We start from the raw sequence: 1,084,982 nt of genomic DNA, 5'->3' as shown, positions 1-1,084,982 counted from the left end.
CCAGGGACCTTGAACTTGAACAAGGAGAACTTGAACACCCAGGGAGTTCCCACCATAGGAATGGTTTTCCCACAATAGAACGTACACGCTTACAAATCAGAGCTTTTTTACTTTTTCCTCGAGCCGATTGCTAAATAGCAGGTTGGTGAATAAGATTTAAGGATGGTCCACATGGGTTGGTGTACTACATCTAAATGAAACGCATCTTCCTCGGTCTCCAGGCTAATATGTAGCCAGTCAAGATCTGCTCGTATATTTCTTCCTTGTCCCACTTTATCAGCCATTGCTTTGTTTAAATTAAAAAAATTATGCTATTCCTCTGCTTTAGTCAGTGTATTTAAACCACTTAGCAAAACAGCATCTGACATTTGATAGGATTCAATAAATGGTGATTCTGTGTTTTTCTCTTAGGGTTCATTTTATTCTGCTTGATATGAAATATCTTATTCATTATATTTCCGAGCCCTTGATATCATATGTTGTTTGTATATGTTTTAGGTATTTAAATGACTTAGATGGATCCTATTTTTAAACTCTTAACTTAGCATTTTTATTTTTTATTTTTTTAAGAGTTTTTATTTTATTCTATTTATTTATCTTTAGAGGAGAAGGGAAGGAGAGAGGAAGAAAACATCAATGTATGGTTGCTTCTTGTGCATCCCCTGCAGAGAACTGGCCTCTGCCGGAAACTGGCCTGCAACCCAGGCATGTGCCCTGACTGGGAATCGAACCGCGATCGTCTGGTTCACAGGTCCGTGCTCTATCCACTGAGCTACACCAGCCAGGGCTTTATTTTTAAACTGTTATCTTATTTTCATCTTTCTTGAGTAACTTTTAGCTATTAAACATAACATGGGTTCATTGTAATAAATGTAGATAAACAAAAGATTGAAAATTAAAATCATTGGACACGTCTGGGTGGGACATAAGTACAGTGGCGGGACAGGTGCTGGCAACTCGGGTGGCCTCACGGTGCCTCTAATCGAGATGAGAATGTTCCAGAGTGCTGTCTGCCTCCTGGTCCCCTGGTTCATCCCCAAGGTGTCCCAACCAGGGAGGTATCATCACCATCTCAGTGACCTGTTCAGTTTGCTGCTATAACTTCTGGCTGATTGCAGTTCTGGCCCAACTCAATCCTCTCTTGGGACCGCAGTTGAAAAATCAAACTACCTGTTATCTCAGGCATCCCTAGCCATGAGGAAGACCTGCGGTCCAGTGCTCAGCCACCAAGGTCATGGAGAGAATTTCTCTAGATACAAAGCCACCTCCACATCCAAACCACCCTCCTTGACTTGCCTGCTTGGGCCATTCGCTGCCTTAAACATTCACACCACAGCTGAATACCTTATTCTACAATGCAGGATTTTTTTTCCCTGTGCCTTTATTACACTTTGATGAATTATGCACCTCTTAATCTAAAAGGTGCTGGCGACATGAAATATGTATGCAGTCTTCTGAGATAGAAGGTTCTATTCTTCTGAGAAACGTGCCCTCTCTCCTTGGAACCTGTCGATTTGAAGACAGCTCCCGCCTGCTCAGGAAGTGGGAATCAGGGACGTGTTTAAAACCTGTCAGGAGAAAATTCAGCTCCAGGGCTGCAGCCAATAGGAGACCGCGTTCAGGGGGCGATTGTCTCCCAATAGGATTATGCCAAAATGTACTTTCAGGATGAATTTCTTACTTTTGCTATCTTTTAGAATAAATTATTTTCCTGGTTTTTATGGAAAGAAGAGAAAATTAACATCACTTATAAAGACCCACTACCCATACATAACTACTACTAACATTAAGAATATATACACATTTTTTTCTTTAAAATTAGTGGTATCATATAGCATATACTATTCTTTAACCAGCTAGGAATTTTGCTAAATAAATTGTGATTCTCTTTTCCATGTCATTTTCCTTTATAATATATTTCCACTGATCGTATAGTATCCCTTCGTATGTAATAAATCTTAATTTATCATTTATCAAATTTCCTACTCTTGGGCATTTAGGAATTATTTTCCCTAATTTTTAAAAACACTGTTAACAATGCTTTGAAGATTCTTGTAGGTCATTTGTTTTATATATTTGTGATTATCTTCCTAAGATAAAGTCCTACCAATTAAATTACTGGGCAAAAAGGCATGTATCTGAAAAGCCAAATACTGTATGATTCCATTAATATGAGGTACATAGAGTAGTCAAATCCACGGAGACAAAAAGTAGAATATTGGTTATAGGGACTGGGAACAGGGCGGATGGGGGGGCTCGTGTAGAATGCAGGGTGTCCAACCTGCGGCCCGTGGGCCACACACAGCCCAGGACAGCCGTGAATGTGGCCCAACACATAACTGTAAAGTTACCTAAAAACATTATGAGATTCTTTTACTCATAACATAATATTCATAATGTAATGTGTCACAGTGTATTTATTGTGTGGCCCAAGACAACACTTCTTCTTCCAGTGTGGCCCAGAGATGCCAAAAGGTGGGATACCCCTGGTGAGTGTTGTTAGTTCTGCAAAATGCAACAGTTCTGGGGGTAAATGGAGGTGATGATTGCAGTGAGGTGAATGGAGGTGNGGTGTCCAACCTGCGCCCCGTGGGCCACACACAGCCCAGGACAGCCGTGAATGTGGCCCAACACATAACTGTAAAGTTACCTAAAACATTATGAGATTCTTTTACTCATAACATAATATTCATAATGTAATGTGTCACAGTGTATTTATTGTGTGGCCCAAGACAACACTTCTTCTTCCAGTGTGGCCCAGAGATGCCAAAAGTTGGGACACCCCTGGTGGGTGTTGTTAGTTCTGCAAAATGCAACAGTTCTGGGGGTAAATGGAGGTGATGACTGCAGTGAGATGAAGGCACCTAACTAGGACCAAGGAATGGTACACTCAAAAATGGTTGTGATGATAAAGTTTGTGATATGCATTTTTCCACAATTAAAAAAATTAAGAAAAAATTATTTTTATTTTCAAATGCCTTCTCAACCCCTGTATGTTGAAAAATGTACAGTTCTACCTGTAGAATGTGCAGTGGTTGTTTCCTGTGTCCTTGACTTTACTGAATACCATTATTTCTCAAACCATAAACAACTTGATAAGTAGAAAACAGATAGCTTATAGTTTTAATCTTTATTTATTTTTCTATTTGTAAGGTTGGATGTTTTTGTACATACATGTTATTATTTGGATTTTTCATATGTAAATTCATTTTCTTTGTCCATTTTTCTATTGGTATGCTCATCAGTTCTAAAATATTATCTTAATGTTCTGACTGATGTGGCTCACTTGGTTGGGCAGCACCTTGCAAAGCAAAATGTTGCTGGTTCAATTCCCTGTCAAGGCACATACCTGGGTTGTGGGTTTGGTCACCAGCAGGAGCTATATAAGAGCCAAACAATCAGTGTTTCTCTCTCTCTCTCCCTCCTTTCTCCTCTCTCTAATAAGTAAATAAATATTTAAAAGATAAATACAACAAAATATTATCTCATCTGTAGTTTTTAACATAACACTATTTATTTCTAGGTGGCTTTTAATTATAAATATTTAAGAAGTATAAGCAATTATAATTTATAAAGCCTTTAAACAGTGTAATTATAATTTTAGTTTACTATTTATAGGTTTCACTTCTTTATTTTTAGAGAGAGGGAAAGGAAAGGAGAAAGAAAGAGAAACATCAGTGTGTGGTTGCCTCTCAAGTGCCCCCTACTGGGGACCTGGCCTGCAACCCAGGCATGTGCCCTGACTGGGAATCAAACTGCGATCCTTTGGTCACAGGCCGGCCCTCAATCCATTGAGCCACACCAGCCAGGGCTATAATTTTATTTTAACATTAATTGTAATTTTGTTTTATACTATTAAGATTTTTAACTTTAAATCATTTTATATTTATTTTTAATTGTTAATCTTGAAAGTACGTTCTCAAATTTTTTATAATTGCTGTTATCTAATTTGAATCTTTAATCTCATACTTCCAATCATTTTATCTTATACAGCCCTTCTTTTTATCCCTTCTCCTAATTTCTCTTGAAAATAATCTTTTCTGTTTTCAATGATCTTTTTAATGAGTTTAAGACTAATCAGAGGAGAAGCAGATTGGCAACCGCTCTGGGTGGAAGAGACCACGCTGTTCAAGGAAGTTTTGAAGTCTTCTTCCCCTGTTTGCCCCAAGGTTAGTCTTTTGAAGAAGAAATAGGTGTGTTTTTTTTTCCAGGGTTGGTCCCTCACCCCTGGAGACCCACAGAGCAATGCTCCTGCCCACAGTGTCAGCCTGTGTGTGCCTTCGTAGGAGCGCTGTAACCTCCAGCCACTGCGTCTGCCCTTTCAAAGAGACCTATGGGTTAATATGCGGGATTCCTGACGCATGCAGTCGCCAGATTTGGGACAAGCTGTGCCCCACATCCCATGAGGCAGGCGGGGAAGGCAGTCAGGAGACCACACCTAAGGAAGACCCCTCACACTCTGCCTTTCTCCTGGTGGTGGTGAGAAGCCGTAGGGCGTTGTACCCACTCTTTCCCCTTGGACTCTGAGGGTGGGGATTGTGTCTTATTCAGCCCACCTGGAGTCCTGAGTCTTTGATGTACGTTTGTTAGGTGATTCATTAATGTGAACTAAGCACATTCTCATTCATAAAGAGCTGGCATAATGCCATGGAGACAGAAATCTTAGGTTCTAGCTTCACCTTTCTGATTAGTTAAGTGAGACCTAAGGTGGAACCTTCAATAGAATGTTTCATCTCTCTAACTCTTGGTTTCCTCATCTCTAGAAAGTAATAATACCTACCTACCTGACCATATAAGGTCCATATAAGGATAATATTAAAGAGCCTTCCAGATTGTTATGGAGATTTCAGGAGAACGTTTAATTACTTACACTCAAAAGTAGCTCGGAAAACCTTAATAAACTAAACAGTGACTGAGACATGGGTATTCTTGTCCTCTTTTTCTTGGTCTTGCACAGTAGGATATAGACTTGGCTTTTCTACTCAGCAGCCCCCCTTTTCCTCTTCCTCCTCCTCCATCCCTGGGCGGATAGGGTCACCCAGGGGAGGCAGGGGACTAAGGATGGCTAGATCTGTGCTGGAAGGATCTGGTTGACTCCACGGGAGACCAGCAGAAGAGAGACAGGGGGCAATGGGAGACAGAAGGGCAGCCTCGTGGACAGCAGGAGGGAGTTCTGTCTACACACACACACACACACACACACACACATCCCTACTGCAGATATGAATGAGGTGTTACCGGTGTTTAGCTGCAGAGCCTGAGAGTACGAGGGACTAGAGAACAGAACGACAAGGGAGGCAGGGTATTCAACAAATGCCTCTGTGGACTACGAAGTGGCTCCATTTTATTTATTGTCTTTCTGTAGATGCCACTTGTATCAGTCAGGATCCTCTGGAAAAACAAAAGCAGTAGGAGACAGACATATTTCCAGGGACTGGCTGACGTGGGACTGGCAAGTTGAAAATCTGCAGGGCAGGTTGTCAAGCTCGAAACTCTAGGATAGAAGCTGAATGCTGCTGTAATTTTTTTGTTGTTTTGGTTTTTTTATTTTTATATATATTTTATTGATTATACCATTACAGTTGTTCTATTCCCCCCTTCATTCCCCTCGACCCTGTACACCCCTCCCCCACCATTCCCCACCTTCAGTTTATAACCACGTGTCTCAAGTTCTTTAGATTCTATATTTCCCCCACTATTCTCGCCCTCCCCCCTGTCTATTTTCTACCTACCGTCTATGCTACTTATTCTCTGTACCTTCTCCCCCCTTCTCCTCCTCCCACTCCCCTGTTGCTAACCCTCCATGTGATCTTCATTTCTAGGCTTCAGCTCCTGATCTAGCTGTCCTCTTAGTTTGCTTTTGTTTTAGGTGTGGTTGTTAATAACTGTGAGCTTGTTGTCCTTTCACTGTTAATATTTTTATCTTCTTTTTCTTAGATAAGTCCCTTTAACATTTCATATAATAAGGGCTTGGTGATGATGAACTCCTTGAATTTGACCTTATCTGAGAAGCACTTTATCTGCCCTTCCATTCTAAATGAAAACTTTGCTGGATAGAGCAATCTTAGCTGTAGGTCTTTGGATTTCATGACTTGGAATACTTCTTTCCAGCCCATTCTTGCCTGTAAGGTCTCTTTTGAGAAATCCGCTTACAGTCTGATGGGAACTCCTTTGCAGGTAGCTGGAGTAGCAGCGCAGACCCAGTGAGGGTATAGGGCAGACTGACCGTGGTCACACGTTTGCGCGCAGATAAACCAGCAGAGTGAGCAGTGAGACGACCACGCAGGCCCCAGTGGGTGAACCCAGAGGCGGAGGGCTGACCTTGGTCACACATTCTCGTGCAGTGGGACTGAACGCGAGGGCCCCTGCACTGGTGGCAGCTGCGGTTGCAGCAAAGGTGGCGGAGGGAGGTGGCAGAGGGACCGCTATTGCTCCTCTTTGACCCCGCCCCCACATACAGCGTCACAACCCAGTGACTGAGTTGCCCCACCCTGGTGAACACCCAGGGCTCCGCTCTTCATGTGGAACAGGCACGAACAGTCCAAAATATGGCTCAAGAAGAACTCAGAGCCCCAGAGCCGATAACTCTAAGTGAAAAAGAAATGGCAAACCTCTCAGATGCACAGTTGTTGTTTTGTTTTTAAAGAAAAAAAAATGATTGATTCTAGAGAGAGAGGAAGGGAGGGAGAAAGAAAGGGAGAGAAATATTGATGTGAGAGAGAAACATTGATTGATTGCCTCTTTCATGCACCCCAACTGGGCACCAGACCTGCAACCCAGGCATGTGCCCCGACTGGGGAATGAAGCCATGACCCCCTGGTTTGCAGGATGACCCCCAACGAACTAAGCCACACAGGGCAGGGCTGATGCTATAATCTTGAGGCCGAAATTTTTCTTCTTCAGGAAAACCCTCAAATTTACAGTGACAGCCTTTCAACTAACTGGGCGAGGCCCACTGACGTTATTGAGGATAATTTCCTTTGCTTAGATTCAACTGAGTGTAGATGTGAGCCACATCTGCAAAAGATCTCCACAGGGACTCCTTGGTCAGTGGTGCTTGAATAACTGGACACTACAGCCAAGACAACTTGGCACTGTAAACTGACCATCACACTGATACACACATGATCTGCTTTACGCTTTTGCCCCTGGACTGTTTCTTTGAGACCCTGACTAGAGACCGAACCACACAATGCAATAAGATCTAGTCCTGAAACAAGTACAAACTCTCAGACGCACAAACATGAAGACCAGTGCCACACCCAGGATTAAGTGGGTGCTGTGCAAAGCATTTTTTTATTATCGCTGGAGTGGAGTGAGGGTAGAAAGAAAGTAATTGGACAGGTGGGTGCTCCTGGGTGGGCCTCCTCCCTGAGGGTGGGCGAGCTGGAGGGGTCCACTCAGGACCACGTGCTAGCCAGGGAAGGGCGTGTCGTGAGAGGGAGCACCTTGTCACTGATGGGCATACGTTCATCCACACAACTTAGTGTCTGCCCCTGTGAAGCCCACAGCTGCTATTCATTTGTGAATAGAAATGTCTTCTAAGAAGAAAGAAAGGGCCAGAAGGGACCCCGGGGAAGCAAGCAATGGGACGAAAGGGAAAAACGCTAAAGGTTTCTGTGCAGCCTGGTCATCTGAGTCAGCTCTCGCTCATCAGATAGATCTGTTCTCTGGGGCCCCGAATGTAGGTCGCTCAAAGCCCTGTGCTCCCAAGGCCCCCTTCCCAGGGCCCCTGTGTCCTCACACTGAGTCCCCGAGAGCCATTTCCTCCGGCACAAGCCCTGCATCGTCAATCTCAGAACGACTGTGGAAGCCCTCCTCGACGCCCCAGAGCAGAAGATTCCCTGGATGGAGAAGCTGCCTTCCAGGTACCCCTCCCCGGGAGACACGCTGTAAACAGAATCCTGAGCATCCAAGACACAAGCCTTGCCAGGTCACACATCACGTTTAACGATCCCTGAAAGGAACCATCAGTAAACCTCGGGCAGCGATCTGGAAGTCGTCAGGCACAGCGACACAAGCACAAGGTGAGGCAGATGACAGAGAAAGGCTCATTTCACTCGGGCAGCATCTCTGTTTCTGCCTTTCATGGACCATTGTGTCTGCCTCCTTGTCTGCGGCGTGGTAGAGATGGGTCTTACCTAAACACATTAGGAATTTATGGTTAATCTTGAGCTTCGATGAGCCTTATCAATCGCGTATTGGTGCTGTCTTCATGAGTCTGCAGCCTGTGAGTTCTGAGAGAGGGATTTGGTTACAAACAAAAACCTTCTGCTATCATCAGCATTGTCACGTGGTTCGTGTGGCTGTGAACATCAGAAGGAAGAGTCCTTGTCAATTGCCCTTGTCTTTCATTTCCTTTCTGCTGGGCCTTCTCCAGCCTTCAGAGCTAGGGTGGGGTGCTGATACCTCACCTCTGCACCCCCATTAACCACCCCTCCCGGCATGTAGCAGGCTCCAGTCACCGGCACCCGTGGGACCAGGAGACCAAGTGCATTAACAGCCACAATCCTGACTTTACATTATGACAATGGCAGACTGAACTTTCCAGAAACAGCCACAGTGATGTTTCTGATATTTCGTCCCATGAGCTTTTCCCCAGAGCTTTGTCACTCTCTATGGAGAAGTGGGACCTATTTCCCCTTGAGCCTGGTTGGGACTTTGCAATGTCCTCAATGAACAGCATGCAGCCAAACAGACACTTTACGACTCCTGGGGCTAGCTCACTGAAAGCAACATAGCTTCTGCTTGGCTCTCTCTTTCTCGAGATGCCAAACCGTGGAACCCAGCCACCATGTTGTGATGAAGCCCAGGCCACATGGAGAGACCTCGTGTTCCCGCTGATAGTTCTGGCTCAGGTCCCCACCTCCAGCTAGCATCACCACCAGACCTGTGAGTGAGGGGGACTTTCAATGATCCCCACTTACGCTGAGTGAAGCAGGGTTGGGCTACGACTGCTGAGCCCTGCCCAGAGCCCAGATGTGTGAGCAAAAGGAGTGCTGTCTTGTTTCAATAATATAGGGTGATTTGTTGTGACCGCCACAGTAATTGGAACCATGTTGGCTCCAGACCTGGAATCCAGGAGCCAGAAAGACGACTAGACTCCCCCCCCCGCCCCGAGTCAGTCTCCACCAGGCCAGTCCCAAGTCTTGGTTCCCTACGGATGCCTCCCACATTGGCTTAGCCCTACTGTGGCTCGTCTGGCTCCATTGGCTTTAGCATCATCCCATAGACCTGAAGGTTGTGGGTTCAATTCTAGTCAGGGCACACACCTAGGTTGCTGATTCAATCCCCGGTCGGTGAGCATACGGGAGGCAGCCAATGAATGTTTTCTCTCACACTGATGTTTCGTCTCTCTAAAAACAATAAACATATTTTTAAAAATTAAGACAAAATAAGATTTATTATTAAAACATGAAAATAAAATAAATAAAAGACTGGAACCCTATGTGCTTTCATCCTCCTCACTTCTAACCACTCACTCTGCCCATGAGCTCAGTCTCCCTCAGGACTGGCTTTTGGCCCTGGACTCCGCCTGGTGCCCAGGAGCTGAGCTTCCCTGCTTTGTTCTGCCTGTTCCTGCTTTAAACTGTAACTCTGATGCAGGTTCACCCTCTCGCCCCCGTACACCCACCTCTTCACATTACAGATGACAGCAGTCTGGGAGCTTGATTACTGAGTGGCTCTGGCCAGTCTGGCTTGATCAGAGCTCTGGGGACAACCGGTACCTGAGCCAGGACCAGGCGTACCACACCCAAGAGTGTTTCTCGCCAGGTGGCCATATCTCAGGAATGGGCTTGCCTGGTGGGCCAGCCTCCCAGGTCACGGGGGCATTGTCTTCCCAGGTCCCCAGGGACCCATTCCTCCTACCCCAGCCTGAAAGCAGCTCACAAAGAGCACCCATCAGTAACCACTGGGATGTAACTAGGGGTGATTGGGGATAAATGCTGGTAAACAAGTCCTGTTACAATAGGACTCCTAAGCAAAACTGAAGTTCTCATTGGGGCAGAAGTTTGAGATGATTCTCTAATCTTCCCATTCCGAAGTAGGATTTGGAGGTCTCTCTATATTTAACAAAATGAGTACAAATATATTCTCTGAGCTGTTGGTAGCAAGTTTATTTCCAGGAGAAAAACCCACTTCTGTTGGAAAAATTCCATCACTCCATGGAGGCAATTTCCACACGCAGGAATGTTGGCGGGTGCCAAGGTTTCAGAGAAGGAAGAAAGCATACTTTTTCTTTTAAAAAAATATTTATTTATTTTTAGAGAGAGGGAAGGGAGAATGAAAGAGAGGGAGAGAAATATCAGTGTGTGAGAGATACGCTCATTGGTTGCTGCTCACACACCCCCACCAGGGTCCTGGCCTGCGACCCAGGCATGTGCCCTGACCGGGAATTGAACCAGTGAACTTTTGGTTCGCAGGCTGAAGCTTAATCCACTGAGCCACACCCACAAAGGCGAAAACACACTTTTTCTAAGACCAGGACAGAGAGTTTGCTCCTGATGGAGAGGGGAGAAGAAAGGGGAGAGAGATGGGCTGGGACCTGGTTGGAGGAGGGTAGTCAAAGAGGGGGGAAGGCCATGTGTCCTGTCACGTGATCCCTCCCCGTGAACTTCACGGCTGCAAGAAGGTCCCAAACCAACCACGCACCTGGTGTGAGTAAAGGTGCTGTGGAAAATGGCGAGGAAGCCGGGTTTGTGCCTGGGCTGTGTGGGGAGACGAAGCCTAAAGACGGGTGGGGACACCAGAGCTGGAGGAAGGGGTGAGTGGAGCCTGAGGGAAACAGAAGCAGGAGCCCAAGAGCCACCTGAGGGGGTGGGGGTGGGAACTCAGGGCCACCCTGCTTAAGCTGTGCAGGCTCCGGCTGAACTCTGGGCTCATAAGGACGGCAGGCGCCTGAGGGCACTGATGAAAAAAATGTTCTCTTGTCACCCCTTTTTCCAACTGTTGTATGGTGTTAACAACAATATACTTTCATTTCGTGTGTTTGTTCCTCTTTACCAGAAATAGTCAAAACAGTGTCATGGTTTATGAAGAATTCTGAAAAGATTCACCTAATTTTTTAAAAAATCCTCCTGTGAGGACATGCTTGTTCATTTTAGAGAGTGGGGGAGGAGGGAGAAGGAGAGGGAGAGAAACGTTGACAAGAGAAAGAAGGAGCCAGCAACCCAGGCGCGTGGTCTGACCGGGAATGGAGTCTGAGACCCTCCAGTGTGCGGGACCACACCCTGCCAATGAGGCCACACTGGCCAGGGCTCACCTGGTTTCTTCAAAAAGATTATTTTTAGATAATGAAATAAATGCTACCAGGTGTCACATTGATCAAGCTTTTGGTCACTGACAACCCAGCAACCTCCTTGGAAGGTTCTCTAGGGTTTAGAGTTGGAGCTATTGGTTTTTGTAAACAAGTGTTCAAATATTGTTCACCTCTGTCATCATAAGTATCAAAAGAATCGGAAAATACCAGTGCTTTCCCCAATGCAAGAAGCTTTGTAAAAAGCACTGATACAAATAAAACACTTAATATGTGTGTTATAAGTGTATAAAAAAGACAGAAATCTGTGTCTAGAACAGCAAACTTATTAACTTGGTTGTTTTTGAGGAGGAAAATGGGGTAAGGGGATGAACTTACTTTAGTTTTTTTTCCTGTACACACTTTACTATTATTTGGAAAGAACATTTTATAATTTCTAAAAGCTTAAAACCAACCAATGCATTAGCATAAAAGGGTTGTCGGGGTGAGAATTGAAGTTATGTTTGACAACTGGGACATTTTTTTCCACAAGCAATTTTGGGGGAGAACTGACTTGTTTGAAATGAGAGGTTTCAGAACCGAGGGTGAACGTTTTGACCTTGAGGTGGAGAGATGAGAGGACACGCCCTGCCGTGCCCCTGTCTGCGCCTGGGTGTTGGGAAAGGGAAGGTGACAAGGGGATGTTCCCTTGGGCTCCTCCCCTTTCTCAGGCCGGGGCAGGTGGGGGACACTGCCAGCCCAGGTGATCACTGGTGAATAGCAAGTCCAAGTAGCCCAGGCACCCTCCCAAGATTTCTAAGTGTGATAACCAAGTGATATTTCTTTCATTTGAACATGAGGATAAAGGTTTTTTTAGAACAAGATTGTAAACCATTCCATCAGCAGCAGGTATGTACCCTCAGTCGTTTCTCCGAAAATTGGGATGATTTCCTGCACTTACTGGTGAGCACTCACTAGACTTCTCTGACAGCCGCAGGCTTGATCCGGGAGACGGCTGGCCAGCGTCAGGAGTTACACTGGGGTAGAGTGGAGTTTGAACTCGTGGTCCAGACCCAGTCACCATAGAAGCTGGTCGTTTTAGAGTGGGTGCCATTAACCTCGTGGGCAAATTGTGGCACCAGAATCCGACTCACCATAATCATAAACTTCATTTGCTAAATAAAGGCAAGTCACTCTATTTCTTGTTCGTTTATTGCCATCAACATGCACTGGTCGCCCTCTTACACCGGAACGTTTTCTCCGTAGTAACGTGAACTGAGCCTGTTTGTTCCTTCTGTAACTGGAGTCGTTGCTGCTGAGAGTGACAGTTTACTGTGTGCCAAAACCGAATTTCCAAAGAAGTGACAGGATCAGCAATTAATAAAGTTGACTGGAAACTCTCTTTCAGTGCTAGCTGGAGTTCACCCAAAGAGAATCCAGACTGTTGGAAAGGCATGCTGAGGCTGAGTTAGAGGGTATGGCCCCCCACGAAATGCAAGAAAAATACTCTCCCCTCTAGAACAGCCGGCAGTAGCTCAGGCTGGAGGGGAGGGAGATCGCTGCCCTTCCAGGCCACTCAGTGGCCTGTAGCCTGACAGCTGGGAGCTCAGGCCCGCAGGGACCCAGTGGGGTGACCCTGGTGAACAGGCAGCCTTTTCGTTCTGAACGCCTCTCTGATTTGTCACTGCCCTGAGATGGGGCCGCTCCCTAACAGCTTTAACCCAGGCATGCACACAACCTTATGAGGCGCGCAGAAAGTTCGAACACTTTCAAAGAAATGCTTTGCAGGTCTCCCCCCAGCCCTTTCATTTCTTTTCTCCTTTGAAACTCAAGGTGGGGTTTCCTGATCAAATAGTGCATTCTCGTTACAAACACTAATCTCATGCTAAGCATTTCTTGCCCTCTTTCTACAGAGCGGTCCCAGTTTGAAGACTAACGTGGCAATCGCATTGCTAATTTCTTCTGTTCTCAACAAAGGTCTCGCTCTCCAAAGCGGCCTTGAAATTCAAGTGCCTCCCAAGCGTCACTTTCTGCTAGGTGCCAACGACAGATGCTACTACCTCTGTTGGCTTGCTGTCGGGGCAGCCGTCCTAAGCATTAATGTGCACCAGACACACCTGGATACTTTGTAAATGTGTGATTTCCTGGCCCCATCCCCAGAAACAGTGATTCACAATAGGTGTGGGGTAGGGGTCCCAGGCTTCTCCAGTTTTTATAAAGCATCCCAGGTGATTGTGATGCAGGTGGTCTGAGGCCCACATGGCTGTTCCAGTGATTACAATCCCCTTGGTGGCCTCCTACCTCCCTAGGCTAGAAACTGTCACCAGATAGCATTTGACGTTTCCACCTCATTTGGCTTTTTCAATATTGACCCTTTCCCCAGTGCACATTATGACTCTATTAAGACTCAATTTTTACTTTTTCCTGGTCCCACGAGGTTCAGATTTGAGCTTGCGATAGGTTTCGAGGTGCAAGATTTTAGACCTGTGGATGTTTAAATCAGAGTCTAATTTTGATGCAAGGTAGAACGTTCCTTTGCTCAAAGCAGCTTGGGGAGTCTAAGCTGAGGAATATTCACATGAATGGGGAAAAAAATCAACTCCATTGTGGAAGAAGTGAACCATGTGGGGTTTTTTTTTCCTGAAATGTCACCCTCTATTTGAAAACCAAAGCGTAGTTTTCATGTTGAAGGCCAAAAAAGGTCTGAGGCCTGTTTGGCTGAACTCTAATTGCAGAAAGCCTCACGTTAGGACATACCTGCCTGGTCCCCAGGCTCCCAGTTCAGCTCCTGCGAATAGCCAGGTGGGCAGAGCGCACACCTTGCCGAGTTGTGAGGTCACCACATCCTGATTCCAGGCCTCATAGCTAAAGAATTTACTGTCTTACCGCTGGGCAAAATTTATTTTACTTCTACTGATATGTTGACCTTCCACAAACCCTCTGCTCTCCCTAAACTTCCTTGGTATAAAAAGAGAATTGAGATGCACTGAGCAGAGTCGCAAATTATTACTTCACTTTGGGCCCTGGGCTTCTTTGGGGTGGAAGCTGAGGTTAGGACAGTGGTATGTTACTCCTGAACTAGAGAGACTCAGTGAATAAAAGGATGAAATCCCCTTCCCTCTGATAATTAGTGGTCTGGCCACAAGGTGAAGGAGAAGAATTAGGGAACTGGATGGCTGTGGACAGCTGTTGAGTTGTTTGCTTCCCTTTCTCCTTTTGGTGGTAGAATTGCCCTTTTCTATGGGAAACACTTTATACGGGTCTGGGATTGAGTTGCCCTTGCCCCTCAGAACAGTCAGAGTACCTGCCCCTTCCTCTTTCCCCACCCCAGGCCCTGGGGTGCTTGGAGTGTGGGGAGAGGGGTAAGACCAAGGAGCCAATGAGCAACCTTCCTATTACTTTTCTGCTGGAGCTATGAGAAACCTTCTCTTTCCACTGTAATTGCTAAGCCAGCAGGAAGGGATTCTCAGGCTGTTGGATGTTGCATTATGGTCATAATGAAAGAGACTTTCTGGGAGAGAGAGAGGGCTGCATGGAGCCCTGGTGCGTTATATGGGACCTGCGTGCAGCCAGGTCTGACTTGTACGTGAGTCAATAACCTTCTGCGTCGACACAGAAGATCAAGCGCCTCAGCCCAGCCACGGCACGCATCACTTTCACCCACAACGAAATGCCCCTTCACTGCTCCTTGAGCTTGTCCTCCTTTTCCTTGATCCCATGTTTGCCTTTCTCAGGGTTACTACCTTGTTCTTACGAGGCACATCCTCCATCATCTTCCTGAAGAAGAAGGTCTTCCTGGGAAGACCTTCCTGAAGAAGGTCTTTCCCAGCCTTGTTTTCTCTTAGGTTAGTTGGGCGTGGCTTTCTGTCACTTGCAAGCCAAAGAGCCCTGACTGCTACAGATTTACCCTTGAGATTTACGGCATCGCGCCCCACCCAGAGTCCCTTTCTAGCTATGCACCCATGTCCCAGTCGCCATAAGCACTGTGCTGATGACTTACACCTGCGCCCTGGGTTGTTGACAAACTACCTCGAGAGACTTAAGAAATCGCATCCTACCCGGGGGCCAACCACTGGCTGAGTGATGCAGTCCTGCCCCAGGGAGGGACAGCTCTGCAGAGCGATCCATGACCCAGACTTTCCATGGGTCGGTCAAGGCTAGACTTGAACTGAGTCTGCTGCTTCGCTCGCTCAGCTGGCTTTCTTCCTTAACCTGCTCTTCTCGCCTCCTTACAGACTTCTCCTGAAGAGCCCAGGAAGTCCCAGGCCCCTGAATCCCTGTCTCAGCCCTTGCTTTTAAGGAACATACCCTAGGACACACCACAGTTCCTTTAAAAATTAGTTTATATTTTAATCAAAGAGATATATTACTTGGTTAAAAGTAAAACAGTACGAAAAAGCTTTTGCCAGTAACAGCAGTCTCTTGCCCAGTCTCAGAGAGGCAATCATTCTCAATTCTTCTAATGCCCTTAATAATTATTTCAATGTTTTAAATAATATGCATATCATGTTATTTCCATTTTAAACGTTATTTATTGACTTTCTGCAACGAGAGAGAAGTGAGCTCATTTATACCACCTCTGCTTTCATTCTCCCATGACACGCTATCAGAGTATATCAAACTTCTGGTTAAATCAATAGTCATTTTTTATATTACCATGACTATTATGACCTATACCCATATTTCATCGAACTCAAGATGTCATCAACTGTAAAACATACTATTATTTTATATACTGCTACGAAGGAAAAATGCTGCCAATTAAGCATGACATACCATCAGTTATATGGTGCACTGGGGTCTTGGAAATAACATGATGGTGAGAAAAAATGCTCGCTCCGTTCCCTTTCCCCCAACACGGCAGGATCCGGTCCGTAAAAGCAAGCTCGTGGCCTGTTTCACCCACTGCTGCAGGCGCGGTGGCTGGCACGTCGGAGGTGCCCAGTGAAGAAGTGTTGGGTGAACGTGCCAGTCGTGTCCGTGGTGACCATAACACGCCTGGCAGGTGACCATAACACGGGTGGATTTTTGAGGAGGCCATCTGCCGGCTCATCATGTTCGCACGGGCTCCAACACACCACTTCCTTTTCCTCTCTGGAGATTACCTCCAGAAGCTGTCTTCCTGTCCCAATCTCTCCATATTTCCCCCCAGAAATTACTGCTCCCTGGTGCTTGTCCTCCTTTTCCCTCGATTCCACATTTTCCCTTCTCGGGGTGACTGTTCTGACGGGGCACATCCTCCATTATGTTCCTGAAAGGGTCTTTTGTTCCTTTTTCCAAATACAGTCACATTCTGAGGTATCGAGGGTCAGATCTTTGGCACATGGATCTGGGGTCAGGGGACCTGCTGAAGCCCTTCACAGGGGCACCATCAGGGACCTGTGCCCCTTCCTAGTTTCTGTGGCCAAGCGAGGAGAACACTGCAGGGCCTGCAGAGAAGGTGAGTGCTCCAGCCCAGCCACGGCACACACCACTTTCATTCACAACCTGTCGGTCAGAACAAATCACACGGCCCAGCCCAACGGCAATGCGGCCATGATGGGCAGGCTTCCGCAGGCCTGGCACACACTGGGGATGCCTGCCACAACTACCTCCCAAACAGGCGCCTCGCAACGGCCTCACACTCGGCAAGCCTGAAACTGAAAGAGACTTTTCCTGCTGGAGCCTGAACCAAGCACATCTTATCCTGGAGATGGAAGCTGCCGTCCATCCAGCTCCCAGCCTGGAAACCCAGCGGCCATCATCTCCATTTCTCCTTCAGTAAAACTGGCCATGAAGTCCTTTTGATTCTGTCGCCTCCAAACATTTGGGTTTGGCTTTCCTTCTTCATCCCCAACACCGCCTTCATTTCAGCCTGCCTTGCCCCTACCCCCAGAGTATTAAAAGAGGCTTCTTTTAAACTGAGAGTAACGGTTCCTGGAGAGGTGCTGGTCAAAGGGCAAAACTTCGAATGAACCCAGGGGACCAAGGTGCAGCACGGTGACTATAGCTAATAACACTGCATCACATACTTGAATGGTGCTCAGAGACTAAAGCTTAAATGGTCTCACCACAGAAAAAGTTATCCTGTGACGTGATGGAGGTGTAAACCAAACCACAGTGGTAATCATTTTGCAATATGTACGTATATAAAATCAACACATTGCGCTCCTTAGACTTCCCCCAACGTTATGTGTCAATTAGAAGTCTACAAAGCTCTGGAGGAAAAGAGGCTTCCTGTTATCCCTCCAGTCTTCATGCTTCAGCCTGCTCTCTGCACAGCTGCCGGAAGTTAACCTCTGACATTCCAATAGTGATATTTCACTCCGGTGCTCTCGATGGCCCTTTGCCTCTGGGCTGCCATTCAAGCTAGGTAGTAGGGACGTTAGGTAGTGCCGTCATTTTTTTCCCATGACTTAGAGAACATCGTCCTCTACTCTGAACCCCCTGGAAGCTCTCATTTTGAGAGTCGATAGCTACCCATCCTTCCAGGATCCCACAGGAACCAACACAGTCTGTCCCGCACACGCCCCCCTCTTGGCCCTCCCCTATGCATCCAGCCCTTGCTCACCGGGTCCAGTGTGCTGACCTCCTGACCAGTCCTCAACCCGGCCTGCCTCACTGTCACAGGGCCTTGCATTGGTGGGACTGTCTACCTAGAACACTCTCTCCCCAGCTAGTTAATGACTAATGCCTTCATTTCCTTCAAATCTTGGCCGAAAAAAAATCACCTTCCCAGCTCTCCTTACCCCATTCTCTCTTCACTCCTACTCCCATCTAGCCAACTTTTATCTTTTCTTCCTTGTACCACTTTCTGACACACAACTTATCTTTTTCTGTACACTTGTTATTATTTATTTTCTCTCTCCATATGGTAGAGAACATCTGTCCATTTTGTTCACTGATGTATCCCAACATATAAGAAGGCATGGCACCTAGTAGGTGCTAAGTGAATGCATGAAATGTTGAAAGAACAAATTTTTGTTCTTTTACTCTGCATAGGACCTTCTAATTATCAATGGACATATCTGTTGCTTCCACTACAATGCAGATTTATTTCTCTAACCTTAGTATGATACCTAGTACGTGCCCGTTCAACATAGAATTGGTGAACATTAAAAAAAAAACAACCCAGAATGGACCTATCAGTCTGCCCATAAGGACACTGAGGCACATGGTAGGGTCCAAGCTAGAACCCAGGTCTTCTGTGTCTCTGGGTGGAATTTCTCCATTATACAGCCCCATTCTACTAAAAATATTTAAAAGTGCATCTTGTCTTCCAACTCTGTTGTAAATTTCTTGAGACAGGAGCAAGGTACCAAGCTCTTTGAATCTCCACTGGTGTCTGATACAGTGCTAGATAGACATACTTATCCAATAAATATTTGTGGTTGGGGCGTTCAATAAAAATATTATTGTCGGTGTTGTTTCCACTTTTAATGACAGAAACGATAATAACCTCCCAGCAGTTTGCTTTAAGTAGGCTCAAGACCCTGAAATACAATTTTAACAGTGTCTTCCATCAGCTCGATCCCCGGAGAGATGAAATGAGTTCATAATGAGATTCCTGCAATGAGTCAAAAACCAGAGGGAATGAGGGCAGGGTTTTGCCGCAGGAGACCCAGAGGTGTCACTGGTGTTTGGGAGCCCATTTTTATTCTGCTACTCAGAGCCAGCCCTGCGCCACGGGGAGACGGCCGGGAGGATGTGTCCCCAGTGCTGAGCACATACTCGTTCAGATCTAGTTTCGCTGTGAGGGAGGACTGATTGTCCACGCAGGGTAAACGGAGCATGCCGCCAGTCTACGGCGCCCCCGAATCCCACACGAAATAACAAATGGATTCGTTGCCACCAACTACAACAGGTTATTTTCTCAGTTAGAGGCTGGTGCAAAGACTCATTTCAAGCTTCTGGTGCTGATATGTCTGACTCACTTGATTTTAAAGTACAGGTTAATACCATCTGGTGTTTTCAAGCTTTGGTGACGAAAGTGTTAGTTCAGTACAATCTGGGCCAGAAGTGGCCAAAGACATAATTGAATGGGTAGGGGTAGGTTTCATCAATTCCCTTTATGCAGCTAGCATATCTGTAGGAAAAGGCATGGAGAAAATAGGAAGAATTAGCCTGGATTGGAAGGATGATTGATGCACCTTGTTTGTTCTTGCTACCTTCCTCTGTCACTCTCCATCTAGGGTCAAGCCGGAAGGACGTCCCAATGATGGACTTGCAGAATGCAGTCCTGTGTATGCCTGTTCCTGAGCTGGACTATCTAAGGGTCTTCTTCACCCTAAAGGACGCTGTGAGATAAAATGAATGCCCTATTCTCCCCTTTGGAGCAAGAGTCACCTGGGGGCCTGAGGCAGCTGTGATGCACGTATTTCTACCCTCCCAGAAAGTCCCTTCCAGTAGGTGTGGAGTGGGGCTCAGAAGCCTGCGTGTTTAACCCAGTGGTGCAATAAACGGGAATTCTACGACAAACTTACTTTTAAATAGTGTGTGAGTTACCAAATGGATTTTGGTACCAATTCCAACGTGAAGATGGGATTTCCCCCGCCCCACCAAGAAATGCTCGGGACGCTGCCACTCAGAGTTCTCCTTTTCTGACTGTGCCTAATGTCTCAAGCTCCCGGGCTGCCTGGATGACAAGGCTGACTTCCGGGGTGTGGGCAGCAAGCCCCGCCCTCACTCTCAGTGCCGCCCCCTGGAGGTCAACCTCCGCACTTCACTGCATTCTCCCCATCTCCCCGGAGAGCGCGACAAACCAACCAGCCTACAATAACTCCAACTCCAGAAGCACTGGCAAGTTGCATACGTTTTGACAGATTTTGTGATAAAACACAGCAGAGGGACACAGTTTATAAGGATGCTCTCCAATTTCCTCTCAGCCCACAGCGGCCAGCCCTTCCCGCCTCTGCTGTCTCTCCAGCTCTTTGGAGCCCAGCACCGCCCTCTCCCCAGTCTCATTTTTCCTCCCAACAGCCCCCGGGCTGTCCAGCCTGCTGTCCAACTTGCCGCCCACGGGCCACCTGCAGCCCAGGATGGCCATGAATGTGGCCCAACAGAAAACTGTGAATTTACTTAGAACATTATGAGATGTGTGTGTGTGTATGTAATCATGTGTCACAATGATTTAGCGTGTGGCCCAAGACAACTCTTTTTTTTTTTCCAGTGTGGCCCCGAGATGCCGAATGGTTGGACACCCCTGGCAGCGTCTCGGGCTCCTTCCATTTCCAACCTCACAAAGAGCTTCATTGGCGACCATCTTTCTGAGAAGAGCAGGGGATTGAACTGACATTCCTCCCCCTCACCCCCTGTCACATAAAGGGAATGAGGTTTACATGCTGAGAAATGGGGTTCTTAGGCACTGAATGCAATGTGGTTCCACCTTGGTTAGGGCCTTGTTCTAGTCAGGGCTTCTGGATCCAGGGATGTGATACCGGCTGGGAGTTAGGATGTAGGGAGGAAGTCTCTTCATCCCCCTTTCATGGATAAAGTGGGGTTCATAACGCTTTCCCCACCTCCTCTTGCCAGTTGGGATTGTAGATGAGCAAGCACTAGCAAGAGTAATGAACAGACCCCGTGCAATTGCATCTCCTGGCTGAGATCCTATGAGATTACCTTCCAGGTCTTACAACCCTGAGTGGCTTCTGTCTGCATCAGGACGCAACCTCCGAACAGCCGCGCCTCCTCGGGATTTGCAGCATCTGCGTGTCAGTCCAGCACAGCGGTTGCTTTTTCACCCCCTCGTCCCCGCTTTTCTTATTGCTAAGAAAAACACTGTATTGAAACTCAAAACCATGCCTTTTCTATACCTGGTATTATTTCTCTGGACCAAGAGGGCAATTCTAATGGTTTTAAAGGAAAGCAGGGGATCATAGTCACAATGGTAAATTGAATTACGTTCTAGTGGAATGAGAATGGCTGTCTGATAAAAAAAAAAGTATAATAATGCATGCTATATCTTTTATTATTTTTAGTAAAAGAGTTTCTCACGGGAGATTCCACTAAAGGGCTTTTATATCAACATAGCACCCAATTTAGCCATGCAGACATAAGTAAATAGGCAGAAGCACAGGGCGGAATTGAAAGTCCAGTTGGATTTGGAAGATCTCGTGTTTCCACTTTTTCTCTCTGTGTTTTGCTCTGATTCATTGTGGTGATGATGGTGGGAAGCAGAGATGATCCTCCATCTGGGCATCCGGCGCCACTAAGAGATCAAAAGACACGGTGGGTGGAATTTTCCTTGATGCCAAATTCTTCCACAGAGCCTTTCAAAGGAAATTGGTCTACTTCACTGCATTTTTTTTTTTTTCAGAAAACTCATCTCAAAAAATTTTAGCTTTCAGTGCTGCTTTAACCATACCCCTCAATCTCCTGGGACCGGGTCTGAGTTCTGACTCTCAGAAAAAGACACTTTCTCACTGTCACTTTCTCAATGACACTTTCTCGCTGTCACTTTCGTACTTGAGGGACCTGTTGATCCCACACATGCCAGCACAGGAATCCATCTGCCATGATGGCATGGTGCCCTTGCTGCAGGCCAACACACCAGTATCCCTCAGCCCAGTGCCAGCCAAAGTGGCATTTGCAACAATGCCCGGCGTGACACAGTAAACTGTGTACCATCGGCAAGAAGGTCTTCCCAGGGAAGGCACGCGCTGCCAGAGGAGAAACATATTTCTCATTACGGCCAGTCATGCACGGTCCATTTCACTCTGCTGTCCCATGGGTGATATTGGCTCTGTCTGCACAGAGCTTCTGTGATGGAGAGCAACTTCTCCGTACTGGCGGAACACACCCTGGCAAGAATTAGCAGTCATCAGAACACCCATAGGTTGATCAACTGTCCCGATGTGCCAGGAACTGAGGGGTTTCCTGAGATGCTGGACTTTCAGCATCTTAAGCATACTGGGAGGAGTTGGTCACCCTACCTGTGTACCCCTCTCCAGCCCCACCAGGTTAATTCCTCCTGGTCCTATGTCTCCATCTGACTTTGTTTCCATTTCTACTTTTGTGGCAGGCATCCTCCAGATGGCCCCGACGATCCCCACCTCCTGGTTTTCACACCAGGAGATGACATTTGTTAGTCATCTCCAACTGAGTGTGGACTGGACATAGTCACTCACTTCTAACGAGAATCGAGCAGAAGTAAAGGATTTCAGTGCTGAGGTTTATGAAAAGGGAGTGTGCCTTCCATCTTGAGTACTCCCTCTCCATCTTCCTGCCTCCTCCTCCCTCTCCTCCTCCTCCTCCTCCCTCTCCCCCTCCCTGTTCCCCACCCCGCCTTCTCCCTGTGAGGACACTCAGCTGCCATGCTTCAAACAGACTTACAGATGTTGTCTCATAGAATTGATGTCTCCACCAGCAAGCAGCAAGGACCTGAGACCTGCCAACAGTCATCTGAGTGAGCCTCTGTCCAGCCCCTGCTGACACCTTGACCGTAGCCTTGTGACAGACCCTGAGCCAGGGATCCAGCTAAGGTGCACTGGGGCTCCTGACACACAGACACCGAGACAACAAATGTCTGTGTTTTTAGCCACTAAGTTTTGGGATATCTTGGTACGTGGAACTAGGTAACAAATACAACTTCAAACTATGAAGGAGGTAGGCCCAGTTCAGAAACACACTGGATATAGAACATCACAATATTTAGAATCAACGGGAACTCGGGAGCTCAAATATTCTGACCAGGAACGAATATATATATTCATTTGGAAGACGGGAGCCTGAGCCCAGAGGAGGCCAAGGGCGTTGTTGCAGAGTGAGTCAGAGACAGCTGGCCAGGACGTTCTGACTCGCGCCCCCGGGGTCTGGTTCTGTGCAGTGCTGCCCGCCCCCGCCTCCCTGCCTCCCTGCCTCCCCGCCTCCCCCCACCCCGCTTGGCCACGCCCAGCACTCAGAATCCTGCCGCCTCCTGCTCTGGTTCACGAGAAAGAGACCGCCTGGAAACGACCATCACCTTCATCCTCTCTTCCCTGATGGAAGTCTCCAACTCCTGTTAGCTCGCTGGATGCCGCTTTCCAGGGCATCCGGGTGAAGTGGATGTGAACCCCGTCCCCCTTCCATTTCCTTTGAAAGTGATACTGTTGCTCTGAGATCTTAAGGGGAGAGAATGTATCTCCAGCTTTGTCATGCAGTTGATAAACGTGACAAAATCTTTTATACATGACCTAGAAACACTGCAGATTTTTCCTGGCCCTGACAGTGAAGAAACCTCTTACTTATCCTCTTTAAATCAGCGTTCTACAGTGTGAATCAACAGTCATCTCAACCTGATTCAACAAGTATTCCTAGATCACCAATGCCAGAATTTGGTCCAGGAGGGCTGGCATGGAAGGAGGCAGGAGTAGAGAAAGTACATGGCATGATTATTATCCTCAAGAAGCATTTCTGCATGGAAATAATAATCCTAACTAGAGTCATAACAACAGTTGGCCCTAGGGGCCTCTCCATGCTTATCTAATATGTATTATTTCTTTTATTTAAAAATATCTGAAAAATGGAATGCTAACTGTTATTAATTCTTAGCAGTGGGCACATGGTTGTTATATTAGTTTCTTTTAAAATATACACTATGGTTTTAATAATATATATATTATAGTATATGTTAAAACACATTATGTTTTATAAGATCTACATTATATGTTCAGCATGTATTTTTTTTTTTCAAATTAAAAGTGTGTGTGTGTTCTGCGACACTGAGTGGGCTCGGGCTCCCAGAGACCCTATGAATTTAGGAGGTCCACACTGTCCTGCCCTCACCAGCCCTGCTCCGTTCCTGCAGACTCGTGCCTGAGTCTTCTCTGTGCGATCAATTCATCTCATATTGGGTCTTTTTCTCTTCCTGCTGCCTCCTATCTTTCCCACATTATGACTTTTCCAAAGCACCCTGCCTTCTCACGATGTGCCCCCAAATAGGGCAGCTTCAGTTTTATCATTGTTGCCTCCAGCGCTGTTTCGGCTTCATTGGCTCTGGGCCGCGCTCGAGCGTCCTGCTGGTGGTCCTGGGTTTTTGCACAGCTCTCCTCCAACCCCAATTTCAGATGAATCCTTTTTTTTAAATCAGGCTTCTTTACTGTCCAACTTTCACATCTATATATAGTCATTGGGAATACGAGGGCATGGATGATCTTGGCCTTGGTCTTTAACGTTTATTGAGTGCTCACTATGCCCAAAGCCCTCTGACAAGTCCTGTGTGTTCCTTTTCTCGTTGAATTCTTCCAGAAATCCTCCAAGGAAAGTACTCATTTTTCCTTGTTCCAGTTTAGGAAGGATGAGCAACTTAATCAAAGTCATTCAGCTAATACATGGAATTAAAACCTGATTCTGTATTCTTCCAAAACCAGCCATCTCAATCACCAAGCTTAAATGCTTACCAATTCTTACTTACCAGTAACAAGAAGTATGTCTTCTTGGGAAAATACAAACATGTATAAAATGAGTCCAGACAACTTCAGGAAGCTGCTTCATTAGATGCAAAGCAAACCGAGGGTCCTGGAGCGAGCAGCCAGGAAAGTGAGAAACCAACACTCGCTAACCTGAGAAGAGAAGGTTTCACGAAATCGATTCTTCAATGACAGTTTCTTGAGCGTCTGCTAAGTTGCCGTGCACCAGGGCTGGGGGGATGAAATGGTAAATAAGACGAACAAGTCACTCTTCCCATGGAGCTCACAGCCTACGGGGAGGGATAGGCAATCAAGCAATAAAGACACGAATAAGGTATTTTCACATTACAACAAATGCTAGGAAGAAAATTAAAGTGAAAAGAAAGTGCAATGGAGGCGGGGGCTCTTGGATTGATCAGTTTGTAAAATCCAGTTGATTACAATTTGCGATTGCTTTTCCCTTTCTGCCTCATTTCTCTGAGGGTGCGTGGCTGGGGCACCCCAAATGGTAATCAGTAAGATGAGGAAGGGACAGCACATGCAAATTGACCGTGTCGGGTGAAGTGTTAGATTCTTCTACACATGTAGTAGTATTTGGGTATGTTAACAGTGGGCAGGGAAGGAATAAATAGTAGGATCATGTGCGTGAGAGCAAAAGAAAGCATCACGAGAGTGGGCAATGGATCCAAGAAGGAAGGGCACAGAATATACACCAGGAATTAGGGACAGGGTATTCCAGACAGATAAGAAAGGCTGGACTTTCGAAAGCCAGGGAGGGGTTTTGGATAAAAAATTATAGCCAGAGAAGATCCTGAACATGAGAATGAAATGGATGAAAAAAAAATGTATGTTAAGTGGTTTGTCCTGACCACAGACAACACAGCACAGATGGTGGTGGTGTGAGATGGTAGTGGAAGCCAAAACAATCTTCTAGAGACTAGAGTTCAGGTAAGCCTTCAGGAACCCTTATCTAGGGAGGCAGGGATCGGGAATGGAGGGAGGAATGAAGGCAGGAATCTGAGAGACGTTGCAAAGAAAAACTCAACCACCCAGTCCCAAGAGGCAGGACTGGGAGGCTTGGGATGTGACTTGTGTGAGCTCCCAGATGTGGCAGCTTTGTTTTTGTGCAACGGTTCCGGAGGGTTGAGTCGTTCTGGTCTGTGGGTGTTTGAGCAGATTGCAAAAATGATCTCTCCAACTTCAAAAATGAAGTTCATTTCAACTCCAAAATGATCTCTTCACTTCTGGGCTCAAGAGAGAAAATTTCTCTCAACCCCTTACTTGGGTACGTGGGAGGATTATGGGTAAGAGTTGACCTTCCGGGGGCAAAAGAGCAGCTACCCAGATGGCTGTATTACAGACTACAGTCAACTCCTGAATTTAGAATATTAATTTCTCACTAAAATTTGTTCCATCCTTTGAGAAATAACAAAAGAACGTGTGCCGTATGCTTCATATATCCTATTGCTCCAATACTTTTCAATGATATTTAATTTAAACTGGTATTCTCTCTCAGTCTCGTAATTAATACCCTATTCACCAACATATGTATGTAATATATAATATTCATTATCTATAATATATTTAATATAGTGTATATGTATATATAAACATATATTTATAATATATAATATAACACATTATAATATATAATATACCACATATGCATGTATAATATATACATATACATTATATGTATATAATATATATGTATATATTATATACAAAATTATATATAAATATAATGTACGTGTATATATATAACATATATGTGTGTGTTTTAATTGGATTCTGGGTTTCAAAGAGTAGAGACTTGTCCAAGTTACCCCAAGAGAAAATGGGAAGAGGCAAAGAATGATAAGGATTTGTAATAGGATATGAAGAGGGGACTCTTCCTGTCTCAGAATTTGGGCTTAGGCTCCCCAATTCACAATTATGAATGTGCAAAATACCTGTACCTTCTAACCTGCAGCACTACACCGTTGCTACGGGACATGCGAGAAGGGGCGATGGGGAACATTTTGGCCGGCCTTGGCCCATCAGCCACCCCAGGCAATATAAGAGATAGCACATTTATTAAGGGAAATAGAGGCCAAGAATTGGAATGTTCGGAAAGGGCCATCCGTATGTTGCTCATCAACACACTGCCCACCTCACCCCTCTTCCACAACGTGCCACGTGTGGTTGGTGCTGTGCCCCCTGCCCCTGCCCTCACCACTTCAGTGGGCACTGATCCGACCTCCCACTACCCTCCCTGCCTTTCTTTGCCTGAGTGCTTTCTCCAGCTCTCAGAACCCAGACTGGAAGTGCTGGCGTTAATGCCTCCCCACTGGTGGACCCGCATGGCAGCCTTCACCGGAGAACTGATGGGAGTTGGTACGTAAGTCCCGCAGGCCCTGGCTTGGCCTTTGGGAGGACTGTTCTTCTGGGAATCCAACTTCCAACCCTGCTCTATACCGTTTCAACACTCTTAAATGTGTGGGGATTTCTTTATTGTCCCAGCACATGATCTGCTTTTATCGATGGGTCCTTAAAAAGAATCATGTGAAGAGTGTTAGGCACTGTGCTATTGGGTGCTATGAGGCAAAGTTGGTTAGTTAAATTGTTCATTGTTCTAGTCTTCACTACTCTTATGGATTTTCGTCTCCTTTTTTCTATGGATTTTTTGAGAGAGGTGATTAAAATATCTTGCTAAGATTGTGGATTTATTAATTTGTATTTTATTTTGTCCATTTTGCTTTATGTATTTGGAGGCTATATTATCAAGTATATATGAATTTAAATTTACTATGGGTTTTTTGGGAACTGTAATTATATCATTAAAATATGACCGAGAAGTGACCACTAACAATTTTTTAAACTAAAAGAGTATTTCACCTAAGAGTGATATAATGAAGCCAGATTGCTTTCAGTTAGTATTTGCCTGGTATAAATTTGTGCATCAAAATAATACACATTCTCTCACCCAAAGTTTCCTTGAAGCTTTTTTTCTCCCACTCCCCAAACTTTCCCTGCATTTCCCCCCATCAGTGGCCAGTCAACCACTGATTATTTTTTTCTGTTACCATATATTAGTTCACTTTTTACAGAATTTTATATAAATGGAATAATGCATCATGTACTCTTTTATACAAATTCTTTCACCCAGCATAATTATTTTAAAATTCACCCATGTTGTATATATCTTTCCATCTCATTTCTACAAATATTTTTCCTACTAATACTCTTCTCTAGAGGCTCCATTCACGCATGTAATTGTGTGGCCACTTGAAGCTGTGTCATGGTTCACTAAAACTCTTTTTTTAATTATTTTTTCTCTGTGCTTTATTTTGAATAGTTTTCCTTGCTATTTGTCTTCCAGTTCACTAGTCTTTCCTCCCACGATGTCTAATCTGCTATGCACCCTTCCAGCATGTTTTGCATCTTATATGTTGTGATTTTCACATCCAGAAGTTCAATTTGTTTTTCTGTATCTTCCACATTTCTGCTTACATTTTTTAATGTATGAAACACAGTGATGGTACCTGTTTTAATGTCCTTGTCTGCTAATTCTAATACTTCATCAGTTGCGGTCAATTTCAATGAATAGATTTTGCTCCTCTTTCTGGGTCCTGTTTTCCTGCTTCTTTTCACTCTGGGTAATTTTTAGTTGGATTCTAGTCCCTGGGAATGTTACCTTGCTGAATGCTGGCTGGTTTTGTCTTCCTGTAAATATCTCTGAGTTTTGTTCAGAGTTTTGTTAGGTAGGACCAGGGCACTATTTAGTCTGGGACTAATTATTCCTCTCTACTGAGGCAAGACCCTTCCAAGCATTCTATTCAATTAGGCACGAGTTAGCTCTCTAGTTGACTGGTGGGAACAGGTATTGCTCCCAGCCCTTTGTGAGAGCCTTCCAAATGGTTCTTTCCCCAGCCTCAGATAGTTTTCTCACATGCACACACTGATCAGCCTCTGCTGAATACTAAAGGACCCACCGCAGGTTCCCAGAATTCTCTATCTCACCAGCTCTTTCCTCCTCAGTACTGAGTCCTGCACACTCCAGCTACCTGTGTCTTCTCGGGCTCTTAGTTCTGTGGTTTCAACTCAAGGAGGCCACCAACCTCTGCTTGGGTTTTCTCTCCCTGCCCAGGAATCTGGAAACTGTTTAAAAAATTGAATATATTGGGATAACATTGGGTAATAAAATTATATAGGTTTCAGGTGTGTAATTCTATAATATATCATCTGTACATTGTATTGTGTGTTTCACCACCCCAGGTCAAATCTGCTTCCATTTATGCCCACTACACTCTCTTGGAAAATTGTAAGACATTCAGGGATGGCAGGGATCATCTCGGTTCTTCTCTATTTTTCAGAGATTACTGTTCTTCGTTGCCTAAACCCAGTGTCTTGAAAACTATTGCTTCAGCTATTTTGTCTCTTTCTAGTGCTTGTTGGCAGGGGGAGAGTACGTTTGATCCCTGTTATTCCATCTTGGCTGGAAGTGGAAGTTTCATTTTACTTTGAATTCTTCTGTAGCCTCATATTTTAGATGTGTTTTTTATAAATAACTTGTAATTGGATCTTTTAAGTCTAGTCTAAAAAATTGTTGTGTTTCAGCTAAAGCTGTAGTCCATCTAATTAAGCAATCATTGATTTATTTAGGTTTATATCCACCATCTCGTCTTCATGTTGTTTCTATCTATAAGTTTTTCTTATTTCCCTTTTTTCTTCCTTTTAAATTGTTTACTTTTTGCTTTCTCACGTTTTTTCTGTCTGGACTAGTTTAAAAGTTACTTGGCTTTTACACTTCATGAAAACAAGTTTTGTGAACCTGAGATTATAGTCAGCAAGATTCAGAAGGGGATAGCTCAGAATCCAGGTGCCCAAATGAAGTCACAACAGGCCTCTGAAAAGAGAACTTAAAGAATGAGAAGGATCCAGCATGGCTACTGAGGAAAATATTAATTAATAATAGGATGGGAAATAGTGGCAGAAAATAGCATTTTCAGTGAAGATTTTAGTGAAGGAGGTAAAATCGGCAATTACTACTGTAGTTTTAATTATGCCTGCCTGCCTTATGGGGCCAGGCAGGCAAATGAGTTCTTTCAGGAGAAGATCCCAGAGACAAAGGGAGGTGGTGGTAGAATAATGTAAGCCCTCCACACCTTGCCCTTTTCCTAAATAAAAGGTCTATTCCTCGGGGAAATAAGAATAGGAACGGTAATTACCGCAATGACAGAATCGTTTTTGTGTGTAACGTGCAATGCAGTATCACATCGTTTGCTCGTTTGATCCTCCGTAGGACACTCCCTGAACCTCAAGTCTTCGGAGCCTCGCTGCTTTGTCAGTCTAGCCAGTGCTACAGACACCCGTCCCGTACAGCGTCCAGTCGGCTGGATGCAACCTGGTCATATATGCCCTTCGTCCCGGGGTGCCTGCCACAGCACTTCTGTGCTCACGCTCGGTGTGGGTTGCTGTGAAAATGGCCCTGAGCATGTCACGGGGATGGCTACACTCAGACGTTGGGAGAATCCTCTCAGTAGTTCTCTGTCCCCTACGATAAAAGCCACTGTGATAGGAAGGACAGTGTGGAGGTTCTTGTCACTGCCTCTCTCCCCGCTCTTTCTGGCCAAGATAGCAATTAAGCATCTCAAAAGGAAGTGTAGAGATTAATGTTACTACCTGAGGCTTGAAAGATGCAGGGTTGAAAAATGAACAGTGACTTGAAGCAAAAAAAAAAAATAAAAGAAACAGGCGTAGTGAGTCATAATATTTCCATTCAGTTTGTCCATCTGACTCCTGAAACACAAAAGCAAAAAGTATCCAAGACAGATCCTGGTGGATGACATAAACCTTACTCAGGTGGCAGTTTCCGTGAGGAGCTGCCATTGCCAGTTGTCCTATCCTGTCCTGAAGCAGATCAACATGTCATCTCAGTCTTGGCTTGTGGCTGTTGATCAGGAAAATGCCTTCTTCCTCGACCAGGGTGGGAGGTGGTGGCCCAGAATCCGTTTCATTTTACATCAGAGGAACAAAAGTGCGTTCACTGTGTTGCCCCAGGGCTATGTTATCTTTCCCGGTCGCCTTCCCGGGGGAGTCTGCAGGGACTTGATAGACGTGACCCTCCACTAGAACATCAGTGACGACACATAGAGGGGACTGGTGAGAATGGCATGGCAGTCCTAGATGCCCTTGCGAGTGAGCCAGCGTGGGGAGAGGAACTCCCCAAGTATTACTAGTGTAGTTAGGGACTACTGATTTTTTAAAATTAAATTAAAATAATGTTAGACATTTACCACAGAAAATGTCAAATGTATACAAAATTAGGAAGAGGAAAATCTGAAATCACCAGGTATTCTTCACCTTGCAGCAATTATCAGCAATCTTGTTTCATCTATAACTTCTTTCATTTCCTCCCTCCCACATTATTTTGAAACAAATCCCAGACATCATATCCTGTCACTCATAAATATTCTGCATATACCTCTTTAAAAAGGCATCCTTTCAACATAATTACAATACCCTTTTTATGCAAAAATTCTTAAGGATGCCTTAATATCATCTAATGTTCTGTTGTTTTTCTTTCCTCTTTTTAAAATATTTTGTTTATTTATTTTTAGAGAGACGGGAAGGGTGGAAGAAAGAGAGAAAGAGAAACATCAATGTGCGGTTGCCTCTCACACACTCCCTACTGGGGACCTGGCCCACAACCCAGGCATGTGCCCTGACAGGGAATCGAACTGGCAACCCATTCACTCGCAGGCTGGTGCTCAATCCACTGAGCCACACCAGCCAGGGTGTCAGTTGTTTTCAAATTTCCAGTTGTTTCATAAATATCACAAATTTTTAAAAATTCATTGTTTGAATAAAGAGACACACAAAACCTACACATGGAGATTGGTTGGGGTGTTTTTAAGCTTCTTCTAATTTGTCAATTTTTCTTTCATCTCATTGGTTGTGCTCCTTGTAATTTATCTATTTAAAAAAACCTTTTTTTCCTTGCAGGTTGCACTTTGATAATGGCACCCCTGTGGTATCTTTTGGCGCGTTCCTCTCTGTTTACTGTAAATATGGAGCTGGTGAAGACATTTTTAGAAGTCCCTAGGGTCCGTGATCTACTCTCTAAGGCAGAGGACAAATTTTTGTACCTTGCACCGACTGTGACTCAGGAGAAGGCACGGTGTCTGCCGAGCCTTTTTGGATTTGGGAAGCAGTGCTAGAAAACACTGTTCTGACCGGTTTATCAGGGGACCAGAAAGGCTTCCGTGTCCAAGTGGGATCCAGGACACAGAAAGATCTCAGCAACCGATGCAGGCTGTGGGGGCAAACCGCCTCGACACCCTGGCCGCAGGACCCAGCAGATCAAATAATCCTACAGAGATCCCTGGTGGGTAAGAATGCCGTGTGAAGGCAACCCGACTTGAGAAGTATACGTAGCAAGTTTCTGGAGCAAGACCATACCCTCTGAATCAGAGAATTACTCTCCTTTTCAGAAATAGACTCAGGTGTGTTCTTGGGCCCCAGTAGAGATCTAACACCTAAATATGCAAATGGCCATGAAGCTCAGACCCTCCTGAGCTCACTGTTACCAAGAACTTCAAGTCATAAAGTCTGTTGGGCACAGCAGCAGTGCGCCATGCAGAACAAACAGTGCATGGGGGACCCCGTCAAAGCAGGTCCAGAATGCACGAGCAAACTCTGTGATTAGTCGGCCCAGTGCCCAAGTCCCCTGTTGGACCAGCATCTGCCCCTCAACTCACACCTGTGGCTTTATGGAGCAGGAGGAGGACGTCCCTGCATCTGACTAATAGAGGAAGAAAGAATTTGTTTCTGGTTCATGGAGGGGTTGGCATTTATGCTGGTAGTGGCCAAAAACAGATTTCATAATTCCAGTGGTAAAGGGACATTTTTTTTAATTGGTCCATTTCTGTGGATGGAGAAGCAGCCTGAGGTACGGTTTTCTGGGCAGTGCTAAATGCTTTGAGTGGTGAGTCATGGGCTTGGAAGGAATAAGACTGAAAGACGTAAGGCAGAGACGTTTAGAAAAAAGCATGTGGATGGAGCTCTGGGAACAAGTAGAGAGTGTGCAGATCGTTGCGTCTCACTGATGCTCTGAGGAGCACATCCATGCGGAGAAGGCTGTAAACAGCCAGGTAGACGGGATGACTCATCCCGTGCTGCCAGCCGCCAGCCTGCATCCTCCGCCATGGCAGTGGTGAGCAATGGATCTAAAACCAGAGAGACAACAGTGGCAGGAACGGACACTGTGCAAAAGCCCGACAGCATGGATCCCCCTCACACTGAATGTTCAGTCTGCACAGTGACCTGGAGCCCTTGAGATGGCACCATGCCTCAAGGACACCATCCAAACACTTGGCAGCGGGTTGATTTTTCTCAGACCTTTCTACCTCAGAGGGAGCAGAATTTGCTCTTAACAGAACCGATACTTACTCCAGACGTGCATTTGCCTCTCCAGCCCACAATGTCTCCACCAGAGCCTCTATGACTGATCTACGGCCTGTGCATGGTGCACAGCAGAAGCACAACATTGCCTTCGGAGAAAGGGTCCAGTTTTACCACAGGCAGGTGTGGCCGTGAACACATGACCACAGGATCCTCTGGTCTGACCACGTACCCCATTATTCAGAAGCAACTGGTCTAACAGACTACTTTATTAAGGGGTGTCATCCCCAGTAAGGCTCCATCTCAGAAATAACACCCTGCCAGGTAGTGATATTTTCTCCAGGGCACAGTCTATGCGTTGAACCGACAGAAGATATATGGTTCTGTCCTCTCATCACTAGAAGGCACAGAGGGGAGGGATTTTGCCAGGGACTTAGTCACTGAAGTTGAAGCTGTCACTACCAACCGACCACTTTGGGATCCTCGTGCCGAAGCACAGGACTAAGAAAGGATCCAACAGACCGGCAAGAGTAACTGACCCGATCACCACCAGGAGCTCCTGTTACATCTCAGGGTGGGCGGCGTACGTCCGGGGCTTCAGTGGAGGCGTGTCTCAGGGAGAGGTAAAGGGGAACTGCAGGGATCCCTGCCTGGCAGGACAGGGCAAGCAAAGCTTACTGCTCGGAGAGGAGTGTCTGAGTCACCCCCACGAAAGGAGCAAGGCAGGTGAAAACCAACGGGTAAATGCTTCCCAACACTCTCCACTTCTCCAACTAGTGAATCTGAGTTGCACTTCGTGCAGCTTTTCGGGTTAGTCTCCCGGAATGAAAGAGCTCCTTGCTTACAGCTGAAGCCCCCTCGGATGCACATCCACAGTGGGCTCCCCCTGCTGCCCTACTCTGCGCGGCCCATCCTTCACTCCTGTTCCCTGCAGAGACGCTCCTCAGCAAAGTATGTATGCGTAGACCTCCGTTTCAGACTCTAATTTCTGGGAACCTAGGCTAGCACAGGTACTGCTGTTATTTCTGCTTTACAGATGGCCAATTAATTAACGCAGCCATGGAACAGTGCAAGGCTGATTCAGCCCCAGTCTGCCCGACACCAGAGTCTCCACTGTCCACCAGAACTTCCTGTGAGGAAGGAAACGGTCTCTCTCTGCACTGTCCAACACGGTAGCCTCTAGTCACATGTGGCTACTGAGACTTGAAATGTGGTTAGCGCAACTCAGGAACTGAATTTTTATTTAATTTTAATTAATTTTAAATTGAATGGCCGCGAGCAGCTAATACTATCATCTTGGATGGTCTCTGATTATCCAAACCAAACAGCTCAAAACCATTTGGTTCAATTGCTTTCTAGGAAAGATTTAGGGTAAGCTACAAGGCTCCACTGATTACATATTCATTAAACAATCTGCAAGCACATAGTAGCTAAAACCAATAAAGGTGCACTTGATTATTCTCGCTGAGACCTAATTGCAAAAAAAGCCTCATGTCAGAGACTAGAAATTTATTCAACAATTAAGCAGAAATTAGGAGCCAGGCGCCATGCTAAGCAGGGGAGAGACAATGGTAAATGACATAGATGTGATCCTTGCCCTTCCCTTGGATAAAATCAAACCTGGATATTACTGGAATATTGTCTCCCTTTGTCTTCTTTTATCATCAAAGAATTCATCTATATAGGATGTCATTTCTCTCACCTACTTCCTTGACCTTTGACAGTGTCATTATTGGGTTATCTCCCTGACATGAGAAACTTTGAAGCACAGGTAGGGAAAGGTACATGGGCCCTGGAGTCAGATATGTCTGATTTTGATCCAGTTCTACTTCTATTTTTTTTAAAGATTTTATTTATTTATTTTTAGACAGAGGGGGAGGGAGGGAAAAAGAGAGAGAGAAACATCAATGTGTGGTTGCCTCTTGCACGCCCCCTACTGGTTTACCTGGCCCACAACCCAGGCATGTGCCCCGACTGAGAATCCAACTGACGACTCTGTGGTTCACTCAACCACTGAGCCACACCAGCCAACGGCAGCTCTACTTTTAAAGTTCTGCTTTGTCTTACGGTAGGTAGTTACCTATCTCTCCAAGTCTTTGCTTTTCTCATCTGTAAAATGGGGTTGTGAGGACTAGATGTAGTCATATGTAGCCTGGCATCAGAAAGCCCCACTAAAGTGTTACCTCTCCTCTCCTCACTCTGACCTCTGGGTATTTCCTGCCCCAGTTCTCCACAAACATTGATAAGGACTTTCTACAAAACGATCAACACCACGGCAAGGGGCCGTTTGCTCTGGCAGCCTCGAGATCATATGGGAAAGACCTCACAAAGGGCGATAAAGTGACAGGCATGGAAATCACGCGGCTTTTTCAAAAGGAAGAGGGAGTTACAGGCCCCTAATCACACAGCCCTGTCTCATTCACCATAGAAACAGGTTTGGATTATTAACCAGAGGCCTGTAAATACCAGGTAATAAAAAATAGATGATACTCGAGCTGTGCTCCTTTTATTACTTTAGAAAATGTGAAATTGCTGGTTTCCCATGCGTGGCACTATTAACAAATGCTTCTTGGACGCCCACGGAGTGTTCCTCACAGTGCTGGGCTGTGGGGGTAGTTTCGAGGTGGCCTGGCCTGTGCGCTCCAGACGGAGCCGGTAGAGTGTTATGCACAGTCCATGTCACACATAACAAGTGTCACACTATTGGAGAGCTGTCTTGTCCCGGATCTCTTCATGGGCCTGGACAATGAGCCAGAAGCAATGATATTGATGGGGGGGGCTCGAATGTTGGGAAAATGTTAGTTTCAGGTAATAGATAATAAGCTTAGTGATTCATGTATGTAAAAAGCTCTTGTTCCAGGAACTGAAGGTATGACCCACCCTGACTCCAGGAGACCCCAAGCAGGTCCACCTTTGTGCCCCAGGAGGACTGCAGGCCATCGAGATGGGATCTGAGCCATTGTGCTCTAGGGGGAGACGCCCACTGCCCTGGACACAGCTACAGACCACCACCAAGAATGCTGCAGTTTTTCAATCCAATTAACTTTTCCCTGAATTCCAGACCCCTTACCTATACTTTGTTCTTCTTATAAAAAGGTCCATTTTAATATGGAGTTTAAGATGGTTTGTTAGGATACAAATCCACAATTTTCCCCAGTCACTGGCCATCTGAATAAAGTGCCCATATACATTGAATCCCCGTCTCTGCTTACTGGGGCTGGTAGGTGACAGGCACCACTAATGCCTGCTTTTCTGGTTTCAGTGTGAGGGTGTGCCTGCCAGCCTTAGAGAGCATGAACTGCTGATCAGGTGACAGAGTTCGGCTGGGGGCCTGCATGATACTAAAAATAAAGGCTCCAGACTCTTGTTTAAAGCCAGTTTTTGATGGCTTCCCAGGATGGAGCCAGAGGTCGGGGCAAATGCGCATGCCTGGCTCTGACTGCCGCATCTAGAGGCCAGATGCCTCAGCCTCTAGGTAGGGGATTCTGACTGCAGTATCTTGAGCCATCAGCAGTATCCTCAGGCCAAAACATCAGCTGATCTTCTTTCAGCTGGAAGAGTTGGTTGCCCCTGAACACCCATTTTGGTTTCCCTGAGTCCCCTGGCTCAGGAACCCTTGCTGTTTTCGGCAGGTGGCTCAGCATCACCAAGAGGACCAGGTTTTTCTTGCAGGGTTAAAGCCCCCTTCTCAGACCACTCTTAATCTTTAGATTTTCCTAGTGAGCATCCTTCTCTGGGGCGTGGTCCTCTCCTGGATCAGAGACACCACTGGTTGCATCTTTGAGTGTCCACTGAAGGGAGAGAGCCCTGCACATTGTGGGGATCGGGAAGGGCCTCCTGATGTGGGGCGTGAGGATCTGCACAGGCGTTCACGCGGTGATCTGTGCGAATGGAACCCTGAGAGCTGCGTGGTGCACCGCCGCGCAGCCGCACATGGCACACTTGTGGCTAGGCAAAGCAAAGACAGGATTAAGCATTCCAGCAAGTAAAGACACGGCAAAAGATCCGGAAAGCTGCATATAATTCACACTCATTCACTACCACTTTCCTTCAAGGAATACTCTATAACTCATACGCATTTTCAGCTCGTTATTATTTCAACTCCCTCTATTTCTCTGGAAGAAGGCTTTGTGGTATTACCTTCAGAGCTGCCTCAGCAGAATACGTTGAAAGTAACAGCCTGGATGCTGACAGTGAATTATGGCCGGAGATGGAAGACAGCTTCCCATCCCTGGGTTCTAGCTCCTCTCTGGTCCCTCCTTAAATTCTCCCACTCACATTTTGAAAAATCAAGCTGAGGTTTCGAGGGCGATGGGAGAAAAGGGAGCTGGCCCTGAGAGTACTCCACTCAATGAGGGCCAAAGCTGGAATTAAATTTTAAAAATCATTTATCTTTGCGCAGTGACAAACTGAAGTTGCTATAAATGCCATGAGAAAACAATACCGAGAAAATGGATGAGGTTACGGGAACATATTCATAAATTTATGCAGTAAAAGTGCCGTGTGTTCTCCAATTGGCAAATGTCTGATATAAGACAACATTAAGGTGCTGGAAAAATCTAAGTTAGTACAACATTTCTCCACTCTACTATTTAGATTTACTGCCTGAATTTTTATGGGTTTTAAATGGCTTTTTCTTGACATTAAATATTTAACAGTTAACTGTTAATTCGTCACTTTAATCTTCAATTGTTTTCTACGGAATGATATGACAGGGGTTTCGGGGAGGAAGTGCAATGTGGCTGGGTCTTGGATTTGTGGGCAAGTTGGGGTTGGAAAGTTCCAGAGTTTTCCGAAATCGCCGGTGCTTATCATGATGAGATGCTGCATCTCAAAGCTTTCATGGAAGGTTTTGTACAAGTGGAGCCAATGCCAAGGTCCTCGCTGTCATCACCACGAACTCCCGTGACAGAGGAGGGGAAGAGACCGTAGCCGTTGCTCGCTGTGTGGGGGAGATGGCCAGGCACCAGCGGCGAGTTGAACGTGGCTGGCGCATCGCCGTTTTGCTGGACAAGTACGCAAGAGGTCGGCTAGCGTACGCACTCCATCTTTCTGTAAGTTTGAAATGTCCATTATAAAAAGGGAAGAGAGAGATTCAAGAAAGATACATGAAATAGCACATTTCATTCCAAATGGCAGGATCAGGAACCTCAGCCTGACTTCCTCTCTCTCTCTCTCTCAGGTAATCTTCCCTTTCCATGTGTTAATTTGCCTTTTTGTATCTGCAGTTTCTCACACAAGGGGCTAGTCCTGAGAAAGTCCACCAAAATGTCTGTTGAAAGAATGAATGAGAAGGTTCTGCACAGGGATATGATATAGGAACTTACCTTGAAGTCAAAATAACCCAAGCAGATGAGGCCTATTGCTGGCTCAGTTCCAACCATGTACTACACTCTCTAGTTATTCACGACTTGATTTAATTTGGACCTTCTTCGACCATAATCAGCCTATTTGTGCACTGTGGGACCAGAACGCCACCCCAGTCCCCTGGTCTGTTCCTGCACACCAAGCCGCTGATGCTGGCGCGCAGAACAGGAAAAGGATATCCACAACCTGGGGGTGGGAAGACTTTGTCTGTGGATCTGATTGTCGTTTTCAGGGTCACCCCACCTCATAAGCATCTATTACATTGTTCCTGGAATCTAGGCTTCAGACACTGAGTAGAACGTTCTCAGAGCAGCTAGCGTAGAAGCGTCTCATTGCCCAGACCCTGATGGGGTCGCTAGGGGAGCTGCCCCAGCATGGCTCAACCCCCATAACGGAAATCTTGCTGATTTGCCCTCTGTTGCCTACTGCACTCAGGGTCACTTTGAGTTAAACCGATCTGAATGCTGTGAGCACAGTTTCCTTAGAGACAATGAGGACAACGTCTTGCTCTGAATCAGGTCCTTCATTTGTAGGATCAATAGTCAATTCAGTGCCTGGGCTCCCTGTGGCTAGCGGACATCTCCCCTATTTCAGGGTGAGGGGCTGTGCAGCTACCAGCAACAAGATTTGAGCTTTCACCTCTTAGCTCAGATCCTGCATCTTCCAGAGCCTGTTCAATGAGTGTTAACAAGCCTCCTGCCAAAGCACTGTCCAGAGGACTTGCAGGTACGGGGGATGTTGGGATTTCTGGGTCCTCCTTCATCATCTAATCTCTATTCTTCTGTGGGAATTATCAGTGTTGGCCTACCCAGACTCCCCAGTGACGTTTTCCTAGTTGACGATTCCTCTTTGCCCTGTGTATATTATCTAGGAAGCCTCACTAGAAGAAGCTCCAGAGTTCTAGCTCCAAATGCCAATTCTCCTATTGACTTGCATACGTCCACCAGAAAAGGTATTTGTCATTTTTATCTCTTAGGATCTTTATCGATTAAGGAGAAATAAAAATATCCAGCTGACTTTTGTGATGGGGACATATTGGTTAGCTGATCAAATTCTCAGGAACGAGGAGCACAAAAGAAATGCAAAGCAATGGACACGATACATGCTGCTGCCTGCAGAGTCCAAGTACCACAGGGGTGGGCAAATCTCTTAACTGACAGATCTGTCACTGTGGGTTTATCTCGTGCCTTTGATCTGTGCTTTTCTTTAACAATAGTGAGCATTTCTGCCCTTCAGTGTTTAAAATAAGAAGGAATCTTGAGGGATGGATTCCAGAAAGTGAGTTTCAATTTGAAAAAAAATTTTCCTTCCTCCAAATGACAGACTCTCAGAACTATTACTCATAATTACCCTGAAGAAGGAAATGTCATTAGAGGCTGAGGAATGAAGTGGCGAAGGCAGGGCAGAAAGGGACCCCAGGGAACCAGGCTGCTGCAAGCCCGAGCTGGCCTGGGGAACGGATGCTTCTGGGTCCCCTCGCCAGCCCCACTGTCTCAGGAAACTAGGTACTCATTTCCCGTATCTGTGAAATGCTTTTCCCCGGTGCCTCTCACAGCCATTGTGAAAATGAATGGGTTGAAACAGAATAGATCTTTTCATAACATTTTCACCTAGACTGAACCAAGACGTGATGAGCGGTGAATTCCAGATGTTGACGAGCTCCTATTGCTATCATTTCTCTCCGCGCCTGCCTCTCCTTTGACAGCCCAGGGCACGGATGGCATCCTGAAATGGCTCGCTGCTCGCTCTGTCTCTCCCTCACCCCTTCTCCCTCTCCCTTTCCCTGTTTATGCTTCCCTTTGAGGAGGACTGTCTTTATCAGGATGAGGTATGGTACTTTGCAAATATTTCAAAGCAACAGGATTTTTTTCCTCCCCAGATATCACACAAGGAGCAAACATAATCAATGACCAACTGCTTGGAAATATGAAAAGCACCTTTTCAATGGTCCCAGGGAGGCAAGATACCTCTAATGGGAACGGGTTTACCATCTGCCACCCATAGCCCTTTTTTTTTTTTTCAGGAAACAGAGTGGGCTGAGGTTCAGGAACACCCCACTGTTTCCTTATTATTATTCTTTTTTAAATTCAAAGAAAAACCCTGGTCAAAGGTTTACCTGTTTGCATCCGGTAGGAACCCTTCTGTTGTTTTTCATGAATGTTTGCGGTTTCTTAGTGTTTGCAAGTTGGACTCATCAACAACAAGGTAGGGAAATGCCAATATATTGAATGGGTAACAAGCCACGTTCTGGGGTCAAGCAACCCATGTTCTGCACAGAGACAAACTCCTACAGCTGACAAGTACTGATGGACACCAACCGCCCTGGTGGCAGGCTGCTGACGGCAGCCTAACACCCCCGGGAAGCCTTCTGTGCTATAGAAGAAATGGGAGGGGGCCTTGGACAGAAATAATGATAATAATAATAATAATAATGTCATATGTGTATGGCACTTTGTTCTTTTGTGAGGCTCAACACACATCCTCATCATAAGTGTATGAGTTAGAAAGGACAATTCTTCTAGCCTTAAAAAGATACATAGCTTGCCAAGGTCAGTGAGGGCCTGTGATGGTTAATTTTATGTCAACTTGACTAGATTGTAGTTCTGCCCAGATACTTAGCTGAACATTATCGCTGGGGGTGTCTGCGAGGGGAAGTCCGGGTGAGGTGAGCGTGTGAACTGATGGACACAGTAAAGCAGTTTGCCCTCCCAAATGTGGGTGGGCATCATCCAATCCACTGGAATAGAAGGGCTGGAATAGAAGAAAAAGGCAGGAGGAGGAAGAATTCGGCCCTCCCTGCCTGATTGGTGAGCTGGGACATCAATCTTCTCCGGCCCTCAACACTCTGACTCAAACCTCTGGACTCAGACTGAATTAGCTTCCCTGGGTCTCCAGCTTGCTGATGGCAGATCCTGGGGCTTCTTAGTCTCCACGATTGGAGGAACCCATTCCTTGTAATAAATCCCGTGTCTCTGCTTGGTTCTGTTTCTCTGGAGAAGCCTAATACAGGGAATGAAGGCCTTTGACTCCCAGAATGCATTCTTTCTAGCACATGAGGTCTGTGCCCCCCTGGGGGCTGCAAGACCAACCAGGGGACCTGAGGAGCCAGCCACAGGACCTGCCAGTCTAACAGCATGTACCCTAGTGTGGACCAAAGCTGGACCGTGCTCCTACGGAGCCATGTGAACTTCCCTGCAGCAGGTGTTCATGGAACGTGGCGTCTCGTCTCTTTGATCCCCTTGACGTCAGCGTAGCGGTGGCGGCCAATTCCGTCAGCCGGCAACATTCCACTTCCAGCACGGGGCTCAGGCCTTGCGTGCTGGCCCAGGACTTTCTCCCAAGCTTTGGAAGGTGCTCAGGAGCCACCCACACGTGCAACTTTGAAGTGTAGAGGAGATGATGCAAGCTTAACCAACCAAGTGTCAGAGAGTAGAGACCCAGCTTTCCTGTCCTATGGTGGGTGGGGCAATTTTGGGGGTGTTCTACCCTGTTCCTCCCGGGGGTTCCCAGGAGGACGGAGCCCCAGCTGCCCACATCAGTCACCCACCCTCAACATCCACTCGGTCTGCTTTCCTGCCTTCCCGCTTCACTCTCTCCATTCTCTCAGACCTGTTTCCTGAGATCACCTCCCAGATAAACTCTATACTCAAGTTCTTGTCTTAGGTTCTACTTTCAGTGAAACCCACACCCCAGTCAGTCCTCTTCCCTAACCCACTCCCCCTGCATCTCTCACGAGACAGATGCCTTCTCACCTGTACTATTAACCACCACCTGCCAGCCCAGCCTCCTCTTTCACTTACATGCTCCTTCATTGCAAAGTCAGCTCTTTGTAGCAGCAAGAACACTCGCTCCCGGCTGACGCAGTATCTTTGCTGCCCTGGAGTCCCAAAGGCAGGGAGCTGCTGCTGAATTTCGCATGTTGTGAGGTAGCTTCCTCTTACTTGCCTGCGTGCCCTAGACTTCGGTTGGCAGGCCTTTTCTTTAAAAGGCCAGACAGTGAGGATGTAAGGCCGTGCAGACCAGAAGGTCTCTATGACAGTGACTAAACTCTGCCGCTGTGGCGAGAAAGCAGCCGCAGATGTTATATAGATGCATGAGCGGGGCTGTGTGCCAATGACACTTCACTTGTGGACACTGACATTTGTATTTCATGTCACTTTCATAGATCAGGAAGTATTCCATTAAAAAAAGCGGAAAGGCCGTTCTGAACCCTCGGGCTGTACGAAAACCAGCAGGGCAGATCGAGCTGCCCCTGCCCTACATCCTGAGCTCCTGGGAAGAGGAAAAGATGTGCCCGGTGGCTTCTGCTCTGTGTTTTGCATAGTTCCTGCCACACAGAATGTCCCCAGCACTCACTGGGTGACTAAATAAACAAGAAAAATGCCAACCCCTATGTTGCTTCCTAAAAAAAAAATCCACTTGTTTAACTTCGTGTCCCATTCACCCAGGAAGTCCCCCAAAAGGCAGTTGCTGCCCCCAGCGTGATTCCCGTCAGGCTGATCAGTGCTTTGCTCGGCACCAGCGGGTCTCTGAGACACACTGGTGCTGCGCGTGGGGGTTGCTGTTAGCTGCCATCTGCGTCAAACCTCCTTTTCCAGTCTCCTTTCCAAAAATTTCCAGGCAACACTGGGGCACAGTGAGTGGGTGATGTTCTATGTTGAAAACAGGAGCATAGGTAACAGGCGTTTCTGCTACCCTGGCCAGAAGAAGAAAATCCCAACCATGTTGAAAGCTTGGTTACTGAAATGACAAGCACACCAGGAGAAATAGTGACTGCAGTCCATTCAAGCAGTACACGGGCCCGTACTCTGTAAGGCCCAAGTACATTCCTTCCGGGACTTCACATTGAACTTGCCCTCAGTTAGGATAACCATCTGCGGACTCAGCCTAAAGGATTTATCGTCCCCTAGTTCTGTGGCTGGAACAAGTGCCCACCGTTGATAAAATCAGGAGGCTGGTTTAACAAATTGAGCTTTAATATGATTTCCTAAGAAAATGTATCATCCCCGGTTCCCCTCTGGCTTGTTGAAACAGTCCCCACAGGAGATAAAGAGATAGGAACTTCCGAAACCGCACGACCTGTGGGCTCAGCTCTGCTCTGATTCCCGGAGTTTGTGTGGGCACACGCCAGCCACATCCAGGAGCTGATGTAGGAATGCGGTGAGGTTGGGAAGAGGCCGTTTACCTTAAAGATGCCGAAGCTGCTTCCGCAGGTTTCAGGCACAGACTCTGGGCTGACCTCAGGCAAAGATGTGACGTGGCACAACTGCCCAGATCGCTGGTCACCCCATCCGGGTCTTCCTGTCACTGACATGTGTCTATATAACCTTACCTCCCCCACCAGATCCTGGGTTTCAGCCACCCTCTCATCTATCAAAAGCTGCTTTCAGAAAAACTCCCTGGTGAACTTCATACTGAAGTGCTGGGTTCTCTGGAATAATGATGTGTAACTAATATTTTGTTGTCTGTCTCCTTCTACCGGAATACAAACTCCAGAAGATCAGTGCAAGCTGTTCTCTTGACTTGACAGGCGCTCAGGAAATCTTTCGTAAGAGAATGAATGAACGAGCAGTGTACAGCTGGGCAGTACACTGCCCAGCATTTACAGTGTAAATGCTGCCTTAGTGACCCCCAGGAAAGAAACAGAGTGAGACAGAACGGGCATCCCTGCTGCTTTAGGAAAGGCCTGGGGCTCCTAGGCCTACATACAGCCCACTGAGTATGCCTGCACATTTGTACGTGTGTAACAATTTCAATATTTGTACAGTGCTTAAAACAGGCCCGACTCATAAAGCAGGATAGGGGTTTCTTCGACAAGCAAACAAGCGTAATAAAATAAATAAAAAGCTGGCACACCTTCCCCTGTTGCCTAGACAAATAAGAAAAGATAATGTCTCCTGGTACCCACCTCTCTCACCCTCCTTCTTTTCTTCCGCTCCCGTTTCCTTCCTCCCTCCCATTCACACCAAATTTTGCCACATCAATTGACGGCCTTTGCTGCTCTGATTCTTACCAGGTTTCACGGGTCTGGACTATAGAGGTGGGAATACTCTTAGGACCTGGTGGGTCACTTCACGAGCAACTTCCTCTGCTTAGGTGATGATTGTTGATGATGATGAAGAGACAAAGATTTTGATCATGAACGAGATGAAGTTGAAGACAATGGCAGCGATACAATGCACTTGCCGTGGACTATTCGCTATCCTAAGATCTTTTTTCATTGACTACCCTGTTCAGCCCTAGGAAATAGATATCATTTTTCTCTCCCTGTTTTTATAGACTTGGAGAGATTAGCTAACTTTCCCAAAGTCAAGCAGCTTACAACTCGTAAGGGAGAGACCCAAACCCAGGTCTGTCTCTATTTGTATAGACTCAGCCTCAGGCGCATGCTCAGACCAGGCACTATGCTAAAGGCCATGCTTAGATGATTTCTAATTCTTGTTGCAATACTGCTAGGGAGGTATTAGTGTCCTTTTTTTATAGCTGTGACAAATGAGGCTCAGAGGAGCTGGGTGACTTGTGCAAGGTTACTGCTGAAAGTGACAGAGCCAGTATTTCCACTCTTACTTTTTAAAAAAGATTTTATTTATTTTTAGAGAGAGAGGAAGGGAAGGAGAAAGGGAGGGAGAGAAACATTAATGTGTGGTTGCCTCTTGCACTCCCCCTACTGGGGACCTGGCCTGCAGCCAAGGCATGTGCCCTGACTGGGAATCGAACTGGCGACCCTTTGGTTCACAGGCCAGCACTCAATCCACCGAGCCACACCAGCCAGGTCTTCTCGTGTTCTCTCAACATAGTGTTTTGTTTACCCCAGCACTGTGGGTGACTTTTATGTTCTCCTTTAAATTTTTAAAGTCTTTTTCAAATTTTTAATAATAAACATATATTTCTTTTTATATTTTAGAGTCTTTTAATTATAATAGTAATACATAGAGACATGCTTATTGTAAAAAAAAATTAACATTGGTAGAAGCTATATTACTTTTATAATGAGGAGGAAAAATCATAAAAATGATGTTGCTGCATATTTCCTTGGAGTCACTAACGACTTGATTTTTGTTACCACTAGCAATTCTTACAGAGAGAAAGGAGGTGGACCTGTGGCACTGCCCCCACTTTCTAAACGACGACACAGGTGAATAGTGACAGTACGCCTCACCAAGAGTTTCTGCTGAGAGATTTAGTACATCTCTCACCTTCCACTCCTACCTGGTCTGCAGACAATGGGCAGACAGGGCTAGTTGCAAGAGCACCAGTGGGAGACAAACTTACCTTGTTTTCCTAGAGAAGCACTGTGGGTTACAGGCTGTGGGGTACAGGGTGCAGATCAGGCAGGTATAGGGGGTATTAGTAGTATTCAGGGCCCTAAAGGTCTGGGAGCATCAGTGGGACACAAATGGTCAGGACACAAATGGCCCATTCAAGTGGGAAATTTGGAACCGGGTTCATGAAGGGTGTGGGCAGGGTCAACAGAAACCAGTGAGTTATGGTAAAACGTCTGAACAACAACAGCAACAATGACCCGCCGAGGCCTGAAGGAGCAAGCGGAGTAGTTAGGCCAACTTGCAGACAGAGCTGTGGAGAGGCCCGCCCAGACAGAGCTCTGGCTTTAGATGGAATAACACAGTCACCCCCAGCCCACAGCTCCGCAGCAGGGCCATCGGAGGAATACATCCCCGAACTGGTTCATCTTCAACTTTCTGATCTCCTGCCGGTGCCTTCTATTTGCAGAACCTAACAAGACAGCAGGCAAGGGGACCCAGTTGGCATAATTCACGGTGGTCAGCTGCTAGAGGCACAGAGTTAGAGTGGTGAGTGACTACAGAGGGGTCAACAGATTGCCAGCATTGCCCCACCATCCTTGCCAAAGATCAAGGAGGGCAAAGCAGAGGGGCTGTAACGTTCCCAGAATGCAGACGCAGGAGACAAAGGAACCAAGATGGCAGCCCTGATGACCAGAGACCTGCCCCCTGTTGAAAACAGCCTATATGTTACGCCCTGCCAGGTGGCTCATTTAGTTGAAGCATCATCCCATACACCAAAGCATCGTGGGTGCAGACGGAAGGCAAACTGATCGATGTCCCTCACTCTTTGTCTCCCCATCCCCCACCTGCTCCCCCTCTCTAAAATCAATAAAAACATATCCTTGGGTGAGGATTAAAAATAAAATAGGCTCATTTTAGAGCAGTGTTGGTCTTGCAGAAAAATTGAAAAAGTGGTAGAGAGGGCCCCGCATACCTGCACTCAGTTTCCCCCATTATTAACATCTTAAATTAGTATGGTGCCTCTGTTACGGTTAAGGAACCAATATTGATACATTACTAGTATATTACTATTAACTAAAGTCCATAGCTTTTTGAGATTTTTTGAAATTTGTCTCTAATATCCATTTTTTTCTCTTCCAGATTCCCATCTAGCGTACCACAGCTCACTTTGGCTGTGGCAATTTCGCAGACTTTCTTTATTTTGGATGTTTTTGGCGGTTTTGAAGAGTTCTGGTCAGGTGTTTTGTAGGATGCCTCTCTACTGAAATTTTCTATATTTCTCTTATAAGACTGGTGTTAGGCATTATGGGGAAGAAAACCACAGAGGTAACGAAATACCATTTTTATCACAGCATATCAACAGTGCGTACTATCAACATGACTCATGGTTGTTGGTGTTGACCTTGGTCATGTGGCTGAGGCAGTATTTGTTAGCTTTCTACACGGTAAAGTTATTTTTCCTCCTTTCCACTCTGTACTCCTTGGAAGGAAACCACTCTGTGTGACCCTGAAGGAGTAAAGAAGTGAGCTCACCTTCCCTGAAAGTAAAGTATCTGTATCAATTATTTACAATTCTTCTGCATGGGGGATTTCTCTCTTCTCCCCATTTACTATTTTATTCATTCATTTATTACATCAGTATGAACTCATGGATATTTAGCTCGTACTTTAGGTCACAACCTAATACGGCTTTATCATCTTGTTGCTCAAACTGTCCCAGTGTCGGCCACTGGGAGCTATTGCAGCTGGCTCCTGTGGCCCTCTGACACATCCCCATCAATGTGCTTTGTTTCTGGCTTTTTTAATGTGCATTTTCTTTTTCTAAATCATTTTTATTTTGCAATTAAAGTTGACATGCAATATTATGTTCATTTCAGGTGTACACCCTGGTGATTAGACATCAGATAACTTACTAAATGATCATCCCAATATACCTCGTATGGATCTGACACCATACACAGTTATTAGAATGTATTCCTCAGGCTGTACATTCCATCCCATGCCTATTCTGTAACTACCAAGCTGTACTTCTTAATCCCCTCACTTTCTTCTACTGTCTCCCCCAATCGCCCTCCCACCTGGCATCCATCAATATGTGCTCTGTATCTATGAATCTGTTTCTGTTCTGCCTATTCATTTACTTTGTTTTTTAGATTCAATTGTTTTTGTTTCTTCTAAATGTATTTTATTAATTATGCTATTACAGTTGTCCCATGTTCTCCCATTTATCTCCCTCCACCCTGCATGCCCCCTCCTCCCGCATTCCCCCCACTTAGTCCATGTCCGTGGGTTGTACATATAAGGTCTTTGGCTTTTACATTTCCTACACTATTTTAACCTCCCCCTGTGTATTTTCTACCTACCATTTATATTACTTATTCCCTGTACCCTTTTCCTCTGTCCCCCATCCCCTTCCTTGATGACCACCCCCCCCATTTCTGTGATTCTGTTCCTGTTCTAGTTGTTTCCTTAATTTGTTTATTTTTTATGTTTGATTATTAATAGTTGTGAGCTTGTTGTCATTTTACTGTTTATATTTTTGATCTTTGATCTTCTTTTTCTTAGATAAGTCCCTTTAACATTTCATGTAATAAAGGCTTGATGATGATGCACTCCTTTAACTTGACCTTATCTGAGAAGCACTTTATCTGTCCTTCCATTCTAAATGATAGCTTTGCTGGATAGAGTAATCTTGGATGTAGGTCCTTGCCTTTTATGACTTTGAATACATCTTTCTTGCCTGTAAGGTTTCTTTTGAGAAATCAGCTAAAAGTCTTATGGGCACTCCTTTGTAGGTAACTGTCTCCTTTTCTCTTGCTACTTTTAAGATTCTTTTCTTATCTTTAATCTTGGGTAATGTAACTATGACATGCTTTGGTATGTGCTTTCTTGGGTCCAGCTTCTTTGGGACTCTCTGAGCTCCATGGACTCCCTGGAAGTCTATTTCTTTTGCCAGACTGGGGAAGTTCTTCTTCATTATGTTTTCAAATAAGTTTTCAATTTCTTGTTCTTCCTCTTCTTCTTCTGGCACCCCTATGATTCAGGTGTTGGAATGTTTAAAGTCATCCTGGAGGTTCCTAAGCCTCTCTCCTCATTTTTCTGAACTCTTGTTTCTTCATTCTGTTCTGGTTGAATGTTTCTTTCTTCCTTTTGCTCCAAACCGTTGATTTGAGTATGTTTCCTTCCCATCACTGTTGGTTCCCTGTGCTTTTTCCTTTATTTCACTTTTCATAGCCTTCACTTTTTCTCCTCTTTTGGATCCATACTCATCCAATTCTGTGAGCATCCTGATTACCAGTGTTTTGAACTGTGCATCTGGTAGGTTAGCTATCTCTTTGTCACTTAGTTGTATATTTTCTGGAGCTTTAATCTGTTCTTTCATTGGGGCCTCTTTTTTTTGTCTCAGCACACCTGTTACAGAGTAAGGGGTGGAGCCTTAGGTATTCACCAGGGTGGGGCAACCCACGTGGGTCTGTTGTGATGCTGTATGTAGGGGAGGGTTCCGAGAGGGAACAATGTTGCTTGTTCAGCTCTCTGCCAGCTTTCAGTCACTTTCACCACTACCCACAAACAAATTTGGCCCTTCTGGTGATGATTCCTGGGTGGCTGGGTTTGTGTACATTCTCGGACCCTGCGGGTCTCTTCAACAAACTCTGCTGTGAGGCTTAGAGTTTCCTGCTGCCTCAACCCCCACAGGTTTTTTCAGTCAGAGGTTTTGAGGCTTTATTTCGCTGCACTGGAACCCTGGGTTGCTTGATCTGTTTTGCTCTCTAGTTGTTTCTCCTGGTTTATCCACATGCAAATGTGGGACTGCCTGGTCTGCCAGCTACCACACACCTTGGTCCTCCAGCCACCACCTTGCGGTGAGTCCTCTCTGCCCAGCTGCCCATCTCTGCCCCTCCTGCCAGTCTGGATGAAGGTTTCTTCTTTAACTCCTTGGTGGTTGGACTTCCATACAGTTCGATTTTCTGTCAGTCCTGGTTGGTTTTTGTTTTTAAATTTGTTGATGTCCTTCTTTTGGTTGTGTGAGGAGACACAGTGTATCTACTTATGCCTTTATCTTGACCAGAGGTCTCTCAATTGTTGATAGATATGTATTTATTGCCATTTTATTGTTCTTGTAAAACCTTTTTTCTTTTTCATAAGACACTTTAACATTTCGTGTTATCCTGGTTTTTGGTGATGAACTCCTTTAACTTTTCCTTTTCTGGGAAGTTACTCATACATCCTTTGATTCTAAATGATAGCTTTGCTGGGTAGAGCAATCTTGGCTGTAGGTCCCCACTTTTCATGACTTTGAATATTTCTTGCCAGTCCCTTCTGGCTTGCAAAGTTTCTGTTGAGAAATCAGCTGACAGTCTTATGGGAACTCCCCTATAGGTAAGTAACTGCTTTTCTTTTGCTGTTTTAAGATTCTTTATTTGTCTTTAAGCTTTTGTGTTTTAATGATGATGTGTCTTTGTATGGACCTATTTGAGTTTATCTTGTTTGGAACTCTCTGTGCTTCTTGGATTTGTATGTCTATTTCCTTCACTAGGTTAGGAAAGTTTTCCATCTTTTTTTTTCAAATAGATTTTCAATTTCTTGCTCTCTCTCTTTTCCTTCTGGCACTCCTGTGATTGCAAATGTTGGTACACTTGAAGTTGCCTAAAAAGTTCCTTACATTTAATTTTTTTTTCTTTTTACTGCTCTGATTGGGTGTTTTTTGCTTCCTTACATTCCAAACTGCTGGTTTGTCTATCAGTTTGATCAAATCTACTATTGATTCCCTGTAAATTATTCTTCATTTCAGTTTTTGTATTATTCATTTCTAACTGTTTTTTATGGTTTCCATATCATTTTTATGCTGTTGAAGTTCTCACTAAATTTGTTGAGCCTTCTTATAACCAATGTTTTAAACTCTGCATCTAATAAGTAGACTGCTTGTGTCCATTTTGTTTAGACATTTTTCTGGAGCTTATTCTTCCATTTGGGACATCTTTTTTGTCTCCTCATCTTGGCAACCTCCCTGTGTTGGTTTCAATGTATTTGGTAGAGTTGCTACATCTTGTGAGCTTGGTAGAGTGGCCTAATGTAGTAGGTGTCCTGTAGAGCCCAGTGTTACAATCTCCCCCAGTCACCCAAGTTGGGCACTCCAGGTACATCCTCCCCACCCCAATGTGGGCTGTGTACACCCTCCTGTTGTAGTTGAGTCTTGATTGGTTTTGGAAGGTAAATGGGAGATATTTATCTTTAGGCTGATGAACTGCAAGGATTGGCTACAACCACCACAGAGGATCAGCTGTGCAGGGGCCCACTCTACAGAGCAGGACATTTCAGTGGGGCTCTGATGCCCACTGAGTCTGCCCCTTGAGTGTGGAGGTGGTTGAGTAATGTTTCAGCATGGTCTGAAGCTGTCTGCCAGGTGTGATGGGGCTTCCTGGGATGTGAAAATTAAGGCCAGCATCCACCTGTGTTCTGCCTGGGGCCTTCCAGCTTGAGATACAGAGCAATCAGTAGGTAGCTACTATTTGTGCTGGGTTTAGAGGTGCCCAGAAGAGGCAAGCTGTGAACCAAGGCCATCTGCCACTACTGTCCTGGGCCAACTTAATGAGAGATACAGGGAACACCAAGGCCATATGCTGCTTTTTGGGGAAATTTTAGGAAAGTATAAAGCATGAAGCAAGGGAGGTTATTTATGTGGAAAAGCCACTGGAAATGGCTTTGGTAGTAGCACCAGCTGGGTAGGGCAGAGTCTCAGGTAATCACCAGCTGGGGCGAACATTGATAGTCAGGTGGATGGAGGCTCAGGTATGATACCCCATCTGGCTGTGGAGAAAGCACTTAGCAAAGGAACAATAGCCCCTGCTAGCACTTCTGTTTGGGAGAAAGCCACCCGACAATCATCACCCTGATGCCAGACAATTTAGTTCCTTGCTCTATGTCCCTGGTGCCTTTCAAGCTACCCCCCCCCCCCCAGTACAGTGGAAGTGAGTCCAAGTAAGTCCATGAGTGGGCTCTTTANGTGCCTTTCAAGCTACCCCCCCCCCCCCCAGTACAGTGGAAGTGAGTCCAAGTAAGTCCATGAGTGGGCTCTTTAAGAGGAATAGCTGGGACTCTGGGAGCCCTCCATCTCCCTCAGCCTGAATTGCCACCCTTTTTTACAGCCAGAAGTTGTGAGCTTCTTTTTCTGGCACTGAAACCCTGGGCTGGGGGCACTTTTGTGGGGCTGGTACCCTTCATTCCTCAGGTGGAAACTTCTGCAGCTGAGATCTCCTTCCTGATTTTTATCCACCACACGTGGGTGTTCCACTTCTCTGCCCCTCCTACCAGTCTTGATGTGGCTTCTACGTATCCTTAGTTGTAGGACTTCCATTCAGCTAGATTTCAGGCAGTTCTGAATGGTGGTGGTTCTGTAGTCTAGTGGCGATTTTGATGTGGTTGTGGGAGGATGTGAGTACCCCGTTTACCTACACCACCATCTGACTGAAAGCCTTAATGTGCATTTTCTTACTGCCTTGCCCTGCAAGATGCTCCAGGCTTATCCTGTGTATTTCATACTAAAAGAATAAGTATTTCCTCTACCCACAGAACATTTCTGATGACAAATGTTGGATTTTTCTCTCACAAGAAGCAACTTTGATACTATCTACCTGGCGTTAGTGGAGACCCTGCAGGTTAAGAACTCAGTCTTATAGGACTGCCCCCGCCCCCACTTGAGATGCCAACCACCAGCAGTGGGTCCCCAGGTCATCCACATTCTGTCTGACTTGGCTACAAATTGAAGTTTCCCATGACTTCCTCCTCTGGTTTGATTATATACTACAACACTCACAGAACTTAGGGAACCACTTTACTTGCTATGACTGGTTTGTCACAAAAATACATTTCAGGAATGCGCAATGGAACAGATGCCTAGGGAAAGGAAGGAGCCAGGTGTATGGAGCACCCGTGCCCCCTCCAGGTGTGCCACCCTCCCAGCACCTTGACCTCTTTGTCAATCAGGAAGCTCTCCAAATTCTGTGGTTCAGGGTTTTTATGAAGATTAATTACATAGGCAGGATTGATTACATCATTGGCCATTGATGACTAACTCAGTCGTCTGCCCCTTCCCTCTCCGGAGGTGGCAGGTAGAGCTGGAGATTCTAACTCTCTGATCATATGGTTCATTCCCTTAGTAATTAAGCCTCCTCATTGCTCCAAGAGTTACCCAGTTATCATAAACTTAGGTGAGGTTGAAAGGGGCTTATTATACATAACAGAAGAAGCCCCTCTCACCCTATCACTAAGGAAAGTCCAAGGGGTTTAGGTTTTATGCCATGAACTGGGAACAGAGACCGAATACACATCTCTCATAATGTCATACTTGCCCTAACCCCTAGAATCTGCTGCCATTTTTTCAAGGAGCCCTGGTTCCGTTTACTGAAGAGTGATATTAGAAACCAAGATCTGGGTACTAAGTGTGCTTATTGCTCCTGAGGTTTTGCTCATTTAGCGAACAGAGAAGTAAAATTTTATGTGTGTGTGTGTGCATAAAATTTATGACTGTGTGCAGGCATGCTTGACATGAGCTGGCATGGATGTCTCCAACTCTAATTCATTCCCATGTGGATCACTGCATGTCCTTCCCTCTGTTGATCTGAAAATTTCTGCTCCAACAGTAAGAAACCTGGCTCTACCATTTGCCACTCGCTTATTTAATTGTTCACTTCCAATATACATGTATAGCAGTATCAGAACTGTTCATCTATACCCCTGTAGTTAACAACTTTATTACAATAGAGTGCTTACACGCAGTGTCTTTTGTCTGGAGTCTTCCTGACTCCATTAATTTCCAAAGTTTCTTAGCCCCTTTTCCCCTGCCTCCTTTAGTGAGATTGTTCCACACGTTTAGATTATCTTATCATACTCTACATTCTTTTCCTGGGATCCCTTTGTCCCCTAAATGATTTTTTAAATTACGTACATGAAGGTTCACTCTTTGCATAGTAAAGTGCTATGGGTTTTGGCAAATGCATAAGGTCATGTAGTACCTATGGAAGTATCATAGAGAATAATTTTGCTACCTTAACAATCCCCTGTGCTTCACCTGTTCCTCCCTCCCCCACTTCTCCCAGAAGCCCTGGAAATCACTGATCATTTTCCTGGCTGTATAAGTTTGCCTTTTCCAGAATGTCATATCATTGCAATCATAGAATATGTAGCCTTGTAGACTGGCTTCTTTCACTTAGGAGCTTAAAGATTGCTTCATCTATTTTGGTGGCTTGGCATTTTCCTTTTATTACTAAATCACATCCTGTAGTATGGATGTGGCACAGGTTGTTTGTCCATTCACCTATTGAGGGACGTCTTGATTCCTTCCAGTTCTTGACAATTATGAATAAAGCTGCCATAAACATTTATGTGCAGGCTTTTGTGTGAACATATCTTTTCAAATCAATTGGGTAAATACCCAGGAGCACAATTCCTGGATCACATAAAAAGACTATGTATTTTTAGCTTTGCGAGAAACTGCCAAACTGTCTTCCAAAGTGACTGTGCCATTTTGCATTCCTACCAACAGTGAGCGAGAGTTCCTGTTGCCCTATGCCTTCCCTTTTAATTTAAATCACGCCACTCACAAAATGAAGAAAACTGCCTAGCCAGTCTCCACTGCTCCAGAAGGCAGGGTGTCCACAGGGAGAGGTGGTAACCGAGGCGTACGTCCTTCGAACTCACCATTCTCACGTCTCCAGAGGCCGCCCTTCCCCAAAGGGCACCCCAAGAAGCAATATTTTTGTAATAGAAGGGGAGGTGATGATTCTCTGGATGAATGAAGGGCAAGCCGGTAGAGGACAGCCAGGAGACGAGGGAATGTCATGACACAGCTGAATGAAACAGTCATTCTGTCATATCAATGAGGAGCTCCACTCACCAGACATTCAAGATGCACACATGTTACGAGGTCGCATGAGCTCCTCATGTCCAGAGTGGTCAGGACAAGCCTACCAGCAGGAGCCTTCAGAGTGACAAGATGTGACATAGCAGAGAGATTAAGAACTTGCCAGCCTTTTCATTTGCCAACATTTGACCACAAAGATGCACTGAGCCTGTACTATGGACCGCTCACGGTGCTAGGTTCTAGCATTTGAGAACTCCCAGGGCACCAGCACGTCTGCAAATGATCACGATTCAACGCAGTGTACACAGTCACAAAGGGACGCATGTTGATTTTGGAGCCAATGATACACACCCAGGAAGTAAATGAGAACAAGTTAAGTGGCAATTGGACAACAGCTTCTGTATCCAAGGAACCAAGCCAGTCAACCTGAGGGGCCACAATGACTTTTCCAAGCTTATGCTAAATTACTGCAGCCAGCTTTTTGTAGATGTTTTGGAAAGAGAGGCTGAATTCCCTTGTGTCTTTTGAGGCTATTGTAGAGGAAAAGATGGCAGCAGGAGGCGAAGGAAGAAAGCCCAGTGATGGAGCGGCTCTGGGCAGAGTCGGGCAGAGAGAGGTGTTTGTCACGGGAACAGCTGCATGCACCCCACGCTCACCAGTTCCCAAAGCTTCCCTGTCGTTTGGAGAGAAGACAGTGCACATTTTAAGGACACAGTGGAGTGTAAGCAATTGGTGGGTCAACACGGCTGGCTGGGCTGGTGATTTTGTAATTACAAAGCAGATTTTTTAGACAGAATGGTTACCCCAACTGTGTAATTAAGAGGATCGTCAAGGAGTGTGGCTGGGCTATGCATCACCCAGGGGCTAGAGCTACCACATGGTTACAATAGAAAAATGCAGTCAGCCTTCATCATAAGGTCATTGCTAATTAATTGAAACAAATATTTGCAGTAACAGTTCCTGTGTATGATATATTTCCAACAGTTGGCCGAGAGAATGTTAATAGAGGGGTCTGATCAGGGGCGAAAATAACAGAAAAACAGGTGTTAGGCCCCAGGTTAGAGAAAAACCAAACAGCCAGTTGAAATTAGATGGCCATGGTGGAGTTTTGGTTGAATCCAACTCTGTAGCACTGGTTAGGGCCTTATTTCAGCCAGCATATGACAGAGAAGGCATGGATGAGTTGGAGAAGTTCCAGAAACAAAGAATGATTCGAGTCAGAAAATAGCACCTGTGGGGAAGGTGAGAGTAAAGAGATGATTTAGTCTAAGCTGTAAATCTGCATAACACATTGATAGAAATTTTCAACACCGTAATAAGTTATTTTTTTTCAAGGATGGAAACTTGCCATTTCCATCTCTCCTGGGCACAGAGGAAAAACAAACCTCACCTGCAGAATGAAAAATCTGAACTAAGCACAAATTTGAACATTAGCTTCTAAAAGAAGAGGCTCTACGGATATTTGATCTCATTCCCTGGAAACCTTAAGAACTGCGGCGGGAGGGGGGTGGGTCACAAATCCCGACAGAAGGCCCCTCCCTCCATGCTCTGCACAAATTTCCATTTGTAGTCACACTATTCTGGACACCTTCTTTGTGAGAACTCATTCATCAGCCTTTGCTAAAGAAAAGCCCTACTCTGGAAAAAGCATAAAGCGAATCAGTAGCAGAGGACCGGATCTCATGCATTGGAACCGGGGTCAGTCTGCAGGTGACAGCAGAAGGCACTTAAGGCTTACATACGAATTCTACACCCTTTGCAGGTTGCTTCTAATCTTAAGAGTCTCGAAATTAATAATCATTCACCCTATATTTCCATCGCCCACTTCTAAAGGGTCAGATGCAATATAATTACTCAAGGCTCTTTTTGTCAGGAAACTTACATGTTTAATAACCTCTCCGAGTGATTGTGAATATCCCCTGGCACAGGACAGACAGCCAGACCTCAGCACTGCGCTGCAGCCGTCTCTCTGAGAACAGCCTCCTGGGGCAGACTAGATCACCCTCAGCGTCTAATCAGGAATCGTTTTGTTGGGATGGCCCCCTCTTTCTGGCAGGGAGGGAAGGGTCACCACTGGCGACAGGCAGAGGACAGCAAGACCCCCAGCGCCCCAGAAGCTGTGTTCCTCCAGCCCCCCTATGAAAAGCAGCAGGATAAAACCAGGGCCTTTGTGGCGTGTCAATTTTTTTCCATCTTCAATATTTAAAATCGTATTTTTACATGAAAGCAAATGCATTTGCATTATATCACAGAATGAAATTTTTACGTGAGCCTTTAAAAGAAAAGGAGAGACTTCAAAGAAATGCCTCCTCGGACAGAGTTCTGGCAGAAACTCTGAACCCCAGGGATAGGCAGGTGCACCCACCATTTGAATACAGCTTAGAGCTGCTCATTTCATAGAACCTTCTGGGATCATGGAAATGCTGTACATAGAGACACGTGTGCTATTGAGCACTTGAAAGGTGAGACGTGAGTCCAAAGAACTGAATTTTTCATTGTATTGCATTTAAATAATTTACATTTTAATAGCCATATGTGGCTCGTGGCTACTGCATTGGACCAGTTTCATGGAAAAGTGTGTTTTACTCCCGACTTCTCCTTTGGGAATTAAAGAAGATTTAGCAAGTGGAACAGAGCTCAAGGCTCTGTAACTCTGACACTCTGACACTCACCCCTCTCGCTGGGCCCGACCTGAGCATACAGGAAAAGACTTGCTTCCAGAGGAAGCCAGGCGTGGTGAGAAGTAAGTGTGAGGAAGTCTAGGGACCCCCCCCTGGGTGTCCGCGATCCTCTCGTGGTCGCGGGTTCTGGAGGCGCTCATTCTTAAGTGCGTCTTATAAAAGTGGAAACTGCGAGCTGGGGCTGGAAATGTTCACTGTGCCAGTGACTCGGTGAACGAAGTGTTAGCAGCTCACAGCCTCTGGCCACCGCGGGGCAGCTCCTGTAATGAACCTGGGTACTTCTCAGGGGAGGGGGAGGGATGGTTTCTCACTGGCCTGCGAGGCTGTTATGGTTTCAAAACCACACGACGTCCTTATGTGACCACATGTGTCGTATGAGTTACAAACACCTCTCTGATCTAGGAATTCCTGTGCTAGTAGCTGATAGGGAAATGTTAATCATGTTATAGTGAGTGGGAGGAAGGCACAAAGTCATATATATGTATACATATCATAATATGCAAGTAATGCTATATACTATACGACTATAATGTGTGATATTATAATAATCATTATATGGAAACATAATAATATATATCAAGAGATCGTTTTAATACACGTGTATGTCTATAACAAAAATTAGAAGAAAATATACCAAAAAATTAATAGAGATTATTTCTAAGTGGTAGGATTATGAGTAATTTTAATTTTCTACTTGATCCTTTTATCCCTTTCCACTTTGTGCTTTTCCATTTTTCTTTCACAGACACTACTTTTTAACTTGGGAAAACCAGCTATTTATAACCACCAGCATCCCGCTGTTAGTCACAACACAGGGTCTGCTTGCAGTGAAAGCCCGCACTCCCTTCACTGCTGCGGATGCTTATGGGTGGGCTTTGGTCTTGCCCTTAGGAAGCGGGACAGCTTGCAGTGTTAAAGATCCCACGTACGTTGCCTCTGAAGTGGGCCCTCCATGGAGGGAGATGTGCTCGAGAGGCAATGCCAGTGGGCAAGACACAAGGGTGGCCTGATTGAGGACGTCTCCTGGGAAGGGACGGGCTAGAGATCCTTTCCAGCGACCAAGGATTGTTCCAGATGACAAACAGTTATTGTCAGAATGTGCAGTCCTGTCACGCACCTCTGGGGGAAAGTCGTGTCTTTTTCTAATTTACAAAAAGGCAACCGTTAGGCCAACAGTGGCCTTGTGGGGACGCTCGGCATCGGCATCTATTCGAAGTGAAGCACAAGGTCCGGCAAACACACATGGGAAGTTGCGCTCATGTGAGCCTTCAGAAGCCACGGCCAGTGCCAGGACCACGATCACCTCATTTCTAACCGCTGACAGGCAATTCCAGGCTCATCTCTTCCCTGGGGTGACTCCAGGCTGAAGCTAATGGGCTTCAACCTTGTTTCTCTGAAAGCAATTGCCGATAGAATTAGGTAAATGCAACTGAGACCCGAGCCGTGGTTTCTCAGACCTTGAGAGAGCCCATTACCTGAGCTGGCCGGCTCCCTCCCGGCCCACTGGCAGACGAGGGGTTAGCTGAGTGCAGGGCTTTCTCTCGTCACGTGCTGTTCCCACTGAGTACACACTGCTCTGCAGGCAGGGCATGTAACTCTGCATTATCTGTCACCCAGCTTGCCACATCTCCTTATGTTGCCTCCAATCAGCCCAAACCATGATGGAGGCGAACACAACCTTGGGTGACATGTAGCACTTTGTAATGCATTGTAGCATTTAAATCTACAACAGCCAAGTGGCACACATTGGCTTCCACGCTAGATGCTCGCTCTTCCGAGGATGTGATCTGATGTCCTCGGGAGAAAGGATCTGAAGTAATGAAAATATTCCAGACTTTGGCACGAGGATGGTGCCTCTAAACTACTGTTGGATGGGTCGTGCCCTGTGTGGAGATCTTCTCCCAGAACCGATGCCGATGAGTCAAAGGATGCAATGGACGCTGATGGATCAACAGCAAGTAACTTATGAGGCCAATAACTGAATGACCACTGTCTCCTCCCATCAGGATAAGGCTAAATGATTTTCTCGGAGTTTAAACTGAAGATCTTATTGTCATCAGCTTTCTAAAAAATGGATGACATACATGAGATTTTTCAGGAGAACAGTGATGATGAATGAAGAATGAATAAATGACCTGAGTCTCTAAAGCCAACTCTTCCCTGTAAGGAAAGATTTGACAGCAGAATTGCTATCATCTCCTCCTCCTCCAGCTGCTGCCTGCAGGACCGGGACTGGGACTGGTACCTATGGGGCACCTGATGCTCTCCAAACCCAACTCAAGGAACAGGAAGGGAACCTGGGGACACAGAGCCCTTGGCAGCTGAGAGGCAGTGGAGTTACAGCTCAGGCTGTCAGTTTCACAGCAGATGGGGAATCCTCACAGATTCCTCTTAAAAAGAGACGATTCATTGCAGTATCAGAAGGGGCTTCAGGAGCTCCCAGCCTGCCTATAGGTTACAGATGCTTCCTATTATATCTTTAAAGCAAATTCCATGCCCTGGTGATCTCTTGGCCCCGTGGAGAGGAAGGAAAGCAGCTGGGAGTAGGCGTCAAGGCTGTGTTTCTCAGGAGACTTTTTTTAAGTAGACTTGGTACCGCCAAGGGCATAAGCGACATCGTAAGCAGCAGGCACACTACTATGACAGTAGCAGGCTGTCATACATCCATTAGTCTTTCCCAATGTGACTAAATTCTTTTTTTTAATTTTTGTTTTATTTTTTATCTTAGGGAGAGGGAGGGAGAAAGAGGGGGTGAGAAACATCAATGTGAGAGAAAAACATCGATCACTGCCTCTCGTACAGTCCCTAACCAGGGGCCAAACCCACAACCCAGGCCTGTGCCCTGACCGGGAATCGAACCAGTGATCTTTTGCTTTGCAGAATGACACCCAACCAACGGAACCACACTGGTCAAGGCTGATGTGCCTAAATCTCTACCTTCCTGTCTCTGTAAGACTATGTGGTCAACGGTAACAGAAACCCACTCAAGCTAACTGAGTTGAAACAGTGCAGCTAGGCCTTGCCACACCGGAACTGGAAAGTCACTTGAGTCTAAGCAGCCCCTCTTCCTCCTCACTTGGTCCCTTTGTCCCTCTGGAGCCATGTGACCTCTTACCTTCATGTTCCCTGCACGTCTCTTTGTCTCTCTCCTCTGTCATTATCTCTTGAGCTCCACGTCTATCTTTTTCGGTCTAACTGCCTCTCCATCAGTTTTCTCTGCCTTTCCACATGCACATGGTCAAACATAGCTGCCTTGGCCTATTCAAATTCTCCTCAGTTCAAGAGACTGAAAAATAGTGCTAGTATCTTGTAGCTCCAATAAAAATTCCCAGAAGACTTAGGATTGAGTCGGGTCCACCACAGTTCAGCCAGTGGCATCCACCGATTGTCCACCTAAGCCACTGAGCGTGGACTGGCTGGCAAACGATGGGGCCAAGCTGTACACATAACTGTCATCACTCATTCCTGTGACTGTAGAATGTTCTCAGCAATGGGGACAATGTGCTGGACATGCCCTTCAAAAGGCACCCCTTTCTCTCGTATGTTCTCTCTGCTTCAGTTGTATCCTCCGACCACAAATCCTGGTCTAGTGAAAGAGAATAGGTTTGGGAGTCAGACAGACTGGGCTGCAAATGCTAACTCACTAATCACCAGCCACATGACCTTGGTTAAGAAGCACGAACCTCAGTTTCCCTGTAAGAACAGAGGAAATAGCATCTATCCAAAGAAGTGCTTTCGAGGAATAATGATTTGTTTTTTGAAAGAGTCACCTCAACTCAGAATCTTCACTTCTTGAGGATATGTTTTATTGATTTGGGGGAAGAGAAAGAGAAACATTGGTGTGAGAGAGAAACACTGGTGTGAGAGAGAAACATTGATTGGTGTGTGCTGTGTGTGCCCCACCTGGGGATCAAACACAAAACCTAGGTAAGCGCCCTGACCAGGAGTTGAACCTGCAAACTTAGCCACCCGTCCAGGGCCAGAATCTTCACTTCTTCACTTTCTATGCACTCCTTACTCTCTGATTTCTGGCTTCTGCTTTTGCCATTCTCTTGAAATTATTTTTGTTAAGGTGAAATATGATTTTCCTGTTGCAGGTTTTTGTCTAATCTTGTTCATTATTTTTTAAAAAGAATTTACCATCCTCTGTCTTGAAAATACTCTTTCCATGGCTTCCATGACAGTATATTCTGTTTTTACAAATTTATGTTGGTTTCTTTAAAATTGTTCTTTTTTCGTTTTATTTATTTTATTTTTAGAGAGAGGGGAAAGGAAAGAGGAAGAGAGGGAGAGAAAACAGCAATGTGTGGTTGCCTCTCATGCACCCGCCATGAGGCATCCAGCCCACCACCCAGGCACGTGCCCTGACTGGGAATCGAACTGGCAACCCCTTGGTTTGCAGGCTAGTACTCAATCCACTGAGCCACACCAGCCAGGGCTAAAATTGTTTTTAACATATAAATGAACAAGAAGAAATCATCCATCTTTTGTATCATCAAGAAGTTAACAACTGCTAACAAGTTTGATTCTCTTTTTTATTATTTTCTTTATGAAAATTTCTCCACCATTCTGTAAAAAATATACTTGCTCATGATATAAATTTACTTAATATGAAAATGAAAATGATAAAAAAAATTAGAAATAGCTCAGCTCTCTCCATCCTGAAAGTCTATTCTTTGGATAACGCAACCAAAAACTCTTTCTTATCCACGGCATCTGTTTAAAATGCAAATACAGAACTAGAAAAATAGACAGAAATACATTTTTAAAGAATGAGCTCATACTATAGATGCTTTTTTGAATTTTTAAAATTGAACTTAATTGAACTTTATTTTAATGGATGTGAAATGGAAGAATTGTTGAACTTGAAATAAATATTTCTCTCACTACAAAAGAAACAATTTTGTAAAAGAGTCCTCCAAAGCCAAGTACATTAGGAGGTTAGAGTCCTCCGTGCGTCTATTTCAGACCTCAGCGTTCTCAGCGTCTCTAACTCCCTTCGCCCACCTCCCCCCGACTGGTATTAGCTGCGTTGCTGTTTTGTTGCCCACATTTGTAGCTTTCACGTTGATTTATGTCCAAAATCCCCATGGTTGCTAGGAATCTGGTTTTGGTTCTGCATTTGGCTCTCTATTCAAATGTATTTAGTGCTCATTGCCAGGCCTTTTATCCTGGAATGTCCATTCCTGAGCTTTTTATTTTGACTTATTGCAATGTGGAATTTTGTTAGCCACAGTTTTTTCACAAGTGCTCATGGGTCTGTGTTCTCTGAGTGATTGCCTTGAAGTCTCCTTAGACGAAGTAGCTTTCACAGGTCACATGTTCTTTCCCTGAGAACTCAAGATGTCGCTCCTTTACTTTCTTCTAGCATCGAACATTTCTGGGGAAAAGTCTGGTGCCACCCTATTTATTGTTCCTTACCAGATACCTAAGAAAAATGTCTTTTTACCTGTGTTCATATAATGTGTGGGGTGACTTTCCTCACAAGTCCCCCTGTGTGCCACAAATGAGAGTAAACATGACTGAGACATGATCTGCTTGGGGAGGAGAGGTGGCCAGTTTCCCAGAGGAAAAAGGCCTTGAGCAGTGGCCAGTTTCTCAGGACAAAAAGGCGTTGAGCCCCTTCCTCCAAGGGCTTTTACTGGGTTGTAATACACAAGAATACAGGGCGGCAAGGATCAAACAGTAGATAACCTTTCAAAGAAATCTAAGGGCTTAGTCTTAGTCAGAATCTGTCAGGAACAGAGTTTTAGGGTTTCCTGCTTGAACCCTTAACATATGAATGAAAGCACTCTTTTTTTTTTCCAATTATTTTTCAATGAAAGCACTCTTAACAGAGAAGATTTCACAGGTTTATCAGGAAGTCTTTGTGATGCCAGATTTTCCCCCAGGACACGCTCTAGCAAGGCAAGGAGCTGCACCTCTCCCATCAGGTATTCAGGCTTAAGGGGATTAGAGCCAGGAAGCGTTTCTCCCAGAAAACATGGAGACTCAGGCTATATCAAAGCCAAGGGGTGAGAGTCCATCGCTCTTTGTTGCAGCCCCCTGAGTCCTTCCATGATGGCCTCCCACCTGGTCGAGTCTGGCCTAGGTTGCCCCTCCTCTGAGGGGTCTTACCCATCTGACCATGCTTTGGGAGCAGGGAGGAAACTGAGGCAGCATTTGCTACCAGAGACAAGCTTTGAGAGGTCCTTAGCCACAGGGGATAGAGTTACACTTCCTAGAACCAGGCAGAGCAGTCCACAACAATAATGTAACTAGGTTCAGTTAGCTTAACCAGACTCTATCTTGATGTGCAGTGGTCTGAGCGATGGAGATAATGTAGACAAAGTGACCAGCATGGAACCTAGTACAAGAGCAGCCCAAGTATGGTCCATGGGTGAAATCAGCCCACAGCCTGTTTGTAAACAGTTTTGCTGGAACCCAGCCGTGACCATTCATTTCTGGGCCATCGGCAGCTGCTTGGCTGCCACAGTGGAAGAGCCAAATGGCGGTGACAGGGACCATATGGTCCACACACCTAAAACATTCACTGTCTGTCTCTTTACAGGAAATGTTTGCCAACCCCTCACCTAGATAAAATCTTTCCCCCATGCACACATGTACTCTTTTTCTCATAAAATCAGAAAACGTGGCCATTGACAGAAACCTTCGCACTTCGCTTTTGAGTCTAACACATTTTCTGAAAGAAAAGTCGCCATGAAGTCGAGACCTGGGCCCCACTGGCCTTTTCTTAGCCACCTCCAAAGAAGCGCACTTGTATTCCATCATTCGCGTATTTGGCCCTGGCTGGTGTAGTTCAGTGGATTGAGTGCGAGCTGGGAACCAAAGGGTTGCCAGTTCGATTCCCAGTCAGGGCACATGCCTGGGTTGCAGGCCAGGTCCCCAGTGGGGCCACGTGACAGGCCACCACCTATTGATGTTTCTCTAACTCTCCCCTTCCCTTTCCTTCTTTCTAAAAATAAATAAATAAAATAAAAAATAAAATAAAAAAAAGATGAGCTCACCTCTGTGTCTGGGGACCTGTCTACAACTGAGGCAGAATGATGCTCCACTTTGAATCTATCCGCATTCAGAAACTTGCTCTCTTCCCTTCCTACGGTCAGATGGTTCATGCCCAGCCATAAATGACTGGTTTATACCAACCACAGCAGGAGATTTAATGGGGGGAAGGGAGGGGAACTGCTTCTGAATCGAATAAAGCTCAAGAATATTAAGTAAGTCTATTAAAGTTAATTTTGAAATAGTCTGGATATTAAAAGAATTGTGCTGTAATGACTTTGAACTGCACTTGAACAGGATTCATCTGGTCCTGTCTCCTGGGGACGGGGCAATGCTCCCCACGAGGAATACCCGTGGAGATCATCTCCGGCCCCACGAACTGTCATCTGCATTCACCGTCCCCCACCCCCATCCCGATTTGTGGAAAGTGGTGAGGGTGGTGAGATGGAAAGGATTCATAGTCTGCTTTTTGGTGACTGGGAAGGTTGAAAATAGATATTTAGGAGAGGGTGAGATAAGGAACCTCCACACTTTATGGTGTTTGTACATAGAAGATATTATCAATATATCAGCCTTTTAGATATCCACTTGCCTTAGGTCAGTAAAAATTAGAGGCAGAAATTTTATTTAACTCTTGTTATCTGCTCTTTGCAACTGAAGTAGAGGTTGACAGGTTAAACACAAAATATATCTGGCATGAGTACACATTTATAATTTATGTAAAAGCTGAAATATAGCTTGTTCTATTTCCTCTCCCATGGACAACAGAGTAAGCATCTATAAACCTGAGAAATATTATGAGCATATACTTGAGAGTCAACAGACTCAGCAGGTATTGCCTTCAGCAAGTTTCTCACCCTCCTCCTAGTTTCTTGATCTTTAAGGTGGAGACAAAATAAGAATTTACTTTAGTCAAGCACTATTTCCTAGATCTGATGCTAAATACTTTCCACGGATTATCTCACTCAATTATCACAACTTTTAATAAAAGGCGAAAGATTTATACGATCTGAAGAGAAACCAGAGTATCAATTATCACACCTTTTAAAGTACATGCAGTATTATTACCTCCACTTGCACAAGGAAAGTGAGGAATAGAGGCTCAAGCCACTAGTGAGTGGTGATGCTGGGATTTGAACTTGGCCGACGGGCTCCAAAGAGTCTTTTGCCACCTATCAACGGTGACATTGTTAAAAATATAAAAAGAGAAAAATTTCAGTCAATTTCTTGTCATGTGCTTTGCATATGGCAAGCCCACAACAAATGGTAGTGGTCTAAAATACGGATGGTAATGGTGATGAAAAGGACAGTAAAGAAATCAAAGTGATTTAGAACAGGTGTGATCAGAATCCCTGAAAGGGCTGCGGGCCCCCGAGCAAACAGTTCTCCTCCAGGGAGAGAGCGCTTTCTTCACCTGTGCCCGATCCCTCCTGGGAGGAAGACTGTCCCTTCCCGCAACAGTGCTAACGAGGTTCAAAGCTGCTGAAGCCATCATTGCGGTCCTGGATTTTGGTCTTTGACCAGGGGGTACATGCTCACCTCCTGCCAGAGTCTCAGAGTCAGGGGTGATCTTTGCCTATTCACGTGGGCTGCTGGGTACAAGTCAGGGATTGTTACCTGTGGCTGTGAAGGGCTTGGGAATGGGATCCACCCAGGATAATGGGCATTAGTGAGAAGAGATTGGGAGTGTCCCTCTTCTGGGAGTCTAGCCTGGGCTTCTGCCTCTTCCATAGCAAGCTAATTAAGGGTGGGAAGAAAGCCTGGGAGATAAATCAGAATCTGTGAGCTAAAGAAGGGAGGTTCAGGGCGGGCAGGTAATAAGAGGTGAAATCTAGGTAGTAACAAAGAAAGGCATTGGCAGGAACTGCAAATCACACAAGTCACAGGGAAATAAAATTTGGGAGGGGATAGTTAAGGAGATGAGCAGTCCTTCGAAAGAGCTGGTGAAGACCAAAGTAATGGAGAGCAGAGACTTGAATAGATATTTGTACACCAAGTTCATGGTCTCATTATTCCCAATAGCCAACTTAAAAGAGAATGTTAAAACTCTAAAATGTTTTCTGTCAACCTCATGGTAGCCACAAAGTAAAAACCTCGAGTAGATACCCCCAAGATAAAGAGAGAGGAACTGAGGCATACCACTGCAAAAAAAACCACAGTAGCCCAAAGCTGGAAACAGTCCAAATGTCCATGGATGGGTGAATGGATAAAGAAAACGTGGTCTACCCACACCGTGAAACAGCATTCAGCCTTAAAAGAAAGCGAAATTCTGCCATATGCTACAATGTGGACGAAACTTAAAGATTCTGTCCTAAATAAAATAAGGCGGACACAAAAGATACTGTATTCAATACAACTGCACTTACACAGCACCTGGAGGAGTCAAATTCGGAAGGTAGGTTGGCCATTCTCAGGAGCAGGGAGCAGAGGAGAATTCCTGTTAAATGGGGACAGAGTTTCAGCCGCTGCAGACGGCAAAGCACTGAAGGTGGACGGTGGTGACGGGCGCAGAACGATGTGAGGGCACCTAACATCCCTGGCCTGTGCATTTAAAAGTGGTTAAAATGGTCCACATTGTGTTATATATATTTGACCGTAATAAACATAATGAATAAGAAATAAAGGAAATCTCCTTAAAAAGAACAGGCAAGGATGAACGATCAGACTTATAGCCGTTGCCTCCTGATGAAGAGGAAACTGGCTAGATATGTATAAATTCCATTTCTGCCCATCTGAACCCACTGATGGAAATAAGGCCTGTAATTTATTCCTGGGAGCTGCCACAAAATGCGGGCAGTCCCGCCCCCCTGCCAATCACTCAGCAGAGAGGTCCATGGTGCCCAGGGGAGATCTGACGGCGGGTGTTATCACCAGGGTTCCTGATGACTAGAGCTGGCAGGATTAGATCAGCAGAAAAGTAGGTCAATGGAGAAGTCATTTGCTGGCTTTCGAGGACTTCCGCTGGGGTGGGAGAGAGCAGGCTGTGCTGGGACTGCGATCCAGGGCAGAAGCGCCTTCACGCAAACCGGGGTCAAGGTCGCTAATATAATTATTTACACAGAGACCCTCTGGAAGCCAAACAGCATGACTCTCATTGACTCTGGCAAGCTCTCCAGTGCTGGCAAATCTAGGCATCATGGGACTCTCGTCTCCCTACAATTAAACAGATAATTAAGAAATAAGAACATATTTTTTTCAATGTAAATTGATAGATGCTGGTTGGTAATGTTAGCATCAGGAATAAATTGAGCGGTAATCTGAAAAGGATGTTATTGCTATTATACAAATAAAGATCTGTCTCCCAAACCAATCAATTTAGCAGATATATACCAACAATCAAATTGTTAAAAATGGCTTCTATGAATTACTCAGTGTTCCATCTAATGGTGCCAGAAGCAGCTGGGAGACAATTTAGAGCCGATATGACCATGCGTCAGGAGTGCTTTTTCATCCTGATGGTTTTTCTTCCCTTCTGAGCAGTGGAGTGGGGCCCTCCGCTTTGTTTCATGCGCCCATGTGAAAACAAAGTGTATTTCACTCTGTGGGTTGGCAGAGTCATTCCGACAAAAACACTCAGGAATATATGCATTCGATATGGGGAGAATAATTCAATTTCCTTTTTATGATTTCAGCTACAAGGTTGCAGTCTCCTTAATTCTTCATTAAGCCCTCTGGCTCACGAGGAAGTTGCCGTTCTTTATGAGCTGCCGTGCCTTTTTCAAATGAATGTGGGAAAGACCCACAAAGGGCTAGTTACCATCAAGTATTTCTGTCTTGTTGAACAGCCAGTTCAAGGAAAGCAGGACGATTGAGTACCTTTTCTCGACTGGTACCAGCAACACTTGAAATCCAGGTCTGTCCAGGCTTTGATTGTCTGTTGATGCCTAATCACCAAAGCCACAGGATCCGCTGGTGGCCTTTATTTCCCTTTGCATATTCATGTCAGCTGACAAAACAGTTAAATAGTGGCTGAACTGAAAGCAATTTTCCCAGCTGGGAGCCCGGACCCAACAGGAATCCACCTTCGCTAAAACACTTCCAAACTTAGCTCTTACTTTGAAGTTTGCCTAGGAACTTAGACGAGGTTTATTCCAGACACAATTAACAGTGAGAGCAAAACATCAACTGTAGCCAGAGGCCTCCTGCTGAGTGTTAAGTTCTTTCCTCTGCAAATGGGATGCTAGGAGACCTGCCAACAAAAATAAACATGGTCCCTGCCTTCAAATAACTTACACAGTGAGGAAATAGCTAGAAAATGGAATGGTTTGGGAGTAACTAAGGGGATACAAACTAGGGAAACTCCCATGACATAGATGTGCTTTGGGAGAGAAAGTTCCTACTTCTCCCCCAAATGGAGGTAGGCAAGCTCTACACAGAGCATCGTGGAGGATAAAAAAAGAGCCAGTTTCTTTTTTTTTTTTAAGATTTTATTTATCTTTAGAGGGGAAGGGAAGGAGAGAGGGAGAGAAATATCAATGTATGGTTGCTTCTTGTGTGTCCCCCGCTGGGAACTGGCCTGCAACCCAGGCATGTGCCCTGACTGGGAATCGAACCGCGATCCTTCGGTTCGCAGGCCCGTGCTCAATCCACTGAGCCACACCAACCAGGGCCACTTTCGTGTCTTAATTTGAACGATCGAACCATCTAGTTGAGGGAGAAACTTAAAGTGTTGGCTCATATAATACACCGCGAGAGAGAGAAGTTCGGGGAGGGGGGACTAGTATGAGAGGGCTGGGGTCAGCGACAGGTTTGAAGAGGCATCAGTGTGACAATAACTGTGACATAGAAATGACATGCCCAGTAATCAACTGAAGCCAGAATCTGAACCTGGGGAGAAAAGTCAAGAATAAAGATGTCGGTGTGGAAGTTTTTGTGGAAAACTAGTCAGGTACATTGTAGAATGTTTCACAAGTGCCATTTTTCACCCTCAAAAATATTTCATTTCTTCCTCGACAAGCATGCATCCGGAAACTCTCAATGAAAAATCCTCATGTTTTAGCATAATTTTGAATATAAAAATTTGGGTAGCTCTTTATTGTTCCTTTGCAGCTCCAGATCCTCCCTCTAGCCTTTCCCTTTCCCTTGGTGCATTCTGCTTGCCCCCTGGCTTGGCCGACGGGAGGCCCAGGTGAAAGATAACAGGCAGGAGGAGAGTGAGGTCGAGGCATCTATTTCCCGTGGGTCCCTCTTTGCCTAATCACAAGGAGTTGGCTGCCTCTCTCTGCACAGCTACTTGCTTTACTTTCCAGTGGCCACCCTACCTCTTACCAGCGTGGCCTAGGGGGCAGTCAGCTCTCTGACGTTAGCCAGAAGGGTGTTACTTTTCCACATAATGCATTTATTAAGCTTTATTAACCTTATCAAACTTTATTACTCTATTAAAGTCTTCTCAGTCACCTAATTTTCACTGTCCTTTTGCTGACAGGGCTCATCACAATAGAGTCCTCTGCAAATATTGATTGACTGGCCAGTTAATTGATATTACTCAGTCTTAGTTCTAATATATCTTCCTTTAAAAATTCTATCTCACAGTGATAGCTTTTGGGGTGATTTCTTTTCCTAAAATAAAATACTTAAGATAGTTTTCCCCAACTTCAATATTTACCAGTAAGAAAACGATTAAGTAAATTATTGCCCGTATCTATTTATGATGTAGAAATGAACAAGGATGAGACATTCTTACAGGTGTGGACATGGAAGTATCTCCAAGACACATGAAGTGAAAAAAAAAATCAAGCAATAGAAAGAAACAGGCTCAGTGTATCCCCATTTATGAAAACAACATTAAGCAAAATATAAATAACATTTCAAATGAACTCTTGCTCCATCAAACTGTAGTTCTAAATTTTTCCTTTGCATCATCTCCTATATTCCTGCCTAAACCTTACACTTCAGCTCCATTATACAGTAGCTAAGTGGGAGTAGACATTCAGTGTTTGTTGGATGAACTAATTAATTATAATTTTCAAACACGTCCTGCAATTGCTCCCCCACCCATCTTTACTGAGGTATAGTTGACAAATAAAAATTTGATATGCTTAAGGTAGATGACTTGATGTTTTCATATATATATGAATATATAGTATATATGTATATATATTCACATATATGTATATATGTATATATATTCACATATGTGTATATGTATTCATATATATGTAGATATTCATATATATATGAAAACATCAAGTTTACATATATCATATATATATTCATATGTGAAGTTTATATAGTTTATATATATAGTTTATATATAGATGATACATATATAGATGATACATATATATCATCAAGTGTATATATATATGAAAAAATATATATATATATGAGGTCTGTCAGAAAGTATCCAGTCATGTAATATGAGAAATAGAGACATTTGTTGAAGAAGGTACAAGAAACATTGTACAGAGAACAATGATGCCTTAGTCCCTTTCAAAGTTGGCACCTTTGGACTTCACGTAGCTCTCCCAATTGCCATCAGCTGCCGTGTCAGATTTTCCTGAATTTCATCAATGGTCTGAAATCTCCTTCCTTTCAAAGGTGATTTTAGTTTTGGGAAAAGCCACAAGTCACAGGGTGCCAGATCTGGGCTGTAGGGGGCGCTGAGTCACCTGGGTGATTTGATGTTTTGCCAAACAACTCTGCATGAGACCGGATGCAAAAGCTAGGATTTGTCATGATGAAGCTGCCCATCACCAGTTGCCCATAGCTGTGACCTTCTGAATCATCTGAAAGTTTCTGTGGAGGAATGTTTGGGCTTTACACAAAAGTTGATGCAGATTTGTTGCATTACTCACTCAGTCATTTTGAATGCCTTGGCCACACAGTACGCATGCCCACTTAGTGGTGTCTACCATCTCCACTGACAAGTACAGTGAAGTCATCATTGTTCACGCATGCACATTCCAGTCCACTCTCCTTGGATGTCAGGTTACATTGATGTTGGGGAAACCGTTCTTTTTATATTCACAATGGTTGGACTTTTTCTGGACAGACCTTGTACATTGTGAAATAATGGCTACAGTCAAACTAATGAACGTATCCATCACCTCACATGTTAATCTCTTTCCTTTCCTTGTTTTTGTATGCACAGTGAAAACATGTAAGATCTGCCCTCTTAGCAAATTTCAAGTGTACAAATGTTATGGTTAACTATACTTACCCTGCACTTTCAAGATTCCATCGCTGTGTCAGTTCATTCTGTTTCATCTCTTTGGAATGCCGTTAACCCACCCTGCACCTGTTGCATGTAGATCACTCCTCTGGCATCCACTCCAAATCCCCCCTCATCTGTGCTGTCTTCCCAAACACCTCAAGCGAGAATCCCCCTGCCTCTCCTCCACCATTCTATAGCAATTCAGCAATTTGCAGCTTCATCTAAGCACTTAGGACAGCTCGCTTTGCATTCAGATCCGACTCCAGACTCTAAGGTCTTTGAGAGAACGTTAGCAATTTGGTATTCCTAACGTAACAGCGTAGCACCTCCCACACAGTCGGCACGCCATCACTAACCGGTTTCTTGTCTTGAATTAAGTCTAATTACTTACTAGGGTCTGGTGGACCAGGTCTTGCTGCCTCTGACAGATCATTCATGGAATGTCTCCTACATCGATTGATTATAAAAGTGGGTGCCATCATATTTTAAATCATTTACCCTAAAACTTCAGGTGATTTAAACCTAAGGTAAAAAGCAGATGAGGAGAGTAAAAGCAGAAGTAGGAAAAATGTCCCTTTGTTGAATATTAAAGTCAACACAGAGAAGGTCAGGGCCTCAGACGAAGATCCGGCCTGGCCAACGGGGGAATGAGCAAGAGAGGAGAAGCTGGCCCATAGTTGGGAAGGCTCCCCGCCCTCCTGTCTAGGGGAGACAGGCGTAGTTTCCTGTCTACTGTAGCCGAGATTACCCCCTGCGGATTTCCCATTGAGTCAGAAGCGGCTTCCACGCAGACCCATAATCCACAGCTTGTAAGTAATTCTCAAATCTAATTTATTAAAAACTCATTTATTTTCGACAACACCTGATTTCTGATTAATTCCCAGCACCATGGGTTATTTAATGCAGTGGGTTTCATTGTCATTTCTGATTTCCCAAAGTGTTTGATTGATGGGAGCTACTGTGGGCTTAGTCTGTAAGCATATTGTTCCCTTGTCAAATGACAACGACGAAAAAAAAACCTTATTGATGAAATTGCTAGGTGTCTCTTGAATAAGATAGAAATACAGTATGGCACTGGAGACCCACAGGTGTTCAGCATTCAACAGAGAAACTGAAAATCATACTTTGAAATGTCACTGAAATGTATGGCAGATATTTCTGTCACTACTCCACCTAAAAAAAAGTCTGGCAGAGTATGTGCTTGTGTTTTTTCCATCTAATGTCAAAAAAGAAAAGTTTATTTCCATGTTGCCTTTTTTATGAGGGTGACGAAAGGCAGGGATGTAGATTCAGAACCATAAATCATCTTCAAATGAAACCGGCCTTATCTTAAAAAAATCCTCAGAACATTAAAGACTGATTTAAATCTTTGAGGAGAGTAACCCTAAGAAGACAAGATATTGCCACTAAAGTGCAAAGAAAAAAAATGTTTGTGTAGCTGATCTGCCACACTGAGGGGAAACCCTTTTTATCCATTGCCTTATCCTGTGGGCTGGGCTGACACCCCTTCCCCAGCAGAGCCACAGACCCCAGCTAGGGACTGGGTGTCGGGCATCAAAGCAATGCCCACAAAGGGGAAAGAAGCAGGTCTTCCGCATACTAACAAAGCACTTTCACAAGTGGGTGTACTCAGCTGCTGAAGTGTGGCACCTTTCCCTACAGGTCTTCCATCAATGTCATCGGTCCCTTTTCTCTATTTTTCTGGATAGACAAGGACCCTTATAGGAGGAGAAGTGGCCACTGAATGGAAAACCCAGTCCCTTCTCATTTCTCAAACGTGAGGGTAACCAGGTCTTTCTCTCCTAAACAGCTCCTTCCACAGCTCTCAGTGTCGGCAGCCCAGAGATTCAGATTAGCTTCCATGCCAAACAATCTCTTTAGCATGGTGTCTAATGCTGGACTCTTCTGCTGTTTGCGCAATGTTCACTGTCAAAGAAACTATGTACCACCTTGAACGGCTTAGAGGACACATACTGTGTAAAACTAAGAGCCGAGAAGTCAAGAGTCTGAGAAGAAAGCATAATGTGGGTATGTCTCCCAGCTCCTATCCATCACCTGTGCTTGCCTCCCTGGAGGAAACTCTAAGAGGGCAAACCAGGGGATAATGGCACAGGGTCCCGAGTTCTTGAGGTTCTGCTCCCCTGGGTCCTGGAATATAGCCAAGCAGCCCCACTCAGGTGCAGCTTCTCAGACATAAACACAAGTCTCTGACACCGGCAATGTCAGTGTTTACTGATGTTCTGCTGCCAGAAAACTGAGCGCTTGGGGGCACTCTCCAAGGAGGGGTTCATCGTCATTTGTCTACAAATATCTGCGTGTAAGGACATGTATTTGCTAAATGACTACATACAGAATGGAGATGGTTTTAGTACACTTTACACAAGATGTTAAAATTGTGGCCTTTACAAAAAATAGAGTTTTTTTAAAAAATCTCCATTGTTCACTAAGATTGACTGAGATTTAAAAAGCTAATATATTAAGAAGGTGAGGAGAATGTGGCAAATAAACACTTTTATATTGCTGTATATGAATTGGTAAAAACTCCATGGAAGGCAGTTGGAGAATATCTAACAAAATGAGACTGAGCTATCAGAGATTTCCAGTTTTAAGGTGTCAGGGAAAAGCTTTTTCTGACTCCTTTTATTCTCAGAAATCACCCAAAACCAAGGAGAAATAAGGAGAAACAAAACATAATTCCATAACCCATGAATTTAGGAAATATCAATAACCTCAAACTATAATATATGAACTTTAATGAGTTCATGATTTTGCAGAGTGGAGGAACCCTTGTAATTGGTTCAACAATAGGATTCTTAAGACACGTAATAGCACAGAAGGCCTGAATGAGAGGAGGGGCTAAAACTGGGGAGATGGAGTAAAAATCAATATACGGAACAGAGAGAACCTCTCTGAGTCTCACCCCATCCTGAGCAGCCAGGGCGCTATCTCCCACTTACTCTCTACCAAGAAGAAGTCAAGTCAGAGTATCTTCAAACACAGGGACACCAGCCCAGTAGAAAGCAGGGGATAGGCACTAGCCTAAAACACAAAGATTATGCGTCGAATGAACAGAGAGACAACCACTTCCTACCCCATGGGAAGCTGCCAGAACATGAGGAACCAGCCTCATTGCCACAGCCCCCACTTTTCCCCACCATGCTCTACCCAAGGAAAGTAAATTCTGGCATTCCTCTCTGTAGTAACTGAATGTCCCAGAGAAAATACCCAAAGATACTAGTACTTATGAATTCCACCAATGAAAGTCAAGCAGTTTGCTATATTTCACTAACTTACAATAAAGCCAGCAAGCTTGGCTCTGTAATAGTTCCTTTTAAAATATGAACCGAAAACCAGGGATCTCTTGACACCTGATGAAATCTTCCAATATGAAAGACACACACACACCCACACACAAAGGGGAGAAAGGGAACTGGGGAGAAAGGGAACTAGGGAGAAATGGAGACAAGTTAGGTAGCAAAAACATTGTCTTCAAAAAACAAATATAATTGATATTAGAGATAATAAAAATAATGCATCTATGGGAAAAGAATGGGAATTATGAAAAGAATAATTGGTGAAAAGAAGCTTTTAAAAAATTATAACAAAAAAATTTTGTGCGTGTGTGTGTGTGTGTGGTTTTTTAAGTAAGAGAGTGGAAGAAAGAGTGTTAAGAAATCTCTCAAGAGAGTGTAACAAAAAGACATAGAGATAAATCATAAGAGGAACAATTACGGAATTAGAGGTTGAAACCAAGAGCTTCAACATCTGAGTAATGGATATACCAGAAAGAGAGACAAATAAAGTCATGGGGAGGGAATTAGCTAAGAAATAATACAAGACTGTAGGACACGAGTCTCCAGATTGAAAGAGCCCCAAAATGTCAATACCAAGAAGAAAAAGACCTACGTTAAAGGAGACCATTGTAAAACTTCAATGCATCGGGAATAAAGAGCCTAAGCCTTTTAGAGGTTTTTTAATAATCATTTACAAAAGATCAGAAATAAGAATGGTATTGGATTTCTCAACAGTGTTATTGGAAATTAGAAGACCGTGGGAAATGTCTTTGTGATACTGGAAAGCTAGTGTCTTAGATTTGAGATGGGTCATCCGAAAATAACAGTAAGTTAAGATTTCTTAAAGTTTCATAAATAGTGTATTACACTTTGAAACATCAACTTCCCTGGCAGGAATTTATTCTGTAGGTATATTCACACTGAAGAGTATTAATATCATTAACCAAGTGAGCCCTGATTGCTCTAAATAAAGTTTTGTTAGAACACAGCCTCACCCATTCCTTTATACATTCTCTCTGGCTGCTTTCAACTCACTTGCAGAGCTGAATACTCTTGAAAGAGACTGTGTGGCCTCCAGAGCCTAAACTATTTATTATCTGGTCCTTAACAGGACAAAGTGGCCGACCCCTGGTGTCAACACCTTGACATATAGGAATTTTATTTGTAAAATTAAGCCTTAAGCAGTAGGTTGCGCACTGTGTAGGCACCTACCTATTCTGTGTCCTTTCCGAGCTGATGGTCGCTCTGTCTACCACGCACTGAGCATTCTGCTGAGTGCTGGGGAGGAAGGAGGTGGTCAGGAGCTAGGAAACTGTGGAGGTGCCTCAGGAGTAAAACAAAGGACATCAATAGAGGACACAGAGCCTGTTCTAAAACCAGTTGTAGCCACCTTCTGGGAAAGCACTGAATCATGGTGAATCATGACTACACCTGCGCAGAAGATGTGACATAACCCTTGCTTTGTTATATTAGCATTATAATAAGTTAGCATGGCAGGCCCCCTCTCCCCTGGTGGGCAACCAAGGACAATCATGGGAGACCACACGCACCATAATGTATGTACATTAAAAGTAATGTAACCACTTGTACATGCACAATAAAACCTCGCCCAAACTAGCCAGGAAATAGCTGCCCTGTAAGAATAGAATCCCTCTGGTCACTGAGAGTCAATCTCTGCTCAGAGTTGGCCTGCTCCCATGTTCTGTGGAGTGCACTATCGCTTAGTCAATCTTCTCTCTCTCTTTCTGCTGTAAGCTCTCTGTGTGTTCAGTTCAGTTCATTGTTCACAATCACCGAGAACCTGGCTACCTGTGCCCACCTGCGACACTAGGACTGAACCCACAGCTCTCAATTTGTCTTATCATAAGCCATTTAATTTTTCCTTCCAGGTATTTGGAGGGAGAGCCATAGAAACTGGAAAAGCATTATAAGGCTTGGGTTCAAGTTTCTATTCTCCTGTGTCCTTGGGAAAGGCAGTTTATCTCTCTGAAGCCCTGTAGATAACAGAATGCTATTATCTACTTTATGTGGCTATTGTAAGAATTAAATGGGAAATTCTATAAAAACTAATCTATCGATACTAACATTTTATAAGGTAAAGTTATATTGTTATGCATTAGTGTTGGTAACCTATTGTACTGTAGCATTGCTTGTATTGATAATCCTAGCAGTTCTAAGCAGATGTGGCCACGGGCAGAGAGACAGGCTCTGCCCAGGAAGAAGTCATACAACATTAATTAAATCCATCTCTGATTAAAAAGAAGGCCTTTCACCCAGTAAGTAGCTTCAGACATTATTCTGCATTCAAAGGTAAATATTTGCCTTCATTCTTGGCAGAAAATAAGAGCGTGCAGGACAGGGGAGTGGCATCGATAGATCCAACTACCCAGACGGGAAGCTCGAAGCAAACCCTGCCTGGTCCCTGCCCAGAGCATCTGTCTTTGGACTCCATTCTCACTTGAAGTCAGCCCCCTGTGCCATGCCAGCCTCCGAGCACCCCCAGGTGCTCCAGCACCTTCTGCTGAATTGCTCCAGGAGGCCCCAACGCACTGTGAACATCTGCCCACGCAGGAAAGCTCAAGGAACAACTGACAGCCCACTCCAAGCTACAAAAAAACCATTAGCTGGTAATGACCCTTGGCACAGCCACCAGTTGGATTGCGAGTTGATGCAGTGCATGGCAACATCACAAAGCTCATTAATGTCCCCCTCCTGCCCCAGCTCCCCAGAGGCGCCTGAGCTGATGTTGGCTGGCTGGCTGATCTTGCGAGCGTCTTTTCTCAAACCTCACTGCTGTACCTCTTGGGGAGGTTAACCAGAGGTGGAGGCCTGCCTGTCTGCTTCATGTTTGCTCTTATGTCAAGGTCACCGTAACTCACTGGCAGCCAAGCCCCAGGTTGCCCAGCAGATTGGCGTACACTGCTGGAGTCCTGACTCAAAGCCCAGTGCTCACGTGGGCTCTCTCTTGCCGCACTGCCCAAGGCACAGACTCACTGATTCCAGGGTTTGTGGCCTTCCAGCAATTCCCACGCCCAACTCACATGAAACCCAGATGACTCCCCTTGAGAGCGAGCTCCTGGCTGAGCAAGAAACTTCAGTCCTGGCAGGGTGTGGTGAGAAGACTCAAGCCAACCAGGGCTACTTGCTGCAGTGGGGAAACAGGCACTGTCCCCTCCACGTGGAGGTGGGGCCTCCTGGTGCAGCCTCATCAGGAAGTGTCATGCCTCTGCAAGTGAGAATACGGGTGGCATTTGGCTTATTTGCTGTCACCCTTTGGAGGGACTAACACGATTGTTTATGTGTTTGGAAACCGAAAGGCTGGAACATGCAGTCGGCTTCTGGTTTAACTGTGTGCGTTCCTCCTCTTAAAGTAAGGGAGCGAAAGAGCTAAGCCTGGTGCCTGCTCTTCCCACCCATTTACTTTGGGATATTACATAAGTCACATAACCTCTCGGGGGCCTAGGCTGTCTCCTCTAAAACAAATTAGAGAAAAGAAAAAGTCGCATAATGATTTCTAAGGCTCCTCCAAGTGCCAAGCTTTTATGATTCTCTTGAACTAACTCCAGGGATGGCATCCTAGCCCCCTCTCCGGGCGCCCCACCCCATACACTCCCAGAGAATGCAAATAATTTTTTAATATGGATGCAAGCAAAATGTAATAAAGAAGGTAAATTTGCTGCCACAAATTTGCATAATGTCTTCTCAAGCCAAGCAGAAATGGCATTTGGCTTATTTGCTGTTTTTGAATTATCTGCACCACCTCACCCCTGAATTTATGCAGGTAATTGGGAGGTGAATATACAGAGGGAAGATACACAGTTGTCACATATGGATCACATCACAGTCGCGTTTCCGAGTTCAGGTTAATGTGATTAACTCAGCGGAGGACAAAGAAAAGCATGAGTCAGATCTGTGCAGCTTTCTATCGAGAAAAAACCTCCTTTGGGGTGTTCTTCATTGCACTGCTAATCATAAAAGGAAAAAGCAGGGTAAGAAATTCATGTGTTCACTAAATTCTGAATCAGTAGACTTGCATTCATCAATTTTGGTTTGCCATCAGAGGAACTCTGAAGGCGTGAATCTGGATCACCTGTACTGGGTGACAAGCGACAGGAACAAGATGTAGAGATGGTGACAGCACCTAGCCAATCACCGAGCAGCCACTCCGCATCTCAGCTTTGTCCTTAGAGGCAGCAACTCACACGAATGCTGTAGAGAAGTGATTTTCCTCTGACACTTCAGTAAAGCTAAAAAGGCCTCTAAGCCTGTCTGTGAAGATATACAAAGAAAGCGCATGATTTGGAATACAGCTGAGAAGAAAGCCCGGCACCTGTTCAGAGGTTCCCATTCACTCGGATTCAAACACGTGAGCAGGTCCTCGTGGTGAAGGCCTTTGGGGTTCTACTGGGGTTCTACTGGAAGCTGCCTCGAGAGCTTCAAGGGGGTGGTTTTAAGACAAATCCAACAAATTACTACTCGACAAAGCAGATAGTAAAGAAATGAAACATTTTGCCCCTGAGGGCAATGTAGGATGAAAACAGAAATAGGCTCAAAAATTGCTTTGGATTAAAGTCAAACTTATAAATCTGTAAGGGAGGGTTTCCTTTGTAATAAGCAAGCTCAGTATACCTGACCCTTAATGGAGAGTGGCTGTGCGTGCCCGAAAACCCCTTCCTCCCACTCTGAGGCTGCTGCTGCTGATTCTGTTATTGCTACTATCCTTCATTATTGAACGCTAGGCAATTACTAAAAACTTTGTATGCACCATCTTATTGAATTCTCACATGTATGCTATATTAGGTGCTACAGCCCCCGTTTCAGAAGAGAAGCAACGGAATATTGTACAATGCTCCTGGTTGACTGTTCACAGCTCACACAACCCTGTTGCACAGTATAACCACATCTCTGTATCACATGACCCCTCCCCCCTTTGCCCCATTGCTAATGGGTACAGGGCCAATCTGTCTGGGCCAATCGAGTTCTCTCTCCCAGAAATGTGGGTTGCAAAGTGAGGGGAGGGACACAGGTGTGGAGTATGCCCATTAATGGCAGAAATTCAGCAGAAGAACATATCCTTGAAGGAAGGAGAATCTCTTACTTTGCTGGTGGGACTGTAAAATGACATGGCAGATGTGGGAAATAGTTTGGTGGCTCTTTAAAAAAAGCTAAATGTAGAATTGCCATGTAACCCAGCAATTCTACCCCTGGGAATAGATATGTGACCACTGAAAATAGGGACTCAGATACTTACCCGCTATTGTTCATTGCAGCCTTATTTATAGTAGTGGAGAGGTGGAAATGATCCAATATCCAATATCCAATTTCCAATATCCAATATCTAATAAAAAAGTGTGGCATACCTATACAATGGATGTTATTCAACCATAAAAAGTAATGAAGTCCTAATGCAGGCTACAGCGTGGATGACCCTTGAAAACAGTATGCTAAGTGAAGTATCCCAGACACAAAAGGAAGGACAGATATTGTATGATTCCACTTAAGTGAAATATCTGTAAGAGGCAAATTCAAGAGACAAAATGACTCAAGATTACCAGGGACTCAGTGAGGATTTTTGAAAGGGTGTTCAGTGTTTAAATCAAGAATAAACCTGCTTTTGAGCACAGGCCTGCGAACCAGAGGATCGCGGTTCGGTTCCCAGTCAGGGCACATGCCTGGGTTGCAGGCCGGTTCCCTGCAGGCCAACTCCCAGCAGGGGACACACCAAAGGCAACCATACATCGACGTTTCTCTCCCCCTCTTCTTTCCCCTCTAAAGATAAATAAATAAAAAATCTAAAAAAAAAAAAAGAATAAACCTGCTTTTACTTACACACAAAATTATCCTTTGTAGTCTGAAATCCGACTGGTACAGATATTTTTAGAAGAGCAAGCCTGCATTTCACTATTTATTTAATCGAAAGAAGGTCTAATAATTCATGAGGAAAGGGTCCCACCTGTCTGGGCTACCTTCACGCCCAATCTCCTCTGCAACTTATCATGTTTGCTAAGCCTGACTTATCAGATTGGACATGACCAGCATGTCATTCACAAAAATATTTCTTAAATGTAGTACAATAAGTTCTATCCATGAACCCGTATAGGGACATACTGTTAAGGATCTAGGAGGAAGTAATAACCACTATACCTGACTTGCACATGTATGTGCTTATGTGGCAGACACTGTTGATTGACTACAAAAAATCCTTTTCCTAAATGTCTTCTTCCTTGGCACTTCCCACTTTGAGGGGGGAGGGGTTGCTCCTTTACAGCTCAGAGTGAGTGCATGACCCACTTTTGGGTCTAAGAGAAGTAGAAGACTGTTGGGCTAGGGTGAGGTGGGGCTTCTGGAAAAGAATTGTTTATTTTGTAATAAACAATTACAAAGGGAGATGGCCTGAAAGGTGAAAGAGACACAGAGTGCTGTGGTCATTGTCACATGGGGCAACAGGCTTCAGGATGAAGGCCAACAAGCTGAAGAGGCAGAGCAAAAGGTATGAAGGCCTGGGCTCCGGACTCAATACAGAAATCACTCCCCTCTAGACTTCTCCCTCTTTTTAACACACACTTTTATGGAAGAATAATATGCAGACAGAAAAGATACCAACCACAAGTGCACCTCTCAGCAGAATGTCACAAACTGTACATACCTGAGCAAGCAGAACCCGGATGGGGAGACAGTGTGGCCAGTGGCCCAGTGTCCTCCCATGCCATGTCCTCTTTCGGCCTTTACTTCCATAGGGATAACCCCCTTCCAGCTTCCAACACCACTGATCGATTTGGCCTGATTTTGTACTGTAGGTAAATGAGATTGTACTGTGTGTGGTATTTGGTGTCTGGCCTTATTCATCCAATATTATGTTTGTGAGATTCTTCCCTATTGGGGCATGTAGTTGTGGTTCATTTTTTTCTCGTTACTGTTTGCTGGGCAGGGGTGTCCAGCCCGCCACCTGCGGACCACATGCAGTCCAGGATGGCTATGAATGAGGCCCAACGCAAAAGCGTAAATGTACATCTCTCCATATATTTAATGTGTGGCCCAAGACAACTCTTCTTCTTCCAGGGTGGCGCAGAGACGCCAAAAGGTTGGACACCTCTGCATGGTTCCCCTATGCGTGTCCACCATATATCACAGTTCATTGACTGTCCTGTTGATGAGCATTTGTGAACTGTCCAGTGTTGGGTTACTGTCAATGAACATTCTTCAACTGTCTGATAATAAGCACACGTGTACATTTCTGTTGGGTATATTCCTAAGAGTGGAATTGCTGGGTGTTAGGAGACACACAGCTCAACAGTTCATGTGCAAAAACAGTAAGGAAGCCATGTTTGGTTAAGCCGCTGTAATCTGGGTCTTCAGTAACTTACAAGTGAATGTGTGCCTGACCAGTGGAGCCTTCTTGGTATTTTAAAACATTCTTGAAATTAAAGGGAAAATTAATTAAATTGTTTCAATGCAAACAAATGTAGTCAGGAAACTTAACTCAACAACTACATTTCTAGCTTATTTGGGAATATTTGGAGGTCTTACAAGATAGAACACATTTCCTGATGTAACTGATACACTGGATCTGGAAATTCTGGCTGTCCACACGTACACAGTGTTTATTATGTGCCAGAAACGGTTCTCAGTGCTTTCCTCATATTAATGAACTCATTTAGTAACCGCCAACCACCCTCCAAGGCAGATACTGGTGATATTCCCATTTTACAGATAGGAAACTGAGGCAGAGGGGTCAGATATTTAGCCCATGATCACAGAGGTAAGCAATGGTGGGGTCAGGATTTGAACTCAGCCTGTCTGGTTCCAGAATCTGTGCTCTGATCCACTACACGCCACCATTAGAAGGGCCACGTGTGTTCCTGTTCACTACTCTTCCACGTCAGTCTCGACTGTCTAAGATCCAGTTCTGTCCTCACATGTGTCAACCTGCCAGGGCTCCGGAGACCTCCGAGTCTGCAGCCTTAGCCTTCTACATTTTGTCAGGGAAAGGAAACCCAGCCTAGAAGTCCAGAATTTCCCCCCTAACCTCCCAGGATACTTATCACACCATCAAATTACTAACTTCTGGAATTGACAATAATTCCATATATTTTCCCATGTGCAGTAATTTTGCAATTCTTACCATCATTCATTATAGTACATTGCCCACCATCCCCCAAATTCGCATGCATTAAAAAAAAAAAAACTATTTCTTTTGGCCAATCGTTTGATAAATAATTGTGTTATTCTACATGAACATCAGCACTGGGTGGCAGACGCTTTAGGTCTGGAAGTTCAATGACGCTGATGGAATGAGGCAAAGGGAAGTATTAAGAGGCGTGAACTCAGGTAGCAAAATGGAGCAGAAGGATGTGGTATGATTTGGAGGAAAGCCGAAAAGTAATCAGAAAAGAGAAAATTACCTGTGCTGGGGCGAGTTATCTAGGAGAGCCTTGAAAGCAGGCAGCAGTGCTGAGGGGGACATTTTCACTTAGTCTGAAAGCTCTGAAAGAAGAGAAGGGAAGCCAGGGCACACAAAATGCTGTTTTGGTGGATAAGTCACTGAAAAATTTATTTTCCAATTGGAGCTGGAGGTAAGAGGAGTAGTTCCTAAAAAGCAACGGAAAGTTTCAAGGACTATGGAGAAAAAGAGAAAGGATAGAAAGGATACATAGTGATTATTGGTTCCTTTTGTTTTTCTGGTGACAATACCGCTCCCGGCCTGTGTAGTTCTGAAGAACTGATCCCACCCACAGGTCCAGAAATTGGCATGCAGCCCAAGTGGGGCCAGTGAGCATATGCTATTTTGCTGCCTATACTAATTAGTTCAATGATGGGTATGGAATCCAAGCCAGGCAATGCAACTCAACCCTGTGACTTTCACTGGAATTATAGGGAAAGGTAAGCTCTCACAGATATTTCTAGCTCTCAATAGAAGGAAGATAGATGCTTGAAGTGACTGGGAGCTCCTACATAGGGAACCTCTTCTTGAAAGTGATGTTATTACAGATGAGAGAAAAGAAGAAAAATTGAGTTCTAAGGACTTGATATTGTTCAAATCCCTGGATCCAGCCATACCTGAAGCTCTGGACTTTTCCATCACGAGAACCTATATATTCCTTGTTTGTATTAAAGTCACTTTGAGATAGATTTCTGTCATTTGCAACAACAACAAAAATCTTCTTTCTACTTGAATTATAATCCATAGCAAATAGATGCCAACAAGGTAGATATAAACCCTTAAAAATTAAGAAAGAGAAGGAAACTGGTTAATACAGACTAAAAGGAGACTGCGTCTTAAGTATAGATGTGCCAGAACTGGCAAGAGTAAGATGGAGTTGGTAGGGAACACTGGTACCTGCTGGCTCCTTACTGGTGTGCGGACACAGGTGGGGTTGGATGAGTCCGGTGTCCCCTTTCCGCCCAGTTTGAGTGTTAGGTCCCTCTGCTCTGGAGGGTGGAGTGTGTATTGTGTGGAAGATGTGATTGAGAAAGAGCATCGGAGGGAATGAAGGCAATGTCTCCAGACATAAGACTTTGTGTTTTAGATGCAATGGTTTTGCCTTTTGGGGGATGGCAATGTATATTTCTGTTGGCTTCGGGCCAGCTGTCTCCTGGGTTGGGTGCTCTGGCTCATTTAATCCATGACTTTTCGGGAGATTTCTCTTACTCTTGATTGCCTCCCAAGGCCTTTCTTGTTATTTCCTTCTTCTCATCTTCCCCTTCCTCTGACTCTATTTTCACTTTTATAGATTTTTCAGTGGTCTCTTCCTCAAGTGAGTTCAAAGGAGGAACTAGAGATTGTCATCATTAATCACTTGGTATTTAATTGGGTTTTGAGTAATATCTACAGATTAAGGTCACATCCCTCACTTAGAATTTCTGGCAGGGCAATGAAGGCGTATATAATCCTAAACCTGAGCCCCAAACTAAAATACTATGGACTAGGACAAATCACCTGTTGACATTATGCTAATGTTCAGCTCCCAAATTGTAAAGACAGGTTTCTCGAATGTTATACACAGCTTTAATTTCATCACCCAAAAAGTGATTTCCACAACATTTCATTAAAAACTATATGTGTATGCGTGTGTGTTATATGCAATATCTTAAGAAGTTGAGAATATGGTGTACCATTGTTTTTCCTCATTTTAATCCGAAAGTTTCAAGAGAACACCTTTCCCAGTAGGTTTTATCTTTACCTGACTCAGATAAGCCTCACTCATTCCACTTCCAGGAGACGCGTGGCACTGTGACTGCAGTGTTGGGAGACTGCTCACACTGTAATAAAAGTTCGTAGATGGTCCTTGATTGTTAGTTACATGTCAGTGTAAGTATTGACATGCCCAAAGGTTCTGGGAAGCCATTCGAGGCTTTTCCAACATACTCATTTAGAGACACTTCAGTCTCTCTTTTCCTTTCCTGGAACATCAGAGCTCGGCTGGAGTCAGCCGCCTGTCTTTTCCGCACCCCCTTTCTCCCACCCCCTCTCCACCCACCCCGCATTCTCTCAGTCTCTCTCCCCGACTCACATCTCTCTTCCAACATTTACTGGAGGCTTATTGTGCGTCAGCACTGTCAACTCTAAAAGAACGTTAAAAATTCCCTTCCAGTTAAGTTTCAGCCTCTATTGCTCTCTATTATTTCACTTAATCCACTAAGGGAATAGTTTTTAATTTCATCGCTGGAAATTTCCTTAGCTTCTGATTTCCCCAGGGGATTGTGTTAAGTAAGGAGAAAAAAAAAAACTAGTCTTTTTTTCTTCTTCTGAAGATCTCAGTGAGTTTCAGGGCTGATATACATCACTGAAGTTTGCTATTAACATTAAGTTAGTTAATTATGGCAAACACATAGTCGACGTGCTGTGATGATGGAAGAGAAAGAGAAAAACCCATCAGTCAGAGCAGCTTCTGAATGTTTTTGCCATAATCTAGGGATATTGAAATTGATGTGTCTCAGCCCATCAACTCACCGACTATAGCATCCAGCTCTTACTGAGGCAGGATTTAGGGTTTTAAAGACCCCAAATCCAAAGGATCTGGGGTGGGTCGCACCACATCTCACTTGAACAAAGAATTACTTCCATATCCCACACTCATTGCTAACACCATATTCTGAACCCAACCTACTCCTGGTGCCGCATGTCCTTTCTGATAATTCCATTGCCAGCAGACACCTCTGGCATGGTCCCTGAAACCTGTGACTCGACCACCTGAGTTATGAGTGGCCCTGATTAGGTACGCTTGATTGTCCCAGTCTCTGCTTCCACCACCAGGCTGCAGGATGAGTCCAGCCATTTTTCTGTAGATCGTGGGACGCCAGAGAACTTCGGAGTACTGGGAAGCCCGCCGACACTCGGGGTTGCCCTGTCCCTGCTGTGAACGAAGTTATTCTCCTCTGGCTGGAAAGCACCCTCCTAGGTGGGTGGCTGGTATCGGACAGCAGAGCGATCCAGGGCTGCTTTGAATTGTTAGCCTGGAGTTATCAGAAAACAGTTGGAAGACATTTCAGGAGAAGTAGATGGGAAACCCACGGTCCTGCAGGCTTCTCCACCACCAGTTCCTTTCACTTCATTTCATGCAGATGAGTGTATTGGGAGCTTCCCTAATTGCACAGGAGTCCCAGGCTGAACTCAGTGCTGCTGCAAAGAGAAGCTTACAACCCGCCACACCCTGGAAGCCCACAATGGCCATTTTCCTAGCAGAAAAGATTTTCAAGTCTCCACCAGACTGCAGTAAGCAGTCCCTCCATCTTGAAGCGTGTCATCAGCATACAGTCTGTCTCCCTCAGGAGAGCGCTGGCAACCAGGAGCAGTTAGTTTTTCCAGGCTGACCTCTCCCAGGGACGGCGCCCTCACGAAACTGCCGTGTATCATTTTCTCTGAATGAAACTGAAAATGAGAGAGGCTGGAGCCGGACCAGGACGATAGTGTTTCATCCTCAGAGACAGAGGTGTTGAAATGTCCTCGGCCGTGCACCGAGGAAATTCCTCCCGCTCACACCACCGTGAAGCCCAGAGCTGGGTCTAACGGGCTTTCAGCACCCCGCTTAACACATATTTACCCTCTCACGGCTCCCACGTGGGAATCTAATCTTGTTTCAAAACAAAGTCAGCCACACTGTACCTTTCCTCGTCCGTCTGCACCCATGAAATCTTACTGATTTCCCAGCTGCTAGAGATCCAGGTACTGGTTGTGTGTGTAGGAATTTAGCAAATGTCAGACAAACCCCGGGATGCTTGTCTGGAGGCCTGTTTGCAAAAGATGGCAGCAAAGGGTTGTGTGAATGTGCCCCCGGCTTCTTCTAAGAGGCTTTGCACAAGGTCATGGAATGTCTGCGCTGGAGGGAAATGGTGACTCCACCTGCCTTCCTGAACCCCGAATGCTTCGGGGAAGTAGAGCACAATTTATGTCCATTGTATAACTCTTGGCTCCACCCACTCCGGGTGCAAACATGGCCACTGTCCTTTCACTTTCCTCATTGTTATTAGCCATGCAGCAAAACTTCCCCATGCACCTATTGGCAAAAACAGGGTTTTCCTCTTGAGGTCCATCCGAATGGACACAAGAAGGCTTAATCCCGGGAAGAGAGTACGTGGAGTGGTGGCGACAAACCTTCCGGAGAGCCAGCTAATCTGAGCACATGCTACAGTCCTTGAGGTCCTCCCCATACCCTCCCCCTGTGCTGCCCTTTAGGGCTGTCTCGCTCCTCTGTCAACGTCTCTGACTTTTCGAACCCTTATGCTAAGAAGCATTGTCTGTGAATAGCCTTGCCAATCTTCCCCACCACAGGGGGACCCGCTCTTAAATTTATAGGTGGCCTGCTCAAGCGAATCTCCCTTGATAAGACAAGAACCAGCTCACCAGGGAAGTTCCGTCTTTTTAAGCCCCCCTGCTGGTGGACATCGTCTAATCTCTACCTTTTAGGCACACCCATGCCCTTACATGTGGTCATTTCTTAGTTCTTCAAATGTGGGATTGAAGATCTCCCTAAACTAACCCAAATGTTCCAAACCCAGAAGCTTCTGATGCTCACATTCTCTTTAAGTCCCCAGGATTGCCACGTCACTGAGTCCCACTTGCCAGAAGAGCCCCACCGTTTCTCTGGCGAGGTCCCTCAGGGCTTGCTAGCTGTCAATAGCCAGGAGAGGAAGGAGACATTTGACCTTGAGGCTGGCCTGCTGGTCAACAGCAATGGGACTGGATGAGTTTCCCAACAGACCTGCAGTCTCCCTCTCCACCCCCTGCCACCCAGCCAAACAGAATGCTGGGAGAGGCAGCCAGCCAGCCCGTGTCTCAGAGGTAAAGCTCTTTGAGTTACACCCATTTCCACCACGACAGTCCGAGCGTGCTGGGAAGGCTGGGTGAGAAGTTTCAGTCGGGGAACTCTGCTCCAAACCAGTGCTTCTCTCTGGCAGCCAAACAGTTTCTGCTAAATCCAGCCCACCAGCCCCAGATTCCCCTTTTTTTGTGGTAGCTCCTCTCTCAGGAACATAAATGTCCTGATGTGCAGTCGGGCCCTGGGCTGGAGGACTAGTCTACCACACACACCTTTATGTCCTTCACTCACAGAAGGAAGGGAGTAGGGTCTATACCTACCCCCCCCCCCAGCCACCCTCCCCGTGGCTCTACTGCCTCTTATTTTCTGAGTCACCACAGATGGAGAATAGGAGCGGGGAATTATCCCTCCACCTAGCAACAGCCAAGTCCCACACCTAATCCAACACCCTCCGCCCCCCACACACAGTTAAGCTCCAATTCTTCCCGCATCTAAAGTGGTCTTTTATTTCTACACTTGGTGACAATAATGCATTGCATTTAAGTTGCCCATTGTATTTGTCTTACATTGCTTTTGTAACAAATTGCCACTGACTTGGTGGCTTAGGATGCCGCCAACTTATTATCTTACAGTTGTGGAGGTCGGAAGTCCAGAATTAGTCTCCCCAAGCTAAAGGCAGAGTGTAGGCAGAGACGAGTATGACAGGAAGCTTTCGGGGGAGGAGGGTCTCCCTGCCTTTATTCAGGCATCTGAGGCTCTGACATCTCACATCTTACTGCTCACTCCGATCTCCTCCTTCCTGAGCTCTTACAAGGGACATTGTGACTACATCGGCCCTGCCCAAATAATAAGAAATAACCCCCCCCCCGCCCCCGCTCAAGATCCTTAACTAAATCACATCTTCAGAAGTTCCTTTGCCATTTAAGGTAACATAGTCACAGGTTCCAGAGATTAAGACATGGGCATCTTTGGGGGTGTCCATTATTCTGCCTGCCACACTTCTCATGTTTTTAAAAGACCACTTTTAGATAAATCATCTCATGTAATGCTTGTGATAACCTTGAGAGGCAGGCTCGTAACATTTCTATTTTACAAAAGGCTGAGGCTGCACTGTCCAATACAGCAGCCACGAGTCACGGGTCGCTGCTGAGCCCTTGAAATGTGTGGCCGGTCCAAATTGGAATAAGCTCTGCAGGTAAAATCCACACTGGATTTTGATGATATAGTAAAAAAAAAAGAATGTAAAATACCTCAATAATTTTTCAAATATTGCATACAGACTGAGCTGATGTGGCTCAGTGGATTGAGCGCTGGCCTGCAAACCAAAGAGCTGCTGGTTCAATCTTGTTCAGTCAGGGCACATGCCTGGGTTGCAGCCCGGGTGTCCCAAAAGGGGGCGCTCGAGAGGCAACCACACATTGATGTTTCTCTCCCTCTCTCCCTCCTTTCCCCTCTCTCTAAAAATAAGCAAATAGAATCTTTAAAAAAATAAAATATTGCATACATGTTGAAATAATATTTTGAATATATTAGAGTAGATAAAATATAATTACTTAAATTCACTCGACCTGTTTTTAATTTTTTAAGTGTGATGACTAGAGAACTTTAAATTACTTATGTAGTGAGCACTACATTTCTATTGGACAGCACTGGGCGGAGGTCACAGATCCGGTAGGTGATCAAGCTGTCTCCAAGCCCCTCTCCCAGTGTTCTCTAGCCTATGTTCCACGGCATAGTAGGAAACATGGGTTTTAGAGTCTAAGAACCCTGGATTCCTATTGCAACTCTCTCCCTTATGAGGAGTCCTTACTAATGTCACCAAGGCTCAGTTTTCAAATGTGAAAAAGAGGGCAATAAGACCCCCATTCTATGATTGTTGCAAATGATACATGGGCAATCTATGCGAAGGATCTAGCCCAGAAGCTGGAATATAGTTAATGACAAATGATAGTTCCCATTCCTAATATTTTTCTCTATGACGTGGCCGCTTTAAGTAAATAGGCAAATGATAATTTTAAAGATGATCAGTTATGGGAAAATGTCACACAGATAAAACTTTATTATCCGTATTAAGCCAAAAAGAAGTCCACAATTTTACAGCGAATGCTTGCAATTCTGCCTCCCGGCAGCTTTGGGGTGGGAGCTGCCTGCGATGTCTGGGTACCCAGGGGCAGGTCAGCTGCCTCCGTGGACACAGAGCCTGCGTGTGCCAGGAAAGAAGCCAGACTCTCCTGGGACCCACTGCGCTAATGAGAAAAACCCAAAGCCTAGGCACTCACCTTTGTCGGAAGTTTGCCTTGGGTGAAGTATGGCGGACTCGTGAGGATAAAGTCTTCTTCCCAGTGGACTCTGCACTCGTAACATGAGCATAGAACTATTATACCATACTCCGCCGAGAACACGGCCAGCGCCTCTTAAAGTTCCAGCGATACAGGAAAAGGCAATTCATTGATTGCTGCATTTAACAAAGGGTGTGCAGTAGGAGATGAATGTGTCACATGGAAAAGAATGCCCTGGGGAACTAAGTTGGAGAACTCTGGGTTGAACAAAAATAAGCTGCTCTGCCTAGGCTGCTGTGTACTTGACCCCCCAGGAAATAGGGTATAATGAGCAGATTTCCAGATTTATCCAACTACGCAAAACTCTTTTTTCTTTTGGTTGCACATACTACAGAATATGAAACTCATATTCTGAGAAACACACTTTAGGGAATATGGATCTATTAAGTGAATACACACACAATCAGTTCTTAAGTCAACCTAGATTTTTTCCAGCTTTATTGAGACATTATGGACATATAAACATTTGTAAGTTTAGGGTATACAATGTTATGACTTGATACACATATAAAGGTATATATTGTGAAGTGATTGGTACAATACATTTAGTGAACGCCTCCACCCTCTAACAGAATTACCATTTTTAGTGATAATGTTTAAGATCTATTTTTGACAACTTTCAAGTGTATGATATAGTATTGTTTTTGTTTTTTTAATCTTTTTTTATTTTTATTTTTTTAATATAGTTTATTGATTATACCATTACAGTTGTTCTATTCCCCCCTTCATTCCCCTCCACCCACACACTCCCTCCCCCACCCTTCTCCCCCCTTAGTTTATAACCACCAGTCTCAACTTCTTTAGATTCTATATTTCCCCCACTATTCTCACCCTCCCCCCTATCTATTTTCTACCTACCATCTATGCTATTTTCTGTGCCTTCTCCCCCCTTCTCCTCCTCCCATCCCCACTGTTGCTAACCCTCCATGTGTTCTTCATTTCTATGGTTCCACTCCTGATCTAGCTGTCCTCTTGGTTTGCTTTTGTTTTAGGTGTGGTTGTTAATAACTGTGTGTTTGCTGTCCTTTCACTGTTGATATTTTTCATCATCTCTTTCTTATATAAGTCCCTTTAGCATTTCATATAATAAGGGCTTGGTGATGATGAACTCCTTGAACTTGACCTTATCTGAGAAGCACTTTATCTGTCCTTCCATTCTAAATGAAAGTTTTGCTGGATAAAGCAATCTTGGCTGTAGGTCTTTGGATTTCATGACTTGGAATACTTCTTTCCAGCCCCTTCTTGCCTGTAAGGTCTCTTTTGAGAAATCCGCTGACAGTCTGATGGGTACTCCTTTGTAGGTGACTGTCCCCTTATCCCTTGCTGCTTCTAGGATTCTCTCCTTCATTTTGGTCTTGGCTAATGTAATTATGATGTGCCTTGGTGTGTTCCTTCTTGGGTCCAACTTCTTTGGCACTCTCTGAGCTTCCTGGATTTCCTGGAAGTCTATTTCCTTTGCCAGACTGGGGAAGTTCTCCTTTATTATTTGTTCAAATACGTTTTCCACTCGTGGCTGTTTCTTTCCCCCTTCTGGTACCCCTATAATCCGGATGTTGGAACGTTTAAAGATGTCCTGGAGGTTCCTAAGCCTCTCCTCATTTTTTTGAATTCTCATTTCTTCATTCCTTTCTGGTGGGATGTTTTGTTCTTCCTTCTGGTCCATTCCATTGATTTGAGTCCCAGTTTCCTTTCCATCACTATTGGTTTCCTGTGCATCTCCCTTCATTTCAATTAGTTTAGCCTTCATATGTTCCTCTAATTTGTGACTGTACTCTAGCAATTCTGTGAGCATCCCGATAAATAGTGTCTTAAATTGTGCTTCTGAGAGGCTGTCAATGTCTTGGTCGCTTAGAGTTATTGGCTCTGGGACTTTGAGTTCTTGCACCATCTTTTGGGCTGTTCGTGCCTGTTAAGTAGCAGGAACGGAGTCCTAGGTTTTCACCAGAGCACGGCAACTCAGTCGCTGGGTTGTGACGTTGTATGTGGGGGCATGGGGGCAGGGTCAAAGAGGGACAATGGCTTCCCTCCGGCGCCCACCTCCGCGACCCCCACCAGCACCGCAGCCACCACCGTCACCAGGGCCACGCGCCCCACTCCACTGCACGCGAGTGTGCCACCGCTGTCAGCCCTCCACCACTGGGTTCGCCCCCTGGGGCCTGCGTGGTCCATCTCACTGCGAGCGAATGTGCGACCTTGGTAAGTCTGCCCCGCACCCTGACTAGGTCCGGGCTGCCTGCGCTCCTAGGTCTGTCCGTCCCGACCCTGCTCCGCTGCTGGCTCTGCCTCTGCCTCTCTTACCATCCCCGTTGAACGGTTCGTAGCTGTCGGACTTCCGTATAATTCGGTTTTCTGGTCTCTAGGTGTGTCTTAGTTCTCCAAAACTTTTGTTGTATCCAAACTTGGTTGTGGGAGAAGGCACAGTGTTTCCACCTATGCCTCCATCTTGGCGGAAGTCCTAGTATTGTTAATTATAGTCACCACACTGTAGATTAGATCCCCAGAATCCATTCTTCTGCTATCTGGAAGTTTGTACCCTTTGACAAACATCTCCCCAATTCCTCTACCTCCACTCCCCCAGTCCCTGGTACCTTTCCACTCTCTATTTCTTCAAGTTCATTTTTTTTGGATTCCACACGTAAGTGAGAAATACAATATTTGTCTTTCTCTTTCTGACTTACTTCAGTTAGCACAATACCCTCAACTTGCACCCATGCTGTAGCCAAAAGCAGGATTTCTTTCTAGTTCTGTGGCTGAGTAACATCTGTATATCATATCATGTTTTCTTTATCAGTTCATCCATCAACGGACACTTAGGTGTTCTGCATTGCTTTCGTAACAAATTGCCACCGACTCGGTGGCTTAGGATACCGCCAACTTATTATCTTACAGTTCTGGAGGTCGGAAGTCCAAAATTAGTCTCCCCAAGCTAAAGGCAGAGTATAGGCAGGGATGAGTACGCCACAAGGCGGATATTTTCCTTGTCTTGACTTCAGTGACTAACATTGCAGTGAACGTGGGGGCAGATAATTCTTCAAGAGCGTGATTCCGTTTCCTGCTGACATACCCAGAAGTGGGATTGCTGGATCATAGGGGAGCTTTATTTTTACTTTTTTTGAGGAAACTTCATCCGATTTTCCACAGTGGTTGCATCAGTTGACAATAGTATAAATAGTTTCTCCACAGACTTACCAAGAGATTTGAAATGACACTTGTCAGTTGTCTTTTTCGTAATAAGCATTTTAACAGGTGTGAGGAGATGCCTCAATTAGGTTTCGGTTCCCATTTTCCTAATGGTTAGTGATGTTTGGTGTAATTCCATGTACCTTTTCACCATTTGTGTCCTCTTTGGGAAATATCTGTACAAGTCCTTTGCCTATTGTTTAATTGAATTGTTTGGTTTTTTGCTATTGAGTTATATAAAGTCCTTACATAATGTGGATGTTAACTCCTTATCAGATAAATGATTGAAAATATTTTCTCCCATCCCAGAGTTGCCTTCTTATTTTGCTGATAGTTCCTTTCGCTGTGCAGAAGCTTATGTAGTTCCACGTATTTATTGTTGCTTTTGTTGCTTGTGCCATTGGTATCATCTCCAGGAAATCTTTGCCAAGACCAATATCAAGGAGCATTTTCCCCTTGTTTTTGTACAGTTTCAGGGATTCTCTGTAAGTCTTTAATTCATTTCTAGCTACTTTTGTGAGTGGTGTAGGAGAGGGGTCTAATTTCATTCTTCTGCGTGTGGGTGCCCAGTGTTCACAGCGGTTTCCTGAAAAGGCCGTCTTCTCCCCACTGAGTCTCCTTGGCTCCCCAGCCAAACATTAGCTGATTGGAATGCATGGGTTTTTTTCCCCTGGGCTCTTTGGTTCTGTTCCATTGGTCTCTATATCTGCTTTTATGTTAATATCTTAGTAGTTTGATTACTACAGCTTTGTAGTAAAGTTTAGAATCGGGAATTGTGATGCCCCTAGCCTTGTTTTTCTTTCTCATGATTGCTTTGGCTATTGTGGGTCTTGTGTGGTTCCTTGTAAATTTTAAGATTGTTTTTTCCACCTCTGTGAAAAATACATTGGAATTTTGACAGGGATGGCATGAAATCTATAGCTGACTTTGAGTAGGTTGGATATTTTAATAATATTAATTCTTCTGATCCATGAACATGGGATATCTTTCCATTTACATATGTCTTCTTCAGTGTCTTCTGTTAACGCCTTGTAGTTTTCATCATGCAGGTCTTTCACCTCCCTGGTTAAATTTATTCCTAAGAATTTTACTATTGTTGATACCCTGGTAAATGGAATTTTTTTCTTTATCTGTTTTTCAGATAGCTCATTGTTAGTATATAGAAATGCAACTGATTTTTGTATGACAGTTTTGTATCCTGAAACTTTACTAAATTCATTTATTGATTTTGATAGTTCCTTGGTGGAGTCTTAGGTTTTCCTTTATACAAGATCATATCATCTGCAGAGACGATTTTACTTTTTCCTTTCTAATTTGGATACCTCTATTTCTTTATCTCCACTAGTCTCTCTCGCTGGGACTTCTAGGTTTATGTTGAATAGAATTGGTTAGACCTTGTCTTGCTCCTAATCTTAGAAGGAAAGCCTGCAACCTTTTGCTGTTGAGTATGATATTAGCTGTGTGTTTGTCATAGATGATCTTTATCATGGTCAGTGATGCTCCTTTTATACCCAATTTCTTGAGAGTTCTTTTTTTTAATCATGAAAGGATGTTGAGATTTGTCAAATGGTTTTTTTCTGCATCTCTTGAGATGATTAAATGATTTTTATTTTTTTCTAGTATTGAATCACATTTATTGATTTGTAGATGCTAAGCCTCTTTTTTTTTTGTCTTGGTAAGTTGGGGTAACATTTTGTCAATTTTGTTTATATTTTTTAAAAAGCAGCTCTTACTTTTATCAGTCTTTCCTTTGGGCTTAGTTTTTGTTGTTGTTGTTGTTGTTGCTAGTTCCTTAAGGTGTAACATTAGGTTGTTTATTTAAGATCTTTCTTTTTTAAATGTAGATGTTTATTGCTACAAACTTCCCTCTTGGAATGACTTTTGCTACATCCCATGAATTTTGATATGTTGTGTTTCATTTTTATTTGTTTGGAGATCTTTCTTGATTTCCATTTTGGTTTCTGCTATGACCTATTGGTTGTTTGGGGTGTGTTGTTTCGTTTCCGCATATTTATGGATTTTTCAGTTTTCCTCCTGGGATTGATTTCTAGTTTCATACCACTGTGGTCAGAAAAGCTACTTGATAGGCTTATTTTGTGACTTACTATACAATCCATTGTAGAAAATGTTCAGTGTGAACTTGAAGAGGACACGCATTCTGCTGCTTTGGGGTGGAATGTCCATTTGGTCTAAGGGGTCGTTCAAGTCCAATGTTTCCAATTTGAATTTCTGCCTGGATGATCTATTTGTTGTTGAAAGTGGGGTACTAAAGTCCCTATTATTATTTTCTGAATTTTATTTTATTTTATTTTATTTTATTTTTTATTTTGAAGAGAAGGGAAAGAGGGGAGAAAGAAGGAGAGAAACATCGATGTGAGAGAGAAACATTGGTTGGCTGCCTTCCGAATGTGCCCCAACCTGGGACCCAACCTGCAACCCAAGCATGTGCCCTGATGGGCCATGAAACCAGTGACCTTTAGGTTTGTGGGACGAAGACCAACCAACTGAGCCACACCAGCCAGGGCTCCAAGGCCCTATTAATATACAAAGTTGGGAGCTTCGTGTTGTTGTCTGTCTGTCCTTTCAGATATGGTGGTGATTGCATAATAGGTCTAGGTGCATATATATATTTACAATTCTATCCTCTTAATGCATCGACCATTTTATCATTATATAATGATTTTTTTGTTACTTAGAGCCAATTAAAAAAAACATTTAAATTACAGTTGACATTTAATATTATATTAGCTTCAGCACAGTGGCTGACATTTCTATAACTTACAAAGTGATCAACCCAATAAGTCTAGTGCCCTACTGACGCCATTCATAGTTATTGCAATATTATTAAAGTCTATTCTAAAACCTAGAGTTTTTTTGTTGTTTTTAGTGGGTTTTTTTTTTGGTCCTCAGGTCCAGATGATTCTATTGATCATATTCCTCTGTTCGTGGCACACTGTCAACATTGGTTGGATTTGCTTCTTCAAATCCTAATACTCAAAGAAATGTCTTTTATTACCATCTTCTTCCTAGAGCCTCCATTCTACCAATTTATCGATTTACAAGATAACCAAGTTCCCAGAGAGGGAGTAACTGGACACTGAGCAAAGGAATTCTTTGCTCTTGAAGACTAAATCATAGGACCAGGTACTTGGGTAGGCTTTGAATCCAAAGGGGAAAAAGTTTGGTATAACATGAAAAGCTGTAAGGCAGATTTCCTCTGGTTGTAACAACCATGCTGACACTCTGAATCTTTTGCTTCTCATAGCTTATACCACGCCCCCTTTTGTCCTTACTGACATGAGTAATGTAAATCTGGTCCTACCCTGTCTAACTTCAATGGTACCCTTCAGTGAGTCCCAAGGAGCAGAAATAGGAGATCCTGTGCCTTATTAGTAACAACCATATAACCAAATATACGGACATGACTTTCACAGGAGCTGGGTGCACGCTCTCTCCCCACAGCAAACAGGAAGATCATTCTTTTTTTTCATGATGGCGTATATTTTACTCTCTTCAGCGATTGTCCTCAAGCAAATAATGCCATCAAAAAGAAAAGCCCATAATTAATTGTGCCAGAGTCAAAATAGTTGCCGTGGGCAAATGTGCTTCAGTTTATAGATTAATCAACTTTGTTATTCAATTCAGCCATCAGAGTTATTTTACTTATCTGAAGCTGTTTCTTGAGAAAAATGTTGGCACTGTTTGACTATGCACCTGAAACCTACCCAGGGTAAATATGAAATGACTTTCTACATTAAGCTCCTTTGGTTTTATTCTTTAAAAAAGTCTTGGCTTTGTTGTCAGCGCGCCAGGTACCTAAAGCACACAAATCTTCTAATATCAACAGTGTGGAAGATCTATGCTGTAGATTACCTGCCATTTTACCTGCCAAATTACCTACCGTTCATTGTTAATTACCCAGCCGAGACAATCGATAATTGAGAAGAATTTCCTAATGAGCATAGCTAACAATTTACTCATCTAGACTAAATTGTCCTCAAGCCTAAGTTCTACCCACATTCCACGTGAAAAACTAGTCAGCAATGCTCATATGCCAGACTCCTTTACTCTACCTATGAGAAAACCTTAACAAATCGATGACTTAAATGCTCCCCCTTGGCATTTATCAAGGATATATTTGCAAACTTTCCATATAGAAATGTTTCCATATGTCAAATAAATTTGAAGTTACTTAAATATATTAATTGAATACCTCTATGACAAATAAATTCATTTTAGAATTTAATAATAAGGACAAATTATGTTAGTATACTTTAATAATTTAATAGGTAATGAAGACCACCACAGTGGTTATTTTTTCCTTGTCTTCCAAGGAACTCAGAGCTGTATTTTGGATCAATTGTAGCAGTTTTACTTAGCCTAATTTTTTAATAGATTTTATTTATTTATCTTTAGAGGGGAAGGGAAGGAAAGAGGGAGAGAAACATCAATGTATGGTTACCTCTTGTGAGTCCCCTGCTGGGAACTGGCCTGCAACCCAGGCACATGTTCTGACTGGGAATCGAACCGCGATCCTCTGGTTCGCAGGCCCGGGCTCAATCCACTGAGCTACACCAGCCAGGTGCTTAGCCTAATTTTTTATGACACAACTATAATCCACACAGTGCTTGGCTCTTCTTTAGCTATTTCTTAGTGGTTCTCTAGCATTTTAGTCTTTGTTGTAAATAATTTCAAATCCTTTGGGTAATCGATAAAATCAAAATAGTAAGTAAGTAAATTGTCCAAAATTTTTGTATCACCATTCTAGGAATTTGATACAGTCTAGCTGAAGGAGAAAAGAGAATTAACTCTCATTAATTAGGAGGAGGCACAGAAATAAACAGGACAGAGGTAACTTTTGTGCCCAAGGGGAAGGGTGGACAGAACGGGTGGACAATCTGATCCCCAGAAGCCCACTTATTTCCTTAAAGTGGGTTAGAATTGCTCTTACTCTGGATGCTGAGTACTTAATTTCCTGCTGCTTCAGACTGTTAGTGAGTTTTTAAATCGTGTACGTTTGTTGTCTGTTTGCTTGTTTGGGGTGAATTTTTTCTTTCTTTTTTCCTTATTTCACCCTGTGGTCTCTTCCCAGGCTTGTCATTTCTAAGCACTCTCGAGACCACAGGCTGAAATGTGCTCAGTGGAGACTCTGTCATCAGCCCGTCGGCTCCCTCGCTGCCTCTGGTGCCAGACTCCTCTCTCTGACTTGTAACTCCCAGGTCCCCGTGAACTGGCTGATGGTGGGTGTCTCCAGTGTCCCTTCCACCACTGCAGCTGTGAGGCTGGGCGGCTGCCAGGCAGCAAACAGGATGTCGGGCTCAGCTGTTTCTGTCCAAGCGATTGATCCTTTCAAAACAAAATCTGTTGGGGTGAATAACGTGAGATTCTCAGGTGCTATGACAGGGAAGGGACGCACTCAGAGAGAAATATCAGGCCACAGTCAGAGAGAAATTTCCGTGTTCCTCTAGACATCACCAGTTACGAAAGGGATCTGAGAGACAAGTTCCAAAGGAAAGGTGGCAATAAGACTTAAAAATTTTTTGTCTCATAAGCCAACTGATTTTAAAGTGTGATTGTAGTCATAATATTGTATTGAAAAGATGCCCACAATAGTAAAATTCAGCTTATCTTGTGACGACCTGTGAACTACCTTCAAATTAAATACAGAAATCTGTGGACACATGGAAACATTCATTTTCCTGCAAAAAGAAGTCACTGTTTCACCAAATTTACAAAGAGGTCAACAATAAAAAAAAAAAAAAAAAAGCCCAGAATGTTTCACTAATCTGATCCAATGCCCTCATTTCCCGGAACCCATCCGATCGTGGCTACTTAGGTTACCGTGCTAACTCGGAGTTGCCAGATGAGGGGTTAGGAAAGATTAATCCCAGGAAAGAAAGTTTTCTTATATAATTTATTTTAAAAGTCCCACACTTTTCACCCTTACTGATGGGGCTCTGTGAGTTCATTGTTGTCCCACAAACCCAAAAATCAGTGGTTTGAATCCCAGTTAGGGTACACGCCTGGGTTGAAGGCCAGATCCCCGGTTGGGGCCCGTGCAAGAGGCAACCAATTGATTGTTTCTTCTCTCCATCTCTTCTCGTCTGTCTAAAAATAAATAAAATCTTAAAAAAAAAGTCCAATGCCTTCAAGGTAAAAATAACATACAAGGGCAAAAAAAAAAAAAGGAAAGAAAAGAAAAGAGTTGAACCATATAGAAGAGTAAACACCCAATTTTTCGGATCAAAATATTTCAGGCATAATGATGTTTTTCATAACCGTTTTAAGTGTTCGGGAGAGTCATTTCTCCAGAGGAACTACATCGTTTACAGCAGAAAACTGTAGGTAGGAGATGCTGATGTCAGTTAGCGGCAGGCCTGGATTCTCTTGAATGTTCCTCTCACCGAGAACACGTGGGTGACTCAGCACCATAGTCCATGAGCTCTTGATGTGCACGATGCTGTTAAACATCACCCCCACCTTCCCTCAGCCACCTACTTCCAAGGCCGCATCCCTAGATCTTGTCATCCTCTAGAATGTTTATGCGTCTGACAGCCTTCGCCGGAAGTTCTCCTCCCAACAACTGCTTCCATCCTCATTATTCTCTCTGGGCCTGTTGGTTTGCACGTGGACACCTCTGCTCCCTGACCTTCCCTTTCCCCACAGCGCACATCTCTTCTGTCTTCATTGCATTGCCTCTCCTCCACCCTCGTCTCGTCCAATTCAGCCAGCTGGCCAGATGGCATTTTTCGACCAATCCAACCGTTCACATTCTCTGCTCTGTTAATAGTCTGTAGTAAATGGTATCAGTCTGTATTAGAAACAGAACTAATGATATATTGATATATATATATGTATAATTCTATGTAGAATTATATCTCTCTATATAGAATTATATATAACTCCATATATAATATATATATCTGTATTCTATATATAGAATTTAATATAAATATATAGAATTAACAAATATACATGTGTAAATATATAGAGACTTCTATATATAATATATAGAATTCATATTGTATGTATTACATATTTATGTAAATTCTATGTAACTATAAAGAATTATATATATTCCATATCTAATTATCTATATACCTACCTCCCTACAGAGAGTGAGAGAGAGAGATTTATTTTACTTAAAGGATCAGCTCATGCAGTTACGGAGGCTGAGAATTTGCAAGATGTAGTTTCAAGGTGGAGACCAGGGAAGCCAGTAGTGAGACCAGTCAGAGTCCAAGTCTGAAGGCAGGAGATTGGTGTCCCAGCTCACAGACAAGATGACGGAGCAAAACAATTCTTTCTTAATCAGCCTTTTATTCTACTCCAGCCTTCAAAGAGCTGGGTGGTCATTTTATTTGTAAAAGCATTTTACCAGTATTATTGAGGTATAGTTGGTATACGAGAAAGTATGTACATATTTAAAGTATACCATTTGAATAACCTTTACCTATGGATACACCCATGAAACCATCATCACAATCCAGATAATAAACACATTGTTACCCCCAAAGTTTCCTTGTATTCCTTTGTAATTCTTTCCTCCAGCCCCGGCTTGCCCCCTCTCCCCAGGGGTCCTCAAGAAACTACCCATCTGCTTTCTGTCACTAGAGACTCATGTGGAGTTTCTAGAATTTTTTCTATTTTTTTATTTAATTCTTGTTCAAGTACAGTTTTCTGTCTTATATTCCCAGCCCTGCTTCCCACCCTGTGCTCCCCACCTCCCTCCCATTTCCACCTTCCACCTTAGTTATTCTCCATGTGTCCTTTACACTTGTTCATGTGAGTCCATCCCCTTTTCCCCTGTGATTCTCTCCCCTCTCCCCTCTGGTCCCTGTCAGCCTGTTCTGTATTTCAGTGTCTTTGGTCATATTTTGCTTGCTTGTTTGTTTTGTTGTTTAGACTCTTGTTAACAGTGATAGTTTCTAGAATTTTTAATAAATAGTATCATATAGCATTTACTCTTTTTAATGATTTTTTTAAATCCTCATCTGAGAATATTTTTTAGAAAAATATTTTAAAATTATTGATTTTATAGAGAAAGGAGGGGGAAGAGAGGAAAAGAGAGAGAAAACCATTGGTGCCAGAGAGCAACATTGATTGGCTGCTTCCTGTGTGCACCCCAACTGGGGATAGAATCTGCAAACTATGTATGTGCCCTGACCAGAGATTTAACCTGCAGCCTTTTGGTGCATGGGATGACATGACACTCCAACCAGCTGAGTCACCCAGCTGGAATATTTAATGACTTTTTCCAGTTATAATTTGGAGATTCATCTATGTTATTGCATGGATCAATTTACTTAATTCTTGTTGCTGAGTATAGATATAATTACAATTTGTTTAATCATTCCCTGTTGATGAACATTTAGGTTGTTTCTAGTTTGGGACTATTACAAATAAATGTGATATATATATACACACACACACATACACACTTGTGTACAAGTCTTTATATAGACACATGTTTACATTTTTCCTATAAACACCTATAAGTCAAAGGCTGGGTCATATGGTAGGTGTATGTTTAACCTTTTAAGGAACTGCTAAACTGTTTTTCAAAGTGGTTGTAGCATTTTCCATTCCCACCAACAGTATATGTAGTGTAGAGACAGCCAGTTGCTCCACATCTTCTCCAACACTTAATATGCTCAGACTTATAAATTTAGCCATTCAATGGGTGTGCTGTGGCATCTCCTTGAAATTTTAATTTGCACTTCCCTAATGAATTATGTTGAGCTTTTTTTTCATGTGGATATTTATCATCTATGTATCTTCTTTGGCAAATTAACTTCTCAAATGTTTTGCATATTCTTAATATCATTGTTCTTTTCTTATTATTGAGTTTTGGCATTTCTTTATATATTCTTGATCTAAGTACGGGATATTTTTTAACCAGATATGTGATTTTAAAATATTTTCTCCCATTCTGCAGCTTGTGTTTTTATTCTTTTAATCAAGTTCTTCATTTTAATGAAGTTTTCTCTTCAAAGTTTTCAATTTTGATGAAACCCAACATATCTACTTTTTCTTTAATGGTTTGCATTTTTAGTATTATATCTCAGACACCTTTTCTTAAGTTTATAGACATTTTCTTTGAGAAGTTTTATAGTTTATAGTTAGATCTAAAATCAGTTCTGATTTAATTTTTATATGGTATAAGCTGTGGATCAAAGGGGTTTTTTTGCATGTAGCCATCCAATTATTACCGAACTGTTTGTTGAAAAGACTATCTTTACTTCATTGCATTGCTTTCGTGCCTTTGTTGAAAATCTTTTTTTTTTTAGATTTTATTTATTTATCTTTAGAGGGGAAGGAAAGGAGAGAAGGAGAGAAATATCAATGTATGGTTGCCTCTCATGGTTCCCCTGCTGAAAACTGGCCTGCAACCCACGCATGTGCCCTGACTGGGAATTGAACCACGATCCTTTGGTTCACAGGCCCGTGCTCAGTCCACCGAGCTATACCAGTCAGGGCTTTGTTGGAAATCTTGACCATATATGCATGCATCTATTTCTGGATGCTATAAATTTGTTCCATTGATCTATTTTTTCTGTCTATATGCCAATACCACACTGTCTTGATTACTTATATTTGTAATAAGCCTCAAAATCAGGTAGTATAGCTCCAAAATTGAACAGTTCCTCTTTCAACCTAGTCTTATTCCTGTCTTTATTTCGATGAATGGTGGTGCCACTTATTCGGTCAGAAACCAGAGCATCATCTTGTACTACTTCCTCCACTCCCACATGCCATCAGTCACCAGTACAGTACTTCTCTCCAACCTTACTGTGGCTATTCCAGGTGTCTTGCAGCCTCTCAAGGCCGAGCAGGTTCACTCACGATTCGGGCAGATGGGAGAAAATTTGAGGAGCCGAGGAAATGCCTGAGATGCTTTTATTCAAGGGTGGGGCAATCCACTCGTGCTGTGAGCCAAGCATCTCGATTTGGGAAGTCCCAACTCCCTTATATACTAACTGCACACCAAGCCAGCAGGATGCCAAGATATTATAGAACAAGGTGTGATTCTATGCATGCAAGCTCATTCTCAAGGTTATGGGAACACTGCTTATCTGCCAGCAAGGAAGCCTGACTGACTCCATTTCCCTTACACTGAGCCATTATCATCTTGTTATATTCAATCTCTCCTTCCCTTTCGCTCTCTGTCTCTCCTGTCTCTCTCTCTCTCCAAATCCTCCTCCTCCTCCTTCTCCCTCTCCTTCCTTCCCTGCCTCTCCAGGTGCCCCCTCCCAAGCTTTAAAGTTTGTGAGGACAGAAATCATGTCTACCTTGTCACCAGTGTAACTCAGGACCCTAACATGGGGCTCAAAAGTTACTTGAATTAACATATTAATTCTTTAACTTATCACCTGGAATTCTGCAACATATACAAACCGGTTTTTTAACTGTCTTCCCCCAGTCTTGGCCCATCTAAATCCATTCTGCTCAACATAGCTGGAGAAATTTTTACAAGCAAATCTGGCAAATTGCATTTTCATTTAAACCCCTTCAGTGGCACCTGCCTGCCCTCGTGGTAAGTTCCTTCATTGATTTCTGTCACCCTCATTGACTTGGCCATACTTAGTTCTCTGGCCCCAGCTCTCATCACACCCATCCTCCCCATTACATTGCATGTTTTCTCTCACATTTTGATCTTAGTGCGTGCTGTTGGCCTACTTGACTGACACTTTATGCCCCTCTTTCCCCTTCCCTTCCATCAGGCTAGTTCCTATTCATCACGTTGAGATGTCTGCCTTGAATCTGCCACACCTAGATTAAACGATTTTTTTTACACTTGCTCCTAAAGGTGCCTCCACTTATCACAATGTGTTATTTTTATCTATATCCATAAGAGCCTGTGTGGGAGCAGGCAACAGGACTATATTGTTCACCATCTCCAGTATCTGATGTAGTTCCTGGCACGTAGTAGGTGCTGAATGCATATTTGTTGAGTAAATGGTATATACTCTGACCTACATGGTTTAAACCGAATGTGACATTGAAAACAAGGTTGACATTGTTTCTGATGCATTGTTCTATACTACAGATTTAAAACTCTTTGAACGGTTCAACTTAAGATGGTTTTTATTTTGATACATACGTATAACTTTGAAAGAAATCAAAAACAGTTCTCAGACTTCAATGTGGGTAGAATCACTTGAAGAACTTGTTAGGAATTTCAGGTTCCTGGATCCTATTCCAAGAGTTTCTGATTCAGTGTATCTTGGAGTGGACAAGGAATGTGTCATTGGAATACATACTGGGTGATCAAGGTAGCCCATCTGTCATCACAAATAGCCTTCAAACCTCAGACAGTTAACACATAAAAGGCTCATTTCTGGCTCCGAGATACCAACCCAAATGGGTTGGCGACTTCCGCAGACATTCAGGGACCGAGATTCCTTACGTTTCATGTTTCTGTCATCTTCTAAGGACTTGGAGTCATCTGCAAAAATCCCTGCCTCTAGACACCAAAATTAATTAATTAATTGATTGATTAGTTAAGGAAGATGGAGAGTGGGATATATATATCTATCATATGAGAGTTTGTACAGGCCACTGTCGTAGTCGCTGCAATAAGTCCAGGGCTGCATTCAGTCACGAGGTCACACCTAAGGGTAAAGTGGAAAGGGGACTACGGTTGTAACAGGGTGCAGCCAAGAGGGGCACCCCAAGTAAGGATTTGTGATGAGGTCCAGAAGAGCTTGGAGATGGTTGGCTCCACACCGCAGGGCCACATCTGCCCGGAATGCTGGCAGCTGTGGCTAATTGTGGGAGGAGCCAGAAATGGGGCTGCAGAGGAGGCCTGAGATCTCTACATCCCTGCTGGCCCTGGGATTTAAACCCAGGTGTGGCCGCCATTGGGGGTTTCTCTTTTGGGGACCGTGTGTCTGTTTAGGACCACGTGGCTTTGGTGTCTTTGTTGGGGCCACACCGTTTGGTTGAGAGGACCATGAGTCTTTGGAAGTGCTCCCTTTTGCCAGGTGGAGGGTACCAGGAGTACCATGTGCATTTGTGGAGAGCTTTAGTTTGTATTATTTCAAATAAATAATAAATCCCTTTACTTCTCACTGATCTCTGGTATTGAGAGATGTCTTACCTCAGGTGGCAGGCAAAGTGAACCCAATAGGTGGGGAGGAACCCCAGGAGAAAAAGGGGGTCTTTTATATTATTCAGCCCCCCATCTCTTCTATAACATGGCCTTGTGGTATATTCCAATAGCACAAAAAATGCTTGAATATTGGTGAACAATGGCATTCCATCTCTACTGCCCTTCGCCTCAGATACACTAATCTATGGGCCATAGCCGGGGGAAGAAAAAAGAAAACTGTATGGCCAAACTCACTTCCTTTCTTACAAATCCTAAACGTGATCATTCATAGCATCATTTATTTTTTCCAATATCTGATTTTTAAAACATCTTTGTAATCTCTCTTTAATCTTCATTTTAAAGTCACACATTATGTAAGATTGTTCATGCCTGTGGCTTTTCTGCCGTAGGGTGAACGGTTGTTTCCAAGGCTTCCATCGCCTGTTGGCTGTTGCGGGAGCTTGAAGAGTCACCTCTATAACTGCCCCCCGCCCCCCACAGCTTCTGCGAAGTAGTTCCTTACCAGTTTCAGGTGTTTTTATTGATCTTTCCATAGAGCGGGAAAAGGAGGAGATTATGACCCGGTAAGGCATTCCAGCCCTTCATTAAAAAAAATAAAGACACCTCTCGGTAATTAATTCTATTTCTAGATCTCTTTTCACTCAAGCGCCGTTACACTTTTGCATTTTATTGGCTTTTATGTGAGAGCTCTCTTCAAGCTATAACCATTTGATCAATATTTTATTTTGCACATAAATGATTTTCCTTACTAACTTCTTAACAGCTTACAACTTTGATAAACTGCCTACCTAAGTAAAATGCTTTCCGAAGAAGATTATGTAAGAAAGTAGTTTGTAGAGATTATACATTGTAAAAGTTCTAGTAAAAATTGTGTGCAAATATTTTTGCCCTCAGAATTCACATATGGAATAGCATTTTAACACCAAAAATGTAAACATTTTAAAGAGAATTTTAAGTTCTTTTTACAGGACTCAAGGGCTATAGAAATTATTTGGATAATTTGAGGTGGGGAGGCAAGGGAGAAAAAAAGTATTGTTTCTGTTTTAAACGGGTGGAGTTTACCTTCATCTTCATTTCTAACTTGTAGAAAGAGAGTTGTAAATGAAGCCTAGGAGATAATTATTCTTAGATGCTGAGTAATTATGAAGGGGAAGAGAGAGGAAAATTGGAAACCCCCTGGTTGAGTTTCTCATCAACTCATTATGCATCACAGAATTTCAAACTGTACTTTTTCTAATCATGAGTGACTTTCACCTCACCACTCTCCCGATCCCTGCCTCAGTTTCCCCATATGACAGGCCAGAAAGTCCTGTGCTTATCTATGAACTCGGAGACCCATAGGTCAGAGGAATTGTGCCAAACCTGAAAATCACTTTGCATTCTGGTTTTAAAAAATGGTAAAAGGGAAGATGGATGAAAACATTGGCAAGGTAAGGCTCTGTCTCCATTTATTAAAGGAATCATTCTTACCCTCAGACCTTTCTCAAATGGCCAGGAAGACGCAGGGAGAAGAGGCTCAGCCTCCTTCCAAACAAGCAAATGTTAGCTCTTCTAATGCAATCTAAAGTTCAAAGGATAAGCAAGTGGAACACACCTGGGACACGGTGGCAAAGGCTCTGTACACATTTCCAGGAATGAAGTTCCCTTAAGCCCACGAGAGGGTAAAGCGGCTGCTGAGCTGTGGCCTTTCTCTCTCTCTCTGCTGAGCTTACGCTCTCCCTGCCGTCCTAATCACTGCAGACCAAAGTTTTATTCGTGTTGCCGGTTGATGTTTTCCACACTCTGGCTCTTCGGGCTGCCCTAGGACTGGGTCCCAGGGGATTTGTGTGTTGATGCTGGCTGTGTGGAGTGGGTTCTGGAGAGAACTCAGGACGGTGGAACATCCCCGTCAAGCAGGTTCTGCCCCTGCACCTACCACTGAGTTCCTGAAAGTCTAGGAGCTTACCCTCCTTCCGCTTCCATTTTCTCAGCTGACAAACTCGGGCGGTGGTGTCTGCACTACATTTGTGCAAAAAGATGGCAAGAGGACAAGAGGCTTTGAGTGTCTTATCAGAAGAATTTCCCTATGGCTTATGTGTCAGGCCACATATATCACAATGCCTAGATTGCTTTTATATCAAATATAGAAAAGGGCTAAAACTAATGCTGTGTCTCATATGAACTTCAGGGCTGAATAAAAGTTTATTAGAATTAGCATTAGTAGAGCCGCTCTTCAAATCTGCTCAAATGGATTTGTTAAAGCTACCCATATATGTTGAAAATACAAATCTATTTAATCTTTTGGTTCTGGAGGCCTGAATTTCAAAATAGGGCTGGCTGAAATCCAGGTATTGGTGAGGGTGCTTTTCTTTCCAGATGCTTGAGAGGAACTCTGTCCCCTTGCCTTTTCCAGTTTCTGCTGACTGCTGCCTTCCTCAGTTCGGGGCTCCATTCTCCATCTTCCAAGTAAGAAAGGACTGGCCAAGTCCTTCCAACACTGCATCTCTCTTGTATTTCTGCACCACCCTTCCAATTTTAAAGACCCTTGGGGTTACATTGAGGCCACCCAGAAATCCACTTATCTGTTTTTATTGCATTAAATATTTTAAAAATTGTGGCAAAACATACATAACATAAAATTGGCCATCTTAACTATTTTTAAGTGCACAGTCTGTCATGTTAAGCATATTAGCATTGCCCTGCATTTTCTTGGGTTAAAAAAGAAATTCAAGTCCCTCTAAAATACAACATTTAAAACACACTTCTAAAATGTTTGGCTTAAAAAGTAAATGGATGCAGAAGATACAAATTATTGAGAAATAAATGGCCACAATACCCACCCCACCCCACCCCCCCACCACACACACACATCATAACCTGTGGGGTCTGGACAAGGAAAATTTTTAGCCTTAAATATATTTATTAGAAAATTTAAAATTTAAAGTAAAAAATAAGTTAGTCATTCATCATGAGAAATCTTTGAAAAGAACACAAAAGTAAAGTATTATAAAAGTAAAAGCAGAAGTTGGTGAAACAGAATGTAAATACAGTAGATTTTATCAACATTAACAAAAGTGAATTATTTTTAAAGAACAGTAAAATAAATTCTTGGTAATTTTTACAAGGACAAAAAAACTTCAAAAAAAGGAAGTGAATAAACTAAAGGTCTAATAGTACCTTTTTTTTTAAGAGAAGAAAGGGAGGGAGAAAGAAAGGGAAACACCAATGTGTGGTTGCCTCTCACACGCAGGGGACCTGGCCTGCAACCCAGACATGTGCCTTGACTGGGAATTGAACTGGCGACCCTTTGCTTCACAGGCTGGCCCTGGATCCACTGAGCCACACCAGCCAGGGCTAACAGTAGCTTTTTTAAATTACAAAAGGTTATGTAAGTTTTATACCATTATGTTTGAAAATAAAAAAGAAATGAATGACTTTTCAGAGAAATGTAAATTTCCATATTGACTTAAGGAGAAATAAGAGGTAGAAAACTGAATACTTCAGTAACTATAAAAGTAATTGAATAGGTAATCAAAGATCTATCCTTTAAAAGACTCCTTCCAGACAATTTATAGGCAAGTTCTACCAAACTTTTAAAAACAGATAATTCTTATATAAATTATCCCAGGAATAGAGAAAGATGAAAAGCATCCCTATTTGCTATATAGTCATAACTAGAAAAAAACCTTTATATGGCTATAAATACATATAAAATTCTAAACAATATTATTACAAAAATCACAAGAGATATATGTATTCTCATAAACGCTCACCATAGCCAACCATCATGTAATCCCATGATTATAAAGATATTTCTTCTTGGGAACAAGAAAAATAGCCTCAGCCCCAAGGAGCCTGCGTCCCTAGCAAACATCCTGTAAGTTGATTACAATCTGTTTAGTTTCAAAATTTTCCTTTCAGTTGAGACAGACTCCACCCTGTTCCCACGTGCGGACTCTGTAAGCCAATAGCTAACCGCCACATCTGCTTCTGTGCAACGCTTGCTTGCTTGCCTCTATATAAGGACTTAGCTGTTTGCAGCCCTTGCGGGCACTGTGTCTCTGGACACTTTGAGAGTTCGCCCCTGTGCAGGTTAAACTTGGCCAATAAAGTAACATCTTTGGAACCCTGAAAGTCTCCCACATTTGTTCTCGAGGTTGGTGGATGCAACATTTCTGCATTAGAAAATCTTTTCATGTAATTTTCTACATTAACAAGTAGAGACAGTAACATTGATAAATGCTTTAAAAATCTGTTCCAATTCAATTCCTATTTTCGATGAACTCATGCTAAAATAGGAAAGGAAAAAAACACCCTTCACTTGATAAATGATGTCTGCCATAAACTCAGCCGTGAATTTGGAGCAGGCAGTGGGACTCCGAGCGGAACTTTCAGAAGCGTTCCCACTGAAACCAGGGGGCGGAAACCAGGGCGGCTCCGCTGTGCAACAGACCTTGTGCTGGAGCTTTGAGCCGGAAGAGGAAGAAGTAAGTCACAAATATTGGGGGAAAGTGACAAAAACATCCTTCTATATCCCTTTACTGTTTAACTAGAAAGTTCAAGATAATTATTTGAAACTGTTAGTGTAGATGAAGAAAATTTAGAAAATTTGAACAGATCTGAAGTTAATATTAAAAAATCAAATTTCCTCTTAACATCTAATAATAATAATGATAGTAATAAGTAATAGAAATAAAAGGGATACCTTTCCTGATTAGCAATTACAACGTTAAATCACTTAAAAGACAATCTAGTAAATGTACAGTATCTATAAGAAGAAAGATAAGAGTAATAAAATAAGTCAAGAGACTTGCTATGTTTCTAAATGGGAACATTTAATATTATAAAAATAACTGTTATCTGATTATAAACTAAATACTATTCTACCTACGAGCCACAACATGCAAATTTAAATACCAATAAGAGAGAGCAATGAGAATGAATTTTCCACAACCATTATGTCAATTCACAAAAGCCAGACACAAAATAGTGTTTATTATATGATTTCATGCATCTAAAGACACGAAAACAGGCTGAGTTTATGCTCTTAACAGTGCAGCCTTAAAGGGGTGTAGGGATAGAACAGAGCGTGAAGAGGAAGGAGATCCAGGACACCGGATGTGGGTGCTGAGTCACAGGCTTGCAATTAGTTTTCTAAAACTCAGTGAATGGTACACTTCATGCAGTTTTCCATATGAATACTATACTCAACTTTTAAAGTTTAAAAAATGAGATAGCATCATTTCCCACATCAAACTAGTAAAAATTTTAAAGACTGATGACCTCTAATATTGTGGAGGGCAATCAATGTTTCCACCCACTGAGGTTAGAAAGGTAAATTTTAGAAACAAAATTTGGAGATATCTTTCTAAATGTTTAATTTCATTTCTTTTGACACCGAAATTCCACTTCTTTTTTTAAAAGGTTTTATTTATTTATTTTTAGAGACAGGGAAGAGAAGGAGGGAGAGAAACATTCAATGTGTGGTTGTCTCTTGCACACTCCCCACTGGGGATTGGGCCACAACCCAGGCATGTGCCCGGACTGGGAATTGAACTCTTGACCCCTTGGTTCCCAGGCCGGTACTCAGTCCACTGAGCCACACCAGCCAGGGCAGAAATTTCACTTCTAGGTAAACTGATCCTATAGAAATAGTTACACATGTGCACTATGCTTGAGGGCCATTTCATGCATTGAAGTCACCAACACAAAGTACATACACAATGCAAACACGTGGCACCACATGGGCTGCATAACGGTTACTTGGTTACAACATGAGAACTGATGACACAGGCAGCCCTGGTAGACGGCAGCTGGGAACCTGTGCACTAGGTGACCCAAAGTCTCTGCTGCTCTGGGCATACCCATGCATGACCGTGAGAGAGCCTGTGAGTACTGATCTGAGGAGGATTGACCATGTGCACACGGACTTTAAAAAGTCCAACAGTGCCAGAGGCTTTTACAACAAAAACACATAGCACTGTCTTGATATGAATCCGCCTGCCTCCCACACCATCCCTGGCTCAGGGGACCATGTTACTGACATCTTGTATTTCCTTCTGAAGATGTTCCAGACATGCACGAATGCAAACACGCTTTTATGTGAATTTTCCATAGTACTCAGAGTCTTGCTAATTTCACTTAATAATACACCTTGCAGGTTTTTTTCGGGGTCAGTACACATAGGGTTGCCTCATTCTTTCTGATGGGTGAATGGTAATCTATTGTTTGGAGTTAAACTATCGGTTTAACTCCATAGTTATTGGGGCTAACTATCCTTTAGGTCAGCGATTTTCAACCTCCCTTATCTCATGGCACACATAAACCAATCACTCGCTCAAATTCTGTGGCATGCCCCCCAAATCTATATTTTCTGCCTATCTGACAAAACAATGGGTATAATTTTGATTCATTCACACGAGACAGCTGTTGTTGTGTTGGCTGTTGTCATTTTTTTATCTGACAGGTAAAGGTACAAGAGGTCAGTGTCCCTGTTTATTCTAATGTTAATTTTTTTAATTGATTTTTAAGAGAGAGAGAGAGGTCAGTTTGTTCCACTCATTTATGCATGCATTGGTTGCTTCTTGGAAGTGCCCTGACTGGAGATCAAACCCACCCCCTGGGCCTATGGGGACAACACTCTATCCAGCTGAGCTATCTGGCCAAGGCAGGTACTGCAGGCTTTAAAAATCCTTGCGGAGCACAGGTTGAAAATCGCTGCTGTAGGTTGTTTTCAACCTTTTGCTGTTTCAAACAGCATTATCATAATTATTCTTGAATGTGTGCAAATATACAGAATAAATTATTTTAAGTGGGATTTCTGGGCCATAAGGTATGTACATTTTAAGCTAATAGATATTTCATTTCTTCCCAACAAAGTACCATGTCAAATCTGTTTCCCGTAAAACAAATGTATAAATACTGCTCACCGCTGAACCAACCAGTGTGCTATAATTACATTTATTTTCTTGTGAAATTTTTTGTTTTACCTGGAGTTCAAAAATACTCATTTTCCCATTTGCTTAATATTCTTTGAAAGAATAGTTAAGATTTTTGATGCAGTCATAGGGAAGTGTATAACGTCACTGCAAAGAACGTCTCTATAGTCAGACTTGTCAGGAAATTGATCCTTTCTACTTATTTCCTGAAGATACTCCTCTTGGAATCTCCACCTTCCTGCACCAGTGGGGATCCTCCTTGGTTTAATTTCCCCAGAAACTAAAAATCTTCTTTCCCGCAGGAGTGGGTGAGAATAGCTGACCTGGATTTGAAGCAAAGGTGGGGATATACATATTGCCAACAACCTTTTACCGAACCTTCCTGTTTTTTATCCATCTCATCTCTGTTTTCCAAAGAACCAGATGTTTCCAATTCTTGACTTTCCTAACCTTTGCCAAATCATTTACTATTCCTCACCTACTTTTCCATCTTCCTGTGGTATGACTTAGGGTTATACGTGACAATGTGGAGTTTAGGCTTCTGTTCATTGTTCTGGTTATTTGCAGGGGGCGGGGGGGGGGATGACTTTTAAGAAGAGAAAGTGGGTGTATTGTTATCCTTGGTTCCAAAAGGAAACACACGGCCCACTAAATTCAGGGTAATTTGAGAAGGTTCTATAACTGGCCTATTTACAAAGGACCGAGCTTGGATGTAAGGAACCACAGGGGGGCACTGCAGAGCCAGGAGCTGTTGTTACTTCCCTCAGCGCCCCCTCCCCCTTCCCCCCATCCTGAGCCAGAGGGAGCGGTAACTGGGATCCAGAGGAGAGTGTTAAGTGCAAGAAGCAGAGGGAGTAGCAGCGACCTTTGGTTGACATGACCCCATAACATAGCAACCAAAGGACCTCATCATTTTTCCTCTCTCTCAGCTCCTGGGGGTGGAGGAGGGTACCTTACAGGTGGAACACAATCAGGAGCCCGAGGACAAGGGAGCCCATTGATGGCTCCTACAAACAAGTCAATCCGATTGAGGCAGAGAGCGGGATAGAAAGAGGAGGAGCGTGGGCCAGGAGGGACAATGGAAGAAGGTACCTGGCACAGGCATGGAAATGTCTTCTGCAACTGTTTTAAAACTGCAAGTTTCACCTCATGGCTTTAAATGTTATTTCTATATTTGACGCCTAAATTGATGCTATAAAGGACGAAATGCGTATCTCAAGCAAGACTTCTTTAAAAATCCAGACTGTTTACCCAGCTGCCTCCTTAACAGCTTTACTTGTATGTCTCACCAGCATCCCAAGCCCAGCATGTTCAAAACAGAATTTCTGATTTCTGCCCCCAAACGTGTGCCGACCCGGCCTTTGCAGGATCAGCAATGGCACTGCCGGTAGCCCGGCTTTTCCAGGCAAAAGCCTGAGTCTCCACGGATCTGACTCTCTCCCTCCTAACTTACATACTGTTGATGACCTTGAATCACACCTTTTCTCTCAGCCTCTGTTGTCGCCACTGTAGCCTGGGTCCTCATCCTGTTTTGCCCCAGTTAATAATTTCAAACGGCTTCTAACTGGATCCACTGTTTCGTCTATTGCTTTCCTGCAATTTATTCTTCATACAGCAGCCCGAGTCATCTTAGCTAGAAAACATATGCCAGGTAACATTCCCGGGCAGAAAATACTTTTATTTCATGCTGAAAATGCTCTCCAGCCATTCAAGGGTAAATTCTTGATAAAAGTCTTAATTTCAAGATAAAATGCTAACTGCTCGTTATGTTTTCAAGTCCCTGGAGCCTTTTGCTCTGACTCTCTAACTTCTTGCATGAATTTAAATGCAGTTTTCCATAGTATCTATTTTTTTGTTCACCCCTGGAACGACCCTCAAACAATGACTGCTGGGAGTTGGAATAGAACTACGGGAGAATAGCAGAACGCGCCACCCCAAATATGCCACTTTGCTGTATTGATTGCTTTGAGCTGTAGGCACTTGATAAACAGTAAATGCAGAGAGAGGCTTGCTCTGCACTCCCCTCATCTGCCTGAAGACAGAGCCTCCAAAAGGAACCCAGTTGTAATACATCCAGTCCCTGGGACTTTCATCAAAGAGAACAGACTGATGCTCATTACAGGAGAGGAGGCTAGAAGTCACCACCACGCCTGGACACACTGTCATAAACCATCACGGCTCCCAAATAGTGGGCTGGCCAACAAGTCTGTTTGGTGTTTTCTGTAAAATAAAAGACGTGTTTTTCATTTTCACCCATAACTTTATTGATTTGGATATTTTGAGCATGTCGGTCATCGTATAACTGCATGGTATAACACTGATTGTTCTCAATTAATGTTTTGATTTGATTGGTATCAACTTCAGCTGGTCTACCTGACCACGGAGCAGCGTCCAGTGACAAATCTCCAGCGTGAAACTTTGCAAACCACTCCTGACGTGTCCCATCACTCACAGCACCTTCTCCGTACACCGCACAAATCTTTTGGGGGGTTTCAGTTACAGTTTTACCTTTCTTGAAATAATAAAGCATAATATGCCAAAAGTGTTGCTTCTTTTCTCCCATCTTCAATATTAAAATGGCTACACAAAAATTCACCAATTTTGATGTTTTTTTAAATGCACGCTGATATGACAGCTGTCACAATACAATCTAACCAAATTATTTCCAATGAAGTTAAAGACAACTGAGTACTACTAGAGCCATCTTATGAAAAAAAAGAAACAAATGAACTTTTTGGCCAGCCCAATACTTAATGCCACTTGATTATACACTTAAAAATGGTTACAGTGATAAACTTTTATGTATGTATTGTATTTTGCCACAGTAAACACTCATACAGAACTTCTAGGTTCTACTATACTTGTTATTACAAAAAGTTGGAGATTTCTTAAAACGTAAACTAGACCCAAAAGCGTGTAGTGTCATCTAGAGTGGAGACTGTTTAATATAGTTCTCTCCAAGCTGGCACCAGCCTCCACTCCCAGGAGCTCAGCCCAGTCTGTGGTACATAGCGGGTCTTAAGTAGCGCTTATTAAATTGAATTTTGAGCAGTTATACTGATGATAAAACAAGCCTATATTCATTATCTAGTAGTGAATAGAAATTGAAACAGATGTGATCTCATAGCACAGACTCGATTCTGGTCATTTTTGTCATTATCCTGCTCACTCTTCTGTGCAAGAGCCTTTTATTATCTAGAAGACTGTACCTGGCATCTCCTGGCGTTCTACCACGCTTCCTTCTCCCCTGGTTTCTTTAACGATCGCTCCAAATTCTCGCTTTCCCGGTCTTGAATCACTCCTGTTTTCCGTCTCAGATCACAGCACCGATGTGAGCTCAGGGTCACAGTTTCGGATACAGTCTGCCAACCCCCTATGGAGTGGGAGCCTTGGGTCCACACCGTGTCGTACCTGCAAAGTTTCTGTCCAGTCTTTCTGTATCTTAGACATTCATACTGAGCATGGAGCGATCCCCAGGCTACTTCACACCCCTTCAGAATCACTGAGGGGCTGGCCCCTCACTTAATCCCATCTCCCATCGCCTCAATCTTGGTTTGCTGCTTCTGCCTTGACTCTTTAACTCCTACCCAGTCCTGGCTAAATTCCAGCTAATTCTTCCTACCACATGTTTCTACTTTGGGGAACCTACCCCCTCCCCATGAACTCAGGATGGACAGCACAGTGTGGTGGTACTCTAATCCGGGACATGGTGGTAAATGTTTAACAAAGGACTCTCCGGGCAAAATAAACAAAATAATGCAAAACAACAACAACAACAACAACAAAACCCCACTTGGTTTTATAGCATTTGCTGATTTCTCTGGTATAAGCGCCTCTACCACCGCCAGTTTCAAGCCATTGCTGTGATGTCTCGAAGTGTGGAGCTGGAAACAGGCACACAGTCGCATGTCATTACAGAGAGAGCATGTCCACTTGGGTTAGCCAGCCTCTGAGACCGTCACACCCCCAGGCATTCACAGCCAATGCTGATGCCCTTCCCACACTGTCCCTTGGTTTGTGTAACCAAGAAGACGCAGCAGACATGATGCTGTGGTTCCCCCAAGGGTAGGCTGTAGAAAACACCGTAACTTCTCTCTCTCTCATCTCTTACTTTAGGGCTAGCTGCCGCGCTGTGTGCAGCCTGATGAAGAAGCTCACACAGTGAGGAACTAGGGCTTCCACCCAACAGCCCTGTAGTTACCACCTTGGAAGAGACCCCTTCGGCCCCGTCAAACCTTGAGATTGGCTACCATCCCACCTGACGCTCTTACTGAAGCCTCAGGAGAAACATAGGGCCAGAACTACTCAGCTATGCTGCTTTCAGATTCCTGATTCCGTACCTTGTTGAGCTAGTAAATGTTTGCTATTTTAAGCTGCTCAATTCTGCAGTACCTTGTTATGCAGCCATAGATACTTAACCTACTACTAAACACACAAAATAGATGCAAATAAATAACCTCAAGAGCATAGATAACAGTAATAGTGGTAGTGAAGTAATCAGAAAATGACAAGGTTGAAATATTTTCTAATTTTGTTTTTAACATAATTTATAGAATTATACATTTGTATAATTAACTTTTAATAACAGTTTGAACATGTAACTTTAAAAACTCCTGAAAATTTAAGAGTCAGCTCTCATGAGCTTACCGAGCCAGTTCCAGAACACCACTGACTTTTATCTAATAGTTGCCAAATACTTCTGGTTGCATAGACCTCAAGGATTCACTGGGCTTATAATTGCAAAGTATTGTCGGTTATTCAAAGTATTGTGTTTTAAGTTTTTGCAATACTTAAAACTTGCAAAGTATTGTTAGTTTTATATCATGTACACATACTACTGTACTAATATGGTTATAACACTATTTAAAGGAAAATGAACAATATATTAAAACAGATTTTATTTATTTGTGATACAAAACATTTATTGTCTTTTTTTAATCCTCAACTGAGGATGTATATTTTTATTTTTTTAAATTGATATTAGTGAGAGGCAGGAAAGGAAGTGGGAGAGAAACACTGACTGGTTTCTTCTTGTACATGCCCCAACTGGGGATTGAACCCATAAGCTAGGTTTGTGCCCTGACCAAGGATGGAACACGTAACCTTTTGGTGTACAGAATGACACTCAACCAACTGAGCCGCACGGGTCAGGGCTTAAAGTTCAAGTTAAATCATGATATCTCTATAAGAATATTTTTAAGCCACTTCACGTCATAGATTACAGCGAAACATAATCTGCAAAAACACACATGTATTTCACAATTCTATGAAAAAAAGTAAATCAGAATGGAGATCATCGTCAATGTCAACTCATTTTGGAGTCCTCACTCTTCCCAGGACACTTGGCATATCCCAGGGGACAAGTAACTGAATGGAGCAACTGAGGGCATCATCATAGCTAGTAAATAGTATGTGAATGGTGTATATAAATATACATAAACATATACAAACAGTATATCTAGTAAAGGCTAAAGTTTAACAACTTTCACTTTTTAGGTGAATTAAGTGTCTTATTATTTTTCCTCAGACACCAATAGCTCATTTCACCCAGTCCCTAGAACATCACGTGTGTGGTGTCTCCCCGTTCTAACCTTTAGAGACCAATGGTCTAACGCTCTGCTGGCAACGAACACTAACAAATGGTGTTAAATGGCCACACAGGACCTTGGACAGAGCTCCTCAGAGGTACATCCCTTTTGTGAGAGGTCGGGAATTACTGTAACATGGATGGACAAAACTGGATTGAATGCAAGGGGTTTAAGAACACAAGCAGCTAGAAAACCTTGGCTATCTGTGTGGAGCTCAAAAGGAGACCTAAAGAAGGATGTTTGAAAAACAACAAAGCAAACAAACAAAAAAATCACAGCAGAGACCCAACACGAGTGATGGGCGTGAGCAACCACCAGAGTCGTAGTGCTTTGTTCAGAGCAAAAGTAAAAAAAGAAAAAAAAAGCCACTAAGAGAAAGAGAGAAGCTATGTGTGTGATTTGTAAGCACCTTTTGAGTCCCTGAAGTTTCCTTTTCTGGGAAGATTTAACAGAAAAATAAAGCAGTCACCCACCCTCCTGCAGAACATCTAGAAATGTGTTATTTTCCAAAAAAAAAAAAGTAAATCTTTAAAGATGATCATTCAAATGCATATTTTTTCTGCCTATTATGAAGTAATTTGTCACTTCCTTTGTGTTCTGATAGATGTCTCCTGGTGTTTAGCTGCAGAACAATTCCTCTCACGCATCTGAAGAATTGTCATTTTCAAGAGACTCCAAGGTGGCTTTTAAGAGAGGCTGTTTCTCCGTCAACCATCACCTGCTCTGTAATGGAGGGCTTAGGCCAGGGACCTTGGAAGGTGCTGGTGGAGGTGGGTGGCACCTGGCCCGCCTTCGTGAAGCTCCTTTGTCACTGTGTAACACCCCCTTGACTAGTTGTTGGGATTAGGGTGAAGGTGAATAGAATGTATTGATAGTATTTCTTTTACTGAGATTGAAGCAGGCACTAAATGTGCCATCCCAAGAGGAACAAACTTATAATAAAATTACTCCATAATCACAGCCCTTCACATCTTCTAAAGCACCTTCACATCCTTTCCCAAGGTGGAGATGTTTTTTTAATAGTTGACCAACCTGAGGTCAACTGGTTTACCTGATGGACACAAAGCCTGTTTCTAAGGTAAATGTACACAGACACAGCAGGTCCTGCATGTGGTAACACGTGGCAAAGAGAAAAGGTAAAAGATGATTTTTTTCCTTCTCTTTGTCTTCATGTTTTCACTACCTTCCCACCGCTGCCTGGTCCAGGTCGGGGCAGGCCAACAGTCCCCATTTACTTTCTGCTCCATGTGAGAGGACTCCTAAACAAAATTAAACTTCAAGGGCAGGATAAGAGAACAGGGAGAAAGAAGCAGGTTCGTTGGAGGCACACCACAAGTCTGATTGCCAACACAGGGACAAAAGAGGTTGATCACAAATCTGTTTGGCCACGAAGCAGAAAAGACAGAGGCAGTATAGGAGGCTCAGGAAAGAGACGAGAATCCAGAAAACTCCAAATTTTTCAGAAGGCTGTTTGCCTTTTTATAGCACCTGAGGGTAAAATGAACAGAGACCCTGTGTCACAACGTAAGCGTGTCACCTGGATGAGCTATGTGTCTTCTTTGAAGCTCAGTCTCTTTCTCTCCTGAACATACATTCACCCACAGTTGCCAGGTAAAATACAAAATACCCAGTTAAATTTGGGCTGCAGACCAAGCAACCTAATTTTATTAATCTAAATATATTCCAAGCAATCTATGAAACACATTCATACTTTAAAACATTTTTTTAATCTGTAATTCAAATTTAATTGAATTCCCTGTGTTTTTATTTGCTAAATCTGGCCATTCTAATCTAATTAAATTTCAGATCTACTTGCTACTCGTGAAAGTAGTCTGACAGGTGCTGAGGATGTCGTCACTGTCACCTGCTGGCCCGTGTTGGAACAGTCACTGTCTTGCATTAGGACATGTGTACTAGTCACAATTATTCTTAGTTTCTGTCTGTAGTTCCTCAGTGTTCACGCCGCAAGTACAGCTCCCCATCTCCAGATCCTATGAAAAGGTTTCAAGATATAAGGTTTCCATATATCTTGGAATTCGTTTTCTTTCTCCTTGAATTGCAGGTGAGCGGCAATTATACCGCAATTATACCTGCAAATATACCTCAATCCCTCCCACTGTGAAAGTAGCAAACATCACCTGCTGGTCACAGAGGGAATTTAATGCCCACCTTCAATGGGCTACATAGAATACTCATATACATAATCTCCAAGGTCAGGATCTCCCCTGTAAACCCTATTCTTTGGGTATAACATCTATCACTAAAAACTTAAGAGTCTCCTTCCCGGAAATTAGTTGATTTGAGACACGCCATTGGGCCCAATTGGATTGAACTTGGACTCCCACATGGCAGGGGCAAAGACAGAACAATTCTTCAGGGTACTTTTTTTTAATGCTGTATCCAAATCTGCATTTTGCTAGGGAGGGCCTGTGGGATTGGATGTGCAGACACAGTGAACCACTGCGTGCAGAGTGTGGAGGGATTCTCCTATCCCGGCACCAGCCATAAACCGGACCCCGTCAAGGCTCCCATATTCAAAGCCAAAAGAAAGCATGATGGCTTTGTGGGCCCTTGAGGGTTGTTTTGGTGCCCAGAAAAGGCCGTTGAGAGGTTTTTAAATTTTTACTGAGTGCATTAAATTTTGATGTATTAACATCTATGTCTAGCCCTGGCTGATATGGCTCGATGGGTTGATGCTGGCTTTCAACTCAAAAAGTTGCTGGTTTGATTCCCAGTCGGGGCATCCACCTGGGTTGTGGGCCAGGTCCCCAGTCAGGGGCACATGAATGACGACTGATCGATGGTAACTCTTGCACATTGATGTTTCTCTCCCTTTCTCCCTCCCTTACCCCCCTCTCAAATTAAATAAATAAAATCTTTTAAAAGATGAAAATAAAATAAAATCTAAATCTAGACCCTGGCCAGGTAGCTCGGTTGGTTAGAGTACCATCCCGATATGCCAAGGTTTTGGGTTCTATCTCCCGTCAGGGCATGTGCAAAAACCAATCAATGAACACATCAATAAGTAGACCAACAGATTCATGTTTCTCTCCCTCTCCTTCTCTAAAATCAATCAATACAAAAATCTATATTTAATCTTGTTTAAGTTTTTTATTGAGATGAAAGTCACATAAAATTAGCCATATTACAGTGAGTAATTCAGTGGCATTTAGGACATTCGCAGCCCTGGGTACCCGCTACCTCTAACCAGTTGTAAACATCTCCATCACTTCAAAGTAAAACCCCTTACCCATCAAGCAAGCAGCTGCCCACTCCCCCACCCCCCAATCCCCCACAACCACCCATCTGCACTTGTTTCTGTGGATTTATCTATTCTGGGTATTTCGCACAAATGCAATCGTACAATCCCTGACCTTTTTTGTCTGGCTTCTTTTACTCAGCACAGTATTTGGAAGGTTCATCCACATTGTTCTCCATTCCTTTCTGTGGCTGAATAACGTTTTCCTCCAGTTTTAAAATTCAGCTTATACATTTTATTATTCTATTTCGCAGACTTAGCACATTTTGAACAATAACTTTTAAACTGACTGATTAATACTTTGAGTCCATTTACACAGTTAATTAAAATTTCTTTAAAATTTCGAACAGTATATTCTTAACATATTCTGTTTTCTTTAACACTTTAATGAGCTTTTTAATTGAAATACAACTCACATATGGAAAAGTACACTTGGAGAAGTTTACAGCCCATGAATTTTCATAAAGTGAACACCCTTAGGTAGCTATCACCCAGATCAAGAAACAGAACACGCCTCACCCGCAGAAGGTCCCTCCAGCTCCTTTCCATTTTCCTGTGCAAGAGTTTTCTTTAAGCCTGGAATCTGGAAGCCTATGATTTTCTGTGGAATATATGCTTATCTGCCAATTGTTCTACCAATTATTTGCTAGGCACTTGTGACCTTAACAACCGCAGCTGCACGGTGCAAAGGGCGAGATCCAGAAAGAAGCTCGATGTTTGTCCCCTGGTTTTCAGGGTCCCTGGCCCCCCGTGCAGAAGCACCCCTCCCCCTCCCCCAACAGATTCTTCTTCTTGTGCTGAGCACGCATTCAGTTCAAAGGGCCTGAAAGTGCAAGTGAATGACATTGTACACCAATTGTATGCTGGGTTTATGCTGAAGATCAACTGCTAGTTACTGTATATAAATTTCCTCTGGTGTGTGGGGAATTAATCTCGTTGATAGGAAGAGCCTTTACGCATTGCCGGGGATAGACGCGGGAACTCAATGGGCTTTAAGGCATTTGCTGTCGGAGTTCCCCGGGCCCAGGCCGGGTAAGGAGACCCCCGTAGAGCAGATGCCTTGAGAAGAACTATGTCTAGCTAGAATAGACGTCAGTGGCAGCCGCTGGATGAGCAAAGGCCCACGGCTGTGACAAACACGGATCGTAATTCAGAGTTCAAGTGGGAAAAGCAGTGTGTGGCCGCACAGGAGCCGGCTGGGAAGGCTAGGGGCAGAATTCCCTGTGGGGCGTCGGGAACCCTCGGAGGGTCCCGCAGGGCGAGCTGCTCAGATGCTGATCGTCCTCGGCCCCCTCATCTGTATTTTTATGTTCAGAGGTGATTTCCAAGGCGACGACGTGAGGACTGATGAGTGATTTTTCACACCTTCGCTTGTTGGGGGCAACCCTTCTGTTCAGCAAGGTCTTCTATGAACCCCCTCCCCAACCCCTGCACGTGCTGGCTGCCCAGCCAGCCTGCTGAAGGGCGTCAGGGCGTGACACCCCAAACCGACCCCTTGGGCCCAACGACTCCTTTCAGCTGGACGCTGGAGAAACAGCAGATGCAGCGAGACTTCTCTGCCTTCCCCCTTTCTGCCTAAAAACGGGCCATACAATTTCCCACAAGAAAGGCGCCTTCTATTTACCAGAAAGAGAAGAACATCCTTATCACCAGAGACCGGGAATTGCTTCTCTGCCCAGAAAATGGAGCTTCCTTGACACATGTTGCCACGGATTACTGCCTGGAAGGGTTGTTAGAGGGTTGTTAGGTCTGCGATCTAAAGCAAAATAACAAAGCTCTATTATCTGAGTACGCAGCACGCATTGCCCTTCCAGGACCGTTGCCTGACGACTGCGCCATGCAAAGCAAAGCCCTCTGGGAATGAGCGCTTGCCATGACGAAAAGGTTTATTATCATAACGGAAGATTCAATTACTTGCCGTGATAAGAGGTGGAGGAGTTTCTAAATTCATTGTATTAATTTTGAGTTTTGGGGGGGAAACAATTAAAAATGTAGGCCACCTATGGGTGCTGCCTAGTATGGGTGATGTAGTGTGATTGTAATGGGAATATGATACATTTTATTTACACGGTCTCTGGCTGCAAAGAGTGTATTAGGTAGTTTGCAGTGGTGCTCAGAAGCCTAAAACAAACAAGATTAAAATCAGCAATAAACCGGATTAGGAGAAGCCAGTGAAATTCAGCAATAAATTTGATGCAAAACCAACGTGATGTGCCAAGGCCTCTTACAATTTGCTGCAGGCTGAGGCTTATGTTTTCTCATTTTAGTGATATGGAAGGATATGGGAGGTGGGGCTGATGGCTGTGAAGGAGAGGTCAGCCAGGGAGCACTCCACCTTGTAGGAGGAACAATGCCGAATCCGTGGGGAGAGCAGAATTTTCATGCCCTGCAGCTCTTTGTGAAAACGATGTGTGTTTACTTCCCATAGTCACTTACTCTTGTGTGACTTACAATCTGTGTGAGTCAGCAAATTCCTTCCTTCCCACATTCTCTCTCTGGGTTTTCTATTAAGGTTTTCTTCTTTCTTGCTCTCTCTCTCAGTTCTGTTTCTCCTAGTCTCATTCCCAGCTTCCAATCTTGTAAAACCTCTGCTCTTGATTTCCCTCATGTTGCAGTAACATTGTATACTAGACAGAAATCAAAGCCTGCAAAGGGCGTTGCTTAGCTTGTTTACCTGCCCAGAATAGGGGAATATGAACTTACCTACATGGAGTTCATTGGCTTCAGGTATCTGAATATGACAATACTTAGAAAAATCCCTTTCTAAGCGTTCTCTCCTAGTGCCCTGGTAAACAGCCTTAACCAGTAGGTTGAAGAGAATGACTCTGGTCTAGTCTGTGCCCTCTTTTATGTTTCCATGTTCTCACTGCAAATGCACATACATTTGCCTGTCAAAGCCCCACCTCTAAAGACTGAATCTTTAGTACGTATTTTCTACAGAAGGTTTGTCCCTCTGTCATTAATTCCACCCACTGCTTGCTTAGTTGCCCACTCAACTCTTTACCATATTGGGTGTCTGTCGCTGCAGTATCCCTCATTCTGTGCAGAGTGCATGGCGTCCTCAATCTCTTTGGTCTCTCTTTCTGCTTTGGGGCAAACCGTGTCCCTGAGATGGTGGGGACCACAGCTGTCTCATCCCCCCTCTGGTGGGAGCATTTTTTTCTGCTTGGCTGCTGTGATACAAGGTCCCGCTTTGAGCTGCACCATGGCACTTTCTGGGTAGTACCATTCAGCATCCTTTTCCTCCCTGTGCTATTGACCAATCAGAGCGTACTCACGCACCGTGCTGTGTTATCCCCCAACTTGCCAGTGTGAGGCTCGACAGTGGGCAGCATTCTCGCACTTGCTTTGCTTTTCCTTCTGTCTAGCTCATGGCCGTGATATAGTAAATAGCCAATAAATATGCCTTTTCACATATATCTTTTATATTTCCCCTCAACCTATTATTTTTCAAGTGTCCAAACATACAAAGAAGTTGAAAGAATAGAATGATGACAATCTATACACACAGACGTACCAGTGGCTAATATCTGGCCACGTCTGCTCATCTGTTTAAACATATTTTATTTTTGTCTAAGCCAGTTGAAAATATGCTGCAGAGATTATGATTTTTTTACCCATAAATATTTCAACAGTTTCCTAAAAATATGGACATTTTTGTATATAACCACGATACTCTCATGACAAAGAAAAAAGTATTGATATAATATACTGTCCATATTTAAATTCCAGAATTGCCTTAAAATGTCTTTTATAGCTATTGTTATTGCTTTTTAAAATCTAGGATCCCGTTAAGGTCCATAGAGTGCATTTTGATTTTACATCCAAAAAGTCACTTTGAGTGAACATGGAGGTTTAAAGTGATTCAGTTACTAGTTCTGCCCCACAGTTCTTCTTAGAATCTAGAAACAGCATAGAGGGACTGGAGATAATATGTTTAGAAATCACAGAACATGATCTAGTATATATATCAAGCACTTGTTATTTGGAAGATTAGGATTGTCATTAGGATTAGAACAGGGCTCACATTCTGCTGATATGCACCAGTACAGGGTTAATATTGAAATGCTATTAATAGTAACCCCACTTTATTCAGGGGGGATGTGCTCCCAGAGCCCCAGAGGATGCCTGAAACCTCAGATAGTACTCAACTCTACAGATACTATGTATTTTTCTATACATAGTGTACATGCCTACGATAAAGTTTAACTTAAAAGAGATTAGCAATGATAACTAATAATAAAATAGAAAAACTATAATAATATTCTGTAATCCAAGTTTTATGAGCCCTGACCAGTGTGGCTCACTTGGCTGAGCATTGTCCCACAACGCAGAATGTTGCCAGTTCGATTACCAGCCATGGCAAATACCTGGGTTGTGGGCCTGGTCCCAGGCTGGGATGTGTGTGAGGGGCAACTGATCGATGCTTCTCTCCCTCTCTTTCTCCCCTCCTTCTCCTATCTCTAAAAATAAATAAACGAAATCTTTTAAAAAAGTTATGTGAATGTGGTCACTCTCTTCTCGCTCAAAATTTCTTATTGAACTGTATGTGTCAGGTAGCGGCCAGGAACGAGGGGGCAGAGGAGAAATAAAGAAAGGCAGAGCCCTCGCCGTTACAGTCTAACAAAGAACTTAACACAGGAGGCTAGAAGCAAAGGAAGACCAGTCCCGAGCCTGGTCTGATAAGATTGCCAGGCATTCCGAACAACACAAGCAAAACTATGGCAGTACAGGAGGAGGGGCAAGTCCTTGAGACTTGGCTTCTGTAACAATCTTACTAAGATTGCTGGATGTCCCGAATATCCCAAGGCCTAGAAGGCAGGAGGGGAGTCCTTGAAATTCTATGTACTGTTTCCACTATCAGGGAAAGAACCCCCATACATGTCTACATTTGGCTAGTCACATCTCCCCGGGGGAAGCTGGCACCACCTTTACACACCAATCAATATGTAACTCCCTCACCCCCATCCCGCCAACAGTGTAAGTCCTCAGAACAAAGGACCTGAAGCCTCTGGCCCCCCTTGCTCTTGCCACCTTGACCTTGCCATGCCCTGAACCTATGCCTTTTTTTTTCACCCCGACCTCAGCAAGGTCCGTTCTCTTCCATGAGCAGGTATCACTAATAAACCCCGCTCATACCCTAATGGACTCACTGACCTGTAACTCTTCGCCGTGTCAGCAAGAAGAACCCAGTTTCTCCCGTAACACACTCACCATTCTTCTTCTTGTGATGATGTGAAGTGATGAAATGCCAAACCTATTTCTGAATCTGTGTAACCATCTCTCGCTGGCAGTGAATGACCTGGTGTCACACTTTTCAGGGGACCCCCTTGCTGAGGTCTTTGTACAGGCTCAATGCTTTCTGGCACAACAGGTTGCCATCATTCAAAACACATTTTCTGTTCACATCTGCCTCCCACAAATTCAATGCCTTTTCCATCTTAACTAAGCACGTATCATTCATGGGGCTGTAACTTTTGCAGTTTGAGGTGCAACAGCAAAAGTGGAATGGAATTTTTTCTTCTTCACAATTTCATGGATAGATTTGTTCTTACCATAGATCTTAGCAACCTAGGCTTACGATTTTTTTTCTAAGTCAAAAACGTTCCCTTTTCACTTAAAAGAAACACTTTACAGATTCTGTGTATGTGAATCGCCAGCACTTGGACTTCGGGGTCATTATGAAGTAAAATGAGGGTGACCTGCACAGAAACACCATGATACGATGACTGAATCTGATGACCGAGATGGCTACTAAGTGACTAACGGGCAGGGGACACCTACAGGGTGGAGATGCCGGACAGAGGGATGAGTCACATTCCGAGTGAAATGGCGCGAGATTTCATGGCGCTTCCCAGAGTGGCCTGCAATTTAAAACTTGTGAGTTGTTTATTTCTGGAATTTTCCATTTCTACTTTTCCAGTCAAGGTGGATGATGGTGGGTAACTGAAACTGTGGCAAGCGATTCTGCAGACACAGGAGGGGCCCCTGCGCTGTTGGTAAAGAGCTGCTGCATAGAGCCCCCCCACCACGTGCCCCACCCTCCGCACCTCCCACAGCCCGCGCCGCACCTGAAGGCATAATTCCAGGTGCTGCGGATGACCTCCAGAACCGCGGCTATTCTTAATTTTTTAAATATCACTTCTGGACTAAAATAATGAAAATCCTGAATAGGCACATTCCAGATGACTCTGTTTCTTGTTGTTTTTTTTTTTAATTGTTCAATTGCAGTTTTCTCAATTTTTCCCCCATTGCTCTCCCTGCGATGCCCCTCCTCTGTTTCTATTTTATTTCTCCCATCTGTCTACTGAGATGATTGTTTAAAAATTATTTTGAATTTCTGATATTTTGCCAAGTCACTCCATAGGTTTATTATTAAACGGTTTTTACGCTTTAAGGTATTAAGTTGTCCTGTTACACATTCCCGTAATTTTCTGCATTTTGCTTTTATACACATATACTAATCTATCATATATAAAACTCTTATTATTTATGTTTTCCCAAAGAAGAGAACATTTTGTACATGGTTACTCGAGCCAAAGAACCCAGCAGTCAGTGCTCATGTGCAAAGCATACTTACTAATTTAAAAATGTTGGCATTAGACAAGTAACAGGTGGGTGTGACTGTTTTTTAACGATTGTGTGCATATGTGAGCATTCGTTTACTTGATGTCTTTGAAATTGAGTGTGGAAATTTCACAAACCTATAAAGTCAAATATTTTGCATTTACTTAGTGCCTACGAGTGTTTATGAGAGTGGTGCTTCTGAGAGATTATTTACATAATCAAGACATTGGATGGGATTTTGAGCAATCATTTAATTAAGTTACTTTTAAGCTTTTGAGTGTGTAAAGGTAAATGAACTGTGCCTAGGAACTCTGAAAAACCGTGCCAGAGTTGCCAATGAAATATCCGAGAAGATTTTTGGAGACCGAAATGGAACATGCGTAGAGAATGCTTAAGAAAGGGTGACTGGGAGCGGAAGAGTGGAATGCCGTAGGGTTTCTCACACAGATGCGGATAGGCCACGGGCTGCGCGTGCAGAACTGAGTGTGAGCACTGTGCCGTGCAAGGCACTCGTGACAAAAGTAAACACGGTCAGAAAAAGCCAGAACACTGAAACTAGGAAAGTCTGACAGCAGTGTGGGTTATGCTGGGTAAAGCTCATTGTAATAATATATTTACATTATTATTTTTGAATACATAATGCTGAGTATGATTCAAAAATTTAAAAACACAACCCTCCACTTCAACCACCATTTCGCTCATGAGAGGTAACCAGGATTATCATGTTATCAGCTTTCTATGTTCTTCCAAGGATATATAGTGTGTATGTAAGCAGAATATGTTCAGAATATATACAAATTCAGTATATATGTTCACATTTGGAGAAGGGAATAATACATTTGACAATGCATTGTTGTTATCTTCAAACATACTAGTAAAATCGAATAGAAAAATATATAAGTTGTAGATAAAGTTAATGTGTATGTAACCAACAACTAATCAAGAAGGAGAACATTACCAGCACCCCTCCCCACCAACTGCTACCGGTCTCACTTACCTAGAAGGTAACCACTATCTTGATGGATGGCATAGTTTATTTTGCCTGCTTTTAAACTTTATACAGATAAAATTATGCAGAATTCTTTTGTGTCTGTGCTCATTCCACACACACTATATATATACATTTTTTAATCCTCACCTGAGGATATGTTTTTGATTTTAGAGGGAGAGGAAGGGTGGAAAAGAGAGACAGAAAGAGACAAAGAGAGAGAGGGAGACATTGGTGAGAGGAGACATTGATTGGTTGCCTTCCATACCCACCCTGATGGAGGATCAAACTGGCAACCTAGGTATATGCCCTGACCGGGAATCGAACCCTCAGTCTTTTTAAAAATATTTTATTTATTTATTTTTAGAGAGAGGACACAGGAAGGAGAAAGAGTGGGAGAGAAACATCAATGTGTGGTTGCCTCTCATGGGTCCCCCACTGGGGACCTGGCCTGCAACCCAGGCATGTGCCCTGACTGGGAATTGAACTGGCAACCCTCTGCTTCACCGGCCTGCCCTCAATCCATTGAGCTACACCAGCCAAGGCGGAACCCTCAATCTTTTGGTGTGAGGATGACACTCCAAACAATTGAGCCACATCAGCCAGGGCTCCTTGGAGGTTTTGAAAGCAAAGGTGAAAGGTTAGATTTCTTCCTTTTTTTGGTCAGAGGAGAGATTTAGTTGAAGGAATATTACAACGTATAAAAACCATGTGAAGTCTTAATTTCCACTCATACCACTGTATGATTGGAATAATGCAATAATGAAATTATCCCAGTAGATTTGGTATAATGCATAACAGAAAGACCTTCTACAATCCTAAATGCACACAGCACTGCCCCAGTTTGATCACTAAGTCATCAGCTGATACGCAAACTTCACAGAACAGCTGCGTGTCAGCAAAAGCCACAGCACGGTGCATACCACGTTTGAACTGATGGATTTCAACGAGTGTGGTGGGGAGACTGGAATGAGGGCAGAGTAAGAGCAAAGGTAACATGGGAAGCTATTGAAAGGGTTGAGAGGAGGGATGATGCTTAGGCTATGAGAGTGGGGTTGCCGAGAAGGCGGCAGGTCAAATTTATCGTTGGGTGTCCAGCTCAATGGTATCTTCAAGGACTTCACTTGGAATCTATCTATCATCTCTCCTTCTACCTAAAATGTCCCACGTATGCCAGATATTCTTTTATTTCCATATGCAAATGTCATGTGTATAGACTTTTAAGGAGACGTTTATAGCATGCACTTATTTAGTGTAAAGCATACAATTCAGTGACATTTAATACATTTGCTGCACTAGGCAGCACTGCCCAGGCCCAGGACATTTTCATCATCTCCGAAGGAAACTCTGTACCTGTAAAGCAGTCATTGCTCATACTTGCCTCCCCCTGGCACCTGGGAACCACCGCTTTCTCTCTCTTTGGAATTACCTCATCTGAATATTTCATATAAAAGGAATCCCACAACAGGTGACCTTGGGTGTCTGGCTCCTTTCACTCAGAATAATATTTCTGAGATTCGTCCACATTGTAGAATGGACTTAATTCCTCCTGATGTGTGAGTAGCACTCCATTTAATGAATGGAATATCTTTAACAGAGAGGACCACCCATGGGCATTAAGGTTGTTTTTACCTTTTGAATATTGTGATAGCACTTTTTTGCACAAGTGCCTACAAGGATAATTGCTGGGCCATATGGTAATTTTATGTTTACCTTTTTGAGGACCCAGCAAACTGTTTTCCACGGCAGCTGGGCTGTTTTATAGTCTCACGGGTAATATGCAATGGTTTCATTTCTCCACATACTTGGCAACACATGCTATTTTCCTTTTTAAAAAAATTATAGCCCTTGCCAGGTATAGCTCATTTGGTTGTCTAGCTCATCCCGTACACCAGGAGGTTGTGGGTTCGATGCTGGCCAGGGCACATACCTAGGTTGCAGGTTCAATCCCCAGTTGGGGTGTGTGTGGGATGTACCACATTGATATTTTTCTCTCACATTGATTTTTTTTCTCTCTCTCTCCCTTCTTCTCTCTCTAAAATCAATAAACATATCCTCGGGTGAAGATTTTTAAAAAGTTACAGCCATCCTAGTGGATGTGAAGTGATATCTTGTTGGGATTTTTGTATGCTTTTCCCTAATGACTAATGATGTTGGGCATCTTTTCAATGTGCAAGCTGGCCATTTTTATATCTCCTTTGGAAAAATATCTATTCAGATCCTTTGTTATTTCATAAAATTGGATTATTTCTCCATGGCCAGTGTGGCTCGTTTGGTTGGAGCATTATCCCATAGACCGAAAGGTTGTGGGTTTGATTCCTGGTCAAGCCGCATTAGGAAAAGGCAACCAATTGATGTTTCTCCCTCACATCGATGTTCTCTCTCTCTTCCCCTCCCTGGTCCCTACCTTCCTATCTCTCTAAAGGCAATGAAAAAATAACACAAGTTGAATTATTTGCCTTTTTGTTGCTGAGTTCTAAGAGTATATTTTCCGGATACTAGACGCATCAGATCTTGCAAATATTTCCTCCCATTCTGTAGGTTATATTTTCACTCAATAGATTTTTGAGCCATTTATTGAAACAGCAAACTTAGTGGGGAAGCCAATGGGATGCGAAGGGGAGAGGAAAAATGGCTGCAGGTGCAGGTGCGGGCATTGGTTGGAAATCTGGGTGGGATGTCCAGAAGGTATTTGGCTATAATGTAGTGCCTGGGACGTTATGTGCACTCAGTGTCTTTTGAATGATGGAATCTGGAAGAGAATTTTGGAGGGAGCTACTGGCTGAGCTACCAGCAGTCAGAGACTTGTGTCCAACAGAAACAAAGGACAGTTCCTTTCAACAAAGTTACCTTTTATTATTGAATAATACTATTAAGTACTATTCTTGGCCAACCTCCTAAAACACTCAGGAGCTCAAAAGCAACATGAACATTAAACCACAATTTCTCAGTCAGGCCACATAGGCTGAACCAGGTACCAAGAACATGGAAAACAAAAGCAACCAGCGAGAGAGGTACAGCCTATTGTGAGTTACTTATAAATTTCTCTCCAAATAAAATACAATGTGTGCACACCTTAAAATAAGCTCATATTTATGTAAGATTTATTTAAAGTGAAGTAATTTAAGTAGCTGAAATAAAATTTATGATCCTGATTAAATAAAACAGTTGCTTTTTCCCATGATGAAAGCATCATTAACTTTTTCCTTCAGTTCATAATCTATATTCTATGCCTTGATTTACTCAGCCATGCCTAAGCACATTTTTTTTTATATCTTAGATGAGCTGACTCTTGCAACCAGGAAATGTTAATGGAGGCTTGAAATACCTCCTTTTCCAGAGTTCTTCCCACTTTGTTGCTATTATGAGACAGTCTTTTTCAAATCCCCTGGGACTGCGTCGGATTCCTGTAGACACCCGGCCTAGCATGGTTTTATGAATCTCAGAGAAGCAATCCTGCTGCTGAGCTGGCCTGACTCTCACATGTCGTTTATCCACAATAATAAGAATATCAATACCTTGGATACAGACAGAACCTCTCATCCAAAAAGATCAAAGCATTTTCATTTAATTGGATGTTCCCATGCCTTTAAGGGCCTCTGGGTATATTTACAAAGGTAATAATAAGAAAGTCTGCCCTGGTTTACAACATGATACACAGTATAAAACAAGACCTGAGCATGCACTGCTCCTCACCCTCGCTGCACAGACATATGGAAGCCTGGCCGTGGGGTTCAAGGTTAGCAATAGGGTTCAAGGTTCTTTCTGAGCAGATGTCCATGCATCTCCTATGACACCACGTCTCCATGAATCCTTTATTCTAGTGAAATTATCCCCTTAACTTAGAATGCATGTTTTCACTTTGCACCTTAACCTGTCTGTAGGACCCTTCACATCCTCTTCAGGTGTTTAAGTCTCTACTCTTTTTTCTTTTTTAATCCAACTCAGTTATAACCAACACATTCTTGAGGACTGCTATACTTACCCTAGGCTTCCTTGCTTATTTCCCATCGAAATATCTGAGGCACTTCCACTCTTATTCTGTGGGCATTGAGTAGATGCTGTGGTTTATGCTCATTTCCTTAATTTCCCTGTATCCCATGTCAACTCCTCCACACAGAGAAGTCTATGATTAATCTCTCACATCAGCATGAACTTTAGCTGTTTTTGTAGCCTGGGGAGTTTGGGCATCTGTGGTTGAGGGTTAAAGGTTACAAATGAGCAGACCCACTAAGGCAGGCATGTCAAACTCATTTTCACTGGGGGCCACATCAGCTTCATGGTTGCCTTCAAAGGGTTGAGTGTAATTTCAACTCCATAACAGTTAAGGAATAGTTACATTTATACAGTCCTAAAATTATTTCAGCCCTTTGAAGGCAACGGAGAGGCTGATGTGGCTCCCAGTGAAAATGAGTTGACACCTCCGCCCTAAGGCAGTCTCTATTTTTTTTTTCGTCATTCACAGTTTGATGAAGATTTGGAGTTAGTTTGGAAGGTCACCTAGAATAGAAGCAATGTGAAAGGGTATGTCTGTCACCTGAAGATGAAAAGTGCAGTGTGTAAGGTTTCCTGAGGCGGGATGTGAAAAAAGTGGAACAGAGAAACAAAACGAGTTTATCCAATTAAGGTTTAATTGGGGTGTGTGGATCTAATTATCACGTCATTGCATTTCCAGTTTGTGATAAAAGTAGCCCATTGTTTTGATTCCTGTCCAATCTTTGCTTTTATGAAATGTTTTATTTCTGTTTATAAAAGTAATATCTATTTATGGAAAGTTTGAAAAAATAAAAGAGTGTAAACAATAAAAAAAATCACCCATATTCTTGCTCCTCAAGCGAACTTCATACATTCCACAGCGGTGTATTTTAAACAAAATTGGCATCACACTTGAGTGATAATAGCTGAAAAAGCATGTCTCACACAGTCTCACAATAACCTTCCAAGGGAGGTACCGCTGTCACCCACTTTACAGATGAAACGGAAGCACGTGAAGGTTGAAAAACTCACCTAAGGTAACCTAGCCATTAAGTGGAGAGCTGGGGTTAAATCTAGTCAATCTTTCCATTCAGTCTGCATTGTTTATTTTTTTGTATTGTGGTAAAATACACATCACATAAAATTTACCATTTTAATATATCATTCAGTGGCCTTTAATTCACAGACCTGTGCAACCATGACCATTATCATGTTCCATAACATTTTCATCATCTCAAATAGAAACCCTGTGTCTCTAAAGCAGTCATTATTCCCACCTTCTCTCAACTCCTGGGAATTGCTGATCTGCTTTCTGTCTGTATGAATTCACTTATTCCAGAGATTTTCTATAGATGGAATCATACACTGTGTAGCCTTTTGTGTCTGGCGTCTTTCACTTGATGTAATGTTTTCAAGGTTCGTCAAGACTGTGGCATGCATCAGTATTTTATCCCCTTTTATGGCTGAACAATATTCCATTGTGCGAATACGTCACATTTTGTTTATACCTTTATCATATACCGCGTATTATACCAATTCATCCACTGATGGACATTTGAGTTGTTTCTATCTTTTGTTGTAAACAGTGTTGTTTGTAAACATTTGTGCATATATATTTTTTGAGCACTTATTTTAAATTCTTTTGGATATATCCCTATGAGTGGAATTGCTGGATTATTTGGTCATTTTATGTTCAACTTTTTGAGAAATCACTGAACTGTTTTCCACAGAGGCTGTACCGTTTTACATTCCCACCAGCAATGCACGAGGTTCCCAATTTCTTCACATTCTTGCTAATATTATTTTCCATTAAAATTATATTCATACTAATGCATACAAAGTGGTATCTCATTGTGATTTCCCTAATGACTAAAGTTGTTGAGCAGCTTTTCATGTATGTGTTGAGCATGTGTATATCTCCTGTGGAGGAATGTCTGTTCAACTCCAGGGGCCAGTTTTAAATTGGAGTTTTTGTTTCTTGCTGTTGAGTTGTAAGAATTCTTTCCATATGTTGGACAACAACTCTTATCAGATATATGATTTGCATATATTTTTTTCACATTCTTTGGGCGGCCTTATTATTTTTTCCTCATTTTTTATTGCTGTTCAAGTACAGTTGTTTCCATTTTCCCCTCACCACTCCCCCCACCCCAGCCATCCCCATTTCCCACCATTGATTCTCCCCCACCTTGGTTTTGTCCATGTGTCCTTTGTACATGTTCCTGAAAACCTTTCTCTTTTCCCCCCATTATCACCCCCCACCTCCTTCTGGTTACTGTTCTCTCTTTCTTTCTTTCTTTGATTGTATTTATTTATTTTTAGAAATAGGGGAAGGGAGAGAAAGATCGATGTGTGGTTGCCTCTCATGCGCCCCCTACTGGGGACCTACCCAGGCATATGCCCTGACTGGGAATCAAACTAGTGACCCTTTGGTTCATAGGCTGGCGCTCAATCCCCTGAGCCACTCCAGCCAGGGCTGTCAGTTCATTCTTAATTTCAATGCCTCTGGTTATATTTTGCTTGCTTGTTTGTTTTGTTAATTAGGTTCCACTTATAGGTAAGAACATATGGTATTTGTCCCTCACTGCCTGGCTTATTTCACTTAGCATAATGCTCTCTAGTTCCATCCATACTGTTGCAAAGGGCAGGAGTTCCTTCTTCCACAATGTGTATTATTCCATTGTGTAAATGTACCATGGTTTTTTGATCCATTCATTTACTGATGGGCACTTAGGTTGCTTCCAACAGTTGGCTATTGTAAATTGTGCTGCTATGAACATCGGGGTGCATAGGTTCTTTTTAATTGGTGTTTCAGGGTTCTCGGGGTATAATCCTAGCAGTGGAATTGCTGGGTCAAAAAGCAGTTCCATTTTTAGTTTTCTGAGGAAATTTCATACTGTTTTCCACAGTGGCTGCACTAGTCTGCATTCCCACCAACAGTGTACTAGGGTTCCCTGTTCTCCACATCCTCTCCAACACTTGTTTGTCAATTTGTGTATGATGGCCATTCCGACCGGTGTGAAGTGGTATCTCATTGTGGTTTTAATTTCCTTCTCTCTGATGGCTGGTGACACTGAGCATTTTTTCATATGTCTTTGGGCCCTCTGTATGTCCTCCTTGGAGAAGTGTTTGTTCAAGTCCTTTGCCCATTTTTTAATTGGGTTGTTTGTCTTCTTGGAGTGGAGTCTTGTGAGTTCTTCATAGATTTTGGAGATTAAATCCTTGTCTGAGGTATCACTGGCAAATATGTTTTCCCATACAGTTGGTTCCCTTTTCATTTTAATGCTGTTTTCTTTAGCTATGCAGAAGCTTTTTATTTTGATGAGATCCCGTTTGTTTATTCTCTCCTTTATGTCCCTTGCTCTAGGGGACATACTGGTGAAAATATTGCTGTGTGGGTCTTATTACTTTCTTGATAGTGTCCTTTGATGCACAAATGTTTTAAATTTTGATGAAGTCCAACTTATCTATTTTCCTTTTTGTGGCTCACGTTTTTGGTGTCACGGATAAGAATCAGTTGTCAGATCTAAGGTTGTAAGAATTTACCCCTATGTTTTCTTTTAAGAGTTTCATATCTTATATTTAGGCCTTTGATTTAAGTTAAATTTTGCATTTGGTGTGAGGTCTGAATGTGTCCACCCCAAATTTCATATGTTGAATCCAAACCTGCAAAGGTAATGGTCTTAGGAGTTGGGACATTTGGGAGATGAACAGGATTAGTGTTCTTCTGAAGGAGACCTGACTGAGTTAGCCCCTTCCATCATGTAAAGATATAGTAAAAATCACTGACAACCAGAAAGAGGGACTTCACCAGAACACAGCTGCGCTGGCACCTTGATCTTAGACTTCCCAAGCTCTGGGACTGTGAGAAATATATTTCTGTTGTTTATAAATTATCTAGTACATGATATTTTGTTATAGCAAACTGAATGGATTAAAAGAGGGTCCAACTTCATTGTATTGCATGCGGATATCCAGTTTTCTCAGCATCACTTGTTGAAATGACTATTTTTTACCCATTGAATGATATTGGCACCCTTATAGAAAATCAACTGATCATAGATCTAAGTGTTTATTTCCGAACTATCAATTATATTCTATTTATGTATGTTTTTTAATCTTTATTGCAAGTACCACACTTTTGACTACTGGAGTTCTTCAGTAAGTTTTGAAATCAAGAAGTCTAAGCCCTTTAAATTTATTGTTTTTCAAGATTGTTTCGGCTATTTGAGGCTCCTTGAAATTCCTATGAATTTGAATTTTAGAGTCAGTTTTTTTAAAAATCTGTGAAAAAGGCCACTGGAATTTTCATAGGATTGCATTGAATTTGTAGAATAGTTTTAGGAAGTATTGACATCTTAATGATATTAAGTGTTCCAATTTATGAACACAAGATGCCTTTCATTTGGTTAGGTCTTCCTCAATTTATTTCAGCATGTTTTGTAGTTTTTAGTGTGTAAATCTTTCACCTCCATGGTTAAAGTTATTCCTAAGTATTTTAATCTTTTTGATGCTATTGTAAATAGAATTTTGTTAATTTCCTTTTTGGATTGTTCATTGCTAGTATATAAAAAAACACTATTGATTTTTTCCCTTGATACTGTAACCTGTAACCTTGATGAATTCATTTAACTCTACAGTGTTGAAAAAATTCTTTAGGATTTTCTTATGTGAAACCACATTGTCTACAAAAGAGATAGTTTTACTTCTTCCTTTCCAATTTGAATGTCTTTTATTATTTCCCTGCATAAGTGCTGTAGCCAGCATTTCCAGTAATTTTTTGAAGGAAAGTGGCAAAAGTGGGCATTCTTGTTTTGTGTCTCATCATAGCTGGGAATTTTCAGTTTTTCACTAGAGTATGATATTAGCTGCTTTAAAAATAAATATCCTTCAGGATGTTGAAGAACTTTTCTCTTATTTTTAGTTTCCTGAGTGTTTCATCATGAAAAGTGTGTTGGATTTTCTCAAAAGCTTTTCTTCATTAACTGAGATGATCATGGTATTTTTTTTCCCCCACTACCGCTGGTATTCTTGGCCACTAGGTCCAATTATCTATCTTTATATATATATATGTGTTATTTATTTTTTTGTGCTTATACCATGAAAATCTTCTTTTCATTAATGATCATTAAAATGATGATTTCCAGTGGCTATTTGTTATATCCTTATATGAATGTTCTATATTTAATATTTCTATGTTGTTTCAAATTTTTAGTATTTTTCTGTATTTCTGTTTCTTCAGGAACAAAGACCTTAGAACTGGAATTATTGGGCTAAAGGCTACGAACACTTTTAAATAAAAATAAATAATTCCAACTGATGTAAAAAATCAGTATGAGCTTCGACCAGCACAATATCTGTTTAATGAAGTTTGTTGGTGTGCTGCATGCTTCCTGCTTCAACACTCCAGGACCCGTGAGTTTGGTCTCTATTCATCTCCCAAGTTCTTAATCTTTGCTGCTATTAAGCAGATCACCTCTTTCCCTCCTTCTCCATATTTATTTTTCTTTTTGTTTCTTGATTTGTCCACTTTCCATACACATTCTCATCTTCGGTATTTGTTCACTTCATCTTCTGAATGACTAATCCAATAAAGTCAAATGCAGGAAATATGAAAACTTACCAGTAAAAATATTAATAAAGCACACATGCACATTATTACTATCCATATTTTATTTAGCTGGGAAGAAAAGGAATTTGCAATCTGGTTAGTTTTGATTTCGTTTTTTCGGTCTTTTCTTTATCAATACCCATTTATGTGTTCCTGAGTGCAAGTTTTTTAGGATTGTCTGGGAATATAGGGACACTGGAAAATGATTGAACCCACATGAAACAAATGTAAAACACTGAGTTTTACAGAATATGGAAGAAAGGCAATCTATCTGCGTACATTTTCGTATTTTACTAGGTTAAAAAAATACTGTGTTCGAAGTAAAATTTTGTCCACAGATACCAAGCATAGACCCCACCCCACTTAAATACACCCCTACAACACACAGACATCAGCATCATGAGGTAAAATTGACTTAAAATTGATATAATTCTAAATACAAGGAAACAAAAGAGCCCAAGATCAGAATAAATAAATATAAGCAAGACACTCATTAGGAGACTTCACCATGCAGCCCCTGGTTTGGCTTCCCCCGCGCCCACGAGCCGCGGAAGGAAAACTACAATTCCCAGAGTGCTTAGAGGGAGGCGCGTCGGCCCTCGAAACGCGCTGCTTGGGTCCCGCCCCCTCACTCTGGCGACTGGAGTTCTGTGAGAAGTTCACAGAACTTCTCTTCTCCCATTGGTGGGCTCTCAGAGAGGTCAGTCACCGAGTTCCCGTTGCCTTTGGTTCATTCCAAGCCGCGGGCTCTCCGCCCGATACCAAGATGGCGGCAGAAGCAGCTGGTGGGAAGTACAGAAGCACTGTCAGCAAAAGCAAAGACCCTTCGGGGCTGCTCATCTCTGTCATCAGGTGAGGGAGGCAGGGTCAGGGGACAGGGGGCAGCGGGCAGCGGCTCGACCTCCGCTTTGGCAGGGAGGAGGGTGAGCTGGGTTCCACCCTGCTGACCCTTCCTTTCCCCCCTTGCCTCCTCTGAGCCCACCCAGGGTCTCCCACAGACCCCCCCCCTTCTCTCTGGGATTGAGCGAGAGGGAGGAGCCCCGCCTCTGTCTTTTCTGTAGGGTGCCCGGCCCTAAGAGCACTCTCACCCTTCGGGGCTTGGCAGAGAACGCCAGGTGTGGTCATTTGTTCCTACCAGGTTGATTTGTCGGTGGCCTTCTGCTGGGCTCCCCGGGGAAGGTGGCCACCTGTGAATGGCCACAGCGTCACGTGCAAGAGCCCGTAGTGAGCTGGGGTCTGAAGGCACACGTCCGTTTTCGATTGTTACTCTGCCTTCCTAGCCCGGTCTGTTCCAAAAAACAAAAATAAGAAAGAAAGAAAAGAAACAAATTTCAAGTTATTCTCTATGCATATTATTTTACCAGAATATAAATGGTGGGAGTGGTCGGCCTTTTATGTTTTCTTTTAAGTGAAATAAATTGAGATGGAAGAACCCTTTCAAGTAACATTAAGATGATAGTGAGAGTAACTAAAAACACTTGAATGAAATATGACACGTTTTTACGTTGTTGACATTTCAATTTCAACTCAGGCATTTTCCCTAAAATAAAACGGGAATGCCCCTCTTTTCCCCCCGCCTCCGCCCCCCTCCCCCAACCTGTGCCAAACTTTTGGTTGAGTTCTTGGAGGGCTCTTGGAATGTCCTGATCTTTTTAAAACCCAGGCCTAGTAGTGTCTGGTAGTTAATAAGCTCTCGAGTGAATGAACATCCCCATACTGATAAAGACCCATCTTGTGCGTGTTATTTAGGGATTTCTAGTTTAACATTATGGCATATTAATCACTATTACAAAATAATTTTAAAGGATTAAAATGATAATTCTCAGTATGGAAATTCTTAAGATTCTTGGTAGGCCATGCACAGGAAACGCTGTTCTGTTGTGGACACCTTTCTTTCAGGGACAATACACAGGTAGCGTAGGTGTTTCATGATATTAGAATATTTGTAGCTTCCCGACCTAATCCCCTGTGGAAATATAATACATGATTTCTTTGGGCTCTTCTTTGAACTGGTTTATGTTTTTCTGCCTTGCAGTGAACATTCATTTGGACAGTACATATTTATTGCCCGTTTGTAGTAGTATGCTCCTGGCACTTATATGTACTTCGGAAATACTTACTTAAAAGATTTTATTTATTTATTTTTAGAGAGAGGGGAAGGGAGGGAGAAAGAGAGGGAGAGAAGCATCCATTGATTGCCTTTCACACATGTCCTGACCAGGGGGTGGAACCTGCAACCCAGGCATGTGCCCTGCCTGGGAATGAAACCTGTGAACTTTCGCTTTGCTAACTCACTGAGCCACACCAGTCAGGGCCTTTGGAGATATCTATTGAATGAGTAAGTGGATGCCCTGAGTTTTGCAAAGACTAGTCTGACATGATGTTACAGTGGACTGTATACTTACGATATTATAGTACACTATATTTACAATATGTTATATAGTAGGCTATATTTGAGGGATAAAATATATAAGTAAAAACTGTGACGTAAGGCTAGAAGGGACAGATGGAATGTGATGGGATTCCAGGAGGAAGAGTAATTATTTCCAGTGGAGTGCAGAATTAGGGGTATTAGCAGCTATATAAATTGTAACATTTCACAGGTGTTCTTATCCTTCCATAGGCTTTATCTATTTCTTTCATACTATACCAATTTTATTGAATGCAGTTCAATTACCCTAAATGTCCTGTATTTGAAAAAAGCATTAAAAAAACTAAAGCATTTTTTTCCCTGATACTGATTCAGAAACATACATTGCTTATGGTTGCTTTTGTGTTCTCCCAGGGAAACTGCATGGTGTGGAGTGTGATCTGTGGTTATCCGTCCATTTCTTATGCTGGTGTATATTACTTTCACAGTATCACCATGATTTAGACCTAGGCATTTTCTACTTCGACCTCTGCATGTTACTGTTTTCTTTTTTCTTCCTTGTCTTTGACCACCTCAGGCTATTTGAACAACACTTACTTTGTCATATTTGTGAGCAGCATGATATAAATGGAGTGTCCACACCTAGCACAGTGGACACATTTGGTAAGGATTGGGGTTCGTGTTTATCTGTGACCTTTTTAAGAGGGATGTTGTTGATGTCAGAGTGTTGATGTTTGTATTTCATTTCTTTGGGTCAAAGGAAAACTTTGGGGTTGGAGTGAGGGTGTTATTATTCTGTCTCCTTGTTGTGTTCCTCCCTGGTGTGCTTTTGAACATGCCCAGTGGTTTAAATTTCATAAACAGTAGCTTTGAATGAGAGGATTGTAGTGTTACTTTGGTGTTTGGGTGGGAGGAGAGTCGGAGTGAGTTCTTTAGGGAACAGAATGGGGAATGTAGTTGCTAAGGGAGTAGGTCTTAAATTTTTTCATTACAAGAAAAAAATTATAACGTTAAGTGATAACGTTAAGTGGTAACTTACTATGGTAATCATATTGCAACATACACATCAATCATGTTTTATACCTTAAGTAAACATAATGTTATATGTTATTTATATTGGGTTGGCCAAAAAAATCCCTGGCTTTTTTTCCGGTCGATGGCTGTAGTAGCGCTTAGTTGTGTTTAACTTGATTCGAAACAGTTTTCTTGGTTTCTGTTGTGACAGCTGTCAGATCAGCGTGCATTAAAAAAATGTGTATGTGCAGTGTATGGAGAAGGTGCTGTGACTGATCAAATGTGTCAAATGTGGTTTGCAGAGTTTCTTGGTACTCTTGACATTTTGGCCAAATAATTCTTTGCCGTGGGGCTGGCTGTCTCATACACTGGAAGATGTTTAGCAGCACCTGGGCCTCTACCCACTGGAAGCCAATAGTGGGAGATAGTTGACATACTCAAAATAGCCAAATCAATGAAATTATTGGCAAAAATGAAAAAGTGTGTTTTTATTTTATGGGAAAAATGTAACAGACATTTTGGCCAACACAACAGCTCAATAAAATTGGAAGAAAAAGAATGAGGTATGTGTGTGTATTTCTCATTAGTGAATTGTTCTGTCATCCTCTAGTTGCTGCTTTGTCTCTCTGTTTAGTTTGTGTTCTCTGTATTACCCTTATTGCAGCATGGTACTTGTGATTCTTAATTCGTGGTCTAGAGCTTTGGTCCTCTTATGCTTAACCTCTTTTCATATCCTCTCTCAAATACTGTAGCTTTTAGGGAACAAACCTCTATAAGGAAAGCCTGTTTTATTCATTCATTCATTCAAATCCTCCCCTGAGGATATGTTTGTTCATTGATTTGAGAGAGAGAGAAAGAAACAGAGAGAGATAAACATTTATGTGAGAGAGAAACATTGATTGGTCGCCTCCCCAATGTGCCCCAACTGGGGATTGAACTCCCAACTTATGTGCCCTGACCAGGAGTCAAAGCCACCACCTTTTGGTGTATGAGACAATGCTCCAATCAACGGAGCCACCTGGCCAGGGTGGGAAAACACAGTTTTGACTCATATTTATTATTAAGTCTGCGCTACATCTTCAGGAGTCATGGAACTGTCCATGCCAGTTTCCTTTCATGTTTCCTTGCACTTTCCATTTTGTCACAGTAAGTTACTTGTTAGTGAGAGTCCACTGTCCTTTGAAAAGTTTGTGTAATTCAGCTTTGTCTTTTTATCACTGAGCAGTTGTTTTTCTTCTTTGAATAGTGCACATTAACATTTCTCCCTTAATTCTCTTGTTTGGTTAGGTAAAAAAATGTCATTTCTAGACTACATTATGTATTAACATAAGTTTTTTTACCAGATATATCTATATCTATATATCTGTATCTATATATTTGTTTTAAAATATTTTATTCAATTACAGTTGTCCGTAACATAAGTTTTTATGTACTTTAAAATGCTATTTCTATTAGTTAGAGGTACATTTAACGGTCTTTTAACACTGGATAAAAAAGTGCAGGTGAGTAAGAGTTTGTTTGACCTGAGGACAGCGTGGGTGTCGACATGGAATATCTGACTCTCATCACTATTCCTAATCACAGTATCAAATGGTTAAATAATGGCTCTATTCTGTAGTGTGGCAGTCCATCAATGTGATTTAAAGATGAAGTATAGTGTCATTGTAATGAAAGGATTACATTTGGCAGATGAGTATTTTTTAAAGTACCTTGAGACTCATAAATGTAATTCTTAAGCGTTTAAAAAGTATTTGAAAAAATATTTCAGGACCGTGAGATGTTTCAGAGGGTGTGCTCTGGTAGCTTTGCAGGGAGATCCTCCGGTGGTGGGGTGGTGGGGTGGGGCTTTGAAGGGACAGAGTGCTTGGGGTTGGGGCTGCTGGGGTGCAGTTTTGGGTTTGGAGTCTTGCCATTGGCCCTTTAAGGTGGAACTGAGTGGGTGGACCGAGTCCCGGTTACCTGCTGATGCAGGATTGGGGCAGTTTCATCCTCATGCGCCCACAGTGTTTTCCTGCTGTGGTGTTGACCCCCACCCTCGTGTTCCGTGTGGAGTGGCGTGGGAGTGGGAAGCCTTTCTAAACAGGAGATAAGAGAGAGGGCGTTTGGGAGGTGCTGTTTCATTTTTGTGAGTTCTCGTCAGATTTTTAATTGGGAAATGTGTCTTCCACTTACTGTTAGGTGATTTGCTTTCCAATTAAGCGTTGACTCTTCTCTTTATCAGTTGGTCTTTAGTGGCCAGCTCAGTTGGGAAGACAAACTTGGCCGTGACTGAGGGGACCTTACTGAAATGCCCGACTGGAAGGGCTCTGGGTACCGTGTCAGGGAGGATCGAAGGCTCATGTTTTCATCAACTTTCAGGTCTTCGCAGAAGATGGGGTTTCAGAAACTTAGGGAATCCTTTCCTGTGGACACCTGTTAAGGTCCTCAGAGAATGTTTCGGTCAAGCCCATATTTAGTTCAAAGGAGACTTCGTTGGAGGGGTCCAGGCTTTTTTGAGAGCTTCGCACAAACAGCTGTGAGGGTCCTGACACAGTCTGTGGCAGGAAAGGGACCCGGACCTGGAACTGCGTTCGGTAGGCAGTGTGGTCCCACCCCCGCCTTCTTTCTTTATCTGAGCCTGTCTTGTGATACTTTTTAGGGTTGCCAGCTCCCTTTGGGCCCTGGGGAGTCTTGCCACTAGTTTGAAAATTTCTACAAGAATAGCTGGAGACTAAACACTTTGTAAACTTTCTAGAAGGCCTAGGGCATCTAAAAGTATATGCGGATGCAAGGGGGAAAGGTTCTATTTTTTTTCCTGGCCAAACATGCAGAATTAGTATCTTGGGAACCCATTTGTAGTTTCTAACCTCATGTATAAATTTTTAAAAAGACTTTATTTATTTATCTTTAGAGGGTAAGGGAAGGAGAGAGGGAGAGAAATATCAATGTATGGTTGCCTCTCGTAAGTCCCCTGCTGGGAACTGGCCTGCAACCCAGGCATGTGCCCTGACTAGGAATCGAACCGTGATCCTCTGGTTTGCAGGCCCGCGCTCAATCCACTGAGCTACACCAGCCAGGGCTCATGTATAATTTTTAACATGGGAATTCTTGAAGGCTCTGAGGCATATGGTTTTAATGTTGGGTGACTGGTCAGTTTTTTTCGAGCCATTACTAATATAGGTAGGTGTGGTCACAGCCTTTGGTGGGCAGTGCAGTATTGTGAAGTAACCTTGGACCAGTTACTTAAAACCACCATATTTTACTTTCTTGTAAAATGGGGTAATACGGTGATCTGCTACGTTTTTTTTTGAAAATTAAGTAAGAGTAAATAAAAGTCCCATAGTTTGGGTTAGAGAAGGCACTCAAATGTTCATTTCCTAATTTTGAGCATCTGCAGCTTCTCTGGTTACAAGAGACTTGATGTTAATGTTTGCCAGACAGCAACCAGGTAATGTTAATTTTCCTCCAGAACCGTCCTTGCCAGGTTGGCTGGAAAGTTTGATTCCAGTTGTCAGAATGTGCTCTTTGTATCCAGGGAGCCTTGTGTAGTTGAATTTAGACGGTTATTATTTGATAATTTGAGAGTCAGCTGAAGCAGCCAGGTTTAATGTTTGCTTATGTGTGTATGTAAAACAAAATGTAAACTGATGTAAAATGTAAAATAGATTTATTAGATTATAGACACAAAGATTATATAAACAATTTGAAGGGTCCATGATTCCTTTGCCTAGATAACCCTTGCTGCCATCAAAAAAATTATACCTATGATTGCTAAATTGTATGCATAATTTTCTAAAATTAGTCACATATTTAAAAAGTTCAAATACTTGGAGAGGAACAATAAGAAAAAGGAAGTGAAGGCCTTGCTCCCTGTTCATTTCCTTCCTGAACTATAATAAAATCCTGTTCAGTGTCCTGTGGTGGGTCCTTTGAGGAAAGAAGAAGACTGTATTTAAGTACGTGTGAATGTATAATCTTAATGAAAGAATATATATTTAAGGTATCAGTGTAATGTTGTTTATGAATTTGTACATAAGGAATATTCATAAAAATTATATATTCTTTAAACAAATGGGGTTGTACTATGTGCTGTTTAACCTTTGCTCATTTGTTTTTCTTTGTATTACTTTATCTCGGAGGTCTTTTCTAGTGGTACACACTGGTCCCTGTCGTCCTTTTTGGTGGCTGTGTAGCATTCTCTCGTGGATGCACCATAGTCTATTTAATTGGTGGCCACCTTTTGTTTAGTTTTTGAACACTTCAGTTGTTTCTTTAATTCTTTTTATCTTCTGCTAGAAATACATTGCAGCAAGGGCTCATGTACATGGGGGTGTGTCCGTGATTTAAATTTAGGGCGGTGGCAGTGGAATTGCTGCATCAGAGTGCGTGTGTGTGCCCTCGGTGTTTTGGCAGAGCCAAAATGTTCTTCAGAGAGATGGTGATTGACACTCCCACAGGAGGTGTAGTAGAGCGCCTGTTTGCTTGTGGTCTTTCCAGAAACTAGATTTTTATAAAAAATTGTTCATTAAAGTATAGTTGACATACAATATTGTGTTAGGTTCGAGTATACAACATTGTGGTTTGGCATTTACATACCTTAGGATGTGATGACCGTGATGTCAGTAACCAATCTGTCACCTTACGAGGTTATTACAGTATCGTTGACTGTATTTTCTGTGTTCTGCATTACATCTCCATGACTCTTTTATAATGGGAAGTTTGTACCTTTTACTCCTTTTCACCTTTTTCACCCTTTTCACCCATCTCCTCCTCCCCCAGCCCCCATCTATCATCAGTTTTTCTCTGTGTCTGAGTCTGTTTTGCTTGTTCATTTGCTTTGTCTTTTTTAGATTCCACGTATGAGTGAAATCATACAGTATTTGTCTTTCTCTGACTTATTTCACTTTGCATAATATCCTCTAGGTCCATCTATGTTGTCGCAGATGGCAAGATTTCATTCCTTTTTATGGCTGAATCATATTCCATTGTGTGTGTGTGTGTGTGTGTGTATATCACATCTTCAGAAACTGGATGTTTTTAATAATTGTCTTTATTAACTATGTTGTGCTAAAAAATTAAGAGGGGAGTGTTTCTTCCACTGTCATTTAGTGAATATATGTACCCATGTATCTGGGTACATGTGTTTTGCAAATTTTTTTCCCAGTCTGTGGTTTGTGTTCTCATTCTCTTGACAATGTCTTCCCCAGAGCAGAAGTTTTTTATTTTAGTGAAGCCCAGCTTATCAATTATTTCTTTCATTGATTGTGTGTTTGGTGTTATATCTAAAACTCATTGCCATACCTGAGATCATCTAAATTTTCTCCTATGTAACTTTCTAGGAATGTTATATTTTGTGTTCTATGGTTGGGTCCATTATTGATTTTGAGTTAATTTTTCATGAAGGGTGTAAGATCTGTGACTAGATTTCTTTCTTTCTTTCTTTCTTTCTTTAGTTATTTAGTTAGTTAGTTATTTTTTGCTTGTGGCTGTCTAGTTGTTCCAGCACCGTCTGTTGAAAAGATCCTCGCCCCATTCCTGACTAGACGGGGGTCCTCAGCAACCCTCTGTGCTTGTTGTTCTCTTTTGGGCTCACTTGTCATTGCAACATTTCCCATTTTCCTTTAGAAAAGTTAGATCGCACAGATTTGTAAAATATGTAGTCGTAAAAGAGAAACATTGTCCAATAATCTCATTTCCCAGAATACTTTCTGTTTTCCTTTTGTGCAGTTTTCATGTGGACCTTGTCCACCTACGTACAAAGATAATAATTGGGAATTATAACAAAGTTAACATTTTTTAGTATGACAGATTTTTTTCCTGTTAGTCTTTGTAGTTATATAAATACTTTGTAAATGGGAGAATTAAAATATAGAAAATTACAGAGAAGAAAATATAAATTACTCATTCTTTCCACCCAGAATTAACTCCTGTTAATAACACTATTTCCATTTAAATAAAATCATTGTATTGTTATAAAAATAGTATGCACTCATTAAAGGTATTCAAACAATAGAAATGCAGAAAAATGTCAAGATAAAAATAAAAAATTGTTTTAAACTTTATCTTTTATAAGTTTCCCTCATTGAAATCAGATGGACCTAATCCCAGACATCTCTCCTGTGCACATGTGTGCTCTCTCTCGCTTTCTCTCTCTCTCTCTTTCTGTGTCTGAAATGTTGGATGGATAGAAATAATTTTTTGTAAATATGGAATCTTTCTCTGTATACTAGCTTATAGGCTTACTTTGTTTCCCCTTCCCAGGCATACAGATACATAGAAAAGTGTACGTGTGTTAAGTACATGGTTTGATGAATTTTTATCTGTATAACCTCTACTCACATCAAGTTGGAGAACACTTCCAGCATCTGTCAGTTTTTCCCCGGTGTGTGTGTGTGTGTGTGTGTGTGTTGTGAGGATATCTTCCTGTTCCAACGCCACTCATTGAAAAGACTGTCCTTTACTGAATAGTGTGCACCTTTGCAAAAATCCATTGACATATTTGGGTCTGTCTTGACTTTCAGCCTGATCCATTCACCTGATCTTAATGATAGTACCACGGTCTCGATTGCTGCTTTTAGAAGTCAGGAAGGTGTATAGTGTAAGCTCTCCAACTGTATTCTACTTTGTAAAAGTTATTTTGGCTGTTCTAGGTCCTTTGCATTTCTGTATCAATTTTAGAACCAGCTACTCAATTTCTACAATAAAACTTGATAGAATTTTGGTTGGGATTGCATGAATGTACAGATTAATATAGGAGAATGGACATTTTAACATTGTCGAGTCTTCTGATCCATGACCAGGGTATATATATCTCTTTACTTAATTTTTCTTCGCAATTTTTAATGTGTAAGTCTTACATGTTGTTTGTCAGTTTTACCTCTAAGTGTTTTAGGCCACTGAATGCTGAGGTTCAGATTTTTTTCCATTTTTTTAAATAATTTTTTTAAGTTTATTTATTTATCTTTTAGAGGGGAAGGGAAGGAGAGAGGGAGAGAAATATCAATGTATGGTTGCTTCTTGTGAGTCCTCTGCTGGGAACTGGCCTGCAACCCAGGCATGTGCCCTGACTGGGAATCGAACCACGATCGTGTGGTTTGCAGGCCCGCACTCAATCCACTGAGCTACACCAGCCAGGGCTCCGTTTTTTTTTCTTGGTGTTTTATATAGTCTGTATTGTTATGTGTTCAAGTTCACTAATTTTTTTCTATAATCTCTAATTTATTAATTCTGTAATGCAATTTTTATAGTTTGTAGTATTGATCTGTAGAACTTTGAGTTGGGTGTTTTTTTAAAAATATATTTCATTAATTATGCTATTACTGTTGTCCCAGTTTTCTCCCCCTTCCCCCGCTCTGCTTGCTACCCCCCTTCCCTCCAGTAATCCCCCCTCTTAGTTCATGTCCATTGGTTGTGCGTATAGGTCATTTGGCTTCTCCATTTCCTATATTCTTTTCTTTTTATTTTAATTGTTGTTCAAGTGAAGTTTTCTGTCTTTTACTCCCATCCCAGCCCACCCACCCACCCACCCAGCCCTCCCTTCTCCCTCCCATTTCCACCCCCCCTAGTTTTTGTCCATGTATCTTTTATACTTGTTCCTGTAAACCCTTTCCCCCATACTATTCTTAACATTGCCCTGGTTTTTACCTACCAGTTATGCTTCTTAATCCCTGCACCTTTCCACCTATTCTCTGCTTTCCACCTCCCAGTTGATAACCCTCCAAATGATCTCCATATGTACGATTCTGTTCCTTTTCTGGTTGTTTGCTTAGTTTGTTTTTTGAGATTCAGTTGTTGATAGTTGTGAATTTGTTGAGAGTTTAATGTTCATAGTTTTGATCTTTTTCTTAAGTACCGTATTTTTTGGACCATAAGACACACCTAGGTTTTAGAGGAGGAAAATAGGAAAAAAATTTGAAGCAGAAAATGTGGTAAAATATTTAATAACATAAATAACATAATATTTCACCAATGTAAAATGTAAGTAGAGCTCAACAGCAGCATTAACAATCATCAGTCCTCTCAAATTTGGTGTGTCTTACAGTCTGAAAAATACAGTAAGTCCCTTTAACATTTCAGGTAATAATGGCTTGTTGATGATGAACTCCTTTAGTTTTACTTTGTCTGGGAAGTACTTTATCTGCCCTTCAATTCTAAATGATAGCTTAGCTGGGTAGAGTAATCCAGGTTGTAGGTCCTTGCTCTTTATCACTTTGAATACTTCTTTACCAGTCCCTTCTAGCCTGCAAGGTTTCTTTTGAGAGTCTTGTGGGAACTCCCTTATAGGTAACTCTCTGCTTTTTCTTTTGCTGCTTTTAAGATTCTTTCTGTATCTTTAACCTTTGGTATTTTAATTATGATGTGTCTTGGTGTGGTCTACTTTGGGTCCAACTTTTTTGGGACTCTTTATGCTTCCTGGATTTGTATGTCTGTTTCCTTTACCAAAATAGGGAAATTTTCTTTCATTATTTTTTCAGTGAGTTTTCTATTTCTTGCTCTTCCTCTTCTCCTTCTGGCATCCCTATGATTTGGATGTTGGTAAGTTTGGAGATGTCCCCAAGGCTTCTTACTCTATCCTCTTTTCTATGAATTCTTGTTTCTTCTAACTGTTCTGGTTGAATGTTTATTTCTTTTGTTCCCAGTTGTTGATTTGAGTCCCAGCTTTACTGTTGGTTCCCTGTGGATTTTTCTTTATTTCATTTAGTGTAACCTTCATTTGTTTCTCATTTTTTTGGTTTTTTTTTTTTTTTTTTTTTTTTTTGCTGTACTCAGTGAGTTCTTTGAGTATCCTAATCACCAGTGTTTTGAACTCTGCATCTGATAGTTGGTTATCTCTGTTTTGTTTAGCTCTTTTTTGGGGGCTTCTGTTCTTTCATTTCAGCCCTGTTTCTTTCTCTCCTCAATTTGGCAGCCTCGCTGTGTTTGTTTCTGTGTACTAGGTAGAGCTGCTTTGACTCCCTGTCTTAGTAGTGTGCCCTCTTATAGAAAAGGCACCTGTAAATTGTGTGGGGCAGAGCCTTAGGTAATCTCCAGGATGGGGCAACCCGCTTTACTGCTTTGTGGTTCTATATGCGGGGAGGCCTCAGAGAGGGGACGGTGCTGCTGCGTGGCTTCTGGAGGTTTGCCCAGCAGTCATCCCATTTCCAGTCACTTCACCCACTCCCCGCATGTGACTGGCTCCCTTCCAGCTGCTGCCTTGAATCCTGAATCCCAGAGTGAGTGGGTTTGCATAGGCTCTAAGACCATGGGGGCCCTTTAAGCAGAGTCTCCAGAAAATCTGGCAGCTTTTTCTGCCACCCAACCCCCCAGTGGTTTTTACAGCCAGAAGTAATGGGGATTTGTCTTCCTGGTGCTAGAACCCTGGTCTCTGCAGCCTGGCCTTGGGCTGGGGTTGCTCACTCCCAAGGTTCCCCTCTAGGTTTTTATCCCCCACAGTGAGTGGTGGGACGCCTGTTCTGCTGCCACCGCTGCCTCTCCGTGCCTCGTCGGGTCTCCTCAGCCCCCCACCTGTCTTTGCCTCTCCTACCCGTCTGGACGAATGTGGCCTCTTTAAATCCTTGGTCCTCGGACTTTCATAGTTAGACTTGCTGACAGTTCTGGGTGTTATTTGTTCTGAGGTTTAGTTGTAATTCTTTCTGTGGTTGCAAGAGGAGGTATAGCGTGTCAATGTATGCCTCCATCTTGACTGGAAGTCTAATTTAGGTGTTAAAAAATATCTTTAATGTCTGCTTACATGTTCATTCTTTCCTATAGCTTCTTGAACATGTAGAATAAAGGTATCATAAGTATTTTTTGTGTTTATTAATTTTATCATCTGTTTTATTTTTGGGTTACTTTCAGTAGATTAATATTCCCCACCCCCCACCCTTCCTTTACATGCCTTCTACTCTTTGGTTGCTAGATACTGTAAATTTTACCTTGTTGGGTACTGACATTGGATGTCTTTATTTTCCTATAAATATTCCTGAGCTTTGTTCTAGGATGTGGCTAAGTTATTGGGTTGGCAGAAAAGTCCATTATGCTTTTCCCATAAAATAAAAGACATTTTTTATTTTCAGTAAATTTATTTTCATTAAGTTTTGAGTTTGTTGGCTGTTTCCTGCTATTGGCTTCTATTAGGTCGAGGCCAGAGCTGCTGCTAAACATCTTCCAAAAGCATCAGACAGCCCCACAGCAAAAAATGATTTGGCCAAAATGTCAATAGTGCCAAGAAACTTCACAAACAACTTCTGACAAGTTTAGTCAGTCCCAGCACCTCCATACACTGTACAAATCTTTTTATGTGTTTCAGTTGCATTTTTACCTTTCTTGAAATAATAAAGCATAATATGCCCAAAATGTTACATATCTTCTTCCATCTTCAATATTAAAATGGCTACATAAAATTCACCAGCTTTGATACATTTTTATGTTTGAAATGCATGCTGATGCGACAGTTGTTACAAAACAATCTAACAAAATTGTTTCTAGTGAAGTTAAAGACAACTAAACACTAGTAGAGCCATCTCACACCAAATTGTAACCGACTTTTTGGCCAACCCAGTAGTTGGAAACAGTGCAGTCTTCTCAGGTCCAGAGCTATAGTCCAGGGCCAATTTTGTCTCACCAAGATGGCAAAATCCTGTCGAGTACTCCTTCCAATGCTCTGTGAATAAAGAGAGTTTGGGTATGATTTCAGATAATTGTTGCCATCAATCCCTTAAGGTGGTTCTTTTCCTGGCCTTGAGTGGTTCCCTCCCATGCATGCGCCGATGATACCTAGTTGAAGACCTAAGGAAGATCCTCGACAGATCTCCAGCCCTCTTTTAGGAGCTCTCTCTCCTCCCCACTCCTCTGCCCTGAAAGCTCGAACTTCGTCATGTTGAAGTTTGAGTCCTGTTTGTTTTTTCGTAAGTTGTTTCAGATGGTTGCATATGCTCAGAGAGGAAGAATAAAGTAATCAGATGTGTGTAAACACTTATGACATGAAAGTGAACTAGATATCTTGGCCCGGTGAGTCGTCCTGATTTTCAAGTATTTTGCAGTGTATTAAACAATTGAATACCTTTAATTTATGTAGTACTTTTCCTTCAGAACTCTGAGAGATGGTTTGGAACTTCTGTGCTCCTGTTTATGTATTTCTTTCTTTTTAGGAATATAGTTCTTTTCTGTTTTTGCTTATTTAGCGACTGTGTTAGTATTGGTAGTTGTTAGCCCAAGGTCTCATGGAGTGATAAATGAGTTTTCTCAGGGTGGCGTAATATTTTGTCTGTTCGTTGGTGGTGGTTTTGTTTTGTTTACATTTGGGTGGTTGCGTCCTGTGCTTGCATTTTCCAGTTTGCAGTGATGAGCTCTGCTACCAGTGGTCTTCTGCGTTGCTTCTTACACTTTGAACTGCCTTCCAGCCATATGAGTTATGACCTTGGTCTTCTTTGTAGCCAGGTCTTTATTTGTGGGAAATTTCATCTGAAAAACCTGGAAATTTGCCATCTAAGAGAAAGTTCAAAGGGAAAATTGTGTACCATTTGACTGGGTAAGACAATTTTAAGATCCTTAGGAGAACCTTTTCTGACTTTCATGTATTCTTTTGTTCTTGTTTATTCTATTACAGTTGTCTCAATTTTCTCCTCTTTACCCTCCTCTGCCCATTTACCTAGTCTTTAAAAATTTTTAAATAAAGCTGTTGCAAAAAATAAGGTGGCATGTAATTCAACAGGCCATTTTCTGTTTAGAATGCTGTGCCTGTCATTGTGTTATGGAGGGTATTGTTTTATACTCAGAATAAAACTTGAGAGTTTGTTAGAAATCCGGTTCTCAGTCACCACCTGACCCACCTGACCAGAATTTGTGTTGATTTTCAGGTGATTTGAATGCACTTTCAACAATCAGTTTGCATTTTAACTGTTAGAAAAAATTGAGATACTGGTATTGTAGCTTTGTTTTTTTAAACAAAGCAATATATACTGAAATATATGCCTATGAAGGTGATATGTCTAAGATTTGTTTCAAAATGGGAAGAGGGATCGAGTCGGTGCAAGGTGAAATACGATTGGAATGTGTTTAGTTGCTGAAGCTGGGTTTGTTCAAGTGTCCTAGTTTTTGTATGTATTTGGAAACTTTGATAAAATGTGTGTGTGTGCATGCTTACGCATGTGTATATGCTGGGGAGAGAGAAGGGGAGGAAGGACTGGGTTCTGTAGATGACTAAATTACAGAAATGCTAAATAATTAATTTTTCATGTCCTGCCCGCCCAGCCCCGCCTACTCTGCCCCCTCCCTCCCTCCCTCCCAGAAGTATCTTGCACGTGAACGTATTACAGTCTCCTGGATGTCTGCGGTTAAGAAACCTTCAATTTGTGTAATCCAGAATTTCCAAAATAACCCATTACCACATAACACCTATTGATATCCTACTAGACATCACTTCTGAGGAACTCATCAGAAACTCCAATTAGGAAATAGCATACACCTTAAAGTGACAAGATGCTATTAGAACATTCCCTGGAGGTGCAAAATGGGGTCCCTGTGGACAAAGCTTTAAGGAGGGGGTGGGCCCTAAAATGGAAGAGGGAGGAGGTAGCTTGGCTCAGTAAGGGTTGGGGTAGATTTTAACTTGACTTTGTCAACCCTGGGCTCAATTTTATACGTTCATGGGGGGTGATTGTACTTAATTTTAGATAATGGTCTTCTCTATTGGCTACACGATTTATAGCTTCTGATCCCCAGAAGTGTTTTGTGTAACCAGATTAATTGAAATAGTGAAAACCCGAATGCGTCGGGTGTAGTAATTGGCCCTTAAGTGCTGTCTGAAGCAAGACACCAATGAGTTTTCAATTGACTTTAAAGTAGAAACTGCTTCCTGTCACTTGGTATTAAATGAACCTTTTTGTACTGAATTAAGGGATGTTGTTTGTATGCATCAGAAAACTTTTTCAGAGGGACTTGTTTGTCATTGCGAATTCTTATCAGTTGGGATGGGATTATCCTGTGTTCTGTGGGCTCTAATAAGACATAATTAAGAAACAAACAATTGCAGTGTATAATTGAACATCATAAAATTGATCTAAAAGTGTAATGTAGATTTGGTTATATTTTGAGTGAAGCTGTATCTTGTGTAATTATATAGTGATGCACGTCTCAAACACTAATGTGATTTTTTTAACGCAAACTCAGAATTATGATGAGGGTTTGTTATTTTTATAATTCATCGGAAGCATTAATAGACTACTCATGGAGAGAGCTCTGCTTAGTATAAACGGCCTTTGAAGACCTTCTTCTCCACTAGTTTGGTTAGTGTTTATGTTCTTAGCAGTCCTTTTCTCCTCTTCATTTCTGCCTTCACTTGGTTCACCCTTCATGACCACCTTCAGTTCCCCTGCTGACAGAGTAGCCATATGTTGCTCGTAGGGCATTGAAGTTTATTGGTTTGCATTTTAAAGGAAAGTCAAATCTGATGCTTACACTTTGAAATAAGGGCTAAACAGATCTAATAGTATAACCTAATACATTCTGGTTAAAAGCAGTTTGGGACAGAAAACAGGGTAATGTTTTGAAGAATCACATCCGCTCTGGGCTCTTTTTTTTTGCATTGGAATCAATAACAAAAAGGGATGTTATGTTCTAGAAAGATCAGTAGGCTAATAGTTAATTTTTGTCTTACTCGGAATGAGGTTCTGATTAACCTTTGAGTGATTGTTGAGAGTTTTCAAATACTCAGTTTTTGCCTTTATGATAATGTTAGATAGAATATTTAGGAAATAAAGATGTCTCCTTATCTACTGCTCTTTCCATTATGCAATTAAAAATTAGTTAGAATTGCCTGAATGAGAAAGAAGGTCGCACTGATTGAGGGGTGGGGTGCAGGTGTTTGATGACATCCGGTTTGTGCTCAGAGGACCACCCCCCTGTTTGTCTTTTTTTTTCCTTTCCACAGTGGGGGTCGCTGAGGAGATTTGATCCTTGTTGTAGGTGGTGCTCCGCAGAGCTCTGACTTCCTGCCAAGTGATTCTGGGATATGTGGAGCCTTACTTGTAATTAGTTTTTCTGAGTTGCTTGAAAGGATTTCCATTAATTGTTTTGTTAATCTTTATTTTTCCTGGAGGAGAGGTCACCCGGTGCCAACAAGGAATGCCCCCAGTCGACAGTTAAACCTATTAACTGTTTTCAGAAAGCATGACTTAATGCTCATTATTCTGCAGGTGTCTCCAAAATTCAGGTGTATTATGTTAAGTATGTCTTATAACAGGTTAATTAGTTCAGTTATCTGAGGCTGTATTTATTAGGCAGCTAACTCTTGTGGATTTGCCAAGAGTCTGCGTTGCTATGGCTAAGGGCGGGGGTGACTTCTAACATCTGTCTGGAGAATTTACCCGACCACAATAATGTGGCCTGTGTTTCATAGGGTGGTGTCTTGGTCTGCCCAGGCCATAACCAAATACCAGAGATGGAGTGGCTAAACACCAGAAATTTATTTTCTCACAGTCCTGGAGGCTAGAAGTCCAAGGTCAAGGTACTTTCAGGGTTGGTTTTGGTGAGGGCTCTCTTCCTGGCTTGTACACGGCCACCTTCTCCCGGTGGCCTCACATGGACTTTCCTCTGAGTATGTGGAGAGAGAGCTCTCTTACATTTTTTCGTCTTCTTAAAAGGACGTCCAGTTCCATTAAACTTACTTAATCTTTCTCAGCGCCTTTATAGATCCGATCTCCAAATGTAGTCGCGTTGGGAGTTTGGGCTTCAACATAGTAATGGGGAGGGGTGTCCCAGTGCAGTCCTTAACAGATGCTACTCTGGGGACTCAGTACTGTGTGGGCGCACCCTAAATTGCTCCCATAGTGATGGCCTGTCATTACCTATAGGTAACCTTGAGGCACAGGCAAGCAAGAGTTCTGGCCGGGGTGTTAATTTTTCATAATTGGTTGTCAACCTTACTGTATGCTTTTCTGGCTCATGATGTTTAACTAACCCTCTAATCCCAAATATGTGTACTGTATATTTTTTTCTTTTCTTTTCTTTTTTTTAGATTTTCTTTATTTATCTTTAGAGGGGAAGGGAAGGAGAGAAGGAGAGAAATATCAGTGTATGGTTGCCTCTCATGAGTCCCCTGCCAGGAAGTGGCCTTCAACCCAGGCATGTGCCCTGACTGGGAATCAAACCGCGATCATGTGGTTTGCAGGCCCGTGTTCAATCCACTGAGCTACACCAGCCAGGGCAGATTTATTTCGAAAACAACTACTGTCTGGTCAGCTTGAACTATTAAAAGGTTTGCTGAGAGGAGGGAATTCATAAAGCCTGGTGTGACCCATTTAGTCCTATAAATTCCCTAATTTCTATCCATATATTAAAATGGATCATTGAAAAAGTTCTTGCTTGGACTATATTCAGAGTCTTTCAAAACCTGTAGGTCTGGGTTGCGATTTATTTCTTAAAGATAATTTTTTAAGAAAGATGATTTATTTTTACAGAGAGGGGAAGGGAAGGAGGAAGAGAGGGAGACAGAAATCAGTGTGTGATTGCCCCTCATGTGCCCCCTACTGGGGACCTAGCCTGCAACCCAAGCATGTGCCCTTACACTGAGAATCGAAATGGTTACCCTTTGGTTCGCAGGCCAGCACTCAATCCACTGAGCCACATCAGCCAGGGCTGAGTTGCATTTTAATGTTGTGTTCCTGAATGACTTACGAGGAATGGTTATATAAAATTTATTACTTTTTCCCCAGAAGGTTGTCAAGGGCATTGTTCACTCTATTGTATAATGTTTTCTTTGTTGTTTTAAGTGAAAGATTTCTTTTAAATTTAAGACTTGTTTAACATTTGCTTCCTCAGAGGAACTGCAATCCATCTTTTTGATAATGGCAACTATACAACTGGCTATGTTCTCCTTTTTGCATTGGCTGCTAGGAACCTCAGAGTTAGCTTGAGGGCTCATTTCATAGAAACTGTGTTTGCTCGAATGACCAGCATACTTGTGTTTAACATCGATGTGGCATTGTTTGTCCTGCATCTTTTTAACTAGTTCCACTTTCTCATTTGTATTATCTATGTTTTTGTATGATCCATCTCAGATCATTTTTGGGAAGAGGTAGGGTAGAGTTAAAATGATACTTGAAAGTCAGTATTGTTACTCATTACTAGTATTCCTTATTAAACCCTGGTTGAAGGCTGTCATTCTTCGCATGGGTGCTAGCCCCCAAGTGGGTTCAGAGAACACTTTCAGCCCCCAAAGCTGTAACTGATCTGGCTCCCAGCTTCCTCCCTGACCTCATCTCGTCCCTGGCACCTTTCCTTACTTCTCTAAATCCACATTGATCAACTCGTCACTCCTTCTTCTTTGAATAGGCCAAACCTGTGCTGCTTCAGAGCCTGTCTGTCTTCTGTTCTTTCTGGAATCGGCTTTTCTAGACAGTGTCACCTCCCTCCTCTCACTGTGTGGAAAGCTCCATTCAAGTGCTGTCTTGACCCGAGAGGCCCTTCCTGATCTCCATTTGTAAACTAGCCTGCACCCTCCTACCCTGCCTTCCATTTCCCACCGCGGCCGCCTCGGCCTCCACCTGGCATGGTTCTCTCTTTGTTTTATTGCTTCCCCAGGAGAATGGATGCTTCCTGAGGCAGGGATTGGTTTTGTTCGCAGCTGTGTGTTCAGCTGCTTAGAACTGGGCCTGCTAAGGAGGAGGTGCGTCATGACTATCTGTTGAATAAATAAATGAACTAAATAGGGTCACTCCTTATGACCCTATTGTTTGTCCTTTCCTAGACACTTTTGAACAGGCGTTCCGCTATGGGAGGTTATTTATTTATTTATTATTTAGCTTAAAGATTTTATTTATTTATTTTTAGAGAAGGGGAAGGGAGAAAGAGAGGGAAACATCAATGTGCCCCCCCCCCACACTGGGGACCCAGCCTGCAACCCAGGCATGTGCCCTGACTGGGAATCGAACCAGCGACCCCTTGGTTTGCAGGCCAGTACTCAGTCCACTGAGCCACACCAGCCAGGGCTTCCTGTGGGAGATAATTTAGTTGCAGTTGTTTCTTGAGACAGGGGACTGCCTTCTGTGCCTTCTTTAGATCCTGCATCTGGCTGTTGCTTGTTATTTAGTTTTTCCTAAGCACTTACTGTACCCGGCCCCATAAGAATACAGAAACAAGGGCTGATGTCAGTTCATAAACGAGTATCCTCAGGGACTTTTGAATGAAGGAAGCTTTAGGGAACTTGGGCTAACAGCGTTGTGATTCATGGATGATGTGTTTCGTTGCTAGTGGTGTGTATGTCCACACTTCGATTGCACTTTATATTTTACAAAGCCCATTACACACTTCTCCAGTCCTCACCAAGTAGTGACTTGGTGAGGCAGGTAGTCTTACTCTGTTGTCTGTTTGACAAGAGAAATAGACCCAAAGAACTTAAGTGACTTGTCACAGGTCAAACCTCGTGTGTGACATATCTGATGAGAGTGGTAAGAAGCTTTTCTGGTGCTTGTAGTGGTAGTATTCCAGATTCGTCTCATTTCTTGTTGCATCCTCTTCTTGTGTCTTTGACTGAAGGTTACTGTTCCTTTTGAAGGATGGGTTCCCTTTGGGTGACTAACCTTATTTTCATAGGTTTGCCTTTTCTTTTACTTGGTTGTTCTTTTTTCTTTTTAAAGAGTAATAATGACTTTTGTGTACGCTCTCCTGTCTGCAATCTGTACTCTATTAAGTCCAAAGTGAAAGAAAAATTACTCCATAGAGGAGCAGGGATAGTGACTAGTTATTTTCCTTTCAAAACACTTGACTGGCTGCCCTGAAATACAGAAGCTGATATAAAACAAGGAAACTGACCAGTTTGGTTTGAGACTTGCAGTTGTTTGTGCCGAGTTTTGCTTGTTTCTGGGGCTTGCTTGGAGCGGATGACTGTGAATTCACTAGAACCCTCCAACATCCTAGGTTCTGTTAACAGTGGCTGCACGTATGTATCGTGGTCCTTTTAGCCCATCAGGTGCATTTACTTCATCATGCAAAATGCCAGAGCTGTCATAGTGAAAAAAGGTTCCTAGTGGTCCAGAAACATCTTCGTGTAGAACTTAACCGAAATCTAGTTTACACTTTTATGTTCTTTCATGAACTTGGCAGAGTTGTAAATCATAATGGGAAAAAAATAGCTAAAGAATGATTCTGTAACTTGAATGCATCTTGGGGTGGCCACTTTAAACCATTTGTCATCTGCTCATGACTTTTAGCTCATGCTTTTTAAATCATCTTGTCCAGATTCGACATTTCTACTGAAAATGCAGCTTAGTGCTCTTTTTACATCTGTAGCTCTGAGCTCTCCTCTCTGCAGGTGAGCTGTAGCCTGACTGGGGTGTAGTCCTGCAGCTCAGGAGCAGGAGGCAGGAAAAGTAGGATTTTGTGGCCTGTATAGCGGAAAGGCATGGGCTATGGGGTTAAATACACTTGGTTTCAATGCCAGTTCTGATAGTATGAACTGTGTGCATGTGTAAAAGTTACTTTACCCCTCTGTCCCTCTGATTCCTTATCTGTAAAAAGGGTGGTGCTACTCTCTCACCAGACTGTTTTGAGGATTGCCTTAGATTCGATGCGCACAATGACCGCTGCGTTGCCTGGCGTGCAATAGGCATTCAGTTTATACTCCTTGCCTCACTTTCACCTTCCCTTCCCTGCATGTGGGATGCAGGAATGCATGTCAGTTTCTGCAGTTAGTTTTAAAATTTTTCAAGTAGAGGATTAGTGAGAGCTGGTGCTTGTTAGGACTTAATGTCAGAGGGATCTTGGTTAATTTTGGACTCAATAAAAAAAATGCGATGTCGCTTCGGGCTAATGCCTATTTTATGGGCTGTGAAATCTCTTCCTGTTTGGACTGGTCATACCATATCAAGACTATGCTGTGTTCAGCCCTGAGTACCTCTCCCTGAGAGGCAGGGTAGCGCGGCTTTAAGAACCCGGCCGCCCGGGTTTGAAGCCCGACTGCCACTTAAAAGCTCTGGGCCTGGAAAACCCAGGTCAGTCTCTGCATTGATAAGAGAGCAGCAGTAATGGCACCTACCTCATAATTGTTAGGAATAAACAGATTGTTTTGTGCCAATCACTTAGATTAATGCTGGGCACAGAGTAAGTTCTAAGTGTTAGCTGCTTTTGTGGGGACTCTGGAGGAAAGCACCAGGAGGTTGGGCTTCATGTTGTGGAAGAAACAGTCGAGGAAGTTGGAGGTGTTTAACCTGAGGAAGAGAGAAGTGTGGACAGTCCTTTACCATTTAAAGAGAAACTTTAGGGAAGAGGGAACAGTTATTTTGTGTTACTGGGAAAGGTGGGACTGGGATGAGTGGGTAGACACAAAGAGGCTTATTTTATTTTATTGTAATGAATGACTTTGTAGTAAGGGGAGCTGTTCACAATTGCAGTAAACTGCTTTGTGAGCTAGTGAGTTCGCCATTGCATGGAGGCTTAGCAGGCTGAGGAGAGGATCCTGACCTGGCTGGTGGGGTGACCTACGTGACAGGTGTTCTCTTCTACCCTGTTGTCAGTTCTAGTGATTGGCTCAGAGTAAGGTAATTTCCCACTGAAATTTGCTGGGTGTTGGTAGAATGCTTGGGAGTTTTCTCCCTGGAATCAGTCTGTTCTTTTGGTCTATCGCTCATTCTTTCTGCAAGTAGCCATCCTATGAGACATTGTATTTCTGGCCTTATTTTGCCTAAATGAAAACTGGTTGGAAATGAGTTTGTATTTACTTGACATCATGCTTTCCTTGGGGAAGCCCAATGAATTTGGTTTCGTTTTGGGAGACAGTTTCATTGTAGGAGTGTTGCGTTTTGGGAGTTCTTTTGAGCAAGAGCGCTGAGTGCCTTTTGTTCGACCCTCTCCTCAGAATGTCTACTAGCAAGTGTCTTTGGGAGGTAGAATCTCTCCCTCTAGAGTGGAGGCAGCCATGTTTACTGCCCAGTATAAGAGATTCGGGTTTCTAAGCTCCGGGTTCCCTCCAGTGGGCAGGCATCCATTTGGGCCCATCTGCTTCACCCCCAAGGGACCTGGGGGAAAGGGCGCAGAACAGACATGCTGGTGCTCACGCCACCTGCTGTGCTGTGGGTGATAAAGTCCTCAGTCTCTGCCCCAGGAGTTTGTGTCTTCCAACTGCACCCATAAAACTGGGACAGGCTAACTCTGTAGCTTGTAAATAGGATACAGACCTCAGACTCATCACGGTTCTTGACATTGAGGGGGAGTAAAGTGAGAGAGCAGCTCACACCCAGTGCCATATGATCCAGTGTTTGCGGGTTGTGAAATTCGAACCCCTGTCTCCAGAGTACATCCTTTTCATTGCATCGTAGAGAAATTTACCGCCTTCACTGCTGCTCCTGCTGCTGCCAGTGCTGCCGCTACTCCAGCTGTGGCCGCTGCAGCAACCTCAGGCGGTTGTTGAGAGTTAATGATGTGCCAGGCCTTGTTCGATCTCCTTTAATTCTAACCAACAACCCTGTAAGGAAGGCGTGCTTACTGTCTCCATTGTAGAGGTGAGCAAATGAGGTACCATGACCGAGGCCATAGGGGCAGCAGACCGTGGCTCTATTGCAGGCAGCTGTTCACTCCGGAGCCTGACTCTGAAGCAGTTAGCATAATCCGAAAACAGACCTGCCTGGGTTTTTAATCCCTGTACTGTTCCTTCCCCTACTGTGTGAGGTGGGGCAGATTCACCTCTTCAGATCTCGTCAGACCTTTGCATCTGTAGAAAGACGAGGGGCGTAGAAGTGGGCCCTGCTCCACGGGGGTGTTACGGGAGTTTAACGCACCTGCATTCCATCACGTCTGCAGTGCAGCTGGTCCCTGGCAGCTGGTGAGCCTCTCTGAACGTGAGCACCCATTATTATTGTCTATCCTTGCTGCCTTCCTTTCCTTAAATTTAAAAACAACAAAACTTTAATGGTTGTACTCTCAGAGTTCTCTAATGTAAGTATTTTTTACTAAAGGAAAATTGTAATTCAGCCCAGTTTACATCAAGAGGATGAATTTCAAATGTGGGGCAGTCCTGGTGCAGGCTGTTTTCCATATATAAATATTTCCTCTAAAAATGAAAATAGATAAACCCTCCTATAGACTCAATTTCTTTTTCAGTCTTCATTTTAGTAACCCTTTCTCTTTCCTAAATAACTCCTAATGCTGTAGTGAAGTGTTACCGTGACAGCCGATGCCCAGGAAGATGTCCTCTCAGGGCCTGGCACTTTCCTCACTGGTAATGCTGCTACTTACTGTAAACAGTGTGAAATGTCCACCGCGTTTCTGCCCACAAACGGTGGTGAGGAAATCGTGCAATGCGTTTTAAAGATGGCAGACTGATCCGGTGCAGCTTTGCATATTCTGTGGCTGTTTGCTGGTAGAAGGGGAAATAATAGAGTTAATTATCTAGGAACTCTTCTCTTTGAGACGGTTGATAAATTGAAGGCATTTTCTGATTGTGCTTTACTTTAGATTAACAGCTTGGAAGGTTTCAGATTTAAAGAGCAAAGTTATATGTCATAGAAACAACAGGAAGATATACATAGCTACCCTGTACCCAAATATTGCAAATAATATTGGTAGGTTTATCTTTGAAACCAAATTCTCCCTAAATTTTCCACTCTAATTTACTTTGCTAGTCACACACTTGCATGGTGTTCTCTACCTGAAAGTACCTTGGAGGAAGTCTGGTGTAGGACTTCTCCAGTGGGCAGAGGAGGACGCGGTATCTGGCATGGGGACGGCCTCCCTTCACGTCTCAGGGTCCCCAGTGTGTTGATTTCCTGGGTGTGCCCCGCATTCCTTACAGGCGTTTCCTTCTTCCTTTATTACAGGCTCTCCGCCTCCCCGACCCCCTTCCCAGGGCCATGCTACATCAGATCTCTTGGCATCCGTAACACATTTACAAAATTCTTTTTGGAGGTTAGATGGACGTCAAAGACTGGCCTACTGGATCTCCCTGTAAATGGCAAAAGAAGTTTTGTACATTATGTGGCTCATGAATTAAGATCTTTGGTCTAAATGACAGTTTTGAGAAGTCTGTTGTGCAGGATTTTGCTTGCAAATATCTGGGAGTGGACAGGTGATTGATTTGCTGACAGACCGTCTCTGAAAGCAGTTCTAATGATGGACTTATAATTGATTGCATCCATCATTGGGAGCCTAAAATACTCCCTCCCTAAATGAAAAAAGATAAATGAAATAAATTATGCTGCATGTATAAACTGACAAATCTGAGGGAATTTAATGAAACTCTAAATTACCACAGCCAAGAGATAAGAGAAAAAGGTTTCTTTGTTCCTGATTATAACACTAAATTAAAAAAAATTACCCAAGAAAAATAATGTAGGAAACAGATCTGTGGCCAATGTATCAAACTAAGTTATTGAAAGACTTTTAATAAGCGTATCTACCTCATTCCCTGGTTATAGTTGATTCATATCAATCGTGTTAGTGCTGATGTTGGAAAAGTAGTAAACGCGGGGACTGCCTTGTAGTACAGCCCATATTATTGACATCGTGGCTGTTGTAACAGGTTGGAGAATCTACATGGCCTTGTTGCCAGGCCGCTGGGGGCTCTGTACCGAACCGAGGTCATTTCAGTAGCTGTGTGGAAGGGGGCTCCTCGGTGTGCGAGTGACTTGTCATCAGCCAGCACACACTTTCAGCTGTACGTAGAAGATGACCAGCTGAGAGTGACCTGAACAAAGGATGTTGACCATCTCCCCCGGGCAAGAAGTCCTGAGGTGAGGCCGCCGCAGGGTCGGCTGCTTTGGTGGCCAAATGCCGTCACAGCAGTCGCTTGGCGATTGTCTTAGCTTCCCCTCCCATGGCTGTGAGATGGCTGAGTTGTTAGTGTCTCAGCTTTGTGTAACCGTAGTCAGTGTTGGGAAACGGGGCCGCTCCCTGTTACTCTTGCCTGTAAGTAAACTATGCCTGAAGTCCTTAGTCTTGCTGGCCAGGCTGGTGAGGGGAATGGAGTTTCCAGGATTCATTCAAACAGATCAAGACCTGCCCAGACTGGAGCAGCATGCGTGCCACCTGTTACGCGCACGCCAAGGATACTGTGAAGGGGGCTCCTTGAGTAGGCAACCACAGATGCATTTAGGTGGGGCGTTGGGGTTTCCTGCGAAGGTGCCTTTGTCTTTCCTGTTAGTACATTGTGTTCCGAGTTAGTGGGATGAAGGGGCCAGCATACTCTACCTGGCCTTCTCCTTTCCTATTTTTTTCAATGGCAGTTTACATTGAGCATTACTTTGTATTAGATTCGGGTGTACATCGCAGTGGTGAGACAACCATACACTTCGCAAAGTGTTCCCCCCGATGTTTCTGGTATCTACTGGCACCATACATAGTCATTACAACATTATTCACTATATTCCCTATGCTGTGCTTTTTTCTCTTTGGCTTTAAGTTTGACTCAGTTTGGTCTGTTCTCTGTCTTTATCAGGACTCTGTCTACCAGTGATGATGTTGAAGACAGAGAAAATGAGAAGGGTCGCCTGGAAGAGGCCTATGAGAAATGCGACCGTGACCTGGATGAATTGATTGTGCAGCACTACACAGAGTTGACGACAGCTATTCGCACGTACCAGAGCATCACAGAGCGCATCACCAACTCCCGAAATAAGATAAAGCAGGTAAAGCCTGCTTCCCGCAGTCGCTCGCAGCACCCTCCTGTTCGCCTGGGCGGTACTGCCCCTCGGGGGAGGCGCTGAGCAGCGGCCCAGGACCTTACCGAGCGATGCCTGTGGATGCTTTCGGGAGCCAGGAAATGCAGACGCTGGAAAGCCTGAGTGTCACAGGGGGCATCGGGGTTTGCTGCTGCTTCCTCCCATGTCTTGTCCTTGGCTCCTGTCGTCACTTCCCATTGTGACGTGACAGGCGATGGCCACAACTTGGGGAAGACGGAAGGGAATCCTGCCTGAAGGGGAGAGCTGTTCTAAGAGTCTAGGTCCTCTTGCTATTTGAGGTTCCCGCCACGGAGTGTCAGATGTGTTTAGTGTGCTCAGATCGTGCCTTACCTCTGTGTGTGTGTGTGTGTGTGTGTGTGTGCCTGTAGCAGTTGAGAAATATTTCTGTTTTCTGAAATTTGGCCTTTGACTTTGCCACCTCACCTGAAGTTGGTTGTGATTTCACTGCAGGCATTGCATATTTTTTGTAACTTCTGTGAAGAAAATCTAACTTGTCAGTTGCTTATTCTGCCCTCTTCTGCCCTCTCTCTTCCTTCCTTGCCTCTCCTTCCCACCTCCTTCCTTTGGTGGTAGCGGCAGGAGAAGATCCTGGGGGTGCCTAGGTACCATGTCTTTAGCGTCTAAAGGATAAGGGGTAGACTGAGAAACAGACCCTGCGTGTTGTCACATTGTAGTTGTGTGGTTCTTGGGTATGGATTTTGAGGGTCGCTCTTTTCATACCTCTTGGTACTACTTACTGATAAATAATAATTCCTGCCACCTATGAGCACAATTCCATGCCGGGCATGGTTATGTCTATTCCTAATTCAGCAAATCTAGAATTTTAACTCTAGTCTCCCTGACTCGAAAGCCCTTGCTGCTGGCTTTCAGACATTTTTAAAGCAGTAACCTTCCCCATCCTCTTTTTATTGAAATTAGATATTTGGCAGAACCCCACCATACCGAAGAGTAAGGGAGGCGGTGCTCTCTGCTCGCTTTACGTGAGCGGTGAGTGGTCTGGAGTTCATGCTCGGTCCCGTCCACGGCGGTCGGCCCTGCCTCTGAAGCATCTCTGTGGGCGGAGGGCTGCGTGGACCACTTGAAATGTGCTGCCCCGTGCCATCTGACTGGTGGGGGGCTCCCTGGACTGTACCTGCTCAATAATACCTGCCCGCAGCAGTCTCACATGTTTTCTTCCCTGTTTTCTAGTCCTTGTATCGTCATGGTTTTGTAAGCAGCTACACAAGTCATTCTTCTAAGACAGCTGTTGATCTGCTTTGGCCTCTAAAATTACAGTCGCTGCATCAGTAAGCTCTGGACCTTTTTCGAAGCAGTATGCTGACCCCTTTATATTTTAAACTTAACTGGGCGCGTTTTCAACAGGAATGCTATAATTCTTGACCTTTACAAGTGGTGAGTTCATCCTATGGACTTATTTGTGAAACTGGGTAAAATTATAGATCATTTGCTGTAAATATAAAGTAAGCTATAGTCCATTTTGACCCAATGGACTAAGCCCAAGAGGGGTCAGAAAATGAATGTGTAGAGCTGCTGACCTTCTGGCTTCGCCGCGGGCGATCACAGCAAGGGTGGAGGGCCTTTTGGTGTTTGTGTTTTCAGATTGGTTTTCCTGACTGAAGAGACTTTGTCCTGACCTCAGAGGGAGGTTTCTGCCTGACTTCTTACTGCTCTGAGTTGAGAGCATCTTTGCCCAAAGACTTTTTGCTAGAACTGAAAAGGAGGGTCTCGTCTTGGTTACTTCACATTTGGTTTAGTGGCCACAGTTCTTTGGCATCCTCATTGTTAAGTATGGTGCAGTTTTGAGCAAAAGGAAACTGAAGCAGAGAACTTTGTGTTTATGTATATCATTTTTCAAAAAAGTTACATAATTCTGTGTTATGAATTAGCTTCAGTGCTGGGAAGAGAAAGAAAGGGCTAAAGCCCCTTTCCAAAAAGCCTTTAATAATTAATACATGGGAGACGAAAAATTAAAGTAAATTTATTTTCATTGTGTAATTTGACAGTTTTGTACTTTGAAAGGACATTTCTTATCACTCAAAAACACTGATGTGTCCTTGCCAGTCTTCCCGTCATTTTTGTTTTTTAACTGCACTTTGGGTTACATATAGCATATAGGTATGTATATTTTCAAAGTAGAAGTGGGAATGATTCAGTGATCACTGGAGTACCATTTTTTCAGAACCAAGTAAGCTGTTGAGAATATGTACAGATGGGTAAAAATTTATTTTCCTGTTTTCTGCAAAAAGAATGCAATGAGGGTTCAGTAAATACCTGCTGAGTGCCAGCTACGTGCCCAGGTCTGTTTCAGATGTGGGGCTGTAGCTGGGGAACACACCAGCTCTGTCCTCATAGAACTCCCTGTGCTGATGGGAGGGGGCAGACCAAGAAACAGACATGGTATTTAACAACATTGACTTAGTCTCTGTGTTAAACGTCTGTTTTGTGCTGAGCATTACTCCAGGCTCTGGGTTATAGAAGTGAATGAAACAAAAAGTCCCATCTCTCTTGGTGTTTGCAACTATACATTAATAAGTAAAGTGTGCTATTACAGATGTTAAGAAGTGATGTGCCAAAAAAAGAAAAAAAAGGCAAGGGAGAAGAGGGAGTTGCTGTTTTAAACAGGTTGGTGGGAGAAGGCTTCCCTGGGGTTGCACGTGAGCCAGCACGTGGAGGAGGTGAGAGAGTCAGGAAAGCATCTCAGCAGGAAGTAAGAGGAGACGCAAAAGTTTCCCAAAGCAGGAACGTGCCTGGAATTTGGGGAAAGCAGCAAGGAGGCCAGTGGGGCTGCAGAGAGAGGACAGCTGGTGGGAGTTCTGGCGGGGTGGGCCAGGTTATGTGGGGTCTTGATCACCCCCAGGATGTTGATTTTAACGCTGAGTGTGTTGTTCAGCATAGAGATGACGTGACGTGACTAGTATTTTAAAAAGGCCCCTGTGGCTGTTACACTGAGAATGAATGTTAGTGGGAACCCAGGCAGATGAAAATGTTCACATTCACGCCTCATTACCATTAAAAGCTGGAGAACACGGAACTGTCTACGTTTCCCATTTTGACAGTAGTTTTGTGTATGGGTTTATGTTCCATTGGTAGACTCTGTGTCCTGGAGGATAACCTGAGCTAACAGATTTGACTGACTTCCCAGATGGTCCAAATTTATTTTTACTGAAGGTCCTTTTAGATTTTTTTCTAGATTAAAAAAAAATTGCAAATAAAACACCATGTGTAGTTGATCAGGTCAAGTAATGTAGTTACTAAGCAAAAGACTTGGACACTCCTATTACCGTTGAATATATTGTAAAAGTGGTCAAAATGAGATGCTATTATATTAGAAAACTTCAGCATCCGTAGGTTCTGCGTTTCTCATATGGTGACCATTGTAGCAGCCCCAGCAACATGGATAATATGGTAGGCTCAGACTGAGGACTTGGACTGTGGGTGATGCTTGTTGGTATTTGGGTGTTTTCTCCACATTGTACGGGGTGGGTGAGATGATGTCAGATTCCTTTACAGGTGGTCCTCAGCGGGTCGTCTGATGCCTGCTGTAAGGGCTGCGACGGGAACACAGTGGCATGTGCATGGTGCTTCACGTTTCACCCCAAGTTTGGGTGCCTCTTTCACTGGTGCTAGATCAAGCTCGTAACTCATTTCTCTCGCCTGTAATTGGAAATGAGTATACAAGGTTATTCAAGTGAGTGGTTAGGGCTTAATCATTGAGTGATGCAACAGTCATTCACTGACATTTACCTGAAATGATTTAGTGACTTTTATATGAAAGTACACCTTGAAAGGTAGAATCAGCCTGAGAAATAACTTTAATTAATGCTTAAGAAGTCACAGTAGAACAACATGGTTTTGGTAGGAGGTTGTTTACCACCCTAACTATTAGGTGGAAAATCCTAGCTGCTTGTATGAGAAAGGGAAAAAAGTCTGGAAATGGACAAGTGGGCAGTAACGAGATCTCACGGGTTGAGATCTAGGCAGTCGCCTGCGGTGTGTTAGTGCTGTCACAAGCTCTGGGACGTCATATTTCCGCTGAGCTGAGCAGAGTCTGTGTGTCAGATCCTGGCTCTGCAACTCCAAAGCCAGGTGTTGCCCTTGGAAAGCGGGGAGTGGAGCCTGGCAGAGAGAGTGAGACTCTAGGATGGTAGCTAGAAGAATCTAAGGGAACAAAGCATTGGAATAAGTTTGGGAGTAATTTGAAAATTATCCATGGTTATAAAGGGCTTTTAAGGAGAATAGTGAGTAGTGTTTCTGAAGTTCATTCTCTCTACGTACTTTCTGTAAGATTCTGGAAAAAAAATGAGTTGACATATCAGGGAAATACGCATGGAATACAAATTGTTTTTACTATGAAAAAAAGAAAATACCATATTTTGTGCTTTTAGAATAATTTGTGATACTAATTTTCATTCACCATACGGGATTCCCAGTTCACATTTTCAGGGAGGTGCTTGCGTGTCTGTTGTATTCGCTGTAGGTACTGTGCACACACAGAGGCGTCTCCCCTGATTTTCCTGGTCTCCATTCACTGCTTTTCTGATTCTAGGTCTTGAAAGTTACGGCTTTTCACTGCCTCCCCGGCGCCTGCACCCATCAGCGCCTCTCACAGATGTCTCCGTTGCTCCCGTCCCAGTTATCCCGGGGCCCAGTGAGCTCCCCTCCCTCTGTAGCTTTTCCAAGGCAGGGTTGCTGGAGTCTCAGTTGCTCTGCCTTCTGTTATCATCTCCCGTATCTACTCAGTTGCCGCCTGGGCCCCGGTTTCCTCCTTTTCTGTTTCTCTCCTAGTCTCTGATTAGAATGACTTGCGGTTCTTGTCTGTGAGGACGGAAATTCTTGCTCTTGCCAAACAGGTGACCGGGAGCAGTTGCGGAGTCACTTGAATCCTCAGGAAGCAGAGGACCCCGTGTTTGCGGAGTGGTTTCTGTACTTGGGTTTTGATGTCATGATTCCAACAGCGTGGCTCTGCATGGATTTATCTAAGGAGGAAGCAAAGTAGCATACTTTTTAAATTTTAATTGTCCTGATAAATAGATTGAAATTAAAATGCTGACACCGCGTTCATAAACGTGGAACAGGCATTCGAGATAGATGTATAATTTGTTACCTTTCTCACATTTAGATGTTATTTATTGACGGACATAGCCCTGTTCTTCCCCTCTCTGTTTAAAAAAGTCATATTTATTGAGCTAAATTTCATATTCTATATATATATTGAAGATTTTACTTATTCTTATAGAGAAAGGGAGGGAGGGAGAGGAAGATCAGTATGTGAGTGAGAAACATTGATGGACTGCCTGTTGCATGTGCCCAGGCCTGTGTCTTACTGGGCATCCAGCTGGTGACCTTGTGCTTTGTACGACATCTCCCAGCCAACTGAGCCACACCGGTCAGAGCTACAATGCAGTATTTTTAGAGGACAGTTCAGTGAGTTTCAGCAAGTGCACGCACCCGTCGCTGTGTCCTGTCACTCCCGTCCCCTCGTGCCTCTTCGCAGTCAGTGCCAGCCCCATCCTGTTCGAACACCTGCCAGTTTGAAAAGATCGCTGTAAATTCTTTTTGCCTTTCCAGAAGTCCATATAGTATGTATCCTTTTGCACCTAGCTTCTTTTGCTTAGCATGAATTTTTTGAGATTCTTCATATTTCTTCCCTTTTATTGCTGACTGGTATCGCCTCTATTCCCCGACTTTGAAAATAACACTTCTTCATAACTGACTTTGTAATAAAAACCCTGAAACCTAAGGGTGGTTTACCATCAAAGTTCTTATAGTTTCTTATGTTTGCGGCTTTGGTTAACGAACTCAGTTTGCGGAGTAATTTTGGTGATGTTCATTTTCCACGCAGCCTGATGCCATCTGTGCCCCTCCCCCAATGCTGCTTTTCTTTTCATTTTTCCTCCCTGTAGTACTCAAAAGAAGCAAGCTGATTACATTGTGTATATCCTAGTGTGAAATGCTATAATGGTCTTTTTCCAATCAGAAAAGAGTTTGCCAAGATTTATTGACACCCTGTAAGTTTCTCTTGATCAAGAGCCTAGTAGTTGGGGGTTGTGTGACATAAAACTTTACTTTTAACTGTTTCCATAGTAACAGTTACACACAGAGGAAAAAGCTGAGATTTATAGAATGAAGGTGATATGAGTAGAATATGAGATATCAAATTCTAACAAATTTTAACTAAGATTTCAAATACAATGGCCTTTAATAGCTAGAGTTCTTAACTCAGAGACCAAGGACTCCAAGAAGATCTGGGAATGGCCTTAAAAGTCAAATAATATCACAGATGGATAAAACCCATTACTGCTACCTCATCCTACTCTAGTCCCGATTCCAGCACTAAAAGTCCATACAGGTGTATGGACTTTTAGTTGTCCCCCGCCCCCCAGATCTTTCTGTGTTTCTAAGTACTGGTAATATGTTCCTACTATTTTTCTTGATTTTTCTATTTTATAGACATTGCGTACCAACTTCCAGCTATGGAAGATGAGGATATAGTCCCCCTCCCGCTGTTTCCCCCACCCCTCCACATCTTCTGCCTCATCCTCTCTGTATAGTTGTGTTCTTGTTTTTGGTTCAATAGTGTCTACTCTGTTGTAACTACATAAATTCTTATATCTAGGCCATCCAGCATGCTATTTTTATTTGTGTAATTTTGTTATTGTTTTTCTTGGAGTAAGTGGTTGAATAATCCTGTTGCTGCCTTTTGTCTGCATTAGTTCACCCCCATCTCCCTTCCCTGGATCCCAGGTTTCTTCTGTTTTTCTCTTGTGTCGATGGAGCACATTCTCCAGCAGCCTGGGGAGAGGCGGTGTATATAATGAGGTCCATCATTTTGAGAGCGTGCGTGTCTGATAGGCATTCTGATTCACAGTTGTTTGTGGGGGTCCTCTTTCCCCGCCCCCCTGCCCGCCCTTTGGAAGCTCTTACAGGATTGTCCCTTTACCTCTGTGCTCTTACATGTGAGCAGAACGCGCCCTGGCTTGGGTCTTGTTTTTACCGCATGGTCTTGAACACTCGGTGTGCCTTTCCAATCTGAAAACCCATCCTTTTGGTCTTTTATTATTTTATTTGTATTTTTCTCCATCTCATTTTTTTTGTCATTTTCCCATCCCTGGAACTCCTATTTGGCAACTATTGGACTTTTTAGATCAATCTTCTCATTTTCTTAATCTTCTTTTCACCTCCATCTTGGTTTTTTATTTTTTACTCTTTTGATATTCAAGGATCTCCTTTAATCTTTGTATTGGGTCTTTTTCTATCATATTTTTAATTTTGAGTAGTTGTTTTTCATTCTCTATTGTTTGGTTAATGTCTCCCTATTTTCCTAAGGATTTTAATTATTATAATTTTTCTATACACTGTTTTCTGCATAATTTGTTTCCCTCGTTCTCCTAGTACTTTTTTTATTTTTGTTTGTTTTGATTCCTATCTTTCCATATTATAGGCTTTCCTTGGCTAACTGTTTTTTTTCTGGAATGGCTACTACCATATTTTTCAGATTATAAGGCGGCTCCCCTCCCCGCCCCAATTTGGGAGGAGTAATGGTTATTAATGCTGCTGTTGAGCTCTGTTTACATTTACATTGGTGAAATATTATGTTATTTATGTTACTAAATATTTTACCACATTTTTTGCTTCAAAAGTTTTTTTCCTATTTCCTGCCTTTAAAACTTAGGTGTGTTATGGTCTGAAAAATTGGTAATTTTTATTTAATTTTGCATGCCTAAGATAAAAAGCATAGGCGATAAGTTTCATTCATCAATAAGAAGCAGAGTTTGAAAGCATTTGACTGAAAGCAAACTATTTAGAGAAAATAGACATTTATGTAAAATTATAAAATGCCTGTAATAAAAATAAGTACATTTCAAGGACAGTGCAACCTAATTTTAATTTCTAGAGCCAGTTAAAGCCTTAAGAAATTGAAGTGGAAATTGAAAAATGCAAAAATATACAAACATTGCACGGAAGACGGCCATTCTTTTCCTGAGTATACTGAAGCTATGGTGGGAAGGTGGAGGGGAGGGAACACTTTTCAAGGGCATTTCCTTTTTCTGAACTGCTTCCCTCCTCCTTCGGGGTCTGAGGGACAGGTGCCCAGAGAAGCCGGATGGAGCCGACAATGCATGAACCAGACCTCTGTTCCACTGTTGCGTTATTTGCAGTCCGTTTCAACTACATACTCTGGGGAGCTTCCTGAGAGAGTTCTTTATTCAGCCTGTTGGCAAAGCTCTGTACTAGTGTGTTTCCTCTTGTCTGTGTCGCTGCCGTAGAGACCTGATATCAGTATTGCGCACTCCATCACTCGTAGTGAAAAGTGACCAACTCCCAGCATTGTGTTTCCTGATATCTCTTGCCATTGGAAGGGTCAAATAATTCTTCAGGAACCTTCAGCTGTTCTGCTCCAGAATCCCAGGTGTAGCCATTGGGGAATTCATAATGAACAGTTGGCATCTGTGCGGCTGCTTGCTTGTCGATCTGATACTTGAAGTACTGAAGCTTGAAATCCTGGAGAACACAGGTACACATATAATTGTTCCAGGACCTTGTGATCGGTAGCAACTTCTCTTTTCCAGTTTGCTGGAGATCCTTTACACAGAGGTTCTTTTTATGCCGTCATACATGGATCAGTTCTATATTCGTTTCCAGGAAGAGTTCTCTGCTTTGCATAGTAATGAAGCCTCCATGCCTTGCTGAAGGACACAGCTGCCATCCATTGTCTTTCCAGCTTGCCAAGTTTTGTTGGCCTCTCTCATCTGCTGTTCCCTCTTCTCTGTTTTCCCTTCCTGGTGGGACTGTAGGAAGGTATACAGGGTCATCTTCAACAGATTTTCAAAGGGATCTTTGATCTCCAAAACGTTTTCTAAGAGATTACAAATGTCTTTATTCAGGACATTTAAAACATTTACATTGGAGAGTTTCATAAAAGTATGATTTAGGTATTGTCCTAAAGTTGTGGGAATAAAGGAGGCGCTTTCTCAAGAAACCTAATGTTAGTGTTCTATGCTGATATTTTTCCATGTTTCTTGGAAAAGTTTTGAAATTTTGCTTCATAATTACCGGAAGCATAGTGTCATTATGTGCAACACCCCACCAAATCTTGTAGAAGACAGATTTTTCAATTGTCAAAAGCATTGTAGACTTTCTAGCCTGATGGCAATGACCTGTACATTGGAGGTTTGGATTATACAGGTGTGTGCATTTGCTGAAACTCATCGGATGGTACACTGGAGATGTCTTCATAAATTTCGCCTCAAACCAAAACCAAAACCATAACCATGAACAAAGTGTGTGTTTTATATCCTAAGGAATTTTTTCCTAGGTGCACTCAGGTAGGTTAGGAGTAGTTTTCTCATGTTGCAGGAGAGAAAATAGAGAGGTGGAGATGTACCCAAATGAGTCAGTGTCAGAATCTGGATTTTGCAAGTGGACTGACCGGGGGGATAGGTGGATGTGTGAATGAGGAACTGTTACTTACAGTCGTACCAATGAAGAACCCTAACCAGGTATGGGTTTCAGCTGGCAAGACTTTGGACTGACTTGAGACTGCATCTGTTTAATTGTAGGTCAAAGAAAACCTGCTTTCATGCAAGATGCTGTTGCACTGCAAACGGGATGAGCTTCGGAAATTGTGGATTGAAGGGATTGAGCACAAGCACGTCCTGAACCTGCTGGATGAAATTGAGAATATCAAGCAAGTGCCTCAAAAGCTGGAACAGTGCATGGCCAGCAAGCACTATCTCAGTGCCACCGACATGCTGGTAAGGAAAGAGCCTGTGCTAATGGCCGTTACTGCTAAGACAGTGTAGGACTCTCTTTTGTTCTCTCTGGATTGTGTAATTCGTGTAGCACATTACAAATTGCCCTCTTGGGATCCACGAGGCTTTGCAGGTGAAGCCTGGCTGGTTCTCTGCCTAATCCCAGTGTTCAAAATGGTAAGCAATTATTATTTATGTATTGTCTGCCTTTGGAACAATGATAAGAAATGTAATGGTAAGAAATCAGCACTTTAGTCATGTTGGGATAGTAATAGCTTTAGCAGAAGATGTTTAATGGATCCTATTTTAAAGAATGAAATCTTCATGAAAGAGAACTTGAGATTTATAAACTTGATGTTCCACAAATTCTATGAAGGAACTTTTACGTTAGGGCTTTATTTTGTCCTTTACATTGATAAGAAAGAACATAATTTTGGAAGTAACTTTGTCAAGCAAGAATACTTCACAGCCTGCCTTTAGCTTCTCTCTGTCTTAGCCCATTCTGCCACTTTTGAGCTAGAAATGAAAATTCAGAGAAGCTGGCAACTGGTGGGTGCATGTGGCTGAGCATCAAGGAAATGAATAAAAAATGAAAATACACAGCTTGCAGTCTAACAGCTCTCAGTTTCCCGGGGCCTGTGGTCCTTCGGGAGGGCTGCTCTGTCTGTCTCCCCACGCTACACAGACGCCCCACTTCCGCCTCATTCAGGCTTGTCTGGGGGCGACAGCCGCTCTCAGTAGTGGATGGCCTGCGTTTGGATTTTCTTTTCCACGATGGGTGAAAGTCCCTTACTTTTGTTTCACCAAATTGGTGGTTTTTCCTATAACACTGGAAAAGTCAGCGAGAGAAATTGGTGGGAGGAACAGGTTAAATGCTCTAAGTGGTTCTCATTCATTCAGATTTTTAAGAAGAATTTTGCTGTCAGTCTTTCATAAGAATCTTTTAAGGAAATTAGGTGACCTAGAGGTGAATGTGCCCTGATATTCTGTTCTAAACCTGGCTATGTGATCGGCTTGAGTAGTCAGTTCCCACAGTGGAGGAGATCAGTAGCTGGGTCTGCTCCTGGGAGTGGTAAAGGAATTGGCTGTTTTCAGTCTTGCTCGTAGTGACATGGTACTTAATTATGACCTTAGGGTGTCCAACAATAGCAAATATAGTCGTCACCTTTCAGCTTTACTCTTGGTTTATGCATTAGGGTGCATATATGTGCTAAATTATCAAGATTCAGCTATCAAAAGAGATAAGCTTATATAATATATTTAGCATACGTGTGTCCATCTGAATCACTTTCAGGTAGTGGGCCTGCTTTTAAGTAAGTATTGTATATTAAAAATAGGTTGTAAGAATTTATTTCTGTGTTAGTTATGTTCTTATAGGATCTCAGATTTTGGTTTTATGGTTTTATTAAGGGCTAATGTATTTGCTTAAGAACTAATCAATAGTGAATAGTCTCTCTCTTTTTTCACTTATTCTCTTAAGAATCCCATTATACATGTCTTTGAATTCTTGGTTGCAAGTTACAGAAATTCAGCCCTAGCTAACTTAGGTGAAAGAATTGCTTTACTGATGTAACCTGTCTGTGCGAAGGACAGGCATACACGTGGGGTGCCACCTCTCTGTTCTTTTGCGTGTCTCCATTGTTCTGCTGTAGATGTTCTTCTACTCTGGGTGGGGTTTGGGTGTTTGGAGAGAAGAAGGAATGTTGGCTGCAGCCCGCAGCTCTTCAGCTTTGCAGAGGAAAGGAACCTGCTTTCCTAATTCAGAAGCAGAGGCGTAGGGTCTGGATTGGGCCAGTTTGAGCACTGGAGCTCGGCTCCAATCAAAGCTGTGTGGTTCGGAGGTGGGAAGGAAGAACAGACACCCTCAGAAAGGGGTGAATGTATGAGAGACACTTCTTAGAAGCTCCTTTTTGCTATTTGTAGTTCTTTATATATTCTGGATACTAATCCTTTGTCCGTTGGATGGGTTGTAACTAAATCCTTCTCTCAGTTGCTGGTATATCTATTTTACTCTGTTTATGGTGCCTTTTGTTACAAAGAAGTTTTAAAATTTAATGCAATAACATTTTTTGTTGTTGTTGTGACTTTTATTTTAAGGATTTTTTTCTATCCCAGTGTCACAATGAGAATCTCCTACAACCTCTTTAATCTGTTTGGAATCTATTTCCATATGTGGAATGACCGGGGATCTAATGTTACGTTCCGTGTAAATAGCCGCTTGGCTCAGACTGTTGACCGAATCCGTTTCCTGCTGCGTTAGCGCCACCGTGGTCACGTACCAGCATTTACATGTCTGTGGGTGTTTCTGAGCTTTCTGTTTTGTTGGGTGGTCTTCTCTGTAGCTGCACCCAAACCACGCTGTTTTAATTACTATAACTTTAATAATTTATCTTGATAGCAGGTGAAGACATTCCCTCACCTTGCTATTCACAATTGTCTGCGCTGCTCTTGGCCCTTTGCTCTTCCACACGAATTCTGGTATCAGCTTGTCCAGTTCCACAGAAAGTGTGGTGGGATTAAACTGAAGAGAATTTCGTCTTTGTGATATGAGTCTTTCAAGGGACAGGATATGTCTCTCACTTATTGACGTCTTCATATATACTCTGTTATAACACTTGGTAGTAATGCATTCCTTAGAGATGCTCTAGCACATATATTTTGTTTTATTTCTAAGCATCGTATTTTTATTTGTTAAAACAGTGGCTTTGCATTAATTACAATTTCTAGTTATTTGTTGCAGCTGTATAGGCATGCTATAGATTTTTCTTTTTTAAACTGATCGTATATTTCTCTAAAACTAATCCAAATCCTATCTGTCTGGAAAATGATGATTTATTCGTGAAGACTTGGCTCAAAGTTCATCATCTCTGAATGTCCCAGGCAGTTAGATACTTCTCATTTCATAAAGTTATGTATTTATTTTATTGTGGTAAGAATACTTAACGTGAGCAGATGCTTTTCTTTGTTTTCATAAGCTGTATGTATTTCTTTGTAATATAACTGCTTTTGTGTGCATGGTAGGTCATCGAGGGCAGGGGCTATGTCTTATTTATTTTTTTCCACCCTGTACTTAGCGTAGTCATATAGTCAGAGTTCACAGATCATTAGTCAGATGGGTAACTGTGTGAAAGAGTTTCATATCACTAACCAGAAAAAGGCATTTTATTCTCTCTCTGGGAGCTCTGGTCTGATGTTTCTTCTCCTTTTTTTATTTGTTTTTTAATAGTTCTGTAGTTTCTGATTATTATTACAACAAAAATAATAATAGCTAATATATATTGAGTACTTGCTACATGCTGGTACCATTTTAAGAGTGTTACATTTGTTAACCATTTTTTTCAACAGTACTATGAGAAATAGGTTTCTGATACCATTTCCAATTTCCAGATGAGATAGTTGCTTTGCACAAGCTGGGGCGTTGGCATAGCCTTTTGTTTGTAAGAGTGAATAGTACAGTCTGTAAGTGCTCTTTCACTGGACTTCATATGAAAAAATAATCACATTTCCGTTTCCCGTGGTTATGTGATATTAGAAGTAAAACCCACTTAAGGCATCTGAAGGGTCCAAATGGAAATCTTTGCTAAAAGACATCAGAGGAAAGTAAAGACAATAGCCTCGTCTTTCAAAACCCTCTGATTTCCTTGGATTCGCTTAACAAAAGATTTTGCATTTTTATTCCAAGGCAGGTGCAGATGCCAGTAATTTCATCCCTACTCAGGTTAATAAATCCAGAGTAAATAAATCAGCAGTGACCCTGGCTCTTGTCAGCTCCTGCTTCACCGTTAGACTGCTCTGATAGCTGTAGGCTTGGCTTCTAGATGGGATATTTCTTTCTCCTTTTGATATGATAACCTGAGGATTGCGTAAAATAATTAAATTGTCACGACTGGCAATGCCTGCAAATAGGCACGGCCTTTTGTTTCCTTCTTCAAGGTAAACAGCTGCTGTTACCTTACAAAAAGCTCCAAGTGATCCAACAAGGGGCCTGTGCACGTCACATTGAAATCAGAGACTTGATTTATATGGTCGCCTGTAGCTTTGCGATATGTGGGGTTTAAATTAGACCTTTGCAGGCATTGTGCTGGGTTGATGCAGGCACATTAATGACATAATTTCTGGTTGCTGCATCACACTTCTGCGGTCTGTCCTTTGTATTCCACTCACATTAATTGAAGTAATTTTGGCAGTGAAGCGTGTTTCAAACCTCTGCATTTAAATTGAAATTTTAATTCCCTTATTGTCTTGAAAAGACGGCTGAAGATGCCTTGTTACAGGTTTCATTATCACTCAAAACACTCCAGCTGCCGGTTCTAATGTACAATGACTGATTAATTCTGCGCAGAATTAGTAATATAAGAATAGCAGTGTGTTCCCGGCGGCAGGAGCTAACCAGGAAGGTATCCACGAGAGTTAATATTTTTATGAACTTTTTGTAAGGGAAATTTGTGTAGAAGTCTGTATCAAACTGAAATTGCATAGATGAGCTTTGAAAAATCACTCACACAAGTTCTGATTGATCAGTGCCTAGAAGTCAATTCATAATTGCGTTCAATCAGTGGGAACCAGGCCAGCGCGAGGCACTTTAGCTGACAGTCACAGACTTGTGACTAAAATAATTTTTTTTGTTTCTAAGTCTTTCTGAGAGTGGAGAGATTTTGAATGTCTCTTAATCATTTCGTCTTCTTCTTATTTATATGCCATCTCAAAAAGAATCCATAGCTGTATAGTCAGATAAGAATTATGATGATTATAATAATAATGTATATTTATGTAACGGCCTTCCTCCCAGAGGACCCCAGAGTGCTTTGCCGAAAGAATGGTGCAGTGGAATTGTTTCCCTTACACTGTGAAAATGTGGCCACAGCTTGGGGGTATAGGAAGCGAGGCAGCTACTTAATCTCATAGTTTTCTGAGTCTCTTTAATGAAGACAAGTATATTCATAATATATTTAGCTTACAAGAGTCTCCACAGTGGTCGGTCGCCATTCCAGGCTGTGCCTGTCAGCACTGGCATGGGTCCGAGGGACCTGTGTTGAAATCCAGCTGTGACTTTTACTGCCTCGATGGTTTAGGGCTAATTGTTTAATCTGACTTTGCTGACAGTTAGAGTTGGGGATAATATATACCCCAAGGGTGGTGGAAGGGATTAAGAGATACTAAACTATACATGTAAAGCAGGCACAGTGTAAGGGCCTAGAAACGTTATTTGTAATTAACTGATTGCTCTTACTGGTGCTGCAGGAAAGGACGTGGCAGTGACTCCCAAGTATAATCCCCACGCCCGTTCTGAGGCGGACTTGTTTTGAGCTGGTAGAAGTGTTGAAATAGAGCTGGCAATTGGAGCATTTTTGATTCCTCTTTTGCCTAACATGGACCTCTATCTGAATGAAGGATTGTTCCTCGTTGTGTATTATCAAAGGAATTACAGTGGACAGATAGATGGGATTTGTCTCACAAAGCTAGTGTAGTGAGCTCTAGCACGCGTGCTAGTGGGCGAGCGAGACCCTGAAGCACTACGCCTTAGTTTTGGGACTTGACTTGGATGAATTCAGGTTCTGTGTCATCGGTTGTTACCTGTTGAACCTACATCAAGTGTATGTCCGTAGGGTACCCGTTGACTGTCTAATTATAAGCAGTGTCATTTGTTGGTAAACTGTCCAAAATCAGCTGCGAAATCTCGGAGTATTAAATGTGTGACTCTGCTGAGTGTCGTACTTGGGTAGAAGCCAGTTCACTGCCGGAAGGTGCCACCAAAAATGCCGATTTTCGTGTGAGAGCAGCTGGTATTCAACTGCTCTTTCCGTCACGGCTTCGGCGAGGTTGCGCCTGCCGGTGCCAGTTTAACTCTGTCATTAGCAGATAGCCTAATTCTTTTCTCGTGCGAAGGTGAGGGAAGGGGTGTCATGCACCTACTCTCAAATGATTAATGTACAAGTAAGAAAAAGGGGGCCCAAAAGCCCATCCCTTTCATCCTACTTGAAAGTTTTTAGGTCTCACAGGACGGTTTTTCTCATCGGGACTCTGGGAGATGAAAGCTCTGTAAACAGCAGGAGCTGGAACATTCTAATGAGCTTATTGAACTCAGTGACTCTGCAAAACTGTTTTAATATTCTGTATAGATTTCTTTACAACATGATAAATATATCCGTGATCAATAATGAAATAGCCCCCATTAAAGCCCATCTGTTCCTGGTGTAGAATATTGACTTGGGAGACTGGTGCCAGTATTCCATACTAATAACTTACCAGGAAAGAATATGACACAGACTTTGATAGACGGACAGATGAATGCGATGATGCCATTGCCGCTCACTTGTGTTGTTGGTGCGTATGTATCTGTGAAGGTGGGCGTAACCTTGAGGGGGCTTACATGCTAGTAGGAAAAGACAGATGGTGAGCAAATAACTAGTGTGTCTCCTATCAGCATAAAACGAGAAGGGGGGACCAGGAGTACTGGGGGTGGAAGTATGATAGGGTGGTCAGCTGTAGCTGGTTCTTGCTGCCTTTGGAACCCCTTTATTCCCTTAAATGCCTACATCTGATCTTTTCAAAAAGATTCAGGAAAAGTTTCCCTGGCTGGTGTGGCTCAGTTGACTGAGTGCCAGCCCGAGAACCCAAAGGTTGGGGTTTGATTCCCAGGCAGGGTACGTGCCTGGGTTGTGGGCCAGATCCCTACTTGCAGGTGCTTGATGTTTCTCCCCCATACTGATGTTTCTCTCCCTCTCTTTCTCCTTCCCTTCCTCTCTAACAATAAATAAATAAAATCTTTAAAAAAAGATTTAGGGAGAGCTAAAAATGAAATTATTAACTAGGTAACCTTGGTTTTGTGTCTAAAATTGAGTACCTTAGTGTGGCAACTTTATTTTTCTCCTAGAATGTCAAAGTACAGGGCTTCGTAGCAACGGTTTTTCTTGGGGCTCAATCCCCTTTTTATTTAGGTTTGTTATTGAAGGCTCGAGTTTCTAAAAGCCACCCTGTTTGATAGGCAGCGGGTTCTTGAATTAGCTTTCCTTCCCTTCTATTGTGCTCTCTTACCTGCCTATTTTATTTTAAAGCAGTGAAAAGTTCTGTTTTATTGTGCTAAACCTCATATGTTTAGAAATTTTAAATTGGCTTACTTGTCTGTAGGGCAGAGTTTCCCAAACTCTGCACATAGGGAATCCTTAAAGTCATGGGGAGGTAAGGTATAGTATAGAGAATATAGTCAGTAAGATTGTAACAGCTCTGTGTGGTGTCAGGTGGGCACTAGACTCACTGGGGTGATCACTTCCTAAGTTTTGTAAATGTCTAATCACTACTGAAACTAATGTCATATTGCATGATTGAAAAATAAAAAAAATTAAAATAAAAAAAAAAAGGATTTGTAAGTCCAGGGCGCAGTCTACACTGATTATATTGAAATCTCTGTGGGGTGGGGCGCCACTAGCTTTTTTTGACATAGTCCGGTTATTCCAAAGTATAGGCAAATTTGGAACCATTGCTGTAAGGTATAGCCAATGCTATGTAATAAAGCAAAACTAATTGCCCTTGATTTTATTTAATACCAGCTCTAATTAGTTAGAAACCAAATAGTTGCATAAGATAGCACATTGAGATATTCACATTTATATACAAATATCCAAGGGGGGGCCCCAAAATACCATTATCCTCTGGAGCTCAGGCCTCATGTAGCACAGGCTTCCCTTGCTAGGTGAGTGTTCTAGGAACCCATTTGTATCAGTGTACCTGCTGGTGTTGTGGTGAGAGGCTGCGTTTGGCTTCAGAGAATTTTCTTGGAAGCCTCTTTCAATGTGTTTGCCCATTTCATGATGGATGGTTATGAGTGCACCTGCCCACACTGCACTGAGTGTTCACCAATTTGTGTTGAAAAATGACATGACCCTGGGCCCCACCTTCTCAACTCACCCCATCTCGCCCCAGGGACTTTTTTCGTTTTCCCGGGTGAAAAAAAGTCCTCAAAGGGAAACATTTTGCTGGCGTGGAAGAAGTGAAACGAAAAATGGCAGGAGCACTAAAAGGCATCAAAATTGAAGTGTTCAGAAACCGTTTTGAGCAGTGGAAGAAACGTCTCAATAGGTGCATTGCATCAAATGGAGAGCACTTTGAAGGTGACTGTAGTTTAAACATGTAAGAATGAATGCACAATTTTTTATAAATAAATTCCACTTTTTTAGGTCCCTCTTTGTATGTAAGTAGTTCCATTGATGTTGTTTTGTGTCTGTCATTTAGTGAAGTTTTTGGATAGAACTGGTGAGTATTTGACTCTTATTCTGATCGTATAGTGTGATTATGTGGTTAATAGGAGAGTTATTCATTGGTTAAAATAGATGCTCTCCAGGTTTGGGCTGACTTGGAACTCTTCAGAGCCGTCATCTTGGTGCTCTGATTCCTGCATCTTTATTGTGGGTTCTTGTCTGATTTATAGCCAGGATTTAATGGATTGAAATTGGGGCACGAATTTATTTATTGACAGGTGGTAGCTAGGTACAATGTGGTATAGTGCAAACAAAAATGAATTTAAAAGCCAGGCCTTCTTAATTCCAGTCCTGACCCAACAGTTCACCACTTTTATGAGCTGAGACAAATCAGTCACCTTCTCCCTGTTTTTTAGTATCCTGTTCTATGGAGCGGATATACAGATACCCTGTCAGCTTTGTAGAACGGCAGGGAGAATAAGACCGAAACTTTGCACAGGTGAAGTGCTTTGTGAAAATGCAAGGCCATCTGAAGTTCAGAACGGTGCGGCTGGCAGTGGCATCGTCCCTGTCGCACAGTGTCAGGGAACAGGAGGCAGCAACAGTCTGGGCCTGCTTACGTTGCTTGGCATTTCCTCCCTCCCGCTGCCTTCACCACTGCGTACCTGTTCTAATCAGCGTGGCTCTGTGTGTGTGAGTTTGTGCATTACACACTTGAGTCTGTAGGAGCAGTAATCTAAGTCAAGAATAGTGTACAAGTCCTTTGCTGAATTCTCCGTCATGTCCTGGTTTCAGCCTCATGTGTGGAGTTGCTTCAACAGGTGTTTGACTGGCCAGCCTGTGGCCAGATGAGGACCTTAGGCACGTGTGAATTACAGCAAACGGCAATGCATGTTGTTGATGGGAGCCCTCTGTCCCGACTTGATGATGGTCTGAGGATGCTGATCAGTCGCTTTTGTTTGGCTCGACAAGATGGGAGGAGCTTGTTAAAGAAATCTGTTATCTCTGAGATCCATCCCAGTACTCAGTACTTGTGGTCACTTAGCTCTCAAGCTGAAAAAAGCCCGATTCCCCTCACATTCTTTTGTGGGACTTCATGCTAGTGAGGAGCTGTGTCAGTGGTGAGCAGTGCTGATGGGCGTGGGGCGCTGGCAGGGTGTGGGTGAATTGCCCTGTGGGAGTCTGAAGTGATTCTCAGAGACCTTCTTTGCCAGCTCTTAAGAGGACAGTTCTGTAACTTTTTCTTGTTCCAGAGTAACAAGTTGACAAACGTAAGTGACTTTGGGACCCTTGGTAAATGAGAGTATCTTTCCTAGTGGTCTTTTCTCTTGTGCGTTGGGTGGAAGCCTAGGTTTTAGTGCACTCTTTATGGGGTCTGATGGGGACTGAGAATGGGAGGGATCATAAAGTTAGGAACAGAGAAGGATTTTTTTCATGAGTTCTTCCATAAGCTATTACAATTTTTATCTTTCTAATAAGCTGTTAAATATAATTTCCTCAGTAAAGTTATTGTGAAGAGATTTAAGTTCATTTAGAACAAAAAAGGGTCTTAATGTAATGTTGTGCATCAGAAACCCTAAATATGTGCATAACTTTAGCTTTGAAATTCTACTTCTATATTGTTGTATTAAGACAAAATTAAGAATTGTAAATACGTGTTCAGAGATATGTATACAAGAGCCCTGACTGGTGTGGCTCAGTGGATTGAGCTCTAGACTGCAAAGCAAAGGGTTGCCAGTTCGATTACTAGTCAGGGCACATGCCTGGATTACAGGCCAGGTCCCCAGTGGGGGTGGGAGGGCACATGAGGGGCAGCCACACATTGATTAAATAAAATATGTATACAAGGATAATTATCATGAAAAGATTTACGAAAGTAAAAAAAATGGCAATGACAAGTATAGGGTATTGATTTAGTTATTTGTGGACTATTTATATAACAGGTTAGTATGAAAACAGTAAAAATTACATATGTAGTGATGGGCAGATGTTCCCAGTATATTGCCAAAGGGGGGAAAGGCATATTTAAAAATAACAGTATTTTTGTAAAAACTTTGTATGGAAATGATTGGAAGGAGTCTGTAAAATATATTATTTTCACCCTGACTGGGGTGGCTCAGTGGGTTGGGTCCTGCAAACTAAAAGGTCGCTGGGTCAATTCCCGGTCAGGGCACATGCCTGAGTTGTGGGCCAGTCCCCCGTTGCAGTGTGTACGAGAGGCAACTGATATATTCTCTCTCACATTGATGTATCTCTTCTTTTCTTTCTCCCTTTCTTCCCCTTGGAAAAAAAAGACAAAACTTAAAATATATTATTTTAACCAATTTTTGAGAGTTACGAACCATCTTTTTCCTTTGTGATTTTCTTTGTTTTTCGTTTTCTTGAATGAGCAGTAGTTTGTAATTTAAAAGAAAAGTAAAGGTTAACAAAAAAAGTACAGAACTTCCAGTCAACATGGCAGCATAGGTAAATGCAGCTCGCCTCCCAATCTGACAACTGTGGAATTAAAGAAACCACATCCATCCAGACTGGTAGGAGGCCCAGAGACACTGAATGGGCTGGTCCCACACCCACATGTGCTGGATAAAAATTTGGAAGGGATATTTTGAGAATGAGGAGTCCCAGCCCCACACCAGGCCCTCTAGCCAAAAGGTTCCATTGACAGAAAGATAAGTCCCCATAACTTCTGGCTGCAAAAACTCCAGAAAAAGAGCTAAGTGAAATAGAGGTAAGCAATGTATCAGATGCAGAGTTTGAAACACTGGTTATAAAGATGCTCAAGGAACTTAGTGAGGACCTCAGTAGCGTAAGAACGATCCAGTCAGAAACAAAGGATACAGTAATTGACATAAAGAACAATTTACAGAGAAAGAACAGTAGAGTGTATGAAGCTGAGAATCATATCAATGATTTGTAACATAAGAAAGCAAAAAACAACCACTCAGGGCAACAAGAAAAAAAAAATCTAAAAAAATGAAGATAGTATAAGCAGCCTCTGGGACAGCTTCAAGAGGTCCAACATTTGCATCATAGGGGTATCAGAAGGAGAAGAGAAAGAACAAGAAGTTGGAAGTCCGTTTGAAAAAAATGACGAAAGAAAACATCCCTTGCATGAAGGAAATAGACATGCAAGTCCAGGAAGCACAGAGAATCCCAAATAACATGGATACAAAAAAGCATACTCTGAGACACATCATAATTAAAATGCCAAAGGTTAAAGATAGAGAATCTTAAAAGCAGCAAGAGAAAAGCAGTTACCTACAGGGGAATACCCTTAAGACTGTCAGCTGATTTCTCAAAAGATACTTTACAGGCTAGAAGGGATTGGCAAGAAATAACCAGTCATGAAAAGCAGGGACCTACAGCCAAGATTGCTCTACCCAGCAAACCTATCATTTAGAATTGAAGGGCAGATACAGTGTTTCCCAGATAAGAAAAAAACTAAAAGAGTTCATCATCACCAAACCATTATATAAAATGTTAAAGGGACTTATTTAAGAAAAGAAGAGCAAAACTATGAACAACAAAATGGCAATAAATACATTCCTGTCAACAATGGAATCTTAAAAACAAACTAAGCAAACAAGAACAGAGACAGAATCATGGAAAGGGAGAGCATTTCGGAATCATGGAAACGGATGGTTGCCAGATGGGAGGGGGCGTGAGGAAATGGGTGATGAGTGAGGGGATTAAGAAGTACAAATAGGTAGTTACAGAGTAGCCATGGGGAGGTAAAGTACAGTATAGGCATAGGAAATGGAGTAGCCAGAGAACCTAAACACATGGCCCATGGACATGTACATTGGAGAGGGGATTGCCTGGGGGAATGGGGATGCTGGGTGGAGGGGGAAAGGGGGGGGAAATCAGGACAACTGTAATAGCATAATCAATAATATATAATAAAAAATAAATAAAGAGTTTATTTCTGGGCCTTACCTTTTTTTTTTAACCTGTAAAATTGTCCTGTGGCCCCAGTCTTGACAACCTTTAAATGTCCCTTACAAAAGAAAATTCGTATATTTTACTTCTCAGGTACTGTCATTCTGTGAGGCTTGCTCTAATGGAATATTTTAGAAGACCTGGCTTCCCCTCCCTAGATGTTGGTGTTAATAACATATGGGAATTGTTTGTGGTACAATGCCTTGATGTTTAAGAGAAAAAATGAAACAAGATGAAAACAGAAACGAAGGGGAAACTCCAAAGCATAAGACTAGCTTAATAGAATGGTTTGGCTTTAGAACAAGTCTGTGTTTCTTTCCCAGCAGTAGTAGGATAGCTTTTTCACGAAGCTGGGAGTCAAGTTTGATCTCTTTTGAGTTTTGTCTTCTAAGACAGAGTTGAAGATATTTTAAAGAAGAAATTCACCAGCAAGAGGCCTTTTCTTTGACAGCACTGCATCTCACAGCCCGCCTCCCTCCATTCCCTTATCAATAACTTCATCTCATTTGCTTTATCCTGGAGATTCCATTATCTTCCAGGCAGTCTATTGCATTAAGCTGGTTAGTACCTAATATTGCCTCATTTGCATTGACACATGCTTGACCTCAGCCCTTCTGCTCTCTTTGTTAATGCACCAACAAGCACTGATATCTCTCTGGAGCATAATCATTTGGCTGTTAGCTCTACTAATAACAACCCTTCATTTGAGCTCATGAAGGTTTATTAAATAAAAACATGCAATCACCCTGGCAGTAGAGTAATGAAGGGAGGATGGAGGTGGACGGCATCCTGTTTTAAGAGAACATGCTGAGTCTGCATTATAGGTATTTGGTTTCCTGAGGGAGAAGGGGCACCTGGATGGGTCAGATCAATACTGTGTTAGCAAACTGATTTTAAGTATGGGTGTTTTTGATTGCCTCATTTGATCACTGATTAGCTACAGGCTGAGGAGTTAGGGGAAAAACAGTGTTCTTGCTCCAGGCCCTTGGCCTTGGCCCAGGCTTCAGCTCTCTGGGGAAGTCGTCTTAAGAATCACACTGTCAATAGCCCTGAGGCCTTAAGTCGCTGGCAAAGCTGGTCCTGGAGCCCAAAGCACCTACCCCTCTGGGGATCCAGGACATATTTCTTTGTTGTTTGCAGCCAAAGGTTTTTGCTGTTCTTAGTTAGCTAAGACTGTTCTAAAAATTTGTTGGACTTGTGTCTTCTTATCTTATGCATGTAAGAAAAAAGAAGGTATCAATTCTCTGGAATAGTGCAATTTGATATATTTTTACTGCATCCATACATTGGGCCAAGGCACACGTTCAGGTTTATGTTGTCTTCCTATAGGGAAAAAAAAGCTTCCTTAAGGGAGGCAAAGTGACCAATTCAGAAATGCTAAGACATTTTAGAAACATATAATTATCAGAGTCCTGAAGGAAATATTTGTTTTGTACTCAACAGTGGCAAATATTTTCTTTCATGGGGAATATTGTTGCCAAAATAAGCATTTTCATTAGCTAGCAGATGGTTTACTTATCAGGTTTTGTTTGTTCCTTTCTTTGTTTATACCTATACGTTTTCCTTCTTTATTTTGGCTTGAAACTTAGTTCTGTTTAGAAACATTTACTGACATCATTTACCTCTGGGTAGCTTACCTCCCCCACCTGAAACCAAAGTAAGAAGGCCAGCGGTTTCCTTTCTGCAGTGAAGCAGCTGTTGAGGACGGCCAACCGCGGTGCTCCCCCGAAAGGCTTCCTCCGGTGTACGTTACAGTGCAAAACTGATCTTCCCCTGGTCAGGCCGAGGAGGGCTGCCAGAACACGCACACTTTCCTGGGGGGTAGTCATTTCTTAATTGGAACTCAAGTGAAATTGAGAAATAGACACTTGGGAAAGGAAAATGACTGGCACTGTAGTTTCTAATTGCAGAGATTTTTTTTGTTGCCGATTTATCTCTCATCTCAAAGTAAAATTATTTGAAAAATCAGGCAGTTCTTGATTATGTACATATTAGCTGTTTTTTGACCTGGTTTTTTTGAGTTATGGAAACATTTTTTTGGAATTTCTGCTTTCTTAATGGGCGGGCTTCTAATAGCAGAGCTGCCCTGCTCGATATCGTGTGTTAAAACGTTTTTGTAAATGTTTGCTTATTTTCATAATCCTACAGTAAATACTTGTTCTTATTCCAAAACAGATTTATGTTATCTGTCTGAGCAGTTTCCTGTTGTGTTGAGGAGAATACCAATGTTCCGTTAGGTAGTAATTGGTGTTCTGTGAAAAAAATCCCTACTAATAGTATCTTCCCCCCCACCCCCAAAATAATTTTATAAATACATGTAAGAAAAATTCCAGATGCACTAGTTGGCTCATTGTCTACTTGTGGTGATCTGTAAGAAATGGTGTGGCGTACCCGAGCATTGTAGGCTGCAGTACAGGTCATGTGGGGCATGAGGGAATGATGAGTGACTGGCGGGTAGATGTGTAGCAGCAGCGGTCACCAGTGGGCTGTGGCACTGTCTGTTGTCTGCTTGACCTCCTTTTTATTGCTGTGTTGTCCTACAATTTTAATAGTCACAAATAGTCACACTTACATCCCCAATTTTGATTATTTCTCATAGCCACTAACTGAGACCATTTTGCTGCTTGTCTACTTAACTGCTTCTCTTGAAGTTCTGTTGATGCTTCATCAGTGTTATTTTAAAAGTGTGCCTGCTGTAGTCATTGAATTTAGGAAAATAATTTAGGAAATAACCATTCTTCATACATTAAAAAATCTCTTTGGTTGGGCCCTGGCTGGTGTAGCTCAGAGGATTGAGCGCGGGCCTGTGAACCACATGATTGGGGTTCGATACCCAGTCAGGGCACATGCCTGGGTTGCAGGCCAGTTCTCAGCAGGGGACTCACGAGAGGCAACCGTACATTGATACTTCTCTCCTTCTCTCCTTCCCTTCCCCTCTAAAGATAAATAAATAAAATCTTTAATAAAAAATCTCTTTGGTTGTATTTTTACTAGTAGTTATGCTTATTTCTAAATATAGATGGATTTCTCTTTTAGGGAAGCCTTAATGTTAGTGAGTGCCTGGAAGGCAGGCCCCACCCCACACCCCCTCCCCAGCCCAGTGCAACAGAATCCACTGTCAGCGATGGTGGTTCGGGTGGCTGTTTGCTGCCTCACCAAGTTTTTCTTTATGAGTAAACTGTATGGTACAGGCTACTTAAAGTGAGATAAGGTAAAATGCCAGGTTTCTGAAGTGATGTTCTAGACCTTGAGTATTACATTAACTACTATTTTATTCACATTTGTTTGAGTGCTACTTAGTAAGGTTAGAGTAGGGGAAGCCACTGGCCTTGCCTAACTCCCATAATTATACCTTTATAAATAGTTTTTTAACAAGAGAAGGACAAAAGAAAGCACTATGTTTTCATATAGAAATAAGATACTATTCTCTATTCTTGTTGTGGGTTTTCAAATCTTTGAAAATTTAAGACACTCTGTGTGTGTGTGTGTGTGTGTGTGAATTGTACTTGTATTTTGGGTCAAAAGAACTTAATCAGAAAGTTTGTCATCTAAATCAGCAGTCCCCAGTCTTTTTGGGACCAGGGGGACTGGTTTTGTGGAAGTGAGGGGAACGGAAGGCTGAGTGCAGGTGAGACGCCCCATCCTAACAGGCCTCGGACCCATAGCGGTCTGCAGCCCTGGGGGTGGGGACCCCTGATCCAAATGGTTATAATGGTTCTGTGAGGGAAACAGCACTTTCCTGAAAATGTTACACTGAAGCATGTTGAAAACACCCTTCGGGATTTTTTTATCTATGGAATAAGTAGGATTTGTTAAAAACAATTTAACCGAATACTTAGTACTTGCCAGGCACTGGGCTGTGTGTTTTACCTATATTTGAAAAAGGGTTTAAGCCCTGGCCAGGTCATTTAATTGGTTAGAGCATTGTCCCAGTAGGCCAAGATTGCGGGTTCCGTCTGCAGTCAGGGCACATGTGAGAATCTACCAATGAACGCAGAAGTAAGTGGAACAACAAATGGATGTTTCTGTCTCTCTCCTCCTCCGCCAGCACCCCCTGCTCCCCCCTGTCTAAAATCAATACATAACAATGAAAAATATTTTTTAAAATTTTACTTAGGTGGCTTTGAAAGTTAACATTGTCATGTAATTTTGTATTTGGAACTTGAACTATTTGAGTTAAAAAGCTTCATGTGAATTCCTGCCAACAAATCGAGTGTGGATGTGTGGTGGGTGATGTTTAGGCTTAGACATCGCAGTTGGAGTTAATCATTGTAAGGGATAAGGCTACATGATGGACCAGTGGTTTACCCGATTATTTTTCATTTTCTGGATCTCTATGTCACTGAAGGTTAATGCAACCTCTTTTTCTCTGCTAGAGACTCAAGTTAAAATCCATTTTAGAGGACAAGTGTGAATGAATTTGTTGTTGTTTTCCCTCCTTGGGGACACTATGGTCATTTTGTGAGGCTGCCTTTCCATTTGGAATTGCGGGCGGCGTGCGCAAGGCCCCGGGCTCCCAAGCGCGTGGGGGCAGTGGCAAGTCAGCCTGAAAATGCACTGGCAGTTCGGAGGGCACAGCTGGCCCAGGGCTGGTCACTCTTTCATCCCCCCCTTTTCCTTAAGTTTCCTAAGCTTAAGGAAACTTATTTGCTCCTGACGTTTGATTATAGCGTATCACGAAACAAGCGAAATGCTTGTGGGTTGGCCTTTGCATTTTCCTTCCCCTCCCGGCCAGCTTGCACGGGGCAGCTCCCAGGATTTGGGTTCGCACTGCCCACAAGCTCTGCCACGACTGTGTCTGCTGGTGTGGATCTCAGATCAGCACATGCCAGCCGTGTGTTTCATGGCGTCATTGTCCATGGCTCTTACAGAAATGCTTCATTTTTTAGGGGCATGTTCATTTGTATAAGCGCATTTAATGTTTTTACCCTGAAGTAAGTATTATTAGTTATTGCCTTTATTTGTGCACATTAGGAATAATTAGAAGTATAACCTGAGCAGGTAATAATAGTCACAGCACATTAATCCCTTCGGGGAGCTTGGTAGCTGGCAGTGCTGCCCCTGCCCCCCGGTTCAGCTGTGGTCATCTCTTCTCTGTTGTTGTTGCCGCGTTTACATTCTTTGTGTTACTCCACCTTCCCCTTTGTCTCTCCCAAGGAGCAGTACCTAGGCTATTCTCTGTACGTTAAGTTTTTTTTTCATTAAAAATACATAAGATCTTTATACATAAAGAGATAAATATAATTTTATATACATGGATAAATGGGATGCTGTCATACATGCTATTTTTTGAGACCTATACACTGCGGTTTCAAGATGACTTGTTCCAGGTTCCCTGCACTCCGGTCCTCTCCGTTTGTTGTGGGTCTTCCCACACCGTTTTTATGCATCCTGTTCGTTGTGTCCTAATGTCTTTCAAAGTGCACCTTACCCCAGCAGTGTCTCCCGCTGCACATTTCGTCTCCTCCTCACTGCTGAAATTCCATTTCTTCTCTCACACTAGGTCAGGCTGAGCAGGGGGGATCACTGCTGCTGTCTGCATGTAGGTCGTGCAGACACTCATTGCCCTCTATGTGTGTGGGCACATGAGTGAGAGTGAGAGAGGGCATGGCTGTATGCAGACGCACAGTAGGCTTGGGCTAACCGGGCTCTGCTTCATGGTCACCATGAGAATTAACGGCAGAACTTACAGTGTGCTTTTAGTTACTCTTAAGGGCTAGCTTTGAGAGTCGATTCAAACCTTTAGTGCGTGGAGTTGTTGTGAGAACATGAATGATACACTCATGTAATTGGGGGGTCATTTTTCTGTGTCTGTTGATAGACCGTGTAGTGGAATAGATCGTATGTATGTCTTCACTGTGGTCCTTTAGGTGCCTTCCTGTTTATCTTATCACGGTTGTTTGCTTCCACGTTCTGCGTCTCAGGTGGTAGGTAAGCCCTTCAAAGGCAGAATAGGCCTGTGCCCCTTATGCCTTGGTCACCCCTATTTCACGGGGCACATGTCCAAAATCCCCAGTGGATGTGTGAAACCGTGGATAGCACTGACCCTTATACATACTGTTGTTTCTGCCTTTAGATACACCTGTTATGAAGTTTAATTTGTAAATTAGGCAGTTTCACAGAAAGAAGATAGGTTTTAGCAACGTCAGCATGCAATTTGTTTTTCTTACTGAGAGTTTTACTTTTTCACTTAAAGCAAACATTAGAGGTCTTTGGCATCTTCACATTACCCGCATCACTACTCTTGTACTTTGGGGCCTTTACTGAGGAAAGTAAGAGCAACTTGAACACAAGCACTGTGATGCCGTGACAGTTGATCTGATGACTGAGACGGCTACTGAGTGACTCACAGGGAAGGTCGTGTACGCAGTGTGTACACATGGTGCACAGGGGTGATTCAGGTCCGGGGCCTGTCAGGCCTGGATGGTGCGCGATGTTGTCCCACTACTCAGATGGCACCAGGTTAAGACTCGTGGCTTGTTTATTTCTGGAGTGTTTCCATGTCCCATGTGTGGACCTTGGCTGGACCCAGTAACTGAAATTGCCGAATGGGAAACCACGGATGAGGGGGCTGTTGTGCTTGAGCGTCTGATGTGTGCTCACAGGTTTTCATCAACTCTCCTTGGGCAGTATTTTTTAGAAAAGAGTCTTTTGTATTTATACTATTGTTCGATTGTTTAGTTTTTGTACTTAATCGTCTTTTCCCCTCTCTTCAGGTGTCAGCAGTCGAGTCTTTGGAGGGCCCCCTGCTCCAGGTGGAAGGGCTGAGCGACCTGAGGCTGGAGCTTCACAGCAAAAAGATGAATCTTCACTTGGTTCTCATAGATGAGCTGCACCGGCACCTGTACATCAAGTCCACCAGCCGGGTTGGGCAGCGCAGCACGGACAAGGGGAGGGGGAGGTAGGTTAAAGAGGCTCTTTGCTCCAGTGCATGTGGCAGGGTAGACGTGTAGGGAGTAGTGTTTGTTTCCCAGTATACTGTACTGTATTTTAATTTTTAACATCCATACTGTCTTTGAAAATACTCCTTATTCTGAAAGGCTGACACTCAGAGCTTGTCCACTCCTTCACTGCACATTTATTATGGTCCTTTATGTAAAGATGCATGAGAAACATTTACTGTGGGCCTGTAATGGACTGGATCAGAGACACTCAGGTTCACCGCAGAAGGAAGAGGAAAAAACCCTTAAATTGGACTGTGGCGTCAACCTAATGAAGAAATGTAGGCGTGTGAACTGAAGTTACAAGATTCTTTATTGCTTGGGGTTGTCTTCAGCTTTAGACAATCCTCTTTCTGGAGTAGTTCAGGAGAGTCCTGCCTTGAAGGGCCTGGGGTGGGTGCAAGAAATTCATTACGTTAGTATAGACCTGGTCGGGAGTAGACCAGGTCTTAAGACAGTTAAGGCAGCAGGATGTTGGCATCGATAGCATGCAGCAGAGAGCTGTGCGTGTCATGTCCTTCCAGAGTCCTTTAGAACAGCCATACAGTGTTTTCAGAGGGCAAGTTAGCAACTATCCCCTGCAGTGTACTTGGTCATTCTTTCTCATCAGCTGTGGACAAGAAGAGCACTGGAAGCAGTGCATGTGGGAATGAAATCCTTAAAGCCCTGTCCCATTCAAACAAAGATTGCCAACTTTGTGTGTGAAGCTGCAGTTTAGTCCGAGGCATTGCCAGAGAAGGAGGGGTTTCTGTCTCTTTCCTGCATATGGGCGCTGGAAAACTTCTGCTGACACAGAAGATGAGCTACGGGTTATGTACCCGAGACATAATTTCAACACTGGATGTGAATAGAATAACTGCCAGTACTTGAGCGGAGAGTAGAGGTGGGTGGGGCCATGCTTAGGAACTTCTGTCCACTGTGTCTGGTGGTAAATAGTGGGTCTGAATAGATTTCTTCCCGTGCAAGGATTTAAAAAAATACTCTGTGTCCTGTGAAAATAGTCTGTAGCGTATGAGAAAATGAGCATTACCTCAAGGTCTCAGAAAAGATCATTTAGCGCTGTCCTGGTAAGCTCTGTTGGTTAGAGCGTGCTCCTGATACGCCAAGGTTGCAGGTTCGGTCCTTGGTCAGGGTACATACAAGACTCAACCAATGAATGCATGAACAAGAAATTGATGTTTCTGTCTCTCTCTCACTCAAATCAGTAAATAATTAAAAAATTATAAAGCATGTATTTGAAAAAATCTATTCAGCAAAACAGGAAAACTGTAGGAGAGTGAAGCTTACCGTTTTTTAAAAGATGAAAAATGATGTAGTAGACAATTTTCCAAAAGTATTACTCCCCCACTTTAGTGGGAAAAATATATTTTCTGCTCTTTGATTTATGGGCTCTTGCTTTTGCCAACCGATTAGCACATGGCGCAAAGAAGGGCCTGAAATGAGCTGGTGCCAGTGAGCGTGCCCTCCTGGGCCCCTGCCGTGATGGCACTGGCCCCAGGGGAGGGTGGGAGACACGTGGAGCTCGTCTAGGACCAGCTGCGCGGCCTGGACCAGCCAACCCTCAGGGTACGCGCTTGTTGTTGAATGTTACTGAGATTGTGTAGTTTTGTGCAGCAGGCATGTAGCTTCTGTGAAACGTTAATAGGGAGTGATCAGAATGGGGATGGGAAAGGCACAGAAAGAAATAGCTAAAACATGAACACAGTATAAGGAAAAGCAAAATAAAGCAGGAAAAGGAAGTCTTCATTTTTAGAGAGAGGAATTAGAAGAATGAATTGGTGATATGGAGGGAAAACGTCCTCGTTATGGAGAAGGAAGAGACAAGATGACAAAAGAAAGACGATGTGTGTGGAAGATGGAGAATAGCTATCGATTCAGTGATTTTAGCTATTCTGAAGAATGACACTGAAATTTTCATGTTATAGGCTGAATTGTCTCCCAAAACTTATGCGTTGAAGTTCTAACTCTCAGTATTGTGGTTAAATTCGGCTGTAGGGTCTTTTAAGAATAAGTTAAAAATGAGGTCATTGGGGTGGGCGCTTAATTGAATGCAAATGATGTTCATGTAAGAAGAAATTTGGACACAGACTTGCACAGAGGGAAGACCAGGTGAAGAAACAATGATGAGGTGACCTTCTGCAAGCCAGGCAGAGAGGCCTCAGAACAAACCAGCCCTGCCACGGTCTTGAGCTTGGGTTTTAGCCTCCAGAATTGTGAAAAAATAAATTTCTGTTCGTTAAGTCACCAGTCTGAGATTTTTTGTTGTGGCAGCCCTAGCAAACAAAGAGAGAAACAGAAGCAACACCTTTAGTGTAAATGGGGGGAAAAAAGACATTGATCTGCAAATCAAAAGATTTCAAGGTAAAATTAATGAAAAATGTTATGATCCAGAAATTTTTATGAATTTCAGAGACAAATTCTGTAAGCACCAGGGAGAAAATCTATGTTATCTGTGGTGATGTGATAGTTATTTGCCCATCCAGTATTTATTCTCCCGGTCTTCATTTTTAACAAAAACCTTATTTTGTGCTTGGTGGCCATATGCCCAGCTACAAGGCTACATTTCCTAGCTTCCCATGTAGCTAATGGTAATTAATGAGACTTCTGCTTGCAAGCTGCTGCGTTGGGCTCATAGGAAAAGTTTAAAAGGTGCCAACTAAATTGGTATGCTTGCTCTTTTACCCTTCACGTGCCTTCCTTTACTTCCCATGTAGGACGTGGACTGGTGCCATTGGTCCATCTTGGACGTGAGGGAACCTTCAGGACGGAAGCCACATTTTAATTAGTTTCTTTAATGACATGGATCCTCTGTTATTATCCCTGAATAGTTGCATCTTTTATGTGACAGGAAGGAAAACCTTTGTTTTACTCAGGCCTCTACCACTTGGGTCTCCTGTTTTATACAGTTAACCTAGTTCTGATCCGTAGAAAGGAGAGAAAATCAGGGTCTCCCGACCAGGAAGTGCCAGAATACGGCAGAGCACAGAGTCGGCAAAGTGTTGATTCGGGGAGAGTTGGGACCACAGATTTCTGTACCCAGCCAGGTGGACATTGATGTGCGTGAGTGGCAGAGAGACATTCTCAGAAATTAGCAAAAAAAGTAAATCACTTTTATTTTCCAAGAAGAGTACTCAATCATAAACTCCGAGATATAAATCAAATTCAGCAATTTGAGGACAATCAAGTTGTAGGTACTTTATAGCCTCTGGGAGGCCTGCATACCAGTAAATATGTAAATTACATCAAATAATCGACAACTCTGTTTATACAAGATCAAAAATATTAGCTGCAAATTATTTTTGAAAAGCTCTAATAGCAGTTTAGTTCATTCTTTTTGGTGTGTGGCTTTCCATTTTTCCCAGCACCATGTATTGAAGAGGCTTTCTTTTCTCTGTTATATAATTTTGGCTCCTTTGCCCACAATTATTTGACCATGTACCTATGGATTTATTTCTGGCTGTCAGTTCTGTTCCATTGGTCTGCGTATCTGTTTTTCTGCCATTACCATGCTGTTTTGACTATTGTTGCTCTGTAGTGTAATTTGAAGTCAGGTAGTGTGACACCTCTGGCTTTGTTCTTTTCTCAGGATTGCTTTGGCTATTGCCTTTTGTGGTTCCATACAAATATGATGATCTTTTTGTGCTATTTCTTTAAAAAGTGCAGTGCTAATTATCACTGCAGTGGCAGTCATGTTACAACATGTAGATGTTTCAAGTTAACATGTTCATACTAAATTTATACAACATTATATGTCAAATATACTGCAATAAAAATAAATACATTAGAAAGAGAAGGTATATGTGGTCAAAGAATGCTACACAGTAATGAACAGATTTATTGTATATCTCAGCATTGTTAGTAGAGACTGGAAAATTTGGAGAGGCAGGAGATAGGAAGGAATGTTGGATTCTTGCTTGAATCAGAAGTTGTTTTATTTTGGATTTTAGTAATTAGAGTAAAGTGTTTAATTCATTTAAATTTGTGTATGTTAACCTAGATGTGTGTATTTAAAGATTTCTGTATTGAAAAATCACTAGAGAAAAGAACAAATATATTGTCCACTGCAAAGGATGATGTATTAGCCAGTGCTCTTGACTGCCTGTAGTAGAAATCTGTCCTGGAAAGTAAAGCAAGGACAGGAAGTTAGTGGAAAGTTATCAGGTAGGTCACCAAATCTAAGAGAAGCAGGTCTGTGTGGTCAGCTGTAAGACCCAGGAGGGACCAAGGGCGGGGAAGCTGCCGAGCACACGTCCTAACAGACAAGCCGTGGGGGGGTGGGGGGCGGTGCTGTTGTCTGGCTGGTGGCTGCCCTGCTGGCACCAGGCCTGTGTTGCTGGGTTTTTGACTCAGGTCAAGATGTTCTCTAAATGTCCCTCCGTCTTTTCTTTCTGTCCTCAGGATTCCAAGTCCTGGCTGGAAGCATTCAGTTTGTTGAGTCTGGGACATGTCTGCCCTCCTTCGACTTTCATAGTACGAAGTAATGTCCTCTTTCTTTTTTGCTTTGATCCAGACAGCGGAGAGTCACTCTCCAAGTACAAAGACTGATTTGATCGTCGGCGTCCAAAACAAACACACAAACCCCCAACAACAAGTTTCTACCGCTGGAGAAAAGAAATCACACGAAAGCACACAAATATAAAGAACTATATTTTTGGAGTAGAAAGGAATTAGAATGATATATATTTAAATCTGTATCCTTTCAGGGGTGTCCAACCTGCGGCCCATAGGCTGCCCGCAGCCCAGGATGGCTGTGAATGTGGCCCAACACAAAATTGTAAATTTACTTAAAATATTATGAGATTTTTTTTTGTGGTTACGTGTCATGGTGTAGTTGCTGTGTGGCCCAAGACAACTCTTCTTCTAGTGTGGCCCAGAGATCCCGAAAGGTTGGACACCCCTGTAGGTATAGATATAAATGTAAGTGTGTAGACACTCCCCGAAAGGGTAATGCTGAAACACTGACTTGTTAAAAGGAATTATCTGTGGGGAGTAAAAACGGGGGATGGGGTTTAGGCAAGAAGGACTCACTGCATACCCTCTGCCTTGTGAATATACTCATCATGAGCATATACGTGTATTATTATTACTTTAAAATAATAGCTATTGATGATGCTTTTGAATCATTTTTAATGAAATAGGAAAATATTTACTGATGAAGGGAAAAAGTAGGATTTAAAATTCTATACAGGATCATCCAAAGTGTGTTGAAAAAAGAGAATGTATACAATTTGTGTGTGTACGGTGGAGATGTAGGGATGCATGGACGGGCAGAGGCTTCGTTCTGTTCAGTGTTTCGGAAGGGCCTTCTACCAAAATTGTATTAGTAGATTTTTTTTTGTATTTTCTAAAAAGAACTCTTACTACCTTTACAAGGGGTGACCCCCCCAAAAACAGAATTGTTCCCTCTCCCCGATAGGTGAGTGTTCTAGGAACCCATCTGTATCAGCGTACCAGCTGGCATTGTTATGAGAGGCTGTGCTTGTCTTGAGTGAATTGTTTTTGAAGACTCTTCCAGTGATTTGCCAGCACACCTGCCCACACTGCACTGAGTGTTGAGCAATTTTGGGGCCCTCATGCCCCACTCTACCTATTCACCTCATCTTGCCCTGAGCAACATTTTTTGTTTCTCTGCATGAAAAAAGTCCTTAAAAGGAAACATTTTGCTGATGGGGACGAGGTGAAACAAAAAATGGCAGGAGCATTAAAAGGCACCAAAATTGATATGTTCAAAAACTGTTGAGCAGTGGAAAAAATGTCTCAATACGTGTATTGCATCAAATGCAGAATACTTTGAAGGTGACTGAAATTTAAACATGTGTGAATAAATACACAGTGTTTTTATAAATAAATCCCTTTTTGGGGGGGTCCTCATATAAGCTGGTAAAATCAATAAAAAGATATTTTAAAAAATAGTCAATTCTTTTATTTATTGCATGCATCCTGGGTTAATACTTGATTAACCTTGCTTTCTTGGACACTGTAGTTAGAGGAGGAGAGAATTTTAGACTCATGGGTTTTATTGCCATATTTGTCTGGGGTGTGTAAAGAACAACCTTGACCCCATTGTATTATATGCTGCCTAACTGTGTTGTCTTTTAACTTTGTCCTGTGCTGGTTTTCTTTCTCTTACCTTAAGTTTTTTTCCTCTCTTGTTAGATTTTAGCTTCACTTTATTTAGCATTAAATGTCTTTAATTCTTGGTCTGTCATTTGAGATCATGATTGTTTGTGACTTTTATACTCTCCGAGTCATTCATTATTTTTTCTCTATGTTCTAGCCAATTGTGAAACTATAGAAAATTACTCTGCCAGCCATTCCTGTTTCATTCTTCAGTTAAATTTTCTTAAAAAATTACTGTGCCAACCATTTCTGCTTCATTCTTGTTAAATTTTCTTACTAAGGGCATATTATCCTTGGCAGATATTTCTCAGCTCAGTTTGATTTAATAAACTTTTATGGGCACTTGATCTTTGGCAGGTACTGTGCCAGCTGTTGGGGTTATAGAGGTGAATATATTAGTCAGAAGATTTACCACTTACAGTTCAGCTCACCTCTGTCAAGTTTTAGTTTGATAATAAAATCAACCAAATGGACGGTTGCTGTAAATTTTGGACATAGTTGGACATATTTATTACTAAGGAAGGAACAGAAATAAGTTCTAATTAAAAAGCAAATGTTTAATAAGCTGTTCATACTTCTAATCCTTCTTTAAAAAAACTAAACAAACCCAAACGTTTCTTGGTTTGAAATGTTGAAGTCAAACACGTTTAGAAGTAGCTCCTTACTAATTGCATGGATGGTTAACAGGCGAAGTTTTCGGGGCCATGGTGGTAGTAGTTGCTTTTTCGGAATAGTTCCACTGGTTTTGCAGTTTCGCTGTGCGCCACCGTGGGGTTCGTTAGTGGCAGATCCCATTCGGTCACCATGTGCAGTGAGTAGTTTTTTGGAAATAGTCTTATGCTCATCAGTTGTCCTGAAAAACTCAGCTATGAACAATTCTCAATAGATTTTTCAAGAAAAGTAATCAAATGTATTTAAAAAGAAAAATAACTCCTATCAATATTTTGTTTCAAAATAAGGCAGTTCAGATCTTTCATATTAATTAGAAACTTGGGAAGAACAGTCCAATTTTGTTTTTTGTTTGTTTGTTTGTAAGAATACTTCCTCTGAGTGATTCCAAACCCTTTGAAGTTACTGGTTGATTAATTAATTAATACTCTCTGAACTTGATCTCTGGCGTATGATGAGAACAGGCTTTTCCCCACTGTCCAAAGCAGAAACCGAGGTGTGTTCCTGCTGTTTCAGTGTGATGTCCTACAGTGGCCCCTGCCTTTCTGTTGAGCTTTTTGTCTGTAGTAACTAAATGAAGAGTTCTCTTCAACTCTTGAGATTAAGTCCTTTCATAAAAGGACAAGAGAAAAATGAAAAGTCATTTGCAGAGTGACTTGCCTTTGGGTTAGTGTTCACAAAAGGAGAAAATTGAAGCCCAGGGGAAAATTTTAGAAAGAGAGATGAGTCTATGAAAATGGTTTTGCAGTAAATCGACTTTCTGAAAGTTTATTGATGGAGTTTGAGGGCCCTCTGGCTCTGATGAGAAAGTCAGCAGGTTATTTTTTTCAAGGTTAAAACTGCAAGCCATTTATTGCCCTATATATTTAACTAAAATATATTTTTAGCTAAAAACTGAGAAGATGATAGGTTTTGATCTCAAGTGAACCATGCGCACATCTGTGTTTATAGAAGTGTGTGTTATACTCATATATATATATATATATATATATATATATGTAATCACACCTGTCTACTGACTTTAGTGCTTCATGTACAGGCCTGACAGGTGGCATTCCAGCTATAGACCTGAACTTCCTGCTCATTGATACTTTCATTTAACAGTGATACTTTCATGTAGCAGTGCTTTAAAAATATTTTTCCACTTTTGTTATGGAAATATTTATAAAATACGTATTTTTCTTATTTAAAACTGAACTTTTTTTTATTTACTCATTGGCACCATCAAACATACTCCTTGGGTGTATGTATCTAGGGGCTAGAGAGGTATATGGAGAGGGTTTTCCAATTGTGAGTAAAATGCAGGTAAAAAGGGTGAGGAAGCGGAAAAGAAAAATGAGAAGATCATAGTAGTTAGTATGTGGAAGATAAATGGATGAATGTGTGATCCTAATGGATTTGTCCATTAATGTGATAGACAAACTGTTGTGATAAACTAGTGGATCTGAAAGCTCTGTTGGATTTTCTTAAGACATTTTAGGCGAGTAGGAAGTTCTAGCTATATTTTGGAGGAAAAGAGTTACTGGAACTGTATCAGTTTAGTTCTTGGTAGATGCTGTTTGTGCTACTTTTATATGTCATTCTTCACATGAGGTTGTTTCACATTAGCGTGCAAGTGATTCCAACAGTTGGAAATGTGCTAAGTTTGGGTTAGCTCCTGTCTTAGTCATAGTTGGATCCTCAGCAAGGGGGCATGGTGCCAGGCACCTAACAGATGCTTAAGACTTGTGTAATGAGCCCCTCTTTTCTGCATTAAGTGGAAAGGGAGACGTTAATGACTGTCATAATTATCCTTATGGCTTAGGACAAGGGGTCGCACATTACCAGCCCCCGATGAAAATATCTTAAATGATAATTTTGCCCTTTAACGTAAAGTTTGTTTTTCAGAGTTTTCTGAAAGAATATGGTTATTTTTTATTAGCTTAAAAATATACACTTACCTCGCACTTCCCTTCCAAAAGTAGCGTAGTGGGGAGATGGGGCTGTATCGCTATGGAGAAGGAGGGGGTGGGGTGTTCAGAATTGTATACATCCTCTTACTCCATTTGGAGAAAGTCTTCCTGCAGGTGTGGTCTCATGCCTGCTCCCCTCTGCTTTTATAACTCATTACATGGATCATTTCTAAGGGTAGCAACTGCTGCAGGTGATGGGTGTTGGGACTGGAAGGGGAGATGAGGACTCCTTTTGGCTTTGACTCTCTCCCCTTGAGACTTCGAGAAGCTTTTATGTTGTTGATGCAATGTGATGATTCAGTTTCTGGAAGGTGGGTTACAGGTGTTATTTGCCTTGGCATTGCTTGTGTTTTCTCACTGAACAGATGCCTATAAATAGGAGTTGACTTGAAAATTTAATTGTTTTTTATAGTCTTTTTATAAAAATTTATGTATTTACTTTGGAGATTATAAAGTTAATCATTAAGATAAGGGGCTAAGACCTTTTTGGAAAAGGTGATAAATACTGAATTAACCTGTTTGAGATTCCTTGAATCATCTTTTATTGTAGTGATTCTCAACTTGGTGAAATATGCGAACCTCTTTTAAAGAAGACTAAATGTCATGAGCTCCCAGAATATGTCGGAAAACTTGAACTTGAAAAACACAAAGTAGACTTACTAGATAAGCCTTCACTTGGCTATCATGATGTGGTGTCATTTGCTCTTTCTTTGCAGATAATTAATTTTTATACAGTAACAAAGGAGGACACTGAAATTGCACAGTGTAGTTTGGTTCTAAGGTGGTATCCAGATGATCCAGAACACACACATCAATTTTTTTAAACCTTGCATGGAAATGAAAAGACTGAATATTCAAGTACTTGGAAATCTTAGAATACACCATTATCCCTGCCTGTGACAGTCACCACCTTACGGGAAATGCACTTCAGAGATATTTGAAGTCACAGTGTAAAGAGGGCTCATAACAGAGACAATGATAAGGGACGGGCACAAAGTGGGACTCCGTTGTCCTGGGAGAAAGTGGGGAGTAACTGCTGCTCCTTTTCCCTGCAGCGCCCTCGTGAAAGACGCGCCTCCCGTTCCTCTGATTGATGTTACGAACCTTCCTACTCCTCGCAAGTTTCTTGATACCTCTCAGTATTCCACTCCTGGAAGCTCAAGCGGTAAGTATTTAATTCTCCAGCCGCTAAACTTCTTTTTGTAATATTGCCGCTTCTAGGCAAAGACCTAGGGACGCCTGGGGGTCTGGGGGAGCCTGAGGTTAGTGTCTTGGGTCCTCTGATGAGCCCTTTGCCTTCCCTAGAGGGAGTAAGGTTCAAGATGATTGACTGGGCCTGTTGGCATTTGTCATGGTTGGAAACCGGCGGCTGCATCTGGCTCGCCTGCTCCATCAGTTGTAGATGTGTTTGATTTGACAGGTAGTGTTTGTTTTTCTGAAGTTGAGTTTGAATGGTTTTTGGTGGGGTGTGTATTATCCTTTTTGATATAACCTTTACTGCTCCTGTTAGCTTTTTATTTTTAGAGGGAGTGGAGGAGAGAGAGAGACATCAATTTGTTGTTCTACTTATTTATGCATTCATTGGTTGATTATTGTACCTTCCCTGATCGGAGATCAAACCCACAACCTTCAAGTATGGGGAGGATGCTCTAACCAACTGAGCCACCCGGCCAGGGCTGCTCCTGTTAGCTTTGACCTAGCTGCTTCATGCCTTGCTCTCCCTGTGCAGTCCTTGAGCGCCTTTGAGTGTGTGAGCCCTGTTCTGTATCCTGACTCCTGTATCTTCCAGTGGCCACTTCATTTCGTATGTGCCCGACACACACACACACACACACACACACTCTCTCTCTCTCTCTCTCTCTCTCTCTCTCTCTCTGCAGTGTGAGAACGAGTCCTCGAACTAAGCATGTTTTTTCTTGGGCTGCCTAATACTCTGTTGACTAAGAGAAAGGAGAGCCATTTTGGCTTATATTTAACGTTGGGGCAGGGAGAGTGTACTTTGAACCTGGGCTCTGAGGGCTCCTGGGCCTCCGCCCAGAGCTGCTCTGCCTGCTGTTGCTGGGCCAGGTGGGTGCAAGGGCCCTGGGCAGCCTTTGTGGGCCGCCCTGAGGGCACCTGCCTTTGACACCTCCCTCCACACCTTTTAACCAAATGTAATGTCAACTATCATTGGTTTTTCAGATAAAAATTAGTTTTTATGGTTCTAATTAGTTATATAGTCCTTTAGAGCTTGAAATAATGAAGATACAGAAAAGGTAGAAAGATTATTTGGATTTGGTCAATATATTCTATATAACTAAATGAACGTGCTTTTTTGGGGGGTAGCTTAACATATTTTTATTGGGGCATGTTTAATTACCTTGTAAAAACATTATTTAATTAAATTTAGGGTTATATTTAGGCTTAGAACCTTGAAGTTTATTGCTTTTACTATAGGAATTACAAGATTTTTCTGAAAGTCTGCTTACTTACTGATTTTTTTGGAAAGACCCCTAACACTGATTTTATTTTGATACTTGACAAAGGTTTTTACGCAGTCTCTGTTAAAAGGTTTGGTTTTCCTTCTCTTTCTGACCTAGTGTTGAATATTCTTTGACTGCGGCACTGCTTTGGGCTCTGCAGTGTGTGGAGTCAGGAAACAGAAGATATTTCCCGACGTGTGATTTGCATCGCCTCTCATTTTTGTGGAAATTATCAATGGCTGTGTCTTTGTGTTTTTATAGTGTTATCACTGCTGAGCTCGGTTAGGTCAGTTTGTGTCAGCATTGCCCAGTCAGGAGCCAAGGGAGAGAGAAATGTAATGGCTTATGAAGAAATGAGAGGGCAGGCGCTTTGCGAATGAAAAGTACTGTGTAGATACGAAATAAACTGAAAATGCCAATTATGGGAAATTTCAGTACAAACTTAATGTTGCAACATCTGTTATTTTTAACAAGACAAACTCTTACTTTGTGATGGGCGTTTTTTCTACCAGGCGCTGTTGTTAGCGTTTATCACTTAGTGGAGCTCATGTGGACACTTGGGCCTTCTCAGGCTCTTCCTTAATTACCGGGAGTGACCCTCGAAGAACTGTGCATGGCAGTTCAGCGGACCTGGGACCATTATGCAGAATACTTGTAGATATGTGTACAAACCTTAATTTTTATTTATTTTATTTTTTTCCAAGTTTTTTATTTAATTATTTTTCAAGTACAGTTTTCTGTCTATTACTCCCATCCCATCCCACCCCAAACCTTAATTTTTAGAAGGGCTCACTTCTTGACTGTTTTGGAGACTGTTGATCTCGTGATTTTTCTGTGGGTGATTGAAAAAGAAGGCAGTTAAATTATCATTGATTAAAATCAGTAATAGTGGTAATTAAGATGTGTTTAGTGCCTATATCTCTGAAACTATTTTAAGTGCTTTATATGCATTTACTCATTTAGTTCTTCGGTAGTCTTTTAAGATAGATAAGGTAGCAGGTCTTTGAATAATGTTTTGTTGCAACGTTGATGAAATGCCCTAAGAACCTAACTAGTGTTGTATGCATTATTTCACTTGAAGTTGCAGAATTGCCGAAGACATTAAGTGTGAGGACTTACTGTACTATTAGCCCAAGTTTACAGATGAGAGCACTGAGACTTAGGGAGGGTAAATAATTGGTTTAACCAACTCAGCTGACAAGTGGCATAGCTGGAATTTCATACCCGGAGCTGGGTTCCAGTGTGCTCAGTTTGTTTTCTTGCAGATAGGCGGGGTGTGCACTTACCACAGCATAAATCTGTCATTGTTCACTGTGTGGTTGTTTAGGTTACGAGTTCACTGTGGGTTTCATGGGGCCAAAGTGAAGGTGTGAGCAGGGCTGTGCTCCGTCCCGAGGATCGATGGGAAAATTCGTTCACTTGTCTTTTCTTGCTTCCCTTTGCCTTGTGGTCCCTTTCTCTCTATTCAGAACCAGAGAGATGATGGTTCTGATGGTGGGTCACATCCTTTTTGTGTTCTATTTCTCTGACCCTCTCTTCTGTCTCCTCCTTCCTTTTTGTTAGGGCTCGTGTGAGTAGATTGATTTCCACTGGATGATTCAGGCTGGTCTCCCAATCTCAGTGTCCCTAACCCTAGTATATCTGCAAAGCTTCCTCTGCCGTGTAAGGTAGCATTTCCAGAGTCTGGGTGTTAGGACATGGATATCTTTCTGGCACCATTATTCTGCTCATCACACTCTGCCCTTAAGTTATCTTTAGGGGCCAGTGTATAAAAATGAGACGTTTTTGAAGTTATATGTGAAGTCTTTTTAAGTCATTGCACTTCTAGTCTTCAGGTCTGTATTAATCTGGGTCACATTATTATAGGGGATTGTGTAAATGAGGAAGATGTAAATTATGTAGAGAACTGCATAAAATGATACTAAGCACACATAAAAGTGTGAGGCTGATGAAATGTATTATAATGAAGGGCAGACATTTTCTTATTCTTAATAATGAACGGTAAGTCCTGAGAGTCTGTTTGTGAAGTGCTCTGCAGGTCAGCCTAGGAAGCAATGTCATTTTCAGCAGGTAATTTAGCATAGGCTCTCGGAGCTTCCCTCTCATGTGGTGAAGTAGTAGGATTAAGGGCGTAATCCATTAGAACTGACGTTTTTATGGAGGGAGTTCTGGTAGGGAATCCCTGGGTGGAACAGATCTTCCATGGGGGTGCCGTAAATTAAGGTTGGAGGTGGTTCCTGAGAACCTTCCAATTGTTATTAATTAAATGGGAATTTTGATTACTTGTGAATGAGATTTTTTTCAAATGTCTTCTTTAGAGGCAGAGTCGTGACTTTTCTGTGAGAGATTTTCTGTTGAAGTTGAGGTGTTACAGTTTGTGAGATAACATTGTTACGTCGTTCAGCTGATGCAAACCATGACGTAGTTAGGGTGGGTACTATCGTTATCATTATGCTCATTTATATCTATCATATTTAAGTATGTTTCAGATGTTTAGGTTATCATAAAACTTGTATGGAATTATATGTGCATACCTCATGTAATTAAAAAACAAAGCACTTAATTATAAAATGTAAAATCAAGGCACAGATTGGCAGAAACAAGCAGTCCATTAAGAGAAAAATGATCAGCGTCCCCCTAGCTTTCCTAAGTGATAACGGAGAAAAGAAATGGCATAATAAATGACTGGGCAAAAGGGGCCATTTGCAGAAGAGTCCACATACATGGAAATATTGGCATTCTTCTGACAAAGTATCCAGACTATATAAAGAACCCCTGTAAATGAATAGAACAAGCTAACAGAAAAATAGGCAAAAATATGAACAGGTAGATTGTATAAGAAGATATGGATGCTAGTAAAATGTATCAAAAGCTGCTTATACTGTCTAGTTAATCAGGTATTTAAAAACCTCATTTTACAAACATGGAAACTAAGTCCAGGAATATTGAGGGATTGGTCCAGGTTCAAGCCAGACGGTGGTGGTTGGAGCCTCTTGCTGTTCTCACTGAAAAGTGTCGGGATGCCTTTTGCAAGTCTTTTGCCTGTTATTTTCACCTGTCACAGTATTGACTAATGTGCAGGGAAACTGATGACTAATGTAGATGTAATAATTCAACTGTAACTTGGGTAGAAGGACTGGAGAGTGTGGAGAAAAGCCAGTAATGGTGGGAAAATGTTGTTTTAAGCTTTTGGATTCTCAGTGTGTCCTTTCCCGTGGCCTGTGCCCTTGGAACACTTTGAGCCATTACTCCCTGGGTAAACAGGCTCTTCGTCTGTGGCCTCTGTGTTTGTTTTATTCAGGCTCCCGCTGGGATCGTGGCTGTGATGACACTGGACTTCTTTTCTCTTTGGGGCCGGCAGTGGTTAAGCAGTAAAATGTAAAGAGAGTACAAGTTAGATGATTTTTTTCTTTCGCTGCTGTTTTATTGGTGTGCATTTTATCTCATAAAATCTTGTTCTGGGACTTAATATTTGTCTTAAGAATTTTGGATTAGATATTTAAAATAGTTTCTCTACTTTGGGTAGGAGCTACAAATCCCAACGTGAGAGAAGATGAAGTTGTCCTCTTGGAACCCACAAGTCTAGGATAATAAAGATCTGATTCTCCAGAATGTTGTGACGTTTTCTGAGTTATATTTGTCCTGAGGTCAGGGTCTCCCTTGGCATTTTAAAGCAGTTGTTCCTAAAGTATCTTGCGTTTACTTATGAAATATCTTTGTTGATTCCTATAATTGATCATGTGTACAATTGAGGGAATATACAAGAGAGACAGAATAGAATTAATAGTTTAAATATTTCTAAGTGGAAAAATGAAGCAAGCCCAGAGTTTTAAAAATTTATTTATAATATATTTATTATATTGTGTGTATTATAAAATATGAATATGATATTACTCGTATATTAGAGAGCAATATAACCACCACCATGTACTCTCCACTAGATAATAAATATTAATATTTTTCCATATTCACTTCAGAGTCCCTTTTTATAAAAAATAAAATACTGCAAAGTCCTGGACAGGTAGCTCGGTTGGTTAGAGTGCTGTCCCAGTGTGCCAAGGCTGCGGGTCGGGTCCCTGCTCAGGCCCCGTGCAAGAGTCAGCCTGCGACTGTGGAAGTAAGCGGCACAACAAATCCGTGCCTCCCTTCCACGTCTTCTCTTTTTCTAAAAATCAATAAATAAAAAAAAACATTACAAGTACAGTCGAAGCCCCCTGTAATTGGGTGAATTCTTCCTTAATTTCTTTCCTCTCTCTTTTGCCACAGTGGTAATGCTATTTTGAAATTGTTCTTTATCTTTTTCTTGTACGCCTTTGTACTTTTACTCTGTGTATGAATGTGTGTGCGTACTTTGTTGTGCATTTGTAAAGAGAGAAACAGTACAGCTCGTATATTTTATATATGTGTATATCAACATATGAGCAATATGTATGTTGTTTGTATATTTTTATATAGAAATTATTCTTTTGAGTATTTTAAGGTTTAAGAAAATTGTATGACTAAATTTATTTACTTAATTTTAATTGTATGATTTACTTACAATTGTATAATGTAACATGCGTCATTCTTCTACTTGGGTGTTTCACTCAATATCATATTTTTTTGGATTTTCTCCTGTGACAGTATAGCTCTAGTTTTTAAATCTTAATGACTGTTACAGTAGTTCATAAAGTATATCACTATTCATTCCCCTATAGATAAGGTATAAGTTGTTCCTCGTTTCTCATCATTAAGAACCTATAGCAGTGAGTGTTCTTGTACACGTTTCTGTAGGACAGAAAGACGGTGATTGTTGGTGCCCAAGCAGTGGTCTCTCGGGAATCGGTTATAGGAAGATCGGAGACACCGAACCCTTCCTTCAGCCTCGGGGGTCGCCAGTGGGTCTCCGGCAGTCAGAATTCCTAGGAAAGCCTCTAGCCACGTGCAGCCGCCTCCACTGACCCTAGTTGTGTGGGACCTGTAGCAGTGTTTTCCATGTGTGCCTCCAGGGCCCAAAGGTGGGGAGTCCTGTTTTGAGAGAGAGAGAGCAGGAAATGTTTATTAGCATTTTAGACTTTTCTTGCCAAATGACTTTTTAAAGTGATTGTACCAATGTATTGATAGATTCCTCTGGGCTGTGCATGGGCATTTGGTTCTCTACTTTTTGTCCTTAAATTTGGCTTTGTTAGATTTTAATTTCTGCAAATTGACTTTTACAAGTCTGACAGATTTTGTTTTTAGTTTTTTTAGCTTAAGTTTCTTTAGTTTGCAGTTCTCTGGGTTTTAGTGGTGCAGAGAGTCCACGATATGGACTCTTCCATATGTGTGAAGTCTTCCATATGAGTCCATATATGGACTCTTCCATATGTGTGAAGTCCATATGGGCCATTCGGGTCTTTTGAGTCGTCTATTGTGTGCCCAGTTTGTATTATTTTATTAGGCTATTGCTTTTAACCATAATATATAAGAAAGCTAAGTGGATGCGAATCATTTTTCTGTTTTGTTTCCACCCATCCCATCTAAGTAATCAATCATTAGTTTCTAGTTTATTCTTACTCTGTTTCTTTTGGCACAAAGGAGCAGATAAATGTATTTTTTTTCCACACCTTCTGTGAAGGGTAGGATACAATACTCACTCTCTTACACTTTGCTCTTTTTGCTTTATAATGTATCTTGGAAATCACTCCATATTACTTCATAGAAATTTTGGTTTTTTAAATACTTGCATAGTACTTCATTATGTCGATTTGCCGTAATTCAACCACCATATGTAGAAGTATCTTTGCAAGCAGTGAGTCAATGAATAGCTTTGTCCACATGTATTTTCATATTTTGGGGTGTATCATTAGGGTGAGTATCTAGAAGAGGGGTAACTCAATCAGAAGGTAAGTCTTTTTGGCCATGCCAAATTCTGCTCCAGAAGAGTTTTGCCAGCTTGCTTTCCCGCCCTCAGAGTGTGAGGGTGCTTGTTTTTCTCACAGCTCTGCCAAGTAATGTGCTGTCATGATTTTTTATTTTTGCCATTTTAATAGGTAAAGAGTGGTATCACAGTATTGTTTAATTTGCATTTCTCTGAGTCTGAACAATTTTTCTTATGTTTAAAGTTCATTTTTTTATATCTTTTGTTCATTGTCATTGTGTTTTATCTATTTTTTCCTATTTTATTTTTAAATCTATGAGTATATAAATGGATTTCCTAATATGGAACCTATTATTCATTCCTAGAGTAAATCCCTCTTGATCATGATGTATTTTCTCGGAGTGGTGTTGAATTTTGCCACAAGTATTTTATTTAGGTGTTTGCATAGATGATCGTAAGTGATTGTCCTATACTCTAAATCTTATTTGATTTTGATTTCATTGTTATTATTTGCTTCATAAAAGGAATGAGAAAGTTTTCCTTCATTTTCAGTTCTCGGGAACAATTTATAGAGCATTGGGTCTATTGGGTGTTTGAAAGTTTTGCAATTGCCCCGTGAAACTATTTGGATCTGGTTCATTTTTATATTTTTACTTTTTATTTATTAATACTTTTTTCTAATTCTTCTATGCAAATTTTTCTCTATAAGCATTCTGTTCCTAATGGGATCAATTTTAATAACCTGTAGTTTCGTAGGAAAACTAACTTTTTTAGTTTTCAAATTTTATATGTAGAGGTCTACAAAGTATTTCCCTGTGGTTCTGAAATTTTCTTGTTGCCTTTTTGTCCTTTATTCTATATTTGTGCTGTCTCCTTTTCTTCTTGATCAAAGTAGCTAGCAGCTTGTCCGTAGTGTTCATTTTTTCCCCCCAAGAAATCACCAGGATTTTAATTTTATTGATTAGGTCTATTATTTTTCTCTTCTGTACCTCATTATTACTTGCTTTTACCTTTAGTTTTTCCTTCTTTGTGCCTCCCCGCAATTGAAATTATGTTTAATTCTTTCATTTTTATTGGTAAAAGTGTTTAATGACATGAATTTTTCTCTCAAAAGTACTTTAACTGTATCCCATAGATATTAGTATATACTATTTTCATTGCCATTTAAAAAAAACTGGCTTATTTCAGTCTGTGTTTGGATGAGAATCCAAATTCTTCTATATAGTAGAAGAACTTTAAATTTAAAGATAAAAGGGTCTTTTGTGATTGCTTTGTTTATTCATTTCTAGTTTTATTGCATTTAACTTGGTGGTGTTTATAATATTTCTACTTTATGGAACTTACATTTTCTTGTAACTTAATATATGGTCAATTTTTGTAAATGTCCTATGGGTACTGTAGAAGAAGGTTCATTCTCTATTATTAGGTGTAGAGTTTGATAGATAGCTGTAGGTATATTTATTTAATTGTACCATTTAGGTCTTCTGTCTCTTTTTGTGTGTGTGATTTATTAAAGTTTAGCATGTTTTTCCTCTGTGTCTCTGCATTGCCTGTAGTTCCCTGCCCTCCAGACGGTGGTTGTTCTTTTATTTGGTATGTAGTCACAAGTGTTACAGCTTTATTAGGAATTGTGGCTTTGGGATTAAATGCCCTTCTCTGTCATGGTTAAGGCTGTTTGGCTGGAATACCTTTGTTCATTCTGTAGTTCTAGCCTTTCTAAATTAGTTTGTTTTAGAAATATGTGTAGCATATAATTGGCCCTTGCTTTGTGAGTCACATTGAAAATCCTGTTGGTAGGGAAGTTGAATCCATTGACATGTATATCAATATGACTGATAGATTTGTCTCCACTCTAACATAGTATTTTATGAGTGTGTATTGTATTTGTTGTGTTTCTGAAATATTGTTTGCTCTTTAGATTTTTTTGCTGTTTAGGAAGATTTTTCCCCATAGTGGTTGTCTTGTAATATATTTAATAAATCTTTGAAAAATGCTGTTTGCCCCCTTTTTTTGCCTTTTACTCTCAGATTTCCCTCATTTTACTCGTATCTTTTTAATTCCCATCTGTTGTTTTGAAAAAAAATAATGCACTTACTCTGTTTTCCTCTTTCTCCTGCCAATTCCTAGTTGCATGATTTTTGCTTTGTCACGACATACTACTTTTGTATAGTTGTTTTTCATCCATACTCCTACTGTTATTTTTGTCTTAAGTCTACTTCTGCATATTTTAAATGCTCGACCTTCTTTTTGCTGACATTTTCTCAATTGTCTCTTGGTTGGGTGAAGTCCGTCATCCGAAAGACCCTTTGAGAGGGGCTCACGGCTGCCCGGCTCCTGCAGCCTGCCCTTAACAGGCAGCTGGAGGGGGAATAAATGTCTTGGTTTACACTTTTACCTCCTGCAATTTTTGGTAAAATGCTGTGTTACTGTCTTCCTTCATGTGTTTTATGAAAATTCTGATGCCAGTCTAGTTTTTTTTTTTTTTTTTTGCCTTCTAGGTTATTTGATCCTTTAGAACTTGAGAACTTTACACTTAGGAATTAAATAGTTTCAGTAGGAAATGTCTTGGAGTTGATATTTTGGGGTTAATTTTCCCTGATACTGAATGGGCTCTTTTATTTTATAGATTAAATTTTTTGGCAACGTTTCTTGACTTATAATTTTATGTATTCATTTTGTTATGTTGTTTGCTTTTTGTCTAACATACTACTTTTTTCTTGCCTGTCTTCCATTTCTACTACTTTTTCTTTGGTCTTCTTTCTTTTTTCTTTATATTCCCTTTATTTTCTATTTTGATTCTGCATTGCTTCAGTACCTTTTATGAAATACTCATTTGAATTTACTCTGCTATGGGTATTTCATAATTTATTCTTAATGTATGAGATAAATTTGTATTTTTCTTTCATATTTCTTGAATTTAGTCAATTTTCTTCTCATACCTTTCTTTCTTTATGCATGTCTCTTCCTTTTGGGTTTTCGACTCAAGGTGGCTTTTATATCCCCAAATTCTTGTTTGAGTATATTAATTCCATCTGGCTTTGTCATCTAGTTTTAGTGTGCTTTAAGGTGGTTTTATTACAGGGACTTCTTGAACTCTGTTGGAGAGGTATATATTTTTAAATATACCTCTCCATGAATTTCTTCCTTTTTTTCCAATCCTTTTTATGGTTTAGGGTGTTTTATAGAAATCCTAGCTCATTGGCTCCCTCTTCTGCCAGTATAGCAAAGTCCAGGCACTTAAGTGCATTTTTCGTTTTTTGGTGATGGAGGGAGGCTGCTGTTTGTTGATGGAACTTGGACTCCTTTGTCCTATAGGATCCTGAACTTCTCCTTTGTGCTTCTTTCTCTCTTCATCAGCCAATAGCCAAAGGGCACTTTGTTCTTTTTGTCTTTTTTCTCCCAGAAACTGTGTGTCTCAAACACTGCTCCTTCACGTTGTATCTACATCTGAATTCCTTCTCTGTCCTTCAAGCTCTGATCTGCTTGGATACTTTTGTAGTATTTTGAAACTTAGGGTGGACTTTGGCTTTCTACTGATATTTTCAGACCAGTCTTTGGTTCACTCTCTTCTCGTTTCCTCATCAGTTTTTCACGGACTGCATTTGGGACAGAGCCTGTGGCCGAGCAGGGGCGGGGCGGGGCTTTGAGAGATCACTTGCTGGGATTAGGTGGTTCTTTTCTTATTTTTATTTACAGTTGTTTTGAATTTGGGGAATTGCTGCCTTCAAGTTACCCTAAGGACATGATTTTTAGGACTTTTCTTTTTGTTGTTCTATGTTGTTTTTGGAAGTAATACTGAGAAATGGGGACCTATGCACCCACCATTGTCTTCAGCAACTGGAAATTTTCTAAAGCTAGAAGTTTTGCATTTACATTTTATTTTGGGGGCTTTGCTTTTGTGTTTTGATGTCACATCACATTTAATGTGCACAGTTTTGCAGGTAATGTTCCTCCATTTTATAGATGAAGAAGTTGTGGTCTTATAAAATTTTAATGATTTGAGAGATCACACGAAAATTGGTAGAGATGATAATCATATCTAAGTGTGTGAGGTCAACCTTTTGTTCCGTCTACTATGTCATACTGTCCTCTTGTGCAATTGAACTTATAAAAACATACATCCACAGATGACTGCAATCCAGTATAGTTTATGAATATTTAAACTATGATCTTATTCATCTTTTCCTTATCTGTTCTCTTATCATGTAACCCTCTTACGTTTTTAGTAGCTTCTCTCCATCAGCTGCTGCTTTGGTTTTCAAAGGCACATCCTCCTTACTCTGAATGGGATAACACACATTACTGACTTTGTCCCAAGGGAAAGTAATTTATCTGATAGTTTGTTTTTATCCCAATCCACTCTACCTTCCCCAAAGCAAACAGACTGGCATATCCCTTAGCCTGCTTTTACTTACAGAAGAACCAGTGCACACTGTACTATCTCTGTTTTTTAAGTTCTGTGGATTTTTTTTGGAGTATCTTTTTTTTTTTAAAAAGCCCTTTTTTTAGAGAGAGGAAGGGAGGGAGAAAGAGAAAGATCAATGTGTGGTTGCCTCTCCTGTGCCCCCTACCAGGCACCTGACCTGCAACCCTGGCATGTTCCCTGAGTGGGGATCAAACTGGCAACCCTTTAGTTCCCAGGCCGGCACTCGACCCACTGAGCCACACCAGCCGGGGCTGTCACTATGCTTTCTAAACTCAGTGCAGTGTGGGACTCAGTTTATGTCCACCTCAATCGAAACCATCCATCCCTGTGCCCAGGCTAAAAAAATCTCAGCTCCTATTAAATGACAGCCCCAAGTAGCAGTTGGCAATAGCTCTTGGCCGTCCCCTCTCACCAGTGGGATGTTGTATGGGCTCTAGTTTTCTTTACAGTAAGTTAATCTGCATCTTAGGGGTGCTTCCTTAACACCTTCCAAGTACCTTAGTCAGGACTCCCCACTGCAGGGGTAGTTAGTTAACATTTGAAAGACCCCAGTCAAGACTGTACTCCAGAGGCCCCCAGTGTATCAGATATTGCTGTCTAAGTCAACTCCATGGTGCAGGTGCCTTAATTAGAATAAAAGACGTTAGAAGCAGTTTTTCATGGCGAAATGAAAGGTATTGAAATGAATGATAGTTGACCAGGTGCCTCCACTGGGACATGAATGGAGGAGCAGGATTTGGTGAGGCTCGCAACCTGCTGGTCTAGGGCTAGAGCTTGGTTTGGGCCTGTGCTGCCAGCCCTTGGGGGACTTCGTCCACTCCCCAGCCCACAGGGCCTCTGCAACCCTACGCTGCCCCTTCTGCCCGCCGCGCCTGCTTCCCCACCCACAGCCCCTCAGGCACGCGCTCTGGCCGCACTCGCTGTGTGCGTTTCTCGTCTACGGAACTATTGCTCTCCATTTTGAGCCAGACTTTTTAAAAAATGTGTTAATTTGTATTTTATACATAATAATGCTTTTTTAGTAGATTGGATATCTAAAGTAGAATTTGTAGTAATATTTTGACCAGAGGCACAAGAATTACTTTTAAGTGGCAACTTTCTTATTATTTTCTGCTTAAGAACATTGCCTGTGTTCCCAGGCCAGGTTCCCATCTGCAGAGACAGCAGCATGGTGGGTACATAATCCTGATATGTTAGAGGCCTTAATTAGGCTTCAAATTGTTTGAAGGCCCCCTTTTATATTGAATTCTGTTCAGTAGTGGCAGACAGTTCTCTTATATAGGGACAATGTTCTTGAATACGTGTAAATTAAATTATGCAGGTCAAAAACATATCCGTTATGTAATTTAGGTATTGTGCGTAATGTAAGGAATGACACCTACCAGGAATTTCTGTAGTAAACATTACCATAAACTCTTATACCTTAATTAATATGTATAATTATAAATGATAGATGAATATAGTGTATTTAATCGAAACTAGCATTTTGCCAGAGACCTTATCTGTAGCAATTTGAGGACACATGTGTACGGGTATGGCGTATGTTACCAGCTTTTTCTTTCCCAGCATACTGTGAGAAGAAAGCAACTGTGGACTTTCTGTATGCTCTGGGCATCAAGGAAGCAGTTTTCTTTTATAAAATATTTAGCTGCATAAGTGGGTTGTTCACCTTGTTTATCCATTTTTTAATGGGCTATGTCGATAATCTTGGTAGTATACAGAATCAGCCATAGGCTTGGTAATCAGAGATGTATAGATTTAAACTGTAGTTACTGGAATCGTGAAATTGTAGAGCTTGAGAGGACCTTAGATATCATCTAGTTAATTATTTAGTGAGTCCCAAAGTGTCTTAGTTCAGCCTCCTTCAGGATTCCATGCTTACCCTCACCCACTGGCAGGCTTTACGTCCACTTAGATGTGGTTGTGTAGGTACATACGCCTGCCTGCCTGTCTGTCTAGTAAGAAACCATTGGGGCCAGTAGGATTGTAATAGACATAATTGGTTGAAAGACATGAAACTCTTCCACCATTTAGCGCTCTTCTGTCAGTGAAAGTCTTCAAACCCAGGCTCAGGAACTCCTCAGGACACTCAAAGCGGAAATATCAAAGGCGAGAAATTGGGAAAGGGAGTGAAGTGTTTGTTAAAGTGTTCTAAAACCCACACACTGAGCACGTGTTATACCAATACAGATGTAACAAAATGCTTTGGGGTTTGGTGGCCTGGAAATATGTACATTTTGTTCTAATTGTGGTATGCGGCCTTACTGAATTTCAGCTAAATTATTTTTGTGCAAGGCTTTTTCCATAAAGCACCAGTAATTCTGTCTGACCTCACAGGGTTTTTGTGATTATTAGACTCTGGTCTTTGTGGTTGATTATATTATCCTTTTAAATTGCCTTTTAATTTTCAGCTGATGTAAGTGAAATAGAGAGTATAAATTAATTAATATCGGATCTGTTCAGTGTTTATGCTCTAGGAGATTTCAGGAGACAAACAGATAGATAAGCTTCTAAACAAACGTGCCATTTGGGGCTGTGGCATTTCATTGTGCAGACTTTGCTTATTTGTTTTTTAATAGGCTATCTATCATATTAGTGTGGCTATAAGTAGCTTTTTGCTACGTCATCTAGGGGCCCATTTATTCAAACCACATTTATCTCATCGCCAGTCACTCCTGTGGCAGGTGGTGGGGATTTTTCAGGTGGCCTTTTGCATGGTCCTCTTTGTCACTTATTTGTCCTCTTTTGTGAAGATCATTGTGTCCCAGATACATTTCGATTACTTTTTCCTACCTGAAGTTCTGCTTATCTTTCTGATTCATTTTCTGTCTTAAATTTTTTTTTTAAAGATTTTATTTATATATCTTTAGAGGGGAAGGAAAGGAGAGAGGGAGAGAAATATCAATGTATGGTTGCCTCTTGTGTGTCCCCTGCTGGGAACTGGCCTGCAACCCAGGCATGTGCCCTGACTGGGAATCGAACCATGCTCCTTTGGTTCGCAGGCCCGAGCTCAATCCACTGAGCTACACCAGCTAGGGCTAACATTTTCTGTCTTAAATTTCGATGGCCCCTTGGCTGCTAAGTGCTTTTTTCTTCTTGCTTTTGGGGTCAGTCTTAAAGAATGGGGTCATTTGGTGTCTAGTTCCTTATGTGTAAAACAAAACCACAACTAAAATGTGCATTCATGAACTGCCACTTTGGGAAATATCAATGACTTTTTAAAAAAAGATTTTAAACTTTATTTATTCTTAGCAAGAAGGGAAGGGAGGAGAAAGAGAGGGAGAAAAACATGCATGTGTGAGAGAGACATTGACCCATTGCTTCCCGCGCACGCCTGGACTGAGAACTGGGTGGAACCCAGGCCCGTGTCCTGACTGGGAAATTGAACCGGGGACTTTTTGCTTTGCAGGATGATGTCCAGCCTGCTGAGCCACACCTGTCAGAGCTCAATGACTTTTTTTTTTGGTTTTGATTTGTCATCAGAATTGTCATGTGATCCTTAGAGGCATAAGGCTTCTTGGTTCTACTTCTAGTTTACTGTATTAAAAAAATTAAATTTACATGCCGTATAATCAAATGCCTTCTATACCGTAAGGAAAGCAGTATGACTTTGGTCGTTCTTTAAGTACCATTCTCTCCTCGTGGGCCTTGGGGGTGTAGTGCATCTGAGTAAGGCAGCAGCATCACAAATAAATATGCAGAGGACTTGTTTTAGATTAAGCTCATTTAAGTAGTGATATCATGAACCTTTGGTTCATATTGAAGTGCATTTTATGAGTTGGGAGCAAAAAAAGCCTACATGTCATCCGAAGTAGAGGTCTAGAACTGTACCCAGTGGTTACCAGGACTCACTCCGTGGATTGGGGTACTTCCATTCTTCAGTGCGCCCGGTGGTGCTGAACAACCTTGGTGCTGGGCTTGTTGCGTGGTTGAGCCAGAGTCTGCCAGAGAAGAACATGCATGTGCTTTCAGAGTATCACATATTTTAAAAATGTTCCGGTTATTCTGAGGAGGGGAGGGGAGGATGGGGGAAGCTTTAACTGTTAGGGTCCGTATTAAAGCTTGTATTCACTTTCGCTCCATCTGTCTTAATCCAGCCACTTGTAAAATGAAGTCATTATTTGTAGAGCAGAACTTTTCAACCTGTGCTGCTTTTGGCAGTAGCCAGGGCCCTGAAATCACATGACAGATTTTACATACACGCACCTGTGGTTTTCAGCCGCTAACAAAGTCTCAGATTCCATCCCACCCCTCTCCCAGGTTCCCACAGGGGTTAGCAGTGCTCTCCTGGCCTGTTTCTTCCATTTCAGAACCGCTCAGTTGGATGAAAGCTACGGCCTAAAGGTCTTCAGAGACTTGTGACACAGAGTTATTCTCAGAAAACGTACAGAAGACCAGTCTTCAGTGTATAAGAATGTTTATTAGACATAATGTTTAAAGAAACATAGGGTTGTTTTGTATTTATGAAATAGTCTTTGTTACTCATTTCCTCAGAGTTTTGTCTCACTTGTATGTTTTGTTTTTCTTTTATTTTTCTTCCTCTCTTTTGTCATTTGTTATAATTTTATCTTATTTGTCTCTTCTTCATGTATTTGTAATAGCCTTTGTATTAAGCTATTTATCTCTTCTAATTAATAAATAGGAATTTGAGACTGTGGTTTCTCTCTTTCGAAGTCTCATGCCAAGTATGACATTTTATAAACAGTGAATGCTTAATAAATGTCACAGACTGACTGACTCATTCTGGAAGTGGTCATCTGTGGAACCTTCCCGTGGAGATTTGCTGACTTGTTTTTAATTGTTTTTGTCTCTTATTATTAACTGATGGGTATAGTTTGAAGAATGTATTGTTGCCCTGACTGGTGTCGCTAAGTTGATTGGGCATCGTTCTGCAAGGAGAAAGGTTGCTGGTTCGATTCCTGGTTGGGGCACTTGCCTGGGTTGCGGGTTCCGTCCCTGGTTGGGAGTGTGTGCGAGAGGCAACTGATGTTTCTCTGTCACTGTGTTTCTCCCCCTCCATCTCTAAAAATAAATAAATATTTAAAACAAAGAAAAAAGAATGTACTGTTATTTTGTTATATTTTAGTTACTGCGTAAGTGTAATTTAATTACAAATATAATTTTAAAATCTCTGATTTACTTAAGGGAGTGATCAAAGCAGAGATCCCATTTTTTAGGCCCAGTCTGTTGTTGAGTTTTATGTGGGAATGTGTGTCTATTTATTAATTTATTTTTTTGCAGTGAGGGAGATAAACCTGCAGGATGTCAAGGAGGACTTGGAACTGGATCCAGAGGACAACAGCACCCTTTTCATGGGCATCCTCATCAAGGGGCTAGCCAAACTGAAGAAGATCCCAGAGACCGTGAAGGCCATCAAAGAGCGTTTGGAGCAGGAGCTCAAACAGATCGTGAAGCGGTCCACGACCCAGGTGGCGGACAGCAGCTACCAGAGGGGGGAGAACCTCACTGCGGAGAACCAGCCAAGGTAGATGGGGGTGCGGGTTGGGCTTTTGGTCACTATTGTACCTTTTCTAGGGTGGGAGGCAAGGAATTATCTTCTTTTGATGTTATTTCTTGAATTCAGGATAGTATAGCGTGTACAAACTCAAATTGGTGAAAACAGTGTGAATAGGTATAATTCAGCAGATTTTTGACATAGTTGTGAAGTTGCAAAGCATTTTCCCATACTCAGAGGATGAAGCAATTATTGTGTATTTTACTAAGTACTAAGCAGAATTCATGGCCATTTATGTATATATTATTTCATTTAAGCTTCACTACAACTTTATGTGCTGCTTACTAGTACCCCCATTTTACAGTTAGGGGAACTGGGGCTCAGAGATTAATTAAGTCAAGGGTCACAGAACAAGTAGCTGATCTTGGAATTGAATGCAAGTCCATGGTCTTTTCTTGCCCCATGGTTTCTCCTTTAATATGTGGTCATACTTGTAAGTAGGCAAATTAGTCTCGGGAATTACTCTATGTATTTAAAACTGCTAATAGGATTTGGATTCCTAAGTCTTAGTGCATAAGAAGAAACTGAAATTGTGTTCTGATTCGAACTGCTGGATGGTCAAACACTGGGAGATCATGTGTGCCAAACCAGAGTTTAGGGCATCACAGACTAAGGTCACCGACGAAGGTCATCTGACTGTGGCTGGGACGAGATACATGAAATGGAGGCTTTCCTAGAAAATCCAAGATTCACTCTACACAGCTCTCTGTTCTCCTCTGCTTCTGACCCCGACTCTTCCCGTATACTAGACAAGTACGAGGCACGAGGCGGGAATTTGGAACAGGGCATGGGGGGAGGACAAAGGAAACCCTATTTTCATTGAGAGCAGAGGGCACCGTAGAGCATCTGCTCCGTTCAAATAGTGTGAGTTCCGGGAGGTACTAGACAGTGTGTTGAAGGCACCGTAATCTTGTTGACGTGTTAAGGAAATGTTGCTGTTTGTACTTAGGACTTTAAAATGATTATTTTTAAAGGATTTAGGGAGAAGTAATAATAGCTTACTTACTATAGAATTATCCAGACTTTAAAATTTTTTTGAAAAATAATGTATTCTGGCCCTGGCTAGGTGGCTCAGTTGTTGGAGTGTCATTGTGTACACCAGGAGGTTGCGGGTTTGATCCCAGTCAGGGCACATACCTAGGTTGTGGGTTTGATCCCTGGTCGGGGTAAATACACAAGGCAGCCAGTAGACGTTTCTCTCTCACATCGATGTTTCTCTCTTTTCTCTCTCTCTCTCAAATCAATAAACATACCTTTGGGTGAGGATTTAAAAATATTCTATTTTCATTCTTATATTCTCAAGTATCTAAATAACATTAATTTAAATTATACTTTAAAACGTCAAAAATTAATTCCCTCGTAAACTTCATTCAAAAGTGCAGTTGTTGGAAAAACCATCCTTCACCCCTCCTCTGCCGGGGAATATTCCAAGGCACATGTTTCAATGAGCATAGGTTTTGGAGTCAAGTAGACCTGACTTTGAATGCCGCTCTGCAATCTGAGGAAAATGCCTTTTTTATAGGATTGCTGGCATTCAGCAAGGTCATATGGTTAGAGCTTAGTAGGGGAGCACCAGGAAGTATTGTTGCACACTTATGTGTGTGTGTGTGAATCCACACGCTTGTTTATTCTTGTTTCTTTCTTCAGCTCCGTGTTATTTGGTCACTCACAGTGGGATCCAGAGAGGCTGGGGAATGGTTCTAAATCGAACGTCTTTCTTCAGCTGGTGCCTGAGTTTCTGTGAGGACCTTTTGCCTTCTTGCTAATAAACACTCTGGAATTCTGGTTTTCTGTTTGCCCCGTTGCTGCAAGTCCCGAGAAGAATGTGCTGAACTTTCATAGGGACACAGCCTGAGGATAGCATATATTGTAAATAGAACAAAAGGGCAGGGATCAATAACTTGTCTGCAGATTTCATTACAGTACCCTTAAAAGCAATGTGTCTTTCTGATGATTTTGACCTCTTCCTCTTCTGTTCCCTAAGCCCCGTCCAGAACTCATGAGTGAGAATTCAGCATACTACCCCTGGAAATAATAAATGTTTCTCTATGAGGAATGAGTCAGCAAGAGGGTTTTTTTCTTCTTTAAGTTTTGGTTTTTTTGGTCAATATTTTAAAGGCTTTTGTAGGCAGGATGTAAGCTGTTTATAACATAATTATATTTTATGAAATGTACAAATCTGAAATTTTGTGCCCAAGCTCTTTGAGATCAAATAGTACAGAGAAAGCAAATATTTGGAGTGAACCACTTAGAGATTTTTTAAATTAAATGAATTGGGGTGACATTGGTTAGTAAAATTGTACAGGTTCCAGGTGTTGAGTTATATAATACATCATCTATATTTTGCGTTGTGTGTTTATCACCCAGGGTCAGACCTCCCTCCTTGGCCGTACACTTGATCCCCTGCACACTTCACTGCCCGCCGTCACCTTTCTCTCTGGTGTTGGACCACTTCTTGAGGATCAAAGGTTACATTCTTAGGCTGGGATGCCCAACAATGAATAATTTGGAGCTAATTTGCGGTGGCTCTTTGCTGTCCAATGCTTTGTAACTTCTCAAGAATTAATTACCTTGGAAACTTCATTGAAAAAAGATGATTTGTTGCATTGTTGCATCTAGAGGTTTAGAATTTGAGAGCGGGTCTTGTCTGAGTACCCCTTGAAGCTTGCACGGTACTTTGTGTTCATCGAACTTGACTGGGAGGTGTTGGTGGCATTTGTTTTAGGGAGAGGGAAAGTCACAAGACTGCACGTAATTTTTTTACCCTTACCATAAGGAGCCTATGCTAAAGGCGTAAGAATCGCAATTCCACTGTTAGGAGTATATCCTAAGAACCCTGAAGCACCAATCCAAAAGAACCTATGCACCCCAATGTTCATAGCAGCACAATTTACGATAGCCAAGAGTTGGAAGCAACCTAGATGCCCATCGGTCAGTGACTGGATCAAAAAACTATGGTACATTTACACAATGGAATTCTATGCTGCAGAAAGGTCAAGAAGGAGCTCCTACCCTTCGCAACATCATGGAGGGAACTGGAAAGCATTATGCTGAGCGAAATAAGCCAGGCAGTGAAAGACAAATACCATATGATATCACCGTTAACAGGAATCTAAACAACAAAACAAACAAGCAAACAAAATGTAACCAAAGACACTGAAATGCAGAACGTGCTGACAGGGTCCAGAGGGGAGAGAATCACAGGGGAAAAGGGGAAGGACTCAATGAACAAGTATAAAGGACACATGGACAACAACTAAGGTGGGGGGCAGAGATGGGAGGGAGGTGGGGAGCACTGGGGGGCAGGGCTGGGAATACAAGACAGAAATCTGTACTTGAACAAGAATTAAATAAAAATTAAAAAAAAAGAATCGGTTTTTCTTACCAAAAGTTGGAGCACAGCAAGAAGAACTGAGATTCCTCCTCCCCGATGGGCACACTCTCTCCCTCACCCGCGGGTGAAAATCCTATTCCAGCTAGTCAGTGAGCAAATGCTGCTCTGAGACAAGACGCCATTTCCGTAACTTTCTCTGAAAGTGCCGTCGTTCAGCATCGTCTTATTAAATATATTCTGCCTGTGATGCATTGCAGGCCTGTTTCATTGGTTTCTGTGGAAAGAGAACGAATGTTGTGTGCGATGTTGTTAGCCACGTGCAGGGAGCCAAGCTGCAGTTGTCTTGTGTTCCCTTCCTGCAGAGCCGGTGTCCTTTCTCAGCCAGTTTTAGAAAATCACTTTGGTGATCCACTTACTGATCACCACAAACTGGTGATCCAGTTTTTTTTTGACCCCCAAGCAATTGAAGCTAAACATTTCCAAACTATCTGTTATCTGTTATAGGACAAATATCTTGTCATTCATAATCTACCTAGCCTCTGTTTACTATTAATGGAGAATATTCAACTACCGTAGTTGCAGACTTGATAAGCGTTAGGGGAACGTGCACTTTGCTCATCCCCCAGAACCACCCCCTACCCAGCATGTCCTCAGAAAGGTGGCCGTGTCTTCAGTTTCCAATGGCTGATGTGGTCTGAGGCCTGGGCTGCTCACAGCCAGTTTCTTCAGCTCCTGCTCCTGATCATCGCTTCCTTCCCAGAATCTAGCTCATGAGCATTTTCACGTCATCGTTGTTTCAAAGAAGCTGGAAGAAGTTCTCTAATATTTAACACATGAGAAGAGCACGAAGAAGACATGGAAGAAGTAGATCTCCCCAAAGGCGTGATGTCTTGTCAAGAGTATGAGAGAAAAGAATGTGGCAAAAGAATGACTGGCAGGTGTGAGGCAACTGCGCTATTTGCAGATGGTCCTGTTTAAACGTTAAGACATGAAACTCGTTGCAGGGGAGGTGCCGGAGCCTGTTGCCCTTAGAGAAACTGTTGGTCTTGAAGGAGGCAGTGAGGATCGAGGGAGTGGAGCCAGGGCTGCCAGAGGTCCTTCTGCTTTCAGGGAGGAAGCCATTCTGCAGCGTTCCTGATCTGCCCTGTGAGTGAAAGAAGATTAATTAAGTGGTAAAAAACCCACAGAGAACATTGTGCGTTCTGTGCTCACTGTCATACTGAAGAAAGGTTTGTGGAAAACAGGAGAGGACTACAGCTGTACTTGAGAGCTGCTGAGAGTGTAGATCTTAAATACGCTCACTAAAAAAAAATATGGTAATTTTGTGAAGTGATGGAGGTGTTAGCCAGTGCTGAGCTGGCGATCATTTTGCAGTATGTCAGTGTGTCAAGTTAACACATTGTACTCCTTAAATTTCTACAGTGATATATGTCAGATATATCTCAATGAAGCTGGGAGGGATCTTCCCCCATCCCCAAAATAATATTTCCTCATAGTGGAACATTAGAAAGGTTATTCATAAATCCACTTCCTAGAGATGATAGAAGTCAATTTTTTAGGGATATAGTCTTATTACTTAGTTGTATATTAGTTTTAGTACAAGAATGTACAAGTTCTCTAGGGAGATGATTTAGGAATCTAAGTCATCAGTTTGATTCTCCGGTGAGCTAATTAAGATCCATTTACTCTGTGACTGCAGATCAGACTTCTTAACATGTCCACCTATGTCTGAGAGGCCTGCCATTGATCGCAGTGGGGGGTGTGGGTGGGAGAATGAGTATGTCAGGGCAAATAATGCCCTTCTCCAGAGGAAAAACAGAATCAATACCAGGAAATGAGTCAGGAACACTGTCTTTATGTGAGCCAGAAAGCGAACTCGTATGGTGGAAAGAGACCACTTCTTCTCATATTTCCACTGCTACCAAGCTTTGGGAACTTTCAAAGTATTTCAGCTTTCACATTTCCCTGGGTAAATCTGGGATTAATAATAATGCTCCCACCTGTGATGAGGCCAGTAGTGAGGCCCACTCAGGTGAGACACCAGATGGCAAGCTGCTTTGCAAAGCATAAATGCTCCAAAATGGCAAACTCTGTGATGTCTGTGGTGTTATACAGAGTGTTTGGAACCTTCAGCATGCGTGAGAATCACCTCCAGCGTGTACTCCCATGGGCCCTGCACCGGGAGATTCCAGTTTAATCACCCTCCATGACAGGGCTGATTCGCATTTCTAAGTCTCGGGTGGTGTTGGTGCTGCTGATCCTTACACCCCACTGTGAGCAGTGCTGAGATTTAAGAAAATTCAATAAAAACAGTTCTCATTAAAAATTATCTTCTTTGCATCTTTTACTTATTTATTAATTCATTAAATGTCTTGGGCATTAATATGTGCCCATTCCTAAATCAGGCTGCGCGCGCACACACGCACACACACACACACACAGTTAACTGCTGTCATGGTCCAGTCTGGTTAGGGACCATAATTATAGGATGGGCCAGGAACTAGAGAAGCCCAAAAGATATGAAATATATCCTGAAATCTACACAAAGGCACTTTAATCATATCTGACACCACTTCTAAACAAGGGAAGGATTTCCTTTGACACAAGGTTTTGTGTGTGTTTGCAGTGAAAGAAATTCTGTGTCAGTTGAGCACGGGCCACCTTTTGTATTATGACACCGCGAGAGCACAGAGTGACAAGACCTGCGGCAGCGCCCGCTGCCTGCCAAATGGAGAAGTGGGCTTTGATGCAGGCTGAAGGCTGGCACTGGATAATGGTGTCAGGTACAACCCGTGGAGCAGATCCTACCTGTTACTCCCTTCGCTGGCCCAGTCTCCGACTTAAACCTGCTGTAGTATGCAAAACAATAGAAATCAAAGGCAGGTTTCTTTTACTCTGACAAATACAAAGCAGAGATTTAAGAAATGTAATGTTGAGTAAGACCTCCAGCCCATTCACCCAAGCCCCGTTTCCCTCGAGACTGTAATTAAGGACAGTGTGCGGCTTCCGGTTTACTGAGGAGCTGTCCACATCACTGACTTGACTCATGCACCCAAGGTACGACAAGGCTACCATTAATTAATTTGTGTAAGTCTTACTAGAAAGTGCATACATTCGGGATCAGTACTATTTTCCATGATACTGAATTGTGTATTTTAGTTAATACTTGATGCAGTAAGTGCCAATGGGGAGAATTAATTCCTTTCATTTGTTTTAAGCGTGTTTTGGTCCAGCTGCGGGGGATCTACCCTAGTTGGGGAACAGTGAAATTTCCTCTCTGTGTCCCTGGTTCATCCTATTTATACCCTTCAGTGTTTAATGGGTGGGTGTATTTAAAGCATGTTCTCACTGATATGTGTAATCAAAACTAGAGATTTAATCAGATGGAACCATAATCACTGAACTGAAATTTACTTGCTTCCCATTTGCTTTGATTTGAATTAACGACTCATCTAAGTTAAGATCGAGGTCCTTCCTGATTCCAAGCATGTCCAGGTGCTACATGCTGTGCTCGAGAATGGCTATGAAGACGAATGCTTGGCCTTGCTTCAGAGCTGCTCTTAAATGACCTTTCTGTAGAAGAAAATGACCAATTCCACAAAATCCTACATTTCAGATACTTAGGAGAAGAGTAACTAGTAGAGAAAGAAAAGATGAAAGGAACTGCTACATATCTGAAAGAGAAACGTATGCCTCACTCTAGCAATAGGTCTAAAGGAGTCATGAGAAGTACTCTCCTCACCACAAAACTAACACTGGCACCTGTGTCTTTAGACTTTTTAAGACTCCCCTATTACAACAGTATGCCCTCAATCTGAGTTCTGCATTTTTAAAATACATTTTTTCATTTTTTGAGCAATAATTTAATGCATTTCTATGAATCTACAGCCTTCACAGACTGAGAAACCAGAAAAAAATTAGGAAATGAGGCAGATACCAACCGTGAGAAAAACCATGACTCTAAAGTAGATGACTCGGTGTTGGAATTGCTCAGCACTCATTCGGCTGACCCCGCAGTTGGTTCCATGACAGGCACACGGGAGGCAGAAAGAATGGGGCGTGCAGTCCACTGCAACACAGAGTGGTGTGTTATGTGTGTTTCAGAGGGGTGTAGCCATTCCTTCAGATTCCAGATGTATCAAAAATAGAAGTATTAAGAATACTAGAAGAAAGTTTGGGACATTTTTTTTTTTGTAATCTGAGAGTGGAGAAGTCCTAAATTGGCTAAAAACCCTAGAAGCTAGAAAAAAATGTTAAATATAGCCACATAAAAACAAATGTCTAATGGTCAGACATTATAAAGTTAAAAGAGAAACAGGGGAAATTGCAATATAAATACCTAAGAACTTACTATGTAAAGAGTTCCCGCAAATCAATAAAGAAAATGACATAGTAGAAAAATGGCTGATTCACTAGTAGGCGCTATCAAATAAATGGCGCTCAATAATTATAACTAGTAAAAAACAACAATAAAAACCGTCTTAGTTTATTATTTTTAGAAAAGTAGCTTCCCATACCAGCTCAGGTACCCAGGCTGTATGCTCTCATGGCACAGTTTGTTTTTTTCTCTTAGCACGTAACGCAATTTGCAGTAATTTCATCTCAGGGTTCTCTGATCAGTGCCTTTCTTCTCTAGACTTTAAGCTTGATAAGGACAGAGACCTTAAGTTTGATCCGATTTTTGGTCCATGACACATAGATACTCAATATATGTGACATTCATTTTTTTCATCCAACAAATATTTATTATGGATCAGGTGGGCACTCTGCTAGATTCTGGAGCTAGGATGCTGAACAAGGCAAACTAGTCCTCTGTTCTTTCCAAGTGCCTGTTCTAGGAGCAGTGAGAAAATAGGCTAATGCTCACAGATACACACCTGTATCACAGGAAGTAATCAGATGGACACGATCCAGTTGGTGTGCAAATGGGTTTTACATTTCCCACATGATATCCCAATAGGCAGGTTTATTTGTAATGATTCCTTCTGATTAAAATAACTTGAGTAATACCTCAAATTAATTCCTAAATGATGAATTTATTTTCCACTATAATATCTGCAGAGTAGAGTGGAAAATAAACCATACAACCTTAGTATCCAAACACAACTATTTTTAGCACTAAACTATGTGAGGTCTGTCCAGAAAAAGTGCAGCCATTTTTACTGTAATGAGAACAGTTTGGGGGACATTGATGCAACCTTGCAGCCAAGGAGAGTGGACTAGAATGTATGCTTGTGAACACTGATGACTTCACTGTACCAGTTGGTGGGAGCAGTAGATGTCTTTGAAGGAGCATGTGTACTGTGTGGCCGTTGCATTCAAAATAACTGAGTAGAGCAATAAATCAGCATCAACTTTTGAGTCAAAGCTTGAACATTCCTCCACAGAAACTGTTTGGATGATGCAGAAGGCCACAGCTGTGGGTAGCTGGTGATTGGCAGCTTCATCATGACATTGTGCCGTTCATGCATCACATCTCATGCAGAGCTATTTGGCAAAACATCAAATCACCCAGGTGACTCAGTCCCACTACAGCCCAGATTTGGTGCCCTGTGACTTCTGGATTTTCCCAAAACTGAAACCACCTTTGAAAGGGAAGACTTCAGCCTGTCGACAAGGTTCAGGAAAATACGATGGGGCAACTGATAGCTATTAGAACTGTATGAGGTCTCAAGTGCCTACTTTGATGTTTTTTTTATCTTGTATCTTCAATAAATGTCTCTATTTTTCATATTACGTGACTGGATACCTAAAGGACATACCTTGTATAATACGGTATTATTAACTATAGCCATTATGCATGCATTAGATGTCCAGAACTGATTCATCACAGAATTTGTGAAAGTTTGTAATCTTCAGCCATCATCTCCCCATTTCCTCCACTCTCCTAACCCCTGGCAACTGACATTCTGGTCTCTATTTCTTTGAGTTTTTTTTTTTTTTAAAGATTTTAATGACTTATTTTAGAGGGGAGGAGAGGGAAAAAGGAAGAGGGAAACATCAATGCGTGCTTGCCACCAGTGCGCCCCCCACTGGAGACTTGGCCTGCAACCCAGGCATGTGCCCTCACCCAGGAATCGAACCTGTGAGCCTTTGGTTCACAGGCCAGTGCTCAATCCAGTAAGCCACACCTGCCAGGGCTTTTTTTTTTTTTAAATTTAGACTCCACATGTAAGTGGTATCTTACAGTGTTGGTCTTTCTCTGCCTTATTTGACTTAGCATAAGGCCCTCAAGTTCTGTTCATCTTGTAGCATCAGTAGGTTATTCTCTTTCATGGCCGAGTATTTCACTGCATATTATATGGTGTATGCCACATGCTCTATGCCCCTCCCTCTGTTGGGGAACACTTAGTTTTCTTGCCTTGAATAGTGTAAGTAGTGCTTCAGTGAGCACAAGAGTGTAGATGCTGTTTGATATCCTGTTTTTCTTGCCTTGGATACACATCCAGGGGTGGGGTTTTTAGATCATGTATTAGTTCTGGTTTTACTTTTTATGAGGCACCTCCATACTGTTTTTCACAGTGGTTGCACCATTTTACAGTCCCACCTAACAGTGCACAAGGTACCCATTTCTCCACACCCTTGCCAACACTCTTTCTTGTCTTTTGGTTGGTAGCTATTCTGACAGGAGTGAGTTGATCTCTCATTGTGATTTCGATTTGCATCTCTCTGATGATTATGTTGAGCTCCTTTCCTGTACCTTTTGGCCATTTGTGTGTCTTTGAAAAAATGTGTATTCAGTTCCTTCGTTAATTTTAAAATTGGATTGTGGGTGTTTTTTATTTGTTTTTGAGTTGCGTTAGCTTTTTTTATTTGTTGGATTATTCGCTGATTATTGGATATATCATTTGCAACTGTGTTCTCACATTCCAAAGAGGTTGTTTTTCATTTTGTTGATGGTTTCTTTTTTTTTAAAGATTTTATTTATTTATTTATCTTTAGAGGGGAAGGAGAGGGAGAGAAACATCAATGTATGGTTGCCTTTCGTGCATCCCCTGCTGGGAGTTGGCCTGCAGGGAACTGGCCTGCAACCCAGGCATGTGCCCTGACTGGGAATCGAACTGCGATCGTGTGGTTCGCAGGCCCGCACTCAATCCACTGAGCTACACCAGCCAGGGCTGATGGTTTCTTTTACTGTGTAAATCTTTTTAGTTTGATGTAGTCCCACTTATTTATTTTTTCTCTAGTTGCCTTTGCTTTTGTTGTCAACCCCCCAAAAAATCATTGTAAAAACTCATGTCATAGACCTTACCCCTCTATGTTTTCCTCTGAGAGTTTTGTGGTTTAAGGCCTTATATTCAAGTCTTTAATTCCTTTTGAGTTGCTTTTCATGTGTGGTGTAGGAATAACGATCCAGTTTCAATGTTTTGCATGTGGCTGACCAGTTTTTCCAACACTCTTTATTGAGGAGATTGTCCTGGGAAAGGCTTATGAATGAATGATACTAAAACTTTTATGAAAAGAAAGGGGGCCTGGGTTTATTTTCTAATTGTAGTCACTAATTTGCTGCACATTGGAATGAGTGCTTCTTTTGAAGTCATCCCTCCAGAATTCAGAAGCTGAACATGAGGGATGGACTTGGCATGTAGGGCCGGGACACGGGAAGGAAGTGACTCGAGCCGGGGCCCAGTTTGGTGCTCTTTTCATTCTCGCTGTGTGTCATCCTGTGCAGTATTGCTAACGGGTTTTTCCTATTCTTTTCATGGTGCAGATGGAGAATTAGTCAGCACTCCTCAAATAGTAACTTCTTTTTTCACGAAGATTATTATTAATAAGTGGTGAAACTTATTTCTAAAGCTTAAAAGTACGTATTAGATAACCTTGAAGACTAAATGGGGTCTGTGTCCTGTTTGAAATGGAGAATACTGGCTTAGCCAAGCTCAGTAGGAGAATGTGTATGTGAGATGCAGGCATGTAAAACTAAGGCCATTTTGCTATGAAGTAATTGATGATCAAGTTCTTTTACTTTTCATGCAAAGCCTAAGCTCCGGGGTCAGAGTTTTCCCATTGTTTAGAGCACAGGACTGCTGGGGAAACCAGTGCTCTGTGGTTATGGCCTTTGTCTGTCCGTGGGAGAACGCAGACCCCGATATTGAGGTCTCAGCACGTGAATAGTTGGGCAGAGCCGGCTTCCTCCCTTGTGTGTGCCTTTGCTTGGTGACCAAGGAAGGCAGTGTCTCAGCTGCAATGGGTTTTCCAGCCCCATGACTAGTACAGGGTTTCCTGGATGTTAAATTTAGATCCAGGTAGTCGTATCTCACCTTAAAAATTAAACATTTCTCACAGGTGGATGGTGTAGCTTTATGACACAGACATTTCTTATGCAGTTGTGACTGTTTCTTAACATTTTCTTCTTCTTACCTCTTGGCTGTTTTTCATGGTGGCACTTGAAGATGAGACACGTGGGCATAGTGGCAGGTAGCAAGTTTGTAGAAGATCTGGGAGCATGAGTAACATTTTATTTATATCACTAGGAAGGCTGATTTTAACATTTTTCAGGTAATTGGGTTTAAAGAACAAATACTTTCTTCATCTTGACACTTTTTTTGTTTTTTTTTTTTACACAAATAGATTTTACGATAGTATTTTTACAGTTAGCTCTGAATGCATGTGTCTTTCAGCTTGTGACTGTACTTCTTTTGGTTCTCATGTTTAGGTTGATAAGGTTATATTTTTGAGAGAGAGTTTGTGCAAAACATTTCTTACTATGGTCTTCTAAAACCAGGATGTTATAATCTATAAACTCATTTCCTCATCATTTATTTTCTGTAAGCAAGTCTCTGCCTCTCCCATCTACTGGATCTCATTCCCCCTACTCCATTCTTTCATTCCACAGATACCCATTTGTTGCATATCAGGGTCTGGGTATTGTGAAAAATACTAGAATACAGCAATAAGTCAGACATAGTTCTTACTCTCGACAAGTTTACTGTGAAGAAGGGGCAAGGCAGGGACTGGAGGAAAGGAGACTATTGGGATGGCCATTTCAATCATGCAGGGTAGAGATGATACAGTCTGAACTAGCAAAGTAACGGTGACCGTGGAGTGCCGTTGTCCCATTTGAGAGACAGTGGAGAGGTGAAAATGAAAGAAGCTGGTGATTGATTGGATTGGCGGCAGGTGGGGATGATTCACTGGGGCATGCACGTGGTCCTGTTCACTGACTTTGGGAACATGGAGACGTAGGCTTGGGGAGGAGGGTGGTGAGCTCCATCGAAACGTGGTAAGTTTGAAGTCTGTAGCTCAGGGGAGTGATCTGGCCAGGAGGTGTTGGGGAGTTATTAGCAGGTGGATAGCTGAGTAAGACGCAGTGGTCAGTGTGCTCACCCAGAGAGAGCATGTGGGTTGAGGAGAGTTCACAGCATCTCAGGAAGAGGCTCCTGAGCCCGGGCAATGGAGAGGTGGAAGGAAAGCAGAGCAGTGTCGTACAGCCAGCGGAAGGCAGTGTCTCCAGGAGTGAGTGGTCAGGAAAGACAGGGTCTCTGTTGTCCTCCTCATCACAGTCCTTGACCTCGTCATCTTCCTCCTCCTCTTCCTCCTCCTCCTCCTCTTCCTTCTCTTGCTTGTCACTTCAGCCTTACTGTTTTATGGATCTCTTCCATTATGACAGCTTTACCTGCCAGCCCCTTGCAGAGGGCCCCAGGCTGGTGCCTCTAATCCTAGATCCCTCCTGACACTGACATTGCTCTTGTTCTTCTGCTCTCAGCGTGGGCACCCACAAACCCAACTGCCTGCCGTTTCCATTCTGGCCTTCGGCCACGTGTCAGGGTGGAGGTGTGGTTACAAGGAAATGTAAACCAGGCACCTTCTCCTCACTTCCCAGCCCAGAGGCCATGCCCATCACTGTTGTGTCTCTTTTTGCAATCTGTTGTTGTCTGGTTTTGTTTCAGAGGGGTAAAGCCATTGGCTCTTATTCTGGGAATTAGGCCTTTTAAAAAAATTTATAAGTGCCAGAAACCAAACTCCAGCTAGTTTAATTAAAGGAGTTATGTTGGAATGATGCTGGTGTGTCTTACGGGATGTGAGCAGGACTAACCAAACCAGGGGAAGGACAGAGATGCAGCCAGACTGGAAACATCTGGCGTCGCTCTTGGATCTCCCTTTTCAGATGTTCTCCAGGTGGTAACTGTTAAAGGTACATGTAGCAATTTACTAGTACTTTGAGTTTGCTTTTGCATTTAATGCAGTCAATTTGTGATTAGGAAATTTGAGTCTGAGAAACCTGAGATCTGGAAAAGCCCCGGCGTATTGAAAGTCATGACTCTTCTTTGGAGACCTGGTGACAGGTCTTGGTTTTCGAAGGTTTTTCAAACTGCCATTGATAAAACACTTTGCTGTCCAAGGATCAGTATTTCCTTCCGCTCCCTGTGGTGTTGGATTGCGTATTATAGCATACCATCTTCTGACTCTCCAAGTAGCCCGTGTGTGTGTGTGTGTGTGTGTGTGTGTGTGTGTGATTTTCATCGGATGTGTAGAGAGTGCAATTAATTGGAATTCTAATCTCTAAGGTTCTTAGGCTTATTCCCATATGGGGATTTCTCTTATTCAGTTCAGTTTAAGGAACCATCTAGTAATTTAATGATTCTGCCTCCTCTATTGTCTTTTGGATCAGTGGTGAAAACCCTGACCCTAACAGGATTTAAGCAGCTGTGCTAACTGCATTGGGATGGTTTATTTCTCCTGTTATTTATTTAATATTCTGGGGTGGGAGTGGTGTGGGGTGTGATTTTCCTGGGGCTTGTGTGTTTCGTGCATCCTGTGTGTATCTGCAGCTAAAAGTAAACCCTTGTCATCTCAGTCTGGCGTTGTGTGGGCAGTTGAAGAATGTATATGAATATTAACAACGTATTTTAGTGTATTCCCGGTAGCTTTAAATTGGGTCAGACTAGTGCAGATTTATGTTCAGTTTATGTGAGTGATTCCTAATCTCTCCTCTCCTTCGATGCATTGGGGGAAAGTCTTCCTACTTTCTCTTTTTCTTTATTAAAGAGTGCGTACTTTGGCCGAAAAGTGTGTGATTGACTTTGGTTTCTTTCTGTTACCAGCCCTTCACTTACCCTCTGCTGTGTGCAGCTCCCATGCTCCTCTGAAACCCTTCTCACCTGGGTCACTGGGTCACTGGGTCACTGGGTCACTGGGAGGCGGAGTCGAAAATCTCTCTGCCTCTCCTGACTTTGGGGTAGCCTTCGACTCTGCTAATACTCCTTGCCTTTGTCGTCTAAAATTTCCTTTCCTGGCTTCCTCCACCCTCGCTACTTTCTAACCACCTTTTCGGTGCTGCTGTTTCAGGCAGCGCTGGCTCTGGAGCTTCCTTTCCTTTTTTCCTACTCCGTGCTTCCGTGTGATCTCATTCTCTCAAATATGTCTCACTTTTTAAATTTCCAGTGTCATTTTCTCTCCTGAGCTGTATACTTGCCTATTCAAGTACCTAAGTACCTGGCACCTTAAATGGAGCGTATCCAGATCTAAACCAACATTGCTCCTTCCAAATTTCTACATTTAATATATTTCTTTCTCTCTCTCTCGTTCTGGAAAGGTAACCATCTTCTTCAGAGTTGGTCAGGCTACAGATTCAGACTCCCTTCTCTTCACTGTTGTTTCACTGTTGTATCATTTCCTTGGCTAGAAGGAGAGAAGGAGAGAAGTATCAATGTGTGGTTGCCTCTCGTGAGTCCCCTGCTGGGGACTGGCCTGCAACCCAGGCATGTGCCCTGACTGGGAATCAAACTGCGATCGTGTGGTTCGCAGGCCCGCACTCAATCCACTGAGCTACACCAGCCAGGGCTCCTTGGATACTTCTATGCAGGTGCTAATTTGATCCTGCAGTTCTGAGAGGCTCCTAGAACAGGTATTAATCAATATTTTGATTTTACAAATTGAGCACTTGGAGAAGTTGAGGTTGTTTTTCATAATTAAAAGGTTAGGAATGGTCAGCACCAGGAAAAGAATGTGAATCTTTTGTTTCTTGCAGGTTACTCCTACTAGAAGGAAACACACAAACTAGTGAACCAAACGAGGAATGCTCTTGTCCTCCTGGCAGTGGGGTCTGAAGGAATCAGCTCTCCTTGTGCTTCCCGATGTGAGGCAGCAGATTCCTCTTTTCACTGCTCTGCGCGTTTTCTTTCCACCGCAGACGAGGTGTCGGGCCTTCACTGACCTCAGAGCCACAACTGAATGTTTGAGACGTATGTGGAGGTATAGCTCACCTGCTGTGCAGTTCACCCACTGAAAGGGTGCAGTTTGGTGGCTTTCAGTTTATTCACAGGACTGTGCAGGTGTGGCCACAGTCTGGCTCTCTGTCTCTCCACCCAAAACAAGCCCCGTCTGGTTTAGCAGTCAGTTCCCATCCACCCAAGTCACCACCCACAGATTTTCTGTCTCTATACATTTGTCTTTTCTGGATATTTTATACAAATATAATTGTACAATATATAATTTTCTATGAGTTTTCCAGGGTTCATCCATGTTGCATGTATCAGTACTTCATTCTCTTTTATAGACAAATAATATTCCGTTGTATAAATGTACTACATTTTGTTTGCCAATTACTTAGTTGATGGAAACTGGGACTGTTTCCACTTTTATGGTTTTATTATTATTTTAGTATTTTACTCTTCTGAATAATGTTTCTGTGCACATTTGTATGCCAGTTTTTGTACACATGTATGTTTTCATTTCTCTTGAATGTTTTTATGAATGAAATTGCTGGGTCCATAATTCTGTGTTGGGTGGTTTGAGGGAATTCCCAAAGCCGCTGCACCATTTCATATCTCCAGCCGGCACTGTGGGAGAGCTCCAGTTTCTCTGCATGCTCACCGACACTTTTTATTGTCTGTCTTTTGATTGTAGCCAGCCTGGCATGTCGAAGTGTATCTCGTGGTTCTGATTTGCGTATTTCTGATGGCTGAGATGTTGGACATCTTTTTGTTTGCTTATTGCTCATTAAGATATTTTCTTTGGAGAAGGCATATACACAGGCTCTGTCTGTTTTTAAATTTGGTTATCTTTTTATTACAAGTTGTAAGGATTCTTTAGATATTCTAAATACACATCCTGCATCAGATATGTGATTTGCAGATATTTTCTCCCCTTTTCTGGGTTGCCTTCTTACTTTCTTGATGGTATCATTTGGAGCACAGAAGTTTCTAATTTTGAGGTTGGAGCTGAGGGTTTTGTTGACATTGCCGTGGCCGTGTGGTGGTGGTGGTGGAGGGGCTCCCTCCCTGGGAAACAGGCGGGCGTTTCAGAGTCGGCACACGTGCACGTAGAATCTCACCGTTTCTGCCCTGTGTCTTCTCCCATCTTTCTTCCCTGTGTTGTCTTTCCTGGGCTATGATGGTCACACTGCAGACAATGAGTCTAGCTTGGCCTTGATCCTCCACGAGTGACAGAAGCTGGCAGGTTGTCTGCATTGTATCAAGGGCTCGCTCTTTCTGTGATGCCAATAGACACGTGGATCTCATCTTAACCTCAGTTCCCTGCCAGTTCTCTCTTCTGAACAGAGCACGGGCCCTGCTTGCTGACTTGGTCTTGTCCTTGAGTGGCAGCCGGGCTGTGCAGTTATGAATCTGGTGGACCGGGAGGTGGCCAGGCAGCAGCCACTGCTGTCCCAGTGTCTTCTGCTTCAATGCTGGCTCACAGCCCCGTATTGAAGATTTCCTGCCATCGGAAGTTGGACACCAGGGTGCCTCAGGCTTCCAAATGTCACAATCAATATGGTTTCAAAGAATGTTGGACTATAACATAGGTTATTAAGTTTAAATTTTGTCAAGTAGGGACATTTGGCATTCTAAGTGCCATCATGAGAGAGCATAACAGATCTTCCTGTCAGGAGAGTACAAAAAATATCAAATTAAGTATATTTACCTTTGTGAAAAGCCAATCTATGGTCCTATTTTTCTTAGTTTTCCTATGCATCACTGAAAAATACATGGCCTATAGATTGATATTTGGGAATCACAGGCTTATATACTCAGCATAAATCTTTATTTGAAAAGTGGGGCCATCACTTAATCAAGCATTTACTCTGTGTGATGCCAGATACCAGCTTTATACAGATTATTTTCTTGCACTTAATGAACTATTTTGGCTGTTACGTGAGATCATCTCCCTGTGCTTTGTGCCCTTCTTGGCTCCTGTTTGAGCAGCTCTCCAGTAACACATGAGAAAGAATTGTTTTAGGTGGATGTGCCTATAAATATAAATTGACCTTTAAAAGATTTTTAAAAATTACCATTCAAAAGGTAGGATGGCTCTTATGTACAAGTACAATGTGTAAATTCCGGTTTATGTATATTCTGGGTTGGGAGTACTACATAAATTTTTATTGATTCTGTCTCATCTAAATTAAAATGCCAACTAGATATTAGGGTTTTATCATAGGACAGTTATTGGCTGTCACGTTGGCTCATTAATTATAGTAATTGGGCAGTAAAGAAGCCAGAGGAATAGATGATGTGCTGTATGTTTTGATGAGATTGTAGTCATAACCTCGTACTTACAGTAACAAGATCTCGTCAACTGACATTGATAACAAGCTCTTTCCCTCTCCTTTTCTCCTTTCTGGGTTGGTTCATGAATCTGTTTAGGAACTAGGAGTTGAGAACCACACAATATACAATGAAAGTCACATTCCAACATTTTCTGTGCTTGTTCATGGCACACACATTAACTTCACTCAGCAAAATTTGCTGAGCACTGTTCTAAGTGCTGCAGGCATACAGAGATGTATAAAGCAGTGCCCACACTGAAAAACTCACAATGGAGAAGGGAGTTAAAATGTCCAGACATAAATACATGTGACCCACATTTATTGTCACACGTGAGAGCCACGTGTGGTTAACTTCTGCAAAAATGGGAGGAAACGCTCTTCAAGTTCAGAGGAGGAAAGAGGATTCAGAGCCTGGGTGATTGGTGAAGCCATAGTCCCGGGGGAGGGGTTCCTGTGCTGTCCTGCCGTGGAGCCCCGCCCCACCTCTGCACGGGCACCTGCAGTCTAGAACTAGAGAGAGGGCGGGTCAAGGCCCTGCCATGGGCACCAGCTGTTCTAGGCCCAGCTGCCTTGCAACCTCATTGTGTGTCCTTGAGTTATAAAATGTATGCAATAATATGTGTCCAGCATTTCTCACCATGAAAAATGAGATAATGCGGATGACTAAGCTGCTCCCTGTGGTGACAGTCAGACTGCTTGGCAGGTGTATACTTTTTTTCAGGCACTTTACACCATGCATTTGAACGGTAGTAAGCACAGCTTCCCATGACTGAAAGGATCAGTATCCTTAACAAAGTGCGTAATTTATTGCTAGGGGATAGCATAGTCTGTCTAACATCTGAACTGTCTGAAAAAATTGTCTGAATTCCTTGGAGAAACTGCTTAAAAGAATACAGAGCAGTAGTATTGTAATCACTAAAACATGTTAAAAAGGAAACAAATGTTTATTGAGCTGCTTACTGCTGGTTTAGGGACTTTGTAGTTGGTTTTTAAATTCTTACATCATTTCTGTTTTGTACAGAAGAAACTGAGGCTTAGATAAGTTTTCAAAAGTGACTTAGATCATCCAACTGTTTGAAATCAGACCTGTTGGAATCTAGTGTGCTGTTTGCATTGTCCCTGTAGTTTGGTGGTTTTCTTGCAGGCCAGTGTACATAAATTGCCTTTGGGTATGTGTGTTACTGTCGTTTACTTACTTGCTTTCTTGGCTAGGTTACTTCTAGAGCTGCTGGAGTTCCTGTTTGAGAAGTTTAATGCTGTAGCTGCTGCGCACTCGGTGGTCCTGGGGTACCTGCAGGACACGGTCGGGACGCCGCCGGCTCAGCAGGAAGACGTCAAGCTGTATGACATGGCAGACGTGTGGGTGAAGATCCAAGACGTCCTGCAGGTGAGGTCCTTTTACAAAGTCTTCCGTCTTCATTCAGAGTCACAGGGTAGAACAGTATTAGCACAGAACTCAGCAACCCGAAATATCCGTTCCTCATAAACAGTGAGAAAGTCATGTTCCTGCTTGAAGATGATGCTCTGGTCTCATGAACTCCTATCGTCTTCTGAAGGACTTTTAACAAACTTCTTTCCCAGACTTTAAAATTAGCAGGAGATGCTCAGTGCCTAGCAATCAAGGATGTGCAGTGTTTGGCGTTTGGTTGCAGAATACCTTACTCCTTTTGAATTAGTCCTGTAGCAAGGTAATCAATATTAACATGTTCTTAAACACTATTTTATAAACATGTAGGTAGCTTCACTTAATGACCATTTTCTTACAGTCAACTCTTGCATATATTGGGGTGAATGACAGGTCAAGAACTTATTTTGAGATGAGAAAGTCTGTAAGTATGAATGAATCATTTTGATGGATTTGGTTGAGATTGGAAAAATGATACGACTGGTATGATGCTGCAGAGACGGTATTTCGGAATTTTATTATATTTTTCTCTGCATGTGCCAGGAAAACATACTCGATTTGGCCAGACAAAAATTAGAAATACAATTAAGAGTCAGCTGGAACAAATGTGACATAGCTAAATAGAAATGTGTTGGTTAAACAGTACCTACTAATATGAAAAAAAAATGAAGTATATGTAGGGAATTGAAAATTATAACTGTGTAGGAATGGAATTACTTGCATGGCAAATAGGACTCTTGCAGCAATAAATAAATCATGATGGAAGGTTGTAGTTATTTCTGACAGTATAGACACATTCCTGGTGGATTGAGTGATTAATTCTTGGTTGCTCATTCATTAGACTTCTTTGGGGGTTAAGTCTGTGCACTTTCTTGGTGGTTCAGTAGGAAGAAATGTGTAGTTGTGTTCCCTGAGTTCTTTTTGCCCATCCGTCAATTACTGTGTGCCCGTGGTAGGTCCTTGTGAACATTTGGGTATTGAATAAAATACCTTTATTGTTTAGTTGTTTAGGTTTAATATTTTACATATGCTTTGCTAATCTGTTATATGGAAATAATATGTGCCTTCATGTTCCATGTTCATGTTAAGGATGAAATGAGATAATAGATTTTAAAGCATTTCAAAAATAGTTAGAATTAGGGACTTCCCTTTCAGGCCGTGCTGAACCTCCCTTCCACTGTCAGCAGCTCTAAGAGCGGGGGTCTCGGGCCGCCTGCGCTGTCTGTTGAGAGCAAAGGGCCTGGCGGTGAGCGCCACAGCCGCCAGCTTCTCCTCGGATGCTTTTCCGTCTGTGGCACGGTGACGCCTGCCCAGACTGCAGTGGCCTCACTCTAATCAATGAGGGCAGAGGGCAGAGTTCAGGGGTGTGGAGGCAGCTGGAATTTGTGGGGTAGGGCACTGATGAAGAGGGAATGACACGGGAGTCCCAGAAATCTGAGATGAGTCCCCTTGAGCCTTTGTTCAAACACGAAGCCTCGCGCACCCAAGGCCGGGCAGTAAACAGCTATGGAGGGGCTGTGAGCAGAGCGGAGATTCCGAAAGTCGTGGAGATGCTTGGGAATGTTGGAGTCGGCCCACTCAGTATGGGGAAAGCTGGTGAACATCCTGTGCTTTTCAGTGTGACCTCGGACAGGTTATGCCTTGGGAACAAGGCCGTCCTAGCCAGAGTAAGGGTTACTCTAGATCTCTATGACGAAGTCCAAACCGGGTCTCTACAGTGTCAGTCCAACGTACTTGTATAGTAACCGCCTTCCAGAACAAAACTTGATGTAAAGTGAAACAGTATGGTCCGGGTCCTCAATAGTGAAGCATCTGTAACGTCCAGCATCCAATTGTTATGCTTGAAAAAAAGCAGAAAAATGTGACTGATGATTGGGGTTTCAAAAAGTTGGAAATTAATATCTGAAATGAAAAGTTTATCAGATAGATTGAGCAGTGGATGGCATGCTGTAGAAGAAAGGACCAGAGAACTTGAAGTTAAATCAGTTGAAATCACTTACACTGAAGCACAGGAAAAAAATAGACTGAGAAGAAAAGTGAACAAGGTCATAATATTCTCTGGGACAGTATCGTGCAGTCTACCATTGGTGTAGTTGCAGGTACAAGAGGAAAGGGGAGAGACTGAGGCAGAAAATTCTGGAAGAGACAATGACCCAAAATTTCTAAATTTGTTAACAAATGTAAACCCACAGATCTAAGGAGCTCATCAAATCTGAAGCAGGATTAACACCCAGACAATATAGGCACATCATCAGGTTGCTGAAAAACAAAGAAGAAATCTGGCAGCCAGAGGGAAAAAGACATTGCCAGAGACAGAATTCTTCACTGACTTCTCACGAGAAGTCAAATCAATGGATGTCATCTTGAAAGTGCTGGGAAATATAAAAATTGTCAGTCTGAAATGTTATAGATATTCTTTGACGTGAAGGTAAAATAGAGACATTTTCAGATGGACCAGAGCTGAAATAATTTGTCACCATTAGACCTGGATTTCAGGAAATGTTATAATAGACAGTTTTTCAGGTGAAAGGAAAATTATGCCTGATGGTGACCATCTGTAGGAAAATACAAAGGGGCTCAGAAGTGTGGGTAACACTAACTTACACTTTCCTCATTGATTACTCTCTGTTTAAAGACAAAATAAGATATGTTGGTTTTAATAACATACTTAGAAGTAAAACGCACAGCTGTAACCACACAGAAGCGGGGAGTCTGGTCGAGGACCTGTACTGCTGGGTCTCACACGTCCTGCAGGCGAGCCGTGGAGATGCGCAGGCTCGGTTCCAGGCCCATGCAGGGCAGCAGGCGTCGCAGGACCACGGGTCCTCGTCTTTCTGCTGGTGGAGGGTTTTGCCTTCCGTTTGTTAAAAGAAGAACGAAAACAAAACAGCCCTTAACATCTGTGAAGCAAAATAGAGTGAAGCATAATAAAATGAGGCGTATCTGTATAGGAAGAGGTGTGCTGGTTAAAGTGAATTTTGTTAAGTTTCAAATGCATATTTTAGGCCTTAGAGCAGAACTAAAATGATAAAGTAGATGTATAGGTAAAAAGTTAGTAAAGGGGATAAAATTGAATAGTGAGTAAATATTTGATTAATCTAAAAGAAAGCAGGAGGAGAAGAATAAAGAATAAATGAATAAATAAATGAAACAGCATGGATGGACCTAGAGAACATTATGCTATGTGAAATAAGCCCATCAGAGAAAGACAAATACCATATGATCTCACTTATATTTGGAATTTAATGAACAAAATACCCTGGGGAATAAAATAGAAACAGAGGCATGGATACATGGAACAGACTGACAGCTGTCAGAGGGGAGGGGCTGAGGGGGTTGGGCAAAAAAGGTTAAGGGATTAAGCAGAACAAACAACAAACCCCACAGAACCTATAGACAGAGACCACAGTTTGGTGTGGCCAGAAGGAAAGGGAGGCGGAGGGAGGTAGAAGAGGTTAAAGGGGGAAAAGTGACTTAGGGTGGGGAACACACAATACAATATACAAGTGATACAGTGATGTTTTAGAATCACACACCAGAAACCTACTGTGTATTTTGCCATGTATCATGCTCACTTTGTTGCCCAAATTTCTGAGGGAAAATCAAGGATGTGTATTTTACATGGGTGTAATGATTACTGTGGGTATAATAATCCTGTGTATAATGGCACACAAACATGGGTGCACATAATACATGGCATCATACGGTAGATAATTTTATTGACCAATGTCACTCAAATTCAATTAAAAAAAAACTGCCTAGCAGGACATTACTGGGTCACTTGACAAAACTAGAATACAGACAGGTTTGAGAACTTACAGTCAAACTGTGCAGAGAAAAAATTTTGTGTGTGTATGTACCTATACAAAACAATAATAAAGTAACAGTATTAACAGTAGTTGAATCTGACAGGTTTATTTCAGTTTTTTTCCACCACTTCTGTAGAGAATCCAGTCTAGGGTTAGATAATGTGTTTACTTTTTATGTCTCTTTAGTTTAATTCAAACTTGAACATTTTCATAGCCTTTCTTAAGCTTTTTAACAGTGGCATTTTGAAGAATATATCCCCATTTTTTAATACAAGTTCCTCACTTTTGGTTTTGAGAGATACACTTTAAATATAAATTACAGCCCTGGCTGGTGTAGCTCAGTGGATTGAGCGCTGGCCTGTGAACCAAACAGCCATAGTTCAATTCCCAGTCAGGGCCCATGCCTGGGTTGCAGGCCAGTTCCCAGTAGGGGGGTCAAGAGGGGCAACCATACATTGGTATTTCTCTCCCTCTGTCCTCCCCTTCCCCTCTAAAGATAAGTAAATAAAATCTTTAAAAAATTAAAAAATATATAAATTATAGATAGATTTAAAATATGCAAATGGAAAAAGATCTATGAAATACTAATAACAATAATTTGTGTAATGGAAACATGTTGACACTATTAGAATATATAATATTAGACACTAATAGAATATGTAATATTAAATGGAATTATTCCTATCACAGTACTTAATGGCATTTAAAACCTGAATACATAGTATCTTGTAGACCATGTAGTCCTATTCTCACAAGATTACAAAATACTTTATGAATAAGTTTTTATGATCAGATATTTGACTAAGACTAATGTTCTAAATTTAAAATGTTCTAATCTTATAGGATCCTATTTATAATAATATTGCAAAGAGTTAATTATGGTTATGGACAAAGTAAGATACTATGTTTTACTTACTTTGGGTTTGTCAAATGTATATGATTCCTGCATTTTAGAAAATAAAACCCATTATCTTATATTGATAAGATTTATAATGAACTGAGGAACTTTAAGTTCTATCAGACATCAATTTGAAATGTTAAGGTGATCAAAAGTATGTTTCTGGCTTATTAAATGAGTTATATTTTTCACATGTTTTATACAGTGATTTGGAGATCATATCTTCATATTATGGAATGACTTATTCATTTGTGTATTTAAGCAGCTTTATTGAGATATAATTTACATGCCATAAGATTCACCTGTTTCAAAGTACAGATTCCTGGTTTTTAGTGCATTTATGGGGTTGTGCAGCCATTGCCATGATACAGGGTTGTAGAACATTTTCATTACCCTAAAAAGAAACCTCATGTTCATTGGCAGTCATTGTTTCTGTTCCCCACCCACTTCACCCCCAAGATATGTTTACAGCACTAAAGAGATGTCAGCTGTGAGTTCTATTTCTTAGTACCTTACAGCGCCCAAATCACACATTGGCAGTACTGTTGCTGTTTCAGTTCATGCATACATATACCATTGGTATGCGCTATTTGACAGATAAAGAACATAAAACCGAAACTTTGCTAATAATACAAGGTGAGAGGTCTAACATAGAAATAACATTTCATTTCATGAATGGTGTTTAATTGGTTTGAGGTCAGGGAATGGCAATGTTCTTTCTCAACTTCCATTTCCTCCCCGTCTTTCCTACCTACTCTTCTGCTCCCATTTCTTTCCCCAAATCTGTTTTAGAAGAATGACCTTAATCATGACCTGACTTAATCTAAGGTTGATTGGTTCTTAACCATTTTTTCCACTTATCTTTATTACTGGTGCACAGATTTGAGAATAAAGCCTTTTTGAACAAGAGAGTCAGCCAAATATTTTCAGTTATACAGTAGAAATTATTTCATAATTTGCAAGTTGTTTTTAGATCTCTGTATTTTCCAGTTCCCCCTGAATTCTTTCAAGCTACAGATTACTGAGTAGTAGGAGGCCTTACACCCGCCATAAGTTGGATATGCAGCAATACGGACGCGTGCATGAACTGGTGTTGCTGAGTGTAGAACAGTTGTAGCACAAAGGAGTGAGTGTATAAGGCTCTTCGGGGGTCCTGAGGAAGAAGGGTGCGTTGGTAGCTGAGAGTCTGTGGACTGGAAGGTGAGTGTGGAGAGGTGTCTCTGGGTGGAGGTCGTGGAAGGCCCGGTGTCATCTAAGAGGTTTGTTCATGAGGTGTCTTTAGACTAAGGGTTTTTGAACCTGGGCATATGTTAGATTTATCTACAGATTGGTTTCTGTGTGTTCTTTTTATTTTTGTTCTTTTAGCTCCTAAGGTGACTCTAATATGTTTGTTTAGGATTCTATAATTGGGTACCATGGCTTTGAGTCACTGGTTCTCAAAATAGGTTTCCTAGGCCAGCAGGATCATTGTGACCTGGGAACATATTAAAAGTGCAGAATTTTATCCCTACCTCAGACTTAGCAAATCAGAAACTCAAGGTTGGGGTGGGACATACAATCTGTGTTGTAATGAACCTTTTAGGTGATACGTGTGCATGCTGAAGTTGGGGGCCTTGGTTTGAGGTATACGGGGCCTTTCAAGAGTTGGCTGGGGTGTGAAGAGACGGGGTGACTGATGTGGTAGCAGTGAAAAGAACTGAGCAGCTGGGGAGGCCAGAGGGTCTCCATTCTGTAGGTTCATAGAGAGCCTGTGGACTGTGTTACTTGAGGTATTGTCTGTTAGTGAAATGACCAAGACAGGCTTTTGTGGGGTGCAATGAGGGAAAACAAAAAATAGACAAGGGGATTTGTAAACCTTTTGGGGAGTCTGTTGGAAAATCTGTAAACCATGTAGTCACCTCCTTGGCCTGATTTCCAGTATGACAGATATTTAATGATTGTTCCATGTTCAAGTGTGGGGCCAACTACGGGCCAGGTACTAGGGAATAAAGACGAGCAAAAGGTGGTGAGAAAGCTCCTTGGCAGGAGTGTGTGTTTTCCCACTGACTTGGGTGTCACTGTTTCGCGTGAGGAGTAACACAGGAGCGTGTGCGCCATCGTGGAGGCCTTAGAAAAGAATGTTTCTGGTTTCAGTTTCCATGTAGAGTTTTCTGCTCAGGGCCAGTTCAGGTTTCTTGTACTTGCTGGTGAATTTTGCTGGTGAGACTCCTGGAGAACGGTCACCGAGAAGAGTATTGGACACCTGCCGCTCAGCAGGTGGATGAAGGGGGTGGGACCGTGATGAATGGGGTCACGAGTGTTGAGGGTTTGGATTTCAGTGCTGCTTTGAGTGGAAAATATCTCTTGCTGAAAAATTGAAATGTTCTTTTGTTTATTGAATCTTGAAAAAGACAATCATTTTCTGCTCTTGTGAAGACGATGGCAGTTTTTCTCCACTGGAACTTGGGCTTTTTCCCTGTCAGGCAGAATCCGTCCTGCCATCGGAAGACTCATCTGTCACCACACGTTCGTGTCTGGAGACAGTTTGGTGAGGGGACCGGGCTGTCGTGCGCAGTGACAGGGTGTCAGAGTGCTCTCCTGGTGTCAGCCCAGCGACCGCGCTGTGGCGCCCCCTCTGCAGTTTCCCACTCTCGATGGAACTGTAAGGACGGAAGTGCATGTTTTCGCTCTGCTGAGCAGTAGCAGCACCTTCCCAAATGTCACCTACGTGGTGACGTGCCCGACATACTGTTGGCTGCACATTGAAGTGTCCAAGACAGAGGTTTGCTAGAAACACACGATGTTCCACTGATTCTAGGAATCAGCGAAATGGGCAGTAACAGCGTCACTGGAACAAGCTCATCTTTCACGTTTTGTGATTTGGAAAAAAATCCTTTTTTTTTCATATCTCTTCTTGAAGCAAAATTGCCCACTTAGGCATCATTGGCCTGCATGCGCATAACGCCTTGGTGAGTGGAGGCAGGGCTCTCATGACGCTGTTAACCATGACGGCAGTTCCCAGGGTAGGTCCCTCCACGTTTCCTGCGGATGAACAGAGATGGATGTAAAATCGTTTTTGCTTTGCTAACCTCCCATAAATGTGTCAGTAGTGCTAAAATTAACCTCGTGCAGAGAGAACGTGTGCTGTCAGGTAAAAGAAGACACAAATCTTGGTATTGGTATTGACCCCTGACCTGGAGGGGGTTTTTCCGGGAGACAGACACAATTTGTTTTGAATCCAGCTCTGAAACTGGGTTCTTCTTAGGTCTTGTTTCATTTAGTATTTTCTCTAGCTGAGGATTCCGCACCATGAAGTGAAACTAGCTTTTCGCCCATATTTCAGGCTAGATACCTTGAGAGATTACAGAAGTAGGTTTCATTACTTGGCCTTCACAGGTTTTTTTGACAGCTTCTCCTCTGGGTGGCGGATCAACGCCATGTCGTCAGCCAGGCCACTGAGTCTCCAGAACAGTCCCTGCTCCTACGGTTTGTGTTCTGCCTTGCTGATGGAGAGCGTGCTGCCCAAAGAAGAGCTAACGTTTAAAGCCAGAGTAGAAATCTTCCCCTGAATTGGACTCAACCTCTGGAGCACCACGGCCCTGCTGGCGTGGTTTCCTGGTCACTACTTATGCTGAAAGCAGGAACTGCTGGGCAGGCACACCCTCTGGCTCCCAGTGCGGAGGCACTGGGTCTGCTCGGAACTGATTAGATCCTGGAGTGGAGGACCCAGTGGTAGAAATGGCGGGTCTTTTCCTTTCAGCTCACCACCTCCAGCACTTCTTTGAGACTTTAGAGGGTGGACCATTAGAAGGCAAGGGCCCCTCGGACTCATCCTGGCGATTAAGTGTCCTGCTGAAGGCTGTGTGCTTACTGAGGTTTGATGCCCCTGGGCCAGAGCAGTGGGGTTGCCAGGCACCGAGCGGCCATGGTAAGTGGTGGTGATTGGTAGGGAAAGGATGTGAGGTAGAGAGTATCGTTCTACATGATATGAGTGATATTAAAAAACACTTGACATTGCTTTGCTGACATTGCTTTTGGCTACCTGAGAAGATTTTAGAGTGACAGTAATTATATTTTCCTGGACTGATAAATATGTTAAAAATTTTTTTAAACCTATTCTGATTGTGGAGGTAATATGGAACCATGCCTAGAATTTAGTGATAGTTCTTTTGGTTTGATTGTTTGTTGCTGCCTACCATGTTACTAGGTAGCTTGGTGGCTTAAGGTAGCATTCCTTTTATTTGCTCTGTTCTGTGAGTGAGGAATTCAGCCAGCACTCAGCTGGGTGGTGCTTGTTTCACGTGGAATCAACGGAGATCGGCCACTCGGTGGCTTCACCTAAAGACTGAGCTGGCTTGCAAGGTCCAAAGAGACTTCCCCACGTGGTTTCTCTCTCCGTAGGACCTCGCAGTGTGGTGGGCTCAGGGTAGCTGGGCTTCTTATGTCATAGCAGGCTTCCAATGGGGAGACGTTCGGAAGGACGGAGGTGAAGGCTGGGGTCTCTTAAGGTCCAGCCTTGGGCATTCTGTGCTCTCCCATGGGTCATATTCTGTGGGTCAAAGGGCAGCCAGGATTCAAGCACAGGGAAAGAGTCCCTTCAGTGGGAGGCATGGCAGAGAATTCGCAACTGTCTTGGCCACGACGTGGTGGGATTTGTAGGTCAGCTTCTTTGGGAGAATTCCCCCAGATTCAGACACTGGCGCGAGATTTTGTTTGCTGGGCTTTTGCCATAGGGTAAAGGTTAACGTTTTATTATTGCTTGTTTAGAGAATATTTAAATGATTACCATGGTTCAGCAAATTTTATCAGTTTGATCATATTAAATAAAATGAAGACCATTCAAAATGCACTTAGATCTTTCATGGAATTGCTTTGTTCAAGTGAGTTTATGAAAATTCTTACAGTAATTATACTTTGTTTACCTGTCACTTTAGGTGCAAACACTAAAATGATTTTCATGTTTTGCTAATCCCTCTGACCTTTCGTTTTTATCTTATCATATTGTCCTCACATTGGAGATGGAGACACTGAGATAAGGGTTTTAAATCTTGTTTTTATCACCAAAGAGTCAAATGTAGAATTCAGCTCGCCCTGGCTCTCTTTTTACATTTTTAGGTCAGTGGTGTACAACCTGACTTTGGGTTATACTGCGGCATCTTGACATTTCAGAAAATCTGTGATATTCTTTTAGTTGCTCCATTTAGTTGAGGTGATTTTAGTTCACATATTTTAAAAATGAGGGCTTTGTGTTGAGGAATATGTTTCTGTGGGCATCTCACTGAGTGTCACATTGTTTGTACGTATAGCAGTGTGTTCGCACCTATACGTGTATACATGTTTTCAGATTACGAAGACAGAGGATTTCAAGGTTAAAAGAATAGGAGTCACTGAATAGAGATTTTGCTTTTCTAGTTCTAAAATATAAAAGATTTTGGTAAAGGCACTAAAATCGGTTTAAGCCTTTGCAATTAAAAATTGGTTTAATTTCCAGTTTCCATTGGTTTAATGGAAATGAAAGTTACTTCATTTGTGTTATTGCAGTGGTTCAGATTAGATCATCTGAATGTTCTGAATATTTTGGGAGTCACAGTTACACTAGTGGTATTGGGTTTCCTTCTCCTCCCTGCCTCCATCCCTTTCTTCCTTCTCTCTCCCCCTTCTCTCCTCCTTCTAATTTTTGGGGGTGGTTTAGTTTCCTCTTGTATGAGTTGCTTGTATGAAATGGTTGTCGGCAGGGAGCACAGAGACGCTCTGGTGATCGCTGTTCTTTTGAGGGTGTGCCTCTGTTCCTACTTGTCACTGTAGCGAGGACTCCGTTCTAGTAACTGTGTCCTCCGTCTCATTGCTTATATCCTTGTTCTGGAGTAAAGGTGGGAATATAAAAACGGGGGAAATTACTGATGTGTGTTCCATCATATGAGTATGCAAAACTTAATGTAAAAATTGAGTGGAAGTTAAATAGCAGGATATTAATATTTTATGCCCATGACCTTAAACCTTTTGAGGCGAAAGGTGATGTAGAACTTGCTGTTATAATATTTCTTTGTATCTTAGCCTATAAGATCTCCATTATTTGAATGAGTTCTGCTAATGAAAGAGATCATGAAAGAAGAATTTTCTGTGATGCTCTGCTGTGTCATGCAGGACCCAGTTGCCATGGTTGAGAGGTGGCAGGCGTCTGAGGCAGTGCCCTTGACCTAATGAATACCACAGTCAACTCTGTGTTCAATGCATGTGTAATCTGGTTCACAGTGTCTTCTGGATTCTGTTATACTAGTCATGGTTGATCTGCAATCTGTCATCTCTATTATCTTGAAATGGGGGTGTGCAGTCAGAATGACCTGTGCGTCTAGAGATGCTCCCTTCAGTAGGATTCCTCTGATTCCAATGCGCAGTCTGAAGAGCTACAATTAGTAACTATTACAGATTTGGTCATAGTAAAACCAAGAGTATTAAAGGCAGTCTTAAAGGCTATGAGAAATGTATAAAAAGATAGATTTAGTTTAGTTTTGGAAATATGCCACTATAGCACATTTCAGAGAGTTTCTGTTTCTGTGATATATAGCACATTATTTATCAAGTTGAAATGCCATAGATGGGAAAATACTTTGATATACCTACTTTAGAAGCAAAAGATAAGCTAAATGACTCTGGTATAACTGATTTCCACTTACCGATTTTGGCCAACTTTATTTAGCGTAGTAGCCCACAGACAGACACATAGGTAATTTCTATTTTTGGCTTCAGTAATTGAGAACATTGACAAATACACTATTTTATCCAAGACTTTTTTTTGACTGGAAACAATTATATGAGAATGTTTATGGTTATTTGGTTATTAACAAAGGGGGATTTCTTACGTTCCTTTTCCCACCCCTACTTATCACTTGTATGAGTTCTCTAAATGTATATTATTTTATGTTTTTTAGTGGAGGGGAAACCATAGTTCTTTCTTTTTTAACATCTTCATATAACAGGAATTTAAGAAATGATCTTAACCTTGAGGTCATTAAGACAAAGGATACAAGCCGAGAACAATGCAGAGCAGTTTCAGGTCCCATGGAAAAATGCTCAGTAGGAACACAAGTGCTAGGGAAGAGCACAGAGGGAAGCGTCAGAATGGGCGAGAGTAGCTGAGTGCAGGGACAGGGCAGAACTTGGCGCGGTTTTACATGGTTGTTGTTGGATACATCCTGTGAATAGTGCTAGGTGAAGCTGAGAAAGTGGAGGCTTTTTAGTTGGTTTGTTTTCTTAGAAAGTGGTAACCCCGAAATAAGGTGGAATAATTTTGGGTGACAGGGAGACCTTTGAGTAAGAGTTTGAGAAGCTTGGGCTCCCCACTTCAAGCAGTGGGCTGTTACTTTTCTCTGTATTGTAGAAAGTGTCACACGTGTTCAGGGGAACAGAGCCGTGCATACCGGAGCCCACGTGCTCACCATCCAGCTCCACCAGTTTCGGGGATTAGGGATTTATGGCCATGTTGTTTCATTTCTAGCCTTAATCATTTTCCCTTTCCCTTATTTTGAAAACAATTCTAGCAATTATGTTGTTTCATCTATATTCCAGTATGATTCTATAAAAGATAAGGACTCTTTAAAAACACAACTGTACCTAAAAACATAATTTCCTTATTATCAGATATCCAGTCAGTGTTAACATTTCCAGTGGTCTCAAATGTTGTAATGTGATTGTATATTTTTTTACATTTTGCTTGAATAGGATCTGAATAAGGTTTAAATATTGTAGTTTGATTAGTAAGTTTCTGAAGGTTCTTTTAATCTATAAGTTTCTCTCCATCTCTCTCTCTCTCTTTTTTACCGTGAAATTTATTTACTGAAGAAACCAGACCATTTGTTCCCTTGAACTTCCCACGTCCTGGCCTTTGTTGATTGCTTCCTCATGCTATCATTTGCTATTTACTCATGTTCTATAACTTGGGTGTAGAGGCTTAGCCAGATTTGAGTCTTGGAGGCATGACTACTTCACACACAATGGTAGTTATTGTATTTTTTGATAGAGGAGTAACACAGTGAAAGTAATACATTAGGATTTATCTGGCAGCAGTATATAGAATGAATTGGTGGAGAAGGAAGTGGATGGAGAGGTAATAATAAGTCATGTTCAATCAATTCAAGAGGGAGTGGCTAGACTAGGGCAGGGACAGTGACAAGGAAGAGGACAGAGGCTTTTGAAGAAGAGTGAATTTTTGAAACCTTTTAACACTGACTAAGAAATGGAGAGCCGTAGGTCGGAGTGAAGGTTTGAGCCTGGGTGGCTGGCAATGAGGCTCAGGCAGACGGTGCTTTGTGCCCCTTAAACTTGAAGTTTTGGAGGGATACCCCTGTCAAGTTGTGTTATAAGCGGCTAGAGAGGATAGGACAGGGGACGGAAATTTGGGGATGGTGTCTCTCTCTGGGGATAATAGCTGAAGCTGCACCAGTGGGCCAGCTTGGAAGTCCTGAGAGTAAGAAGGAGGTAAGGCCTGTTTTCCTTGCGTAGTGCATCAGCTGTCCGTTGGTGCTGCAGGGAGCGTAGTGTGGTGTCCCTAGAGATTGGAGTTTCTAGTAGTGAAGCCACAAGAGGCAAAACATTTTGCCTTTCTTTGTTTGCTTCTGAATTTTTATATCCTGTGTGGGATGAACAGCAGGACCCAAATGCTGTTCAGGTCAAGGCTGGCTTTCAGAAGCCTGTGGCTTGTAGGGGATTTGGACAGACGGCCTGAGGAGGAAACAGGCCTGCACTGGCAAGCCTGGGTGGGAGCCTGAGAGGAAGTAAAGCAGCAGAACGAGCAGGACAGAAAGTATATGGGACCAGCCCTGCGGAAAAGGCCTTGGCATTGAGATGATTGGATACTTATTTCTCTCTTAACTTTTGTATTAGCCCGCTTGACTTGTGTCCGCACTGAGGACTGGTCAGTGAGGGTGGGCACCAGAAGTCTCTTGATATTCTCTCCTGTTCGTTCTTACCTCCATCAGAACTCCAGGGAATGCCACAAAAATTGTCTGTACTCTTAAAAAAAGGTTCCTGCTGACTTGAAGGATCTTAAGAAAATATATTATTCAGAGATCTACACATCATATTTACCCACATGCAATAGATGCTCTTGCCTAGTTGTAGAAGATTGGACAAAATAAATGTTTAATTTCAAACTGTGCATTTAATACAATCGAGTGTTGGAAGAAGGTAATGGGCACTTCTTGGGATTTATCTTCAAAATAACTTAAATTTTGTTTGTCCTTCACAGGGTTATATAACAAATTTTATAGCATTCAAAGGTGTACCTTTTTTTTTTTTGTAATTCTGGGCTTTCCAAAAGTATTTGTTGGTGTTGCCAAAAAGTTGTGCCACAGTTCTGAGTGGCATGGACCCTTTCTGATTAAGTACCCACAAGTTTTGAAGGATTTTGAGAATCCAAAGTGAACAACGACAGTGAACTTCACCACTTTAGAATCGATTCCATCTAAGAAAGATAAGGGCTGCCGCCAAGTGAACACACAGCAGATGACGAACACTCAGCATGCGGTAGCCAGCCTCACGGGGGTGATAAATGACAGCACATTAGCTATGTGTTAGCTGTGCTAGCAGCGTGATATGGCAACGAGAAAGGACAGCGCTATTTTTGGCTGTGCCGCACAAAACAGCATCTCGTTGCGGGGCTGGGGCTGATCGTTGCTATCTCCCCAGCTCTGGTGAGGCTGCATCTGGGGTGTTGCCTGAGGGTTGGACACTTGTGCCCGGGAATGACAGACAGACGGTGGGAGCCCCAAGCAGAGCATCTGTAGTGATTAAGGACTTCAGATGAGGCGAGCGTGGGTGCTTTTTGGAAAAAGCTGGCCTGTTTAGGAATGAGCATGCAAAGCAAAGAGATGTTAACCTTTTCAGAGATAGGTGGTATTGAGGAAGTAGCGCCACTGTGAAGGTAGTCACCCAGGAGAGTTAGGACTGCTCAGCCATTGGGGCTGGTCCAGTAAAGAGCCCTTGAGGGGGCTACTCCAGTGTTTTAACAGATTGCAGCTGTTCGGAAGGGGGCTCCAAAGCAATTAAGCAAATACTTACTGTGAACTATGTTTCTGTTTGCTTGTTTTTTCTTTTCCTTTTCTTATTGTTGAAGTTATTGGGGTGATGTTGGTTCATAAGATTATATAACTTTCAAGTGTACGTTTCTATGAGGTATGATCTGTATATAGCATTGTGTGCCCACCACCGAAGTCGCATCATCTTCTGTCACCATGTATTTGGACCCTGTGCCCTTTACCACCCCGCCCCCACTTCTTCCCTCTAGTAGCTGCCGTACTGTTGTCTGGGACTGTGAATTTCATACCCTACATGTGAACGAAATCATATGCTTCTTAGCTTTTTCTGACTCACTTGTTTCACTTGTTTCACCATGATATTCTCAAGGTCCGCCCCTGTTGTTGTAAATGGCAGTATTTCATCCTTTCTTACGGCTGAGGAGTATTCCACTGTATATATGGACCACATTGGCTTTACACACTTCTCTACTGAAGGTCACCTCGGCTGTCTCCGTGTCTTGCCCACCATGACTCGTGCTGCAGTGAACATGGGGGTGCATATGTCTTTGCAAATAAATGTCTTCAAAGTTTTCAGGTGGATACCTAGAGGAGAGGTTGCTGGGTCATATGGTAACTCTATCCTTAATTTTTTTAGGAACTTCTGTACTGTTTTCCGTAGTGGTTGTACCAGTTTACGTTCCCATCCACAGTGGATGAGGGTTCCTTTTTCTCTACAACCTCTCCAATACTAGTTATGACCTGTCTTGTTGTCAGTAGACATGCTGACAGCTGTGAGGTGGTATCTCATTGTAGTTTTCATTTGCATTTTTCTAAGAGCTCCTGAGGCTGAGCATCTTTTCCTATGTCTGTTGGCTGTTTGTATGTCTTCTTGGGAGAAATGTCTGTTCAGGTCCTCTGCTCATTTTTTAATTGTCTGATGTTGAGTTGTATGAGTTCTTTATATATTTTGGGTATTAACCGCTTGTCAGAGCTATGATTTGCAGATACCTCCTCCCATTTGGTTAGTTGCCTTTTTGTGTTGTTGGTGGTTTCTTTTGCTGTGCAGAAGCTTTTTAGTTTGATATAGTCCCATTCATTTATTGTTGCCTTTACTCCCCTTGCCTTTAGGGTCAAATTCATAAAATCTTCTCTAAGTCCATAATTTTAGTCCTGTGTTTTCTTCTATGTAATTTATTGTATCAGATCTTATATTTAGGTCTTTGATCTATTTCAACTGTAGTCTAGTTTCATTCTTTTGCACGTGGCTTTCCAATTCTCCCAGCACCATTTATTGAAGAGGCTTTCTTTCCTCCATGGTATTTTTTGACTCCTTTGTCAAAAATTACTTGCTCGTGTACATGTGGTTTTTAAAAATATATTTATTTATTTATATATATTTTATATTTTATATATTTATATATTTATATAAATATATTTTATATTTTATATATTTATTTATATATTTAAATATTTATATATTTATTTAAATATTTTTTTATAAAATATATTTATTTTTAGAGAAAGAGAAAATAGGGAGAGATGGAGAGAAACATCGATGTAAGAGAGAAGCCTCAACTGGCTGCCTGAGCCTCCCCACCAGTCAGGGATACATGTGGTTTTCTGTATGGCTCTGCATTCTGTTCCATTGGTCTGTGTTTCAGTTTTTCTGCCAATGCCATGCTGTTTGGATTATCATTGACCTATAGTATAATTTGAAGTCAGGTAGAGTGATATCTCCAGCTTCATTATTTTTTCTCAGGATTGCTTTTGCTGTTTGGTGTCTTTTGTGGTGCCATATGAATCTGATGAGTTTTTGATTCTATTTCTTCTAAAATTGCCATTGGTCAACTGTTTTTGTCAAGGGATCACCAAATAGGGCACTGCCTGCCGTACTGGGGAAGGGGGTGCAGAGTGATACTTGATAATGTAGGTCACGTGCTTTTGATCGGAAATTCAAAGTGAACGTTGAATTTGGAAACAATGGGTTCAAGAACAATGGGAAACAGTGTTAAATTGGAAAACAACAGTAATTTTCAGAAATTCAAATATGAAATTAAGGAATTATTTACTTTCCACAATAGTATAGGCAAGCATGGCAGGAAGAAATTAAATGCAGAATGTAAACTGCATGTAAGGGAATATTCCCACAGTGAGAACCACTGCATCATAGACTAGTCCCGTAGGGAAATGGAGCTGATTTCACTGGGCATTTGATCCTGACCGAATCGACTATGTATCAGTGGGAAAACAGACTGGATATCCCTGTAGGCTGTTTCATTCCTTCTTCTCTGATTCTGGGCTCTTGTCGATGATCTGTTCACCTGCTGTGATCAGAAAGTAATAGCCTCTCTTGTTTTCCTGCTCCCAGGCACATTTGAGCTGCTCTGCTGACTGGCATGGGCTAAGGAGGAACTTCATTGCCCTGAGCTGACCTGCCCCCCCAATTTTATAGAATTACTGCCCTCTGTTTGGAATGCGGCACTAGTAGGGTCAGTGGGGTCCCCTATTGACGGCGAGTAAATTCGACAGAGTGGGCTGGTGTGTGTGGGGTCAGGGTTTTCTTCAAAGGCACATAACCCAACAGGGCTGCAAACTGGCCTTTCTGGGGAGCTTTGGGAATAGAAGGGCTGCAGGGAATAATGCAAGCCATACTGTTTTCCCTCCTCCCAGATTTTACTTTAAGACAAAAGGATATTCAGCAGGCCAGGTGACCGTAGACTCTGCCTGTGTCCAGTGGAACTGGGATACTTCCTGTTCCCCAGTGGGGCTGCTGGAGAAAAGTTTGACTCCTTATGGCACGATAATGCCGTGTGGTCCAGTCTTTGTGGTAGCATCACGGTATAATTAAAGAAGTAACTTGAAAAAGCAGACTGAATTTTAGGTCATTACACATGGTCTGTGTTTCCCTGTAACAAACTACTTTGTGGGATAAGATTGTTCAGGTACCTTCACAATTTAGACGAAGCTTATTTCTCCACACTTATTTTTACTTTTTTTGTGTAGGAATGCTGTGTTTCAGTTAAATTAGTCCCCCACCAGTACTTTTGTCTACACTGCACGTCCTCTCCACCGCCTTTGTCCCATCCCTGAAAGCCGTCTCTGACGTGCCCGACCTGCTCTGTCTCGTCTGTGCAGTGTTCATCGATCAGTTCCTTTGGGGAGTACATCGTGCTTTTTGTTTTTGCTGCTCATTTGACGGATCTCATGTTTTCCTTCCTCTGCAGAATCTGCATTTTTCCTTTTCAGTCAGACGAAGGTCCTCGGGAGGGCCGTTTCTTACTCGTCTGTAAATTTCCCTCAGTGCTTTTGCGCATAAGGTTTTAATTCATTGTGGACTAATCTTTAAACCCTTTAGGAGAAAGGACTGTTATTTATTCACTGTGGTTCCCCCACCCCAGAACTCACACAGCCGCTTAGGTACAGGATGCACCTAATGAGTATTTCCTGAATGAATGAGTAGTGGGTACCCAAAACATATCTATTGACTGGTTACTTTCAGATAGAGTTTTATGTGCCTTGTAAACGCGATTAACTTTGTAGATTTACAAGTCCTGCAGCGGAGGAATCGTAATGCTGTGAAGGGTTGCTAGTTCCCAGGAGACCAGCTCATTCTGCCTTCTCTTATACTGGGCGGCTGTTCAGTCATCCCAGGCTTCCTGCCGGTCAGGCAGATTAGCTCAGGGTTCCAGATAAGGGTCATGAAGAAGTGTTGGCAAGAGAAGCCATTAATTATTGGGACCATCACGGTGTTGCTCCCAGATAACCCGTGCACACTCACTGCCATCATTTTTGCTGTAGGTGTGACGGTAGATTTGGGAGGATGGTGAGAAGTTTGAAAGTAGATCGTCGTACAACTGTCCAGAATTAGTTCTTGAGAGGAAAAAAGAGGCTTTGTGTTTTGATTTTTTATTTTTATTTTTTTCTTCTCAAAAGTTTTTCTTCATATCTCACTATAGGTGAACTATATTTACTGTAAATTAAATCCTCATCTTTTAAAGCTGCCTTTTGTAATTATCTTTTGAAAAAATTCCTTTTTTAAGTTTATTTTTCTTGTTGACACTATTACAGATGTTCCCCCTTTGCTCACCTCACCTAGCTCTGCCCCTCCCCTCCCCTCCCCTCCCCTCCCCTCCTCTCTTCTCTGACCATCACCACACTGTTGTCTCCGTCCATGGTTTATATGTACCATATTTTCAGGACTATAAGATGCACTGGATCATAAGATCACCTAGGTTTTAGAGGAGGAAAATAGGAAAAAAAATTTGAAATAAATGTGGTAAGATATTTAATAATACAGATAACATAGGCTGCCTGCCCCCTCTACAGAGAGCCAGGCAAGCTACATTTGGACTAGATTCACCCCCATAAGATTCACCCCCATCCCCCCCAAATTTGGGGGGGTGCATCTTATAGTCTGAAAAATATGGTATATGTTCTTTGGCTAATCCCTTCACCTTCTTTCATCCAGTCCCCCCTCCCCTCTGCAGCTTTGTTATTGGTTTCCCTCTCCTCTCCTTTTCACTCATACCAGCACCTTCTCTAACCTGCTAGCTTTAGGAAGGATAATATATATTTTTTGTTCAGGTATACAGGTCATTTTATCCTATGGGCTTACTGCAAATGTGAAGCCGGAGCTGTCATTAGTGAATTTTCACTACCTATTATAGTTAAATTTATTAATATTCAGGAGATGATGCATTTAAAACTGCTTACTACGGAAGAATACTTTTTAAAGTGCTCTTCCTTTAGAATCATCAGAGCTTCTAGTATGTAATTATTTTGAGTAAATGCTGTTTAGTCAGAGCCTGCGTTTCACCTGCGGGGCAGCTGCGCCTGGGCAGTGTGGAGGTGTGTCCCCTTAGTGCGGTTTGTAAAGTCCCTGGGCCCCTGGGAGGTGAGGTGCTATGGAAATGCAGGGCTTTCATGCCAACTCCTGGTCTGCTCTGCAGAAAGAGCTAGGCAAACGTCATTGATGATTCTTTTGCATAATCAAAGAATTTAAAGAGTCATATTAATTTTCAGCTCCATTAGAGATGCAAGAATCAAAAAAGATGTTTGCCAAATGGAAAGGGACTAAATTTGTTAGAGGAAAGAAATTTTAATTTCAGGCTTCAAGAGAATGTTACAAATGTAGCATAAAAGATCCTACCTGAAGTGCCCTTTTTAAAGACCGGCGAAGTGACAAGGGGGGGAGAGAATGACAAGAACAGAGAATTAAAATTGCTGTAATGGAGTCAGTTTATGAAAGTACATTACTTCTGAGAGCCTTGATTTGAGGAGGCCCAGCTAGTCTGTGCTAATTAGTGTAACCTTGTCTCCATCACCAAGTCTTTCTATTACCATTGTGGGTCACACTGCAGTACTTCTGCCTGTTTGCTTATCTAGTAGCAATGGGGATAAAGGGGAAATTTTCTAAAGTGAAATAGACATTTACAGTGCTCACTTTAAAGAAAGCTTGCATTTTTAATATAAAATACTTACAATTTTCCTCTACATTCATATAAACACCGTTTCAGTATGTATGGAGATCTGTTGTTCTAATCAGAGGACTGGCGAGCTGGGAATGTACATGCAGTCACGACCAAGCCCTTTTCTGTAAAATAAAAAACCGGGACACAGCTGGGGGAGCTTGGGAAAACCCGCATCGTTTATATCTTTCCATGGCCAGTTGGGGTTGGATAGGGTACGAGTGGTTCACCATATTAAAGAGCACGCAAATAGGACCCCAGAACTGTGGTTGTTATGAATGCACTGAGATTGTTCATATTTAGGTCCTGTGTGACTCTGGAGGCAGTGAGTTTTACTGCTCAAGTAAAAAAATTCCGTGTGTTGCACACACACAGTATTCAGAAAGGAGAAAACCATCTGTTCATTTTGCCTACATTTCTGTGGGGATTTAATCTGACGTGAGTCACTTGAGATTTGTAAAGAATAAACCTGTGCTAACATTTTATGGGAAAGGGTGCCAGGAGTGGGCGGGGAGGTGCAACCAAAACTTTCTCTCTAGGGGTTGTGTAGATCCCAACTCAGCAGAAGCTTTTTTTTTTCTTCACTGCATATGTACATGGCAAATGATTGTTGTTGTTTTTTTTATATTAGCCTTTACTGCCTTTTTCTGAAAGTGTCATTTCTTTGTTTTATCATGAAAATGTCTCAGTGTAGACATTGGTATCCAGAATGACTTTAATTTTTAAAACAATTTTTAATTTATTGATTGGAGGAAGAAGGAAGAGAGAGACAGAAAGGAAGAAGACAAACTACTTCTTCACCTACCAACATGCGCCCCAGCAGGGGATCGAACCCACAACCCCAGCTTGTGGGGATGGCATTCTAACCAACTGTGCTACCCGGCTAGGAAGTCATTCCATGCTATCTAGAATGACTTTAGACAGGCTGGTGGTTCACAGTGTGGTCCTCAGATGAGCATCATCTCTTGGGAACTAGTTCAAAGTGCAAATTCTAGGCCTCTATCCCAGACCTACTGAGTGAGAAGCTCTTCGAATGGGCTCTAGTCTGTGGTGAACATTTTCTTCTGGTTATTCGGATGTTCAGGAGAACTATGAAATTACGCATCAGGAAATAGTCGTATTACTTTAAGAACCTTCAAGGCTCATCCTCACTTACACTAATAACTGTGACCGGACCTAGCCTTAAATACATTCTTTCCTCTGAGCCTCACCAGACTTCAGAGAGCCTGGTGGTACTGTGCCCATGCTCTGATCATGACACTATGTCCAAGCTCACGACTGGATGTGGTTGAGCCAGGCTTTGAGTCCTGGTTTGATTTCATTGTCTTTATGATTTTAAGTGGCTGTTCTTGTGACTTTTACAGTGAAGTATGTCATCACTAGGAAGCTACCCAAGAGGTGTGTTACATGGCAGGTCGGTTCCTCTTTAGAGAGGAAGAGAAGGAGAGAAACATCAATGTATGGTTGCCTCGTGAGTCCCCTGCTGGGAACTGGCCTGCAACCCAGGCATGTGCCCTGACTGGAATCGAACCGCGATGGTGTGGTTTGCAGGCCCGTGCTCACCTGCACTCCATCTCACGTGCTCAGTCCACTGATCTCCACCAGCCAGGGCTATGCCAGGGCTATTTATTTATTTACTTTTTAAAAAATTATTTACTTATTTATTTATCTCCAGAGGGGAAGGGAAGGAGAGAGGGAGAGAAATATCAATGTATGGTCACCTCTCACATGTCCCCCACAGGAACAGGCCTGCAACCCAGGCATGTGCCCTGGGTGGAAGTCGAACTGCAATCATCTGACCACAATCATCTGGTTCACAGGCCTGCACTCAATCCACTGAGCTACACCCGATAGGGCACTCTACCTCTTTTAAAGTGAGGCTTTCACTTGCAACTGGCAACATTAGCATAGTGGGGTGACTTTATCAAGGTCATCATCTCCTTTGGCCTGGAAGAGCTATAGTTGCTTCTCTTGCTATGGGTGTTTACAATTGAGCCTTTGGGCCTTTGCTGCAGTCCTGTTTCAGAGAGCCAAGAAATACAAACTAACTATAAACTAACCAAAACGCTGAGGTTTGCTTTTGTCTGCACTTTATTTAGGAGCCCATTTCCAACCCTGAAGTATTTTCTTTGACTGGTATCGTTTCTGTTTGTCACTACAATCACAGTGTTATCCATCTCAAGCCTTGATTCACACGCCTTTGAGCTGGCTTGGACTGGCTGCATGCAGCTGATGCAGGCATCTTATCTAGGCCAGCATGAGCCCTCTGGTTTGTGGTGTTTGTTTTACCCCGGTCTGCCACCTAAAGGTGCAGTCTCTTTGGCCAACTTAATTAGTTACTTGCCCATGAGGACTACTTTGTTTTTTTTTTCTGTCAATTAATACTCTGTCTTTTCTTAGCTTGTGCTTAATAATTTTAAAAATAATATTTTGAGGCTACCTTATCTTGCTGTCTTTTACTATTATTTTAAGCCTGCCCTCGCTCTGTCTTTTATTGACCTTTCAGTGTTCATCTGTCATCGCGTTCCCTCGAAGGATCAGTACTTGCCATCCCCCTACTGCACCACGTGCATCACTGTCTTCTCTCCAAGCGTATTCTCTCCGTTAATTATTTAAAAATTATGGCTGGCCTTTACTCAGCATTTATCACATGCCACTATGCTTAGTACTTTACTCATCATCCCATTTAATCCCCCTATTGATAATGCCATTAGTACTTTTACTTACAGGTGATAAAAGTGAGATTTCAGGAGGTTAAGTGTGTTGCCCCAGCTATTAAGTGGTGAGGCCAATGTTCAAACTCAGTTTTATCTAATTGCAGTTAGACACTTAACCCCTAAGATATATTGACTCTGTTGTTTTCCAAATTTATATAAACCTTTATGGCTTTGTCTGCTTCCCTTTATTATGATGGTATCTTACTCATGCACTAGGCTTAATGTTGTCATCTGGGGGGGAAACAACCAAACAGAAACCAAAGTGTAGGGACCAGTAGGCAGCCCCTCCAGGCCAGAACTCCTGCACCTGAAACCTAGGGAGTCTTCTAGTGGAAGGACCTGGGCGTCAGAAGGGGCCGTGATGGACTACAGACTCTCTCATGGAGTTTTATTTCACGTGGCTCAAGCAGTCTCCACACTAGCTCACACTTCAGCTTGAGTTCCGTTTTTAGTAAGTTTTAAGGACAATGGTAAGGGTGCACGCCTGGACAACACGCAGGGTCGTGCCAGCATTTTCCTGGTTCAGCTGTGTTCTCCTGTGTCACAGACAGCACTTTCCTGACTTCGTACACTTGCGTGTTGGCCCTTTTCTGTATTGCACACTTGTTCTCTGCATTTGCCTTTTCAGTGGGTTGAACTTTTGTTGTAGACTAGAGCGTAGGGGGGCCAGATCGTCACTTTAATGACATTCCCTTTCCAGACATTCCCAGGTAATCCTTTCTTTCTTTAAGCAAAGTTTACACAGGGAGCGAAAAGCAGAACGAGAGTGTTGACCTTCTGTGGTCCTCCTGTGTTTATTTCAGTAAGTTCCACGGTCTCAACTCAAGTTCTGAGGCCTAGAGAGAACTGGGTTTACCTTCCATTCCTTTCACTGTGAGCCTAACTCAGTGCCTTGACTTCCATTTTCTCTAAATGGAGTTATTTACATGTATTCCAGAGGATGACCTGTAGCGTAATTAGTATCTCTAAAATGATTAGAGGATGAAAAACAGTATTCAAGTGCTTATTATTTTTAAATTATATTTATAAAGGTTAAAATATTGATAACTCAACTATCATTCTCATCGTCGTTTAGAACTTTCACACCATTTACATTTCCAGAGTGCTTTATTCATGCAAATTAGCTGGTCCCCTGGCATTTCTATAAATTACATTGGTATTACCCTCTGAAATGTTGCTGTGTTTTAGTTTTTAGTTACTATTTTTATTTCAGCCAAACTACACCTTGTTAAAAGGGTGAAAGTGATTAATAGCTTTTAAACTACTAGAGGTAAACATTCTTTAAATTTTTAAAATTTGTATTAATTTTAGCGAGGAAGAGAGAAAGAGAGGGGTGGATTTGTTGTCCCACTTATTTATGCATTAATTGGTTGACACCTGTATGTCCCTGACTGAGGATCGAACCTATAGCCTTGGCACACTGAGACAGTATTCCCATCCACTGAGCTACGTGGTCAGGTCGGTAAACATTCTTAAGTACCCTTGAGGGTAACTAGGTGCTTGGAACCACTGACATGTGTTCCAGGCCAATATATTAGAATTAATTTATTTCCTTTGTACTGATTATGTACCTCAGGTTTTTCTCTTCCCCTCTGCCTTCACCTTTCCCGCTTACCCTCCTCCGTCTGTTCATTTTGTATTTTTATATGTATAGAAGTATATATACAACATAATTGTATGTTTTCCACCTATTTAAAAAAATTAAACATAGCCACATAATCAACACCCAGGTCAAGAATTAGCACACTACCAGGGTCTCTGAAGCTCTCATTACTTATTCATTAAGTTCATTTAAGCACAACATTCTGTCTCACAGACTAGAGATGTAGAGATCTGTAAAGTTCAGACTATGGCCGTAATGGGTTTTTATGCTGAGAGGTTGCTTCGGTTACTCACTGTTGTCCATTTCAGAAGTGTCGTCCCACCGGGTTTCAGTCACAGGAAGAGATGCATCGTGAGTGGTGTGGACATAATAATGGCATCACGGAGTGAGGCTGGGCCCTTTGAAAAGAGCTTCACTTGGGGGTGGGATTAGAGCAGGGCTCCCCCTTGGGGTAGAGGTTGGACAGAAGAGGCGGATTGGGTTCAGAGAGGAAAAAAAGAGGAGGGTGGGGGTGGCGTGTGTTCCAAGCAGGGGAACTAGAGGTGTCTCACATTCGGCATGTCACCATTCCTGGGGACAGGGAGTATCTCACTTTGTTTGGAGGAGATGGTTCCTGTGAAGTCACCATCCGCACTTGAGACGCAGGTGGGGGCCAGATTTTGAGGGTCCTGGATGGCAGCTGAGGATTCGCAGTCCACTGACCCGCGCTGAGTACCACCTGTGTGTTCGGCATAATGCTCGGTGCTTGTATAGGGATGACTTTGCAATGAAGAGGGGGGCTGTGGGTACAGAGGTTAGTGGCACTGAAGGCGTGAGCAGCCTGGAGGCAGATGGAGAGACTGAGGCAGGAAAAGCAGCGAGAGGACTGTGTGGTTGGTTACACACAGATGGTGAGACCTTGGGTTGGGCTTGGTCCTAACTTTTGTGAATCCTGCTAGTTGAAGACCCTGGACCTAGAGGACAGAGACTTTAGATTTTCTTGATTATCTTACATATGCTCTTACATTACTAATATAAGAGTTTGTAATAATATAGTGAATATTTAGTTGGTAGATACTTATCAGTCACCTACCATAGACATGTCTGTACTCAGCCCCTCTGCCCACTTGGAATTTGTTAATTTGAGTGCAACTGTGTAGTAGTTCCCACTGTGTATAACCAGTTTGGGAGTCACCCTACAGACTGACGATTGTGGTTTTACAATGATCTCTGCAGTTTTTTCTTAGGAAATGTTGCCTTTTTTTTTTTTAAATAGCAGCATGCTAATGTCAGAATCTAGTTTATGGTTTCACATTTTTTATTTCCCATTTCATCATTTTAGGAATAAAAGACAGATCTCTTTGAGGATTTACTTTTTCCCTCTTTCTCTCAGTTTTAGTACTTGTTGGCCATAACAGCCATTGAAAGCTCATCTCGGGCCCTCCTTCCCTTCCAGCACCCCTCAGAGAGGGTTCCTCTGTTTTGTGTTTCCAGGTGATCAGCTAGATAATGAGAGGATGAATATAGCGATAGATGGGGTATGGAGATTGGTAGATAGTGTGTTTGCGTGTTGGAGAAATAAGGAAAGAAGGAAGAGTAGAAGCAGGGAGTGAAACATGCACAGAATGAAACAGGACAGAGAGAAGGAGAAGGTGTGAGACCTCAGTGGCTGTCCCAGGAGTGTCTGTTGCCATGGGTTCAGTTTAAGTCAGTTTCTGAAACACTTTTTTAAAAAAAATATTTATTTATTTATTTTTAGAGGGGAAGGGAAGGAGAGAGGGAGAGAAATATCAATGTATGGTTGCCTCTGGTGAGTCCCCTGCCGGGAACTGGCCTGCAACCCAGGCATGAGACCTGACTGGGAATCGAACCGAGATCGTGTGGTTCCCAGACCCCTGCTCAATCCACTGAGCTACACCAGCCAGGGCAGTTTCTGAAACTCTTAACCTCGTTGTTCAGGAAGCAGTAAAAGTTATAAAAAGTGTCTTTCAACTTTTCTTTTAACTAACTGGAAAAGTTGCCATGGTTTTTCGTACCACTCTGGGGTGTGCCTGAGTGTTGGGGTTGCCGTCACCGGTGGCAGGCACACAGCGCTGTGCTGGGGTGCCAGAGTACTGACATGCTTTACGGGACGGTCTGAAGACATGGAGCCTCGCAGTGACGGCTTGGCTCCTAACACCAGCCCAAACTCGGGAGGTCTCTGCTTTCTTCTCCCCCGTTAAACCAGCTGTTTAACCCCGGTGGTTCTAGTTGTCCTAAAGTCCGGTCCGTCTTAACATGGACAATGTTGTATGTTTTTTAACAACTAGGGGATAAATCATCAGTCTGGATCTGTTCTGTTGAAGATTTTCTAAATGACTAAAGATATTACACAGTATGTACAGTGATTTTTCCCTGACTCATTTTTCGCCTACATTTTGACACAAGTTTAGCTTATTCAACCTTTTGATCTATTCCTGAATGCATTATTTTAATAGCTGTTGTGTTTATTTTGAAGTAGAATATTAATTAACTTGTTTTAAGGCAAATCACTATTCAAAAATGCATTAACTGTGCCTCCACCAAGAACCTTGGTAACACACTTTCACCTGACAAGAGGAGGTGGGCAGAAAATTAGCTAATGAAATAGTTGTTCACACTGGAATATAATTAAGGGATTTGCAAAGCCCTTTGGGGAACTAGAAAACGAGGGACGCACTCTAAGCGTGGAGGTTATCTTTGGCTCTATGAAATAAATGTGTGGTGAAAGTGAATTTTTTCCCCTGGAAAGTATTTAAATGTAGAACAAGTCATAATTACATTAGTTTTGCTTAAGTATCTGGCCCACTGAACACAGGAGTCCTGAAGTCGCTTTTGACCCGTGCTACTTGCCAGGAAGCACCGTGAAGTACCGCTTTGTAAGTTGCATAATCGGAGGCTTTTGTTTAGTTACCCCCGCAGGTTGGTATGGGAGCAGAAATGCTGGCGTGTTCATTTTAGCTTTGGGAGGTGAGTTGTGGACAAAGCCCCTGGTTCAGTGCTTCTCACGTTTTGATGTGTATGAATCACCTGTTGACCTTAAAATGCAGACTTTTTTCTTCAGTCCTTCTGGGGTGGAGACACAAACTTTGCATTTCTAACCAGCTGCCAGGTGATTCCAGTGCTGCTTAGACCACAGTTTGAGTAGCAAGGCACTTGCTACTTGATTAAAGAAAGTTTTTTCTTTAATCAAGGGGACAGATCTCTTTATTCACAGGACACACACACGTGTGTGTATGTGTGTGTGTGTGCGCCACCCTCTAGCATTTCTCATCTTGAGGAATTGGCGAGTGTTTGGGGCCTTTCAAGGGCTCTGGTCTCTGCTGTTGGCTCGTCAGTGTCCTTTCCTCCTGGTGACTGTGAGCCCGCTGCGTTTGTGGAAAGATGGCTGGCAGGCTGTTGCACATGAGGTAGAATTCAAGCTCTGAACCTCCCTCGGCTGTCAGTTCGTTGGAATGAATTTGTCCTGTTCTAGTGGTTGGCTGTTAGAAGTGATGCCGTTATTTATTGAGGCCTGTGTCTTTGCTCAGTAACTCAGTACTGGGTGCTAAGCCAGCCGTGTTCTCCACCTAGTGACTTCGGAAAATTACTGTTCCACATGCTCCATGTCAAAAACACCCCACATCAATCGGTAACATCTGACAATTTCATCACTTCACATTTCTAAAATCCTCTGATTTCTCTCCCTTATGTAAGGCTGCAGCTTTAGTTCAAGGTACCGTCCTTAACCTCCTCTTCCCCCAATACCATATTCCTGCCCCTCCAGGTCAGCATACTAGCCTATTAACTGATCTTCGAAGTCTGTTCTGATTTACTCTTCACATTGCAGCCGGACCCATCCTTTCTAAGTGATGGATTCCTCCTTAACTTCCAGCATCTAAAGGGTTGGTCCTGACTCCTTGGCATGACGCAGAAGGCCTTCCTTGAGTGTGGTGGCCCTGGCAGCTTCGGTTCTGTGATGGGCCCTATCCTTTCTTGCCTCCAAGCTTTCTCGGTGGGTGTGCACTCTGTGTGAGATGCCTTTTCTCGCCCCACCTCTTGGAAACACTCGTGTATCTCTTACTTCACAATTTTGGTGGCAGTTCCTGAACCTCCAGGGAGGAGCCACTGCTGTGGGCTTCCCTAAAACTTTCTTTGCTTTTGTTTTTCGTAATTGAATTTTAGGAGTTCTTTATCTATTCTGAATGTGAATTCCCTAGCAGATATGTGACTTGCAGGTATTTTCTTCCATTCTCTGAGATGCTGTTTTGCTGTACATAATTAAAAAATTTAATGACGTTCATTGATCTGTTCATTCTTCTGTGGCCTGTGCCTTTGGATCAGATCAGAGAAATTTTTGCTAAATCCAAAGTTGTGGATCTTTTGCCCTATGTTTTTTTTTACAAGAATTTTACAGTATTAAGTCATACATTTAGGTTTTTAATCTGTTTTTAGTTATTCTTTGTATGTGGTGTTTGTAAGGGTCCAACTTCGTTCTTTCACATGTAGGTAGCCAGTTTTTCCAGCATCATTTGTTTGAAAGGCTCACAGCTATATTCTTAGTGCCGGGCACATAGAACTGTTTATTGAAAAAGAGACTAAATAAAAAGAAGACAAAAAGCTAGGTATTATATCTTTCTTTTGTCTAAGATAATTTACAGTGTTTTTGAGGCTATGGAAACTTTACATTAAAATCATACGACATTGATTTTGTAGTAAAGTTTTAATGATGTATGTAGAGCACATGTCAATAAAACAAAATTTGTAATTTTGTGTTAGTAAGTAGGCAATGATCCATATTAAATATGAAGGAGGAGGGAGAGGATCTGGAATACTAATAAGACCAATAATAAATATTTGAGTAGATATAGAGAGGCTGTGGACATTGTTACACGTAAAATTATTTCTCCTTGTTGTGCTTCTTTATTCAGATCATGGTAAAATACTGTTAGGTATTACCGGTAAGTATTGATGTAATATTTTGCTTTCTGAATATGATTTTCCTGTGCCTTTTGGGGCAAATTTATCATCCCAAGGTGGTAATGGGATTGTAACTGAGAGCTAGCAGAAGAGAAAGAAATTGCATCTCCTTGTTCATCTGTCCTCTCCACCCATCAATCTACTTCAAGATGCGCATAATGGAGTGCCTGCTGTGAGCAAGGCATCGTCTTAGACGCTGGGATTGCAAGCAAGGTGTATATCACCTTAAAGATAAAATATGTTCATAATTTTTAAAATCTCAATTATGAGTCTGTTATTGATATAGTTAATACTTGCATAGTGATTTATTCCTTGCAAAGCTGTTTCATGTGTCTTATTTCCTTTTATACCTGTATCACAGATGAAGAAATTGAGGCTGAGAATAATTTTTACCAAGTCACATGGCTACCCAGTGGAGAAAGTAAACTTGAACCCAGGATAGACTCTAATCCCAAACCCCATGTTATTTTCTTGTACCATTCTGTACTGCTTCCATGGGCTACTGTGGAGGACCTCCCAGAACACTTTCAAGGTCTCAGAATCACGGTTTTAAAAATACCTTTAAAAAAACCTGATGGCATGTTTTGTACTGCTCAGTAATTTTTGAGCCTTATGGACTAATACAATACAACCTATCGTATTACCTATTGGGTGTCTTTAAACATGAAAATATGCATTTTACCTTGAATGTTTTCCGAGAGTATATTTTTATGTAGCTTTAAAAGGAGGATATGTGTTTTTTGAAATTTCTTTTCATTCTTTCTGTTTGCTGCTTGTAATTTCTTTGCTATATTGATTAAATATAAAGGGTGAAGTTCTTACAGCTAGGAAGGAACTTGGAGGCAGAAATATATTGGAATGTTAAGTAAAATGTAAGTAAATTTTAGCATGTAAGTAAAATGCAGTTCTCATAGTTCACTTGAGTTTTATTTTTATATCTGCTTGTACAGAAAGCCTTTATTTAGGCAACAGTAGTCCCTTTTGACAATATCAATTGATACAAAGTAATGATGACTTACTAATATATATGTTGTATAAACGTAAAGTGGCGGTGTTATAATCTTCCCCAGGGACCGAGGGTGAGGGGGACGATCCGCTGCTGTCATTGTGCACATCCCAGAATTCTGCCATGGGCCCCCTGTTCTTTGTAAGGACTCTCGCCTTCCTCCAAGGGCCTGTTTACTCTTGCATTGGACAAAAACTCCCCTCGTCCAAACTTTGGTTAGGTTCCTCTGGGCTCTTTTCCTTAGAACTAGGCCTTGACTTTGGACTTACGTGTCTGTCCTTGCTAAGTCCAGTTTTAGTAAGAATCCCAGTAAGTCTGCATATTCGGAACAGTTGTTGAGGATTTCCTCTGTTCTGATCTCTGTGATGATCTCATTCACGTACATCCAGTGCTGTGTCCATGCTTTACAGCAGGGCTGCCACACTGGGGATTTGAACCCACATCAGGTTGACACCAGAGTCTCCAAATTCCAGGAATGTTATGTGTCTTCCCCAGTTTTTTTTCAGTCCACCATGTGTTAATTGTGTAAGTTTTTATGGAATAGCGACAGTAGACACGGATTCTGGGACTCTCAGGCTAGGAGAAGAAAGGTCTGGTGATGCTTTTCAGTTACATATTTTAATGTGCAATGTTTTGTAAGACCCGATGACCTTTCGGAAGCACATAGATAGACTACATGTTTTAGGACCATCTTGTATGGACACTTTTCTCTTGTTGGAGCTTTTTGGAGTGACTGCATGAAAAGAGAAGGCATGCAGTCAATATAATCAAAATCAAATAAATCTCCCAGTAAGGTAATGTATAGATAAACCATCCTTGTTCTTACTCATAGGCTGTGCTTTCACTTCTATTCATTAGGGATTGTACAGTAAACCAGCAAATTTATAAATGTTTAGCTACAATATGGTAACAGTGATCAAACTTTATGGCCACTTTATTGAGGTTTTGTTCTCCCACTACAAAGTTACCATTTTGATGATCTAAAATTACTAGAATTTTAGCTGCATTAGACTTACTCTCTCGCTTAATTTATTCCCCTCACAGAACCTGCCTGCTCTAACCGAGGGAAGAGGGTGTGAGGGCAGCGCTACACGCTGCCCAGTGCCGCCTCCACCTTCTCAAAGCGGTCATGTGGAGTGTCAGCGGCTCCCGGGGCCAGATGTGCTGGGGCCTCCATTTCTTTGTTGATGCTCAGAGTGTTTCCAGAAATGGCCAGAGGAGTTGATTTGCTTCTCTTTCTCTGAGCATTTCCATGATTTCTTTCAGAGATCACCAACTGGAGCAGTGGGCGGGGCTTGCTTTCATCCCCCTCCTGACCCCTGCTCAACTTTTCTTACTGCCGAACGAGTAACAACTAGTCTTATTTAGACGTTTGGCAGGCTGTGGTCATTCAATTAATTCCTTTCTTCTTTTCTATATATTTTAATTACCCCAGGGATCTGATATTCTGAGCAGTGTTACTTTAGGCCAGCTTGATGAGTATTGGAAATATCTTGCTCTTTGCTGCTCTGGGTTAGTTAGTCTTACAAGGCTAATGGTGGGGGGTTGAATGAAAGAACTAGAAATGACTGGACCTTAGCTGCGGAGAAATCTGTTATCAGTTAATATTTTAAAGAATTGGTGTGTCATTCAGCAGTGCACACACTAAAGCTGGAATGATACAGAAAAGATCGGCATGGCCCTTGCGCAAGGATGACACGCAAATTCGTGAAGCGTTCCATATTTTTAAAAATGAATCTGCCTTTTGACCCGGCAATTCCATTGCTAGGATTATACCCTAAGAACCCTGAAACACCAATCCAAAAGAACCTGTGCACCCCAATGTTCATAGCAGCACAATTTATGATAGCCAGGAGTTGGAAGCAACCTAGGTGCCCAGCAGTAAATGGGTGGATCAAAAAACTATGGTACATTAACACAATGGAATGCTATGCGGCAGAAAGAAAGAAGGTGCTCCTACCCTTTGCAATAGCCTGGATGGAACTGGAAAGCATTATGCTGAGTGAAATAAGCCAGGCAGTGGAAGACAAATACCATATGATCTCACCTTTAACAGGAAGCTACTAAACAACAAAACTAGCAAGCAAGAAAAATAAAATCAAAGACACTGAAATAGAGAACAGGCTGACAGGGACCAGAGGGGAGAGGGGAGGGAATTTCAGGGGAAAAGGGAAAGGGTTTACAGGAACAAGTGTAAAGGACTCATGGACAAGAACTAAGGGGGGTGGAGATGGGAGGGAGGTGGGGAGCACTGGGGGGTGGGCAGGGATGGGAGTAAAAGACAGAACACTGTACTCGAACAATAATTAAATAAAAAACATACAAATAAAATTAGTTACCACAAAAAAAAGAATTGTGCATTTTCCTGGTTCTTTGTTATTAGTAGCCTATCTGTATGATGTTCTTAAGAGAATATGCAGAATTATTAGCCTATAAACAGAGACAGAGAGAGTAAGTCTCTTTTCTGAGCGTAGAAACGGAATTCTGTTTTACCCTGGCCTGTGTGTTTATCACCTCGTCATTCGTCCCCTCCCTTGACAGCCTGTCCTGCTGAGCCTGTGCGCAGCCAGTGCAGCTTTGAAATGGCTGTATGTTCAGGAGCAGCGCACTCAGCCCACAGGAATCATAACAGTGTGTTGGGCATGTGTTTCAGTGTAGCTCAGTCTTCTTATCAGGATACACAGGCTGTCGGAGGAGGAAGAGAAGAAAGCGTTATATTAGATAAAAGAGCATTGTAGTAGCAAAGGTTGAGTTTTGCATGGGGCTGTCAAAAGAACCTTAAGATTGAGGCATGTATTTGTGTACGTGTGTGGTTTTCTTCTTTGCACGAGGCCGTGTAGTCACTCGTGTGTATGTGGACCTCTGCCTACTGTCTTATTTTGTATTGTGTTTGGATAAGGACTTCTGAGGTCTCAAAAGATGGTATTAGAATTTATTTTTGGAGTCTACAATGGCATCAATAGATCTTGACCAATTAAATTGTTTAGGTCAACACGTGTCATTTTACCTTGAAGTTTAGAATGGCACTGCATTGGAAGTGACTAAGAAGTTGAAGTTTCAGGTGGTAGCCAGTTCACTTTTTTTCCTTTTTTGGGCTATAGATTATAAATTATACATACATTCAACTTATAAATAAGTAAAGGTGAGCCATCTTAACTATACCCAACATATGTGTCAAACTTTTCAATAGAATGTGTGTAGGTTAGAATAAACTCACATTCACTTTTGTAAAAAGCAGTTTTAAACTTTGTGTTACATCCACAGAATCTTTTTTTGTTTTGAAATGGAAAGGGATTATTTGCATATATTTAATGGGGTATCTAATTGAGGGTATTCAGTGACTAGTAAAACCCTGGTTTTATGCTTTTGAGCTGGTTTCTCTAATAATTGCACTGAATTTTAGTTATTTTTGGATACAAAGGAAAGGGCCTTAAATAGTTTGTCAAAAGTGTTAACCAGATATAAGGGAGTGGAAGCATCTTTCTGCTGTTTGTAGGTCTCAGATCCTCACTGAATCACTTTACCTATGATAGTGCTGTCTTTAATGTCACTAGAAATACATTCAAGAAGTCTTTAAGTAGAACGTTGTTAGTCATTTGTACATTATAAAAATATTTCCCGTGTCCTGCTTGCTCTTTTCCTGACCTCTGCCAGTACACTGAGCATGTTCTTACCCTTGCAGAATTCTAACTAGATCTTACCACAGATGTGTATCTGTGGATTTAATGTTTTCAGGGCTCAACATCAGCAAAAGTAGGACAATTTATTGGTCATTGCATTCTAGCTAAACACATATTGACATTCTCAAGTAAGTTGTTTAAACAAAAATCTCAGCATCGAGGACCTTATAGTGACACTCTCTCTGGGTACAGATTATGATCAGATTATGAGAGACTTACCTTCAAGGTCATGAAAGTATGCTGGCTTAGTGGTAGGTGTTTTCCAATGTCAAGTGAAATTTGCAGTGTTGTTTATACTGAAATACTTGAATGTAAGTTCTTACCTGCCTTTTAAAAGTCACAGAGTAAGTCATCATAACAAAGTAAAGGTTTTTCTCCTTGAGTTTGGGGTGTTAAGTTTTTTGTTCCTGTCTAATAATGCAATTTATTTTTAAATGTGACCTGTGAAAGGAAGAGGTAGGACCCTAAACCTTGCAGTGAATCATTAAACAATAATCGCCTTTCAGTGAGCTTGCTTCTGGTGTGTTGCTTTTGGGGGTTGTTACTTGACTGCTGGGCCGGAGTTATGCTGCTCTGCAGTGGGCAGCCTCACCTTCATCTAGGCCCCGGGAAGCGTTCGGACCATGCAGAGTTTCTGATTTGCACCTGCTGAGTTCTGCACATTCAGCCGTCTTTGGCCCGTATTTGGTGGGCTGGTGTTAGTTAGCTGACAAAGGGTGGCCTGTTGTTGTGGGCATTTGAACTTTTGTCTGAATGTATTTGTTTGAATGTTTAATTCTTTTTCCACGGTCAAGTATGAAGTTCTTCAGCCTCTGTCTGTAAGGGTAGGCTGAATCTGCAACCACCTAAGTGTATGTCAACCCCAAGCCGTTACATAGAATGAAATATCCTCAGAATTAATTAAAACAGAGCCTGGTCATAAGTTGAATTCATATGACAGCAGCAAGCGTGAGGAAAAAAAGTGGCAATCATAAAGATTATTTTTTTCATAAATGCTGGGTTATCAGGATTTAAGGAGAGAGACAAAATTTGAGTGTTTCATTTTCCCCATGAAGATAAAATCCAAAGTGGTTATAGTTACTCTGCTGTCTTTCTCAGAACGCTCGTTTGATGGCCAAGTGCCGGGCAAGGACTCCATCTCTTTTTTAGAGGTGCTGCAGGCATTGTCGGTGCTCAGTGCATGTATAATAATAACATTATTCTGGGCTGACGTGGGGCTGGCGTACCAGGGTCAGTGCCAGTGGTCTTAGGAAGAGGGTGATTGGCATTTTAATCAGTGCAGATGTTGGGAACTTTTGTCTGACTGCCTGTATTTTTAGCTCTTCAGATTTCCCTGTGCAGGGCCAATGCAGAGGGGACAGCTCCATCTACTGAGGTCCATTTCAGAATGATTCCCTCTGTTGGGTCCAGCGATTGTCCTTTGTGCAATTCGTTGAATTTTCTTCTGATTTATAGGCTGTAGTGGAAGTTATGCTGAAACTGATAATTTGTTCATTTCAAAACTAAATTCCTTGTCATTTTGCTTAGTGCTTAAATCCAAAGGAGTTGTCGAGGAGTGTTCTTAACTCACTTATTTAATAGTTATATTTTGGGGGGATCTAGATAGATGGTAAAACTGCCCTTAAGAAAATGCTACTGGAGCCCTGGCTGGTGTAGCTCAGTGGATTGAGCACGGGCTTGCAAACCACACGATCGCAGTTCAATTCCCAGTCAGGGCACATGCCTGGGTTGCCGGCCAGTTCCCAGCAGGGGACTCACAAGAGGCAACCATACATTGATATTTCTCTCCCTCTCTCCTTCCCTTCATCTCTAAAGATAAATAAATAAAATCTTTAAAAANAGATAGATGGTAAAACTGCCCTTAAGAAAATGTTACTGGAGCCCTGGCTGGTGTAGCTCAGTGGATTGAGCGTGGGCCTGCAAACCACACGATCGCAGTTCAATTCCCAGTCAGGGCACATGCCTGGGTTGCAGGCCAGTTCCCAGCAGGGGACTCACAAGAGGCAACCATACATTGATATTTCTCTCCTTCCCCTCCCCTCTAAAGATAAGTAAATAAAATCTTTAAAAAAAGAAAAAGAAAAGGAAATGTTACTGGAGATGCTCTTTCTTTAGTCATCCCTAGCTTGAATCTCCTTCCGTGCCCTCACGCTGGCATTTTATTGGCAATGTCATAGAAATTTCAGTGGCTTTGGTGTCACATTGAGGCTTGACTTTTAGTTCTGCCACTTTGGCTGACCCTGTGATATTGTGCGAGTGACTTACTTTTCATAAACCTCAGTTTCCCCAGAGGGACTGTGGGTCACCTTTACTGGGTGTGGACTGTGTTGAAAGGGTGGTCTAGTCTTTGACAAGTTTTGATTGGGAGACCCTCCCTATTTGCATTGTATATCAGACCAGAAACGTCTAGCTGCCTCTGCAGAGTGCCAAAGCGGCAAAGAGCCGCATCCCCCAGATTCCTCGGCTCACTTTGAGCCCTGCGGGAGTGTAAAGGCCAGGCCATCTCAGCCCAAGGGCCAGCCTAGCTCCGTAGCTCCCCACAGTGTTGGTTGATGCTGTGGTTGGGCCTTTGCTGTGTCCAGACACCTCCCTCTGCTCCGTCCTCCTTCCACTCCTTCTCTGGGAGGAGGCCGTGGGTGCTGATCCCAGGAGTGCTCCTTGGTAAGTATTCTGCATGCTGAATGCGGTCTCAAGGGTCTGTTTTCTGGCAACTCTAGTTTGGGGGCTGTCGTGGACCGCTCAGCCTGGTTTCAGGAAGGGTAACCCTAACCCCTCTGTGGCTAGGGATGAGTGAGTGACCTCTGGAATGTGAGCCACAGGAGACAAAGCTTGTCTCTGGTAGCAGATGCTGCCTCAGTTTCCTCTCCCTGCCTTCAAAAGCATGGTCAGAAGTCCATAACAGGTAAGTCTCCTCATAGCGGGGAGCAACCTAAGCCAGACTCGACCACTTGGGAGGCCATCATGGAAGGACTTGGGGGGCTGCAACAAAGAGCGAGCAATAGTCCCGTCCCTCTGGCTATGTGACATAGCCCAAGTCCCCGTGTCTGCTGGGAGAAGTGCTTCCTGGGTCTGATCCCCTTAAGCCTGAATACCTGATGGGGAGGGGTACAGCTCCTTGCCTTGCCAGAGAGGATCCCAGGGGAAAATCTGGCATCACAAAGAATTCCTGAAAAACCTGTGAAATCTTCTCTGCTAAGAGTGCTTTCATTCATATGATAAGGGTGCAAGAGGAAATGAGTATGTCTCCCAAAGTTTCTGCAACTCTCTTCCTGACAGACATTGACTCAGACTAAGCCCTCAGATTTCTTTGAAATGTTATCTACTGTTTGATCCTTGCTGCCCTGTATTCCTGTGTATTACAACCCAATAAAAGCCCTTGGAGGAGGGAGCTCAACGCCTTTTTCCCCTGAGAAACTGGCCACTGCTCACGTCCCTTCCCTCTTGAGGGCATCAGCCCCCTCTCCTCCCTAAGCAGATCATGTCATGTCTTGTTTACTTTCATCTGTGGTGGGCGGGGGGGCGGGGGACTTGTGGGAAAAGTCGCCCCCACAGGGGGCCTGGAGGATAGAGACTAAACAGAATTTGGATGTTTACCTACAGGTAGAAGGAGGACATTGAGATGATTTGAGCATGGAGGTAATACGCTGAAAGCAGTGTATTGGAGGTTTGATCTGGAGAGGCTGTAGTAATTACGAGAGGGATTATTATGAGAGCTTCAGCAAGAGGTAATAGGTACTAATGAAATGGGAGCGAAGTGGCGCTTTCCCACCTTTCAAGTGTATTGGGAAATTACTTAGCCTCGTTAAGCCTTAGATTTCTGGTGTGCAACGTGAGGGGACTAATAGAGATGCAAGGTTGTTGAGAGCATTAAATGAGATACTCTCAGGCACATATTAGTTACTTACTAAGTGCTACTTGCTTTGAAATGATTCGTTTATTATAGTCTCATCACTAGTTACACACACGTGCACAAACACACCCAGATGTAGGTGTCTCTTTGCTTGAAAGCTTTCGGCGTTGTCTTCCATGAACTTCTTAGTGTAGCAGTCAAGAGCATTTCTCTACCTCGGCACCTCTGCCCCATCTCTTACCCTTCATGATCTCACAGGGCATGCAACAGGCCGGAACCTTTCACGCCCTTCCTGCCTCTGCCTGTGTACATGCTGTGTAGTCCTGCTGGCCTGGCTCGTCTCTCTGTTCCACCTGCGGAACTTCTATTCAGCCTTCAGAGCTCCTGTTTGGATAAGCTGTTCCTTAAAAAGAATTATTCACTACCTGGTCTGTATGATGTATACATTTCTGTTTCTCATACTTAACACACTGTATTAATTTTATAGCCCTGGGTAGTGTGGCTCAATGGGTAGAACACCGGCGTTCGAACCAAAGGGTTGCTTGTTTGATTCCCAGTCGGGGCTCACGCCTGGGTTCCTGGCCAGGTCCCCCAGTAGGGGGCATGCGAGAGGCAACCACACATTGATGCTTCTCTCCTCTTTCTCCCTCCCTTCCCCTTTGTCTAAAAATAAAGTTAGTAAGTAAATAAATAAAATCTTTTTTTTAAAGAGTGGGAGAGAAACATCAATGTGTGGTTGCCTCTCATGTGTCCCCCACCGGTGGACCTGGCTCACAACCCAGGCATGTACCCTGACTGGGAATCGAACTGGCAACCCTTTGCTTCACAGACCCGTGCTCAACTGGCTGAGCTACACCAGCCAGGGGGTAAATAAATAAAATCTTAAAAAATAATGTTGTATTTACTTAACCATTTTCGTTGTGACCTTCTTGGGCCAGGGCCTATGTTGTGTTCATGCTTTATTTCTTGGCATGCAGAATGCCGTTTCTGTCACATTATGGGCATTCAACACATGTTTATCGAAAGCAGGTTGATGGGCCCTGGCCAGGTAGTTCAGTTGGTTAGAACATTGTCCTGATATGCCAAGGTTGCAGGTTCTATCTCGGGTCGGAACATATATAAGAATCAACTGGTGAATACATAAATAATTGGAACAACAAATCCATGCTTCTCTTTCTCTCTCTCTTCCCCCTTCTCCCCTTCCCCCCTTCCTTTCTCTCTCCTTTCCTCCCTCTCTCTAAAATAAAAGTGCGATGAATGATTCCATGTTATGCCAGCTGAGGTCAAATTCTCATATAGTCAGGATAACTCGGTATTAGCCCTGCGAGGTTCTCAGGGTCTGGGATTCTCACTCAGTCTGGGGTAGATGCCCAGAGGCTAGCCTGCAACCTAGAACCTTGGGCTAATAGAAGTTCCTGACACCTTATCAACTTTTCTCATGGGTCCAACTTGTCAGTTGACTGACAGCTTCTTGTTCTAAGGGTCTGAAATTGGCACAAATCTGTAATCACTCTCTCTGATGAGGAATGTCTTTGGGTCAGTTTTCTTTAAAATGCTCCTTGACTTACCTGGTGTCTCACAGATTTACAAGCTTATTCCCTCACATACCTACACATTCTTTCTCCATTCACTGCTCTATTTAAGTAAAATGATTTAAAAATCATAATTATAAAAATCAGTAAAATCTGTCTCAATAAATCACCGTAGTTTCTATCATTAACCGTAGAGTAGCCCACAAATTGACTGCAGGATTTTGAATCTGCATAACAGGCAAAGTGGTGCTGAAACAACTGGTTAGGAATAAGGAAGTCAGAGAGGAGCTTATATTGGGGGAGTGTATTTGTTTTAGATGGGCTGGTGTTAAGATGACAGGGGGCATTAAGATGAAGTGTCTAAATGAGAGTAGTTCAAAACAAGTCAGGAGAGGCAATGCAACTCAACCTCTAGCCTATTTGGCAGGGGGAGGGGGGGCATTGGATTTCAAGCTTTTAAATGTGTCGGAAGAGTAGCACCATAAAGGCCAATATACACTTCACTTAGGCTTGTCAAGTTTTAACATTTTACTACATTTATTTAATATCTCTCATGTGTAACTGTAGAATTGCATGTGTAGAGAAATATTATGTGTATGTGTGTGTCTTTATAACACATGTAGTGTTGCATACATCAAGACACTAATCCTAAATATGTTAGCTTATAAATTTTAAAAAATATTTTATTTATTTATCTTTAGAGGGGAAGGGAAGGAGAGAAGGAGAGAAATATCAATGTATGGTTGCCTCTTGTGAGTCCCCTGCTTGAGAACTGGCCCACAACCCAGGCATGTGCCTTGACTGGGAATCGAATCACGACCATGTGGTTCGAAGGCCCGCGCTCAATCCACTGAGCCACACCAGCCAGGGCAATATGTTAGCTTATATACTCTTACAATAAGAACATTCTTTACATGGCCTCAGTACCATTGTCATGCAATTTAATATTGCTACGGTCATTACTTAACATGCAGGCTGCATTCATATTTTACAACTGGGTTTATAAGAATAATTCAGGATCCATCAAGGATTATAAATTACTTCTTGTTTGTTCTATTTAATTTCCTTTAATCTAGAGCAGTCCTTTCACCTTTCAGTGTTTTTACTGACATTTTTGAAGAGTCCAGGCCAGTTATCTCGTAAGAATGTCCCACATCTGGATTGGTCTGGTTCATTCCTCCGAATCGGACTCAGTTTGGCATACTTGGCAAGAATACCACACCGGTGTGGTGTGTACTTTGCACTGTGTCACTTCCGGAGGTACCCACTACTTTGGTCTGTCACTGCTGATGCTGAGTCCGGCCACCTGATTCAGGTGTTTTCTCCGGCTCCTCACTGTGGAGAGGCAGGTCTCCTTCGTCATTAAGCCCTCTGTGGGGTGACACTTGGGGACGTTTCACCGTTTCTGGAGAACGTTTCACTAGACATTCTCGCATCCAGTTTTGATTTTTGTCTGAATCTGTAATTACATTTGTTATTATAAGATAGGTGAGATTTATTTGAGCATAATGTACCTATTACTGATTAGAGGGGGGTAAGGATGGATTTGATAAATAATAAATGGACCTAGAGTTGTTGGCTATCTATAAGGAAAAAACTAAATTAAAAACCCACCTCACAGCGTACTGGAAAATAAATTCCAGATGAGCTATAGCTTTAAGTGTGAAAAGCAAAACCCTACAACTTTCACAGGAGAATACACAGTACGTACTTTCATGACATTGTACTGAGGATTAAATCCTTAAGACATAAAAATCACAAGCCCTTAAAGAAAAGACTGACATTTTGGAGTGTATCCACATAAAAATCTTCAATATAACAAAAAGCATTAAAAACCAATGAAAGGACAAACCATAGGCTGGGGTTACGTATTTTCACCTTTTCTGGGTGGTTGAAGACCAGTGCCCGAGTTTGGAGAGAGTCCTGCAAGTCAGCAGGAAAAAGACCGACCACTCAGTGGAAAGGGGAGAGACATGACTAGGCAGATAACAGAGGGGGAGGCGTGAGCGACCGTCCGATCATGAAAGATGCTCAACCTCACGGATAATCGGGAAAATGAAAAGGAAAACCCCGGTGAGAATTCATTTTACACCTATTGATTGGCAAAACCTAATAAGCTTGATAACACCAAGTGTTGGCAGGAAACAGGACTCATATATGACTCAATGGAGTAATATTTTTGCAGTAATATTTTTAGTGAGCAATCTGAAAAATCTGGTACAGTTCAAAGTGTGCATAATTTGCATGTCAGCCATTTTAGTTGTTACCCTAGAAAAATTGTCACACTTATAAAACAAGGAGACATGTCAATACAAGGATGTTCATTGTAGCACTACTTCAAATAGGAGAAAAACACGGAGAAATTGATAAATGTAGTGCAATTTTTTTCTTCACACACTGTGGGCAGTTAAGATACATAAACTAGTCCACATTGGTAAATTTCAAAAGCATAGCACTAAATGAATAAGCTGTGAAAGAGTATATATAATCTGTATGTGTAACAATATTATCGATGTGAACTATATGTAACATATAATTAATATAATATGTGTATATGTAATGCATGTACAAAACCCAGCATATTGAGATATAATTTGCTTATCATACAATTCACCTACTCAAAGTACATAATGCCATGGCTTTTAGTATGTTTACAGTGCTTTGCGTCTGTCACCATGATCAACATTAGAACATTTTCATTACCCCTAAAAGAAACCCGTAGCCAACCCCCCTCAGTCTCCCACTCCCTCAGGCTACTTTCTGTCTGTATAGATTTGCCTGTTCTGGACATTTCATGAATGAAATCGTACAGTGTGTGGTCCTCTGTGACTGGCCTGTGTCAGACGGATCATGTGCTTGTGTTTTCCTCCATGGTGGAGCATTTCTCTTTATTCCAAGCTGCAGTCCTTATTTCTCTTTATTGCTGAGTAAAGTGCTGTTGCATGGATATAACACATTGAATTTTCCATTCATCCGTTGATGGGCATTTGGGTTCTTTTTACTTTCTGGCTGCGTAAATAATGCTGCCATGGACATTCATGTACAGGTTCTGAATGGACATGTTCCATGACTCCTGGGTCTGTGTCTGGGCGTGGAATTGCTGGACTATGTGGTAACCAACTCTGCTGGGAGTACAGAGCTGTTCCCGACGTGGCTGCAGCCTCCGCCATCCCCAGCAGCAGCGTGGGAAGGCTTCGCGTCCCGCTTCCTTGCTGACACTGGTTGTTGTCCCTCTTTTTTGTTGTAAACATTTTAGTGGGTGTGAAGTAGCGTCTCGTTGTGGGTTTGATTTGCATTATCCTGGTAGTTAATGATCTTGATCATTTTTTCATGTATTACCAACTCTGCATTTTTTAAATTTATTTTTTAAAATTGTTGTTCAAGTACAGTTTTCTGTCTTTTACTCCCATCCCAGCCCACCCACCCAGCCCTCCCTTCTCCCTCCCATTTCCACCCCCGCTAGCTTTTGCCCATGTGTCTTTTATACTTGTTCCTATAAACCTTTTTCCTTTTACGACTCTGCATTTTTCCAATGAATAGAACACTAACATATATTGTTTCTCAGTACATATAGGGCTGGCGAAAGTAGGTTTACAGTTGTTCACATGGAAAATAATGCAGTAATTAATAAATAACAATACAAAGATAAACACTGTTTTGTGTACACACAACTGTAAGCCTGTTTTTGCCCTCTCCCCTGTATGTATAATCAGAGTATAAAAAAATGGGAAAAGGGGGAGAGAGGGGTTTTAGCCTTATTTGTATTTTACTTCTTAGAAATGTGAAAAGAGAAAGCATGACACAAATAAAGCAGAATGTTAACATTTGTTAAATAATGGTGGTAGCTACAGAGTTGTCTTGTTATTTTCTATTTATGTGTAGTGCATGTGTTTTAAAAAGTATATATCTATATAAAACTATAATATCTATATTATGTATAGATATATTATCTATCTGTATATATGAAGGCAACTGTGCAAAAATGATACTTGATGTGGTCAGAGTAGGAGATTCTTCTAAGGAAGAATAAGAAAAGAATAGAAATCCCAGAAATGCTTTGGTGCATGCTTCCATTTTGGTGACATATGAGCAATAGGAAATAAACTGCTCAAAAAGGTATAAGTTGAAGAATCATTTATTAGTAGAGACTAAGTAAGAGTTGTCAGCAATGTCAAATGTCACAGAGAGGGAGAGAATGTTCTTGTTAAACAAAAAAGCAAAATTCATTAATACCTTTCAAGGAGTTTTGATTTGAGAAGCCAGGGTCAAATTTAAACTGGAGGTAGTAACAGTCTGCAGTGTGACAAAAACAGTGAAACGCATCAATAACATTGGCAGCGAATTGGGGGGAATCGACAATAGTTTAACAAGAGAGAGGGAGCAAGCAACTGGGTTGAGCCTTGCGCATCAACCCTCGGCCGTCATCCGTGTGCGTGGGCTGCAGTTTCTGCCTGGCTCCGCAGCAACGCCCTTCTGATTGAGGAACTCGAGAGCGGCTACTTGTATCTCCTCTCCTTCCTCCCTTGTGAAAAGCATTGTATTCTTTGCACACGCGGCTGCTTTATCAATACTTTCTCACTCTTAGGATCCTTTGAGTGAAGGAATAATAGGTTATTTATCTTTGTGTCACTGCCAACCAAGGCACTTAGCATACAGTACACGCATAAATAGTGTATCTTAGTTTTAAAAGGAACAACTTTATTGGCATGGGGAGACCTTAGGGGAAAGCTGCCAGAGGGTGGGACAGTTAGATGAAACAGTATGCACAGAGTGTACACGTGCTCAGTACATGTTAGTGCTCCCTTCTCACACCTCCTCTGGGAGAGATTTGAGAGGAGCTGCTTGATTCCTGAAGGTGCAGAAGGGTCGACAGGGTTAACTTTTTAAAGAGGGAGAGAGGCCCCGTCTGCGTCAGAGTAGAGGAGGACAGATGACAGAACACACGGTCACTGCCCTCTGTGTGGTGAAGGGCGGTCTTCGGTCACAGAGGTAGCAAGTAGGGTATCAAAGGGAATCAAGAGCAGGTCGGGCATCTTTGAGCAAGGGAACCAAAGCAGATGACTGAATGGCTAGCAGTGCTGAGAATCCATTGAATTTAGACAGTTTGAATTAAATGTGAATGTGTGATTTTTTCCCTTTGGAAGCTGGGTTGAAGAAACGCACACAAAAAGTATAATATGTGGGCTGCGAATGAAGAGTTAGTGGGGCCATAGTCATTCCTTTTAAGTGTTTGAACATTTTCCATATGGGTAAGTAATTCTTATAATTCCATTTTATTAGAGAACAGAACTCAGGTTGAAGATTCCAAGTAAGACAGACTCCAGCCCAGTGAAATAACTCACCAACAGTTAGAGCTACCCAGTATTGGAGTACACCGTTTTGGTAGATGGGGAGTTTCCTGTCAGGGGGAGGAATCCAAGAGAGGCCGGCGTGAAGGTTGGAAGATCTGACTGCATGTGAGGTGTTAAAAAAGCATTTATTGTCAGAAGGTCGATGGGGTAAGAAGATCTAGTTTGTAGTTCAGAACAGAAAAACAGTGTTGTGACTCTGACCTCAAGCCAGGTTGGATGTCACTTACAGCCAGAAAGGAGTCCCAGGTCGAAGGCAGGCGTGGCGTCTTCGCACCGTAGTTCTCGCCGTTTTCCTGCGTCCGTGCTCTTGACAGTGGCTGCATGGTCTCAGCAGTCACAGCTCCCTCACTTACTGCTGTATTTTATTTTGGAGTGAGCAGCTGCCATTAACTTTTTTTAAAAAAGATTTTATTTATTTATCTATAGAGAGGAAGGGAAGGAGAGAGGGAGAGAAATATCAATGTATGGTTGCCTCTCGTGAGTCCCCTGCTGGGGACTGGCCTGCAACCCAGGCATGTGCCCTGATTGGGAATTGAACTGCTATCCTCTGGTTCGCAGGCCCATGCTCAGTCCACTGAGCTACACCAGTCAGGGCCTGCCATTAACTTTTTTTGGCGTAAAAATCAAGGAGTTTTAAGTTTACTTGTGGATTTTGCATGTGAAACACGAACCTTTTTTATACATATCCAGTTCTTGCATAATTTTCTTTTCACTGTCATTAATCGGTAGATGAATTTCACATTTTGAGTAAAGGCCCTACTATGAATAACCAAATATATATATATTTTTTTATTTTTACTAAAACCCAATTTCTAAATACTTTTTCCCCTAACTATTCTCCCTCCTTTTGCCTTCTCTTAGTAGTAAAGAGAAAAAGCAGTTCAGTTTCTCTCATCTCATGAAGCGTGTCCTCAAACATACCGTGAAGTCCGGGGCAGCTAATTAGTGCAAAGTGGTGTGTTTGATTCTTTTGGGGCTCAGTGTTTAACACAGATGGGCCGTAGAGAGGGTGTGATCTTTCAGGATTGCACACTCAGCACTTCTTTCTGATGTGGCACATTAGTGCCCAGAAATTAGTAGTGATTACTGTTGGTTCTCTTGGCTCCCCTGAATGTGAAAGGCGTGGAAAAGGACCTTGGAGCATAAGGTTGGCCAGGAAGCTCTTTTTCCTTGTTAAGTCTGGGTGCTGCTTCCTTGAGAACACCAAATACTCAGTCTCTTACTTCCTGCCGTGTGGTCCACATACAGCAGCCCTGCCTTATCCACAGGGGTTACCTTCTAACATACAGTCGGCAGGCACTACTGAACTGTGTATTTACTATGTTTTTCCCTATATGCACATACCTACAATGAAAGTTATATTTATGGATTAGGCATAGTAAGAGATGAACAACAATAACTAATAGTAAAATAGAAGAATTATAACAATGTAGTGTAATGACAGTTATGTAAATGTGATCTGTCTTGCTCCCAGAATATGTTACTGTCCTGCAGTCTCCTTTTCACGTAGAGGAAACACTTTGTGGCTTCTCTTCAGCACATTGGAATTGCCAAGGTCGCCACCTTTGCACTCAGGGGCCATTATTCAGTGACATAAGGGCGACTTGAGCACAAGCAGTGCTGAGCTGTGACAGGCGATCTGATAACTGAGAGGGCCACTGTGCATCGACTGGCTGGGAGCGTCTGCAGTGAGGGTGCGCTGGACAGAGAGGCGACTCATGCCTGGGTGCGTCCGAGTGGTGCACACTTGAAAACCTAGGAATTGTTTGCTGCTGGAGTTTTTCATTTAATGCGGTTGTACCATGGTTGACAGCACGTAACTAAAACCGTGGAAGGTGAGACCACGGACAAGGGGGGACTACTGTCCTATTGAAATAAAGTCTCAGTATTCAAGGAAGATGGTGTGTTAGAAATGACTAAGAAGGATGTCTAAAATGCACAGTTTAATAAATTGCTGGGGCAAAAAATGGGTGTCTGCATTGATTCTCTTGGGGTAAAGGTGGGAACCACGGTCTCTAAGGACCACAGTGGAATCTGCATGGCCCCCCTCCTGAAGTTCTGCTGTGGCCTCGCTCCTGGGTTGTTCATTTCCCTTTTTCCTCCTTCGACTCTGTGTGTACTCACTCCCCGTAACTACCTTTAGGGGTTGGTTAGATAGAAGGTGGATTGAGAAGTACAGTACCAGTGAATATACTCTGGAGCTGGGAGACCATTGCAACTGATTGGCCAGCTATTTTATAACAAGCCTTTTGTAAAGGATAGCATTAGAAAAAGTTCTCATGTATGGGAAGTTTTTAGAATTTATATTAAAAATGAAAAGTGGACAATCACGGGGCAATAGTGTGAGGACGGCAGGCATTTTCAGTGTTGAGAAGGTCATCCTAGACTGTTTGGAAGTGAGAAAGTGGTTCGGGGTGGCCTTCCCAGTGCAGGTGAACGCAGGGAGTGCTGTGCAGTGGAAGAGGCGGTGTCCCGAGTCACAGGTCCTTCGGGTGGCAGTCACTTCAGTTACAGGAGGGAGAGTGTAGATGTGACTTCAAGAAGATAATGAGGTGGTTCCTGTTCAAGAGACATCAGATGAATCATTAGTGAGAACTGTGGTGATTATGGAATAACAGTAAGGGTCGGGTGAGCTGACGGTCTGCAGCACTGGGGAAACATCTGTAGTTCTCCAAGTCGGTATTTATCATTGCAAGATTTAAGAGGTAGGCTCTGAAAACCAGTAGTAAAGAAATTTGCCTCCTAAGTGTGGTATTTTGAGTGAAACTTGTTTCAAACGGACAAACCAGTCTGGATGAAGCGAGACCAGGAAGGTCCCTGTGGCACAGGCACAAACAGCCAGGACTTGGGTGCGTGTTGAGGGCCGCCCTGGGAGCCCTGCAGTAGATGCCCTGTGTTCTAAGGAGACGGTGGTCTGATCGGGCGGCAACTGGAAAGGTCAGGCCAAAGGGAAGGGAGCATGTGTGGGTGTGAGATGAGGCATAGTGCTGTTCAGAGGGGGGACCTCAAATCTCAGGGACCAGCCCATAGCTCCTCTGTTGGTTTTCTACAGCCACCTTGCAGGCCACCACAAAATTAGTGATGAAAGTAGCACACCCATTTATTAGCTCACAGTTTCTGTGGGTCAGCAGGGCCTCTCAGCAGGATGCAGCGGGTGTGGGCCTCACCTTGGGGAGGCTGGACTGGGGAGAGTTTGCTTCCAGGCTTCCTTCACTGTTGCTGAGTTAATTTCCGCTCTGCTCCAGGGTTCGTGCAGCTTCTTCAAACCAGTGAAGGAGAGAGAGGGGCAGTCTACTAGCTAGTCAGTCTTCTAGAGCATAAGGTGACAACTGTCATGTTTTTAATTTTTCCTATTGGCTAAAGGCAAGTCAGGTTTCTCTCACACCCAAGTGGAGGGAATTATACAAAAGTCTGGCTGTCAAGAGGTGGGGCTCATCCGGGCCGTCTTCAGGTCTGTCCGTGACACCTACCGAGTGCGTCAGTGTCTACCTTTTAACTGTGTTCCCCAGGTGGTTTGTTTGGAGAAGCAGTGTTAGGGCTCATAGGTTCCAAAAGAGTTGATTTGGAGGGAGAAGAAAATTCCTTGTGCTTGCCTTGGCTGGGTGGACTGCATTTAATACCAGCAAAATAAATGATTGGTTGTCTCAGGGCTTACTGACTTTAGAGAGCTCATTGTCTCTCCTACCACTGCCCCGCCTCCACTGCACCTCTGATTAAGGGTGTTTTATGTTTGTGGTGCTGTTGGGAGCTTCTTTCTGAGGGAGCCTGTGCGTTCCTAACTTCAACCGTGAGAAACAAAACGGTTCTTTGCTGTTGCAAAATTGCCCTTTCACTGCTGCGTTTTGGCCGTGGAGGTTAGAGGAGAACACTGGAGTTGAGGTTCTTTTCCTACTTAATATTCGAGCAACCTTGAGGAAGTCACGGTTCTCTTGTGTGTGAGTTCTGGCCATTTCACTCTTAGAGGGTATTGTATGAGTTGAATGAATTCAAGCATGTGAATGTTCTCGTAAGCTGTCAGGCATTATAGAACGTTGTAGTGGACTCCTTTGTTGCCTGTGCCTCGTTCTTTTCATAGAAGAGGGCATCTTAAATGTATCTTCATTGTGTCTCTGACCACATTCTGTGAGAGCGGGGATGGACCCTGGACCCAAACACAGATTTTCCATTTTGGAGATTGAATTTGGGGCCAAAAGATGATAGTTCTGAGCTTGGTGATCTAATGTAAGGAGATGAGAAACCAAGAAAGCTTCAGTGTAGCTGTCCTGCTCTGTTTGGAGTGAGTGACAGAGAAAGCGTGTCGTGCAGGGCAGAGGGGAGTTAGACCCGCGTGGAGAATCAGAGCCACAGAGAGGAGACGCGCTCCTGGGGGTCCTGTCTGCTTCGGGGTCCTGCTGGCTTTTCTTGGTCCTGGCTCCATTTTTTGCCTTTGAGTTGTATGAGATTCTTTGAAATTTGTTTAATAAAGTCCTCTCTTTTTAGCTTAAGCTATTTTGAATTCAGCTCTCTAGTTGAAAATAACAGAAATGAAGGCCTGTGAGTATGGTACTTAAATATTTCTAATCCCCTAACCACTCATTGCTTTCTCCCCTAATGTCTATATAATTTGTTTTTAAGGCCAATTACATTCCTTCATTTATGGAGTAGCTATTGAGTGTTTACTTCAGGGCACTTTAGAAATGTGGGATGAGAAACATGACCCTTGCCCCTCGGCAGCTACACTAATGTACTGATGGAGATGGACATGGAAATGACCATGTCACATTAGGCAGAAGAAAGAAAGAAGTACTATGTGCAGCTCATATAAGGTGACTTTTATTTTTCGCTCCATAGCCTTACTTAAGGCCATTTAAAATGTCCTTTTTCTTTTTCTTTTTTTCCTGTTTTTGCAAAGAACCAGCCCTGTGGTTCCTGACTGATGCTAAGGTCCTCCCTGTGCTGTTGGACCGACTATGTTTTGCCTGTGCCTTGAGCACTGCAAGCAGGCCGGCTGCCTGGCCACGTCTGCTTTTCTTTGTTAAAGCAGGAATTACAGCGATGTAGGCACGACTAGAAACAAATCAGAAGCTTGGATCTGTGCATTTAAAAACCCTTGTTCATTGCAGTTATTTGCTCTCTTAAGATGTCTGAGTCACCCTTACCTGTTGGTGACTGGAATATTTCCACATTTAAGGTTAGAGGTTCTGTACTTTTTATATCTTGCATTGCATAAATAAGGTATCTATAATTTATATAGCTTGTATTATATACTTAAAAGGGTATTTACTAAAAGATTTCTTTGTCCCCTATAGCTTGCAGTCATGTAATAAAAAGGGCACTTACATGGCTTGCATTGCATAATGAAAAGGGTGCCTGACATGAGTGCTGCGTTCTCTCCCTATAGTTTGCACCACTTAATAAAACAGGTGCTTAAATTAGATGAGAGCCAGTGAAATGATAGTCAAACTGCGTAGGGCTGATTTAGAACCACATTTTCATAACGGGGAGGTTCTGTAGGTTATGTGTTTTCCTGGCTCGTGCAGCTCTTCAAAATGACCCAGTTCAGAATGACTTTCACTGTAGGGAGAGCTGAAATGGGCATTAGCGCTGTTGTGGGAATGCAGACTGATGCAGCCACTGTGGGAGGCAGTATGGAGATACCTCAAAATATTAAAAATGGACCTGCTTTTTGACCCAGTGATCCCACTTCTGGGAATATGTCTGAAGGAACCCAAAACACTAATTCAAAAGAACTTAAGTTCCCCAGTGTTCATTGCAGCATTATTTACAATTGCCAAGATATGGAAGCAGCCAAAGTGTCCATTGGTAGATGAGTGGATAAAATAACTATGGGACATTTACACATTGGAAATCTACTTTTCCATTAAAAAAAAGAAAATTTCACCCTTTGCAGCAGCATGGATGGACCTGGGGAGCATTATGCTAAGTGACATAAAACCAGCCAGAGAAAGACAAATACCATATGATTTCACTCATATGTGGAATCTTGTGAATAGTGTGAACTAACAAGAAAAACAGAGATAGACTCATAGATGGAAAGCAGATGACAACTAGTGGGGGAGGGGGAGGTTAGAGGGTGGAGGGATTGAGCAAAAAGGCAAAAGGAGTCATGGACAATAGTGTGGTGACGGCTGCAGGGACAGGGGGCTAAATGGTAATGGAAAAAGTACAATAAAGATTAAATTAAAAAATTTAAAAAAACAAAAGAAAAAGATTAAACCGTCAAGAGAGAGAGAGAGAGAGAGAAAGAAAGAGAGAAAGGGGCATTGGTGGAAAATCCCATGGGGATTTACAGAGCAATTAAAAAACCAAGAATCTCATTTTTTTTGCCATGATAGTTTTCTTTTACAATATTTTCATTTACTTATTTTTAGAGAAAGGGGAAGGGAGGGAAAAAGAGAGGGAGAGAAACATCAATGTATGGTTGCTTCTTGAGCTCCTCCCACTGGGGCCCTGGCATGTGCCCTGACTGGGAATCGAACCTGTGACCCCTTAATCGCAGGCTTGGCACTCAATCTGCTGAGACACACCAGAGAGAGCTCATTCTTAATAGCAGAAAAAAATCTGTAGTTAGAATTTTAGGAGAGTATGTGAAGCTTTATCTGACTAAGGAAATTGTAGGAAATGCTAATATTTTTATAGATTAAAAATTTTATTTGTTGATTTTACAGAGGAAGGGAGTGGGAAGGAGGGGGAGGGAGGAGAGAGAGAGAAGGAGAGTGAGCAATTTGTCGTTCCACTTAATTATGCATTCATGGATTGATTCTTGTATGTGCCCTGGCTGAGACCAAACCCTCAACCTTGATGTATTGGGATGAGGCTCTATCCAACTCAGCTTCCCAGACAGGGTGAAATGCTTATATTTTTAATGAAGGAAAGGAAGTAGTCTTATATTGAAAATATTATTAGGAAAACTATTAGAATTAATGGAGTAATCCAAGAATGGGCTAATACTTTTCTTTGAAGTAAGAATTCTTCTGGAGACTAATTCTAGAATTGTTCTAGAGACTTCGTAACAGAGAGGTGTGGACCCACAGGTAAAACCAATACTTCCTTAGGTATTCTGCACCTTTGATAACCACACGTACAAGTAGTTTTCTCACAGCACTGTTTATCCTACCTTTATATCACTTTGCTCATTTGGTGAGAGTGTGTGTGTGTATTCATGTGCTTTCACACATGTACACACGTGTGGGCATGTGTAAACATTTGTCAGTTTCTTCCCCACTAGATTTTAAGTTCACTTAAGGTGAGAACCCTGTGAGAACCTTATTGTCACTGTGTACCCAGTAGTTACCATTCAATGTTACCAATAAATACAGTAGGCACTCAGTAATTATTGAATGAATGAATGAATGGATATTTATTATTTATTCACATAACCCTGTACAAGTACACTCTACACATTCCTTTCATACAAACATATACCGGAAATATTGATAAGTAACATCATTTTTAGCCTCTTAGATTATTTATTGTAAATATATTTGATGTGAGGGTTAGTACTATAAATATGGTCAGCAAATAATTTATTTAAAATGTGACCACTTTGACTCTTATTTCTTATATTCTGTCAGAGAGAAGGTTAGCCAAACAAGAAAAGAAGAATAAAAGAGAGGGCTCAACAGGCAGGACATATATAAGCTTTAAACCATGACTTGGCAAGTGAATGACAGAATTGTCTGGGAGCAAGTAGGTTGGCCCGTGTGCATACAAGGTTAGGAGAGTTCTCACAGCTGCTGCGAACTGAGTCAGTGGAGGAAGTGGTGCCCTTTTCCCAGGGCCGGAGCTCGGAGGCAGCCGAGACACTGCCAGGGTGCCCTTTGCGGGAAGAGAGGTTCTGCACGGATCACAGCTGTGGGTCTATAGAGAAAGGGACTTGGAAGACAGTTAGCTCAGCCGCCAGTAAAGCCACAGAGGGTGTGGGGACAATGGTAGGGAGTTGCCCTTGAAAGGGATGACAGGATATAGAAGTTGGGGTTAGCACTGATGGCTCCCCCCTTCCCCCTGGCCCGCCTCCCCCTCCACCCCCCTTAGATGTTTCCTCTTGTCCATGGCAAGGGTGCTTCTGGCACGAAGTGTATCCCGGGTCAGCGTATCTGCCCATCTGGGTAGCAGAGGTGCTATGCTGAGTTCAACCATGGCTGATTCCATGTTCACTTTAAAGTTAGTGATATCGTGCCCCAGTTGGGGGCGGTGTCTGTAATTGCCACAGAAGCAGCTCTGTGTGTTCTGCCAGCAGATGGCTCTGAATCTGTCCGGGAACAAGCAAGATAAATATTTTCTTATAAATATAAAAGGAAGAGTTAAACAATTATTGTTTAGAACCCAAGCTGATAAGCATATTACATTGAGGCACCAGCAATAAGGAAATTAATTACATGCAAATAACTGTTGTTCAGGAAGTGTGGGATAATAATAGTATCTGTTTGGATGTTTGTGGTAAATTTATTTACATGGCTCAATTTTCTGCTAATTTTCCTTTGGAAAATGATACTTAGTTTCTTTTGCCTTTCTTTCAGAAATAGTTTATCGAATTTGTAACAACTGGCACTTTGCTTTGCTGTCGTTGCTTTCCCAGAGGTAATTCTAAAACAGTATTTGTGTGCACGTTGTGGAGAAAGAACTGTTGTCCTATGTCCGTTTTTTCTGCCTTAAAAATGGCCGCCATTACGGGAGTCGTCATTCAGTAGAGGTTATTACTGAGCATTAGCACTATGTATTCAGTTCAGACTGCCTCTCTGGGGCTTCATTCAGGAACTTCTGGTGACGTCAGCTTCTTGGTGAAGTTCAGCTGTTGCCTCTCTTGGGGCAACACAGAGCATGGAGCCGTGTGGAGGGACAGCTGATCCAGGGTACAGGCCTCTACCTCTTTTGCTAGCGAGCGACGGGGCTCATTCTGCGAAGATGGCTCTAAACTCTGCCCGGTGCCCCACACGCCCGGAGGAAATGTCCGTGCCTAGTGGGGGCACCCCCTGCTGCCGAGAGTGCGTGCTCCTTGAGGCACCGCAGAGGCGAATGGATGTGTTCTTCTGTTCTTTCAACGTAATTAGTTCTTGTGAGTCAGTAGCTCGGATTGTACATCAGATGCCTCATCAGCCAGGCAACAGTTTTGGTTGGGATAAAGAGTAATTGTTTTCCTGTCTAACTTTCCAGGCTGGCTTATCCTCTGAGTGCTTCTTCTCATTTCTCCAGAGGTGATACATACCTCCACCAGGTTTCGGGTTCTGTTTTTTTTATTTGCTTTTGGTATGCTTCATCTTGCCACGTTCCCCACCTTTATGCATCTTTATCAACAACCCTGACATTTTGACATAATTTTAAAACCATTATCTCACGGCATGCCGAACGCTGTGATTCACAAAACAGGAAGTAGGATGGAAATGGGCTTTTGCTTTAATTTTTGGTAGAGTAGGAATTTCAACTTTAGTCAAAAAGGAAAACCGTGTTTTGCACCTGGTATTAGTTTGTACTGGTTACTTTCCACCTGATTTTGCTGTTTCATGGTTACACGCGCACTGGGGTGCAGGAGAACGTGCGGCTGGCGTAGGGAGGTTGTACCACTGAGTTCTGTAAATTAACATCATGCCTTTGGGGACTCTTTCTCAGTCCTCTTCATTGACTGCCATGGGAGAGCCTGGTGTTTGGAAGCCGATGGCCAAGTGTTCTCTCACTGTGTTTCAGGAGGGGAGGGGGGTGAGTGAGGGCCCCTACACATCGTGGGGCCCGCAGTTCTGCTCTTCCTTCCTTCAGACTGAGGACGCCAGGTAGAGAAATCATACTACCTTTTAATAATCTTGATTAAAAGAAGAGAAAGAAATCAATAGGTAGATTTTAAGGAGAGGGTCAATTTCCTTACTACAGAAGAGGATGAGAGACATAACTAGTTTGTGCAAATTGTTTGCTTTCAGTCTGTGATGCTTTCAAGAGTCTGAGCACTAGGGTATTTAACTTCCCAACTTAGGACAGATGGGATCTGCCCTCCCTCCTGACGAAAGCCTGGAGTGCAGCCTGCAGAATTGCTGGGTCACACCTGACAGTGACTTGTATGTCCGCGGATTATTAAAGCCTCAGCTTAGAGAATGTCCTGATTTAAAATTTTCCAGTTTCATCCTCTTGGTCTGATGTGAGGAGCAGCTGTCCTTTCTGTGGTCTCGTGTAGTAGAGTATACATTTCTCAGCCAAAGGTGGAGTTTCTGGTCAGGGCCAACCAGTCTGAGCTTTAAGGAGTTCTGTCACCCTTGGATTTCGCAATCAGAGACTCACTCACATTTCCTCCATCCTCGAGTCTGTCCTTCACTGACATTTAGGTGCCATTTGTTATTACAGTAGCTGCAAAAACAGTCTGTGAGCTGGAGCACATGACTTCGAGGGAGCAGGACAAAGCAGTCTCAGCACAAACGGCCATCACTCTGTGCTCCTATTTGATTACATTTATTATGCAGGTCCATGTCCGGTTCTCAAAACTCCGAAACTTCCTGCTGGTTTGGCTAGGTGTACATAAACCTATAGTTCAGAAGTTTGCTTTTGTAGAATTTATAAATCAGAAAACTGATTCAGTAGTTATGGCTTGAAGACTTTTTTAACATGATAACATAATTTCTAGATTCCTTTAGCTACTTTCCACATCGGCATGTTTTCTTATTCTACTTGATGTTTATTCTGTAAGCACTTATCAGTGCTTATTTTTTTTTAAGTTTATAAAAAATTACTTATTAGAGATGGGAATTAAAACCACAGTGAGATACCACTTCATATTGGTTAGAATGGCCACGTATCAGTGCTTATTTTGTATGTAGTTCTGAACTGGGTTATACCAGGACTTGAAGTTAACTCCGGAAAAATTGCTTGCAGTGAATATCACCACCTCTTAAATTTTTGTGTTTTATTTCTTCCTAGTTTCACTAATCAAGGTCACCTTATAAATGTTATGAGGATGTATATATCTGAAAATTCTAATTTGATGTAAGTCAAAAGCTGATTAAAGGGTGCTGGGAAAGGCTGAGGCAGCTGGGAAAGTATTAACCAAGAGACATATGAATTAAGAATAGGGACTGAGGTAATTAATATGGGTTAGAAGAACAATAATGGAGAAATAAGAAGTATTGATTTAGTAGATACAGGGTATTGGAACAATGAAGTCTCAGAATATTAGAGAAATAATTGATAGAAATATACCTTTTCGTACTCTTTTTTATTCAGCTTGAATATTTGCCTCAGACCTAAAATAGTGACCTAAAAAGTGTAAAATTTGCCTCAGACCTAAAAAGTGTAAAATTTACTTTGAAATTATAATCTAAATATTTTAAACATTTCATTAGCAAATAATTTGCTTTCTATTTCAGTATTCCATTTTAAATTTTTAAATAGTGACCTAAAAAGTGTAAAATTTGCCTCAGACCTAAAAAGTATAAAATTTACTTTGAAATTATAATCTAAATATTTTAAACATTTCATTAGCAAATAATTTGCTTTCTATTTCAATATTCCATTTTAAATTTTGCTCAGTTAAGAGATTTTATTACATGCACAGATTTTTGATAATTTTTAAAGATTAAAAAAATTGAGGTATAATTCACATAACATATAATTCACTATTCTTTTTTTCCCAGTTCCTTTATTTAATTCTTGTTCAAGTACAGTTTTCTGTCTTATATTCCCAGCCCTGCCCACCCCCGCCCCCAGTGCTCCCCGCCTCCTCCCCATTTCCACCCCCCACCTTAGTTATTGTCCATGTGTCCTTTATACTTGTTCATGTGAGTCCATTCCTTTTTCCCCTGTGATTCTCTCCACTTTCCCCTCTGGTCCCTGTCAGCCTGTTCCATATTTCAGTGTCTTTGGTCATATTTTGCATGCTTGTTTGTTTGTTTTGTTGTTCAGATTGCTGTTAACGGTGATATCATATGGTATTTGTCTTTCACCACCTGGTTTATTTCACTCAGCATAATGCTTTCCAGCTCCATCCATGATGTTGCAAAGGGTAGGAGCTCCTTCTTCCTTTCTGCAGCGTAGAATTCCATTGCGTAAATGTACCATAGTTTTTTGATCCAGTCATTTACCGATGGGTATCTAGGTTCACTATTCTAAAGCGTACAATTCAGTGATTTCCCGCATATTCCCAAGGCTGTGCATCCATCACCACCATCTGCCAGAATATGTTCGTTATCCCAAAGAAACCTGGTCATTGGCAGTAAAGTCACCGTTAGTAGTCACTTCCATTCCCGGCTCCAGCCTTTGGAAGCTGCCAGTTTGCTTTCTGTCCCTATGGACTTATCCATTCTGGACGTTTCACATAAACAGAATAGTACGTGATCTTTTATAATTTGCCGTCTTTCTCTTAGCATCATATTTTCAAGCTTCACCTGTGTTATAGCATGTATCAGGACTTCATTCCTTTTCATTGCCCAATAATATTCTGTTGTGTGGACATTTTATTATCCTCTATTATCCAATCATTAGTTGATGGACACCTTGGTTGTTTCTACTTTGCTGTGAACATTCATGCACAAGTTACTTTTTTTTAAAAAGATTTTATTGTTTTTAGAGAAATGGGAAGGAAGGGAGAAAGAGAGGGAGAAAAACATCAATGTGTGGTTACCTCTCATGCTCCCCCAACTGGGGACCTGGCCCATAACCCAGGCATGTGCCCTGACCAGGAATCATGACCCTCAGACTGGCACTCAATTCACTGAACCACACCAGCCAGGGCTCATGTAACAGTTTTTGTATGAAGTTATATTTACAATTTCCTATACCCATGAATGGAATTTTTGGGTCATGGGTAAGTATTTAACCTTTTGAGAAACTGCCCACTTGTTTTTTAAACTGGCTGTGCATTTTATATTTCTACCATTTTGGGCATATTTTTTTCAACTGTAGCTGACATACTGTTAAGCATAAGTTCCCCCGTTGCTTCCTGCGCTGTTGGACCTCCTGAGTGCTGGAATGAGTTGTTACCTGAAGCTTTGAAAGGCCCTCGAATCTGAGAGCTGGAGGGCCTCTGGCCGAGCTCTCACCCTCACAATCAGCTTGAATTCACTCTTCCTCCTGAGCTTGGTTGGTCCATTGCTTGCCTGGTACAGCATTTTCTGACAGTGTTACAGCTTTGCTTTGGGGGTTATTGACATTTAATGGGTGTTTTTGTTCCTTTGAAATCATTTGCATGTTTACTGCTGAGGCCAGCATTCATAAAAGGAGAAAAACATTTAAATAACTGTTTTTAATAACTTTTAAATATCTGCATTTTACCTAGGGAAGATAAATTATAGTTGCCCATCAATAAATAGATAACTTTCATAGCTACCGAGATTATTAAATTGTGGAAGACAATAAATTTGCACCCTCCCTTGTGAGTTGTATTAAAGCATTCACAACTAATTATCCGAAAGTGAGACAGGTTAACGCAACTTTGCTGTTTACCAGTATTTTTTTCTTTCCTGATCACTTTTGTGGATGGAGGAATCCATTCTGTCAGCCTTTCTTCCCTGCTCTGCCCTTCAGAGTAACATGTGTGTAAACTCAATGTAGCATAGTGTGAGTAAACACCGAGTACCCTGCATCTGAGGCCCGGTTCCTCGGGCCACGTTTGTGCGGTAAGTGGGTGCAGTCACGTGCCATGAAGGACAGGCTTATAGACTGGACCTGTCATGGAGTTGAGAATTGCCGCTGAAAAACTGCAGGCTGTGGGTAGATGTGTAGAGCCTTTAAATGCAGAGGGTAAATATTTCACTTTCCTTGGACAAAGCCTTTATTTTATGAGGCTTTATGGGAAACAGTTCAGTTATCTTAGTTAAAACTCATTCCAGGAAGCAGAATATTACGATTATTCGCAGGAATTGAGACTTAACTGCCTTTTGTTAACTTGTCACCAGCTGATTGATAACTTGGTATTAGAGTAAGAGGTTTAACAGATTCCTGAATTCTGGTCACATTTGTCCAAATCTGTGGGACATATCTTAGAATCATAGCGTTATGAAGATAATAATTGGGTTTTCAGTCTATTCCATCCAGGTAGCATTGGGAATTCAGAGTGGGAAAATATTAAAGGATTCTCCTTTTTGTTAAAGTAAGAAATAAAGGCATTTTGAGGATTAGTATGGAGAGGTAGGGAAAAAATCAAGCTTTTATTTAGAAATTTATTTTCAAACTCTGGCTTCGTGACTAGCTCTGTGTGATCTTGTTTAATCACAGAACTTCATCAAGGGTCAGTTTTCTCATTTGTAAAATGTGAATAATAATTTCTTACAACATAACTTTTGTATTTGGTAAGACACTGTATGGGGCACCTAACAGGCATTCTATAGTCAGTGAAATCTGAGCCTGGGGTGTATGAGACCACATACTGAGGTTGTGTTGTACGTGTATGTGCGTGTGGACACACGAGCACTAGTCTGCCTCTTCTTATCATTAGGATTTATCAGATCATGTGATTGAGAGTTAACTGTGAAATGTATTGGGATAATCAGCAATGTGTGAATTATTTTCAAACGTTTATTCTAAAGATTTGTTAGTAGCTGCTTTAAATTTGTTAGTTGCTTTCCTTCTCCCAGCGTCTGCCAATGTCACCACTTATGTGTAGGTCATCCAAGTTGGGATCCTTGGCATGATCTCTTCTGCTGCTTCTTATCTTTGTAATTATGCTGCCTAGCGGGCTTTATATGCAAAGCTGATATCAAAGATTGTTGATACTGATGTAAGGCAAGAATTTATTAGTCAGCTGATTACTGAAGTGCTACTAAAGCTCGTAACCATGTCTGTTTATTCTCAGAAATATAATATAACTCAGTTGTTAAAAATTTTTTTAAATTCTTTCTGACCGTCCTCTAAATGGCAAGCTGATAAAACTGTTACCTAGACGCCGTGGTGAAGAGACCTTTGTATTCCAGTAACAGCAGGGTACCAGGTATAGGTAAATAAAAACTCTGGCAGCCTGCATGTGAGGATGTAGTAGATTGAATTATTGTTGAACAAATACTTATTCCCTCACGGCGCCACCCGCCCCTTCCTCCTTGAGAGTATGTGCTTCCGCCCCCATTGACAGTGGGCTTAGGCACGTGACTTTCTGTGACTAACAGAATGTCTGCAGACCTGCCAGTAGCAGAGGCTTGAAATGTGCTTGTGCGTCAGAACCTGGTGTTTTGCTGAGTCCCGGGTAACCAGCACATACGTGAACAAGAAAGAAGGGCTTACTTTGCGTGTTAATGACTTTGGAAGTGGTCTGTTAGAAGCCTGTTGCAGTGGCAGTAGCTAACAGACGCAAGGGATGCTGACTGAAAGGTTTTCTTTGGGCACTGATTTGGGAGTCTGAGCTTTCCGTGTTTGCCTGGTTGGACCTATTTTAGTGCCTAATTTTGTGTCTCTGGACCCTGACAGAACTGTTCAGGATTAAAAACTCAGTTAAAAGGAGTGCTAACAGTTCATACCTGGAAGAAGAAGGGGACTAGTTGACCCTGGCCATTTCTGCAAACCATCTATACTTGGAAGTTGTTTCTAGAAGAAAGGCCAGTGGCTCCTTTCTTGTCGGGTGAAGTTCTTGTGTTTCCAGTGGAGAAAAGGGCAGTGAATACACAAAGGTGGTCTTTTTAATTATGGGAAGAGCCTATTAAAATTCCATTTTGTCTTTAGAAGTAAACATAAAGGAATCTGGAGGAGACCAAACACCTCTTTCACATAATGGTTGTCTTGGGCTAATTTCTTCCCTGTGTCTCCAGCATCATTAGGTGCCAATCCTACTGTGTAGGTTCATTTGCAAACAAAACTGATGAGCGAGGGGAGGCTGTGTGCTGGAGACTTGCGGAAAGCAGAGCTTTCAGACACCTGCCCATTGTTGGAACCAGTTAACCTCAGCAGAGCTTTTATTTTTCCTCCACCTAGGGAAAAAATGGGGGAAAACATGATTGTTTATTTCAAAAGGACTTGGAACCCATCCTTCAAAAGAGAACACTGAAAAAAGGAGAAAAAAGGATATTGTGTAAAAGCTCAGAGGGTTCTCAGAATTTCCCTTTCTTGCCCATTATAAACATGATCTTTCCCTTTGCTCTGAGCTCCCCCCTCTGGCATTCATGGTATATTTCTTTCTGTTGTTACAACTTCAAAGCTCCCCCAGCATGTCATTTTGCAAACCCTCTAGACTCTGCAGTGACGGTGGGGGCTTCTTTTATTGCCTAGAGTTTGGGGGGTTGTGGATTAAGGAACTCAAAGGAACCGCCTGTATTGTTTATTAACATTTAATTCAGTGCAGGAAAAACCGGCAACCAGCGCCCCGTTTTCAGTTGCTTTAAAGATGCGTTGAGGTTGTTTAACTATGTGGTAAGGCCCATGTGCCGGGGCTGAAATGCAGTGGCTTTTCACTGACTTCAGGATTGTGCTGTCATAATAGAGAAATCCGTGGGGCTCTTTGTGTTTATACTTCAAGTTCCATCCTTCCTGCTTTTTTTAAATGGTTATCTTTGTTCTAATGAGAACCGATTGCTTTTTTGTATGTAAACTTCTAATTATTTTATTGTATTTTCTTTAAAAAGAATATTGGTGATGCCCAGTTTATTTAGCACTGTTTAGGACTCTTGATTTTCATTGTGGCTTAATTTTTCAGAAAACAAAATCTCACCCCTTTAAGCATCAAAGGTTTTACTTTAATGTTCTTAGATGGAAAATTTTGTGAAATATATTTCTCACATTGGGTCTATGGGTGAGGGGTGGAGGACATTTTCCTCCCCTACAGGATTAACAGGAGAAAAACATACATACACATTTATTTAATTAAAGTTTCACGTGACACGGGCACCCTCCCGCGAAAATGAAGACTGAAAGTCGTGGTGGAACCTACTTGCTTTTTGATATTAGGTGGAGCAGACAGAGGCAGCTGTGGAAAGTGACTAAACTGAGTGAGGAGGCTGAAGGACGATGAGAATGGTTTTAACAAGGCCTGTTGGTATAGAATTCTCTTGGTCTCAACTTCTCACCCTTGATGATAGGAATGTTACTTGTGCCCTGACCAAGTAGCTCAGTTAGTTAGCGCATCGTCCCCATATGCCAAGGTTGCGGATTTTTACCTGGTTAGGGAACATACAAGAATCAACCAATGAATGCAGAAATAAGTAGAACAGTCAATCAATCAATAAATCAATCTCTCTGTTTCTCCCATCAATAAAAAAACCCCAACACATTAATTTCTTTCTGGTATATAGAGAGGGCCTCTTTCATATAGGAATTTCATCTGCTTTTCAGAAAAAGACAGGAAGTCACAGAGTTATATTTGCTGTTTTTCAAGTGTCTTTAACTCAAAATGGCCAGGATACCTAAGCGACATATGCTCTGAACGTTAGGTCTTCTTGTCATAGAATACTGAGTGTATTTTTAGACTTTCGTTGATGACCGAAGGGCCATCCTGTCGAGCTGATGGGGTTAGCTGATGCTTCCTTCGCCCTGTGTGGCACTGTCCTTTATCAAGTGTGTTGGGGCGTGTCAGAGGTCCCCTTATCACTGACAGAGGCGTGCACAGTGTGCCCCTACGCTGACCCAGCCCCATCCTTCTATCTCTCTCAGCCTCACTTGTCTGTGTTTCACGCCATCTGTCATTTCTCCCTTGCTGTGTGGCTGGTAGGTTATCGCGTGCGGGCTCTTCACTGAGTCTTTCTCAGACAAGCTCCTCTTGCCCTCCGAGTTGCCGGGCTGCTCCGGCCTAGGCCGTGCAGGCTGGGCTGAGGTGGTTAGGGTGAGCAGACAGGAGTTTGCTCTCGGTGACATCGAGCTCTTCAGTGCGTAACTATGGATTTTGTAACGTAGTACATTTTGGTGATGCAGGTCTTCCTTTACTCCTTTTCTGTTCATTAGTTTTCTCAGTGGTCCAGGTTGCCAGATAGATGGGACATTATTGTGCTAACGATGGCAATGAAATGACACCTGAAACAGGTTTTTGTCGGCTTCTCTCTTCCGGTCTTACCCATCTGAACGTCTTGCATGTGACTTTCAGGTGTTTCATGGGCATCCATTTCTGGGGGAAATGCTCCATTTTCTAATAGTCTGTTAATTTCCAAAAGTGTCTAGGTTAGGTGTGAACTGTCTGGATTGTGTTGAATGAGTGAGTGACTCAAGAAACTTGGCTTCTTTTGATACTGAAGCAAGTGGATTTTGTGGGGGAAGGGAGGTTAGATTTTTTTCTCCTAATCTGTTCCTTATTATTATTATTTTTAGTATTATCAACTATAGTTACCATGTTTTACATTAGATCCTCAGACCTTAGCCATTTTACACCTGAAAGTTGGTACGCTTTTACCAACTTTTCCTTATTCCCCTGCCCCCCAGCCCCTAGCAACTGGTTTTCTGTTCTGTTCCTGTGAGTTTGACCTGTTAAAGAATTCCACACTCACACAGCATAACGCTCTCGAACTCCATCTATGGTGTTGCAAATAGCGGCATCAGCTCCCTACTTATAACTGGACAATATTCCATGTTGTGCTTGCGTGTGTATATAACATCTCCTCAACCCATATATTTGTTGATGGACACCTAGGTTGCAGAATTTTTCACAACAGACATTTGGAAACAGTTTATTTTTTGTTTTTAAGATTTTATTTATTTATCTTTAGAGAGGGAGGGAAGGAGAGAAGGAGAGAAACATCAATGTATGGTTGCCTCTCATGAGTTCCCTGCTGGGTGCAGGCATGTGCCCTGACTGGGAATCGAACCGTGATCGTGTGGTTCGCAGGCCTGCACTCAATCCACTGAGCTACACCAGCCAGGGCTGGAAACAGTTTCTTGATTTGTTCTTGTTGTGCTTTATTCCTAAGGGTAATAGAAGAGTATTTGAAGAATCTTTTTTTTATTGTTGTGCAGTTACAGCAGTCCCCTCCCCACGTTCCCTGCCTTTACTCTAAATAGCACTTTTTGTGTGTGTATTTTGTTTCATTTTACGAAGGTAGACTTTACTTGTGCCAGTTCTTTTAAGAGATTGGGGCTCTTACAGCTCTGAAAGGTTTTTTTCTTGGTGTCCAGAAAAACTGAGTGGATGTGAGCGGGGTCAGCCCTAGAATTGCCTGAGCCTTCCTTCACCTCCCTTTTTACTGCCTCAGATGGTAGTTTGAACTTGCCCAGCTATCCACCGTGAGCTTTGCCCTCTGAATGAGAGGATCTTGAATTTGACTCTTAACTGTCCTCTTTAGACCAGAGCTATCATTACTCATAAATGACATTATTGCCTTGGAGTCTGTTTTCTCCTTTGATCTTCATTTGTTATCAGGGCTCATAAATTGTGAAACACCCTTGCCCAATACCTGTTTCTTCTTTCTCTTCTTTGTCCGATTTTTCCTGAGAGAAGTCATTGTACCCCCCACCAAAAAGAAAAAATTCCACAATCATCTTTTCCAGCACAGTCTGCTAGTGTAATCCTTCTTTACCAAAACCTCTGAGGACAGTGTTAGGGTTCTGATCAGAGGACTAGGACTAATGGACAGTCTTTGTAAGTGTACCTTTCCTGTATGAGCGGTCCTCGGTATGGTTTAATCAGTGTGTAGCTAGTTAATCCTGGAATGTACTATGCTCTACACAAAAGATACCCCAAATGAAGTCCACCACCACTTTTACTTAGGCTCGAGGGAAATGAAATATTTTGGGGTTCTTTCCCATTGGCTTAGTCAACCCCATGAAAAGCATATGTCTTCATATAATTCCACCTGTCTGCCCTGATTATAAATTGAGGATAAATTAATAAAAGTGTATGAGTGTGTGACTGTGGACAGGGTTGTGTTGGTGTGTATATGAGGGATGTCCATGATTCATTAAACTGCACTATGCTTATAGAAAAGATAATTTTTAGGATTTCTCTTTATATTTGGTTTCTCTTTAAATATAGCACATGTTCTCCAAAAACATACATTAGAATATTTCTTTTTAAAGAAACTGCTGGGAATATTCACTCAAATATATAATGCACTTACTTTATTTTATGGTTTCTCATATTTTCTATTTTTTTTGTTACTTAGAGTTTTTAGGTTTTTTTATTATGATTATGGTTTAGGATTTAATTATCCACCAGATGTTCAAGTATTTTACCTTTTGCTGTTACACAGGGGGAAAAATGAGCCATCTCCTCTTCTATGGTAACAATTTTCTGCTCAGAAAGAAAGGGAAAAGTTTAGTGGCATCCACTTTGCAGTTCATTGTCTTCCTCCATGTCCAGCTACCTGATGGTCACTTGCTGTTTGCTCTAAATTTGGTGCCGATGTTGGGTAGTGAAGAAGGATGTCTCTGGATTTCAATCTGGTGGAAGAAAATGTCACTGGTTTTATCCTGAACAGGTTCCATAATTTCTCTTTGTAATCATTTTAAGATTGATAGACTATTTCATGATCTCATCTTTTTCTCCCCTTCACATCTCTTGTTTCCCCATTTTTCTGTGATATTTCCATAATGATTGTAAATGGCTCCTGACGCGCGTGAGCGCATTCCCGTAAGAGGCTCGGCTTGCCGTCCTTCGGGCTCCTCTGGTGTGAGTTTGGTTTTCTCAGGTGTTCCCCACCTGCTTCTGTCGGTCGCTCTTTGTGTAGAGTCTTCATTCGCTCTAATTATACAAATGTATCTTCTTCATTTTTCTTGTCAAAGACAAATTAAAAAGAATTAGTTCAGATTCTGAGCCACTTTAGTCTTCATTAATTCCACACCCTACTCCATTTTTAGCAGCATTTTTCTTTTCCTCGTCTTTCCCCCACCTTGATAATTTTAAAAGCTCTTCTCATGTCTGGCTTAGTTGAATAGCATGAATTAATTTGCTACCTGAACTGCTTTCTTCTTTAAGTTTTAGCTGGTTGTCCCCTGATCCTTTCTACTTTTTTTTTTCACATTTAGTTCAGATCTGCCTTTGTCTGTAGATATTTGAGGAGTCATTTGTGAAACTACATTAGGTGTTTCTTGTTCATTATCATTTTTCCCGAGAGAATTTTAATCCTATGTGTGTTAATTATTTAATTATTTTAATGATGCCTCATATGGTACTCTTGGCCTGTCTTGCATACTGATGGGATTAATCCTTTATCCCTAGACTTCTCAGAGTTCCTGATTCTTTAATGTGTGTACATTTATATTTTAGTGGTTTTTATATTAGTTCATAATGAACTTTCCCTTGTTTTTTCCACCATCGCCCAGTTTCTGTCTCCTTGTTTTTTAGATTTATTTATTTTTCTGTGATTGCTCCTTTCTTTTCCACTGCTTCTAGTGTGAGTCATTATTCTCTTGTACAATATTCTCAAACGTTAATGACCGCGAATATCACCATGGACTTCTTGTTCAAGGTCCAAATTGCTGGGTGTGAAGCCCAGAAATTCTAATTCATTTGGCTTGCAATGAGCCCAGACGTCTTCAGTTTTAACAGGCCTGGTGAGTCGCCGGCCAGCTGCACCGTGGACGACTGCTGCTGCCACCTGCTGGCGGGCTGCTTCCTGCCCGCCTTCGCCTGCAGCTCAGCAGAACTTTCCTTTGTAAGGTACTTGTGAAATGCCTACTGTCTGCAAGGCACTGTGCTGGGCACTCAGAGTATCATAGAGAACGAAACAGACTTTGTCCCTGATCTTGCAGTGCTTACAGTACATTGAATTCCTTTCATGTCTTCCTCATCTCCAAAACAACTTTGATTTCCTGTTGCTTACATGAAGCAGTTGAGTCTGTCATCAGTATTTTTGCTGAGGGCCTTATAGAACATAAGAGCAATGACTAGCAAACGGATTTGGATTTCAGGTTTGTTTTTCCTTCTGACTGTGTGTATGTGTGTGTTTCCCTTTTAACAGGCAAGGGATTGTATCATCAGCTCACTAATGTTCTTCTCAGTCAGTGTTCGGATCTCCAGTGTTTGGATCTGCCTTCCACCTTCAAGGTCCTAGAGTCAAGGGTAGAGGAAATACCTTGTACTTCATCAGTTCTAATATGTCGTCATTATAAGACTCCTCCCAATTTCAGAGATGTTGAATGTGAAATGGTGTGCATCATCTAATGAATTAACTGCCACTTACTGTGTTTTGTGTGTGTTTGTTTATGAGAATCGTGAAACTACACAAAGCTGCCTTCTAACTACTGACACGTAATTACCTAGGACCAAAAAAGACATGTCATTGGTCTGGCGCCAATGAAAGAGTCAGGATTTATGAAGAGACATAAAGTCTGTAACACAAAAGAAGCTAAGATGAAGTGGGAGACTGTCTCCTCGCCCAGATGACCTTTCGCATGTTTCCCCTGCATCTGCCTCACCGTTGAATTGTGGAGTGTGTAGAGATTTCTAACAACGAAGTAATCAGGGTAACTGTAACTCAGTGGGTAACTCTTCCATCTATCATTCAGTTCAGACAGCTCAAAGAAACCAGAGTCAGGTTAGCACCCTGCTTCTCGTGAGTTACAGCCTCTTTCTTTAGTTTTCCTTTTCATTAAGTGCATTGAGGAGTGACTGAGAAGCATTTTTAAAAACAAGCCTAGTGACCCAATTGAATAGTCACTTTCTGGCAACCCTCTCCCACCCCCAACTCCTACTTTATTCCCAAGTCAGGCTCTGACATAGGTAGCGTCGACTGCCTTTTAAACTTATCAGAGAGTTATCACAGCTCCTGAAAACTACAAGGGCTATCTTCTCTCTCTTCACGTTGCTCCTGGGTGATATATTAAGGGATACAGAGGAGCGTACTAGAATCAGCTCTGTGCTTTTATGAAGGCTCTCACCCTGTTACTCTTCCCACCCTTATCGCTGCCCCTGGCTGCCCATCCAATCCCCTCATCCTTTCAAGCATTTTAGCCTGAGAATGAACTTCTCATGCTACATTTGGTCATCAATGTTCACGATTTGACTGGAGGAATCTCAGCACTACTGGGAGGTTTTAGTTCAAATCTCCCATTTCAAAAGTTGTAACTTTAACAGCTAGTGGTAAATGCCAAATAAATAGTATTCTACCAGGAGAGTTAAAGGAAAGGCGAGATCACTGAGTTTCCAGGAAGCACTGCAAGACGGGAGTAGCCTTACAGACAAGCAAGCCAGTAAGAGCAGAGAAGCAGTACCGGAAAAAGGTAGGAGCAGGAAACGACCAGAAGTGTAGGGGGGAGGGACGGTACTAATGGACCAGTGCAGAGGGCAGACATGTAAGACAGGCGGGAGAAAAAGTCTGGTCCAGGTAGAGTGGGGCCGCGTCATCAGAGGGCCTAGAAATCCCAGCTAAAGATGGTCAGTGTTCTGTTTCTCGGAGCAAGTATTTCTACCACCTTGAAGAGGCATTTGCCATTGTCTGTGAGGCGACAGTCCGTCTCTTCAGGATGGGGCTTGTGAAGGGCTTGATGGAGGTGATTCTGACTGGTACTGCACAGCCTTTGTGTGTGTGGTTTGTGTGTGAGTGTGCACGGACACACATTTGAGCAGGGCAGAGGAGAGCACAGCACCGCTGGCTGCATTCTCCTCTTGTGACTCACCTTGGGAAGCCGCAAAATGAAGTGTTGACCGTGTGGTCTTTGGGATCCACCAGTTGCTAATGACCAGTCTGCTGACAAGAATGGAAAACCACTGGATATTTTATTTTGTTGTTTTTTTTATGTTTTGTCTGTGTTTTTTAACCCTGGAATGGATATTATGGGATTATTGTTTTAGAAAGGAGGCCGTGGGTGTAGTGTTCATGGTGAATTGGAGGGGAGAAGACTCAAGGCCAATTAAAATGACACTTGAAAGTCTAGCAGGAAATGAGGAGGGGCAGAATAAAGACAGTGAGAATAGAAAGAAAAGCATAGCTATTAGAGAGGACGTGGAGGGCGAATTTATTTACTTAGTAAACATTTAATTTACTTAGTAAACATTTACATAGAAATTTATTCTCCTTGGGACATTTAAAGTTTGAAGCATGGAATCTCTGCTTCAAAAAGCCCTTAGCAATGGGCAGCCAGACACTTCAGTTGTGCTGACAGGAGGTGCTTAAGGACGGGGAGGTGCGGACGTGCTGTGGGAGGAGAGGAAGGATTCCTCAGTCTGGTGGGGGCCTCGGAGGGCTGGTATGTGAGCCTGCTTGTGAGCTCAGGGAAAACACTTTAGAGAAGGGGGTTTGTTATGACTGAGGGGGGAGAAGGGGTGAAGCGAACTGCGGAGGACGTGGTAGTAGGTAGATTCTGATTACAGCAAGACGGCGTCGAGGGCTTGTTGATTGGCTGGCTATTGAGGAAAGAAAGCTGACCGAGTAATCAGCTTTGTGTAACTAGAAGAATGGTGGTAGAATTTGCAATGAAGAGGAGATGAATTTGGTTTAAACCCATCTGGGTTTGAGATGATGGCATTTCAGTGGGAAGCTCGTAGTGAAGGTGGATAGGGTTGACCAGTGAGCAATAAGGTGAGCACCATTGATCAAAGAAGAGGACTGTTATAATTATGTCCGTATTATTAAGTGCATGTCTGCGGGAATGGGGGGTGTTCGTGAAAGTGGTGCAGTGGGAAACGTAGTTGCTCTGAAAGGAGGCGTGAGGTGACTTCTACAGGCATTTCCCTGTAGGGATAATGCCACAGCTTCCTTATGGAAGGTGTTCTTTCGTTGGTAATGTCCAGGAACTCAGGCGTGGGACGGGGTGGAGGCTAGACCTGGAGTGGGGGTGCGACCTGCGGTCCGGGCAGGAGGGCGGGTTTCCAGGAAATCCTCGCATCAGAGGCCCAGCACAAGGGGAGAGATGAACAGCTGTCGCCCCAGCCTCTCGGTAAACTTTCTCATGTGCAGTGCAGAAGGTAGGCTTGTCTCTGGTTTCTTCATCACAGAGCAGCTGGGTAGCCTTGGATGGAATCAGAAATCGGGCTTCTGGGTGAGGACTTGGTCTGTGACGTGAATAGTACTTGCCTCTCAGTCTACTGCTACTTCAGTTCTAGTGGTTCACACCGGAATACCAGAAACTCCTCTGTGACCCTCCCATGTCAATCACCAGGGTGCAAGACCCAGCGGACACATTGGCTGAGTGTTTGTCTTGGCTGCTGTACAGATTCAGGTGCATGCTGTTAGCTTGCCATCTCTGGAGGGGTGGCTAGTGGGTGGTAGAAGTGGTCTTTGGGAAAGGTTTCCCCATCTCCCCGGCTTTCATGATGGGCCAGAACCACACATGGTACCCAAGGGCCCCAAGGCTCCATCCTTATCTCTGAAGAGTTACATCCCCAGAGTAGTCAGCTGCAGGATGCGCCTGCAGGGTGCAATGTGGTGGCGAAGGGAGGTGTCGTCTTCTCTGCGCAGAAAGCTCACATTGTACAAGCCGCACCTGCAGCAAGGGCATGGTGGCAGTTGAAGAAAGCTCTGGTGTTCCCTTATTTTGGCCATTGTGCCAGGACCTGGGACAAATGCCAGACCCCAGGAACTAGGATGGTTCAGGGAATCATGATCACTTCTTATTCTCTTGTTCCCAGGAGACCTGGGTGCACTGATAACCTGGCCAGAAAGGCATGCTGAGAACCAGGTCCATCCACATCACAGTGAGGCGCAGCCTGCTCACTGACTGTGCATGGCCGAGCGTTCAAGCTGAGTGTTGTCTTCAGGAAAAGCCTAGTTACAGAGTCAAGACAGCTGACCAGAGGAGGTTTTGGCTCCAAGGAGCAAGGCAGATTCTAGGTAAGAGCTAACATAAAGGACCAGGGAGGCCAAAAAAGAAAGGATCAAAGCAGAGTAGCAAGTGGAACCTAGAAGAGAGTCATGGATCAGAGTAGCTTCATATAGGATACCTTAAGTTGCAGGCGTGAAAAGAAGGAAATCTTTTAAAGATGCCGATCAACTGTAGGTAGTTTATTCTTTTTCTATGCATCTTACCTGGTGTCCCTTCTTGCATATGCCTCTGTTTGGGCACGCACAGTGTTAGTGGGAGAGGAAAATGTGTGGAGTGCTGACTTTGTGTCAGGTAATGTTTTTCACATGTTGGAGCCACAGCAACGAACAACATAGAGTCCTGTGTCCTAGTGGGGAGATGGAGATAGAAAACGCATACCTACATGTGTACACACAAACAGTGACAGCTTCCTTCCTGATGAGTTTCTGTGAAAAAGATAAAATTAGGGAACAACACAGCAGGGTCTGACTTGTTCTGGAGGTGTCTTCTTTCAGCTAGGGTGGACCTCAAGCTCTCTTTGAAGAGATGACACGAGTTGAGGTCCTGAATGATAAGAAAGCAATAGCCACATGGAGGTTTGGGAAAGGGAGAGATGAACCTGGGCTGGCTTGTTTGGCCACAGTGCGTTCGCAGTGCCCGTGGGACAGATGTTGAGCTGGCAGGTGGGTGTGTGGTTTTGGGGCTCAGGAGAGAGGGCCCGGCTGATAGATTGTATTTAAGGTCCTAGGGCTGGGTGAAATCACAGACTCTCACTTTGGGGGTTCCTTTTTATCAGGTCTACTTGCCTAAAGGGAAACTGCATGTAAAATTCTCATTTTGAACAGAACAGAATTTTTTTGAAGTAGGCAGGACTTTATGGGCATGAATAGGATTTTGTGTGTGTGTATGGATATATATACACATATATATATTTATGTTATGGATCATAAATATATATTGATTGCTGAGTTTTTCCCACCATGTACTTGATTCTAAAAGACAGCACTTCTCAAAGTTTTCAACTCACATCTTGACAAACGGAAGCTGTCTGACCTCATTATAGAGTGTACTGAAGTGTGCATATGCAGTCATAGGTTTCTGATCTTCCGATTTATTAAGAGTCCCCGAAATCTTTGTCTTAGTAAATATTGTATTTGCAAAGGAGTGCTGGAACACATGTGAACTGCTTCACAGCTGACGCACACCCGAGGCTCCGAAAGCCCTGTGAGGTAGGAAGGTGGGGTGCTCTTTCCCTTCCAGTTGTGTAGAAGAAGGTGTTGGGATTAGAGGTAACTCGTATAGAACAACCCCTCTAAGAACAGTTAGGGCCAGTCCTAGAACCCAAGGGCTGGATTTCTGTGCCAGGGCCCTTTTCACTGCCTCTGAGGTTCTCAGCCTTGGCTACATGTGAGAATCACAGGGAGTGATTCTCAGGGAGTTCACCAACAGCAACAACAACGACAATTAACAACAATGACGACAGACTGTTCTCAGACTGTTCCGAGGCCTGGGCCTTGGTGTGGCCCCCACTCCCTGGGTGCTACACATGCAGTAGAGGTGCTCGGGAGCCACCGCCCTGTCCCAGACTGCCTTATTGGGAGCTGTGTTGAGACCAGATGTGTTGTCCCTTAACTCTGAGATCACTGAGCTAACCAGGACACTTTCCAATGACACCAGTAAGGAAGGGCTCTCTCTTCTTTCCAGTAGAGTCTCACAGCCCTCACTCTGATTGCAAGTCCTTCCCCATCTGGCTGGAGTTGGAGGCATCACCATTTTCCCTCTGGCAGCAGCGTGCTCTCTGCCTGTCCCTGAGGCCAGTGAGGCTGGATGGGCCCACTCCTTCCCCTGGCCCAGTACAGTCACAACCAAAAGTGTCAGCAGACCTCTTTTCTCATTTAAAAGGGAACTTTGTTCAGTTTAGGACTGAGAGGTAGAGTTTTGTAGTTTTTGCTCTGTTCTTTGTGCTATAAACTTCTCTCTGATGATTTGATGATGTTGTGAAGGTTTACTCACAGCTTTCATGCAGGTGTGTCTGAAATGAAGACAGCGTCTTCTCAAGTGTGCTCGCTGTTAGCTAGTGAACTCCCGCCTGCGTCCAGCCTCCCCCGAATAGTGCTACTCGGGAGGCGGTCCCTGGCCAGGAGCAGCACATGCCTGCTGTGACCTGCGGGGATTGACACTGGCCTTGAGCAGTTAGAAACTCATCATGGTTGGACAAAGCAATTTGGTGTGTGCTGGATTGAATAATAACATAAAATTGGAGCTTAGATTCTGTTCCTTTTTAAAAAAAGTTTTTACTCCTTTTGTGTTTACAAAATTAGCAAAACTGATCCATCCTCGCAGATAACTGAGAGTCGTGGACTAGTCTGTGAAGCCCGCAGGAACGGAGAGGACAGGGACCGCCCCTCCGGTTTCCAGAGTAGCAGCAGTCCGGGGAGGCAAATGCGGCTTTACAGTGTGGGTACGTGACACAGAGTTTAGAGTTTAGTTTCTTAATTATTGTAGTATTCATTTGTATTATTTCCATACTAACAAGTGTGAACCTGTTTTTGCCCACCCCTGCGTCCTCGATTTGGGACTGCTTTGGGGACGCAGAGTCACAAAGCCACCAGGTGGAGAGCTTCGTGTCCTGGCCGTGGGGATCAGCCCAAAACTCAGCCTCAGTGTGCAGCATGACCCTCTAAACGTGTTTCTGACATTTTGTCTGCCACCTGTCCTCCTCAGGCTGCATGTGTGTTTCCGCATGTTTAGTAGCCTTTTGAAGACCCAGGGATGTTTTGGCAGGTTTAATGTTGGACTTTTAACCATGAGTCAAGAACTAAAGTGGGAAATTCATTTTCAGTTTGCACTGGCAGCTTATGTTTCCATTTTTAAGTGAGCCTGGCCAAGTCAACTAAGCCTTTCATCATTTTTTATACTCGGATATATTTTGGCTCTGCACTGTTATGCTCTGGATGGATGATATATCATTTTCTAAAGCATGTGGGGGCGTGGAAACGTCCCTGTCGATCCTTTTCTATTACACAGTGTTTGGGGCAGTCAGAGACTTCGGCTTGCTTTTTTCCCAACTAGATCGTGTAAATCTTACAGACGAGAAAGAAAGATCAGTTCATTTTCTGTTCTTCCTATAAAGTCCACTGTGAAAGTCCCGTTCTTCCTTTTTTCTTATATTATTATTTCCTGCTGTAAGATAAACTGTGCTCAGTACAGAAAATTTGGTAGATAAAGAGAAATAGAAGGAATAAAGTTAACTTTTAGACATTGCCAGTACCTAGAAATAATTATTGTTTACATTTTTGTGGATTTCCTTTTCCAAGTTTTTGCTTCATTAAATCTCATAAAATTGTCATCATGTGGGAAACAGAAAATTCTAGACCCTTATTTAAGGAAACCATTTTATTCTGCTTCTAAATACAACTACATGTTCATTATAAACATGCTTAAAAAATAGAGAAACCTTATAAAGTATATTTTAACTTTTATTTTAAAAATATTAAAAAATTTTAACATAAATGTATCTAATTTTGATTTTTAAAAAACCATAGTTATGTTCATACCATTAGTATTTTTAAACATCCCTAATAGAGGTATAGTCATAGGACCAGGTGAGGGAAGAGTTAACTCAAAAAGCTAATGGTAATATTGTATGTCAACTGTAACTTAAAAATGCGATATTATTTTAAAAATAAATCAAAAAGTTAATGATTCAGAATGAATGCCAGAGATATAAAAAATAATATATTACTCGAGTTTCTAGGCCAAAAACAAGGTTATTATGTCACTTTATGGGACTGTTTGCTTTTAGAGAGAAAAGTACACTTTTTACTTAGTAGTTCTCCTGGAATGTTATTCCAAATATATTTTAAATAGTTGGGCCACTATTGGTAAGTGGTAGGAAGGGTAACACTGCTAGTTTCTTAAGTGTCTACTTAAAATATTTAGGCCGTGGGTCAAAATAAATGAAGGGCAGAAGAGGGAAGGCACGAGGCACGCAGTGTGCTGTGGCTGTGCTTTGCCCTTGAACTGTCCCTGCGTCCCACTCCACTCAGTCCGGGTTGTGTATGAACACTAGGGCGGAGAAAAACCCTCAGTCCCTTTCTGTCATGACTTCCTTAGACTTTCAATCCTAATTCCAACTCATCCTTGGTAGCCTAGAGTGTGTCTGAATACTGCCCCCCCTATCGTGGGTACAATTGGGTGCCTTCAAAAGACATGTCCTATTCCTAACGTCTGGTACCTGTGGATGTGACCATGTTTGAAAATAAGGTCTAGGCAGATGCAGTCACGTTAAGGTGAGGCCCTACTGTGTTAGGGTGGGCCCTAATCTAGTCGCTAATGTCCTTTAGGAAGGAAATTTGGATACAGAGAAAACAGACGCGCAAGGAGGATGCAGTGAGGCAGCGGAGGCAGCGATGGAAGTGATGCATCTGCCCGCAGCCACCAGGCACTGGGAGAAGCAGGGCTTCTGGGAGAAGCAGGGCTCTCTGCTTCCAGAGCTGCCAGCGCCGGGGTCACAGACTCCGGCCTCCAGAACCTGGAGAGGATAGTCTCTGTTGTTTGGTGCCACTTCATGCTCATTTGTTACCGCAGCCCTGAGAGACTCATACGCTCCCTGGGAGCACTGGTTGCTTACCTTAGGGACTCTCTCGAGTTATGTTTTCTGAGGACAGTTTTGGTTGAACACACTCTTTTTTTCCCCCCAAAAAAATGTGTAGACAGTGTCCCGTAGTATTCTGTCATGCAGTGCTGTAGAAAGTATAAAGCTGCCTTTATTTTTGTTCTTTATGTAACTTCTTTATTCTGCCTGTGTTTAAATTTGCATCACAACTTTTCTGTTACTAGAAAAAGGTCATTTCATTGTCTCCCCTACCCCCAATGTGGTAACCACTTGTTTGTTTTACGCATGGTGCTCCCCGCCGCCCCCCTCCCCTGCCCCCCACCCAGGCAAGAAAATAGACTTCAGGGTGTGTGTGTATGTACACACTTTTTTAAAAATTTTAAAGTTGTTCCTGTAATTCTTGGATTGAATCCCTGTTCTCAAATTTTTGTGTCTGTTATCTGTTGTCAACCTTTTCAGTCTTCGGTGTCCACATTTGGGAGAACTTCTCAAATTTGGTTTTTGCATCACTGATTTTACTTTATGGAATATAAATTACTAACCTATTACTTTCATTGAAGTTTTTTTCTTCTACTGCAGCATTTTTATGTTCCTTGCAGTTCTTATCTTTCCTTTGTTTATTTTTAATCTTATCCTGGTATCTTTTCCTTTCAGCCTATTTTCTCCAGTTGCAGGCAGCCATGTGTTCCATGCCACTGAAGTTGCCAGAATTTATTGAAATTTTCTTCCTTCAGATTTTTTGAAATTTATCTCTTCCTCGCTTTTTCTTTTTTCTGTTTACTCATTTTCAAGTGAGGGGAAGTTCACCTGTGACCCCGTGTTTGCTGACTGTTGGAATCTTAAGACTGCCTCTTGGCCTATTATTTAAACATTTGGGTGCTAATGAAATCACTTTCTGGAGTTTTACTGCTTGAAATCAATTTTGCATGTACATCTGCCAGCTCAGTTCCTCATTTTCATATAGTGCAAATCTATTTCCCAGAGATGGAATCTTCAACCTCCATTTCTACTCGACTCCTGATAATACGGAATAGATGACATTAAAATAAACATAAGTGCACCTTCCATGATTATTTTTGTGCTTATCTATAGTCTTTTATGAAAGAAGATTCTATTCATCAGAGCCCCATTGCCAGACCTCTCCGACTCGATAGCAAATTGTTTCCTTTGACAATTTGCTGTTGCTAAAAGAGGAGGAGGAAGCTGAGCGTGTGTGAGGTGGTGAGCGGAAGGGCAGCCGCTTCCCGGGCACGTCTGTGGTGGGTTGCCGCACACTTCGGTGTGGTTGGGAGGGTGCAGATGGTGGGAGCCTGGAAAAGGCTTTTTGTACCTACTTTCAAGTGAGCAAACTCACTTTTCTTCTGTTGGTATAGCAGTAAAACCATGACGTTCAAACCAAAAAGGGGTAGGTTTTAACCCTGTTCCGCCAACCTTGTGTTTAGTGGAAATTCCTCCAAGATTCTGGCAGTGGTTGTGTGTGGGTGCAGAGGTGTGTCTTTGCCCCTCCTTTCGTTCCCAGGGTCCACGTTACTGGGCAAGCCGCAGGGACTGTGTGGGGTACTGCCAGTCACATGCCGTCTGAACATTTAACTGGGAAGTCTGACATTTGTTTCTCATTTCTACTCATAGATTTTGTATTGACTTGGAACCGAGGACAAAATCCTGTTTTAACCTTATTTTCTCTAGCTTTTAATGACATTTTAAATGTATATGTCTAACACAAATTACTATAAATATTAATACAGGTTATTTACTGACATTTTATATATTAATACAACATTTTCTTTCTTGCATTGGTTACAAATGAATTTTTCTTTTATTCGTTTGATAGGTTCATAGTATTTAACATTTTTCAGTTTTCCCCCCTATTTATGTATTTTGTTTTCCCACATCCACAGGCATATTTTATTTAAGGACCTTAAGCCAGTGAAAGAGTTGCAGGGGTTTATTTCGGGGTTTGAGATGGTAGTTCCTACCCATGAACTGTCACTCGAGGGACAGAGTGAAATGGTCCCCAGCTGTGGTGTTTCTTTGGCGAGGTCTTCAGCAGGCGACAGTTCGGTGTGCCGATGGGGCGGACCGCTCGGCCCGCAGCTGGTGGCCGTGGTGGTCAAGGCATGGCTGTTTACCAGGGTGACTCCAGAGAGACCTGGTGCCTTACTTTTACTCTTTTCAAAAATAATTTTAATTATGGTAAAACCACATAAAATAGACCCTCTTAACCATTTTAAGTGTACAGTTAATAGTGGGGCTATTAAACCATTCTCTGCTCCTGAGAAGAGGTGGGGATACGATCATTAGTCCCACGGACTGCAGTTTGTTGCATAACCCAGCTTTCCATGATTCGTATGAGAAATAAAGAAAAAAAAAAAAAAAAAAAAAACCCATCCAAAACCTGAGAGGAGGGAAGACGAGTAAATCTTAAGATATACTTGTCCCTACAGCAGGAATACTAGCAAATATCTCCTTTCCTTGACTTAAGATACTGAGAAGTATAAGATTGAGGGAAACAGAAATAGATCGTGAAATGTGCACATCTATTCTAAAACAGCTGTTTTTTCAAGGTATGTTGTATTTATTTTAGATATGTAAAATGGGAGAAAATGTGTGCTTTAGAACCTAAGAAATACAGGAAGTGTCACGTGTGGCCATGAGAAGACTAAACATGTCCCAGGAGAAAGCCAGCGGCCCAGGAGGCAGCCCGGGGCCAGCGGACACAGAGAAGGGTCAGGAGTCGTCCCCACGGCCTCAATAGCCGCTGCCGCCAGCCCCACAGCCCGCCCAGCCTTCGGATCTCTGCCCATCTCCTGTGTCCACAGTAGTGGATGGTCATCGATTCTAGGAAACAGTGTTTTTTTCCCTGTCATGGAAGTTATTTTTGAACTAGGTTGTTTTGATTCTCCACCATGATGGGTTGTTGACAGTAACTGACAGCCCAACGAATGTACACGGTAGAAACATGTTCTCAGTAATAAGGACAGAATAGCCAACAGAGTGTTACATATGCGAACTGCTAACCTTTGTGTTGACTTGGAGCAAGCAGGCACCCTGTGGACATTCGAAATGTGTGTCTGTTTAAAATTCTGTCCTGCGAGTTAGTTGTTCAGTTTGGTAGTCCGCTTTGTATTTTTTTCGTATGAAAAGCACCTTACGTTGGCATCGCCCGTTGTTCTCATCAATCTCCTTTCCTCTCTCTGAAGCCCGCGGTCCACCCTCTGTCTGTCTGTAAGTTTATCATGACACGCATACACAGAAAGGACTGTTACCTTTCCTGGGAAGAGAATGAACCGCGAATATGAGTGAGGCGTTGAAAGAGCCCAACATAAATCACTAAGAAAAATCTGTAGTAGACAGAGAATATAAAAGCCACTGTGAATTATAAATAATCCAGCAGGGTTGTAGAAATCATTTTCTATGAAAGCAGGAATATATTTCTTCTCCCTGCAGTAAGGCTCAGTGATTTTAATAACATTGGTTGACCAGATTCTACATGGAATGTAGTAGAAAGTTCCATAGTAAAGATTGTTGGTGGTAATTGATATCATGGAAGCCGGATGCTTACTTGCTATTAAATGTCACACTTGCTTTCTGTTGCTGTCAGGGTATCGTCAAGGAAATGCTTACTTTTTTTTCCTCTTATATTTGCTCTTAGGTAATAGCATACAGATTTCTGATCCTTTTAAAAATTAAGAGTATGTATTGAAAATTTCAAACATTCTGTCTTCTCTTAATTAAACAGTAATTTCCCTGAAATTAGTGATTAACTTTTCTGCTAGGTATTTATAAGGTATCCAGAGAATTGCCATATTTTTTTTTGCTGTCGTGTCTATTTTAACAAGATTTTCTAAGGAAAATTAATCATAAACATACAAGTTAGTAACCTTTTAAACATGTATTAAAGAGGATATATACTATAGAGATATCATCTCGTGGTTAATTAGTTTTAGCAAATAAGGTATTACTTGCTTTGGAAAGTTTCCTTTATAATATGTAACTCTTACACAATTAAGAGTAATATGTTAAGCCTGGGCTGGTGTGGCTCAGTGGATTGAGCATCCGTCTGCAAACCAAAGGGTTGCCGGTTCGATTCCTGATAAGAGCACGTGCTGGTCTGTAGTCTGGGACCCCAGTAGGGGGGTGTGTGAAAGGCAGTCACTTAATGTATCTCACACATGGATGTTTCTCTCCCTCTCTTTCCCCCTCCCTTCCCTTCTCTCTCTAAAAAATGAATAAATAAAATCTCTCTTAAAAAAGTAATATGTTAAATGTTAAGTACACAATGTTATTTTGAAAGCAGGATAATTTTCTTTCCAAATCCATGTCATTGGAATTCAGCAATATCTATGGATAATGCAGGAGGTAAAGAAAAAATAGAAAACGATGTTTGTTCCTAGGTGCTTTCTGGTTGAGATCAAACTAGTATTATTTTTAACAGCACTGACATTTTAAGACAATATATGATTAAATTCTAAATCATGTTGTTCAGGGTGCTTTTAAATGTCAATCTAAAGAAAACTAGAGACAGGCTACTATTACATTTTTACTCCAATTCACACGTAACTGGACTGAAACCATTCTATATATTCATTTCCCAGTAGATTAGGAGATGGTTTCTTTAATTCATTTCTAAAAGGAAATTCCTTCCACACTGAAACGACTCTTTGTTTTTATGTTTTGTATTATATTTTTAATTATTTCTACAGCACTTCCTTTATTCCTTCAGAGCATTTGCTTTGTGTGGTTCATTGTTTGGTTGAAAATAACAAAACATAAAATACCTTCCCTGCTAAGAAAAGAGCGTTTTCTAAGGTGACAATATGTGATTATAATTTAATAGAATTATTATCTTGCCAACTTTTCCCTCATCTGTGACAGAGCTCAGGAATCCTACCATCTAAATTCCCACCCTCAGTTTTCACTTAAAGTATCGTGACTGATGCGTGAGAAAATAAAGTCATCCTTTTCTGAAGTTGTTACCTGTAGAAGCTTTTACTATGGGGAGTTCTAGGTGTTTTTGAAAGCTGTTTTGGACTTGATAAATCTGAAAATTCAAGAAATGTCATATATGAGCTAATTGTCCAGATGAAAAAGTACTCACTGCAACTTTAAAACTGCATATATAATATGAATAATTGGCGTTCTGTAGATTTATGGGCTTGAATTTACTGCTATTTTCATTACAATTTATGGACTGTCTATGGTCCTAGCGATATTTCAAGCAGTGAAAGAAACAGAATTCCATGAAACATAAGCAGTGCAGCTATTTCCCTCTCCACAATGTCCTGAGTCATAAACTTTTATTATTTACCTATATTACTGATTAATTTGAGGATTATTGAGGATGATAGCTTCCCTCTTTGAGAGTATGAATTATAAGTGATTATGTGAGCAGTTTGTTTCTTTCCATGTGGGGCTAAACCAGAGTGTCTTCGGTTGCTATGCTATACTCTGTATTCAGGCTAGGTGTATTCTGCCTTTGTCCATGGACAAGGGTGTATTCTTCCCTTTGCTTATTATTTATAAGCAAAAGCATGCTTTCAGTCAAAAGTAAATGTAAAGGAAAGGAAAGCAACCGCATCACACAGCCTATACATCGTCATTAACGATTCTAGTTTTTGCTTGAAGTTACTGTGACTGAATCCTGGAATCACTATATTTTTATGGGTAACTAGATTCTAGTGGGGGTTAGCCTGTGGCTAGAAAATGTTCAGGTAGTGGCTTCATGAGTCCAGAAGAAAGAATAACTGTACCAAGGGCAGCAGAATAGGCACTTATTATATCTTCACTCAGTGAAAGTACATCACTGTCAGGAATGATAAACTCTATGGCCTTTATGGAACATAGCATCGTAATTTACATTCACATGACCATATAACTGAACACCCTAAGGAGGAGAAACTTCAGGTGGAGCCTCTCCGGTAGATGGGTAATAACAGAAAACTAGATTCCGTGCTGTCTAATCAGTGTCTCCTGTGTGAGAAAACTGCAGAGGCATCCTGGATCGAGCTCCATGAGCTGCGCTGAACAGTGCAGATAACCTTGTACTTGATGTGAGATGTGTCTCCCTAAGTTCTCAGAGCTTGCTACTGGGGGCAGCTGCCTCTGGCACGCAATGGGGTATCGTAGGGTCCAGGATAAAGGGCATGACAGGTGATTTGGAGGAGGGGATCATTCCACATAGGAGCAGAGTGACAAATTGAGGTGTGTAGGTAGGACCTACCATGCAGAAGGCACCTATAAAGACCTTTTAAACTAATAAAGGAAATCACAGAAAACAGGCCAGAGAATATATGCAGAAGAGAGAGAAGGGCCAAGTCAGTAGCTGGAATCTCTGCTCTGGTGCTGCTTGTGCTAGTACATCTGGGGTGATGTTCGTAATCGTTCAGTTTATTCTCGACATTATTGGTATAAACCAACAGAGAAACTGAGCGCTCTGGTTCAAAGGAATGGACGGCCACTGGTCAGGGCTGGGAGCTCCTTTGGAACCTAAGCTGTCCTGTGCTCCGGCACCTCTGCAGTGCCCGGCACTTGCCTTGCATGCAAATGCTCGTTGAATGAAGAGAAACCTCAGTGAAAGGCTGATATTTGTGCTGGGCCTTGATTGGTGGTTGGGTTTGACGTAGTAGAGGGAAGTGAGACGGGTTTTCCAGTTAGTAGGACAGTATCTCTGAATAAAGGCAGAGATATTGGGATGATCGGAGACACACTGAAGATTTTGAGACACTCTTGTTTGATTCTGTAATGCACTGGAGTGGCCTGTGGTGGCTGTGGCGGGGGTAACACTGGGTAAGAGGTTGTTTTTAAAGACCGGTTCCTGGGGTTTTGTCTTTATTGAAGCCCTGTCTCAATTGTCTTGTTGGGTAAACCTGCTTGAGGAGAACAGGGCGCTAATGAGGCCAGCCTTGTGGATTTTGTCTGCATTGAAACCATTTACTCAGATGGAATTCATTGTGCGTACGCACACAGTGAGACTTAGTGGAAGCTCCATTGGGGAAATGCACAGGAAAACGATGTACTTTTCTGTTTCACAGACTATACTCAGAACTCCTGATCAGCTGCCTTACTGTGTGCTAGAGGTCACAAAGGGCCAGGGGTAAGAAGCAAGTGTGCTTCTTACACCCACTTCCTACAGCTTGGAATGGCCCTACTGTGTGGGATCATGTTCTCAATCAGATTGCTGACTAACAGCCTTTGGACACTTGGTGGACTGAACCAGATGTGAAACTCTGGAACTTGGTCCTCAGGGAGACGGAGCCCCTTCTCATTGCCAGTTGGCGTATCCCACTGTTGTGCCAGCCCTGGTGAGGCAACCACACGTGCTGCTGAAAGGACCTCAGATGTTTAGCGGAGGTCTTTTCCAAAAGGAAACATTTAAAAATTCTTCCCTTCCCTGCCTCCTCTTTTTTCACCTTATGTTGGCTAACCATTATATGGTACTACTTTTCCACTTACAGATTTCTTTAAAACTCACACACTTTGGTTTGTTCGGTGGCCAAACTGAATCCCAGGGCTATCATTACTGGGAGGGATTCCAACCACAGCGGTGGCCCTGGCAGTAACACTGGGAGCCCGTGCTTCGCTTGTACAGGCACTTGCACTGAGCAAACACTGCTCCCCTCGGGCTTCTACAGGGAATACAAGAAAGGAGAATTAGAAGTATAATCAGAGAGAAAAGCAGAAAAACAGTAGGATTGCAGAAGAATTTTTTTCTTCCCATGAGTGTGTATAGGGAGCTTAAAGAATAATTATATATTTATACTGCCTAGCTATTATACTCCAAATATTTTCTGATTTTGAGTTCTGCAGTTACTTTGTGTAGAGCACTGCATAGCTATTCATCTCAGTCATTGTTGTACTCAGCGGTTGTTACACCTCGCTCCTCTTGAGCTGCGGAATCTGAGATGGAGTATTAAAGGCTGAATGAGGACCTGAGTCGGGGGTTGGGATCTGTCATTTGTTCTGTTGTAGAATACAGGCACTTGCAGATTTTGTCAAGTGTACTCCACAGACATGGTTTTGCTTTTCCACTGTAATGACACTGTAATTGATCAAATATATTCTTTCAAAGAATTATAAATTCTTACTGGAGTTTGAGGAGATGTCATGTTCATTTGTCAACATGTCGCTCCAGGGACACAGGTGCAGCAAATTTATGGAGGAAGCACCTTGTGTTTCTCCTGAGCCACATAAATATGAAGCAGACTTGATTGAAGACGTGTTGCTTTAGATTACCCCTCAGAAGGAGAGCAATTAAGATCCGTCTGTAGAAGGCATTCAGCTGCGAGTCCCAGGTTCCCCTGCAGCACAGGCAGCGATCGAATCTGAGGGGCGCCAGGGCATTTTTGGAGCCCCACGGATGTTGTCTCAGAGAAGACTAAGGCATTTCTTCTCTGGCAGGGTGTACCGTGCACATTTTAGTCAAGTGCATGATTAACTTTGACATTTGAAAGTAGAACTTCGTGTAAAAATGAGCATGGTACTTCTGCATTTTTAATTAAGATGTTTAGTTCCTGTCAAGGCTGATAGAGGTACCCCCCTCCCGTGAAGGGCAATATATTCTCAACTTCTGAAATTTTAGAAACCTGTACTTAACCTTTAATCGTCATTCCATTTACATGGAACTCTGATTAAGAACTTTTAAAGTTCATGAGCTCCTGGTAAATGCAATTAAGACCTTTTTGGAGTTTGCTGTTAAGAGCTGGCATTTAAAGAAGACTAGGGCCTGGCTACTGTGGCTGTCTTCTCCATAGCAGGATGCCTTAAGCAATTAGCAGAGAACAAGAGGTACCTGAATTGTACTGTATTGCTTCTGAGTTAACATGGTTGGTATTTAAATAGCATGGTGTCTTTTTCCTCTTTGTGACTGGCTTTATGGTATGAACTTCTTACCAATGGGTAGAATAGCACCAAGGATAATTAGTAGGTGGAGCTCTGGCAATTTTATTAGTAGGAGAGTTTGGGTCAGTTTCCCCCTCCCTCTCATGTCCTGGAGTCATGTTTACAAACATTCACTCTCACTTATTAAAGGATGAAGTTAATCATCCTGCCACATTGCATTGTGTTGCATCTCTCTATTGGATGTGGTAGTCCTTTGAAGAGTTAAAAGGTGTAGATTTCAGTGAGAGAAATGATTCATGTATGCAACTTCTTTCTAAACTCATAGGCATTTCAGCTGTTCAGACATTGGCCTTGGGTTGTGAGGGCAGAAGGAAGGAGTTAAATGTGTTGGAACAGGTTGGTGTAGGTTGTCGATGCTTAACAAATTGTGGTGTGATGTATGGAAAGTGGGAGGTGCAGTGCATTTCCTAGGAACCCTGTGCAGCACACTGCTCATTAGCATTTAGAGGAATGACAAGACAAAATAATGAAATGAAGTATCTATAAAGATAACTCAATAGAATACAGGGTCCGGCACAAATAACACCCCCTTTTTATTACAAGATCTTTTATTACAAAATCACAAGCAGGAAGTTATATAACATAACAATATCACAGCCAAGCACACCATATGACATTTTAGGTAAAATGTTCAAATTAAAACTATCAGTTATTACACATGTATTATTACCCTACCAACCGCACTCAAGCAAGTGTTACCTCTGCTGGACCTGTACATTACAACATAATAGGCTGGGTAGCTCAGTTGGTTAGAGCATCTTGACATGCCGAGGTGGTGGGTTCAATCCCTGGTTTAGGGCACATACAAGAATCAACCATAAAAAATATTTTTTAAAAAGCCCTACCTGGTGTGGCTCAGTGGATTGAGTGCCGGCCTGCAAACCAAAGGGTTGCTCGGTCCATTCCTAGTCTAGGGCACAAGCCTGGGTTTCAGGGAGGGTCTCCAGTAGGGGGCATGTGAGAGGCAACCACACATTGATTTGTCTTTCTCTCTCTTTCTCCCTTCCTTTCCTTCTCTTAAAAAATTTTAAAAACAAAAATCAGCCAATGAATGCATGAATAAGTGAAAAAATGGATCAATGTTTCTTACTCTCCTTTTCTCTCTCAATCAATAAAGATTTAAAAATATTTGACTTTCTGTGTTTCTGTACTGTTTGACATTTTTATACTCATATATTGCTTTTAAATAAAAAATAAAATTAAACAAAGAAGTATTTGGGGAAAAGTAAAGTTAAATAGGAAAACTGATCTAAAAAATTTAAATCTTGCCTTGGCCAGTGTGGCTCAGTTGGTTGGAGCATTGTCAAACGTTGAGGGTTTGGTCCCCAGTCTGGGCACGTATGGGAGGCAACCAATCGATGTTTCTCTCTTGCATTGATGTTTCTCTCTTCCCCCTCCCACCTCTCTCTGTGAAGCAGTGAAGAAATATTCTTGGGTGAGGATTTAAGAAAAAAAATTTAAATCCGATGCCAGAAATATCAATAAAATGGTGCTCCACTTTTGGACTCTAGAGTTTCTATATTTACTGTAAATGTACTATCAGTGCAGTTAATTTGTTTAACCTTTAAATTATAGGCTAACCTTAACTATAGTAGATAAATAGTTTAGTCTCAAATTTTGAATGAACATATGTAGTGTATAATAATCACAGATCTATTATAGATTTGGACTTTTTTGGTAACAGAACTGGTAAAATAGGATGACTTCTGGCTTAACCAAGCTGCCAATAGGTAATTTTTATCAGTTTCATATTTTGCTCAAGGGAGATATATATGAGGTCTGTCCAGAAGGTATCCAGCCATGTACTATGAAAAACAGAGACATTGATTGAAGAATATAGAAGATACAAGAAACATTGTACATAGGACAGTGACGCCTCAGTCCCCTTACAAGTAGGCATTTTGGGACCTCAACAGTTCTTCCCATTCACTATCACGTGCCTCATGTATTTTCCTGAATCTCATCAATGGTCTGAAACCTCTTCCCTTTCAAAGGTGATTTTAATTTTGGGAAAAGCCAGAGGTCACAGGGCACCACATCTGGGCTGTAGAGGGCTGAGTCACCTGGGTGATTTGATGTTTCTTCAAAAACCTCTACACGAGGAGAGATGCACCAGAGGGCGCGTTGTCATGATTAAGCTGCTAGTCACCAGTTGCCTGTAACCGTGACTCTGCATCATCCAAATAATTTCCCTGGAAGAACGTTCAAGCTTAAGTAAAATCTGATGCAGATTTGTTGCTCTACTCACTCACTGTCATTTTGTGTGTGACGGCCACGTAGTACACATGCTCACTCAGCAGTGTCCACCACTGCGTTGACTAGTACAGTGAAGTCATCGTTGTGCACACGTGTGCATTGCAGTCCACTCTCCTTAATGACCAGCTTACACTGATGTTGTGCAAACTGTTCTCATCATATTAACAGTGGCTAGACTTTTTCTGGATAGCCTTCATATTATTATTGTGTGTGTGTAGACACCTTGGGGTAGAGTAATTTTGCTTACATTTTAGACGAAGTCTTCTAGATGTAAAAGTTGACAAAGTCTAGAAGTGAGCAATACTAAGGTGCTGCTTCAGTTATGAAGTATTTTACTTAGAGTATTTCAGTGTGAGATGAATTTGTGGTAATACAGGGACATGTTGGACAAAATGCCATTTTGTCCTGTTGAGAGTTCAAGAGGTAAATACAGGAAAAGCTAAATGCATAGCAGCATGTGATTAATTGACAATCCAGCTGATTGTGCATCTGTGGGACTTTATAGGATGACTTCAGATTGTTCAGAGGTTTGTGCGTGTAGCTGGCGCTGAACTGGTTCTTTGAGGAGGGCTGGGATTCGGGCACATGGGAGGGTCACTCTGGAGAGGGATGATACATGTGTGTTCATACCAGTGAGCCCCTTACCGACTTTGTCATCCACCCGGTTCATACAGAAGAATGTAAAATGTGACTGGAGAGACTGAAACCAGATTCTGAAGAGCCTTAGAGGAATTCAGTTTACAGCTTCTCGGTGGGCTCCCTAAAGAAAGGAGCTGCTTCGTTTGTGCCCCTGTCCTTCTGCATTATATCTGGAGAGCACCCAAACCCTGTTGTCTCCCAGTCTTCACAGTGTTCCCCTCAAATCCCAATGGGACTGTGCTTTACCCAGTACCCCGGTGCTCTGTAGGAACAAAATGCACATTAATTGGATCTGAACCTGCACTCGTTATTCCTACAGATTCCATTTTGACTTACTAAAGACTTATGAATAAGCAAACATTGTTTGTGTAGGCGTGTCAGTGCGTCCGGATTGCAGATAACCAGTATGAAGAAGTCTTTAGTAACTGAACTGCTGATTGAAAATTCTGGGTTGTAGCCGCTTAATTGAATAAACTGTCTTTAGAGAGGAATTTGGGTCTTTTCCAAGATGCATTAACTCTTTAAGTCATTAGGGTGGCACTTATCTCATTGGAGCAGAAATTTAATAAATGGTATTCCTGCATCGTGAGTAAATTAATGGGCCTCAGAAAGCTTCAAGTTCCACATGGGGGTTGTAGCTCCACTCAAGGGGCTCGTGGGTGAATGTGAAGCTCAGTAGGTAGCCAGCCGCCCTTTAGAACGTCTTCCTTTCAGTCTAGGTGGCCTGCCAGGGAGCACCTGGAATGTCTTCCTTTCAGTCTAGGTGGCCTGCCAGGGAGCACCTGGAATGTCTTCCTTTCAGTCTAGGTGGCCTGCCAGGGAGCACCTGGAATGCCTTCCTTTCAGTCTAGGTGGCCTGCCAGGGAGCACCTGGAATGTCTTCCTTTCAGTCTAGGTGACCTGCCAGGGAGCACCTGGAATGTCTTCCTTTCAGTCTAGGTGACCTGCCAGGGAGCACCTTCTTTGCAAGACCCTGTGCTAGATGTTAACAGAGATAAGAGGAAAAACATGGCCTGAATTGAGAAGGATGAGAGAAGGCAAATAACTACAAGATGAAATCCATGAGGGGTACAGACTGGTGGGTGGGTTTTCATGAGGGTGATACATCAGTTAACAGTTAGAAGCCATGACTTGACCACATAGTGTGCTGATTGACATTTATTTTTGATATGTATATACACATACACATATATACATGCATTTACATGAACGAATGTATGAGTATATACATGTTTACATGTAATGGTGACATATGAGCTAGATTGATCAAAAGTATTTTTTGATTAATCATGCAGTCTTCACATGCATGCCCTTTTCCTCCTTTGCTTATGTAAATGGGATATGACTTCCTAATGTCTAGTGTTGATTTGAAATGACTACAGTGAAGCTGTGAAAACCAGAAAAAAAATCAGGTGTTCTTTGGAGAGTGGCCACTGGTGGTCTCCATCCGTGTCAGCCTGCTGGTGTGATACCGAACTCCAAATAGTAATGAGGATAAGAAAGGTCTGTCCCACGCAACTTTTGATGTACAGTTATGTCTGTCGTGAAGATTGAGGTCTCTAGTTGTCATCAGCTGACAGAGGCCAAGTGACGGGAAAAACCGCTGCAGAAGAATGTTCAACAGAAAAAGGTAGAGCTAACACCTCCACAAGAAGAGAAAACTTCACGGGTGTGGCACCCACCTCTGCCTCCTCACGCGTGGGGCTGACATGTCCTTTGGACACACGGCCTCTGCTGTGGAACATGAATGGAGTGTGTGGTTTGTTCACAGCAGTCAGGTTACACTTAAATTCACTTTCTTGGTTTCATTCCTTGTTCTTGATCGATGGAGGAGGTAATTAGAAGCTGGGGAAAAGGATAAACTCAGACATGACAAAAAAAAAACACAAACCTTGGGACTTACTTAGGGAACAGGAATAATCTATCTTAATCAGATGGTAGTTATTTGAAAACAAGAAATAGAAGCTAAGTCACGTGGGGCTGTGGACGGTGCGGAGTAACAGTGAGGAGATAGAGGTTCATTTTCCTGGCAGGGAGGAAGCCACTGAAGGACTTGAGGGGGAGAATGATGATGACATTGAACTCACATTAGTGAGTTTAATCTGGTAACAGGTTGTGGGATAGACTGTCACAAGAAGTGTGAGTGCAGGATGGCTGGCGACAGGCCACTGTAATATGCCACAGGAAGGCCACTGGGGTCAGATTTGGAGGGATGAGCGCAGGAGTGAGAATCCTTAGAAGGGGAAATGGTAAGGTACTAGGCATTCAAATAGGAAGGAAAGCATAGCAGTCGAACCCACTGAAGTGAAAGAAAACATTCCGAAAGTTTAGTGAGTGACTATTAGAATTAGAAGAAGCCTGGCTTTAGTGGTTGAGGTCTTTAATATAGAGAGGAGGAGGAGAGGCAAGAAGGAGGAGGAAAATAATAGCAGTCAGAAGATGATTAGGATATAGAAATAATTGTATTAGCTTATGCAATAACATTTATAAAGCTCTTGCTATACTCTAGGCAGTGTTCTAGGTGATTTACAGCATTTGCTCACTTACCTCCAACAAATTTGGCTGGTGACATTATTATTCCTGTTTTAAAGATGTGGAAAGCAAGGTTTTCAGGCACAGAGAGGTAATGTGGTAGTAACTTGGTCCCTGGGGTGCGTGAAAAAAAGAAGACCCACAGATCCTCACTCTCATAGATTAGAACCATTATATGCTAGACACTTTCTATGATAGTTACTATAATTCTCATATTATATGAAGTAGGTTCTGTTATTCTTATTTCATAGAGGGGGGCCGTATAAGGCTTAGTGAGATTAAGTCACTTGCCAAGGTCACGCAGCTTACACGTGGTAGGACTGATCTCTTGCACAGACTTTCTGCATTGCAGTGTTGCCTTCTCACCTTGGGGTTCTCAAATGGGGCACATGCACCCGTGTTGTAAAGTAATTCTCCAAGTGATTCCTGTGTATAGACCAATTTCAGCACAGGTGGAAGGAAGAGGTGTGCCTTTGTTGGGAAGAGGTACAAACATTGTGGTCAGAGAGAAGTCAGAGTGGGAGACTTTCAAGATGAAGGATTTCCAAGGGAGAAGGCATGTCACAGGGTAACAGAGGAGGGGTCATTGGAATGGAGGGGACTGAGCAAGATGGTGGCGTGGTAAAGGGGTTGACGACACATTGTGATGAAACGTAGGAGTCTTAATAGTAAGACTGAAACGCCAGTAGCTGAAGGCTTTGTAAGAAAACCATGGTGCTTGGTAGTCACCGTTGATGGAAGAGAAAGTGAGGTAAGTAGGTACAATGAAGTTTAAAATACACTTGAGGGAAGTGTGCAGATGATGTAGTGAAGCTTCTTCAGGAATTCTTCTTGGGGCAGCAGGACCACTTTTGTGTCTGCCCCTAGCGTGGTCTCTCTTATTTGTCTTTTTTTTTTTTCTTTGAGTGAGTTACAAATAAACCATCAAGTACTGCAAGATTGAAAATAGAGGAAACACCGACAGAATTGAAATAAGCCAAAAATGAAACCATTATTGTTGGTTTCAATATTTTTATCAAAAATTAATAGAAAAACTGGGCAGAAAACATTCAAGGCTCAGACAACTCTTTCAGGGGCCTTGACTGAAAGTGACTTATAGGGTACATTGTCCCTAACGCCATCATATTACAGACTGTTTCCTGTTTACACGAATATTCTCTATGTAGACTACATGCTAGACCATGTAGTATGTCTCAATATATTGAAAAGAATTGAAATAACACAAAGTATGCTTTACAACCACAATAATTAAATAAAAAACAGTAATAAAACTTGGACTTTTTCAAATATTTGAAAATAAAACAACAAACTTCTTAAATGTTTATTGGATGTACAGAGAAAGACCTAAAATCAGCAATCTAAGTTTCCACCCAGAGCTAGAAAAATGAGGGAACAAAAAAATCAAACCCAAAGCAAGCAGAAGGTAAGACATGATAAAAATCAAAGGGAAAAATCAAAGAAATAAAAATCAGAGGAACAATACAAAAAGTATTGTATTGTTACTGAAACCAAAAGTTGACTTTCTAAAAGGATCAAAAACTGATAACTCTCTAGCTAGACTGGGCAATTAAATATCAGGAATGAGAGAGGAAGATATTACTACAGATGCTTCATAAATTAAAATGATTATAAACAGTGATTATGAACAACTATATGTCAACTAATTAGATACCTTCGATGAGATGGACAAATTCCTAGAAAGGCATGAAATACAAACCTAATTTAAAGAGAAATAGAAAATCTGAATTGTCCTTTAAGAAATAAATAAAAATTTTCCTGCCTGTATGTAAGCCACACAAATGTTCTGTCAAACGTTTAAAGAAGAAACAATACCAGTGCTTTCCAGGCTCTTTCAGGAAATAGAGATGAGGAAACATTTCCCACATATTCTCCAAGGCTGGTATCACCCTGATAAAAAAGTGAAAAATAGCACAGGAAACAATCGAGTGATATCCCTCCTGAACACAGGCGGACAGATCTTGAACGAAATATTGTCAAGTCGAATCCTTCAATGTATAAACTGTATTATGTATTATTAGGTGGGATTTATCAAAAGTCAATTAGCATACTACACCATATTAATAGAATAAAGGACCAAACCCTCATAATCATCTCAATACACAGGAAAGCACTTAACGCCCACTGGTAATTAGAAAACAAACACAAAAACCTTCAGCAAAGCAGTGTTGGAGAGGAACTTTCTGAGTCTAGTAAAAGACAGAAAACCCTGCAGCCGACGCCATCAGGGAACTCTTCGATGGGTTAGAAGTGTTCCGGAGTGATGGTGTCAACGGCAACTCGGCCTCACGTGGTTGTTTACACCTAGGGAACTGCACACTGCAGTGGCGCATTCCATGGTATTTAAATGATAGCTCAGCAAAGCTGTTTGAAAACCAGCTTTGGGATAAAAGCACATTAGAAGCATTCCAGACATATGTCCTTCACAGTGTCCTTCAGAGACCCTATAAACATACATTAGCAGTCTCAGTGAAAGTTAAATAATGTATTAACCACGGGAATCTCATCAATGTAATTTCCCCTTTCACGACTGTGTATTTGAGGGTGCGCGTGAACATGAGTATTGTGTGCTTCACAGTTAGTGTTTTCCAAGTGAGTCCAGTGTCCCCGTTGGACCCGTCTTCCCGCGTTCCTGGTGACTGTTTCTGGAGCCATGGTTTTAGGCTTTCAGATGTGCAATGCTTTAGCCGTGTTTTCTTTCTCTGTTTTATGTTTATGGAATAACCGGTTGACTTTTGTTTGTATGTTTCCTCTGCATGGACCCTCAAATATATCCCATAATGTACAATGTTATCAATGCTACTTTAATTTAAACTAGTCTTTTGTTGAACTATATTGGCAGATCCTCTCTTCTTGTCCCCCTTCCTTCATAGTATTTCCTGTGGTCATTTATTTTGTCTGCAGTTCCTTAGCTTTCTAATCTGTTATTTTATATGCTGGCAGGTACTTTAAAGTATATTTGTAACATTTTATTTACCTACTCAAAACCCGTTACTGCCTTGTCATTTTGTGCTTGATTTCATCGTCTAAGCCTGGAGGTAAAGGTCCTGATCACCTTTCCAGGCTTCCTTCTTGGTCTTCATTTGTATATCACCTGAGCTGTTTGCTGTTCACTGATGAGACCCTGCATGACCCTGGCACTATATATTTGTTCTGTTCCTTCTATCATTTTTCTTTTGCCCGTTTACATCTTTCAAGATGATATGTATGTCNCATTTATTTTGTCTGCAGTTCCTTAGCTTTCTAATCTGTTATTTTATATGCTGGCAGGTACTTTAAAGTATATTTGTAACATTTTATTTACCTACTCAAAACCCATTACTGCCTTGTCATTTTTTGCTTGATTTCATCATCTAAGCCTGGAGGTAAAGGTCCTGATCACCTTTCCAGGCTTCCTTCTCGGTCTTCATTTGTATATCACCTGAGCTGTTTGCTGTTCACTGATGAGACCCTGCATGTCCCTGGCACTATATATTTGTTCTGTTCCTTCTATCATTTTTCTTTTGCCCGTTTACATCTTTCAAGATGATATGTATGTCCTGTAGTATCAGGATGCTGAAACGTTTTATTCCTTGTTCTAGTTAGGAGCAGTCTTGCCCTCCTTCGGATACTCACAGCAGTGCTTTGTCCCGAGGCTTCCTGTCTTCTGTGCACTGTGGCCGTTCCCAGTGTCTTCATCTCTAGGTAACACCCGAGGGATGGATTGACAGGCTGATTGGTTAGGCTTTTGATTCACTTAAAATGTTTTATTTACATATAGCAAAATTCACTTGTTTTGATATCAAGGAAGGATTTTTTTTTTAGTATTGCTTGTATTTCCCTCACAATACCTTGCATATTTTATGCATTGAATAAATGTATGTCTATTTATAATAAATGAAGACTTTCTGTTGAAAGCTGTAAAAACTTGGTTTTCTTTGTTCAAAGCCCTCCTGTTACGGAGGGTGGGGGAGAGCCAACCATGAGCAGTTTGCTCTCTGCTCGTGGGAGAGATGTTTGATGCGGGACCATAAAGCACGTGCTCTCGGAGTTTGGGTTTATTTTACTTTGAGCAGTGAAGTGAGGACTATTCACAAGACCACCCTAACCGTGGTTTTAATTATACAATTGCCATTGATAATGAGTATAATTAGGCAGACAGCTATTCTATTTTCAAAATGATTGTCTATCTTTTATTTGGTTTCCTTTCTGCAGAATATTTTAGTCTTTGTACAATGAGGAAATGAGACTGCTATATTCAAAAAATAACCTTTTCTGGTTTTTTGTCATTAATATTTCATTCACTGGCAACTCTGTGGGAGAAATCTGATCTTTTTAGTAATTAAAAATATTGTTTCAGTCTTTCTGTTATAATATTTTCTGAGATCGAGGTGGTCGTTTGAGGGTTATGTTGCACTGATTTTGCTCCTTGCCCTTCTCTGGATTTCTCCCCTTAAATTCTGGGCGTCCTGGCATCCCCGAACCTGCCTTGTCTCCTTCATCCGGTCAGACCGTAGTTCCTGCTTGGGTTCTGCCCTTGCGCTGTGGAAATGGGGACGTGCGCTCTGGGAAAGAGCCAGAGGAACTCGCCTGTGTGCCCCTTTTCTTGGATCTTAGCCCCCAGTTTCTGTTTAATTTGGTTCCTCTCTAGGGCCTTCACATTTTAATTTTTTTACATGTTTCTTTAGCTTTTACAATTACTATCAGTATGATTGTTAGTTTAATGAGCGCTACTTTGCTGTGCTTGGAACGTAGCTCCGGACATCGGCATTTTAAAAGAGCAAATTATTAAAATTTATGGTATTTAATGCAGGCCCAGTCAAGATAGTTTGGTTAAGAGACATTGAGTCTTAGTTCATTTTTTGAGCTCAAGGTGATTTTTTCACCTTAATGCTCCTAACATAAGAAACAATCTAATTTTCTCATTCACCAAGGGGGATAAATACAGCACAGCTTTGTGTAAGTCATCGACCATTTAAAGCTAGTGGTCAGGAGAGTTGGTCTCTACCTCTCTCGGTATCGTGAGGTACCAGTGTTCTGGGCGAACAGGACGGTATGTGGTGTGCATGTCACTCGGATATTAGTATACATTCACTTATCTATAGTTACCTTAGTGAAGAACTAGCAGCCTACTCAAGCTATCATAAGGAAAACTAAGGAAAATGTATTAAAGCTAGAAAGGATATATTATGGAAGCCAAGGGTAGAAGATCTAACCCTTATCCACAACTGGATTTGGAACATTTCAAGCTAGGAAGTCAGGATGCAACCTTTAAATCCCCCCGTGTGGGTCTTCCATTTCTCTGTCTCTGTGCTCATCCAGTTCATTCTTTATTCCTTCTGTGCAGGTTGCCTTTCTTTGATTTTCCATCCACAAGGTAGAAGGTAGTTGCCTCAAAGGATCTGCATCTCATCACCTACATTGACTAGCAGAGACTGTATCCCACCAATGCATTCCTGGGAAAGAGAATCTGGCTGGGGTCCCCAGGGTAAGAGTAGCAACCAGAATCCACCCTGTGACTGGGGACTAGTCCTTAGATAAGAAGGGGGTTTTGTAAGCTGGGAAGTTACCACAGGGGATCGACCTCAGCCTCATTAAATACCTAGAAGGGTATGGATGTTTCATTGAGTGGCTACCTGGATAAATAGAGAAGCTGAAGACAGGACACATGTTAATTTTAAGCCCGTAATTCCCATGTTTATTTTTAGGGAACTGTGATTATAACCACAGGTAGCCACAGGCAATGTGCTAAAGAGGATTAAATGGTAAATGACACATTTATTCAGTGATGTTACCAATGTTATATCAAGTTATAAATCTCAGAGTCGTGGCCCTGCTTTATACTTCATGAGATTTTTTGACTAGCATCTTAGCAACTTCTAATTAAATGTTACAGCAGAGGAGATGCCTGCCCACCCTAATTTGTGTGGGTTTTTTTAAGCATTATATTTTACTTCAACCACAGAACCATCCAACATACCAGGTACTCAAAAAAATATATAGTGAATCACGATATCACTGGGATATATTAGATTTTCAGGTGCTTTCCAACCATCTTTTTGTAGTTCTTGTCTTTAGTTTTATAAATAATGCCTTTTAAGTTAAACTTTAAAACATCCATAAACTTTGACTTTTATTTTTCAAACTCTTGATCAATAAGAAGTAGCAACTTCTGGGACTTAAAAAGAGAAAAGAAATGAGTGTCTGAGGTATGAAGGAATTTAAAGCCAGAAAGAACACAGAATTATCTTCTGCGGGCAGGATGTATCTGATATTATATGTAATACCCTTTGCCCCAGAATTCCAATTTCGAATGATTTTCCCCAGGCCCTCATAGGTGAGTGCTTACGATTGAGATGGTGCAGAACATTATCCACAATGATGTAGAATCACCAGGAAATTATGTGGTTATAGTTTAATACTGGACTTTTGATGTCTGTGTCAAGACTTTGTAGTAGAAGATTTAGCCTGATTCAGTCAAATTACATTTTAGAAGTTGGAGCTTATTCTTTGAGATATTTAAAAATGCACTTTTACCAATTTTGTTGTCAAGATACAACTTTACTTGTTTTAAAGTAGAATTTGCCAGCTGGTGGTGAAGGATATTAGGGAAAAGAAGCAAAATACATTAAGGAAACAAACACTGCAAAGCCTGTGATTAAAATTATACCTATTCCTTTTTTATTTCACTTCTTCTATAGATTTTTGTACTGAGGACTCACAGGGCTTGTTTTATTTTGGAGGCTATCTCTAATTTATATATAATAACATATACATCCAGGCTTCTTATCACCTAGTGTTTAAAAATCAGCGAGTCATTTTTAAAAATGTTTATTCTCTGGTATGTTGCATGACTCTGTGGTGGGAGTAAAGAAACATGATGCTTTAAGGATTACAGCATTTCAGTTGGAGGGGTCAGGCATTTTTCATTAATAATAGTATTAGGCAGTTTTTGGTAAATACCTACAGACTGATGTGTAAAATGCATAGTTTGGGAATTCAGAAAAAGGGACAGCTGTCCCAGAGTAGCCTGGAAAGGAGTCATTAAAGAGAAAACAGTGGGCTAGATTTTGGAAGGATTTTTAGGACCTATTTAGGAGAGAGGCTAATCCAGGTTAGGCATTCTGGCAGTGAGAAGGCCCAGGCACCTTCAGGGAAGAGCAAAGTAGGTTATTAGGGCTGGGGTGTTGGGCCATTGTAAGGAGAATGAGAGATGATTGGACACACATACTGAGATGGGCTGTTTGCGCAGCAGCAATAGTGTATTGTATGGTAGCATACGGGAAAGGCTAGGCAAGGGAGAGATGAGAGGCAGAAAATTGAGTAGGAAAAAGAGTGTGCGTTGAAGTAAGTTGGTTCCTATCAGAATGGGCAGGAAGGGACCAAGTAGTAGAGTGGAGAAAGAGGGATTAGTGGGCTTGGGGACTGTCCTTTGTATCCCTTATGGGTACAAAGGATAAAGGGATGCATGAAAAGATGCGTCTGAAGTTCTAAATCTGGACAGCAGTAAGAATAAGAAACTACACACACAAAAAAGACAGAGGAATTATTGATTTTATGGGAGGATGATTTAGGTTTCAGAATTTAGGGTTGATTTTATCTGTAAATATAGGTCTGTGCCAGTGAAATTATGATTCCAAGTCAGCGACTGGGGCTTGAGAGAGAAGTCAGGAATAAACCACAGCGTGGTGAAGGAAGTAATATATGCGAAGGCTGTTTTGAAGTTTGGAACCTAAAGACAAGAGGAAAATAAGATTCTACATAGGGCGTGGGACCAAAGCAAGCTTTTTCTTAAGAAGGTGAAAAGAAAGAGGCCAGGAAGAGGCTAAGAATGCACTAATAATGTTGAGGGGTAATAATTGCGGAGACTTGGTTGATGGAAGAAAAAGAACAGTGATCTTCAGATACTAGGGTTTTAAGGATACTGATTAGTCAGGCCCTGGTCAGTCAGTATTTCATTGCACAAGGCCAGTCATTAAATTTTAGGACAAGTAAGTGCCTCAGAAGAATTACGTGGCTTAGTGAATGTCATACTTTGGTGGAACGATCCCTATGCTGTGTTGGTGGTAAAACCAGTGAAACCAGTGCATTTGTAGACATCTTTCTGTGTTGTGTCAGTTTGATATTCTGTTCTGTTTCACACAGTTTCCTGCCGACTTCATTAGCGTCTGTGCCAAATCTACAAATTGAGCCCCTCAGTTGGGTTACGAAAGCAGACACCCAGTTCAGCATCCAGCCTGACTATTGGGCAGTTGGGGTGAGGTATACACAGAGAAGGTGTTTGTCATCAGATCACTTCATCAGCATGTTGAGTAATATTCCAGTGGCCTCATAAATAAATTTAAAAAACATTGGCCAATCTGTTAACATGTTTTATATTTTGCTAGCGAAATCTTTATTTCACAAAAACTGAAATAAAGTCCATTTACTGCCACCCGCAGCTGTGCTCTTTGGCCCTTTTGTGCTTCTGGTGAGAATAATGCATCCTGGGGGGAGGGCAGGGGCTCTGACGTCAGCGGGGCCAGTTATGCTGTAATTATAAGGCATGGGCTTGTTTCATTTCTATATCGACTATTTCTCAGAGCATTCACAGCAAAGTTCACAGCAAAGTCACAGCAAAACTGAGGGGAATATACAGAGATTTCCATTACCTCTGCTCTCCTATATGTCTCCAGACGAGTTTCTAAATACCACTAATGCTCTGTGTCGTCATCCCTGAAAGGCAAGTAGTAGACCTTACCTCACAGGTTTCGTGATTGAGGAAGATCATGTTTTTAAAATGTCTGATATTTCATAAGTACCCTGTGGTGGGCGTGTGCTCATACTAGAGCCATAATTGCTTTAAAACTTCCTTGGGGGAAGTGTTATGTTTATAGGGCGCTTTGTGAGTGTTTTCTGCTTTATAAATGCTTACTATGGCCCCCAGACTTTCACAGAATGAATGAATGAGGGAGGGAGTGAGTGAGTGAATACATGCCTGCAGGAATAAGGAGTTACATGGGATCTCCAGGTCTCTGAAAAGTTTTTACCAGCATCCTGCGTAGAATTGCTTGCCCATAGGTACTATATGACTCGAGTATCTTAAATATAAATGTGATTGTGAAAATGAGTTGATACACTTTAGTCCAGGTTAGACGTTCGTAGGGACTGTGGTGACTTCTGTTCCAGACCTGCTGCTTCCTTTGACACATGTGGGGACTTTGAGAACGCTGGTCTTAGAATCCGTAGAACAGTCGATTCTGGCCTGGGCACCACCCCCGGAGGCCCTAAAGGGCATTGATTTTATAAGCAGGACCCACTAGTGGTAGTGATGAAAAAGCTGCTGTTTTTGTTTGTTTGCTGCTTCGAAGCTCTTAAGATGAATAGTGGCCCCAGAGATTCTCTGCGTTGAGGGCCTCGCAGCCTGCTGTGGCCGTGGGAGCCCTGAGCAGGCCCGTTCCGGCACTTGCCCACGGGGCCTGAAGAACCCCGGGTCCCGCCCGTGCACAGAGCTCACCAGGCCCTCCTGAGCCTCTGCCGAGCCCCATGTCCTTACCTGTACTCTGAGCAAGTGTGGGGTAAGGTCGTGTGCTCTGCAAGTGTGGTGATACATCCCAGTGGATTGGTCCCTTGCCTGCACCTTAGCAAGTCCCCAGGAGATATCATGGCATTGTCTCGGATGCTGCTGTGATTTCACATAACCAGTTATTTAAATCATGACTGAAGGGAAATGTGGATTGACTCAACATGGTGCCTGGCACATAGTAGACCCTTCATAAAACGGTTCCCCACAGAGCATTTGAGACCTTGCTCCCCATCATACGTGTCAGTTTGGCTCAAATACCCTTTTATTTAAAAACTGATCCCTTTATCTTTGTATTCAAATGGCTATGGTACCTTCTCCCTAGTTTCGGAATAGACAGAAACTTGTTGGCTTTCTGGGTACAATGTCTCTTTTCTCAGATCTACTACAAGAAACATGAGTTGCTAGGTTAGTATACTTGGGTGTCAGGGATGGGGATTTGGAATTGGGTTTTTATGGTTTAAAATTGCTTTTCCTAAAAACACATCATACATGTGTGTATTAAATGGTGTGTATCTGATGGCACAGATGCTGTTGACCGAGTACTTGGACATGAAAAATACCCGTACGGCCTCGGAACCGTCAGCCCAACTAAGCTACGCGAGTACTGGACGGGAGTTTGCAGCCTTTTTTGCCAAGAAGAAACCTCAAAGGCCCAAAAATTCTCTTTTCAAGTAAGTGCCTCACTGTTGGTCATGCAGCAGGTGCCAAGAAGCGCTAGGTGCAGGTAGAACTTTCTACCTAATTGACAGCAGTTACTTCACCCAAAGTCGATTTGACATAATCGACAGGGAGTGAATATATATTCAGTTTTGTGTACTTGTATTTTGTGTAAGGGGAATTGGTCATGTTGGAATGTGGTTACTGGGCCACCTAGAACTTTTTCAAAAGTTGCTGGAATTCGTTTCTGGGAAGTTTTATGTATATTGGAGGGAAATTGAACTCTGCCGTTGTTTCTGGGGAATTATGTGAAATGAAAAGAAAGGGAATATTTCAGCCCTTGAAAAGCCCCAAGTGCCAAGAAACAACCTTTGTTAATAAAGTTATGTAAATCTCCTAGCTGAGTAGTACTGGGTTTTGTGTGATTTAATAAAGGAGCCATCTGAAAATTCTTTTTATTTTAATTACTATCTCAGCTAACCCTACCTGGCCGTGTATTATAAGTATATGTCACTTGGTGCCGGCAAACACTTACATAATCACTAACATTGATGATGGCAACACCAGTAACAGCTACCACTGATACTTACTATTACCAAGTACGGGGTAGCTGAGTTCCTCAAGACAATCTCAATTCAACATAACTCATGTTATATCGAATTTCAGCGGCTGGGGTACAGGCTAACACGTACTGAGTCCTTACTCAGTGCCAGCCAAGACATGAAGCCATGTTCATTACAACCTTATATGTGCGTTCTATTTTTAATCCTTCTTTACACATTTAAAAAAAGAAACAAAAAGCGTGAGGCACAAGGGAGGTTGGATTTATGTAAATTCACACGGCTAGCAAGTGTCAGAGCAGAATTTACATCTCGGCAGACCTATGTGTTCCTTAGAAGAGTTACTAGGTATTTAAGAAGTTGTATTTGTAAATCTAAGCATTTAAAGTGACTACAGAAGTACCATCGTGGTTTTCTGAATAGTTGAGGCTCCAGTATCTTTTTTTTTAAAGTATTAACATTTACTTCTTCTTTTTTTAAGATTTTATTTATTTATTTATCTTTAGAGGGGGAAGTAGAGGGAGAGAAACAACAATGTATGGTTGCCTTTCGTGCGTCCCCTGCTGGGAGTTGGCCTGCAGGGAACTGGCCCGCAACCGAGGCACGTGCCCTGACTGGGAATCGAACTGCGATCCTCTGGTTCGCAGGCCCGCGCTTCCAGTATCTTTTACTGATTCACTTTTGAGATTTTTTTAAATTGTGGATTCATAGAGGTTTTAGTCATTAAGGAAAATTTCAGCAGTTCATTTATCTTGTGGTCTAGAGCAGAAGGGATTTACTATGCTCCCAGGAAATAAAATCCATTCTGTTTATTGAATGTGTTCCTTTTTTTTCTATTTACAATTTTATTCAGCGGTTAGATGCAGTGTCAGTAAAAATACTTTTGTCTGCAAGTAACATAGAGTCCCAAGTGCTACGGGCGGATTGAACCCCGGGGAAGTCAGTGTCTCGCCCAGGGAGCGTGAGTGTGGAGGGTTCCTTAACCCACCGCGCAGCAGCAGGGAGCACCTGGCCCTTCCCCCTTCTCCGCCTTCGCCCTACCCCAGTAGAAATGGTGATGCCGAGGAAATAGCGTGTGATTTTTTTCCTCCAAATCTTTTTTTAAATTAGTAGTCTTTATTTTTTATAGCAGTTTTAGGTTTTTCGAAGAATTGAGCAGACGGTACACAGATCTTCCCTTATGTTCCCTCTCCTACAACTTCCTCTATTAACATCTCGCATGAATGTGGTGCATTTGTTGCGGTTGATGAGCCAATATTTGTATATATTATTAGCTGAAGTCCATGGTTTACATTATGGTTCAGAATTTGTTTTCTACAGTTTTACGGGTTTGGAGAAATGTATGATACCATTTACGCACCATTACAGCCTCGCACAGAATAGTCTCACGGCCCTAAACTCCCCGTTTTCTCCTTGTTTATTTATTCCACCTCCTTTTCCCTGCTCCTGAGCCCCTGCCAATGACCAGCCTTTTTACTTAGTTTGCCTTTTCCAAAATGTCTTTCATAGCTGCAATCATACAGTATGTAGACTTTTCAGACTGGTTTTTTCCACTTAGCAATGTATATCGAGGGTTCTTTCATGTCTTTTTTCTGGGTTGATAGATCATCCCTCCGTATCACTGAATAACATTCCATTATGTGGTTGTACCGCAGTTTTTTCATTCAACTATTGAAAAGCATCTTGGTTGCTTCCATAAAGCTACTGTAAACATCCAAGTGCAGGTTTTTGTGGAAATACAAGTTTTCAGCTCATTTGGATAAGTACCTGGGAGCATGACTATTGGATCATGCTCTGTTTCATTTTGTGACACAGCGCCAACTGTCTTCCAAAGTGGCCATGCCATTTCAAATTCTTTTAAAATTCTTTTAAATTCTTACTGGTACATTTATTCCTGCCCATGACAAAGCCGGTTTGCAAGTCTTCCTCAAGAAGGCCAGGATGGGTCTTATGTCCATTCCTAAACCAGTCACTGGCAGGGCAAGCAGAGCACAGTGATTGTCTTAAACCAGTTTGGTTTCGTCTCTAATGATGGGTCTCCAGCTGGACAGGGAGCCACTTTTTCTGAGTGGAGAGGGAGCCAGGGGGCAGAACACCCAGGGAGAACTGGAGCTGTGCCAGCGAGCAGGAAAGATGGGGGCGGTGGTAGTAACACTGAGATGGCCTCCGATGCTGCCTGTTAGGTCTCACCCCTCCCCCTAAATGTGGGCGCGTGGCCGAAATCAGGTGTCAGGGTTTTTAGATTGTGTGCTTTGAGCCAGCACCCCTAACTTTCAACCTAAGACCACATATCCATTTTCAGACATTTAGCCAATCCTGAAATTGTGGTATTGGAAAGCATATAAATTGTTGGATAGGAATAAATAACCTTAAATAATTGTTACACATTTATTAATATTGCATAGAAACAAAAAATTATTGTCCGCACAGAATCAGGTCATTGTTACAAATCTGCCTTCTCTGGTCTTGCTTCTGCCCCTGACGAGCCTGTGCGCAGAGCAGGGCTGCTGTGTGGAGGGCCTTGTGCCTCCGCTGTGGAGTGGGGAGGCCAGGCTGCATCATCGTGGGGCCCCCCTTACTGTCAAAGCGTATCAGTCCGTGGCTCGTTCCAAACATAAAAGGATTCCCAAGCAGCAAAACACATCAGGTCATAAAGGATTAAAATTTTGGTGAGCTGTAATCTGTTTATATCACATCTGTGAAGGACTTTATTGCTCCCTCTAATTGCCCCTAGCCGAGGTTAATTAAGTCTGCTTAAGTTCTCTCTTATTGTATAATGCGTACCTCTCCATTCTCTGCTCAACAGTTCATGTTTTTCCCTTGTCATTTCTGATCCATAGCTGTGAACCTGCTTTTTGGAGGTCAGTGGCTTCTTTTTCGAACTTGACAGGCAGGTGGCACTTAAGCCCTGCACACTCGGCCTTCCTTCTGGCTGTTAGTGGCCTCTTAGTTCTTAGTTCTTAGAGAGAGAACCGGGAAACCCGAGTGTTTCCCTCAGACCAACATTTGTCTTGGTGTTCCTCCTCCTTGTCAAGGAGCGGGTAAAGAAGGCATCATTAAGAGACCCACGGTACTCCTTCCTTGTGGCCAGAACCTGTTCGTTCACTGCTGCTGTTGTGTTGTGTTGCTGTTTATCCCTCCGTGGTGGCAGTTCTTAGAAGACTCTCTCCCGTCAGCTGGTTAGTCTGACTTTGAAGACAGCAGGTTTGAAATGGAGCTTCTGAGCACAGCAGAGGATTTACTGTTTGGTGGACCGTAATATTGTTTTGCCCCTTACCTACAAGTTTATCTTAAGATTGTAATTTTTTTGGTATTATTACTTTAGATTTTGAAGACCCATTGTGATTCGTGAGCATTCCCCCATGTTGTTGACTTGAAACAGTTCCTGGGTAGGTGCAGACAGACATTCTTGGCAGCCCTTTAGAACCTGTGTCTGGAATGTTAAGGAGAGACCGTAGGTGCCTTGCTTCTGTAGTGCAGTTAATCAGCAGTATGGGTGCCGTGTCCTTTGTCCTGGTGCTCTAACTGGAAGACATTGAAAGGCAAGGTGTCTGCTCCGAGGAGCCAGGATTTCTGTGGACACAGCGGGCAGTCACTGATGGCTCTTGAGCTGGACAGGCAGCGTCTAACATCGCTGTAAGATACTCTCGTTGCTGTGTGTGCAGGGATCCCGGCAGAGGACCTGGAGGCAAAAGACATTTGCAACAGATCAGAGTCGTATCAGCTGAAGTGGAAAGTGAGCAGAAGATCCAAATACTGTTGTGGAGGGGTGCTAGCCAGGACCCTCATTCACAGGTCAAGGCCACTGGCAGCCTGGCCCTGGCCCCGTCGTGGAATACTCAGAGCGTCTTGGTTGGGGACCATTGGGGAGCATCTCACAGACCAGAGTGGACTGCTTTTGGAGGGCGTAGCTGGGCACTGCCTCTCAGGTTGCCACCTAACCGTTCCTTGATCCTGCGTTTTGTTGCAGGTTTGAGTCGTCTTCCCACGCCATCAGCATGAGTGCCTACTTGCGAGAGCAGAGGAGGGAGCTGTACAGTCGGAGTGGAGAACTCCAAGGTGGGTGGCCGTGTTTCTCTGGAAGACCTGAAGTGTACGGTATGTGAACGGGAGGTCGGAATGCACAGGATTCTTTCAGGATAGCCAAGACTTAAAGACTTGATCATCTGTTTCTTCTATCATTTTCCAGCACTGTCGGCGAGTATCTAAAAGTATTACTCCCATTCTAGTGGGAGGTCGAAGCAAAAAGAGATGCGGTCAACAGTCTGTTTTGTGCTTAAAGATGAGCCCAGCCATGGCCTGGGGGGATGCCAGTCGCCTGTGGCTGACACTGTTAACTTTGATTATTGTTTTCAGGACGGTAATCCCGGGGTATGTCAGGAGTATCCAAGATTCAGAAGAAGGCAGATGCAGCCTCTGCCGTTAGTTCAAGGGAGGAAATTTTCTCTAATTACTGTGTTCTAATCAATATAACTTGGATACACAGGCTATCTGATAACCTACACATGGCTAGTAAACAATGATGATCTGAAGAAAAAATACTTAAGGAAATAAATTATAAGTGAATCTAATTAAATACAAAATCGGACCAATAGCATTTCGTTTTGTGACAAAAAGGACCTAATCATGGTAAATGTAATCAGTTAAGGAAGATTCACGATGGCCTGCTGAGTGCAGGACATCCTGGGCACCGGAAGGGTGGGAAGTCACGTGCACAGGAGTAAAAGATAATGATGTGAGATTCAGTTGTGAAATTGAGGCGTGGATGTCAGTAACAGTATCAGAAAGTGGATGCCAACAACTAGAGATGGTATGCATGCAGTTGCTGGAGGTGTTGAGGGGAAGGAATGATTGTTTGAGTTATAACTTGGGCTTTCTCGTGAGGGACGGAGAAGAACGCTCCGTTTTGATGTACTGGAGGCACTTGGGAGTGTTTGAGGTGACTAGCCTGTACAAGTAAGCACTTAGTTTAGTTAACAGAACAAAAAGCCTGGACAGGTGGTTGAGGATGTGAGGAAAAGGAGCTCCGCCCACCAATGTTTCATTTTAAATTAAAGTGTTGCTGTGTGTTCTGGGAGACCTGAAGTGTGTACCTTGGAGTCTTGACTTACAGGAGACAGACACAATTTGTCGGCAAGGATAAAGGACTGTTGCTAGATTCTCCACCCCACCCCCTCTCTCTGTTACATAGTGAGAACGGCAAACACTCTGTGCTGCACCCACGTGGGATGATTGTCTCAGTTGTGTTGTGTCCCCCGCCCCACCCCCTGCTCCCCTCAACATCCCACCACAGTCCCTGATCTGGAGACAGAGTAGCAGAGCAACGAATAGTAGAGGATTCTGGACCCAGATTGCCTACATTTAAAATTTAGCTTCCCATTTACTAGCTTTGTAACCTCTGTGCCTCTATTAACTCTAAATGAGGATAGAATAGTACTTACTCCATGAGGTTGTTTTGGAAGTTAGGGAGGTTAGGCTGTGAATCGTGTTTAGAAAAGTGTCCTTGTACAATAAATGTTGTGTCATCCTCTTTCTCCTCGGGTGCCACAGTAATTACTAGAACTGTCTCCTCGGAGTGTTCAAATGCATTCTGCTTCTCCCTTTGGCTGAGTTCTACTCAGCTCTCCCAAGGAGATTTACTTGTCACTTCTGCAGAACCCTCCTTTCCCTAACCTAACACACACACACACACACACACACACACACACACACGGTCTCTCACACATGCTGACATGCTGAGGTTGTGGCCCCTGATGTGTGCTCACACCTTAACCTTCCCTTTCTGAGCACTGTGCACATGACCTGTGGATGGACGCTCACCTGTTGGCATCCGCCGCAGACGGTAAGCTCCATGAGGGAGTACTGTTTTATTTCCTGATCTCGGCACAGTGCCCGGTGTCCTGAATGTTCAGAAGACACTGCTGACTCGGAGACGGGAAGGAGGAGGAAAGCTGAGGTCCAAGCTTCTCAGCTTCGTAGGTCCCTTGAAGTTTCAAGTTGAAGGGGTGGAGGCTGTGTGTACGTGCATTTTTGTTCTCTGCAGTGACACACAGCTTTACTGAAGAGGCATGTTGTCCTGAGTGGCCCAGGACAACTCTGCTGTATGTGATTGAAAACCATTTTTAAATTCAACTGTGGTACAGAGGACTTTCATTCTGTGGGGATGGTTAATTGAAGAATCACTATAATCTAACTAGGAACTTTCCCATCCTTCAAAACTTAATTGAAATATGGAACTTTTAAGCAATAGTCTGTTGTACTTACCAGTGTTCAGCAAAATAGAAGGATTTATCTCTAGTTACAAGGGGAGAAAGGAGCCATCAACCATATCGTGCTCAAAATAATCATTAAAAAATAATTTTGCTGAGCTGACACATCACATGCTTGGTGAGAGAATAGATCAGCTGACCAGTTTTTGTGAAAGATTGATGGTGTTTCATTTAGGAACAAAAGTTTCTCTGATGAATGCTTTTAACATTTCAGCAGGAAGAGTTGGTGGGGGGGAATCACACCCACTTTCCATGAAAAATGACCGCCCTTTTCAGTTGTTCTCTTCATCTGACTGGTCCACGAGCCGTGGTGAGGACTGCATTTCCGCGTGCCCTCGCAGAGGCCTGATTGAACAGTTTGGTCAGATCACGAGAGACAGGCAGATGGATGATCGTTGTCTTGATGTGCCACGTGGCCGCAGGCCCTGCCTCCTCGTGGTTTGGTTCACAGGGTCATCATTTCCTTCTGTTGCAGGCCACGTGGTAAAGAAACCCACCAGAAAAGACCATCAAAGTAACATTTAAAAAGCTCCAATTTTACAGAAGTTAAGTCCCTGCCAACATTTTCAATGTATCATGCATTTTAAAATGTTACTCAGCCTAATGGCACACAAGGGGGAAAAAAGGAATGAAAAAAAAATGAGATTTCTTTGGTATCATCAACCCATCTCAGTTGGCTCTGCTGTGGTACAGATGGTTCATTACATAGTCTGCCGTCGGCAAGGGGGCCGGGAGGTGGGGACGCTGTTTCAAAGCGTGCGCGATAACAGGTGGAAGTTGAAGTCCTGCGTGCGTCTGTGTTGATCGTGGGCTTCCTGTTGTGTGGAGCCTCTCTGCTGTTTCACTGTGGTGCTCCAACAGCCGTGTTGTAGGTTAGAAAGGTATTCCTTTTAATGAACATTTAGCTTGAGTGTAGCTGCTCAGGTTTAATGTGTGATTCTCCTGCAGAATAGTGCAGCCGATGAGCACATTATCTCACGGGGGTTAAAAAAAATCAAAATACTGCCACTTATGACCAAAATAAGCTCTTACGTTATTCAGCCCCACTGTGCTTCCATTTTCTCATTTGAGAAATAAAGCCATTATTAGTCCTGACCACTTTGGGGGGATATTGTTAATATAAAATTAGACATTAAAACCCTGGAAGAATTAGAATAGCTGTAATTGATTTAAATTAAAATGGTGCTTAAAAAAAAGTTATGATTGTGGAATTAAGAGAACCATGTCCACTTCTTTGTCTCTCGTTTTCTCCCCGCCGCCCCCGCAGCACCAGCCGCCCTCTGCCGCATGCAGCTGGCTTTCCTCCAGGTCGCCCGCGACCTCCATCTTGGCTGGGTCAGCGTTTACTTTTCTGTGTTCATCTCGCTTCATCTGTCAGCAGCCATTGTTTTATGCTTCCCTTCATGTCCTTTCTGTCTTCCCAAGAGTTCTTTGAAGTGTCTCTAGGTTTGGTCCTGAGGTCTTTCCTCCCCTCACTCTATACATGCTCCCCAGGCGATCTCAGCTGGGACCAAGCTTTGCCTAGGGCCTGGGGTGAGGATGATTTCAGATCCAGGTCTCCTGCCCACAGGTCATTACTGCTCCGTGACCTTGCTCAGCATCCTGCCCCTCACCCCCATCCTATCATTCTTTTTCCCAACATGTGTTTTATTTTCCTTACACTTTTTAAAATATGTACCTGGCTTGTTAACTTGTTAAATTTCTGCAGTTTTCTCAGAATGTCCAGAATGCAAGCTTTATTCAGTAGTGCATTACAGTACCTAGGATAATGCTTGGCTTGACTTAGGCACTTAAAAATATGTATGATGACGGCCCTGACAGGTGTGGCTCAGTTGGTTGGGCATCATCCTGAGGAGCAAAAGGTCAGCGGTTGATTTCCGGCCAAGGCACATGCCTGGGCTGTGGGTTCAGCATGTACAAGAGGCAGCTGATCAGCATTTCTCTCCCACGTCAGTATCTCTCGCCCTCTCTTTCTGTCTCCCTTTCCCTCTCTCTAAAAGTTAATAAATCTTTAAAACATGTTTGATGAAGGGAAGTCTCTATCCTCAATATCTTATTTGTAGTGTGTAAGTACAAGCCTGCATATTTGAAAAAACCCTAGTGGGAGCTTTGAGAAGCAGAGTGGGAGTCCTGTGATTTGTCTTCACTCATTTTTAAAGTTAATAAAACTCACAAATGGGTAGAGAATATTATGTGTCATCGATCCAAGTAGAAATGTAGACTCAGTTTTGATTACAGTTTCTCTTCTGTCTTGGGGCTACTTAGTACTTCTGTTTGTGCTCAGCCATAGTACCTGTAGAGTGCCACTCTTATTCCCATTAGTTTAACGAGTGGCGTTTCTGTAGCCCTGACATTAAATGTCCTATAAAGCCCCAACCGCGTGAGAATTGACTTCTCTAAAGAGGATTTACTTTATGTAGTAAATGTGGAAACACTGGCATCAGGGAAAACGGGCCCTTACACTGACTTGACCTGAATTTTTTGAGTTTTTCCCTCTAATGAATTGTTGGTGACTGGGGCTGTGAATACTTAATGACACTGTATGCAATTAATCTGTTTGGAGGTGCCTTGCTTTAAGGTAAGGCAATGTTTGAAATAGGTTAACCATGTGTTGGTTGTTCTTTTTATAGAAGGATTATAATAGGAATCTCTTAAATAGCAAGCTGTTCTATAATGGAGAATTTAAAGCAAGATTTCAATTATGCACACATTTTCAGGAACATTTTGACTGAAGTGAGGTACAGAAATTTTATGCTCACGACACATTTATTCCATAGCCTGAAGTATAAGAAGCACTTTTGGCCCTGACCGATGTGGCCCAGAGGGTTGGACATAGTCCCACAAAGCAAAAGGTTGATAGTTCAATTCCTTGTTTGGGCACATGTCTGGGTTGCAGGTCAAGTCCCTGGTTGGGGGGAGTGTTAGTGTTTCTCTCACACATAGATGTTTCTCTCTCCTCTCCCCTCTCTAAAAACAAATAAATAACATCTTAGAAAAAAAGAAGCACATTTAAAGTTTTATATCCTAAAATTTGATTAGAAATTTCTGTGTAGTCTCTTTTTTTCAATTTTGCATAATGTCTTTGTTAATAACAATATGGAAGGGACATGAAAAAATGTGTATTTTCTTCCTAAAGTTGCATAGAACTACTTAAAAATAACCTTCATTTTTCAATTATCTCTAGGTTCCAAAATTATGTATAAAATTAATTCTTCCTTTTGCATATATTCCTGCTTTTTAAAAGACTTATTAATTTACTCATATGTAAGATTTCTCCTATGATATTATAATACAGTTTTTATAAAAGCCAATTTCTTTATCTCTTCTTAAAGAGTGGTATTAAATGTACTTTCCTCAGATCATGAATAGACCAATGCATTATCTCAGATCTGTTAGGAAATAAAAGTATTCTCATCCCAAGATTGTTATTGGGTGTAGTAGTACCTCTTAGCCTTGCTCTATGCAATGTTTTATGCAGTGAAAATATGTATGCATTTTTGCTTATAATTCAGTTATTAGTTTTTTTTGGATAAAAACAAAGTATGTGAAAATAATAGCAGAAACTTCTAACATGATGTAACAAAATTCTAAAATTTTCCCTGATATTTTTCATCATTTGATTCACATTAATGTTTTAATAACAAAAATAAGCTTTGATCATTTTTTTTAGACTTTCTTTTGGAGAAATTATATGTTTGGCAGGTAGAGTAGTTGATATAATTGATTCTGATTGAGCTTTTTTAGCAAACAGAGAGGACAGCAAACATTTACGATTTGTGGTGAGGAAAGACACCACTGGAAACTGATGAGAGTGCTCAATAACGAGTTTGCCGTGTTCTCAGCAAGGCAGTGATACTTGGCAAGGCAGTTCTACGTTTTCAAAATAAAAGTTGGGTCAGCAGTACTAATAGAGGTTATCTTATCTGAAGTGACCCTATCCCAACTCAGAACAAATGGTTGTAAACATGCGTGTAATGTCATGTCTAGAGGAGAAACAGTAGGTTCTAGTGGTGGAGAGCGCTTTAGAACCCAAGACCCAGTGCTCTGCAGCTCGTTTTTCAGTGAAGAGCCTGTCTTCTGTTTGTCTTGTTTAGAGGTCTGCGTAGGGCATAGGCAGAGCTGGAGGGAGTTTGGCCACATGGGTTGGGGGCTCTGAGACCCAGCTCCTTAGCCTCCTGCTCCATCTCCCCCTTTTTTTCTTCTTCTGCGGGCACCCACGGCACCGTTGCAAACTACAGACTCTCAGACATTTTCCTTATATGAAGGATAGTGGAGCGAGGAGGCGGTACAGATTTACAGGGTTATGATGGAGTAGTCAGTAATGGGTGGTGAGACCGTTGGTTCTTCATGGATAAAAACACATTGAATTTGAACCTCATGTCATTTAGGAAAATAAATTTTTGATGGGCTGAGAACTCAAAAGTGAAAGGCAAAACCTGTTGACAAGCATCTTTCTAATGGTGTTGTCTAAATAACAGAAACCTGGACACAACTTAGATACCAGAGACGAGAGGAGAACAATTTATGACCTGTGGCGTAGCCATGCAGTAGAATGCTACATAGCAGTGAAAATGAGTGAACTGCACTGTGCCTTAACTTGGTGCAATCTCAGAAGCATAGTGGAGTCTAATTCCATCTGTATGAGGTTGAGGAACAGTCAGAACGGAATAGTTTCCTTTTTAGTTGAATACATCCTTATGTGGTGGGACTGTGACAGCGGTAAGGTAGTGAGCGTGAATACACATCTCAGGGCGGGGGTCACGTGTGGAGCCAGTGGAAGAGGGTCTGGTCGGAGAGGATCACAAGGGGCTTCAAAGGTAGTGGTACTGTTTTGTTTCTTAATCTAAGTGGTAGAAATACTGTTCCATTTTTATTTTTATTTTCATCTTCATTTTACTTATTATTTTACTGGATTTGTTGGGTGACTTGGGTTGGTTCATAGGGTCCTGTAGGTAGGTTTCCGGTATATACTTCTGGTACATCATCTGTATGTTGCATTATGGGCCCTCTGCCCAGAGTCAGATCATCTTCCATCACCATATAATCGGCGCCCTTTGCCCTTTGCCACCCTCCCCACCCCCTTTCCTCTGGTAACCACCACACTGTTGTCTGTCTGCGTCTGTGAATTTCAGTTTTATGTCCCACACGTGAGTGAAATCATGGTTCCTAGCTTTTTCTATTTTGTTTAGCCTAACCTAAGGTCCATCCATGTTGTTGCACATGGCAGTGTTTCGTCTTTTCCTGTGGCTGAGTAGTGTTCTGTTGTGTAGGTGGGTCACTCCTCTGTCCACGCCTCTGTCAAGGACACTTTGGTTTTCTCCATGTCTTTGGCCACTGCGAATAATGTTGCCATGAACATTAAGGATGTGTGTCTCTTTGCAAATAAATGTTTTCAGCTTTTTGGGTAGATAGCCAGCAGAGGAGTTGCTGGGTCATATGGAAACTGTTCTTACTTTTCTGAGGAGCTTTTGTGCTGTCTTCCACAGTGGCTCGACCGGTTTCCATTCCCGCCAGCAGTGAATGAGGGCTCCTTTTTCTCTGCATCCTCTCCAGCACTTGTCATTGCCTGTCTTACTGCTATGTTTTGTTATTTTTAAAGCCGTGCAAATGGCATATACACTCATATACATTTTACAAAAAGTAGAAATATAACAAACTTTTAAAAGCTTTTAGGTCTTCAGAGGTAAAAGCATGCATGTAGTGATAATATTTCCAGTTAGAAGTCTTAGCCGAATTTGGAGCCTCAGTGACACCAGAGTGGTTGCGTGGGTGCACTGTTCCCTGAAACCTCAGATCCAGGTCACCTCTGCACCAGCACTGCCCCCTCAGTTGTTTGTGAGGAGGTGACTCGGGACAGAGGGGCTCCTGCCCCGCTTACCCGCTCCCTCCCGCCCCTCGTCCCCTCTCTGGGACATTAGAGTCTAGCATTAAGTGAAGCCAGCAGCTGTTGAGTCCTGAGTTTTATAGGACTTCCTCTTTGTTTATTGCATCTGTACATAGTTATTATGTTTATTTTACCAGGACACTTCACCAGGCCTTTGGGATACAGTAATTAACAGAACCATGCTTTGCCTTGAAGGGCAGAAGAGCAGAAGGGACCGTGAACGTGTCCCAGAGACTGGCATTTGTCCCCCAACATTTGTTTCCCTTCCTTTGTGTTAATAGAGCCTTTGATTTTTGGCTGGACACACGGCCACCCAAAGTATAAACATTTCTAAGTTTTCCGTGCAGCCACCCATGAACGTGTAATTTAGTTCTTACCAGTAAGAAAGTGAGTGAATTCGATGTGTGTGACTTCAGGTCTTCCATTTCAAGGGAAGAAACAGGCTCTCCTTCCTGCCCAGCCCAGTGCCTTACAAAGATGCTCGCACACGCAGCGTGGGTGAAATGTGGCGGTCTACCCTCGTAGACCATGCCGGTGAGACCGCACCATGGGGATGGTGGAGCGAGGAGATAGAAAGAGCCTGGGTTTCTCATACTGTGGGGTGCCTGTCACACCTCTGATGACCAGAGCCACCATACTGTCCAGACTTCTGTACGAGAGGAGTAAACTGTCTTGAGTCACCAGTAGTTTGGTTCTCTGTTACTTACAGCCCTACTTTTAGATATCCTAATTAATTCAACCTACAGACGATCACAGCACTGTGACAGGCGTTATGCTGGAGTTGTATATATGTAACTGACTTGTGTACCCAAGGGCTGGGAGAGGCAGGGGGCGTTCCTAAAGTTTAAGTTTCGGGCTGCTCACAAAGGGTGAGGAGCAGCTGTTCAGAGAGAGGAGGGGTGGGCATTCCAGGCAGTGGGCCTGGCCGGGTAGATGCAGGAACTCATTTCATAATGCAAACTGGTTGTAACTTTTTCTGTTTCAGTAATTAAGGAAGTCCGCTTATGTAGATGGACCTCCACGGATTATAATTATTTACTTTCAGGACAGAATGGACACCAAAGCTGCTGTGAATGGCTTTGGCCATTGTTCATTATAACAATAAGAGATTAAGGACTGCCAGAACCACTGGTGTTCTGGTGATGATAGGAAGGTAAAAGTCATCGTTATACTTGAGCAGAAGCTAAAAGTAATCACACCCTGGGTTTTCTGAGCGGAGTTCAAGTAGGATAGCCGTGCCAATTTATTACGAAAAATCTCCTAGGAGCATAGCTTTGTTTTAAGTGCAGCTATTGCAGGGTGTTGTGTCACACTGTGCCTGGTGGATTGGGCAGGAGACAGTGATGAGCTGGGTTGTGAAGGGGCAGCCTCACTGAACTCAGAGAAGCTTGTTCAGCTTGGACTGCAAATGGCAGCCTGGTTCTGTGCGAAGGCTGCAGAGTCCCTGTGCTCACATCTGATCCCCAGCCTGCAGTTTTGGTGTGGGTGAAAACGGCACGTCACTTTTGGCCACATCTCAGTTTTAAACATGAAAAGCCCACATTATAGTATAGCATGTGTGACTGTTCCATGAATATAGCAAGGGGCAACAGTAGGTTTGCAGTTTCTCATATGGAAAATACAATAACCAATACATAGTAATACAAGAACAAACTCGGTGTTTTGTGTGTCCACAACTGTAAACCTACTTTTGCCCTACCCTGTATTGTAATAGTCAAAATATAAGATGTTCATTCCCCAAATTGTGATGATACCCACTGAATTGCAGCCAGTTTATTTGCATATTCATGCCCACTTAGCACAAGTAAGTCTGTGTTTGTTTGCATATTAATGCCTCATTTCAGCACCAGTTAACTAATTTCCATATCCTTGTTCACTTGGTTCGTGATGTTCCTGTGTGGAATATTGGTGTGGCTCTTTGTGCTCTAAGCGGCTCGCAGAGCATCGTGGGTTAGTGGAAGGACAACCTGTACTCATCCTGCTTTGACTAGGCCAGTCGTTTCACCTTCCTGAGCCCCAGATTACTTATTTGTATAATGAAGTTAGCAACACTTACCCTGCCTAGTTCTTAGGATTGTTGGAAGCATCCATTGCCATGTTGTGGGTGATAACATATTGTAGGCCCTGCTCCTGGGGCATCTGAGTATGGAGGAGTTCTAGGTGCCGAGGAAGAGCAGACATGCCAACACATAGTTCTAATGAATGTTCTAAGCACTTACTTCTGGGAGCACGGAGGAGAAAGCACTTAACATTCCCGGGGGGAGTCACGCAGCGGGTTGCAATGGAGGAAGCTTTGTACTGAAGGTGAGAAGATGAGTTAAGCAGATGGAGCAGGGTGAGCACAGTCCCTGTGAGAAGGGAGGTGTAAAGCACGCACACAGGTAAGGGAGAGCATCGTGGGAGCATAGGTGCTTTGCCGTGGGTGAAGCGTAGAGTGTATGGGGAAGACTGGACTGTGACAAGGGAGGCGGGGCCGACCGCAAAGGGCCTGGCGTAACAGCAAGGAGGCACGGCTTTTGTCCCGTGGGTAATAAGGGTTTAAAGCAGGAGAGTGACAGAATCAAATCTGCATTTTCAAGTATTGTGAATATTGAATACAATGAGAGTGCAGGCAAGGAGGCAGATTGAGTCCTTATTTCAGGTGAGAGTTTACAGAAGGTCGTGCCAGCTTCTTAGAAGGGTGAGAATAGCACGAAGACGGAGAGGTGGGACTAGATCCAGAAGCCAAGCGGCACAATTGGTTGGACACCGTGGCTCATTCTGTGTGGAGTTTGAGCACGGGACAGGCATGTTGGCTGATTCCCACTTTTCCAGTCTGGTGACTTGGGTAGATGTTTTTAGTTTTACTTAGCTCTCTCTGACCTTATCTAATATTACTATAGAGCTAATCTAATTTAATCTAATCTGTTGTCAGCTTCCTCCAGGTGAAGGCATTCAGCAGTTTCCGATCACCTATCGCCAATCCTTTTGCTAAGTCCAGAGTGTTGGAGTTAGGGTTTTCTTCTCCCCCTCCTCAAGTTGAAAATTACAAAGACTACTTTCTCCTTTCATGGGCTTTGGTTGATCTATTCATTTTAGTCCTCATTTTAGTCTCTAAAGAATATGAATTCTTTCATTTTTATTCCAGGATGTACCCTACATTTTTATTATTAAAATCAAGCTACCATCCATCTTTCTTAATAATTTGCTCTGTGATTTTTGTGCAAGTCACTTAAGCAGTTTTCTCAGCGGTAAAGAGAAATCAAATGATTTCCGTGACTCTCATTCAGTCCAAAGCTCCAGATTCTCGAGTCTCAGCTACGTGGTCCCTGTGTTTTCCTTTCTGAGCCCGAGGACTAGGCAGAGGTTCTGAGTGTGATCTCTGCAGTCACACTTACTACCTGGGTGAACGTGGGCAACTTAACTTTTTTGTGTGTGACTGTTATTGTCTGTAAACTGTGAACATAATATATACATACTTCATGGGCTGCAGTGAGGGTGAAGTGAGTTAAACCATGTAACATGTTCAGAACTGTGCACAGAGTAAGTGCTGAATGAATGTCAGCTGTCAATTTATCTGTGACCTCGAAGCACCTGGCACCCTTCTTCACACACTGGAGATGATGTATTTTTTTAAATTAATGAATAAGTAAATATGCTAATGGACAAATAAATTCAGACAGACTCTCCTAGAATGGTCATTAGAAATTTTTTTTGTCATCTGTTTCCTTAACAGAAGCTAAACCTGGAAGTCATCCTCATCACCCACCTTGGCCTCACACAGTTAATCTGTTACCGGAGCTACTGGTACTGCCCCTCACCCATCTGCTACTGCAGACCTGTCTCCTGTCCTTTTTCAAATGTCTCTCACCTCTGCCCAGGATTTTACTGCCATCACCTCTTGGTCGTTCTGCCTGTGTCTTGAATCATTCCAAATCATTTATTATACTCAAACCACAGTGATATAAAAGTATTTAGTGATTATTATGGCCCTTAGGACAGCGTTCCCCAACCTTTTTGGCCCCAGGGACCAGTTTTGTGGAGGACAGTTTTTCCATGGACCAGTGGTGGGAAGATGGTTTCAGGGTAATTCAAGTGCTTTATATTTATTATGTACTTTATTTCTATTATTACATTGTAATATATAATGAATAATTATACAACTCACCACCTGCTAGGGTTAGCGTGTGGGTTTACCAGAACTCTGACTGAGACAAATATGCAGTGTGGGATGGAAGTGGTAAATAAAATAATTTAGATGGGCCATGTGCCGACTAAAACAAGTGTCGGATTTTGACTTAAAGCCTGCCACCAGATGCAGCTTAATCTTTTCGCCATCACTTTGCTGAATTGTCACTTGCCACTCACTGATAGGGTTTTGATGTGGGTCCACGAGCAATTGATTTGCTGTGCCCTCTGTGCAGTCCACCCTCTGCTGCTGATGGTCTGCCTTTGCAGCCCTCCCTGGGCGTAGCATCACCGCCCGAGCGCCACCTCAGGTCGACAGGCAGTGGATTCTCATAAGGAGCCCGCAACCTAGATCCCTCCCATGTGTTCACAGTAGGGTTCGCTCTCCTCTGAGAATCCGTGCCCCACCATCTGATAGGAGGTGGAGCTCAGTCGTTAAGGTGAAGCTTCCCTTGCTTGTCTGCGGCTCACTTCCTGCTGTGTGGCCGGGTCCCTAACAAGCCATGGACTGCTACTCATTGGTGGTCTGGGGGTTGGGGACCCTTGCCTTAGTATTAAGCCCCATGTCCTTCATATGCCTAATAAGGTTCCGCATGACTTGGCCGCCACTAAATACTGCCTCTCCTTGGCCCCTTTTCTCCCCACAGCCATGCTGGACCTCTCAGAACATGCCATTCTCATGCAGCCCTTGGGGCCTCCTTACATGCTATACATGGAATTGGCTTGTCCCAGTCTTTTTCTCTGCTTTGTAAGAAGGTTTTGTATAATGTTTATTAAGTTCTTACCAGTGTCAGTCAGTGTTCTTAAAAATTTTACATCCAGTGTTTTCTTTTATCCTCTTAACTGTTACTTCCTTAGGGAAGCTTTTTTGGTTTTTGTTTGCTTGTTTAAATTCCCCCTGGCTGGGTTAGCTTTCGTGTTTGTAGACATGGTGTATTTAAAATTATTCAATTAGTTATTTGTTGTCGTTTGTTTAAAATATACGTTACAGATTTCATGTGTCAGGAAGGCAGGGACCACAGCAGGTGGGTTTACCTTTTGTACTGAGCTCCTCACACCGTATCCGGCGGATAGTAACCACCCGCCAGCAGCCGCGCCTCGTACAGATGGAAGGAAGCTCTCGGTGTTGCAAGTTTCCCACACAGAGAGCTCGACAGCAGCTGAGGTCTTTCTCTCCGCGCTGAGAGCTTTTTCCAGTGTAACAGTGCTTGAGGATATATTTGAATATGCCATAGATAAATTACATTAAGAAGGAAGATGAGAGGGACTCTATTACTTGAGAGAAGAGGGTGAAGTTGCTGAGGTGGCGTTTTCCTAGTGCCTACATAATGACCGCTCGAATCCTGTAATCCTGTTGCCCAGCGGGCCTCGTCTTCTAGTTTTGTTGGCTGAGCAAACCATGGCTCCTGGAAGGTGATCACTTGAGCGAAGTCACACAACCGATACATGATAGAGCCGACTAATTAATGCAGTAGAGCTTTGTTATGTAAGGCTTGTAAAATAACTTGCATTTGAAGTGTCTCATGCCATTTCCTACTTCTTCGATACAGTTTACATCCATAAACCACATTCCTTTAAAATAAACGATGTGATGGGTTTGGGTAGATGGGTTCCCCTCTTGAGATGCACAACATTTTCATCACCCAGGTCTCCTTGTGTTCGTTGCAGTGCCCCCTCTCTCCCTCCTCTGGCAGCCCCACACGACTGCTGACCTCGTGTATGCGCCGGCTGCACTCTCTAAATTTTACAGAAATTGAATCATACAGCGCACAGTTTCGCAACAGGCTTCTCTCACTCAACGTGATGATTTCGACATTCACCCAATCTGTTGTTTATGTCAGTAGTCGGTGTCTATTACTGCCGAGCAGTGCTCTGCTGCGTGGATATGATACCAGGCAGGGAGGGGGATGCCACACTGTTTCTTCTTCCAGCTGTTGGTGCGCGTTTGGGTCGTTTCCGGTGTTTGGTTACTGTGAGTAGCGCTGCTCTGAGCATCCGTGTGAGACGAGTTGTATGAGACGTGTTTTCAGTCTCCTTGGGAAGACCTTGCAGTGGGGTTGCTGGGTTGTATGGTCGTGTAGGTTCAACTTTTTAAGAAACGGCCCGTTTTCTGAAGTGAGAGTATCATTTTATATTCTCCCCAGCAGTGTACGCCGACACTGGGTATTGTCGGTCTCTTTAATTTCAGACACGTTAATGGATGTGCAGTGCTATCTTGCTGTGGTGATTTGTGCAATTTCATGTGATCTCTGACCCATGTGAAGGACTCTGACTGGGTTTGAGCATTCTGTGTTCAAGGTAGAATTGACCTCAAATCCTTCCTCTTGTTGTCATAATTACTCACGACTGTTATTCTGGGTCATTTCTTTTGGAATAACATTTTTTATGTCTACTTCCATGAAGTTTTTCAGTGTAGAGAAAATAGATAAACTGTTTTGCAAGGCAGCTGGAAAACCACATAGGTATTGTTTATGTGTTAAAATAGTGCTTTCTTCAAAATACCCATTGCACAACTATGTAGTCCCAGTATCTCCTGCTAGTTTGTATAATATTGTCAAACAGCAGAGAGTGAATTCTGAATAAGTCCAGCTCTGAAGCTAAAAACCACCAGTCGTTGCCTTATTAGTAATCACAGGATTAACGCAAAGCACTGCTAATTAAGACTATCTGTTGTTCTTCGAGTGCCCCCAGGGCCCCACACGGTATCTTAAACTGACAAGCTGTAAATTAAAACTTGCAGAATGCGAGGCCTAGTCTTGGGAAGATGAAGTTATGTACAGGTGACTTGTTCCATTTGAATTAATCAAAGGGCTGCTGGTGTAGACCAGCTGTGTTCTCTGATGACAGAAACGAATCTTGACGGTTTGGATAATGAAAATTCAGTTCAGTGCCTCTTAGAGACCTGTATGATAATGCAGTGCCAGTCAGGGGGAGAGGGAAGTGGGGGAGCGAAAACCCTGTCTTATTAAAATAGATAGTGTGACAAGTGGACATCGCGGGATTTCCAGTTGGTAAGGGGAAAAGGTGTCAAGGGAAGCCTCTTTTTGAAAAATGATAGGAATAGCTGTTTGATGGAAAGAGGGTGAACAGGTTTGACTCCTGATGCACGGACCTCTTTGGCAGTTGCCTTTGTTCGTGACTCCTAGTTTCATGGTTGGTTTTCCCGGGGCGCAGGGTGAGGCCTGAGAAGCCCTGGAAGGAGATTCCCTTCTTTGGTTCCACAGTATTAATGCCATCATCCAGTTCATACCTTGTAAGCCCACTTATCATTTCCTCTGCGTGTGTTTTTCCTAGTTTGGTGGATTAGCTGCACTGTCTCTTCAAAGGCTATCCAATCAAGGAGGGGTTATTAAAACCAGGGCGATTTATGACTGAGAATTAATTAGAGAAGCATTTTCATGCAAACCATCCAATTTTTTGATTAACAATGGAGCTGGGCCGCAATTAACACTCTAGGAAGCTTAAATTTCCAGCTTTTTGATTCTCAGGAAATGAGATTATCAAACCAGGGTCAGGTACTTGACAGCAGAGCAGGAGTGGGGAGTGTGAAATTATATGTTAAAAAAAACATTGTCTTTGGATTCTAATTCAGAGACTGCTGTTCAAACAATGGAAAATTCAGAGAAGGAGAACAGCAAAAATCTGAAAATGCAAGAGCCTGCTTCTGCAGTGGCCTGTTGCTATGCAAAGTGTCTGCTGAAAATGCTTGCTTGGAGTGGGTTTTAGAAGCACAGCAGTATTTTTGTCCCCGCATTATTACTTATTGAATAATAAGTCTTTCTCCAATAAATTTCTTTTAGACATTCAGTGGCTGAACAAATATTTAAAGTGTTTATATGTTTTAGAGAGAAGTCAAAATTTCTTTCATTAGAAAAAGAAACCTTCCCTGGCTGGTGTGGCTCTGTGTATTGAGTGCCAGCCTGGGAATTTCATGGTAACAGGTTCGATTCCCAGTTAGGGCGCATGCTTGGGTTGTGGGTGTGTGAGAGGCAGCGGATTGATGTATCTCTCACACATTGATGTTTCTCTCCCTTTTTTCCTCCCTTCCTCTCTCTCTAAAAATAAAAGAAACAAAATCTTTTTTTAAAAAGGAAGAGAAATCTTTTCTAAATGGTGGTTTACTATGTTGGACTTGAAGTCACCTGAGGCATAGTTGAGGTAGTGAGTTGTCCCAGGGCGTAGATTACCACTTAATGGTGAGTGACCTTTGTGGAGCTTAGGGACAGGAGGTGGGGAGTCAGTCAACCCAGACATCCCAGAGAACAAAGTATTTTCTGTCATCAGTATAATTGGCACCCCACAAGGAGATACAACATAAAGAAAATTCATTTCTTCTGGAAAACAATTTACCTTCTCTTAACTTCCATATCTAATTTCAATTGAGAAGTGGAGGAGCAGTGTGTCTTTTGTGTTAGCTCACTCTGCCAGGGTGCAACTCCATCTGTCTCCTCTTTATCCATTCTTAGATTTTCAGATTCTTCAGGAAAGGGACCTCGTTGGTATTTTTGAATCACCCAACCTTCTCTTCACTGCCCTGTTTTTGCACTGATGATGCGGCTCAGCCCATCTGCAGCTGCCCGTGCGTCCTGTTGGTGGACGGCCTGTTACTGAGATGAGGGGAGTTGTTGGTGGCCAGGACTGAGGTGGCGTTCAGGGGAAGAACCCTCCCCAGGGTGCAGGTGGGCATGGCATTGGAGGTCGGTTCCTGGGCCTGTGTGAATCTAGCCTTTCTCGTGTTCTCTCAACCTTGATTTTCTATTTACATGAAGGGTAGGAACTTTTGTTGAAATCTTGGGGGTTGTTTTTAAACACAGCTTGATGAGCAGTTTCTGGACTATACGAAACATAAATGGGAGAGACCACATGGCCTCCATGTAATCAGTGATTTTTGTCGTTGCGTGTTTCCCTCCAAAGCCTCTCTGGTTCATGAACATGATGCATTGATCTAGTCTATCATTATTCCAGTCCCACTATGGGTTCTCAGCTTTATTTGTCAGTCTTGCTTAATCCTCCTTCCTTTGTTTGTGAAGAGTATCTATTGCTGGCTGGGGGAAGATGGTCTGCAGTTTAATTGGGGAGAAAGAAGGAGGAAAAACCAACAGAGGTCGCAGAGTTGATCTGGTCAGATTTGTAGCTGTCGGCCTCAGTGCTGATCTGTATGGTTTTAAATGTTGATGATCATATGCTTTTTAAGTGCTCCTTAAATATTTGCTGAAAGAATTTACAGCGTTACACTTGTACATGTTTTCTCTGTTGGAAAGTGTTTCTGTGTTTCCAGGTCAATCACATAGGGGACCTAAACAGGGGAATTAAGGGTTCAGAACCTGTGTGTGCATATGTTTTGGGGAGGGGTGAATGGGGGCCTTCAGGGAGTCTGTGACCATGGCATGGATGCAGATTTGTGGGGGAAGGAGGGAGGAGGTGTCTAGGTTTGCAAAACGCTGTTATTATATGTGTTTGTGTGAAAACACAGGATTGCTAGAACGTGTACGAATCAGTCCCCACTTTGAGAGCCTTACTATCTATTGAAGAAAACAATGAAAGAACTTCAATTAAAGCACATGAAATGATATCCTTTTTAATAAGTGTGAACTAAATACATACATACCTATATTCAAATGTTTACTTAAGCATCAAAGGGAGGCAAAAATAATTGGATTTATAAAAATTGGGAAAATTAATCAGGAGGGGCATAGTAATTAGGTAGAAATCATTTTAAAGAAAGCAATGATTATTGTTTAGTGGAGTGGAAACACTAAGGGTATTCTGGGTATTGTTTCCTTCTCTAATGTTAGGTCCTTTAAAGCTGTATTTTGGTGTAGTTCAGTCAGTCAAGTAAGTGACTTGATTTGCTAAGAGGCTCACTATTGGTAATGACCTCATTACAGTCCGGAATCCTGGTGGTGGGGCTGAGGGTGTCGGCCGTCCCACTGGCAACATCCTGCTTTGTCTGCTGGCTGCGAAGGATCACCCTGGAAGAAGGCTGTTTGAGCATCTTTGCTGGCAATGACTGGCAAAGATAGTTTTTACTTTTAAGTATAATATTGCCAATTTTTTAAAGATTTTATTTATTTATCTTTAGAGAGGAAAGGAAAGAGAGAAGGAGAGAAACATCAATGTATGGTTGCCTCTCGCGAGTCCCCTGCTGGGAACTGGCCCACAACCCAGGCATGTGCCCTAACGGGGAATCGAACCACGATCGGGGAATCGAACCACGATCGTGTGGTTCGCAGGCCTGCGCTCAATCCACTGAGCTACACTAGCCAGGACTAATATTGCAAATTTTTAATAGTGTTTGGCACATGTATGCTTATATACATGATTACATATATCTATCTGTATAACTGCAGATAGGTATTTAATTATCGAAATTTCTACTGAGAAAATTACATTGTTATTGAGTAACTGAAACTCTTTATTCTTTAATTCTATCTTCCATGAAAATACCCAGTTTGATAAGGACATCCTATTCCAGCAGAGCTAGTGTGGGAACAGGAGCCCAGTTTCCGATGACCCTGCTCAGTGTAATTTCTGAGATTAGATTTTATACGCATGATGTTCTGTGCAGGCCAGTGGAAGGAAAGGTTGAAATCTCAGAACTGGAAGCAGTGAACAGGGCGGGTGGGGGAGGGCAGACACGAGTCATCCAGGTGGCAGGTGGGATCCCTGGAGTCGTGAGCTTTCCCGGTAGGGACAAGTGGGAAGAGAGGCTCAGGACTGAGACTAGATGGGAGAAGGCATCCCTTCTCGTGAGACTTGAGTGTCTTGGATTAGGGAGCGGCAGACAAGTGCACAACTCAGGTTTGTAAGTGTAAGTCTTCCACCATGAGCCTTTTAAAAAATTCACCTGGGTGTGGTCTTATTGAGTCCCAGTAACCGTACTCAGATGTTTGTTTTCACTTCTAGTGCCCTCCTGTCAGGTTGGTGCCCAATATATCCAAAATTAATGGGTTTATTTTGATGGTTTCCCATCCAAGTACTAACCAGGCCCGACCCTGCTTAACTTCCGAGATCAGATGAGATCGGGCGTGTTCAGGGTGGTACAGCCGTAGACTATTTTAATGGTTTCATAGTCTCTAATTCTTTGACTCCAAGTTCCTGAGTTAGAATTGTATATCTTTTGCAACTATCGTGAACATGATCAAGGAAAAACAGTCTTCAACAAATTAGGGGCACTGTTGTCTTTAACAGAAGCATCTTGTTCTGATGACATGAAATGAACCAGAGCCACGGAGATTTTTCTAATGTAACACCAAGAATTTCTCCCCATCTCTTACATGAACCTTTTTTGAGGCCCAGGTATTTCCAAGACCTCCCTGAAGACCCTAGGCTCACTCTGATCCTTCTAAGAATTTAATGTTATTGCAAACCACATTGGCATTTTCAGATTTCTTTCCAACTGCTTGATAGTGTAATAACAGAAGTTGGGTGTTCTATAGCTCGTTTCCCTTAAATAATGTTAAATATTGTAAACGATTAGCAGCTTGGGTGATTTCCACATTTCTCTCTGGGAGTCAAATGTGATGCTTTGTCGCTGTACTCAGCCTGATGGCTGTGAGCCGCGGCTGGGGTCTCCTGCTGCTCTTCATGCTGCCGTGGCCCATCTGCTGTGTCCGTGCGCCCGCGTGAGTGGTCGTCCTCAACTGCACGTTTTTCTAAAATGGGAGCCACGCTGAGGAAATATTTTCAAAAATACTTTTTTCCATAGCAGTTGTCTTATTTGGTAGTTGTAATTTAATTTTCAATCTAATGCTGGGGTGTCTTAGGGTATCTAAATGGATTAGAAAGGCACGTTTTACATGCCAGTGCTTGATTGATTCATGTTGAGGGTAAAGCTCCAAGCTGTAGTGGTCTGGTAGGTAATCTAAGTGGACTCATGTATGTGACCGAGATTTGGGTAGACTTCAGTGATTTGTTATCCTGCGGGACTAGGAAACCTAGGCAATACAGTGTAGCTTTAAACCTGGTGGTGTTCCCTAGAACACTGAGAAGCCTGCATGGGTCGAAGAAACTGACCGGTCCTACCTCAGAAGGCCGAGGGTCTTTGTTTCTTTGTTTTAGGTGTTGGGATTCAGTGTAAGAATTTTTTTTCTTTCAAGTGGTCCTCTGTATACCTCTGCCTCTTTTGAATTTTATGCCCGATATTGTTTTGTTCATGTTTGACTAGGGTAATTTTTTTAAGAGTTAAGTAAAATGTTTCAACCTCTCACTCCTCTTGTTCTGCCCAGACTATCCATTGTAAGGAGTTTAGTGGGTATTCGAGGCTCCTGCTCTATGCGTTTATATGCAGGGTGGGGCAAAAGTAGGTTTATGGTTGTGCATATGGAAAACATTGCAGTAATTAATAAATGGTCATGCAAGAATAAAATCTGTGTTTCGTGTGCTCACAACTTTCTCCCCACCCGGTATGGATCACATGACTTGAGATGTGCACATTTCCAGATTTCGCCATTTCAGAAATGTTGTAGTGAACATGTTTGTGGACATTTGTGAATAATCCTTTAAAATAGATGTCGCCAAGAGGAACTCTTGGGTAAGAGGATAAGTCTATTTAAAATTTTTTTGAATAAACTACCAAATTATATTCCAAAAAATGTTACCAGTTTACACTTCTTCCAAAGTCTCTGAAGGTGTTCATGTCTTTACATCCCTGATATCATTTAATATCAGTTTTTTAAAAAGTGACTGGAGTATATAGTAGATTACTAGCCAGGTTGTGCATTGTTTTCTACATTTATTTGACATTTGTAATTTTTTTACTAAATTATTATTAAGGGTCTCAAACTATTTGATTTTTGACTCCTTTCCTGCTTTTTAAAAAAGGGTTGTTTTTCTTCTCTTTAATGATGTTTTGACACTCATGTGTTTTAGATATAAGTATGGCGTCCTTTCCTTATTCAGACACTTAGAGAAGGCTTTGAAACTTAGCTCGTCCATGTAATAGTCTGGTGACCTCTGGGAAGTTGCCTAATTGCTCATCTCTAAGAGATGTGACTTCCTTGTCTCTTGATTTTTGTATAGTCTTCTTTATAGAGTTGCTGTGAGGATTAAATGCAATACTGTGAGAGATCCTTTATTAAGAAATCTAAACACTAAGAGGTATACAAACAATTGAATTATTTTATTTATTTTTTAAAGATTTATTTATTTATTTTTAGAGAGAAGGGAGGGAAGAAAGAAAGAGAGGGAGAGAAACATCAATGTGCGGTTGCCTCTCACATACCTGCTGCTGGGGACCTGGCCCACAACCCAGACATGTGCCCTGACTGGGAATCGAACCAGTGACCCTTTGGTTTGCAGGCCTGAGCTCAATCCACTCAGCCATACCAGCCAGGGCACAATAGAATTATTTTGAAAGCGAACCACACCATCACAGTGATTTTTGTAATGCCCTGTGGGTGATAGTGGGACTCCGAGGGTTGCAAATGACTCATTAGAGTCGTCATGATATTTTTTTCATCTCACTGTGGACTGTGTCCACCTTGTGGACAGGGTGGTACGAAGCAGTAGTGGCTGCATTGGAATGCTCCTGGTCATGCACAGTTGTTATGTTTTGACTGTTCATCTGGTTTGGCAGGTAAGACCACCTCACAGTTCTAAGTTGCAGTATGTAATGACATTTTAATTAGAAAGGCAGATAGAATTGAAGATAAAGTGTATGAAACTTTTTGACCCTATGCTTGATGTTTACTTTTATCTTTAAAAGTTTTATCTATTTTGTAGAAGTTTCCATGTGCTTCTCATTGTCTTGAACAGAATAGTTTAAACATAAAGTAACTTTTTACTGATGAATTGAAGTCATTGTTATGAACCTCAAACATTATAGAATGCTGAGTTTCTCATCTGCTGTCATTGATTTAGGTCATCCAGTGTCCTGGCTTTTTGTGGTCTTGGGTCTGCTCTTCAATTGAATTTGGTTTATTTTTTATGTTTCTTTCCTTATTGTCAGGCAGCTTCTTCTCCTCTTAGCTTATTTTCTTCCAGTAATCTGTGTGTTTATTCCTTCCTTTAGAGATAGAAATTGGATATAAGAAAGCACTGCTTCGAGTAAAGAAAAAGTAAATAGACTTGAGATGAGTAGTAAGGCTTATGAAATTTGTAACACCTGTCTTGTTCCTGGAGAGGCCTTTTTTGTTTACTTCAGTTTTTGATTATTATCTTGATTCCTGAAATTGTCAGATATGTGTGAGTTATATCTGCTGTCCAGATTGTTGCACCGTATCTGGACAGAGAACAAAGTCAGTTCTATTCAGTGGTGTTTGTTAATTTATAGATGTACTGTGATTCATAACATTTATTGAGTATTATATCCAGATAGTATTCTAGGTGATTTACATGTATTCATGATATTGATAATATTTTATTACTGTTAGATCATTCAATTTGATGAATTTAGTTCTAATAGTTCTAATAGTCAACTCATGGGAACATTACTATATTCAAAACAAGTAGAAATTCCTCCAGGTAATTCTGACAGATTCCCTTCTGGAATGAATGTTCTAGAGAATTTGACAAAGAGATGCTTCTGTGGCGCTCCAGATAACCCCTTTAATATCTGAACAGCTGTTGGGAAGCTGTCTCCTGTAGATTTAGAGAGTGTCCCTGCAGACAGCACAAACCACTGAAGTTCTGAAGAAAAGAACAATGAAATCACAAAAGTATGGAATAAACGATAGGTTAACATGTATTCGTTAACTAGATAGATGGCCGTGAAACTCTGAGGCCTTAGGCTTAGAGGTGCTAGGAACTTGGCACCATAATGAGGAAAAGCTGAGTCTCACGGGACGGGGTGGGCTAGATTTGGTCCAGTGTTTCATATTCACTACACAGGAGCAAACCATGTTCTCTGCATGTAAGGACATTTCTCTCTGCTGTATTGGACTAAGGATATTCTGAACTTTTTTTTTTACCAGTTTATTACTGATGAGAGGTTCTGCTTGACAAGCCAAGTATTGAATTCTAGTTCTTACGGGGTTCCACCCATATTAATGACAAAGTTCTGGAGGTGGGTGGTGCTGATGGTGGCAGAGCACTGTGAATGTGCTTAATGCCGCTGGCCCGTGCACTTAACTGTGGTTGAAATGGAAAATGTTATGTTGTAAGTGTTTTACAATAATAAAAATGTCTATTCATATAGCAATGAAATATTGGCAACTGCCCACATGCTTAACAGTAGAGAAATTGTAGGTATTTCATTTGATTGTTAGGAAGCATTATTAATTTAAACATTATAAGTGTTTCATAAGAAATACTGTTATAAATGAAAATTATACATTCATTACAACCTCAAACATGTAAATAAAATACCTCAAAACAACTGTGTTCCCTTTATAACCATGAGAAAACTTAAAAAAAAATAGGAGGGAAAAAAGCCAACCCAGAGAGGAATCCATACTTCCTTCTCCATAGAAAAGAAAAAGTCTGGCAGAAACTGACTGCAGCCCCGGGGGCCTCCAAATGCGAATAGCAAACGATTTGGAGAAGATGGGCCTTTTAGGGCCTCAGGTGTGCGGGCAGTGCCTGCAGGAAGCAGTTCTCAGAGGAAGTGCTCACGGTGAAGCAGACCGCTGGACCCAGCGGGCCGCGAGGACATCCCCGTTTCTTTAATAACTCACCCTATGCAATGATGATTCAGTGGGGGAATGGACGTAGCCAATGAATAGTGCTGGGACAATTGGGGGAAAAAAATCTCTCTCTGATTTATGTGATACTGTTTGACAAAAATTAGTTACAGATGGTGATAAAAGCAAATGTAACAAATCCACACACAGGAATTAGAAGATGAAAATATTTGTTATATGTTTGGAATACGATGACTTTTTGCATAAAAGAACAATCTTTGAAGGAAAGAATAATAAAGATAATTTATTGTTGCTACATAAAAGTGTAAAAACGTAAACAATCTACCCATATAAAATTAAAAGCCAAAATGTTTTTGAATACTATTCCAACAGAAATGGCAGAAAGGCTCAAGTTCTCCAAGCCTCTTTTGGCTGCACCGGAACACCTGTTCATGCCTCCTAATGTTTTTTCCCACAGTGTCTCATAATTAATGACTCATTTTGTGTGGCTCGCTTATTCAGTTTGGTATTTTCTTTTTTTTAAAGATTTTATTTATTTATTTTTAGAGGGGAAGGGAAGGAGAGGAGGAGGGAAATATCAATGTATGGTTGCCTCTCCTGAGTCCCCTGCTGGGAACTGGCCTGCAACCCAGGCATGTGCCCCAACTGGGAATCGAACCACAATCATGTGGTTCAAAGGCCTGCACTCAATCCACTGAGCTACACCAGCCAGGGTTCAGTTTGGTATTTTCAAGGACAGTCACAAACTCTAGCCCATCAAAGGAACTGAGTAATGTCTGAGTGTGAGAAAACTTGAGTTTGGGGGCCCTTGTTGAACTGAGGTGTGAAATGCTGACGAATGCCTCTTATTTTGAAGCTGATCTGAGTAAAGGGGAGAAAAGTGCTCAGTTAAATAACCGTACAAGTGTAGCATTAACCATGACTTTTGGTGCAAGATATTTAAAAGCCAAAACATATATTGCAATAAAACCCTGAGTGATTATTGAGTCACATTATAAATGCAAAGAACACAAATTATTAGTTTATATGGATGAATTATTGGATATCCTTCTTCTGTCCTGCTAATTCTTCTGCCTTTCAGTGTCTGAAGTCCTCCCTTCACTCTTTCTGTCTTATTTCATCTCTTTCTTTTTCTTCATATTTTCTCTTTTCCTATTTCTCATTCTTTTGCTCCTCATAAGAAGCTCAGCAAGAGAGTGAGGGTTTTGGGTTTCACGTAGGCCTTTCCCCTGTTGGTCATAAAAATCAGCCAAGGACGTGTTTCCTGTAGCCCCAATTTGATGGAAAATAAGCTTCCAACGCAAATGCGTACTGACTGTGTTGGTGCATGAAGTAAATAAAAGGATGTCATATGCGATGTCACCCCTCAGCGCTGTTACACACACATGCCACGGTCTGCATAGTAAACAAAGCCAGCCTAGCACTGCTGCTGGAGATGACAGAGTTTATAAATTTGCAGAGTGGCCTTTGGATGAATTAGGCTGAACTTTTATCCCATCAAATACACTTACCATCATTATTTTAACAGGATTCTCGTAGAGCTGCTTATGCCACGGGAAACAATAGTTGGAAATGTGAAATCCTTAGAAATTGAGTGATCTTAATTTTACCTAATCTCAAATGATGGTTATAATGATTGGGTTGGCTAAAAAGTCTGTTACATTTTTTTCTGTAAAATAAGAGACCAGTTTTTCATTTTCACCCATAACTTTATTGATTTGGATATTTGAGTATGTCGGCTATCTCCCACTCTTGGTTTCTAGTGGGTAGAGGCCATGGGTGCTGCTGAACATCTTCCAATGCATAAGACAGCCCCACAGCAAAGAATTGTTTGGCCAAAATGTCAATAACCAAGAAACTTAACAAATCATTTTGGACGTGTTTGATAAGTCACAGCACCTTCTCCATACATGGCACAAATCTTTTCTTGCATTTCAGTTGCATTTTTACCTTCCTGGAAATAATACAGCATTGTATGCTGAAAAATGTTGCATATCTTCTTCCATCTTCAATATTGAAATGGCTGCACAAAATTCACCAATTGATAAGCTCTTTTAAGTACATGCTGATCTGACAGCTGTCACAGTGCATTCTAACAAAATTGTTTCAAATGAAGTTAAAGACAACTAAGCACTACTAGATCCATCATACAGAAAAAAACTAAACAAACTTTTTGGCCAATGCAGTAAAATTTTATGTTTGTAAGTCACCCTGCCATAGCACAGGAGAAAAAAGCTTTTTCTTTTATGATTTTCTCACCGAAACAGTTTTGTCAGTTCTGTTTTAAAATGCTTTCATTTAAACAATGAGTCCTGTATTTATTTCTATCGTTTTTGAAGTTGGCATTGCCCGCAATGCATTTCAACAATAATGGGAAGAATGAAAGATAACCTAGAATTACACCCCTGAGCAAAATACATTGTGTTTACTATTTGCGATTTATTCCAGTTGTAGTTCATATGTATTTGTAATTTCAACAATATGACAGTAATGGTGTGGGTTTAGTTTTCTTTAAAAAATGGATTTAAGTAGTTTATCTCATGACTCCTATTCATTAAAACAAAATTAGCAAAGGCATTTCGCCCGGACTAGCATTTCTTTTTTTCATCCATTTTAGTACATTTTAAGAAGTGAAAGTGGAGTTTAATACCAACCATCAGTAATGTGTTACAGCTTCATTTTTAAAAGAGACAAGCTAGCAAAAGTTCTTCCAAAATAAGCTCACAGACCAACCCCCAAGTGCAGGTGTGGGCCCCTATTATCTTTTATGAACCGTGTTCCTTTAATGTGCTTTGTGTCTCAGACATGCATGATATGTGTATTTGAGTTTCAGCCCTAGCTTAGTAGTGATTGTTCTCTACTGTGGACTTTACACAAATGAATTTCAGGAAACACCTTCTTCTTCTTGTAGATAAAGACAGTACTATGATAGAGCGATCAAATACAAATGCTCCTTTAATTTATTTTACCAAGACGTTTATCCATGTTTTATTTATAAGGCGATTGAAGCCGTTCACTCTGTATGGAACTCTTCCTCTTCTGAATAACAAACAATATATTATCATATACGCCACACTGGAGGAGAGAGTGATGAAAGCCATACTCAGAAATAAAAGTTTACTATATGGGGCTCATTGGGCACAGTTACAGTAGCACTATCTTTATTTCGACTAAACTGTAATTCTCTGTGCAAGACTTTTAAAGAATTGGATGGCATATGACACAGAGTCGTGTAGAATATAGAAAATTCTTTGTTCAAAGTGGGGAATGGTGCTTCTTTTCAGCTTCAGAGCATTTGAAATGTGCAGAATCTGCCCCAGAAATACCCATTTGTAAGATCCTTGCATATACATGATTTCAAGCAGTTGCATTTTTATGGGTGACTGGAATGGAATAGCCTGTCTGCCCAGGGATCTACAACGTGGCCAAATGAACGCCATGGCCAACTGGTTTGTTTGGAACTCTTTTCAAAAACTGCCTCACTTGAAGGGCGTCTGCAACGTTTCATTTCTGAGCCAGTTCAAGCTGCCGACGAGGGTTTCACTCTCCACTTTGTGTTAGTTTTTGCCAGATGCTGTAAAGAAATATATCTAAAGCTGCATTATAGTGACAGTTGTTATTTACCCTCCGTTAAAATTCCAGTTAATAACTGTAATATGCCACAGCTGCTTTTGTGCAGATTTCTTGAGGGTCCCCACTTCTGGGATAGTTCAGAAGAAAAAATCATGCCAGAAATGAAGTTTGAGGTTTAGAATCTCATGGCATAAAAGGTCAGATGATTAGATGATTAGTTAGCTGGTGCGTACGTCTGGTAAGGCACATGCCGAATATTACACTCAGTGAGGATTTGAATATGTTATGGTTAACTCTTTATAAATTAGTTTGGGTGGATCCATATAATGGGACCCCCATACACTGCCCTGTTTTTCCAAAGCACGCTCTCAGACAACTCAAATCTTACTGTTAGGTTCCTCTCAATGACGAGCTCTTTCTTAGCATGTTGAAATCACCTGACTTATAAATCAGCTGACTTATAAGGGATCTTCCTGTTTCAGGAAGATCCCTTGTGTGCAGGGTTGAACTATCAAAACATGCCTGATCATTATAAAGATCATGGCTTGCGATTTTTTGAACCTCCTCTCACAATTTCACAAAGTTATTCTGTTGTCTGGGCATTTGATACCCTTTCTCTACAAACAGAGCTTTTGACCCATTCTGTTTTGTATGTGACATTCGGCTGTTTGAATGGTTCACTGGAGATTTTTCACTAGTTGGTGCTTTGGTACTGCCAGGGCCCTGGTGCTTGGCATTCCTCAGGGCGCCCCCTCATGGTGCCTTTGGGAGCATTTCGGACTGAGGGACGTGCAGCTCCTGATGGGGTGTGTGCCGTGTTATCACTGGGCTGCCTTTTCCTTTCCCAGAACAGCCACTGCCATTAGGTGAATAACCAAGGTCAGACTGATTGCTGGACGTTTTTCAGGTGAGACCACGTAAGCCATCTCAACCTCAAGGTGTTTTTGTGGTTTACAAGTGAGAACAATAAGCTAGTGTTGCTTCCCACCCCCGGCCACCCGGTTTGTGGGTTTCAGAAGAGAACAATATGCATGCATTTTTCTTAGAAAATTCTTCCTCATAATAGGCTTTATGCTGGAGTTTCTGGGACTACTTGCGAGTGTGTCCTCTTGCCATGCTATTCCCTTCTTGCAAAAGTAAGTTTCCTAAACTTTAGTTTTTTCACTCATGAACCATTTCAGATTCTCAGAATAATGTTGTTAAATACTTTAAAAAGTACATAGGAGTACAAAAGGGACCAACTGCTCAAATACACTTATAATAAATGCCAAGAGCTAGTGGCACATCTAACAGTCTGTTTTCAAAGCAGTTATGAGCAGAAGCGAAATTTTGAGACACTTGTAACAACATTAACATATGAAATATTGTTGATTTCTACTGGTGACAGAGTTACAGGTATGCTAATACTATTGTGGTTGTAGCCTGTGCTGGTAATAGAAGGAAAGGCTAAATTTCAGTTAGCAGTTAGTAGAATAAAAATAATGTGTTTTTCCCCAAGGTCAGGTACTCTCTGTGTTTTTATTCATGGACCCTAGAGTAAAAAGCCCCTTCCAAAGGGACTCCCTCTTATCTGATCAATTCTTCTTTTCCCTGAGCTAGTATTCCGGAGTGAGAGAGATTCTTACTTGCCTTTGGTACTTGAAGGGCTGACTTCCTTAACATCAGCAGATAAGTTCTGTTGCTGCTAGGGATTCAGTGTCTTTAGCTTCTTGTGCCAGGAGAGACATATGTTTGGTGCATTATTTTCTTCTCCCCAATAATTGGCTCTTTCTTTACTTGAAAGGCCAGTGCAAGATTGTTACCCAAGCTGTTGAGAAATTCTTACTTCTTTGGGACAGTGTAGACCAAAGCATAAATCAGTTTGACAGAAATGCCCAATCTCTTTCTTTCCAATTTGCTCAAATAACTTAATCCCATTTATAAATGTTGACCCCCCCCCTCCTTTATCCAAGTGGATGTCAGGTTAGGAATTTGTGGTTCAGGGCAGTAATTTGAAAAAAAAAACAGTTATTTACTGGAATAAGTAAAAAGANTACCCAAGCTGTTGAGAAATTCTTACTTCTTTGGGACAGTGTAGACCAAAGCATAAATCAGTTTGACAGAAATGCCCAATCTCTTTCTTTCCAATTTGCTCAAATAACTTAATCCCATTTATAAATGTTGACCCCCCCCCTCCTTTATCCAAGTGGATGTCAGGTTAGGAATTTGTGGTTCAGGGCAGTAATTTGAAAAAAAAAACAGTTATTTACTGGAATAAATAAAAAGACCAACTTGATTTGCAGAAAAAATTTAAGACAAATACATGATCTAAGATTCTGTAAAACTTTTCTCATTGATGCTATGTTTTATTTCTCAAAGAGAAGTTTACCGTGGCGTAACTTCCTGCAGCAAAGAAATGTATCACGACTGTCTAGTTTAGTGAATCGATTCACAAAGGTGTTTCATGTCTCTGGGCATATTAGAGAGAATCGGCAGTAAGAATATAACTAACTTTACTATAGAGACGTAATGGAAAATAGATTTAGATGAAAATAGAAAAGGCAGCAGAGTTACAGGGACACTAACTGTAATATAACCCCATTAATTGGATTGTTCTTGCATCAAGCTATAGTTGATTTGAAATAATACATATTTAAGTCACGCAATAGTTGGGCATTTTATGTTGCTTAACTAAGAGTTTGAGCATACAGATAGAGAGTTACCTGATTTATCTGAACCTAGAATCTTACTGTGGTCTGCACGTGGTATCATCCACCCTGAGCTGTAAGTAAAGGAGTGGGAAGGTCTAGGCAGTGTGGTGGAGTGTAGTTTGGAAAGGCTGGAGAGCCACTGCAAAACTAAAGAAAAAAATTGTTAAAAACTCTAGTTTAGAATAAAGTTGAAGTTGTATGGAAGGGGAAAATTGTATATGGGTAAAACAGAAGGTTTCAGTTCATTTTGTGATGCATGAAAAACGTGAATTGTACCAATTAATAAAAACTGTAACAGTTGGTGTTCTATTTAGTAGGCCTTTATATAGGAAGCCCTACAAGGCAGCATCAGAATCCCCAAAGAAATGCAATATTGTTCTAATAATAATCCAAATTCTTTCTTGTTTTTAGCAAAAATGGTGGGAGGGCATATTTACTGCTCATTTAACTTTCAGACACCCTTGAATACACTGGTCATTCTCAAACCTTACCTGCATCAGAATCACCCGGAGGCCTTGTTAAAACCCAGGCTGCTGTGCACCTCCCTAGGTTTCTGATTCGTTACTAGGTCATGAGTGGGACTCAAGAAGTTGCACTTCTAACAAGTTAGGTATCCTGCTTCGAGAACCTCTGCACTGTGTTGTCCACTTAGTTGTTTGCTGGCTGAAGTAGTGACTCACCTGATGATCCTTTGCTTAGTGCGCCTATAGGACCCAAAAGGACACCTCATCTCGTTAAAAACAAAAAGGAGCAGTTGCGTAGTTAAAAGCTGCTGTGTGATACACGCAAAGGAAGCTCTGAGCCTAGGTGTCAGGGACATTCGAGTCCTTTACATTGGAGATTGACCTGTCGTGAAGTGTTTCCTTCTAGTCTTAGCAAACAGGGAGGTTAAGGAAATGTTACTGTTGTTGACTGGCTGCGAAAATTCTGATTCCTACAAATATGGTAGTTCTCTGCCCCCCACCCTGCTCATTTGGTTTTGCTTTCCTTTGTTTCAATTACCCAAGGTCAACTGAGGTCTGAAAATATCGAATGAAAAATTTCAGAAGTAAACAATCCATAAGTTTTAAATTGCAAGCCATTTGAGTAACATAATGAAAGCTTCCGCTCTCCCATGCTCTGTCCTGCCTGGGGCGTGGGGATGTGAATTTCCCCTTTGCCCAGCATATCCATGCTATAGACACTCCTGGCCTTTTAGTCACTTAGTCTTCCTTGTCACATTCACTGCCCTGGTATCCCAGTGCTGTGGTCTAGTAACCCTGTTTTACCTAACGGTGGCTGCAAGGTGCAGGTGTACTTTAAACTTTATCATAGGTTTGTAGGTACAGGAAAAAACATAGGATTCAGCACTGTCTACGATTTCAAGCATCCACGGGGGGTCTTGGAATGTGTCCCCTGTGGATAAGGGAGGGGGCTACTGTACACTTCCATGTTTGACCAGTTGCCATGATTTTGAGTTTGACTTCAGTGTGGCCCCGCCTGTGATAGGTACTGTATAAATCTGTGGTTGTACTTTTCATTCTTCCTAGTGGCTGACCATTTATTACACTGTATTCAGATTGCTGTTGCCATTACTTGGCTTATGCAAATCTAAGTAGAGAAAGGGTTTTGGATTTTTTTCTTTGGTCATTTTGCTTATTGGTTTATTTGAATGCTGGGTGCAAATTTAATATTTTAAATGCACCCAAACCCTTAAAAGTGCTCAGATTGAGAGAATATGTGTATGAGTACTCTCTAAAATAGGTAATTTTTTTGTAAACTTAAAATTTCTAAAAAATAAAGTTGATTAATTTTTTCAAGTACCCAAAGCCAACACATTTGTCTGAACAAAGGGAGAGATTAGAAAATATATACATAAATTTGACAGTTACTGGAGAAGAAAGATGCTGGATGTGCGAGGTTTTTTTTTTTTAATCACCGTTCATTTATCCATCCATCCCAACACCGACAGATGTATGACTTAGCATTTGCCCTGCACCCCTGGCTCCAGGGACGCTGGAGGTTTTGTATGCGCAGTCTCTGCCGCAGCGAACTCCGTCATTGTTCTGAACAGCTGGCAGTGGAATATAGCTCATTAAGACCAGAGGTGTTATCCATGCCTCCCCCGGCATCAGGAAGAATAGTGAATGTGTTTTGCTTCCCCAGATCTAAAGTATCCGTTCCATTACCACCTAGTGTTCACTTTGCTTTTATTGAAAACCTCTGTTGGCCCCTTTACCTCTTTGAATGATGTGCAGCTTCTACCATCTGTGCCCTTGTTATTCTCTTCTCCCTCTTCTGTGGCTTCTTTTAATAGGTTTGTGGTATTCGGTCTGCCTTTTATTTAAAAAAAATAAAAACCCCACTGTAATTAGCACATATCACTTGTTTATGTAACCAGAGGAATATTAAGAGTGAATTTCCACAAATAAATGCCTGCCGTTCAGGCATCTATGTTCACTTGGTGATAAAAGCAACTTGGCGGGGTGGGGTTGCAGTTTAAATTCATTCTGCCTATCAGGAGGGTCTTGCATTTGAGTCCTTATTTTGTGCCAGGTGGTTCATTCACGTCACTTCATTTGATCGCAGTCATACAGTCTAGGAGGTGTAACCGTCATCTTCCCATTTTGTAGATGGGGCCCCGAGCAGCAGAAAGACCAAATAAGTAACTCAATTAGTAAAGTTGTGGAGTAAGTACTCAAACCTGGGCCTCTCCAATTCCGCAGTAAACTCTCCGCTACTTCTGCTGCCTTTCGGTGAGTTACCGATAAATTCGAATGTCCATGTTCATTTTTCATGTGGCATCATTGTCTGCTTATGAAGCATGGTTATTCCAAAAAGAAAGACAGCTAGAGATACCATATTAAAAATACCATTTTATGTGGCATTTTAGGCGCATATGTAGGTCATAATTTTTCTGTTTGGAGAATTATTCAGTCATGCGAAGGACATGGGCAGAGACGATCAGGAATAGCAATTAGAGCTTCCTCTGTAATTGGAGAAATATTTCAACCTTTCTAACACTGTTGCAAGTTTACAATGTGCCGGTCATGTCATGTATTATTTCATTTAATCCTGTAGAAAGTGTGGGAATAGATGTAGAAAATGAGGTCCAGAAAACTACCAGGCTATAAAAAAGAACAAAATCCTACCTTTTGTAACAGCATGGATGGACCTGGAGAGTATTGTGTTAAGTGAAATAAGCCAGTCGGAGAGAGAAAAATACTATATGATCTCACTGAAATGTGGACTCTAATGAACAAAACAAACAAATAAACCAAATAGAAACAGACTCATAGATACATAGAGCAGACTGACAGCCATCAGAGGGGAGAGAAGTTGGGGGGGGGCTAGGTGAAGTACGTGAAGGGATTAAGCAAAAAAGTAAAAAACAACCTATAACTCATAAACACAGCCTCAGCGTGGTGATTACCGAGTACCAGGGGGAACGGGGTGGGGGAGGTAGAAGAGAGTGTAGCGGGGGTAGATGGTGCCGGAAAGGGACTTGACTTGGGGTGCTGAACACATACTACAGCATACAGATGATGGATTAATAGAATTGTGCACTCGAAACCTATATACTTTTGTTAATGTCACCCCAATAAATTCAATAAAAATTTTGAAAATGAGGTTTGGAGCAGTCGAATAATATGCCCAAGCTCACATAGTCTGCAGGCATACAGTCGGGCATGAGCTGCCCTCGGATTCCAGATCTCTGGCAGTTTAATCATGGGGGTGGCGTGATGTCGTACCCTAGAAAAAGATAAATTATGTGGGCATCTGATCATTTTCTTTTTCCATCAGCCAAATACAACTATTAAGAAAATGGGGTATACTTTTTTATCCCTCCTGAAATATTAATCTCCTAAAGAGAAGTTTAAGTTCTCATGAAGATACTTCGTATACTTGTGATTGAGCCAAGGAAGTTGGTTATATGATTTCTGAGTCCCTCTAGTTGGGTGCGAAGAGAAGCAGCTAAGGGCTTTGAGAATTGTTTAAATAGTTTAGAGCAGTGATAGAGGAAGGCCAGAGGTTTTGCATGGCTTTGTAAAGGAAAAAGAGGAAGGATGTGACTCTGATCCACTGTCATACCAAGGCATCTATCTGTGGGGAAGGAACATGCGATGCCAGGTGTCTTGGCACGTTAACCGTGTCACCTTGAGCGTAGTGGACGGGCTTCCCTTAATCTTTTTTCCTAGTTAAAGCTCTGTAAGATCTGAGGCATTTCTGAGAGCCTGGTGAGATTCAGGGAGGCAGGACCTGGTAGAGACTGTCCTTACTGAAATTTGGGGCTAGCAAAAGATACCAGTTACTATACATGCACATACAAATACCTCTTATTATCCATATTTTCTGTAGCAAACTAAGAACAAAAACTTTCTACTGAGGGAAACATTTTCATTAAAATTAATAGGATGGTGTCTATTATTCATAGCCTTTAAAACATTGCTGACATTGTCTTTATATGCGAAGGTGTTTTTATTTTATTTTGTTCACTGTACATGTGCTCATGTGTCCTTCCTAGGTTAACTCCTGGACTGTAGCGTCTGCCATTGGGGTTCTATGAAATCTCACCATGTTGGACAGTACCCGTGCTTCCTTAATTAGTTTTAATGTGATAAACTATTTCCTATTTAGCATTTTAGATTTGTGGGTATGGTGTGCTTGGCTTCTTACTACAGCCTCATTAACTGAATTTACATTCTATCGTTAAATTTTGACAAGTAGGCGAGAGCTGGAGGAGACAGTGGGACAGTGTAATGAGACCCAGAAAGGCTTGGCCTCTGGCTCGACCTGAGACCCAGAGAAAGCTTGGGAGCCAGTCTGTCAACTTCAGTAAGACAAACAATGTGAAAATTTTCCTGTTTATTTACTTATTTATTTGTTGGGGTGACATTGGTTAATACAATTTTATAGGTTTCAGGTATATAATTCTATAATCCATCACCTATATATTGTATTATGTGTTCCCCACCCCAAGTCAAGTCTCCTTCCATCACCATTTATCCCTGCTGTATCCTCCTCTCCCTCCCCTTACCCCCTTTCCCCCTTTCCTTTTAGGAATCACCATAAAATTTTTCTTTTTGTGTTAAACATATAGGAGTTCTAGAGGTCCCTTAAGGGGACCGGGACCTCCGGGCTTTGCACAGGCAGAGCCAGCTACTGAATGTAGACGCCCCCCGGCGGAGTGAAGGCTACTGACCTCACTGTGCGGGGTGGAGAGGTCGCTGCCGCCTCCCCCTCGCCTGCGTAACCAGAGGGCCCTTCGCATGCCCAGTGTCTTACTAAAGCCAGAGGAAGCGCAGGCCTTGGTCTCTCCCCCTGTTCTGTAGTCGGCGCCCCCGAGGGACGTGAATTCTTCTTGGGGCTGCAGTGGAGGATTCAGTTGTACTGCTTCTTTTCAGTGAACCTAACTTTCAATCACGTGATAGTATTTTCATTAAAAAATCTTATGGAATGGTTTTTAGGAATTAGTTTTGGGATATAGAGGCCTGGTAGACTGAAAAGTACCAAGTATTTATTATTTCTAATTTTGGGGAACACACTTCCTTCCAAAAATGCTCCGAACTTTTTCTTTCTCCATTAACCTGAACTTGACTTGCTTCATTAGCATATGTCCCATCATAATTCAGTATTTTAGAAAAATAAAAGGAGGGATGAGCTCAGAATGATAAAATTTGGGTAAACTGCTTCAGTGACAGCCCTCTTAGGAAATCACTTGCGTTCCCCCCGCCCACCCCCGCTGTAGAGAGGGGCAGAGGAGTCACGCTGACAGGGCCGCTTAGATGGGTCGGTTCCGTGTCTTCCCGAGGGCCTGCGCCTACGCGGTGCTGCGGTAGGAAGTCAGTGCCGGAGACCCAAGTGCAGCGCGGAAGGGGCACGCCGACCCAGGAGAAAGCCTGCTTTGGATCCTGTTTCTTCTAGCAGGGAATGGCCGCCAGGGAGCCCAGGTCATCCATTGGCCACATCCATTCTTAAGTTTGGGAACCACGTTTGATTTTGAACCTCAGTGGGAGGAAAAAAATGAATTATTTACTTCAATATAAATTTGTTTGGAGGCCTCTGTAATTGACTTATTCAGAAGCAATAAAGTAATTTAGATAATTTCAGAAAATTTACCTTTGAGAAGGAATTCTAATAAAAGATCATTTAGACTAACGAAAAAGGGAGGAATGATACGGTAGATGGTTGGAGTTTAAAATGAAAGATTCCCTCTGAATATTGTCTGTTCTCCGAGACTTCAGGGAGCAAATTACATGGACGGAGCATGACCCAGAAACAGCCCTGCCAATAATTGCTGCTGGGAATACAGTAATTGAAGAATAGCCGATGTTGATTGACTTCCAGGACCTGATTACAGAAGCTCTGAGCCGTGTATCTTGTTCTTTGATCTCTTTTGTTACCTCTTTTCAGAAATGCTTATAAAATGTGTCTGGTTTATCTATAGATTTTTGGATTCTTACAAGGCACTTAGCCATTTCTGTTAAGTGTTCCTCAGGTAGAGTATTTCAACTGGTAGCAACAGTAGCATTGAAAAAAAACTTGGACTAATATTTTCTAGAATTTTGAGACTTCTATTTTTGGTATCAAATATATTTTTATTATTTATTCTTTCTAGAGCCTCCTGTATGTGCCTCTGTGTTGCAGCATTTCTGGATCATCAGTGCTAGAACAAGGGCCAGGACACTGGAGCTTGTGGATGCCCGCAGTTCTGGATTGACCTGGTGCTGCAGCTTACATGCTGAGGAAATCTGTTTGGGGAGTTACATTCAGTGCTGTTAACATGAGACTCTGGTCACGTTACTTAGAATTTAACAGTGGCAGAATCTATAAATGGTCCTTTAGTTTTAAAAAAGACGTCTCTATTCTATTCCACTCTAGCAGTGATGGGCAGTCTGTTAATTGTGGATTAGTTAAGGTCACCTCCTTGCCGTAAGAAGCTATGGCAGTGCCACAGCTGACTCCGATGGCTCTATGTAGGTTTTCTGGTGTTTGTGTGTTTGTTTGTTTTGAAATTCTATGCTGCTAGAAAACATGAGTGAATGGGTTAAGGCAACTATGTCAGGAAATAGGCATGTGTTTGTAGCTTCTTCTGTTTTGCCAGGAGCACATTTTGACTTTTATAAACCCAGTCCAGTGATTCTTCTCCTTCTCCTGTGTTGATGTACTGATTGGCCTTGAGGCGTGGGAGTGGGTGGCAAGACAGGGAGACTGGGAAGGTGAGGGAACTGCCGTGGAGGCTGTAGGTAAGACCCCGACGTCTGAGTCTGTGAGAACAAGAAATGTGGGAAGGCCACATGGCATTTGAGACCGGCCTCATTCCCTGAACTGGCATGATCAGAGAGTCTCATTTGGGCTCTAACAAGCACTTGGCTTGTGTTGCTGGTGTGCCCTGCATTTTCATAATGAAATCATACCCTCTGCCTCCTTTTGACATGTTGTTTTGCTCAGCACTTTGATTCTATGTATTCATGTTTCTGTTGCCATTTTTGATTTAACGTAGGATTTGAATAATGACTGCCTACATTTTAAATGTCACATTGCGGTATCTCTTGGCTCGAGTTTACGTATAATCAGTAAACATGTGTTTCTGGCGTTTCCCTGCTGTTTCGGAGATGCGCATTTGGCTGCAGTTGTTCTCAGAGCCCCTCCACTTTGTCCTGGGCTGCAGAACCTCTGCTAATTTTAATCAGCTCTGAGCTGTCATTTCTGTTCATCACTGTCACATTAACATCATTCCTGTTCATCACTGTCACTTCAGCAGCAGATCTGAACTTGCTGATTAGTAAAGTGGATGGAAATCACAGCTCTGTGTGTGTCCAAATAGCTTCTCATCAGCAAAGCTTGTGATGGGGGCTGATGGTTTAATGCAGGCCTTAATCAAGGGCTGAGACATGTTTCCTCTGTGGTTTGACCTAGATGTATTGAATTACATTAACATGTATATACACTTGCGCGCACACAGAGGGGTAGTGTGACATCAATGCTCAAAGTCAATCAGGCTGAACCAAACAAAGGACAGGAATAAATGACTTTGAGGATGGCTTCTCCGGTGATTTCAAGTCGGCAAACATAGCCACATATTTACCTTTGGTCTCATTGAGTCACTCATGTGCACTTGAAGAACAGCTTGATTGAAAATATGCTGTCTTTGGGGACATTAACTGAAAAACTCTGAAATAGCAGGGATCAGTTTTATGTTCAGAGCCAACATTATCCCAAGCCTGATGGCTGCTTCTCAGCGGCACTGGGGTGGGTGTGCCAGGCGGCACTGGTGTGTGCATCCTCGTGCTTAGGAGGCGAGGTACCGGAGAGCACGGGGGTCATTATGCCAAGGCGGGGTGGCACCACACCTTATGTGTTATCTCTGCTGGAGCACACCCAACAAATATGTTTTACTTTTTATAAACAACCTGTTCGTGCATCATTTAAACTCAGACACTGTATATTGAGTATCCAGTGTAAAACCCACTATCTTTGTGTACTTGACCTTTCGCATGGCACTTTCAGGGTGGGAGGTAAATGTTATCCTGACTTTACTGATGAAGTTCAGAGCAGGTGAGTGACTTGTCCAGTCACACTATCTATAGTAAAAGCTGGACTTTGAATGTGAGTCTTTCTGATGCCAGGTGTGCTAATGTTGTCTTTCAGTGACATAGCAGCTGTCCTCTTTGTGGCTTAACTTGGTGCTAGACAATTGTCATCAGGATGTCACTAAAAAATTTCTCGTACCTTGATGCATACAGTCTTATCTGAGTGACTGCAGCCATTGTGAATCCTGACCTCACTCAGGATGAGCACTGCCACTGGAAACACTGGAAAGCAAGGACGAGAGGCAAGTTGACGCCAGCCAGCATTCTCCAGGACGAGGGTAGCGTTTGCATTCAAATGAAGGACTGTGGGCATCCGGACTCAGGTGCTATTTTACGGAGGCCAGTGTAATACATACTTTACAGTAATGTTAATTCTTTGACATGATTAAAAATTATTTCTAACTTAGAAATTTTGGTTTCTTTTATAGACTCGATCTAGCCCTGGAGTCATATGTATCTACCCTCCAAACGTGTTGCCATTTTCTTTCTTCTGAGACTAGTAGGTACAAGTTCAAGTATTTCCAGCATACAGTTTATTGCTGTTTTAAACTGAGTGAACCATATTCATTTTCTTCCAAGATTTCTGTTGCTATCACATTATCACTTTCTTTTCTGATGGCTCAGATTGATAGAGTGGTATCGCGTGTATTTCTCTTGCCTGTGTGCCAGACTGGATGTCTTGTTTTGCTTCTATTCTGAGTCCAGTGACTTTTGTCCAGATCTAAGAGATGGTGTAGGCTTTTGAGACAGACACCTGAATTAAGATTCTTGTTTCTCCACTTACTTGCTTTTTGAGTTATTGAACCTTTTCCAGCCACATTGACCTGATCTGTAATAACAGGGATTAGTTAGGTTATTGTGAGGATTAAACAGGGCATCTGAAAAGAAATGGCTGCCATGTTCCCTAAGAGTAAGTGTTCAATAATTAATTCTCTTTTACATGCAATATTGCTTCTTATACTCTTTACATTTTCCTTCCCCTCTCCCTCCTCCCTCCTTCCTGCTCTCTTTGCCTTTCTCTGTTTATAATCCCAAAGTCTTAGTGATTCTAATGATATCTTTCTTACTTTGAAGATTATGTTGGCCAAGCTCTGGTCATTAGTGTTAGACGAACAGGGTCATCAGTATTATTTCTAACCAGTTTCCTTATTTTGGCAAAATATTACTGAGTGCAGTCTTCATCACACTCCTCTTTTCAGTCATACCTGTTGTCTCCAGTGTTGCCTGTTTTATCTGAGCTTGTTTCTTTCTTTCTGTCAATCCACTTTAAAGCTCTCTTCAACTGTCTGCCCTGTGTCTCCATCCCGGCTTGGGCGGGGGTGTGCTTGTGCATCACAGGCTCGGCCCAGCAGTGGTGCAGACGGGGTAGCGTTTGATTTCTCTCTCACATAGAAGTCTGGCAGTCAAATGCTGGTGTGGTGGCTTTGATCCCTGAAATCCTCAAGGACCCAGGCTCGCTCTTTCCTAGTGTTTCATTGTGTGTGTGCTCCATTCCCAAGGCCTCCAGGCCCAAGATGGGCGCTTAACTCTTGCCATCCTATCTTTGCATTAGTGGGAGGGAGCAGGTGGGGCAACATAGTGCCTCTGTCTGGAAGCTGCCCACGCCGACTTCCTCTTACATTTCTCATTGGCCATAACTTATTACATGACCATACTCAGCTGTCATGGAGACTCAGGATGATTCCCAGAATAATAATGAGGACTTGGAATCATTTGTGTGATGGGAGGAAGGAGAGAATAGATGTTGGAGGACAATGAGCAGTGTATACCCTGTGGGTTTATGAGCTGTGCTGCATATTCTTACCCAAAGTCTCAGGAAATGAAATTCTTTTACACCATTCATACAGCTACCTACTTACTTCTTGTACCATACTTTCTCTTTTTAAGTCTACACTATTATGGAAACAGAGAGAATAGCACTTAGACTCTGTTTGGTTCATTTTTGTGCCAAGAGAAGACTCTCTGCCAGTCAGATGCCTCGTTCCTGCAGGAACCAGTCCCCCTGATCCTTGGCTGCGTGCTTAGCAGGCAGGTCTAGCAGAACGCCGCCATGTGGGAGGTTTTCCCCATGCTCCTCTGACCGTAGTCTGGCCTGTGGACTTCTGTATTGTCTTCAGCCAGAACAGTGGTGGTAGGCACTGTTCATTTGATTTTTATCTAAGCATCTGTGGGGAATAGAGTTCGTATCGGTGCTCAAGTGTGACTGAACTGTATTGAGACATAATTGTGAAAAGGTTTACGTATTGATCACAATAGCACATATTTTTGGTTCCTTTTGTTTTCTTTTATAAATAAATGTTTCCTATCTTCAGTAGCAACAAATAGGACTTTCCCTGCCTTTTAAACATGTGGCTGGCAGATAGTGAGACCACACGAGTAGTTTTACTTTAATCAACGAGGCATCTGGGTTCAGGGGTGGGTGCCTTCAGTCAGTCTATCACTAGTGAGCAGCGGACCGAGGACTGCAGTCTAGATCACTTGAATCTAGGCACAGTCCCAGTTTTCCTGTGGGACAAGAGCTGGATATATCCTTATTTAGTGTTATATTTGATATCAGATATTTATTGTCTTATTTAGTGCTTGCTTCCACTTACCAGATTGGAAATTCTTACAGTTCCCTGCTGCTACTTTTTCAGACAGGATAAGTCATCCTTCGTGGGAAAAGCCTCCATTCTACCAAAATGTTCGGGTGGAGTAAAATTGTTTTTCTTTTCATTAAAAATTAATTTAATTTCCAATTACAATTGATATACAATGTTATATTAGTTTCAGGTGTACAACACAGTGATTGGACATTTAAATACTTTACAGAGTGATCACTCTGATAAGCCTGGTATGCATCCTATACCATCCAAGGCCTGTCCAGAAAGTATCTAGCCACATAATATTGAACAACAGAGAAATTTATTGAAGAAGATACAAGACACATGAAACATTGTACATAGGGCAATGATGGCTCAGTGCCTTTAAAAGTAGACCTCACATAGTTCTCCTAGTCACCATCAGCAGCCCTGTCATATATTTCTGAATTTCATAGACAGTCTGAAATTTCTGCCTTTTGAACAGTGATTTTAGTTTGGGGAAGAGCCAGAAGTTGCAGGGTGCCAGATCTGGGCTGTTGGGGGCCTGAGTCACCTCAGTGATTTGATGTTTTGCCAAAAAACTTTGTACAAAATGTGATGCATGGGTGGGCATATTGTCCTGATGAAGCTGCCAATCACCAGTTGTCCATAGCTACGGCCTTCTGAATCATCCAAATAGTTTCTGCGGAGGGATGTTCAGGCTTAACGCAAAATTTCATGCAGATTCATTGCTTTTCTCAGTCATTTGGAATGTGACGGCCACACAGCACACATGCTCACTTAATGGCATCTACCACCCCCACTGACAAGAACAGCGAAGTCGCTGTTGTTCACACATGTGCATTCAGTCTGCTCTCCTTGGCTGCTAGGTTACACTGCAGTTGCATAAACTGTTCTCATTTTATTAACAGTGGTTGGACTTTTTCCAGACAGACCTCATATATAATCACAGTATTATCGACTAAATTCAGTATGCTATACTTTTTAACCTTGTGACAATTTTTATAACTGGCGATTTGTATTTCTTAATTCCTTTCACATGTTCACCCATTCCCCAACCCCCCTCCATCAATTCATTTTCTCTATGAGATTGCTTTGTTTGGTTTGTTTGTTTTTTACATTCCATATGTGAGTGAGATAATATTTGTCTTTATGTGAGTTATTTCACTCAGCATAGTACCCTCTGGGTCCATCCATGTTGTCACAAATGGCAAGATTTCATTCTTTTTATGGCTGAGTAACATTCCGTTGTGTATGTGCACCCCACCTTCATCTATTCTTCTGTTGATGCATGCTGAGGTTGCTTCCATATCTTGGCTATTGTAAATAATGCTGCAGTGAACACAGGCGTATGGATATCTTTTCAAATTAAGTTGTTTTTTTTAGTTGCTGTTAAACCATTTGCCCTCCCTCATCGCTTAACAAAAATCTCCTTCTCCTTTCTATAGTCTCTTACCCTTAGTCCTTTTATCGTCTTTTTTGTGATAGAATTTGTAATGTGTGTTAAAAATTATCTCCCTGCTCTCAAGGAACTTCAGGTCTCTGGGGAAACAGAATACACGCACAGGGGGAGGCTCACATTGCTCCTCTTTTCTTATTGAAATTGCCGTGTGTTTTTTTTTCTTTCAGTGTGCTTTATTCAGTACATTTTTAGTATAAACCGACAATGATCTGTCATTCTCCATTCTGGAAATATTAATTGTCTGTGTTTTTTTTACCCATATTACCCTGTACCTATGGTAGGCTTAAGTGTCTGCTTTATTGTGTTACTTCTAGAAAGAACAGTGTTATGTTTACACACACATACACAACGCACTTCATCATCTGTAGTTACAGAGAGTGGGACAGAGGGCAGTTGGCAGAGTGTGCTGCACCTGCATGGAAAAGGGATAGTGTCCTTCATTCTGCAAGCACTGTGATGCTCTGCTGAAGTCAGAAATATTTTTTCTTTTGTTGTCGTCAGTTCGTATCTGACCCATGTAGCTATCTCTCTGTGTTGCAGATTGTCCTTAACTTTCCCTCCTGGACTATATATTTCCATTTTGTATAACTGCCCATGTGTAAACCTTAAAACTAACTCAAATTGTGAACTTTGGCAAAAATGACGTATTGGAGTTTGGATCTGCCTTTTATTACTTGCTGATTTAAGTGAAGACCGGCTATGTCAGTATCTGTTAATCAAGAACAGGAAAATCTGTTAGTCTTAGATATAGAGTCCATCTAAAAGCTAACCCTAACATTTGTGTAGGTTGTGATGATTCAGTAGTGTGGGGGTTTTCCTTCTTTGTGGGCCATAGCAGTTTTCAAGTATAGGGAAAGGAAATGGTAATATGGCTTTTTTTAAGAATAAAAGTTGTCTCCAAATCCCATCATAGAGATAACTTATCTTTTAGTTGTCCTGGAAGAAGTTCCTTGCCATATGAAGTTTATGAATCCCTGGACCTGAGAATGTGTGGGTTCCCTCCCAGGAAACTCTAAGGGGTATCTTGAGGGATGCATTTACTGTAGAAATAATGGGTTTCCTAGATAATCTCTCAGAATCCCTTCTTGTGTGAACATGCTTTGATAAGCGATTCTACAATTCAGATATGTAAAAACAAAAAACCACCAGCAACTTCCGAAACCTGGGAGGAATGGTTAGAGATTTTTCGCTGGTATTTCTGAGCACCTCAGGAGGAAGGCATTAGGTAAACAGAAGGTGTTCTCTGCTATTACCATGGCCATTACTTGCTATCATTTTTGCAGCACCTGCCTCACTAATGCAGTTGCTTCCAGGGGCTGCAATTTTATTCCTTGTGGCTGCTTTTTGTCATTATGTAATCTGTGGCAAACCACCTACCACCTAAATGTTGCCATTTCTTTTTTGCTTCAAACTTCAGTCCCAGAACACTGACTGTTTCTGTCCCATTTGTCAATGAGCCACTAATGGAAATTTCTTATAAACACATGGTATTGCGTGCTCAGGTAAAGAAAATGGTAAAAGTCAGTGTAACTTCAATTGATTACCCCAATCATAGTTCTTATTCCCTTAGAAAACTGTCAAATGAACATTAATAAGTATTCCACGCATGGCTTCATTTTTATAACCAATTGCTAAATTGCTAAGTTGTCTTTTTATTTACTTTCAAATATACAAACATAATTTCCGAATCTGTGCTTTAATTTATTACTGCATAGCTCATTATATATATATGTATGAATGTGTTTTTCTGGTAAATTGCCATTTCTTTCTTATTCAAAAGCCATGGGTCTCTTTTTCTGTGAAATTTCTGCCAGGAGTTATCAATTTGCATACTATGTGTTAATATATTGACCTAATAGACTGCTAGTTTCACTTGCAAAGCTAAGAGTTTCCCTTTATAAAGTAGATAAAAACCAAAATACATTTATTTATTCTTTATTTTTCTCATCAAAACACTTTCTTTTCATCAATAACCTTTAAAAAATAATTTAAGTTTGTTGTCCCTCGATGAGTGGGTGTTTTTACATAGAGAAGCAAAACCTTTCTCTCACTGGTTCCTTTTTCCTGGCATTATTAGCAGTTGTACTTTTAATTCTAGAAACATGGAAGTTTTCACATTAAAATAGGTGACAGTAAGCTAAATCGTGGCTCCTAGTCTGAATATTTATGTCCATATGAAATAACTAGGTTTAATGAAGCTGGTTTTAGTGGTTAGGTTTTTCTTTATTGGAAATGATTCTCCCCATTTTTCCCAAACGGTGTGAGAACTTTTGCTCTACACAGGATGTGTAAGGTAGGTGTTCGGTCTCTGAGACCCCCTGCCCGAAAGGCACTTGGACTCATTGTCTACAACTGAATGTCTGTTCCCGGTGCCCACTGCATTCTTGAGCCTTACTGGGCAGCATTTCTCTGATACCGATGAAAGCTGTTGGCCATTCACACTTGGAAATGATGATGCATATCTAAATAGTTCCTCTTTAGGTGTGAATCATCCACCCAGGAGTTTTTGTATTTTAAGGACAAATTCTTATCCTGTGTACTTGGGCCTTTACTTGGTGTATGTTTTACCTATATGATAAAGTAAACAAGTCTAGGCAGCGTTGGGAGTATTTTGGGGGGCAAGAAGTTTTGCCGAGGTGCTCTTTGCCTCATGTGTGCGGGTTTACCAGTTAGGAAAGCAAGGGCTCATGTTCCTCTTGTGGTGGTCCTGCACTTTGATTCCCAGAGACGGTGGGGTCCAGAAGGCTCTTAGTCTGTTTCCTACGTAGTATGCAAGATAAGTGCATTTTGTAAACATTTAAAAAAATATTTTGAAAGAGTATGTTGCTCAGAGAATGCACATTTATTCATTTTATTTATTTTTATTGAGATATGCTTTCATATAACATTGTGTAAGTTTAAGTGTACAGTGTGTTGATGTAATACATTTATGTATTGCAATGTGATTACCTCCATAACATCAGCTCTCTTGCGTAATGTGTCATTTCTATTTTGTGGTGACAACAATTAAGCCCTTCTCTCAGCAGCTTTGAAGTTGATGATACAGTATTGTTGACTGTACTCACTGTGCACTAAACCTCCAGGCCTCACATATCTACTGGGTCCTAGTTTGTTCCCGGAAATAACATCTCCCTAAGTCCCCTACCCACCAGTCCGCTGGCTCCCTGTTTTCACCCTTCTACTCTCTGTTTTTATAAGTTTGGCTTTTTAGATTCCATATATAAGTGACATCATAGAGCATTTGTCTTTCTCTGACATGACACTGAGCACAGTGTCCTCAAAGCCCAGTCATGTTTTTGCGAATGACAGGATCTTCTTTCTCAAGACTAAGTAACATTCCTCTGTGCGCGTCATGGCTTCTTGATCCTGTCGTCTGGTGATGGACACTTGCCTGGGTTGTTTCCACATCGTGGCTCCTAGGAATTGGAGCACATTTCTTTTCAGTAGATACCCAGGAGAGAAATTGGTGGGTTGTATGGTTGTTTTATTTGTAAATTTTTAGGAGCAGCAATGGGCACTCTAGCCAACAGTGAGCACAGGTTGTGTCTTCTCCATGCCAAACATGTCCTGCTCCTTGACAAGACATAGCTCATCTTCTTGAGGCTAGCCAGACATCGCCCCTCACAGGTGTCCGCAAAATGGTCTGAAGTGGTTTAACCTGATTCAGTGAGCGGCATTAAATCTTATACTTGATGATCAGTATCAGTTTTATTTTTCTGCACATTCAGGAAAATTTGAGTTGTTTTTTCAAACTTGTGATAGATTCAGAATTTAAACTTAGAGATGAAAAATATTAGTGATGTTAAGTGTGTTTAAATTAGAGATATGCCAGTGGAGAGTAATAACATGACCGCAGTCATCAAAGTAATTTTTTGCTTGTTGTTAGACCACAAACATACAGCTTGAGCATTTTAGGGAACTTGAGCTTTTAGATTTTGAGCTTTTAGATTTTGTTCTTAAACTCTTGGTTGGCTTTGCAGTGTATGGTTTTGGTACTTAGTTCCTTTTAGTGATGAGTTAAAAAGGCAATCAGAGATTTTTGTACAACTCTTCCAAAATTCACTCTGTGTATAAATTCAGTACCCTAACATCTATATAGCATAAGATTTTTTTCCCCGAGGCAGATTTTTGTGTTTCTATTTAATTTACTATTTCTATTTAATTCAGTAATTTTTGGAATTTTAGTAAATTACCTTGAGTATCCAGATTCAATTTAATTCATTATATTGATGCCATCCACACCCTTGTTGGTTGGCATTAATGCTCATTAATGTTGGGTTTCAGAGGAGAATTTTTATACTTTCAGATCTAATGGTTGTTCTGTGGGCAGGGTTCCTTCATTTCACCCAGTTCCTTAATTCCCAACTTTGCTTGAGTTGCCCCCCCCAAACACCTCCACTCATCCTTCATACAGCAGGTTTTCGTATGATGAATGATGATGATCAGGTCACCCTTCTGCTGCGTCTACTTCTGCACTTCAGCCCAGTTCCTTTCATCTTTACCCCTAGACTACCCTTACCCAGGCTTTAATAATTCGAGTGGCCTCTTCTAGATCTTTAGGAAGAGTAGTATGAGATTATAAAGTGACCCTCTGCTAGAAGTGTGCTCCTTTATCCGCTGTATCAGTCAAATTCTTTGAGAGCCTCAAACTGAAGCTGCCATGGGAACATTTATTATTTGGTCAAATATGGCCGTAAAAATCGACTTTGCACTCATATTGAGTCATCCTGACAGTGCTGTGAGCGACAGGAACTCATCTCATCTGCTGGATAGCATTTTAAAAATGATAAATGGACCCTCAGTCTTTAGTTAGCCTGTAAATTAAATTAGGTTTATCTTATTTCTCCAAGAAATAGCATTACTCAGAAAATCTTGAATTATACCTTTCTGAACAAAGTTAAATAGTAAAGGCTAGGGGCTATGTTTTGATTATTATATACATATATTTTTCCTGGCTATGAACACCGAATAATGGTGCTTTCAAAAAATGAAAGTGTTGCGAGAACTCAGCATATCTTTCCTGAAGAGGATAAAACGTTTCTCATCATTAATGTTTGTGACCTAATTTAAAAATTATGCCCAGGTAGACTGAAAAAAATATTGAGTTGGCCAAAATGTTTGTTACATTTTTTCCCAGAAAATAAAAGACATTTTTCATTTTCACTGATAATTTTATTGATTTGGGTATTTGGAGTATGTTGGCTGTTTCTTGCTATTGGCTTCTAGAGGGGTCAAGGCCAGCTGTGCTGCTAAATATCTTCCAATGCATAAGACAGCCCCACAGCAAAGAATCATTTGGCCAAAATGTCAGTAGGACCAAGAAACTTCGTGAACTGCTTTTGCCATATTCAATCAGTCACAGCATCTTCTCCATACACTGCACAAATCTTTTCTTTGCATTTCAGTTGTGTTTTATTTTTCTTGAAATAATAAAGCATAGGATGCCAAAAATATTGTGGATTTTCTTCCATTTTCAAAATTAAAATGGCTGCACAGAATTCACCGATTTTGATAAGGTTTATAAAATGCACACGCATCTGACAGCTGTCATGTGCAATCTAACAAAACTGTTTCAAATGAAGTTAAGGACAGCTAAGCACTACTAGAGCCATTGAGTGGAAAAAATGTAACAGATTTTTGGGGCAACACAATACGTATTTAAGATAAAATTTTACAGGTATTTGTACTTGGATTTTTTTTTCAGGACTAAAATAAAATTTTAAACCTTAATAACCACAGCATGTCTAGGACTAATGTCTTCATTGTTTTATCTGTTTTCTGTCTAGTCCTATAATCATTTAAAATCGAGTTAAAATGAAATTTAGTTCATCTCCTGCTGGCAAAGTGACTTTTAGATCACTTCCACCATTCATTTGTTTTCCGATTAGAAAACCGATTTACCTTATTCTCCATGTGATTCTGGTGTCTTCAGTTTGACATTGTCTTCTCTTTGTCAGTCAGGATCAAATACTTCGAAACCCGTTTTTATCGACTCCTGTAACAAATTAAAGTAGGTTACCACGCAGACGCTAGTGCCTTTTTTCCTGCATGTTAACTGAAATACTCGAACCTCAACGCTGTCATTTTTTCCCTTTCCTCTATCCGTGATCTCCAGGACCTCGCTAATAAGTTTGTTAGGTGGTGTTTTGTCAAATGGGAGCTTTACACAAATTGAGGGAGTTAGAGCATCGGTAAAACCTTTTCTGTTCCGTGTGTAAAGCAACAGGGCGTTGGTGTGCTGGGTGGCGGCGGCAGGAAAACCTCGGATCTCCCATTTGTAGGTTCCCCTCCTCCCCTTTTCCTGGCCAGCACGCTTCGGAGCCTTGTGCCCTACGTGAAATCATAGGGAGGTGAGATGCGAATGAATAGGGGGATAGCTCTTCACCTTTTGCTCTGGTTATTTTGTCTTTTTAATCCTGTTTCATTTTGGGATTTTAAAAGTCCAGGAATCTGTGTATATACTTGGTATTTGAAAATTTGTAAGGGATTAAAAAGGTGACTTAAGTAATTTTTTTTGCCTGTGTGGTGGTTATTTCTCTGCCAAATATTCCTAAGTTAGAGATCCCCCCCTCTTACTATTCTTTAGGGTCAAGACCCTTGCTTTATGGAGAAAAAAATGAAAGTAAAGCCTCATCTGTTAGAACCATTGAGAAACGAAGTGTCTCTCAAAAGTTAATTTTCCAGATAACTAAGTCCTCCTGCTGGGAATGCCATTGGTGTTCAGTGGACATGGTCGGGGCTTTGAGTCAGGTCCAAGGAAGAATCCTCAGTTTGTCAATGTTGAACGAGTTGTTGAATTTCTGTAAGCCTCAATTTTCTTTTTTCTAAAAATGGATTTTAATTAATACCTACTTCAGTGGTTTATTGTGAGGGCTAAATGTGTCTAAAATACTTAGCCAAAATAATATCGCCATTTAACACACATTAGGTCCTTTCCCTTTTCCCTTTGCATGTCATGACTTGCTTTAACTTCCCACTGGCTTATTTCTTCACATTCTTGTCACCAAATCAGTTAGACTTTGCATTTGAATAGCTTTCTTCCTTTCCATATTTGCTATAGGTTCCCCAGTTTAAATGATTTTCATCATTCACTGGAACTATTTTCAGTATTCCAGGGTCTTAAAAGCCATCCAGTATGACTGCTCTCCCAGTTACCGAATTCTCTGTGCATCCCTTCAAGTCGCTTTCCAGCCTGTGTCTGTCACTTAAACTCACGGGTCCTAGTTTGGCTCGGTTTAACCTCGGTCTCGTGTGGTCGCCCTTGTGATTCACGGGGGTGGCCAGCACGTTTCCCCAGAGCCTCTTCTTTTCCAGAGGAAAACCCTAAGTTCCCAGTATGTATTTCCACGTTTCCAGTGACCTTGACATTCTGACTGATATTCTTGACTGTTTCAGTTGGTTCAAATTGCTCTTTAAAAAAAGAAGGAATCTTCTCTTTTCCAGCTGTGATCTGACCTTCCCACAGGAGAGCTGGGTGCTCTACTTTTTTCCTTCTAGACACTGTGCGTCTGTTAATGTGGTGAAATATTACTCTGTGTTTTATAGCTAGTTAATGTTGTTGAATCGTACTGACTTCCAAAGGCTGTTCATTGGTGCCTTTTTAAAGCTACATTTGTCCATTTTATTATTTTTTAAGATTTTATTTATTTATCTTTAGAGGGGAAGGGAAGGAGAGAGGGAGAGAAATACCAATGTATGGTTGCCTCTCGTGCGTCCCCTGCTGGGAACTGGCCTGCAACCCAGGCGTGTGCCCTGACTGGGAATTGAACCTCAATCCTTTGGTTTGCAGGCCCGAGCTCAATCCACTGAGCTACACCAGCCAGGGCCTCCATTTTATTATTTTAAAGATCAAATTTATTAACATGTAATTTATTTACAGTAAAACTTACTTTTTTTAAGTGGACAGTCTGATGCATTTTGACACACACGTATCCAGTTATGTAGCCACCTTTGAGACATGGAACATCTCCCCGTTCCCGCAAGTTCCCTGGTGCCCCTTATAGCCAGTCCCTTTCCCAGCCCTCTGTTCCTGGCAGCCTTTCTCTCCCTGTAAGTCTGCCTTCTCTAGATACTATTCTATTCAAACGTGGCTGATTTTCATGCTGTGCTGTAGAACTTGGTCTTTATTCTTTTACATTTTGTTCATCTTAGTTTTGGTGCGTAGTTCTAGGCTAGTATAGTCTTTGGGGGTTCTAATTCTGTTTTCATGGTCTTCCCAGTGTGATAACATGAATAAATATGACATGCATTTTTGGGCTGTATTTTTCTTCCACTATATTAGGAAGAGAAAAGTTTGACCAAAAACAAGAACAAAGGCTCAGAACCCTGTCTGACAGCAGAGAATGTTCTCTGAGTTGACGCCTACTCATTTATCAGTCTCTTGTGGTGTCATATTTGAACCCGCCTAAGTCTGTTATTCCCATTATATTTAACCAAGGGCCCCATAAGACATCTAGGCCCATACTTCGTTGACTAGAACACAGTTTTCATCCTTAATTTTCATTGCATAATAGTCTAGTAACTTTTTCTGCCTATAACATGACTCTGAAACTACCATATAAAGAGAAAATCACATTTCTCATTGTCATTTCTATTCCTTACCAGTTTTAATTTTGAAATTTATATGCATTTTACTTTCCATTAGCCATAAATGATTGGAAACCAATGAATTTTGTTTCCTAATTGACCTTTTCTAATGAATCAAAACTTTTATAATGTTATAGACTTTTTATACTTGAATTAAAGCCATGGTTTTTCTTATGAAACTCTTATCATTTCAGTAGCTATGAAACAGTCCTATCCTGTTAAGAGGGAGATGTTGTGTGTAAATCACTTACATATAAAATAAGCTTTCTGAGGAAGGCGCCGTGTCCCCCTGTGTGCTGCTGTGACCCCAGTGCCCAACAGAATGCGGGCACCCAGGAGGTGTTCCCTGAACGAGAGTCTTTGATTCTTGCCACAGACACCCTCATGGCAGAATGCGCTGTGCTCGGTTATATTAAATGCCAGGTCCTGTTTAGGTTTGTTTAATGACACATTTATGTCATCTTTTATCATTACTTTTCTTGTGTGAATTTTAATATTTTTAAATTATAGCTCCAAGTTTGAGACCAAAAAACCCGTATCTTCGAGCAAGTTGAGTATTTAATGACATGTCGCTTTTCTTTCAGAGTAATGACCTTACTGTTTTGTTTTGTTTTTTGTTACCACCAGCAGTACCGGTAGTGAAGGGCCTTTTGTGTTCCATCACCCATTGTCCTGAATAAAAAGAAAAGAATGCACAAGCACTCAAACTCACTTGAGATGCAGTTGTATGAGGGCTGCCCAGCGTTCCCTAACTCACAAACGAGGGCATGGTGCTGCTTTCCGAATGATAGGCACGTCAACGTGGCGAGGCTGCAGTCCCTAGCCGTTCCATAAAGGACTAATCTAGGTGTTGCTGGGAAGGTGTTTTGTTGTCATGATTATAGTCTATATCTGTTAACTTTAAGTGTAAGAGACTATCCTAGACAGTCTGTCTGGGTGGACCTGCTTCAGCCAGTAATGGCCTTCAAAACAGCTCAGCTTCCCAAACGAAGAAATTCTGTCTGGACAGCAGCTTCAGCTCGTGCCCGAGAGGTAGAGGCTGCTCTAAGGAGTTTGGACTTGCCTCCAAGCTGTGTCTTATTATCAGTTCTGTGGTTGTTTCTCAGGTTGAGCCAGAACTGAGACATCACCCTGTTAAAGAGGTGGTCCCTGATATTTTCATGATGAATAATGTGGTGCAAAGCCCAGGTCCTGATTCATCCGTCTGTTCCTGTTACTGGTTAGCAAAGACCAGTGCTGGGTGAGAGACGCCTGCACTCTGCATGCTTGCCCGTCGCCGGGTTGCCGTAACCTGTGCTGCTTTGCCGCTTGCCCTTTTTTTTTGGTCCCAGGCCTTTTTCTTTGGACAACAGTTTCATCTGGTCTAGAGTATAGGGAGATAATGTTGTGTGTTTCCTTTGGGGGAAGGAGAAAAGAAGCTGCTGTGCATTTTGATTTACAGTAGTCCGTAGTGAGGCGTAGGCTGTGAGCACAGGGCTTTCAATTGGACTGTCCTAGAGCGCCAGCACAGAGCGCTGATGCAGAGGGCCTCTCGGTGGCTCTGAGGTTCCGTTCCAGGATTCTGTCACATGCTGGCCAAGTGCCAAAGCATATGGATCTCCATATGGCGTTGCTTTTGGGGTCTTTACCACCTGTAATCTGGCTGAATTTCATTCACTTAAATTTGTCCAAGAGGTAAGCCAATGAAATATGGAAATGGAAATAGTATGTCAGTGTTGAAACGCTGAAGTTTGGGATGAGTTACTGTTGTTATAGTAATTACCAAGAAAAAAATAATTCATTAAATGAATGCATTAGTACAATAAGCCGCAGTGTTTCTCTATCACCTCATTAACAGCGGGGAGCAGTGTATCCATTTCTGACTTGTGGAGTGGAGAGGGAAATTAATTTTATTTTATTGAGTCTTCACAAGAAGATAGCGTTAGATCATTTTGGACATCTTTAAAAGTAATGATATTAATGAATTTAAATATGTTTTCATGGTTCAGGAGTAATGGAATTGGGAATGGCATTTGGTATTGTGATTGAATATAAAAAGTAATAAAACTGGTGGCATTCTGACTGCATGCTACTGCGGTTGTTTTATATCATTAGGAACATTTGATTTCAGAAATGGAAAAACAAACATGGCTCCAATGAACCATGGTTTTCAGACCTCATAAAAGTGCTTCTCTAAGCTCCAGACAGAGTTATTGGTTTATACGCCAGCCAGCGCTGTTTCACATTGCATGTCAAGTGTTTTAGCTGCTCTTCAAAGCGGCTGTTTTAATAGACAGGGCAGAAATCACCAAAGATGTCTTTGTGTTGCTGATGTCCTGTGAAAGGGAAAAGGTACTTCTGGTATACAGTCCGGCAGACGTGTTCGGGAAATGGAGGCGTGATTATTGGCTTTGGAAGTTGGAAGTTGTTTTGTGAGCCTAGATCATTAGGCATTGCCTCCTTTCAACTGTAGCCCTCCCTGCCCCTTCTCAAGGAATGGGTGGCACCTTGCACTGTTACGGCAGGCCTCTCTGTTGAGACTTCCTGAGAAAGGGAGTGGGGACGAGCCATTGTCCCTGGCTAGTGAGAGAACTGATCATACATGTCTCTCAGCACAGGCAGCCCAGCCTGCGCGCACGTGTCCACCTCCACATTCAGAGCACCTGGCAGCCCAGATGCATTTTACCATTAACGTGTCGTGTTTACCGCCCCTTCAGAAATTTGCAGTAAACCTTTGTGCAAGATGTGTTTGATGAGCTAACAGATGAAAGAGCAGAGCTGGCCTTTCTTCAGGTCTGATCCACGTGCCTTTTGTGCAGTTGGAGGACCTTCGGGTTGGCACACTCGAGCTGTGACACCACTACTTTTGCCACTTTCTAGTGAGTAGGGGGCCCTGGGTGGGTTCCGGTGTCTTGGCACTGATGCTTTATCAAAAAGGTAGGGACAGTATTATTATCCTACTTATTGTACAGGATTATTATGGGAACCAAATAAGAGGTGTGTATAAAGTCTTGTACAAAGTACGATGCGCGTGTAAAAGATATTATATCACACTGTCATATGTACATAGATACATATATATATCCATTCCCACTTCCCCAGTTAATTCAGGCCTCTCGCTTGGATTATGTCTGTCTTCTACTAGGTAAATTCCCTATCTCTGGCTTTTATAGAACATGTTGCACATTCCGGAAATAATATTTGGAATATGTTAGTTTCCTTCTCAAGGCTTCCTCACCGTGCCGCCTGTCTGTCTCCCCAGCTTTCGTTTTCTCCTTCCCTCGCCCCACTGCCCCTGCCGCCTGCTGCCCCTCTCACCGCTGCTGCCCACGTGCCTGGCCTGTGCTGTCGCCTCTGCCTGGAACCTTCTCTCCCTTTTCACCTTACTTTGTCTCGGTGCCCGCAGTCTGATGTGTCGTCTGAGTTCCATCTCAGATACAATTTTCTCCCTTTGCTTATTTCCACCCTTTTACTAGACTCATGTGTCTTTCAGAGAAGTGGAATAGGTAAGGGGGCCGGGAACATACAAGACGGCCGCCAGGGGGAGGCAGTCTTCCCGGCACAGGGGGAGGCCACGGGTTTGAGGCTCTTCTTTCAAAGCGGAAAGTTGTGGTAGGTGGTCATCTGTCCCCTTGCACGTGTCACAGGTGCCTCCTGCCCCACCCCCCGCGTCCACTTTGTGGTGTTCAGTTTTCCTGTACCTCCTGTGCAGATTTTACGTAGATCTATAAATATTCTGATCTTATAAAATATACATAATAAAAACCTGAAATCAGTTAGTGTATTGAAAAACTTCACAGTTTACATGTCACATAAATTTGGATTTCTGTGTATCAGCTTCTCCTAAGTCGTAGACTATACACCATGTTAGGTGATAATACCTGTAGAAAGGCAGCTGAAGCCTGTTCTGATGCCCTAAAACCCTCTTAGGTTGTACGCCCGCAGGGCGATCAGATTTTAAGCTTTTGCTTTCAATAATTTAATACTGTTCTCTGGATGTCTTTATTGTTAAAAAGTAGAATAATAAGAATCTTGAAAATAAGTTTAATTTCTAAGTTCCTAGTTCCCTGCAGCAAAAACAGAATTGTTGTAACTTTTGTCAGCACCGGTTTCCAAGTAAGTTGGTATCTGGTAGAGAATTCACTGCCTTGGCCCCCAGCCTGCCTTCATCTGGTGCTGAGGCAGGGTTTATGCCAGCTGCCTTTTCTGTGATTCAAAACACAACCAAACTGACTTTTTTCCCCTCAAAATTACAATGAATCATAATTCCAGTCACAGGGCTCATTTCAGGTCTTAGGTTTGGTGGCCCCTGTCATTTTCTCTTTGTTACTGCACATGAGCCTGCCCGTCCCCTGAGCCTGCCTGAGTTGCTGCAGGCCAGCACCCCACGTGTGGTGTTTCGTCCAGAGGGCCCCGCCGGACCTCTCAGACAGAATCTCGTGTTTTCTCTTTCTCACTCTGCTAGCCCCTTTATACATTAGCAGTCATCGCATTATATTATAAGTTTTTATTTGTGTATTTTCTTCCCTGCTAGACTGCGAGAGCTTTCTGGGCAGGAGTCATGTCTTACTAATTTTTCTATAGTCCCAATCCTTGCAACTGACTTACATGCAGTCAATGTTTGTAGAGTTAAGTGGTGGATTAGAAATGACAAGATTTCTCATTTCCTAGTACTCCTCAGATATGGAAGTGCGAAATACATAGAAACCCCCAAGGCTGCTGTGGATGGAAAATTTTTGAAGACTAGTGGATTAGAAGTTATTGGAAAATACTGAGTGTAGCCCACAGTGCCCCTGGGGTATGGATTAATTCCCTAACACAGAATGGCCTCAGCAGGTTATTTATCTAAATACCAATGAACAAATATTTATTGAGTCCCCATCAGCCTAAGGGACTGTGCTAGATCTAGCTATTATGTGCATAGAGACAGGTATCTAAATAGATTGTAGAACTAGCAATCATTGAAATGGCTCCCGTCTTTGCTGGTCACTGCATATGTAGCGTTGAAGAGGTTGGTAATATTTAGCTCTGCGTTAACGACGTCTCAGGTGGGACATCTCATGTCTCTTCAGTGATAACCTAGAACATTATTTTTGTTTAGCTGCATATTTTTCTTTAAAGTAGTAATTTTTTGAGTAATAACGATGTCCTGTTTTTATTTTTATTTTTTAATAAAGTCCAAAGCCAGAAACTTTGTATCTCTCCAAAGTGCGTCTGCATTCCAATGCCCCAGAGGCACCGAAACGTGCACGGAGACCCAGAGCATAGACTCCAAAGTGGGACGCCCGGGTCTGAACTGTTGCTTCGCCGCCTCAATATGCGCGACTCCAGACGTGTTCGTCTTAGCGAATCTTTGCTCTTTGTCATTTACAAAAGAAGGACAGGAGTGGTGCCCCCCTCTGGTGGTTAGATGACAATGCACATCGTCTCCTACCCAGGATTGTTAGTTACTGTGTCACACACTCAGTATGCAGCTGTTTTTGAAATTAAAAAAATGTCAATCTGACACATTCCTAGGGAGCATGCAAGATATGATTTTTTATTTTTAGAATTTTGAGTTTTTCACCTTTTATACATCAGCTGGTAAGGTGATAATGCTTTTAGGACAGAATTGGCCAGACATGTTAGATTGTTTCTGACAGAAGGGGCGTGTGTGCATTACTGAGAACATGGCCATCACTTCAGATGTTTCTTTAACTTCCCTTTCCTGTCCGTTGTTGCTCACAGTTAAGTTGTTGCCGTGCAGTTTGGTACCTGTACTCTTTCCCTTGTACCAGATATGTTCTTAGTGGATTGCTGTAACTTTAATGAAATCCAGTCTTGCTGAATCACTAACCCTGTTTCCTCTTAGGAGGCTCTTCATTGGGGCCTGGCAGATCAGCTCTCCAGAGCCTTCAGATGCCCTGGCTCTCTGATTCTTACCCTTAACGAGGTTTGTGCTTCGTGATAAAATATTCATGTTAAAACAGGTTCTAAACTAATTATCTGCAGCCAGCACTCGCTGCTGCAGTCATTTGCTGTTAGCTTGGCTCAAGTTCGTGGCTTGTATTTCAGTACAAATAGTCCCTTCTGGCTGTTTCTTGTCGCTGATTCTTTTCCTAAATGGAGTTTCCATACGTATCTAGGGTGAGTTCTTTTTATTTTGAAAGGAGACTTCTCACCTTACTCTTCATCACTTTTTGCTAAGATTAGCCTTATTTTAGTGTCCAGTTCCACGTCATTCACCTTCGTCTTCGGATCCCCGTGTCATTGCCAAATTCACATCTGCCACGCTCTTCAGAAAGAATAAGTCAGGTTTCAACTTTACATTTAACAGAATATACTGTGTCGGATTTTAAGTAAACAAAATAAGGCGTACCACGGTAAGGACAAGTTTCAGTGTATGAGACTGGAGATCTGCAAAGGGAGTGTTATGATAGGAACTAACCACCATGGAGCAGAGGATGAAGGACTTAGCATTGGGGGGACTCCACAGAATGTAGGAGCAAGGAGAGAAGGGGGCCAAGTCAACAAGGAAACCTTGATACTCAAGGCCTGGGTCAGGTCTAGCCCTTTCTGCTTCCGTTTCCTCAACAAGTAAGTTGTGAGTGCACTAAGAGAAAGAGAGTGTGTTGCTAGGTAGGTGGAAGGTGGGCCTCCTTTGGATTCTCTCAGTGCCTTCTATCTCAGTTCTGGCCACTTAGCTCTTCAGAAAAGAGCAGCAAACCCAAACCTGGGTTCATTGGGGTGTTTGACCCAGGAGACATGTTTGTGGACTGGGTTCCTTTGCCTGCGCACATCAATGCCCAATCGAATGAGAACAGCAATGGCAGTTCAGAAAGTAAGGGCTTATTAGTTGAGGAATTGGTGCCAAACCTGGAGTCACAGGTGAGCTAACGCTCCAAGACCTGGCTCTTTGATAGCTTGCTTCCACGGCATGGGTATGTTCTAGGGAACTGAGTGAGCTAGGCTTGTGGTCTCTACTGACTGGTCAGTGCTAGGGTGAAGCATAGTGGACCGTTGCGTCTAGTCCTGAGGGCAGCCATGGCCTGGCTTCAACGGGGTTTGCAAGGATGTGGTCGGTGGGGTCGTTCTGGACAGAACCATAACTGAGGCCTAGGTGTTATGTCTAGTTTGAAACTGCCTCTGTGGTCACAGACCCAAGGCTTTTCTCTTAAGGGCATTTGATACTGACCAGAACCTCACAGACCTGAGGGCCTAATGTTTCTGCCTGGTTGCAGACAGGTACCCATCCCTTCCAAATAAATAAGACAGCTTTTACTCAACCTGACTTCTACTCATCACACTCTTTTAAACTACCGCCTGGCCTCCACTTTTCCTCCCCAAGTACGGCAGACGCAGAAATCCTAGGTTGCAATTTGACACTCTGCCAGTTGACTGATGGGACCTGCTGCGTGCATTCTCTCAATGGCCTAGGGAGTTCATGAGCCTGGTGTTAGTGGTTTAATTGTAAAGTCAAAGCTTTCCATTTTTCATGAACTTTAAAATAGTTAGAATCTTATTTTGAATAAATTGAGTTGTTAGATTCATACTCTTGAGAACTGTCAGGATGTTAAGACACAGAGGGGTGGTGCATAAAACACGCAGGGTTTGTATGGAGTTCTGGATGGTAAAGAACATTCTTCTGGCGTTAACTGCCCAAACCCAGCAGTTCCTTATACTCATAAGAGCACCAGCACGGGGCGTTGGCCAGATAATTGCTTTCCTCTCTTGCGTTGTTTCTGACCCGTGTCCTGTGTTTGTTCATTCATCTGCTTTTCATTCCTTGATCAAAGCAGAAATATGCCTGTTAAAACACCCACAGTGAAGTGCTTCCAGAAAGGAAGTGTTAGCTGGCATTTTGGTTCCATCTTTCTTTTTTTAGTGAAAACATTTTTTTGCCCTGGAATCTGGTAGGAATGTAACTCCCGGGAATATGTAAAAGGGAAATCTAATAACAGCATTAGAATCGTGGCTTCTTAGTGTTCAGATACAAATTGAAATCAAAAGAGTTACTAGATATTGTATATACATTTTCTAAGTATAACTTGATAAATAATCAATGTTTTCAATTAAATGTATGCCTTACACTTTCTTTTAAGTTTATGAACTACCTGAGGCATTTTGGGGGAGTGAGTAAACATTGATGAATTTAATGGGAAATTGTGTCTAAGCCAAAACCCTGGGCCCCTTTTCAGTTAGAACAATAATTTTGGAAATGACAAAGAAACCTTATACACATTCAGTTTCTCTTTCCTATTCTTTTTTTCACAATTTTAAAGTAATTAGTATATATTTTATGTCTTTCTGTTAGTCCCCATAGGCTGTGGTTATGCTCCCTAAAGAGATAGGAGCTGTAAAGTATACTTAATGGATTGTTGATCATGTCAGATATCTGAGAGTTAGCACTATTTATACTTCCTCAAATCACCTCATTTGAAGAAGAGAAGTGTGAGGGATTTCCAGAGAAGTTCCTTGAAGAGGAGTGTGGATGGTAGAAGAACAATTCTGTGCCCAGCCCTGGGGAGCCTAAGACATTAGCTCTCATTACTGTTTTACGAATAAGAGCACAGAGGAGACATATATGGTAATAGGCAGTAATTATGTACAGTGCTTCTCAGAGCTCTGGTTTTAAAAGTTAAACTAGTTACCCCAAACCTTGGTTTGCATTTGATGAGTGTTTGTTTCCATTTTCTTCTTTCCAAATTGCCTGTTGTTATTCCTTGCCCATTTTTCTGCTCTCTGTATTGATTTGTATATATACCTAATATTTTGAATATCCTTTCTTGTTAAGTATGGCAACATTTTCTTCCGTTTGTTGCTCATTTTTTGAACCTTGTTTAATTATCTATCATTATGTAAATGTCTAAAATTTTGTGTTACTTCTGGTTTTTATTTTATAGCTTCTTGGTTTATAATTTTACTTAAATCTTCCTTACCTCAATATTTTAAAAAAATACTTTTTTCCCACATTCATATAATTCTACAGTTCAATTTTTCCTTATGACAGCTAGGTCTCTATTCCACATGCAATTCATTTTTAGTGTAAACATGAAATAGAACTTCAATTTAAGTTTTTTTAGATGTAACATCCGTGTCCCACCACCTTCTAGCTCCCACTTCTGTCCTTTCTCCAGCGATTTGAAATACTGTGTGCACTAATTCCCACGTGTATAACTTGGGTTTTTGGATTTTTGGATTCTAGCTTGGTGAGCTTAAGTAAGAAGGGGTAGCTAAGTAAGAAGGGGTAACCCATAGGAGAGGCGGCTGCCGTCATAACCATGGAACAGGAAACGTGGCTGAGCCTCGGGAAACACCCATGACCAGGGACTCAAATGGCATTCGTTTTTTTTTTTTTTTTTATTTATCTTTAGCAGGGAAAGGAAGGAGAGGAGAGAGGGAGAGAAATATCAATGTATGGTTGCCTCCGTGCATCCCCTGCTGGGAACTGGCCTGCAACCCAGGCATGTGCCCTGACTGGGAGTCGAACCGCCGTTGTTTGGTTCTCAGGCCCGCGCTCAATCCACTGAGCTACACCAGCCAGGGTTGCCATTCAGTTTTTATTCTCTTTCTCTTTCTCTCCATTTCTCACCTCCTCTTCATTCTTCTTTCTCACTCTAGACTGTCTTTTCGTAAATGGTGTCTGATCTTTTCATCTATGTAGAAAAAAAACTAACTCTTTTGGTCGCTAAGCAAAGAATCTCAGTTTGGGTCAGCTGCGCTTCATCGTGTGCTGGAAGTGAAATCTTGTAAGGGCATAGCCAGCCTCGACCAGACCGCATAGGCAAAGGTGCAGCATGGGTCTGGTTTTGAGCTCCCCATGTACCCATGCCTGTTCAAGTTCAGTGCTCTTTGCTGTTGTCCTTAGAAAACTGCAGGAGAACTACCTTCTCATGGTTTTTTTTTTCCTTTAAAAAATTGCCGGCTGGTATTTACTCTTCTAGATGAAATTTAGAATCAGAACGTCAAGTTCCATTATACACCTCATTGTTCATTGATGGGAATATATTGAATTTATAGATGTATAAACAAGAATTGGCTTCTTATTTTGAGACTTGCCAGAATCATGGTATACCTCTTTCTCTCTTTTTTAATCTTTATTTTATGTTAAAGTATCTTACATTGTTATATTAGTGTCAAATGAACATTTCTTGCAATTTCTGGTTAACCAAGTAAAGTTTCATGGAATAATAATTTAGGCAACACAAGGGAGTAAAAGAAGAAAGGAAGGATTTCCTATAATCCTGCCACTCACAGGCAGCTGTTTACATTGAGGCAGCTCTGGGGCTGCATCGTCCACAGGAGTTAAATTCTGGGGATACAACGCGGTGTCTCTCGTTACCAGTAATGCATTCACTTGTAAGTCAGCGGAAACCTGATAGCAGCAGGTGTTTATTGGGACTGTGTATGTACAAACAAGCCTGAAGATAGGTGGTGGGTTTAATGGGTCAGTGAAATTAGATCTGGTTCTGTACAAACTTTTGGCCTTTCTCCAGTGGTCAGAGGTGGCTCCTGCAATGACCGTCATTGTATCCATGTTTGAGGCAGGAGGGTAAAGGACAGCAGGTGTCGGTCCTTTGTCAGAAACAAGAAAGCTTTTCAGGTTACCTTGCTTATGTCTGCTCACACGATTGCTCTCCATGTGGAGAGGATTGGCAAAAGCAGGCATTTCGCATTTTTTAGTCTTTATCGCAGGAAGTGGGTTGGATGGGCCTGGAGTAGCCAGTCAGCAGCACCATCTGTCTTTGGAATTAAGATGACACTCACCCTTGAAAATATTTTAAATGGTGAAAACCCACTGTTGTGCCATAGAAGGTTAAGTTCCTCTGTATCTTCTTGAACCAGTGTTTTCCGGTACATACCCCTTACTTAATGCTGCATTTTCCCACCTTACCAATTTCTAGGAAGACATTACCCCTACTTGTCTGCCACGTGTGCAGTCCAGGACAGAGAGTCCTAGAAATCCTAGAAAGCATTCATACACTGCTTCTATCAGTTGCCATGGTGACTCTATTTGTGTTTGTTCATTTGTTTTTACCGTGAAGAAATAGTTGAACTTCTGTGACAGGTGCTTTTGCTCTCGCAGTGAGCTCCACCCTCCTGCTCCAGGCTGCCCACACCCAGGGTTGCTTTCTGCTCTCCTGGTAAGAAGGCATCAGGAGACGCTTCCTTGGGCCAAGGCTGGCCTCTGGGGGAGAGTGTCATGGTGCTTCTCTGATGACCGGGGTCTGCTTTCCTAGGTCCCTCTGCTTCCAACACGGCAGCCCTGTGCTTCTGGTTCACGTGGCTCCCTAAACCCCCTTCCTCCCGCACCTTCCAGACTCGCCATGTGTGCTGGGTCCCGTTGCTTCCACAGCCACAGCACACTCCCGACAAGTAGAGTTCTTTCTTTCCTCGGGAACGTGTTCGCTTTATTTTAACCATAGTTGTTTTCACAAGTGGGGGAAGAGCTGGAAAATTGCAATTAGTTTCAGATAAGCACAGCTGCAATACTCTTATTTTCTCCTGTGGCAGCAAATTGAAAGGATGGAGGGCATTGAGTCATCGCAGTGTCGAGTGATACAGCTGATGCGTTCTGGGGTTCGTGGGTCATTCTGGGACCTTGTCACTTGTGAAATCTAAACTGAAAGGATCTGAGTGTGTCCTTAGTAATCCTCGGGCCTCTTAATAAGAGCTTTTTAATTTTTAGTCCCTGAGTCATCGCATTTTTTGAGTTGCTGGCCCCTCCAGGTGGCCCAACTGAATTCTCCCCTAATTAATTTTGATAAGAGAGAGACTCATTAGGAATGCCCTGCCCTGCTGGGGCACACTGTGGTGACTCATGAAGTCGCGAACATAGGATGAAGTCGCTCTAGTCATTTCGGTGCCACCTCCTAAAACATTTATTTAGAATGGTTATTTCAGGCCATGAGAGGACTTTTTGTGGTTCGTATTCAGGAGGTTGAGAATTATATTTCATTTATTTGATAAACATTGGTGGATTGTCACAGTGTGGTCATTTTTTAATGGCCATTTATAATAACGTAAGAAATTGAAAGAGACTGAAGTGTTAGAATGAAGGAAAAATGTGTTTTTTAATTATTAAAGTATTCAGAATGAAATGAGCCTTTTAAATTAAGTCTCAAGAAGTGTGTTTTTAAAAAGTGAACCAAAATTGGGCAAACGAGCATATGCTCTCGTGCATATCCACAAGTATCGGGTGTAATTGCCCCTCCACTGCTCCTGGCGGCGGGGTGTCTGGGTTTGGTTTTTCCCCTGCTTCTCCAGCGACACTTCTTTCCTACTGGTGCTTGGGTCAGATGGGTTTGCTTGTGTAGAAAAACTAGGTTGCCCTGGTTATTTTTAAGGACCTAACAACCTAGAGTGGCAAAAAGTTCTCTATGAGGGCTTTTTCCTCCGAGCACCTTAACAGTTGATTTGAATCTGTACCAGCTGTACCCTACTTACATGTAGTTTGAGTGGGAGGTGTGGGATGCGTCGTCATTTTTTTCCGTATGTGTTTTCTTAGAAGTGGATTTGGTAAAACTGGGTGGCTTAAGTTGGGAAAAACTTACATGAATCCTAGACTCCATGAAGACCTTGCAAAATAAGGCCTGAAACACAGTGGCTCAAATAAGCATGCGCACACTTTCACCTTGAGTGTAAACTCGGGTGAACTGGAGACATGTGTTTCTGCACAAGTGCCAGAAATCAAAATAATGACACGTTGAGACAGCTGGTTTTTGACATCAGGCGCTTTGGCCATCTGAACTTTTCTGCTGAGTTTTACACTTCTGGGCACGATTCTGTAGAATGGAGTTACCCCACAGAAAAAATGAAGGTGCTAAGAATTTGTTTTCTTTTTCTTGGCGTAGTGTGCCTCAAATTGTGCTTTGTGGAAAGAGCATTTGCTTCTTAGGAATTCTTTTATTTTGTCTGATCAGCTGTAGAAGGAAGTGAAGTTGCCGCTCTTTTGCCCTCTATCTCTACTTATTTTAAATTAAAAAATATATTACATATAATAAAGATGTTTTAGTCACTTTGTTACACTTGACTGTACCTTACTCAGCCCACTTCTAGTCATCAACTTTGAAGGTTAAGACCATTTGAAATGCCCAATTTTGGTGACTGAACAGTAGGAGACAGGCTAATATTTTCACTCTTCTTTTACTAATTTTCAATGTTTGTAGTTCGTAAGGCTTTTGACATGTAATGTGAGGACAAAGAGGAAACATATTACTTCTATTTGCAATGAGTTGATGTATGTACCAACCCCCTGTGGCTCAGCCGCAGGTGGTTCTGGGACCGCAGTCTGAGGCGTGAGGCCCGAGGTGGCTGAGCCCAGTTCCAGCAGCCTGTGTTTTTAGCATGCAAGGAGTTCCATGGTCTCAAGCTTCACCCTGCCAACTGTACATAACTCAGGGTTCTCATTGGGTGAGTAGGCAGTCACAATAGAAATCTCTAATTTGGTAAGAGTAGTATTAGGGTGCCCTGTTGTACCTTTTTAGTTTGAATCAGAATCCCAGTTAGTGGCCCGGGAAAGACTTTTCCCTCTTCAGAACCATAGCGAAGTGAATTGGGATCCACGGCTCTTTAGGAGCCGGGGGGGTGGGGGGGATGGGGGGGAAGCTAGTCCCAGTGATCGGGCAGGCGTGGACCCAGTGGACAGGGCACGTCATAGATGGGGTGGGCGCTCCCATGAGTGCCAGATCCTGGGCTTAACCTCTTTTATTCTTAGTTGTCCCAGCTGTGCAATGATAATAATAGTAGTTACCTGATGGGTCGTTTATGGGCACCAAGTGCAAATCCATGGCCAGTGCCTGGGACGTGGATTACATGTTCTGCAAATATGTTGGCTATTACAGCAGCTACCACTCACAGGACTGAACTTGGACTCAGAGTTGGCTAGAAATGTGTGGGCAGGGAGCTAAGTCTACGCCAGTGGTCTTCACACTTGAAGCATACGTTGGGATAGCCTGAGGGCATGTTAAGATTAATTTCAGGGCCCCACCTTCCAGGTTTTTGACTGGGTTTTGATTCTGGTGTAGAGTTCTCAGATAAAGTAGAGAATGCTCAGTTAAAGTTTGATTTCAGAGGATCAGCAAGTAATTTTTAAAATATGTCCTACACAGTATTTGGCACATACTTAAACTAAAAAAGAAATTCATCTGTTTATCTGACATTTGGATTAAACTGGGTGTCTTGGTTTGTTGTTGCTGTTTTGTTTTGGTTTTGCTGATTCTGACAGCTCTGGCCTAGGTGGGCCGCAGGAGTTTTCGTGTCCATGAGGCCACTCCCAGGGGACGCCGCTGCAGGTTCAGGACCGAGCAGAGAGGCTCCCAGCTCCTGCCACTGACAGAGCCGAGGACTGCGACAGTAATTGTTTTCAGATACCTGGAGCACACAGTGTAAAGTGTTCTGCAAGTTTGAAGGGCGTCCGAGTTGCAATGCAGTTTAGTGTTTGTGTCTAAATCATGCCGATTTAATGGGAGTTATAGATACATGCTATGATTTTTAAAAAAATAAAGAATATGAGTTCAGTATTAATTATGAAGGTGTATAAATGCATTGGCCTGAGTGGAGATCCTAGATTCCATTTTTTAGCATGATTTTAATATAGCCACATCTTCCTGAGTTTCAGATTTATAGCCTTTTAAATACAGGGAGTCGTATTTGGGGTTGCGAGTGAGAAGGTCATCCGTTCCATGTCTGTGATCTCTCGTAAGTCAGACACCAGCAACTAGATGTCCACAGAGGCAGCGTAAGGGGGAGCAGTGATGTCATGAGCTTCAGAGTTAGGCAGTTGCTTAACCTGTCCACACCTCAGTGTTCCCCTCTGTGTAGTGGAAGTAGCAACAGCACCCATCTCCCATCTCAGGGTTACTGTGAGCACGGTGTGCAGGAGTACATTCACAGTAGGTTTTAGCATGTAGAAAGCACTTAAATATTATCTAAAAGAAGATTAGCATTGACCATACTCAAGTCGTTAATGTGGTGGGCAGATTCTTAAGTCACTGTTAATAAAGCCTCTGCATTAAGTTGGGTTATTTTGTCCACGAAACATCATTGATCCTTTGTGCATCATCAGTATGCCTTGATTAAAGATACATATTTAAACTTAGGTACTTGGTCTGCTGCCCGCTAGAATACCAGCTCCGTGAAGGCGTGCCGCTTTCCTTGTGTTGGATCCTTAGTGCCTAGAACAGTGTCTTTCACAATGTAGGTGCTCAGTGAACGTGTGTGGAAAGAGGGAAGGAGGACTTGCCACTGGCCAGTGCCTTCAGTAAGCTGTCTTTGAAACTTTTTCTGGTTCTCATAGGCGGTCCTGGTGTGTGTGAAGACTGTGTTTCTATGGATGACATTAGCTTAGAGGTTTATAATATTTTAAATAACAAGCCTGGGCATGTGTTCGAAATCATACAGAATGCCACATTTTCCCTACAGAACATGGAAAGGTTTTATGCACACGTTTGTGCGTTCTTTCAAAGCACTGGTGTGAGAAGAAAGTCATTTGATCTTCTTTCTTCCTTTTTACCTTTTGGCATACTCTGCTACCTTAAACAGACTTCTATTTTATTGTTTTAAAAAAGTCAGTGTAAATAGATAATAGTCACGTGCTTCACAACTGAGCAGTTTAAAAGTGTGTGTGGTAAACGCTTCCCTGCAGCCCCTGCATACCAGCTACCCTGTTCGATGTCATTAGTCTGTTATGTTTCACTTCAGAGGTTTTTTTGCAGAAATACCAAATATATTCATCTTCTTTTTTCTCATTTTACACAGATGATAGCACATTATAAACACGGTTACAAACATTGTTTTTATTTTCATATAATATATCATGGAGTTTAATTTATTCCCATTTCATTCTGCTACGAGAGTTTTCATTGGATTGATGTAACGTAAGTTACTGAGCCACTGTCCTGTGAATGGGCATGTGGTTTGTTTCTAACCCTTTGCTAGTGTAAGCAGAACTGCAGTGTGAATGTGCTTTCCTGGCCGTGAGAATGTGCCTGGAGCGTGCCTGCTGGATGTGAACCTTGTGACTGTAACTGCTCTGTCCGTCGGGGACTCTGACGGACGCGGCCTGCCACAGTGGCCGTGCCAGTCTGCGCTTTCGGCGGGCTCTGCGGGCTCTGCGCCAGGCCGTTCCTTCGTCTCATTCCGCACATTGTATCAACCCACTCTTGACCCATTCCGAATTACTGTAAAAAAAAAAAGTGGTCTTTTGTTTGAATTTGTATTTTTTGTGTGTGAGATTCAACTTTTGTTTTCATGTACTCAAGAAATTTTTATGTTTCCTTTTCTTGTGTGACCTGTCTGTTCATATTATTTTGAGTAATTTTTAATAGCCTCCTCTTTTTCCCTGTTTATTGATTTGTAGGAATTCTTTATCAGGCAATTTAGCATTTTGAGATATGAGTTTGCAATATTTTCCCATTTATTTATTTTTTGACTTTATCATATTTTTGCTATCAAAAATGTCTGATTTTTATTTTGTTAAGTTTAACAGGCTTTTCTTGTATGGATTCCTTGTGACACAGTTAGAGAGGACTTCCATTGGTGGAGGTAGAGGGAATGTTCTCATGATTTTTTCTATTACTTTTACAGTTTCAGGGGTTTTTTACATGAAAAATTTTAATCCACTTGGAAAAATTATCTAAATGTGAAGTAGGAGGAAATTGTTTGACTTCTGCTTTGACTTCGCTTTATTTGTGATGTCACTAATTCACTGATTCTTACTAAATACCATTCATGTGTGAGGAGCTTTGCTCAATGCCCTCTGTTTTTAATTTCTTTTTATTGTACTTTTTTCCATTACAATTTAACCCTTTTATACGCCCCGCCCCCGCAATCCTCAGTCCCCTCTTAAAGGGCATTTTATAGCTTAGTGGGATGCATTAGATTTCCAAGAGAAAGTACATGTGAAATGAACAGTAAGCCTAGTGATAGAGACGTTTGGGAATGTGGAGAAAAGAAAGGAGTGATTGATTTCTTAGTGGAGAGGAAAGGACCGGACTCATAGTAAAGAAATACTCAGACCATGCTAATTTTTTAAAGGATTATTATCTTTAAATAGTTGAGTCTTATAGGATGCTCATTGAAAGATGATTTAAAATAGGTATAATCTGAGCTCTAAGAATATGGAGCGTATGGTGTGAATAGATTAACTGATCATATGATTCACATTTATAATCCTGGCATCCCTAAGGAGATCTTTTTAGCTAGAAAAAAATAATAGAGCTAGGAAAATTAATTTGAGAAAGTTCATTTTCCAGATGAAGGAGAGAATAGTTCACTAATATATAAACAATAACATTTCAACTTTATGGTTCCAACTCCCTTTGAGAAAGAACCAAAAATAATTAGTAAAGGTTTTTTTAAAAGCCAAAGTATTTCTTAAGAAGAACCTCAGATAACTAGTAAGGTGACAGAATTCACTGTAAGATGATAAAGGAAAAGAAACCTAACCGTATTGGGGAATGTTTAACACTCGGCACTCTTGATGAAATTAAGCATAGTTTCCAGTCACCTTGCAGGATTTGAATGAAGGGGACAGCAAAGATGGGAGATATGTTCAGAGAACATAAGTGAGAAGAAAACAGCTTAAGTTTTGAAAGCCAGCTGAAATGTGTATGTTTGCAACCTTCAGAAAAGTGCATGAAATTTGACGTCTGGTATTAGCAGGTACTTATTTTCAACTGGAAAAGATACAAAATTGTTTTCATAGCAGAGTAGAGAAATATAACTCTATAATGAATAATGCATTAACCAGTGTTATTAAAAGACTGAAGAATGAGGAAGACCCAATACTGGAAAAAAACAATATGTGTGGATTATATTTCAAATGTGCGCGTATGTGTGTATACACAAACACATATACACGTATATAGATATTATGGTAGGATATTAAATTTTGTTCCCAGAAAGCACAAAGAAGATATTTTAGCATAAAATATCCAATAATTCTTCCATTTTTGATGCAGCCTTCTGCATTTCACGCCTAAAGATTAATATTGCTGTTTTTCTTCATAATCAAATCCTCACATTTGCAGGCTCTTCCCAGTGACTCTGCGGCAACTGCTAAGAGAGTCTCCCTGTGCTTTTGCACACCTAATATTTTACAGTTCCAGGGGAATGTTCCCTGGAATCCCTGACAGTTCGCATTTGGCAGTGAAAGTCGTTAGCAGTGTCTGTGTAACGTGTGACAGACTGCGCCGTGTGAATGTTGACGGCTTCGTGTGTTTAGAACCTCTGTAGACTTTTAATGCTGTAGGGAACGAGGATTGCCAGCTCTCTTCTGCCTGGGGATTGGGAATCCGAGGTCTTACAGCCTTCGCAGTTAACATTGTCATCCAGTTTAGGCACATTATTTTATAGCTTAAGAGAGTAAAAGCTGAAGTTTTTTTTCTGATTGTACAAATCACATCTGGTGACAGAGACGCCATTGACAATTAGGTTTTCTGATTTGCTTTATTGCTTTTTTCAGTACATGTTGCTCCCTTTCCACTGTGGCTCTCAATTTTTGGTGTACCCCAAGTGATTCCTGGTACAAGTGGAGAATCTTGATCTCCTACTTCAGAGATTCTCATTCGGTAGGCCTGGTATTTGGGCCCCAGAGCCTGCGTGTTTAAGTAAGTACCCCCTCAGATTCGATGGTGCTTGTGCCACACAGTTGGTAAATGTCATGTACAAAGCTGAACTACATGGACATTTATACCCAAGGTCACACGTCTAAGAAAGGGTGAAACCAGGACTCTGACCCACTCCAATGCCTTTTTGAAGTATGGTTTTCATGTTGTGGGCAGTGAGATGGTTGCGTCTACCTAGAGTCGTGGCACAGATTTCGAAAGCTGCTGACGTCAATGTGAACCTCTGCTCAGGGAGGCCCCCTTGTTAGTAGCCCCACAGCGATGTCCCAGCATGAGCCACCCCTAAATAGGCCTTTCAAAGAAGTGAGTGTATGATAACTGTTCTGAAAATGACTTAATGTGAAACTGATTAGAGATGCTTATTTAAATATTGGTATCTCAGTGCTCTCCAATCATTATCGTATTGAGCATCTCAGGTGGACTTTTCCTCCTTGATACTGAAATTTAGAATTGTTTCGGAGCTCTGCCTTTGTGTGACATATGGTCTTGTAGAATTTCCAACTTAAACACACAAACAATTAAGGTACGATATTTAAAAGTGATTATTAAACTGATTACGTTTGTGGCTCTAGGCCATATAATGGTTCACAAGGGGAGACAGAAGTGTGAGTCAGAGTGGTGATCAGGCAAGACCCTTGGATGGTCCACCCAGACAGAGGGGGCCAGTACCTGTGGCAAATGCTAATGCAAATATCTCTAGAAGGAAGGTTAGTGAAAAATTAGGAGTCACTGAGAAAGTGGGTATGGAGATTTGTTTGTTAATGAGTCTTTGGATGGAAACGAACTAGAAGGTGATAGAGAGAACCTAGTGGCAGAGATGCCAGTGTTTATGGATGAAGACTTTTGACGTCAATAGGCGTGAACGATGCTAGACAGTCATTCGAATGGCCGTCCTTGTTTGTGCTGTGAGGTACTCAAACACAGCATTCCAGTCTACTTTCTTTTGTTTTCAAAGGCATAGCCTACCTTCTTGTCTAGAATGCTGTCTGAATTTCTTCACATTTGCAGCAGCACAAACAGTCGGCATCATAGCAGTGAATTATTGAATAGGCTAAAATGAAAGCCTGCCTGGACAAAAGACTGGGACTGGAGAATCAATAAGCTTAGAAAAATTTGTAAAAGCTTGCTTGATGTCAAACTTGCAGTAAATCAAGAATAATAAACAACTGTGTTTCTTGGATAATTGTTTTACTTTTAACAATATAAGCAAAAAGAATTAATAGTTTCTCTGGGTGTATATGAAAAATTTCTAGCATTTGAAAGGTTATGGCAGAATAAAAAAAGTAACAAAACCGTACACAGGAAATTCCTTCTGGTCTAATAAAAATCACTTTCATGAAACAAACTTTAGGGAAGACATGTGATGGATTTGGAGAGCTGTTGGGGAGCTGGGGCGGCTTTGAGGCACCTCTAAATGTCATCCATTGAAACAGCATGGTCGGGATTCTGACTAATAATCCAAGAATAGTGTTGCCCAAATTGATCTACAGCAAGTTAAAAGGGCTTATGACTCAACCTCCTACTCATAACTATGAGAAAATTTCCAATTTAATAAACTTTTCTTTCCCATTATAAAAATGGGGAATGTTTTGGGGAAATAGTCTGTTGTTTTTGAATTTTACAATTAGATCTGTCTCCCCTTGCCGGGAAGTCCTAGCCAGGTATATGACCGTATAATAAGGTGTTTATTCTACATAGGGACTTTGAAACTATGCCATTTCTGAAACAAAGGCGCGTAGTCATATGTAGTCAATAATACATGAACAGTTAAATCTTGTATATGGTAAATATGTTGACTTTGGAGTTTCTGATTGGTAATCAGAAAAGCCAAGTTCATAAGTTTACAGAGAATTACAGCTGGAAGGAACCCCATTTTTACAGACAAAACTGAGATGTGGAGAGGTGAATGACTAGTAACTGGTAGAGGCAAACAGGAACCTAGGTCTTTGGCATTGGTCCAGGAAAGCCATGGAGCTACTTACGTGGAGAAGGGACCAGTTTCGGTGCAAGATAGGACAGGTGGGGTCATGCCTCAGTCTTTTCCCCATTTCTGACAAGACTTCACCTTGTTCCTCTACTCGGGCCTATCTGCTTGGGGACTCCCCAGGGCAACTCTAGTAACGGGAGTGAGGAACCCCAAGGGCTTGTGATGTGGAAGCCTGAAGCGCTTCCTGGGCTTAGAGCCGAGCCTTTAACTGCCAGTCTGGGGTTTGATCCGCGGCTGTCGGGGTTGTGTGTTCCTGCGCTCAGTCTGAAGTCAAGATGCTGGGGACCTCAGTTCTGCCAGGAGGAGGTATTCCTCAGCCTTGCAAAATATTAAAATACCTTTTGTTACATGTTATAGTCATTTCAGTTATCACTGAGTATATAAAACCGTTTGTGTTCCCAAAGTGCCTCTTGTTTTCATTGGTTATTTCTGTATGCTGCATTTGCAGTGCACATGACTACATTCAGACCATAACCCCCGGCCCCAGACTGCACAGGGGCGTGTTGACGTGTAGTAGTAGAGCCCTGACTTTCAAAGAGCGCTCCTCACCTTAAAAAGAACTCCGGACCCGTAACACCTACAGTACCACTTAGATGCTGAGAGGGTTTAGGAAATACTTGGTGAGTTGAAATAGCTTCCTTGATTTAAATATTCTGCTGCTTTGCTGGTAGGGTATGGGAATGGGATGGCTGTACAGAGAGGTCAGCCCCGTGCGTTCACTGTCCAGAGAGACGGTTACAGGACCTGAATAGTCAGTTTCTTGAATTTAGAGTTTGTCATAAGACAGCAGAGCAGAGTGGGTTTCTGTCACCAGGGCGCCTCTCCCTATCCGGTGGCATGTGGTTCGGACACTTGCTGGTGCGTGTTCTCTATTTCCCTTTCTGTTCTTCCCCTTCAGGTTCCTCTCCAACAAACCTCTCCTTGGTCCCATAAGGCCAGTCTGTTTTTGCATTTCTCAGTTCGGATTTCTCTTGGCAGGAGGACTAGATGTGGTTGACAGATTATATCTGAAAAGGGCTTTGGTAATTGCTCGTTCTGCTCGGCGACTGTGTAGCTGACAGATGGGCGCTGTGAATGTTGCGAGTGTTCTGGACCTCCACATCCTCCTTCGGCTTGTGAGTGGCCAGCCCTGCCAGCATTCTATTATCTATTAGCAAATTTTCAGAGTGGTTGGCTCTTCCCGTCTCTTTTGATCCTATAGTTAAATCACATTTGTGGCTAGGTTCTTTCCCACCTCTTCTACTCCCCCCTCATTATATGTTTTTTTGGAATAAAGAAAATTCTCAAGATGTTAGTGCAGGCTGGCCTGAATGGGTGCCAACAGTTCTTGCAGACTTGTTAAAAGATTTATTTTTTGCCTGAGAATTACACATATGGCCTAGAATGATAATATTAGGATCTGTGTTGGTTGAGATAATTGGCAGATCACACCTTAAGAAAAGTGATTGGTTAGTTTGTCTCTTTCATTTAATTTGTAGTCTCACAGTCAGATTACCTTTAGGTAGTATATTACTACATGCCTTTTTAAAAAAATGAATTAACCCATTTATGAGACATCTGTTCATTGGGCTCAAATTATTTTAAATATTCTCTTACAATGGACATTTAGAAACAGCCAGCAAAACCAAAATGAGCAAACAGAGGATCCCAGTAATCTCAGATCCAAAAAGATGGTTTTGAAAGGGAGGGGGAGCAGTCGTCACCCAGGTGAAGCTAGAGGTGACCGCTCACAGTCTCAGTGGAAAAACAAGCAGTGGATGCTGAGAAATGGGTCTTGTGAAACTGTGGTAGTGGAGGCTGGTTCCCAAAATGAAGACAGACTGTGGGGCTGCGTGCAGTGCACTGGGGGAGAGCCACTGCGAGGCCTTCACACCCACACGGCCCTTCCGTGGCATAGCAGGTCTATTTGGAAGTCCTTGAGATTTAGGGCAAAAGGACTCATCCATTTAAATTCAGTGGTGGCAGATGAGAAGATGACCTTTAACATATCCGTTGTGCTGATAATTAATTCAGCATTGGCATAGGTGTCTGCATTGTCCAACATCTTGTTGTAACACCTGATTATTGTGATGGGGATGATGGACATTTGTTTCTGCTTAGAAAGAAGGTGCTAAATGAACCTAGGCCAGCGATGCTGCTAAACGCCTTCCGATGCATAAGACAGCCCCACAACAAAGAATTGTTTGGCCAAAATGTCAACAGTACCGAGAAACTTCACGAACCAATCTTGACACGTTCAAGCAGTCATAGCACCTTCTCCATACACTGCACAAATCTTTTTTTTTTTGCATTTCAGTTGCATTTTTACCTTTCTTGAAATAATAAAGCACAGTATGCTAAAAATGTTGCACATTTTTCCGTCTTCAATATTAAAATGGTTGCACAAAAATTCCCCAATTTTGATGTGTGTTTTTTTAATGTACACTGATCTGACAGCTGTCACAATAAAATCCAACAAAATTGTTTCAAATGAAGTTACACACAGCTAAGCCTTACTAGTACCATTGTACAGAAAAAAAAAATGAACTCTTGGCCAATCCAGTATTTTATATCTCAAAAATCAGAGTAAGTATTTCTCATGGAATTTTTAGCCATTATAGTTCTTATCACCGTGGCTAAGTTGGAGCAATAACATGATTTATAAAATATATAACCCTGACATGGTGATGTATTCCGGGTAGCTCCTTGAATTAATAGGTTATTTGTACTGTTGCATCAAAATGAGTTGTTTTACTTTGGGAGACTATCAGTCAATTTGCATAAATTTATTCGTAATTGAAAAATTGAAGGAGTGCACTGTTAGTTTTATAAAGCAGTTGGCATAGCTGTCAAAGTCCTTAACATTTTCTGCAGTGCGGGGCAGGAGTGCCCGGGGTGTTGAAAGAAGAAGCAGAGAAACAGTCCTTAGATGACATTGCATTGGGGTGAAGAACAAGTGTTGGGGTGCTGTGGAAATTAGTTTGGGATCATGAAAAAATGCTACTCTTTCAGATGGCTGGGGCAAAACGACTTTGGCACACCATGATTACTTTACCCTATCTGAGAAAAGGCTGCTTATGTGCAATAGCTCTTGTTAACCTGGAAAACTTAGGGTTACATAAATAATGAATGGTCCCGAAATGCATTGGTTTTCATAATTTAGTTGAAGGTAAGATGTCTTGTCAGGCTGAAATTTGCATATTAGAATAATTTAGGGTTTTTTAAATCATGTTTTTTAAAGACATAAATGGCTATGAATATTCGTGGATTCGATTAAAATATTAATGGTATACTGATACTTCAGTTTTAGATCTCCAGCCCTCCGTAAAGAGTTTCATTTAAACTTTATTAACAGAAGGGCCACTTCAGCATAAATTATAATATGTTGGGTTTTTGTCTCTGAAATGAAAATGTAGTGCCTGATATGAGTAAATAATTTCTTTATCCCTGCAATGTGTCAGTTCTTTTGATCTAAAAGACCATTTTTCAGTAAAGTATGGACATAGTATTAATAGCTTTTGGTAGTTATTTTTTAATTTTATTTTAAAAAAATCTTTTATTTTTAAAAGTGCTACTGTTTACCTTTATATGTAGTCAGGATTTCTTTACTTGCTTCATTGACTGTTTCATTTTAATATTTAAATTTTTAATTGCAGTAAAATACACATAAAAGAAGGTACCGTCTTAAGCATTTTTAAGTGTGCAGGCCAGCATATTAGTACATTGAGCTCCAGCCACCTCCAGATACTTTCCATCTTCCCCAGCCACCATCCCACCTTCTGCCTCTGTCAACTTGATGACTCTGGCTACCTCACGTACGTGGAATCCTAGTGTTTGTCTTTTTGTGACTGGTTTATATCACTTAGCACAGTGTCTTCAAGGTTCATTTATGTTGTAGCACGTGTCATAACGTCCTTCCGTTAAAGTTTGCCTTTCACTCCATGGGATGCACAACATTTGGTTTACATGTTCATGCATCCAGTGGGTCCTGGGGCTGCTTCCTGCTTTTGGCTACATAAAGGATAATACCTGGAGCGCGCAAACGCTGCTGTGAACATGGGTGCACCAGTATCTCTTGGAGACCCTGCTTTCAATCGTTTTGGGTGTGTACCCAGAAACAGAATTACTGGGTTATATGGTAATTCTGTTTTGAATTTTTTGAGAAATCACTACACTGTTTTCCAGGTTTTGTCTCCACCAGTAGTGCATACAGGTTCCAGTGTCTTTACATCCTTACTCACACTCATTATTTTCTGTTGTGTCTGTAGATTTTAAGTTATGGCAGTTACATGTACTTACTGTAGAGATTCAAATAGTGCCAAAAGGTATAAAGTTAAAAACCCTCTCCGTTCTCTGACTGATTGGGTGGCGGAGGGAGAAGGTATTACAGGACAGACCGGAAGGAGTGTGAGATCACGACTAATGTGGGGACTAAGGTGGTGGATGGTCTGGTTTTGTGGGCAAGGGCAAAATGTGAAGAAAAGGGGTTCAGTTGTTGCATTTGAAATTGTTGAATTGGAAATCTAGAGTTTGGGAGAGAGGTCAGGGCCACACGTGTGTTGGGGTTCCAGTAGTGTTTAGGTGGTAGTTGATTGTATATTTGGTCATGCGGGGAGACAAGAAGAAGAGCAAAGAATTAGGGAACAGAACCTCGGGAGCTCGAACATCTTAGTGGTGTGAAGAGGAAGAGGAAACTAGCTGTATTTACCCAAACTCACAGTCATCCTCTCTCCTGAAACCCCTTCGTTCTGAATCTGTTTGTTCTCTCATGAGGGTGGCATTCTCATTGTTGCTGGAGTCAAACTTGGAGTCTTCTCTGTCAGTCACTGTGTCATCCGTCACCGAGTTCTTCTCCTTTTTCCATTATGATACTTTTCAAATCTTGAATTTCTTATTTTTTCCACTTGATTCATTTTCAGAGCTTTGTTTTTTGTCTGTTGCAATTTTCTTTTAATCTATCTTTTTGTCTACAGAATTTTCTCTCAGACTTTTATCTACTTAATATATATCAGAATTTTATGTAAGCACCCAAATGACGAAGTGCTACTCTTTGAGAAAAAAAGAAGTTTGGTAGCTCAGTTGGGTAGAGCATCATCCCAGTAAGTTAAGGCTGTGGGTCCCATCCCTGGTCAGGGCACGTACATGAATCTACCAATGAACACCGAATTAAGTGGAACAACAGAAAAATCACAGTCAGTCAGTTTCTCATCCCTTCCCCCTAATGCGTTCTCTCCCTCCTTTCCTGTCTCTAAAATCAATAAAGTAAAAAGAGAAGTGAAATTTGAAAGTGTTCATTTGTAAAAATACAGGTTCTGGCACTTAAGGCCCTGCAGAGCCTAGCTCTAGTTTACACTTTTAGACAGAAATCTCAGCCTGCGTTTGGGGTTTCTGCCATTCTGCAGTATTTGGTCCTCCTGAATTTTCACGTCTGCCCTTTCTTAGGCTGTTTCCATCACCTTCTTCTTTTTCCTTACTCATGCAGAGGTTCAACCTGTCAGTTCAAGTCCCGTTTCCTCATTGAACAGGAGGCGGTGTGATGATGGGTAAAGGCTTTGTGCAAATCCTTATGCAGCTGCCTGTTCTCTGTGTAACTTGAAACAACTCTGAATTTCAAATTCTGTATTTGTAAAATAGGACGTTGTATGTGTTAAATTAATAAAGTGGAACATGAAGTCCAGTAGTTAATATTTTGGATCTTGGTCCTTGTAGGTCTTTTCATTCATTCACTTATTCATTCACTGTACGAGTTGCTTCAGCCCTACTGTGGGCAGTGGGGAAGCAGCAGTGAACAGAATGGACAAGAATCTTGGCTGTCGTGGAACCTGTGGTCTAGAAGAAGGGATGGGTTATAGACAAAATAGAAATACATCATGTTTTCATACTGATGAGTGCTAAGGAGAAATTCTAAAGGGAGACAGGAAATACCAGTTTTAGATAGGGTGATGGGGACGGCCTCTCTGAGTTTGCTCTTCAGAAATCTGTGAACACATGCACACTCTTAGTACTTAGTCTGCGACACGCTTTTGTTTGTGTAGGTGTGCATGCTTAGTCAGCTTTGTGCTCAGCTCCACAGGGCTTCTAGAGCTGGGGGACAGTTGTGTTAGCTCTTCCCATTCCTCACCCCGCTTCTGTTGCAGAGGAGATAAATGATACCCACGAGGAACTGGTACAAGATCGAATCGTGACTGGAAATCGTGCAAAAGGCAAGGCCTTCCTTTATACCTGAGAGAAGGTGGGTGGAGTTCCGTGGAAGTTAAATATGCAATCCTTGTGGTTCATCTAATTTTTATGGGGCCAGACACTTAAGATTGTAGCGTCAAAGCTAGAAGAATAAAGATGAGTAACCTCCTTCAGGCGGCATTCATTGCCCATTGGAGCCTTTGAGGATAGCAGTACCTTGGAGTTTTTGTAGTGAAAACTGGACCTCTGAGGGGAAACTGCCTGAACTCAGAACTATGTGAGACTCCATTCCTCAGCCTGAAACTGAACTAGATTGGACTTGGAAAGGTGGGGCATCCACAACTAATTTTATTCAAATCATTTGTTTTTTACAATGCGTTTTGCATGTTGGACTGAACAAAAATCATCAAGCAAAATGCCCGAGTTTTAGCATCATTGTTTGGACCCATCAGCAACATCAGATGATGGCTCGAATATGTAATTAACAGTTAAATTTATCTTCCAGATTCCTTTAGCTTCCAGCATAGCAGGCAGGAAATTGGAATCAGAAAGAGGAACTCATAATGTGCAACTCTCATTTCTGGTTCAGTTTCTTTCTTTTTTTTTTTTTCCTAAAGAAAAGTTACCCCGAGAAGAGTTGAATTTCCTGCCAGCAGTGACATGAAAGCTGGATTGTTACTGGTGCTTTTTGTTTTCAACTTTGAAAAAGGAAACTCCCCCGACACTGCACTTTGATTAGTTCCGAGGGGTTGTTTTTCCTTAGGGGGGACTGTAGTCTATAATTTTATCACCAAAAAGCGGTGCCTGAGCTCTAACCAAAGTTCTAGTTTGTTTTTCCCTCGGGGGGTTGACATTTTCTGTTTTCTGACATTTTTACCATTGTCAGACACTCTTCTCTGTATTCTTGCCCTATATTCATCCCCTAAGGGAATTTGTGCATTTTCCCTAGTGCGGGGCAGGAAGGCCTTCGGTTTTGGACAGGCCATTTGGTTGTTCCAGGACATCCAGCTACGGTGTCATAGACCAGTCATTAGGACCTGGGCCGGGAAGCAGCCTTGAGATTCATGAGGCCTAGATCCTCAGTGCCATCCAAAAAATAAATTAAATATGTACACAAATGAATGAGTTCTTTTTTTCTCTCCTTCCCCACCTGGCCCTCCACACCCCTACACATTAAATTACATCCTTAAAATAAGCAAAATGCCATCTGTTTCAGCATTTCTGGCTTGCTTATTTATAGTTTTGTGGTTGAGAGATTAATAATTTATTAGCCATTAAATAATAGCAAAAATTGCCTTTTGAGGCACATCCTCTGTTTGTTTCATACAAAATGAAATGTCCAAACTTAAAGGAAATGAAGACCTGGAACATTTTCTTGCTTCCTTTTTTGGCTGTTTTGATGTAATTGCATTTTAATTAGTAATTTAAAAAATACGGTGTTCATATTTCCCAACAACATTGCCTATTTCCTTCATTTTTTTAGCACTGTATATATTTGTTTTAAAAATACATCTTCTGGAACTAAGTTGGTGGTATGAATTGGATACAGGGCCTATTTAACAGTCTGTCTGCAGAAGTGAATTCTCTAAGGTCTGCACACGGCTAGACAGGATAGGCGGCTCATCGCATTATCAAAGGCAACGGGCGCTTGGTTTGGGGGACTGAGTGCATATGGTTTGGGAGTCGATTCATTTGCCGTGTTCTGTGGCCTCAAGGTAAATTCAGGGTGGCAGACGTGTGGCTGTGATGGGTGTTGTGTCCTGAGAGTGCCGTCTGAGCCTGCTGTGGCTGACAGTTTTGTGTGTTTCCCATTCAGAACTGTGCAGTTCACCTGCTGGGATTATCCTGTGGCCAAAGAAGTCTGGCAGGATCTGGACTTGATTTCTTTGCCACCTCACGAGCCTCTGGAAAACATGCCCTGTGGCCACTACGTTGTGTGTAGGGGTGTTCACCCCTGGAGTTGTCTGCAGAGGCCTTGAAAGGTCCGTCCAGTGACTAGATGGATGTTAATAGAAGGCTTAAGGCTTCAGAGAACTAGCGAAGTCTTTCATTGGGTCTCAGTAATTCTTCCCAGTCTCCATTTGTTGTAGAGAAAGGACGGTGACAAGTCGCCCCTTCTGCACTGTGGGTGAATGTGGGGTGTTGGTTTGTGTTCACAGGAGCAGGAGAATGGGCAACGTCCAGGCGAGGAGAGGTTTGTCCGGGCAGGGTCTGAGGGGCTGCTTTGTTGTTCTGGCTGTGGACGCTGGGCATTCCCTCCCTGGCCTCGCAGTCTCCAGTTCACCTTCTGAAATGAACTCTGGTGATCCTCACCCAGCAGGCATGACCTTCAGAGCCGCCCTCTTGCTCCCTGGATTGCCGATGTGTATGTGATTATTACATGGGAACCGGGTGTCTCTGGATGGAGAGGAGGAGCCGATGAAGCCTGATTACCAGATCTGTGTGGTAGATAATCATAGGACAACTTTGTGGATGGAAGCTCCCGAATGACAGAAATCCCTCGCGATTTTAGATTCTTCGGTTCTGCCTTCCACACGTTGAAGGACTGGCTTTAAAAGACAGTTCTTCCCTTGTTACATCCAGTGATTACAACTCCTGCAGTTTTCCAAAATTCCTGTAACGGGGTGCTTCCATAATAGATGAGCAAGCGTGTTTGAGCAAATAGAGTGAAATATATGACATCTTAAAAACAATATACAAAATAATTTATTAAGTGAACAGAAAACTGTTTTGTGTTTTATTCTGATTAAATATTAAAACAAGAATAAATGCATTCTAATTTTCTATCAGAATCCACATTTTTGTGGTTACATAAAAATGTGGTAGAATTCAATAAATTTTTAAAAATACATTTATCAAAAATTTCTGTGATGCTTGGACATGCATTAGATAAGAATAAGTAATATTCTTCCAACAAGTAGAATCGGAGCATAGCGACTGAGGTTATCCTCAAACCAAACTTAGTCACATTGACCATTCTGGGCGTCTTTGAATCAAAACTTGCTTCACGGCCTGTATTGTGAGAGGAATTCTAGTATCTCAGCGTTGTTGGAGTCCCATAGAGAACCAGTTCGATGCAGGTTAAATGTTGAAATTGTGTAAAATATTTTGTACCCAAAGCCAACCTTTTATTTATGTTCATTTATTTTCGTATCTGTGGTCGAGATAGTCGGGGAGAAAGTGGTATAATCTTTAGCTACAAAGTGCACATTCATGTCCAACTTGACATTATTTCCCTAACTGGCACACTGCAGATTAATGATAGAGCAGCTACTACAACCTGGAAAGATAAGCCTTGACTTCCGGTTGCTGGAACATTCCTTGCCCCGTCCAGTGTCTGGTTTGTTGTGAAGCACCCACTGTCGATCAGGACCTGAGACAGGGTGCTTTGTCGTTAGTCCTTGGTTTTTCTCATCAGTTGCACCAGGAACAGTTCTGCCAGGCTTACACCAGGGGCTGACTGCACAAGGGGTTTGGACAGGTCGTAGCTGCGTTACTGTGAGCTTCTGCTGTTTGTGTAGGCCCGTTTTCTTCTTCAGTGAAACGAGGGTGCTGTCGTTCCCCACCCCCTAATCATCTGGGTGCAGAGGGCCCTCCCTCATTGGCACAAATGGAGAGAATCGATGTGGTAAATTTTCCAAAATGGCAGATAATGAGAAAATCATTTAGAAAATATTTTAGCATTCCCATTTACTCATGGGTCTCTCTGATGTTCCAGGAATTCATGATTCAGGAAACAAAAGCCAAAAAAAAAAAAGTCAGTGTGATTCGGAAGAAAATGAGAAGCTTTATAACCTCGCCACCTCACCCCTTTGTTCAGCATCGCCGGTTGTGGGACCGGGGTGCAGTGGGTCTCTACCCAGGGGTGGCTCTAGTTTTTGAGGCATTGCAAGCTTATTTTCTCGGCATTGCAAGCCTTTGGTCAGATGGGAGCAAACATTTGTAAAAGACTCTCTTTCTTAGCTTCCATACAGGCACCAACTGCATAGAGATTATGCCGAGACAGTATAATTAAATGTTGTCAGTGTAGATTTGAAGGCAGGTTTGCCATTAGTCACCTGTCCCGGGAATATCCCCTGAAGATGGAGCTGGTGAAAGTGCGTGGAACCGTGATGGATGTATACAACTCTGTCCACTCTTGCAGATGCCGCATTTTTAAAGACGAAGAAATAGTTCATATGGATTTTTTTTCATGCACCTCTTCATGACTGGGGTGGTTTTTCAGGGGTATAAAAATCTCAGATTGGNAAAGCCAAAAAAAAAAAAAAAAGTCAGTGTGATTCGGAAGAAAATGAGAAGCTTTATAACCTTGCCACCTCACCCCTTTGTTCAGCATCGCCAGTTGTGGGACGGGGGTGCAGTGGGTCTACCCAGGGGTGGCTCTAGTTTTTGAGGCATCGCAAGCTTATTTTCTCCGCATTGCAAGCCTTTGGTCAGATGGGAGCAAACATTTGTAAAAGACTCTCTTTCTTAGCTTCCATACAGGCACGAACTGCATAGAGATTATGCCGAGACAGTATAATTAAATGTTGTCAGTGTAGATTTGAAGGCAGGTTTGCCGTTAGTCACCTGTCCTGGGAATACTCCCCTGAAGATGGAGCTGGTGCCAGTGCGTGGAACCGTGATGGATGTATACAACTCTGTCCACCCTTGTAGATGCCGCATTTTTAAAGACGAAGAAATAGTTCATATGGATTTTTTTTCATGCACCTCTTCATGACTGGGGTGGTTTTTCAGGGGTATAAAAATCTCAGATTGGTTTTTTAGTTCATTGAAATGCTGAATTTTGATGTTTATTGGTATTGGCCTAGAGTTCTCGTTGGTAGTCATATTATTTTATGTACAGAAATTTCTCCCCGTTTATTGGTGGACATTATCTTGTGATATAAAACAGTCTGTAGAAGTATTTGCAGATCTGGTATGGGTGTGTATGTGCACACATGGGCAGCACACTCATGGGCACATAGGTGTATGTGTAATATATATAACGTATGTACAATTATACATATGTACATATATTTAAATTAAAAGTTAACTCATTCCATTCTAATAGACTCTGAGTCTCTCTAAGTTGTTGTATATTCCCAGTTCCTGGTGGAGATCAGCTTTATAAACATAGCAAACATTGTAGTGCAGCCTGTCCATCTCTGTGCCTGTCTACCCCGTGCCACAACCCAGCCCCCCGCATCACTGGGGAGAAGAAGAGAACCCTGGAAGGAGAGGTATGGCAGATGAGGTGGCCTAGCAGTTTCCTGCCTCTTTCTATCTTCCTCTTAACGAAAACAGCTCTGCTGTGCCCTGTCCAGCCACACTAGCTGTGGAAACTGTGTGCCTTAAGGTGTGATCATGGCTTAGCCACTGTGCCAGGGCACAGCCTGTGTGGGGCTGGTGGCAGAGTGAAGGCAAGCAGCATGGCTCCCTGAACATCTGGGATTTGTGTCTTTTGCCAGCAGAGGCTTGGCACCAAAAAGTGTTCTGTCCCCAATTTCTGTTTTGAAGAAAGCCTCCAGACCATCCCTGGGACGTGGGGGCTGTCCAGCCCAGATCCTGCACCTGCCCGCCCAGCTGGCCACCAGTCACACAGCTTCACTTTCCTGTGCTTTCGTTGTTACAGAACCTTAATTGCGTGACAGCACGTGCCCAAATGGCCATCTGTATGTGTGTGCGCACATGTGTGTATTTGTGTAAGTGCACAGCCCCAAGTATACAGTTGTCACACAGTGTCAGAAACACATTTTATCTGTAGAATGTGTCTATGTGTAAACTTTGTAGAGTTTTGCTGAACTGGGTCCAGCACGATGCCGACACACTGACTTTTATGAAATTGGTTTTCATTAAAGTCTGCAGGTTATTCTATACTGGCAGTGGCTTTGATTAAGCACTGTATTAGGGTCACATCCTAGAATAACAGCATTTTGAAATCCCTGGCTGGTTTTGAAAGACTTGTGATTAAAGCTCTGGCTGTTTTCCCGTGATTACTAATGTCTGCTGAGGGTTGAGCTTCCCCGGTTGTTACTGGCGCTTGAGTTGTGTGGCAGCCCCGTGTGCTTTCTTGCCAATATCAGTGGCGTTCTCTTGGGGGAGTGATTTTGCATTGAAATGCGAGAGCTGAAAGCTGTAACAAAATTAACACGGGGTCTAGGGTTTCTGATGTGACTCCGGAGCTAGAATGGGAATGTTTCCTAAAGACTAATTCATCTGTGATTGAATTTCAGACCAAACAGCGCAGCCATGATGAGAAGGGAGAAAAACCCATCTAAAGGAGATTATGGATGAACAGGTTGAGGCATGTGATATGACAGGGTAGAATCTAGGCAGGCAGATATTTTGGCTTTGGCTGCCTCGCTCTTCTTGACAGGAGTGTTCTGTGCCTTGGCGAGCAGCAGCTCACTGGGCAACCCTGTGCTGCTAGGAAAGCCCTCCTCGCCCACCGGCAGGGAGTGGGAAATGCACTCCTCCTGTGTATGTAAAAGATAAGTAAGTGTGCACGCATGCCAAGGGGGGAAGTTCCCTGGGTTTTAAGATACACTGTGGAGTTTTGGTCATCTAATAAAAACAACTAATGAATATCTACCACTACCCCAGTTAATGGTGTGTCCTTTTCCACATTGAAAAAAATGCCAGATTTTAAACATTAAGAATAATGGATATGAGATTTGTTTCTTTAGTTGCTACCAAAGTAAAATTCCACATGTTTTTTTTTTTCTTTTACTTACTGGTCTTTTATGTTTGGAAACTTTAGGACTTGGATATTTATTTTCTACCCATGTAGGTTATGTTTCTTGGGGGAGACCATTGTCCCTCGGGCTTTTTGTGTTTTCTCACTGTGCCCTACACAAAGCGGTTTTGTGGGTACCTGTCTGCGGATTGATTGAATTTACCATTCGCACCCTACCAAAAATAATTTTTCAACTCAAATGCAGTGTTAGGCAAAAACCTAAATAATTACAGTTAACTTAGGGGGTTCTGAATGAAAAGAATTGACACATTTGGTACTTGTTATTCAGCTCTTTTTTCATATTTACACTAACTTTTGGCACTGATTTCAAGATAGGACAGTGGACGTTGGGCTTTACCTCTGCTTCTCTTTCATGCATCATTGGGTAATGACGTTTGAATGAGAGAAACAGGTGTGTGTGTGGACGGGGGGCAGGTATTATACAAGAGCAAGCAAAACAAAGTTCCTGTAATCTTTCATTATTTTTATTTTATTGTAAATGTTGTTGAGCTAAAAATCACATCCCGTAATAGTCACCATTTTGCAGGGTATGATTCAGCGATTTTTGGTACGCTCACAGAGTTGTGCAGCCAGCAACACTGTTCCAGAACGTTTTTATCATTCCCTGAGGAAAGGCCTGTCTGTTGCGGTCACTCGCCGCTTCTCCTTCCCCCAGCGCCTGGCAACAGCTCGTGTATTTTCTCTCTCTCTGTGGATTTGCCTGTTCTAGGCATTAAGCATAAATGAAGCCATCCAGCATGTGGCCTTTTGTGTATGGTTTCTGTCACTTAGCATAATGGTTTTAAGGTTCATCCACCGCGAGTCAGTACTTTATCCCTTTTTCTGAGATAAGGAGGACTACTGGAAAAGTAAGTAGCGGGTGGGAGGTGGGTCAGAATTTGTTTTAGACGTGTTAAGTTAGAGTCATTCCCACTGGAATCCCAGTGGAGATACTGAGTGGTCAGTATAACTGGACGTATAACTCAGGAGTTCTGGAGACGTTTGCAGATAGGAGTTGAGGTGTCGTTATCAGGTAGATGATATTTAAAGCCACCAGGTTAAGTGACACTCCCTGTGGCTTGTTTCTAGGGCACAGAAAGGGTTTAAGGGTTGACCCCTCGGGCACTTGAAAGATAAAAGTTCAGGAAGATGAGGAAGAATCCATGAAAAAATAGAGAAGGACGAGTGAGTAAGGATGAGAATCAGGAGATGGTAGGGTGAAGTAATTATTCAAGAAGGAGTGGTTAATTGTGTCTCTTGATGTTTTCAGATCATGAAAATGAAGATTGGGAATTGCTCATTGACCAAGTGCATTTTAAAGAGGGGAGCTTCCACGCTGCCCCGGAAGGGGAGCGTGAGGGCCCTGGAGCTGTCTGTGTCTGTGTCTGGGCATTCCCACGTGTCTTCATCCCCAAACCTCCGCAGGCTGTGCGCCTCCTGATGCCCACTATCTCCCTCACACCAGTCACTGCGGAGAGTCCAGGGTTCCCCAGGTACCATACATCCTCAGCCCCTTACCCCCAGTACCTGTTTGTGCATCTCCATTTCCCTCCTGTGTCCGATGTCTGCATTTACCTGTGCATCTTTATGGAATGATGCTTCACCCTTCTTCCTAGAGCACTTAGAACTAAAAGTTATCTCACCTTCGAGAGCCTGTTTCCTTGCTGGTGTTTTAAATGGTGGCTCTTTCCTTTCCCAGGGACGTGATTGTATTACTGGGCTGAAGGGGTTCATTTGCCCATACACCCCAAACCCAATAAAACACCAATAGGAGTTTGCAGCAAAAACAGGAAATTTTGTAAGGAAATGGCACCAAGCCTGGAGACACACGTGAGCTAGCCCTCTCAAACAGGGCTCCCAGTGGTTTTGAGGGCTGGGCTGATAGGGAAATCACCAGTCATGGTGGCCGAGGGGGCTGGTGTCAGGGGCTCTACCCTTTCCCATCATATCGCATCAGTGGGTCAGGGTAGGGATCGATTGATCACTGTTTCGGATTCTGTCTGATTTCGCAAGGGTGTGATCTGTAGGGTCCTTCTGCTTTCAGGGGCCTGGGCTGAAACACAGCTGAGGTCAAGATGTTATCTTTAATTTGAACTGAACTTTAATTTGAACTGAACAAACCAGCGGCTTTTTCCTAAGACAGTTTGATGCCGATCAGAACCTGATGGCCTAAGGGCTTAATGATAAGTGAGCGAAGGTGCAGTTTGTGCAAAGGTGCCGGAGCCTGGTGCTCCTGGACTGGACAAAGCTGGCTCACATTAAGGGAAAAGTCATGTTAAAGAAGTGAAGTAACCGCGTGTGTGGTTACAGTAGGTGACTCCTTGCGTCCTCCAGACCATTTTCTTCCTCTTCTCCCTGAAAAGTTCCTCAGATTATTCCATCTGTTACCATTTCTTGTTGTAGTTATTTACAGATCCTAGGATTGTTCCATTGTGTTCCTGGCTGTACATCGGGAAACGCATTTGCTAGCAGTAAAGGAATTTGTCTGCCGAGTTTGAGCAAGCGTTGGTGCTGCCGCCTGGCTTCACTGCAGTTCACAGTAGCAAGGAGAGTTTTTCCACAGCATTTTTTTTTTAAACATTAGTAAATATGGAAGACCACAAATGCACCAGTCAAACCCCTGCTGTACTGACCTGTTCTTTAAAAAGTGTGCATGAATTTTAAGTGGTTCATGTAGTTGAAAGCAGAACCTACCACCTGGGTCAGGTATGCTGATCCAGTGACGACGTGCAGGAAGATGGAGCTGCAACCTTTTGGGCAGCTGGTGAACGTCGAGGCACATTGCTGTTGCTGAAGCAGATGGAATGTGAACAACTAATAGATCAGGTTTTGAAACATTGAAGAATAACTTATTTCAATGCATATGGTGTTGGATCTTAGACAAGATAGTATTGGGAATAAAAATAGATTAAGCAGCATCAGAAGGACAAAGTACCGAAGCGTCATCTACATAACACTTCAAATCCATGTCATGGCACCAAGCGCCAAAATTCTGAAAATAAATAAGGGTTCCAAGCGGAGCTTGAACATCTCCATGGAGTTGAACATGAAAGAGATCAGAGTGAAATTGTATTACCACAAGCACTCTCTGATCAGTTCTAATATTTCCTTCTCCGCTGTGCTTTAAGCAGATCAGAAGACTGTAATTGCTTTATAGACGTTTTATAAGAAGCATTAACAGTAAAAAATGCAAATTGTTATAATGGACACATTTGCATCAGAGCTCGTGAACCTGTTTTACGCTTGGAATGTCTGCCGAGTGGTCACCTCTTGTTCACAGAGTGATAAAAAATGGACCGCTGCATAAGACTACGTACGACTGAAGTATAAAAACAGGGAGAGAAGCAAACAAGTGTGGTTCTGGAGTTTAATGTAATATTTGCCAAGTAAAGACCTGGGGGGGAAGAGCAAGCAGAATTGGAGTCGTTAAGTAATTGTAAGATGTCCTTTATTAGCATTTTTAATCTGTAAGTTGAGTAAGCAAATTTTCTTTGATTTTTTTTTATTTTAATAAGGCATTTTTAGGAAAAGATGCTTCAACTTCAAGTTGTTTAAAGTTTCATAGCAGAATTTCCCTGGGAGTTTATTTAATTTTTAGTTTGATGCAGAACAATTTAATCTGAGTTTGGGACTATTTTTTTGGTTGGGTAAATGGGGAACAGAAATGTAAATCCCTTTTCCTTTGGCAAAAACAGGTGAAGACGAGTCTCATGAGTATCTTAGTTTCCTCGAAGAGGGGTCTAGGTCAGCAATTTGGTTGCCTCATTTGAGTTTGTGGTAATTTCGTTCTGCCTTCTCGAGGTGGCTTTGTATTTATTGTGTTCGTCAACTGTGGATTACTGTATGAAAGCTTTACACATTATGCTGAAGTAGGAGAAAAAGACCCTGCCTCCGGTATGCCCTGCCTTCAAGATGGTCAGAGTTCTGGGGAGAGAGAGAGGGAGCACCTCATGTAACTGCTTCAAAATGTGGTAGAAATAAAGATGAAAAAAATATTACGGTACAAGAGGCATGAGGTTATTTGGCAGAACAGTCATTTGTTCTGGGCCCAGAATGTAAAGCTTTCTCTCCAGTTTCAATAAACTTGCAAGCAACTTGTACTGCCATTTGGCCTGCCTTGTGGTGTGGGGGCTTACTGTTCACCCACGTTAGGTCAGGTTATTCCTGCAGTGAGATGCTTCTCAATGCTGCCCCTCGGCAGCCTTTATGAAATGTCACTCCCTGACCACACGCACTGAGCGTCATGCTACTAGGCGCTCTGCTTTGCCTGGGTCAGGACTTAACTGAGCACGCACTGTTTGCTAGGCCTGCACTCAGCAAAACAGTTGTAAAATAACGGAAGGCTGGTGTTTACCTTGAGGGACTTTCCTTTTACAACAAAGTAATGTTATAAATATGGTGTTACGTATCCGTGCAAGGTCGAAAAAGAACCCAAGGAAGGCCCTGAGGCTTTATAGAAGTACTTTGAGGTAGAAGGTAATATCTTCAGTTTTGGCCCGAGTAGTTAGATATGTTGTTATCTTTCCGTTGTTAACGATGGTGAATATGTAAGAAGTATTCAGACATGCTGAAACAGAATTTAGGAAGTTTTTACTAAAGACTTGAGTGGATCTGGGAAAATTAATATATGGTTGTTATATGTGTTAAATATAATTGGTACATGTATAGCAACTTTAGTTTTACTTGTTTTGGAAGAATTTCCAAAAAACACAACAGTTGGGGAGATTTGTGTGTGTGTGTGTGTGTGTGTGTGTGTGTTCTATATGCTCATCATTTATACTCACATTTCCTAATTGTCAAGATTTTATCTTTATTTGCTTCACATCCTGCTTTCTTTTTCTCCTTTATTCTCTGCTGAAGTATTTTAAAGCAATTCCTAGACACCAAGTCTTTTTAGCCCTGTGTGCCTGAAGATGCATCTGTGTATCAGAATCTAAAAATACGCAGTATTATTCCAGCACTGAGGACATAGCCGCCGGGAAGCTGCTTTGGGACACCACCTAGACTAAACAGCCAGGACCGCTGCCTGTGAGAGGAGGACCCCTCGCTGAGAGGGCTGTGGAGAAACGGTGTTCATGGGGAAGCCAGGGAAAAAAGTGTGGGATTTTAGAGATCGGAGAAATGTCGGATCCGAACCAGGAGCAAGGGACCTCAGAGTATTATGAGGGGGCGGAGGTGTGGTGGTGGTTAGATGGTTTCTATCCAGGGAGATCGGCCAGAAAGGAGAGGGGCAATGGGCTTTGGGCGTAGCGGCCAGAAGTCTTGTCACTTTGGTTTGCTTGATGGTGGTCCCCAAAGCTGCAGACTCTGTGGTGCTTGACAGAGAGAATTGAGGGAGACAGTCCAGAGACTTTGTTTTGGGAAAGATAAGAGAGACATTGTGAAGCAAGACTTTAACCAAGATAAAAACTCAATAGAGGGTGTGTTAGAGAGTGTTCTGACTTTTTAAAAACATAATCTTCTTAAATTTGTATTAAGTCATACCCTGTTCTGCTCCAAATCTTTAATGGCCTCCCGTTGTACTTAAGGTAAAAATATGTATTTTTTGTAGCATGACCTGCCGGGCCTCATGCAAGCTGGCGGTGCCCGCCTCCCCTCTGTTGTACCCTCCTTCCACATGGTCCCTCTGACACTGAACTTCTCAGGGCCCCGACGGGGCCTAGCTCTTCATTGCGGAGCCTTCCACCCACCCCTCCCCCTGCTTAGAACACGCCTTCCTTTTCTGTTCCAGCTCCTACTTACCCTAAAGATTCTTTGTAAGGGTCACTCCTCTGACGTTCCAGGTTTCCTCTGGCCTTGAAGTAAATGAGCGCCTAGCAGATATTATAGAGGCTATTGTTAAATATTATCCAGGTATCATGGTCTCTCCTGTCACTTGGTTCCTACTTCGTAACATGGAAGACAGTTGGTAATGACTGCAGTTTGAGGGAGCGCTTAGCCACTCTCTCCCTAGTTGTCTCAGCCACTCGAGGGCAAGGCTAATGTCTTTTTGGATCCCTCTTATTTCCTAGTGCCTAGCAGAGTGCCTGGCATGCAGCTACCTTTTTTCCCCTATCTAACATGGTAAAAAAACTCCAGTTATTTTTCTTATGGTAAAATACTCATAGTATAAGTTTGCCATCTTAACCACACAGCAGGCTTTCTAACGCCCGTTGTCCAGTGGCGTGTGTTGGGTGCGTTCCAGCAATGCTGTGTCACCTTCGACACCCAGGTCCGTAAGGAGTGTTTAATGACCTGGGACACACTCAGGATGGAATGTTAGGACAGAGCCGCTGGCTCAGACATTTGTGTGTGTGTGCTTTGGCTGTGTGGCTGTGCAAGTGTGTCTGTCATTTTAGTGGCCAGTCCCTGTGAAATGTCTTCCTCAGAGTTACATCATCAGGGCCAGATTCCTGCAGCTTCGCTTCTACAGGCTTTTTGTTGCCGGTACATAGAAATACAAGCTTTCTACCGACTGCATTTACTATTGCAATGAATTCATTTATATTTTAGTTTACTCTCATTTTCTATACCAGGGAGGGGCTTCCCGAGAAGGAGGTAGTTGAGTACAGAAGTGAAGGAGGTAAAGGAGCACACGCAGGCCTGGAAGAAGAAGGCTGGCAGGGAACAGGATGCCCGGAGGCCCCCAGGCAGACGTGTGCGTGGGGTGTAATGGGAGCGGAGAGAGACGGGGGCAGCAGGAGATGAACCCAGGAAATCACAGGAGCCGATAGTATTGAGCCTTGCAGCTTGTTATGAGGAGTTTGGTTTTCGCTCCAGATGACACAGGAAGCATTTGGAGCATTCTAGTGAGCGGAGTAGCTAGGTCAACCTTCCGTGTTAAGAGGAGGTCCCTGGCTGGTGTGCCGAGAACCCCTGAAAGGGGGCAGAGATGGGAGCAGAGAGACCAGTTAGGAGACCGGAAATCAGGAGACAGATGGCAGTGGCCTAGAAAGTAGTAGCAGTGAGGGTGGTGAGAAGCAGTGGGATGCTCGATGTCCTGGAAACTGAGCCAACCAGACTTGCCCAGGGGTTGGATGGGAGGCGTGGGCCAAGTAGCAGGTGAGAAGGACTCCTGGTTTTCATCGGTAGCAACCGAAGGCTGAGGTTGTTCTTCCCTATGCCAGGACCTGGGGCCATCCTGTGCATGGTTGGGGTGGGATAAAAACTTGTGGGATGTGTTGGAGTTTCATCCTCCTTCCTTCTTTTTGTTGTAGTCCTNGAGCCGATAGTATTGAGCCTTGCAGCTTGTTATGAGGAGTTTGGTTTTCGCTCCAGATGACACAGGAAGCATTTGGAGCATTCTAGTGAGCGGAGTAGCTAGGTCAACCTTCTGTGTTAAGAGGAGGTCCCTGGCTGGTGTGCCGAGAACCCCTAAAAGGGGGCAGAGATGGGAGCAGAGAGACCAGTTAGGAGACCGGAAATCAGGAGACAGATGGCAGTGGCCTAGAAAGTAGTAGCAGTGAGGGTGGTGAGAAGCAGGGGAATGCTCAATGTCCTGGAAACTGAGCCAACCAGACTTGCCCCGGGGTTGGATGGGAGGCGTGGGCCAAGTAGCAGGTGAGAAGGACTCCTGATTTTCATCGGTAGCAACCGAAGGCTGAGGTTGTTCTTCCCTATGCCAGGACCTGGGGCCATACCTGTGCATGGTTGGTGTGGGATAAAAACTTGTGGGATGTGTTGGAGTTTCATCCTCCTTCCTTCTTTTTGTTGTAGTCCTGCCTCAGGTCTTTGCTGCTGGAGTGGGGCCTCACCGGTGGGTTACACATGTGCACGTTGGCATTGTGTCCATGGGCCGGCCGTTCCGGCCCACACCGCTGTGTCTGGTGCCTTCACAGCCTTTTTGTCGGTAGCTCTCCTCTGCCCATGGCTGCTCTGTCCTGAGCTAAATAGATAGGTCATTCCTTTGTATATTTGATTTTCATAAAAAGCCCTGCTTATATTTTAGATTTTTGAAAACCACATTTAAAAAGCAGATTCACCAATCATTAAAGAACTGTGAAAGAAAAGTGCTTTTCCAGGAAAAGGTTTTAGCAATAAGCTTGTATGGTGTATTTAGAAAATGTTGATAAGTAGCTACTTTTGAGCAGCCAAATGGCGTAGCTCTTGCACACCAGTATTAGGAATTCTGTACTGTGCGCGGTCCCTTGGCCAGTCTGTTTCCTCACATCCTTAGTGTCAGGCCCCTCCGTAGAGGGACCACAGCGTGTTTTCTTTGCCAGACAGCTCTAACTTCACATGTCTTCCCCAGATTTTGTTATGCTTATGTAAGTTGGTTTCCAAATTCAAGAGCAGTCAGTTTCTCTTGGTGGAAGGCTTTTAAAAAACTCGTTTGTGCCTGGCTGGTGTAGCTCAGTGGATTGAGTGTGCGCTACGAACCAAAGGGCCGCCGGTTCGATTCCCAGTCAGGGCACAGGCCTGGGTTGCAGGCCAGGTCCCCAGTATGGAGTACATGAGAGGCAACCATGCATTGATATTTTTCTCCCTTTCTTTCTCCTTCTCTTCTCCTCTATCTAAAAATGAATAAATAAAATCTTTAAGAAAAAACTCTTTTGCTATATTTTATAGTGGCTTTGTTCCTAACTTTGGTTTATTTTTTTTATACCTCAGTCATAACATGGACTTCTTCAGGTCACGGGTTACATTTGTTCATTCTGCTTGTACCGTCCTGGGCCCACTCCTGGGCACAGAGACGCGGAGTTCCTGATTATAGATTGAATTCAATTAAATGTTTTCTTAATTAAATATACTTCTTCCATTCTTTGAAAACCATTGGTTATAGTGATTTGTTTAAAGTTTAGGTACCTGTTTGGGGGTGAATAATTGGGAAACATTTTAGATTAAAATTGCTGAGACATGCCACAGAATTTGCCCATTCTGTCATAATCAAGGCAGAATTTAAGATACTTCCCATGAAAGAAAGAGACCATAAGATAATCTTAATTAGATGGTATAAAAATGTCAGCCCGAAATGATAGCAATTATTTCTTCCTGAAGCATAACTAATACCCCAAAACAAAATACAGTCCATTCTCATTTAATGTCCCATTAGAATTATTGCAGATAAAATCTCAGTGATTATAATAATTGGCATAAATTTCTACTTGATCAGGATACTACTGTATTATATTATACAGCATCAGATAATGTAAATAAAACCAATTGGTAGAATATATGGTAAAGGAAATGGATAATCTTGGAAATAAAATTTTAGAGATGTGTTTCTCAAGAGTACACTATCTGGTTCATTGTCCTTTTATTGGTAAAAAATAGACCGCTCAGAGTAGTTGAACAGCTTAATGCCTCACAAGTACTCGATATCAAAGTTAGAAAGATAAGTTCGTTGTCCTAATATCTGGTTTTATAAACTACTATACCAAATTATGTTTTGCTATGTATCATCATATTTCACTCACTCAAGTTCACTAATAATACTTAAGGCAAGAGCTATATTCTACTCTGTTATTTTTCTTATATTATTTATAATGATTATCAGTGGTTTGCTATGAGAACTTATTAAAAACAAACTATAACAGGGATGTCTGCGTATAATCCAAAGACACTTTCACTGGAATAATTGCATTCTGAGGGGAAGTTCTTTGTAGACTGTTCTGTGAAGAGTAGACTGTGTGGAGACTTCTTTTTCCAGCAGTATGGTGGACACCTTCATAGATTCCCCCATGAAAAAAAGGAAAATGTTGGCTAAAACACTTAACAGTTGCTTTGATGAAGTTGCAAGAAAGTTAGCATTATCAGGAAGCCCCCCCCCAAAATAAAAAAGTAATTAAAAATAGAGCCATATTGGAGAAAGCACTGAGTCAGTTTCCACTTTGAGGGTCTTTGTTAAACCCGAGTGAACCTGCCAGGCACAGGAGAACAGAAACCAAACCCAGAACCCATCCAGCCTGGGCAGTCTGGTACAGACTACCCCCAAAGTCCACGTAGAACACTGGTCGACTAGAAATATCACCCCTTCCCCTAATGTCCTCACCTCCTGTAAGGCACTAAAAAGTTGGTCGCCTTGGCCCAGGCTAAAGGGAGGAAATCACTCTGGAGGTTTCATAACTAGATCTTTTGCCAAAATATATATCCTCTGGGTGGTGTGAGAAAATTTTGAAGTGAGAATTTCATTTAAAATGGGTTCTAGGTTGGTAGTTCTTTTATACGGGCAAGCAGTGGCTGTTGCTGGTACTTTCTGGTGGAACCTACCTTCAAACCAGGCCTCAAAGAATTGCTACAGATAAGTGTTGGCAGAATGTGAGCTTGTGAAACACACATGCAACACACAAAACACAACACATACAGGAAAAAAGGTTCCAGGAACAAGATTCAGCAGAGGTGAGAGATAAAAAGGTCGGCTCAGCGAAGCTCCAGGGTCGCAATTACGAGACTTTACAGCACAGGCTTACCTTACAGTCCTAATAGCCTAATAACATTCTGCTGCAAGGGCGCTGCCTGTTACATCTTCTCTTGCCCTATGACAGTGTGTAAATATGTTTAATGGCTGCACCATATTGTGGTTATAGATGTGTTTGTGTACATGTGTGTTGTGCTTGTATACATTGCATACATGTGTGTATAGTTAGTTCCCCATTGCTCTGCCTTTTGGGTGATCTTTTTAGTTGAGATACTGCTTTGTGATGAACACCATTGTTGCCAAATCTTTCACTTGCCCACGATATTATTATTTTTTATTGAGGTAGGGAGGAAATTCTTAGAGCTGGAATTTTGGGCTCCAGAAGTATGTAAATTTTAACAACTAGGTAAGGCGCTTTTTACCAATTATGACTAATAAAATGGGAAGTAAAAATGTTGAGAATAAGCACAAAATATAAGTGTAGCAGATAAATGTGGAGCAAATAATATTGGAAAATTCAGTAGTTTGTGCTCTGGTGCATGGCTGACATTTAAATTCCTACATTTTTAAAAATATTTTATTTATTTATTTTCAGGCAGACAGGAAGGGAAGGAGAGAGGGAGAGAAATATCAATGTGTGGTTGCCTCTCATGCGTCCCCCACTGGGACCTGGCCTGCAACCCAGGCATGTGCCCTGACTGGGAATCGAACCACAATCGTGTGGTTCGCAGGCCCGTGCTCAATCCACTGAGCTACACCAGCCAGGGAATAAATTCCTACATTTAATGGAGGACAGAGCTCAAGACAAACTGAAGACCCATTTTTGTCTTTGTTTGTTTTGTGGTTGCCATTATTTCAATTGTGGAAGAATGAGAAGGTTGTAGTTCCTTTTTTATTAATACAGAACTCCATTGGAGTAAAAAAAAATGGACATTGGAGATCTGCAAGGGATGAACAGTTGGACTAAGTTGTAAAATACAAATTTTTAATCAGTTATTTGCTGCATGTAGGGCATACATAGTCCTGTGTTATGCTCTGTTTATGTGGATACAGAACATAAGGCCTGTGCCGTTGCAGTTTGGCATGTTGGTCATGGTTGGTCATGTCGTGGCTCACATCTCCTGGCTCAGAAGACCAATTTTAGTCTGTGAGAATGTTGGGGGAGCTTTGCCTCAAGTGCCTAGAACGCGGAGTGTTGCTGATTAAACCTGAACAGTGACCGTGGGTTTCCTAGGCAAGTTACTGAAGCCCCCCAGGCCTCAGTGGCGCAGACACTGCTGTTGCTGCCCAGGTGCCAGCGCTGTCTCCCGTTCCAGTCAGCTAACCGCTCCCTGTGCTGCAGCCTGTACTTGGACTCCACGTTCGTACTTAAAGAGCCCTTTATCACCCCTACTTCTCATAGTCATTTTGAGTCATTATACTTTGCACCTGCCGTATCAATTCCTTCAAAATAACATCTTCCCACCTCCGAGATCACTTAGAGTTAAGCACATGTCTGAGTGTGAAGACAGTGAGGGCATTTAACAGTGCCGTCTCTGCTGTGCGAACTAGTATATTTATGCTCTCATCATCTCCAGTCGCCCGGGCTCCATCACACACCATTTCACGGGCAGAAGAAGATCGATGGGCTCACTCTGTTTTGAGGTGGATGCTTATCTGCATCGTAAATCCACAGTCAGCTGGCAAGCCATCTTGGAAAGACTCCTGACCAGTCACACATACGTGTCGGGTCGACCCTGAGAAGGGCTTATCTGATAAGAGAACGTCTCTGCGTTTTGTCATTCTTCCTCTCACTCCTGCTTTATTTTAACAAGAACCACTGAGCAAACAGTAAAATCTTCCGCAATCCGAAACTTGAGTGAGGAGAGAAACCTTACCGTCTGCTTTAATCATAGGCCACGAACCAGCACGGACGCTCTGCTGAAACAGCAGACAGTGTCCGTCCAGTTGTGCCAATTCCCAGTGCTCATGCTCTCACCTGTTACATCTGCTAACACTTCCTCGATGGCCCTTTGAAACACGCAGGACCCCACCTCCCCTGTAGGGGACAGGAGGGAGCTCTGGGCTGGCAGGAAAGGGCTCTCCTGGAGAGCAGAGTACTCACGCAGCGGGGACAGAATTGGTTTACTGTAGTGTGTACGCAAAAACAGAGTTTATTCCTGTATTATTATGCATTAATTATTGCATTATTTTCTTTTTTTAAAGATTTTATTTATTTATCTTTAGAGGGGAAGGGAAGGAGAGAGGGAGAGAAACATCAGTGTATGGTTGCCTCTCGTGCGCCCCCTGCTGGGAGCTGGCCCACAACTGAGGCATGCGCCCTGACTGGGAATCGAACCACAATCCTCTGGTTCACAGGCCTGCACCCAATCCACTGAGCCACCAGCCAGGGCTGCATTATTTTCCATATGAACAACCCCCACACATACACATGCAGATTTATTTTTTAAACAGTTATTCAAAACAATAACAACGATGAGCATTAGGGTGCAGCATCTTTGCACCCTAAAACAATCTGGCAGTTCTTCTACATATTAAACATAGAGGTTATCATATGGCCCAACAACTCAAATTCTAGGTCTATATGGAAGAGAACTGGAAACTTATGTCCACGCAAAACTTGTACATGGCTGTTTATAGTTGCATTGTCTATAAGAGCCAAAAAGTGGAAATACACAAATGCTCATCAGCTGATAAAGAGACAAACTGAATGTGGTATGTACATAGTTTGAAATATTGTCTGGCCACACAAAGAAACGAAGTACTGATGCCTGCTACCACAGGCGTGAGCTCTGAAAACACTGTGCTAAGTGAAAGGAACCAGACGCATGGTACGTCAGGTAGGGGTTCCGGCTTACACTCCCGGGAACCTCTGTGCTAGCTAGATCTGACTGACCACGGAGCCCATTTAATGGAGTCAAGGTCATTTAAACTAGGGAATCAGTTACAGACTGGAAGGAGAAGAAAGGATCAATCCAGTCTCCTTAGGTAGCCTTAAAATACAGTGAGTTGGAGGATTATGTCACTAAGATGGGAAGGCTCCTTGAAGATGGTTCATTGAAGCTCCCCTGTGCCTCATTCATCAGCCACTTAAAAATACGCAGACAGCCACTGTGGACCCTTTGTTAGTTGGCTCACACCTTACAGTTGGTCTTCTAGAACATGCTGTGTCAGACTGCATCGCAGAAACAGCACTGTTACTGACGGAGCCCTTTCTGACTTGCACGCATGAAAGAGCTCCAGGTAAACACGTTACTTACTGATGGCTCCGCGTGAGCTATTATTAACTTTAAATTTGTTCCTTCATTTTTTTAATGTTCCTTGCCACCCTTGCCATCCTGTACTCCAAAACCTCTCACAGGTTATTGGTAGGAAAATAATTAAGGGGCTGCTTTATTTTGGTGGTGTTTTTTAGACCAAGAGACCACCCTGAAATAATAGATTGTGATAAAATTCACTTGCTTCTTAGGAGCTAGAATATATTCAATTATTGAACTATAAGGGGATATGATCTTAATTTCCTTAAAAAATATTGCATGGTCTTTCTCCAAAAATCTGGAAGAGATGGGTGTACCGGAAGTGAAATTCAGTGAAGTGTTTCCTTCCTAGCAGTCCGCTCAAATCGAAATTCCAGCAGGTCCAAGGTACTGCACGCGCACACGCACTGTGCTGCCCTTTCTACTTCAGAACGCGCACCGTTGGTCCTTCTCCCAGAAACTCGTCGTCAGCCGGGCCCACGTTAGGTTCTCATCTAGGTTCTCTTTCTCTGCATTATCCCGTATACTTCAGCGAGGATCCAGAGGAATGTCCCCTTCTTCCTTCCGGCTGAGACCCTCGGAATTTGCTTTCTTCCCTTTCTGCATCTTACCCTACTCCCAGACCTTGCTGCTGCCTAATTCTTGAAGTAGGAAACATCAAACTCACGTCTCCATCTCCACCACGCCATTCTAATCCAGAGGAGGGCTCCCTGCGCCGGCACCACAGGGACAGCAAGGAAAGGAGTAACTCTTAAGTGGGTCCCTCTCTAGCTTCAGCCTCTCGTCGTTTTCAAATGTCTCACTCGCACTCCATCCACGAATGCTCTGTTATCCTGTAGGGACTCCCCAGCGTCCATCTGTCCTACTTTCTTTGGTCCTCTTCTCTCCACATCTCATTATTTTCTTCTCAAGCCTTATGATTATCAAGCCTTGTGGTTGACCTCTGGTCGATCCCTTGAATTTCTTTGTTACCAGAACCCTTTTTATCCCTTGTTTTTCCCTTGTAGATGGTAAGTCCTTAACCCTGGTTCTCAAAGTCTCTCTTTTTCACTCTCATTTCTGCTCTAGAATATTCCACAATTAGGTGGCATTGCTATATATTTCAATGAGTTCATCTCATCTGGGCCCTCAGCAGCATAAAAGTATTATGAAGGAATCCTTAATTTTTTTTCTCCCCTTCCTTTCAAAGCCTCCACCCCACCAAGGTAATTAACCATGGATGTCCTCACACTTAGGATTAGGATTCAGAGGCTCCTAATTCTTTGCTGCTCCTGTCACCCCAAGAGACCTACTTTATGTGATGACAAGTCCTTTGACCAAAATGCGCCAGGAGAGCAGTTTTGTTTGTTTGCTTATTTGACTGTTGGGTTTGGTTTTGCATCCCAGAGAGGGAAGCGTGTTCAGCAGGAGACACGCTCCTTCCCTACCAGGGAGGTGATGGGTTCCAACTCCCAGCAACTCTCTGTGGCTGCTTAGCGCTCAGAAGGGCTCCAATTCAGTCGGCGGTGACCACCAGCGTTCGGGAGGAGGAAAGACATTCCACGTGACGTTTGTCTGTCCTGCTTAATTGTGCTTGTGGATTACCAAAGGAATCCGCCAACAGCACATGCGTTTTTCACAGAGTTTGCTGTGATCACTTTAAGTTACAGGTGTTAGGGGGGCAGAACAAGGGAGGATTTCATGCGTAGTAGCCCAAAATGCGTGCTCAGGATACTGAGAACAACAGAAATAGAGACAACGGTACTGCATAATTGGAATTTGCTATGGGAGTAGATCTGAAATGCCCTCCCCCGCCTCCCCCTGTTAAAGATAATGTGGTGATGGATGTGCTAATTAACTGCACGGAGGAACCATTTCATAATGTCTGCATCTATCAAACCGCCACGATGCGTGTTTTCACCGACAGGGGTATCCCGCCTTTTAGCATCTCTGGGCCACACTGGAAGTAGAGTTGTCTTGGCCACATGTCAAATACATTGCGACACATAATCACACACACAAAAATCTTGTAATGTTGTAAGTAAATTTCTGATTTTGTGTTGGGCTGCATTCACAGCTTTCCTGGGCTGCAGGTTGGACATCCCTGAATAGTATTGCCCATAACACCTCAGTAACTTCAAAACTTTGTATTTTCCCCCATAGTCCTATTTTTCCTTGTTGCTAAAATAAAAAACAGTGAAATGATCTCAGTGGGACTCCATGCAGTTCCTGTGTCAGAAGGAAACCGTGACATTATAATGGCCTCAGATCACTAGACCTGTGCAAACGACCTGTGGTAACAATAACAGAAGAAGCAAGGGAGGGTGTTTCACATGCTTCTGACTTAAAAGAAAAAATGTGCTGCTTTCAGAGCTTTGGGTAGTGCTGCAGGCGAACTCTCCAAAGTTCCTTCCCTGAAGGTCTCAGCCTTTTCGTGTTTCCCTCCAGTCACCTTCCTGGACCTCCAGGGGCCCTCGGTCATCGGAGGTCAGAGAGATCGCTCTCCCCACTGCTGGCTGAGGTCCGGGGAGTGAGTGGCATGAGTCCCAGCTCTCACTGCTGGGATTGTGTTAGAAAGGGTTGCATTGGGCCTCAGTCGGTCCACCGATACGTTACTTCCAGAGTTATTGTCTACACAGTAGTTCCATATGCAGAATATTGCTTTTCTTAAGCTTCACTTACATTTTTGATCAAAGGTGCTTTTTGTACACTGACTCGGATAAGCAACTGCTGTAGTTAGTGTTGATTTAGTGGAAAATGCATTTTATATGTCAAAACCACTATAAAAGCAGGGTTTATTGCCCTCCATTTTAGAATTTTCCTGTGGTACCCATCATCTTGGTCATTTTATTCCACCTGTGAGTTTCTAGGGAACATAAAAAGACATAAAACACATTGCAGTATGTGTGGTTGGAAAACAAGTTGTTCGAATACTTGCAGGATATGGAACCTACTGTGTATATGACCTTGAGCAAGATACTGTACTCCCCCTGCCCCCAGTGAGCCTCTGTTTCTTCATCTGTGTGTCAGGTAACGACATCACACGGATATTACTAGGGTTAAGTCATGCATTTTATGTGAAGGGTCTAGCGTGGTACCAGTCTCCTAGTAGATGTGTAGTAAATAGGAGTCCCCTTTCCCAGTCTTGACCTTCTTTCTTCCTGTCCTGCATGGTACTTGACACCTGTCTCGATTATCTACAATACCCCATCGGGGCTTACCTCCCAGGAGTGAAATATAACTGAGCGATGAAATACAGGCAAGGCATTTACTTCTGAAGTGGTAGAGATAACTCCTTTTTGTTCTGTTGGGACCTTGTATTCTACAAATAATATCTTATTCAACATGCTTTTTCAGGACTTTATTGAGACTTGGATTTCTTACTGAACATACTTTATGCAAAACACAACTGTTGTTTGTTCCTAAGTGCTTTGTACTTAGAATTCACTTGGTCTAAACGAAACATGTATCTTTTTTTTGTTTGTTCTTTGTTTATTTGTCTATTCATTTAACAAATGTTCAGTGAGTATTCATTACATGCCAGAAACTATGTTAAGCACAAGGGATACATCCATGAACAAAATAGTATTCTTTTTAATAATTATATACTTGGTGAGAGTTGAGTCCAAAAACATGATTCTTTACTGGAAGGGGCTTGGTGCCTGGGTTTCTCTTCTGGGTCCGACAGTAACTTACTTATGAGCAGTAGAATGTCACCACCAATCCTGATTTGCTTGACCAGACTGTGATTTTAAGTTATTCAAGTGTGAGGAGAAATATCCTGCCTTTGTTTTCTTCTGAATTTGGTACCCAGCCCCAGACTTAGAATTGGTCCCTTGTTACAAGGTGCATCAGTAGTGGCAGCAGCAGCGACAGCATTAACTCACAGTGACAGTTTATCCTTTAAGAAGAGGCACGTGCTGCCTTGGCCGGTGTGGCTCAAGTTAGTTCGGTGTTGTTTCTTATCGTGAAGGGTTGCTGGTTTGATTCCCGGTCAGGGCACATGCCAGGGTTATGGGTTTGAGCTCCAGTTGGGGCATGTTTAAAAGGCAACTAATCGATGTTTCTCTCTCACATTGAGGTTTCTCTCCCCCTCCCATCCCCTCTCTCTAAAAATAAGTAGGTAACAATCTAAAAAAAAAAAAAAAAAAGAGTAGACACTTGCCAAAGAACTTAATGTACAAGAACTCCACTGGCAAGGTGACTGCTGTGAATTCAGGTAATTTCTAGACCATCCAGCTGGCTCTTAGAGTCAGTTAAAGACTGTTTATTGATGAAGTAAGGAATTCTATATTTATTGTACTGAGTGCATTTTCACAGTACTCAGAAAGATTGTATGAAGCGAAGTATTTGCTGCACAGGAAAATTCACCTTTGCCTTGGTCCTTTTCTGTAGGGAAAGGCCAAGTTTAAATCCAGGACCCATTACAGAGTGTCACATGAGGATCGCTGCCCTCTGCGACTCAGCAGAAGTGACCGTCAGATTCTGTCCTGTTTGTATCTCAGGATTTGACCCAAAGCGTTCATAATTTTAATATCTCTACATTTAATGATGATTGCTTTTCATTGAAATTTAAGAGTGGCTAAAGACTAATTTTACTCCATCATGCTGTGTTCTCAACAGTTTTCTAAACTTGAAACTTTTCCCAGCAATAATAAAGCCCCCTAGATAAGACAGACATATTTTGATTGGTCTGATTAGTGATACAGACTTGCATAGTGTTGCCTAAAGTAGCAAGAATAACATTTTTTGAGTTGGAGATTTTATTTCTTAGTTTTTGTTCCAGTGATGTTGCGTGCGTGACCAGTAGGTTTTTACCTACTTGGGGATTCTCCAGGGGGAATTAGCTAGCATTCATCTCAGATGCGCTAGGTGTCAGACGCTGTCCCGAGTGCCCGTAGGTCCGTCACCTTACTTAACATCACCACCAGTCTTTGACAGAGTTCATTGCAGTCTGTGTTTTTAAATTCTCGGAGGCTCAGAGCGTTGAAATAATTTTATCACCTGTATTAAGTAGTGACCTGGAGTCTGGCAGAGATTTTTCGGTTCTTCCCACTGGACCGCAGACCCCTTGGTGAGAACATGTTTCCATTTATTCCTGTGGCTTCGGTGTTTTTATCTCAGTTCTATTAAACGGCATCAACTTCTAGTTGGGAAAAATCAAGTAAGTTTAGGAGCTAATTGTAAGTGGATGTGTTCCTAAAGCAGGGACTCACCTGTGGGCGCTGAAGTACTGCCATCTCCGTCGTCATCGGTGGCCGTGGTGCTCTTGCCATTCATCCGAGGGACCTGTCAAACCAGGGTCCTCACTGTTAGAGAGAGGAAATGTGACTGGGGCGTTTCGCCCTCCTTCCTGCAGAATGTATGTCCTTGTGGCCCTCGGGTCAGTTTCCCTTTCTCTCCAGCCATCCGTCATCACTCAGCATTTTCTGTGGTGCCCATCAGCTGGGCTCTGCGGGGGGAGACCAGACAGTAAGTGTGATGAGTGACAGGCAGGGGGCGGCCCTGGCCCTTTCTGTCTCTGCTCAGGACCCAACAGCTTGTTCTGCAGGAAGGTTCCTGACAGCAGCTCCCAGGCTCCCTGATTATGGGAAGGTGTGGGAGGGCCAGCAAGGCCGGTTTCTCCCCCGGAATGTTGTTGAAGAGCTGGGGTAAATCTGAGGGGGCGGAGCCTCATGGACTCCGTGGGCTTTGGCCGCAGCCTTTATGTTTGGTCCTGACAGCTTAATTTTCCAGAACGTTTTCACTGGGTTGGTGCTGTTTATCCGTAATTTATTAAGCTGGATTAGAATTTACGGTCTGGGGAGAGGAAGTCCTATCAAATGCAGTGTAGGTGGAATAATATATGAAGTTCTTGTACGTGGAATTTTGGTTGGGGTTCATGTTGGTGGGAGAGTCTCTTTTTTTGTATTTCTGTCTAAGCCTTACTTTTTACTGTGTAACTGTGAAAATCAGTTATCATCTGTCTTATAGCTAACAGGGATTCAGAACAAAAGACTGGAGGTGGGTTAATCAGATCTGTATTTAATTATTCGATATTTAAAATCACAGAACACCAGAATTTTTAGAAACCATTGGAAATTATGTAGTGCTTAAGAGGATATGCTCATATAGAGTAGGTTACTGCATTATTTTTTGTGTAGATTTATTTATTTCCTAGTAAATTATTTATGTTTTTCCTAGAGTGCAGAATGTAACCTGGTTTCTTCTATACATACACAACTATTTCCTCGGAGAATCAGTTCTTGATTTTATGATCTTAGAAAGGAGACATATTGATAAAGGAGATGTATTCACTCTGTTCTTGTTTTCCCTGTATGTGACCACACCCCGTGAGCTTTTCAGGAATATTTTCACTAAAGGAGTAATATTTGTGGTAGTCTTTAATGTTCTCCTTTTGTTTTCCTTTAACTCAACTTGTGTAGCAGAATGTTAATATCACCGATGGAAATACAGTACTATAAGATGGATTTCTTTCAAATGAGAAAAGATAGCTCATGATTTTGAATTAAAAGCTGTACATGCCATTATAGTTTCTGTTTTTCTTAACACAACGCACTCTGATTAGTCGGTGGAGACAAGTAATCCAGGTGGGATTTGTCTAGACTCTGAGGCCTCCGGGGAGGCTCCATGACCTGGGTATGGATTTCTGAAGCTTCGCGTGCTTTTACCAATCAATTTCCAAGATGCCTCAGAGACCATTAAGATAGCTAATAAATCAGGAGAGATTCGGTTGTGTTTGGTATCGTGCAAAGAACTATAATTAGAAAGAAAATGTTTGATTGAGAAAAAAGCGAAGCATTGTAAGTGTAGTTTGTTAAGGTTTTGAAGAAGCCCCATTGTAGGGCATCTTTCCTCTCAGTTCTGAGACTGTTAAGAAGTAACAGAAGGTGGAGGAGGAATGAAATGTTACCTTTATGTTGATAGAAGCTGGATGGAATGATGTAGTCCAGTTTGAGAGTCAAATGGTTGTTCTGAATGAGCAGCAGAATTAAAGCAGATTTAGGAATGAGGGTGGGAGGTAGGGCTGGGTGGGGCAGGGGATAGTGGTGGTGAGAAGAAAATGGAGACAATAAAAACATTTAAAAAGAAAGCCTTCTTCAAAAAAGAACAGGTTTACTAACTCACGTACTGAAGGTGCTGGGCTACATCGTCCTTCTCTGGACGGGGCAGGATCTTTAGTGCTCAGTTTAGCAAGGCAATACTTAACCTATGTGCGTGCTGGTTTCTGAAGTGGAGGAACGGAGTTGCTGAAGCAAGCATGCCCGGCTTCTTCTCAGTTTTACAGAGCAGTCGTTTCACTTTCCCTGCACTGGGTAAAACATGGAGAAAGGTCAGGGATTCCATTAACTGAGCTTCATTTTAATGGAAAGAACATGAGACTTGAGGGTGGAGGGAGAGCATTTCTCCCAGCATCCCAAGATACATTGTCCACATTCCGTACTCTCTGAAATTGGAGTGTATCTGAAGTCAGCAGCATCTTAATGGCTGCGGACTGAAAGACAGTCTTGATGAGTTTTCTGCCCCAGTGTGTGGGAGTTGAGTGGTTATTCCTCACGCCGTGACCCTTCAGTTAATGAGCCTCTTACAGAACAATTGAGGAAAGAGTATGAGCCTTGCTTGGTGTAGGAGCGTGTTTTCTGTAGACTTTCGAGAGCACCAAGAACGTACCAACATACTAAACTTTGCAGCATGGCTGTCAATCAGCAGCGTGAGAGAAAATCCTAGGTGCGCTTCTTGCAGAAACCCACTGACTGTCTTTGGAAAACAAGGATGTCGACAACTCTGGGTCACTCAAAAGGGCTGGACTCTTGAGCATTACATAGTTTTAAAAATACCTTAATTTATTTTTCTTATATCTCCTTGTTACATGGGAGACTTACGGCAAACATCTTGCTTATTTCCGAAGGAGATTTTCAGGAAGCATTCTGTAGTTTAATTAGGGTGAAAATGCTCATTCATAGTTTATTGAGTGAGGAAGACTAGGTCAGGTCATTCAAAATGGTTTTGTATATATCGGAGGCAATTGTTTTCAAAGATCGTCCTTCTTATGCCCCTGTAACATTTATCTACATATACTCAGTTTATTTTTGTGTAATGTTTCTAACAAACTAAATCTCTCTCTCTCTTTTTGCCTGAAAGGGGGTCCTGATGACAACTTAATTGAAGGTGGAGGAACAAAATTTGTGTGCAAACCTGGAGCCAGAAATATTACCGTCATATTCCACCCATTACTAAGGTAAGGTCAGTCCTGTGCACTCAACTGAAGATCCATATTTTCATTATTGATGCTGATGTACTGGATGTCAATAGGTCAGTCGGCACTGAAACAAGTCATTAAAAAAAACAAAACAAAAACTTGTTCTATTTCCTAGGGGTTCACTGTCAAAGATAGTCAATAGAAGAAATAGTGTCAGCCCTACTAAGTAGCTACTTATTCTCAGGAGTACTGCTCCACGGATACTTCAGATTTTCTTTCCTGCTCCCTGTTCCTGTCCCTGTCCCTGCCCCTCCCCCTTCCCCTATCTTTCTTTTCCCCTTCTTATGTATTTCAGGGGTTGACAAGCTAGGGGCCACAGGAGAAGTCTAACCTGTCACCTGCTTTTGTAAATAAAATTTTATTGACACACAGTCTTGCTTATCCATTTATGTATTGCCCATAGCTACTTTTATGCTATGATTGCAGAATCTAATATTTGCAATGGACCCCATATAGCCCTCAAAGCCTGAAATACTTATTCTGTGGCCTAGAATTGCAGACCAGTGACATCTCACTAATTTAAAGCAGTGACTCAGATGTCCTGGGGAATTGGCAGGTCTTTCCACAAACATGATTTGCAAAACTGAAAGGCATTCTAGCCATCAACCACATATGTGGTTTTTATGGACTGAAGGACGGCTTGACGGTGGCCAGAAAGACGTCGGTTGCAGTGCTGCAGTCGGTCAGGACGCTACAATTGTGGGAAAACGAGAATCTGTGGCACTTCCATGTAAAACATGTTTAGGCCCCAAATACCTTTGAAAAGGTGCTTTTGGGGATGGTGGACAGGGATTTGTTCAGTGGATCTAAAGTTGCAGTTTTGTGAGATGAAAACATTCTTGAGATATGTTACGCAACATGCATATACAGTTAATACTGATGAAGAGGTTAAGACGTGTTTTTGACTAAAATAAAAAGGGTACTTGTTGGGCACAGATATTCCATGTAATATTAATTGTATGTTTTCCTTGGTAATTGATCAGTATATATTTTTGCTGAATTTCCATACAATGGGCAAGAAACACTTGGGTTCATTAAAAGTTAGATACCTGGCCTGGCTGGGGTGGCTCAGTGGAATGAGTGCTGGCCCAAAGGGCTGCCGGTTCGATTCCCAGTCAGGGCACATGCCTGAGTTGCAGACCAGTTCCCAGCAGGGGATGCACAAGAGGCAACTACAATTGATATTTCTCTCCCTCTCTTTCTCTCTCCCTTCCCCTCTCTCTAAAAATAAATAAGTGAATAAAAATAAGTTGGATACCTCATATCATCATGCTAAATAACTTTCTCACATAACTTCCATAACATTCAAGGCATTTTGGATTAACAGTTAAGCAGATGCTACCAAATTGGCTAGAGATAATACTGTGTGTGCTTCTCCAAGAGAGAAGCGGGTTATTACTAGAATTACCCTACCATCTCATTAGCCAAGACTTAGTAAATTGATATCATTAGAATTAATTCAGTTCTAATCTCTTAAGCAGTTTTTAACAATTCTATTGGAATACCTTACCCAATTAGGTTTAAATGCAAAAGCACAAATGTATAAATTCAACAATGATTCTCACTGTCACACAGTGAAAAATAAGAGATTCTAAAAGAAATGTCTAACCTTTTAAGGAATTATTTTGGCAAACACTTAGAGCAAACAAATTGACATAATTTAAGAGTGGAATTAAGAGAATTAAGACTATCCTAAATTTAGATTCTAAATTTGATTTTATATATATATGAAATAGGTAAATTACAACATACAGAATTTATACATTAAGTAGCAATTCTTATATATCAAGTGACTTGGGTAATTAATTGAGTATCTACTCTCTTCTCCAATTACAATTGATTTCTTATTAGTGTTGCTAATTGTTAGGAAAATGGGAAAATACTTTAATCATTATAGGCATCTTCTAACTTAGATTAACACCATAATTCACTGCAGAGTTATATTATTGCTTGGATAAATGGAATCCTTATGCTTACACTTGTTCCTAAGTATAAAAGAAACAAATTCTATGGAAGTTTTTGGCAGCGTTGTTAATAAACACTTTTTAAGAGATTTTCCCCCCATAAATGGTTTTTCTTTTTAAATGCAAAGTTAGCTGAATAGAAAAAATATACTATTTCATACTTACTAAAATGCAATTTTGGTAAAATGCTGTTAGAACTTAATGTATTAAAGTTCTTGAAAATTGCTGTTTAATATTATATGTATGCTGCTTTACTAGAGAAGTTTTTTTAAAAATCCTTTCCTGAGGACATACTTGATGATTTGAGAGAGAGAGGAAGGAAGGGAGGGAGGGAGAGAGAAAAACAAGGGTATGAGAGAGAAACATGGATCAGTTGCCTCTCACACACACTCTGACCGGGACTGAACCCGCAGCCGGTGGTGTACAGGGTGAGCCTCAATCAGCTGAGCCTCCTGTGCGGGGCAAGAGTTGCTTTAAGGCTTGAGAACACTCCTGCTAGTTTGCTCACTTGCTTGGTCTCTTTCATTCAGAATTTGAATTTATTATTGATTAGAACTGGAGGAAGTTTTCTTGCATGATTTAAAATAATTTATTGTTCATTCATTTCTGTGTAACTCTTAATCAGAGTCCTAAGAATATTGCGTGGTCTGCAAGGGGTAGGTCAACTCCTTTCCAAGTAGGTGATTATTACAAACCTTATTTTTTTAGTATGTATTTATGTGTGTATGCATTTAGTATGCATTTACTTAATTGAATTTATTCAGGTGACACTGGTTCACAAAACCATACAGGTTTCACGTGCACACCTCAGCAGAGCATCCTCTGCACACTGCTTTGTGCTCCCATCGCCCCAAGCAAAGACGCTTCCAGTCCCAGTTTCCCCCTCTTTGCCCACCTCCACCTCCCCTCAGCCCCCCTTTCTTTCTGGCTGTCACCACATCGTCGTCTGTGTCCATGTGTTATGTATGGTTTTTTGCTTAGTCCCTCGCCTTCTTTCATCCAGTCCTCCAACCTCCTCCCCTCTGATAGCTGCCAGTCTGTTCCATGTATTCATGCCTTTGCTCCTATTTTGTTCAGCAGTTTATGTTGCTCATTAGATTCTACATCTAAGTGAGTTCATATGGTGTTTTTCTTTCTCTGACTGATTTACTTCATAAAGCCTAATAATCTCCAGGTTCATCCATGCTGTTGCAAAAGGTAAGTTTTTTTTTATGGTTGACTAGTATTTCTTTGTATAAATGGACCACAACATTTCTATCTGCTCGTCTGTTGATGGGCACTTGGGCTACTTCCAGATCTCGGTTATTGTCAGTAACACTGCAATGAACGTAGAGGCGCATATACTCTTTGTAAGCTCTGTAGACTTTAAATTAGCCTTTGACTCAAACTGCACCCGTCTCCTCAAACGTTTATAGAGTTTTAAGCTATAACTTATATGAGCTAATGGAACTTCAGATGACAAGATCTTTCAGTGTATTTTTTACTTTGGTTTTTATACTTCAGCACCTGCTGATTATTGGATCTATTATTTCTTTTAAATTTGGGAAGTTTTCTTTTGGTGACGAGGAGAATCAAGGTACATTATCATACTAGTGTATTTCATTTTTCCTATTATCATTTCATTTTCTCCTGTAGGCATTTATTTATTTATGCTGAAGAGATGAAATGTTTATTAAATACTTGCAATGTGTGTTTTCTCTTCTCTAAGTTAGCTATGGACTAGAAATAGTCATTCTTTTTGTTATGAGTTTATTGCAGTAGGTATAGGTATAGGAGTATTTTTCACCCTTTTGTTCTTTGCCTTTTTTTCATGCTAGTTTCAAGTGAAAGTGACTTAGTATTTTATTACTTAAAAAACAATGTAATGTAGCCGGAGAGGCAGCGTGGAAAAATGGGAAGATAGGAAAGAGCACAAGATTTGAAATTTAAAATGAAACCAGAACAAGTGGTCTAGGTTCAAATGTAGGTTCCGTCACTTCACTTTTTTGCTCACTTGGTTATTTACTGAGCTCTGATTCTATGCTAGGTCCTGAGGAAACAAAAAAAGAAGGGGACATTTTTGCCTAGTCACTTGGTGGCTGCGTTAGTGGTCAAAGTGAGAAGTCAGAAACCACTAATCATGGGAGAGGGGGTTGATGAGTGTGGGGTCTCTCATTCCAAGTCTGTAAATCAGGACTGCTCTCTGGAAACCAGCTGGGCGTTCCTGAGGGATCGCACAAGAAGTACTCCCGGTGTTTCTACTTGGGTTGAATGACTCATTTTTTTTTCCATCCCAATTTTTCAAACTCATTTTCTAGTTGATTATAATAATTATTCTTTATTGATAACTTACATCATATTAAAAATAGGTTCAGAAGGAACTTATCACAAGTTGACTTTTCTCACAAGCCAATACTATTCAAACACTGTCTTTGTTTTTCTTCACACCCTTCAGCGAACTCGCCAATATTCTTCCTGGGGAGGAAGAAACTGTCCAAGGGTATAGCAGGGCCTCATCTTCCCTTTGCTCCCCTCCTACGTCTAGCAGCACTGACCTGTGTCTTCCAGAAGCTTCGGCGGTGGCTCTCCCACACTTTGTTTATTAAAAACATTCTTTTCATGGTTTTCATTCAGCTGGCAGTGCATTCTGTGCAGCCCGAGGTTGGCCCTATTGAACAGTGAGCCGCCCGCTGAGAGCACCACGCAGCACGTCCCCATTATGCTGTTTTCCGTATTCTCGGCAGTCGTTCCTGTGTCCTCGCGTAGACTCACTGCACAGGCCCCTCCGCTCTGGGACCCCGGCAGCCTTGTTTTTGTGCTCCGCTTATGACCACAGCCATCCCACGTCTAGGAGGTCGTGCAGGCTCTTCACCTCCCGTTGACTCTGCTGACCCCTTGCTTTGTGCATTTAACACTTTTCTGTACTATTTTCTCTTTTTGGTTAAGAAACCAGGTAATTGTCTCAGAGTGTGAAGTTTTAGAAAATTGGGTACAGTTATTATCCTGGCTTCACTCAGCCTGAAAAGGCATTGTGTGCAATTAAACCCTTAATGTAAGTCTTGGATGCTAAGAGGTCATTGATCAAGTTTTCTCCTTGTGGGTCTAAATGAAAAAAAAATGGAAATAAATGTGTTTCTGGCCATGCCAGGGCAGACTCCGAAATACTTTCACCAATATATGGACTCTGAAAAGGACAGGAGTGGTGCCTGTCCCCCACGACATGCTCACTGTTTTTATAGCGTTCTCTGCTGACTTCCAAGAGGAATGGGTGGGGCCACGGTGAGGAATGGAATTTATTTCATAGGCCTTGAATGTGCAGAACAAAATAAAAGGACGAAATGTTAATGTTGAAATTTGAGTGGCACATTTTTTTCTTTTATCTAGGTCTCATACGAATTTAGAACTTTTACAAAAATTATTTTTGAATAGTTACATTATGGTCATTATTAACCATGATCCAAATATAAATAACTCTTCACCAATGAAGTACAGTTTATTGAGGTACCAACCACAGTTTGACACAGTGTGACACTTTTTCATTACAATTACTATATGATGTCACCATTTCAGGAAACTTGAAATTATTTTGTGGCTCCTGTTTGTGAAGTTTTGCGGGGAGAGAGTGAGCATTTCTTTTTCCCTTTGTTCTTTTCATTTATTTATCATTATTCTTCATTCTCTAAAAGCCTAAAAGCAGAGAATATATTATGTCTGAAGTTTGTTATTACAGTTCCTCCATGGTAGCAGAAAATGATTGAGAGCAAAGTGTTCTTTTTTATATTCATTTTTTATTGTGTGTTTCCCCCCTTACCATTTATCCCTCTTACCTCCCTGGGCTGCACCCTCTCCCTGCTGCCCCCCACGATCACCACACAGCTGTCTGTGTCTATGAGGAGGGAAAAACAGAAAAGTGTTCTTTTAAAAACAAATACTTGTAGCATCTAACTGAAGGATTCTGAACACACGCCAGTGCTGGCCCTGTTTCTCTTTCTTACCGTGCTTGTGCTCTGGGCCAAGAAGGCGAATCGGTGAGGGCAGGAAGGTGTGCGAATGAAGCCCCGCTCACGCTGGTCTGTGCCGCTGTCGGCATCTCCCACGCGTAGACTGGTCCCTGAGGTGGGTGGACCAAATACAGAGGACTGGGTCTGATGCGGCCACCTTTGCTCGAGAGGCAGGGATTCCAGGTCCCTCGAGCTAGGACAAGCTGGCACCAAGGACACGCGTGTTCAGGGAAGCCTGCAGTCTGCACCCTCGCGTGGCGTCTTCTGCGGAGTGCATGAGCCCTGCTGGATTGGGGCCCCAGCCTGAGGGTCTCTTTTAACTGTAGTTATCTACTGTGGAGAGCATACACTCAGTTTTGCTTTTACAACACACTCCAGGCATTAATTTAGTAAGTGATTGATTTGATCATTCTTTGAGTGTGGGAGCTGTTGTTTTGATGGAAAGGCATTTTGTCCATTGGATGGTGGAGAGGGTGGCCCACTGAGAGTGGGCTGGGGAGGTGGCGTAGGAATGATCATGTTTACATTTTGATACTTTTCAAATCACTGCGGGTCTTAGTTTTTCTATGTCTATAAATTAAAGAAGTTGGTTGGTCTAGATTTTTCTTTTTACCTTTCAAGCTTTATGATTCTGTGACTGGGAAATGCTTTTATAATTGGGAACTCCAAAGGCTGGACATTTTAAAATCTAAAAGTCCCACTGATGGTGTAGTTTTTTCTTTTGCTTATTTGCTTCAGCTACCTTTTAAAAGGCATTCAGCTCTTCGGCGCAATAAGCACTTTCCATAGATGCAGTGTGTTCTTGTGAGACAACTGAAGCCCGGATGTTTGCTGTCTTGGGGTGACTTGGCAGCGGTATGAGGCTGCAGACGCAGGCGATGATGGTGCCATTGAAAGTTGCGCAAGTGTCACTGGTGCTTCCTCTGTTGAGCACAAGCTGAATGCCGAGTATCTGCGCTGGGAACACTTTCCACTCTTTATTATCAGCCACACGTCATTAAAATTAGACAGCAATTAAGGCTTCCTGGGTAGAACAAAAAATGAAATATTTATTGGTCATTAAGGAGTAGGCTGGCATTTAGGTCAGTTATTGAGTTGAAATTTTCTTGGCAACTGGGCTTTGGTGGTGGACAGTATCACTCTTGCTGAGTGTCTTTCTTAATAACCGGTAATTGCAGCCATGTAATCTAATCTTATTTGTAACTTCTAAAAGTTAATCTTGACAGACGCAGAAACTGCCAGTTAGCAGCAGCATGGGGTGCCGTTTCAAAGCAACTTAAGGCCTGGTTGTGAAATAGCTTTGAAATGCCTGTGATTGTTAAGAAGTGCTCGAAGTTATGGGGTCAGGAAGTAGCTGAAACCAAACCCAGGGGAATGACAGGCCCTACCATTGATTGTGCTATCAGCATAGTAAGTTATATTTCTAAAACCGATATTCCAAACTCCATGGCCCTTGCAATTAATATTTTATTTTATGTTCTTGTTTTATTAATTCCTGTGCTCATCATTTCACATATTGACAACACTGGAAGATCAAAGGCATACAGAAATCATTGTTATGATTAAGCAAAATAAAAATCCACTGCTCGTGCATGTAACACAATTTATTGAGCACCTACTTTGTGCCAGGTCCTTCCATCTGGTGACTAACAAGTCTCTGGCCACATTGAATCTAGTCCAGTGGAAAAGTCAGACAAGGAAAAGGCAGTGACCATGCAGGGGAAGCAGTGTCAGGTTTGTGAAGAGTTTATGAACAGCAGAGCAGAGTTAGGAGTTCGGTGGTGACGGGTGGTGGTGACGCGCGGGCCACTGTTTCATACGGGCTGAGTTGGGAAGGACTTTCTGAGAACATGACGTTCTATTGGAATGAGGGGATGTCTTCAAGGAACTGTGAACAGAGTAACGGAACTGGGGTGTCTGGTGCTGGGGTGCAGCCTGGGGCCTCTGAGGAGGGAACTCGTACACAGGGCTGTCGAGGTCAGAATTTCTCCTTTTTGTTTCAGCAACAGGAGGGCATTATATTTAGATGATACGAAACTTTGGGAACTAGCGCTGAGACTTCCAAGCACTCCGAAGCCTTAGAGAGAACCTTGCATGATGGCTGTCAGGGAAAGCTGCTTTTTCCTCCCTGGACATGGGATAGTCAGGAAGCCCTGTTTGTGATGGTGACGTTGTTAGCACTTCTCTGATTAATACAGTGAAAACCCTCTGTCCCTCTTAATGGCGTGTGCTGAAATGGAATATAAATCTTTGGTATAGACCACGTTGAGACAGTATCCAGAGACACTGGGCAAATGTTACTATGCCATTAGCCGATCAAGAGGTTATCAGGGAGCTATGCTGTGTGACCTTCCAGATGCGTGAGCGTTTTTCAAAGGTAGTTGTGGTCATCGTGTTCTCCTAAACAAGTGTGTAGTGCGGCTTCACTTGCGGAAGGCCTTTGCGGAAGGCCTCTGTGTGTGTTTGTTTTGTTTTCATAATAAACTTTGCCAAAAATGTAACAGTTTTTTTTATAGATAATCCTGGGATAATCACTTAACAACATGTGGACTACTTCTGTTGGTCTGAACCAGGTCTAGCACAAGAAGTCTTTTCAACGTTTTCTGGCACCAAGTCCTACTAATAAATGAATAAATCTGCTGACATCGTTTTAGGGCTTCAGAACACCAAGGTTGCATTCCTTCACCTTGCTGGGTATCTGCTTCTCGTGATCTTTTCTTTCTCAAATTGTTTTCCAGCAGAACTTCCACAGTGAAGAGAGGACAGTAGTTCAGATGTAGCTTCTACACACATGGAGTATCAGTTAATTTGTTTAAAGAATTACCAGGCAACTTCTTAGAGTGCTCAGAAAATATTTGTTGACTGGTGTGCATGTCTCTTTCATCAGATATGAATAAAGTATAATGGAAAATTGTTTTTCCTTAGTAATGATATTGAAATAGATTAATCTTCCTTTAATATCTAAAATGGGATATTAGATTTTTTTACATCTTTTTACCTCTGTCATAACTAGAAAGTGTGTTATAGGATAAAATACAGAAATAAAAAGGTGAATTTAGAAATTTACTTTTATTATACTTCGGATCCCGAACTATGCCTTTAGTAATTTGACTAGTCAAACAAAATATGAGGCTCTTTATTAGAACTTCAGATACTTTGACTTTTACCTTCTCTTTCTCTTAATAAGTGGTGATGGGAAAAGTAAATTAAAAAAAAGCTTATGGATGCATAAAGTAACTTTTGCCTTTTTCTTCTATTAGGAATAGTGGAATGCCCTTCTGAAATGATAAAGTCTTTTCTAACAGAAGAGACCTTGCTTTAAAAGCTTTCTTATTTAGGCTCTTGTTCTGTTTCTGTTAGATTTTTACTTTTATTTAAAAAGTGCACAATAGCCCCTCGGTCGTTTTTGAAAGTGTGTATAATGTGTTTTGTTTTGAAAGAGGGATTTAAGTTTGATTATGTAGGGTACACATGAACGTCATAAGCTGACATGATTATTTTGCATTTCTTTGTCCAATATTTTTATCTTTGAGAAATGCACACAATTTGTCCCGCCATGTCAGTTTGATGTGCGCTGTGGTATTCGGAGGAATGTTATTCTGTGCGTTCTCAAGTCTGTTATATTTTTTTTACAGCTACATGTTTGTCCTTAATGAGCTAAATCTTCTGTGGACGTTTTGAAAGATGCTGGTGATTAGATAGCCTAGCAAATAACATTGCAGGTCGTACATTATTCATGCACGAGAGGAAATGTGGCTCCCCTGTTGCATTTTTATGAAACACAGCATTTTTTCCCTGTCCTCAGAATTAGGAAAAATAGTGCTGTTTCCAGACTGGCCTGCAAAGGCCTGTGGAGCACTTGAGTGGCGGTAGACTTAGATTTCACACCCCACATCTGAATAACTGCTTTTGAATTTATATTACAATTGTTAAATGCTTTTTTAAAAGGTTTTATTTATTTATTTTTAGAGAGGGGGAGGAGGGGAGAGAAACATCAATGTGTGGTTGCCTCTCATGTGGCCCCCTACTGGGGACCTGGCCTGCAACCCAGGCATGTGCCCTGACTGGGACTCGAACCAGCGACTCTTTGGTTCGTAGTCCGCGCTCAATCCACTGAACTACACCAGCCAGGGCATTGTTAAATGTTATTAATCTTCAAACTAACTTTTGAAGATCAAGGGTTTTTTCTCACCTTTTTTTCACTTTCATATTTTCAAAATATGATGTGTGATATATGGCCGAAAACTGATTGCAACTAACTGGCAATTTTTTTTTATTACTGAGCGAAATGGAGAGCCACCCAAGCCTCCAATGCCCATATCAATGCACACGCTGATGACAGTGTCCAAGAGGTAAGACATGTCAGCCTAGTTAGAAGTGTACAGGTCATTTCTTCTACTTAACCAGTAGGAAGAATGGAAAATGTTTGTGGGAAAGAAGAAAAACAGAAGATTTGATGATACATTTTCAAATATATAAATGTCTAACAGTGACAACACCTAAAGCAGTTTAGTATTTTGTTGTTTCACAAATCTGTATTCAAACTCCACTCTTGGTTGAACGTTCATGAAATCCGACTCCACGTAATGAGAATTTTCTAATGAACAAGGCACCCCCAAAGTAGCCAGGCTTCCTTTGGAAGACAGTATCCTTCCTGAAGATGCTTCCTCAGAAGCTGAATCCAAGATGCAGTTAACTACATGCTGAATTGGCAGGTCTATGTTCTTTAAGTGTATGATTGCACGTCCCTCTAATATACTGTGCACATTCAGAGCTCTGGGTAGATACGTTTTTCCATTGCTCGCTCATACTTTTTCATGCTTCAGTTTAATGCTGATGGGCATTGGCAAGGCCAAGGGGTTTAGTTGACTTCTGCATTATTTCAGCTTCGGCTTTCTTTTTTCCAACGCCAGGGTGAGTGGAAAACCTTTGTCATTGGCTGTATCTGGAGCAGCTATAGAGGAGTTCCTTCTATCCTCTTTCTTTTTCCTCCTCTGCTGCTGTGTTTGTATTTTTCTTTTTGTTTTTTCCGGTGTCTGTAACTGGTATATGAACATAAGATAAGTCAGTGACCCTTAAGCAACATAAAAAAATGACTTTTTTCTGCTGTAAAAGCTACTGTGGAACTAAAACTATATGTCCAAATAAACCTGAAATCATCATGAATGCTGCTGTGATTTTGACCTTGATTTTAGTAGACATTTTAGTGCAGGTTTTCTTATTATCAAGTAAAATTTATAATTATTAATTAACATTATTGGAAGCTTACGTATGAAAGGCAGAGAAGATTCTTTTCAGTGCGAAGTGTTTACATAATTTGTGCGCTGCTTTTTATGTATTCTGTGCATGTATTTGCCTTGGACTGCAATGACCAAAATATGCTTATTCAGCGTTCAGTGAAATATGTTTATGTTCAGCCACAGGCCCATTTGCATCTGATTTGAAACCTGAATTGATAATGTAATTTAGTATCAAAATATCATAGTAATACCTGGAGGAAAAACACGATCTCTACCTCTAATAATTTTTATTCCTCCTGGTATTGGCTGTGCATTGTTTCTCTGGGAAATTTGGAAGCCTGTTTCACCACCCCCTGGCCCTGCAGAAAACGTACTCCCACTCCCGTTCATTTTGCTCTCCTTTGTGCTTTCCGCACTTCGTGCCAGGGCCTTCTGTGTGATACCAACGGCTCTTTCTTAGTCTTTTAAAACTTCTTTATTTTCAATAATTCTCATTTGAATATTTAATCATTAATACCACCTACTGTGTTTCTTTTATATTCAATGCCCTCAGTGAAATATTTTCTGTTTTGTGGTCAAGAAACCCTTTTCATTTTCCTTTTGTACTTAAAAACAAGCAAAAAGAAACATCCAGCTAAGCAAGAATATTTTCTTGAGACTTTGTTATTTAATAAGAGAAAGGTAGGTTCTTTGATTTATGCAAGATTAGCAAGAACAGACAGATATAAAGAATAGAGGTGGAAGTACCAAAGAAGACTTAGTTTTTAATTACCTTAATTTCATTTTGTTTTGTAAAAATAGTGGTGTTTAACTTGGAAATGCAGGGTCTGTCCTTTTGCAAATGAAATATATATATAGGAGTTTTGGATGTCCTCAAATAGTTTTCAGTACTTGTGGATGAGTAGGAAGTATTTGCCGATTATGTTTGTTAAACTCAGCGTCCTGCACCAGCTATCACTGTCAGCTACCACATTATGAGTAGATGAGCAAGTATCTGGTACATCGGAAGAAGAAAACAGGGTAGTGCCAGAAAGTTTCTACCAATCACTTTATTTATTTATTTTAATTTTTTTAATTTTACATTTTTATTTATTTATCTTTAGAGGGGAAGGGAAGGAGAGAAGGAGAGAGATACCAATGTATGGTTGCCTCTCACGAGTCCCCTGCTGGGAACTGGCCTGCAACCCAGGCATGTGCCCTGACTGGGAATCGAACCCCGATCGTGTGATTTGCAGGCCCGTGCTCTCTACCAATCACTTTATAGTGAAAAAATATGGAAGATCTTACTTAATTGGGTTCTGTGAATTCAGAATATGTGAATTTTTTAAAGCTAATCTGTTTTTTATTTTTATTGAGATATACATTAACAGGAACAAATCCTTACAAACATATTAATATGTTTGTATAAATTTTTACATAGGTATACACAAATGTAACCATAGCCCAGATCAAGATACAAACATGAGTATAGATTATCTTCAGTGTCCCAGAAGGCTTCCTCACACTGCTAGCACCCATTTTAGGATGTAACCGTTATCCTGATTTCTGTCAGTATATAGATGGGTCGTGCCTGTGCTTGAACTTCATAGACATGGAATCATACATGAAATATATCCAGGTTGACATTTGGCTTCTTTTGTGAAACATTACCTCTGTGTTGGTCTCCTACATTACCAGGGAGCACAGCTGTAGGTGGTTCCTTTATGTCAGTCATTGTATCAGATATCGTTGAAATTTGCAGTTGTAAAAACAATATTCATTCATTGTTTTAAAATAAATGAGAATTTTGGGGGAATCTTATGGTGTTGCTACTGCTAATAATTTAAACTTCTTTAAAGCAGCTTTTCAAGAAATCTTTTGATTTTCTGTCTTGTGTGGCTTAGGGGCCTCTTGAACAAGTATGAGACCTTGGGGACTGGGGCCTCTTCTTGCTGGTGATGAGCTGGGGTGCCCAGGAGCGAGATTGTCTACAGGATCGGTATAGACTGTGTTCTACAGCCTTGGAAACAAAAGTCAGGGAAGCTAAAGTTAGTTGGCTCTGTTTTCCCTGGACGTTGGGATTTATGGATCAATCAATGAAAAAAATAATTGGCAGCTATCACGGGCTACCAGTTTTTCTGAAGTGAAGGAATTTCAGCATCAGGAATGGTGAAATGTTGCCTCAAAATTAAGAACCACCCTTTTCAAAGAAAGATTGTTGGCAACTTTGAATCAACATTCTTAGGCAAACATTAATATGTTAAGCTTGTCTTTGGAAACCACGAAATTCATCAAGAATAGGGGAGAAGTGCGACTTGAGGGATTAACAGAGGGACCCCTGGATGTAAGAACATCACAGGACGGGATGGGCCAATTGGAGGGTTTCAGGTAATTGTAGTGCCTGGGCGCTGTCTGTAAATCACGTGGTTGCGGCACCTAATTGGCAGTCAGTAAAAATGTTTGGAGTAAACGAATGAAGAAATCGTCATCAGTATGTGGGTGGGTTGGTTGTAAAAGCACAAAATAAAGTTGGTCGATACTAAGTATTCTTTTAATAGGTCTTTGGAATCCTGCTTTAATTCTTGCATATTAGAAGCTGTGTGTCTGCCCTGGCTGGTGTAGCTCAGTGGATTGAGCACGGGCCTGCGAACCACACGATCGCAGATCAATTCCCAGTCGGGGCACATGCCTGGGTTGCGGGCCGGTTCCCAGCAGGGGACTCATGAGAGGCAACCATACATTGATGTTCCTCTCCTTCTCTCCTTCCCTTTCTCTCCAAAGATAAATAAATATTTTTAAAAAGAGAAGAAGCTGTGTGTCTTTAACCCCTTTATACTGTCTTGAGCCTGCTGTTAATTTTATTTAGTCATTGCCTGTACTTGAGTCACTTGGTTATTAGAACGTACTCTGGGCAGACACAGTTGTTGCTGTATTTTCGTCCATCTGTGGCCTCTCCTGGTGGCTCTGGAAGCCTGTGGGCCCAAGGCCTTGGCAGCCACAGGCAGCCGCAGGCAGCCCTCCCCCCGCCCGGTGTGCTCAGCATACTGGCATCAGCCAAACCATCCACGGCTCATCCGCACCTTTTATTTATTTATTTTTAATGTAAGTTGGAGATAAGAAAAAAGAGAAAAGAAAATTGTATGAAAAAGAGGCCACTGAATCCATTCTTTAACTTGAAATTAGAAAATCTGAGCAGGTTTAATGGAGCGTCGATGCTCAGAAATGCATCTGAATGAATGTACAATCTTTTCTTATTCTGAAGCTTTTAAGAAAATTGAAATGAGAATCTCACTGGAGAATGAAAAGGAATGAACATCTGTCTCTGAAAGATGGGAGTCCCTTTGCTTCACAAGCCTTGATTCATTATATTTTTTTTACGTAGTTTTGATTGACGTATTGATTTTGCAAGGTGCAACTCCTATGTTCAATAGGAGTTGATCGTAGTTAAAGTACACTGAATTGGAGTGGGGTGTAATTCTTCAGTCTGGGCATATTTTTCTGTTAAGTAGTTTTCATTCATTTTTTTTTCAACAGGTATTCATTGAGTGCTTACTGTGTGCCAGACATTGTCCTGGCCTTTATGGAGATTTTGTTCCTAATTAGGTTATCCTGGTGATTTGAGAATTGAAGAAACTCCGTGACAAAGAAGTCTGTTACCCCTCTAGTGCTGAATATATTCACTTTTTCTTCTTTACTCTTAAAAATCTGTTGTTGTAGAAACACATTTTTTGTGTCTTTTCCCTTTTTTTTAGAAGCTATTCTTCCCCTAGTTTTAATTCCACTTCTGTCTATCCCCCAGAATCTTAGGGGTGTTTTGTTTGTTTCATTTCTTTCCGCCTTTCCTTTCCCCTTCCTTTTTCCATCCTTTTTCCTTCCCTTTTCCTTCCCTTTTCCTTCTTTTCCCTCCCTTCCTTCCTTCCTTTCTCTTACTCTCTTTCTCTTTCTCTTTTCTTTTTCATCTTCAGTCTATCTCTCTAATGGCTCTTTCCCTGGGGCCTATAAATCATATGTGCTCAGTTCAATTTCTCCCATTTCATAAAACCTCTTTTCTGCCTATCACCCCCTTCACCCATCACTTAAATCCCTCTTTCCTTCCTACTAAGTTGTTCAAGTTTATTACGCACTTTGAACTGTACTGACCAGTCACTACCTAGTTGTCAAATACCAAGGGTATTTTCCAGTCTTATCTGATTTTGTGTTTAAGTCTTTTCTTTCTTTGCTTGTCTGTCATCAACGTGTCTGGCCTCTTACTCTGCATCAGACCTTTCCTTCTCAAACTTGTTAAGGTTCTCTTCTCTCTGCCTACTCACTCAACACAAGTTCTCCACGGTCTTGCTGCTCGCTCTTCCACTGCCTCACTCACTCAGTAGTTTTAGCTGTTACTTTGAAAATGTTACCTCCAAACTGGAACTCTCTCCCAAGGTCGAGGGACCAGGTTCAGTTCTGAAACTGAATTAATAATCTGTCTTGTCGTCTGCCTCCTCTAGTCTGTAGCCGTCCTAGACCATTTGAAGTTCCTCAAGCCTTGGCACCCTGTCACGCCTCTCTGCCTTTGCATGTGACTTCTCCCCGCTTGCTGCCCTTCTCCTCTGCCTGATGAATTTCTGCTCCTCCCTCAGCAGCAGCTTTGCAGCACCTTCCGACACCTCTCCTGCTCCTCCCCTTTCCTCTACCTCTGTGCACCTGGCGTATCATTAGTTATTCTTTCATTAGTTGTTCTCCCTCACAAAGAAGATGCTAGTGACCATTTTTTAACTGGCTTTGCATACCTGGAACTTCGATGATGCCCAGCACGTACTAGGCTGTCAGTGAATATTTGGTGAGTGAGTTCATAATGTAAGCCTTCGGTGGAGAGGAGTGTCTTACAGTTCCGTGTGTCAGAATGATAATAAGGACAGCTGGTTGTTAGGTGACTGTGCACGGTTCATGGTTTGGGTTTTGTGCTCCCGTGTGCCTTATAAGATCATTGGCCCTAAAATATATTTGCATCCAGTTTTCCTTCTCAGGGGTAATTTTGATACACAAATAGATTAATTACGAAGACAAATTTCCATGTGTGTTTTGCGGTTTAAGGAGAACTGGTTCTCACAGAGGTCACTGTAGAGATGAGGACGAAGCAGAGAAAGTCACTTATTTTGCTCTCTCTAGTGCTTAGCTGGGAGTCTGCCTGTGTTTGATTAAAAACCGTAGTCGGGAAAACTCTTTAAGGTAGGCCGCTAGTTTCCCGTGACAGCACGTGACACTACCCCTCCGCCCCTCCCCCACTCCCCAGCCGCAGCACGCACCCGAGGGGCCTCCTGCCTGAGACGCCTGTTTAACGTCACCTGTCAGAAAAGGTGCTGGGACAAGTCACTCGGGGCTGAAGTTTGCAGACACACTCCCTCCTTGCTGAACGTGACAAAGGCTGTCAGAAGCTTCACCTCCCCGTGTTTTCTCTTTTCTCGAGAAGAAGAACCATGACAGATGAAAATGGTAGAGGAATTTTGTCGTCGGCTCAGTGCGTGGGCAGGCGGTTTTATTTATAGTTTGGATTGGGGAAGGAGGGGAGCCCCCGCTGACATTCTGGATGGTTTCTTTCCGGCAGTTTATGTGAACCATGTTACTAAGGGAGTAGATAGTTTTTCTTCCAAATATTAGTTACATCTCATGCTCTTTTATTCTACTTCCTCCGGGGGTGGGGGCGAGCTTTTCCTAATGACTTTGATAGTTCCAAAATTTCTTTTTTTTTTTCTTCTAGTTTCTGTCCAGGCTCTTGGACTTTTTACCGAACCCACTGTTGGGATTCACGCACATATGTGTGTACCTGGGAGTTGGAAAATACTTTTGTGTCTGCTGCACTTATTTCAGATACAGTTTTATTTGGGAGAAGATGAATAGCTGCTGAGAAAGAAACCAGTTGCTCTTCAAAATCTAATTAGCAACCCCAGCCGAAAAGAAGTTTGCATTTAGTCACGACAGAGCACGTGGTGTGCCCTCGGCAAAGACAAGGAAGGGAAGATGAATGCATTTTTAATGCAATCAGGAAGCTCCTCTGTAATTTAAATGTATTAGCATGTCCTGAGGCACCTAGTGGCATCTGACTGTCCCTAAGATAACTCAGAGTCTCTCCCAAACAAACGTGATTGAATTACTGGAGGGAAGGCATTCAGGCAGCAGGCCTGGTCCGTAATGGATCAGTGCTGTCTGTACTCATTACCTCAGCGAACTCCAGGCCCACTGTCCCTGGTGCTCTAAGGAGTCCCATTAGTGAAGCAGTCTCAGTGACTTCGCTTGCATTGCTCACATCCAGTTTGCCACCAAAAGTCTGATGCCGTGCAAACATTGAATTTCTGGAACATTAATATTGTTTCCCACTTGTATCTAGAAATAGTAATGCGCCTGCGTCTTGAATCCGTGTATCTTGGATTACGTACAAGAGAGTGAATAATAGTTCTGAGACATTCTGCATTCTAGGAATGTTAGGGTAATAGAGAGGGAACTGGCTGTACATTCTGGGTCTCACTTTTGCAATCTGCTTATGTACTGTAAAGGTCTCAGTCAACTCCAGTAAATAATAATAACAATATCTAAAGTTACTGAGGCCTAGTGATGCACCCAGTTATGTTATAATGCTTAACATGTGTTATTCAATCCAGTCTTCACTGCAGCTGTCATGTGGTAGGTACTGTTACTATTCCCATTTGATAACAAGGAACCCGAGGCATGAAGAGTTGACACAGCGTGATTGGGATCCCACTGTTGTCAGTGAAAGGACCGAAGCCCAGGCAGAAGCGCCCCGGAGCTCTTGCCTCACTCTCTGTATTTCAGAGACGCGCCTTCCTTCACAGCCCTTAGAGCAGGAAGTTTCTCGGGCCCTCGGACTCTTTCAGGATGGCTCTAACGGGCCCGTGTGAGTTTGGAATGTTCTCAGCAGGACACTCTGGAAGCAGTTCATGAACATGATTCTCCTGCTGGGTTAGAATAAGAGATTTTTCTGTTTAGAAAATTGAGATAAGAAGACGCAAGATGAACAGCTCCGGGGCCCAGGGACAGCCCAGGCGGTTGAGTCGGAACCTCAGAGCATTCTCTTGCTGGTCTGGTCTCATCACTGTGCTTCACTCTTTTGCTTCGAAAAGATAAGCATCTGAAAGTAGTTGAGATGATTTAGAAGAAAATTTTATGAGCTTAACTGGGTAATTCAGGTATAATTATTTGTGTCACTTAAGGACCTTTATTTCATACGTTTACTCAAGGTAAGTTTTCAAGACATTTGTTTAAAAAATATTTCAAGTCATTTTTTTTAAAGAAAAAATTTTAAATACTTTATTTTATTTATTTTTAGGGAGAGGGGACGGGAGGAGAAAGAATGGGAAAGAAACATCAGTGTGTGGTTGCTTCTCACGTGTCCCCTACTGGGGATCTGGCCCACAATCCAGGTATGTGCCCCAACTGGGAATTGAACTGCGATCCTTTGCTTCACAGGCCGGCACTCAATCCACTGACCTACACCAGCCAGGGCCATCAAGTTTTTTAAAATTGCTCCACTGCAAGAAAGAAGTAGCACTTGAATATTTTTGAACTAGAACATTGTGATTTCTCTTTTAGCTTTAGGTCTTGGTATGAAGCAAAATGAAGACTTTCAAGAATTGTTATGCTACCTACAGGAATATATATATTTTTTAAGATTTTATTTATTTATTTCTAGAAGGGAAGGGAAAGAGAAAGAGAAGGAGGGGAACACTGATGAGGGAGAAAAACATTTATCTGTTCCATCTCATACACACCTTGAACCCACAACCCAGGCATGTGGGGGTTTGAACCCACAACCCGGGCATGTGCCCTGACTGGGAACCGAGCCAGCGACCCTTTATTTTGTGGGATGACACCCAACCAACTGAGCCACACTGGTCAGGGCAGGAATGTATTCTTGATGAATTCTCTCTGTAGGCATTAACTTCTGGAAAACATGCATTTCCCTACATTTTGTGGCACTACACTATTTCTCAAATGACTTCTGCCATTGTGGCAGAAGTCAAGAAAGGCCTCTCCTCTCTTTAATGAGAGTTATGGAAAGTATAATATTCTCAAATATTTTAGTCTTCACAACGCTGTTATGAATCGGCTTTAAACACATATATCTCCAAATGGGTGATATGTTTCTTACTCCTTATCTTAAAGCAGATGGTTTGGTAAAGGCCATGAAAGGGAGGAAATCCACTCCGACTTTGTTAGGTCGTTTGTCAGGGCCATCTTGCTGAACCTTCTCTTATATGATGAAAAATGGACACATTTGTATACTCATTGGAAAAGTTTGAGTAAGTGCTTAGCAGTTTAATTCAGAAATGTTATTATTTTTAAACAGTCACGTATTCATTTTAGTGTTTATTTCTTCTAAAGAGAATCTGAGACAGCTGATTGAATTTTTTTGAGGAGCAGTTAAAAACTGAAGTTGTGGGAATACAATGCTAGAAACAATTGATGGCAGGAAGGTCATGGATGTGTTTCAGTTTGCTCATTTGTTTCCCTTAGTATACCTGTGCTTTTCCATCCGGCGCCTTAAGTATCAGGAGGAGTGAGAAATGAATAAAGGCACGATTTTTCTCTGTGGCGATTGCCATGAATGTTGAATAGGCTTTTTTTTTTGGAAGTGTGCTGAGCCTCGGTATAGCATTCATAAAGGAAAAGTCACTTCAAGCTTTAAAATTTAGTGTTAGCATTTTCTTGAGCTTATTATTTTAAGATAATGCCCCTCCCCCTTTCCCAGTGCTGGAAAAGTTACAAACTCTGTAGGATTCCTCCTCAGGCCTGCAGAATCCCCCTAAGGTTTCTCCTGGCTCCCTGGAATTCCTCTGCTCCCGGTATTGACAGAGTCATTAAACAAGCCTGAAGCTTCCTGATGGCTCTCGCAGCAGCGCTTTCATTGCTCTTTATCATTACATTTGGTTATGTTTCATCGGGTTTTCAGTAGATGTGACAGGGTTCACATCCCAGCCAACTGGAATTAATTTGGTAGCTAAGCATTTCGTGAGCTGGCTCCGTCACAGCCTCTGCCAGATCCTGCTACGTGGGAAACATTACTTCTCCCTTCCCACTGCAGATGATTTACCCGTTCCACTTCTCCTGTGCTTCTTTGTGTTTCCGAAGATGGGAGGGAATGTTGCGCCTGTTCAGAGTGTTTCTCTTGGCTTTCCTCTTTGTAAACTCCACTAATCATTTCAGTCACCCCCTTCTTTCCCCTTTCCCCTTCTTTCTCCTTGTGGGGCGCAAGGAGAAAATGGGGTGAGTTTGAACGCCTGGCCTTTCTCCACCGGGAGGCCCTGGTGGTGTTCCAGCCGCCTTCCTCGCTCCCGGGCAGTGGCTTCCGAGACCACTAAGAGGCAGGGGCTGAACAGTGGGGATCGGTGGGAAAACTGTTGGAACGGCTCTCAGTAAATAATTTTCTTAAGAGCTTAGTCCTTAGTAGTTACGATGATGGAAGTGGCCCAGTGGGAAACTGTTGAATATTATATTACTACTTTGGGGAGAGATAATTTTACTGAGAATTTCAGGAATAAGAGAGTGTTTATATTTTTAAGATTTGGTTGTGTATCCAAAACATAGTTTATTAATACTCTGAACCAGCTTAGAACACAGTCTTTTATTTGACCATTTTTTCTGTACTTATCATTTTGATAATTTAATTTTATGGCCATATATGTTATTCCCTAGTTTAGAGATTTCCCTCACATGGTATAATTAGTAATCGTGTGTGAAATGGTTATGTGGAAACATTACCAGCGAATTAATGCTTGTCTAAATACTGTATGTTTTCACTTGAGAACGTTGGCTCTGGAATGTATTTCTGGCACTGTAAGGGGAAAAACAGTCTTGATATTAAAATGCAGCCAGAATTCAATTTGTAAAATGGAGCTTTAAACTCAGTTGTTCCTCCCACTGGCAGCAAGTAGAGGTTGCTTATTTCCTTTCTTGAATGAAAATTCTGCCTTTTAAGACTACTTAGTCTTATTTTTAATCTTCAAATTAGTGTTTTGTTGAAGGAAGAGCCCAGACTTTCCAAGGTCCATGTTTGTGTCTGTGTGTGACATGGGATCTCAATTGTACATTCTAATTAGTACCTCTTAAAACTGATGGAATGGCCATTTCAAGGTCCCTTACTACAGTAATTCAGCCTTGGAATGGGGAAGTGAATTTATATGAAAATTGTACCCTGATGATTCTGGCCGACATTTTGTACAGTGTTGAAGCCCAAATCAGGTGTAAAAATCTCATCATAAGATACAATAACCTGCCCTGCCCGATAGTCACTGTTGGGGGAGGGGGTGGGGGATTGACTCTAATCTGTAAAATAACTGCAGTGGAAGAAATTCAAAGACGGGGGAAAAGCCAGGAGACATATTCTTGTTTTCGAGGTTATTTTGTCCTCCAGGAGAAAGAAGTTGTTCTCAGAGCTTTCTGAAGATCCAGACTGGTCAGTTTCACTTCTGGAGTGGACGGTTCTTGTCTATCCCCAAAGAAAGGGGAAAAGTGGGGGAAGGAAGTTTCTTTACTGATTTAATCATAATGACCATAAAGGAGTCTTTGAATATGTCATAACTATTCTTTGTGTGAGAAAGAAGAAAAGTGGAGAGAAGCCATGCGCCGCATTTTCCCATTTTTCTTTCCAAAGAGGACCTCAGGAGTTTGTTGGCAAAGAGGAGTGTTTTCCTCACTCAAGCACTTGATGTAGATTAGATGATTGACAGCATGTGGGGAGACTTCCTCTCCTCAGGATCAAGGCCAAGGAAGATGTTGTAGTTAAGGAGATCAAGGTCTGGACTGAAGGCGGAAACTTTGCATTAGGACTTGACTAAATACAGAGAAAACGGCTGTTGTATCTTCCATGAATTAAAAATAAAAAAAGGAAAAAATCCAACACCTCTAGCTTTCTTAACACTGCAGATTCTGTTTCTTTTGAATTGGACATTTTTAGAAAAAATATTTTGATTCATGAGTCTAAAAAAATTATTGCATTATCATAAGAAAATGATTATTGAGTCTAATAGAAATCGGTTTGGGATCACTTATAGCATGAATTAGCCTCATGGCATGAAACCAGGATATGAAGCTACAGATTGCTTGTTCATTGAATAGGATGAATTTAAATGTTATCCTGAAGACTCCTATCTGACATCAAAATTGCCCCCAAAGACCTCACTCTGTAACTCCGAAACCCTAGTGGGCGGGGACTATTTGCTAGATTGATTCTCCTCGTCGACTTAGAGATAAATAGAAGAGGTGGTGGGCCTTGTTGTCCAGGTAGTTTGGCTCTGGTGTTGATGGAGTGTAACTGCCGCTGTCCCGTTAAGCCCACAGTTAGCGTCTGTGGAAGGCTGTTGGCCCTGTAGGACAAATACCCGAGACAGTAAGGAGGAAAGGTCGGGTGGACAGGAATGGATGGCCGATGAAGAGCTCGGGCAAAGAGCGCACTGAGGACTTGGTGACGGTCATAATAAGGTTGAAACAGTGGGATGCACCATCGCCCTAAAACAGAGTGGTGAGAGAATGAAAGGCAAACAGAAGGAAGCTTTGGTGGTGACCACGTGTACTCTGTGATAAACCCATTTCTTTGGAATGCATGTGTATATGAAATGAACAAGAAAGAAAAGAGAGGGAAGTGTATGCAGAGAGGGGGTGGAATGGGGGAGAAGTCACAGCAGAGCCCTAGAACAGTTAACTGTCTTTACGGTTTTATGGAATTTTGACAATTCCTCTGTTCCACAGACTATCATTCATAACACTCATTTTCCTTACAGATATAAAATAGCTTTAATGCTTTTGTGGCAATATCTAAAAACTACTCACAGGCTGGGCACTATAGGAAAGTAGATCCTTTTTGGTCTTAAATCTTAATGCTGCTTTTTCCTGGTTGAAAACATGGAGAACAAAGAGTACAGATCTCTAGGACAAAAAAAAAAATCTTAAAAATTTAAAGCTATAACAATGGCAGTGCTTACTATTTTCTAATTTTGTGATTAAGTAGAAATTTAGGGAGGCGGAAGCACTAATGAATGAGATTGTGTCCTGTACGGGTCTCAAAACCCGAAGTTATGGGTTAGAATCCGTAGCGGAGCCTTGGTCTAGACAACTTTCCTGTAGATTTTGATGGGCCAAAGGGCGTCTCCTAATAAACCTTCTGAGAGGATGGACAACATTATGGGTCTTAGCAGTAATAATGCTTTGCATTTATCATGGTTGTTACATTTTCAGATTCTCTATTACATTGAGTTGGTTTGGAATCCAGAACTGGAACTCAGCTTTCAGGAGCCTTTCTCCCTAACAGTCAAGGCAAGCCTCTGCCCCCTACCATGACGAAATAGTTCCCCTTGTACTTGCGCGTCACAGTAGGCAACGCCACTGCAGCAAGACAGTGCAGATTTTGTTTGTACGCTTATGCCTCCAGAGTCGTTTTCAGAGGGTATATAGGGCTGCTCCACTATGTTGGCACTGTTTTGCATTTGTGCACTTACTGCTTCCCTCTGGCAGGTTAGCAGGGTAAATTACTTCTCTGATCTTTTTTCCTCTGGGTTTTCAGCTCTGCAAACCTTCATTCCTTGTAAACCAAAGCCCAGCAGATACATTTATTTCCCTGTGTAGCTGAGTTTTCTTCCCGGTGTAGTTCCCTTTTCCTCCCTTTGGACAGGTAAGAAAGAGGGAGTCCAACTTGAGGAACCTTTGTCTGTTCTCACTCTCCAAACAACCTCCCTGTATCTGAAGTGCACAGCAGAATTCGAAGTGGACAGAATGGAACTATGTCAGGATGGCGTGCTCTCTGTCCATGGCTGTTGGTCTGTACACTCACCTGGTGTGAGAGAGTCAAGGCACTAGAGCGCCTGGGACAGCAGGGAACTCAGGGCCGGAGGAATTCAAGGCCCTAAAGCCAAGGCAGATAGGAGATGATAATTAAGGAAGCTAGTCTGGAAAGATCTAGACACTCATGGGCAGAAGTGAGTTTCTTCCTAGACATCTTGTATTTTTCCCTCTTGGAGAATCATAAAATAAGGCTACCTAATATATGCGGTTTTTTCTTAATAAGAAATTGAGTGATGTACTGGGCAATCTCTGTCATTTCAGTACTGGTTCTGGGCATGTGTGAATAAGGGTTTGTGAACAGTGGTTCTGCGTGAAAGACTAGTCCTTAGTAGGAATTTTAAGGAGTGCCCTAAATTCATTAGGATTCTGAGAGCTTCGAGGGAGGTGGCTTAGCCCTGGCAGCAGGCGTGCTACTGAGGTCCCACTCGCATTGCAGTCACCAAGCTTTAGCAAGTCTCAGTTTGTTCCTTTGTAAAATAGACGGAGTACCAGCGGCTTTACCGGGATTGTGAGAAGATGAGCCGACGTACCTAACTTACTTAGAATTGCACTTGAAACACAATACGGCCTCCATGAATGCTCTTTAGAGAGGCTGTTGTCATAGAAACAGAAGATGGATAATTACGTGGATTGCCAGTTTTAGGTGGTCTAAGAGGCCTTAGCATTTGGGGGCTGCCGGCTACGGGTGGAGCAAACTAAAGGGGGCCTGGGGTGGAATACCTGCCCCTTTCCTCTTTCTCAGCTCGGGGCCCAGCAGTTCTCTCGCTTTTCCTGGGGCTCGGGCTGACGCGGGGTCAAGTCACAGGGTGCGCTGCTGCGCCACAGCACTTACGGCATGGGAGGACCGAGGAGGGTTGTTGTGCTTAAATTATTAAGGGCTGGATTTTAAGCTTTAGTGACAAAGATATCATTTGGTGAGCTTCCATAATACACAGAATACACTACTTTTTTTCTTCTTTGCAAAGGATATTAGCATAATTGGCCATCAGATGTAATTGAAAGTGAATTTTGTCTTGTAAAGTATCCAAGTTTGTTACTGGAATGCTGGTCATTATTTTTAAATTCTAAAAATCCCAACAGGGTAACTGTGGCCCTGTCAGATTCAGGAAAAGCTCTGCTAAAATGATGGACTAATTAGTTCGAATGATGGTGCAACTGGAATGGCAGCGCGTGAAAGTGTCGCTTTTCCTTAAATTCGTATTAAATGCGTGACTTGTGACAATCACAGTGAACATTACAGAATAAAAAGGTAGGTGGATACTTGTTTAAAAATGACTCCATCTTTAGCAGAAAATATTTTCAAAAAATTAAGTTAGAGTTATTGGAACTACAGTGGTACCCGAGTATTTGTTGTTAATTTGTTCCAGAACCATGAGGAGTGCAGAATTGGCAGGTACCACACAGATTCTTCCAGTGACGAGTGACGAGGCACTTTCTCTTGTGGGGCAGCGTTGTGACTCTTACACGTTCTAGCGGGTGCCCTGAGTCCTGAGCAAGCGCCAAGTACCAAAACATTTCCTTCTTGTCAGAATGCGATGAGTACAGGGTTTGACGAGTTCTGAAGCCGACGAGGACTGAGGTGTGACTGTGATCAGGCCTGCCTCCCGCGCTGTGATGTGCCCCAGCAAGTAGACACCGACATGAATGTAGGGAAATGATGTTCAGTTTTGTAGCAATGTTTTTGATGGTTGATATTTAGCGTTTGCCTATTTTTTTATTTTAGTGCCCTGGTTTAGAAATTAAGTTGTGGAGGTGGGGAGGAAGGCCTGGTTTGAAGTCAGAAGAGTTCAAAAAAGCATTTCAAATAGCAAATAACACTTCAGAAAGCATCGTTCATCTAATGTTACATGCGCTGTGAAGAAGGGAAGGCAGCCGGGCCCAGGGTCGGGGGATGGTCATCAGAAGTAGCAGATAACATTGCTTCTTTTTTTGTTCTTAGTCTAGTGAGGTCAAGTGGCATTTCTTCTTGGAAATGAGGTGTGATCAGGAAACAGAAACAAGTTTGATGCCAAATGCATAGTGACAGTAGCGGATCCCTCTGGCTTCCTGTTGACTTCATGATAGTGAACGAAGTCCAACAGGAGAGAGTCTCTGGCGTTAATTTCCTTCTGTGCGTCATTTACATTCACATCCCCCCAAATGAGATCGCCATCCGTGGCTCTCCAGAACTTCTTAGGGTTTTGTTTTTGAGAATAGAAAAAGGAAGTATTGACTGTCAGAATTCTACTTGAGAATACCTTTTCAGCACAGATCTTAAACATCTTTGGAAGTTCAATGTGAGTTAATCTATCCCAGCCCCCTTGATGGACACACCTGAATTTCACTGATGTTCCAAATTTGAAAACATACCTCCACAAAGGAGGATCATTACACTTTTAGTGTAAATTATAAGCAGAAATAAATTTCAGTTTCCTGAGGATATGATTTTGAGAGTGTGTATTTTTTTAAGTGTCTTATCCTCTAAGGAGAGCTGCACCATTATCTTAAAAATCAGTGTGGATTCTGCCTTGAGTTGAGTGTGGAATACAGTGTTGGGACCTAATTGGTTACGGAGGCTGCTGAGAAAAACTTGGAACTCAAAGATGTGGGTTTTCTTCATATACTTTTTTAATGGTCTGCGTTGCCTGGGCTTCCAGAAGAAACCTCATGGTGGTCTTTGTTTTACGTACTTTATCCTGCTGCTGGGAGGCCAGTCAGTGTTCGGGACGTACTGGAGCCAAGAGAAATAAGTCAGGAGTGAACAGCGCTTCACGGTGCTCACAGACCGGTGGAGAAGAGCTGCAGAGAATGGGCGAGCACAGTGGGATGATGCGATGCTGCCTCGGAGGGCCCAGGAAGTCCTCCTAAAATAAGAAATGGCCTAACGGAGACCTGGGAGATGAGTTAGTCATACTTCCTCAGGGGTCATTGCACTGTAGTACAAACCCTTACAGAATAAAAAGATAGGCGGCTGCCTGTTTAAAAAGGTTTCCATCTTTAGCAGAATATATTTACGAAATGAATAAGAGTTACCATTATTGGAACTGATTGAGTCAGGCCCAACTGTCCATATATATATCCCTCTGCTTTATTGAGATGGAGAAATAGCAGTACTAACTCCGTAGCCTCCATTTACATGGATTTTTCCAGAGAGAAGTAAGATATGACTGAACTGCCTTCCTCTCTGGGTGAGTCTTCTCTAGCATCGTTGCTCTCAAACTTGGGAAGCAGGGCCTGACCCTGGCCTGCTACTAGCCGTCCGTGTAATGTAGTTAATAATGAGCTTTCACTTGGCCGGTCTAGGGTTTGTTATGGCCCTTGGGCAGTGTGTTCCAGACTCACAGCCTGAATGTTAATAACCAAGTAGAAAAGGCTGAAGATTCACTCCTGCGTGTTTTCATTAATTTTTTTGCAGCCTTGAATTGATTGCTTCCCTTCCCCCAAAGTATACCCGGTGTGACCCTGATTTCATGTGGCTTAATCAATAGACTACAGAATGACTAATTTGTTTCCAGTTATTGCTTTGCAGAGTATTTTCCAGGGAAAGGAGAGCATGAGAAAACTGTCTGTGAGCTAGGGTGGAGTGATATGCTGAGGCAGGGCCAGACAACCATCAGCCTGTGCTTCCTGCGAGAGATTTTTTAAAAGAGTAAAGGGAAGAGGAGAAAGAACGGTGGTAGAGATGCCTGTCCTTCTAGGGTATTGTTTCTTCCACGTCACCTGGAAGGCCTCCTAACAACAGGCATGTGGCTCTTTCATGCCGGTTGCTTTGTTTTGTGTTGCTCTTTGGAAGCCATAAAAGATGTGTTCCCCGCTGAGTGGGGCTGGTGGAACTCTGTGAATTTCAAAAGCTTCCACTCAGAAGAATATTAAACCTTTGAGTGTGATTTAGAGTGTTTTTCATTTTTTTGTTTTTCATTCTTTTCTTAACTTTTTTCCCTCTGATTGCTGAAGGGTATCCCAGCGCCAGATTTATTCTGGGGGGCGGGGGATACACCATAAGCAGCTCCTTAAGGCTGGGTGCGGAGCTCGGTAAGCTGGGGGCTTGTGCTGGGATCCCCGCCCCTCAGGAGTCCGCACGCAGCCGGGAGCTAAGGAACTGCCCTTTACTCATTTTGTTAAGCCCCTGCTGTTTACTGGCTACTTTTTATGTCTTTTCTTATCTTAATTCTCATAACAATCATTTGATTTTAAAAATCCAAAATCTGAGGAAGGGATACAGTGGTTTTTTCCCAAGGGTACAGAACCCAGAACCAGGTGGTGGATTTAAGATCCAAACTCACAGTGGTCTGACTTTAGGTTCTGTTTGCTCGCCAGCATACCACTGGAGCCAGCCAGGGCACTTTCAGGGTCAGGAGGGCCACTTGGGACAGCTGAGCTAGCAGCTGGGTTCAGCAGGGTCCCCGAGAGCCATAGGGAAGTCGGCCCACATGGCATGATAATGTGTATAATCATACGCGTCCTTCATCCGTGCTAGCTGCACAGCCCGTGTGCGGAGTGAGGCACCCCGGTCACCACATCAGGAGCAGCCCTTGGAGGGAAAGAAGCTCAGCATCACCACGAACCGTACACACATCTCACTACGTTTTGTCATTGAGCAATACATGCAGAATAATGTGCATTTTAGTGGCTACTTCCAGAGGCTGAGCCATACTGGTGTTCTGACCCCTCCTTCTGGGCAAAAAGTAAAAAAGTTTTAGCTACAAAGAATATGGAGAGCTCACACAGAAGTGATAGAATATGCATTTCTACTGGCTTTATGGGTATGTTTTATTAACTGCTTGTGGTTTGGGGCTATACATTTATGAAATAAAAAAATTTTGACGTAGGTCAAAAAATTTTTAAAGTAGATTAATGGGTCGCTTTAGGTTTTGACAACAGAGTATCCAGTTAAAAATGAGCACCAGGCAGGATTTTTATGTGACAACGTACCCCCTGGTGGGTGCTAAGGGTTCTTTGCTGAGATTACCCCCAAAACAGTTCTTAGAATAGCAAGACAAACTATTTGAAAGGGACATGATTTGTTAGTTAGAAGATACTAGTAATAAAAGTTTTTTAAAAGGAAAATGCCTTAGAAACATAGGGTTCTGAGGGTTCCGTGTGACTTCTTTTGGACTGGTGATTTTTTGTCTCAGGTGGGAAATTAATGAAATGAATGTACTATTTTAATCATAAAAACAGTAAGAATTCTGCTTGACCATGTGTAGTCCTGTGAGATAAAGAAGCCAGAGTGAGATAGCACAATGAAAGGTAGACGCTGTGGTGAGTGGGAGACAGCTCCTGGGCCCTCCCGCTGTTTCAAGTTCGGTTTCCAGTACCGAAGTGGCACTTTATTTATCGCTCTCTTCCTCTGACATCCATTGAATAGTTTGCTATAATTGACTCACTCATGATACGACAATAGGCCTTGAATTTACTATATCCCTGAATATGCTGTCTATGGACACAGAGAGTTTGAGGGGATCCAATGACTAATCCCAGTAGGCGACAGAAATTTAACTTGACATAAACAGAGGCTGCAGGTAGGGCTTTGTGTTTGGGAGTCTCAGTCATAGCCAACATTTTTTGCTTATTTAATAGGTACCGATCTCAATGTTGAACCGCACTTGGATTAGCTTATTTCACCTTCACAAAAACTCTGCGCAGCAGCTGATGGTAACAGCCACATTTTACAGACGAGGAAACTAGCATAGGAAAGATCTTTGTCCTTTTAAATGCAGACTCTCAATTTCTGTGTTATTCTGCATAGAGGTTATTTTTAAGCCTTGAATATAGTTGAGAGCTGGGGTCAATTCAATCTTGGAACATGCCGTATTAAGAGGATAAGAGAAGCGATGAGACGGCTGAGGACATACAAAGAAAGCCAGCTACGGAAACCGTGCAAGCGTGTGCTGAGGATGAGAGAGTTATTTTTAAAAGCTACAGAGAGATCAAGAAGAGAAATAAATTATTAGATACAGAGATTACCTGTCTATGGGAATATTGAGTAGAGCGCTTTCAAGTAGCACATTTAATCAGATCTCAATATGCCATTCATTTTTGAAGTTTTGGATTAGTTTACTCAGTGATAATCCTGGGGTATCCCTTAAGATGATTTCAAGACCATTATGAGTCTAGGATAATAGTTCTGAACTTTTTCTAGCAAATAAGAACCTATGTGATGCTCCTTCTATTGTCCTTTTCCTTCTCTCATCCAAAATAAATAAATGAGCACCTCTCTGAAATTAAGGGAGGGGGAATAACATGTCTGCCTTACTGAGAACACGAGACTAACACCAGAGTCTTTCCTTTGCCTTGCCGAGGAAACGATTCGCTACTAAGGAGTAGGTACAAGATGGTAACTGGCGATGTGCTAAATGTGTTGGCGGACTCTTGGGAGTTCGATTTTCTATGCTTTTTCCTAAGATCTCAAAACGTGTTGTTGCTCAGTTTTAAAAAATAAAATAAGCATGATGGATTAGGCTGTTAATTTCTCTCTTTCTTTCTCTCTCCCTCTCTCCCCCACCTCCCTAGCTCCCTCTCTCCCTCCCTCTTTCCCTCTCCTCCCTCTTTCCCTCTCCTCCCTCTTTCCCTCTCCTTCTCCCCTTTTCCCTTTCTCCCTTCTGGTGATGGAATTGAAACAGAGAAATGGATGGCATGGAAAAAAATGCAACCCCAATGCATTCTCTCCTGATCTGTACTTTCCTGCTGGCCAGGACAAAGTGTCACAACTATTGTGACATGCTACTTTCACATGTTCCTAAACCTGTCTGTGGTGTTTGATGTAACTTGTCACCACCTCCCCCTCCTCAGAGTTCACTTGGCTCCCAGGGTAACACACCCTTCTAGTTTTCTCCCTCCTCATTGTCCCCTCATGGGTTTCCCTGTCATCTGACTGACCTCTTAGCTTATTGTACCCCCAGTTTAGTGCTGGGCCACCTTCTCTTTTTAAATCTCACTCACTTCCCTGGTGATCTCATCCCCTTTTAGGCCTTTAAATACCATTTTATCCCAAATTTATATCTTCCACCCGGCCTGCTCCAGTGAACTCCACCCTTGCTTGTCTTTCAGTTTACTTGACATTTCTGCTTTTGTCATGTGGAATCTCACATTTAAAATGTCCAAAACGGAGATCCCAATATTCTGCCCCATCTGTTCACCAAATGTTGTCCATGAGCCTCCCCCATTTCAGTAAATGACAGTACCATTCTTCCGATTGCTCAGACCAGAAATATAAGAGTCATGCCTTTTTTTTATAACCCAGAAGCAATCCATTTTCATATGCTGTCAGCTTTTCGAAAAAAATAATTAAAAAAACCACTGCACCCCAGAATCTAACCATTTCTCACCAACTGCATAGCTGCTCTCCTGGTCACGCCATCGTCATGTCTTTCCTGGATTATTCAATCAGGCTCTTAACTGGGCTCATGATTGATCTCTTGTTCTCCTCCCCTTTAGCCACAGCAGGCAATCCTGTTTAAACAAAAGACGCATCAGCCACACTTTTTGGCTAGAAATTTTCCAGTAGAAATTCATGCAGAATAAAACCCAGAATTCTTTGTAAATGTTCAGGAGGCCCCACATAATGTTCCCGGAGCCGCTGCTGCAGAGGGCATTCTCTGATCTCCTGGAGTCTTTGACAGGTAGCGCTCCCCGAGTTGCAGCTGTGTGTGCCCTGCTGTGTTCCCCCCGTTGCTCTTATCACCATCTGCATTATTTCTAACCTGGCTTACTTGGTTATCTCCTCCCATGTGAGTTGCATAAGGGTGAGGATTTTTGCCTGTTCTCTTCATTGCTGTTTGCCTATCACTTAGGATGGTTCCTGGAACATAGTAGGCCCTCAGTTATTGTATGTGGAATAAATGAAGTTTCAGAGCCTAAAAACAGAGTTGTGGAGTCAGGATGTGCAATTGTGTGTGTGCACGTGTGTGTCATTTTTCCCCCCTGATTTCTGAGTTCCAGGTAACAGTTCTCCATTTCTGAACAAAGGTGCCTCAGGGTGCCTGGATCTTTATCCCTGAGAACAAGTAATGCCTATTAGTGCCAGTATGACAGGAGAAGCACAGGTTACTGACAAGTCCCCTTGGCCTAGAATGATTTCAGAATGCTCTCCCACAAAGGCAAACAAATCCGGAGACCTCCGTAGTCCCCTTAGCCTCTGCTGCGTTAGCTGAAGACGAGTCTGTGCAGAGCACACCAGGGGGGGCAGGCAGCTGCATGGAGCTGTGTAATGACAAACACTAATGACCTGTGGCAAAATGGGTCTCTCTGGGCTCGGCTGCCACACCGGCTGGGATTTTTTCCATCTTTTTGATAATGGTAATGAAAAAACAAACCCCAACAAAACAAAACCATATCCAAGATGCAAGGAAATAACTTGTAGTCCAAGTTCAGGGTGATTTTCCTGATAGCTCCGTTGTTTTTCTGTGTTGAAAGCATGTGCATCTTGACTGCAAAAGGTCTGCATGCCATTGTACAGCCATGGGGACTCGCCACTGATCAGAGGGAAACACAGTGTGCCCTTCAGTCCCACTGGCAGCCCAGTAGGTCTCATGTGTTCCTTTTTCTGTCGCATATGCATTATAGACACTTTGTCTTTTATCACAGTGACCCGTACTGATCGATTGCATTTTCTGTTCATGTCTTTCCTATTCTTAATTTGAGAGAGGAGCTTGCTGATTTTCCCATGATCAGTTGAATGGTCTTGAATGAACAGATTAATGTTTTAATGCCTAGGATTCTTTTGAGGGCCACTTATATGTGTAGAAATGTGCTTTATAAATTACTGTACACATTTAAATTGATGCCAATGTGGATGTTAGACCACATTAACACCAATTGTCGAACTAAATTATTCTAAGAATTCTAAGAATTCTTATTCTAAGAATTCAGTTGTCGCCCCAAATTATTCTAAGAATTCCAAAAGCAGTTGTTCTGGTCTATTGTATAAATGTAGGGAGTTGGGATATATAAACATAAGTATTTCACACTCCAGTCTTGGCAACCATAGGGGATATATATCTGGCCTGGGACTTCTTTCTAATCCATTCAGAATGTCAGTTGGACCTGCACGTACCGCTGTGTTTTCCGTGTTTGCGTCTCAGGCATTCAGAGCACATTTTACTCCATAGCAGAATTGCTTGACAACACATTTTCTCCCTGCCCTGCTCTCTGAATCTCCACGGATGATCTACAGAAAAACAGCGTCTCCATTTGTTACTAAATAAACCCTGGTATGACTCTTTTCGATAAATTCAGTTGTATTACCACCTTCTAAAGTAATTCCTGGTAATCCTGCCAGAACCTTCACTTTTATTTGTCATTTTCAAGCCAGATTGTTGAGTAAGGGGTCTCTCTAACTTTAGCCTACCCAGAAAGGATCACAAGGCAAATTCGAAGACCCTTGTTTTGCTTCCTGGTCCAATACATTTGTAAATTCTAGGAATCCATTTACTTCTTAAAAACACTTTTGTTCTCATCTTTACTGTCCATTTGTTTTGGCTTTCCCACATGCGTGACTTCTATAGCCCCACGTAAAGCAGAATGCTCTGCCTGCTGATTTAATGGCATGTTTCAATAAATTTCCCCCGTTCCAGTGCTCGCTCCACTCCAGGGAGCCGAGAGGGAAACGGAGAGATGTGCCGGGTAACCACTTCTAAAAGAGAAAAATTCCATTTTCTCCATTCTTTAATGTCATAGCTGTCCTGCCAGTGACCTGATTCGGAGATGTATTAGGTTCCGTCTGACATGTGTTACAGGAAGTAGTGACCCGACCTTTAAAAAATTTTTATTAACATTTATAAATTTGTTTTAGTGTATTATGTTGGAAACAGTGATTTTTCTCCAGAATGGATTGGGGTGACTGGTGCACAGATGGATAGCCATGTCGTGCATTAGGCTGGTGGACGTTCTATAGAGCGTACAGACGCTGTCTCCCCTACCCCTTCTCTGACCAGAAGGCTTACAGAGTTGGAGACATTTTCACTTCTCCTTTAAAGCATTTTACAAGTAACTGAATCATTACTGGCAGCTTTTAAATAGCTGGATAAGTTTTGGTTATTGCTTGATAAAACAACGAGGCATGGGTACTCATCCATTCATTCATTCAGACTTTCCACAGTGCCTAATACATTCCAGACACCACTCCAGTCACGAGGGAGGGAGGAGTGAGCGCCACCACCCCTGCTCACAAGTAATTTGCCAAGTGAGGGAGTAGGACTGTGCTGGTCAGTCCAGATCCTAGTCCGAGATTTTTTTTTCTCCCTCAACTGTGTGTTCAAAGCCCCAACCTGAACCTTTAAAAACATTTATCCTCTTACATCACAGCTCTTCCTAGGAAATACTTAATTTGTATGTTCTTTATGGTCAAAAATATTTGTTGTCAGTTAACAAAGAAATCTTCGTTATGCAAATGATTAGAATTTAGCTGTGTTGAGTTTTATCATCTTCCCAGTGCACCCTGAGAAACTGAGCGGCGTGTGGTTCTGTAACCACAGGGAGTGTGGGACCGCCGAGCTGGCAGGCAGGCAGGCTGCTTCTCACACCTGCTTCCCGCAGCAGCCGTGGTGATGGTGATGGTGATCGACACGCCCATCCATCACCCACCTTTTCCAAATGCTTCTGAAGCGGAAATTAAGCCTCCTAACTCCTCAGCGAGTATAGATTGCTGTTTTGTTTTACAGTAAATATTTGTTTACTTTATAGACAGGGAAATTGAGGCACTGAGAAACGTAAGTGGATAGATAAATCAGTTACGGACACTGCTGGGAAACATCAGCTAATGTTTATTGAGCCCGTGTGGAGAATAATACTTTCCTAAGCCCTGTGCAGTATATTTTGTTTCTAGCTTCCTCTCGCTGCCGGAGGAAAATATTCCACGGAACTTATTGCCTTGAATTTACTTTTGTCCCCATGGGAAGGTACTGTTTTGTTGCTGTACATTGCACTTTTACCTTTGCATTTTCTTAATGCATTTGACGTTTTGCTTTAGCTATACAAGACCTAATAAGAACATTAGCCATAGTTCCAGGTTCCAGGCTTTTCCAGGTTCAGCCATCTGTTTTTCAAAAACCATGAGCACTATCCTCTGTCAGCTACTGTGCTAGGGGCCGTGGCCAGAAAGGTGAATTAAGAAACAGATTTTTATTCCCAAGAAATTGTATTCAAGTAGCTTCTTGGGAGAACCATAAAAGTGCAATAACACTCTTTGTTTGCTTGATTTGAGGACACACTACTTTGTTTACTGCAGAACTCTCCGAAGCCTTCAGCGTTCAGGTTTCATTGTGAGTTTCTAGCGACGAGTTGCCTGTGGAACATACTCTGTGCTTAGGTGAGCAACAAACACGTTATGCAAGGAATATATTTTGGAGTGAGTGTTCTTTAGAGTACACTTTGGAGAACTGCAGACACAGCCATTTTTCACCCTCCACTTGTCAGACAGCACTAGACGTGATCCCAGGCCAACAGCCAGAACAGCTCCAGGGATTCACTCTGACCACTGTTTAAAGCTGTTCTCCCCCTGCGCCCGCCCCCCAAATTGAGCAGCAGCCTATGAAAAAGAAGCAAGACTGTGTCCCTGTGGCTCATATTTATGCTCACTCTGTATAAGGTGTCTTTGTGTGTGAGACTGACTCTTAAAAAGTTAGCAATCACCTGGTCTAGCCACTGTATTCAACTCTTCAGGATAACAGAACGAGTTGCAAACCCAGCCTGAAATACACCCAGACGCCTCCGTTTTACCTCACCATGCCTCAGATGACGCCTGAGCGGAAGCTTTCTGCTTCCAGTGCTTTGAACTCCAGCACCCAGTGTAGGGGCGCGTCTCCTGCTGAGACAGGCTGCGCCCCAGACAGGCCAGAGAGAGCTTTCAGCAAAACCTGAGTGCTTTTTGCTGTTTTCCCACAAACTCTGCATTCCCAACCGTTCTTTCTTTTACTTTGTAGTTCTCTTATTTGTTGCCTGTCCCGTCGTAATATTTAGGGTGTTTTTTATGTAATTAGCCATGTTGCCTTTGAGGTGCTAGTGAGCCTTTCTCCTCCTCACTCCACTAGTGAGTGTAGTGACTCACTGTTACAATCTGATGCACGACAGAAGCCCTAGATAGTTTATGTTCTGGATTTTTTTTAATGTCCAAGAAAGTGCAATAAATATCTGCAGGGGAGTAAAAACCATTAAATGTATGACTAGAAAAATGAGCTGTGAGAAGGCCTTGCTTTCCTCATAAACATGTTCCAGAAAAGCACGTAAATCAAAGAAAAATGTATACACGCATTGTACGATAGTCTGCAGGCATCTTTAGGTCCTATCCATGGTCATCGGCCACATTGGCTGTTTTCTGACACTTTTCTATGATAGGGTACCTGGTAACCTCATAACGATATAGTTTTACACTTGTGCGTAGATTATAGTTCATTTACCTGCTCCTTTGTTAGTTGTTTGGAACTCAGAGTGTATTTTCTCATAGAAATAATCTTATATCATCTTTTTTGGTGCAAACCTCTACAAAACAGTTTTATCCGTAATACACCTCTAATAGCTTGATGTAGCTTTCTCAAATTTCACTAAAACACAATCCTGCATCCTGAGAGTGGGCATCGAGTCTGACTCGAGATTCTAGGAGCACATGTCTTTCTGCAGAGACCTGGGAGTGGGGTCAGAGGCTCACAGGCAGTGTTGGGATGTGATAAATAGGGGGCCTTTAGAGGTTATCCAGTCCAGCGTCTTATTTTGGAGAGTAAGGCCATCACCCTCGGCGTGCCCTTGTTGTGCTTACCTGGGGCAGAGATTTCCCTTTTGAGAGAGGTGGGAGGTGAGGGGCTGAGTCTCCTGGGGTCACTGATATGCAGAGTAGTGCGTGGCCTGGGTCAGAGGGCAGTTCTGGGGTGAGGAATGGAAAGTGAAGTGGTGATGGGGGATCTGAGCCGGGGAGGGAATTGTGCTCCATTTTTTGTCTCTCTCTTTGTCCCCATCTCTCTAAATAGTAAGGTATATTGGCGGGACCCCCTTCCTTTTAGCAAGAGGGCATTCGTTCTTTTGCTATCGACACAACTGGTGCTCCCAAACAGCTCCCCCTTGACCCAAGGAGGCCCTGACCGGAGGGAGGAGTCGAGGGGCAGAACTGAGTTGCCTCTGGTGGGGGCAGAGTCTGCAGTAGTGAAAGGAAGGGAAATGGGGCGTTGCCTGGCCTTGGGGGAGGAGGAGCAGCTTCTGTGGAACCCCCCCTTGAGTGTGTGGGTGAGGAGGCTGTCTGAAGGGAGGGGGCTGGGGCCCACGTCTCAGGGGAAGCCCTTGATGAGGTCAGGAGAGAAGGCAGGGCCAGCTCCATGGCTGAGCACCTGGGACCAGGGAGTTGGAGGGACACTCCCCGTGCTTGTCATCGAGTCAGAGTTTGTGGCCAAGTGACAAATCCTGGAGAGTGTAGTATGGACAGTTGGATTTCAGGAACCAAATAAGCAGCATTCCAATACTGCTGTGAATGAAGAAGCGTGTTTATTGAGGGGTCTGTGTTTATTTTACCCTGATCTTATAAACACCTATATTTTTAAAGAACAGAAATTGCGATAAAATGCAGTTATATAACAACCGAAGTGTTAACGGTCAACTTTGTTTCCCCTGCCTTTTCTTTTGTGTATGTTTTCTCCTTGTCCTGTTTTTCCCATTTATTCCTCTACTATGGAAAGTTCCAGTCATTGTTTTCCATGAGTGCCCTGACTTGATCTTACTTGGCCTGTGTACACCTTCGCTTTGTCTCGCTGTACCCTAAAATGCCTTCATTTGGACTTCCTCCCCTGCGGCAGACTTTGGACTTCATTCTGGCACCTCAGTTTTTATTCTGTATTTGATATATTGATCTCTCATTAGCTCGGAGAGAAATCTCGACAACAGGCTTGCCTTTCTCTTTGGTAATCCTCTTAGTATGATTTTAAATAATTGCTATGTTACGTTGTTGTTAATACTCTTTCTCCCTTATTCTTGCTGTGTGTATTATACCATCTTACAATACTAAGTGAATGTTGTCGTTGCTACGGAAAGTTCATTCTTCCTCTTGTTCGGATGCAGTCGTGTGGGTGCAGCACCATGTAAGAAAGAGATGCCGGGGTAGGGTGGGGCCTGGCCCTTGAGACCCACGGTGGCTTTCTGTGAGGGGGTCCAAGACAGGCCAGGGATTGTTGCTACTCTCAAGCTCCACCAAGTTGAAATCCGCCCAGGAAAAAAGGCGGAGTTGTAACTTGCCTTAAGTGATGTGAAGTCACTGAGGAATGGGGAAGGGAAATCCTGAAGGATTGGTACCTAGAATATCTCTTATCATCGAAAACCACCCCGACGCAGTTACACGAAACCTGGAAACCCTGGAAATCAGGGAGGGAAATGAGAGTGTATTGTATGTAATACCGAAGACAAACCAACTGGGCTTTGCCTGGAAGACAAGTCAGGTAAGTCCAGATGCGCAGTCACTAAGGCACTTTTTAGGAGGGGTCTGGGTCGTGCCTTCTTCCCCCGCTCACATACTAGTTTATGCTGAATCTCCTATTACGGTAATGGTATTGTGTTGGGGTGTGAATTTTTACAACCCAGTTACTTGAAGGTGACAGATTACTTCAGGGAGGTTCATGTGTTTAAACTCATGCTTCAGTCATGCTACATCCGTGTGCCTTGCCTCAAGTGCTTGCCTTCAAGTGCTATTTCGATGTGTTAACCCAGCTGCCTCCCTTTATTGCTGCCATTTTAACAATGAATGTGCTTTGCATTTTATGAAGAGCCCATTAGCAGTTATCAGCTTGATAGAAGGAATTTCTTTAGTTTATGAATACACTTTGTGTGAAGGAATTTAGCACTTTAATGCTATTTATTTACTCCGCACCATAAAATGTAATATAATAAATAACAGGTCCCTTGGCGTGTGGTAAAACTGAGTGATCATCCCTTCAGCAGGTAGGTGAGCACAGCTTGAGTGGAGAAATAGTGATCACCATTCACACACTCACCGGGGTGCCGTTTACACGCCGGGATCAGATGGAGGAAGGATCCCACTGCTGAACGCCCCACCCTGGCATCTCAGCGAAGTGGGACCTGGAGAAGGGGAAGACTCCTCCTGTTAGCAGCGTTTCAGAAAATTGTGTCAATTGAAATATATTGTATCAATTAAAGTGGCCATTCCAGTATTGGAACACACTTTAAGAGTGTTCTTAAAAATACGTAACACCCAATTTCTTCTTAAAAATGTTTTCATTTAAGTCATTTTATTTTTCAGTTACAGTTGACATGCAAGGTTATATTAGTTTCAGGTGTGAACCCCAGTGATCAGACATTATATAACTTATTAAGTGATCGTCCCGATAAATTTCATACCCATCTGCCACCATACACAGTTTTGTTGACTATGTTATATTATTGACGATATTCCCTATGCTGTACTTTACACCCCCATGAATATTCTGTAACTACCAATCTGTACGTCTTAATCCCTTCACTTTTCACCCATCCTCCCCAACCCCACGCTCCCCCGCACCACCCCCGCGCCAAAAAAAATGTTGAAACTGTGAAAATGTTCTCTCTATCCATGAGTCTGTTTCTGTTCGGCTTACTTATTTATTTTGTTCTTTAGATTCAATTTTTGGTATTTATTGTCATTTGACTGTTCATATTTTTTATCTTTTTCTTAAAGATAGAAAGATAGAAGATAAAAAATATCTTAAAGATATTTTTTATCTTCTCTTAAAGAAGACCCTGTTATATTTCATGTAATACTAGTTTGGTGGTAATGAACCCCTTTAGCTTTTTCTTGTCTGGGAAGTTCTTTATCTTTTTTTTTTTTAATTCTAAATGATAGCTTCTTGTACTAACTAAATGTTATGCTTAGTGTTTTCCACTATCTTCATTGAGGGAAAAGCCCTTGGACGTTTTGGGGGGGAGGTGTGGGAGTAGAGGGACATTGTTTCACAATGTCTTTATTATCAATTTGCGTTCAGTTTGGAGGTTTTCAGTGTGACCCTGTCGCTTCCCCGTAAGTGGAGTAGTTGCGAGCTGGAGCTTCAGTGCGGTCACTGGCCACCAGGGCCGTGCTAGTTCGCGGCGGAAATCCAGAAAGAGTTTAATTCATGAATGTTCACAACTCTGTGCATATGTCTCAATATATTCTGAGATCATGCAGGTTACTTTTGTATTATCTTTGCTTCTTTTTATTTTTCTTCGTCACATATTTCTTCTTTGAAGTAAAGAGTCAGGAATGTCCATGCCCGTGGGAACTTGATTGATGGCCTGAGTGAGTGACTCAGGCGTGAAAGAAGGATGAGGCAGTTGCAGCGCCCGTGGTCCGAGTTGCGGCCCGCCGGCCTATACAGCAGCCTCCCCTTACCCGCGGCTCTCCATAGTTTCTGTTGCCCGGGGTCAACTGTGTCCGAAAACACTAAATGGAAAGTTCCAGAAATAAACAATGCAATAAACAATTCATAAGTTTTAAATTGCTGCTGTGCTCAGGGACGTGATAAAATCACGTGCTGTGCCCCCTGGACGTGACTCACCCCTTTGTCCAGCGTCTCTGTGTCATGGATGCCCCCTGCCCGTCAGTCACTTGGCAGCCGTCTCGGTTACCCCGCGGACCGCCGCAGTGTCCCAGTGCGTGTGTCCAGGTCACCCTCGTTTTACTCAGTGATGATGGCACCTTCCGCTTTTACCGCAGCACGAAATTACAATTCTTCCACTTTATTATTAGTTATTGTTGTAATCTCTCACTGTGCCCAACCCATAAATTAAACTCTGTCTTAGGTGTGTATGTGTAGGGAAAAGATAGGGTAGGGTTTACAGGATCCTCAGTTCAGACTGGGGCTTGGGGATGATGTTTCCTCGGCTGAGGGAGAACTGCCGTCCTCAGGGCCAGCCGTGTGTTGTTGTTTAGAGTGGAATCCCAATGGCGTCCGATTGTCTAAATCTGAGAAACACAAACACAATGTCAGACCCCCTTTGATTTTCATGTGAAATCCTCATGTATTCAGTTGTCATCTATTTTAAAAAAAAATAAATACTGTAGTCTTGTATCAAATATGTTAGCACAGTGGTTTCCATTCTTAAGTTGCCAGTTTGATTGTTTGTTTTAAGTCATAAGTTTGTAAAAATGCTTAGGCAAAAGGCCCCTATTGAACCATTAGCCGGAGGTATGTACTTCCAGTTTGAGCGGGCCCCCATTTAGAGTCGGCCTGGCCATGCGTGCCTACCTCGTGATGCATTACTGGGGCTTTCCCTTGACATTAAATCACTCAGAACTTTTACCATCTTCAAAACAAAAGTGCTGAGTGAAGTTAGATATTGCAAAGTAGAGTTATATGGATACCTCAGTAAACAAAAAAAAAACCTTGTGTTTCTTTTATGTTGCATCCTTATTTTTTTAGTCTTTAAAAATAAATACATTAAATTTCATTTTACCGTGTATTTATATGGAAATGTGTGGATGGTAAAGGAATATGCTGAGGTTTGCTTCTGTGGTTATTGGATTGTAGATAAGTGCTTTCGTGGTTGTGTTTTGCTACTAGCAAACGATCAGCCGTCATCGCCAATAGAGGCGTCAGCCAGCTGCAAGCTTGCCTTTTAAAAAATAAGTCTAAAAGGGTTTTCTCATTTCATTCAAAGGCTTGGCTAAAGTCATGATTTCATTCTTTATTATATGATGTTCTGGAGAATTCATATTAATGTCCCTACCACCCAATGTTGTTTCTCTCGATGAAATTCCTTTAGTATCAACCAGAACAGTGTATGTGTGAAGACTTTTTGTCTCCATAGTTGCAGTTAAGGATATGCTAAATCACTTAGAAACCCCCAGGTCGGACCTGTAAACCAGGCCGTGCTTTATGGAGTCACACTCCAGGCTGTGTGGAAGGCTGTGGTTCTTTATCAAGGAAGTTTACTTTATTCTGAAAGATTCTGAGAGCTGATTTACTGGTTGTCTGCTTCTAGTGTGGACAAATCATTCTACTTTGTGGACTCTTCGATTTAGAGCAGACTGTATTCCTCCAGGTCCCGCCAAGATGAATAGCCCCAGACTGTAGCTCCAGATAACAGGGTAGGAGTGGGGAACATTTAGAGTGACCTTCTGATGAGAAGCTTCAGAGAGTACAATTTTGGTTTGGGCAGCTGGGAGCTCAGTACTCGTCCCTTTGCTGGGCAGCCTCAGTTAATAGACTGAGATGTAATCTGCCTCCTTGTGGTTTTTACTTCTGATTTCTTCAACTGCTCAATTCTCATAGCACTGTTGGGTTCTCTTTTCTGGCAGTTCATAGTTTCTGCCTCGTGCATTATCTATACTTTCCTCCTGCATGAAGAATGGCTCATCTCTACTTGGGATGGCTGCCTACTCCAAGAGCCTGCAGCTTTGAAGGGGAACGTGAGTCAGCCGGTTTCCCTGATGCGGCCTGGTCGAGCAGAGGGACGCTGCATCAGGGGGAGACCTGTAGTCATTCATTCATTCATTCATTCATTCCAAAGATATTTACGAGTGCTCATTGTGTTCCAGGCTCTCTTCCAGATACTAGATGGGAGTCATACTCCAAGTCTTCATTCTTTTCTAGAATGTATGCTCTTGAGACCAGGATGCTTGTCTGATTACCTCTGTGTCTTCCAACTCACCTAGCACAGCACAGTACAGTACATTAGAATATGAGCAAAATTTTGTTTTTTAGTTGGGTGCAAGAACACGTTGATCTCCTCTGGAGAGAATCATAGAGAAGAGCTACTAGGACAACCATTAAACGGACCATTCACAGTAGCCTCAGGTCCAGGCTAAATAGTCCTGATTCTTCAACAGTTCTCTCTTCTGAGTAGTAGAATTGTCCTTCTTCCTCTCTAGTAGAGTGTTACCTTTTTGAAAAAAAAGATTTTATTTATTTATCTTTAGAGGGGAAGGGAAGGAGAGAGGGAGAGAAATATCAATGTATGGTTGCCTCTCATGAGTCCCCTGCTGGGAACTGGCCTGCAACCCAGGCATGTGCCCTGACTGGGAATCAAACTGCGATCGTGTGGTTTGCAGGCCTGTGCTCAATCCACTGAGCTACACCAGCCAGGGCAGAGTGTTACTTTATTTTATGTGCAGGAACCAGGACTGAGTCTAGTATGTATAATGTGACCTGATCTCTGCAAAGTGGAGGGAGGGTGCTGTACTTTCTGTGATTCATTCATTTCCCTTCAGGCATTATTGAGTAAATATATTAATGAATGGCTGTTATAGGGCTATGTAATATTGAAGTATGTATACCCTTGAACCCTTGAACTCTTTGCTTTCCTGATCATTTTCATTAGTGAAGATTATGATTAAGACTTTTTATTTGCAAGAGGAGTTTCTTACGTATATTATAGAAAGTTTTTGAAAACCTCCTACAATTATTATTTGGAGATATGAAAATACAGTAAACATGAAAGAGAGAAAGAGACAATATGAATGAGTAAGAATGAAGAGATACATTTCCAAGGCTTGGAGTTCTTGCCTGTTTTATTCAGACAGCCTGTTTTGTTTATAATGCTAATATCTGTCTTTAAAGAGTATTACTTTGTTTCATTTGCCTGTGCATGAAATAAAACTAACTTGGTTAGTAATTCTTATCCCTTGACTCTCATTTTAAAGTTCTATAAAAAAAGAATGAAAAGATTCTTATTGACATCTTTGTTGTGGTTAAGATGTGTTGCTTTTTCTGGGACAAATGACAAATCCCCTTGTCTTTGTCATTCCACAACCTTTCTACCAGATCCTAATGACTTACAGTCAAAGTGCCGTGTCCCAGTGATTTACTGGGCTTGATTTGTTCCATGATTTCTTCTTTAGACACTTCCATATTTTCCGGGGCCAGACTGATCTCCCCACAGGGATAAATAGTAGATTTGCTCATATGTCAAGTGTAGTGCATGCATCTGAAAAAAAATGACTGGCATCTAGGTTATCAACCATACGTATAAAATTCCAAAGCTTCAGTTTAGAATTACAGGCTTGTGTTTTTAATTTACTTTTCTCTCTCGCTCTTTTTTTTTACTTTGTGTTTTTCTTTTCTCCTGTATTGCAGCTTCCTTCATTCTTTTGTTTAATGTAGCACATATTTCTTAAATGCTCACTGTGTGCAGGGCTGTACTCAGCACCTGGGGGTTACAGAGGTGAGTGGGAGCCTCCCCTGCCCACTCTAGAATGACTCAGAGTATAGCCACTCAGACATCCTTCCCTGTCTACTGAGCAGTATCCGAATAGGAGGCTTCGGGTTTTCTTCTCTTTGAGAGATTTTGTGTGTTTTATTTTTCTTTCATGCTAGATGGATATATTTTAGAGAGCCTGCATTATTTAGTGAACTAGAATGTTTATTTCATGGCCTATGATGTGTTTAGCAGCATACTGGGCAAAAAACGCATCACTGTAGTTGTACTCAAACTTTCACCGACTGTTGTGAATAAGTCTTTATTTTCTTCTGTGTTTGTTCATGTTACAAATAGCCTAAGCCCTGGTGTGGTGGCTCAGTTGGTTGGAGCATTGTCCTGTACACAAAAAGGTTGCAGGTTTGATTCCCAGTCAGGACACATGTGTGGGTTGCAGGTTTGATCCCCTTTCAGGGGACGTGTGGGAAGCAGCTGACTGATGTTTCTCTCCCACATTGATGTTTCTCTTCCCCTGTCTCTCTAAAATCAATAAACTATCCTTGAGTGGGGATTTTTTTAGAAAAGAATAACCTAAAAAAGGTTGAACCTTATGGAATGGAAATCATCTCACACGGTAAAGCTGTTTGATTGATAGAAAGACAGATAAACAGACAGAGGCAAAAAATGATGAAACTGAAGCTGTCCCACTTCGGGCACATTATGAGAAGGCAGGGTCTGTGGGAAAGACAGTATACGCAGCCTCGAGTCTGCGGGAGCCGAGCCGGGCTGGTGAGGACGGGTCGCTGTGGCCATCACTCATCCCCAGGAGATGTCTTAAGGCCTTGGAACAGACACAGGTAGATCAACCTACCAGATCTTACCTAGAAAAATGGTGCCGGCTGTTATAAATTCAAATAGCCTTCTTCGGGTAGACTTAATCCCATGTGTCACAGATTTGCTGAAGGACTGCTTTATTCCACATGCTGCCTCCAGTTCTGAAACGTGGGGAAATCTTAGTTAACCAAGTGAAACACTCATTTGGAGAAGAACTTAAGCAAGGTTCAGTAATTCTCCATTTCCCACTTTGCTTGCCAAATACAATGGAAGTCCAGAATTACACTCTTCACAGGTTATTACGCTGTGTGTTCGTTCACTCACAGGGAAATCATTTAAGGCAATTTACTCCCCACTGTTTCCCTCACGCTGACCCTTCTATTAAAGCAACCAATTGCTCAAGGTTATGTTTATTTTGAAATTATTTTATTTTTTGGAGGTCACGAATTTAGTCACATGCCGGCTCTCATTCTCTTTTGTTTTTTGTTGTGTTTTTCCTCCCCTTTACATTTCCACGTGTCATCAAAACAGCTCTTGATGTCCCTACCCTCTCTCTTCCTGTCTGGTTGCTCTTAGTGACTTCCTTCACAGAGATATTTTATTTCTTTTACTTTTGTGGTTATACTTTGTATGTTCAAACCAATCTCAAGAATTCTGTTTGGTTAAAATATTTCAGGTGTGTCATTTATTAGTAATTCCAGTTGCTCTGGAGTGTTGTTGCTTTTCCCAACGCTCACAACCTCGAGAAAGCAGGCTGTGTTCGCACGCCGTCCCTGTAAGTCTGATGCCCGTCTCCCACAGAGTGTTCTTTGGAGAGGAACCCTTACGCCATTTTGAAAATTTTAGGCAAAATTTTTTCAGAATTTTACGAAGCTTTTTTTTTCTTTTATAGCCTTCATTCTAAATCATGAGTTTTCACTTACAAAACACCGTCTTTAAGGTCCCCTCCTAGATCTGACTGTGATCAGTGGTCCTTCCCTGCCCCCGACGCCGTTAATGCTTGAAGGCCTCTGAGAGTTCTTCCCATCCGTGATGTTCCCACGGCAGCAGTCAAGGCAGAGCCTCGGGCCGCTGTTCCCAGACCTCCTACTGAAGCCGCGGGCCCATGCCCTAGGCCTGGCCCTGGGGAGCGCGGGGAGCTTCACTTGAATCCCGCCTTCTCCTCCGAGAATGGCAGAGGCTCTTTGTTAACCACACGGCCTTAGAGTTCTTGGCCTTGCTCGTCGTGATCTGTGGCAGGCCTCTGCCTCTCTGAGACCTGGCATGTCCTCCCTCTGCAGTGTTCTGCGGAGTGCAGAGGCTGCAGGAAAGGTGGCTGGGAGTGGCCATAGATGATGACAGCACAGCACGTGAAGTCCAGCGTGCGTTTGCTCCCTTCTCTGTGGTCTAAGTATGGAATATGGAAGTAACTGCAAAGGGAAGTTTAGCATGGCTAACAGATGATAACATCTCGTTGGTAAGTGTGTCTTTTTTAAAAAAGATAGGTGTTAGTCCTTTGTACTTATTGATTTTATTTAATGAATTTATTTATTTTCTCCCTTCCAAGGAACTGCCTTTATTGCCCAGCATAATCCTTGTAAATTAGGAGCTAAAAATCTGTTTTCTATTTGGAGAACAATGGATGTTTCTGCTGCATTCTCAGGCAAGGGGGTGATTGATGACTTTGATATCAAATTCTTAACTGAAATGATTTTGCCTCAATTTGAGAGAAAATAGTGATAACGCACGGTTGTCTTTGCCAATCCACTCAGGCATCTGGGACTTTTTTCTCCCGTTTTTCTTTATTTACTTGAATCATAAGCAGCAGATACCACATTTTCCCCTAAAATTGGTTTAACAATATGGCAAATACTTAAAAATAGCTAATGTAAGGAATTTAGCAGGCCGGTAGTTTATACGTGCTTGCTTGGTCAGATGCATTCCCCACCTTACATAAATCTCAGGAAAAGCTGTAGGGAGGAAACACATTCCCCTGCCCCGACAGCGTGTAAAATGGATACGAACCAATGACTCGTTTTTGCAGTTCCCGAGGGGTCTTAGGAACACTGCCCCTTCTGACTTCATCTATGGGCGAGAACTCCCTGCCCCCACCTCGCCAGGAACCATAATTGAGCTGATTTCTTGCAAGACGCAAATCGAAGTTTTCGAAGAAGAATTTTGCTAGGGCCTATGGAGCAAGTCCCCTTTCCAACATGCCAAAGGTGGTTATTTAAACACACTTAAGCCTCTAACCACGGCAGTCTTTGATGAACTTTTCGCACTTTAAATATAACAAGGAAAGTGCAGGGAGTGGAGAAAGCCATTAGAAAATCGTTACAATGAACGACAACACTGATTTGCTCACCCTCCTTTGGAACTTCCCACCCCGTTTCTAGCTGTGCCACTGGGCTTTGTATACGGAGGTGATCAAACTCTCACAGACCGTCGAACAAGGAACTTAAGTGATTAAAAAAAGTCTGAGATTTCAAGGAACCTGATCAGTCCTGTGGGTGCCCAGTTTTGGGGCTGTGACTTTCAAGTCGAACCTTTTCGACAGCAAATAGCCTTCTGCCTATGCCTGTGTGTTTTGGCTTAAAAAAAAAAAATCAATCTCAGAGAAAATGGGCTTCCATCTTCCTTTCAGCCCCAGCTCCTTTGATGATTGATGCTAATTCAGTAAGCTGCTGACCCAAGAAAAAGAATTGTTTGTGCTGTTGTTTTGGATAAATAAACTTACAGAGAATCAATGGCTGTAGCTGAGAGAAACTAGGTGGTGGGGAGCCTCAGGTTCCTCTGTGCGCCTCGCGGAGAGGAAGCAGATAAGGGGGGGTTTCAGCAGCCAGAGATCTGTGAGTGCGGGAGGCTTCCTTTGAAGTGGAAATTGTTTTCAATTTAGAAAGAAATGTCCTCCGTGTCTGCCGCAGAAAAGAAAGGCCGTGTTTATGGCAAAACAGGACACCTGCTATTCCCGGAACCAATTCCAAACGGGCAGGAGCTAAGCAAGCTTCCCGCTCACTGGGCCCGGCTTACATTCAGTGTTGTCAGCGTGCGGACTGAAGTTGGCCCACTGTAGTTTAAAGGACTGGTGTGAGGTTAGACTTTTCATTTAACTTTCAAAGTGAAAGGCAGGCAAGAGCAGTTAACCGAGGGATTTTCCGATCCAGCTGGTGGTGCGCTGATGACCCAACAGGCCATTCTGTGTTTCTGCGTGGGTTTCCTTCACCTCAGCTGCACCGCCCCGCGTTAGCGCTAGATGTGGGGGCAGGAGACAGCGGCCGGGGCGACTGTTCTGCAGGCAGCGTGGGTTGGTGGGTTCCTGGCCGCAGCACCTACAACCACTGCTATGTGGGCGGTCCGGGGTGTTTCAAACCATAGAGGCTGCCTGGATTGTCATTATCTTTTATTTTGGTGACATTTATTCAACCACGTCTAATGAAGACTGCTTCGCTTCTCATTTACTGCACCTGCGGTTCTCGCCGAAGCAGCATACATTTGTGTTAATGCATGCAGAGTAGTAGCTCAGCATTAGCCCTGGTTAGGTTGTGTCAATGGTAAACAACCTAAACATCCAGAAGTAGTGAGGAGACTAAGTAAATTATGGTGTTTTCACGGTGTCCTTTTAGAGAGGGCCACTAAGTCAGTTTCCTGTTTTGTGAGATGGAGACAGCCGCGCCCACCTGGTGGGCGGATGGAGGTGACGTCTGAGTTGGTCTGTGTGAGGCCCCGAGAACAGGGCCTGGCCAGTGCCCCTCACACATCTGTGCTCTGTCTGTGTGAGTGGTGCGCGTCACTGATGGCCTCAGAGAGCTGCTCCTGGCAAAGAGAAGTGTGGGCGTTTCGAGTGACTATGAAACTGTACCCATAATATGATCTTAACCGTATAAAATATTACTAGGAGGTAATATAATAAATAATAAATATAGTTATCCCTGGGTATTCATTTTTCATTTCTGCCTTTTTTCCTGTATTTTTTGTTTTCATTCAATGAGCTTATGTTTTATGATTTGAAAAAAATGTGATTTTAAAAAAGTGTCAATAGCTCTCTGTCCAAGGATGCATTTTGACTAAATGGAATAATCTGCTACCCTCACGTATGCTTGGACAAACTCAGCTACAAGTAAACAAAGTGCATGTGCACGTGTTTAGGCCGCATGCGGGCTTGCAGCATCGTGTCATTTAATTTAGTTCCAAGTTCTGACTCCACCAGTCCCTAGATACTTTGGTCTTAGGTAAACCACTGAAACCTTCAGAAGTCGTCTGTAAAAGGAAGAGGGAACAAGGTTGTTTTTTCTGTTTATCTCACAATGTGGTTGAAAGGGTTGAATGAGGAAGTATATGTGAAAGTGCTTCATAAATAATTGTCTAATTGTAAACAAAATAATTTAGGGTTTTTTTGCTTTTTAGAATTTAGATGTTACGGACTTTCAAGTATAAATGGTATTAACTAAAGATATTTGCTAAAAATTTTAACAAAGAATGAAGTGCGATTCAACAATTAGGAAATAAGTTTGTCTTAAACTGTATCTTAGTCTTGCCCTGGCAGGGTGGCTGAGTTGGTTGGAGCATTGTCCCATACACCAAAAGGTTGTGGGTTCAATTCCCAGTCAGGGAGTTGCCACATATGTAGGCGAGTGGCATGTGAGTTAGATCCCTGATCCTGGTGCATGTGGGAGGCAAAGGATCAGTGTTTCTTTCTCACATTGATGTCTCCCTCTCTCCCTCTCTCTCTCTCTTTCAAATCAATAAACATATCCTTGGCCGAGTATTTAAAAAACACTATATCTTAGTCTTAAGCCTATACTATATCCTCCATTGAAATTGTGGCTTCTGTGAAGAATTGATTAGTCCAGACTCTAGTTTATTTTATAGAAAAAGAGAGTCAAGTAGACATTAAGTCAGTAAACAATTCGAGTTAGAAAGAGAATGGTGATTTTGTGCATACTCTAGGGGGTTACCCACCAAAAAATTGATTTATAAAAAATTGTATATTTATTCTTGCATGTTTAAATCTCAGTCACCTTCAAAGTACTCTCCATTTGATGCAATACAACTATGGAGACTTTTTTTTCCCACTGCTCAGAGCAGTTTGAACCTGTCGATTTTGATGCCTTTTAGTGCTCCTGGCATTTTTTGTTTTGCTTCTTCCACATTGCAAAATGTTTCTCTTTCAGGACTTTTTTCATTGGGGAAACAAAAAAGTCACTGGGGAGGAAATTGGGAGGGTGGGGAGGGGGTTTGGGAGGGCCATAACGTTTTTGGTCAAAAACTCTGAACATGCAGCACAGTGCAGGCAGGTGCGCTTGTAAATCACCGGTCATAAAATGGGCAAGCGCATTGAAAGAGTCTTCAAAAAAAACTTCACTGAAGCTGAACACAGCCTCTCACAATAGCGCCAGCTGGTCCACTGATACAGATGTGTTGCTAGAACACTCACCTACCTGGGGAGCCTGTACTAGAAGGGGCCCCCCCTCCAGAAGATGATTGTCTCCTAGCCCAACCCTCTTACTTTTTTTCCTATTATTCAAATTTGGCCTGCCGCAAAGTCAGTTAATCTGAATGAATGGGAATGCCACTCCCCCTATGTACCCGTTTCCTGTGTGGACGGTGAAAGCTACTGGTGCTGATGCTGTGCAACAGAATTAGCTTTGCCATGTGGATTTGCAGTTGTAGCATGAACTTGGGAAACTGCCTCTCACTTATAGGGAGTTCTCTCCATCTTCTTCAGGCCTATTTATTATCAAGAAGGATTTTTGTGAAGATCAAAGGAAATGGTGTGTGTAAAAGTGTCTTTTGAAAACATGTACATTAGAGAAACAGGATATTCATGTGGCCTCAAAGGATCACTCCCCAAAATTTATTCATCATCATGATTGTTTTAACCTAAGCCCACAAGTGTTTTGACACCCAGCTCTTGAAGAGGCAAAGCCTCCTTTCCCTGCCCGAGAGTGTGGACGGGACCCAGTGACGGGCTTCAAGGACTGCAGTGTCTGGAAAAGGACGAAGAGTTGACTTTTCAGTGGTGGGGAAACCTGATAGGCAGCACCTTGCATGTGTCGAAGTTTCCATCACCAGTAACGGGACACACTGAGGCCGTATATCCTCTGATGTGATGCCGTGACAGAGGCACTTTACCGCTGTGGTGGTCTTCCCCCAAATCCCTGGCTGCAGTCTAATCCTGGGGAAATATCACAGAAACAAAAGAATTGGCGAGTACTCTGAGAAAGTTCTGAAACCGTGAAAGACAAATCATGAGGAACTATCACAGATCGAAGGAGACTAAGACATAATTAAATTTAATGTGACGTCAGGGTTAGACCCTGGAGCAGAAAGAGGACATTAGCGAAAAAACCGGGAGCTTAGCGTGAAGTCTGTACTTGAGTTAATGGGACTGCACCGATGTTAACTTTTTCATTTTGGTCATTACATCACAGCTACGTAGGGGAGTGGGTGAGGTGCGCACCAGAACTCTGTGCTGCCTGCGGCTCTTCTGTGAGCCTGCAGTTATTTCGGAGTACAGGTATATGACAACTTCATTCAAAAGAAGTGGTATGCTGTGTACTGTTATACTCAGTTGTATACAGTAAAGTCTGTACAAGTAAAAACTTGAGTAAGATGATCCAATTTTGCTCCCAGATGAAATTTTGAGTTCATTTCGTTACCTTTTTAGAAAAATTATTTTATTATGCATTGTCATTGGATAGTTTTCTTCTGGCATATCTGCTTATACTTTTTTAAATTCTGATATCCATTTAAAAATATGTACCTTAGCCCTGGCTGGTGTAGCTCAGTGGATTGAGTGCAGGCCTGAGAACCAAACTACCACGGTTCGATTCCCAGTCAGGGCACATGCCTGGGTTGCAGGCCAGTTCCCAACGGGGGACACACGAGAGGCAACCATACATTGATATTTCTCTCCCTCTCTCCTTCCCTTCCCCTCTAAAGATAAATAAATAAAACCTTTAAAAAAATATGTACCTTAACACATACTTTTCCATTTATTATGGGGGAGGAATGGTTTATCAGAATGGTTGAGATGGACACTCATAAAAAATATAAAAATTTACAAGTGGGATATATGGTATAGAAGTCAGGAAAACAAATATGTCTGTTAAGCCTCATAAAGATAATAAGGCTGTAAGAATAGTAATAATTATGGAATGGTGTAAATCCAGCATGGCTTTAAGGACTTAGCATGTATTAATTTATTTAATTCTTACAACTAAAACTTAGAACCCACGAGGCGGGCATTGTCATTACTCTCACTTTATAGATGAGGAAAGTGAGACGCAGGTAACAGATGCTTACAGCTGTACAAACAGCTGCCCTGTTTCTGAGAGTCCACGCACCACCTGCAGACCATACTCATTTACTAAGAAGCACCCAGCTAACCAGGCATGGCGTTAGGGAAGGGGAGCATTCTCAGAGCCGTCTCGTGAGCCGGCTTTCTCGTGCACCTGTTGTGATTACTTGCCTGCGAGTCCTGTGCCAGAGGTAAAGTTGTGTTTATGATCCAGCCCCTTCACCACTGTGTAGGGGCTGAGCTTCTCAATCAGAATGACTCAAAAGCTACACCTGCTGGGGCCTGCAGCACATTACTTTCTCCAGCACCTGTGCCGGCTTTTAAAGGGCAGGAGTCCGTCCACAAGGGGCAAAGGGCTCTGTGGGTTTCCCCGCCATGCTGATACGGTGGGAAATGACTCTTTAAACACGTTGGTGTTTTGATCTCGCAGAGACATTGTCAGTTCTGTGAGGGGAGAAAGGTGTGAGGCCCCTTTAAAGACCACCCTTCCCACCTGGTTTTCTGAGCAATTCGACTCTTGAATGTCATCTCTCCTTTTCCTCCTGACTTTGTTGGTGGGGCCTCTGTCCTGCTCCCCTGTGGGTTTGTATTACATGGCTCATTCCAGCTGACACATGTTGTTAGTGTTACCGGGCAGATTAGGGGCAGTAAAATCTCCGTGAGTGTTGCTTCTCATTCTTTCAGGTCAACAGGTTTACTTTTGAAGCTAGCTCTTCTCGATTGCTCTGCTTGGGGCATAATTGATCAGTATCTAGTCTGCAGCTTAGTCTCCATCTGACTTAATTTAACTCACAGTGTGTTAATTTCGTATGCCGCGTGGGCTCCTTTCTTAGGGCTCAGTATCCGGCATCTGTATTAAACTGTCTGGAGGCAGGCAGAAGAAGAGTGAGCCGTTATGACTAGTATCTGAAGCTTTTGAATCAAATAAATATTATGATTCTTTCACTGATCATTAATTTAGTGTTACTTACGGTTAGAATTTGTGAACATAATGCCCAGTAAAATCTTCATTTAAAAGCCCTGCCCTTGTATATAGTTTGATAGTGTCTGCACACCGTACTGCCTCTCTCCCCCAGTCTGGGGCACCTGCATGGGATTTTACATATTATTGAACTGAGAAATGCAATTTTGCTAGCTTTATTAAAGTATCTTCACTGTTTTGACACGTTCTTGTGGGAAAAAATCAGGTAATATGTATTAGCATGAAAATGTGAAAAGCTGGTGAATATTTTACCTATATATCTAAATATATAAAGATGAGGTTATAAAAATACCTAGAAAATAGTCATTTTTCTTTTTTATTAAAATATACCTTACTGAGCAAAAGGTCACAGTATGCATTCAAGTTCATTTAAATATGTTTAGTAGCAGTTCGTCCTAAATCATTCAGAAAGTCACAAAGTCACGTTTGCTATCTTAAAGATGTCAAGATTGGTGCAAAAGTAGTTTAACCATGATTCATATGGAAAATACTACAATAATTAACAAATAATAATACAAGAACAAACTGGGATTCTCTTACAACTGGGAACCTACTTTTGCCCCACCCTGTATTTTGTTTACCCAGTCAGTTGCAACCCTCCAGTTTAGCAAACTTTAACTGGTGGGTGACGCTGTTCAGTGCACACGTGAGCATTCGTGCATGAGCGCCGGTCATAGCTCAGAAAAGGTATCTTCTGATGTCAGGTCATCCTCCGCCCTTTGAGAGAGCTACAGTCAAACTATGAAATAGCGTTTTTACAAATGAAAGATAGAGTATTCATCCTTTATGCTAAAGTATTACATTTACATTTATTTAGAATTCAAGAAAACTTTACTCTTTGACTTTTAATGCACTCTTGTAACTTTTTAAGAAATGCAAAACCTATGGTTTAACTACACTATATGTAACCTGATATGCTTATAAAGATAAATTTAATACAAAACTACCACATTCTTATTTGATTTTCAATTTTAAGGATTGGTAATTTAAAGTATACCAAGCTACCTCAATTTTTTAGTAATCAGGTGTGATAATATGAAAAGATTGTACTGTGTGTCAGATTTATGGTTTCTGGGTCAAATGAAATGGGGAAGGAAGAGTGTTAGAAATGACCACATAAAAATAAATGAAGGGATTTCGATTTCTGGCAAGGTTGATAGCTAAAAAGTCTGGAAAATCTCCCGGGACATAGCAGTTACAAATGCTGGATCTAATGTAATAAACTTCCTTTTAAATGTATTGCTGACCTTGTTAGAAAGTAAGGGGTCTCCTGGGGATGAAAATAAAGAGAAAAGTGAAAACCAGAGCAGTAAGCTGAGACTGATGTGGTGGCTGCCTCGGGGGCATTTGTCAGTCTCAGTAACCTGGCAGTTTGAGCTTCAGCAGCTGCGTGGGTGCGGGAGACCAGGCCCTGTACAAGAGGCGACTTAGAGTTGAAACCTCCATGTAAAGCACAGAAGTTTTGGAGTGTTATACCTTCAGTAAAAGGGTAGAATAGAAAAAATTTACATGTCAGCAAAGGGAGATGACAAGAAAACTTGTCCTAGCAAAGCAAAGGACACAACTTGCTTTGTGGACACAACTTGTCCACAACTTGACAGTGTGGACACTGGACACCACTTGTCCAGTTCTGCTAGAGCAGTGTGCCTTCAGTGTACGTGCTTCGGTTCTTCCCTGGATAGAATGTCCTCAGACGGGAGTTCTCACCCTCAAGAAATACGTAACCACAAGCCTGAGTCAGGCGAAAACAACGACCAGGGTTAGTTTCCAGTACTTCAGAAATGGCGTCACCAACTGCCGAATACAAAATGTGTATGTTTCAAACATTCAACAATAAAACTTGTGTCTAAAACATGATAAAAGAACGAAAGGGTGTCAAAAATTTCAGGAATGAAAATTTTGTTCTTTGCATTAAGAATTTTATTCATGGTTTAAACATCAGTTTAGACACAGTCAAGAGAATTAGCGAACTATTAGACAAATCTGAAGTAATGAAAAAAGATTTAGAAAATATGAAGGAGAAGTTAAAGTGTGTAGTGTGCTATGGCAATTTGACAAAGGACCACCGTTTTGGATGCTACTCCTGTCTGAGGTGCAGCCCGTGCCCTTGAAATTGGGCCGGCTTGTAACTGCTTGAACTAAGAGTGTGGTGTAGATCACATCATGTAGCTTCTGAGGCTGAGCTGTAAAGGGCTATCCAGCTCCTACCTTATTTGCCGGAATAGTTGCTCTTGGCACCCTGAGCTGACGTGAAAGAAATCCAACTACGCTGAGGCTATGGGGTCCTGAGGCGTCCCAGACCATATGGAGGGTCCAACTTTGGGTCCCTCCCACTTATTTGGGGTTGGCAGTGAAGTCCTGGAGCCAACACAGTTCATCCCTGCTCTGCGCCGTCAGAATTCTTGGTCTGCGGAAGAGTTACTGTTATTAAGTTTTGGAGTGGTTTTCTTAATTAATTTTTTTCAATTACAATTTGTATTCAACATATTTTGTTTTAGATTCAGGTGTAAATCACAGTGGTTAGATAATCATATACTTTACAGAGTGGTGCCCTAGATAGTTCCCGTACCCACCTGACACTGTACACAGTTATTACAATATTGTTGCCTGCCTTCCTGTGCTGTGCTTTACATCCCTGTGACTCTATCCCTGGAGTGCTTATTTACCCAGCAGTAGGTAATTGGAATAGATGGGATTAGAAGTTCTAATATGCATCTAAGCGATATTCCAAAAGAAGATAATGGAAAGAATACAAAAGAGGCAATATTTAAGGAATAGAAACTGATAAATTGTCAGAACTGATAAATGACATGAATCCTTAGGTCCTAGAAGCATAATGAATCGCAGACAGGAAGGATAGAAGAAACCCACTCCTTAATTCAGCAAAATAAAAGTTTAGAATATCAAAGTCAGTAAAAGATAAAATGCTAAAAACAGACAAAGAGAAGACATTAAAAGCAGAGAGAGGGAAAAGACAGATTACTTGGCAGTGAGGTACAACCTACGCTAGCCGGTCTAATGAAAAACCGGAGGTGCCCTAACTTTTCATCGGCAGTCGGGTTGATAAATACCTTGTGGTGAGTTGTGACAAAAAGCCACCCGCGCTGTCCTGCAGTAATAAATAATTGGTGGGAGCTTTGTGTCACAACGTGAATCCTTCTCCCAAAGGTGGTGTTTGGTGAAGACTCTGATGTGAAGGTATTTATTTAAAGCTTAAAAACTTGAGAAACTGCACCTGTGAATGGATTTCTGCGTGTATTCTTTACAATCCATACATGTATAAAATATAAAGGCAGTTTGAACAGGAAACATTCAAGTCAGTGTGATGGCTATTTCTGGGAGTGGGGGTGGAGAAGGAAAGGAACGTAGTGAAGACCACACTCAAGGTTTTAACTCTGTAATGGTTAGTTTCTTACATAGTGTGGCAACTACATGGCTTCTTATTCTTTAGGCTTATTTGTATGTCTGAGTATTTTCTCATACAGTTTTGAGCAAGAATATGAAGATTTAATAACAGGTGTGAGAGGGAGTGGTGTGTCATTCTCTCGAAGGAACTTCACAGTCTGAACAGATTTGGAGGGCAGAGACTGAGTGAGTCCCGTGTGCCTTTTAGTTGAAGTGTCTAGTTAACACACAGGGAGGAGATCAGAGCTTCTATGGAATGGAGTGAGTTTTACCTGGGCAGAGTGGGGGGAGGGGGATTCTGGGCCTGGCTGACGGGGCGGACGGCGAGGAGGAGGGAAAGAGGTGAAATAGGAACCGTTGACCTTCGTGGCGGAAATGTCGGAATCGTCGTGACTGGGGAATGTTGCTTGATAGTGAGGAAGGTGGACTTCGAGTTTTTATATCATTAATGACACCACTGAGAAATCTTTGTAGTCTTAAGATCTCCTAATTTTCTGAATGTCTGTAGAAAGAAAGGGTCTGCTGCGTTTCGTTGAAGATGACTACTTTTCAGTTCCAGATGCCTGACAGTCATTGAGATTTTCCAACAATAAGTGGGGCACTTATACAAGTGCGTATGAGTGGAAGAGAGGGGGATGTGTGCGGGGGTGGGAGGGAGAGAATGGGACGACAGGTGGGGCTCCTGACTGCAGCCCACTGAGAATGACAGCTGCGAGGCCGATACTGTCTCTTCCTCTCTCCAAAGGTGGTTTGATCAAGTGCACACCAGAGAGTTTTGGAGATTACAGGGTACTTGGACATTTAACTCAGTTTTTAAAAAACCTATTGGCAGAATTTTTGCTTAATAGACACTCATTCAGATGGTTGCAAGTGTCCTGCTGTGCATGTGACGTACTTGGGAGGTAACAGAAAGTGCAGGGGACACAGGAACGGTAGTGAGAGAGCATTGTGAGGCTGAGCGAGGGAGACGACAGAGGCCGATGCTGGCCTGCAAACACTCATCTTCCAGTTCAGGATTCAGCTAATAACTTTTATACTTGCTTTTTCATCCGTATGGTTTGCTTTTCTCACAATTTGGGTTCTTATAAAACATTTCACTTACATCATGACATTTTTAGTCTTTTTCTACACCATGATCCTTTAGTTGCTTTTTTTCTCTACCTCAGTGCATCATCTTTCTGGGAGCAAGGATATGGTCTTGGCTTCCAGCCAGCCTATGGATTTGCAGCCCCTGGATACGATGCCTTCCCTGGGTGCAGTTAGCTGCAGCTGGCTTGGGTGGAGTCATGCCGTAGCCCGGGTCTCTGGCCGGCCCCAGCAACAGGGCCTGCGTGTGGAGGGGGTGCACAGAGAGAGAACAGCGGCTGCTGGGTCTGTGTGCACACCTGGAAGTGCGCTGTCCGCAGAGTGTAGCTTCCATCTAATTGGCGAGTGCACACTGAATGCTGACCCAACCACTACAGTCGTCTTTTTTTAACCCTCATTCGGGGACATGTTTATTGATCTAAGAGAGAAAGGGCGATGTGAGAGAAACATCAGTTGATTGCCTCCCCAGCAGGGGACTGAACCCAAAACCTAGCTATGTGCCCTGGCCAGGAATTGAACCTGCAACCTTTTGGTGTACAGGACAATGCTCTACCAACTGAGCCATCTGGCCAGGGCAAGACTACTGCAGTTTTTATATATCTATAAGCAGAGAATAACTATGCTGTGGAACGGCACTAAGTTTAACAATCATCTTTCTCTAGTGTCCTCGTTGTCCCATGTGTTTTGAGTTCTTAATTCCTGTATTGGCATCCGCCACTGTCTCTGCTGCCTCTTACCACCTTTCTTCCCCACACCTCAAGCAAGACCTGGCTGTTAACTCAGGTGCTGACATGTCTCCAAACTTGTTAAATTATTCAACCTGGCCTCACAATATACTCAAGCAATTGTTCATTATTTTAGCTTCATTAGGTACTAAACGTTTGCTATGAAATGTGACTTAAAAAAAAAACCCTGTTGGATGAGGATATTTAACATAAATACTTGCATTAAATCTTAAAACACCAGTATATAAATCTAGCAAACTGGTTTTGTAGACACATGTAAAATTCAGTTTTGAAAGTAGGCTTAGAGGATATCTTTATTTGCCTTGAAAAACTCTTAAAATAGTTGGTTTAGAGAGAACTAATCAATAGCATCCCTTGACATGGCATTGAACTGAGAGTTAGAATCATAATGTAGACATGCTGTAATGCAAACAGAAATGTCCTGACATCATTTCATAATTTCATAGGGCTCTTCACCAAAACCTGGAGAAGGTTGCACATTTAATAGTGCCATTAACTCCGAGACAGCTGGCCTTTCTGTGAAGCCAGCTGAAAATGGAACTCAGTGTGCGGGCCACCACGTGTAGGACACGCGTTATGTTATGTACATACCTACATGTGTTTTCCCTTTGGTCAGTGTGTATGTTGAATCAAAGAGAATGCAGTCTTCCACAAAATGAGGATATATACGGCAAAAAGTGGCAGCAATAAAACAATACCTTACAGCTCTTGTCTTTGAGTCCCAGTGAGTTCGCGATTTTACTCAACGCTGGAAATGACAGTGTAGTGAAGATTATTGCTCCTTGGGGACGGATAAGGAAAGAAAGGGTGCCCAATGTTATTCTCTCCAGAACTAGAAGGACATGTCCCAAATATATTTTTTTAAACAAGTGAATTATCATTCAGAGTTATTAAAAATGTAGTTTGTCTGCCTTAGAAAAATAAAAGCTGCAAACATAATTTAGCTTGTCATTCTAAACATCGCAGAAGGCACAACCCATGGTCCCGACCCATTTTTCTTTGTCAGGAGATGCTTCACTGGTTCCCTGTGAAGGTTTTGACATTTATATTACACTCTGAGCCCTTGAGAAGCTAAAGGACGCCAGTTTTTTGGGAATTAGATAAAGGTATCTCCTTTCCCGGTCAAGCTTTTGCAGTGTCCTGCATACACACTGAATTCTTCTGATGCCCTCTTCTATGAGATGCATCTTGTTGTATTACTGTTTGTCTCTATAGTTTCTTCCGTGTGCGATGTAAGATGGCTTGTAAGGACCCAGCTGAGTAAACGAAACGCAGTGGTGTGTGAGACATAGGAAACTCGGGAAACGGTGGCTCAGGAGGCCAGATAGAGCCTGTCCTGGTGGTGGTAGTTCGCTGATTGGACGCGGGCCACGAACACACGCCTGGGCCTTCCAGCCATCAGAGCACAGACGCACACGTGCGGCACGTCCTCGCATAACGAACGGCACTTTGTCCCACGTCCCAGCGTCCATGAAGTGCCCTGGGAGTTAACTGTTGTTTATATCAATTAACCTGCAATAAAACTGGTTTTGTTACACATCATTTCACTTAAACACAAAGAACCTATTGACAGCGTTAAGTGAGGACTTACTGTATGTCTCCCCTGTGATTCCTTGTGTCCATAATGCAAAAGTTTACCATTTGCAAAGAAGAGAGTCTCTTGGAAATGATACTTTGGAATGCAATTAGTGGTGTCTTCAACCATGAAGTAAATGCTGAACAACAGAATCAATAGAACACTAATAAACATTTATGGGTATCTTCTCTATGCTAGAAACGACTAGTGGATGCAAGAGTCAGCTTTTACCCTCATCTTCAGCTCCTCACTGAAGAGCTGAACTTCTTTCCAGCTAACCTAGTAGTCCTGACAGAATTACTGTTGCTACCATCATTTAATGGCTGGGCAGAGCCAAGCCATTAACAGCTGAAATGAGTCTGTGGCGATGGCAGTGGCGGTTCCTGATCCAGTCATCACTATCAGTGGTGGCTATTGAAGTGTCTCAGCTTCTTCAAAGTCTGAGATGCGGTTCTGGAGCCGTCCACACTGGGCTTCTCCACACGGAGACACCACGTGGATTAAACCCCGTGCAGTAAAAGCCGAAGGGTTGTGCACATTCCTCCGTCGTTCCGAAATGTGGCTGTGTGGGGGCTTGCTTGAAATAATACTGTCTCAGATGAAGATGAACACAGATGTACACGGGTTGGGTATTTTCCGTGTCTCAGAGCGTATTCGCACTGTTTCTCGGCTCATTAAAAAACAAAATATACTACCGATCGAGGAATATTTAAAGCATGGCATTATAAATATACAACAAAGTGATATTTCCCACTTACATTTTGGTCGCTTTCTATTTAATCTTTTGGGTTTTTTGTTGACGTTGGCATAACATCTTCTATTGAGTTTTTAAATTTTATTTTTTAATCAATTAATCTTTATTGTTTTTTTCCATTGCCTTTGGATTTCCTGTATTTCCCCCTCCCCCTCCTTGCAATCACCCCACTGCGATCCATGTCCATGAGTCCTGTTTCCTTTTGCTTGATCCCTCCATCCCTAACCTTCCCCTTCCAGTAGCTACCAGCCTGCCATCTATGAGTCTGTCTCTGTTTCGCTTATTAGTCCAGTTCGTTTATTAGATACCACATATGAGTAGAATTGTGGCATTTGTTTTTTTTTATTTAATTTTTAATTTTTAAAGGTTTTATTTATTTATTTTTAGAGAGAGGGGACGGAGGGAGAAAGAGAGGAAGAGAAACATCAGTGTGTGAAAGAAACAACCACTGGTTGCCTCTTGCCCAGCCCCAACTGGGGATCTGGCCTGCAACCCAGGCCTGTGCCCCGACAGGAGTTAAACCAGTGACCTTTCAGTTTGTAGGCTGTCATTCAATCCACCGAGCCACACCAGCCAAGGCTTAATTTTATTTTTAAAAGATTTCATGTGTTTCTTTGTAGAGAGAGGGGAGGGGAGGAAGAAAGGGAGGAAGAGAAACATCAATGTGAGAGAAACATCACACATCAGCTGCCTCTCCTATGTGCCCAAGCTGGGACCAAACCTGAAACCCAGGCACGTGCCCTGACAGGGAATCGAACCAGTGACCTCTTGCCTTGTGGGATAACGCCCAACCAACTGAGTCACACCAATCGGGGCTAATTTTTTTTTTAAAGGTAGCTAATTTAGAGTAGCACATTAATCCAATTCACTGTTCTTTGTACTATTTCTATTGTTGCATTTATCACATTTCTATTTTAATTTATTTGTATGTTTCATGCTCCCTTATTAGTTGCAGCAGGCAAAAAGTCAGTGCTTATGCCTGGGACATTATTATGCACCATGTGTTTAGGACTGTAAGACGTACCGACCATCAGACACACCTAGGTTTTAGAGGAAGAAAATGGGGGAAAAAATTTGAAGTAAAAAATGTGGTAAAATATTTAATAGCCTGTGACCCCACTCCACTGCCACTGCACCCATTTCCCTGCCACATTTGCGGGGTGCATCTTATAGTTCGAAAAATATGGTCATTTCTTTACTTCTTTTTAAAAAAATTCTTCTAAATTCTGTCTATCCCAAATGGCTCCGTCAGTCATATACATCATATTCTTTTCATAAACATTTATTGAGCACCAAGTTTGTATTAGAACTATTTGGAACAAATGTCCTCAAGCAGCTGTCCAGAGTTGGCTGCGTCCGAATCACCCGGGGAACTTGGAACCTCGCCCATAGCCCTGGGCCCCTCCCGGGGGAGCCTAACACTGGACGTAAGGCCCCGGCCCTGGCAGCGGCTTTTTGTAAGCTTCCGGGTAACTATGATGTTCCCTCCTGTTTGAGAGATAACGAAATGATGTTTTCCCTGGACCATTTGTCTTTTCCCTTATCTTTTGTGATGATCTTTGTTTCTCTTATTCCTTATCTTTGTTCTCCTTCCTAGAAACCAAATGGAAATAAAAGAAAATGAGGAAGTACAGGAGCTTATTTTCAGGCCTAAGGAAGGGGAAGGCACTTAACATAGTTTATCTAATTTGACTCCTAGTAATACTTCTAGGAAGTAAATATTCCCATTTTTTAATAGAACGGTGAAGGTTATGAAAACTAGCACACCACCACCCATCCAGTTAAGGCAGGGCGTGGTTCAGAACCCAGACTGTGTGACTCAGGAGTCGTCCTCCGCTTTTCTGGGTGTAACCAGCCGTGTCTTAAAACTGGAATGACTTGTTTCTAAAATGTGTTAACTGCATATATGTTCTGTTATAAGAGCAAAGAAAAGTGCAAAGAAGTTGAATGCTTCCTTAAAAAGGTGAAATGCTCTATGAAAAAAGTTGTTTTTATATTTTTGACCTTTGATTTTGTTTTTTTCCACCTACCCTGTGTATTGGTGTTTTTCCTAGGGGGGGGAAAAGCCTTGGGCTATTTTTTTTTTATTGTGGTCTATAGTTTTAAGTAGTGGTTTCACTTTTGAGTCGGTACTGTTCGTCTTACAGTCGATGCATAGGGATATTGCAGAACTTTATTTTTAGCACCACAGACTGTACTTCCTGACATTTGGTGGGCGCGTTACTCTGTACCAGATGTAATGTCCTGATTTTGCCTATGTTGACCATGTTGGCCATTGATTCTCTCCTGATGGTTGTGGGAGGCCATGTATTGACATTTTGCAAAGCATGTTACAGGTTAGAGGTTGGTGGTTTGGTGTATTTGTCTGTGTTGTTTTCTGTAACCTGGAAATTAAACACTGGGCTATGGTAATAAATCAGTCATGAAAGTAGGCCTGTGCCTTAGCAATTCTGTGCCATGTATGTATTATTTCCCATACAACTATGCACGTACTTGCTTTTTAAAAAGTGCTGTTTCTGTTCTTTAGTGTCAGCATTCACCTGCTTTAGAACCACACCAATAGGTATGATACAAATGTTAGCAAAGGTGAAATTAGAGCCCACATTTAAGAGGCGTGTGGGAGATGTATTTACGGGGGGGATATATTGGCACCTAGACTGTTTAAAGATTTATATTCTCAAACCCTTACCTGTTCGGATGCCCTTCACCTTTAGCCCCTCGAGCAAATCTACATGCCTCCCTCGGGCTTACTCCTCAGTAGGACTTTGCCTGCCTGACCCGGGGGAGGCTGAAGCAGTGTCCCCTTCCAGCCCCCTGTGGTGATTTGCTGACGTGTCTTCCCAACTAGATGTGAGCTCCTTCTCAGCTAGGAGCTCCAGCAGAGTCTGGAAACCCTGCACCTTCATGAAATGTTTTATTTGGGCTTAATGAATAAAGTTCATTAATTGCAATGCAATGGAAAATGTAATAGAGCAATTGATTTTGCATTTTAAAGTTATGGGATATATTATGACTTATTTTTAGGGAAACTTAGGTCTAGGGTGGCTGAATTGCTTGCTAAAAGTCATACAGAATGTTCCTTAAATTTTGTCTGACACTGTATTTGTCTTTCAATCTTACATTTCAATAACCCAGCGTGTGCCAAACTAGGCATTGGTGCCCCTAGGAAATGTAACTGAATTCATGGCCAGTTAGGAAGAAGATGGAATTGGGGAGGGAAGGGGGACTTTGGCTAAATCAAATTGAATAGGTTTTTTTTCACTCCAGGACTTTTCAGAACTATAATGTGCTAAAGTGATTGATAATACAGCATGCAGTATTTTCTGAGGTTATATGTTAACAGAACCCCCTCTCTAAAATTACTCATCCTCTCTTGAGAGACTATTTTTTTTTAAAGATACAATTTAGAGAAGATCTACTAAATGAATTCTGTATGATGTTGATTCAAGTTCTTTAAATCCAAGTCATCTTGACTTTGTATGTGAACAAAAGAAATGGAAAGATAGTGGTTGTGGGCTCTTTTCCTGGATTTGTCTCTAACTGACTGTGAATTTGTCCCTGAATGTGACACATTTCTAAGGTGCAAGAAATTGTTTCCATTTATTCATTAGTAAAAAGGTTATCTGGGGAGACCCACGGTCAAGTACTCAACCTTCAAATTCATGATTTTGAGCCTGTCATCGTCATTTTGCTTCTAAGTCCTGGTCCAGATATGTATGTCAGACCACACGATAACAAATAACAATAGACGATGCACATTCACTTATTTTCCTGAATGTATGTGTTACTGCCTGAAATTGGTTGGCTTGGTAATTGTTGTTTAGGTGGAGACAGCGTCTTCAGTGTGGTCCAGGAAACAGTTGCAGGGACTGCCCTCTGTTGTGGTGTCCTTACAAGTTAATAAAGGCAGGGCATTCTTCTGTGGTATCAAATATTAACTGTCTGTCGTAAGAAAATTTAGGTTGGTTGCATTCAAATCCTAAACTTAGTATGAATTAGAGTTTAATTACAGAAGGGCAGTTAGAGACGTTACATTGTAATTTGAGAAGGAAACCTCAGAAAGAGGATGGAGAGCATGGATCTGGGGGCGGGGGGGGCGGGGGGGCTCCACAGCACTAGTTGTAAGGAGGGCCAGCCCGTCCGTCCGTGTCCAGGGCAGTCGGTGCAGGGGCGCCTCAGTGCTGTCCAAGTAGAACTGGTAGTGGTAGACGGGATGATTACGTCTTTATAGCTTCCCCAAGGGAAAAGGGAGCTTAGTTCCTTTAAAGTGGTCCAGGGGGGAGGAAAACATTCACAAAAATAAGTGTTGCGAATTTGGGGATGCAGATGCTGTGCCTCGCTGGACTTGAAAGGGAAGGGGGAGCCTGATGTGGACCAGAGTCGGGTTAGAGTGGGAGGGCCCCGTGACCTTGGACAGCCCCCTCCCTCTGTTCACCTGGGAAGAAATGGAAGACCACACCCAGCGTGGCTGTAATTCAATGATTCTGAGCTAGGAATGGGAATGGAAGTAGGGTGAACGTGTCTTTGCAGTTGATTTTTGGGTTGGCCTGTTAGAAACGTGATCACAGAGAGACTGATTTTTTTTTAGTAAATATTCTAGATTTCATCATCTAATTGAATTTTATGTATAAACTGTCAAATGGTAATACCTAATTTGTTTACTTCTTAATTCTTTAGACTGCAGTTTGAAATGGTCAAAAAAAATCTTCAGCAGACAAAGATATGTCACCATTTAAGTTTTTAGGGCAGTTCCTAAAGTAGAATTCTAGAATGTTTTTATAGTGGTAGTAGCTCTGAGACAAATATCTAACGTCCAAGAGTATTTTGAAAGACTTCCACTTGGATGTTTCGGTTCTCATATGTTTATTAAAAGTAGCAATTATCTTACAGCCTAGTCTTACCTGGTGAAATATACAAGAAGGACCCAGGTAAGCAGGAGATTTGAGAATTGAAATGCAAGGTATACGTCAATGAAAACAAAGAGTGTATTGAATTTGTGAGTGGTGTTCCACTAACGGGTTAAAAACACCTAGAAAGTCTTAACTGTCCAAGCTAGTTTCTCCCCGAGTCATCAAAATTAAAATGTAGTTTTAGATTTTAGAAATATTCCGTTTATCAGAGTCGGTCTTACACATCCTCAAAAAGACCTGTGCAGAGTAAAATAGAATTTCAGGGGACTTCCGGTCAGGATGGAGGCATAGGTAGACACGCTTCGCCTCTTTGCGCAGCCCCAAAAAGAATTACAACTAAATCTCAGAACAAACAACACCGAGAACTGTCAGAAAAATCTAACTATATGGAAGTCTGACAACCAAGGGTTTAAAGAAGCCACAGTCATTCAGATGATGAGGGTGGACAGGCAATGAGATGTGGTGTGGCATGGAGAGGCAGCTGCAGGGGAACAGGCATGGGGGATCCCACATTCATGTGTGGTAGATAAAAATTAGTAGGGGTACCTTGGGAGCGAGCGAGCCCAGCCCCAGGCTAGACTGCACAGCCCCGGTTCCCAGCACAAGGAAGATAAATCCGCATAACTTCAGGCTGTAAAAACTAGTGGGGGGGGCTGAGGTGGAAGAAACTGCCCAATATTTAAGAAACTTTGCTTAAAGAGCCCAGATGGTCTTAAAATGTATATATACCCACCCACTCTGTAATTCAACACCAGGGCAAAAGTTGGAAGGGAGCCAGTTGTATACGGGGAGGGGGTGAGTTGAAACAGGGCAAATACCAGGCAAACCCCCACAAACCAGGCAGGTGCATTGTGCCCTCTTCAAGGCCTCCCCCACACATTTTCCAGGCCCCTTTTATAGGGGCTCAAAGCAGCTCTACCTAATACACAGAAACAAACACAGGGAGGCTGCCAAATTGAGGAGACAAAGAAATATTGGCCCAAATGAAAGAACAGAACAAACCCCCAGGAAAAGAACTAAGCGAAATGAAGCTAGCCAGCCTGTCAGAGGCAGAGTTCAGAACACTGGTGATCAGGATGCTCACAGAACTCTACTGCAACAACATGAAGAAATAAAGGTCACTCTAAGTGAAATAAAGAAAAACCTGCAGGGAAGCAACAGTGAAGGGAAGGAAGCCAGGATTCAAATCAATGATTTGGAACATAAGGAAGAAATAAACATTCAGCCAGAACAGCGAGAAGAAACAAGAATTCAAATAAACGAGGACAGCATAAAAAAGATTCTGGGACATCTCCAAAAGTGCAAACATCCGAATCACAGGGGTGCCAGAAGGAGAAGAGAAAGAGCAAAAATTGAAAACTTATTTGAAAAAATAATGAAGTAAAACTTCCCTAATTTGGCAAAGAAAGTAGACACACAAGCCAGGAACCACAGAGAGTTCCAAACAAGTTGGACCCAGAGAGGCCCGCTCTAAGACACATCACAATTAAAATGCCAAAAGTTAAACATAAAGAGAGAATCTTAAAAGCAGCAAGAGAAAAGCAAAGGAGTACCCATAGGACTATCAGATGATTTCTCAAAAGAAACTTCACAGGCCAGAAGGGACTGGCAAGAAGTATTCAAAGTGATGAAAAGCAAGGACCTACACCCTAGAGTACTCTGTCCAGCAAAGCTACCATTTAGGATGGAAGGGCAGATCCTCCCAGACGTCACCACCAAGCCATTATTACATGAAAAGGGACTTACTTAAGAAAAAGATCAAAACTATGAACAGTAAAAACACAACTAATTCACAACTATCAATACCTGAATCTAAAACAAAACAAAAACAAGTCAGCAAACAACCAGAACAGGAACAGAATCAGGTATGTAGGTCACATGGAGGGCAATCAGCTGGGAGAGGGAGAATGGGGGGAAGCTGCAGGGATTAAAAAGCATAATTGGTAGGTACAAAATAGACAGGGGGACATTAAGAACAATATAGGAAATTGAGTAGCCAAAGAAGTTACACGCATGACCTGTGGACATCGACTAAGGCAGTTAGGGTTGCTAGAGGGAACTGGGGGGCCAGGTAGGGGAGGCAAAGTGGGAAAAATTGCAACAACTGTAACAACATAATTGATAGAGTATACTTTAAAATTTTCACAATTTACAATCTGTGACAGGATAATCCAAATTGGGGCTGAGTTAAATCATGATATTACCTTGAAGATTTTAATGAAGAAAAATATTAACATGATTCAACAAGATGAAAAGCTAATAACCAAATTGTTTTAAGGCCCTGTTAAAAAGGTTGCTTCCACTAAGCTTTGCTATGCCGGTTATGAATGATTTTTATTTGTGTGTTAAGTCATACTTTCGGCTAGACAGCATTTAGTTAGAAGTGCCGGTGCATTTGTCATTTTAGAAATTATCAAACTTAGCCCTGGCTGGTGTAGCTCAGTCCTGGCTGGATTGAGCACGGGCCTGCGAACCACAGGATCGCGGGTTCGATTCCCAGTCAGGACACATGTCTGGGTTGCAGGCCAGTTCCCGGCAGGGGACCCACGAGAGGCAACCACACATTGATGTTTCTCTCTCTCTCTTCTTAAAAAAAATAGAAATTATCAAACTTAATTTTGAATAGAAGTGTTATATTCACCTGGCCTTTCTGTCAATGTATAACTGGATTTCCCTCCCAAACAGTTCGAGTTAATGCCACTTTAATTGTATGATAAGAGGGAACCATATGTATGTATGTGTCCAGGTCTCTGGGTGTGAGAAAAAATATATGCGTATACGCTTTATTGTATTAGTTCCATTAGCCTCCATATAGTAATCACTGTGCAGACACCTGAACAGTTTCTAGCACAGTAGCTTTCTTCAACTGTGCAGAAATTTACCAACTTGGTTTGCCAATTACAAACGCATTCTGAGATGATAGAGACACACATATATTTGGATTTGGATTTATATTCACATTTGCCAGTATATAGCTATACAGACTCCCAAGTCAACATTAAACATGGATTTCTATTGGCTAATAAATGTACAGATCAGCATTTTCCAAAAGAAATAAAATGAGCCACAAAAGCAGTTTATTTCCAATAGAAATATATATGCCACGTTAAGGAAATGTATTTTGATGATATATTTTATTTCATCCAATGCATTGAAAATACCATTTCAACCTGTAATTAATATGAAAAGTATTAGTGGACTGTTTCACATTCTTCTTCTCACACTGGATCTTCCACGCCCAGCGTGCCTGACGGAGCACACCCGCAGTTCGGACTAGGCACATTCCAAGTGCCGATAGCTGCCTGTGGCTCTTGGCTGCTGCACCAGTGCTGCGTGTAGGTTCAGCATGATTTCAGATCCACCCTGTTTATGACTTAAGTGCAGGTCAGTGCATAGATTGTTTCAATCTATGTGTTAATGGCTAAGACCCAAAAAGTTGCTTTGCTCTAATTATGAAGTAAGCTGTGTCAGCAGTGAGGAGCCAGTCTGGGGGCCTGCGAATAAGAACAGGTGGAGAAGCGACCCCACAGAAGTGCATTTAGACTGTTAAGTACTGAGAGTAGGTGAGGGCTGTGAGTTTCAGTTCGGGTGAAGTGACTCCTTGTTAACCTAAAAACTCTCTGAAAACCATTGGAGTGTTAGGTCCTGCCATGGTCCGGGCTACAGTCTAACGGGGCCAGGTCAAGAGCAGCACAGAAGCCCCAAGGACTAAAGTCAGCCTGCTGCCAACAGCAGTGTCTCTGTTCCCTAGCAACATGCTCTTACCAACAGGGCACTCTCATTTCTGCCCCGGTAACTAGAAATCAGCTGGGTGTCCCTCTCCTTGGAGTGCCTCCTTCTATAAAAAAGTAAATCTCATATTCAATTTGGACTTTATTCCTTCACCTCCCCTTACCTAGAAGAACTGCATGTTCAGTCTTATCATTTTTGGGGAATATGTTACTTCTATATTTGGCATGTTAAGAGATATTATCCCGTATGCTATTGGTTTGTGAAATTGTTAAAAACTCTCACAGCAAACCTTTGCTAAATGAATTGCTGGCAAAGACCCACTCAGTTTCTGGAGTATGATTTTGCTGCTTCCCCCCAAATGAAAGCAAAACAGTTGGACAGCACAGGGCAAGATGTGTGTGTCCCCAGTGTGTCTGCCCGGTGTGAGCTTTCGGGAGCGCGGGGGTTGTGAGAGTGATGAAGTGGGACTGGAATCGCAGACCATTTCACAGCCTCTTTGGGAAGCAGCACTTCTTTACTGTAGAAAGGAAGAAGGAGAAGGCGGGGAAAGGACCGCGCGCTCAATGTATGTGGGCACAAAGACTGTCTGCCCAAAAGCTGCCTACATTATTTTTTGTTGTTTGCTGACAGAAGCAGCATTTTTTCAAATTTAAAATAGGGATGAAGACCACAGAAATTGCCAGTCCTTGCTAATTCCTTCTCAGGTCAGAGAGGAGAAGCCACCCACCTCCCAGTCATGGGGCGCCAGTAGAGGCCGGAAGGAGGCCTGCCTTCCCAGCCAGCTGTCACTGACATTCCTGGTGTGGAGGGCTGGGAGCATCATGCTGAGGGGAGGTGCCTGGTCCTTGGAGTAGTTTGCTTCTCAAAAGAGATTGCAAAAGGGAAATTTCTTCAAGTACAGACTCTGGGGCCCAGTTACAGTGAATATGGAGACAGACTTTGAAGGAGGCGTAGAGCCAGCTCTGGCCTTCATAGCCGAGCACCATGGGCATGGCGGCTGCAACAGCAGCAGTTCACTTCTCAGTCTGGAGACTAGACGCCCAGGGTCAGGGTGTCAGCCAGGCTGGTGGAGTTCTGGTGAGCTCCCGCTAGAGGAGGGCCACCTTCTGTCCTCACGTGCTGGAGAGAGGAAACTTGGATGCCTCTTTCCCTCACAAGGGCCCTAATCCTATCAGGGCGGCTTCCCCTCCAGACCTCAGTAAACCTAATTACCTAGGAAAGGCCCCACATCCGAATCCCATCGCACTGAAAATTAGGGGCTTCAACCTATGAATGTCAGCAGGGCAGGGGGTTGGGGGCGATATGGGGACACACACACACAGCATCTCACACACAGCATTCAGTCCAAGGTGGGGGGACTGCTTTCATACCACGAGCTGTAACTATTTCGTTTTGGTAAACCAGAGTTCTTGTTATGTGTACACTCAGTGCCCTTTTCCTTATTTTTTTTAACCCATGTAAAATGGAAGCTTCTCATTTTTCACAGAAGTAATTGCCAGGTGCTTTTAAGGATTTGCATTGAAGCTTTTACTGGTAAAATCTTATCATTCAACTTCTACCAGTGACAAGAAAAGCCATTGTTAAGTAGAAACAAAGGACAAATAAAGTTGACAATGAAATACTGATTAATTCAATTAACAGTTTCCATTTTTAAAGTCAATTGACAGAAATGCACCTAGTTTTTTTCTTAATGCCCAAATGATTATTTCTGAAAAAACAACAACAACAAAAAACTTGTTATCTTTTTTGTTTCTCACAAATGTGAAGGCCAGAAATTTTGAAATTCTGGTTATCATAAGTGACAGTGAGTGATTACTTGGATAATGGAATAATAAAAATAGTCCCTGAAAGTTGTATGGTGCTTTATAGTTCATGTTATTTTTAAAGCACTTTCTTTTGAAATCTTCTACACAGACCTGATGAAAGCCCTCAGACTCAGAAGTTTGGGGGGCAGGGCCAGACAGCGATTGGCCAAGACAAATCCTACTTCCGCCTGGAGATCCATTAGTCATGTTAGAGTGTGGCCGAGTCTCCTGATTTATTAGGAGAACTGTTAGGAGAAGAAGGCAAGAATGTAGAATGTGTGGTCAATACAGGAAAAGAGAATTTTTCATAAGTGACTTAGTAAACAAAAATGAATGAAGAGTTCAAGGCATTTATCATCGCAAGCACTTCTTGAGTTTTTGATCCTGAGTTTAGGAGAGAACCCGCGTTCTGCTTGGCTGGGGGGCCGTAGTGATTGAAAGGATCCGGTAATTTATCCAGTCCTAACAAACGGATTTCTGTCTGCATCACTCAGACAGAGAAATTGACTTGAATTGGCATTGCTAAAAGGGAAAAGCCAACCAGTATGTTTATTCATGTATTCATTTAATATTTATTGAGCATTTATTAAGTTCTGGAAAACAAATGGGCAACAATCCTTGCCATCATGGAAGTTCAGTCTGGTGGGGAAAAAGTTTCTATTTTATTGTAGGCACTGTGCTGGCTACTTTGTATATATTCTCTCAGAAGGCCCACAGCAACCTGTGGCATTATCATTACTTTCCAATTTAAAGATACAGAAACTAAGTCTCAGTAAATTGCTCAAGATGACACAGCTGGTAAGGAGCAGGAATGATAAAACTTGTTCTGTCTGGCGTCTTTATTTCGTAGCTCCACTGCAGTCCTGTCTCCTGTGGCCATACTCTTGATGAGAAACCGTATCCAACGTCAGCATTTCCTAATGTTGGAACCTGTACCTTTGCTCATCATCCAGTCGCTCTTTCTCAGGGCAGTCATTTTGTAGTACTAGGGCCTGGTTATGCCTTCACAGGAAATTACATCTGATACGTTTAGTCTGGTCTAGAAGCACAAGCAGCAGCCTCCCCTCAGTCACAACAGGGAGATTCTTAATGGGCCCCCTTCAGAATGGAGACTGATCGGCAACCGCCTCTTCAGTAGTGTAGTCTCTGTGAAAGCAAAGGACAGCCAGCTACACCCCGGTGATGTCTGCCAGGGTGGGCACTGGCGGGGGTGCCATGGAACTCTACAGGTTTTGTGAAGGGAGAGAATTCAGGAGGTGACGTCAAGAGGAACAGAGAAGACAGAAAGGCGGCAAGTCCGTTGCACGCGGCATTAGTGACCCTGCAGGGAACCATTCCGCAGACCGACTCGCAGCAGCAGCCTGTCGCTGGGCTCTGCCCTCGCCGGTTGGAGCTGTTCCCTGCCAAGTTGTGCGGACTCCTTGTTTTCTATCAGGTTACGGTTTGATTGCATCTGGCCCCACAGAAGAGGGCGAAACCATACTTAGTTTGTCTTTGTCCAGACTTCACACTAGCAGCTGGGAGATTACTCATTGCCTGTATGAGTTTCACCTTGTTTTTAAGACTTCTATGATGGAATCATCAGTTAATTTGTTGTCTACTTCCTTTCTAGGGAGGTGTGAGATTTTAGTGCAGTGGTGAAGAACCCGAGGCTCTGGAGCCCGGTCACCTTGCTGTGGATCTCTTCCCAGCCATGAACCCTGGGACCGATGACTCAGTCTCTCGTTGCCTCGGTTTCCTCATCTGTAAGCTGGGCTAGCAGTTGGATCCACTCCATAGGACCTTTGCGAGTGAAGCACTTAGACGAGCACTGGCCCGGGGTCGCTGCTGCGTGGGTTAGACGCGGCGTGACTGTTGTGGTTGTGGACGTGGTTAGTATTAACGTCACAGATAGGTGACCGTGGTGCACTTACGTGGGTCGTCACTATCCTCTCAGCATCAAATGGCCAAAGGGCAGAGCCTTTACTTTTAGATTCTTAGTAACTGGCCTGGGAACGTTAACAAATTTGTATCAGCCATAAAAAACCTTGTGAATTTAATAAAACATTGCATGTGGTAGTAGTAATCAGGCACTTAGGACAAGATATTCGGAATCTCAGCCAGTTAAGCCTGCTGTAACAAAACTACCACAGACTGGGTGGCTTTAACAACAGAAACTTACTCCCCACAGTCTGGAGGCTGGAAGTCCAAGTCAAGGTGCCGGCAGGTTGGTGTCCAGCGATTTGCAGGTGACCAGCTTCTTGCTGTATCTTCACGTGGCCAAGACAGAGAACGTCTCTCGTGTGACTCTTCTTTGAAGGGCACTAATCCCACTCAGGAGGGCTCTACCTTGGTGACCTAATGACCTCCTCAAGTCCCCATGTCCTCGTACCATCCCACTGGGGATTGTCGGGGTTTGCACATAGGAATTTGGGGAGCACAGCATTCAGTCTGTCCCACCTGGTGTGAGGCATAGTAGAAACAGCACAGGTGAGGCTCACCTAGGGGCAGGCCTCGGGGTGCACTCCTCCCCTCTGAGCATGATCCTTGAGGTGCCTTCCCATGTTTGCTCTCCCTCTTGCTGGCAGCCCCGAGTCCGTGCAGCTGCCGTGGCTCACATGTGTGAGGATTGCGCTAAGAGGTCAGGTGACTTAGACGTGGAAACCGGCCAGGACGTACACTGGCAGTTGCAGGTACGCAGTGCCACCACGTGAGGTCTGCCCTGTGACTGCAGCTCTCTGTGGCGTGCAGTCAGAGGCAGAGAAGCGAGTTACAGGCGGCCACTGCTGATTGCTGCCTCCGCTGTTGTTCCCTGACACAGTGACCACGTTGTTCCTGTTTTTCTACTTCATATCTAATCCTGAGTCAGGTGACCATGTCATGTGCAACTTGAAATCAAACTACGTTGGACTTCATTTTAACAACCAAATAATAAGAAAGAAAAGGAAACGTCATCATCATTAGTGTATCCAATGTTTTACAAAATGAACAGAGGAGAGAGAGAAATTATTTATACTGTGGATACAGAGGAGTTCCAAGAGTGTGGGTTACAATATTCCAGCCTGTCCCCATAGAACAACAGCACAAAAAAATAAAATGTGTCATTTTTTACTGGCTCGTCCCATCTGTGATGGAGGCATTTCGGTGCACAGCCAGGAAAATGACAGGTTACTTTCACAGTGGGAGAAGTTTGAGAAATGCTCAGTCCTTCACTGTATCATTACTGCTGTTGGTGCAAGCTTTACTGTATGATATTTTCTCTCTCCGTTCTTTCTCTCTTTCTCTCTCTTCTCTCTCTCCCTCTCTTTCTTTCTTTCAGACATTTCACAAATTTGCATGTCATGCCTGCACAGGGGCCATCCTCAGCTTCTCTCTCATTCCAACTTTAGTCCACGTGCCGTCAAAGCAAGCACACGTGCTTCTTTCGTATTGCCTTATTCCTTTCAGTCTGTCTGCACCGGGCCACAAAACGGATTTCAATTTGCTACCTGTGGAGGCAGACTGCAATGCTCACACTGAAATGAGAAAGAATGGATTTAGTGAGACTCGAAGTAAAGAGTTTCATGCGTTTCTGTAGAAGGATGCGCACACTGAAACCCGCTGATAAGATACACACGCTCACTTTTGAGTGTCTCGTGGTATTAGGCAATTCATGGATATTTTATATGGAAAATAGACTCAGCTAGATACTCCTAAGACCTCGTACGTGTTGAGGAACTCAGACACCCTCATCCCGGGGTGCATGCACCTACGGTGAGTGCCACGGCAGTAGCGCTCCGGTACTTTCGACCTGTTGCTCTTAGGGAAGCTCAGCCAGTGAAGAAGATGAAGTCCGATTATTTTCTGGACTAATCAGACCGGAAGGAGAGATTTTTATTCCACCAATAGGAGAGCTTTTCTCTTCTGCTGCTTTAAGAGAAGATAACCTGAGGATAAAATAACTCTGGAGGAGTGAGGAGCTAAGACAGCCGCAGACGGCGGCCGCAGGAGCCCTCCCCACCCTGGGCTCCTTGTTACATGAGAAGACAGAGCCTCTCCCTGCTGTGCTCCCTCGCGTGGAAGGCGTGCCAACGGATGGTGTGTCGCCTGGATGCTTGTATGCAACAGTCTGTGTGACGTGTTCACGTGTATTTATTAGCAAATAATTCTGTAAATCAGCAAGCACCATTCCCATTTTCTGAGAGTGGAAACCAAGGCTTCTAGTGGTGAAGTGACCTGAGTAAGGCCTAGCCAGGATTCAAGTCCTCGTTTCTGGAACTTAACTCGTAGGAATTCATTTCTCCCATTCATATTATAATCACTATCATAATTTAGTAGAGATGATACTGGACTACAAGGGAACAGTTAACTCTGGACTTCAGCCTCTACTCTGTCACTGCAGGGTCTTGAGAAAGACATCGGTCTCTGGGCCTCCTGTTCTCTTCAATGTAACAGGGTAGGTTGTATCTGCTGATCTCTGAATTGTCTTGTATAAATTTGCGGATTCCATTCATGATTTTCTCCATTCTTCCTTTTTGCTCAAAAGCATCCCGATCTTCACAAAGGAGCAGCAGCCCCTTGCCAGGTAGTATAAATAGAGGGCAAGGAGGAGGCTGAGAAGAGCGGCTGGCCGTGACTTTGTACACAGAACACAGTTCTGTTCTAGGCTTCAGACCGCCCGACCAAGTTATCTCGGGCCTTCCGGTTCCCATCCTGCTCTCATTTCTGGTGGCCACCACTGAGCACTGCGGCTGGGAATGTCGACGGCACGCATGGCTCTGCTTGCTCCCCCTTTCCCCGCTGTTCCCGAAGTAGCCATTCAAATCTTCAGTGTTTCCTAGTGACTCGAGGCTGGGGGCGGGGCGGGTGTGAGTGGAGGTGATACTGGGAATTCAACAAACAGGAGAGATCCCAGGGTAGAAATTGTAAGTTAGAAGTTAGAGTACTTGAGAGTTCGAAACATAAAGGGTCCTGTATTTTGATTGACTATAGGTGCTTTCAAAAGTGTTGGCCTTCTCCCTGCTCTTCTTTTGTGTTTTCCCTTAATCCTTAAGCTGCCTCTTAGGGCCTTTCTGTCCTGATGAACTGTGATGAATTCAAAGATGATCCATTCTACCTCATCTGCGTGTTGTGTGTTGTTTCACCAGACATTGTTTGTTTAGAACGAGAGTGAGAGAGGACGGGAGAAGAGGGAGAAGAGTAGAGGGTGCTAGGGTGTCGGTGCCTTTAGTTAGTTTGCTTAGGAGGGATGGGTATTTTTAGTACAGACACCTGAACCTAGACAGTTAACTTCTCATGGCAACTCTTGCTCTAGAAAGCACATTTCTTCACAGGAAAGTCACTGTCAAATAGCCGTATTATTCCTATTCAGATGGCAAGAACCATTTATAGATAATGCAGAATTGTTAAAGTAATTAGCTTTGCCTTGAGTTATGCAGAAAGCATAGCATGTCCCAATAAAGATTTTTTTCCTACTTTTTCAACGTATTACAGGCAAGTTCTCAAAGACTGTATCTTACAGTATTGCCTTTAGATGCATTTGTTGTAGCATGAGACCTGGTAAATTGTTTTCCCCAGAGGCATTCCACTGATTTAGAGATTCACTCAGCAGGTGTTTGTTGAAGACTTACTGTGTGCAGAGAGCACTGTCAAGTACGGGGGACGCAATGCCCTGGAAAAGTTGGCATGGGGCGTTCAGCCTGGCAGGAAAAAATCAAGTGAGTATTGCAAGGGCTCGTTAGGGAGCTGAAATGCCTGTACGTATGGGGGGGCTCTTGTGTGAACACAGCCTGCATAGAGATATGGATTTAGAAAATTCTGGAGAGGAGAGCTCTGCTTCAGAAGGACATGAGAGAGATTCTCCCTGCTCACAGTCTCAGTGAGCACTTTCCACACCTGGCCTTGCCTGTTGGACTTGAAGACTCAAAGCGACTTTTACTACAGATCTGGTCTCCTGTCACCAAGTATGAAAAATGAAAATGCCATAAAAATTGGAGCTTTCTTCTAGAGTATTTTTGTCATTAAAGAGTGTATTTGTTTTATGTTAGTTTTAGAAAATCTTTAAAAGTGTATTTCTGCAATTGGTGATAATTCACACCAGTACTGGGTTCCTTAGACTTAACATATGAACACAGAAACAAGAATTTTTTTCACTCATTGTTACGTTTAAAAAGCCTCGTTAGCCAGTGCGTCCATCTGATATTTCCCAGAGGCTCAGAGTTAGGTCGTAAGGGAAGAGGGCAGGGGTGGGGGCGGGGAGGAAGAGCAGGCAGAGAGGAACAGAACCTCTGCAGGGCTCGCTGCTCTTCCTTCTCCCTTCAGGTGGCCGCTGCCAAAGAATGAAATCAGCGAAATCGCCCTTTTGTGTGTAATTCAAGGTTAATAACTGGGGAAAGAACTTTTGGTCACCAAGTGAGCTTTGTAATTTTAAAAATGATAAGAATCGTCTCCTTTTAAATTAGGATTCACTTAGTAACTAAAGAGTTGGTGCGTTTATCTCATTCTGCTGTAAGCGTCTGCCCCTTTGTAGTCTGGTTCGTTCATCGAGCCCCTACGGGGCGGTGGCTGCTCCCCTGGGGGGTGCCCTCCTTCCCTTCGCTTTCCCCTCCCCTGCCTGTGAAGCCCCCGTGATGCGCTCCCACCTCACTCTTCAATTTTGCTACATGATGTCATTGTATCTTCATCTTGCTGCTGCATTCCGAGCTCCTTGCGCCCGCGTGGTATCTTTGTCAGCCCGGTGTCCACCCAGCACAGTGCTTGGCATATAGTAGGTGCTCATCGTATCCAATGATGGGGTGAAATGTGGCCTTCCGAAGAACAAAATATACTTCCCTGTATATACACGTACACCCAGAAAACACGCATTACGTGCCTGTTGCATACAGGGTTGCCCACGGGCCTGTGCTGAATGTGTGGGGCCTCAGCCCTAGCTGTGAGAAGCCTACAGTGTTCATTAGAATCAAAATGAATGTCTGAGAAAAGAACGTCTTAACTATCGATGGTGCCTATCAAAGACGTGCTTTGTTCACCGGCCAGAGGATAGCGCCCACTACAGTTTAGAGGCCCAAGGATCCCCCTTCACTAAGGAGAACCAGGGACTCACTCACTGAAGAAAGGGAACTTCAGCTTGGCCGCGGAGCAGTGGGTAAGACTTATCCCAAGTGTGGTGTGGCTGTGCTGGGCGGACTCCCGCTGCCCTCCATTCATGGTGCACCAGACCCACTGCACAGCTTCCCCCATCACGGGCTCGGGGATGGCTTTTACTAGGAGAAAGGAAAACTCGCATAGCTATGTCAGCGAGAGAAAAGGAGGCACACTGTCTCCAGTCCTGCCACCATCCGGTAGGGAGGCAAATGGGGACTAGGCTCTGCTGAGGCTGTAGGGTACATTTCAGCTCCCCTGTTGTTCTGCCGGCCTCCAGGTGGGGGGGGTAAGGATGAGAAAGCAGCCCCCCAGGGGAAGTTCCCGTGTCCTCTTCTGAGGGAGGAAGCCACCAGTGCTGCGGATAACGGATCTGGGTAAGACACAGCCCTTCAGCTAGGAGAAGGGTACTCCCCTGTGCAGAGTTAGACTTCCAGACAACCCTGAGGGAGCCGTGGGGCATTACCCGCTAATCCTGCTTATTGCAGTGTGGTGGCTAAGGGTGTGGGCCCTGGAAGCAGAGAGCTCAGTGCAAATTCCAGCTTGCCCACTTCTGGGCTGTGTGACCAGAGGGCCTTACCCTCTCTAAGCCTCAATATTCTGAAATGTGAAATGTGGACAATACTGATTTATTCTTCATAGGAATGTAGTGAGGATTAAGTAGAGTAGACATTTAGGACCTAAGTGTTCCGTAAACATTAGGTGGAAAGGCAGGATACTGATCCCCTAAGAAAGGGAAGAGTGAAATTTGGGAAGATACACGCATCCCTGTGTTCACTGTTCGTGAGAGCCAGAGTATGGAAACAATCACATGCCCATCAGCAGATGAATGGTGAAGGAAGGGCTTATACGTCACACAATGGATTGCTAGTCATTGATTTTAAAAAGCAGTGAAATCTCACGATTTTCAACCACATGGACAGACCTTTAGCATATCATGCTAACGGAAGTAAGTTAGACAGTAAAAAGCAAAAACCATTCACTCGTGTGGAATACTAAAACCTAAAAACATAACAAACAAGCTACTACAAAAAAATAAATAAAAACCCTCCGAGGCAGACAGCAGACTGGCCGTTATCAAAGGGGGACGGGCGCGGAGAGGGTGCAGTGGGTAAGGGCCCGTCGCCTGGCGACGCCGGAAACCGGACTTTGGGTGGTGGCCTGATGCAGTCTGTGCAGACGTCGGATTGCAGTGTGGCACCCCGGAACTAGGCGTCACGTTATACACAAGCCTTAACCTCGATGAAGAAAACAAAGTGTAGAAAATGAGTGGATCAAGCAATATTGAACTTTTTTCCAGTAAGAGATTTCAGAAACTCTGTATGCTAGTGTAAACTCGGAAACTTCGAAAGAAGGCAGGGGGGTTGCAGTATTTTCCCAAGTTATTTGACCTTGGGATCTCCCCTTACATTCTGTGGTGGAAAGAAAATTAACATCTCCTAAAAATAGTATTCCATGTAGCACAGTTTGATAAACAGCGTTCTTTCACATTTATGGTTACCTGATGTGAAGCAAGATTTTGTTCATAAGAGAAGTGTATGATGGTCACGTTCAGTTTTGTGTGTATTTAAAAAAACGGTCTGCAACGAATTTTCCCAAATACCGTTGGTGTCAGGAAGGCACGGTGAGAGCATTTGTGTGGGAGCAGCGTGTTCTGGGCTTAGTGGGCGGGCCAGTCGTTTTAGGGAAGGGCCCGCCTTGAGAACGAAGGAGTGGATTCGAGGCGGGCTCTCCCTGCAGGACTGGGGAGTCCCCCAGTCAGCCTGGAGCCATTGGAGATTTTCTCATCAAACCACGACATGTAGAAGAATTTTTCAGAAAACTAGCCTGGTGATAGGCATTCCAGGGATATAAAAAAAAGGTAAAGAAACTGAAAGCAAGAAGACCTTTCAGGCTAGAAGCATCTGTTTTCCGGGCAGCGATAGAGTCGAGGTGTGTGAACTTTGACTCCTGTCCGGGCTGCGTCGGCCACGTGTGGGTTGGCACCTCCGCGGCACCGCTCCTGCAGACCCCGTCTGTCTGCTGCAGCCCACCCTGTGCGCACAGCCTGAGGCCGAGCGTTGCAAAAACAGAGTGGAAAAGGTCGTGGGAATTATTTTAATAATGCACAGTAACAAACAAAAATACTATAAAATAATCTGTACAAAAGGCATTTCTCTGAAGAGGATTTTGGTGGTTTCTCATTAAAGTGACAGAAACTTAGAAATACTCTTCCTTTTCAAGAAATAATTGTCTTTAATATAGCAAGACCAGAATGTTGCACAAGTTTGCCATGTCTCTATTTTGTTTAACCCTGCCTTGCATCGCGCTTGATAGAAACAGATCAGGAAATGGTGGGTGGATGGATGCCTGGATGGATGGATGGACAGACAGATGCATCACGGAGGAGTTAAGAATTACAGGCCCTTACCCTACAGGATTGTGACGGACCGTGTAGGGTTGTCAGATGCCGATCTGCAAGCCGAACACAAGCCACTTGGAGGCATAGACAGGGAACGTCCCTCTAGGGGACAGATCACTTGAAACTGGCCTGACTACCGTTCTAAACAGGCCACCACAACACAATGTAGAGCTACTCAGGGCAGACATTTGTCTTATAATTTTAAGAAGTTATTTTGGGCTGGAACTTCTTAGCATGAAATAGGACCCTTCATTTTTCCTTAAGTAAAAATAAGTGGTGTTTGGTATCTGGATTGTCATTCTGTTCTGTTCTTTGGCCTCTGGTGGACTTGCTTTTTTTTTTTGCATTTACTGTCTATATATCCAATTAAGGGAAAATGGAGAACTTGAAATTCAGATAACTCATTATTTTTTCACTAAACTAATGGACTGGTCTAGGTTTCGGGTGAAGAAGGGAAACTGTAGAGCTTAATTTTCATTTTTTTCCATTAAGATTAAGAGAAACCTCCGTATCCTGCACATTTATCAGCGATGGTATCACTTTGCAGTTTACTATTTTCTATACTCTTAGGAGCTTATTATAAAGAAAAATACTTTGAAATACCATCAAGCGTACTTTCTGAATGTGACCTATTTGGGATTCCTGTAGTATCTTTAGGGAAAGAAGCAGGAATCAAAACTGGTAATTGGAACCATTAATAAGCGAGAACCTGTTTCAACGTGGGAGCGGTGTGCTGTGGCAGAAACAGGTACGTCTGGAAGTCTAGAGGTGCCACTCCTGTTTCTAGCATTGTTAGTGCGCCCGTGGCCAGACTGCACCATGTCAGACCTAGGCCATGGTGAGACTTAGAGGAAGAAAAATGCAGGAATCACAGGATGTCCATTGTACAGTGAAGTAAGCGTTCAAACCTTCACAGTCAGCCACCGGCACCGGGCCCTCGTCTTTTTCCCAACCTCATGCGACAGCTGTATCCCTTTTCACTTGGCCCCTAGGTGCGTGCAGGGCCAGAGAGTGTGTACTGGGAGACAGTTTTCCAAGGGTGTCTTGTGTGTTTTTCACAGCTTGTGAGCAGAAGCTCAGCACCCTTGTTGGTGGACCACCTTCTCGACCGTGGTTGGAGAGTGAACAGCCTTGGAAGAACAGATCGTGGCTCCCTCTGGAGTGAAGGGCAGGCTTGTTTACTGCCCGGCGTCACACAAAGAATGTCTCCTTCCAAGGGCAAAGGGCAGGCAGGTTTGCCTGCAGCCCAGTGTCCAGGACTGGGGTTTGCGGGCCGCAGGTTCTCCTCCTGTTCTGAGTGCCATGCACCCCCTGGCCCTCATCACGTGGCTCGGGGGGTGTGGGGCCTCAAGGATGTGAGTGCACTCTGGCTGAAGTTATTGCTGAAAGTCGTTGAATGTCCTTGGTCTATGAAGAGGGGAGTGGTTAGGGAGGGGGCAGGGGATCTTCTGCCGGTGGCTGTGCAATTGTGGTTGGCTAACTTGTGAGCTTCCAAACAGGGTGAAAACTCAGACCCTTCACAGTGTCTGACAAGGTCAAATTTGAATATATCGACTTTGAAGTAAGGCACACAGATGCCGTTATGCATTTGCCGCCTTTGGCAGCTGCTTGTAACTCCTGGCCCACAAAGATAGAAAAGGACATAAAATGCAGAACAAGATAGAAAATGTAACTCTAAGATGTCTTGCTAATCCTTACCTCTTATCCCATTTGGGACTTGGAAGCCTTTAAACCCTTCTTTTCGTTGCAATGAAATGTTGGAAATTATTGATAATGCACTTTGATTTTGAACGTTTAAGATGTAAAACTACAAGGAAATAGTTTCTCTGGCTACACATAGTCAGCTACTTTACCCGAATTCACTAAATTCTTGTTCCTTTTGCATTTACCTAGGGTTCAGTGGGAAAATCAGAGATTCCTTAAATGGAGAAAAACAGTTATTCTTTCTCCATTAGGAAAAAAAATTCTGGTACTGCAGCCAGGAATGGTTAAGAGGGAATGTTTCCTTTTCACAAGGAGAGGGAAGCCGGCTGTCTTTAAATCTGCTTTGGGCAATTACATGTGGCTATGAGTAGCCAATTTGGAAACATTATTGAAACTTTATGTCTTTGGTCTTTGGTGCAGTATAAGCAGAAGTGATGATAACTGTTAGGTATATCAGCTTGAATTCTGAGCATTTTCAAGGTCACCGAGAAAGGGAAAATAATCCATTGATTTTTTTACTGAAATGTTCATGTAAGTGTCCTCTGTGAAAATCAATGTAAAATTTCCCTGCCACTCAGAATGCAAAGTGGCGTGTAATATCACTACTCCAAAGTGCCCCAAATTGTTGCAATTTTTAAACAAGCAGGCTTTGAGTTGTGCCCTTACTGCATAAATTCGGCTTCTCAGATTGGATTATTTCCATATGGATGCATAATCAGGAAAAAATAAACTTATGTCAGCCTGAATTCTACTTCCGCCTTTATTATTTAAGCTGCTCTTAACCTGTTCCTAGGTCACTGATCATCTCATTGATTTGCTTTTATTCATATGCCTCAGAGAATGAAAATTCCTTTCTTGCAAGCATTGCGTGTAAGTGAAATGTTACTCTGCCATTTACATTAATAGTCTTAAATTATTTACCTGCTTTGGAATTCATACGTTACAAATTTGCCAGATGAAAGCTGTCAGATAGATGCGTGAGTGTATTCATGCTACTTCCCTGTTGCTCATTAAAGTAGCTGCTTTGGGGGTTCTTGACAAAAAACGAGTGCCTTACGGGCAGAAAAGAAGGCAGAGGAGGTTAGGTGGTCCATGTCCAAGCCAGGCAGGCTGCAGCTGGCACCGACTGGCCTCCGGCAGTTTCCGAGAAACCTTCGTCTTCGCCTCTCCACCTCCTATGTGTTTCCTTCATTAAAGCCAAAATGGAGTTGGTTAGGGTGGAAGAACAGAACTGTGTGAATCGAGCGGAATAGCGTCTCCCCAGGCAGAGATGTGGCAACACCCTTGACTTGATGAGGAATAGTATCTTAACAAGGAAAGAAGTTTAATTCATTTCCATCATGACTTATTCAAAATTAAAAATGAAGCCCTGAGTCATATAAATTATATTTTTAAAAAAAAAGCCTTACATGTCATTGCTAGTCATGCCAGTTTCAGTTCTGGAAGAGTCAAAAATGCCTTATCAAGGTTAGTAAGGAACCCAGGCCAGCAAGACCTGGCAAGGCCGGGTGATGCTCCCAGGCCTGTAACTCCCGTCTGAGGCCTTGGGCTGCTGACTCAGATCCGGTTTCCCCAGGCTGGTGTTTCTGAATTCTCCAGCCCTTTTTGTTGAATTGTTTGGCAGGGAGGACTCGGTTGGAGCTGTTGAGAAGCTTTTACTTACCGTACTTTTCAGACTATAAGACCCACTTTTCTCACCACCCCCAAATTTGAGAGGAATAATGGTTGTTAATGCTGCTGTTGAGTTCTGTTTACATTACATTTACATTGGTGAAATATTATGTTATTTATGGTATAAAATTTTCTACCACATTTTTTGCTTCAAAAAATTTTTTGCCTGTTTTCCTCCTCTAAAACCTTGGTGCATCTTATGGCCTGGAAAATACGGTACTTGATCAGTTTCTCCAAAGTCACCTGAAAGGGAAAAAACTAAGCTTTGGTGGAAATAAAAGACAGAGTTGAAAATCCATGTGTGGACCTAGGCCATTGAGGCAGATTTAAAAGCAGAGCCTCTTACTCTTGCTTGGTTTTGGGTTCTTCTGTAGGGTGTCCCCTCCCTTCCTTCCTTCATTCATTCACTTGCCCACTCACTCATTCAGCAAATACCTGTTGAGCAGCTGTTGTGTAGCTGACATTGTTCTGGGCCCTGCAGCTACATCAGAGGACAAAACAGCCAAAATTCCATATGTTAATAATGTCATACCTATTTCTTCAGTAGTGAATCATAAAATGCCAATTTAACAGGTCAGCGGATGACAGGTGCCCTGAAGACAGGTAAGTGGACTGGCAGGCTGCTTGGGAAGGGGGCTCTGTGGCGGTGATACCTGAGCAGAGGCCGAGGGAAGGGAGGGAATGATCTGTGCAGATGTGTGCGGGCCAGTGTTGAGGAAGGGAGCAGCACGTACAGAGTGCCCGCAGGAGCCAAGGGCGCTGTGGGAAGACCCTGTGATGAGAACACAGCGAGTGACGCATGGAAGGGGTGAGGCCGGAGGAGTGGCGGGGTCTTGTCATGGGGGATGATCATACTCGTACAGTAGGTCTTAGCAAAGACTTGGGATAGAAAAGGAAGTTCGTGGAGGGTTCAGAGAGGCAGAGGGGGACGTGGTCTTAGACTTTAAAGCAGTGCCGAACAACATTTTTTTTTGGGGGGGGGGTGGCTTTTTAAAAGTTATTTTATTGACTATGCTATGACATTGTTCAGACATTTTCCCTCTTTGCCTCCTCCACCCAGCACCCCTCACTCCCTCAGGCCATCCCCACACCATGGTTGATGTCTGTGGGTCATGCATGTATGTTCTTCGGCTATCCATTTCCTGTACTGTACTGTACATCCCCATGGCTACTCTGTGACTTCCAATTAATCCCCTCATATCTTCACCCATTCCCCCACACCCTCCTCCTTTCTGGCAATTCTCAAAATGCTCTCTATATCCATAATTCTGTCTCTGTTATTCTTGTTTGCCTAGTTTGTTTTTTAGATTTAATCGTTGACAGATATGTATTTATTGACACTGGTGGGGGGGGCAAAGACCCGGAACAGGCTGGCCCCACATCCACCTGTGGTGGATAAAAATTTGGGAGAAATATCTTGGGAGCCAGGAGTCCCAACCCCACACCAGGCCTTCAGTCCAGTGTTCCAGTACCGGGAAGAAAAGCTCCCATAACTTTTGGCTGCAAATCCCAGCAGGGATTGAGTTGGTAGAAGAAACTTCTGGACTCCCAAGCAGTTCCTCTTAAAGAACTCACACATGAACTTACTCAGACTCACTCCCTCTGAGCTCCAGCACCAGGGTAGCAGCTTAAAGGGCATCAGTGGCATACAGGGAGGAACTGAAGTGCCTGGCATCAAGGTGAGAGCTAGAGGACAGCTTCCTCCCAGAGAGAAAGAAAGGCAGAGGCCATTGTTCCTTTTCTGAACCCTCCCCCCAACAGCATCACAGAGCCTGCAGGCCAGGCAGGTGCTACATCTGAGACTTCATCAACCTGGCTAACAGGGTTTGCCCTACCCTCACCCTGGATATTCCCTGAAGCTCCTTCCCATCAACTTAAGGGCCCACTGAACTGTTAACAATGGTTTTTCATATGAATGGCTGGTCTTGGCTCATGCTTCACAACTTCCTAAATCCTCTCAAATAAGCAACAGCCTGCCTCAGTGAGCACCAGCGCCTGTACCTCTTGTTTAGTGGCCCCAGGCTCAGCACTAGCAGAAGCCAGCTTTCGATCACAGTTTGGCTTCACCTGGGAATCTCCAAGCCTAGCACAAGTAACAGCCATCTCAGGTTGCTTTATAACTCATGCAGGGTGACCCTGGGCAAAACACAAGCTGGGGGCTGACCTTGGCCTACACCACCCAGCAAATCCCAGAGCCTGCACACCCAGTGGACAACTACAGACCAGGTCAGAGCCCCACCACCCTGCCCCTCCAGGGCTGATCCTCCACAGAGGATGGAGGTTGGTGGCCAGTCAGTCCTTACAGCTGACTGGCCTGTGTAAATCCCTCCCACTGACCTGTCAACAGCAACCATGGCTCACCTACAAGAGGAGGATGTACTTAGCCCACACTAAGGGCACACCTCAAATCCCTAGTGTGGGTGACTGGGGGAGGCTGTGTCACGGGACCCTACAGGACACCTACTACATTAGGCATGCTACCAAGACAGAGAGTCATAGCAGCTCTGCCTCATACACAGAAACAAACACAGGGAGGCTGCCAAAGTGAGGAGACAAAGAAACATGGCCCAAATGAAAGAACAGATCAAAACTCCAGAAAAAGAGCTCCACAATAGAACTTTATATGATGATGGAAATGTTCTCGAATCTACAGAGTCCAGTGAGGTGGCCATGAACCACCTGTGCTGTTGAGCAGTGCAGCTGGGGCTAATTCACTGAGGAACTGATTTTTTTACTTGATCGAACTTTAATTGGAGTGGCAACGTGTGACTAGTGGCTGGTGTACTGGACAGCACAGTTTGAGATTTCCGCTGGTTGAGTGGTGTGTAGGGAGCCAGAGGGACAGAAGCAGGGAGAAGACTGTAGAAGCTGTTGTAAGAATCCAGACCAGGGGTTAGCACACTTTTTTTTTTGTGAAGGCCCAGGTAGTAAATATTTTTGGCTTTGCATGTCATGGTCGTCATTGAGGTCACTTAAGTGTGCCATTGAAGCATGAAAGCCAAACAGGCTATATGAAAATTAACTAGAATGGTTGGGTTTTTTTAAAAAGATTTTATTTATCTTTAGATAGAGGGGAAAGGAGGAAGGAAGGAAGAAAGAGAGGGAGAGAAACATCAATCAGTTGTTTCTCATGTACCCCTAACCAGGGACCTGGCCTGCAGCCCAGGCATGTGAGTTTGACAAAGAACAGCGAAGGCCCGAGGGCTGACGCCCTGACGTGCGCTGGTGAGTCAGAGGCAAAGCAGGTACGGGGAACACAGCAAAGGAGACACGAGGAAGAGTCAGAGCAACCCAGAAAGTGGCGTCCTAGCAACCAGGCGAAATGTGTCAAAGAGAGATTCATCAGTACCTGCCAAACGGACCATTGCATTGTCACACACTGCTACTCTACACTGACCTCTCTTAAATTGTAGTACACAAACCGCCTATTCAGAAACCTGTAATGGCTCCCATTGCCTGCAAAACAAAGTCCAAGTTCTTGACCAGGAATTTTTATTTTAATTTGGCCTTGAGCCTGACATCTCTTCACAGGCCTATAATAAGCCCTGCAGTTTTGCATTGCTCTATCTACTCATGCTATTCGAGGTCCTTTGTGTTTGGAATGTCCTTCTTCCCTTCTTTGCCTGTTGAAATATCAGCAGTCTGTTAGGGGCCAACTAAGATGTCCTTTTCCCCGTGAATAATACTTCCTTAACACCCCTCTATCCATCTCTCTTCTTCTCATCCATTCTTCAGCCCTTGTCCTGGCTTTGCTACCCACCCTCCCACTGCACATCCGATTCCAGGTGTTTGCTTTAGTCCCCACGTGGCATTTTCACCTGCCTGGAAGCAGTCACACACACAGAGAAAGGTATGAAACGGACCTGTTTTTAAATACCAGCTCTGCCATACTGGCCTGTGGTTTTGCTAAGTAACTCAAAGTCGTGGAGGCCCCAATTCTTTACCTGTAAATTTAGATAAATGAGGTCTCATGAGATTTAAATGAGATACTTACGTTAAATTTATGCATTTATTGCATTTTTTAAATTTCTTAGTTGATTTTAAAGAGAGAGGAAGGGAAAGAGAGAAACACCAACTGGTTGCCTACTGTTATGTGTCTGGTCTAGGAACCAAACCCGCAACCAAACCTGCAACCGGGATGTGTGCCCTGAGTGGGAATCGAACCCACAACCTCTCGGTTATAGGACAACAGTCACTCCAACCAACTGAGCCACACCAGCTAGGGCATTTTTGAAATGTTAATAGTTTAACAAATACATTATGTAAGGAAAAGTCATGAAGAGATTGCTGGATTTTTTTAAAATCTCTTCCAGTGTTTTTTAACTTTCTCTTGCATATACTTCCTCTTAAATTATTTACATGGAAAGGATTAAGCATTAACCTTTATGCCTTATGTTAATTATAAGTGAATTTCTCTTTTTCTCATTTTACAATCCTTGTTGAGGTTCTTTTGAATCATTGCCACTTGACAGTTTATTAACTTGGTAACAGCAGATGAATATCTGAGTCTTCCTTTACCCCAAATGCCACTTTTCTTGTTAATCAGCATGGCATCACTGAGTGAAAAGGAGCCTCAGCTAAAGTCAGTACTTCATAACTTTTTCATGAGACCTTAAGACATTCCGTTAAAAATGTAGGGCCGTGCATCTGGCAGAGACAAGGGAAGTTACGTGGGGAGCCAGACCCCTGCTTTGTGGCTTTGTGAATCTTCAGCAGCAAGAAGCACAGTTGCTTCTTCCCCAAAACAGCTATTTGCTGGGGCCTTGAAAGGATTGTTTCTGTGACCGTGTGTGCTGGGGAGACTTCTATTGAGACTCTCAATGATGGTGTCACATAGTGTTGACTGAAGACAGCTTTTCCGTTCAGAACTGTAGATAACACTGAGAGTTATACACTGGCTCCAACCCTTTGGCTCCATTGAATCAACCAAAGAGTGCCTTCCCTTGTCAGATTGACACTCGATTCTCTGTGCTTTCCTTGGCAAATAGTTGTGTGGCTGGTGATGTATCTGGATGTTAAGTGTAAATCTGCCTCACTTCATTGCCTTTTAGCTTTTTGCAATTTACACCATGTTCCTCTATAATACGATGTAAGGTTTTCTGTTCTGTAAACGGACTCTTAACCCCCTTATTAGTTAGCTGATAGCAGTCACAGAACGACCTCCACACACAGGTCATTTTTAGTTAGAATCTTTAGGGCCTTCTAATCCCACAGCGCTCAACACAGGATCCTCTCTGCAGTGCCCCGTTGTCTTGAACTCTGTCCATTTCAGTATTTGGACATTGGGCGACATAAAACGCTCCACCTAGTGAGGAAACCCCTTTCTTCGTTCAGCGAAGCTGCCCATCGGAAATGCTTCTATCGGTGCAACAGCTCTCTGTCTCCTGCCCGCTTACCCGTCCGCTCCAGTCCTGGCCTCTGGGTGTTTAAGGAGACAGTCTAACTCCTCTTCCATAAAACAGTCCTCCCGTCTGGATGATAAGAACCCGGTTCTGTTTTATGCACCCTGTAGGTTCTCCGATCATGTTGGTTACGGATCAATTTTCACCCTTTATTTTTCCTTAGGAGTAGTTTTAAGAAAAGTTTTAGCAAACGCAAAACAAAAACTTAGTTGCAGACTGCATACTGGGGGCAGATCATAAGAAGTGCGGGAATGATTGGCAGCTGCCTTCGTTATTCTCTATGGAGTAAGTACGTATTTGTGCCGTTGAAAATCCTTGCGTTTTTGAGAATTACACTAGTGTGTTATATCATGGTTAAAGCTCGCCTATTTGCGTATTCATCGGGCATGAGGGGACTTGGCCTCACCGTGGCCGTCGTGCACACCCCGCACACTGTCCGTTGAGGGAACGGGGAAGGAAGTCTTTGTAAAAGGCAGTGCCCGCGGGGAGGCGCTTGGCTGGACAGAACAAGAATGGGAAGGACTCGCCGTGCTTCCTGTGGCAGTTTTTCGGGTTTACCTAGAAGGAAATGCTGCTTTCTTGGGTGCGTGGGGCATAGGGGGATTTTCTGTAACTTTCTTGAGGTTGCTTTGTTTTTAGTTAGCTACAGATTTTTGTTTCATATTTGATTCAATGAGTCTCCTTTCTCTAAGCTTCATACCCACATCTTCATGGTAGTTTTTGGAAAGAGTTAAGGTAGCTGCGGTCCACTTTGATGATTCTCCAGGATGCTCCCGTAAATTCAGTAGAGAGACTGCCCCTTTATGACGGAAGATTGAGCACTTCTTTTTCTAAGTCTAAAGTAACTTTGTCTCCTAGTCAGAAGAGTAAAATTAATTAAATATTAACCTGGAAATCTCCCAGAGCAAGATATAAAGTAATTGACCTCGAGAAATGAAATGGTATAGCATCAGGTGAATAAGCGTTGACTGCCATGATTGCTCTTCTTAGATTTAGGTGAAGGGAATAATTCATGTACGCCTTTGACCAAGTGATAGTGCAGCTTTGATTTTCCGATATTCTAATCTTGCTGCTATTTCTAAAGCCAGAAAACAAGGAAGGATTAAAAAAGATAAAAGAGAAAAAAACCAAAAAAACACCCCATACATCCCTAAGGTCGATAAACAGCATTTTAGCGATTTCCTTTCTGACCTACAGGAGTATAGATGAGATGATGGGAAACAACGTAATAATTACTGGTGACAGTAATGGAAGTCTCGTTAAATTGGTGTGAAATTATGTTCTGTACCGGAAACAGGGACCTTCCGGGGGAAACCCTAGAGGTTAACAAACAGGATCCCCAAGTGTAGAATCTCAGGCTTTACTGCCTGTGATGACCCTTTACTGAAACGTTCGAAGTTCCAGTTACTGCTTTCAGGTGATAGATCGGTACAATATCATTAACAGTGCCACCGTCTCTGCCGAGCCTGGCTCTAGGGGAAAAGGGCGTTGGATGCAGTCAGGTCTGCGTGGTGAACTGCGTCTGTTTCAGATGTGGCCGGCCCCACGTTTTCTGGAGCCTGTGTGGGTGTATGTACAAATCCATTAGTCTTGTCTTCTCTCCCCTCTCGTTCCTCCTCCCTTCCTTCTGCTATTTGCTGAGTTCCGAACACACAGCAAAGAATGCGGCAAGTTCCTGGACTCATAGAGCTTACAGTCCAAAGCATTTTTGAAATAAGTCCCCACAATTACCAGTATTGAAGAGTAAACACTTTACAACTATATACTTTATTGCCTTTTTTTTTTAACCTGTGTTAACTCCCATTAATGGGCACATAGCAGTATGGTGAGTGGAGACATTTCCTGGTGAGTGCTATGAAAAACATGATAAGCTCTAAGTAAGATTAAAATGCTCTACTTTTCTCTCTTAGATTTCACTCGGCTTCGCAAGACTCAGTTGGTAATGGACACAAGATGCATCTAGTTGTACAAATGGAAAATGAGAAGAAGTTGTTTCTTTTTAATTCAGATTTTACTTAAAATATGGGTCACATTTAACTAGAAGAGCCGCATATTCAACATAATCAACAATAGTCATGAACTTCACCCTGTGCTAATTCATCTCCTGTACAACATTGTAATCAGAGCAGTGTCGCCTCGCTTTATGGTGGGAAAATGTACGTGACATCAGCTTTGCCGTTTTATCCATGTTTAGGGGACAGTTCTGTGATGTTAAGTGCACTCGCCTGGTGGTGCAGCCCTCACCCCGTCCGCCTCCAGAACTTTCTCCTCTTTCCAAACGGAAACTCCGCCGTCAGTCCTAACTCCCCATACCCCTTCCCGTTGCTTCTGATTTCTTTTATGTGGGATATGAATACAAGAATGTCTTTCATCCTTGGATTCTTTGTAAAATAGACTCTGTTATTATTGGTATACATTGAAGAAATTCACTACTTAATTTGCAAAGCAGCAAATTAAGCAACCTCCTAGGGGTTGCTTCTAGGCCAGGCAGGAATCTCTCCGAAGCTCCGTTGCCTCAGCTCTAGAATGAGTGTAAGGAAAGCTTGCTTTTCCTATGTCAGGGATGTTATGAGGAACCGGGGAGTTAATTACGTCATGGTGCTGTGAAAATCAGCACTCCCGTATCGGAGGTAAACACAGATGTCCTGTCACACACCTGTGTGTTTCCCTCTGACTGTCTTGCCAGGTCTGAACATCTGAAATTGAGGTTTCATCATTACATTCAAGAAACCTGACTATATTCTTTCATTATTATTCTCCCTAAACTTGACTTTTTCTAAAAAGTCTCTGACTTCCTTTCCGGTGTTTGGAACCTACCACATCTCTGTAGATTCCTCGTAGGCACCTGTTGAGACTCTGTCCCCCTCATTGTTCTTCATGTGGCTGTGCAGGTGACAGAGACGTCACTGTTGTTGTCCAGTGGGCGGGGGCACTGCTGGCCGCCTGCCCTCTTTGCCAAGCATGTTGTATTGACATGATTTAAAATGCAAATCTCAACTTATTTCTAGTGAGGCCTCCAAGAAAATAAGTACCTAACAATATTTTTTCTCCTTTTCAGTAAATCGTTTTTGCCATTTTCCAAAGTGTGGCTTGTGACCGAAGAATATGATATTTAAATAAAATTCTTAAAATCAAAAAAGTGCCAAAGTTGACAACTATTTAAAGGGGCTATTTTGCCCACTCCAAAATTGACATTCTGTCACCGCTCAGACTGTATTCCACATCTGCACAATTCAGTGTGTGGATTTCTGTACCAACCATTCACCACGCCCTAGACATCAGCGCCTTAGTCCAACCAGATTGGCACACAGGTGGGTTGTTTGGCAATATGAGTTCCGCCTCATGTTGCCATTCACAGCCCAGGATGAGAGCTCATGGCACATTGGTACTCACATTATACATGGGGACATCCCAAGTCCTGGAAAGAAGGTAAAATCACACCCTTTAAGCCTACAGGGTCACGGTCACATGACACTGGGGGTGGTGATAATGGGCCGTAAGTTGGTTTCCCATTTATTTCAGCAGGACCTGGCCGAATGTAAACAGTCTTTGACATCTGCTTATCTCACGATTATTCACTTTTTTTTCATTAGGCATCTGAGTTTTAAACTTTAGGTGATCTCTGATTGTTTCTATTAGACTTCACTTATTGAAAAATTATATTTAGGATCTTTTTTGTTTGTTTGTTTATTTGTTTTAGTTTCTTCTAGAAATCCAGGGATTCCTTGACATTCTAATTTTCCTGTATTGATTCCATGTAACTTCTTGGAATTTTAGGGATTCAATGAAATGTGACTGTCACCTCATTGTCACTATTTCTTGAGGGATTACGCAAAGGAAAAAACCTCATAGGCACGGACAGTTGTTTTAAACACAGGACTAACTCCAAACTTGGATGAGATCTTTAACTTTCTTAGGACCTAATGTAGATGGGAGTGGAAACCTGGGTCCAAGCGGGCTATTTCCTTTTTTATAAAGCAGTTGACATCTGATTTCTAATTTTGAGCCACACTGTCGATTAACCTCTGCTGTCTGACTCGCAAGCTTCCCTGACTCCTCTGCGTGTAACCCAGCCTTCTCCCGGGTCTCCCTCACAAGCCGTCCGCGGGGCTGCTCGGACGAGTGCGTGCCTGCCTCCGTTGAATGGCCTCTAAGGCCTTTTCCTCCTATGGTGGCGAGTCCTCCTCCACGGTTTCAGACTCCAGACCCTCCCCCATGAAAGGTCATTCTCCTGTCACGCTCCTATTCTGCTCTGCTCACCACTTTCTCTTTTTCTTCCTCTTCTAGTCATCCATTCCTTTTTCTGAGGAATAAACACTGTTCTACCCTATCGAGCTGAGCTCGCCATTTGTGCTTTTCTCTGTACCCGCTCCCACATTTCCCAGAATCTCGTTCCAGTGCACACTGCCCACCCCAGTCCGATGCTGTCTCCATTCCCAAGAAATACTCATTTTCTCTGTGTCCACCATTGTCTTTTCTTCTACTTACGAACATGCTCGTTCTTTCCTTCCCCTAGAGACACCTTCTCCTAAATGACACCTTCTCAGGGCTCCGGACCCTCCTTTCTACACCAGGTTTATCCCAGGAGCGAGCTGTGCTCCTTTTCCCAACCTCCCACTGACTCTGTTTTTTGGGTTTTTTGTTTTTAAGGTTTTAATAGTCTTCGTCATCCTATTTAGAACATGGGTTCTCAGCCCTGGCTGCATTTGAATCATCTGTGTGGCTTTACAAATGCAAACGCCTGGGCACCACCTTGACAGATTCTGATTTCATTGGTCGGTGATGAGCCTCTTCATTGATAAATTCTGAGATCTTCCTGGAAGATTCTGATGTGCGGCCGGCGCTGAGAACCACAGTGCTAATGACCACTGTTGCAGCCCCCTCCTTAAGTTTGTTAGGTTTTCTCGCCGGCATCTATGCTGCTTGTGTTATTAGTTCTTTCACCATAGGTGGCAGCCTCTTCCATAGGCTCGTAAATATCCAGTTGGAGCAGCGTGCTGTCTTCGCCGCACACCTGTGCATTTTCTCTGCCCTCTTTTCTTTCCTCTCTCTCCTTCCTGTCCCCAGGATGTTGCTTCTGCTCCAATTATTAACCTGAGTGGGTCCTCTAGCCTATATAATCTAGAGCAGTGGTCGGATTTCCTTGCTTCACCATTATACTTACGTAATATCTCCCCTATACGCTCTCTCCCCAAACCCAGAATCCTTACTATGAACAGCCTTCTAGGCACCTTCCCCACACACACCGTTGGCAGTCGTGTCCAAAGAAGAGCTTATCATCCGCTGGAACCGTTGAGGGAGTGGCTGGCTGGTTGGTTGGTTGTTAGCTTCTGGTTTTGTTTTTTCAGCCACCTATGCCATAAGTACATATCAATCTTCAATTTTTATCTTCCTTTTTGTTGCTACCAGTTATTGGCTACACCCTATGAATTCTCTCCTAGGAACTGCTCCTTAGTTTGCTGTTCTTTTACTGTTTCCACGGTCATTAATCTTGTTCTGGCTGCACAGGGACAATTACAATGGCCCACTAGCTGGTCTTCCCTGTGTCCTACACGGTGCCGGTATATTAATGTTTAGGCACAGTTCCAATCTTTTCACTATCCTTGAAAAGCTTCTATGGCTCCTTATTAACTACAATCGAATGCAAACAATTACTGTGAAATCCTAGGCTCTTGCTAATAGTCCTCTGCTGGCGCGTTCGATCCATCCCCATTCCCCTCCCACAGGACTCCACGCCTCAGCTCAATCAGGCTGGTGGCTGGTGCCTCCCCTCGAAACTTCTCCCTTGACTTCTCTCGTGTAAAGGTGCTGCCCTGTGAAGTTTATTACTTTTTCCCCGAATCCCTTAGGAAGAAAGATTTGTGCCCTAAAAGTTCCAGTCTGTGCAGATTCTTCTCATGTTACTCCACTTCCAAACACAACGTGGAACTAAGTAGCTTAAGGTTTTCGGTTTTGAGGATGTCCTTTAGCCAGAGCGTGTTCGCACATGAGAAGGCAATTTGGGGCTCATTGTGATGTGTGGGGCATCCCGGGACCTGGTCTAGCAAACTGTTCTTCTCTTCAAACCATACAGGTAGAGTGAGGTTTTTCACTTTTATTATATACAACTTCCATGCTTTCTGGAGGCGAGAGCCCGTCTCCCCAGCCTGGATCTTCTGATGAAATATGTCATTCAACCTTTGACAAAATAAATTCCCTAGAAAGCTGGGCCAGTATACTTTAGATTCTTTTACCTCCTTGTGCTTCCTCCGCCGCTCAGTTATTAAACCCAGATTGTCCTCCTGCTGTCTTGAAAGAAATGAGATTTCTCAGCAGTAGCCAACAGCAATGTCAGTCAATCTGAGACTGTTAATGACTCATTTATAATGCTGGCAGACGCATGAAGGCTGGAAAAATTAAATGCACAGCATCATTCATTTACCTTTGTGCTTTGCATTGCTGGGAAACAGTAGAGTGCTCCATGCAACATTTTACCAGACAAGGATTCTTTCAGCAGAATGGACTTTGTGTTGGGTGTGGACAATGGAATGACAGACTGATGACTTAGTGCGTTTGACTTCCTGCCGCGCGGCGTTCTCTCGAGACGAGCAGCAGACTGCAGGTCTGCAGAAGATGCGCTGTCCCAGCACCGTGACCTGTTTTGCACGCATAATATTGGACATGTGTTTTTGGTGTTTCTGGAACACCACTTTCATAGAATATGACTTTCACTCTTTTTTTCAAGTAGCAGTTGTTAGAAATTGTTGCAACGCTGAGCTTCCTCTGACTTGAAGATAGTGTTCTTTCCCATCCGGGGACGCTGCAGTGGGGAGCTGAGGTGCCATATGAACCAGCATAAGTTCCCTTTCAGCTCCACGTTGTGTTGCTCCGTCCATTCCACTCAGATTCGTTTCCGGTAGCTGAGATAAATATGCTCCAGACTAGTGTTCCTTTTGGTATGTAGAACACATTTATAAAATCGATGCCTTGTTTTGACAGTTTGTAGCTGTGGAAGAGAGTGAAAATAACTGGCCCAACTGGAGGCTGAAACAAAACCCGAAATCCCAAAGTGCTAGTGCAACTATAAAGTGTAATATAAATGCTAATTATGTGCGGTGGTCTGGGACCCGGGCCTGCCATTTAAGAACAGCCACCGCAGGGCGGGCCTGTGCTTTCTCCACGGGACAGCGGCAGCCTTTCGTGGAAGGACAGCACTGAGTGAACTTCATGACTTGTCTTTTTCATGATGAGTGCGTTCTTCTAGTTCAACACACCCTTTTGCAATCTCTACTTTGAATTTGCGCCGCTTCCTTGAGTAACAACAGCTTCTATACATCTTCTACCTATTGTTTATACGTTCCTAGATTGGTTTTGAAGTGGCCCTTAAGCATCCAGGTAGGCCCTCTTTGCTGTAGAGTTAAGGAATCTGGTCAGTGGGCCTGCATATCATTTTTGTAGAATTTTTTCACTAAAAAAATCTGGTTTTTTTGTATTTTTTCCAGCTTTGTGTTGCCAGATGAAAAGCCAGTGGACTATTAAGATTGATAGGGCTTTACTGAGTGTCTGCTGTATGTAAAGCACCAAGTCCGTTTAAGAGGACAAGAGCTGGCACTTAAATATCCCAAACCGTTGACTCATAACATCCACGACTATGTGTGTTACTCTGGAAGTATCTTGAAGTGTCGTAAGAAATTGGGACCCGGCCTCACAAAGCTTACAGTCTGAGCAGAGGAAATGGGTTATCCCGAGATGGGTTGGTTCAGGAGTACCAGTAAAGGCGTGGAGGTGCGGAAGAGACATCACGTGAGGAATAACTGAGTACTGTAAGTAGTGTTTCTGTTTCAGAAAACTTTGTGGAGATTTGAAAAGCGGTAGCATGGCGGCTGGGATGAGACTGTGGATTCAGGAGTTGCTGCCACTTCCCACGGGGGTCATCCCAGAACACTTCTCTCTCCTGCCCCCGTTTCCACCAGGTGCCTTCCCTGCAGAGTAGGTGTTGAGGTGAGATGTTTGTCTAATACACATCTACCAGGCTTGTCGATTGGCGGTGTTGCCCCCGGAACTGTGTCCACCAGCAGATTTCCCCGGGTGGGCTGCGACAGCCAGGCGTGGGCTGCAGGAGTTTTTCAAGCCTCTTTTCTCTTAGATTGTCAAATAAAAAACGACAAGAGCCAACACAACAATAGCTGTCCAGCACAAATGAATAAAAATTATACCTTTTTGTCAGATGGGCAGAAAAATATAATTTTTTAGTGTGCCACCTAATTTTAGTAATTAGTTTATGTGTGCGATGAGATGAAAAAGGTGAAAATCGCTGATCTATGTGAATGTTAGCTATGATAATAAGCATTATTCTTTAGAAGACTCCTGTTATTAACTCTTATACGAGAGATGCTATTATCCCCTTTATATAGAGATCTATATATTTAAATTTTCTCCATGCCATTTTCATTGTATCATTTTCTTAATATATGTTTTTTAACATCAAAAGTTTATCCCAGTCAGGGCACATGCCTGGGTTGCAGGCCAGGTCCCCAGTAAGGGACACATGAGAGGCAACCATACACTGATGTTTCTCTCCCACTATTTCTCCTTCCCTTCCCCTCTCTCTAGAAATAAATAAATAAAATATTTTTTAAAAATCAAAAGTTTATATACAGCAATGCCAAAGTTTTCTAGAGTGACTGGAGAGTAAGGAGTTTTCAAAGCAAAATTTAGCAGATAAGTGTGGTGTAGCTTTAATGCTAAAACTTAATTTTGAACCTTTTCAAATGGAAATTTCTCTTAAATGTTTAGTAATCCCTCTTGCTCTTTAAGCCTTAACTCTCCATTTCTTGATGATTCACACATCTGTCAATTACTGGATTGTAGGAATTTAAAAAGTGAAAAGCTTACCTTTGGTCATTTCTCTTCCAAATAAAGACCTTTATAGACAGTGTGTCATGGAATGGAGGTCCAACACGTTAACCACAGCCTTAAATACTGGGTTCAATCCGGGAGGCAGAAGCACGTGCAGGTGTGTGTGTGGTATAAACACACACACAGCACAGTAACAGAGTTGGTACAGGGGCTTGTCTCAGTGCAGTTGTGGGCTGCGGGTACACTGTTCCTTTGGGTCTCGTGCTGTCGTTTGAAGTCTGTCTGCAAGGCAGGTGGAGGAGGAGAGAGCTGTGAAGTCCGGGAGAGTAAGGACAAGCCGGGACCCACGAGCATGGGCACTGCCGTGGGTGCTTGCTCTCTGCAGCCCTGACGGCATGGGGGCCCTGCAGGAGAAGTTGGCACCCTACCGCTGTGCCAGAGACACACTCGGCGTGGGACGCACGGAAGCTGCAGCGGGGTCCAGGGAAGGAGGTGCGGTTGTAGGCCCACACTGCCCCTCGCCGAGGAGTTGACCAAGCAAGACAAAGACCCCAGCCTCTGGAATCTTTCAAACCAGTGGCTGCTGCTTCACTTCCTTTAATCTCAAGAAGAGTGTCTTTTGTTGCCCCTCCCAGCTGGAAGCTCAGGGGAGGGCATTCAGGCAAATGTAGATTTAGTCAGGCCACGTGACGTTAGGTAGCTACCACAGTAACAGATTAGCCCTCCGTATTAACTTCTTTATCATTTTGAAAGGGCAATATTCTGCAGAGCAAAGCCTTTCCAGGCTTTTCATAATGTCTGGATGACAAAATCTGAGGCATAGTCAGTATATGTAACTGCATTATTAACGTTACTCTGGGCCTCAGAGTCAGGTATAAATGGCTCGTTTTATTGGATGGTAGGATTCTAATGTAAAATGGAGAGTAAATAAATGGGGAAATTCTTTTGAAAAGTTTCATCATCAATTTATGACATCAATTCTAGAGTAATATTTTATATTATTATGTAATTTGATTCAGTGAATCACCTTTGGCAAGCAGAAAGACACTGTAATGTCATATTCATAGTAATTCTTGCTACCCTCACAATTACAGTTGACTCTTGAACAGTGTGAGGGGTGGGGGTGCAGAACCCTCACACAGTTGAAAATACATGCATAGCTTTTGACTCCCCAAAAACCTAACTACTAACTGCCTTTGACCGGAAGCCTTAGCAATAATGTTGACACATACTGATTAGCACACGTTTTGTTGTTATATGTATTGTACACTCTATTTTTACAATAAAGTAAGCTACAGAAAAGAATGTTATTTAAAAAAACCATAAGGAAGAGAAAATACATTTACAGTATGTATTTATTGAAAAAAATTCACATATAAGTGGACCTGTGCAGTTCAAACCTGTGTTGTTCAGGGGTCAACTATATTTGGAATGAGATTGCATTGAGTGTTGAACTTGACAGAAGGAATTGATAGGCATTAGCTTGTACCCTACAGCAACAGGTAAGCATATGACCCTTTGGAAACTCTAGGACTATGAAGTTTGCAATTATCCACACATTTTATACATAAAAGCCTGCATGAGTATTAACATGTGCATTAGTTAGCTGGGCCCTCTAAACCTTGAGACTCCCGACCCATTTCTCCTGCCGGATAGTGGTTCACATGCCTTAGAAACATCATTGCTTCGTCACCATGGTGTCGCTGCTCAGGACAGTCTTCACCAACGACAACAGCAACGTTCTCTGGGAGCACTCCAGCAGTGTTGGGCAGTTTCATGGCTGATTGGTTGTCTTTCCTCTGACAGAATCTAGCCTTTTTCCTGATGACATGTAGAATGCTTCAGAAACACACATCTCAGCAAATGACTTCTCAAGACAGTTACCTGCCCTTCGGAGCAGCACTTTTGGAGAGGGTGGGTTGGGTGCCCCTGTCAGATCACAGGTGACCGCAGGGAGGCTGGGCTGTCAGACGAGTTGGCTGATGTGAACTTCCTCGTGTGAGAAGGGAGCAGAGACAGACACAGAGCTGGGGTTGGTGAACCTGTGGATTGCCTTCCACCCCATCCCCACCCCCTTGGTCCCGGCTGTCGAAGGCTGATGTTGTTCAGGCGGCTGTCTCTGCAAGGCGGTTTGCTCAGCAGGGGTCCCTTCTGCCCCCCAGAGTGCGTCATGCTTTGTCCAGGGCAGTCATAGTAACTCTGTTTCTTTGTCAGTGATGGTCTAGGCCGTGGATGAGTAACGCGACTCTGGTCGGCAAGTACAAGAGGACATCTGCTGAGGCATCTGGGGAAGGGTTTTCTCTGATTAAAAGGTAATGCAGAAACAAACAGAAAAATGGGCCCCTTTGTTTCTGTCATCAGTGTCAATGGTACGTTTCACCTAGAACTGTGACAGCCGTTTTGTAATCAGAAAGGGACAAGCCTCTGATGATAAAAGAATAGGAAAAAAAAGGAACACCTTGAGTCCTTAGTGATGCTGTAGAGCCGTGGAATGAACTAATCCTCAGACTGCCCTGCCTTTGGAACTCTTGCCATGGATGCCCATAATTATTCTTATTGTTCAGTCTGCCCGTGACTCGGGTGCTTCGGCACTCAGGAGACATTCCGGGCTCCGAGTCTGCCTTCGGGACTGGTCTGCCAGGTTCCCTTGCAGCAGAATCGGGGGGTGAACCAGGTCCGTCCGATCAGTTGTATTCATGTGACATTTGGAAGGGGAACTGAGATGAGGGCACCTTTTTGAGGCTTCGCTTTTTTCTGGGAGCTGGTATGGTGATGTTGGTGTTTTTGCACGTGTTACCAGGCACTCGCCAGTTTCCTGGTTACCCAGCAGTACTCGTAGCCTTGGCAACCTCCTGAAACAATTCCTCCCTTTCCTACTAGTGACAGATGCACTAGTTCATCCAGAGAGTGGGTCAGGTCTTTAGTATCACTTTTAAATCATTTCCAGAAACCCAGCTTCTGCCTGTCTCCACCAGCTTTTCCCAGAAAGCCATACACACCGAATCTCTTACACTACATCCTTTTATGCTTCAAATAACTAGAGTGGTTCTGGTTTCTTCCATTGGAACCCTATTTACCACCCTCTGTCAGTTTTCTGTTGGCCACGTACATACTAAACTGTGGAGCTAGGGCTTCTGTCCACGTCGTGTGACAGCAAGTCCAACCCACAGCTGTCCCCGAGTCGCCCAGTCCAGGATGCGAGTGAGCGCTGTAGTTTAGTCTCTGGGATGGCTCTGCTTTTTCCCTTTCATTTTGTCTCCCTTCCCTTGTCTCCTGTGTTAGTCTCCTAGCAGGTGTCTTTCTCTGTCTTCCCACCTCATCCTTCTAAACATCAGTCTCCTCTTATCAATAATGTCCTATCAACAAGAACAATGGGTTTGTCCCTCCCCACCTGAGGCCCAGGCTGACCCGAGAGGCCAGGGCCTCACTTTACCCATTCCTCAGTCTTGCAGCTCTCCCCATGGGCATTTCAGATACGACTTTAAATCCACCTTAAATGTAACCTTGTTTTTAAAGGAAGCCCCCACTCTATTTCTTTTTCTTAACATCTTGTTCCTATGTAATCACTGTCCCTGTCACATTCTATCATAATTATCTTAGTGTTTCTCTCCACTGGACAGCGACCTTTGTTGAGAGAAAGACCTGGTCATAGGTGCCTCTGTCGCCCACTGCCTGGGACACAGTGGGCACGCAGAATGTATTTCCTGAACTGCTGAATTGCCCAAGTGCCCTAACCCGGCTATATGCAAATCACAGTATCACTCTTTGGAAGTTGTTCATTCAGAAGCCTAACGGTGTTTCTCAGCTTGCATTTCTGAGTCTTAAGTACCACAGGAGGTGCCTGGGCCCATGTCTCACCAAAGCACCTTTGAAACCTATGTTGTGGAGCCTGTAGTGCCATCCGGTGCCGTTTCTGCTCTTGTACAGGTTGCAGTGGGTGGTGGTTTCCGGCACCTCCAGAGCACTGGTTGCCGTTTGCCGGTCTGGACTGATGATGTGGGTGGGGCTGTGACTAGTCCTTGGGGACTGAGGTTATTTTAATGGAAATCCATGTGCCCTTTCACTAGCCGCCCCGAAGTCTGTGACGTGCCCCTTCATAGTTGATGTGCCGTCGTTGCTATTATTACACGCTTGAGAGGGACTGAGCTGCTCCTGCTACTGGACCTCCGCTCCTACGGCCCAGCGCGCCCAGTCTGCTGTACGCCAGTCTGCAGCCCTCCGCCTTAGTCCCGGGTTCCTTCACTCCTCTGTCGCTTTGTCTCCATGGGCTTCCTCCTCCTGTCACTTTCCCCGTGTCCTAGGTTTTACACCCTGTCTTGGCTCCTAGGGCCATTGCCAGTCTTTAAGATGTTTCTTTCCCCGTGGAGTACCTTATGGCATTTGTGACCAGAGCTTAGTCTTTGAGAATTCCGCCTTAGAGGTATTTCTGATTCCTTTTAGCACTGCTCGTTGCTCCTGCCTTATTTATTTATTTTCTCTTCAAGTTACTGTCAAAGATAAACCAGACTGCGAGATGGCACCTGGTTTACCAGGGTTTCCCCGGCTTCTAGAATGACTGTCCACAGTGTCCGCTGAATTGTTTGCTCATAGTGAGGCGCACCTGGATAGCAGTTTAAGACTCTCAAGCTGCACTGTATTAGTTCTAGAAAACTTAAATATATGAGAAACTTGAAAATTTGATGTACTTCAGAAATAACTCTCTTTTAGATGAGTTTCATATTCTACAGCAAGGAAACCTCAGATTTCTCCCTGACAAAGGAATCAGGAACTATTAAAAGCATTTGTGGATGACACATTAATATTCAGGGAAGCTCGCCCGATATGGCTCCGTTATTTTCAAGTTGAAACTGTGCATTCGACAGCACTTAAAAGACAACCCGTGCAGCTCAGAAGGATGTCTCCTTGTCTCCCAGGTTGCTCATCCCTCTGGAGTCGTTGACCTGGGGTCCTAACAGATTATGTGCTGAAAACAGGGGAAACATTTTAAAGAGGAAGGAGGGGTGGTTTTCTCTTCTTCCCAGCTGCCCCCTGGTGGCAAAGGCACAACCGACAGCAAAAACATTTAACAAAGATTCTTGCTGTGTAGATGCTGCTGCTGCTGGCGATTCATGTAAGGACCTCAAACCGAGGCCTGTGCTGCGCAGGTTGCCTCCGAGACAGAGGAGCAGAATTTGGGGTCCTAATTACATTTGCCTTTCCACCGGCATCTGCTCTTATCATAGCAGCACCAGGCTGTCCCGGCTCAGTCAATAGCTGTGTATTAACAAGACACAATCAATAGAAAAATTAAAAAGGAAAGTCAAGGTAATTAGGCTAATGCTGCTGCTTATGAGTTTTCAATAACTGCTTTAGCTTCCTCTTGTTTCCCATCTCCAGGAAAATAGGGCCTGATTGAAGGACCGGGTCTTGTTTGACTGAGGACATGTCACAGCGACACAAAGCCAGGCAGGAAATGAAATTAAGCCGCGTTTGTTTGGAGAAGCGCAAGGGGCTTCGCACGACGGCATGGGGAGAATAGGCGCTGATTTAAACGTGCCCGTTAGCAGCTGTGCCTTTGTCGGTACCTGTGTCACGTCAGTGGTGGTTGTGCCACAGGCAGAAGCCGGCTGGCAAGCACAGTGACGTGGCGCCCAGGGGAGCTCCAGAGGAAGGTAGCTGCACTCCAAAACGGGGTCTTTTTGGAAATCAGGTGCCGTCCTTGACAAACCCATGAAACAACAACTTCTTTGCTGTCAGAGCGGACTGCATCTCGGGTGTCGTCCTCTGTGGCCATAGACAGGGATCTCTGCCCACTCGCCGACCTTTAATGAACAAGGTCTCCGCAGTGGGCGAATGAGGCCAGTCTCTGGTACTGAGCTACCGGGTGCTTTTGTGCCCTGATGCTGGAAGGCCTGAGTACAGGAGAGCCCCCTGGTTTCCGACTGCGGCGTGTGATGGTGGCGTGTCTGCCTCTTAGCAGAAGCGAAGAAAAGAACCGAGGAATCCCTAGTTTGGGAGAGGTAAATCTCAGGAGAAAGGATAGGTTAGTGAGAAAGATATTTCATGTTTTATATTCGTTTGCAGTCTTTATTTGCACTATTTCTCTCAGCTCACAGTGCTTTATATGTAAACTTTACAGCCAAATTATGTACCAACGTCATTTTATTCACTGGCGGTACGGAGCTGTTAAACTTCTGCTGGGTGCATATTTCTGAGAGGAAAGAAAATGTAGAAGAGAATTAGATCTTGTTAAATGTACAGAGACATTTTAGATAGGCGGGAGTAGAATGTGAACAAATTTACTGAGCACCTGTTAGGTACAGGGCATGGTAGAAGGCTCCCTAGGCACTGGGCTCATGTGGTAACCCTTCCATCTCCCCACCCCCACCTCCAACCTAGGTCTGTAAATCAGAAGTGAGTGATGAAGCCAGACTTGAGTCCACAGCAGTTTGGTTTCAAAGCACAAGCTCTTAACTCTTTCATTAAATTATAATTTTTTACTTGTTGAGGCTTAATTTGAAAGGACTCCCCAGGGGAAGATGAAATGTGTGAAGCATGGTCTTTACTGAGTGGATTCAACTGTAACTGAAAAAAGAGATGCTAGGGTGGGAGGAGGGGAAAGAATTGAAGAAAACACCCAGCCAAGGCATCACAACGTATGATGAGGAGGCCCAGAGAGAGTTAGAGCTTTGATGGGATTTATCGTTATTCTTTTTTTAAGTGTATTTATTTATTTTTAGAGAGGGGAAGGAAGGGAGAAAGAGGGAGAGAACCGTCAATGTGTGGTTGCCTTTTGCCCACCCTGTACTGGGGACCTGACCCACAACCCAGGCATGTGGCCTGACTAGAAATAGAACTGGTGACCCTTTGGTTTGCAGGCCAGCGATCAATCCTCTGAGCCACACCAGCCAGGACTATCGTTAGTTATTCTTAACATTACAGATGGTTTTCTGTGATCCCATCACTGGCTGCGCTTGGACCTGCAAGTTCCTCCTGAAAGGAGAGGACTTCCAGCAAGGAAATCTGTCTTGACTGGTGCTTTGGGCCTATCATTTCATCCCTTTTTATTGGGGTGACGCTGTTGAACACAATTACACAGGTTTCAGGTGCGCAGTTCCACAGCACATCATCTGTGCCCTGTGCTGTGTGTTCACCTCAGGTCAGGTCTGCTTCCATCACCATTTGTTCCCCTTTGCCCTCCACTACCCCCCCCTCCTCACTGCCCCCCAGGTGGCAGTCACTGCACTGTTGTCTGTGTCCGTGGGTTTCTTCTCTCTTTTTTCTCAATCCCCCCCACCAACCACCACCCCCCCACACCCCCACCCATCACCCAGCTCTGTCATTTTTGTAGGATTTTACTGGGGCCTCAGAAGACTCTGTGCACCTTCAGACCGAGGCCAAGGAGATGCAAATGCAGCTAAACCCAGACACCTCTGACAACTGAGCTTTTTGCCTCCTGTTGCCCGTGACCACCAGTATTGGGAGGTTGACGCTTTTGTGGCGGAAATAGTACACAATAAGCATTTGTTCCTTTGCTTCAAAAAAAAAGTTATCCTGAATCTGTAATCCCTTCCCTTTTAGATATTTCACTCTTGACTCATTTTATGTCGACATTCCAAGGGAAGTTTTTTTATCAGTCTGTGTGCTGGGTGTTTGACGGTCTCGCCCTCCCGAGCGGAAGTATGGTGAGAAAGGACTCTCCTGTCCTGGCCGCTTCTCCGTGGCACGGCATATGCCTGGGGCCCGGGGCTGGTGGAGGGCATGCCTTTCAAAAGTGCTTGTTGAGTGAATATGTTAACTTCTTACTTTTCTGTGTTTTGCAATTATGTTAATAGAAAAGTTCTACCTGATAAAATAGGGAGAAAACAGCTGTTTTTAGAACATTACCTCGGCCTCCCTTAAGGTGCGTGCTTGCGCGGCAGTTCACAATGAGACAGCTGTTTCTGACATCGGGTGCTTGTTCTTCTTTTCACGTGGCCTTTTCAGCTCACCCCTTTTATTTGTTTTATTTATTTATTTTTAGCTTTTAACCAATCTAGGAGAATCCTAGATAAATTAACTTCCTACTGTTTTGCTTTCAACATACTAAAAGCCCTTCTTTTTTGGTTAGGATCATTGCCAGTTCCAAGATAGGTGGAGAGCTTCAGTTATTCTGATGGGTAGGTATTACCTCAGAGCCTTATCATAACTGGAGAAACAGTCCAGTTATGTTTCTCCAGTCTTTATTCAAAGAATTATGACCTGGCTAATTAAGCCACAGGTCCCATCAGCAGTTTTACTTGGTGTTCATTTTCCCAGCGCCAGAGCCTCTGCCTTATACTGTATTTGTCATCCACCTACTACAGCGTGTCTCTGCCCAAGACTGAGTTCCACGCAGCTGTGCCGAGGGTGGGGGTGGGGGACACTCTTGCTTCCGTGCCAGGGACTGTACTTCCCAGTGACATTTGGCCTTGGCATTCAGGGTTGAGATTCCGAAGATTCTCTGGTCGTTCTATATTTCAGGGCTCATTTTTGAGGGGAAAACTTCAGCGAAATAGTATCATAACAATACACACAGGTTCATACAGAGAGAATTCAAACAGAATGCAGAAACCTTTTCATCTGTTGCTGAAATACTTCAGAGTCGCATAGATGCATCCCATCTTTCCCGTGATTCCTCCTTCAGCCGACAGCAATAAATTCTGCTGTAGTTCTTGTAAGTCAGGCCTGAGTTTTCTCTTTTCTGACAAAGACAAGTCTCACTGCAACAGCTAGGAGAAGGCCAACCCGAGGAGAATAGAAGGAGAGGAGAAAATAAGTTGCGTAGGAGAGTCGGGGGCTCAGAAGTACCGCTCCACTAGGGGAACTTCAGGACTCAGTACGTCAAAGTGAAAGGTCTGTTGTTCCGAGCACACTTAGAAAAGTGCCCACATTGCCCAGTCCTGGGTGGACGTGACGTGAATTAGATGTGTGTAGGGAGTCTTCCAGTGGTGTTGTATTGCTGTGGAAATTGAGCCTTCTCTTCTCTGAGCTCAGAAGTTCAGTTAAGACACAATTGCTAATGATTCGGTGTTCTGAAATTCTATGATTGCTGTACATTAAGACCTGTTATTTTTTACTTTCGTCCAATACTGGAATGCATCGCAGGGAACACACCTAGAAGCAATTACTACCAAAAGCGCCGCAGCCTAGAATGACAGCACCTGTTTGCTTAGTAGAAGAGTAACCAGCCAATGACATGTCGCTGTTATTGGCAGTGGGGGTGGTTGTCGTTGTTGCTCTTCTTTTGTTTTTCTTACATGGAAGACATGTGGCGTGTTTGACGTGGAAGAAGAACTCCCAGAGGATGAGTAGTGACATCAGTTACCCAAAATCACACCAGAAATAGTCACAGAAATTGGTATCCTGTGAGGCTCAGCTGAAACAGTTTATGAATTGGTTTTGAAATGAACGTACGCTGAAACGCACCTTGGTAAATAATGATGGTGTGTCTTTCTGAACCTGTATGGATTGCATTACCCTGCTCAAAAATAAAGGTGGCGTGAGCTCTTTTTGCCCCTCATGGGATCAGACTGAGCTTGCAGCCCGATTTAGCCTCTCCGTTGCTCTCCCTTCTCCACCCCCCCCAACACAACTGTTTCTGTTCTGAGGCAGTATCTGAAATCTGTATGATTCAGCCAGAAAAATCAGCCACCATGGAGAATATTGATTCTTCTCTTGCCCATCAGCCATCACCACATAATTATATCTCCTACACTCTAACGGAAAATTTGGTCTTCCAGATTTAGAGTGCGTTGTTAGCTTCCTGCTCCTGGTTTTCGCACAGAAAAGGTAGAATCTACGCAGTCACAGGGGCTGGGAGATCAGTGGGTATTTGTCTTCCTGAGCTGTGCTCCTTGGACCATTCCCTCATGCCAGGCCAGCCCCGACCGGCAGGTCTGGGAAGAGGGCTGGGGCACTGCAAACCTGCATTGCTCCAAAATGCGCTCCTCCTGCTCGGTTACCGGACTCACGTCGCCCCCAGCTTTAGATCACTATCACTGGGTTAGTGCGTGGGATCAGATTATGAGCCTGAGCACATTTCCTCAGAAGGCTGCTTGTAAAAGATGATATCATTTAGAAGGAAGAACTCAGGTCCTGGAAATCTGCAGTGACTCTTCTCCATTAACACACCTGGTGAATGACCTAGGATGACCTGCAAGAGAGGTCGCGTGAAGCCTATGGAAGAATGAGCCCCTGTGATAAGAGGAACCACAGGGAGCCTAGCCGGGAAGTCATTTCGGGGTTCTCCTGCGGGTCTCCAGACCACTCCTATGAGTGGAGAGTCACTAGAAAGACTCGTGGACCTTGGCGTGCAGTTGTACCCCTGGTTCAGATGTATGACAGTAAGGGTGTAAGGATACACCACTGGCTGGCAAGGGAAGGGCACAGGCTGCCTCTGGGCGAGCTCTCTCCCACGAGAAGGGCACGCATGGCACCCTCTTCTCCCAGGAACAGAAATGCAGCCACACACAGGAATGATTCAGTGCCCAAGTCCAGGGCCTGGCCCCCTGGTCCTGCAGGCACACTCTGCCTGGCATGGACCAAAGTTCCTGACTCCATGAAGGAGATTCAGCATATACCACTCTGTTGGCACAGACAATCTGGGCACACGAAATGACCCTTATTAGTTAGGAAAAGGTGAGAACAATTCCAAAATCCAAATTCCCAAATGTGAGCCGAGGGCTCGCTTAACGAGCAGACCCTTCTTTTACAGCCTTACGATGGTTAGCTCTTAGCACCGGGGTGCTTGTTTTCAGTGGTTTCGCTGGCTGTCTGTAGGGGGACAGTGCCAGTGGGTGCTCAGGAACCAGGGCAGTTGGCTAGGGCAGGTGTCTGTTCTTGTAGAAACAGGAGAAACACGTCCATCCTCACTCACATCAGCAAAGGTGGTGGTGGTGTGGGGGGACTTCATTTCTCAGCAATTAAAATCGGGAGATTCTCGTGTCATGCTCTTCTTTCTTTTTTCCTCTTCCTTCTCCTCCTTTTCTGTCGTTGTCTTCTTCCTTTTTTTGGTTTTTTTTTTTTGTTTGTTTTTTTGTTTTGGACTCCCTGCCCTAGCTGATAGATTTGTCGGTAGTGCCCAAGGGGGTGACAGGGGACAGGTTCCCCGAGCTGGCCAGCTTTACAGTTCCATTCACATTTCTGTGTCGTGGGGGATGGGGGCCTGCATTAAAAAGCTTCCTATATAATCAGACCAAAGAACTCTAAAAATGTGGCTTCATTGGTTTGAGATTTGTCCATTCTATGCCGTAAGTAATTGTAATATGCTCCAGCTTCAGGACGTACTATCCGTGTTATGTCTCGGGTTCTCTGGTTTGAGCACTGAGGAGCATCCCGTGTGCCCAGTGTGTTTACATCAGCCAGTGAACAGTGCCTTGAGGTTCAGTGCAGGACAGGGCCTGGCCGCCAGCGTGTCGTGTTTTTGCCCTTCCTGGTGGTTGTTGGCCTTTTCTTTGCCAGAGGATTTTGGTTCTATAAGTACCAAACAGATAAACCTCAGAAACCAAAATGAAATTGCTGGGAGTCTGTCTGAAGTGAAGCAAAGCTACAAGGCCTGATATCTGGGGCTGTAGATTACGTGGGCTGCTGCTTCTCTACCACCCTGCCTCCCGTTGTCTCCTTGCCCCCAGGATTCTGGATTCCCCATCCCCCAACGGTGAGCCATTGCCAGTAATGGTTGACAGAAACGTGTTTCATATTGCAAGCATATTTAGACCCAGATGTGTTCGAGCTCCTTGGCCCAAAGCACTTTTTTCCAGTGTGTCCCCTGAACTCCAGTCTCTCAGGAGTCTCAGGCAGTTTGGGTTTTGCAAGCTCCTCTGCAGATGGAGACTTGGAACCATTGGTGGGCCCCTGGCTTCTTCGGGAATGAATAACCGCCGTGCAGAGCAGAACTATCTGCAGTGCTTCATTCTAGTTTTAAAATAAGGATGGGCCTGGCTGGTGTAGCTCAGTGGATTGAGCATGGGCCTGCGAACCACACGATCGTGGTTCGATTCCCAGTCAGGGCACATGCCTGGGTTGCAGGCCAGTTCCCAGCAGGGGACACATGAGAGGCAACCATACATTGACATTTCTCTCCCTTTCTCCTTCCCTTCCCCTCTAAAGATAAATAAATAAAATTTAAAAAAATAAGGATGGGGCATGAGCGATGAGTAGCTGATGGGCAAGGGGATTAGAGTCTTGCTTGGAACTTTTCAGTGGGAAAACTTCAGAAAACCAACTTTTGGAGAATGCACATGTTCCTGAAAGGCAAGACCCAGGCCACTTGGAGAGAAGTCATTTGCGTGTCTCACCCAAACGAGTGTGCTGGCATGGAGGAGGACCGTCCCCCAGAAAGGACTTCTTCTGCACTGCTTTCCCGAGTCCTCCCAGTTTCTCGTCACACTGAACACCATCTCCGTGCTGGGAAGGCCGGTGCCCTTCCTGGTCGCAGAGGCATCGTTAATTGCTCACACGAAGGTGGGTGTGCCTATCTCCTTTCCCAGCAAAGTGACATTTATTAGCATTTTTCTGGCAGTTATTTGTAATTGCACTGGTGTTCACCATGCCCAAATATTACAATGAAATCATTTGAGATTCTAGTCACATTTCTAAGCAGATGCAGCAAATTACAGCTCAAGACTTCTGCTTGAAACCTAGAGTTCCAATTAGTCAAATATCCGGGGTGGGAAGGGCGAGCCAGGCAAAGGCCTGCACGCACTCACAGCCCAAAATAGTTTGACATTTTTTTCCTGCTTTGCCTCCATCCAATTTGAGGTTTCAGCATGAAAGAGGGCGTTACATCTTCTAAGAAACTGCTTGGTTTTTGTTTCATTCCAGTGTGATTGGTTTTCATGGACTGAGTTAGAGCGGAAAAGCCAAAGTTGGTGGGTGATGGAAGTGAGCAGATATCTCCATATATAACTGTACCTTGGTGGGAGTGTTAGTTCTCGGGCTTCGTTTTCAGCAAAACCACAGTTTTATATATGGCTTTTTCTCACACTGGTCTGTACATGTTGTCTTAAAACCCAACTGCACAATATTTACATCTACTTTTCAACTTTCATTTGTTGCAAGAGCCTGTGCACTTGACCTCATCCACATACCTTCTCCCACTCCGATTAGCTATTTTATTCTCTCTTGAATTTTCTAATTTATTTCCTTCGAGACCAGCATCTGAAATCCCTTCCTCCAGTGAGTCTCCCTCTCCTGGGCACTTACTGTGTCTCTGCAGAAGTTAGGAACTCAGCTTCCCAGGGGCTTTCTCTGGCTGCCCCGCTAACTGTTCGGAGCATTGATATTTTCACTGTAGAATGGGACTAACGGCACCCACCTTTCTGGGATGGTCCTCTTTTCATTTGCTTGTTCTTTGGTCTGTACATCCCTTCCTTCATTTGTTTAGCACATCCTCTGTGTCGGATGCCATGCCAGCACGGAGCATGTCAAGGTGGGCATGGTCTCCGCTCTCTGATGCCTGCAGCCCAGTGGGGGAAGTGGACATTAACAAGTGGTTACAAGGGTGGCCACTGTTTGAAAGGAAGAAGAGTGAGTTCAGAATGCCATCCGAGCATGACAGAAGAAGCACTGAGAAACTGTCTTAGTCCCTTGGAATTCTAAAACAAAACACCATAGACTGAGTGTCGTGAACAACAGAGATGCATTTCTCACAGTTTTGGAGACAAGGAAGTCCATGGTCAAGGCACTGGCAGGCTCGCCATCTGGAGAGAGATCACCTCCTGGTTCTTACCTGGCTGTCTTTGGGCTGTGTCTTTAAAATTTTAAATAACTCGTCTGACACAGCAATAAGTGGCAAGGCAGGCTGCCTGACTCCAGGCCCTGCTCACTCATCCAAGGATCACATCACTGGTTGCTTTTATCTTCTCTTCCATCAGGGAAATTTGGAATCGCTGGACTATGTAGGAACCATCTTTAATGGCACCTCTTGGGACTGTGACCCGGGCAGAGAGGCAGAAAGCTAGTATAACATACAGAAATCAATGCAGCATAATTTATCCACTGAAGAGCCTGGGTATTCAGTGAATGCCTATGGCTTTGCGGGCACCGTGCCAGGCACTGGGGATCCAAAGACAAAAAGGCCAGGATCCTGTCTCTGAGGGACAGACCCACCGTCTGCGGAGGCGGACGCGCAGACGTCGGACAGGCGCACATAGGAGAGGGGACCATCTGTAGCTCAGTATGGTACAGGGGCAGTGAGGGTTTGGGGGAGGAACGCATGCTCTCTTTTTCACCTCTATTTTATGTAAGTGTGTACATTTTTAATAACGAAAACAACAGGGATACAATTCAAATGGTGTAGAATGTTACACAGCTACACACTGAGAACTGTGTATATAGAGGAGCATTACTTATCTTGCTACTCAAAGGATTCTGTAATAACTTCTGAAGTTTAATAACCTAAGATATATAGTATTTTTTTCTAGGACACACTGTGCCTTTTTCAATCTTTTAGATTATAAAGCACAAAGAACATGTTCCTCCTGAGTAAAAATGGAGGGTTAAAGTTCTTTGTCCGTTTCATGTGGTTGGAACAAAGGGTGGAAGTTTTGAGGCATTTCTCAAGGGTGGAGAAGAATAAGGAGAAGAGCCAGTAGCATATTGATAGACTGGGTGTGGTAAATATGCAGTTTGGTGAGATTCAGGGATTGTTCCGCCTGCCCCAAATCCCATACCTTCAGCCTATAACAGTGCCTAAAATTATGCCATTAAAACCATCTGGGGTAAGGTACTTCTCTCTTAAATTTTGTTGTATAGAATCCTGTTTTATAAGATGTTCAAGATGTAGGTGGGCAAAGTGTTCCATAAGCAAATAAGAATAAGATGGGAAAATGCTGTAACTAAGCTCATTCCTGGCATTTCCTTGTCCCTTAGAATAATAAAAAATCTAAGAAGTCCCATAGTAAGAAAAACAATCCATTTAGTTTTATTTAAAACAGCACTTCTCATATCCATATGACCACAGAATTCTTATTTGTTTCCTTCAATATTGGATTAAGGTATTCTTTTTCTAAGCAATATTCTCTTAATATCCTAATAGATCTGAGAGAGGCTAATAAATGATGACAATATAATGATAACATATTACTGCGGTAATACACTAATAGCCAGGCTTCGCTGGGTGTTCGCCATGTTCCAGGTAGAGGCCTAAAGTGTTTTACACGCGTTACCTCGTTTAAACACAGCAGTACTCTGTGCTTTCCCACTTTACAGATGGAGAGATGCAGGCTTGGCAGCATTGCACACTTTTTCACGCGCACACACTAGTGAGCAGCAGAGCCAGGACAGACCCTGCTCGGTCTTTCCTCCCGCCGTGTGGTGCTGCTCACGCAGTTGTCGTCAGGTACCGGCTCCAGACGCTCCGTCACGAGCCCATCTTCCCTGGCCGGGGCAGCAAGCTGGGTAAAGGGCCTTGCGGAGTTGCAGTTCTGACGGAGGATGAGGCAGGAGATAGCACAGGACCTCAGCTCTTCAGTGTTGGTCTAGAAATAGCCTCTTCTTTCCTATTTCATGAGGAAAGAAGACGCAATGGATATAGAAGAGAGAGAAGAAGCAGTGTGCAGGTCAGAACTCATCATCTCCCTGACAAGTCAGTCCCCTCCAGGAGAAAGCACAGGGAGAGCATCTCTGTCTTCCCGTGGCCTTTCGTGGGGCTCACTTCCGTGTGGCGAGGCTCTGCGGAGCCCAAGGACGAAGCTGATGTGCTTAGTAGGGACACCGAGAGGCCTGTCCTGTGCTGTTCGGTCTTTTCCAGCAAAGAGTGGCACTTTGGTGTAGCATTTTTGGACAGTAACTACATTTGACTGTGTGTAATACTCTCAGTGAACACAGGAACTTGTGTAATACTGTTTCAGTGATGGGTGGCTTTGGCGTGAAGGGCGTACACCATTATCATTTGCCCCTAATGGAACGTCAGTTCTTGGAGTAACAGGAAAAAGGGAGAGAGGGCTGTAAAATCATTGGAAACCTGTCTTCTGACTCTCAGAACCCGGGTCAGAAGTCTTTTTATCAAGACAACAGAAAGTTCCGCATAACAAAAATATTTCCAAGGCTTAGGAAATGGCCTCCATATTGCAAACAGTATTTGATACAGCAGAATTATAACAAAATAAACAGATATTTACCGTCTCCCAGGTTTTCTGGTATCCTTATCAGGCTTGTGATACCCAGCAACACAACCTGACTTCAAAGACAAGATGGCAAATTCACAGCCCTGCCCCCAGATTAGCAGGTAGCAGCCTTTTAGCAATCTGCAAGAGAGCAAACAAACCAATAAATGAAGAATTTACTGTTAACAGTAACTCTACTGGGGCTTCAACTTCCCTAATTAAGAAGTCTTAAAAGAAGATTATCTTTTTCTGTAATTTTGAATAAAACAGTGTAAACAGAAGATGCCCTAAGGAGCGTTTTTTGGAAAAATCCCAACTATTGCAGAGAGCCACGCAGATGAAATAATTTAATTAGCCTAGATAATGCTCTTTCTTCTAAAGCATCTGAAACAGATTCACGAAGCTCGTGAAAAGCCTTGTGTGTCCTGGCATATGTGGGAGTTTAAGAGTGCTTAAGAGCCTGCTTGGAAAGATTTTCTGCATCTCCCCTGATAAAACCTACTGCTGTATGGGAAAGGCTGCCTGTGGTGGCACCCAGTTGTCCGTGTCTTCATAGAATTTACTAGTGGAAAGAGACCTTAGAACTCTCCAATCTGTCTCTTTTTACGAGACACCGAACGCACAGACGGGCGGTCGACTCAGTGCAGGTCCCATAGCTAGTTTGGTGACGGAGCCCGGCCAGGCTCACCTGCAAGGTAAAGAGAAGTCTGCTGCTCTCCCCGCTGCTGTCTTGCGTGGCTGGCATTCTAGACGGTAGCTGACGAGTGGGGTTCTCTGTGTGACTTGGTTCAGCTCTATCTCCCTCCCTGTACAACTTACCAGCAGTTCTAATCAGAAAGCAAACACTTGCACCTGGGCCCGGTGTCTTTTATGTGTACTTAGCCAAGGGACAGTTTCCATTGGCTTTTACTAGTAAAGTGCTTTCTTACCCTCATGTGAAGCCTAACAGAAGTGGCTTGCCGAGAAGGCGTTGGGGAAGGGCACGTGGTGAGATACTCGGTGCTCTTCACTGCCTCCTTGAGTTCGGCATTCTCCTGCCTGGCTTTTCTGTCTGCGTCAGTGGAGCGCGAGAGAGACAGCGCGGTGGTGGGTGGTGTTCTGTGGAGAAATGTGCGGAGAGAGGACTGTCCAGGAAGACACCGGATTTTGAGATTGGAGGGTTGGATTTCCGGTGGTTTTATAACATCCTTCCCCTCTTCCCCCTTACTCTCAGAATGGACGTTCTATTAGGGAAATACTAAGGTGGGGTTATAAATTTGATAATGCCATTGGGTGCTTGGACATCGGAGGAAGGAGAGCACGCTGAGTGGGACCCCGAATGCCACTGAAACTGGCGACAAGAATATTTTTCCTTCTTTTCATGCACGTGCGTTTTGTGCTCCAAATAAACTGAAAACGCTATCACTGTGTAAGTGATGCTGTTTCAAATCCTAACATTGGAGCTGCTGGGTTTGAGGTCCTTGTTCGTATGACTTAAGTTGTAAAAATCAGCAAATGAGGTCATATATGTGCAAGAAACATCATAAATGGCTAGTGAGCATATGGGGTCTGGCACAAACAACACCCCTTTTTATTACAAAATCTTAAGCATGTGATTCTGTAACATAGTATGACACTCAAGCACAGCATATGACATTTTAGATGAAATGCTCAAATTAAAACTGTAAGTTATTATATCTATATTATTACCCTTCCAACCACCCTCAAGCAGGCCTTCCTTCTGCCGTATCCTGTATAAGAACTTCAGTATTACTAGAAACCAAAAAATGAATATTAAAATAAAGAACTATTTCCTTACCTTTGTCAGATATTAAGTCTACAGGTAGTCTTATACTCTGCCAGTTGGATCATTGATAAATTCAACTGCTAAGTGTGAAAATACTTAAAACTTTGTGTGTTTTACTTATAGATGTTTATATGAAGGTAATACACCAATATGTGAGTAAATATTTTTGTACAAATATGTTCAACTCAGCTTGTGTATAACATCAGAAAATTGAAAACATACTAAATATGTAGTAATAGGGGAATCATAAGTTAATCATGCTGTATCCATATGATGTGTTATATAGTAATTAAAATAATATTTATCAGCTGTTTATAATGATGCTGAAAACTGGAATATAAGAAGTGAGTACAGTAGTATCTGAACCATATATTCAATATGCTCTTAACTATGTAAGAAGGTATTTGTAAATGCAGAACTGAGACAAGAAGAAAATACATTAAAACACTGAAAATGGTTAGCTTTTTTCCTGCACTTTAAACTTTGTTATACAATTAACATGTTTTTTATAACATGGGAGGGCCTTTAAAATTATTGTTTGTTGGACACCTCTTGATAAAGGCAGGATGTCTCCCAGGCTGGACGTTGGCAGGTCCGCATAGAACAGACACCTGCGTTTCCAACAGGGTTCTGGGCGGCGGTGCTTCTGTGGGTCTGGTTTCCTCGCAGAAGCTGCTATGAGTGGTGCATAGGTTTGTTTAAAACAGCACTGAGCGCCAGGTGTCAAATGAGTGTGTCTCTGTGAGTCTCCAGGCTGTACAGATGAAAGCTTGGAGTACAGTTTCCTCGCTGTCATAGTGTGTGTCTGCCCTGAGGGCACCATGTCCTGGCTTTTTTTTCTGTATCTTCTTCACCTCGCACAGTCCGTGGCATAGAAAAGTGCAGGGCGGGGCAAAAGTAGGTGTACACCTACTCATATGGAAAATAATACAATAATTAATAATGCAATAATTAATAAATAGTGATACAAGAATAAACTGCATTTCACAGGCACTGTCAACCCCGTTTTGCCCCACCCTGTCGGTCATCATGTCGGTTGGCTTATTAAATGAATTAAGTGGTGAAGAGCACGGTTCTGAAATTGTAAAAAGTGAATTGGACTCGGGGCTCCCCTCAGACGTGCTGGTGATGTGAGTCGGACAGAGGACCGACCTCTCGGTGCCCCAGTTGACTCGTCTGTGAAATGACTCCGTGGGAGGATTGAATGAGTTAGTGCACAAGTTTGGGAGTAGCACTTCCTAAATGTCAGCAGCTGTTGTTACTTTCGGAAAGAACTGCCTGCATTTTACTGTTTTTCAAAGAAGGAAAGTTATCTGAGTAGTCAGAATAGATATATTTTTTCGAAATAAACTTTCTAACTCAAATGTGCCATTTCATTGACTTCTGAGTCGTGTTTGAAATAACCGGAAAGCTAGTAGCTTCAAGCCTGTTGAGTACCTTGATCAGATGTTTCTCTGATAGCTCATTCACCTGGGAGTTGTTTAATACAGTGATCGCTCACCTAGTGTGGGAGTTTCGTTCTAGAGACCCCCCACGACAGGTGAAAAATCTGCAAAGTAGCAGCATTACATTTATTTTATTATATATATTATATATATATTATATATAATATATATTATTAATTAATGTATTATATATTTTATATATATAATATATATATAATATATATATTCAGGCTTTATAAACCCTTCCCACACTCCTGTAAACCTTTCCCACACTCTTATAAACACTTCTATGTTCTTAAACACTTTCTACACTCTTAAACCTATGTAATTTTAACAACAGATAAAATTCTATGTGGGTCCTCACCAGTGAAGTATACAGTTGTTCCTCGTTATATCACAGTTCACTTATTGTGGCTTTAACCCACAATACAGTGAAGCTGCAATAAGTGAACCGTGATATAGCAAGGGACGACTGTACTGACCGAACTTTTGCTGATCTGAAGAGCGTTGACATGTGTTACACACGCGTGCAGACCCTTCTTCCTTGGGTGACGTCTGCGAGGCAGTGGGACGGCGAAGGCAAACCGAAGACCTGGTTTTGGGCCCAGCTGCGTCACTGACCAGGCAGTGTCAGTTTCCCCCTCACTGAGCAGAGATACTGATGACTTGCTAATTGTAGTTGTGGCCAGCGGGTGAGGTAACATGGGTGACAATTTCTGTGAGTCTCTCGTAAAGGTAAGTGGGACTCGTTAGGCTGTTGGCTGTTATCTTTAATGTCACAGTATTTGTGAACATAAGTTCATTTTCTTGTAAAATGAGCACACCCTGTTTCTTAGGGTGAGTTTCCATTTTCACTTCACTGGGTGTCGTATCTAATAAGAATGACTATCCCCCCCACACACACACACCGATTCAGGACTTAATGTTTCAATGGAAGTGACCGCTAACAAATACAGTTGTAACCCACCTGCCTTTTGATTGGATTTGCCACTGGGTTCCATGTACACTGTGCTAGGTGAAATTGGAAAGCTGAATAGCTGAATAGTTTGGTATGCAGAGTAGATCAGATTTAAAATGCCTTGTTCTCATTTCGGAAACCCAAGGTTCGTGGAATACTTCTGACTGTGGTAGGCTTGGGCATTGGAGTTGTATGTACGTCTCTAGAGGTGCTTTTACCATGGCCAGATCATTGGTTTTTTCAGCACTAAAAGCATCATTCTCTTTACATATAGGATAAAAATAAAAGGGAATTTTTAAAAAGATCTTTGTGTAGCAGAGCATTGTGATGTTAAAGTTTATACTCGAAGTTACTCTAGAAATGAGCTAATTAAAATTTTCTCTTTCCTGCATTGATTACCTTCCTCTGTGTTATAGTCTTTACCATAAGAAAATGTCAGATTATGGTAATCCTTGCACTTTCCTCAGTGTTTAATGAGCATGCGCACTTTAAGCATCACCGGGGAATCCTTGTTCTTCTCCCTTTTCTGATTTATTTCCCTATTTGGGACTCAGAGTGGCATGTGATTTCTGGGCGACTTGCTTTCTTTTTGAAGGACAGAGTCCTAGGTTATGTCAAATCACTTGAGTTTTGTGAGGTTGTAATCAGTCGAAGTTCACACGAAGCTAAACCATCCATCAAAACTGATTAAACTTGGGCGGGTGGGCCTAGTTACATAAAGGATTGCATTCGCCAGTGACCCCCCCCCTTCTGTAAGCTTTCTCTGACTGCGGTTTTAAACTTCCAGGTGAGTATGGCTTTCAGGAGGCTTGTATTTAAAACTCCCGTGCTTATGTTTTTTTAAAAAGGAGTGAGGTGGCTTTATAATTATTATGTAAGAACTCCGAAATGGGAAAGAATACATTGGCTAGGCATATTACAATTACTTTGTCTTGCATCTGGTTATGTTGGCATATTTATTTAATTAAATTCCCTGCTAATTATAACTGTATGTACTTGTGTTAACTATTATTTGCTCAACACAAGAAACAGTGTAATTCTTTGAAGGAAAGTTACTCGCTTTCTCTTTAAATTAAATGTCAATTTAATATGCTTCCTAAAATAATAGCAGTGACATTTCATTAGGATGGTAGTTGAAAGATATTTATCTACATCAGTGGAATTTGGACTGGCTAAAATTTAACAGAGTTTTTTCGATATCAAATCGTACTTAGGAATCATAAAGCTGTAGAATATAATGGTCATCGCTGCCAAATCTTTTAAGGGAAACTGTCCTCCCCTCCACACCCCCCAGCAACCAACTCTAGAAGAGAGAGGGAGAGAATTAGTGTTTGGCAATGATTGTCAAAGACCCGACAAGTTTACCTTCTAATATATTCTCTGGAACATTTGTTTAATGTGAGATTGCGCAGTTCACTCGGTTGTGATCACTCACAAGACTTAGTATATTTATAGGCGTCCTGAGCTCACAGATCTTTCATTAAAGTTCAGATAAGATTCCCAGTGGAGCTGGGTCTTTTCCATTTTACTCTGTCTTCTCTCAGTTTCAAAATCCTTCTACCTCTGTAGTTTTCCCCTTCCTCTCAATCTTTGTCAGACACTAGGTATTAAAAACGTACCTCTTCTCTTGCATTTGTATTTACTCTTCTTTTTTATTAATTTTTTAGAGAGAGAGAGAGAGGAAGGGAGAGAGAAACATTGAATTTTTTGGTTCCACTTACTTATGCATTCATTGGTTGATTCCTGTACGTGCCCTGACAGGGGATCAAACATGCAACCTTGGTGCATAGGGACGACACTCTGAGCTACCCAGCCAGAGACTCATTTGCATGCATTCTTGCATCAGTTCAGAGGGCTTGATTTTAGTCTGTTCTTTTCCTTTAGTTTAAAACTAATTTCTGGACTGGAAGAGATTAGCCAGAGAATTTATATGCATACATGAGGTCTGTCTGGAAAAAGTCCAGCTGTTGATAATCTAATGAGAACACTTTGTGCAATATCTCTGTAACCTGGCAGGCAAAGAGAGTGGACTGGAATGCGTATGTGTGAACACTGATGACTTCACTGTACCTAGTCAGTGGGGGCAGTAGACACCGTTGAGTGAGCACATGTACTGTGTGGCCATCACATTCAAAATGACTGAGTGAGTACAGCAATGAATCTGCATCAAATTTTGCACTAAGCTTGAACATCCCTCCACAAAAACTATTGGGATGATTCAGAAGGCTGCAGCTCTGGGCACCTGGTGATGGGCAGCTTTATCATGATAACGCACCTGTTGACACATCAGGTCTCATGAAGTTTTCTGGCCAAACATCAAATCACCCAGATGCCTCCACCCCCTTCAGCCTAGAAATGGCACCCTGCAACTTCTGGCTTTTCCCAAAACTAAAATCACCTTTGAAAGGGAAGAGATTTCAGACCCAGACCATCAGTGAGATACAGGAAAATACAATGGAGCAGCTCATGGTGATTGGGAGAACTGTGTGAGGTCCCAAGGTACCTACCCTGAAGGGGATGGAGGCATCATTGTCCTATGTACAGTGTTTCTTGTATCTTGTATCTTCTTCAGTAAATGTCTCTGTTTTTCATAGTACATGGCGGGATACCTTCTGGACAGACCTCGTACACATAGCCCATAGACATAGGCAACAATGTGGTGAAGGCCGAGTGGGGGTGGGGAGGCAGGGGCTGGGTGGAGGAGGGGAAAGCCGAGGGATGGTAGAATAAGGGATCTCTATAATGTGTCAACAGTAAAAAATTAAGTAAACTCTCTCTCTGAAATACCAACTTCAACATTTCCTGCAATTTAGTTTTCCTGTTTATTCTTAATTTACATCAAAAAACTTTATTTTCTCTCTCAAGAGCTTTAGCTTTGGCTCCAGACAGAAATGGGTTTAAAACATTCCTCTTCAGGTAAATGGACAATTTTCTGAGCCGCGGGGTCTTTACGTATACAATGGGACTGTCCATGGTGTCTGCCTGTTAGGGCCAGAGAAAGTCAAATGACATAACAGTAAAGCGTCTGGTTTAGACCGTCACCAAGGTTAGATAATGAACCCTAATTAAGCAAGTGGAAACACTGCAGTGGTTTTCAGAGGGATTCCTAGTTGTCATCTGAAATTTGTGTTTGGCTCCCAGGAAGGTATTAGCTATTGGCTACGTGGTAACACTAGTCAATTCCCTGAAATCTGATGCCGTGTTTGGGACGGATACTCAGTTGACCACAACCAGCACTTTCCAATTGACTGCCGCTACCAGGCACTGACCTGTGTACAGGATGGAAGAGACAAGGCCCTTCTTCTCCAAAAGCCCTGGTCAAATGAAGAAGTGAGATCGGTAAAGGGCATTTTCAAAATACTGTAATAAGGTCTGTGGAAGAAAGGTAAAGAGCAGATTACGGGAACCTAAAAAGGAGGGTGTTATATCAGAGACCATGACACTTCAACTAAGTCAGGAATTAGGCAGATGAGGACGAGGGCCCGGAGGTGGGGCCACCTCCAGGGTGCTTTCTGTGAGAATGGAAAGCACAGAGGCTTTGGCACCTGATCCTCCAGAGGCTGGGCTGGCCTCGTGCAAGGCTGTGGTCATAGGCAGGGCCAGCTCCTCAACCTCCAAACATCGCTCCCCACATCTCCGCTTCATGCTCCCCACCAAACATGTGGGACTGCAGTGTGAAACGCATGTAATGAGGCTAACTGAGGCTAACTAGGCCTCGTGCATAGTTTTACAATAAGCCCATTTACAGTGAACACTGAGAATTTCACTTTTGTTACCGAGAAAGCCACATTTGTTGTTTGATAGCTAAGCTCGCCCACCACTCACACAGTTGCTGGGCTACCGAAGTGGGAAGTTTCATTCGCTATCAATGCACCATTCTTCCCAGAGACTCAACAGACATGGTTTTAATCCTTCACATCTTTCTATCCTGGGGTTGTGATTGGTTCGCATTCCAATCTTAAAGTCTGCGCACACATCGCGCCTGGAGCCATGTAGCTGATAGAAGGACGGTGGTTTCTTTTTACTGTTCTTTTTATTAACAACTAAGGGAAACAGCATTTATTTTTGTTAAAGACTTGCTTAAGAAAAACTTGTGGCTTTTACTAATGGGGAAAAATATCTTTAAATGCAATATATCAATCCTGTTTCCTAGATAACAAAGCAAATCTGAGACAGTTTTGGACTTTTCCTTATTCCTTTCATCATGAATGTTTAATGTCCAAAGGAGCTGACTTTTGTGCAGAATTAGCTTCCAGGTTTGAAGGACCATTAGCAATCACCATGGGGAGACTCACACTTCGATTATGTCTTCTGCTGTTTTTTTCCCCCAGAACAGAATCTTTCTCCATCTAGTTACAGCAGCTGCCTTTGTTTCACGGCCTCATCAGCTGTATTTTAAATATGTCCCCCTGTGCCAAGATGAGACGTCCAGAAAGTGTTTGGGGAAGGAGTAGAGATTAGTAATTAATAAGCTTGGCAAAATCGACACGTATAGCCTTTCATATATACATGGAATGCCACATTGATCCCCCACTTAGCTATTTCAGTAAAAATGTCATAATGCTCTTATAATTGTTGTATAATCAAAATATTAGCTTGTTTTTAGTCACTGAACTCCTAAGCATATAGCATGTGTTTATCTTTCCAGTGGAGCCGTCATGTAGATGCTGACATGATACCTAGTTTTCCTGTGAAGAAACTAAGGCTTCAAGGAGTCAGCAGATCACCCGTCACCCTGCAGCAGACAGGGCTGGGATAGGCCCCCACGCCTGCCTGATTCCAGAGCCTGTGCCCTTAAAAACGAGGCCGTACTGCATCTTTTTAATTCATCCGTGAGCAGCTAAAGTAGACTTTCCACATGACAGTCCTTAATGTAAACCGTGGTTTATTTGCTCTTTTATGATAGTGCTTGTTAGCTTATTAATAGTTTTGTTTGTAAACACTAAGAGCGAGCTGATGTCAATGTAGACTTATTAAGATATTTATTTACCAAGGTTACTTTGCTAATAATAAACCAAACCTTATACCAGGCACTGGAATTAAGAAAATAAAAACTGTTATCTCTTGACCTTGAGGAGTCGACAACATGCACAACAATTCCCAATTCCGAGAAGCTCTGGGAAATGAGAGTTTTGTTTGTTTTGTTTCCTCTGAGGCGCATTCAGTGTTTGTATCGGGTTGGCCAAAAAGTCTGCTTAGTTTTTGCCATAAAATAAAGGACACACTTTTCATTTTCACCAGTAACTTTGTTGATTTGGTATTTTGAGTATGTTGGCTGTCTCCCACTGTTGGCTGCTAGTGGGTAGAGGCCGGGGTGCTGCTGAACGTCTTCCAGTGCATGAGACAGCCCCACTGCAAAGGACCATTTGGTCAGACTGTCAGCAGTACCAAGAAACTTCACAAACCACTTCTGACACGTTCAATCAGTCACAGCACGTTCTCCGTGCACTGCAGAAATTTTTTTTTTTTTGCGTTTCATTTGCGTTTTTACCTTACTTGAAGTATTACACCAAAAATGTTGCATATTTTCTTCCATCTTCAGTATTACAATGGCTGCACAGAAAGTCACCAATTTTGATAAATTTTTTAAAAATGAACGCCGAACTGACCGCTGTCAAAATGCAATCTAACAAAATTGTTTCGAGTGAAGTTAAAGACACCTAAGCACTACTAGAGCCATTATATGGAAAAAAGTAAATGAACTTTCTGGCCAACCCAGTATATGACCTGAATTGATATGAGGCTGTATGTGGCCTTGATTTGTGCTTCTTAGTACAGGTTTTGTATATGTGCTTGATTATGGGGTACTGCTCCAGATTCTGCTGGAGTTGTTATGTAATGAGTAATAAATGCCCATATTAGTCTTGTAAGTTCCGAACTCTCATTTCTGGAGTACAGCTGGTCCTGAGGCTTCAGCACCAGGCACTCTGGACCCACACAGTGGATGGGGGTCTTGGGAGCCCAGAGAAAGGAACGGTCCCTTGACCTGATTGCGTCAGGAGAGCCACAAAAGAGAGATGTCAAGCCCTGAAAATTGAACTGGGCAAAAGGTAGAAGGCCATCCAGGCAAAGGTGAGGTCAAGGGCAGAGACAGTGAGTCAGTAAAGAATCTGGCCAGAGTGTCTGTGGGAGACTGGACTGGAAAGGCAAGCGGGCACAGGTTCGGCGGGCCTGGCCTGCCCCAGGGAGTGTGCAGGGCTTTTCTCTGAGCCTGGACACTGGGCAGGCCTGGCGAGGCCTGAAGCAGAGCGTGATCTCACTCAGTGTCTGCATTCCAGAACCCCTCCAGGAGGCAGTTTGGCTGCCGTATCTCACAGTGACTCTCTATCTAATGGGCAAAGTTACCTCCAACGACGGACTCTTCACACTGCGCAATTCCCACTGCAGTGCCGCCCTTCCACAAGGCCGTGAGATAGACTGTCACCTGCATGTTTTGATAGGAGGGTCCCAGGGACAGGTCTGCCTCCAAAGGACTTTCTCCCATGAATCTGTTACTGCAGTGGAACTCTCCTACTGGAGATTTATTAAGATTTATTAAGTGTTTTTATTTGTTTATCATTTGCTTTTTTATCCATCCAGTCACCCACATCTTTTTAACGTGTGTGACTTCCCCCTCTGCACTCTATAAGAGACAGGGAGGTGATCGCAGCCCCTTGGCCAGGGGCAGGGAGGGGAGGCAGCTGTTTTCTAGCCTAAGCCATGCACTGAGCGCTGTTCTAGAAACTTTCCTAACCTTCCAAACAACCCTGAAAGTTGGGTGGTAGCTATGCCTATTCTATAGACAAGAAATTAGAGGTTCAGAGAAGTTACTCACCCAAGCTCACATAGCTACCAAGGGCAGAACTAAGGTTCCTACTCAGGTTTGTCTTCCTCAAAATTGTGTTCATGCATAGAACCCCATAGGAGAGACACAGCGTGGAAGGTGGGGTGTGCCTCATGTGTTAAGCTCAGAGAGGGATAGAGACACATCTAGCCAGGAGGTCAGGGCACACTGCCTGCGGGAGATGACAGTCCAGGCAGCATCCAGGGTGGGAAATACCACCCATGCACCGAATTCAAGTTTTCTTTCATCTGGAAAGCAGCGTCATATTTACAGATATCTTATACAGTGTTTTGGTTTACATAGAAGTGTAGTGAATGTTCAGATAAGCGTTCTCTGATCAGATTTACCCCAGCATGAAAAAGGAAACGAGAAGAAATCTTGAGGCAAACTTTTCTTTAAAGGTAGTCTTAGGTAAGCTACTTTGGTGATAAAGTCGAGAAAGGGAGTAGCATGAGGGGAAGTGCTGAGGGGAAAAGACTGTACAATTTTGGGGAAATAAGCCCTGAATTGAGAGGTTCATACTCAGTGGCTTCCCGGTGAACTTCTTAGCTCTCATCTTTCCCCCAGAGCAATCGTTCTGCAACTCCTAGCCAATCGCATTGCTGCCTTACTTCCAACCCTTTGCCCCTTCTGGGTGTAGTCCGACTCTTCGGTAAAGCACGCAGCTCTGGCCCTGCGCCTGCAGGCTCTTCTTTGGCTTCGCTTGGTTGACCTCTGTGCCGCCCTCCGAAAACCCACATTTCAGGGTCTCTTCCTCCGACTGTTGTCCGGTGTGAGCACCGACGGCTCTCCTCTGCGCAGTCTCTCCCAGAGAGAGTTGCTGTGTCCTTTCCTCTGCGCCATGCACTGTCTACACTCCTGTGACAGCGTCCCTAATAGTTAATGTGCTCGTTCGTTTCCTGGTTGGTATCCTCTTACTAAATAGTAATCTTTCGAGAACAAGAAAGCACGTAGCTTTATTTATCTCCGTATCCTCAGCACCTGGCATTGTGCCGGATATGTAGTTTTTTCTCAGTAAATGCTCATTGGGCGGATGGCAGGCAGATGCAGGGACGAACGAACGATTTTGCCCCGAGCTGACCCTTTATGTTGCAGCCTCACTCACAAAGCGCGTCAGCCTTGTGGAGCCTCTGGGCCGGCTTTGCCCCTCGAAGGCCTGGGCCGCGTAGGACTCGGGACGAGGTTCCACAACAGAGCTGGTGCGGGAAAACCCAGGTTTTGATTTTTGATATGGTAATTGATTATCAATGCTCTCGTGGGCAGATGTAAGTACATATCTGATACATAACTCGGCTACTGGATTTTACCAGCTCTCACACACGCCACAGGGAAGGGGTTGCTTCTTCCCCTGTAGTCAGGATACCAGCACTCAAATCACGGTAGAACACAATTATCTGCAGTGGTCACCAAGGTAAAATATTATGGCTTACTTTACGTGTCAGTAATTCATGTCATGGAGCTTGTTTGGTGTTTACCAGCATCCTAGACTCTCAGCTGATTCTTCAAGAGAAGTTGGAACTGACGTTACCAGGAGTGCTGGGCCCATCTTCAGACGTGTGGGAGCAGGGCCATTGCCACGCTGTGCAGTTATAGGGCTAATGAGTCGGATCTCAAGTTAAAGGAAGTAGCTGGCAAGCATTGTCAGTTCAGTTTGCTTTGGGGTCACCTAAGGATTTAATGAATATTTGATGATGAATTTCTTTGTGTTAGTCCAAGGATTTTCAAAGTTTTTGGCCATAACCGAGAGTGTACAGGCATAAATACATATATACATACTATGGACGTACTCGTATGTAAGCATATAGTACTACGTGCAATGCACTCTGATGTTTTTGTTCTTTTTCTGTCGGTTCATCTCATGCTGGTTGTGGTATGCAATTTGAAAAACACTGCTTTGGTCATTGTCAGTAGCACAGATTAAGCAGGTACAGCATTTCAGCTCCACTTCCAGAAGGTCCTGCGCTGTGGTGGGTGTGCATTGTCACAGCCCTGGGGAGGGGACTGGGGTTCACGTGGAAGTCGTCTCTGCAGGGTCTCACACGCTTCTGTCAGCTGCCAGTCTTCCTGGTGTCCTTTGCCTCGCTTGCTAATGCTCCTTGCTTAGTCGCAGGTTGTCCTGGAGGAGCTGCTGAGTGACCTTGTGAATGGAAAGAGGAACTGGGAGAAATTACTGACCTTCTGTGCTGACTCAGGTGCCACCCGCCTACCCCCCCGCATTTCAGCACGTCAGTGATGGCGCTGCCTCTGCAACTCAATCCCCCAAAATTAATCGGGAACTAGATAGCTCCCTAATAGCCATGCTTGTTTTTGCATAATAGAAGGAGAAAAGGATTAAGTTCTTTGTTCTAATTAATAGGAATGAAAATAGAATTTCAATCTGTGGTATAGCAAAATGAGGGAAAATAAGGCTTGTAAGTAATTTTCATGGTTGTTTAAGAGTAATTGTTTCATTATTGAGTTAATAGTTTTCACAAACAGCTTCCATTCCCATATCATATTTCTGCAGCAGCTCTTTATCAGGATTGCTCTGCTAGAAGATGACAAGGAGCTGCTTTAACTCCATCACTTGTCTAAAATGCGAGTTGCGGAGTCATTGGGGAGGGGGCGCGGCAGGGAAGAATAAGGTAGGGGAGGGAAGTAGGGGGTCAGATAGAAATCAGTTGATTAAGAAGACAACAAAATTCATTCACCAGCTTGTTTCAAAGGAGGCTCTTATTATTCTGGAGAGAAATTAGACATCCGATCCCTTATAGGCCCGGGGCTCTGACATGTGTTTTATAATGACAGTTAATTAGATACTGTCTGCAGCAATCATAGGCTGTCATTTCCAATACATTTCTGGGAAGTTGAAGGACAGGAGAAGTCACCCCCGCCCCATCTTCCCCCTTCCCGTAACTGAAATCGGTTGCCAAAATTAACTATGAATATGTGAGGCGCAAGTTCAACAGTTACACAGCCGTTCTGCACATTTCTGTTTCCTGCTTAGTATGTGCTCTGCGTCCCAGGCTGTGCGTGCATTTTGCAGACGGAGTTGCTACTGCCGTCCCAGTAATACTCAGGAACGCCTCACGCGGCAGTCTCTGCCACCTGGTCTCACGGAAGATGCCACTTACCACGGCGACTTGTGTTAGAACACAGAGACTCTTCCACGCTGTTGGGTCCAAACCACTGGACACCTGCCCCCTTCCAGCTTTACTGAAGCAGAACCGACAGTGTGTTAATTAGAATTATTTATTCTCACACATGTAACCTCATGTTTGGGTAATTCCTGCAGCTGTACCTGACCTTGATGTTTAATGCTGAACATCATGATAATGTGGTGATCCAGTATAACAGAAAAGAAAGTAGGCCATGAGGCAGGAAACCTGCTCGTGACAGCTGAAAATCATAGATTGTTAAAATTGTAAGGGACTGTAGAAATGACCTGGTCTCATCTCTTTATTCAGAAAACAAGGACATTTGAGGCCCAGAGTGCAAAAGCAATGTCATGGCGGGCCGGAGCAGAACCGCTTTCTCCTGACTTCAGGTGGTTGTGCCTTCCCCTGTGGAGCGCCACCTCCTGCCTCCCCAGGGGAACTGCAGATCACCAGGCTGCCCTGACCTTAAGTTCCCCTTTCGCCTCTGCAGGATGGGCACAGGAATAACACCTACCCCATGGGGGGGCAGGGGGAGTGAGCAGAATGGGGGAGCTGCTCCACACTCCTATAAAGGGCTCCAAGCCGTCTTGCGCAGCCCTCCGATGGCTTCAATCACGTCCTCCTCCCCCGTCTATGCCGAGGCCTTATAGATGCCCGCTAAGGGGCATAAGAAGGCTCTCGGGACCTTTCTGGTTGAAATCCACACTCAGGTACAGGTTACCCACTAAGTTCCTGCTTTCTGTTTTAGAGACGGGGCCGCTCAAGTCATGTGCAGAAATCCAGCCTTTTCAAGCCAAGTGATCATATACAGATGCCTCCAGGGCCCTGGTTTTTAAACACAACAGAGGAAGAATTCCCTAGAACATGGCTTAAAAGTACAGATTCTGGCTCCCTACCCTCTTTCTGCTCTCCTGTCAACACCCGCCTTGAGAGAAAACCTAATACAGTGGGTTTGGAGCAGACCTGATCAAAGTGTATTTGCTAGGTTCGGTTTCGTTTTTACTGTCCGGCTCTTCGGACGACCACCGGGCAATGCTGCTGACTAGCGCAGATCACATCCTCAGACGGGCTCCCTCCTACAGCTGCTCTGATCCCCGGGTGTTTCTTTATGGGGTCTGATGAATTTGTGCATTTTGGAGGTTGAAATGTCAGCAGGGAGCTGAGAATCTAAATTCTTGGAGGTACTGGTGCTATTTTCCCCTTGCTCTTATGTAGTTATACCCAAAGCTGCTGTCCCCACTCTCCCCAGTGCCCCCCAAACCCTGCCAACTCCACCAACACCCCGTCCACAGCCCTTCTCCCCCAAACAGTCAGTGTCTGTAAAGACAGGTCTGCTGTCCACTACCAGCAGTAGAAACTGCATTTGAGACCTGCTTTGTTTTGCGGTGGTTGGTGGTTTTCAATCTCCCCACACCACCCTCCTAATAATAGGGTTGTGTTTGTATTAAGTGCCTTTTTCTTACATCTGGCCCCTTCATTCTTGGAGATGTTTTCAGAACACATAGCTGGGCTTAAGGGTATGGTTTATGGTACTGCGTGATTATTCTCCATGCAAAATAACCTGGTACCTCGTGCGATTCTCTACCGAATGCACTAACCAGCCAGAGCCAAGTTAGGGGGGGCTGCAGGAGCGCAGCGGTCCCCATCCCTGGAGACCCAGGCGGATGTGTTGAATTATTCTCAGGCATGAGCAGAGAACGTACGATTGGCCAATTCCACATGTGTTCTCATAATGATTCCCTTGCTTTCTAAATGAATTCAGCCGACTTCCCAGCTGTGGACTCTTAATGTTTGTAAAGGTTTAAAGATGTTCCAGTGGGAAGTAGAATGTCATTGAATAAAGATGTTGAAAAAAGAAGGCAGTCAAAGATAATGAGATTTTTATATGTATGTAAAGTTAGCTTAGACAGGGCCCTGCACACAGTAAGCGTTTAATAAGTGTCAGCTCCAGTTGAGGTGGTTGGGGTTATTCTTATGCCGTCGCTGCTTCACTCAAGCCATTGCCGATAATCAGTGACCGTGAGTGTTAAGCATAGAGACTTGAAGGCATTTAATGTGATTTTTTTTTTTTTAGGAAAAAAAGCAATTTTAAAAAACCACTTAGTTCAGGCCTATTTGTGCTTATTATGGTACATGGTGCTTAACTTACAGTCATTAGTTCTGAGTTCATATTTCCACTGGGCTTCATGAATTAGCAGTTTTTAGGTGAATTAAATGGGCTGTGTGAAGACCTTCTACGGACCAATGTCAGGAATCACTAAGGCTTATGGATAACTCACAATGTCAATTCAAAGTCTGTGATGATTTTTCTCTGAGGATACTAATCCTTCACTCAGCTTGCTCCCCCCCCCCATTAGTTGGATAAATAAAGATGGAAATCTGGTCAGCCCAGTCTGTCACCCAGCAGTGGCTCCAGTACACGGTGGTGAGACAGAGCGTTGCCTTTACCCCGGGCTCCAGGTCTAGGATGTTAAAGAGGCTTTAACTCCTTGTAGAGTCGCTCACAAGTGTGACAGCTTTTCAAAAAGGTAAACAACACATTACAATTTTTTATTCTCTCTCTTTGTGTTGTCAGAAGTGAGGAATTCCATTTCTCTCCTAAACTCTCTCCTACCTAGTGCCCCACGCCAAGATTTCCTCACCTCTTTAATCTGCAACAACCCTGCCCTTTGGGGGAAAGGAGTAGCAATGGGTAAAGCGTGCAGCCTCTGCGCGGTAGGCTTCTACATGAACTAGAAGCGCATGCATTGGTCATCTTAGCCTGCATCACAGGGCGGTGACTTCAGGCCACCCGTCAGACCCTTTAATAGAGTAGTCAATTTGGCAGTCCCACAGTGACCTGCAAACAAGTGACTCAAATCAAAGTACACAGTGGAGCGCTGTCCTCACGCTCTTGTCTTAGTTGATCATCCTTAATAAAGTTAGACAAGAAGACAAATTAATTTTATCTGCCAAACGTGTAGCAGGTACCGCTGACAGATTATATGTGTAGCTACACTAATGTTGTCTGGGATATAGTGTCCCCATGCGGTGGCCGTGGACTTAGTATGATAGAGAGGACTGCAGGAGAGGTAAGGCATCAACATAGCCCAGAAGACACGGGATCTTTTTCCCTGCCCATGTCTCCCATGAGGCGACCACAGTCCCACCAGCTTGTCCACTCACTCTCCTATTGAGTTTCCTCCGTCCATCAATACATAGGAGACAGAAGAGGGTCAGTTTGGGGCCCTGTCTGCAGCTGAGTCACGGCCATCGGCACTTTGGGATGTTCCGGTGTCTACAACAAAACTGAAATTTGACATTCCTGGAACTCAAAAAACAGATTCCTACAAAGTATAGAATTGGGCTCAGAGCTAAAAGAAATCAATATAAGTTATCTTAAAGGAAATAAATCTGTCTTCTTATTGCTTATAACCTTAGGGCACTGAAGTTCTTTGGACGTTGATGGGTAGTCTGTGGATGAAGAGTACTCTTAAAGAAACAAGGCAGGAGACAGTGGGGATCTGATTCTAGCTGGGCTAAAAGCAAAAGGAGGTGGGAACTTCAGGTTGCAAGTGTGATTCTAAGGCGTGGGTTGGCCGCTTGAGGAAACTGAGTTCTGGTTTCTGGTTTCATGTTCCCTTTGTTGACTGTCCCTCACAGTCTGCTTTCTAGTCCCAGCCTTGGGTGCAAGGGGGACCAATGGCGTGTCTTTTATGCTGCCGCTCAATGAAGCATCAGTGCGGCCGGCCTTCTCCTTGCTGGCCTCTTGTCTGCCTCTCCCTTTCTGATGCTGCCTGCACTGGCAAGGTTTGTCCATCACTTTCTCTTCTGTGTTAGCTTAGCCATCTTTCCGGAGTTCATTGAACACCTTGTCTCCGGTCCGTTGGGGCACATGTTGCCCTGAGCCCGACCCCTTTCTGTGCGTAAAGGGACAGACAGCCGGAGAAGGCTCCCGGCCTCTCTGCCCATTGGGAGTGTGGGCAGGAGTCAGTCACGCTTCTCTCCAGGTTTTAAGATTGTGTATAATTTATGAAAAATTCAACTCATATTTGACTTATATTCTCTTAAATCATCAACGTATTATTTTTTTAAGAGTTACCCAATGTTTGTGAGCTAACATTGGCTCAGAGGAAGCCTGTTCATATGCCAGATAATCTTGGTTAAGTTCAGAAACCTGTTGCTTTGGGTCTTCCCATGAGTGTTCTTTAAAAAAGCATGATTTTCTGTGTTTTCTGTGTTGCAAATTATGGGCCACAAATTTGTCCCTTGCTTTACTATGTCCTCATAGTTTCTTTGAATCTAAGACTAGTTGTGTGTAGCTCACCGCCATGTTAAACATGTGAAACACGCTGTCCTGTAACAACAAGGCCCCTTCTGGGAAGTGACCAAAGGGAAAACATAAAAGAGCACGCGCTTTCATTTCTTCCTAAATAGGAGACCACCTGAGGGCTAATACAATTACCCTATTTAGATGTTCAGATATTATTAATAATTTCCTTTTGATATTGGTGTTTTACATTTATTCTGCTAAGATTATTGATTTTAAATGATTTTACCAGGGTCTTTAATGATTCTTGTTCCCTATGAAGGAGAATTGTTTGAACACAGCATTTATGAGAATTTCTGCTGAGATTAAATACCACGTGCCCTTTGTTCTTTCTCTGAGGCCTCTGCTTGTTCTGTTCATTGTGTGTGTGTGTATAGTAACTCTGCTTTCACAGACATAGCTTCAGAAGAAATCATCAGGAAACCTTAATACCGATGTAATGGGGATAGAGATACCTGGTTTAGACAAACTGAGGATCTCCTTTTGGAACACAATTATAATGAAGTTACTTCCCACGGAGGGGCACGGGAGGAGTTGCTACTCTGGAGCTAAGAGTGTTTTCACATTCTAGTGACTGTCGTTTAAAGGACAAGGCAGCTTTGTGGGTTTTGGTGGGATCGGGGGTGGTCCGATTGGGAACTGTTGTAAGAAGCAGATGAGCAGTATCGGTGGGAGGCACTGGCACGTGGTTGAGAGTACGGACTTTAAAATCACCCTGTTTAGGTTTAAATCCTAGCCTGGTCCTTTATTAGCTGTGCACCCTTGAGGAAGTTTCTAAATCTATGTTCCAGTCTCCTCACTTCGCGCATGGGGATGATGGCAATAGTACCTACCCTGTAGGACTGTTGTGAAGGCTCAGCTTGTGCACATTCGCGAAGTTCTTAGAGCAGCCACTGGCCTACAGCACTCATACGGCACGTTCCCTCGTCAGGAGCCATCGTAAGGATTGTCTTGGTACCTCCCCTACCCGAGTGACACTCCCTGGAACTGCATCTTACTGCACCTCTGCAGATGGTTAGCAGTATTCACTCTTTATCCCCTATTTTGCCCCTGAAAGACTTGTAAAAGTATACTTAATTGGTGGGAATTGCAGACTTTCTTCCCAGGACCGTGCTGTGATAAAGACAAAGGAAAGGCCCAAAGTATGTAGAGTGAGCGTTTCCACCGAAGGTACCATGCTTCTTTCTCTCGATTCTGATCTCACTGGGTGATTAATGAGAAACAATAGGTAAACCAGCTTCCTGATAATTCCCTTATTAACTTTGAGCAGGGCCTGATCTGTGATTGCATTTCATCCGTGACGTCTCCGCTGTTTCCGGGGTGTGGAGAGGGTCAGAAGGTGGCCACTCACCTGCGCCGCCTTCCCACCACTGCTCGTTCTGAAGGTCCCTGTGGTCTCCCCGACGTGTTGGAGCCGTTTTCCCCTTAGTTCCGTCACGGAGCAGGGACAATACCCAGCAGTGACTGCTTTATGTGAACTCCTGTTCGTCTGTAACGCAGCCTCTGCCATGTCAAGTTTTTTTCTTTTAATTTAATTCTTCTAAAACGCTAACAGTGTTTCCCTTCTGATTTGGCCTCGTGTGGGCTGCACCACAGAGTTTTAAGTACATTGTTACAGTGTTAATTACGATTTCATGGCCAGGCTCTATTCTGTAATAGGTAAAGTAGGAGCTGGCCTCCTCTGTCTTCAAATGAGCAATCCTCAAACACCCTTATGGTCTTAGAAGATTTGATATAATAGAGGATGAGGAAGCAATCCAACAAATTCTATTGATTTGTCTCCGTGGGTATAATTCATATATCAGTGAGTGCGTTGGATGCAAAATTACCTTTGGAATTTAACTTTTCTTTGTGAAATTGCGTTAGAAAGGCAGTTTTCTGTTTTGGAGGCCACGGGGTTTTGCCTTTAGATTCTGTAAAATTTATACCTGCTTGTCATCTTCATTATTTAAGTGAGAGGTTTAAATACTACGCATTTAACATCCCTGTCTAGAAGAATGGTGTGTTTTAATGGCTTTCTCAATACTACTAACTCTTATTTTTGCTATAGAGCTAGGTGAGAATTGTGAATTTATGGTACTGTAAAAAGCAAGGCGAGAGGGAAAAGAGAGAGAGAACAAATATCTTAGAAACTCTGCTTCTTGACACTTTTCAGAACTCACCAGACCAGTTGGCTCCTTGGGGACATTTCGGTTAGTGATGTGCAGGTCAAGGGTCATCCTGACGTTTGCCATGGGGCAGGGCATGTGCACTGCCAGGTTATTAGAGCCCAGGCTGTCACTAGAGGGGACCAGTCCTGTTTCACAAGTGATGCTTGCTAATAGTTCCTTACAGGTGGCCGTGCTTTCAGTTTTGCTCATCAAGCAGTGCCCAGAATACCTTAATATTCATAGCTAACGTGCTTTCCAAAAATATCCTCACTTTTTTTCACATTTGAAACAATTTCTTATTCCTATAATTGCTTTTTTTAAGATTCTAAAAAGGCCGCATTTCTGGCAGGTTATTGGACAACTTATTTTACAAAGTCCATAAGAGGTTTTGTTTTGTTTTTGTAATGATATTGGCCTCAGCGATGTTTTGTTGGGAGCTCAAAACCAACTTTCAAGAGTTTGCCTTAGCCCTGGCTGGTGTAGCTCAGTGGATTGAGCTTGGGCCTGCAAACCACAGGATCGGGGTTCAATTCCCAGTCAGGGCACATGCCTGGGCTGCAGGCCAGTTCCCAGCAGGGGACTCATGAGAGGCAACCATACATTGATGTTTCTCTCCTTCTCTCCTCCCCTTCCCCTCTAAAGATAAATAAATAAATAAAAATCTTGAAAAAAAGAGTTTGCCTTAAACAGGGTTCTTCCCATACATGTGTTTTTGAAACGACCCCTTTATATTAGTATCCCTCTTGCCTGGACTTAGCAGCTCCCCCAGATTCAGCAGGAGTCTACCTGAATTCTTGTTATTAATTCCCAAGGTCAATGTCTTCTTTTCATTTGGTCACAGACTGTGTCCTGTGGCATCCCACAGTGTGTTGCAATGGCACCACCACTCAAGTGCATCTGCCGTGCTTAGCCACTGGCTAGGAGAAAACCCCAGAAAGGTGGCCTTCCGTGGACACCCGGGGACCCAAAGGTGTGCGCCTGCAGGTGGACGGTCAGCTCCACCCCCCACGGCACGCTCCCTTACAGGGAGACCCAAGGGGAGCAGCCCCATCGCCGCCACAACCCGCCAGCACGTTGGTGTTTATCTGACCAAGGCTCGTTCAGGTGTGCCTCCCGGAGCGCTGAGTGGCCAGTTGTTCTCCCAGGCCTTGCTTTGATCGCATATGCCTCGCTTCACGGTGACTTCACGTGTGACGTCCCAAACCGGATCCTTCATTCTTCTTTGGTAGCGTGAGACACTGGCTGCTGTGTGAGCAGTACTGACGACAGTGGGACACGCTGCCTGTATTCCCTCCAATCTCGGTTCTCAAAGAAAACGGCGACTCTTAGAATGGCATGTCTTTCTCTATTGGGGAACTGCAAGGTATCAAGCAGCAGAAATACTGAATTCTACATTCTCTAAGTGAGGAAGTCAAAACAGTCTGTGAAGAAGNTGCGCCTGCAGGTGGACGGTCAGCTCCACCCCCCACGGCACGCTCCCTTACAGGGAGACCCAAGGGGAGCAGCCCCATCGCCGCCACAACCCGCCAGCACGTTGGTGTTTATCTGACCAAGGCTCGTTCAGGTGTGCCTCCCGGAGCGCTGAGTGGCCAGTTGTTCTCCCAGGCCTTGCTCTGATCGCATATGCCTCGCTTCACGGTGACTTCACGTGTGACGTCCCAAACCGGATCCTTCATTCTTCTTTGGAAGCGTGAGACACTGGCCACTGTGTGAGCAGTACTGATGACAGTGGGACACGCTGCCTGTGTTCCCTCCAATCTCGGTTCTCAAAGAAAACAGCTACTCTTAGAATGGCATGTCTTTCTCTATTGGGGAACTGCAAGGTATCGAGCAGCAGAAATACTGAATTCTACATTCTCTAAGTGAGGAAGTCAAAACAGTCTGTGAAGAAGGCCGTTGGAAGCCGAAAGCTTTTGAAGGGTGTTTTAGGTTATCTGGTTCATTTGTTGGTGGTCCTGGGCGGGGGTGGTAGGGGAGGTCATTAACCTCTAATTACCATATTTTTCAGGCTATAAGACGCACCCTTTCACCACATTTTTTGCTTCAAAAATTTTTTTCCTATTTTTCTCCTTTAAAACCCAGGTGCATCTTATGGTCCGAAAAAAATTAGACACACCTAGGTTTTAGAGGGGGGAAATAGGAAAAAAAATTGAAGCAAAAAATGCCGTAAAAGTGTGCATCTTATAGTCTGAAAAATATGGTAGCTCAGACAGGGTTCCTGGGCTCTCTGTAAGACCACAGGCTGTCTGTACTGCTGCGATCCAAAGGTGGCTCGTCCACACTGGGTGTTAGAAGGACTGCGGGCTGCCTGTGGGTAGGCCTGAGTTCGGGATCTGGCTCTGCCGCTTCCTGGTTGTGTTTCCTTCAGCACCATGTCGCTTAGGCTTCCTGGGTTAGTATCTTTTTCTAGGAAATGCGAGAGTGGGAATGTCAGCCAACGCAGAGCCCCTTTCCAGATCGAACATTCTTCCAGGGCCTGGGGTTTTTCCAGACCATTGACACCCAGCCGCCCTCATTTCCGGGAGATCGTTTTGGCCTCCTGAGAGAGTTTGTCTAGCGTGGGGCCTCCCTCACCTGTGTGAGTCAGCCAGAGGGGCTCAGCATTAAGTCACTGCTGTGAGTGGAGAGGGAAGGACTCAGAACCTCAACTCCCAGTTGTATTCTTGGCTTACTCTCAGCTCTTAGGCCTTTGGGCAACTTGTCTAACTTATTGCTGGTTTCAACAGCTGCAAAGCAAATAGTACCTCTTTGCAGGCGTGTCACTTAGTGTATGCAGCACACAAAAGCTTTTGCTGTGTCAGAATCAACCTTTCCTAATTTTAATCAGAGAGAGAGAGAAGCGGGGCGCGGGGAAGAGAGCCTTTATAATCCTAGCCTGTGTGAGTCTTTCTATCTAATTTATCTTTGGGGGTAAATACCACCAAGGCAGGCTAATGTCTAAGGGCTGCCTGTGGTTACAGCATTTTCCATGCTCCCAGTAGCTTTTACTAAGAACGTGGTAGCTTCCTAGGCTCAGAGGAAGTTATCAATCTAGACATTGCTAGTCACTTGCCAAAATGCTGCATTAGGAATGGTCATATTTATGCATATCTCAGTTTACATTTATTTACTGAAACAAATGTAACTTTTGAGGGCATGCAATCAAATTAGTTAGATGCCTTGGCCTCCAGGCTTACAAATAAGCAAACACCCTCCCTGGTTTTATAAAATTGTTAAATTATTTCAAATTACACAGATGCACCCATTCTTGGGGCCTCGAGGGCATTGGCATTAATCAAAGTGATGCAAGATTCAATTAGAAATTATCGGATGTTCCCTGCATACAAATCTCACTAGGCGAGGAGTTTCTTTGGCGATAATCTCATACAGATGAGACAGGATCGGGCGGGCTGGAAGCTGTCAAAGGGCACATTGCAAATCAGGGCGGAAAAACGGTCCCAACATGAGGCCTTCTTTGTGACCTCGTCAGTGGTAGAAGTGGAGCCTGGGGCAAATCGAACTTTAACAGGTCCCCTGAGACACGTTCGTTTGTAGGTAAAATCTGGTTAAGTGAATGCCAGGAATTATTGTCCTTAGGTTTAATGTCCCCAGGGCCCAGCCACATAATGCACACATACTGTGGGGGGGGTGCGGGTTGAGGGGGTGATACCAAAGATCCAGGGCCTTGTGAGGAGTCTGCAGATAGACAGGAGAAGTCTCCAGAGACCTGCCCTGTGGCTGCAAGGGCGCCCACTGGTGGATTCCGCTGTGGTCAGATGCTCGGCCACTGGAAAGGAGGGTGAGAGGGTAGGAAGATCCAAGTGTCCATGAGGATGTTTATCTCACGGGAGTTCTATGAAGATTAGTAATGGAACGAATGTAGCAATTTATGCCATTTATAGTATTCAGTAAGTGATTTCTTTAGAGCCTCTGTAACTCGTATCCTCGACCACAGATGTGAGCCATTTTATCTCTTGGAAACTTCACTTCTCTGCCCTTGCCCAGGAGCAGAGAACTTAGGGCACCCGCCAGTGCTCTTTGCTGCATAGGCTGCCACGCCCAGTGCCGAGACCAGCCTGGCTGGAGAGACCCAGAGAGCAGGGATCGTCTGTCGTTGCTGTTGAAAGACTAGAGCATCATCACATGCCCATGTGTCTTTGTGGCTTACCTATGAAACACTGCTGTGTGTGACATCCTGATATCAACTCATGGCCTTGGCCTTTATGCTACTTTCAGTTCCCCTAAGTCACAGGGATGTCCAGCCTGCAGCTCGCAGGTTGCACGCAGCTCAGGATGCTGTGAATGCAGCCTTACAGGAAATCGTAAATTGACTTAGAACATTATGAGATTTTGTGTGTGTGTGGTTATGTGTCGTAGGGTATTTAACGTATGGCCCAAGACAACTCTTCTTCTTCCAGTGTGGCCCAGAATGGCCAGAAGGTCAGACACCCCTGCAGGACGTAACTGCTTTTCTGAGCAGTGAACCCGGTGTGATTCCTTGTGGCAGAAGGCCAGACCCTTCAGCTCGTTCACCACACCAGTTACCCATCCAGTTGTGCTCTTGGCCTTTGGCAGTTTAAGTGGTATAATAAAGTGTGCATTTAGTGAACCGTGTGGGGAGTTGGTGTACGGGATTATTGCTCATAGGTGGTTTCAAACATTCTAAATTACTCAGAAGGGAGGAAGGTTCAGATTTTGACAAACTAACAAAAATAGTTCAGTTTCTTCTTCCTTTTGCTACAATGTAGTAGTGATACATGTTCTCAATAGCAGAGTTGTGACACTTTTGTGTTTTGCTAAAATCTTCTATGCAGTTTAGTCGTTCAGACTCTTAGCCGGCCTGATGGCAGCAAAGTACCAAAGGCAAGTTTTATATGGTAGATGAAACACGTGCTTATTTTCGCCTTGTTCCGATCTGTTGTCTTTAGGTAATTTACAATTATGATGCGTTCCTCATACCCCCATTCTTACATTAAACAAATTACAAAAGACCTTTAAGACAGAGACATGCTTTTTTCTGAAAGAAAGGGTTTATTGAGACATAAATAAACCCTTTCTAGCCAGAGAAAGGAGCAGGTCCTGAGGCATGTGGGGGCTACACGGAGAAGACCACGTGTCTGCCTTCCCAGGGTAGATGGAGCCCGGTTGTACAGTGACTTCGGTGGGGAAGGATATACGCTTTTTGAAAGAATTTGCATTAGATGGTGGGGCAGGTTCTGGGATAGGGAACTAGCCCAGAAGGAGGAAGCTCGTGCTGCTGCTGGGTAGCTGTGGCAGCAGTTCAGAAAGTTCGCGCACGAGCAGGATGCACTGGCCTCTGAGAGTCAGCTGTTCTTTCTGGAAAATTGTTGAGAAGCTGTTTGGAGGTCGATTCCAAATCGCCATGTCCATCGAGCAGCATGGGCAGCGTTTTGTTGGTTCCAGCCCAGGGCTGCGGACTGAGGAGCTGATCTCGGCCCCTCCCGCCCGCAGGCCTGCTGTGATCTTGGGGGGGTTAACATCCATTTTACCTGTCCTTTTATTTTCAATGATAACATTTATGAATAATTATTAGGTTAATTCAAATCAATAAAAAAATTTATTTGCCATTTAATTTTTTTCTTAAAGCACTTTCTCACTTGTTAATAAGCAGAGTATCCCTTAACCTTCATTATTTCTTACTAGGCCAAAGGTCAAGTGCAAGTGCTTGTCACGATGCATAGTAGTTACTGAACAGCTTACGGTTAAGACTTTAAGAGACCATTAGGAAGACAGCACATGTCCCTTTGATACCTTAATTTGATCCTCTAATTGAGAAAACACACCTTAATAAGTGTTTAGTGGGTGTGTTGACCCAATAATCATCTGCCTTCTGACCTGGACCCTCAGTCTTTGCCTCTGAGTTTCACCCCCATTTAACTGGGTGGTAGATGGAGAATCTTGGACACCCACTTCCAGCTGATGGAGCACAGGCCTTGACCTACACCCACGTCTCTTCTTTCTTCTTCCCCGAAGTCAGTCCTTCGTGTCCACGGCATCTCACGTGGGCTCCGCCAGGGAGCTGACAACACGGGCTGGTTACAACCGTGCTTTCAGATTTCCTCTGAGTCTGTAATTAAATGACATCACCAAGTCTTAAATGCATCTTCTGTGAGAGTCAGAAGGCGAAATTGCCCGTTAAAGAGAGAAGAGTGTTGCTTGGTGTTAAAGAATCCTGAGTTTGGTATGCTAAAGAGTTGCTCTGGGCAAGCTGTGGGAAGCGGGTGGTGCACTGAACGGATGATGATGGGGACGGGGGCTGGTCGGCCTTGAGGCTCGGAACGAGCTGAGCGAGAATCACAGCTGCACTTAGGCTAACTGTTGAAAAAGGAAGGCGTTTAAAAAAAGTTTTTCTCTGCCAAGTGCAGTTAACTGCTTGGCTGCTGGTTTTTACTCTGAACAGCTGTGCTACCACAGGCGGATAGCAGCAGCTATGGGAGCTCAGAACAGTGTGTTATGGTTAACGGGAGCCCAGTGCGGTGAGCCCAGCGCCGTGGGTTCTGTTCCCCTGGGACCAGCTACCTCCACCGAGTGAATCCGCCAGTCCCCGTGTTTCCAGCCCCAGCCCGCGGCTCCTGCATCACCTGCCCTACAGCAAGCAGAGGGGATCTGGAGGAGGGCCTCTGTCCATCGGTACAAAGCGGCACCACCATTGCACTGGTGCTTTACATCTGTGTCTGCTTTGCCTGTTTGGCTAAGTACGTAATTTGTAGAATGAGAGTATTATTACTTGTGCTACAGTAAGAACCATTTATGTGGTCTCTGTTCCTGTCCCACAGCTCCTAAAACCCCTAGGATGTCGCTGGGATGAGGCGGCTGGCACCTTCTGTGTGCTCCTGAGGTGACTGGTGTCTGTGGGCGGGCAGCTCCAGCGTGGGGACAGGCTGCCAGAAGGGCCAAGGCATGAGTGGGGGTTGGAGTTCTCCCCCTCCTCTCCCCCAGCTCCCTGGGAGAGACAGAGGCTGGAGATGGAGTCGCTCGCCCATGGGCAATGGTCTGACCAACTGTGCCTACGCAAGAAGCCTCCATCAGACCCTTAAACAGCAGGACTCAGAGAGCCTCCAGGTGGGGACACGCATCCACCTGTCAGGAGGCCAGTGCCCCCAACTCCACTGGAACAAGAAATCCTGCGCTCGGGCCCTTCCGCACCCGCCCTTTGTACCTCTCCATCTTCAGTTGCTTTGTTCCTTTATAACAAACTGGTACCAACAGTGCATTCGCCGTTTTCGCTCAGTTCTATGAGCCGGTCTGCTGAGTTATCGAACCTGAGGAGGAGATTGTTGGAACCCGGTTGGTCACTCGGAAGTATGAGATGCCTGGGGCTGGCGATTGGTATCCGAAGTGGGGACGGTTTTGTGGAACTGAGTCCTTAACTTGTGGAGTCTAACACCAACTCTAGTTAGTGCCAGAATCGAGTCACATTGTTGGACACCCAACCAGTGTCCAGAGAGTTGAAGAATTAATGGTAGGCATGGAAAAATCCACACGTTGGGCGTCAGAAGTGTCGTGAGTAAAACCCGCTCGTACTGTGCGTGAGGTTTTCTCCAGCTGGCAGCATGCTCCCTTTGACACACAATCGTACAGGCCCTTGATCAAGTCTTAGCTTTTTTGGTAACGCCTTTCTCTGGCACTTCTGTAGAATCGAGAAGTGTTTTCAGTGGATGCTTTTTCCTCATATGTTTCTGTACCATAATTTGCGACTTTCATCCTTTGTCTACTGAGTAATGTGGGACACAACGCTGAGAGACGGAGGAGCCGGGATGCCTTGACAGAATCCTTTCTTCTTCCCCTGCTTTCTGGAAACTGCCTGGCCCCTTTCATCCTCAGCCCTGAGAATGCCATTATCTCCAGGAACCAACCCCGAGGTCAAAGGAGATGAAGGAAGGAAGCAGGCACGTGTTCTATATTCATGGTTTTCCTTTAGAAACACCGAGAAGTGTTTCTACTTCAAATCTCAGCCTCTTTCCAATACACCAGCTGTATCGATCAATGAATGGTTTTTTACTGTAAGGAGAAGAAACAAGTGTCCAAAAAAACGAGACTCTTTGGGAGGACAGTAGGGTGTCTCAAGAACCCAAGCTTTGGAAGGACGGAACCCAGGGCCTCTCTGGGGACCTCAGGAGGAGGAGTCCGTGAATCTCCCCTCTTTGGTGCACCCACTGCGTGGTCCAGGCTTCCCCTTTTGGCCCGATGTCTTGTGACCCTGTGCAATCATCAGACAGGGCCGCGTGGTGGGAAACGCAGCATGGAAGTGTCTACCCTCCCAGGGTTATGGACTCTTCTCTGAGTAGGGAACACCCCAAAAGTGTCCATGTTGTTACTGAAGGTCCCAGAACCTTCATTTTGGCTCATCAAAAAGCAAATGTCACCTGACCAGTGTGGGTCAGTTGGTTGGGTGTTGTCCCACCAAGCAAAAAGTCGCCAGTTTGATTCCCGGTCAGGGCACATGCCTGGGTTACGGATTTGCTCTCTAGTCAGGACACGTACCAGAGGCGACCGGTGTTTCTCTCTCACATCCGTGTTTCTCTCCCTCTCTTTCTCCCTCTCTTCTTTCTCTCAAAATTAAATAAATAAAATTATTTTTAATAAAATAATTGTCAGATAGTTTTCTAGACCAGCATCTCCTCCAGAAATGTAATGAAAACTCTCAAAGCGCATTGAAGTACCTGAGAAGTTTGGAATCGTAGGTCCACAAAGCGTTTTTGTCCAGGCTGAAGGTCACGTAGAGGGCCCTCACTCTGTCACTTTCCATTTTGCTGACCTTTATTCAGTTGTTCACCACTCCCCCCTCCATCCTAAATGACGTAAGGCCCAACGAGGAGGCTGCCATCTTCCTGGCTGCTCATCTTCCTACGGCTCATCTGTCAGGAACGTACAGTGGGATGCTTATTCGATTTTCCTTTGTGCCTATTCAGGCAGAGAGGGGGGAAAACCCTGAAGACCCATATACTTTCTGCCCTGTCAGAAACGTACAATAATAAAATTAGTTCACCAATATATCTAGCCAGCCTCTGCTGTGCTTAGAGTATTGTGCTAGAATTAAGGAGAATCTAAGAAAGTCGGGCCAATTTCTGGATTCAGGTAGCTTATGCTGTACTTGACGACAGAAGACATGAACACAGAAGTAATTCGTTATACTTCACGGGTGTGAATAAATCCCAAATGGTTAGGATATAGATGGGAAGTGCTTTAGACATAAAAGAAGAAAGATCTACAACTAACAACAATGATAAGTAACTTTTTTTTTCATTTTAATTGTTGTTCAAGTACAGTTTTCTGCCTTTTACACCCATCCAAGCCCACCCCCCAGCCCTCCCCACTTCCCTCCTGTTTCTACTGACCCCCCCCTTGTTTTGTCCATGTGTCCTTTATACTTGTTCCTGCAAACCCTTCCCCTTTTCTCCTAAAATTCCCACTCCTCTCCCCTCTGGTCCCCGTCAGCCTGTTCTCAATTTCAGTGTCTTTGGTTATATTTTGCTTGCTTGTTTGTTTCATTGATTAAGTTCCTGTTAAAGGTGAGATCATGTGGTATTTGTCTGTCATTGCCTGGCTTATTTTGCTTAGCATAATTTTTTCCAGTTCCATCCATGCTATTGCAAATGGTAGGAGCGCCTTTCTTTCTGTTACATAGAATTCCATTGTGTAAATGTACCACAGTGTTTGGATCCATTCATTTACTAGTGGGCACTTTGGTTGCTTCCAACACTTGGCTATTGTAAATTGTGCGGCTATGAATATTGGGGTGCATAAATTCCTTTGGATTGGTGTTTCGGGGTTCTTAGGTTATAATCCCAGCAGTGGAATTGCTGGGTCAAAAGGCAGTTCCATTTTTAGTTTTCTGAGAAAATTCCATACTGTTATCCACAGTGGTTGTACCAGTCTGCAATCCCACCAACAGTGCACTAGGGTCCCCTTTTCTCCACAACCTCTCCAACACTTGTTGTTTGTTGCTCTGTTTATGATGGCCATTCTGACCTGTGCAAAGTGGTATAGATCATTGTGGTTATAATTTGCTTCTCTCTGATGACTAGTGACGCTGAGCATCCTTTCATATGTCTATGGACCCTCTGTATGTCCTCCTTGGAGAAGTGTCTGTTCAAGTCCTTTGTCCATTTTTTAATTGGGTTGCTTGCCTTCCAAGAATGGAGTCTTGTGAGTTCTTTGAGCACTTTCTGTCAGTGTATACTGAGCACTTTTTATGGGCCATGCCATTTCCTCCCTCCACACACAGGTGGCGCTGCAGATAAAGCAGCCGGCTCCTAGAGGTTAAATATTTGCTCAGGGTCACACTGGTAGTAGGGCGTGACCTAGGCCCTTCTTCCCAGTACTCATATTCTTAATTATGATTGTCTATTCTCTAGAATATGCCATCTTTTAAGGAATTTCCTAGAATAAAGGGGAATAAGGCCCATACACACTGCAAACACTTGTTTTTGATATAATACAAAAATGGTTAGGTTTTTGGTTGGTTCTCCCCCTCCCTCGATGCTGCTGCGTCTCCTCTGCTGAATCTGCCTCGTCTCCTCCACCTCTAACTTAAGGTGTCTCAAGACAAACTTCCTGTATTTTCTAACTTTTTTCTGCACTGCCCACTCGATCTCTCCACTTAAATGTCATCTAGATTTGTCCAAAACGAAATTCTTCCTTCCTCCCCAAGCCTGTTTCTCCTGCTGTCTTGCTCATCTCAGCAAACACCACCTCCAGCCTCCCATCTGCTCGGACCAGAACTCTGCATGCCATGTTCAGTGCCAGTCTTTTTTCACACCCCTGGTAGGTTATGCACACATCTCGGGCGTTCCACCTTCAGACTACACTGACCCTGAACGATACAGGATTCAGGGGCGCCACCTCCTCACACAGTCAGAAAGCCACGTATAACTTTGACTCCCCCAGAACTTAACCACTGATCTCCTATTGTTGCCCAGAACCCTTCCCGATAACATAAACAGCCCATTGACATGTATTTTGTATGTTACATGTATTATGTACAGGGGGTTTGTATTACAGCTGTAAACCTGCTTTTGCCCACTCCTGTATTTTCACAGTTAAGTAAGCTAGACAACAGAAAATGTTATTAAGAAACTATAAGGAAGAAAAAGCACACTTATAGTATTGTACATATTTATTGAAAAAGCTCCACGTGTAAGTGGATCTGCACAGCTCAAATCTGCATTGTTCAAGGCTTAGCCACCTGTAGAGAATCTGCCATTTCACTCCGCCCACCTCCATTGCCGCCGCTCTGACCTGGTCACTGCCGTGTCCCACCTGCATGCTGTGACAGCCTATATTACAAAGCTCTGGCTTCTTTCCTTGCCCGTTGTACTCTGTTGTCCATGTAACAGTCAGAGTGATCTTATTGAAACAAGGTGAATTACAGCACTCCGTTCAGATTCTTCACCACCCCCTGTGCAGCCTTCACGACCTGGCCCTTCCTGACCGCTCAGGTGTCATCTCTCACCCCTCTCTTGGTCCTCCAGCCGCACCTACGTGGACCTCAATGCCGCTCTGCAAATGCAAAGGATCCACTCTTCCTTGGGACCTTCGCACTGGCCGTTCGTTCCCCCATCCTGGAACGCTGGAGTTCTGGAACCCCTGTATCACTTTTGACTTTACTATGGTCTCTGGTCAAATGTCATCTTCTCCAGGGGCTCGCCCTGACTGTCCTGTGCAGAAGAGCAACCGCTAGTCCCTTTTTACGCCCTGGTCCTCTTTATTTCTCTTCATGGCATCTGCCACCCCTCTCTGCGGGTCTGCCTGCACCTCTGGCTCTCCTGACAAGAATGCAAATTGTAGGCCCTGGCTGGTGTAGCTCAGTGGATTGAGCACAGGCCTGTGAACCAGAGGATCGCTGTTCGATTCCCAGTCAGGGCAAATGCCTGGGTTGCAGGCCGGTTCCCTGCAGGCCAACTCCCAGCAGGGGACGCACAAAAGACAACCATACGTTCATGTTTCTCTCCCTTTCCCCTTCCCCTCTAAAGGTAAATAAATAAATAAAATCTAAAAAAAAAAAGAATGCAAATTGTGTTAGGTGGCAGCTTTGTCTTTTACATCCCTAGTATCTAGGACAAAGGTGGCAAACACAAGGCCCACAGGCCAAATCTAGCCCTTCACTCTGTTTTATACAGCTCAGTACCTTGTTTCTACCCAGCATCTCGCTTAACTGTTCAGGAGTAGTTGCATCTACACAGACCTAAAATTACATTCGGCCCTTTGAAGGCAACTGGGAGACTGATGTGGTCCCTGGTGAAGATGAATTTGACACCCCTGATCTAGGGCAGCGCCTACCCAGCAGCAGGTGCTCAGCAAGCACCTGTGAACTGAGTAGCAATTGGCTTTAGATGTTTATTCAACACTAAGCAATTCGGTCATTTTAAGTGCAATTCCAAGAACCAAATATATTCACCTTCAGCAGTGACCCAAAAGAGCTTGTCCCTTAGAAAGTTCACTGTGAGCCCAGGCAAATTCTGGAGCTTTCACAGGGAGCCCTGAAGCTGAGCTATGTGATCACTTAATAAATATTTGCTAACTCAAGATCAGCCGGGTGCTATTGTAGGCTTGCGGGGAGGCTCAAAGAGATGGGCCACCAGCAGGCGAGCAACTCCAGCAGTGACCTTGACTCTTGCTCATGAAGTAGAGAGAGATCATAAGGAAAGCCCTGTGCATCCCTCCTGTGTTCAGCCTCTCTTCCTTGGTAATGCCATTGACCTTGCACTCCAGTACCTCCGTGGACAACGTATCACCTAGTCCCTAAGCACTAAAAGATCCAAAGATTCTTTTGGTATTCTGTTAGTGGTTTGTGGTTAATTTGGTTATTTTTTATACCAACCCATGGCCTCTGATCTGTATGTTCAGTCTGGCTTTCAGTCTTATTTGGATTGCCTCTGTTTCCTCAGATTAAAAAAAAAAATCATTAGTGATTATGAATGAAAATAAAAATAGTGATAGCAGGGGACCATAAGCTAATGAAGAGCTTAGAGGAGGCATTTTACACATCCAAAAGCAAGTGTCATCCATCAGCTGATAAGTGGATATAGAGACACTGTATGTCCATACAGTGGAATACTATTCTGCAATAAAAAGCAGCAAAGTACAGGGACATGTGAAAGCATGGGTGAACCTTGGAAATACAATGCTAAGGGAAAGAAGCCAGTCACAAAGCCCACCTCTTATATCCATTTATATGAAAAGTTCAGAACTGACAAATGCATACAAACAGGAAGTAGATTAGTGATGGCCAAGGGCAGGAGGAGGGGCGGAGTCGGGGCAGAGTCGGGGGGTAAAGAGTCATTGGGAGTGGACACAGGGCTTCTCTGGGGGCGATGGGACTGTCCGGAAGTTGACTGTGGTGATGGCCGCACAGCTCTATTGGATGTACTGAAACCCACTGAGTTACAAACATTAGATGGGTGGATTATATGGTATGTGAATTATACTGATAAAGATGGAAGGAAGGGGAGGGAGGGTGGGAGGAAGGAAGGAAGGAAGGAAGGAAGGAAGGAAGGAAGGAAGGAAGGGAGGGAGGGAGGAAGGCGAAAGGTTCTTTGAGAAAGGGAAAGAAAAAAGAAAGAAATCCTTCCCCTGAAGCATTCTGGAACACGGGGTTGAGAGAATCATTTTCCGTAGGCCTGACACAATGCATACACTCTCCACTTTGTGCCCTTTGCATTTTGCTGGCCTTTATTCAATTCTATGTCACTTCTCCCTGCCCACCCCCTCACCACAAAGTGGTACATATTTACCTCTTGCCTCTCTTAATTTGTTGGGTTGTTAATTTCCAGCAGGCTTCCTGATATAACCTTATAGTCTGCCACATTAACCGTAAAGGATTATCATTTGATGGGAAAACAAAACAGCAATGTATTAGAAAGAAGACTGGAAGAAGATTTACAAGATTCAGGTTCTAGGCCTATGGTTGCTGACCTAGGGGCGTCCTTGGTCCAGTTACAAAACTCCAACCTTGGTTACTTAGTCTGGTTATGAGATTGTGTTTCCATTATAATAATGGCCTGTTTATTGATCAGTCTGAGCCTTCCTGTTTCAAAGGGGAAATGTCAGCTAGGTGTTGGCTGTGGAGGCAGATGGGGAAAACTTTTTTCCACTTCAGTTTCTAAGGACACACAGGTTGAAAGCAGTGAAAGACCTCCTGTGCAAGCCGTGCACTTTAGTCATCACAGCCAGATCACACTGATTTAATCTCCACCTCTTCATCTTAGACAGAGTCAACATATTGATCATCTAGTTAAAGTCCCCAAGAACTTGCCACTTTTTTCTGGATAGTGAGCTCTTCAGCCCACTGACCACGTGATTAGAAGAAATACATATAACAAACCTGACACCATTAGTGTGAGGCGTCACCTGAGGGTGTCAGAAGCTGCCTCCAGCCTGGTAAATAATGAGCACAGAACTAACACCACCTGACCTTCCCAGAAGAAGCGAGAGGCAGCTGCGTTACTGTCCGCAGTGTGGTCAGGGAATCAGTGGTTGCTGCGTGAGCTGCAGTTACCCCAGCTGGAGGAGAGACACACTTTTTAGGAGCATCAGAGCATGCAGTCAAGAGTATGTAGACAGGAAAGGAATCAGATGAATTGATCTTCACTGCAAAAGTCTGAGAGATGTCTTCACCTGAGATTGCCTGGCCATCCTACAGCCTTCAGCTGCTAGGAGTCTCTGCCCGTCCCACTGGGCGCACTTACGTGTTGCTAAGCACTGAGTAGGGGGAAACAAATGATGCAAAAACATAGGGGCGATTGCAGTAACACCTCCAATTGCACCTGAGTGAGGGAACTTTCACACTTGGTAGAAAAGTCGAGGCGGCGATTTGCTTTCATCACAAGGGCACCTGTCAGCCCTATTCCTCCAGGTCTTGGTTTGGGTGTGGCCACGTGCATTCCATTTGAAATAAGTAATCAGGCAGATTCTTCGTACGGTTTGTCCCCTCTTACTAGGGCTGGTTTATTCTCCTGTTTAAGATTTGCAAGCAGCCCGTAACTGAGGGGGAGAAATCACGACTGAAATATTCTTCAACTTCACAAAACAAGCCTTTCCAGATGCAGACCTGCGGGGAGTGGGTTGCGCTGCCTGCGACAGGGGGTCTTGTGGAATCTGCCTGTCAAAGAAACAACGTTCCTTCCCGGGCAGGCGGCCCCATAGCTCTCGCGTGCATGACAGTCGCTTAGAAGATGGGAATCAGACAAGGCATTTAAACCCAACCCTCCGAGTGTGGACGGAGATGTCCATTACCTCAATTGAGTTATCAGTGTAAATATCTGCTTCAGCTGTCGGCATAATTAGGTTTCCGCTAAAGAAGACATTCATGTAGATGAGGGAAGATGTGGGAATAGGTTAATCATTGAAGTATAATTTTTTAGGGCTGGATATCAGGGACTGGTTTTGAACGATGGATCCTGTTCTCTCCACTTGGAAGGGTGAGATATTCGTGTCTTAGAACTAGAGGGGTCTGACAGCTGGTCTCATTCAGTCCAGGAGCCCCAGCAACTAGAAGCCTGGGAAGCTGGTGATACGCTGGCTTCCCACTTTATTTTCAGGCCATTCATGAGTGTGGACGCACTCATGATATGGCTGCAAAATTACACATAGGGCTGTTTGTATTTGAGATGGAGTTATATCAGCTCACGGTGTGGTTCCAAAGAAGCAGAGGATCGGTCAGCCTGGCCCACTTATGTGTCCTCAGCTCCCTGAATAGGGCCTCCCACCTGCCAGGAACATGCATGTTTGTCGGCTGGATGGTTGGACAAAGAATAGAAGAACTGATTGGGGATTGTTTGGGCATAAATTTGAATTAATTTTTTAAAGGTGAAATCAATTATTGTTTCATAAACACAGCTTGATTAGTAAAAATATTTCAAAACAAAGATCTCAGTGAAAGTGAATTAGTAAAATCCATTCTTGACGTATAAACTTACCAACAGTAGTTTGAACTAGGGTCCAGAGAAGTTAATCAGCTTACTCCAAGCTGAGCAGCAGGTGGTGGCAGAATCAGAATCTGGAACTATTGGTCCAGTATTCTCACCACAAACTGTATCATATAAAACGTACCAGGTTTCTTCATATGTTTGATTTTTATGAAGTAAAAACGTTGTCTAAAATGTAGAAATCAAACATTCGTGGCTCTAGGTAAAGCCTACCTCTGTGGTCGCCGTCTCACTTTTATTCTTCTGGATGTCATGTGAAAACTGAATAGAACTTTTTTTCCACATGCAGATGAGACTCTTCTTAGGGGAATTTTGTGGTTTAGGGGATTGGGGGAGGGGCGGGCTACAGCCCCTTTGAGACTCTGTAGACAGACGTGGACCCTGGAGAAATGCATGCGAGCCCAGACCCCTGCAGTGTTAAACACAGCATCAGGCGGTTGCTTCGCAGACCCCACGCTGAGGACCCTGGTCTGGGGACTCAGCCGCCACTCCTTCTGTCCTGGCCATGGTTTGGGAAGCCCTCTTTAGGGCTTTCACAGTGGCTTCCACTCAGATCGGAAATAAATGGCCCATAATGATTTAGCATGAAGAACACCCTGAAAAGTACTTTTTACAGTGTCCAAAAAGTGATTGTTTTATTAACAACTAAGGCAATTTTATTTTTTCAGAATATGGAAAATGAAGAAAAAAACCTGCTGTAGAGGAAAATTGTTCAGAGGAACCAAAATCTAAATTACTATGCTATGATGAAGCCATAAATGGAGCCCTTGTAGAATATGTATTTTTATCCCAAAATGGATCTGTAAGAACCGAGACCATTTTGATGCTCTGGAAAAATGTATAAAATAAAATGTGTTTATGGGTCTCGAGACGAGGTATCAAAAGCAGTAGGTTGTGCGAGTGGATTTGCAGGCTCATTGGTGCAGAGAGAGCCTACCAGTGCGGCCAGCCTGCCTTGGGAGCCCCGGCTGGCCGGGTGCAGGAGGGAAGGGCAGGTGATGTGGGCTGGTCTTTTCCGGTGTCGGCTGTTAGGAAAGCAAGTGCAGTGTGTTTCGTTGGCCAATGAGGATATGGAAAAGCAGTGAGGCCGCAGAAGCCTCAGAGGAGCCTGAGCAGGGAGCCTCCCCACCCCATTCCATCGTCTTCACTGATGATTTTGTCACCGGTGATTTCAGGAGACTCCCCCATAGGTATCAGGTACCTCCCGTGACTGATGAACAGCAGGTCACAAATACACAACTCCAAAGCCACCTCAGGCTTTCATTCCTCTTCCAACACCAGTGTAAATCTTTCCCTGGCCTCCTGTGAGCCTCTTCTTCCGTAGTCTCTCCCGATACAGAGGGAGACTGAATGAAGAGCTGGATTCAAGGACTTGGGTAAGGGAAGCGTTTTCTCCATACACCTGGTCCTTGTTTTGCCTCTGACTGGGTTTTCCCCTGCTTTCCCCTCTCTAGAGTCACCAGCGAACCCCTCACGAGGCTTCAAGTGTTCCTGACTCTAGTTGAAAAAATGAACTCTTCCAAGACACCATATCACATACATCCAAGTGCCTTGAGTAATTAGGGTGGTATTTTCACCTTTTGAGTTGTAGACTAAGTGTCTTTCTCCCATTTTACTTCTTACTTCATTTATTGGGGGTGATGCCGATGAATAAAATTGTGTAGGTTCCAGGTGTTCGATTCTATAACACATCATCTGTATATTGTATTGTGTGTTCACCAGCCCGAGTCAAGTCTCCTTCCCCCACCCTTTGTCCCCGCTTTGCCTCTCCCATTCTCTCCCACTTGAAATGGTGCATTGCGTCGGAAAGCCACTGCCAGCCAGCCAACCCCTTGTCAGCTGTACCGATGACACTGGTGCCCGCTGGCCTCCGGAGTGACCCCGGAAACACAGCCTGCCTCTTCTGCTTTGTAATTCTTACTTAATTTTCAGGGTCTGTAAAATCTCAGAATTAAATCACTTCTTTCCTGACTTTGAACTTTAGTTACTAGGCTCTCCCATTTCTTCTCTTAGCATCTGAGAGGCACTATCTTCAAGTCGGGTCATTCGGGTTTGAGTTCTTTCAGCCCAAGTGTTCCTTCCGTCATTTTATTGGTCTCCTCGGAAGCTGTCCCAGCTGCTGATAACATTCTGGATGTGTCACGGGCAACTGCCACCGGTCACCGTCCTTTCCTCAGTGGCGGCACTCTGGCCCCACCGACTGAGCATCTGCAGTCTAATCTCGTTTTTCAAGGCAGCTGCTCACTGTGAGTGCTTTCTTAAATGTCCAGAGATCTTAAAAAAGTCAAGTATTACACAAGCAAGTCCATATATAACTACTGTTGAATGTAACTATTGCCCACAATAAATAAGGAATGAGGACACTGAGAAAAGGGAAAACAATGCTTTAATGGGCCTGCTTTTCCTTTAACCACAACCGTGAAAAAATATAATCCTCATTAAAGGGCTATAAAGTGGTCTGTGGGAGTGGTTCAATACACTAATGTCTCCTGGCTTTTAGTGCCGTTTGAGTACGTTGACCCTCTGTTCCCTGCAGCTGGGTGTTTTCGTCTTAGTGGCCTTTGGAAATGAATATTCATTTCCTTAAGAGTAATCCCCCCAGAGTAGGGCCCTGAGGGGATTGCTCTTAGCAACGAGGAAAGCTGACAAAGGCCAGATGGGGCAGCGTCCCACGCTGAATCATGAAGACGGGCCATGCCTACTCTGAGGGTCTGTGAGGTCACCGAGTGAGGAGGCCGAGACCCAGGTCCACAGCGGCGAACAGGGCGGCCAGGCTGGCACCCGGGTCTTTCAACACCCAGGCTGTGGTCTCTCCGTGACACCGCGCTGCCTCCATATTAATTCGCCTTTGTCAGTCCTCGGGTTCTGAACCACTGACAGCACAAGATGCCCAGGGTCTCATTCGAACTGGACGGTGGTTTGAGGCGTTTGTAACAGAGCTACTCAGGGAGCGCAGAGGGGTGGAGAGGGGTCTCGGTCAACCTCGGAGGTTCTTCGAAGTCAACTCTCGTATCTTGAGACATTCATTTCACTGACTAGATCACACTTTTTCCTTTTCAAAAATGATTGTTATGATTATTAATGACTTCTTAAAAACATCTGTAAGGTGCTTTATGGGGAATTTATAGCACACCTGTGAAATGCTGGGTATTGCGGTGGAGGGGAGAGCATGGGGATGATGGTGCTTCCGTTTAAATTCTTTGTTCTGAGCTGTTGGTAAGCATCCTGTGGCGATGTGTGAGATGCCGCCATTAAAATTCTTATGATTGGCCTGGCCAGGTGGCTCAGTTGGTTGGAGTGTCATCCCACGCACCAAAACGTTGCAGATCCTGGGTCAGGGCACATGCCCAGGTTGCGGGTTCGATCCCCAGTTGGGCATGAGGATTCTCTCCCAAATCAATCTCTGTCTCTCTGCCTCTCCCTTCCTGTCTCTTCTAAAATCAACTTTAAAAACATGTCCTTGGGTGAGGATTTAAAAAAAATTCCTGTGATTGTATTTTTAGTTTACTATAGGCACCCAGTCCCCTAGCCTAAAAACTTAAGGTTAAATTCTACTTGACATTCTCTATAGGCAGCTTATTTCAGTGGGGGTGGTACTCCTTTAATTTCTTCATGAGGGGCAACCATGCCAGATGAAAGGACAGTTCTGCTTTCCCAAGGTGGCATCATTCAGCGGATCCCAGACTGAGGATCCGCTTTCCTGAGTGGGTTCCCATCAGACTTATGTGGGGTGGGTGGGGGGGGGGGCTCTAGTGGAAATGCAGCCAGAGGGCCCCCTCCTGAGGAAGGCTGCCCCAAACGCCTGCAGAGTTGACGGAAGGCTAAAGTGGATGGCTGTGCCCGTTACGGGCGTGGCGTGGACCTAACACGAAGCTCACACAATTGTTTTTAGTGATCTCCATCTTTGGTTTTGCGTGATAGACACCTGACTGCATAGACGGGCGCCTTCCCCGTCATGTGCCCAGGAAGCTAATTATCCAGTCAGAGGGTAATGAAAGCCCCTGCCATCTGTCTGCTGGTTTAATGTAGTGTCAGCACATCTCGAGTAGGAAGTAATTGGATTGACAGACACAAAGCCAGTTATTAGACTGTTATTATCTGATTGGGAAAAGCAGGCGGAGAAGCAGACAACTGTAGCAAAGCTAATCTGATGATGGCTGTTGTTCCCGGAACGCACACAGCCCGCCGCACCGAATTCACGGGCTTTGCCACCCCTGACTGGCTGAGGAGTGTTTGGAGTTCCTTCTCTCAGAATTCATCTCTGTGTTCTTATTACAAATCATTATAATGCAATCTAATAAAACGCAGTTTGCATAAAGATGGGGCCCATTTATAAAACTGTCACCGCAGCCACTCTATTAATAGAGCCATTTTAAAGATTTATTGTGAGCATATGTTCCTTTTTGCAGGGGGCCAGATTGAGAGCTGCAGGATTTGAACATGCAAGAATGTGCTACTGGTGATAAGTTTTTAAAAAATGTAAGCTGTTTTGCCCAAGCGATATCATCAGACCCTAATGCTCTTTTCTGACTTTCCACTGTGATCATCAAACAATGGGCACGGGAGAAAGGTGACAAGGTCTCGCCGAGTTACCTAAGCACCTCTGTCCCTTCCCAGATTTCAGTTAACTGCCTGGCACCCCTGGAGGTCGGGGGCACATGGGAGGGAGGGGCTGAATCTGAGAACCAGCCCTGGGGCTTTGTTCTTCTCCCAGCAGCTGGCTGGGATGGGGTGGTGGGGAGAACGGCCTCCATTAGTTCACGGACTGCTTCAGTGAGAGCCTCTGCTTCAGATCAGCCTCCCGAGTTTCCGGGCCTTGACGTTCTCGCAAAGCACTAGCAGCCGTCCCGCAGGGTTCTCTGGAGCTCCCGCAGTGTGTTCCGTGCTTTTCTAGGTTCTGGGTATTCAGTGCGATCCAGTCTCAGTCCCCGCCCTCATGGGCCAAAGGGAAAACAAGCAAATGAGAAGTAGATATGTATGGTAGCAGATTCCGATAAAATCTGCAAAGAAAAGAAGTAATTAATGGAGATAGAGAATAACTGGGGAACCGTCTTTAGACTACATGCCTTCTAGAACACCATCAGAAGGTGAGTGCGGAGGCTGGCTGCGGTGACAGTGATGTGGATAGAAAGAAATGCAGCCCTGACGGATGGACGGACAAGGGGACCAGCACATTTACAAATCTGGAGTACGTTTTGAGTATTTCGTCAGTGTTGCCACCAACACACCTGTGACTGCCAGGTTTTGTGCTGATAAGGTCCCATCGTTTCTTGTTTGCTGGTTAGGAAGGACTGATAATATGTACGGAAGGGTTCAACCCTAAACAATCCATAGACACAAGATGTTGTCAGAAAGTTCCAAGTGGGCTCCAGAGATCCGCGTGAAACTCAGTCTGTGAGAGTTTCGAAGGTGTTCCTACTTACAGAGACCTAGTGGGGACAGAACTTTTATGAATCAAGTACTCCCTCATTTATTTGGTGGGCACATTTACAAATGAATGACTGAGTTAAGTCCTAAGAGTATTCCCTACCATATGATGAGAGTTTCTGAATGTCAGGCACTTTGCATGGGTACATTAGGTGACTATGGGGCATTAGTGCAATATATCCATCTCCACCAACCCTCCAGTAACCCTCCGGGGGAGGCACTGCTCACCCATTTAGTAGGTGAGGGGCCTGGGATCAGCAGAGTCCTGCAGTTAAACATTCATGGGAGCCGAGACCCCGGCCCAGGCCTGTCTGACTCCAAGCCCTGGGCTCTCCTCCACTCACCATGTTGTCCAGAAGAACGTACCAGGGGTTCTTAATGCGAGTGGCACGTAGGGTTAGGAACCGTGGGAACTACAGGAGAATATGAAAGCAGAGTCTCCGTACTCAGAGACTATATTTAGATAGGTAGATGGGCTTATAGCTTATGCATTTGGAAATAAATATATCCTTCAATGATTCAGTTTCTGATTACTTTGACTCCTTTGGCATTTTTCTGTCAGCGCCTTCTAGAGAACTAATTGACCAAGTTAAGGGGTCTCCTTTCTCCCTGTCAAGACCTAAAATACTCACTTTGGTTCTCTTCATGGTGCTCCACGTGACAGATTCACAGCTGCAAGAATACAAGTTTTGCTATTTCATTTTAATAACGACATCCCTTTTGTTTTCCACATAAGACCATATTAAGTAGTAGTCATATCCTTATATGATATCCCTGCATTAAATTTTCAGCCCTCCAGTGATATGGTTTTCTTTCTTTTATTGCCAAAATTTAAGAAGTCTTCGAGACAGTAGAGAAAAGGAAGTTCATTTATGGGAGCATGTCATGGACATGACCTGGTCATTGACTTTAAGGTTTAGGCGACCAAGTAACTGACAGTGTTAACATTTCATTAAAGCTTTATTTTTCTCAGTGTGGAGACCCAACAGGCAGGCATCTTCTCTTCTCTAGTAACAATACTACAGAGCGTCAGGTACGCATGACATCTCAAGTCAGAAAGCAGGATAGAAAGGTTCAGAGGTCATCTCATGCTGTGTCTTGTCCAGTGTTTTCACTGACGTAAATTACCCTGGAGGTAGAATGGTTCAGCCTGTCGTCAAGATTGATTAAGATCATCTCTTTTTTCAGATTTAAAAAAAAAAAAATTTTCCGGCTCTCGCCAAGTTGCTCAATTGGTAGGATTGTCGTCCCAAAGCACCCAGGTTGCAGGTTCAGTCCCCAGTCAGGGCACACACAAGAATTAGCCAATGACTACATAAATAAGAGAAACAACAAATCAGTTGTCCTCCCCCCAAACAATAAACATAAATTTTAAATATATATGAAATGACAACTGAGCAAGAGCCATAGCATGCGTGGCAGACACCCACCAGGTACTTTACTGCGGTGAGGGCCGGTGATAAAGAGAGCCCTCTCTCTTTGACTATACTTGTTGCAGTCTTAGCAATGCTGTGTATTCCTGTGCTCATTTCCAAGGGGAGCAATGAAATGAGAGGCATGGACTGTATTTGGAAATGATTTTCTTTTTATTGGCTGTGAGCTAGGTGTTATTTCCTAGCTTCCCCTCCTGCTTACGTTCTCCTGTTGGTTATGTTATATTTGCCCTCATGAATAATCAATAGGCCATTGCCCTCCCCTGCACCACTGCAGACCCAGCTAATAAGAGACACTATTTGTCTTGGCAGCAATATGGCTTGTAATTTCTGAATACTTTCTCAAGGTACAGGCTCAAGGCTGTGAATTGATTAGAGCTTGCAGAAATGAAGCCAGCTCTAATTGTCATTAGTAGAGAAGACACAACATAAATGACCAGTAACGCTGGCCAACAGCACGTGAGTGTATGTTTTCTGTGCACACGCTCAGCTAAGCACAGCCCTAAGGTGTCTGGTTTACATAATGGCTGTGTTCAGAGTGGACTTAACTTACTCCCTCATGCAGGAAGTTTGCACTGACCTTCTCCTAACATGTTGTGCCAGGCGCTGAGGCCATGCAGTGAAGAAGCTGACAGGGGCCCTGCCCCCAGAGAGCCTGCAGTCACGTGGGGGGGGGGGGGTGCAGGCAGACTACAAAGTGGTCTGCACCTTTGTCTGTTGGGCTGTCCAGAGTATAACTCCTAAATACTTTTCCCTTGGATTAGTGGCTTTCATACTTTTTTTCACAGTAAAAATTGTATTTTCAGCAAGATCCGGTGTGCATACCTACCTGTATGGAAACTCCCCTCCAAGTAGATAATGTATGTATGCACACAGACCACATATACATTCATTTATGTAAAATAAAGATGGCCAAAATCAGTATTTACCCTTAATATATGTAACACCCTCTGCTATTTTCTGTCCTGCTCAGTCCTCCCCACCCCAGTGTCTTTCTCAATGCTGATGGCAACCCTCTGACTTCCTAACCACCAATAGGGTGTGAATTATGTTTTTGACTCAGCATTGCTTTAGCCTGAGCTCTTTAAAGAGCAAGTTCCATGTCTCGTCCATTTTTCAAACTTGCGATCTAGTGGGTCCTGTCACACAGGGCGCACACGGAACGTGAGTCAGTGAGTGAATGGTCAATGTGCCAATCTGCTGAGAGCTGATTTTTGGTTCAACCTGACGACCAGCGCAGATGTAGGCCCTGTAATCCTGACCAGTAGAAGTAAAAAACTATCAGTGTCTCATCCTGTCCCCTCCACTGAGGTGACTGTATCCCAGGATGATGAATTATTTATTCTTGAGAAATAATCCATGTAGTTCAAGGATATGCAAAACATCTACCACCATCAACATTTAATGCATTTTACTTCACTAATGATCTCTCTTTTTTTTCCTGCCTGCTATTGAGGATTTTTTTTTTTTTTTTTTTGGAAACCATGACTTAAGGAATGAAATCTACCTTCAATTATTTATGGTTCAAATGAATGCAAATAAGACTTCCTGGCTTGCTGTGCTGATACTCATTAATAAATATTTCATTAGGTATCAGGAAGATTCAGGTTGACTAAATGGAGCTCTTTTTCAATATAAACAAAAGCCCCTGTGATTTTCACGACTGTGCAGACCCAAGTCAGATGCCTGGCATTCACTAAGGCGAATAATGAGAGCTGGGTGCGTCTACAGAGGGACGGGTCCTGCAGGGACGGGGCTCAGCGGGAGCTGTGCTCTGAAGTAATCCCCTAGTTAAACCAAGTTTAATACCATTAGTAGGATAATTGTGCTACTAAGAGGAATGGCCAACTGGCTTAAAGAGAAGTCCACATAGTGCAATTGCTCATTCATTTTTGCCATCAAAGAACAGAACACCCAGCCATGGGGCAGAAGGTGGAGATTTTCTGCTTGGCCTCACGTTGGGACCGAGTCTCAGAAAGCTCCCGTCTCTCCCAGCTGCTGGCCCCCGTAGGCGTCGGGGTCAGGCCAGAGTCCTTCGACATGGAACAGAACACACCAGTGGTAGTGGCTCCTGTCCTGCCGCTCCTTTTGACACGGGCATTCCACCCCCTCTTTTTCCCAACACAGCTGTATGCATTTGACTTAACCAGTGTTTCCAGAACAATATATCTAAACCTTAGTTGTGCAAAAATGAGAGCACATGGAAAAATGTTCTTGAATTGTGGAACAGGTGGCCGTTTACTTCACTTTATTGTGAGTCCCAGTGCAGATGGGCTTGCCCTTTTCAGAATTTGGTATAGAAGAAAGAATGGCGAACTAATTAGTACCTGGATTGAGGTTCAAGATACAGGCTTAAAACTTTCTAGCCATGTGACCTTCATTCAGATGCTTATCTCATCCCAACTGCAGTTTCTTCATTGGTACAAAGCAAATCTGTCAAGCAGCCCCCAAAGCAAAGTGAAGTTCAAGAATATGGAAGTCCTTTATGAAGGCTAACATGCACGATGGCTATGAGAGATCATCATTTACCCACCTGACTCATTGGACTTGGCATCCCTACTTGGCTTAATTAATTAGTTAGATGCTTGGGAGGTTTACTGTCATGTTTCAGATTATTGCTGGGTGGGATCTTGGGTAAACGATTGTTTTAAAAGAAGAGGAAATACAATGAAAACCTCCTGCCCAAAAGGAGCTTGTTATACTACAGCTGCCACACAAAGTAGGCATTTGGGAAAAGACGTAAAAGCATGTGAAGGTGTTAATGAATACAAACGCACACGGCAACATCTGAATGCATAAATGCTGAATGCAGAACTAAGTCTTGGCCTGTGGCCATCATGCCCGTGGGCCATTCGGTTCCAGGGTTGACCTCATAGAAAAGGACACCTTTATGTCTGCTGCCGTGTTGGAAATAAACGGTCAGAGGAACTGGCTGCCAGTCTGATGGGCTGCCACCTTCTTACAAGTTTCCCATGAGACAGGGTTTCCTGGAATAGTTTGTCCATTAGGATGTACTTCACATTGATGCTGTGGAAAAGCACTTACTCTTGCATTTTTTTCCCATTGCTTTGAAAACAGGCGACATTTCTCAGATGAAACCAGTGCTTACACTGAACTTTTTTGCCATGTTTGAATACCTTCTGTAGGCTTTTTCCGTCTTGCATGTTCAGCTGCACTTAGTAGGGACCATCAGCCCAAGTGTGCAGCTCACTGAGCAAAGCACCCTGTGTGCAGACTCCGGCTGCTGGGCAGCCACCCTGTGTGTCTCTGGTGTTTGTGTGGGACGTAATGCCGAGGAGTGCCAGTTCTGTGGGAGCTGACTGCACTGTAACCAAAACTTCTGTATGGAATCTAGTTTTTGTTTGAAAATATTATATGCTCCATCAGTGCAATGCTTGTCCAACTGACAGATATCCATCTACAAGTAATCAGATAAGAGGCTTTATTTTCCGTATTAGTCCATATACAATTATATTTTTCTGTTTTTCAGATTATGCATGTTATTTTTCACCATGCAATCTTAGCATAGTTTTTTTCACCATGCAAGAGTATTATGGCATTGTTGACTGTATTCTCTATGCTGTACATTACATCCCCATGATTTATTTTATTACTTTTAATTAAGTGTATTGGGGTGACATGTTAATAAGATTATTAGGTTTCAAATGCACCTTTTTATGGTACATGGTCTGTATATTGCACTGCGTGCCCACTTCCCAAAGTCATGTCTCCTTCCGTCACCATGCACTCTGTCACCGGAAGTTCACACCTGTTCCTCCACTTTATCGTTTTGCCCTGTCTCCTCTCTTCCCCGCGGCCAGCCGTCACCTTGTTTCACCGTGTCCGCGAATCTGTTAGCAGAATTTTTAGCATTTATTAGACTCGCAGAGGATATGAAAATGTGAATAAAATAGAATGGTAAGAATGATAAAGTCTTCCTATGTGGTAAGTAGACACGTTTATGAAACTAACTGTAAAGTAGGAAGCAACTGTGAGGCCTCTGGAAGGCAAGCAGGGCAGTAATAGGCGAATCCAGCCGCGATGGGTTAAAACAGTTGCACCTTATTCACATCCCAAATGAAGCAGACATCACCACAGCCCATCCGGTCTCGCGGCAACTCGGAGAGGGTGCTGTGACGGCAGGCGGCCCGGCACGCCACTCTGGAAAGCCCGTCATCTCCTTCCAATAGGACAGAGCTCTGTGGGAGGTAAATTTGAGGGGAACTTTGAGCCATTATGGAAATAACTTTGTGAATATTGTTGCGAGATAATTATAGATATTGGTCTGGGAAAGTGTGGATGTGGGAGGAGAGAACAGAGCCAATGGTGATATGAGAAGATTATCATGGCTTAATTGAAGTAATCAAGTATGTGAAGAAAGGAGATGAAAGAAAAGTTCAGGGCACAAGAAATGTCTGTGACTCGCGTATGTCACAACTGTGGACGAGGCAGTCTCTTGCTGTTTTCCGGGGACTTTTCCTTAGAGTGCTGTGCATTCAGCGTGTACTTAACCAAGTGACAATGAACATAAGCCTGGAATAAGACACAATCATAAGCTAAGTTCAGAAACAAGCTTAGCTGCCAAATAGGCTCATTAGAGAAAATTCAAACTGTTTTCCAAGGCATTCATTCATTAAGTGTAATGAAATCTATGCTGTTGAGAAACAGTGAAGGAGAGAACCCACTGGCCAGCCTATCTCCTCCAGCAAAAATCCTGTAATTTGTTCCCAGCAGGCTCACAATTCTTGTTTTTGACATACGAACTACCCCAGTCTGTGACGCCCATCATTGATACCCAAGAAATATTCAGCTTGGGCCACATTCACTAAATTTCACATTGCCAGGGAGGTGAACGGGTTTTGATTCACTAATGGGTCACCTAAAAATGCCTTGTTGATACTTTTAACACAGTGTCTCAATCTTTTCTCTCCTTCTTTCACTCTCTGTTTTTCACTTTGTTTAGCCAGCCACGTTTATTCTCTAAAACATAGCTTTAAAGTAATTGTGCAGTGTAACCCTTTTAAAAAGCAGTGGCCCTTCAAGACAAGCCTGAATAATCTGTGATTGAAACATAATATTTTCATTTATTAAAGCATTCATTAACAGTGTACGCCGTACTCGACACATGCTAAGTGCTCCCTGTGAGATGCCGAGCACGGTAGTTGGCCAAGGGGCGGGGGAAGGTGGCTAGTGTAAGGAAGTCAAGCAGTTCAAAGTTACAAAGGCTCAAACTTGTAGGGGCGTTTACAGAGGCCAGGGAGAACTTGATGAGGGCCTTGAATGGGCCCTTGAAGGAAGGTTCTGATGAAAATGAGAGTTTTCAAGCCTCCATTCTAGCTTTAATTACCACAGTTTGGGAAACACCTGGGTTAGAAGGAGACCGCAGAGATATGAGCAAATACATGGCATGTTTTATTTTAGTGTAGGGAGTACACAGAAAGCAAAGTTTGCTGATTGGCTAAATGGAAATATGTTGGACTTATTTCTTGATACCTCCTATGTACCACTGTACCACTGTCTGAGGAACAAGGCACATTCCCTCTTCTCAAAATGTTTACAGATAAGCAGGAAATGCACCGGGTCAGGAACCTTCTGGGGGCCTGGGGAGCGGCAGGGGTGGAGTGAAAGGGCATTCGGCCTAGACTCAGGGGAAGACCTCCTGGAGAAAGCGGCTGTGGGGAAGCCAGGTTTGGGGAGAATGTTCTAGGAAAGTAAACCAGCCTGGGCAAAGGCCTGGCAACAAGAAGAACAGGGAAGTAGTTATATACTCTATGCCGTAGTGGGCTTAATATATTCAGTAATGGCTACGTGTTAGGTAAATGGAAGGAGGAAGGGACTAACGGTGGAACAACCAGTTAGGTTATTTTAGAGAGGCCTGGGAAGGAAATTATCTTAAATTACGCTCTGCACATGCATCCACATCATCTCATTTGATAAAAGCCTGCATTGTGGTGCTGGAAGTTCCCATTGGAGCCCCAGAGATGCCTGCTGCCCAGGCGGCACCTCGTGACGTGTGCTGTGTGAACGGCAGTCCTGGGGCATGAGCCTTTCCCTGTGGGTGCTTCAGACCAAAACAGCACACGGCAGAAGGGAGACGCTCCATAAATACAGCTTACATAAACGAAGGGATGGACAGTGAGTGAACGCATGTACATAGAAAATACAGTGAGAATGCCTCTAGCTTCTCATATGAATGGCAAGACTGAGTATAAGAAGAAATGAAAGATTTTCAAGTTTAAGCCTGGGTAAGTGGAATGAGGATGGTACAAAAATGGGGATCATTGGAGATGACTGCAATGATACTGGGAAGGCGGCTGGGAAGAGTTCCATTTGGGCACAGTTTGAATCATCAAGAGTTAGATGCCTTCCAGTTGAAAGTGTCTAACAAGCGATTAAAAATGCAGGACAGGAGCTTGGGGAAAGAAGTCAGGGTTAGGTAAGACTTATTATATTTTGAGAGCAATACTTCAGTCTTTTGTATATTCAAATATTTTGTATTTAGCAATATGATGGCCCTCAGTCCACATAAGGTTCTACTACATCTGGACTTTCCACGTGGACTTCTGTTGATTGTCCCGCCCCTTACCAGCCGCCTCGAGAGCCCTGACTCAAAGAGCGAACGTTTGGCCAGCGGCAGTGTTAGAATGGTACGTTGCAGCGTGGCCTCTGCAGCCGAACTGCCCAAGCTCACATTTTGGCCCCGTCGCTTGGTAGCTATATGACCTTGGGAAAGAACTTAACTTTCGTATGACTTCATATCTTCTTCAAATGATGATTAGAAAAGTCTTTCTACTCACTCTGGGCTTTGTTGTTCTATTTCAAGTTCCTTTAAGTGTAAAGTTAGATTATTTATTTGAGATTTTTCTTGTTTCTTGAGATAGGCGTGCAATGCTATGCATTTCCCCTTAGGACTGCTTTTGCTGTGTCCCACAGATTTTGGGTGGTTGTATTCTCATTTTCATTGGTTTCATGGCATCTTTTGATGTCTTCCTTGATCTCATTGTTAACCCGCTCGTTGTTTAGTAACATGTTACTTAGTCTTGGTGTCGTTGTGTGTGTTTCAGTTTTTTTTCTTGTGATTGACTTCAAGTTTCATACCATTATGGTCAAAGATGTTGATATAATTGCAGCCTTCAATTTATTGAGATGTGTTTTGTGTCCTATCATGGGGTCTCTCCTAGGAAACATTCCACATGCACTTGAAAAGAATGTATATTCCATTACTTTGGGGTGAAGTACTCTAAAGTTATCAATTAAATCCATCTGATCTAGTGTGTCATGTAAGGCCACCATTTTCTTGTGGATTTTCTGTCTGGAAGGTCAATGTTGATGGAGCGTTAAAGTCCCCAACTATTACTGTATTTCTGTCAGTCTCTCCCTTTATGTCCATCAAGATTTGCCTCGCATGTTTAGGTGCCTGTGTGTTAGGTGCATAAATGTTTACAAGGGTTGTATCCTCTTGTTGGATTCCTCTGTGGAAGCAGTCCAAGTGTGCGTTAGTAGATGAGTGGATAAAAAAAAACTGTGGTACATGTACACAGTGGAATACTACTTGGCTATAAAGAAGAAGGAAAACTTACCCTTTGCAACAGCATGGATGAACCTGGAGAGCATTAAGCTGAGTGAAATAAGCCAGTCAGAGAAAGACAAATACCATGTGATTTCACTCATATGTGGAATCTAATGGACAAACTGAACTAACAAGCAAAATAGAGACAGACACATAGAAGAGCGAGCAAGCTGACAACTGTCAGTAGGGGTCAGAGGGAGGGGCTGGTGGATGACGGGCTTGAGCAAAAAAGAAAAAAGAGAGCAAACTCGTGGACACAGACAACCGTGTGGTGATTGCTGAGGGGAGGAGGTGGAGGAGGGTACAGAGGGATGAATGGTGGTGGGCGGAGACCTGATCTGGGGTGGGGAACACACAACACAGTGTACAGATGATGGGTTGTGGAAACGTGCCCCTGAAACCTATATAATTTTGTTAACCAGCGTCACTCAAATAAATTCAACAAAAAGTGGGGGCGGGGCGTCCTCTACTTCAGAGTGTTGTGAGGAATAAGTGAAGCAAAGTGTGGTGATTACTTAAAATAGTGCTGGCATATTGTAAGTAGTGCAACTGGCAGCTATTAATGTTATATTTTCACTTGCTCAGTTTCAGCATGCGTAAAATGCAGATAGTAATCGCACAGGCCTCACAGAGTTATGGTGAGAATTGCATAAAATCATCTATATAAAGCTCTTCAGTCGGGACATGGCAAGAGCTCAATAAATGTGACCAGTTATGAGTACAGCCCCTACCGACATAGGAACAGATAGGAGATCTGCCAGGTTGTCCCGTGTCTTGCATTAGACTATCTAAAGGCCAAACAAATGTGGAACGCCTAAAATAAAGTCTATTTAATGCATTACATGTAAGTTTGAGGTAATATGATAGACATTTTCTAAGTTGTGATTTTTCTTGAAAAATTTTCTGACAGCCTTATCTTTTGGAACAAAAAGATAGAGGAGAGGTTATTTTACTTTAAATAAGATGAATGCAAATAGTGAAAACAGAATCCCAGGCCTAGCAGAAAAGGAGGATTATCATTTTGTCTGAGTTTCAGGTCCATAATCCTTATTTATTTATTTGTGTGCATTTTTGGTTCATAAAGGTTGCTTGATATTAAGGATTAGATCTTGAGTTATGTCAATTTCCAACTCATGTGATTAAAAAAATTAAACAGCTGTCATTTTCAAGAGGCTTAGTTTGTTTTACCTAAAGTGCTTTTCAGTCTGGAGGGAACACTTACCTGTAGTCAGAACCACTTGCAATATACTCATCATGAGATTTTTTTCCCAGTTAAATTTGGTCACAAACTGCAGAGTTCAAATTTCATGGGTGATATTCTTTACTCTCTTTACTTAATGACTCTTACCTCTTTTCCCCTGTAGTCCTAGGCCTAAATTTCACTCGTTACAAACAAGAGCACCCAAGCCTTTTTCTATTTTGTTAGTTCAGTAAATTGTCTCCCAGGGTTATGGGTTGAGGACATGATTGGGCTCCGCCATGATGGACTTACTGTGCACTTTTACCCAGAAAATCCTTACATACAGAAGGCCCAGACAGCAGTTAACCTTCAGCGTGAACAATTGCAAACTGTCGCGGGAGCCTCTTCCGGATGTGCCGATGACTGACTCCCAGGCATTAAGAGGCAAATGCGCTTCAAATGCGCATTAACCTTTATGGATTTTTCTTCAGTTTTCATGTCTCACTGATTAATGGACCTAAATATGCCTGTTGCTGCTGCTTCTGAATGAGTCTACGTGATCATTTTTGAGTCAGACAATTCAAGCAGGTTGAGTAGATCTGCAGTCCACGCCTCTGAGGCTGCTTTCCTTCCTTGCCCAAGTTGCTTTAGTTCGCTCTGTGCCTTCGGTGTGGAATCTGAGAGTAGCTGGGTGGGAATATAGGTCCTAAAGCAGCCGTGCTTGCTGGGCGGCCTCTGTCTGCGCCCTGAGTTGTTTCCAGTCTTTGGTGCGCCATCACTTTGGTTTGATTCCAAAGACCCATTTCCCTGAGTACAACTAACGGTTCTTTGTGCAAGGATGGGCTCGTGTCCAGCAGCGACTTTTATTATGCGCTACAGGTTGATTTTTTTTCCATCTAAGTCAGGGGGCAGGGATTTCGAGTCTACACATAAAAGTCTGCCCTTCCCCGCAGAGCAAGGTGCGGAGCCTGTCAGCCGCGGCTCTAGTGGTACGATCAGCACCGCCTGGAGTCTGGGCACACGGGCCCACGCGTCCCAGGGAAGCGCTGCCTTTGGCTCTCAGCGTTTCGTTCTTCCTGTGTTCTTCCAAACACTGTTTCTGTTCCCTGGATACCCGGGGGAATGGAATTTTATTTTCTCTTTCTAATTCACATGTCATTCATGCTAGAGGGTTGCGGTTACTGCTGCTCTTTGCCCTGTCTCCATAAAACAAGACCACAAAATCAAAGGCCAAATTTCAGAAAATGCACCTTTCAATTTCTCTCTTTTGTAGTACAAGAATCCATGCATGTCTCCCTCATGAACAGTGCATCGGCATTTATTGCCAATTAAGTTTTTGATGTATACATTTGTGAGTATCTGTGTCACATAATGTTAGTAAGTGTGCGTGTTTTAAATGTGACAGTAGAGAGCTGCCCAGTGTGACGGGCATGGGGCCTTACCCTGGAATATACTAGCTCAGCAGAGCTTCTGCAGGCCTGTAAGGATCCTGCGACTCTTCACCTAGGAACCTGGGGCGAGAATGAAGGGACGAAGACAGCTCAGATTCCCCAGCACGTCTTTAAAGCTACTGTGCAGTAGGAGGGACTCGGAGCTCCTTGTGGAAGTCAGCCTGGCCCATGTCTGCAGACTCAGTGCCGGGTCGGAGACGCGTGGGACCGATACGCTGAGAGATCCACATCACGGGGAAGATTGGCGGCGTAAACCTCACGTTCCTGCTGGTTTTAATGCAGGTGAGGAGGAGAAGGCTCCCCACACCCTCCAGGTGAATGTTTTCTGTGCGTTTTTCAGCCTCCACGGCCAAAGCATGTATGGAAACATAGGACAAATTCAGCAATTATCAAAGCGAGAGGCATTAAAATATTGTATGTTGTCTACTATAGATTATGTGCAAACGTATACATTAAAAACATAATTAGCAGTAAACACTGACACGCTGTTTGTGGGAGAGATGTGAGCAAATTCATTGTGCTCCAAAAGCCAGAATCGTGAATTTGATTTTCCTGAAATTTGCACTATTACTTTTGTATTCGGATTTTACGGAAAGATGACATATCCCCATGATTGTATCCAAATCATGTGTTTGGGGCAAGGATGCCAGAGAAGGGGTGCTGTGTTCTCCTCTGTGGTGTTAGGAAGGCACATGATATCAGCTTGTCCCATGAATAACAGTGTTGGCCACAGAAATGAAAAAAAATCATTAGGGTGTGGCTGTGAGAAATCTGTGTTTACTGTGAGTCACTGTTTTCGTTCAGATGAGTAAATGTTGCAGCTTCTAAACTGCCATGAAGGCCCTGTGTGTTCGAGGCGATTTCCAGGTGGTAGCAGCTCTAATTCCTGGCTGAGACGAAATAGAAGAAATAGGGCTTCACAGTGAAAGAGAGGTTGCGATGGAGAGGCTGGGTTAAGCAGGGCTGGGGGAGCTTGTGTGAAATTTTAATTATAACTTCTCTGGATAGAAATCAAGTCAAGATAAAAACCTTGAAAATCTTGGTTAAATATAGAGTGTGCTCATGTATGCATTTCCAAAAGATACATACCTGTATAAGAAAGAGTAGCCCATGCCCTGGCTGGTGTAGCTCAGTGGCTTGAGCGCGGGCCTGCAAACCACATGATTGCGGTTGGATTCCCAGTCAGGGCACATGCCTGGGTTGCAGGCCAGTTTCCAACAGGGGACACCAGAGAGGCAACCATACATTGATATTTCTCTCCATCTCCCCTTCCCCTCTAAAGATAAATAAATAAAATCTTTAAAAAAAGAAAGAAAGAAAGAAAGAGTAGCCCTGGCCAGGTGGTTCAGTGGGTTGGAGTGATATCCTTGTATACACCAAAAGATTTCAGGTTCTGTCTGGTCAGGGCACATACCTGGGCTGCAGGTTAAGTTCCCCATTAAGACATGTCCAGGAGGCAACCAATTGATGTTTCTCTCTCACACCAACACATTTCTCTCTCTCTCTCCCTGTCTCTCTCTCTTTCCCTCTCCCTCTCTCCCTCTCGCTCTAAAACCAATAAACATGTTTTCCAGTGAAGATGAAAAAGAGAATAAATTTAAAATGTTAGTATTCCTTGTGTCTTTATTTTAGGAGGCCCCCTAGTTGATGATATTCTGAAAAGAAAACCTCGGGTTAAATATTTACAAAGAGCGATATTAGAATGGCAGAAGCAAGATCCACGCTTTAGACATCCAAGTGCAGTGAGAACCCGTGGCCTAGACTCATTTGTTTCTTGGTTTATCCTGCTTCACAACCTTGGGTTTAGGAGGCTGACCTGGATAGGATTCCTCCAAACCCCGTAATTGGATGCTCTGCGTCCAGCGTTCTGAGCTTCCTCGGAGCCCCCCTGGCTCCCTCCCCCCGCGCGTCTGTACCTGGGCTTTGTGCTGGCCTGCACCACTCACACAGAGAGGAAGCCCCTCGTGTGGAGCACTTCCGGAGATGAGATAATCCCCCTTTGACAGGGTTGCATCTGTGCTCATCTTCACTTCGAAGGGAAGCATTTTCTTTCCTGATGAGATTCTTTTCACTATTAAAAATGCAGCGCTTTCTTCCTTCTCTAGAGCGGATTGGGAGCCCTGGTGGAAAAGCTGGGCTTTTTGATGTGTCTCCTCTCCACCCTGACTCTCTCCACTCTGACTCTCTCCACTCTGACTCTCTCCAGCCTGACTCTTTCCACCCTGACTCTCTCCGGCCTCCCATTCAACAGGCCAAGTTTAAAGTACTTGATAAGTGAAAGGAGCCAGGCAGTAGGCTGTGGGAATCTCAGGGAAATAAAATACAGACTCGCCCATGAAAAACGATGAGGAACAAACTATTCCCCGTAACGTGTGGGAAATAATTCTCCAGAAACACAATGAAGATGTTCACTGTAGGATTATCTATAATGAAACCCGGAGGCAGCATCAGTGCTTCCTAATTGACGTTTTGGTTTAATAATGTTGCGCTCATTAGCATGAGGGAATGCACGCCATGCCGACGCTCTGCGAAAGGGCAGAATGTGGCGTAGTGTGAAACAGCTGAACCGTGAACGCAACAAAACAGTGCGGAGTGTTGGCAGGGATTGCTGGGTGCCCTTTCGGTGCGAGGCAACTGCTAACATCGGGTGGTGGAGGTGAAGGATGATTTTTCTTTCATTCTTTAAAAAAAATTTTTTTATTTGAACCTCTGGTCCAAATTCTTGAGAAAAGGACATTACTTGTCAGCAAGGACATGCCCCAATTTCAGGAACTATGGATTGAAGTGAAAGGATCTGTTAATTTTTTTTACAACTTTCTACATCAACTACTTCATGAGAGCCTACTATGTGCTGGCTGGTACCACGTACTGAGGATACAGCCTGGGCAGTTTATACTCTGCCCCTGGTCACGTGGGGCTTTGGTCAGTTACACAGATAGCGTTAGCTACCATTTCCTTAGCAGTTACTGTGTGCCCACCGCTCTGCTGGGTGCTTAACTTTTCCTTCCTCATTTAGTCATCAGGGCCGCCCTGTGTGTTATTGTGTCCACTCTACAGAATACAAAAGTAAGGTTGAGAGAGGCTGAATAACCTGCCCAAGACCGTTCAGTCAAGATTCAGGCTCAGAAATAGTGACTCTCAATTCTGCGCCTGCCCACTCAGCCTCCCTAGAGTGTTCCTCCTCACAGTGACCAGGCATCTGGTCTACCTCCTCCTGGCTGCCTAGGAGAGGACCTACTCTGTGTCCTTCCTGCCCAAGAAAGAGCAGTTTGCCTCTTTAATGTAATTGCTGCCCATTTTTTGACTAGAGTGAAAAGGCAAGGCGAATGAGACAGCCCTGATTTTTCTCTTTCACTCTCTCCTCTGTCTCGCACTTTCTGCACAGCAAGGGCCCTCACGGCTCTGAAAGCAGATTTGGAAACATGTTGAATGGGTCCCCTTGAGTTAGAGAAGACAGCATCAACCTGGATATGTCATTTGAGACTGATGTATGTGCTTTAGGGAATGAATGGTCTGTGCTTGAGAGAAATCCTTCAGCGTCAGTGGGGCTCCCAGCGGTTTCATATTTCAGGGACACCAAAGGCAAATAAGGGGCTAGGACAAAAGAAAAGAGAAAACAAGGATAATTTAGAGCCTTCTGTCAGTGTTTAGGAGCAGGTTAACTACTAAAAATTTTGTTCTGATGTTAAAGATTTTGAAACTGTAATACATCTCAGAAAATTCTCTTAAGTCCCATTGAAAGTAATAAAGAGGCAATCTGATGATCGATTCCTATAATATTAAAAATAATAAAATGTATTTACTCACTAGCAAATAGATAACTGGTTCTCTTTCAAAGGCTGACCAGGGAGCCCAGTGCACCGCTGGATGGTTGATTTCTCTAGAGTGTTCCATGAGATGAGGAGGGGTCAGCACAGCAGGTTGTGGAAGGTGGAGGTCTTACAGTTATGGCCACGATAACTGTCTGCTTTTATTTCTTCATCGCCCCCACCCACCTTCTTTCATTCACTCTCTTCCTGAAGATATATTGTATTTTGCTTTAGATCATGCTTTCATTTCTCTCTCCATGGTGATAACATCAGTTAAGAAGACTCAAGCCCTGGGTGATATGGTTCAGTGGATTGAGCACAGGCCTGGGAACCAAAGGGTTGCTGGTTCGATTCCTAGTCCGGGCACATGCCTGGGTTCCGGGCCAGGTCCCTGTTGGGGGTGCATGAGCAGCAACCACACATTGATGTTTCTCTCCTTCTCTTCCTCCTTCCCATCCATTCTTTCTAAAAGTAAGTAAATAAAATCTTAAAAACAAAAAAGGAGCCTCATTGTGTTTCTCATCACTTCCCAATTTCTACTTTCCCCCTGCATTCTTTGGGTGACTTTTTCATTATGATTATCCTGTATACACTGGCTCCCTCCCGCCCACCATACCCCCACAGGCTAATGGAGTGTTCAACTGGTGACGTACAGGATTAACCACAGGTAATTAATTTATTTGTTTATTCAGTGAAGGAAACTCTTTATGAGGCTAAACAGCTAAACTTAAGGAGCATTTGCACATCACGCTTTAAATGTGGCCCAATCAGAAAGCAATTTATAAAACATAGTCTTTGACATATGTAGGTGGTTTTTGTATTTTCTAATTTGATTTCGAGTAGCGATTTTTATATTCTGTAATTTAATTTTATTTGAGTAGCTAATATGTTCGTGTTTTTCTAATCAAATGATTGAAAAAAAGGAATAACTGACAAGACTTCTCCCCACTCCTCTTCCAGACCCCACCCCCATCCTGGCTTCCTGCGGGTACCTGGTGGTTGTTTTTTATGAGTCTTCCCTAGGTGTCTTTATAATAAAATAAACTCATGAGGATCTATGGTTCTTACACCAAAGTCAGTGTAATTAATACAAATTGATTTCCACCTTGCTTTTCCTCCCCCCTCACCTAACGGTATGTCCCGGAGGGCTTTCCCTGTTACTGCCGCGAGAGCTTCCCTGTTTGGAGGCCGGATTGCTGCGTGGTGTTCCAGCGTGGAGACGCGCCTCGGCTCAGTTGACGACTCCGTTGTTGGTGGATTTTTTGAGTTGTTTCCAGTCTCTTGCCATTAAAAATAACTCTATACTGACCTATGTAATCATGTTCACATATGGCCGTCAGAAAACTTTCCCAGAAGTAGGGTTTCTGGGTCAGAGGGTGTCGCATCTGTAATTGGGAGTGGTGGTGCCACCTTGCCTTTCTGGAGGGTCGTACTTTTTCCCACTCCCATGGACAATACAGGGGAGGCCTCTTTGCTCACCCACCCTTAGGCCAACAAAGTGTGTTTCACACTTTTGGAATTTGGACAGTGCATGGATGTAAAAAGTAGCATCTCACTATAATTAACTTTCCATTTCCCTCATCATGAATGAAGTGAAGAATATTTTCTTATGTTGAATGGCCATTGTTTTTCTTTAAACTTTTTGTACCCTTTGAGCATTTTTCTACAAATTTCTTTTTTCCTAGCTGTCATTTGTGATATAAGTTGCAAATAGATCTTCTCAGATCGCCATCCATTTTGTTGCCTTTAATTCATTTTCCTTCGACCTTTTTGGAGAAAATTTTAAAGCACCAAGGCAGCCCTGGCTTTGCATAACATTGTGGAACTGTGAAAAATTACCAGGCAATGCCATCTTAATCAGTGGGGGAAATCACAATCGTTTCATGACTTCAAAACTTTTGTCAGCACATTCAAAACTCTCCTGTGTTACAAATGTATACTGGTGTGAAGAATAAAACTTGTAATATACCTGGTCCACTGTGGCATTAGAAGCACTGAGGACTAAAGGACTTGATTTCTTTGTTAAGAGCTTGTCAAGAGCAGTTTGAACAATACTCGCACCTTCCTTGGGTTGGCGTCTCTTCTGTGCCTTCGCTGAAATGTCATGCCTTCTTCAAAGTTCGGAGCAACTGCCAGTATTTTTTTATATCTTTGATTTTCACTGTCATGAAATATGACAAAGAGTTCTTATAATGTGACATTTTTCACCGGCATCCTTACTCTGGGCCGTCTTCCTCCCTTTGGCTGTAACACCTTCCTCTTCATTGAGGTCAGGTTCACCATCACTCTGTCTGCATCTGCCTCGAAAATGGAGCTGGTGTCAACTGTCCCGTGGTCATCTGTTTCTTCTGTAAATCCATTTACATTGGATTCAAGCTTCACTCCCACCGTTCTCATTTTTAGTTTTTTTCTGTATTTTTTTGCCAATTCCTTCATTTAATTATCCCCTGTGAAATATCGCACCAGCTTATCACTGGGAGATGAGAGAATGCACCACCCACCCTACTGTCTGTACAGGAGCTGAAGAACAGATGTGCCGGGATCTGTCACCGAGGCACTTGAAAAGCAGTGACGCGATTGATCATTGATCACAATGAGCAGCAATTACAGGTTTCTGAACTGAAGAGCTAGCCTCAAAGTTTATACTTTATGCCATTACTCACCATTAACATACTGTGGTAACTGGAATTTGAATGTGGGCTTTGGAGAGCCAGTGTTATTAGCTAAACTGTAAGTAGCTTCAACTTGTATATATCAGAAGCATGCAAAGCACAAACTGCCAGCACAGAAACGTACAAAGAATAACATGACAAACACTCACCTCTGAGCTTTGATGGTCATCACCGTTCCTCTATATACACTTTAAGTGTTTTCATTAAAGGACACAGGTGCAGTCCTGCTTTGCCCCTTCTTCTCCTTCTGTTCTCCGTTTACAGCCTCCCAAGTCACAGATCATCACAGATTAAAGGCGTATCCTGTGTTCATTCTCTCTCTCAACACTTCCATGCACACGTATAAAGATCTCAGTGAGAAATGTGTGCTGTTTGAGCGTGTGCTTCTAGTTGTAATTGTTCTACTTTTGTCGCGCTTTCCTTTACTTCTTACATTCTTCTTGCATTATAAAAATATTTCGCACATCTCCTTTTTTGACCCTAGTTTAGAAGTTGTCTTCTATTTTATCCTATTTCTACTCAATGGGTAAGACAATTTGTATTTTTTAAAAAGTAAATGTTTACATAGAGAGCTCACTATTAGAGACAGGTGTGTTAGCGGATGAACGTTGTAGAGTAAGGGTCTGCTCTCACTGAGACTCCTGGGAATCTCCCTGTCTCTCCACAGAAACAGCCAGTGTCTGGAGAACCCCGTGTGGGATCTCCCATATCACTCCGACTGGTTTTCTGATGCAGTGAATAACCATGTCCCCGTCTGTCTTCCAGATTCATTCAGGAAATTGAGCATGCCCTGGGGCTTGGCCCAGCCAAACAGTGTCCTCTTCGGGAGTTCCTCACCGTGTACATCAAAAACATCTTCCTCCATCAAGTTTTGGCGGAGATCAACAAGGAGATCGAAGGAGTCACGAAGACGTCGGACCCCTTGAAGATCCTGGCGAACGCCGACACCATGAAGGTGCTAGGGGTGCAGCGCCCTCTTCTCCAGGTAACGGTCGCCCTTGAACTTACCCTCTGCCACCAGTTTCTATGGCCTTGGGAAGAGTCACAAATTAAAAAAAGAAGAACTACCATCTGTTTTTATATTCATCAGGGACAAAGCAAGATTAAATAGACATCAGGGACATTTAGGATGAATGCAGAGATCATGAAAATTCCTTAGGACATTTAAGAGAAAAGTGGCTAGCTTTGAATATGGGAGCCGGTGAGTCTCATTGACATGCAGGCAGCTCTGTTTCTCTTCCTGGAGTTTGCCCTTCAAAGGACGTACAGGTAGGAAGTCTCTCTCTGCCTTACCTTAGCCACCAGCAGGGACCCCTGACTCACCCAGGGCCCACCAACTGTGGGGAACCTGGCCAGCTCACAGCGAATCGGGGCCTACCAGCACACTGGCTTTTAAAAGTCAGATCATTTAATTTAGGGGATGATCTTGTTAATATGGAAAATTTTACTCTAACTATATAAAGAAATGGTTTCTGAGCCACAGAAATAAAATAATTTCTCAGTAGATAAGTGGAATAGGCTTGAGATATTTATTTCATATCCATTTTATCAAGTGACTTGAGGGCAAATATAAAACTAGAAGAAAATAGTAGGAGTTTAAATTATGGGTATATATTAACTACTATTACCCTGTAATTGAATCTTTATGGCATGTCTTCATTTCGGAGAAAAATGTTTCTTTATTTTTCACGTAAGTTGCGTGATAGGAGGCTATCTCAAACGTGGAAGCCTTGAGCTCTCCCGAGAAACACTGTGTCAATGGAACGGACTGATATCTGTGTCCACTGCGTGCCCTTGCCTGCCTGTGTGTCTGTCTCTCTTGAGTTTTCCTCCTGTGTTTGTGAGAGTGAGTAGCAGTGCTGAACCTTTCATAGGGAACGGTCCTGGATAGCCGCATTCTTTTTATGAGCAGACTCCCCAGTGGCAGAGAGACATTCTGGGAATACAGACATTTGCCTCCCCCAGAATGTGAATTGTAGCATCACCCCGAGGAACGAGGAACGGGTTCATTTGGGTCGCCTCCGTGCCCACTTTTCCTGACTGTCCTACCCAAATATGCTCCCTTAGGGAAGGTTATTCTCCATTCTCCCCTCTCCTGCTTGTCTCCCCAGCCCATTCTCCACACCAGAATCAAACTCTGTGGACGATGTCACCAAAGCGCCCTTGCCAGGTGACTCATGACCAGGTTCTCCCAATGGGAAGCACCAGCAGCAGGGGCGGGGGAGGGGGTCCTTCGAAGAGAAGGGGTTGGGTTCTTTCGTACCTCCTTCCTCCCCACTTTGGATCACAGATCTGGCCGTGGGTGCACCCCTCCAGAACAGTCCCCCCCGGGACACTGCTGTGTGGCTCTGGCTCTCACTGGACTTCAGCCACACATCTCTCCGTGTTGCTTCTTTCAGTGCTGCCCATGCGCCTCTCAGTGTCTCCTCTTCGATGTTTCGCCCTTTGAAGCATCTGGATGGAATTCTCTTTTTTGTCAGGATCCCAAGTAGAGCTCCCCGGTTAGTTGCTGTTTCAACACTTTGATTTTCTTTTTCCTTCTTAGCACAACTGTAATTATTAGTTAACTTATTTTCCAACTTGCTCATATTTTGTCTTTTCCCACTGGAACGTAAGATCCAAAAGCACCAGGCAGCAGGAAGATACTCAGTAAATAATTTTTCTGAATGAATGTACCTGAGCATGGATAGTTAGAGGGGGCGTGCGTAGAGGCAGCGATTCAGTTTTGAGAGTCAATGGTACCTGCGGAGTCAGAGGAAGATGAGAAAGGGAGGAGGAAGCATACTTGTTTGCATTTTTCTTTTGTGCGACCGTGTGGTCACTGTCCTCTCTATCAGAACACCTTCCAGCGTGCGTGACCTTGGAGTGCCATCCCGTAGTGCTCTGTGTGCTGGATTTAAAAGACGACGAAGTGAAGGTGAGAGCTGAAGCTGCTGGCTCGTTAAACGTGCTCGTTTTCAGCTTGAGTAGCAAAGACACGTTAAAATGCTAACGGTTCGACTACACTCAGGCCACACACTGAGCTACTGGCCATCCCTAGGCCGTCTACTGACATGTTTGTCACATCACTCCAACCTCGTCACCAGCCACTTGTGACATAGTACATGTCACTGTGCCTTTTGTTTTTCCCTCTTGGTTTTTAAATCAGTGACTCCATGTTGAGGCTAGAGAAGAACTCCAGCTGAACCTGTTCTCTCTTTGACCTTCTCAAGATACGATAATTCCACGTAAGTGAGTGAATCTTGCAACTAGGGCCACTGAAGTTATTAATTTCCAAATGTGTTTTCAGAACCAAAACACCTGCTTTCTTATTTGGTTATTTTGTTGCCCTCTCTGTCCTCATAAAGTTTTTATTTTATGAGAATGCAAAGTAGTTAGACTTTATCAATAAATTTGTTTGATAGCCACAGACTTCATTAATGAGGTTTAAAAGCCAATGAAGTGAAGGTTATTTTTCTTTCCGACCTCAAACGTTTCTCTTGCTTTACTATGACCGTAAACTGTCTTCTAACATAATTTCCCATGGTCAAGTTTCAGTGTTTCTTATCTGCATTTCTGTTACCTTGATGTCGTTATCCCCAGCTAATTGTAGGTGACTCATCTAAAGACAAAGAAACAATTCTGAAAAATTTAAGCTGAGTTTCCAAGACAACTGTTAGGAAGGGAGCTTAGAGAAATCTATGTACTTGCGAAAGATGCCGTACTCAGTGACGTGGAGTATAAAAATTCCTTTAAGTCCTTCCCTCTGCTAAACTGTCACTTGGTGGCAGGGTAGAAGAGGGCGGTGCCCTCCTTTGAGGTGGCCCAGCTGCATTCTCCAGGGAAGTGGAAGGACACTGTGTCCCTGATGCCGTCATTCGTGTGATGATGTGCAGATTAAGGGGTCCCCAGGACACTTTGTCCTGCTCTCTGAAATGGCGTCTGGGCAGCGCAGAGTTGGTTAGAAGGGGCCGTGGCTGTGGGCGGTAATGTACTTGTGCGTGGGTAATTCCACCTCCTCGGCACAGAATTCACAGAAGGGCAGGAAGTCAGTAGAGAGGAGGAGATCATACGAGCACCGTTTTATATGGGAAACAGCTGTTCGGGTGTTGGCCCCAAATGATGCAGCAGCGTAGTAATAACAGTAATAACAGCATTCATAGTAGTAGATAGTAACAATGATTGCAGCAAACACATTAATGGCATTTACCAGGAGCCAGGCACTATTCTGAATGCTTTATGTGTTTTGACTTGTGCTTTGTATGTTGTGGGGGTGGAAACTTGGGAGGAAACGGAGAAGCAGTGAAATGAAATAGCTAGCAGGTACTAGCCCTGTATGTAGTGCAAACGCAGGCACCCGCCCACCCTGGAGTGCAGCCCTGAATGAGCTCTTCTCGAAGCCCTGGCTGACTGAGGAGCAAGCTTGTCTGCGAGCTGCTTGTGCCCTGTCTGCTAGGAGAGGCGCGGAGTTTGTGAGTAAGCATTTAGGGGGCCTCCCTTCCTTTAGAAGCAATTGGACATTGTTGAACCTAATAATAAAAAGTTGGGATTTGTATTTTGTAGATCTTTATGATTTAAAATGTTTTTGTAGGAAATCATTTTTGTTGTATTTCATAAAAGTGTCGATCGACAGCAGCTTGGGGCTGGGTTATTTGGGCCCTCACCATGGTTGGGGACAACTGTGTCCCTGATATCCTGTATTGTCTCACAGAGACATGAAAGCACAGAACCACCCGTCTCTGGCCTCAGTGCCCAGAGCATTTTCCCACAGATGGAATATTTTGGATATTTGTTGCAAGTGGTTCTCCCTGAAATCCCCCACTCCTAAGGCAGCGTGAGCTATAGATTTGCACGCCACTGAATAAGTGGGTGAGTGAAAATGAGTGAATGGCTTCCTTAGTGCAAGGACACATGTGTGCATGTTTTCTCCTCACGGTGTAAGATTCACAGTCTTTGGTTTGAGATTCTTGACAATGCTTAAATTCAAACGTCATTGTTCTTAAGCCACTGATGCTATCAGTATGAATATACCTCATGCGCTGGCCGTCTGCGATCCCACTCTTTTTTTTGAATGGCTTCCACATGTCGCAAGACAAAGCGTGTCAATTCAAAATCAGGAAATCTCTTAAGAGAAATCCCTTTCTCCTGAGTCGGGTCTTCCGACATTCGGATGTGGACTCGCAGAACCGGCCAACCAGAGCGGGCACCTGCTCGTGCCCGGCACGTCTGCAGGAGTCTGCAGACGCTCACTCCCTGGACACAGGAAGCATCCACCCAGTTCCCTACTTAACCTGGATTTGGGGTGTCATTTCATTTATTCCATTTTCAGTGTCTCCAGCCAAGAAAAAAATGGCAGGGGGCTAATGATTTGTGTCTTTTACCTGTCATACTGCTGAAAGGGCATCTACATGCTTGAATGAAGGTGCAAGCGAAGCCTTTTCCTGCCCCCTGTTGGAATATGCTTTACCCTTGCCGCTTAGAAAGTGGCCTGTGGGCAAGAACATCAGACCTCTGGGTCAGAATCCGCATTTGTGTGGCATTGCCAGCTGGTTCGAGAGCACATTAGGGTTCCAGTGGCTCTGCCTCATGCCAGCCCAGCACAGGGTGTGGTCCAAGCCTGTGGGCACCAGCAGCTCCTGAGCTCGGGAGAGGTGCAGTTCTGGAACCTCACCCCACTCTGGATGGGGCCCAGGAACCTCTGCTCTAACCCGCCCTCCAGGGGATGTTGATGGAGGTAACAGTTCTGGGAGCACTGCCTTGCACACTCCCACCACGCCCAGCCGGCGGTCAGGAAATGGGCTTTCTGGCTGAGGGCTCCTACGTAGCACGGTGGAGACCGGTAGTCACGTAAGGGATGCAGCTTTGTTTCATGCAGGCCCAGGAATTGTAAAAACAATATTTACAGTGGCAGCAGAAGCTGCTTCCCAGTCTAGCACATTGCTGAATTGTGCAGGAGCCTACGTTTCCTGGCACACGCCGCAGCGGCTTTCCTACTGCTGAGGCTCAGATTCCCACAGCATTGGAGAAAAATACAGAGGTTGTGCAATTGAAACCCGAAGACAGTCTCTCAAAACATTTAAAGCGTGTTTCCATTTCCCCACTTCCCTATCTGCCCCAGTGTAGGCTGGATTATCTCTGAGGAATGAGACAGCTGTAGAGTCAGCCCTCGGTCAGGCACCGGGCCAGCCGCACTTACACGGTTACCTGTGCCTATAGAGCGGTGGCTCTGGACAACCGTCCCTGTCCCAGTCCCCATCAGAATCACCAGGTGCTTTCCACCGAAGCTGCTGCCCCCCTCCCAGCCCAGAGATGTGCTCAGCGAACTGGGGCCTGGGCATCGGCGTTTTGTGAGACGTCACGTGATCCCAGCAAGCAGCCAGAATTAGTGACACTGGCCTGGATCTTCCTACACCATAGAATCAGTCTCTGTCCCCAGAGGAGGCAAATAAAAATCATAGCTGAGGCCTGCAATGCTCAGGTTTGTGAAAGTGGGCTCTCTTTGATCCTTGAACCAAACTGTGTACCTGAGCCTCGGAAGCAGATGCAAATGGATTTAAACCCCAGCATTTCAGTCGAAAACTTTGTGGCCGGGACCAAATTGCTCACCTCTCTGCACCCGTTTCCTCCTCTATAAAACAGTGATAAAACCTGTGTCGCAGGAACACAGGAGCCAATTCTAGTGATTAGATGGAATAATGATTGTAAAACACACCTCCCCTCGCCCCATGTCACACGTGTTCGCGTTTCAGAGTTGCCTGTTCCTTACCTCTCAGCTGCGCAGACTCCAGACCCCTACTGAGCCCACGTTCCTGCGTGCGTCTCCTCTCCCCTCTAACGTGTGCTTTGCCCACTCCTGTTCTTTGTGCTGTGGCACCACCCGGTAACTGCTGTCTCGTGCCTCCTGCGACCCTGGAGTGGCAATACCAGATGGCCTTGTCTCCCCTGCTTTCCTTTTTCTGGAGTTTACCCACTGACCATCGTTCACAGCAGAAGCAGTGTGTCCTGTGCATCACCAGTACAGCCTTGTTTGTTCCCTAGAGCCGCTAATGATGAGTTACCACCCACTAGGTGGCTGAACGTGGTGGGGTTGTCTTCTCTCCCAGTTCTGGGGTGCAGGGGCCCCCTCCCGCAGGGCTTCCCGGGGAGCCTCCTTCCCTGCCTCCTGGGGGTCCTGGTGCTTAGTAGCTTCTGGCAGCATCTTTTCCATCTCCGCCTCTGTCTTAACCTGTCTCCCCCTTTGTGTCTCTGTTTGTCCTTTTCTGGCTCTTGTAAGGACACTGCCATTGGATTCAGGGCCCACCCTAAGGCAACATTATCACACTCGGCCTGGACTCGCCTCCTCAGAGACCCTGTTTCCCAGTACTGTCACATTCCGAGGGCCTGTGTGGAAATTCGTGTGGGCGTGGGAGGCATTGTCGACTCCACTACAGCTCGTAACTGGAAGCCAATTATACAGAGCCCAGTATATCCAATCTGCTGTATTTGCTCTGAAGCCCCTCTGGCAAAAGCAGTGTTACGGCAATAGGGCCAGGGTGTCCCCAGCCTTTTTGGCACCAGAGACTGGTTTCATGGAACACAATTTTTCCACAGATGGGGGTAGGGTGGGGTGACAGGAGGTGGAGCTCAGGCTGTAATGCAAGCAATGGCCACGGACAGGGAAGAGGGAGTCTGGGGACCCCTGGTCTAAAATCTGGGTGTCAGCAAGGTTCCAACTGAGTGGTAGGCAGAGTGACCCCTGGGGCTGCAGTTAAGCCTTGTTGAAGGCCGACAGATACCGCTGCCTACTGTGCCATGATTGGCTGGTGACAATTACACTAATGCCCAAACCCCTTTTCTCTCCCTCGACCCCGAGATGCTGCCAGTAGCCCCCTACTGGCCCCCGATGGAAGCGCAGCCCACAGCAGCAGCACAGTGTTTGCATCAGGCCACGTGGTGCTGGTGTGAAGGTTGCCTTTGCGCGCTGTTCGCATCGCAGCTGGTTGTTGCCCTTCCACTTCATGGTACAGAATATGTTCAGGTTTTATTATGGTAACCAGATTAGTCCCATTTAAGGTCTGCTGGAAGTCATCACGGAAACCATTAAGTTGAAAACAGAGCCGATCAATCGATTTCCCCCTGGTAAGCTCAGAGGAGGTGCTCATGGTCTTGCTGCTCAAAAATGCATCTCGGAGTCAAGATGCCTCGCAGTCTGATTTGATTCTTTAGCAGTGTCTCTCTAGACCTAAAGAAATACTGACTTACCGCAGTTTGCACTTTTGATTTTCTTTGAATTTTACTCTTATTGTTTTATTTTACCTGCTACCTATACTGCTTGGCCTCTTCCTGACAAGGAGGGTCTCGAGTAGCCGACCACTAGAGCCACTTCAGGCTCATCCAGGAAGAGGGAGTAGCAGGCACCTGCATCCTGGTCTTTGGCTGCTTGGTGACCGTGGCTTTCAGCACTCACCTGTGCCCTTCGGGACAGCTGGGAAAATTATATTTCATGACTGATGGGGACCGTTGGCACTTTATAACGTTCATCTCTGTCTTCAAGTTGTCTTATCAAGTTGTTGGTTTTTGTATTATTAATTCTGTCACTGGTTCAGTACATCTTAATGTTTATAGCATTTCTGCTGTGACTCAGAGACAGTCAGGAAAACAACTCACGTAAACTCCGACATGGCGTGGGGGGAAAGGCAGTGAAACGGGCTCCGGGGCCTCAGACAAACCCAAGCCGCTTACGTCCCCCGAGCTTCGCTCCCTGCACCTACAAAATGAAAGCGCCAACGGCCTCTAGAGCCACGTGGAAAGCCCAGTGGGACCGTGCCTCCAGCAGGGCTTAGGGAACTGCCCTGCACGCTGCTCGTTTCACAACTGCTGTCACTAGTGCGCATGTCCCTGTGGCCACCCCGCTCAGCGAATGTTCGGGCAGTAAAGGACACGTTGCCTGTTCACTAAGCAGGGCTCACTGTGGGCACGGACTGTGAGACCCTGACTGGCTGCTGTCTGTGCTGATCTCGCCTGGGCCCGCTCCTTGCGCGGTGAGCAGGGGAAGTGTAACGACTTCCGACAGGTCTGCTGACAGGGACCAGACCCCGTTAACGCCCTGTCGCTCACGTCTGGGGAGTGTTGCCTCTGCCTGAAGATATTTGACTTCACTTGCTAACAGAGGCATCTTCAGATTTATTTCTTCTCCTTGCATGCTAGAGAAGAGGAAGGCTGTCCCATCCAAAGATACCATGAAGAGAGAAAAGGCTGGCTGATAGCCCGAGCAAATGACAGTTATTATTCTTGGGAGCAGCAGAATCGCTGATCCGGCGAGATGACTGGTGGGAGCCCAGATGAGTGTAGAAGGGGAACTGCTGTTCCCGGGAAATGTTTGAGGTTCTTACCCTAAGTGATTTGTGTTCTGTCTGGGTGTTGCAGCTCTGGCTTAGAGATGTTCTAGTGAGAAAACGAAGCAAAACAAGACTATCTCAGTTTGAAAGCTAAATGGCCGTTTAAGGTTAACTGTTCAAATAAAGCAGCTGGTTCTCTTCATGCTACGGAAGGGTCCCGTCCTGCTCAGAAATCTCCGTGCACTTCATCTTGGCGCACGCACTCTAGGGTGGGCTGCTGGAAACCTGCTGCATCTACTGCGGCGAGAATGACGTGACGTAGAGGAGTCATTTCTGGGGCTGAAATTCCAATAATGATAAATGCTGACTCATTGAACACCTATGTGGTGCTCTCACTAGATGAGAGCAAGTGGAGACAAAGAAGAAATATAAAGTGTAATTGCCCGCTCTCAGGAGCGTCCAGTTTAGTTGGGGAATCGGAAGACTTGCGGTGTGAGAGTGGAGGAGAGAGACCACAGTGGGCTGCGGGGTCCAGAGGCTTTAGGTACGAGGCAGGTCCTGAGCTGGGCATTGCAGGCTGTGCAGAAATGGGGAACACAGAGGAGAAAGTGACCCAAACAGGGGAAGTCACTTTCTGTCAAAGACACAAAAGCTGTGTCCCTGCCAGAGTGAGATTACCCTAAATGGGGGAAGGCATGGATGGAGAGAGAGAGATGAAGTTAACAAGGGCACAAAACACTTAGGGAAGTCTTAAGTTTTGAATAAAACAGTTTACTTTTGAAGTGGGAAGAGGTACAGAATCATGAAGGAGTATGTTTCTAATGGCTGCTCTTTTTGTCTTTAATCCTCACGTGAGGTTATGTGTATTGATTTTAGAGAGAGAAGAAGGCAGGGAGGGAGAGGGAGAGAAACATTACTGTGAGAGAGAAACATCAATCAGTTAATCAGTTGCTTCCCATACATGCCCTGACCAGCGACTGAACCCACAACCTTTGTATGTGCCCTAGGGGACTCGAACCCACAACCTTCCTTTTAGTGTGTGGGACAGTGCTCCAACCAACCGAGCTGCCCACCCAGGGCTAATGATGCTCTTTTAAGGGTGAAGAGGCTTTAGCAGTTCACAGACAGGACTAAAGGGCAAAGAGCTTGGGGTCCGAGAGGCCAGCCAAGGCAGAGACCCAATAATCCAGTTCTGAAGAGAAGACAGATTTTCCGATGAATGTGTCTCTCCAGTCAGAAGCTTCCAGTAGTGGCTTCATGGCTGCCCAAGATTTGCTCAGCTCAGCATTCGAAGTCCACCTTTTGATCGATTGTCATAATTGGCCCAACAAACCAGACAGCCTTACTTTCTGGAATAAGCTTTGTGCTCGTAAATCTTCATCAGGTTTTCGGCTGTGAGCCTTCCCAGGCAGGGACTGGATGGGGTTCTTCGTCACCCCTGTCCACAAGAGCAGTCATTTGCCAGTAGCGGGGTCACATTTGTTTAAAGATTAAGCTCTGCATCTCTCATGTGTTGTCTCTTTAGATTCACAGGAGCCCTATTAGTGGAAGTCCTGCTCTGGGGATGACGTGACATGTGACTCATTAACAGGTTATCTGTGTCATTATGTCCTTCTTCGATTGTCCTTCTTGGAAATAGAGGCTTTTGAGGAGAAAAAAAATCCACCAGGCATCTGGCTCCCCTTTCTTTTTCTTCCTCCTTTGTAGCCGCTTTCTCCCCTCCCTAGTTCCAGCCATTCCCATGGTGAGTGGCCGTATCTTTGGAGTCCAGAACACCCTGAGTATTCACTTGCAAATAGCTAGAAAGTCAAATTCAGATAACTGCACTTAAACTAGAGCCATTCAGCACCTCTCCTCACACTCCACTTCTCTCGGCCCTGTTTCAACTGCAGGAGCTTAACTGCTTCTTCCTTTTTATTCCACAAAGCACTTTCTCCTTTTTTTCTCCTCTTGGTCATTCCAAGGCCAAGGCTGCCTATCAGGTGCTTGCAGAAGTGCCCTGGTCACCTTGCTGCTGGGTTTGCCCCTGGCTCCCACGGCTTTGCCAGGACGAGCAGCCACCTGAGCAGAGAGAGGCAGGACCGCCCGTTAATATCTTCCTTCTCAAAAGAGAAATACCCCCCTTTTTTCCATCCTTTCTAATGCGTCCTTTTGCATTACAGCCAAAAGAGAGCTCTGACACATAGTAGGCTCTCATTTGTCAAATGAACAAAGGGAAATTGTCACCAGTATCTTCAAGGGTGGCCTCTGGCTTACGCAGCTAGGGTGGGGTGTGTAAAAGTGAACCTATACTGTTTGCCAAGGGGTAGTATTAAAGATTCGACTGTCTTAAATTTTTTATTTTATAAGTGTTTTTTAGATTTACAGAACAGTTACAGAGATAATACAGAGAATCCCCATACACCCCACACCCAGTTTCCTTGCTGTTAGCAGCTGATGTTGGTATGGTTCACTTATTACCATTAATGAGTCAATATGGATGTGTTCTTATGTGTTAAGTTCCACCGTTCATTCAGATTGCCCTGTTCGTTCACACACCTGATGTCTTTACTCTGTTCCAGCGTCCCGTCCAACGCAGTACACTACGTCCAGTTGTCCATCTAGCTTCCCCTTGGACATAACCGCTCTCAGACTTTCTCATTCTTGCAACAACTCCGAGAGCAGGTTGTAGGATGTCCTGCAACACGGGTTTTCCTGCTTTTCTCATGGTGTGACTGGGGGTATGCATTTCGGGAGGAAGGCCACAGGGATGAAGGTCATTCTCATCACATCACATCACATCACACCAAGTCTGCATGCTGTCAGCAGGACTTCTCACTGTCAGGGTTAACCTTGATCCCTGGCTGGGGCAGTAGACACTGCCGCTAGATTTCTCCACTAGAAAGTTACTCTTCTATTCCTTCTTTCCATAGCTCGCTCTCTGGAACAAAGTCACTGTGCGCAGCCCACATTCTCCAGGAGTGGATAGTTGTGCTCTGCTTCCTTGGTGCAGGAGAAGGAGCATGAATTATTCGGAAGGCCTCTGCATGAGAGATGTGTCTCCTCTCCCATGTTCATTTGTATTCAATCATTTATTTATGTCAGTACAGACTCCTGGATTTTTATTGCACACAGCAGCTTGCCATCCAACACTACTTTGTTGCTCAAACTGTTCCAATTTTGGGCATTGAGAGATATTTCACGTGACATGTAGCCCCGGTGACCTGATCTTTCTGATTTTTAGCACCGATTTTCTGGCACTACAAGGTGCTCCAAACTACATTTGTTATTTTCTACCACAGTCCCAGAAACATCCTTTTTTCCGAGGAGCCTCGGCTCCTGGGTTGGAGAACAGTCTTGGCAGCGAGGATCTGGGGACTTGCTGTGCTTGTTGCTGCTTGGGCATCATTACTTCTAGGGCTTCTCAGCTGACAGAGAAAGGAAACGTGGGTGTACATGATATGTATACGTATTTCCGTAGTAGCCACTGTATCTATTACGCTAAATATGAGTCCATACCGACGTCTCCAACCCCAATGCATTGCTAAACGGATCCAGCCTCCCTCTGTAACAGTAAAAAACCTGGCTTCTGCTATTTACCATCGTTGACCCGTTCAACTCCAGCAACATGTATAACATCAGACTTGCTAATCCGTCAGCTTGTAGGGAACAACTTTATCAACTAGTGTGTGTCCCTTCTGTACAGTTTCTTTTGCTGTTTGTTTCACAGACTCTACTCATTTCCAAAGTTACTTTGCTCAGCACCTTTTCTCTCCTTCCTTCCCAAGAAGGCTGTTCTATACATTCTGTACTCCATCCGGGTCCCTTAACCTCCTAAATGACTTTTTAAAAATTTAGGTACAAGAAGGTTCATTCTTTGTGCTTCAAAGTTCTGTGGGCTTGGACACATACATAATGTCATGTACTTACCGTTACAATACCATACAAAATGGTTTTTACCAACCCCCAAATTCTCACCCTTCTCCCCTCTCCACATGCCTCTGGCAATCACTTCTCTCTTTTTACTGGTTCTATAGTTCTGCCTTTTCCAGAATTCGTATAATTGGAATCATGCAGTCTTCAGCTTTCTCAGACTGGCTTCTTTCAATTAGCGATATGCGCATGATCCATCCGTGGCTTTTCATGGCTGACCGCTCTTTTCTTTTCGTCACTGAATAATGTGCCACACTGCAGGGTGTATCACAGTTTGTCCATTCACATATGGAAGGATGTCTTGGTTGTTCCCACTTAGGATGTAAACATCCACCTGTCTGTTGCTTTGTGGTCCTATTTTTTAAAATTGGTTAGACATGATTTCAGCTGCGTATGGAGGTGGTGGGGGCGTATGGGGTTGTGGTGGTGAGGAGAGACATGAATAAGTACTTTCCAGTAGTATTTTAATGACGGTATGAACATAATGAAACTGTTCAATCCAAGAAAAAAGACAAAAGTAAAAATTCTTTAATTTGCTCTTACTCTTAGGTTCTGTTTCAAAACTTGCTCTTAGATTTTGTACTTTAAAAAATATTTGGAATCCTTTCTAGGAAAAACTCTCCCTCTAGCTCTATCCTCCGCTCCCCGAAACTGTAACCAACTTGCTGAGACACACTGCACAGTGAAGAGCGTGGGTCAGGTGGCCCCAGACTCTTCTCTTTGAGGAGTCAGAGTCCTAGAAACTCACCAGCAGTAGACTCCTTTACTTAACAATTTTTCTTTTTTCCCCCACACAAAGAGTAGGGGAAGCTCTGTGCAGGGGAAAGAAAGCTCTTGCCCATGAGAAGGGGAAAAAAGGCATAAGGACTTAGCCATCTGGAAACCTGGAATTAAATGGGACAAAAGAGCAAATATCATTCTTTTACCACGTCACTCCAAGCTAACAACAGGTACATTTATGCTTGGATCCGGGGGTCCTCCCCCGGGGATCTCTCATAGAAGGAGCCAAGCCCAAAGGAACGGGCCACATGCAAAGTGAAATCCTGCTCTGTCATGAGCTACGCTTGTGTCTTTCGAGAAGACTTTGTGTTAAGCTTCCTGGAAGAGATGCCAGGGGCCCTTAAAGAGGCCTCTTGTTCTCCGCTTACACACCTTTCCGTGTTCACTGGCTGGGTCAGGGGGCCCGTTGGAGCCCGGCGCACACACCAGTCGATGGTGAAAGAGGACTAGAGAGAAGAAAGGTGTGTGCACTGCCTGGGAGGTGGCGTGCACACGAGGGGGCGTGCACGTCCTGCTCGAATGGACAGTGATCTGCATGTGAGTAAAACATAGCACGGGCTCGGAGGCCGGATTGAACTAGCAGGTCCTCTTCGTCTATGGAGGAACTGATAGGGTAGAAGAAGGAGGGGCAGAGGGGCCAGACTGTAAGTGCAGAAGGAGGTTTCTCCAACACCCAGCATGTCCAGAAATGTGTAAGCTGCAAGCCATCAGAAACTCTTTGATGCATAAAACATAAACAAGAGCAAATTAAAGATATCTCTTTAGGTGAAAAACAACAACAACAAAAAAAGAAATGAGTTCTAATTATAATGTTAGAATTTAGCTGGTGAATGTTTTAATTAGTCCCCGGGTAGCTATATTTTTTAAAATCTTGCTATAGTTCATATATTTGTCTAAAATGCATTAGTTAAATATTTATTAGCTATGTATTTTTAATGTCTGCATTTTTGTGGAGTAGCTTTATAATAATAATAATCATAAGTGACTGGATTAAAAGCTAATTTTACTCTTTCTCGACTGGACATAGCTGCTCTGTCTGGGGAAAACTAAGCTAATTGGCTCATGAAGCTACTGACAGATTCACCTTGTGAGTACTAACTCAATTGCAGACCTTGTACTTGGGTTAAAAAAAATAGATTGCCCTAGTGCTAGCTTAGAGAATGCAAATACTTCAAGTAATGGCAACATTTTTAGGCTTTTTAAAATTCTACTTCTCTACTTCTTTCGGATCCTTGGCATACAGTAACAGGCTGGTTTACTTAAATGACAAAAATATAACCTAGCAGAGGAGAAACAGGGTAATGTCCCTGGCTGGCTCAGTTGGTTGGGCATCGTCCACAGAGTGAAAGATCGTCGGTTAAGTTCCTGGTCTGGGCATGTGCCGGGGTTTCAGGCCCGGCCGTCGGTTGGGGCTCACGCGGGAGGCAGCATGATCAATGTTTCTCTCTCACGTTGATGTTTCTCTCCCTCTCTTTCTCCCTCCCTTGCCCTTTCTCTAAAAATAAAGAAATAAAGTATTTTTTTAAAAAGGAGCATTGTAACCAAACTCATATACATGGGACAAGTTTTTTTGTAAGTCGTAACTCTATTTAATAAAAAGACTGGTTGTGTGGCTAACCCCGCAGTGTGGGTTTCCCCGGCTGTGTCGGCACTCTCCGCTGCATGGGCACTAGCCTGATTTGGGAGCTGGAATCCCGCTCCAACTCTACCGCTGAGGTCAAGCCCAGCAAAATAAGCATCTTGCGTAACGTGGCACAGCTGGGAAATGGCAGTGTCACGGGGAGAAATCGGGCCTCTTTCCCGCTGACCTGCTCTGTCTAGTCTGGACCGCAGTATGTTTGAACTCCGCCGCCTTGTCAGGTCCTGAGTGATTCATTTACGTTGGATTTTAACAGCACCAGTAGTTGTACTATAAGAGAAATATTTTTTCAAGGTGCACTCTACGTTTTTATGTAACTTTAGGAAGCTGAAACAAAGAATATCCATCTAAAGACAATAACCATATCCTACCTAACAGAAAATGCATTCTCATCTTATTACCAGTAATAAGAAAAGGCTGTTTTGTTGTTACGACTACTTTTACAAGAAAAGTATGTGTTCTGCTGAACTTCCAGAAAAGTATCATTTTTGAACCACCTCCCATTTAGGGTGACTTTGCTTTTCCCTAATAGCAGAGCAGGTTTCACTCCAAAACCAAATAACAAGCATCTCTCTTCTAATTTGTGGCTTTCAGAGTCCTACGGTGTTTTTCCCCTTGCTGTCCAGCACGCTGTCTGAAAAGTCACAATGATTTAAATAATTGATGGCTACTTTATGGAATTGTCGGGCCGGATCCATCCTCCTGTCTCCTCTAACGCAAGTCCTGGAGCAGCTAATCCTTTTATGGTGTGTGCTTCCCTCCCCCTTCCTGGTTTCATTTAGGTAATCATATTATTCGCCCTGGAACATAATTGCCGCCGTACTGTGGGGAGGGCGGGCCGAGCGGGGTGGGCTGCCTGCTGTCGGCGTCTGTAGGTTGTAAAATGTCTGTTATGCTCTAGCCTCTAATTTCTTTGCCATCCCACCTTTTAAAGATTTAATTATACCTGTGTAAAAGCATAATTCGAAATGTGACTTCTGATTCTCCTGGAAGATAAAAGAGACATTAATCCATTGTTAAACATGAACAAGCATATAGCACAGTGGAAAAAGCTTGGAGCTGGGATTCAGAGCTCTGTGTTCAGCTGAGCAGTGTCTGCGTGGGCCAGGCAGTGGACAGAACGTGAAGAAGTGTAAAGGTTTAAAGGAAAGGAGAAAACTGTGCCCTGGAAATGCACAGCTTGGTGATTTGCTACCAATTCATGACCTCGATTTCTCATCTCTAGGCAAAGGATCTTGGGCCTCCTCACGGGTTCTTCCATCCACGTAACATTCCGTGATGCTTTGAAAACAGGCCATAAAGTAGCAACCACATGCCTTCTTTGTCAGATTTCATGGGAAGAGTAGGCGGTGGTATAAGTTACGAATTTTCTGTGACAGACATCAGTTTGTCACCTCTGGAATCCAACACGGTCCACTCTCAAAGCTCCCAAACAAAGGGTTCCTTTTTCTTCTGCTTGTTCCTTCCTTTAGCCTACACGCCCTGAGCAGGGGGGGCTGATGGGGAGCAGAAGGCAACAGTCTCTGAGCAACAGGAAGTTATCAAAAGAGCAATAACTTTCCTCTCAGATCACCTGCCATCTTCTCACTGGCTCACGAAGCTGTTTTTTTTCACTGAGGATTCTGATTCTCTTTTTAAATTATATTTTATTGATTGTACTATTACATTTGTCCCATGTTCCCCCTTTGTCCCCCTCCACCCAGCACCCCTCACTTCCTCAGGCACGCTCCACACCATTGTTCGTGTCCATGGGTCATGCATATACGTTCTTTGGTTACTCCGTTTCCTACACTGTACTTTACATCCCCATGGCTATTCTGTAACTACCTATCCATAATTCTTACTCCCTTCACCTCTTCACCCATTCCCCCACACCCCCTCCCTTCTGGCAACCATCAAAATGCTCTCCATGTCCATGTTGGCTTGCTTTGTTTTTTTAGAATCAAATTGTTGATAGATATGTATTTATTGCTATTTTGTTGTTCATAGTTTTGATCTTCTTTTTCTTAAATAAGTTTCTTTAACATTTCATATATTAATTGTTTGGTGATCATGGACTCCTTTAGTTTTTTTTCTTGTCTGGGAAGCTCTTTATCTGCCCTTCAATTTTAAATGATAGCTTTGCTGGGTAGAGCTATCTTGACTCTGGGTCTCTGCTCTTCATTATTTTTCATGGGAACTCCCCTGTAGGTAACTAACTTCTTTTCTCTTGCTGCTTTTAAGATTCTCTCTTTATCTTTAACCTTTGGTATTTTAATCATGATGTGTCTTGGAGTGGGTCTTTTTGCATCCATCTTGTTTGGGACTCTCTGTACTTCCTGGGCTTGTATCTGTATTTCCTTCACTAAGTAACAATGTTCCCTTTCATTATTTTTTTCAAATAGATTTGCCATTTCTTGCTCTTTCTCTTCTACTTCTAGTACCCCTATGATGCAAATGTTGGAACACTTGAAGTTGTTCCATAGGCTGCTTACAATATCCTTGGTTTTGTTTTATTCTTTTTTTCTTCTTGTTGTGATTAGTTACTTTTTGCTTCCTTATGTTGCAAGGCATTTGTTTATCAGTTTCATTCACTCTATTGTTTCCCTATAAATTGTTGTTTATTTCAATTAGTGGATCCTTCATTTCTGACTGGATCTTTTTTATGCCGCTGAGGTCCTCACTGAGTTCCTTGAGCATCCTTATAACCACTGTTTTGAACTCTGCATTTGACAGATTGCTTATCTCCACTTGGTTTAGTTCTTTTCCTGGGTTTTGATCTGTCCAACATTTTGACCATATTTCTTTGTCTCCTTGTTTTGGCAGCCTTCCTGTGTTTGTTTCTGAATATTATGTAGAGCCACTTTGTATGTTGATAGTGTGGCCTAATGTAGTAGGTGCCCTGTAGGGTCCAGTGGCACAGCCTCCCTTATCACACACTCTGGGGACTCGAGGTGCACCCTTTGTGTGGGCTGAGCACACCCTCCTCTTGTAGTTGAGCCTTGGTTGCTATTGCCAGGTCAGTGGGAGGGATTTACAGAGGCCAGTCAGCTGCAAGGATTGGCTTCAACCACTGACCACCAACCTCCACCCTCTGTGGGGGATCAGCTGTGCAGGGGGAGGGTGGCAGTGTTTTGACGTGATCTGTAGCTGCCCACTGGGTGCACAGGCCCTGCGGTTTCCTGGGTGGTGCAGACCATGGTCAGCCCCTGTGTTTTGCCCAGGACCACCCTGCCTGCTATAAAGCAATCTGTGATGGCTGCTACTTGTGCAGGTCTTGGAGATTCCCTGGCAAGGCCAAGCTGCGAATCTAGGCTGGCTGTGGCTATGCCAGGCCACTTAGCAAAGGGTACAGGTGCTAGGGGCTTAGTTGGTCTGGCTGTTCTTTGTTTGAAAGAATTTAGGAAGTTGTAAAGACCAGCCATTCATATGGAAAAGCTGCTGTTAAGAGGTGTAAATTGGGTGGGAAGGAGTCTGGGGACTCCAGGGCAGGGCAAACAGTGTTAGCCAGGTTGGCGGAGTCTCAGATATGGCACCCACCTGCCAGCTCTGTGGCTGTGTTGGGGGAAGGTTCAGAAAAGGGACAATGGCCTCTGCCTGACTTTCTGTCTGGGATAAAGCTGTCCCCCAGCTCCTGCCTTGGTGCCAGAACCTCAGTTCCTCCCTGGATGTCACTGGTGCCTTTCAAGCTGCTACTCTGGTGGAGGAGCTCAGAGGGAGTGACTCTGAGTAGGTGAGTCATGGGCAGGTTCTTTAAGGGGAGCTGTTTGGGACTTAAGCAGTTTCTTCTACCGACTAAATCCCTGCTGGTTTTTGCAGCCAGAAGTTATGGGGACTTAATCTCCCTGGCAGTGGTATCTTGGGCTTGGGGGCCTGGTATGGGTCTGAGAGCCCTCGTTCCCAAGATATCCCTCCTGAATTTTTATCCACCACATGTGGATGTGAGACCAGCCTGTTCAACATCTCCACCTCTCCCACCAGTCTGGATGGATGTGGTTTCTTTAATTCCATAGTTGTCAGACTTCCATTCAACTCAGTTGCCGCTGGTTCTGAGTGATGGTTGTTCTACAATTTAGTTGTAATTCTGATGTGCTTGCATGAGGAGGCGAGCCGTGTTTACCTATGCCACCATCTTGAGCGGAAGTGGAGGATTCTGACTTTAACGTGATTTTTTTGAGTCTGAATTTCATTGTCCGTTGGCTGAAAGGGGAAACCACAAAATGTTTCTTCTGCTTTTTTATATTTTATTCCTCTCTCTTTGGAGGTATCTAGTTTGGATATGGTAAAACTTGCCAACTCCAGAACTTAGAAAACTTGGATATATTAAATATAAACACAGTCATGGATCAGGCTTTGTAACTTTAGGAGGAAATGTTATTCAGCTCTGCCAGGTCCTTAGAGTGTGAGATAAAGTAAACCCAAAATGACAGCATATACCCCATTACAAATGGAACACAAATACCACATGATAAAATAGAGGTTTGGAGTGGATTTTATAACATATTTATTTTGGGGGAGCCCATCAAAGCCCATTTGCCTTATTGGAGAAACGATTTTCCTGTTACACAGGGAAAATGGAGTATTTAAAAAGGAAATGAATGTGACAGCCAAATGGGCTTGCTGGAAATTGGCAAATTTGTTTCTTATGTACTTGTTGTTTTTGCACTCGGGAGAGCGATACGGGGCCTGGACCTGCTTTCAGCAGAAATGCACTTTTACAAAAAACTAGCCATCGGGGGAGAATAGCCTGCACACGTCCTTCCCCTCCAGGGCTGTCCACTGATGCTGGAAAACTCCTCTTCGTGTGCAGTGTTAACGCTTTCCAATTTGCAGTCTACTCCCTTTTTCTTCTTCTATGTGTTTCTGAAAATCTTTGCTAGCAGCCCTCTCCTCTTTTGTCTAGGAATAAAATATGTGGGTCTAGTCATAGCCCACCCTTTTTTAGACTAATTTTATTTATCTCTAGGACTATGTTCTTTACACCAGTGCTCCTGAAACTGGAATATTCCCGTTAATCACCAGGGAGGTCTTTTTCAAGGCTCGGCGCGAGTCAGGCTGTGTGCGCCCCACTGCTCTGCATTTCGCACAAGCCCTCAGGTGAGGCTGCTGCTCTGGGAGCCAGACTCTGAGCAGAAGGGCTGTGGACCGGGGGTCGACAAGCTTTTTCTGCGAATATTCGCCTGTGGCTACACGAGCCACACAGTCGCTGTTTGATCAGTCGTGCCATTGTGACAGAAAAGCAACTGCAGACCCCGTGCACGTGAGTGAGCGTGGCCGTGCGCCAGGGAACCTTTGCTGACCCGAACTGCAGCAGCAGTAGTTGATTTTGCCCTACCAGCTGCAGTTTACCAACCCCCGGGTTAGACAATGTCTTTGAAATTATGTACACACACGCGTGCGTGCGCACACAGGATGGTCTTCATTCTCATGTTTGCATGGGGTTGTTTTATAATGTAGGCACATATATAAAGTGGGTAGCAGATCATTTATGTTCCACCGAGGTATTATTATCCAAGGAAAATTTTGAGCCAAGTAACCAGGCTTCTTTTCCCTCTGGAGGACTTGGGGTAAGGTGAGAGGCATAATATTTCAGCGTCCTGTGGCGTAACGCCGACGGTGTTTTGAAAAACCCCTTTCTGTTCAGCGGGCCGTGGCTTGCAGTTATATACTGTGGTTCGCTTGCCTCTTCCCGAACTCTGACTCTCCCCTGCGTGTGTGCGTTTACTTTATCACCTCTCTTGCCGTATCATCTGGCACCGATCCATATTTGGGTAATGAGATAGTTTGTTGTGCCTGCAATGAAGAAAATGACTTAAAATGTTTTTTAATAAGTTAACAGGAGCAAGTGTTGAAATTACTGTAATGAGATAATGACAGTGCAGCATATTGCTCTGAAGATTGTGCTCTGGTGAGAAATGTACGCTCTTAATAAATTCATTTTCACTGTATTTTCCTAGGCAGACTTGTTTACCACTCGCCTGTCTGTCTGCTGGTAGTAGAAAAGGGGGCATAGGAGCTGACAGTCAAAGAATGAGGACCAAAGCTGGTGATGGGTTAAGAGCACTTATCTGCTGTGAAGGCCTGGCACCGGTACCCAGGCCGTGCAGTGAGGGACAGGGCCTTGTGGGAAGGTGAAAATCCAAACCCTCACACCTCAGGCCGCTGTGCAAGGTTCACCTTTTCAATCTGTCTTTTGATGTAGACCACATGTACTCATTTCTTTGAATTTTCACGTGCTACAGTTGGAAGTGATCTAACTGTGCTTGTGCACGTTTAGCCAACATGCATCGCGTGTGTACTTAGTACGCAGCGCACTGTGGAGCACAGAGCTACGGAGGCGGAGAAGCCCTGAGCGCCGCTCTCAGGGCTGCTGTTCAGCAGAGAGTGGCGACGTGCTAAGGAATCCGCACAGTATCCACCATGATCTGCGTCTGTGCAGGGCGCCTTGGGAGCTTGGGGAGGGAGTGGTCCTTCAAGAAAGACTCCCTGAAGGTGGTGGTACTTGAGCAGGATCTAGAAAGGTGGGAGAATATTTCCAAGTAGAGGAAAAAGCATTGACAAGCGCTCACATGTGTTCTATTTCACAATGAAAGAGACCTTATCAAGAAGAGAAATTCCTAAAATAGGGCAGCAGGAAATGGAAGAATGAGTATGAGAGGACTAGGCGGTAGAAGCCTGTGGCCAGTGAGTCAGCTGGGGGGAAGCCGCGGGCCCCCATGACCCCAGGTCTTCATTTGTCCACTAGAAAGATGGCGTTTGCTGAGATGGGGAATATAGGGCCCACGGGGGCAAGACCTGTTCTCTTGCCACGTTTTCTGGGTGTAGGCCCCTCCTTATTCCACAGAGGGGTTGCTCTATACCCGCCTCCTCCGATCAGTGTGAACGTGGAAATCCCCACCCGCACCTGGTGCTGCCAGCAAAGCTGCCCCGTTGCCCATCTTCACGCCCGCGTCGATTCCAACCATCGTGCCCAACCGCACTGCCTCCCTTTTACACTTTACCCAAGCAGTTTGATTTCGCTGAGTCAGCTCACCACACCTCGCACCCCGACCGCTCGCCACATGCAGTCCTCACTGTTCGCTTTGCCTCTGCACGCCCTGGGCCGCACTCCCCCGCCGTGCTCTGCAGGTGGACCCGCGTTCCCTCAGCCCTGTCCTCCGATGCCGCTCGGTTTTTACGACCAAACTCACAACCCCCTGTAGACGCCCTCTTTACCCCCTGGAAATCTCGTTTACATTCAGATACTAGATGTGCTACTCTGACCACAGCAGATTTTGTCCTGCCTCATAGTGATTTGTTTAAATTTAAAGGGGCCTTTTATTAACTCAAGCCTAAAAATCCAAACTTACATCTTGAAAATGAAATTTGTCTGTATAAGGAGCCTCTACATCATGGGAACTTTAGTTTCTATTGCTTGGGTGTTTTTTCTCTATGTGAAATCGGTTGAATCAGCTGTTCTCTATTTAGAAAGACCACAAGGAGGCCTGCTCTGGCTCCTCTCAGGACAGACGGCCTGCAGGGAACATCCTGTCGGTGAAAGTGGACCGAGGGCCCGGTGCGGGCCATCAGCAGAGATGGACAGTGAGGTCAGATGCATAGTTAGGTCCGGCGCTCACCTCTGCCCGTAGTGCTGACTGGACGGTGTCTTTGGCCTGGACTCGCCCCACACTGTCTGGTGCCAGGTTTTCTCAGAAAATCGGAAGCCCTATTGTGGGGCTTGGTGGGCTTCCTCCCAGGCAGAAGCACTTCGAGGGAGCCAGTGCTTCAGCGTGTGACTCCTGTCACCTGTCCCAGCCACGTCATCTCCTCTCACCCAGCAAAATGCTGCTCTCCTGCAGCCAGCTGGGAGCTTGGTGGACACAGAGCCCCACACGCGGTGTTGTGGCGCCGCAGGAGAGTGGAAGTCCACTTGCTTTCCCAGGGGAAAGGCCCATCTCCTCATCGCGCCCTGAGCTCAGGCCACAGGGACGGTCACGGTCACGGTCATGGTCACGGTCTGTTTGGGGGGCAGATGGAGCGTCTCTCGCTGACTGGCTAAACTTGTCGGTCTTGCAGGATTTAAAAGAACATGAAAGACAGACGTTTGTTTATCATAACAAAGCAACAGACTTTGCAGCTAAATCTATGATAACTGCCTTCTACTCCTCACTCCACAGATACACACACACACAGAAAATTTCATTTATAGCAAAACATTATGCTTATTTTATATGTGTGTAGTTGTTCTTCAGTCAAGCAAAGATTCCGGGGATCGAGTGAGGGAAATTTGAGAAAAGACAGCGCAAGAAGCCAGCCGAGACTGGAATTTTATAAAAACCATTACTCTTAGCTGCTTGCCTCATTACCTAAGGATTTCATTTCCTCTTTTAAGTATTCAGTTCTATCTTTCTATTAGTTTTTTTTTTTTTTTTCGGTTTCTTGTTAAACTCAAAATGCTGAGAGTAGAAACCGTAGGCCAACCTGATGTTAGTCAAGCACCTTGTGAGCACACTTTTCGACCCCCTTAGCGGACTCTGGAGGACGTGCATCCCACACTGGTGCTCTGGGCCGGGAGTCCCTTCCGGTTACCCAGACCTGCAAAGCAGCCCATTATATGTCACCCTGAAAGAGTCCTTGCTGTTGCTGTTGGGGAGTAAGGACCAGTGAGCCGACTGAGGCATCTGGGCACAGTGCACTGTAGATTAGCGGACTGTTCCTGGGAGGGCAAGGTGACGAATGTCAGGTGGGAGATTGCAGGCCAGACAGTCACTTTGCAAATATTCCCCTCTGCTTTCCTAGTGGGAAAGTAGCCATAGATGGCACATAAATGAACACACGTGGCTGTGTTCCAACAAAACTTTATTTACAAAAACAGGTGGCAGGCCAGCTTTGGCCCACAGACCACTGCTTAGACCCCTGACACCACGGCAAGACTCTCAGATATGGAACTAGAATTTTTTAGTTTTTATTTTTAGATTTTATTTATCTTTTAGAAGGGAAAGGAAGGAGAGAGGGAGCGAAATATCAATGTATGGTTGCCTCTCATGAGTCCCCTGCTGGAAACTGGCCTGCAACCCACGCATGTGCCCTGACTGGGAATCGAACCACAATCGTGTGGTTCACAGACCCACGCTCAGTTCACTGAGCTACACCAGCCAGGGCTAGAGCAAGGTTTTCACAGGAACTTTATCACCTGTATCATCACAGTGTGGCTTTAAATGGGTCTCATCACTCACATAAGTATTCACAAATAAAATTTGTAGCAGTAGCACTTGCCCTGCCTCCCTGGGAAAGTTAAGTGTGACACTGTGGATAGGATTGACCCGCTGTGACGTACTGGGAGAGCACAGCCTTCTTCCTGATGAGGTTTATCCGCAGCAGCAGGGGCGGTTTTTCTAGAGGAGAAGGTGAGGATTCGCTTCTGATTCCCCACAGTTCTATCAGAGTATCTTGGAACTTAGGGGTGTCAGGGTAGAGCCCCTGCGACCCCTCGGAGAGCCCCGTACACGGGGGAGACTGCGCCTGGAAGTGTTCATGTGTGTGTGTGACTCTGACTTGAACCCCTAGCAGCACACCACACAACCAGAAATGGCCCTTGTTGCCTGGGTCCACAGCTTCGGGACGGTCACATAGGAGAAGGGTGACGATGCCCACGTGGTCTGTGGTGCCGTTTACGTCAGCCCGGGCCGTCAGGGGTGTGGCCAGTGTTACAGATGCTCCCCTCCCATCCAGGTGTTCTCGTGGGAAAGTTTTAAACTGGCCAGGCAGGATGTGATACACTCCAGAGACATCATACGGACACTTTTAAGGTTTCCGTGTTTTTAGCCTGATCGAAGCCAGCTTGTGCATGGGCCTCGTCAGGGAGCAGAAGAGGATATTCGTGTCTTACACCGAGCGCTACACTTGTGTGACACACGCTTCCTGATGGGTCTGGTCACTCTTCTCAGAGCATGTGTGCCCCATGCTTGACCCCAAATGTCTTGCATGTGGTAGGTGTAAACATCTAACGCACATTTGTTGTGTGACAGTGTGTTGAGGCAAAAGTAAATATGGGTTGTAGGTATGGGAGAGCCTTTCAGGAGGTAGCTTTTACCATTTAACGGAGCTCACAGTAGAAGTAGTTTTTAGCCAGTGGTATTCCAGTAATGTCCAACAGCCAGCTCTGAGGGCAAAAAAAAAAAACCCATGGGGGTGGGAGAGGGGGTCAGTGAATCAAGCCCAAAGTTGTACTGTTCCCCAGCTTCCCTGGTATAACTACACCCACCACGGCCAGCTCAGTTCCCCAGTGTGCCGCTGAATGCCGGCCGAGAAGAGCCACACGGTAACACACCGTTGCATACAATTTTCACCATATGGACACAGTGGACGTAAACAACCTCAAGTGCATTGGTAATAGTAAGAAGCATGGTTTAATCATGCCTCTGTTTGACAACTGCTTTGCCAAAGTACTAAAAATTGGCCAGCTCCCTCCTGTAGCCTACAGGGGCCAGCTCAACCACCTCACTGTGCTTATCACAATGTATTATAATGGCTTGTTTAATCGTCTGCCTCCTTCCCTAAAGAAGGCGCTTCCTGAAAGCATGAGCAGTGAGTCTCTAATGCCCTGCACATAGTAGGAACTCAAGTGTTTGTGTATTGAATGAACCACTCCAATCTTTTGCATTCTCACAAGTTAATACATTGTGAAACACAAGACAAGGATCTCTTTTCCTGAAAACCACATTTTATTTTCTTGGTTTTGGTCAGCTTCCACAGTATTCTTTCTATGTATCTCTAAGCACTTCAGCCTATGAAATATTAATGTTTTTAATATCTTGTAACTAAGGGTGTGTGAGTTATTCATGAGCATAGTGTTCAGAGAAACAACTCATGATATAAATATGTTTGGAAACTATTTTCCAATAGAACATCAGTTTTTTTAAATGTTTTTGTTCTTCAAAACCAACAAAAATACTGTCAGTCCCTGTGATATGTAAATTGTGTTTCTAACATTGCATAACATTTTAAAATTTTCTTTGGGTCCTGCATAACTTCTACGTTTTCAGCCTGAGTCTTGGGTACTGAGCAGAATTCTAGCATCTTTTTCCTTTAAGGTACACTAGGCAGAAGAGAAGGTTCTTCCCATAGCGCAGACTAACATTTCCCAAAATGCACTCCACAGGGTCCAGCGGGGGGGGGGGGGGGTGTCAGTGGGTTCTGTGTGGGAATCGGCACCAAGGTAAAAAGGGGTTTGGGAAGCGCAGTTTAACGTGGAACAGATGTGTTTGCAGCAGCGCGTCACCGAAGGGAGTACAGCTCACTCAACTTCCCAGGGGACCTCTGTCCCCAGGAGTGTCACAAGCACATCGTGTGCCAAGGAACGCTCTTCGGGAACTACCACACTCGATATGATGGACTCACAGAACCGTAGACTGTTTACAAGGAGAGGCCCTAGAGGTTTTCTGGGTTCCCTCCCACACCCCATTTCTGGGTCACCATTCACGGCCCATCACCCAAGCCAGGTGGCTGTCAGGCTTCTGCTAAAATAGTAGGAATGCTATTTTAGGACCAAATGCTAAAATCCAGTCTTAGCAGGACAGCTACCCCTCTGGAAGGCAGTCCACTGCACTGCTGGCCTTGGTCCCTTTGTTTTTATTTTTTTTTTTAAGTGAAGATCTTCCTTTCAATTGAAACAAAATCTGTTTCTCTCTGAATTATCCATTACCTCTAGTTTCAGCCTCAAATACTGGAAAAACAAGTTTGCTTCTTTTTCTACAGAATAACTTTCATGGTCTCTGTTAACCTTCTCTTCTTTAAATTGGATATTCCTAGTTTATTCAACTCTTCCTCACTTGGGGAAGTTTCTAGAATTCCCACATTCTGATTATTCTCCTGGATAATGGTTAGTGTCCCCGTCAAAGTGAGATACCTAGAATTAAACACAGTGTGCTGCGGTCTGCCAACAAAAATGTTTGCCTTGTTATCTGCAGTTCTGTTTCGGGCACTACTTCAGACACTGGCACCGAGACAGGCGAGGCCACAGCTGTCATGGAGCGTGCAGCCTGGTAGTGGGGAAACACAGAAACTGGCCAATAAGTAGACAGGAGGATGGGCTCAGGTAGTCACACATGTCACGTGTGGACAGGAATGTCTGTCATGCTAGAAAGTGTTTGGGGACGGAGCGGCTTGTCTCAGACCAGTGGAGAGTATCTGCCGGTTCGGGAGGTGAAGTTTCCCCTGTTCTTAAGTGATGCAAAGGGCCCCAGGAGTCAGTATCCTTGGGTAGTGCTATCGGTAGAAAGGAAGGTCCCTTGGGGAGTATTGAGAGGGAAGGGAGAGCAATGTGAGTGTGCGGGCCGCATGTGCCCAGGATGGCTGCGAGTGCGGCCCAACACGAAGTCGTCAGTTTACTTAAAATATTGTGAGATGTTTTTGTGATTATGTGTCGCAGTGTATTTAACGTGTGGCCCGAGACAACTCTTCTTCCAGTGTGGCCCAGAGACGCCAAAAGGCTGGGCAGCCCTGTAAAGGGTCATCCCGGTCGATCTGACCTGGGTGGATAGCACATCAATAGTTTGGGGACCTGCCCTCGGCGGCACATTGCACAGCTGTTGGTCCAGGTCTGGATTTGGGGCGGTTGTTGTTTTTCTAAGAATCTGATCAAGTTTCTGAGTCCTACTGATCTCTGACAGATTAAAATTTCAAGGTCAGTTGTTTCTTCTACTCGATAAAGCCAATAACGTGGAATCTAAGTGAAAAAAACATTGTTGTCCTTAGGTTGCATTATTTTGGTTTACCGCTTGTACAGATCGTATTAAATTGTTGACTCTGACATCAGTAGTAATAGCAGCTTTTTCAGCTTTCTGGGTTGTTTTTAATTAAATAAATAGATTGTGTGTGTCCTTATTTGCAGTTGTCAGTAACCTTACATTCAGGTCATTTCCAAGGACTGTAGTCTGCTATGGATATCCCTGTAGGTTGAAAAGAATCTATTAACCACTATATCTTTTCTCAGCATAGCGTTTTAACCACCTGCTAGTACTTGATTCTGCGAACGGTCATCCACCCCATATGTCTGCCCTGAGGATAGCCCTCAAAATAGCTGAAGACACATAGATCATTCAGTCCATTAGTTTGTAAGAAAAGGAAAAAAAATTAACACAACACCCCAAATGCATGTAGATAACATCTCCTTTTCTAAATGCCCATAGCTCACAAGATGATTGAAGTTTAATCAAGTTCTCCTAAAATGCATTCTCTTTTATTTAAAACACATAAATAAATATAACGTTTTTCTGATTTCAGTCTTTGGGGTGGAGATTGGGCGGCCAGCCAAACCCTGTGAAGAATGAAAGCCATCTTCCCGAGAGAAAGGGGTAGCGAGGTCTGCTGCTGCCGAAAATCCATGCCTGGCGTGGATTCGCACCAAACAGATTTACACTTACTGAGCACTCTCACAGTGACCTAGGGATCAGTGATTTGTTGAAAATACAAATTAAATAAATTAATTAAATGGTAACCAGGTATCTTTGCTCTTCAGTTTTTTTTTTCAAGGCCTGGGAGGCCAGAGATAGGTCAAGTGACTGGAAGCTAGGGTTCGTCGATTACCTGTCTTTTTCCTCCTAATTTTGAGAATCCAGGAAGCAGTTCTAGCCTGAGGGAGAAAAGTACCTGTTTAAAAGTGCGATTTGACTTTGTTTGGGCTGTCAAGGTCATCTCAGGCTCCTTGAGAACAGCATCATTCGTTAGTGTGACACCAAAAATGACCATGTGCCTCGTCGCCAGCCAGAACTCCTGCTTCATAGAGCTGGCGGGTTCAGTGGCCTTCACCTGCCTTTTTTCTCCTTAATATTGGTATCGTCAAGATTTCATCTAGTGTTTGGGTCATCATCACCTCTGTTTTATGGGGAAAGGAGATCTTCCTCTGCCCTGACATCTGTGTCATTTGGCATCAGGCTTGGTCACAACATTCACCAGCGTGACCACCCCTGACGTCCTCATTCAGTTTGGTCCAATTCAGCAGTGTTTATCATGAGTACATGACCATGTACTCATGATCGTTCTCATCTCCAGGGACAGAGAGGGAATGCTGGACAGACAGTTCCTACTTCCAGCCAGGTTAAACCTCAGAACCTCTGGGTTCCCGTCAGCCAAGCAGCACGAATGAGTTACACCCCCTTTCCAACCCCAGGCATTGCTCCTCCACCTCGGAGAGAGAGCTCAGCCTTCGAGTGCCACCCTTCCCTGGCTTGTCTGTGAGCACAGAGGTACTCAGGGTCAGGTCTGGCACCACACAGCCCCGGTGGATACACAGGCATTGCTGTGTGTGCACTGGCCTTGTGTGGGGAGGGACTTGGCGTGTGGAGAGACAGCAGCCTCAGCAGAGTCACTGCTTCTGTGACAGGGAGTGAGGAAAAGGGTCCATCCCATCTGACGGCAGGTTGAGGCCTCCTAAGAACAAGTCGGTGATGTCAGTTTACACGCATCTCCCTAGACACTGGCTGTCGCCCTCCTCTTTCTCAGGAAGTCGGGTAGAGCTATGAGTGGTAGACACAGGGTGTCTGGGGACTGGTGGAGTGAAGCGCCTGCAGAAACTCTGCGGAAGGTGTCCCCTACCCCTGCATGCCCTCTGTCCTTGCTCTCCTGGTTACTAGGTATTTTTGGTGCCCATTCTCTTCCTGGGATCAGCTGTGCAAAAGAAAAAAAAATTAATCCTGTGCTTCATATAGTCCAAAGCTAAAAAGAGTGCAGGAGAGAAGTTTACGTCAGAACTGATGGTCTTACTGGTCGGTGCTGATAAAACCTGGCAAAGGAAAGGTAGCGGGAGGCTCAGGGATGCAATTCACTCTTTAATCCACTCAGCAGATACTTTATTTTTAAAACATAAGTGCAGCCATTGGCAAAACCGAGAGGTGCTGCGGCAGCCTGAAGCACTGTGGAGCCCTCTTATCTCCCGTCCCACCCCAACCTTCAAGCAGCTCCTCTTGCCCATGTCTTCTTTTGGGGTGCATCCTCCTAACTATTCCTTTCCTTTAATCTCAAGAAACCAATTTTAAAAAGAAAAAGGACTTGCCTGTTGCCATTAATTAAATAAGGAAGAGCCCTTATGGTCTAGACCATCGGCCAGAGACATGGGGCAGCATGTTACCCCTGCGTGGAGACTCTTCCCGGCTCCTCCTGTTCGCAGGAAGTAGCAAACACCACGCTGCCCTCTAGCTGACAACGGGGCTGTCAGTGGCTCCTCCTGCTGTTCCGAAGGCACTGCCCAGACAGCTCTCTTTACCGGCAAGAAGTGGACAGTTGTTCCTCATGCACAGCTTATCCAGGCATTTACTAGGGAGAGCGTCCACTCCCTGGTACTCCTCTCTCAGCCTCTCCCACGCCACCAGCCTTCCTGGAATAATCTGATAACCCGAATCAGGGAACCAATTTAGTTTCACCTGTGGACTTTCAGCTGCTCCTCTACACTATAGCCGGCACCCTGAAAATTTGTTTTGTCTAATGAGATATGAGAATAAGAGAGAACACCACCCAAGTCCATGTGTCTTCCAGACACCGGGCCAGCAAGATTCATCCTTTATCTCGATTCTCAGGATACCAGAACAACTGCGTTTGGAGTTATGTGGTTTGGGAGTGGGGGCCTGGATCCCTATGTTAGCCTATAGCCTTCAGATCTTCTTTCTCTCCGGGCTAAGTGTCCACGTGGTGATGTCATAATGCTCTCAACATATTACAGGATGATTGATGATTCTGAAGAGCATAGCGGGTACCTTTGTCTTTGGGGAGAAGTAGAAGCAACTAGTGATTGAACCACAGGCATTACGTTAGCTCTTGGCATTTCATCTGCCAGTCAGAGCAGTTAACCCTGCATCACCCTTCACACTTGAGAATGATGCTGAACCATTGTCATGTATGTTGACTGTAGTGAGAAGCATCGATTTAGAGACTGGCACCTGGTTGTCGGCCTTCTTAGGTGTGTAAATGGGTCCTATCCCTTAACATCTCTGAACCTCAATTTCTTTACCTGTAATCTGAAATATTTACCTTATAGCATTGTCTAGAAGATTAAATGACCTGGAACATGTACACGCCTTTTATATAGTGAAACCCTCCATGCATATTGATTTTAAGAAACTGGCTCATATAGTTTGAAAAGCATGGTCCTCGGAATGAGACCCCAGACCTGCCCCTCACGAGCTGCATGGTCTTTCACAGGCAGCGGCGTTTCCTGATCTAGTTAATGAAGATAATGCCAAGCATCAGCACAGAGATTCAATAAGAAATGCACATAAAAGGACATTGTGAATGTAAGTTTTCTGCAGATTGAGTTGCTGGTGCAGTTGCAAATGAGAAAACCTATGTGAAGGCTGTAGCGACTCAGAGGTGCCTCATCCCGGCACCACCATTCACTGAGTACATGGCATCACCTCTTCCGTCATTGCTTGTTCACTTCTCCGGCACCCACAAGTCTGTGCGCTCCTTGAGTGCAGAAGGGCTGGCTTCTCACTGTGTACATCTTCTGGTGGAGTGTCCTCACGCGTCACAGGTGCTCAGGAAAGGTCTGTTGAATGAGGCAGTGTGTGATCTTTATCATCTGCTATACCTGTTTCACTGTGGTACCTCATGAGCAGCACTTGCATTTATGAAAATAACCATAGACTGGAATTGGTGGGGCCATAGGCAATTAACGCAGCTTGTACGAGCCCACAAAGCTGCTGCCGAGAATGGTACCAGCACCACCAAGCTTCTTAATGCCTCTTGACTCAAAGCCCTCGCACGTCAGGTTCCTATCTACAACCAGAAATACAACACTTAAAAAAATTACCTCCACTTGATCTACCTGCATGATTGTCTTCCAATTCCCTGGCACTAAGCAGACATGTTTTATTTTGCCAGTCGGCTTTGTTGAAGACGCTCCGAGTCCTTTCAGAGTCGCACACCTTAGAAACGCCTTGAGGCTGGGGGTTTGGCCTGGAGCAGGTGCTCTGGAGTGTCGATCATAGGACAGGGTGGTGTTCCGTTCAGTGTGCAAGCATCAGTGTGCTCCTCTCCGCTTCCCATGCGGCAGTTTGCAAACCCTGTGATGCTAACTTGTTCACAAGTCAGAAGAGTGAAAAGAGCGTCAGGGCCTTGGGTATCTATTACTTTGTTGAGGGGCCTCTCTTGGTAGCTCGCCGTCCAGTCCCAGGGTGCATTGCAAATTCCGATTGCTGATTTTGTGACAGCGTTCCACTCCAGCAGGTCTCTTCGTTGTCCTCGTGAACACCCTCTGAATACTCTACTCTTTACTCCAAAGCCTTGTGAAGCCCCACCCACTGGCACCAATTTGCTTTTCAAAGACCTGATTCCACTTGTCTGGGGGACCCTTGTTGGTGGGGTTACACCTACAGCCATCAGTAGCGCAGTCTTCGATTTTCCAAGCAGCCGTTAAACGGGGGGTGGCCCCAGTGCCCCTGCTACATTTCACGCATGTGTCCCAGAGGCAGCAAGACAGAACATCCATCTTCAGTGCCACCTGGCTCCCTGATACACTCGTGTTTCATCTCTGGCTCTGTTGGCAGGCACTTCCCTCCCTCTCTTCCCACCCCCTCAGCTGGAGAGCCTTTCTGAAGATGACAGCCGTCTAAAGACGAATTATCTCCTTGCAAAGTTAATTTCTGTTTCTCCTTGGGGAGCCGCTGGTTCCCGCTGGGCTGGAAAGCGCTGCTGTTCGGTTAATGGATGAGTGTCCCTTGGGTGTGGTATGCTCCCTGGAACTGCTGCAGCACCTGGCCATCCCTCTCCTTTGATTCCCCACTCGCGGCTGGCATTGGGAGCCCTAGCTGGGCTTGGTCACGGGGCAGTGGCTCACAGTCATTGGCACGGGAGGAAATCAGACAGAGACAAGGACTAGAGAGCCATCCTTAGTCAGGACAGTTCCATTGCTGGGGGTCTGTTTGTTTTAGAGAGTGAAGTCACAGAGTCCTTCTAGAGATAGGGCAAATGGCTTAGCATAAAAGGTTCTTCTCTGAGTTTGAAGAGCTGAAAAAGAATGGGCTTTTTCTGGGTGTCTTCCATGTGCAGGATCCTGAGGGTAGAATAAGGTGCTGGGTGAAAATCACTCTGAGCACCTGAAGTGTAACATTTGCCCCGTTGTCATGGTTTTGATGCCTCGGCTTTTTAAATAGTCGTGTTATCATCTAGGAGGCAAGGCCAGACGCCGACTCAAACGCCTTAGAACAGGTGTGTGGTGCTTCTGTTAGGGTTTGACATTGCCACCTGTAGGTCGGCCAGGGTCAGAGACTGGTTGGTGCTTTCCTGTGCTTCAGACTCTACAATTCTGGCCTTTTAGGTGGAATTCTGAAGGCTCACAGCCTTCGGAAAACTCCGAAGTCCGTAGGCCAGAGCCTGCATGTCCTCACAAGGAGCCAGCCTGAGCTGTTAGCTGTGCGTCAGGAACCAGCCTGAGAACGGCAGTGCCTGGGACGCCTCACTGCATGGACTGGCTGGTGTCGGCAGCCCACTTCCCCTTTCTGAGCCTCCGTTTCCCGCAGTGTTCCTGCGTGTTCCCGTCAAACCAGCGGAGCGTGAGAGATCTTCAGACCCAGAGGTCTGAGGGAGCAAGCAAGGAGCCCCCCATCCCTCATCTTTGTAAACTGTCACTTACGATGAAAAATGTTCGTTCTGGTGACTCCAGGGATGTGTTTGGCCTTCTGTGAGAAGGAAAAAAAGAGCCACGTGGAACAAATTAAAAGCAGATCTTTCCACCATACAGCTGCTGTGTGACTTCCGGCAAATATCTTAATGTCTGCCAGCTTGGCTTCCATGCAGAGGAAAATGATGTTTCAGAGAATCGTCGGTGAATGGAAGCTCACACTGTAAAGTAGCCAGCATAGAGTTACACTCATGTGTGCTTAATGGATGTTACTTCTCTTTTTCCTCTTTACTTCTAGGTTTTAGACATAGAATTCAAATTCTTTAGGTCCTGAAATAATAATAATGCCCCATGCAAAAACACTTTAAACTTTTAGAAGAGTGAACACACACGTGCAATAATCTCATGGTCTACCTAAATAGATTATGGGCCCAGCTCACATGAAGTCCGTGGGTTTGTGTCTCTTCCTCATTATATAATAACTAGAAATAGTGCCAGCCAAAGTCCACTGCTCTGTGTTCTCTTTCTGTGGGAGAGCATTCTTGCTTTTATGTTCTTCTCTTTTCTTACTCCCTCACTCTTCTCTGCGGGGGCACCCTTCCACCCACCCCCAGAGATCCAGGTACTAACTAGCTCCCCTGCCGCCTCCTTTCCAAACTACCCCTAAATCTCCCAGGCAGTTCGAGAGCCAAAAAGGAGGTGAGGCAGGTGGAGGGAAGATGCCTTCACAGCAGGCCGATGTGCAGGCAGGGCGGGCCCTGGGCTTTCAGGGAGTGAGAAAAAGCTGCTGTGGGACCAGAAACGGGTTCTCAAGTCGGGGTACTCAAGAATTGCCTGTGGACTCTAGAAATGGAAATTCCTGGGTCCCACCCCGCAGACTAGGGTTCTCTAGGTCTTGTTGGGGCCCAGGAATCCACAGTTGTGTCAGTCCCTTATGGGTGATTCTCACAAAAGTGTTTCCTGGGCCACACTTTGAGGAACACTGGTTTGGAGGGAAGTACCTTGCATGTCTAGATAATGAAGGGCAAAGAAGGCAAGGTTGGAAATGTCAAAGGGTTGCTTTCACAGTTCTGAGGTCCAATCCGTATTCCCTTGGTGATTATAAACCTAAAGTCCTTTGACAAGGTGCTTGGTCAGCTGTAGTTTATGTGGGCAGCTTCCGAAGCATTTCGATAAAGCCACGAGGCATTTGCCAGCACCGGTCCACATGATTCATTGCTTTAGTGTATTTTGATTTTTTTTTTTAACTTAGACCTACTTTATCAAAAAGAACTATATTCCTAGAGGCTTCATTAATTGAGGCATTTTATTTTTTGGATTGATTGACTAACCGAAGAACTAATTAGAGCAGAAAGATGACCTTTTGGTAAGCTAAAGGTCAGGAAGCTGTGAAACCGGTAGCTATTCCAAAGATTTTCAAGGCTCCCTGCAAGAAGACAAGATTGCTTTTTAAAATAAAGATTAGATACATACATGCATACAGAAACACATATACATACATATATAAACACATGCATTTTTTTTTTTACATTTAGTGGCGGTGGTTGATTTACGGTAATGGTGAGAAATTAAGTTAGGGCAAAGAAATGTAAGTAAAAGCTTTTAAAAATTAACTTCTACAGCAGAAGTTTCCAAGCTGAGCTATGTCAGTAAACAGATCTCAGGAAGGCCGTAGGTGGCCGCTGAGTTATTTGCTTCCCACTTGCACCTGTTTCGAATGGTGTTAGAAGCAATAAGAAGTGCATCTTCCCATGTTGATTCTGGAATTTGCTCTTCCTTTGCTGTGAACCAGCATCAGCATCGTCATCATCACAAGATGTGAATGTCTTCTCATCCAGGGTGATTGCTGGCCCTCTGTGCTGTGACTGCTGATGGTCATTCTGCATAAATATGTGTAATAGCTGTGATGAATGAGGCAGAGCACTGTGTGGCTACTGTGGGTGCTGCCCACAGGTTTCTGAGACGTGATCTGATGGGTCCACCAATTTAAGTGTGGAAATTGGTCATATCCCGGACTATTTGGACCGCATTTTGCCTAGTGCCTTGGACTTGGCTCATGTAGCATATCTGAGCCCTGCACCTCGGGCCCCCTGCCCCATCACACTCTTCTACTGCCTCTTCTGGGTGGCGGACACTTTAGGGAGGCTTGTTATTTTACAGAAGTCGAAAGGAATTGCTAGGTAATTCCATGAGCTCCCAAACTTTTCCAGCAAAACTTGCTGAATGCCAACCCATGGCATCTCGGTAAGCAGTAAATTGTCACATCCTCCTCTTCTGTCCTTTAAGACATTTGCACTTGCCCAGGCCCATGTGGCTCAATTGGTTGGAGCATTGTCCTGTAAACCGGAAGTTCAGGGATTTGATTTCCCCAGGTCAGGGCACATACCTAGCTTGTAGGTTGGGTCCTCTTCGGGACACAGGTGAGAGACAACTGATCAATGTTTTTCTCTCACGTTGGTGTTTCTGTCCCTCTTTCTCTCCCTCCCTTCCCCCTCCTTAAAATCAATAAGCATGTCCTCAGGTGAAGATTAAAGAACTAATAATAAGATGTCAAAGTGTATTCAGGATCTTCAAGAGAAGGAGATCCAATTAAAAAAAAGAATTTGCACTCAAATTAGGAAAAATAGAGGGGTTTGGTGAGTACAGATATTTATGGAACAAGAGACAGATCTCCTATCACCACAGGTGTGGACTTTCTTCATAAACCACGGACACCAGACGTGGAAATGTGAGCATTACCCTGCCGTGGGGTGTGCGGACCCAGTGGTCTTACATGGTGAGAGGGGAAAGTGTACAGGTGAGGCTGGGTGACCAAGATTCCTCAGAACAGGGGCCCTGAGAACAGAAACCCAAGGAATGGACAGCTGGTCCCCAGAAGCCATGGCCTGGGGACAGTGGAGGAAGCAGCCCTCTCTCAGTCAGCATCTTCTCAAGCCCTGGCTGGTCAGTCCAGACTTCCTTCTCTGCCTTCTCCACCCAGCCACATAGCTGTCATGTGCCCCCTTGCCCACTCTGTGCCCTGAATGGGAGGGGTGCCCACGTGCATTGCCCCTCCTCGCTGAGGGCAGTGGGTACGTTGGATGACGTGCCAAAGGCCCTTTTCCTGTTATAGTTATTTCTGTAGTGAACTGCAGTTAACTACAGTTCTATAGTTATTTCCAGAAATAAATAATAATTAATTGCTAATTATGTACAAGGCACAATACTAGGTGCTCTGAGATATACAAAAATGAGTAGGACCAGGCTGTGCTTTCAACTTACATTTTAAACACAAGAATAGGAAAAAACTCCATCTGTATTTTGAACCCAGTCTTACTCACTGAAGTATTCATATTACTTTGTACCCCTGACTTCTTGTTGTTGGACAGGATAGTGATGCTCTTCCGTTTTATTTTGTCTGAGCACTTGACTGATTCCGAAATTAAGTATCAGAAGTTGATTAGAAGCAAAATTGAAAGCTCCTGATTTACATAAACAGTGATCATAATAAACCCACAGGCCCTTAGTCAAAGCCTGTTTATTCTAGAAGAGTGTGTCTGTCTGATTTCCTGGTTCACGCTATTTTAAGCGGCAGCAAATTAACAACCAGAAACTGACGACAAGAGTCGACTGTTACTTTTTTTTCAGAGCAGTGAGATTTAATAACTCGCAGTCTATAACAAACACTGTAGAAAATCGTAAACTGACATGCTGGTTTGGAGTCGTTGAAGTGGGTGCAAACTGCTCTACCTGCCACGGTCGCCGTTAAGGACAAAGCTTATGGCCACACAGAAAGGTTGATACTAATAATGGTGAATCATTAATTTGTAAAAAGTCTTTATGGGGTTACATTAAGATCTATGGATTCTATTCTCAAAGGCAGGGAAGCATGAATGTATTTCAGAAAAATCATTAGAAATGGGAATGTAAGAAATTATATGAAGTGTAAGGATGCCCTGGAATTGTTTTATTAAACTTTTCTTAAATAAGTAAGTAAGCTGCCTATTAGGAATTGATATTTTATTTGAGAAATTGTCGTCTGAAAAAAATGAAAGTGAATAAGTGAAGGCTTCTTATGCATGTAATTTGAAAGATGCTCACTATATGTAATGCTTTTAAGTGTTTCCTGGATAAATCATGGAACAAAAGTTGTTATCTTGACTAATTTCTTTTGCCCAATCAGATTTAAGGTGATTTGTCAGCCCTGGTTGGGTAGTTCAGTTGGTTAGAGCGTTGTCCCCGTATGCCAAGGTTGCTTTTCTCAGATGTAATCTTGTATAATCTTAACAACAATAATGAGGTTGAGAGAAATTAAGTGAGGTCACAGATCGAGTCACTGGCAGAGCTGGGGTGAGTCTCAGCCTCCCTGGTCCTTGCCTCTACACACCACCCACTGCCTCCCGCAGGCACTTGGCTTAGCGGGGGCTGGATGCTGATGAGGCCCCTCAGTGTATGCAGGCCCTCTGGGGGCTCTGGGTCTGTTTCCCAGGAAATGGTTGCGGCCAGGATTTAAGGAAGAGAGATAAGCAAACAAGTAGCTCTGTAGTAATGGTTGTTCCATGCAGTGTGGAAGCACAAAGGCGTGAGTGACTACAGAGAGAGAGGTGGGCATTTCAAGTGGTGGGGCAGTGGCGGGGAAGAGGCCCTAAGGCACAGACATGGTGGCAAGGGTCTGCAGTCCAAGAGACAGAGGAGGTTGACAGGAGGCGATGCTGGCTAGAGAGGCCTTGCAGGCAAGGTGGCTGAGCCATGACTGGTGAGAAGGGGCAGAGTCACACAGCGACAGTGAGGATTGGTTAACGTGAAGCATTGCCGCTTACTTCTTCCATGAAATCTCAGTGCTTATACGTGCCCCCAGTTTATTTCTCTCTTCTGTCTGTCCCACAGTGGAGCTCTCTTTGATTGATCTCTGGATCTGAAAGTGTGCTCTGAAGCTTTGAGTTGTCCAGCTTTGCAGGAGTCATGCGAATCCCCCTAATGGAGAGGGAAATGTGCATGCCGCGCCCCCTGAGGTGGGCTCTGTTCACCCTGGCCTTTGCTGAGCAGCTCCTTTGCAAGGCCCTTTAGTTGACTGAGAATTTTGGGCACTGCCATGCCCTGCACTTCTCCACCCATGCCAACAACCTCAGCCACTGGACCCGGGACCCTTGGAGCTGTAGCCATGTTGGGCTCCCGGAGGCCTATACTCTATATCATCATTGATCTGCCACCTGCCACCTGCCACCTGCCACCTGCCAGGGCACTGTAGGGGGGTAGGTGCTGCCAGCCACAGCCTCTGATCCCAGCATTCCCAGACCCCAGGGCTCTGCTGTGAGTGCATGAGCCACTGGGCTCTCAGTCAGACTCCTTGGGTTCAAATCCTGGAGCTGCCGTGTACTAGCTGTGTGGCCTTGGGCACGTTTCCTATTCTCTCTCTGTCTCAGTTTTGTCCTGTGTAAAATGGCAATAATAATAGTACCTTCTTCGCAGGGTTGCTGCAAGTAGTAAGTAAATTAATACATCAATTTCTAGCTTACATGTTAATGTGAACACCTTCTAACACAGTAGTCAGCACTCAGTCAAGTCCAGGGTGGTCGTTACGGCCACGGTCACCAGTCCTTTCAAAGCCTGGAGTGCCTCCTGCTGGTGCCCCTTTCCCAGAGATCTGGGCAGAGACGTCATTTGGGGAGTTCTGGGAATCAAAGACTTGGTTATTCTTTTACAAGTGGGAACAGAGAGAGAGAAAACTCTAAGCCCCACGCCCAAGTTTCCCGTGACAGTTAGCACAGAAGTGAGGCCCTGGGAAGATTAGCCTGCCACGTTCACTTACGTGTGATGCATGGTGTGACCTGTAGGGTAACCGTGGGAAACTCTAATCACTTACTTAAACCTGCCAGAGACTAATTTTTAGAAGCCGCAGAGGTGGGTGTGCATATTAAAGGAGACCAACCAGGTCCTTCCTGTAGAACCCGGTGCAAATGGGTATTGATTAAGTCAATTAAAGGAAGATTATAACCTGGCACTGCACTGTGTGTTATCTGACCACGTGGCTCCCAGGGATCTGTAGAGCACGTGTACTAATGGCCTCCTCATTTAAACCAGCGTGAATTTGAGGCCATTTCATCAATTTGGTAATCAAATAATTGCCAAGAACACAGAAGATAAGAAACAAGAATTTTCTTTTATAAGGCAATTAAAATACTTGAAACTGACTTTAGTAATAGTTCACTGTGGAGTGTGGCTCAAAGAGGTCCCTTCTTTTTTTTCCAGTATTAAGGGCAGGGGCTCCTCACCTTTCATTTGTTCTTCTGATCTCACTGTATGTTCTGGGCCAGGGAAGGAAGGGTCTCTAACCTGCTGTCTGCAGAGCAAAGGTCTGGCCTCTGACAGCATCCAGGAACCCTGGTGGGAAGAGGATGGAAGAGAGCAGGGGGTTCTTGGCTTTGGATGCATAAATTTACTTAATTCCCCTTCCCTCCACCCCTTTCTCAATGGTCTCTTCTGTCTCCTAGTCCAGAGACCCTTTATTTTACCCTTTGCAGGGAGTAAACTCTCAGATTTTTACCAGCACGCAGCAGACAGTTCCCCAGTGAGGGAAGAGACCTAGGGATCTGACTACTTAAATAGACTTCCCACTAATGCCCATATCAGCCACGCCTTCCCATCTGTGCCCGGCTCCACCTGCACGGGGCTGTCGGGAGTTCACAGGAGAGACGGGCGCCTCCCAGCATTCCCTGCTACTGGCAGAGGATTCCGCTCTCTGGAATCTGTGAGTGGCACCTTCCATTCAGATCTGCTTCCCAGCTTCCAGTGGTGTGTGCTCTTGTTTCCTCCCTCCTGTCCTCCTTCCCCATATCAGTTTATGTCTTGGGAAAAATAAATCCTTTTCTGTTATTTCAGTGACATTTTGGGAGGGAGGGAGACTAGAAGTGTATGTTCAATGTGCTTTCTTTACCCAAAAGTAAATCCTCCCTTAGGTACGGCTTTCTCGCCCCTGCTCCCAGAGCCTTTACTCAGAAGGCCCTGCCCTGCCTGTCCATCAGGCAGCTGAAGGCATACACACAGAACACTGTATGCCTTCAGCTGCCTGATGGACAGGCAGGGCAGGGCCGAACCTGTGCAGGCCAGCTCAGGTTCTACCTTGTCTGTGATAAAACCTTCCAGAGGCCCCAGGCCACAGTGAAAATCACGCACGCAAGGACACCTCGTATGGGAAACTAAATGTCTGTATATATAATTTTACATCCTCTTCAAAAAGACTGAAATGGAGGCAGTCTTCCTCACGCCAGGGCCTGGCCTGAGAATTCGGGGTTCGAGTCCCCACACGGTACAAGGAGAGAGCACGGCTTCGGAATGGGACCAGTGTGCAGCAGCGCTGCACCTCACCACTGAGGACGGCGATCCGGTGGACGAGGAACCGAACCTCTGATCTCGCCATCTTCCCTGTAAGATGAGGTGCGCGAGGTCTCGGTGAGATGAAGCGTGTGGCCTTGCTTAGCACAATCCCTACATCCAGGGGGCATTTAATAAAGATTAGCCCCCCCCCCCGCCCCCTGCTTCTAGGCTCACATCTCCTCAGCAGAATGTTTTCTGTGAGTGCTCTGGAATATTCACCTTCTTGTCCTGGAAAAAGAAGTCGATAGATGTTCTTCACTAGACATAGTTATCTTACTTTTCTATATCCAAGGTGTAGCCCATCAACAGGAAGGTAGAATCTTTGTCTAAAGCAGAGTCTTGGCAGGAGATCCTTAGTGCCTGAGAAGGCAGGTTGGGGGGGGGGGGGGGCGGCGNACGGGAGGGGGGGGGGGGGGGGGGGGGGGAGCGGTGCAGAACACAGGAGCCATTAACGCTGGAAGGGCCTCAGTCTCAGGTTCGGCGTTCCCAGAGCCAACCCGGGGCTTACAGCTGTGTTCCTCTCGGCAATTATAAAAGTGAGAACAATGTTAACTAATTTCCAGTTCAAGCCACAGTTGGCCCCTAGGGATCCGGAAGCCAGCTGATTTTTTTTTTTGACCTCAGGTGCTTTACCATGTGGGGTTGCCAGTTGTAATTATATGTTCAGGTGTCAATTAGCCAACAGCCCATTATTTGGCAGTTTGGGGTAATGAGATGGATCTTTAAGCTAACCTTTCAATTCAACAAACATTTGATACATGCTTTATACAAAAATTCTATATCGTACTGTACTTAGTAAGGTTATAGCAAGAGCTGGAGGTCAAAATTTTTCATCTGCATTCCTTTGTGAGTTTGTGAATTTTTAATCACAAAAATCTTGAGCAAGAAAGAAAAAGGCAGAAATTTTCCATAAAAACAATTCTCTCACACGCAAGCATCCCTTTGTATTCAAGTGATAAGAATTTCAAAATCAGTTACTTCGTGGAACTTATACAACGAGAATTCATTTAGTGAAAGAAACACCGACTAGACATGACAGTGTCCGACGCTATGGAGACTGAGCACAGTCCAAACACAGATTTGCTTGGCTCTGGGGAACCTTGGAAAGACGGCCCTTCTCTAAAGATTCCTCATTCCCTGTGATAGTTGGCTTTTTCTTCTCTCTGTATCAGAGCTTTCTGTGCTGATTTTTCTCAGTACCACATGTAGATTTATATATACGTAGTATTCATTCAATTCCATAATGGTTAGTTTCCACACCGTTTATCATTTTTGCTCACCCCAAGCTGGTCATTTCATGGAAGAACCTCTACTCCTTCTAAGGACCTGTTTCCCACGAGTAAGGAGCCTACACAGACCAGAGAATGAAGGTACAGAGTCCCTTGGGAGGGGTGAGGGGGGGTAAGGAGGTTTCCCCGGGTTCTGTTGTTGCCACTTATAGCTGATGGCGTGTTAGAGAGAACGCACATTCAGGCCTCCTCTGAACTTAACTTCTCAAACACTTGCTTCTTCACATTTGTCCTCTTACTCCACTCATCAGATGAGAGTGGGTATTTTGTTCCTTGTAACCTCTGTCATTGGTGGGACATTGAGAGATGAAGTCTCCAGACCACCGTGTACCCGCTTATTTGAGAACAGACATATCTGGGTAGTTCCACTCAGGGATGCGTGCGAGGCAGCTCCTACAGGCTCCCCCACTGCTGGTTGTGAAATTTGCAGGAATTCTGTGAGCTGGTTATTAAACACAGTCATCATTAAAAAGTAAGGTCTATTATATTAAAAACAAAGGTAATAAGTACTCAAACTCATTACTTCTTGATTATCTTACTGAATTGCTCTATTGTGTTTGCTCTCGGCTGTTTGTGTCGTTGTAGCAGAGAGCAGAAGTACTGTGGTACCATGTGTGACACTGCGTGTCTCTTCCCAGCTCCGAGTTCAGTGACTTCACATTGGTGGCTTGGAGTCAGCCACGGTGGGAGTGCGTACACATGGAGACCAGCAAACCTATGAACCGGGACTTCCTCATCTCCCCGAGAGCCGGTTGTCAAATGTTCGCCAGCCCTGCTCTTCGTCTCTGCTTCTGCCAGCATTCTAGAACCTCATGTTCTTTAGCCATCGATTACCTTTTACGCTGAAGACAGCAAATCTCTGCCTCTCGCATGGTCATGCCTGTCTCATGTTTCTTTGTGCCACAGTCCCAGGGAACCCCAAGCCCAGACGTTTGCAGTGGAGCCACGGGCACCCCGAAACTGCCCCGGCCATCCCATCTTCAGTGGGTCGCTCATTAATTTCTGTCTTCCTCCCTGTTTCCATCTCCTTCTGCCTCGTTTTTGTTGTTCTTTTTAGGAGTAGAGACTCTGGTGCTTTGCATCTGGCTCCACTAATCACTAGTTGTGTTTTCTTGACTTGTTACTGAACTTTTCCTGCCTCAGTTTTATTGACCATCAGGTGGAGATAATAGTATCTGCCTCGTGGAGTTATTATGGGGATTAAACGTGTTAATAATTTTTAAAGCACCTTCAATAGTGCCTGGCATATAGTAAACAAATATGCATATTTATTTAATAAAATAAACTCTTCTTGGTACCCAGCCCTTACAACAGGCTTATTAAGAGGTAGGGGAGCCCTGGACGGTGTGGCTCAGTTGGTTGGGCATTATTCTGCTAACCGAAAGGTCACCAGTTCAATTCCAGGTCACGGCACAGGCCTGGATTGCAGGTTTGGTTCCCAGTCAGAATGTGTATGAGAGGCAACCAGTCAATATTTCTCTCTCACATTGATGTTTCTCTTCTCTCTTTCTTCCTGCCTTCCCCCTTCTCTAAAAAAAAATTAAAATAAACATAAAAAAAAGAAGTAGGGAGCGTTTAAGGCAGAAAGGAAAAGAACAAAAGAAACACATGAAACCAGGGGAAGAGGAAGGCTAGCCTAGCACTGGAACACATGAACAGTAAACAGTGTAACACAGAACAGGACAAGGCACGGGGGGGCGGGGTGGGGGGCACTAAGGCAGGGTGACAAATAAGGAAAATAATTCAGAACAACCTGGAAAGATTGAAATATGTAAAATACGCCTTTTTAATATTTTACTTCAAAAATCTACACCAGGAAACTAAAGGGATATGTGATAAATGCATAGAAATTTTCCATTTTGACTTAAGCAATGATCCCAGGTCTGCTCATCCTGGGCAGAAATTTGCCACATACCGAAAGTACTCAGGCTGCACTGCATGTGTATCAAACAAGATCCCGAGTGAGAGCCGCGCGCCCACGTCTTTGCGGGAGAGCGGGCGCGGGGCCGCAGCGCTCATTTGTCCAGCCCTCCAAAATCTCTCAGGATCTGAGCACTTAATTTTACCCTCATTTTTAGAACAAAAGGGAAGCAATAAAAGAAGAAAATGGACAGCAGGGACAGTCCATTTTTCGTTTTCAAAATCATCTTAGTGATAAAAGGAACAGAAAGTTGAAAAGAAATGAGAAACCATTAACACGATTTGAGTGCTCAGCCCGTATTTTGCAGTAGGCTGTGTTGTTTTCTGTTACTTGGGAACTGTGGTAATTTTATGAATCATTAGAGCTTTCTTTCCAAATTATATCTGAATGTTCTTAAAAGTGCCTTCTACGATACCAGCCACAGTAAGAAGCAGTTGAACAGTTTTATTATTCCATTTAGTACTTTTTAGTTTTGTATTAATTTTGCATTTAAAAACATTTATGCTTAAAGCCAAAAGATAAAATCATGACAGCTGAATCTTTGTATACTTAACTTCTTCTGCTTTTTAAAACATACGAGCTTCTCACTATTCTCATCCTCAGCCTCGTAAGAGACTTGAATCAGTATGCAGGCCTGTTCCAGCAGGATGGCAATGTTCTGTTTCAAAGTAGAAACCTCCCCAGCCCAGAATCGAAAGCAGTGACAGTCGTTGAGCATCATTCTTAGGCTCATACGTCCCATCAGGCATGGTGATCTACAAAGATGTACTCCATTCATGGTACATCTTTGATGTACCCTCCGAGAGTGGTGGCCCCCAAAAGCCAGTCCCCCGATCCAGGCCAGCCCATCCAACCTGGGCCCCACAGGCAGCGGGGACAGTAAGGTCAGTGTAGTTTGCATATGCGTGTGTGTTTTCCAATTTACTTTCTTGGGAAAAGATTGCCGTCTTTTTGTCATTTTTCTGCTATTTTTGGTATTAAAATATCCGTACTTTGATCACATATTTATAAAAACAATGGTATGATAGGTGATCTGTTGTGGGGGGAGGCGTTTAAGCATCGTAATTTGCAAAATGGAAAGTTGGATGTCTGTTGGTCCATTTATTTTTCCTGGTTGGTGAAGCCCTAAAGTCTGAACGTTATTGTTCTGTGTCAGCTGTATCCTTCCCAGTGGCATCGGTGTTTTTGCGTGAAGAAATTGTTTTAGAAAGGAATACATCAGAGTGTCAGTATTCAGATTTCGAACCATGAACTTGACTCCTCCTGGACTCCGGGGAGAGGCCGCCCTCCCAGGCAGTGTGTGGGTGGCCCTCTTCCTGTCACTCGGCTTCGGCTGGAGGCCACTGAGTCCAGTTTCCAGTTTGTGTTACAGTAATTTCTAATTTTGCATAGGTCTCTGTCTTCACAAAAAATGTGCTTTTATAACTCAGAGCGAGGAAAGGTACGTGTGAGTGGCTCATCTGAACTTGGGAAAAGGAGTTAAAGCCCCAGCTGACTTCACGGTGGGCAGGCCAGAGCTGTCCCCACGGCTCATGAAGTGTGTCACATCTTCGGGGGAAGAAGAGGGAAAGCAGTTTGTTCAGTATCCCAAAGGCGTGTTAGAGCCGTGTTTGCAGTCAGGCGCCCGGTTTGCTTGCCATTGGATTTCTGCCCGGCAACACAAACTGTTTGTCTCAGCATGTGAAGGTCAGAGAGCACTCAGCTGTATTCCTAGAATGATCTGGAATGCTAGGTTTACAAAGGCCAGTTTTGCCAAGAATAAGCTCTACTTTTTAAAATTCACTGGCTCTTCCCTGATGTATTGTCTCTCCCAGGGTGAGGCGTATGTGAATGGCGCCTGTACCCTTGAACAAATTTCCCCTTGCGTGTGCACGCTTGCTCACTCCCTCTCCCCCCAGACAGCTCCATATGTTCTCCTTTCCTGGAAGCGAGCTCCCCGCTCATTCTCCCGCCTTGAGGGCTGCGGGTCTCACCTCTGAGGTGCACAAGTAACTGAGGCTGAAACCATTTGGGGGGGAACTTGTCAGCATAACTGATTATGATGTGGTGTGAGAGCCTCTGAAGACGGGCGAGCCTGCACGGAGTGGAGCATGCATGTGTGTGGCGTGCGCCTCCCACGGGTCCACCCCACGTCCTCCTCCGACATGTTGATTTATAAACCTGCAGCTCCTCCCTAACGGATCGTGCCTGGCATGGGTCGCTGGGGCCTCCTGCTGAAGAGACCTTGCCTTTGCTAGCGAACAGCCGAGTGGTAAAGGTTCTGCTCTGTGGATTTCCAGATTCGTTTGCTTATTGGCACTTGGTGCAGTGGCTGAGGACGCGTAATCTATAAAAGACAAAATAATCACGTGAAATGCTCGAATGATCTGTTGCATCAAGAGAGGCGTTCCCGTGAACACAGGCTTTGTGGTGTGACAGAATCTAGTGGGAGCACGATGAGAATTTGAGGAATATAAAGAAACGCAAGTGTTTAAAACCACCTAGGGTGGCAGCTTCGTGTTCTCGAGATCCTTTCTCTGAGTGCTCTACTTACTCCTTGAAACGGCTCTAAGTGTTAGACTTGCAAAAATGTGGTGGTGGTAACGACTGCTCCACTTTCCACAATCTGTTGGGTTATTGATTGAGATATTCGCAAAGTACTCTGAGTTCTCGGGAGAAAGGGTGTCGGAAAATGCTGTGGTGATATTGTTAGCAATTTCTCCACATGAAATTATGCGAAAACCTAGTTTCAGAAACATACGTTTGAGGAAGTTTGAATTATTAGGCTGAGCCTGCACGCCAGTCCTTTGTCCTTACATCTACTTGTTTGTCTCGGGAGTCGGTTCTGGGTGAATCAAGAGACCAAGGGATCAGGAAATTGTGACGAGAGAACAGCACTTGCTGGTGTAAAGCTGCCACTAAAGAGACGCCTGGCTGTTGGCGGGGGCGGGGGGGGGGGTGGCCTGGTCTCCAGAGCAGCCTAGCGAGCAGCCAAGGAGTCCAGTCTTCATGTCCCTCCTGACTCTGTCCTACCCACTTGCACAATTAGGTCCCGCCGTCCCTCACAGCCATGACTGTCTCTCTCTCCGCACCACACCCCTGCTCATTCCCGTAGACTGGCTCTGGTCTCAGGAAGCCCACTGTGGAAACTGTCATCTGAGGTCCCACAACCCGTCATCCTTCACTGCGACCATTCTACACCCGGGAAAGACGGACTCATCACTGACTCCTTCTGTGTGTTCTTCAGAAGCAACAAAAGATCCAGGTCACCTGAGTTCAAAATCTGGCTGGAAGTAAAACTTCCTAGTTGTGTGACCTGGGACAACTCTTCGATCCCTTAGTACTTCTGTTTTCCCAGCTGTACAGTAGGGACACTTGTAACCAGCTTCTGGTGGTTAAATAAAGTGTATGGGGAGTTAAGAAAAGTTCACACATACAAAGCATTTAGACCCACCCTACATGGCACACTTCGCTGTAATTGTTGCATATCCAGATGTAGCATAGTGTTAGTGCCTGGCACATAGTAGGTGCTCAGTAAATATTGGATAGATTGACAGGAATTATAGGTAGTTTATTCTAACATTCACATTTATATGATAATATAAATCTATTGATATTTACAGGTATATTCAATATAAGAGAAAGGAAATAACACTAGTGAATATTTTGCCTTCACCCATCAAGTCATCTAGGAGCTAGAATTTGCTTATCTTTGACCTGTGTCTATAAGCTCATCTGTATTTGTTCTTTTTCATGCCACTTAACTTGTAAATTGCTTCCTTTATTACTGTATTCTTTGAGCAAATTACCTTTTTAAAAAACAACTTATATTAAAAAGAATAAAGGGCGTTTTCACGTGTACGTAGTAGACTGTGAAGTTTGGGACAATATTGGGCCCTTTGAACAGAAAGACAGTATTTGGAAGTATGCAGCTGAGGAACAGAGTTCCAGGGAGCAAACCCCTGTGGGTTCTTTTTTCCACAGTGGGGGACTGTGTGGGGGGCAGGTTTCTTGAACCTAGCCCTTTCCTTGAAACTTTTTTTCCATAGCTGTTATCGTACTTTATTTTCTTGATTTTTTTTTGGGGGGGGGGGCCTGTGACCCTGATCTTTTTTTAGTTGGATCCTCTTTCCCTCCTGCCACTACTGTGCAAGCCACCCGACACTGCTGTTGGGGCTGCGGGCCACGACCTTCCCTTGAACTCGCACTTCTCCAGTCACCCTTACGTCAGCCAGGTAAAACCCACCTTCTTCTACCACCGTTTCCCAGGAGGGGGCGCAGTGTGGGTGGTGCAGAGAACACAGAAATGCTCAAAGAAAGGCCTGATTCTCCCTTCTTCCTCTCAAATCGCTTTTTCTCATTCTCGCTGCTTTTAAGGTTTTTCTGCTTATCACTGGTTTTCAACAATTGGGTTATAATGTGCTTTGCTGTGTGTGAATGTATGATGTCATAGATGGTGTTATACGTCACATGCCACGCTCTGCAGACTTGTACGAGCTGGCTCCTCACGGCAGTGCTGCTGAGCTTGCCCGGGGTGGGGCGGGGCCGTCCGAGCCCTGAGCAGTGCATCCCAGCTTTCCTCCCGCGACCCAACAGGAGCCTGTTGGTGTGACTTTGCCACCACAAATGTATTCATCTTCCTGTCAGCTGTCATGTCTTTGTTTTAGTACCGAGGGGCAGTCTTTGCCTGAATCAGTTGTTCTGTTTGGAGCTCCAGAATGGTGTTCCGGTTCTGTTGTTTGTCCTCCGTGTCTTAGCAGGCGGTCTTCCTAAAGGAGAGCTTTCGCTCTGCAGTAATCCCAAAGCAGAGAGCCTATTGCAAAGGCACTAAGTACGTAGTTCTTTGTATTTAGTAATTCTCAAAGAAGGACTTGATTTCATAGTCACTGTGAGTGGTAATAAATGAGTTTTTCTGGCTTTCTCTCTGCATTGATTTTTTTATATTTTTTAAATAAATATGATCACCTACAATAATTTATTCTGTTTGCTCCTCTAATCATCCGCTCTGGCCAGAAGGAGCTGAATCTAGAGTTTTTAGACCTGGATTCTAGATTCCGAAGTTTCACAAACTAGCTCTGTATCTTTGACAGGCCCTTTAATATTTGAGTTAGTGTTTTTCTTTACTTTTAACCAAAGAATCAGACTGGCAAGGGTTAGTTTCGGCTCTGAAATTGGGATTCTGAGCTCCACTAGCTGACACTCTGCGGGCCACTCCCCGAGGCCAGGCCACCTTTCCCCTCCAGTTCCTCAGCAGGAACCCCCACCTCCAGCCCCCTGTTCACTCGGCCCCTACTCCAGCCTTTGCATACACCTTTTCTCTTTCGTAAACTGCCTCGCCTCTTCCTCTCCATGTGGCCAAACCTCACCAATCCTCCAAGTACCCTGTTCAGGCTCCCGCACGTTTTTACTCCTGTTCCCGAAGAAGCACTATAGCAGCTGACGTTGTTGCTACTCTACTTTTGTGCGGTGGCACTCTGTGTTTTGCTGACTAGCCACCTTCAGGTCTTTTGAAATGTGCCGTGTGATGTGTGTGTGCACCTAAGTGCTGGTGCACAGCTTTTCATCCATTTCCACTCTCCGGTCCTATTACACATCAAGAGGAACCGGTAACCTGGATGTAGAGTTCCATTGAATTGAAGTATGTAAGTCAACAAATGCTTCTCTTCTTACCTAACAGGGAAACAAAGAGGCCCCCAGGGATCTCATCACCTCGTTATGCACAGCTGTTCTATACTTCTTTTCCTTTCCTGCGACTCTGTTCTGTGTTGGATATGAACTCACAGACTCCTAAATGTAAACCCCCTAAAGCACCGGGTGTGCTTATCAGATGGGTTAGGTACAGATTTTATTTAACCAGAAATGACCCTCTCCCTAAAATGTTAAAAAGATAGTGTTAGTAATTTACTTCACATACATTTCCAAGTTTTTCATTGGCAAGTAAATTTTATACTCACATGGATTCTAAAGGGGTGCAGTTTTTCTAACTGCCCCAAATGTTGACCTCATATTTTCTTTGCTTAAGCCTATTTATAAATTCTTCCTGACTCATTAGGCTGCCAAACGGTGCTTCAGAAGACACTTTCCTGTGGCTTGTGTGAGTATATTTGTCTTCCTGAACAGTGGGACCTTCTGAAATTACGCATCTTCCTTCCCTTGGAGTGGATCATCTAGTGATTGGTGACACCGATTGGATCGATTTGTGTGTTTTCTTACTGGAGAAGGGGAAGAGAGGGACATTCAAAATGTTTAGGTGCCGTGCAGGTGCGCGTTATAACAGGGCCTCTGGGACCCAGCTCCTGCCTACCTCCCCCAGCCCGCCCTCCTGATCTCCACACGTGCACACGCGTGCGTGCTCCCCCAGCCATGAGGAGCCACTTGGGATTCCCTGAATCCCACGCCATGTCGTGTTCGTGCCGCTTCACTCCCTGAAGTGCTTTTTCCCCACCTTCTCAATCTACAACTTACTATTTACTCTTCAGGGCTCGGTTCAATTACAACTTCCTCTTTCTCACCACTCCCCCCACCTCCCCTGGGCCTCTACTGTACAATATACAGATGCCTGGGTAGTACCTGCAACACTGTATTGTCCTTGCTTGTGAACTTGTTCGTCACCTCCTACTCAAATCTTGTCTCACCTGGCTTTTTATTTCCTACAGTTGGCCTAATGTTTGGCACAGAGAAAATATTCATTTAATGAATGTGTATTAATCAATTAGCTAAGCTCTCTGCTCTTGCCCCAGCCAACCTCTGACCCTTCTGAACACATTTTATCTAGTGGTCCATAGTAGTATTGCCAACAGTACAGCTAGCTACATCCTCACGTTTTATATACGTGCTATCAGGGAAAAGCACTACGTAGAATACTTATACGCCCACCGGTGGTTTTCTCAGACCCATTTTTGAAGGGGTGCCAATTTCTAATATAGTGGGACGTACATCATTCAAAACTGAGATGAAACATGCACACGTGGAACCACCCCCCAGCTGTCCTCCCGACCAGTCTGTCTCCCTCCTCTGGCAAAGGAGAAAGAGAACCAAAGGGCAGGAGGCCAGAGAGGTCTCAGGTGTGTCTAACAGGAGAACCTTACCAGGGAGAGGGAGAGCCCTCCCACAGAAAGGAACTTGAAGTTGAGACCTGAAAGATAAGAACAAAGCGAGACAAGAGATAGAACTTGGCAGGCAAGTACAGGCCCTGAGTGGGGGTGAAGAGCTGCAGAAGCCCCATGTAGCCAGGCCTTAGAGGCAGGGGGAGGGTGGTAGACAGGGGGCTGGAAGGCGGGCAGAGGCCCGTCATGCAGGACCAGATGGGTGATCTGAAGAATGTGGGCCCCGTGGGTGAAAGAGCTGTAAGTAGTGAGAGATAGGCTCAGACATAGCTTTAAATGCTTCCTTTTAATGTTTAACTTACATACTGCGAAGTGCATGTCTTAAGTGCAAAGAATTTTTATGTTTTCACTCAGGCAGCAGCTACCAAAGCAAGGTATTTGCAGCACCTGGAGGTTCTCCTTCCCAGTCAGAGCTCACCCTCCCAGGGGAGCCAGTGGGCTGACTTCTGTCACCGGAGCCTCCTTCTGCCTGTCTCCGGAGCCGCGACAACGAAGCCATACAGTCGGGCTCCTTTCTTTCTGACCGCCTTCCCTCGGCACGCAGTCTGTGAGGCGCATCCTCGTCGTCACGGGTGGTGGCAGTCCGTCCATGTCGTTTCTGTGCAACACTCCATTGTACGATTACACCGCAGTTTATTTACCCCTGCGACTCTGACGGATATGAGGATCGCTTTCCTTATTACTTTTGACTATTATAAATAACACTGCTGGGAGCATTGTATTCGCGTCTTGTGCTGGACGTGAGCACTCGTTTCTGTGGGAGACACAACCTGCTAGGACACCTCGGCCTGTGAGGTGGAGGGTGATTGGGCGGAGAGGGGAAGTGCCAGTTCCTCAGGCCCCAGCGCCTGGATGGGTAGCCTGTGCCCAGCTGACTCGTTAAAAAAGCAAACACATTCAGGAATGCTCAGCATCACACAAATCAAAATATAGATTAAAAATCAGAAAACATTTGCTTCTGGCTGTTGCCATTAGTCGTTGCTAGTTATTAATCAAGGTAAAATTGGCCTCTACCATGTAATTTTTAGGTATACGACATTATGATTTGATACCTGTGTGCACTGCAGAGTGGTCACCACCCTAAGACGGGAGTTATTATTGTTTACAGCCACCCACAACTTAGAGGTGGTAGTAATTGAGAGGACAGTATAGTATGACAAGTTTTACTGAGTTGTAGTTGAGTATGTTCCAGTAAAGAAACGTTATTGTCATCATCAAACATTCAGGCAGCTGCCTCCCTCCCCACTTGCTGGTGTGTGGTGGTGATGGTGGTGGGGTGTGTCTGAAGCGACAGGTGATTTATTTATTCTTCCTTCCAAGTTCTTCCTACAGCAGTTCCCCAGGACCCTGGGCTCTTTCCAGCATCTCCGATCAACCGTCCCCACTCCAGGGGCTAAAACTGCACAAATCCAGAGTCTGCACAGTCCAAACTTTTGTTGTCTTTTTCTCTCAAGTGTAAATTTATTTATATGTCTTAAATCTTTAAAATGAGCACATTTTATTGTGTACATAAAATGATTGGGATAATAGAAAATTACACAGGTGAAATTCGGCATGTTTTGGTAGAAAAAAATCTAAGACCTGTAGTTACAATGCACGTTCAGTCTTTACAACATGGGAATTAAGATGCAGTAAAGTAGTAAGGCAGAGCCTGTGGTCTGATTCCACCTTACCAAATCAGGGTCTCAACCCCCTATCTGGCTTTATAATTTTACCTTAGACCTGTGTGTTTACCCCGCTCTGAATGTGCTGCGCATCGGTGTTGATTCACCCAGCAAACGCTTACTGAGCACCTGGACTATGCAGGTACCTGGCCAGTTGGTTGTGGGGATACAAAGGTGTAGGCACTGATCAAAGGACCTTCTCCTCTAGCAGCAGAGAGTCAAGTATGTGAACCAGTGGTTGCCATACCCCACTTGGGGCTTGAGCTAAAACTTTGCCCAGGGCACTGCGGCAGCACAGAAGAGTGCATTTAAATCAGAGCAGGTAACCCTTGAGCTGCCTCTTCAAGGATGAGGGGTGTGAGCTAGGAAGGGCATGCCGGGCAGAGGCACAGAGACGGGAAGTAGCCTGGCACCGTCAAGGAATGACTGGGAGTCACACGGTGGGCCTGCTCAGGGGAGCTGGAGAGAAGGTAGAGCGGTGGGCAGGAGCCAGGGCTTCAAAAGCTGAGTGAGTAGGAAAGGGCCTGGACTGAGAAGGACGAGACCTGGGTTCTCACCCTGTTCCTGCTGGGACTCCTGGCGTGTCCTCAAGCATGTCATTCAGCCTCGTGTCCTCATCAGCATGACCAGAGAACTGGGGAGAGTTGTTTCCAAAGCACTGTTCACACCTTTTCAGATGTGAAAAGCTACCCTATGAAAAAGTTTTCTCTACATAGATTGTTAGGGGAAGTTTGAACACCACATTCCCCTCCTTAAGGTTCATGGTGACCTCAGCGTATGGGAAGTTTCTGGTGGGAAGGAACCACTTCCATGTTCTTTAACTCGGCATTTGTCAAATTATTTGAACTTGGAGCAAATTTTCTGTAGTACCACTATCAGTATCCAAAATGCTGCAGAGACTGATTTGGGGGTGAAAATGGACGAGGCTTCAAAGATGCAATCACCCTCATTTATTCGTTCATCCCGTGTTCGAAAGAGCAGAGGGAGAGAGCTGTCTCCACGCCCTTACAGGGCGTTGCCTTCCTGTAAGAAACTCCAGCTGTTTGTCTTTCCTACCATCAACTACTCTGGGATTTTTGTTCCTTTGTCTTCTCATTTTTCATGCCATGCCCAGGCTTCATTACCTGGTAATAAGTTGCAAGAAATGAGAATTGAGTTGTTTCTGAGCAAATATCAATCATTTGTGATAGATTTAATAGAAATCATAATGCATAAAAATCAGGGTTTTACTTATTGGAAGCATTTCAACATTGGCAAATCCCCAAATTAATCAATGAAGCACTTGCGATGCCAAAGAGATCATGTAAATGAAAACAGAACTGACCTTTTTAGAAATTGAATACTTTCAACATTTACCTGTCAGAGCCACTGATCTGGAAATTGTTATAGATGCTTGAAACCTGGGAACTTTTTTCCCTTGTAAAAATACCCATCAGTTGGCAAACTAGTGTCATTTTCCCCAAAGAGAATGCGGTGGTTGACTATCTGAAGTTCTCCTATGACAAAGCAAACCAGGTTTGCTGGGGAATTGCATGTAGTCATGTAGCATTGTTACCGAACAAGAGATCCGGGGTGGGGGGCAATACTTGGCCCACCGAGGGATGCCAAAAACTGCTACAGAAAACAGAGGCCCCTCCTGGATGGTATACTAATATCTATTGGGCTCTTCTGTCCCCCTCCAATTGGAAAGACATCTCTCAATGCCAGAGATTTGTGAAAAGGAAACAAAATGTTTATTTAATGCTATTCAGGCCTAATGCCTTCATTAAAATATCAAAGTCTTTAAGGGTATACACCTACACACACACACACAGCGCTCCCTTCTCCCACTGTCCCAACTCCGGGTACCCTAAATCAGGAAAAGAGCACATGTCGGTTTTTCAGGTCACGGGCACTGTGAGCTGGGTTGCCTGTCCAGGCGGGATCCCCAATTAATCCGAAGTCATGCAGCACCTTCCACTGGCAAGAGTTCTTTGTACCAAGTTCCAAAGTCTCTCCCACTTTCCAGGCCACTTGGCCAAAGGGAGCACCCCAAAGCCGCGTGGGCCTCTTCTACCAAAGCTGCAGGGGTCCACACTCCACCAAAAGTGTGTGTCTTTCTTCTTCACCTGGCTGCAGGGATCTCCATTCTGGCAAAGCTGCGTGGTTCTCCCTTTTCACCTGGGCAAGAGGGGATCTTAACTCTGTTGAAACCTCATGGCTCTCTCTCCCAATGGCTACAGGGGTCTACATCTTTCCAAAACAGCGTGGCTCTCCCCCTCACCTGGCCAATAGGGGGTCCTCACTCTGCTAAAGCCACATGGCTCTCACGCAGGCACCGTCTAAGAGGATCAGCCCCCAGTTACATCCTGGGTAGAAGCCACTCCCTTCTCCCTCCTCAAAGCCAGGCCACAGCTATTTAACATATCTATGAAACCAGTTAAAGGTTATAGGTATGTTAAATGACCATTCTAGAGGTTAGCTGCAAAACTGTTGCTATGCAAAACAGCTCTTGATGCCCCTGCTCCATTTGTCCCTTCCCCCAACTGACATCTGGGGTGGGGGGCCGGTGAGGACATCTTAATAATATTTCCTCCAATATTCTTATACACTGTGAGTTCTGGACACCATTCCAAATCTTTTTTTGCTCCCCCCTCCCCTCCCCGGCTGCACCCTGCATCAGCATCACATAGGCCCTTTGTTGAGCACGACCATTCAGATTAAACCATGGCGTTCTCATCATTTCCTGCGGGTACTTCCTGTTCACTCCACACCTGTATCTCTGGGGGATACTCCTCCGATCTTGCAGTCTCCCCTCAGCTCCGACCGCCATCCACCCACTGCTGGTCATCCGAAAGAACTGGGGTGAATGCAGACCACACTGACTGCACCCAGAGAGAGTTCCGAATGCAGAGATCCCTCCATATACATCACTCAGAGAGCTTTACTGATGATGCGCGTCAGTGTTATTAGTACTGTTTCTTTTATTGGGAGTATTGTCCTGGAGATCCTGAGATATTATAAACAGGTGGCAGAGGAGGAGGATGGAAGATGGACAGAAGGAAAGGAAGACTGCCGGTGGTGCTTTTGAGAAATTGATGATCTGATCGGGGAGCCCAAGCCCACCTGGCATGGCGTGGAACAATTAATTACACAATGTCAGTTTCCTCGTGTAGAAGCACCAGTGCACCGATTGAATACCTGAGAGACGGGGGCCAGTGGATTAGAGGAACCATCAAATTATCCTTGGTTATTCGAAGAGTAAATTGAGTCATAAGAAAGGAGAGGTTACCCAAACCTGCCCCAGAATCAATTAGCAATCGCATCATTGGAAATAGAGCCAGGCCTCCTCTGTCTCACAATAACCTCAGCCATCTCCCCACCCCCGTCTCCTCTGCAGTGGTGTGGATTTTAAATGGGCTTTGTCCGGAAGGCTGAACTCTACTCTCCTTTATTAATTTCTGTCCACATGTTGTAGCAGAGCCTATGTTCTGAATCAGGATGAGGCTTTTAGGTTCTTCTCACCAGCGTGGGGATGTGTAGCTAAGCAGAATCAATTCCTGTCACTCACACACAGATGCAGAGAAATGGGATTACGGACCAGGGTGAAGCTGCAGTGTTTTAATCTTAAAATCAATACAGAAAAGGAAGCTGAACTTGTGGGGATTCTATGGAGACGGTAATTTGGTTTGCCTAAGCAAATGTAACTTTCTTCCTCTGCACCTTCTGACTCTTTCACTTTGGGGCAGTGGGGTGGGGGGCAGGAGAGGGAAAGAAGATAAGAAACCTACAATCAAATAATCTTGAATAAACATGCACCTGTAAACAGACAACTCAAGCTGATTGTTTACAGAAAAGCTGTACACTTTTGTCTATTCTTTTCATTTTCAGGAGGAAAACAGTCACCAAAACCCCGCACCCAGAGTCTGCATCGAAGCATAATAAAATGCCTTTGGTTCTTTCATGGTCACCGTCAGACCGGAAAAAAATTTTTTATTGTGTACTTTATGGCCAGGGCTACCATTGCTTAGGCAGTTCTATCTGAATAAATACATGTTTAGCAAATCATTTATTGACCAGAGGTTTCCAAGCTGCTAAGCATGTGATTCATATTTATCCCAACGTCATTCTGCTCCTTTTGGAGGAGGCGTGAACGAATGGCTTGATAAACCACTCAGTCTTCTCTTAAAGACTGAGAATTTGCTCAGTGTGCCTCTCTTTAGATGTCACACTGGTTTACTGCAGAGCACACCCCCCGCCCCGGTCTGTAGCTGTGAGACGGGTGTACTTTTCCTTCAGGGTCTTCCCTAATTCACTTCTGAGTTTGCCTGGGTCCATGTGGGCCCTCCTCCTTCAGGGGCCCCAACATGGGAAATACTGGGACCTCATGAGAACAGGAACTCATGAGGCTACAGGAACTGAGCCCCACGAGGGAGGGAGGCAGAATGGTAAAAGAGACTTCCTTCTCTGAGGTCTGTTTCTTGATCTTCAAACTACGGGTGATTACGGGACACCAGATAGGTAGGCGTGCTCAGAGGACTGAATGAGAGAAAGCCTGCAGAGCCCTCGCATGGTAACTTGTACTTCTAGGGACCCACAGAATGTTCGTGGTCATCGGGAGCATTATGTGAGCCTGCAGTGGGGTAGCACGCGCTGTGTGGGCACAAACTCTACGGGCTGTAAGAATAGAATCAGCCTGTTCTTCATGGGTTGATGGTTTCGAAACCTTTAAAGCAAATCATGGAAGGCTTTTTCCTTGCTGTGCCTGTCGTAGGTCCCTCCTCTCAAAGTAGAGCCCCGGAGGCGGTGAGTGAGGCCCCAGCTGAACATGTATTCACTTTCTGCGAAGCCACAGAGGGGCCAGTGAATGCCTGGAACTCCATGAAGGCAATTTAAAACCCCCTGTCCTGTGTCCTTCTGCAGAAAACACCTTCTCAGATCTCTGGGGGGCCTGCTCTGTCTAACATACTTCTTTGGTTGTCATTTTTAACCAATATTTCTAAATGCCACATCCGTCCAGGAAGGCTCAAGTGACCTGCATGATCGTATTATCCCCGTTGTCCTTCCTTGTGCTACATATTAGTGCGTAAAAACAAAGAGCACACAGAAAGCCTCATGAGCTCCCTCCGTGTCCCCCTCCAGAGCACCATTATCGTGGAGAAGACGGTGCAAGACCTCACGAACCTGATGCATGACCTGAGCGCGTACTCGGACCAGTTCCTCAGCATGGTGTGCGTGAAGCTGCAGGAATACAAGGACACCTGCGCCGCCGCCTACAGGTAGGGCTGCTCTCGAGCCTGAGACGCTTCAGTGAGACGCTGCTCTCGAGCCTGAGACGCTTCAGTGAAGCGCTGCTCTCGAGCGCTTCAGTGAGGTTGCCTCGGGGCCTGACTTTCCCCTAATAGGGAAAGGGCAGTCATCGGTGTGTCAGGGGCCTGATGAGACCACGTGCCTCAGAGGTAGTGTCCTAGAGGCTTCTGTAGTCATACCCACCAAGGGAGTGGAAGGGACAGAGGGACAGAGCCACATAGGACTGCCATCAGTGGCTTCGAAGAGGTGTCAGTTGTGATTTTTATGAAGGCCGAGAGTCCTAAGATTCTTCTACCTTGAGGAAATTCCAGAACTTGATTAGTCCCTCTAAAAGATCTTTAAAGTAAAGCAATTTCAAACTCCCAGGAACTCTTAATAATCTGTAGTATGATTTCCTTTTACTTCTTACAAATGTATTCCTCTTAATGTTTGATCTGTAGCCTTCCAGCTGTCATGAAAAGACAGGTACACTGTTTTTAGCATTAGTGGAAATGAAAGACCATTGTTAATGAACTTGAAAACCTGTAGTTTTCCCCTCTGATTTCTTTACTCTGGGTTCAAAAATCTCTTTGAGCTTTTGGAAAAGATCATAGCACGTCTCATAAAGAGCTAATAGTCAGAACAAATTATGGTCTGGTTGACAAGACCTACAGCAATTGGGGGAGAAAAGAATGTATAATAAAATAATAAACTGTATTTGATAATTAGGCATAGGTAGGTGAAGTATAGCTGGGCACAGCGCAGCTTGTTTCATCTGTCATTGCCCGTGTTGGGTATTAACCAAGCGCTTTCCAGGCTCATGACATGGTGTGAGTGAGCGAGTGTGGGGGGGCATAGCAGTCAGTCGGCCACAGGCTGCGCCTCTATGAGCTCCCATTCTTGGAAGAGGATAGAAAGGGAAACGGGGGACGGAGGAATAGGACATGTACAGCATTAGGGCATATCCACAGCATTAATTTATGGCAGAAAATATGGCAAGATGCTCCGGGAGGAAGACCTTACCTGAGGAGGACCAGAATGGCCTGGTGAAGGGTGTGAAGTAGGCCTTGTGAAGGAGGAGGGATTCAGACAGGACTTAGGCTTAAGGAGCTGACGGAAGAAAGGAAGCAGAGCAAGGTCAAGGAAGTGGGGAAGAATGAGAAAAGGAAGAACGAGTGATGAATTTGGGGTTTTGGAAAGGCAGGCTGAGCCACCTTTGTGGAGGATGGGTACGCCAGGCTCCAGGAACTTGGCCTAGATTAGGTAGCAGGGAACCGATGAAGGTGAGAAGCGGGGCATGCCAGGTGCAGACCTGCATGGTAGGGTTTTTTTTCTGAGTTTTGTATGAGCTGGATTGGATAGGCAAGTGTGTGGAGGTAGCAGGTCTCTGGATCAGAGGAGAGGCAGGGAGATGGCTGGTAGGGACAGATCCAGAGACCTTAAGGCAGTGCATCTTCAGGGCACGGCCACGGGTTGGCTGGAGGGGTTAATAAAGAACGGCTGTAAGAAGAAGTAGTTGATATTAGCCTTGTCTTTTTCATGCTGTACTTGTATGGGTTTTTTTAACCGCAAATTCAAGATCTCACGTGTACCCACTGAATTTAATGTTACTTTTAGCTCATCATTTTAGTCTATTAAGATATTTTTGAATTCTCATGTCATCAGAAAATCTTAGCTATTCCTTCAAATTTCCTGTCATTCTTGACTTTATAAGCAATCTTTTAGTTTCTTTATATCATTTTTTTAAATGTTCAGCAGGGCAGGGCTAAATCGGCGATTTGGGGGCCATGTCTCTCAAGACTTCCTTTGGGATTGACATTCATACCTTAGTCCGCGCTCCTGGAGTCCCTGTGTTTTCTAACTCTGAACCCAGACTGTAGCTCAGAGCCAGCTCTGGAGCCTAAATTTGAATACCAGCATTCCCAGTGTTTAGTTCTATGACCTTGAACAATGGTTCAAGGTTACTCATTCACTCTGTGCCTTAATTTTCTCATCTGCAAAAGGAGGTAATAGTTCTTCCTTCATAGCATTGTCTTGAAAATGTCAGCCTCTTAAAATTGTCTTCAGCAAAAAAGTAAGCTCCCTCCAAGACGGTTAGCTGCTATTTTGATGGCAAAGCCAATGATAACGAAGATCACCTTTTCCACCCTTCATGACCGCACCTCGCATATGTTATCATGTGCCCTATAAGAGACATAGATTTCTTGCTGGTGATCTAGGCCTAATCCTTGTAAGGCAGCTACCTGTCCCTCCCGTCTCCCCAAGATGGGCTGTCTCAGGCCAGCAGTGGACAACGCCAGGTATCTGTTCAGAAACCCTCTCTTCCCTTCACTTTTAGGACCCACTGCTCCCTGTCCCACCCAGCCTGCGTTAAGAACTCCCATCTTGGCCAGCTTCCGTACAAATTGCCCTTGGAAACAAGGTCTCTTGACGCTTAGCCAAACCGATCGTTTCTTCACTCAAGTCGATGACTTGCCCAGTCAGTAGGGAAGGGGCAAAGCCATGTGACTTACGCATTGTACGGCCTCCCTGGCTCCTAGCGAGGACCACATCCTAATCCGCCACAAACCTTCTTTAATGTTCTGTTCTAGAATTGTGCCTGTAATTCTAAACTCACCCAATTTCTATAATTTACCTTCTTATATGAACAGGGCTTTTTGTTTTGTGTGTTATTTGAAATAGGAGAAAAGTGTATGTTTGAATTTGAAGAACGCTGTTTAGAAGACAGGGAAAATTACAGACGTAGGGGAGAGGGGGTGAGTGGCAGAAATAACGTTCTGGCTAGTGATTGGGGTGGGAGGTCGGGAATGCGTGGACTGGCGGGCCCAAGGCAGGAGCATGAATGGTGGTGTTCACATGGTCTGGCCTTCTTATAGGAATTGAGGTATTTCTCTGTCACTGGTACTTCACCCTTTTGTGCAGAAAGTGCAGCTTTATCTCTGGTCTAATGCTGTTCTGGGATCACGGCATCACACTTGCTTCTCGATGCACCATGGTCCTCAAGAGCGTGTTGATCCCTCCTCGCAGAGCCTCAGATGCCACGTTGGTGTCCCTCTCGGCCCAGTCCTCTGGAATATGTCCACTCTGAGGTCATTCCGTATGCAGGGTGACATCCGCAGTGATCCACCACAGGTGCTGAAGGACAGGCCAAGGGCACGTTCTCTCGGAGCCAGGAGAAAGAATTCTGTGAAGCTTGGAGGGGAATAGGTAGAAAATCATCCACATGGTTGTTCTACTGAGGGTGTCTGACATTTTGGTGTCTCCAGACCACACATTATACACATCGTGGCACATAATCACACACAAAAAATCTCAAAATGTTTTAAGTTAATTTACAGTTGTATGTCCGGCTGCAGGTTGGACACCCGTGTAGAAATCTACAACAGTGCACACACACAGCACGTACAGCCCACGGTGCCTGTGGTCCCTCACCGAATCGGGTTTTTACACTGGTGGGAGAGTGTTTCCTTTTGTATGAGTCTGAAGACGCCAAGTGTCCTTACTTCCTCTCCTCCTGTTTCTCACCCTCCCCCGCAGTGGCACCTGCTGGGGAGTAATTAGGGCAGTCCTAATTTGGACAGCCAAATCCTGATTACAGTGAGAGGAAAAACAGGAAATGTCTAGTTTGGCTGCCAGCAAATGGCTGACTTAAATAGCAAGCGATACACAATTCAAATGATCCGAAATGATACAACACTGGGGAAGGAGGAAGGGGGCAGGGAACATCATCGCCGTCCGGGTCTTGTGCAGCAGACAGCTTCCGCAGAGCGACCCCATCCGTAAGCTCGCAATGCCCTCTGCCGAGACCGCTCGGGCTCCCCGTTTCCCAGGAGAGCCGAGCCTCCCCCGGAGCTGAGAGGTCGGGGAGGGCAGTATGGGTGCCCCTCTCCATGTGCACCTCACTCTGGAGGGAAAGGCCGTGGCACGTACAGAAAGATGCCATGTTACAGGCTTGGGATGAAGAGAGGTTTCCCGAAACGGAAGCAGGACTAGAAGCCTTTTTCTTAGTCACACCCCACAGGCCTTAAAGGAAAACGTGGCTGTGAGCTCCCTGCAGCCGCGGCTGGGCAGCAGTCCACTAGCCTGCCGCGTCCACACTCAGCGCCCCTCTCCTTGGGCTGCCCTCTTTGTCCTGGGGTGCATTCGGCTGCTTTTGTCCCAGAATAGTCATTTAAAAATTGGAAGTCACAGTTTTTTGAAGTTTCTGTCTGTTCCAACTTAGCAACAGTCCATTCATCATTCTTATTTTGGGAGCTGGAGGTCTTTCTGCACCATGTTGCGCCTGGTAGAGAATACAAATAAAACATCTTCTAACCTTAGAGACTCAGTGGATATGAGACACAAGCGTGTTGTGTGAGAAGAAGGTTCATCCTCAGGGCCTGCCTTTCTCTGCTTCACCCTAGAGGACCGAGAACTCATGCCGGAGCCTGAGGAAAGGGTGACATGGGGACAGGCTTGCAGTAGCCGAGGGCAGAACCCAGTCTGGCGCAAGGCTGGACACCCTGTGGGCCCTCGGTATGTTTGCTGAATGCACGAGGCCATTCCTGACAGACTCACTGACATGAGCAGGCAGTGGGGCAGCACATCCGTCACCATGGCTGGGGAGAAGGTCAAGGAGCCAGAATGAACTAGAGCGGGTGGCGTGGTTGGGAAGGAGCATGAAGAAAGTGGAGCTGGGAGACCTTCCCATGTTCAGTGAAGGGGAGGACAGCCTCCTCCATGGTCAAAGTGGCATCTGAAGAAGATGGTGGCCACAAAGTGGCATCTGAGGAAGATGGTGGCCACACTGTGCCAATAGTGCAGACTGGACACCAGGGGCTGTGGTGGCTGGGGACTCCCTTCAACTTGCCGGTGGAGCCACAGGCTAGGCAGGAGTGAGAGCCTCATTGAGTCGCCTTGATGCCTTCGCCAACACACTAACTTTGAACTTCAAAGGACCATGGGCACATGCCAGGGAAACCCTCCCCAAGCTCCACGCAAGTTGTCTTCCAGTTTGCCATCTCCAGGGTTGCCCAGTGTTTCCTAAGTTGTGATTATTGGGTGGAACACACCATCATAAAGCTCTCCAACCAAGACTGAGTGTGGTATGAAAGATGACCTAATGTTTCCCTCCTCTTTTCCTATTTCGTCTGCTCCCTCTTACCTGAAGGGATATTTTGGTTTTGACTTTGCATTTTTTTGTTTTGTTTTGTTTTAATCAGCAGCACGGTACTAACTTATTTTTTTATCTCCCCTTGTCATCGTTACTGCGTTGCTGGACATTGCATTGCACTTCAGCTTGCTACAGGTGCAGTCGTTCCCAGCTGAAAATCAGCCCCAGCAGCCTCATTCAGACTGACTTTGTCCAGGATTCCTTTGTCTAGCTGGGCTCCTAGTTTTTGTCCACAAGATTCAGTCTGGGAAAGCAAACATCATGCCCTGGCTGTCACCAAACAGTTGAACCCAATTAGCCCCACCTGCCCCTGGTTGTTTACCTAATGAAAGACTCAGCACCCCAGCTGGGTCCAGGGACCAGGCACACTCACGCTTCCCAACTGTTCCAGAGAGGAAGCCGTGCTCATCAGAGGCAGTCGGCGCCACCAGATGTTTTCGGAATGAAATTTACTCAGCTGTGTCCAGAGGGTGGACCCTCCTCGTGGCAGCCTTATCACCTGTTCCAAGGGGTAGACCTGCTTTCCTCTTCCTCCTGGGAGCAGGTACAGACAGTCACACAGATGGCTCCGTCTGTGGCGCACTGAGCTGTGAATAATTAGTAGATGATGGTTCTGGTAGTGGTAATTAACCCTACTGCTCTTGCGGAGTAATTGTTGGGGATTTAGCTCCCCTTTTTTGAGACTATTTGGACATGTTCTGGAATTTTGTAGCCCACACAACCTGGTTGAACACAAAATTATAAACCATTAAATGCAGTTGGTCACGATAGAAACTTGCCATTTGAATGAAAAATTTCCTTTAGGTTAATTGTATGTTGCTAATCAATGCCAGTATTTCAGATTGGAATATTAGGAGTTGCATTTGGAATTGATGTCCATTCCAATAGGAATTAATGATTTATTGTTGAGGGCATTATATAGGTAGCACATTAGTTAATTTGGATTACATTTTTTAAAATAAGACTGGATCAATGAGTATTAGTGAAGGCAGTAATATAGTACTTGAATTACTGAATTGATCCAGTCTTTTGAAAAATACATAAGTAAATAATGTGAGTGCCTTTAACAAAGTACCCCACTAAGCTAATATTTTTCATCCCTGCTGGTGCTAAAATGAAAACTTCTGGATTCCCAAAATGTGCGACACTAGCTCACACCTATGGACCCAAACTGTTCACTGCACCCTAGGCGAACGTGAGCCCAAACGGAAGGGTTCACAGAGGTCTAGAGGGTGGAGGGCGGGGTTAGGGGTGGGCTTCTGACTCTCCAAAGCAGAACTTGACCTGGGTGTGTGGGTAGAAGAGGCATTGAGCCACCCAGCCAAAGATCTTTCTAGAAATAGACACCAAAATTTAAATCGTATATAATCTCCACATGTCACAAAGTATTCTCTTTTGATTTAACACACTTCCTATAGCTTACAGGACCCTCAAAGTCAGCAGATAGGGCAGATGTGATTGACAGGCCATAGTTCGCCCCATGTGTCCTCCAGGACAGGTTCTACTTGTGAAGTTCCTGGTGAGGCAAAAGGAGGGTTTTCCTTCGGCTGTTTTCCAAAGGGAGAGATTATGGAGGGCGGACGTAGTCAGCAGATTCTTCACAGAGCAAGGGAGACTCGAGGGGACGGTCCACCCACAGGCCACCCAGGAACAAGTGTGAACGGAAGGCTTGGCAGCCAGCACTCCTTGGCACGTGTGTTTTGCGAGTCTGGGCCTTTTTGTGTCGGGGTTTTTCCAGAGGGTGGGGGCACACCTGTGTTCGTTATTCTGATTTTTATTGAATTCTGAGAGGTATGATGAGAGCCTGGTAGAGCGATCTGTAATTTGGCCAAAATGCCAAAAGGCTTGATGGTTCACCCAAGTCATTTAGTGCGGAGAGGAAGTCAAGGAAACCACTCGGTCGGTTTTAGTTTAATGTGTCACCTGGACTCCTGAAATGGAAATGGGCCTGCTTCTGCCTCCAGTCCAGTTTTCGCAGACTTCGCCAACGCAGGGGTTGTGCTAGCCACTGCAGGCACAAACACTGGGGAGAAAGCAACTCCGTCCTCAGAGCACCCCTCATTCAGGGTGGGGTCCCAAACTGGGAAGAAGTGTGGCAGTACCCGTGAGAGCAGAGGCCATGCTTGAGGAAGCGGTTCTCATCCTTGACTTCACAATGGGAGCTTTAAAAAATTCTGATGCCTGGGTCCCGCCCTCTGAGAGTCTTATTTGGTCTTGGGTATGACCTGGGCATCTGGTTTTTCTTAAACGCACCCCAAATTATCCCAATGTGCAGTCAAGATACAAAACCTCCGGTATAAGGGTGATGAAGCACAAAAGAGAGGACTCAGCTGTCCTAGGGGAAGAGCCAGGGTAACTCTTGATGAATGGGGCTTGCAGAAGAAAAGAACAGTGGGCCAGTAAACCAACGTTTTTGCCGGTTCGAATCCTAGTCAGGGCACATGCCTGGGTTGCGGGCCAGGTCCCTGGAGAAGGGCCCCAAGAGACAACCACATGTTGATGTTTCTCTCCCTCCCTTCCTCCCTCTCTTCCCCTCTCTCTAAAAATAAATAAAATATTTTTTAAAGAGAAAAAAAAACAGAGCAGACAGTGTAAGAAAGCTATTATGAGAAAGGAAGGAAAATGCAACAAGCAGAACATCTGACACCCAAAGAACCACCACAAAACAGAGAGCCCTGGGAAAGGAGCTGGAAAACTGCTGTTTTTAAATATTCAAAGAGGTGAAGGAATAGAATCCATAATACAAGAACAGGACATTCACAAGTAGATTTGTAAAAGAGCTAAGTAGAAAACATGGCAATGAAAAATATGTCAACTGAAAATTTTTCAAAAACCAACGGGTGGGTTAAATTATAGCACACATCCTGGAGAGAGGTTTCCTGAATTAAAAAGAAAAAAAACCTAAATGTTTTAATTAATTCAAGCAGTCACCATTCAGACCAAAATATATTGACTTTTATCTTTAATTTGTATCTTAGTGTTTCCTTTGACAGGCCAAAAGGGACTGGGAAAACTTTAAATTGTTTGCAGTGTTTGAGGTTAGTTTTAGCAAAAGGTCTGAAGGATAAAGGAATTCAAAACTTAGAAAAAAAGTGAGAGGTAAGCGAGTGAAGTCATTCAGTGCAGGTCCCATGTTTGGTGACAGTGCCTTCGAAGGAAGGAGAGGAGGGTCACCAGAGAGGTCCACTCACCCATTCATTCATTTTTTGAAGAAAACCCCAGGGTTGGAGAGTAGAGAGAGATGCAGTCGTCCTCTGGTGTCTGCAGGGAATGCGCTTTTAGGCCCGCAGTGGGCTCCAGACACCATGGGTGGTACCCGACCCAGAATGCGCTGTTTCTCCCTGCACACATGTACCTGTGATGGAGTTTCATTTCTAAGTTCGGCACGGCTAGAAATTAACAACAATGAGTAATGATACAACAGAACAATATAGCCCAAACCTACCCCTGAATCTGTGGAACGGCTGTTCCTGGCAGTAAATGGCCCGGTGTCACTCATTTCAGGGGAGCCCTTGTGGAAGTCTGCATACAGGCTTGATGCTTCCTGACACGGCACGCTGCCAGTGGGAACATGTATTGGTGGCAAACTTCCTGTCTCTTCCACCTTAACTGAGCACCTACCATGTACTGTGGCTGTATCTGTTACAGTTTGAGGTGTGACAGCAAAACTGGCATAGATTTCTTTTTTTTTCTTTGTTCACAATTTCAAAGATAGAAGAGTCCTTCTTAGTGCAGATCTTAGCAACCTTAGGATATAATTTTTCCCTTTCAGTACTAAGTTGAGAACTTCCTTTTCACTTAGAAGAAGTACTTAATGGCTTCTCTCTGGCATATCTGAATTGCCAGCCTCTCTTCTCTTGCACTTTACAGCACTTATTAAGTAAAATCAGGGTCCCTTAGACAGTCGATCTGACAGTGGAGACAGCTCGCAGTGACCAGTGGGAGTGTCTGTGGTGTGGGGACGCCGGATGGAGGGACGAGTCACATCATCCCACTCAGAACAGTGTGTGGTTTTCAAACTTATGAATTTTTTATTTCTGGACTTTCCATTTAATGTTTTCAGACCACTATTGACTGCAGGTAACTGAAACCATGGAAAGCTAACCCATGGTTAAGTGGGGGGGGGCTATTATGTAAAGGAAAATAAGGGGATAATCAGGAGGAGAAATGATCCCCAAAAGCCTAGGTAGAGAGGTTACTGGAAGTGACTGAGGATGAAACAGATTCGCACATACTTCCGTGGGAGGTCTGAGGCGGAATGTTTGAAAGTATGTGACAAGGTCCCCTCCTTTCTCTGTCACATAGGAAGACGTGGGGTAAGCAACGAGGGGGCAAACGAAGGGCAAAGATTTTAGAAACAGCCATCGAGGGAAATGGGAGAGGAAGTTGGTCAGAGATGGGCAAAAAGAAGGCCAAGAGCATGGAGGGTCCGTCAGCATTGCTCATCCCAAATTCGAGGCGGCACCATTCCGCACCAGTGCCCCCAGCGCCCCGAGTGTAAAGGTGTAAAAGGCGGACGGCGGGGCTGGTCGCTGAGTACTTCCGAGATGATGCAGGAAGATAACAAGGGGAAAGGGGAGTCGAAGGTACAAGTGTGAGTAGTTTGAGAATTACTATCGCCAACCACGGTTCCTGTTAGAAATCTTTGGCTTATAGTGAGAAGAACTCTAGAAATCGACGATGGTTCTCTTATGATTCTGGCGCATTTTCAGAGAACCAGGGCAATATTGCCCCCTACGACGTGAGACAGGGTACCCCAAGTCAGGTTGTCCTGAGTCAAGGTTTTCAGTTTCAACCTCTTGTTCACAAACGTCAAACGTCAAACCTCCTGGGGGCGGGGGGGGGCGGGCTTTTGTCACGTGTGCATGCACATGCAGCGCACTCGTACTGCGCGTTAGAGCTGCGGAACGCCCTCCCATACAACCCCATCCCAGAATCTGTCCCTCCTGGGGTGGAGCCTTGTCAGCTTCAGAGGGGGAGCCGGCTCATTAGCACTTCCTTCATAAATAGCTGTCACTGCTGTCACCTAGAATTGCTGATGAAGATTGTCAGAACATTCACATTGGCTGTAGGGACAGAAATGGTGAATAGAAACAGCTTTTTAAGCCCATTGGAATCGAACATTACAGGCGGCTGCACAGGTACTTTCTGGTCAGAGCAGGGGCATGGCTGGCCCACGGGCCCTCTCAGAGGACGTGGAACCTGTCATCTCTAGGTCACTAGTCACAGCCCACTGCAGCGAGCAGTCCTCAAAGGCTCTCTGCCTGACATCAGGGCCAGAAGGTTCCTCTATGATGGCAGATTGGCTTTGAGTACCAGGGTGTCTGTAGTTCAAAACGTAACTTCAAGTAGAACGAATTGGTAATTTAAGCCAAGAAGTCGAAGGACAACCGTTGTGACGCTCTGTCCGCTTTCCGGTGCTGCCTGTGTTGTGTTTAGTGATAGCATTCTTTTACTTGGCTAGTCCACCTTATTTGTTTAGGATCTCTCTTGAAAGATCCCTCCAAAACTTTCTCACATACGCTTTTGTTAGTTTTCATGATTACTCAACAATGAAGAACCTAAGAATGAAACCTTGAAATGATTGTCCCAGGAAAGTGGCCTATTGTGTGTCGCTGCCCCCAACCCAGATAGTGGGTCATGCTGACCAGAGAGAGGGGCGAGGTGTCTTTTCTGGGCAGCAGAAGTAGACAAAGAGCACGGACCGGAGGTTAAGCAGCGTGCTGACGCGTCTCTCTGTTCTGCCGGTGTGTTTAGGGGCATTGTCCAGTCGGAGGAAAAGCTTGTCATCAGTGCGTCTTGGGCGAAAGACGACGATATCAGCAGACTGCTCAAATCTCTGCCAAACTGGATGAACATGGCTCAGCCCAAACAGCTACGGCCGAAGAGGGAAGACGAGGAAGATCTCATAAGGTACAGGTTTATTTTCTGAGTCGTGCTAAACATCAGGAGGACAAACATCTGTTTGGCTAATTCCTTCTTATGTGAAATTTTGGCCAATCCTAAATCTCAGGTGGCAATTAACTGGACTTGGTAAAGTCTGTTTCCATGCTAAAGTGCCTCATTTCCCTGCAAGTGCGCGTTTTGCTCAAAACTTTAGAAGGCAGAAAATGATAGGCATTCCGTTTGGAGCGAGCTAAACGCAGTTAAAATTCCTTTCAGCTCTGGCTGTTGTGGCTCAGATGGTTGGATCCTCGTCCCGTAGACCAAAAGTTCATTGGTTCGATTCCTGGTCAGGGCACATACCCAGGTAGCAGGTTCAACCCCCGCTCAGGGTGCATATGAGAAGGCGATCAGTTGATGCTTCTCTCTCACATCTGTGTTTCTCTCTCTCTCTGTCTAATTCTGTCCCCCTTCCTCTCTCTATAAAAGTAGTGAAAAAAGTCCTCAGGGAGGATATATATGTGTGTATGCATGTATATGTATGTGTGTATACATGTGTGTATGTAATCTCTTGTGTGTATACACATGTATATTTGTATATATTACATGCATGTGTCTGTGTGTAATCTCTTTCAATTTGTAATTGGATCGGTTGGTTGATTCTCCCCTCCTAGGGGACAAATACAATTTGTTCATTCACTCACTCACTCAGCAAAGCCGTTCGACCTTATTCTGTACCATGCCTTGGACATATGGCAGTTGGTAAGAATTAAGTTTGTGCCCACAGAGAGTGTGTTGCAGTTGTTCTCAGCATGTTCTTTCGTTCATAGAACCATCCATTGAACTTCCCAGAAAAACAAATGTGCTTCCATGGCTGTTCATATTTTTTGTATTACCTCTGTTTTATGCTTGTTTTGACAAAAATAAGGTCTCTTTTTCAGCTTTATCACTCAGTGTTTACCTGTGTGCACTGTAAATCATTTACTTAGGGACCAATTGGGTGAAGCCGTGCACTTTCACATGCCGGGCTCGCCGCAGTGACACACTCCCCCGCTTTGTAAAGTTGGGGAATAAGTGGGGGTAATTCATCGTCACGTTAAAATCAAGCTTATTCTTACTGGGGTTTTTTGCCTATCCAAGTATATAAATAAATAGTACAAATAAAATGAGATCAAAGCACTTTAAAGAAGCAAAGACCAAAAAGGGAATCAAAGAAGTAATGGCCAATTTAGCATCAAACTGCTGGGGCCCATCTCTTTCTCAGAACGAAGGCTGCAAGTATCGATGACTTCGGGTCGCTCCCACAGTTAACCATCTTTATATGCCGTATTTTACCAACATTTTTTTCCTCTTAAATGATTTGAGAGAGAGAGAGGAAGGGGGGAGGGGGAGGGGGGAGAGACACAGACAGACAGAGGGGCATTGATTTGTTCCACTTATTTATGCATTCATTGGTTGATTCTTGTATGTGCCCGGACCTGGGATCAAACCCACAACCTTGGAGTATCAAGAACGGAGCCCTATCCATCTGAGCTACCCTGCCATGGGGTAGCTCCATTAAATTTCAACATTCTATTATAAAAATAATGCTAAAATTAAATTTCAACATTCTATTGTAAAAATTTGCTGTAGTGCTATTTAAAACTTTCTTAAATTGTGGTACTCAAAAATTCACCAGTAATTTAACCTAAATCCTTCTTATGTATCTTTTTCTTTCTCATTATTTATATTTTCCCAGAGAAACTTGTCAACTAGTTACTTTGGTATAAGAAAACTATATAATTTACTTTTCAAATGAATAGACTTTATTTTGGGAGAAGCAATTTTAGGCTTATGAAAAATTTCTCTAAAACCACAGATTCCCCATATATCCCCTCACCCCCCCCCCGATTTCCTGTTTTTAACACTAGTGTGAGTGGGTGTTACAGCTGATACACGCACATGATTATTGACTGCGGTCTGGAGTTCACACTGGGGTCCACTCTTGTTGTGCACTCTGTGGGTTTCGACAGATGTGTAAGAATCTTATCCACCATGACAGTGTCAGTCAAAATCATAGTTTTACTGCCCTCAACTTCCTCTGTTTCTCCTAGTCTTTCCTCCCTTCCTCTGCCTGAAACCCTGGCAGTCACTGATTTTTATTGTTACTTTGTTACTGTCTCCATGGTTTCGTCTTTTCCAGAATGTTATGTAATTGGAATCATACAGTATGTACCCTCTTCAGATTGTCTTCTTTGGCTTTGCAATATGCACGAAAGTTTCCTCCATGTCTTTTGGTGACTTGATTGCTTTTTTTTTAATTTCTGAATGTTTCATTGTGTCAATGTCTCATAGTTTATTTATCCATTCACCTATTGATAAAGTTGCTATAAACATTCATGTGCAGGTTTTGGTGTGGGTCTGAGTTTCCACTCACTTGTGTACATACCAAGAACACAGTTGCTAGGTCGCACGGTAGGAGTATGTTTAGTTCTGTAAGAAGCTGCCACGGTGCCTTCAAAGCGGCGGCACCACGGTGCATTCCCACTTGCAGTGACGGAGAGTTTTTGGTGCTGCACACGCTCGATACTGTCTCGTATCATCAGTGCTCTGCTCTTGGTCCATTCTATTGGGTGTGCTGTGGTGCCTGTCTAGTTTTGATCTTCATAATGACATATGTTGAGCATCTCTCCATACGCCTATATTATACCTCTGTGTGTGCATATATATATATATATATTTTAGGTGAGATATCTGTTCAGATCTTCTGGCCATTTTTTTAATCAGCCTATATGTTGTATTGTGTTTGGGTTTTAAGAATTCTTTGTATATGTTAGTGGTGGTCCTGGACCACTTCAAACTAATCCAAGTCCACTCTCAAACACCACCATACCATGTCCTGGGGAGTGCAAGTACCTTAGGACAGTCTTCCCAGCTCCTCCCTCCCATTCCTTATGACGTTGCCCTCATTCATTTCATTTATTCATAAGCTCTCATTACTGCATACAGTGTTGTTTTTATTTTGAACAAACTGTTACCTGTTGATCAGTTAACAGTAAGAGAAATAAAAGGTTATAATTTCCTGTATTTTTTTCTTCTGTCGTGCTCTTTCTTTCTTGATACAGGTCCACACTCCCAACCAATATCATTATCCTTTTCCCTGATGTTAATGTTAAATTAACATCCATGTTAATTTCTTTTAACATTTCCCGTGAGGCAGGTCTGCTGGTGACAGATGCCTTTGATTTTTGTTTGTCAGAGAAAGACTTTATTTCGCCCTCACTTTTAAAGGATAATTTCTAGGTCGGCAATTTTTTTTCTTTTAATACCTTAAATATTTCACTTCAGTCTTTTTACTTCCATAGTTTTTGAAGAGAAGTCTAATGTAATTTTTATTCTTGTTCTTCTTTAGTTAAGGTGATTTTTCCCTGTGGCTTCCTTCAAGGTTTTTTTGTTTGCTTGTTTGGATTTTGCACCACTCGAGTACTGTATGCCTGGATATATATTTTTTGGTGTTTTTCATATTCACTGTTCTCTGAGCTTCCCAGATCTACAGTTTGGTGATATCGTGGGTTTGGGGAAATTCTCAATCATTGTTGCTTCAGTAGCAATTACGTTTTTTTTTAATCCTCCTCCTTCTGGTATTCACATTATACCTTCTGTAAGTTTTCACAGTTCTTGGATATTTTGTTCTGTCTCTCCACTCTTTATTTTTTCCTCTTTGGATTTCATATTTGAAGTTTCTATTGACAATTCTTCAAGCTCACTAGTTCTTTCCTTAGTTACGTCCAGACTGTTGGTAAACCAAACAAAGGCATTCCTCATGTCTGTTGGGGTGTTTTTGATTGTTGGCATTTCCAGAGTGTCCATCTCTTCACTCACATTACCTATAGTTTACTTTCTATTGAATATATATTACGGATGTGCACCTATCTAAGACACAGCTTGGTAAATTTTCACACTTTTTGTCATGTAACCAGTACCTAGATCAAGAAACAATAATACCACCAAGGAACCTTTTTATGTTTCCTTCCAGTCACTGCTTGCCTCTCCAGTATCTGAGTTCTAAACGCATAGATTACTGCGCTCTGTTGTTGGATTCTACATAAAATGAATCATGCAGCTGTGTATTTTCTTCCGACTGGCTCCATTTGTTTCATGTTATATTGGTGAGATTCGTCAATATTGTTATGTAGAAGTTCATATTGCTCTGGAGTCTATGGAATACAATATAGTATTCCGTTGTGTGAATACACCATGTTTTTTATGTTATTTGTTTGTGTAAGTATGTGTATGTATTTATTCATTCATTCTACTGCTTATGGGCACCTGGCTAGTTTCTAGTTTGGAACTATCTTTGTATAGTGCTGAAATGAATATTCTCTGTGTCTTTTGGTAACCATTATGACTATTTCTATTGGTTATGTTATATAAGTAGGATCGCTGGTTCTTGGGCTGTGCGCGTATGTTAATTTTAGTCCACGTTCCCAAACGGCTTTCCAGAGTGGTGGTGAGAGTTTGCGTCCTCATAGTAGTGTGTGAGAGACCTCTGTTTCATCCACAGCTCCTCTATACTTGGTGTTTTCCATCTTTTTAATTGTAGTCATACCATAGGTTTGTAGAGGTGTCTCTTGCTGGTTTTAACATGCATCTCTCTCATGATTAAGGAAGTTGGGCAACTTTTAATGTATTTTCATTTATTTACTGACCATTTGAATATCTTATAACATATTCATTCAAATCTATGACTCAGCCTTGCTGGTGTGTGGGATGGCACTCCACCCAGCTGAGCCACCTGGCCAGGGATGTAGGGATCCTTTAGATGGATATACCTTTTTTTAAGATAGGTAGATAGATAAATACATACGTGGATGGGTGTCATCTTCTCCCACTTTACAAGTTATATTTTTACTATCTGCATGGTGTCTTTTAATATACAGACTTTTAAACTTATAATAAGTCGAATTTGCTATTTACTTAATGGATAGGACATTTTGTATCCTATTTAGAAATTCTGGTGTATACCAAAGTCACAGAGATGTTTTTCTTTAAAACCTTTATGGTGCTGAATATATATTTCCCCAACATCTAAGATAAATTATAAACTCCTAAATTTTTATTTTCTATCCCTGTTCTCTACACACCCCCTTAATTTAGGTCGCATTGTCATGGCGATAATAGCAGAGAGCAACCTCAGGACTTTTTTTCTATCGAGAGGCAGAGTGATCGAGACATCGATGCGTTAGAGCCTCGTGTGAGGACAATGGAATGGGCCTCAGGACCGAGGTCGGGCCCCACAGCCGTGCTCTTTCTTGCTCTCACCACCACACTGTCCTGCCGCCAGAGCCGAGTGGTGTCTGGTTGAGCACACTCCCGATCCTGCTCGTTAAGAGTACTCGTTCAGTTATATCCCAGCTTTAATAGTTGTGTTGGGCGTAGCTTCTAGAGGATGAATTGGTTTTTTCCCTCAATGTTTTTTGTGTTACTTTAAATCAGCGTCTTGCTTCTATCATTCCTCAGTTTATTTTGCTGTCCCGCCTTAGCTGTATTCTGTGCTTGCAGAGAGATTTTCAATCAGTTTTATTAGCTCTCTTCGATGGCTTACACTTGAAGAAGAGAGTTTCTAGCCCTGTCCCCAAAGAGAGCATGCTGATCTAAAGAGATGAACCTTCATGTGCTACTTTTGTGCTGGTGGTTTAGAAGAGTGAGAATTAAGTTCCTGCCTTTCCTTACTCTTGTCTTGCCCACTTAATTGTATCCCTTTGGCTCTTAAACTTAAAGGAAAAACGGCCCTGGCAGGGCAGCTCAGTTGGTTGGAGCATAGTCCTGTGCACCAGAAAGGTCTCCGGTTCCATCCCCAGTTGGGGCACGTGTGGGAGGCAGCCGTTCGATGGCTCTCTCACATCGATGTCTCTCCCGCCTCCTCTCTCTCTAGAATCAATAAGCATATCCTCAGGTGGGGATTTTTTAAAAGTTGAGGAAAAACAAATACACATTTTTTAAAAATGTTGGTGCCCTGGCTGGTGTAGCTCAGTGGATTGAGCACAGGCCTGCGAACCAGAGGATCGCAGTTCGATTCCCAGTCAGGGCACATGCCTGGGTTGCAGGCTGGTTCCCTGCAGGCCAACTCCCAGCACAGGACACTCGAAAGGCAACCATACATTGATGTTTCTCTCCCTCTCTCCTTCCCCCCTAAAGATAAAATCATAAAAAACTAAAAATAAAAAAGACCGAGTCCAGCCAGGACAGTGGGAGGACTTGGTCAAAAAAAAATGTTGGTGAATTATAATATACATGAAGTAAAGTATAATCTCAGTGTAGAACTCAGTGAACTATTATGTGTGATTACACCCAGTAACCACCCCCTAGATCAACATAGAGAACTTTCCCAGCGCCCAGAAGGCCTGCCCTCCGGGTAACCACTGTTCTTTTATCTCCATGGTTTAGTTTTGACTGTCCTCCACTTTTAATAAATTTAACCATAGTGTCTGGTTTATTTTGCTGGACAGGGTGCCCGAGAGATTGTCCACGTTTCTGCGTGTAGACATGATTTGCAACCCAATTACATTTGCTTTAACAGAAGAAAAATAATTTTGTAGGCCTGTTTTGTTTTGTGTGTGATTGATTCTTTCCTCTTAATCTGTTACATTCTCTATCCTGATTAGAAGTTGAAAGCAAAGGTAAGTGGTAGAGAAGTCTTCATTGATATTCCAACGTGGTAGCGGTGACAGAGAGCCTTGATTTCACACATTAGAGCACCATAGAGCATGGCGCGAGCCAGAAGACTGAACAGTCACACTCTCCTCCTATAATTAGTTTTTAAAGCTTAGAGGGCTATTTGGCAGATGGATGAATATAGAATCCAGTGCCCTTTGCATTGAATAAAGGTTATGTTCCCTTCATTACTAAATGGGGCCTTTTCCTATTCTTATGTTTTAACTAAAAAATAAAGTGAATTATTTCCAGGCTTAACTTTGAATAGAGGGGGGGGGAATATAGATCAAGCCAGGTCCTTAATAGGAAAAAAAATAGCAAATACCCTTTTGTTCCCAGGTAGCTGAAAGCGGGCTTTCTTCTAGCCCATTGTCTTTGCACCTGTCGTGTGTGTGTGTGTGTGTGTGTGTGTGTGTGTGTGTGTGTTTATCCTTTTGAGATCAATGAATATCCACTGATAAAAGCAGTTCTGCTTTCTGGGGTAATTAACAGAAGTGGTAGGTGCAGGGAGAAGAAGAGAGGGTGGGTTGGGGTTCTCTAGGAGTTGGGAGCTATGTGTTTTAGAAACACCGTCCTAAAAAAACCTTGTAGCCCCCTTTCACACAGGACCCCGGAGTGAAAAAAAGGATAAGAATCATTTCTCTAGAGGCAGGTTTGAAAATCCGTGAGTGGATAGATGGGACTGGCAGGCCTAGGGCCAGAGTTTTCCGGGGATACAAGTGAAAAAACACGGCTGTGAATACATGAAACAGAGTTTATTTTTGTATTATTGCTTATTAACCATTGCATTATTTATTGTATTTATTCATTACTGTAAACCTATTTTTGCCCACCCTGTATATAAAACCTACAAGTCAGTATTGAGCTCTAGGACACAGAGACAGGAACAATAACGAATGAAGTTTCTGGAAAGATGTGTCATCTATTTCAGCAGTTCCAACAATCCGAGTCAACTTGTGCCTGGCACTGTTGAGCGACCTGATGAGATTTCAGGTACTATTATGCCCGTTCAAGAGATGAGGAAGCTGAGGTGCAGAGAAATTGAGTGACTTCCCCACATTCACAGAGCCACGAAATGATGTAGCTGGTTGAGCCCCGGTGGTCTGGCTCCCAGAACTACTCTGCCATCATCACCCAGCCTCAAAATGGGTCAGGAGTTTGAATTTTTTAGAAGTTTGAATTATTACTTTATTTTTAATGGTTATCGTAATCTTGACTGGTACTCTAATGATTTTCTACTAATGCCATAAAAACTTATCATCCAGGTGCTTTTACTCCCGATTCAGTGTGTTATCATTACCATTCATTGTATTCTGTTTCATGGATTACATTGTTGTGGGTTTCCTCCCTTTCAGTCACAAGATGGTAGCAGAATATCCACCTGTTGGGGGGCGCAATAGATTGAAACCAAGAATGTAGATGCTTTAAAACTGATTGCCTGATTTTTCCTTGGAGTTTTATGTTAGCCTAACCAAAGAAAGTAATCATTAGTGAAAGGGGAAAGAAGATAATACAAAGGGAATGAAAATACAGAAATCGTGAAACAAATTATGCGGGTTTCAGCTAGACTGTGCTGAAGTCCTGAATAGAAAAGAGAGATAAAGGACCAACCAGAGTAAAAGCAAAAGCAGGTTTGCACTTACACCCTCCTACCATGGAATCCTCAGTGAATGCTGAATGAGGGAAACCAAGTCGAGATCCAGAGGACCACTCGCTCTTCCAGTGAAAGGATGAAAGGTAAAGAGTGGTGAACCAGTGCCTTCAGTGCCCCCCCTAAAAGTGGTGTCTCTGGTCACGTGTCCCTTTTACAAACTCACAGGCCTGTGTTCTGGTCCTCCGCGCTCGGGTTTGCGGTTTGCCCTTGGCCGGTCTGGACACCTCCCCAGCAGAAATCTAGTGGGCCTAGGGGTGTATTTAGGTGTAAACAGGGAATGAAGAAAGTAGAGCGTGCATTTTCAGAAAAACTCCACTTGGAAATTTAAAAGGTTCTCAAAACAAGCTAAGCAACAGCTGTTAAGAGGTTCTAAATCGCTGTAGCTGTTGAAGAGTCTGCAGATACGTTTGACTGAAGAAACGAGTGGAAGACCCGCTGCAGGAAGAAACCGACTCCAGCAGCCTGAGCGAGATGTTGGCTGGCATGGGGACAGTTAGTCACCATCTCTGCGTGTTTGGTGTCACTCACCCATGTAATTATAAAAGGAAGGAGGAATCAGAAAGCGTGAGTATATTAAGTGCCAGGGTAGAACATGCTTGGTTGAAATGGTCTTTTCTCCTCAGTTAAACACAACGAAGGTCGTAGGAAGATGTAGGACACTGCCAGGCCGGGCTGGGTGAGAAGCAGACTTAAATCTCAAGAGTAAACAGAAAAGACAGGTAATTAACTGGAGACCCAGCTACAAACATATCAGTTAATGTTCAAGAAGATTGAATGAGGCACTTTGTTATTATATCAAAATGATACAACTCTTGTTAGCATGATTGGCCAAAAAAAATAAAATTACCCTTAAAATCTCTCCTATACATTGCGTAAATGCTGCTCTATTTAGTTATTTGAGGACTCTAATTTAACATTTAAATGTCGCTGTGGAGTGTTTTCCACGTTTTATTTCTGTTTAATTTCAGGTCATGAAATTATTTAATATTTTCACTTAGGTATACATTTACTACCATTCCGCTTTCTCTCATTTGGTATCTTAATAAAGGAAAAATTAATCCCTCTAATTTAGGCCCCTCGGGGCTAAATTTTAGCTGTCAGCCTAAAATGTGGGGCTTTACAATGAGCTCTTCTCTTGTTGGGCCTCCTGTCTGTTTTCGTGGAATTTTCCACTGTTTTTGCGCATCGATACATTAGGGTGCTCATCTTCCTCATACCAAAAAGCGGGGTATAGAGTGTGGAGGAAAACCTGAGGCTGAATCTTGGGTTTCTGTGCCACCCTGCCCCTAATTCTCTGTGTGACTTTAGCCAGGTCCCTTCACCCCTCCATCCCCCCATCCCTGATCTGCGAATGACAACTTCTGACTCTACAGTTTACACACTGTTTTTTTTTTTGAGAGAGAGAGAGTGTGTGTGTGTTTTAACTAGCAGAGTAGGCCCTCTCTGATGTCCAATAAAGTTGTGTGTTTGTACTGGAGGTCGGAGCCCTCCGTGGAGTGGGGGCGCCTAGTGCATTCTTTCCGTGTTGTGGAAGGTGGAATGTAATTTCGCTGTTTCTTAGCTGCTCCTGAGGGGTCTAGTTTTAGTGTGTTTACACTTATGGCATATTGTTTGGCAACCAGTCATCATTCATTTGATGTCTCAGAATCACAGCCTTTGGTTTAAAGCTGTTTTTAAAAGAAAACTTGGTCAGTTCTTGGATGATTGTTATTTTCTTGAAAAACATTGTCATAAAATCAGCAGGTGCCTGTAAAGGCTCTTGAAAGCAAGTTCCTGTCATGTCAGGACTCGACATTGATAGCAAAGGTGGAGGGTTCATGAGTATTTAGCAAGTGTCCTTGCTCTGGAATTTCGGTGTTGAATGCCAGGTGTAGAGGATGTCACACAGTAGTTGCTCAGTAAATGCTTGTTGAATGCATGTACTCTGTACTCTACTACTACTTGATATAAAAGTAATAGACTTAAATAAGGGAAAGGGTAGGAAGAGTCTTAGAGAGGATGTGTCTTAGCCTGCTTGGGCTGCCATAAACTGGGTGCCTAAAAACAGAAACTCATTTCTCACAGTCCTAAAGGCTGGGAAGGCTAAGGTCAGGTGCAGTCCTCTTCCGTTCCCCATATGGGCTCTCTTCCTCACTTGAGGAGGCCTGTTTTCTTGCTGTGTCCTCAGGTCAGAGAGAAAGAGAGACCTCTCTGTCTTGTCTCTTCTTCTGTGGGTACAAATCCTATCATGTGGGCTCCCCTTGGTGACCTTACAACCTCCCAAAGGTCCCATCTTTAAATATCATCACTTTGGGGTTTCGGGGGAGGATGCATTCCAGTCTCCATAGCAAAGTACAAATACTTAACTCTCTACCTAAAGTCTGAGCTGTAGTTCTATATTAGTGATTGGAAATTAGAAATAAAAAAGCTAAATCTTCCCCTGGCTGGTGTAGCTCAGTGGATTGAATGCAGGCCTGCGAACCAGAGGATCGCGGTTCGATTCCCAGTCAGGGCACATGCCTGGGTTGTAGGCCAGTTCCCTGCAGGCCAACTCCCAGCAGGGGACGCACAAAAGGCAACCATACATTGATGTTTCTCTCCCTCCCCTCTAAAGATAAATAAATAAATAAAATCTTTTTTTTTAAAAAGCTAAATCTTTAGTGGATAGAATGCATTGTTAGTAATGCAGGCAAGAGAACAAAAGTTTTGCTGCAGGGAAGAAAAATGCTAACTTCAAACTACAACTGACAGAGAAAATGTAGAGAATTTCTCGTCCCGTGACTCAGGCAGTTCTGAGCTCCATGATTCTAACGCGTCCCGCTGATCCGCAGCAGCGCCCTCCACTCCCTCCGTTCTCCGTGGCAGGGGTGCCGCTGTGTGCAGGGTCACCAGGAGAGGCGTGAATTTACCCAAGGGTCTCTTCGAGAGGCCATTCAGACTGCACCTCTGTCAGGAATGCCACTGGGGGGCGTTCCTTTCCGGAGCCTACCTGTGCCGCTGCTGGCGGTGCTGGGTTTGACCCTCTGGGTAAGGCCAGGACTGTCTGTCCACTTTCCCAGCCCGCAGGTGCACTTATTTCCTTTTATGTTAATTAGTCATCTGTGGGGTGGTGGCTTGAGACCATGTGATTTTCCTCTTTTCTAACAACCTTTCAACCAATAACTTTAGCATTCATCGATGAACTATGAAACATTTACTAGCCGACATTCTTCTGTTAAAAAGAGCTTTTGCTCTACTTCTTCCCTTCCCTTCCTCTTCTCCCCTCCCCCTCATTCTCTTTCTCCTTTCATCTCTTCGAGGACTTTCAGTTAGTCACTGTTTGAGGCGTCATTGGAAGGAACGCTGGATGGTGAGAAGGGAGAAGGGTGGTAAATGAATCAAGAGTCTCTGCGTTGGATAATGTCGTACCCAGTGGTAACACTGGGGAGACGGGTCTCCTCTCTGTGGACACACTCCTCTCACACGGACACACTGGGTGGTCGGCGTCTCTGTGCCCTCACATCAAACCGATGTAAATGTTTGAAGACGACGGTGTTCGATTACACATATGGTCATGAGCCTGGCTGTGTGTTTTCTTTCCTATTACATGCTCGGATTAGGGTGAGCACGGCAGAGTTGGGGGCAAGTAGCTGCTTTCCTTCTCCGGGACGCCTTCGAAACAGCAGAGGGTTCCAGCATTTCTAGGACGTGATCGCACTGAACAATTCCATTCCCTTGGGTCTGTGTGTTTAACAATGTGTCGCTCCGTTACTGGCACCTCAGCTGCCGGAGCTTGACCTGGAACCATGATGAAAAGAGTGGAACAGCTCGAAGAACTAGGTGTTGGGGTTTCTTTCCTCTCAGGAACCAGCGCTCTTACACCTCCCATGGTTCCTTTGTCTTCAGAGCTCTCCAAGCTTGTTTCCTGAGCCAGGTCTGTGTCACACGTCCTGGGGCTGAAAAATGGACTTACCGCATACTGTCCCCATCAGCCCTCCACTTAGAAATTAATCTAAAAGGAAGCCCGGGCTGGCAGCCAACTACATGGGCAACGGGTCAATGTTACGCCCCTGGGTCCGGCCGAGCGCTGCTCAGGATGACTTGTGACCCAGTTGGAGCCACATGGTCATCCTCAGTGGAGGTGGCGCCCACTCAGTCGCCCTTCCCTGCAGTCATTCCTCATGTTTGGTTACGCACACACTCGTCCTTCTCTTCCCTGTCCGAGCTCTCCCGTGGTGGATTTAAGAGTTCTGTGTTCTCCCTCTCCGCACCCTCCCCACATTAACTCCTGGGTCATTTGTAGACTGTAAACGTATCAAGGAGCCAGAACAAGTATTGTTTTCCCTTAGGAGGCTCTGGTTTACTTTATTGCGAGGTAGTTGCCCATCAATCAAGCATTCTGGTCTTAAAAAAAAATAGGAAAGTGCCTGTTATTCTGACGGGGCTCCAGTCTGAGACTTAGATCTGTGTACATCCTTCCTCCTCCAGCACTCGCGACAACTGAGGAAGGTCCAGTTCCATGACTCGGAGCGGTTTTTGTGTCTTGGGTCAGGGGATGGGGTGGGGGTGCTAATTAAACCCCTAGGAGACATTAAGCTGCTGTAACCCGTGAGAGGCAGTAGGGCTTGCAGCCCAGCGACGTAAACTAAGAACGGATGGAGCTCTGTCCCCAGCTTTGCCACAGTGTGCGGATGAGCACGTCTCCCCTCGTGTGCCTCCGTTCCTCTATGAAACACCTGATAGGTGTTTGCTTTGGGAGACCCAGGCGAGGACCACATTCAGAAAGCTGTGCAGGCTTAACACGGGTTCTCAGACTCCGGGTCATGGCGCATTCGCAGATTATGAAATAATTCAGTGGTCTTTGAACCTGCCATAGGAGCCAGGTAGGACATGGCCCAGACAATGGTCCCTTCCTGGTAAATATCTGCTAAAGAATTAATGGCTCAATAATCAAAAGACAAATGACCCAGTTCAAAAGTTAACAAAGGGTCGGAATTGACATTCCTCTGAAGAGGATACACAAATGGTCAATAAGCACGTGAAATGATGCTCAGTGCTATTGGCCAGCAAGAAAACGCTCATCGAAACCACCGTGAGATACTAGTTCACACCCACTAGGATGACTCTACTAACAACACAAAAGAGAGATCACAAGGGCTGGAAGGATGGGGATACCTTGAACCCTCAGTACTTCTGGTGAACATGTCAAGGGACATGGCCACTTTGGAAGACAACCTGGCATTTCTCAAAGGGTTAGAGATAGTTACCATGGGGCCCAGCACTTCCACTCTGAGGTACGCGTAGCCAAAGAGATGAAGTCGTGCGTCCCCACAGAAATCCACGCGTGGATGCTCCCGGCAGCACCATTCGTAGCAGCCAAACCTGGGCACAACCCACATTTCCGTCTGCTGGCAGACAGATAACTAAAGTGTGGTGTTTCCATACGAGGGCCTAGGATTTGGTGATAAATGAAATACTGCTGCATTCTTGAACGTGGATGAACCTTGAAACCACCTTAATAAGAAGAAGTCAGTCACAAAACACAAGGTGTGGTATGATCCCATTTATATGAACAGGAATTAAATTCGAATGTCTAAAATAGGGAAATCTTTAGGGACAGAAATGAAATTAGCGGTGTCCAAGGGCTGGGATTTGGGGGTGGGGTAAGCCCAAAGTGTCATGGGCACAGACTTTCTTTTTGAGTACATGAAATCGTTCTGAATTAATTGTAGTAAGACTGCATAACTGTGTGACTATACTAAAATCCACTGAATTGCACATATTCATAGGCAAATTTTACTCAGTAAAGCTGTGAATTTAAAAAAATGCCCATGCCCAAGCCCCACCCATAACCAGTTAAATCAGAACCTCTCGCCCTAGCTGGTGTAGCTCAGTGGATTGAGCACGGGTCTGTGAAACAAAGAGTCGCCGGTTCGATTCCCAGTCAGGGCACATGCCTGGGTTGCAGGCCAGGTCCCCAGTAGGGGACACATGAGAGACAACCACACATTGATGTTTCTCTCCCACTCGGTCTCCTTCCCTTCCCCTCTCTCTAAAAATAAATAAAAAGAAAATTTTAAAAATAAAATTAAAAAAAAGAACCTCTGCAAGTGAAGTTTGGCATCAGGTATTTTGTTTGTTTTCCTGGCGAAGCTTTTAACATATAGCCCCGGTGAGAATGACTGGTTTAGACCACCTGCCAGGCCCCTTCTGAGTGCCAGAATGCCTGAGTCGGCATGTCTGGTGTTCTGCACCTGTCCCAGCCAGCACACCGGCTTAGAAGCACTGGGGCAGAGCTGGCAGTCCCCCTACACACGCCATAATGACAATCATAATTTGTTCCTCTGGCCGTCATCTCTGAGTGGGTAGGAACCTGGAAACTCCGATTTCCCAGCAACTGGGGGAAATCATGAATATTTTTTAAGACCCAGGCAGATCCTAGGAGAAAAGTTGCTGGTGTTTCATATATTCACCTCGATTCCAAAGAGCACCCTGGGAACCAGCCCCCCTAACTTGCTCCCAGCCCTGCCTCTGCACAGAGCTGTAGGCTGCCCAGCCTCATCGTACCAGTCAGGAGCATCGCAAGTTCCTGGATGGTAGAAAAGCAGGAGGCAAAGAAAGCAAATGAAAAGCCCCGGCTGGTGTAGCTCAGTGGATTGAGCGCGGGCCTGCAATTCAGACGATCTCGGTTCAATTCCCAGTCAGGGCACAGGCCTGGGTTGCAGGCCAGTTCCCTGCAGGCCAACTCCCAGCAGGGGACGCACGAAAGGCAACCATACATTGATGTTTCTCTCCCTCTCTCCTTCCCTTCCCCTCTAAAGATAAATAAATAAAATCTTTTTAAAAAATTTTTTAAAAAAGTCAGTGAAGGAGCAGGGAGTCTCTCTCAAGCTTTCCCTTCATAAAAAAAAAAAAAAGAAGAAGAAGAAAGCAAATGAAAAACCCTTGATTGTGATTATTGAAGGAGGCGACTTTCCAAACAGGATCCCTTACGAAGTATGAAAAACAGCTGCTCACATGAGAGTGTGCGGTGAAATGCACGTGCACGGACACCATCAAGGGGGAGACTTGGTGAGAATCTCAGCCCTTTCCAGGACAAAGCTGAGGTTTAATCACGGTAACTAGATTATTTTATTTCTTCCTGTTTACAGAGGTTTAGCGAAGATCATTCTAGAAAAACAGGTGTTGAAAACCTGATGAAAGAACCCATCAGGACCGTGCCACCCCCATTACTTCTGACACAGGCAGACTGGACAGGTTTGACAGTGTTGGAGGTGGAGTGGCTGTGAGCGCCCGAGTGATGAATGGCCGTGTCACTGTCACATCTCACAGGACTGAGCTGGTATCGTTACAGACCTGGGTGAGGTGGCCTGGCCTTTGTATAACCTTCATCGGTGTAGGCTCCGACAGACAACGGCCGAGTGGGCCTTACAGGTCACCTTGACACAGCTGGGCTTCACTCCCTGTACAACTTCTGGAACTAACTAATCCCCGTGCCAAAAAATCGACTCCCATTTCCAGGAGCGCTGACTGTGGTCAGACATCATCCATAGGTCTTGTAGAGACCAGGGTCTAACGGGGAAAACAGAAACCCCTTCTAGTAGTTCCTTCAGAGGGAATTGGACGTGGGGAACTGGGTACTCGGATTACGGGGATCTGAGCGGCACACGGGACGTTAAGATAACCCATAGCTTATAAACAGCAGAAGGCCACCATCCCCCTCAGCTGGAATACAGTGGAGGGAAGGATCTAGAAGAGGGGAACCGAAGGGAGAGGGGCACAGTAGGGACTAGGCCGAGCCAGGGGAGCGGAGCATTGCTTGCTGGAGGCTTCTCCGGGAGGCGGGCGAAAGGGAGGCGTGCCCGGCTTCTCTTCTCCCTTTGCCCTTTGGTGTCCCACCAGGGACGGGCTGCTGGGATCAGCTCCCCCTGCCCCCAGTACAGGTCAGAGCAGGCGGGTGTAGAGGAACGAGTCTGAGGGCAGACAGGCCCAGGACTTTGGGGGTCCACCCTTTTGTCATTCTGTATCCATCCTCACCCTTATACCCATGTTTTAAGGCTTCATACTTCTGCGCAGTACAAGGTGACTATTCGTCGTCTAGAAGTACCCTGCCCACTCTCTCCAACAAGGGAGAGTCGGGCTTCTCGGTCGTCATATTCCTCTCAAGTCCAGGGTCTCCACTGTCCTCCATCCCAAGTCAGACATGCCTCCTCATAACTGGTGACCTTGGAGCTAAGCCTGAAAGTTAGTCACCACCAGCTCCTTGTGTAAAATAGTAGGGGAAATGCCAGTTCCCACCCATTAGGAGCGTCCCTGTTAATCCTGGCCCTGCTCCTGCTCTGCTCTGTTCTGGACCCTAGGAGGACCGGCCTTCAGGCCGTGTGTCCTGGGCCCAGGGCGGGGTGGGGCATGGGGGTGCTTATCTCTTAGCAGGGTTTAGCCGCAGGAAGCAGGTGATTTGGGGAGTGGGGCGAGGGGAGAGAGAGCAGTGTGTATGTTATGTGACCAAATAAGCCCAGATCTGCGAATTACTCACTTAGACACTATTTGTGATGTTTCTCTCCTAAGTGCATTTAGCCTGCTGAAAATGCAGAATTTTTTTTTTGCCTTCCTAACATTTCAGTGCATAACAGAATTATTTAAAGACTAAATGGAAACAATTTTAGGCATCTTTGGCAAAATTCTCTGAAATGCATTCTTGTCAGATAGATCTCTTTAAAGATTATGATTGTGTGGTAAAATTAAGTTAAACAGGTTTTACGCTCTCAATAAAATTCTCTCAAATGAAGTCTTTGTCAGATCAAGCTCTTTAAAGATTGTAATTAATTGTAGGTTAAAATTAAGCTGAACAGGTTTGAGATTCTTCCTCCATTTCATAGGCTCCTGTGCGAGCACGTTGGCCCACGGAGGGCGCCAGCGACCCCTCACAGGGACTCAGCAGCGCCTAAAGCGCACGCGTTTCCCAGCTGATTTCTGCTCTTGGCTGTGCCAGGTCATCTTCGGGCAATTGCTGAGTGCCTGTGTCTTCACTTCTCAACATAAGGATCATTCTGTTACCCATTTCACTCAAATATACGTAATGTCTTCTTTAAATAACATGCTTTCTTAAGAAGTAGAAGGGAAAGAGTAAGATTCAGATCAAGAAAGAAGCAGCAGCAGTGGCCCAGCAGGTAGGTGGCAGTCGGTCTGGCTTGGAGAGACCCTCTGCCGTGGACCCCGGCCGCACCTGGAGCCAGCCCGGCGCTGCAGGCCCACCCAGCCTCCCACCGATCACCCACCACCCCCCAGTTTGCTTCAAGTGACTCTAATAATGACACCCTCCCATTTCCCATGGTGCAGTTCTTCAGGTGTGCATTTCCCATTTGTGGTAGGGATTCCAGTTTTTAATTACAAAGCGAACATGTTCTTCGGAGAAAGCACAGAAAGCTTGACGCAGCACAAAGCATGATGCAGGCACATAGGTAGCGTTTGGGTATGTATTCAATCTTTCCTCAGCTCCTATAAATATGTAATTTTTCTTTTTGAATATTACATGGTACATCCAGTTTTCTAACAGCTTATTTTACTCAACTGCATATCATGGCTAAAAAATATACGGTATGCAACATTCTTCTGTGGTATCAAGGATTTTTTCTACTGTATAATTTCAAACGACTGCACACTTTCCCATAGTGTGGATATACCATCATTTATTCAATAAAGTCGAGGGTTTGGGGGAAAACCTGTAGGCTGGCAGCTAAAGCCATGCCCTCAAGGTTATTGTAACACCGAAAACCCGGCGCCAAGCACTCTGGCACTGCACATCCTGGAAGGAATGACTTTGTGAGCGGGACGGTTCTAGCTGTCAGTCATTCACTCCCGATGTCACGGTTCCTGTGCTCTCTCCAGGTTGTTAGGGGCGATTATGGATTCCTGTCAAATGAGATGTCTGCTATGTATTCAACACGGGCCGCTTGTGTTTTTCTCAGTCTATTGCTCTCCCTCCGGAGGAGGTTAAGCAAATCTCAGTGAGCCGGAGGGAAACGGGATAGGCATCTGGAAGCCACCGCAGACGTGCCCAGGGCCCTCAGACCCCCGCACAGGCAGATTAGACTTCTCCATAAATACATTTGTCTTGATTGTCACATTCCACCCAGGGTGACACCTACATGCATAAAAATGGCTCCGAGGCTGGTTTTCAAAGCTGTCTGCCTCCCCCATTGCTTTTTAAACACCTAGCTCAGAGGCATTTCTGTGTTATATCTCTCAAAGATGAGTAAGGGGCTGGGGGAGTTCACACCTAAGGACAGATTAAGAAAACCAAGTATTTACCACTTGACTGAGTGACAGCCGAGGGGAGGGTATTAGAACTGCAGGGTTCAAGTCGAGACAGAGACATAGTGTTGCTTTTCCCAGTGACTTGATTCTAGGGATATCTAATTCGGAGAAAGTTTTCCAAGGATGACATCACTTATGCTAATTAGATCATTGTGGCGGTCAGAAATTACATTTAGCTGCCAGTAGCAGAAACTCGGAATAGCTGGGGCTTAAACAAATAAGGGTTCACTTTCTGTCCTCTAAACTGAAACCAGAAGTGCACCCTCTGGGGCTGCACTGCAGCTCCGTGACGTCACCTGGGCACCTCCACCCAGCTGTCTTTGGCTCCGTTATTCTCAGTGTCGTTTTCATGCCCAAGGTCATCTGATGCCGTGGCTGCACTCCAGTAAGCCAGAAGGCAAACGAGGTGCTTGCCAACTAAGACTGCTGCAAAGGGCCTTCTTAGAAGCCCACCTACTGACTCTGGTGTTATTCATTGACCACCACGCCTGCAGGAGGGCTGGGAAATTGCATGGGGTGCTTTGTCTTGTTGTGTTTTGTTTGTAGATTGGGTCCATGTTGACCCCAACGGTATTAAGGTCCTTTCCCTGAAAAGGCATGGGGTCGTGGATACTGGATGGGCAGCTGGTGGCTTCGGCCATATTTCACCTCATGAAGGTTTTGAGAAGTCTGGACTCTGAAACACAGTGGCATTCACTATGATGTTAAAAGTTCCCCTTGGTAACGCCAGCCCTGGAGACCTAACAGACTTCCTTCTTATCACTCCTGTCTATTTTCATTTCTTCACCCACAGCATACCTCGGGTTGAAACAAAATGAACCAGCCATCTCAATATAGACCTAAGAATAATGATAGCTACAGCTTGTTAGCTTTCAGCGAGGTCCATGCACTGTGTTATGCGCTGAAGAATGGCATCTGAATGATTTGCCTGAAAATTGTGGCTAAGGATAGATGAAAAGGAGGCTAATAATTGAAGCCGAGCAGCGGCTGCATGGGGATTTATTATACTCTTTTCTCTCCTTTTGTAATTACTGAAGTTCTCCCAGTGCAGATTTTAAAAGTCGTTTCGTGAAGCCAGCACCAACACCCCCAGCTAATGACACTCAGTGAAGGGCAGCAGCATCAGACGGCAGGTTAAGTGGTGGATAGGACTCAGACCCAGGTTTGCCTGACCTTGAAGTCTGTGCCTGAACCCTTACTGTACTCAGAGGAAGTGCACTTCCCAGGCAAACAACCCAGAGCTGGTTTGAAATGCAGACTTTCGGGTCCCATGCCCGGATCTTTGACAAGCCCCTGAGACAGGCTTCTGCTACACTCAAGTTTCTGTGCTCTGTCCACAGCGCTGTGTTGTCTCCGTGGCCGTGACGTCCCCGCCTCAGTCACTCAGGACTTTCCCTGAAAAGTGTGACCTTCTGTTGAAATAAGCCTAATCACGAGTCACTACTTGGAAGCATAAACATTTAAATAAGCATGTGATTCACAGCAGCCTTTTCAACCCTGGGTGTCTGCTGTGGTGCTGGGTCCTAAATGCCTGTGTCAACTAAGCGTCACTCTGGGTATATATGTCAGCTATTGTTAATCACTGCCTGCTTGAAAGTTAATCCAGTTTGTTGTACTTCAGCAAAGCCCTTAAGTAAGGTGTTTGGAGTTTCAAAAGCCTTGGAGAGGCTTCCCAGGAAGCCCCCCGGTGCCTGTCGCCGTGCGCACCAGCAACAGCTCCGCTCACAGTCCTGCGCCTGGCTTTCCCAAGGAGACTCGACTTTCCTCCCAACATCCTCCGTCATCGTTCATCCTTGCGGCCCTCTCTCCCTCTGAAAGAAAGAGAACTGGAGGAATTGGACAACCTGACACTCCTGTGTCTTGTGGGTGAAGCAGTTAACCTTCTGAGCCTTCATATTTGCCCCTGCGCTGTGGCTGGGCTGGAGAATCTCGGGGTCCCTGCCCACCCATTCTTCTGCCACACCACGCAGCCTGACTCCTCAGGCCTGCACACATGTGGTGAAGACGCCGAGCTCTGTATGAAGTCCTCCTGATTTTACCGGGTTTCCTTTCCGAATAATGAGTGCCTGAAGGCGTCATAGTTTGCTTGCCCCCAGGCCCTTTTTAGAATAAGTGAATGAGTGAATGAATGCCTGACATCATCTCAACTGCAATCCACTTTCCTGAAGAGGCTGGGTTCCCTTTGCTTTTTGACATTTCAGAACATTTTCTAGCTGCCAGATTAACGTGGTGGTTTTATTTACCTGAACAGCTTTCAAACAGTGTATCTATTCAACACCCTAAGCTGTTTATCAGTTTCAGTAGCAGGAGACGAGGTAGGGGAGGACCCCCTGGGACCATCACTGTGTAGCTCAGGCCCATACCCGTTGCTGTAGAAGGTACAAGCCTCCGGGTCCCTTTCTCCTTCTTCCAAGAAACATTCTTTCTCTTACCAGAGTAATTTTAAGCAGGTATATGATAGTTTTGTCATAAATTAAACATAGGATAAAGAGCATACTATATACAGTGATTATAAAGATCATTGTGCTACACATCTTTTTTAATTTATTGATTTTGAGAGAGAGGAAGAAAGGGAGAGAGAGAAACATCACTTTGCTCTTCCACTTATTTATTCATTTATTGGTTATCTCTTGTATGTGCCCTAACTGGGGATTGAACCCATAGCCTTAGTGTTTCGGCACCATGTTCCAACCATCTGAGCTATTGAGACAGGGCCTAGACGTGTCTTAAGAAGCATTGCCCACCCCTGTCTTTTCCGAGCTGCATGTTAAGTGTTTCTGGTTTGCTTTTCAGGGCGGCCTTTGGCAAGGAGTCGGAAGTTCTTATCGGGAACCTGGGCGATAAGTTAATCCCTCCACAAGACATCCTGCGAGACGTCAGTGACCTCAAAGCCTTGGCCAACATGCACGAAAGCCTGGAGTGGTTAGCGGGTCGAACGAAGTCGGCTTTCTCCAGTCTTTCTGCCTCCCAGAGTAAGTGACCAGAGTGGGGACTCTTGTGGGCACACCTGAGGAGCTAGACCGAGCGCTTCATTTGCAGAGTGTCGCCATACAGGCACATGTCCACATGGTCAGGAGATCTGCACCAGAACGTTGTTTGTGCTGAGCCTCTTGCACCTGTGATTCCAAACACGGAAGTCACCCAGGCCTCCCCACGTGGGGTGTGGGAAGCCAGAAATGGTCCATGTAAACATAGCTTGGTATTAAACCATGGAAACAAAGTCAGGCAAGGTTGAACCCTGTGTCTCAATAGCAAAAGCAATACCTTTTGTCCTCACAGCTTGTCAAGGGTAGGAACCATGTCTCAGAGCTTGAAGCTGAGCCCCTAGCCAGTGTTTTCATTTGAACTGATACAAAGTTAATGAAAAAGTGTCTAAAAAGAGAATAATAGAAGTGATCAAGGTGCTAGAAAATAGAGAATATGAAAAAACAATTAGTCTGGTAAGGAGATGGCTGAGAGATAACTTAATTATGTATTTCAAGGAAATTAAGGAATAGGACATGAAATAAAAATGTGAAGCTTCTTTTCTTATCAAGAACCAGAGAAAAGTAATTTGCAAACTTTAGGGCACATCGACTTTACTCAATAACTATAAAATAAATACTGTTTGAAGGCATTAGTTGACAAGTATATGTTAGGCAGTTCTAATAGAAGCAAAGAAAAAAATGACAGGAAGAAGGAGTAAAGAAGATAGAAGATCTGAATGCATAAATGGAGAGATAGAAAGAGGGTAAAAAAAGCAAAATAACAGCAAGAGCATGAAAGAAACAGAATCAGCTCTGAACTTAATATTAAAGTTCACCTTTGGAAGATTTATTGCAAGTAAAATGCTTACATTATTTGGAAGGTGAACTTCAGAGTAACTTACTATTCTCATTGTCTTTTGCTAAGTTGCTATTTCTTGGTTAACAGTGGTTTCCAGCATAGAGATGGAAGAGGTGTAGGTGAAATGCACAGGGGTAAGTTCCAAAATCCAGGCCCCTAGGCAGAGGCGAGGGCCCTTGAGTGCTCACTACACTGGATCTTGTTCGGACTGTGTATCTGTCCTCAAGGTCAGCATAAGGAGGGGAGCTTTTGAGTGAGAGTATGTATACACTCTGTTTTAGAAATCTTCCTAAAATATTACCACTTCTTTACATTTTTATTTTTTATTATTTAAAATATTACTTTTTATCTGTTGATAAAATTGTAAATGTTTGTTCCCAGAATCTATAAAAATAGAAGATATTCCACCTATTAAGGATAGTTTGGGCACAGTGCCGGGTCTGGACAGACCGCATAAGCAGAGTCGTGAGAGATCCTCAACTTTGTCATCCCACAGTATCCGGCGATCTGTCACAAGCAGTCATCTAACTTACCCATTTCATCTCCCGGTGCCACCCACTTACAAAAAAAAAGTCAGAAATAGCTAATTTCCCTTTTGCTACTTGCAAAACAACAGCTCTGAAAAGGGACCAGATGCGGCTCTTCCCGATTCCTTTGATTTTTGCACATGCAGGGCTGCTTGGGTAAGTGTCCTTTCGTTTGGTGGCCCTTCAGCGCCCAATATTTAGTAATGTGACATCTTATGTCCAGCGGCACAGCATTCCCGATTTCTATCCTGTCCATTCTGAAAAGGCTCCCCAGGACAAGAGAGCACACAGCCTCCGTGACAAGCCATTGCATGACTCACGCAAGCTAACCTGGCGTCAGCTGTTTGCAAAAAGAGAGACAAGCTCTCTGAATTAGGCTCAACTTCATAACTGCACAATTTAGCTGTTGTTCACGTCACCAAGAAGCGCTCAGCACAGTTGCTGCCCAGTTCATGTCTTTAATCATCTGTTATTCTGACAAAGATCTCGTCTACCACGCCCGCTAGTACCTTGTCGCGGGTGCTCATTTTATAAGTTGTGCCCTCTCGCTCCCCTCAGGGTGATTATTTCACCCAGTAAATGATTTGAGTAACTGTCAGCATTTGGAAGATCAGTGCGAAACCCAAGTGAACTGTTAGCACTGTTCTGTTGTCTCTCTTAGAACAAAGCATCGGACGAACCTGGCTGATTCTGCTAACAACAGGCCTAACCCGCCCACACTAGTCTGTGCTTTGAAATCTCGGGAGAGATGTCCGTTGATGTTGAGGATATGAGCAAAGCAGGGAATTCTCCCCGAATGGGTTACTTTGATTGTTCCATGTCAGTGTGACTCCAGAAAGGGAATAAGGGACAGCTCTTTGCTATTCTTTTGAAAAGTGAACCTCATTTACCTCAACAAAAGTTTGGCCAAGTCTGGGGGCTGGGTAGCTGGAAGAAAATGCCCGTTCTTTGTCTGGCTCTAATGGGTACTCAGGGTGGGAGGAAATCAAGAAAAGAAGATTACAGGTTCATTGCCTATTCCGCATCCTGCCAACTACTTGGTATGGTAGCGCCGTGCTTTGTTATGTTTATGAAGCTCCTCCTGTAACGGAGGGAGGAGGTTGGCAGGAGTTACTTTCATGGTGGAATATCTCTTCCCATGTGATAGCAGAGTTCCCACCACTTGTCATGCTGAATAGTATTGCATTTTAGTGACTGAGCGCGGTTGTCCATCAGTCCGCAAGATCAAAGTTGACCATTTTTTCAAAGACAGTTTTCCATCTCTTTCAGTATTTGCCTAAATGGCCCCATTGTCTTTACACTGAGGAGGGTCTTCTCACCTCCAGGAGCGCCCGACTGTACCAAAGGCACTGCTCTCACTATTGTCTCCCACGGTCTGGGATTCCTGCTCTAGTTCCTCCTCTCCCAGTTCCCCTTAAACCTGACCTACTTACGATCCTTCCCATGGAACGTCACAGCCCTGTTGAAGGAAAGTGAGTGCATTGATTCATTAAACTGGTAAACCAGACGGCTTCCAGTGTGGCTGGGCCCCAAGGGTCCCAAGACAGTGAGTGTCACGTCCCAGACGTGTTCACACACCTGCTCGTTCTCTCTCTAGCTCTTGGCTATTTCTCTGTGTTGCTTTCCATGCAGTAACATCCTTGACCACCCGCAGCCCCAGGGGTATTTGGTCCCAACAAAAAGAACATTTTTGCCAAGAGAAACAGCCCCAGTCAGGACTTGGACTGACCAGCCCGACCTTCTTTCTCTCTCTTTGGGCCCTCTGGTTCTCTCTGCATATGCCTTGTTTTCCGATTTTTTCTGACCACTCAGTCTCGGGCTCCCACGCCTACCTCTAGAATTTATGCTCAGGTGCTGTTTGAACAAGCGTGCTTTCAGTGCGAGGAAATGGAACGGGGTCATAGCAAGGTCTGGACGTTTAGGAGCTAAGGTTAACGCATTCTCTCCCCCCACTGATCACAGCCTCAGCCTTGGAGTAAAGGCACAGTGTGGAATTTGTCTACTGCGGTACCTGCTATGTGGAGGAATCCTAAAGGAAAACTCTGAGATGAACTGTCACGGTACGACAAAATGTGACCCACATAAAAATTGTCAGAGTTTGAACACTGATAATTTTCTTTTGTATTTTAGCTTTTTGTTTTCAGAATGTGTTGCTTTTCAAAATAGGCTGCCAAGAACAGGAAGGGGGCTTCAGGGCTGCTTCCTCAGGGGCCTCCTCTCTGTCTTGGATTCTGTAAAAATCTCCAGGATTAGAGATTCTAAACCTTCCTTGATTATGTATTCTGCTGTTGAAGCAACCTTCCCATCTAGGGGGTTGCCTGGTTTTTGTTCAAGTCCCGTGGCTTCCGTCTAAACCTCTTCTCTCTGTCCCACTCTAAGGAAATTAAATGTTGAATACCTTCTCTATAAAATACTTTAATGTATGTGAAATCATTTCCCTGGCCCCCACCTGCCCATCTCTGGACGTTAAAGACTTTTGCCCTGAAGATGCTGTCAACCGATGGAAAATGAATTCTCCCTTTCTTTGCTTGTTTCAAACTTGGCTGCTAAAATGACCCTTTGCCAATCATTGCCCTGTCTTCACCATCCTCAAATAACCCAACTACGAATGTCATTCCACACCTCAATTCATGGACAAGTGCTAATATGGCTCCTGGGACTGATTTCTTTCCTAACATCTTCATTTGAGAGCAGTCTTAGATTTAGTGTAAAGTCGCAAAAATAGTACAGAATTCCTGTGTATCTCCTACTCATTTTTCCCTGTTGTTAACATCTTACATTCATCACTGCTAATGAACCAATATTGATATGTTATTATTAACCGAAGCCTATGCTTTATTCGAATTCCCTTAGTTTTTGCCTCATGTCCTTTGTCTGTTCCAGGACCATATTGGGACATCCCAGTACATTTCGTCATCACGTCTGTCTAGGCTTGTCTAGTCTTCGACAATGACCAGACTTCCCTTGCTTTGCCGATCTTGACAGTTGAACCCTAGTGAAATATTCTGCCGAGTGTCCTTCAATATTGGATTGTCTGATCTCTTTTCATGACCAGACGGAGTGTGTGGGTTTGGGGAAGGAAAACCACAGAAGTGAAGTGCCGTTCTCATCACCTCGTGTCAAGGATAACTCCTATCGCTGTGACTTAGCGCCGATGATGTGCGGGGATTGATTTTTCTGCCTCCGATTCTTGCAATCCTCCCTAGACAATTCCTTCTGAATTCGGGATCGACTTCCCACTTTCCCTCCACAAATTGCTTTTGTCTATCTTTCTAATGACTATTTTTTAACATTACCAGTGTTATCTATTATCAGCACAATGTTTGGACAAGTTGAATAGCTGCTAAAAAATTGTCGTCCACCTTAAACAGTTATGTGGCTGATAGGGATTAAAGTCACGTGGGCCCAAAGGGCTGGGGGGGGGGGGCAGGGTGGGTCGTTTCCTTCCCTGAGCCGCGCTTCGAATCTGCAGCCATTTCTTAACCTGCCATGTGCGCTGCACAGTCCCTGGTACATACACACAACCACACAATTTCAGACAAAGCCATGCTGAGAAAAAGGAGTTGTCTGAATTCTGTTCACTGAAAGCCGGCTTATTTTAACCCATTTGCATTAGGTTCTCATGTGCAGCGTGGACTCAGGTCCCCACAGGTGAAACTGGCTTCCCGAGCAGTGTTTTAGAGAAGCATTTTGCAGTTTTGCTGCACATCAGTTGTGTTCAATTGGGGAGCTTTAAAAATACTGATGCTGGAAAGAAAAATTTTTAAAAAGACCGCCTCTGGGCCCCACTCCCAGAGACGTCCATTTAATTGCCCCAAAGCGGTCAGATCAGAGGCCGAGAACCACTCTCGTAAAGCATCGGCCTGTATTAGATCCAGCGACCGAGTCTGTGGTCAGGCTCTCGGGGAGGTGCTCAGACTCCTGTGCTTTCTAACACTCCTCAGGCGACTTCAACAAAGTGCCAAGGTTGGTGCAGAGGCCCCCTGGCTCCCTCGTACACTTCTATAGCCCTTTGTATTGGGGAAATCTCTGGTCGTTATTTTGCCAGTGCTTCTGTTAAAAGCTTGAGCTTCCCACAACTTTCCATTCTATGGACAGTGACGCCAGGCAGAGAGATGCCTTTGATTCTGTGTTAGATTCAAGACAACAGTGCTCTTCTGCTGAGCAGTTGTGAGTTAGCCAGGCTGTCTCCCAAACCCAATGAAAAATAGAAACAGTCCTCTTGCCCTTTCCAAGCCAAGGAAGCAAGAAGAGCACACAGAATCGGTGTCTCTCTCAGCACAGAAGGCTGATGGCCAAACCCATGGACTGGAAGTGGGAGTGTTTACAAGTCAATCACAGGACTGAAAAAGAAAGTGGAAAAGGTCTGGGTGTGTCAGTGCATCCTCCTGGTTCACGGCTGTGGGCTGTACTTGGACACCTTTGTGCATCGCCCGCTACGGTGCAGCGTTTTCTAGGGGAGGGAGCGCCCCACACTGGAACTTGCTACCTTGGGCTTTTTCTGCCTCAATGGCAAGTGAGCCCTGACACACCTCCTTGCACCCATCTGCTTGTTTTTTGCCTTCACACCAATGAGAGCAAGCACGTCCCGAGCCAGGATCTCATGAGACATCGTCCTGTTTCAGCTCTGCTTTGTCAATCTATTAGGCTCGAATTTTTCCTGTCGTAATTGCATCTGATTATTTTTAATTAAAACTCCATGCGTGGTAATTCCTCTCCTGCTCCGGCATTTACAAGTTTCAAATATTTGTAGACTGTTATCAGGCAGCTTCTCCTCAGGCATTTGCCTCGCCTGACTCTGCACATTCTGCTCCTGTAATCGTCTCTCCGAGGTCAGGCTTTCTATGCCGTTGTCATTTATTGGCCTGAATAGTGGCCACTTTTTTCAAGCCGACTCTCATTCTGTGGCTTCGCTCTTGTCAGTCTGCTTCCTCAGTTGGTGATAATTTCTAAATTCATTGTCATTGGTCAACTTCAAGGTCATGCTGGGCACCAGGATCACTGAATCGTCACTGGTGGTAGATCTGGTTCACACTCTGAATTTGTTTGGATTGTATCTAGTGGACACCACTTCTGCTTTTGCATAAACTTTTATCACTTTTTAAAATAATGCCCCAATGTATTTTATGCCATTTTCAATTTCACAGCTACTCATGTTCTGTAGGAATAAACATGCCAAGTGATCACTTTGTGATGATTTCAGTTTTGTTCTTGTCACTCTTAATTGTACTCTGTTGTAATTTACAAACTGACTGAAGTTTGTCGTAACGAAGGGAGAACTAGGTGGCAGGTGTCCGTGCCCGGGGTGCTCACCGGCCCGCTCGTGGGCGTCCTCTGAAAGCCACGCTGTCACCAGCAGTGGGATGCTGGTAATTCTGGTTCTGTAAGGACAAGCACCTGGGACCTTCTGGCTCCGTCTCCACATGGACTCGCTGAGCGCTGCTGCTGTTGGCGATCAGCCAAGGGGCCAGGCCAGGCTGACCAGTGCGGTTCCCGTGTTCCTTTGCTTTTAGCACAGTTTAAGTACCAGTACACAAGGCTTAGTCCCCTTTTTCTACTCTTTTTCCCCCTTTCCTCTCATTGAGTATCTTTCCATGGCTTCTAAACTGTGGTCCTTTTTTGCTTCTTTTAATTCACAGAACGCTTCCCATACCTCTCCCTTAGTCTGGAAGGCATGCAGACGTATTTGACTTTGAAGTCGGGCGTGTATGGGGCAAATTAGGCAAGTTACTAAGTTTCCACAGGAAAATTATTTAGCCTTTCTAAGCTGGATAGGTTTCCTTACCTATTAAATACAAATGATTGACACCTACTGGGCTATTGTAACCACTGAACGAAGTGATGAACTTGGAGTTCTTAGCAGGGTGTGACACGCAGTGGGCACTCAGTGTGGGGTTCCTGGAGTGACTGCTCGGACTCTTGTCACCGGAGCGCCCACTCCTTCCCTAGTCCTAGGTCTTCACCCCCTCCTGCCCCTTTAGGCTTCTCCTTTATCCCAAATCTGTAGCTGCTTTTAAAACTCTGTGAACATCTGTGCTCCTGAACATTTCTAGTAAATCACAGCTGTCATTCCGCCAGAGTTCCAAAATGTATCCAAGGTCATGGCCGTGTGTCTGAGACTGGATCTGCATCGGAGGTCACTCTGTCTGAAAGTTGCCCATCTGAGAAGCCAGAGTTGAATCTCAAAAGGATCCCGTTGTGTTCCAAAATGCGTACCAGAACCAAACACAACTCCCTTCCCGTCGATCAGCGGGCCATCCCTAGCGTCCATTGTCCTGTGCTGAGCGCTGAGCAGCAAGCAGCACCCCACCGCCCTCGGCCAGGAGGCAGTCAGCAGTGCGACGCTGCAGAAGGCGAGGGCGGTGGGCACTCAGATGGTGGAGCTCAGCGCGCCTGCCCGTAAAGCACTGTGTGGGCGTTTCTTTGGAAATGCCAACATTGGTCCCACAAAGGAGATATTTGATTAAAATGTGATGGTGTCATGGATGCTTAAGTGTGGTGGCTGGGAGCTTCCAGCTCAATCAGTGTATCTTAAAACCAGAAATTGGTAACAGGAAAAAGAAACAGGAGTGAAAATCTCTGAGGAAAAGGAGGGGCAGGTGTGGGAGTGCAGGAGACACCCCTAACGTGTCACGCCGGAATGGCAGCGCCCGCCCGAGGAGACTGGAAATGCAGAGTCACCCGAGGCCGAGCAGGGTGAGGGCCGTGAGGACAGGTGGCCGCTCGGGTGGGCAGCAGGACAGGGACCAGAAATCCGAGGGGACTGATTTGGCTGCCACACAGAAGAGCCTCCTCCAAGGAGAAGCAGTGAAAAGGTTACACCTGAAGGCACTGATTGTGCCGTTGATCCAGCTTCTTATATGGTGAAGCCCCCAGCTAGCTGGGTGCTTTGGAACGTCAGATAAACCCACTCACCACGGTGAACCCGGACTTTGTGAACTTCTTGCTAGAAAAAGAGTGTGTCTTCTAATCTCTTCACCCCGGAAACTAAGTTTAGCATGGTGCAAAACTCAGAGGGTAGCAGAAATCAACCCATGAGGAAAACAGAAAGAGGCCACAGGGCTGGCCTAGGTTTAGTGAAAGAAATCTCCAGCACTTTGTGGGATTGGATTTAGAAAAATGTTCTGAATATGAACTGGATTTGCTCATTCCAACGGCTTTGTTACTAACCAGCAGTGCATAAAGCTGCTTTCCTGACGGCTGGCCCCAGGAACGTGGAACGTGGGGGCAGGGGTGGAGGTGGGAAGAGGGGAGGGTAGTGTGTGCGAACATGTACGTCAGTGACAGTCTGGCGGGGGGGGCATGGCGATGGGAATGGCACTCGGCACTTAGACTGCGTTTCATACTTCCAAGGACCTTCCTAATTGTTCATTCTTATTCCCTCATTCTTGCCTCAAGTGGCAGTGACAGGCCAGCCATTGTTTTGTTTTACGAAGCGTGATCATAGAACACCGAAGTCGGGCTCGGTGCCCAAGGTCAAACGACTCGGTGACAAAATCCAGCCGATCGTTCCCAGAATGCAGACCACAGTGTCTGGAGAGTCGACACGATCACCCGTGACTGGCGCACCTCCGTTTCCCCAGAGGCCATGCCGTTCCTCCGCTGACTTCCCCAGTTACAGCAGCAAGATGGGTGTGACGCTGCGTCCTTCGTGTGACTGGCGCCAAATGCACTTTAAGAGGGAGACCGAGGGGACAGTGATCTGGACATTTCACCCACTTTAAGAAACTGAAGTATGAAAGCTGTGTCCTTCCTGTCTCCAAGGATCTATTTCAGGACCAAGTTTCCTAGTCCTATATTTAAGGAAAGGCTTTCTTTTACTTACCTAATTTCAATACTGTAGTTATATCCAGTATTATACCTCATGCAACAAAACTACAGAGGGCCTTCCTCGTAGGAGGTATACAGGTAGGTCTGTATTAGGTACAAGTCTTCAGGACACAGCGCTGCTCACGAGCAGCGGTTAGTTCTGTGCACCGCCATCTTTGCGCTCTGGTTGTTGAATCCTGGGTAGTTGACTGGAGTGCTTAACTAATAACTTAATCCAATTTTTAGGAAGGGAAGAATAATGAGGGCTCTCCTCTAAGACTCGTGAAAACCTAAGTGTCTTTCGAGAAACCGAGAGCATCTGATCAGATTCTTCATGGAAGCAAAAAGCTCCTGTAAATGTCAGAAAGATGGCGCCTGCTGGAAATTCCCTTTGTCAGATTCATCTGACGGAGGTGCTATTTGTAGGTGACTTTTCAGCCAGTCTGTCAAAAGCTTCCCGCTACAGATAAAAATTCAATAACCTTTCACTGCGGATGTGCCACAATTATCACTCATTTAAAACCAGTCCCTCTAATAGAGTATTTTATCACACCGGACAGTCTCCGCATTGTTCATTATTTAGTGTTTGCTAAGCCCACGGCACTGCCACGGCACCTCCCTTATCTCTGCTTCTTCGGAATTGGATTTTATGCTTCCAACCCAGTCAGATATGACAAGTCATTTTCTTCCCTCTTGTCTTTTAAGAAACGCAAACTTGATTTCATCCCCCTCCTGCCTGCAACAATCACCACTTCAAGATTAAAGTTATTGGAAATGTCTGATTTACCAGCCCTGGGACGTGCACTGGGGGGACTAGTGCATTTTAATTGCCATCGGGGTTTTCCTCTCTTCTTTTTCATTCTTGTTAGTTTCCAGTACATGTGTCTTCTTCATGTCTTTGGAACCACGTCCTTCTAAAACGCACGGCGTCTGGCAAAGGTGAGGTGCTAGGAAGCAGTTAGAAGACAGGAGGGGCTGTTATTGGAATTATTACATCACAGAGCCTCGGTAAGATGATGATAAGCTATGGAACTGGGTCTCTGTGCATAAAAATTGTCTTCATATAAGACACTTCCTGAAAGGGAAATGAGAAAGTCATAGCCGGGCACCTGTGGGAGAAATGCCCGTTCAAACAATAGTTCTTCCTGTATTTAGATCATTATTGAGAATTGTAATGATGTAAGTCATTAAAAAAACTCAGGTACCTGTGGTTCCAAGTGAATTATTTTTTCAAAAATGCACTTTATCCAAGCTTTGGAACCGAACTATAATACATACTTTTAGGTATTTACCTTTTATTCCAGGTTTTATCTTGCGCACTCTTTTAGTATAGTGCTTTTTTTTTTTCATTAAAACCAAGAGAAGTCTCTTCTCTCGATGATGAGAAATCCCTGGGAGCGTTAGGTGAGGCAGCCTGCAAGGCTCAGAATGAAACAGCCACCCATCTGCCCCCTTCACTGGAAGCTCTCTCCTTGGGCCTCCTGAGGACCTGCCCTAGTTCTCCAAGACGGTCTCTTGCACAACTTTTAGGGAAATACAGAACGTCACTCAAGGACTGTGATGACAAGATTTTGACCTTTTACCGGGTATATCAGGAGGCTAAGAATTGCAGTATAGAGAGAAATTCTCACTAAACTACTGATCTGAAGATTCATGGATGATCATTGTAAGCATCAAAACAGAAATAACATCAGAGTCTTTATGCAGTATGCTAATTATGAAGGCCATCCTTTAGGGTTGGCTTTGTGAAGGAAAACATTTGTTCGAATTTTACCCAGAGAGAGAGGTTCAGAACTGCTTGTAAAAGAGAGTGTGACAACACTCCACCTGTATTATTTGTTTAAAGGGACCACAAGCCCAATTAACGCATTTGCTCAAGCCAACAGCTTTGGGCTTTTCACAGAAATCTTGCAAGTGTGCTAGAACAACACCCCCATGGAGGAGTTTTGCATATGCTGCTGTATCTGCCTCCCTCCAGGAAGCAGAGCCTGGGTCACTGCAGACAGATGGCGGCCACCAGCGGCCGGAAACGCCTCCCACCACCTCCTGTTCCCTCAGACAAGTGCGAGAGGGGCCTTCCTCCCACAGGGTGTCCAGACTCCCTCCCTGACCCAACCCTGCCCGTGGAATGCGGCGGCAAGACCGACGTCTTACCTGACACTCCTGGCGTTCTCTTCCTCGGCACCTGCATAGCTCAATAGTGGCCATGGGCTGGCCTTGGAGAAGGCACTTACCCCCATGGGTGACGTCATCTGAATTGCAGACCCCTCAGAGGATCTGCTCGGAGGATCAGTGTATGCCCAACAGCTAATCCAGTGGCCGGAACGCCCAACCGTTGGCGTTCTGCACCACACCGGGAGAAGAGCTGTCTCGGGCCGCACATTAACCACACTGCGACACGTAATCACAAAAACATCTCATAATGTTTGGAGTAAATTTACGATTTTGTGTTGGCCGCATTCACAGCCATCCTGGGCCACAGGTTGGATGGCCCTGGCAGAGCAAACTCATCCCTCGATAAAGGGTAGTTTTTTCTTCTGTTTCTTCTCTTTTTTAAAGCTCCCTACCTCATTCTTAGCCATCCTAAGACTCTTTTTTCCTCCTGACTCACTTTATTTCACTGCCAACATTTGCCCACAGTGGTACTCAGTGTGAAATCCCCCGGTCTGCCTCCAGTTGAGAGCCGGGCCATTGTGCGTAATTTAATTTTCACCAGCAAGGGACCTTTGGTATATAACGTTTGAAATTAGACTTCTAGCACTTGCGTGTAACAGCCTTCCAAAATCCCCGAGGCCTTTGAACTCAGGTGCAGGGGAGGTTGTATTGTTGGAGACCACAATGAGGGAAACTCAAGGTTAAACCTCCGGCTCTCATTAAACGACTTTTCTGTAAACTTGCACCTCATCATAGCAGGGGGTGTGAAAGTGAAGAAGCTGCTGCATTGTGGTTTGAGTAAAAGCCGTAACAAAAATGACAGACTACTCTACTCCACAGCCTCTGGGAGCTCTGGGGCTCCTGGGCCTTTTAACATCAAGAGGTTTCGTCTATATTCATTCAGGCTGATGGACTGTCTGTAGTTAAGACTTACCCAAGCTTCAGCCGGGCCTAGTCCACCAGGGTAACGTTCTCTACTGCATCTGGGGTAATAAAACTATTTAGTGCCTCCTTTTCTACTTAATATTTCCCGGCCCTGTAAGTTCTTATATGGATGATGTCTCTCTTCTTTTTTATGAAGTATTTGTAATCTATTTATTGATTTATTTTTAGATGGGGGTGGCACGGAGAGAGGGAGAGAAACATCAGTGAGTGGTTGCCTCTCTCACTCCCCCTACTGGGAACCTGGCCCACAACCCAAGCATGTGCCCTGACTGGGAATCAAACCTCTGACCCTTTCATTCCCAGGCCAGCACCCAGTCCACTGAACCACACCAGTCAGGGCTTTTTAAAAAGATTTTATGTATTTATTTTTAGAAAGAGGGGAAGCGGGGGAAGAAAGGGAGAGAAACGTTAATATGCGAGAGATACATTGATCAGTTGCCTCTTGCATGCCCCCATCTGGGGAACTTGACCCGAAACCAGGTATGTGCTCTGCCTGGGAATCGAACAAACAACCTTGTGGTTCGCAGGCTGGCATTCTCTCCACTGAGCCATACCAGCCAGGGCTAGGTGATTTAGCATGATGTCCTCATCCACGCTGTAGCACATGTCAGAATTTCCTTCCCTTTCAAGGCTAAACTGTATGGACATAGCACATTTTGTTCGTTCATTCATTGAAAGACACACTTTTTAGACATTGTGGATAGCGCTGTTGTGAACATACACACACAAATATCCCTTCGAGACCCAGATTTAAGTACTTTTGGATATATACCCAGATGGAGAATTATAAAAATCAGTATTCTGAGACCAGATGTGCTTCATGTGTATTTCTGCTTCACACCTCCCAGCCCCCTCCTTGCTTGTGTAGACGGTGTCTTCTGATGAGACATCCAGCATCATCTCAGATATGCTCATCGTAATGGGAATAATATTACATACCAGGCCCTTTCCATCATCTCATCTAGTCTTGATGGCGGTGAGTGCCGTGTTCTGACTGTAACTGTGGAGTTCATGTGCAAGCCACATGTGAGTGGCCTTGGGGCCTGTGCTTGTCACCGTAACACTCGGTCACCTTCAAGTGAACCATTATTTCTTACCACCTTGTGAAGTAGAAAATAAAATAGCCCAGCTTTGTCGAGATAGAATTGACACAGCCCATTGTGAAAGTTTCAGACAAACGGCAACATGATGATTTGAACGCTTCGTGATGGGAAGCGTTTACCACAACAAGGTTAACATGCTGTATATTAGATGCCCAGAACTTACCCTATTTTCAGACTATAAGACATGCTTTCTCTTTCTCCCCCGCCAAATTGGGGAGGGAAAAGGGGGGATGTCTTATAGTCCAAATGTAGCTTACCTGGCTCACGGGGCTGAGGGGGAGCGTGGCAGTGGATCGGGTCACCACGGCAGGAAGCCAGCGGCGACAGGAGTGGGGCCGTGCGTCTTACAGTCCGAAGAGTACGGGTTCCTCACGCAAGGAAAAGTCTGCACCCTTTCTCCAGACCCTGGTGACCACTATTCTACTCGCTGTTTCTATGAGTTCGGCTTTTTAAAACTGCGCACGTCATTGAAATCACACAGTCTTTTTCTTTGACTTTTTTTTCTCTTAGCACACGCCCCCAGGGCTCATCCATGCTGGCGGATGCTCTTCGTTTTGTTACGGCTGAATGATATCTCCGTGTGTGGGGGTCACACCACATCCCCCTTACGTGTCCGCAGGTGCGCGCTGAGGCTGCTCCCGTGTCTCGGCTGTTGTATGTAAGTCATGCTGCAGGGAACACGGATGTGCAGATACCTCTTCCAAACACTAATGTCATTCCCTTTGGACAAGTGCCCAGGGTGAGATCGCTGGATCATGTGGTAGCTCTATTGTAGCTCATGTGGTAGCTTTAATTGTTCGTGAACCCCCATAGTGGCTGTTTCAATTTATATTCCCATCAACACGGTACAAGCTTCCCTTTTCTCTACTTCCTTGCCAGCATTTGTTATTTTTTATCTTTTTGCTAATGGCCATTCTAACAGATGCGAAGTGGTATCTCGTGGTGGTTTTGAGTTCTATTTACCTGATGATGAGTAATGTTGAGCATCTTCTCATGTATGTTTTAACTGTGTTCTTTGGAAAAATATATTTCAGGTCCTTTGTCTTTTTAAAATGGATTACTTGTTTTTTTAGTTATTGTGTTGTGTGTTTTAGCTATTGAGTTCTGATGGCTCTTACACCCTTTGGATATCCCTCCTTTATCTGATATATGACTTGCAAATATCATCTCCCTTCCACGGGCTGCCTTTTCGTTTTGATTGTTTCTTTTGCTGTGTAGAAACTTCTCAATCTAAAGTGGTCCCACTCTTTTTTTTTTGCTTTTATCGTACATGCTTTTGGTGTCATATCAAAAACACATTGCCAACATCAATGTCTTGAAGCTTATGCTATGTTTCTTCTAGGAGCTTTATGGTTTCAGGTTCCTTGTTGAAGTCTTGAATCTATTCTGCGTTAACTTTGTGGGTAGTGTAAGGTGGGGGTCCAGTTTCTTTTTACTGCGTGCGAAAGTGCACTTTTCCCAACACCATTTATTGACAAAACTGTCCTTTCCCCAGAGAATATTCTTGACTCCCTTGTCTGATATTATTTGGCTGTTTATACACGGGTTTATTTCTGGGCTCTCGATTCGGTTCCGTCGGTGTCTGGGTCTGTTTTTACGCCAATGCCGTTGCTGTGTTGATTATTACAGCTTTGTACGATCGCTTGAAGTCAGGAAGGGTGGTGCCACTGGCTTTGCTCTGTCTTACGATAGCTCCTCTATTTAATGTCTTTTGTTGTTCCATACAAATTTTAGAATTGTTTTTTTTCTTTTTCTTTTTTTTAAAGATTTTATTTATTTATTTTTAGAGAGAAAGAGCAGGAGGGAATTATCAGCAGGAGAGAAACATCAGTAGGTTGCCTCTCACTTGCCCCCAAACGGGGACCTGGCCCGCAACCCAGGTGGGCCTGTGCCCTAACTGAGAATCGAACCTGCAGCCTTTCTGTTTGCAGAACAATGCCCAACCGAGCCACTCAGTCAGGGCTCAGGCCTGGGTGTTTTCTGTTTCTGTGAAAGACGCCACTGGAATTCGGAGTAGGGTTGTATTGAATCTTTAGATGGCTTTGGGTAATATGGATATTTGAGCAATCTTAATTCTTCCAATCCATAAACGGGATATCTTTCCATTTGTATGTGTCTTCTTCAGTTTCTTTTATCAATGTCCTGTAGTTTTCAGTGCATAGATCTTTCACTTCCTTAGCTGAATGTATTACTACGTATTTTATTGTCTTCAATGCTATTGTAAATGGGATTGTTTTCTTTATTTCTTTTTCAGATAATTCTTCGTTAGCGTACAGAATTGCAGTTGATTAATTTATGTTGATTTTGTATCCTGAAACGGTACTGAATTGATCTGTTGGTTCTAGCAGTTCCTTTGCTGAAGTCTTTAGGGTTTTCTATCACAAGGTCATGTCAACTGTAAACAGACAGTTTCTGTGCTTTCAGTTTGAGTGCTTTCTTTTTCTCCCTCGCTCGCTTGCTCTGACCGGGACTTAGGGTAGTGCTGTGTGTACAACAGGAGGGGTGAGGGCAGCCGCACTGGCCGTGCCCTGGTATCAGTGGGAAGCTTTCAACTTTTCGTCGTTGCGTGTGAGGTAAGCTGTGGGCTTAAAACAATGTTAAGGCCCTGGATATTGTCAGCCTTAAATTCCTGAGGAATTTAAAATTTACAGTTAAGATTCAAGATTACTGTTCTGTTTTCTAGATCAGATATTTTCAATATTTTCACAGTCATGCCCTCAAGGCATGTGAAAAGCAGTATGTTGGGTCAGGGGAGAATATATGAGACCATATATCATACTTTTTAAAATTAAAACAAAGTATTTTAAAACTAAAACAAGAGATGACATGGAAGGCCTACATTGAAATTATAAGCAAGAACAAACAATGAGAAATTGGCTGAGCTGACATTTTTGTTGTTCCTGGCAGCGCTCTTCATCAGTCATATTATGATGTTATCTAATCAGCAATAACAATCTAATGAGATATGCCTGGAAATTGGCAAAAGAACTTGACCTTGTCAAGACTGTTATTTGGAATATGGATTTATGTCCACTGCCATCAACGTGAACTTTGCCCTAAGTGTTTATGAACCTTGATATATTGTCTCACGTGAGTCTGAAGTCACCGTGATTAGGAAGATGTTTAAGAACATTATCTGTTCCATCTTCAGCTCATTCTTCATTAATTTTTAGTTAGATTTTAGTACCACAATAGGTGTGTATGATTTATAAATAACTACATGTGTATACACTGTGACCTGGCTGTAAAGGCTGTTTTACTGATTGGCTATGGAATCGGAGGGATCCTGCTCTACACAGTGCTGCCTACCGACGGGGCTGTGAGGGGCCCGGGGCAGCCCTGCCCTTGCTTTTGTGTTCCTCTGTCTTTCCAGTGTTTATTAGATGAGTGCTGTGAATTTTAACGGAAACTATGAAATGATTAGGACTTGAGCAGCCCCCAAATGCTTTGTACATAACCTAAGTGGTAAAGGACAGAGTAATGCAAATAGGGCTTTTTGGAAGAAAATCAGAAACTAACAACAGTTCTCATAAAGTGAGGGTGGGGAAAACTATTGCAGAAAAGCATTCAGAAGCATCATTCAAAGCCCTAGCTGGTGTAGCTCAGTGGATTGAGCTCGGGCCTGCAAACCAAAGGATCAAGGTTCAATTCCCAGTCAGGGCACATGCCTGGGTTGCAGGCCACTTCCCCCTGGAACAAAGGAGAGGGCCCAACAACTTGTTGAAGCGCGTACAGTCATAATGGTAAGTGATACTAGGAGCAGCCTGTACTGGCGTAGTACAGCCATCCTTCGTCTCAACCACCCTTTATTCATCACAGCTCTCTGACCTTCCGTGTTCCAGAAAATAGCAAAAAAAAAAAAAAAAAAAAACGCTTTTATCTCAACCAAGTAACTTTGACAAATTAAAGCACTTTGAAATTATTCTTCCTCTATGGAAGCTCTCCTGCCGATTTTAATCCTCACAAAATGAGGCACGTCATGGCCAAAGAAGGTGCTGCTGGAGTGGACAGAGACTTCCTGTTTCATTACCTTGCACCAAGGCAAAAACCACCCTGGATGTTTCCTACAGTTCAGCAGGAGAGATGGGCAGTTTTCCTGGCCTCGCCAGACTCACTCAAGCAGCTGCATTCAGCCCCGTATCATGTGGAAAAGCTGGGCCTGTCTCTCCGTGTGGTCTCTCATCCCGGGCAGCTGCAGTGCTCAGAGATGGCAGGGAAGTTCCCGGGATGCAGAGCAGACACTCACATCCCCAAGGCCCAGACTCTGGAACCCACACAGACATGACTTCAGCCGCAATACCAGTCAAAGCAAGCCATAAGGCCAGTCCAGAGTCAAGGGGTGGGGGAAGACTTAACCTTTTCATGAGAAGAATTGTGGCCATATTTACTGTAGCACACTTGTCAAATTGTGAGGAAATAATGCCAGAAAAGATACATCGCTTGTTTGTAACTAATTATTTAGGACTGAACAGAGACCCTGTTTTCTCTTCATTTTCTTATAAAAACATTGTATTTTTCCTGTGGCTAATACACCTGATTTTTTTTGTCAGTACAGAGACTATATTTAAGGACTAAAATGCACAATTACAGTGATGCCTCAATGGCATACTCAAAGGGTTTTTATATTCATGACTTAAAATTAACTGAATTAAGTTTTTCAATGCAGGTAGAGTTCCCTCATGTCAGAGTTTTTCTTCCCTTCTTCATTAGGAATTAACTTACAACATGTCTCATTTAGTTAATTGTTCATATGAGTTTTTTCCAGTTAGATGACGCATACATAAGTAGTTTTATTTTTAAAAGAAGAATAACTGTAGACTGTTAAATGTCTGGAAGGTGAACAGAATACTGACATTTCATTAATGACACATACAGTGGAATTTTAAAAATAAGAAATAAATACACACTAATTAAAAACATTCACTATAACTTTAAAGTAATTTTAATAACTATAGTTTTTAGCCTTCAATAAAATCCTATTGGCAAAAGATAACTTAGTCTAAGTAGGATTTTCCTTACAAGCATCTAAGAGTTCAAGCCATTCTGGTCTTTAGATTGTTTAGATTCTTAAGTGCTAATATGGTATTTTCTTTTTTTTTAAAGATTTTATTTATTTATCTTTAGAGGGGAAGGGAGGGAGAAAGGGAGAGAAACATCAATGTATGGTTGCTTCTCATGAGTCCCCTGCTGGGAACTGGCCTGCAACCCAGGCACGTGCCCTGACTGGGAACCAAATTGCGATCGTCTGGTTTGCAGGCCCGCGCTCAATCCACTGAGCTACACCAGCCAGGCCTTAAGTGCTAATATGGTATTTTGTGTCCACTGTTAAGGCAATGGATTATTTTGTGATTTCTGTTGCATACCAGTCCTTTACTAAGGGTCACTTCTTAGGCTTTAATATGCCTTTGTGCAACAACAAAAAAATTTCATTATCATGGAGCATCTGTTAACTTGAGCAGAACCACTGGGAACATCTGAACAGTTGAGAAATGTATCCCAGGAACATACTGGAAAGAGCTAGAAAGCAAGAAGAGTGAAAATAGCTGTTTAGCTTGAATTCATTAGGGGTCAATTACCCATGTTGCAATTCACTTAATTTTGTTCTTTCCACACCGAATTAGCCATGTGAATTACTTCGCAGCCCAGCCACCACTGCCAGATGAGCCAGTGCTAAGACTCCTTCCCCTCGTCCCACTGCACAGCAGCTCAGATGGCAAAACGAAGCACCAGGTAGCAATCGCAGCTGACTAGGGTGTGCTGTGCAGGGCCTGGTGAGCCCTTCATGTTGAGACAGCTGTGGGCAAGGCCAGTCTAATTATTACTATCAGTAGTAAAACCAGTCCCGGGTATTCAGTAAATGCTTCATCAAATTGAATTAAATTAACAGAGTGCTTCCAACGAGGTCCTGAGATCTGCTGCTCTTCTTCCATCTGCTAAATAGGCTGGTGAATCTGCATCTACAGTGAGCCAACCCCTTCTCTTACTTCCGCTGGTAGTACCATTTCCCTTTTCCTCTCTCCCTCCAAGCACTGATCATAACAGTTCTCTAGCACAGGAAGACTCCTCCCAAGCCACCCATTATCTCTCCCAAGGCTTTCTCCTAGGATTCCACAGTACAATTGCCTTTGGGTCGCCAGAGTATTTACCAATTATCTTCTTTACTTAAAGCAATATGTTTAATTGTAGGACTATTTTATTCCTTGTTAAATGTGGATTTTTTTAACCAGTAATGTTCTTTCTGACCTTCTACCTTGACTTCTCTCTCTTTTCCTTAAACAATTTTTCTTTAGCACCTGTTTTGGAGCAAGTATTTACTTACTGACTAATGAATGTGTTGTATTCCAAAATTCTTTTTAAAATTGACTGCTAGAAGGTCTGAATGTATTTCTTTCATAGAAAGGTTGTTATTTCTGGTTATGGGATGTGAGACTGATTTTTAATCTCTTACAAGTCTCAATTTTCTCATCGATAAATTAGGTATAATCTTGCCTATTTCTTATAGTCATTATGACGAGCTTTATTTTTTCTAAATTGGCATGCCTACCTCCAGAACAGGGAATGAACACAAATGGGTCTAGGCGCTGGGAAACTTGTTGAAAGTGTGTGTGAGACATTTATCCTCAGATGTTCTCCCATACTTCACACAGCTGTGGTGGTACTCCTGTCAAAATTACAGTAGAGCTCTGGAGGTTTGGTCTCTAACGTGGTAGAATGCAGATTCCTTGAATTGTGCAACGTAAGTTCAGGGGGGAGTATGGGGCTCCCTCTAGCAATTAGGGCAATTGATTCATAGTTCACGGTGCTGAACATCAAGACCTGCCTCCCTTTCCTGATTGGTTGGCAGCCGCAGTATGGAACTTCAGGCAAGAGTCTAGAAAGTCTTCTCTGAAGAATCTGATTGGCCCAAGAGAAAAAAACAAAAACAAATCCAAAGAGACTGACATGAGTGGTTCCCGGGTGGAACAGACCAGCCAGATCATCCACAATGATGTCACAGTTTACAGCCTCCATGTCCACAGACACAGAAACTTCAGTCAGCCCCCCTTAAATATGATCAGACGGCCAGGACAACATGCAGTCGAGGACACTGTACAATATGGAACACAGAGACCAAAATAAACAGAAAAAGTAACTTAGAGGAAGCAGGGATTGCGTGAAAGGCACTTAAAAAAAAAAACAACTAGAATTAATAGAATTAGAAGAATAAATGATAGTCATCCAAGAAACAGGACTAGTATACTGCATGAAAGGAACTTGAGAGAACAAAAAAGAACTCTTGGAAACAAGAAGTAAAACTAGAAATCTCAGGAGGTTAGAGGATAGAGTTGAACAAATACTTAGAAAAACAAAGACAAATAGAAAATAGGAAAACAAAATAAAGGAGACTCCGCGGAGCAATACAGTTATATCCAACAACTGCCCGGGAGGGCCACAGAGAGAAATAAAGGGAAGAAGTCATCAAAGAAAAACGTTTTAAATTTCCCAAAACCAAAAGCATGGATTTTCCAGTTAAAAGGACCCAATGCCCAGCATAGTGGAGAAAAATAGACCTAGTTTCACAGTAAAGCAACCATCACAAAATTGCAAGAACCCTCAAAATAGAAAATCCTACAGTTGTCCAGGGGGAAATATAAGGGTTTTTTTTTTAAGATTTTATTTATTTATCTTTAGAAGGGAAGGATAGAAGGAGAGAAATATCCATGTATGGTTGCCTCTCGTGCATCCCCTGCTGGGAACTGGTCTGCAACCCAGGCATGTGCCCTGACTGGGAATCAAACCGTGATCATTTGGTTCGCAGGCCCGCACTCAATCCGCTGAGCTACACCAGCCAGGGCGGAAAATATAAGGTTTTATAGAAAGAATCGAGAAGCAGAGATGCGGTGACTCCTCAGAGGTAACACTGGATGCTGGAAGATAGTGGAAAAATGCTTTTTAGATTCTGAGACAAATTATTTCCAACCTTAAATTAGAGGCGTAACCACACTTAGTATGAGAAAAGAATTTAAAACATGCTTTCAGACATATTGTACAAGATCTCAGAAAGCCTACTTTCCATGCAGTCTTCCTCAGGCCTACCAAACTGAAGGAGTTGACATCCAAAATAGGAAGGCATGGTGTACAAGAAGTGGAGATTTCACAAAGAAGAAACTCCAAAATGGTGATAACAGGAGATGCCCAGGTGGCAGCTGTGTGACAGGCACAGGAAGGAGCGGATCCGAGAGTGTCAGGAGAGGTTTTTTGGGAAGATGCTGGTGAGGAGAATTGACTTGGGGTGGTGAACACACACTACAGCGGACAGATGACGTATCATAGAATTGTACATTTGAAACCTGTATAATTTTATTAACCAATGTAACCCCAATAAATTCAGTTTTTAAAGAACATGATGTTGCTAGAACAGCTAACAAGTTTGGATTTATTGAAGGGGGAATTGTACAATCAGGAAAGTGTGTGAGGTTGAATGATCCCTAGGTACGTTAAAGAAAAAAAAAAACCTAAGCAAACAAATAACAAGGTGATTATTAGCTCCAGAAAAGACAAACCTGTTGTCTAAGGGAAAATCTATGGAATATTATATGACCTTGGATGTTAGTAACATTTATCTAGTCTCTTTTATTGAATTTATTTGGGTTATATTAGTTAATAGAATACATAGGTTTCAGGGGTATAATTCCATTATACATCTTCTGTATGTTGTATTGTGTGTTCGCCATCCAAAGTCTAGTCTCCTTCTGTCATCATTTATCCCCCACCTGCTTTCTTCTGCCTGCCCCACCCCCTTTCCTGCTGGTGACACCATGTATCTAGTCTTACTAATGTGAACATGGAGCATCGATCTGCTCAAATACTAGTAGACAACTGGGGTGAGAAAGTAATGAAGGGGAGTGTGTGTAAGCAGAGGAAGTTAAATCTTCACCTTCCATAGTGAGAGGGCAACAAATTCATTCCTGAAGCTGAGAAGCCAGGAAGTAGCACAGTAGGCAAGCTGTTCGACTCTACCAGGGCAAGAACCAGGAAGATCAACTAAAAGACTGGAAGTGGTTGCCTAGCGGAAAAAGCTTATCTAAACTACGTGACTCTTTATGTGTATATCTAGCTTTGACTCAAAAGTGAGCTAAAAGGGGATTGCAGTAGCAGAAGTTCTCACTGGGTCTCCACTTTCAAGTTTTTCATCAATTCTAGTGAGTACTTTATACTACTCTAGGAAAATGGCAGGTAGACCCACTCAGGACGAGCCTGTTGCCCACGAAGTTCCCATCAGTCCTCCTGAGATCCAGAAGCTCGGGAAAAATGGACCGTCTAAATGTCAGTTTGAATCTGGACTTCCACAATTTCCCCTGAAAAATTTATGGTGAACGACTATGACAATCTGCCCTCATTTCTAGAACTGACCAGCAGACCCAGATCTTACCAGAGCAGTTGATTTGCTTGGCCTTGGGTGAGAAAATAAAAGCTCTGCTCTCCGGTGTTTAACAAGGTCCTGGGTGGCTGTTCCTACACTCTGCCTCGCTCACAGACACTGGCTGGCAGATAGCTAGAGCCATTGGGATACCTAACACAGAGTAGACTGGGACTGGATTCTGTGTATCAGCAGTGTTTCCATGAGAAACAACAGGGCCTTGATCATTTCATGTAGCTTTTTTTTAAAGGTATAATGAAAAATGTTAAGCCCTTATGTTATGTATTTGTTGATGCACATCTATAGTGTTATATCTAACATTATGTTGCCATAAGTAATATTATAAACAGTTTACTCTTTTTTGTTAAAGTATAGTGGACCTACAATATTATATGAGTTTCAAGAGTACAACACAGGGACTTCCGGCCAAGATGGAGGCATAGGTAGACAGACTGTGCTTCCTCGCACAACCAAAATTGAGGACAACAAAGATTTAGAAACAAAAAAAACAGCCAGAACTGACAGAAAATTGAACTGTGTGGAAGTCCGACAACCATTCGACCAGACCGGTAAGAGGGGCAAAGTCAGCAGCTGGAGGAGAGGGGTCACGGCAGGAAAAAGTGGTGGCTGGTGGATCCAGGCACACAGGCAGCGGTTGGCAGACCCCAGGCACCAGGTGGCAACAGACAAACCCAGTGAGGCTCACCAGGCAGCCAGCAGATCATGGTCACACATTCGTGTGCAGCTAAATCAGATGAAAACGGACAGCGAGACAGACCACGCAACCCAGGGCCCCAGCACCAGGAAATAAAGCCTAAAAGTACCAATCGAAAATACTTGTGGGAGTTGAGGTGCTGGGAGAGATTCCCAGCCTCATAGGAGAGTTCATTGGAGAGACCCACAGGGTCCTAGAACATACAGAAGCCCACCCACCCAGGAACCAGCACCAGAAGGGCCCAATTTCCTTGTGGGAAATGGAGGAAGGGACTGAAATCCGAGACAGAGCACAGAGCAAGCACCATTGTTCCCTCTCTGACCCCGCCCCCACATATAGCGTCACAACCCAGCTACTGGGTTGCCCCGCCCTGGTGAACACCTAAGGCTGTGCCTCTCACTACATAAGAGGCATGACCAGACTGCCCAAAAAATGGCTCAAATGGAAGAATAGATCAAAGCCCCAGAGCCAATACATGTAAGCAACCAAGAGATAGCCAACCTATCAGATGCACAGTTCAAAGCACTGGTGATCAGGATGCTCACAGAATTGGTTTTTTTGGTCACAAATTAGATGAAAAAACGAAGGCTACACTAAGTGTAATGAAGGAAAATGAACAGGGAACCAATAGTGATGGGAAGGAAACTGGGACTCAGATCAATGGAGTGGACCAGAAGGAAGAAACAACCAAAGAGAAAAGAATGAAGAAACAAGAATTCAAAGAAATGAGGAGAGGCTTAGGAACCTCCAGGACATCTTTAAACGATCCAACATCCGAACTATAGGGGTACCAGAAGGGGAAGAGGAAGAGCAACAAGTGGAAAACTTATTTGAACAAATAATAAAGGAGAACTTCCTCAACCTGGCAAAGGAAATAGACTTCCAGGAAATCCAGGAAGCTCAAAGAGTCCCAAAGAAGTTGGACCCAAGGAAGAACACACCAAGGCACATCATAATTACATTAGCCAAGATTAAAATTAAGGAGAGAATTCTAGAAGCAGCAAGAGATAAGGGGACAGTTACCTACAAAGGAGTTCCCATCAGACTGCCAGCTGATTTCTCAAAAGAGATCTTGCAGGCAAGAAGGGGCTGCAAAGTATTCCAAGTCATGAAAGGCAAGGACCTACATCAAAGATTGCCCTAACCCAGCAAAGCTTTCATTTAGAATGGAAAGGCAAATAAAGCGCTTCTCAGCTAAGGTCAAGTTCAAGGAGTTCATTATCCCCAAGCCCTTATTATATGAAATGCTAAAGGGACTTATCTAAGAAAAAGGTAAATTTGAACAGTAAAAAGACATCAAATTCACAAATGTTAACAACCACATCTAAAACAAAAGCAAACTAAGCAAACAAGTAGAACCACAATTATGAACCTTCTGTTCCTACAGAACCACAGAAATGGAGATCACATGGAGGGCTAGCAACAGGGGAGTGGGAGGAGGAGAGAGAGGGAAAAGGTACAGAGAATAAGTAGCATAGAAGGTAGGTAGAAAATAGACAGGGGGAGGGCAAGAATAGTATGGGAAATGAAGAAGCTAAAGAACTTATGACACATGGACATGAACTAAAGTGGGGGGATATGTGGGTGGGAGGGGTGTGCGGATGTAAGGGAATGAAGCAGGGGAAATGGGACAACTGTAATAGCATAATCAATAAAATATATTTTTAAAAAATTTTGAAAAACAGTACAACACAGTTATCGGACATTTATGTACCTTACAAAGTGATCACTGTGATAAATCACTAACCATCTGTCACTGTGAAAAGTTATGATGATACTATTGACTACATTCCTTGTGCTGTACATTACATCCCCATGATATTTTTATTTTATACCTGGAAGTTTGTACCTCTCTTCCCCTTAACTATCTTCACCCAGCCCCCTCCTTCCTGAAATCATCAGTTTGTTCTCTGTGTCTGTGAGTCTGTTTCTCTTTTGTTTTGCTTTTCAGATTCCACCTGTAAGTGAAATCACACGGTATTTTTCTCTCTGTCTGACTTACCTCACTCAGCACAAGACCCTCAGGGCTCACCCATGTTGAGACAAATGGCAAGGGTTCATTCTTTTTATGGCTGAGGAACATTCCCTAGTGCACGCGCACCCCGTCCTCTTTGTCCACGCGTCTGTTGTTGCTTCCTTCTCTTTGCTGTTGTAAACTCTGGTGCAGCAAACATAAGGGTGCATATATCTCTTCAGATTAACAATTCACTATTGTTAAGATAATTTCACAAGCTATTTGACATGTTTTAGGGCAAATCCTCTAGGGGTGTAATAATCATGCTATAAGATGTAACTTACCTCAGATTGTTATAATAGATTACCCAGAGAGCCAGGTATTATTCTGTTGTAATGTTCTGGCTATTAATAGACAAATCTTTAGAGATGGATGATCAGAACTTGGAACATACTTGTCTGTGATCAAAAGAACACTATTAGAGAAACATTTAGCTATATGATAATAAAAACATGAAATTTCCAAGATCGATGGAACCTTAGTCACTAGTCAGCTCCAGTAATGAGTATGTTGTTTATTATGCGCAAGACAGTACATTGGGGGTTCTAGAATATTATTTCTAATGTTCATAACCCTGTGAAGGGTAAGTGTGGTGGGGAGATTATAGCCCTCTAAAGGTGTCAGCTTCTTAATCCCCAGAACCTGGGAGTGTGTTCAGAAAAGGGGAAGTCAGATCGCTCATTAACTCACCTTAAGGTAGGGAAGGGAGCCTGGGTAACCCAGGTGAGCCCAGTGCCATTGCAAGGGTCATCAGAAGGAGAAGAGGGAGACAGATGAGGAGTTCGGAGCCATGCAGTGTGAAAAAGATGCTACCCTTCACCGCTGGCTTTAAAGACAAAGGCAGGGGCCACAAGCCAAGGCTGTGGGCAGCCTCTACAAGGTGAGAAGGCAAAGAGCCAGTTTGCCCTCCAGCGAGACCCATGTCACATGTCTCATCTCCACACCCATAAGATAATACCTTTGTGTTCAAATTACAACATTTGTAGTACTTTGTCTCGAGAGCAATGGGAATCTACTACAGTCAGGATTATTGTGTCCGTTTTTCAGATGACAAAAGTAAGGTTCAAAAGATTGGGTAACTTCTCTAACATCATGCACATGGTAGGTGGCAAAGCCAAGACTAGAACCTAGGGCGCTGTGACTCCCAGACCTGACTCTTTCAGCTGCGATAACACCTGGCTTTTATCAGCACCAACCAGGCACGAGGCAGGCTCCAACCGCGCCATCTCATCTCGTTCTTACAGCAGCCGCTGAGGAGGTGGTGGATATCCTCACTTCTTAGAGCGTGAAGGTGGGGCAGAGAAAGGTCAAAGAGAGTGGCGGAGGCAGGATTCAGATCTGTGCATTCAGACTTGGGTGTCCACCCTCGACGCCACTTGGCCACATTCTTGCACTTAAGGACAACCAAACTGAGCCAAGGTCACACATCAGAGCAAGGTCTGATCATACATCACACATCATAACCAGGTCTGGAATCCAGGTTACCTCCTGCCTCCTAGGGCTTTATCTTCTTGAAAAACACACTGAATGCATGGAGAGGCAGGTGAAAAAACACACATCAGACAAAGACACTGAGTGACAGTTCTAAACAGGAAGAATGCATTTGCTCTCTGCTTCTCATTGGAGTAGTTCGGTTTCCTAGAAACTTTACTCCTCAGAATCTTTGGTCAGAAGTAATTATGCAATTCCCAGTCACCGTGCTTTCTGTATTTTAGGAGTTAGGTTCGTACCTTTTGCCTTAGATGAAGCTTCTCATTAGGTTAAGTGAGTTAAAAGATTCCCTCCACGACTGCAGAGCTCCAGCCAGGGCAGAGACACACCGCCCTTGACCTCGTCTTTCCTCCTCACAGACTCTCCACAGAAATGATCCAAGACATTTAAAGGGCTCTGCTTTTATTTTCTGTCACTTTCATGCACAGTCTAAATCTTCCCACACAAACAGCACTTCCCATGCTAGTGAAACAGATGTAAATTTTAGGAAAATTGAGTGTCCCCACATGTGCTTCTGCCTGAACTGTGTAATTCTTTTGAGGTTTCTGGAAACATGAACCAAGCCATTTACGCTTCAGAGGAACAGATTATATCATTTGAAATCCTCAATAAAAATGCAGTCTCATATTCTACAGATGGGTGTCATTTAATTAAAATATGTATTTAAAATGCAAAGGGCTACATTAATTCTGCACTGTGGCTGGGATTTTAATTGCACTCAAGTTAGGGAATTTTCAGTTAATGTCCCTCTGGCAGCGCTCATTCAGCCTTTTGGAGCAGATGTATTATGATCCGAAGAGGGTTTCAGTATGTTTTCACGTGCTGCACAGGCGCGGCTCTGGGACGCGGGGGTGGCAGGCCTTGTCCCTCTCCCTGGGAAGGGACATTGCAGCCTGGGGCTGCTGCCCATGGGGACCGTTTCCCCAGGTGGCCGCCGGCCAGTCACCCCTGCATTGGGCCTCATCTCACTCCCCTGCATCAGATAACTCAGAAAGGTTGCCATGGCGGGGGCCAGGGCTGGTCTACAACGTTTAAAGGGCTCAGGACATTGAAGGGCTCAGAAATTAAACAAAAAGAACTCCATGAATGCCTTTTAGGGTTAAGGCACATTTTAGACTGCACTCTAAGAGTTCAGTAAATGCTGATTGGCCAGAAGAAAACCACCAGCCTCATTTACGTACTATTGTAATATAATGAGCTCTAAAGTGCTTTTCACTGAGGAACCCAGGAACTTGACCTCTTAGGAACGTCTCTTTAGACTAGACACAGTCCAGGGGCAAAAGAAATGCCAGCAGTTGGGAGTGTTTCTGCAGGGAAGGCAAGGAATGACAGGAAAGTGACAAATAACAGACATTGCGGACGCCAAACTATGGGGTAACTGCAGGGTCAAAGATGCAGGGGAAAGACTGGTCTTATACTCCAATGTTCAGAGAAGAATCCATGATATTAGGTGTCAAAACAGAAATCAATGAGAACTTCCATGAATGGAAATAGGAGGGTGAAATTGTCACTGAGCAGGACAGGATATTGTCCCTTCATTCATTCTGTCACTTCAGTCCTTCAGTGTGCTCTGGTCCCAGGACTCAACTGGATGTGAAGATTCCGTGGTGAGCAACAGGCACATGGCCCCAGCCATCTGGGGCAGGCAGGCAGATGAGTAGCTAAATGAATGTGGAGGGTTTTGTTTTATTTTTACTACAGCTACCTGGGAAATATTAAAGACAGAGAAAAGAAAAGGGTAGCGCGTCTTGAAGGGAGGAATGTTAAGACCGTTATATTTAGAAATAGAGACTTGTCATCTATTGTATGAGATTGTTTTTATTATGTATGTGTGCCCCTGTGAAACCTTTTTAATTCAAATCTGCAGGACTAATAATAGGAGGTAATGTATGAGAAAGAACTTCAAGTTCTCAGGCAAGTAGGCAGTGTAGAAATCTCAGGGGAAGAAAATAAATCCAAAAACCCTGGTAGGAAAATAAGCCAGAGAGCCAGTCATGGAAGGCAGACTTCCCAGTTTCTCCTCTGATTCTTTACATCAGAATACAACACAGCCTCCTCAATATTCACTTTTTAATATTAAAAAAGAAAGCCAGCTAAGTTGAAGAAATGGCATTTTATTGTCAGGCTTTTAGCTAAACCTAGTTTTGTCTTATCTGTGTATACTTGGCTGTTTCGAGACTGTCCACCACAGGGCCGACCACCCCCACCAGAAAAGTCCTGGCCAGATGGGCCTGATCTTCCCCAGAAGAAATGTTTTCTAGATGGAGTTCACACAGGGAGGCTGGCTGCGGGCTGCAAAGAGAACCTCAGCTCTCAACTGTGCGGCTCTCGGTGAGCTCTGGCAGCTGTAAACCCCGGGGAAATAAAACACGGGTCTGCGCCTCAGAGGCCCAGGCCTGACTGTCTACCCCTGCCGGGTGGGTAAGGGCTGGAGGCCCCTGACGGATGCAGAGCACCCAGTCATGAGGCTTAGTGCGCAAGAGTGACCAGTAAGAGACTGGTTCCTCTCAATTCTCCTAGGAGACTACCAGGACTTCAGACTTGTTGTTTTTCAAATATTCCCAGCTCAGATTTGGGCTCTGAAAGAAATTCAGATGTGTCTCTGTATCAAATTTTATGAAGGATTGTTTCTGCCCCTTTTTCCTTTAACTCCTGTTAGACAGACTGGGGGGAGGGAAGAAGAAGAAAAGAGGCAAATTTTCCTAAGGCCAGATGTTTGCAGAAACTAATTGAAAACAGGCTTCTTTTGAAAGAGTTATTGCCTCCTTAAAAGTGCTAATTTCCATGTGAAATGTAGGCCTTTCTTTCAGAGGCAGGGGGAGTACCCCGGGGGCAGTTCAAAGGAGACAATTCATTACTGGTTAGTGTACACTCGCCATAATGGACATTAACTCCCAGAATGAAAAACTAATAGAGCATTGGCTGCTGTTTTATCACCAGCGGCAGTCTGCTCTCTCTTCTTCGGTACTGTTTACCGACCTGATGGGGACCGGGTCGGCCCTGCTTGTCACAGCTCATCTCAGATTAGCTCACCTCCCTTTGTGAGCTCTGCCGGGCAGCCCGCCCCCTGCATCTGAACAAGCACCCAGGGGTCCCCAGGAAGCTCTGGGTCGTCCTGTCCATTTTTGCTCTTCTGCCCTCTCCTTTGGATTTCCCTGTTGTGTCCCCAGCGGAGAGTCCCCAGTACTGCATATTCGTCACTTATACTGTAGACATCCATTGGTTAGTCTCCACAGTTATTTTCTGAGTGAGTTTTACTCCCCCTTCATGGAAAAACTGAAGCATAAAAATGTGAACCGTGCCTAGCCAGTGACAGAGCAGGGGTATGGATCTTGGAGACACATTACTTTTCATTAAAATAACAAGAAATTTTACTCTGCTTCTCTGACGTTTTCCTTCTCATATTCTGCACCTTACCTTCCTCAGCGACCTTCATTGCAGACAACTGGTCTGTCCACTCTGTGACTTCCGCTTTCTCATATGACAGGTTTTTCCCAATCTTTCATCTCAAGGACTTTACTTATTTCCTTCTAAAACTCTGTTTTGGTGGTACTTGCTTTTTACTGTCTGGATTAGAAAGTCTTTTACTTTTCTTATCATGAGGTTGTTTCTTTACCTGATAAAAATAAGTAAAGCACAGCATTTGGAATATAGTCAGTCATGTTGTAATAACTATGTGTGGTACCGGTTGAGTACCAGACTTATCGGGGTGGTCACTTCATAAAGTATATACATGTCTAATCACCTGAACCTCATGCAATATTATGTGCCGATTATAATTGGAAAATAAATCTTTGCTAAAAATTTAAAAGTAAAGTAGCAACAACAATAGCAAAAACAGTCACATGTTAACGAACTTGAACTATCAGAATTGCTTCATTGCATTCAAAGCCTATTTTCCCTGGCCCCATTGCCCGTTCCCCTCCCCTACTCCTTATTGACATCTTTGCTGTGTGCACCAGGGCTTTCACCTAAAATAATGGCAAAGCGCCAAATGCACCGTTTATAGGGCCCAAAGAAATTAAAGTCCTGTAGAAATTCCTGTGCAATTTATTTTGAGTTTCGTGTCTCATATGAAGGAAAGCACAGCTGTGTAGCAACTATCCTTGCTAATGGGCAGATGCAAGAAATATTCTGTGGCAACTCACCTCTCTGAGGTTAGGAACAACATTCACATTAAGATGAAAACAAGCCCTGGCTGGCATAGCTCAGTGGATTGAGCGCAGGCCTGTGAACCAGATGATCGCGGTTCGATTCCCAGTCAGGGCACATGCCTGGGTTGCAGGCCGGTTCCTTGCAGGCTAACTACCAGCAGGGGACGCACAAAAGGCAACCATACATTGATGTTTCTCTCCCTCTCTCCTTCCCCTCTAAAGATAAGTAAATAAATAAAATTAAAAAAAAAAACACTAAAAAAAAAGATGAAAACAAACGTGAAAGGAGGAAGCAAGCGATACTGATGTAAAAACTACAGACCACTTAATGAGATGTAGGCTATGGAGGACACTTTTTTTTTTAATCCTCACCTGGCAACTTTTTTTTTCATTGCGTTTTAGAGAGAGAGGAAGGGATAGAGAGAAACAACGATGCAAGAGAGAAGCATCGATCACTTGCCTCCTGTATGTGCCCAGACTAGGGGACTTACACGCCCAGGTCAGGGATCAGACCCACAACCCAGGCATGTGCCCTGACTGCTAATCGAACTGGCAACCATTTGGTTTTGGGACAGCGCTCCAACCAGCAGAGCCACCCGGCCATGTGAGGGATGCTTTCTTGATATAATGATGCCCCGGACATGATGACAGTAGTGATGGTGTAATGCTGGAGCCCCAAACCAGGGAGCTTAACATTATATTCTGAACAATCCACCCCGAGGACTAGCACGTGTGGACATGCCATCTATGACTCACATTATGGTCGGTGTGAGAGAGGTGGCACCCCCACCTCCAGTCCGAGACTTGTTCCCAAACAAGGGGAACAAGTTTGAGAAGGGGTCCCAAACAAGAAGGCACGTATCTTACTTGTGATTCTAAACTACATTACCTCAGTGTGTAAAAAGTCAAGAAGCCGCTCCCAAACGGAGATAAGGAGGGAGTGACCATCCATTCCCCAGACAAGACGCATTCCTTCCGGCCAGTGGCAATCGGAGCAGCCCTCAGTCGTGGGGAGAGGAAGGGCCGTGTCCACTGGCCCCGCAGATATGAGTCCAATTCAACCAAAATAGGATGAGAAGTAAATTTTTTGACCTGTCTTTTGGGTGACTTTTTTTTCTTCTCAAGAGGAAAAAATATGGAGACCAAATACCCTGTAGCACCTAAGTAGACCAAAAGTAAGCATTTACATGGAAAGTAAAAATTTTTGTAGTCTTTGGGGAATGTCACCTTATGATACTGGAGTTTACACAGCAAAGAAAGTAAACACCAGGCACAGTTGGATGGTTAGTTTTCAGAAAGTTAAACATTCAGTCATTTGGGGAAAATAAAGGTGTGATCCATGGTTAGAACTTTTCAAAGAGAATGTAGTTTATACTGAGGGGTAAGGAAGACTCGAGGCATAAAATCTCAGCTAAACATGTAAAATAATATTAAATACTCTATTCTAGTGAGTATTCTCTCTCTCTCTCTCTCTCGTTAAATCCTCACAGTAACCGATGAAGTAGATACCATAATTATCTCCACTTTTATATACTGGAGACTGAGGCACAGAGAGATGGAAATAATTTACCCAAGGATCCATTAAGTTATTAGATTATGGAGCCAGAATTGGAATTCTTCCAGTATGCCTCTTCCACAGTCTGTACTTTCAACCACCACACTGTTGTATAGCGTCCAGAGAGCTCTCCAGTGAGTTTGTGTGGAAGACCATGAGAAGGGAAGCAGAGACCTGTAACCACAGATGAGTGCATAGCAGGCACGTGGAATGTGAGACAAGTCTGTGGGTAAAGCATCCAGGAGGGAGGCACATTCTTGGTGACCCTTCACCCCACTCCTTCCGGCTCCAGGAGTTCTTTGAGATGTGAGTTGCCTTTGCTCAGAAATAGTTCGTGAGCAGAAGGTTATATTTATTCCTCATGGCTGTCAGGAAAACAGAAACCACCTCTAGGTTCCTCAAGCAAGAAGGAATTTAATATGTAGGATGCTTTAAACATTGATGGAAGCAGAGAGCAAGGAAGCGGCTTCTGGCTGCTGGAAAGGAAGAAGTGCAGGCAAAGCGCCCACAGTTCCACCACCTGCAGAGAGGAAGCAGCTGCTGCGGGAGCTCCCTGCACGCCGCCTACCTGCCTTGGAGAACAGTGCCTTCCCCTTCTCTTTGGGGAACACCTCTCCCAGAATCTAAACCCCAAACCATGCTGGCCAGAAGCTGGAAAGTATAGTTCCTATAGTTTATGTATACAATACACATATTCCTGTAGTCCCCAGCTTCCAGGAAAGTGATGCTGAGTTGACAGTAAACAAGGGCACAAGGTATTTTCCTGTCTCACTTTCTGTAGTAAATTTAATGTAGGGTGTTAGCAAGTGGCATATATTCCCAAGAAAGCAAATAAAATCACACATCTCCTATGGTAGTAAATATAAAAACCAGCTTTCCAAAATAAGCCCAATTCAGCTGTTTTGGCCAGGATAAAAGTCCTGACTTGTCAGTGTCTCTATGTGCATATTGAAATGATTTATAACACAATTTCTGTCTCCTTGAGTGAAAGTAGTTTCTGTCATTTCAGGTCAAAGTGTCATGGCTGTATGGATGCACAATCATTACTCCCTTGCTCCACGTGTAGACACACTCCCACGTGTATTTCTTCTCTGCTCTCCTCACCGTGCCTGTGGCAGCAGGAAAATAAGCTGTGACTGTGAAATAAATGCTGAATCAAAATATAAATATAAATAGACCCTGGCTGGTGGAGCTCAGTGGATTGAACGCAGGCCTGCAAACCAAAAGATTGCGGTTCGATCCCCAGTCAGGGCACATGCCTGGGTTGCAGGCCAGTTCCCAGTAGGGGACATACAAGAGGCAACCGTACATTGATATTTCTCTCCCTCTCTCCTTCCCTTACCCTCTAAAGATAAATAAATAAAATCTTTAAATATATATATACGTATATATATATGTATATATATAACCTCTCAGGCCCCATTTGAGTAAGGCAGACCTGATCTCTCAAAAACAGAAACAGTGTCTCATTTTTCCCCAATGTCCTTTCTCATTGCTAGAGTGACTCCTAAGTTCACTTCGCTGAAGACCCACACTCCGCCCGCATCCTTTCCTTGAAAACGGAGATCCCCGCCCTGCCTCCCTCAGAACAGTGTGGGGAAGGCTGCCTTGGCGCCGAGCGCCATCCTTCCTTGCTTTCCCCCAAACCGCCTGCCCGAAATGCCACCTCTTTTATTAATTAAACTGGCAACTCTGAAGCAAGTTCTTCCCCTTTGGTATCAACATAAAATGTAAACCTGCCACCCTTCTTAATCCCCTTTTTCTCCTGCTTGTTTTCACTGCCCATTTCCAGGGTCCTGTTGTGTTCTGGGAGTTTTGTGCTTCCTTATCTTAAAGGCAGATGGTCATGAGTTTACACGGTGTAAATGTCTCAGCATATCCATACATTGTTTGCCCTCTGTTCCCTGGCCACGTGAGCAGCTAAGCCCACAGTGCTCCAGTTTTTTACAAGGTGTTTTGATGAGTAGCAAGATAAGTCAGGAGTTTCAGTCTTCCAGGGTCCTCGCCAGGAGGTCTAACAACAATAACTTAGATTTACTGAGCACTTGCTACGTGCCAGACACTGTTCTAAATGCTTCGTGTGTTTTATGTCATTGAATTCTTACAGGGATCCTCCTAGACAGAAATTATTATTGCTCATTCACAGCTTTAACAGTTTGCCTGAGGTTATATAGTCAATAAGTGGTTGAGTCGGAATTTAACCACTTTCTGAGCTGATACTGAAGTGGCCAGTCAAAAAGAAATGTTGTCTTAGGGAAATCGGGCTTATAATTAATAAGAACACTCATATCTTTGTACTTAGGGGGAAAATTCTTTAGATTTTGAGGCAATATTCTGAAATTATAGAATCACCTGACAGGTAAAATGATTGCTTTTCTATGTAACTTACCTTTAACTAGCGTAGAAACCGATTATTTATCTTTTGGTTTTTAGGAAACTTGATTCTATATGAACTGTTAATTATTCTAGGGATTATATAGCAACACTGGACTGGATGCGTGAACAGTACTCATGTGTGACTAATGTATAAAGACAGAAGTGTGGCTGCATCTTAACCTTCACAGGGCATTCATCACTGCGTGCACAGCACCAGCTCACCCACTTCGCCTGCGCAGAGCGTCTGTTTGAGCTCTTCACTGTGCGTCACCTTTACCACGCACTGGAGAAGTGGCCACGCTTGTTCTCACGGCCTGGAAATTCCCTTACCCAGACTCACACCTGCGCATCCTGCACCATGTGTCGGCACCTGAACTCTGCCTCTGTTCTTACTGCCAACATGCCTCAAAGGAAGCCAGGGCCGACTACGCGGCCTGTCTTGGCGATTGCGAACTTGGTGGCAAGTTCAGCGCCGTCTCCAGATAAGTCAGCTGTCTCTGTGTTGTCCCCACACTGACAGGATCAGAGTGGCCAGGGATTCTAGGGTTCAGCCAGCTGTGCCCTGCAGTCCCAGCAGCTCATCAGGATTGGTCATTACATGAATAAAGCTCGTCTAATTGTTCCAAAGCCCACATAAGGCTATAAATAGAGGAGAAGACAACTGAAGTTTCATTATGTAGTTGCTGAACACATGTATATAGAATAAATGGTAGAAGCAGTAGTAACATACAGGAGGCACTTGGGCGTTTAACGCCACTATAAGAATTTATGTATGTTCTCATTGAATCATCAGGATCCTGTGAGTTAGGTCTGACGATCCTTTTACACACGAGAGTCTATTACAGAGAAGTTCGCCCAAATGCTCTGAGAAAGTCAGAATTTGAACTCAGGGCTGTCTGTCTCCAAGGGGCACCTTCATGTTCGCGGTACTTGACAGCCACCTGCTGGCTCCAGAAGCCGCACCGTGTACTGGGGATCCAAGGGGGACAGTGAGGTTGCACTTGCTCTCAGCAGAGAAGGGAATGATTCTTTCTCAGCCTGGGTCTGAAGTCGTGAATGGTGCAGCTTCCTGCACAGGGAACTCGGGGCAAAAGGCCACTGGAAAAAGATAACCTGAAGGAAGATCCCAGGTGGGTGTTTAAATTTAAGTCCTCTGATTCTGTCTTTATGTGCAGCACTTATTTGCTGTGTCATATCAGAAAACGTGCTTCATTTCTGTTTGGTTCAGCTTCACCATTTGTCAATGGGCCTAATGTTTCTAAATTGCACGATGAATAAGCCGTCCACTGAGGCTCTTTGGAAGGTTTACAGATGCTGAAGCTGGAAGGGTACAGTGTTAATGAGAGAGAGATGTTATCATCTCCTTGCCATATAATATGTTTGCCTCTAAAATTCTGTAAAAATCTGTGTTGCTTATTCACCTGAAATATCTGGTTAGGTATTTGTCAACACTTCAAGATGCTCTTTGATGCGGGGTTTCACAGAAACACAAGAGGCTTACAAAGTCCCTGGGAATCTCATATGGCTCCACCATTGTGCCTTTCAACAGGGCCTGCGCTGTTAGCTTTTTCCCCCATTTCTAGAAACTCTCATGTCCAGCAGGGGCTGATTTGGCCACACTGCTCACCTTTCGAGTAGATAATTAGGTTTTTACAAAGCCTCAGGGAGGATTATTGGGAATAAAAGAAAAGTCAATATTAATGCCCCCCCCCCCCAAGTCCCAAAGGCATTGAGGTCTGTCTGCCCTGTGACGGACAACATGGAAAAGCCACGTCTGTGTCTGCTGGTTTACACGGTGCAGAGGGAGGCGCCCAAAGCTGAAAGCCCTGGAGGACCGGGGCTTGCTCAGGCTTGTTACTGTCACGGAGCCCTGCTTCGTGGTTGACTGGACGTGGTTTTCCCTCTGCGGACGGCACCCCAACGCGTGTGTGCCGGGGCTCAGAATTGGCCTCTCATCCTGTGGTAGCCCGAGGAAATAGCTCTCCTCTTCATCTTGGTTTCTATTTTCGTTTGGCTCCTCACAATGCACCTTGCACGAATCTCCTTTGTTCCCACTACACAGGTCGATATTGGGAATGATTCTTCGGGTTCAAACGCCCGTAGCCTTTCTGGAGCTTAGTTGCTTACCCTGAAGTAGAATAATGTTCCAGGCCAGTGAGCTGTTTGGCAGGTGTTACGGTAAAGCCATTGTGAAGATATAATGAAAAAATAAGATAGGAAATTCTTTGATTTGTCCTAAAAGATTAAATTCAACAGGCATTATTGTTGAGTGTAAGGAAGAACTGTAGGCTGTGAGAGGCAACAGAAAGAATAAAGGTGTTGCTTCTGCTCCCGAGGGTCTCACACTCTGCCACGGGTGCCTAGGCATGCGCAGTGCAAGGGGAACCGTGTCCCCGCCACGAGAGGGAGGCGGGGTGTGCCTGGAGTTCAGAGGGCGGTCTCTGGTCCTGTGGCAGGCACCCTGTTAGGAGCCAAGGCCCCCCTCACCCCCGCTTGGTCCTCACCGCAACTCTGCATTGTGTAACTGAGGAAAAGAGCCTTAGAGTTGTTAAGAACTGTGTTCTAGAAGGAATAAAAAGTGAACAAATGAATTTTATTTCTCTGGGCAGTGGCAGGGAAAAGTATGGTTTTGGGCCCTGGCCTGGCAGCTCAGTTGGTTAGAATGACATCCTCATGCACCAAGGTTGTGGGTTTGATCCCCGGTCAGGGCACATACAGGAATCAACCATGAATGCATGAATAAGTGGAATAATACATAATTTTTTTCCAAAGAGTATGGCTTCATAGAGATGAAAATTAATCAGGATCCTGAAAGTTAAATTCTTTATAAAAGTTTGGCCTTGGGGGAGAGTGTGGCCTTGTAATAACACATTCTCAAATAGGCGGTACTGACCATTCGAGTCGTCACCTGGGCAGTGAGTGTGACAGGTGTATCTACTCCTCCCCAAAGAGTTACTCTCTGTGATTGGGGTAACATGAGGCATTTGGGAGGAAAGAGTAATAGGAATGAGAGGAAGATGCTCCAAAAAACACTGAGAAGTCACGTTGCCCACAAGTCGTGGGCTTCCCAGGGAAAAGGCAGAGCCCGTGACCACCGCAGTAAAACACGGCACCACAGAAAGTGTGCCTTTGCCTCCCACAGGACGCATGCATTTTCACCACGCAACCGGGTGTGTCAGAGGGACAGTAACCAACTGAGTTACCGGGCCAGTCACCGTGAGATTTTAATCTGGAGCCATTGACTTGGATAAGGAGGGAAGGACATCGCTATCCTATGGAAATCCAAATTAGATGCTAATTGTTAGCATCTAATTAGCGCGTGAAGGTCACATATCCATTCCCGAAACCAGTAGGTTTATTGATAAATAATTAATTTAACAAATGCTTATGAAGTGTCTACTGTGTACAAAACACTGGGTTGGGGGACGGTTTGCTCTTACAGGCTTGCAAAGTAGTTCAAGGGAATGAATAAAAACTAAGGATCATGGTACAGAAAAACTAAGAAGGTTAAGGTAGAGCTAGCTGGCATTCAAGTTCCAACTTGGAACTGTGGTTTTATAGTGCGTTTAACACTTTCAGATCTACCCTGTGTCAGGCTCAGCAGTAGCCTGTCCCACAGGCACTCATCAAGGGGAGGGGGGTGGAGTGGGGGGTTCCTGTCACGGCCCCCCCTGACGCCGTACGTCCCAGTAATTCTTAATGTCACCAGCCCACTCCGTATTCCTGGTTTGTTTTGTTTTTTAATATCATCCAGGTAACAAAATCAAAGGATCTCAAAATTATTTATAAAACCTAATGACGCATTGTTCTAGGAGTTAGGGAGGTGCTATCACCCCAGTTTTCTGAATAAGACTGGGGATGAAGTAACTCCATCCAGGCTGACGCAGAGATCACTTTGTGGTGTCTGTCATTTCTCTCCACAGATAGGAAGAGGAGTCAAATAATGATTGTACCGAAATGTGATCTTCTAAAATGTTTTCCAGCAAGAAAGTCTCCTGGGATCATCCCTCATTGTCTTGTTCTATCTGCTAAAAAGTTCAAATTCGCAGAATTACCCTTTCTTTTCCTGCTGCGATAACCATCCTTCCCTTTTCAATGTATCACTTTGATGGCAGCTGATACCGGTCTAGGCTCATGTTGTAACAATTTTAGATAATATCACAGATGCACAAGGACACCCTCATATGAATCAATTAAAGAAGGCACAGTAAGTTGCCATGGAAAGTGGAGCAGCTGCATCCTTGAAAACAGATGCTCTTCTGGGTCTGAATAAGTCCAATTTTGACTAATTTTAAGACCTAAACAGATTTCAGCGTGGTTAATATCGGGATGTGAAGCCACTTGAGACACCCTGATGAACTCTGCTGATGGCTTCTCCGGGACAGTGAGGTGCTGGGTGGTGGACGTGCCAGGGATTTGATGTCAGTGGGAAAGAGAGAGCCCGCGTCTCAGTTGCAGCAAGATGGCCTCGTGCCGTCCACGTGACTTCTAAAGACAACCCAGTGTTTAGGGGAAGTGCTTGGGCTGTAGGCATTGACCGGGGTTGCCTTAAACCGTGCTTCTGCAAGGGTTTGAATAGCCCAGGAAACCAGCTGTAATGAACTGCTTCCTTATCCCCACTCGGTTTCTAGAATATACTCGAGAAACTAAGGACAAAGTCATAGTCCTAAATGGCAAGTTGTTCCTTCTCAGTCCTGATCTTTATTAATCTGTTATTATGTGAATTATTTGTCCTATTATGTTGGTCAATTAAAGCATTGGTTCTGCTTAATTTTAAAAAAAGCATTGGTGTTTACAAAAAATTAGCATAGCCAAATGTGTGTCTCAGATAAATAACTCTGTGTGACTCATATTTAATTTACCTAAATGTAGAGGATCAAATTAAGGTAGGGACAAAGCATGACGTCAGGAGACTAGTCCATGGAAGAGATGAGGACTAAACCAGGAAAATGACAGTAGATAGAGAAAAGACAAACTATATTAAGAAGACATGTATGGTATAAATTTGGCAGACATTGGTCTTTGCTGAGGGGAGTGAGGGGGAGAAGATATGCAAAGATTACTCCAATGTCTGCAGCCGAGATTCCTGCACTGAGAGGGAATTTACAGGGAATGCAGGATAAAGAGCAGATGCCGGAGACAGATAATGAGTTTAGTTTCGAGCACATTGCATTTGCGGTGCCTGTGGAATACGCTGCTAAAGCTGGCTGGCAAACAGTTGATCGAATGAAGTTTAGGCGTCATCCATTCCTAGATAATAGCAAAAACCATGAAAATGTATGAGCTCACTCAGAAAACATACAGAAGGACAAGTAAGGGAGACCAATAGACAAAATCCTCGGGAACACCGGCATTCATGGGTGAGGGGAACTGTGGAAACAATGTCAGAGAGGTGAAAAGACACCTGGAGGAATGTGGCAAAAGAGAACAGAAATTCCAGGAGGATATGGCCAGTCGTGTCGAATGGGGTTAATGCTGGGAAGCACCCCGTGGATTTGGGAGTTAGGCTATCACTGGTGATGATCGGGATAATTGTTTCGCACAGAGGAGAAGGCAGAAACCAGATCATGGCACAGGGAAGAGTTCACAGAAAGCAAGACGGCAGAGAAAGCAAGTGTTGACAATTCTTTTGAAGTCTTGCTAAGAATCTGATGTCCTCCAGGGAGGACTGAGAGCAGCCAGGACAGAGGCCTGGGGAAAGCTGCGTGAATGCGCTGAGTAAGGGAAAGGGGCCGACCAAGCATTAGTGAAGGATGAACGAGTAGAACCGAAGGCTTTTTTGAGGATAAAATCCAGAAAATTTCAGTGGCACCAAATCCACCCTTTTGTTTTGTCCTGCCTCCCTGTCAAAAGGTGGGGTGCAGAATTAGCCCGGCATTAGATCAAGTTGCCAAAGAAGAATCCAATACTTTGAGGGTCATGGGCCATGCGGTGACAGGTAGCCACCTCTAGCGACTAGGCAAGGGTGGGGGTGCAGGCTTTAGCTTCCCAGGGTCTCTGGTGGAGTGAGCGAAGGAGAATCAGAAATCTCTGCTGCTTCACCTAACAAGCAGGGTTTGGCCCAGAGACCAAGATTGCGCTTCCTCGAAGGCCAGTCAGTTCAGAGTAGAAAGCCACAGCGGCATTGCTACGGATAGATAGCTGCGCATCGCGAAGGTGCCTGCTTTTTTTATGCAGTCGCCCTACGAGGAACAAGGGTATCGTGAATGATCTGGTGTGACCCATCCCCAGTATCAGAAAAACAGCTCCAAGTACCCATCATAATAAAAGGATCAAGTACTAATGTTTTTAAAGCCCACAATGTATGTGTGGTCTGCTGATGTGAAGCAATCCCCAAGATAAATATCTGACCACGTAGCCTCTAACAGGGTTTGTGCAAAGGTGGGAGGGGGCGGGGGTCTGGCAACCTCCCATCTTGACCGTAATCTCCCAAACAACAGGATCCGTCAGCCTTGCTTCTTTGTAGATTTCCCCTTGACATTTCAAGGCTAGTTCATTGTCTTCCTTGCCTTCGTTTGCCAGGCTCAGCATTTCTTTGGCTCAGTGTATTCCTGAGCTCCTGTAAACTTCAGTGAGCCTTCAAAACTTCACAAGCCAGCTTTGCGATAGAAATCTGGGCCTAATTTTCCATGTTGCTTTACTAAAATGTTATGTTTTTGCTATAGATTACAGTCAGGTGAAATGTATAGTGTTGCTGTACTAAACTGTTTTTACCTCATTCATTGTGAGTTTTATCCTGGCTGCTTAGCTTGCCATTAACTTACTCTACTTGGGTATTTTTTAATAGCACGGTGTGTCAGTGGTCAGTTGCTACACATAATGAAATTATATACTTCTATAATAAGAAGATGAGAGATATATATATGTATCTTATTTTCTTGGTGTAATTTATCCAGAATGCCTTTGGTAGAGTTTGGGATATTAGTACAATAGTTCCCCCTTATCTGTGGCTTTGATTTTCACGGTTTCAGTTACCCGCAGGCGATCCAAAAATATGAGATAGAAAATCCCAGAAGTAAACAATTCATAAGTTTTAAGGTGTGCACCCTTCTGAGTGGCGTGATGAAATCTCCCGCGGCCCTGTTCCATCCTGCCTGGGACGTGACTCAGCCGTTCATCCAGCGTCTCCCAGCGGCACGCTGCCCCCCCGTTAGTCGCCCAGCGGGTCACCTCCTCCGGCCCCAGGCCTGCTGTCCCAGTATCACAGTGTTTGCGTTCGAGTCGCCCTTATCTTTACAATGGCCCCAAAACATGAGAGGTGGAAGGTACTGGTGATTTGGACATGTCAAAGACACGCCATAGGGCTTCCTTTACATAGAAAGGCATAAAGTATAGGGAAAAAATAGTGTATACGGGGTATACATTCAAGGTTTCAGGCATCCACTGGGAGCCTTGGAATATATCCCCTGATGACAAGGAGGTGGCTGTAGAACTTTGAACCACAGACCATGAGTCTGATTGTTTCAGAATCTGATTTCTGCCTCCTCACTAGTACATAGCATCTCTCTAGGCCACAGTTAGTGTCACAGAGCCAGCGACTAGAAGTAAACGATGACAGACCAGGCTAGGCAGCTCAGTCGGTTGGAGCACCGTGCTAGTACCCCAGGGTTGGGGGCTTGCTCCCCAGTCAGGGCACATGCAAGAATTAATCAGTGAGTGCACAGATACGTGGAACACCAAATTGCTGTTTCTGTCCTCTGCCTCTCTTCCTCTCTGTCTCTAAAAATAAATAAAGTGTTTTCTAAATAAAAGAATTTAATGATGAAGATACGGCTTGACGCAGGATGGTCAGAGCTTTCAGAGAAGGAATCAGCCGCCCCCCAGGGTCCTGCATTTCCTCCCCCACCTGTGCGTGGTGGGTGAGCAGCCCCTGACAGATTGTGCCTGACGCAGGCACAGGCCACGTGGCCCGGCCAGATGTCTGCCAAGGCCACTTCCAACTCTGAGATTCTGCTTTTGTCATTCTGCGAATTCAAAACAGTCATCTGGGCTTCTGGCTTTAATCAAGGATGGAAACATTCTATCCTGTCTTGGATGTCTAATGCCGCCAACGCCAGCACTCGCCAAGTTGGTCAAAACAACATGGTGAGCGACAAAATGGCATGTCATTTCCAAAAAGTCTCCAGGCACCCAGTGAAATGACTGGCGCTGTTCTCACCCCTCTTTTTCAGTGCTGTCTCCGGCTCAGGATGGCCACGTGACCATGGACCTCCCCCCAGTGTCCGAGCAGATCACGCAGACCCTGAGTGAGCTTGCCAGGTCGTTCCAGGACATGGCCGACCGCTGCCTGCTGGTCCTGCATCTGGAAGTCAGGTACGACCCAGCTCGGCACAGGACCGGGGACGAAAGACACCGTGGGTCATGAATCACTTGCTTGTCTCTGGGGAGTCTCACTGTGATTCTTGGTCACTATAGCTGCTGTCCTTTTCTTACACTGAGTGTGACATTTAGTGTCACTGGACCACGCTCAAGGGGTGGAATTGTGAGCACGGTGACTCAGCACCAGCCAGGCCTATGGCCACAGAACGGCCTGGGTTGGATGTCAGTACCAGCTGGCCATCGGTCTTAAGACAGTTAATTAAGTTCACTGACCCTCAGCACCCTTGTCTTTGAAATGGAAATGATAATTCCTGACTTACAGTTTTATAAATGGCATAATTAATACAACGCCTGCCCCAAAGTAAGTATGCAGGTTGTGGCAGCTTTGCGATTACAAGGCCTCCGCTGTCCTTGGTATTCGTACTAAGGTGTCTGCTAATCAGACGCAGGGACCGTGATCCTTTCCTTCAAAAATCTAAAACCCAGTTGAAGACATGAGATTAAAATAATAATTCAAGAAAATACACATAGTTTCCAAGGTACTCTACCCTTGGCCTCTTGTTTCTTCCTCTGCAATGCGGAATATTCTGTTTTGCTTTGGTAACCTCTTACACCTGTAGAAATGGTAGGAAGAAAGGATGAGGGAGCCTTTGCTGATTCATTCATTCAGTAAACATTTATCGAGTGCCTTCCTTACGCCAGGCAGTGTTCCGAAGGTTGGGGCCTAGCGATGGAGAAAGCACTCAAGGCCGCTGCTCTCCTGGAAGCAAGTTCTAATGAGAAACAGCCAGTGAGTGAACAAAAAGACAATTCAGACAAGTGCAAGTGAAACATTAAAAAGCAGAACAGAACCAAGCAGTGCTACCCAGTCGACATATAAAGTGACCTACTCATGAACCACATAGATGGTTAAAATTTTCTCACAGTCACATTTGAAAACAAGAGGAAAGCCTAAATAATAACAACACACTTTATTTAACCCAGTGTAACCAAATATTTCAACGTGTCATTTGCATAAAAATTATTAAGGAGATAGTTTATGTTAGTGGACCTGAGCCTTTGAGGACTGCGTGCTGGACGCCCACAGAAACCTGGAATGAGACTGGTGGCTTTTCAGGTGCTCCAGTGCCTGCATGGGGCCGGTGCTGGCCTCCTGGCAGCACAGGGAGAGGCTGAAGTGGACCAGCAAGGGGGATCTTGTTGTCTGTTTGTTTGTCTGTTTGTTTGTCTTTTAGGTAGAGCATTCGGAGAAAACGTGACCAGGTAGTGGGAGGGAACCATCTGTGCGAAGACCAGGGGGAAAGGTGTCAGGCTCTTCCAAGGGAGACAGAGTCAGGGTTGGAAGGGAGAGGGGCCAGCGGACAGTGGCCTGGCGGACGGCAGACAGAGGGCGGTCAGGCATGGAGGGGCAGGTACAGGCACTGGTGCATAAGAGGCTTTGCAAGGGAGACATATTCATTCAGCATTCATTCACATTTTTTCAGTTTTTTAAAAACGAAATTTATCGGGGTGACACTGTGTTAACAAAATTACATAGGTTTCAAATGTACGATTCTGTGATGCACCATCCGCATGTCACGTTGTGCGCCCACCACCCACAGTCAGATCTCTTTCCGTCGCCACATAGTCAGCCCCCTTTACCTTCTTTACTGCTCTCCCCACCCACTCCCCCCAGTAACTGCCATGCTGCTGTGTGCGTCTCTGAGCTTCTGTTTGCTCTTCTTCAGTTTCATTCATTTGCTTTCATTTTGTTTTTTCTTCCGTTTTTGCTCATTTGCTGCTTTCAGTTTTTGTCCCATGTGTGACTGAAATCGTGTGGTTCTTGACTTTTTCTGTCTGACTTCCTTCACTTAGCACGTGGAGGCCTGGACAGAGATGTGGTCCGTGTACACAGTGGAACACTACTCAGCCATAAGCAAAGCTGAAATACTGCCATTCGAGATCATGTGGATGGACCTTGAGAGTATCATGCTAAGTGAAATGAGTCAAACATTCACTCACACGTTTAAAAGATCTCTTTGGCTGTACGTGGAAGAGGAATTTCAGGGAGAGGGGTGAAGGGAAGCAGAGTGACCAGGTGAAACCAGTTTGAACACCAAGGTAGCGGAGGTGGAAGTGTGAGGAGCACTGGACTTAAGACACCTCTGAAGGGAGAGCCAGTAACATTTGTCCATAGATCAGATTGGACATAGGGCTGGAAACGGGGAGAGAGAGAGCTAAGGACGCCAGCAGCCGTGGGGTCACAGCCAGCGCTATTAGCTGCGGTGACAAAGACAGAGCCAGGACAGAGGGTGGGAGGGCGGTGGGAAGCAGGAATTCCATTTCGGGGATGTTCAGTTTAGATCCTTAATAGACATCTAAATACAGTAGCAGCGTCAGATCGGCAGTTGGACACGGGCTTTCGAAACTTCAGATCAGAAACCTTCGCGCCGGAATGTGTGTAGTAAGTGACATATTTTTGTGTGCCGCTTGCTTTTTCATTCTTTATTATCTTGTCCAGTGAGTTACGTCTTTATTGCTTGTGAGCACCTTGTGGGTAGAGCAAGAGAAGGAACGTCTCAGGTTTGGAATCTGTTTTACTCAGCATCATTGTGAACCCATTTCTCAACATTCAGCTGTCCAGAAATGAAGCTATTCCTCTGGGTTTTCTAATTTGACTTACAGTAATATTTAGATTTGCTTTATATTTTTTATAAGATGACAGGTGTTTTCTATGACTCGGTAAATGCAATAGGCATAAAAGAAAACCACCCGGAAGCGTTCGGATGCCTCTGTTACCCAGTTGCACAGAAAAACAAGGGAACATCAAACGCATTACTCTCGCAGCTCCTGGAATTATACTATTGATTGTGTGGGCCCGAGGTGTCTTCTACATTTAGACGTATCTGCTTGTAGTGTAGTTAATTCCAAGTGGGATGTTTTGAACACGTTTGAGTAAAATCTTTTACATCTTTAACCTCTATTCTGTCCTTTTTGTTTTTGTACATCCTGGCAGCACTATTTTATGATGCTGAACAGGGTTTGGTCATTATTTATTAAGTTTACAAGGAACCTTTCAGTGTTGTAACATCCACCGCTCTATCTCCTTTTACATTCGTCAAAAACCAGAAAAAGACCACTTGAAGAAAGAATAACAAAAAAGGCTGAGTTTCACCTTTTTGAACACTAAACATGTTTATTTTTTCAAAACTGAATGTCCTCACCTCCTCATACAACATTATTTCAACATGCAGGTTGCTTTCTTACAGACATGCTCCATTTTGTCTCTGTTTTATTTACACTGCAGTATATAAAATTAACGACGCTCCATGTGTGGCTCAGATGTGAACATTCACACTGTTCATTCCCTGCCACAGTACTAAGCTTTTTGTTTTCTTTTACAGTTAATGTCAAACCTGTTTACAGAATGACTGAGACACATCCCAAGCCAGTCATTCTGCTGTAGTGTAACGATGCTGAAACAGGAGACTGCTCTGTGCCCCGGGTGCCCCCAGTGGGTGCCTGCAGGAGAGACTGGTAGCTCCCAGAGGCAGAAATCAGGTGCATCTCGTTCACTGTCCTGGCCCGAGGACCAGGAAGTGCCCTGCTGCCTACTAGATGCTCAATAAAAAGATCAGCAACTCTCGAGAATTCTCTGGCTTGAGATCAAACCCCAATGAATTAAGTGCTGTTTCCCCAAATCAGACCTGTCTCCCGTTGAAGAAGACAAGTTGGCTTGGGGATTCTGGCTTCACCGAGCATGTCACTACATGTATTTGAGGACACAGAGGTGCTGCAGGACCAACGTCATCCTTGTCGTGGTAGTCAGCTCGTGTTTGCTCCATCTTCATCCTGCCGTGAGAACGATTAGAACTCAGCGCCTGTTGTCCACGCACTGGTGCAGTGGAGAGGGGCCAGTCAGTCAGGGTCCCTGGCATTTTTCGCCCATTGTAGTAAGCACAGCGATAGAAGAGACCAAAAGTTCATGGGAAATGCTAGCCAGAGGTCCAGAACGACTTCAAATGCCAAAAATTTGTCCTCTTCCCCCAAATATTTTTACATTCATAACCCATATTTTTCTTTAGTGTTGTTAAAGTTCAAGTCAAAAGTGTCCTCAAATCCGGTAGGTTCCATGGTGCAGGGACCATCCAAGGGCATTTGGCATTCTACCTGTGTCACCGTAGGTCACGGTTAACCACCAAGCAGTGCCTGTCCACAGTCTGAAACATAAGGCAAGTGACACCCCCAGGAAATGAAGGACATGGCGAGGCCATAACACAGCGTTCAATATTCTTTCATATTGGAACTTTAGAAGAAGAAATTTAAGTTGCCATTTGAGTCTAAGATGCCGAGAATCTTGCCGTCCGCAGGCCTCCAAGTAGGTTCAAGTGCAAACTGCCCATCCCGCTGTGCGATCAGCAGTGTTGGCAGAAACTCTTGCTGCCAAAATCCTAGTGAGGTCAGCAACCAGATGCCAGAATCCAAAAGACAAGGGGAAAATTTTTTTCTAAAAATTGTTGATATCTGTCAGTGACTAATTTCTTTGTTATCTCTAACCATTTTGGGAGAGGAAGACAGTCCCTTAAAACAGTGTTCACCTCTCCTCTCTGCCACTCGTGTCAGGATCTCTTAAGCCGTCACCTCCAGTTCAGAATAACGTCCTACGCAGTCTCTCTGCTTCCAGTTTGTTCCGTGCTCTACCATCAGTCCACCCTTTATACGGCACCAGAGTGATCTTGCCAAAACTCGTGTCCGATTATATCATTTCACCCCCTACCATCCGCCTGAGGGTCCCTGTGGCTTCTCATAGTCCAGAGTCTGTGGATGGCCTCCAAAGCCTAGAGTGGCCTGACCCTGGTCCCTCTCCCCCAGCTCGCCTCACGCCTCCGTCATGTGATCCTTGTGGACCCAAAGGAACCCATCAGTCCCTGAAACTGTCCTCTCTGCTCACCCCCACGCCTTTGTCCATGGCCTTCCCATTATCTGGGGTTATAGTGTTTATAATGTACTACAGAAATACTTGAGCATTTATGGCTTGATTTTATTTTCAATTAAGCACTGCTTAGTGTAAATTTCAACCCCAATACCCATCAATTATCTTAGTCATTAATGCTGCACCAGGGTTGGTTGACTTTTACTGCATCAGAGAGATCAGATTCCAGAGGGATCTGTAAGCAGTGCATTTACTGCTGTCTTGACCAAATAGCTTTGCCCATTATAATGCACGTGGATGTCAGAATGCGCTTTCATTGGCGCAGTTAGTCATTAGTTGGTTAGCAGCCATTAGATGATCACCCATCATGGAAATGAACCGGAAATCAAGATATTTGGGTTCCCTTACATGAAGAGGTTATAAAAATATAGCACACACTATATAAAATTTAGTTCTAAGTGGACTATAAATCTAAATGTAGAACCTAAAGCTTTAGAACTTTGAGGGGAAAAACATGTGAAAGAATCTTAGTCACTTTAGTTAGGCAAAGATTCTTAAATCTAACACCCAAAGCACTGTCCATAAAAGAAATAAATAACAAACTGAACTTCATCAAAATGTAAAGCCATTCTTTGAAAGACACTGTGACGAAAAGAAAAGGGACTCTTTCCCTCCCTGGCTGCTCAAACATTGGCCACCATCATGAACGACACAGGAACTGCCCGGACCAGGAAGTTCATGACCAAAAGACAGCTTCAGCGGAAACAGATGGTCATTAACATCCTTCACCCTGCGAGGGCGGCAGTACCTGAGTCAGAAGTTTGGGGGAAACTAGCTGAAACGTACAAGAACACACCAGATGTCATCTTTGCATTTGGATTCAGAACCCATTTTGGTGGTGGCAAGACCGTCGGCTTTGGGGTGATGTATGATTCCCAGGATGATGCAAAGAAAAATGACCCAAACACACATTTGCAAGACACGGCCTGGGTGAGGATGAGGAGACCTCAGGGAAACAGTGAAAGGAATGCAGGGCAGGATGAAGACAGTCGGGGTCAGGGTGCGGGGCACTGGGGCTGCCAGGGAAGGAGGCGAGGTTCTTCAGGGCCTTCTCTGTGCTGGGGAGCAGATTTTTTGGCAGAGGATTAATAAGCTCAGAACTTTTATGTGAAAGAGAAGACAAGTAAAAGATTGGGAGAAAATATTTGCAAAGATGCATATCTAGTAAAAGACTTGCATCCCGAAAATATAAATGACTCTCAGAACTTAGTAAGAAAGCAAACAACCTAATTTTAATAAATTAGGCAAATGATGTGAGCACAAAGATATATAGATAATAAGTAAGTCCATGAAAATATGCCCAACATCATCAGTCATTAGGAAAATATGAGTTAAAACCACAATGAGATATCATTATACATCGATTGGAATGGCTAAAAAATGTCTGAACTGGAAAACACTCTTTGAGGGCATTGTGCTAAGTGAAATAAGCCAGACAAAGAGAGACAAACAGTCGTGGTATTATACATGTGGAATTAAAAGAAAAAAGCCGAACTCATAGAAACAGAAGAATAAGTGGTGGCTGGGGAAACGGAGGAAATAGGAGGCAGCTGGAGAAAGGTACACACTTTCTGTCGTAAGATGAACAAGGTCTGGGAATCTGATGTAAAACGTGGTGACTGGTTGATGACACTGGATGGTAATCATTGAGGTTTTCTACAAGAGGAGAACTGAAATGTTCTCCCTAAACAAAGAATAAGTGTGTGAGGTGATGGAGCCTTAATGAACTAGATGGAGGGGGGACCCTGTCAGAATGTATACCTATCTCAAAACACTTTAAATACCTTACAGTTCGATGTGCCAAGTGCACCTCAGTAAAGCCAAACTTTAAAAAAACTACAACACTAGGTGCTGATGGAGGGCGCAGAGCAGCTAGGACCCTGCACGTCACTGGTCGGAAAGCAACGTGGCATGGGGACTTCGGAACACAGCTTGGCAGCTTTCTATATAATTAAATATGCACTTACTATATGACCCACCAATCCACTTTTAGGTATTTACCAAAGAGAAACAAAGCCTATGCAGAAGTTCGTACATGTAGCAGCTTTATCCACAATCACCCCAAACTTGAGACAGTGCAGATGCCGACTGGTGAAGCTGTGGCGCCTCCACAGGTGGGAGGAGTGAACAGCATGGTCTCATGTCAGGCAGAATGAAGAAGCCATTCTCCACAGCGACACTTGTGTATAATTCCGTTTGTATGGCATTCTGGACGAGATGGAATGTGGGACAGAAGATACATCCGTGGTTGCAGGAGCCTGGGGTATGAGTAGAGGTTGACTTCAAAGGGGACAAGCACATTCTCTAACTCTGTTATGGTGGTTCTTATACAACTGTGTGCATTTGTCAGAAATCCTAGAATGGCATTTTAAAGAGGGTGAATTTTCCTGTTTGTACGTTATTTCTTAATAAATCTGACTTTAAAAGAAGAAGGTGATGGTCAAGCCTGTTCTTGTGTCATTCAGGATACTACCCAGGGCTTTCGCAGCGCCTCACACTGTTTTTAACAAATTCATCATTGTTTAGTGTTTTATTTAGTAATAGATTAATGTTAATAAATATGCTAATCATGATGGTAGCCAACACTTACTGTGCACTTCCATCACTGCAGACCCTATGTGATGTTCTCTCTGTGTAGTAGCTCCTTAGCTATTGTTATCATTCCAGTGGCACAGGTAGGAAACTGGGACAGAGAGAGGAAATAACTTGCCTGATGTCACACAGGTAATACATGTTGGAATTGAGAATTGAAACCAATCCAGTCTTATTATAAAGCTTACACATGTCAGATCAGTGACTTCTGCCTCTCATTTTCATGACAACAGTGTTTTTTGGAAGACATGGTGCTTTTCACACTATGCGTGCACTCCTGTCGCTGAAAAAATTTTCGGCGCTCATTTATCTCTCCCCCACAACTCGTGGATTAAATGATCAAGGACCTCAGAAGCTGACTTGCTCGAGGTCACATAGCTGTTCTATGGCATAACCACAATGGCCTTCCATTGAAAAGGGTGAGGTGCCCGTAAAATTGTACATGGTCAGTACTTCTTTTAAGGTCATTGTTTGCATTAGAAAGACTTCTTGCTCATTACCCTCCCCAATCTCTCTTTTTCAGGGTTCACTGCTTCCACTATCTCATCCCTCTGGCGAAGGAGGGGAACTATGCCATTGTCGCTAATGTAGAAAGTATGGACTACGACCCTCTGGTGGTCAAGCTCAACAAAGACATCAGTGCCATCGAAGAGGCCATGAGTGCCAGCCTCCAGCAGCACAAGTTCCAGTACATATTTGAAGGTCAGTCCAGGCCCCTGCCCCTCGAGTAGGGAAGGGGGAGGGGGCTACGGTTTTCCTGGTTTTTCTACGTCATTGAAGTTCAAAATTTGTAGGAAAAGATTGTCAAGACTTTTCTTTTTTGATGAAAGCTGCAGTACCTGGTATCTCTGTGTATGGCGAGTCCACACCAACATGGCTGCCATCTGCTCCTGGTTGTCAGGAGATTTAATCTAAGATAAGGCAGATGGCAGCCCGGCTGCCTCCCTGACGTGCCACCCGTGGAAGCTGGATGGGTGTGTGGAGGGCCATGAGTTAACTCAAGAGGAGGTCACGAAGGAGAAGAAACACATGCACACACACACACAATGAGGAGAGAACCCTAAGAAATCCTTCAGTGGTTAAAATTGCTACCAAAAGGGGAAGTTTTCTCCCCAAGAATGCGTGATTGTCTGAGAACAGCAGACACCTGATTGGCAGCAATTTCAGGATGGCTGTGAACGCCTGTAGGGCGGCAGGGAAGGGTGTGAAAGGCAGCGCTGTCTGCCTTCAGCATCGGAAAAACACGACGCCAGCCATGCTGTTGTGCGGAATTCCTTCCTGGGACCCTTTCTAGGACTTTACCTTCTGTTCCTTTTTTTTCCATTTCTTTGTGCGTAGGCCTCGGTGCTGAAAGTACCCACGGTGCCCCACAAAATGCAGCCGGTGTTATTTAGAGCAAATCAGAAGGTGCATCGCCTAAAGGACTATAGCAACCTGAAGACAGGAGAGGGATGAGTGATGGCCATTGGTCGCTTTACGCAATAGTGTTGTTCCAGCAAATTTGGACCGCGGAACCCAATTTTTTTTCATTAAGTCGTGCATAAAGGTGGAGATGTGCTCTGAAGGGAAATGTGCCTCAGAGACTTTAGCCAAAGTAGAGGGATTGAAAGGCTGCCTGGGGCCCTGGGAGTCTAGGGGCTGCGGTAATGCCCGCAGCTCACGGTGGCCGTCAGAGAACTCACGCCTCCACCATACAGCCCGTCCTCCTTCTCCTCAGTTGTGGCTCCTCCGGGCTCAGCACGCACAGCCCCCGGAGTTCTCTCCTGTTGCGCACACACTTCTTTCACGTGTTATCCTAGGTATAGGACTTGGAATAGGTTTTAGCTAGGAAATCACAAGTTTCTGGCTTTATGTTTAAAAATCCAGTTACTGCTGTGTGATACAATTTTCTAAATTTCAAAGGTATAATACTGAGTTTCCCAAGGCAGGGAAGTGGCAGGGTCCCAACCTCCCTTGGTACGGTGGTGGGGTACATCCGCACAGAACTGCTGGTACGTGGTGATTAGATAAAGCACATCAACTTCTAATTGGTTTTAGTTATTACATAAATTTGTGTGTCTGACATACTTACTATACAAATTGATGTGTGTAATATGTTTATTAGTATGTATTCTTCTTTACAAACACCCACGCCCCCCATTGCCTACACGGAGGGCCTACTGCCAACGGCAGAACAGAATTATGCCTGAAGTTATGGGCTTGGGAGGATCAGCAGAAACTTGACTACATAGATTTTTCACATGAGTGATTTGCGTGGTGTTAAATGTAAGATCCACGTGTGTTTTTACTTCACTCTTAAGTGGTGGCACACGCAAGTGAGTCTGTGGCCTTGAAGCAATGTCCGTGAGTGCAGCAGGCAAGAGAGAGCACAGCCTCCTCCCCCTGGTCTACCTTCATCCTCTCCCATCAAGGGAAAACTCCCTTTGAAGGCAGGGAAGCGTGAATCTTGGAGTCACGCTCTGGCTCTGATCTGAACCACAGAGCCGCCGTGGAGGGACTGGGACTCTAGAAGAGGAAAATAACAAACGCAGTAGCCCACCTGTGTCTGGTCAGACTAGCATTCACGTTCCAAGGGAAACAACCTGCTAGAGTCCAACTTTGCAAGAATAAAGGAAAAAGAACAAAGGGAAGTGTACTTAATTCCAAGTATTTAGCATTAAAATCTAGCTTTATCAAATGGTAATCTCCATGTGCCCCAGGTAGTTCTGAACAGGCTCCTCAGTGTAATGACATGGGAGGTCCAGCCTGGGATGCCCCGTTCGGTATGTGCTTGCCTGCCCTTTGGTCAGCTTCATGGCCTCTCGGTAATCCTGTGGAGACGAGAACAAACCACTTATGAAACCCACTTACAGAAGTGTCCACAGGTATCTCGTGGGAACTCCACGGGTGGTGCACGATCTGCTTCTCTTTCACACTTGGATTCTGCCTGTGTTCTCCCCAGTTGCTGCTTCAGAAATATCCTCCATTGCCAATGTCAAGGTGTGTTAGCACCAATGCCAATACCCCGATTTCTCATTGATTTATTTTTGCTTATGTCGGTTCCCAATCCACTTTTGAGCTAAACTACATTCCTGTCTGTTTCGTGGAAGGAAGAGGAGGTGAAATCCATGCAACACTGTATTTACACGGCTTCCTCTCCTCTCCCCTCCCGAAATACCCGCTCAGGAAAAAGAGTTCCCGTGCACGTCGGTAGTTTTTAAAACTGGGCATGTTCTCTGAGCCCTGCCTCAATGGCCCCAGGTACACATGCTGGTGCTGGGGCTGTAGATTGGCCAGGTTTTGTTGCCAGTGAACCCCCCCACCGTCTGTAAGTACAGATACTCCACAGTCATTGCGACGCCCGCTGATGCAGCCTCCAGAGACGTGTATTCTTTGGTCAACAGAACTGGCGGAGGCTTAGAAGAGAGAAACCCGGTGTGTCCATTTCTGCGAGGCGGCACTAATCCGTCCTCTCTTGTCTTCCCGCCCCACGCGCTGCTCCCTCAGGCCTAGGACACCTGATCTCCTGCATCCTCATCAACGGGGCCCAGTACTTCAGGCGCATCAGTGAGTCTGGCATCAAGAAAATGTGCAGGAACATTTTCGTTCTTCAGCAGAACTTGACCAACATCACCATGTCGCGGGAGGCAGGCCTGGACTTTGCGAGGTAAGCAGGCCGGTGGGGCTCAGCCCCTTGTACCAAAGCCAGGAGCGCGTTGCCTGTAAAGCCATCTTCTAAACTAGATGATTGGTTCTTAAAATGCTCATTAAAAAAGGAAAACAGGTGATGAATGGTCATTAAACTTTTGGTAGTGATCATTTTACGATATATACCTGTATCAAATCGTTATGTTGTACAACTGAAACTAATATGTTATTAGTCAATATATCTCAATTTTTTTAAAGCAAAAGAAATTAAATAGATGTTTTTCACTCACAGAGAAGGTAATTCTATAAAATTCTGTTGGATATTTAACATTCATTAGACAGGCAATTTCTTCTGTTGTCTAATCAAAGTTCTTTGTACTACAAAGTGTTGCTTTTTTCTGGTTCTAAAAGTAATATATGATAACTACATAATATATGTGATATAAAATACAAAGAACAATATAAACATTACTCGTAAACCTTCAATCTGGAGAGTACGGTATCTGGTACACTTTCTCCTGGCTTTCGTTCATGGCCTGTGTGTACAGGTGAGTTCTCATACCTGTGCACACGTATGATTTCTCTCCCTACACAGTTAAAACTATGCTGATGTAGTCTCATGTTCATTTAACTGTATAAGACTCATGTCAGTAATACTCTTTGAAAGCATGATGTGTCCCATCCCTATTAATATTCCTTGAAAATATGACTTTTAATGCCTGAAAATATGACTTTTAACTCCATGGTATAAATGAACCACAATTTATTTACTTTATCATTTGCAAATGGGTAGACATTTGGATTTTTCTATTGTTTTCTGTCCTTCTAAGTAACAGGTATTGACTGTTTTTTTCATCTATTCTGTCTCGTCCCAAGTGACACCGTCTCCTCTTGTGTCATCAGGGGGCGGGGGGGGGGCTTACCAGTCCCCACCCTTGCTCTCCCCCTGTGTCATTGACGCTTCTTCGAAGCAACACTTTCCCTTTTCTATGTTTGCTGATCAGTGTTTGATGCGCCTGTTCAAACCTGAGAGTTAGTTTTATTCCCCATTCATGTGGTCTCAACACTGTTCACACCCCACTTCCATTGTCAGGCCTCCGGCGCACTAGTGAAGGCAGGACCAGTTCTGAAGAGGATGGGTGGTGCTTGTGGCATCTCAGTGCCGAGTGTGTGCCCAGGTGAATTACCCACCTGCTCCTTTCCGACTGGGAAGTCATTTGTTTTTAATAAGCCAGAATGTTCCTGCCTGACAGAGGAATACTTCTGGGTCTTTCTGTATGATATTTTGATTTCTGAAGAAGTTCAAGAAAATTTAAAACAATTCTTGAGACATTTAAGGGAACAGTGAAATGTTCTATCACGTTGACAGTGATTAAGACGTGTGCTGGGGATCCTGGTTTGGAATCGCAGGTCTTTCTGTCTAACCTCTCCTCTCCAATCTGCCACTCCGTTGGTCCCATTGCTGCCCTGGTCCTCTGCTGCTCTCTCCTGCTTCCCTGACTTACTTTTTCCTGTGTGTCTGTGTGTGTGTGTGTATTCATTAAATTCCCTGTTTTAGGCCAAATTTGGTGGCAAGCCTTCCTTGCTCAGCTTAGAGAAACCAGGTGTGACTGAATGCTGCATTTATTTGGTCGGCCTTATGGGGAATGATCTCATTATTGAATTAGCCTCATAATAACGTTGACAAGGGGAACATAAGAACGTGGAGGCCTGAGGGAAAGAGAGAAGCATTACTAATTCTCTGAGGAATATAATTTCCTAAATTCAATCATCCTTTTTAAATGATTTTTTTATTTAGCTGAAATAAGTAAATTAACACAGTTTTTGGCAGACAGTCAGGGTCTCGAAAACATAGTAGAAAAAACTGCATCTGAATAATGAAGGGCCGACTAGGCAGCGCTGAGGTTGGCGTGGGTGGGCCGAGTGCCAGCGAAGCGTTTCGCCAGGAAATAGCTGCCTGCACCAGCAACTGAGCCAGGCCTTTCCCAGTTGGATTTGTGAAAGATGTCCAAGGGAGTGGGCGTAAGCCAAGGTGTGACCATTTGGGACAGGGACTGAGCCTGTGATTCTTGACTCCTAGTGGGTCATGAATCGGGTGAGCGTAAACGTGCAGTATGGGTGCGTCTGGCCTTCTGATCCTGGTCCAGAAGACATCTCTTTATTACACTGTGAGCCCCAGAAGGCCAGGCTGTCCTGTCTGTCCTCTCGATGCCTGGGCCAGAGCGAGCGCTCCTCATGGGTATTGGATGAATGAACAGGGGCCACATTAAGGCTACGTTTGGTGTCGGTGAAGGGCTTAGATAACGACAAAGTTCACTTTGATCTTGAATGCCCCGAGAGTTTTAATCAGCTGACATGGGTCAGTTCCTTCCCAGGTTTATAAGAAACCAGGCATCTCCCTTGCGGTCCTTCCTTTGTGCAGAGAAGGGACCAACGTGCACCTGCTCTTCACAGTCTCTGTCCCTCATTTCCTCTTGCTTTCGTATGTGCACACACACACACACACACACTTTACAGCCTCATCTTATTTCCGCTCCCGTTTCTGCTAGGGACGGGTTTTGTGAAATGGGTTCCATCAATTCCACTGAACTGGAAGCTCTGTAAAATAAATAAATATAACAGCAATAGCAAAATAGCCAGAAATAATAGGCTGGAGCCGTGTGCCTCAGCATTCCTTAAGCAATGTCTAATCAAGCGTAGGCAGCATCTGTATTTCCAGCAGATCTCTACAGGAATGTTATCTTCTAATACAGTAATTAATCACTAGTTGCCATGTGTCAGGAAACTTATTTAACAAGAAGTCGTGAGGCTCTTGTACAGTCACTTCCGTGGCTTCCTGGCCAGAGGAAAGCGTAACACCCTTCCCGTAATCAGGAAACGGGGGAATCGCTCTGGAGCGACTCTGTTCATGTTCCTTCTTCTGCGCGTAGTATTGTCGTCTCTCGCTTTTCCCACCCGCCTGCACTCTAACTCATCTCTGCTAGGAGGGTAACTCTTGGGTGAGTAAAGAATCCGATGACCTGTGTGACCTCCAGAGTTACAAAGAGACCCTGTCCCATCGGTAACGGTCTCTGCTACGGTTCTGACCACTGTTACTTTTCAAAGATGCTTTGTCCAGGAAAGTCACTGCAGATTAAGTAAAAAGGGGAAGGGCTTTATGACTGTGCTGTTTAGCTCCTTCATCAGAGAGCATCTTACCCCGAGCTGCCGCGCTCATTTGAGGACAGGGCTGAAGGAGAAGTGGGCAAGCCATGCGGACAGCTAGGGGAAGAGCACACCAAGGGAAGGGATCTAGGAGCCAAACCCAGAGGGAGGGAGGGAGGGAGGGACGGGGTGTGTGTGGCCCTTTACCAACAGCAGAAAGGCCATTGGGGCTGCAGTGAGTGAAAACAGGGAGAAGAGTAAGAACTGGGGTCAGAGGCTTAATCTGAGGGGCCGAGACCTTGCGGACTGTTACAGTGACACGTTGGCTCTCACTTGCAGTGAGGTAGGAGGCTTCGGGAGCAGGAGAGTGCCATGGCCAGACTTGCACGTACTAGAGTCGCCGTGGCTGCCATGTTGACCACAGATGACTGGGAAGAGGAGGTTGCAGGCAAGGGCAAAGCAGGCACACCTGCTAGAAACCTGCTAAGAGAGAACTGAGGTGACTCACCGCGACGTGGGTAGCGGTGGAGAGGATGAGAGGCGGTCAGACTAGGATATATTTTAAAATGTATCCTGTCATCTGATAGGATTTGCTGAAAGATTGGGTGTGAGCCAGTGACTTGAAGGTTCTTGTTCTGGGCAATTCACAGGATAGAGTTTTCATGTACTGGAATGAATATTAGCCCATTGGAGACACACATTGAGTCGGGGTTGGGTGGGGAGGGCGGAGGGGCAGAGAGGCAGGGGATATTGAGAGTTTGGGTTTGGCAATGTTAGGTCTAAGATGCCCGTTAGACATCGGAGGAGAGAGAAAGAAGAGAGAGCTGCATGTATTGTGCAAATCTAGAGCTCAGGACAGAGGCCTGGGCTGGAAAGAGTTGCTTGGGAGTCATCGTTGTGTGGATGGGATTGAAGTCAGCGAGGCAGAGCAAGAGGTGAGAGCCCAGGGGCACAAGGAGAGGAACCACACAAGCGGTCCAGGAATTGCGCCCGGCACTCTGCTGTTTGGGTGCCGGAGTCCCGGAGAGCCACCAGTGAAAGCCCCTGAAAAGGAGCAGGCAGACAGCAGGAGGATAACCAGGAGAGGTCCTGCCCAGGAAGTCAAGTGAAGGGAGTGTTTTAAGAGGAGGGTGTCCTCATTTGGGTCAGATGGTGCTGGCAGGTTACGTTAGCTCAGGACAGAGAATTGGCCACTGGCGGGCCACCCAAGAGGCTTGAGGTGCTTTGCTTTGCCTTTCTTTATCTTCCCTACACAACTGACCTGGCAGAGAAACAAGCCTTGCGTATATTTGGGACCAGGCATCTCCCTCCTCTATTCCGTGGCAAGGAATACAGTGATTAGAGAGTTTCTGTTGTGATACGCAAACAGTCATCTTTTCTCATTGGCTGGTCACTAAGACAGCTCTGCATTTCCCAGCGTAGGTGCTCATCACGTGTTTCCCACCATGAAGCAGAGTCGTGGTCCCTCTAGAGGGTAAATAGCTGGGTAGTTTCATTGTTAATGAGGGGCAGTCTCTGCTCCCAGAGCCTCACCCCTCCCTTTCGAGCAACTCTGGGTGAGCTTTGGAACTGGTCTAGATACATTCACGTAACCAATGAAGACCGGTGTTTCCTATCCATAGTGCCTTGTACGTAGGAACCTTTATTCCACAGAAGCCAACAGAGAGCTCTCCCTGCTAGAGAAGAAAGAACCATTTGGAACCTAGGGACCAAAGGGAAAAAAAAAAAACCTTGCCTGAAATGCCTCCTCTGAACACAGGTTTATATGGAGAAGTACAATATACGGTATTTGTTTAACTCAGTAAAAAATTGAATCAATAAGTGAAAAGACGAAGAGATTGGGAGGAAATATTTGCATATAATATATGTGATAAAGGGCCTTATATCCAGAATGTTTAAGGAGCTCTCACAGACCAATAACACAAAGACCAAGCCCAGTTAAAGAGCAGGTAGAGGTGCCCCAGCAGCAGTAAGTACAGCCAGCGCCCAGAGCTTGGTTTTAATATTATTCTCAAATAAAAGCGCCCGGGCCCCTGGGAGAAATGGGCAACTGTAGGGCTGGGGAAACAAATACACAAGGTGAGATGAGACCATCTGGCAGTAAGGAAGGGAGGAAGCACTGAAGTCCACGCACGTGACACATCGATGCGGGTGTGTCAGAGGGCTCCGCAGCCGACCGCAGAGCTTCCAGTGGCCAGAGCTGGACCGCTGGAGCCAAAGAAACAGGTAAACAAAGTGGCATTGGATCTTAGCCCAGAAATAAATAAATACCAGTGAGTCCATGTTGATGTAAATAAGTGACAGATAGATTAGTAAATGAGGAGAATGTGACAAATCTCCTGTGCGGAAGCATTCCAAATGAATTATGTAGCTACTCTGCCCTTCTTAAACACAGGATACGCGTACTGACTTCCTCCTCAAGAATACCTGTGGCTTGGGGGAAGGCAACTTCACAGTGGAGGAATCTGACAAATAGCAGTTGAGCCAGGTGATCAAGGTCAACATCAACAAGCATAAATCATGTTGACAGGCGCAGCCTTGGTACCAGGGGGCGAAAACGGCGCTTTAGCTCTGTGAGCTTCTTCCCCAAGACCCAGAGCCCCCACACAGTCGCGAGAAGAAGCATCAGGCGTGTATCCAGAGAGGAAGACCCTACGCAGAACATGACTGGTGCCCCTCAAACTGTCACGGACAAAAAGCCAGGGAAGGTCTGAGAAGCTGTCACAGCCAGAGGAGCCTGAGAAGACATGACAAGGACACGTAATGTGGTCATTGGACAGGGTCCTGGAACAGAAAGAGGACATTGGGTAAAAAACTAAGAAAATGTGAACAAACTATGAACTTCGGTCCATAATGTATCACTATTAGCTCATTTGTTTTGATAGATTTACCATACTAATATAAGATGTTAATAATAGGGAAATTGAGTATAAATTATCTGGAAACCCCTGTACCATCTTCTCAGTTTTTCCATGAATGTAAAACTCCTGAGGGAAAAATCTATTTCAATTAATTAATTAATTAATTAGGCATAGGATGGGATCAGACCTTTCTCCAAAGGAAGCACGTAGACGGCCAGTCCGCACTTGAAAGGGCGCTCACCATCAGTCACTGTTAAGGACACGCAGGTGCAGCCCGCAGTGAGACGCCACACTGCACCCAGTAGGATCGCCGTCATGGAAACAGCAGGCGTTGACGAGGGTGTGGGGACACTGCAGCCCTCACACACCGTTGGCAGGAACACCAGTGTGCGGCCTGAGCCAAGGTGTTCGCTTCCCTAGCCCCAGGGCCCAGAGCAGCGCCCGGCATTCAGTAAATACTCCTGGGTGACGAAGTCGAAGTGTCTGGACTTCATCCTGTCAGTGAGTGAAGGCTTTTAAGTGGAAAAGTGGGGTGGTCAGGTTTGGATTCCAAGTGGACGGTTTCGGCAGCTAGGTGGGACATGCTGTTGAGGGCAATAAAACCGGGGGCCTTGCAGACCAGCTGGAAGGTGATTGTTCAGAGCGAGAAATGTAGGGCTGGGGGGGGGGGGGTCAGGGCTGGTAGGGATGGAGGAGGCAGATTTGAGAAGTATGAAGGAGCTCAGATTGGCAGGATTTAGAGAGAGGTTGAATCGTGAGGGTGAAGACAGAGGAGTCCAGGATGACCCCCCACTGTCTGGTATGGGCATCTGGCTCCGTCACAGTACCATCAAATGAGGTGAGCCTGCAGGAGGAGGGGTGTGGCTTTGATGGGGGCACAATGAGTTGGGGCGCCCATAAGACCTGCAGGTAGAGAGGTGTCTAGTGGACAGCTGCGCATGGGAGCTGGACCCGTGGACGAGGCCGGATTGACGTGCGGGGTCACAGCCTGGAGTTGTTTGTCAAACCACTGCAGGCAGAGGGCACCCCCTGGGGAGCACCAGCCTGTCAAGGGCACAGAAGGAAGGGGAACCCGTGAAGAGGCTAGGGAGGAAGTTCCCAAGTACCAGCTCATGGAAGCGCTGCTCCCACTGAACTGGTGCTTTCCCCATAGGGTGACAGGGCATCTTACTCCCCGGGAAACTAGAGCATCTTCTGTTTAACCTCTGACTCCTCTTGGAAGGAAACTGGGAGCCTTCATCAGGGTAACAGAGGGGCAAAGCCAGCCCAGAAACAAAATATGTCACTTGAGACCCCTGCTTTCTCCTTGACCTTGTACTTTCACTAGGGCCAGCAAGGGTCTCTGGCATGACTGAGAGTGTTGAATCCCTTCCAAGGGGGCTGGTTTTCTTTAAACCTATTGCGCCAGGATTGTTACTTTGGTTTTCTGCAGGAGAAGGTTGTGGGCTTTCCTCTTTGGAGTGACCAGGGTGTCGTGTGGTAAGGGATTAGCAGTGACATGCTGCCATCTGCTGGACACACCCACAGCCATCAGAGGAATGATACCTCCCGTTTCCCAGATCTCCTGAAGAATGGGCCTGTTGCCCGAGGAAGCCTTCACAGGTGACTTGGCTGAACCGAGGAAATGCCTTTACCTATCACATTTTCTTTGACTGCCTCACTAAAAGACCAATTTTGTTACTGAAAAAAAATCCCAAATATTTTGACATCTTTCTCCCTCTTTTTTTTTTCCTGTCCCGCTTTATTCTGCCATTGGTTTATCTGACTTCTCAGTTCTGGGGTAACCTGTCCCCTTTCCAGCCTTTACCTGTAACACTCAAGATTTTTGACTCAAGATCATTAACCATTAATAACCAAGATTATTAACTTTGTAGGAGAGATTAGTCTGCTACCCAAATTCTTTTAACGGTGATGCAGAGACAGCCCTGGTTTTCCTAGGGGCCAGATAAATTGAGAAATAGGATGAGTGAAACAGCTTTTGCTGCCTGGTAGAAGGAACTGTGCCAGCTCACAAAATTTAATAACAAAAACATTTACATGAGTTGATCTCTGAGAAAAAAATTAAAGATCTTTGTGTAAGTAGATTTGAATATTACGTCTCCCAAATTAAACCTTCATTTGACTTTGCTAATCTGTTTCTGACCATCCCGCTTTCTACTGATCTCCTTTTTCTGTGTTGATGGCACTTACAGTAGCTTCCATATATTCTAACAGTTGGTCTCCGACTGATTGTTTATTCGTGCTCTTTGATGGCAGTGAGTATGCCCACTGGTGGGCCTGTCCCTGTGAAGCTCGCCAAAACAATGAGTAGTTATAATGCTCTCAAACACGTACCTGTCAGCACGGGTGTTTGATTTCTCATCAACAGCTCTTGTGCGTGAGGCTCTGATGAGTAAGATCCCTTTTGATTGTGCTCAGTGAATGTGCCATGCCTTGTACGTATATAATGACAATTTGCAATGGCAGTCGGTCTTCCCTTTGTAGCGATATGCTGCCATTGGAATGATTCAGAGATTAGCATAGATGCCAGGAGTCGTTACTTCCAGTAGAGTTGCCGGGGAATGGAAATCAGAAGTGACTTGTCCAAAATCTCATCAAGTTGTGCTATTTATATACCCTGCACCACCTCTGTGGTCATCATAGTCGGGAAATAAAATTAATTCACCCAGTGAGACCATTTTCTGCCAGGAAAGGATTGTATTGCACTAAAAAGGCATTAAACTTGTTTTGTGACTGAAGCCCAAGAAGGACCATTTATTTACTGACTCTATTAGGATTCTTACTGCGAAACTTGGTGCTGGAAGCTGACCTTTCTTATTTTCTAAATACGGACATGATGTTTAATTTCGATGCTTAAAAGCAGGAAACAGGCACAGTTCTTAGAGCTGTAAAAGCGAAGCTACAACCCCTTACAAACCACGTGAAGGCCAGACTTCCTCCCCAGCTCCAACTTTTTCTTGCTGCATCTTATACAGGAAGCCCTTCCCTCCATTCCCACCTTCTGTTTTGCTTAACACCCTTTGCCATTCTAAAGAAAACAAACCAAAGGGCCAACAGGAGGCCCGAGGACCAGCGTGAACTCATTGGTTCACAAATCCTAGTTTACATAATACCGTGGGGATTGAAACTTAGCTCTGCCCAGCCCCTCCAAGCTTACGTACCTTCTTAACCACAGGAAATCAGGGCTCTCGTTTTGTAAATACTGGGTCTTTGTTTTGCTTTGTTTAATTAAAATGTGATTGCATTTTTCAATTAGGCTGTTAGCTCTGAGACACTTCTTTTTCCTGTGTTCGTTCTGGTTGTGTGTCTTTCCTGCTTGATTTCCTTGGAGCTCTGGCCTCTGGCAGCCTAATCAGCGCTAATTAGCAGCTTCACTGTGGGGGCTCCGCAGACCCTCCTATGCTGGAAAGTGCTGGAATGTGTCCGGGCTGGTTTTGCTCAGCCATTGGCCATAGGGTTCTCGGTGCTGTTTCCGCCCGCCTCCCCAGCAGCTGTCCTGAAGCCACAGCACCAGCCAGCATCACTCTCTCTGGCAACCACCCCACAAGTTACACACGGTAGAGCTTGGACAGGATTGTCTGAGCAGGTGCAGTCTGTCATTAACCCCCGTACGCACCCTGTGCCCTTAAAACACCAAGCCGGTGAACCAAGTGGTTCTCAAAAGCTAGGGAGTAAAAGGATTTCCTAGAGAACTTGTGTTCAGTGGACTTCTTTGACTCCATCCCTAAACTTGGGGATTCAGAAGGCTGAGGGCACGGCCTGGGCATCTGCACTTTATTAAACCACGTGCCGGGGATCCTGATGCATTCATTTTAGACACTCCTGGAGAGATGCTCACCTCACCTCGTGTTCTTCAAAACTCCTGCAAAGTCTAGGCCGTTTTTCTCGCAGCTTCTTATCCTCTTTGAGTCGCCCTTTCTTCCTGTCTCTCCTGCTGCAGACAGGAAAAGTGATTATAGCCTGAAGCACTCTCCTGGATGAAGTTGGATCACCCTTAAGTCTGCCCCCCAAGGCAGGCACCTGGGGTCAGGTTGTGTTCTTAGAAACCTGTGTGTGACCCAAATGGTGTTTCATTTAGCGAGTGGCTGGCCAGTGCTCAAATGTGACCCAACACTGCCCACATCAGGGCAAGTCCCTTCAGCTCTCCGGCTGACATTTTCTCCTCGACAAAACAAAGGACTTGACCTGACGGTCCCCTTCAGGGTCTCAGGCAGACGTGACCTTCCCAGAGCTCCATGTCCTTGAGCCAGAGGTGGGGTTCAGAGGTTTTCAAAGGGAAGATGGAACTTCAGCTCAATCCATGGAGATACTGTACACAGCAGGCACTTCAGTATTTGTATGCGTGCGTGTGTGTGTGCACGTGAGGAAAGAGTGAGGAGGCCTGTTTCTTCTCATAGCTAAGATCGTGGCTGCAGCGTTGGCTCACCACATGCATGGGAGAGTGAGACATGATGTGGAAGCTGGCTACTGCTTTTATGTGACTTATAAAGGTCTTCTAAGGTGCTGAACAGTACTTCAAAAAATAAACATGTAGGTACTCAAAAACATAAATGTCACATCCACCGTAGCCCTGCCTCTCCTCAGCCTGTTGTCGTGCTCCGGGTGACGGGAAGGCTCCCTCAGACCCACCAGCTCCATTCTCCTCCAGGCACTGTTCGCCTCTGTGCCCCTGGTGCCTTTAAAGGCACCAGCTTCCCTCGCTGCGGTAATGATTTCCATTGCCTGGCATCTGCATGCTTAAACTCCTCCAAAGAGCTGCACACCTTCCCTTTTTCTCAGTTGGAGAAGGAGGCACAGGAGGAAGAAAACAAGTAGGGGCAGGAGAGGCGGGCTCTTGATCGGCTTCTCCCTCTGTTTTTTGGGGGGGTGGGGGGGAGCGGGTCGGTGCCTTGAGCTGTGCCCTGCATTCACACCGAATGCCGTTCTCCTGCGGGCAGTCCGTTCCACAAAGGCACCGGTTAAACATTTCGGGTGCTGGGGACCAAGGAGGGAGGGGACGAGGGTGGGGAGTTCTCGTCGCCGGAGCATTTTATTGACAATCTTAAAGGCCTTGTGATACTATTCGACCAGAAATTAATTACAGCCCCGTTCCCCCAGTTCCCCGTTTCTCCCTTAGGTGACAGTCTGCTGTTGGTATGTGCCGCTGTGAAAATAATCATAGGTTTCAGATGTTTGTGAAAAACACAAGTAACTACTCGCTACGATAAATCAGCCATTTGAAGTTTCGGCTTCTCTCCGCCCCGTGTGTGTGTGTGATGTGTATGGCGGTTCGATCTGTTTCTTTTGTTGACTTTAATTACACAGCCCGGGGGAATTTTTATTTGTCGGTTTTCAGAAATTTTGCTTTTTTAAAAAATGTGTTTTATTTCTTGGTCTCCTAGTTCTCTGGGGATAGAAGCATTGAAATGATAATGACACGTGACTGCCATGTGAACAAGGGAAGCACATGTCTGCCAGTGAGCTGATTGCCTTCGTTAAATCTCATAGCTATTGGCTATCAGCTCTTTGCCAGTTTCTCTAATGAGCCTTAAATATTTACTGTTTGTTGTGCAGAGGGAAAGAATGTCCTCTAGGGCATTTTGGGTCTCCCGCTCACAGAGGGCATGTGTTTAAATTATGGGCCCCAAAGCCAAAGAACCTCTGTTAGTGCTTTTTTCTTTTTTTAAATCACACACACACGCACGCACACACACACACACAGTGTTCCTGTAAAACTCACGGCTCCCTCCTGGTGTCCCTTTCTTTCCATAGGGCCTATGCAGGTCTGCGTGGACAATACCACTGTGTCAGCTCACCTGTAGAATGAGAGGGCAGTTTCCTTTTGGTAACTGTCTTAAAGGGACCCCCACCCAGGTAGAGACAGTAGCGAGGACTGTACACCAGCCAGCGTGACATAGTATCACACACAGGTGTCCTGCTGTCTGCACCAAGGCTGACTCACCCCCAAAGTAGAAACTACAGGCTTGCATTGTGTTTCAACTCAGAGTTAGTGTGGATATTATGTTTTCCTGTCCTGCCAATGTCTCGTCCATTCCTGATCAGCGAGCCAGTGTAAGTGGCTCCCTTCAGAGGCCTCCTCCATCTCCCACGTCAAGCTGTCCCTCTTCTAGAACGATAGCATTATTTCCCTTTTCAATATTTATCTCTCTTTGAACTATTGTTTTTTTTAAGACTTTATTAATTTTTAGAGAGAGAGAGAGGGAGAGAGAGAGGTTGGGGGAGAGAAACATTGATCAGTTGCCTCTCACACACCCTCTGCTGGGGGTCTGGCCCACAACCCAGGTGTGTGCCCTGACTGGGAATCGAACCAGTGACCTTTCGGTACCTGGAATCACACCCATGTCACTGAGCCACACCAGTCAGGGCTGAACTGTTGGCATTTTTAGAACCCAACAGGGGAACAGTGAGAACTGGTTACAGATAGTTCTTCTGTACGGAAAAGCACACTAACCAGGATTCCTGTGCCCTGTCCCTGCAATGACAATTGGGATTCACAGTGTTTGCCCCTGAATCTAGAAGATCCCGCCTATCGTCAGAGAATGCCACTGCATTAGGGTAGTTTGGGCAATGCATGTATTTTACTGTTCTATACGCTGTCTTCAAAATTGATGACTCAACATGATCTCTCAGTAAATGGCCAAAATGTCTGATTACCTGTAACCCCTCACTTTCTCTTCATGCTGTATCGTGGAGTTTTTCTAGTTCTTGTTACTTAAGTAACAAGTGCTTAAAAACAAATATTTTTACTATTTTATGATTGTTAATATTGTTACTAATAACTACTGCGTATTGAGTACCTTCTTCATGTAAGACACTCTACTTATGTGATTTACACACATTATCTTATTTGAGCCTTCTAATAACCTAGCATATATTAGCATTTTCATTTTACAAATGGGAAAATTGAGTCTCGGAGAGATTAAGTAACCCAGGTCGGCGCAACTAGTAAATGACAGAACCATGATTCAACACCAGCTCTATCTGCATTTTCGCCACCTTGCTACACAGCTCATTACAGCATAATGTATTAGCATTTCAAGAAGATGTACCGCAGCCTCAGTGATTTGATAGACTCTCTTAAATGGTGACGGTGGGCTGTTCCTAGTTGAAAGGCTTAAAGGAGGGGTGGAAGGCGGTGGTGTTTGGCAGGCGTTCAGGGATAAACAAAGAAGAAAGCCCAGGAAGGAATATGAGAAGGGACTTTAGTCCAGTGCCTAAGCTCTGTCTAGAAATGATCACAGTCATCGCTGGGCCCAGCGGGGCAGGGACAGGCAACGGTCTCTGGGAAGCCTGGCAGGGCAGCGCATCGGCAGGTGTCCAGGCCAGCCAGGAAGGAAGGCTGCACCGCCTGGCACAGGTGGGGGGGGGGGCGCAGGGGGGAGGACCGCCGCCACGTGCAGCCTGCAACCCCAGGGTATCAGTAGGGCTCCTATGCGTGGTCCTAAGACAGTGACGGATAAAACTGCCTTAAAATGGTTTTTAAGAAGCTGCCATGTTTTTCGACATGAACAATAACAATAATAACTAGTAGTAGTAGTAGTAAAAATATTCAGAAAGGAAGGGGAAGCACTTTTTCCCCAGGTATTTTAGGAAAAAACATTTGTTTTAAGAGACAAATAACAGCAGTGATGTATGATTGGCATTCGTCATTGTTTGACCAGCCAGTTTCTAAATCTCCTCCTGTGTTTGGAGCATTCCCCAGAATACGGTCTGAAGGGAGGCAGAGCCCACCCTCTGTCCTAAAAACACAAAGTCCGGGCTTGCATACTATACGAAGACATAACCTAGGCTGGCCAATCAGATGTGGCCACTCCACACTCTCCGCAGGGAGCTGGGGACTCCGAGCACAGGGCAGTGGAGAGCCCCCAGGAGGCAGTGGTCCACACCCGGTTCTGCAGGGAGCAGGGAGGTACCCGTGTCTGTGCCTAGATGTCTGTGCCTAGCGGAGGCAGCAGCCGCCTCTCCATGAACCTGCCTTTGAAGAGTGACTCTGGAGTGATTGGGGCCATGATCCCAAGTGCTGCGTAGCTTTGTTTGTTCCTGCTCATTTCCACGTCTGATTCTCCCGTCTTTCTGGCTCATCTGTGAGTTACTCGGTGTGTTTTTAGTAATTTCCTCTTTGTAATTACAACCTTGGCGGTTACATGTGTATGTAGTGAAATCTAGTGACTCTAGTAAGTTGTAGCTTTTAATTCTGTCAGTTCTGCGCAAAGCTTGGAATCTTACATTATTACTCATTATCACTGAAGTTTGGGGTTTTTTCCCCCACATTTTTTTATTGATGTTCAAGTACAGTTGTCTCCATTTTCCCCTCACCACTCCCCCCACCCCAGCCATCCCCACTTCCCACCCTTGATCCTGTTCCTCTTTGGTTTTGTCCATGCTTTGATTTAATTATTACTCATTAGTATTAACATTCTGATATAAAATTATACCTCTTTATCTTGGTCAATTATATAGAATACTCAAATATCTTTCAAGAATCTTAATTTTTTAAGGAAAAGCAAAATTGGCCCAATTGTGTGTGCAAAGGTGGGACAACTTATTGGAGTTATACGTTTATGTCCATTATCTGCTGCTCTGTACTAAGTCATCTGAACCCGCAATACCAAGGGCAACAGTTGTGTGAGTTCTCTTGGTTTAGCCGACTGACAAGGGCTCAGCAGTGCGGTTCTTCTGCTGGACGGCTGTGACTCCTCCTGCACGGCTGTCCTCTGATGGCAGCCAGGGCTGGAATAGCCAAGACGGCTCAGGTGTCCGGTGAGGATAGTTGGGGGGCTGGTCTCAGCCAGGAGCCTGGGTTGGCTGGCTTCCTTTCTTTCTCTTCCTCAGCCCTCAGAGGTTCCTCCTCTTTGCATAGCTCTTCCATGTGCTTTCTCCGTCAGGGTAGTGTTCTTACATCATGACTAAGGCTCCCCAAAACATAAAAGTAGAAGCTGCCGGGCCTTTTTGGGCAAAGACCCAGGACTGGCACAGTCTACCACATTCTGTCAGTTAGAGCAACACTGGGCTCGCTCAGATTTAACGTGAAAGGGGACCCCACAATGGCATGGCTCAGTGGGGCTCACCTTCAGAATTCAGCTTCACTGTTTCCAGACTTCAGGCCCTGGGTCAGACACTCAGTGCCTGCTCTGGTAGACATCTACTGTATCTTTCAGGACCCTTTCAGCTGCAAGGAGCAGAGACCAAATCCACACCAGCTTGAGAATGTACAGGATAATGAAACTGGACTAGTCAGAGGGTGACTGATTGGTTTTGGACTTGGTTTTCCCAAAGGAGTTATGCCATGTCAGCCAGGTCCAGTCTTTTTTGTCCACCCCTCACTTCTGTCTGCGCTACTTGGCTTTGTCATTCCACAGCCCCCAGGGTGGCAAATAGTAGCCCTAGACTTGTCTCATACTTGTAGCCAGAAATCTTAGGGAAAAAGAGACCACCACCGCCCCTTCTGAACTCGATATAGCAAGCCCTGAAGTGAGGCTCTGGTAGGCCCAGTCCATCTCTGAGCCAACTGCTGTGACCAAGAAGAATGGAGCGTTCTGATTGGACAGTCCACATCACATGTTCACACCTATTGTGAAGGGTTGATCAGCCCACACTGGACCTCCGAGAACATGTTCCAGCGGAAAGGAAGGTTCTTTACCACGAGCAGTGGCGCGAATGCTGGGTAAACAAACCAAGGGATAACTACTGCGCCCAACAGCAGTTTGCTGGATGAATAAAATCTAAGTACTAAGGGAATGGCACAGGCAAGGTCCTGAGTTTCCTGTGTGCCGAAGAAGATAGGAACTTCTAAAATTACTTGCTTGGAAGCCATTTTCATGAGAAGAGTTAAGAAAGAGGTGCTGTTGGGACATTATGCAGAGTGGATAGAAGCGGAGAGAAATGTTGTAGAAGAGACTGTTGCTGAGTGTGCCTGAAGGAGGAGAGCTTAGGAGGAAGGATATTGTGGACACAGGAAAGGTCACCTTCTCAAGAACCAAAAGCCATTAAGAATAGAGGAAGTTACAGTTTCATTCTCAGTGCGGCTGCTGTCCCTGAACCGTGTCTGGGAGGAAATCGGAGCTCTGGGCTGTAGGGCCGCAGTGTGTGGTTTCCGGCGTGGCCGCTTCCAGGACGGTGTTTTTCAACCCTGAGCGTGGCAGGCGGTGCCACAAGTGATCACGGGGCTCAGGCGAAAACGAAGCTTCCGAGGCCATTGCCATCAAAGGGGAAGAGAAGCCTTTTCAAAATATGCATTCACTATTGTCCTCTGTCACTTTGATTTGCAGCAGCTGCTGAAATTGCCAGAAATAAAAGTAACCTGCGTTTCTGTGTGTAGAGTCCTTCGTGAAGCTGAAGGGTTCCGTAAATGTGAGTTCATTTTAGCTCCTCTCTCGGGTGCTAAGGAGGAAAGGAGAGTGTGCCCACCCCATTCTCTCTCTCTCTCTCTCTCTCTCTCTCTCGCACACATGCGTGCGCGCACACACACACACACACACACACACACACACGTTTTCATGAGATGGGTGAAAAGAGAAATCGGTAGGGGCCGAGAGGAGGTTGCAACTTGGTAAGAAGAGTCCCTGTTGGTTCTCAGATTACTTAGGTCATTTGTTTTCCCAGAAACCTGAAGAGCCTTTACTAGACAGGACTTTGGGATGGGGTCATCTGGCCCCTCCTTTAACAGGCAGGAAACAGGCTCAGAGAGATGAGCTGACTGGCCAGGCGTGACCCCCGCCCCCCAGGACAGAACCCCGATTTCCCAACTACTCCTGGTCCAGGGCTCCCCCTGGAGGTCTCCGTGCTGATAGCAGCAGCTCCCGGGGTTCACGTTCCTCAGAAACAGCCACGGCTGGGGCGGTGGCGGGCAACCTGGGCAGAAGAGACATGGCTGTGGTGTGTGACCCCCACCCCCAGTTTCTGATACAACCCTAAGGGGCTCAGGTCCACCCTACTCCCCATAATGTGTGTCTCCTCTAAACCTAGAATAACATTGCTGTTGGACAGCCTTTATCAGCAGAAGTTACTGTGTGATAATGATTACAACGTCTGTTCACAAGCCACACAGTCATGTCTCAGTTACTAAGTAAATACAGAAAGATTATTAGTTTTATTAGCTTTTGATATTAATACTGCCATGTTCTCTCTTAGCTATAAATATCTGCTCTGCCCACATCAAATTGAATCTTTTTTTCTTAAAAGTAATTTAAAGTAGAAATGCTAGTTAATTACTGTCTAAATGCTGCTAAATCCTAAAGTCAAATCAAAATGTGAGAACCGTGATGATGTGCGAGGGAGACACTGTCGGGGAGGTTTCTCTCCCACTGAGGAGCAGGAAGTGGGACCCTTCGCAGCAGCGTGGGGTTGACCTGCCTTGGGCGTCGTGTCAGTGCTGCCTTGTCAGGTGCCAACCCTGCTACTAGCCTTCTGCCTCTAATGAAGAGTTCTCCCCAGGGTACACGGGTTCTTTTCCTGAGCCTCCAAGGTCATGGGGATTCTGCAGAGAGGAGCTGGGGAGACAGGGAGAATCTATTTTTCTCTGACCCATTTGGAAGAGCCCCGAGGGTTAGTGTCGGGGTCCTGTACACGAAACCTGACTTTCTCTGAGAGGTGTCTAGTCAGATATAGACACCTGCTTTCTGCCTTGTAGGAGCGTCCTCAGATACACTGCCGTGTCTGGCAAGCAGACCGGAGGGCCCTTACATCCCAAAGTGTCTTTCTGACCAGCCAGGAGGGCGGAGGCGGAAGCAGAACTCTGGAGCACAGGACTCCTCCCCGGGTTTTCTCTTAGTTTGACAAAGGAGACAGACCTTATCTAGACCAGACCTGCCCCCTCACCGGTGTGTCTCTCTCATGGCATAGTCTCATTGTCCAGAATGTGTGACTCGATGTGTCCCTTGTTTATCGTAGATCAAGCCTCTGTCTCACTTCAGTGCCGTCGTGGTCCTTTTAAAGCAGCCTGTTCTCAGGCTCTTACACATCTTTGGGACCATCTACCATTGGGAGGTTCTCACCACTAATTTTCTCGATGAGCAAAGCCATGTACAAGCCCCAAAGCACATAATTTATGCGGTTTCAGTATCTGAAGCATTTCCTAAGGAAGTCACTTGCTCAAGATGGTTGTGATAAATCAGCAAAGGGATCATTCATTCATATAACTCACACATCAAATAGTTACTGAGCGTATGTGGGAGCTAGCCATTCCTAGAGCTTAAAAAATGAAGATACAGTTTCTGCGTCCACACAGAGCAGTAGGGTTGGCTCCACTATGTGGACCATCCTATGGCAGGAGATTTAGGAGGGGGCAGAATAAGATAAGAAAATATGTTAAAACCTCCTAAGATTCACTCCTAGGTAGGTATGTATACTCAGGAGAAGTGAGAGCATATGTTCACACAGAAGCTTGTATACAAATGTTTACTGTAGCATTATTCATAATAACCAAAAGGTGGAAACAGCCCATCTGTTCACTCTTGGATGGGTGGATAAACAAGCGTGGTATATCCATACAGTGGATTATTATTTGGCCATAAAAGCTTGAAATACTGATTCATGTGACAACATGAGTGAACCTTGAAAACATTGTGCTTTGTGGGAAAAAGCCAGTCACAAGAGATCATACACTCTGTGAGTCCATTCGAGTGAAAGTCCAGAATAGCGAGGTCCGTAGAGACAGAATACATGGGAGTGGTTGTTGCCTGGGCAGGGTGGGGGTGTGTGGAGAGCAGGGGTGGGGAGGGGCGGGGTTTCTTTCTCAGGTGATGAAAATGTCCTGAAATCAAAGTTAGTGTTGGTTGCAGATATGTAAAGACGTCTAAAACCATTGTGTTGTGTACTTTAAATGATGAATTATATAGTATGTGAGTTATAGCTCCATAAATCTGGGGGTTTTCTTAAACCTCATAACAAAGGTCCAGAGTAGTGAAAGACAATGGCAGGAAACAGTTTCTCCCTCCTTCCTGCCCTCCCTCCCTCCCTCTCTTTCCGTTCCTCTCCAAAGGGGAAAAACTTCCTAAGGCTGAGGAAAGGCAGCCACAGGGCCTGAAACCCTGCCTATGGAAGTAAGGGGATGGTTTTTGGGGTCCTGCTGACGTTTTAAATCATTGTTAGGGGTTAATTATGGAGCTAATGAGAACTAAAGGACTTCCAGCTTAAAAACAAAGGGTACATCAGACTCAGGAGGGAGGGACACGCATTATTAATTCAAAATTGGACACACACGTGTCCTTCCCAGCTGGTGGAAGACGCTGGCTTTAGCAAAGGAGTTACAGCGCAGTAAACTCTGGAAGAAATAGTAATTCCAGAATTCAAATAGCTGCGTCCAATGAAAAGAAAAACTGAGCAGATGAATCGCGGACTCCGTTATACACCCATCAGGGTAGGAATGGCTGAAGAGATGTCCAGGAATTCTTTTGTTTTCTATTTACAGGGACGTTTTGTTTCTAAGTTTTCATTTGTCGCAGAATCCCTCAGTCCAGGTTGTTCTAATAAGCAGACAGGGAGTGTGGTTACAAAGCCGAGATTTAAATATAACTGCCTGATCTCCCTGGTAACCCAGACCATCTGGGATTATAAACTGTGACTCTTTATTGCCACCTGATGATGACAAGGAGCACAGCCCTTCTGAAGTACTGGCCTCTTTAGGAGCAGGTTGGCCCCTTGCAAGCTGAAATCCAGAATTAGAAAGAGGCCCCGAACTGGAGGCGGGTCTTTTCTTACAACCTCATTACCCACAAGGCAATAATCTGTACATTGGAAGTGATTTTCAATGTATTTCATTGAAAGCAGTGATTTTCAGGTGTTGTGCGGCACACCGGGGAATGTTTAAAACCTGCGGCCCCTGACGATCCAGTCAGGGGCACTGACCTCTTTCCCCTTAAACGGCCGAGTTTGAAAATGAAAACAGCCAACACAACAACAGCTGTCCAGTGTGAAGGAATCAAATTTATACCTATATTTTTTGTCAGATCGGCCAGTAATATATATCTTGGTGTGCAGCAGAATCTGAATAATCAGCGTATGTGCGCCGTGAGATGAGGAAGGGTGACAGTCGCTGCATGTGTCACCCAAGTCTGTCACCACTCTCTCTGGAGTTATAGCTGCCACCACTGGCCACCGGCCGCCTCTCTGGGGTCCGTGGCAGCTGCCAGACTGTTCTCACCATGGCTGTCATCACCGTCACAGATAAGCTGTTGTGCCTGCCACCGCTGTCCTGCTGCTCTTGGGACTCGCTGGCACCTCTCCATGCCACATCAAGGTGCGGACGCCGTTCGCCAGCCCAGGCTCCCCGCCACCCTCACGGCGGTGACGCCAGTGGGACCAGCCCTGAGCCGGGTGGCTAGTTTGATGGTCACCTTGCGACCGTGGAAACAGTTGTGTGGGCCTCACATTGAGACTGGACTTGGGACTCAAAAAGTTTTGCACTTTTTAATAAAGATTTTACTTATTTACTTCTTTTAAGAGAGAAGGGTAGGGAGGGAGAGAAACATCAACATGTGAGAGATTCATGGATCACAGAAAGGATTCAATCCACAGTGAGAAGGGACAGGAGGGCAGTTAGCAGTGAACAGAAGATTGGCGGGCTGCTGGACAGCTGGACGATGGGAGGAAGATGGACACGGTTTGAGGATACACGGGCATGAGTGGGCGGGGCTCAGCTTCTGTGTGGAGCACGTAACGAGGGCTTTGGGGAAGTTCCAGGCTCACACACAGTTCAAACAATAAAATGGGGGGGGGGTGCCAAGAGAAACCAAAAATGGGGGGATTAAGGAAGACTCATAGACGTGAAAATAGCACCATCTTACTCACCCCTTCAAAATGATGGCATCCAGAATTTATTCCTGGAAGAGCTATCTTAGGAAATATAGTGCATGAAGGCTGCTGGTGCGGATGTTGGAGCCCCGGAATAAAACGCTGCTGGTTGTGGCGTCGGAGAGACAGGTCCCCAGCCTGGCAGTTGGCACACTCCCCCAGCTCACCCTGAAGAGAAACCTGCCTGTTGGCACCTTCTGCAACCTCCCACGTGACACTCCCACGCAGAACTCCCTTTCATCAAGAGAAGTGGGTTCTTTGGAACAACATCCTACCTACCTATGCTCAGAGGCCTGGCATCCAACTAACTGGAGTCCCAGGAAAAGACATCAGAAAATGAAAGGCAAGCGAAAGAACTGAAGAATTACTAAAAATGCTTTCATCAAACCAAGGAAAGGCACGTACCATCATAGTAACAGAGTGTATTGGCGCCCACTGGAGTGAATGGATCAACAGCCCCCACCCCGTAAGTTTCAGATGCCAATACCGAAGGTGAAGGCTTGGGTGGGGGTGAGGGGCTCGGCTAGTGTCAGACATGTTATCAGGGGCACTGAATACCAAGAAATAGGGAAGCCACATCTCCCCAGCTCAGAGGGAGAACGATTTCAGCCTAGAATTACACAGCCAAAGAGCGGATCAGCCTGTCCTGAGGGCAAGTGAAAGATGCTGTCAAATTTGTAAGGATTCAGAAAGTTTGCTTCTCATGCTCTTCTTCCTGGGGAAGTAATTGAGGGTGGTTTCGAGCAGAACAAGTACATAAGCCCCAAAATTAGAAAACGCAGCGTCTGAGAAACATTTGATCCCGCTCAGAAAAGCAGTGGAAGGCAGCTGTGGAGCTGGGGTAGGGAAGAGCCACCCAAGGCGGGAGACTGGCCTCACACCCCTCACACTCATTCTCCCATGATAATGAGTGAGAGGCCATCAAGCACCTGGCTTCCCAGTGTCTATGGGGTTGATAGTCGGTTGACATTATTGAAAGAGCCAAACTGGGGGGCAAGGCAGAGGAATTCAATTCTTCTTTGAAACAGGATCATAGTAACGAGAGCACAGATGAAAAGCGGCAAGGAAAAGACTAAAGGGAGAAGACACCAGTGCCTTTGACCAAGCTTCCTCGATCAAAGCCTGCACGCCGCTCCCATGTTGCCCTGAGCTGGGTCCTGGGGAGCCGCCATTGACGGGCTTCGGTGGAATGGTCTCCTCGCAGAAGGGCCCGAGGCAGCTGCTTTCTTTGCCGAGTGACTCTGAGTTATACAAAGAAATCAAGCCCAGATCATCAAAAAGCATGAAGTGAGGGACAAAATGTGTTACAAGGTTATAATTCAATAATAATTGCATTCTGATTTCTTTAGCATGTTCCCCTGGTGGGGAGGTTCAAGGAAGTTCAGCCCTCCACCAGTGACAACGTGCGTCAGTGCAGGTGGAGGCGTGGTGTTAGACTTTACACTCTTCTCGCCGCGCACTCAGGCCAGGAGACGGAGCAGTGTCTCTGTAGCTTGAACCTCCGTGGCCCTACACACACCGCCGTGAACCCTGGAGGCAGAATTTAGAAGTAGGTTGCTCCCGTCCCTTCTCGGTGGCTTTCTTGGTTCTGAGCGGAGGCATCGTTTTTATTATTTCTTCTCTAGATGTGCTTAGAGCGGGTGCTCTAGGTTCAAGCAGCTTGGTGAACAGAATGCCACCACCAAATAAACGAGACACTTCCCGTGACTTTTTACAAGTTGTTATAACCCAGCTGTAGCCCTGGAGTTCTTGAGAAAGCACATATTTTTATTTCCAGGATTCCAATGATAAAGTAGTAGTGATCCTCAAGGTCTCACTACTTATCGTCTGACTCTGAATCTAGGGAGTTCTTTTCAGAACGTCTAGCACTCTGAATAACAAGAACAAAAACAGGCAACTTGTCTTCCCACAGTCTCCCTTTCGAGGATTGAGGTGGGAACGGACCTGGCACTGGACCGGCCTCCTGCACCCACTGTGGGCCCCACAGTGGAACTGGCCCCCCATTTTCCGAGGCAATCCTGGGAAGCGTGAGGCTAAGCGATCTTGTATTGACTGTACGAGGATCAGCATATCTGGCAGATGGGGACTGTCTGAACCCGTTCATCTGGGAGGCATCTGCGTGGGGGCACATTGGTGTCGCTGAACTTGGACATGGCAGATTTCGGATTTGAACATACAGCCTGAGATGTAGCAGGCTGAGACTTCTCCCGTGGAGACCCAGGGAATGCACAAAAAGATTCGAGGCTTTACTGGTTCCAGGACAGGTTGCACAGTGCAGAATAAAAATATTCTCCCCACATTCTGCGCTGATACTCAGGGCAGCTGTATCTACACTATGCCCTTCAGGAACCCCTGCGTGTAGTCGGTTATTCAGAAGTTACCGGCCTCTCTCATTTGTCTTACGTATCTTTTAAGTTGTCTTACAGTGCCGAGCTAAGTTCTGGGGGTAAATTAATCTTGTTTGAGAAGTCACTGGCAAAAAAAAAAAGCTTTTTATTTTCTGTACTGTTTTCTGATGCCTCATCTCTCTTATATCTGCCTTCTCATCGCTGTCTTACTTGTTCCCCATTTCTTACCTCATTTCGTCGCTGTTGCGCCTGGCCCCAGGCCTTCACCTTCCCAGAGAGCATGCGCACCACAGGACACTCCCGGTCTTCACACAGGGGCGGGCAGGAACAGGCTTACAGTCGCCCGTGTGGAAAAACGTAGGACACAAGGATAAATAATAATCCCAGAGGAAACTGTGCTTCACGGACTCACGACTGGAAACCTGCTTTGGCCCCACCTTCTGTGTTGCCCTCAGCAACAACAAAGGGATGTTATAAGATCCCTGGGGTACAGGCCGGGTTTCTTTGCACACCCCACCCCAGCACTTCCTGTATGTAAGCCAGTAAATCTCAATTTGTCTTGAAGACCTCGCATCCCAGATTCCCTGGTTTGTGACTCAGCCCCGTGGTTTTCCCCATGGGGAGGGCAGATGGCACCCTTCAGAGGGCACCTTTCTGCGAAGAAGAGGGAGGCAGTGCCACAGGGAGAGGGACGCGTCTGAAATGAAGAGATGCGTGTGTTAGTTCAAGTGCAGCCTGCATTAACAGGGAGAGCAGCTTCCCTCTTGGTCTGGCTTCCTTCGCTGTCCAGGGAGCAGCCTGCATTCAGTACCCCGAGCGTCTCCCCACCCTGCTTTCCCCTTGGGGCCTGCTTCAGGAATCGCTCTTTGTCACCCCTGCTTGTCATTGCGCCGCATTGCAAGGCGTGCCCTGTGTTCCCTCACTAAGTGGCCAAGGGTTCAAAATACATCGTTGTTGTTTCTAAATTCAAACATCAACAGGTGCTTTAGTTCACTCCCAAGTGAGTAGGGAAGGTCACCCTGTGGGATAACCCAGAGCTCCTGAGGGCTGCAGGAGGGGGAGACACAGAAAGACACGGATGGGGGCAGGGGAGGGCCAACCAGTGGCATAGGAATGTGCCCACTGAGGCCCTGGGCCCTCTACAGTGTCTAGGCAAAAGGTCAGAGAATCAAGAAAGTCAGCGGCAGAACTGACCCAGGACGACGGGGAGGAGGGAGCGTCCAGTTCCCCTGACATTGGTGGATTTGGAGGCCAGGCGAGAAAGGCTTGGCCCAGTGGCCTCCTTGCCCTGAGCGGGTCCTCCATCCCCCGTTCCGTAGGAACGGAAGGGACACAGAAGGGAGGCACGTAGGAGGAATGGCTCCTCGGGCTGTAAGTTTGAGCCAAGACCTTCCGAGGGCCTGACTAGCTTTAGGTAAGGACCCTAAGAATCAAGAAAAATGGACATTTGCTTACCCCACAGCCCCAAAGCACTCAAAGTGCACGTGTAAGGGTATATCTGCATGTGTCTAAACAATGAATCCCACAGCCGGCCTTCCTAATGCTAGAGAGACTGAGGTTCTTCCTTCATTTTCCTTGCTCTGACGTGGAGAGATCCACCCACATTTGCATCCCCCCCTCTCCTGCTCTCGGGGTCTGCGTAGAGACCCTGGTTAATCAGGAACAGAAGTGGATGAAAAGGAGCTCCACGTGGTGTTGTTAATAAGTGGGTGGGTGGGTGGTTAGACAGATGGGTATGCACCTGAGTGTGGTGTGTTTGTGTAGAAAAGGTGTCTGTGTACAGATAACTGTGTGTCTGTATGTGACTATGTGTGATATTTAGAATAGAATTCCTATACTCCTAACTTAGAGTTCAAGATGGAGCTTCATCAGGTCCGTAAACACCAAGAAATTATAAACAAAATCTGTTTATATAGATGTTAATTTTTTCTGGTCAGACAGTCTATAATTGTACCAAATTTTCAAAACGTACGGTGAGATTCTAAATCCCTTCTCCTTGGCCCTCTGTATTTGCTCTTCCCTCTTGGAAAATTCTGAATGAAGCATTCGCTGGGGATCAGAACGGGTATCCATACCAACACTGAAATGGTCCCGCCTCACCAGGCCTGGTGGCGCCATCGTCCTCTTCTCCGCCCTCCACCACGGTCCGCCACTCCCAGCTCTTCGGGCAGCCGTGTTGCCCAGCTGCCCAAAGTGGGCAGGTCCCCCCAGGGGCAGCCTCAGAACACACAGGCTCTCGCTTTATCGGAGAGAACACAAGTTCCCCTCTCTGCACTCGACAGTGTTCTCCATTCAGGAGGGAACCCTGGGCAATCCTTGCTTCCCGACGCTCCCTCAGCGTCCTTATCTGGGCCTCGCAGTGCTCCCTCCAGGTCTTCAAATCTTAATCACTTTGGCTTTGGTTCTCTGTAGAAGCTCAAGACCTGCCAAATGTCAACCTTCCTTTCCCCTCACCATCCCGTAACTTCCTTTTCCATTACAGAAGTTTCTGCCACCCTCTGTGGCCCATCCATCCCCCTCGTCGGCCCCTGTCAAACAGACTGGTTGACTCTCCTCTATACGAGTCCTATTTCGCTGTTCCCACCTCACATCTGGAGTAAAGCCGCAATTCCTCAACTAACGTTTATGTCTCTGAGTCTCTTCCCCTGAGCCGTCCTTTGTGATGCTGCTTCCCCTGAATAAATTTTTGTGTTCAGTCCTTAGGATGACGTTTTAAACATACTCCATCCAGCCCAGACATCTGAGCTTGTTTAGCAACTCTCTAATAACCGTCCTTTCTTAACCAGCCAGCGTCTTCACTCATTATTTATTCCAGAATGTTCTGGTTCCCTGATCTCACAGTCCCCCTGACGTGTGATTTATAGTCTAACCTCCGTGCCTTTGTTCTGGCTGTTCTAACTTATTAAACTTCTTTTCAAAACGCACCACACTCACACCCCTTTTCTGGGATGATTGACTACCCCAGCGGGCGCTCATTTTTCTGTTCTCCGAGGTCATCGGCATATTATATGTATCTCCCACCATGCAAGCTTGTGACATACAATAGATATCTGATAAAGACTTCACTGTTTCAAATATAGATTTCCAAGCAGCAGAATCCCAGAGTAATAAAGGTATGTTTTGGGGGAAGCAGGTGATGTCTGGTCCAGAGTAATCACCGCGAAGACGCAGCTAATTCTGAGGCGACTGAGGCTCACGTAACAGTATTTATACTATTTAGTCCAACTTCCCAAGCTCACTGCTCGGCTGAACTGTAAACCGTGGCCAGCTAATGTGCGCCTGCACCTGACAAACCTGAAGCATTGCGCTCGCAGAGGTGATGGTGAACTCCACACCTGTACACGCCCACCTCTTTCTGTGATGATGCCATCAAGTGCGTGTGTGGTTCCCTTCCAGCTTGTCCCCAATACCAGAGAATTTTGTTATCGCAATTGCTGTTCCCAGAGAGTAACACAAACTGCTTTAGTCAGCAATATATACATGTGTGTGTGTGGTCTTTGCCTTGCTATGTATTGAATCGCTGTGTCTCTTTCTTTAGACCCAATAGTCATTTCTTTGTCTCCCTAATTTATGCGAGATTCCAAAAGAAAAATAACTTAGTATTTTTAATAAAATGGCATAAGGTTTAGATCATTTTTTACTACATGCAGGAAAATGGCAAATGTGTGTGGCTTATTTGCAAATGCACACATTAATAACTGATACTTAAACAGGTTGGATTAGCAATTCTACTGATATGTTTAAGAGATTTTTCCAATAATTTACACACTGAAAATCAATTTGAATACAACATGTAAATGGAATTTAATTTTTGATATAAAATTGTAGTTATCATCCCAAACCATTACATTTACTATTTAATATACGCTTTCCAGCTCACTTGGTTAGAATTTCATTGCACCTTATCTATATAAATTTAATTAGGCTTGATATCATCAGTATATTATAGAACTAATTAAAGATTTAGATAAGTGTTGAGGGGGCTCATTGAAAACTCCACAAAGTTCCATTCGGAAAATGAGATATTCTCCCTTCAGTTCATTGTGGGAGAATGAATGAAACGGCAAGAAGGGTCTCTTGCCGTGTTCCCGAAAACTTACTCCGCTGGATTTCATGGACTTATCCCATTCTTTGGATAAGAATTTTAATCAACAGAGTGCTCTTTTAATCACTCTGTGTCTTCGGGCAGTCCAGCAGCAGTCATAATCTCTATTTAAAGGCACTAACGCCCTCACTTCCCTCTCCTCCCACTGAGCTCGCACAAGTGCCCGCACGCACGTGGGTGTGAGCGCCCGGAAGCCCACGAAGAGCAGGAGTTCTGATTGAGCTCTCACAGCACAGAAGGGTCGTTAGTGGGAAGTCTGTCCATCCTCACCAGTAGATTTAACGTGGAGAAAGATCAGAGCACCTGCCTTAAACACAGTAGAAAAAGAGGGAAGAAAAGAAACTCTAACCCAAGAAGTAGTGGTAGTACCTGAGCAAAACTGAGGTTCCTGCTCAGGGCCCTGCCTGCTTTGAGTGAATCATTTTTGCAGAAGTCACTGTGAATCCCCTTGCATCGGCATCTCCACAGCAGAGTGTAAGCAGATTGGTTTGAAAGACTGTGATTTCAACTAAGTGCTTTGTGTCTTCGTTACAAAGCACAATAAAGCTTTTGACTGCAATGAAGCCACCATACTTCTGATTGAATACGCACTGAAATAAGGCAGCATCTACCACAGTCCCAGGGAGCTCAGTGCTCCTGTCAAAAGTACTTTTTCCTCGGTGCAGATTGAGTGACACAGTGCCCGGTATAAGAACGTGAAAATGCATGGACAGAGCACAGATGTGGGCCACCCGTGACCCGGTGCACTGCTGTTTGACACGGAGACACCCCAGGAGCCAGGGAGCCAGAGAAATGTCAGCATGGAGAAGGTACACACTGTGGGCTTAGGAGAAACAGGTTGAAGCCCTGCTGTTGATGAGCTGCGTGGCCTGGGGCCTGATCTCTCTCAGCCTCTGTTTCTGTTCGTGGAAAACAGAAATAACGTCACTGATGCGGCCCCTCCGCCCAGCCAGGCCCCCTCTGGGTTGGCATGGTTGTCAGATGTCACGTGCTCCAGTCTAATCCATTTCTGCTTTCAGAGATGGAAGCCCAGGTGCCGAGGGACTCAGTGGTCTGATCATGACCACTAGTTGGCTGGTGGCCGGACAAGGGCAGGGCCCCATGCATCAGAGGTGCCACCCCATGTCTACACTGTCGCAGGGAACATGAACGAACACAGGGGCATTTTAAAAATAACATTCTGGCTGTCCTTGGTAGCAGTGGGATTTATTTCCCCTCGAGCAACTGTTTCTGAAACTCACCACGGCACGGTTCCTGCCCACGTGGTTGGTAAACATTCGCACCCCCTGCCTGGAGAAACACTTGCAGAAACATCCTGGTCACAAACCAGTGTTTGTTTCGCCACCACACTTGGAATGTTTCTCATTGAAAACATGAGAAACGTTTGCCAGTAGAGCGGATTCTCCACAGGAGTATGAGCCCAGAGGGAGGGGGACACCCCAGCTACCTGGTTTGGGGCGTCCAGGGACCTCCAGGCATAGAAGTTTCTCTTTTGGCTCGGAATTGGCATGCAACGTCTCCCAGCATGACCTTCGACTTTGACATTTCTGGCTCTGAACTATAACAGGTACATGAAGGAGCGTTGTGATTTGGGGAGTTGTGTGGGCAGCAGGCTAGTGCCTTCCTCTGCCTGCCTGGGTATTTAGACTGAGCGTCGAGAAGGAAGTCGAGCGTCGAGAGAGGAGGGCTGGAACAGTTACACTGTGCAGAGGACGGACTGAAGGGTTATTGGCCTCTTCCGTACTGTGTGCACGCTCCCCCTGCGCGGCGTCTGCAGCCTCGACAGGGAAGCGCTCACGGGAAGCAGGGTGTTGGTAGCGCTGGCCTGGCCAGCCGCGGAGCATGGTCTAGGGGCCAGGTCAGCAACCGGGGTCCCAGCAGAGTGGGCCCAGCTCTGCTTCTACTCAAAACCCTACTTCTGACTCGTTGGGTAACCTCAGCTAATCCCCCCCCCCGCCCCCCGCTGTCTTCCTCTTCGTTCTGGCCACAGGGGAAGGCTCGCCTGGCCACGGGCCCTGCCCACTGATGGAGCCCCGCTAGACCGTGCGTGAAGCACTGTGACGGTCCGGGGGGGGGCCATGAAAGCACCGGGAGTTTTGAGGTTAATTCTGAGGGTACCATTGTGAAGGAAACGCCCTCTGCTTCCCCCGTCTTCTGCAGTATTTGTGGAAAACCTGGTGGTTCAGGTTTCCAGGCCATTTTTACGTCTTTTTACTTTCCCTGTTAAAGATGGACGCATATATGCCCGTACTATATGTATGCCCTTACTATATACACTGTATACAGTGTGTGGGTATATATGTGTGTGTGTATATATATATATTATACACTGTACCTGCTGAGACCACAGGCCCCTCCGCCCCTGCCCCATCTCCTCTTCAGCCTGCCGCAGTGCAGCCCTGAAGAGTCACTCTTTACCCTGAGTGTGGGTCTGGAGGTCAGCTGTGTAAAAGACAGCTCAGAGAAGTCTCATCTTTCACTTTAACACAGGTTAGCATAACAGTGACACTTGGAGAGTTGTCTGCCCCTCATCCCCTAATTCTTCCCCCACCTCATCCCCAAGCGAACACAGTGTCACTACATTCTCGCCCGGCCTGTGCACAGCGCTTTGCAGTCCACATAGAGCGGCACAAGTCGGGTCTCAGTGGGTCTCACAATGATGAGTAAACATTTTGTCTCCCCAGGTTGGTTCTGGGTGGGAACTGCGGGCTCTTGGCCCAACTCGGGGTCTTTTCAGAGTGATCTGGGGAAGGCCAGGCAGGGTGGTGTTGGCAGAATTCAGTCTGGCTGCCATTACCCAGCCGGGCAGCCCAGTTCTTACCCTTGTGAGCCGAGTTCTGAGGATGAAATCAGGGACACCTGTAAAGCACCTGGCATATAGTAAGTGTGAAATAAACACTAATTTCCCTCAATAAAAACTGTAGTCAGTGAATCTTTGGCTCCACTGTGTTTCTATTACTTTGTAATCATACACACAGAATCGTTCCCAATTCTAACCTATTTTGCTAGTGGGGTTATTTATTATTAGTTAGAAATCTTACTTGAGATTAGTGTATAGGGCTGGAGGGAGTTCAGCGGCATTTCATGCAAAGATGGCTTCAGGACCCTCGGGGACCGTTGGTGGAAAGTGAGCCCGGGACACTGTTTGCCTGTTGGTCAGCTGGCAGAGTCTTCTCTGCAAACACTACGGCAGAATGTTGAACTGCAGCGAACGTCCTGACTGGCAGATTGGTCCTGACACAGTGTTGGCTGTGGACGAGCATCTTCTGTACGGTCAGGGGTCTGGTTCATAACATTAGCGTTTTACAAGAGCTTTATTGAGATGTAGTCTACATAATGTAAACAAAACCCTTTAAAGTATGTAATTCATTGGGGTGGGGGTTGTACAGTCAGAAAGTGATGTGGCCATTGCCAATGGTGTGGCTGAGTTTAGAACATTTCTGCACCCCAGAGAGAAACCCGTATCCATCANCAGTGTTGGCTGTGGACGAGCATCTTCTGTACGGTCAGGGGTCTGGTTCATAACATTAGCGTTTTACAAGAGCTTTATTGAGATGTAGTCTACATAATGTAAACAAAACCCTTTAAAGTATGTAATTCATTGGGGGGGGGGGTTGTACAGTCAGAAAGTGATGTGGCCATTGCCAATGGTGTGGCTGAGTTTAGAACATTTCTGCACCCCAGAGAGAAACCCTTATCCATTAGTGGTCACTCCCCACTTCCCCTCACTCCCCACCCCGACCTACTAGCGCACATTCTGTGTCTGTGAGTTTCTGGACACATCATGTAAGGGGAAGCGTACAACTTGTTTTCTTTTGTGTCGAGCGTCTTTTACTGAGTATAATGTTTTCAAGGCTCATAAAATTAGCATTGGTCTCTGTGCTCGGGCTTGAGACTGAGTGAAATGTCCAGGTGCCCACCCCGTCTGGCCTGCTGCCTGCTTTTTCGCTTTCTCTTACTTTTGTTTTTCTTCTGGAAGGAGACATTAGGAGGAGAAAAGTAGTGCGGTTTTACAGAACTGTAGCTGTACAAATCTTAACCATGCAGATAAAAGTATGAAAAAGTACTAGAATCCCCTGGAAGGCCTTCTTGGGCCCCGCTTCACTTAGCTGAGCCCATTTCCCTGGCGCCCACGCGTGCTCTCCTAGCCTCCCCGCCTGAATTCTCAGGGCCAGCTCTGAGACCTCAGTCGCTGCATCCGACACTGTCACCTCCCATGCAAAACTCGGCAGCACCGAAGCTCAGGAGGCCCTGGCTGTGCCCTCCGTGTCCCTCTGCTCTGGGCCCGGTGGCCCCAGGCCCCGCGCTTCCTCCTAGCCTTGGTTTCTGGCTTTCCTCCCAAACAGCAGGCCTCCCTCGGCACAGGCCCTTAGGGGACAGTTTCAGGAACAGAAAAGCGCCCCCTCCCTCAGGTACACGTTGTGGCGGACGGGGAACCTGGAGGCAGAGTCCCTGCCTTCCCACTCACCTGCTGGGTGGCGGCGGGACTGCACCAGGATCAGAGGCCTGTTCCTCTCCCGCAATCCTGTGCTCTCCCTTCTCTTCAGGCATAGAGACTGTTCTTCAAGAAATTCAGGTTTCCTTTTAAATTCACTTTTTGGTCTTCCAAAGCCTTTCCTTTCTGTGTGGTCCAGAGCCATAGGTTGTCATTAGCATTTAAATAGAGGCATTAAAGGCTGAACACCTTCCTTTCCTAATGTTGCCCTTTTAAATCCAATACTTTTTCTTTCTAAAAAAAAGAATGCCAATGCTATATTTATTTTCCCCGTCAAAGGCCCTTTTCTTTGTATATAGACTTAGGAAAGCGGCGTTAAGCAATCTGAGTACTAGTGTTTTTATGTGAAAAAGGCCAGCTTTAAAAAATTGCCATTCTGTCCCTCATTGCCCTTTTCCTCTGCTGACTCTCAGAATGTATTTTCCTGGGGTTAATTGTATCCTAGTACAACTCATTTTCCTCCAGACACCCTCCCCAGACTTAAATCCAGTACTAAGCTAAGAATTTGCCCTGGTTGGTGTGGCTCAGTGGGTTCAGCAGTGGACTGCGAACCAACCAAAATGTTGCTGGTTCAATTCCCGGTCAGGGCACATGCCTGGGTTGTGGTCCAGGTCCCCAGCTGGGGGCACATGAGAGGCAACCTGTGGCTCTTTCTCTTCCTCTCTCCCTCCCTTCCCCTCTCTATAAAAAAAGTAAATAAAAGCTTTTTAAAAACAAGTTTAAAAAAACGAATCTGGTGTAAGTCCTTGCCGTGTACTATGGAGTTCCCGGGAGCCTCTCCTTAACCGTAGTGAAGAATCCAAGGGTTTGACCCCGTGTCAGTCACCGGACGCTGTGGACACTGTGACCGTCTTCCCAGGCCCTCTATTGGTTTGCCGAACTCAGGTGAGCAAGCCTGCTGTGTCTGACTGTCAAGAGACTAAACAGGACAGTGATCGTACCCCTAATTTATAATTCCCTAATTAGAAATCATAAATTATACCCCTAATTTACAATTGTATGCATCTGACGTCCTCCTCCGTCACATTTCCACCAGCCCCATGGAGGGGTAGCCATGGCAGGCCCCTCTGGGTAAAAGGCTCCTCCCTGCCTTCTTCTGTTTGACCCGCCCTCCCTGCCTCATCTCGGCCGGCCATGCAAGCCCACAGCGGCGGCCTGATGGAAGAAAGTGCAGGAAGTGAGATGTCGGCAGCCTGCGCTCTCTTTGGGGTAGATTTTGTCCAGCTACACACTTGGGGTCACGGAGCTGCGAGGGTGCCTGAAGATGGGTGCGATCTGACGAGGGAGAGGCTGGGTGGTCGCCAGTCTGACGCATGCTCACTCCTCCGACTGCATCCCCCCCAATGCGGGCGGGCGAGGTGTTGCCCGACCACGTGGTCGTGCTGCCTGACTCCTCTCTAAACGCTCTCCCTGAAGCCTCCTCCGCATCAACCACAGGATGAGTCCTCAGATGCCAGGGTGGGACCTGAAGCCTGTCCTCATCCGGGGGACAATCCGAAAAAGAAGGACAGTGTAGTACTGGGTTTGCGTTTCTCATAAAAGAAAGCATGTACCTTTCGTTCTGAGATGATCTTTTTGCCACTTGAGGAATTTTAAAATATCTTCTTTCATTAAAAATGGTATTAATTGATGGCGTTTTGTCCAATAACGGAGAAAAAGCCCAGGCTGCCACCTCCAAGGCAGACTCCCCCTCCCTCCCCTCTTCCACCTGCAGTGGAAGTCCAGACCTGACCGCACGGCCACTGTGGTCTTGCCCCAGCTCACCTCACCGGCCTCAGTGCCTCCTCCCCGTGCCCCCACATACCCCTGCACTCCGGTGAGAAATAAACCGTCTGCAATTCCCCCCAGTACCGTATACTTCCTACTTCCACGCACACTTCACACACTCCATGTTTTTGTCCAACACTTTCTTTCTCTCATGTCTGCCCCATCATTCACGTCCCCTCCACAAAGCCTTCTCCGACAGCTCTGAGGATACAGCCCCTCCGCTGGTGCTCTGAGAGGCTCATTGGTACCTTTATTAAAAGCCACTGTCCCCTAACTGTGATTATATGGCTACTGTCACACCAGACTCTGCCCCTCCAGAGAGCTAGGGCTGTGTTTTACTCCCTTCTGTTACCCACATGACCTGCTGTATACCACCTGGTGCATAATTGATGCTGAAATATTTGTTGAGCAAATAAACAAATAGAAAAACAACTTTGAAAGGTACCGTGTAAGCGCTGAGGGTGCTGCAGAGAGCCATAAGCCATAGCCATTGTCGCCGCTGAGAGCCTTCCTGCAGGAAGGCTGCGTCCTGGGAGAAGTTGATAAATATATATTACGGTCCATCCACACGGTTGAACTCTCTTGCAGCCATTAAGAATAAGGCGGATCGATACGTGTTGAAGTGGAACCATCTCCAAGACGTATTGTTAAGTAGAGACAGCGAAGTATGGCAGAGCATGTAAACACCATTTCTCTCTAACTGTTGTGTGCACACACACTCGGTCACACACACAGGTATGCTCGTATGGGTGTAAGGAATGGCGGGAGACTGCGCTGTATGCTTTTTGTCCCTTTTGTCTGTGTGTTTGTTTTGTTGTTCGCTTTAACAAACAGTCGTGTGTTATACGCCAGGCACTGTTCAAAGCACCTTACAGCTGTTAGCTCCTTCAGTCCTGCTAACAACCTGATGAGTTGTTGGTACAATCAGTATCCATAATTTAGGGGGAAACCGAGGCCCCAAAAGGTTAATTAACTTCTCCAAGTTTGCACAGGTAATAAAGAAATACCCCAATACCTTTTTCTATCATCTCACTAGGTGGGGGAAAAAAATTTTGTGAAGCAGACATTACTCTGAATGGTAGATAGTAAGTGGGCGACCCGTGCTGTAAGTAACAGAAAGAAGAAATTGCTCAGATAGCTTCACAGAGAACAGAGGATCTTAGCAGTCCTGAAGGTTTGTTAGGCATCGGATACGTGGGTGCAGAGCCAAAAAGCGCTAGGTGTGTTCTAGAACAGTGAGTAGCTAAGTTTGGCTTCAATAGGCTGATGCAGGCGGAAAGCAGGAGAAAAAGTCGAATAGGGGCCAGATCTTTCAAAGGCCTTGGATATGAAAGTCTGAACTGAGTCCTGTTAGCGCTGGTGAACACACAAGTTGTTGTGGTTGCTGTAGATGCCCTTGAACCGGGGATGAGTCTGGGAGGAGTTAGTGATGGGGAGAGACTGCAGTAGGAGACTGTTGTAATGGCCAGGAAGAAGTAATTAAGATCTGTGATAATGAGATTGGAAAGAAGAAATGACTATAAAAGATGTTATCATGATAGACCTGGTGGACATGGTCAAAAGAAATGGAAGAGCAGAAACTCAGAAGTGATCCAGACATTCTGAGGTGTTGGAAACTACACTTCTGCTGAGCAAAATTTGGAAGTCAGGGAGGCTAGCTGCTAAGGACGTCTGGTAGAAATGTCTGCAAAGCAGAGCAAATGAAGCTTTGATCAATGAAGAGACCAGAGCTTGAGAGAAAAAGAGAGAACATCTCATGAACAGACAAGACTGCTGGGAGGGAGCAGAGAAAGAGCAAGGGGCCAGCGCCTGACTGGGGAACACCTGCAGGGGGCAGGCAGTGTGGGAGCCTGTGGGAACATCAAAGGGACCGAGGGGGATGGGGGAGGGATCGAAATAGCGGGGCTCAAAGAGAGTTGAGTTCTGGATGGAAAACTGCCAAGGGGAAAAGTACTAAGCAAAGGCCATTGTGTTTGGCCACTAGGGTGTACTGGTGACCTTTCTGAATCGTTTCAGATAAGTGGGGGCTTTAGAAGGACAGGCTGTGAATACAAGTGATTTTTTTCCCAGAAATGTAACAATGAAAGGAGAAGAGGCACGATGAGAAGGGAGTAGACACAGGATCGCAAAGGGCTTGGGGTTTGTTGTTTGGCTTTGTTTGGTTTTCAGAATATGAGCGATGTAAGGGTGTTTGAAGGCAGAAATGAAAGAAGCAGTGAACGGGCTAGATGCCAGATACAGGAGTTAAAACGAAACCCCAGCAGGGCCCTAAAGGCACTGGGAGAGAGTGGGATCGAGGGTGTAGGGTTGACCTTAGAAAAAGAAAGAAGAGAGACAAAACCACTCTTTGCAGTGGAGAGGGAAGGCTTAATGAAACACCATTGCTACCTCCTACAGTTGTGCTGAAGGAAGAAACAGTACACAGGTGGCCAGGAAGTACAGTAAGTTAGCTGCTGTTCTTACCATTGTTGCACAGCAAGTGCCTTACCACATCATTTGGTTTCATCAAACCTAACCTGTGATGTATAATCCAATTTAGCTCATTGGGTAAATGCAGAAACTGAGGTCCAGGCAGGCCGAGAAATATCCGGGCATTCATGTCTGTTTCCACCAGAGAAAGAAAGGAAAGTGGGAGATTGCAGGGATCTCTTACCTGCTGGGCCTCCCCTTTGCCAGTTGCAAGCACTTGTCCCAAAGGCAGAGTCTGAGTTGCAGGGGAACGCCCCCTTGTCTTTGCATGGAGCACCTATTTTATTCATAGCTCCTCTCCTTCCGGTGGCAAAGAATCAGACTACGTTTTACATTGTGCTCAGTCACTTAACGGGATTTACTGACTGTCGGCTCTCTCAGGCATTCACTCCTTTTGAGTTCTTCAACACCACCAGGTGCCCTGCGCTGAGCCGAGGGGTAACAAGAACGGTGCAGAACCCAACTTCCCTCTCACTGAGCCTGTATTCTAGGGAGGGGCAGGGCAGACACGTAGTTATGGAAAAGCGCTTGTAGGACATTTGTTCCATTCCAGCCACTTTGCTTCGTCATGCCATCCTTGTGACAGCCCCACGGTGCGATTTCCCTTCTCAAATGAAGAAAGTAAGGAAGAGAGAGATTAATAAATAGCCCGTGATCATACAGTCAGAGGCAGGACTGGAAGTCAAACCCATGCCCCTGGCTGCTGAATCCATGGTCACAACCACTGTTTTATGGGGGGTCTCTACCTTTATACATAAAGTTACCCAATACACATTAAAGACATTTTCAGTGATACACATTTTTAGGTGGAGGTAGGTGCTAAAGACGAAAGCAAAGCTCAGAGAAAGGACAGAGCCCAAAGAGGACCGGGCAGGTGTCATTGTAGATGAGGTGGTCACGGAGAAGCTCACTTCCTGAGAAGCAGACATTTGAGCAAAAACAGGGCTGGATGTAAGCCTTTTTCCTCCCACCTCCTGTCCCTTTAATCCCATTCGATGCTTTTTTCTGATTTCCTTTCAATTGGCTTGTGGTAGAAAGCAACCCAGAACTCAGAAGTACAGCAAAGACAGGTGATCGTCACCTTGACCTGTAACTGGCACTTTCTTTCATGGGAACTGAGACAATGCCATGGTTCCATGCCTTGGCCCCACCCCACACACCTCCATGATCGCCTCCACCGTTCCTGTTCGNTAGGTGGAGGTAGGTGCTAAAGACAAAAGCAAAGCTCAGAGAAAGGACAGAGCCCAAAGAGGACCGGGCAGGTGTCATTGTAGATGAGGTGGTCACGGAGAAGCTCACTTCCTGAGAAGCAGACATTTGAGCAAAAACAGGGCTGGACGTAAGCCTTTTTCCTCCCACCTCCTGTCCCTTTAATCCCATTCGATGCTTTTTTCTGATTTCCTTTCAATTGGCTTGTGGTAGAAAGCAACCCAGAACTCAGAAGTACAGCAAAGACAGGTGATCGTCACCTTGACCTGTAACTGGCACTGTCTTTCATGGGAACTGAGACAGTGCCATGGTTCCATGCCTTGGCCCCACCCCACACACCTCCATGATCGCCTCCACCGTTCCTGTTCGGGGATTCCTCCCAGCTATGGGGTACAGGCTGCTGGAGTTTCTTCCAGACAAATGCCCCTGGGTTTTCCCAAGATGAATCTCGTTTTGTCATTTGCGGCCCCAAATTCTAAATCCTCCGAGTCCTTTACCGCAGTTCCTTTCCTTTGTCGCTGTTCACGGCCCTTCTCAGTTTAGTAGTGTTGCCCTTTCCACTGTTCCGTGTGGTCCTGCACGTGAATTAAGGTGTTAAGTAGGGTCAGTTACAAGCCAGTGTCCTGAGCATTCTCTGGCTGCTTTCTCTTCCGAATTTGTTGGTTTGCCTTTATCATTACCCTTTGTTTTTCAGCCTGTGTGCTCTCGGAATAGCCATTCAGAATAAATTTGTTTTGCTGGTAATGTTTTTTAGAGGCACTGTATGGAATGGTTCACTGACATCCAAATATATATTATTCACAGTGGTCTTTGCATCTACCAAATCACGTTGCTACCCAAAGGTATCCATCACGTTTGTCCGAGTATTGGGGTCTTTAATTAAAGCCTGCTGGATACTGTCCATATTTCTATTAGCTCCTTCTGATTTAGTCTATTATTTTTTTAATTGACATCCTGAGTCACATGTCCTTGACTCTCAGGTGGCTCATTTGGTAGCTTTGTTTTATTTAGGTTTTCTCTCTTTCATAAATAACCTCAGGGTTTAGTAAATACACAGAGTGTTTGCCTTTGGGACCTACTGATTTGCATATGCTCGCACTTTTCAAATAATCTGCTGATTTTCTGGTTTCACTGACAAAACCATTTCCCTGTCTGGCCCCTCAGTCCTAAAAGATCCAGTCTTTTGTCTCAGCAGAGTAGAGAAATCTCTTACAACAGTACAAAGAAGGGTACTAGGCTTTCTAACTAGGGCCAAAAGGTCAGAGTCAGGTGTGACTAAGGCTGAATAGCAGTCCTGGCATCCTAATGCCGCTAGCAGTGACAAGGAACTGCGCATTCAACCTCACTCAGTCCGTGGCTTAACGCACGTGTGAGCTAGCTGGCCAGGGGCAGAGTCAGTCGCTCAAGAACAGAACCAGCTGGCACCTGCAGAATCAGCCCATTACCTTGGCCTTGTTGGCATAATGCTCTGGTGGCCAGCTTTTCCCATCAAAGCCATGCAGCCCAGGCCTAGCCGCACTGACCTTCCACCCACCAGTGGAGAAGGTCCCCCACGTTGTAAATACAGAAACAACACCAGTGACCCCTTCATTCCTCCATCACTAGCTCTGCCAGTCACTTGGAGCAGGGACCTCGGGTCTTGCTCCTTGTCTAGGGCCCTCTGACTCTTTGGTAGTAGTGCAGGTAAGCAGGCTGGCTGGCAAGGCCCAGGTTTATCTTACTTTACACTTGATCTTAGCCAAAAGGCCAGGAAGCAATGAGATTTATCTTACTTTAAATGAAAGCATTTTCCCAGTGCCTTTGATGCCTTTGGTCTGGGCCTGGATTGGATTGTTTTTTTAAGTGTAGATAAAAGATGCTTCTTGCAGCAACGACTCTCCATGTTATATTAACATTTAAAATGTTACTAGAGTTTCCCGAGCATTAGTAATAATAACGCTAGGTTGCCCTTTGAAGAAATTGTTTGCGTTATTTACTGCAAAGTTGCAAATTCCATTTCATTACTTAAAACCGGCAAAGCCACGGGGTCCCTGAGTCAGTGTTCCTCAGCACACCTCCGCAGTCCTTCCCCAGATCGCTAATCCGAGAGGGACAGACAGTAGCGGGGAGCGACCAATCAGAGCCTTGTGCTGATTGGTAAGCGACACGCAGCGTCGAGGCCATCCAAATGCACAGTACTGGGTCCTTTTATCAATCTGTGCCATTAGATAATTTATTTTTTTAATGGAAAAGACTCCCTAAAGTGATATTCAATAATTTATTTTAATGGCAAAGACTCTCTAAAGTGATATTCAGCGCAGCATAGCTCTCCTTAACCCGGACTCGCCTTTTGATAATCAAAGGGCATTTACGGGAGCCTGAGACAAACACAATTATGAAAGTAAAATGAAGGGCCTAAATAAAAAATCACAGAACGAGAGGGTAATTCTATTCACTCTTTCATATTTCATTATTTGATAACATCAGAAGATGAATCCATCAGAATTGCTTTGGCAAGTGCAAACAGAAGTATGTGCCTGATCAATATTTATTAAAACCTTCAAAACGGGGGAAGGAGTTGAGCAGACTTCTTAATGGACTGAATAATTATTCCTACAGTTGGGGTTTGACCAAAGGCAGTGCCCAGACCAAAGAGACACAGTTTTAATTGCACTGAATTTAAAATGCAGAGCCTGCTCTATCCTGGCTGTAAGAAAACTTAATTTAAAAAATTATCTGATGGAGCGGAGAGTGACATACGAATCCTCACATTGTCGAGGAGGACATTTCAGCCATGGCTCTTTATAAATTTGGAGTGCGTTCCAAAGGTGGGGAGCAACGTTTGTAGCTAAGGGAACAAGAATTTTCCCCCTTTTCAGCAACTATGACTGACCTAGGGAGAGGTCATCCTCTCATAGGGGACAGGTCTCAGAGCAATTCCTTGGTGTTAAGTGGTTGTGTTTTGGTTTGGGGGTGGGTTTTTTGGTTTTTTTTTAAGAGAAATATAACAAGGCTGGGACTGCTGCTACCAAAAATACGGGATTGCATTCCTGAGAGGGATGGGCACGACAGACATCAACTGTTCACATCTTCCCAGGAAGAAGGGGGGTTATCAGAACAGGCCAGCGGGTAACTGCCATGTATGAATAATGCCCCAAATGAAGGCCCTGGTGTGCGCGTGTGTGCCACTTTATATAAAGAAAATAGGGGGAAACAGCCCATCAGAGAAGCCCACACAGGCCTTATAGCACACTCCCAGGCTCTCGAATGATTGCCACCAGCTGAGGGAATTTCTGCACCGAACTTTCTAGAGATCGTACTTGACCTTTCTTCTGGAGTGTCCTGGGTGGAACAAAAACCCGCACAGTCCATTGTCAGGAGTGTTAAAAACTGTCCAAATGTAAACTGTAAATCTAATTCTGCTCCTAAGTCTCTAAAAATTATTAGCTTTTCTCTACCTTAGTTTTCTCATTCCTAAAATGAAAATAACTTCAACGATTTCAAATGAGAATTTTCAGTCATGTCTGTAATAAACTCTAAGCTCTTGGAAGGGAAAGACAAATGAGAGCAATTACGTTATATGTTTTAATGAGCTAATTCATTCTTCTGACACACAGGATTACCATCCCGTTTGTTACTGGTTTGGAAAGCGCAGGGAGCTCAGTTTACACCTGTTCAGAACCTTTGTAAGTCAGTCAGTGCCGCTTCGTGCAGTAATGGCTTGGGGGAAATCGGCATCAGCTCGCTGTGGTGGGAGCCCGTGATTTTAAAGGACCAGGCAGAGGAGGCTGTAAAGGTTTTCCAATCCAAAACCCAGTGCTTAAGTGGCATCTGCTGTAAACTCGTTTTTCATATGGGAAGCAGAGGTTCAGAGAGCTGACAGGGTTTGCCCAAGGTCACACAGCTGGTTGTGGGGGGCGGGGTATGCAAGACAACTGGAGTCTGAGTTGAGTTGATCTCTTGAGTATCTATTTACTTCTCTAAGTCTTGCCGCTATAACTACCTCTCAATTATTTACAGGATGATTATCTAGTGTATAGATTATTCAGTTCCTTTCTTTTCTCTCTTTCCATTTCCCTGCTTATTAGCGTATGTACTATTGAGTGAGCAAGAAAACAGGAGTTGAATGTTTCATCTGATAATTTAGTGACCCATCTGCTAGTGGGTTTTATTTAAGAGCTCAGAATGCTGAGGCTACTGGCTAAGAGGAGTGTGGGGAGCAGAGTAAGGTTAATGCTAAGCTATATTCAGGTAAATTTTTCTTCCTTTGAAACTTACATTGAAGAAGTCAGCTTCAGAGCCTAATTCTCTTGTTGATATTAATACTATCTTTATCTCAGGAAGGGCTAGATGAGAAAGTCTTCACAATGAAATTACTTAATTATCTCCCTTCCTCGAGGAAGTAATGAATCAGAAGGGCAGCCAACTTTTGGAAAGAAAGGTCACCTTGTCCATTACTAGCTTGGAGGAGCAAAAAGGGAGAAGTAAAGAGAGGCGACAGAGTGAGTGAGAAAGCCAAAGGGCTTTCCTGTGACCCCCGAATGCCAAACTTACGGCGTGACTTCTTTATGCGCTTTAGACACTGAATCCCCAGACCAAACCCACGGCTGTTCACGTATAACTGCAAAGGGGCTCCGTGAGTTTTGAATTGCCACGATGCTAGCTGCTTTCATCAGAGCGGAAGGCAGAGAGAGTTGAGTCAGTGTGTGAGCTTTATGAAATTCGTGTTTCCTAAATCGCGACTAAAAACGAATTAGCTATACAAGTATTCTCCGAAATTAGTACTTGTGCTTTGTATAACTGTAGATACTTCTGTGTTCTGGTGGCTTCAGCGTGAGTCCAGGGCTCAGAGTCCCTCCTGTTGATGCCTGAGACAGGTCACCCACATCCTCTAAAGCTCGGCCGGCCCGTCTGTGAGTCGTGGATGACTGCAGCGCCCGCACCAAAGGGTCCGTTATGTTAGTGCGGCTCCAAGTGGGATACTGTTCTTGTTAACGTGTGCCCAAGGGTGGGAGGAGACTGCCTCTCACTAAGTGTCCCCCAGTGCATGGCACTGGGTTCCAGAGTAGGCTCTCTGGCCACGTGTAGCAGTCGGCCCGTTGACGTTAGGGGCTAAGGAGAGACTGGCTCCACAAGTCATGCTCCAGAGAGGGTGTAAGTGGAGGGCGTGTTCACCGGCCCCATCCCCCAGCCTAGTCAGGTGCTGTCTTCTGCAAAACGGTGCCTGGGGGGCCAAGGCTGCTCTTGTCGTGCTTGGTGAGGAAAATCAGGGTTCCGTTGCCCCGAGGCCTCCATAAGTGCTGATCAGTTATTTATCCCCGTCGGGGTACGTGATTCCGTGTCAATGTGCCAGTATTTGTCACAGAAGCTCGTATGACGGTCTAGTTTGGGGCACTTGCCCCTTTTCTCCGTCGGGCCCTGGCGCAGCCTTTCTCCACCTCCAAGCGTGCTGGTTGCTGTCCTGGTTTAGTGTGGCCTTTGCAGCTGGGAACTGTTCTGAAAGATGAATGAGTTTCATCTTTAAATATTTGTTTCTTTATGCTCTAGTATGTCTTTGTGGTTATGGGATGTTTTACCCCACCTGTGGAGAATGCACTGTCAGTTAGCTGCCAGTTTTGTTCAGTAACTCAGCCTTGCGATGCCGGGGCCTTGCTCCTCCAGGCTCATGAGGACCCTTCGAGGCTGTCAGTCCCTCCGAGTGTCATCCTGGGATTTGTGACAGTCTGCATTGCATAGAGGGCGTGGACGCATTGTGGACTTAAGTGGCACGCCTTTGTCCCTATCACACTAGAGGACTCAGGACTGGAACTCTGGGCATCTCTCTTTTGTCATTTGTGCCCAGGGGGGACCAGTGGTCTCTGGAGAAAACTGCTGTTTACCCCTGGAAACGAGTCACCGATTTTTTTGAGGGAAATTCCATTTAATCTGACCTGATGGGCTCAATGCTACTTCTTAAGATAAATGATGAACATAATCAGCATCATCAGCACAGAAACCCAATTCTTTTGGTTTAATCTCATTGAGAAGCATTACAGCCGACTTACTGCTTCTGTCTCCTTCCCTAATGCTGTTAGGTCCTTGGCTCCCGGAGCTGGGAATGGCTGTGCATCCTTTCCCACACCCCGAAGACTCCAGCTCAGACTCCTGGTTGCTTCACAACCTCCAGGCGTGAGAGGATGGGGGAGGGGCCTCGGGGCCTTGTACTTTTCCGTAGCTCCCCAGGGCCCTGCAGTTTGAGAACCTCCAGTCCGGAACTGCAGCTCTCAGGCCCCTTCTGGCTTTGAAAGAACCACAAGCCCCAAGCTCTCTCACTCCATTTGGTGAATCTGATGTGAACATGTGTTCTTCTTGAGCGTTTTTTAAATGGGTGCTTAGTTCTGCAAATGGACACAGTCTGTGGGCACCTGTGCACCTAAGGGAACCAGAATTAGCTAAGGTAGGGCCTTGTTTGTCAAAACAAGGGAAGAAGCCACTGGTGCCAGAGGGCACGTGAAGCCATTGGGTCAGTGTGATGCCTGATCCTTCAGCAGCAGGGTTTGTGTGTTTTAATAGTGGGATTTTATGATCACAGCAGGTCTCCTGTGGCGTAGGAGTCATTCACGTGGTGTTATGCTGAGCCTGAAGCTTCAGGCAGGTTCCTGTCTGTAGCTGAGGTCCGGTCCCAGGCCTCCGGGGGTCCGAGGTCACACGTCTCCTCTATCCGAAGCACCTCCGTCTGCATTGGAGGTTCCCCTTGAGTAACGACTCCGCAGGATGTGGCTCCACGGGTTGGACCAAACATGCCTCTGAAACACCCCCAGAGTCACCCCCACGAGGACCCCGGGCCAGGGTGCAGGTCTAGTGGCTGCCAGGCGTCACTCACCCGCCTGCTGAGCTAGGGTGCACTTGCCATTGCCACCGTTCTTCCTGAATAGTCACATGGCAGAGTTATTTCTCCTGCCTGCAAAACAATTAGAGTGTGTTACTTAGAAAAGGAGGCTAGGCAGAGCAGGGTGAGAGAAGACTCCAGTGCTCTGACCGACCGCAGCCCCACCGTAGCCCAGGGGCGGCTGAGCTCTCTCCCAGACACTGTTTTCCAGGATGTTCCTGATGAAGAAGAAACAAACCCCAGGCCCAAGGCCAGAGGACAAGATTCCTGGGAGACCTGCAGGGCTCCTTGACCCCTGCCTGCCCCAGGCCAGCTGCCTTGTCATGTCCTCTCTATCCTGGCAAAGTGGCCCCCTCCCAGACACTCTGCGTACGGCAGTCACATTAATCTTCCAGAAGAACAACTTGCAACATCACCTCTGCTCCCCACAGAACCTCGAGAAGGGGGAAGGCAGGGCCTTTATTGGTTTAACTCGGCCTGGGGGTCTTCAGTGATATAACTAGGCTGCCGTGCAAACTCTCTACCTTCTGACTTCACTGCCTTCCTGGCCCCCCTGCCTGTCCTCAGCTGCACACCCTCCCCACACTCCCCATCCCCGGCTGACCAGTCTCCCCTCCCTGCCTTTGCCCCTGCTCTTCCCCTTCCCTGAATCTAGACTTTCCCCCTGGAAACCCCACCTGACAGTATGCCACCCCCCGTGAAGCCTTCTGGACCCTTCACCCTGCCCTCGGCGCACTGGGACTTCTTCCTCTGCCCAAACTCACAGTGTGCGCCTCCTCGTGGCGTTTGGACCGTTCTTCTTGGCTGTGTCTATGAACGAAGAGTGTTGGACTGAGAGTCGGAAACCTGTCCCGGCACAGCCACTCACCATGTGTGTGACATCGGGCCAGCCCTCTGACTTCGCTGTGCTTTCGGCTTCTGGGTCTGAGACAAGGGACAGTAGCTCGCTGGGTGCAGTGAGGGGAAGTGACAGAACATGGAAATTAACTTAGCAGCAGAGACGCAGTTATTATTGCTCTGCTTTTCATTACCTTTCCCACTTGTCTCTGAGCCATTTGCGGAAAGAGGCCATGTCTTGCTCATCACTGTGTACAGCTGTTACCGTTAGTGCATTACTCTTAATGCACTAGCATCATATTTCCAACCATAGTTACTGTTTACAGAGCACATCTGATTGTGTTGGGCACCATTCTAAGTGCTTTATATAGATTCATTAATTTTTCCAGTAACCCTAAGAGGTAGGTATTATTATTATCCTGCCCTGTGGAGTAGAAAACCCTGCATCCCTCAGAACCTGCATTGAATGAGTGGATGAATGAAGAATTGAACGAGATAAAAACTGTTGGCAGTGCCTGCCAGGTTATTGTTTTTCTCCCTCTTGGTGCTGTGTCCCACCTCCCTTTGTTTCAGACTTAAATGCAAAATTCGGAGGAATTCTTGATTGAACTCTGAAAGATGTGAGGTCTCCCTGGGTCTTCTCTTTATTGGCACAAGGAGAGCTCATGACTTCCAAGAGGACAGAGACCGGGTCTGTCTCGTTCTCCGTTATGTTCACAGAGCCTAGCACAATGCCTAGTGATCAGTCAGTGTTTGTGGAATAAGTAAACCAGGTAACTTAAAAACCGCCGGTTCACCACCCCTAAAACCACACGGAAGTCGCTGGCAGGAGAGACGGTGACCGGTGCCCTCTGTCTTTCCCCGCAGGCAGTACTACGAGATGTTGTACAACACGGCCGATGAGCTCCTGAACCTGGTGGTGGACCAGGGCGTGAAGTACACAGAGCTGGAGTACATCCACGCCCTGGCCCTGCTGCACCGCAGTCAGACGGGCGTGGGGGACCAGACCACCCAGAACATGAGGCTGCAGCGGCTCAAGGAGATCATCTGCGAGCAGGCGGCCATCAAGCAAGCCACCAAGGACAAGAAGATAACTACGGTTTAACGGGGGCCCTGCGTGGGGTCGGGGGGTGGGGGAGCGGTCAGTGTTGTTTACTCAGTCATACTTACTTCTTTCCCTGATATGTTATTGGTATATTCTGAGCTGACTTAGTTTTTTTTTTCTCCACACTAATGCTTTAGTGAAGAGATATAAGGGGTTTTTTCTCTAGCTGTGGCTTTTCATAGAAACTCCAAAGGGAGTTGGCAGTACAGAGCGTTTTGATTTCAGGCGGTCGATTCCAAACGGGCTAGGGTGGGACGAGGAGGAGGTTGTGTCAAATTGGACTCTGAAACAATGAACGCGCGATTACTGCCATCTTTGGAAAGGAGACTGTGAGCAAAGGTTCAGTCTCTTCCCAAAACTGCTCTTACATAAACAGTGGGATTTTTACTCTCCTGACCTTGTCAGTTCACAGTTCAGTGAAATGGTGTATGTGCATTGCTTTCTGTCTCTGTTGCCAAGACCCAGTGAATGGCTTCTCAGCTGGATGGAGTTCTCCACGAACTCCCCGAACCAAAGCAGGAGCTCCTCGGGGCCAGGCCCCAAAAAAGTCCTTTCATGTCAATCCCTGGGACACTTTTGTATGTAGCAGCTCCTACACGGGTTCTTAGTCAGTCTGTTACCTTTTCATTTTCGTTTCTGCTCTATCAAAACCAAGAGCTATCAAAGTAATGACCAAAATGGAAGAATGAAAGGTGATTCCATCGTTCTCGATTTTCTCCCTGCACTTGCCAAGAGAAAATAATGGCTAGAGAACTTTTCACATCACTGATAACATTGGGTGTGACCGATGCTTAGGTGCTCATTTACCCCCCGCAGGAGCCCTGAGGCCTTCCTCGCCTTAGAAATGGCCCAGGTCTGCCCAGCAAAGTGCAGAAAAGACGGGGCAGCCCTGACACTCCTCCTCCCTGCGCCCCCCAGCCAAGTCCGCTTCTGGAGCTCTTTGGGCGGTGTGAGCGCGCACTGCTCCCGCACACCGGGCCTCCCCGCTGCCCAGGTCTCCGAGGGCCCTTGCTGCCCATGGTTGATGTGCCCGGGAGCGAGCAAGCGCTGACTGCAACACCCCCAAAACCAGGTGGAAGGGAGAGCGGGAAGGGCTCCGACCCGACATGATCGATCCCCAGCGCCCCAGCCATCCAGAATTCTACACCTGTTTGCACAGCGCTGGTCTTGGTGGGAAAACCAGAACAATAAAAAAGTTTGAGAAGCTTAAATGTTGTGTATCGTTGTTCTTGTGTTCTTTACTCAGCAGATACTCCCTGAGGTCACATGGGTGCCAGGTGCTGGCAGGTGCGTGCTGGTGCGAGACAGTGGGGACACTGTCATTACTGGGTTGGCCCAAAACTCCGTATGACAGCTCTCATAGTGCTTATTAGGTGTCTTTAACTTCATTGGAAACAATTCTGTTAGATTGTGCTGTGACAGCTGTCATGTCAGCATGCATTAAAAAAACATCAAAATCGGTGAATTGTGTGTCCACTTTAATATTGAAGACGGAAGAAAATACGCAACATTTTTGGCATATGATGCTTATTATTGCAAGAAAAGTAAAAACGCAACTGAAATGCAACAAAAGATGTGTGCAGTGTATGGAGAAGCTGCTGTGGCTGATCAAACGTGTCAGCGTGGTTTGTGAAGTTTCCCGGTCCTGCTGACATTTCAGCCAAATAATGCCCTGCCGCGGGGCTGTCTCATGCATTGGAAGACATTTAGCAGCACCCCGGCCTCCACCCACTGGAAGCCAATGATGGGAGAGAGCTGACACACCCAAAATACTCAAATCTTTTAATAAAGTTATTGGTGCAAGTGAAAACTGTGTCTTTTATTTTACAGAAAAAATAAATGTCCAATATCTTGAACAGGGCAGAGTGTGAGAACTGGCCTGAGCTCCCGCCTCCCAGACCCTTGAGGTCGGCAGTGGTCCAGACCCCATGCGGGGCCCCACTTGGAACACTGTCCTCTGCCAGGTGACACCATCGCAGGCACCCAGCCCCTCTCCCGGACCCCGGTCTCACCTGAATGTTTCCTCAGCCTGACAGTCACTACTTTGTGCTTCAAATAGCCTGGGAAGGAAACCTCAAATACAGCCAAGTTGAATTGGCAACTAATCCTGATAATTCTTACTGCCACGCCATATCCCAGAACGTCTCAGTGCTAATACATTCGTTCAGTCAGTCAGAAAAGTATAATTGCCTGTCACAGCACAGGTGACACGGGATTCATGCAATGGCATGCAAAAGAGACAGTCCCTTGTACCACGGAGTTTATACTGTCACCTGATGAAGAGTCAGGCAGCCTCCTCCGTGACACCGCCCTCCCCAGAGTCTGTGTTCCCCTCGCTGTCTGCCAAAGCCGTCCTTTCCTCAAGGGAGACGTCTCCCAGGATTAAGGCCTGGCATCTTCAGCCCCGCCCTTCTGGAAGCTCCGCACGGTGTGCCTCACCGTCCACTGTTCCCTCCCTGGATGGCACAGGGCCTGGAAGTTCATCCTGGATCAGTTAGTTGTTGATGGAGAAAAAAAATGGATCCCTGCCTTACAGGCTCTGAATGGACCCAGGCCATCATCTTCAGGATTCTTGCTCTGAGGCGCAGCTGTGGCTGCCTCCCCAGGAACAGGGCCTGGAAACTTCCCGGTACAGCACGGAGGCTCACGGGCCCCGGGCACACTAGATGCACTCCGTTGGGGGCAGGTACGTGAGGAGCAGCAGAACAGCCGTCCTTGTAGCAGGGCACAGAAACAGGGAGCGCCCTGGCCCACGGGGCTTTGCTGGAGAAGCAAAGTGCGTGTGGAAATAAGCACACCTGAGAGCAGCTGTCCTCCTGTGGCGAGGGTGTGACACAAACCTGGCGTGATTCAGAGGGAGGGTGACAGAGCACCAAGGACCAGGGAACAAAGCACAGCGGGGCCCCACACAGGTCCCGGCTCTGTCCGGACCAGGCACCACCGTTACAGGCTGCACGTAATTCATAAGTGTGTGACCAGATTCGAAAGGCAGCGGAGCCTCCGCAGTGGCTGCTGGAACGACGACGTGCGAGCAGCTGGAAGCCCCTGTCCTTGTTTGGCGGGGGCAGGGACGCCTGCCTGGGACTGTGTGGAGGTGTGGTGAGAGGCCGGGCACCTGAAAAGAACTGATCCCATTCCCGCTGGGCCGGGGCGTAATGAGATAGAGCTAATGATCCAGGGTGTGATGAGATGCAGAAGCCACTGGAACTGAGCTGGCCATGTCTTTTAAAAGGATGCAAACCCCAGAGCAGAGTTTCTGTGAGCAGAGCTGGGTGTGAGTGTGATGAAGTGTGCGGGATGTGAGAAGTTGCTCGCCCATACCTGGGCTGAGACTCATGTCCGTAATCAGAAACGCCGCCAGGACACTGTCATCTGGAGCCGGGGCCCCTGGGGACCGAGAAAGCCGTGGTCTCAAAGCTGCACGTGTATTTTAAATTGTATGTACAGTTTAGAGTGTTCATGCAGCTGAAAGGAAAAATAAGGAGCCCAGCGCTGCCAAGTGGGTGTAGAACACTCTGTGCATCCTCCCACCCGCAGACGTGGGCTCAGGTTCCTGCTGACTTTGCAGAGATGCTACAGAAGGGGAAAAACTAGCAATTCCTCGTCCCGAACCTACTTAATTACCTGCCAGGCCGAGTTCTCTGTCCCAAGGATTTACTTACTGTGAGAGAGCAATAAAGCATTAACACCTGTTTTTTGCTGTTTTTGTTCTACAATTGCTGTGGTGTTATTTTAGATATTTACTGAGCATTTAATATATATCAGATGCTGTGCTAAATGCTGTACTGCATTAGTCCATTTAATCCTCCTGCTACTTCTGTGAGGCCTTTCCCACCCTACTTTACAGAGGAAACAGGCTCAAAATAAGGGTTTGGCCCCAGAGAGGTGCCGACGCCAGAGTTCATATTCAGAACCCTGCTGTTCTCTGTCCTGAGCCAAACCCCCTCATCCCTCATGACCAAGGGACTTTACATGCTAGATGTGAGCTCCAGGTGGCATTGGCAGGTAGTCTGGCACCTCTATATGACACCTTGGCTCAAAATGCCACCTCAGCCTTTTAAAAGTGGTTTGCATTGGACAAGTTATTTTCTTCTTTTGATTTTGAGAATACAGTTATTAAAATGGGGGCAGTGAAACAAGGAAAGGCTTAGGGTAGAAGAAGCAATGGGAGAGCCTGGGCAGGGCTGCTTTGGCTCACGCAGAGTCAGAGCAAAGGGGGCCTTGGAGACAGGTTTGGGGGTAAGCCCGGGACGAGCAGCCATTGCCCCCTGCTCCCCTGGTGGCATGGCTCATGGGGACACTTAGAGTTCCGGAGATGCACGCCTGCCAGGGAAGAAGGGTGTGGGCGTGCTCCAGGGAGACAGAGCACACCGTACAAGTTATTAAATGCCCTGTCCCTCAGTCTCCCCCTCTGTGGAATGGGATGATCATGACCGCTCCTATCCAACAGTGTTGCTGAGTGGAGCAAAAGTGGCGTTCAGTGCCTGGCACATAATGAAAATGACACACACATCACGAATAATGTCCTGGTCCTTCCAGCCTGCTTCCTTTTCAGCTATTAGTGAGGTCGCACGTCTGCCTACCAACGTGCTAGGCCCATCTCATGCAGTCTGAAGGCCCCCGCACCCCGCAGGGCCCAGGCCTTAGCAGACTTAACGACCTTCTCCCACCTATGCTGAAGAATGTCACATGGACCTCCAGTAAGTTCATAAATTGCTCTACAAAACCGAGGTAAGAAAAATGCCACTTTTTTTTCTAAATCTACTCTGAGCTCCTACTTACCTTTTTCAGCAAAAGCCCAACTTCAGTCACTTTTTGTGGTTTCCTGGGAAGTGGGGGAGGCTTGCCTTCCCTGGCATAGTGCCAGTGTCCTGCTGGTGGTTAAGACAGCAGCATCAGTGTGCCCTGATCACTGCGTCACCCCGGCTGTGGGCGGCCGCTGCCCTCAGGGGCTGTGGCTCCAGACCCAGATCCTGTCTGGTGTCTCCAGGCTTCGTCCGGGGGCTCCACGTGCAATGCCCAGTCTCCACAGGTAACCCCTCAGTCGCCCCCTCCCAAGGTCCTGCCCGCTGGGAGGTACCATGGAATCTACAACCTGCCTTTTCTCGGCAATGGGGGCTCCGACGTTCCAGGTTAGGCAGTTCTCCCCTCTTTGCTCCAAAGCCAAAGTCTCCCCCTTTCCGCCACTAGGAGACCCAAGGTCTCTTCCCCAGCCCCAGACCTTCCAGAATCATAGCCTGCTTGAGGGAGCTTCCCCAGGGACTCTGTCCTGTCCCCTTCCTTCCCTCTTCTTTTCCTTTCTGAAACAGGAAGTTTATTAATCAGACCCCTGGGGGCAAAGGAGGCTGGGCTTCAGGAGCAGTCACAAACGACCTTCCTACAAAGGTGGCAGAGGGAGGGGATATTCCTTCTATTCTCATTTGGAGTTCAGAGGTGACATCAATGAATTCCTCAGTAACTCGCCTGTTGTGCATTTGTTGCAAGCTGGTTGGAACTTGAGAGAGCTTTAGTCCCGGCCATCTCACTTTGCTGGGGGGTCAAGGGAGGGGGCCCAAGAAAGGGGAGTGGGGACACATAGTGACTGAGGCAGGACCAGCACCCAATTCTCTTGGCAGCCGATCCGAGGGAGCCTGAGTTTGGGAGATCAGTGGTGCCCCATATGGTTAGGCTACCAAGTAAAGGGCTAGAAGGCTGGGCCCTGCCTTCAGAGACATAAGCATCTCCTGGAAAGAACAGGGCACTGCGCACACACAGAGCAACTGTGGAATATTGCAAGCCCACACAGTGCAGAGAGCTCCTTGTGTGGTTCAGGCTCAGCACTTGAGGAATTCAGAAAAAGGAAGAATATTGTAGACTGTTGTTAGCCTGATGCACCTTAATGAAGGACATGGAATGGGACTATAATCAGAGGACAGTGTAGAGCTGGGGTAGAGACGGCGTATTTGAGAAGAAGGGTATTTGTGCATTTTTACAAACCCCACAGTTAAAAAAAAAAGTAAAGAAAAGGAAGCCAAAGAAAAAAATGGGAAACCTCTCAGAGTATAAGGAGAATTATTAGCTAAGTGCAGCTGTGAAAACTAGTCACGTGGGAAAAGGAGTCGGGGAGGTGGCCCAGCACGTTGGGTGTTCTTTAATTATTTGTTCTAGACCCTGCTGGGATCAGTAGATAACACGGGATCTTTGCAGCTCCTGGAATGACATGTATATAGCATTTGGAGGAATGGTTTGTTAGTGCACTGTATGAAATGAAAAGTCTGAAATTTTGATCCAACCCTCAATATTGCCTGGTCTCCGCCTCCTAGCAGTACAGTAGGATTGCATTTTCTGGCTCCTTTGTGTTGGGACCCTGTGAGTAGGTGGCCAGTGAGTTGTGAGTAGAAGTGTATCACTTCCCAGCCAAAGCTCGTAATTCCCTGTGTGCAGCCCTGCAGAGCTCACTGTCCCCTCTGCCACAACACCCAGCTACACTCCAGACAGCAAGTGCTCCGTGTGCTCGGGTCCCAGAGGGAAGAAGATGCAGAGCAGAGCCCCAGCTGACCCGCAGTGACGTGATGTAAGCCTGAAATGAATCTTAGTTGTTTGAAGCCATTGAAATGTTAGGGTTATTTGTTACAGCAGCATATCCTTACCTATCCTGACTACTATACCCAACAAAGAGGCTGATGATTATGAGGAGAGCAGATAAAGCCAGGAAGTGTTAAAGCAAGTTATTTCATCAAAGAGAACTATTTGGCCCTGACTGGTATGGCTCAGTGAATTCAGCACCAGCCTGTGAACTGAAAGGTCACTGGTTCAGTTCCCAGTCAGGACACATATCTGGGCTGCAGTCCAGGTCCCCAAGCTGGGAGCATACAAGAAGCAACTGACTGATGTTTCCCTCACTCACTGATGTTTCTCTCCTTCTTTCTCCCTCCATTCCCCACTCTCTAAAAAAAAATTAATGAAATCTTTTAAAACAGAGAACAAACTATCTGAGCAGAGTAATGGGAATAGGAGCCAGGTTGAAAGGTTTGAAGGAGAAGAGGTGATGCTGTGTCAGTTTCAAGTGCTCAGTCAGCACACGGGTCCCGGAGACAGACGCAGTAGGGATGTATTGTCACACAGTGAGCACCCCTGGAGATCCCCAGTGCTTTCTGTCTGGTTTTCTCTGCCCTCTTGCTTTAGCTTGTGCAGCACTAATGAGCCGCACATGCAGGTCTTAGTTCAGTGTTTCTATTTACACAAAAGCTTCTACATACATCCAGAACAGAAACAAAAATTAACACTACTGGAATTACCTGTTATTAAAGTTTTAAAATCCTGAGTTCCCACTGAGGTCCGACCACCTCACGGGACCAACCCCTTTTCCTCCGGAAGCTCTCCGTCGCAGCGCCACCCGGCACCAGACCCCAGCCTGGAGTTTTTGCCCTCCAAACACGAGAAAGACCGAGAGGAAGCCCTGCTTTCTGCCTGCTGCCCTGCTCTCCTGCTCTCCACCGACCCAGAGTTCCCTGCTTTTCTCTGCAGCCCCAGTGGAAGTAAACACTGATGGTTTGGAAGGAGATCCATGGCTGCAATTTAAAAATGAAGAGACGAGACAATGGCGTGCTGTGAACTCAGCCGGTTCTCAGAGACTAATGAAGCCCATGGTGCCAGGCGTGGGCACCTAATGAGCTGCGGTTCACTCATCTGTGATACAGCAAGCATTCAAGTCTTTTCACAGGGGTTAGAGAAAGCCTTACGTTTTGCAGTATGATTAACTATTGTCATTTTCTCGGATTTCCGACTCCATGTTCTCTAGATGCAGTTAGTGGCAGTGTAGGCCCTGGGCCGGCACACCCCTGAGAGCGTCGCACCTGGCCCCACACCCTACTCAGTTCAGGAGGAAAGGGAGGGTACCTAATTCACCCCCTGAGTGCCTCAGTCCATTCCGGCTCCTGTAACAAAATACCAGAGACTAGGTAGCTTGAAAGCAACAGAAATTTATTTCTAACTGTTCCAGGGGCTGGGAAGTCCAAGATCAAGGCCTTGGCAGGTTCACTGTCTAGTCAGGATGCACTTTCTGGTTCACAGATGGCACCTCACATGGTGAAAGGGGTTAGGGAGCTCTGTGGAGTCTCTTTCGTTCATTTGTTTTTTAAAAAATTTTATTTTTAGATAGAGGGCAAGGGAGGGAGAAGGAGGAGAGAAACATCAAAGTGTGGTTGCCTCTCATACGCCCCCTACTGGGACCTGGCCCACAACCCAGACCTGTGTCCTGACTGGGAAAAGAGCCAGGGACCCCTTGCTTTGCAGGCTGGTGTTGAATCCTCTGAGCCACACCAGCCAGGGCTATTTATTTATTTCTTAATTTGTGTTCTTTATTTATTTTTCATTACTGTTATCCCCCCACACCCTCTTCCATCTCCACTCCCCACCCTCCCCCCTCGGTCACCAACCACACTGCTGTGTGTCCACGATGGCGTCTCTTAAAAGGGGACTAATGCCATTCACGAGAGTCTCCTAAAGGGCTCACCTCCTAATACCGTCACCTTGAGCATTAGGATTGTAACCCATAAATTGGAGAGAACAGAAACAGGCCAGTGTGACGTGCCAGTTCGTCAGATTCCCTTGGAAGACCTCAGCCATAGAAGTAAGCAGGAGCGACGTGCCCCTTCCACAACTTTGCTAGCAGGTAGCACGCCACACAGAAAGCAGACGACATCTGTCAGCGAGCAAGGACCAAAGTCGTCTGTTCCGTGCTCTGTAGGTTCAGCGAAGCCCGTTCTCTGAAACCATCTCTGTTCAGATGTTTACTCCAAGTCAACACAACCGTGTTTTGCCAGCAGGACCAGACTCCTGCAACCAGATCTGGAGACAGTTCTCTGTCCATTACAGGGGTCGGGGAACCAGTCTGCTGCTCCGTAGCTGTCAGGACCCGGCTTACTCGTCTTCACATTTATTCTTGAAAAGACGGGAAAGGCCATAAAGGCTTACCAGCCAAGCACATATCTTGAACAGTTTGCCACAGCCGCCTCCAGGGAGCAGCTTATAGAAGGATGCCCCAGGGCTGGTCTCTGAGAACATTTCTTAGGGAGCTGCCTGCTCAGGCTGTCCTGCCCCTCGTTAATATCCCACCCTTCCAAGGGAGCGTCACCTCCGTCAGTCCTCTACAATAGGACACGCACTGCCATTTTCCTAGTGGTGGGCACAGGTTTGCGTCGAGTGGTCCACTGGACTTAGATCTGCACAGCAGGGCCTTGGGTGCAGCCCCACCTGGCTCAGAGCCCAAGGACACATTAGCCCTCCTCAGAAACAAGGCTGGGAGCAGCCCAGCGACGCAGGCCTTCTCTGACCCACTGAGCACTCTACTCCAGTCACCCCCAACCCAGGAGCCTGACTCGGAGACCCTGCCCCCACCCCCAACCCAACCCTATTGCTGGTACAAACTGGCTCCCTCTCCGAGGACCACATCAAGATTTAGAGTCCATCCCGCTTATGCTCTTACCGCCCAGGGCTACGCTGGCAGCCTGAAGCTTACCAGTAACGCAGGGCCGTGGGCCTGGCCTCGAGCTACAAACTCCCTTCTCTGCATCATTAGCTCCGGCTGCTCGGAAAGTTTCATCCTGTCCCCACCCCTGTGCTTTCTGAACGAATGGCTCCTTTAGAGGGAGCCGGGGTCTCCAAAATGCATCTCACATCCCATAAAAAAGAGTAAGTAAAGATAAAACCCCATTATCTTTTTTGTGGAATGAGAGAGGCTTTTAAGAAGGTTTTTAAAAGCTTAGCACTGTGCATATTGAAGAAGCCATCAGTAGCTTTGGCCGTTAGGGAGACTTTGGGGAGACAAATGGTTGGAGAAGGACTTGGGGGCGTGTAGGAGGTATTACTGAGTTTTTAGTTTGCACCTTGGGGAGTTTGGGGTAACCACTAGAGGCTTTTAAGCAAGAGAGTGAGATCAGGTTTTGACATTGGAAACGCCACCCTGGGTTGGGGGTGGGGGTAGTGCACAGGGGGAGATCAGTAATGAACTTGAAGATGGATGGCAGGGGGAACAGTAAGAACCCAGGAGAAAGGTGGGGGGGGGGTGGCTTGACCTTGGGCGGTGGCAGTACAAATGCAGAGGAGTGGATGGATTCAGGAGGCATTTAAAAGCACGCTGGCTTTACCTAGAACCATGCCTGACACGTAGTGAGTGATAAAGAAATATTATTGGGATGAATGAATGAATAGAACTGGTAAGAGGTGATCGCTGATCGGATGGGGTGAGGGGGTAAGAGGAACGGATGCAGGAGAAAGGGGGGTTCCCAGGTGTGCAGCTAGGTTAAGTGAACTGGCCATGTGCCAGTCAGCGAGACAGGGACCACCGTGCGGAGGGGGGACACAGGGTTAAGTGGGTCATAAATCTGAGGCACTTGTGGGACATCTCGGACAAGAGCAGAGGGACGGCAGAGGCCTTTGGCTGGAGGAGTGGATTTTGTAGCCTCTGAAATCCGTATTCATTCCAGAATTGTCTGTTGGTGACTGCTTTGTCCCTGGGGCTATGGCAGTCCTGAGGGGCACACAGATGAAGAAACTGAGGTCCCGAGAAGGATGACGTTTCTCCTCAGACCACGATCACCGCACAGCTGAGCGGAGCCGGTGTTGGAGGTGGGGGAGGGAGCAGGCTCTCCGCAGGCCGTGGGAGGGACTTGAAGGTAGCCGGAACCTTCTGGAATACAGTTTGGCAGGATGTACCAAAAAGCTTAGCAATGTACTTATCCATGACTCAGCAATTTGTCTTCTAAATATTTATTTGCTGGTCATAAGTACAAGTTCTGCCCACCAAGAGGACCCTGCTTCAGTCCGACCTGCCTGCGCACCACCACGCAGGCACCGGGAGCCCCACCCAGTTTCACACAGGGCAGGCCCGGCCCCTCAGTCCTGACAGCCTGAGAGGGTCTCCGAGGGCCCTGTCTGGACGCCGCTGCAGGAAAGTTCTGGCCTCCCTCGGGTCCCTCGCCTGTGTCTGATGGTATTGGCACCCGCTCCAGCCGTGTACTATGGCGATCTAATCCCTCTTCAGAGCCTGAAGCAATTATTTTGCTCTATCTCATGACTGTCTGGGTCTGCAATTAGGGCAGAGGTTACCTGCGCAGTTCTGTCCCACGTGGCTCCGATCGGGGCCAGTCTGCAGTACCGAGGCAACAGTGGGGGCTGCTCTGGGGTATCCAAGGTGGCTTCCCACACGTGCCGGACACCTGAGCCCAATGGCTGTGGGTCCAGGCACAGCTGGGCCCACACAGTCTCTCTGGCAGGCAGTGGACTTACAGGATGTGCACGGTGTTTCCAGGATGGCTCGGGGCGTGAAGGTGAGGACTGCAACTGGTCTTGTGTCCCTTTGGCCATACTCAAGAGCTCGACAAGGAACAGGCAACTCCCAGATCTGCCTGTCAGTGGGGGGAGGGCCAGCCCGCCACACTCCCCAGTTCAGGGTCGCCCTGAGGGGGGGATGAGGGGGTGTGTGTGTGTGCACGTGTGTGTGCATTCCAGTGTTTCTCCTACCCTCTGTGGTGCGGGCCAGGGTTTCTCCCTGCGTGTATTGCAGTGTGAAAACCTCTCAGCCTCTTCTCCCATAGAAAATCAGGCCAGTAGAGCAAACAGAAAAGATCCCTTTCATATCTGTGTGTCCCATAGACCGAGGCTGGCCAGCCCCGAGAGCTGCTAACCTGCCTGTGCACCCCCACCACTGCCGTAAGACTCATTTCGGTGCAAGAGATGTAAGCAGCCCCATCTCAGCCATTCCCTTCTGGACCCACGACTCAGCCAAGGGCATGAAGTTTCCACTGATTAATTCTCACCCTGAACAGCAGATGTAACTGACCAATCTAAGTCAAATGCGCAGACCTGAATTATAATTCCAAAATACTTCCATGGAAGCCAGGATACTTCCTCGTTTGTCCAACAGCGGAGAGAGAGCCCTGTCGCTTGTCAGGGTGACCACCAGCATAAAATCTCTTATTGGGGTACCACGAACTATTCAAAAGTGCCAGAGTGCTGGGCCAAAAATGAAAATACTGCTAAAATTGCTAGGGCACCATCCAGGCACGAAGAGCTGCAACGAGGGCACCAGACGGCCCTGCAGGGAGAGCGGATCAGAGAGGCCTCAAAGAGGCAGATCTCCTCGTCACACGCTGGTGCCCGGGCCGCCCTTGGGTTATCTTTGTATCAGAGGGTCAGCCATCTACATCCCCAGGGGCCACATGTGACAGGAAATATGTATTTTACAGGATTTGCCCAAGAATGTCACTGAACGAGCGATAGTAGCAATGCAGCAACAAAGAACAGACCCTGGTGGGAGGAGGTGTCTGGCTCTCAGGGCGGCCACGTCGTGTTACCTTCCGTGTCTGTTGTCAGCCAACAGGCATGGAGCTCCTTTATGGGGCGATGAGACCGTTCTGGAACTCAATAGTGGTGGCGGTTGTACAACCTCCAGAATATACAAAAACCCACTGAATTGTGCACTTCCAAAGTGTGAATATCATGTATGTGGCATAGCTCAAAAACTGTTTTTAAGAGAATGTCAAGTTTTCAGCAAAGAAACTGACATGCTCAAAAGAAGAGGAAAGTACGGCCCGTGCACAGGAAGAGAAGCGGCCACCGGGGTCGCCCCAGATGTCCGGCCCGTGTGTGGAGACTTCCGATCAGCTGTTAACAAATCTGTTCAAAGAACTAAAGAAAACCACGTCTCAGGAATGAAAGGGAAGAGGAAGAGTAATGTCTCCCCAAATAGAGAATCTCAGTGGGGAAATAGAAATCATGTTTTAAAGGCGAAGCTTAAGTCCCTTCCCCTTGACTTGGCCTGCAGTGAGCGACTCAGCTCCACTAAATAGAATGTGGCAAAGCGGGTGGTATATGGCTGTACTAGATGCTAAAGACACATCAAGGCTTCTCCCTGCTCTCTCAGATCACGTGGTCCAGAGGCGGCCAGTTGCCCTGTCGTGAGGACACTCAGACAGCCATGTGAGTGGGCCACCTTGGAAGTAAATCTTCCAGCTCCAGTCACACTTTCCATGGACTATAGGCCACACCAGCTGACATCGTCACAATAACCTCGCGACACACCCTGAGCTCCAGCCCTCCAGGACATTCGCTCTTGGCTTCCTAACCCTCAGAAACTGTGTGTCTCAGCCCTGGCCGGGTGGCTCAGTTGGTTAGAACATCATCCCAACACGCCAAGGTTGCAAGTTCAATCCCCAGTCAGGGCGCATTCAGGAAGCAACCAGTGAACGCATAAATAAGTGGAACAACAAATCAATGTTTCTCTCTCTCTCTTTCTTCCCCCTTTCCCTCCGTCTCTGCCCTTTCTCTAAAATCAAGATATAAAAATGTAAAAAGGAAAGAAGCCTGTACCTCACACAGACTGTTGTTTAAGTACCTGTTTGGGGGTAATCTGTTATGCAGCAATAGTAGCAAATGCATGCTGAGCGGAAAAAAATCCTCGAAATTATCAAAGGAAAGAAGATCAATAGCGAAATGTTACCAGGAAGGTAATTTTCTTTCAAAGCAAGGCAGCCCACAGTGGGACGGGTCACATGTTAAAAGTAGTGAGCTGTGTGGCACTCAAAGCTTGCAACCACAGATGGATGGCCATTCATCACTGATGACGAACGTCCTCCTCTAGTGGGGAGGTGGATTTTGCGAATGACCTCTGTTTTTAATTTTACTTACCATTTGGCACCCACTGCTCCCACGGCCTTCTGTTTTCCGGAAAGAATCTGCAGGAGTCTGGGACTGTGATACATGCACAAGCTAAGGTTGCANAAAGAAGATCAATAGCGAAATGTTACGAGGAAGCTAATTTTCTTTCAAAGTAAGGCAGCCCACAGTGGGACGGGTCACATGTTAAAAGTAGTGAGCTGTGTGGCACTCAAAGCTTGCAACCACAGATGGATGGCCATTCATCACTGATGACGAACATCCTCCTCTAGTGGGGAGGTGGATTTTGCGAATGACCTCTGTTTTTAATTTTACTTACCATTTGGCACCCACCGCTCCCACGGCCTTCTGTTTTCTGGAAAGAATCTGCAGGAGTCTGGGACTGTGATACATGCACAAGCTAAGGTTGCAACCAGAAGCCGCCCGGCAGAATTAAGAGTTGCTATAATCAGAACGAAGCCTGGCGGAGATGGCGGTTTTGTCAGCCTGGAGAGGGACCCGGAACCGCCCGCCTTACTTAAGGCCACTGGCTCACTCTGTTTGGAGATCTGCTAGGCCAGGCCGTTCCTCCGAGCTCTGGCACCTCCCCTCAGATTCTGTCAGGGGCTTAACATTACCCGATCTCAGGTGGGCTGAAGAATAGTCCCTGTTACACGGAAAAGATGCATGGGTGTCTCATTCCTTTCGGTGAGTATGAGAAAGCCTAGCTCCCGCTCCCTAAATGGGAGAAACCAGACCCCCCTGTCTGTTGCTTACAGGGACCGCCTTGACACCTCCTACATCAAGGCCTTTTTTTAACTCACTAATGTTGGGGGACAGTGTCCTCATTCACCCTGATGGAAGATGGAGGAGGTGGCTTAGGCTCATTGACAGTCCTTGCTGAGGCAAGCTTCTGGGGGACCCAATGCGAGAGCCAACCACATCCAAAGCACAACTAAACTGAAGAACAACCATCCTTGAGAACGGCCTCTACAGGCCTAGAGAAGTCGCTGAGGGTTTTTTTAAGGCTCTGCTTCTGAGTGTGAATTGGGCCTGGAAAACGTGTGCGGCCACGGCCGTCAGCCGCCCAAGTCATCAAAGCTTCTGGGAGAAATCTGGCCTAGGGTTGCACTGCCTGTTAGTGAAAACTCAGACGGTCGGAGATAGATGCCCGGGGCCACAGATCACAGTTTAAAGCAGTGAGCTGCTTGGCGCTCCCCGGTCCCCAGGTGCCAGCGCCATCGGTGAGCTTTGGGCAGTGAAGCCGAAGGTGCGGGGCCTGGCAGACATGCACCTTGAGCGAAAGGAGGGCGCACTGACCCATCAAAATGAAGCCTGAGACAAGGCGGAGAAACAGCCCCTGGCGTTCCTTTCATCCACAGTCTGCATCCCGCTCACATGCTACAGGCCGGATGTTGGGCAGCTGAAGGGCCATCAGTCATGTGTTGGCATTAAAGCCCGCTGCGAGGTTAATGAAGAAACGCCAGTGGGTTCGCTGGAAGGTAATTTAGAGCTGCATAATCATGACTTAATCCCTCACCCGGTGACATTACAAAGGTCCCTACCCAAGTGGAAGCCGCAGGATTTCCCGCCGCAGAGGGTACAGCCGTGTGTGACTCCGGCTCCCTCCTGGATGCAGCGCTCACATCAGGCGTGATGGCTTTATTAAACGGTGCGACCCGCCCCAGTTCTTGGGCACTGGGCGCTATCTCCTAATCAAAACTGCAAAAGGTGGCTGAGCGGCCTGTGGGAAGAAATCAAGGTCTGCATCTTAAAGAGCAGATTTAGCACTCCAGATGGGAGAGCAGTCGGGCTCAGAGCAGTCCCAGATCGCCCTCGGCAGCAGCTGGAGGTGAAGCAGTTCTCAGAACTGCCCGGAACGCCAGCACGGGTTCTGGGGACAGCGCCCACGCTAGGAGTCGCTGCTGGAACCCACCTCACACGCACAGCAGATTCGTGTGGACAAGCACAGCCCCTCCGAAGCCTTTATGCTTCTCCTCATCTTCCCGGGGAGAGGAGAGAGGGACGTGGCGGTCAGAAACCCTGCAGTCAGGGTCAGCAGTCCCTTCAGAAACAGCTCGGGGGCCAACTCAGATACTGACCCAGGTGCAAAGCCCGTGCTGTGTCATCACACAGAAACGTTCCAGGGGGGACTTCGGCCAGAGGTGGTCCAAGGGGGCAGAGGTCATGTCAAACTTGGAGCAGAGAAATGGAGAGTGGGTCTGGGGTGTTTCCAGAAGGACGTGAGTTTGGGCTTGGCTGCAACGGCAGGGTTGTGGGCTGAACTGTTTTCTCAAAAGGTGTGTATTGAAATCCTAACCCCACAGTGACAGAATGCCACTTTATTTGGAAATAGGGTCCTGATAGATGCAAGTAGTTAAGATGAGGTCACCCTGGAGCAGGGTGGGTCCCTAATCCAGCATGAGCAGTGTGATGATACAAAGGGGAAGACACACACACACACACACACACCCGGGGTGTCTTCAGCCACATGAAGACTGAAGTTACGCTGCTGCAAGACAAGGGGCTTAACTAGACTCGAGGAGAGAGGCTAAAACACATTCCTCCCCGCACCTTCAGAGGGAGGATGGCTCTGCCGACACCCTGATTTTGGACTGGCCCTCGGAGGTGTGAGACAGTCAGTGTCTGTTGTTCTAAGCCCCCCAGTTCATGGTACTTTGTTACAGCAGCCATAGCGAAGAGATACGGATCTGTAGGACTACGTATTTAGACAGGTGTAGAGAGAAGCTTAGGTGAAGAGAAGAGCACAGCTCACTGAGTAAAGAATGAGCACGCAGCCCTGATTGGTGTGGCTCAGTGGGTTGGGCATCGTTCTGCAAACCCAAAAGTCGCCAGTTCGATTCCCAGTCAGGGCACATGCCTGAATTGCGTGGGAGAGGCATCTGAATGATGTTTCCCTTGCCCAGCGATGTTTCTCTTCCTCTCTTCCCCTGTCTCTAAAAATACATAAATAAATTTTTAAAAATGAGCTTGCAGCTCTGTCCTGTTAGTTCAGTTGGTTAGAACATTGCCCTGATATGCCAAGGTTGTGGGTTCGATCCCTGGTCGGGGCACAAGAATCAACCAATGAATGCATAAATAAGTGGAACAACAAATGGATGTTTCTCTCCCCTTCTTCTCTCTCAAATAAATAGGTAAATAAATAAATAATCTTGCACGCACGCCGGGAGCATTCAGCAGCTCAGTTCCACCGGAAGCATGCATCTGAGAGGAGCCCTGGGAATGTGTGCTGGGGCCAGGCGATGGAGAGCTTTGAATGGTGGGAAATGTTTTGGTTGGCATCGTTTGCTTCCCAGTCGGGTTTGTGTGTGTGTGCGTTTCTATTTATTCATACCCACTTTGGCAGCAGGTGAGTCTCCGTCAGAGCCACCACGGGAACCTGAACTTGGACACTCCCACTTCGTGAGGGACAGGAAGCCGCCTGGGGAGGGCGCTGCCGCAGTCCCCCGAAGGCAGTGCAGACGGCCCGAGATAGGCACAGGGCCGCAGGATGGAGAAGAGGGGGTACAGACGAAGGAGGAAATGGTGGGTTGGCCCGCCAACTGTGTGGGGGAGGAGAGGAAGGGAGACGGGTTGACCGAGACACTGTCTACGTTTTGAGCCTGTGACTGGGAGGACAGTAGTGCCATTACCAGATGTAGTGAGTAAGGGAGGACCCTGTTGGGGGATCTGTGGGGCTCCCAAGTATGGGAGTCTGGCAGGCGGTTGAACTTGGGAGAAAATGCAACATCATTCACCTGGATAAGAGAATTGAAATTTTGAAGCCAGTGGAAAGATAACAGTTCTACTATATAGGAAATGAAATTAAATGGGGAAGGGGGGGGCCCACTTTGTGAATCCATAGGTTGGTCGTTCTAATCTGTTCAGATGTGGGTTGCTAATTTTTTGTTGTTTTTGTACTACTAACCAAGAAACAGTTGTTCAGTAGCCAAAACTGCTTGAACCCTGCTTTTAGCAAATTCATGCCTGTCTGTGGCAGGACGGAGTAATGAAACGAATCCGCTGCTTGTCAAGGTGTCTTTCACAACTGGAAAAACGACCGCACGGACTCAGGCCTGAGGCCTTGCACCCCAGGATGCCCCCCGCCCCCACTTGGTTCCCGTGGCCACCTTGGGGAACACAAGTGGAGACATCGAGGGAGCGAGAAAGCAAGGCTTGGGGGACGGGTGCCTGGCTGCCTTCAGAGAGTTCTGTAGTGGGTGAGCGCCCCGCTCTCTGACAGAGGCCCCGCCGCTCATCCAGTGTTCTTGGCCGATGTGTGGGGAGAAAGAGGCGAGAGTCACAGCATCTGGGCAGACGGCGACAGAAGCTTTTAGCATCGGCCGGAGAGAGGGCACTTTCTCTGAAGCGGGGGAAGGAAAGCCATGGTTAAATTCAACAGCGAAGGGAGAGAGAAGAGCCTACTTAACCCATACGCCACCATGCTTAACTCCTTTGTGCTTACGTGCTAATTAAGCCACGTAAAAGTGACAAACACCTCAGAGGAGCTGTCCCCCAAACTTCTGAGTCAGTAAAAATGGGTAGGACCTCACACTGGCATGTCACATAAACTGCTCGCTGCCTCATCCTTGTCCAATAAAATATAATGGGAGCCCTAAGTAATTAAATAATTGCTGGCAGCCACACTACAAAGGGTAAGAAGAAACAGATGAAATTCATTTGAACAAAATTTAATAATATTCTAATAAAATATTTAAGCTGCTGCCCCCAAATATTACCATTTCAGCACATAATTCACATTGGAATTTTTTGAGGTATGAATATTTTATGGGGGGCCTTTTTTTCTACAAAGTCTTCAAAATCCCGTGTGCATTTAGGCTGAGAGCACGGCTCACGTCACACGAGCCCGTTTCACGTGTTCAGCAGCCGACGGGGTGCCGAGTCGGGGAGCGCGGCGCCCCCTCTTCTGAAGAGGGCTGCAGCCCGCGCTCAGCTATCTGCCCCCCATCGGTTCTCTAGTGAAGGACCCCTCCCTCGTTTTCAAGATGGGTGACCTTTCGTCAAAAATATTGATTGACCAATAACTTTCTTGAACTCTCTTCCAAGTTGCACGGTTTTTCCTCCTGTCTGAGGGCCGGCTGTGGGACTGATGTTGCTAACGCTGTCCTGTGCTCAGGCCGGACTGGAAGCCAGGCAAATGTTCATGGAAGGAACGTGGAGGCCGACGAGAGCCAATGTGTACAAAGGGCCGTGTGCGTGTTGGGTCCCCTGCGAGGTGCTGCATTCGCACAATTTCGCTTCATTCTCACACTGAGCCTGCACCAAACCGTCATTTCCCACACTTTTCAGGGGAGAAAACAGAAAGGAGGTGGAGCCCTCTACCCACGTGTGTGTTACCAGTCACAGCGAGTTAGTGCTGCCGGCAAGGGGTCCTAATTTGCAGTGCTAATGGTCCTTTTAGCTCTGAGTAACATCCGGTCGGAGGCCAACCCAACAGAGGCACGTGGTGGATCTCCCCATCTTTGGCAGTGATGGGTCACATGGGGAAGGCATTGAGCTGTTCCAAGCCTGTCTCACCTTCTGATCAAGCCATGTGGGTCATCCACCCCCTCACACCACCCCACGCTGCACCACGCAAGTCCATTCAGCACGCAGTCTAGATGGGGCGGGACATTACCCAGTGAAGGAAGCTAAGCACTGGCCCCCACCCCCACCCCCACCCGGGGAAGCCTCAGCCCCATCTCTCCCACTAGACTCCTCTCTCCTGTCCAATCCCACAGGCTAAGGGATGGGACTTGACTTTGACATTTTGACTGTGCCTCACACCCAGCCTCAGAAAATCCCAGGAACTACCCAGCTTATAGGAGAAAAAGGTCCCTGAAGGTAATGGCCGTAATAATGATATTTTCAAAAGTAATTGAAGGGAGCTCCTCATTTGAGAGAGAAGGTAGAAACGCACAAAAAGGGTCACTGGGTGAGAAGAGAGGTCAAGGGAAGGGTGAGGTGGCACAGAGGCTGTGGGAGCGTCTTCGTTCCCCCGCCCCCCTACCGCAGTCAGCCCCAGAGCTGATCTGCAAACTGGACGAGGGGCAGAGGAGCCGACCCCTCCTCTTCTGCCTGGTCCCACCTGCCCTTCCTGCCTCCTCGGCTCAGAAATGGGGCGCTCATTTGGGCTTCCGGCCTTCCTTCCTTTGCCCTGATGCATTTCCGTCGCTGGATTATAAACTACCTGCAGGCAGGCCTCGCTCCAGCTGCCATCTCGCCCTGTGCTCCTCACAGTGCTTTGCACAAAGCAGGCCCTCTGTGAGCATGTGTTGAACTTCAGGATAAACACCAGGGTCGGTCTGCAAACATAAAGGTGTGAAGTAAGAAGGTCAAGAGTATAAAGGACACGAAGGCTACTGAGACATTCGTTGGAGTTGGAGAGACGGAAGTGGGAGGAAGATGCTGAGACGGACCAGAGGGGAAGCAGAGGTGCAGTCCGTGCATCTGCAGACCTGGAGGAGATCAGAGACTGGGCACTATCGCGTTACCCCATTCCAGGGCTCCAGCTCGGGAACCTATGTGATCGTATAAAGGAAGAGGGGGAGAGAAGTTTCCTTTGGCTTCTGTGAAGCTGCTCTGCGTTTCACAGAGAAGGCTCTCTAAGTTCTCTCCATCGCAAAAGAGAAATGAATATGAAGTGGTTAACTGCTCCAGATTCTACCAAAGCCAAAAAAAGGGCAAAAGGCTGGTTAACCCGTGGAAAGATCCAGGAGAGTTCCCACCATCGAAGAAATAACGAAAGAACCCAGAGCATCCTCGGCCAGGACAGAAGGCAGACGGACGTTTTCGGAATTCCAGGCTCCCTCACTGTGACCCCATCCTGCGGACTGTGCAGGCTGTCCCGGTCCCGAGAGCCCTGGGTGGAAGTGCCACCAACCCTGCCTCTGAACTGTCTGGTAAGGAGCTGGCAAAAGCCAGTCTCAGAAGCCTTCCTGGCAGAGACCTGCCATTGGTCGGATGAGCTTCATGCCACCATCCTAAACCAATCACCACCAGTTACGGGACACTGATTGGGCGCAGTGGGCCCTCCTCAGGGCCTGCAGCGAGGTGGGGGCCAGCCTCCAGGAAACGGGAAGCGGCACTGGAGGCTGCCCTAGTGGGCAGCTGAGGGAGCCGGGTTGTGTTACAAGGGAGGGGTGGGGTGGCGATTGGGGGTGATCAGTGTTGTGTTGGCACATGTCAGGGTGTGCCCCAGCCTGGGTATCTTGTGATCCAGTTTTAACAATGCTGGTTGCAGCCATGCAATCTCAATGTGTTTCTCCCAAGATGTTTCAGTGGTGCTCAATGTTAGTGCAGGTTCCTGTGGGATGCACATACATGGAAGACAGTACGGCCTTTGGGATCAGAACACCTGACTTCACATTTTGTGCTGCGCTTACCCATGGGCTCAGAGTCTCCCAGGCAGGCCTTCTAACTCTGTTTTCTGGTCAGCAAAATGTGGATAATAATTTGCACTGCCCTGGATATTAGGAAACAGCACATATATAAAGGACACAGTATAGTGCTTGGCATATACCAGGTGCCCTTCTGGTGAAATCCCTTTGTTCCATCTGTGTTAGAAATGGGGGCGGTACCAGGAGGGCCAGCTGCTTATTAATGTTGGGGGGGGGGGGGGACAGCCTAGATTTGTTTTCAAGGGCAACACGTGAAAGAATTTACAGTCTCACCAAGTCCACTGACAAAGCTGGTAGGATACGATTTCTTCATAAATACTGAAGAAAGATGCACCCAGAGCCCTTCTAGCATATCGGGGACAAAAAGAGAAAGAAAAATGGTGACATGCCCTTTCTCTGCTCTCCAGCGCCTGGTCCTCTGCTTGTGCACTAGCTCCTGATAGAGGAGAAACGGGCTCGGTGAGCCGAGGCCTCCTCTGCTTTCCCTGAGCCCTTGGTCCAAAGCTCCATCACTGGTACCCCTCACACCGTGTTACAAAACCCACCCATCTGTTTGAATCATCTGTGCGTAGTTCAGCTTCTCCTATTACACCACGGGTTAGCATAGGCACCTTTTATTTATCATGTCTCCCTAACGGGTACTCCGGGAATCCAGGAGCTCTGGCTGGTTCCATATGTAAATACAAAGAGAAACCGCCATCTGCTAACTAAAAGGTGACCGACCCCTTTTAGTGCTGCGATGAGGTCACGGGATGCTCGGTTCCCTTTTTAAGGGACGGCTGCGAGGTTGACAGAACTACCCTCGGAGGAGCCATTAGGAAGACGCTCCCTCTGACCCACATTCATCTGCAGGGAAGGGGCTGCCATCCTCTTGCCGGGCCGTTCCCTTCTGATCTCAGCGTCTCTGGGCAGCTGTCTCTTTAACTGTTGCTTCTTGAGAGAGAGGTCTTGTTCCTCCATTCTCGTAGAGAGACTCAAGACTTACAGAATGAGCTTTCTTCAGTTTGCTGCTCTTCTCTAAGAGCTGCGTGCCTACCAGACTGGCATTCAGGAGAATGTGCCATTTTCCAAGCAGGCTTTGAGGGTTAGCAGTGGTCGCTGTGTCCCTGTTCTGTGTCCCTGTGTCCCTGTGTCCCTGTTCCACACACCACGCACGCCATGACGTTTCCTCACCTTAGATGGTCCGCTCGGTGAAGGATTGAGCCCCGAATTGTAGCTTGGACAGCCGACAGCTCAGATTCTGCGGTTGGTCACCTCGTTGAAAAGTTTATGTTGTTTTGCTCTCAATTAAATACATGAATGGACCTGCTTACCAAGGAAATGTATTCAGTTTCCGTGTTTATCATCTCTGATCAGGAATTAGGTGGCTGATTAGTCCTGGTGACATTAATAGACCAGCTTTTGTTTGGCGGGGGGGAGGGAAGGGAAAGGTAGGAAAGCACAATCGTGCTGCGAAGCCAAGTTTTGCTTCCTGAGTAAATTCCATGTGCCAGCCAGTATCTCGATGATGGAAATTTGCTAAAGGCTGCAAACCAATAGCCACACGTCATTTGGAGTGAAGTGGACTTGTCTTTGGCCTTGTATGACACCCCCAACCTTCCCTTTCAAAGCCTCTGACCTTTCTCCTGATGCTGAACACCCTGGGGTCCCGTCCTCTCTGTCCCCTGTGTCAGGACAAGAGCCTCATTGCCACCTGTGCTGTTTCTTCTTACGCACGTTCATCTGTTTTCCTACCACTGGAAATGGTGTTACTGTTTCCTGGACCAGTCTGCTCTACTTTCAGGATGCTCGCATGCGCCCCAGGGCTTTCTTTTCTTTCCCAACATCCCCTCTTCTGCTCCTCTATTTCCACCGTCAACCGTTGAAACAAAAAGCTAAGCAGCGTAGCTGGGAAAATTGAATTCATTCAAGAAAACAGAGGAATTGCAACTTGGGGCATGCAAACTGCCGTGAACCATAGGTGGGTCCAGGAAATGAAGGCAACCAGGCTTTCACAGAGGAAGGGAGGAAGCTGGGAGGGGCAGTGTTGGAAAACAGTGTTTTGGAGGAGAGCTGGAGTTTGGAGTGGTGGTGGCTTCTCATTGGCTGAGTTGTTGCTGGGTGAGGAGAAAATCTTTCTTCTCTACCCTGGGAACGTAAAGTGACCCATAATGAGTGGTATGCACAGGAGAACCCTCCCTTCGTGGCTTCTCAAGTCCATTTTGAACGAGACTTACCTGTATTAGTTTTCAGTAATTTCGACAACAGACAGCCTCTTAGCACAGCGGCAGCCCCTTCGGTGAGTTCTGTTGTGAAACAGTACAGATCTTTTTACTCCTTACTCCAAAAATTAAGGTTCTTTGTAGTCCAAAAATAGGAGCAGATGAATGTGGAATTTTAAGGGCATTAAAACCTTATTGTTATTCAGCTGCAACTTTAAATCCCACCTCCTCTTCCGGAACTTCCTGTTCATTCATCAGCTAAATAATGTGGCTGCTTCTAAAGACTCTGACATCTAATTCTCTGCCTGTGCCCGCTTATTATCAGGGTGAGAAATACTGTTGTCTTTTTACGTTCGTTTTTTAAAACAAGCATGATGAACATATAAAATATTGTTCAGGATTTGTCTAAGAAGACTCGGCAGCTGCTTTGTGAAGCAGTTGGATGGGGACGTGTTTATCAAATTCTTCAGTCTTCTCTCCCAGCCCCCTAGTTGTAATTTGAGTAGGTGTGAGCTGTTGGGCATGGAGAAGATCTCTCTACCTGTATTTTTAACTATGATCCATATCCATTTATTTCTTTTTAAATTTTAACATAAAGAGTAATTTTTAAGATGGCAAAGGGCTAGGAATCAGCCAGGTAATGCCCTGTGAGTTGCGTGGACTCTTATCTCCATAGTTGGCCGGATTCACAAAACACCCCTGGAGTCGTCCGCCAACGATTCCCTTCTGAGGTGTAAGCCTGCGATCCTGATGGCCGTTCCAGGGAGGTGGGCGGGGCACATCTGTAAGTGCAGAAGCATCGGCAATGGGCAGAGCTGGCATCGTAGAAGTGCCGTAATCCTGGCCACGTGGACCCAGCTTTCACCCCTAGGGCACAAAACTCTGGGTGTAGTTTACAGAATGACCTCATTCAGGTCCAGCTAGATGGCAGAGGTCCCTTCCAGGCACCATCACATCCGTTGGGTAACAGGCCGGCCTGGGTGCGGACTGTGTTTGCCCAATAGTTAGTTAGGTTCCAGGGCACTGAAGAGACATGAGTCAAAGGGAAGTTCAGTCCCTTTGAGAGGTGACGAGAGGAACAAGATGGTGCAGATACCCAGGGCCGAGCTGCGGCAGGAACTGAAGGATCCAGGGAAGCAAGCAGTGTTTCAGAAGCCATGGAAGAGGCCTCCAAACCAGAAACGTAGTCACAGAGGGACTCGAGAGGTGTGAGGGAGGGAAGCACTAACCATTCTTTCACCCGCCCTCGAGCTCCTGCCTCCCGTTGGCCAAAATCAATCAAAAGACAGAAGGCAAGGGAGCAGGTGGTACTGCCTGCAGGGTCAGCCCCTCCGGGGATTCAGAGACTGGACGGGAGCAAGTGGAGCGGGAGGGACATGGAGAGAAACTAGCTGCTGCCTATGCCTCACAGGCGACTAAATCGATGCTGGTCAGGTGCTCGGTGGTGCCTGCCTGTGATTAGCCCCGTCTTGCACAGTGTTACTGCTCTCTGCCCAGAGAGACACTCTTTGTTTCTTCTGAGAATTTTAAGCATTGGAATAAGTAGTGAGGTCTTTTTCAAGAAGTGATCCTGGGGAAACTGGGTGTCTACATGCAAAAGAATGAGGTTGGAGCCCTGGCTGGTGTAGCTCAGTGGATTGAGCACGAGCCTGTGAACCAGAGGATTGCAGTTCGATTCCCAGTCAGGGCACATGCCTGGGTTGCAGGCTGGTTCCTTGCAGGCCAACTTCCAGCAGGGGATGCACGAAAGGCAACCATACATTGATGTTTCTCTCCCTCTCTCCTTCCCCTCTAAAGATAAATAAATAAATAAATAAATAATCTAAAAAATTTAAAAAAAAAAAAGAATGAGGTTGGACCCTTGCCTTATAGCATATATGAAAATTAACTCAAAACGGGTCAAAGATCTTAAAATGAGAGCTAAAACGATGAAACTCTTACAAGAAAATGCAGGAGAAAAGCTGCATGACATTGGATTTGAGTGAATGAAACTCTTACAAGAAAATGCAGGAGAAAAGCTGCATGACATTGGATTTGAGTGATTTCTCAGGTGTGACACCCAAAACACAGGCAACAAAAGTGACAATAAATTAGGTTCCATGAAAATTAAAAACATCTGTGCATCAAAGCACACATCCAACAGTGAAAATGCAACCCATGGAACAGGAGAACGTATTTGCAAATCATATATCTGATAAAAATCGAACAGCCAGAATATGTAAAGAACTCTTACAACTCAACAACAAAAAGCCAAGCAACCCGATTTAAAAATGGCCAAAGAACTTGAACAGACATTTCTCCAAAAGAAAACATACAAATGTCCCATAAGCACATGAAAAACATGTTCAACACCACTAATCATTAGAAAAATGCAAACCAAAACCAGAGCTATAACCTCTCACCCATTAGGTACCCTATGGGTGGTACCCATTAGGATGACTACTATTAAAAACACTCAGAAAACAGCAGGTGTTGGCAGTAACTCGGAGAAACCAGAACCCTCAGGTACCATTGGTGGGAATGTAAAATGATGCAGCTAGTGTGGGAAATAGTAGGGCAGTTTCTTAAAAAATCAGTGTATCATATGATCTCACAATTCTACTTCTAAGGGTATACACTCAAAATAGTTGAAAGCAGGGTCTCATTCATTGCAGCATTATCCACAAGGCTTAGACAAAGGATGGATGCAACCCAAGTGCCCACTGACAGATGAGTGGAATATTACTAAGCCTTAAAAAGGGAGAACATGTTGGCTACAACTTAGGTCACCCTTTAGGATGTTACGCTATGTGAAACAGGCCCATCATAAAAGACATACACTGTGTGATTCCACTGACGTGAGGTGTCTGGACTATCCAAGTTCAAGGAGACGGGCCCTGGAATGGTGGTTGCCAGGGACTGGGGTGAGAGTGAGTGTGCAGTTGTTTGGTGGGAACAGAGTTTCAGGTTTGCACAGTGAAAAGAATTCTGGGGATTGGTGGGGGTGACGGCTGCCCAACACTGTGACGATACTTAATGCCACTGAACTGTACACTGAAAAATGGCGGTGACTATACGTTTCATGTGTACTTGACCATAATTTTTTTAAAGCTAGGTGTAAAGAGTAACTTGGTACCTAAATACTTAAAATCAAACTTATTCATGATTTTTCTTCAAAATCACATTATAAAAGCTATAAATTACTTCCTGAATGAATTCGCCATCAAGATGGCCTGTTGAGTGACTTGACTTGGTCAGGAACAACAATCACAGTGTGACAGGGAGAGCTGGGGACTTCTATAATTAATGAACTTCGAAGAGTGCCCTACGCCTCCATGTATTTATAATGAAAATACTATGCATATTCATGCTGTGCTGTTTGTCTCTGCAAGACTCTGTACGAAGCAGATAAATAATTCAGACACAGGTTTGCTCACCTGGGCAGCAAGAGGCCAGAGGTCAGGCTTCTAGCCTGTTCTGGTGGTTACTGGTTTTTGTTCCCCAGATGCGTACGTTGTCAGCGTCCTATCACTCACTCAAAGTCCCTGGGACGTGATTCGAGGTGTGATTTCCCTTTATACCCTCCTCTTCCAACTTCTGAATAAGTAATGTTTCATTCGAGGGGAAGAGAATTCCAAAGCTACGTCTTGTCTGCTCGTACTTTTTCAGGCACGTGGTTATTATTATTTCTGCGTGCATCCTAAATGTGGTGATGCTCCTCGTGGTCTGCATCATCACAGACCTAAAGGAAGGCAAAGAGTGCACCCCAGACAGTGGGGCGTGAGAGGGAGGATGAGGTGCAAGCAGCACATCCATGAGGCCCATGTGGCTGGTGCACAGACCGGGAAAGAGGCGAGACTTCGTCTTTGCTTTTCACAGATTCCAAAAGTCTCTCTTCTGGTCCCTCACAGAGAAACCAGCCGTCGGTGTTGCCTTCTGTGATGGATAGTTTGATGGGTCAACCTGACTAGACCGCAGGATGCCCAGAGATGGGTCAGACGTTGTCCTGGGTGCATCGGTGAGTGTTTCTGGATGAGATTAACGTTTGAATCGGTAGACTGAGTGAAGCAAACCACCCTCCCCAACGTGGGTGGGCCTCATCCAACCAACCAAAGACCCGGATGGAACAAAAGTTGAGTTAAAGGGAATCGGGCCATGGAGATGGAACATCTGTCTTCCTCCTCTCTCAGACCGGAATCGATGCCATCGGCTGTCCTGGGTTTCCACCCTGCCAACTTCAGATCTTGGGACTTCTGGCGTTCGTAATCCTGTGAGCCAGTTCCTGCATTCTATTTGGTCTCCTTCTGGTTCTGTTTCTCTGCAGAACCCTGATTAATACACTTGCATCGTTGGAAGATTTGCAGCTTTTTTTCTTTTGGCCTTTCTAGTAGCAAAGATTTGTTTATGACGGAAGGTAACACTGCCAGTAGCAAAGCCCAGTATGCAAATAATCACTTGAAAGTCAGAGATTCCAGCTCCAATCTGTTACTAACCAGTTGGGAGAGACTGCAGGCAATCCAGACACTCCGTGTATACATGAACTCTGCTGTCTTTCAAACTCTCCCAGACCTTAGTGGCTTAAAACCACCATTTACTGAGCTCATGGTTCTTTGGGTTGACCAAATAGTTCTTCCGGTTTGGTTTTGGTTCATCCAGTCCCTTGGCAGGTCAGCTGGGTACTAGATGGTCTAGGCTGGCTCTGTGCCCATGTCTAGTAAGCAGCGAGAGGCAACTGCCCAAGGACCCAGGGAACGGGGCCTGTTGTCTCTCAATATCCAGCCGGTGGGCCCTGGCTTCTTCACACGATGAGCACAGGGTCCCAAGAGCAGCGAGAAAGAACAGACCGGCACCCAAGGCCCCTCGAGTCTCTGCTGGTGCCACAGTTTCACGGCTGTGTTGACCAAAGCAAGTGACGTGGCCAAGCCCAGATTCAAGCAGTGGAGAAATAGACTCTACTTTTTAAATTTTTTAAAATTGGTGGACAGTAGAGGTTGGGGGAAGAGAAGCATCATTTTATTGTTCCACTTATTTATGCATTCATTGATTAATTCTTGTACGTGTCCTGACCGGGGATTGAACCTGCAACCTTGGCATATGCAGATGACGCTCTAACCAACTGACCTACCCGGCCAGGGCCTAGACTCCACCTGTTGATGGGAGTGGCCACAGAGTCATACTGCAAGGCGTGTGTGTACAGGGATGAGAATAATTGCTGGTCATACTTGCAGTTTGCCACGCCAGCTCAGCCAACTCTACACTCACCTCTCACCACAGCCCTGGGAGGTAGACACCGGGGCTGACGTGGAGTGGATCCCAGGTCCGACTCTAAACCAGTCCTGCAGGACCCTGTGAACCTTCGTTTCTTTAGAGACTTCAGAGGCCAGGTCCTCCTTTCTGAGACAGGAGTCCCGCGACTTTAATTTCAAACACTCTTCTGCACAGCTGTTCACTCAGGAGGAATGAAGTGGCAGTTACGTTCAGCGCAATCACTGTAAAGCTAAGTTCTGAGTAGTCCACACATGTCTATAAAGCACCCACTGTGTGCAGGGAGCTTTGTGCAAGGACAGAAGGGATCCGTAATGAAGAAAAATAACTGAGAAAATTTGCCCATAAAGTGTAGATATGAATTGTGTCTAGAATAATGCAATGTATCACCTGGCTGGTATGGCTCAGTGGATTGAGCACAGGACTGCAAACTAAAGGGTTGCCGGTTCGATTCCCAGTCAGGGCACATGCCTGGGTTCTGGGCCAAGTCCCCAGTTGGGGGTGCATGAGAGGCAACCACACATTGATGTTTCTCTCCCTCTCTTTCTCCTTCCCTTCCCCTCTGTCTAAAAAATAAATAAATAAAATCTTTTAAAAGATAATGCAGTGTATCAGAGACCAACGAAGTTTCCTATTGGGCTCATGGGAAAGCATCATCTATTTGTAAAACCAAGGATTATAAAGTTCCTGCCATCTTCTCATGGTATCAGAATCTCTCACTAATTCCTTCCTTTCTACATGTTTTTAAAGCCCTCCCCTAGATTCTGCAAAGACATCTGGCTACACAAGACAATTTCATCCTCTTCCTCGCTCATGTCCCTTTGCCTCTAGGGAGGCAACACCCACACCCTTCTTCGCAACCTGCTGTGAACAGGTTTAATTTCTAAGATACCACTAATTCTCAGAGACTCTTCCTGAAACACATCCAGGCCAGCCTCCTCACCTCTGTTTATGCCACTCCCCCTTGCCAGACTGCCCACGTCCCCCTCCACTGTGTCTCTTTGCTCCTTGAAAGCCTAGGTTAACTCAGACCTCGTCCAGGAAGCTTCTCAGCGTCCCTGTCTTGGGACACGGATTTATCTCAACTGATGACATCCATGGACAGGCTGGAAGCCTGCTTTCTCCGCCACAAGGAGTGAGCCCTGTCTGATCAGGTGGGACTTACCTTCTTTAGCATTTTGTGTTTTTTTTTTAAATTCTGAACCAAAGACATTTCCATCGATTTGTGAGAGAGAGAGAGAGAGAGACACTGATGTGAGATACTTTGATTGGTTGCCTGCTATACACACCCAACCAGGGATCAAACCTGCAACCTAGGTATGTGCCCCCAACAGGAATCAAACCGGCAACCTTTCCGTGCATGGAATGCTGATCCAACCAACTCGGCCATGTGGCCAGGGCCTAGTGAACTTCTAAGTCGTTTTTTAAATCTCTATATCCTTCGCCTGATCATAATGCAGCTCTCTTGACTGAAGGACCGAGACTTCAACTTTTTTGCATCCCCAGTGCCTGAAACTGACCCGTCTACATAGTACGGCCTTGAGTAACCAATTGGTGGTAATGGTGATCTGGCGTTTCCCGTGCTTTTCGTCAGAGCCTGAAAGATTCGTTTTCCCACAAAGCACCACCATTTCAATCTAGCCGTTAACTGGGGGTGTGAGTTTTGAGGCGTGTAGGTTACGGTGGGATTTCTTGCACAATTCATCCCTCTGCCTTCTATTGGCCCTTTTCTCTGTTTTTACTGTCTAGTGCCTTTGGGACCCTTCGGTTATTAAACCTCGTGTCTCTCAAACTCTCCTTCCCTTCAACCACCTCCTGTGACCCTTTCGTTCTGAAGTCCTGCTGGTCTTCCTTGATGGTCGTCTGCATATCCTAGCATGACACCCTCAAGTCCTCATCTCTCCTCACAGAGTATTTCATACAGCCCTTGTTGGTCATCATTGAACATTGTAGTCTTTTCGATCCTAAGTCGTGACTTCGCCTTCTGCCTGGAGAGGTAATCTGAGCTAGAAGCTCTCAGTGACTCGCATCTAGTCCTCGGTGCAGGTTTTGCTCCTGACTCGAGGCTTGCAATTCCTTCGCCAACAGCCCTTCCCCGGCTTCATTCGTCTGCCTTTGTTAATGAGCTTTTTCCATCGTCTCTTCCAGACTACAGTTTGTATCTCTGATCTCCATACCAGTATCCGATCCAGGGGATCTATTAGTGGGGCACCCCCCTGGAAAATGCCTGTGGTATCTGCTTAGAATGGGTAGTACTGGGCTCAGCCAAGTCCTGCCTGGGCTTTATACGCTCTACCAGCCCAATTAACTACTGCCATCATTATCTCAATATAGCTGATTGATGTGAAGATAACAGTGAAGTTCCGCGCATGTCATACTGTCTTTTCCCCACTTCGTTTGGTAATCATCACGAGGCTCAAGGTGCCTTTCTGGGATTGTGAAGAACCCTTCCCACCATACGGGGGCAAGGTCCCTGGCGATGTTCTCCTGGCCTCTATACTCCCCCCCCCCTTAGCCTTTATGGCAATTAAAATTAAATGATGATCTGTGTAATTATTTGCTTCATGTCTATAGACCCACCAGGCTGTTGTTAGATAATAAACTTACTTCCTTATGAAGAGACATCCCTCCTAGGAAGAAATAACAAAACATAAAAGCATATGCCATTCACGCATTGAATTATCATGAAGTTAAGGTTCTCCTCTGGCTTCACGTGGGTTGCTGTAGAACAGAACTCCCCGGACTGGGTGGTTTATACACAGCAGAAGTTCACACCTCATGGCTGGGAGGCCAAGGTCAGGGTGCCAGGTTCAGGTTCCAGGGAAGACCGGCTTCCAGGGGACCTTCACCTTCTCCCTGTATGTTCCCAGGGCACAAGAGGGGGTGCCGTTCTGGCCCCTTCTAACCCCGTTCCCGAGGGCTCCACCCTTGTGACCTAATCACCCCAGAGGCCCCACCTCCATACACCACCACATTGTGGGGGAGATTACAACCTGTGCATTTGGCAAGGGGCGTGGGGCGCAATATCACTCAGTCTGTGACATCCTCCGTAAAGTCTTCCTAAAGCGATTGAGTGATAGTACAGAATTTTGATTTAGGGTGCGGGCTGGGGAACCAGACTTTGAGTCCAAGTCTTGCCATTGCGTGCCAACGTGGGTTGAGTGGGTAACAACTTTTTGTTGTTGTCCAGTTCCAGTTGTCCCGATTTCTCCTACTGCTGCTCTCCCCTGCCCCGTCCAACCCCCACTCCCAAAGGCAGTCCCCACCCCACTGTCCGTGTCCATGGGTCCTTTGTCCATGCGGTGATGCCTCTCTTTCCTCATCCATAGTATAGGGATGATAATATTAATCTCTTCCTTGCAGGGTCCACATGGGACTAAAATGAGCTACTACATGTGAAGCACTTAGTAGGGTGCCTGGCACATAAAAGTCACTCCTAAGTGTTCGCTGTGGTTCTGTTTTCGCTGTTGTTATTATATCAGCGGTGCCTCCCATGGCCTGTCTGCTCTCCCGACTTCATGGCACTCGGTGAAAATTATAGTAGTTCCCCAGAAAACATCATGAGCTCAAGACGCTGCCATCTCAAAGCATTTTCCTTTACACACACCTGGGGGAGGGGTCATGTAGGGAAGTGAGAGGGCAAGGGCCACACATCCTTTGCTTTGCCCAAGGTCTACACTCCCGGGAAGACCGTCTTCCCAGGTACAGAAAACAGGGGTCCACCCCTGCCTTCCCTTTCCGTTCTCAGTGAGTGAGGACTTACATCAGGGCACCGGCTCCAGATTGGCGGACACCCGTGTCCCATGCAGGAAAGTTAGGGTGTAGGGTAAATATACTTCTGGGGCAGGGCTACCAAGTAGCTGAGGCTGGTAATTGGCACCCTCTCTCAAGCTTAAGTTCTTTTTTTTTCTTTCAGAGATTTTATGTACTTATTTTTCAGAGGGAAAGGGAGGGAGAAAGAGAGAAACATCGACCTGTGAGAGATACATCGATTGGTTGCCTCTTGCACGCCCCCAACCGGTAGGCCTGGCCCACAACCCAGGCATGGTGCCCCGACTGGGAATCAAACCCGTGACCTTTCGGTTTTCAGGCTGGTGCTCAATCCACTGAGACACACCAGCCAGGACTCAAGCTTAAGCTCTTTACTCCTTTCACTTTCCCCGACCAGCGGCTAGTCCTGGATGTCCTCTCAGAGAGGTGCTCTTGGGTGTCATGGTGAGACCCTCGCACTTTCTCTTTCCTCTTGCCCAACTAGGTGAAGACTCAGAGTCATCTCAGAAGCCTCTGCTCCTCTGGATTACTGTACCACCCTGCCAGTGCCCACCCTGCTCCCTTCCCTGGCCCTGGAAACCTGACCACGCCCCCCCCCCCCCCCCCCCCCCCCCCCCCCCCCCCCCCCCCCCCCCCACNCCCCCCCCCCCCCCCCCCCCGCCCCCAGCCACCCACCAACACTAACATTTTCAGTATCTCACCAGGGCCAGGCTCTCTGTACCACACAAGTACTTCCTGAGAAACTAATTCAGACATGTAGAGAATATACGGCATAATGGTTAAGTTCAGAGGCTTTGGATCAGAAAGACCTGAGTTGAAGTTTTCATCTGGACACAAATAGTGTCTGGGCGACTTGTTAGCATCTCCCAGCCTCATTCTTTTCCTATGTAAAATAGAGCGATCATTTTTACTTCAGAGAACAACTGGAATCATTGACTGAGATATATACACAGCAGTTGGCCTAAGTTTGTAGGTTTGCAATAAGCAATGAATAAATGGAAGTGATCATCGATGTTCTGTGCTAATGGGAGTTTAGACAAAATATTCCCTCCCCTCCCCTCCCCTCCCTTTCCCTAATTCTGTATTCTCTGTCTGGTAAAGTAACTGTTACAGAACAGTGCCCTCAGTTTTAATGCCCAGAATCCCAAAGTAGTGATTCTATGGATAAAATTTCAGCCTGGGAAGCATTTTGGTGAACTAGCAGGAGCAGAGACGGAGCGACAAAAGGTCTAGAGTCCAATTCCTGCTCCGATTCTAATGCATCAGTTATTGTCCCTGGAGGGCCACCAATTTCTTCTTCCGTGAAAAGAAAAGTTGGGATAAGACAGGCTTTGAAGTTCTTTCTAGTTCTGATTTGCTCGGAATCTATATGAAAGGTCATTCTCTTAATGACTTCTCTTACTGATACTTAAGAACCTTAACTGATACATGTTTTTTCTTCTGGGGTTGTGTGTGTGTGTGTGTGTGTGTGTGTGTGTAGCCTTCTATTGCCTCCTATTTTTACCTGCAGAAGTGGTAGCTGAAAGTAGGCTATGGAGTTGGTCATTCTAGGTTTGGATTTCAACACCAGCACTTGACTTTGGGGCAGTTATTTAACTTCTCTGGGCCTCAGTTACCTCATCTATCAAAGGGTATAGACAAAGGAGAGATGTCAAGATGCAAAGAGACAAAAGACTTGGAAATACGTAACCCCAAAAGCTACAGTTTAATGGCCTGAAAGGCACTAAGCAGTTTGATCTCTTAATGAACTTATTTCAGGATGTTTCTTTGTGGATTATGGGTACTCCATTACCATCTTACTGCTGTCCTCACTGATTAACGAGCTGAATTAATCACATATGTTTCATTCTGGTTTTTGTATGAAAATCATATATTTAACTCTTTGAAAATTATCCTTTGACAGGTCCCAACTGACTGCTTTAAGACACATTCCTTAATAGACTGACATTGGCAAAACTTCCTTTGCTAGAAATGCTGATTAAGTTATTGAAAAATAAAACCACGCTGGCTTTCCATTTTTGTAGATTCTGCTCCCCGCCTCTCTATGTCTGTTAGCTAGAGCCAGGTCCTAGGGGACAAAAGGTGGGGAGTCTCTCCCCACTAGAAAAAGAAATAAGCTGCCAGATGAGTCTAGCAGAAAGAGATACTTTCATCGTGGCCTTTACATTTATGACTAGCAAGATAATGAAGAACGGTAATTTGGAAAGCTTTATGTCAGTTTTAATGGTCCCTGCAGCACTGAGAAAGACCATAGTCCACGGATGGTGTCCACAGGATTTGTTCTCCTCCCCCGATAGCCATCGACAGGATCATTTTGGATGTGTAACTGCTGTCACTGAAGCACAGAGAAAAGGCCTGGAGGATGACGTCCCTGCAAGGATCGCTATTGTCCTCACTATGACAACAATAGTTGTTATAATTTTCATTCTGCTTTTCCATAGAGTGTCTACTTTGTGAAGCTTAAGGCTATGGGATTTGGGCCACGTAAAATCACACTAGCATAAAATCATGCTTCGTACGTAATCTTGCAAACATTATTTTCTAAAACTGCAAATAGAACCTATGCAAAAAAGACAAAAATAATTACCAGTGCAAGTCATTTGACTAGTATGATTATTTATGGCAGGTTAATAGCTTTTCAGAAGCTTTCAGATACAGTGTCAAATTGACAGTCAATTTCTCAAGGATTTCTCTCTCTCTCTCTCTCTCTCTGTCTGTCTCTCTCTGGATTGGATTGTTTGACCATGGCCAACTTCTATCCCCAAGGACATGCCTTTTCCTGTCCAGGGATAAAATATCAGTTAATTGCAAATTAGCTTTCAGTTCTGTCCGGTAGTTTCTCTTTATTTTCTGCAATTAAACCACCAATTAAAAGCAAGGTCAGAAGCCGTGTTTTTTAGTTCATTTATGCACACCCTGATCTCCTAACACCACGCCCTGCATAGACATCTAATAGATGTACATCTTCCAGAGTACAACCATGCGGAAAGATCTCTGGTGAATGAAACAGGATGGGGGCTCATGGTGATCTTCCAGTGGAATGAGGAAACCTCCAACAAGGGGCTTCGAGGTACGAAGAAAACAGCTATGAACAAAGAAAATGGATGCAGGGGGGAAAACGGCGGGGGGGGGGACGAGAAAGAGAAGCAAAAGAAACAAAGCCAGAGACTGAATGGACTAAAGAGAAAAAAATCAAAAGCAATCCAATAAAAAATGTGGACAAAAACAAAGCGAAAGTCCGGTGCAAATGCCGGCGTCGACTGAAAGACTCGTGGAGAGGCGAAGACTACAACCCCCAGAATCCTTTGCGGGTTCTCCACCCCCGGTTGTCAGTCTCCTGGGCAACGCGGGTAAACAAGATGGCGACCTCCGGGAGTGATCCCCAGTGGCCGAAGTTTAGCTCTCTCCAGAGAACCTCGAGCGGTTCACGAAGTGGAGCCCAGTCTATACTGTCGCGCTTAGAAAGACAGCCCTGGTCTTCATTTCCCATGGGGCAGAGACCGAAAATTACTTACAGAGACTCCTCCTCCTACCTGCTCCAGGAGCTCATTCACCGGTGTCAGGAGTCAGAGGCAGACCTAGAGGAAAACGAGGACAAGGAAGACGAGCTCGAGGGAGAGGGCGAAGTGGAATCCGAGGAGTCCTCAGAGTCCGAGATGCTGAATTTGGAGGTGTGCCCCCCCACCCACCCTTTACCCCCTGGCTCTTTTCCCCAGCCGCGGGGCCCTGCTACTTCAGCGGCGGCATCCCAATGTATCCTCATTAGCCCGTGGCTTAGCCCATTCCTTGGGCTTTCGCCTCCAGGGGTGCCTCATCCCGACCGCCTTAAGTCCCCCCCTCTTTTCTTCTCATTTCTGTTACCCCATCTCCTCACCCCTTGTTGAAATATTTCTGGGTGTCTCCTTTACTTTTCAGTAGCACATTTGGTTTCTTCCGAGTCCCATTATGCAGCAGTCAAATTGTGAAAAAAATCAGGCTATCAATATGGCACTTATGGCTTCAACTGTCAAAATTACACCCTGACCATATTGTGAATAGGTTCAGCTCGTCTTTGACATCTCCTGCGCCTTCTCCCCATGATTCTGAAGCACGTCAGTGCTCGCCCACTTCTAGTCCCTTTGTCCTCTTTGCTCCAGGGAAGCATTTTACTTTTTTCAGATAATTTGAGAAGGGCTTCTTCAAACACTGACTTAGACGTTTAATATATTACATCGGCCAAGGGTATATGATACATTATCAAGACATACACACACACAGCTCCCTGTGGGAGTATTTTAGGGTATATAGAATGTTCCCAAAATTCCCGTTTGCGTTGCCCGGGGTGGTGGCTCTGCCTTCTGCGTTAATGCAATGATACCTCTTCTACCCACAACCCAAACCCACTTCTTTCTTACACATATCATCATACTTCGTCTTCCTCAGCCCATTACCTGCCTTCTGCCCTGTTCTACTTCCCATCCCATCACTTCCTTCTCTTGCCTTCTAATACATCGATTGTTTTCTTTCAAAACCAAATTGATTTGCTTCTTTTCAATAAATGGTGAGGTTTTTTCCTCTTTGTCCTGCTGCCAGGAAACTCAAGAGCACTATTTTTTCTATATTTCAATAGTCTTTCTTTAGATAGGTTCTTCCCTCCCCTTTCCTCTTCCTTGGAATATAAATTGCCTGAAATTCTTTTCAGAAGTAGATAGGATGCAGAGACATAGAATGTTTCCCATGTCCCCATTCTGTGACACTCTTCTGGTGTTCTTCTTTGCAACTTTGCACCTTTCCCCAGCCACCTTTTCTGCCTTCCAGCCAAGCAGGTTTCTCTTTGTAAGGCCATTCTCCTTCACAAGCTCTTTTTCTTACGAGGCTAATTTCTTGTTATTTTCCTCTCGGTAACTTGCATTATCTTCTGTTACCTGGATTCTCCCATTGACCACTTGCACTTTACCCTCCTTTTGAGAAATCCTTTCGTTCCCTTTCCACGTTTGGCCCATTTTTTCCATCCATTTTGTCTTCCTTCTTCTTCCGCCTCCTTTTACACGGGCTAGTGACACATCAGCTTTGCTTAAAGTGGATTGTAGGAAATTATTCCTTAATTTTTCATCTTGTGACTTATTTTGCAACCTGTAACGGTAACTGATGCAAAACTGTAGCAGTGTATTTACAGTATCGAGATGTTTGTGTGGTTTCCACCGGCGTCCACCCCAGAGGAATTCACAAAGGAATCACCAGTTCACTTTATCATTCTAATTAACGCATGCTCTTACGGTCTGGGGTTCATTAGTATCATTGTTAATCTGTCTTCAGTAGGCCATTAACAAACAAACCGGAGAGGGTGATAGCTTGAACCAGTTTTCCCTTTTTGGCTTATAGGATGTATGTGGGAAAAGTTTATTAGTTCTCCCACCTACATTCTAAGTATTAATATTTGTTTTGTGTTTTCACGTTCTAACTTAGCTTTCTAGAGTATCTCATAAGTTTTAAGATGCTGACTAAACTCTAAAGTTTAAAAGGAAACATTTGGACTTTTGTGTTCAGTGATTCATTTTCCATGTGTTTGCGTAATCAAGATTTATAACGCCACAGTGGTCATAGTGATTACCAAGTGCCTGTCGTGCAATTGGCCTCAAACCTCTGAGGACCTCATGAACTTAAGGGAGGGAGTGCAGACCCGCTGCCCAAAATACTGTCTTAGGTTCACGTAAACCCTTTCATTCGCTGTGAGATTTGGAGCTACAAATCTTTAGCTCTCTACATCTCCTCTGCAATGTGGATCATCACAGTACCTACGGCATAGGAAAGTTGTGAATATTAAATGAGATTCTATATGTAAAATACTTACTATAATATATTATACTGTTTTTTAAAGATTTTATTTATCTATTTTTAGGGAAAGGGAAAGAGAAAGAGAGGGAAACATCAACGTCTAGTTGCCTCACATGCGCCCCCTACTGGGGACTTGACCCATAACCCAGGCATGTGCCTGACTGGGAATCGAATTAAGGACCCTTTGGTTCACAACCTGCACTCAGTCCACTGAGCTACATCAGCCGGGGCTATACTGTTTACTAATAACTTCCTTGGTTTCATCTGCTAACTCCAGCCCATCGAGTGATTCCGTTAATTTAGCCTGCAGTGAACAGACGTTCCTCGAATGAGTGCTGTGTAGGAAGCTCTCTGATGTCTGGGGCAGAGAAGCATCTGGGCCCATTAGATGTGTCTGATGCATGAAAACCACTCTTTGCCAGTAACTAATGTGGGTAACGCCTACTCGTTAGACAGGAATAAACATCAAAAATAACAAGAAACTGTGTTGAAGACCTTAGCGAGGTGTCTGGTGTAGAGCAGGCTCTCAAAGAATTAGAGCTGTTCAGTACTGTACCATAGCAACAGTGTGAGAGGTAGAAGGTGGCAAGAACGTGATGGAGGCCGTCTGGGGTGGCCCCTCCCAAGGTGAGGTACGAATGTGCGTAAATCCTATCTGCTCCTTATGTGAAGTATTACACACACGGCCGTGTACAGGTGGCCCCCGGGTGCAGCGACCCTGGAGGCTGCAAGGAGAGTCGGCCGCTTGTTGGGGAGGGGGGGGCAGACTGATGGCAGAAAAGGCACTGAGGGGGCCAGGCTGTGGAGGGCTCGGTGCTGTTGTGCGGACGCTGGGCTTGGGTCCCTGGTGGCGGAGTGGGGTTAGATCAGAAGCCAGGGGCCCAGTGGGAATACTCGAGGAATAGCCACGGAGAAGAGGCAGAGTCTGGATTAAGGCAGTGGAAGCGGAAACGGAAAGGCAGAGAAAGCTGAAAACAAGGGAAATATCTGAGATGGGACCGTTACTAACTGAATAGTAGAGGTCTGGGCTGACTGCCCTGTCCATGGCGTGGCCTGGAGGGGGCGCCATGGCTGCTAACCACAGTGAGAAACAGAAACAGGGAGCGCCGTGTTTTGAGGGGTTACGACTGAAATCGGGGGGAGGTTCTCAGAGCTGGAAGACCTGGGAGTCGTCAGCACCGGCGGCTGCGCGGTCAGCCAGGAAGAGAAGGGGGGAGGAGGCCGACACTAGGCCCTGGAGCACAGGTCTTGAAGTAGCCGGCCGACGAGGAGGGCCCAGGGAAGGAAGCGGAAAGGACTGGTGAGAGAAGCACGAGAAGGAAGAGCCTGCGACAGGGCCACCAAGGCAAGGAAGAGTCTGGAGCGTGGGAATGGCTTTGCTGCCATCTTGTGAAATGGGAAGAGGCCTCAAACATGCTCCTAGCTTTGCCAACCCGAGGGTCATGGGGGACCCAGGCCCAGGTGGGTTTGTGATGTGGCGAAGGCAGAAGCCTACCTATAGTGAGTCAAAGAGAGAATTGGAGGTGAAGAAAGGGAACCCAAAGATTTAAAAAAGCAACTCTGGAGGAGCTTGGGTGTTAGTGGAGACGATAGTTATGGATGATGGAACACGCAGGGCTGAAGGGAGGAGCCCCTCAGGCCAGAGGAGCCTCATAGCTTGTTCAGCTGGACGGTGACTGGCTGAAATCACAGGCCAAAGAGGGCAAAACGGAAGGTGTGTGAGCGAGTGCGGAGAAACGGAGGAGGGGGGCGAAGTGCGGAGAAGGAGCCGGCCGTCCCTGAGACCCAAGTGGGAAGCGTCGGGGCAGGTGCAGCGCGGTGAGTGTCTGACCGATTCTGCTTTGCCTCGGAGTAGAAGAGCAGAGCACCTGCTGAGAGTGAGGACAGAGGGGTGGAGCGCTGACCGGGCAAGGCCAGGAGTCGAAAGGCCGCGGACGAATTATGGGAGACAAAGAGCACCGGGGCCCAGCTGCCCGTTGACTTTGGGTGGCAGCAGAACGCACGGTCGGGGGCCTTTCCCGGCCCACTCAGCCGCTCAGGGGAGAGTGGGCGCGTTCATTCATCCACCCGTACGCACTAGGCTCTGAATCCCACCCTCCCCTCTATGCATCAGCGAGTTTGAACTCTGTGACATCCCCCCGATGGGCCAGCTTCACCTTCACCTTTGAGATTCTGTATGTGTTTTTCCTGTTGCCTGCATTAGCCTCCGTGGCCCTCTTTTCTTTCTGCCCCTTTTCCAGAATAATTACAACTGTGCATCTCAACGGAATTGCCCTCTGTCCCCAGGGAAGCCTGGGCTATGCTCCTGTACCTCCGTAGAACTGACCAAAAGGATGCCCTGCGTCTAGTCAAAGCACCCTGCCTAGTTCTATTGTAATATGTATCAAACTCGTCCCAAAATGGCTTGTGTCCTTGTCTGGCATGTGAGAAACTGACTCAGTTCCTGGACAGGGCTTGCCTGTGAACTTGATTCAGGTGTGTGTGCTTGTGGCCGTTGCAGTCAGGGGACAAGGAATCAGAGACTTGGGAGTAGAGACACTGAAATTGCTGGTGGGATGCTCAGCAGGGAAAGAAGTACCGTCAGGAGGGGACCGGTGGGCTCTGAGAAAGGGGAGGATGGACAGACTGGAGATTCTGTTGTGGTCCAGGAACAAGTTCCGCAGGTAGTGGAGAGGAGGCGGTATCGGCACTTGTGGGATGAGAGAGGAATGGAGTGCGGGGTTTGGGAGTTCTAGGGCAGCTCAGCACGATGGCCGGGTTGGTCCAGGGCCGGGCTGTGGGAGTGAGTGGCGGAAGTTGGGTGGAGATCAATTTTAAGGTGTCTGAAGTTGAGAAAATGCAGAATCGTGTGTAAGTGCGTGTGCGCCAGTAGTAGGGATAGTGGATGGCCATCCCTGGGGACCCTGAAGCCAACCAGTATAGAGATAGGGCATAAATGGACTGGAAATCACCAAAGACCCAACGGGACAGGTGTGGCTCTGACAAATGGCAGGAACCTCAAAGGATGGGGGAGGGGGCTGCATGGGGCGTCTCGCCTTGGGGATCTGGGAGAATGTGGACAGTGTGGCCGGTCTTTATAGCAATGGCCATGCTGAGAAGCAGGCAGCCACCTGATATTAGGGAGGGGAGCAAGACTTCTCCAGGAAATGGAAGGGCTGGGTCAGGCAAACTTCCGAAGTGTGTAAGTGGGACGTTTTGGATAGAAGGTAACATCCTGACTCTATCTCTTCCCAGGCCTTTTATAAGAAATTGGAACTTTATTTACAAAAGTAAATCTCTCTCCCCCATGCTCTGAATGGGTTGGCTGGTATGGACAAATGAAACATTAAGACGTGGAATTTCAATGAGTAAACAACCATCATTTATTGCGAACACTTACCATATTCTAGCCAGGGTGTTAAGAGTTCTACATAGGAGAATTTTTTTTTACTCTCCCCAAAACATTAAAAGAAGGAAATAATATTTCTTATCTACACAGGGTCTGGCAGAAGTAAGGCTTGGGTGAGTGTGGTTGGTAGGGTAATAATATGGGTGTGATAATTTATAGTTTTCATTTGAACATGGCACCCAAAATCGCATATGGTATGCCTGAATGTGAGATTGTCATGTTACACAGTTGCATGCTTACGCTTTTGTCATACAAGGTTTTGGAATAAAGAAGGGGTGTTGTTTGTGCCGGACCCCATAGATGAAGACCGTGAGACTCAGAAAGGACTTACCTGCCCAGAGTCCCGTGTGCACAGTGGCGGGTCCAGGGGTCAGACCCACCCGCGCAGGCCCAAAGCCTGTGCGCTCGCTCCCCGTGAGCCACCCCTGCAGCCCGCCCGGTTCCAGTGCGGATCTGGGGGGAGAGAGACTCCTTACGACAGCACAAGCCTACGTGTTGTCCCTAAGTCCTTAGTACTGGCAGCTGGAGCGGCACCGTTGTTTCCTGATTTAATAGAGAACCAGGAAGAGATATTTGCTATCATGGTCCACGTGCTGGTCTTGCTTACTCAGACTGGCGTGACTGAGGTGATTTCTGCGTTTTGTGTCCTGGGGCCCATGTTCGTGTCACCGTGCTGGGAGTTGCAACTCCATCATGGAGTTGCAGGTGGCACAAACCTAGCGCTGACCCACCTGCTACCTCTCATTTCTGTCATTTCTCAGGAAAGGACATGTCAGGCCACCCCGGTCCCTAGATTGTCTGCAGACCCAGGGCCAGCCTCTTTATGGAAATGCTTATTACCCTTTTAATAATTCTTATAAATTGTATGAATCCAGCGACATTGGCCAATAGGAAGCTAACTGAAGACCTGTTTTCTCCTGCAAGAATACCAGAGTCAGAGAAGTAACAGCCTCGATTTGACGTAGCCAGCCTTCAAGGCGTGGGCAAGCGGTCAAGGGCAGTGGTTAGAATTGCCCTGGCGTCGGGCAGGCTCGGGTTCCTGCGCTGGCTCTGTCACTTACTAGCTCTCTGGCTTCGGGCAAATCAACCTCGGTGAGCCTTCTTCAGCTGTGTGATGGAGCCAAGTGTGCCTGCCCAAGGCTGGCCAGGAGGGCCCGGCAGGCTGACCCACTGAGAGCTCTTGGCTCCCAGGGACGGAAAGGAGGCACAGCCCGGTTGCTACCGCCAAGATCGCTGCGCCTGCTGCCCCGTTCATTCCACTTGGGACACCTGCCAGTCACTGCCTGCACGTTAGTGGCAGTAAAGACACTGATTTGATGGTTACTGATTCCGTCCTGTGTCATCTGTACGTGTTCATTCTGGAGGGCTCAGCTCGCGGATACGTCCTAAGTCAGCGCTGCATCTGCCGAGATGCCGAGCTGCTTTTGTGACAGGAGCCCTCTTTGTCCGCCTCTCCTGTTTTTTTTTTTTTTTTTCAGGAGGAATTTGATGGGGTCCTGAAAGAGGAGATGGTGGCCGAGGCGCTGTCCAGGTTGGGGCGCTCAGGGTCCGGGACCGAGCAGGTCTACCTGGATCTCACTTTATCGGTGAGTATGACAAGATCGCCGCTGCCTGGCTACACCTTGACATTGGCCAGATCACGCCGCTCTTTCTCTGGCACACGTCGCTCTTGTGTGCCCTCAGTCTCTTGCACTGGATGGAGCCTGGCGATAAGAATGATTTCTGTAAATGTTAGACATCAAAGAGCCCTGGCGAGTCCACTAATCAGTGCCTCAAATTCCTTTGTTTTCATTCCCTTCACAGTCGATTTCTTTCATCTTAAGTAGTCTATTTTATAGCAAGCAATGCCTTCTTTCCAGAAGGTTGAATTTCATTCTGTAAAACTAATCAAAAACTCCTTACGAATTTTCTCTCCGATCACTACCAGGACTAAAATTTGTATCTGAACCCACGGGAACAAAGGGCTTGGTATTGACTTTTCCCCCCTAAGGAAGTCAAGAAATAAGTAGCTTTGAGCTATCTCTCACCTTCTTAAAGATGCCAATTATTGATGAAAGGGCGTATTGTTATTCATCAATTTGCAGGAATTCAATACTAGTCATGGTGTCGCACAGAATCTTGGCTCCGATTTCATCATAAGAGCAGAATCCTCGGTCTCCTCCAGCGTCTTTCCCATTTTCCTTTTCGAGAGATAGCCCTAGTGAAATAACTCTTTTTGCTTCCTTCTGTTGCACAGCATTGAGTATTCCGTGGAGGTTTCCAGAGTAAATGCAGATAGGCCAAAAAAAAAAAAAAAAAAAGCACACAGAAATTTCTGCTATAACACCAATGTGGCTCAAGTGTGTAAAATTCATAGTCAGGCTGTTCTGTCTCGCATTTGAACTAGCAAACGATCCAAGAAATGTTCAGCTTTTTTCACCCACGCTGGTTTCATGGCCTGTCCCTTGAGATCAGCATATTAAGGCTCTAATCTCTTACTATTTTCACTCTATAACGTTTTATGGACGACTCAGCCAGTCAGGCAATAGCGTACAAGGAGCACCCCGTGAATTGCACCATGCTGGGCTTGGGAGCGAGGTAACTCCGGCAGCCAATACATCCCACACAAGAGGCTTCCGATCAATATTCCACTTGTGTATGCAGTGCTATGCCTTAAATTGATCTACCAAAAAAAGCAATTCTTTAAATCTTATTTCAGCTACATGGACTGGAGCTTAACTTACTTTGCCACTGACCTTCTTCCATTTGAGATATTACCCATTGCATTACTTTGCTTTCATAACCTGTTACTGAATACACTTTCGGAGGGTGGCCTGGTTTAGTGGTTCCCCCACCCCTGTAGGTCTTAGTTTCATTACTTGTTATTTTTTATTTTCTTTTATTACTTGTGTGTGTAGCTTCTCTCCTAATGGAATCATAATTTTCTCAAGAGTGCAATATGGCTCTATTTCCTTGCTATATTCCTCGTCATGCAAAGCACAATGCCTTGTACGTAATAGGTTTTCAGTAAGTATTTATTTATGATGGTTCTAGTGGCCTCTTTGCGATGCTGTTATTGTTACATTTGAGAACTTGCCCATAATGACACTTCAGTGCTGGGCGTGTCCTGCCTTTGACGTCACAACAGAAAGCAGTGCTGTGAGTCTCTGCTCCTAGGGACCGAGTGCCCCTCCAGCCTCTGTGGAAATTCACTGGGAGCAACACGCCATGAAAAGAATGTCCAAAACAATCAGGAGACTTGCATCTGCTTCTCTATCGCTAACCTGCTGTGAGATTCTAGGTTATTTACACACCTCTGCACCTCATTTTCCTGGTCCCTAAATTGGGGGGTCATCTGTGGGGGGGGCGGGCATCTCTCAGGTTGTTTGATCAGATAAGATTATTGTGGGACAGACTTGAAAATGATCCCCGCGAAACTGTGGGTGGTGTTAACGATCTCCTGATTAGGTGTGAACTCCCTGTAACATTTCATTTACATTCTGAGATTTTCCTTTTTCTTCAACCTAATAAAGGCTTTGGCTTTATTGCTATTGCATGTTTTTAATTAAAAAAACAAACAAACAAGCAAACAAACAAAAACCCTCTAAAGGGCTTCATGACACTGCTTTCATTTGCCTTTCCATGAGGTATTTGTTCTCACTAACAACCCTCATTTTCCAAGCTATTATTTTCTTCAGAGGAATGCATTTTTTTAAAAATAAATTTATTTATTTATTTAAAAATAAATTTATTTATTTAGTTATTTTTAGAGGGGAAGGGAAGGACAGAGGAAGAGAAACATCAATGTATGGTTGCCTCTTGTGCATCCCCTGCTGGGAAATGGCCCCTGCCGGGAACTGGCCAGCAACCCAGGAATGTGCCCTGACTGGGAATCGAACCGAGATCCTCTGGTTCGCAGGCCCGTGCTCAATCCACTGAGCTACACCAGCCAGGAGGAATGCATTTTTAATGGGGTACAGAGTCTGTTGTGAGGTCCTAGTCGGGGTCGGCTTCCACTTTTGCCCCCTCCCTTCGACTCCATCTTTATGGAGGAAATTTTGGATTTCTCTGGTCTCGTTATTCCTAGATGCTGTGGGAAGCTGCGTGCTAACCTGCTACAACACCGTTAAAGTCTTTCACCTTCTATTTTCGCAGGGTCTGGACTTAATCGACATCAGCATCCTCTGCGGATACGTCCACCTGCACAAGTTGGATCTCTCGGTGAATAAAATTGCAGGTGTGTCATCGTCACTCTCTAGTCAATTGATGGATCACGGAATCATTGAACGCTTCACGCTTTGCAGTGTGTCATGTAGTTGAATGCTACAGAACTTGCTACGAATGCTGCTGTGGCTCAGTTTACATATCGCATCGACGCCTTCCGTGTACACAAGGCTCCGATGGCTGATGACAGCGGAAGGAGTCGGGTCACCAGGCGTGCAGCCCCGCGCGATGGTTGAGCGTACCAGCTGAGACGCCCGCGTTTCCCTGTTAGGAGATGGACCATTGCTTCTCTCCTACTCCCTGAATATTTGGTGATTCCCCTTTCTTTCCCTCTGTGAGGTTATTCAGCATAGCTGAATTCATTTTGATTTTTTCCTTTCATGGATTTTTCCTTGATTTTGCATTGGCTTCAGCGTTTGTTGGATTTTATTTTGCTGCAGAAAGTGTTAGTTTCCACGTGGCTCAGTGTGTGGGAGAGGGCTCCAGGGCGGCTCAAAGGATGCTTAAGGCTTTCAGGGCGAGGCTCAGGCAGGAGCCAGATTCCAGGGAAATGCAGAGGAGCCCCTCAGAGGCCTCAGGGCTGCAAAGGCTCCTGGTCGTGCTTGAGGGGGAGCCTTTGGAAGAGACACGCACCCAGCCTTGGGGACCGGCCAGCCTGTGGAGCTGAGTCAGGTGTTGTCCATCTTCTTGATTTGCTTTACCGGCTCATGCAGGACGTGGTTGTGCAGGAAGTCTCAGAGCTGAGGTTCTTTGCGGGAAGAGCCCAGGGCCTGCAGGTCCGGAAGGGCCAGGTCCAGGTTCTTCTCCAGGACCACAGTGGCTTCCATGGCGTCCTGAGTTTCACCCCACTCACCTTGGGATGGCTTCAGCATGTTCAGGGAGAGAATGCAACCACTGTGCTGGTTTTGCATCTTTAAGAGACACTCAGCACCCTGGCACTTCTTCCCCACGGCCCCCAGAGCCACCTGGTCCCGGTGGAAATAGAAGCACAGACAGAGGTAGGTGTGGGCGGCCTGCAGATGCCGGCTGGCTGGGCGGTTGGCGGCAGCCTCCACCTGGGTGGAGCACACGGTTGTTCAGCAATAAGGAGTTACGGTCAAAACACAGTGTCAGCTGGTCTTGGAGGCCGAGGATGGCTGAGGTGGTTCCGAAGATGGTGCCTGGAAGAGAGGTCGGAGGGTGGTCTGACCTGGAAAGTGGGGCGTCCCTGGGTCTGTTCCCTCCAAAGGGGGGAGCAAGAGAGAAGCAAGAGAGAGATGTGGGGGCTGCCACGGGCTGCCGCGTTTTAATCCCGGCCAGGTACCTCTGTCCTCATTCTGAGTACTGGGATTCACAATTAATTTTTTCCTCTATTTTTGCTGTCTCTGTATATTTAGTTGATTGTTTAAACTCTTAACTTGGACATTTGGAGTTCCAGATAATCTATTTGTTGTGACACCTTGTTCACATTTGATAAAATCAGTTACCTTTTCTTGAAAGCTTAATCCTTGTTTCTAATTTTCTGATCTTACTTGAAGTGTACAGTTTCTTTTCTTGGACTTCTAAGAAAGGAAGCAAATCCTTATTTCTTCCCTACTTCCTTCACGGATAGTCTTTCTATTCTCTTTAGTTTTGTTTTGTTTTTTTTACAACAATGAAATATTAGTGATATGGTCTTCTCCGGCTCATTTTAAGTTTTTTTTTCTTTCTTTTTCTTTTTTACCTCATATGACTGCAATGATTAAAATCCACTTTCATTCCAATGACTAAGAAATATTCTAGTATCATTTTTCTTACAATTTTACTGTTTTTATTCTTTATCCTCACCGGAGGACATTTTTTTGCACTGCTTTTTAGGGAAAGGGGAAGGGAGCGAGCAACATCAGTGTGATAGAGAGAGAGCGACAATGGTCCTTTGTCTCCCATCTGCACCTGGACTGGGGGTCACACCAGCAACCTTTCAGCTATGGGACGATGCTCCAACCAGCCCAGTCACACCAATCAGGCCAAAACATTACTGCTTTGAAAGACTTTTACCCCCTGGCTTTATAAAACGTTATTATGCACAACTACAGGCCTGGGAACAAGTAGAGAGACTGGTGTCATGATGAGTCGGGTTCAACAGTTATTAGCCCAAGGCCTGTTTTACTTCATCTGTAGTGCCCTGTCCCCTCTCCAGGATTAAAGCCTCAAAAAGGCTTTGTAGTGTGACTGGCAGGAGCTCCCTCCATACCCCACCCCTCCAAGGTTGGTTTTCCAGAGCAGAGGGGGCTTCACTGATGCTAGTGCTAGGGAAGGGGACAGAGATGTGGCTTCACGCCCTTGCCACTTGAGCGAGGAGTTTACAGGTGCAAGTGGAGCTTTCCTCTACAGAGCAGGCTTCAGTCTTCTGGGGCCTGTTTTGTTAACTCATCAAGTATTTGGGAATCTCCTGTCTATGAGGCAGGGCAGATTTTTCTCTTTGTGTTGCTGATGAGCTCACGGAGACCAATCTCATTTGGCATCAGGATCACCTGGGGTGTGAGGGTGGGGCTGTTAAAACACAGGTGGCTGTGCCCCGACCGCAGAGCTTCAGAGGCCACAGGTCACGGGTGGGAGTCGAGAATTTGCATTTCCAGTCAGTTCCCACGGGAAGCGGATGCTGCTGGTCCAGGACCGCACTTTGAGAACCATGGAGGTAGACGCGAGGTGCTTCTGCCATCTGGTGGACAAGGCGGTCACTACACCAAGTAGGGAATTCAGGGGCCTGAAAGTTAGAAGCTCCGCAAACCCAGACCATGAATTTTTGTCAGTGACCTAAAAGCATTGGCCATCTGCACAATTTGGAATGTGTTTGTCCTCTCTTCATCTCCACCTAAGTGGTAGCTGCTGCCGCCGCCACGGCCACTGCATAAAGACAGTCTTCTATGGTACAGCCCTCACCTGCCCCCAGAAAGGTCAGCTCCAAGGGAGTAGCGGGCTGGTGGAAATGAATAACGTTGAGANTCACTACACCAAGTAGGGAATTCAGGGGCCTGAAAGTTAGAAGCTCCGCAAACCCAGACCATGAATTTTTGTCAGTGACCTAAAAGCATTGGCCATCTGCACAATTTGGAATGTGTTTGTCCTCTCTTCATCTCCACCTAAGTGGTAGCTGCTGCCGCCGCCACGGCCGCTGCCTAAAGACAGTCTTCTATGGTACAGCCCTCACCTGCCCCCAGAAAGGTCAGCTCCAAGGGAGTAGCGGGGCTGGTGGAAATGAATAACGTTGAGATCACTGCTGACAGGCACAGGGCTGAGCTCAGAATGGACAAATAAGCAAAACGTGTAACACAGTGACTGTTTCTTTTTAGGTTTCCGCTCACAGGCAGCCCATCAGTTCCCAGCAAGGGCTTCCGGTCTCCATGGCCTGCCCCTCCTAGAACAGCTGCATTTAAAAAGGCAGGCTGAAGAAGGGCATGGTTTACAATGTCGGGGACCTTCTGGCTTCAGCGACTGTAACCAAGGGTTCTGTGACCTAGCATGAGAAGTGGGGGAGACATTAGTACCAGTTTCAGGTGGAGAAACAAGTCGCCCGTGGAGACAGGGCGTACATCCTCAGCCTGCGATTCTTCCCGGGCCGTTTTTCAGACTCCTGCCCCCGCCCCGTCCTGAAGCGCATCTGCTCTAAACTGGCAGAGTTTTTCGTTTCACGTGTAATTTTATTAGGAGAGAATATTAGCACAGTGGTCCTTGGGAAAAAGGTGAAACCCCCACACACACTTGAGCCACTCCAAAGTCAAAGTAAAATAATTGCAATGATTTAAATTGCTTCAAAGAATTAATGAGATTTAGGATTAAGTCCAACTAAAACAAAATTTAGTCTATAGCCAAGGAAGTTCTCTAATTGTGGCATTTTCAGTCTTTCTGAAAAGACCTAATTCAGTTATTTAGGGGCTAATTTTCTCTTTTTTTAATGTATATTTTATTGATTATACTATTCCATTTGTCCCATTTTTTTCTGCCCTTTATCCCCCTCCACTCCAAAGCCTCTCTCCCTCCAGCATTACCCACCCCCGCCCCCACCCTAGTTCATGTCCAGGGGTTGTACATATAAGTTCTTTGGCTTCTCCATTTCCTATACTGTTCTTAACCTCCCCCTGCGTATTTTGTGCCTACCAATTTTACTTCTTATTCCCTGTAACTTTTCCCACATTCTCTCCCCAACCCCTTCCCACTGATAACCCTCCATGTGATCTCCATTTCTGTGATTCTCTTCTTCTTCTAGTTGTTTGCTTCGTTTGTTATTGGTTGGTGTTTTTTTAAGGTGTGGTTGTTGATAATTGTGAGTTTGTTGTCATTTTATTGTTCATAGTTTTGATCTTTTTCTTAGATAAGTCCCTTTACCATTTCATATAATAAGGGCTTGGTGATGATGAACTCCTTTAACTTGACCTTATCGGAAGCACTTTACCTGCCCTTCCATTCTAAATGATAGCTTTGCTGGATAGAGCAATCTTGGATGTAGGTCTTTGCCTTTCATGACTTTGAATACATCTTTCCAGCCCCTTCTTGCCTGTAAAGTTTCTTCTGAGAAATCTGCTGATAGTCTTATGAGAACTCCTTTGTAGGTAACTCTCTTTTTTTTTTCTCCTGCTGCTTTTAAATTTCTCTCCTTATCTTTAATCTGGGGTAATTTAATGATGATATGCCTTGGCGTGTTTCTCCTGGGATCCAATTCTTTAGGACTCTCTGAGCTTCCTGGACTTGCATGTCTAGTTCCTTTGCCACATTAGGGAAGTTTTCCTTTATTATGTTTTCGAATAAGTGTTTAATTTCTTGCTCTTTCTCTTCTCCTTCTGGCATAGGGGCTAATTTTCAAGAGGATTACCTATGGTCCTACTTCCTTGTCTTTTCCTTCAGGGCTGGCAAGTTTTAAAGCATTGAACTATTAGGAGTGAGCTGGGACAGAGAGGAGGCCTGCTACTTATTAGGTGGCTGGTCTGGAAAAAGGGGGAGGAAGGCGGAGGCCCGGGGAGGAAGTTCCAATTACTGGCTAATGGAGAGTTCACTGCACGTGTGCATGCTTGTGTCACCCACCCCCCTCATTTCACTCACCTGGAATAAATAAGCTGCGCTTGCGTGTAGCATAATTTTAAAAATGTTCTCATGTAACATATGCTGCTTTTAATGACTTAGTCTAATTTTAATTGTATTGGCTTACCTTACTGTGTATTTATTTTTCTCCCCAGATTTGTCCTGTGTGAGTTGTATGCCTTATCTTCTAGAACTTAATGCTTCTCAGAATAAACTGACTACATTCTTCAATTTCAAGCCACCCAAAAACCTCAAGGTAGACCTTATCAGTACACCAATTACGCATGTTAACGGGTTTGCAAAAGGACGTTCATAAGCAGAACAGCATGAAAATGGGAAATTCAAGGAGAATAAGAGGGGTAAACAGTGTATCTGAAATGCAGTAAAAGTGAGGAGGGCCTATGCGTCATTCATTTTGGAAAAGGGAGATCTGTCCATGAGTAATCTTTTTAGGTAGCTTTGCTAAAACTAGTGTTCAGACCAAAGGACCAGCTTCCTTCCGTTCTCTCTCCCTCATTCAAATGCCAGGTCTCATTTGTATGTTTTTGCCATAGCAGAATCATTTTACACGTGGAACATCTGTAACAGTGTCCCCGGGGCCCAGATTTTGCCTCCGTTTGGATCCAGGCTTTAGTTTTCTCAAGATACAGTGATTTTCAAGATACAGTGATTTTCAGGTCTGCACTCTCACGCCTGCGCAGTTGCTTCGCCCTTCCGGGGCGGAGTTGAACTCTCCTCTCCGGGAGCGGTGGTGGGCGGAGCAGCGTGCTCCGCTGCAGGCTGCTGCATCCGGCTCCGCAGTCTGCACGCAGGTCACCTGGGGTTCTCCTGGGGTTCTCCTGGGGTCCCGGAGGGTGATTTTTAACAGTCATTCAGGTGAGGCTGTTGCCACAGGTCTGGGGACCACACGTAAGCAGAGAGGGTGTGGGGTAGTGGTTTCCAGACCTNCTCCCTCATTCAAATGCCAGGTCTCATTTGTATGTTTTTGCCATAGCAGAATCATTTTACACGTGGAACATCTGTAACAGTGTCCCCGGGGCCCAGATTTTGCCTCCGTTTGGATCCAGGCTTTAGTTTTCTCGAGATGCCGTGATTTTCAGGTCTGCACTCTCACGCCTGCGCAGTTGCTTCGCACTTCCGGGGCGGAGTTGAACTCTCCTCTCCCGAGCGGTGGTGGGTGGAGCAGCGTGATCCGCTGCAGGCTGCTGCATCTGGCTCCGCAGTCTGCACGCAGGTCACCTGGGGTTCTCCTGGGCATGAGATCCTGACCAGGAGGTCCGGGGTGGGGGTCCCAGAGGGTGATTTTTAACAGTCATTCAGGTGATGCTGTTGCCACAGGTCTGGGGACCACACGTAAGCAGAGAGGGTGTGGGGTAGTGGTTTCCAGACCTTTCCCGCACACTACAGTCACCCAGGGAGTTGTCACACCACCGATGCCTGGACCCCGAGGTCGCCCCGCAGTCTCCCCATGGTCTCCCTGCAGCCAGAGTGGGCAGCACTTTGGGGGCTCACACGCACTAATGGATTTGGGACCCAGTGCCACAGAGCGTGGAATTAGTGTGCCTGTACTGGATTAAAATATTTCATTTCGAAGTGTTTTTTAGGGATGGGCATCAACTATTGCCTTTTATTAGCTTCTGGTTTTGTTTTACTTACAAACCAAATTAACTTAGATCCAAAGTACTCTGCCGGCCTTTGCACAAATGCTGAATCTGCCCTTCCCACTACCGGCGGGACCCGGTAGGCCCTCTTGTTTGCCTTTCTCTGTTCACATAACTCCATCTTTATCAGCCGTGGGTTTTTCCCCCTTTGAAATCGCTGGGATTGCCAGGGTGGCGTTCCTCCGTCCGGATAAGCCGCCTGGGGAGCCTGTTTGTGCGAAGTGTGGGGCCTTGGCGATGGGGGTTACCAGGAATTATATTGGCACAGCTGCTCCATCCCCCTCCTTGGCTTTCGTGCTCTGCCCTAGGCCCGGGGGGGGGGGGGGGGGGGGGTCAGGCAACGGCGTGACCTCTGCTCCGGAAGAACTTCTTGGAGCTTCTCCCCTTCACACCGTTACCCACACCCTCACCTCACCCTCTCTCAGACACTCCACAAATGTACCAAAACATCAGATAACCCCAGCTTCGTTTGTTTGTTTGTTTGCTTGTTTGTTTGTTTAGAGACATTTCAGGTTCACAGCGAAATTCAGAGGAAGGTGTAGAGACCCCAGTCGTCCTGCCCCCACAGGGGTGGTCCTTCTGTTAGAGTCGATGAATCTAAGCGACACCTCATTGTCTCCCCAAGTCCACAGTTTATGTTAGAGTTCCCTCTTGGTACATCCGTGCACGGGGTTTGGACTGATGTGTAATGACAGGCACCCGTCATTGTGGCAGATGCCCCATCCTTAGCGCCCCTGGAGGATAGCAGCGAATGTCCCGGGAACTGGGGAGCAGGGTCAGACCACCGGTGAGCGGCTCTCGGAGCTCCGTGGGCAGCCGGGAGGGGAATGACGGAGGCTCTGGTGGTCTCAGTGCGTCATCATCGCATTTCATCCCCCAACAAAGCTATGAGGCGGCTGGAAGGGTCCCCTTTTGCAGAGGAGGACACCGAGGTACAGGAAGGTTAGGCATCTAACAACCTTTACTGGGGGGCAGCATGGTTGGAACTGAACCTGATACCTGCGACCCACAGCCCATAGTGTCCCAGTAACGCGGGCTGCATGCAGTGGCCCGCCCTCTTGGGAAGCTCTGCTCCCTTTTCTGTTACCTATGAGCCCTGTGCCACCAACCAGAGACAGCACACATGCCCTAATGAGCAGGCACCTGCCTGTCACCTCCGTGTTTCCTAGAATGCTTTTGCTCCACGGGTCATTTGGTGGGTACTTCCCACAAGCTCTGGGAGTCGATGGGACACCCCCCGGGGGTCAGAGCCAGCCCTGCCCTTTGCAGGTCTCCCAGGTGCACAGCGGGCTCAGTTGCCCGCACGCAGCCCTCACGGACGTGGGCGGATAGACGCCGCAGGGAAACAGGTGCCAGGGAGCTAGACATGCAAGGCACTGCTGAAAAAGTGCCCGTTTTCAGTAAGCTCAGATCATCATAAACCCTAGTTTGTCACTATCCTGTAGAGGAAAAAGGGAGCATGACGTTCCACCAACATCGTGCCAGACTGACGTCTTGCTTCAGCGTGATCCTTTTGCACAGCTGCAGTCTGTGCGTGCGGGAGGTTTCCTGTTCTGATTCGTTTACCTTGGCTAGTCGGCACATTTCCGGTCTTCACGTGGTTCCCGCGTGCTGGTGGGATGGACTGTGGATCTAGCCCCCGTGCCATGTGGCGAGCGGCTTGACCAGGCTTCTACTCTTGCCGCTTGGGTTGTTGTCCATTGTTCCTTTTTCAAGAATTCAGTTTTTCGAGTTTTAAGTATTTAAAGTATTTAGTATTTACCGCATTGACAAAATAATTGTAGTACATTTTTGAGGGTGGAATCACTGTTTTAAAGGGTATAAGACAATAAGAATGGTGGTTTAAAGAACTGCTTCCTAGTTTTCTGGAAAATGCAAATAAATGCAGTGTTTCAAAAAAGGATTTTTTTCCTTTAAAAAAAACATTTTTTGTGTATGTTTTGCCAGTAGATGAATAATTAAAGTTACTTGATGTTGTATTTCTCTAATCTCATATTTTCAAGTGGGAGCAACTGATGTTGCCGAAAACGCTTTCCCGAAATAGCCCATTTTGAGGAAGGGTGTTAAGTGGAAGAGCAATGACCTGAGGGATGAATCAGGAAGATTTTTCTGGCATTAGGAGGGTGACAGGGAGAATTGGTTGAGATAAAAATAGAAAAGGCAAAGAAACGCGATCTGCATGTAAACTAAGTGAGCACAATTTGCTGGGCATTAGAGAATCTGGAAGACGGTGGGAAGGGGAAACAGAGGTCAGTCCTGAAGGAAGATGAGGAAAAGTTTACAGCGAAGGCTGAGACGGAGAGAGGAGCTGAGCACTGGTACGGGAACCACTTTCCTCACAAGTCCCCCATGTGCTACGGATGAGAGTAAACATGACTGAGACATGATGTGACCTGCTTGGGGAGGAGAGGTGGCCATTTTCCCAGAGGAAAAAGGCCTTGAGCAGTGGCCAGTTTCTCAGGGGAAAAAGGGGTTGAGCCCCCTCCTCCAAGGGCTTTTATTGGGTTGTAATACACAGGAATACAGGGCGGCAAGGATCAAACAGTAGATAACATTTCAAAGAAATCTGAGGGCTTAGTATGAGTAAGAGTCTGTCAGGAACAAAGTCTGTTAGGGGTTCCTGATCAAACCCCTAACCTATGAATGAAAGCACTCTTAGCAGAGCAGATTGCGCAGGTTTATCAGGAAGGCTTTGTGATGCCAGATTATTCCCCAGGACTCGCTCTAGCAAGGCAAGGAGCTGTAGCTCTCCCCAACAGGTATTCAGGCTCAAAAGGATTAGAGCCAGGAAGTGCTTCTCCCAGAGGACATGGGGACTCGGGCTATGTCAAAGCTGGGGGGTGGGGTGAGAATCCATTGCTCTTTCTTTGTCGCAGCCCCCCCCCAGCCCTTCCATGGTGGCCTCCCACGCGGTCGAGTCTGGCCTAGGTTGCCCCTCCTCTGAGGGGTCGTACCAGCCAAGGACTTCCAAGGATGCTTTGGGGGCAGGGAGGAAACTGAGGCAGCATTTGCTACCAGAGACAAGCTTTGTCTCCTGCGGCTCACATTCCAGAGGTCCTTAGCCACAGGGGGTAGAGTTACAATTCCTAGAACCAGGCAGAGTGGTCCACACCACACTGGGGTCCGGGCATCTGCTCTGGCCGCAGGGAGACATTAAGGTTAGAGGTTAAGGGTTAGTTAGGCAGGACCTCTATGGCCCCTGGTAGACAATGATGAAGCCGAGGTGACTATTTTAGCTTTTGTGTGTTTTTGATGAAGAATTCAAACTCTACACCCAGAAACACATTCCGATACGCATTTAATTATTGTGGTTAAGATGACTGAAAAATAAAGTGTGACATACTGCTTCTTTTTCCTCACAGAAGGCTGATTTTTCCTGCAACCAAATTTCTGAAATGGGCAATTTGTCGGCGTACGAGGCTCTCACGACACTAATTTTGGACAGTATCCTTTGCTAAGTAAAGAGGAAAATCTGGTTAATAGACCCATTAGTAAGTGTGTGTATACCAGATGGCATGGAATACGACCAGATAAGCAATTTACTAGAGATGTGTGACTCGTTAAAATAATTAAGAATTCATAATCCCCAAATGAAGAAAGATGTTTTATTTACAAAGGAATAAGACTTCGTAAAAGCTTATCAAGAGCATTTTATTTCTGAAAAGCTAAGCGAGACAGTCATTCTAATAAATGTAGGCTTATTTTTAGTATTAGAACCAAATAAGTTCTGTTTGAACTGACTCCTTTTCAACTTTACTTAAACATGCACTTTATCTTATATCAATTCAGTGTCTGAAAATCCAGACACAGCCATTAGGAAAATCAGTAATTATTTATTTTACAAAAGCATTCATATTAAACTCCCTTTAGATAGAAAGCTTCTCCATTGTACTTAAAATATGCTCTCATTTAAAAAAACCAACTTTTGATTTGCAGTCAGGTTCAGAAACAGATCCGCAGTCAGCTCCCACCACGCAGCCCCTGCTCCCAAGAGGGCGTGCTCCAGCTTCCAGGGCCGAAGGGGTTCCCTGGGGGATCTGCGCGTTTAATGAGCTCCAGTCTCCTCTGTTACACCAGAGACCGAAGTCCTCTGGGTGATGGAGGACGCACACGCTCATTCTCAGGGAGTTTCTCTCTGCCCCACCCCCCAGGGTGTTCAGGGCGGAGCAACGGACTGGCCCCGCCTCCCGTTCAGGGACTGTTGCAGCAGCGCATGTGCATTATGCCTGAAATGAGGCTGGCCTGCAGGCAGGAAAAAATCGTTCTTCACGTGTGATGGAACGCTTAGAACAGCACCACGCCCTTTAGAACTGTGGTGTGCAAATGAACGGTCAGTGGACAAAAGTTAAGAAATCTAAAAACGCCAAGGGTGCGGGAACTCTGTAGATTAAAAGGATCTCTTTATGTTGTGTATGGGGATGAAATTGGTTCAACCACTTTTTTTTTGCCAAGATAATTTATCTTTTTTATTTCTATATTTTAATTTTTATTGTATTTTTCTGTTACCATTTAACCCCCTTATTCTCCCCTCCCCGGTGCAATCACCACACTGTTGTCCGTGATTCCTTTTTCCTTTTTGTTCCATCCCTCCACCCCCAACCTCCTCACCCCCCCACCCCCCCCCCCCCAGAAGCTGCCATCCCGCCCTCTATCAGTCTGTCCCTGGTTCAGCCACTTTGGTTCCACCGTCTTGTGAAGTTGAGCATCCAAGTTCCCTATGACCTAGAGCTTTCCTTCCTGTATTTGGACGGGTTAGCAGGTGTGAGCCTGGAGGCATGTGTGAGAAACACTAATGCTCATAGCAGCTTCACATGTCATAGCAGAAAACTGAAACAGGCCCAGTGCCCGTGGGTGTAGGAACGCATAAATTGTGGTGGACTTATACACAACAGCGTACTCCACCATGGTGAGAAGGATGGAGTGTGTTCCCACGCAGAAGTGAGGAGAGATCTGAACAGGCTAAACAGGGCTCGGGTATAAAACCAGGGGAAAGGGGGCAGGAAATAGACAAAGAGCCTAGCGGCGTTCTCCGAGAGGGGGACACCAGGAAGACACAGGAGAGAGAGGCAAGTCACTGCTGTCGTTCCACTTCCTGGGCTGGGGGTGGGGTGACCGGTGGTGATGGTTTGGGGAGTGTTTGTCGTATGTTTAAAAGTAAATAAAAAGCAGGCCATGCATGGGCCAATGGCGTACCTATGGCAGCGAACACATTTAAAGGCCTGAGAATGAGAAATTAATTTCTTTGAAAACAAGTATTTACCCAGCATCACAAGTCAGCTGCATCAGCGTGTCCTGGAGGGTTCGTCGAAACACCTGTTGCTGCCCCACTGAGTGGGTCTGGGGCGGCACCTGAGGTTGTGGGTGTTTCTAACAGGGCCCAGGTTGTGCTGATATTGCTGATCTGAGGACCTCGCTTTGAGACCCTCGGCTGGAAACTAGTCAGTCCTCTCTGTGACACCTGGCAAGGTATGCTTTCCTGCTCCGATGGATCAGACAGTTAACTGCTGCCTTCTCCATACTTTTTATATTTGTTCACGCTTTTCTTAGGGGCATAGATGACATCTTTACTTACGGAGGGAAAAGGCGTGCCTTTCTTTAAAATAAAGTTAAATAAAAGTAATTATCACAGAAAATAAATAACACAGAACAACTATTTAAAAGCAAATCAGGGCCCTGGCTGGTGTAGCTCAGTGGATTGAGTGCGGGCCTGCGAACTAGAGGATCGTGGTTCGATTCCCAGTCAGGGCACATGCCTGGGTTGCAGGCCAGTTCCCAGCAGGGGACCCATGAGAGGCAACCATACATTGATATGTCTCTCCTCTCCTTCCCTTCCTCTCTAAAAGATAAATAAATAAAATATGTTTTAAAAAGAAAAATAACTGAATAAAAGCAAATCCATTATTAAAGCCGGTAATACTGTTAGTGTGGTTGTAGTAGGTCATATTAATACATCAGAATGAATTAACTCCAAGATAGGAACTTTGTCGTTTATTTTTAGTCCGTTTTGTCCTTTCATATGGGGATAACTGATGATTAGTTAATAATCATCCTAAATAGCGAGATGATGAACTTTGTCAAATGTATGTAAGTTTACTTATTCCTGAGAAAGGATGCGGTTTATTCTTTACCTGTAAATTCTGACTGGTTGTCTCTTTTATGATTATAGAATTATGAAATTTAACAATGATTCATAGAGTTTTTAAATCCAGACAGGATTTTGGAGATCGTCCAGTACTAGCTGCTGCGTTTGTGGAGGAGGAGCCCCAGCCTCAGGGAGACTCAGCAAACTGTCCAAGATTATTCGGAAAATGGTCGAACTGAGACCAGTCTCTTGAATTCCATTGTTTTCCCCAGTTTGCAATTCCCTGAGCAATCACTACTGCTACCTCTTCGCCATTTAAACTGTATGCCTGTTTCATTTCTTAGAGAATTTCATTTCTATAGGGAAGAACATTTTTCACTGGCAAGGTGATATAGATCTTTCAGGATTGGTTTCGATGAAAGCCATCATGGCTGGTCTCCCCACTAAGAGAATCGTGATAGATTTCCGGGATTTCGCAGTAGCTGCTTTCTGTACACCCAAACCATATTTTTCCATCGGAGACAAATGAGGAAGAGGGAATACCGAGCTAGTGAATAATTCATTTCAAGTGCTGTGAACGGCTAACAGCGCCACCAAAGTGTAAAAACACATCGCCAGGCTTTTCCCTGGCTGTGAAGTCCTGCCTGCGTGCTGCTGGCGAGGATCTAAAATTGCAGGGAAGAGATTTAGCCACAGAACAGAAAGTTTCAGGGCTGGAATGCGATAGGATGATACTGGATTCTTTGAGTCTCTTCCTCCCGAGAGTGTCCTTTAAAAATTAAAATATATCTAAGAGGATTAACCCAGTAAGCTAATTCACTGAAATAGTTTAGTGACTTATCAGATTATATTTCTTCTTATCCAAAAGTCCCAAGACCTAAGAAAGAACATGAAAGAATAATGTCAGGGGGAAGGGCAAGTAATATTTCACAAAGGGTCTTAAAATAAGAAAATGGGCCTTTGGGGAGGTGAAGGCGTTCCTGAAGGCAAGCTGTGCACTCAGCTCTGTCCGGGCCACTTCGTGCATGTTGACCATTGCCACTGCTAACAGTCACGGAGGAGGGGACTTTTGGGAGCCACTAGGGAGGAAGCCGCTGTGCCACTGTAAAAAAACAAAACAAAAAGCAGACAAAAAAACCTACTACCTCCTCAAGAACCTCATTCATTTATGGGGCCTGAAACACCTGGAAACCTATAGGGGGCGTGAATAGTTGGGAAATGACAGTTTTTCTGAAATGAACGTATTGCTCCATAGAAATGCTCAGTCAATCCCTATGCCTTGTGCTGAGATCGCCAGGGACAGAAGCTGCCCAGGCCCCTGTTACGATTGAAGCGGCGCGTCCTTATTTCTCTGGCCCCTGCAACATTAATGCCGTGACATGAGCCTCGCTGTTCTGGTCGAAGCCAGGCCGCTGCGTGTACCAAGGGGACCACGTTTAGCCTCTAATGCCTTGGAAAATGGGTGTGTACGCAGTCAACAAGCCTTCCTTTTCAATTCCCATCACCTCTCCATGGTGCCAGGGCTCCTGTTTTCCAGCTTTCTGGTTTTTGCCTGCTCCCTACGGGATTTCTTCCCGGCGCAGCCACCCACCCGCACGCACGCGTGACACTGTATACTGTGTTGTAATTCACCAGGTCTTCGACTCAGCTGGAGTGCAGCCACCAGGACTCGAGGGCTCCTGAAACAGGACCTAATGACTGTTGCCAAACCCAGGCAGATGGCCATCTGAAGCTTGTCTGGCCAAAGATGGCCTCCTCAGAGGGTATTCCACCTATGGCCGTGTGAGAGTTTATCTCCTGTTTCCCACCTTCCGCCTCCCTTGTTACAGTCCATAGCTGCAAAGACCTGGTCTCTGTTTCAGTAACAGAACGATGATTTCAATCACCTGAGAAAATGGAAGCAGAAAGGAGCACAGTGTCGGTGACCGTGCACGTGCGTTTGCAGAGCCATTCTGGTTGGAAGGTTTATGACGGTGGTTTTGAAAATGCATATAGACAGCAAGCAAAACTGTTTCTGCCCAATAAAACTGAATCCGAATGGAACCAAGGAGGAAAATCGAGAAATTTCGGGTTCATCTGGCAACATCTTCTCAGCATTGCTTCTAGTGTCCTAACTTGCCTCTTTCTGTAGCTGAGTTCTTTTCAGAATCAATCCTGGCCTTGAACCTTCCATTTCGTGCTGTTGGCTGAGTGGTAGAGGCTGTGATCCCTTGGCCTCACGCGCTTCTGAGTCAGTAAGGAAACAGTGCCCTGTATTGTAGGTGTCTTATGGTTTGTGCAGCTCATTCACGCCCATTTTCTAGTTTTTTTGCACAATCTAACTTCCGGCATTCATGGCACCCTGGTGTCTGAGCAGAGAGACGTTAACTCACATAACTTATAAATAGTAGCATTAGGATAACTATAAATAATTATGAGGCGAAATAGGTGTTTTTGTGATGCTTTCAATCCCTTCCTTCCTCTTTGAGAAACTGATTCCCTGGTGGTTGATTCTACGCTACGTGGAAGCAGGTAGCTAGGGGGTTAGCAACTGAACAGACAAGGCTTTAAGGAAGAAGTGCTTAGTCTGGATTGGATACCAAGAAGGGGGAGGGGCTGCTGTGACCTCTCCGGCCAGGTCACCTCCGAAGTGGCTTATCGTACGTAAGGAATCCTCACCCGGTAGTATCATCGTGTCTGTTCTTTCAAACCCTTGAAATGTTCAAACCTTTTGTGTTTGCTAAGCTGATGGTGAAGAATGGCACCTTGTCTTAATCTGTAAAGCGTCTCTTCACCTGTCTATTAGCCACTTAGATTTGCTCTTCGGGGAACCTCCTAGAAATATCCTGAACACATTCTGTTTTCAACAGGGTTGTGTTGGGTGGGTTTGTTTGTTTGTTTGTTTGTTTAGATTTTATTTAATTTTAGAGAGAGGGGAAGGGAGAGAGAAAGAGAGGGAGAGAAACATCAATGTGTGGTTGCCTCTCACATGCCCCCTACTGGGGACCTGGCCCATAACCCAGGCATGTGCCCTGGCTGGGAATCGAACCAGCGACTGTTTGGTTTCCAGTCCCGCATTCAATCCACTGAGTCACACCAGCCAAGGCTCAACAGGGTGGTTTTGTCTTTTTCGCCCCCATTAGTCCATGGCTCTTCTTTACTCTTTGTCTACTACGTATGTTGTGAATATGTTCTTCTAAGCTGTCATTTGTACTTCCTTATGTAATTAAAAAGTAATAAAAAAGGAAATGAGGTCGTCTTATCGAAAATAAATACTGAAGATGTTGGCTGGAAAAAGGAAAACCCAAGGCGGAATTTGGAACTGAGGCCGAGGGACAGGCAGGGGTTGGAAAGGAGGAGGAGGGTGGTGACAAGGTTATCCGCTTGCTCCGGCGCCGTTGAGGGCGCTCATCTGGCAGACCTGGGGGGTTCTCGTTGGGTTATGAGGGGGATGAAGTTGAATAAATAGGTTTTGCTTCGAGTGAAGAGCCTTAAATTCTCGAGTGAGAAATTTGGAATTTGTCCTATGAGAATTGATTAATTGAAGCTTAATATGCAGTCAATATTTTGGAAAAAATTAACCCGACTACAGTGTGTAAGGTGACTTGGGAACAGGATGTTAGAGGTGCCCATCGGTGCTAAAGCTTAGTTAAGTTGGCAGAGGCATCATGAAAAGAGAATAATTAAAGACACGTTTTAAAGCAAAAAAAAAAAAAAAGGTGGGTTTGGGCAAGGGATCGGATGCCTTGAAGGTTACAAGTCACTAAGAAAGTGGTGGTGCCTTAGGCGACTTGGGAGGGAAAACTGGGCTTTGGTGGGGAAAGGGCATCAAAGCCCGGACATTTGCCGAAGAGATTTGAGGACAGAGAGAGATGAGGTGAATGGGGTGACTTTGACATTACAGTTTCGGGTGCCTGCAAGGATAGAGCACAGAAGAGAAGTCAAAACTTTAGCAACAAACAGAAACTTAGTGGACGGGGAAATCAAAGCAGAGTGGTGGCTTCCTTTATTTTGAAGGGCGAGCGCTCTTCCTGTCTGCGTCAGGGCACTGGTGGCACTGGTTTCTCTGCGCCACCCGATGTGGCAGATGCCACTTCCCAGGCTGACGCCCAGGGAGGCCTCAGCACCCAACGCAAAGCCCACGGCTGAGGAGGCAGCTGTGAGCTTCTCTGGGTGCACATGTGAGCGCACACGCACAAATACACAGTGTGCCCTTAGAGAGTCAATTCTAAGTCGCGCTAGCATTAACTTCCATATGAAACCTCTCTCTCAGGACTTACTGATCATCCCGTGTTAGCATGTAATACTGCTCTGTTTGTGCTCCGGTCTGACTCAACGCCAAGTTTTTTTCTCTAAGATGTTTTCACAACATTTTCCTTAAACCGAGTCCTGGCACACAGGCAACGAGATAGAGGAGATCCGTGGGCTGGAACTGTGCATCAGCCTGACGCACCTTAGCCTGGCCCGGAACAAGGTCGTCACGATCAGCGGCTTGGGCGTGTTGCCCATCAAAATACTGTGCCTGGTGAGTCCGCCAACAAACGTCCCACTTTAGAGTCAACGCTTTAGTAAGTGTATGAGTTACAAGATTATTTATGAATGTTCAGCTCGACAGAGAGAGAATTCTTTACTGATATGTTCTTGTCTTCAGGGCGCTCCATTCCATATCTGGCGCGTGTGTGTACGGGTGTGTGAGATCAACATTTTATGCCAATGGCAAATGATTTTCTAACTTGGTATCCAAGTTCAATTTTCCAAAAGACTGACTCTTTACACACAGAGAGAGGTTTACTCTTAACAATTTCAGACATTTTACAGTGTCTTATTGGTGAAATAACATTTAAGCATATTTAAGCATCGTATTTGTGGCTGTTAACACTCTTCCTTTCAAATGAGCCCCAAGATGTTCTCCGGACGCTGAATTTTTGCCTTCCTTTCATATTGATACATGCTAGGTTCCCCTTCTAACAACCAATAAAGGGACAGTTCCAGTCAGAGTGTTTACACTTGTTTATTTTTTCCCCATAGAGAATACTCTTTTTTAGCTATGTAGAACTTGCTATGTGACTGACTCAATGAAAATACAGATAACTTACAAAAAAAATCAGCGGGATCATAAGAGTCCCATATACCGCATTTTAAAAAATAACAGCATGGCTCACTGCTTTGGGGGCTGATACTATTCTTGCTGGGTCATCCATTTTTTCCTCCTCCTACCTCTTAACGTTGGATGGCTCTGCTGTTCTTTATGGTATCTGTCACAAGGTGGGCAAGGAGGATTTTGAACCATGAGGCTGGTAGCTTATTAAATTCCTAAGCGAGCTCTCCCACTGCGGAGTGTTGGACTGTTGCTTGAAATATCTTGGGTTTCTGCAGAGTTATGACATACACAATATACTGCCCCTGTCCTATTTAACCACAGAAGCTGATGGATGGCTGTATGTTAGCTTCTCCCCCCGCCCCCGAGCTTGGAGATTGAAGTGCGTTTTTAAGAGCCTTCACCCCTTACAGGGAGTCAGGAGGGGGCAGTGGACTGGTTCCTGAGACTGGGAGTGGATGTGAGGTATGGGGAGGTTTCATCATCCCCCCGAGGTTTCGTGTTTTCTGTCCACCAAAGCATATCAGCAAAGCATAAATGAAAATGAACTTGATAAATTGGATTGCACATTTCAGAATTGCTTTAAAATCACATTGCAAAGTTATGGTAATCTGAAGGATCACTGGGCGGAGGTGCGGTTCCGTGGGAAGCTTAGCCTTTTCTTTCCGTGTCAGACCATCCTGGTGTTCCCATTCGCTTCAGGTGCAGCTTGGTACGTAGAAAGACACCTGGGGTGCGCTTACTGGACCGAGAGCCGAACTCCTCATTACGAATGCCAACATGTAGCACTTTTGTCCTAAAAGTTCGTTTCAGTCAGGAAGTAATCCACCTTGCCAGTTTCGGGTCTCAGGTAGCTTTGGGGCAAAGCAGAAAAGATTGATTTTTTTGCTACACATGGATTAGGTAGATGTTGCCCAATCCCTGCACACACTACCCAAGATGAACTAGAACGTACAGGGTAGGCTGTCATTTCTTTTCAAGAAGAGGAAGGTTTTCTTTTGCGTGTGTTAATAAAACACGTAAAGTAAAATGATGCACATTTGTTTCGACAGTTTTTTTTAAATTGTATTTTCTTATTTTATTACAGTTGTCCCAATTTTTCCCCTTTTGTCCTCCTCCACCCAGTATCCCCCACTCCCTCAGGCAGTCCCCACGCCACTGTCCATGGGTCATGAGTTCTTTGGCTGCTCCATTTCCTATACTGCACTTTACATCCTCATGGCTACTCTGTAACTGCCTATTTGTACTTCTTAATCCCCTCACCTCTTCACCCATCCCCCACCCCCTCCCATCTGGCAACCATCAAAACGCTCTCTGCATCTCTGATTCTGTCTCTGTTCTTCTTGTTTGCTTAGTTTGTTTTTTAGATTCAATTATTGATAGATATTTTTTGCCATTTTATTGTTCATAGTTTTGATCTTCTTTTTCTTAAATAAGTCCTTCTAACACTTCATATAATAATTGTTTGGTGATGGTGAATTCCTTTAGTTTTTTTTCTTGTCTGGGAAGCTCTTTATCTGCCCTTTGATTCTATATGATAGCTTTGCTGGGTAGAGCAATCTTGGCTGTAGGTCCCTGCTTTTCAACAGTTTTTAGTGCTTTTGTTTAATTTGTGGATTCAGAAAAGCAATTGCTTTATTATTGAAAATAGTTTCTTTTACAATTCAGAGAAAAAAAGAACAATTCACTATACACACCAATAGTTCATTGTCTACCATCAACTTTTGTGGTAAATGTAAAGGGAAGTGTGGACCCTGGTGGGCAGTCCTGGCAAGCGCTTCCCTTAGCAAGTGAGGACAGTGCAGTTTAAATTACAAAATTCATTTTGCCTCCGTAAGAACCATGTGCTGTTTTTCTCCCAAACTGGGAGAGGAGTATTTCTCGATTCATTTATTTAAGGAAACGGCTTCTCTGTCAGGGCCCCTTTACCCGCGAATCAAGGCAGGGGACTGTCCACGCACATACTGGTTGTCCACTTTGCAGGCCGACGCGCCCATTTGTCAGCAGTGGATAAAAGGTTGGACTAGATGACCTTCAACTCAGAAATCCTGTGATTCCGAATATTTCTCAGTTCTGCCTTCTTCATGACCACAGGCCACCTAATTAAACTTTTCAATGCCTCACTCTGCTCTTGCGCGTCCACCCCTTTGAAAGATTTCAGAGACACTGTAAAGATTTATGCAGGCTCTCCTCCACATCCTGACACTTCAAAGTTCTTTGCAAAGAAGTATAGTGTATATAAATTAGATATGTGGGCATATTTTAAATAGGAGATTGAGGTCTCATTTCAATAAGTTAAATTAATATGAATATTATGTGAAATGCAGTGTCATTTTTTTTTCTTTTCCATTACACTCTCTAGAACTTTTTTGAACTCTGAACAGTAAGTAGGACATTTGACTTAACTTAGGCAAATGAGGTCATGAGCATTTTCCTTATTACAGAATTTTTCACATGCACATAAAAATAAAGAAACTGGTTTAATGAGCCCCCGTGTACTATCAGCCAGCCTTATAGGTCATCGACATTTTGTTAATCTATTTTAAAGGGCCATAAATTAGGCCAATGAACATAAATCTTCATTATTGAAGTTAAATCTTAAGAAAATAGGATGAAAATGAGTTCTTGCTATTAAATGTACTAGGAAAAATCTTATACAAGAAGAGAATACTGTGATTTGATTTTTTTCAGTTCATAAGTGCTTATTTAAAGTTTTAAAAGTTTAAAGATGGGCATAACTGCATTCGTTGAAACCTCAAAATTCTCATTAGTATGGTTCTCGCCTTAAACTAAGTTTAATTTTACTGCCGCATGTTCTTTTTTTCAAAGTTTTATTTATTTATTTATTTATTTATTTTTAGAGAGAGGGAGAGAAACATCACTGTGTGGTTGCCTCTCATGCGCCCCCTACTGGACACTGATTCCCAGTCATGTGCCCTGGACTGGGAATCCAAGGGGCAACCCTTTGGTTCAGAGGCCAGTGCTCAATCCATTGAGCCACACTAACCAGGGCACTGCTGCCTATTCTTATACCTCAAGGTTAAGGAACCCAAGGAGTTATGAGTATGTTGGAAAATGTACAAGACGATGCAAATTGTCGTCATCACCATTGTTTGTCCTTATGGGCACTTGGGGGTTGGGAAAGAGGACAACATTGGAGTCTCGAATCCTTCTTTGTTTTATGCTCATTGTCTGAAAAGATGTTTATGCATGATTTATTGAAGAACTTAGCTTGGTGGCATGGAGAAATTTTATCAGCTAACCATTTTGTTAGCTAGCAGTTCTGCAATCTGAGCTGGGATCAGCTGGGTGGTTCCGCTGCTCTTGCCTCATTCAGCTGGCAGATGGGCTGCGTCTGGGCCCAGCAGGGATGCTGGGATGGCTGGGCTTTTCCTCTGTATTTAGTCGCGGGACCCCTCTCCCTGCAACCGCTCTGTCTCCATGGGACCTGTCCACAAATTCTCTCCAGTCGAGCAGGTACCATTCTTACACCGCTGCTCAGAGCTCCAAGACACCACGGGAAGCTGCCAGGCCTTCTTAATTCTTAGATTTGGGTCTGGCACACCTCCGCCATATTCCTTTGGTCAAGACAAGTCATGGGTCCAGCCCACCTTCACGAGGAGGGAACTTCACAAGAACACGAATACCCGAAGGCTCGCATCACACCACCGCAGCCCTCATGACAGGAAGTGGTTTCATATTCAGAATGTTGCTGAGGACAAAGTGTATGTGGAAATTTCAATATTCCAGTAGTTTGTTGTGATGCCGATGGGAAAACCACATTGATGTTTCCTGAAAGTCAACATGGAGTTATGCTATCTTTAGGCTTTAGATTATGCAGTATTACCTAGTTTGTGTACTCCTCAACTTTAGTGAATATGTTACATTCTGAGTCTTCCAGCTGAAAAGGTGGGCCGTGTGTCTATGTGTGTAGGGAAATGAGTGATGGAAATGGGAGGCAGTGACCAGAATGGCTTCCTGACTTTGAGCGTTTCGGGGCAGTGTTCAGAGTGAAAACTTGTCATTACTCCTTTTCCTGTGGGGCCCTTTAAGACACTGAGTGTCTTTGATCGATTTTAGAGCCATAACCAGATTGAGAAGATCACGGGTTTGGACGAACTGAAATTCCTCCAGATCGTGGACTTGTCCCACAACCAGATCAGCAGCCTCCGAGGCTTAGAGAACCACGACTTCCTGGAAGTGATCAACCTCGAGGACAACAAGGTAATGTCTCACTGCAGGTGTGTCTGCGTGAGGAAGACACGTTAGGACCTCTGGCTAGTTGCCCAAGGGCTGTCTCATTAAATGCCAGCGTAGAAATGTCATTCCAGAAAACCTGCAGCAGTAGTGGAAGAAGGCCTTTTAAAAAGAATACTTCTTAACTTTTGAAAAGTTGATTATTCCTAATTACATTGTTTGAAAGGTTTCCACTGCGACCGGGGGCACGTGATTTTCTGAAGTAAACACGTTCGTGGGGAATTTTGTGCAGAAAGATAGCATTAGAAATGCCTGAAATGGCGAAGCAGAGAAATTGTGGACGTGACGATGGCCTCAGGCCGGTGTCGCCTGAGCCTGCCACTGACAGGGGTCGGAGGCGGGTTCTCGAGTCCCGTGGGTAACAGCCTTGCGCACTCCCAATCTGCGTGGGTTGGGGATCGGACTTATTCAAATTTCTGTATCTGGCTTCATGCACAAATTACATAAGTTGTCTCTCACTCTTAATTATGCTTTATTTTTAATAAAGTAGTCATACGTCTAATCATGGAACATGAAGTTGGTACCTGTAGCTGATCTCTTATGCAGTAAGAGCCACAGTAAAATAGGATTTTACTCATAGCGAGGACCTTATCATGTGTTTAGAAAAGATTTCAGAAGGAAATAGAATATTTATTTCCTCTTGAAAAGTGCAAAGCATGGCTGAGCCTGCGGGAGTCGTGGGCCCTACTTGGGATGGAGGTGTCTCTCCGTTCAGCCGCGATGGCGCGGAACTTCCAGCCTCTGTTACGTTTGTAAGAATCCAGGCAGGGCCGTCTTTAGGTCTGAGGAGAAGTAGGTATTTAATTACACAGACAGACCCGTTCCCCTTCACTCTCGCTGGATTTGTGGGCTAGATTGTTCTACCACCTCCTGAAGTTAGTTCTGATGGACGATGTCTGTCCACTGCACTGCGTGTCTCATGAAGTTGGCACAGTCTCTCTTTCATGTGGTGTCAGTGTCTTTTTCCTGGAAGTGCCCTTGGCGTGATTCTCACGTGAGAATTCTCACGTCAAGGATGCAGGGAGCATTGGAAAGGGGGAAGGGACCTTACCCTAGTAATGGAAATACTAACACTGACAATCATGTCATAGAATAATTGTGCCATTGAATACTTATGCAGAAGGCACTGTTCTAAGCACTTTGCATAGATCTCACTTAATCCTTATTCTAGAACTCATTATTATTGCTGTGTTATAGAGGAAACTGGGGCATCAAGAGGTTAAGTAGCTTGTCCGAAGTTATTTATCCAGCAAATAGCAGAGCCAGGGTGCAGACTGGTTGGCCTCTGGGGTCAGTGTTCCAACCCTGCAGGGTGATGCAGCAAGTGAAGGGCTAACGGCCCCTCCTTTCAGAAAAGGGTAAATGCCTTTGGAGAGCATTTTCTGATAAAAATATAGTAGAAAACCTAAATGTGAATGCAATTTTAAGTTTTCTAGTAGCCACAGTAAAGGGGTAAAAAGGCACAGGTGAAATTCCTCTTAAAATATTACCGGTTCAGCATGTAATCTACATGCAAAGTTGTTGATAGGCTAGTTCATACTCTGCCGCTTCACACTGAGACTCCGACGTCTGGTGTGTGTTTCACACTACAGCCCGTTTCGAGTCATCCCGGCCGCGTTCCAGGGGCCACGTCGCCGCTTGTGGCTAGTAACTACCATACTGGACAGTGCTGGTCTAGAAAGACCTCACAAATAATATGTTGTTCTCTTCCATTTCAAGAGACTTTTCAAATTACATTTGAAACAGTTTAAGGAAAAGAGCGAGTGAAGAAAGGAGTGTATAGTTTTCAGATATTAAAGAGACGCTGCTTTAAAAAAAGTGGCCCCGTTTCCCCAAGGTGGGGAGCCTTTGGTGGATCACTTGCATCTGTAACAATAACACAATTCCCTGGCTCCCCGGTGGGCAGGGTGGGGAGCAGCCGGCAGCACTGAGAAATATTCTCAGAGCCCGCCCAACATTTCCCCAGGGATTTCCCCAGGACTGCTGAGAGTGCTGTGCTTTGGGGATGGAAAATTTATCATTTGAAAGAAGCATAACGTAGCCGTGGCTTCTCATATGATTAATTCGATGCTAGGAATATAGTTTCACTGGTAGCACTTTTATCAGTGTTATTTACTTGGTTTTAGCTGTTGAGACACTGTCGTACTTCATGGGATCATTTAAACATCTTTTCCATTCCTTAGCAAATGCCTCTCACCCACTCGTGATTTGGGGGCCTTCGTCACTGTCTACTCTATAGTCCCTGTTCGATTGGATGTCACTTCTAGCACTGAAAATTTATCCCAAAAATGTTACTTAGAGAATGACACTTTACTTTTCTGAGACTTAGTGTCATTATTTCCCAATTGTCTGTCTGTCTATCTATCTCTACCGATTCATCTTTTAAAAAACCTTTACTAGGCCACATTACCTCTGAATGTAAGGCTTGGTGAGCATGGTCTGGAAGGAAATGGCAAAAAGAGAGTCATCTAAACGAGTCTGCCTGGGAAATCCAGGTTGACAGGCTTCTGGAGGTGGGAAGTAACGACCAGGCAGAGGAAGTCCGAGAAGAGGGCCAGACCAGAATCTGGGGGCCGGCTATGCTGATGTGACATCCTTAGCAGCAGATGGCTGAAGTTCCTTTCCAAATATAAGCTCATTGGCAGTATTTCACTCTTGGTCATTTGGGGTGCAGTGTCCCCACGCCATGTGTAATTGTCCATGATGCACACAGCCTTGGGTCTTGGCGTTCGAGGAGAGAAGGTGCCAGGGAGGGTGGGTCCACCAGGGGTGAGGTCTCAGGAGAGGGCAGGTGAGTGCCTGCAGGACGGCCAGTGCCCGGTGCGCGCTGTCCTTCCCCGTGGGAACCGGGGCTGGGCGGCTGCACACACGCTCCCCTCTGCCCTCAGCAGCCCCATCCTACCTTTGGAAGGCCTGGGAGGGAAACTGGGCTCCTCTCCTTTGACTCTTGAAGACCAGAGGTCCCAGCTGACATCTTAGTGGTAACGCAGTTGTGTGTAGTCTGTGCAGTCTGTGACTTTTGAAGGTCCTTTCATATCAGTCACCATGGATGTCACTGTCTTCTAAATCTGGTGCATGGTGGTCCTGTTCTGGGACTGCCCCATGACTCAGTTAATCACAATTGATGGTGCTTTTGGGAACTCAGACTGTTTTTAACTTTGGCTGAGGACAGGAGACAGAGCATTCATGTATCTAATTTCTGCCTGTGACAATCTCTTCAGTGTAAACATCCTGCAGTGCGACAGCTGGTTCATGGCCTATGCATTTCTAACACAGATCACCCTTAAGAGTGTGCCGATTTCCACTGTCACCAGTGATGTGAGTGAGTGCCCAGGGCCAGGACTTGTGGGTGAGACAAGGTGACCTCGGGGAACATGTCCTAACCTGTGTGTTCAGTCCAAGTACAAGCGTCATTTACTGCAGGGAAACCAGCCCCTTGTTTGACCGGGCTGGTGTCCGCCACGTCGACTTGCCTGACCTCCTGAGTCACACAGCATGGAAACTGGGCCTCTTCTCCGGCGGGGGACGCGCCCGGTGGTCTGCGGGGTGGCTGGTCATCTCACGGCGCAAGTCGTGTGCAATGGCACAAAGCTGCTGTCACCAGGTCCACGCAGGCAGGCTGCAGACTGTAGCTCGGCATTCGCCTTTGTCATCGCACCTGTGAAAGTGGCAGCCTTGGAACACGGTGCATTTGGTCTTGCCCCGATTTAGCTTTGGGAAAGGTTGCATTTTGGCTGCGTTTTGCGGTTGGTTAACTCAGGAATTGTCTGCGACTGTGCCGTTGGAGCGCTTTGACAATGCATGCAGACATGACCTGGGGAGAAATAGAAACGAAAAGTGATGATTCATTTTTTGCAGAAGTTCTCTATCTATGTTTGAAATAAAATGGTAATTATGCTAATTGTTGGAAACTTACGTAAAAGTGTGTCTCTTGTTGAGTGGAAAATCGAGGCACGCCGCAACCCAAGCTCTATCCTTGGTCAAATTAAGGCCCCTTTTCCCCTGACTTCTAAAACCTAACCTACACAAAATAGAGAATGAAACATAACTGCCCAGATTGACAAATATGTGAGAGTGAACACATGTGGAACACCCATGTTGGGAAATGTGTCATACAATTTCCACTTTTATCTTTCCTTAAAATAATTACCTCTTTTTTAAAAAAAGATAGAACCACATACTCACATGCAGTAAGAAGGCTTCACGGGTCACCGCTCACCAGGCGAGCAAGGGCAGGTCAGGAACTGGCGGTTTGGGAAGGGTGGGGGGTGGGAGGAGGAAGAGGTGGCCTTCGACAGCTTTTTTCATGCTCTGCCTCTGGTTATTTATGATGTTTTGTTTCTGCCTTTGAATAAACATGGCTGAGAGGAAGAACCCCTCATGGCCCTCTGGCTGGAGGGGAAAGAAGAAAATAGGGCTGTGTTCACATGCACTAACTTCCTAGTTCTATGAAACTCTGTGGAATTCTCGAGAAAAAGCTGGATATTCAGTGGAGCAATTTTAAAAATCAGTCGAATTTAAAGGATCCGAAGTATCCCCTCTCACATCAGGCTTCCTGTTATCTTTGTGCATTCAGTCTATGGCTAATGTAGTGTTCCTTCCATTAAACAGGTTGCCGAGCTGAGCGAAATAGAACACATTGAACATCTACCTCTCCTTCGAGTCCTCAATCTTCTAAGAAATCCGATTCAGGTACGAGACCGTGTATATGGTTGGGGGGAGGGAAGGAGGGATTTCTTGGAACTCTTCCTCAGGAAGTACTTTCGATAAAGGACGTCAGGCCGGTGAGTGCAGAGTGTCTACCTTCGCTCTCCATCTCTCGGGAGGCATTTGGAAGGGCAAGGCCAGGTAGCGCCCTGCACACCACTGTTGGCGAAAGTGCGGCCTGCGATTGTCTGTTCTGCGTGGCCCTTTGTGAGTCGTCCAGCAGGGGATAAAGGTGGCAGGAGGGAGCTCAAGAGGGTGGATAGAGTAGGGTTCCTGTCTCGGAGCAGGGAGGAAAATCTGAGATCAGACACCTAATGAAATTGCCTGTGTATAGCTGTGAAATTGGCATGGTTATGAAAGGATCATAGAAAAAAATGTATTTCCCATGGATTCTTCAGGCCTGGGATTCAGAGACCCGTGGGCGTGTTTGAGGCCCTGTCCTCTCGTCCACGGACAGATCCTTTCTCCTGGCCACCGCCCCTCCCTCTTTGTTCCTTGGTCCTTCATTCCGCTTTTCTGCCCATGCCCTTCACTTCCCTCTGTGTAGACTCTTGAATTTGTATGTGTCTCTGAGTACCTTTGTTTTGGTGTGTATCTTCATTAAATGTGTCTGGACAGGCAAAAAAAAAAAATCAAATGCAGTTAAAAGTGAAAAATAAGATTTAAAAATAAAGGCCGTCTATGGGATAGGAATAGCAGCAGGCAGTGTAAGAGAAGCTCTGGGAGAGAAAGCCAGGGTCCGTGAGGAGTGCGTGTTCGTTTAACACACATTCTCATCAGCGAAACGCATGGGTCACTGTTATCTTTCCCTTCAAAGAGCCGTAGCTTCAGGATACAAAAGCTTTCACTGTGTCTTTAAAAGGCAGATGGTCCCTGGCTGGTGTAGCTCAGTGGATTGAGCACGGGCCTGCGAACCACATGATCACGGTTTGATTCCCAGTCAGGGCACATGCCTGGGTTGCAGGCCAGTTCCCAGTGGGGGACTCACAAGAGGCAACCATACATTGATATTTCTCTCCCTCTCTCCTTCCCTTCCCCTCTAAAGATAAATAAATAAAATCTTTAAAAAAAATAAATTTCCAAAAAAAATAAAAATAAATAAAACGCAGATGGTAGGGAGTGTGGAGGAATTCACTCCCTACATGAATATCTTTTTATTATTATGAAACAAAATCATAGTAAATGATATTAATGCAAAATGAAGTGAAGTCATAAATAAATGATAAACTAATGATAAATAATGTCTCATTACTTGCAGTAATGAAACTCTTTGGAGTTAGGACAGCAATTTTCAGAGATTTTTTTAATCCAGGTTTTCAACTGGTGTCCCGCAAGAATTTTTGAAACATGCAGCGCCTGACTGTCTAGTCAGGGGCACTGACCTCTTCTCCCTTAGACTGTCAAATTAAAAAAATGACAACCACCAACGCAACAACAGACAGTGAGTGAATGCCATGTCTTGAGCCACGAATATATAGGTCATACAACAGAGTTGCACCTGATTGGTTATGGTCACACATCCTCATAAGTTTACATCTTTACATTGATTGATTCTTGGTACCATAAATCCCCATATACACATATAAGATATGCACCCAACTTTTTAAAATGTGAGTTTGGAGCAAAAAGGGTAAGTAATTACTATTATTATTTTTATAAGTCAATCGAAATAATACCAATTTTTTAAAATTAGATTGGCAAAGAACATATCTTTTGGTGTGCCGCAGACTTTCGGTGATCAGTTTACGCGTGCCGTGAGATGGAAAACGTTGACAACCACTGAGGTAGAAGTCAGGGTTTGAGTCACTGGCCGTGAAACCTTACATTTAGTGCTTCGCCTCTCTGGGGGATTACTTAGTTGGTTTTCTCTTTAGAAATGCAGGTAGATCATACCTGCCCTGCTTACCTCTCAGGGAGATGAACAAGATCACACACTTGAAAAGCTCTAGAAGTTGCCAAAGGCACCGTGTGCATTTGACTTGTTACTGTAAGGGGGCTGGTCAGTGTGAAAACGCAGAGTCAGATGAGTGTGTGTGTGTGCGTGTGTGTGATTGACAGGGGTCGTGGGTGAGAGACCGATGCCCGTGGAAGTAGAATGTTGGTGCTTGTTCATTTGAGCAAATGAAGGCAATTGAATAGTCCTCTTGATATTTTAAATAGGAAAAATCCGAATACTGGTTCTTCGTCATTTTTATGCTACCACGACTAACAGAACTGGATGAGAGGAAGATTAAAGTGGAAGAAAAGGTGTGTAATCGTATGACTGCCTGTGTTTCTCAGTGAAGAAGCTGAAGCACTCACGCCGCCTGCGGCAGGACCGCCATGAGCCATACGTGATTCACGTGTTGCAAATGAATCATCGGTCTAGGGAATGTGTCCTTGTCCCGGGATGGGTCGGTGGGAGCCCCCGCAAAGCCGAACCTCCTCCCCAGGCCGGCAGCGGCGTGCGGCTCCCGCAGGCTGGCGGCACTCCGGCAGTCCGATAACGCAGATCCCCGTTGCACTCGGAGGGTGTGCCATCCTGCGCGTCGCTCTAGAAAGTCACTTCATAATGAAACGTATTCCAGTGCCACCCACCGTGCAGTCAGAAGGTGCCCACGTGAATCCCTGCTCTGCTACTTTAAACCTTCAATTCTGCTCTTTAAGGTAGTGATTCCCCAGGATTCACAGTTCCAGAGTGGCGGGAGGCGGGCACCTGCCTCCCCACCACCACACCTGCGCCAGCTGCCTTCTTTGTCTTGCCTTAGCGCCTGGAGGCAGCTGGCATCTCCACTGAGGAGGGGTTTCTCACACTGGATGCAAATTCGGGGTGGGAATGAAAACAGGTATAAATAGGTAGAGAGGCAGATATTCCGTTTCACAAAAGCCTTTCTGAAATCTCGGTTTAAAATAGTTAGAGATGGGAGTCTGTTATTATTCCTACACTCAAAGGCACTTATTAGATTTCTCTTTGCCTGTAACGTTTGGTGGAGGGAATGAACTTCAAAGCTGTGAATTAGGCGAGGTGTGGCAGACAGGGTCACGTGTCCCGAGGGATGACCTCAACAAGAGCATGGAGAGCTGTGCCTCAGGAGGAGAGGGCCTTAGCTTTGAACAGAGAGAGTTAGGCTGAGAGCGGGGAGGTTTTGGTACAGTTTGAGATAATAGTACTTGGTGAGATGGCGTGAGAAAGAAATTCCGCAGCAGCGACTGCCTGGAATCTGGAACGCTGTATTTTATTTCTTGTTTTCATACTAAAAGTTGGGGTGTTCACTGTTTCAAAAGAAATCTTGGATTTTAGAGGTTTTGTTTTTGTTTTTGCTTTTCCCCTCCTAAACGAGGGACTGTGAAAAAGTAGAGGGCCAAGGGAGTCCAGCTCAGTATTTTACAGTCATGAGCATTGTCTGGGTTGTAGGAAAGGTATAGTAGACATGAAGGCTGAGCACAAAGATTCAGGAGCACGCGTCAAATTAATTTTGCCTACCTGGTTGCATGTCTAGACTGTTTCATCAAAGAAAATGTAAGCCTCGTGTGCTTTTCAGAAATGAAATGTGTTTCCCTCTTGCATTTCAAATTCTGGAAAAGGTTACAGCCATGAATAAGTACAACCCTCCCCCGGAAGTGGTGGCCACCCAAGATCACCTGATCCACGTCGTCCACAGCATGATGCAGCCGCAGAGGATCTTTGACAGGTACTCATCCATCGGGGTCCCCGGGGCGGAGCTCAGGGCGGCGAGCTTGGGGCAACCTCATCATCTTCCGTAGCCTTCTAGCTTGTGACCTGTTCCTTTCTCACCTTGTCTGAGGGAAGGGGCTGGGTCTTTTTTGGATAGTCTGTGTTGTGGCCTCGGTTACGGCGTGTTGGAGCCTCAGTTACGTGGTGCTGTGGCCTCAGTTATGGCGTATTATTGCATGCTTGGACTTGGGCTCTCGGTGTTTTCCCAAGTGCAGTGATGAGTGGGTGTACCTTTCCTCTTTCCTCTGGCCTCTGATTGGTGGCTAGCCTGTGACATAGGACAAGGAAATAATAATAATGATTTAAAAGAGTTGGTGGGTTTTTTCATTTATTTATTTTTATAGAGAGGGGAATGGCAGGAGAAAGAGAGGGAGAGAAACATCAATGTGTGAGAGATACATCGATCGGTTTGCCTCTCACACCCCCCGTGCAGCCCAGGCATGTGCCCTGACCCAGAATGAAACGGGTGACCCTTCGGTGCGAGGGATGATGCCCAACCCACTGAGCTGCATCAGCCAGGGCAGTTTGTTAGTATCTCCCCCTCCCCCCCTCCCCTCCCCTCCCCTCCCCTCCCCTCCCCGGCTGTAGGATAGGACCACAGACAACTGTGATTATTTCTGTCCATCGTAAATCCTTCCTTAGCCGTGAGTGAAGGCTAGGTAGCCCTGCCGAAGTCTGTCCCAAGAATGCGGATTATCAGAGCCCGTAGAAGGAAGCCCAGCTGGGCCCAAGGGGGAAATGAAAGCCTTTTTTAGTGACGGCACTCGGAGCGCGCGCTCAGCTTGGCTGAACACATGAATAGTCTCTCACCTCTGAGTTCGGAGATGGATTTACCACAGGTTCTCCTTTTCTTTTTAAACAATCTGTCGGAGCAGATGGCCATTTATGCTATAAGTGCAATGCAGAAATTCTATCAATACCCAAAGGCATTTTAAAAATACTTGTAAGATCTCTTGGTTATAAATGGCTTCTCTTTTTCATGTGATATTTGCTCCTGTACGTCACATGGTTGGTTTCCCACAGGGAGCAAAATGTTTCATTTTGCATCCAGGACATGATTTTTTACATGTAATTTAATAATACAGACAATGACAGTTTTATATATTTATGGTAGCCCTCTAGGTGAAATGATTTATCATTTATTTGCATATATCTGGAAAAGCACCATTTTATTATTTTTTTTAAAAAGAGCATTTATGTCCTCATTGTATTTCTTTTCCAGTTTATGAAGATTGCTAGTTGTTTCACGCTTTAGGGTACATTCATATAAAAATATGTATCAAAGAAATTTACAGCAGTGTCTAATGAACACATATTTCATGATCATTTCTGGCTGTTGCGCCGCCAGATAAGAACAAATGGCCAGGCAGCCCAGATGCTCCCGAGAGAGCTTTGCTCAATGTGAAAAAGTTGTGGGCGCAGGAGCAGCCCTGTCATTGCCTGTTCCACTCTGGCCAACCCGCCGCTCTCTGGCTGCCCCCAAAGAGGAACCCTGACCTTGACCTTGGTACATTGATGTTGCATTTTGGGGAAATCACTGTTCCCTCTCCTGGTGTGATTGGGATAAGGATACAATATTAAAATGACCCAGGCCCTGGTTGGGTAGCTCGGTTGGTTAGAGTGGCATCCTGACACGCCAAGGTTGCAGGTTCAATCCCCGGTTGGGGCACATACAAAAGTCAACCAATGAATGCATAAATCAGTGGAACAACAAATTGATGTTTCTCTCTCTCTCTTCCTCCTTTCCTCCCTCCCTCTTTCTCTCTCTCTCCCNGAACAACAAATTGATGTTTCTCTCTCTCTCTTCCTCCTTTCCTCCCTCCCTCTCTCTCTCTCTCCCCCCCCCTCTTTCTCTCTCTCTCTCTCAAAATCAATTTTTTAAAATGACCAAGCAGAACCTTGACCCTGGCCTGGTGGTCATGGATGGCCTTTTGCTCTCTGGAATGACAAGGTTGTAAAGGCTCATCTTCTGCAAGGTCTGTTCGAACTTTGGAATTACCCCCTTCTCCAGGGTGCCCTGGATTGTTTTACTGAGAAATGGTGTTTTCCAATCATAATCCGAGCGCTAGAGGCAGTCATTACCCTCGGGTCAGTCGTCCTTTGCAGGCCTTGTCGTGGACAGAACTAGGAATACAGTTACTTATTTCCTTCCTTCCCCCTCCTTCCTTCCATACACATATTCATCTGTGGACCCTGTCTGTACCTGTCTATTAGTATCTACATCCACGCAGTCTGCTTATCTAATCTACGTCTAGAGGCATCTATCTGATTCAGTCTACACACAGATGATAAAATACCTCCTCCGTTCATACTGCTGCTTGCAACTCCATTTCGAGACTACAGTTGAGCCTTCGCTTAACGCCCTCTCCTCTACAGGTATGTCTCCTCCTCTCCCACACCGAGGGCACAGAGGAAGGAAGTAGACTATCCCATAATTACTCTGGGTTTAAAAGCCCACGTCATACTGCAATGGCCTCAGAATACCAGCACCAATACCAACATCAGCACGGTCACTGAGAGCTCTGGGAACATATTTGGCCTGTGCTCCTCCCATTAAACCCTGCCCCCCACACCACTTTCCTTATGGCAAATAATAAATATCATCCACTTTCCTATTTGAATTATCTTAAAGTGTACAGTTGGGTGACATTGATTATATTCACAATGTTGTGCGGCCATCTTCACCATCTATTTCCAAAACCGTGGCCCCAAACAGAGACTCTGCAGCAACCGCCCCCACTCCCTGCTGCTCCCGGTCTCCGGGAGCTTCTCATCTGCTCTCTGTCTTTATGAATCTGCCTATTGTGTGTCTGCTATGTACGTGTCAATCACCCCGTTTTAAAAATAGTTTACTGTACTTATATTGTCAGAACACATACCCACCACACGCCGCACGCTGTCCTTTGCTGTCATTTAGTCTTGGTTCTGTGGGTAACTGCGTATTTATCGCTCACCTCCAACCCCTATAGTGATGTCTCTTGAGTCATTCTGGTCGTAGGGAGCTTGTTCCCTAGTAGATTCCTTAGGAAGGTCTGTGGGATCAGTATCCCTTGCTGATAATATTCTCTGCCTTTTACATTGAAAGTCATTTTTGCTGTAGTATATGAAGAAGTCCATGGCTCATACTTTTTTCCTTGAATATACGAAAGATGTGACTTCATTTGTTTAGTGCAAAACATTGCTGTCAAGAATCTGATGATAATTTGATTTTCTTTCTCTTATAAGTCACGTGTATGCTTTTTTCCAGCTGAACTTTTTTTTTCTTTTAAGTCCAGTAATTTCACTAGACTGTGTCTCAGTATTTGTCATTCTGGGCTGATATCGGCAGGTGTATCTCTGCATGTGCTTTCACAATATACAGCTGTTTTTTATTTCAGGCAAGTTTTCTTCAATTACAGACTTTCATATTTATTCTGTTCCTTTGCTTTGGTTTTCTTCAGAAAAATCTCGTGTGCCTATTTTCAATATTTGTCAGTTTCCCTCAAATTTTTCTTCTCTTTAATCATTAAAGAATTATTTGGAGATAATTATAGATTCACGTGCAGTTGGAAGAACACAGAGAAATTCTGCGTGTCTCTCCCAGTTTTCCCCAGTCTTGCGTAGCTGTAGTAGAACATCAAACCCAGAGAACCGACATTGGTGCAGCCCACCTCCCCTCCCAGAATTCAGCACCCGAATGCTTGGGTGCATTGAGTCCCGTGCAGTGTTATCACTTGTGTAGATTCGTATGAGCCGCACTACAATCGAGTGCTGAAGAGTTTTATCACAAAGATCCCTGTGTTTCCCTTTCATAGCCACAGCCACCTCCCCATCTCTCGTCTTCCCTAACCCCTGGCAACCAATAGTCTTTGCCCCATCGGCATAATATCATTTCACGGGCGTCCTGTAAGTGGAATGACATAGCACATAACCTTTGGGAGTGGCCTTTTTTCCCCCTTAGCCTCCTTCCTTGGAGAGCCATCCTAGTTGTGGATGTGTCTCTGGTTCATCCCCTTTGCTTGCCAAGTACCATCCCTCAGGTGGATGCACCGCAGTGAGTTTGGCGGTTCATCTAGGCCGATTCCAGTTTCCCCCTACTGCGAACACGGCTGCTCTGAACCCCTGTGCATGGGNCAACCAATAGTCTTTGCCCCATCGGCATAATATCATTTCACGGGCGTCCTGTAAGTGGAATGACATAGCACATAACCTTTGGGAGTGGCCTTTTTTCCCCCTTAGCCTCCTTCCTTGGAGAGCCATCCTAGTTGTGGATGTGTCTCTGGTTCATCCCCTTTGCTTGCCAAGTACCATCCCTCAGGTGGATGCACCGCAGTGAGTTTGGCAGTTCATCTAGGCCGATTCCAGTTTCCAGCTACTGCGAACACGGCTGCTCTGAACCCCTGTGCGTGGGTTTCTGTACACGCATCATTCCATCCTGCCTGCTTCCCAGAGGGTGCCCACTGGCCGTCTGGGGTCCCCCTGTCCTCAGGTCCGGCAGGTGCTGTCTCATTGCTTCCTCCCTCCCCTCCCACATGGATCTGTGGTTCGTGGAGATACCGCGTCACCTGGGTTGTTACACACGTGTCCCGTGGACTTTTGCTCTTGAGTTTCTCTGTTGGTATGTGGGTGTTCGGAGAGAGTGAAGAATTATTCTGCCACCACCTCATTCCTGCTAGAGTTCACACCTCAGCCCTGTGTTTATTTAAAACATTGTGCTTGTCCTGTGATAGCGTCACGAGTGGAATCCAACACTGGAGCTCTGCATGTTGCGGGAGATTTTAGTAATAAACTCACTCTTTCATTCAGACTTTCAGGCCCAGAAGCTACGCCTTGGTTTACACATCAGCACTTATTTATTAGCTGTTAGTCCGAGCAAGTCAGTCGACCTCTTGGTATTTCAGTTTTCATGTGTTAAACAGAGATAACGATGGAAATACCTTCACTAGCTCCCAGTGATAACTAAATGAGGTAATACTTGTAAACTCCTAGCGTAGTGCCTGGAGCATGGTTATTGCTCAGGGAAATTTTAGTTATTCCCATTTCTTTGCACGTCGGTGTTCTAATTTAATAGGTATGGATGTGAAAGTTTCACTCTCAGAGGGCAGTCTTGCTTCTTTCATTTTGAAATCCCTGGAAGGATACTTCAGCAACCAAGATTAATATACCTTCCCATATATTTTGTTTTAAAAGCATTGTTCAGTTTAACTTACACAGATTGGGAGTTTGTGTGGTACCCATGCGCTGAGTGTCAGTTTTGGCATAGAATGGTGATCATCAGCTCGCTTCTGGGAGCAAGACCAGCCTGCTGTGCGGAGCTGCCTGTAGCAAGGGCTTGACCGCCGAGCTAACTGTGACCCTGACACGGCCTCAGAGTGCTGCACACGGCTCATAGGCTGCCCCTCGGGCCGAACGCACCCGCCCCTGACTCTGCCCTGTGTTACAGCACTCTGCCCAGCCTGGACGCCCCGTACCCCATGTTGGTGTTGTCTGGCCCTGAAGCCTGCGGGAAACGGGAGCTCGCCCACCGCCTCTGCAGACAGTTCAGCACTTACTTCAGATACGGGTAAGCTTGTGTGTGGTCTGGGGAGGCTGTGAAAGGTCGGACATTGCTGATTTGGGCTGTTAACCTGAAGCAAGTTCAAACACGGGCATAGAACGCGTATCCGCTCACCATTTATCGCACTGTGACGTACGCTGTATTTTTTCTTACTTTAATCCTCCAGATGTTTAACTCTAACTCAGTGGCAGCTGACATCGCCCTGCAAGGTTTGGAAATACATGTGTTTTTAATTGAGCATGGTGGCGTAGGAATGTGGGCTCATCCTGTGGCTGTGTGCTTCGACGGTGTGATTCGGGGTGTTGGGAGGTTCAGAGGGCGGATCTGGGGGGGCGGGGCACGCTGCGTCTCTGCGTCTCTGCGTCTCTGCGTCTCTGCGTCTCTGCGTCTCTGCGTCTCTGCGTCTCTGCGTCTCTGCGTCTCTGCGTCTCTGCGTCTCTGCGTCAGCGCTCAGCCGCTTTCTCTATTAGGCCTCCTCCTCTGGGCGTATTTTGGGAGGAGGATGGAGAAGGGGCAGCAGAAACCTGTCCTTCCCTCCGAGAGCAGAAGTCTGCCCCTTCCCTCGGGTTAGCACTCAGTGCACCATTAGTTTTTTGGAACAAGTGTTTTGCTGTGTGACTCCCTAATGACCCAGATAGAACAAAGGCATATGCAAAAAACTGGAACGATCCTAAGGAAACCACCAGCCGGATCTACAGATTTAGGAAAAGTCTCTGAGAAGCAGAAGGATGGCGTGGTCTTTTAAATTCGTGCCCGTATTTATTTATTTATTTATTTGGCAAAGAAATTACTTTTAGATTAGTGGTGCTTGTCAGTGAGCTTGTCAGTGAGCTGACTGCAAAGAAATATAGGACAGCAAGAAAAATAATGCAAATTATTTTCTAATGTTGTTACAGGGAAGTTTCTCCCTTAAGCCACACATGTGCAAACAAAGTAAACACTATTTGAAACAGGTCCATTTATTTAGATATCTAAAATTGCATTCCTCATTTAAGCAACCTTAGGATATAAATACTGAAGAATAATTTACTCATTAATACATTGTCAGCAGCCTGAATGTAACACAAATAAATTAAAATTTATATTAGAATAAAAACGTGTAACACGCCATTATGTCACGTGAGGGCACTGAACCTGCTAAAAAAGGTAAGTGGACACAAAGAATAGAGGGCCTGACTTTGTGCTGACATGTAGGCCTGTGACCTTTTAGAAAACCGAGTGAAGGGAACCAAGGCCATCTCTGATTAGAACCCCTCTCACTTTCAGGATACTGCTTATGTTGCAAATGTGTGGTGGCGCTGACCCTCCTATTTGTTGGCGTTACGCCCGGCGAAAGCACCTTGGGTCTGATGTGCTCTCAGAGGTGTTTATCAGCTCATCACCAAGGTTCTGATCTGGTGTGCCTTTCCATTCTCACCTGGATAGTCAAACTGCTCCCCCCCGCCCCCCATGGTTATTCGTTGTCTTAAATCCTATGTTTCCTATTAGAATGTTTATTCATCATGTTCTGGTTGATTTATTTAATGTCTGTGTTCTCTGCTCATCAGTAAGCCCAGTGAGGGCAGAGATGGATGTCAGCCGTTGCTCACTCTTGAGTTCTCTCTCAGTGTTCCGCAAATGGCCAGGCACCTCATATGGGCATGAGGAATATGTGTCAACTGAAGGACTGGTGGGCTGAGTGGGTGAATGGGTGAATGAATTAATGGTATTGTATACAGCATTTAGTGGGAAATGTCTGTGATAAGAAGCATAGGTGAGCCCTGGCTGGTGTGGCTCAGTGGATTGGGTGCCAGCCTGTGAACCAAAGGGTCACTGGTTCAATTCCCAGTCAGGGCACATGCCTGGGTTGTGGGCCAGGTCCTCAGTAGCAGGCACACAAGAGGCAATGACACATTGGTGTTTCTTTTCCTCTCTTTCTCCCTCCCTTCCGCTCTCTCTAAAAAGAAAGAAATAAAATCTTTAAAAAAAAAAGCATAGGTGATTTTCCAAAACTCCAGTGGTGGACACATGGAAAGAGGAGAGGATTTATGCATTTGTTCATCCATTCCTTGAATAAATACTTACTGAGTTCCTCCCGTGTGCTAGGCCCTGACGGTACAGTGGGAACCAGATTGGTAAGGTCCTTTTCTTGATGAAACGTATGATCTGGGAGGGGGCTCTGTCCTGCAACAGTGTCATGGGCGGTTTGTGTGGAGGCAGAGGATGGCAGGATGGGAGTCCAAAGATGAGCTTCACGCTGCTGAGCCGTTACTGCTGCTTTTCTGCTCTGGATGGCGTTGGCGAGCCTGCGCCCGGCTCAGAGCATCGGCCAGCCGTTCCCTGGCGGGCGTCCTCCGGGAAGAGATCCCGGCCTGCTCGGTGCTGACTCACTCTAAGAATTCCGTCAAGGAATGAATGAAGCAATGTATCACTGGATTAAAAAAGGGGCAATAGATGGCTAGTAATTTCATCCACTGAGGAAATAAGATAGCTACTATTATTATATGCAGCAATTTTCCAATTAAGACAAATAATAAATCCAGAGCATAATTGGGGCAGGTCACTGCTCTTCTTTAAATTTTATTTTCTTTTAATTTTATTTTTTTAAGTTAGCTTTAAAAGACCATTTATTAATCTTAAATATATATATACAACTCACGGATTAAAATATTTATCAGTGTATTACCAATAGGTTATTGATTGGAATTTTTGTGTGGAATGGGTTTTACCTATCATATTAATAGGTAAACATTATACCTACATAGGTATGTAGGTGTATATATATTTTACCTATATAGGTAAAAATGTTTATAATGTTATATAGGTAAAAGTGTTTATAATGTTTACCTATTAAATACATAGTAGGTAAAACCCATTCCACACAAAATTCCAATCAATCACCTAATGGTAATACACTGATAAATGTTTTGATAAATATTTGATAGGTATTTTATCAACGTAGAAGGAGGGAATGTGTTTGTAGACCTCCTCTCTTGGCTCTGCATGTGTTATCAGTGTATTTGATAAAATACATCTTTATCTGATGAAAGAGGATTGCAGGTTATCTTTCTTTTTACATTCTTTCCAGATGATTTGAACTGGGCCCCTGGCTGTCTCAGGAGCTTTCAGTGACAGCCTCACGAACAGGCTTTCTAGTCTCCCGTCTCTGCAAAGAAGGTCCCACCAACTTTCTTTGCCAGTGCCACACAGCAGTTCCTAAATGGCCTACTGTGAAAAGCACACTCACATACAAATAATGATGATACTGAATGACCTCAAAGGTAGACAGTAGCATTTCAATGGAAAACTATAAACGCATAACAGTGATGAAATACCAAAGTCTGGCTGGAATACCAAAGTCTGTATTTCTTGGAATCTCTTCAAGAAATACAATGAAGGGGAACATGGAGGTCCAGCAAGAATTATTCGCAGAACTTATGAAGAAGACTTGTTATTTCCACTTAAAAAAAGAAAACCCTGGAACATCCAGCCTAAATAGTGCCTTTGTACACAGCTATTTTGTTGGACCTCCAGATAACATCTTAAAGCCTTAAGTAAATTACTATAAATTTACTGTATAACTTAAGGTTTGCATGGCTTTAAAATGTTTATGATGCTAAAATTTATCAATTTTACAAAATATAAATATTGCCATGCCTAGCTTGTTGACATTTAAAACCACAGATAAATAACTTGAAATGCCGTCTAGAGAAATTGCTGTTTCCTGCATACCTGTTAATTATGGACTCGAGAAAGCATTTTTATGTAGCATCATCAAACTGAATGCTTCAAAACAAGTATAATTTAATGTCTTTAATTAATGTAAATGTAATGCTGAGGGAAAGAAATCAATGTGAAGCGACACTGGGCGTGTATACCTTTTCCACTGTAGGTTTTCATGGAAAGGGTTTGTGAATGAGTGGGATTCCTTCCCAAGGGCATGCTGGGAGCATGGGACGTGAAGTGAGAGAACCTGGGAACGCATCCTCAGGCATCTTCTTACCCTTTTTCAGTGTCCTGAAACAGCCCTGCCTATGGCTCTGTGATTAAGAAGACACATAAGCATTTGTGAAAGTCCATCGGGTTCCCAATAAAGCTGAAGTCACACACTAGAGGCGGGTGGTCTGAAGGGCAGTGGAAGACTGGTGTCCGGCTGGGCTCGGTCTGCTCTTCAGTGAGCGAGTCCAGAGCTCCGACCTCACACCCAGCGCGTGTTGGAGTTCAGGTGTATCCAGGGTGTGCCGCGGTCCCCGGAGGTCCCAATCTCCCAGGTGGTATATGCATGCTCCAACCTCCCATCAGTGTTTCTGCAGCTCATAGGCGTGGCCCAGGTTGAGGCCAGAGGAGGCAACGTGTTTGTAGAACCTGCTCTGTTTCCTCTGCATTGAAGTCCCTGCAAACAATAAGGGGAATCTTGGCTGCTTGGGTGTGATGTTTGCAGGTTCTGGAAAAGGTCCCAGGCGTAAGCTGATACACCTGCTCCCAGTCTGTATGTGCGTTTAAGTGGGTGATGGCGATGCAGAGCCGTTGGCTGGACTCCTTGCACTGTAGCGTCTGTGCAGTGGCCACCTGATTGGTTTTCAATGTCATGGCCATCAGCCTAACATTGGCACAGCGGCCCAGCTTGAGTCGGTCCCGGAGGAAAAACCAGGCACAGCCAGCTGGGCCATTGTTATGTTCTACATCTAGAGAAGGTGACCAGGGCTTGGGGGAAAAACGGACCTTGGTAGCCCAGTCTGCTGAGGAGCAGTGTTAAAACAGTGTTCCACCTCCCGGAGGCACAGTCCGTCTGGCTGGTAGGCTAGGATTTCTTCTGGAAGGAAACATTTTCTTTCCTACCACTTGAGGCGTGCCTCCCCAGGCAATGTGCAAAGTGTCTTTGCCTTCTCCGAGAGCACGGGCGAGGGTGCTCCACTGCATGGCCCTAACAGGGCGCATGGCTACAGGACCAATCTGTCCTCGGATCCACAAGATTCCTTGGAACTGAGGAGGTCGAGTGTGCAGGACTGCCCCACATTCCCCAGGGAGCCCTTTAGGATCAGTGGGCTCCAAATACGCTGGGTGCTGGGAGGCAGCGCCTCTGTTCAATGTCTTGGCGAGAGTACTGTATAGTCAACTGGTACCGTTCACCAGGGGAACACAATGTCGGAGCCAGGGGTGTGGGTGGGGATGGGGGGCAGGTGGCTCTGCAGCAGGGCGGAGTGACAGGCACAGCTGCTGTGGGCCCTGGTGCCAGAGGAGCACAGCATGGCCAAGGTGGGCAGGCGGGGCAGAGGCCTATTTTATTCTTCATCCAAAATGGAATTTATTGATTTTTAATTAAATGAAAAGAAGAAAAGGGATGAATACAGTCTCATCGTGGAGTATAAGCCTTTACAAAGGCACTTTCTCTGTCGTTTGCTTAAATCTTTTCCTCCAATTTTGTCCTGATATTTGGTCTTTGTTCTTAAATTGCACCAGATAAGCCCTGGCTGGTGTAGCTCAGTGGATTGAGCGCGGGCCTGTGAAGCAAAGGGTCACTGGTTTGATTCCCGGTCAGGGCACACGCCTGGGTTGCAGGCCAGGTCCCCAGTAGGGGACACATGAGAGGCAACCACACATTGATGTTTCTTTCCCACTCTTTCTCCTTCCCTTCCCCTCTCTCTAAAAAATAAAGAAAGAAAATATTTTTCTTAAAAAAAAATAAAAATAAGTTTCACCAGATAAAGACCAAAAACTCAGAGAAATTTTCATGTGCTAAGTTGCATATCCAAATATATAAATACTGGAAACATAATTGGTGGTATATAACAAATAGTGTGGTTGAGAGAGTATACTCTTGTCTTAGGCTTGAATTTGCTATTTGTGCCTGGTTTTAGAAGTAGGTTGGATGTTCTTTACATGTAGTATTAGTGGACTGGAAATACGGATTTACTGCCCTTGGGGTCTCTCCATTCCCAACCCTAACGTTACCTCCCAAATCAGTGGCCCCGGGAGAGCACTGAACAGTAAGGGAAGCACAAAACAATGCCAGCCTGCTCATCGTCTAGATTTAAGACCATTCAAGTACTCTGAGTGGTCATGAAGGAGAAACTGTATTTTTCCTTAGGTCTCTATTGTAGAGCACTTCCGGTGTTCATAATCTTTCACCTGATGTCAACTACTAAATACATTTTATTCTCAACACTGTAGTAGGGCAAAGTGAAAGACCACAGCTGTTTAGCTAAATGAGCTGGTATGAGCTCCCGCTACCAAGCGCAGCCTGATTCAAACTGTTCATACCGATGGGACTAACTGGAATGGTCCACTTGGCCATTCAGGCCGTGTCCACCGAGCACCATCCACGAGCCGTGTGCTGCGGTGAAACTGTAAAACAGTCCTGACCTCCCGGCTGCGTGCAGTCTGGTTGGTCCCCAGGTCAGTGCCGCCTGGCAGGGTACCAGTTTGAGGGGCACTGTGATGGGGGAAGAAAGCGCCTCTGAGACAGAAGAAGAAAAAGAGGACGGGCATGGGCCTCAAGTGGGGCGCGCCTGCCACAGAGAAAGAGCAGGCACTTTGGAGTAACTGAGAGGGCGCTCGGTAGACAGGCTATAAAGAGAGCCCACAGAAGATAGGACTGAAAAGATAGGCAGCAGCCTGATCCTATAGGGTCTCTAAGCAGGGGAGTGTCGTGGTCACAGCGGCATGTAGGAAAGCTCACCCTGACGCAGGATGTTTGGAGGAGGGGCCTGGGCGGGGGAGGCTGGACACTGGGCGACTAGTTAGGATACAGTGACGGGGGAAGGTGGTGTGAGTTAGAAAGTGGTGTGAATTCGATACCCAGACACTGCGTGTGTGGGCATCTTCTGTGTTGCTGATCTCTTTGTGTCCAGCAGGTCAATGACACACAATTTGCACTGAACATTAGGCACAATTTAATTTGCCTACCAAATCTCCAAGGAATACCTGGGCTTCTGTGGATGCCCGTGGAAGTTCACTTACTGACAATACGGCATGCTATAACCTGCCTGAATTTAGAGGCGCTTACGTGTAGCCAAGCCTCTGCCTAAATCTTTGCAACAAGGAGTTTATTATTCCCTCAGGCAGTGTGGTCCAGGGTTGCGATTCTAAACCTCCATGCTCCTGAAGCCCGCTGATACCATTTCTACTTCCTCATCCGCCTGCTAGCTCTTCTTAGATATCTTTTTCTTCCCGATACATGTCCTTGGGTATTTGAACATCGCAGTATTTGGCCTGGGCTTCTAGGTTCCTTTCTCGCCCCATCACCGATCATCTCCTCCTCGCAGGGGCGTGCTTCGTTAGGATCCTGGCTGACAGCTAGCCAATGGATTGGTCTTTAGAATATGATTCACCCTTAGACTTTTAGAGCTGGCGGTGCAGCCCGGGGTTAATCTCTAACTCAGTTCTTTTGTCCGTTAGGCAGGCAGTGTGGCTCCCATTGCAAACCATGATTTGTCTCATGGAGCATGGCTTAATGAGTAAACTAATTAGTAAATGATGAGCCCATGGAAATTTAAGTTAGAATTAAAATTACATTTACAGAGGAGATGAAAGCTCTCAAAGGTGATAACCAAAGCAAATTGCTTTGTCTAAAATGTGGCGTTATTTTTTCCTAAGTAAGTGTATTGAAACGTCGCCTTCACTGCGAGGTATTTCTTTTTGAGGTGTTCCTATTGGGGCAGCCCACTTCACAGTGAATGATAGGGGGATGACAGACGCAGAGGACCTCAGGCCGTCGCAGGTCTTTCTCGATAGCAAGTCCTGCAGCGGGCACAGGTTCAGTCCTCCGCAGCCTCCGCATCGATGAAGCCAGCTCTTTGCAGACCTGCCTAGGAGCTTCCAGCTGTGTCTCTGCCTGTCTTCCTCTTACAAATTCTGAAACAACCCCTGCTACTCTGTTTCTTCACTGGGCATGCAACGTCAGCGCAGTGTGTGAAAGCTACGCTGAGGGCGTGATGCCGAATCCCTGACATATCCTTCCCGGCTGTCACGGACGCCAATAGACGAGGGTCCCAGGTCCCTGCCAAGGTGTGTGAGGAAATGCCAGTGTGTTCGAACAAAGCAGGCGTCACAGTGATTTGACAGCCTCCTCTTCGACAGTGCTCTCTGTCCCAAGTGCACAATTTAAAGGTGGTGATAAGGCCTTCACATTTGCTAATTTAGTTGATTAGAGTAGAAGATGCACAGTGGTATGAGTTATACAAATTCGTCTTTGACCTTGCAGTGGAGGGGTCTGTGAGGTTAAGACTTTATCCCCTTAGTTTGATATGAAAAGGAATTGACGTTGGAATCATCCCTGCCTTGCTACTTAGTCATGTCCCATAATTGCTGTGTCTCAGTTTCATCATCTGTAAAACATAAACAATGCTGTATTCTCATTTCCTATTTTACAACAGCAGGTTAATCCAATAATCCATTTGCATTCCCAGAACGTATCGTTGAGAAGTCAGAAGAGTCTGAATCAGGAGTCCTGGGCTGGTTGGGGCCCCCCATGGTCACTTCTGGGGCGACACTGGCCTGCTCGGACCAGTCATTTTCCGGTTGTCTATGCAGGGGGTCACCGTAGCTGCTGCCCGCGTCACGCTGTGTTTCTTCATTCGTGTCACAAGTGCTTAGTCCCTACGCTGGGAATGCAGTGGCTAACAAATGAATACGAGAGAGCCCGGCCCTTATTATTCATACTCCCTGCTGGGGAGGACAGGAGAAAACCAGGTGCAGAGCCAAAAGAAAGTGGTTTAGGAAATAGAGAATAACGCGTGGTGTGGTGATGCTGTTTCAGATGGTGGTCAGAAAGGCTCTATCAGCATTGGAATCGGGGGTTCCCAGAGGAGGGTCCCACCCAGCGTTGACAAGTCCTGGCAGCTCAGTGGGAGGAGCTCATGGCTGCCCTAGAGCCACAGAGGACGAGGACCTGGGATGCCCTTGGCGCGGGCACTGAGGCGCTGAGCGTGCAAGGAAGAGGGGCGCACTCCAGCGACAGGGGGGTTGAGAAAGCTCCTTAGGAGGGTGGCACACGGGGTCCTGAAAGACCAGGGGGCTAGCCAGGGGGCGGGGCGGGAGAGGAACACACAGGAAATGCCCCTAGAACAGAGACAACAGGAAAACACGTGGGTGGAAAAATGTAAGTGATAAATATTGCCCTGCTTCCCAAAGCGCTATTTTGTGATGGCAGAGGGGGCGGTTCGGCAGGTCGTAAATAACAATGAGCAGAAATATCGCTGGTGACAGCCCAGGCCTTGCATCAGCCCTGGACTGCAGCAGCCGGGTCTGACCCGGCGTTTCGAAACCGCTCAGGCTTCACCGCGACGCAGCGACTCTAACATTGATGATGTATGGCCCGCTGTCAACGTTTTCCAATATACTTTATCGGGACTCACTGCCACTTGAATTTTAAGTTACTGGATTATCTATTTTACCTTTGCAGGGCCTGTCACACCACAAGACCCCCTTACTTTGGAGAAGGGGACCGAGTCGATTACCATTTTATCTCCCAAGAAGTCTTTAGTGAAATGGTAAACATGGTAAGAATGCTCTCCTTTATTGCACAAGAACGACGTGTCCTCTGGGAGAAATATGAGGAAAAGGGGATAATAAAGAGAATGACTAAATTTTGCGTGTGTGATGAGAGAGGTGTTCTTACCTGGTTGTTGTTCCCTAATCCACTTAACGCATCCTCGTTCCCATGCTGCTTTACTCTCCGATCTTGGAGAAACTGTTGTAAATTTTCAGGAGCGCCGAATGAGTAGGCATTGGAAGAGAACGGCAGGAGCAGCACTAGGAAGAATCCTCGTGCCCTGTGTTGGTCGGGCGCTCCTGTTGTTGAGCAGATTTCACTCCAGACAGACACTCCTCACAGACCCAGTGTGGTGTAGGAAGCGTGCGAACCGAGCATTCTGGGGGCTGGAGCTTTCTGTCCAGATACCCCTTCTTCCAGTTGCTATCAGTGGCGCTTCCTAATTGCTGTGCCCGTAAGCACCGTTTCGTCGTGGTGTGTTCCATGCAGTTGTCCTGTCCCCGACACTTCCACGGCCTTAGCCGTCCACTGTAGCGCCCCTGTTTGAGAGCCCCCGAGCCCTGGAGGCCAGGCCGCCCACTGGTGCTCATGGGAGCCCTTGCTGTTAGACCGGAGAAGATTCCCTCCTCCTCGGAGGTCCGTGTCTTCTCAACATAGAGGCTTCTGCCCCGCATTGGTCTGTTTCATGGGAGCCCTGGGCCATCTGACTCGATTTTTTCCCTGAAACCCTGATAATCTCATTGGCCGTCATTCATGACACTGTTGTTGCTGAGTTCATTTTCTCAAAGATAACTCACGTGTTCTTTCTCAGCCTTCCCCCGCAAGGAGACTCCCGAGGACCCTAATTTGTTTCATCTGCCAAAAGTACATGCTAACGTCACTATGTCTCCACCCATGACTTCCTGTCTTCATTTTGTTCATATCGTCACCCTGTCCCTCCCCAGATGACTCCTGCACCACTGTGCGGGTTTTTTCCTGAAACTCGCCAAAGGGCCAGATTAAGTGTGACTCTGTGTTTCCGCCTTTGAAAGATTATAATCCAGCCAGAGATGCTTGTGTAGCTCTATCTTCCCTCCCCTCCTCCCTCTTCTTCCTTCCTCCTTCCTTTTTGTGTCCCCACCTCCAGTTAATGAACCTGGCTTGTCCTTCAGCGCCTATAATATTGGGACATTTAAGCACAGACTCCGCAGTTTCTACGAGTTTCAGTCTGAACGACCAGCTTTATACATGTTTTCTCTTATGTTTGCAGAGCAGCCCACGTGAGAAAGCCTTACAATCCTTAGGCCGTTTTCCCTCTGACCTTGTCAATGGTCCATCTTAGAAGTTCTTTGTATTTTCTCTCCTAGGGCTCTATTTTGACAGTTTAATGTATGAGAAGCACTCTGGGGCTTCATATTTCTCAAAACTTTAATAGAGATTTGAGGGGTTATCTTATTACTAGTGAGAAGCATTCTCTTAAGGCTGTTTGGGTTGAAAGACAACGAGCTCCCCAGGTCAATGCTGCTTGCTCTCATTAGAGTCCGAGGCGTCTTGCCTTGGTCCCGAGCTCCAGTTCTCAGCGCCCACAGGCTCCCGCAGTGTCCCACCACCTGTCACATCGGTGGTCAAGTCCAATTCGGTTCCTCATTGAAGAGATCGCTGTACGTCCGCACTATATTCGGTCTGAGTTTTATCCCCCCTCCAGCAATCCGTATGCATTTGAGAGTGATTCCTTTTTACCTCTTCTGATAACATGTATTACTTCAGTACGATGTTATGCCCTTTAACTTCAGTTTTGCCTGTGATGTCCTTTTCTTTCAAGTGGGCTTGAGGCAGATTTATGGAGAGAGACAAAGCTAGAGATGGTAAACACCCGATGCCTCGTCAGCCTGGCCGATCACGTCCACACACACTCAGCCTTCTGTGCGCTGCACGCCCCTCTGCAGAACACCCGCCCCGGACCCTGTGGTCCCCACCTATGGGCGCCTCTTGATAGCCCTGGCGTACCCCATCTCTGTCCACCCTCTTGTACACACACCCTCCCCAACACACAGGTTAGCCCCCAGCATGCCCCCAGACACACTCACCTACACCCCCTCTTGTGGAAACAACCACAGATCTGGAGGCATCGGAAATGTGAGTATTGCTATTCATGAAGAATTCACAGGCAAGGAGAAGTGCGAGGGGTGTCCCTAGCCAGAAGCTGGAGACCACTTCATCTCAACCCTTAAAACAAACACAAGCAGAGCCCATTTTGTATATGTAAGCACAGTGCAAGAGTCCTCCCAACCGTACATCCTTCCAGAAAATATATTTGGGATCTACAGAGGAAGGCCCTTTTCCCACAAGCAAACCAGCTCATAGTATATATTTCGAAACCAGTTCGAGGGTACACTTTGAAAACAGGGTGAGTCACAGTAAGCAGGGCAAGGTCCATACCTGATGTAAAAGTCAGTGTCTGCATATGTATGTATGTGTATCTATATCCATCTAGCTATATCTATACATATGTACCTATACATATATATTGTATGGATATATATCAGCCTGCGTATAATACATAGATTAAAAGAAAAGGGGTCACAGTATTCTTTCCACGGAACACAGAGGGTGTGACACTGAGGGAGGAAATGACTAAGGTCACAAAGGGTTGTGTTTTTAACTTTTAGAAGGCGTGACATTAACTTCTTTTGATTGGAGGGTAGATTCTCCCCCTGGGGCAGCAGATGTGTGCCCTGGAGCCCCGCCCCACCCAAGAGACGCCCTCCCTGTGCTGTGCGGCCGAGGGTGCTGCTGCCGGTGGGGTTCGGCTTGGGGCGCTCCACTCCAGCAGTCATTTCAAAATCATACGGGGAGCAGTCGGAGTGGCCCACGTTTTTACTCCTTCTGTTCTCACCAGCCTCCCAATTTGGGTTAGACCTAGTGGTTTCATCACTAGAAGACTGTCAGAGAAAAAGTCAGACAAGTTTGAGAAATGTGTTTCACTTTTTTTTTTTTTTTTTGCAAGGAAGTACAGCTTGGGTAGAGCTGGGCTTCCAGAGCACCAACAGAAGGCGGTATTCCTACTTCACGTGGGGCTGTGGGGCACACAGTGATTCTGTGGGCAGTTCCAGTGAAAAGCCACCTTTATTAGGAGACACGGGGGAGGCCCGTTTCTCACGTCTTACCTTGGCACGCAAAGGTTTCAGGACGTGCCCATAATGCATGGCCTTCAGGCTTGTCTGGGAACGCTGGCTTTTGAGAATGGAAGCTTTTCTGGGCTACCTGGTGTGCTGGCAGAGTGGACGTGCTGAGGCAGAGGGAAAACTGCGTTTTTCTGTCTCTGTCATGAAGGCTTATGGCGCAGGTTTGGCCGGAAGTGGGTGAGTGAGCAAAGCCATCTGCCCTACATACACTCCGCACCTTCACTCGCCTCTAACGTTTTGTCGGGAGATCGTTTCCAAAAGCCTTGTTCTTTTGCCAGCAGACAATTCCAAATAAATTTCTCTGTCACTGTTTGATAGTGACATTCACAGACCCATTGTCATTCTTACAGAATGGGTGTTATCGGTAAGTTTTATGGGATCCTATAAAAAAGTAAGACGTCAAATAGTTCTCTTTATCAAATTTCACTATGGCCTCTGTTTTATGAAAATCTCTGTACTTCTCAAATTTCAGGGGAAATTCATTCTAACATATAATTATGGCAACCACAGTTATGGATTAAATAGGGACACCATAGAAGCTATTGCAAGAGATGGATTAGCGAGCTGCGTTCACATGGAAATAGAAGTAAGTGGTTTTCTTTCCATCAACTGATTTTTTAATGTGCGCGTATTTGTATATTTATATTTGGGGTTGGGAGGGGCTATGTGGGGAGCACACTGCTGGGCACAAGGAGAATGAGTAAGGAAGTGTGAGAGTTTGTTTACAAGTATCGGGTTGGCCCAAAAGTTTGTTTTTTTGCGTACAATGGCTCTCTAGTTTCACTTTAACTTCATTGGAAACAATTTTGTTAGCTTGAATCGTGACAGCTGTTGTATCAGCGTGCATTCAAAACTGGTGAATTTTTGTGCAGCCATTTTGATATTGAAGATGCACAACATTTTTGGTGTATTATACTTTATTATTTCCAGAAAGGTAAAAACACAAAAAAAGATTTGTAGTCTGTTTGGAGAAGCTGCTGTGACTGATCGAACATATGAAAAGTGGTTTGTGAAGTTTCCCAATCCTGCTGACATTTCAGCCAAATAGTTCCCTGCTATGGGGCTGTCTCGTGCATTGGAAGACGTTTAGCGGTGCCCGTGGCCTCCACCCACTAGAAGCCAATGGTGGGAGAGAGCTGACACACTCAAAATATCAAAATCAATGAAGTTATTGGCAAAAATGAGAAATGTATCTTTTATTTTATGGAAAAAAACAGTAGGTTTTTTGGGCAACCCAGTAGTATGTGAGAGGAAAGACAGGTGAAAAATTAAGTGACAGATTTAGATCCCAAAACAAGAAATGCAATGCACGATACATGTATGAGCAAAGCTGCCACTCAAGGATGATTTTCTAAGTGATTTTCTGACTAAATTAGCCTTTCTCTCCTGAGAGCCTGGTCTCTGTTTCTGTAAAGTGGTGTTAGATAAAGGCTGATCCTTACCAGGTGTGGAACTGGTCCCCTGTCCCCATGAGACAATAATGGCTCTGTATACTGGGCCTTGTTCCTTCGTTCTTCACGGGGGACGTGTGACCTGTGTTGTCATTTGACTCCGCTTGTTCACTGCTCGCGGTACTCGCGTTCTTTTGGCAAGTTAGGCTGGCAGAGTTCGGGCGGCGGTCCTCCCTCCGAGGGTCTTCCCTGTCGGAGGCATGCACGTTTCCCACGGGGCAGGTCCCCAGTACAAGCATGGGTATCCCACTCGCGGGGTTAAAAACGTGTGGTTCTGCTCACTGAACCTTCAAAGGCAGCTGGGTTTTTTTGTTTTCAGGTTGCGTTCACTGACTGACACCTCTGTGGTCGGGAAAACAAATGATAATAAAAGCGATTCCATTTGCCCAAACTTACAGAAAGCCCTGGGCACGTCTGGTATACCTTTACCACGGACCAAATCTTCCTTAAAACTCTGTTCCCCATAACTTCATGGAGCAGGCCACTGAGATTCCTTTTTGGCTCCTTGCGTGGGCATAGGTTTTGGCTGGCGCCAGAGAAATGGGTCACATTTCTTCCAACTCATTACTTTCCCGAACTTCACAATCCCACGAGCCTAATCTGTCTGCATGTGATTGGTTTTGCATCATTAAGGAGGTCTTCCTTGTTTTTAGACTAATAAGAAACAAAAGGCCTTTTCCTGAAAGTATTTCCCTTGAACAACAGAAAAACAAAAGCTAATGCACTTCTGGAAGCACCAAACCGCTCCAGTCCCTTGCATTCGCCTGTTTCTGGTCCAGGGGTTCTCTGGGTGCTGGCTCACGTTCTGCTGCTTTCCTCGCCGAGAGCTCTCTCCTGCTCGTCTCCAAGAGGTTGCGTCTATAAATCAGGTTTTATTCCCCTGATTCTGTCCAGCGAAAGCCTTTTTTCCAAACCACTCTTTGTCATTGACTCCTTTAGAAACTGTTTTTTTTTAAGAGCCTGTATGTCTTCCCATGAATTTTTTTTATTTTTTTAAAATATATTTTATTGATTATACCATTACAGTTGTTCTATTCCCCCCCTTCAATCCCTTCCACCCACACACTCCCTCCCCCACCATTCTGCCCCCCTTAGTTTATAACCACGTGTCTCAAGTTCTTTGGATTCTATATTTCCCCCACTATTCTCGCCCTCCCCCTATCTATCAATTATCTATTTTCTACCTACCGTCTATGCTATTTTCTTTGCCTTATCCCCCCTTCTCCCCCTCCCACCCCCCTGTTTCTAACCCTCCATGTGTTCTTCATTTCTATGGTTCCACTCCTGATCTAGCTGTCCTCTTGGTTTGCTTTTGTTTTAGGTGTGGTTGTTAATAACTGTGTGTTTGCTGTCCTTTCACTGTTCATATTTTTCATCTTCTTTTTCTTATATAAGTCCCTTTAGCATTTCATATAATAAGGGCTTGGTGATGATGAACTCCTTGAACTTGACCTTATCTGAGAAGCACTTTATCTGTCCTTCCATTCTAAATGAAAGTTTTGCTGGATAAAGCAATCTTGGCTGTAGGTCTTTGGATTTCATGACTTGGAATACTTCTTTCCAGCCCCTTCTTGCCTGTAAGGTCTCTTTTGAGAAATCCGCTGACAGTCTGATGGGTACTCCTTTGTAGGTGACTGTCCCCTTATCCCTTGATGCTTCTAGGATTCTCTCCTTCATTTTGGTCTTGGCTAATGTAATTATGATGTGCCTTGGTGTGTTCCTTCTTGGGTCCAACTTCTTTGGCACTCTCTGAGCTTCCTGGATTTCCTGGAAGTCTATTTCCTTTGCCAGACTGGGGAAGTTCTCCTTTATTATTTGTTCAAATATGTTTTCCACTCGTGGCTGTTTCTTTCCCCCTTCTGGTACCCCTATAATTCGGATGTTGGAACGTTTAAAGATGTCCTGGAGGTTCCTAAGCCTCTCCTCATTTTTTTGAATTCTCATTTCTTCATTCCTTTCTGGTGGGATGTTTTGTTCTTCCTTCTGGTCCATTCCATTGATTTGAGTCCCCGTTTCCTTTCCATCACTATTGGTTTCCTGTGCATCTCCCTTCATTTCAATTAGTTTAGCCTTCATATATTCCTCTAATTTGTGACTTTGTTCCTCTAATTTGTGACTATAATCTACCAGTTCTGTGAGCATCCTGATAAATAGTGTCCTGAATTGTGCTTCTGAGAGGCTGGCAATTTCTTGGTCGCTGAGAGTTATTGGCTCTTGGACTTTGAGTTCTTCTTGTGCCATCTTTCGGGTTGTTCGTGCCTGTTCCATAGCAGGATCAGAGCCCTAAAATGTTCACTAGAACAGGGCAACTAAGTCGCTGGGTTGTGACGTTGTATGTGGGGGCGGGGTCAAAGAGAGACAATGGCTCTCACCGGTATTGCAGGGCAACTAAGTCGCTGGGTTGTGACGCTGTATGTGGGGGCGGGGTCAAAGAGGGACTATGGTGTCCTGTCCGCCGCCTGCCGCCACGGCCCTCACCAGTGCCGCAGTTGCTGCCGTCACCTGGCTCACGAGTTTCGTCCCACTGCTCGCAAGTGTGCCACCGCCGTCAGCCCTCGCCCCCTGGGGCCTGCGTGGTCTGTCTCACTGTGCGCGAATATGCGTCCGCGGTCTGCCCCGCACCCCAACTGGTTCCCGTCTGTCTGCGCGCCTGGGTCGGGGGCCCTGTCCTGCCCGACCCTGCTCGCTGCTGGCTCCGCCCCTCTTACCGTCCCCATTGAACAGTTAGATGTAGTCGGACTTCCGTATAATTCAATTTTCTGTCCTTTGGTTGTGTCTTTGTTTCTCCAAACCTTTGTTTTATTCAAACTTGGTTGTGGGAGAAGGCACAGTGTTTCCACCTATGCCTCCATCTTGGCGGAAGTCCTTCCCATGAATTTTTAAAACAAGGGTTTTACATACTGAGTTAAACTGTTGGTGATAGAATCAAGCCGGAAGGAATGTAGCGACGTCCGTTTAGAAGAACACTTTCAGCTTGCCAGTGAGGAAATGGGTGCTCGGGCAGCATGAGGGTTTGCACGGCGTCTGCAACTGGACTGCTGCAGGCGTGACCCAGCCCCCAGGTCGGCACACCACTAATGCCGTAGCTGCCCCTGCTTCCTGCTGGGAGCTCCGGACATCCTTAGCTTGGCCTTTCTGGGCTCTGGAGGCTGAAATGGGTGACTGGTGGAGGAACAGGAGGTGTCCCAAGGAGATGACAGGGGGGTCACAGAGGAGCCTTTTCTCTCCAGTAAGAGCTCTCTGTCCTGCTGCTGCAGGGATGACTTTTGAAACGTAGAACTGATACGACTTTTCAGTAATAAAGATGCAGCACTTCCGTGAGCGTACCTATTTGGATCTCGTGGTTTTCTTTTTTGAGAATCATATTCGTTAGCATGATTCATTCGGTAGTCGAATGCTGGTCCGGCCGCCCACCGCTGTGAAAGCCCAACTTACGGGACAGGCACTGGTGAAGGAGAGAGCTTTATTCGAATGTCAGCAATCTGAGAGGGTGGGGAACCCATGTCTCAAAGCCCACCTTCACACCTCAGTGCAGGCAGGGGTTTTGTGAGGAGGAAGAGGGGAGGCCGAACAAAGGGCTCAAGGGGTGGGGCTGGAAAGTCCTCTACGTGCAGACGAGCACAGTCCATTCTGATAAGGACCTCGACCCTGGTCAAGGGACGTTTTATGGCATCCTGGTTTTATGTCATTCTGGCTTTACAGTGGAAGGTCAGCGAATCCCCTAGAGCTGGGGTGCCTCAGAGTTTGCATTTTTTGAAGTTCGTTCCTAGGATACTTAGGCAAACATGCTGTTCATCTACAAGCTCCATATTAGTCAATCAGCACTTACAGAAACAATATCAAAAGAATGGGGGGCGGGCCACAGTTCCCCACCGTTAGAATTACTCACTGTTAGAGGATACCAGGTCGAATGAAATGTTGTATCTGCAAAGATAATTTAGTGTCTAATGAACAGGGGGAAGGAATCCAATCTTGAGATATTTATAGGAAAATAATAGCTTATATACAGATAAAAGAAATCATTCAGTGCAATACTACTTATTATACCTTATGTTGCCAGACACCTCCAGAATGAATTGTGGATCTGTTTCTGATTTATCTTTTTTTTTTAACGGATAGGGTGTGAGAAGTTTGAAGTACACCTATTTTGAGCCTCGGTATATCCTGGTGGTGCCCATGGACAAGAAGAAGTACGAGGGATACTTACGGAGAAAAGGGCTATTCAGTCGCGCGGAAATTGAATTTGCTGTTTCCAGAGTGGACCCTTATATTAAAGTTAATCAAGAATTTCCGGGATATTTTGATGCAGTAATCAATGCAGGTTGGTGACTTTCAGCAAAGTTTTATTTCTGAAGTGCCAGAGCACTGGGGAAGAACCCGCTGCAGAGTGCCTTGCTATAGTTGATGGAATGCAGTTACTTGTGGCTGCAGGACTGAGGTCCCTGTGTCCTTGTTGAATGTCTGCCAGGGGTTTGGCCTCAGAGGCTGTTCCCATGCCCTGTCCACGTGATGGGCAGTCTTAGAACGCTGCCTACCACAATATTCATAAAATTAAAAAGAGCTAAAAATATCAGTGTCCTCAACAGTTGCAAATTGACTGTATTTTGGTAGGATTCTGCTGCTTTAAGGCACACACTCTCATTTACTGCAGATGACCTGGATGTTGCCTACCAACAGCTGAGTCAGCTCATTAGAGAATACCTCGGATTGCATGAGGAACCTGCCAAGACTTTGGCTCCAGCTGCAGGTACTATCCTAGCCATTTAGTGCCAGAACTTCTGAGCATGTGAGGAGGGAAGAGCAAATCTTTGAGCTGTTATTTGAATACTCGTCGACTCACGCTGGTTCTAACTACTTAATCCCCACACTTCCTCTGAGGCCATCGTCCCCACAGATGAGTCCCGCTCTGGGCTGGTACCTCTGCTTGTGTTGGTGGCCATAATGGAACTCAGAGGACTTCGCTTCGGGGACTTGCTGAGCGGTGTCTGTCAGGTCGGCAGTAGATGAGGCATGGTCATCAGCCCTGTGGGTCAGAGCTGAGCCTTCCACNTACCAACAGCTGAGTCAGCTCATTAGAGAATACCTCGGATTGCATGAGGAACCTGCCAAGACTTTGGCTCCAGCTGCAGGTACTATCCTAGCCATTTAGTGCCAGAACTTCTGAGCATGTGAGGAGGGAAGAGCAAATCTTTGAGTTGTTATCTGAATACTCGTCGACGCACGCTGGTTCTAACTACTTAATCCCCACACTTCCTCTGAGGCCATCGTCCCCACAGATGAGTCCCCCTCTGGGCTGGTACCTCTGCTTGTGTTGGTGGCCATAATGGAACTCAGAGGACTTCGCTTCGGGGACTTGCTGAGCGGTGTCTGGCAGGTCGGCAGTAGATGAGGCGAGGGGTCATCAGCCCCGTGGGTCAGAGCTGAGCCTTCCACCCTGACCCTTCCCTTAGGGTCCCCTGAGGTGGTGTTCTGCATGGCCGGTTTGTATTTAGTGTTCTATTGGTTCAAGACATTTCTTCCCCATTCCCTTTGCATTGCCCTTGTCCTCAAAAGGTTGCAGCACAGAGCACAGTGGGAAAACACAGGCCAGAGCCTGTGAGCCCAGTCCTGGCCCTGCTGCTGAGCTGGTCAGAGCTTCACTTTACTGTCCTGCTAAAGGGATGGAATGCTCCCCACTGGCCTCATGGATCATGTGTGAGCTGCAATGGTGTAGGATGTATAAGAGTGCATCTCCTTGGAATCTGGGATCCTAAAGCCCTGAATTAGAATTTTGGTGCATGAATAATTTGAAATGTGCTTAAAAGTTTTCCCCAAATCCACCTCACGCACACTAAAAGGGCTACTATTTAAAAACAAACAAAAAACATGTGTTGGCGAGCATATAGAGAAATGGGGAGTGTAAAATGGTGCAGCTGCTCTGAAAAATGATACGGTGGTTCCTCAAAAAATGAAAAATAGAATTACCATATAACCCAGCAATCCCTCTTCTAGGTCTGTACCTCCCAAAGAGGTGAAAGGGGGATTTGAACAGGTATGTGTACACCTGTGTTCATAGCAGCATCACTCCCAATAGCCAAAAGGTGGAAGCAACCCATGTGCCCCCGAAGCGTGAGTGGGTGAACGGCACATGCTATACGTGTGCAATGGAACACCGTCCACCTGTAGAACAGGAAGAAATTCTGACACATGCTACAACACAGGTAAACTTTGAAAACAGCATGCTAAGCGAAAGACGCCAGTCACAAAACCATGAAAACTGTACGCGATGGCTCTGCAGGTGTGAGGTACCTGGGGTGGTCCACCTCACGGAGACAGAAAGCGCAGTGGTGGTTGCCAGGGGCTGGGCGAGCACCGACCGGCAGTCAGTGTGCACTGGGTGCAGATTTCAGTTTTACACGATGAGAAAGGTCTGCAGGTGGATGGTGGTGCCAATGGAAAAGTTCACAACAGTGTGCATGTACTTACTGCCAGTGAATTGTGCACTCTCAAAGTGGCTGACATGGCAAATGTCACATGATGTGTACTTTACCGCCGTAATAATGGAAACAGAAGGCCCTCCGGTGGACTGAACCACCTTCACCTGTCCCTACAGTGAAATGATAGCCCCAGGCTCTCGCTGCTGTGGCAATGGGCCGCAGCCTTGTGGGCACTCGTGGTGTCGATCCCTCGTGACTCTGACCTGACCAAGGGAGACTTGGCCTGCCACCTTGCATCACGCTTTCACCAGAGTTAAAGTGGGCTGGGTGCCCCTGGCAGTCTGAAATGAAGGCAGATGACACCGGTAACACCCAGGCAATGACAGCTTTTCCTTCGCCATGGGTCTCTTAGGAGACGAGTGATGGGAGTGTGATCTCCTGCAGATAATGTCCCTGAGGAGAGTGTGCCCTGGCTGAGTGTGGGCAGGAGCCGAGGGCTGGGCCCCACCTACATTTTGGGGGTGTTAGGTTAGGAGCTCGCTGCTCCAATTCTTCGCATGGGGCATGGGCGCTTTAGCAAGGCCAGCCCATCACAAAGATAGCGGTGTGGTCTATTTAATGAGCCTTCCATCGCTTGGCGTAAGTTTCTCTGGAGGAAACCTGCCTCCCTTGGCTTTAAATCTTGGCCAACCCAGCAACCTTCTGGTCTTTAATTTGGTCCCCCCGGGTGGACCTGTCCCTGTGGGGACTGTCCCTGACGTTGGAACACCCTGCCCTGCTCCCCGAGCCAGGGCCATCTCCCATTGTAAATTAATAAGTTGGCGTTGTGGCTTGTAAATCAGCCCCTTGTGGGTTTGGATAAACAGGAGTCATTCCCCCGGGCCTGACCGGTGCTGAGTAATGGAGAAGAGCCCGAGTCTGAGTCAGTAGCTTGGGGGGGGGGGAACCTCTGAGGGTAGCACATGGGCAGGGCTCTGTCTCCACAGCCAGTGAGACTCCGTGTCTCTGTCTTGTCTCCTTCCCCCACACCCTGCAACCTCAGAAACTTGGGCCACCCTGCCCCATTGCCACTGACAGAATTAATAGACCAGATACGGTGTGTGAGGAAAATGGACTCCCGTTTTCTTTAAAGATGTGATAAAACTACATTTTTGTACTGATCAGGTTAGCCCTGTCTGACTTACTGAAAAGAATGAATTATAGAATTGGTAAGATCTCAGATCTTTTAATAACTGAAATAGGGCCCGTTATTGACTGATAGAATTCCATCTTTTAAAAAAGTCAATGGGAGTGTTTCTGATTAATATATCAGATCGCTAACCTCAACGGCCCCAGTGTTTCCAGCAGGTTTAGTATTTTAGAAAGTAATGGGTTTTTCTTAAGAAGCCAAACACTTTACCTTATTTATACAGTTAATCTGTGGAGGAAGTTTTATTTTTTTGTTTTTTTGTTTTTATTCAGTTGATGGTTTACAGATGAACTTGACTTAGTGGAGGCCAAACATTATTCAAGCCAGTATTAAAAAACTCTCATTAACATAGTCCTTATTCTAAGTGTTTATACTCTTTCCAGTGGCCCACGAGGAGAGCCAGTGGCCTGTATGAGTTTCAGGGCCAGGAGGTGCTGCCAAGAAGCAGCGGGCCAGGCGGGTGCAGGGTCACTGCAGGGGATGGGCCCGCCTGAATCACCTAGAAGCCACCGGCCTGACTCCCAGCAGGTGCCACCGCCGGTCCTGCTCGCTCTCCCCTCTCTGCCCAGCTTGGGGCTGGGTCACTCTGATTTTAGTGTCCATAGTTTAGGTATAGTCATGCACATACTTACGTTATTTGTACAAGCAGAATGCCTAGAAACAAAAATCAATAATTTCAGCATAGCGGAATATTTTATATAGGCGTCCGGCAGAAGTAAGACCTGCTTGAGTGTGCTTGGTAGGGTAATGGTATGGGCGTGATAATTTATAGTTTTAGTTTGAACGTTTCACCCAGAAGGCCATGTGGTGCATTTGAGTGTGATACTGTTATGTTACAGTATCACACGCTTATGATTTTGTAATAAAAATGGGGTGTTAGTAGTGCTGGACCCTCTATGTTGAATATATATATAAAATGGAGCTATGAAAGGTAAGAGGGGGAAATAAAAACTTGTAAGATTCTGGGAAACTCAGCTTTCTCTGCACAGTTAGAAAACAGGGCTAGGAGCAGCAAGCCTTACTTTGTGGCCTCAATGTCACCCATAATGATCCGTTTAGAGACACCTCCTGAACTCCCGTTTTCCCTTAGAAAAACCCGCTCTGGGTAGCATTAGAGAGCGTGACCGGAGTCCGGCCCCCAGAACGGAGGCGCCCCCAGTGCGGGCGGAGCCTCTGTAGTGGGTCCGGCTTCCCCACAAGCAGAAACCTGGTGGCCGACAGCATTCTTCTCGTAGACACAGGGATCCCAAGTCAGTGCTCCCTGAAAATTATTCCCAGACATGTGACGTGATACTGGATGATTGCGTCTTGAATGGTTCTTTGTTGCTGATTTGTAACCGAGGGTGCGGTCTCAGTTTCTCTGTGATGGTGAGTGCGGCCCACGGGGGTAAAGTGAGCCCCAGCCCGTAGCTTCTGAGGATAGCAGGCCCACCAGTCTGGCCCCAGAAGTATAAACCTTCATGAGTGGAGAGACGAATTGAATTTTTATTTAATGCATGTATAAAGTGGTAACTTCAGGTACAGAGTGATTATAAACCCTTGAGATCTTAAGATATACCATTAATTAAATATATATATATATATATATATATATATGTCAATTAAGGTACAGAATTGTCTTATTTTTCCCTCATAGCAATGCAGGTAAATGTTCATTTCTAAAGTATGAAGACTAAAAAAATCCTGAGTAAACAATATAGTTTGTACAAAATGAAGAAAAACCCACTTCATTCCCAGCTCAGTGCAAGGTCTCTCTCTGCCCTCCATATGCCTCTACCCAGCCTGTTTCTGGAATAGCTGGTGCTTCCAGGAAAGCTTTTAAAAGCAGATCCAACTTCCACCCTAAATTCTCACTGTAGAGATCATAAAATTAATTTTATTTGCAAATCATTTTTCAGAATTCTGACTAATGACAGAGGAAAATGATGGTGATAAGTCAAATGGGAAATTGGTCAATTTACCAGTCCATAAAGTGGGGCCTTTATTGCTAATAAAGGGCATGGTAGCATTTGCCAAATTATATGAACTGTTAAATTGTGAAAGTGTGTGTGTGGGGGTGGGGGATCCTTGTACGTCTGAGTGTGGGAAATCAGTTTCCTTCAGCTTCAGGTTTCACCCTTCTTACATTGCTCTAGTTTTACCGTGGAAAACAATAGCATGAAATTTGCCATTTTAACCCTTGTAAATGTGCAACTTAGTGTCATTACTTCACTCACAGTGTTGCCTAACCAGCACTACTACCTGTTCCCAAAATTTTGCATCACTGAAAAGAAAAACTCTGGATCCGCTAAGTACTAACTCCTTCCTCCCCAGGCCCTGGTACCTCTAACCTATTTTCTGTCTCTCTGAATTTGCCTATTCTAGATACTTTCACTATGATTATATTTTTATTTTGAATGTTTGTTTGTTTGTTTATTTATTGTTCAAGTACAGTTTTCTGTCTTTTACTCCCATCCCAGCCCACTTCCCCCTGTGCTCCCCCCTCCCTCTCATTTCCACCCCCCTTAGTTTTTGTCCAGGTATTCTTTATACTTGTTCCTGTAAACCCTTCCCCTTTTCCCCTAAAATTCCCACCCCTCTTCCCTCTGGTCCCTGTCAGCCTGTTCTCTATTTCAGTGTCTTTGGTTATATTTTGCTTGCTTATTTGTTTTGTTGTTTAGGTTCCTGTTAAAGGTGAGATCATATGGTATTTGTCTTTCACCGCCTGGCTTATTTCACTCAGCATAATGCTTTCCAGTTCCATCCGTGCTGTTGCAAAGGGTAGGAGTTCCTTCTTTCTTTCTGCTGCATAAAATTCCATTGTATAAATGTACCATAGTTTTCGAATCCATTGACTTTTTTACTGATGGGCACCTAGGTTGCTTCCAACTCTTGGCTATTGTAAATTGTGCTGCTATGAACATTGGGGTACATAGGTTCTTCTGGATTGGTGCTTCAGGGTTCTTAGGATATAATCCTAGCAGTGGAATTGCTGGGTCAAGAGGCAGATACATTTTTAGTTTTCTTAGAAAATTCCACACTGTTTTCCATAGTGGTTGTACCAGTCTGCAATTCCACCAACAGTGGACCCGAGTCCCCTTTTCCCCACACCCTCTCCAACACTTGTTATTTGTTGTTTTGTTTATGATGGCTATTCTGACCAGTATAAAGTGGTATCTCATTGTGGTTTTAATTTGCATCTCTCTGATAGCTAGCGATATTGAGCATTTCATGTGTCTGTGGATCCTCTGTATGTCCTCCTTGGTGAAGTGTCTGTTCAAGTCCTTTGCCCACTTTTTAATTGGGTTGCTTGTCTTCTTAGAGTGGAATCACGTGAGTTCTTTGTATATTTTGGAGATTAACCCCTTGTCTGAGGTATCATTGGCAAATATGTTTTCCCATACAGTTGGTTCTCTTTTTATTTTAATACCATTTTCTTTAGCCACGCAGAAGCTTTTTATTTTGATGAGATCCCATTGTTTATTCTTTCCTTTATATCCCTTGCTCTAGGGGACATATCAGTAAAAATGTTGCTGCATGAAATGTCTGAGATTTTTCTGCCAATGTTCTCCTCTAGCACTTTAATGGTATCACGACTTATATTCAAGTATTTTACCCACCTTGAATTTGTTTTGGTGTTGGGTGTAAGTTGGTGCTCAAGTTTCATTTTTTTGTACGTAGCTGTCCAGTTCTCCCAGCACCATTTGTTGAAGAGGCTATTTTTACTCTATTTTATGTTTCTGCTCCCTTTGTCAAATATCAATTGCCCATTCAGTGTGATTATATTTTGTTTTAATCTGTTTCTTGACTAAAGTTGTATTGTAATTTATGAGCCATATAAACTAGGGAAAGAAAAATGTTGAACAGGGCTACCCCCTAGGAACCGCACCCAGAGGCAAGCTCCTCCCAGTCCCCCTCCGCTCCCCACACCCCCACAGAAGTGTTTGGTTCCACGGGATGCACGGGACGTGCACCTGCCCCAGAAGGTTCAGTGAGAACCCTGAGCAGTCCAAGCTCAGCGTGCCTTGTGGCGGAGAGGAGCTGGTGGTGACGAGCCTGATTCCCTTCTGCGGATGGACCACCCTGGGGTCCCTCGGCGGTCTGATTTGGGTGGAGTCTGTAAGTTTTGGGTCTCCCAGGAAGAGAGCTGAGCTGAATCCCTTCAAGGCTGTTGCAGTCCACTGACCTCGCAGAGCCGCGGCCTGCAGACAGTTAGGGCGATGTTGGGACCATGGGCGTGTATCAGGCTGCTATCATACACAAGTGCTTGCTGGGGTAGCAGTGTCCAGAGGACTGTCCCTGAGCCCAGAGTCACCCAGAGAACTCGCTGTTGTGGTGAACAAAAGAAGCAACCCGGATCTGTTCTCCCCCTGCCCCTCCTTCCACCCCCCCCCATACTTATTTACAGAGAGCCAGCCAAGCTGCTTGCACCTGGCCGGTGACCTGCAGTGACCTGATGTGGCCTGATGTGACTCGTCCCAGAGCTCACAATTTGAGGAGACCGCCACTAACCAAGGGCACAGATGAGACTTTATGTGGCTTAGATGTCTGTCTAGTTGCTGCCATCCAATGTGACATTGACCTTTAAAAGGTTGTTAAATTTGAATCTCATTTGCTGAGAAAATTTCCTTGCCACTCTCAGACCTGGATATAAATTTTGGTTCTGTGAATAAGCCCCTTTATGTCTGCTTATTAACATTCCTGTTTTCAGTGGACAAATATTGTTCTAAGTTCCTCTCGATAAGAGGATTCCAGGCCCACAGTATCTGCAAGGAGAAGGGGTGGTTATCTTCTTCCATATGTGTAATTTTATGCTTTTCAAGGGCCTACGTGCATCAAAAAAAAGAAAGATATTCTTTGTTATTAATTTCTAAAGTTAGATAGTCATAGTTGTTGACATATTTTCAGCTAACTTCTTTTTATGTCAAAGCAGGAGACCCCTCTAACAAGAAGACTCCCTCTGGGGTACCAGCACACCTGGTTCCTTCCCCAAGGCGCCTGGCAAAACTGCAAGCAGATGGTCGGATACCAGAGCATCTCTCTGGGATGCAGGTTTATGCACAGGCCCCTGAGAACCAGACCCTGGCTCCCTCCCAGAACCAGGAGCTGACGAAGGAGGGGGCAGCCCCTTCCAAAGAGCTTTCTCCTGACAGTCACGTCAGTGCCGAGCCTCCTGCACAGCAGAGCCCCAAAGTTCTCAGTATTTCCCACCAGGCCGAAGACCAGAAGGCCGGGGATGTTCTCCCTGAAGGTGGGGCCGAGACCTCCGAGACAGTAGCAGGTGAAGAAGGGCAGGCGTCCACTCCGCACCCTGACCCACCTCCAGTCCACAGCCCTCTGCAGGACCGGGATGAAGAATCGGGGGAGGTCAGGGAAACTGCCACTGACCCGCCCCCTTCAGAACCTCCACAGGGGTGTGACCCCACGTCCCTCAGCCTCCAGAGATCCCAGGATGAGGAGACCAAGTCGGCCAGTCTGCCACCAAGACAGCCTCCCGACCCTGATGGGGCAGAAGTGCCCAGACCATCTCTGGGAGATTCCCAGCGCCCTCTGGAGGAGGGGAGCCCTGAAGTCACAGGTGCCCAGGTCACCACTCCATACCCAGGCCCGCCACATCCCCAAGACCCCACAAACAGCAAACAGACCCAGGACAGGGAAGACGCAGCGACTTCGCTTTCCAGAAGCCGGCTGGCTCCCACCAGGCTGCCCCAGCCTCGGGTCCTTGCTCCCCTCCAGAGTCGGAGGCCCACCCCCAAACTCCCCTCCCCCAATAGGGAGGAGGCTCCAGAAACAGCCTCAGACCAAACCGTGACGCCCTCGCCGAGGCCACCGCCAGCTCAGGAAGGCGACCCCGGTAAACTGCCTCTCATCAGCCCTCCCCACCCCAAACCACCGCCCCACCTGAGCCCCCATCTGCACCACAGTCCTCAGCAGGTCCAGGGAGAGACAGTCAGGGAGGTGAAACTCCCTCTGATCAGCCCTCCCACGCAGGAGCCCGCGCCACAGCCGGCCCCTGCCCCACCACAGGAGGAGGACACTCCAGGGGTCAGGCTCCCTCGCCTGCCCACGCCCTCGGTGGAAGGGCCACCACCTCCGAACTCCAGGGCGCGTCCGGAGGCAGGGCCTGTAAAGGAGAGGCCAGCGCCCAGGGCAGGCCGCACCTCCAGCAAGAAGGTTCCAGGGGTGCAGCCCTCACCCCCAAACCAAGAGCCGGTGCAGCAGGTGGGAGCTAGGAAAAAAAAACTTCCTGTGCGAAGGGAGACGCCTAAGGGACCAGCACACCTGAAACAGGTGCCGTCTGGAAGCCACCAGACGGCCTCACAGCCACAACCCCGGAACAGAGCCACTCTCCCCAAGGGGGCCGCCCACCGGAGCCCCAGCCCCCCTCAGGGAAACCAGAGAAGCCAAGGCCACACGCCAGAAATTCCTGAGCCACTGCACATGGAACCGCTGCCTAGGGGGCCCCAAATGCTGGAAGAGGAAGAGGAAAAAGCACAATATTCCAAAAAAAAGGCCCGCGCCAACCTCCCCGCAAATGGCCCGGTTCAGAAGGTAGCTGTGTCCAAAAAAGGACCGTCTTTGAAAAGAGAGCGTTCTTCAGGATTATCTCAAAGTAAAACCACCCTCAGCAGGGACCAGCCGTCTCAAGAGGGCGAGGTTGCGCTCCAGGAGGCAAAGGCCTCCGCGGAGTGCACACCGACTGGTCCCGCTCCCACGGAGCGTCCGAGGAGAAAAGCAGAGGGTCAAGAGAGGGGACGACACTCTCAGGAGACAGGGCCTGCTGCAGACCTCCCAGGGCAGGACAGCGCAGCCCCCTCCCAGCAGCCTGTCGGGGAGACCAGTCAGGCCAGAGAGAGCTCTGTCCGCAGACACAGTGCTTCCAAGCAGCAAACCAAAGAGAAACGCACCCGAAAATATGGGGGAGCCCCGCAGGGGGAAAGCCCCACTGCACCCCAGGGTCAGCTGTCTGCCGAGGAGCAGGGCGGCCGGCAGGGACGGCTGCGGGCGAGGGGCAGTCAGAGCACCACGGTTTAACCGGGACAGAGGCCCCTGAAGAAGTGCCGCCCAGGATGGAAAGCTGTGGCCTGGACGTTGTGGGTTGGGACACGGACTTGCCCCTGCACTTGGAGCCAGCCTAGAAACAGGCCACCAGCACTGTCCAGCCCCTGGATTCCTAGAACCCACTGCAGTCCGTCTCTGCACCTCGGGGCCTCTTTGGCAGCTTGTCATCACATCCTGCGAGAGCAGCCCCCGTGAAGAGGCACCCCAGCCAGGAGTGCCCCCACCCCCGCCAACTGATAGCGTCAGTCAGGTCACAGGGATCTGTGTCGGCCAGGAGCCTGGTGTCAGACGCATGGGGACCCCAAGCAGTGCCAGCTCTGGTTGGGGTGGTGCTGTGTTGCTGTTCACTTCTGTTCTGCTCATTAGAAAAAATTGCTTCTGGATTAGCAAAGTCTCTCACGCCTCTTACGTCACCGAGGGGTCCAGAAGCAAGAACACTGAGAAAGGAAGAGTTTGCAGTTTCTGGTTTTTAGTTCACTGCCACCCCCTCTCCCACCCCCAGAGATTCCAAATCCACAGAAGATTTGTGGGAACCTTCTGAAGGGAAGAGGAAAAATTCTTGTCACGCGTGACACCGTGATCCAACGCTTTAGATGCTGACGGCACATATTGCTTTAAACTTACCTCTGTTTGAAACGTATTTCAAAATGAGTAGCTTCCTCTCTCTCTGAACAGGAGCCCTATGTAAATTAGCTTGTGCCTTCATTATGTGGAACCATCTGGTAGAATCGGTTAAAAGAATTAGTGGGGGAGAAGTTCAGGCGAATTTGCTTTCGTGCATTCCCACCATCAGGATTCTCTTGCTGGCCCGTGACAGGCGTCCAGCCCACCCAGCTTCTGTGAATGGCCCCAAAGCAGGTGGAGTATCTCGCTCAGCCAGACAGCGGGGAGGGCAGAGGGCAGGGAGACTGGGGAGCAGCTGCCGGACACAAGCTGCACCCTTGTCCTCTGCATGATTTTTGTCGTCTACCGGAAATCCTTGCCTTCTGGACTCTTGTCATCTCCTGGGCTCCCATCGGTTGTCATCGTGCCCTTTTTTCTCCACATGAGCTGTCTTCTCTTTGGTGCAAATGACTGCGTATCAGTTTCTGCGCGCTCACACTTCTCAAGCTTCACGTCGTATTTAACAACTGGCAGCTCTCACTCCTAGAAAACGATCAGCTAGGGTGTTCGTTCTTAAACCAGTCTACCCCGGCTGGGGACAGGGTCCTGCTTAGACGTACCCACTGTGCCCACTCCTGGAGTGTACGGAATCTGCCTTCCCAGAAGAGAGAACAACTGTGAGTGAGGCAGCCAACGCAAGTTTCAGCTCTTAGAAAGCTGCAAGGTGTTGATTGAATGCTTGTCACACTAAGTATGCAATGGCATGCGAAGTTGTGTTGGGCAGTCTGTATTTTACAAATGTAATCGACGACTATGTAAATGCCTGTATAAATGTGTCTTACCTTACACCAAAGGTACGTGTCCACACAATTGAATGTGTGTCCTTGTTATTTCAAGGACCATAGAGGAAATCAATATTTCCAAATCCATGATGTGGCGGTCCTGTCGTAAAACTAAAAGCCCGTGTTGTAACTCCCCTCTGGTTTATCTGGTTTGTCCAACGTGAAAGTAAGAAGGTGAATTTTAAGTGTATTGCTTATTTTGATTACATCAGTTCATTCAGCGAGCACCGATTGAGTACCTCCTATGTGCCAGACGCTATGAGAGTCGCTACATATAGTGAGATAATGAGGGCGCTTCGAGGAGCTCGCTCTTTAACGGAGGAGACAGTCAGCAGGGTTCACGCCAGCGCCATGGGATTTGGGCAGCCAGAGGCCCTGCAGCATACTGGCTAAGTTTAGCATCCAAGGGGCAAGAAAACGACCTGCTAACTTTTCCAGACTGTCATAAGGACACCTGAAGAACATAGGAGTATGGAGTATGGAAGTATGGAGTATGGATTCCGCATGGGGTATGGAAACTGAATCAGGAAACGGTTCCCAGAGGAGGGTGAACCTCAACTAAATCTTGGGGTGGCAGAGTTCGTCAGGGGCAGAGGGGACGGTTTCTGAAGAGCAAACATCACACGCCCAAGTATGAAGTCAGGCATAGCCTATGCTAATGGCCCAAAGCTCTAGGTATGTGTAAATTCAATGGGCCTTCTGAGCTATGCCCATGACCTGGGGAACGTGATCTCCCAAGGATGGGGAGGAGGTGTGTGGAGGGGTCAAATTTTTATCTTAGAGGTTTCCCTTTAAAGATGGTGTAGAAGACACATTTGAGAAAGGCAGTATAGGAGACAGCAAAAATGGCCGAGAAGCTTTGTACAACAGTAATCCCGACAGGACAGGGCCTGGAATAAGGCCTTATGGCAGGGATGGAGATTCAAGAATTACTCAAGCGCATGTATGGGGAGGGGAGATTGTGAAAGAGAGAGGGACCATGGGAAGAACCACCTATTTGGTTATGAGCGGTGTATGGGGCACTTGGGAGGTAGCAGTACCTCACTTAGGTGAAGGACTTTAAACATTCCTCTTTGGACAGTTGTTTCTGAGGCTTCTGAAGGCGTTTGGTTGCATTCTCAGTAGGGTACTGATGGGAAGTGAGAAGCCAAATTTCTCGTCCCTTGACGTGAAGGTCCCTTGCCTCCTTCCCAGGGTAGTGTATGTTTCTGTGCGTGTTGGTGTGTTTACCTGGTGGCACAAGGATCTCAGATGCAGGACAGGTGGCTGTCCTTTTGTTTGTGGCCCAAGGCAAGAAGCAGGAAAGATCAGCCACTGGAGTCGGAGAGCAGTTTCTGTTGCTGTCATTGATTTTCTTGGTGTAAGGAAAACTCCTTCTTTTTAATGGTAGAATAAATATTTTTAAATGGTCAGTTTCCAACCTACATGAACAAGGTTGGTGTCACTTCCATTGACTGTTTCTCAGCAAAGTTACCTTTATGGGAAAAAAATTATAGACTTCAGTCATTCTACCAGTTAATATGATCTTCAGCTTCTTCGGGAAATCTGGCCCCTCGTATTCAAATCAGCAGAGATCACCATTCCAGTGGACATGAGAGCGCCTTCTTCAAGTGTTCAGAGCGCTCAGTCAGTTATTTTCAAGTTTCAAAAGATAATTGGGCAAAGGACATGATTGGTTAATTTACAAAGGAAGAAATGAGAGCCAATAAATATATCAAAATGTACTTAACCTCACTATAAGTGAAATCCACGTGGACGTGCTGGGTCCTAAACTGGCAAAGATGGCAAACAAATCAGCACCTGTTCTCGGCAAGCCTGAGGGAAAGCGCGGTTTCCATGTCGTCAGCAAGGGAAGCTGGCGTGGCTTTTCTGGGGACAGTTTTACAGTGTCTGTCAGAACCTTAGAAACCCCTCTAGTTTATGACCACATGTCTCAAGTTCATTAGATTCTATATTTCCCCTACAATTCTTGCCCTCCCCCTATCTATTTTCTACCTACTGTCTATGCTATTTTCTGTACCTTCTCTCCCCTTCTCCTCCTCCCACTCCCCTGTTGCTAACCCTCCATGTGATCTTCATTTCTATGGTTCCACTCCTGATCTAGCTGTCCTCTTGGTTTGCTTTTGTTTTAGGTGTGGTTGTTAATAACTGTGAGTTTGCTGTCCTTTCACTGTTCATATTTTTCATCTTCTTTTTCTTAGATAAGTCCCTTTAACATTTCATATAATAAGGGCTTGGTGATAATGGACTCCTTGAATTTGATCTTATCTGAGAAGCACTTTATCTGTCCTTCCATTCTAAATGAAAAGGGGGGGAATGGTGGGGGAGAGGGCGTGCAAGGTAGAGGAGAATGAAGTGGGGAATAGAACAACAACTGTAATGGTATAATCAATAAAATATATTTTTTTAAAAAAGAACCTTAGAAACCGTTCATATCTTTAACCCAGTAACTCTAACCCAAGAATTGTCATAAGGAAGTAGTTTGTGTACGAGGATGTTCAGATTAATGTCTTTATAATAAAACCTGAAAATAATTAAGCCATCTAATGGGATTTAAAAGTAAGTTATGGGAAAAACTCACAGTACCACCACATGCTAGGACGCTGTGTTAGAATCACGCTGTGGCAGAATATGGAGACGGGGAAATATTTGATCCCCAAACTTCACGTTAGATGATTGCACTATTTATGTAGTGTCTAGGGCAGAGTTGATCAGTTCAGTCAGAAAGACATAATTCTAGGAATCACTTCCCTTTATGGACTGAGCATTCAGAAAAGAGGATAAAAAGAGCCTCTTCCTTTGTGTCGACAATAGATAAATAAACTAGAAGACCAAATTTTTTATCTTAAAGGTGACGCTGAGAGTGTACTCATGATTAGGAAAGCTAAAGACTGTTTTCTTTTAGACTTGTGATTTCAAATATCACTAAATGTCAAAATGATGATTGGAAATTTCAATTTCAGTACGATCCGGCTATGTGAACTTGGGCAAGTTATGAACTTCTCATGTATAACATGGTGATAATAATATTAGGCATCTTGAGGTGATTGGGAAAATGAGTTGCTATATTGAAAAACTCCCAGAACAATGTTGGACACATAGTTAGCACTGATGTGTTTGTTAGTATTAATGTGTAAGCAGCAAAAGCTAACTTTTTAAGGACTTTACATTTTATTTTTCAATTACAATTTACATTTAATATTATTCTGTACTAGTTTCAGGTGTACAGCATAGTGGTTAGATAATTATATATTTTACAAAGTGTTCCCCCCAATATGTCCAGTACCCACCTGGCACCATATATAATTATTACAATATTATTGACTATACTCCCTGTGCTGTACTCCACATCCCTGTGACTATTTTATAACTACCAATCTGTACTTTTTCTTAATCCCTTCATCTTTTCCAACTGGTACCTAAACCCTCTCCTCTCCGGCAATCATCAGTTTTCTCTTTGTGTCTATGCGTCTGTTTCTGTTTTGTTTACTTACTCTGTTCTTTCGATTCTGCATACAAGTGAGATCCTATGGTATTTGTTTCTCTGACTTATTTCACTGAGCATAATACCCTCTAGGTCCATCCATGCTGTTGCAAATGGTAAGATTTCATTCTTTTTTATGGCCGAGTAATATTCCGTTGTATGTATGCACCACGGCATTTTTATTCATTCATCTATTGCTTGACATTGGGTTGCTTACATATGTGAAAACAATTTCGTAAGTAGCATCTGATCATTAATTAGAATAGGAACGTCACTGGTCAGAGCAGGTGTAAGAGTTTGGCAAATGGGATGCTCTTCTCTGGAAATCCTTTTAAAAGCATTGACAGCCTTCATTGAATTAAGGGGCTTACGCAGAGTTAGAATAATATTGGAAAGAAATTGTGGTTCAGCAAAACATTCCTTAGATCAATAGATTCTTTCATGGGCATTCACAGACAGCATTGAAACTTGGGGTGCACGCCGGAAAGACTCATCAAATAGCACCTGGCACAGAGGACATCATGCCCGTTACCTATTATTTGTACTATTATTATCTGCCTGCTGATAAAATCAAAGGCCTTCATACTTTATGTGTCAGACTGGTTAAATGGTGGGTGCCGGCAGGGCACTTGACTTGGGACTAACCCAGCAGATAGTATTTGTTTTCTGTCTGTGGTGGATTGAGACACAGACTGGCTTCTACGAACCAGGTCTAAAGGCCGCCAGTTTCCAAAGACAAAAAGAGAAAAGCAAAGTGAAAAGAGGCAAACACCGTCTCTGCTGGAGGAATCAATCGGCAACACATCTTTGAAAGCTGCTGTTGAAGGGTGAGCCTTTGGCGGGCGCAGACCACACTCACCCCAGAGGTGGGCACGGGCAGGTGGGGATCACATCCGAACTCTGGTTATCAAACACACGGCTCGGGGGAGAGGAAGCCTTTTGTGCGTATTCAGGCTCGCTTAGGGGCTCCTGCCGGCCATTGGCCACCCTTTCTTCTGTCTTCTCTCTCCCAAATTCAGTGCACAGCCAGATCTTAGGTATCAAGTTTCTGCTCTTGAAATGTACCTGTCCTGTATAGTATCGCCTTCAAAGTGTCCATGAACTGTTTCATGATAAACTCATCCATTTTAAAGAACTGAAATTCGGGGTGCTTCCGTCATATGTTTTAATCAGCACATTCTGAATCCAGTGTCCAGACATCGGGCCCTCAGCCGAACTCTGCTGCAGACATTCCAGGTACATGGCTTCTACTGCATTTGAAGTAAGTTCAATGGCAAGAAACACTTTTTGAACCTCATTCTCTCTGAGTGAGAATGCACATTGGCATGCCTTTGTCCTGTTGTGGAATCTGTTCTCTGTTTAAATAGCTGATTCTTCATTTAATGAACACTCCAGGATACAGTCCTTTACTGTTAGAATAGTGTAATAATCATATTCATTTTGCCATGTAACATGAGCATTACTTCTGTATTTCCTTGGACTGATACGGCAGCTTTCTACTATAAAACCTTATTTTGCTATGGAAAATTGTTATGGATATTATATAAAAATGGTTGTTTCAGGTTGCGATCATTCTTTTCTGATAAGCACAGATGGACAAGACTTTTAAGGTTTATTTCTGTCCTGAAAAACTAGGTTCTTTTGGCGCCTTTAGTTTTGTGATAACACTTCCTAGTGAGCAGAGCTTTTCCCTTTATTTTCCACTACCAATTGTGTAATTATTGTCCTATTAAAAATAAATATTTTTCATTGTATAGCAGATCTCCGTGCTTTGTTTTTGGCCATGTTCATGATTGTATTTCAATATTGAGAGTCTTTTGCAGGGATTTTATAGGTATTTACAGTTTATATATTGTATGTGTATGTATTTAACCATGGTATGTATAAATTACTTGTGTTAGAAATTGCATACAGCATTTTCACTACCTATCACTATTACCTAAATAAACATTTTTAAGCTCCATTTGAGTTGGGGTGGGGGGCACTGGACACTATTGAAATCCTCCGGCTATCTGAGTACTTTCATCTGAAAATTAAAGCCTATTTTCAAGTTACAACTTTCCACCTGTCTTCAGACAATCTCTACTGTTGATTGTTTTTGCAAGGTCTGTCTTATGTGTTTAAACAGGAGAGTGACTCAGTTACTTTGCTGCACATATAATCTCAATACAGAAAAATTGGTTATTAAAATAGTGGTTTTTGGTTTTCAGGATCCAGCTGACGCTGAACGACACATGGGTGAGGGGTGCCAGCCTCCCATAGGGTCCAAAATCCATGTATAACCTCAGAGTCCCGCAAAGCTTAGCTACTAATAGCTAATACCTCCTACAGACTGGAAGTCTTACTGATAACAATGAACACATATCTTGTATGAGATAGGTAGCATACACTATAAACCTAGATAAAAGAAAGTGTGGTTATAAAAATCATAAGGAAAATACATTTACCGTGTTTATTGAAACAAATACACATATAAATGGACCTGTGCGCTTCCAGCTGCATTTTGCAAGGGTCGGCTGCATTTACAATCTGACCGCCGGGGTCTAACTTCATTACTCGGTATTGCCGTGGCTGTGGGCCTGTGATAGGAGATCATTGACGTCTTTCATTGTCTCCTTTCTTTGATGCAGGAAAAGGCCCTGTCCTATCATCTGTGTGATGACACGACATTAAATATGTGTACAAATGTTTATTCTTAGCTACATGGCTTCTACTGCACTTACTACTTAGGTTGGGCTCTCTGCTTATTCTTTTAAGATGGTTTATACCAATATTAGTTTAATTCACTTGACTGCAAAAGGATATAATTTTAACTAAAAGGTCTAAGCTATTTAAAATTAATTGGAGATGTAGTTCTGGTTGTTCCAGATATTTCATTTATATTTTCCTGCATCTGGTAATGATACTGATCCATAAAATAGCTTTAAAATCTGTCATGCATCATTAAATTTATTTATGCTTCATTGGAGGTATTTAAATAAATTTACCTAGTCTATCGACTGAAGAACTTGGTTTTTTGTGTGCCATAAAGTAATTTTTATATATTTTTAATGTTGCCTTGAGGCTGACTTTAATTTAGGTACTTTGAATGAGATCGCATTAAGAAACTTTGTAGTGGGGCACTCTACCATAGCGGGGGAATCATGGTCTTTTGTTACCTGAGAAGTAGAATCTCTTGTTCATGGAGGTACTGAGACACTAGGAACTACATTAAGAACTGTAGAAGACTTTATTATCGGACTTCAAGTCACTGAAGCAGTGGCTTCACCACGCAGTGTAATAGTAATCTTCACCCAGAATGCTTTGTTGCTGAGAGACCATTAAGTCAGTAAATTGTTGGGATTATAGCTGCATTGTATCCAATTGACCTTGGCTTATTTGCACCATGATACAAATGCCTGATGTGTCAGAAAGCCAAACCAAGAAATGCTTACACAAATGCTGTATTTTGTGTGTATATATATATATATATATATATATATACACATACATACACACACACACACATGTATACACACACATATATACCTTACATATAAAATATATTTTATATATAATATGTATTTTATATATAATAAAGGAATTTATGCTGTATTTTGAATAAGGTTTATATAAATATAGTTTATATATATATAAACCTTATATATTTTAATATATTATAAATATATCATGTATATATATTCTATATATTATAAATATATAATCTATATTCATTATATAATATAGTGTATATGATATAAATATAATGTATGATATAATATATATTTACGATATATATTATATATTATATGTAAGGTTTATGCATATAAGCATATATTATATATGCATATAATATACACATTAATATATGATATATATTATATACATTATATGCACAATATAATTGTATACATAATATATACATTATTGTATATGCAATATATACATATTGTATGTGTATATATACATACAATACAATTGTATATGCTATATATACATCAATATAATATATACATTATATATTTTATATAATAGTATATAAAATATATGTTATATAATATGAAATACATATACATTTCTTTATATATAATCCTTTCCAAAGAAGTGATTTCAATGAATGTAGCTTCTATTTCTTTAAATTTTGTCCTAACATCTTTCAAATTAACCTCGTCTTTTTCACAGTGCTTTATTCTCACAGTCCCATCGAAAGGAACCAGGGTTTGGGTTTGGGTTTTGGTAGGGCCCAGGATCTAGCCTCCCCACCTCGTTCTCTTCCTCACCTGGGCTCCCTGGAGTCTCTAATGTGGTTGTGTTACGCATGCTCCTGGGCCCCCTCCAGAGCCACACTCTCTGCCCCAGAAGCCTTCGCCCCAGGCATCTGAATGCCTCTCTTCTCCGTGACTTTAGATCGCTATCCAGACTCTCAACCTGCAGGTTGTGGTGTCTGAACAAATCCAGGTACAAACATTTTTCTCGCTGGAGAAAGATCCTTTGCCCTATATCGTGCCCTTTATTTTAAACTTTGTGTTTTTCCCCTACCAGATACTAAGCCAACTCAGCCGAAATTTCCAAGGTCATCTAAGAAGTATAGTTCCCTGGATTCTACAGACAGAAATTACTTGATGAAATTATGGACCAAACTGTCATCCAAAAAAACACCAGTGGTAAGGAGGGACAGATGGGCAAAGCCACAGGGCGGGCTGCACAGGGTCAGACAGCAGTGGGGGGTTGCCGTTTGCAGGTAATACCTCCCACAGGGTCAGACAGCAGTGGGGGTGTTGCCATTTGCAGGTAATACCTCCCACAGGGTCAGACAGCAGTGGGGGGTTGCCGTTTGCAGGTAATACCTCCCACCAAAACCGTCTCTGACTGGCAGCCTGTGAAGACGAGTCTTTTCGCCTCGTTCTACACCTCTACAAAGAGGCGTGGGATCTGAAAACAGAATATTCAGTTCTTTCGAGACTACCTTTCCCCCAGCCTCCGGGTCTACAACTTAACACTCGGCAATTCTGTTTAGCGAGAATCAAAAAAACGCAACCGTAGAGTTAATGCCGTAACATGTATTTCCCGGGAAGGCTTGCTTTGTTGTTGGGGTATAACCTGTAGTGATCCCGTGCTGAGTCTCAGAGTGAGCCCGCTCCAACAAAGAGTCCCTGTTTTCATAACGTGGTGCTGTTGAATGAAGCCAGTCACGTAGCCTAGTCCCAAGTCCGTTCTCTGAGAGCCCAGAGACATCAGTGTGTGCAGAGGTACTGGATGCGGCTGGCACCACATTCCGATTAGGAGGTGTGCGTTTGCCGTTTTGAGTAGTCTGTATATGATGATCTGGGAATACAAAGAGATCTCAGTTATCACAGAAGCCACAGAACTTTCGCTTGGTCGTCACTGCCTTGGACGTGTTTCCTGCAGCCTAGCCCGTTCTAAGGAAATAATCGCATCATCCTCTGAAGTCAGAGCCATGGGCAGTGGTCAAGAGAATCAGACGGGCTACTTCAGATGAAAAGCCTCGGGCAGCGGTATAGCCAGGTGTATGTATACATGCCACTCCGACTGAGTCGTAAGAGTGGGGTGTTTGAGGTGAAGAAACGGATACCCATTCAAATCAGCTTCGGTGGAAGTAGTTCCATTGCAAATACAGGGAGTGGGTTCCTAGTGTGTCATGAGCAGGGATGACGTGCAGACCTCAGGGCAACCAACTAGGGTTAGAAGTTAGGTGCTCTCTGCTCCCTTCGCCTCTGCTTCTCTTTTTCATGTGTCCCGGGAGCTCTCCCCCGGTTGGCCTTCTCCACGTAATTCGTGCTCATCCTCATGCACGGCAGCCCCAGTTCTCCTGACCTCTTGGCTCTCTGCCCACCATTCGCAGCAACTTCTCTCTGCCTCTTTGGCTCAGACTGTGGAAGGCAAGAGAATCTCACTGGTGCAGCTGGGCGTGTCCGGCCTTCCCACGCAGATCACGTTACACTGCTTTTCCAGTTCCCCGTGGCGAGGCCTCTTGGTACCAATTGTGGCTCCTTAGAGGGGGCTGCAGTAGACTCTAAACCCCTATAAATAATATGAGTGTGTTCCCTGCTACTCGAGTGCTATGTGTCCAAAATAAATCAGGAATTGTTCCCACGCACCTAGGATCTGTGGGAAATCAAGCAGCAGTCATTAGGAGGGGGGATCACGCCCTTTCCTTGGATTAAGTTCAAGAACCCTGAGGCCCTCACCATCCTGGAACATTGGGAGACAATTCCGGGCCTCTTGGCCTTGCTCCACGGGTGCCCCGGGGCAGCTCCTCCAGGACCCTGAGTTCCGTTCTGAGCCAGTCGCTCTGGTGGTTTCCACATGCTGTTCTGCTAGGGCCTGTGCCTAGTGCTGGCCCGTGGGACCCTGCCGTCCTCAGGGGTCCTCCTCGGCAGGAAGAAGCCATCAGCTTCTGCCCTTTGGTCCTGGAAAACCCAGGTCTTTCCAGGGCAGTCTACTGTACCCTCTCTACTTGCTATCCTGTCCTTGGGTGGCATGGCTTCATGCTTCCGGAGTTTAATAACTTGTTCTGTAATCTCCCCTCGGACATGGCGAATCCATAGCCTGAACTCTGGAACGTGGGTCTTTGGCATCTTTATTTATTCCTAAATGGTAAGTCTGTGTCCTCGCAGCCAGGGCCAGCTCACGGCCCCTTCAACACACTGAGGCGCAGCACACGCCCTTGGTGTGCCCCCTCCGCCAGTCGGGGGGATTCACGATTTCTTAAAACCTGCCCAGTCTGCATACGGCCTGTGAGAAAGNGGACATGGCGAATCCATAGCCTGAACTCTGGAACGTGGGTCTTTGGCATCTTTATTTATTCCTAAATGGTAAGTCTGTGTCCTCGCAGCCAGGGCCAGCTCACGGCCCCTTCAACACACTGAGGCGCAGCACACGCCCTTGGTGTGCCCCCTCAGCGAGTCGGGGGGATTCACGATTTCTTAAAACCTGCCCAGTCTGCATACGGCCTGTGAGAAAGCTCTCAGGCCGAACTGAAGGTAGCTTCGCTGGGTGAGGGCACTTGGGTACCTGGGAGTGGGAACAGGAACAGAGATTTTTTTTTTAAAGCAACATTATATATTCTTAGCAGTAATTCACCTCCAGCACTTCAATAGAAAGCTAATGAACAGTATGGAGAAACGGGAGAGGAAAGGGTGTGGTAAAAAGGTGACATGAGAGCAGGAGAGGCCACCTGGGCGGTGGTGACGGGGGAGGGGAGCACACAGTACCAGCTGCCTGTTGTCAGCCTGATGAAGTTCCACACGCCCAGGGTCCCCTCCACCCAAATCCACCCCCAAACGCACCTTGTCCCTGAGGCCTTTCTGCCTACTCCCTTCATCCTAACACTCCACGCTTCCCGTGCGCTTTACTGTGCCGCCTCGTGGGTGTCAAGGTGCGGTTGCCAGGAGAGGGAGGCTGCTTCTGTCTGCGTTTCAGGGAAGTGGTTCTCTCCCTCAGGGGTCACGAGTGCCTGTGCCGTGACTGTTGGGTACTCGTGTGTCTACGTGTGTTGCTGTGTCTGCCTGCATTTCGAGTCTAGCTTGCCTCTGTCTGCATTTAACTATTAGTTCCTTGAGAGGAAATGCAGCAACTTCAAGTTCATGTGGCAGTCTTGCCACCTGCTGGGTGATCTTATGAAAGTCACTTATCGGCTATGAGATGTGGTTTTCCTTTCTGTGAAGGGGCGCTGAGAATATCTGCCCTACAGAGTCATTGTATCAAACGCTTATGGAGCTTCTTTCGACACTGTTGACCATAAAACGAGCGTTCATTGTTGTTATGGTGACTGTGGCCGGCAGGGAGGGCAGGAGGGGTTCAGGCCCTCAGCGCTTGCACACCTTTACCTTACTTACACCATGTTCCATGCCAGTTATGGAAGTAACTTTGGAAGTAATTACTTCCAAAGAAGTAATTGGTGTCAGTTCAGGAAGTAAGTGCACCTGCCAAGGTTATCCAGTACAGTGCCAACATGCAAAAATGAATTAGATTTTAATTAATAGCAACACTTCTTCCCTTTCTTTCCCCTCCCTCCCCTGCCCCTTTCCTTCCTCTTATATTCCTCTCATTCATCTATCTCTACCCACCCCGAACTTGTTCAGCCCCTACCATGCATGCCGCAACTGGGTTTGCTTTTCTGTATAGAGCAGGTGTTGGCTGACGGGGCCCCATTCTAGACACCAGAACGAGATGAACCTGGTCCCATCCTTCTGGAACGTCTAGTCTCGCAGGCCAGCGTGTGTGTGTAGTGCTTCTCCCGCAGCCTTCTCTCTGTGAGCAGAAAATGGGCTGATGGAGCGTGGGGAGCCTCAGCGTCACTGACTCCTCATATACCCACAGCTGTTCTTGTAGCCAAGGTCACTGGGGCTTCGCTCCAGGACCCAACGAACTTGTCTTTCTTAGGAAGAAATGTCCAAGCATATTATTCCTTATCTTCAAGTCTGGGAAAAAACAACTCTGCTCACATCCCTTTTCTTGCTAGTGACTCCAGTAGCTTATCAATATCCAGTGCTTTCTGTATGACCATATTTAATAGGACTTGAATAACTTCATAAAATACTCAATGTCCTCCGGCCTCACTCCCTGCGTCCACAGTCAGTTGGTTCCTCCCTTCTCTCGTCTCAGCTTAAATGGTATTTGCTTTTCTGAATGAGTCCCAACGCACATTAATTTGACCGTCTCTCAAAGATTCCAGGAGAACTATAAATATAGTTTTAATCAGCCTTACTTCTTAAATGTAATTTTCTTGTTAGGTCTGCATTATTTAAAGACACACAGCTCTTCCGTACCTGCTGCAAAACATGCGTAACGAAAGTACCCAGTGAGAAGTTGTTGTTGATGCGACTCCCTTACACGGTCGGCACAGGCGTCTACGTCCTCGTGTTTCACTCATCAGGGGTCACTGTGGTCACTGTGCTTCCTGTCCCCTGCCTGCGAGCAGCCCGGCCCCCTTTGCACGTGGACGTGGGAGGTTGTGACAGCGTAGTGAAGATTTCTTGGCCTGGAATTACTTCAACTAGGTCTTTAGCTTCTGCAAGTAGCTTTCAAGTTACCAGAAGCCAGTTCTTTAGAAAAAAGAGCTGACCCACCAGTTCATTCCAAGCCGACTTCGCAAGCGCATGTGTGCGGCAGACAAGGCGAGACAGTTTCAGAAAGGACTCAGTTGTGCAAGGGCCAGTGAGCAGTGGCCCTGGTGACACTTTTGTGGACACCGGCGTCTACAAAGCACGGTTCCCTTCCTGTGCTGGGACCGTCCGCTCGGGGATCTTGCCCTACATGGCACAGCTCACAGTTTCTGTTTTGACTCCAGAAGAAAACTGCTTTCTTCCACTCAGGCGCATTTTTCAGTGCACAGAGTTCAGCCCCAGGTGCATTAGCTGGAATAATGTGGAAGGAGATGCTTCTTCCACCTGCCACCTGGTCACCAAGCGGTGCAGTGAGCATCATGAATTGGTGGCCTGTTCATGAGAAAGTATCATTTACGATCTTGGTGGATGCACGTCAGGTGGAAGGGTGTCCGCCCACTGCCCTTTTTTATCCTTGAAATGTAGTCTTCCTTCAGCCCGTGGGAGCCTTCAGGTCGCACCCGCGTCCTTTCTCCCTGACCCGTGCTGTCTTCGGTAGTCACCTTGCTCTCTAGTATGATGAGACATTCTCTTCTCTTTTGTTCCTTGCCTGTCCCAGACCTGGAATCAGCCTTTTCTCCAAGAAGTTCTGCTTTCTGTGAGCGGGCAATGGCCGTACCCGGATGGTCACTGCTAGCTAGGAGGCCATCGTTTCCAGGCCTCTTCTGCGCATAGATAACACGTTTCAGGAGTTAATGTAGCCAATTCAGACTTCAAGACTTCGGGATTCTTACCTGACTCCCTCTCTCGTACACACATTTTTCCCCTTCTACACAGAATCCCGACTCTGAAAGACATAGGGAATGATGGAAGAATAGCTCACTAAATTTTTATTTGTTTTATCCACATTACCCACGGAAGAGTCTCAGAATAACAATGCTAATGTTACCATTACCCATTATGAAAAGTGAAAACAGTTATAAAAAGTGGGGGGCAAACGTTCTTCTCTTCCCTCCGCACCCCCGTTACTGTTGGCTCTGTCACCCCCGCTCTCAGGGCACATGGTCGTCACACACCCTCTCACTCTGAACTTCCATTTGTCTTGGTTCTCAGATCTGTGGGAACGTAACACTCATGGTTAGAACTTAAGTAAATGTCTCTCTAGCTGTTTTGTTTTCTGAGCTTGTTCTCTAGTGAATACAGAAAGGCCTACGGGAGCAAAACTTCCTGAATACTTACCTGTTCTTAACAGTCTCTTACACACTATTATGCTCGACAGTTTGTGGGGTTTTTTTAATATGTCCTCTTTCCTTGTTTAGGTTTTCTTTGTCAAAGACTCTCTTGGTTTGTATGCTGATTCTGCTTTGTCTATCTTAAATAATTGTCATTTCTCTTGAATCCTTTTTACCACTTTTTTTAAGTTTAAAATCTTTCCTCCACTTTTTCTTTCCCTTATGGCATTATTTGTTGTGTTTATTCACTCTCGTATTCTTTCTAGTTTAGTTTTTCTTCCTAAGGTGGGTTCCCCCCCTTATATTTCTAATTCTTTGCTGAGTTCTGTCATGTCTTTTCTGAGTTGTAGAATCATAATTTACTTGTTCCTTCATGTGCTGTGTCCTTTACTTAATGTCTTTGGTTTATTTTAAGTAGTGGACTATGGACTTTATCTGTTTTATGAGCGAGCTTTCATTGTGTGTAGAGGTGTTATTTTACTCCGCTCCCCTTTTTTCTTATAATATCATTGCATGGGGTTTGACCAGAGAATTCTCATATTTATGCGAAATTAGGTTTCTCAAGTTTTAAGAAGGCAGCATGGTTTCTTCAAATAGGGATAAAATATAAAACCGCTTTCTTCGTGGGCTTTCCTGGCTGTGTGTCCCTCCCCACTTAGGTCTAGACTTTCTCTTTCCTTTGTTTCTACTGGCCCTGACCCAGTTACCTCGGATTCACTTCCCCAGCTTCTTCTTCCTTCAGTGTGAGGAGGCCCCACCTAGGAAGGGAGCCCCTCGGGGTCAGTCTCAGGAATTCCCAGTGGCTCCAGCCCCTTCCCAACCTGCTGTGGACCCATAGCCTGGCCACTGCTGGAGCGGGAACAGCCCTCACACTGGGGTCCGCTGGGGTCCCCTGCCGTCCTGCTGGGCCTTCCAGGGAGTAGTTTTGAGCTAATTTGGGGTGCTCCTGTGCTGCTTCCTTCCTCCGGCATCCTCTTGCAGAGAAATGGGTACCATGCTGGCTGGGTGGCTGGTAATCACCTTTATTGGGGGCCTGAGGGGACACCTTGTCACTGTGTTTTCTTACAAATGCTTCAATATGCATTGATTTTACTACTTTATTTTATTTATTTTATTTTACTACCTAGTTGCTCTATCTGTTTCTGTGTGGGGATTCTGGGAGATCCCAAAGCTATGTGTCCTCAACTGCCGTCATCATCCCAGTCATGACGTAATTAAAATCCAGCATCAGTATAGGGCAATATAGAGTGAAAATAGGACAATATAGAGTGAAATCACAATAGCCAATGAATACACAAGTACAGAGTGATTTGAAGAACAATAGTAAATTCCCCTGAGAGAAGGACAGCAGACATGGTCAATCTAGAGTAATTTTATAGTAACATGAAACATGGGCATATTCACGGAGTTACTTAAATACACAGTTTTTTAAATGGTGAAATATACTAGAGTCTATTTATTTGTTTTCAGAGAGAGGGGAAGGGAGAGAGAAGGAGAGGGAGAGAAACATCAATGTGTGCTTGCCTCTTGCAGGCCCCAGCTGGAGGCCCTGCCTGCGACCCAGGCGTGTGTCCTGACTGGGAATTGAATGGGTGACCCTGCGGGTCTCAGGCCAGCACTCAACCCACTGAGCCACACCAGCCAGGGCCTAAATCGTGAAATTTTAAGAGGGGATTCCTTTCTTCTTGTCCCACTCCATAAACTCCCCCTCCCCAGGTAGTTCCTCCTCTCCTTGCTCACCCAGAAATACGGAACTGACGTGCCGCGAGATGCTGAAATGATCTGGTAGCCACATACCCACCGGAGGGCCCCTGTTCAGCAAGTCCACAGGTTAGCTGACTTGTGTCATGGGTTTCTAAGGGGCAATTTCAAAAGCTGGACTGCAATTTCTCACGCTAGCCGTAGTCAATAGCAAAGCCTTGTCAAGATGGTAAAGAGTAGTAATCATTATTCATTGTTTATGTTACCCTCCCAATTCTCTGTTGTTTTACATTAAAAATACAGATGGAGCTCCTGCTTTGTGCTAAGGTGTATGTGCAGGGGATATGGGGGTTGGGGGGAGGCTTCTCAACTCCAGGGTGTGAATACTCTCTCAGAGATGCTCAGTGTCCATCAGTCTTGGCATCCCCGCAGAGCAGAGCCGCCCCTGCACGTGAGTTTTGGTGATGCGAAAATGTTTTTAGAATCAACGTTGACTTAACCCCTGAAACTTGAGTCTTGAAAAAGTCCCCCGAGAGACATGCGCACTCTTGAAGCTCTGCCAGCCTGCAAGGCGGAGCAGGCAGAGAGCCTGGAGGTGTGGGCTCAGCACCGTAGCTACGGCGTGAGTCCTTTTGTCATCTGTGGGACTCAGGTTCTCGAGGCGTCAAAAGGAAAAGAATTCCCTGAGACCCACATCCCTGGGGGGATGTGGCTCTGTGGTATGGTTGACTGATGATGTACAATTAAGGGGGTTCCCCTCCTGATTTCCCAATGTCCCATCTCCGTCCATCTTGCCATGGAAAAAGTCTAATATTGACTTCAGTGGGGCCAGGATGAAGGGCACCACCCAGGGTTTCTGCTCCGTATTAAAAGTCTAGTCGAGTCTAGCATCCGGCTAGCTCAGCGTGTGTTTCCGGTTGTAGTCCGTTGCTGTGCTTCGATATTCAGGATCTCTCCTGGAGACCATGGGCCACGTGGCCATGGTGGGGGGGGACAGGTGCATGTGCCACGCGAGTGCAGGTCACAAGCAAGAGAGAACTTCTTTGTTATTATAATAACCAGGAGCTTGGGTCTAGCTTCCCAAGTTTTCCCTGGCTTTGGGTAGGGTCCACCCCCTAGTTAGACTGCCAGACCTCTCCTGCACCCCAACCCCAACATATCAGAGGCCAGATGGGAAAAGTGTTAATCCCCTTGGCAGGGCACTGCTGTGGTCCCCTGGGGTGCAAAGCTGGAGCTTCCTGGCTGGCAAGCAGGCTCCTGCTTCCCAGCTTATTAAGTTCAATGTCTAATCTGTTTCACTCCCCTTCTCAATATCTAGCTAAACACTGACGGTAACACTTTCACTGACACACTTTTTTGTTGCTACTTCCCATGTGATATTCAGTGAGTATCAACTTACGAAGGAACCTGGTACTGGCATTAAAATCAAAACTGGTTTATTTCAGATTAAGGTACTGCAGGCAAAGGTTAATGTATTTTAAATGCATTGGCTGTTTAAATAAGTATTATTAGAAGTCTCTTAAGAAGTGAATAGGCTTTTATTGAAAACAAGCATTTGCAAATTTATGTTTTCTGTAAATTAAGGACTGTATACATTAGGTTTGCTTGAAGTGAAGAAACCCAGTATGTGGGCAGTTGCTAAACAGGCCCACACTCCCTCAGACACTGTGTGTGTAGACACCTGTTGTACTATTTATAAAACAGCGTGTGCTCTTCTTTTTCTATCCATCTTTTTAAATAGCCTTTTACCACCAGGTTATAAACCTTGTGAATGCTGAGACTGTGTCTTTTGTATCTCTGTGTCCCCATCAAATGCCTACTAAGGACTTAGTGATGGTCATAGTGATGTTGGTGAAACACAGGAGAGCCCCGCCCCCTCCCAATTTGTCCTGTTTCCAGGTCGGGCATCAACATTATCAGGCGTATTCACCAAGTTAGGTGCTTATGGGTGTTACCATCTGGGAAAACTAAAAAGACAATAATCTGGACCCTTGAGAGAAAATCTCATTGGAAAAATAAAAATATAGACATGAAATGTTAATAAAAATTTGCCGCATTATTATTTGAATGCCTATAAAATTTATATATTAAATCATAGTTTTCATAAAAGTACTTTGATTTTATTTATAGATGTTTCCCCATCGAATACATACCAAATTTTTTTAGGCCTCTGTGTTTTTCACTTTTCACATATTTGGCAATCTCTAGTAAGACGAGAACGACTACAGCTCTCTTAATCATCTGACTTATTTTTAACCTCAGTACAATCTTCTGCTCATGTCTCCTGCTTAGGAAAAGAAGTCGTTAGAGAAGCAGCGTGAGACGGCCCGGCAGGCCCTCCTGGGAAAGACGCCTCCTGATCACACGCTCCTGTTCCAAAGGTAGCGATTCACCACGTTTATTCACAGCCAGGCACCTTCACATTGATTGGCTACTATCCAAGTACAGCAGACGAATCCCAAACCATCAACGTAAACAGGGACCTGTGTGCTAAAATGAACCCAGTCATTTGGAATCAAAGGCCATGTAAATTTGTTTTACATGACAGTTCTTATTATTGTCTGTAATTTTCAGCTCTCTGTTGACAATTTTTCACTGATATAAGTAAGTTTTGTCCATGTGTCTGCTGTGCATGGAAAAAGTGACTAATTTCCTCCAGGTTGGGAGGGTGCCTTTGGGTGGTCCGGTTCAAGGGACAGGCTGTGTGGTGCATACAGAGCCCTGCTGGAGGGTCAGGAGGGTCGTGGCCAGATGATTGGCAGTGCTCCCCGCCACAGCTGCAGCTTCGGCCTATGTGACCCTTGCCTGGCAGAGTGGCTGTGCCTGTTAAAACACTAGACAGAGAAACGAGGGGGTTTTAAGTAGGAGCTGCAAGTGGGTCGTGCTAGAACAGAGAGAGGCTTCTAATTTGCATGCATTCCCATGCATTCCCAAGTGGCTGAGCACACAGCCACTCTGTGGGGCAAGTCTGGGGTGCAGAGTGGCAGGACTGATTCCCTAAAAAATGGTTAATGATTCTTTCAAGTTACTCTAGGGAAACAGGCTAGTACCACTGGGGGAAAAAAATATTTGATACTAAATTTCAGTTGAGAATTTTTAGAATTATAGAATTTTTAGAACCATTTTGTTCTGGTATTATTTCAATGCATTAGATTGCATATTAATGATTTATAGGTAAGGAATTTTAACAGCAATACAAATTTGCCTAATCCACAAATTAGAATATAATAACACCAGCTCTGAGGTGCAAGTTTGTGAGTAGATGCATTACGTTATTCCAAGTGGACTTCATTGGCATTTGCATTTATGTGGGATATAATGATCAGTATTTAGGTATTACATGTGTGTATGCGTGGTATCATTACAAAATTCCTTGGTTTCATATTTCCAATTTCAGGGGTTCAGTACCAGCACCCACCAATGGGGTACATCACTTCACAGCTTTAGAAGTACAGAAAAGTTTGGAGATTTGCGAAGAAGATTTTTTAAAAACTCTCTTTTGGACACATTCTGAAAAGAGGTGAGCTGAGTTTTGTTGTACGGAATCAGTTTTCCTGTGGTGAGTGAAGCCTGTGGCACTTGCCCCGAGGATCCAGGGGAATCCCAAGTCTGGGAAGCCGGGCCCCGTCTCCCACCACAGAAGTTGAAGGTCATAGATGCTGGCCTCTAGGGAGGGCCCAGATATATATAACCTAGGTTCATGGGAGCTTCTCTCTGGGACTCTGAATCTTGAGGGAGTGACAGAAATATGCAGGCACAGTTAGAGGTCACTTGAGCCCCATTTGGTGGAAGGATCAAGAACCCACCGTGCGGTACAAGCAATGATGCGTACCAGTCTCTTCCTGTATTTGCGACTGAGCTGTGTTTTGGCACCTCACTGTTAAGCCTGGTTCTCTAGTTTTCGGTTCAGTCTCTAAACGCCCCAATAGCTTTCCAATAGCTTCCCTCTTTAATATTCGAAGTAGACGGCATTGGTGTCTGTGATTTGCAATCAACATCTCTGATTAGTAAGTACAGTGGCTCTGTTTCACAGTGTTTACTGGCCGATGCCCAATGCACAAAATGCCATTTCAGGGTTCCAGGGCTTCATATGTCAAAGTGAGGTTCAAGACCTGATGGAGTGTAAGTGGAGGACTCCCTGTGGACCACAGCAGGCCCGCCACTGCTGATTTAGTGTTTGGCTTTGGGAGGCAGTCTACATCACTCTGTTCTTGCTTCAGCTGGTTCTGCCACAGTCAGCTGTCTCTCTGTAGGGCTTGAACCTGGGCTTCCCAAGCGAAGATCTGGCTGGTTGACCAATCCCCATCTGCAGTGGGGTGCCACTCTCAGGCAGAGGTCTCTAGCCAGGGCCCTCGAGAGAAACAGGCTGGTCTGCAGGTTGGCTGCCCCTGTGCTGAGTGCCCATCCTTCCTCCAGGCCTCTGTAGCCAGAGCAGTGACAGAACCAAGTGGAGAACTCGTTAGAAGGGGTCCGTGGGTTTGGCTGTCTCTCCGGTGCATCTGAGCACCGGGGAGCACACCAGGCAAGAACTGTGACCAGAAGGAAGTACTCAGACACTCACCAGGGATGTTCCTCTAGAACAGGGGTGCAAACCCATTTTCACTGGGAGCCACATCAGCCTCATGGTTGCCTTCAGAGGGCCAAGTGTAATTTCACCTCCTTAACAGTGAAAGAGTAGTTACATTTATACAGACCTAAAATTATTTCAGCCCTTTGAAGGCAACTGCGAGGCTGATGTGGGCCCTGGTGAAAATGAGTTTGACACCCCTGGTCTAGAAGTATCAGTTATTTCTCTTTATCTCTTTTCCGTAACTTCTAAATTGTCTACACTAAATATATATGTGTATATATATACACATACACACATATATATCCTAAAAAACTATGAAAAACCCATGAGAGCCCTGGCTGGTGTGGTTCAGTGGATTGAGTGTCGGCCTACAGACCAAAAGGTCACCGGTTTGATTCCCTGTCACGGCACATGCCTGGGTTGTGGGCCAGGTCCCCAGAGGGGGGCGTGTGAGAGGCAACCAGTCAATGTCTCTCTCACACATAGATGTTTCTCTCCCTCTCTTTCTCCCTCCCTTCCCCTCTTTCTAAAAATAAGTAAAATCTTTTAAAAATCCTTCAGAATGTGCTAAAATATCTAAACAATGGGAAAACATTGATCCTTAGGTTTCTCATATCTCTGTATGTTAAAAAATTTAGATAAATTATCAAGAGTTAAATACAAATCAGTGCCTATAATATAATATAAGTGTTAAAGGTCCAATGCGCATGTACACCCCACACCATGCAGGTCTACATGTATTCCTGTGTATGTAGAGGAAAAAAGAACACTGAAAAGAAATACACCAAAATGTTACCAGTTATTGTCTTTTAGTAATGAGGTCAGTTTTCATTTTCTTTGTTCTTCCCCATATTTTCAACAGTGAGCATTTTATCATTTCCAAATGATGAATATAACCTTAAGCTGTTATTTTAAAAGTCTGCTACAGAAAAGGTACATAGTCTATGAGGGTGATGTGTTATATCATGAGAATGACAGTTTTAAAAATAAGTAACACACGCCTTCATTTCTGAGTGTTATTGTTAGATCATTTTGGGTTTCCTTCAATGATCGGACGGTGAAAAACAACTGTCGCTTCTAAACGGTCTGCTCAAGCCTGCGCACGCCACCAGCACTGAGGACCTGGCGGGCCGATTAGCTTCCCGTGACAGTGTCGAAACTGCAGTGCTCTGGGGGTTGATTTAGCTGGGAATGTGTAGCACACACTAAGGCAGGCTGGCAGGAATACGGTGAGAAAGAGAACGTCGTGGTTCAGGCTGCTGTAACAAATCGCTGTGGACGGGTGGCCCAGCTCACAGACAGTCATTTCCCACGGCTCTTGAGGCTGGGCGGGGTTGGGGGCAGTGCGAGAGCAGGCGAGGGTGCTGGCCCCGGCTGGCAGAGAGATGGCTGTCCTCTCACTGTGCCCTCAAGGGTGCGAAACAACGAGAGGAAGCGGGCTGCCTTGTGTCTTTTCTTTCAAGGGCACTAACCCCTTTGATGGAAGCTTCACCTGCTGACCTGGTCACCTTCCACAGCCCCCACCTTCTGCTGTCACGTTGGGGATGAGGATTGCAACATACACATTCTGAGAAGAGAACACAACATTCAGTCCATAACAAGAAGAAAAAAAGAAAAAAATGCCTAGTAGGCTGCAGTGGGCTGCGTGTCCCCTGTCCCCATGGTGAAAAGGGACCAGTCTGACCCTTCCTACAAAGTTACACATGGACTTTCAACTCCACTGCTCTTCAACTTCCAACTTTCAAAGCGTTTTCATTTCCTACTTTTCTCTGCTACAGAGGGGGACTAATTGTCGAAAGGCAGAACTTACTCTGTGATCCCTTTTTTGGTGTGTCTTTTAAATGAAGAGGGTTTTCCCCCCAAAACATAACCAGAACATAGGTGTTATAGGTTGAATGGCATCCCTCCAAAATTCATAAGTTGGGGCCCTAACCCCAGTACCCAAGAATGTGGCCTTAATCGGAAATGGGGTCATCGTAATTAGTACGATGAGGTCAGACTGGATTAGGGTGGACCCCTACTTTAATATGGTCGGTGTCCATATAAAAAAGGGGAAATTTGGATACAGACACATACACATGGGGAGAGAGCCCGGGGGCTGCTGAAGCCAAGGAGCAGAGAGGACTGCCGGCAAACCACCAGGCACGGGGCAGGGACCCGGAACAGCTTCAGGGGCCATGAGACAGCCAGCCCTGCGGACCCCTGCTCCCAGACTGCGAGACTCCAGAGCTGCGAGGCAATGAATTTCCACTCTCAGCTCACAGAACTTCGTGATGGCGGCCCTAGAAAACCAATGCAGTATCTGGTAATCAGAGTCCATTGCCATTTTTCTTGTTTCTTCTTCTTGAATCCTCACCCGAGGATATGTTTACTAATTTGGGAGACAGAGAAAATCGATTGGTTGCCTCCCTTAACGTACCCTGAGCAGGGTTTGTACCCGCAACCTAAACAAGTATATGATGAGTATGTGCCCTGACTGACCAGGAATCGAACCCACAACCTTTTGGTGTAAGAGACGACACCCCAATGAGCTGAGCCATCTGGCCAGGGCATTCTTGCTATTTTCTGTGTTCTTTTCCACAGACTACATTTATATCACTAGAGATTTGGCCATAAAATCTATGGGTTACTGTGTTTCTCACTAGAAAGGGGAGACCATTTTTGTTTGTCTAGGTTGGGATAATAGACCTAGTTCATAAAACATAAAGGCATCTGTGGCTGTGTTTAGGGGGAAGACTTGGGCTAGTTAGTTGTATTTCCAGAGAGAAGATCCCGGGCCTGGGGTCCTGGTGGCACTTTCCACTGCAGGGGACAGAGGGAAGAGCTGGTCCGTCCCTGGAAAGCCCAGGTGTCAGCAGTATCGCCTCAGCTTACCCGTCTCCATGAAGTACTTCCTGGAGCAGCTCAATAACTCTGCGTGGGAGCAACAGGCTGGGGGACAAGGTCTTGTGTGTTCTACCCAAAGGGGCCAGCATTCTCCGAGGAGGTTCCAAAAGCCGTCGTCTATACTCTGGTCCTCTTCAGACCGTATAAATCTTTCGCCCTTTACCAAAAGCTGTCGTCTAGCAGAAAGAAAACAGACATGAGAACTCAGCCGGAGGGCGATCTCCTGTACCACGCAAGCAGTTAGGCTTCCCTGTCCGTGGATAACAAGCAGTCAAAACTTCTAAGCAGCACCCATAGGTGCAGAGTGATGCCCCCTCCTGGAGCTCATCTGGATGGGCGTATCGCTGCCACGTAGGCCTCGCTGCAGTTGCTGGGAGCTCGGGTCCAGCGGGAGGCAGGCATCCACGCTCGGCAGTGGGGGAGCTCTGTACGAGAGCTGGCTAGGTTCGGCCATGACCTCCCACCCCAGGGCTGCGGCCTCGGCTGGCCACTCCAACCTAAGGGACAGTGTGCTTGGGCCCACGGTGCGCGTGTCGCCCTCAGTGTGCATGTGTTACCCACTACATTTCCTCCTGGGTCAGGGACGGGACCAGAGAGCTAATTGGACTGTGTTTTCAGTGACAGGGCCCTGAACTCCTGAAGATGCCTCATTAAGACTGGCTTACCCTTTTCATCTCAGCTCCAGCCGTCATCTCCTCCCAGTTAACACAGACACCCTCTCTTAAATGACGGCTTAGTTTTGGAGAGATGCGACTCCTGTCAGCCCTTGCTGCTGCCCCTTGTGAACTGAAACCTGTCGTGCGAACAGGTGGTGGTCAGCTAGGACTTGATCCCTGAAACGCATGTTTCTTTGCAGAGCTAGGAATCATTACGTGGATGGAACTATAGAGAAGAAAGGAAAGCCACAGCCAACTGCTAGTCTCTGCAGTGAACAGTTGTCTGTTCATTTCCAGTCAACCTTTGGCTAAATCACAAAAAGACATAACTCTGAAGTCAGAACGTACTATACTCAACGCTGACGGTGAAAAGGAGACTAGATTCTCACGACAGAGTTTAGACAGTGGAGGTGGAAAGTCACCATGTCATCTGTTGCTGATGGAACAGGAAGTGGAGGTTTTGAATATGACCCGTGAAGATGGAACTCTGATGGATGGAGGAATTGAAGTCAGTATGGTCGCTGTTCGGGGGAGGAACGTCGGGGCGGTGGTCTCAGATGAGCTAAATTCTTCCGTGTCATGGAGGTCCGAATCAACCAAAGACATGTCTGAGGCTGACAAATCAGGAAATGTCAGTAACGTGTAATTTAGAAGCACGATTGTTGCCAGGACATCTACACCAGACTCTTCCACAAGAGTGAAAATCACAGAAGAAAAGATGAATATATTTCCGTATAAACCTCAGAAGCTTCTCTAGGTTCAAAGTGAAATTAAAAGGGAAAACAGCAAGCTGTCTGTATTTTGTTTAAAACACAACAGAAGAGGCGGCATTCGGTATATAAAGAGTTCCTTCAAACTAATCAGGACAACACGGAGGTCCTCAAAGGATAAATGAACAAGAGATAAGACAGTTCATAACTGTGAATAGTTAATTTAGTAAATACAAGAAATAACATTCAGCCTTGCCAGCTACTTCCAGTGCCCTGTGGGCTCAGCTGGCTGGGCAGGTGGAGCTGCCTCCCCCGGGGGGGTGGGGGTCGCAGCCCGGAAGCAGGTGACTCCCACAGGCGAGCACCTGGGAGGGGGGGAGTGCCACCACCACCCAGACACAGGGGCATCCGCACCTGGGTCCCACCCCAACCTCAGCCAGTAACCAGGGGAAATCTTGGTCCCCAAACTAGCATCAGACAGCCCGGCATGTGGTCCAGGCCCGCCCCCCAGCACACTTTCATTTCCTCTCTCCCCGAAAGAGCAGGGAGCTCCGGATATAAAGCGCCCTTGATTCTGAACTGCCAGGAGTTGGGGCCTGTGCTCGTCTATTTCACACTCCGGCACCCACCGCAGGGCCGCGCTCCCGGTAGGCACCCAGTTTCGGTTTTATTCTGGGTGAGAAGTGTGTGCTAATGTGCGCAGTACCTTCATGCTGGCTGCTGTGTAGACCTTGCCGCACAGACCCTGGAAAACCTGAGCCCACCGGAGGAGACCTGTCCACAAACTCCTGACCGGACTCAGCAAAGATCACCTGAAGAAGCCACGGGCATCGGTGGTGCAGCCACTGCATGTCCCATCTCACGGGTGTCATTTCTATTTCAATTTTCAGCAAAAAGGGTCCCCGCGCTGCCAGGCCCGTGCTTTTTCAGCCTTACCCGTGGTCCAGAGACCTGACTGCCGAGTCTTCCAAGAGCAGTGTCTGTTCACACCCAGAGTCAGACATGAACGACAGTAGGAAGGACCAGGCCCTGAAAGGTAGGATCACATCTGGGTCTCACAGAAATCATGTTGTTGTCACTACATGTATTTCTTACTCTTTTGCTGACTGTTACAGATTTTTTTTTTTTTTATTCAGTGAGTGTGTTAAATCCGAAGCTCTCCTTGTAGGTAGGGTGGGTGATTAGTTTTCCACTGTTGTGGAAGAGGAACTAAGTTCAGAAAAGCCAGGAATGTGTGTGCCCACGGTCACTCAGCGACTTACAGTGGCCGCTGCTGCCCGGTCCACCCACCCACATGCCCACAGGGGTCTCCTCGGGTGGGGGCCTCACACTTACTGGAGGGGGGACAACTTGGGCTCCCCCTTGGACACAGTGGGCTCCTTTCAGTGAAGGTGAAGAGAAGCATGGAAAGTTCCAGATTGCTGGCCAATCTCCTGCTCTGGGAGTCTGACAGAATCCTGGTCTTAGGTTCGAAGGATCTGGCCCAGGCCCCCTACATCACCCCCTTTTTTGCCTGTGGCTCCCCAACACACACGTGAATGCACACCTTTGGGCACAGGCACGTGGTCGTTACATTTCTGTCTCTGGGCGCAGTGGGCAAAGTTCACAGAGGACAGTGAGTGAAGACCTGGAACAGTATGGGGAGACCAAAGGGCTAGAGGTGAAAATAGGCCCAGAGGAAAGTAACCCAGCGTCAGGGTAGGAAGGAGATGGGGCTCTGTGACCCATTGATGGAGGAACGAGGCGGGAATTCAGGACCCGGGGGCCAGGAGGGAGCCACCATCTGCAGCCTGAGGGGGGCGGGGCTGTTCTGCCGGAGTCTAGAAGGGGCCTGGAGGAGGCCCATTGTTCTCATGACCAGGGGAACCAGAAACAGGATGGAGACCTGCTGGACTGCCCGGGGCAAGGGGACACAGTGGGTGGCCCCTCCGTTGTGGGGGAAGGAAGAGGCTCCTGAAGCGGCCATCTCCTACCCACAGGAATGGAGACCCCTCCCCTGCAGTAGCTACAGTCCGCCTCGCTGGCCGGGACGTTTCAAGGATGGTGTACTCAACGGGGAGGGCGGAGCAATAATGATTAGAGGCCCAAGACCCAAGTGCCAGGAAATGATCCCAAGTGCTCAAGTAGACGCTTTGTGTCAGCTTACAGGAGTGCACGGTGTTAAAGACTGGGACCTGCCAGGCCAGCGCCGGAGGGGACCCAGGGGCCCTGAGCCAAACATGTCACCACCGTCCATCCTGGTCCTGGCTTCCCAAGGGACAGTGTGCCTGGCCCTTTCCCATCTCGTGTCTCTCCTCTGCCTGCATCCTCCCTTAAGTGGGATCGGAGGACACTGTGGTGTCCTCGCAGAGCACGCTGGGCTGTCACCTGTGGGTGGTGCAGTGGCGAGAACATTGGGCTAGGAATCAGAAGACCTGGGTTCTGGTTCTGTTGCTACTCTTGTCTGCCTGTCTCGTGTTGGGGAATTGACTAATGTCTGAGCCTTGGGAATGGTAGTATCTGCTTGAGACTAATACAGTCACCTCCCACATCCTGTTTATTGCTGTGATACATGTATAGGATCGTGCAATATCTAATGTTATAACAGAGGACCAGACAAGGTGAGTATGGTGTCAGTGAGAAGCTGAGTGCTGGACACCGAGTGGGCATTATGGCTGTAAATTTCTATGCACACAGAAGAAATTTGTGATAATTTTCTTCAGTGATGGTTTCTGGAGACTTAATTCACTTCCACGGAATGGGCTGTGTTTTCCTGTTTCTTTATATGTGTTGTGATCTTCTGTTGGAAATTGCCACCTGTTTTGGAAAGCAGCCACCTCTCCGAGTCTGCAGGCTGGCTCCAAGCAGGGAAGACCTGGACCGATCGATTTGCAGGGCACGCATTGAGCCCAGCATCCGCCCTGAAGAAAAGGCTTAGGGTCTTTTCAGCTCTTTTCCGGACACGCTCTTTCCCTGGGCTTTTTTCCAATTCCTCATTATGTGCAGGTGCTTTTTTAAAATGTCTTAATGTCCCTGAGCGACTCCTGCTTCTTCCTGGGGCCTTAGCCGTTCTATTATATTCCTTATATTCGTCGGTTAGTAATCTCTTGCCCCAGGCATCTGAGTGTCTGTGGCCCCCTTGTGGATTTTGACAGCCCTGTCTGGGGCTTCCTGTGGCTGCCTCTGGGCTGAGAGTCCAGCTGTACTGACGCAGGACTAGAGCACTCAGCTAAGTCACGCCCACACCACTCAGGCAGCCCCAGACAGGGGAGGACACCCCTCCCCTCTGAGGGTCACGGCCGGGAACTGGGCACCGGGCCTCCCTTCCTATAAACTGTACTTCACCCCCTTAGTTCATGTCCAGGGGTAGTGAGACAAAGGTGAGTAAAAACACCTTGATATTTCTTAGTTTTTTAATGTGACTTTTTCTTGATCGGTCATGCACTTGGTTGCTGTAGGCCTTCAGCTAGTTTTCAGAGTTCCTGTGAAGTCATTTTAGCTGGTCTCTAGTTGTTTATTCACTGTTTCCCTGGCGGAATGAGGGCCTGGAGCTCTCTGGTCCGCCACCCAGCTGACGCCCTTCGCTGGTGGTTTTCTGGTCAATCACACCCCACCGCTGGCCCCGGGTCAGTTAAACACTCCTATCTTTTTCACAGGAACTTACAAACCAGGTTTCTGTCATGTGTGTACTTGATTTTTGCATAAATGCAACTTTCATTTTCATCGTTTTATCATTTTGGTTTCAGCCCCACATTGAAGCTTGAGTAGATTGTTCCTCATCTTCAACATTTACTCCTCCACATATTTCCAGAAAGCCAGTAGGCACGACGCCACTTACGCTTCTGCCCTGGGCACCACTAACACTGGCGTCCAGGCCTTGGCCGAGAGTTGCGTCCTGTGACAAGCCTCTGGAGACTCAGTTCCAGGGAAAGTCCACCTGGTGTATGATTCTGTTACCAGTGTTGGGGGTTCCTGGGTTCCCCAAGATAGACATCGAGAGGAAACCCCAGAGAAATTTTCAGGCAGATTTCATCAAGCTTGTACTTGAGCACGAGGGAGGCAGCCCAGAGGAAAGGCTGTCTCGTGACCTGACCTGGGGGCTGGCTTTGCTTGGCTGCTTTCCTAAGCTGGGGGCAAAGGGCTTGCACCAAGAAACAGGCTTTTTGAAAGTGGCAGGCTTGTAGGATTTTCCCTAAGAAGTGGTGGGGTGCTCACATTCTTGTGGTCTGCTTAGCCTACTGGCCACCTGGTCCTAATTTGGCTTCCTGCCTACCGGGTATTTTTCCACTACCAGGCCCCAAATCCCTATACTGTCTCAATTCCCACTGGCATCCCTCCAGTGTATTTATGTGAGAAACTTTAATACGTGCATTGCAGAAAGCAAGACACTCTATCAGGGGTCTTTTCCAACTCAGACGTCAGCAAGCTTTCTGTAAAGGGTCAGACAGTAAATGCTTTGGATCTATGGGTCACATGGACCCTAATGCAGCTACTCAGCTCCCACTGTGGTGTGAGAGCAGCCTGCACCACAGAGAGACGAACAGGCGTGGGCTGGGCTCCCCTAAACTAATTGCTAAAACAGGCTGCAGCCCAGTATAGCCTATGGGCTCTAGTTTCTTGACCCTTGCCTTAGTAAGAGGGCGATTAAGTTAATCTGAAATAATTTTGCTTCACAAATCCCTTTCAGCACTTAGTACTCACGCCAGTATTTTCTAAATACACAAACCATTTCTTTAATAAATGCAAATTTGCTAAGGTTTAAAGTCAGAGGTCCTGGTTTATGAATCTTTATTTCCATTTTTAAAATGGCAGTATTATTTGTCTCCAGTACTTTTCTCACTGTCAGTGAATTCTCACAGCCCAGACACTCTGAAATTGCTCCGTGAGTTATTTCAGCTGCCTGTGATAGAACCTCCCAGGGTGTGGAGACCAAAGTGCTTGAGAAAGAAGGCCCTGTCTTCCACGTGCGTCTTTTCCTTCAGGGCCTTTATTTTCTCAAGATGCTTTTGTTACTCTTTCTAGAGTAACATATCTCAATGGTGGAAAAAAGGAAGCAAACAAGGAACAGCCTTTTCTTCTCTTCTCTTCTCTTCTCTTCTCTTCTCTTCTTTTCTGTAGTCTGCTAACATGATATTATCTCAAGGAATGTGCCATTTGGTCTGAATAGAGCTGTTAAATGCCCGTGTTTGCCTTTAACATTTTGGATTGCTTCCGTTTGCCTGATAGATTGAGTCTCCCGGTCTTGTGATACAGGTCACTCCATTTTCCTCACTCCCATTAGAATCCTCTGCCTCACTTTCTCAGTCCCTAGGGCACTGCTTTCTCCCCGGCGAGAATTCACCTTCTGTGGCCACAACGCACCTACCTTCAGGCTCTGTCATCCAAACTGTTGTTGCTTAAAACACTCCTCCGTGGAGCCTAGCTTCGTGGTTCATCCTTGACGTCTTCTTGCTCGATGGTGAACAGAGCGACCTTAGGGAGGGGCGGTGTGGGTGTGCGTGCACACGCTAAGTGTGCTTAAGCGTGACTGTGGAAGAATGCGGTGCAGGCGTGATTATAGTGGCTGTAAGCGGGGTGGAAGAGCACAGGCACTTCCTGCTGCAGGAACCTTCTGCTCATTGTTCAAGTCAACACGACCCGAGGCTTGTCCAACGGCACACGTGATATCCAGAATCTCATCGTCTGTCTTTCCTGTCCAAATGTCATGTATTCCTTAAAGATCATTATGAAATAATTCCAAATACTATTCTGGTGCTTACGTCATACAGTGCTTATTGTCTTTGTTTAGTGTAGCAAGGGGTTAACTATGTGTACTGTCTCTTTTTTTTCTTCATGTTTTATAGCACTACACAAATCGCCACTTCATTGTGAAAAAGGGCCTCTCCAACACAGACGACACACGCTGACAGGCATCAGTCGGCCCGGTTCCAACATCAAACCCGTCCTTCCTCCAATCCCTCAGGGCCGCAAGTACACCAGTGCTTGACGTTTGACCTTCACCCGGAAACTTGCTCCGATCATGCGCAGTGAGCACCTCTGCCTCCCCTGGCCGGGGTCCCGGCTGTTTCTCACACAGCCAACCTACAAAAGAACATCCTTTATGCCTTAATTCTCTCCATCAGTTTCTTTTGTGATTCTCTGAATAGGGCCTATTTTTTAATGCAAGTTATTCTTAGCTCATAGAAAAGTAATTTCAGTTTTTCCCGGTTGCTATTAATGATTTTTCCAGCTGCTTCCTGCTCTGAAATATCAGATGGCAAAATCTCCCAGGACCCCTGCGCTGTGCCGTGCGTAGTGATTTTTGGATGTATCCAACCGGGATCGTGTTCTTGAAATTTCAGTGTGTCCATTTACAACATTAGTGTAAACTCTACGGAATTGGAATCGTTTATGCTGATTACGAAAGGACTGCAGAGTTCCATTTAACTGTGACCAACACGGTATCAACTGCACCTCTCAAAGGGAATTAATTAATGTAAATTTTCATGGTCCTTGACTAGCCTCAGCAGTATGAAGGAATAAAAAATATCAGGCAGGGTTTTTTTTTTTTTATTTCACCCTTTCCTGACTCTGATTATGTACTGCCTATCTCAAGAAACGTTTTAAGCAACTTTCACTACTTGTTGTTTGCAGAAAAAAAAACTTACGTAGTTATAGGTAAGGATGCCATTCAGCTGATGTGTGCCAGTAAGATTGACCTGGGTTTGGAAACACGGGAACATATGCATGTGGAGTGGTGAGTGGTCTCTCCTCTGATCCCGCTGTGCAAGGCGACTCATGGGGACAGGAGCCTTCACACAGGACTGGACTGTCACATATATTAAATGCCAAAACCCTCTCATGACTTCCCCTTTTACAATATCAAAACCCTTTAATAACTCCTTTTCCCATGGCTTAGATTTGGATGTAAGCCGGTTTGTAGTGGTGTCAGTCTTCCCCCATGCCCTGTGCTCGGCGGGAGCTGGCTAACATTCTTTCCTTGGAGTTGGTGAGAGGGGATGGGAAGGGAGCGGGCAGAAGAGGACGAGGCTGCACAGAAAGAGGGATGTGATCCTCGCAGGAAAAGCGGGAAGGCTGAGAGTGGATCACTGTGCCCCCAAACTCTTAAAGAATAGTTTAACTTTCACCAGCATCGTCTAGTCTTTTTAAAAGTTATTATGAAATATTTTAGATGCACTAGAAGATTTGAAAATAGCAGTTTTTCCCTGGCTGGTGTGGCTCAGTGGACTGAGCGCCAGCTTGCAAACTGAAAGGTCGCCAGTTCGGTTCCCAGTCACGGCACATACCTGGGTACAGGCCAGGTCCCCAGTTGGGGGCATGCAAGAAGCAACAAATTGGTGTTTCTCTTGTATGTGGATATTCCTCTTCCTCCCTTCCTCTCTCTCTAAAAATAAATGCATTAAAATCTTTAAAAAGAAAAGAAAGAAAATAGCGGTCACAGTCTCAGGTAACGTGGAGGAGATGCACTTGTCCCTCTTGCTGTATGTACAGCTGAATCCTCGTCATTACACAGAAAACTAACACAAGGAGGCTGAGAGGACAAAGGGAGAAGAGACCAGCTGGGGACCTCACAACCCAAGTGCCATGGAGGTGAGTTCCCCGCTTCTCCTCTTTGTCTCGAATACCCTGACCTGGGTGCTGAAGAAGCTCCAACCCCAAACCCTAACAGTACAGCCAACAAAGACCAACAAAAAGTCTGCTCTCTGGCCAGAGGATGAGGAAGGGGCAGCCTCATGTGACAGAAGACTCTCATACAGTAACCGGCTCACTTTAGCTAAGCACCATGACACAGCTGTGGCTGTAACAATGCCCTCCTTTCCTCCCTGCTGGGACACGGTCAGAAATTCTTTGTGGGGAGCAGGACTTTGTTCCCACTCACTGTCAAAGAGAACTCTTTCCCCCAGCATCACCACAGGCCATTTAGGGGCCTGGGCTTACACTCCCCAGCTGGTAGTAATGAGGCTCCTCTTTCCCTGCCCATCAGTGGTACCAGAGACAGTCTGTGGAGATCTGGGACCCTCCCACATCTCTGCAGTGGCAGAGGGGGACAGGTAGGGAGGACCACAGAGTGCCCCTTCCCCTCCCAGCCCCTGTGGTCTCTGTGCAGGCCTAGCGGGGACTGGAAACTTCCACATGCACCCAGCACTAGTAAGGCATCATTTCTACCTTTTCCACTGTAAGGGTCAAAATCAGCCAGGATATAGAAGAATTCTCATCACTGTCAACCAACAGGATTGAATTTGCATCTATAGAGCATTCTATCCAATGGCTGCCAACAAGCGTTCTTTTCAAGTTCTCATGGAACATTAGCCAACATAGACCATATCCTGGGCCTTAAAAAAAAATCATTGAAATCATACAGTTTGCTCTCTGACCACAGTGGAGTCAAACTAGCAGTTAATAGCAGAAAGATAACAGGCATGTCTTCAAACATCTCTAAACCAGACAGCGCTCAATGAGAAAGTCTCAAGGTAATTTCAAAAATATAGCAAACTGGAGAAAATGAAATACACCCTATAAGAATCTGTGGGATGCGGGTACAACAGCTGAAAGGGAAATGTGTGGCACTAACTGCATGCACTGGAACAGAGGAATTCTGAATCAGTGAGCTCCTACCTCAAGCACCTAGAAAAAGAGTCGAATAAGCCCCAAACAGAAGGAAGTAATAAAGAGCAGAAATCAATAAAAATGAAAACAGAAAAATCAGTAAAACAGTAAGCCAGTCCTTGGAAAAGATCGATAAAATCGACAACTTCTCGCTGGTAAAAAGTAACGAAGAACACACAATTACCAATATTAGAAATGAAGCCCATCCACTCTAGGAATCAGCACCAGGGCAGCAACTAGAAGGGCAACAGATGCTTACAGGAAGTGAAGGACGTGACTGGAACAGGGTCTGAACAAGCTGAATAAGCAGCATTGATCCCTCTCCAACCACTGCCCCACATATAACTCCACAAAGCGGGAAGTGGGCTGCCCCAACCTAGTGAATACCTAAGGCTCTGCCCCTCACAACGTAACAGGAGCGCCAAGCTTGGGAATCAAAGCAGCTTGCTTAATATACAGAAACACAGGAAAGCTGCCAAAATGAAGAGAGAGGAAGATAAGGACCGAAAGAAAGGATGGATCAAAACCCCAGAAAAAGAACTAAGTGACATGGAGATAGCCAACCTGTCAGATGCAGCGCTCAAGACACTGTGATCAGGATGCTCAGAGAAATGATTGAGTGCAGACACAAAGTAAAGGAAGAAGTGAAGGCTATACGAACTGAGATAAAAACATATATACATACAGGGAAAAAACAATGAAGGGAAGGAAGCTGAGATTCAAATCAACAATGTGGAACAAAAGGAAGCAATAATTAACCAGAACAGAAGGAAACAAAAATTCAAAAAAAAACAAGGAGAGACTTAGGAACCACTGGGACCATCGTAAATGTGCCAACCTCCCACTCACAGGGGAGTCAGAAGGAGAGGAGGAAGACCAAGAAATTGAAAACTTATTTGAGATAATAATGAAAGAAAACTTCCCCAGTTTGGTGAAGGAAATAGACATTCAAGTCCAGGAAGTTCAGAGAGTCCCGAACAAGTTGAACCCAAAGAGGGCCACACCAAGACACATCACAATTACATTACCCAAGATTAAAGATAAGGAGAGAATCTTAAAAGAAAAGAAGAATGTTATCTACAAAGCAGTTCCCATAAGACTATCAGCTGATTTCTCAAAAGAAACCTTGAAGGCAAGAAGGGACTGGCAAGACATATTCAAAGAGATGAAAAGCAAGGACCTACAATCAAGATTACTCTAACCGGCAAAGCTATTGTTTAGAATGGAAAGGCAGATAAAGTACTTCCCAGATAAGGTCAAGTTAAAGAAGTTGACCACCACCAAGCCCTTGTTGTAGGAAACGTTGAAGGGACTCATCTAAGAAAAGGTCAAAACTATGAACAGTGAAATGACAACAACTCACAAGTCTCAACAACAGAATCTAAAAAGAAAACAAAAATAAAAACAAACTGGACAAACAACTAGAACAGGAGAGTCATGGAGATGAAGATCACATGGAGGGCTATCAGTGGGCAGGGGAGAGCAGGGGAGAAGGTCCGGGGACTAAGAAGCATAGTTGGTGGGTACAGGGGTTGTTGGGAATAGTATGGGAAGTGGAAAAGCCAAAGAACTCATATGTATGACCCATGGACATGAACTAAGGGGGGATTGCTGGTGGGAATGAGGGTACCAGGCAGAGGGGGGCAAAGAGGAAAAAAGTAGGACAACTGTAGTAGCATAACCAATAAAATATACTTATTTAAAGAATTCAGCAATACATGAAAAGAATCCTATCACATGACCAGGTATGGAGTTTAACCCCAGGATGCAAGGTTCGTTCAAATGTTTAAATCAGTCAATGTTACCCACCATAGAAAAATCTATGATCACATCAATTGATTCAGAGAAAGCATTTGACAAATTCCAACATCCATTCATGATAAAAATTTAGGAATAAAGGATACCTTTCTCACCCTGATGAAGACTTTGGTGCGTATGTTTCTATTCCTAAACTACACATAGTTTTTTGTTCACCATGATTTTAAACTCTCTATTATATAGATGCTTCTTTACTTATAATGGAGTTACATCCTGATAAACCCATTTTAAGTTGAAAATATCTTAAGTTGAAAATGCTTTTAATACCCACAACCTAATGTACATCATAGCTTGCCTAGACAGTTTCTACTGAGTGGGTCCACTATGGCACCATCATAAAGTTAAAAAACTGTAAGTTGAACCATCATAAGTCAGGGACTTCCTCTGGTGTGTGTATTTACCAATTAACTTTTTTCTCAACATTTTATTTATGGGATTAGTCCATGCAGATTGTGTTGGTTTAGTTTTAATGGGTCTTTTTTGGCATATAATATTCCATTGTGACAATATACGACAATTTATTCACTTTCCTGTTGATGAATGCTAAATTTGTTTCCAGTTTTTTGTTGTTGTTACTACAGAGGATGCAGCTAACAGTATTCTTGTCTGGAAGTTAAATCGCTATATTATAGGTAAATCTGTACAGATCTCAACTTTACCAAGTATTTCTCACCATCACATACCGGGTTGGCTAAAAAGCTCATTTAATTTTTCCATAAGATGGCTCTAGTAGCACTTAGTTGTCTTTAACTTCATTTGAAACAATTTTGTTAGATTGTACCATCATAGCTGTTACATCAGCATGCATTTAAAAACTTATCAAAATTGATGAATTTTTATATTGCCATTTTGAAGCAAATAGGCAACATTTTTGGTGTAGTACGCTTTCTTATTTCAAGAAAGGTAAACATGCAACTGAAACGCAAAAAGATTTGTGCAGTATATGGAGAAGCTGCTGTGACTGATCAAATATGACAAAAGCGATTTGCAAAGTTTCCAGGTACTATTGACATTTTGGCCAAATAATTCTTTGCTGTGGGGCTGTCTCATACACTGGAAGATGTTTAGCAGCACCCCTGGGCCTCTACCCACTAGAAGCCAATAGCAGGAGAATAGCTGACATACTCAAATATCCAAATCACTAAAGTTACTGGTAAAAATGAAAAATGTGTCTTTTAGTTTGCAGAAAAACTAAACGGACTTTTTGGCCAACCCAGTAGGTGAGTTTCCACTTCCCCAAGTCTTCACCAACAAGCAGAATTGACGGCCATTCTGTTGTTAACCCAAAGTGAGTGTGAACTCAGTGTAGTATTTCATTTGAATTTCTCCCATTACTAATTGAAGTTGGATATTTTTATATAATTATTGGCTACTTATGGCTCCTCTTCTGTGAATTGCCTGTTTTTACCTAATTTTAAGTTAAAGTTTTAATCAGTTTGCAGAATTTATTTATATATTCTGACCATTAATTCTTTGCTATGTATATTGCAGATGTCCTTTCCAAGGCTGTTTCTTGTCTTTCCACTTTTAAAAATGTTATCTTTTAATGAATAAAAGTTTTTAACATGGCCGAATTTGTTGACCTTCTTCTTTATGTTTTGTACTTTGTAACCCTTATGAATTACTTCCCTCTCCCCTATTCATAATAGTCCCCTAGATACTCTTCTGAATGCTTCCTTCAAACACGTTTTGCTTTTCCCATTTAGGTCTGTGCAATACCCGGGATGGACTTGGTGCACGGTGGAGCGTGCACTAACTAAAACTCGGTTACAGTGTTTTCCCCGGTGCCCCGCCCCTTTCCTGTCTAATCTCTGAGACCATTTCTCTCCTGCGTTGTTTCTGTTGCCGCATGGGCCCATTTCCGGCTCTCTGCTACTGTGTCATTTACAGCCCGTTTATAATGGGACTTACAACATGGTAGGGCAGGTTGTGCGCTTTGCTCTTCTTTAAAATGATCTTGGCTATTCCTCACACTTTCTTTTTCAAGTACTTTTAGAATTTGTTTATCAAACTTTCCCAATCCCTTAGTTGGAGTGGATGAGAATTACATTCAATTTATAAGTTTGGGGAGGCTCATCTTCCTTTTGGCATTGGATTTTCTTTTCTGTAAACATGCTTCATTTGTGTGGGTTTTCTTTAATTCCTTTTATAAAGTTGTATAATTATCACCGCAAGGGACATTTGTATCTTTCGTTGAGGTGTATGCCTACATGCCTTTTATTTTGGTTATTATAAATGCAATATCTTTTAAGATTATATTTTCCGTGACTGGTATATGGGATGCTGTTCATTTTTATAGATATTATGTGTATTAAGTCTAACAATATATTTGCAGGTTATTTCAGCATTTCTATTCAGATAGCACTAAAAATGACAATTTTTTCATTACTATCCCTATTATTATTCTCCTTCTTTTTTATTTCATTCCATTTTTTCTTTTTCAAAACTGCCCTGGAAGAAACCCCCAATACTCTGCTGAATAGAAGCAGCGATAGTGGGCATTCTTATCAACTTCTGGTTTTAAAGAGAATATTTCTAATGCTTTACAATTGAGTGTGAGATTTGCTGTGAATTTTTGGCAGATAAACTTTGGAAAAAAGAAGCTTCATTCAATTCGTGGTTTACTAAAAGTTTGTTATGAAGGAGTATAAAAATGTGCTTTTCTTTTGTAGGGTGCAGAAATTTGAGGTATGTATTAATTCAATCATATTCATCGTATTTATCAAATCATTTTTCTTTTGTTTTTTTCAATTTACTCATTCTGATATATTAAAAAACCTCTTACAGTGATTTCCTCTTCTTTTCTCATTAGCCGCTCTCTCCTCCTCCTTCCCTCCTTCCCCCCTCCTTCCCCCCCTCCCCCCCTCCCTGGATTACCTGCTGACTGCAGAAAAGTTAGTGAGTCATGTGTAACAGAAAGGCTTACAGAAATATCAAACGCAACCTCACACAAATGAACACGGAGCAATATTATAATCAGAGTAAGATGTCAAGACAAAAAAATCATTCAATGATATGTCAAGTGCCCTTTTACCACTAAAACCAGCTGCATCCCATTACGAAGCTGTAGTAGTCACAAAAGCTTGGGATTTTTTATTTGGTGTTTATTTTAGTTTTTCACTTTTTGACCTTGTTTTTATTGCAGTCACAGTAGTTGATAGCATTATATAATTTCCAGGTATACAGCAGTGTAATGTGTTAGCCGTATACACTAGAGCGCGCTCCCCACCAAAAGCCTAGTTTCCATTCATCACCAAACGCTCAGCCCCCTTTACTCACTTCGCCCTCCTCCCGCTGGAAGCCCCCAATCTCTTGTCAGCGTCTGTGAGTTTAGACCCTCATGAACTGAGCCACGTAACATCAAAGTAAATAAAGTGAAAAGCGTTAGAAATGTAATTTACTTTTGCTCTAAAATCAAAGCACTATCATCTCTAACGTTAGAATTCTAACTGGAGCACCCGTTAGGATTCTTGTGATAATTAAGCTAGATAATGAATGCGTAGTGAGTGATATCTCATGCCACAAACTCTTCATTTGAAGCTCAAATCCCACATGAAAGAAACTGAATCGATTCAGGACCATCTCAGTTAGCCGTCCCTTCTCCCTTGGTTTTACCTGGCATCAGTTCCCGCTTCCAGCGATTTGCAGTTTCCAGTCAGCAAGGGAGCAACTGGCTCCGGCACAAGGGAAGTCGTGGGTTCAGCCTGCTCCCCAGGACCCTGCTGCTGCATCCCCATCATTCTGACCACTCCAGGTATGTCACTCTTCGGTTGCAACGTGGGTCCTTTGAATGAGAGCACATAACAAGCCAGCTGCTCCCTGGGTCTTTCTGGGGCCAGGAGTGTGTGTGAGCCACTCCGCCTTGATAGCTTCAGAGTCTTCTTGGGAACTCAGCGAACAGGCTGGGAAGCCAAGCAGTGGGCATTAAGGCCCGGCCCGGAAAGTCCCACCCTCAGGTGGGATTTCCTTGTACCCTGGACCCCGAAGTTATGTCTCTAGAGTAACGGTTCTCAGCTTAGTCTGCATGTCAGACTCATAGTACGTTTGAAAAATACCAAAGCCCCGGCTCCACCCCAAGCCAATGAAGTAAGGGTCTGTGAGTCTGGGGCCTCAGGCATGACCTTTTTGTCAAAGCCCCCAGAGTGATGCCAATGTGGAGCTGGTTTTGAGAACCTCTTCTACATGGTCGAGTGGGAGGTTCCTAGAAGGATTTTGTCGAAAGTTTTCATTGCTTGCCTTCTGCAGTTGGCAAGTGACCTTGTCACCATGCTCGTTAGAAGAGAGGATCCTAACTTTATCATGGTTAATTTGATCGTTGAAAAATATTTTATTGGTTAGGCTTAATATTTTTCATAGGCTTATTTTTATTAGTATTTCCTTCTCATGAATTGTTCATGTCTTTGCTACATTTTGATCATGAGATGTTTAGTGGGTTTTTTTGAGAATTATGCATATTAAATATTAACTATTTGGTCTCCATTTGTTCGCATGAATTTTCTTTTTTTTAATATATTTTATTGATTATACCATTACAGTTGTTCTATTCCCCCCTTCATTCCCCTCCACCCGCACACTCCCTCCCCCACCATTCTCCCCCTCCTTAGTTTATAACCACGTGTCTCAAGTTCTTTAGATTCTATATTTCCCCCACTATTCTTGCCCTCCCCCTATCTATTTTCTACCTACCATCTATGCTATTTTCTGTACCTTCTCCCCCCTTCTCCCCCTCCCACCCCCCTGTTTCTAACCCTCCATGTGTTCTTCATTTCTATGGTTCCACTCCTGATCTAGCTGTCCTCTTGGTTTGCTTTTGTTTTAGGTGTGGTTGTTAATAACTGTGAGTTTGCTGTCCTTTCACTGTTCATCTTTTTCATCTTCTTCTTCTTATATAAGTCCCTTTAGCATTTCATATAATAAGGGCTTGGTGATGATGAACTCCTTGAACTTGACCTTATCTGAGAAGCACTTTATCTGTCCTTCCATTCTAAATGAAAGTTTTGCTGGATAAAGCAATCTTGGCTGTAGGTCTTTGGATTTCATGACTTGGAATACTTCTTTCCAGCCCCTTCTTGCCTGTAAGGTCTCTTTTGAGAAATCCGCTGACAGTCTGATGGGTACTCCTTTGTAGGTGACTGTCCCCTTATCCCTTGCTGCTTCTAGGATTCTCTCCTTCATTTTAGTCTTGGCCAATGTAATTATGATGTGCCTTGGTGTGTTCCTTCTTGGGTCCACCTTCTTTGGCACTCTCTGAGCTTCCTGGATTTCCTGGAAGTCTATTTCCTTTGCCAGACTGGGGAATTTCTCCTTTATTATTTGTTCAAATACGTTTTCCACTCGTGGCTGTTTCTTTCCCCCTTCTGGTACCCCTATAATTCGGATGTTGGAACGTTTAAAGATGTCCTGGAGGTTCCTAAGCCTCTCCTCATTGTTTTGAATTCTCATTTCTTCATTCCTTTCTGGTGGGATGTTTTGTTCTTCCTTCTGGTCCATTCCATTGATTTGAGTCCCCGTTTCCTTTCCATCACTATTGGTTTCCTGTGCATCTCCCTTTATTTCAATTAGTTTAGCCTTCATATGTTCCTCTAATTTATGACTATAATCAACCAGTTCTGTGAGCATCCTGATAAACAGTGTTTTGAATTGTGCTTCTGAGAGGGTGGCAATTTCTTGGTCGCTGAGAGTTATTGGCTCTTGGACTTTGAGTTCTTCTTGCGCCATCTTTCGGGCTGTTCATGCTTGTTCCGTAGCAGGATCGGAGCCCTAAGGTTTTCACCAGAGCAGGGCAACTAAGTAGCTGGGTTGTGGCGTTGTATGTGGGGATGGGGTCAAAGAGGACAATGGCTTCCCGTCTGCCGCTTGCCGCAGCGGCCCAGCGCTGCAGCCACCACCGTCACCAGGCCCACGCGTTTCGTTCCACTGCACGCGAGTGTGCCACCGCCGTCAGCCCTCCACCACTGGGTTCGCCCCCTGGGGCCTGTGTGGTCCCTCTCACTGTGCGCGAATGTGTGACCTCGGTCAGTCTGCACCACACCCGGACTGGTTCCGGGCTGCCTGCGTGCCTTGGTCGGGGGATCTGTCCTGCCCGACCCAGCTCTGCTGCTGGCTCCGCCTCTCTTACCGTCCCGTTGAACGGTTCGTAGCTGTCGGACTTCTGTACAATGCCGTTTTCTGGTTTTTGGGTGTGTCCTAGTTCTCCAAACCTTTGTTGTATTCAAACTTGGTTGTAGGAGAAGGCACAGTGTCTCCACCTATGCCTCCATCTTGGCGGAAGTCCGAATTTTATTTTCTAAAAGCAGCTCTGTGCAATAGTTTCTGTGATGATCTAAATGCGTAGAAATATCCACATTGTCCAATATGGTGCCACACTAGAGCTCCGTGTGGCGAATGATTACTTGAAATGTGGTGACTGTGATGAGAAACTGAATTTTTTATCTTATTTTTATTAATTTTAGATGTGAATAACCGGGTGTGCTGGTGGTTACCAGGTGGCATGGTGCAAATCTAAAGGGTTTATCTGCTGCCTCTAGAAAAGTCAGCTTTTTCTATTGATGCAATAATTATTTTAAGAGTTTTTTATTATAAGCTCTAGTTTCAGTGGATTATAGTGAAGAAATGAAAATATGGTTTCTACAATTACGTTTTATAAACTTTATTAATGTTCTTTATGCCTTGACACGTGCTCAGTTTTTTAAAACATCAATGGAAATGAAAGTCTATAAAATTTTACTACATCTAGAATTTCATCTTACTAATTACATTACCTAAACTACCTAAATATATCCTCTTATTTTTATCAACTTGCTGTGTCAGAGGCAACGTTGGTATTTCAGTATCTCACTGTACTTGTGTTTCCGTGTCTTTCTTCCTCCATGTCCGAGAGTTCTTTGCTGTGTAAGTTTTCCTGTTATGCTAATCAGCTTATAAATGCTCCGGACTATGAAAACATAAATATGACTGTCATTTGGTGTCAGCGTAAAAAAGTCCTTTTTGTTTTCTTGAATCGTGTTTGCCTTGGACTTCGTTTTGGCAATATCAACGCCACCCTTGCTCTTGTTTGCCTGGTATCTTTTATTCTACCCTTCTAATCTTATTCTTTTTATGTAGTTTGATTTTGGTCTCCCTGTTGTAAGAGGCATAGTTGGATTTCTTCTTTCACTCAGTCCAAGGATCAGCCTTTAACTTCAGTGTGGAGAACTTGTTTTTATTGCGTTTTAACACTGGTGAGTTTAGTCCTGTTTCTGTCCTTTTTGCGCCAAGTTTGAGACTGTCGAAAACAGCTGTTTTCACTTCCTGGTTTATGCCTTTGGCTGTGTATTTGCTCTTTTCATTTGTAGTGATTTGGAAGATATATTTTTCCCTACTCTGATGTAGATCATGGAATTTATAATGTTTTCACTTCTCCCTGCCTTTCCCATTTTCACAATTATAAATTTAATTAGGAACTATAGACTCACTTTATGGAGTTCCCCCTCCTCCTTTTCCCCCCCAAATAAATCTTCAAGAGCTCTTTTGGCTTCATTTGGAGTAGTTACGTTGTTTTATTTCTCTCTGGGTTTTTCGGTAGTTCCAGTGTTTACTACCAATTCTTTGATATGATTGCTTTCTCGTTGTCAGATTCTCAGTCTAAAAGCCCAGAGGGAAAGTGAGTGGTGGAGGTGGAAGGCACTTCAGAAAATAGTTACACAGCAGTGTGGGAATGTGTTTGGTGTCTGTACGTGTTCTAGTAGAGAGACAAGAGCTGGGAGGGGACTGAATTTTTTAACATTTGTTTAAAACATATGTTCCGCTATTCCCAGAGTGTATTTTCTTTCTGCTGTCTCAGATTGCCGTGCCCAGTGGACATACCAAGACTTGGCATTCGGACTTAACCTTAGATTTTATTCCTAGTGCCTGTCATTTTTTGTTATTATGGATTTCTTTGGATTTTATCATTTCTTTGGATTTTCTTTTTTCCTTTTCTTTCTTTCTTTTTTTTTTTTTTTTGCCTTTTGTAAGTCATTGAGTGGGAAGCTAGGAGAGGTAGATGCTAATTTGCTGCCATACTGACACCTGCGCCTCAATTCAAAGGCTCGTAAAGATGTGCGTAGGCAGGTATGTATGTGTATGTACGTGTGCAACTCCATTCCAGAAAGGTTCAAGGATACTTACAATGGTGCATTCAATTCACTCAGATGAAACATGAAAAAGTACACATGTTGGAGAAAAGTAAAGAAAACCGTGTTCGGTATATAAAACGAAAGCCGTAGTCGTTAGAGGGGTCACAGAATTCAGCTTCCCAGTAGTCACAGTCAGGAAGGACACGTGACCCACAATTTCAAGATTCATGATGACTTTAGGATAAAGTCAAGTCCTTGCCCGGGACCGCACCGCTTTTCTTGATGAACGGGACCTGGAGGCATTTCTCCAGTTCTCCCAAAGGGGGCGCCACATGAGCCCGTGGACCGCATTCTCAATACAGGCAGTGAATCCAGTGGAGTTTGACACTGCCAGTTTTTGAAATGTCCTTCAAGGTAGATTAAAGACGGTCATAGTCCCTGCCCCAGGCCCCCAACCCTCCCCAAAAGGAATTTTTCGAGCGGCCCTGTCTAAATACAGGGAGGGAGGCCCGGCAACGTAGTGATGAATGGTGTGAGAGCGCTGGGTGGGGGCGGGGAAGCAGGGAACTTTCCGAGCTCAGGTCCTGGTTCTGTAGCTTGCCAGGAGTCTGGCCTTAGGCAATTGACTATTGACTCATTTGTTACTTCAGGTTCACCCACAGGGAGGGACTGATGGAGTCGTTGTTTGGCAGGCTGGGAGGGGGGCGGGGGTGTGTGATGAATCAGGCTGAACAATAGCAGGCAGGTCTCCAGCCTCAAGTCTTCGAACCCCTGTGGTGGGTCTTAGAGGAAAATTAATAGTCAAGTGGGAGAACATTGGAGAGAAAAAAAAGTGTTCTATCAATTCCGAGAGTCATATTTTTTTAACATTTTAATATCTTTAAAAGCAGGGCACATTTAAAAATTGATGGCGTGCCGTAGTTGCCCTGACAGCATCGTTTTTCTTGCTTGGTGGAGTGTACGGTGATGGTGCGTATTTCAGTTTGTACATCTTAGATCCCATAAAACATGGCGGCGATGATTATTCTAAGAGACCAGCTTTTTTCATGGGCTGCTGTTTGCGGAGGCGGGGCGGTCCTGCCAGCTAAGAAGGTTCTGTCGGAGGAGGTGCTGAGGGGGAAGCTGGGTCTCCCGGGTTAAAAACAAGCCTTCTTTTCCAAGCCCCTCCTAATGAAGGGAAAGGACTACATGTACCGGGAAACTCCTTCGTCAACAAGGGAGAAGAGTGAAACCACAAACGGACATAATGTGCAATTACAGGAAGGTAGGGAACGAGTGCCGCAGCCTGCCAGCGTCCCCTCCACTGCCACTTCCCCCGGGGTTGGGTATTTTTTCACAAAGTCCAGCCGGGACTACCGAGAAATCACTGCCCGTAGGCCCTCCCTCTGACCTTTCCCTCTGACCTTTCTCTCCTGCTGAGCAGCGCGGTGCTGTCCAGGCTAGCCCTCACTGCGGCAGGAAGGACGTGGGCGACCGTGGTGACAGGGTGCGCGGGCACCGTCGTCGCGTGGCCAGGGCAGGCTGTGGATACCTACCCCAGCCCAGCTTTGGAGGTGGCTCTGTCTGTCTACCTTCAGGGGAAGCTCACAACCTATTCCGCCCAGAACTGTGCCCGTAAAGTGTTCACCAGCTGATACATGCTCAATTAACACAGCTGGTTTTCTTTTTCTCAGTATTTTAGCGAGGCAGGGTTTGGAAGAGATGAAGGATGGATCAGAGAACCACGGAAGTGCTGCCGCCTTCATGGTGCCCTGGGGTCGGGGCGACCTAGACGCCTCCTTGTGTTTTGTGTGGTCAGGCCCAGCCTGCTTGGAGCTGTTTATGCCTCTTGTCCCAGTAAAATTATTCACAGGGCTACTGGGGACTCTGCAGAACATTCTCATGCTGGTGACAATTTATACAATCGCTCCGTGCGGGAGTCATGTGGGGTCCATCTTCTCATTGAATTCAGACAGTGTAAGAAATAAAATAATTTAAATATATATTAAATATATACAGTGAAAAGCATACTTAAAATCTTCAGAACAAGGGCCCTGGCTGGCATAGCTCAGTGGATTGAGCGCGGGCCTGGGAACCAGAGGATAGCGGTTCGATTCCCAGTCAGGGCACATTGCTGGGTTGCAGGACAGTTTCCTGCAGGCCAACTCCCAGCAGGGGATGCATGAAGGGCAACCATACATTGATGTTTCTCTCCCTCTCCTTCCCCTCTAAAGATAAATAAATAGATCTTAAAAAAAAAATCTTCAGAACAAGGATATCAAAACCAAGAAATCATCCTTTATAATAAATAAATTAAAAAGTAAATATTAAAAAGTAAATAAGAGATACCATAGTATCAGAAGCTTCCATATTGACCTTGTTATGTGAAAAACATTTGCCATTAAAAGAACTATTTTAAACTAAAATTTCAAAAAGAAGTATTTTTAAAGTATTTTTAAAGAAGTATTTTAAAATAATGTAATGATCTTAAAAGACAATACAGAGAACCTGAGCATTTAAAGAAATTGTAAAACAGGATAAGAATATAAATAGAAGAAAAGCAACAAGAATAGAGAAAAAACTCCCTAAAACAATATACACCTCTGCATAAACTACACACAAATATGTTTATAATATGTTTATCTCCTTAGTAAAACAAACAGAAAACTAAGAGAGAAATGGGGGGGAAATGAAGACCACACCAGGGCTGGAAGTGAGTGACGCCCAGGTGGTTTGCTGACGGCTGTGTGAGGGGCTGAGCAGAGTCCCCACAGGGGAAGAGGTGTGAGGGCACCCAGAGAATTACCAATTACCTCATTTCCTAAACCACATCAAGCCCCGGAGACCGAGGCCCTGCACAGAATGGGGGAGAGACGCTGCGTATTTGAATGCGTGCCGCTCAGATCTCCAAATGCCCAAGCACCCTGTTTTTGTTTTCACACCTTTTTGAAACATGGTCACATAAAAAAAAAAAAACCTCTTCCTTAAAAGCGCCTGATTAATGAAAACACCCCAGTCCCAAACTCGGTGATAGCAAAGGGCCTCGTTTGCAAAGGTGATGAAACCAACAAACGAAGAACGGCTCATCAATGTAACAGCCGGCCGAGCACCAGGCACCACCGAGGGCGTCGCTGTCTTTATAAAGCGTGCGGGTTAAGCTGTGTTGAACAAGAACTGTGAAATTGAGAGCAGTCCAATCCGCTAGTCGGAATGCCTCTGTCCAGTCAAAGTGGCTCAGCGAAGACCATGTCCTACTTGCTTGCATTTTAGGAGAAACCTCCGCAGTTTCATATTTTATGTATTAACATGAAAAGCTGCGGGTTTTTTATTAGCCCGGGCAGCTGATGGCCTGAGAGATGGGTTTACAATTTGATGAGGTGAATTCCTCAGCATGTTAAATTAAAACCCCTGGTGCTAAAGCTCCCAATCTAATTTTCACCCTAGTTTATGAGGTTCCCTTGGAAATTCTATTGCCCTCATGCATTCATCTAATTCTCAAACCCCTGGGAGAGAAGCAGTACTTCCTACCAATTGTAAAGTCAAAAACATTCTTAATTGCCGCTGTGGAATATTTAAATTTTCTACTTACTGGATCATTTAGCTTAGGAACAGAGAGCACAATCTGGGGGCCTTGCCCCCTCCAATTGCAATACTTGGGAATTGTAGCAAAATTCCTGATCTTACTAGGAAGTCTGCCAAATAAAGTTTTTGCTTGGATCACTACATTTCCTATACAGTAACTCCACTTGCTTTTCTTGGCTCAGGTCCTTAGAAACCCAATTAGTATATATGATTCCAAACGCCAGATGGAAGAAGGAAAAGCAAGAAAGGCAAGGTAACTTGAATTTGAAGGACACTGGTTGGCGCCAGCGCACCAGCGTTGATAAGGGGGCCCTCGCGTGTGAGGTAACTCCTCCCAGACACTCTTCCCCGAGGGAGCTGCAGGGCCCCGCCCTCACCTTCCCGGGTCTCGCTGGCAGGGGTCTTCCCCGATCATCCCATTTAAAACCTCTCTGCCTGGAGCCCCGTCCCACGCCCCCCAGTACCGATCCCCTTCCCCTGCGTTATTTGTCTCCAGAACATGTTTCCCCACCTAACATTTATGTTCATGAGTTACCTTGTTTATTGTTTGTTTCCCTTAACGAAAACAAAGCCCGGGGAGGGCAGAGAGAACCACGAATTCATTGTTTGAAATCACCTTGCGTGTTTTTTAAAACAGTACGTGTTGTTTGATGTGGAGCTTTATGAAAATGCGATCCCTGTTCGTAGCCTGCGGAGGTTTGTGTTCAACAGCCATCAGTGTTTTTGAGCTTCATCTTTGCTGACAGATGAACTACAGCTCATTCCTGACTTTTCCACTCCCTCTCTGTCAGTGGCAGTTTTGGTCTTTTCCTTTTTTTCTGTCTTTTGCAAAGCGAGCGGCACCGTTCTGGACATTGTTAGTGTGTCTGCTGGTGCCCGCGGATAAGCACAGCCCTGTGGGTACAGTCTGGAGCAGGATTTCTGCCCATGGGATAGACGCGTTTGCAGCTTTAAAAGGTGGCGTCTCCTTATCTTCCAAGTCCGCTGTCCCAAGTTACACCCTGAGCACCCTCCAAAAGGCCCCCTTTAGTGGACTCCTAGTCCGCACTTGGTGTTTGTGACTTCCCGTGTTGGCCTGTCTGATGGCTGTGACGTGATACGTCACTCTGGTTTCCAGATGCACTTCCGGAACTATTACTGAAATTGAGCACCCTTCCCTGTCTAGTGGCCACTGGGTGTTTCTGTTCTGTGAAATACTGTCTTTTTTTCCTGTTGTTTGTCTTTTCCTTTTTGATTTGAGGAGTTCTTTATAAAACTGGATAGGAACGCTTTATTAGTTATATGTATATTACAAATATGTTCTAGCTTATAGCTTACATTTTCTCCTTTCTGCCTCCCTTCTGTCCTCTGTCCTGGTCACCCTTTCCCCCAGAACATCTGTGTGTTTGGAACAGGATGGGGACCCAGCCAGTCATTCCAACCAATCACATGCCTGTGTAGAAATTCCCCGTGGACTCCAACTTCTAATATCGCTCCATAACAGTAACTTCCTGAACAGAGAATTTTTGGGCAAATGGCACAACTTGTGGGTAATTTGACAGCAGCTATAATGCTTGGGAAATTGTAATACCATTTGTTGGAATTATTTGCATAAATGTTATTCTAAGAGTCAAAGTTTTCATTGTATTTGTATTTTCTTCCTTCACCAAAGCTCTTAATTCTGTATGAAATTTAACATTAATTCTACAAAAATCCCCATTCTCAGGTTAGATCTAAATTCTCTTTCAGTTGATTACAAGTTCTGTAAATACAGAGACGCTGTTGATTTAATTCATCAGCGTATTCCTGATTCCAGAGCACCACGCAGGGCACGTAGTAGCCTGCCCAATGAGTTAAAAAATACCAGCCTAATGAACTAGCGAGGTCTAGATACACAAAAGTTAGTCATATATCTTTAAGAGTCAAAGACCGTTCATAACTTCTGGACCAATAAATCTTCTCGAGATATATTCTGAGAAAGAAAAATGATCAGTGCAGACAGATTTATTTGTATACAAGGATGTTTATGTGACCACTATGCTCAAGTGGATTTGGGAAGAGTAAATGTTAGGTATTCAACAATAATGCATTTGTGCTAACAATTATGGAACACACATATAATAGAATGTCATGAAGTCATGAAAACTCACGTTTTAGAAGACTATAAGATATGCATGCCAAACATTGTGAACTAAGTAAAACAGAACCTAGAACTGTGTGCTTAGCATGACCCTGACTTTGGTATATGATTTGCAGGCATAGAGGGAACTAGAAAGAAACATGCCGATATTTCCCAGTGGTTATCTGTGAGAGGTGGGAGTCACCAATGGGTATGATCACCCCATTAGACCGTAAGCAGCTTAAAATCATGGTTTTTCTGGCTTGGTATTTCTATAGTTTGGCACAGTGCTCGTGACTTGTGGTAGGTACTCCACAAGTAATTGAAATAGTGAGAAGTCTAATCCTTCATAGCCTATTATCAGTAACTTGTCAGGGATCACATGTTCTAAAGTTGCATGTGTCGTATATTCCTGCCTGCACAGCAGGTGGTTGGCATGCCACACCGAGACACCGAGGGCATGCTGGGTGCTGGAAACGCCAGAAGCACACGACACACTTTTCACCAGCACCTTTGAACGCCCGCAGACGGTCACAATGAAGTGCATCTGTGGAGTCTGTGCCTGAGATGTGTGAAATGATCTCCACATGCAGTATCCACGGCAGAATAGGCACCTCTTTGTCTGGTTTGAAATAGACGTGTTTTTATTCACTCTTCATGGGAGACTGTCAAGCCTAAGGCGCCCGGCACTGCCGGGCTCTGTGCTGTCTTCCATAAATTATCTCCAGGGCTCACACCTTGGCAAGTTAAAAATGATCCAGCATTTCACTGTCTGTATCTATGAGTCTATTTTGTATTTGTATATTTGTTTTGTTTGTTCAACTGTGGCCTTTTGTTTTATATCCCACATGTGAGTGAAATCGTACAGTTCCTGTGCTTCTCTGTCTGTATTAGCATAAAAGTCTCAAGACCCACCCATGTTGCCGCGAACAGCAACACTGTGATGACAGGGTAGTATTCCACTGTGTCCATGGACCACCTCTTTGCCCGGTTCCCTGTCCAAGGACGCTGAAATTGCTTCCGGGGCTTGGCTCTGGTGAATAATGCTGCAGTGAACAAAGGGGGCGCAGACACCTTTATGAATAAGCGTTTTCAAAATTTGGGGGTAGGCACCCAACAGAAGGATTGCAGGGCCATAGGGTAGCTCTATTCTCACTTTTTTGAGGGACCTCCATAATGTTTTCCACAGTGGCCGTACCAGTTTATATCCCCACCAGCAGCGCATGAGGGTTCCTTTTTCTCCACATCCCCTCCCACACCTGTTATTTCTTGTCTTATCGGTAATAGGCATTCCGACAGGTGTGACGTGGTATCTCACAGTGGTCTGGATTCACATTTCCCTCATAACTAGTGATGCTGAGCATTTTTTCATGTCTATTGGCCATCTGTGTGCCTTCCTTGGAAAAATAGGTATTTAGGTCCTCTGCCTATTTTTTAAAAATCTAATGGTTGGCTTTTTTGTTCTTGAGTTAAACGAGTTCTTTATTTATTTTGGATATTAGCGTGGTTACCAGAGGGTTGTGAGATGAGGGAGAGGGTACCGGGGGCCCAGACATGGTAAAGGAAGGAGACTGGACTTCAGGCGGTAAGCATGCAATAAGTATTATAAAGTTGTGCACTTGAATTTTATATAATGTTATTAACCAATGTCACCCCAACACATGTGAATAAAAAAATTATTTTTTTTAAGATTTTTATTTATTTATTTATAGAGAGGGGAAAGGAGGGAGAGAGAGAGAGAAACATCAATGTGTGGTTGCCTCTCGTGTGGCCCCCCACTGGGGACCTGGCCTGCAAACTAGGCATGTGCCCTGACTGGGAATCGAACCTGCGACCCTTTGGTTCGCAGCCCATGCTTAATCCACTGAGCTACACCAGCCAGGGCTGAATAAAAAAAAAAATTTTAAGAATAATTCCACCTGGAGGTTTAAAAAAAAAAAAGATGTTTTTTAAAAAAGGATGATTCGGGAATTTGGACATTAAGAAATATTCTGATCTTGTCGCCCACTGACCGCCCAGACCTGACCTTGTATGTGAAGTGTTCGGGTCCAGCGGTGGTCACTGCAGGGCCTGACCTCCCGTCTTCCTGGGCTATTTGGTTACAGGGTCACGAGTCCTCCCACATGAGGGGCGCGGGTGCCCTGGCAGAAATGAGGAGGACGACTTTTGGAAAGAGGAATTGTGTTCCAGGTTCCTCTGCAGAGGGGGTCTCAAAGAAACCTGATGGCTCTCAGACAAGGCATTCTAAGGTTGGGAGAAACACCCATGGCCCCTCAAGAGGAGAAATCCTCCTTCGGGGTCTCGAGGGGAGGGGCGGGAGAGCATGGGTGCAGGGTGCCCCTCAGACCACGTTGGCACACCCGCCCCTGAGAGAGCTGGTGGGGGGGTGTCTGGCAGATGGGGGCTGGAGACCAGTTCTTTAAATGATTTTTTCCCGTCAGTTATTCGCGGAATCCCTTTACAGTTCAGTCTGTGATCTAAAATTTTCATACCCACTTCACTCACACTCTCTAGGGACGTGGGGCCTGGGGCAGTAGGTGTTTGAACTCAGATAATGAGATTGGGCTCCCCCAAGCTTTAAGGAAAAACCCCAATCATATCCACACATACGGGACCCCCATAAGGCAGGAAGCCTGGCTCTTCCAGCACGGGGCAGACAGCAACGTGCTGATCTCAGCACTGGTGGAATGCCTTCTGTCCCCGTCCCCTGCCTGGGTTTTCTGCTGCCCAAAAATGCCCATCGTGGTAATACATATATATATTCTACCAACTATGCCCCTCCTCACATAATCAGCCACCTTCTGCAGTGGTTAATGGGGGAGGAAAAGCTCTCTAAGGAGTTGATGCTAATGTATTCCATGGGCCCTGCAGGCGTGCTTCTGTGCCCACGGCAGACAGGACACAAAGGGGCATTGACACACAGTCTTCATGGGGCCGTTTACTGCGAACTTGGGTGTGGGTTGCTGCACACCGTGTGATTACAAGATTAAGAAGGAAGGAGTGAATTGCTCGTCAGTCTGTTTTCTTTCTCGATAACATGGGCGTTGTTACACTCCGGGTGATGAAAGAGTGTAATTGGCTGTTGACAGTAATTGAAGGAAAGAGATGTGGGCTTTTTGTTCGGGGTTTGGTTTTTTTTGTCTGTTTTTGTGTTTTTGTAAAAAAAGAGAATTAATTAACTCATCGGGGAAGTGGCACAATTCAAATCTGCGGCTCTCCCAGCTGCAAAACAGAAGCAAACGGTCGAAGAAAGAGTGCTTTCTTCCCCACCTGTTTTTCTCCTCTGGCCGACGTCTCTTCCTAAACTTAACATTTAAAGTCAGCCCCCAAAGACAGAGAGTCGGGGTGGGGGGACTGGGGAGCCTTCAAAAGAAAAAGGGAAAAGTGTCGCGTGGCAGGTTTATTTACACCAGAAGCACTGCCAAGTGTGCGTGGTGCGTGTGTGCACGTGTTTGGCTGGTGTGGTGGAAGCCGTGTTGGAGGAAGAGGCAGAGACCTTGCGCTGGGGCACGTCTTAGTCTCTGAGGTTGGTCCAAGCCACTGACGAGCCCGGGGCACTGGCTGCTTGGGGGGCAGCCGGGTTAAAGGATCAGCCGGGTTAAAGGATCGGGGTGAACTGCCGCATCCTGGTTTGCCTGGTTCGGTCGCCGTCGGTGGAAGAGCCAGTAAAACCTGCTGTCCCAGAGGCTCGAGGGTCCCTTTGCCCCCACAGAGAGGAAAGAGGGGTCTGAGAGTCTGGAGGCAGGTGTAGCAGATGCGCACCGTTACCCCTAACGACGCAGTTGGGAAATTTTTGCTTCCTGTTCCTGCGACTCTGAACGCTGCTGGTCTGGACGCTTTAGATTCCGTGGGAGGGGTGCTTTCACCAAGGGACACAGTGGAGATTCTGTTGAGGGGGTAGTTGCGACGGCCACAGGGTCACTTTTGGTTTCGTGTGCCGCTGAAGCAGCAGGTAAAGAAGAGGAACACTGTGTTGTTGGGGGGGTGGGGGGTGGGCATGGACCTGATCATCAGTGGGAAAGAGAGCTCCTGCCACACCGTCGGGGCCTGGTGTGGGCAGCGCCAGGCTCAGACACTTCAGGAAGACGCTCTGGGCCGTTCCACAGGGCAGGGACCCTTGATCGGCCGGGTGACTGATGGAGGGCGAAGGGCACGTAGCATGAGGACTGGAATAAGAAAGTGATAAGCCCTGGCTGGTGTAGCTCAGTGGATTGAGCGTGGGCCTGCGAACCAGAGGATCGCGGTTCGATACCCAGTCAGGGTACATGCCTGGGTTGCAGGCCAGTTCCCAGCAGGGGCCAGTTCCCAGCAGGGACACATGAGAAGCAACCATACATTGATATTTCTCTCCCTCTCTCCTTCCCTTCTAAAGGTAAATAAAAAAAATAAAAAATAAAAAAAGAAAGTGATAAACACCAATCACGGCCCCGTGAACAGTCACTCAAACGAGCCTGTGTATTTTGCTCCTTGCGCTGTTATGAATATATTAGTGTGTTAACATTAGGAACTTAATTTGATGTCTGCAACAAATCCCCCTGCCTATTTATTTATTTTAATCCTCACCCAAGAATATGTTGTTCTTCCACTGGTTTGAGAGAGAGAGAGAAATATCGATCGGTTGCCGCCAGTATGTGTCCTGACTGCGGGTTGAACCCACAACTTTTTGGTGGAGGGACGACGCTCCAGCCAACTGAGCCACCGGGCCAGGGCTCATTTTATAGGAAATATATGGTGGTGATCTTGTCATTTTGGCCTCAGGCTCCAGGATATCAAAGAGGAGTTGTGATGGATGTGGCAACTTGGGAAAGAAACGATAGCACGTTCATTGGTAGGAGGAAGAGTCACGTCATGGTAGGCAGAAGCATGCTGTGTTGCTCTGTAAACAAAAGTTCCACAGGACTCTTCTGAGGCGTTCAAGAGGGTTTTATTCTGATACAATGTGCAATTGGAGAACGAATCCTTCAGGATGAACTGAAGACAGGTTCTGAAGTGGTCAAGTCAAGGCAAAGATTTTAAAAGTGAGAGTTGCAAGGAGCTGACGGTCAAAGGGATGGTGGGTTGCTAGGGAAACAAGACCACCATTCATTTTCTGACTGGTGGGGCAACTGGACTCAGGGGTCCGCAAGTGGGACCGAGAGGTAAGAGCAGTGAGTGGTTTCCGTTGACTCACAGGCAGCAGGTAGAGCCACAGGATGTGGCCCACAGTTGGAGTCACAGGGCAGGTCACAAGGCAGGGGCCAAGGACGGCCTGTCCCGTGGGGTCTGCAAATAAGCTAACAAAACAAGTTTTGTGGTGAAACGGACAATGTAGACAGGTAGACCGACTCAGGGTTGAAAGTGCAGCCTAGTCCCCTGAGCAGGGTCACAGACCAAACAGCAGAAGGGTCCAGGTATTCAGCCGCTCCGTTGTGGCAGTAGAATCCCGCGTGTGAACTGAGTATCTGAAAGTGAAACGTCATTGTCGAGCAGCCCAAAGGCTTTGGGAGGCTTGGACCGCCGTGCCCAGAACCTCCTCCCGCAGCGTTCTGGGACAGAGTCCTCTCCAGGGGCACATGCTTGTGTGATGTGGAGGCAGAAATGCAACAGAAGCCCTGTCCTTGCTCATCTGGTGACAGTGGGCAGGCAGGTGGCCTTTGCAGATGGGCCACCTTTTAGCACCTGTCACTCGATTTCCACGATGACTTTCTCGAGTGGCTGGACCAGCCCCGACCTGCCTACCCTCCATGAAAAATAAGCCGTTAGGTTGCATCGCTGCAGATTGGGTTTCTGTCGCATGCCGTCAAACGTAACCCTGATAAATTTCGGATCAATGGGATGACAGTTCCGTGTTCATTTTCTGACCAAATTACATCTGCAGAGACAGATGTTTCCTAGAACTGAAGTTTGAGCAACACTGTAGCATCGATTCTTGCTTGGAAGGGGGATACCAGGCAATCCAGTGGGTAATGGGTGATGCATTAACCTCCGTTTGTGCCAAAGATCCCAAATCACTGAAAATGGCAACTCTTGTAATGATCTTTCCGTAAAGATTGTCGGTTTCTTATCGAAGTATAATTCAGGCGTGGCATTTATCCACGTAGAGGCGACAACATAATTTAAATGCTTTCTGAGGCAGAACGTGGAGAAAGTAAAGGAACAGTTAGTGCGTACATTAAACATTCTGTAAATTACGGCTACTTAAGCAAATCATTGATAAAGACTTTTGTAATTCAATTACCTGAGTTTCTATACTGCCCATTTGACATTGTTCATTTACCCGAACGTCAAGGGCTTCCAATACCAGGAACAATGGGGCGTGTTCTGATGGGAACATTTAAGACTCAAAATTGCTTCTGAGTCCCGTTTGGCTACTTTCTGGATTTTATTTTCTTCTTGCTTTTTTTTTTTTTTTTTTGTGCTGCAGAACAGATCACAGGCTCTTAGAGGAGAGGTAGAGAGTAGAATAGGAATTCAAAGACACGTGTAGCATAATGGTAAAACAAAACGAAAAAACAGATTCAAGGCTAAGACTAATTGTTGACATTGAGCACTTGTCTACACCAAACAGGGAGACGAGGCAAAGGAAGATCACGTAGTCTCCCAGTGAGATTTTAGAGGAAGTGTAGTACAGTGACTCAGAAGAGTGTAGATTCCGGACTTGGTCTTCACGGGTTCAAATCCCAGTTCCAACACATACAAGGAATACAGCAAGTTAGCTCCTCCGTGCCTCTGTTTCTTACCTGTGAAACAATCATTTTCTAACTTCAGTGATTTGTCACAGGATTAAATAATATATAAGCTGAACAGAGTGCCTCCCACGTGGCAAATAAAGGTTTCCTCTTACTGCTCGATGGAAGGAAACCCATCACTTTAACAACGCTACAGACTCTGGGAAACGGATGCAGGCGAGTGGCCTTTCGTGCAGTCACCTCCATCCGAGGCCATTACAGGAAATAACAGAACTGCAGCCCCCGTCAGCAGAAGCTCCCGTAGCTGCAGAACACATCTGCGCACCAAGGAGTCCCGGGCAGCGGTGGAGCCAGATGCCAAGCCTTGGAAGTGCTGATGGAGAAACAATCAGACATGAACGTAACTTAATTCTAATGACGGGATGGCTTTAGGACGCTAATTTTCAGATCAAGGACATTGCTGGAAAGCTTCAAGTATCACATACTTGCATAGCCCCAGGGGCTAGCTTTTTCCTCTTAAAGACAGCTTTCGACACACACACACCCGCTCAGTCCATTGATCTGTACTCATTTCTGATCGCCGCCTCAATGCTGAATGTACGACAGGATCTTTTCTGACACCCACCTGCGTGTTCACGCCCTCATCAGGGAGGGACGTCTCAGGGTGAGAGACGTCTCAGGGTGAGAGACCCCGCTGTGACCTGCAGTGGTGTTTTGCAGGATCCCCTGCAGAAGGCTTCTTCGAGGCGTGCGGCGCATGGCATTTTTGAGTTCACCACCCTCTGTGCCTATGTGACTCGAGAGTGAAGGGGCCAGGAAGCAGCCGGGACCACTCACACTGCAGTCGCAGGCTCGGGAGCTCTGTCCCTGTGGAGTTGTGCCTCAATGTTGGGCTGCCTCCGAAATCAGTTAAAAGCAGACTGGGTGTGGCAAACCGCTTTGAAAGGGGCTCGGGAATGAAGATTCACTCAAAAGCAACAGGTTGACGATAAAGAGCACCAACCCTTGCAGTATCACAAAAATCAACGTTTCTATTAAGGCAAAGAGGTATTGAGAGATTTGCTTCAGAAACTCAGTGCCACACACTGCGAAACCTTCCAGAGGAGGCTGATCTTCTTTGCGTTTCAGAGGTAGAAACAGACAGTAGACTGGGAAGTGCTTTGTGATTGATCCCACCGCTGGGCCTTCGGAAGCCAGGTTGCCGGTCCCCATTTGTGGTGCAATGCACCCCCACCACCATCCAAGGCTTTGAAAACTTTGAAATGCACCCCCACCGCCAGAGAGCTTTGAAAACTGCGCAGGGGCACTTGACAGGTAGTGGTGATTGGAAACACCTGCAGGAAATTAGCACTTTTATTAAGAAACAATGATTGTACATTTCAAGATGAAAACCAGATGTCTGATGAGTTGTTTCAGAAGGTAGAAATTTACTCTTGATAAGAAATCATGGTTTAAAAAAAAAAGACTCATTAAGTTTGGCGAGACATTTTAGTCACAAAAGCTCCCTTCTTAACTCTGCTCAAATAACTCATAAGGCTGGAAGCTGATGTTTGATATTTACACAGTGCAAAATCTGAATCCTCGCTGATGTCTTTCCACTGTTCTACATACTCCACCGCTACCCAGGCCCCTCCTCCCGCAACCCTGTTCTGGAAATGTAACACTGAGTGAAGCAACCAGAACTGAACAAATCAAATCCCCACAGTCCCTCCCCAGCCCCCCCAGGGGTAGCTGGGGAGTCTTACCTTAGAGACCATCCTCTTTGTTTGGATGAGGCTGGCCTCTGGAATGAAAGCAGCTAGTGCAGAAATGGCCTGTGACTGCAAGCGACACCCAGACGTTTTTACTGCGCTGTGGGGTAACCATTGCTCCCCTCGGTGGCTCCCGGGAATCTTCTTAACGTCTCAAAAGATAGAAGTAATCCAGTGTGCCAAAAGAAATAACTACAGCCTTTTTTTCTTACAAAAATACGGGTCTTATTTATTAATGTAGGCCAAACTCCCCGCTCACCCCCACCCCCACCCCACCCCCCCCCACCCCTGCCACCTACATCTGGTACTTTGCAGCTTGCCTTGCTTGATTAAAATTGAGGAAATATGGTAGGATGGTTAGTGGTTCAAACAGGTAAAGCTCGGGGAGGTGTTTAAGTGTGATACGGAGAACAGACAGGAAGACAGCGAGCTCTGGTCGGCATCCAGGGCAAACCAGCTACACCAGCTATGGAGGTGCCCCCCAGGCCGCCTACTTCAGAAACTGCAGGGTCTCCCACGCTGCCCTGACAGGCATCTCCTTGCAGGGACCGTCACACAATGCTGGAGCCAAATTCACGATGCTCTTCCCTCCTACCAGCAGGCAGAGAGCACAGAGCCACGTGCGACCGTGGTCCCTGGCGTCAGCCCTGCACCAGTCCTCAGTTCCCTCCCTGGCTTGGAACTCAGGTGTTTCCTCCTCTTTGCCTCCTTGCCAACAGTGGCGAAGAGCAGGAACAGGTATCGGGGACCATTAGGTTTCTCAGAAACTTGAGGGGAGTAGCAGTCCCAGCGCTACGGATTGAGGAAAAATACATCACTTTTTAAAATCCTCAATCAAGGTTATGTTTTTATTGATTTTGGAGAGAGAGTGAAGGAGAGAGAGAGAGAGAGAGAAAGAGACATCAGTTGGTTACCTCCTGTATGCACCCCGATCGTGGACCAACCCCACAACCTAGATATGTGCCCTGATGTGGGCTCGAACCCGCAACCCTGTGGCGTATAAGACAGCGTTCCAACCAGCTGAGCCACCAGCCATGACGGGAGCATCATTTTAAATGTGAGCCATTCCTATTATCTTGCTAGAAGAATATTAAACCCCAATATCGATATTGATCAGTTTTTCAAGTGGAAAGGCAAAAACGGATGGCTAGGGAAAACTGTTGCACACAGTCTTAGAACGCATGTAGTTCTTCTCCCAGCATCTTGAACGGAAAAGGAAAGACATCCTCTCAAATGTGAAAATTTCCTTTCGGTAAGATTAATATCTTGACAGTCGTCAATCTGCCGGCTTAAGGCTGGAAAATTTCTCACTTCAGCCTTGGGGCTGATTATATTTAGTTCAATGTTTTGAAGACTGCCTCCCTTCATTAGTTCTTTCCTCCTCATAGCAGTGTTTAAAAATTGAAATGCATTTTGTATTGAGATAGATTTATTTATTTATTTAAATCCTCACCTGAGAATGTGTTTATTGATTTTGAGAGAGAGAGAGAGAGAGACATTGATGTGGGAGAAAAACATCACTCAGCTGCCTCCCATATGCGCCCTGAATGGGAATCAAACCCATAGCCCATGTATGTGCCCTGAGGGGAATCGAACCCACAACTCTTTGATGTACAGGAAGACGCTCCAACCAACTGTTCCACCCAGCCAGGGTTTGGAACGCTTTTTAAGTGGTGTCAGATTAAGTCTAAGTGTCTGTTAGTGTGGATGACATTGACCGTACTTTCAAGTGAATGATTCCACGGACTCTATTACCGAAGTTCAAATATCCCATGTGACGGATCAGTGCTTTCTTGAGGCCGGAGGAAGAGTCCTTTCTCAGACGTCACCCGCCGACTGGTGCTCGGGCCCACAGCCCTCTGACAGGTGCTCCAGAGGGTCCAGGAAAGGAATGAGATGTGGTCCTGTGTGCTAAGAAACCTTATTTTTCATTACTTTTAAATTCTGAATTTACTGAGGTGGCATGGGTTAATAAAATTATACAGGTTTCAATATAGTACACCATGTGTACATTGTATCGCGTGCTCACCACCCCAAGTTTCCTTCCACGACCCTTTATCCCTGCTTTACTCCCTCTACCTGACCCTACCCCCTTGTCTCTGTGGTGATTACCATGCTCTTGTCTGTGTCTGAGTTTATTTTTTCTCTTCTTAACCCCTTCACCTTTTTCACTCAGCTCCCCAAGCCCCTCCCCCTCTGACAGGTGTCAGTGTGGTCTCTGTATCTATGAGTCTGTTTCTATTTTGGTTGTTGGCTTATTTTGTTCCTTAGATTCCACATGTAAGTGAAATCATATGGTATTTGTCTTTCTCTAACTGGCTTATTTTACTTAGCATAATGCTCTCCAGGTCCACCCATGCTGTCACAAAAGGTAAGATTTCCTTTTTTTTTTTTCCTTACAGCTGAATAGTATTCCATTGGGTAAATGTACCACAAGTGTTTTATACACTCATCTGCTGATAGACACTTGGGCTGCTTCCAAATCTTGGCTCTTGTAAATAACACTTCTATGAACATAGGGGTGCATATACTCTTTTGAGGAAGTATTTAGGGTTTCTTTTAATGTATTTCAAAAAATGGAATTGCTGAGTTATAAGGCAGCTCCTTTTTTAATATTTGAGTTATCTCCGTACTACTTTCCACAGTGGCTGCACCAGTCTGCATTCCCACCGACAGTGCACTGAGGGTCCCCTTTTCTCCACAGCCTCGCCAGCACTTGTTTGTTGATTTTTTTATGACAGCCATTCTGACAGGTGTGAGTTGATTTCTCATTGTGGTTTTTATTTTGCATTTCTCTCATGGTTAGTGATGTTGAGCATCTTGTCATGTGTCTATTGGCCATCTGTCTGTCCTTTTGGGAGACACTTCTCCAAAAAGGAGACATTTTTTCATTGGACTGTGTGTCTTCCTGGTGTTGAGTTTTTTAAGTTCTTCATACATCTTTACCCCTTCTCAGATGTATCATTAGCTAATATGTCCTCCCATTTAGTGGGTTGTCCTTTCATTTTGTTGCTGGTTTCCTTTGCTGTGGAAAACCTTTTTAATTTGATGTGGTCCCATTTGTCCATTTCTTCTTTTGTTTCCCTTGCCTGAAGAGAGCTATCGGGAAAAAATGCTATAAGAAATACTCAAGATGTTACTGCCTATGTTTTCTTTTAGAATTTTCATGGTTTTGAGTGTAACATTTAAGTCTTTAATCCATTTTGAGTTTATTCTCATGTTTGGCATAAAAAGAGGGTCTAGTTTCATGTTTTGACACAGTCCAATTTTCCCAACACCATTTATTGATTAGACTATCTTTAACTTACTGTATATTCTTGCCTCCTTAGTCAAATGGTAATTGATCATAAAGGTGTGGATTTATTTCTGGGCACTCTATTAGGTTCCATTGATCTATGTGTCTGTTTTTATTGTAGTATCATGCTGTTTGGATTACTATGGCCTTGTAATACAGTTTGCTGTCAGGTAGCGTGATTCCTCCAACTTTGCTCTCCTTTCTCAAGATTGCTGTGGCTATTCTGGGTCTTTTGCAGTTCCATGTACATTTTTAAAATATTTAGTACAGTTCTGTGAAATATACCATTGGTATCTTGATAGGAACTGCATTGAATCTATAGACTGCTTAGGTAGTTATGGACATTATAATGTTAATTCTTCCTATCCACGAACGAGGTATATGCTTCTACTTATTTGTATTTTCTTCAATTTCTTTCTTCAGTGTCTTATAATTTTTGGAGTACAGATCTTTTACATCCTTGGTTAAATTTACTCCTAGGTATTTTATTTATTTATTTATTTTGATGCAATTGAAAATGGGATTGTTTTCTTGGTTTCCCTTTCTGGTTGTTGATTATTGGTGTATATAAATGCTACCAATTTCTGGATATTTCTTTGGTATCCTGATACTTTATGGAATTTATTTATCAGTTCCAGTAGGGTTTTTTTTTGGGGGGGCTGGCATTCTGACAGAAAAGATCAAACTGCTGTCTGACAGGGAACAGTCTTCATTGGGCAGCTGGTCTTAACCCCTCAGTGACTGATCCAAGAAATGTTCCAGAGACATGGCTTTCTGGAGGACAGGTTTACTGCTTAATACCAGCAATATTCTGGAACCTAGAAAACAATTCCGTTCATTAGCTCCTTTAGAGCATTAGATACCTTAGCCTAAGCGCTGTAACAATATTATACCAGATTCGTGAGACTGAGAAAAAATGGTGAAGAAATTGAGGTGTTCCCTTTCCATCTCTGGACATATTACTCACTGGAAGGAGAGCAGTATTAAAAGCCTCTCCCCTAAAGGGGTAACATTTAGGTGATAGCCCTGAGATATATGGTTGGAAATGTGGGGCTATTCAGTCCTTATAAATTTGAGCTTCTTGCTTCATTGGTGTAATTTGCTACACGCTAGTACTATGTTCATTAAGATTTTGTCCTATTAACCATTACAAATTTCACAGATAAGCTAATTGCATGGAAATCTGAGTGTGATTCTGTTACTATTGTGCATGTAAAGGGTGCCTTTTAAATTCCAACCCCAGCTGGACTCAGCCCTCTCAGTTAGACATAATGATGTGAAATCTAACCAGAACCATGAACGGAACAGCCCACTCAGCCACTACAGCCATTCAGGCTCAACAAACATCTCTAGATTCCCTAGCTTGAGTAGTCCCTAACAACAGCACTTCACCAGGGAGAAGTTTGTGCCGTAGCCAGTACCTCCAGCTGTACCTCCAGCTGTACCTGCGTAAATAACCCTTCCCAGGTGGGATTAGAAACAAACTTGCAAACTCTGCTAAGGGGCAGTTCCAGTTTTGCCTCAAGCACCACCAGCTGCTTAGGATCGAAATTTTCTGATATTTTCAGCTGACTCCCAACTGGGCTTGGAACTATTTTGAAGTTCAGGTTGAACATTGCTTTACTCATCAATATTCTCATTTGTTCAATAGATTTCATCGTCAAGCTACTGGTGTTCTGTATAACCAAATGTTTAAAGTCCCCTACAAAATTTCTAGCAATGGTTGAATGAATAATGAAAATGCCTCATGCCATTGCATCCCCTCATATTGAGTATTAGTGGTGAGAAGGGGGATATTTGTCTTGTGCCTGGTAGTAGAGGAAGAGCTTCCAGCTTCTCACCATTGAATATGTGTTAGCTGTGGGCTTGTCACACCCCTTATGAAGTTGTGTTAAGTTCCTTCTGTATCTACTTTGTTGAGAATTTTTATGTTGGTGTTGAATTTTGTCCCATGCTTTTTCTGCATCTGTTAAGATTATCTTTTGATGTTTGTGCTTGGTTTTGCTGATGGGACGAATCATTGTTTTGCTAATGTTGAACCACCTTTGCATTTCTGGTATAAATCCTACTTGATCATGCGGTACAAGCATTTTAGTGTATTGTTAGTTTTGGTTTGCTAGTGTATTGTTGAGAATTTTTCCATGTTCATTAGGGATATTGGCTTGTGATGCCTTTTTTTTTTTTTTTTTTTTTTTGGTAATGTCTTGGTCTGGTTTTGATATCAGGGTAATGCTAGCCTCAAAGAATGTTTGGGAGTCTTCCCTCCTCTTCAATATTTTGGGAATAGTTTGAGAAGGATATGTATGAATTCTTTAAAGGTTTGGTAGAATTCACCTGTGAAGCCATCTGACTCTGGACTTTTGTTCATTCAGAGTTTTTTGATTACTGCTCCAATCTCATTACGAATAGGTCTGTTCAAATTTTCTGTTTCTTCCTGGTTTAGTTAGTCTTGGAAGGTTGTATGTTTCTAGAAATTTACCAATTTCTTCTGGATTGTCTAATTTGTTGACATATAATTATTCACAGCATCCTTTTTTTTTTGTTTGTTTCTTTAAGTATGACAAGTCAACTATACACTTTACTGGCAGCAGATACAGGGCCAGAAGTTCATAAATACTCATACAAGTATTAAAAAACACTACAACCTACACATACTTTATTTACCTGATTTCAGGCCTCCTTGTTGGTACATAGGATGCTTTATAGAACTGATCTCATCTTTGTTCACACTGACTTCAGTAAGTTGTATTTGGGTGTCCATGCTTGAGTCTCTGCCCAATTGCTGCTGTTGCTTTTAGTTTGCTTTCATTCAGGATCAAGGTAGGTACTTTCATATAAAATCGTGTATTTCATTCCTTCTCTGGCTGTTCTTTCCTGGGTCCTTAGCTTTGCATGATTATACTTACGATGGAACTAGCATCCTAAAGTCACCAAGACAACTGCTCCAACTGCAACATCATATGATCTTCTCATTCTACTAGTTAACAAAAAAAAAAAAAAAAATGTGCGGAGCCAGCCACAGCAGATCCCTATGCACCGTGTAGTACTGAGCTCCGTGCACAGGACGGTGGCCGTGGGGACGAGCCGGACACCCTAGTCCTGCCCTGCCCACGCTGAGGGCTGCCTTCATAGTATTTTTTTAATGATCCTTTGTACTTCTGTGGTGTTAGTGGTAATCTCTGCTTTTTCATTCCTGATTTTATTTACTTGGGCTCTCTGTTTTTTTCTTGGAGTCTTGTTGGAAATTTTTCTCAATTTTATTTACCCTTTCAAAGAACCAGCTCTTAATTTCATCGAACTTTTTATTTTAAGTCTGTATTTTAGTTCCACTCTGATGTTTCTTGTTTCCCTCCTCTATTTACTTTGTGTTTTGATTGTACTTCTTTTTCTAGTTCTTTAGGTGTAGTGAGATTGTATATGGGATTTTTCCTACGTCTGGAGGTAGGCTTGCATTACCTATTAAATTTCCTCTTATAACTGCTTTTGCTTCACCACGTAAATTTTGACATGTTGTTTTCATTTTTCTCAAAGCAGTTTTTTATTTTCTCTTAGATCCATCAGTTTAGTAGCATATTGCTTAATCTCCATGTTGTTTTTCCCAGTTTTCTTCCTATAGTTGGTTTCTAGTTTCATCCATTGTAGTCAGAAGATATGCTTGATAAAATTCTTGAATTTATTGAGGCTTACTTGTGACCTAACATATGGTCTAGCCTAAAAATGTCTATTAAATCAATCTGTTCCAATGTGGCATTTAAGGCCATTACTTTCTTTTTTCCCCCATTTAAAAAAATGTATTTCTTCCCATTACCATTTATCCCCTTATACTCCGCCTTCCCTGCACCCACCACACTGCTATTAACGTCTGAGTCCTCTTTCCTTTTCTGCTTGATCCTCCTCCCCTCTAAACACACCCCCTCCCAGAGCTGTCAGCCTGCTCTCTCCAAGTCTTGTCTCTACTTTAAAGCCATTATTTTCTTATTTTCTATCTGGGTGACCTACCCATTCAGTTAAATGGGCTATTAAAGTCCCCAACTATTGATATTACGGTATTATTACTAGTTTCTGCCTTTTTGTGTCCATTAATATTTGCTTTATAGACTTGGGTGCTCCTGTGTTGGGTGCACACTTAGGATGGTTATGTCCTCTTCTTGGGTTGACCCTTTTATCATTATTTCATGTCCTTGTCTCTTTTTACATTCTTTGTTTTAAAGCCTATTTTGTCTGATGGGAGTTTTGCTACCCCAGCTTTATTTTCATTTCTAATGAAAATAGCTTTTAAAATCCCTTCACTTTCCATCCGTGTGTCTTTCGCTCTTAAGTGAGTCTCTTACAGGCAGCATAGAGATGGGACTTTTTTTTTAAACCCATTCTGGCACTCTGTCATTTGATTAGAGAACTTAGTCCATTTACATTCAAATTATTGGTGGATATGTACTTACTGCCATTGTTCTGTTTTGGTGGTTTTTATTCTCCTCTTGATCTCTTTCCTCTTGGTTTGCTGGCTTCCTTTAGTGGTTTTGTTGGGTTTCTTTTCTCTTTATTTTTGTAGATTTGTGTTTGTGGTTACCATGAGGGGTGTGTGTGTGTGTGTGTGTGTGTGTGTATCCAACTCTCTCTATAGAAGTCTATCTTCAGCTGATAGGCATTTACGTTCAAACACATTCTAAAAGCACTAAATTTTCACTCCTCCCACACTTTATTTTCTGTCATTTTATTTTTGTTTTCTGTAGTTATTATAGTTAATTTTGCTACTTTTCTTTTTTAATCTTCATGGTAGACTTATGAATGGCAGATTCAGTGTTACTTCTGTATTTGCCTTTATCTGTGATGGTTCCCCCTGTTATTTTCTTATTTTTGGCATGGACATTTCTGTATAAAGACTATTTAACATTTCTTAGAGAGCCTGTTTAATGGTGATGAACTTTTTAAGTTTTAGCTGATCTAGGAAATCCTCCCCCCTCAGTTCTGAGTGACAGCCTTGTCAGGTGCACTAGGGTGCAGGTTCCTTTCTTTCAGCATCTAAACGTTTCCTGCCACTCCTCTCTGGGTTATAGTGTTGCTGCCGAGAAATCAGCTCATGGCCTTTGGAGGTTTCTTTTGTATGTAATTCATTGTTTCCCCCTTGCTTCTTTCAAGATTGAGCTTTTATGTTTAATTTGTCCATTGAATTCCTGTATCTTGGTTTGGGTGTCTTTGGGTTCATCTGGTTGGGACTCCACGTGCTTCTCCTTCCTGGATTGGGAAAGTCTTCCACCAGTATTTCTTCAAATACGTGCTTTCTCCTCCTTCTGGGATGCCTGTGATGTGCACGTTAGTGCACCTGATGTTACCCCTCAGGGCCTCATACTATCTCCATTTTCCTAAATTTTTTTTCCCCTGTTGTGATTGGTGATTTCTAGCATCCTTACAGATCACTGCCCCATTCTTCTGTATGAACCAATCTGTGTCAATTCCTTCTAGTGTGTTTGTTACTGTATTCTTCATCTCTGATTGATTATATATTTTTTTGAAATTCTGAGTCCCTTTATTCAACCTTCCAGTTTATTGAGCATCCTTAAATTTCTTCAAATTCTTTATCAATTTCTTTAGTTTTTTTTCCTCACGTCTCTGAGTTCAATGATACAGTTTATTCCCCCCATCTTGAAAAGTTGGTCTTGTGGAAAGGGGAGTGTGTGTAGACTAGGTGGTTCCACAGGCTGGTTGAAGCCGGGGTGGGCATGTGCAGGGCCCGGGGGCAGGGTGGCGTGCATGTGGTGGTGCCCTATTGTTTTGGCTGTCCACAGCCAGACCTGGGTCAGGGAGGGGCGGCACTGTGCGTGTGCACTGTAGAGCCCTGCTGGGTCCTCTCCATCTAGGCGGGGCTGCCTGGTGTGTGCAAAAGGCACACCTTGTTGTTCTGATTGACTGTGGCTGGAGCTGGCCTGGGGGAACCTGACCAGGGCAATGCAGAACTCTGCTGGTTCCCTCTTACTCCAGGTAGGGCTTCCTGCTGTGTGTGGCTTGCCCTGTCATTTTGACTGACTGCTGTCAGCTCCCTCCCACTCCGGCAGGGGCCTCCCTCTACAGGTGAGTACACACGGTCCACTCTTGTCCTGATAGCTGCGGTTCTACACAGCCCCACAAGTGCACGTTGCAGCACTCTGCTGGTTCCCTCACTCTGGGTGGGCCCAGTACTCACAAGGCATATTCTGTTGCTTTGGCTGTCGTGGAAGTCGGAGCTAGACGACTGCCTGGGCAGGAGCATAGCGATGCCCTGCTGAGTCCCTGAAATCACTCAGGGTGGGACTGTCCAGCATATGTGCACTGTGGTTCCTCCCTGGTGGTTCTGTTTTGGCTCTGGGTGGGGCAGCCCAGTGGGTGTGCACAGCAGTAGCTGAGCTTCAGTGCCCCGTTGGGCCAGTGGGTCTAACCCAGAATGGTGGGAGGCGGGGGCTGTGCACACTAGCTACAGCGCCCTCTTCCTGCTGGAGCTGGTTCCAGGAGTGACTGGGGATGCAGTACTGTGGCCCTGCACACTGGCCAGAGAACACGGGCAGAGCTCTCACCCATGCTATCCACGCGTAAGGAGGATGTAAACAATGTAGCTCTTCCAATCCTAGTGAGTTCCCCGAGATTCTGGAGAGCTCCTGGAGGCCTCCGCCCTTCTCTGGGAGCCTCCTCGTCCGGTGCCCCTGGGCCACCTCCTGGAGATGGCTCCTCTAGACACAGACATGCACTCAGTGCATCCACGGGAGGAAGCGCACTCCGTGTCCTCTCAGGCTGCCACCTTGGCCCCCTGCACCACAGGCCATACCGTGAGTGACCCCAGGTGGAGCCACCTCCCAATTTAAGAACGGCCTCTATGTGCAGAGAGAGCGCGGCCAGTACGTGTACTTGCCGACGGGACAGCACGTATTTGCATGAGGTCAGTCACGGTCAGAGCTAAGTGAAGATGGAGGAAATGAAAGAACCCTGACTTTCATGCTCTTCTCTCCCGCATTATCACAAACAAACTGCAGGAGGGGACACACCACGCTGGCTGACATCATTCTCTGTCTGAAGGTTATGCCAGGAGAGGCAAACCGGGTGAGTAAAAGGGGGGGCCACCTTTCTACGTGTAATAAAGCATACAACCCCGACCCTCACACATACCCATCACAAACATTTAAGATACCTTATAGAAAAACAAGAAAAACTTTTCATTTTAATTGGGATTTGACCTGATTTACACACCAACACCATATTTTAATCTACTCATTAGCCTGCTCGCAACTATCGGAATTGTTAGGACAAGTGAAACCTGCTTAGTTCAGAAGCGCTTCAAAGACTTAACCTACCCACTTGGGAGGAGGCCTGTGAAGGCCTGGGGTGGGGATGCTGTGGCTCGCTGGGTGCTGACCAAGGCCAGCTTCTCCTGGTGTCGCCTTCTCAGTTCTAGGCTCATGGACTTCACGTAGAAGAGTGAGGGGGAAAAAACGTCTCTTCCCCAATTTATACAAAACTTTTTTTTCTATTAACACTGTGCCGTAGAGATATGCTGCAGGTTTGCTCCAAGCACAGAACGCCGGATGGAAAAGCACACAGTTTTGCATAGACAACAAAACAGATCGTGGGAACGGGTTCCCCCCAGGCCTGCTCCACTGTCACCAGAGATCAGCTCACAGCGACAACCACAACTTTCCCAGCACACTGGGGAAAAGGCCAGCCCCAGTGTCACCAGTGTCCCCGTTCCCTCGGTCACTCAGGGAGTTCCTGATGATGCCAGGAGCACATGACCAACCGGAAAGTGCTGCGGAGGAGCGGAAGGGCGTCAGAACAGAAGGACAAGGACACGGGATGGTTACCACTTACAGCAGACAATCAACAGAACAAAAAGGGGTAACTGTCCAAGGCCAAGGGTATAAAACTAGTAGCTCTGGAGACTCAATTCAACGAACAAGTGCAGTCCCGAGTACTCTGGTAAACGAGACAGAAGTAACGAACGGGCTGTCCAACAGCAGACAGCTGTTCTTTTCCCCCCATTCAGGGGCGCGAGGTTTCTATTCGGAGCCCACCCATGTAGGCCTGTAAAGCCATGTGAAATCCGGGACCACCCTGCCTTCTGAAGATTCTCTGCTACATGGCTGGCTCGGTGCTGGGGGCTAATTCAGCATGAACAGACGTGAACCGGCTCACGGCCACGCTGGCCCCCCGAGGCAGACCTCAGTTCTTCTTGTCTTCCTTCCACGGCTGGCTTTTTGTGGGCCCCAGGCTGTTCCACACCTCTGTGTACATCAGCGTCCCAATGAAGACAAAGGAGGTGCCCAGCCAGTGCCACAGAGTGAACGGGTTCTGGAAGTACAGGATGGAGAAGATGAGACTCACGAACTTGCGCAGCGTCACGACGAGGGTGACAGTGAGGGAGGTGCACTCCGTGGTGAGGGTGAAGACGCCCCGGATGCACACATACCTGGGGAGGCGGGGTTAAGGCAGTTTCCTGGGGATGAAGTGGCGAGAGGAAAACCTCCCGGCGTGGTTCTTGGCTCAAATGGTCCCGTTCTAAGAACCGGAACACCCGGGGTGGTCTGCGGCAGCTCTGAGGCTCCGTGCAGAACATCCTGCAGACTCCCTGCCCCGCCATCCATGTGTGGGTCCCACCTCAAATCTGCCCATAACCTCCCACTGTTCTTATTCTGGATTCTTCCCACGGTTTCCAGTGAAGGTGGGCTCCCAGGGAATGACCAGGGGGTCACCCCCTGGGTCCCAGGAAAGGTCCTCACGCCCACCTTTATTTGACCTGGCCCCCAGTCCAAGAACTGAGTTTGACCTCACTCTGCCCACGTCGCCTCATTAGATTTGCCCTATGATCTATTTCAAAGACTTAATTCTTTCCTAATGGGCTTAGGGTCATTCAAAAGAAGCATTTTTTAAACAATTAATCTGAAATTTCTTTCTGAGTCTTGTGACAGCTTGTGAAATACCCAAGCCACTAGGACACTGCAGGGAGAAATCACAGAACGTCAGGCCATGCTCCAGTTCCTACTTCTCCCCCGACGTTGGCGCTGCGCCCAGGGCGCGTCCTTCCAGTGCCCGTGACCTGCTGACCTGCGGCGCCGCTGGCACCTCTTCGGCCCCCCCACAGGAGCCCTCCGGGGGCGCCCCTCTCCTGCTTACTGCCCAGCAGATCAAAGCGGCAGTGAGACCCGTGCTGCCGCACTGTTAGAGGAATGAACGCCTCCACACCAAAACCACCCCGAGAGGGCGCGCGGCCGGGCAGGACAAAGGATACTGGGTAGCGACATTCATCAGGAGGTAGAACCACATGACGGGCACTGTCACCCCGACGACGGGAACTTGGTATGACTCTGCGGACATGAAGAGGGGAGATGACTGTATCACTTCAACAGCTGACGTCTTCACCTTTCCAAACGGAGTAACGCAGACTGAACGTAACAGAGACAGCAGCGCTGCCTCCCTCGTGAACAGGTTTGGACCGTGCACCCCCCGTACTTGCCTCAGTTCCAGGCTACGTCGGCCTCAAGTGTCACTGCCCTGCTTTCTTAAAACAAGTGACAGTTTATCTCAGTTTTAAAGTTACACTCTTTACCGGTCACCCAAACAGGACCCTCCTTTTCAGAGAACGCTGTGAAGCCCAGAGAAGTTCAAGTGAAGTGGTCTTAACTGACAACAGCGGTGGAAAGACCACCAGTAAGTAAATGCCAGACCACCAGTAAACGTGGAGATATTGTCAGTCCTACGNTACGTCGGCCTCAAGTGTCACTACCTGCTTTCTTAAAACAAGTGACAGTTTATCTCAGTTTTAAAGTTACACTCTTTACCGGTCACCCAAACAGGACCCTCCTTTTCAGAGAACGCTGTGAAGCCCAGAGAAGTTCAAGTGAAATGGTCTTAACTGACAACAGCGGCGGAAAGACCACCAGTAAGTAAATGCCAGACCACCAGTAAACGTGGAGATATTGTCAGTCCTACGAGTGATCAAGGAATTCGAAATTAAACTAGACTGTAGCATGGTACAGCTATGAAGTTAGCAATTAAAAACTTACAACTATATTCTAATCTGGCAAAGGTAAAAGTGGGGTCAGCAGCCAAGCAATTGGTGGTCATATAAATTGGTATGTTTTTTTAAAAAAATCGATGTTATAGTTCCTATTATGGGGCCTATATACAAGTATCGATACTAATTCATAGGAATTAATCTTAGATAATTCAAAAAAAAAAGTTCTCCATTCACTGCAGGGTAACTTACAATAAGGAAAAACGCCAGATCACTCCCAAAGCCCAGGGATAGAGCGGTGGCCATATGACAAAGGTGCTGCGACCAGATGAGGCACTGGACATGAATGTTCTGCTTAAAAAATCCAAGGGTCACTCCCAGTCACATAAACACTCACAATGAAAGTGAAAAAAGTATTCTATGTACACAAGGGTTCCTAGTACGTGAGAACTTAGAGTGTCTGGAAGGAGAGTGGTGACGTGAAGTTAGCTGGCGTGTAGGGTGATGGGAGTTTGACTTCTTTTAGCTCATTCTCATGTCAGTTGTACACAGTGAGGTTTGCACTGAGACTACTTGGGAGCCGACTAAATGCCCAAATGAAAGGGAGTGAGGACACAGGAGCCCCCCGAGGGCCGTTTCTTTCATGTGCCCCAGTGGTTTCTGGAGTTTGAAACACAGAAGCATCACGTAGGAAATTCCAACAGGCGATGCTGAGATTCAGTGAGGAAAAGAGCATCAACTTTCTTTTGCCAAAAAATAAAAAGCCACCTAAAGCAGTGAATGGGTAGAACTGTATGCCTGCCCTGGTGGGAAATCCCAGTAACATGGTATTCTGTGGTCTCTACAACACTGAGCAGGTGTGGAAATGCAAAGTTTACAAACATTACTGGTAACTTCAGAGATCCACTGTATCAGTTTGCTGAGGGGAGAGACTATCAGTATGACTTAAAGTAACCCAGCTCTCTCGGAAAAATCACGGATAAATGTACATTTAACAACAATTCTGAAAAAGTTAAAGGGATTTAAAAAAAAGAAAATAATAATTATAAATTCCAAGCGCTGAGACTTTTAGAAGCAGCATTCTAGTAACTAAATCAAAATCAGTCCTAAGATTTGATAGTGTTTATTTAAATAGCTCTTTCCTGTGTGGGGACTGTCAGAAACCTTAAAAACCGCTGTGTCGAAAATCAGCTACGTGCCAATGATATCTCAATTAAAAGGACCCAGAAGGGAGTAATCCCGAGCCTTCAACATTCCCTTCCCACGACCTCCGTCCCACGTCTCCTGCAGGACAAGACGGGAGAGGCAACGCTGCAAACCCAGCGCGGCACCACCTCCCAACTCACGTGCAGATGCCCGGTGCCTCCCGAGCGCCTCTGGCCGCTCGACGAGACACCCTTCAGGTATGAGGGGCACGAAGCCTTCCTCGTGCGTTCATTTGTCTATACGACTCGACGTCTTTTAGTAGCTACTCAGGTCACGTAAGTCATTTATTTCAAGTTAACGGGCATTTTATAGCTAACTTGTTAACTAGTCACTTTAAGAATGGCCAACTTATACTGCAGACGTCTGAATTAATTTTGTGTATTCCTGCGGCCTTTTTAACCAGTCTCTTGGAAAAGGAGCCCTGTCATCATTTCTGCTGCCCCTGTCCCCCGGTGGCTGGCACTGGGTCTGCCTGTGAGGGCAGATGAGGACCACCGGGCTCAGAGACGGCTGGCCACCCTCTGGTGGCTCCAGTCTCTGCAGTGGGTTGTCACTGTTCGTGAGCCTTCTCAGAACACCAACGCTTCCACATTCAAATGCAAGCACACGTATTCCAAAGACAGTTTTCTCTTACTTCATTTGCAAATAACTGAGAAACACCTGTAAAAGCTTTTACTGCCACAACTGCTGATTCACGGCAGTATGTCCCTGGACGGTGGGATGGGGACAGTTTCAAGTGGGCAGGGCGATTTGCATTAAAAAAGGAATGGTCAACTCAAGAGTAAAACTGAAACTGGGAGGTAATTCCACTGGGTGACTGGAAACTCACCAGACTTATTGAAAAGGATGGCATGGCTGTAGATATCAGAAGCCAAGAAGATGAATCCAGGCAGGGGAAGGGCATGCTATGGGAAGAAATAGTTCACATAAATCGAAATGCAAAATCATTGTAGAATAATGAGTGTAATGTTACAATGATCCAAAGTTTTTCAGATTGTTTGACAAGCAATATCAAGAAAAGTTAGACTTCCAAGTTCAGTGCACCCAGTGCATCTGACCACCTGGCCCTGTATGGCACAGTCACCCCCAAGTTACGGTCCTTCCCTTACAGGGTGTGACGGTCATCTCTCTCTCTCTCACACGCACACATGCATGAAGCCAGCATCCCTTCCTCAAGAAAAGGGAATGGGAGATTTAAACACAGTCCTCTGTCCAAAGGATTTGTCGCATTTTACTGTTTTTGAGAACAGTCAAGTATAATGAATTTAAAAGTTATAAAGAATGTGAAGGCGGATTTCAAGGAGTGTAGAACAGTAGTAGGAAAGGAGGTTGAAGACAGTAACAATGTCAGGGAAAAAAGCGAAGAATAAAAAGATGTGGAAGAGGAAGAGGAAACGAGGTAAAAGGCTGATGTACTTGACAGTGACCCCTCCACAGTAATTTAATGCGGAACCACAGGAGAGCTTCCTCAGCAGTTGCTACGTGCCACTGACCGCTCTGAAAGACAGAGGCGAAACCAATGGGACGTTTATTTTTTAAGTGCCCCGCTGCACACTCAAGCTCCACCTACATATGTCAGACTGCTTGTCTGCAATGTCAGGGCAGAAAGTTGTCAGTGAAGGACAACTGTATCACCCTGACCTTGACGGGCTGTGCTGTGGGCATTATCACCACAGGGGCGAGGGAGGGAGAGGCGTCACAGGAGGCTCCAGGTCAGCAGTTTAACGCGAAGAAGCTCGTGTACATAACTGCTATTTAAACGCTCCATGAAGTGAATAAAGCCCCTCTGAAGGCCTTACTCCCTCACACTCTCAAAGGCCGGCCAGCACCATTCCCCCAGGCATGTTGCTTCTGCAACTTATTTTCCTCGTCCAGTTTCCCCGTTGGTTTGAACCTGGTTCCAGCCACAGGAACACGGGGTGAAGGTTCCCTGTCTCTGTGGGAGTCCCTGGTGAGCAGACGCGTTCTGCTCACACTGGCTGACCCTGCAGAGAACTGTGGCTCAAACGCACGCTGGCAGCCCCTGGGAGGCACTTCAGCCTGCGGGGGGCGGGGGGGGGGCAGTGCTGGACGAGGGGCTGCTCCTTAACCTGCATTAGAAGGATGGCGGCAGCGGCGTTTGCAGGAACGTATTCTGGTGACGATACCAACCCCGTGACCCTCCCCTCCCCAGGTTCCAGCAGCAGCTCACATTGTAGAACAGAGCCTCCTTGGAGTGCTTCCCGAACTGCTGGTACAGAGTCTCCTGGAAGATGCCCATCCTGGCGGAGGTCAGAAGAGCGAAGGTCAAGGCTCCAATGCCTGCAAGACACGGGTCGATTACAGGACACTTGCATTTGCCCATTTCCCGAAATTTTCTTAAAGAACATTCCTGGTTGCTTCCATGCACTGCAAATGTTACAAACTAATTGTAGAGTATGGACAAAATTTTAAAAAGAAGCAAAAGTCAACCATAATATTACCATCCAGTGCTTTACAGTTTTCTCCATCTCTGTAAATACATCATTTGTACATATTTTACGCCTTGCCAGGATCATCGTGAGTACACAATTTCATATCACTTTTTTTCGTGATCTTGCTCCTGGATTTTCCTTCAGGTCATTCATTAAAATTTCAAAATGTATGTTTGAATGGTTGTATTGCTCTATCATGTGGATGTACCATACTTAAATGTCTTATGAGAATGACTAGATTGCTTCCAAGTATTTCCTCATTAAAATCAATGCACATCCTTGTACATAAATAAAAAATGTTGATTATTTCCTATCCTGGCTGGTGTAGCTCAATGGATTGAGCACAGGCCTACAAAACAAAGGCTCACCAGTTCGATTCCCAGTCAGGGCGCATGCCTGGGCTGCAGGCCTGGGCTGCAGGCCTGACCCTCAGTAGGGGGCACACACAGATGCTTCTCTCCCTCTAAAAATAAAAATATCCTTAAAAATGTTGATTATTTCCTTAGAATACACTTCCATACATAGATTTACTGAGTCAGAGGTTACAGACCTTTTAAAAACTCAGTACGTAATTTTTTCCCAAGAAAGGCTGTGTCCATTTATACTGTAAACAGTTTATGTGAAAATGACTTTCCCGCTGCACCCTCAGCAGCGAGAACAATCACTTATTGTCTGGCCAATACAACGGATCAACAGGAAAAAGCCACTGCATTTTGGCTTCATTTGCATTTCTTTATTAGACTAATGAAGCTGAACATAAAATTATTGGACATTAATTTTCCCCCATGAGTTATACGTTCAGATCCTCGCAAATTGTTCTTATTGGATAAAGAATTCTACTGGCTCGTACAGCTCTTTGTGTGTTAAGAACAGCAATTCGGGGGGGCAGATGTTCAAAGCCAAGAAGCAGGGAGGGCTTTCTTTCACCGCCGTCTCTCACTTGGTCCTCCCGACCTGTCCTTGCCACCACGGGCTGCACGGGGGGGGGGGGCGTTTCACCCCCATGTCGCAGCACAAGGTGAGGGCCGGCTCTGCAGGAGCTGCCCCGGTAATTCCTCGAGGAGACACTCCCGTCTTAAACAATTCCCCAGCACATTCTGCGGGTCGGTCAGGTTTGGGGACACCGCCATAGGGAGGAGCTAACTTCCGAAGAAAATAAACCTAAGGCTGAGAAATGGGCCCCTTGGGAAATTCAACAGCCAACCGCGGCAACGTGCCCTGCTTCCGGAGAAGCCCCTGCTCGGCAGACGGACCACGAGGCAGCGGATGACTCCCCAAGCCCCGCTCCCAGAGAGAGTGCGGGGCAAGCAGGCCTGTCCTTCCTGTTCTGTACCCGTGGTGACCAGGAAAAACACGGATCCACGTCCTGGAACCCATGCCCGTGAACCTGGACATTTTCTTTTTTCATTTCTAGAACACTAGGTTCAGAGATACACGATCCCAGGTGCCTCTCTTCTGGGGCATAATTTGTTTGGCTAAAGCTCCTCGCCAGGAAACGCATCCCTTAGGAGAAAACTCAGCAAACAGAACTGCAAAGGCAATGATCTTGATGGTAATTGCTGTACTTGCCTAGTAACCACCATGCAAATGCCTGGAATCCGTCACCCTCACTCAAGCTGGACTGGGAAGTCTAGAAAGTAAGAAAAACACGAGGTACAGAGACCAGAGCTACAGGCAGTGGGCCTGGACACGGGGACATGTGCGACCCATTTCCCTCCCTTCTTCTTCGCATCATTAACAAGGACCTGGTACCGGGGCGCCCGCGGCCAATGTAAGTGGTTCGTGACCCCTTCTTACCACCTGCTTTGCTGACATGGAGGTGCAAATAAATATCCCCACAGACACCAGGGCGATGGAAGTGTATTTGAACATACTGTATCTGCGAAAACAAGAACAAGAACAAGAACACCTTAGGAAAGCACGGGCACCAATTTCTACCTGCTGTTTTCCGTCACGGTGCCTGAGAAGACGAATCACCAAAAGACGAGGGAGGGGGTCATTTCCCAGTGGAAGCCACGCAAGTCTGTGTGTAGAAGAATCAGGGTACCCGCTGGTGGCTGCATAACACCCCTTCTTGGTGTTGCTTAAAACAGTGTCTAATAGTCTGCACACCAACAGACTGTCTCATCAGAAAAAATTTTACAAAAAAGAAGACAACAGACCAGACATAACACTCCATTGTGCTCTCAGGTGTCCGCACGAAGGCCTGACCGGCATCAGCCCTTCCCTGGGGTGCAGGGGCGCCGGCCTGAGCGTGAAGGCGCACTCCACGCAAGGGGAAGAACGCGCTCAGGTACGAAGAGCAGGCCTCGCTTCTCAAAACCATTCAACCATCTACTTTCAGGAGAGGATTTTCTTTTCAAGTCTCCAAATGATGGAAATGTTTTTAAATGTCGACAGAGTTGGATGAAGGGAGGAATGTTTCACTGATGGAACTGCTGACAGTAAGGACAGTGGTGCTTCACGTTAACTCAAATACGATCATTAACACCCTTCTCGGACCCTCAGTGATGAAGCAAAAGGCTTCGTGCAAGAATGAAATCAGATTTACGAGACGAGCTAGCTGAAGTTTCTACACAACCACTGCGCACAGTTCTGGTCACAGCAGCTCATAAAAGCCCAGCAGAACTGGCTGAGGGGCAAGGCCGAGCGCCCCAGGCGAGAGCAGAGGGCAGGGTGAGGGACCCAGCGCAGCTGGAGGCAGCTGAGAAAACCAGGAAACGCTCCAGTCTGGGAAGGTCCAGACAGAAAGGCTTAAAACTGAGAGCTTAAAAATAATGAATGAGGAATATACTACCAACTTGGGGGGCTCCCACCAAAGATGAATAAAAGGAAGTGTTAAAATAATAAATGGAACCACTCTGAACTGGAGTCACAGCCATTATCTAGGGGAACTGCCTCCACATCTTACAGCTCAGCCCTCTGAATCGTAAACACGGCAGGCAGTCACCTTGGGGCTGGGCCTACAGCGATGTCCCACCCCAAAGAACTGTCTGCAACACAACAAGCAAGCGGACAGGATGACGATGGGCCTGAGAATTACCTGAGTGAAAACTAAAAACACTGTTTGGAATCAGTGTCCCCACTCAGCTTCGCCGCACCGACAGAAAGTCCTGCCTTTTACTGATATAATTATTCCCCTGCCCCAAAACACACCTTGCCTTTGGCTCCTATTCGGAACACTTTGGATTTTTGTCTTTCCCAAATAGTTCTTCTTCTTCTTTTTTATCTCAAATGATTATTGCCTCTCACTGTGGCCTTTTATTTGGAGGCTGACATAGGTACTAATTCCTGATATTAGATAGTTAAGGAAATTCTTGCTGACTCTGAAGAGGGTTGGAGAAGCCAAGAGAGAGATTGATTCAGGATGACAGACCCAAAACAAGTCAAGGAAACCTGAAATGCTGGAGAAGGCTCCAGACATTTTGCAGCACCATCAGAATATGTTTTTGAAATAAAATGTTCTTTTGTATCCCTCGTATGAGCCAAAATCAAAGGTTGGAAGAACCACAGGTCCGCTCCAAGGGGAATTCTGTTCTACCAAGAAGCACATGTTTACTTTAAACATGACAAACCTGTTATACACGCACTCTTAAGTGCAGGGGACCTAGGGACAAAATCACCTACAGTGGCACTTACCTGGGGAATACACAAGTCTTGGGGAACTCAGGGTTCGTGATAAGCAGCCTGGTGAGGCAGGACCACTGTCCTTTTGTGATGCAGCCCTCCCTAGAACTTCAAAGCTCTAGGTTCCTGCACTCGGAACCAACAGCTCCTGCCCGAGCTGGTACCGATTTCTAATACTGGGGGTGGGTATTAGACACATTGAGAAGTTGGCATCGACTTGTACGATTTTGGATGTAATAGTGAGGGGGAACTCCCCAGTGTGAGAGGTGAGGCTTAGGATGAAGGTGGGTGACAAGTACTTGAAAAGAGCAACCTGGACACTTCTGGTATCCCCGTCCCTGTCCCACAGAGAGCCACTGGTGACACAAGGAATAGCCCTGAAACTCCATTCCATCTTCTTGGCCATGTGGGTCTCTATCAGAGATTTCCTTTTTAATAACCATGACTATTCCTCAGTTCACTCTGGTGTGTGGATAAACACCTTCCGTGACAGCACTGTCCCACACCGCTAGCTCAGAGGCTGCAAATATTCCACACTGGGCTCTCCAACACGGTCACCACTAGCCACATGTGGCTGCGGGCAATTAACATGTCACTAGTGAGACTGAGAAAATATATAATTTTAAGTAATTTCAATGTTAGATGTAAACAGTCACACGTGGCTAGTGGTGACCATATGGGGCAGTAAAGTTCTAGAACAACTGGCTTCACAGGTTAGTGTGGAGCTAAGGACTCTGTGACGACAAGAGCTCATTCTCCCCAGAGCCACAGCTGGGACCTCCTACCTGGTCAGCTGCTTCAAGAATTTACATCGCTGTCACAGAGGGAACAAGGACACAAAGAAGGTCAAGAGCAACCTATCTCCACCATGGAAATGCTTCCTCTACATAAATTATGAAAGTGTACTGCTTACCTTTTCTTCAAAATGATAATCCCTAGAATCATGTTGGCAATTAGAGAACCCTGTGAACGGAGACAAGAGCAAGTTTCAGTGCATGAGCGAAAGACGGTGTCATTCAGACAAGAGGGAAAGGCAGCTGGGAAGGAGGAGGGTGGGACGATCAGTGAGTAAGGTCCAGGTGTCTGTATAAGGGCAACGAGTATAAACCATGAAATCGATCTTGCAAAATAATAAAACTTTGATCAGTTCTCCATAACCAGTCCTAGCTGAAGCTGCAGCTGGCAGGAATAAATTATGTTACAGACTTGTTTTTGTCAAATATTACATCTCCCTTACTTATGAGAGCTTTTAACAAGCGTCTTGCCCCTCACTGAATGAAAGAAGGTGCGCAGAGACCCCTCTTCCCTGGAAGGGTGTCTGTTGACCAATCACCGTGCACCTGCTGAAAGTCTACGATGCGCTCAGCGCTCTGAAGATCCTCTGGGTAATTAAATCAGCTCCAGAAAGTCCCTGTAGGAGCAGCGCATTCGGTCTCACAAAAATCTCAGTCTGCACCGAAGAGTGACAATCCCGACAATCACCCATTTTCTGCCATCCTGTCTACACCCCCCCTTGAAGTCTTTCCTGCCCTTTGGGGAAAACTGTTCTTATTTATGTAAAAACTAAACGCAGATCCATCGCCATACACGAGGCAAAGACAACAACTTGTACTGCTGTCGAAGAATCGAAGAAACATAAACATGTCTTCATCAAGACTTCCCCTTCATTTATCTCGAGTCTCTGCTTAAAAAAAAAATCAGAAAAGGGTCTGTCTCATTTACTAGAAGGAAATGTAATTTTACGGAAGAAAGAAAAAGTGATGAGAAATAACTAACATGCACAGCAAGTGTGACTACAAAAGCAACTAGATGAAAGGAATTAAAGGCAAAATCTGTTTCTCGGGACAATTTTAACTTCTACTCATCACCCACAAGACCTCAGAGAAGTCCCAGGAAACCACCCACGTTCGCATTTCTCTCTCTGCCTCCCTTCTCAGGTGAGGGAAAGCCGGCCCCTGCCCACGCAGCTACCAGACCTGCTCTCACACCCGGAACACTGCTCGTGCGAGCCCTGCCCGCCTCTGCCCACGCGGTGCTTCCAGGAGGAGCGAGCTCGCGTGCGTGGCGGTACTCACAGATCTAAATATCATGTGCAGAGGCATGGCGATGTGGAGGTTCAGGGCGTAGTTGTTCACCACGCTGACGGTGAAGAACATGGTGACCATGGTGGCATAGTATCTGAAACGCAGAGGGGACAGCCTGTCATCACACAGAACCCGCCGTTCGCAGAAAATCAACTACAGATGGCAGTACGTGTTTTCAGTTAAGAAATAGTTGGCTTAGTTCCTCTTTACCAAGATTGTATCACTATTATCTGTTGAAATCAAATAATAAGTACCTATAAAAACACTTCACAAGGCCAGACTAACATGGAAAAAGTTTAAATGATAGAGTATGCTTTAAGAAACAGTATTTTAATGTTTCCAGTATACATGGCAAATGAAAACTAGTCTTCAAAACTGCTACTTAATAGACACCGATAGGTTTTTGAAAGTCAGTGGAGACAGAGAACGTCAGCTTCGTGGCAGAGTGAGCAGACGCCATCGTTTCTCCTCTTGTATTTTACAAGTCAGACAGCTGTCACTCAACCTGGGACCCTGCTCAACACACAGACAGGCCTGACAGAGCCACACATCGGGCCACCAGAAGGGGCACTCTGGAAGGAGCAGGGGAGTAGGATGGAGCAGGGCGGGAGGGGAGGCAGCAGCCAGCCTGGCTCCAGCCTGCACACTGCACCCTGGAAGGGTAAGAGGGGCAGAAGCCGTGTTCTTCCTTCCTTCCGCCCACCCCACTGCAGCAGAGCTGGCTAGAGGTGGCTGAGAGGCCACTGCTCTGAGGGGGCGGAGCTATGAGACTGTGCACTTGCCTCCTCTGCCCCACAGACCCTGCAGAGCCCAGGAAAGCCAAGAGCACAGGGCAAAAACTCAGTCGCTCTGGGAGCGTGCAAACCCAATTCTCATCATGAGTCACCGCCCCCCCCCGTCACAGCAGTCATGATCCACACCTGCGGTGAGCTGCTGACAGAGGGGACACCCGACATCTCAGTGGGTACAGGGTGGCTTCCTTAACCTAAGCAATGCCACTCCACCATGACCCCAGAGGCATAAAGCACGCACGTAAGAGAAAACAAAACCTGCACTGTAACACCACTCTTGGGGAAGGAAAAGGCAGCCTAGCCTGCCTATGAACCTGCTGAACTGTTGTGAGCAAAACTGAATCCTGACAGGAGGCCACTACCTCTAAGGCAGAGAAACGACCCACCGAACACCATGAACCACCGAGGTGACTGGGAGCACAGAAAGGAGACGAAAAATCTCCAGAAACCAAACTCAGAAGTCACAGCAGACTAATTTAAATGACAGAGAATTCAAGATTGCAGTTTTGAAGAAACTCAACAACACACCAAAAACAAACTCGGGAAGAGAGTTTAATGAGCTCAGGAACAAAATCAATGAACACAAGGAGCACTTTACTGAAGAGAGTCAAACTACAGAAAAGAAATTCTGGAGCTGAAGCACTCGGGGAGATAAGGCATAAACTAGAGAGTACCGGAAACAGAGCAGACCAAGATGGAAAAGAGATTTCGAGAACTTGAAGACAGAAACCTAGAAATGACCCAGGAGGAAGAAGAGAGAGAACTAAGAGTTTTTAAACGAAATGAAGCCACTCTCCGGACACATCAGAACCCGCAATCTAAGGGTAACAGGGATGCCAGAAAGAACAGAGAGGGAGGAGGGAACACGGGTCCTACCTAAAGAAATAACTGATGGGGCCTTCCCAAGTCTCTGGAAAGAACCGGATTTTAGAACAGAGGAAGCCAGCACAGCACCTAATTATATCAATAAAAAGAAACCCTCTCCAAGACTCATCTTATTCAAACCGTCAATGGTGAAGAAAAAATTCTCCAGGCAGCCGGGAACATAGAGACTGACCTACAAAGGAAACCCATTATTACATTATCACCACCAGACTTCTCAGTGGAAACATTAAAGGCAGCAGGGAGTGGAAGAAAACATTCAAAATACTGAAAAGAAAGGAACCATCAGCCAAGGATAAGATACTCAGCAAAGTTATACTGAGTTTATTAAGTTTATCAAAGTTTATTAAGAAGAAATAAAGGCTTTCCCAGACAGACAAACACTGGGAGAACTGACCACCGTTAAGACCTGCACACGAGAAATGTTGGAAGAAGCTCTTCTGTTGGAAACGAGCGCACAGAAGCAGATGAAACTCTGAATGAGATGACTTAACAGACAGGAGCAGGCAACCGAAAGTCTATTTCAGAATAGGTTATTAAACACTTCATTACAGCGTAATGGTTAAAGGGGGGAAGGACATTAAAATAATTATAGTGACTGCAATTTGGCAAGAAATGCACAACATAAAGAGGGATAATTTGTAACAAAAATCATCAAAGAGCAGGAAAAGGACTGAATGGGTAAGGGTGAATAAAGAGGCAATTCGAAGAGAAAGGACTGCTGTTACGTATGAGACTCTTTACACAATCTTTGTTTGGTTCCCAGGCCCGCGCTCAATCCACTGAGTTACACCAGCCAGGGCTCTTTACGCAATCTTAATGGTAACCACAAAACAGAAATCCAGAGCTGAGACACAAAACATAAAAAAAAAAAAGAAAAGAAATGGAGGGGGGAAAATCAGAGAAAACTGCCAGACTAAAATAGCAGATGGAAGATCAAGGGAGACTGAGCAACAGGGAAAGGTAAACTAGCTGTAATAAGTCTTCATATAAAGTTAATCATCCACATTATAAATGGACCAAACTCCTGAATAAAAACACAGAAAGTAGGAGTATGGAGTGAAAAATAAGACCCAGCTACATGTTGCCTCCAGGAGACTCGGCAAAAGGGGGGAAGATGATACCTCAAACAAATGGCACCCAGAGAAAAGTGGGTACAGCAGCACTTACATCAGACACAACAGAGTTCCAAATTTAAAAAAGGTACCAAGAAACAAAGACAGACATTTTATAATGTCAAAGGAGAGAATTCCCCAAGAAAGCTCAATCACTTAATATATATGCACCCAACCTTGGAGCACCGAGGTATGTAAAGCAATCACTAACAGGCCTAAAGGGAGAAACAGACAAAAATACGTTACTGTAGGGCACGAATACCCCGTTGACAGCAATGAATAGATCATCCAGACAGAAAGTCAATAAGGAAATACCAGCCTTAAATGACTCATTAGATCAAATGAACTTAATGATATTTACAGGAGCCAGCTACGATAAGAGCCAGCTGCAAGTAGAAATTCCAACAGGATATAGTTAGGCCCCCACCCCAGAATGTAGTCAGTGTACAAGGCCAGTCAGGCATGAAGCAAGATAAGGAGAATGTGGAAGGCCAGTAGGAGGGAAAAAAAAAGAAAAATATGTTCTGCCTTCCAACAAGAGGGTCCCACCAATGAGTAAGGAGGCTATTGTTCAATGGCACCAATCGCTAACAGCCACATCTGCTTCTGTATATTGCTTGCTTGCAGTATTCTATAAAAACCCTTTAGTCTGTAAGCCAGGCGCGACTTCCATATTGTAGCTCTGAGGAGCTACGGTGACTCCGGTCACAGTTGGGGAAGTTCGCCCCTGCGCAGGTTAAAAGTTTGGCCAATAAATAACATCTAAATGCTCTAAGTGCCTGGACATTTGGTTACTCGCTCTTCGAATGTAACAATATTTACAGAACTTTCCATCCCAAAATGACAGCACATGCATTCTTTTCAAGTGCACACAGAACATTCTCAAGGGCAGACCACCTGCTGAGGCACCAAGCTAGTCTTGATAAATTTAAAAAGACCGAAAACATACCAAATATATTTTCTGACCACAATGGTATGACACAAAATTAACTACAAGAAGAAAGCTGGGAAAAACACAAATATGTGAAGATTCGACAACATGCCACTAAGCAACTACTGGGTCAAAGAAGGAATGAAAGAAGAGATCAAAAGATACAGACAGACAGCCCTGGCTGGGTGGCTCAGGTGGTCGGAGAATCATCCCATATACCAAAAGGATGCAGGTTCAACTCCCAGTCTGGGCACATGACCTAGGTTACAGGTTTAATCCCTGGTTGGGGCACGTATAAGAAGACACTGATCAATGCTTCTAACATCAATGTCTCCCTCTCTCTCGCTCTCTTTCTCTCTCCCCCTCTCCTTCTCTAAAATCAATTTTAAAAAATATATCCTTGAGTGAGGATTTCAAAAAAGATAAAGACAAACGAACATAAAAATACAACATACCAAAATTTGGGGTACACAGAAAAAGCAGTACAAATGGGGGAACTTTCTAGCCTTACAGGCCTACCTCAAGAAACAAACAAAAATCTCAAAAGAACCTCACACTACACATTAAAAAAACTAGGAAAAAAAGTTCAAGATAGTGAAAGCATAGTCTGAACTCGACCCCTCCTGTGAGTAAACTCAAACATACACATAGATGATGCAGAACAATTACTCCTGCAAGACAACTGCAGGCTGAATAAACAGCTTCTGAACAACGAACAGGGAGCAGAGGGGAGGCAGAGCCACAGGAGCCCTCCGGGAGGGAGCTGCAGGAACCCTACAGGCTGGAGGAGACAGTGAGCACACGGGGCAGCCGGGAGCTCCGGGCAGGGCTTTGGCTCGCCTGCAAAATCACAGCAGCTCTCCCAGCTCTGCTGCCTGATCCTTTGGCCTCCCAGCAAAGAGAACAAGCAGGAACAATAGGGTGGTACCACCCACTCCTGGCCTCCTTGCTGGGTTCCAGCAGGCTTCCCCAAACTGGCTGGTGCTAAGGCCCACACAGAGGTCACTTCTATGTAAGACCCCCTCCTGTAAACAGACAAGAGAGAGGCTGTGCGGAGAGGGCAGGCAGCTGCGGAGCTCTCTGGAGACCCGGGATTATGCGGGGTGGGAGGAGCCAGTGAGCTGCAGCACTATTTACCTCCCCCTCCCGCCTGCTGCAAGGTAGCTAGACAATCACCCAATCCATTTCAGCCCTGAGCAAAGGGAGCAAAGAGGATCAACAGGCCATTACTATACGCACCTGGCCTAAAAATACAAAATTAGTAACAAAATTGAGCAAGTCTCCTGCTGTGGATTTTTCCACAGCAAGCTACTCAGGAATGTTGTGAAGTAACATCAACAAGGATGAGCCTTAACCAGTCCTTGCAGGCATTCCGGCATGTCCCCCTCACAGGGATTAATGACATGAGCCTATTATAAATACTCACAAGGATGGGTCACACATTGATTTCAAGTCTCCACAGCAAGCGTTATAAGAACACACCGCTCGTTATAAGAACTGCTGCTTTCTATTTGGGCCTGTGAGCACAGTTACGTAAATCTGGACTAATAGCGGTCTAGAATCAACAATTTTGCCTTCGTTTGCCAATTTGTTTAAGGTTTTACTTATTTTTAAAGAGAGGGGAAGGCGGGGAGAAAGAAAGGGAGAGAAACATCAACGGCTGCCTCTCGTAGGCACCCAACAGGGGACTGAACCCACAACCCGGGCCAAGTGCCCCGACCAAGAATCAAACCAGCAACCTTTTGCTTTGCATGACGCCCAATCACCGGAGTCACGCCAGTCAAGGCAAGTCATTTTCTCTTAATTGAGGTGAAATTCACAACCTAAAATCAATCATTTTAAAGTAAACAATTCCGCGACATTTATTCTATTCACAATATTGTGTAACTGCTGACACCTCTATTTCCAAAATCCATTTGTTTTTTAAAAGGAACAATGATACCACCCTTACCCCATGTGATAACATTGGATAGCATATATAACTATTTTTAAAAGTTGCTGACAACACTAGGCCTTTCACTGACCACATACTAGAGACATACCCACACACTGCCCACACTCACATATATATACATGGTCATGTATGTGGTCATACATGGTCATATAACTCCACCACAGTTATCTGAAATGTTGTGGCAGGGATTTTATTTTAAAATACATTGGCTCCCTGGAGTTTCACAACATATTAAATCAGAAAATAAATTATTACTCTGCTGATATACTGATACAAATCTTATCAAAGGATGTCTCATATTCCTTTTATGTAAGTACCAGAAAAGCTCTTAACTTTAAAAAGGGGGGAAAAAAAGGCTAAAAGAGACTTTCAGCCCTGGCTGGTGTAGCTCAGTGGATTGAGCGCGGGCCTGCGAACCAGAGAATCACGGTTCGATTCCCAGTCAGGGCACATGCCTGGGTTGCAGGCCAGTTCCCTGCAGGCCAACTCCCAGCAGGGGACGCACGAAAGGCAACCATACATTGATGTTTCTCTCCTTCCCCTGTAAAGATAAATAAATAAATAAAATCTTAAAAAAAAAAGAGAGAGACTTTCATGTGCCATACCTTATTGGGATAGCTGGCCGCTTCGTTCCCAAGCGAGCTTCGAAGAGGAAGCCTTCCACGGCGATAAATAAAAACTGTGCAAACGTCACGATGTTCCCACATCCTGGGTGCTTCCTGTGCAGTGAACAACAAAAAGGCTTAAAACGCCAGGACCGAGGCCACCAGGACCGAGGCCACCAGGCCTCGTTACACTGACAGCTCAAATGAACAGGGAGAGAGTCCCCTTATGCACTGCCCCTCCCCTTTTCCTGCCCACGGCCACATGCATTAGCAAAGCCCACCAGGGAAGAACGCGGAGCCTGCCTCGTTCTCCTGGAGGGGCGGCGCCATCAGTCAGGGTCACCCTGCTCCAGCTGTGACACCACTTTCCTCGTGAACTGTAGGAAGCTGGCCGTATGTTCTTTCTGGGATCTTCACTTAACCAAGAGGACTTCCGTCAGCACCCCGGTCAGCTTAGGCAGCAAAGCCCAAGCACAGAAACAGGCTCAGGTCTCCTAGAAGTGTTTACAGATCCTCTGACCAGGAACCCCCAAGACAATGTCAGCCGAACGCTCGCACCCACTGTCGATGGCAAGGGTGTTACCTTAGCTCCGCCGTCGGGGCTAAAACTGGCTCCTGGGGTGAGGGAAATCTTACTGTTCTATAAGTACAAAGCACAGACAGACGTACAGTACACAAACCCTGTAACAGTGTATCTGTGAGGGGAGGGTCAGCGGGAAAAGTCCAAAAGGGGGTCTTGGTGGGGGAGGGGAGGGGCAATGCGCAGTAATGGAAAAATTAAGGACACCGCTCTGGTACGTTGTTCTCCACAACTCTTAACACATACAAGCACACAACAGTGTGTGTGAAGTTCAACCGAACCTCTCCAGGGGCCTCTGGGAGGGGCAGGGGACCCTTCACAGGGGCTGTTAGGGAAAAAAAATCACAAGCTAGGAGAATTCCTTCTGACACCCCCCTGCAGCACTGTGTGGAAATTCGCTCCCTAAGACGTCTGAGGTTTGCCTGAGCTCGCCCCACACTGGGCTCTGCTCCGTCAGAGGAGGGAGTTCAAAGTGAGCAGTTGTCTTTGTTTTCTGGAAGCTCCCAGGTTTCCCATATTAGCGACACTGCCATGTTATGAAATTCAGCCCTCGTAGTTTGTATTTTCACCTTCACCCAAGACATTTACCCAGAGCTAGTGACTACAGATGTAATTATATTACTAAATATCAATACAATGCTATTTATTAAAAACTCCATCCTGTTGGTGGTATTGACGTTAAATAGCAGTGCCAAACATACAGATTGTTAAACACAGCCGTCAAGCACAAAAATAAAGACCTCCAAGTGCCAGCCATGTGTTTTTATTTTTTGAGATGTTATTTGTTTTGATTTCGCAGTTTTCTTTATATTATTTTATCTATTTATTTTTATGTTTTATTGATTATGCTATTAGTTTTCCCACTTTTTCTCCCTTTGCCGCCCTCCACCCAGCACCCCCACTCCCTCAGGCCATCCCCGCACCATTGTTCATGTCCACGGGTCATGCATATAAGATCTCTGGCTGCTCCATTTCCTATACTGTACTTTACATCCTCATGGCTACTCTGTAACTACCTATTTGTACTTCTTAATCCCCTCACCTCTTCACCCATCCTCCACCCCCTCCCATCTGACAACCATCAAAACGCTCTCTGTAGCCATGATTCGGTCTCAGTTCTTCTTGTTCGCTTAGTTTGGGTTTTAGACTCGACTGTTGACAGATACGTGGTTGCTGCCATATCACTGTTCACTGTTTGGTCACCTTTCCGTACAGCGTGAAGCACACGTTGGAAGTAGAACGGCGGCTGCTCCGCAAGACCCACTGCCTGTGAAGGTTCCCTGGAAAACTACTGCTTTCTAGTCAATGCAGTGCCTTCTGTTAGCACTTTTTATGTTCAAGGGACGGGGCTAAAGGCTGTAGGACTCCATAAACAATCATGTAAGACATTTAGCTCATTCAAGGAGCTACTAAAACCATTAGCCTCGATATGAGTGACAGGAGAAGGAACTTGAGCTGCAGATGGAGAGTTCCTAGCAGACTCTATGCAACTCTATATAGGTCATTCTTTAAAAACCATGTGCCTGGTGGGCACCGCCCCCCCACTGTCCCCAGTGTGGACTGGGCTGGTCTGGGGTAAGGCCCTAGGACCTGTCCTTCTGAAGGCTTCTCACTTGATTCTACTGTGTAGCCAGAGCTGAGAACCACTGTGTAGGTCTGGGGCAAAGGCCGGGGTGGGGTGGGGTGGTGGTGGTGGTGTGTGTGTGTGTGTGTGCAAGATGCACAGGTAATTCTGATATGCTGACACAGGGTTGAGAACGGCTGTGCTCCACAGTGGCTAAAAGTACACGGTGACATGCAGGTTGCAGCTCTGTCACTTACCCTGGGACAGTGGAAGTCAATTACCCAATCTACAACTGCTTTTCTTATCTTTAAAATGGGAACAGTATTAGCGCCCATCTCACTGGTTTCACTGCAAATACGCCAGGCCCTCAAAGCACTTCCCCTAGTGTCTGCTGTGGAGGGAAAAGGCAAAGACTAGAACTCCCGGACGACCAACTTGCAGGACCTTGCCTACCACCCTAGCAGGTGTTCAGCTGAAGTCTAGTAACCTTTTAAAAGATATTTATATCGACCATTTTTCTCAACTGTAAGACAGCGGTGATGTACAATGAACATTCTAGGGAGGATTCAATGAGAAAATACACATGAAGGGCCAAGCCACAACTTAGCCCAAAAGGGGCTCACAAAGCTTCCTTGCTTTCCCTTCCGCTTGCTCTTTACCAAAGCCTAGGTGGGTTCAGCTAAAGAACAGTCATGGGGCTGGCTGCCAGGAAGTTCTCGGCGTGATGAGCCCTGCCCCCTGCCCCCAAGACGACAGCACATGAGGGAGCCACGCTTGGAGCACGAGGAGGCAGGGAGAAGCCAGCGCCATGGAGGGCTGGTTCGGGGGCGGGGCTCCTACTCCGGCACAGCGCCTGGCCTTCACGCAAGCCCCTCAATGAATGTGGGGATGCCTCACTTGATGCGACTGCGATCTAGAATATTAAAATTGTACGAGAGAAAGAAACCATTTTTTTTTTCAAAAAATGACTCACCCTGCAAGTGTATTCTCCATACTATTTTTAAAAGGCATCATCATTGTTGGTAATTTTATCTTTATTTTTAGGGAGGCGGGTATTATTACAGCCATTTCATTGCTAAGGATACCCGGGGACACGCGACAAATAAATGGTTTGCAGGCCCCGTCGTTGCCTTTATTATTATCCACACAGGGCAGTGGGGGGTTTGTATTTAGTGTATTTGGAGTTGTGCAGCCATCACCATTATGTGATTTTAGCACACCTCCGAAAGAAACTCCATACCCACTGGGAGTCACTTCCAATCGTCCCCCCGACAACTCTAATCTCCTTTCTCTATTTCCACAGGATTTTTTAAAAGAGAGACTTCATTTATTTATTTTTAGGACGAGAAGGAGAAAAACATTGATAAGTGAGAGAAGCATCTATCAGCTGCCTCTCACGTGCCCCCTCCTGAGGACCTGGCCCTGGACCCAGGCCTGCGCCCTGACCAGGAAACGAACCTGTGACCTTTCACTTGGCAGGCCTGCGCTCAATCCACTGAGCCACACTGCCCATGGCTCTATTTCCACAGGATTTTTAAATATCCCCAAAGCACTCACATAATTCAATTTTTTAAAAATCAATTTACAGCCATGGCTGGTGTAGCTCAGTGGATTGAGCACGGGCCTGCGAACCAGACGATCGCGGTTCGATTCCCAGTCAGGGCACATGCTTGGGTTGCAGGCCAGTTTCCAGCAGGAGCCAGTTCCCTGCAGAGGGTGCACGAGAAGCAACCATACATTGATGTTTCTTTCCTCTCTCCTTCCCTTCCCCTCTAAAAAGATAAATAAATAAAATATTTTAAAAAATCAATTTACAGAGCTTTTTAGGAACACACTGTTATAAAGAGACTTATACTTACACATCACTAACTGCAAACAGGTGTCTCTGACTTTGCATTCTCTTTCGCAAGAATCCAAATTTTTATTTTTTAAAACAGCAACTTTGAAGAGAAAGAATCGGACAGATAGTGTAGGCCTTTTGTTATCTCTTATTCTAGACTTGGGAAACTTTTCTATCAGATTCAGCATTAGGCACGTGACTGAAATAACACAGGGAAAACAAATGTTCTGGTTGTTTCCTCCTGGAAGACACACGACACTCTGCCCACTCAGTCAGCTGATGCAGACGCCCTGACGTCGCATCTGCTCCTCAGCCGCACTGTGCTTCCTATTCTATCTCAGACCCCAACCACGGGGAGGAACAGCTGCAAGAGACACCTCCACTGGTCTTCCAGTTTGGGGGAAGTGATTATACATGGCTGCTTCTCCCTGAAAGTCACTTCAGCATTTGCATTTATACTAACAGTGCGTTCCGCCTGCCACTTACTAGGGTGCCCAAGGGTTCCAAGGAAGCCATATAAAAAGCACAGTTCCTGCTCTACCAAAAAGTTACGAGCTGTGATGTCCCAAGATGAAGTCCTGGATTCCGAGGCCAAAACTAGAAAGACCTTTAAAGACTATCCAGTCCAACCAGCTCTTAGTTTACTGATCTGTCACATGAGAAGTTGTGAGCTGCCCAAGCAAACCAGGAAAAAGCGGCTATTTGGTGTGGTGTACCGTCCCTTAAATCAATGAATGTACTGAACCCCTCACCATCTTATGGAAACCCATTCCAGAGTTATGGGCCTTTTTTTAAGTAAAATTCCAGGTTTACATAAAAAGATAAATGAAGGGTGATTTACAAGTTATATCAAAGTTCTAAACTGACGCTCCCATAATGCATGAAAAGATAGCTGTATGAGTAAAGTTAGATTTAGCCACAATATCCCAGGAACAAATTTATACGACAAGGTATACCTGTACTGAAATAAAAGTTTTAGAGAGGAAGCCCATCTGCATGTGCTTCAGGCTTTGCACGCGAATCTCATTTAATCCTTCAAAACCACGTGAAGCTGGTCTAACCATTACCCTCACTTTCACTGTTGAGAAAACAGATTCCAGGAAACCAAGTAATTTAGACAAGGGCTCGTGACTAGTAAACAGTGCCTTCAGCTGCTACCATAACTGGTATCACACAGCCTTTGACAAGATTTTTTTTTAAAGATTTTATTTATTTATCTTTACAGGGGAAGGGAAGGAGAGAGGGAGAGAAACATCAATGTATGGTTGCCTTTCGTGTGTCCCCTGCTGGGAGTTGGCCTGCAGGGAACTGGCCTGCAACCCAGGCATGTGCCCTGACTGGGAATCGAACCGCGATTGTCTGATTCGCAGGCCCGCACTCAATCCACTGAGCTACAGCAGCCAGGGCTGACAAGATTTAATTTAATGCACAGGTGGCAAACACAAGGTTCGTGGGCTGAATTAAGCCCTCCACCTTGTTTTATCCAGCCTGGCACCTTGTTTCTACCCAGCGGCAGCCTAACTGCTAAGGAGTAGTTACATGCATACAGTCCTAACATTACATTCGACCCTTTGAAGGCAACAGTGAGGCTGAGGTGGCCCCTGGTGAAAATGCATTGGCCACCCGATTTCATGCATATTCCACCACAAATATTACACCTTTATTTGGCTGGCCTGACTTTATCACTTTCTTATAGTTTAAAATCCATTTTCAAAGTAACTTTCCTTTGAAATATGCCAGCTTACAGCAGGATCTATTTTTTCCGTATCCCTCACCACCCACTCCCTGGGTGAATGACAAGGGACAGATCCTGATCAACAGTTTCTGCCTGACAAAACTTCAAGCTCAGTAACTGCAAAAGGTAACCCCGCACAGAGTTTACCTTAAATGAACTGGTTGCTTCAGAATGACTTCATCACTGGTGTCAGGAAAATAAAATACACTTCTAGCAGGTAGCACATGAGGAACTGGATGAGCAAAACCTACAGGCTGCTCAAGTTCAAAATGAAGAGGGAGGCTGAAAATGACCTTGGACGAGGAGGTCAGATATCCTGGATTCCAGGCCTGCCTCTGCCACTTCCAAACTTAGTAAAAGTCTCTTGAACTTCTTAGGCGCTGCTTCATTTTCGGTAACAGGGAAATGGTAATTCTCAACCGGTCTCGATGCTCCGTTGCTCTGACAGCCAACGGAGATGGACTCTAGACTCAGAAACGCGGTGGTGGAGAGCAAGCACCACAGGTGGCACTTTACAGCAGGCAAAGGAGGCCCCGAGAAGCTGAAGGACTGGAAAAGGTCACATAACCGGGGTACAGCAAAGCCACAAACGAAGCTCATCATTTTGAGATTTTTCCTGCTGAGGCGTTTCCAGGACACCTGCTGCCTTTTCTCTAGCAGTTTCTACTCCTTGAACTTTGCACATTACTCAACATTATTTGCATACCATCTCAATAAAACGATTCCCAGATTCCTTCTGCTAATGTTCCAAGACATTCTGTTCTTTTCTTTTTTTGAAGGAACACTGGTTTATAACATTATATAATTTTTGGTGTGCAACACTAGAATTCGACATCTGTTTGTAAAACCTTGCGCAAGACTTTTATAAAAGTCTAGCTACCATTCGTCAACCCCTTGACCTGTTTTGTCCTCCCTCCACCCCCCCCCCATTATTAAACTGAATCTACTGGGGTGACACTGGTTAATGATACCATACTGGTTTCAAGTGCACAACTCAATAAAACATCATCTGCACACTGTATCATGCGCTCACCACCCAAAGTCAAGTTCTTTTCTGTCCCCATTGATCCCCCACCTTTGCCCACCGCCCCCTCCCCCCACTCCCCCTTCCCTCTGGCTATCACGGTACAGTTGTCTGGGGCTATGTGTACTTTATTCACTTAACCCTTTCACCTTTCTTCACCCAATCCTCCAAGACCCCACCCCTCTGTCAGCTGTCAGTCTGTTCTATGTTTCTGTGCTTCTGTTTCTATCATTTATTTTGTGGATTAGATTCCACATATAAATGAGATCATATGGCATTTCTTTCTTTTACTGGCTTATTTCACTTAGCGTAATAATCTCCAGGTCCATCCATGCTGTCCTAAAAGGTAGGATTTTCTTCTTATTTACAACCAAGTAGTAGTCCATTGTGTAAATGTTCCACAGCTTTTTTATCCACGCCCCACCCCCAATCTTAGTTTATAAAGTTACATCTCAAAACATGATTCCCAGTTTAAAGACTAATACGTATCTTAGAGGTGGAAATGTTCCCTTGAGTCAATCACTTGGACCTCATACATAAATAAAAACTGATTCCGCTCCATCATGGTCCGGCAATGTTTGGGCCAAGTACTCATGCCCGTCTATAAGGGCAATAAAAAATGCTGTGCGGGCCACTTGAATACACACAAAACTTTCTTTGCAGCGTGTACAAAATCAGGCTGCCTTATACATCGAAAAGCTTTGCTCAAGTCAAACTTGGCGTTATTAACAGAAAGGAAAAAAGGAACTGAAGAAACCTAGCCACGAGTTCCCCGGCCACCTGGGGCCAGTCACGTGAAAAATTCTCCAGATTTAAACTCCTCACTGCATGTAGAAATGTTGACGACAACAACAGCCCGAGTGTTCCCTCCAAGAGACGACGTGAAACTATTGGGCGGGAAAACGGATGGTGCGCAGGACCAAGGAGTGATCCACTCAGCGGGGTCCCAGGCAGCGGAGAGCCCAGCGGCTAGGGCTGTCCCACCCGGGTTTCCGCCCCGGCGTGGTGGCGGTGCGGGGGGAGCGCGAGGGGAGGGACGCAATAGGGACGCCTTTCCTCCGGTTTCCTCGATGCACCTCGGGGAACCGGGCGCGGCCCGCGGGGGTCACTCACCTGACCAAGAGCTCTAGGAAGATCACGTTACTGCAGCAGCCTGCGAAAACCAGGCCCACCGCGCAGAGCGGGCGCATGCCGGTGCAGGGAAGGGGGGCGAGCGCGCAGAGGAAGCGCCTGCCTATACCACTACCCCAGGTGGCCGAGTTGCTGCCTCAGCCGTTGCACGGAACATCGCCACCTCCCCGGAGCGGAACTCTTCCCCGGGGCTGCCGCACTCTCCCCTTCCTCAGCAGCCGCCGCTTAGCCGCGGGCCGAGAAGCTGTAGTTCGCGGTCTGCCCCGGACCCATTCATCCGAGGGGGCGTCCTAGACCCGGCCAGACTACGTATCCCAGCAGGCCACGCGCCCTCACGTCACTCTGGGACGTGTCCCGCTTTTGCTGGGCAGCCCCACCTGAGAGCAAGGGGGCGTGGTGACCATCATGCCCCGCGCGAGAGGAAGCCGCGAGGTTCTCTGGGAAGTGAAGTTCCAACCTTGTCGATGTTTCTTAGGTTTCCAAGGGCTCTGAAAGGGATTCATGCATCACTATCTCAACAAACACAGATGGTGTCACTAGAGCTACAGATCAGTGATTTAGCGCTTGGCGGATTATGGCGTCTAAAACAACTCTGAGTTGAGTGACAGTGGAACTTCCTCTGAACGTACTTTTCTACCTTTTGAAAGGAACACTGGACTCAGAAGGTTCTGGAATTGAATCTTGGCTCAGCTACTGATCAGCCCTGATCTCAAGCAACTTCTTTGCGTATCATTGGTAAAAATGGGAGCAGTAATGCCCCATTACTGCTTGTTGTGAGGGTTACAAGCTATGATCACCTGGGGATCTGGTTAAAATGTGGATTCTGATTCACCACAACTGCAGTTTGCCCTGAGATTCTGCATTTCTAACAAGCTCCCGGGTGCTGCTGATGCCGAAAGAGCAGACACCTATAAAAAAGTTGACGCTGGAGATTTCTGTACCCTGCCCCTCCCACTGACTCGGGAACCTCCTGCCACCCAACTTTTCCTTAGTCTCCTCCTTCTCCTTAGTCTACCACCATGCTCAAACTAATTTATCTTGCTCCTTCACTTTCCCACCAAATATCTTTAAAGGGTAATCTATGTTCATAGTCTTTGCTTTTTCACTCGGATCGAAGCCAGATGTTTAAAAATAGTTTCATTTAGAGTTCTTTTGACCTCTTAATTGTCAAAACCATATACAGCAGGTGCTTGGATAATGTCTTCTCACTCAACACCATTTAGTTGCAATGTTGACGAATGCCCTTAGAACTTAACTCTTGCTTTTCTCAATTAGCCTGTGGCAAAATTGCTTTCATTGCTTCACTTAAAGTCTCCATTTCCAGGAACCTATCAATGATGTTAAGTGAGAATTTACTGTACCATAATCTTACTTGATCTTGCAAACAGATTTTTACAATAAAAACTCAATCCTTCTGATAGTCTCTTGCCCCGCTGTTTATAAGACAGGATACTCCTCTTTGTCTTCTCTGACTTGCCATTTTCAGTTCTTTGCAAGCTTTTCCTCCTCTGCCCACTGAATTCCACTCCAAAGTTCCATCGTTTGTCCCCAACTTTTATTGCTCTAAATACATTCTGTAGGTGATCTCCTCTCATAATGTCAGCCATCATCATGTAACATATATACACAGCCCCACTCTCCCTCAAATCTCAAAAATTGACATTTCCAACTGCTTATTTGACATCTCTAACAATGTATTGTGAGGAAGGGAACTTTCTGCTCACAAAAGCTTTCTGTGTATAGCTTTTCAATGCACCCTTCACAGCTCCCTCCTCCCTATCTCCAGCACTCCGTCCATACCCAGGCCATTCCAGAAATCGTGGTGCATTGTAGTTGTCTGTTTTCGTGTCAGTTTCCCTCTGCCCCTTCACAGACAGGAGTCAAGAATAACCAATTCATCTCTAGATCCTTAGCATTAACCACAGCGATTAGTATGTTATAGGCACCTTTGTTGTTGTTGAATCAGTGAATGAGCTTTACTTCTTATTTGAGCAAAATAATTCACACCTCATAAATTCAATAAATATGTAATAGCCCAATGAACTTAGCGCAACGAACTTAAATATGCAAACATCAACATGTACTGTGCGATGAATTTTCATAAGCAGTAACAGAGAACCAGGGCCCCAGCCAAAAGACAGAACATTACCAGCATCTCAGAAGCTTTTTGTTCCCTCTTCCGACCACAGATCCTCTCTAGGAATAACTACTTTTCTTGCTTTCTAGCACCAAAGATTAGTTTTGCCTGTTTGGGGACTTGACATACATGGAGTCATCCAGAATGTTCTCTTTGGTGTCTGCCTCTTCCACTCAACATTATGTTTGTTGGTTCATCTGTGTTGCTGCATGTGTTTGCAGCTCATTTATTATCATTGATTATTTATTTATTATTTTTTATTATTATTTATTTATCATTTATTATTTATTATCATTGATCATTTATTATCAATGCTGTATAGCATTCCGTTGTATGTATATCCCTCAATTTATTTGTCTCTTCTCCTGGCGATGGAGAGTTAGTCTATTATAAATAGTGCCACTCAGAAACTTCTTGTACATAGCTTTTGGTGAACATAAATACACATTTCTGTTGGATATCAGTATATTAATCACGGTCCAGTCAGAAAACAGAAATCACCAGTAATTTGAACCGGGAAAGTTTCCTATAAAGAACTGTTCATTAGTAACAGAGGATTAGTTACTATGAGGGACTAAGCAACTCCCAAGATTACAGGGAGAGCAGAAATAAGGAGCGGCCTATCGCCCAGGACTGCGACGGACTACCGAAAGTAACAAGTTGGAAAGAGGGTCTTTTCCCCTTAAAGTGGGGATTCGGGTCTTCCTGAAAGTTTGGCTGTAGCCATCTGGCTAGCAGAGAATTCAGTGAGGCGCTGAGAAAACTCTATGAACCTCTGGGGGCCAGCTGGGACAAGGGCCAATTTCTCAGGAAGCTGCCGGTGGGGTATTGTACTCTCTAGAAAGTTGGCTGGGGCTCTGGTGGAACCCTCTGGCGATCCCCTGTAAGGGTACTGCTGAACGCACACCGGTGAGTGTCCAAACGTACAGAACATGAAGACAGGCCAGAACCAAGAAGACAGGCCTCCTCCTCCGATCGGGTTCCTGCAGCGCCCTCCCTGGCGGAGCTCGGCATTGCGCCACCCGGCCGCGGACCAACGTCCTCGAGACCCAGCTTCCGCAGCACAGGCGGGGCCGCGAAGCGTACGTAGACATGGAGCCAAAGGGGTATAAAATGGACAACTGGGACGCCTTGGGCTTTTTCAGGGGTTATTTCAACTTCGATAGTATAACCGTTTCATCATAAGCCAAAGTTATGGAGTATAGGCATGGCTTCATCTCCCACACTTTTTTTTCTTCCTTTTTTCCCCCCTTGAGTTCCAACTTAATAGCATCTTTGAGTAAATAGCATCTTCTTAGACAGCAGCTGGGCGCACCCTGTTTAAACCTTTGCGGGAGCCTCTTCCCTTGTGAAAAAGGACCTATTGCTCGGCGAGTGTTCCTCATCTTTGCCCTCATGTTGCAGTGGTCAAGGTTTTTCTTCTTCTGTTTCCAGACACTCAGACATATTTTGAATCATTTATAAAACCCACTTAATCAAATTGTTGACCAAAAACTTAGGTGAGATGACTCGTGCAGGAGACTGCTCAACAGGTGTCCTCACGTGGGCAGTCCTCCAGAGATTTGTCATTTTTTTAAAACCTTGTTTTCCACATGTATTACATGAGGATGATTTTTTTCTCTATATATCACATACATCTTGAGGTGTTTAGCACTGTGCACAATAAATACACTTAAAGTATGTGTAAAGCCAAAATATTGTTGTTGCTTGTTTCGTAAGTCAGCTTCAAGCAATGCCCCAGTGTACTGATAGACATATATCATCTAGCCGCTTCAGGGATGTTACTAAAAGACCGATTTTCTTTCCCAGAGTACTATAGTTTAGGCACATAGAGTTTGGACTTAGGAAGGAAATCTCTACCAGAACGTTAGCTGCACAAGGTCAAGGGCTTCAACCACAGTACCCTCCAAAATTAGATGGCAACTTGCCTCTCATAAATGCTCAGTAAGTAATGGATAGACAGTAGGAAAGGAGGACAGACAGATGGGCTTGGGAGGCAGGAGGAGGAAGAAGGACCTTCAGCAAAACCAGCTCCCTTTTTAGGGACCCTCACACACGGGACAGGAGAGGGATTGCAAACGGCCCTGGGCATGGGAGACCGTGCCAAGTAGAACAGCCACCCAAAGGAACCGTCCTCAGGGCCCAGGCCATGGGCCAGCTCCTGGACATAGGAACCACCTCTGCTTGACCCACGTGCCTCATGGTTCCCCTTCGCTGCTGCTCAACTGACGTTTGTCAAATCGTGTTACTGAATTGAGGTGGCAAATGTAAATGACTCTGAGGCAACAGACGCTGTTAGACCACGTACCTTCGGAGAAAGAACGATGTCAGAGAGCCGAGTTTTTTACACCAAGTGTGACATGTCTCGAAGTTATTGACTTCGCTCCCTGCTCCCCGCCATAACTGGAAATATGTTAAGAAGGAAAGAAACCCCACAAGGTCATTTCATTTTAATTTTCCTACACTACTGGTTTTGTCACCATTTTCCTGTCTCCGGTATTAAGTGGGTGTGGGGATGTCACTAACCCACGTACTGAAACATGTTTTGATCTGTCCCGGGGGGCGACTGCCTCCACACACAGCTCATCTACCCCTCCATCCGTTAGGTGGTAGAAAAGGGTTATTATGCACAGGAAAAAATCTGAGGGTCCAAAAGATTAAACGTATTTCCTAAGGCCCACCAATTTGAATGCACGTGGGACCAGGCAGGTAAGGTAAATATGAGACAGGGACTACAAAGCACAGGCGTCTTGTAGGGGGATTGCAAAGTAGAAGCTCTGTTTAGATATTTTCAAATTCACATTAAAAAATAGTATTTTTAGTTGTGGTGACATATACACAACAAAACTTGCCATCGCGACCATGCTTAAGTGTACAGTTTAGTGGCATCGAAGGCATTTCTTTGCATTGCTGTGCGACCATGGCCACTGTCCGTCCGTCTTGGAAAACTGAAACTCTTTCCATCTCGCAAAACTGAAACTCTGTCCCATCAAATAATCGCTCACCCTTCTCTCCTCCCCCAGCCCCGGTAAAACCACCGCTCTCATGTCAGTGTCTATGAATTTGATGGCTCTAGATACCCCATGTAAGTAGAATCCTGCAGTATTGAGTATTTTTTGTGGCTGGCTCGTTTCACTTAGCATAATGTCCTCAAGGTTCATCGGTGGTATAGCATGGGTCACAGTTGACTTCCTTGCCAAGGACGAATACTATTCCCTATGTACCATGTTTTGTTTATCCGTCCACCCATCGGGGAACACTGGGGTTGCTTCGCCCCTTGACACTGTAAGGAATACCTCTACAAGCGTGGGTGCACAGGTAGCTCTTTGAGATCCTGCTTTCTCTTCTCCTAAAATATCCAGAGGGCATTGCTGGATCATGGGTGATTCTGTGTTGAATTTTTTGAGAAATCATCCTACTATTTTCCACAGCAGACACGCCATTTTATATTTTTACCAACAGTTCACAAGGGTTCCCTTTTCTCCATATCCTCACCAACACTTGTTGTTTTCTGCACCTTTAAAAAAATAGTTGCCGCCCTGGCTGGTGTAGCTCAGTGGATTGAGCGCGGGCCTGCGAACCACGCGATCGCCGTTCGATTCCCAGTCAGGGCACATGCCTGGGTTGCAGGCCAGTTCCTGGCAGGGGCCAGTTCCCAGCAAGGGATGCATGAGAAGCAACCATACATTGATGTTTCTCTTCCTCTCTCCTTTCCTTCCCCTCTAAAGATAAATAAATAAATATTTTTAAAAAATAGTTGCCATCCTAGTGGGTATGAAGTGGTACCCAATTGTGGTGCTAATTGGCATTTTCTGAATTAGTGATGTTGAGCAGCTCATAATGCACTCACCGGCCATTTGTAAACTGTCTTTGGAGAAACGTCTATTCAAGGTCTTTGCATTGGCAACTTGAAAGCATGGAGTGCACCCGTCTCTGAGATTCTTTCCGCAGGCCTCTGGAGCGTGACCCCCTAAGTGACAGAGCCAGGCATAGGCACTTCGACACTTGCTCCATTTGGACCACCGGCCTACCCCAACAGGCTTCCTTTGGGATTAGTGACACTTTTCTCATTTTCTTCATTAAAAAAAAAATTGTAGATTTGTGTTTACATTTGTGATACATGCAAAAGTTAGAAAATTCTCAAGGCACAAAGGCTATCTGTGTAAAATCACTTTCTTTGCCCTCCTGAACCCCAGCCACCCAGCACCCCTACTTTGGGACCCCTCGTTGTCACCAGTGTTTTGTGGATTCTCTGTTCACAACAAAATATGTAGTGTTTTTCACTCAGATACTATTTTTTCCCCTTAACAATTCATCTTGGAGAATGTTTCAGAGTAGCACTGGCTTGTTCTTTTTGATGGCTGCATAGTATTCTATTTACAGATGTGCCGCCTTTGGCTTCATGGCCCCTGTTGGGTCTTCAGGTCGTTTTTTAGTGTTACAAGCAGTGCTGCACTGAGCTTCAGTGGCATGCATTTCTGAGTAAGTCAAATAGATGGACAATTGGCCTGGACTTTAGCTATGAAACACAGTCAAACCAACAGACCCGCTCATGTTTTAGATTCAAACCTGTAGCATCATTAGTACCACGCTTTGGCAGGACTCCCGTAGCCATGGATACTCCTTCCTAAACCTTCTTCCTAGAACCAGATAGTTAAAGAAAATAGAGAGAGACCAGAACGGATACTTTAATACTTACACAAGACGAAATATTACATATTACACCCCAAGCAGTGTCTGAAAACTATGGCCTACCAATGATCCCTCTTTGGTCTACAATCACCAGGAAATCACAAGGGTATGATTCCTACTAAGCACAAATTTCCGGTTAACACGTCAGTTTTAGAACTGAAAATTGTACTGAAATAGTTTTGAATGGAAACCTTCATGTAATTCCCTGCTCTACCTCGTGCAGTCAACACCATTGCCATGCGGTGATTCTTACTGAGTCACCAGATGAACCCGGACCTCGGTGCCCTGGTACTAAAGGGCTCCCATTTCCTCCAGAAAATGGGCTGGTTGCTTGGAAGCGGATCAGTGCTCTTCCAGCGCCCTCTAGTGTCCTGTGCTCAGCCTGCTTTACCACTTAACACTGGAGATGGTTCCCTGGCCTCCCGCCCCCAGCACACCCCACACTCAGTGAGGGCAAGGATGATGCTCTTGTCACTTTTGTGTGCCCAGCTCCCAACAGCCGTGCCCCGCCTACAGCAGTCACCCATGAGCAGTCGTTGAGTGAATGAATCATTGAATAAATGAACAAAGGAGTGAGTGAGTGAAGAGATTCCTGTGTTCCTTTCTTGAGCTCTGCCTGCTTTTTAGAGTTTTAATTGTGTCTTCTTTCCCCCTGTTGCTCTCTTTGCATGCAGCAGGTCGGCCTTCGCCTACATCCCTTCCAACTTTCTGTAACCAGAGAAACCCACTGACGGAGCACGTGATTGGACTTAAAAGCAAATAGAAGAAATGGAGAGTTCTCCATGGTTTAAGTGTCTAGCTTTAGTGCATAATCTTTCTGAGGAGTCTTTGGCAAATTCAAAGACATTTTGTCTTCCTCCTGGTTCTTGAGTTCTGAATCCAGTTGTCAGTTAGCTGGTTACTAGGTTACAGAATTATTGCTGTTTGGTAAGGCTACAACAATTCAGTAAGAGGTGAATTAGGTGGTCAGCACAGTGCTGGAAGTATGAGATAACACACCACAAGGTTTGCACGTGGTAAGGCTTAATCCGTATTGGTTGATTGATAAAGGAAAAGTGTAGGGCATGGTTCCCTGCCCTCAATAATAACAGCTAATATTTGAAGCACATTACTCAAATTTTCTAATTTAATTTTCATAAAAACCTAGCGAGATAGGAACTATTATGATTTCCATTTTATTGGAGGAAATTGAGGCTTAGAGAGATTAGGAGATCTTTCCAAGGCGATATAAAATTCTCAGCTTGGCGAACTTCCAGATGTAGCTGATACTACAGGCTGCGGTCATAACCGCTCTGCTGCACCGACCCAGGAGAGCGTCAGTTTCCTCTAAGAGGCAAGATAAACACCATGAAACCACCAGGACTTCTCCAAACACTCCAGCTCACCATCTGGCCTCTGGCATCTCCTTCAACCATCTACCACACTTCCCTGTGCAAACCGCTCTCCAGCCACACTGAACTACTCGCTGTTTCTGCAACAACTGAGCACAAACCTGCCCCTGGGCCTTTGCACTTTCAATCCTACGCCTGGAACACTCTTCCCCCAGGTACACCCGTGGCCCTCTCCCTCATTCCATTCCATTCTGCGCTTAAATCTCACTTCCTCCGAGAGACGTTTCCTGACCACTGTGTCTAAATACCATTCCCTGACATTCCATCTGGCCAGACCCTGCTCCATTTTCTTTATTTTACCAATACCTAACCTGATATTGATCACCGTTTCATAGATTTATTTTTATTATGTTGTGCGTCTCCCACTAGATAGATAGTAGACTCCAGGAAGCCAGGGACTTGGAGAGGGCCTCCAGCAACTAGAACCGTGCCTGGCCCATGATAGCACCTGTCGAATATAGGAATCACTTTATCATATGTCAGAGTCCTTTAAAATGAACGACATGTACTGAACAGTAGTTCTGAGCTGGGCCCCTGCCACATGTTATCGTGTCTCGTGTGTTACTTTGCCACACCCCTATGAGAGAGGCGTGTTATTTTCTCTTCATTTTATAGACGTGGAAAAGGACACCAAGTTCAGAGAGGCTGGATTACCTGCTCCTGGCCGGGGAGTGGCTGAGCTGGGCTATGGACATGCCCTTTCCCACGTTGGATCATGTCCTGGGGGCTTATTTTTCTTGCAGAACTAGGGTCCCACCACAGATGGCTGCCCGTCCAAGACCGGACTTCCTCCTCAGGGCTTCAGACCCCCCGACTTTTCTTCAGGCTAATAAAAGACTAATAACTGATCAGTAACGAGGAGAGTGGTGGGAGCAACTCCAAGGCAGAAAGGTCGTGTGTTCCTGCCCACCTCTTTGGTACAAGGAAAGCTTGTTCCTACGCAGAATGTTTTCCAAGCTTTTTGGTGACGGCCCTGGCCAGGTGGCTCAGTTTGTTGGAGCGTCATCCCCTACTCCTGAAGGTTGTGGGTTTGATTCCCTTTGGGGCATGTATTTAGGTTTCAGGTTCAATTCCTGGTCAGGGCGTATAGGGGAGGCAAGAGATTAATGTTTCCTTTCTCTCTCTCTCTCCCTTCCTCTCTCCCTAAAATCAATAAACAGATTCTCAGATGAGGATTTTTAAAAAGCAGAAAACAAACATTTTGATGATGTGTCCACAGGATTTTTGCAAGCAGGGTGCTTTACCTCTGCCGCTCCGAACACTGGAAGGTGCATCGCTCACATGTGTGGGGCGTGAAGCAGCCGTCCCCGACCTCCTTGTGGAGAATTGTCATATTCTCAATGTGGACCTGGATGATTCAATTTTAATAAACCTATGCCATCCTGGCCCTGGGAAGAACACAGCGGGGGCTGACCCTCGCCCATACCACTCAGGAAACCCCAGAGCCTGTGCACCCAGTGAACGACTACGGACCACATCGGAGCATCACCACCCTTCCCCTGCACAGCTGACCCTCCACGGAGGGCAGAGGTTGGTGGTCCATGGTCACGTGGCTGTGACCTGGGTAAATCCCTCCCATTGACTTCCCAGCAGCAATCAAGGCTCTATCACAGGAGAAGGGAGTACTCAGCCCACATGAAGGGGGAGGCTGTGCCACTGGACCCTACAGGACACCTATGACATCAGACCACATTACCAAGACAGGGAGTCATAGCAGCTCTGCTTAATACATAGAAACAAACACAGGGAGGCTGCCAAAATAGGGAGACAAAGAAAGATGTTCCAAATTAAAAAAAAAAAAAAAACAGATCAAAACTCCAGAAAGAGAACTAAACAAAATGGAGATAGGCAATCTATCAGGTGCAGAGTTCAAAACACTGGTTATAAGGATGCTCAAGGAATTAGTGAGGACCTCAGGAGCATAAAAAAGACCCAGTCGTAAACAAAAGATACACTAATTAAAATAAAGAACAATTTATAGGGAAACAACGGTAGAGTAGATGAAGCCAAGAATCCAGACAATGATTTGGAACACAAGAAAGCAAAAAATAGTCAATCAGAACAATAAGAAGAAAAAAGAATTTTAAAAAATGAGGATACTGTCAGCAGTCTCTAGGACAACTTCAATTGTTCCAACAATCGCATCATAGGGGTGCCAGAAGGAAAAGAGAAAGACCAACAAATTAGAAATCTATTTGAAAAAAAAGAATGAAAAAAACCCCTCCCCTAATTTGTGAAGGAAATAGACAAGCAAGTCCAGGAAGCACAGAGAGTCCCAAACAAGGTGGATACAAAGAGGCCTGCTCCAAGACACATCATCATTAAAATGCCAAAGGTTAAAGATAAAGAGACTCTTAAAAGCAGCAAGAGGAAAGAAGTTAGTTACTTACAAGGGAGTTCCCATAAGGCTGTCAGATGATTTCTCAAAAGAAACTTTGCAGGCTGGAAGGGATTGGCAAGAAATATCCAAAGTCATGCAAAGCAGGGACCTACAGCCAAGGTTTCTCTACCCAGCAAAGCTGTCATTTAGAATTGAAGGGCAGATAAAGAGCTTCCCAGAAAAAAAAAAACACTAAACTAAAGGAGTTCATTATCATGAAACCAGTATGGTATGAAATGTTAAAGGGACTTATTTTAGGAAAAAGAAGATCAAAACTATGAGTAATAAACTGGCAATAAAAAGATATCTAACAAACTGAGCAAACAAGAAGAACACAGACAGACTCATGGATTTGGAGAATGTGTTGATCGTTACCAGATTGGGGGGGGGAGGTGTGGGGGGAATGGGTGAAGAGGTGAGGGGATTAAGAAGTACAAATAGGAAGTCACAGAGTAGCCACGGGGAGGTAAAGTACAGTATAGGAAATGGAACAGTGAAGAACTTATACCCAGGACCCATGGACAGTGGTGTGGGGATGGCCTGAGGGAGTGGGGGGTATTGGGTGGAGGGAGCAAAGGGAGGAAAATTGGGACAACTGTAATAGCACAATCAATAAAATAATTTATTTAAAGGAAAATCTACCCCATTTTTCGGGGAAGAAGTGAGGGAAGGCAGTTCTTTCATACGAAATCCAAACACCTCAGAAATTCTATTCCCCATGAGGCACCACTGTGGGGATCTGGGGTTTTGTTACAAATAAAAGTTTTGACATTTCTTTATTAACAACCCCTCTAACAATGCAACTGCTCTTTTTGTCATTGTAATGGAGTCAGCAGGGGTGTCCCACCCCAGGCTCCCAGCACCCACAACTTCGTGCAGCGGTGTGGGGGTGTTATAAAGGAGCGTGGGTGGACTTGAGAGGAGAAATTCTAGTGTGTGCGGCATCGAGCATGTAGTGGTGACAGCTGAGGAAGGGGAGCCACAGCCCACCCTGAGATGACAGGCGTCGCTGAGGCAGCTGGGGTGGGGTGGGGGGGTCCAGGGAACTACCATGCGTGAGAAAGTCCTTGGCTACAGGAAAGGTGGGCCATCCTCAGGGATGCATGAGGTGGACCTCATTACCTGCCACTCGCAGTTACCCCAAAATGAAGTACAAACGCAGAGAGGTTGATAGTTAATCCAAGTTCATGTACCTAAGATTCACTTCTCTGCTTAAAGGCCTTCATTGATCTCCTGTACTGGTGCAGACCAAAAAAAAAAAAAAAAAAAAATCCGAACTTCCTTCCAGGGTCCTTCGCCCAATTTTCCCACTTGTACACCCTTCACCACAGGCACTGGGACCTTGGTTATGAGAACCACCTGGGCCTCCCTGTGCCTGAGCGCGACCTCTGCCCTGCCTTCCCACACGGTGCCTGTCATTTCCGTCGGCAATGCCTTCCCTTTCCAGCTGCCGATGGCGGCTCATTTCTTCAGTTCTGCTCAGGTGGGGCCTCATCTTCTAGGAAGTTCCCTGACCTCATCCCGAGGCGGGGCTCTCAAATGCTCCTGCGGTGCCCTGTGCTTCGTGCACCCTCCGCTGCGCTGCACAAATCTGACCATTGGTCGCTTCCAGACTAACACCCCTCAGTGGTCCTCCGTGGCCCACAGGCAAGGTCCAGCACCTGGTGTGTGATCTACAGCCCTCTTGCTGGGAACCCCAACCTTTTCCTCTAGAACTGTATTGTCCAGTTGGGACGCCACTAGCTCCAGGGGGGCTATTTAAATTTAAAATATTAAAATTAAGTAAAATGAAAAATCGAGTGTTTTAGTCACATTAGCCACATTCGAAGTGCTCAGCAGAAACGCGTGGCTGGTGGCTACCGTATTGGATGGGTTTCTAGAATGTTTCCATCATCACAGGAAGATCTCTGGGACAGTGATGTTGTAGAGCCTCCCACCCGCCTTCTTTATCACCCCCGTGCCTCTGTCTGTGCTGGCCTTCCTGCCGGCACTGCCCTTTCCCTTCTCATTCTCCTGCATAAATATGATGTATCTCCCTGTGTAAGCTCAGGCATTATATCTTCCATCAACCTCTCCATGCATCCCAAATGGGCTGCGTGCTCCTCCTTGGGTTCTTATCGCTTCCCCTGCCTACCTCTCTCACAACACCTGCCTTCTTGGGTGCTCAGTGTACCTGAACTGGGGAGAACCCGAAGGTCAAGGACACTAGGTGTTGACTCATGTATTTCTTGCTTGGTTGACTCTGTATAGGTAGTGCTAATCTTTTTCAGCACCGGATATGTACTGCCTAGCACACTAATCGATTCATAGTAGATGCTCAATAAATACTTGCTAGGTGAATGAGTGGATGAATGAATGAATGGCTCTGTGGGCAGCAGTGATACATCCTTGGGAGAGCCTGGGGCTGTAGACCTTGACATCCCTCTGGACAATAAAGTGTGTTATTAGAACAGGCCTCCCTTTTCTTTGTTTTTATTTTTTTCTTTACTTTTTTTTTGGGGGGGGAGGAGGTATTCTCTGTTTATCACAGAATAAAAGGAAAATACCAAAGGTAACAGGAAAAAAAACACCTGGAGATCATAACCTTCTAGCATCTTCTCATGTAACAGTATTGCTAACTCTTCCTTGATGTCCTTTGAGTCAGTATTCACTGTCCAGTTGGTGCTTGGTTCGGCAGAGTTTTAATTTGCACTTGAAAGATAGAAGCGAGGGCAGCTGGGCAACTGTGCATAAGGAGCCTTTTCCAACAAATGAACACTTGACCTTAGCCAAAAAGCTAAGAAGAGATTTTTTTCCAACAAAATCTGGAGCAAGATCTGTGAGGTTATCCTCTGAGAATAGCTTCTCTCTACAGGATTGCGACTAGTTTGTCCAGAAAATGGCCCTTCTCCAGTTCCTGGCCCCAAAAAGATGGTGAGAGAGCAGTTTAGGAGAAAATGGATCGACTTATAAAAACTAGTCAGCATCTCAGTGGAATAGCGACATTTAACTTTATCATAGAAGACGGTGCTGCTTTTTCCCCATTGTCCCTCGGGATCCCGTGCCCACCCTCCTCTGTCTACTCTGAGCTCCGAGAGTCCCCTCTACGGGACACACCTCTCAGGTTCTTTTGCTCACTGGCTCCCAGTTGAGTCTGACGAACAGAAGGCACCAGCCAGGAGGTCAGAGGGCAGGATGAAGGAGAAGTTGGGGTCTTCACTGTCCTTTGCCCTCATCTCCCTGGGCCATGGGTCAGGCTGTGGCTGTGTCTTCCCACAACACGGCCCCTGACAGAGGGCTCCTCGCCCGTGAACGAGCTCATGCCAGGTCCCACTATTCACCTTCTTCCTTCGCCCCTGCACATTCCTGGTGCTACTAGTCCCTGGGGGATTCGCATTCTGTTGCGGTTCTCTTATCCCTGTGGTAAGTCCTGTTATAACACTCTCTTTATTAACCCTTTGACTGCATCTTCCATTTCCTTCTGGGATCCTGACGGAGGCGGTAGCATCCACACCTGGCCATCGTCTTTGGGGTCTGGCTGTTTCCCAACTGACTGGCTGTCGATTTTGTTGGCGCGACACTGCAGAGCAAGACTTTGCCAGCCTTGGACGGGGGAGGCAGCACGGATCTGTCCTGGTCATATAAATAAAGTTTTATTGGCCCCCAGTCATGTCGAAACAGCAGAACAGCGTGGTTGTGACAAAGCCTAACATATTAACTATCTGGCCCTTTACAGAAAAGGCTGGCTGACCTTGGCTGTAGAATGACACATACGGAGTGGGCAGAAGTAAGTGTACAGTTGTGCGTGTGTGAATCACAGAGTGTATTCTTGTGTTATTACTTACTAATTATAGTATTACTTTCTATGCCAACAACTGTAAACCTGTACCCACCCCTGTACCTCCTCTAGACTTACCCTCCCACATTGGGATTCCTGTCTGTGCCCAGAGACTCACGTTTAAAAGCCACACAGCCTTTGCCCATGCTGACCCGACCTGGACTCTGGTGTTGGTCAGCGAACATCTCATAGCTCAGGCCACAGACTCTGGCACCAGACAGACCTGGGTTCAAGTCTCAGCCCTGACATCTGCTAGGTGACCTTGGGTGACTTTTTTAGAGTTTTAAAAGCCAACTTCGTGTTTTTAATCTAGACAAAGGGACGCATGATGCTACCTCCCACTCACATAGATTCGTAATGAGAAATGAATAAGATGATATGATGTAAAATGCTTGATTGACATAGGGCCTGACACACAGTAAACAGTTAGCACCAGGTCATGGGTGAGAGGTGGGGATACAAAGACCCATAAGACACAGTCTTATGCCCCAAGGAACTCACAGATGTAACGAGGGAGAGAGATGGCATCCTTATAGAGGTTCTCCCATGTCCAGTTTGGGACTACAGTACAGCCTGAACCCTCCCTCTCCAGCCCCTAGTCCTTTAAAAAAAAGTTCTATGTTCATGGATTTTAGAGAAGGAGGAGGGGAGAGAGAAAAAGAAAAAACCATCGATGTGAGCAAGAACATCGATCAGTTGCCTCCCCTATGCGCCCCGACTGGGGATCGAACCAGTAATCTGGGTATGTGTTCCCACCGGGGATTGAACTCAGGACCTGTTGGTATATGGGACGATGCTCCAACCAACTGAGCCACACTGGCCATGGCCTCCAATCCGTTTTAAACTCCCATGGCTGCCCGAGTCCCAGCTTGGCAACTGCAAACCCTCACGACCTTCATTATTGGCTCTGTTTTCATCCTACCCGGTGAGAGAGGCTCTCTGCTCCATTAAAGGTGATCTGTGCTCTATTTGGGTGTCATCATTTCGAGGCCACCAACTTCCATTGGTTTTGCATAGAAAGATGCAGCTACTGTGCTGTAGAATGTTCTTTACCTTCTATTAACCCGTGACCCCATGAGTCAGCTGCAGCAGCAGCTTCCATACCAGAATCTCATCAGAAAGATCTCAGCTCACTCATTGGCATTCCATAGGAGTCTTAGTGACAATGCTGAGCTGATGGAAGGGTCTTATGAGTCATGAATATGAATATCATTATTCAAATTACTCTGGTAGATGTCTAAGATAAAAGGAAATGTTTTATTTTGTGTTCATTAAGCACTGGAGGGTACGTTTCCCCGGATGCCGACTCATTATGTCTGGAACGGTTAATGGGAGTTAAATTCCAACATCACATCACGGGGGAAAGATGATCTCTTAAGTATTTGGAAACGCCTTTCTCCAAATTGCAGATCAAAGCTAGGTTGTGAACTTCTATGTTGTCTTGCTAATGGATTAGGCTAACTGTATGTGAGGTTTTTTTCCCCTCCCTTCTAACACTAACTTTCCCTAAATAGAGATGATTGTGGAAGTTTTGGAAGCCTGAGAGATTGTCGGGTCCAGCAGAGCTAGCTGCCGTTATAGGCTTCCCCTCCTGGGGAGGATAATGGGGGGCTTTACTTGTACCCTCTCCCTCATAACATAAGTGAGATGCTTCTGTCCTGGATATGAGGAGGCTGAGATCCGAGATGGCCAAGTAGCTGACCCTCCATCACGGGGCTGATAGGGGAACGAGGCAACAAGCCCAGGACTGGCTGCTTAAAAACACATTCAGATGCACTGTTTTGGGCCATTGCCCAAGTGTCCGTCAGATACCTGCGCTACGACAGGTGTGATGCATAGGGCTGGGGAGGGCATACAAACTGAGAAGCTAACAAAATTGCCAGAGCCACGCAACTGCGTATGAACTCGTACAAGCTATCTGGTCATGCAGTTTCCCCTTCCATAAACCTGCAGATGAAAAGGTGAATTCATCCCAGATCGTGGTGAGTGCATCACTAGGCAAGTGCCCTTTAGGTGGCTTGGGAAAGGAAGGGCCATGAACAGAGGAGAGGAACGTGGTAAGAAGGCACCTGTTGTAGGTTGCACCCTTGGTGTGCTTGTGGGGTGAAATGCCCCTTCTTGCGTCTCACCCCATTGTACAGGAGGCTTCTAGTGCCTTCCAGAAGGAGAGGACCCCTCAGAAAGCTCAGCTTGAGGCAGGTTTTAATACCATTTAAGAAATAAATGTGGCGGAAATAAAGCCGGCTCCGTCGTTGGCACAGCTGTGAAGGTGAAAATGACTCCCTGCCTTCTCTACACCATCTTCCCGTGACTGCTCCGGGCTTTGTCACCTCTCCTCCGAGGACCTGTTTTCTGGGTCTGGGTCACACGGGTGCTGTTCTCCTTTGTGCTCTCTTTGGCTTTTCCTGTCTGGAGTGAAGTGTGAGGTCCCAGAAGGGAAGGAAATGGACCAGCTAAGCAGCACTCGGAGAAACAGCCGACCCTGCGGGGGCCCCACCTGGAGGGCTGTGCTCAGTGCTGAGCATGTAATCACCAGCCAGGTACAGACAAATGGGGCGAGTGCTGGGTGAAAGGCACCCACAGTGATGGAGGAGGGGCTGGCTTCATAAAGAAAGATGGAAAGAGCTGAATTAAGTAGAGCCCTGTAAGCAATGATCTGAGGGAACTCAGGGGCCCTCTGAAGGCTGTAAACCGTAGAGGAAGAATTATTGAGGTTAGACCTAAGACATACAACAAAGAGTAATGAAAAGAAATATATAATAATAATGGACTGTAATTTTATAGCTATTCCCACCCCAAGAAGCCTCAAAACATTTTACGGTTCAGTATAACATACACACCACACTGGGATATATTCAGACTGTAAAGTGGCTTGTAATTTAGCTAACATTTCTGCAAAAATATTTAGTGAGAGGGAAAGGGCGCTTTGTGCATAAAGGGCAGGACCTTGGCTTCCTTAACCTGCCGCCCACCCCCAGGCACAGGGTGGGTGGGGCGTTGCTTTAAGGAAGACCACTCACAAATCTTGCTGCTGCCCATTTTGGAGGCACGCACAATGCAAGCCCCACTGTACAGAAAGAGGTTGAAGGGCCTTCACAGGCAGAGGGGTACGGGTCTCAGAAACCCACGGAAGGCGCCACAGCTTCCATCTCAACACTGTCCCAGGTCGTCAGCTACCCGGGGGGCGGGGGAGGGTGTCGGCAGGACTATGGCCAGACCGCCTGTCCAGACCGGGAAACCCCGTGCATGGGGCAGAGTCTCCACCTCTCTCTGGGCCTTGGCTTTCTCAGCCCCGACCTGAGCAAGCGAATCTTTGTCTCTCTGTGGTACTGTGTGATGGGTGGGCTTTTGCATGTTCCTGCTCCCTGAGTGCTCTCTCCCCAAGTGTCCATATCGCTGGCTTCTTCATCTCATTCGGGCTTCTGCTTGAAAGCCGAGTTGTTAGACTGTACCTGCTCACTCTGTCTAAAGTAGGAGCCGCCTCCCCACGCCATGACCCACCAGCCCTTGCTCTTCCTCATGTTCTAAGCAGACTTATCCGTACCTGAAATTACGATATGAGGTTACTTTTCTTTCCCTCTCCACGGACGAGGATGCAAGCTCCTTAATGACGGGGACACAGCTGTCCTGTTCCCTGTTGCATCATCAGTGGCAATGAGCTGACTCCCTGGCCACCCACAGTAACCACTCAGTAAATTCACCAACATGAGTGTATTTAAGGTACCCTGGTTGTCTCAGAATAAAGGAACCTCATCCATTTTAATCTCTTAAAATACGTATCCTTTCAGTAGCCTCGGATATACTACGGATCTTCTCTCCAACTTGCAGATAAGAAACCCGAGGCACAAAACACAACTTGAGAAAACTTGACGTGGCAGGAGCCAGATTTAAACCTCGAGCTCCTGAGTTTCCAGACCTTTCTTGGGGCCCTCGGGCATCTCTTGCCAGAGCCCAAGGTTTATGCCTATAAGCTGCTCGCCTTTGACATTGCATACACTTGTAGGAAGTCATAAGGGGATTAGAAAGAAACTCTTCACGCAGAACCGGGTAAGTGTATAAAATAGAGATCTCGTTACAGGGAAGCCTACATCTGGGCTAATTCTCCTCTGCTGCTAATTACAGGGACCCGAGGTCTCCGGCACAGGCTGCCTGCACAACATGTACTTCAGCTGGTTCCGGACGCTGCTCTGCCAGGTAGCTGGAGTGCAAGGGGTGCTTGGGTTTGAGCTTTCTCGGCCTCCCATTGGGTTCAGGCTTTTCATGGCTGTGTGCGTGGCTGGTCATGAGTTTTCCTACCTAAATTTTCAATGATTGTCCTTCATTTGCCATCTGCTGATGCGCCAAGAGGATTCGGGGGGGTCTCTCCACTGTAGTTCCTTTATTAGCGGGCGTCGGAATCATTTTTATGTTGGTCATTAATACTGAGTCACTGATGTGTCAGGAGGCCACACGGGGACGCGGAGGTGGTGGACCGTCTTTGACAGTCCCGGCGAGAGCTTCACAGCGGATGAAGACACAGAATCCCAAATGGCAGCTACTGTTGTCTCGGGAAATGAAGCCGTCCTGCGCTGTTCTCTGTGTTGGGGGGCTCTGGGACCACCACCAGCAGGGAGGTCAGGGGCGATCGCCCATCCAAGGGCAACGCAGGGTGGACCCCACAGACACACAACCCGCAAGGGTGCGTTGCCAGGTCACATGACAGAGCGAACTCTTGGGCCTGGGTTTTCCTCTCCCGGCTCCTGGGCTCTGCCTTATGTAGTCAGGGAGTTCAGGCTTCGCTTCATCTTTGCAGAAGGCTTCACTCTGCCCAGCCGCTCAGCAAGTGAGGCCCAACCTCTTGGTCTTCCTTACCAGGCGCCCAAGAAATTATAAAACACACACGCACACACACACACACGCAAAGATTCTGGAACTCACTGACTTGTGTCAACTTGCAATTATTCCTTCTCTGCGAGAGTTGACCCCTGCCCCCACCTCCTCACAGACCCAAGACGCATTTGGGGAAGGTCAGCTCAGAAATACGAGAACAAAAACGCCCGGGGCTGGTGAAGAAGTACTTTCTTCCAAAGCAAGTGATAATAGCTCCGGCCACCTCAGACTCTGCGCAGGCTTTTCCAACAAGGCAGGTAATGATTAAGGAACCCCTCTTCCTTCTTTTTAATCAAACACTTTTTTTTTTCAGTCCTTCCCCTGGCAGTGCAGAGAATTCATTAGCTGGGCGAGCACAGGGAGCTCATTTGGGCACTGTGCTTTAGAAAGGAAGGAATTAGGTTCATTGGCTGTCTGATTCTACCTTTTGTGAAAGAAAAAAATTACACAGATCGATTTATTCTGGCTGCCGCAATGGTGAATGATAACGTTGCCTGTACAATTCTTCTGTGTGGTGTGGGCATGGGGACCGCCTCAGTGAATGGTCTTCAACCACTCTGAGCCGGTGCCAGGGTGAGGCCTGGACCACACGTTCTCAAAAAATAGAGTTCCCTCCTCTGTTTGCAGAAGAATTCTCCCGACTCTTTGAGAGGTCATGGTCATTGGGCCACTCTGAACACACCCAGGAAAGCAAGAACCTCAGAGACGGAAGCGGAAGGGTGCGGTGCGGGCAGGGCGGGCTTCGAGGGATGGGTGGTTAATGATTTTCACTGAGCTCAGTGTGTGAGATTTTTTTTCTGTGAAAATGATTTTCTTGAGGTTCTCTCTACTCATCTTTCATTTAGGAACGTGTACATTGGACTCTACTATTTAGCAGGCTTTCGTATCAATGCAAAACAACGAAGAAGGGAGACTGGAGTTCTGAAAAAGTAGGTATTTTGGAATCAGATGAATCTGGCCTCAAACCCTAACTCTGCTTCTTATTAGGTGCTGTGACTTAAGGAAGTTGTTTAAAAACCTTCAGTTTTGCCCTGGCCAGGTGGTTCTGTTGGTGGGAGCGTCCTCCTGAGCACCGGAAGGTGGTGGCTTCGATCCCTGGTGGGGACACACACAAGAGGCGACTGATCAATGTTTCTCTCTCACATCAACATGTCTCTCCCCCTCCACCCCTGCCAACTTCCTCTTTCTTTGTAAAATCAATAAACGTATCCTTGGGTGAGGGTTAAAAATTAAAAAATAAAGTAAAAGCTTCGGCTTCAGTTTCTTCATCTATAAAAGGGAATAATAGAAACTACCTATTATACCCTGAGAGTTCCATAAAATTACCCGTGTGAAGCTCCTGGCACGTAGAATACATACAATAAACTTCGGTCTCCTCCCCCCCCCCCCCCGGCCCCTTTAAATTGCCTCTGATGAAAGGCACAGTCCAGATTCACGGGGGAGGCTCTGTTTAATGTACGGGAGAGCTGCTGCCTGCAGACTCGGCTCTGACAGAGGCCAGGTCCAACTCAGAGCCCCGAGAGGCTTGGGGGCTCCAGGGGCACTTTGGGCAGCTGCTTCCTGTACATCGGCTTCCTTTAGAATCCAGATCCTTCCATCCTTTGTTCCTCCTTGGAGAGGAGGCAGTGTGGCCTCCGGGAAGGCAGCCTGGCTTGCAAGTGCGGAGCCTGGATGACCAGCCACATGAATAAGGCATGGGTGCGTCCGGAGGTCCTTCCCGAGAGAGAGAGAGAGAGAGAGAGAGAGGAGCGGGCCCTCCACTGAATTCTTAGCTCGCTCAGAAAGCGGAAACGATCACTCGCCAGTCACAGCTGGAGGTCACTTGTGACATTTCTTTCCTCCTGGGGTCAACACATCCTGCTTCTGAAGGACACGATCCCATTTGCCACGCAGGGGAAAACCTCGCCTTCCACCCTCTCCTCGATTCTCCTCTATCCTTTTAGATTCTCTGCAGGTTTTCCCCTTTAAATCAAGCCTGGATGGACACAAGTGGGAAAAAATCGCTTCCCTCAAGCTAACGGCCTCCACAACTCTTAGAAATGCCGATAAACGCCTGGTACGGCTTAAAAGCCACTTAGGACGTTCCCATGGGAGGTTTGCTGGTTGCAGGAAAGCGAGATGGGGGTGCTTGAGATGGTTTAGGGGTGAGCAGGACAGCATGAGAGCCAGAGCATTGGGTCGGGGGTGTGGCGGGGAATGCGGAGGATGTGTGAGGGGTAGAGAGGTGGAGTCAGGAATGAGAGGCTGAAAGAATCTGGGGGGAGAGAGTGTGGAGACTGGCCAGGGAGCCCGGCTCTCTCTACCTCCTTACCGCATTTATTGGAGACACGGGTTACCTCTTAAAGCTTTCAATAGGAGAATTTGTATTTCTTTTTCCTTTTTCACTTCATAAAAATCACACATGTGTGCATTGTGTCCAAAAACATAGATAACCATTGAGGTTTTAAATACATTAGTCTCTTCAATCATGTTGAAAACAAAAAGTATAGCTACAAACCAAAGTTACGCTTTCATAATTGTCCACATATTCCCAAGATGTTTATTTCTTCATAAGGCTTTCAGTTAATGTCCCATGTCATTTCATTGCCCTGGAAGGATGCCCTTCCTACAAGGCAGGTCTAGTGATAAAGAACTCTGTGCATTTTGGTTTCTCTGGGAATGTCTCCATTTCTCCTTATTTCTAAAGCACAGTTTTGCTGGGTATAGGATTCTTGATTGGCAGCTTTTCACCTTCTGGGCTTTGAACATATCAGCCTGCTGCCCCCTAGTGTCCAAGGTTTCTGATGAGCAATCTGCTCTTGCTCTTACCGGTGAAAATATAACGAAAGCGACCTTCCTCCAGCTTTAGAGATATTAATAATGTACCGTCCTGTGTCTGACACACCAGGACGTTTTCTTAGAGTCTCGTGATGTCGGTTAAAGCTGCAGCACCATTTCGAGACCAATCAGAGTAAAAGGGAAAGAAACTGACAGTTTTGAGTGTAGACACTATAAGGTCTTTAAAAGACAAAAATGACTACAGATTTACAAACTATAAATAAAAAGGCCACTGAAGCATCCCACAGATTTTCATTCCTCATGAAGTAAATATCATTCTTCAGGATCCCCCATAAACAAAAAACTCTTTATGTTCCTTTTACTTTTCAGAGAAAAGGGGCCTTGAGACCAGTAAGTGAAAGAACCCTGGTGCTTCATCACCAGCTCTGATTGGCCCATTTGCTGCTCTGACCTCAGATGGCACCGTCGTCATGGGATCACAAGTGACTCCTACATAGACAGCCCTGGCTGGGCTGAGGGCTTTGTCCTTTGTCCCCCAGGAAGCTGATTTTCGGGGACCTGTCTTCTCCAATTCCCCCCGCGTTTTATTTTTTCCCTTTTTTCTTTACTATCCTTTTTCTTTTGGGGGTTATTCTTTTTCTTCTTCTTATTTTTCTTTGCCCTCTTTTCCCACTCTTCTTTATTCTTTTTGTTCTATCTTTTGTTTTCTTTTTTCTCATTCTTTACATTTTAATTTTCTCGATTTTTTTGTCCCACTTTTTGTTTTAAAACTGTTTAGTGTTTTTGGTTAATATTGTTAGTACATTTAGGAGAGTTAGTATTGTTGGTATAGTTCATACAGTTAACCTGGTATAGTTGTTATTGTTCATCAGCATAGTTAGCACACTGTGGGTGTTAGTGTTGTTAGCATAGTTAGCAAGCATAGTTAACACTGTTAGTATCACCAGTTAGTGTATTTGGCAAGTCACCGTGTCACCTGACCTTGCAGTCACACCCGCCGAGCTCCCACATAGTTGGGGGGTGCTCAGCAGGGCAGCGCTCACAGGAAAGAGGAGCCGGAGAAAGTGCTCTCATGCTCACAGGAACGTGTGCTCTTTGGACTCGGCAATCAGTTTACCAGGAATAAGTGGAGCACGTTCTGTTATATCCATCCTCCCTTACCACCCCCGAACTCTTCCTGGGGCCAAAATACAACGGCCTTGCAACAGAAGATATATGGAGCCTAGGAGTGGCTGTATACACAGCGGTCATCGGGACCCTTCCTTTTATGGGACAGAACTTCAGGGAGCTGTGACAATACCCCATGCCATTTTTCCTATCTTTTGAATGAGAAAAGACCCTAAAGAAATTGATGACTCTTGACCCCAGGGACAGAGGAAGTCTAAAACAAGAGGCCTGTGGTTAAATGTGGGCCAAGGGGGAGGAACTCAGGTCTTAAAACGAGCCACCCTGTGATGACAGGAACCCCTGGGTGACAGAGGAGAGGATGAACCTGGGATCTGAGACGGACCAGATCCCGGAATCCTTCATTGGCAAGAAGTCTGACAGAGTGACGGCCACATACCTCGTCCTACACACCAGGAAACCAAAGCAGAGTGCTGGGCCGATGTGGCAAAGCCCTTCCACCCCCCCTGACTCCAACAGCCGTCCCTCCCCAATTCAGCAGGCTCAGCCAGACTCCACCAGGTCCTGCCAGCCACAGCAGCAGCCCGAGGGCCAGGAGCCAGGACAGAACGCCAAAGAGCCTGCCAGTCCCCCAGCCACCCCTGGGGTAGGGGTGGAGTGGAGGACTGCACCCTCCCCCCCCAAGCCCAATCTCTCAGTGCGGGCCTGGGGATGTTCTTGCAGCAGCAGAACCATGGAAGGAACCAGCCAGGGCCAACAGGAGGTGGCCAGGAGGTTCTTGGGCTTGATTCTGGGAAAACTCTGCTTTAGGCCATTCAAGAAGCATCGTGGCAAATGCAACAGGACACAGCTGATTTAAATGGTGGGCATCCAGGGCAGGACCACAACCAACGGTCAAGTGGGACTCCCTGCACTTTAAATGCTGAACTCGAAGATGCTGAGCTCCAGGGAGCCTGGCCATGTAATGTGGGGGAGGTCGGTCAGAGGCTGGACTCAACCCCCTGGTGACAGTGAAAGAAATACAGCCGTGCGTGCAAGGCCCCTGGGTGAGAGGGCTCGGTCCAGCACATGGTGGAGGTCTGCCGCAGCGTTCTCTGCACAGGACTCACATCAGAAGGGTCCCTGGCAGCTCTGTGGCCTTCAGAAGCATGGTGCCTAAAATACCTGGTGAGCTTAGAGGCTGCCCTGGAGCCACCCTGGGGACAAGGGGAGAAGCCACCCTAGCAGCAGGCCCACCACCTGGCCCCCACCTCTTTTTTTTTTCATGTTTGGGGGTCGGTTTTAATTAAAGGGCTTGGTTCTTCCAAATCTTGTGCTGAACCAAAGGCTTCAGGAAGATGTCTGGGTACTCTTGCTTTGCATCCCCCTGCAGAGAATCGGGGCTGTGCCCCCTCCCACTTGAGAAGCATTGGTGACGTAGTCCTCGGACTTAATCAAAACAACTTTTCTGTTCCTCTTGCTCTCGTGGTCCTTTGGCTTCGGTCCCTCAGCTACCTGGTCCACTTTCTCCTTGATGGCAGGCCAGTGTGGGTGGCACACCCAGCCCACTGCCTTCTTCCGGTGGATGCGGGAAGTTCAGTGATGTCAGCAGGTATCAACCCTCTCCACCTCTTGGTTTTGCTGGCTCCCCTCTGTTCTGGTCTCAGGTGAGCATCCCCTCCAAGGAAGCAAGATGGCCGCCAGCAACCCCAGGCTACGCTACCCTCTCCACGCAGCCACGGAAACAGAATCTGGAATGCAGCGCTGCACTGAGGCGCACCTTGTTCGTGGAGCCAGTGAGCTCCTGGAGGAGCACAAACCCAGTTCATCCACATAAGGCACCTGTGCTGAGCAAGATGGTAGGAGTCAGTCCTCCTGGGCTTTTAAAATTCAGGACGCCTCGTAGGAATACCCGTCTGGGCTCATATTTACCCTCCACAGCAAACAACTCCATGGCTTAATGATTTCTCGGGAGACGTTCAATGCCTCGGAGAGTCCCCAGCCTCTGAGTTGGGCACTCAAAACTTGGAAACATAAACGTAGGCCAAGAAAATCAGCAAATCCAAGATATGGTCAAGTATGGGAATCGATGCCTAATTGTTATTCAGGGGTAAGAAGGAAAAGGACATCAAGTTTCTAAATTTAGCACCTCTACCAGAGTATGCTTCAGATATGTCTTTGGTGGGTGTACAGGGAGTCCCCCTCACCCCTCCAATAACATTGGGGCAACAGAGAGCACAGGTGGGGAGGAGGGCACCATCCCTCACAACACAGCCCTCTTCACTCTTGCTCCTGAAGTCAGAGGGCAGGGTCCTGCAGAAACTCAGGACTGGAAGCAGCTTCGAAAAGTCATCTCATCCACCCCCTCAATCACCCGAGGCAGGTCCATCTTATTTTTCGAAAAATCCTGAGGGAAAATCACGTGGAAACGTCCTCTGGGCAGAGCCAGGGCGGCGTGAACAACTCTCACTCACTGGACGTTTAATCCCTCTGATTTTCATCACCTGCCACAGCAAACACAAGTTCGTGGCATCTATCTATTTTCTAAAGATTTAAGCCTCCTTCCACGGCGGGGGTGAGGAGCCCGCCGCCGCCCATGGAGTCGGCTCAGAGATTAGGGGAAAGAGAATGTGAAGAAGCTGAGTGCTCTGTAAGATGCACTAAAGAAAGAGGCACCCTAAAGAAAGAAAGAGGCACCCTAAAGAAAGGTGCAGGGCGGCCTCGGCTCATGGAAGCCTGGGCGGGGTTTAGCGTGATTGGCAGGGGCCAAGTGGCACAGGGTAGAGAGCAGCGGGGCTGCAGCTGGCAGAGAGGGCAAGACCAGCTGGCGATTGTTGCTTTGCCATAATCTAGGGAAAGAGAGAAGGAACTGGTGAAAAGGAATTCTGACCCAGAGGATTTGAGGAAGGTCTTCTGGTGTTTGCGTGCAACCTGTGATACAGGGGGTCATTAAGGAATGCTTGAAGCTACCTGGGGAGGCTCGAGAACCAAGTCCACCGCGTTCCGAGGCTTCGTGGGTAAGTGATTTCTGGAAAGACAGGTCCCGGTGGCAGCAGGGAAGTTGGCGAGCCTCGGCATCGGGTGGAACGCGACAGAAAATAGTTCCATCCGTCTCTGTGAAGGCGCTACGCTGACCTTTGAGGCACCGCCACGGAAGAGTTTGTCATGTTGACAGGCTGAAAGAAAATGCAAATGCGGGAAGCTGGCTGACAGGGGTAGAGGCAGTCTGGCCTGGGAGAGACCACTTTGGGGAGCTGGAAGAAACACGCCTTCTCTTCTCTGACAGGAAGATGGGTCCAACCACCCTGTGACTATTAGTGCCATTGCTGCTCGCTCAACGTAATTAAACGGGGATCTCGGTGTCTGTACCAAGAACATATACCGGGAAGGATATTATTATAGGTACATGAAGCCAACCTTGCAGAATTCCTTCAGAGCCAGAAAACAGAAAGAAAAAGTGAGAGGAAAGAGGACTGAGGGCTCCCCCTTGTGGACACTTGTGTGCCCTGCCGAAATCTGAGACTTGGAAGGATGGACAGATAGGTGTCGAGGTGGTTGGATGGATGGCTGATGATGACTTAGAATGAGACTTCAGAGCAAGCAGGTTACCTGGACCAGTTGACAAACAGGAAAGGGCTGGGAGGGGATGGTGCCATCACCCACGATGTGCGGTAGACCCTTGACCAGCCCAGGCCCCACACAGGCCTTGGGTCGCTGGTGGTTCGGGGGACTATTTCACTCAGCAGCTTTTGTTTCCAGCTGTCAACCCCCGTCCTCCCCTGCTCTGTGACAGCCTGCTCCCCAGGTCTTCCTCATCCCTCTGGCCATCTCCTCACGGATTTCCTAGTTGGCCTCCTCTCCCTAAGCTCCTGAGGTTGCAGGTGGCCCTGTTTGCATCTCTCTACACTCTCTCCCTGGGTGACCTCACCCGCTCCCACGATTTGAACAAAACCTCTTTATCCCCAAGGCTCCCGAAGTTATCATCGTGGTGAGGCCTGTGTTCTGAGCACTGGATTCCCACATCCCTACTCTTCAACTCTGCATTGCCGTCCCAGAGGCAGCTGAAGCTCCAAGCATCTGAAACAGAGCAGTTTCCCCTTGGGCACCGTCTGGGCCTGCTCCAGGGCTTCTGGTCTTTGTGCCAGCATCCGAGTCCACCCCATGGCTCAGACCAGAAACCTGGGGTGCATTCTTGCTGCTACACTTTACCTGCCCACACATGCACACAAAATCCATGCCCGACACCTGGCATTTCTATCTCCCAAGTTTATCTTCAACCCTCTTCGTCTCTGCTGCCCTCACCTTGGACTAAGAAGCCTCCACAGCTTCTCCTCTGGACCCCTCACGTGGGCTCCTAACTGGCCACCCCACTTCCCCTGGTAATTCCCAGTGGTCAGTTCAAGCCGTCGCCTGAATGACCTTCTAAAACAATCACAACCATGATCCACCCGAAACAACTCTCTCACTGTTTCTCCCCGCACTTCCGATGAAGTCCCATTGCGCTGCAGCGACACGGAGAAGGTGGCTCTGGAGGCCTCTGTAGCTCCCCCATCCTGCACCCCTGGCCACACTGGTTCCAGAGGTTCCCAAGCTCGCTCAGCTCTTCTCTGCCCTGGGGCTCCATCTGCTGTGGTGCCCCCCCACCCCCGCCCACCTTTAGTCCATTGGCACAGCTATAACAGAATACCGCAGCAGAAACCTCTTTCTCACAGCTCCGGAGGCTGGGAACCCCAAGTTCAAGAGGCTGCCAAATGCCGTGTCTGTTGATGACTTGCTTCTTGGTTCACAGATGGCCATCTTCTCACTGGGAGCTCTCTGGGGCTCTTTTATGTAAGGGCACTAACCCCATTCCTGGGGGCTCCACCCATGTGACCTCATCACCTCCCACAGGCCCCGCCTCCTCATACCACCTCATTGGGGGTTAGGTTTCAACATGTGAATTTGGGGGGACACATGCGCCCAGTGTATAGCACCCCCAACCATGCTTCTGTACCACAGCAGTCCATCTTTTTGCACACTACACCACCTCAGGAACTGGTAAAGTTACGTGCCTATTTTTGGTACCATCGTTTGGTCTCTAAGAAATTATACTTTTGTAAAGGCAGCGGGTATGTTGTTTTTGTTCACCCGTTTTCATTTTCTGGAAACTTGGAATTGAGACACAGAGGTGGGGTCGGTCTCTGTCGCCTGCCTGCTTGGGTGACAAGTCCTTCAGGGGCTGCAGGGAATTGTTTCCGGCCAGAGAATCTAATGTGGATAAAGCGAGAAGAGAAACCCCCATGAGAGTGGAGCCAGGCCCAGAGACAGACAGACACCCCCCCCCCCCCGCCCCGCCTGCTCCAGGCTTCTTGGTGTGTTTTCTTCTATGAGATCTCAGAATCCTCACCTCAATTCCCTTCCAGCTTGGGCTCGGCCAAGTGCACTTCCGTAACCTGAACACCGTGGGCAGGTGGGAGATGAAGACAGAACAATTGGCAGAAAGTTCCCTGNTGGGAGCGTCGTTTGGTCTCTAGGAAATTATACTTTTGTAAAGGCAGCGGGTATGTTGTTTTTGTTCACCCGTTTTCATTTTCTGGAAACTTGGAATTGAGACACAGAGGTGGGGTCGGTCTCTGTCGCCTGCCTGCTTGGGTGACAAGTCCTTCAGGGGCTGCAGGGAATTGTTTCCGGCCAGAGAATCTAATGCGGATAAAGCGAGAAGAGAAACCCCCATGAGAGTGGAGCCAGGCCCAGAGACAGACAGACACCCCCCCCCCCCGCCCCGCCTGCTCCAGGCTTCTTGGTGTGTTTTCCTCTATGAGATCTCAGAATCCTCACCTCAATCCCCTTCCAGCTTGGGCTCGGCCAAGTGCACTTCTGTAACCTGAACACTGTGGGCCGGTGGGAGATGAAGACAGAACAACTGGCAGAAAGTTCCCTGAGCAATTCAAGCAAGGATGACACACCTTGAATCGATCATTGCAACGGACCCAGTGGCAAATTTCAGGAGTAGGGACTGAGCTCTGCACATGCCCATTCACTTGCCTGTCGTTACCCGTCTTCGCCGTGAAGATTACGCACTGCCCTGGTGCACGGTCTCCTGAAGCACCTTCATGCTGCAGTGTGGCTGGGGCTAGGGGAAGGTCCAGGCTCTGGTCGCCCCGGCACCTGCCACCTTGCAGGGGAGTGTGGCGTGAGCCCCGGAGCCCGTGCCCTCTGTGCAGCGCAGCCGGCCGGGCGCCATGTGGGCAGTGATGGATTGCGCATTCCTTCCTCCGGAGGAAGGCGCCGGGCTAATGTAACACATCCTTTTTGCATATAATGCGTTTCTAGATTTCTCTGCTTAGGGGTATGTGATTTCTGAAGGGTAAACATGGCCTTAAAGGGGGAAAAATTGTTCTGCTTAACTATGCAGAGAATTCCCAGCAGCTCCTTTAATTTGGTTTTCTTGAATAGGGCACATTTGCATTCCCTGACTTGTGGCTCTTTGGAATAGCGAATGCGTGTGTCTCCTCTCTGTGTTTCATTAACGACTAGCTGGTCTCCAGGCTGCACTAACATCAGCCAGTCCTCCTGAGATTTGGAAGCAGGGCGATCCAGCCGGCTTCTTTCTCTTTCTCTACCCTCCCTCCCCCATCTTCTTTCTTAAAGGCTTTTTGTCACATGAGGACTGGACCTCAACAATCAGTGTGTGTGTCGTGTGGGGGCAACACACTCACCTGCAACAGAGTGGGGATGGAAGTGGAGAGAAGGAAAAGCGTATAGTGTCTAGCGTAAGATAAAAAAGATCGCCTTGGTCTACAGCTGAGGCTGGTAAAGGGGGTGGGTGGTTTTACTGTTTTACAGTTTAGGTCTTTTGTAGCACATCCCTCTGTGGCCTTTACCATTTGGTGCTAGGTAATGCCTGCTGCCAAATGGCTGACCCCCACCCACCAGGGAGGAGGCACAATTCTGAGCAGAGGGTCAGTCACTCCCGGCTCCCTTGGCCCCCTGGACTCCTTCCTGAGTCAAGGTGACTGAGGAGAAGCCATAACCAGCATACTTTGGGGACTCACGTCCCAGAATGTCTCAGGCGAGTGAACAGAGAGGGGTGAGAAATTCGCTGCACTCTAGCGGAGAAGCCAAGATTTTTACACTTCGTCTGCGCTTGGACATTTTGTTTATTCCGGCTACAAGTAGGGCAGATTGGGAATCAATGATCGGGAATAAGTTATAGGAACAGAAGCGTAGAAACCTCCCCCCCGGAGACTATGAAAACTTGCCATGCTTCCCCAGAAATGCAGCAAAGGTTACGAAACAACTCCATGAAAGCCTGAAAGTACTAACATTTCACCAAGCTGGGCTCCCACCCCCATGGTCCTTCTGACCCATTTGAGTAAGTTTCTCAGGGTCAGAAGATCGAAAGCCATGGCATCGTTGTAAGAACTGGCTTTGGGTTTGAAAAACCTGGTTTTGAGACACAATTTTCCCACCCAGCTTGGGGAAGTTACAACATTTCTAAACCTTCCTTTTCGAAAGAAAATAACACCACCTAGTCGACAGAAGGACCTGATGAGATAATGTGGGGTGAACCTTTTGTGAGCTATGAACCATGAAGCTATTATTATGTCTCTGGTAGGCGGTGAGCAGAAGTTTTCAGCAACGCTGATCCAAATACCAAAACGTCCCCCTGGCCGGTGGCTCAGTTGGTTGAAGCGTCATCCCATGTGCACCAAAAGGTTGCAGGTTCAATCCCCAGTCGGGGCCCATGCGGGAGGCAACCAATCAACGTTTCTCCCTCACATTGATGTTTCTCCCTCTCTCCCTTGCTCTCTCTCTAAAAACAATAAACAGCCCTGGCTGGTGTAGCTCAGTGGATTGAGCGCGGGCCTGCGAACCAGAGGATCGCGGTTCGATTCCCAGCCAGGACACATGCCTGGGTTGCAGGCTGGTTCCCTGCAGGCCAACTCCCTGCAGGGGATACATGAAAGGCAACCATACATTGATATTTCTCTCCCTCTCTCCTTCCTCTCTGAAGATAAATAAATAAAATCTTTATAAAAACAATAAACATATCCTTGGGTGAGGATTAAAAAAATAGTGGAACATTTTTAGTATTTGTAAAGCACCTTACAGGTGCACGGTATTCAGGACGTATGTGCTTGTCCCTGTAACAGCTCTGCTGGCCTCTCTGTATTCTCACCTGAAGCCAGCCCCCCAGATTGTTCTAGGGTGTGCTAGAGCTAGAAGCCTCGGGGGGCTTTGCGTGCTCTGGGGGTTACTTACATTTTTGGAACTGCCACGTGGAATTCAATGCATTTCATTTGTTTCACTAAGAAGAATCCACCCCCATCACCCTCGAGCTTCCTCTTGCGTGATGAGGTGGAAGGCTGTAAGTTCGGGGGGCATGTATTGGCGATACTTCCTGTCTATCCGACCTCTGACATCACAGGAAATTCTCTTAGGGCGCCGGCCCCTGTGGGAGACGCTCTAACAGGCTGACCTAATACGCATGCACCACTTAATGCAACCTGTCAATCAGGCACCTGTCTGGCCTGAGGTGCCATGCTGGGTCCTGTGGAACGTGCAGTACAGGTAATTACCCTCTTCCATAAATAGCCACACAGAGAACTGAGGATCATTTGTAAGAAGCATCTTGCCTTTGGCGGGTAACGCGCCCAGCGTGGTTTGGAAGGCAGCGCCTTGGTCCTGAGAAAGACTGCAATGCCGCGGTATCAGAAAAACACAAAAGCAGCTCCACGTTCAGAAAGAGACCCCTGGTGGGCAACGGTTTTTGATTTGCCACAAAGCACTTTGGCTGGAACATCCCTTTCCCACTGTGGAAGGCTCACCGCAAAGTCAGTGGGGCTCCCGCTGAACCTGTAGATCCAACCGCGTTCTTAGGAGAAAGCCAAGTCCGGGCGGGAACCCCGGGCCAGGTTGCTGACGAAGTGTGGGCCCTGGGAAGCAGGGCAGAGCGCCGGGCTCGGCTGGTGGCTTCTGTGGGGGTCCCCAGGCCATTGTTATCTCGATCACTTCTGCTTCATGAAAGGCCGTTAAGTTTGCTGGGTTTTCCGGTCATTGGCTGGTTAATGGTTACTCTCGGAAGTGATGTAACTATCGCTACACGGGACTCCTCGCTCCCGACACTAAAACGGGAGGGAGTGGCTATAACCAGCGAAGTCGACATCGGCTTCTCCACGTAACAGGGATGGAGACTTGGTGACACAGCCCGAGTCTGCAGGTCCAGGCTTGACAAAGCCTTTCTGGTGACAAGCAGCTGACAGACGTTTGTGTGCCATCTTCCACGGGCCGTTTAGGTGGCATGCAATCGACGGTGCCCGCGAAGTAAGGATCACACTCAGCCAGGATCTGACGACAGACCCAACCGTTCAAAACTGGATCCAGCCCTGGCTGCTGTGGCTCAGTGGGCTGAGCGCCGGCCTGCGAACCAAAGGGTCACTGGTTCGATTCCCAGTCAGGGCGCATGCCTGGGGTTGTGGGCCAGGTCCCCAGTAGGGGGCGCTCGAGAGAGACAACCACACATTAATGTTTCTCTCCCTTCCCCTCTCTCCAAAAATAAAAAAAAAATACATAAAATCTTTTTTAAAAAGAGAAACAAAAATGGATCCAATGGTAACTACATTTTTCCATGTTCGCCTTCATAAGGATGCTTTCAGAGATTCATAAAAATACATCGTTTTGATTATGGATACGGAAAAAAAAAATGACTTCACAGTTTCAAGGCTCCCCAGACCTGAAAGGGTTTTGAATAACTTCAATTGTCAAAGTGTTACAACCTAAATATAGCAAGTTCTCTTGGCAGCAAGCATGTCTGCTGATTTGCTATATACCCGTACCTTTCAGAGAGAGGGGCATCTGTTGAATCCACTAGGGCACCAGGCATATTCAGAGTACCCCTGTCACATCGGAGGTGGGGACAATGTCTTTGTACGTATTTTCCACGTCCATCGGAGAATGTCGCTCCTACTCCTTCCTCCCTGGGGAGACTCTCAGCACACAGGGCTCGACACTCGGCCATAGCACAAACCACCAGTTCCCCAGTGTCCTGTGGAGAAGTTCCCTCAAGCACCCTAAACTTAACCCTGAATTGAGGCGGATTGAAAGAGCCTTCCACTCTGGCCACGTTATTTTGGGCCATGATTAGCGTTACGGCCTCTCTGAGCTACCCATGGTGTTGCGCCATTGGTCATCGAGACACTGGAGCGTTCAAACAAATGGCCCCGGGACAACGGGCTTTGTTGTAGCGATGAGTGTGGTGAAGATTCGGCTCTCCCCTCCGGGGGGAAGCTCACCCAGTGTGAGAGGGCATTTCCTGAGTGACAGGGTGGCTTGTCATTCCTGGTGGACCCCAGGGACACACTCGATAGTTTATGCTCAGGAGGTAACCCAGGCTGGGGCTAGCCATGCCAGAAAGACCACCCTGTGGTTAGAGGGTTAAGGCTTTTGGACTCTGTACATATTGTCACATGTGGGTGACGGGAGGGCCATGTGTCCCTGAAGCCATGGAAGGTTCACCCTGGAAACCCTCCCGGGTGTTGTCCAATGCATCTCTCTCTTTGCTCGGTTCTGATTTATTTGCTTTTGCTGTGACAAAACTGTGACTGTAGATAGAACACTTCCCCGAGTCCTCTGAATCGTTCCAGTGAGTAACCCAAGCCGAGGATGGTTTGGAGAAAAGCTCGAGCTTGCAGTTGGTGTCAGTAGTCTTGGGCAGCCTGGGCAGCCTTGGGGGACTGTGCCCTTAACCTTGAGTTTGGCTAATTCCAGGTAAGAGGTTTTGGAGGACATTGTTCACGCCCTGGGACTCGAGGATCAGGAAGGCACATGTGAGCACGGAGCATCGTCTAAGAGAAGACACACGGGTTCTCCAGGGTGCGTGCGTGGAGTTGGGGACACCTGCGTCAGGTCAGCTTGGCTGGTCTTTCTGGCCACTTCCTGGGGGGTGGCCCTGACTCAGTTTCCCCACTGGAAACAGTGAAACCCTGGGACCAGATTTTGAGGTTCTCAGAAAGACATATAGCACTTGTATCCGGTTAGATTCCTGCCCCAGTCAGGGCTAGTGCTGGGCAACGTAGCCCTCCGAGGTCCGTTCTCCAGCAGGGTCGGGCAGAGGTGGGCAGCAGGCAGTGCCCGCCCCCCAGAAGTGCTGCTGAGACTGGCCACCTGCTGCAGCCCTGGCCATGGGGAGAAACGAAAGGGACAGTCACAGAAGGCTCGTTATACCAGAGAGCAGAGCTCGGTGGCCTAGGTCTTTCAGCAAGGACAGCCATCAGTGACCTGGCTATGGGGGGACCACAGATCCACTGAGGCGTCAGAGCTGGGGCGCACAGATGAGTCGTTCCAGAAGATCCTCATCTTCATTCCCCATGATTCTCTACAGTGGTGAGGCATTCTCACACCTCGCCAACACTGCCCTCTTGGGGAGGGGAAGAGTCATTGCCCAAAAGGACACAGACCAAGGGGCCACGGAGGATTCAGGGTTCCCATCTCATTGCCAGTGTGAGGGGCTTCAGCCAAGGGATTCTCAGTGTTCCCAACAAACCCTAAGCTCAGACCAGCCCTTGTCACCCCCTTGAAGGGCTAGAGTGGATGGCTGCTTGTTCCAGAGCCCACCCCACATCCACCTTCCGTGCTAGAGAGATGGAGTCACATTCCATTGACACGTACCCTGTCTTGCAGCTCTGTCAGTGAGGGCGATGTTGACATCTGCTTCGGGGTAATTTGGTGGATCCTTAGTTATATAAAAAAGGAGGGAACAATTTGGACAGTGAGTACCACGGTGGGGAGATACGAAGTGTTGGCAAGCAGGTCAGAGTTCCTTGGACAACTGGGAATTGGGCTGTGGCTCCGCCTATCGTCCCCAGCCAGAAAAAAGGGTGTGAGAAGACAGGTGGCGGGGAGGGACGCAGAGGCTTCGTGAGTGCCGGGGAAGGGTGGTGGGTGGTTGGAGCACCCCCCTAGAGAGAGAAGGGGGCCCAGACCCCACATGAGGCTGATTCGAGCTCAGGACTTTGCATTTCAACCTGCAGGCAAAGAGGAAGCAGAGGAAGGTTTGTGGCAGTGCTGGGTTGGCACAAATTTGGCATCCAGTGGTTCACAAACCACCTCTTCCCTAACCGGCACTGCCTGTGGATAGCAAAGTCGTTCAGAAAAACAGAGGGAGGTCATCTTCTCTGCAGCCGGAGCCCCAGAAGGCATCTGTCACCTGTTTGCCTCGAGTGGAGTCTCGCTCTGGGCCACTGACCCCGGGAGGTAGTAATGAGACCCAGATGGGCAGCGGCGAGGGTGACGTGTAGAAGAGGCGCGGTTACCCCTGCAGCGAAGAGCCAGGACCCCTGCCCCGGACTGAGGCAGGACAGCCTGAGAGCCTGGACCTGGCTGGGGTCCCACCTGTTTCATTTGTCTGTGCACCTGTGGGTACTGTGGACTATAAGCTACCGGCCCGGGCTTTCAGATGTCGAACACCAGAGAAGTTCCTAATGTACATTTTGGAGGCTCAGTGGAGTTGTCATTTTTTTTTGCCAACTAGGCCTGAAATAAAAAGCGTTACTCCATCATCCACAATCAGCGTCATTTCATAAAGAATGGCATTTTGATGTCAGAGAGAGAGAGAGAGAAAAAAACAGGAAGGAGATAATCACAGAATGCAGAGCAATCTTCTAGAATGAAAATTTTAGCTTTTAAAAAATTCCCTGAGTTGATCACATATTTTATCCGTTGGCATTGATTAAAAACAAACAAACAAATGAACAAAAAGAGGCAGGGTGGATGTTTGGAATTCATTTAAATGGTCTGGGTTCAAGGTCTGGCTCAGCTGCTCACCTGCCCACCTGCCCACCTGCCCAGGGGCCCTGGGGGTCAAGGTGAGCCGCTCTCAGTCTCCCAGCCGAGGGTTTCTCTCTCGTGAGATGGGGACAATAAGCCCCACTTCAGGACCATTGTGAGACCCCACTGAGATCCCACCTGGGAAAGGGTTTTCAGTCATCAGGAGACAGGCAGAGGTCAGGAGACAGGCAGAGGTCAGCGGCCCCCAGACTCAGGAGCCTGTAGGTCAAGGTCAAATACAATCAGCGTTCCTGAAGCCCTCGGACTCACCAAATCTGCTTGCTCCTGGTTCTGGGTTTTTGGGGGGCTCTGTTACTTTTAAAAGGAACATAAGAAATCACCATCTACACAGTCATCCGATGCCAGCATACTCCCTCCCCAGCCACTTTCCGAATCCCAGCGGCTCAGAGGGCATTTCCCTAGCACAGTTTCCTGTCTCTGAGTGTGAGCACTTTATTCCTTTAAATCCTCACCCAAGGGTATGTATACCGATTTTAGAGAAGAAGAGAGGGAAGGGGGGAGAGAGAGAGAAAGAGTGAGAGACATCAATGTGATAGGCACATTGAACACTTGCCACCCATATGCGCCCTGACCTGGGATCGAACCCACGACCCTTTATTGAATGGAACAGCACTCCAAGGTGCCACCAGGCCAGGGCCAGTGACCTCGTTCCATGAGCACACACCATGAGCTGTGGGTTGTCTCAGGCAGAACTGATGGCCTGACTTTGGAGGCTGGCTTTGGGGAGATCCTTTTTAGGACTGCAGGCCACTGCCAGAGGCTGACCTCCAGAGCCTCGTCTTCCCTGTGTGGGGTCCAACAGGCCTCGGGCGCTCAGCCGGGCCTCCTAGCAGCAGGCCCCGGGCGCTACACCACAAGGAGCTGAGGCCAACACACCTAGTGGAGGTCGCGCTGGACCCTCCTTACTTCCTACCAGCGCCCTGCTGCTGCCTCCGTGACCACGGATTCCTGGTCCCGGCTCTGTGCTCTCCTTCTGCCTCCTGAAGCCAGAGTCACAGCGGATTCTGGTCCCAGCAACAGGAAGAGGTCTTCCTCACTGCCCAGGATTCTCACTTGAATGTCTTCGCCTTTCCTGCACGTGCCTGGCTCTTCTTTCTCCCATCTCCTCTTCCCACTGAGTTCTCCCACTTCTTTACCCTTTAGCTGGTGGAATCAGCTCCCACTGGCCGGACACAAACAGTCAGACACTGAGAGTCCCCCAAGCCCTTCCTGACCTCTCTTCATGTTCACTTCCTGCCCTTCCCTCAACACCTCTTTGGTCTAAACCTTCTCTCTCCCTCCTTCATGGAAGTGCACCTACTCCGGAGGCACTTTGTCTTTCCTACGCAGGAGTGGTCCCTGTGGGTCATAGCGGCTGTGGGCCCCTAAGGGAAGACCCTGGCAGGTCTTCACACCCGATTAACATGGACCTGAAGCTGCTTCCAGCCTGTCAGGCTGAACTCCCACTAAACAGCACCTTTCCTTCCTCCTCACCAAGGCAATCTCTGCAGCCCTGCCCCCACTTACAGCTCTGTAACCACCAGCTGAGAGCTCAGGCCAACTGAGTCCTCAAAGCGTCTTGAACTCCTTTGACTTCGACTCAGCCTGGGTGCAAGAAGCTCAGACACCAAAACCACGATCTAGATTCCAGGGTGAAATAGCCAGATGGGAACAGGATGGGGCCTTGAAGCGGGGGTAAATTGTGCCGCAGATAAACCAGAAGAGAAGACAGCAAATAATAAGGAGGCTGTTCAGGAAACCCTGCCCTGAGAGCAAAGCTTAATGCAAACACTGTGGGCTTTTTAAAACATCCCCACTCCAGCTCTGCCTCAATGAGGAGTGAGATCTCAGGCTGGTTATTTAGGCCCCTCGGACTTTCAGTTTCCTTGCCTGCAAAATGGGGGTGATAATACCTAGGATCCTTGTAGGATTAAGGACGGTCAGGCGGGGAACACTCCCAGCACAGTGCCTGTGCGTTAGGTCCCAACAACCATTAGTTATAGCAAAGCGTGATGTGCTGTTGCCACCTAGTGGCTAGTTTTGGAGTTGCAAGGAAAAGGCTCCAGAAAAAAAAAATGTCCATGAGATACGGCTTGCTTTATCTTGTTTAAATAGCAGGATGCATAAAGATGGGTAGAAGCTGGGGAAATTGAATAAGCAGGTGGTGATGGGGAGGCATTCTATTCAGGGAGAATAGCATGAACAAAACCAGAGATGGGAATTACTACAATGAATTGCGGTAGGGAGGTGTACAGCAAAGAGACAAGCGATTTGGTTTCTCACCGTGTCACAGACTCTGAACAAGCAGGCAATGGACAGGGGCAGTGCTGGCCTCTGGGGTCTGGCCTGCATCCAGGCTGTAGGAAATCCATGGTTTTCCTGACCCTATACTTAGTTTCACGGTGAAATTGCTTTTCTGCGGTTGCCCCCGGAGAACACTGTAGTAATTCTCACCCTGGGAGTCCAGGCCTCCATCAGCAGGGCGACCTGGAGGCCTGTGGGTTCTGCAGGGGCTTGTTTACACACACAGATGTCTCCAGTGTGGACAGCTGAGGAGCCACCTTTGCAGGCCGCCAACTCCTCTCGGTGGGGACCCTGAGGGGTCATCGGGAAAAGCTTGGAGTGTGTACAATGGGCACTACGTGCAACTTCAGAAAGAATTATGGAATCACAGTGCTTGAAGAGCCAGACAACGGAAAGTGACCGATCTCACCAACAGGGCATTTCTGGGGTCTGCAGCATTCTCTGGGAGAAAGCCAGCAGGTGCCACGTGCCAGTGATGGGTGGCCTTCGGCACCTCCCTGCTTGACAAAGCCTCTGTGTCCTGGAGGCCTTGGGCATGGCTGGGTGTGGATGGCAGCCTGGAGTCATCTTTACTCCTCTGCCCGTTCCCCTGTGCCAGCTGGCCAGGGCGCCTTCAGCGACCTGAAACAGTTTGCCCGTGTAATGCTAACTGGTTCGTAACTGGAATTAAACCTGCAACCTGGGACTATCATCTGTGTTCAAAAGACTGAGATCCGTAGCTTAGAGGAAAACGTTAGAAAAACCCTCCATGGGTGTGTACACACACACCTGCACACACACCCAAGGGCAGACAGCGAGATGCCACAGAGAAATGGACTGAGCCAGGTAAGCAGCTTTGTCCTAACTTACGCAGAGCTGGCACCTCACGGGCGCCGCAGGGAATCAGGGACAGCCAGAGGACTTGGCAGTGTCCTCACTCATCCTGCAAATTCCACTCCCTTCCTCTTATCTGCTCTCCCGCAGAGAGGCAGTCCTGCGGACTCCACAGCTGAAGCCTAAGGGCTTCGGAGGTGCTCGCCCTCGCAGTCTGCTTCAGACACTGGAGCGATGCCCTCTCGGGGAGCTGAAGAGGCAGAAACACTCCTGCCACTTGTCCTTGGTCCCGTGGTATCCCATTTGAGCCCAGGGTAATCAGCGCCGTGTGCGGCTAACCCTCACCTAATGTGTCATCATTCCCTGGGACAAGTCCTGGAAGACAGAGCTTTGGGTCTTTGTGGGCCACTCTCAGGGGCTCTTGGCAAGCTCGGGACCTGCAGACCGTGGCTGCTGTTGGGCCTAAAAAAGCTGAGAACCCCTGGCTGGGGTAGCTCAGTGGACTGAGCGCGGGCCTGCGAACCAGAGGATCGCGGTTCGATTCCCAGTCAGGGCACATGCCTGGGTTGCAGGCCGGTTCCTTGCAGGCCAACTACCAGCAGGGGACGCACGAAAGGCAACCATACATTGATGTTTCTCTCCCTCTCTCCTTCCCCTCTAAATATAAATAAATAAATAAAATATTTTTTAAAAAGCTGAGAACTGCAGGTCCGCGGGGGGTTTTGTTGTGATAAAACACACATAACATAAAATTTACCATTTTCGCCATTTTCAAGTGTACAGTTCGGCGGCATTAAGGATAATCACCGTGGTGTGTGAGCCTCGCCACTGTCCACTTCCAGAGCGACCTCATCTTCCCAAACACGGACTGCACCCACTCCTCCTTCTCCTGGTCCCTGGCAATCGCCATTCTACTTTCTGTGTCTATACATTTGCCCTTTCCAGGTATCTGGTGTAAACTGAATCTCACAATATGTGTCCTTTCGTGTCTGGTTCCCTTCACTTGGCATAATGTTTCCCAGGTTCACGAACGTGGTCGTGTAGGCAAGAATGTCATTCCTTCCTAAGGGTGAATCACGTGCCACTGTAGGTCTGTTCCACATTTTGTCTATCACGGCTCCTTTCATGGACATTTGGGCTGTTTCCACCTTTTGGCCACGGCGAGTAACGCTTCTGTCAGCCTTGGTGTCCAAGGGTCTCTTTCAGCCCCCCGTTCAGCTCTTTGGGGGTATACGCCGACTTCCGGATCATAAGGCAAGTCTGTGTTCAACGTTTGAGGAACCCGCCTGTTGCTTTCCCCAGGGCTGATGACACCACTTTCTATTCCGGCCAGCAACAGACGAGGGTTTCCGTTTCTCCGCCTCCTCGCCGGCGCTTGTCACGTTCCTTCTGTAACGACAGCCCTCCGAACGGGTGTGAGGTCTGTGGGCCTTTGTTCTTTTCTTTGTGCAGCTCTCAGTGTTGCAGGTTTGAGGGAAACTGTGAGAAATCCAGGAGGTCGAGCCCGGGGACATGCTGAGGGGCGACTGTCAGCTTGTAGGGCAGCAGTTTTCCACTGAGGCACTGTTGACGTGTTTGCCTGGGTGCTTCTTTTCGGCCTGTGCACCGTGGAATGCCTAAGCAGCAGCCTTGGCCTCTGCCCAACTAGATGCCCTTCTGAGTTGTGAGCATCAAAAATGTCTCCAGACATCACCGAATGTGCCTGGGGCGGCAGAAGAATCCCCCACCCCAACCCCGCGCCATTGGGAGCCGCTAAGCCAGGACCAGCTAACGCCGACTTATCTGCCACATGGGGGGGGGGGGGAGACGAAGGGCCTCCCCAGTCGCTTGCAGCTAAGCGTTGTGAGTCCCAGCTCTGACTTGCTCATCGTGCACATCTGTTTCGATTTGTGTTCCCTCTACATGTAAAAGTTCAGTTCAAAGGGAGCAAATCTGTTGCTAGGCTACGGAAAACGCGAGCGTGTTTGCCATACCACTAGGGGGCCCTGCTGCACAAGGAAGACTCAAGATGGTAGCCAGGGTGTGCTGGGTGAGTGGGGTGGATTGGCTGGTGGGTGGTGGGCAGGGGCTGGAGAGAAGGCTTTCGATGAGCAGTCGGTGCTCGGAAGCCTCTAGGAGGTGGGTCCCTCCCACTGCTTGCGGGACAGCTCCTGGATGAGGCCGGTTGTCTTCCCGTCACAGACAGCCTTTCTTTGACATTGCTTCCCTCCAAAGCTGATCTTGAAGACCAGCCTCCCCCTCCGCCATCCAATGTCACCGGTTGGGATACCGGCGCTCCATGTAATATTCTTCGCCCAGGCTACCGACGTGTGTAGCCGTGACTGTGCTGTCTTGCTTTCCGAATGAGGGCAGGGCGCAGACGCCGTGTGTCTGCACACCGCTCGTCAAGCACTGCGCGTGCGCTGTTGGCATCAGAATTCAGCCTTTCTACACTCCCTGCAATATTGCAAGAGAGGAGAGGCCAAACCCTGCCCTCTGCGTCTTTCTTAACGTTGGGAGGGCTATGTGTAGCTTAGTGCCTTTGGGCCAGTGAGCTAAACTTACGTGAACACTGGAGACGGGGCAGAGGTCATCTGCCTGCACTGGGGCTGATGGAAGAAAGTCACTTAGAGCTGAATGTGATGGCTGGACTCCACCTCCGGGTCCGTGAGAGGTGAGGCGTCATTAGTAACAGCAGCTTCCTGGATCACAGCCATAGTGATGTGCCCTGGAAGGCAAGAGTCTGAAGGTGGCCCCCTGACCACTGCCTGCCCAAGGATTTCAGGGATGCCTGATTCCCTAGAGTTCATCTCTTTCAGCAAGACTGGCTCTGTTTCCTGCACTGAACCCTACCTGACACATGTCCGTTCGCTCACATACACGTTCTTCGCTGCCTTCCCACGTCGCTGATTTAAATTGGGGACGTCTTTATTGACCATCTGCTCAGGTAGAATTTGCCAAGTGCTGTCAGATGTTGACGTCCAAAGGAATGTTCTATTGATCTCATCTCAGGAAAACAGACCGCGGAGCTCAAGGACCAACACCCCAGAACAATCCAAAGTCAATACATGATTGTTGCTTCCTTGTGTCTACTGAACATTAGACTCACTGGCCAGCCAGAAGGGGGTGGGGTCAGTGGAGTTCCTTCATCCAAACAGGTTTGAGCTGGACTTGGTGGACAGGGTAACGCTGGGTAAGCGAGGGAGAGTAGAGGTCGCGAATGAAAAGAGACGGAGACAGAGCGTGGCATCTCTAAAGGTCACTCTCCTGGGGTGATGTCCTCACTGCGTCACCTCTTCTAGTTGGGGGGCCACGTTATCTCACCTGAAAAACCTGCAAACCCTGCAGGGTTGTTGTGAGGTTGGAAAAGGGATCTGTCTGGAAAATCTGTACCTGTATCTGCATCCAGATGTCCATTTCCCCGGGCGGCATCATGCACCCCACCCTGTGGACTGAGTCTCCTTCTCAGGATTGCCCACCCTGCTCTGACCCTGGGCTGACTGGAAAGGCGGCGTCCAGGGGCCCTTTCGCTCTCTCCCTGGGTCTCACATGGGGTTCAGCTAACGGGAGCCTGGACGGTGAGAGGAAAGAGAGGTCAAGGCTATTGCCCAGCTTCCTCCATTCCAACCGCACTGTGTTCCTCTACCCAAGGCCGCAGCTGGTGGCAGGTGGCCACCTGTCTCCTAGGACTAGAGCTTGGTCCGGGTTGCGGGAACCGTTACGAGAACCGTTGCGGAGATGGTTCATGCCTGAACTGTCCCTTGCTGGCTTCCTTATATTCCACCCACACCCTCGTGCACAGTCTTTCTAATTAATTTTCCCCAAACACCCTTGGGGAATATGCTGTTTGTTTCCGACCGTGATTCTGGCAGATAACGAAATGTAAGCCGCTGCCTTCAAGTGCTCCTCTTGACTAAGAACTCATGATGGTTCCCTGTTATTTAATAAAGTCAAGTCCAAATTCATTTCCCTCACCTATGAAGAATGCAATTAAGAAAGTGCATCCACGCGACAGGACTTCAGATGACTTTGCCGCAACTGTGTGCAGAAGGCAGACTCGAAGCCCGGACGACGCGGGGTCAGGGGGCCGTGAGTGGCATGCAGGTGTTCCTCCATTGGTTTTACTCCCCCGCTTCCAAGACAGGTGAACAATTCCAGGACACCCTTTCTGCCGTTTCCTTCCCTCCGTTCCGAGGTGCTCTCCTTTCCCTTTTTCCATCGGAAACCCAGAGGCGGGCGCAGGAGGGGAGGCGTGGCCTCATGGGAAAGGTGGGCGTGGTGAGCCGCTGGGAAATTTCTTAGCCAGTAAAGCCCTGTGGTTCATCGGACAGCTAGCCCGGCAAGAAGGAGCAGCAGACGGCTCACGTGGGTAGCGGGCGGGCAAGACGGGGAGAAGGAGGGGCACCAGTCCCAGAGGGGCCATGCAGTCTAATCCAACTCTGTGCCCAACTTGCTTTATTCACTCTCCATTTTTCCTCTCAGGTGAAGCATCAAAGATTCAGTCTCCATTTTCCTGGACTCACAGCAGCACCTTTGGGAAATACAGGCATGTCTCACCTATACTGAGCTAATGTAAAATTTTTAAGTGTGTTATTAACAGTAATGCCACAGAGAAAAGCACTCAGAGGCTTAGTTTCTGAACAAGGAACTACAACCAAGGATGGTGGTAAAGTGTAGATCAGAAATGAAGACACCGTGTCCTGTCCCACCCCTCCTAAAGGACTTCTAGGTCCCGGGTGGAGGGGTACGTTTTATAACAGGGATGATGGTTTGTCGGTGGCTAAGAACTGAAATTGTGTTTCATATCTAACCAGGTCCCGGCCACGCCAAGCACGGGGTTAGGAGGAGTCAAACTGGAACAAAACAGGAGAGCTGGAAGGGACATCAGAAGTAGCCTGATCATGAAACAGCTCCATGTCCAAGTGAGCAAACAGATACATAAAAAAATAGGGGCCCTGGCTAGTATAGCTCAGCGGATTGAGCATCGGCCTGGGAACCAAAGGCTCGCTGGTTCGATTCCCAGTCAGGGCACATGCCTGGGTTGCAGGCCAAGTGGGGTCCCCAATGGGGGGTGCGCAGGAGGCAACCACACATTGATGTTTCTCTCCCTCTCTTTCTCCTTCCCTTCCCCTCTCTAAAAATAAATAAATAAAATATTAAAAAAATAGCCACACTCAGACTAATTACAAAACTCGGAGCAGAATTCAGGTCGTTTGATGTCCCCACTTGTATTCTTCCACTGCATTCTGAAGCCTTGTGGTAGCTTGGAATCCAGCCAGACGTGAGGTGTAGGTCCTGACACATCAGCTCCAAGGTCAGATGAACACGTGCAGATCATTGGCTGGGGGGGGCGGGGGGGCGGGGCTGTGAGGGGAGGATGAGTCACCATGAGCCTTTCATTCTAGAAAGTGCTGGAATCTGGTAGCTCAACCTCTGGAAAGGCAATGGGACCGGTTAGGGCAGATTCACAGGTGCTGGAGGAACCTGGGAAGCACTGCCCTTTTGTACCTGGAGAGAAGGCATGGCAGGTCTGAGGGGCCAACGTGGTTCTTGTTGCTTGGTTCTCCCGGCGGTGGCCTGCTCTCCAAAGTAGGGCTCACATTCATCCGCACTGCTGATCTGTGAGAACGGAGTTTTCCGACCTCAAGTCAGCATTTAGATGTATTGTCTAAACATATCGTGCCTCCCTCCACGTTTTCCCACTAACCAGACCCTTTCACAAGTGGCGTCGATGTTTTTCCCACGTCTGCTGAGGTGTATCATTTTCTAATCAGAAAAAAATCCTTTGAGAAAATGGCGGCTCCTCAAGATCCCCAATCTCCAGCTGTTGGGTACTTTCTCCGATTCATTCGATCAGAACAGCATTCCAACTCTTTAAACATAGATATTGTTCTATGTTTAAACAAACATATGTGTTGTATTCCTCTAACAAATATTTACCCCTGCTTACCCTATGCCGGACCAACCAAAGGCGCTGAGGACACAATAGTCATGTGCCACCGTCCCTGCATTCAAGGAGCTCGGTATCTAGTGGGGAAGACAGTCAGTTACACTACCGTGTGACGAATGACAGGGCGGACCCTACACAGTGTGATGTGGGCATTGGGAGAGGCAGGCGGCCCAGTCCTGGGATGGGGGGACAGCATGGTGGCCAGGCTTCCCAGGGATTTCCTAGGAAATATAACTTCAGAGCATAAGCTAGAGATACTAACAGGAATTAAGGAGGCGAAGTTGGGGGTCGGTGGTGAAGAAAGGGGTTCAGGCAGGAGAAACTGCACATACAGAGTCCTGTAGACCTTCCTGTATAGTTAGAAAATGACAAGTCCTATAATGTCGCCAGAGCAAGTATGAAGTTCAAGTAGCAAGAGATGAGACAGAGAGGGTAAGACAAGGTGAGCTCGTGGATGGCCCCGGAAGGCACAGGAAGGGGACTGGAACCTTATCCTAACGGCAGCGGGGGCACCAACGAGGGTGCCGGCAGGGATGTGATGCACAGTGGTCCCGGGTGAGAAACCACACTAATAACCGTGGGAAGCTAATAACCATGACAATGACAAAGCTAATAACCGTGACAATGATGACGAGGATGGTGACTGCTATTGGTGGTAATTTTATGGAGTGGAAGGGGAACTTTCCAAATTGAAGAGGTCAGCTGAGACAGTAATAGCCGGCTTAGAGCCCAGGGGTGTAACCTTAACTGGGTCTGTGATCATCTTTACCAGTTCGAGGACTTTTCCTGAGGACATAAACTTATACATAAAACAGAGCTTCAGGCACAAATATATTTATCAGAGCGTTATTTACATAGATGAAAACTTGGAGATGTTCACAATTTGCAAGGACAAGAGGAAGATTAAATCAATTACCGGTACATTACATCCCTAAAGTGAAATATGAAGCAACCATTGACATGAAGTTACCAGAGGTTTTTTTAATGATATGACAACGTGTTTATAAGTGGAAAAGGCAAGAGCTTACTTACGGCAGGAATGTGTGTGTGTGTGTGTGTGTGTGTGTGTGTGTGTGACTGTGGATTAAACGCAATTTTTATTCTCTTTTATACTTTTAAATATTTTGTAATTTTATACAGGGAACCGACATCTCTTTCTCATCAAAAATATGATTTGAAGTAAAAAAATATTGTGAGGACAATGACCAGGTATGCCCTCTTCTGCAAACAGTCAGGAAGTCCTGAATCCCCTCCAGGGACCGAAGGGGAGAGCCAGCCATTCAGCAGCTGTGCGGCCGCGCACCATCTCCTGCTGGCTGCCTTCGGACGGGTCAGTGCCCTGGCACTTGGGCACCTCAATATTGTGATGATCGCTCCCGAAAGAAGATCTGTGTCACCAGAAACTTCATTTCCAAATAGGGGTCTCCTTCAGAATGCGCCTGTCATGTCAGGGGAATTGCTGGCTCTTGTCCTTACTAGCCGGTGCCTATCACTGAGGCAGAATGTTTCCATTTTCTGAGACTTGTTTAAAATGAGAATGAAAGATGCGTACCCCAGAGCCTATGCCGAGTGATCGGGTGAGTAAACGAATGTGGGTGATGCCTCTGGTCCCCACGAGAAGTCGTTGGCCTCATCTTTGTCCACACAAGGTAAGACAAGCTGCTCATCGGCGAGTCTTGTGGTTACAGGATCCTTAAGCAGACCTTCACCTCGCATTGGATTTGCCAAGAGTCTGCTCTGCATGTACACACCCCTTTTGACTACCAACAAGGTGCTGGGTCTTCTCCGGGGACTGCTTGTGGTACTGAGGTTTTCCATGGTTCTCTTGGGCTGAGCCGTTGCGGACGCGGAGCATTCTTTGGCTGACTTCACTCAGCTGCAGAAACTGTCCACCCATGCTCACAACTGGCACACTGGCAGCACGGACCCCTCCGGTTGTTTCTGACTGGGCATCCGCAATACCTAAAATATCCACGAAGATGGGACTTCCCCAGGATTTTCCATCAAAGCAGAACCAAAGCTCCTTCTTAGTTCTCTTCCCCCCGAGCAAGCTTTCCTGGTCAGGTTTTGTCACTGCAGGGGGCACTGTCTGTATGAAGTGTTGTTTGACTCACTCGATTAAAACTGGGAAGCCCAATGTCCATTAACAATCTAGCTCAAATTTCCCAAGATCTTGAATCACAAACAAGAATGTTGTTTAGTTAGACAGGCTCTTTCTTTGTGCGCCATGACAGATTCTCTGTACAACCAGCACACGGACAGTTCCTCTGCAGAAAAGAAAAAGATGGCAAGCATTTTAGAGAGAGAGGAAGGGAGAGGGAGAGAAACATAGATATGAGAAACATCGATTGGTTGCCTTCTCCTACACACCTGACCAGGGATTGAACCTGTAACTTGGGTATATGTCCTGACTGGGAATCAAACCCATAACCTTTCAGCTATGGAACAATGCTTCGACCAAATGAGCCACACTGTCCAAGGTAGCAAACATTTTTTAAATACACTGTAGTTTTTTTGTTGTTGTTGTTGTTTTAATCAGAATGCGAACATTAACACTACTACACACCTTGATTAGGACCTGGGTCGCTGTTAATTTCGGTGCTGGATCCAGGATGGGCCGCCTGTTGCCTGCGAGAGGTGGCTTTCTAGCTATTGGTTCAAAGTTAACTAACAGAGGGGAACACTGGAGGAGGTGGCCCTGGTGTTGATCAGTAGGTGTTTCTGGATTCTGAGAGTGAACTGCCTTACAACCTCCCAGTCCCGGAATCGTGACAGCCCAGAGATGGGGGTGACGCGCAATGAGCGGAACAGCTGGACCGCGGTTTTCCTGCTGGAGTTCAGGGTGTCCACAGTTCGTTTCTCTGAGTCATTTAACATTAACCCAGCTCTGCCCAGACCTGCCCAGCCCGGGTGCACACAGGAATGTCGGCCTTCTGTCGGAGGGAAATGGTGGCTGAGCTGTGCGCGTGCCCAGCACAGAGCTGCCGGACAAAGGGCAGAGGCCTGGTGCCTTCCGCACTCCAAGCCAAATCCCATCTGGAATATCGGATTCTTAGCCTGCAGCAGATTACGATCCTAGAACTGGGAAGGGGCTTGCAGAGTGGGAAGGTGAGGCATTTGAGGCGGGCGCCCTGGGAGCAGAAGAGCTGGGTAACTACCTGATGCTGAAGAAGAAGGTGTAGAATTTAAACTCGGTGTAGAATAACGATGCACGTTGCCTTCGCCTGAGATCCAGCTCTGCTGAAATCTCTCTTCTGGAAGGCGGAGACTTTTATACTATATTTCAGAAAAGTGTCAACAGTCTCATCAATAACAAGAACAACTTATTTTCTATTTTTAGGTAGCTGGCAATTATCGGATCCTGGGAGAACGACCAGGTGGTCTGCCTGCCTGGGGAAGCTGGGCCTCTGTGGGCAGAAAAAAAGAATTTAAAATGCAAGGGGGCTTCTGCTAAGTGCCAAATAAATGATTTAGGTAGCAATTGCCTTGCAATTCAAAGAAAGGAAAGTAATCCGGGCTCCCTGCACCACCCACTCCCACCACCATATGACCAGCTTCCAGGGGAAGAACAAGACGTTTGCTGAAAGGATGATGGAGCTGTCAAGATTACAGGAAATCAATTACATAAATTGTGAAGCCTAAGTCACAACTCTATTTGTTCTGGAAGGCTGCAAAATTTGCAATTTTTCATTAAGATGAAAAATAAGAACCCATTACTGCTTCCTCCAAAAATGTCGCCCACACCCGATGCACGGCGCCCTTCATTTTCACGATGCTGCATCTGGGCAGGGGTCCTTGCTGCTACCATTTGTCACTTGAGGCCACCGGTCACCAGGTTAACACAAGGGTGGATTTCTTTTCTGCCTCTTCTGAGGGGATCACTGGCACAGACTGGTGTCTAAGGAGGTCATTAGACGGACAGGCGGTCATGAGGGAAATTAGACACCGTGAACCCAGCAGGTATGTGTTTCCCATGTTGGCAAATCACTTTGTCAGACACGTCGAGGACCGGCCCCAGGGGTCGTGAAGGACTCGGGCAGGGAGAGAGGCTGGGGCACTGTTCCAGGGAGGACTAGACCGTGATGGGACATGTGGGGCTGGGACCAGGCAACAGTCAGGAATCAACTAGGGAGAGGGTGTGAGCGAAGCCGCCTTTTCTGTGCAGGGACTTGTGAGACATTGATGTCAGGGCGTCGGCAGCATGGAGGAATATGAATGGGTGACTGTTTTGAGAAGACAGGCTGTCTTGGTTTGAGTTCCTTCGGAAGCAGAGGTCCAGCGAGGAAGCAGGGTGAGCAGCAAGCAGGAAAGTGAGAGGGGAGAAGAGCCAGCCCAGGGCATGTTACTAGGTGCCACCACTGGGGGTGCCCGGGACGCGGGGGGCACTCCCGCGGTTTTTTTCTTGGGATCAATTATTGATCACAAAATGAACGATCTTATTTTCAAACACATATTCCCTTTTCTTCCTGTTGAAAATGAGCCAACAGCATTTTTATTCAAACTTTACAAATACCTTTATATTTAGCCTGAGATGCGGCACGAGAAAGTCCAGCCTGAAAGAAGACGGCAGTGCCCGGTGGAAAAGCAGATGAAAACGAAAGCCGAAAACGAGCCAGCATTGCTCAAACATAATTAAAGCGATCGGCGCCCTCGGGCAATGAACAGTGGCCCTGTCGTGAGTAACGTCCAGACCTTCTCACGGAGGCACGAGAAAGCTGAGGTTTTGATCCATCGAATTCGTGTTACTGGCCAGAGGTTGCCCCTGGGGCTTTAACGCCCCCTGCACTTCTGGCGGCCCCACGAGTGACTGTGGTCCTACTGTGAGGCCTGAGAAAGCCGCCAAGAGGAACAGAAGCTTGAAGGAGTTAGCTACCGCCCTGTGTGGGGACACTCCTCCAAACTGCAGGAGATCGGGCAGAGAGAGGTGTGGGCCACCCTCAGCTTCCCCTAAGGATGCTCCCCAGCTTCAAGGGCATCTCTCAGGAAGGGCCGTTGTTTCCTGTGTCCCCAGCTGCCCGCTTCTCCCTCTTCCTCCGCGTCGCTCATTTCCCTTCCCTTCCCCCCACCCCTCGCAGGGTCCCTAGTCCCTGTAACCTGTCTAGGCAATTGGGTGAGGGTGGAGGCTCAAAGGCAGCTTTTGCCTTTTAGCAGGCAAGTAAGGAAGGAATTTATAAATCTGAGCTTTCTGCTGACTGAGAAATATATTTGGGGAGAGACAGAGGTCTACCCACATCCTTAAAATAAGCTGCCTTCCAGGCTTCTGCCAGGTGTCAGGTGACTCACAGGGCCTGGGAAAACTGCGATGTCTAGTTCAGAAGCACATATCACCACCTTATTGTCTCCACGACTGAAAACCAGTCTCCCGTCAGCATTTGAAATGGCCACAACTGTAAAGGGACAGTGACCTTAGGTGGGCACCACACCTGGGAGCTGAAAATAAGGAAAGAATTAAAGACATTTTTCTAAAGATGAATCAGAAAAAACGTTTTCAATAGAGATCATTCTTGCTCTTTATAAAAGCAGCCGCAGAGCCAAAAATGACCCTGGAAACTATTGGCCCAGAATGTAGCAAGTCGTCCGACACCTGAAATTATGAAATTCTCCATTCCTGCCACATGTCGTTGCTACCGCGGCAGCTGATTGTCCAGTCACGGAGCTGACAAAAATACAACCACAAAGAAACAGGACAAGCAAACAAACTGCAATTCGCATTCCATGCCAATAGCCTAACTCGCAAAAATGAAGAGAAGGAAACCGCGTCACAGGAAAGTAGAATTGTCTCGGAATGGATTCTCCCACCCCCTCGGGTGGCACTTTTTTTTTTACACAGATTCTTTTTTAAGTTGATTTTGTGTGCATGGGGGTAGGGGGGTGGAGTAGGGGGAAGAATGACAAACCTGTTAGGGATCAGAACAATAAAAATAAATCTGGAGCAGTTCGAGGGGTCACCTTGCCCAGCTTCTGGTTTCCAGGCGGAAATGACCTCTAACAATGACCTTCTGAAAGAGCCTGCAAGAAAAAGGTGATGCCACCATCTTTTTCAATATCCCGGCTTGCACGTTAAAACCATCCAACAGGACAGTCCCTTCTTCATGTCAATTGTGTGAGTCTGTACTGAATTTTAAGTCTGTGCTTTATATTCTGTCCTCACCGGTATATTGACAACAGCTGCCTTCCACAGTTCTGATAATCTGGCTACTTAACCCTAGTCAAAAAAATAAAAACCTCTGGGTTGCCCCTATTACTGCACCCATAGCTCGTGACCTGTGCAGAATTACCAAGGAGAAGGACTTGGAGAGCAACTGGCTGGGGTGGGTGTGGTGGGCGGAAATTTGTTTCTCTGAATTTGCCATAGATTCCTAGAAGGAAATTACTTTTCCTGAATTTCCAGCAGCTGGAATGTGGGTGAGGCTGGAATGTGGGTGAGGCTGCAACCCGGTTTTGGTCATCTAGACTCAGCGCCTTGGGGGATGGGGGAGATATAAGAAGGAAGAAAGTGTGTGGAACAGAGTTGTGACTCTAGCTGGAACAGACCACCCTGGACCTCGTACTCAGAGAATCAAACTCAAACTCAAGTTCGCCGCACATTGTTTCTTGTTGGGGCATGAGAAGTGGGAAAAGCAATGAGTGAGTAGATGGATGAGAAGGTGCACGGGGTGGTAGTGGGGGTGGACTGCCTACTGGTGGGAGGAACGTTTGGCTTCCACGCAAGTTCAAGAAAGAGACTGAGATCTGGAATCAGCAGATTAGGGCCTAAGTCCCAGAGCTGCCAGGACCCAGCTGGTTCCCCTGGCACTAATGCTTAACCCTTCTACAAACAGGAGGAGTGCTTCTACTTGTCTCTCTCACACTTCTTGGTGGTGTTGTGAAGATCAAATGGATCCAGTATATACAGAGGGCTTTGTGGGCTGTGATGTGCCACACCCATGCACACACACACACATACACAACCTGCTGTTGTTACAGAAGATGGTAAGCCCTGGCCAAGTAACTCAGCTGGTTAGAGCATCCTCCTCAAACGCCAAGATTGCAAGTTTGATCTCCGGTCAGGGCACGCACAAGAAGGAACAATGAATGCATAAGTAAGCGGAACAACGAGCTGATGCTTTCTTTCTTTCTCTCTCTCTCTCTCTCATCAACCAATAATTTTTTTAAAGCAGGTGGTATAAGCACTGCTTGGGCTGTAAATCTCACCTCCCCAGCTTTGGTGCAACCAGTACATGACATTTCCATTCTGATAAAGAATGCACGTTTAGCCTACAATGCACAACGCTCTTCACCCACGGTTCTGCGTACTTTCATTCTGTACCCTCCTCTATCCTTTGTTAAAATGCCCTAAACAGGCTTGTTTCACTCTCTGAGACATCGCTGCTGGGAGTTGCGAGTGGTAGGATTCAAGACCAAGTTGGCAATATCTATCAAAATGATAAGTACATTTACCCTTTGGGCCAGCAAAACCACGTCCGAGAATTTATTCTCCTGATTATCTGCACACACACGAATTACTTAAGTACAAAATTATTTATCACACAATTGTCTGTAATAGCAAAAGTTGGAAGACAGCATAAATGTTTAACAATAGTGTACTGGTCAAATAAACCAGAGTATATCCACATAGTAGAATCCTATGCAGCTGATACCAACCGAAAAAAAAAATCCAGAAACTTTGAATGCTTTAATATGGAAGAACCCTAAGATATATTGTTAGGTTAAAAAAAGGAGGTTTAGAGCATTTTATAAAGTATGGCACCTTTTCTGTATGGAAAGGGGAAAACCAAAGATATAAGAAAAGAATAAAAATGATGGTCAGAGAGGACCAGAGCTCAGGAATGGGGGGGCAGGGGGCGCGAAGGGAGGGCAGCCTCGAGGGTGAGCCTGCTCATTGTACACCTCTTTTAGTCATTTTGATGTTTGATCAATGTGTTGTCTACCCCAAAATAATAATTAAATATTTTTAAAGATTTTATTTCTTTTTTAAAACAAGCGAGCAAAATATAACCAGAGACATTGAAATCATGACCAAACTGACAGCAACCAGAGGGGGGAGGTGAGACAGGATAACGGGGGAAAGAAGGGGAAGGGTCAGCAAGGAACATGTGTAAAGGACCCATGGACACAGCCAAAGGGGGGTAGGACTGAGGGTGGGGGGTGGGGATGGCTGGGGTGGGTGGGAGTGGTGGGGAGAAATGGAGACAACTGTACCTGAACAACAATAAAAGAGAGAGAGAGAGAAATGTATTTATTTTTTAGAGAGAAAGGAAGAGAGAGAGGGAAAGAAGCATCAACAGGTAAGAGAAACATCCATTGGTTGTCTCTCGCACACCCCCAACCAAGGACCTGACCTGCAACCCAGGCACATGCCCTGACTCAGAACTGAACTGGTGACCTTTCAGTGTGCAAGATGACACCCAAGCCATTGAGCCACACCAGTCAGAGCTCAGTCATATTTTTTCAAAAATGTTTAGTGAGCATCTATTAAGTGCTGGGTATACATTAGATCCTTGCAACATATCCAGGAGGTAAACTTTCCTTACGTGTAGAAGAGGTGCCTTTTAGAGTCCATGTCAGGAATTTTCTGTCTAGTTCCTGAACTCTAGACTGTGATGAGGCTAGCCACTTGCAGTGGAAGAAGGCCTCAAGGTCACCCTCTTCTTCTGCAAGCCTTTCACTTCACCGATGGTTGGTTAAGGCCCCAAGAAGCAGGAGGGGAGAGTGAGGAGCCCAGGTTACTGGCTGTAGGTGCAGCTGTCCCAACCTCTGCTAATACACAGCTCAGTGAACATCCTACACGCTGATCAGTCAGTCAGTCCTTGGGAAGGAAGAGCTGGGAAGGACAGCAAAGAGAGTCGGAGGTGGAACGGTGGCAGGGAGTCAGGGGTGGGCAGAGTTGCCCCCTCACCTCCCTCATCTTGCTCATTCCCACCCCTATCTGAGCAGTCCTTTCCTCGAACTCTAGAAGTGTAAATAGTAAAATCGCCCAGATCTCGGACAGAAGTGATATGATGTCCTATCTTCATTAACAATCTAAAGGAAAGATTGCCGGAGGAACACAGAGATGTTTGGTCAAATATGATGCTGATAAGTACCAAGTAGAAATGACACTTTCGAGATGTGTTTCTCAGGCTGTGCCTCAAGAACACCTAGAGAAGCCCCCCCACTGGTATAGGGCTGAATGATGACCTTTCCCGAGCAGCTTCTTTGCTCCAAATCCTGAGAAACTAGGGGGAACTCTACCACATTGCACCATGTCCATTCACAAAGCACCAGGCAGCATGTCACAGTTTGTTGATGGGACAGTCTGGAGCAGTGGCTGCCTAGACTGGGACATTTTCCAAGCCGTAGTCGTGAAGTCTGAATTCTTGGGTATATTATTCCCAACGCCCCTCCCACTCAAGCTGGATCCAGCAAGAGAGGAAAGAAGGAAGGAAAAAAACCCATCAACTTGTTGTCCCACTTATTCACGCACTCATTGGTTGATTCTTGTATGTGCCCTGACCAGGAATCAAACCCACAACCTTAGTGTATCAGGACAACACTCCAACCAGGTCTCTCTCCTCACTGAGTTCTTATTTTAGGTACAGCCAGCACCATAACTGCAGTCCTCGGTGTGTGTTAAGCTGCTCTTCCCAAATAAATGAGGTGTGCCTGGAGAGCAGAGACTGTTGTTACGCTTCATTTTCATCCCACACCATCTTCACGCAACATTTAGCACACTTGGTCGATCCTTCCGTCAGTCCCCAAGCAAAGACTGAGACGCGCTCCACAGGGTTGCACTGTGACTCCTGCACAGATGGAGTCAAAGCACCTGATCGTGTTGGGAAAATCGGCATGGGCTGTGCACATTTGGACACGCCCTGGAGACAGAGACATGTGCCCTGTGAATAAGCGCAGCCTAGAAACAGGCCTGGGAGCTGAAGTTTGTACCCGCAAGTTTCTAGCCCATTTCTGACAACTCCAATGCAGAAAGTCAATAAGCATTTGGGTTAGCCTCTTACACAACAGAATTCCAGTCACGCACATGTACTTGAACCTCAATTCTTGTTGTTCATTTCGCTGGGGAAATGTTCATGGAGACATTCGTGCTCACAGGCCTCTTCCCCTTTGTGATCAGTAGTATGCGTTTGTCGGCCCATCAGTCTGCATGAGGCCCTCGGACAAGCACCATTGAACAGAGGGGAGGAAAGCGAGCGTCCCTTCGAGGAATCAGATTGTTCGGCTACCCTGTGCTTTGTGCACCAGACCCTGTGAGGACCTCTGGACCTTGGGCTGCGTATGTTGTAGGCCAGCGATTTGCAACCAGTGTGCCGTGAGAATTTTTAAAAGATGCACTGACCTCTTTTCCCTTAGATTGTCAAATACAAAGGTGACAACAGCCAACACAACAGTAGCTGTCTGGTGTGAAGGAATCAAAACTACACCTCGTTGCTTGGTCAGATGAGCAAGAATCTATTTGGGGGTGTGCCGCAGAATTTTAGTGACGAGTTTACATGGGCCACAGGGTGAAGGAGGTTGAAAATGGCTGTCACACGTGACGGTGTGCAATGGGAATTAACTCATACTTCTGAGTCCCAGCTTTATTGCCGAGGTCTGTAATGATTCAGTATAATTAAGCACCATTTGACTGGTTAGTTAGTTCAGGTGTCTGAATCTGTCACAATAAAGTATGTGATGTTAAACATGTTTGGATTAGAACCTTCTGGAGCCGATGCCAATGCAGACAGCTATATTAATCACATGGGAAGTTATCTTATTTGAGATTTTCTATGCACCTCTGAGCTACAGTGTTTCATCCATCAAGGGCTTGCTGAAGACATCTGTAAACTTTGATTTATTGCACTATTCCTGGTACAGAATTAAAAAGTATTATACTCAAGTATATTGGCTTAATTGACAGGTAGAGATTTAATCCTGTTAATTATCTAGTCCACTTGAACGCTTCCATTAACCCCTTGCTGAACAGGCAGGATTCAGAAGTTGTCTTAGCACCTGTTTTGGGTGCAGGCAAATCCATCATCACCCTTCCTCTTCAGGAAGCTTGTTCGTGCCAGCCCCCACGTCGGAGCAGGCACCTGCACTCACGACACAGGTGTCATTTCGGGGAGCCTCCTCCCTGACTACACACAGCCCATCCCGTTAGGTAAACGACATCAGGAGGTTGGTGGGGAGGGTCTCCTCTGGCTTTGGGTTTCATTTCATGAGATACATGGCATGGCATTTGTTCATTTATTTGCTTATTCAACATACTTTTATTGAGCACTCGCTATGCTCAGGAATGTAGAAACAGTTGAGACCTTCTCACCGCTAACGGTACAGCACTTGTAAATCATAAGTACACGGACCCTCTGCAAGCACATGGGTCACTCATTAATGATCGCAAGCTGTGACGTCATAATAGTGCCTGCCAGTAGGCTGCTTGTGCCACAGAACATAAGGGTAGTTCAGTTCGATCCTTCTGGAACAGTACTTCTAACAAGGAACACCAAGGTGGAAATTGCAAACGCCAAGGAGGAGGAGTGTGAGAGACATTTGCAGGAGGCAACTTCGTTTGGAGCTTTTCAGCTCATCCCTCACAAGGTGGTCCTGCTCTCTTCCTACACTCGGGGGACCTCCCCACTAGAACCATCTGCTGAGTTTCTCTGCTCCTCAGACCACCCCGGGCCCTCTCTCTTCCTGGTCACCGGGCTGAGTGCGGAGGACACAGAGAGAGGACAGATACCCCGGGCCCTCTTTCTTCCTGGTCACTGGGCTGAGTGCGGAGGACACAGAGAGAGGACAGATTTATCTGCCTTTCTAGAGGCCACACTCTGGGGGAGATAGAGAGGACTGTGATGGAGGGTCCCCCGGGGGGGCTATAGGAGCTCAGAGTGGACACGCTTAGGAGGATTCAAGGAAGGCTTCCTGGAGGAGGAGCTATCTGATTTGGGTTTTAACAAATGATGACCAGTTACTCAGTTAAAGAAAGAAGGATGAGTTAAGACGTGGCGCTAAGTGAATGACCTGGCCAAAGTCACCGAAGAGTGAAACCACAGCGCTCCTCGGAAACCACGAGTAGTCAGTGTTTTTAAATGAAAGGTCAGGAGTAGGCGCAGCTGGGCCTCAGCAAGGGCTGCATCTCGGAGGGTCTCGCAGGCCAGACTAGGCGCCGAGAACACAGTGTTCAGGGGCTGGTGGGACATTCCAGGCAGTAAAAATAGTGTGGTTTCTAAAACTGGTCTAGCTGATGACCAGCCTGGAGGGTAGGGGACAGGGGGAAATTTATTAGAATTTCTCAACTTGAATAACTTTCCAATGGCAAAAAAATTGTATATGCTAGGAACACTTAGAGAACCCAGGTCCATGAAAGGCATGCTTTAAACTTTTCATTTTGATATCATTTCACACTTACAAAAACTTACAAGAAAGAAAAAAAACCATCTCCTATATAACCTTTATCCAGATTCACAAATTGTTAACAAATTGTGGACATTTTGCCCCATTTCCCCCTTTATCTATTTATCTATCTATCTATCTATCTAACCTACACACACACACACACACACACGCAACACATTAAATCATTTGTGAGCAGTTTGTAGCGTTTATAAATATTCCACTATTTCTTGAGAACCAGAATGCTCTCTTTTTAAAACAAGAATAAACATTTATCAAAACCAGGAAGTATGGCATTGATACAATACTACTATCTAATCCAATACTACTATCTATTCAACCTTTTTCATCTTGTGGCACACATAAGCTAGTTACTAAAATTCTGCAGCACACCAAAAAATGTATGTGACATTTTTTGCCAGTGCCAAATGCCAATCTGACATTTTTTGACAAATGCCAATCTGACAAAAAATTGGTATAATTCTGATTCATTTACACCAGATGGCTATTGTTGTGTTGGTTGTTGTCATTTTTTCATTTGACAATCTAAGGGAAGAGAGGTCAGTGTCCTGCCTAAATAGTCAGGGGTTGCTTATATTTAAAATTCTTGTGGCACATCAGTTGAAAATCACTGGTCTGATCCAATCTTGCTAATTATGTTAATAATGACGGATGATAGTTTTAAGAACTGTGACTATACAAAATGAAATCTGGTTTAATGAATTCTCTTTCAAGTGCAAATGATCACTGGAACAGAGATTAATCTTTATAATGATAATAAATGTTTTTAGATTATCATAAAAATAAAGGCACAGAATTTTGAAATTCTCACAGCGCTCCTGGATTCCTAGACCCACATTTGAGAACTGTTGTTGGAAGCCAAGGTGGAGACAGGAAGCACTGTCTTTCTTGTGCGGGTGTAGGCTTCCTGTTCACACCAGAGTATCAGAAAGCCACACAGAGGTCCCACCTCTGCTCAGCAAAGTTGAATATCAAAATCCTGATAGACCTAGGAGTCGGGGGCCAGGTTATGCGCATTAGCTCCCAGGCCGAATGCAGAGCTGAAAAGGGCAGAGACCGGTCAAGGATACTCCCGTGGCCTATCTTTTAGCGGACACCGAGTTGGGGACCCACTGAAAGAGAGAGAGCCAACCTGGGGCGAAAGAGGCGTGCGGTTTTCCGGGCCGTGGGGAGGGCAGGCCCCTGAAGCCGGAGAAAACGTTAGAGGGTGATTGGATGCTGTGAGCGGTATGTGCAAAGACAGGGAACAACGTGGTGGGAGACACAGCTGCCGGGACAAGGCATCCAGGTGAGATGCAACCGGAGCGAGTGGACATAAGAAGGGCTGTCGGGGAAACGGAAACGCAAACTATTTTTAATTTATTTTTTTAAAAATTAAGAATCTTTAAAATTCACTTTAGAGGCCATAAAGGACAGACTCGAAACTGTGGCTAACGGACTCAGGGATGGGGCCGACCTCCACGAGATTGAAAAGGCCTCATTCCAGGCACCGGCAGGAGAAAGGGAGAGAAGCACAGTCATGTGGACCAACAAACCTCTTAGTCTCCGGTGAGGTCGGCGAGACACGTAAGGACAAAGGGAATGGTCGTTGACGGGGCTGCGGCGAAGCCGGTAACTGTGAACAGAGCTCCTAGCCTGCACCTGGGCCCCCTTACGAAAGCCGATCATAAATATTAGGCCCCATCCACGGCCTCGATAAATTCGAATGAGTAGAAATGACTGTGCAAAATTAAAACATGGTGCAAAAACTTTGGGATCACATTCTAGCTTAGTATAACCTTAGTTTCTTAATCTGTGAAATACGAATATTATTAACAGCTACCTTCTATGGTGTTGTGAGGGGCAAAAGAGATTTAAAAAAGCGTATTATAGTGGTGGGCACATAATAAGCTCTCAATACATGTTATTGTAGCTATTGGTGTTATTACTATTGTTACTTTTTGGTCATATTCTGTGTTACCTTAAGTAATAAAAGTTTAAACGAATAAACCAGAAGTCCCCATCAGTTAGGATAAAATAAAACCCCTAAGCGACTCTTGAATCAAACAGAATTTCAAACTAGAATTATAAAACAAGGAGGAAGAAACAGCACAGATCAGCTATGAAGCTGTGATATGTCATGGAAGGCAGCAAACGCTCTACTAACAGGTAAACATGTGGCCTCAAACCATTTTCTTATTTGGGGCGGGGGGGATAGAATAGTCGGAAGTATTCATAAATCTTAGGAGGATGGAAGGAATGAAATGGCAGATACAAAAGCACACATCATTTTTTAAAAAGCAGACAGTATGATCTGGGAGGTAAAACAGCAAAATAGATGCTCACCACCTATAAATGTGTTTTACAAAGATGGAGACCCGCCTGCTTCTAGATATCCAGTCTGACTCCTGTAAGAATGTGTGACGTCGTGCCGTGTGTTGGGGGGGAGGGTCTTAGGTGGCCCCTAGCACTGGGAGCGAGTCGGGCAGCGACAAAGGCGTCTCCATGGGAGCGGCTGGTTGAACTCAAGTACAAGAAGCGTATACACGAGCACAAAACATGCGTGTGCTCTTTATGCTTCTTCCCAGGCTCAACAAAGCACATCAGCATTGAGATGAGGTAAAGCTTGCAACACGGAACTCCCCACTCTCTTCCAGGAGGTTTCTTCCCTTCCCACACTGTGGCTCACCTACTCACAACGTAACGAACTGGAAGGGTATGGATGACAACGTGGGGACAGCAGGGCAGGTGGGAGAAAGGGCTGCAGCTCACACTTTGTGAAAATGATCATATGACTTAGCCAGCTGTAGAGCCAGAGGCTAGATGGGAGGTTTATAGGAACGGTACTTCTGGCCTTCCAAAAGTAGACCCTGGCATTGCTCACCCGTAAGCCTGGGAGCTCTGGGAAAGAGAGAGGGATGAGGGAGTCCTTGTGGAAATTCAGGAGTATTTGTCATCAGAGGTGGAACTGTCCCTGCCCCGTCCTGGATCCGCAAGAAGGACCTTCGTCTCCGTATCTGTGTCCTCCAGAGAAGGAGGGAAAACAGAGATAGGAGAGCCGTACAGAAGGCCAGAGGGGGACAGGTCAGCCAAGCTGTCTTTCCTCCACATGTCTACGTTATTCTTAAATAACCTTGAGCAGACCAGTCACACTGGTATGTGCCAGGGAAGACAAATCCACAAAGCACGTGTTTTGTTTTATGGATTAGTTCCCATTCATTACAGAAATCTGGCAGAGAGACCACAGACTGGTCACTCCCGCCGTCCCCTGCTGACAGCCGGGGGCAGTTCATCTGTCCAGTGTTCCAGCTCCTCCCAGGGCATTCAAGGCCCGCCGGAGGTGAGGCTGTCCCCTGGGAATTCTCCACATTAGTTATCCTGGCCACACAGGGACATCTACAGTTTTCCCTTTGCTCTTCATTGGATGACGACAGATGGGGCCGACTCCACAGGCAACATCTGGGCATGGATTCTCCGTGGAGGTCACCACCTCGGCTGCCTCCATGCGGCGCCTGATCTGAAGGTTTAGGTAACCGAGCAAGGGAGTCGTCCTGTAGCCCCTTCAGAAGTGCCCAACACTCCTCGCACTAGGTCAGAGCTGTGCTCGGACCAACATGGCAGTGACCCGTGTTCTCAGAGCCCTGTGGAGACCATGACAGAAGTGCTCTCCGAGATGGGGCTTGCTCTTTTATTGCAGCATTTAGCCAGGAACACCTGGGGTCTGGGTCAGGCGTCGGGCCAGCTGGACTCCACTGCAGCTCCCAGGCACAATGGGATGAAAATATCCCCTCAGGAGCTGGCCGAGGAACTTCTCTTAGGAAGAGACTTGCCTTTAGGAGGAAAATGCCTTGATGACAGCTCGATTCCTTTGAAGCCTAGCTGTTCTCTGGTGCTAAGGTTTCAGAGAAAGAGCCTCAGCTATCCTGCAGAAGAAGGCAAATGTGTTTAGGATTTTATTTGGTCTTGGAGCGGGGAAAGAGGAGAATAGAAAGGAGGAAGAGTAAAATAACAAGCTGGTGGGAGATCATTGTTGCACGCACAGTGGGACTCATCTTCACCGATATCATTAAAAAGCCATAAAGTGATTGGATTTCTTTTGGAAACCAATGAACGGGGCCAAGTTTGTGTGCATCCTGGATCTTTGCAAAGCAGAGGTCCCAGCTACAGACAAAGGCAGGCGACTCGGAGACCCCTAGTTGCCATTGGTACAGCTAGACCAGGTTCCTTCTCTTTCAGATCAAACCTGTGCAGCCTACCTGGCCTTGAGTATGCAAATGAAGCCCAAGGGGCTGGGCCTCATTGGGATCCAGGAGGAGGTCTGACAGGTCTGCAGCCCAGTGTAG

At 44.7% G+C, this 1,084,982-nt stretch overlaps 3 protein-coding genes, 1 non-coding gene and 2 pseudogenes across 5 annotated transcripts; 3 read left to right on the top strand and 3 right to left on the bottom strand.

Moving 5' to 3' along the window:
- Positions 1 to 139,094: 139,094 nt before the first annotated feature.
- Positions 139,095 to 818,903, top strand: EXOC4 (exocyst complex component 4). 2 transcript variants are annotated; one of them, XM_037049172.1, is made up of 18 exons: positions 139,097 to 139,256; positions 165,173 to 165,362; positions 174,977 to 175,171; positions 194,019 to 194,203; positions 204,040 to 204,149; positions 220,953 to 221,196; positions 240,264 to 240,438; positions 339,903 to 340,048; positions 344,565 to 344,653; positions 451,128 to 451,224; positions 626,468 to 626,687; positions 684,334 to 684,470; positions 695,390 to 695,545; positions 716,931 to 717,109; positions 760,377 to 760,518; positions 768,612 to 768,790; positions 771,575 to 771,734; positions 817,455 to 818,903. In XM_037049172.1, the coding sequence occupies exons 1-18, from the start codon at positions 139,171 to 139,173 to the stop codon at positions 817,690 to 817,692; spliced, it is 2,928 nt and encodes a 975-aa protein (XP_036905067.1). In that variant the 5' UTR covers positions 139,097 to 139,170; the 3' UTR covers positions 817,693 to 818,903. The 2 variants fall into 2 exon arrangements, with proteins under 2 accessions (XP_036905068.1, XP_036905067.1); XM_037049173.1 differs by lacking the exons at positions 626,468 to 626,687; positions 684,334 to 684,470; positions 695,390 to 695,545; ... (3 more) ...; positions 771,575 to 771,734; positions 817,455 to 818,903 and adding an exon at positions 498,152 to 498,252 and having other exon boundaries at positions 139,095 to 139,256.
- LOC118989188 (actin-like protein 6A) lies at positions 173,446 to 174,083 on the bottom strand (annotated as a pseudogene).
- Positions 272,528 to 272,632, top strand: LOC118989254 (U6 spliceosomal RNA). Its single transcript, XR_005066972.1, has one exon. It is a non-coding gene; the product is annotated as a U6 spliceosomal RNA (small nuclear RNA).
- A 34,399-nt stretch (positions 818,904 to 853,302) lies between the features above and the next one.
- On the top strand, positions 853,303 to 930,053 carry LRGUK (leucine rich repeats and guanylate kinase domain containing). The gene is made up of 16 exons (XM_037049171.1): positions 853,303 to 853,614; positions 860,624 to 860,731; positions 863,280 to 863,361; positions 868,538 to 868,638; positions 873,406 to 873,487; positions 880,505 to 880,629; positions 885,283 to 885,426; positions 890,071 to 890,151; positions 892,327 to 892,413; positions 893,731 to 893,837; positions 899,304 to 899,423; positions 908,800 to 908,896; positions 912,526 to 912,639; positions 917,624 to 917,825; positions 918,156 to 918,251; positions 926,019 to 930,053. The coding sequence occupies exons 1-16, from the start codon at positions 853,303 to 853,305 to the stop codon at positions 928,121 to 928,123; spliced, it is 3,963 nt and encodes a 1,320-aa protein (XP_036905066.1). The 3' UTR covers positions 928,124 to 930,053.
- On the bottom strand, positions 903,406 to 905,691 carry LOC118989187 (nocturnin-like; annotated as a pseudogene).
- Positions 930,054 to 996,911: 66,858 nt separating the features above from the next.
- Positions 996,912 to 1,023,580, bottom strand: SLC35B4 (solute carrier family 35 member B4). Its single transcript, XM_037049170.1, has 10 exons — positions 1,023,232 to 1,023,580; positions 1,015,376 to 1,015,489; positions 1,009,089 to 1,009,191; positions 1,007,927 to 1,007,976; positions 1,005,184 to 1,005,265; positions 1,004,956 to 1,005,016; positions 1,003,125 to 1,003,234; positions 1,001,763 to 1,001,838; positions 999,002 to 999,077; positions 996,912 to 998,182 (listed from the first exon to the last, which is right to left on the bottom strand). Exons 1-10 carry the CDS (start codon positions 1,023,306 to 1,023,308, stop codon positions 997,936 to 997,938), a joined length of 996 nt encoding a protein of 331 aa, XP_036905065.1. The 5' UTR covers positions 1,023,309 to 1,023,580; the 3' UTR covers positions 996,912 to 997,935.
- Positions 1,023,581 to 1,084,982: the final 61,402 nt, after the last annotated feature.

Source organism: Sturnira hondurensis, unplaced genomic scaffold, assembly GCF_014824575.4.
Source record: "Sturnira hondurensis isolate 20B ecotype Veracruz unplaced genomic scaffold, ASM1482457v3 Scaffold0006437, whole genome shotgun sequence".
NCBI lineage: Eukaryota > Metazoa > Chordata > Mammalia > Chiroptera > Phyllostomidae > Sturnira > Sturnira hondurensis.
The sequence above is the reverse complement of the archived record's forward strand: the minus strand, read 5'-3'. Positions and strand labels throughout refer to the sequence as shown.

Bases quoted from the DNA above. Each gene is read 5' to 3' on its own strand.
- EXOC4 (XM_037049172.1), top strand. From the start codon at position 139,171: ATGGCGGCAGAAGCAGCTGGTGGGAAGTACAGAAGCACTGTCAGCAAA. The intron at 340,049-344,564 runs GTAAGTGCCTCA...GTTTTGTTGCAG, and splicing joins CCCAAAAATTCTCTTTTCAA to GTTTGAGTCGTCTTCCCACG. The intron at 771,735-817,454 runs GTAAGCAGGCCG...CTTTCCCCGCAG, and splicing joins GCAGGCCTGGACTTTGCGAG to GCAGTACTACGAGATGTTGT.
- LRGUK (XM_037049171.1), top strand. From the start codon at position 853,303: ATGGCGACCTCCGGGAGTGATCCCCAGTGGCCGAAGTTTAGCTCTCTC. The intron at 860,732-863,279 runs GTGAGTATGACA...CTATTTTCGCAG, and splicing joins ACCTGGATCTCACTTTATCG to GGTCTGGACTTAATCGACAT. The intron at 863,362-868,537 runs GTGTGTCATCGT...TTTTCTCCCCAG, and splicing joins CTCGGTGAATAAAATTGCAG to ATTTGTCCTGTGTGAGTTGT.
- SLC35B4 (XM_037049170.1), bottom strand. From the start codon at position 1,023,308: ATGCGCCCGCTCTGCGCGGTGGGCCTGGTTTTCGCAGGCTGCTGCAGT. The intron at 1,005,017-1,005,183 runs GTAAGAAGGGGT...CTTACTTTCTAG, and splicing joins CCATGTCAGCAAAGCAGGTG to ACTTCCCAGTCCAGCTTGAG. The intron at 1,001,839-1,003,124 runs GTGAGCTGCTGC...TTCTTCCCATAG, and splicing joins AGGAGGCTCTGTTCTACAAT to CATGCCCTTCCCCTGCCTGG.